This window comes from Equus caballus, chromosome 13 (assembly GCF_041296265.1).
Source record: "Equus caballus isolate H_3958 breed thoroughbred chromosome 13, TB-T2T, whole genome shotgun sequence".
In the NCBI taxonomy this organism is placed as follows: domain Eukaryota; kingdom Metazoa; phylum Chordata; class Mammalia; order Perissodactyla; family Equidae; genus Equus; species Equus caballus.
The window spans coordinates 43,325,154-44,434,229 of NC_091696.1; the positions used below are offsets into that span (position 1 = coordinate 43,325,154).

The 1,109,076-nt window shown below is 47.4% G+C and overlaps 9 protein-coding genes and 7 long non-coding RNA genes across 51 annotated transcripts; 8 read left to right on the top strand and 8 right to left on the bottom strand.

Annotated features, from left to right (window-relative positions):
- Positions 1 to 53,736: 53,736 nt before the first annotated feature.
- Positions 53,737 to 56,565, bottom strand: LOC111772264 (uncharacterized). Its single transcript, XR_002805742.2, has 3 exons — positions 56,360 to 56,565; positions 55,032 to 55,135; positions 53,737 to 53,979 (listed from the first exon to the last, which is right to left on the bottom strand). It is a non-coding gene; the product is annotated as an uncharacterized lncRNA (long non-coding RNA).
- A 4,025-nt stretch (positions 56,566 to 60,590) lies between these two features.
- On the top strand, positions 60,591 to 164,042 carry CPPED1 (calcineurin like phosphoesterase domain containing 1). 6 transcript variants are annotated; one of them, XR_011424334.1, is made up of 5 exons: positions 60,646 to 60,915; positions 81,422 to 81,640; positions 134,267 to 134,689; positions 155,813 to 156,371; positions 156,538 to 157,398. XR_011424334.1 is itself a non-coding variant. In XM_005598904.4 (5 exons), exons 1-5 carry the CDS (start codon positions 60,846 to 60,848, stop codon positions 162,031 to 162,033), a joined length of 1,104 nt encoding a protein of 367 aa, XP_005598961.3. In that variant the 5' UTR covers positions 60,650 to 60,845; the 3' UTR covers positions 162,034 to 164,042. The 6 variants fall into 6 exon arrangements, 5 of the variants coding, with proteins under 5 accessions (XP_005598963.2, XP_070087104.1, XP_005598961.3 ...); XM_005598904.4 differs by lacking the exons at positions 155,813 to 156,371; positions 156,538 to 157,398 and adding exons at positions 124,276 to 124,437; positions 161,804 to 164,042 and having other exon boundaries at positions 60,650 to 60,915; XM_070231002.1 differs by adding an exon at positions 124,276 to 124,437 and having other exon boundaries at positions 60,650 to 60,915; positions 155,813 to 159,381.
- On the bottom strand, positions 149,158 to 738,173 carry SNX29 (sorting nexin 29). Of its 9 annotated transcripts, XM_070230998.1 has the most exons (22): positions 738,034 to 738,112; positions 720,948 to 721,012; positions 718,481 to 718,533; positions 717,230 to 717,325; positions 696,910 to 697,034; positions 678,480 to 678,660; positions 676,832 to 676,902; positions 675,371 to 675,619; positions 672,981 to 673,356; positions 667,413 to 667,531; positions 660,855 to 660,930; positions 659,033 to 659,115; positions 616,188 to 616,251; positions 613,883 to 614,011; positions 552,829 to 552,911; positions 488,850 to 488,956; positions 420,675 to 420,791; positions 389,522 to 389,577; positions 385,191 to 385,272; positions 329,486 to 329,626; positions 288,978 to 289,117; positions 234,398 to 240,227 (listed from the first exon to the last, which is right to left on the bottom strand). In XM_070230998.1, the coding sequence occupies exons 6-22, from the start codon at positions 678,506 to 678,508 to the stop codon at positions 240,098 to 240,100; spliced, it is 2,052 nt and encodes a 683-aa protein (XP_070087099.1). In that variant the 5' UTR covers positions 678,509 to 678,660; positions 696,910 to 697,034; positions 717,230 to 717,325; positions 718,481 to 718,533; positions 720,948 to 721,012; positions 738,034 to 738,112; the 3' UTR covers positions 234,398 to 240,097. The 9 variants fall into 9 exon arrangements, with proteins under 9 accessions (XP_070087096.1, XP_070087095.1, XP_070087099.1 ...); XM_070230995.1 differs by lacking the exons at positions 234,398 to 240,227; positions 717,230 to 717,325 and adding an exon at positions 149,158 to 149,379 and having other exon boundaries at positions 738,034 to 738,161; XM_070230994.1 differs by lacking the exons at positions 234,398 to 240,227; positions 717,230 to 717,325 and adding an exon at positions 179,698 to 179,985 and having other exon boundaries at positions 738,034 to 738,161.
- Positions 491,673 to 493,670, top strand: LOC138917013 (uncharacterized). The gene is made up of 2 exons (XR_011424336.1): positions 491,673 to 491,930; positions 493,306 to 493,670. It is a non-coding gene; the product is annotated as an uncharacterized lncRNA (long non-coding RNA).
- A 24-nt stretch (positions 738,174 to 738,197) lies between the features above and the next one.
- Positions 738,198 to 742,577, top strand: LOC111767561 (uncharacterized). Of its 2 annotated transcripts, none has more exons than XR_002799336.2 (2): positions 738,198 to 738,469; positions 742,232 to 742,577. It is a non-coding gene; the product is annotated as an uncharacterized lncRNA (long non-coding RNA). The 2 variants fall into 2 exon arrangements; XR_011424337.1 differs by lacking the exon at positions 738,198 to 738,469 and adding an exon at positions 738,477 to 739,057.
- TNFRSF17 (TNF receptor superfamily member 17) lies at positions 741,532 to 750,868 on the bottom strand. Its single transcript, XM_014730110.3, has 3 exons — positions 744,529 to 750,868; positions 744,037 to 744,168; positions 741,532 to 742,308 (listed from the first exon to the last, which is right to left on the bottom strand). Exons 1-3 carry the CDS (start codon positions 744,644 to 744,646, stop codon positions 742,031 to 742,033), a joined length of 528 nt encoding a protein of 175 aa, XP_014585596.1. The 5' UTR covers positions 744,647 to 750,868; the 3' UTR covers positions 741,532 to 742,030.
- Positions 750,869 to 766,999: 16,131 nt separating this feature from the next.
- LOC111767562 (uncharacterized) lies at positions 767,000 to 769,710 on the bottom strand. Its single transcript, XR_002799337.2, has 2 exons — positions 768,564 to 769,710; positions 767,000 to 767,411 (listed from the first exon to the last, which is right to left on the bottom strand). It is a non-coding gene; the product is annotated as an uncharacterized lncRNA (long non-coding RNA).
- Positions 769,711 to 813,179: 43,469 nt separating this feature from the next.
- Positions 813,180 to 847,198, top strand: GSPT1 (G1 to S phase transition 1). 6 transcript variants are annotated; one of them, XM_005598909.4, is made up of 15 exons: positions 813,180 to 813,317; positions 825,484 to 825,528; positions 825,634 to 825,687; positions 826,443 to 826,670; positions 827,735 to 827,768; positions 829,839 to 829,916; positions 831,063 to 831,243; positions 832,065 to 832,219; positions 832,388 to 832,528; positions 834,694 to 834,787; positions 835,651 to 835,731; positions 839,599 to 839,772; positions 840,639 to 840,728; positions 840,883 to 841,051; positions 842,541 to 847,198. In XM_005598909.4, exons 3-15 carry the CDS (start codon positions 825,666 to 825,668, stop codon positions 842,591 to 842,593), a joined length of 1,500 nt encoding a protein of 499 aa, XP_005598966.1. In that variant the 5' UTR covers positions 813,180 to 813,317; positions 825,484 to 825,528; positions 825,634 to 825,665; the 3' UTR covers positions 842,594 to 847,198. The 6 variants fall into 6 exon arrangements, with proteins under 6 accessions (XP_005598966.1, XP_003362785.1, XP_070087106.1 ...); XM_003362737.5 differs by having other exon boundaries at positions 825,646 to 825,687; XM_070231005.1 differs by lacking the exon at positions 813,180 to 813,317 and adding an exon at positions 813,582 to 813,989.
- On the bottom strand, positions 816,561 to 855,332 carry LOC138917014 (uncharacterized). The gene is made up of 4 exons (XR_011424339.1): positions 854,907 to 855,332; positions 820,543 to 820,660; positions 819,018 to 819,096; positions 816,561 to 817,589 (listed from the first exon to the last, which is right to left on the bottom strand). It is a non-coding gene; the product is annotated as an uncharacterized lncRNA (long non-coding RNA).
- Positions 854,582 to 868,140, top strand: RSL1D1 (ribosomal L1 domain containing 1). Its single transcript, XM_005598964.4, is given in 10 exon segments — positions 854,582 to 855,578; positions 856,274 to 856,413; positions 858,012 to 858,150; positions 858,670 to 858,818; positions 858,909 to 859,010; positions 861,369 to 861,462; positions 861,547 to 861,672; positions 863,542 to 863,841; positions 865,925 to 866,218; positions 866,220 to 868,140. Coding segments are annotated over 10 exon segments (1,632 nt in total). The 5' UTR covers positions 854,582 to 855,479; the 3' UTR covers positions 866,409 to 868,140.
- Positions 868,141 to 893,563: 25,423 nt separating this feature from the next.
- ZC3H7A (zinc finger CCCH-type containing 7A) lies at positions 893,564 to 927,038 on the top strand. 3 transcript variants are annotated; one of them, XM_023616306.2, is made up of 23 exons: positions 893,564 to 893,789; positions 903,949 to 904,050; positions 905,173 to 905,212; positions 906,784 to 906,981; positions 907,951 to 908,109; positions 908,339 to 908,419; positions 908,512 to 908,550; positions 909,213 to 909,246; positions 909,728 to 910,011; positions 911,417 to 911,621; positions 912,709 to 912,773; positions 913,313 to 913,499; positions 914,519 to 914,680; positions 915,328 to 915,524; positions 915,802 to 915,902; positions 916,628 to 916,809; positions 917,485 to 917,561; positions 918,188 to 918,321; positions 918,729 to 918,834; positions 921,419 to 921,527; positions 923,049 to 923,182; positions 924,875 to 925,038; positions 926,120 to 927,038. In XM_023616306.2, the coding sequence occupies exons 2-23, from the start codon at positions 903,983 to 903,985 to the stop codon at positions 926,307 to 926,309; spliced, it is 2,916 nt and encodes a 971-aa protein (XP_023472074.1). In that variant the 5' UTR covers positions 893,564 to 893,789; positions 903,949 to 903,982; the 3' UTR covers positions 926,310 to 927,038. The 3 variants fall into 3 exon arrangements, with proteins under 3 accessions (XP_023472074.1, XP_001491237.1, XP_070087110.1); XM_001491187.5 differs by lacking the exon at positions 893,564 to 893,789 and adding an exon at positions 893,871 to 894,229; XM_070231009.1 differs by lacking the exon at positions 893,564 to 893,789 and adding an exon at positions 894,012 to 894,163.
- On the bottom strand, positions 926,731 to 930,201 carry LOC138917015 (uncharacterized). The gene is made up of 2 exons (XR_011424340.1): positions 929,846 to 930,201; positions 926,731 to 928,991 (listed from the first exon to the last, which is right to left on the bottom strand). It is a non-coding gene; the product is annotated as an uncharacterized lncRNA (long non-coding RNA).
- Positions 930,202 to 930,382: 181 nt separating this feature from the next.
- On the top strand, positions 930,383 to 985,589 carry TXNDC11 (thioredoxin domain containing 11). 5 transcript variants are annotated; one of them, XM_023616308.2, is made up of 13 exons: positions 930,383 to 930,749; positions 935,491 to 935,707; positions 939,373 to 939,470; positions 942,878 to 943,007; positions 951,820 to 951,913; positions 966,978 to 967,090; positions 969,213 to 969,413; positions 974,416 to 975,208; positions 977,425 to 977,567; positions 977,898 to 978,007; positions 980,365 to 980,445; positions 984,602 to 984,716; positions 984,841 to 985,589. In XM_023616308.2, the coding sequence occupies exons 1-12, from the start codon at positions 930,502 to 930,504 to the stop codon at positions 984,708 to 984,710; spliced, it is 2,337 nt and encodes a 778-aa protein (XP_023472076.1). In that variant the 5' UTR covers positions 930,383 to 930,501; the 3' UTR covers positions 984,711 to 984,716; positions 984,841 to 985,589. The 5 variants fall into 5 exon arrangements, with proteins under 5 accessions (XP_023472076.1, XP_023472075.1, XP_070087111.1 ...); XM_023616307.2 differs by lacking the exon at positions 984,602 to 984,716 and having other exon boundaries at positions 930,384 to 930,749; XM_070231010.1 differs by lacking the exons at positions 930,383 to 930,749; positions 984,602 to 984,716 and adding an exon at positions 933,187 to 933,524.
- Positions 985,520 to 995,876, bottom strand: SNN (stannin). The gene is made up of 2 exons (XM_023616311.2): positions 995,737 to 995,876; positions 985,520 to 988,676 (listed from the first exon to the last, which is right to left on the bottom strand). Exon 2 carries the CDS (start codon positions 988,587 to 988,589, stop codon positions 988,326 to 988,328), a length of 264 nt encoding a protein of 87 aa, XP_023472079.1. The 5' UTR covers positions 988,590 to 988,676; positions 995,737 to 995,876; the 3' UTR covers positions 985,520 to 988,325.
- Positions 995,877 to 1,033,515: 37,639 nt separating this feature from the next.
- LOC111767563 (uncharacterized) lies at positions 1,033,516 to 1,037,212 on the bottom strand. Its single transcript, XR_002799338.2, has 2 exons — positions 1,036,877 to 1,037,212; positions 1,033,516 to 1,033,832 (listed from the first exon to the last, which is right to left on the bottom strand). It is a non-coding gene; the product is annotated as an uncharacterized lncRNA (long non-coding RNA).
- Positions 1,037,213 to 1,057,912: 20,700 nt separating this feature from the next.
- LITAF (lipopolysaccharide induced TNF factor) lies at positions 1,057,913 to 1,093,710 on the top strand. Of its 11 annotated transcripts, none has more exons than XM_070230552.1 (5): positions 1,082,260 to 1,082,432; positions 1,083,058 to 1,083,163; positions 1,086,189 to 1,086,413; positions 1,088,884 to 1,089,040; positions 1,092,114 to 1,093,710. In XM_070230552.1, exons 2-5 carry the CDS (start codon positions 1,083,154 to 1,083,156, stop codon positions 1,092,220 to 1,092,222), a joined length of 501 nt encoding a protein of 166 aa, XP_070086653.1. In that variant the 5' UTR covers positions 1,082,260 to 1,082,432; positions 1,083,058 to 1,083,153; the 3' UTR covers positions 1,092,223 to 1,093,710.
- Positions 1,093,711 to 1,109,076: the final 15,366 nt, after the last annotated feature.

The window sequence follows — 1,109,076 nt, forward strand, 5'->3', positions numbered from 1 at the left end:
GGCTGTATTATGTCCCGAACCCACGGGGACAAGACATGAGATTGCTTAACCCAAATTCATCAGATTCATTATAATGGGATCCCCAAAACAGGATGGTGTGACATGTCTGTCGACCCACACCCACCACCACTGTGTGAGTCTCTCCAAACACAAGCATTGGTGTGTGAGAGCTAATGACAGCTGACATTTACCCCTGCTTGCAACATCCCCACTAAGCTTGCTTTTTCTAAAATCTCCTCCTCACGGATGCTTCGAGCAGAGCCTAGCATCTAGCAGACGATCTGGGGATATTTGCTGAGCCACTGAGTGACCGATCCCATTGAACTCCATCCGTTAGGTAATATTACCAGGCCCACACAACAGAGGGAGAGACTGAGGCCCAAATCAATTAAACCAGTTGCCCATGGTGGCTCAGTAAGGAAATACCACAGTTGGCATTTGACCCGAGAAATTTGACTCCAGGGCCTGTGTTCTAATCACTGCAAGAAGGGCCCTCCTAAAATAGGCCTCCAGCCGGCATTACATTGTGTATTTGTTTCTTGTCTGTCTCTCCGCATTGAAATGTAAACTCCGTGGCAGAAAGGACCTTGACTTTTGCAGAGTCCCCCAGCACCTAGAAAAGTGCTGGAGGTGGGAAGCACTCAAAAATATTTACCGGCTGTTTTAATTAACTAATTAAGGTCTTTTATGCAAGACCCTCTCTTAAACCAAGAGGGGAAAGAAAGGCTCAGTGAAGGCACAGACGATGGAGTTTCTGCCATCATGACACGTGCCGAGGAGTTGGGAAATTTCTCCCCGCTAAATCAGAATTGAAAAGGGCTGCTCCAGCAGGCTTGCTGTGATCCAGGAAGCCGAGGCTCAGAGAGGTTAAGGGCTTTGTCCAAGGTCACATGGCCAGCCGTGGAAAGCCAGGGCTGGTTGCAGACTGCAGACTCCTAATCTGGGCTGGCCTGCCACCCGACCCCACTGTGGCATTTCCCAGCAAGGTCAGGGCTGAGGGCTGAGGGCAGCAGTCTAGGGGAAGAGTAGGTCACAGACACCTTTCCACAAGAGTTGAGATTGTAAAGCACCTCTAAATTTGACTTTAAAAAAGAAGAAAAGAAAGCCTTAGCAAAAAGAGACAAAATCTACACAGAAAAGACCATTTCAGAATCTGCCTCCAATCTCGGTAAAATATTGCCTGTCACCAGGACATTTGAGTCTGGTCCTCAAAGGAGACTTGCTCTGGCTGCTGCTGTGGCTTTAATTAACAGAGACTGCCCCCTGTTTGTGACAAGGAGAGTGCAGGATCCTGCTTCTGGAAGAAGCCGACCTGATCCACCCTGCCTGGTTTATTTGCCGGATCCCAAACCTTAAGCCTCCTATCCGGGTGAGTTTTGCCCAAACCAAATTCCCTTCCCGCTCCCGCCTGCCGAGGCTGCCCCCGCCCCCTGGAATATCGCCGGAGCCTCTTTCCGAAGCCTTTGAAAAATATTTAGAAGAGGGAGGAATCGTCTTAGTTCATTTTACTCGTCCAAGGAAAAAAGGCAATCTTCTCTGGGCATGTCAAGTCAGTAAATAGGGTCCCTACCTCCTAAGAGATGGCTGATTGTTGGGAACACGCCCTTCCCCCCATCTTTGGAACCTGTGACTGAGGAGGTTATTTCTTTCAGAGCTCCCGGGAGGGTTTTATAAACTCCCTAATTGGAACACCTGGCAAGTTCATGGAAGAAGGAAAACCACCATCAAATTTCACCCCCCACCACTACCCAAATGAGTCCATGCAAATGTGCTGAAATTAAAATGCAGCTCTTAATGAAAGTGCTTTCTATGAAAGAGGTGATGACATTATTATTTACAACACAGGCACTTTTAATATCTAAAGAAGAATCTCATTTGCTCCCGCCTTAATTATGTCTGACTGCGGGGCAGGCTGCAAGGAAAAGGCAATTGTACTCCGGAACGATGAGGGGAGGGGCAACGTAAGGGAGGATGCCTGCGCACCAGGACCTGCAACCAATGTCCATAAGCAACACGGCAAATTAGATTATGTGTGCTGCAGCCCTCACTCGAAGGAGTTGTTAATCGTCCTCATCAGGTGGCTTTTAGGGTTTCAAAGAGGTTTCTAAGCAACTGTTAGCCTTGAGAAAAAGAGATGAAACAGCAGCTGTTAGTTCAAAACTTCGGGAGATCCCCCAGTGAAATTCGAAACTGTCTGCATACACAGAGGGCAAGGAGGGACGTGAGGAAGAGACAGAATACTCTTCACTGATAGGTGGCAGATTGAAGAAGCAATGAAACTTGCATGCGAGGCTTGTCTTGGCTGGCCGCACCTGCCCACCAGAATCTGGAAAGTTTATATACAGGCCTTAACAGAGTTCAATAAACGTATAGAGTCCAGATGGTCTCAACAACATGTTACTCTCTCAAGGCCGTGTCCTTGAAACTGCTGCCAGTGTGGGAACAGTGGGTGGAATGTACATTCCAAGGACGGGGGGCAGGGGAGTGGGTAAGGAGCCTCTGATTGCCCAGATCAAGCTCAAGTTCAGGTCATCTGGCAGTCACGTCCTCTCAATGACCCACTCCAGCAGAAGCCAAAATGTAGCTATCACCTTACCAGGTTCAAGCAACACAGTGATTTGATATATTTTACTCTCTTGCTCTGAACAAATAAGGGAAGCCTTATATAAAAGAAGTGAAGTTGATATCGGCTCAGCACAAGGTTGACATAAGGGAAGCCATACTGTGCAAAAGAAACCATACTGTAACTTGGAAAGACCTGGTTAACTAACCCAGCTGGATATGCACACACTGAGAGATATACAAGTTCTGTGGATTTTGTGGCCCCTCCCAGCTGCTATAAATTGATAACTTTGTTCTTTTGAGTTCCTTAGGAATGTGATGACCCCCAGACAGAGAGTCCATGCTGATAGCCATCATCAATGACAACTGAAAGGTCAAGGTATAGGGCGTTACTCCGGTCTCTGATGCATATCCAGTAAAACAAAAGACTATCAGGTACTAAGACCAGATGCCTCCCCCACTCGGAGACGAGCTCCCTATATAACTGGCCTGTAGTCTTTGTTCTGTAAGATGGTTCTTTCAGACATTAGTCAGCCATCTTCCCCCTTGCTAGCAAGCTGTAATAAAGCCCTTTCTCTCCTACCACCCTGCCTCTTGACTATTGGTGTGTCTTGCAGTGAGCAGACGACCTCCCATTGGGTGTAACAAAGTGGGTCTAAAGTATGGTTCCCCGAGACTGGAGGTAGTATGTGAGTGATTTTGGGGGGAACCTCAACAAGAATTTTTTAAAATAGTTTTATATTATTTTCAAAGTGTGTCAGAAAAAAATAATGACACATCAAACGCATGGCTTCATGGGCATGACTGTTGTAGGTGTTGTTAATTTTTTTACGTCCATTGATTTAAAGTCAATTTAAGAAAAATAAATAAATGAAAGCATTTGTAAGAAAAGACAAATAAAGAAAAGAATATGAAGTGACTGGTCCTGAAAACCAAAGTTTAGGAACGTGGGCTTTTCTATCAGAACAGGGTTTCCCAACTTCAGCCCGATGGATGTTTTGGAGTGGATAATTCTTTGTCGTGGGGCTGTCCTATGCACCGTAGGGCGTTTAGCAGCATCCCTGACTTCGACTCATTAGATGCCAGTAGTACCTCCCGGTTTTTACAACCGAAAACTCGACAGCCAGACATTGCCAAATGTCCCCTGGAGGGCAAAATTGATAGAAAATCACCGAGTCATGCCTATGTTTAAAGGCTGGCTCTTTCTCACAGGAGGTTTATGACCTCAGACAAGTCCCTTAACCTCTCTAAGCCTGAGTTTTCTCATCTGTAACATGGGGATAAGAGTGGTCGGTGGCTCTCCCCAGGAATGTTACAGACACTCCAGACCTTGTGTAGAGTGCTTAGCACAGTGAAGGGAACCATGGCAGTGTCACTCATAAAGGGTCACTCATTACAGTAAAACTGAAAAGCCTACAAATTGTCAGGCATTGCACTGAGTGCTGGGGAGACAGAGGAGTGGAATAAGATCCTTGCTCTCCAGGATCCTAAAATCTCCAGGAAGAGAGAGAATGTAGACACAAGGCAGGCCTCCTGGGCACACAATCTGCGTAGTCTTGTAGAACCTCATGCTCAGGAGGGCCCTTGCTTGGTTTTATGATCTGCAACTGCCTTCTTGAAATTCTAAATGATGTTTGAATCATGTAGCTGTTCCTGCAAATAGGAGATGCAACTCCAGCAGAAGTAGAGGTCAAGCTTATGGGAACTTAGAAGAGGATGTGTAGCTCTGCCTACCCAAGTAAGGAGGGCTTCTGGGAGGTGGTGACGTTTTAGCAGTCCTGAGTTAAATGCATGTAAGCTTTCTCGGAAACATAACAGGAAGAATTTTGGTAGACTCCCTTTAAAAGTAGCTCTCAGGTGCTAGTCCACAGAACAATACTAATTTGTGTTGAAGTTTTTACTGGTCCGCAGAAAATGGAGGCAAAGTAAAGCTGATGAAATAAGTCTTCAATAAACACCTCTTTTAATTGTCCTATATTCTATTTGTATTACAACTCACTTTCTAAAGTAACGTTGGAGTTAGTAGATGTTAGTCTTAAATGTATCATGGCTTCTCGTGTGTGTGGTTCTTTTAAAATATTTCTTACTGGAGAAAAATTGGCAAACCTAGCCTCCCCAATTTGGGGTCATTTTACCAGGGATGAAATCCCAACGTCTAGGATGACCAATTTAAGCAGCTCACAGTAGCTTTTGTTCATGAGTAAAGTGGTAGGTTGAAGCAATTATCTGAATAATTTAAGTCCCTCCAACAGAACTGCAAAGCCAAGATAGGTTTTGGGGTCACATGTTTTCCAGCTAGGTACACTGGTTAAAATAACCATGTGCATCCCCAGGAATCAGCCAAGACTAGATGAAAACCCCACAGCTGTTTTCTCCCTGAACCCTGGCTCTTTGCTCAGACAAATGTCTGTAAATACAGATTGTATCAGCTAGTTTTGGCCATGCAACAAATCATCCCAAAATTTAGTGGCTTAAAACAACTATTTATTTAACTAGCTGTTCTGTGGGTTGACATCTTATGTGGCATCAACAGGATGGTTCTTCTGGTCTTGACTGGACTCACTCATGCATTTGCTGTTAACTGCCGGGTCACCAGGGTGCTGGTTGGTCTGGGCCAGCCTTCAGCTAGGACAGCTCCTCTCTACCCCATGAAATTTCTCAAATGCCATCAGGCTAGCCCAGGGTTCTTCACATAGTGCCTGGGCAGGGTTCCTAGAAATTGAGAGAAAGCATGCAAGCCCTCTTGAGACCCAGGATTAGAACAGACACATTGACTTCTGTTGGGGCAAAGCAGGCCATAAAGCCAGTCTGTATTCAAGGAGTAGCAATGTAGATGTCTTCTCTTGCTGGGAAGAGCTGCAAAATCACATTGAAAGGGGGCATGAAGACAGGGATGCGTGAATGACTGTAGCCATTTTTTATACCAACTGTCTCAGTCCTTTTGGGCTGCTATAACAGAATACCATAGACTGGGGGGTTTATAAACAACAGAAATTTATTTCTCACAGTTCTAGAGGCTGGGAAGTCCGAGACCAAGGCACGAGCATGGTCACACTCTGGTGACAGTCCTCTTCCTGGTTCATAGCCCGCGCCTTTTCACGTGTCCTCACATGGTGGAAGGGGCAAAGGAGCTCTCTGGGGTCTCTCTCATAAGAACGCTGATGCCATTCATGAGGGCTCCACCCTCACGACCTAAGCACCTCCCTCAGGCTCCACATTCTAACGCCATCACGTTGGGCATTAGAATGAAAATCTCCATATCACCAAGTCTGCCCAGCCAACAATGTTCAAGGAGAAACTTATACACATGAATTGTACTGCAACCAAAGAAGCAACAGCCATATCGACCTATAAAAGATGTGTTTTCACCTACATATTCAGAACAACCCTTGGGCATTTGAAAGTTCACTGCACCGATATCCAGCCACATGTCCAAACCAGTAAACTGGGTGGTCTCTGATGCCATCCTTGTCTCCACTTCCCTAGCCTATCAGACACCAAGTTCTGTCAATTGTCCGTCCAAATGAATATCAAATCCTTCTTTTCCTTTCCCCCCCATGTTACCGCTTCAGTTCAGCCCTCATCATTTCTCACAGTGACAATCACACTTCCCCCTAGTTTCACATAACCCGCATGTCCTCAGCCTGAATCCAATTGCCTGTCATTCACTTAACAAGCCTTTACTGAAGGTTCACTTTGTGCCAAGTGCTGTACTATGGGTGCAGAATATAACAGGAAATAAGATAGAGCCTGTAGTTTGCTAAAGAAAAGAAACAAGAAAACAAATTTATTAGTCGGGATAGGTCACCTGCTATAATACACAACCCCGAAATCTCAGTGGTTGAGCACAGTAAGTGATGACTTAGGAATCCGAATCTCTCCCATCATGTAGCTCTGCCATCCTGAAATCATATCCTTCTAGCCGTATGGATACCATGTGGAGCCATGTACAGCCATGTGGATACCATGTGGAGCTAGGTGGAGCCATGTGGAAGCCATGTGGAGCCATGTGGAGCCATGTGGATACCATGTGGATACCATGTGGGCACCATGTGGAGCCATGTGGATACCATGTGGAGCCATGTGGAAGCCATGTGGACACCATGTGGATACCATGTGGAGCCACGTGGAGCCATGTGGATACCATGTGGAGCCATGTGGATACCATGTGGAGCCATGTGGATACCATGTGGACACCATGTGGAGCCATGTGGAGCCATGTGGACACCATGTGGATACCATGTGGAGCCATGTGGATACCATGTGGAGCCATGTGGATACCATGTGGAGCCATGTGGAAGAAAGAGCAGAAGGATGGAATGAGGCAATTTATGGCCATGCCTAGAAGTGACATACATTACCCCCACCATGTTCCATTAGCTGATCTCAGTCACGTGGTCCCAACTTAAACACAAAGGAGGCTGGGAAATACGGTGTTCCGATGTGTTCAGAGGAGGAAAGAATCCGTGAGTCTGTAACCAGTCTTTGCCTCAACGGACAATTATAATACATGCAATGGATGCCATGATTGGAAAAGCACAGCCTCCTTTGGGAGCCACGGGAGGGTTTGATACATTTAATATATCTCGAGATTCAAGGAGGTAGGAGGGTGGGCTGAATAATGGCCCCAAAAGAGATCCGAGCCCTAATTTCTGGGACCTGAAACCTAGTGCCAGGCAAAAGGGACATTGCAGACGCGATTAAGTTAAGGATCTTGAGATGGGGAAATTACCCTGGATTATGCACATGGGCCCTAAATGTAATCACAAGCGTTGTTATAAGATGGAGGCAGAGGGAGATTTGACAACAGAAGAGGAAAAGGAGATGTGGTGACAGAAGCAGACATTGGAGTGACGCTCTTTGGAGATGGAGAAAGGGTCCACAAGCCCGCGAAGCTGAAAAAGGCAAGGAACAGATTCTCCCCTGGAGCCTCCAGAAGAAATCAGTCCTGCTGACACCTTGATTTTAGCCCATTAAGACCCAGTCTGGACTTCTGCCTTCCGGAAGTGTAAGAGAATAAACTTTTTTTGTTTTAAGGCACCAAGTTGTGGTAATTTATTACAACAGCCAGGGGAAACTAACACAGGGAGTAATGCTTACATGGAGTTCCAGATAAGGATCACTCATGAGTGAGCTTGGCAAAAAGACAGGAGGGCAGGGAGGGGATGGAGGTTAAGGCTGAGAGGTAGCCAAGTCCAGATCAAACGGGAATTGGGAGGGAGTTTCAATTTTAACCTGAGGGCACTGGGGAGGCCTTGAAGCAAGGGTGAGCTGACCAAGATTTGCATTTTTGAAGGATGACCCTGCCTGCTCTGTGTAGAATGAACCAGGCCAATCAATGCTGGCGGTAGAACACAGTCAGTTGCTTTATTCCAGGAGATGGGTAAAAAGACAATAATCCGGGGTAGCGGCAGAGACTAATTCAATATGTCGGTGGACTCAACAGGACTTGGTAACGGACTGGCTGGGCTCCAACTGTTGGCCAAGGACAAAAGGAACATCCACTCCATCGTCAACATCAGCTGCACCAACTCTGATAGTCAGTGGTACCTACAGAGGCCACACCCAGCTTAGCCACCTATCCAGGACAGAGACACAACAGGGAGGCCAGAAGCAACAGGGAAGGTGCCTGTGAACCCGAGCTGCTACCCCTTGGATGTCCTCTTCCAAGCCCTGTAGTTTACCAGGGCCACCACGCCCTTTGTCATTTGAGTAAAATAGTTCCAACACCATCCCCATACAGTGAGAAACCCAGCATCAACCTCACCTCCACCCTACCCCATGATCAAGGGGTTTATATTTCTCCTAATTTCTTCTGACTTTGATTTCCTGCTTCTGCTTCTACAGATACACAGATGTGCATTCCGCAGGGGCGCCCAACCAATGGGTCAGCTGGGGCTGAAATCCAGCCTGCACTGTACCAGCCAAGTCGTGCAATCTTGGTGTACGTAGAAAATGATTAGATGTTTGGCATGGCCAGAACTTGGAGCATTTGAGCAGAAAAGACTGGAAATGAAGGTTAAGGAAGGAGTCGAAGAGTTTCACTGCCTGGCAAGGAGCTCAGACTGTCTCCTATAGTTGATGGTACCTTGTCAAAAAATGTTAAGTAAAGAGAGGTGCGTTCGGATTTACATCTTATGTTGATCACTTTGCCGCCTAATCTGGTCCTCATCACCCATCTGGGACAGAGAAAAAGCCAACCAATCTGGACTGAGAACCTATCTACTGGAGTCCTGTGGGAGATCCCCGTCTGCCTCCAAGCACAGGGAGGAGCAAGAAGAGCTGGGAAGCAGAAAGAGAAAATGGTCCAATTTCAGAGAGAAGCAGAACAGAGACACAAAGAGACGACTACATTGTTGATGGCTCGCTGGATCCTGAGATTTGTGGGTTCTGTGTGATACTCCTGAATCTCCCAATAAATTCCTTCTACCTTCCTCCTCTTTTTACCTAAGTTAGCTCAAGTTGACTCCTGTTGCAACTCTAACCAAGATATTCTGTCTCCAGTTTCTCCACTCAGGCCTCCATCACATCAGAACAAGATGTTACATTTTGGTTCTCTCCTCCATGATTCCAGGAGTCAGCCAGATAGAGGAGAGGGCAGGGAAGGGCAGGGGAGAGGAGAAGAGGGAAGGGCAGAAGAGAAGAGAGGAGGGGAGAGGAGGCAGGGTAGGAAGAGGCGTAAAGAGCAGAAGAGAGGAGAGGCATACCCCATACACACACAAAGACATATGTGTTCTTTGTGGCATTGTTTGTAATAGCAAAGGATTGAAAACAACCTCCATGGGTGAGAGACTGGCTCTGACCGATGATCTCACTGAGAGATCTCTCCATTAGTGAGATATCGGCTGAAAAAATAATTTTTTTTTAAAGATTGGCACCTGAGCTAACATCTGTTGCCAATCTTCCTTTTTCTTCTTCTTCTTCTCCCCAAAGCCCCCCAGTACACAGTTGTATATTCTAGTTACAGGTCCTTCTGGCTCTGCTATATGGGACGCTGCCTCAACATGGCTTGACAAGTGGTGATGGGTCTACACCCAGCATCCAAATCAGTGAAATCCCGGGCCGCCAAAGCAGAGCACGTGAACTTAACCACTCAGTCAGGGGGCCAGCCCTCTGGCTAAATAATTTAAGTACTTCCATATCAAAATACTATATAGCAGTTAAAAAGAATGAGCAGATAAAAAAAATCTGGAACTCAGTTTAATCATTACTGCCTTACTGATCCCCAAGCTGTATTTTATACATATATATCTGTCTATATGTATATGTAGACACACAGACACATACATCCTCTGTGTGTGTGTGTGTGTATCAAACAAGCTTTAAGATATAGCATAAAAAAAAAAAAAACCAGTGGTGTAATGGTTAAGTTCATGCACTCAGCTTTGGCAGCCCAGGGTTCACAGATTTGGATTCTGGGCTCGGACCTACACACCGCTCATCAAGCCATGCTGTGGCAGCAACCCACATACAAAATAGAGGAAGACTGGCACAGATGTTAGCTCAGGGCCAATCTTCCTCAAGCAAAAAGAGGAAGATTGGAAACAGATGTTAGCTCAAGGCCGATGGTCCTCACGAAAACAAAAACAAAAACAAAAACAAAACAAAGAAAACCACTTGTTAACAATAATATACAGACTGTTTTGGGATAGATCGACTAGAAGCAGTGGTGGCCGGTGGGGACAGTAACTAAAGAGGAGGGAGAATTACTTTTCTCTTCATACTTCTGTGTACTGTTTTTTTAACCATCTGTATGCTTTAATTATTCAAGGAAAGTAGTTGATTAAAGCATTGGAAAAGAAAAGAAAAAGAAGAGGAAGGGATGAAGGGTAGATGAAAAGGAAAAGGGAAAGAGACTTCAAACAGTTCAACAACCACCACCTGCTGAGTTCCACTCCCCACTCCTCTGTGATGGATCCTTGACCTTGACCAAATCATTTCCTGTCCTTAGGCTTTGGTTTTTTCATCTGGAAAAGAGGTCAGCAGAATTCGATGCTCTCTAAGGTCCCAACTCCAAAAACGCTCTGCACTATTCACTGACAGAGCTAATTGCTCAGGCAGAGCTTTCTTTCAAATTAAAGCAGCAATTCTCCTGGCTTCCCACAGCAGCACACGATGATACCATCATAATGGGAAATGGCTTTTTCTTTATTAGAGTCATCTTTGGAATCCAGCACATTAAAGGGCATAAAATGAATCCTAAATAACATATTTGCAAATCATGTAGAATAAGGATGATTTTTCATAAGAGGCACATTTGGGTGCCTGACCAGCCCTTGGTCCTCTTCAGAGAAAAGTCTCTGCTCTCCCATCCTCGATAGCCTGGCCAGAGATAGACCCAGATGCCTGACCCAAAAGGATCCAAGCAATTATAATACAGCCCAAAAGCCAATTGGATTTCCCCTCAAGAACTTGAACTCAAACACAAAGACTGGGGGAGGATGAAAGCGAAGAGCCCCATTATATTAATGCTTAGGAACTAGATTGAAAGTTGCACAAGGGCAGGGATTGTGAAAGTCTTGTTCATTGTTGCATGCCCGGTGCCGCCACCGTTCTGGCACATCATGGGTGCTCAATACGTCTTACCCATAAGAAAAAAATAATCACTAGAGGGAAGGTTCATAGACTCTTACGGCTGCACCCAGCTGTACACTGGTACCACCAGATCCTTTCCTTTTAGAAAACTCAATTTCCAGGTTTTCTTGGGATTTTGATCTTTCTTTAAAAATCCACTTACACCTAGGCTAATTTGAACAGCTTTTGGGTTCTTTCATCCAAAAGAGCCCTAAGAGAGGTATTTTTTTTTTCCTGGAAATACAAATCAATTTTTTCCCGAGATCACTTTCTTTTAATTAAATATTTTCAAAATTTATAGTAACATGTTCTGTGGTTCAATTTAATTCAGCAAACAATTGAGCAGGAACCATGGGACAGCTGAAAGATGACTAGGGCAATGTCGCAGCCATCAGAAAGTTCACATTCAGGTGGGAAAGATGGGCACGTGGTTAAGTCGTTCTGATGGGTCATCCGAGAAAGGAAATTCTAACAATGCGCTATGGGTATAAATGGGAGGAACAGATTAGTATCAGGGAAGACTTCAAAGAGGAGGTGATGCTGAAGATGGGCTTTGAAGAATGAGTAGTGTGTCCCAGGTAAAGGATATTCTGGTCAGAGAGAACACTTTGAATATAAGCCTGGAGCCAAGGACCATTGGTAGGTAGTGCGGCTGAGATGGGCTACATGGCAGAATGAAGTAGAAGACTAGGCTGGAAGGGTAAGAAGAGGGAACCGCATTGTCTTTACCAAGACCCCAGCACAGTTTTAAATTATCCAGACCAATAGGGATTCTTAAAAAGGAGTAGCACGTTTGGCAAGACTCTGGGTGTTTAAAAGAATATCTGAAGTCCTAAAAACTCTACAATACAAATGAAGAAAGATGATCAGAACTCTAATCTCAGTGATGTCACTTTTCCCACTCAAAATTTGTATTGTTCCTCCCAAAACATCCAATGAGCAGTGGAGGCTCACTTAGCACCATACAAAGGTAGTTAAATGATTATCTTCTTGAGGTGATGAAAATGTCCTGGAGCTAGACAGAGGCGATGGTTGCCCAATACTGTGAATGTTCTAAAAGGCAAGGAATTATGCACCTTAAAATGGCTGGGGGGGAAAATAACTCAATCTTCAGCTTGGGAAAGGTTATATTCTAAGACAGATTATACTGATAGGCATGAGTCTTGGTGGGTGAATGCTACGTTTTATGCATAGTGGCCAATTCAATAAATATGACAATATATATATAGACATCCATTTTTTTAAGATTAAAATAATTGAGGAAATGGGCCCTGAATCCCATTGGTGAGAGTATAATTAGTATCACCATTTAGAGGAGAGGTGGTGAGGTGAGAATTTGACTCCATCTTTTAAAATGTTTAATGCGTGAACCTTCGACTCAACCATCTTCCTTCAAGGGGATATCCTTGTGCACAAGATACTTGTATCCTTGTGTACAATACGGCAGACAAGAAAGTCTGTTGTAACATTGTAATAGTGAAAAAGTGGAAACAAGTCAAACGTCCATCAATAGGGTAACTGGCTAAATAAATAGAAGAAGAAGAAATAAATAGGATAAACCACCGAACGCGGTCACCTCTAGACAGTGCTACTTAAGAGAGAGATTTTTCTATTTCGTTTTTTCGTGTCTCATTTGATGTCTTGTGACCTGCCTTACTTTTGTGATTTTAATAAATCCATAAGTTCTCTTTAATCAAACACGGCTTTAATGAGTCCGACGCAAAATTGGTGTATTCTTCCACTTAGAATGACTCACTTGATTGAATGGAACGATGTGAAGAAAAAAACAAAGTCTGTGCCTATTTTATGTACATTTTGGGCACAAAAAATTATTCAGAGCTGGGCATGTTTGAAAGATGACAATCTGAAGGATGCTTCCTAATCTTGCATTCTGAGATTAGATCAGGGCCGTGTCATAAAACCAATGTCTGTCATCCACTAGTTGTTCATTGGTGAATTCATAAAATGCGTTAAAATTATTACATTTGCAAGTGAGGAACAAAATCTGTGTTATTGGATCAGGCACCGTGGTGCTCCGCCCAGACTCCCTTGGGTTCCTTTGACTATGTTTTGTGTCCCTCTCCTGCTTTGATGGGCTTCTGCTTCTGTTGTCATGCACAAGGAAGTCTGTAGCGTAAGACGACTGTCTCAGGCTCCTGGAGCAAAGTTGCTTGGATGTTCCGAACCGGAAGTGCTCAGAGGTTATATCCCTCTGAAGAGCCTTTGTTCAATGACTTATGAGTGTAGGAGTATGAAATTCCAACTCTCTGGCTTCTGCTCAGAACAAGCTCTGAGGGATAGCTTACACTCCAGAGTCCCCTGCGGGATCAGGCTGGAGTCACCCTCTGTGGACCTTTGCCTGAAATCAAGCTTTTACTTGGCTTCTTTTCCTTCCCCTGTGGGTTTCTCCTGCAAGTGCTTCCTTAATAAATCATTTGCACGTGAATCCTCATCTCAGCGTCTTCTGCAGACTCAGTCTCAGGCAATCATTCTCATAAGCTCAAACTCAAAACCAGAAACAAAAAGCACAAACGTCATTGACCCAAGAGCAGCTTCAGAAAAGTCCAGTTCCAAGATTTCACCAAACAGAAGGATTCAAATCATGGCTGATGTAAGGACAGTCTCTCACATCTTCTACCCTAGCATTTACTGCTCAGACTCTGTAGCCAGCTAATGATTCTGTCTATTGAGAGATGCATTATCTTCTCTCGCCCACATATATAAGACCAGTAGGTTTCATTTAAGAAATTAAGTTCTCCTAATTACATGTGTCCTTGGAATTATTAACATCTGGAAAGTTAATGAAAACTTTGTGGATTCTTTCATTTCTTGCATCTTTCTGTCCTTGCCAAAAGAATGGAATTGCTGTTCTACTTCAATCCAAAGTCATTTTGCAAGTCTAAGAGGAGAGATCTTATTTCTCTTTTGGGGGAGGTCACCAGGTTGTTCTGGAGATTAAAGGAGGCAGGCACAGAACTAATCCAGGTTCTCATGGCAGGCACCTAATCAGTTAGTCACCTTCCCACATTCCGAAGCTGCAGCCTATGAAGATATTCTAATTCTGTGATTGCCAAAGTGTGGTCCTCTGTCAGAATCACCTGGAGTGCTGACCAGATGCAGATTTCTGGGCTCCATCCTTCTGAATCAGAATCTCGGGGCAAGACAGAGAAATCAGGATCTTGTAAAACCTTCTGTGTGAATTTTAAGCATTCTAATGTTTAGAAATCACTATCTCTGATTCAGTGATTTCCAACTAGAATCATCGTGAGAATACGAGTGTGTTAACAAGTATGGTTTTGTTTGAAAATGACAGAAACTCACGTGAAACTAACTTAAGCTAAAGAAAAAAAGAATTGGGAGGATTTATTCACAAAACTAAAAAGTCTAAGTTTAGGTTTAGGCCTGGCTAGATCCAGGGTCTCAAATGCTGCCTTCAAGATTCTCTCTTTCCTCCATCTCCCAGTTCTCTTATCTCTCCATTTGGCTTCATTCATGAGTTTCCCATGTGCTGAAATGATAGCCACCAGCAGCACTGTTCTTACCCTGTCTTTAGGTTAGTGATCCTCAAAGATAGGAGCATGTCTCTTTCCTGGTGGTTTCGGCAAAAGTCTCTGGGAAATAACTGATTGGTCTAGCTTTGGTCACATGCCCATCTTTTAACCAATCAGTAGACAGAAGGATATAGTGCTCTGACAGGTGAGATCTGAGTCATGTGTCCATCCCTCTGGTGGAGATGTCTTGTTGACTCCACCTAAGCCACACAAGCAGCTTCCCCCAAGAAAGAAATGTCCTGTTGCCAGAAGAGATCTCATGTTCACTAGAACCAGAATCTATGCTCTTTAAAGTCCTCCAGATGATTCTGCTGATCACCCACATTTGGGGACAGGAGTCTGGCTGGTCTCATGGATCAGCAGGAAAATGCCTCCTACCAATAGTGAGTGACTGTCATGTATGTCTGTTCTGTTTTCAGTGCCAATATGGCTAAATGTATGAATGTGTGTCTGTAAGAGTGTCTGCTTTTAAGGTAGCCTTTTTTTTTAACCTGTAACGAACCAGGGTAGTTGCAGTAAGCTCCAGAGGTGCACTTACCTTAAAATGACTCAGAAAATCTCAAAACCACTGATCTGGCATCACTGGAGAGTTCAAATCTTGCCTCTCCTGTCCAGGGAGACGCAGAAGTGATGGACTAAAATGGGACACTGGTCCCTCTGGTTCAGCTGGGGATAAATCTTCTATAAACCATGTTAGCCAGAGAATGTAGGTCTGAACTGTCACCACCTAACAGAGCAAAAACGTTGGCATTAGAAGGAGCTTCGGAAAAATGTGTTCTGCTTATCCTCCAGGGAGACAACAGGTTAGCGTAACATCTACCAAGCAGATGTCCTGACGGGAACAGGAACCGGATGGCAGACTTGTTGAAACGGGAAAATCCAATTGTAATATAGAGGATTTCTTGATGAAAAAGTGTTATACTTCAGTTGGCACAGTTAGAGTTCTCCCTTGATATTTGTCAATGAAGGAGAATCTTTTTCTTGAACTGGAAAAAAAAAATCCAATCCATCTGTAGGTGCTTGTTGATATCAACGCTGGGGAGGGCGGGAAGAAGAAATACCCATGAAATATACCTGGTGTCATCTTGTGCAACTAGCTTGCCCAGAATCGTGATGTTCCTGTGGCTGGAGGAAAAAAAAAAAAAATTGAGGCAAGATCCGAAAGGACTTGTAGTCTAATTTGGAAAGTTCATCAAGATGTTGGGAGAAGAAGTGGGGAAAATTGCTGAGAGAAGGTTCTGATGGTGTCGTTTGTGGCCAGTTCGCTTGCATCAGCACGTCATATGTAAAGAGCAGAGCACCATCTCATTTTAATAACATGCTTAACTGCCTTCACATACACAGGAGAGCATGGTGATAGCCAATTAAAAAAAATTTAATCTCAAATGCAGGGACAGCAAGCCAATCTTTTTTAGACCAGACGGCTAGAAGAAATCTGTAGTTCTTGACACAGTATCTGAGCCACCAAAATAGCGTTGTGACAAAGAGAACGATGGTTCGGTATCAAAACCACATTTGGGGAGGGATGTGACAGGGGAGGATGCTTAAAAGAGGACAACTTGGCATCTTATGGGGAAGTGTGGGGGACAGCAGGAAATCAACGCGCGCGCGCGCGCGCGCGCGTGTGTGTGTGTGTGTGTGTGTATCAGCTCCACCCACACACTTCATTCACCTAACAGCAAACTGGCCTCTTTAGTGGTGGTTTTATGAATTTCATCTTGTGCAAGATTTAAACCCTCACCAGATGGGGTTGTTATCCTGACTCGCTTTGGTTTGCCCTTACTGCTTTTAAAGTTGCCCATGCCGTATAAGAATGCCATTCCTTGATGGATGTTAACGAAACCTGGTGTGGTGGTCATTTCACGATATAAGTATGTCAAGTCATTATGCTGTACACCTTAAACTCACAGTGTGGGAGGTCAAGTATATCTCAATAAAACTAGGGAAAAAAATGCCCTTCTTCTCTCTTACAAATAGAATTGGATATTCATTAATCGTTTATTTAAAAATATCTTTTAAGGGTCTAGTGTATGCTATGCACAGTATTAGGCACTGACGATACAGCAATATAAAAAACAGACAAAAATTCTTATCCCCATGAAGCTTATCTTCTCGAAGGACATGTCCAATATGGCAGCCATGAGCCACACGAGCTATTGAGAACTTGAAAAGTAGCTAGTCCAAATTGAGATGTGCCGTGAGTACAAATACAGGATTTTGAAGGCTTTGTATTGGAAAAAGAGTGTAAAGTATGTTGATTTTTCATATTGACTATATATTGAAATGATCTCTCGGATATTATTGGGTCAAGTAAAATATGTTATTAAAATTAATTTCACCTGTTTCTTTTTACTTTTCTGGCGTAGCTACTTATTTCTATCAAACAGCGCTGTTCTAGAGCAATGGTTCTCAAATGGGGGGTGATTTTGCCCCCTCTCCCAGGGGACATTAGGAAAACATAAACAAATTTTCCTTTTATAGCTCTGACTGTGTCATCACTTTAGAAGTCCGAACTTGCAGGACCAATCTTATGAGGTTCTCAGGTACCTCGCCTTGGAATTCTTGGAGCTGCCCCCAGGTGGTGTCTAGATTTCTCTGCACAGTTTAAACGGCTGAGATTGCTACACACCCAGACTTGAGTCGCATTATGGAGCCTACAGTTCTATGTGGGGTGTGTGCATGTGTGTGTTTTAAACAAATCTTCTTGAGGAAGAAAGTGCGACAGCAAAATAAATCACTGATTATAAACAAATGTGATACAACATTTTGAGCAAGACAGAGTTACAAAAATGCCTTGGCATGTAAATCAAACCATCATTCTGTTACACCTTGAACGTATACAATGATGTAAGTCAATTATTTCTCAATAAAACTGGGGAGAAAAATTGCCTTGGGATATGGTAGAATTTTCCTCTCCTGACATTTTGTCCTGTTCCTACTTTATTTCATCTAATGTGATCAAAATTTCTTTTTTTATCTTTTGATTATGGAATAGGTATATATAAGAATAGAGCAAAAATTATGAATATACTATGTAACAAATAGTAAGTAAATATCCATGTAACAATCACCTAGGTGAAGAATAGAAAATTTCCAACACTCCAGGAGCCCCCGAGCTTATTTCCCCATCACGCCCCCATCTCCCTGTTGGAGGAGGTCATCAAGCGGACGAGAGGATGTGACCGGTGGTTGACCCCGGGAGCCGGGCCCAGGCAATTGGAGATTTCTCACCCCCTCCACAGTCCTTGGAATGTACACTCTGCCCACTGTTCCCACAGTGGGAGCTGTTCCAAGGACACAGCCTTGAGAGAGGAAGGTGTTGTAGAGACCATCTGGATGGTACACGTGACTGAACCCAATTAAGGCATCTATACAAACTGTGAAGATTCTGGGGGGGAGGGAGGGGGGTGTGGAGATCCACTCGTCTTGCAGTCGCGCAAGTCAAGTCTTGTATGTCAGTTCCCTTGTTTGTTACACCTGCCACCTACCAATCTGGAATGGTCTGCCTCTTCCTTTGGTCTCTCCTTGCCCTCTGTGTACTGGGCCAGTTTTCGAACCAACACTTACCCTAGGATTTTGAGGTACACCTTTCTTGCCTTCCTTTGTAGTTTTACAATATAGATGTAACGCTCAACAATATAGTTCCGTTTTGCCTATTTTTGAACTTTATATAAACGAAGTCATACTGTATGTATTCTGTCGTATCTTGCTTCTGTTGCTCAGTATTAGGCTCTTTAGACTCATCCTCATAGTTGCCCATAGCTCCACTATGATCATTTTCACTGCTGTGTAGTATTCCATGAATGTACTATATTCATATTCCATACTATACTATATTCTATACTATATTCATATTCCTACTATATTCATATAGAATATATACTATATTCATGGAATATACTTCATGGAATAATTTCCTGTAATAATGTAGTATTACATGAATACAGAATGTATTTATCCAGTCTGTGGATGACTGTTTAGTCTTTTTCCACTTTGAGCCTATCTTCAGCAATGCTCCTATGAACATTCTAGAACATGAATGTTGAGCTCATGGGCACAGTTTTCTCTAGGGTACGTCCCCACCAAATTTTAATTGACAAATCCCTGCAGAATCTAACTCTGCATCTAAGTCTAAGGCTGAATAAAAGCAACTCTTCTGAATCTCTTATTAGAGCCACAAACCTTCCAGAATGCACCTAAACCTCCCTTCCAGTTCCAGGTTTTTGCATTCAGTGCTATTTGAGATCAAAGCCCCAGGGGCTCTCTCCTTAACGTTTCCCATTCTTCCCCCTCTCTTTGCATAAAGGAGGAGAGGAGCCTACTGTTTCACATAGATTCTTGCACTTCACATTGCTCACCAGAGTGATTTAGTTAAAAGGAAAATGTGACCCATGTTTGAAACCTTTCATTGATTCTCTGTTACCCTCAGGATAAAGTCCCAAATCCTTACTTAGCATCAGAGCCCTCTGTGAGCTCCCCAGTCTGATCTCCAGCCACACAGTCCTACACTTCCCTTTTTGAACAATGGCAAATGGCTTACAGTTCCCACTCCATCCATGATTTTTCATACTCCCATGCCTTCAGCCTTGCTGTTCCCTGCCTGGAACAACTTTCCCAAATCTTGTTTTTTGCATAAACTCCCACCCCTCCTTTAAGACACAATTCAAATATCATCTCCTTCAGGAAACCCTATTTCTCGCCACTCCCCCATCCTTGGCCAGGCTGGGTGTCCTTTGCTTGTACCCCCATGTCACCACCAGGCACTTTTCTCTGTACTAATGTGCATTACTCTGTATTATAATTGTCAGTCCCCCTCCCTGTTGTGTGGAGGGCTCCCTGAGATGAGGGACCCTTTCTCATTTATCTTTGTATTTTCGGCATTAAACACAATGCCAGACACTTGGTATAATAGTTAATATTATGGATCATCTTGGCTGGATCACAGGGTGCCCAGATAATAAACATTATTTCTGAGTGTGTCTGTGAGGGTGTTTCTGGATGAGATCAGATTCTGAATTCATAGACTGAGTAAAGCAGACTACCTTCCCCAGTGTGGGTGGGCCTCATCTAATCAGTTGAAGGCCTGAATAGAACAAAAAGGCAGAGGCAGGGAGAGTCACTCTCTCTCTCTCCCCGACTTCTACAGCTAAGATATTGGTCTTCTCCTGCCCTCAGACCAGGACTTAACCATAGGTGCTCTTCATTCTCAGGCCTTCAGGCTTGGACTGGAACTACATCAATGGCTTTCGTGGGGCTCCCCTTCTCAGCCTCCATGATAAAGTGAGTCAGTTTCTTTTCATAAATCTCTTTATATATATATATATATATGTATATATGTATATGTATATATGTATATATATCGATCCTATTGGTTCTGTTTCTTTGGGGAACCCTGACTAATATACTTGGTAAGTGCTAACTAAATGTTCGTTGAGCTGAACTGAAATTGGCACTTGAACTTGAACTTGGCTTAGACTGGAAGAGCCTGCACCGTGCCACGCTCAGGGGTCCCATTCACTGTGTTGCAAGTGACTGTGTTACAAATGGCCTCTCCGAGGGTGTGCAGTATGGAAGCCCTACTAACCTCCGCCCCAGTCCTCTTGCTATTGCTGTTGTCTAATCAAGAAAAAATTTTCTCCATGTGACCCACTTCTCTTCCTGATTTTTATCCTCCAAAACCTAGAGTTACTATCTACAGTTAATCAAAATCAAACATTTTAGAACCACCTAATACCGCTCTGGTAAGTAACTATATCCTTAAATGAGTGTTTCCTTCTTAATGCAAATTGACTCCCAGCCAAGAACATATATTTTCAACAGACCATGGCTTGGTATCTATACAGATACACAGGTTATCCTTAATAATTCAGGACTTGTCTGTACCTCAGGGTCATCTTTCAGAAAATAAACGAATCAACTTACAACGCTCTAAATAAAGTGCAGGATGTCAGTTTAAAATTTAACTAGTTGAACAGAAACGTCCTAGAAGATTCTCTTTTCAAATATTTGCTGTGTTTAATTTTTTTTTTATGCCTGTGCCCTAAAAGTCAAAAGCAAGGTATGAAGTCGAGTTAGTTCAAGATTTCAGCTAGTTGGGTATATGAAAACAAAAATTTTCTTATAATCTGTAGAGAAAAATGTGGAAGGGAGAAGTCATATCTGTAGGATGTTCTTTGCTCCTCCCATGCCTGTGGCAGACATCACTAATTGATTCCAGCACTGATTTCCTCTGAGGCTGTCAGGGACTCAACAGCCCAATCAGAATTGATCCAACAGGTGAAATATATTTGCTATTTCAGATTGAAAAGTACCCGGGGCCAGCCCTGTGGTCCAGTGGTTAAATTTGCGCGCTCTGCTTCGGCAACCCAGAAGCAGAGGTTTCTTCGTTGGTTTGGATCCTGGGCACGGACACAGCACCGCTCATCAAGCCACGCTGAGGTGGCATCCCACATGCCACAACTAGAAGGACCCACAACTAAAAAATACATATACAACTGTGTACTGGGGGGCTTTGGGGAGAAAAAGGAAAAAAAAAAAGAAGGTATCAAGACATTTTTAGGCAAAGGGTCATCTCTTGATTGTCTAAATTGGATAAGAGTATATTTTAGTCGATACTAAGGGTGGTCCTAACATCCTGACTGTCCATATGAAACTGAAATATTTTCCTCCCATGTTGGTCCCGACTTCTCCCTGAAGGTCTTCCTGGTTTCTCCAGCCTACGCTGGTTTTTCTCTTCTCTTGTTCTTAATGGTCCTTAGAATTTGTGCCAGATAGTCTAGCATCCAATGAGATTGCCAAGTTCCTTGAAAGCAGGGACAGCATCTCACCTTGTGGTAGACATGGCAGAATGCTGAGCACATGCAGCCTTCTTAGATGCTCGCTCAAGCATTCCCTCTTTGGACGGTTGATACACAAAGACAGGAAAGGGAAGGGTTTACCCTCTCAATAAGTTTCAACGACAAAATATCTAAATAAAAAATTTAGGTGAGAGATTAAACTAAGACCACAACAAAATATTTCCCCTCCCCTTCCAAGTCTAACATCTTCAAACTGTTTATAGTCAAATGGTGGAGGGAAATCAATTCAGAGACCACACACCGCCCAAAATTCAGAAGATGTTCTGTTAAAGCTGGGTTTAATAATTTAGGATTTCAAATAACCTTTCCACACCTCGTGTCCGACGAGATTATTAATGCTGGCTCTTTGTAATGCTCTGAATTTAAAATTCAGCTGCAGCCCTTTCCCGGAACACTCTCTTCTGTCAATGAAACTGCTTGCTCTTTTTGAGGTTTGCTTGTTTGCTCACCATTTGTTCAAGAGGTTCTCTCGTCTGAAATTCTTTTTCTCTTCTATCACCACATGTCCTTTTCCTGCCTGGCCTTCAGGGACTCCCTTTGCCATAAGCCCTCTCCTGACTCCCCTATGGAATGGTGAGGCTCTCCCTCCAGATGTCCGTGGCACACTTTCTGCACCACACTTAGGGTCTGGACCCCACAGTGCACAAGAGCGTGGGCTTAGAGTCTGGCAGACACCTGATCAGAATCAAAGCTCCTATATTCTTTAGGGCTCAGTTTCTTCATCTATAAAATGGACATAAAAATAGAACCAACCTCCCAGAGTTCCTATGAGGACGAAGTAAAATACTGAGTGCAAAGCACTTCACAGCCAGGCACATAGTAAGTGCTTACTTAAATGTTACTTATCATTATGATCATGCAATCTGATATTGGTTTATAATGTCAATATCTGGCCTTACATATTACAGACTTTTATGTTTAAGAATATGTTATCTTCCCTAGTGAACGTGAAACATCTCAAGGACATTGGTGACTTAATCTTCCACACCCATATCAGTTAGCTTCTGCTGGGTAACAAACCACCCCAAAACTTAGTGGCTGAAAATAATGCCACGTATTTAGTTTAGCAGTTCTTAAACTTTAGCATGCATCACAGTTACATGGAGGGCTCGTTTAAAAAAGTCGTTCAGCCTTGCTTCTAGAGTTTGTGATTCAGTAGTTCTAAGGTGAGCCTGAAAAGGTGCATTTCTAACAGGCTCCCAGGTGATGCTGATGCTGCTGGGCTGGAGAAAACACTGAGAATCACTGAGTTAGCTTGTGATTCTGTGGTTGGTATTTTGGGCTGGGCTCAGCTGGGCGGTTCTTCCGGTCTCGCCTGTGCTCACTCAGGCATCCGTGGTCGGCTGCCGGTCAGCCACACAGCTCTGTCTCTGGGGGTTGGCTGGCGGCCGGCTAAGCTCACATGTGTGTCTGGGCCACATGTCTCTTATGCCTTGGCTAAGCAGCATAGGACTGCTCCCATGAGGTTCGCAGTGTTCCAAGAGAAAGCAGACGCAGCAATGCCTCCTGAGGTCTTGACTGGCGCTCTGTCACTTTTGCCACATTCGATTGATTGCTCTAAGCACACCATAAGGCCAGCCCAGATTCAAGGGGCGGGGCCATAGCCTCCACCTCCAGATGGGAGAAGTACAAATTCACATTGCAAAGGGGTGTAGCTAAAGAGAATGGAGTAGTGTGAGGCCATGTTTGCAATCCACCACACCGCCGCTGAGTCTAATACCTAACTGGTGCATGGGAAACACTCTTGGAATGAGTAAATGATTCTCCCAGCCACTGAGTTTTAAAATTTTGCCAATGGTATCAATTTATTTGTGCATTGCAATCCAGCATAGCACGCTTAGGGGACTGCTGATGAGGGCTGATCTCCCACTTACTGCCTGTGTGATCTTTACCTCTGAGCCTCAAGGTTTTCATGAATAAAATGGAGGTTGTAATGCTCATCTCACAGAGTTGGGGTAATTCGAGAAGCAGAACAACTTAATTGCTCTACACCTCAAGTTTCCTCATCTCAAAAATGGGCGCAAATCATCTCCACCTCACACGGCTTGGGGGGGGACTCAAATGAGATGGTGTGTGCAAAGGGCTTGCCTTATAAAGAACTCACAATTATTCCTAATCGGATCACATTGCTTAGCACTCAGTAAATGCTGAGTCCATCATAGCACTCTGGCTGTAGAAATCCCAGCTTCTGTTCAATTTGCTACCCAAAGAGCTGCCCTGAATTCCTCCAGGTCAAGAACTCCAGGTACATGGATGCTGCCCAAGGTGCCAGGCAGCACTGAAAATCTATACCAGCAAGCAGCCCCGCCAGCCCCGCCAGATAACCTGTGGGGTCCCACAGTTCTCGGCAGCTGGACGCCTCTGCCCACTTCTCTCTCTCATCGAGCCCACAGCTCCATGGCCTCCACTTGCAAAGCGAAAGTAGGTCACCTGGCTATTTCAGATTTTAGAAGCAGGCGAGATACAAGAGAAAGGAATGGAGTGGGTGGAGCCAATAGCCAGGGATAAGAGGTGGAGAGCTGGAGAATTCAAAGATCTTTTGTAACTTTCTGAGATAAGGAAGGAAGAAGGGAGGGAGCGAGGGAAGGAGCAAGGAAAGAAGAAAGATGGAGAGAGGGTGGAAGGAGTCTGGCAGGCAGCTGGTGATTTGCAGGCAGCGGGGCAGACAGTCTCCGAGAACCTCTGAGACCGGAGGCTGGAGATGCTAAGTGAGCAATCTTATCTGCAGCCCATTTAATTGCCTGGGGAAGCCAGGGCAATGGAGGAGGCCACATGCCCTGCTAAAGCTTTCAGAGTGGTCCCTGGGGCTTACTCCCTCCAGGTGACTCCCATTTAGGCCAGTGTTAATGGGTCCCCTGCCGAGAAACCCTTGTCAGACAGTGCAGTTAAAAGGGCCTCGTTCAAATAATCGTCATCAGAACCAAAAAGGCCCCCGGGCTGGGAAGGTGAGCTCAGGCTGCCCTTGCAGGCAAGCCTGGAGCGAGGCAGCTCGCAGCCGGCAGCCCCGGCTCTGCTTGCCTTTCTCCAGGGGACAGCAGGGCTGTGCAGATTCAGGGTTGCACTGTGCATAATGCTCACCTCGGAGCAGGGCGCCTAGTACAAACCCAAGATCAGATTTCAGATCATGATAGCAGGCAGGAGGGAGGAAATGTGAAGAATCTAGAATCTCCCCCCAGGGAGGCTGGAGGCATGTAAGCTTGGTTCACTTACTGTGTACCAGGGGCTACTGCAGGTGCTGGGGATGCTGTGCTGAGTGAAACGGGCAAGGCCCTGCCCTCAGGGAGCTGAGGTTCCAAGGAGGGGTGACAGAGCTCCGGAAACTGACAGGTAATTAACAGGATCTCAGAGAGGGAAGAGAATAAATAGGATGAAGTCCTAATGATTGGCTGGGAGTGGGGGCCACGAGGAAGAGCCGTGTCAGAATGATCAAGAAAGGCTTCCCTAAAGATAAGACCCGTGAGCCAAAACCTCAATGTTAGGAGGAAGCAAAGATCTGAGGAAAAGGGAGTCTGGGGTGGAGGGAAGAGCAGGCAAAAGGCCTGAGTTTGGAACCAGCTCAGCATGTTAGCAGGACAGAAAGAAGGTCAGTGTGATGAGCACACAGTGAGTTATAGGACATAAATCAGAGAAGTTGGTCCTTGTGGCGGTCAGCCTCCAAAATAGCCCCCAGCAAACTTAGGAGACTGAGTCAAGCTCCCCAGCTCACATGGGGGGTAAGGACTTGAGCCTGATCCCATGAACGGACCAGATTTCTCAAAACTGCAAGCAGCCCAACTGTCCGCACCGCCCCACTGTTCCTGAATCTCCAGCCTCACTGCGCCTGCAAAGGGGACTCTGGTTCTTAATTAGTGTCCATGGAACGTGCTGATTTCCTCCAGGTGCAAGGACCTTCCGCATATTTCTGACTATTTAACCACATATTTTAATCCATGTCTTTCCCCCCCACCCAATTTATTTACTAATGAAACTGTTCAAATGAGTCCAACTTGCATCAGGTCTCGCCTTCAAGGCGCTTTACAACAAGCTTCGAGAAGGTCCCTAGGGAATGCTCTTTCTGGTGGGGCTCAGTTTGGGGGTGAATGGAGGATCATTTCCTCATACTCCCTAAAGAATGAGTCAGGCTGCCCCCAAAAGGATCGGGCAAGGGCTCTGATTGAGTGGCAGGCAGGACTCAGGGTCCATGACCCCATGTGTGCCCGCACCACGACAGGCAGGAGGAGGGAGCATGGTGTAACAAACAGCCCAAAGAACCCAGCATAGAAGAAGACAGCCCAGGTTCTATAGCCAGCTGGGTCTTTCACAAGCTGTGCGACTGGGGGCAAGTTAGTTGACCTCTCAGAGCCTGTGACTCTTCAGTTGTGAAATTTGTTTCCTGAATTTCACTTTCTAAGGACTATGAAGGGGATTGGACGAGTTAATTAATGCATCTCAGAATACCAATGACAGTGCACAGTGGGTGCAGCGAGGGCGCTGACCACCTGGTTCACGTCCTGGGTCTTCTCTTTGCTACTTTGATGACTTTTCACCAAGGACGTAACTTCTCTGGGCCTCAGTTTTCTCATCTGTGTTACGAAGGAAATGACAGCACCTACCTCATGAGATTGCTCTCAAAATGCAATGAGATGGTAGAATGGTGTTTAGAACACATTAAGCGCACAAGAAATGCTAGCTATTGTTATTTTAATGTGCTAGAGTTCCTGAGACACAGTCAGCATGAGATAAATAGCAGGAGCCATTTGTAGAAACAGCCAATCAACACACAGCTAATGTCAACCTTAACGTTCCTGGGACAGATGCTGTCCCCTGAGTTCTCTTGAGGGCCACCTCCACTCTGAACCATTAGGCGTGGATTGAGTGCAGCCGTTCTTACACTTGAGCGTGCATTACCATCCCTTGATGCTTGTTAAAGCGCAGATTGCTGGGCCTCACTCCTAGGGTTTCTGATTCAGTGGGTCTAGAGTAGAGGCCTGATAACTCATGTTTGTAACAAGTCCCAGGTGAAGCTGATGCCGCTGTTCTGGAAGCACACTTTGAACCATCGATTTAATAGTGTAACTCTCCGGGAGCCATCTCCTTGTCAAGCTCTGGCCGCACGTGCCACCCATGAACCATGATCCCATCTCACTGCCCCATACAGCCCTTTCAATATGGCGGGCTAACTGGAAAGGGGCCACCAGAATTCCTTCTCGCATCCTCTCCTCTGATGCTGAATGCCACCCTCTCGCCTTGCAGTCACCAGACAGCCATGGAATTTATCTAAAAAGACCAAGCTCCTCCCTACATCCCTGATCTGAAAAACAGACTTTTCCAGCAATACTTTATCAGCTTCTCTGCCTCTGTCTAGTTCTGGTTCAGAAAGGGTTAAGGAGTTTTTTGTTTCGGTGGACCCCAAATGTGAAGGGGTAGCAGTTCTGCTGCTTCCAACCCTCAAATTAAATCAGTCTCTCTAGGGAAAGGTGCGACTAGAAAGATTCATTGAAAAAAAACTCCCTTGATTCTGAATTTCATTAGCTGTGTGTTAATATTGTGACCAAAATTAATTTTAGACCAAAGTCAAAACCAGTTTTGTCTATTTTCCTTAAAAATATATTTTACCTTCGGAAACTTGGCAAATAGGAAAATGCAATTCACTGCTAAATGAGCCTTGCTAATTTGCAGTGTTATCTTTAGAGAAGTGGTGAGGAAAAAAAGAAAGAACACACAGAGAATTATAGAGAAAAATTTGGAGAAGGAAAAAAATGAGACTGGCACAAACGAAAAAATAACACTGCAGACCTAAAGGAATGGTTGGAAAATATTTTTGGTAAAAGGCCAGATAGTAAATATTTTCAGTTTTGCGGGCCATGGAGTTTCTGTTGCAACTATTGAGCTCCTTCCTTGTTTTGTGAAAGCAGTCTGAGATGATATGCAAATGAGTGCATGTGAATAGGTCCCAATAAAACTTTACTTAAGGAATGTGAAATTTGAATTTCATATAATTTTTATGCACCACCCATGTTATTTGTCTTTGCGTTTTTTCCCAACTATTTAAAATGCAAAAACCACTCTTAGCTTATGGATTGTACAAAAAGAGATGGTAACTGAATTTGGTCCACAAGTCGTAGCTTGTGACCCCTGACCTCCAGAGAACAGTCACTTCTAAGCATCACGTCTGCTTTCAAAATGCTATCGCTACTTTAGGGAAATATTAGACAGGCGTGTTTTTCTCTTACCTGCATGATAGCGGTCATTAATTGGTTAAACAATCCCCTGGGCTGCTGGGGGAAAGAGATGGTTAAAGAGATGTGGGCGGCGGAAATATGACGGAATCTATCCGTCTGCCCAGTGCGAAATTTCTTTTCAGTCCCAATACCAGTTAGGTAATGGCAAATAAAGGATGTCTCAATCCCTTCTTCTGGCATTTTGTCATTTGACGTTTCAATGCCAAGTAAACGTCTCCTTAGTCCAAGTGATTTCATTTCTAGGACTTTCCCCCATAGATGTAAGCAAAAATATTTGTATGAGGATGTTCCTGGTGACATTGTCATACAGAAAAACTGGATGTAACCTAAATATCCACATTCAGCCACTACTTAAGAAATTCATGGAACATCCATACCACGGGGTAGTACGCAGCAGTTTAAAAGAATGAGGTCAGTTTTTATAAACTGATGTGGGTCAATGTCCAAGATGTATTGTTAAGGAAAAAAAAGTAAGATGCAGAGTAGTATGTTTGGTATTATCCCTATATTTACATATTTGAATATGTATAGTAAAAAATGCTAGGAGGGAAAAATCCCATAAATAGCAATTATCTTAGGGAAATGAAGCTAAAAGATGAAGACAGCGATGGGCTCTAACATTTTATCTTAAACATTTCTGTATTCCAAATTTTTTGCAACCAATTTTGGGTTTTTTTACGTTATATGATGGTTAATTATTTTATGCATCAACTTGACTTGGACGTGGGGGGTCCAGATGTCTGGTCAAACATAACTTCCGGATGTGTCCATGAGGATGCTTCCAGAGGATGTTAGCATTTGAATCGGTGGACTGACTGAAGCGGCTCGCTCTCCCCGATGTGGGTGGCCATCATCCAATGGGTTGAGGGTCCGAAGAGAACAAAAGGGCAGGAGAAAGGGGACTCATTCTGCCTGACTGAGCTGGGATATCATCTCCTCCTGCCTTTGGGACTCCTGGTTCTCGGGCCCTCAGACTCAGAATGGATCCCTCACCACCGACTCTCCAGTTCTCAGGCCTTTGAACTACACCGCTGGCTTTCCTGGTCTCCAGCTCATAGACGGCAGATCGGGGGACTTCTCAGCCTCCATAATGGCGTGAGCCAATTCCTCCTTATCATAAACCCCATTCTAGATCAAGGTCTGGATTTATGTATCTAGAGAGAGAGGTGTCTAGATCTGTCTGTCTATATATCTCCTATTGGTTCTGCTTCTCTGGAGAACCCCTAATACACTTTGGTAATAAAAAATTAATTTAAAAAAATGTCCCTCTCTTCACAAGAGGGATGGAATCAGGGAAGGGCTAACCCAGAACCTGCATAATTTTGCTCAAAGTTATTTGTTGAAATAAAGAATGAAAGAATTGGAGTAGTTATTTTTTCTTTACTTTTCCATCCAGTCAATATACAGTTCTAGAATAGGGTTATTGGGTACACTGTACAAATGCATTTATTCTTTCAGTCCACATTTACTATACAAACACTCTGTGTTAAGCATTGGATTCTAATTTAATGAGATTTATGTGACTTTGAAGGACGTTTTTTAAAGAGTTGTTTTGAAAGCTGTTTGAAAGTTTTGGAAGTTATAGTATAACATGCACATATCAGGATTCAGAGTTTTATTATTTTATAGATATCCTTCATGGCAGTTAGGAAAGCAGGCCGTAATAACCATAAGAGCTAGGTGGTACCGTCTTAGTTTTAAGTTTTAAAATGGAGGTTTCATTGTGTCACTTTCACAAGGTCACACAATTAATAAGTGTTAGATTTGAATGTAGATGTGTGACTTCAAAGACTATGCTCCTTCTACTAACGGCAGAGACCAAGATCCTTTCTCCCTTTTTGACACGGTAATAAAATCCGCAATTTTCCCCTGGGCTCATAGCCACCCAGAATAAAGTTTAAACATCCTAACCTCCGCGGAAATTAGGTATGGCCATGAAACTGAATTCCAGGAGTGAGAGGAAGTAATCTATAGTGGCTTCTAGGAAACCTTCCTAGGACATAGTTACCACGGACCTTTTGCCTTTTCTTCCTTCCTTTCTTCTTCTTGCTGGCTGGAGCACCAGCAGCCATCTTGGACAATGAAGTAAAAGTCATGTATTGAGTATAGAAAGATCATAAGTTCCAGAGAACTATGGAGCTACCACACCAGCCTCAGTCTCCCTGCCTCTAGACTTCATTTATAAAAAAAAGAAATACATTTCTATTGTTTAAGTCAATGTCATTAGGGTTTTATTGCAGCTGACCTTAATCTTATTATGCTATTATAATACAATGCCTTCCAATCTGTCATCACTTTGGGGGAAGAAGTCCTGAACTACTATCAATAACAATTTCACCTCAAAAGATCTAGGGGGAATCAGGTCGCATAAGGCAACAGCCATGAATAGACAGCTTGTTCAAAGGGAAAGCATAATGGAATTCTTTCTGAAACAATTGGTGTTGATCTCTGTTTTGGGTAAACATTGAGATTCAGTGCTCACCAAAATCAATATTGACTTCGCCTTCACTTTGCTCAACATTCATGCCCAAGGCAATATACTAAGATGGAATGTGGGTGAGAGAGGTCAAGAGAACATTCTCCACCTCCTTCTGCATAAGCACAGTGCATGGGCTAGTTCTTAACAAACCTGTTAAGAAATACCAGAATTGAAGCCAAGTAAATAGTTTTGGATTATAAATGTACTGAGGACACACACAAAATGTCTTTTATGAACATTATTTTAAATGTATCATATTTATATAGTACTTGCTTAAAACCGTATTTTCTCAAGGACTATATTTCATCAAGGACATTTCGAAAAACATTGTTTTGTCCATTTTAGATAAACTTATACCCAGGAATTTTTAAAGTAAGACAAACTTAGAAAAACAAGAAAAAAGCTGAAGCTTAAAGCCTTTCTACCTCATTCAAAATACTAAAAAAGTACCCTACATGGCATTTAGAAAATAGAGATATAATACTCTAACGTAAATGGACAGTCCCTACTAAAATGTTTTAAAGGAAGAGACAGCATGTCATTATTATTGCTTTTGTGCTGATTTTTTAAATTATATTTTCATTACCATGTTTTTGTGCTACAAGAAATAGCAGTCTGAAATATGAAATTAACATTTAACTTTGAAATTTCCTTTTAAAAAATTAAATAAAAAGATTTATAAAAACCAATAACTATCTACTTTAAGCTCTACATTCATTTCTTAAGCACGAGTCTTCTAGCAATTCCTAATTAGTGATAGCCTCCAAATGGGCTATTTTGGCTTAATTTTATCTCAGGTTTTTTTCCTTTACGATACTTGTTAATTTGCAATGTATCTATGGGAAAGAAGAGTGATTTTTCACAAACAGCTGAAAGAATAGAACCGTGTTATGGGACTAGGTATTTCAATGTAACCTGAGACTAGATCTAAATACGAGATCACATTATAGCTGTTCAATCAATTTTTGTCATAACGGCTCTTGAAAAGTTATGCTGCTTTTGGATGATCACTTTTTTTTTTTGGATAGCAATGTTTTTGCCCCAAAACACATTAAATAAAAATGCTATAAGAAGTGAGAGTTTGACACTGTGGTTTCAGGCAAAGACACACTCTCCAATTTACCCAACACGACTGTTTCAAGTTAGAAAGTATCAAGTGGAACAAATTTGAATTGCAAGCTATGTTTGGATGAAGCCAAAAGATTTCGCGTGCGTATACACACCAAGAGAAAGGGACAAAGAGGCAGCGTCTTCTGTAGTGCTCCAGTGTGTTTTGTAATGTACTGTTTCCATGAGCACTCTCATTTTAGGCTTGTTCTGTCCTAAAGGTGTTTATCTGAGCACTGCTGTTCCATTTTTTGTGCGGTTTGAGTGCAAAATAGCCAACCCACCAGTCCCCAAATGGTTCAGAAATTACTGGAGAAAGTGATGCAGAAAGAAAAATGCACTGTTCAAAGAATGATTAACTTCTACTCCTCCACAGTTGTCTTACCTTTCTCCTTTGGCAAGTGCAATAAACCTTCTTTGCATTGTATCTTCTGTACAAACTATATTTACGTAATTTCCATCTTTTATTTATTACATATATATGTAAATTTCCTTACATTGATCTATTTTTCCTTTTGCAAATTGTGAGAACACTTTGGGTTCAGATGGAATGCATCATAATTTTCCCGTTAAAAGTAATGGATGGGGCTGGCTCCGTGGCCTAGCGGTTAAGTTCGCGCGCTCCGCTGCGGTGGCCCAGGGTTCAGATCCTGAGCACGGACATGGCACCGCTCATCAGGCCACGTTGAGGCAGTGTCCCACATCCCACAACTAGAAGGACCTGCAACTAAGATATACAACTGTGTACGGGGTGGGGGGGAGGTTGGGAAATAAAGCAGGAAAAAAAATACTTTTTTAAAAAGTAAAGGAAAATTTTTTTTCCATTTAATGGGATTTACTTAGCAGCAAAGTTTTCAGGAATGAATTAAAATCATTAAACAAGAGAAAGGTGGATAGATTCCTCCCCATGCAAAAATAGGACAACAAATAGTCTTTCTCACTCACTTTCTCTCTTTCTTACTTTCTCCCCATGTGTTTGACAGACTCTTAACATGCACCCCAAGATTTTCTGCCCTTCTGGTATAAATTTCCCTGTATAATCCCCAGGAGTACCAAGATGGTAGATATTATTGCTGTGATTACATTGTCACACGGCACAGTTGACCTTAGGATAAAGAGATTGCCCCAGTGGGACTGATCTAATCACACAAGTCTTTCAAAAGCAGAGAGTTTTCTCTGGCTGGTCATAGAAAGCAAAGTATGAGAAGGATTCAATTTGAGGGAGATTCTTGGTTGCTGAGAAGAAGCTGGCCACATGATAAGAACCTGAGGTGAGCCTTTAGAAGCTGAGAATGGTCCAAGGCCAACAACTACCAAGACAATAGGAACCTCAGTCCTACAACCACAAGGACATGAATTCTGCCAATGATCCAAGGGAGCTTGGAAGTGGAACTTTCCCTGGTCAAACCTCCAGATTAGGATGTGGCCCAATGGACACCTTGATTTCAACCTTATGGCTTCCTTAGCAGAGAATCCAGCTACACTGTGCCAGACTTCTGACCCACAGAACTGTGAACAAGTAAAAGAGCGTTGTATTAAGCTGCTAAGTTTACGGTAATTTGTTACACAGGAATAGAAAACTAAGATACCCCATATCAGTCAGGATAGACCAAGTTATATCACAGTTTAAGGAAACATTTTCAAAACCACAGAATCATAAAACAACCAAGGTTTGTTCACACAAATATCTGATGTGGGTCATTTGAAGGGTTCCTCTCAAAATAGTCCAAGGATGCTGGAAGCTCCTTTTTAGGAGGTGTTTCCATGATTGCTAAGAGAAGAGCACAGCAAGGGGGTTTTACAGCAGCTAGGCAGTGACTCATGTCCCTTCTGCCCGCAACCCATTGACCAGAACTAGTCATATGGCCTTGCTCAACGTTAAGAAGGCTGATAAATATGATTCCCTTATACTGGCAAACAATAGTCATTTCCACCACCACCTTCTGAGTCTGCTGTCCTCCTTTCTCCCCCTACTTCCACATGTTAGCAGATTCTACCAACATGTGGGGCTGGTTTGAAAAGCACATCCATTCAGAGGTCTCAGACAGGATGAGTCAAGCCCACACGCATATTCAGTCAAGCTTCACACTATTCTTTAACATTTTTAATTCGTTGCCAATATTTAAAAAATTAGAACTTTTCCCATAAAAATCTGAATCTAAGTCTTCTCTCAAAACATTGGGAAGATCTTGCACTGATCTATTTCAAAGAATGAAGTGGAGCTATATGGTCTGACCTCGAGTGTGTTCTAAACAGTGTTGTTACACGAGAAAAAATCAAATAAAACTTTTTTATAGTATGTCTCTACATACTTATGCATAAACGAAGTTCTAGAAGAATATATACACCTAACCATAAATTGTAGTTACCTGTTGGAAGTGGAGTGAGGTGGGGGTATTCCATGGCAGCCAGAATTTAAATGACGAGTTTTATCTGGCTATGAAAATTCACCAAGTTTGCTTTCCATCTTAGCAGAGATGAGAACAAGTTTATGCCCTAAACTGAGAGAAAGTCTCACTACCATTTATTTTTAAGATGTTTTATTTTCTTAAACACAGCAGAATAAAATGTCAATGCACTGGTGCCCTCACATAACCATTTTTATGAATTCTCCATTCTACTTTTACAAGAAAAGGGCAAACAACAAGAAAATGCTTAGGCAGGAATTAAAAAAAAAAAAACCTGAAGGTATTTTACAAGCCAATACAAATTCATTTTCACTTGTAGTCCCTGTTTAGCACTACATCCAATTGATGGTAGTCATAAGACTGATCTTGACACACTGAGAGAGCATGAATCATCAAAGAGAGATCTAACTGTGATTTGCTCTGTGGTGGATAGCTATGTGTTGTGTCTGCTTGGAATAAACTTCCATCCTCTGAAATGACTGATCTCCCTATCGGTCAAGGACTTTTGTCACTTTTGGCTACTCATAAGTTATCCCCTTCTTTCCAACACTCCAATTTCTTTTTGGAAATTTATTCCTCACCCATTGTATTCAGAATCAGTGGCTGCTAAATCCAGGTATATGCCCTCTTATGGAAGGTGGAACAATGACACCCCTCCCCCAAAAATGTCCACGCCCTGATCCTCAGAACCCGTGACTACGTTATGGTATATGGCAAAGGGAATTACAGTTTCAGACGGCATTAAGGTTGAGAATCAGCCAACTTTAAAATAGGGAGATTATCCTTGATCGTGGGAAAGGGAGACAGTGTCATCATAAGCGTGCTGCAGAATGGAAGAGGGAGGTAGAAGAGGAGAGTCAGAGGGAGATGTGGGAAGCAAAAGAACATTCAGAGAGAGATGCAGCATTGAAGACGGAGGCAGAGAGCCGTGAGCCAAGGAAAGCAGGTGGCCTCTAGAAATTGTGAAAACCAAGGAGACGGATTCTCCCTCAGAAAAGAATGCAGCCCTATTAACATCTTGATTTCAGCCCAGTGACACCTATGTCAGCCTTCAGATCTCCAGAACTATCCCATAACAGATTTGTGTGGTTTTAAGCTGCTAAGTTTGTTACAGCAGCAATGGACACTAACACACTCTGTTGCTGCTGGAGAAGCCAGGGCAGTCTTTCTGGCAGAACCTGCTTCTGTCCCCCTCGAATGGAAACTCAGCAGCATCTCCGCTTTCTCCCAGTTTGATTCAAATTTTCCTTCTTTTTGTGACTCTCCAGTTTCCTTTTAATAAATGTATCCTTTTGTTTAAGCTGATTGGAGTGGTGTTCCCGTCACTTGCAATGAAGGGTCCTGATCGTATTTGCTAAATCAGGGAGAAGACTACTTTTCAATAGATTTTTCATTTCCAAGGATTATGATAAAAGGAACTGAAGTATTTATTAACCTGTAGGTAACAGTTAATGATAGTAGTTACAATTCACTATAGGTAACCAAGAATTGAATGGATGAAACTTGTTTTTGTAGGATGGCCTTGTTAGCCCATTATTTCCCCAAAAAAGAGAAAGAATAAGGACAGGACAGTGGGGTGGAGAAGTCTGGGCTCTGGAGCCATGCAGATCAGAGTTCAAATCCCATTTATTCTGCTTGCACACTGTGTGACCTTGGATGTAAGATGTCCATCCACTTGGCCTCCAGTTTTCCACATGGTGTTTTGAGCTCTGTGTTTCTGACTCCCATCTCCTGTTTCTCAATTTGCTCCTGGGAACCTTATCTATTGCTCCCTTAAGACTATAAAAGTTTGAACATTTTCGAGTCTCAATTTCCTTCTCTGAGAAATATGGATGATGCCACACAGATTTGGAAGATTAAATGAAATAATCCATGTACACAAATGATACAGTTCCTGGCACATAGTAAGTACTCAATAAATGCTAGCTGACAACATAAAACCAAGGACAAATGAACCTCCTTGAGCTTCAGGTTTCTCATTTATAAAATGAGATAGGCGTCTTTCTCATGCATACCGATAGAATTTTTAAAAATGGAGTATTTAAAGGGCTTGTCCGGCACAAAAATCGTCCCTTCAGCTTTCCTCTTCTCAGAGAAAGATGTTCAAAGCAGCGTCAACATGAGTTGGTTCTTTTCTTCCCTTTGGCCTAATAGCATTGTCATTCTGTTTCTGAGAAGATGGCAATCCCTGAGTTGGGGCTATGCTCCATTCTGATGCTGTGTGCTAAGTGCGTGATCAACTAGACCTGGTTAGCCCCATCTATAGCCGAGGGATCTGAGGCAATGAGCATTTTCTGATCTTTCCAGAACAGCAACTCCTCAGAACTGCTCTATTCCCACAGCCCTCAAAAAGTAGACCAGCCGCCTGTTCATATGTCTGGATTAACTGAGGGAGGAGTGAGGGAGGAGGTAAGTCCCCTGTTTACCAATCACTTTTTTGCTGAAATTCATTTAAGCCAGAAGTAGGCAATTAAGGGCAAGATGATTTAAAAGAAAAAACAAAAGATTCCCCGTTAAGATATACATATACTTTTAAAAAGCAGTTTTTCTGCGTTAATGCCATTTTTGCTGGCACATAAGCCATGCGGGTATATAAGACATTTATATCTCAATTCTACATTACATTTTTGGGGGAAAAATACAAATATGTTTTTCATTGTACATATGTACTGAAAGTGATTTTAAAGTAATTTTCGTTGGAGGGAACACATTCCTTTTGGGTGATTTCAGTACATTTTGCTCGGTATTAAAATCTAATAGAAAATTATGAGCTCTAGACGTGCAATAATATTGTGCTAACCCAGAAAAAAAGATATAAAATCAGCTAGAAGAAATATTTTGATATCAATGATTAATGTTCCATAGCAAAGTTAGAGTAATCATAAATTTAAATCTAATATATTAAGGAATTAACCTTACTTTACCTCTGATAAGCTGTGTGGTCTGTGGCTTATTGTTTGTGTTATGAAATCTCTCTTTAGGTCTACGTGTGCTGTGGTGCTTTGCAGTGTGGAGTTCTGCCACTAGGGGCAGCATCATCTATTATTTTACTTCCATTGCTGGGTAATTCAGGTGTACACTTTGCGTGTGTAGGAAAAATACGGTAGCTTGCTTTGCGACTCTGGGAAATCACTCCTCTTTGGGCCTCAGTTTTCTCAGGAAAGATCTGGACTAGATGAGCTCTGAGGTCCTGATGGTTAAAATTCCACGGCTCAAGGATTATTCTTTTTGCTGTTATTAAGATGGAGTTGTCGAGAGGAGAACTGAGTCATCGTTGCAGGTAGGACATTGCTTTCACTCTAGGACTTAGACCAAGTCAACTCTTTTCACTGGTTCTTAGTTTTCTTAATTTGAAGTGAGATGAAGTTCATGTTTCCCAAATGCTAGTTCCTCTTGCTGCACCCCAATACTAGCTTCTGGTCGAGTAGGTTTGGCAAGGCAGGGCAAAGAGAGTTGAATGGGCTTCTTTCTATAGAACTTCACAGTGTCTTTTAAGTAATAATGTGATTGACTACTGAGGTACTGGGAGTTCAAAGATTGATTAGATGATAACGACAATTGTATTAGTTTCCTACAAACGAGGTGGCTTTAAAACACAGAGATTTGTTGTCTCATGGTCCTAGAGGCTAGAAGTCCGAAATCAAGGTGTCAGCAAGACCATGCTCCCTCTGAATGCTCTAAGGAAGAATCCTTCCTTGCCTCTTTTAGTTTCTAGTGGTTTCTGGCAATCCTTGGTATTCCTTAGCTTGTGGCAACGTGATTCCAATCTCTGTCTTGCTCTTCACATGGCCTTCTTTCCCATGTTACTCCTCTGTGTCTCTATTTTCAAACCTCCCTCTTTCTCTTGAAAAGACACCAGTCAGTGGATTAGGGCCCAGCTTAATCAAGTAAGATCCCATTTTAACTTGATTAAATCTGCAAAGATCCTATTTCCAGATGAGATCACATTCAAAGGTACTGGGAGTTAGGACTTGAATATATCTTTTGGAGTGACACAATTCCACCCACCGCAGAGCATCTTCTAGCCTCTCAAAAATTTATGTCCTTCCCATGGGCAAAATATATTCACCCTGTCCCAATATCCCCAAAAGTCTTAACCTATTCCAGGATCAACTCTAAGTCAAAAATTTCAATACAAAGATCAACTCAAAGACTCCCAAATCTTATCATCCAAATCAGGTATGGGTGAGATCTAGCCTGAGGCAAAAGTCTTCTCCATATGTGGAGCTGTGAGCCTAGAAAACAAGTTGTCTGTATCTAACATACAATGGTGGGACTGACATAGGATAGACATTCTCAATCTCCTTCCCGTAGGAAGAAAGTAGAAGGAATAGCGCAGTCATTTGTCCCAAGCAAGTTTGAAACTCAACAGGAAAAATTCCATTAAGTTTTGAATCCTGAGAATATTCCTCAGTGGTTTGATGCTCTGTCTTCTGGGCCCTAAGAACCCTGATATCCTCAGGGCTACCTTTGGAGTCATTCTTCTTTTTTCTTGAAGGGTAACATATTTGCAACTGAGTACCTCTATCAGCTTGTGTCCCGCCTGTGGAATTTTGGAAGTGCAACAGCCTTCCTTCATTTCATGCTGTCCCTGTCCCTTTTAGTCCAGGCTGGGAAAGTTTGTGCTGGTAGAACATTCTCAAAAACCTCATCGGTCTCTTGTGCAATTTACAGGTCTCACACCATCAGACAAGAGGGCCTTCCACAGATCCCTTCTGGGTAATCCCATCTCTCTTCCTGACTTCTGCTGAGATGACTGATTATATCCATTAGTCAAACATCTAATCTCTTTAGCAAATGGGTAGCTGGCCACACTCTCTGGACATTGTCTCCAGAGCATGCTTTAGCATCTTTTGAAATACAGATGGGCTGAGAATTTTCTAAATCATCAAGTTATGGCTCCTTTTTGCTTAATAATTCCTTCCTTAATTTATCTCTTTCTTCTCACATTTTACTATAAACAGCAAGAAGAAACCAGGCCACGCCTTTAACACTTTGTTTGGAAATCTCCTCAGCTAAATTCCAAGCTCATCACTTACAACTTCTACTTTCCACCCAACGCTAGAACCAAATTCAGGTGAGTTTTCTGCCACTTTATGATAAGGATCACTTTTCCTCCAGTGTCCAATAATTTTCTTGGTTTCCTCACTACCTTTTGAGGCCCCACCAAAAGCACCTTTAATATTCATAGTTATACTACATACTGTTCATGACAATATATGGATTCTCTAAGACAATAGAAGCTTTCATTACCATCCTCTTCACTTCCTCCTGAGCCCTCACCACTATCTCCCTTAGTGTCCAGATTTTCTACCAAGAGGCTCTTGAAGTCAATCTAGGCTTTTTTTTATCAAGTATCTCAAAATTCTTCCAGCCTCTATCATTACTCCATTTCAAAGCCACTTCAACATTTTTAGGTTTTGTTGCAGCAGTACTCAGCTTTCCAGTATCAAATACAGTGTGAGTTTTCTAGGTTTGCCATAACAAATTACCACCAACCAAATGGCTTATAACAAGGGAAGTTTATTTTTGCACATTTCTGAGGCTAGAAGTCTGATATCAAGGTGTTGGCAGGGTGATACTCGCTCTGAAGGCTCTAAGAAGGAATTCTCCCTTGCCTCTTCCGGCTTCTAGTGGTTGCTGACGATCCTTGGCTTGTGACAGCGTAACTCCCATCTCTGCCTCCATCTTCAAATGGCCTTCTTCCCTCTGTATCTGCTCTGTGTCTCTGTCTCAAAATATCCCTCTTATAAAGACACAAATTAGTAGATCAGGGCCTACCCTAATCCAATATGACTTCATCTTAACTCAATTATCTCTGCAAGACCCCATTTCAAATAAGGTTACTATAGTCATAGGTACTAGGGGTTAAGACTTGAGCATATTATCTGGGGGGACACAATTCAACCCACCACGATGATGATGATTGGGAGAAGAAGGAGAATAAGAGAAAGAAGATGATAAAGAAGATAAGACAAAAAATGAGCACTTATTAAGTGCCATGTAGTATGCTAAGCGCGCTTTGCCTGAATTATTTCGTACAGTCCCTTAGAAGCCCCATAATAAAAGTACCATACTCTTATTATCCTTATTTTTCGACCAAACCAATGTGGGCTCTGAGAGGTTAAAACTGTTGCCCAAGATAGAATGAGTTTGAGATTCACCCCCGTTTTGATGGGACCCTGAGCCTATGCTCCTAACCACAATGCTATCTTGCTTCTTACAATACTACACTCCACCCTTGAGGATTTCAAAGTCTGGTGAAAGCATCTTCTTCTTAAATTTTACGTTCAGAAAATGATAAACCAATTTTTGCCCAAAGTGGGACATGTACCGCTGGTAGTACACGTGTTGATTTTAGGTGATACGCAGAATCAGGCCACATAGGGGAGACAGTATTCCCTTAAAAAACAAACAAACAAAACACCTTTTTATTTTGAAATAATTGTGGGCTCACAGGAAGTCGCTGCAAAAGCTCTTTATCCAGCTTCCCCCAATGGTGGCATCTTATGTAACTGCAGCGAGTTACCAGAATCAAGAAATTGACATTGGTACGATATTGTTATCTAGGCTACAAACCCTATTCTGACTTCACCAGTTTTCACTTGTATGTACATGTGTGTGTGTAGCTCTATGCAATTTTATCCCGTGCATAGCTTCGTGTAACCACCACCACGATCCTGATTCAGAACAGATCACCACAAAGGCACCCTCTTATGGGTATTCCCTTTTCAATTCACTTCATGACTTCAGGGAGAACGTCTCCACCTGCAGTCACTATTTCTTTAACACCTAACGCTTTCCTCTCTCCCTCTTGATCAGAGACATCACAGATCCCAGCCTTAGAGTCTTCAGCAGACAAAACTGTCAAACAAGCATTGTTATTATTTTATTTTCCCCTCTAATTTTACATGTCTATTTGTGGCAGGACATACTGGCTTCCTGGGACCATGAGGAGTGACATAAAATTGTTTTCTTTTAAACAAAGATATTTAAGTAACAAAAGTGAGTTACAGTAAAGAAAGCGAGGAAGTAAATAGTAATACAGGTGGCATGCAGACAGGGCAAAGAAAGTGAGAGAAGATGGTAGGCGTGTGCTTAAAGTTTGCAGAACATTGGGCTAAGAAAACTTTGACCCTAACTCAGATGCAGAGGTGTTTTATGACATCCAACAGGAAGAAGAAAACTCAGGCGTTGTCCCTGGAAATGAATAGCAGGCCCATTAAAACTGGAAATTAAAGGAGTGTGTTTTTTATTCTGGCATTTCAAGGCCTTTTTGTGAAAGGAGATTTCAATTTGGCTGGTCACTCACACGAGTGAGTCATCCAGCCAAGCTTTGTATTCTTCGTGTCATTAAATATTGCTGCCGCAGGGGTGGGTGGCACACGAGGGCTAGGACAAGGCAGCAGCTTTATTCGGAAAGTCTGGCAGTCCTCTGACAAAGGCTCCTGATCTGAAAGGAAGTGGTGTCACCAAAGGGCAGATCTGCAGTTTTCTTCAATGAGCTAGGAGGGAAATGGGGACGAAACTCATCGCATCTGTCCCCAGAAGAACCAAACGTGCATTGAAGCCATTGCTGCAGAGGTGAGGCTGAGAGGCAATCAACGCGAGGGGCTAATAGAGATGGTTCCGCTAAGTGTTTAGCTCATTATTTCAGCTTTCGTGTCTCTTATTGTTAGAGTAATTCACAGAATATATTACGGCGCTTTCAGATAAATGGTCTAAACCCACGCTAAGTGAATCAGAAAAATCAATTAATTTGTAAAACCGTACTGCTGGAAATAATGTTAGGTCCGTCCTTTTCTGGGCAGTGGATTTTTCAAGGTGATTTGGCTGGTGATCCTTGAAGTTGCAAGTTGTGTATCAAATAATAGAGTTGGTTTGTTTGCTTCCGTCATTCATTCCGTCAATATTTATTGAGCCCCCTACAATGTGTGAGACACAGTTCCAGGCACTAAAGATATAGGAATTGAATAATGCAAGTTCTTACCTTCTTAGAGCTTACATTTCTCGGAGGGGGGAGGCAGAGTAAACAGATGAACACATCAAGCCATGCCACATAGTGATATGTACTATGGAAACAAACACACGAAGATATGGCAGAAGAGGGCAGGGAAATGAAGGCCCCTCTGCGGGGAGAATAGTCTGAGTGATGACTCAGTAAGCACTTATTGAACACCTACTATGTGCTGGGCATTCTGTGGGTGGTGGGGGGAGGAGTAGAGGGAATAAAAAGATTTATTGGGCATCCACTTTCTGGGCAAGGTATAAATCATAAAAACAATGATTATAAAGGTTCAGATACAGCATTTTCCCCAATATCCCTCCAAGATGGGTGTTATTCCCATTTTACAGTGAAGATTTGGGGATTCAGAAAATTTTAATTACTCTTCATAGCAGAAAAGTTCCAGCACTGAGAATCTAGCTCAGGTCTGTTTGGTTCTAAAGCTGTTTCACTCATACCATGTTCCCTTCTCTGTACAGACAGAATTGGAGAAGGGACCAATGAATTCAAGACTCTTGGTGCCACCATACATGCCCAGAAAGATCATCACCTGTCAAATATAGACTAAGACACAAGGTCCTCCTAACCTGATTTCATTTCACCAGTGAATCAGAAGGCATTTAGGGTCTTATGGGACTTGGGTCAGCATTCTGAACCTCAATTATTATTAATGATAGATACATGGAAGTATTGACAAACAAAAAGTGGTGAATATGCTTTTGAATAACAGAAATTTTGACTCATAAAAATAGAAAAAAGAAGTTGAGCACTTTGCAGATATCAACCCAGGCCTCTTTCCTGCATTCCAGATGCATCTATCCAACTGCCTACTAACATCTCCACGTGGATGTCCAGCAGGCATTGCAAACTCGACACGCCCCAAACTGAACTCCTTATCTTTTCCCAGTAGACTGCTTCTCCCCTGGTTGTTCCCATCTCATGTCCTAACACTGCCAGTAGCTCAGGACAAAATCTCAGAAGTATCCTTGCTTCTCTCGGCATCCAAGCTCTCAGAAAGTCCTGCTGACTTTATTCTCGACACACATTCAGAGTCCAACCACTTCTATCTATTTCCACCTTTCATGTGCTGTCCTGAGACATCATCGGCTCTCGCCTGGATTACTGCAATAGCCTCTAGACATGATTCAAGGCTTCTCTCCTCCCCTCTGGTCAATTCTCAGCACAGTAGACAGAATGATCCGTTAAAAGTGTAAGTCGGATCATGTCACAACTCTGCTCCATATCTGGCAGTGGTTCCCCATTTCACTCAAAGTAAAACCAAATCTCTTTCAATGGCATAAAAGGACTCGATGTGATGTTCTCCCCACAGCTCTCGGACTGCCTCTCCCACTGTTCTCCTCTTGTCCACCTGCTCTTGGAACGTTGGTCTCCTCGCTGCTCCTTAATGTTCCAGGCACCCCTTCCACCTCCTGGGAGCCATTGCCCTAGTTTTTCTCTCTACCGGGACACTCTTCCCACCAGACATCTTCTTGGCTAACTTCTTCACCTCCTTCAGATCTTTGCTGAAATTTTGCTTTCTCAATAAGAGCCATACCGACCACCTACGTAATAATGCAAACTGCCTTCTCTCTGCCCTGGCATGTTCAGTCCCTTTTGCCCTGTTCCACTTTGAGTTTTTTCCATAGCATAAATATCATCTTCTATCACACTATATCATCTACCTATTATATGTGTTGTCTGAATTCCCCTCCCAGGATGTAAGCTCCCTGAGGATAGATATCTTTGTTTTATTCATTCATGTATCCCAAGCACCCAAAGTGTAATGCCTGGCACAAAGCAGACAAGCAATAAATATTTGTGGAACAAATGAACGAGACACCTCCCCTGCCCATCAACCTGACTTCGAGTTCCCCATATTTATTTGTTGAACTGAGAAAGCCTGTAACAGTGCTGTATGCTGAGTGAAAGAATAGGATTTCATTCTTCCAGTTCATCTGCTCTGCTGATCACATGCATGCTAGGCATCCTGAATGTCACACCAACAACGCTGGGAGCTGGAAATAGAGTAAATCTGAGCAGTTAAAAATTCACAGCTTGTCTGGGGCATTCTGCAATGTGGGCAGCAGCTGGTTTGTCCCACAGGCAAACCCTCCAGGATAGGACAGCTGTAGCCCACATCATTTCAGAGGAGTTCTGATTTGGTTAGAAGACCTGACGACACGTCGCCTTTTGCATCTTTTTTTTATTCCCTTTCCAGAGAGGAAGACTGAGCACTTTAGTGTCTAAGCTCCTGTTATAACAGGGTCTATCCACCACTGCATGCTGGAGTGAACAACATAACAGTGAGAGAGAGAACTGCTACCTACCGTGCAGGTAAGAGGGAATAGGATGAGATGCACAAGGAAACAGGTCTCTTTTGTGGATATCACAGTCTGTCCCTACGTTATCATTGAGGGGGAGGGAGGCAGGAAAGTCGGACAGATGCAGAGATGGGGTAGAAATGGTAGTGGGAACCCGAGGGGAGAAGATATGAACCATTGTCTTGGAGAGAAGGAAAGAAACTCACAAGGGAAGCCCCAGCGGTGTACCCTGCTGGGCTCCAGGCCAATTCAGGTGTGAAGTCACGTATGTAAAGTGTCCATTGTAACAACTTTGTTTCAAAACAAAGAAATACATCAATGCCTAGAAAATAAAACTAAAGAAAATAAAGCAAAATGCTAGCTACTAAAAGAAATAGTCTGTCCACCAGTGTTAACTGAGCTTTTTCATGCCTGGCTTGATTTTGCCTGGTTCCTCAGATGGCCTTGAGGAGGAATAGTTGGTGATGGGCGATTCAGATCCCCTTACTCCCTATGTGTCAAACAACCATTGATGCCAGGACAATCTATAGAAGAGAATCATGCCAACATGCCTCGACAGCCTTGAACATGCCCAAACTCAGATCCAATAATATCACTGTGGAGTCTCTATCTTGAAGAAATAATGCCTAACTACCCTAAAAGCTTCAAAAAAAATAGATGCTAACTATAAAACCATTGCATGGATAATAGCAAAAAATTGGAACTTGTTCCTGTGTCCAATCGTAGGAGAACAAAGTAAACCAGGGTGCATCCGCCAGTGCACCTGTGACACACAGGGCTCAAAATATACATATATTGACATTTATTATAGCCTTGTTTTTCAGCAAGAGACAAACTGGGAATAACCTAAATATTCATAAACAGAAGTATGGTTAAATAAATTGTGGTACGTCCATACAACACAATAATAGGCAACTGTTAGGAGTAGTGATGTCAACATATATGTACAAACATGGAAATATATCCATGTAAATAAACTCCATTGAGGTTAGGCTTTTCTTTTTCTGTTTTGTTCACGGATATAGCAGCAATACCTAGAAAAGTACTAAGACATAGTGAATGCTCAATATACAACTTTTAAATAATAAACATATTTCTTAGCAAAAGAAAAAGGCTATGAAAGAATATATGCCTTACAGTCAATTTGCGTATGTGTGTATGTGTATATGTGTTTGTACTTCTACGTATATACACACCCATATATTACTTTACTAGTAAGGATAGGATAGGTTATATTGCTGTAACAGACAATCCCTAAATGAAACAATCTGTGTTATTTCTCCCTTACTCTACTTGTCAATCATGAGTTGTCTGGGAGCTCTGCTCTGCGTCACTTCTCTCTGGCTGATGAAGCAGCTACTAACTGGAACATTCATTGTCAATTGTCATGGCAGAGGGAGCAAAAGCCCTGAATGGTCTTAAAGAGATAACTAAATACCCGCGACTCATTGGCCAGCACTAGTCATGTGGTCTAACCAAAACAGAAACTAGCCAGCGAGTGCAACCCTCCTATTCATCTGAAAGATGGAGAACTAGAAATATTTGGCAAACAACACGAGTGACTGCTACAAACACCATACTGGAAGACACACATGGAATTGTTAAAAATAGTTACAACTGAGGAAGACTTTGAGGAGCAAGGGGTTAATTTTTAATTTTTATTTTGTATACTTCCATATCTTTGGACACTTTGTAATTAATTTATTCTATAGTGAAATATTTTTAGAAGTGGGTATAAATTTTTAAAATAGACATTAATATAACGAAATATTCTGCAGTCCTAGAAAAGTTTAGGAATTATTTTTATAACATGGAGACATTTTTGTGCTATGATGTTAAGTGGAAAAGGTAAGATAAAGCATCTTTATATAGTATCATTTCAATTATCTGAAGAAATGCTTAGAGAAAGAACACTAGGAAGAAATATGCCAAAATATTATTAGTACTTTATTTAGGTATATTTGAGTGATGAGATTATGCCTGTTTTCTTCTTCTTCTTTTCCTTAATATTTCTTTAGACTCTGCAAATTTTCCACAATGATAAATGTTGCTATTATAAAAAGAAAAAATATAAACTAAAAAAAAGGCTTATCTCCAGGGAAATCATGGCCTAATATGTCAACTTTAACTCTTAAAACATAAGTGGACAAGTATGCCCATAACCATAACTTTTCAGGAAAAAAAATCAGTAATAAGTGGACATTTTTCTTTCTCAGAAATTGAGTTTTATAAAGCCTCCCTTAAGTTTTATAAAACTCCTGGAAATAGGGATGGGTTTATAGCCCAAATAGTTCCTCTCTTTTAATATCAAATGGGGAAAAAAACTGGCTTTTATAGGGACTACTTTCCACTGTTGTTCTAAAGTAAGATTTCTACAAAACTTCAAATAACAACCCAAAAAATGAGTTTTCCATTTTGCCAAAATAGATTGCTGTTTTCAACTGGTCTTGATGAAAATACTCCGAAAGAATGTTCGTACCGTACTTCTTTCATACATGGAGTTGTAGCTCGGTTTCACATAATGTTGAATCAGAGAATTTTAAAGCTGGAAGGGCTCTGAGAAATACCACATAGATTGAAACGGAAGCTCAAAGAGACCGGAGATAATATCAGCTGGCGTTTATCAGGCACTAGGCCTTTGCGAAGCACCCACACAATAGGATTTAACGCTCCTGGAACTATTAGGATTTGAGGCCAGATAATTCTTTGCTGGGGGCACCGTCCTGTGCATTATAGGATGTTCAGCAGCATCCCCGGACTCTACCCACTGGATGCCAGGAGCATCTCCCCTCAGTTATGACAACCCAGATGTCTCCGGATATTGCCAAATATCTGTTTGATGATGTTTGAGAACTACCGCCATGTGACCTTTTAAAAATTCCCTCATGACAAAGGAGACATTATGACGCCCGTTTTCCAGAGGCGGAAGGACCTCGCTTCTAGTCACAGAGCCAATAAGTGACAGAACCAAGACTCGAATCTGGCTCTCCATGCCTCGACGTGATAGGAATGTGAACTACCAAGGAGTAAACACTTATGCATAAGGTCAGGCATCGTGCTAAGCTTAGACTTTACTTGCATACCCGCGTGGCATCCTCATATCAACCCTACGAAGGGGAATCGCTCATTATTCCTGTTTTTCGCAGGAGCAAAGTGAGGCTTAGCAACGGTATATAACTTGGTCAAGGTCACATAGCTAGAAAGCTGCAAGGCTGAACCAGAATCTGGCTCTGTTTGACTTCACAATTCACACTCTTCACCTGCAGCCTGAGGCTTGATGATACCGCACTGGTTGCCAAGGGAAGCTGGGAGAGCTGAGGCCATATGATTTGCTCATACAATTAAAGGGAAGCCCTGCTGTAATTGAACTCATTGGACATTCATTCATTCATTCTTTCATTCACTGCAGATACCCAAACACTGGGGTGGCAGTATAGCATAGACTAAAGAGCACAGTCTCGAATCTTGTTCTGCTAATTACTAGATGTATGACCTTGGGCAGGTTGCTTAACTTCTCTGAGCCTCAAGCCTCCTTTCCCTCATCTGTAAAATTGGGATAAGTACCTATTTTTAGGATTATTATGAAGAGAGAATGACACCATGCAAGGGAAACGCAGAACATAGTCTAAAACGCGCTACGTGATCGATAAAGTTTTTTAATAAATGTGATTATTGCTGTTGTTACCTTCCAGAAGGAATTGAGCTGGCTAGGTTCTGAATGCATGCAGAGTTGAATAACATGAAAACAGCCAAAGAAAAATCATCATGCAAGGAAAATACAATTGGAATGCCAAAGCAATCCCGGAGCTGTCTAACATGCTAGCTTTTACCTGCTGTTCCGTAAGTTAGCTTTTGAAAAAAAAAATTCACATCAATCCATGTTCATCATTAAAATTTTTAAAAAAGATTTTGACGTTGTGTTGGCAAATGCAATGAGATATTCTTACAACGCAACTGTACTCAAAAGAAATTAAAATACATCTCCAATTTTCAAGATTTCTTATCATTTTGCCTGTTTCCACTTTGAGGATTTGGGGGCGAAAAAGAAAACAACTTCTGTTGCTAGGAACATTTCAATAAATGAAGCTATTTCTCTGCCCACAAAGATGCCCTCATGAACCAGTTCCCCTGTTCTCCCCCAAAACCAAATTACACACAGATGTATGGCTAAGTCTGAAGACGTTTATTAAGGCAAGTCATTTCAATTCTGAATTTAGTTACAGATTCAAGACACCAAATGTGAGGGAAAAAAGATTGGATGAATAATATAAATTCTTCCTCCCAGGAAAGCTTTGCTTTATCTGGTTTGAATCTAATCATCTGCCCAGTTTGTATTTATGCATATGCAAATTGGGCGGATATTCTAAAAATCATGAGAAGGCTAGATCTAATATCTAGGGGTCATGATTTAGCCTTGGACGTCTTGTGGTCATTAGTCAACTTTCTAAAGTTGCCTCTAAATAAAATCCATGGAACTAGTTAATTCACGCCCTGTGGATGGAGCTTTCAGCTTCCCACTTGGGAGATTAAATTTAAAAGGATAATACCTTTGGAAAAATACTAGAGTCCGTATTAGAATAACCAGATTAATCTTGCTGAGATGTAATCAGGTTAATCTGGCTGGGAAGGCAGCAGAGCATCGTGGTTAACTATGGGGAGCTTTAGAGTTTGAAAGGACTGACTTCAAGTCCTAGTTCTGCTTTTAATTGCTGTGGCAGGCAATTAAAAGATTCCCATGTCTAATGAATCTCCTGCAATAAATCCCCTCTGTTGTAGACACTTGGAGAGCCCTGTTTCCTGGTTGGACCCTGACTGACACAATGATGTTAGAAAGAAGAGGAGAACCAGTGGCACAAAACAAGTCACATAAATACTCAGATGACACAAAGATATTTTGAGATGGGATAATATCATTCATTGTCAATCAAAAAGGGGAGGAAAAGCTAGAGCCCTCAGAAATTACCCAAGGATCAGTCAGAAAGTCAATGTAAGGTCAATGACTGGTGACCCAAAAGCTTCCATCATGGGTTATCTTTCTCAGCTCTGTTACTCTACACGCACAATGTGCACCAGTTACTTCCCTGTTTTCTTTCACCCTCAACCCTTGGTGGTTTATGTTCTGTCCTTAAGGACTGCTCTTTCTTGAAAATGAATGATTTGTTCGAGTGGTTCTAGATTTCTAGGAATTGATGGGAAACACCTTACTCTATAGAACTTTGGAGAAGTTATTTAAACTTACAGAACCTCAATTCCCTCATTTGTGAAATGGGAAAATTATAGTTCCAACTTGTTCGGTTGCTGTGAGGATGAAATGAGCACTTGTAGATGTTGAATCAGTCAGTTATTGCATTGTACCTATGCTCCCTGGAACCTATCTGACATCTACTCCTTCTATAGAATTCTTTTGTCTCCATCCCCAGGCACTATCTCCATCCATCTAAACTCTCCTTTTCCATCTCCTTTATTGACTTTCATCTTTCTCCTTGACCATCCTTAACCATGGATGAATATCCTTTGCCCTTGATTCTTTCTTTTATTTTTATTTTTTGCTGAGGAAGATTAGCCCTGAGCTAACATCTGTGCCCATCTTCCTCCGCTTTGTATGTGGGTCACCACCACAGCATGGCTGACGAGTGGTACAGGTCTGCGCCCAGGATCTAAACCTGTGAACCCAGGCCACTGAAACAGAGTGTACTAAACTTGACCACTACACCACAGGGCTGGCCCCTGCCCTTGATTGTTTACTCTTCTTTTTCTACATTTATACCCCTGATGAAGCTCAAGGGTTTAACCATCACCTCTACTCATGTAATTCCCAAATCTATACCCCTAATTCTGACTTCTCACTGGACTTGTATTTCCAGCTGAATACGGAGGTAAAACACAGACTAACTGAACTGAAAGCGACTTTGGAGAATATCTAATCCAGGAGTCTCAAACTCAACTCCTAGAGGGGACCGGGCAGGTAACTGGAATGTGTGGAGCAGGCTGGGTATAGACGACAAATGGCAAGTGGTATTTGGCCCCAGTGTCAGGAAGACAATAGGGCATGGTGGAGGCTATGGGAAAACTGGGAAACATGTCCATGTCCAGTCTAAAGGACACAGCTGACACTTGGCTTTAGCCAACTGCTGGAAGCAGAAATCTGGGCCTTTGTGTGAAATCTCCCAATTGTGAAATATGGGTAGCTAATTGAAATGTAAAACCATTTGTCTAACAAACAAACCACATCTGCCACCAGTTTGCCTACTCTGGTCTAATGCAGTGCCCTCAGTTTTTAAAAGATCAAGTGACTGGGGCCCAGAAGGGTTATGTGATGGATGCATTGCTAACATCTGGCACAGCCATAGCCAGAATCCAGGTTTCCTTACTCCGAATTCCGCTTGTTCGAAAACTAACTCATTATCCTTTTCTTCTTCCCCAAACTGGCTCTCCCTGTTTCTAAGAGCAGACTCAGTTTTCCTGCTATTTTCTCAGGCTAGAAACCCAAGCCTTTGATTCCTGTCTTAGAGTCCCCATGTTCATTCTGGCACCAGGTCCTCTCTTTCATAGCATCTCTCTCTTTCATTTTTTCTTTTCCATTCTGACTGCCAGAACCTTACACCTAGCCAGGTCAGGTTTCAATTGCTCTCTTCATGTGCAGTTCCTTCCAACCAGAGCCTTGGTCTGTCTGTCTTAAAATGACTCCTCTGGCTGGCATTCAATGTCCTTCTTAATCTGTCCCCAGCTAACAAGTCTTTTTCCCACCTACAGATGTATTTCCTCTCTTGTCTCTTCACATAGTTTGTTACCCACACTTACCTGTAGGGGGAGCTCAAAATCCTCCTCTCGTTCCTCCAGTTGCCTTTGTTTACCAAAGATAATTGGCCCACATCATGGGACGAAGCTTTAGCACAAAATCAGAAGTTCTGATTCCTTCTCTTGAAGGCGTCCTGGCCAGCTTCATCTATTATTAATACAAATAATAATGACAGTCATGACAGGTACCATAGTTGAGAGCTGACCATGAACAAGTCAAGGTGTTTTTCCTGCAATGCTTGACTTAATTCTCCCGAAAACTCTATGGAGTATTCTGCTTTGAAGACGAGGACACTGGCTCAGAGAGGCAGGGGACTTGCCTGAGGTCACAGGGCCAGGAAGCAGTGGAGCTGAGATGCTACCCAGGTCTGTCTCTCCAGAGCCCAAGTTCTCAATCCTCACGCGATGCTTTCCTGCAGCCCTGGTGTAAATTCTCGTGGCGGGACCCGTGTCTGACTTCTTTGCAGCCTTCAAACTGCCTCGGTTTTCTCATCTGTCAAATGGCAATGATACAAATCTGTACTGGTGTCCAGGGCTGGCACAACAAAGTACCGTGAACTCAGTGGCTTAAAACAGCAGAAATAGATCCTCTGTCAGCTCTGGAGGCCGGAAGTCCGAAATCAAGGTTTCAGCAGGGCCCTCCCCCTTAGAAGGCGCTGGGGAAGAACCCTTCCTCGCTGCTCTCCCAGCTTCCGGTGGGTGCCGGCCATCCTTAGTGTTCCTTGGCTTGTAGCTGTATCACTCTAATGTCTGCCTCTGTCACCACATGGCCTTCTTCTCTGCCTATCTCTGTCCTCTCCTCTTCTTATGGGGTCACCAGTCATTGGATTTAGGGCCCACCCTAATCTAGCGTGACCACATACTAACTTGATTACGTCAGCAAAGACCCTATTTCCAAATAAAGTCACGCTCACAGGTCCCAGTGGACATAAATTTTGGGAGGACAGTATTCAACCCAGTGTACAACCTTTCAGGATTGTGGTGAAACTGAATGGGACCCCGTACTGAAAGGCACATCTCTCAGTGCCCAGTGACTTGGCAAATGTTACCGCACGTCTCTCATCACACCTGCAGCCAGAGGCTGTAATGTTCACTTGCTGATGCCCCGACGCAGGTCCTTGGCCTCATCGTAGAGTCTAGACAGGCAGTTCTGCACCCGAGCTGCAAGTCAGAATCACCTGGGGCATTTTTAAGACCAATGCTCAGGTCTCACCCAAGACTTATCCAATTGTAAACTCCTGGGTGAAGTCTGGGAATGGGAATGCTTGCAAAGCTCCCGGGGTGATTGATTGCAATGTGCAGCCAGGGTTGAGAACCACTCGTTGAGATTAATGTGGTCAGAGTCCCAAGAGAGAAAAGCCAGTATCGTGCAGTTGGAGTGCCTCTGGAAACAGCCCTTATTTCCAGAAGATTAGCTCAATAGAAAACCGGGCTTGTGCTTTGGGAAGATAGAAACCAGTGAGACTTGTCACATTCAGAGTTGTGTGTAGTCCTTCCATCTTGTGGGAAACAAAGCGTTGTTATGATGTTAGCAAACACAGGGTTGGCTTTCCATCAAACAGCGTCCAGCAGGGCAAGGAGAGAAAAACAAAACAAAAGCAGAGGAAGGACCACATGTGTCTACAGTGTTTTCCAATGAAATCAATGACTTTCAATTTGGTCCTGAGCCCCCCGTGGCAGAAATATCATGCAGAGAGGACCAGGAACCAACTGCCACTACTGTGCATGGACACGATGAACGAAAGAAGAGCACGATGCAAGAGGCAGGCTTCAAGGATGTAGAATTTTGTGGTTGTCATTAACTGCGAACAGATCCAGTGCCGATGCACATGGAGAAACTGAATGGAATTTGAAATCTTCCCTCAGGACTCTCAACACTAGTAAGTTTAATTGAGAAGCAAATTCAATTCAATTCAACACATATTCAGTGAGGGCTTCCTATATGTCAGGTCCTATGGACGCCTGGCATATTCCAGTGGATATATTAGATAGAAGCCTTGGCGAATAAGCTTCTTGGAAGAAGCTTAAATTGTACACTCAATGCACAATTGAATTGGGAAGATTGAAGCTTTTTTTCTTTTTTTTTTTCCAGAAGATTAGCCTTGAGCTAACATCTGCCGCCAATCCTCCTCTTTTTTTTTTTTTTTTTTTTGCTGAGGAAGACTGGCCCTGAGCTAACATCCATGCCCATCTTCCTCTACTTTATATGTGGGACGCCTACCACAGCATGGCTTGCCAAGCGGTGCCATGTCCGCACCCGGGATCCGAACTGGCGAACCCCAGGCTGCTGAAGCAGAATGTGCACACCTAACTGCTGCACCACCGGGCCAGCCCCAGGATTGAAGCTTTAAGGAGAATCTTTATCCTTGTTGAGAAAGGGAGAAAAGGATTTTTCAGAACCCAAAGTGAGTAACTGCAACATATTTAAATGCTTCGGGAGGCTGAGCTCACTCTTCAGATAAAGAAAATGAAGATTGGGGCTGGCCCAGAGGGGTAGTGGTTAAGTTTTCGTGTTCCGCTTTGGAGGCCCCAGGTTCGCAGGTTTGGATCCCAGGTGCGGCCCTAGCACCACTCTTCAAGCCATGCTGTGGCAGCATCCTGCATAAAACAGAGGAAGATTGGCAACAGACGTTAGCTCAAGGCCAATCTTCCTTGCAAAAAAGAAAGAAAGAAAAAGAAAACGAAGATTGGAAAGTAAGAATGAGCCCCTCCAATCATGCCAGAAGGTTTTTTACAAGGGGTGTTCAGCAATGTAGGGGAGATAGGAAAGAAAATAAATGGGGGAACAGAAGCCTAAGTGAGGAAATTAAATTCAAGTTTCGAGATGAAAAAGAATTGGCGTAATTAGTATTATCTGGTTCCAAGGCCAAGAACTTTATTATGGTAGTTAGGGGTACCTTGGCTGTTTGGCTCTGCCTGCCAATCACGTGCCACTGGGCAGAAGAACAGAAGTCACAGACGGGTCATCAGCTACCTGCTGCTGATTGAGTTTCTAAAGCAGTCCAGTAGAAATTTCCGCAACGATGGCAATGTTCCACATCTGTGCTGTCCAATATGGTAGCCACCAGCCGGATAAAATACGCACGTCCAGTTAAACTTGAATATTAGATAAACAGCAAATGGTTTTTTCGTATAAGTATGTTAGGATATACTTTATCTGAAATGCAAATTTAACTGTGTGTCCTGTATTTTTTTCTCCCTGACTCTGGTCCCCCGAGCCACACGTGGCTATTGAGCGCTTGAAAGGCGACTAGTGTGACTGAGAAACTGTCGTTTAAATTTTATTTCGTTTTGATTAATTGAAGTAGCACAGATGGCTAGTAGCAACTGTGCTGGTCAGCTTGATTGAACGAAATGGGGCTCGTGAACGGACGTCCCCCAGCGTGAGATTTCGTGGGGATGGTTTTGAACTCAAATTCTCCATTCCAGCTTTTGAATGTCAAGGAAGCCCTCCCTGCCTCAGTGTGCTGCCTCGCTGGGAGGTCTTAAGAGGCTTATCTGAAATAATGACAACCACAGGAACAACAAGCAATTTATTGAGCAATTATTATGTGCCGTGATACCCACTTTGAATATTCTATGTCACTGAGTCTTGCCACCAACTCTGGGTACGCATGATTATCCCCACCCTATGGGTGAGGGAAACAAAGCTCAGAGAGGTTAAGTAACTTGTCTAAGGGCACAGAGCTCGCAATTGGAATAAGCGAGCTTAAATTCAGGTCGCGTGACTGACCAGGCTAGCCTCTAAATGATTATGTGCTACGGGCCCAAGTTTTCAAAGTCAAGACTTGAGAAATTCTTAAAGCCAAATGGTAGGCAACATGAAGACTGACATAGGTCTAAAGAGTCCCAAATAGGCATGGAAACTGACCACGAGAGGCAGAAAGAGGGTGGAAAGAGGAACCCTGGCTTTGCCGCTTTGGGTAAACGGTGGGACGACTCCAGGCAAGTTACTTAGCTGCCTTGAGGCTCTATGATCTTGTTTGTAAAATGAGGTGAAACTTCACTGTGTTTTGGGCATAAAAGGAGAGAATGTGCCTGAAAGCCTTGGCAGACACTCATAAAGAATAATTATATATGCTAACATGCATAATAGTTATATTTTATTTCTAATAATGAAAGCAAAATTTGTAAGCCATACAACTCACCTAAGAGAGTGGCAGTGGTGTCTGAGAAGTCTCAAGGACATGCTTTAACTTTCGTGTTGGAGGACATAGGTGTACCAGGAACATTCCAGAAATTTCTCTAACATCTTGAAAAGGGAGAAAAAAATTGTGAAAGTCTTGTTAATACCAAGCCTGTGACAACAGCAGCAAAGTCAGTAAGTTTTTTCAAAAAACACTCATTTGGGGGGTCTGAAGTACACATGGCATTTTGACCTGGTCAAAGCTATTTATTTTCAGTTTTTAAAAAATGATCAGGGGGCCGGCCCGGTGGTTCAGCAATTAAGTGCGCACATTCCGATTCTCAGTGGTCCAGGGTTTGCCGGTTTGGATCCCGGGTGCGGACATGGCACCACTTGTCAAGCCATGCTGTGGTAGGTGTCCCACATATAAAGTAGAGGAAGATGGGCACAGATGTTAGCTCAGGATCAGTCTTCCTCAGCAAAAAGAGGAGGATTGGCAGTAGATATTAGCTCAGAGCTAATCTTCCTCAAAAAGAAAAAACAAAGATCAAATGTGTAAAACTAATATCCTCAGGGACTTGACTTACCTCGACCACATCCCATCCCCTAGTCCACATTCCTGAGTCCCACCTAAAGAGGTTCAGGGCAGGACTGGCTCAGGGGAGGGGCAGCTGGTGCTCATATTGCTTAGGAATTAACTTGTGCTTTCATATTTCCATATACCACAAAGGTGCTGCGGCAGGATACCATTCTGCATTCCAGAGTAATATACCAATTTGAATTATGAGCTCAACCTTGGGACTCTAACACTTCCAAAGAAGACCTCTGATAGCCTATATTAGTCAGGTTTCTCCAAAGGAACAGCTACAATAGGATGTGTAGACAGCTAGAAAGAGATTTATTTTAAGGAACTGGCTCATGCAATTAGGAAGGCTGGCCAGTCCAAAATCTGCCAAGTGGACCAGCAGGCTGGAGACCCAGGAAGAGCCAATGCTGCAGTTCAAATCCAAAGGACACCTGCTGGCTGAATTCCCTCTTGCTTGGGGGAGGTCATCTTTGCGTCTATCAGACCTTCAACTGATTGGACGAGGCCCACCCACATTATGGACTTTCGTGAAAGTCCACTGATTTAAACGTAAATCTCATCCAAAAAAAAATCCTCACCGAAACATCCAGAGTGTTTGACCAAGTATCTGGGTGCCGGGGGCCAGCCAAGTTGACGCATAAAATTAACCATCACTCAGTCTAACTAGGAAGGACTATGCCCATTGAAGTCAAGTCCAAGCACTTTCTCTAAATGAGGCCTCAGGTGCTTGGGCCAAGTCTACTGGCTCCAATCTGTAAACTAACCTGGCTCTTAATCCGAACACCCTTTGTCGTCTGGTTTCACACAAAGCTGGGCAGACGGGAAATGAGGGAAGAGGTAGAGAAACGGGAGGACTTGCTGGAGGCAGACGCCAGAAACAGCGAGAAGGGCCGGCTCCCAGCCTGCTGGTGAGGAGGCAGAGATCCCTAAGGAGCAGCCGGAACTCTAAACGCTCCGCTGCCCAGGGCCTGTGAGCGTCAGCACAAATTGTTCTGCCTGCGTCGGGGGGGGGGGGGGGGGGGGGGGGGGGGGGGGGGGGGGGGCGAGGCCATAATACCGCCCAGGGCAACGACCGATGTTCTTAAAAATACACCCACATCGCTAAATAAGAGCATGTTTGGATTAGTTGTTGCAAGGGGTAAGATGGAAGAAAAAGGGCTTTTTTATTATTATTATTATTGAGTTCATAATAGTTTACATTGATGTGAGATTTCGGTTGTACGTTATTTCTTATCTGTCACCACATAGGTGCTCCCCTTCAGCCCCTGTGCACCTCCCCCCAACCCGACCCCCTTCTCCTGGTAAACACTGAACTGTTTTCTTTGTCCATGTGTTTGTTTATATTCCACATATGAGTGAAATCATCTGGTGTTTGTCTTTCTCAGAGTGGCTTATTTCGTTTAGCATAATTCCCTCCAGGTCCTTCCATGTTATTGCAAATGGGATGAATTTGTCTCTTTTTCTGGCTGAGTAGTATTCCATTGTGTATATATACCACATCTTTGTTATCCAATCATCAGCCGAAGGGTACTTGGGTTGCTTCCATGTCTTGGCTATTGTGAATAGTGCTGAGAAAAAGGGCTTTTTTAAAGGAGGGGGAGGGGGCATGATAATCACTAGTCGAGATGCTCTCCCCTCCCATCCCTCACTTGTGCATGGGGAATGTAGAAGATTATCCATTGGCTCTTTTTTTTTAATTAGCCATTCTCCTTTTCTCAGGGCAATGGTGTCCAGATCTTGTTTTAAGAGCACTATGCTCTCCATCCTCAGGTGTGTGGTTGGATGACACCGATACGACTCCTTCTCCAGGGGCGGCCCTATAGCTTAAGTCAGTCTAAACATGCCATTTACCCTTCTGACTTTGCTTCAGAGAGGAGCATGTATCCAAACTGGCATGGCGGTGAGGCAAAGGGATGTTTGCTGGAGCTTCTGAGAAATACAGACTTCCTCCTTCTCCCCACTAGGTGGGGTCTTATGAGGGTGTGGTCTGGAACCGTTGTAGCCATTCTGCTTCCGTGAAGGGGGAGCCTGGAGCTTCTAAGTGATGAGAGGGAGTCCTCTCTGTGGAGACTGAAGATAAAGCCAAATACAAAAGGCAGGGAGGATAGGGGGAGAGAAGTTGGCTTCTTTAACATCCTATGGACAGCTGGATCAAACCTCACCTGAAGCTGCCTGAGAATTTTAATTTATATATGCCAATGGATTTCTTTTTTCTGATTAAACCAGTTTGAATTGACTTTTAGTTATTTGCTATGAAATGCCACCTGGCTGATATAATAGGTGACACCTGAACAGAATCTTGAAAGAGGAATAGAATTTTGACTAGAAAAGAATAAGTTGATGGGTATCCCAACAACAACAATATTAACAATATCAACTACAGCAAAAATGTATCAAGCACTTAGTATGATCCAGAAACTCTGTCTGGAGCTTCATCAACTCCTTACAAAAACCAGACAAGGTTGGTGCTATGATTATCTCATTTTAGATGAAGAAGCTGGAGCTCAGAAAGATCAAGTGACATCCCGAAGTTCACACAGTTGGGAAGTGGACTGAACAGCTAAGCCTGCTGCCCAGGAAGATGCTCTTTTTGTGCTGCTTGTCTGCCAAGCAGAGAGCTGAAAAGAAGAGTATGTAGGTTGAAAGAGCCCAGTCAGTGGAGAGTGGAACACTGACCTGCACAGTGATGAGGAGAGGATGGGGCAGGCAATGAGGCGAAGAAGTTGCTGGACCAGTGGTAGACGGGGTGTAGTCACAGCCATTACTATCACCCAGTAGCACCCGTGTAGTTCTGAAGTTCCTATCATGGCCAATAGAGCTATGCCCAACCACTGCCCGGGTTCAAAATGGGGTTATCTTGCCAAAATAGTCATAATCCATTTATTTATTCATGCAACAGCCACTTGAGTCTATGCCTCAAACACCCTGCTTGATGAACAACACAGTCAAGGTAGCTGCCCTCATGGACCTCCCGGTTGCATTGAGAAAGATAACAGGAAACAAACAGTTACACATGTAAACATAATTACCAGCAGCACAAAGGGCGGTGCAGGTCAAGAACAGAGGCCTGTAAACAGAATGAGGGAGACCCAGTTCAGACCTGAAGAGTATGAGCAAGTGTGAGGGGAAGGCTCCTCCAGGGAAGTGTGATTTCAACAGAGGCCTTGAGATTTATTTATTTATTTATTTTTGAGGAAGATTAGCCCTGAGCTAACATCTGCTGCCAATCTTCCCTTTTTTGCTGAGGACGACTGGTTCTGAGCTAACATTTGTGCCCATCCTCCTCTACTTTATATGTGAGATGCCTACCACAGCGTGGCTTGACAAGCGGTGCCACGTCCACACCCAGATCCGAACCAGCGAACCCCAGGCAGCTGAAGTAGAACCTGTGAACTTAACTTAACGCTGCGCCACCGGGCTGGCCACTCAACAGGGGCCTTGATATTTAAATGAGCACAAACATTCTAAGCAGAAGGAACTGCACATACGAAGAGCGAAATGGATTGGCACATTTAAGGAACTGGAAAAAGACTGCGGCTGGAAAGTTAGTGGGTGAGAGGTCAGCGAGGCCTGGAACTTGCAGGGCCTTGAGGCCACCATCAGGACTTTGGATTCTCATTTACTGATTCCCTCCTCGAACGTTTCCTGATAGCCCTCTGCTGGGCCCTGCCTTATGCAGGCAATGGGGATAGAATGATTAGCAACAATGCTAATAATAATGGCTAATATTCCTTGAGAACTTACCATTTGCAGTAAGACCTATTGGTTTAAGCAATTTGATGCACCAACTCTTTTTTTTTTAAATTTTTTTAATGTTTCCTTTTTCTCCCAAAGGCCCCCCAGGTACATGGTTGTGTATTTTTAGTTGTGGGTCCTTCTAGTTGTGGCATGTGGGACGCCGCCTCAGCGTGGCTTGACGAGCAGTGCCATGTCCACACCCAGGATTCGAACTGGCGAAACCCTGGGCCACCAAAGCAGAGTGCGAGAACTTAACCACTCGGCCAGGGCCCGGCCCCTGATGCACCAACTCATTTAAGCAACTCTATGACCTAGATACTGCTATTGTTCCCATTAAACAGATAGGAAACTGACACATGGAGAAATGAAGTCATTTTCAAGATCGTACCACCAGCAATTAGTAACAGGCAGTCTGACTCCAGAACTCCAAGGCACTTAGGTTCATAACCACTGTGATTTCTTGCCTCTTGCCTAAGATTAGAGGATAGCGATCCTGGTCATTTTAGCTACCCAAACAGGGTCCAGATGTAGGCAGCTAGTTAAAAAGAGAATTTCCCAAATTTGGCAGATCATAAGAATTCCTGGGGGAGTTAAAAACAGACCTGCAGATTTAGATTCAGTAGGTCCACCCTGAAATTTGTATTTTGAGCAAGCTAGACAAATGCCGGTTTAATAGTTCTGTGCAACAGCTTTTTGCTGGACAGATCCTAGATTGGGTGGGTTGCAGCTTCCCTCTAGAAGTGTGTCACCTTGTGCAAACTGCTCCACCTCTCTGAGCATCAGTTTCCCCATCTGACAAATGTGGCTGATGACGGCACCATCTTCTAGGGCTGTGGTGTGGATTAAGTGAGCTGCATGCAAAACTTAGAGGGGTGTGTGATGCTTAGTGAGGGATAATGATAATAATGGAATGACGGTGATTCTGGCTGGGAAGCTGCAAAGCCTGGGGATCAAGTGTCACAGATCACAGCTGTGGTTTAGAAGACTGTCCTGAGACAGGGTCTGGTCCTTTTGGCCTCAAGGTAGGGTTCCCAGCTAAAATCCAGGCCCCCAGTTAAAGTGGAATTTCAGATAACGAAAAAAAAAAAAAAATTTTTTTTAGCATAAGTATATCCCATATATTGCATGGGATATACTTATCTTAAACCATCAGACGTTGCCTATCTGAAATTCCTGTTTAACAGGGCATCCTGGACGCTCACTGGTAACCCTGGCAACCCCACTTTTAGGGGAGGGCTGCCCCAGCCCTGCACCCTCTGCGCGCGCACGTGGCTCCAGAGCGGGGCCTGCACTCGCCAGGCGTCCCAGTCGATCCCAGAGGGGCCGCTCCCGCGGCCGCCCCGGCCAGGCAGCACTAGCGGCGCCCCGAGCGGTCGACCCCACCCGCCCCACCCCGCCCCGAGCAGAGGGCGCCGCGCCGAGCAGGGTAGACCGGGCCGGACGGTTGGGCTGCGTGGACTCGCGCTCCTCCTTCCCACGCAGGGTCCCCTGGCGAGGCCAGACTCGCTCGCCATGTCGACTGCGGAGGCTAGGGGTGTTTTCCACAGAGCCCGGGGCAGGACCCTGGACGCGTTTCCCTCAGGTACCGCCGGCCCCGCGCCCGGGGAGGGGATGACTTCAGGGCTGCGGAACCTTCCTCCCGCCGGGGGAACCTGGGCTGCTTGCGCGCGCCTCCCGCCGGACCCCTTCAGGGCCTGCACCCGGGGCTGGGGACCACGATAGCGGCCGTACCGCCCGCGCGCGGGGCTCCCTGGGGGCGCCGTGGAGCGGAATGTCCCGCGGGGCATCCCGCCCTGGAGCCTCGCCGGCTGGACCCAACTTCCCTGAGAGGAGAGAGGAAGGCAGCACAGCCTGGTTCATAGCAGCGTGGGCCCTGCAATTAGCCTCGGCTGCCACGTCCCCTCCCCCTCCGCCTTGGACACGTGGCTCTGCAAGGCTTGGCCTCAGTTTCCCCATCTGTAAAACGGGCATCTCAGCAGTGAGGTGCTGATGGCTCTCAATGCGCGGGCGGTGCGTGTTAGGGCGGTTGTTTGTATTGTGCTCATTCACCGCGATGTGTTATATACTCCATAATCACGGTTATTTACTACAATGAGTCATCCACCCTTTAGGACAAGAGAGGGAGGGCAGCCTGGAGGCAGGTGAGGGTTTAGCGCTTGGACTTTGGATTTAGATAATCGGCCTTGCTGTAAAAATGGGTTTGTTCATACTTACCTCATGGGGAAGCCTCAAGAGATTAAAAGGATTGCTGTAACCCAGCGTCCGGCCAAGGCCAGGTGCCGAGCGCGTGTTAGTCCTACAGCAGCGAGTCAAGAGGAAGTTTGTGCCTGGTTCTTTGACCCCGTCTGTGGCTCTCTGCTGCCTGGAGTCGAATTCCCTCCCAGGCTTTCACCAGCTTGGTCACCTCCGTGAGGTCGCCCCGGATGCCCTGCGGGATCTGGCCTGTGCTCACCTTTCTTGCTTCATGCTTGCCGTTCTTTCCCTTGCCCGGTTCTCCTGCCCCGGTGGTTTTCTGGAACTGCATTTGAGAGAGCCAGAGGCTTGCCCTCCCCAGGGCCTTGGCACTTCTCTGCTCCCGCAGCTGTTAGCCGTGCTGCTGGGTCTGGCTCTTTCCCGTCCTTCACACCTCACGTAAAGTTCAGTTCCCTCCTCGGACAGCTGCTCTCTCTGGCTGCCCTGTATCAAGTAGGTTTCTCCGGTCATTGTCTCTCCTAAAACCTCCTTCTTTTCCTTCTTTGCAGCTCTGAGTCAGTCGGGGAGTGGCAGGGTTCTGGAAGGGCATGTGGGGCCAGAAATAGAGCTAGCTATGGTGGATCTTGGAAAATGTGGTGCCATCCTCTGCACATTTTTTTTTTTGCCCAGCATGATATTTTTCGAGATTTATCCATATTGGTTTATGTAGTTGTAGTTCACTCCTTTTCCCGCAGGGCCATGTTCTGTTCTATGAGTATACATTTTAGATATTCCGTTGCTGGATACGCTGAATGTCTTCCATTTGCCTCTCCAGTCCACTCTCTCCCTTCTGCTCTGTGCTCCAGGAGGTTGACCTGTACGGGTTACAGCCGGTGCCCTCTGGCTTGCCGTTGGATTCAGCCAATGGGCGGTCCCAACCGAAATCAGAGGGAGAAGCAAAAGTCAGGGTATTTATGCCCCCAGTTTACTCCCTGTTGGGTTGCCTTGGGCTGGCTGAATTACTCCCTTGAAGGTCACTGCTTCTTCCAAGATGGCCTTTCTGCTGGGGCCAATCTTCCCAGATTTGGGTAATCACTTCCTCCTCCTTCCTTTCAGATCTAGAAGTGGCAACAGCTCTGCTCTTCTATCTTTGGGCTACTGAACTGGCCTTTATAGTTTCCGTACGCTCAACCCATCCCAAATAATCCCTTAAAGGGTTTTGATTAGTAATGAGTTATTATAATTATTAAATTATCCTAAGTTGAGCATGTCAGTTATGTCCTGCTAGGATCCTGATGGATGCGGTGGACCTTTAGTTGTTTCTGTTTTTCATTCTTGTGATGTGTTCAGTGCTGTTATGAAGATTCTTGGACAAGTCGTCTTGTGGACACGTGGGAAAGTTTCTCTGGGGCGTACACCCGGGAGCGGAGTTCTGGGTCGTGGGGTGTCATCATGCCCAGCTTTACTAGATCTTGTCAGATCACCTTCCAAAGTGCTCGCACCAACATGTGCTCGCACCAACGTACGCTCCCACCAGAAGTGTACGAGAGTTCCCTGTTACTTTACGATCTCTCCTCTCTTCAGTTTGAGAAGTTATTTATTCCGTTCCTGTTGCATTCTCTAGTGTCTTGTGGAGACTAGAAAAAGGAGAGGGGAAGGCAAGCTACACACCCTCCAGGGCTCATAATCCAGGCACAGAACTATGGCCCAGAAAATAATTCTTGGCAACGGGTGGGCTCTGAAGGCGACTAGTGGGAGGAGCCTGGATTTTTAGTATTAGTCCTGGACAGTGACGGGGCCGTTAACTGAAATCAGGTAGCAGGGAGTAGGACAGATTGATGGGGCTAATTTGGGAAGTATTGGCTTTGAGGTACCTTCAGGAAGTCTGAGGAAGTAGAAGGACGCAGAGCACAGCCTGTGTTGGAGGGGTGGGTGCCATCCACAGAGAAGGGAGTAGATGGCATTGCTATAGGAATAACGGCATTGTTAAGAGGAAATGTGTGGAGTAGTGGACACTGTGCGTAACCTTACGCTATGTCAGCGTTTACGGGGAGGCACAAGGAAAAGACACACTGAAGGGCTCAGAGCAGGAAACAGCCAGAAATTTTGGAAGATAAAATCAGGAGCCAACCTTGGCACCATAGCTGGGGAGGGGGGCTGAAGGCAGGGTGGGACACAGGGCCAGAGGTCACAGAGGTCTGCGTGAATCTTAGCACAGCAGAGGATGGCCTGTGATGGTTAGGTGACCTTCAGGAGCACAGTTTCAGTAGAGTTGTAGAGGGAAGCCTGGTGCGGGTGTTGAGCATGTGAAGTCAGCCAGGGTAGGGTTCTGTTTGGAGCCATTTGGTGCTGTGATAGTAGGATTTTCAGGGAGGAGCAATGCTGAAGGAAGGCTGAAGGGTTTGTACTAGTATGGATGATGAAAAGAACCACGGGAGCATCTGACATCCATCAGGAGTTTACAGTGTGCCAGGCGTTGTACTCTGCACTGTATGTGGATTATCTCATGTGACCTTCAAAACAGTCCTATTGAGATAGATACAATTATCTTATTTTTACAGTGGGAATAAAAATCAAGCTCACACAGGCTAGGCAACTTGCCCACGGTCACTGATTGGTCTGAGATTTTTAGGGTTGACAATAAAAAAGGCAGGATAGTTGTTGGAGAGCGATACCCAAGGAGATGGGAAAAGTTGAGATTACGGGGTCTGGAGAGGGGCTGGCCGTGGGAGCAAATGTGCTCTTCCGCCATCTGGTCCTCCTTTTATCCATGTGTCTGCCCAACTGTTTGTCCATCCATCTACCGGCCCACCCATCCACCAGTCTATCCATTGTGTGTCTGTCTCTTTATCTGTCTGTCCATCCATCCATCACTTCATCTGTTTGCCAACTCAGCAAATGTGCTGAGCACTTGCCTTGTCCCAGGCATTGTGCTAGATGCCACAGTGTAGTGATGAGTGAAACCAGGTGTGAGCCTCCACCTCTGGCACATACTCCTTGGAGAGCCTGGCATTAACCTGACAGTCACACAAACCAGTGTAAAGCACACTTACGGCATATGGCTGGGACGCAAGGAGTCGGGTGTCGTGAGAGCCTCTCTTTGGAGCATTTGACCTGATAAGAATTGAGGAGGGCTTCCCTGAGGGAGAGGTGTGTTGTCTGATTGTTGAAGGATGGGCTACGAAGGGAGGGAAGACCAGTGTGGACTGTGGGCAGAGCAAGTATGAAAATCTGTGGTGGGGGGGTTGGGAAAGGTAAGGATGGGGGATGTGGTGTGGGATGAGGCTAGAGAGTGGGAGCCGGGTAATTGAGGAGTTTTGTCTTTCCCTGATAGCATCCAAGGGTTGTAAGTTGCATATGTGAGAAAACAAGACGCATGATCAGATTTCCTTTTGGAAAAGAGCGGTCTGGCTGCAGCAGTGACAACAAAAGAATTTTTACTTAGGAGGAACGTGGGGTACAATCGGATTGGAAGCTGGAGCTCCAGAACTTGTCTTGAAGCAACATTTCCACTACACCATGTTGTTTACTTTGAATTTGTTTATTTGTAGCAGCTGGAGGTATATGTCGTGGTGGGGGGGGCTTCAGTGGGGATTATGGGGGTGCTGAGGTGTCAAAGCTTCCCAGCCCATTAGAACTGCCACAGGGCTGCCAGGGGGACCAGAGAAAAAGAGAGTGATTCCGCTGGACGAGAATGGGCGGGATGGGGAGAGACTTAGAAGATAAAACAGTAGGTTTTAACTGGGCTGAGACAGGAAGAGGGACGTTGACCCTGGACTTCTAGCTCCAACCAGATGTGGAAGTCGGCCCGTGATTGGCATCCTCTGTGGGCGAGCGGCCAGCGGGCCATGCTCCGTGTGGGTCATTAGTGCAGGGCTTTTAGAGGCCCAGCCTTGGAGGGTTGAGCAAAGAACCCATAGTATTGTGGGGTCACTTCTTTAGGTGCTGGACCCCTAGTCTACCCTCAGGCTGCCTCTGTCTCTGTCACTGACTTTACACTGGGTCCTAGTTCCCTCTTAGCGTTGCAGCCGACTTTCAGACATACTCCTGGAGGATCCAGTGCCAGTCCAGGGAAGGAACTGGCTTTTCCCCTTCTCTTGCCAAAATACACACCGCCTGTCAAAGAGGTTCGGTTAACTCAAGCGATCGAGCCTACAACCGCAACCTGCTGACCAGCACACTCGCTACTAGAAGCCCCCCCAGCTGGTTGAAGTTTGTTTCTCAAGTGAAGGTGGCAAGAGAAGGAAAGAGGCCTCTCTTAGTCCATTCGGGCTGCTGTAACAAAGCATCACCACCCGGTGGCTTATGGACCACAGGAGTTTGTGTCTCACAGCCCTGGAGGCTGGAGGTCCGTGATCCAGGCACCGGCAGATGTGGTGTCTGGGAGGACCCCTTCCTGGGTCATAGACGGCCGTCTTCTTGCCGTGTCTTCACATGGCGGCAGAGGGAGTTGGCTCTCTGGAATCTGTTTTATAAGGGCACTAAGCCCTCGTAACGTCATCACCCCTCAAAGGCCTCGCCTCCGAATACCGTCACATGAGGAGTTGGGTTTCAACATAGGAATTTTGGGGAGACACAAACATTCAGTTGATGGCAAGAGCTTTAAGACTGTTCCCCGCCCCACCCCCCATGCCCCCGTGATTATATGAGTAACAGTGTTCTCATCCCCTTCTTCCACTGTTGTATGTGAAGCTTGGCTTCAGTCGGCCATTCCCTGTTAACGTAATCTGCCAGGCTCTGTTGACGGATGTTTATAAAGTAAATTGTCCGTGTCTCACTTGAGAAGACTTACATTCCTCAAGCATGTTCAAATATTCATTGTGATTAGGCAAATTGATAATTATATTTCCTTGACACATATCCTAATTAAGATTGCTTTCTCCTAAGAAATAATTGTCTTTCTGAAAAGTTTGCGACATCCATTTTGAAGAATTTCTCCAAGGGAGAAATATCAAGATAAAACATGTTTAAAAAATTTCCTATATTTAATTGTTTTCAGGTCCTAATCTATGTTTCCAGTTCATTTTACCAGTGGAAATTTTTCCCCCTTGGAGAACAGGGCTCTTCAGTGGTTTTCTTAAAAAGATTGTTTCCCTAGACATTTTAAACCTCTGCAGCTGTTTCAGAGCAGCTGTCTGTACTTGCCGATGATGGCTATTTCTTGGTCCCTTCTGGAAACCCTCCCACGTGGCAGAGAATGAATGGCGTCTTCATAAAAAATAACTCACTATATCTCTTCCAGCTCTCACCTAAGAACTTTTCTGGAAATAGTAATGTTTATCCAAGTCTGAATGGGGTTGAAAATATTGTGGTTTAGAAAATTCTAACAGGTCAATGAAGAAAATGAAATGAATGCTTTTAATTGTGCCTACCTTTTTGTCCAAACCAGTTCTCTCTTAATTGAGAAGGCCTCCTATGGCTAAAAGAGGAATTTTGATGATTTCTCCCTTCCTCATTATTTATCATCAGTCAAAATTAGGGTGTAAAAAGTTCCCATTATAGCATTTCCGAGACAAATGAAATTTTACTTCGAATGCCTTTATATGTTTGCTTTTCTGTTTTTTAATAACTTCATTGAGATACCATAACATTCACTCATTGTAAGTTTACAATTCAATGGTTTTTAATAAATTTACAGAGTGCTGCAGCATCACAATTTTAGAACATCTCAGTCTCCCAAAAAAAGAAACTTTGTGTCCATTTGCAGTCTCTTCCTGTTTTCCACTCTCAGCACAGGCAACTACTAATTTACCTCCATAGCTTTGCCTTTTCTGGACGTTTTGTATAAATGGAATCATGTAATCTGTGTCTTTTTGTGACTAGCTTCTTTCTCTTAGCATAGTCTTTTCAAGAGTCACCCATGTTGTAGCGTGTATTGGCACTTGGTTGGGTTTTACTGAACAGTATTTACCCCATCGTGTGGATAACCACATTTGTTTACCCATTCATCCATTGATGAATATTTGGACAGTTTTTGGACATTGGTAGACATTCCCTCTTTGGTCACTGTCTATTACGAACCCAGCTGCTATGAACTTGCACGTACAGGTCCTTGTATGGACATAGGTCTTGTTTCTCTTAGGTAGATACGTAGGGGTGGAATTGCTGGGTCACAGAAGGAACTATGTTTAACATTTTAAGAAACCGCCAAACTGTTTTCCACAGCAGCCGCACCATTTTACAGCCCCAGCAGCAATGTATATGGGTTCAAATTTCCCCACATCCTGGACAACACTTGTTATTGTCTGTCTTTTTGATTGTAACCAACCAAATGGGTGTGAATTGGTATCTCATGTGGTTTAGATTTGCATGTCCCTAATGGCTGACGATGTTGAACATCTTTTCATGTGCTTATTAGCTATGTGTATGTCTTTGAAGAATATCTTTTCAGGTCCTTGGCTCTGTTTTTAATTGGATTATTTGTGTTTTTATTATTGAGTTGTAGGAATTCTTTATATATTCTGGGTATAAGTCCCTTGTCAAATATATGATTTGCAAATATTTTCTCTCATTCTGAGGATTGTCCTTTCCCTTCCTTGATGATATCATTTGCAGAACCAGAGTTTTTAGTTCTGAAATCCAAATTATCAAGTGTTTCTTTTATCGTTTGTACTTTTGATGTCATATCTAAAAAGTCTTTGCCTAACCCCAAATCACGAAGATTTACTCTTGTGTTTCCTTCTAAGAGTTTAAGTTTACTTAGTTTAAGCTCTTTCATTTAGGTCTAGGTCCAAATTCAGTTAATTTTTATGAATGATGTTGGGTAAGGGTCTAATTATTAGAAAATTTCCGTTGTCTTTTTTTCTTGTAGTAAAAGCCTGGTAGTTGGTCAGTGAATAGAAAAAAAGAGGAGAATCATAAAAAAATTGTACATTCTTACTTTTAACATTTCTTTTTAATGCAAACTTAAATGTACATTTCACTTACCAGCCTTTGAGGTCAGGCCAAGGACGTGTCTTGCAGTATGGGTTTACAGATGGGCCTGCCGTGGGCCCTTTCTTGCATAAACAACATCCGTAATGAATCTTTTCCAGTTTGGGGTTTTTCCAGTGGAGTAGTCAGTTAAAAAATCACTTGGAAGGCACTCTGAAGAATTCTTCTAGGTTGATACTTTCCTTTTCTTCGGTTCTTTTGTACTTGTTTCCCCAACACCTAATTCAATAGTATTCGATTTTTACCGGCTTGCCTTTATTGTCTTCCCAAGGCATCCATCTGAGTTTTACTAGAAATGCCCCTTTTTACATTTATCCTTCTCTGGCTTACACATTTCACTAAATTAATGATTTAAAAGTAAGTGCTAGCATAAACAGATTTGGGGACAACTCCCGATGGACACACGGTGAGCAGGCTCCTGGAGAGGCAGGGGCTGAGGTGCACAGAGCATGGGGGCCATCAGCTTGCAGTAGTCGGCGCCTTTGTGGAGGGTGTGGTAAACCCTTCATGTCCATCTAGTGGAGGTCTGATGAGAGAGTGTCGTCTTCACGGAGCCGACTGACTGACAGCTTTGATATTTGTGCAGCATGCGATTTTTAACTTTGCCAAACCCTCCAACAAGGAAGGGGCAGTAACATGGGGCGGGGAACTGGAGAGTCCAGGAGGCCCAGGACTGCGCCAGCCGCTCTTAGAACCAAGTCAGATGTGTAGTCAGACACTCAGGAAATATTTGTTGAGTGAAAGAATGTCCAAACTCCCCATGTACTTTCGTTTAAAAGAAAAAGGGAAAAACCCCTAAGTCGTGCTGATGTCGCAGGCCCTCATTTATAGATGAAGGCAGGGTGTTGGCTAGATCTGTCTTGAGGTGCAGCTGCAATGACGTGTGTGCTTTGACTTCATCTACATGGGGGCACTGTGGCACTTTGGTGATTTCAGGTCCTAGACCAGTAAGTGGAAGGGCCAAGAAGAGAAGACGGCTCCTGGTTCCCGGCCCTTTGGCCTCGCCACCGTGAAGGCACTGGAATAGGGCAGAGCTCTTCATCTTTCCCCCAGTCTGCCCCCACTCGCCTGTTCAACCAGAAGCCTAGGAGTCGTTCCTGACCTCTGCTTCTCCCTCGGCTCTGCGTCCAGGCTGTCCACAGTCCTGTCCATTCAACCCCAGAGCGCACCTTGGTTTTGTCCACCTCTCTCCTTCCCGATTCCTGCCACTGTGACCCCAGCCACTCCATCTCCACCTGGACAGTTCCAGCAGCCTTCTGCATCCACTCTTGCCCCTCCGGTTCACTCCCTGTACAGCATTCAGAGTCACCTTTGAAACAAACATCGAGGCCAGCACCCCTTGACATAGCTTTTCTCTCCCCTCTCTTTTTCTCTCTGTGCTTGCTCATTCTTCGGGTCACAGTTCAAGGAAGCCCATGCTGATTCTCCCACTGTAATTAGGTCCCCTGTCATTCCCCTTCACCCATTCTTCTCCTTTATGACACTTATTACAGCTTATAGGTGTGTATTTCTTCCAGTGGCTTTGATCTGTCTTCCTGCCTCTAGACAGTAAGTTCCTGGAGGGCAGGAAGCCTGAATCTAGGATGGTCTCTGGCAGTAGAGGACATTCAGTGGCCATTTGTTACGTGAATAAATGAATGAATACACTACCCCTGGATCACATGTGTATATCCACCGAACCCATTGCTTAACACACACTCTGTATTCTCTAGACAAAACAGAACAGAAAGCAAGCTATCGACCTCATCAGGAGGATCCCTTGCAAACCAGGCCGGGTGGCTCTGCAGTTTGCGCATCACTCACAGGCTCCACTGGAGGGATCCTTATTACCAGGTGGGAGCCCCTCAGGGAGCTGCCTCTGCCCCCTCAAGGGTTGCCTTCTCCCCGCATGCAGGGCCTCTGTTCGCCCAGCCCTGGGCCTGCAGGGCTGCCTGTGCCCAGAGAGGGCGCCGCCTTCCGGTCCTCCCCGATGTGCTGCCTGGGCCAGCAGCCGCCCGCTCTCTGGGCGGGGGAACATGGGGGAAAACGTTGGAGCAAGCCTCCACCCCAAACAGGCAAGCCTCAAAGGGAGGCCTGCTTCTGAAAAGCGAGAGAGCTTCAGGAAATGTGCTTTTCGCCCTTTAGCTCCGGCCAAAGCCAGTGATGCTGAGAGCTGCCTGGCCGAGTTGCCCTGGCCCGTCCGCCTTCTTGCTTCTCTGAAGGGTTCAGATAAAGACTTTGGCAGGCCCTTCACCCCCGAGTGGCGAGTGTGGCAGCCAAACCCTAGCTCAGAAGCTTTGTGTTTCTCTGAAATGCCTTCTGGATGCGTCTAGGCCTAGAAAGGAGAGGATGGGTAAATTCACCTTGGTATTTAGGAAACGCAGTTTGGAGAGACTGAGGATATTGCTGTCACGGTTACTTCTTTTGGGGGAGGAAGGGGTCCTGAAGGACACTGTTTTTTTAACAGCTTCCCATTCCGTTCAATTCACCCTTTTAAAGTGTACAGTCCAGTGGCTTTTAGTCTGTTCCCAGAGTTGTGCAACCTTCACCACAGTCGATTTTAGAACATTTTAACCACCCCAGAAAGAAACCCCGCCCGGCTCAGCTGTCGCCGCCCCCCCCCCCCGCCCCCACCCCTCGGCAGCCTCTGGTGAAGGACGCCGTTGACTGCTGTGTTGAGTTCTGGCAGTTTGACAGTTGGGACATTTGGGTTGTTAAACCAGAAAGAGTCCCAAAGTGGTGAAGATTGTTTTGCTACTGGTTTTTTTTAACCACTAAAATAAGCCTAGTCCCCAGAGATGGGGGTATTGCTGCAGACGTTTAGGCTGTGATTCTGTGCAGATTGCCACGGTGAGAAACTGCCAAAATTGCATTTCACTGGCATTTGCTCTTTAGCCAGAAGCCTCCAGGCAGCTGTAACGCTGCCCATCTTTGCCATCTTATAACCAAAGCAGGATCCACAGTAAGTGAAGGAAAAGATGTTCAGACCAAAGCAGGAAGATATATACATATGTGTGTGTGACCAAATATTTTCTGAGCCCCACTTTGTGCTGTGGGGAACCAAGAAATGAGTGAGATTTCGATTGCTCTGCCTCTGCTAAGACAAGGTAGGAGTTACCGTGAGTAACAGTCGTGGGAAGCGAAGCTCACACTTGAACGCTTACTGTGTACCATGTCCAAATGCCTTACGTGTATTAACTCAGTAATTTGTCACAACCACCCTTTTGAGATAGTGCATTATTCTTTTTTGGGCAGGAAGATTGGCCCTGAGCTAAGATCTGCTGCCAATCTTTCTCTTTTTTTCCTCTTCAAACCCCCAGTACATGGTTGTATATCCTAGTTGTCATCCTTCTAGTTTCTCTCTGTGAGCCGCTGCCAAGCATGGCTTGACGAGTGGTGGTAGGTCCGTGCCCAGGATCTAAACCAGTGAACGCCGGGCCACTGAAGTGGAGCATGTGAACCTAACCATTATGCCACTGGGCTGGGCCCAGGTGTGTTATTCTTAACAGATAAAGAAACTGAGGCCAGAGAAGTTAAGGAGCACACATCATGTCACATGTTTGATAAACTGTGGAATTTGAAGCTGGGCACTCAAGCCTTGGAGTCTGGGCTATGCTGGGACCAGGTTAGGGCTTCAGGAGATGGAGGCCCAAAGTGGTACAGGGGCTTCAAGCCCCTCCCCAAGCCCACCTGTCCCAGGATGATGCCTCGCTGCCTTGTATTCACATTTGTCCCTGGTCTCAGGGTGTGATACTTGCCGTGCCCTCTGCCTGGGTGTGTCCCCACAGCTCTCCCCATCCTTGGCTCTCATCCTTCAGATCTCAGCTCCCGTGTTGCCTCCCTGCTCCGTCCACCCAGAGCTCTTCCACGCACCAGCCACCCTGTCTGTGCTCACCCTGATTACTTCTATGATAGTAAGGAATACATTCTGTAATTGACTTAGCGTTGACCTGTCCATTGTCCATCTCCCCACTGTTCTGTAAGGTCTTAAGGAATGGGACCTGTGGCCTTGCTCACAGTTGAATGACCAGAGACCAGCCTGGCACCTGTCATGTAGTGGGTGCTCAGAACAAACATGCCAAATGAGGGACGGAGGCAGAGCCGCTTCTGCTTGCAGGGGAGGGAGGCAGTCTTTGTGGTGGACGTAGCGTTTGAGATGGGCTGGGAAGGATAGAAGGAATCTCAGCAGGAAGAGGTGGTAGAATGAAGAGCATCCCCTGGAGGAAGGGGTGGGAAAGCTTGGGGTGTGTTTGAGAAGCAGATAAGGGTCCATTGGAGGGATCCTGCGGTATTCTTTGTACAGGGTTTCCCAACTTCGGCATTGATATAATGGTCTGGATCATGCTTTGTTGCAGGGCTGCCCTGCATAATGTGGGATGTTTAGCACCATCTCTGACCTCTATCCATTGGATGCCAGAAGTACCCTCCCCCTCCCAGTGTGACATGCAAAAGTATCTCCAGACATTTTCCAAATGTCCCCTGCGGATCAAAATCGCCCCTGGTTTGGAGCCACTGGTCTAGAGGGAACAGTAATCAATATACCTGGAAAAGTTCTGGGCTACATTTTAGCCCCAAGTGCCAGAATGAGCAAGGATCCATTGACATCTTCATTTGTCCCTTCACCAAGTGTTTACTAAATGCCGGGGACCAAATGATACATGCTGACAATGTACTGGGCAAAGAAAGGAAACGTGGGCTCTTCCTCATGGAGATTAGAAGGTAGTGGCCCTTTAGCAAGGGGGTTTGATGATCAGGGTAAGGGTTGTAGGAAGAGTCACAGTGGCGGTGACAGCCTGAGGTGGATCAGAGCAGGGAGCACTGCGTGGTGCTGCCCTGGTGGGCCCCGGTGGCAATGGCGAACGCCTGACCCGACGTGGTGGCCCTGCGAAAGGGAAGGAGGGACTACTGCAGGAGGTGCTGCACACCTGGAAGCCACTCTCCCTGGGACCGAGGTGGCAAAATCAGGGCCATCAGGAGAAGGAGCCAGTCTTGAAGGAAAGACGGTGAATTTGTTTGTGGGAGTGTTGTAAGGTGCTAACAAGACCAGCTGGGAGCTTGGACGTATCCAGAAAAAAAAACATACTGTTTTCTACTCGCTTTTTAGTTGATTCTATGGCTTTCTAGTCAAATGGAGAAATGTGGCCCATGTAGTCCCAACTCGTGTTATTTTGAGTCAAATAAGTTAACAGGGGCCAAAACATTGAACTCTTAAATATCCTCACAGTGCCGTGATGTGGTGGTGTAGTGATGGGAGCCTCGTTAGTCAGACTGCTTAACCAGTATCTTACTGTTTTAACTCTCCTCCGAAAGGCAAAGTAGATTTAGAAAGTGAGACTTTGCTTTATAAGTATTATATTAAGAAAGCTATCATTGTATTCCACCTTCACTCATTCTAGGTTGCCTATGAAGTAGCAGGTTTAGCACGTCATGACAGCACAAATTATTACAGTATTAGGCATTAATTAGTGACAGGACTGACTCCCATAGGCCTTTTCCTAGTTGGGTGATGAAAATGATGGTTCGTCTGCTTTTGGGGGTGCATTAGTCGTTGATTAACTGGTCATAGCGAAAGGATCAATGAAATTTCTAATTCTTGTTATATATTAAAAAGTCAGCTTTCATTAACAATTGACAGGTATGCCCAAGAGGTGTAATAAAGATGAGTGAGAGGGAATATATCAGCAGAGACAAATCCGAGAAAACATTTAGTTTGTGATATTGAAAGTGCAAACTGTGAGAGCAGTTGCAGTTTGACATCTGTCTTTCGGGCAGGATATTGGCACGTAAACAGTCTCGTAGGAAGGATTAACGGTAAGGCATTGTGTGGATTTTTACAGGTTTTTAAGATTCTTTTGTGTATACTGTTGCTTTGCACCCAATAATGCTTAAAGAAGATTCACAGGTCTTTCCTGTAATACATGCAAAATCCTGTCTTTTTATCCCTCAATTTTGAAAGATGCTTTCTTTGATAATCTCCATTAGTTAGCTAAAATTTGGAGGTGGCCAGATCTTGTTACTGTCTACACGAGTGAATCAGATTTCTTTCTAGGACCAATATTTCCTGTACCAAAGAGTTTTAAATTAATTTAAAAACTTGATTTAGGCTGTGGTAATAAGTTATGGTAACTCATTGTGGTAACTCAGAGCTTGTTTTCTCTGGCTTGTCATCTGGACGGACTTTGGCACTCCTAGCTGGATAGGTCTTCCCAGTGATCGCACCTGTGTGATCACCTGCCTTGAAATCGGGATGCTGGGCATAATGGGCCTCGTTCTGCCCCTCACCCTTTGTTAGATCTCGATCAAGTTATTGACGATTGACCTTGCCGCGTGTCTCCTTCTGCACCTCTGAGCAAAGTGGGAGAGTTATCATAGATAAGGACTTGTCATCGCAGATGGCTACAGGGGCCAGGTGGTGAGTGGGGCCAGGTGTGGATAGTAGTAAATTGGAGAGCACACACCACTGTAGAGGGGCAGCCACTACTGAGCCCCAGCCAGTCATTGGCGCACTCCGTTTGGGCCTGGTGTGGCCGATTTTCCAAGAGCATCTAGAAATCCAGGTATATATGTGAAACTCATGAATTAAAAATGTTGGCAACAAATTCAAAATTTTATAAACACTGTGTGGGCCAAACAGAACGCAGCTGCTAGCCAGACCGCATCCAGAGACCTCAAGTTTGTAATCTCTGGAGAAGGTCACCAGTTAGCCTCCCACAGATGTTGGATGTTCTGGGACCCAGCCTGTACCGTTGGCAGGGGCTGTGAGCGCTCGGCCTTGCCAGCATTATCTTTCTGTACGGTCTTCTTGTTTACCAAGATATTCCATTCAAAGGAGACTTTTTGGAGACAAAAACGTCTTTATGGAGGTGGACAACTTGTGGACAGCCCAGGGCACATTCCATCTGGGCTGCGGCTCTCTCCTCCCCAGGCCGGCCTGGCAGCACTGAGATTCCAAACAGTAGAAGCTGCTGCTCCTTCACTGTGTGACCTTGAACTTGAGCTGTGACTAAGGTCCCTAGCCAGGCCTCAGTATTCCCCCGTGGTTAAATGAAAGGGCTGGTTAAAGTAACTCTGAGCATCCCTCCAGCCCTGACCATTTCCACTTCTTCAGTGGGAAAAGGTGGGCTTCTTTAGATCAACTCTTGGCCTCTGTAGGATGAGCTGCAGTAAATGGGCTCTCTCAGCCTGGTGTAGGAGGGTCAGATGTAACCTCTGCTTAACTGAGATTAGTGAGGCTAGCCCTGTTTAATGTTATCATCTGGCAGACAGACTTGCAGATGGGCGCGATGATCCTGGCCTCCTGCAATTCCTGGCCTGCCTGATCCCCTGCTCTTGAGTGTGGGCTGGCCTAGCGATTTGATTGTCATGAATAGACCACAGCAAAGAGATGGAATGTCACTGCCATCATTATGTTACATAAGTAACTTCTGTTTGTTAGCTGCCCCTCTGTCTTGCTGGCTCTGATGGAGCAAGTTTCCATGCTGTGAGCTGCCATGTTGGAGAGGCCTGCATGGCAAAGAAATGAGGGTGGCCTCTGGTCCACAGCCGGGAAGGAGCTGGTACCCCCAGTCCCACAGCCCCCAAGGAATCTTGTCAACAGTGCTGTAAGTGAGCTTGGAAGCAGTTCCTGCCCATTGTGAGTCTTCAGATGAGACCCCGGTCTTGGCTGACACTTTGCAGCTTATGAGAGACCCTGAGCAGAGGACCCAGCTGAGCTGTGCCCAGATCCCTTGACCTACAGAAACTGTGAGATAATTGTGGATTGTTTTGGGCCACTACATTTGTGGTAATTTGTTACATAGCAATAGGTAGCTAATACACCATGTCTCTGAATTTGTTAAAAACATGAACATTGAAAAATTCATTTCATGGTGGACATTCTTATTCATAGCCGATTTAGGTGTTTTAGTTAAATGTATGCTTTACGATGTGTTAACACTAAGTGCGCTTTAGGCATCATGCCGAGGTTTATGTCAAATGTTTAAAAGATTAAAGTCTTGTTTTGGTACCATCTGGATCAGAAATGAGATCTTAATTTAATCAATTCACCTTATTCTTTAATTCATTCATTCTACACCTGCTTAATTTATCTCAATTTGACCTTTGTCTTATCAGAGTTACCAATTAGAATCCCTAACTGCATTCTTTCATCCATTTTGGAAGAAAAATAACAGACCTCTCTGTTGTGTGTTTGAAAGCACACATGCTTGCTAATGGGTGCTTTCCTTGTAAGCTGCAAAGTCAGGTAAAATCTAAAGTGTTAGAACTCACGAATTAGTGATGAATTCCTTCATACCTTGTTCAAGTTCTTACCTTGAATCTTGGAATTGTTACCAAAAACCTTGACTTGGTTTTGAAAGGCAATTTAAAGGGTGATGGTTAGATAGTGGGTAAGATCAGGGACTGTTCAGACTCAAATACTTGAGCTGGACACAGACAGGGACCTAAAAGTGAATAGGAAAATGGGCAAAAAACACCACCTCTAGCGACAACTGCAAATCCTCCAAGACGTTATTTCAATTTAGGGAAAGAAAAGTCATTTTGCATCTGCTTCTTGGCAAACTTGCTTAAGCAGTTCTCTGATCAGTTGCAGGCCGGCCCTTCTTAAATTTGGATTTGCATACAGTTCACCTGAGGCTTCGTTACAATGTAGATTCTGACTCACTGTGTCTGCAGTGGGCTCGAGATTCTGCCTTTCCAGCAAGCTCTCAGGTGACGCTGCTGCTGGTCCTCCGGCCACACCTTGAGGACTGAGGTGTATGCCCAGCCCTGCCCTCTCGCAGCCTGCGTCTTGGCTCCTCTCTCGTCATCCTCGCCTTCTGCCTCTCCCTCAGCCTCCGTTTCTAGGCAATTCTGTTCCTCAGTTTGGGTTTATCAGGCATTGACCCTTTAACTAAGCAGTTCTTTGACTGGGAAAATAAAAACAAAACCACTGGATTCTTAAGTGTCCTTTTTAATGCAGATTATGTATCTGGGTGCTTTGGGGATGAGCCTCAGTGTAGCCAAACTGCCAGAACAGTGCTTTCGGGGAGTCTAGAGAGAGAAGCTGGCCCATGCCTGGGGCGCAGACACTTGCTCCACCCTGGAAGGGATGGCGTCATAAGCTTTCCCAGGTCTCGTAGATGTCAGGTAATGAACACCTGTACCCTGTCCTCGGGGTCACTCTGGACTTGGATGAAATAATTTAATGCAAGTATTGTTAGGAAGTCACTTTCCTCCTGTAAAAACCTGCCCTGTTGAGGGATGGGGGACATATATGTTTACGAAAGATTCCTCTCTCCAGAACCAAGCATTGTAAGCCTCAAATAGCTTTAATTCAGCCTTGATTAAAATGAAGACGAGACCAAAGACCACAAGCTTCTGTAGTGGGAACCTTAAGAGGATCCAGGTGCTTTTGAGAATGCAGAGCCCTGAGTCAACAAATTGCCTTTATTACATAGGTAAAGTAGATTGAATATTGATGTGTGAGCTGTCATTCATTTTAGGTCAAATCTATTTATTTTGTACCTTGTCATTATAAAATGGAGATTCTAAGTTTTTACTAAGTACACGTATAATAATGAAAGATTTATTTTAATACCTCCAAGGACTATTGGCTTTTCAAGACGATGACTATTTGTCATAGGAAACTGTATTTGTTAAATCGTTTGCCGTAGAAAACTGTTTAATAATTCTGTTTGTTGTGGAAGATTGATTTATGCTCTAACCTTGGGGTGACGATCACCTCCCTGATCGGCTTCTGATTAATTTATCCAGTTTAAATGGTTCTGCAAACCGCCTCAGAAACAGGGACGTAGCTACAAGCATTCATCAGGGTAAAAAGGTTATTATTCAGATAAATAAATGATGCTAACAACTTGACAACGCAAATCAGAACCTCAGTTTTTTTCGAGACACCAGCCTTCAGCTCTTGAGGAAATCTTGCTGCCTCCTTCCTGACCCTGATCTTTAGTGCCTGACCCATAAGTGTCTGTTACTGTGGAACAAATTACCCTGAAACTGGGCATCTTGAGACAAGAAGACAACAAGCCTCATCTCACAGCTTCTACCAGGGCTTTGCGTGCAGCGTGGCTGGGACCTTCTGCCACAGGGTCTCACAGCGTTCAGTCAGGGGTCACCCAGGGCCGTGGGCTCATTTGGAAGCTCAACCAGGAAGGGTCCTCTTCGAGGTCACTCACGAGGTGGCCAGCAGGATTCGGCTCCTTTTGGGTTGTTGCATGGAGGGCCCCGGTTCTCCACAGGCTGTTGCCTCAGTTCCTTGCCACGTTGGCCTCTGCATAGGGCTAGTCACAACACGGCAGCCTTTCTCCTCCAGAGCCAGGGCTCCGAGACAGTGTGAGAGCAAGCAAGATGAAAGTCATGGTCTTTTTCTAGCCTAATCTCTCTCTTTTTTTTTAACCACTTTAGTGAGGTGTGATTGACATGTAAAAATTGTATTTATTTAATGTGTACAACTCATTGAGTTTGGGGATAAGTATATACCTGTGAAACATCACTACCGTCAAGGCCATAAGCATATCCATTGCCCCCCAAAGTTTCTTCCTGCCCCCTTTATTATTATTATTGATGTTGTTATTTTTCATGTGTATGGTAAGAACACTTAACATAAGATCTACCCTCGTAGCAAACTTTAAGCGTATAAAACAGCATTCTAACTATAGGTGTTAGGCTGTATGGTAGATCTCCAGAACTTCTTTATCTTGCATAACTGAAACTTGTACCCTTGACCAGCACCTCCAGCCCCTGGCAGCCACCATTCTACTCTGCTTCTATGAGTTTGGCTATTTTAGATTCCACATATAAGTGACATCATACAATATTTGTCTTTCTGTGACTGGCTTATTCCATTTAGCTTGATGCCCTCCAGGTCCCTCGATATTGTGCCAGTGGTGGGATTTCCTTCTTTTTTAAGGCAGAATAATATTCCACTGCAGGTGTCTACCACATTTTCTACATCCATTCATCCATCCATCGATGGACTTTTAGGTTGTTTCTGTATCTTGGTCCCGCCTCATCTCTGAAGGGACATCCCGTCACTATATTCTGCTTGTTAGAAGTAAGTCAGGAGATCCAGCCCACACTCCAGGGGAGGGGATTGCACAAGAAGGTGAGTATCACGATGCAGGATCTTTGGGGCCTCTTGAACTTTCTCTGCCACACGTAATCCGTTGTGGTGCTGAATGGCTGTTCTTAGCAATGAGATGCACACAGCAGGGTTTCGTGCAGTCCTTGTTGTGATTGAGTTCAGGTTGGTTGTGATGTGACTGAGCGGCTAATGTTCTGAGCTGTCAATCAAGAACGAGTGGATTAACATGCATGTACCGTTTGTTTTATCAAGTATATATAGGTAGTTTGTTTGCATGTGTGTCTTTTTCAATTCTGAAAAAGGAATTAAGAAGGAAGGGAGGCCGACAGCCAGAGGTCCACTCTAAGCTGATAGTCAGCTAGGTGTGGTGGGTGGGAGGGTGGCCATGGAATTGAAGAAGGTTACGACTGGCTCCTTCTGGCCAGTTAGATCTTAGCTTAAATGACGTCATCTCAGAGAGAGTCCCTGTGCGCCCAGTTAAAATCAGCCATTGTTCCAGAACGGGCTCGTGGCCCGTAGCACCCTCTGGCTCTGTTCGCCGCTTATTTCCTTGTTTGCGTCTACCCATGAGAGCTCAGCCCCGGGAGAGCAGGGACCTCACCTGTCTTGGTCCACTCGTGTTGTCAGCAGCTCGCCTGGGCCTGGCAAACAGTGGGCTCTCAGTAAATACCTACCAAATAAACGAATGAACCAAACACGTAGACACAATATGATTCCAAGGAGCTTTTTGGAAATTATAGTATTTTCATGACTTCCAAAGGAAGTGCCACTTATTTAGGTAACATGCAAATGCATTAATTTCTTAAAAAGAGGAAAATAGTCTCAAGATGGTGGGGTAGTTTTGTCCCTGCCACTGATGGCTGGTGGGCCATTAGGTAAGTCATGTCACCTCTCTGGGCCTCAGTTTCCTCAGAGGATACACGTGGGGGCTGTAGATTGGGGGTCTTCAGACTGCTTTGTCCCCAGATCCCGGTTGGGCAGAGTAGGCTCCGTGTTTTCAACATTGATCTGCCACATAAGGTTTTGTTTGAAGAAAGGATTCTGTGACCAAAAAAAAAAAAAGTTTGAAATGCGTGGGACTTCTGTGCCCATGTGGCCATTCCGGCTCTGCAGGAGCAGGCACTGGTTACAGTTCTTTTGGTGATGAGGGTAGAGACCTGTGGTCCCCGAAGCTTCGGGCCCGCAGAACCAACAAAAAGGGCAAGCCTGATAATTTTGGTGCATGCGACCTAGCGCCCTTTCTAAGCACCTGAAGAACCCCGTCTCCGTTCCCCTCTTCCCCCTGCCCCCAGCCTCACACCTCACTTATGCCCACATGGTGCTGCCTTTGAAATGTTAGCATCCATTTTTTTTTTCACATTGACTAACTCGTTTCAAGATTTCATTTTTGGCACTGCTTTTCCCACCAGATAGCCGGAGCTTCCAAGCTCCAAGTTTTATAATTAAAATTCTGTCACATCCCCGAAACAGTGCAAATTGTACCATTAAGCCTGGCATCAAAGATTTGGAAGCATTTCACTTAGTGATTTACATATAATACTTCTGGCAGCTTTCAATTTTGGGTATTTTTAATTCTAATTAAAAAACTATTATTGGCCATTAATATCCTCCATACAGCATGCGGTTGTGCCTGTGCGCTCCATTTAGGCCGTCAGGCTTTTAAACAAACAGCTTGGCTGCGTGGCTGCTGCAGCCCACATGGTTTTTCCTGGCCTTGGGGAATCACCAGGTCCCAGGCATAATTAGTATAAATCAAAATCCTCTAGACTATGACAGGAAAATGGTATGTTTGAACAGCAGCTTATTAAAATGACCTACTTAATTTAAGAAAAATATTGTATCCGCTCGCACGGTAACCTGGATGCTATCCCTGACAGATTTTGTAATATTTCTTTTCTCTCTCTCTTTTTTTTTTTAAAAGAGAAAGAAAGGGAGTGGAAAGGCCCGTTCTACTTCATCCAAGGGGCAGACCCCCAGTTTGGACTGATGAAGGCCTGGTCCACTGGGGAGTGTGACAGTGGCGGTGATGAGTGGGGACAGGAGACGCGTCTAACTGAGCAAGCTGTCCGGGCCGTCAACAGGCTGAACCCCAAACCCAAATTCTTTGTTCTGTGTGGGGACCTCGTCCATGCCATGCCAGGTAAGACTTGGGGTATCGCTGTGACCTTTCCTCCTCCACCCAGTCATGACTGCATTTGGGCAGAAAAAAATGATTTCTCTTGAAAGATGTCTTTATTCAGTAACGGCTCATTCCTTCATGACTGTTGCAGTATCATCGAACATCAGAAAATGCACACTCATTTTATATTTAGAATTTGGCGAGATTAATCACAGTAATTAAGCAGAGCTACAGTTCTGATGATCTGAGCTTAGTATGAAAAATGGAACAGATTCCCACGTGTCACCTTTCTTCATTTCCAGGGACAAACTTGAACCGCTTGCAGATACTATATTCATAAATGTAATCTTCTCTTCTTGCTTCCCCCCTTCTTATGCTTTTATTTCTTGGGTATTTGTTAGTACGTTTTCAGTTTCAAGTGACAGAAATCTAACTTAAACTAGATTAATTTTTTTTAAAGGTATGTATTGCCTGTGGGACTGTAAAGTCCAGGGGCATATCTGGGCTTCAGGAATGGCTGGATCCAGGGGCACAGAGGTTATTATCAGGACTTGGTCTCTTCATCACTCCGCTGTGCTTTCCTCTGGGTTGAATTCATTCTCATGCAGGCGCTCTCTGGGTACTGGCTCCTGGGAGCCCTCTAGGTTTATGTCCTTCTAACAGAGACCATAACAGAAAGAAAGTGCCTTGGTGGCCCAATCGGAGTCCTAGACTGACGTCCTTCTACCATCCAGCTCACATGGTCCCCTGGAGCCAGGTTGCAGGATCAGCTCCACTGCAAGCCGGTGATCAGAACAACAGAATGGTTCCCCTAAAGAAAAGTGGGATACTGGGAATACAAAAACAGATGCCTTCTAGAACTTACTTCCTCCCCATTCTTTTTTTTTTCCTACTCTGATATCCTTCTTTCTCAGGAAGGATAAAGTCCAGCGAGCAAGCATAAGCAAGTGGAAACTGCCCCTGCCCGTTGGGGAGGCAGAGCGGGCGCCCATGGCCACTCTTATCTGTGTCTCAGTCTCTGCGAAGTGGAACATAGATGACCAGAAGACCACTGCAGAAAGTGCTGCGACGGCCATGGGTATTTGTTTTTGGTGAACGTTTCCTTGTAAACCAAGACTGTCGAGTCCTGCTGTGATTTCTAACGCCTCTAGGTGCCGAGGCGCTCTGCAATAGCCCCGGGTGCATTGTCTCCTCCCCATCCAGGCTCGCTTGTCTGGCAGCCCAGCTATCCAGAACAATCCCCGAATGAAGATGTGGCACTGGAAAAAGGGCTGCCCTGGAATTGCTCTCCCTGAAGTCCAGGCAGTGTAACCGGCAGGGAGAACCTCCGATGTCCCTCATTTTGTTTACTTGAGTTTTACACAAAGTCATGATTGTGGACATGTCCACGTCGTTGACCTCCCGCTGAGTAGAACCCAGTGATGTCGTCCCTGGAGAAGCAGCCTGTCCTGCTATTGGGGCTGCACAAAGGTGGCAAGATGGTGAAGCGGGGAAATAAGGCAGTGGACAAAGACCTGATCTAGGGCTCAGGTGTCCGGGCTGCCAGCCCCACATCTGCCACTGATGCACTGGGTAAACTTGGACAGACCCCTTACCTTCTTAGAGCCTCGGTTTCGGAGCCAAGAGCCCATTGAAGCAGCAACAATTGAAAACTTCGGCAGTCTGGGGTTACACAGCACAGGGACAGATGGCCCTCTACCTCTGTGCTGCTGGTGAGTGTCTGAGCAGGTCGCTGCAGAAACACATTCTCGAGGATGGTCCTGAGTTTCGTGTTGTAGAGAGGTAAAATTGTAGCGCCTGTGAACTTGGCCGCGCTTTGGTGACTCTCGGCCGAGGCTTCCTGGGTGCTGAGACCGTCCAGTGCTGAAGTGGCCAGGCAGTGTCCTGGTTTCCCAAGGAGCTGGGAATCTCAGCAGGACTTGGAGTCTTGGTTTCAAGTAAACCGAGGGAAGGTTCTTAGTTGACAAACAGACTCGTGCTCCTTCCAGATGGTCTGATTTGCAGTTCTCCGTGTCTTTGCAATCATTTGGCCCAAAATGCACTTGTAGCATCAGCTCAGGCTCTCACCCTGGTCCACACCGTGAGCAAACTTCTGCTTTTCTCGGACACTTGAAAATCAGATTCCGAGTTTAACGTTTTTCTGTCCAGTGGTTTCTTTTCTCTGAAAACAGAATAATTACGAGACTCACCAGAATTATATAACATGTTCTTGTAGAAGTTTACCGACTTGTTCTGAGTTATGTTAATGTATTCAGTCATATTTCAAAATAAGATTTAAAATAAAAGCTTTCCATGTGATTTTATTGCCTCTTAAAGTATACTGAACATAAGTAAATTAAAAGATACAGTTTTTATGGCCAACCCTACCAGTTGTTCAGAAGACCTCGTAAATGTGAACTGGCAAACTTTCGAATAGAGATTTTATATTCAGTGCAACCCGAGCAGAATTCCTGCCTGTTCTAAAGAGGGACTGTTGTATGAGGTTGTAACTGAGCCAGCGAAGGGACTGAAACGGTTTTGAATATTGTGGTCTGGGATTAAACAGAACGTTTTAAAGCTAGTTACCTTTTTTTAATATGCAACTAGTGTCTATTTAGCCCTTATTTAGCTCATATGCGAAGGCAGATGCTAGAAAAGTAATTATTTGCTTTGACTGCTTAGTGCATGGTTAATTATCTAATGCATATATTAATAGGCAAATAAAATCAGAAAGCATACTTTTAATTCTACCATAAATAATATCTCGGGCCAAGTAGTTTTAGTTTCAAACTGGAGAAAAAGAACTTTTAAGAGTAATGCTTCTTCTAGTGAAAGTCATAATACACTTTTCCATTATAAATATCCATCATAATATTTGTTCATCCACAAATATTTATTGTGTGCAAAGTAAGTGCTAGCTGCTGTGTATGTAATAGCTGGAAATGAGAGACCGGGGCCTTCCATGGAGCTTAGAGTCTGGGAAGGGAAGCCGTTGGTGCCAAGACCTGCAGGAGAAGGCCCAAGAATTATAGGACAAAGTCCATTTAGTTTTGAGACACACGTTTTCATTCTGCATCTTTTTGCTTGCCTTGGTATTTTCTTATTTTATAAAGCGTCTCTATGGGATAAGCAACGTTATCAATAGCAGTTGAAGATTTGTACAAACATTGAGACCATTGATTTTCTTTTTAATTTTATTTTATTGAGGTCATATAGGCTCATAACATTGTGTAAATTTCAGGTGTACGTTACTATATGTCAGTTTCTGTATAGACTGCGTGTTCACCACCAATAGTCTAGTTTGCATCCGTCACCATACACGTGTGCCTCTTTACCCCTTCCACCTCCCCCCAACCTCCTTGTCCTCTGGTAACCACCAATCTGTTCTCCTTGTGTATCTGTTTATCTTCCACACGTAAGTGAAATCACGTGGTCCTTGTCTTTCTCTGTCCGACTTATTTCGGAGACCATTGATTTCCAGTCCTTCGCTGAGCCTAGGGTTGCTTTCTTCAGTCCTCCTGATGCTGAGGCATCAGCCCACTGATCTTGTCCCCAGGAGCCCTGTTAGATTTCAGCAATTATGTGAGAAGCTGACAGATTAGAACGTGATGATACAATTAGAGTGTAAGAGATTCCTTTCGGCCTTTAGAATGGTTTATTATTAACAAGCATCCTAACCAACTGAAACACGCAATGCCGGACTCATTCTCCCCTTGATATGCAGTCTCCTTGAAGAGTTCTTTGTGTGTGACCTCCACTTGGGCAACTGATACATGATTTAGTTTCAGTTGATAATTCAGCCTCAGGAAATCCTCTATTGTGTAAAGTGAGGCAAGCCTGCGTTCACATTAGCCCAATAGATAGGGTACGAGTTGCCTATCGCTGCTATAACAAAGTACTACAAACTTAGTGGTCTCTTATGGTTCTGGAGGTCGGAAGTTTCAAATGGGTCTGCAGGGCTGCGTTGCTTGTAGAGCTTCCAGCTTCTGGGGGCCCCCCACATTTTTTGGGTGGTGGCCCCTTCCTCCATCTTCAAAGCCAGCAACATAGCATCTTCTCTCCTCTCTGAGCTTTGAGTTCATCCTGTCATATTATCTCTATTACTCTGACCCTCTCATAAACAGCATTTTGATTACATTGGCCTGTTCAGATAACCCAGGATCATCTCTCCATCTCAATATCCTTCAGTTTATCACATCTGCAGATTCCCCTTTTGCCCTGTAAGGTGACACATTCACAGGTTCTGGGGATTGAGATGTGGACATCTTTGGGGGGGCCATTATTCAGCTCACCACAGGTGGCATAGGATGGAATTCAGGGTCTGTTATCTGCCAGGAACTGTGCTGCTTGCTCACTTGCTCATTACAGTCTCGAAAAGGAGTTGTCACGATTATTTCCATTTTAACTGATGGTGGAAGCTGGCTCAGAGCAGTTAAGTTCTTTTCCCAGGGTCTCTCAGCCTGTAAGCGGTGGACTCAGGATCTAACTCAAGCCTCTCCCTTTCCAAACCTCATGCACGCCCCCCTGCAGCCTCACTACTCAAAGGGTGGCTCCCAGAGCAGCAGCCAGGAGCTTGTTTGAAATGTGGGATCTGTGCCCCACCCTGACCCGATGAAACAGAGTCAGCATTTTAACAAGATCCCAGGTGAGTCCTGGGGACAATCAAGTTTGGGGAACACTTAATAGGCTAAAAGGCACAGGGCCCTGCGTTTTTTGCTTTTCCATGTATTATGTAGTTTTTGTGTGTTGGCAAGTAATTTGTGAAAATTCCCTTCAGCTGTTAAAGATAATGGTGTTGAGCAAGAGAGTTGTCATTGCTTTAGACTTAGGATGCTTAGCGTTCAAACGGGAATGCCTGAAGTTTGTAGGTTTTTGTTTTGCTCCCTAAACAACGGTTTGAATAACTAAAGCAGGGTGACCTCTGCTATGCAGGGTTCAAAACGGAACTTGACCGGAATATTCAGAAGAACAGCCACACATGTTTGCTCTGAAGGATTTTGTGTGGAGCGGTGGGGAGAGCTGGAACTGGGTCTTTGACTGGGGTCACGTGCATGCGCGTAATCCCTTCTCTGCCATTGCAAAGCTACGAAAGCTCTGGAAACTCAGAGTTTTTTCTTAAGTTTGGAACTAACTGAGTTGGCAGCAAAACTGACCTGAGCTGACATGAGGCTATGTCATGTTTATACTCTTTGTTTAGACTATTTAGTGAGGATATGTGTTTTGCTAGGGAAATATTACTGTGTTCTGTTATGGGGTGCTGCCTGAGACCCAACCTAAGGTGTTATTTGGTCTGTGCTCTATGCCCAGCATTGCTGTTTTAAAGTTTGAAAAACTCCAAATTTCAAACCAGAGCTGGACCGAAGGATTTGGGATATGAACCTATGAATCTGTAATATCGATACTTTTGGATTTACACCTGAAGAAACCTTTCATCACTAGAAGCAGAAGGCTTTTTCCTCTCTCTGATTTAATGTCATTCCCCAAGGTAACATCTACCCACCCATTGCACGGTCACACCATTTTAGTTTCAAAGTTAAAATGATCCCAGGTATCTCATATTTGAATTTTTGGGACCATTTCTGTTGGAACCTAAGTGACTGAATATGAAAATGGAATTGAATTCAGAAATGATTCTGACAAATTGAAGGAGAGGGTGTGTGCACAAAGGTGATGTTTGCCATAGATAAGCGCAGAGTAATCCGTTTAGGTGGAAAGGTAGAGAAGGACTGGGCCTCTGCAGATATGGCTGTAAAAGGGCTGCAGAGTAAAGGAATCAAGAGTGGAGGTTAGGAATGCAGGACGCGATGAGCCTGTAAAGAAGAATTGCTGATAAATGGGATCGCGGTTCTCTGCAAAGACCCAAGTGAGACCTGAAAAGTTCTGTTTCATCTAGTTTGGTAGCCGCTCCCCTTAAATTAGACGTGAAGGACTGTGCCAAGGTCCAGAGAAGGGTGGCTATGGTGAATGACCGTCCTGACTCCTTCCCCACTTGGAGATTTCCAATTCTGTGATGAATGGGTGGAATTGAGAAATAAAGCCATCGAGCGGAGATGGAATGCTTTGGTGTGCTGGGCTTCAGGCAAAGAATAAGCCATTTGTCCTTCGTCGTTCACACAATCCAAGAAGGTTGGTATTCATTTTCCCCCAGCTGGGCGGGCACAAACGCTTGAACATAATTCTGATATAAGACAGACTATGATAAGCAAAGCCTCAGAAGCATAATTTTGAAAATCAAAGCCGGGATTAAGGCTCTGGCCTGGAAAAGGCCTTATCGTGTCCTCCCAACCTCCATAGTTTCCCCTTCCCCCAAGCTTAATTTTAAGTTCCTAAAGCGCAGTGGGTGTGTCTCTGTATATTTTCATCTACAACTCAACACTTTTGGGCATGTGAAAGGAATTCAGTGAATGCAGGTCAAATAAATCACTGTATGTTTTCCATGATCTTTAGCAAGTAGCTAGCATGCGGTAGGCACCTGGTACAAATTTCTGGATTAAATGAATAATCAATTCATTTATTTAACAAATCTCCAATGAGTGTTTCTTCTGCCAGGCACTATTCTAGATGTTTGTGCTACATCAGTGAATAAAACAGACAAAAATCTGTGCTTGACCTAGAAATAAGGAATACGGACGCATGAAAACATGAAGTTCTTTTTTTTGTCATTATAATCTTTTGTAGGATTCAAACTTGGGTAGATAGAGATATTTAATTGTTATTTTATTAGATTTTTATTATACAAGTAATATGTGAATACATTCTCTTTGTAAAGGTTTAAAATCTCTATCTAGAATAAACTGTGTAACCTCCACCCGGGTCCTTCCCTTGGGGTCACTGTAGTTAAAAGTGTGTATGTCAGCAGCCTGGTCTTAGATAAATGTCATCATTCTGTGCACATTGTTCTGTGACTGACTTTTTCCCTCTCCATCTGCCTGGAAAATCCTTTCGTGTCGAGTCATAGGGGTTTATGTCAGATTTTTATAGCTGCACTGCGGTCCATGGATTGGAATCTCGTAACTGGTTTGTCCTCTCTGGTGGTCCTAGCCAGGAGTGACAGTCTCCTCATGTTGGAGATGATCTAAACGATGCTGCTGTTGGGTGTTCTCCAGGTGACTCAGATCGGTTTTTCTTTAGGCTTGAAGTCAAGACGGATCGGCTGGGTTTGGGATCACCTCGAGCCTTTGCCTTCAGTGAACCCCCACCGGTTGGCCACGGAGTTCCCTGGCGGACGTCTCTCAGGACTGACCCGCACCTTGCTTCCTTACCGGTAGTCTCTTTGGTGCAACCAGCCTCTCAGTCCCTGTCATACAGGTGGTAAGTGCCAGGATGGCCTACCACACCATGGGTCCTCAGAAAGTTTCCGTTGGACAGAAACCCTTTTGTCCATATTACTGTAGGATTTATTGTTGTGGTTATTGTTGTTTTTAAAAGAAGCTGAGTTAACCCACGTTCATTTCCTCAGCTGTATAATTAGCCATGAGTTTTTATTTCTAAGTGCCTATTCCAAGCTCCAAGAAATGTGAAGGTTTAAAGACAATTTACCATCCAGCCTAACACACAGAAACAGAAAAGGGTGATTATATGTGTGCAAGACAGGGGCACACCTTGGTTGAAATATCGCCGGGCCCTGGAATGGGCCGGGGCTGTCCACCTCAGATCTTCCAGCGTGCCACGTGCCACCGGATGCTGAGCAGTGGTGACCCGGAGCAATCAGCCAGCCCCGGGGCTCCTTGGCTCCTTCACATCCATTATAAGCCCTGAAAGCATCCAGGCAATCAGCGACAATGCCTCCCTTCTGCTGAGGCTGATTGAAAGTGGTTTGAGCTAATTTATCTAATATTACTAATTAGGGAACTTGGAGCATTACTTGAAAAGCTGTTTCTGATTAGGTGTGTCATCAGCAGCAGCGTGGTTGGGAGCGGTGATGTCTTCCCGCTCCGCCAGCGTTTGCCACCTGGTGTCGTGGCAGACGGGCTGTGCTGGCTGCTGGCTGTGTCAACTCTTTGTTCCAAGTTAGGGCGTCTTAACCTGTTTCGTGCCCCTTTGGCAGATTGGTGAAGCCTCTGACTCTATCTGAGAATAAGGTTTTTAAATGTGTAAAATAAAATGCATGGGATTTCCAAGGAAACCAATTATACTGAAATACAGTTATCAAAATATTTAAAAAATTATTTGATAGAGTAAAATATACGCTTCTTTGCTGAGCTGTTTGCTGATAACACAGTTTAATAAATAGCAGGACTAGTAACTGCCGTAATTTCGAAGTGATGCTCAGCTTAACGATACTGTGGGGGACCTGCAACCACTGTAATGGGATATGAAAAATCCTGGTGATTTCTGTTGGTGACAGAGTCACAGGAGCGTTAATACCTCCGTTTTCTGCCTAACTTCATAATGGAAGGAAATGCTGAATGTCAGAGGGAGGTTACTGGAAATGTAGTTTTCTCCCTCCCAGGTTCGCAGATCCCTGTGGACCCAGATTAAGAGCCCTTATCCACGGGCACATATGGACATACTCTTGTTTGATTAATTGGCGCTGTCTCTTCATAGTCAATATGTGGATATTATCATTGATCAAAGTATAAACTCGTGGCAGAAAGTCTACCTTTAATTAAAGGCCAAAAGGCTTCTTAATTGTAGCTCGGAAAACATTTATGCTTACGTTTGATTATTCAGTGAAAGGAAATGACTGGAACTGACTAACAGGAGCTAGAAAATAGTTGCCTTTTGATTAAGGGAAAAAAACTTCCATATTCCTTCGCTTTGGTTCCCACTGTTTGGATCAAAAGCTAAAAATTGAGAGAGGCTTTTCTTTTTTTTTTTTTTTTTAAAGATTGGCACCTGAGCTAACATCTGTTGCCAGTCTTCTTTTTTTTTCCTTCTTCTTCTTCTCCCCAAAGCCCCCCAGTACATACTTGTATGTTCTGGTTGTGCATGCCTCTGGTTGTGCCATGTGGGATGCTGCCTCAGCATGGCCTGATGAGCGGTGCCGTGTCTACGCCCAGGATCCGAACCGGCAAAACCCTGGGCCACTGAAGCAGAGCATGCAAACTTAACCACTCGGCCTTGGAGAGCCTTTTCTTATTTGTCTGTTTGTTCCCTGAAGCATTTGAGAAGACTTGAACAGAAACACACAATGGAAAAATATAAGTAAGAAGCAAACGATCAGGACCAAAGGAAATATAAGTTTACGTGGGAAGTCAAGACCAGAGGCAGGGGCAGAAGCAAATAGGCAGATCTTAAGGGCAATCGTGGTTGATAAGTTGGAAGTTTAGCCAGAGAGAAAAGAGTGTTATCACAGAAACAAAATCACACCCATATCTAGGAGAGAGACAGCTTTTTTCAAAAATCTCAGATTTGGAAGCAAATTTTTATGAGGATTCCCTTCTGGGCACTAAATAATAGAATGTCCCAAAGGGGGACTTCTAGAGGTAGGTTTCTCAACCGGGTGGGAGGTCCATGGATAGGGTTTGCCAGTGAGCGCCATCAGACTGGGCAGAATCCAGTGTGTTCACCTAGATGCTTTGGGGAGTGGAGTCGGGAGCATTTCTGTAGCTTTTATTAGATCGTTTAAGACTCCGGGACTTAAAAGAAGGATGAGGAACCAGGGAGCAAAAGTCTTTCATGATCTGAGTGCTCCCGTTTTCTCCTCCCATCTGAGGACGCCTTCCTCCATAGCAGACCGTGATTGTAGATGCCACTGGCAAAGAACCTGTGGCACTTTGCTCAGAGACGCTGGACCAGCCCTCTGGGCAGAACAGCTCTGGAGCCCACTTCCACCCTCTGCCCTTGCTTGGGGGTTTTCTGGAGATGGTGGACAGATGCTGCAGATGCTTGCAGAGTGCCCTGGCACACTGATACGGTATAGACAAAACGAGTGTCTTTCTAGCTTGTGCTTGGCTGGTCGGAATATTTACATCTTTCCTTTCATTGTTTTTGCTCTAAACACTCATTTCCTGGAATTGGGACATTTCACCTCCTTGATGGGCCTATTTTCTGCAACTAAATGAAATTCTAGAAAGGAGCATGATCCCCAATTAGTTGACTTATCAGGTAATTGGTCAAGTGATCAGAACATGAAAGGAAAAAAATAACGAGAGGTTGGAAAACAGAGCACGTTTCATTGCCAAAACTGCTGAGGACACCTATTTTGTAACCACCAGAATTGAGAAACTCACCTGCATGTTTGGCGCTCTTTATTGTTCCCTCCAGTTCCTAAATAGGTATTGGAAAACCGTGGTCGGTTCTTTTCAATATATATTATTCGAGTTGTATAAAAATTTTACTACTCCTTCCTTTATTTGGGTGAAATACTGCTGTCGTAATCCGTAAATATTCTCGTGAAGAAATTTTGTATTGATGTGTAAGGGAGCAACTTTAGAAATTTCTCTTGGATAATATACCTTCCTTAATTTTTTTTTTCAAATACACATTAAAGGATGTTTCATATCATTCCAAAGGCGCCTTTTATGTCAAACAGTTTATTTTATTAATTGCCTCCTGACTAAATTGGCTCATAGTACAGATTCAACAGTGAGTTGCTATGAATGTCTGGGAGCAGACAATGTAATAAGCTCTAGCTGTTAGATGCAAAATTAAATGAATCTTGTCTAATAACATGTATAATTTAAAAACCCGGTAGAACCTGATTAAGCTTGATCTTTTAGCAGTGCGGTGGATCAGTACATGAGTTATGTTTATGCTTGCAAAGTTTTAGATCAATGAATTTACATACCCCAATTAGGAAAAGATAATGGAGAGGATTTGAGATGGAAAGAATTACGGCTCCATAAATTCTTTGGGACTAGATGAAAGTAGATGTTTTTAATTGAAGGAATGAATCATTTTCTTAAGTTCCACTTGAGGCTGCTTGTGCCACCATGTCCCCAGTCCTGGTGCTTTCCTGCCCAGCGTCCTCCTGTTCCACTAGTCACTGCCTCTGCCCTTGATTGTTGGCGGCTCAAGTCAGGTAGTTCGACCTTAATTCATTTACTCAGTTGTTTGGCTGATCTGATAACAGCAAATAAGTATGGAGGGTCTGCTTCTGTGCGTGGTACAGCTTAGTGAGAAACAAGCCCAGTGTCTGTCCTCAGAAGCTTCCAGGCTCGTCGGGGGAGGGATGGCAAGCACAAAGCATACAAACGAGAGAAAATGGCAGCGTTGGTGAGGGAGACCATGGTGCGGTGCCCTGATCTGGTGTGGGGCTTAGAGAAGGCTGCCTGGAACCCGGGTGTTATTGGGTGGCCCCTGGGCTGCTCGTGGTCTAAAAGATCAATCCAATCCAGTACCAAAAGGAAGTCGGGAAAAAAAGTCAGCGTTCCCGCCACCACTGACCTGCTTCTCCTCAGAAAGGAGCACGGCGGTTATTAGTCCTTCATGAAAAGTGACAGGAGATTGTCCGGCCTAGTACACTGGCACGTATAGCGTTTTGTAAAAAGCACAAAGGGGGCAAAAGAGACTCGGCGTTTGCGAACGTTCTGTCGTCTTTCCATAGCAGCACATGCAGATGTGCGTCCTTCTTTTCAGGGGACGGGATTCCGGGATGCGTTTGAACTGTCCCCGACTGGTAGGCTCTCACGTCGTGTCCGTGTTCTGTCATGGTGAGAAGTCAGCTTGCTCAAGTTCGAATCCTGGACCCCGTGTTTACTAGCCGGATAACCTGGGGCAGGGGACCTCCTGTCTCTCTAGCTGAGTTTCCTTATCTGTAAAATGCAGATGATAATGGTACCTGCGTCATAGGCTTCTTAGGAAACTTAAAAAAGTCCTGAGAACACTGTCTGGCATTCAGTGCCATCCAATAACTAGTTTTATTTATTTATTTATTCATTTATTTATTTTTTGAGAAAGATTAGCCCTGCGCTAACATCTGCCGCCACTCCTCCTCTTTTTGCTGAGGAAGACCGGCCCTGAGCTAACATCCGTGCCCATCTTCTTCTACTTTATACGTGGGACACCTACCACAGCAGGGCTCTTGCCAAGCAGTGCCATGTCCTCACCCGGGATCCGAACCGGCGAACCCCAGGCAGCCGAGAAGTGGAACATGCGAACTTAACCGCTGTGCCACCGGGGCGGTCCCTACTAGTTTTTTTTTAAATAAAAGCTTTATTGAGATTTAATTCTCATCCCGTATAATTCATCCATTTCAAGTGTACAACTTGATAGTTTTGAGTCTATTCACAGAGTCGTGCAACCAATACCACTATCAATTTTAGAACATTTTCATCAACCCAAAAAGAAGCCTTGGACCCCTCAGCAACTGCCCCCCATTTCCCTCCGACCTGCTCCTCAGCCCCAGCCCCTGGCGACCACTCGTCCACTTTGTGTCCTTAGGGATTTGCCTGTTCTGGGCATTTCGTATAAAACAAAACGTGTGATATGTGGTCTTTTGTGTCTGGCTTCTTTCTCTGAGCACCGTGTCTTCAAGGTGCATCCGTGATGCAGCTTTCACAGTGCTTCCTTCTTCCTATGTCTGAATAATATTCCACGGTATGGATAGACCACATTTTATTCTCCGCTTTTACTTTTTGTTGTTATTCTATGAGATGAATTCTTAGAAATAGGTTGTTGAATCAACTGGTAATATTAAGGAAAGTGGAAATTAGCCTTTGGTCCTAATTTATGTTACAAATAATGCATTTTAATACTTGTACTCCTTTGCTAACCCCTAGTGGCCCCAAAGATCAAATTTACCAAATTCTTTGTATGCCCCCACCCCAAGAAAGTAAACATAAAAGGGAGGGTGTTTTTAATGTGGAAATTAAGGCCCCAGGGCGCTGAGGAGAAGGGAGGAGACCGCGTGGCCCATCTCCCTGCCTTCTGGCAGACCCATTTGCCATCTCAAATAGCTGAGAACCTATTTTTTTTAAGACTCTTCATCTTCACAACTCTAATTAAGGATCTTTTGTCTGAAAATTAAGCCCAAGTTTTTGGGAAATGAACAGCAGGTTTACTAAGTTTAATTGAGTTGCTGGTATCCGTAGCTGCCTTTTCTTTCTTTTTTAAATAATTGCCTCAAAACACAGTCCTCCTTGATTCATTCCTTACCGTTAGGTAGACTCAAGTGGCCACCAGAAATGGGGACGAGCTCTTTACTATAAATAGTGGCACTCGTGTTAGGGTCGAGCCACCGAGGTAGCTGTGTTGTTATGAAATAATAGCGTTTTGATCCCTTTTTCCAGATGGGCAGACTGTCAGGTCAGACAGCTTGCCCAGCACCTCCTGCTCATGATTCGATGCTGTGGCTGGAGCCAGCTGACTAACTCAGAGCGTGGACCCCTTTTCTTGGACCCTCGGGGAGTTACAGCCGTGCTGGGGTGAATCCTTTTATCTGCTGCCTCCCACGGGCCAAGGCCGTAGGAGAAGTCGGGGAAGACAGTGCTGAAGTGGGAGGCGGTGTTCCCTACTCGAGTTTGCAGACAGCCAGCCCTAGATGCACTTTTGGGTCTAAACCTACAAAATACAAAATGAACTATCTCTCTGTCTGTCTGAGGGTGAAGCCATGCTTCTCTAAGTAGAGACAGGTGATGTTTAGTTGCAATCTGGGCCATCCTGCCAGCCCTGGGCCGCATCCGCATTATCAGGTTTAGGTTAATAGGATGATATTGGCATGGGAATTGCTTCTCTTTGTTTAACAGACCAGGGCAGTAATACTCAAAGATGTCACATTTTAGAATTTCACTTATCGGTAAATTAAAAATGGTCCCCAGAGTCCCTAATCCAGGGATCTCCAAACACTTGGCACACGCTGTGGGAGATTGGCAGCACTTCTGAATAGAAGACAGTTTTTTTATTCTCAATGACCAGGCCTGCAGACAGCCTGCCCAGGGACCACTGGGCCCCCAACAGCACAAAAAGTAGACCATATATTATAGCAGCCCCTAGACTCCACTGAGGATGAATGTGACCATCGTGTCTGAAGTCTTAGCATCCCCCTCTTTTTTTTTTTTGCTGAGGAAGATTTGCCTGAGCTAACATCTGTTGCCAATCTTCCTCTTTTCTTCCTTGAGGAAGATTCTCCTTGAGCTAACATCTGTGCCAATCTTCCTCTATCATTTTGTGTGTGGGTTGCCTCCACAGCATGGCTGCCAACAAGTGGTGCAGGTGTGAGCCCAGGAACTGAACCCAGGCTGCTGAAGCAGAGTGTGCCAAACTTAACCACTAGGCCACAGGGCTGGCCTCCAGCATTGCCATCTTAACCTCTTTGTTCATTCTGAGGCTTGTAAAAATTTCTCTAGCTGTGAAAGGCAAATTCAGCTATCAATTATTTATAAAAGACAGAACAAGTTACTTGCAGTGGACATTTATCCTTCTTCTTGACGTCCCAGTACGCTTGAACCCCACTGTCCCTGCCATGGTTGTGTCTTGGAGGGAGGCATAAACCACCGGCTGTGGCTGAAGCCAGATGCCCTGATGCTCTTTGCAGCTTCCCCCTTGCAGCTAGGATTCAGGCCTGTGACCCAGTCTCGACCACTCAGACCCACCTGAAGCAGATTTTGAATCTTCAGCTCTTGACACAGAAGACGCGGGATCTGTGCTGGTGAGGGGGTTGGCAGCCACATCCACTTTCTAGGGGCAACAGTGGGCAGGTTTCCAGAATTATTAGCATCCGCTATGGCCGTCAGCAGTGTCAGTGGGCAGGCTGGGGTGGGGTCGGTGCCCAGGCCAGTGTTTCTCCCTGGAAGTATATTTGCGTGTGATTTGAGGTGCTGCTTCTGCCCTCTTAGCCTCAAAACCTGGTTCTCCCGCTTTCTTTAAGACCCACAGCTCCCTGATATCCTTTAATGACCTGCTTCTCCGTTTAAACTAGCCAGAATCAGTTTGCAACAAAGAACCTGATCGATGGAAGCTTCCACAACCACTTCTAGCTGCTTCCCGAATTACTACCGCAGGGCCCGATTCCGCTCTGGGCTTCTCCCTAGGTACATCTCCTGGTTGGTTGCTCACACCTCAGTTTCGTTGTGTAAAAACCAAACTCGCTCTCTTCTTAGAGCTTCCTTTTTGTTTGGTCTGTCACCGCCCCTCAGTCATAAGGATGTGAACTTTGTGGATTCGTTCTTGAGCCCTCTTTCCTCTCTGCCCAGTCTCCCTGTAGCCTGGACTCCCCTCTGCCATAAGAGGCCCAGACTCTTAGGCCAGGACTTTTGTAACTGTCTCCTGATTGCACTCTCTACCAACAGGGTGGCCCCTCATCCCATTGTCCCTTCCATTGCCCACCTGACCCACCTCCACTGTGTCCCGTGGTCAGCCCTGTCGCTCCTGTGGTGTTCTTATTACAAAATGGCCTCAGTCCTAGCCCCTTCCCTGCGTGTCACCCTGCAGCCTGACTTTGCAGCTCTTCCCATCGGGAGGGGGTGCATGTTTTGCCATGTTCTCTTACCCCTGCGTTTGCAGAGGGGCAGCATGAGGCTGTGATTAAGAGCATAGGCCACAGCGTCCATCTTCCCTGCCTGGTTCAGGTCCCAGCTCCATCCTGTGATGGCCGTGTGACCTTCAGCCGCCTCCTGTAGGAAATGAGGCTAATGATGGTACCTACTTCAGAGGCTTGTTGTGGGGATGAGGCAAGATAATGAACATAAAGGGCTGGCACAAAATAAGCATTGAGTAAGTGGAGGCTGAACCACCCTCCTGCTTCATCATCCTCCATCTTTGTTGTTGCTTTTGTCATTATCATCATTGTCATCATGTCTTCCTTTGAGATTCAGCACCGATTCCTTTCTTCATCTTGAAAACTTCTCCAGAAGTACCAGTTTTTAGTGATTCCTTCTGCTTGTAAACTCAGCGGTCAGTGTACTTATTAATGTGGTGCCGAGCACAGCTATCACCTGCTGCGTTTGTCTCATGCACTCAGTCTGGTTAAGAGTGTAGGTTTTGGAGTCAGAAGATGTGACTCATTAACCCTGTGACTTCGGGCTGGTTGCTTAACTTCTCTGGGCCTCAGACTCTATCAAACATGCGAAATAATAGCTGTGTCAGTGGCGGGTGGGAGGATTAACTGAAGTGGTGACTGGGAGACCTTTCGCGCAGTATCTGGCACCTGATAAGCAGTGAGTAATTGCGGTGACTGTTAGTGGTGCCGCTTCTTGTCTCCCCTCCCAGCTTGGGAACCTCTTGAAGTCAGTTTCTCTGCCATTTATCCTTTTGTATCCCAGAACCTACCGCAGTTTCCGACACATAGGAAGTGCTCAAAGCAGTTAAGCCTGTTGGAGACAGGCAGACCTGAGTTTAAAACTAAGTGTCATTTAGGAGCTGTTTGACGGTGGGCAAGGTCCTAGAGCTCGCTGAGCATCTGCCTCCTTATCCGGCAGCCAGGGGTGAGGGTATCCACGTTCCTGGGTTGTTTGGAGGTTTAAACAAGAGCGTAAATTCCAGGACCCGTGGCAGTCCTAGATAGTGGCCGTCATGGACTGACATCCTGGCTTGTTTCCCTTTATCATTTGACACCGTGCTGGACCGTGGAGTGGTACTGTGTTCCTCTCCCATAGGAAGCAGAAACGTGAGGAATAGAAAGGGGCTTTTCTTTCTTTCTCTGATTCTCCAGCTCTTATTCAGAATATTCCAAAAGGCTGCATGGAAAACAGGAGCAGCGGAAAGAGCCCTCCGAAGAAGAGTGGATATTTGATTCCGTGATTCGCCTGCACGACCCTCACCCTTTCATTGCCCTCTGTTTTGCTCTGTTGTAGAGCGGCTCTAGCTATCTACCAAGTTTATATGGAAACGTGGTCTTTTCAGCCAAATGCTCTGACACGCCACCACCTTGTAAATAATTACAGTGTTTAGTCTGGCACCTGACAGTATGCCGAGAAGACTCGTTATCCTTTTCCAAAAGGTTGCCGTTAGGACTGGTTTGGTAGATCATCCGGAAGGAATGGAGCCCGTCGTGGATGTGAATTGTTACTCACTCTTGAGGCCCCTGCTCCCCAGACCCCCCTGTCAAAGAAAGTCAGCGCCTGGAGTGTGCGGCTCTGTCTGTAACATACGACACGCTCAAGGGAAGCCAGTCGGGGCGTTCAGTCATGTGGATTTCTGTTTTCGTTTCCCCTTTTTTTTATTTTTGAATTTGAATCTTTTATTGAGGTATAATTGACATACAACATTGTATTAGTTTCAGGTGTGCAATAATGATTCGATATTTATATACATTGCAAAATGATCACCACAATAACTCTGTCACCATAAACAGTTACGCATTTTTTTTTCTCATGATAAGAATTTTTAAGATCTACTCTCTTAACCACTTTCAAATATGCTGGTATTATTAACCATAATCACCATGCTGTACATTGCATCCCCGTGACTCATTTATGGGTTTTTCTTTTCAGGCGTATTAAGGTCCATCTGTACAGTTCATGCAGGCAGACCCTCCGGGTGGCACACTGTAGTATGTGGGACTCTTAGCATCTGTGGTAATGTTTGTACTTACACTTTGGAGTTCTGTATTACTCCACATTAGGGCAGCCAGCTGGTCTGGTTTGCTGGGAACTGGTTTCAGCACCAAAAATGCTGGCATCCTGGCAAACCCCTCGGTTAGGGGCAGACTGAGATGTTTGGTCACCCTCAATGGGCTATAATACATTTCTCCTATACTCAGATGGTAGTTCGTGAAGATAAACATTTTTCAGGGCCTTGTAACTAAAAATTTTAGAAGTGAGACATGGACAATTGTTGACACATGGATTTGATATAAATGTTCACCATTCTAGGGAAAAATAAACCCATTGGGGACATATTTTGGGAGAGCATCATCGTTGAAGTCTCTAACTTTGATCTCAAGGGTTAAAGCTATTCTGAAAGTTCCCTTAAACACCCTTTAATTGCCTGCTTTTGTCTGATTTCTTATTTTGTTGGCTGGCTTTCCTGGCATTTCTCAAGAGGGTCGCTAACTTGTTAAATACCTCTCTGTCGCTGCTTCCCCTGGAGCGGTTTGCATAGAGCTGCCCACGGGAGGTGTGCTCAGTGGCAGGTCGCACCTCTGACATGCAGCATTTGCCCTCGTGACTCTCCCGTTAGGGCTCTTACTTAAAACCATAGCTGTCTGTGTCCACGGTGTCAGGCAGTGTGGACAGCATGCCTTCCAGTCGCCTGTCCTGTGGACATACCATCGTACCTATTCTAGGTACTGGGCAGCTGAACCAACTTCCGCTTCTCAGAGGCCCCTCGCAGAGCCCCCCAGTGCGCGTTTCAGATATGCCACTTAACCTGGATTCTACCTCACCCTGTCCCAAACTTAGCTTCCAAATTTGCTGAATGTGTCTAGCCGTTTTCACATGATGAAGCAACAGAGAGTGAATTGATCTTATTATATGGATATGAACCTTCTCAAACGTATTTATATCTATTGCAAAAATGATTTAACATCACAGCCAGTAGATACGTGAAGATATATATTGAAAGGCTCGTAAGAGGGTCACCCTGAGAGAATTTCAGCAGTTAATCCGCGAGGTCACTGTGATAGTGGTCATAAAAATGGTGCAGTTCCACTGCCGAAAGACACCCTTCAGAGACGGTTTGACCCCGTTTTTGCCGTCTCACGCCTGAGAGAGAAAGCTGTTCATCTTAGCCTTGAACAGGCCGCCTGCCCTGCAATCCAGAGTGCAGGAGTTTTTCAGTGGGTCTGACCCCCCTCCCACCCTTTTCCTGCTGTACTTTCATATCCTCTTTAATTTGGTCGGCTGTAAGGTCAGAGAAGAGCTGGTGGTCTCCCTCTTGGCTGTTGCTCTCAGCAATAGAGAAATTCCTGCGAAAATTGGATATTTATAAATAGAATTCAGCAGAAGATCTTAGAGGGTCTCTGTACTTTATCCTTTTGGGAGGCAAAGCCTCAGCTGGCACTGTGCGCTCGTCTCCTTCATCTGCTTAATCAGGTTTGTGTAGATCAGATTTAGAAGTTGTCTCCTTCTCTGCAGCGTGTTCAAGACAACTGCTGTTAGTGTGGAAGGCCCTTCTCCTACGAGGAGGAGTGACCCCCTGCATGCATATGTGTGTGTGCATGTGTGTGTGTGTGTATGTGCCACACAAGATCCAAAACCAACAGGCAGGTGCTTGCGAACGTTGCCTTGGCCTAGAGGGCTTCATTTGGTTTTGGTGGCTTGAAAACATCCTGTCAAGTGATCTAGAGACAGAGCTGGTGTTAAAACCCATATTTCTTATTTCCTTTGTCGTCAGAGTCTGAAACCTCAAATGGGTGGGTCCACAGGCCTCAGGGCACCTGAGTGTGGCTCTCCGTCATTGAGATGCAATTTGAAGACCAAATATCTCTGTTTTCTTCTACCTGGCAAAGCTGTGCCACACAAAGAAATAAAGAATCAGAGCCTAAAAGGACTGGCAGCCAGAGAGGAGAGCGGTAAAGAGCCCCAGTGAGGTCGCGTGCGTTGTAATGAAATCACCAGGATAAACTTCGGTAATGCAGAGCCTCATTCTTGGCTGTTTTGGCTTATTCTTGTCCAGGATCTCCACAGTCCACACTGGAGGAACAGCTGCATTTCCTCTTTTCCTGGATCAGTCGCCAAATAAGGTTCAATTTCTTTCTTTCTTTTTTTTTTTTTTAATAAAGATTGGTGCCTGGGCTAACAACTGTTGCCAATCTTTTTTTTTTTTTTCCTGCTTTATCTCCCCAAACCCCCCTATACACAGTTGTATATCTTAGTTGCAGGTCCTTCTAGTTGTGGGATGTGGGACGCCACCTCAACGTGGCCTGACGAGCGGTGCCATATCCGCGCCCAGGATCCTAACCCTGGGCTGCCGCAGCGGAGCGTGCAAACTTAACCACTCGGCCAGGGAGCCGGCCCCAAGGTTGAATTTCTTGAAGGCTAGACTTAGTAGGAGTAACCCAAAAAAAGGGATGGGGGGCTCCCACGGGGAATATGATCCAGGGAAAGAAAGAAAGCACAAGCTTAATGGGGAAAATAGGATGTATGTTCAAATTAGCCCATATAGTTGGGCAGGAGTGCGAGGTGGGCATGGGGGATTCTGGAGAACGTGGGGATTTAGGAGGATCTGGAAGAAAGGTGATTCTGTTGTAAGAAAGAGAAGCCCACTCAAACTAGCTTAGGAAATAAAAAGAGTGACTGGGGGTCGGGGGTATTTGGGACTCAGGAGGATTTCACAGAATCCGGGGGCAGGAGTGCAGGGCGGGGACGTGTGGGGACAGACAGGAAAGGCAGCCCTAGTGACTTCTGCCATCCCCGGGCCCCCGTGGCCTCTCTTCATTGAAGACCAGCTTCCTTGGTTTTGGCGCACATACAGGGTGATCCCCTTCTGCCTTCACGTTATTTCACAGCTCAGCTCTTCAGTGAGATGGGTTGATATCAAAAGGTCCAATTTCAGATCTCAACAGAGACCATGCAGTTGGCTTAGCTGGGGTCAGATGCCTCCTGACCAGTCAGCCTTTGCCAGGGGCCCGGGTCACATTGTGCCAGCGTGATGGCAGGTGCTCGTCCCCATAAATGTTGGGTTGGGGGTGGGAAGGGGCTTCTACCAGAAGGTATCTACTCAGTTTGTCTGGAGGAGAGAAGAGGGCATTTCAGTTTGTTGCTTAGGATTCTTTGGGTGCAAGCAACAGAAACCAAGTAGCCAATTTAAGGGGAAAAAAGGAATTAATTGAAAGGATAAGAGGTGGTTCACAGGATTAAAGGAAAAGCTGAAAAGGCATATGGAAAGTGGAAGGACCTGACCAGGTCTAGGGGGCTGGAAGCAGAGCTTAATGGGAGATCTTCCCCCAGAGCTGCGTCCAGGAGCATCGGCTTCTGCTATTTTTCATCCTTGTGTGGCTCTATTCAAGAATCACTTCCAGGGAGAGGAAAGCTGATGGGCCCTGTACGTGCCCACCCCTTGGCCAGGAAGAGCACGTGATCCTGAGTGACAGTTCCAGTGGAGCCTGTGAACCATTGGGAAAGGTCCTTCTGCAAATCAGAATGGTGGCAGTTACCAGAAAAAGGAGAAGCGCGTGCAGGAGAGGTCAAATCTGCAGATTATGCCACAAAGAGAACCATGGGAAAGGAGAGGGAGGAAAGCCCTGAGGATCGGCAGGAGACAAGACCCGCTGGCTGGGTCAGAAGGGAGGGTCCGGTGGCAGAGGGAGGATGTGCGTGAAGCCAGCTGCCTTTGCTGTGAGGTGACACCCACACCTCCCGGAACCAGCTCCCCACCAACCAGCGTGAAGTCAGGGCTTGCATAAGGAATCCAGCAGCTCTGGAGGGCACTTTTAAGCTCAGCCTGTGTATTTGCTGGGTTCAAAGACTCGTTTTCGTTTAGTTGTTGACGTCCCAACCCCTGCTCCCCACATCTGCAGAGCTCACCTCTGTGCAAAGTACCTACACTGCCAGCCAAGGGCCTTTGTGCCCACGTGAGCTGGGAGCAGCAGTCCTGGTCCAACTAGATGGGTTGGTGGTAAGCAGAGACATGGGGGGAAAAAAACCCTGAAAAAATGGAAATAGAAGCTGTCCTACCAGGGATGAATTTTAATAGATAACTCCCACCGGATCCAAATGTTTTCCTTTGTATTTGCTTACTCCTACAATTTTTGAAAGCACGTCATTGTTAGTGTGTGTATCAGTCTGCTCAGGCTGCTGTAACAAATTACCAGGGACTGAGGGGCTTAAACCACAGAAATGTATTTCTCCCAGGCTGGGAAGTCCCAGATCAAGTGCTGGCAGGTCTGGTGTCTGGTGAGACCCTCTTCCTGCTTTGCAGACAGCCATTTTCTCGTTGTGTCCCCCCGTGGTGCAGAGCAGAGAGAGGAAGCAAGCTTCCTGGGTCTGTTCTTAGAAGGGCACTAAGCCCATTCATGAGGGCTCTACCCTTGTGATCTCATCACCTCGCAAAGAGCCCCCTCCTAATACCGTCTCAGTGGGCGTTAGGATTTCAACCTATGAATTGCAGGGGTCGAGCACAAATGTTCAATCCATAATGACGTGTTAAGAAATCCAGTAATTTTTCAAAGAAATGCTTTTGGTGGTAGATAGAGTAATTGAATAATAAGAAAAAAATTCACACAGTACTGAATTTATGATGGTTTCAGGGACAGGTTGAACCTGCTTAAAAAAATTCATTTTGCTGTCAGTCTTCAGCTTGTAAATCTGAAAGGCAAGAGAGTTGGTATTGCCGCAAAGAGAGAAGAAAAAATATATTTACTTTTCCATACCATTACATACAGTCTTTCCCTGTTTATTCATTTGTTTACTTGCCAGGATAGCCGCAAGTAACTGATTTTCAGAGTTTAATAAATGTGATCTACTCGAAACTGACACAAATTGATTTAGTCCCACCAATCTGAGGACGACTGTGGTTGAACAGAAGGCAGTTGGGGAGAATTAAGTGGGAGCTGTCAAGATTAAACAAAGCTCCCCGGTGTGTGGGGTAGAGTAATAGATAACTGAGGCTTCGGCATCCAGCGTAGCGGCTCACTGCAGCCCCGGCAGCGATTCAGGTACACGCTGATGCTATAAACCAACATCAAGTAGGCTTTTTAAGATCCGAGGGATGTTTCTCACCAAAATCCACTTCCAATCTGTGATGTTCTTTTAATGGACTTTCTTAAAGGAAGGACGGGCCTTTTCATTTTAAAATAGTGCTTTAACCTCTGCTCTATTCCTGTTGCATTTGATTTTATAAGCTAGAGCTGGTTTACTAGGAGAAACTTTTATCTTCAAGGCAAAGTTGTGTTTATCTACTCATTAATTTAGGGTGTAGTGGGAAACGCTTGGACCTGGAGGTCGGACAAAAATGGGTTTGAATTCTGGCACTTCTGTCGGCTAGCCAGGTGACCCTAGGAAGCTTTCTTTTTACTTCCGATTCAGTTTGTTTACTGAGTTGCCTACCAGAGTCATTTCTCATATCACTGAGTCTTCAAAATCTTACTGAGGATCAGGTAGTGGGCTACATTTTTTAAAAGTTTTAACTGTTTCAGCCTTTAAAAAAAATTGAAAAACTGAAGAGCATAAAGAACACCAAAAATATTCTAAAGATGAATATAGTGAATACATATTTATCTACCAGCCAGCATAAGAAGTAAAACATTAACAATACTGTTGAAGCTGCCTGCATGCCAGTTTCAGTTAGGGATTAAGGGTAACAGTGGCATATGTGTATTTTCCTCTCAGGTAATGAGAAGTTTGGAGGTAGGCATTCGTGGGACCCTGGTTTCTCGCTTTGTGCTCCTTCATCTTTAGAGTGTGGCCCTTGTTTCCATGCTTACAAAATGGCTGCTGGAGCTGCAGCCATCACATCTGAGTTCCAGGAAGAAAGAAAGGCCGATGGCGAAAGTGCTTTTCAGGAAGGTCCATCTGTTGACTCCCATTCCAGGGACCAGAATTGTACTGGAAAATGTAGTTATTAGCAGAGACCATTTTTCTGCCATCAAAATGTAGGTTCTGTTAATGAGGAAGAAAAGAAAGGTTATTAGGTAGGCAGCTAGCACTTCTCCCTGAGAGGTAAGCAGCATCCTAAATTACTGTATGTGCATGTATCCCTCAGAAATATATATGCTTATTTTACATGTTTCTAAACTTCGTGTAAATGGTAGATCCTGGAAGTGTTCTTCCACAAGTTGATTTTTTTCTCCTTCAGCTGCCCGTCAGAGTCACCTATGTTCATGTGTGGTGTTCTCGTTCATTTATTTTCCCAGTTGTAGAGTATTCCAGTGTGTGACTGTACCGTAGTCACTTATCCATTATGCTGCTGTTGGGCATAGAAGATGTTTTCAGGTGTTGCTACCGTATTTACTCTCTTCTGCTCCGCTGATCAGTCGATTGATTGATTTTCCTCCTCATTGTGGGTGTTATTTTCCTGCTTCCTTGTACGTCTGGTAATTTTGGTTGGATTCCAGACTTGTGAATTTCACCTGGCTGGATGCTGGTTTTGTCTTCCTGTACATGTCTGTGAGGGGACCTAGGACACGGTTCCTTGGAGACCGCCGGTCCTTTCAGTCTTGCTTTCGTCTGTTACGGAGGACCAGGGCAGAGTTGGGTTAGGACTCCTTTTGCGCCGCCAGTAACGCAAACCTCTTCCAGTATTGTGCCCAGTGGCCCGTGGATTCTGAGGTTTCCCTCTCTGACGGTGGGAACAGGAATTATTCTCCGCCCTGTGTGAGCACCCGGGACCGTTCCCGCTAGTCCTTCCGAGGGTTTCTGTCCTTGGCCTCGGGTGGCTTCACTTCTCACTGAAGGGCCGGGGGCACACTCAGCAGATTTCTGGAGCTCCCTGCCCGTGCAGCTCTCCTCGCTCGGTCTCTGCCCTCCAGACTCTTGACATCTTGGTGCCTGGACTCCCAGCCCTGTTTTCTTGCCTCGGAGAGCCTGTGGGCTCTGCCTGGGCCTCCGCGCCCTGCAGCACGGCCTGGAGACTCACGGTGTCTGGCAGATGGAGGGCTCGCCTCCCGTATTTCCTCTCTCGTGTGGCCACTGACTGTCCTGGCCCCTGTTCAGTGTCATGAATGCCGTTGGTTCATGGAGATTGTCCAGCTTTTTAATGGTCCCAGGCAGGAGGGTCAATCCAGTGCGTGTTCCTGCTCCTTGGCTGGGAGCAGGAGTCCTCATTGTGGTCTTAACTTCCTTTTTCTAATTACTGGAGGAGTTCAGCATCTTCTCACATGTCTTCTGACCACGTGGACTTCCTCCTCTCTGAATTGTCTGTTCATCTCGGCCTGTTTTTTCCGTGGAGATATCTTTTTCTTAGTAACTTGGAATAGTTCCTTGTATACTTTACGGGTTAATCTTTTGTCAGCTTATATTGGTTGCTGCTGACTTCTTAGATTTAATTATTTTTTCATTTTTAAAGTTATGTTGTTTTTGATGAACAGAAATTTTAAGGTTTAATATAGTCCAATTTGTCAGTTTCCTTTCTGATCAGTGTATTTTTGTTCTGTTTAAGAAACCATTCTTTATCCTGAAGTCATTAAGATATTCTACTTATGTTTTCTTCTAAAAGCTTAAAAGCTCTTTTCTATTTAGGTCTTTAATTTGTTTGGAATTGATTTTTGTGTGTGGTGGGGATAAGGACCTAATTTTCTAATATTTTTTTCAGTTGGGGTTACCAGCTGCCTCAGCACCATTTAATGAATAGTCTGTGTGCAGAAGAGTTAGCGTAGCTGGCCTGAGACCCGCCTTCTGCAAGGCCACAAGGTGGCCCTTGGCTGGTGTCTGGGAACAGGATTTCGAGAGGGCTCCCGCCGCTCCCAGACCTGATGCAGGGCCTCGCTGCGCCCAGACTGCGTGAACAGTGTGGTTTGTGCTGCACGCCCTCCTTCTGCGGGTCTGGAAGGTTGTGTGCGCCAGGCAGAGGCTGCCTACGAGACCAGCCCCCAGAAAACCGTGGACTCTGGGTCTCCAGCAGGCTTCCTTGATAGACAGCATGTCACACGTGTCATCACAGCTCACTGCTGGAGGAGTTCAGCACGTCCTGTGGGACTTCCCTGGGAGGGGACTCTGGAGGTGGGCACCGGGTTCCAGCACACTTGGCCCCATGCCCATCCCTTTGCCCATCCTGCTCTGGATCATTTTGCTGGATAAATCACAGATGTGAGTACTAAGTTCTGGGTCCTCTGAGTCCTCCTAGCCAGTCATGAAACCTGGAGGTGGTCTTGGGGACCCCCACATGCTGTCCTTTCCTTGCTGATAGTAAATTAGTCCCGAGAAGCGGATATCGGGCAATGTGCTTAACTACTCTTAAACATTCATTTCTTCATCTAAACATCTAAGCCCTCCTCCCTTTCAGGTGCTTTATGTGATGCCTGGCACATACCCTGTATTTCACTCAATAAATGATCATTAATAACCGTAAGAAAGGAACAGGTGGGGCCCACTTGGTGGCGTAGTGGTTAAGTTCGCGCACTCCGCTTTGGTGGCCCAGGGTTCACAGGTTTGGATCCTGGGTGCAGACCTACCACCACTCATCAAGCCGTGCTGTGGCAGCGTCCCACATAAAATAGAGGGAGACTGGCACAGATGTTAGCTCAGCAACAATCTTCCTCAAACAAAAACAGGAAGGTTGGCAACAGATGTTAGCTCAGGACCAATCTTCCTCACAAAAAAAAAGAAGAAAAAGAAACAAACAGGTAAAGTGCTAGGTAGTTAAGAGGAAGATATTAAATATTCAACAGTAAATCTTTCAGGTGAGTATATTTGATGTTTTTGCAGTTAGTGAAATAAATTTTCCCATAACTATTTAAAGTTGGCAATCATAATTTTTTTTTATCATCTTGGAATATTTATAGCTCCTTTAATATCTTTAGTTAGGAATTTTCTACCTTCCTAATTTTGTCTGAGAATTAAAAATCCTGAGGTTATGGGGCTGGCCCTGTAGCTGAGTGGTTAAGTTCACGCGCTCCGCTGCAGGTGGCCCAGTGTTTCGTTGGTTCGAATCCTGGGCGCGGACATGGCACTGCTCATCAAACCACGCTGAGGCGGTGTCCCACATGCCGCAACTAGAAGGACCCACAACAAAGAATATACAACTATGTACTGGGGGGTTTTGGGGAGAAAAAGGGGAAAAAAAAATCTTTAAAGAAAAAAAATCCTGAGGTTATTTAACAGGCTTCACATTCCTGCCTTTGTGTCATGCTATGAACTGAATATCAGTGTTCCCCCAAGATTTGGATGTTGAAATTCTAACCCCCAATGTGATGGTATCAGGAGGGGGCCTTTGGAGGTGACCAGGTCAGGAGCGGGGAGCCCTCATGAATGAGATTAGTGCTCTTATAAAGTTAGTCATGTCTACAGTTATTTGAAATGTCTGTTCTACAAGTATTATGGTCGTTTCTGCATTGTTTCTCTATTCGTGTGTTTATAAGAATGTCTCTATTTTGTCACGTTTTAAATACTGTTGACATTGGCTGTAGATAGGAGGTCAGCACACACACAGTGGTTGGCATCATATACTAGAAATTGTAAGCTGCAGCACAGCTAACTGTGACCCCTCTCGTAAAATGCCAACAGATGTCTTATTTGTCCATTCAGTGCCTTTTATCCCATAGAAATTCACAAGCCCGACCTGCTTTTCGATAGTGATTTTTTCCTGGTGGCTTGTGCGCACAGATCAATAGTGTCCAGCTAATTTCTTCCCCTAATGAGGGGAAGCAAATAATCATGCCCGTTTCAGAAACTGCTCTGAATTGAGCTTAATGCCATAAATCCCATCCGCAGTGAGTGGAGCCCCTTTGTCACTCGTAATGACTGCCATCTCTCTCCACGCGCTTGGGTTCTCTGCAGCTCTTCATAAACAGTTCTGTCTCAATTCACTTATTCTATGAAAAAGCATCCAAAGGAGGATTTATTTTTTCTGCCCGTTTTTTAAAGTCTGGCATAAACCCATACGAAGTGTCTCTGATGCCATTTATGAGGCAGAACGGTTCTTTCTGGTGATTTACCCTCCCGCTGTCCTGCTCCCTGCATTGTAAGTACCATCCAGCTAGTTGGCCTGAAGTTATTGGCGTATTTGGTCCAGTTGAATCCCATTATATTGCTGTGTCAGGCAGTTCTCCTGGGTTAGAAATGGGAGTGTTACCTAGGATCCTGCTGCCTCCTTAGAGCTATTAAGCAAATTAGTTACTAAGCACGTTGAATTTGTGTAGACCCTGACCCTTGTCTACTTGGATCAGGTGAGGAAAGCTGGTGTGTCACTTAGGAAAGTGTTCGGCTGCAATTAACAGGCCCCCCAAGTCTTGGTAGCTTAAACAAACAGGGGTCCACAGTTCAGCAGCCTGGCAGTACCTTTAGGGACTGAGTCTTTCCTTCTTTAAGCACCATCACCCTTAGCATTCTGGCTTTCATCTTCCCGCTTGTTGCCTTGTGGTCTCAAGATGGTTGTGTTGGCCACATGGGTCCCCGTTTATCAGGAAAGCAAACACTTCCCTAGGATTGTGCCCTCTGCCCACACTTCCACCCTTAGCCCACCCCCACCACCAGTGGACTTCTGAGGTCCCATCCGTCAGATCTGGGTCACATGGCCATTCCTGGACTCCAAGGCGTCTTGGAAAACAAGGAAGAAGAATGTGCTTATTATCATAGTTCTTCAGCTGGGCACGGCACAGTGCTGTCCTGAAGAAAATTGGGTTTCTGTTGGAGAGGGAGAAGGGGAAATGGATGCTGGGTGCATGGTTGGCAGTGTTGGCCACAGATAGGTATTCTCAATCTCTCTCTTTCTCTCGTACACCACACCACACCCACAGAGAGATATCATATAACCACCAGAATCCTCTTTGCCAAACTCACTTACGTAGCTTATTTTTCTTACATAATAACAAATCTAAAAGTAGGCACCTCCTGGCATTGAATAAGTTTCTTAACACCTCGCCATCAGTGTCTCTGCCGTGTTCTTGTTACTTTCCTCGTGGTTGCAAGATGGTTGCTATAGCCCAGCCGTCTCCTCCTTGTTAAGAGAAGGAGAGTAGAGGGAGAGTGCCACTGACATCTGACCCTTTTGTCAAGAAAGCAAGTTTCCCTGGAATCCCCCCAGACAATTTCTGCTTGTGTCACTTTGTCGCTTGGTCACTTCTAGCAAGAAAGGAGCCTGGAAACCATGTGTGTAACTTCTCTGGCTTCTATACTAGGGGCGAACAAGGGAGAAAAAGGGAAGAAATGGGAGTTAGGCTAGCCCACCAGTAGTGGTCTGTCCCACCCCTCTTGCCCCAGCATTTATGTGAGCAAGTACTTTGTGTCACTGGACAAGTCGGGAAAGCTCACCTGCTTTGGTTATTTGTTGAGTCATTCATCCATGTCCAGTATGAGCCAGCCTCTGTACTAATAGTCACTCTACACACGTATTTTATTATTCATTCTCATGACAGTTCTGGCAAGGTAGACATTATTACACTTATTCTGCAGTTAGAAACGAAATCTCAGCAAGAGTAAATGACTTGCTTAAGGTTATGCGGCTCTGTAGGGGCAGAACCAAGACTCAGCCCACACTTACCTCCCTGCAGAGCCCCTCGCCTTCCACCACGCTACCCTGCCTCCCAGAACGGTTATAGCTGAGCCTGGGAAAACTCCTGCGTTTGACTTTTCTCTACCAGGGTGCAATGATTATTAGCCTGTGGGAGTTTAGCTTCTCCAGTAAACATATTTTGGCAAAAACAATTTGCTAATAATATTGCAACTGTAATTTGGGGTGATTTTATATTTGGGGTCTAATGAGGTGACGTTCATTTTGTGAGCAGGGTTATAATTCTTAGTACAGAGCCTTGTATGGTAGGCTAGTTAATAAGCATTTACCCAGCGGTTAGTCTGTACTCTTAAGACTAAATAATTTGCATAATCTTTTTCTGTATAAGTAGGTAAGGCCCTTTGCCAGAAGCTTTTGCCCTTTATTTTTGCTGAAAGTCCAGGCATTCTTGTTTCAGAATATATGAAACAATGATCATCTGTATTCATGTCCACAGCTTACAGTAATGCATTTGTGAACGAAAATATTCAGAGACATTTTCGTCCCTGTGACATGTTTTTAATAATGCGTGTGGTTTTTTCTGATTATGAAAGTAATGGATGCTCGATTGAAAGAAATTTGGGAGGAGGAAGAAGAATGAGAAAACTCACTCATAATTCTGTACCACCCGGAGGCAATAACTATTAACACGTTGGGCATATTTCTTTCCTAATCTTTAAAAAAATTTTTTTGCATAGCTGAGCTCATACATTATTTGCAGTTTTGTGTGCTGCGATTTTTCTTGTAACAGAAACAAGCCTTGTTATTACAAGCAGCACCGTGAATGGCTGCATAATGTCCCTTCCTTAAGAACACACCATCTTTCATCCTTTTCAAATGCTCGCTAAAATAAAACAATGGTAGGGCACCTTTAAGACAGAAACATTTTCTTGATGGATATGCTTCAGGATCTGCCTTTTTTACTCCACAACACTTAGTACCACTTAACATCCTACATGTTTTGCTTATAACTGTACTGGTCGTCTGTCTTTCTCCACTAGAGTAGAAGTGCCGTGAGGGCAAGAATGTTTGTTCCGCTCTCATCTGTGTTCTTATTGCCAGGGCAGAGTAGGTGTTTATACGTATTTGTTAAGCCAGTGGAAGAATACTAAGTGTAAGTCACTCCTCAGTTTTCTCGTGGTCTTCTCTCTGGGTTAGAATTTACTTTGATTCTTTTGAACACAATAGCTGGAAATTTCCGGACAACAAGAGCCCAAATCCAGAGGTTTCTGAGCCTCTTCCTCATCTGTGGACAGTGCTGGGCAATATGTGGATGTGCTGCACGTGGTTTTCAGCCCTCTGCTGATGGGGGTGGTTCTCTGAAGGTCCAAGCCGCCCCAGATGTAGGGACCCGTCACCCTCCCATGCCCAGCTCCCTGTGACAAAGTCAGAGCACAGAAGTCCAGGCAGCCAGCTCTGTCAGGCTCCAAGGGCCCAGGGGATCTTGTTTCTAAGGTGGGAGGTGGTCTGACCCATTTATACCTCCCCTAGGGCTGAAATGATGGCCCCTAATGATATCCAGGCCTAACTCTCTTCCACCCTTTGAGGCAGTTTAATCTAAATATAACTTCTTTCTCACTGGCGTGCGAGGGGACCGGCCCTTTTTAAGTCTCTTGTAGAAACGTGTCATGAGCATGTGAGCACAGCTTCTGGACAGAGAGAGACTTCTCTCAGCATCTTTGCAAACACACCATCTTCCCTTGGTTTGTTTTATTTATGTAACTAACATTTGTATAGGGCTTGCTGTGTGCCAGGCATTGTTCTAAGTGCTTCGCAAAGATGAACTCACTAATCTTCGGAACAATCCTATAAAGCAGGCAGTATAATTATACATATTGTTGCACTGTGTATAATTTATCTTTGGGGAAGAGGCACCTGGATCTTGGTACAAATTGCTTTATAGTCATGGCCTGCTCATCCCGTCATCTCTTTTCTCAAGAGATGAAAAGGGAAAAATAATAATCTTTTCATGGACCGTGTTGTAGGGGCAGATTTTCAGGCCCCTAAAAAGGAGTTGCGCCCAGGGTCTCCCGGACCTCTGCGTACTGGTGACAGCAGCGACTTTGGCCTTCTGGCTGACCCTCCAGACAGTACTCCCCACTTCTTCTTCTCTGCCTGTTGGCAGGGTTCACCCCATTTCCTGTCCTGCGTTTTCCTGCCTTGACTGGTCTCTGGAGTCTGGTGCTGGGCATGGGAGAGCCGTGGAGCAGGAGCTAAGATGGAGGAGCCCTTTGACCTTCGGCCCTGGCTGATCTCTGTTTGCCTTGAGGCTCCCTCTTGCGTTGTGCTCTTCACAGGGTACACGCCGTGATGCGTGACCCGCATTCAGCTTCCACCGCTTTCCTCGTCTGCTCTGTGAGGGGTCTCGTGGGAACCCTGCAGACACTTGGGGCGCTTGAACTACATTCTGGGGTTAGACGTTTAAATACCTTCAGGGAGTAGAAAGTGGTTTTTTTAGTTACAAAAATTATTGTGTAATGGTTTATATGGGTTATAGAATTGCTATTTCATAATAAACAAAGATAGTGTTGTGATTTGGAGTTTTGCTTTTTGATTTAGTTATTCATCTTTGTCAGCATGATATACACATGTGGATTAAGGAGTCAAATTGTTGTACACGGAATGTTATGAGCAGCAGCAGCTCACAACCCCTCGCCTGCCTATTGCTCGCTTCCCAGAGGCCATGACCGTCCATGAGTCCACCTGAATTTGTTCATAATCACTTCCATAGTTCTAATTAACATGCTCGTGTTGTTATTTCTGGATCTGCTTACTGTTATTCATTGAATTTGCATCTCCATTAAATCTTTAATTGTGGTTATATCAGTATTCAATATTTATAATAGTTCATCTGTATATATGTTATTTTTAACGTTATTCATAGCTGAGCCATGTAATATGCCTTAAATATTTTTCCTGAAAATTTTGTTTTTTAAGTAAAATTTCTTAGGTTTTTAAATGTACTAATTCAGCCTCAATCTCTTCCAAACATATAAGTGTATAAATTTCCTGTCAAGAAACTTAAAAATATTAGGCATTCTATCAGTTTCAGCTTCTGGAGGAAATTTCTCCCATAGCCTCTTTTCTCTGACTGGTTACTCTAAGCCTACTGACTGCTGTCACCCCGGGATTGCCATTCCCATTCTGGGGACTGGCCTCCTTCACGTCTCTCTCACGTTGGATCCCTGCTTCCTTCCTTTTTAGATGGACCACATCCCGTCGTAGCTTCTGGAGAAGAATTTGTATCTGAAAATATCTCCATTCTGCCCCCACGTTGAAGTGATAGTTTGGTAGTTTGGCTGGGTATAGAATGTTAGGAGAGCCGGCCCTGACGGCCTAGTGGTGAAAGTTCAGCGCTCACCACTTCGGTGGTCTGGGTTCAGTTCCCGGTCATGGAACCACACCACCCGTCTGTCAGTAGCCATGCTGCGGTGGCGGCTCACACAGAAGAACTAGAAGGACTTACAGCTAGGATGTACAGCGATACGCTGGGGCTTTGGGAAGGAAAAAAGAAAAAGAGGAAGATTTGGCAACAGATGTTAGCTCAGAGTGAATCTTTCCCTGCAAAAAAAATAATATATATATCTATATATAAAGGCAGCAATTAATAGAAAAAAAAAGAAAAAGGAACATTGGGTAAGGAGTCATTTTTCTCTCAGGATTCAGAAAGCTTTGCTTCCTTGTCTTTGCTCATTCTGTATTTTAAGATGTTCCGTCCCATTCTGATTCTTGACCCTGGATTCTTGATCCAAAGGATTGTCTCTTTGTACCCAGGATTCTGAAATAACACTGAGGTACCTTGGCGTGAATCTGCTTAATCTGTTAACAGCCATGGCCTTGAGTTCTGAAATCTTTCTGAATTGTTTCATTTCTGATTCTCTCTGACTTTTTCTGTGCTCTCTGGTGGTCATATTCTTCAGGTGTTGGACTTCCTCTGCTGGTCCTCCAATATTCCTTTCTTTTTTCCCATTTTCTTCCTTATTCTACTTTCTGAGATATTTCCTCAACTTATCTTTTAAGCCTTCCACTGAGATTTTCACTTCTTCTACAGTAGTTCTAATTTCCAAGAGCTTTTTTGGTTGTGATTCCCTTAAAAATAGCATCCTGTAATTGTTCGATGGATGCAATATCTTCTTTTCCCTCTCTGAGAATATTCATGATGGTTTTTTTCTTCTCCAGATCGTCTCTGTTTCCTCCCATTTTGATTGTTTTGGTGTGTCTTTTGTGTTGGACACTTCCTCAGGTGTCTAATGATCCGTGGCCGCCTGCTCCAGTTTAAGAGTGCAGGACACGCAGACAGACAGACAGACACACCAACAGTGCAGCACTGGAAAGCCGGTTAGACCCTTTGCATGTGGGAAACTTGTGTCCTGTGGTCTTCACCGTAGGCTGGTGAGGGTTCCCCCTTCTCCAGTATCAGGGCCCTCAGGTCTTTTCCTTTAGGTTCTCAGATGCCCCAGAGTAGACTCTTCCCTCCTCCTGCTGGGGGCCTCCCCTGGCTGCTCTTCTGCTGAGGGCGGATGGAGGGAGAAGTCTGTTCTCAGAATCCGGGTAAAACCGTTCACTTCATCCGCCTGTCTTCACTACGCCCCGAGCTGTACCTGCTGGCTCTGAGAATCCCCGTTTACTCTTTACAAATCTGAAGCCCACTCTGCCAACGTGTGAAAGGCAGCGGTCTGGCTTCATGGAAGGTCAAGCCATCTTTCCCTTTTAGCTCTCTTTCACTCCCATTTCCAAGGATACCTGTCCCCACAAATTCCCGGGCCTTTGGGATATTTGTAATCTAAAGCAGATTTTTTTTTTCATTGGTTTTCTTTACTTTTTTTTAAATTGAGGTTTGACATAAATAAAGTGAAATGCAATTGATCTGAAGTGAAGAGCTTGAACATGAGACGCCACCCTTACCCGCCACTCAAATCCAGATGTAGAGCATTTGCCACGTGCCGGAAGGCTCCCTCTTGCCTCTTCTCTCTCAGTAACCTTTCTATCGCTACCAGTTGAGTTTGCCTGTTCTTGAACCTCATAAAAATGCAGTCATGTAGTGTGTGCTCTTCTGGCTCATTTTCTTTCTGGCTTTCTGGCTCCGTAACGTCTGAGATTCATCCATGTCCTTGCACGTAGCAGCAGTTAGTTCTCTGTTACTGCTGTGTAGTATCCATCTAATGTTTGTATCACAACTTATTTACTCATCCCACTATTGATGGAGATCTGGGTCATTTCTCTTTTGGGGCTACTGTGAATCGAGCTGTGATAAACATTCTTCACGTCTTTTAATAGACCTGTGCCCTCGTTTCTCTGGGCGTATTCCTGGGAGTGGAGTTGTTGGGTCATTGTGAAGATATGGGTTTAACTTCGGTAAATACTGCCTGAGAGTTTTCCCAAGTGTGGTACCAAGCCAATTGCTTCTTGACTTTTCCACTGCCAGCCGAATATTTAGCTTTCTAAGTCGGCCAGGCCCATTACCACTTGTCCATCTGCTTTATGGTTTCCCAGTTTCTCTGGCTGTTTTCTCCTCTCCTATTTATCATTGTTCTTGAGAATTTACTGTCTTTGCGGTAGGGTTTGTGGACAGAGCAGAGCTAAGTGTGTGCTTTCAATCCACCATCTTTGACTGGAAGCCTCTATTAGGATTTCAGGATGGCTTTTAGCTGTCAGTCTCACCAAATATAATTACCCCGTGTTTTCTCTGAGTCATTTCTGCTTAATGGTTTTATAAAATCAAGGTTTTATTGCTCTCAGCCTTTCACAGCTGAGAATTGTTTTCAGGCATTGTTTTCCGCGTTCTGCATTGCCATCAGAGTGACAAGATAACTCTGATTCCACGTCTTTATCAGATAGAAAGATTAATAAAGAACACAGACTGAAGTGCAGTTTGTGGGATTCTTTCCCTTAAATATTTTTCCTGAGTTTGCAAAACCCTGAGTATACCATTATAGTTAGGATTTTCAAGTTGGTCAGATTATGTTCGAGTCTAGGCCAATCTGAATACCTCAACATTTAACCTTGTAATATCCCAACGTTTAACTCTGTATTATCCCAAGCACGTGTCCTGGGTGTTCCCCTCGCCCCTGGAACTTCCTCACCATTTTGGTTTGGGTACATTAGGACTAGGAGGCACAGTGAAAATCCTCGAGCCTTGAATTGCAAGTCAGATAATGTTTCCCCAGAGAACCAATGGTGTATGTTGACCCCCACCCATCCCCTGGACTCCCTCTGGGCCTTCTTCCCGTGCAGAGATGGTGACAGGCGGGGTGGGGATGGCAACAAGGAGTCCCAGATGCCTTCTTTGCTCACAGTGGTGGTGACCACCCCAGCAGACAGACAGGCACGCTCAGTGCCCGAGATGGTCCTGAGTTCTCAGCCTCTGGACAACTCATCCATTTACCACCCAGGCCCTTCCCCAGGAGAGCTGACCCTTTGTCCTTTCCTTAAATTCCTCTTTACCCATCCCTCCTGCATCACTGAACCGGCAAGACCGGTTTTCTTCTGCTCTGGTTACAGTTCACTTCATTTGATGTGGTTTTACTCATGAGAATAGTAGTAGCATCAGGAGGGGCCCCAGGCCCCCTGGTCAGCCAGGCGTGTAGTGTGTAAGAACACAGTAACAGGGTTGTCTGGATGCAGGAATGCAGGTGCTTAGCACGTGGTAAGAACTCCATGGATGACAGCTGACATCATATTTATGATTTCTTCTTACAGAGTGAGCTTCTGAGTAACCCAACAGAGTTCTGTGCTTCACTTGGCCAAACTCAAACTGTGACCTTGGCTCACCTCACTCTTTCTTTGGGGTCTCAAGAATATAATCAACCTGCAGACCCTTCATCCTTATATCCTCTGCTTCTTCATATATCAGAGCTATGTTATCCTAAAACCACTAATTTAGTACATCTTACTTCTCTTAATGTAACAAATAATATTTCTCAGTTTAGATAGCCACATAATTATGTCTTTACTGACCCTCTAATCAGATGCATTTAATATACTTATTACTTTACATGATACATTTCTCTCTTCTATTAAATTCCCTTATGATTATTGTTACACATGGGTATAAATAGTGGTTAGGTTCCCATGCTAGTTGGCAAGAACATTTTTGAAAGGAAGAAAAGTTACAAAATCTGATAACAATAACAGAAATCTCAGGTGTTTTGCTGGGAGAGTAAAGAGTATGACTGGGGAGAGAAGCTTGGTTGTAACTCTCGTGTAGTTCAATCAGTCCGTTCATCTGGCTGGTGGACTAACGAGGTTTCTGTGAGTTCGCCTGAGACCGAACCACCAGTTACAATGTTATTTCTGTGACAAATCCCAGTTGCCTTCCAAGCAGCCAGGTGATGAACACACTTTTTGCAAAACCGCAAGAAATTCCTAAAGTGAAGACCATCTGAGAGGTTAAAACACTTTTATAATCCTAGTGTCTTTCCCTCTTTTAATAATGCTGGATGCTACAAGGAGGGTAATTTACAAATCAAGAGACCTTTGCAAGTTAATAAATCTGTATTATAATGTTCTTAAGTGCAGAATTATGATGAATTCAGAAACTATAGAGCCTCATCTTTGTTTGAGGAATTGATGTTACTTCATCAGAGTGGAGCGCTTAAGTAAAGGTGGCTTTGATATCCAGTATCTCCCCGACAACTCCAATGACCTCCTGGTACCCTTGGCAGACTTGACAGTTGGTCAGAGGATTTGCTGCTGCATCTTCCCTGTCACCACTATCGGGAGTGCAGGTCTGAAGGATTAAACTGGATACATTCAACAGTGTCCAGAACTCTCCTCTATTCAACACACATCTGGATGTACTTGCTGTAAACCCAGGGGTCAAGTAGTTTATTGTCAGAAGACTGGGGATTATTCGCTCTTTATTGTCACTTAGTGGATGGTTCCCTGAGGGGCGCTGCGAGAATGGTCCTTAGCATCCGGTGGAAGTGTCCTTCCTCCTGACAACTCCAGCATGAGCCTTGTGAGCTTCGCGGGGAAAGGGACCAGGTCCGTCTCATTCATCACACTGTCTGGGCCACCTCGCCCCGTCCACGTTATGTTGTTTCTTTGGTTTTTTTCCCATTAATTGAAAGTAGATCCAGCAAGTTTACTGTTGCTGCTTTATACCTGGGGAAGTTAAGGCGGCACGCAGTTAAGTAAGAGGTGGCGTCATGGTGACAGGACTGTTGTCCCTGTGAAATATGTGTGAAATGCTTGCCTTGGTGCCCTGGCAGATGGAAACACTCACTAATGAGAGACAGTGAGGGGCATGTGTATAACTGATGCCCCGTAAGATGCAGCTGCTTGGTCACAGAGTGGAATTAGAGCACCAGGTCTCCCCACCTGGGAACTCCGGTAACTAGCCAGTCCCCACGCCAGTTCTCTGGGGCTGAACCCTGGGTCTCTGCCGCTCAGCTCCGAGCCCTCCTCCCCGTGCCCTCCCCTGTGACTGCCGTCAGCCGTGTTTTGCTCATCTGTAAGTGGCAGTAATGAACAATGGGACTGATGTATGTGAACCCAAAACAGTGTGATACCCCCCTCCCAAACCCTCTCTTTATGCTTTAGCTTTGAAGTAATACACATCCCTTCAAACTAAACATTTGTCAAGAATCGTTATTTTAGAGCTGGCGATGCTGGTGATGGGTAAATGCAGAACTCTATGCTGTTACAAAATGGCAGGGATGCTTCAGCTGGAAAACAAATACCGCCATTCTGTTTCAGGGGTAGTGTTGAAATATGCAAGTTTTGAACTGGGCAGGGTTTTCAGAAGGTGTCTCTTGCCTAAGATGCCGCAAGGCCATCCATCGCACCATCCAAGGGGTGATGTGAGGGTCAGATGGGATAAAGTATAAGAAGATGAGATTAAGTTTCTGAAGTTTATGAAGTCTATGAAGATTAGTCTTTGAACTGTTTGTGATTGGGAGAGGTGAGCAGTGTGACAGGCTGGTGACATGCTGCAAAAGCTCATGGCGGTGCTGTGTGAACTGACTGTACAGGGGCACTCTGGAAGCCAGAAGCCATCGGGAGGTTATCACCATCCTCTGGGCATAGGCTGTAACCAAGGAGGATGAGACTTGGTCTTGCCGGGTCAGTGATGCAGGAGGGATGGGTAAAGAGGAATTTAAGTAGAGGACAAATGGTTGGCTCTCCTGGGGAAAGGCCTGGGTGGTAAATGGACGGGACGTACAGAGCCTGGGGGCTCGGCAGCGTCTCAGGCACTGAGTGTGCCTGCCATCTTGTCCGTCAGTGCAGTTGCCACCACTTGGTGAGTCAAAAAGGTGTCTTTGACTCCTCACTGCCATCCTTGTCCCACCTGTAGCCATCTCTGGGCAGGAAGAAGGCCCCAGCGGGAGCCCGGGGTGTCAGTGGGGGAGGGTCAACATATACCATCCCATCTTTGGCAAGTGTCATTTGACTTGGGCTGCAGTGGCAGCAGGGGAGGCGACACGCACTTGGACGGGTTTGAGGAATGCTTGGGAGGTGGAACCTGCCAGACGTGGTCTTGGGCTGGACGTGGGCACTGAGGGGGAGGGAGTGATCAGGCAGCACGCCTGGATTTCTGAGTCGGGCAGCTGCGTGGATGGGGGTGCCTTTTCCTCAGGGGCTGGGTGCTTTGCAGAGGAGGGGGCCTGGGCGGAAAAGCACTGAGGAGGAGCGAAGCATGCTGCCAGCCCATCTCCTATTCCCGCCGTAGCAGGCAGAGTTTTCCAGAAAACATTCCTTCTCCCAGAGCAGCAGAGGCTGTAGGTGAGGAAAGCGCAGCTGCTCAGGCCGCGTCCCCCTGTCCTGGCTCATGGGGAGTGCGTTCCTTTCCCGTCGGGCTGCAGTAACAGGATGCCATGCACTGGGTGACTTAAACAGCACAAGTGTGTTGTCTCACAATTTTGGAGGCTAGAAATCTGAGATCAAGTTGCCGGCAGGGTTGGTTTCTTCTGAGGCCTCTCTCCTTGGCTCGTCTTCTCCCTGTGTCCTCACGTGGTCCTCACCCTGTGCATGTCTGTGTCCTGATCTCCTCTTCCCATAAGGACACCAGTCATAGTGGATTAGGGCCCACTTTAAGCTAAAATTCAGACCTCATTTTAACCTAATTGCCTCATTAGAGACCTCTCTTCAAATACAGTTACATTCTGAGGTGCTGGGAGTTAAGGTTTCAATATGAATTTGGGGAAAACAATTCAGCCCATAGCAGGTGGATGCTGCTGCTCATGGCAGCTTCCCAGATTGCAGCAGACCGTAAGGCACACCTTCAATGGCCTACAGACTGGCCACAGCTCTGTTAGGGAAGGAGACTTTAGAAGACAGAGGAAAGATGTGGGGGGAGTGTGTGTGTGTGTAGCTGGATTGTGGCTGAGTGGATAAGCTGCTGCACCTTCTCTTCTTGTCGGAGAGCCTGGACTGACAAGGAAAGATTCTGAGGCTGCCCGGCTGAGAACCCACTACTGAGATCAGGGAAAGAGGGACGAGAGACGGGTGCTTGGCGCATATCCCAATGTCTTCTTGTTAGTTTCTGCACTCAGCTGATCCCACATTAGACCAAAGCCGCACGTATCAAGCATCCTCACTGTGCAAGGAAAATGCTGCTGGAAACTGCTCCTCAGTGCACAGCCCTGCCTCAGGGGGCCGTGGTGAAGGCAGCGTCGGTGTGAAATTCCAGGAACAAGGAAGCCCCTGAGAGCTGGGCAGGCCGTGAGGACTGTGCAGCTCTGAAAGGATCTGGAAAAGTCCGGCAGGAGTCTTGCTGGCAGGAAGTTCTTCCCCGTCGCAGATTGATCCCCCTGCCTCCCAGCACCGGCCTCCACTGGAGACATCATTTGGTTTGTAAGTAACTGCTCCTCGAAGGCCGTATTGATTTTGTTGTTCTTGTCACTGCCGCCTGTATTGAGTGGGAAGTCCACTCTGGATCCCCTGCATGAGTAGAAGCTCCGTTAACAGCCCGTTGCATCACCTGACTGTTTCTCTGCTTACTAAGGTCGTCCCGCTATTTAATTTACATTTGCCTGACAGTGGGTGAGTGTGTCATCATCACTTCTTAACTGAGTCCTTGTTCCTCTAGGAACCAGGGAATAGAGAGGTCTTACTGTCTTTAACTCAGCAACATCCTTTCTTGTCTGTTTGCTACAGAGACAAGAGTTTGCTTGTTTTTATTGAGGAAAAAAACAAGACGAAAAACTTCTTACTATAAAATAGTAAATAGGTGCATAGCAGTGTTGAAATCCGTTCGAGGTGTCTGTTGTTTAGACAGCCTCCGCAGAGGAGAGAACATGTTCTGAAGGTCTCAGGTGGGTGGTGTTGATGTACTTTGCTGGTGGGATTTTGCTGTCACTGTGTGTTGCTGGCTGGGATGGTGGTCACAGGGGAGAGGAGACACACGGGTCCACTGTTGGTTTCTTGTTCTGTCTTTTCTGTAACCAGGTTATCTTGTCCAGTACTTTACGGTAGCTTCCGTTCTCCTTTACCCCCAAAGGGGAAGAAGAAATGTGTATTATCGTGATATTTTGTGCTTGGCAGGTAAGCACTAATTTTCTGCGGTCTCAGCCTGCGCTTCTGGTTGAGGTATCCTTGAAGTGAAGACAGTGGTTATTTTCACTTCAGAAGATGGATCTCTAATCTGGAAAAAAAACCGACAGTAACGCAGACACCTGTGTTCTTGGAAATGAAGTAACCCACCTGGGTTCTCAATAAACAATAAATTGTAGTGCATTAAAAGCCTAAGAAAAGCTACATGGCCAAGAGCTCATCTCATCCTTCCGAGGGTTTTGCCATTGCTGCTGAAAGATTACGGAATATTCCGTGGAGAGCCACCCAGACACATTCTGATGTTTACTTTTAAGCCAGCACGCCCAAAAGAGTTGCACTGCAGAATGAACAAACTGGGCGTGACGTTTTTATCCTAATAACAACATGTCATTTTGTTTAATCGTGTTGAGCTGTGAACGAAGCTTTGCACAGAACGTGTATAAAATCGAAAACGCAAGTTAGTAGCAAAGGTACAGAAAAGAAGTTTCCTTAGGCGAAACAGAGATCCCTGGGAGAGAGTGCTGAGCACACAGAAGCGGAACACCGCTTTGAGGAAGGCTTACGGCATTGAAGCCGAGCCACAGTGGGTGTCTGATTTCAGGTATTGCTGAGAAGAATACGGAAGAGAATCTGACACTCTTGTTTTTTAGGGCAGAGGCTCCCTTCTCCACAGCGGGCAAAGCCACAATGAGAAAGGCCCGGTCCTGCACTGCTCTGATCAGTCTCTCTTGGGTGCCATCCTCTGGGGAGAAAAATGATGCCAGGTGCTCAGCAAACCTTCATCCCCTGAAGACAATGAGCTGTGTGAAGGCATCTGGGCTCTCGTCTGGGCTTGACTGGGATCCTCTTTTGTCCACGTCTAGTGGTGGTCTGATAAAAACATACGTGCGTGCGTGTGCACACAGTGTAATGTATGTGTAATGAACACACGTGTGGTTAGTTACATGTGTTTAATTTTTCAGGTAATATGTGCACATGGGGAAAGGTCAAATCCTGTATATGGGCAGGTGGTGGTAAGTCAGTCGTCTCCCCACCCCACATGCCAGTTTTCCTCCCAGGGACAACCATCAGTTTCTTGTGTATCTTTCCCAGATACATTTCTAAGCATATTTGCATATTTTTTCCTTAGATTTTATTTTCATAATTTTGTTTATGTTTTTAATGGAGAATCTATTTATATGGACCAACGTTCAAAAGTTACAAAAGAATGTATAAAATGTTCCCTCTTAGCCCAGTTTCTCTCCCTAGAGGCAGCACATAATACCAGTTTTTAAGACATCCTTCCAGAGATAGTGTATGCACATGTGCATGTATATTTCTTCTCTTTTCTACATAAAAGGTAACAAATGATGCACAATATATTGATCTTGCTTTTTCCCTTCGTAGAGACAGTCCACCTCACTTTTTGTGGCTGCATAGTGTTTCAGTGTATGGATAGATGATCATTTATTTACCCAGTCTCCTCTGTGTGTTCATTAGGTTGTCTGTGATGATATGCTACAGGACCAGGGGTAGGGTGAAGTGAGGGAGGCATCTAGGGGGCAGAATTTAAGGAGGCACTTGCTCTCAGGGTTGTACAAATGCAGAGCCAGCACTTGCACAAACCTGAGAGTGAGTGCCATCTTAAATTTTGCACTCACCCTCCTCATCCTACTCCCAACCCTGCCCTACTATGCTCTTACAAACAGACAGCAACAAAAAATTCTTGTTTCTACATTAGGCTTTTGCACGTATTGTTGGAAAAATTCCAACAATTGGGGTCAAAGTGTATGTGGGTTTTCAAATGTGAATAAAGGAAATCATTTACACTCCAGCCAACACTACAAGAGGGGACCCATTTCCCCATGCTGTCACCAACAAACTGTATTATCAACACTTCTTGATTGTTGCCAGTTGGATGGGAAACACATCAAGAAAAACATGGTCAAGCTGACTAATTGTTTAAAAGAGATTGAACCTGAAATCATAGTCTTGCATCTCAACGTAGAAACTCGTAATAGTACATAATAGACACTCCCCAAATCTAAGCTCTTTTCATTACTCTGGTACATACTCTCTTCCGGCCCCACTTCCCAAAAGGTGCCGGGTTCTCTTTCTGACCTCTCTGCCTTCCCCTGCCATTCCCTTTGCCTAGGAAAGCTCCTTTCTGTCTTCAGCAGGCCCTAGTTCTTCCTAAGCCTTTTGATGCTCAGTTGGAGGGTTGCTTCTTCTGGGAAAGCTCTCTCACCTCCTAGTAATACTGGGTTGGTTATTCCCACCTTGTGCTTCCGCAGGGCTAGTGCTGCCATCACATAACTTCATAACTCGTGCAATGCCATGTGGTCATCGCCTGTTTCCATGTCTGGGCCCCCTCTGGACTTTGAGCTCCATAAGAACAAAGATAACATCTTACTTATGCTGGTGTGGCCATGATCTGGCACACAGTAGGACAGCAGGTATGTGTTGATTAAATGCCTAGCTGAAGACAAATAATTTCTGTTCTTTTAACCCTGTGGTGACTGGGGCTTTTTAGATTTCGCCTCTGGCTTTGAAAGAGCAGTGACTGTATTTAGAGTTTAACTGTGAAACTCCCATTAACTTTTTATTAGGTTGTATATTTAAAATCTCAAATGGAACCAGAGATTTAGGGGCATAGCCGCTGGTGCCCAAGTTCAGATTTAAAATGGAATCTTAAAGTAAAAAGAGGCAATCATTCTAAATAAGACCTTTTCATGCATCTGACACCCTAGAAGCTCTAGACAGAAATGCATCGTGCTCATTCGTTCCTCTTAGGGGACTTGCCAGTATCAGAGGTGAATCTGCTTATAATTTCCCGGAACTTCTTTGTCCATGAACATTGCATTGTCTCTTGTCAGCATTAGCCTTGGGCAATGTCTTGCATGTACCCAGTGCCCAGTAGCATTTTGTTATTGAATATTCTATCATTATGTATGTGCACGCCTTATAGTAGTACCAAAGATGGCTCTAAAGAAGATAAATATCAGAGAGATGATCACTTTGGGGGGAAAATAATTTATGGAGGACTTTGGCCAACAGTAACAATTCAGACAATGACAAAGCATGTGCATATTTTTCTCTTCTCTGTTTTCTTATTCAAACAGGATAAAGTTTGCAAGTATTTAGATGGTCTCCTTCCTTTCCATTCCTATTATCACAGCCCTGTTCCAGTCCTTATTACCTCTTGGCTAAAAACTGTAAAATCGCCTCTCTGCCAGCGCCTGTCCCCTCATTCACCTCCCTCTAAGCCATCTCATCTTCCTTCGGCAGATGAATCCTCCTGAGGACGCAGTCCTCCTAACATGACATACTTCTCGGAACACGTGCGGGCTCCCACATCCTCACTGCCTCCCTTGCCTGTGCAGTGCTGGCACACAGGTGGTCAGGACATTATTTTCAGAAGTACACGTCACCTTCAGTCTCGGGACATGGGCCACCCCTGCTGGGTTACAGTCCAGTCGCAGAACAGCCAGCATGATTGTGAGTGTGTCTGCAGTGACAGAATCCCAAATAAGCTTTCCTAAAAAGCTATTAACTTCTTGAGTGGTAAACTGTGGTCTTAGTTCTCCTTGACTCCCACTTACCACAAGCTGTTCCTAAAATTTGTAGGGAAGTTCAGAGGACCCAGAACAGCCAGAACAACCTTGAAAAAGAAGAACAAAATTGGAGGACTCACACTTCCTGATTTTAAACTTACTAGAAAGCCACAGTAATCAAAACGGTATGGTACTGGCATAAGGATAGACATATAGATCAATGGAATAGAATTGAGAGTCCAGAATAAACCCTCACATTTATGGTCAGTTGATTTCTAACAAGGTTGCCAAGACAATTCAATGGGGAAAGGATAGTCTTTACAACAAATGGTGCAGGAACCACTGGATATCCACTTGCAAAAGACTGGATTTGGCCCCCTACCTCACACCATATACAAAACTTATCTCAAAATGTATCAAAGACCAAATAAAAGCTAAAAGTATAAAACTCTTAGAAGAAAGCATAGGCACACATCTTGATGACCTTGGATTAGACACTGGTTTCTTAGATCTAATACTGAAAGCACAAGTGACAAAAGAGAAAGTAGATGAGTTAGACTTTATCAAACTTGAAAACTTCTGTGCTTCAAAGGACGTTACAAAGAAAGTGAGAAGACCACTCAGGGAACGGGAGAGAATATTTGCAAATCATATGTCTGATAAAGGACTAGTATCCATAATATATAAAGAGCTCTTACAACTCAGGAATGAAAAGCAAATAACCTAATTTGAAAGTGGGCAAAACATTTCTCTAAAGTAGGCAAATGGCCAATAAGCTCTTAAAGAGATGCTTAACATCCTTAGTCATTACATACATGCAAATGAAAACCACAGCGAGATACCACTGTGTGTCCACTAGGATGGCTATAATCAAAAAGATGGAAAATGACAGGTATTGTCAAGGATGTGGAAACGTTGGGACCCTCATATGTTGCTGGTAGGAATGTAACATGGTGCCTTGGGAGACAGTCTGGCAGTTCCTTAAACAATTAAACATACAGTTACCATGTGACCCAGCAATTTCACTGCTAGGTACATACCCAGGAGAAATGAAAACATGCATCCGTACAAAACCTTGTATGTGGCTGTTTATAGCAGCGTTATTCATAATAGCCAAAAAGTAGACACGACCCGAATGCCCATCACCCAATGAATGGATAAAGAAAATGTGCTATATCTGTACAATAGAATACCATTCAGGAACAAAGGAGTGGAGTACTGATAGAGGCTGCCATATGGATGAACCTTGAAGTTACTCACAAAAGACCACATATTTATGATTCTAGTTATAGGAAATGATAAAAGAATTTTTTAAAAACGCCTTTCTGGTTCTATCTTTTCTTTTCTCCATTTTCTTTCTTTCTGAGAGTGGAGAACTTAACTTATGCATTGGCCTTGTCATTTGTTTTATATCTGTTCCTATTAAAATTATATGTATCCTTATTTACCTAACAAGATCTAATTTTAGTGCATTTTTGATTTCTTAAATGTCTTGTTTTCCTGATTATAAAAGTAATTCATACTCATTATAAAAATTCAAACTTGGCAGGAAATTGAAATGTTTTCTGTCATTCCATTCCTCCACAGATAATTACTATTACTAGTTTGTCCATAGTTTTCTGGAAATTTTATCTCTGAATATACTAACTTGCTGGTCTGTTTTCAACAGAACTATGCATACTAGCTCTTATAACTTCTTGTTTTCACTTAGCTTGCCCCAGAAAACCCAGCTCCCCAAGCCTTAGCAGTAAATATTTACTTGCCTGTTTATTGTATATTTATAATACATATTTATACATAAATGTATATTTATATTATACATTCTTACCTGTTTTTTATTCCATAGTAAAGACACACCATCATTTCTCTAATGATGAACTTTTAAGCCATTTCAGATGGTCATATCTTCTCAATTAATGCTACAGTGAACAGCTATGTTTTACACATTTGTGTGTATTTCTTTAGGATAAATTCCTATAAATAGAATTGCCAGGCCACTCGATATAATGAGTTTATTAAATTTTAAATTGACCTTTCCTAATTGCCCCCTGAAAGGAGTTGTAATTTATGATCTTAACTGTTTAGGAGATGCCCTGACTTGACTGTTCTGTTTCCAACCTTCCAGTGAAAACACACACCACTGACTGTGTTTCCAGAGACCTCTTAGGGCTGGCATCGGAAATTCTTGTCTTTGGTGTGTTTTACCCTTAGTACTGGTGGCTTAGTGACGTTTCATCAGTTTGTCCATCTTTCTGCAGTGGATTGTGGCCTCCAAATATCACAAGCAAATTGCCAGGTAGAGGTGAGCTGGATATTCTCCCTACCCATGTGCTGGGGTGTCAGCACGCACGTCTGTGCTGTTTTTCCAGTACAGCCCAGGGCAGCAGCAGCACTGAGAGCCGAGCTCCCTGAGAATGAGGAGAATACAGGGAGATCTGAGATGGCCTACGGTCTAGCTGCTCCCTTCCTCTGCCTTTTCCCTGGGCGGAGTGGGGTGGGAGAGGGTTAGGGTGAAGGGAAAAGAAGCTGAGCACATGTTGCCCACTGGGCACCTAAATGCATGATCTCATTGATCTTACAGCATCTCCATCAAGGAGGTGAGACAGTTTCCATTTTAAGGGCTAGAGAACTGAGCCTCAGAGGGTAGTGTGCCCAAAGGACACCCCTCAAAAGGGCAATCTCACGTCCTCTGAATCAGAGCCCACCTGTGCTTCCACTTGAAGTGCCAACCCCAACACATAAGTAGAATCATATAGTATTTGTCTTTTTGTGACTGGCAAATTGTCCTTAGCATAGTGTCCTCAAGATTCCACATGTTGTAACATATGTTAGAATTTCCTTCCTTTTTAAAGTGGAGTAATATCCCATTGTGTGTATATACCACATTTTGCTTATCCATTCATCCATTGATGGACACTTCGGTTGCCTCCACATTTTAGCTATTGTGAATAATGCTGCTGTGAACATGGGTATACAGATATGTCTTCAAGACCCCACTTTCAGTTCTTTTGAGTATATACCCAAAGTGAAATTGCTGGATCATATGGTGATTCTATTTTTAATTTTTTGAGAAACCATAATACTGTTTTCCGCAGTAGGTGTACCATTTTATATGTCCACAAACAGTGCACGAGTTTTCCAGTTACTCCACAGCCTTCTCAACACCTATTAGTTTCTGCTTCTTTTTTTTTAAATTGTAGCCATTCTAATGAGTATGAGGTGGTATCTCATTGTGGTTTTAATTTGCATTTCCCTGCTGACTAGTGATGTTGAGAGTCTCTTCATGGGTTTTTTGGCCATTTGTATATCCTCTTTGGAGAAATGTCATTTCAAGTCCTCTGACCACTTTTGTATCGGGCTGTTTGTTGGTGTTGAATCTTAGGAGCTCTCTCTATATTCTAGGTATTAATGCCATATCTGATAGATGACCTGCAAATATTTTCTTCTGTTCTGTGGATTGCCTTTTTACTCTGTTCGTAATGTCTTTTGATGGACAAAAGTTTTTAATTTGTCTATTTTTTCTTTTGTTGACTGTACCAATACATCAAATTTTATATTGAAAAAGAGCTTTTGATTTTTACCTCTAATCTATTTCTTCCCCATTCTTTTCCATGTCAATGAATGACATTACTAACCTCCCATTTGCTCAGATGTCTGGGAATTATATTTGAGTGCTTTTCCTTCTTGTAACCAATACAACAAGGATTCCTATTGTTCTGCCTCCTAAATATCTCTCAAGTCCTTCTGTTTGCATCTCCAGTTCTTCACTGGTAGTATATAGAAATACAATTGATTTTTATATATTGACCTTGCATCCAGCAATTAAACCAGTCCCCTCATTAGATCTAGAAGCCTTTTTCCTTTATAGATTCTTTAGGGCTTTCTGTGGACAAAGTCATGTCTTCTGAGAATAGGCAGTTTTATTTCTTCTTTTCCAATCTATATGCTTTTTATTTCTTTTTTCTTGCTTTATTGCACTGGCCAGGACTTCCAGTGTGACGTTGAAGAGAAGTAGTAGAGAAAACATCCTTGCCTGTTCCCAGTCCTAGAGGGAAAGCGTGCAGTCTTTCACCATTAAGTATGATGTTAGCTGTAGGCCTTTTGTAGATGGCCTTTGTCAGGTCAAAGATGTTTATTTCTCTTCCAAGTTTGCTAGGAGATTTTATTAATGTATTTTAAGGCTATTCTGAAAACAACAAGATAATAATCTCTGCCTTAATGAATATTGACAGTAATAAGTTACACATTTCATGGTATCACATCATGTTAAAAATTCAAAGTCCATGAATGATAGAAGTAAGTACTTTGTAATTATCCTTATAAAGTGTTTTACTTCCTGGTTTTATTTTAACTTATTGCAATTAAAAATTTTTTTTAAAAATTCTTTAAACACATCACAGCTTCCTATACTCCTGTGCGTCCCGTCCAGAGCTCTCCTCAGTAGGCGGCCTGCGTGTGCTGACATCGGGGTCCCTGTTCTCTTGGTACCCATCCTCAGCAGATGCCCCTCATCTGCCTTGAAGACCCACCCAGATCAATCCTTCTCTTTCCCTCCTTTGAGTCTTGTCTTGTAATTTTTCTTCCTTAGCCAAGGTCTGTTCCCTCCCTTCCTGCCTCCCTTCCTGTGAAGCACAAAGCCCGGCTTGATACATAAGAAGCTCTTGGAAGCTCCACCCTTGGCTAGGTTTCCATTGTTTCTATTCCTGATGCTAGTGAGGTTTGGCTTTGGGCTTTGAGTATTTGACAAAGTATTTGCTTCAGTATTATGACTTTTAGGAAGCTGTGCTAAGATGTGCTATGAGCTATGTTAACGCTAAGGTGTTATTGACATTCTGACCCTAAAGAAATTTTGATATACACAAATGAGAGCTTGTTGAACATAATGCGCATGTTTTTATTAAACTTGGCTTTTTGCAGAATTTACTCCTTCTCTTCTAAATTCTCACCTAAAAATTATTTATATCCCTGGGGAATGTTCTCATTCCTTGGGAAATGATTTATTGATTGCAATATGCATACTGTGGGTCACTGATAGAAAAGGAAGAATTGGTTACATTCGAGCATAGGGGTAGAGGGAAGACAGCTAACCTTTTTGCAGACTTACTTGTACCAAACTCTGGGAATCATTATCTTGGTATAAGTACTCACAGCCGCCCTCTGAGGTCTGGGGATTATCATCCACATTTCACACATGATGAGAGCAAGGCTCAGAGGAACCAAATGACTCGCCCCAGGCCACACGGCTTATAAGGGACAAGAGCCAAGGACCAAGCCCCGGGTGTCATGGACCCCACATCCACACCATGCCTCCACATGAGGAGAAAAGAAAGTTCTGGAAAAGCTGCATGAGAAAGGCTCATCTTTGATTGAGGGGATCCAGGGAAGATGGGCTTCGTGTTTTTTAACAGGTTATTAGAAGATATTGGTGATTTCCCCACAAGTAGCATCCCTCTGAAGCTTGGAAACAAACATGTCATTGCTCTGTGTAGTTCACAGCTCTTCACTGTAGATCGCTTTGTAGACAAAGTCTCCTTTGCAAGTTTTGACTGAACCTTTTTTGGAGGGGCTCATTTTTAACTTGTCTGTGTGTGGTCATCAGCTGCTCGAACATCCCCTAGGTCTGCCTCAGTATGTGAGGCTCGTGATGAAATGCCCTTTGAAAATACACTGCACCCCAGTGTGTTATAAAGTCCTCGTCCTGTGGATCAGCGTGGTTGAGAGGAGTCACCCCAGAAGCTAGGACCCTAGTTTTTGACCACGACATTGTAAGGAGAGGCAGCACTCTGGTTGGAACACCAAGTTCAAATCCCCGACTGGTTGTCAAACTGAGTTAAGACATGGCAGCGCTCAGAACGCTGCCTGGCCCCTAGTAAGTGCTGGGTGAAACTGGCCGTTACTGAGTATCAGAAAATCCCTAAGTCAGCATGAATGGGAAGAAGGGAATCCTGGGGGTGGCTTTGGGGTCTTTTAGAAAACTGGATAAGGGAAGTAGTGATGAATTAGCCTGGTTCACAGAGTGCCTTTGAGAAGGTTTATTGTGTTCAGGGCCATAAAGGATTCGTCCTAAACGCGCAGTCTATTTACAGGGAAAAGAATCGGCCAGCGGGGTCTTGGAGGGGATTATGTAAGTCAACACAGATGCCCACAGTCCGGGATCAGCTAAAGAAACAAGAGCCCCAGAGCCAGCCCAGCCCAGCGAGGGGCAGATGCTGCCTGTCGGCACACTCCTCGCACCGCAAGGCAGAGGCTCCTGTCCCTAGTGCCAGGCGGGCCCTGCTTCTCTCCCCACCTGAGCTCCTGTTGGGGTGCCAGCCTTTCCCAAGCAAATTCCGTGCATCCCAGAGATTGGGATCAGCTGGAAATGCAGCTGCCTGACTGCCTTCCCCTGACTCTTCTTTAAACTGTAGGATGCTGGGGCTAAAGGCACTTTTTTTAAAACTTTTTTTTTTTTGAAATGAAGGTAACAGATAAGCTTGGGAAAAGGGAGGAAGAAAGGAAGGAAGGAACTTTTAAAAAGTAGTTTTAAAGGGTTTTGAACCAAATATGGAAGTTTCCTTCACTTCCTACTCCTGCTTCCCAGATTTAACCAGAGTTAATGTTTTCTTTATATCTTTAGAGAAGTTTATCCATAACTATATGAATCTGTATAAGCCCTTTTTTAATTCATATGTGATTTTTTTACTCCTCCACCTCTTACCTTCTTAATATATATTAAAGATCTTTCCATAGCATCATTATAGAGTTCTCTCTTTCTATTTTTATTTTACTAGGATTAAATATAAAATATTTCAGTGAGATATGGAAATTCTGAACTCTTATGCATCTGACAATGTAGTTGAAGTGAACATGAAACTTGGCAGAATTACAAGGAGAAATGGATTGATCCACAGTTACAATGGCAACTTAACCAAGTCTTTCAGAAACTGATAGAGATCAGTAGGCCAAAAGCAAAGAATAATGACGTAGGAGATTGAATCATACCGTTAACAGGCTTGATTGAGTGGAAATATGAGGAACTCCATATTCAACAATCAGAGAACACGCATTCTTTACAAGCTCACATGGGATATTTAGAAAAACTGGCGTATACTTGGTTATAAAGGAAATCTCGCTCCTGCTAATTTGTAGTCGCAATTTCTGAAATGGTTTTGTCTTTTCCTTCTATTTCTTTCCTTAGTTCTAACAGTTCCTATTTCACATCTGCCTATTTTTAATGACCATCTAGACTGAATTCCTTTATTTCTGCTTCGTGGTCTTCTTTCTTAGCCGTAATTGCCTTGTAAAGACTTCTTTGCTTTCTTTTTAATTCATGATGGAAATGGAATGTCGGGTAGAATTGTCATCTGCTTATGGAAAGCTTTTTCAGGTGAGTTTTCCTTTTCCCGGGGGAAGTTGGCTGCTCTTTTTCTTAGGCTGTCTTTGCATGAAGCTGAGCATATTCCTCAGGACGGACATGGTGCAGGAATTATGTCCCTTCCCTGCTTTGCTTTTCTCAGTAACGCTTAAGAACATCTGATACAGATGGGTGTGCATCTATAATTTCCTTGGCAAATTATCTGACTCCCAAGTTTGGAGGGAAGGATCCGTGTCTCTGGCTCATAGTTCGCTCCAGTAACTAAATCAGTGCCTTACACATAGTTACTGCTTCAGTAAACATTTGATGAATAAATTAGCATAGAGGGGCTCAAAAAAACAGATCTGGAATTGAATTGGTCATTTCAAAATCTATTATTAATTACTGTTGTTAAAGATTGGCACCTGAGCTAACATCTGTTGCCAATCTTTTTTTCCCCCTTCCTCTTCTCCCCAAAGTCCCCCAGTACATGGTTGTATATTCTAGTTGTGAGTGTCTCTGGTTGTGCTATGTGGGACGCCGCCTCAGCATGGCCTGATGAGCGGTGCCATGTCCGCGGCCAGGATCCAAACCGGCAAAACCCTGGGCCAGAGCAGAGCGCGTGAACCCAACCACTGGGCCATGGGGCCAGCCCCCAATTTATGTTTTAGTACATTATTACAGAGAGTATGGAAGCCAGGAATCTGAAGGAAGAGAGTCCCCACATACTTTACAGCTCTTTGTCCAAATAATCATCTTCCTAGTAAATCCCTTGTGCCAGGGGGAACGCACTTAATGTTAAGACATTGGTGCCTGGTTCTCTTACACACTAGTGGAATATAAAATGCCTCTTCCCCCATATGGTGGGGATTTGGCAAGATGCACGTGCCAATTGATTTGGCCATGTGGGTTCTAAAAATTTTTCCTGTAAGGGTATTCGCGCAGTCTGCATGGCCATGTGTATGGTAAGAAAACCTTCAGTAGCCATCAGTTTGGGGCTAGTGTACAAAGCTAGGTCCACACACCACAGGGATGCTCATGATGACCCACTGAGATAGGGCAGAAAAGTTACAACTGTTTATATTTATTTTTCATCTAAATAAAAGATAGAATTAAGCTTCACTAATATTTAGTATTAGAATGACTCTACACCATTACTCAGTCAGCAGTGTTGGGTCACATGTCCACTTAGACATTAATTTCCAAGGCATCCTGAGGGAAAGACAGTTCAACTCAGAGGTTCCCACCTCACTTGTTGATTTGCTTTTAACATATGACTACTTTTTGCAGTTTCCATTGGCCTGGGTGAGTGGATTTCTAGATTATTCTTTCTTATTGTGTGTTGGTAAATGCATAAACAGTCTTGGCCATTTGAGGACATGACCCTTGCTTTTCCAGGGATGCCCTGGCGGAAGGAGCAGACGGAGGACCTGCAGCGGGTGCTCAGGGATGTGGACAGTGAGATCCCACTGGTCTTCGTCAGTGGCAACCACGATGTGGGCAACGTGCCCACCCCAGAGACCATCGAGGAGTTCCAGCAGACTTGGGGAGATGACTATTTCAGCTTCTGGGTCGGGGGCGTCCTGTTCCTTGTCCTCAACTCCCAGTTCTTGTACGATGCCTCCAGGTGCCCTGCCTTGAAGCAGGCCCAGGACCAGTGGCTGGACCAGCAGCTGAGCATCGCAGGGCAGCGGAAGTGCCAGCACGCCATCGTCTTCCAGCACATCCCACTGTTCCTTGAAAGCATCGATGAGGATGACGACTACTTCAACCTCAGCAAGCCTGTTCGGAAGGAGATGGTAGACAAGCTCTCCAAAGCAGGTAGTGGCCCGTGACCCCGGGTGTCTGGGTGGAAGGGTGGTCTGGAGAGGAGGTTTCTAGATCCTTCTGCCCCTTTTCAGCCTGGCAAAGGGGAGAGACAATGGGGCTTTGGACAGCCTGGGTTCTGATCCCAGCTCTGCCACTCACTGGCTGTGTGGCCTTGGCCAAGCTGCCTAGCCCTTCCAAGCCTCAGTTTCCTCATCTGTAGAGAAGGATTAGCTGAAGTAGCTCTTGTATAGGATGGTTGTGAGGATTAAATGAGACGACACCTGTAAGTCATTAAAACAGCCCCTAGGCTACCACACACCTCGTTTCTCCTCCTGGTAGCACCTGCAGTATTCCTTTCTTGAAAAAACGGTATGTTCTCAGCCAATTCCCTGAGTTACCAGTGCCTTGACAGGATTCCAATTTTGACAACTGTTGTGTCTCTTTTTTTGGTCCTAATGCCTCCCTCCAGATCTTTCCAGAGTGTACTTCATCACACTCTTCTAAAATTTAAATATATTCATTTATTTGTTAGGGGATAGGGAGAAGGGGGTGGCCTGATCCAGTAGCAAGCATTCATTTAAAAAAAAAATCCCAACACTCTTCTTTTCATTTTTGAGCATTAAATGTGTTCACATTTACTTGTGAAAAGTACAATAGGCCCTTCTGTGTTTTTGAGACATTTTACAAAAAGCTTGCATAATTGGAGACATTTTCCAACTGCTCCATGGAGATGTGGTTGGAAAACTTCTATTAAGGCCTTTGAAATTTTCTGCCATGCTTGAGTTGGTGCAGAAAACCGTTTTGATGACAAGGAAGTGAAGTGTCAAGATGGCATCAGCACCACCATGGAGACTGTTTTCTAACAGAGAATAATGCCAGAGAGAACATTTAATGCCACCGAAATGATTCTTTTCATATCAAATGTTAAATGATGCAAATGCCATCCCCATGGCTGCTCTTTGTTCCCTGTTCTTGTCAACCCCATTCTTGAGTGGCACGTGGTTCTGCATCTCCCATCATAGGATGGAGCACACGCAGCCCACAAGCACTCCCAGATATTAGACCTATGGATATTTATAAAAAGAGATGCCCTCAGCTCTAACAGGGCATCCTCGGGAGGAGCTTACTGCCCACCCACCAGGAACCCCAGAAGGTGACATTGTATCTGGGATGCACCAGCCACCTCCTGCATCAGGCCTGCAGCCCTGCAAGCTCAGGAAGGATTTGTTGGCACACCCAGAGCTGCTCCGTGTCTTGGAGGTGGGCTCCCCTTGCTCCGGCTCACAGAAAGTGGAATCTACCACCAGAATGCCAATTGGCCGATTTAGGGCAAGACTGAAGTCCTCCCCTCAGCCCCAGCAGCGCAGTCTCTCCCGTCGGCAGAGCACCGTGGGAAGCCAGATTATGATCGGGAGGTTGCTTGCTAAGCAGGAGACAGAAGAGGGGAGGCAGTTTGCTTATTCCACTCCTCATGGCATCAGGCGGTGGAACCCTGATGGATCTGTCTCCAGTAGGGCCTCCTTGCCCATGAAGCCTCGGATATTTCACGTGCCTCTAATTCTACCTCCTTAGTGTCTCTCCAGCCCACCCACCTCTTTAGGCTACCCTTGACTCTCATCAGGGTCGTAGCAACAGCTCTGAGTTGCTCCTGCTGCCCCACTCTTGCTCCATTTTAGTCCATTCTCCACCTAGCAGCCAGAGAGGCATGTGACTCCAGAGCCTCCAACCCTTCTGAGGCCCCCTTCACCCCCAGAATCAGGCCAGCTCCTTGCCCTTCCCCATCTTCTGTGCCTTTTCCATGTCACCTGGCCAACACCTACTCACCTTTGACACCTTGTGTCTGAGGTGCCCCCCGCAGCTCTGCCTCCCCCCGGGTTCTTCCTCAGCTTTCCGTGATCCCAGCGGATTTGTGAGTGTTGACTTGTCTGAGTTCCCCACTAGACTCCCAGCTCCTTGAGCACAGGGACGCTGTTCTAGTCATCTCTGCATTTGGGAGGCCTGGCTCAGGTCTTAGCTCATAGTAAACGCCGCATCGGCATTTGTGGGATGAATGCAGGACTCAAACTCTAACTCAGGCTCCTTCCCTCAGCAGCCGCCTGCCACAGCTCACTTCTTTGTTTAGCACCCGCTGTTTGCCAGGCACAGAGTAGACCAGGTCAGGCTCCCCAGGGAACTCCCGGGCACAGCCTTTCCCTGGTGTGTTCTGAGTGTCAGCACAAGCACACAGCCTCGAAGTCCTTCGGTCTTGGGTAAAGCCACTTGTGTGTCTCCCTGCTCTGATCCACGTGCTGGTTTTTCAGGTTCATGCAGTGGTTGATTTCTCTCTTCCCAAGTGGCCCCCCACTATTCCCACGAGGCACCAAGTTCACGGATAAAAAGGCGTCCTCTTCTTGGCCACTGGCCTTAGGATCTTGACCTAAACCTGTTTAACCAGGGAAAACCAGAGAGATGCATGCCCTTCCTGCAGTCACCTGTCAGTTTCAGTGTCTTGGCTAACCGGGCCCTCTGCTTAACGGCCTTTCAAACACACAACAGACTGCGGGCAACGTCAGGAAGAGCCCGGATCTGGGGTGGACACAGCTCAGGGCCCGGCTGAGTGAGCTGCTTGGTTTGGAAGCCCGGGTAGGTGGGCTCTCGTGGAGAGTGCGTGCGCCCGTGACTCAGTCGTGCAGAAGATTGCTTCCGGTCGTGCCAGTGTAATTTGAACTCCTTTTAGAAAGCCAGAAGTTCAAGTGACATTTTGTAAAATTCGTTAACTTAAAGACCGTGATAGAATTGGGGGTGACGGTGGCAGATGGTATTTAACACTGCCTCCAGCTTTCCCCCGTGGCAATGTTACTCCCTAATACTATTTCAGTCTCATTTATCTCCTTGTGCTAAAATGCCAGTGCTCAAAAATATGTCAAAAGCTCATCAGAATATCAGGGTAGCTTTTAATTATGATAATTGTGTTGTTATAAAATATCCTTTTAAAGAGCACATCCCTCCTTGAACCACCATGGAGGTAAAACCCAGCTTCCTTCCAGCAAGCTTAATGAATAATTCTGAATCATTGTGTGGGATGAATAAATGATTTGATAAAGAACATCAACAATCATCTCACATTGTTGCATTAATTTTTTAAATGGGATGAAGTAAGTGAGGAGGTGGGGTGTTACTATACAATGGGCCACGGTGTCTGCAGGGCTGAGTTCTGGGAATCAAAGCCTGCAGGTTTCCCTAGAAACGGATACATTCTGTTTCTACTTTTGAAGCTCAATAAAAAGCCTTCTTTGTATGACCCAGAAATGTTGTCAATAGCCAGTACAAATACACAGTTACCGGGGCAGGACAGAGGCACAGATGTGAAGTGGCCCCGTCATTCTCTGTCTTCTTTTGCTCTGCCGGAGGATAATCAATTTCATCACATCCAAGGGATGTAGAAATTGGTTTTCCCTTAATTCACCTGATCGCTAGTTGGAGTTGCAAAGACAGATAATAGATAATGAAATCTTGGTTGAACCTGACCATCGTCTCCATCCCTCATGTCTTTTTCGGCAAAAAGTTAATATGTGACCTAGTTAATGTGGATTCTAATTTAAAAACTCAATCTTAAAAAACGAAAGTCTAGCTCTTTAACTGACCCTGTTTCTCTTGATGTCTCCATACCTTTTCTTTTTCCCATTCTCAACAGAGAGATTAGAACTGCGTAGTAGAGAGCCCAGAGCAAGTTTGGCAATTATGAAAAATTCCAGTAAGTTGATCTTTCCTGCAAAAGCTAATAAGTAATTTCACAGAATTATAGTTTCATCTCCAGTATTTATGCTTTTTTAATAAAACTGGAGAGAGAGATCTTAGTCCATGCTTTTATGGCTTTTGAATTTCAAAATGTAAAGAACAAAAAGGTTAGGTTTCCACTTTATAGGGAAATAAAACATCAGTTCCCACTCTAATATCTTACTTGCGTTGTATTGAAATTATTTGTTTACGTCCTGATTCCTTTAGGAAATGGGGTCCCACCTTTGTTCACCTCTGTAGGCCCAGCCGCTAGCCAAGACTGGCACAGAGTAGCCCCTAAGTAAATATTGGTTAAATGGAATTGAATTAAACTTGGTTCAAATCTCTTTATCAGTGGAATCATAGGTAATGTCTGTATTACCTATGGATTGGTGTTTACCAACTGACTTTGGGATGGGAAATGTATACATTTTGGGCTATAGTCTGTAGTGATGACTCAGTTCTGCCTTTGTAGCATGAAAGCAGCCACAGATGATACATAAGCGCATTGCACAGCTGTGTTCCAATAAAACTTTATTTACAAAAATATGGGTGGGCATGCAGGTCATGGTTTGCCCACCCTTGGCTTAGAGACGTATTCCCGTTACGGTGTGACACTCTTGCTCTCTACGCAGTGTACATACATCTAATTCCAGGATGCTTCTGGTGACCCCACTCTGACGCCTGCCTGACTCACTCGAGGGTCTCCCCAGATCGAGCCTCAGAGGCCTCATGGAGGGCGTGCCTGGCGAGGCGCATTCCACTGGAGGCCATTGATGTGATGGGGCAGGGTACATGGTGGCACTTAAAATCTAATCCCTGAGTGTTTACTTTAACGTGTGTTAGAAAGAATATAACTAGCTCATCACTTTAAAGAAAAATATTAGGCGAGTAATAGTGCGGCTAGTATGCAAGTGATGCAGAACTTGTGAGGTCGCTCAGGGGTGAAGCGTTCACACCAGTGGGATGGGTGAGGCCATATGACATCACGGGTGAGCAGACAGCCTTTTGGCTTTGGACACACCAGGTTCAAATCATTTGGTCCTCCTTCCCTAGTCAATGGCTTCATGTAAGCTGCGAACAGCTTTCTGCCTTCATGTCCTCACGTGTTGGATGTATTCATCCCAGCCTAATTGGGTTGGTGTGAGAATCAAATAAAGAGAGGCACGTATAAAAGCATGCCTGGCTCGTCATGTGTGCTTGATCAAGGGTTGTATGATGTCAGATGACCCTGGACCGTGTTGTGAGCCCACGGCGGGCAATCTGCTTTGGTTGGGGTCTGGTTTTACCCTGTAGCCACAACGGTGCTTCTCACCCTTGGGGTGCTGCCAGGAGAGGGGGAGGACCTGCTTGCCAGGCTGTACCTCAGAATCTCCAGGTCAGGAGAGGCATGTCGAATTTGGGGATATGCTTGCAGTTTGCTAGCATAACTTTACAAATGGAAAAAGGAAGCAATTAGCAACTCTTTTCACAATACGAACTATAGGAAGTGAAGGTAGACAAAAAACCTCTTGGCTCCTGGGATATGCAGGAAGATAGACTGTGTCTCGGGGAGTCTGAGATTTTTCAGAGTAGACGAGGAATGTTACTTTTAGTTTTATCAAAAGGGGGTATTAGTTTAAAAGATTAGGAAGCGCTAAACTGGATGGAAAATTCCTATGGCATTTAGTGATAGAATTTGACTCTAAATCTGTTTTTTTAAAGTGTATACCTCATCAATTAATGTGTTAAATAAACACACCTTTGAATGCATAATTTCATAGATTTTTCTGAATCTAGCAAATGTGTCCCCAAGACAATGGCAGTGATCTTCTGATGTCCTCTGTTTAAACAACTATCTTAGCGATTCTTTTTTTGACCAACTTTTAAGTGAGAACTCACAGTTTTTTTAAGCATCCGTAGAATCCAGAGTTTGTAGGGGCATAACAGCTTAAGGCATCTTCCTTAATAGATATTTGATCCTGAACTCATTTTTCCCAGGTTTGGTCTGTTTTATGTTTTGATTAATTCACCATAAAACATCACTTTAGTCATTGACGTCTGTGTTTCATTCACTATAAACCTAGAGAAAAGACCAACTGCGGAAGCTACATCTGGTGTGAAGTGATGGATTACGTTTCTCACTTTGGAGGTATCCTTAACAGTTGGGCTAATTAAAGTTAAAATCAAGTCCTGATGGTAAATATTTATAAATCGAGAACCTGGCGTGTTTAAATGTGTGTGCGGGTTCCCGAAGTTAAGTCAACATTTATTCACTCAACAAATAGCATGGGCCCTGTGCTAGGCACTGAGGACAGGAATGAACAAAACTGACTCAGTTCCTTCTCTGTTTTGGAGATCACTCTCAAACTAAAAGTTAAAAATCTTGTTGAAAAATCGCATTGCTCTCTTGCTCCCGAGCCCATTTTAAATTTGGATTATTGACACAAAAGAGGAAAGACAAGAGTTTTTCTTACACGTGTCCTTTACAGGAGGCACTGTCCTACACGCCGTTGAAGTCCGGGTGAGGAGCTCCCTGCAGTCCGGTTGCCCAGGGAGAAGGGCCAGGTCTGGGCTAGGTGCTGCCGCCTTAGCCACGAGCCTCCCACTGGGCCGCCCTGCCTGGGCGGGGCCTCAAGGTCTGCGCTTCTGTATCGCTCAGGGGACCGTAACCTCACTTCCTCCGTGGTACCACCCAAGGGAGATACCTAACAAAACAGTTTTGCTCCTGAAAAAGGCAAAAGATTGACAAGCTTCTGGAGAGCCGTGGCTCACGTTCAGTTTTGTTATTACTCACGTTCTTGTCAGTGGCTGCCTCATTGCCACCACAGCCGCCACAGCAGCCCTACATGGTCTTGGCGTTCTGTCCCTTTTACTGACGAGCAAACTAAGTCCTGGAGGCTGAATCTCCTGTTCAGGTCACAGAGGTGTGAGGCAGGATAGTAAGATCGCAGGGTTTTGTGGGGCTCAGAGGAGGATATCCAACACATTGACATGTGTCTGGCTCCTGGTGAGTGCTCACTAATGGTAGTGCTATTCATATCCATCTTACTGTCATTATTATCTTATAAAAATATTTTAAATGACTTCACATTAGATAAATTGATGTGTAAGGAACATATTTCCTCTTTTTCCATGAGTCCATACCTCTGACCCATTGCTGGGTTGCTGGAGTATTGCCAGAACTGGAACCCAAGTCTTTCTGACCATGTTCTTTTCTTCTACTCCTCTGCCCAGCATGCTGGGGTCCCATGTCCCGGAGAGAGCCCCCTGTTGTGCCACCAAAGGGTGCTAGAAGCCACAGGGTAACCAGCTTCTTCGAGTATCAGTTTTACTCCATAAGCCATTTAAAACACAATTAACATTACATTAATACAATAATAATTAACACATATTAAATACTTTACTACAGGTGCTATTGTCTCATGTTATAGACAAGGAAACCAAGGCACAGAGAGACCAGTCGGCTTGCTCAGCTTCACACAGCTGGGAAGTGGCAGAGCTGGGCTCGGTGCAAGGACTCTGGCCCTAGGGCCTGGCCTCTTACCACCTTGCCGTGCTGTCGGGATAATGAGTAGCGTGCGCAGTGGGCGTGGGCGTTGACAGCAGGATGAGAGGAGCCAGGCCAGCTTGAGCTGCGGCAGGTCCCACCTGCTCACCCACCACGTCCACTTTCCACCTGCCCTTCTTAGGGGGCTGCCTCAGGGAAGGAGCTGGTCCAGCCCCCATGGAGGCTTAGAGTGGGGATGTCTGAGGGGGTCTGCTGAGTGAGGGTCCAGGGAGTCCAGTCAGGGCATGAAATTCCCTTCCGGCCTCAGCGAGCAGCAAGTTTTGTTTCGCTGTAGGCCTCTCAGCTCATCCTTTCATCTTGAGTGTGTGAATTGCGCATTCTGCGGACAAAGATGCTGTTTTTGGTGTTTTTCTTGAAACAAGGAAGAATATGTACCCACCCCTACAGACTCTTCAGTCAGCCCCCCAGGGGTACAAATTCAGGTGGGCTCTTATCTGGGGATTATGGGCACCAGAAAAACTCGCTTAAAAACTGAGGACTGTAGCTTGTAGAAAATAGTGATAAAATAAAAGTAAAGGTTGGTTTGAGACATTATCTTCAGAAAAGAGACAAATTATGGCAGTCATCTGTTTCAACTTGTATTTGAGAAACTGTTCATTGTCATTGCAAATATGTACCAACTCTTAGAGTGAACAAAGAACGAATCAAGTGTCTGCTTGGTTTCCTTGCCCAAATTGTCTAAAATAATTGTTTGACGGCAGCATGTACTTTACATTTGACCCTGGCAGCAGCATCATTGAGGGTCATTTCTGTAAGAGAGAAAAATATTTTCAGGTTCATCAGTTTTCCTAAGGGTCTCTTTCCAAATCTGTCAGTAACCCACTTATTGCCCTTTGTGGAAACTAACGTGTGTGTGTTTACTCTGCCGGAACCTTATATGTTGCCGACTTCCCCAGTAATTCCAGCAGTCCCCCAGTGTCACTTTTGTCGGCTTTATGAAATCCTGCATCTTTAGTATGTTTTGTGATTTAACCCAGAGGTGGCTCTGCCTGGTTGCACCCATTGAGGGGTTTTGAGTTGGGCCTTGGTTTATAAGTAAGTGATTCATTGACGTTTTCTTGTTATTAGAAAGTTCCTTCTTTTCATACAGCTGAGATCATATCATACGAACGTGTTAGAAGCGTAAGATTATGTCATACACAGTATTATCTCCTGTCATTAAAAATGTTCCCAAAACCACAGGTATTTTGTGCTACATGGACACCATGTCCATTGAACTCTTTTGCCATTATTAGACATTTAAGTTGTTTCTACTTTTTCTCTGTAACAAATACTACTGTCATAAACTTCTTTGTGCACAAACAGGCCCAAATCTCTTACGATAAAAAATGCTTGCACATTTTAAACTTTGTGAAACGAGAGCCTGAAATCGGTCTTGATAAGGCCCAATGCGACTGAGGGTCATGTTTTGCTGAAGAGGTTCAGCCTTCTGCTGGAAGAGTGCTGGCGCTCTTGGCTCTGGGACTGGCCCTTTTGCTTCTTGTTACGTTCATCTGTGTATTTGTGAACACCTGTCGCACGTGTTTCCTGCATTTGGAAACCGGAGGAACAAAAATGAGGAAGCATCGGTCCTACCCTCAAAGCACAGGGTCTGGGGGAAAAGTTGGGGAAGGAACTAGAGTATTATAGTCAATGTAGAAATCTAGAGTGGGCACCCCATGAAACTTGAGAGAGTTTTTTTTACTGTTTAAATTCCTCCCTCCATAATTCATATTTGAAATGTGTAGGTATTTGCCGGCTCCTGTTTGATAGGGGTGTGCTTGCCCTTAAGAGCTTTTGAATTGCATGATACCTGTTGCCATGGATGGCCTCCATATCAGGGACATTTTATCCCTCCTACCTTTTTCCTTCCTTTCTTCTTCCTTCATTCTTTCTTTTGCTTCCTTTCTGTACTTTAATTCATAACATCCTGTCATTCAGGCTGTGTCTTCATGAAATCACTCCATCAAGTATTTGCTTTGGGGGCACCCATTCAATTAATTCAGTAGATTTGGGGGTTGCCTACTCTGTGGCAAGCCTAGGTATCATGGCAAAGACCGCTTTCAGAGAAAGAAATCCTTTTTTGGGTGATTGATCCATCAGCCCAGGGAAGCATTGTGGTCAGTGTCCCTGTTTCCTGTCTCGCTGAGGTCACTGACCCTCTGCAAAGGTGTCCATTCCTTATAAAGGTAAAGCCAAGTGCCTCTGATACCACAGGGGGTTGTCAAAGGAGACTTGGGCTATAATCGTATACAAATTACATAATTATATTTTTTGCTTTCTTAAAAACTGTGAAAGCAGATCTTACAAGATGTCAATATTTGTTATCTGTGGGTGGTACGAATATAATTGTTATACTACCTTTTGTACTCATCTAATCCTCTAAGTTTTTCAAAAAATGAAAAAAGAATAATAGAAAGAATCCCTACAAGGAAGTCCAGGTCAGGGGTTGGCAGACTGTTTGTGTAAAGGGCCAGGTAGTAAATATTTTAGGCTTTGTGAGCCAAGAGGCAAAATCCAGGCTATTATCTAGGTGCCTGCATAAACCTGAACATAGCCGTTTACACATGTGAGAAGCATTCTTAGCTCACACGCCTTATAAGCAAACAGACAGCAGGCTGTGGTTTGCCGACCCCTGGTCTAGGGACTCAAGATCGATGACTGCTGACAGTTGTATTTCAGGATAACAGTTACAGAGCCATCAATTCTTTTCAAAAAATTACGCCACTTGTCATTTTCCACACTTCATCTCTCCTAGCCGCAAATGAAAGGCTAAAATCGAGGCGAGGAAAAGATTTTATTTCTTTGTTTTCAGTTGACCACGTTTCAGGTGTTTTAGTAACTCACTCTGCCTTGTGCGTGTTGTCTATTTTTCACTTGAGTTGCCATACAGTCGTGGCCTAAGGTTCCCGAGCCCCCTGCCCCTCCTCTGGGTCGGCACTGCCCTGGATCCAAGCCTCGGGCCTGTTGATGCACGATGCCTGGAAAAGCAAGTTCACAAGCAGTAGGAAGGATGTCCACATCACTGACCAGAAACCCTCCCTTGGAGTCCTCCTGAGCCCCACCCTGTGAGGAACCTTCTGGGGACCTCTTGGAGGGAGGTGAACTCAATTATCCTGTAAGAGCTTCCAAAGGCGGACTTAGCCAGTGGTCAAAAATAGCTTATTGGTCATGCAAAAAAGAGAGTTTCTGTTTTAAAAAGTGTAGGGTAGTATTAGTTCCTTTTGGCTATGCATAACCAGAAACTCTGACCCGCCTGGCTCAGAGAACAAGGAGGTTTATCATTGTGTGCAAACAGAAGGCAGGGAGCAGTGGAGGCTCTCGGCCCGGTGACTCAGGGACCAGGGTCTTGCGTTGATCTTGATTCTGCTCCACGCACACCCTGCCCCGTGAGGCCCTTTCCTTAGGGTGGGCCTTCTCAGGTACACGTAGTTCTGGACATCACATTCAGACTGACAACCCCAGAGGCAGAAAATGAACTTTGTAAAAGAAAGAAAACCTTCCCCAGGACCCCTCAGCTGGGGTCCTCCCACAGCCCTGTTTCCAGACCTGGGCCACAGACCCTTTCCCAGCGTGTAGGTGGCGGTAGGAAGAGAATTGCCACAGCTGCCTCGGTCCTGTTTCTGGGGTAAAGAGCAGGACGTATCCCAGAACAAAATCGGGATTCTTTTAGCAAAGACAAAAAGGAAGGGCATGGATATTGGGAGCAACCAGCATTGTCTTCCAGGACAAGGAAGAAAAACCCCCACGATCACACGTTATTTCAAAAACAGGGCCAAAAAGCACTGTCTCCCGTGTGCAATCGTGCGCCTGTGTTGGGGGGTTAAAGGTTAAACACATCATCTCTGAAACTCACAACAACTTGATGAGGGATCTGTCGTCAACCCCTTTTTGAAATCGAGGAAATGGCTGTTCAGGGAGGTAAAGTTAGCTTGTCATGTGGCCTGTAAGTAACAGACAGGATTCAAAATCAGTGCTCATTCCACTGTCTCTGTCTTCCCCCCTCTTGTGAGTAACATCAGACCTCCTTTTATAAGGAACATGGTAATTCTTTTGTGATACCAGAAAACACCGGAATTATTCTTTTCCTTAGATAATATTGGCAAAGAGGGGAGGTTTGAGTTTCTCCTTCAGGACACCTACTAAAATACAGCTTATGAGTTGCCAGATATTCATGTATTCATTCACTATCCATCCATTTATCCAGCAGTCTTCTATTCTGTTCATTCTGGGCATGGATATTCAGTTAAATAGATTTGGTTTCTGTCCTCATAGACCAGTTGGGGACACCAAGGTGGGAACAGGAAATCACAGGACAAAAGTGGAGGAATGTGCAAAGAACAGGAAGAAGGAGAATCAACCTGGTCCAGCTTGTCCAGGGAGGTTTTCCCAGAGGAGAGGAGTGAGCAGGCTCCTGAAGGATGCAGAACAGAGCTCATCAGGCAGATGTGGGCAGGAAGGGCATTCAAGACGCAGGGCGGAGTACAGGCTGAGGCCAGAGCCACAGAACAGCCCGGCGTCGGGGCTAGAGCATCTTTTCCCTAGCAAATGTCATCTCAACACTGTAAAACATCTTGCTTCCGTGGCTTGCCACCACCTCTGTCTACCTCCCTTGAGTATTTTTGGATGGATTTCCAATTTGATACACGAACATGCCGTCAGTCAAAACAATCTTTTTAATGAGCCTCTTGTCCTGACAGCTGTGTTTAAGATAGGGCATGGAAACCGGGTAATGGAAATCTAGAAAATTGTCCGTTCTGGATTGAAACCTTAATGTGTGCCCCGCACTCCATCTCACATGCAAGCCTGCCGTCTTCTTTTAAAATTAAAGGGGAAATTATGCATAGCGAAAAAGATGTCATTTGTGCAAATAAAAAAAGGATCTTCTGATCAGATACTTAGAAAAGGATGAGAGGAAGGTATAATTATTGAGCGCCGCCTGAGTGCGTCACAGGCAGCTTCCAGCCATGTGACTTTGGCTCTGAGTCTCACTTGATCTTCGAAGCCACCCTAGAGGTGGTTGATGTTAGTCCTACCTTCCAACTAGGGGAACTGAGGCTCAGAGAGGTTGAGGGCCTTGCCAGGCTCACACAGCTTGGCGGTGGCAGACTGAGGTTCAAGCCCCGTGTCCCCAGACCCCCACCCCAAACTGCCTTTCTGGCAACCAAATGGTAGGATTGATAAAATACAGCTCTCCCCTTGCATATTCCACACGGGGTTTGAATTTCCAAGTCATCAGGAAGGGAATATTAAAAAGTTGAGCATAGCCTCCCATATAGAAAAGACTAGGGGGCAATGAGTCTGAAGGTTGCAGGAGCATAATTAATGCTTGAGTCCGGGGTGGGCCGCGATGCTCTCCTGCAGCCGTGCTCCCTGGGCTTTGGGAGGACCGCCGGGTACCTCCAGGCCCTGGAGAGGAATGACTTCCTAGCAGCACCGCCCTTTCCCCAGGATCGTGTCCTTTATAACTCTTGGTGGGGTGCGGTGGGTGGGAGAGGAAACGTCCTGTTATAAACAGGAACCGGCCCCTCTCAACTGCCTCCAGGTCTGGGCTCATAACTGGCCAGTGAATCTCATCCTGTGCGCTCTTCTTTGGGGCTTTTGCCACAGAACCACTTCCATCCTGACCACGCTGAAAATGCACAGGCCCTTGGTGTTCTCTGAGCCACTTCTCTGCCATCGAGAATTGTGGTTTCGGCCCTCTCTTCCACCTTCTTGTAGTTTCCATTCAGAGCCTTGAAAAAGGAAGAATATAATTTTTGTTGATTGTTACTGAGGTGAGGCAAGAAAAGTGTAATTTACATGGCTTTTTTTTTTTTTTTAGGGGAGGAAATTGGGGGGAAAAATCTTAAAAAGAAGAAATCTCTTCTGGTTATAGAGTATGAGTTGGCCTTGGGTGACGGTCATTTCAATTGGTTATTGGGCCATTACTTCCTACGCAAGCAAAACATGAAAAAAAAAAAAGAAAAAGAGAATCCCAAGAGGAGGGTGTGAAACCTTAAGACGAGCCAGGTGTTTCACATCGCGTGGACCAGACATCTGAACAAATGCCCGGGTGACCAGATGTTGGCGTGTTACATAGTGTCCACAAGAGAATGGGAGGCACAAAGCCAGTGTCCAGCAGTGGCCCAGCCCAGGAGCACCTGGTCCCATGGTAATGAGGATGTCAGCAGCATCCTGTGGCTGCTCACGCCCGTCAGTAGAGACTCAGCTCCTGTAGGAGATTCTGCGCCCCTCGCCCCAGGTCAGGTCCCGCCGAGGCAGGGCTGCTTGCGTGGGTGGGAGCTCTGTAACCTGGGACAGTCTCTTCTTGTGCTGATGCTCCTGCAGCGGACAGGGACAGATGGGCGCCTGCCCTGAGGCCCAGCCGCAGACCTGGGCAGAGACTCCTTCCTCCCAGGAGCGCTTGCTGCCCCAGGTCCCCAGGGCTCGAGAAGCTGCACTAACTCTGAGTGTCCCCATGTACCTGAGCAGTCCCTGGACGGCTGAAAGGCTCTGAAACCCACCTGACCTCCCAGTGAAAAGTACAGAATCATCTGACAGCCTAGATTTGATATGCCAGAAACATAGTTTTCAGGATTTTATAGGGTAGCTCTGAGATAGAGATTTCCTGAGTGGAACACGTAAAAGATACAGCGTTGAATGAATGAAAACAAGTTGCAGGCCCACGGATAGCATATTCCATGTTTGTGTAATTATATGTCTGTGTATATATGTGTGTTTCTCTGTTGCTGTCAGTGCCATTGAGTGGATTCCGAGTCCTACCGACCGTGTGACGGCAGAGCGGAACCCTGCCTGGTCTTTCTGCACCGTGCCCTCACCTAGTGCCACGTCAGACAATGCTCCACTGCAATTCACAGGGTTTTTCATGGCCAGTTTTTCTGGAAGTGGGGGGCTAGGTCCTTCTGTGTATTACTATAGACCTCTCTCTAATATCTGTATTATTAGTATACACATTCCAGTTATCTGGACAATACACACTGAACTCCTAAAATGGGAAGAGAGATTCCCCTCCCCCTCCTTTTTTTATGCTCTGTGTTTTTATAACATTTGATTTTATTTTTAGCAAGCATTCCTTTCTTTGTTCTTTTAACGTCTTATTCAGAAATATTGTCAAGCTTACAGAAAAGTTGTAAGTAAAAAGAATACCTGTATACCCTTTGCCCAGATTTAGCTGGCACTTTACCCCAGTTGCTTTATTTTTTTTATTATTTGTGGGAGATATTGCAAATATATATATTTTTCTGATTTGTTTGGGGGTAAGTTGCATGAATCCTGTATATGCGTTTTCGCACTTTGGTCCCGTGATTTTTCTTGGCATTCCTTCTGTATCAATTGATGGAGATCCTCCTCCTCCTTTACAGCTGCAGCGTGCGTACCACAGTTTGTTCAAGTGCTCTCCTAGAGCATGCATTACCTTTGAAGGCAAAAGAACAATAAAGATAAATAGTGGGGGAAAAATGTAGAAACGACTGAAAAGAACAGGCTGAAGCTCTGATAGAAAGTCTTTGTTGTTTTTAAAGTGGGCGGGGCTGTGGGAAGCCAGGTGGCCGCTGGGCCCTGGGGCTGCCCCTCGACTCACACAGGCATAACAGAGGTGTCAGGAGGTCCAGTCGACCTCCTTAGGCAGGGGTCCCTGGAAGCCGAGCCAGAAACGGGGGTTGGAGCACACATGAGGGAGGGTCTTGAGAACAGGGAAGTGAGAACGTAGGACAAGGCAAGGAGCAGAGCTGAGCAAGGTCACCTGCTGAGCTGGGGTCAGACTGCAGCCTGATCCAGCCAGAGCCCCAGAGCACGAATCGCACCATAGACGTGGTCCCGCCTGGAGGCAGGGGGCCAGCCCCTCCAACCCCCGAGGACAGTAATCCATTGTAGAAACGTTGAAGAATGAAAAATAATACATGGAATGCGGCGCGTTCACAGTGCCTGACCCACAGCAGGTCTTCGGCAAATGATAGCTCTTGCTATTATGGCCGTTACTCCCTTTTTTCCTTTTTTGTTCTGTAACAGCTTTATTCTCATACCATATAATTCACTTATGGAAAGTATACGATTCAGCGGTGTTTAGTCGATTCACAGAGGTGTGTATCCATCCCCATAGTCGACTTTAGAACATTTTCATGACCCTACAAAGAAACCTTGTGCCCTTTAGCTGTCACTCCCCCATTTCCTTCCAACCCCTTCCTTCCCTCCCTGCCCTAGAAATCTACTTTCTGTCTCTGGATGTTTCTGTCTCTGGATATTCCATATAAATGGACTCATACGGTACATGGTCTGGGAGCTCACCTTTTGCACCCTCATGTTGTTAGGTCGTTGGCCATGCCCCACCAAGAGGAGGTACCCTCTGAGCCAGGCGGCTCTGGTTCAGTCATTCAGGACTCAGGAGAAGGGCAGCTGTGAGCCCTTAGCAGCCAGCCCTCCCAGCCACCGGAGGATGGACGCAGCAGCCTGTAAAGGGACCTGCCCAGGACACGGACGTCCATTGGGGGAATTGTGTGAAATGGCTCCTGTAAGAGTAAGATGATGGGGATTATCCAGCCTGATAAAAGAACAGGAAGGGTGGCCTTACTCAGAGTTTCTGGATAAACAGAAACATATTGTCTGTGGTCCTGGGCAGTCTCCCTTTTAATCTTTGCAAGGCTCCCCCTTGTAAGACCGCCAAGGAATGAAATCTCAGCAACCAAACTCTCACACGCTTGGTGGGAATTTAAATTGGTCATTTTCTGAAGGATAATTTGACAAAGTCTAAGCTATGGGAATATGAAAGACCAAACTTTTCCCCCAAGATCAGGAATAAGGAAAGAGCTGCTTTCACCACTCCTGTTTCACGGTATATTGGCGGTTCTAGCCTTTACAGAAAACGAGACAAAGCATAAAGGTCAGAAAAGAAGAAGTGAAACTGTTCCCGTTTCCAGATGATATGACTGTTTACTTAGAAAATCCCAGGAACCTGTAAAACAGTTACGAGAACTAACAAGTGAATTTAGCAAGGTCTCAGGGTATCAGGTTCATAGACAGAAATCAAGTGTATTCTTAGATACCAGCAGCAAACCACTGTCAAGTGAAATTATAAAAAGAATTCAATTTGTAGTAGCACCACAAAACATAAAATACCTAGGAATAACCAAGGACGTGAAGACCTCTGCCCTGAGAACTACAGAACATTGCTGAGAGTAATCAGAAAAGACCTAAGCGGGTGGGTGGGAAGGTAGACCATGTTCATGGACTGAAAGACTGTTGTTAAGTTGGCATTTTGCCCAAATGACCTATAGGTCAACGTAATACCAATCCATTTTAGAAAGGTTGAAGAGCTAAAAATAGTACCAATCAGAATTCCTGCAGTCTTCCTCTGGATAGAAATCTGCAAGCAGATTCTAAAATTTCTGTGGAAATGGAAGTTACCTATAATAGCCAAACAATTTTGCAAAAGAAGAACAAAATTGAAAGACCTACCTTATTGGACTTCAAGACTAACTGTAAACCTCCAGTGATCAAAACTTTCTGGCATTTGGTATTAAAAGAAACAAATAGATCGGTGGAAGAGAAATAGACCCAAACGTAAATGGTCAGTTTTCACCAAAATTGCTGAGCCAGTTCTGGAAACAACCCCAGTGTACTCAACACTTGATAAACAAATTACAGGCTATCTGTACAATGGAATATTACTTAGCAATAAAAAGGACGAACTGTTGATGCATCAACGTGGATGAATCTTTCAAAATTGTGCCTTCATGATCCTTCCATGAAATGTTTCAAAATCATGCTGAGTGAAAGAAGCCAGACCAAAAAAAGTGGGCACACTGTCTGATTCCGTTTCTGTGAAGTGCAAATTAATGCGTAGGAGCAGAAAGCGAGTCGGTGGCCGCCTGGGACAGGGATGGAGAGAGAGCGACTCTGAAGGAGCGCGAGGAAACTTTGGGGAGTGATAGACGTGTTCATGATCTTGACCTTGGTGATGGCTTCCAGGTTCGTACATATGTTAAAATCGATCAAATATGCTGCTTAGGGTCCTTCAATTATACTTTAAGCTGGACCAAAAGAGGGGAGGTATGCTCAGACTCAGCAGTTCATATTCCTCGTAAAATTTGAAAGCTGTGGACCCTGGCGCTAGCCTTTTTTTGTCTATTTGTATATGTGGGGTAGTTACCATTTTTGCTCTGCGAAAGTGCCTCATTGTATTTGTCATATGGTATTAATAATTCAGGCTTCTATGAAAGAAATATTCAATGCTTTAGTTAATTGATATAATAATAGCTTCCATTTATTAGGTGCCTACCATGTGCCAGGCACAATATAGCTGTTTCTCACAGCAGCAGCTTCACGAGGTAGCTCTTATCATCCCCACTCTACAGATGATGAAACTAAGGCTATTCAGTGAAAAAGTGCCAATGCTGGGACAGGATATCCACGTCTGCCCCACTGCAGAGCTGTGGTGGTCAGGATAGCAGCCGCCAGCCACATGTGGCTGGTCCAGACTGAGGGGAGCTCTACGTATAAAACACACTCTGGATTTTCCAGACTTACTGTGAAAATAAGATTGTAAGATTAGTAATATTTTATATATTGATTACATGTTGAAGTGATAAGATTTTAGATATTGGGTTAAATAAAATACATAACTAAAATTAATTTTACGTGTTACTTTTTATTTTTTTAATGTAGCTACTAGGAAATTTAAAACTACACAAGAGGCTCACATCATATTTCTCTTGAACTGCCTCTTCAGAGCTCTTTCCACTTTACATTGTCTTTAGAAAGGATAAGTAGGAAGTTAACAGCGTATGTTTATATTTATTGAGTGTAAACTGTATGCCGATTAAATTTCAGTTTCTTATTGGTACGTGTATTTACTCTATAAGCCCATTACCTACTTAATTTCAAGCAAAAATTGTCAGCAAACAATTTTTTTAATGTGTCAGATCTGAACGACTATTTTAGATGGAAGGATGTGGACACTCGCAGGTGGACGGAGAGGTCTCTCTGACCCTCAGCATAGATGCTCTTGTTTATCGAATAACTGAGTAATTATTTATGGAATAATTTTGTGTTCATTAAAGCAGTGTTCTCTAAATATACTTACCTCCCCTGGTCAAAATGGCATCCATAGTTTTATAAACTAAACTACAAATTACTCTTGCCTTTGTTCTTGTTTCCTTCATTTGTGAGAAGCTCAGAAACTTCCAGTTTTTGAAGCATTGAGAAATCGTGGCTGAACTTTGATCGCCTGAATGTATTTCTTAGATGTATGCTTTTCCCCCAGTTACTGGGGATGGCCCTCCTCCCGTTTTTGTAAATAAAGCTTTATTGGGTCACAGCCACACCCACGTATTTACATAACCGAACTATGGCTGCTTCCATGCTGCAAAGGAGGAGAATTGAGTTGTTGTGACAGAGACCGTATGGCCTCAAATATTTGCACTCTGGCCCTTTACGGGCAATGTTTGCAGACCCCAGGTTAATTAAGTTACAAGTGATCCTCAAAAGAAGTCCCATGAAGGCTGGCCCCGTGGCCGAGTGGTTAAGTTCGCGTGCTCCGCTGCAGGCGGCCCAGTGTTTAGTTGGTTCGAATCCTGGGCGCGGACATGGCACTGCTCATCAAACCACGCTGAGGCGGCGTCCCACTTGCCACAACTAGAAGGACCCACAACGAAGAATATACAACTATGCACCAGGGGGCTTTGGGGAGAAAAAGGAAAAAAATTAAATCTTTAAAAAAAATAAAGTCCCATGAAAATGTCTTTCACATCCCACTCAAGGTAACGGGAATTTGGTGATGGGAGGGTTTGTATCTGTGAAAGGCTGAAACTGGAAGTGGTGGGATGCTTTGCTGCTTCCCTCGAGAAGGAAGACACAAACCTGAGCCTGGCACTGAAGTCTGTTTCCACTGCAGCCAGGGTGTAGTCCAGCCCGCTGGCCTAGCCTGCCTGCCCTCCAGCTGAGCCAGGACCTGACCTGGAGTGCTGGTACTGCCATCCACTTCCTGGAAAATACACAAGAATTTCTCCCGTGTTGGATGTCATGAGGATTCAGAAGGCTAGAGAGGAAAGTTGGATGCCTGTAGGCGCCAGTCAGAAGGAGCCGATGTTGTCACTGCCTGCTGCTTCCCAGGCACACCTGAGTCCTGGTCTTGGCTCGTGTGCCCATGCCCAGTGGCCTTCATGTTACCTCCAATCTGCAGGTGTTTTGGTTAAGAGTGCTGCCTGAAACCAGACTCCTGCCTTCAGATCCCAGCCCAGCCAGGTACAGGCTGAGTCAGGCAAACCACTAAATGTCTCTATACCCCAATTTTCTCATCTGCAAATCTGGGATAATAACCATGCCTTCTTCAGAGGGAAATTGTGGGGATTAAGTGGCTTAAAAACATGTCAAGTGCTCAGAACAATGTCTGGCAGATAGTGAGCACTCCATCATTATTCCTTATTACTGTTATTATTACAACCACCATAATCACGATCCTGCTTCAGGTCCCAGGGCGGGTGCAAGCAAAGAACGGGAAGAAGCTGAGGATGTGTTTAGGTCAAAGCCTCTCCCTCCAGGAAGCCTTCGTCCTGAGCCTGCAGTGCCATGATCCTTGGAACTGTGTACCCCTTAGCTGGTGATCAGAGCATCCGCTTCTGAGCCAGCCTGATCCAGGTACTAATCCTAGCTGTGTGACCCCGGGCACATTACTTAACCTCTCTGTGTCTCATTCTGTCATCCTTGTAAAAAGGAGGATAATATCTTCCTCGTGGGGAAGCCTCCTTACGAGGCTTAACCGAAAGGATACATGTGGAAAGTGCTCAGCTCAGAGTGAGTGTTCAGTAAATAAGACACTGCTAACCCATTTCTGCGTTTTAGTAGGAAAGCTCTGCATCACTACTGAGCTGTAGACCTTAAGCTCTTGATTGCTGGGAATGGTCGATCTGGGGGCCCATGCCGCTCCAACAGGAGGGGGCTCTGCAAATGTTCGTTGCCTCAAACTGGCTGAAGAAGCAGCTACCTGCCTCGCCCAGAGAAGGTGGAGCCAGCCTTTTCCTTTCTACATGTTTCCTGGCAGTGGCATTGGGAAAGATGCGCGCCAGTGAAATTCCAACGAGACTGAGTCTGCTGGAATCCAGCGTTCCAAATTGGCAGCTCAGAACCCTAACTTAGTTGTGAAGAACAGCTTACTGAACGAGGCAGGTGGGCCTTACCCGCTCCCGTCAGCAGCTGCACCTCCCAGCCCTGCTCCAGAAACATCTGTCTCCCCCTTTGCCTCGGGGTAGGGCCATCCCAGCCTGGCCGCTGGCAGCGATCACGGCTCCAGGCTGCATCTTGGCTGCCTGCTGACTGACTTCTTTACCTGCAGGAGGCCTTATGTATTCCTGCTTTCTGTGTGTTCACACCAACCTCTCTTTTTTTTTTTTACCTTCCTTTCCTTTTCTTTCTTTTTCTGTGAGTCACATTTTTTCCTCACCGCTGAGGCAGAATCAATGTGACTAATGATTTACGACACAATTTTCATTGTTATAGCCGGCAGTGTAAAGACGCATGGCATTTTCCTAAACGTATACTCAGCAGGATACAAGTAAAAGCTATCCGATTCCAAATTGTTGACGCTTTCCAGGCCTAAGTAATCCTAGGCATTGTGGAAGCCAGGTTTTAATATGAAAATGTACTGAGGGTGCCTCCGGATTTCCTGACTGATTTGACGCAAGTTTCCGGTATTAGAATATTAAATTATAACGGAGATTGCATCCCAATGCTCTGACTGAGTTGAAATGAATTTGAATCAAGACAGCTTAAAAATAGCCTTTATAGTGTCTTGATGACTTGATACCTTAGAAAAATAAATAAGAAGCTAATGGCACGAATTCATCCTGTTGATGCAGGAGCTGTCTCTGCTGGGAATTCTTCTGGCGGTAATTCAAGAAGATGCTTGTCATCTGCTTACAGCAGTTCATAATTCAAAAACAATCTATATGTAATACTCAATTAAGGAACCAGAGAGGCATGTCGGCCACAGATGACTGATGAGCAGCCCGAATGGCAACTCTGCACAGCTGTTGAAAACACCACCGAGATCAATCCCCCTCAGGGAAACCATGATCTATTAATGCATTCCTTACCTGCATTGAGTCGTGAATCGATGCATCCCCATCAAAAGCTCATAGAAAGCCGAGATGGGTGACGTTTCTTACAAGTCCTCGTGGCCTGTTGGCATGAAAGGGGCAGGATCGTAACTGGGACAAGAACCTGCACGTTGCAGGGCCAGCACATCATGTGTGTGTGTGTGTGTGTGTATGTGTGTGTGTCCCACTCCAGCAGTGAGCTGTGGGCCCTGCTGGGAGGCACCCTTGGGCGGGGAGCACCTCCGTGTTCTGGGTGCTCACTACTGGCCTCTTTGCCCCGTTTCCAACCTCTCTGCAGCCATTTGACAGTGTTACCATCGTTCATCTTACAGATGAGGAAATGGAGGCTCACAAAGGGCAGTGCCCTGCCCGAGGTCCCAAAGAGCAGAACCCGAGTCTGCAAGGCCGGTTGAGAGCTCGGGCTCTGACGTCGGGTTTCCAGCTGTGTAACTTTGCCTTCGATCCTTAACTTCCCCAAGCCTCAGCTTCCTCATCTGTGAAATGGAGAGGATTCGAGTCCCCAGGATGTAAGCCCGGTGGGAGGATTTAGCGAGATGATGGCCGAGAAGTCCCCGGTGTCCTGCTGCTGCCCTCCTTCCAAGCCCGTCCCCGTTCCGCCCTGCCTCAGTGTTTGCACTTACTTGAGGCAGGACCAGGAGAGCAGAACGAGGGTTTGGGGCTCCTGCACTGCCCACGGGCCGGCAAGTAGACGCGGCAACTCCCACTGCCGAATACCAGGCGCTTCTGGTTCTGGTTCCAACCCGAGGAGAGGCTCCCTCACTTCGCAGCCTGAGTCTCGTCCCTCGTGTTCTGGTTTTCACTGGGCCAACCAGGACTATCCCAGAGCCTCGAACCTGCCACAGCGGGGAGTTCCTCACATCCGCCTACTTTTGAGACAGACTTCAGCCTCCTGCCCGACCGCCCGTCCCTTTGTAAACTTGCACTTGGTCTTTGCATAGTTTCTCGTTTAGGACTCCAGAATGTCAGGTTCCTAATTGTAACGGGGCAGGGGGATCCCTTTCACCAGAGGGGAGAAGGTTCTGAACACAGCGGCTCTGCTTGGTGACCGTCTCTCGTCTTTATCTCCAGCCCTCTTTAGGCGCCTCTGTTAACGTATGAATCCTCATCCGGACACGTTTTTTGTGACTTGGGACATTGACAGTACATAGTGAGTCCTAAGGGACCTGGAACAGGGAGCTGGATGGGACACTCATGTTGCAGAGAAGCCTGGCTGTCCACGGTCCACCGGGATCCGCTCTGAAAATTCCCTGGTCGCTCACACAGTCCCCATTAATGCTCCTGTCTCTGCAAATGCCAATAAATACGGTGTGAAATTCAAACATAAATGAGTTTTTACAGCTAATTACAGCTAATGTGAGCTGCTTTCAAAATTGCCACACGTTCCTTCCAGAATAGTAGTTTGCAACTATGAGTTAGGCATCAAGAGCCAACTTTCATAAACATAGTTTTGTACCCAACCAAATAATAATAATGCTATGTGCTTTCTGACGGCTGTTAGCAGCTCCCCGAGCGGCTCTAATAGCACGCACCCCCCTTGGGCTCCGCCGGCACAGGCCACACAGCTAGGAAACCCCAGGAAGGCAGCGGAGGAAGGTCGTTTCCAAGGCCCTCCAGTCAGAGGGTTCCGGAGCTCGTCATCTCCGTTTGTGGCGAGGACCCATCAGGCACCCCACCCTGGTTCCAGCTGCAGCTTTCTAACCACGCGGCTCGGGCCCTGCAGTGGCAGCACGTCCGTCCCTTGTCATCCTTTCCCCTGTCTGTCTGTCACGCCTTCTCTGTGCTGTTCAGGTCACCCTGACGTTTAGTTCGTGGTCACCAGATCGATTCACGGTCACTGATAACATTACTCTGCAGTAATAAGAAAGCAGAAAGCGATGCCCCCTCTCGAGTCCCAGCCCGGCACCCTCCTGGTGAAATCACCGGGGTGGCAGTTTAGTGAACGAGTCCCCCCGACTCAGCTGGGGGGTTCAAACGCGCGCACACCCTCTTCTGCGCATGCTGTCTTTATCTTACAAAAACAGGCTCGCACAACACTTTGTTCCATCTCGCTGTTCATACTTAATAATGTATTTGGTGCCTTTCAACGCCAGTACAAGTAAATCTATTTCTTGTTTTTAATGCACATACTATAATTTATCCAGTCTCCCTTCAACGAACGTTAGGAACAGTGCCTGGGTGAACACTGTGCTGTGTGTGTTTATGCCCACAGGCACAACACACCTACCTCTGCACACTCTTCGCTGGGTATGTCTGGAGGATAAATTTCTACAAAAATCGTGGAGTTGGGTCAAGGGGAATGCACAATAAAGTGTGAGAAGACAGCGCCAAATTACCCCGTGAACGGAGTTGAATCTGTTTGCATCCCAATAACAGTACCTGGAAATAGCTGTTTCTCCCCACCCTGGGCTGTTTGAAGTAGCAAAACCTGGGTCACCTTCCTTCCATCCCTGGCTGTGGACCGCAGCTGGCAGATGGCCATGTCTGCCCACGGGGGGCCTCAGTTCCTGCCCAAAGCATGGCTGTGGTCTGGGGAGCTCTGTTGGGTCTGCAACTCCTGCTGACCAGAAGCAGCTGCTGTAAACGTCTCGAGCGCGTTTCCTTCACACCTTTTTGAATCATTGTCAAATGCAGAACAGTTCCATCAGCACAATGATCCCTCCTGCTACCCTCCTATAGCCACACCCATCCTAGCATCCATAGCTACAATTTTGTCATTTTAAGAAAGTTATATAACTGGAATCATACAGTATGAAACTTTTGAGTTTGGCTTGTTTTAATCAGCATAATTTCCTTGATATCCATTCAGGTTGTTCCATGTATCAATAGTTCACTCCTTTTTTATTGCTGAGTAGTATTCCATGGTGTGAATGTACCCCAGTTTAACCGTTCACCCATCGAAGGACATTTAGGTTGTTTCTGATTTCTTGCTATTTCAAGTAAAGCTGCTGTGCCATCTGTGTACAGATCTTTGAGTGAACATAAATTTTCATTTCTCTGGGATAAAAGTCCAAGACATTTAGGTCATATAGTAAGTGCATGTTACTTTTATAAGAAACTTCCAGACCCTTTTCCAGTGTGGCTACACCACTTTACGTTCCCACTAGCACTGTAAGAGTGATCCAGTTTCTCTGCACCAGAGCCTGCATTCCATTTTAGTAACATTTAAAAAATTTTTGTTGGATCATTTGTTGTTAGGTTATTGTGATTTTTTTCTCTCTTTGCTGATTGAAAGCCATGTATTCCGTTTCTGTTCTTTTGGAAATTATCTATACTTTTTTAAATAAACTTTTTAATTTTACCACCATCAATACCTCTTAGTCCATCCTTTGGGCTCTTTGAGCTACTTGTTCATATTTCTTACGTCTCTGTGTTGTCATCTGGTTCATTTCCTCAATTCTCCCTTTTAATTCACTAATTTCCTCTCTGATTAGTATCCAGTTAGAATTTACCCCATTTATTTATTTATTTTTTATTTTTATTTTTTTTATTGAGTTAATGATAGGTTACAATCTTGTGAAATTTCAGTTGTACATTAATGTTTGTCATTCGTGTTGTAGGTGCACCACTTCACCCTTTGTGCCCACCCTCCACCCCACCTTTCCCCTGGTATCCACTAAACTGTTCTTAGTCCACATTTTTAAATTCCTCATGTGAGTGGAGTCATACAGAGCTTATCCTTCTCTAACTGGCTTATTTCACTTAACATAATTCTCTCAAGGTCCATCCATGTTATTGCAAATGGAATGATTTTGTTCTGTTTTGCAGCTGAGTAGTATTCCATTGTATATATGTACCACATCTTCTTTATCCAATCATCTGTTGATGGGCACTTAGGTTGCTTCCACGTCTTGGCTGTTGTACATAATGCTGCAATGAACATTGGGGTGCATAGGACTTTTGGGATTGCTGACTTCAAGCTCTTTGGATAAATAGCCAGTAGTGGGATGGCTGGATCGTATGGTAGTTCTATTTTTAATCTTTTGAGGAATCTCCATACTGTTTTCCATAGTGGCTGCACCAGTTTGCATTCCCACCAGCAGTGTATGAGGAGAATTTACCCCATTTATTGTGAGTTGTTTCATTTTCAACTTTGATGGTTATGTCTTTTATGTCCACCATTTCTAAATTTTCATTACCAACTATTCTCGTTCAATTCATGCCTGTTTTTTGTCATAATGTGTTGTTCTTTTCTATACATATTAGTCCTTATTAAAGGACTTTGATATCCTAAACATATGTCAAATATTTCTCAGTGTTCTGTCATGGATTTTGTCTGGAGTGGATTCGTGTTCCTGATTGAAGTGTTTGTAGACTGTCCACTTAGCATGAGATTTCTTCATGGGTGGTGGAATTTTTTATTTCAGGTTCAGTTTGAGTAAAAGGCATTTTTTCTTTTTCTTTTCCTTTCACCTTCTCTCTTGACTGACTTCTCCCTGTCCAGTGGTTCTGGTTACTTCCACCCAGGCGACCCGGCCCCCAGGCCCAGGCCCCAATGCTGTAGGGCCCTCATCCCACAGTCATACTGGGGAAACGTGTTTCATTTCCTGGGCTTGAGCCTGTGTCTCTGCTCCCTTCATAGACCTATCCGTTGCGATAAGCCCTCGCCCAGTGGTGTGCTGGAGACAGCTCCTCCCAGCTCATGAAAACCAATTATTAAATTTTAAGGAATTTTGTGAGCTCGTTATTAATAAACAGCTATTATTAAAAATTAAATTCTACAAAGTCACCATTGCGTTAAAAAGCAAAGGTAATAAATACTCAACTTACCATTTTCTAATTAGCTTGCTAGGTATTGCTATCATCTGTGCTCTTAGGTTGTTCACAGCTTCTGTATCTGTTTGGTGGAGACACCATATAATGGTGAGCTACTGGACAGCTCTTCCCACTTCTGGTTCAATGCCATACGTTGGTAATTTGAAATTGGCCATAAGGAGAATGTTTACACTGTGGAAATTAGTAAACCTTACAAATCAGGCCTCTTTTTTTCCTGAAATGCTTGTTCACACGAGGCCACCACTGCCCCAGCCCCAGGCAGCAGCCACAGTGGTTTTCGGCTGTGTCCTTCCATATCGAGGTACTCGTGTGAGCCCCTCTCAAATGGGGGCCAGGCTTTACTTTCTCATCTCAGAAAGTGCTTTCAGTCTCAGTTATCTGATAGGAGCTCAGGTCCCAGGAACGCTGTAACCCCACTCATTACTCTGCCTCCTGCTTTGTTGCTGGTCCACAGAGCTATTTAATTTGGTTTTGAGGCTCCCTCTATCCCTTGCTTTCCTTTTTTCTGTTTTATCCATCATGGCTCTGAGTTTGGAGCCGAGGAGTTAGTTACATTACATGTTGAACATGCTGTGCTGTCTTGATTAGAACTCCACAAACGTCCTTTTTTGTAGACATACAACATCCATCATGTGGCTGTTTACGGAGGCCTCCAATGTTTCCTTCAGCCTTCTTCCCCTCTCCCAAAGTCATTCACCGTATCCTCCTCCTCTCTTCTTGTTCCCTAGTACTTTCCATGCTAGTTATGACAAACGTGTTAATGATACATTGTATATATGAGTTACCCTTGAAAGGATTCTGGATGTCACATATGCTGCCTTCTTTTTTATCATGTCCTCAATAACATTACGCATTTAGTGTAACAGTGCACTGCTGTTCACGGAAGAAAACATTGGAGCCCCCAGGTTACCTAAATGGAAAGCCTTGGCCTCTGATGTTTTGTCCCCTTCCCTGCAGGTGTCAAAGCTGTGTTCTCGGGCCACTACCACAGGAACGCTGGGGGCATCTACCAGAACCTCGACATGGTGGTGTCGTCTGCCATCGGATGCCAGCTGGGCAAGGACACCCACGGGCTCCGAGTCGTGGTGGTCACCGCGGAGAAGATCGTCCATCGGTACTACAGTTTAGATGAGCTGAGTGAGAAAGGGGTGGAGGATGACCTGATGGATTTGCTGAAGGAAAAGTGATTGCCATTTATGATCTATTCACTTCCACTATTTTTTTATTTTGCCAGAAACAGCAGCTGCAGACAACCACTTATTGAATATAAAAGTGTACCAGGCAGATTTGTGAATTTATGTTCTTTTGCATAAATCAGAGAGCTGGGTCGTATCCTAAATTATATCCAAAATAGAACTGCCCTCCCTTTAAGAACGAGAAGGGGAGGAGTGGAGCCTGGGAATAAAAGAATAAATGATATTGAAACATCTCTGCATGGGTGTTTGAGTGAATTCTCCTAATGCTGTGTTTCTCAGCTCTGCTTTCAAATTGGATTATTCTCTGGTGGCAGATGTCTACCTGTGGACGCCACTCCCAACTTGATGTCCACGTGTGATCTTTGGTGATCCCTGAGCAAACTGCATCTGTTTGCATTAAACTCTGGTCACAGCTCCCACAGTGCTAGGCGAAACAAAGGGCATCTCCTTTCCTTCCGAACAAAACACATGGATGTCTCCCATTACCTGAGCCTGAAGACTGACTTGAACAAGGAGCTGAGGAGCCGTTTGCTGTTAGACTCTGAGACTTCTGCTACTGCTGACGATGCAGTTGACAGGAGTCACAGCTTGAGTTTGCCTTCGTGGTGGCTAGAAAAGTCACCTTTGCACATAAATTGGCCATATATAAAAACGTCATCCAAGAGACGAGAACTAAAGCCATAACGTGCCTCCTCGGCAGCCACTCGGCAGCACATTTTGAGTTTATTCACTTTCGATGCTGCAGTCACTCTGCAGGTTGGTGTTCTCAGGCAATCAGAACGACCCTCCGTTTATGAGACTCTTCACCGTGTCTGCTTTGACAGGAAAAGTGGGAATTGATGCAGAGTTCTCAAAAGAAACAAAGCAGAAATCCCGATGGGGCGAAAACAGTGCTTTCATCCGTGTCATCTAAACTGATGCTGACTTTGATTAAAGGCACAGTGCAGTGTCCCTTTGTGAAAGAGCAAGAGCATGGATGGTCTGACGTGGGAACGGTGTTGTTCCCCGTAATGTACCTTGCCGCGTCTCCTCCGCAGCTCCCGACCACTGAGCGGTTTCATCCTCGTCGTCTGCAGCAGTTGTCCTGGTGGACAGGGAACCCAGGTGCCCCTCTCCCGCCAAGCAAATTTCACAGCGTAACGCAGGAGCGTTCAGTCATCCTAAAACAACTTTAAAAACAGACGGGTTACAAATGACCTGCGAAGTCCATTAAATTAAAAGACTTCTCTGTTAAAAAGTTTTAGTCAATGTAGCAAAACCATGAGAAATTAAATAGAAAGATAATTGGATATGTAAATTCATAAGGAACAAAAGACAAGAAGTTAATTATACTACAGATTGGTGACACACCATAGCTCATTGTTATGTGGCACAAGAAAATTAAAAATTTTCAAAATTAGAATGCCCTTGTTTCAGGGTTTTGCTGCATTCTTGCTTCGTATTTGTTTTTCTTTAAAACAGGTATGGCTATGAGATCAAAAAGAGGAATTCAGTAGGAGGTGGATCTCGTAAGCCAAGCGTTTGAGGCCTGGGATGTGGTAACGCTTTCAGAACTGGGTACCAGCATCCTGTGCCAGGCTCATGGATGAGATGCGAGGTTCCTCACAGTGGACGATGGAGCCCTCTGTCGTGGGACATGTGCAGCCGACCTGGCACTTGGGTTTGGGGCAAATACAGAGATAATTAAAAGTAATGAGAAGGAAACTTACTAAGTCTCCTTGCCCCAAAACCCAGTAAGTAAAAGAATTGATTCAAGACAAGCAAGAGTATGCTAAGAATAGGGAATCATGAAATTCTCACCATGTTTTAAGTAACCAAACAGCAGTATCCCCCAATGGTGAGAGGTTCAGAGAGGTTAGGAAATGATTTGGTAGGTTCTGATAATAGCCAATTACCAATGCATTCACTTATGATTCCTTTTTCCTTAAAAGAAAAAAAGATATTAAAAATGCAAGTGCCTTATAAACCGTGAAAAACAATAAAATACTTGATGATCATAAGTGCTACGGTTTTGAGTGTCTATTATGTGTTAAGTGCTTTGGCTCAGAGAATTGGGGCGACATGGCCAGGGTCACACAGCTCATCAGCGGGGAAGGAAGGATTGAGATGCAAAGGGTCCTGCTGTCCAGCCCGTGCTCCTTAACACTGTCTTCTCTTTCCTGGAAAATGTTCGTCTCAGGTGAGGCTCAGGCCATGGCAACATCAGTGTCTTTGACCATCTTTCCTGGGCAAGAACCCAGTGTTGGCTGGAGGCCCTGGGACTTCATGCCGGGGTTTGCAAAGCCTCAACGAGGCCCAGAGGCCTCTGACTGCAGCAGGTTCCGGGTGGCACAGCCTGTCCAGGGAGCAGCTTGTTCAGACAAAGACACTGCAGGAGATTGGAAAACTGACCTGAGCCATAATGGGCCACAGGACACAGCTCTGCCCACGACAGTCAATGCTCCGTCAGCTGGTGCTTCACTCCTCGTTTTCAGTTCCCACCCCGGGGTGGGGGAAAGGAAACCCACAGCTCTCTCAAGGCAAGGAGTGCCACCTAATGCTTTGCCCTCACTTAGTCATTTTAATTGGGAAAAATAAGAAGCGGCTAAAGGAGGAAGGTTATTTAAAGTGACTTAAAATTGGATTGTCAAGACTCCAAAGAGTGAGTTTGTGGACGGGGGGCCATTGACCATTCACTGTTTACAAGAAATCAGTTTAACTCTAGTCTTCAGTCACATTTCTCCTGAGGTTGGAGAACATGGGGAAAAAAATCTAGTTAACTTGATGGAACCAGCAAACAGACACACCTTTCACAATGTCTTGTGATTTTCAGCATTATGAGATCGTCAGTCCCCAATAGAGAGTGACAAGGCAAGCGCTAGTTAAAGCGCTATTTAAGCCTGAATAATAACACTAGGACCAATTTACCTTATGTTCCCGCGAAAGATACAGATTATGTGTAACTGTTGGAACTATATACGCATAATACAGTTTCATATTATAGTCTATTCTCATGCGAAATCTTTTGAGAAAAGGTAGCAAAAACATCATTTGCATTTACTTGAACTCTTAATACTTATTCCCCAAGTGCTGTTGCCTAAAACAGGTTTGTGCAGCCAGGAAATTAAGTAGCAATATTGTACTGAGCTGGGGGGAAGAAAAGAAGATTTAGGAATAAATTGTCAAGGCAAGCTCTATTAAAAGCTTTCTGTAATAGACATCAGGGATTTCTTGTTCACATAACCTTAGCAGTTTGGGTTGCACATGCAAGAGATAGTACTTGACAGGTAATACTGATTTTCTTATAACTTCATAGAATGCTCTCTTACGCCATTGGAGAGCTCTTAGGAGTGTGCGTGTGTATATATGTATATAAAATAGAGGATTCTTGGAATAATGACTTTAGCATCTTTCTAGAAAAGATTTTACTGACTAAATTCTCTTTTTCCTGTAATGGATTTTTGTTTCCGTTATTTTTTTTAACAGTAGTGACTACTCAGACACACAAGGATATACAGATCGGATGTTCCCTTTAGGTTTTATCCACGTAAATAAAGTTGCTTGAATGTGAACAAGTATAAGATACTTTCCATGAATGTATTCTGATACTTGTCTTTCAAGCAGTAATTTTTCTCATTAAAGTGACTGCGCCTCACCTAGAAGAAAGTCCTCACTCCTTGCTGTAACTCTCCACGCCCTGCTCCCCGTTCCTCCCTCTCCGCCTCGGCTGTAGCACCGTGCCCTTGCGGGCCACTCCACTGCCCTTTGCTCTTGCTGTTTCCTCTAATGGGAACTGGCTTCTTGTCATCATTTTGATCTCAGCTCAAGAGTCACCCTTCAGAGTGGCTTTCCCTCCCCACCCCGTCTGTGGCCGTGCTGTGCATCCCCAGGCATCGCCTCCTCACTGTCTTCGTTATTTTCCTCATAGCACATCACCAAGAACTGTGCTTGTTTCACGCTCTTCACGTGTGTCCCTCACCAGATTGCGAGCTCCAGAACAGCGGTGACCTCATCCGTCTCATTGGCCACTCTGCCCAATGCCCAGCACCGTGCCTGGAGCACAGGGGAGCTGCTCAGTGAATACTTGGCAATGAATGTGGAATAAATACAGGAAGTAAAGATAGGCAGCAATACTAATTATCAATATTAATACTCCAGGCGGAGGAGGAAGGAAGGAAATGAGGCCATGTTCCTAAGCCTTGTGGTAGTTTATGGGGGATTGTCCTTAAAGTTAAGTATTGTCGGGGCCGGCCCCATGGTTAAGTTTGTGCACTCTGCTTCGGCGGCCCAGGGTTTCACCAGTTTGGATCCTGGGCACGGACATGGCACTGCTCATCAGGCCACGCTGAGGCAGAGGCACTCACAACTAGAATGTACGACTGTACTGGGGGGCTTTGGGGAGAAGAAGAAGAAGAAAAAAACAAGAAGATTGGCAACAGATGTTAGCTCACGGCCAATCTTTAAAAAAAAAAAGGAAAGTGTTATCAACAGATCAATAAGTAACTAAAAGTTATCTTTGGTTCTTCACTCACACTGAAGAAATTGGGGATAATAACAGAAGTGTCCTTGACTCGTAGTAATTCTAAGCCCAACTCACTGGACAAATGCTGTCCCAGTAACCAAAGCAGGTGAGCCTGGCTAAGAGACTGATCCTAGACTAAAGGTTATAGGGGAATGTGTAAAGAGATGGCTGGAAATCCAAGGATGGAACTCAGAATAAGTGAAAATGCATCTTGGAAGTGCTGCCCGGAAAGGTTATGTGAATTAATGAGAGTCCTGAGAAAATTTAGCAGCCCTAAAAGAGACCTAAGGACATAATGTTAAAATAGACCCTTTAGGGAACATCTTTGTTTCAGCGCAAGAGAAAAGTGGAAGCTGCAAAAGCAGTAAAGGGGAATCTTCTTGAAGAGTTCAGGCTGGTGCACGCTGAACAAACAGGAAAAGGCATCAGCTCCACGTGGAGTTTAGTGGTTTAGGCCCCCACAGACCAGTCCTCCTGCCGAGTTCGAGTCCTGGGCGCGGACATGGCGCTGCTCATCAGACCGCGCTGGGGCGGCGTCCCACATGCCACAACTGGAGGGACCCACAGCTAAGAATATACAACTATGTACCTGGGGGGCTTTGGGGAGAAAAAGGAAAAAAGTAAAATCTTTAAAAAAAAAAGAAATGGGTTTGGAAGCACAGCCTTGGCCATGAGACAAGAATGAAGATGGTGGAAAGGGCGGTGGTGCTGACAGAGTGGATGGACCATGGGTTGATTGATTGTTGAGTGACAGGCATATTCCATTCCCTGCAACTGAGTTTCTCGGAGGTACTCTGTGCTTCCTTGTGGAGCAGGTAAGACTTTCTGGAATTGTGCACACTTCACCCTCGTATGGCCTTTCCCTCCCATTATACATCCATCCCAAAGACGTTTGCCAAGTAGGTACCACACCCTGTGCCAAGCTCCTGCAAACAGAAAGCAGCCTCAAACTCAATGAGATAATTTAACTATTGATGTTTCCTATGTCCCAGGCAGCCTTCTCTACTCCCTGCTGTCATTCGGAAGTATCGACACCAATAGCATTAATTACCACTTTTGTGATGACAGTTCCCGTATCAACTATTTTTAAGAAGCAACGAACTTCTAAGCCTGCAAGTCCTATACTCCAAATGCCAACTGGACAGCATGACAGTGTCCCAACGACGACTCAGGCACACCATTTCCAAAATCTAATTCATCTCCTTCTAAAAACCCTTTCTCTTCTACTGTTCCCGGGCTTGACAAGCAGCATATCACCTGCTCATTTCCTTGAATCAGCCTCTTAACCCATCTCTCTCCCTCTAGTATGTCCACCCCTTCCAGGCCAATGAGAGAGGAAGGCGGGGAGGAAAAGTTGTCAATGGGACCGAGTCAGCCCATCTGGATTTGAGCCCTGGATCTGTCACTCAATAACTGTAGCCTTGGTCAGGTCATGTCCTGTTTGGGGGACTCAGTTTCCTTATCTATAAAATGGGTACAATATTGTACCTTCCCATAAGGTCTAAATGAGCTTATTCCTTAGTGCGTTAGCATACTGTTAGGTGCAGAATATGCACATGATAGATAATAATAACGATGCTGATCATCATTGAGCATCACCTGTTTGATTCCCTACCCCCACCCCAGCACAGAGCCCAGCAGTGCCTCCTGAGGGGCCCACTGCCCCTCGACTCATGTGTTGAGCCTCCAAATTGGCTCCTTAAAAATGGATTCACATTCTTGAGTTCCTAGGATAACGTCATTGGTGATAATTACAAAAGGCTGTGAGAATGGGCGTGGCAATGGGGGAAGGGAGGAGAGAAGGCAGAGGCAATGAATAGTACAGCAACAGTTGGTATTTTTATCGTTCAGCCTCAAAAAGAAAAAAGAAACTGCCCGCTGGTCAGTAAGGGAGGGGGCAGCTGAGACATGGGGGAAGTCAGCTAAACGGCCAGCCCCTCTTCTGATCACTTCATGTGGATGAGCTCACTGAATGCCAACCAAAAACCTAGCAAAAAAAAAAAAAGTACTTGTACTACCTTCATCTTACAGATGAGGAAACTGAGGCACAGAGACATTAAGGAACTTGCCCAAGATCACCCAGCTCATAAGTGGCAGAGCTTGGATTCAAACCCAGCCATATGGTTCTGGAACCCATAAGTCTTGCACTGTGCCAAAGCTCAAAGTAGCCTGCCGGGTCTGGCATGCGGGCAAGCCTCCAGCCTCCCATGGCGGAAGGGGTGGAAACAACACACATGGCCCCCTTAGCTGCACAGGGTCAACCGTGTTATCAAACAGGACCCCTGCCTGACCTCCATCCCCCATGGAGGTCCCTCTGTTCATCTTGGAGCCATAGACCAGAAGGCATCTTCTTTCCATCCTAAAATTTTGTCTCCTCTGACAAATGGAACCAAGTGTATCTATTTAATTATTTAACTATTTTATTTTTTTTCTCTCCAATAAATTCTAGCAATAAACTCGCACGTTCCCCAGAAGATGTCCAGCAGGGAGGTCTCTGGGCCAACCCCACTCACCTACAGAGACTCTGCAGCTCCTGGCACAGAGGAGAAGAAAGTTTCATCAACTTTATTTACTTCTCCCAACATAATTGGCCAGTGGAGTGTAAATGCTGATGTCATGTCTAATTAGCGGTGGCCTCTGGCCTCCCGGTCGAGGTTCCCTGTCTGCCTTGTTTGTGTGGATGGAGCAGTTTCATAGGGAGCGTCTTTATGAGCCAGCTCTCCCTGGGAGATGCTCTAATTATCATTGAAGAAAAGAAGCTTTTTGATGTTCTGTAGACAGTTCAGCAACATCTCCCCAACAAGGCTGATCATTGTGACGCCCTTTCGGTGCATGACGGGCTTTTCTGAAGGTGGTAACACTGGATCCTGAGAAACTAGGAATTAGCAAGTCATCTCTGCTTCTTCCTGTGCTGGAGACCTTGCCCATCTTGGCTCCAGTTCGGTTCTTCAAGAGCTCTAAAGTAATCGTTTGCATTGGGATGGATTTTACGAAGCATCAGAAATTCAGATTAAACTACCAATGCAATCATCGTGCCCCTGGGTACCCTTTATTGTCGTGAAATCAAACCCAGCAGAAAGGAAAACATTTCAACACCTGATGAATTAGAGCGGATACAAATATTAATTGATCATGATAAATTTCACAATACGCTTTTGTTTGAAAAGGAAAAGAGCAGGGCAATCATTTGACTCCCCAGTGGCAGGATTCCTTTGAGCTTTGGAGAGGTAAAGATTTTTAACAAAGTTAATTACGGTCTGAGAACGTGGTCTGGCAACCGTGCTGTCTTCTGGTTTCATGTCATTCAGCTCCAGGAAATCTCTAAGAGGGAAGCCATACGCCATCAGAGGAGCCAGGAGGCGCATTCCAAGTTTCTCAGTCTGTAATCACGTCGCCTTCTCGATCCTTGTCTTTGCCAGCTGCCCCTCCACAGCCCATCCCTGCTACATTCTCTCCACCTCTTCTCTGCCAAAATGTCCCATCGCAGCCCCTGAAGCTCTTTTTTTCTGTTGAACAAGCCCCCTATGTTTTCAGTCTCTTCTGTGAGCTCTGACTAGCCCCACTGCCTCTGACCTCGCTAACCAAGCAGGACCTGGCTTTGCCTACAGCATCTCTGAGTGTAACCTGTCCCCTCCCCAACACGCCACTTAACACAGATCCCGTAAGTGAGACAGTGGGCTCCCAGACAGTGTGTCTTCCAAACCATGCTTCTCCACTGCGTCCGCTCTTTTATGTGTCTGCAAAGGGTCCCTGGACACAATTCCAATGTGTATGTGCATGCGCGCACACTTCCCCACACCAACAAGCAGTTCTTGGACACCACCAGGTGTTGGAGAATTCGGCTTAATTCTGACACTGTCCACCCGGAGACAGAATCAGATTCCGCAAGGAAGGGGCTCAGCCCCACAAGACCACCACTTCAGATGCCAGTTGCAAGCCCAGATTGTTACCTGTCCTTCTGACGTAATGGCTGTAAATCAGGGGTTCCCAGGACCCTACGTCAGGTTCCATTAATTTGCTAGAATGGCTACAGAACTCAAGAAAACTCATTTACTCACCAGATTACTGATTTATTACCAAAGATATGAAAGGGTACAAATCAACAGTCAGATGAAGAGCTCCACAGGGCGAGGTTCTGAATGAAGTTGCTCCTGTCCTCATGGAGCTTGGCGCCCAGCACCCTGGCACGTGGACACATTCCGCTTCCCCAGTATGGAAGCTCTCTGAAAAGAGAGCTGTCCTTTTGGATTTATATGGAGGCTTCATTACACAGTCATGACTGACTAAGTCATTGGCCATTGGCGACTGATTCAACCTCAACCTCCCCCTTCTCTCCCCAGAAACCATTTCACCTTTATGGCCCCGAAGCGTTTTCAGGAACTGAGGACAAGAGACCAAATGTTATAACAAAAGATGCCCCCATTGCTCCTATCACTCAGGAAATGCCAAGAATTTGGGGAGCTGTGGGCCAGGCACTGTGGATGAAGGCCACATATATCTGAGAAATACATTTAGGTCCCCTGAATAACCAAATACACAGATTTCTTATAAATCACAATATTGTAGTATCCATTCCGCAAGCTCTTGGGTACCCCCTCTGTGCTGGGGACACACCTCATGGCTCATTCTCATTCGAATCATCTACTGATCTTCTGGCAACTCATCAGTCTTTCATGGAAGGCTTTGGGACCTTATTAACGGTCTTCCTGTCCACCACAAATCTAACCTTCATCCGGGGTGACTTAACGGCCGTCTGAACCACCCACATGCCACTGACATCTGTTGCTTATACCTACACAGCATCCATTGCCCCTTCTGGTTTTACTTTGGGGGGACTCCTCTCCCCAACTTTAGTCTATGTTGTTTAGATGGGGCTGGTCCCGTTCCTGGGCTTTGCCATGGTGGAAGCAGGAGTGCATGTGACATATCAGAGTGCCACGGTTCTGGTGCCAGGGTGCCAAAGAGGGCCACGTGACCCAGGTCAGACCAAGAAGACACAATCCCAGGACTCTTGCTGGAAGTATTGGGAGGAGAGGCTCTCTGTCTGCTGGGGGCCTCACCTAGAGGAGAACATACCTGGGAATAAAACATCATAAAGGAAACTAGAGCAGAGAAATGTTGGGAAGAGAGATAAAGAAATAAAAATAAGGAACCAACATGAGCCCCTGGGTCCAGCCCAACCTGAAGCCAGTGAATGTCTGGCTGCTCAATAAAATGAGCCAACAACTTTCCTTCTTGGCTTAAGACAGTTTTCTGTTTGCAAGCCAAAGGAGGGCTTACTAATGCCCCATCCCACATATTGATCTCAACTCTCATTATCTTCTCCATTCTACCTCTGCAACTTACTCCCCTAAGCCAGAGCAGGAGACTGGGTGAGAGGATTATAGGCACAACAAGGGAGTAATGGACCCTGACTGATCAGGAGACAGCAGAGACTCACGAGAGTTCATTTCTGGTCCAGAAATTCAGGACCAGCCTATTTGGGAGGGATGAGCCGATGCGTTATGGATGCACATTCATGAGGCTCAATTATTCTGCAAATATTTATTGAGCGCGTACTCTTTGCCAGGCCCTCTCCAGGTCCCAGGATACAGCAGTGGATGAGTGAGATGGACTGCCTGCCCTGAATGTCTCTTAAGTCAAGTCCCCTGGCTCGTGTGTCTGATCAAAACCCTCATGTGATTATGCAGCAGTTGGCAAGCAGCCTGCTGGCCCCACTTGAGTATTAAAAAGACAAAAATCCCTGAGTACTTTTATGATGTCATGAGGTGCCACTTGGGTGGCTTTTATTCTACCAAATAGAAAAGACACTCATATTTTTCAAAACCTATTCCATTTACAGCTTATGAATTGATGCCCCAATTCACGATAGGCTATTTGATAGTGTAACAATATTCCTCTTTATTGACATCTTTCATCTGAAGGGAGCTGGATCAATTATCTGGCACTTGAGTTTCGAGAGATGTCTGGGCATGGAAAGGAAATCTCAGTGTTGTGCTATGAACTGAATGTTTGCGTCACCCCAAAATTCTTATGTTGAAGCCCTAAGCCTCAGTGTGATGGTGTTTGGAGGGGGGTCTTGGGAGGTGATTAGATTTAGATGAGCTCATGAGGGTGGGGCCCCCATGATGGGATTAGTGTCCTCATATGAAGAGGAAGAGACCAGATCACCGTCTCTGTCTCTGCTTCTCTCCCTGCCCTGTGAGGACAGTGAGAAGGCAGCCGTCTACAAACCAGGAAGAGAGCCCTCGCTGGGAAACCAACCCTTCTGGCAGCCTGATCTCAGACTTCCAGCCTCCAGAACTGTGAGGAAATAAATTTCAGTTGCTCTAAGCCAACCAGAACATGGTGTTTTGTTATGACACCCAAGCTGGCCAATACATGCTTGATAAAAAATCCTCCGTGAAAGTAATCCATGAGGTCTAACTGAGACAAAGGTGGGGATCAGGAACAGCACTCTGACGTGGCATCTAGGATGACAGAGGATGAGAGGGTAAGAGAGAGCACCCAGCTCATTCGTTCTCCATCTTGGCTGCTCATGGAGTCATCTGGGGAGATTTTAGAAATACTGATGCCTAGCCTGCATCCCCAAAGACTCTAATCTCAGGGTCAGGGGTGAAACCTGGGCATCAGGGTTTTGTTAAGCTTCCAAGGTGATTCTAATGTGCAGCCATGTTTGGGAGCTGCTGTTCTAGGCTAGGGGAGCATTTGGTGCAAATGTCCTGTGACCAGAGGGAGCATGGCATGTTTGAGGAGCTGAAAGGCTGGCATGGCTGGAGGACCGAGAGAGAGGGGAAATGCCATGAAGTAGGGATGAGAGGTGGGTAGACACTGGACCACATGGAGCCTTCAAGAACATGTTAGTTACGGATGTTGGTCTTGGAAGGTGTAGGGGGGTGAGTGAGAGTAATACAATCCAATTTACATTTGAAAAGATCACTCCAACTCAGGTTGGAGAATGGATTGGAGGGGAGCCAAGTGCCTGTGGGCCACCATTTTGGAATGGTAGGTCCATGGTCCCAACTATGACAGAGGATGAGGACTTGGACTATAGCAGTGACAACAGCAGGTGGCAGAAACATGGTGAGCCAAGTCAAGAGTTATATGTCACCAATTCCTTTGATCCAATCAAAATAGTTTATTTCACAAATGGGAAACTGAAGCCAGAGAGGTGAAGGGGCTTATTCAAGGTAATTCAATAATAGGAAAAAGCAGAAGGAGAGAGAAACCAAGCTGGCCCTGACCACCCAGGGTTGTGGTCTAAATACTCAAGAAGATCAGAGAAGAAGAGAAAAGAAAAATGATGATTAGGGTATGAAGCTAAGATAAAAGACACAGCTAAAACACACACGCTCCCAAAGGAGACGATCAAGAGGTCACTGCTAAGTGGAAAAATAGATAGTATAATTATAAAGCTGTCTAAAATGCCAGCCAGGGTCAGCCCTGTGACCCGTCCCTCCATGCCTGGCAGGGATGCTGGGGGAGGGCTGCCAGCCTCCCTGACATTCGCCTTCTCGGGAGAGGGTGCTGCCCCATGCCTGCCTCCCTTCTCCGCGGCGGAAGCTGTGGACTCCTCTCCAAGACAGCCGAAGCCTGTTGACAGCCTGTCCCACCTCTGCAGTCACATGGGAAAAGGTTATTTCCGGCATCCCACTTTTAGCCGCACATTAAACAGAAGGGGTCCTTCCCTTTTCCGTTGGTAATGACCCCCTGCCTCCAAAGAGGTGGCTTTTCAATGTCTTTCTCGAGAAAAAGAGACGGTGACTCACATCTCAGAAGCCTGAAATCATTAGTTTCGGGGCAAATGCATGTAGATATGGGTGAGTACTTTCAAGTTAATCCCTCCAGTCAATAGTCACTTGGTTTGTCAGGAAAGGAACAGATGGTAGGAGGTTTTAAAAGGAACCCAGAGACCAGAGACAAATATTTCCACCGCATCCTGGGTTGGACAGATCATTAAGTGGGTACTAAATTCTCCTGAAGGTTTAGGGAAGGACACGTAATTCTGGAAGGTTAGAAAGACTCTCTAAGAAGATCTAGTGTAGCAACGACCAATAAATGGCACGCTTATCATCACCTCCCCTCTCATACCCAAGCCAGACATTAATAATCTATCACAGCACTACTGCCTTCTGAATTCTCCTGGAGACCTGTTCCAGGCATTCCTTGTCAATCGTGGTTATCACCTTAGATCTGCATTGTCTTAAATAGTAAAATTTAAATTAAATTAAATTAAAAATACAGTTCCTCGGTCACACTAGCCACATTTCAGGTGCTCAATAGCAACATGTGGCTAGTGACTACTGTTTTGGACAGCACAGAATAGAACATTTCAGAAGGTTCCCTTGGACAGTGCTGCCCGAGATCAATGTTTCCCAAATGTTGGGCATTCCTATATCTATGCTTTTTGTCACACTGATTCACTTTTTTAAAGGGTATTTATTTAATAAGGAAATTTTACATTACCAACCGAAACGGAAAGCCAGTATTGCTGGCCATAAAGAGAAGGTGACAGCAAACATAGCCACCCTGAGAGCCAAACAATGTAACTTAATTCTGCTGAGATGCTGCTGCTTCCAGAATTTTCTGGCCCACAAGACTGGAAGTATGGCAGTGTCTGGCTAATGGTTCACCAATATCAATGTTCTCTTTCTCCTTGGTTCGCTGTTAAGCCTTCCTGCCCAACCTCCTTGCTTCTAAGTGAGGCCCCATGGCCGTTTTGACCAATAGATTGCGGGAGGAAGTGACGCATGCCACGTCCGGGCCCAGCTCTAACACCCTCTCAAGCAGACCTCCATGCTGCCTTTGTTCCTCTGCCTGCCAGCTGGATGCAGGGGTATAAGGAAGACTCCAAGGCCTGAGGTTTGGCAGAGCCACTAGACGGATGAAGGTTGGGTGCCAGAGTGACTGAGTGGGGCAAGGAATAAGCCCTTATTGAGTTAAGACAGTAAGACTTTTGGAGTTGTTCGTTATAGCAGCTAGTCTTATCATCCTCATTACTCCACCACGTGTTGGAGGGTTAAAGACATACCAACACCCAGCTGTGGCTTTCTCCTTGGTGTGAGCAGAAAGACTGAAAAAGATCTTGAGATGAAGTAAGTTTCTCGCTAAGTGACTCAATGTTATTTAATGCCAGGTGAGTGTGCCTCCTGAAGTCACGTAACATGTCATGAGAGCTTCTTTTCTGCCCCTCTGGTGGTACCGGCCACTACTGTGGGAAACCTTGCCCGAGAAGAAACCGATTCCCACCCGTTATCCGCTCCCACCTTCTCATTTCCAGAGGGAAGGGAAGGTTTGGGCCCAGGGGAAGAGATGCCCCAAAGCGTTGGCTTCTTAATTGCCAAGTCGGGATCTTAAAGTACAACTCCTGACTCTTGCTCCAGTGGGTTCTTTCATGATCACTGCTGTGTCTCAAGGCCACCCCCCCCTCCCCAATAGAGAGGAGCATCAGTTGTTGAGTAAGGACCTTAGAGGTTGAGCCCTCCTAAGGAAAAGGCTAAATAATTATTTTAGTTGTCTTCCTACGCGATGTGGGCTTTTGGGGAACAGAACATTGTCTAGGGTTAGAAGAAATGTGGCTTTAGCTACTTATTCAGTTGCCTGAGTGTGTCTTGTGATGCCAATGAATTTAAAGGATTACCTTTTATCTCTTCTGGAAGCTACTGATGCTCTTTAGGTAGCTTGTTAAAATGATATGGTAGCCAGTCTTCAAAGATTGCTCCCGGTCCCATGCCTCTCAGTGTCCAGACCCTGCATAGACCCCTCCCCTTGACTTTGGGGTGGTCTTGGGACTCATTTTAACCCAGCGGAAGATGGCAGAAGTGACAGCATGCCAGCTCTGGGTCCAAGCCTTCAGAAGACCTGGCGTCTGCCACTTTTGTGCTTTTGGGATCCAGTCACCAAGGAAAGAAGGCCAAGTCATATGAAAAGACCACAGGAAGAGAGAGAGAAGTCCCAGCCTTCCTGCTGTCCCCTCCAAGGCACCAGGTGTGTGATGAAGCCATCTTGGTCACAAGTGCCATAACCGCCATCTGACAGCAACTGCATGGACCCCAAGTGAGACCAACTGAAGAACCGCCCAGCTGAGCACAGTGACCCCACAGAACTGTGAAAGGAAAATAATAAGTAAATAATGTGAATGCATTTCCTGAGGACAAAAGGGAGGCATAGAGAGGTTCAGTAAGTTCCTTTAAAAACTTAACCGAGATATGAAGGGTGCATTGGTACTAACAGGGAGACCACTCCAGACTGGGGACTAATACATGAAAAGGTCCTAAAGCAGGAAGGGGCATGTCATTCAAGGAATTGAAAGGGGCCACTGAGGGGAGAGTGGCATTTAATAGGCTGACCAGGGTGGCAGCACCCAGAGCTTGTAGAACCTTCTAGATCACATCTGTGATGGGTCTAGGCATGGGCATGTGATTCAGTTCTAGCCAATGAGAGTTAAAGGAAGTCTGGGGGGCTCTGGGGAAAGACGTTCCTCCCTGGTTAAAGGTGAGACGTTCCTCAGAGAAGCCCTTCCTGCCTTCCTGCTGTTGGGCATCAATGAGGTTGTGGTGCTCGTGCAACCTGAGCAGGAAGGTAAAAAAAAAATTGCAGAGAAGCTGTCCCAGAGCCCGTGCTGACATCATCAAGGGGTGAATTAAGCAACTTTGGGACCACCTTCCTCCAGGCTGCTCATCCAAGGGCATAAGAAACGTCCTTGTTGTTTGGGCCACTCTTAGCCAGGCCTTCTGTTATTTGCAGCCCAAAACTGTTGTCCCATTTTTCAGAAGAGAATTGGAGGATTGGCCAGGGGGAAGCTAGTGCCCACGCTCACCCAGGTGGGGTGCCCGACTACCCAGCCAGTGCATCAGCGACCCCTCAGCTCGGAGGAGCCCTGACCCGGAACTTGCTCCAGGGAGACAGAAGGCGCTACGGTGATCGCAGGCGCATGCGTATCTGGTCCCTAAGACTCCAGCATCTCTCGGCCTGCAAATGGGCTGTGTTCGTGATGCCACCCATCACCCATTGTTTCAGTTCTGTGAGCTGTTCCAGCAAATGATCGAATCCAAGGGGCGGGGCGGGGGGAGGAGGGGGGGTTGTGGGAACCTCCGATCTGTAGCCAAGTCGGACAGCAGTTTGGGTGACCTGGGGACCTACTGTTTGTGATTGGCGTCTGAGATGGGGGGCAGTCCCGTGGGACGCAGCCTTTAACCTGTGGGGTCTGCACCACCTCTGGTGGTGTCAGAACTGAACTGTAGGACACCCAGCTGGTGTCACAGAGAATTGCTTGGTGTGGAAGCCCCACACATCTGGCGGCAGAACTGAAGTGTAGTGGTGGAGAGGACAGAAGAAACACGGGAGTGTTTCCTAAGACAGCCCCCTTTTCATCCCAGCTCACTGCTCTGTTCCTCTCTGAACCTCGATTTCCTCATCTATAAAACATGAATCATAGTAGCTATCTCATAGGATTGTAATACAAATTAAAGAAGATAAATGTGGAAGCATTTTGAAAAAAACTATTAAATATTATATATTACCCTTCTCCTGTTAGACTGAGAATTACTTAAGAGCAAAGATCATTTCACCTTTAAAAAATTTTTTAATCCCCAGTTTGTAGCAAAGGATTTGGTGCATATCAGGGTGCTTGATAAATGCCGATGAAATAGCTGATACTTGATGAGCTCTTACTAGGCACTGTCTCATTTAATACTTACTACCCCTTGAGATAGACAGATATTATTATTAACTCATCTTACAGATGAGGAAAGGAAGTCTCAGAGAAGTTGGGTAAGTTTCCCAAGGCCACACAGTAAGTGGTGGAAGCAGGCCTTGAACCTGTTCTCTCTGCCCTCCGAGCTGACCCGCATAACCGTCACATTAGACTGGGATTCAAGGCACAGGAGCCACTTCATAAACCCAGGAGGGGGAGTCAACAGCGCTGTCAGAACAATTGGGCTACACGGAAGCACCGGGAAGAAATCTGGGAGCCGATTTTAAGACCTGTGGTTTGGACTTGAGCATCCCAGCCCGCAGGGCGGGGCCTCCGCATTCCACCTGCTCTGCGCAGGAACCTCCACTGCAGTGGGGGCTGGTGACACATGCACCGGGGACCGGCTAGCCCACTCTAATCAGGAGGAGGTGTCAAGACCCATTAGGATCACCTGGAAAGACCATGCCCGGGCATGCGTGACACCACACACGCTCCACATCTCTGCCTTCCCGCTCCAGCTAATGTTTCCTTAACATTTACTTATTTATTGGTAGTTTTTTAAAAATTAAAAGGATAATACACCCACATGGTAAACTTTTCAAACAGCACAAGAAGATATACAATAAAAACAGAGCTCTCTTTTGCCCCAGACTTCTGAGGCCAGCTCTCCGCAAGCCATGATTTAACAGTCTCTTGTGCGTCCTTCCAGAAACGTTTTACGCATACACAAACCTGCAAATGATCAGTTATCTCTCATTTTTTATTTATTTTGTTTTGTTTTGGTTTGGTTTTTGTTGTTTCGTGAGGAAGATTGGCCCTGAGCTAACATCTGTGCCAGTCTTCCTCTATTTTATGTGGGATGCTGCCACAGCGTAGCTTGACGTGTGGTGCTAGGTCCACACCCAGGATCCAAACCCACAAACCCCGGGCCGCCGAAGCGGAGCCCAGGAACTTAACCATGGCGCTACCAGGCTGGCCCCCTCTAACTTTTTAAAACACATACATGCAATTTTTTTTCAGTGAATAAGGCATTTTGGACATCTCTTAAAATCACAACATGTATAACTGCTACATTCTTCTCATGGCGGCCCAGCGCTCCAAGACGTGGTTTCCATATCATACTGATGGATATTTACGTTGTGTCCGGTCACCTGTTATTACAAGCAATGCTTCAGTGCGCTCTTTGGAGCATCCCTCTTTGCTCTATGTGCAGAATATCCATGGGAAACCATTTCCTAATAGTGGAATTGCTGGGTCACTGGCTACACGTATTTTTAATTTCAATAGATATTGCCACCCAATGCAATATCATCAAGTCATTCCTCCCCCAAAATGTGTGAGTCTCTGGGGCTCACACAGTTCACTTCACTTCCTGGTGTATTGTCTGGCCACATGCCCAGCTGTGCAAGCAGTGCGGGTTAGCTAGCGAAGAGACTGAAGAAAAGATCTGGGGACAGCATACGAGACATATAGGTTTATTGGGACTTACATATAGGGAGTGTCCAGTGGCGGCTGGCTGGTTGGAGTTGAGTACCCACTACTGCGGGCAGAGAGGGCGTTGCTTATGTAGGTGGGGGAATAAAGGCTATGTGCATGCCAACAGGGACTGTCCTTCGTACAACCAGCATTCTCAGGAGCAGTAGCTCACATGGAGGGACTCTGTTCCTTCAAGACGTGATGTTCTTTGTGAGATGAGATCCGGGTTGGCCAGGCTCTGAATTGTCACAAATCCCAGATAGTTGGCATCCTGTCCAGAAGGGGGCCAAAAGGACACATGGTTGTTATAGGGCATGTAGGCTGGTGCCCCTACCTATGTGGAGCCACCTTGCCTCATTGAGATTCCACAAACGTCCCCTCGGCCTCTGCCACGTGTCTACCTCTAGGGAGAGCCTCTCATCAGTTAAAACACAAGTTATAAACCAGAACGATGAGGCTGCCTGGCCTTTAAAGATGTTTCCAAAAATGATTTGGACAATATAAATAACGCATACTCAGGTAAGTGATGGGAAAGACCTCCTAATGGGAAAGGGAAATGTTTATGACAATATTAAATGGCAAATGCAGACCGCAAAGAGTCATTCTTAAATTCGGGTCTGCATTCCTGGAAACTAGTTAAAAATACAGACGCCAGGACCCCAGCTCCAGAGATTCTGGCTCAGTACACTCAGGATAGGGCCAGGGCAAAAATCTACATTTTTAGCAAGCTCGCCAAGAGACGCCATGTGCCCATAACATGTTACATATTCACTATAATCTCAAATATGATCAAAGAACAAAAAAAGGCAATTCATCGAGGAGTGAACAGTGCTTGTCTCTGGGTGAGATGAATCTGAGATGAGTTTCTCCTCTGTGCTTTGCTGTGTTTCCCAAATTTTCCTCCTCAGAAAACAAAAGGATGCTCTCAAAATCTAGATGCTCCCCCTTCTCCCTTCCTTCTTTCCTTCCTTCCTAAACTCGGCCCAGATGGAAGGAGGCTAGAGGGAACCCTGGTTACAACACGTGGTCCTGGACCGGATGTTTTCCTCTAAAGAGCATCATCGGAGCAAGTATCAAAACTTGAATCAGGTCCCTGGGCGAGAGGCCTATGGGAGTTCTTTGTTATAATTTTGCAACTTTTCTGGGAATTGGAAACTTGAAAGCTTTCTGGGAGCGTCTCACCATCACCTTGGTGAGATAACAAGGCTTTTCTGCTGCTTGAGTCCTAAAGCATCATAATATGCCTCCGAGCCCTTTAAAAAAAAGCCTAATCTCCAAGGGAAAACAGGATTGAAACAAAAAAACAGCCCACTAATTGGGAAAAAATATTTACAAGCCACTTATCCAACAAAGGCTTAATCTCCATAATATATAAAGAACTCACACAGCTTAACAACAAAAAAACTAACAACCCAATCAAAAAATGGGCAGAGGACATGAACAGACATTTCTCCAAGAAGATATAAGTATGGCCAATAGACACATGAAAAAATGTTCATCATTGCTAATCATAAAGGAAATGCAAATCAAAACTACACTAAGATATCACCTTACACCCGTCAGATTGGCAAAAACATCCAAAACCAAGAGCGACAAATGTTGGAGAGGTTGTGGAGAAAAAGGAACCCTCATACACTGTTGGTGGGAATGCAAACTAGTACAGCCACTATGGAAAACAGTATGGAGATATCTCAAAAAGTTAAAAATAGAAATACCTTATGACCCAGCCATCCCACTACTGGGTATCTATCCTAAGAACCTGAAATAAGAAATCCCAAGAGTCCTTTGCACCCCTATGTTCATCGCAGCATTATTTACAATAGCCAAGACGTGGAACCAACCTAAATGCCCAGAAACTGATGATTGGATAAAGAAGATATGGTATATATACACAATGGAATACTACTCAGCCATAAAAAAGGACAAAATTGGTCCATTCGCAGCAACATGGATGGACCTTGAGGGTATTATGCTAAGTGAAATAAGCCAGACAGAGAAAGACAAACTATATATGACCCCACTCATAGGTGGAAGATGACATATAGACAAGGAGAACTGATCGGTGGTTACCAGGGAAAAGGCAGGGTGGGGGGAGGGCACAAAGGGGGAAGTGGTGTACCCACAACAAGACTAACAATAATGTACAACTGAAATCTCACAAGGCTGTAATCTATCATAATCTTAATAAAAAAAAATGTATGTTTCCAAAGTCAAATTTATATAAGGTAAATTTAAATAAATCTTGCTTCTAACTATGAAAAAAAAAAAAAAAAGCCTAATCTCGGATCGCCCTGGAATACCTTCTAGATAGAAGCCCACGCTGCTTCCGCCATAAAAAAATATTTATCAAAGTCAGGAAATTAACATCGATGTGGTACTATTATCTAATCTATGGATCGATTTCCCCAATAATGTCTTTTACATCAACAACTTTGTTTTTAATTGTATTTTCTCATCCAGGATCCAGTCCAGGATTATCCATTGCCTTTGGTGATCATGTCTCTTTAATCCCCTTTCATCTAGAATGTTCCTCAGCCTTTCGTTGCCTTTCATGACTTTGACATGTTTGCAGAGTACAAGCCAATTATCGTGTAGAATCTTCCTTAGTTTGGGTTCACCTGATGTCTTCTCATTATTAGATTCAGGCGATGCATCTTTGGCAGGAATGTCATGGACTTTCTTGTGGTTTTTCTTTGCATGGGAGACGAGGAGGCCCCGTGTTGATCTGTCCCGTTCTGATGTGATTAACTTTGATCACTCAGTTACGGGGGTGCCTGCCGGTTTTCTCCACTGTAAAGTGGCTACTCTTCCTCTGTAATCAATGAGGAAGATGCGGGGAGTTATTCTAGACCATGTGAATATCCTGTTTCTCATCAAACTTTCACTCTTCAGTTTCAGCTTCCATTGATGAGTCTCACTGAAACAAGCATTATGAAGGTTGCCAAATCTTACCGCATTCTTTGCAGGATTAAAAACAAGAATATATGTCAAGGGACCTTCATCCGCTAGTTATATTTCAAGGGAAACAATGTTATATGTCAGTTATATCTCAATACAGCTGGAAAGAAAGGGAAATATTCCAAGGAGACAATACAAGAGGTGAACAAAGATTTAAGTATAAAGATTATCATGGCAACATTGCTTATAACAGCAAAACATGGGAATAACCTAAGCAAAGCAGTAGCGTCAGTTGATATCAAGCTATATGAGGCAATCAATTAAAATGATGTTTTTGACGAGATTTTCACCATATAAAGCTAAATAATTAAAGGTAAGACGTAAAACTACATTTGGCTCAATGTAATGCAGGATCCTGAATTGGATCCTAGGAAAAAAAAGACATCAGTGAAAAAGTTGGTGAAATTCAAATAAAGTCTGTAGTTGAGGTAACAGGAGTACACAAATAGTAGTTCTTGGTTTTAATAAATGTACCATGGTATGTAAGATATTAATATGACGGGAACTGGGTCTGGGGTGTCCCAGAACTCTCTATACTGTTTTTGCAACTTTTCTGTAAATCTAAAATTATTCCAAAATAAAAACGCCATTTAAAAAATTGACTTGAGAGTGACGGATATGTTCATTATCTTGATTGTGGCGATGGTTTCATGAGTATATACAAATGTCAAAACACATCAAATCATACACATTAAATATGTGCAATTTGTTGTATGGCAATTATACCTGAATAGAGCTTCCTTTTTTAAAAGAAAAACTGTGTTTGTTAAGCTCCCAATTATGTTAAAATCTATGCATAGAAAAAATACTGGATGGAAATATATCAAAATGTCAATGGGTGTTGGTATCTGTAGCTAGTGGGATTATGAGTGATTGCCATTTTTATTTTTATAATTTGCTGTAGTTTCCAAATTCCCTTATAATGGACGTGCAAGATTTGAGTAGACAGAGGAAACCACTTTTTTTTTTTTTTCTGAGGAAGATCGGGCTGAGCTAACATCTGTAGCCAATTTTGCTCTTTTTGCTTCAGGAAGAATGGCCCTGAGCTAACATCTGTGCCAGTCTTCCTCTATTTTGTATGTGGGATGCTGCCACAGCATGGCTTGATGAGCAGTGTGTAGGTCCATGCCCAGGATCCGAACCCTTGAACCCTGGGCCACCAAAACAGAGCACACAAACTTAACCACTAGACCACCGGGCCGGCCCCAAGGGAACCACTACTTTTAAATGAGATTTGTCATAATAAAACTTTTGCTTCCTTGTCCATAAAGTGGCTCACAGTGAGTAGGAGCTGAGGGCCATTCCCCTCCTTTGCTCATTAAGAGAATTTAAGTAAATAAAACCTGAAGAATGAAGAAAACCCCTCCCAGCCAAGGCCGCTCAGATCCCCAGTAATAGAGCCTGAAAATACACACATTACAATCTAAGATCCCGGAGCAGTGGTCCTCCAACCCTCCTGTGTGTGTGTTCTGGGGGGTTGCTTGTGAAATGCAGATCCCCAGGCCCCGCCAGCAGCAGCCATGACTCGGTGGGTCTGGGGAGGGTCCAGCGAATGTTTCCCGAGCATCTCGGGTGAATCCGACACAGGTGCCAGCGATACCGGCTCTGCCGTGGGGCCCGAGAAGCCCACGGTGAGTCTGCCTGGGGGGCTGGCGAGGCTCAGCCACGTGTGATCATGTTAATAAAGCCCAGGTGCCCCCAGCCCCTCCCAGCTAGGCCTTCCAGGTCTCCCACAGGCCCGGGAGGAGGTCGCTGGGTACCAGGAAGGTGCATGGCCTCCTCCCCTCCTTCCAGGGGAGACATGGGCAGGGCTGGGGCAGCCTCGTGGACCTCAGACAAGTGTCCATGTCCCTAATGACCAGCCTTGGGGCAGGCCTCCGAGGTGTCAGTCAACTCCAGGGGACTCAACTGAGTGGTGGAATTAGGAGAGGGGATCATCTGAGGGAAGCCAAGATGGTGAGGAGGGGCAGAGGCCGCATGGCTGGGGGGACGGAGGCTGGACTGTCTGGGTGACAGGGCAAGATGAGAACCGCTGGCATCTGCGAGGGCTGCAGGGAGAGACAGAATCACAGGAGAGGGCGGAGGGACCAGAAGCCAAGTCCCGGAGGAAAGCTTTGTAGACGGCAAGCGCCACGTTCTGGACACTACTCTTGGAGTGAGAGGATGGATGTGCAGAAAGGACAGCGACGCTCCCGTCCCTTCATCCCCTCCGCTGGCTGTGACCTGATTAGGAAGCGGCCCCAGCTGTGCTGGCAGCCGCCACCACCTCCCAGGTAATCACTCAACCGGAGAGACAGAGTCCTGTGTCGCAGCTCCTGCCACACCTGTCTCCACCTGGCTCCCCTCGTGAAAGGGAATCTTCAGAATGTCACCTTGACAGGGAGGTCCTCCTGGGAGGAACCTGGGGAGAGACTCGACCCCATCCGGGACAGTTTTCCATGGTCTGGTGGGGGCAGCTGATAAGTAACTGACCATTACAACACAGCCTGAATGAGAAGAAGCCTGAAGAAGGGGCCCCAAGCCCAGCCAGGGAGGTCAGGGAGGGCTTCTCAGAGGAGGTGGAAGGTCAAGGGTGTTTGCAGGCTGAGAGAACAGCTTTAGCTGCATGCAGGTGGGGAGTTAGGGGCAGGTGGAGGTAGCAAGAATGCTCGTAGAGCAGGGGTTCTCAAAGTGTGGTCCCCGGACTAGCAACATGAGCATCACCTGGGAGTTTGTTAGAAATGCACATTCTCAGGCCCCGCCCAGACTGGGTGACTCAAACTCTGAGGGTGGGGCACAGCCAGCTGGATTTTAATCAACCCTCCTGGTGATGTGGATGCATGAGCAAGTCTGAGAAGCCCGGTCATATGGTTCTTTGGTGACCGAAAGGTCAGAGCTTACGTTCTCTCACAGGCTCCTCCAGAACAGCAGCAAGTCTAGCTGTCCCAGGCCTGGAGCTGCCCCCATTTGGTGGGCCTCTTAGGGGCAAAAAAAAATGCAGAGTGATGGATATAAAATCATTTACTGTAGGGTCTTGGAAGGGGCCTTGCAAGTGAGGGAGGCTGACGCTTCACTGGCTTCGTGTTACGTTTGCCTCCAGAGGGACAGCTCTCCATGTCGGCAGAGGGAAGAAGGAAGCTGGCAGCAGAACATGCAGGACGAGCTGTCCCACTTCCTCCTGCCAAGGTGGCCCGTGGCTTTGCCCCCAGGGAGAAATCCTACACGGCTTCTGTAGACGGCTAGGAAGGTGTCACACTGATTGCTTATCGTAGGCAGCGGGTCTCGGACTGTGGCGTGCATCACGCTTGTTAAACACAGCTGGCTGCCCACCCCCGACGCTAAGAGTTTTTGATTCTATCAGTCTGGAGTGGGGCCCACGAGTTTGCATCTCCAGCTCCCGGGCAGGCCTGTCTAGACAATTTTCAGGGCCCCTGGTCCAAGTTAAGAATTTCAAGATGGTGACAGCAGAGCAGGAGACAAAGCAGGGGCCCTTCTGAGCGCAGGACCCAGCATGGCAACAGAGGCTGCGTGGCTATGAAGCTGGTCCAGCCTCCCAGGTGATGCTGATGGTCGGGGTTGGGGGGAGGGTTTGCGCTTTGAGAACCACAGCCTTAGAGTGTCCAGAATAAGAAAGAGCAGTACCTTTGGAAATGGAGATAGATATTATGAGTTTATTACAACGTATGAAATATTACTTTACAGTTTGTAAAGCATCGTTACCTTTCATCCTCATAACAACTTTTATTAAGGGCCAGGTCTGATGCTAAGCATCGTTTGTGCTTCCCCTCATGAGGTGCGCTCATCAACCCTGAAAGTAGTTGCTGTTATTCCCCGCTCTGCAGATGCGAAAACTGAGGTTTTACATAGGAGTGAGCTGGAGCACGTGGTTGGTGGGGTCAGGATCCTAATCCAGGTCTGCCTGATGGCACAGCTCTGGGGATGTCCCACCATAGTGCCATGGCTCTTGCAACTCATAGGATTGGCTGGGGTCTGGTGGTCAAGGCCAGGACCCAACATGCAGGCCACAGCCTTCCAAGCCACTGCTCCCAGTGTGCATGTGTGGAGCAAGCGGCTTTGTGGCTGGGGATGGTCGCTGCCTAAACACCACCTCGTGACCCCAGCGAGGGTGCAGCGGAGGCCTGGGTTCACCTGAAGCCTCAAAGGCCCAGTGTAGCTGTCAGCACTCTATTTTCTTCCTTATATTACGCAAGCTCGGCTCTGACTCCCAGGTTCCGGGGCTGAGAGGGGACCCCCTCTCCTGACGTCTGTGCAGCCTCCCTGGGGGTCTCCCTGCTTCCCCTGATGGCCCCAAGTTCCCTTTCCCCATGGCAGCCAGATCATCCTTGGAAGATGTGATCAGCGGCTGCTGCTCCCCGCTTAGACTCTGGAATGGCAGCCGACCGCACTGGAGATGACTTAAACTCTTTGGTGCGGCCAGAGGACCCTCTGATTTTGCCCCCCTGACTGCCTGTCCAGGGCCCAGTCCCTCCTGTGCTCTCGCTCCAGCCACACGTTTTCCTGCAGCTCTGCAGACAGCCGTGCAGATGCTGCCTCCGGGCCTCCGCGTCAGCAGTCCCTCTGCCGGCATGTTTTCACCCCAGATCTCGTGGCTGACATTAGTGGTTCAGGTGTCAGCTTTTCAGAGAAGCTGCCTGACTAAGTAATCCGCTATTGAGTCATCCCTTTCTTTCCCTCAGAGGGCTTATTGTGATCTGAAATCACTGTGTCATTAATTTGTTGGCTTATCTGTCAGTTTCCTTCCCACTCCAGTTTAAGTGCCAAGGGGGGCAGTGATTTATTTTTTCTTTTTATAGCTGTGTCCCTGGCACCTAAAACAGTGTCTGGCACATAGCAGGTACTCAACTAACATTGTTGGCTTGTAAATGCCTCTCTTTTCTTTCATTGCTCTGATCGTAAACCTTGAGGTTGTCCTGGACGTCTCCCTTTCTCTCATATTCCACCACCAGTCCTTCAGAAATCCTGTTGGCTGTTCCTTCAAAGGGCCTCCCCAGTCTGATCACTTCTCGCCGCCCTGGTCCGAACTACCACTGGGTCTTGCCTGGACTGGTCAGTAGCCTAACTGGGCCCCTTCTGCCTTCCCCTGCAGGCCGTTCTCTGCTGAGCCCTGACAACGTTCAGGACTGGATCATCCTCTGCTGTGGGGGTCGTCCAGTGCATCCCTGGGCTTCTCCCAACTAGAAACCCCTGACTTGTGACAATGTGTCTCCAGACACTGCCGAATGTCCCCTGGGGGCCTGGTCACCCCTATCTGAGGACAGCAGCCCTTGAAAACATCCTCTTGAAACATGAAGTATGCGATGTCCCTCCTCTGCTCGGAACCCTCCAAAGGCTTCTCTCAGTAGCATCCAGAGCCCTGTGTCTCTGACTTCATCTCCCACCCTCGTTCTGTTCCCTTCCAGCCACCATTGCCCTCCTGCTGCTTCTCAAACCCACCAGGCATCCCCTTCCTCGGATCTTTTCCTAATTCCCTCTGGAATGTCCTTCTCAGATGTCCCCATGCCCACGGCTCATGGCTCCTCTCCGGCCCTCTGCTCTGTCGTCACCTCGGCAGAAAGACTTTCTTGAATGTTCCATCTCAACTAGCTCCCCTTTTCTTTCTTCCGGGGTGTGAAACCCCTGAAAGCAGAGGCTCTTCTTTCCCCGGCACGTAGTAGGTGCTCAGCGCCTGACTGATGGAGAAACCACACTCCTGGCCGCCCTCCTGGTCCCCCAAGCTTTAGGCATTTTCTGAGAATGGCCTTGTGGGGATGTTCGTAAAGCACTTAGCACGGTGCTGGTACCCATCCCAGGGCTCAGGGGATGGACCTGCATCCTCGTTGCCTGTCAGCTCTCAGCTCCGTCTTCCCGTACAACCCTTGCCTCCCCCCCAAGACAAAATCAGCCTCTGTTAGAATCTCTCGTTATGCCTTTATTTCGTACATAAGTTATAGCTATTTTTGTACAGTATTTGAGCGTCCGTCTCACTGTGTCAGTCAGGATGTGTTGGGCTCTGCTGCAGTGACAGACACTTCATCGCAGTGGCTTCGCACACTGAAGCCTAGCCCTCATGGTGCATGAGGACACTCGCTGTCCTCCATGTGGTGGCCCAGGATCTGGGCTGGTTCCACCAGCTCAGTCCATGGCCTGCAAGGAGAGCGGAGGGTCGTGCCTCGGCTCCTAAGAGCTTCAAGAAGGAGAGGACACCCTCGCTGCCGCTTAGCGCTTAGAGGCTGGAACCAATCACAGGGTCCCACCTCACTGCAGAGGCGCTGGGAAATGGCAGGGGAGGAGGCAGCAGGTGGGAACCTGGCATCGGTAATTGTTGGCACTGTCACCCACTGGGCACTGAGCTCCTGGGACTCAGGGTCGTGTCTGTCCTGCTCATTTCTGTGTCCTGTGTGCCTAGCCAGTGCCTGACCCATAGGAGGTGGCCACTAAGTGGTGGTTGCCTGAAGGAATGAGCCTTTGGAGTGAACTCAAGCTTCAGGACGTGGCTTGGTCTCCCGACTCTGCCATTTTCTTTGTCACCTTAGACATGTCTCTGAGCCTCCGCAGTCTGTCTTGGGATCTGGGAAATGCAAATGATGCGCCTAGCCTGTGGGCTGTTAGGAGACTCGGCTGTGAAAATGCACGTGACTGCTTAGCGCAGTGCTGGCACACAGTGGGTGCTCAATAATCCACCCCAACATGCTGGCCTCTGAAGTGGGTCATCATACATAGAGCGCACACAGCAATGACAAGAATGCTTTTGTCTGATGCATTAAGGATTAGACTCGGTTGTGACCACAGACCCCTGAGATGGGCATCAGATATCTCGGAGGTGGAGGCTGAGGCGTGAGGGAACGTCCCCTCCTGGTGGTCTTGCCTTCCATCACCAGTCACCGGGGGAGAGCACCGAACACAGACTCTACTGTGAAATCCCAGGTGTCCCCCTTCCTGGCTGTTCACTCTTGGGCGAGTGGGTGGTTCTCTGTAAAGTGGTGGGAATGGTAGTTCTTATTTCACGAGTTGCTCTGAGCATTAGTGAGAATGTCCATGCAAAGGGCTGAGCACAGTGCCTGACACACAGTAGGTTCTCACCGGGTGGTTCTCTTTTCCTTTGTACCTCTTGGCCTTGTGATATTCTGGGAAGTAGTGCCCCGGATGGGATCCCAATGCCCCATCCCACAAGGAGAGTTGGGGGCCCCTGTTGGTGCCTGGGGGAGAGAAGAAAAGGCGTGGGGGAGGGGAGCTTTAACAAACAACAGGGAACAGCGTGGGAAGGGGAGAGAGCATGGGGCTTAACCAGTTAGCTCTGGTCCCAACAATGACATGGCTCTGCTTCTCACTAATAGCATGACCCTAATATGTTACTTTCCCTCTCGGTTTCCTGTCTGTAAACTGGAGGGGTACAGATAAGTGATAAAGAATGGAAGGCATTTGGTACCACGATCTGATCAATGGATGGAACCCATTACCTTTTATTATCATTCTTATTCCCTTGTTTACTATTTAGTACTCAATGTGCTGTTTAAGGACTGGGCTGTGGACATCATGGAAAAAGAGTCACAGAAAGAACAGAAAAGGATAATGGGATGGATCCGTAGGAGGATGGAAGGTACCGGTGTGGGAGGATGGGAGGCATAAGTCCTGAAATATTCATGAATATCGATCAGAGAGAGAGCTGCTGTGTCAGGTTTCAGGAGGCTGAGAGAAGGCTGTCTTTACCCGTGGCCAGAATATGGATCCAGACAGGCAGACTTAGTCTAGACCCGCGGGGTCCAGGACCGTGGCCACCACCACACGTGGATTCAAACACATGAAACGTGGCTAGTGGGACAGAGAAAGTGAGGTTTGAATTTTAATCTTAGATTAAATTTTAACACCTGATCCTTAGTGCAGTTCCTGGAAAACTTTTAAGTATGATTGGAACAACTTGGGTACATGAATCTCCTTTTTCAACTGAAAAGTTTATGAAATTTAAAATATAATTCCAAGAAAAATTTAGCATCTGGATTAAGATGCCGTAAGTATAAAATACATACTGAATATCAAAGAGTTAGTACCCCTCCAGAAAAAAGAATGTAAATATCTCGTTAATTTTGTAGCCAGTTAAAATAACACAATATATTGTATTAAATATATGAAGATTAATTTCACCTGTTTACTTTTACGCTAACATGGATCCTGGAAAGTGTTAAATTATGTATACGGTTTGCATATACGGTTTCCTTGCACAGCACTGTTCTAGAGGTTCCACTCTACTTTATTTTTGGCAACATTTAGTATTGCTCATATTTTAAATTTTGGCCAATTTGGTAGCCAAAGATGGTATCTTGTGTGTGTTTTTTTTTTCCACTTTTCTTAACTTTCACTGAGATCAGACATTTTCTTGGGCTTATTGGCTTATAATTCTGAAAACTGCCTATTTTGCTATCAGAGAATTTGTGTTTTTCACATTGGTCTGTGGAAGCTCTTTCTATATTAAATGTGGTATCTTTTACTTTTGAGGTTTGTTGTTTACCTTTCAATTTTTGCTTACGTTATTTGATGTAAAACCGTTCAAAGTTTTTGCAATCTAGTCTTTTCTTTATGTTCAGGCACCATATTGTTTGGTTTGGGGTTTTTTATGGTTTATTTTTTACTATTCAAATGATTTCAACTGGGCTTTATTTTAGAATGTGGTATGAAGTGAGTACCCAACTGAGAAATTTTGGAGGAAAAACAGCTATTTTAAATGGGTTTTTAATTAATGAGTAGGGCATACTTCATTCTGGTGTGTTTGTTTTTGTTTTTTTTTTGGGTGGAGACTTATGGTTTTATGTCTTTATAGTTCTTTACAGTTTTGGAGCACTTTTGCTTATATTATCTGCACAAGACTCAAAGGGGTCCAGGACGGTAGATAGGGCATGCCACATTATCACATTCGATGTATACAGAGTCCTAGACTCAGTGATGTCAAATGGCTTGCGCAAAGATCGCCAGTTTAGAAGTGGTGGGACTTGAATGTGAGAATTCTGATTTTGTGACTGGACACATGCTGTGTCACTGGGAACCAGAAGAAATGCTATTTGCTCAGGTGATTAAGTTGATCTCCAGGAACTTGAACAAGCAGAACACTTTACTCCAGAAACTGGTTTACTTGAGTAAAGCGAACACAACCTCACCCATCTCAGAGTCAGGTTCCCTGCGCACATCCATTGCCCTTTTTAGGATTCAAGCAGACATTTCTTAAGGTCCTTTTCAAGACTTTAAATATATTGACCAAAAGTGAGTTATTCTCAATCCTTTTAGAGAACTACATTCCTTACAAACTGGAAGTTGTTTTAAAAAAACTTTATTGAGGTCATAATACTTTATAACATTGTCAAATTTCAGTTGTACATTATTATTTGTCACCATATATATGTGCCCCTTTACCCCTTATGCCCACCCCCAACCCCTTTTCCTTCTGGTAACCACTAATCTCTTCTCTTTGTCCATGTGTTTATCTTCCACATATGAGTGAAATCATACAGTGTTTGTCTTTCTCTGTTTGGTTTATTTCAGTTAGCATAATAACCTCAAGCTCCATCCATGTTGTTGCAAATGGGATGATTTTGGTTTTTGCTGGCTGAGCAGTCTTCCATTGTGTATATCTACCACATCTTTACCCAGTCATCAGTTGATGGGCACTTGGGTTGCTTCCACATCTTGCCTATTGTGAATAATGCTGCAATGAACACAGGGGTGCGTAAATCTCTTTGAATTGTTCAAGTTCTCTGGATAAATACCCAGTGGTATAGCTGGGTCGTATGGTATTTCTATTTTTGATTTTTTGAGAAATCTCCATACTGTTTTCCATAGTGGCTGCACCAGGTTTCATTCCCATTAGCAGTGTATGAGGGTTCCCTTCTCTCCACATCCTCTCCAACATTTGCTCTTTTTTGTGTCGGTAATTATACCCATTCTAACAGGTGTAAGATGATATCTCAATGTAGTTTTGCTTTGCATTTCCCTGATTAATGATGTTATTAATGATGTTAAACATCTTTTTATGTGCCTGTTGGCCATCTGTATATCTTCTTTGGAAAAATGTCTGTCCATATCCTCTGCCCATTTTTTGATTGGGTTGTTTTTTTGTTGTTGAGTTGTATGAGTTCTTTATATATTTTGGAGATTAATCCCTTGTTGGATATATGATTTGCAAATATTTTATCCCAGTTGGTGGGTTGCCTTTTCATTTTGTTCCTGGTTTCCTTTGCCTTGCAGAAGCTCTTGAGTCTGATGAAGTCCCATTTGGCCTTTTTTTCCTTTGTTTCCCTTGCTCAAGTAGACATGGTATTCAAAAAGATCCTTCTAAGACCGTTGTCAAAGAGGGTACTGCCTATATTTCCTCTAGGAGTTTTATGGTTTCACATCTTACCTTCAAGTCTTTGATCCATTTTGAGTTAATTTTTGCGTATGGCGAAAGATAATGGTCTACTTTCATTCTTTTGCATGTGGCTGTCCAGTTTTCCCAATGCCGTTTATTGAAGAGACTTTCCTTTCTCCATTGTATGTTCTTGGCTCCTTTGTCGAAGATTAGCTGTCCATAGATGTGTGGTTATATTTCTGGGCTTTCAATTCTGTTCCTTTGACCTGTGTGTCTGTTTTTGTACCAGTACCATGCTGTTTTGATTACTGTAGCTTTGTAGTACATTTTGAAGTCAGGAATTGTGATGCCTCCAGCTTTGTTCTTTTTTTCTCAGGATTGCTTTAGCTGTTAGAGGTCTTTTCTTGCCCCAGATGAATTTTAGGATGCTTTGTTCTATTTCCATGAAGAATGTCATTGGGATTCTGACTGGGATTGCATTGAACCTGTAGTTTGCTTCAGGTAGTGTGGACATTTTAACTATGTTTATTCTTCCGATCCATGTGCATGGACTGTCTTTCCATTTCTTTGTGTCATCATCGATTTCTTTCAATAATGTCTTACAGTTTTCATTGTATAGGTCTTTTACCTCCTTGGTTACATTTATTCCTAGGTATTTTACTCTTTTTGTTGAGACTGTAAATGGGATTGTATTCTTGAGTTCTCTTTCTGTTAGTTCAATATTAGAGTATAGAAATGCAACTGATTTTTGTAAGTTGACTTTTTACCCTGCAACTTTGCTGTAGTTGTTGATTATTTCTAATAGTTTTCTGATGGATTCTTTAGGGTTTTCTACATATAAAGTCATGTCATCTGCAAACAGTCAGAGTTTTCCTTCTTCCTTGCCAGTTTGGATTCCTTTTGTTTCTTTTTCTTGCCTAATTGCTCTGGCCAAAACCTCCAGTAGTATGTTGAATAAGAGTGGCAAGAGTGGGCACAGTTGTCTTACTCCTGTTCTTAGAGGGATGGCTTTTAGTTTTCCATTGTTGAGTATGATGTTGGCTGTGGATTTGTCATATATGGCTTTATTATGTTGAGGTACTTTCCTTCTCTACCCATTTTATTGAGAGTTTTTATCATAAATGAATGTTGGATCTTATCAAATGCTTTCTCTGCATCTATTGAGATGATCATGTGATTTTTATTCCTCATTTTGTTAGTGTGGTGTATCATGTTGATTGATATGCAGATGTTGAACCATCCCTGTGTCCCTGGTATAAATCCCATTTGATCATGGTATATGATCCTTTTAATGTATTGCTGTATTCAGTTTGCCAATATTTTGTTGACAATTTTTGCCTCTATATTCATCAGCAATATTGGCCTGTAATTTTCTTTCTGTGTGTTATCCTCATCTGGCTTTGGGATCAGGGTGATGTTGGCCTCATAAAATGTGTTAGGAAGTGTTCCATCTTCTTCAATTTTTTGGAACGTTTTGAGAAGGATAGGTATTAAATCTTCTTTTAATGTGTAGTAGAATTCTCCAGAGAAGCCATCTGGTCCTGGGCTTTTATTTTTTGGGAGGTTTTTGATGACTGTTTCAATCTATTTACCTGTGATTGGACTATTCAGATTGTCCATTTCTCTTTGAGTTTTGGGAGGTTGTATACATCTAAGAATTTATCCATTTCTTCTAGACTGTCCAGTTTGTTGGCATATGGTTTTTCACAGTATTCTCTTATACTCCCTTGTAATTCTGTGGCATCTGTTGTAATTTCTCCTCATTTATTTCTAATTTTATTTATTTGAGCCTTCTCTCTTTATTTCTTAGTGAGTCTGGCTAAGGGTTTTTCAATTTCATCTTAAAGGACCAGCTCTTAGTTTCACTGATCCTTTCTACTGTTTATTTTAGTCTCTATTTCCACTCTAATTTTTATTGTTTCCCTGCTTCTGCTGACTTTAGGCTTTTTTCTTCTTTTTCTAGTTCTGTTTGTTATAGTTTAAGACTACTTATTTGAAATTTTTTCTTGTTTGTTAAGGTGGGCCTGTATTGCTGTGAATTTCCCTCTTAGGACCACTTTTGCTGCATCCCATATGAGTTGGTATGGTGTATTTTCATTTTCATTTAGCTCCAGATATTTTTTAATTTCTGATCAATTTGTTGTTCAGTTTCCACATAAACATATTTGTCACTTTCCCAGCTTTTTTCTTGTAGTTGATTTCTAGTTTCATAGCATTATGGTCAGAAAAGATGCTTGATATGATGTCAATCTTAAATTTATTGAGACTTGCCTTGTTTCCCAACATATGGTCTATCTTTGAGAAGCTTCCATGTGCACTTGAGAAGAATTGATTCTTCTGTTTTTGGATGGAGTGTTCTATATGTATCTATTAAGTCCATTTGGTCTAGTTTTTCAGTTAATTCCACTATTTCCTTGTTGACTTTCTGTCTGGATGATCTCTCCATTGATGTACGTGGGGTGTTAAGGTCCCCCACTATTATTGTGTTGCTGTTAATATCTCCTTTTTGGTCTGTTAATAGTCGCTTTATGTACTTTGGTGCTCCTGTGTTAGGTGCATATATATTCATAAGTGTTATGTTCTCTTGGTGGAAAGTCCCTTTTATTATATACTGCCCCTCTTTGTCTCTCATTGCCTTTTTTATCTTGAAGTCTACTTTGTCTGATTCAAGTATGGCAACACCTGATTTCTTTTGTTTGCCATTAGCATAGAGTATCGTCTTCCATCCTTTCACTGTGAGGTTGTGTTTGTCTTTAGAGCTGAGATGTGTTTCCTGGAGGCAGCATATTGTTGGGCCTTGTTCTTTAATCCATCCTGCCACTCTGTCTTTTGATTGGAGAATTCAATCCATTTACATTTAGAGTGATCATTGATATATGAGGGCTTAATACTTCCATTTTCTCTCTTGTTTTCCAGTTGTTCTGTATTCCCCTTGTTTCTCATACTGTGTATTTCAGACTGCCGATTCAGTTTGATGGATCTCTCTGATGGTTTTCTCAGTTTTCTCTTTATCATTTGTGTCTCTGTTCTGATTTTTTGTTTAGTGGTCACTGTGAGGTTTGTTTAAAATATCTCATAGATAGTCCATTTTCTGATAGCCTCTTATCTCCTTAGTCTAAGCAGGTTCCATCCTTTTCCTCTTCCCCATCTAAGTTATTGTTGTCACAACTTATTCTATTTTGTGTTGTTAATCTGTGGTTAAAATGAGGTGATGGTAGTTATTTTTGATGCTTTCCTTTCCTTTATCCTTAACGTTATAATAGTGTTTGCTCACCTGTTCTGACGTACGGCTGCAATTGTCTGATTTTGCCTGCCTATTTATCTCCTTGCTCAAGGCTTTGTAAACCCTTTATCTTTTTTTTCCAGGTATGAGGGGCTTCTTGATCATTTCTTGTTTGCGTGTGTGTGTGTGGTGGGGGGGGGGGTCTTGTGATGAACTCCCTCAGCTTTTGTTTACCTGGGAAAGTTGTTATTTCTCCATCATATCTGAAGGATACTTTCACTGGATAGAGTATTCTTGGCTTAAAGATTCATCTTTCAGAATTTTCAATATATCATTCCACTCTCTCCTAGCCTGTAAGGTTTCTGCTGAGAAATCTGCTGAAAGCCTGATGGGGGTTCCTTTGTAGCTTATTTTCTTCTGCCTTGCTGCCCTTAATATTTTTTCTTTGTCATTTATCTTTACCAGTTTTAACAATATATGCCTTGGAGAAGGTCTCTTTACATTGATGTAATTAGGGGTTATACCAGCTTCTTTTACTTGTAATTCCAGCTCCTTCCCCAGGTTTGAGAATTTCTCAGCTATTATTTCTTTCAACAAGCTCTCTGCTCCTTTCTGCCTCTCTTTTTCCTCTGGAATACCTACAATCCTTATGTTGCATTTCCTAATTGAGTTGGATAGTTCTCAGAGAATTTCTTGATTTCTTTTCAGTCTTAGTTTTCTCTCATCCCCTGTCTGAAGCATTTCTATATTTTTGTCTTCTAAATTGCTAACTTTGTCCTCCATATTATCAGCTCTCTTACTTAGGGACTCCAGATTTTTATTTATCTCATTCACTGTGTTTTTCATCTCCAACATCTCTGATTGGTTTTTCTTTATAGTTTCAATCTCTTTTGTGAAGAATTCTCTCTGTTCATTAATTTTATTCCTATTTCATTGAACTGTATTTTTGAGTTTTCTTGTAACTCGTTGAGTTTTTTTATGATAGCTATTTTGAATTCTCTGTCATTTAGATTGTAAATTTCTGTGCCTTCAGGATTTATTTCTGGGCGCTTGTCATTTGTCTTTTGGTGTGGAGTATTAGTATATCTCCCCATACTACTTGGGGTAAATTTGTGCCTTTGCATAGTGATAGTATCTGGTTGCAGATTCCACCTGTCCCCTATGGGGTGGAGGGTTGGAACTCTGTATTCTGAGCCCCCCACAATCCAAGACAGCTGTGCCTGTCCTTTGGAAGCTATGCTGACAGAGCCCATCTACATTACCCTCTGGCCACGGCTGCTTTACAAACACTATGTGCAGGTGCTCTGGCAGGGGTCCCTTGCTCTGGCCGATTGGCTGACATGGTGTGCCAGGTGGGGGGAAGGGTGCTTTCTTTCACATGCGCAATCTTGGATGTGCTTGCTGTCTGCCTTCCTGGGCTGCTCAGCTTGGTGAATATGCCCCCATGATTGCTTAGCCTCCTCTGTGTGAGCTTTCCCATGAGTGGGGAGGCACTCCAAGAGCAAAGGCGTTCCTACAGAGGACTGCCCCTTCCCCTCTCCTCTCAGAGCTGTGTGCAGTCTCACACCCTAGGTCACTGCCATTGGGGAGGGAGAGGGCATCCCCTTACCTTCTTCCACTGCCTCCCAGAGGGTCCAGCACCTCCATCTTGGGTCCCTGGCTGTGTATGGCTGGGTGGGTCTCTCAAACATCTATTATGTTCTGTGAATGTCCTCTATTGATTTATAAGTGTATTTTTTGTTCTATCTTATGGGAGAGAGCCTAAGGGAAGAACTCACTCTGCCATGATGCTGATGTCACTCAGGACAACATTTTTTTTTTAAAGATTTTATTTTTTCCTTTTTCTCCCCAAAGCCCCCGGTACATAGTTGTATATTCTTCTTTGTGGATTCTTCTAGTTGTGGTATGTGGGACGCTGCCTCAGCGTGGTTTGATGAGCAGTGCCATGTCCACGCCCAGGATTCAAACCAATGAAACACTGGGCCGCCTGCAGTGGAGCGCGCGAACTTAACCACTTGGCCACGGGGCCAGCCCCTCAGGACAACATTTTTAAGAGGAGATTTAAATTACACACTATGGAAATCTCATTTCTAGGTCTCCTGGGTCCCCCTGAGTCCTTCCTAGGATTCCCACAGCCACTGCAGATCACAGCACCAGAGAGGCTGTGGTAGGGTCACCAGAGACTCTTAAGGGCAGGTGACCTGTGAACTGGAGCCCAACATGAATGTTTTTAAAAGGTTGTTAAGACTAAAGTCCTCTGACCACTAGACTAGCAGTGATCCCAGGACTGCCTTCCTTTCTCTCCTCTAGGTGCAGTCTCTGTCATCAGTTTTCAGTGTGACCTTCCAGACCTCTTCCTATGCATTAATGTCCATGCCCTTAGAAACCGTTGTGTGTTTTGATATAAAGAGTATCAAGTTGTAGGTATCATCCTTCAACTTGCTTTCATCACCTCATATCTCAGAGCTAGGTCAGTGTATGTAGATTTCCTTCTTTCTAATTGTCGCACAGTATGTTATAGCAGAGATACATCAAAGTTTTTCTAGCCATCCACCTATTGGTGGGCATTTGGATTTTCTGATCTTGCTGTTATGCACAATGCGAGGAACACTCTACTTCTGGCTTTCTTGGTGACACGGCAAACGCTTTTCCAGGGGAGATCCTGAAAAGTAGAATTGCCCCATCCCAGGGTATGTGCATATTTTGCCACCAAAACGTTCTCCAAAATGGGTACAGCAATTTACCACTGGCAACATGAGAGTACATTCTTAAGGTTTTGTCAGTTAATAGGTAGAAACATTATTTCATTATTTTAATTTGCATTTCCGATTGCTAATAGGACCACACATTTTTTTCATACGATCACTGCTTATTTGTATTTCCTCTTCTGTGAACTGCTTATTCATAACCAATGCCTGTTTTTGTAAAGACCAACATAAAAGAGGATTTTTTTTCTCCTAAAAACAATGTATATACTCTAGATAATAATTATTGTTATATACATTCCAAATACCTTCTGGAATGTTGCTTGCCTCAATTTTATTTGTATTATATTTTGTTATGCCAAACCTTAACATTTTAGTATAGTCAAATTGATTAGTCTATTCTTTAATGGCTTTTAAAACCTTTTATTTGTAAAGGGCTTTAAAACCACTAAGTCATAAACATCTGCTCTTGATACAATATCTTAACAGTTTTGGCTTTTACTAAAATTTATTTTTGTGTGTCATATGACATAGGGATCCAACTTATATTTTTCCTAAATGACAGCCAATTGTCTCAACACAAAGTATTGAAGAGACTTTCTTTTTCTGCTCATATGAAATGCCTCTTTTAATGTATATTAAACTCTTATCTCTTCTTGAGTCTGTATTGTCTTTCATAGATTTATTTGTGTATCCCTGCTCTAGTATCACACAGCTTTGTAATATATCTTTGATATTTGGTGGGACAAATGGACAAGTTTGCCCCTCCCTCTGCACAAAATTGTCCCTGGTTTGCCTTCTAAATTTCAGAATAATTTTGTCAAAATCTATGAATAACCTGTTGGGACTTTGGGACTACATTAAGTTTATACAATAATTTGGGAAGAATTGACTGACATTTTCGAGTCTTTTCATCCATGAGCATGGTATACCACCCCATTTATACAAATCTCTTTTTATTCAGTAAAGATTTGTCATCTCTGTAAAGATCTTATCTCTTATAAAGTTTATTTAAAGTTTTATTGCCATTGTTAATTCTCCTTATTTTTATGTTGGTCTACTATCTGGCCACTTTGCCTTCTTCATGAATGGTTTGTCAACTTGTTCTCTTAGAATTTTCTAACTTGGACTATTATAACATCTGTAAATAATTAGTTTTCTATCTCCCTTTCTAATGTTTATAGTTCTTATTCATTACATAGGCTATAACTTCCAGCACAGTTTTGAAAAGTAACAGCAATAGCATGAATCTTTGTGTTGTCCTTAACTTGAAAAAAAAAAAACAAACTATACGGGGTCCATTTTAAGGCTATTAATCCAGTTCCATTGATTGGAGGGTCAATTCTTATACTAATGTCATGCTGCTCTATTTATTGCAGCTTTATATTGTGTTTTACTATATAAATGGTTTTGTCACCACCAGTCAATATTCTTATTTTTTCTTTAATATTTCCTTCTTCTTCTGATAATATCTTTTTCTCAGCTTTAAGTATGAACAACAGGTTGAGCATAAAACTGTTAGGTCACGGCTTTTCTCTCAATCCTTTAAATTTTGTTCTATTATATTTAGAATCTTTTTTTTTTCCCCAGAAAAATCTGGCCTGTTGTGGCTAACCTTTTATCTTCCTGGATATCTTTAGAATTTATTTCATCCTCATGATATAAAAACTTTAAGAGCAGTTTTCAGCACCAAATATTTTCCTCAACTGGGTCTTTGTTTGTTCTTTTTAATTTCTTGGGAAAACCATCAGTTTTAAGATTCACTCCCTTTTCTTATCCTCCACGTTCGTTATCTTCTGCTTTGCTATCTGGCCTCTGGCCCTTTCTTCTGCTTTGCAGGACAAATGAATTTTCTAACGTGTGGGTTCTGCTCATCACCTCCAATGTTGATTCCCGGAGCTCTTGAACTGAGGCGCCTCTGCTGTAACAAAGGACTCTTGGGCATGGCTCTATTTAGACAAAAATGGTTTCTTTAAGATCTTTTTTGATGGTAAGAATTTTTAAAAACTCCAATTGAGGACAGCAATGGACTGTATTTCCACCTCTTGTGATTTTGAGTGCTGTGACAGACGTCGTCTGATTTGACTGGCACAGTCCTGCACTGGAGGCATTAGGACCCCTTTTTACAGATGAGGTGAACTAGGCATGTTCTGTTGCTGCTCAAGATGTCACCACTCTTAGGGGAAGGCAGAGCCTGTGCTTCTGAACTCCTGGTCCTTGAATTGGCTGATCACTGAATGACCCAGCCACCTTTCTGAAAGTATTCTGGCCAGGAAACGATTCCACAGGTCTGCTTATAAGAAGCACACACTAGTCCCTGTGGAAGGCAGGATGGCCCAGTGGTACAGGCTCTGGACTCAGTGCCCACAGCGTACCTTGAGCCTCAGGTTCCATATCTGTAAAATGTAAAATGGATAATAGGCCACACCTGTAGGACAGTGGCGATGATCACGATAACCCATGTCCTATAGATTAAGCTGTCTCGCTTCTCCCCTAAATTCAGACGTGGAAGCCTAGCCCTCCATGTGACTGTATTTGGAGATGGAGCCCTAAAGGAGATAATTGAGGTTAAATGAAGTCACAAGTTTGGGACCTAATCTGGTAGAACTAGTGTCATTATAAGAAGAGGAAGAGACACCGGGAGCGTGCACACAAAGATAAGGTCACGTGAGCACAGCGAGAAGGTGGCCATCTACAAGCCAAGGAGAGAGGTCCCATCGGAAGTCACCCCTGCTGGCTCCTCGACCTTGGACTTCCAGCCTCCAGAACTGTGAGAAAATGAGTTTCTGTGGTTTAGGCCACTCAGTCTGTGGTACTTGGTTATGGCAGACACCGTGTAAATCACAATACCCAGCATGCTGTAGGCACTTCATACATTTTGGCAGCTTTTAGTTATTATTATCATAGGTATTGTCATTATTACTGTTGTTGTTCCATAATCTTTTAGGGCAAAAATAGACAAATCACGTTAAGACCATTTACCTCTTTTGCCACTTCTTTCCTTCCTTTCCACTGAGTTTCTCCCATTGAATAACATCCCACATAGATGCGTAAATTATTTTTGATTTTCTTACGTAACTTATATACATTGTTAGAGACTAAGATCATGGTCATGTATAGAGTTTTCTGCCCTGAATTAAGCGAAGTTGGCTGGCCATGAAATGTGAACTACGTTCCTGAGAAAGCTGGGTTTCACACATCACGAGATACGAGTCCACACGGTTAAACATTCGTTAGATTTCAGAATCGGGGTTCTTGCCGATTTCAAGTTGCAAACCGATATTGCACGACCTTGTCAAGCCAGCGTGCGCCCAGGAGGAGAAGCAAACGTGCATGATTGCATCTTCCAGCCCGAGGCACCGTGCTTGTTTTAAGTCTCTTCTTGGGTGGTTTACGCCAAACACAGTGGCTCTGGAGGGTTTCTTGTGAACCGAATGGTGATGCAGCGTGTGGAAAGGAAATGAGCAAGAATCCCGTCTCTCAGTCCTTGAGTTCAAGGGCAGAGGCATCCAGGTGTGTGTCGGGTTAATGAATGATTCACGTCTCCTGGTCTTTACCGTTCTCCCTGGGAGCACGACCAAGGTCTTTCTCTTTCCCTGTCTCTCTCTCTGGCTTGAGTGTGGTTTTCATCTAATGCACAGTTTGCATTGTAATGATCAAATCTCGAGGCTGAAAGAGACTTTAACCTCAAGCATCATCTAATCCGGTGATTTTTGAGAAGAAAGGGAACAGGCAGCAAGCAGCTGCCTGGGTCTGTCACCTCCCATTTCAACCAGAGCAGCCCCTCTTATCAATTTTACAGATTATGCTTTGCTGTGGAGCGCTTAAGTGAGCCGGGGGTCTCCCGGCCCTCTAAGCTCTAAGTAAAGTTGATTGAAACCCCCCTTCCAAAAATTTGGGGAAGTTCAAGCTGCCCTCCAAAATTTCTCCAAATCCCCAGAGCTTTCTTAGTCTCATCATAACCTCTCCTCTGATTTTATGCTTCTATCGAATTCTCGTTTGGGCTGAAGTGGTCAGCAGACAACTTGGGCTACCTGTGTCCCCATCCTGTGCTGGTGGGGCTGCTATCTCCCCGAGGAGCTTTTGTGTCTGCTGCATCCTGAACGCCCAGCAGCCACCTTGCAGGCTTGTCTCAATGGACATCATGAAGCCACTTTACAAACAGGGGAACAGAGGCCAGGACTGGATGAGAGCCAGCGTAGTGTAGTGGGAAGAGAATAGGCTTTTGTGTTCAAATCCTAACTTGACCCCTTCCTGGCTGTGTGATCTTTGGCAATTTCCTTAGCTACTCTGAGCCTCTTTTTTCCTCTTTTTTTTTTTTTTTGGTGAGGAAGATTTGCTCTAAGCTAACATCTGTTGCCAATCTTCCTCTTCTTTTTTGGCTTGAGGAAGATTAGCCCTGAGCTAACATCTGTGCCAACATTCCTCTATTTTGTACATGGGTTGCTGCGACAGCACGGCTTGACGCGTGGTGTAGGTCTGCACCCAGGATTGGAACCTGTGAACCCAGGCCGTCGAAGTGGAGCATGCTGGCCCCAACCACTGTGCCATGGGACTGGCTCTGAGCCTCTTTGTAAATCTGGGAAATGGGACTAAAACTTTCTTCCCTTGAGTTATTCTGAGGACCACGATTAGTAAATGTAAGGCACCTGACAGGAGGTGGACACCAAATTAAGGGTAAATATCATTCTCCTGGCTTCTGTGCAGAATTTGGTCATTTTTTATAGAGAGGAAGAAGAATATAGTCTTCCTATAAAACTAACCCCATTCTTTGGCATCTAATATTCACTCCTGTCCCCATAGCTGGCTTTGAGTAAATCCCTTATGTGGGGGGGGGGTGTCAAATCCAGCCTGCCCACTGGTTGGTAAAGTTTGACTTGAACACAGCCATGCCCAGGGGTCAGAGGTGAGTAGTTGAAATGAAGATCTAATGTCCCACAATGCCTGAAATGCTTACCACCTGGCCCTTTACCGAGAAAGTTTGCCGACCCCTGCCTTACAGCAACAGTTTCCTCCCGAGCGAGGATTTATGTTGTCGTTGGCTTGTTCGGTCAAAGCTGGAAAATGTTCATGCAATTAACCAAATCAGCCAACAAGGATTCATTGCTATGGGCTCTGTTTGGGGAGGGGGCGTGTGTGGGGGTGGTCACAGACCCATAATGCACAGTCCTGCTCTCAGGAAGCCCTCAGTGCACGCGTGTGGCTAGACAACCCATGCATGAGCCACAGACCAGAACTGGAGTCCAGGCTTGTGCACTGACTAGCTCTGACCCTTTGATCTGTCTGGGCCTCAGTTTCCCCATTTATCAAATAGCCATAATAATAGGATTCATCCTCTTCCCCCATACAATTATTGTAAAGACTAACTGTTATAAAAAAAAAAAAAAAATGGGGGGGCCAGCCTGGTGGTGTAGCAGTTAAGTTCATGCACTCCGCTTCGGCAGCCTCAAGTTCGCCGGTTCAGATCCCGAGTGCGGACATGGCACTGCTTGGCAAGCCATGCTGTGGTAGGTGTCCCACAGAAAGTAGAGGAAGATGGGCATGGATGTTGGCTCAGGGCCAGTCTTCCTCAGCAAAAAGAGGAGGATTGGAAGTGCATATTAGCTCAGGGCTAAACTTCCTCAAAAAAAGTTAATTTTACAATGTTTGGGATATATGATGATCTCTTGCCTCATTTCTTCTCCCAATTTTGCCTAGAAAATGGTGTCCATCCTTCTTAGAATGATGGGAGGGACCCCTGCCCTGAATCCATTTGTCCTCCAGCCAGCTTCCCCACCTTCCTTCCTTTCCCCCATACATACCGTCTTCTCTAACCAACAGGCTCATTGTTCGATCGTGTCCCCTGCCTGTGCCCTTCCCTTCGCCTCCCAGTGTGGACAGACCACACCAGGCGACCCTGCTCTGTCTGAGAAGGCCCAGGGCTTCTCTCTAGGTGGGGACCACAGAAACTCTGCTAAGGACATTGCCAAGGACATCTGGGTCCCTTCAGCTCCGCCTTCAAGACTGGCCACACTTTTAACTAAATTGGGGTCACCAAGTCCACCTTCCCACCCCAGTCCCTCCCGTTCCCTAGAGCAGCAGAGCAGATGGTGGTCATTTTCTTTCCCTCTCCTGTCTCCCTCCTAATTAACATGCATCTTCGTCCGCTGGGGCGCCTCTCAGCAGATGGTAAATGACAACCGCTGTTCTGTGTCAAATGTCCCTCTGGGGACAGGGGAGGAGCTAGCTGAGGCTTCAAGGAGCACAGAGCAGCTTTTGGACATTTTGGGTAGGATGTGGTGGAGGAAATGTACTGGAAGGGATGTGCCAAGAACCTCAAACAAGACGCCCACATAACTCCTTCATCCCCCCGAGTCCAGGCGAGCAGCTGCCGTGGCTTCCCCTGGAATCACCCATGTGTCTTCTCCTCCGCCAGTGCCCTGGTCTGGGCCGCCATTCCCTCTGCTTGGAGGCTGCGGGAGCCTCTCAGCTGGTCTGCCTGCCTCCACTCTCACCCTCCCGTCGCCCCTCCACAGGGCAGGCAGAGTGGGCTTTCAGATGGCAAATGTGAAGAGGCCACACAGTGCCCAACGAATGTCCCCTGCAGGCTCATCTCTGCGCGGGGAGTAGAGTCCAAGACTCTTAATGTGGCCACCACCTACGTCCCAGGCTTGGCGCCTCTCTGTTCTCCACCTGCAGAGCTGAGCGCCCTGTTCCAGCTCCCCTCTCCGTGGGGGTCTCGGTAAAAACCACAGCCCCTTCCTTCGGTGGCTTGAACCTCACGCTCTAGTTCAGCCCCTGCCTCCTCTAGAGAATCTCCTCGATTCCCTCCCTCCCTCCCCCAGGGTTTGGTGAGCCTGTGTTCCCATAGCGCCCAGCACCTACCACGGGCCAGGAAAGGTACTGGGTGTGTTAGTTTGCTGTGGCTGTTGTGACAAATTTTGAACTTAGTGACTTAAAGCTACAACTTATCTTTTATTTCTGTAGTTCGGGGTCTGAAATGGGTCTCACTGGGCTAAAATCAAGGTGTTGGCTGGGCCACATTCCTCTGCGGAGGCTCACGGGAGAATCCATTCCTTTGCCTTTTTCTGCTTTTAGAAGCTGCCCGCATCCCTTGGCTTGTGGCCCCTTCCTCCTCCTCCAAAGCAGTAACGTCAAGTAGACTCCCTCTCAGGTGGCATCTCTGTCTCCTCCCACCCTGAAGGATCCTGTGATGACCCTGGGCCCACCCACATAATCCAGGGTAATCTCCCCAGCTCAGATCAGCCGGCTGGCTCCCTTAATTATTCCCCCTTGGCATGTGGCAGAGAATACTCATGCATTCCATGGGTTAGGACGTGGACGTCTTCCATGGCCATTATTCTGTCACAATTTATGGGCCTTCTTAACTTTTGCCAGCCTGGCACACGTAAAATGATGGATCATTATGAATTTAATCTGGATTCATTGGAGGCATATCTGGAGCTTAGAGGCAATGATACCATCCTCTTAAGTGCTATTAATATTGATATTTGGGGGTGTCTTCCTGGTTTGGACCCCAAGTAAGATGGACATATGGGAGGAACGCCAAATTTATGGTTGGTGGCCCTGGGTTTGAATTTGGCTCTGACACTATTAGCTGTGTGACTTTGGACACACCCTTACTCTCTGGGTCTCATTTCTCACCCTACAGAGTGGCTTAAAAAAAACCACCAGGGGCTGGCCAAGTGGCATAGTGGTTAGGTTCATGTGCTCCACTTCGGTGGCCTGGGGTTCGCGGGTTTGGATCCCAGGCACAGACCTAGCACTGCGAGTTAAGCCACACTGTGGCAGTGTCCCACATACAAACTAGAGGAAGATGGGCACAAATGTTAGCTCAGGGCCAATCTTCCTCACACAAAAAAACACAAATAATAAAAAAACAATGACTTTGACTTGACCCAGGGAAGATGGGCAGGATCAGGTTGGGATCTGTGGCGTGAGAATGAGGGCAGATGGCAGAGGGCCCCTGAGCTAAGGCAGCCAGGATCTGAGAACCCAACAAAACGTAGGGCCAGCCTGTCTCTCTCGGTTTGGCTTTACCTTGGTTGCTCTCATTGCAGAGGGATGGGGTTTTGTGATATCAGAGACTGAGCAGTTCGGCAAAACTCATATTACCCACCCAGCAGCCAGCCCTTAGCCATCAGCCAAAGGTGCATGCCTCGTTGTCTATGCAGGGCGCTTGTTGGAGGTGCGGTTGCAAAGATGCTTGCTCACCACAGCCAAGCCCTGTGGGTGAGACACAGCAAACTGTTTTGGGGTGGAAGGCAGTTCTGATTGCTTTCATTACCCCTCGGATGGAAATCCCAGCCCTCTGTAAGGGCTGCTGTGTGTAGTTGGGCAGGTGGCAGACAATTCCGGGATGCCCCTCCATGGGGCAACTGGGAGACGAAACCCAACCTGCCCCGCCTGCCAAGTCTGTGCACGTGCGCGTGGGGCTGCATCTGCCCAGGGAAGGAAACACTTCTTCCCCATGTGCACAAAGGCATGTGACGGCCATTAGGGGCATCACATGAAGGGGTGAGATTCCCCCAGTCTCCAACAGAAATGTAGAAAGCACTATATCTACACAAACAGGGACTCTGAAGCACTGGGGTTCTTCTCATTTTTGGCCACATGTAGCAAGGGACACACAGATATTGACGGGCTTAATGATAACGGGCTCCAATTATAATTCAGCTGTTTCCCTGAATTATAAATGGTATCAATTATAAACGTATAATTATAATTGTAAAATTAGAAATGTATAAATGGTAAATTTATACACTGATGTCCCGGGACTTTAGAGTTCTCCTGAATTCCTTCTATGACAGCCTGACAGGTCAGATTTGTGCCTCTAGAGAAGAATAGGGTTGTGTGAGGGATGGGAGCTTGCATGGGGGGACCCAGCATGACCTGAATGTGACCCCTAAAGTCCCCAGGCAGGACATAGCCTTCCTCACCAACCTCAGCATCCCAACCAGCCCCTCTCCTCCAGGGACCAGTGCAACATGTACTCCAGAAAGCCTGTATTTCAGTCTCGTCTTGATTAGCTTTGTCTACAACCTTCACACATGAACCTGACTTAATTAAATATAAAGTGTGACATCACCTTGCTAGTAGCAAAGCCGTGTCACCCTGGGAAGTGGTGTCGCCATCATTATTAACTGAAATGCATTTATAAGGAGCTCCCCAGTGAGGCCATCAGCGGGAATGTGTGCATCTGCCTTTTCCATCTGGAAAGCGAAAATGATGAATATCGCAAAGACCGCTTGTGAATGTTGGCGGTTACTCTGCATAAAGCATTTAGGAGAGTGCCCAGTACACAGTAAGTGCTCAATAAACGTGGGCTGCCGAGATGGTCGGGAGGAGGAGGAGACTAGTCTCTGGCTTTCTCTGCACAAGAAGTGCAGCAGAAGACAACCTGCAACTTAGGACGGGCAGCAGTGTTGTTTTTCAACTTTTAAATCTTTTCAAGATTGAGATATTTACATACAGGAAAATGCATAGATCTTAAGTGTAGAGTTGAATGATAGATGCATACATCTGTATAACCCACACTCTTATCAAGACGCAGAGTGTTTTCACTCCCTGGAAAGATGGCTCACGTCCTTTCCCAGTCAGCCCCACCCGAGCGGCCACCCTTGTTCTGAATTCTTTCGCTGTGGATGGGTTTTGCCCTTTCTAGAACTTCATGTAACAGAACCATACAGTAAGTCTTGTTTTTGAGTCCAGCCTTTTTCATACAGCATGTTTCTGAGGTCCTTCCATGTTGTTATATTTATCCGTAGTCCATTCTTTTGTCGCTGAATAGTATCCCACTGCATGAAGACACCGTTCTCTATTCACCTAGTGTTGAATGTGGGTAGTTCTCAGGTTTGGGCTATTATGAATAAAGTTGCCGTGACCATTCTTGGAAAAGGTTTTTTTTTAAAAAAAATTTTCATGTATTTTGTGAGTGGAATGGCTGGGTCATAGAGAAGGTTTACGTTAAATGTTATGAGAAACTGTCAGACTGTTTGTACCATTTTACTCACTTCCGCTAAGTGTGAGTTGAGTTGCCCCGCATTCTTGCCAACGTGTGGTGTTGACAGCCTTCAATTTTAGCCATTCTGATGGGCGTGTCATTGATTGCAAATTGCATTTCCTTACAACTAATTATATTGAGTCCTTTTTCACGTGTTCATTGGGCATTTCTACATCTTCCTTTGTAAACGCGTCTTCAAGTCTTTCCTAATTTTATTTCATTATTTTTTATTGAGATATAAAACTTATTTATATATTCCAGATACAAATCCTTTGTCAGATATAGGTATTATGATTATTTTTCTCCTAGTCAGTGGCTTTTTATTTTCTTAATGGTGTCTTTTGATGTATAGAATTTTCTGATGAAGTATATTTTCAATATTTTTAAGTTTTTATGATTATTTCTGTGCCTTCTCTGAGAAATCTTTGCCCAGCCCAAGATGGGTAAGATATATTCCTATGTTTTCTAGAATCTTTATTTTTAGCAGTAACATTAGGTCTTTGATCCATCTCGTTATAATGTCTGTGCATGAAGTAACGTATGGGTCAAAGTTCACTTTTTTCCTATATAGACATCTAGTTGTTCCAGCACCATTTGTTGAAAAGGTTTTCCTTCCCTCATTAAATTATTTTGGCACCTTTTTAAGAAAAGTAATGGATTTCATAACTGTGGATCTGCTGGAAGGCTCTCTCTTCTGTTTCATCATTCTATTTTTCTGTCAAAGCCATACTTCCTTTCCAAAATTATTTTGGCTATGTTAGGACCTCTGCATCTCCATATAAATTTTACGTTCAGCTTTTCAATGTCTACAAAAAAAAAATCTTGCTGAAATTTTTATTGAGATCGCATTAAATCTGTACGTGAATTTGAGAAGAATTGACATCTTAACATTGTATCTTCCAATCCATGAACATAATATATCTCTTCATTTATTTAGATTGTTTTCTCTCAGTGATGTTTTGTCATTTTCAGTGAGGTTTTATATATCTGTTGAAATTCATCCCTAAGTATTTTATAGTTTTAGATGCTATTGTAAATGTTACTTTTAAAATTTCATTTTCCAATTATTTATTGCTGATATAATAAACTGACTCTTTTTTTGTACACTGACCTCATATCTTGCAATGTTGCTAATTTTCTTATTTTAGTAGGGTTTTTTTTTTTTTGTAGGTTCCTTAGGATTTTCTACACATACAATTGCATAATTTATAAATAAATATAGTTTTAGCTCTTCCTTTCTTTTATGCCTTTTATCTTTTTCTTTTTTATTGCATTGGCTAGGACCTCAAGTAACATGTTAAATAGAAATGACCAGAGCAGACATCTTTTCTTTGTTCTCAATCTTAGGGGCAAGCTGTCTTTCACCACAAGTTTGGTATTAGCTATAGGTTTTTTTGTGAATACATTTTATCAGGTTTTCTGGAAGTTTTTATCATAAATACATGTTGACTGTTTTCAGAGCTTTTTCTGCATCAGTTGAGATAACTATGGTTTTTCTCCTTTATCTTCATGTGGAGAATTGTACTGATTTTCAAATGTTAAACCAACATTGCATTATGGAATCAAACTTCCCATGATTTCTAGATTTGAGTTTTGAATATTTTAAGGATGTTTGTGTATATATCATGAGAGGTGGTGGTGTGTAGTTTCTTTTCCTTCTAAAGTCTTTGCTTAGTTTTGCATTAGAATTATGCTGGCCTCTTAAAATGAGTTGAAAATATTCTCTCCTCCTCTCTTTTGTGAAAGAGTTTGTGTAGCACTCATATTGTTTGATAAAATTCCTTAAATGTTTGATAAAATTCACCAGTGAAGCTGTTCTCTGGGCCTGGAGTTTTCTTTATGGGGTGCTTTTTCATAAAGAATTCAAATATTTTAATAGATATAAAACTATTCAGATTTTCTATTGGTTCCAGGTCAGTTTTGGTAATTTGTTTCATTCAAGGAATTTATGGATTTTTAAAAAAATTTAGGTTGTCAAATTTATTGAAATAATTGTTCATAAAATTCTCTTATCCTTTTAATGTCTGTAAGATTGTAGCAATGTCCTTTCTTTCATTCCTGGTGTCAAGAATTTATTTTTTCTGTTCCCTTTATATCTTAATCGATCTGGCTAGTGGCGTATCAATTTTATCAACTTTTTCAAAGAATCAACTGTCTTTTTAAATTTTCTCTGTTATGTTTTCTGTTTCACTGACTTACACTCTTTATTGTTTCTTTCTGTCTGCTAGCTTTGGGCTTAATTTACTCTCCTTTTTCTTACTTTTTAAGATAGAGACTTCAATCATTGATTTCACACATTTCTTTTAGAGCTATGCACTTCAATCTAAGCTCGGCTTTAGAATGGAAACCCTGCCCCAATCTTTCGTCTCCTCTGATGCTCCAACCCCACGTATATTAGACTGCGTGATATTCTCCCACATTCACTGAGGCTCTGTTTTCCCTCTCTCTGCTTCAGTTTGGATAATTTCTATTGCTCTGTTTTCAAGTTCATTAATCTTTTTCTATTTTTTAGTGCTGTGTCTAATCTTTTAATTCCATCCAGTGAAAAATCTTCCTTTTAGGTATTTTTCAGTTCCAAAGCTTCCAACTTTTATAGAATATTTCCACTTCTGTATTGAAATTCCCTATTCCCTCATTATGTTCTTGTTTTCCTTTAAATCCTTGAACATATTGATAATAGCCATTTTAAAGTTCTTGTCTGCTAATTCCATCCTCGCTCATTTCTGGATATGTTTCGATTGACTGACTATTCTTTGGCTTATGCTTACATCTTCCTGCTTTTTCATGTGTAGTATATGTTCCACTGTATATTGGACATTATGGATTCTAAGTTGTTGAATGTCTGGATTCTGTCTTAAGAGACTTTTGTTTCAGCAGGCAGTTATGCATTTGTGAATTGACACGATCCTTTAGAAATCCATTAGCATATATCTAGAGTTGTCTGTATTTTAGGGCTCAGTTAGCCTAATCCTAAGTGTGGCCTCTCCCAGCTCTCTTCTCATGCCCTGTGTGTTCAGTGGGGCCTCTCCACTCTGGTTGGTTGGAACTCAGATGCTTCCCCACCCACGTAGCTCTGGTATTTGTTCAGCTCACAGCTCCCCACTAATTGTTCTTTCCCGGGTGGTTCTTTCCCGAGAAGCTGCTCACGGCCAGTATCATGGAGTATTGACCTTGGCATTGACAGCCTCATGCTCAGCCAAATACTCAAAGGGACCCAATGTGGATTTCTGTATCGCCTTCTCTACCCAGCTCCCTTCTCTCCAGGACCCTGCCCAACAAATTTCATCCACTTCATTTGCTCCAAACCCCGATCTCTACTCCTCCTTGTTCTCTCTGGACTCTATCCTTTGCTGTGGTCCACAGTGACTCTCCCGGCAGACAGCTGGGTTCCCCTCGTTTGTTCCCCTTGTCTGAGCCGTACAAAGTTCAAAGGCTGTACAAAGTCTAAGCACAATTATTCCCTACATTTTGCCAGTTTTATAGTTGTTTACTGCGGGAGGGTCACTCAGGTAACAGGTACGTCGTCATAGCTGGAAGTGGAAGAGACAGCAGTGTTTCTACCTCTGAACAAACTGATGAGATAAAGTGCTTGCTGATAAGAGAAATTAAGATAGAGCTGAAACGTTAGCTCACCTCTACTTTGAAGAAGCATGGTGAGGAGACAGGTCCACCTCAGACTGGCCTCCTGGGTCCACTTTTTCTGCTGTTCCCTTCTTGTCCCCATGAAAAAGGCAATGATGGAAAACTGGCTTGGCCACAATTCAGTCCTTATATTGCCCTCTTTTCCCTGAATTCTCTACCTTTCTAAATATATCTTTAACCCTCGAGATAGCCCTGAAAGCTAGGAATGGTATCCCCATTGTACAGATGGAACAACTGAGTTTTGGAGAGAGTGCCATGCTGGCAGCGGTCACAGCTCCCTGCCCGAGAAGCCCGTGCTCTTTTGCTGCCTCGCATGGAGCTGGCACTGGATGGTTTCATTATCTTCACTGACCTCACGGCTGGAAGAGCCTTCACGGTTGGCCAGCACCACAAGCCCCTGCACAGGAATATTTTGCATGTTCCCGATGGATGACGTCTAACCTCCCCATGAAAACGGTTTGTTGACACAAAACTCAACCCTTTGAGAGAGAAAAACCACAGCCGTTAGCATAGCAAAAACGCAGAGGTGACCCTGAGGAGGAGTGACAGCAACTGCTAACATATGTTTAGGGCTAAGTATGTTCCCTAAGAGGTTCTAGACATCGAGGGATCCAGCGGGGAAGGAGACCACCGTCTCTACTCTCAAGGAGTTTAAATTTATTTAGGACCGAAGGCAGGACTTTCTCGTGAAGTCAGTGTCTCCACAGTGTTGGTACACCCTTCAGCTAGATGTCATTTGAGGAAGCTCATGGCTGCCACATGAAACAGTGTCAGATCACGTCATGGGAAGTTATTCCTCCTTCCTGTCCCTTTTAAGTCTGGTCACATCTAGGAGAAAATCTCGCATCTGGCTAATTTGCTTTTAAAACCCCTCTAACACTAATTCCTCCCCACCTCCTCTTTTTTTTTTTTTTTTTAAACAAAGTGAGAGCAGACTTCAGACAACAGATCTTAGGAGTTTGTGATGGGCTTTATTTATTTAAATTAAAAATGTTTAATGACAGGGGTGGCATGGACGCTGACCAATCAGAACAGATGTAGCTTGTCAATAGTTACCTTCTTTCTCTCAAGTGATACTAGCTTTTTCGTTAAAGAGAGTAATACAAAATTTAAAAATATATATATTTAGTAAAAAAATATTGAGTGGCTTTAAAGGAAAATATTACGTAAAAAATGGTGCACGTGGATATAGCATTAGGCAACAGAGGGCTGATAAGGATTTTCTAAAAATAGCTTTATGGAGATATAACTCAAGTACAATTCATTCATTTAAAGTGTATATTTCAATAGTTCTTTGCAGATTCACAAAGATGGTGCAACCATCATCACTATCTAATTTTAGGATATTTTCATCACCCCAAAAAGAAATCTGATGCCAGTTAGCCATCACGCCCCATTCTCCTCGTCCCCCCAGACCCTGCAACCCACCATCTACTTTCCGTCTCTGTGGCTGTGCCTATGCTGGACATTCCATATAAGTGGAATCATACATTATTTGTCCTTTTGTGTCTGGCTTCTTTCACTTACCATAATGTTTTCAAGGTTCATCCATGTTGTACCATGTTCCTTCTTACGGCCAGCTATTAATCCATTGTATGGATAGACCCCATTTTGTTTATTCATTCCTCAGCTTATGGACATTTAGGTTGTTTCTACTTTTGGGCTCTTATGAATAATGCTGCTAAGTTCATTTGCACACAAATTTTTGTATGAACATATATTTTCAGTTCTCCTGGGTGTATACCTAGGAGTAGAATTGCTGGGTTATATGGTAACTATGTTTAGCCTTTTGAGGACCTGCCAGACTATTTTCCAAGCAGGTGTCCTCTTTCACATTCCCACCAGCAACACCTGAGCATTCCTGTTTCTCCAAATCGTTGCCAACACTTGTTATTGTCTGTCTTTTCTACAGCCATCCTAGTTAAGTGTACCATGGTGTATCATTGTGGTTTCAACTTGTGTTTCTCTGACTAATGATGTTGAGCGTCTTTTCACGTGCTTTTGACCATTTGTCTGTCTACTTTGGAGAAATGGAGAAGGACCTCGAGTTAAGGTATACACGGTGAATGAATTTGTAGTCTGGAAATTCACACTGGATGATAGAATAGAATGCGATGACATCACAAGCAGGATGCTGAGTGCTTCCCACCTTGCCTGGCATATAGTAGCTCCTCAGTTAAGCTTGACTGTCTTCCCTCTCTTCTCTATTAACCTCAGTTGTTTAAAAGGGATTTTCCTTTTTGGAACCAAAATATGCCTTCCTGAAACTTCCACACATCAAATCTCATTCACTCATTAACCAATTCAACAAATATTCTGCAGTTACCAGAGTAAGACCACCCTTTTCTGTCCCTGGGGACAAGCCTTTTGGGTGTCTGAAGCCAGTTGTCATGTTTCACCTTAAGCTTCTCTTCCTTGGGCTAAACACGTGTTAGGTGTCCAATGTTGATTTTAAGACACAAGCTCCAGATCCCACATTATCTGGTGGACCTTTCCTAGATTTTCTCTAGTTTGTCAATATCGGTGTTACTGACTAATTTCAGCTGTAAACAAGAGACTCAGAATAATATCGCCCTAAACAAAACACAGACGGTTCTGCTCTGCAAAGTTGTCAAGGGCCCCAGCTCTTTGTGTCTTGTTGCTCTGCCATCCCAAAGCTATTGCCCTTGTCCACACGCCCAAGATGGTGCCCCCTCATGGCCACAGTTTAGCCAGTAGGAAGGGCAAAAGGGGAGGGCAAGCATCTTTTAAAGAAACTGCACATTTCTCTTCTGCTTACATCCTCTTGGCCAGAACTTAGTCACATGGCTACACAACTGCCAAGAGGCTGGGAAATACAGTCTAAATCCTGGATGGCCATGTGTCCCATAAAAACTCAGACTATTCTGAGATAATAGAAGGAGAGGAGAATGGGTGTCGAGGGACTTCAACAGCGTCTGCCACAGTGGCCTCCAGGAACAAACTGGCTGGCCTTTGGGAAGAAGTCCTTCGACCTCATAATGTGCAAGTGGCCCAGGACACATTTCCTCAGCCCAGCTACATGGTCTAACCAAATTCAGCAGTTTTAGATAGAAAGTTCTAGAAGGGGGTGGAAGAAAAGGCCAAGGATGTACAGATGAAAAGGAAGGATGGGAATGGTCCCCCGATGCCTTTTGCCCTGTTCTCTTGTTCTTGTTTTCAAAGTCCCTCATCGTGATGAATGTGGCTGGTGACAACTGTGAGGGTAATGACGCTCTTAGGACAAAACTTCCTGCTGCTCGGGCTCTGGTTCATTTGCTACGATTGCTCTTCTGGAACCAGTTAGGGAGAATCTTAAAAACTTCAGCTAGCGCAGCAGTTGCCAAGATGGAGTCCACGTGCCAGAGGATGGTTAAGACAGTTCATAGGGAAGAAATACAAATCTAAAGAAAAGTTCTCTTTCTGCAAATCTCATTCTCTTAAGATGTTTCTTTCAGGGGTCTGTATGAAAATATAAATAGCGTATTATTTTAGAACACATCTCATAATTTCTAAGTGAAAAAGAGACTTGCGAGTTCATGCTCAGAAATTTGCAGACAAGAACATTCGGAAGCACTGTGGTGAAGAGAAGTTGGCGTCACATGGTGGCTGTCAACCTAGGGCCCCTTGGAGACCCAGCCTCCTCCTCCTGTCCCCCAGAGCCAGCGCAGCTTCTCACGGAGTCCCTTCCCTAAACTCTGGCCTCAGAGCGTGGAGACGCGCTCGTCTGCACAGGGACGCGGGAGCGATGCTGAGTCAGCGGCTTCGGTTCAGGGGGTCAGGAGGAACGGCATCAGGAAGGAGAGCAATCGTCTGGTCTCATCGCGCCATCCAGCACGAATTTGCCTCTCGGCCATCGTAGGTTTTATATCTAAGGGCTATATGGTGTCCTGCTCTGCTTCCTGAGCACATGTGTTCTTGGCCTCTGCTTTTCCCACCTTCCTCAAGTTCGTTTTATTGACAATAATGGCAAGCTGCCTTGAACAAAAAGTCAAGTCTACTTTCAACAGCCAAACACTAGACCTTGGTAAGATGTAGGCAGATGTGAACCTTCCTTTCAAAGAGCCAGATGTAGTTACTGGTGTGTCCCCTACCTTTCAGTGTGATTTTCAATCAGTGCAGGAGGGCACATAAAGTCGCTGTGCACAATGGTCAAGTTCGGTTGTTTTTCCTCTTAGTCTGATAGCTATCTATCCATCCAACAAATGATGACTGAGCACCTGGTCTAGGGTCCAGGAATGGGGAGGATAAACCACTGCCTTGGACGAGTGTACATGCTATGGGTGGGGAGAGGCAGTAACAAATTAATAAGCAAAATATACGGTACGTTGGATGATAACTATGACGGAGCAACACAGGCAGGGCTGTGGGGAAGCAGTGTCCTGTGGAAGGTCATTTACAGTGTTAAATGGGGTGGTTTGGGAAGGCCTCAATGAGAGAGCGACATTCCAGCAAAGACTTCAAGGAAGCTGGGGGCCGAGCTGGGGGCATACGTAAGCTGGAGCTTCTACTGCCCTAGGACAAGAGAGTCTCATGCAGAGGGAACAGCAAGTGCAAAGGCCCCCCGAGAGAGGAGAGTTCCTGCTGTGTTCAAGAAATAGCAAGGAAGCCAGAATAAGCGAGGGGGTGAGTAGAAGGAGGTGAGAGACTTCGCAGGGCCAGGCCGTTGCCAGTCATCAGGAATAAAGCCTGTGGGAGCATTCTCGTGCACGTCTTGTACTGGACACGTGTAATAATTTCTGCTGGGCAGACACCCAGGAGTGGAATTGCTGGATCATGGGGTATACATGTGTTCAGCCTCAGTAGATACGTCATTCTTCCAAAGCGTTTGTACCAATTTGCTCTCCCACCAGCAGGGTATGAGAATTCTATCCTGGCCAATACCTCATATTTCCTGCCTTTTTCGTTCTTGGACTTTGGTGGCTGTGGATTGCTCTCTCCTTTCAGTTTTAATTTGCATTTTCTGATGACTAAGGACATTCAGTACTCTTTCATGTTTATTAGCCACCTGGCTATCCTCTTTATGAAGTGTCTATGCAGGTGTCTTGCTCATTTTTCTATTGGGTTGCCTGTCTTTTTTCTTATTGCCTTGTAGGAGTTCTTTATCTTCTGGATCTGAGTTGTTTGTGCGACATATGAATTGCAAATATCCTCTCCCCCTCTAGAGGTTTGAGGTGATTATTTGCATTAGTTTTCTATTGCTGCCTGAAAAATGATCACACACACTGCAGCCTAGAACAGCACACATGTGTTGGCTCCCTTCGGTAGACTGGGAGTCCAGCACAGTGTGGGTACGTTCTCTGCTCAGGGCATCACAAAGCTAAATCAGGGTGCCGGCAGGGTTGAGTTCTCATCTGGAAGACATGGGGAAAAATCCGCTTCCATGCTCCTTCTTGTCATTGGCAGAATTCAGTCCCTTGTGGCCATAAGACTGAGGTCCCCATTTCCTTGCTGGCTGTCAGTTGGGAGCTGCTCTGTGGTCCTGCCCACATGGCCCCCAGCATCTGCAAAGCCGGCAGCAGTGCATAAAGTCCTTCTCATGCTTTGAATTTCTGGCTGCTTCTGTCTCTCACCTCTAGAGCCAGATTTAAAGGGCTTGTGTGATGCACTCAGGCCCCCCTGATGATCTCCCTTTTAAGTGATTCAGAGTCAACTGATTAGGAACCTTAATTACATTTCCAAAATCCCTTTTGTCCCCATGTAAGGTGATATAACCACAGGAGTGATATCTCATTACTTCAGAGGTTCCACCCACTCTAGAAGGTCACTGGGGTCATCTTAAATTTCTGCCCACCACATTATTTAAATAGACTGGTCAGAGTGGGCCTTACTGAGAAGGTGACATTTGAGCAAAGACCTGGGGGCAAAGTGTCCTGAGCAGGTATAGCAACTGCACAGGCCTTGAAGTGGGTGCTCGATGCCCCAGGAGGTCAGCGTGGCTGGAGGAATTGAGGCGGCTCGTGGGAGACAAGGCCGGGAGGCCACTAGGGGCTGGATGGTTAGTGCCTTTATAGGCCATTGTTAAGGATTTGGGATTTTACTCTGACAGAGATGAGGAGCAATTAGAGGGATTTAAGAAAAAAAGTAACATTTTCTGGGGGATTTGTTTTCTAAGCTGTTGGGTTGATCACTATCATTATGGGGGCAGGGGTCGGAAGATGGTCAGTTATGAGGCTAATGCAACAATCCAGGTGGGAGGCACAGGTGGCTTGGAACAGGGTGGTAGCCAAGGAGATGGTGAGAAGTAGCTGGATCCTGGATATATTTTGACAGGAATTGCTGATAAGTTGGATGTGTGAGGCATGAAAGAAAGGAAGGACTAAAAGAGAATTCCAGAGTTTCTGGCCTGCTCGTCATACTTACTTAGGGACCCTGAGTGGGGAAAGATTGGGGGGAGCACATTTGAGGGGAAGATCAGGACTTCCATTAGGACGTATTAAGTTTGAGATGTCAAAGAGATAGCAAGTTGGCCAGTGAGCAGGAGAAATCACAAGCCCAGAGTTCAGAGGAACAATATGAATTACACATTTAAATTTGAGAGTCATCAGCATGTGGCTGCTACTTAAAGCCAAGAGGCTGATGACGTCACTAGGAAGTGGAGAGAAGAGGTCTGGGACCCAAGCCCTGGGGAGCTCCACATGAAGAGGTCGGGGAGATGAGGAGGAACCAGAAAAAGAGATGGGACAGGAGAGTCCAGAAAGTAGGAAGGACTCCAGGAGAGCAGGGCGTCCTGTGACCCAAGTGGAGAAAGGGTTGCAAGAAGGAGAGAGTGAGCAGCCACATTGGATGCTGCTAATGGTCAAGTCACATGAGGACCCAGACTTGACCACTGGGTTTCACTGTGTTTAGAGGTCATTGGCCATCTTAACAAAGAGTGGTTTCAGGTCAGTGGCCAGGCAAATGCCAGATCAGAGGGGTTCAAGAGACAGGGGGAGGAGAGGAATGTGGAGAATGCCTATGAGAAGAAAACTGTACCAGTCAGGATAGAATAGGTTATGCTGCGGTAACAAACATCCCCCAAATGTCATTGTCTTCACACAGTAAGAGTTTGTTTCTTGTTCATAATATGTGTTCATTACAGGTCAGCAAGAGGCCTCTGGTCACTGGAGTCAGCCTGTTGCCCAGGCTGGTAGAGGGTCTCTCTCAAGGTGAACTTGCGCGATCACCATGGCAGAGGGACGCGAAGGTGAGTCATAACCAGCCTTTTGAGCTTCCACCTGGAATAGACACACATCACTTCCTTTCAGATTTCACAGGCCAAGGCCAGTCACATGGCTATGCCCAACGTCAAAGAGTACCTAGAAGGAACCAGGCATCTCAGTCATCAGCACTAATGAGTACCACCAAAAGCATAGCCTGTAGCTGAACTTTCTTGCAAATCACTTCATTCATTCATTCATTCATTCAACAAACATTGTTGAGGATGCACCACTCAGATACAAGTAAACCGTAAGCTAATTCAGAATAAAGTAGAACATGGCAGTATGTGTGCGGTACTCTTTTGCACAAGATGGCCAGGGAAGGCTTCTCTGGGGAGACGACGTATGACTTGAGAACAGAGGAGGAGAAGGATTCAGAGATGCGAGCTTCTCACTAAGAGGCCAGGATGCGCTGGGCTTGTCTGAGGAAGAGGAGAGGAGGCCACAGTGCAGCGGCGCCCCAGGAGCGGGCGGCAAGCGCGGGTCCTGCCAGGTCGTGGGGTCAAGGCCGTCGGCGGGATTCAGGGCCACAGTCGGGGATTGTATTTCAGTCTAAGCCCACAGAGAGAGTTTTAAGCACAGAGATGACATGATCTGATTGTATTTTTGAAACATTATTTGGTCCCATGGGATAACTCAGTGGAAAAAGAGAATGAATTACTGATATACACAACACCATGGATGAGTCTGGAAAAGATTATGCCGAGCAAAAGAAGCCAGATACGAGTCCATACATATGATTCAATTATCTGATGCCCAGGAACAGGCAGACGAATGTACGGGGATAGAAATCAGAGCGGTTGCCTGGCAGGGGTGGGGGTGGGAATTAACTAGAAAAGGGCAGCAGCGAACTTTCTGGGATGAAGGAAACGTTCTCCATCTTGTTTTGCGAGGTGGTTATACTAATGTACATTACACACACGCGACACATACAGATACACACCTACTGTATTTCTGTATAACTTATACGTGTATAGATATCTGCTTTGCGTGCATATATGTTGAAGGGCATGTGTGCTGGCAGGCTGTCAGGGCATCCCAGCGAGGGCTGACGGTGACCTGGAAGAGAGCGGCGGCAGAAGTCGATGGGTTTGGAGAGTGCGTTAGTTTCTTCCCGGAGCTACTGTTACAAATTACCGCAAACTCAGTGGCTGAAAGTAACGGAAATTTATTCTCCAACAATTCTGTAGGCTACAAGTCCTGACTCAAGGTGTTGGCAGGGCCACGCTCCCTCTGCGGGCTCTGGGGAGAGGGCTTCCTGGCCTTGTCCCAGCTCCCGGGGGTGGCCGGCAATGCTTGGCATTCCTTGGCGTGTAGCTTCGTCATCCAATTTCTGCCTCGTCTTCACATGCCTCCTCATCTGTGTGTCCTCTTCTCTTTTTTTTTTTATTGAGATCATAATAGTTTACATCGATGTGAGATTTCAGTTGTACATTATTTCTTGTCCATTACCACATAAGTGCTCCCCTTCACCCCCTGTGCCCACCCCCCTTCCCCTGGTAACCACTGAACTGTTTTCTTTGTCCGTGTATTTGTTTATATTGCACATATGAGTGAAATCATCTGGTGTTTGTCTTTCTCAGACTGGCTTATTTTGCTTAGCATAATTCCATCCACGTCCTTCCATGTTATTGCAAATGGGATGAATTTGTCTTTTTTCTGGCTGAGTAGTATTCCATTGTGTATATACCACATCTTCTTTATCCAATCATCAGTTGATGGGCACTTGGATTGTTTCCACATCTTGGCTATTGTGAATAGTGCTGCAATGAACATAGGGGTGCATATGTTACTTTGGATTGTTGATTTCAAATTGGTTGGGTAGATGCCCAGTAGTGGGATGGCTGGGTCGTATGGTAGTTCTATTTTTAGCTTTTTGAGGAATCTCCATACTGCTTTCCATGGTGGCTGCACCTCCTCTCCTCTTCTTGTAAGGACATTGGTCATTGGATTTAGGATGTGCTAATCCAGGACGACCTCATCTTAATTTAACTAGTTACACCTGCAAAGATCCTATTTCTAAATACGGCCACATTCTGAGGTTCAGGTGGATGTGAATTTTAGGGGGACGCTAATCAACCCAGTACAGATGGATTTCGGAGGGAGAGCAGAAGGGACTTGCTGATGTGTGGAATGTAGTGGGAAGAGGCTGATGGAAAAAGTCAAGTGTGACTCAAGTTTTAGCTTGAACATCTGAGGGGAGGTGCCCTTGACCATGACATGGAGCAAGTAAAGGAGGAGCGAAGCTAGGGGAGGTCTGGGCGTTTCTGTTGGGGGCCTGTTAAATTTGAGATGCCTATTAGACGTTCCCACGGGAGACTATGAATAAATAAACTGGGGTATCATGAGTGTATAGACAGTGTTCAAAGCAATGCATATGATTCTCTGGAGCGAGTGCAGACAGAAAAGAAGAGACCAGCACCCATCCTTGGGTCTCTAACCCTGAGAGGTTAGAATGGAGGAGGAGACACAGAAGAACCCGCACCATTTGTGAACCTTCGAGTACGCAGAAACGGAAATGCAAGTTACAGCAACAGCATTAAAGACAAAGGAGATTTTAAGAATGGCAAGTGCGTTGCAGAGATAAATTAGAATAATTTTCCACATGTTCATGGGACTTGACGAAGCAACCTCCTCAATTTCACCTAGTTCATTTCAAGCAGGACAGGGAAACACTTCCGTTTTGCACAGAATGAAAAAGCTATTGCAATATTCAGCATCAGACAATTTCCTGCCTCTGGTTGATGCAGGCGTCACTTTCCTCCACCTGGCCAGGGTCAGGGAACCACAGAAAGCACCTTCCAAGAGACCCACTCTGATCGGGCACAGAACACACGGAGCCCTCGAAAGATTTCTGCTTCCACGGGACCCCTGTCCTTGGAGACAGTCTCCAGAGCGCAAACTGAGGTCCCATGGTCCCAATGATGTGTTTGGGGCCCAGATGCACCCCGTTGCCTGGTTCAGAGTTCGTAGCTGCCTGGGCAGGGTGTTTAAAGATGAGTGAGCCTTAGAAGACCACCACGTCACCCCCCTTCACAGACCACCTACTTGGAGGCCAGGAATGAGTGGGATGCAGCGAAAAATAAGACTTAAGTCGGAGCCTTTACTCTCCAGGCCGTTACAGTTCAGGGCCAAGGCCTGATCAGCACCTTCCTGGCCAGCGTTTCAGAGCAATCGCATGAAGGACGGTAGATAATTGTGCCTTTTAACCAGGAGAGATGGAGAAGAGCAGTAAGGGTGCATGATCATTTATTCACTTAACTATTCATTTAACAAATATCCACTGAGTATCTACTATGTTCTGGCAATGGGGATGCCATGGGGCATAAAACCAACATGGTCAATTCCCTCTAGAGCTCAGTCTAGCCGTGGTGGCTGCCACTGTAAGTATGCAAAGTTGCAAATAAATATCAAAGTGTTGATACATGTTACAGGGTTTATGAGAGACTGATGGTGAGAGAAGGTAGATCAGGAAGTCGGGGAAGGCTTCTCTGGGAAAGCGATGTTATGTTGGACCCAAAGAATGAGTGAGCGGGGCAGAGAAGGCAGGAAGAGCAGCCTGGGGGGAGGCAGCATGTGCAAAGGGACTGGGGTAGGTGAGGGCTTGGCGCACATGAGTCATGAGAAGATGAGGAAGGTGGGTGCCAGGGGAGTAGTGGAAGGGAAAGGCTCAAGCGTATTTGGAAAAGTGGGCTTGGACCAGAGGATGAAAATAGGACGGAAGGGAGGAGAGGAGGGGGGACATGCAGCAGAGAGGATTCGTGGGGCCATCAGTCGGTCTAGGAACATGGATCACAGCCTTGGAGTGTCCCCAGACTGCAAGCAGGGGCTTTAGAGGCCCCAGGCCCAGGTTTCAGTCCTGGCCTCAGCCCTCACTATCTGGGTGACCTCAGCAAGGCCCCCACCTGTCTGATCACAGGGACTCTGCTGGGCGGACGTGAAGGGATTTGGAGATGATGGCGGTAAAGCACAAGCATGTGCCGGGCACAGTCACTGCTCCGTAACAGAAGCCATTGGCCTCGCCCTAGGCTAAGTTTCTGAAAGGGGTGGGGCAGAGGGCACTCGTCACCCAGGCACTAAAATCCCGACCTCAGTGGCTGCTGCCCCTGAAACTTCAGCGACATCTGACCCAGCCTTGCCATCACGTGCTAGAAAGCCGACAAACCTGAGTGGCAGACGCTTCCCCTCACTCCCCGGGGTCTGGGGCTCTTCCGGCTTTGGTCCTGATGCCCCTTGTTCCACCCTCCATGTAGCCCTGACCCTAGACCCCCTCGTCCGCTTCCCATCGCTCCCTGCATCGGTCCAGCCCATCCAGAGAGTGCTGACTGGACGCCTGCTCTTTGCCGGGTGATTTAACCTGTCTGCTGCACCCGGTGGGTTTCCGGCTTGCCTCTGGCATGCCCTCACCTACAGCCTCCCCTATCACTGGCCGCCCAAGTTCAGGTCCCTGAGACCATCTTCCCCCAGAGCAGGTGGGCATGGGGTGGAGGGTGGAGGTATTGTCTGTGACCACACGGGGAAGAAGTCTTTAATCCAGAGCCTTGTGATGACCGTACAAGGATGCACTGGGGACCCCTTACCCACACAGTGGTCGGACCACCTGGGATCAGAGGCCAGCTCACCCCCATGGCTGAATCTTTCTGGGCTTGATTCTATTTCTGTTAAAGAGAATGATGGTACCTACTGCATGGGGCTGTCGTGAGGGTTAAATGGGACGATGCAAAGAAAGCATTTGCCGGGTGCTGGGCATGGACCATGTGCCTGGAATGTGAATGGAGACCTTGCCCACTGACGAGGCAGTTTAGAGCTGGGGTACGGTGACACGGAATCGGGACGAAAAGGGCTGGAGTCCCTGACCCTCCACCAGCCTTGCTAGCTGTGTCGTCTTGGGCAAGGTGCTTAAACCAACAGAGCCTCGATTTGTTCATCTGTAAAACAGGATTGTTGTGCCCACCTCAGCTATTTGTTGGCAGATTGTATGAAATAATCCATACACGATGCCAAGAACGGTGTCTGGCACATAGTTAGCACCCAAATCTATTACAATTATTGGAGCGAGCTAGATGAATGCCAAGGTCTTTTGACGCCTTGAAGACAGTAAAGCTGGGAGGAAAGAGAGTGTTCGTTTCAAATCTGCAGGCAGACTCGGTTCTTGCTGAATTTTTTCCTACCTCAGATCATGTGCACATGCTGTTCCCTCTTCCTGAAGGCTGTTCCCTTCATTTTTACTAGATCAACTCCTGCTTCCCCTTTGGGTATCAGCTTAAATATTGCCACCTCAGAGAGCTGTTCTCTGTCCTGCTGGCAAAAATCCTCTCTGTGCCGCATCAGGTTAAAGCAAGCACACACTTATGGAGAAGCGTGCCTGGCTCAGGTCTCAGCTGTGTACTAATCCTGCCTCGAACTACAGTTGTCCTGTCCCGGGTCCTGGGGGGCCTCCCACCCAAGGAGCACAGCCTATGGGCATCAAGGCAGCACCTGGCTTTGGGGTGCTGTTCTCCGCCAGGGCACAGCCCTCTGATAAATGGGGCTGCAAGGGGGAGCTCAGGCTCAAGGCCAAATAGGGTCTCCCCACGTCCCCCTGCAAGGCCCCAAGCATCTTACAACCTGGCCCCTGAGCCTGAAGAAGGAATGGAAACACACAGGAACCTTTCCGAGGGCCCCGCTCTGGGAATTGGGGCGCGATGTCTGGGCACATCTGCCCTGTGAGAGGAGGAGGGGAGCGGTGCGCTCCTCCACCCAGTGGCTCCTCTCTGCTGGGCTGGGGAGTCTGAAGTCCCCGATGCAAACATTCTTAGACCCGGCAGCAATGCCACTTACTGCTGTGTAGTTAATTCCCCCCCCCCCCCCCCCCGCCTTGGTTTGCTGCTCCATGTGATGATAGCGATCCGCCAGCCTGATAGGGTGTGGTGAGGACAGAATGAGTCATTTCTGCAAAGGACCCGAATCCTGCAGACATTTCAGTGGATGTTAGCCCCTAACACTTCACTTCCGTCAGCACTGCTGTTACCTCTACTGCGCACGTTCTCCAGGGGGGTCCCCAGGTCGGGAGCAGAGGCTGCCCCGGGAGCTTGCTAGAAATGCACATTCTCAGGCTCCATCCAGCCCTCCAGGAGCAGAAGCTGTGGGGGCGGGCCCAGCGGTCTGGGGTGTAACAAGCCCCCGAGGGATGGTATTGGATGCTAAAGTGGGAGGCTCACCCAGGACCCAGACGGAGGGTGGTGAGGTTTTGAGCATCGCTCACGGGAGCCGAGGGCTGACGCCAGCAGGACTGAAGGTGTGAGACCCTATGAAGCCGCTGCACGGAAACATCCCTCCCAGGGGCCAGGAGCAGGGCCCAGGGCTGCCAGGCCTTTGGGGGTCCTGTTCTCACCACCTTTGGTGCCTCTGTCCCCCACAGTAACAGGGAGGACGTGGACGTTCCTGAGGCAGACAGTGGCCTCCCTGGACCACAGGCCCAGCTAGTGTCCTGGGTGACAGCTTGTCAGGCAACTCCGGGGGATTACAAATTCAAAAACCTGTGCAAATAGGACTTCCACTGGATTCATCGCTTTGTTCTCTCCCAGAACTCTGATTACATAAAGACAAGGAACACGGAGTGATGGATATCGTGCTTAGGAAGGAGCGAGAGAAAGGAAACAGAACAGGCAGACACGGCGGGCAGATGGATAATGTAGAAGTGAGGACGTTCGCAGAATAACAACGTGGAATGAAGTAAATTCTTCCTCTTTTTTTTTCTCGAAAGGGCACATCTCCGCTGAGCTGTTCATTTCCACATCTCCACAATACCTCGGGCAGAGAGTTGGGAGCAAAGGTGAGGCCCGGACACAGCAGCCCCCCTCCCCCACCTCCAGCATGCTGTGCTCCCATTTATGTCTGCCTTGCAGTGCTGTGTGGCCTTGGGCACATTCCAACACCTCTCTGGGCCTCAGTTTCCTCCTAGAGTTGCTGTGAGGCTCCCAGGAGAGGAAGCATGTGCAGGGGCTTAGCCCAGTGCCTGGCATACAGCAGGTGCTCAATAAATGAGTATAATCGTTGTCATTAGCACCACTGGGAGTCCCGAAACAACAGTCCGTGGGCCCCTGCCTGCCTCAGTCCAGGCCCCAGGCTGGCGCATCATTCATCAAGGCGCACAGAGGCCCAGAAGAACGCACGGCAATGCCTCAATTAAATGAACACACATTTGAAAGAATCCTCAGATCCCAGCTTCTCAAGTGAGGACATGAGGCCCCTTCCTGCCCAGCACTTTCATCATCAAGGACAAGCGTCCATGACAACCCACCTACCCTGCCCCTTCATAGCGGCTTAAGAAGTCCCGTGGAGGAAGGAGTGGGGTGGGAACTGCCACGCTCTGAAGACCTACGACGGACATTACTGCCCATTGTTCCTCCAGAGCGCTGGGCACGGAAGAGGGAATTATGTTCCGCTAGGAAACTCAGGCTCCGGGATGCTCTGAGCTCGTCCACATTCCCCCAGCTGGTGAAAGACAGGAGGAGTCAAACTGGGTCCTTCCCTGGATCCTACCTCCAAACCATGAAAGGACAAGCCTAGCCCGATGGGTCTTTGCAGCCTGAACTCGTCCGTGATGTGTGTCTGCTGAAGAGATGAGAGGCTCAGAGAAGGATGGCAGTGATGCGACCTTTGCATAGTCCGCAGAGGGCCTGGCGCCTCGCTTGTCTGTCACAGCCGCCAGCAGATCAGGGTCCAGGTGTCCCTTCAATGAGTGAGAGGAGAGAGGCTTTGGGGCAGCCAAAGCGTAAGGCCCTACAGCTAGTGAGTGGCAGAGACGAGATGTGAACTCAAGTCCTTGTGGTTCTGAAGCCCTTGCTTTTTTATTTTCAATTTTTTTTTTTTACTGTGATAAAGTCCACATAACAAAACTTACCATCTTAAGCGTTTTTTTTGAGGAAGATTAGCCCTGAGCTAACTGCTGCCAATCCTCCTCTTTTTGCTGAGGAAGACAGGCCCTGAGCTAACATCCGTGCCCATCTTCCTCTACTTTATATGTGGGATGCCTGCCACAGCATGGTGTGCCAAGCAGTGCCATGTCCACACCCGGGATCCGAACCGGCGAACCCCAGGCCGCTGAAGCTGAACGAGCGAGCTTAACCGCTGCACCACCAGGCCGGCCCCACCATCTTAACCATTTTTGAGTGTATGGTTCAGTGGTATTGAATACATTCACGTTGTTGTGCAACCATCACCTCCATCCATCTCCATTAACTCTTTCATCTTGCGATTAAACCATAACTCCTCGTTCCCCCTCCCCCAGCCCTTGGAAACCACCATTCCACTTTCTGTCTCTACGAATTTGACTACTCTAAGTACCTCAAAAGTGGACTCGTCCAGTCTTTGTCTTTCTGTATTTGGCTTATTTCACTTCGCATAATGTCCTCAAGGTTCGTCCACACTGTAACATATGTCAGAATTTCCTTCCTCTTTAAAGCTGAGTGACATCCACTGTGCGCATATACCACATTGGGCTTATCCCTTCATCTGTCAGTGGGTGCTGGGGTTGCCTCCACATTTTAGTTATCGCGAATAATGCTGCTTTGAACTTGGGTGTACTTATACCTCTTCAAGACCCTGCCATCAGTTCTGTTGGGTATATTCCCAGAAGTGGAATTGCTGGGTCCTATGGTAATTCTTTGTTTCATTTTCTGAGGAACCACCATAGTGGCGGCACCAATTTATAGTCCCAACAAGAGTGCACAAAGGTTCCAATTTCTCCACATCCTCATCAATACTTTGTTCTTTTTGATAGTAGCTACCCTAATGGGTATGAGGTGGTATCTCATTGTAGCTTTGATTTGCTTCTCCCTAGAAGTGATGGTGAGCATCTTTTCATGTCCTTATTGGCCACGTGTATATTTTCATGGGAGAAAAGTCTATTCAAGTCCTTTGCCCATGGTCAAAGAGAGATGATGGGTTTGTTGTTGAGTTTTAGGTGTTCTCTATATTTTCTGAATTTTACCCTCATCAGATATATGATCTGCAAATATTTTCACCCATTCTGTGGGTTACTTTTTTGCTCTGTTGATACTGTCTTGATGTATAGAATTTTTTACTTAAGTCCAATTTGTCTGTTTTTGCTTTTGTTGCCTGTGCCTTTGGTGTTATCTCCAAGAAATCACTGCCAAATTCAATGTCACGAAGGTTTTGCCCTGTTTTCTTCGAAGAGTTTTATAGTTTTAGGTCTTACATTTAGGTCTTTGATTTTTGTAGATGGTGTAAGGTAAGGGTCCAACTCACTCTCGCATATTTAGTTTTCCCACACCATTTGTTGAAAACACATCATATCCCCACTGAATAGTCTTGGAACCCTTGTCAAAAATCATTTGACCATAACTGTGAGGGTTTATTTCCAGGTCCTCCATTCTGTTCCGTTTGTATGTCTGTCTTTATGCCAGTACCACACTGCTGTGAGGACTGTAGCTTTATAGTAAGTTTTGAAACCAGGAAGGGTGAGTCCTCCAGCTTTGTTCTTATTTTCAAGATTATTTTAGCTATTCAGGTTCCCTTGAGATTCCATATGAATTTCAGGATGGCTTTTTCTAATCCTACAAAAAAAGTCATTGGGATTTTGATAAGGATTGCATTGAATTGGTACGTTGCTTCAGGTAGTATTGACATCTTAACGATATTAAGCCTTCCAATCCATGAACATGGTATGTGTTCCCATTTATTTGTCGTCTTTAATTACTCTCAACAATGTTTTGTAGGTTTCATTGTAAAAGTCTTTCACCTCTTTGGTGAAGTTAATTCCTAAGCATTTTACTCTTTTTGATGCTTTTGTAAGTGGAATTGATTTCATAATTTCCCTTTCAGATTGTTCATTGTTAGTGTATAGAAATGCAACTGACTTTTGTGTGTGGAGTTGGTATCCTGCTACTTATCTGAAATCCTTATATTATCTCTAACAGGTTTCTTGTGGAATCTTTAGGGTTTTCCATATGTAAGTTCCTATCATGTGAACAGAGATAATTTGACTTCTTCCTTTACAATTGGATGCCTTTTCTTTCTTTTTCTTGCCTTAATTGCTCTAGCTAGGACTTCCAGTCCTATGTTGAATAGAAGTGGCAGAAGTGTGGGCATCCTTGTCTTGTTCCTGATCGTAGAGGAAAAACTTTCAGTCTTTCACCATTGAGTATATATGATGTTTGCTGTGGATGTTTCATATATGGCTTTTATTATAGGGAGGTTGTTTCCTTTTTTCCTAGTTTGTTGAGTGTTTTTTTATCATGAAAGGATATTAAATTTTGTCAAATGGTTTTTCTGCATCTTCTAAGGTGTTCAAATTTTTTTTTCCCCTTCATTCTGTTGATGTGGTATATTACATTGCTCAATTTTCATATGTTGAACCATCCTTACGTTTCAGGAATAAATCCCACTTGGTCATGGTATATAAGCCTTTTAATATGCTGCTGAATTGTCTGCTAGTAATTTGTTGAGGAAATGTACATCAATGTTCATAAGAGATATTGGTCTGTAGATTTCTTTTCTTGCAGTGTCTTTGTCTGGCTTTGTATTAGGGCAATGCTGGCCTCATAGAATGAATTAGGAAGTGTTCCCTTCTCTTCAATTTTCTGGAAAAGTTTGAGAATTGGTATTAGTTCTTTTTTTTTTTTTAAGATTGACCCTGAGCTAACATCTGTTGCCAATCTTCCATTTTTCTTCTTCTCCCCAAAGCCCTCAGCACATAGTTGTATATTCTAGTTGTAGGTCCTTCTGGTTGTGCTGTGTGGAACGCCGCCTCAGCATGGCTTGATGAGCAGTGCTAGGTGCATGCCCAGGATCTGAACTGGCGAAACCCAGGGCCACCGAAGTGGAGCATGCAAACTTAACGGGGTTAAGTTTAACTTAACTTAACTGGCGGGCCCCAGTATTTGTTCTTTAAATGTTCAACAGAATTCACCAGTGAAGCCATCAGGTCCAGGTCTTTCCTTTGCTGGGAGATTTTTGAGTACTGATTCATTCCCCTTACTAGGTCTAGGTCTGTTCGGATTTTCTATTTCTTTGATTCATTCAGTTTGTAGGCTTTGTGTTTCTAGGAATTTGTCCATTTCATGTAGGTTATCCAATTTGTTGGCATACAATTGTTCACAGCACTCTCCTAATCCTTTTTATTTCTGTAGAATCAGTAACATCCCCATTTTCATTTCTGATTTTAGTAATTTGAGTCTTTTCTCTTAGTCTGTCTCACTAAAGGTTTGTTAAATTTTGTTAATCTTTTAAAAGAACCAACTTTGGCGTCCTTAATTTTTTCTATCATTTTTCTATTCTCTATTTTGTTTCTCTCTGCTTTAACTTTTATTATTTTTACCTTCTGCTAACTTAGGGTTTAGTTTCTTCTTCTTTTTCTAGTTCCTTAAGGTATAAATCTAGGTTGTTGATTTTAGATCTTTGAGTTTTTTAACATAAGCATCTATAGCTATAAATTTCCCCCTTAGCCCTGCTTTTGCTCATCCTATTAAGTATTGGTATGCTGTGTTTCCATTTTCATTTGTCTTAAAGTATGTTCTAATTTCCCTTGTGATTTCTTCTTTCATCCATTGGTTGGTTGAGTGTGTTGTTTAATTTCCATAACAGTTTGTGAATTTTCCAGTTTTCCTTCTGTTATTGATTTCTAACTTCATCCTATTGTGGTTGGAGAAGACACTTTGTATGACATCTCTTTTAAAACCTGTTGAGACTTAACTTGTGGCCCAACAAATGATCTATGCTGGGGAATGTCCCAGTTCCCTCAAGAAGCGTGTTTATGCCACTGTGGGGTGGGGTGTTCTGTGTGTGTCTGTTAAATCTAGTGGGTTTACTGTGTCGTTCGAGTCCTCTGTTCCCTTACTTTTCTCCGTCTGGTGGCTCCATCAATTACTGACGGTGGGGTATTGAAGTCATCAGATAATGCAGAATTGTCTCTTCCTCCTTTCAATTTGGTCAGTTTTTGCTTCCTATGTTTTGATGGTCTAGTGTTAGGTGCGTAAATATTTATAATTGCTATGTCTTCTTGTTGTATTGAATCTTTTATTAACATATAATGTCTATGTCTCTTGTAACCTTTTTAGATCTAAAGTCGAACCTGTCTGATATTGGTATAGCCACTCCTGCTCTCTCTAGGTTACTGTTGGCCTGGAATGTCTTTTTCCGTGCTTTCACCTTCAATCTGTGTCTTTGGACCTAAAGTGAGTCTCCTGTGGAGAGAATATATTTGGGTCATGTGTTTTTTATCCATTCTATCAATCTCTGTCTTGACTGGAGAGTTTAATCCATTTACATTTAAAGTAATTACTGATAAGGAGGGACTTTTGTCATTTGCTCTTTGTTTTCTATATGCCTTAGAGCTCTTCTGCTTAACCTCATTTCCTGCATTCCTGTCGTCTTTTGTGTTTAGCTGATTTTTTTTTCATAGTGAAATGTTTACATTCCTTTCTCATTTCCTTTTGTGTATATTCTATACCTATTTTTTTTTGTGGTTACCGTGGGGGTTACATTTAGCACCCAAAGTTATATAACACTCTGATTTGACTTTACAGCAGCTTAACTTCAGTAACATCCCCAAACCCTGCCCCTTCACAGCTATGACCCCACTCCTCTCAGCTGTTGATGTTACAAAATTATATCTTTATACATTGTGTGCCCCCAAACAAAAACTAATAATTCTTTTCAATGCATTAGTCTTTTCAATTATGTAGAAAACAAAATGTGGAGTTACAAACCAAAGTTACAATAATACTAGCTTTTACAGTAGTTTCTTAGTTGGGCTTGACTAGGCCTGGGTTTTTGCCAAGCAAGTAAGAAAGAGGAGCGAGAGGGTCAAGGACGTCTGGAAGGGAGCGGTGGTCGCCGTGGCTCATGGAACCAATGCTGGGAAAGGGGGGGCTTGGCAAGAATATGTGAGGAGGACAGGGTCTTTACAGATGGCAGCTTGCAAGTCTTGAAGAATTTGAAGAGTTGTTGCAGTGGGGACACTAGAACAATGGGCTGCGAGGACAGCGTGATCAGAGCGGGAAATCTGCAGTCAGGATCCCACAGGTGGCATGCCTGCTGCTGCTTCTGCACTAGCCTAGAAGGGGCACGAGAGGCACAGAGGAAAAGCCTCTGAGGAGGGAGAAGCGAGACATGGGGAGTCAGCCCGAGTGGGGTGGGAGGAGGCTGGGAGCGGGGTGCTGATCACCACGAGTGAGGAGAGGCAGCTCAGAGGTCAGTGGATGGGGCCAAGCCTAGGAAGGTTGTTCGAGGTAGATGGCATGAGCTTCAAAGGAATTGATGTTTTTAAGGAGGCAAAGTGGTTTGAAATAGGGAAATGGAGAATTAGGAGGAATATTGGATTGAAGGAGTAGGCAGAGGAAAGACAGCGTCTACTTGGAGGAGCTCAAGGGAACACAGTCCTTGGGAGATAGCCGTGCGATGGCCGGGAAGCTGAGAGACCTCGCCGAGAAGAGGTTGAGGATATCGGGGAGTTTGTTCAATACATATTAGAGGTGAGGAGGGGAGACTGGGACAGACCAGAGTGTGTGGCCAAGACAGTCCGGGCTGTGCGCACCATGGAAACCATCCCCAGCCTCTCCTCTACCTGGGAGCAGGGGGCGCTCAGGCCAGCACCCCAGCTGCTTCGTTTTTTCCTCTGCTTCAGCCGGCAGGGCCTCCCACAGCACTGGGCTCGGGGTCTGCGGTGCACCCTCCGTGGGCCCGGGTCGGAATCTACTGGGAATCTGACGGTAGGAGTGGACCTCAGCCTGGGCTCTCTGCCATGCTGAGACCTTCCCTCCTCCTCAGTCATCATCCTTAGGTCAAAAGGTAAAGTACTTTGCTATACGGTATGGATTTTTAAACCAATGTAATTTTGGGGGGGTGGGGGGAGATGACAGTGTAGCATTTCTTTCTCCTTCAGGTCACAGCTTAAGCGTCACTTCTGCCAAGAGGACCCCTTGGCCTAGCCTGATTCTCAACGGAGACCACCCCTCACTTGGGGACATGTGGCCCTGTCTGGAGTCATTTCTGGTTGTCCCACTGAAAGGGTTCTCCTGGCCCCTAGTGGGCAGAGCCTCCCACAGGAGCAGCATGACCCAGCCCCGGGGTCAGCAGTGGCGAGGGCCAGGCCCCCCTGCCTACACTGCTTACAGTGGATCCCAGCCCATTACTCTCTCTCTGGGCCCTGCTTACTCCTTTGGGGCACTTACATGCAGATACTCTAAGTATCTGGATGGCTGACTTAAAAAAAAAAAAACCTTTTTATTGTCCATCTGCCTCACCTGGAACGTGAGTCAAAGATGGCAGGGGTTTTTTCTGTCTTGTTCACTCCCACATGCCCAGCTCCTGGCATGAGGCCTGGTATACAGTAGGTGCTCAATAGCTATCTGTTTGAGTGAATGAATAGGAGCCTGTCATGAGGGGTTTTTTTCTGTATGGATTTTTGATTCTGCATCTCCAAATTATACAGATCTGCCTAACAACTCAAAATGGGATTTTGTTCCACTTCAATTCAAATAAAATCGATGTCGGCCCAATCAAATTCTCTTGTCCAGGATATAAGGGGAAATGGCGAAAGACCTTTCCGGAAGCTTTTATAACGTGAGCATTGAAAGTTCACCCCATCCCCAGCTGTGGCTGAAGAACTGAGACAAAGAGAAACCATGACCTGAGGATCTACTTTATAAAATGTCACCATTTTTATTTTGTCATTGTAAAGAGGTGTATCGCAACCAGAGTGTAACAAAATTACCACAGCTTATTCCAAAAGAAAAGTTTAATACAAGAGATTTTAGAAAATTAAACACATTTGTTTAAAAATCCTATCATGTAAACCTTAACGTAAGAGGGTAGTTAGGATAATACTACTCGTTTCAGAGCGACCCTGCAGACTCTAGGCCTCGTCATATAAGATAGTAGACTCTCGTCGCCTTGTCACCCCTGCTAGACGGCTCCTTGGGACCTAATCGCGGTGACCGGCAGGCCGACGGCCTCTGCGCTGGGATCAGCTCGGCTCCTGTTCAAGACCCCCTCCTCCAGAAGTCACTATCTGATGGGTTAAGCAAAGTGTTCTACCACGTGGCTACGCCAGGGCTGTGAGGCTAAGGCTACAGAGGTAAAGACATTCCTTCCAGGATAAATCCTAGATGATAATAAATCCTAATCAGCTCTCCCAGCCCCTTCCCTCCTGGAAATGCATGATCTCTGTTCTCCAGGCCATTCTGGAGCGGAGGGCAGCTCTGGCTGCAAATGTGCAGCCCGCCATTTTGTACCCTTCCGCGGCCTCAATCCCGATTTTTGCAAGGGCGTCCCCTGTACCGTCTACACCGATGGTGAAAGGAACCGTCAAAGGTGCGTGGCCTCTCCCCTCGCAGTTCATGGAGGCAGGAAGGAGCCCTGATCGGATTCGAGGGGGAGGGGAGATGGTGGTCTGGGCAGGCCGGCTAGTGGGTTTCCATTTGTGATGGGGAAACGTTCATGGGCCATTAGCTGAACCCCTGGACCTCAAAACACTAATGAATCCAGCATGTCCTGCTAGTGGGATGCTCATCCATGCTACAGGCTCAACGATCTTCTTGAAAAATCAGATTATTTTTTTACTTCTCTAAAGAAACTGATTGGGTAGGTAAGGAAGCCCACTCAACGTGGTGGTTAGGATTTAAAGCCAAAAGTAAGGGCTCCTTGACAGAATTTAGAGCTGCCAAGGTCAGGCCCATCTCTGGCGATGCTCGTGGCTGACGGGCAGGTGAGAAAGCCCCGTGATGAAGAGATGAGGTGCATGTCGGTACCTGCGGCATGAGCAGGCAGCTGCTTTGCTCTGAGCACTGAGATCGTCAGTGCTCCACCCTCATTCCTATTGATCCAGGAGCTGAAGATTTATTTTAGAAACATAATCAAGACCACATGTTACGGAAACATGAAAATGAACTTTTTGGCATGGAAATGTTAGATAAAATATACAGCGCTACAATTGTGCGAAATTAGCACAGAAGCCAATCTGAACAGCAAATATTTAATGTTAGCTTTAATGAAACAATGCACAATATTTTGAAAAATGATGTTTGCAAAAGACCTTGCTCAGAAGCAGATGCCTGCCTGCTGGAAGCGCCCTCTGCCTACCAAGTCCCGGCCTGCAGGCTGGGGAGGACGTCCAGCGTGGGCACTGTCCGGAGGGAAAGACCCAGGAAAGGCAAGACCATTGCTGCCTCGGGGTTGAAGCTCAAGCACGAGGTGCGCCCCTCGGCCTGATGCTCCCAGGCAGGGGCAGGTGGGGCCCTCGGCAGGGTCGTCCTCAGGCAGGTCCTGGGGGATACCCTCCCCAGCTCCAGGCTGAAAAGCCAGCCTGTTCTTCTCCAAGAGTTACACACTGAGGCAAGAAGACGCTTCTGGAATGGAGTGCCTCACTGTGCATGACAAAGGCCAGGCAGAGGGATGAAGGGTGGATTCTGGAGCTGCCTGGGAAGGAGGGTGCCTGCTGGGACCCCAGAGCACAGGGCCTGGTCTCCACGTGAGGGGGCCGGCTGACATCTCTGGGCTGTACCCCCATGTGAAGGTGAGCAGGTGGGGTGGGGGCTGAGGCCTGGAACCCTGTGACCTGCTTCTCAGGTGGGCAAATTGTACCGTGCAGAACCAAGACAAAAAAGGAGGCCACTGGCTTGCCCTGCCACAGAGCCCAGCTTCAGGGTGTTAGGAAATAAGTGGTGTGGCTTTTGATCAACTGGGTTGGGGGGTCTTCATTCCTCTTTCCTGACAATGGGCCGGAAACCTGGGGATTAATGATGGGGCCTGCAGGGCCTGTCGCCTCTGGTGTTAGCTATAGCTGTTATCAATCCTATGGCTGTAAACAGCTTTGATTGCCTCTCTTTTTTAAAGGGACAACACACAACCTGTCACCATGGGAGAATTTCAGCGGTTATCAAAGAACTCATCTTAATAAGCTCTGCACACGGAGCAGAGCCAAGCGCCGTCATCAGACCTGTCCACAAACCCTAGCCCAGCTCCCTCTCCTCTGTTCCTGCCTCTAGCGAGGTCTCACAAGATGGCGTGTGCCTTTATGACTCAATCAGGTGCTCCCTTTGTAAGCAGGAAGCCCCTGCACGTGCCTGGTTACTGGGTGTTAAAGGCTGTCTTCACTGCAGCCCCGCTCTCCACTCTCCGTGATTGCTCACGGTAGCACGCGCGGCGTGTGCCCAGGAATGGGATTTTCAGGAGCTGGAGCCAGAACTCCGGGCTGACTGCAGGAGCGGCTGGGAGGGCCCACTTCCAGGTGAGGCGTACACCAGCCTTGGACCGCCCTTCCTGGGAGCTCTCCTTTTTCCCTTTAAAGGAAAAGCATCTCTACCCAGCCCTCGTTTTCCTGGGTTTGGTTTCATCTGGGGGAAAAGAAGGAAGAAAGAAATGAGATGATGGCAGAGTGGGACCCTGCTGATGCTCTGTCCTGTTCTTGCTCCGGCAGGCCGTGAGCGGACAGCCTGCCTCTGTTGAGTGGCCTGAGATGGCCTCTTCCAGTACGGGTGTGGTCGTGGAGGCGCAAGGCCCTCGAGAGAGCCAGCCCCTTGGTTTCTCTCTGAAGGTGGAGTGCTTCCGTTCCCAGGTGCCAGCTTCGGAGGCAACAAAGAAGTGACTCTAAGGGTCTCTCCGCAGGGTTCTTTGCCTCTGGGGGCCTGAGTGGGGACTCTGGAGGGAGGAGGACTGCCAGCCCTCTGAATTAGATCCGAGTGGAAAGGCAGATGATGACACGTCCTCAGGGGGTGACGTTTTGTGCACCAAATCTCAGCCTGGACCTCCCTGGGCCTGGGCGCTTTGTTCTCTTTTTCCAGGAAGTCTGCCCCAGCTACCAGAGAGCAGGGCAGGAGTATTTTAAGCAGCTGGATGGACTCCATCATTATAGAACATTCTACGTGATTCCAAAGTTAAGGCTTTGAGGAGTTGCCGTAATGTGCATGTCACGAGCGTATCTAACATCAGGGGGGGTCGTCTCTTCATTCTGAAGATGATTCCAGGGTTTCTGCATGATCACAAAAAAAGGGAGTGCAAACAGCAACAGTCCTGATGGCTCCCATGTAGCACCCAGGAACGTGCCTTTCCAATCCACATTTGGGGAGAGCAGGACAAGTTTTCCATGAATAATTGGGCAGAGTTTCGCCTTTTTAAACAGGCTGAGTGCGTCCCTGGTTTTCTGAGCATCAGGCTGCTGTAGCTCTGGGTGCCATTTTCTTTGCTCTGTTTTTTTAACTCCGCGTGCAGAATGTCAAGGAAGCTTCCTGGTGGGGTGGTTGGAGAAGGCCAGGCCAGATTCACCCTCAGATGTGGTCAGGGGCCAGAAAAGCCTGGCTCATTGGACCCCTTGCCCCCCACCCCGGGGGCACATGGGAGGTGGGTGGTCCCATCCTGCATCTGATATAAACAAAGAGGAGACATCTCGGGTGCAGCTGCTGCTCTGGGGACGGACGGTGCTGGGCAGTCTGTCGGCTGCATCCCAGACCTCCTTCGAAATGACTGATGTGGAGTAAACCAAACCGGGGAGGCGGGACCCAGGCAGCTGGAGCTTTCAGGCGGTCCCTGATGATGGAGTCGAGGAGGACTGTGTGTCAAAAGCCGCCAGCCACGGTGGCCCAGTTGGCACTGTGGGACTTGGAATTCAGACAGAGCGGACATGTGGCCCTGCTGCCCTTCTGCGACACAGTGTCTCTCAGGTCCTCTAAAGCCCCCTAGCTGCCAGCAGAGCCCCCGGCCACACACAGCCCTGCTTCCATCTGCGGAGGACAGCTGGCTGGCTCTGCTCACCTGGCCGAATGTTCTCTCAGCAGCTCTGCAGGCCGCCTCTGTGTCTGTGCAGAGCTGTGCGTAAATTAAGTTTTTTTCTGGCCAATAGGGGAACACACAGCAGACACGTTCCAGGTGGTTCTTTCCAGAGTTTTCCTCTACATAGGGAGTGCTCACCAAGTTTTAGGCTGAGTTGAAACCGTTCCAGGAAGAGACACGGGTAGACTTCCACTGCCCATCTTCCACGCACACTTAGAGCATCAAACTCCCCGACATCTCTGTCTTCCTCAGCTCAGACTTATTCTTGCATAGGCTATTTCACAACCTCCTGTCTAGTTTCTTAATGATTCCCCCAGAAAATGCGAACTCTCCCTAACTATACTCAGCAGCTAAGGATGGCTCTGCCGGGGGGTGGGGGGTGGGAGACAATTTCATGATTCTGGATGTTAAAACTGGCTGAACGGCTCTGGTCCCACGAGGCGGTCTGACGTGAGAGCACTGGGGCAGGATCCCAGGGTGGCTATCTTCATCCTGCTTCTGCCTTCCCCGGGGCCTGCTCGGAGATGAGGAACGGAGGCGTCAATCTTGGGGGGCACAGGGTCCTGCTCCCAATGAAAGCATGTCGGCGGGCAGAGGGTGTACTGCAAACCTGGGCCTTTCGGGGACGATCATGATCTGTTCAGAGTGGACGCTGTCCGAGTTTACAGAGAGCCACGCTGGGCTCCATGAGGCCTGGAGCCAGGATGAAAGCCTGACCGCCTGCAGAGCCTCTGCGGTGGCTCCAGAGCCGGGTCCTCCTCTCAACGGTGAGGCTCTTGGCTCGTGAGGCCAAGGCCACCACTTCCTGGACAGCCCAGGGCTCTCCAACATGGGTTACCAGGTTGGCCCGGATGGCTGAGGTCCCACCAAGCCTGACAAGCTGCATTTGGGCCTGGGTGACCTCAGGTTTCCTGCATGGACTGGTCCTTCTAGAAGCCAACCATGGGGAGGTAGGGGAGGGTCTCCCAGAACCACAGTTCAGCATTACGCATGGCTCCTTCACGTGAAGGCCACTGGACTGCCTCCCTGGGGGAGTGATGCCACAGAGCTCCTGCTGGCCACGGTGGTGATGAGCAGGATGTCTAATGACCACTGGTGGAGAATGAAATGGAAAAGAATGAGCGCCCCACCCCCACCCACATGTCTGTAGGTTGTAGCAGGCAATTACATTAAAAAGAAAAAAGAGGGTAACAGTCATTCTAATTCCCATGTGGGAAAGAGTCAAGAGGTGGTTTCTGAGGGAACCTTCTGACCAAATGGAGCATCGAAGCTGTGCATCTCACCCGGGGCTCTGAGCCTGACCCGCACCCACCCCTGGCTGCCGAAGGCAGACCCTGGGAGAGCAGTGCCTGAGTCTGTCCGGTGTGGAGCCACCTTGCTCTCTCAGACCGATAGTTTAATGAGGGTGTCATGTGACCGGCAGGGAAGGTGTGCTCTCCGGGGTTCACCAAGTGGATGTGGTTGTCACTCCAAGGTGTAAGTGGCCAGCTGCCATGGCCAGGTCCGACGCAGAGGGGCCAGGGTGGAGGCAGCTGGCACGGCACATAGGTCTGAGTCTGGGATTCTGTCGAGGTCAGAGGTCACCGCTCTGGGGCTCCACGTTGCGCGTCTCCCTGGGGTGACTGCGGGACAGCTTGGGGAAGCGGGAAGCCACTTTGGGCCGGCTGTTCTTGTTCAGTGGCTCTCCAGGAGGGGTAATGTCACTGCAAGACAGAGCAGGGGAGAATCTGATTAAGTCAGGGGGTCCAGATGGAAAGGGCTACAGGCAGGGAGGTGAGCCGGCTGGGAGAACGCCAGGAGGGGGCTCAGAGGGGACAGCTACTGCCCAGCTTTGACGGGTGAGTGCAGCACGGAGAAATGGGACATCCACCATCTTTCAAAAGCACCCGAGCATAGCCGTAGGCCCAAGCTAGCTTGTGGGGCCACGAGTGCTGGACCCAACTATAAGGCTATGAAACCAGTCGTGGTTTTCTTCCCCCCATTTTCATTGATCTCCCAGCAAGGGCGCATTTTAAAGTCAAAGAAAAGTACTTTGGAGAACATTGCATTTAAGGTCATAAGAGCTGTGTAGCACAAATGCAAGATAGGGGTTTCCTGTGGAAGTCATCCCAAGAGAACCATCAAGATGTATGCCAACATCTCATCATAAGAATGTTCATCACAGTGCTGTACGAAAGAGCCACAGAAAGGAAACAACTTGCGAGTCTAACTGGGGGGGATTCCTCACAGTGGTTATAGAACATCCACATGACAGGAGCCGTGAAAGCCAGCGACGCGGGTGAGCATTACTGCCTGGTGAAGACACAGCAGAGAGGGTAGGACTCCCCCCCCCCCCCCCCCCCATTTATCGAAACCTAGAAGGGTATGTTCACTCGTATGCACCCACGTGTTCCAGGCACTAGGGACAAAACAGCAAAACAAACTCTCCCGGGGCCCATGGAGAGTCATAGTGCACAGAGAGTTCAGGAATGGGACATTCTCAAGATTCAGGGTGCAAAGGCTGCCAGAGCCTCACTGGGCATCAAGCCTGAGGCTGTGGCTAGAAGAGTGGAGGAAGCGCGCGAGGGGCTTTGGGGCCACGGGGCAGCCTGGGAGAAGGGCGCTCGCTGGAGGGCTCTCAGCCGGGGAGACCACGGTCTGGCCGCATTTTGTGAGCCCTGCCTGCCGTACGGAGAGTGGACTGGAGGGGCCAGTGCTCTGGGCCCAGGGAGCATGCACAGATGCCTGGACCGTGGTTGTGACTGCAGAGGCAGTGACCTTCGTCTTATGGCTGCTGGAACAAATCACCATGCCCTTAGTGGCTTAGTACAACAGAAGTAGACTGCCTTGAAGTTCTGGGGGTCAAAATGCGTCCACTGGGGCTCAAGTCAAGGTGTTGGCAGGGCCGGCTGCTCTGGAAGGCTCTTCCCCAGCTTCGAGAGGCTGTCTCCATTCCTTGGCTTGCAGCCCCTTCCTCCATCTTCAAAGCCAGCAATGTAGCATCTTCAAATCTCTCTCTCTTACAAGGACCCTTGTGACCACACTGGGCCCACTGGGATAATCTCCCTTTTTCGAGATCCTTAACTTCCTCACACCTGCAGACTCCCCTTTGCCATGGAAGGGGACACCTTCAAAGGTTCCAGGGTTTAGGCCGTGGACATTTTGGGGGGGTCCTTACTCTGTCTACCACAGACTGAGACTTGAATAGGAAGTAGAACCAACAAGACTTGGTAACTGAACGATAATTATCTCTAAATGGTGAGACTACAGCTGGCAGAAAATATAAAGGGGAAATAAGAAAAAATTTCTACCGTAAATATCTCCCTGGTTGAAAATGCTTTTAAAAATCAAACCTGACAAAGATTAAAGCTAGTTCTCGTGTTCTGAATGTCACTGTGGCATCAGGCTCAGTGCCAGGGCCCTTCCGGACTCTGACAGCACCCGTCTACAGCTGGGCGTGTAGGCTGGGGCCACCACGGCCACCCAGCGCGTGAGTGGCAGACCCAGGCTTGTCCACAGCCGGCTGTCCCGAGCCCGGTCTGGATGAGTTAGGGAATGAGCCAAGTTCAAAGAGAAATGCTCCCCTCCGAGGGGTCCCTGGATAGCCCCCTTCCTCCCCTCATCTCAGGAGTGGCTCCACTTACCGTGATCGATCATCATGCCTTTGCAGGGACGCGGCCACTGGGCTGCGCAGGGAGAGGTCCCTTGTTTCGAGTTCAGGGCGACATCTCAATAAGATAATAAAATGAAAAATTCCTTTACTTATTGCCTTCTCCCTTGGGAGTGAGGGTGCACTCTGCCGTGTGCACGGAGGGAAAGGGAACCCGGGACCCTGAACAGAGCCGGGGCTGCTCCTAGTCGTTTCTGGGCCGCTCTGCCTGCTTCACTGCGAGGCCCTCCTTCAGAACGGCGTTGGGCCGTGGGCCTGAAGCAGACACGTCCCTCTCTTCTGTCGAAACGCCAGCAGTGCCAACAGCCTTTGTCACTGACTCCCCCTTAGAGGATGGGTAGGAGATGCTGGAAAGAATCTTTGCTCTCACGGTGCAGGCGGACTTGGAGGTAAATGTCATTTTAAAGCAACGCCCTCACCGACTGCCTCCCCTCACCCTGGTCAGGATGCAGGGTCCCACTGGCCGCCCCTAAGCCTATGGCTGCTGCCATCACTGCGTATGACATTCGAGGCCAGGATGACCAGAGGCTGTTGGGCCCGGGAGGTTAGTGGCTCTTAGAGGGCGAGCTCAAGTCAGCAGGGCCAGGATGCGCCTCCTTCGTTTTGCTCATCAAACAGCACCTACCAGGTGGAGAGGCAGCGAGCTTGGGGTTTAGGACTGGGGCTCCAAGCCAGGATGCCCCGTTCAGTCCTGGTCCTGCCACCGTGCTGTGCCCCTTGCTGTCTCTGAGCCTCATTTCCTCATCTGCATGGGCGGACAATGCTCAAATGCCCTCACAGTGCTGTGCTCAGGACTCAGGAGCCAACCCCATGGAGAGCCACTAACCAGCTGCATTTCTTTAGGCGAGCCCTCTGTGACCCTTGGCTTCCAGGATAGAATAAAGGCAGGGTTGTTTTGAGCGTTATGTGGATAAAGTGCCTAGAACAACGGCTGGCTAGAATAACCACTCAAAAAAAATGTGAGCTATGTTGCCTGACATCATGCTAGGTATTGAGGGGTACAGGGGTTAATATGAGTTTGAGGATCCCACAGGGCAGATGATTACAGTGAAGTATGGGGGGTGCCCTGATGGGGTAAACACCAGGTGTTCTGAGCAGGGAGCCAGATTTGGTCATCAGGGTGGTCAGGGAGGGCTTCCTGCAGGAGGAGGAGACATGAAGGCTGAGCAGGAGTAAGTTGGATAGTTGGCTGTGAAAAGGGCCACATAGATTTGAAGACCAGCAAGTGTGAAGGCAGAGGGCCCTGTGGTGGAACTGGTGGCCTTGGAGCCTAGCAGACATGACCCAGCTATGTCACCTTCCTAGTAGGCAGCATTTACCTTGGGGGTGTAGTGAGAAGTCAGTGAGATGATGTCTGTCAAATGCCCCTGCCTGGCACCTGGGGACTCTGTGAGAGGCGCTGCTGTGGCTGAGGTGAGTGCAGGTGGAACACCAGGGGCTTGGTGACAGTCCCTCAGAGCTGGAGCCGGCTTGGGTGTGCCAGGGTCAGGGACAGCTTCATCCTAAAGGCCACGGTGAGCTGTGGCAGTGAGCTGAGCCGTACTGGTGGTTGGGAGGACGTGCTGGGTGGGACTGGGGCCAAGGCTGCGGCAGTAATCCCTGTAAACCCAGGAGGGCGGCAGGTGGAGGCCACTGGGGATGAGGTTAGCTGGGGACAAGCCGAGCGGACGATGTCTGTAGCAGATCCAGCTGGAGCAGGAGGCTCCAGTCATTTGCATGGGGGAACGGATGCAAAGGCAGCCGGGTCAGCAGGTCTGGGTGCGCTGAAGAGCTCAGCTGGGAGTGACTGGCTTCTCTGTATGGCTGAACCACACAAAACTGTTATTTTTGCAGGTCAGAAACCATCTCGTTTCAGAGGCCTGCTGGCCATTTGCATGTCGTCTTTGGAGAGTGTCTATTCAAGACCTCAGTCCATTTTTTAATAGGAGAAATGCAAATCAAAACCATGATGAGACAGCACCTCCCACCTGTCAGGATGGCTGTTATCAAAAAACCCAGACACCCAGTGCTGGCGAGGAAGGGAAGAGCTTGGAGGCCTTGCACGCTGTTGGTGGGAATGTAAAATGCCACAGCCGTTACGGAAAATAGTATGAAGGTTCCTCAAAAATGGAACTACCTGAAGATCTAGCCATCCCACTTCTGGCTACTTGTCCAAAAGAACTGAAATCAGGATCTGGAAGGGCGATCAGCAGCACTATTTCCAACAGACAAGTTGTGGAAATAACCTAAATCTTCAGGGATGGGTAAAGAAATATGGTATATACATACAGTGGAATACTGTTCAGCCTTAAAAAAGAAGGAAATTCTGACACAAGTGACAACATGGATGAACGGTGAGGACATTATGCTAAGTGAATTAAACCAGTAATGGAAGGGCAAATATTGGATGATTCCACTTATGTGAGGTATCTAAAATAGTCACACGCGTAGGATCAAAGACTGGAATGAAGATGGTTAGAGGCTGAGGGGAGGTGGGGTGGGGAGTTAGCAATCACCAGATAGAATGTTTCAGGTGAATAAGTCCTGCAGATCTGCACAACATTGTTCCCACGGTCAACGACACGGTAGGATGCACTTAACATGTGTTCAGAGGACAGAGGTAGGTTAAACAAATTAAGGAGTATAATATTGGCAATTTTGTACAGCTTAATAGTGGAATCTGAAGGCACGCCATTGAGGGTATGCGTCAACTGGGAGGAGAAGGGGCTGCGGTGGATGGAGAGAGGCGTGGGGCCTGCTCTGATAGGGAGCAGACCTGGGATGTTCCCTGGGCCTTCCTGCTAGGAGGGAGTGGGGCCCAGGCCATGTATGCCCCAGGGCTGTGCACGGCAGTGTCCAGGGAAGCGGGAAGGCCTCCCATTGACGAGGACAGGCTTAAATAAGGGCCACTGACTTTTCCGTGAGCCAAGGCTCACTCGAGCCCCTGCTGCAGCCGCAGCCTCCTGTTCCCTCCCACATCTGTGTCCTCAGGATGGAGCGCTCACCTCTCTCAGCCCTCGTTAGCTGCCCACTCCCTGCCTAGAGCGCCAGAGCGACCTAAGGAGGGACAGTGCCGTTTCTCACCCGGCCCCGTTGAGAGAAACCAGGCCATTGAGAAACAAGTTCAGTCTCTTTTCCAGCATGTCTGTGTTTTTATGATAAAGTGGGCTTGGGGCTCTGGGCTGGGCACAAGCAAGGTACAACTACATTCCTGATCCTCCTGACTCTGTTGCAATGTGGGGGCTGTGTCCATCCCAGTTTTGCAGACAAGGAAATGGGAGTCTAGGTGGCAGGAAGAGGCCCATCTCCACCTTAAGAATGGACTTCCAAAGGCTGGGGGTGGTAATGGGCTCAACTCCACATTCAGAGTCAGAAAACGTGGGTTCCTTCATGACCTTGGAAGAAGATCCATAACTTCCCCAAGACTCAGTATTGCGATCTGTGAAATGGGGATGATACTGGCTCATACATCATTCAACACACATCTACTGAGTCTGCTACAGTTAGGAATAGATGGGGCTCTTTCAAGGCCCTGAGACAGCTCGAGGAAGAAGGTAAGTGGCAGAAAGTCTGGCACGCTAAATCTTAGGAACTGACTGCAGAGGCATCCAGTACACCAAACTACAACCATACAGTAACTTCCCGAACCTCCCATTCCTCCTGTTCCCAGCACAACTCCTCTGTCTGTCTGACCTGGGGGATGGGGCTGGGAGGCAGCGGAAGGAAACACCCTAGAGACCAGCCTAGTCCTTCTGGAGCAAGATCAGTGTCTTGGATTTGCAGACCAGAGCCCGCCTGGTCTTGATACGGCAGAGGGAGGTCTCGTGTCTTATCAGGGGCCCTAAAAAGCTCCAGAGAGAGGGGAGAGATGGGTATTTGGCAAGGATGTTTGCAGACAGCATGAAGAAAGAAAAGTCAGCGAGCAAACAGGTGGGCGTTCTGGCCTTAGGATTTGTCAGCGAAGAAGGCTGAGGAAATCCTGGACATTCTGGACTGAAGATCAAGCCTGTGAGTGACCTCTGGTTTCCATAGCTGGGGCCAGACCCTGTGCTAGGCTCTGGGGAGAGCAAAATGGGAGATTCAGCTTCTACCTCCCAGTTGCTCAGACCAGGGGTGTGGGTGGGGGTGGGAGGGGAAAACGAATGACCAACTAAAGCCATAGACACACTGGGGGACGTTGCAGGGAGGGGTGGGGGGCGGGGAGGGGCCTGAGCCGAGAAAAGCTCCAGGAGGAGAAAGATGAGTCTGCAGGGCAGTGAATGGGCCAGGAAGGCCACGAGATGATCAGACATGCGTGGTCCCTGAGTTCTACTAATCCACTTCCCAAAGGTGTAGACCCACTCAGCAGATGGTGGGATGATTCAACTTTTTGTTGGCAACAAAACTCGATGCTTTTCAGACTTGGGTAGTGCTCTCCCCATCACTGGGCCTGCTCCACGGACTGGTAATGTCACCAGCTGAAGTAGATTGCTACACCTGCCCAGTGACTCTTGACGTAATATATGTTCCACAATCCAGCCACCACCCGTTTGCACGTCACTGATGTTGACATAATAGTAACGACAAAGGACATGATCTCAGATTAAAAGCCACTTCTGTAAGTGTAGTGCCCTTAGGTTGGGGGAGATCTTGCTACATTTGTTATCCTTTTTCTCACTTGGAGAACATTCTGGAATGGGCTCCAGACCACAAACAGGACTTGGAAAGCCACTGGTCTGGATGACCTTGAAGCTCCTCTGGTGCCCAGGGTCAGTGACGAAGGAAGAGGCCAATTTGGCGGTATGATTCTCAGGATCACAGCATCTTTGTCACGGGAAGTAACCATTGCTGAGGCCCTGGGTTAACCCTGCCCAGAGCTGTGATGAGAACATACAGCAGTGTTTCCGTCTTTATCATCTTTTATGCTTTCGATATTTTTCTCCCATATCTGTATATTCCCCATATAATATTCAAGGTTTTTCTTTAAATACCTTTATTTTGAGGTTACTTTGGTCTATGTAAGACTCTCCATAAACATGGGTTTCATGCAAGTTAAAGCATTTTAAAGACTCTTCCTATGTAGCCCCACAGGTTGCTTTGCTGCCCTACACACTGGGTGAAAGCTCTCAGAATGCACATTCCTAGCACGTTGGACAAATCGCAAAGGCATCATGCCCCGTGGAAGAAGCCAGGCTCACGGGCTACACCCTGATGCCACTCATATGACGTTCCGGAAAAGGCAAAACTATAGGGACAGGAGACAGAGCAGTGGGTGCCAGGGGTTGACTACAGAGGGACACCAGGGAATTCTGGGGGGTGAAGGGCTTGTTCTGTACCTCGATGGTGGTGGCGGTTACACGACTCCATGCTTTTGTCAAACTCACAAAACTGTATAATAAAAAGGGCAACTTTCACCACATATAAATTATACCTCCATCTCAAGCTTGGCTGGAAAAGGCAGTCTTTTTAAATCTCTGCTTTTTTCAGCATGAATGAGCACCTCTCATCCATTCCGGGTCTCCCAGGAGACAGTGACACCGTCCCCTTCCCTTAGTAGAAACAGCAGGGGCCCTGGACAAAAATCTGCAACCCTATCATTGACCAGCTGGGCGCCCTGGACAGGTCAACTGACACTCCTTGGGCTCCGACTCCTCACCCATAAGAGGGGAGCACAGTAAAAAGGCAAGTAACTCAGTTAAAAAAGTGAGCAAAGGATCTGAATAGACATTTTTCCAGGGATGATATACAAATGACCAGGAAGCACATGAAAAAAGATGCTCAACGTTATTAATTATCAGGGAACGCAAATGAAAAGCACCATGAGATAGCACTTCACGCCCACCAGGACGGCTGCTATCGAACACAGATAAGTGTTGGTGAGGACGTGGAGAAATGAGAACTCTCTTACACTGCCGGTGGGAACTTTAAATGGTGCAGCTGCTTTGGAAAACATCTGGCAGTCCCTCAAATGACTGAACAGTTACCATCTGACCCGGCATTCTACTTCTAGGTACATACCTAAGAGAAACGAAAACATAATGGCCAAAAAGTGTAAACACCTCAAATGTCTACCAGTGGAATGGATGAACAAAATGAGGTCTATCACACAAGGAGATATTATTTAGCCATAAAAGGAATAAAGCTCTGATACATGTGAGGGGTGGCAGAATACACCACCCCCAAAACTGCCACTCTGCCACACTATTTTGGGTTAAAGGCACTTGAAAACAGCAAACGTAAGGAAAACACTCTGATCTTCCTTCTTTTTCTTAAAAGCAGGGGATGAAATTCCCATGCGAAAGATGGCCTTCCTGTACCAGAGAGAAAGTAACATTCTTATCATCAAGGACGAGAAAATCCTGTACAAACAGATCTTACTAAAATAATGGTCTTCCTTCAGCCTCCCCACGTAGTTGAGTTACTTTCCCACAATTGCCTCTCTTTGTTCAACCTCACATAAAAGCAGACAGGTTTTGCCACCTCCTTATAGGATTCCTGTGCCACGTAACACTTAGCTAAGTCTGCGGGCTTTCTCCTGTGAATCTGTTTCATGTCAGTTTAATTCTCAGGCCCGGGCGGCAGAGGTAAGATGGTACCTCCTCCGTGCGCTACAGCATGGACGAACCTTGAAAATACTGTGCCGAGGGAAAGACACAGACTGAAAAGTCCACACGCTCCAGGAGTCCACTTGTGTGAAAGTCTCCAGAGAGACGGCGTAAATGTGTGGTTGCTGGGGGAGTAGGGCGAGGGATGGGTTGTTTTCTCTTTTTTTTTTTTGAAGTGATGAAGATGAACTAAAATCGACTTTGGTTAGGGTTGTGCAGATGTATGAACGTACTGAAAACTGTTGGTTTGCATACACTTTAAATGGGCAAATTGTATCTCAATAAAGCTTTTTTAAAAAATGGTACCCAAAAAAAGGAGGCAGGATATCACAGGATCTCCTCTGGCAAGGTTTGTGACAAAGCCGAGGGATGGTGTGTCCCAGGCTGGGACAGAGCACGACACCAGAGGCAGGTTAGGAAATGTCCCTCCCCTTCCCCTGCGTCTGAGCTTTGGCTTTGGCCATCTCCAGCATGGCTCACTCTCCCACTGAGAAAACTGTCCCCAGTCCTGAGTCCTGTCCCTTGGATCTGGTGCTGTTGGAGCCATTTCTGGGTCTATGAGGGGCCGGTCTTAGGGACCCAGTCAAACCAATGCACAGGAAACAAGGGAGAAAATGAAGCAGCGGCTTCCTTCCCCAAACCCACGAGATGCCAGCCTCCCTGGGCTGGAGGAACTCCCTGTCACAAAGATGAGGAGCTCTCTGGGGACATGTCTTAACCATGGCTGATACTTTGCACCTGGCGCTCAGCTGGAACCTGGCCCAGGCCCTCAGCTGGGAGGCAGTGGGAGAAACAGCCTCCTGAGAACTGAACCAGGAGACAGTGCCAATGTCCCCATCTTTCCTCCTCCTCCCCTCTCCTGCAGGGACGAGGCAGGGAGCACCCCCACGTCGGGTCCCCCATTCCCGAGATGTCAGCTCGGCATTCCTTTCAGAAGCTCACTGGTCTCATCAATCTCTCCCCTGCTGGCTACCATCAAGGCGCAAAGGCGTCCGTGTCCGTGTAGGTGGGCCCTGCCTGGAGCCCCAGGGGTGGCTGTTCTTTTTAATGAGCTTCTGGGGCACAGCGCCTGGTATCTCGGGCCCCAGCACGTGTGAAATTGATCCGACGGGCTGCACCACTCCTCAGTGAAAATGGCCCCTGGGGGAGATCGGCTTTTCATTTCACTTATAAACTGGCCTTGGAGGGCTGGTCAGTATTCCACCCGCTGGCAGCTGCCTTCCAGATCTTGGAGGGTGGCTTCTCACGGGCCCTGCCTGCCGCTGGGCTGGACTCTGGAACACAGCTGGGACCGAGCCGTATTTTGCTGAAGTTGTGACCACTGTCCTCTGAGACCCGGCTCCGTGATGAACTATGTGTCTGCAGGACTCCGGAGCACAGTTCCACCTTCAGGATGTACAAACTGTGGGGAAGTCCTGCCCCCTGCATCTCGTGCCCTCAGATCTGCGGGCTGGGAGGGGGTCGTGGGCCAAGGTGCACCAGGTTAAACAGCCTTTGAGTCTGCTGGTAGGCCTGCCTCAGGGCTCAGGCCCCCACGACGGGCCCTGTGGGGATGCACCCCTGCCATGCGCTGCCACTCTGCTAACGTCTGTAGGGTTTCTCTCTGCGAGCCGAGTCTCGAGGATTTGTGGAAAGGGGCGTCTGCAGCATTTCCTCTGCTCCTGTCCCTTGGTTTGTCCTGCCTCCCAAGAGTTTCACCATCCACACCTGACCCAAAAATGGCTCTGGCAGTACCGAGGCTTCCCTGAAGGTAGGACTGCGTCCAGTGCTTCTTTGGATCCCCACAGTTCCTGACCCCAAAAGGCACTCGTTGATTTAATTATGTTTGATGGATTAAAGAAAATCACTGCTTGTCAAATCTGGGCTCAAAATTACACCAATTCACATATAATCTATACTAGCCTTGTGAAGGAGTGCTGTGATGGCCATTTCAGTTTTACAGATGTGGACGTTAAAGGAAAGAGGGTCACTTGCCCGAGGCCCCACAGTGAAGTCAGGAGGGGCGACTGGGCTGGAATGTGCAGCCTGACCCCAGATCCCACAAGCAGACGACACGAGGAGACCTCGCAGTCAGCAAGGGGCCACAAGCGGGCCCGAGACGAGGCTGCTGGTGCTGCTTTCCGAGCAGTACGGGTGACAGCCAGCCAGAGCGACCTCTGGAGCGTGCTTTCAATAGTGCTCTGATAGGTTTGCTGGTAGGTTTCTAACATCTTAGCTTTAATCTTTTCTACTCCAAGCTCCCGACAGGTACTTACTGGTCCATAAGCACAAGTTCAATGGTGGTAAAAAGGGAAAGTAGAAGGCATGTAGAGAATGCTCTTTTCACTAAAAAAAAAAAGTTAAAAAGGAGTGATACAGGCTCATTAAAAAAAAAGGAACGAATACATAAATGTGTGAAGAAGGGACCAGAAATAGCTTCAATCCTACCCTTCTTGGATGACCACTGTTAGCACGGCAGTATATATTTTTTCCGGTCATTTTCTATGTGTATTTCTTATAGTGAATCTTTCAAAATGAAAATGGTTACTTACTGGATAAACGTGCTGTGAAATCTGACATTCTTTTAAATCAAGGCATTCTGTTCTTGGGAATGCTACAGATGTTGGCAAGTTGGCCTGGAGAACGGCGGTGACAGTGCTGTTGTGTCACTGGACCAGGTCCTGGTCAGTGGCACTTGCTGGGGGGCAGGGGCAGGGCCCAGCGCCATTATCTTGTCAGTTCTCCCTCCCATCAACCAGGGGACGTGAGAACTCAGTTTTACGTGCGCAAACGCAAGAAGGTACGGCCTAGTGTGGCTTCCAGAGGTGCAGGCACTTGTGTGGGATGTCACCTGCCTCCGATGTGATAGAGCAGGATGCAAGCCCAGGCCTGTCTGACTAGAGCAAGTCCTTCTCATCCTCTGGACGAAGCGGCAGACGATAGGCAGTATTTGCAACAACAACAAAAGGCCTAAAGGGTTCTGGGAAGACTCTGCAATTCTGTGAATGTACTTGCCTCGAGTGAGCCTTTTCATGCTTTCCCCTATCTGTGTGTCTCCTGTATAATCATCTATTTAAGAAATTTCTTGAATGGCTTTTGTGATTAGGTTAGCTTTGTCCTAAGCAAAGTCTCAATCTATTATCACTATCTGAAAAATGGGGCTATGAGATGAAACAAGACAATATGGGGCATGCTGGCTGTCAGTGAGGACTCTGACGGCCGCAGAGGCTGGCGGGGCCTGACGGTGGCCTGCGGGTGTGAGCCTCCTTCAGATGTACAGCTTCTAAAGCTTACCCAGCGGAGCCAGGAGCGATAGGGACAGAGACGAGCCCCAGAGACAAGGAACCTTGTTATGGGGCTGATGTGGGCCCCCTGAAAGATCCTGAGGTCAGAACCAAGCCGGGGCAATGGGAATGGAGCAGGGATGGGGATAAGGGTACAAGCGTGCTGAAGAGAGCACGTCCCCAGGGCGCGATGACTAATTGGATGGAAAGTGAGAACCAGTTTCACTTGTGTTTGGAGATTAGATTGGGAGTGGCTGAGCTGGAAGGGAAGGTGTAGGAAGTGACAGGTGGATGGGGGCACCAAAAGTGAAGGCACAGCTTGTGTATCCCTGGGGTAAATTACATTATTGAGAAAAGGAAAGATGCATTTGGTCTGGTTTGCCAGGAAGGATGGCATAAATCCATGAGAACAGTGTGCTGCCTGCTGGTGCACTGAGACATCAGCTCTAATTATGGCGACAAACCAAGCTGGATGGGACTCCGATTGGTACAAATGGCCCTCATGCTGATGGGGCTGCACGGGCACCTGGCTGGGCGTCTCTTCAATTACAGCTCCTCGTTCCCCAAAGTGGGTGTCCCAGGGCTTCCCAAACTGACTCGGGCTGACATTTCAGAAGGTCTACACGTCAGCTAGGTTGGGACTGTCACCTGAAAGGCTCTTCTGAAAAGTGGCTGGATGATGCTTCTGCTCACTCTCTCTAATACCACCCTCCACCAGCTCATCAAGACCCCTACGCCCTGAATCCTGCCACTGACCCACTCTCAGCCCTCTTTCCTTCTTACAGGTCAGACCTCATCCCATCTCCATGGTAACCACTGCCCACTCCCTTGAGGTTCCCCCCATCACATCACCCAGCCAACCCTGGTTAAACCAAGCAGTAGTTAAGGCCAATCCCTCAGCAGGCCCTGGGGCTGTTCCCTCGGGATTTTCTCAAGAACGTTGCTCTGTACCTGTCCTGCCCTCTCCTGCACACTTCCTTCGCTGCAACCATGTTCTGGTATTTCTTATCTTAAAGTCCTCCCTTGGCCTCAAGCCTCTCTGGCCACCTCCATGTTGTCATGGCCACCTTGACCACTCAATAGCATCTGACATGGATGACGATCCTTCCTTTGGCTTCGATGACTCCACCTCTTCTCATGTTCCTCCTGACCTCTAAGTGCTTCTTTGCCACTAAATCACGGTGGATCCAAGGGCTTGCTTCCCTACTCTTCCCTGTGGGCAGTCCCTAGGTGTAACCTCATCCAGTCAAATGGCTTCACGTATATCCAAATGCCAAAGATTCCCACACTGACAATTCAGCCCTGACTTCCTGCTGGAGCTCCAGAGTCAATGTACCCCACGGGCGTTTTCGCATTTCCGCTTGGATGTTTAGTAGGCATCTCTATCTTGAACGTATCCAAAACGGAAATTCTGATTTTCCCCAAACTTTTGTTCCTTCTCTGGTCTTCTCCACTTTAGTAAATGATGTGACTTCCCACCCCGTTGCTCAAACCAGAACCTGATGTATCATCTTGGTTTCTCCCCTTCCCTCACAATCCATAACTAGTCCATCAATATGCCCTTTGGGTTCCACCTCTAGATCTGTGCCCAGTTCTTCACTTCTCTCCATCCCCACTGTGACCATCTCAGGTCCAGCCGCCATCACTTCTTGCCTGGACTCACAATAGATTCCCAAGTGGGCTCCCTGCTTCCACTCGATTCCTCTACAACTCGCCCAAAGTTATCTCATCATTTCCCAACCTCGATGGCTTCCCACTGCACTCAGAATCAAATCTGCACCGAGGCTACGATTCCAGCCTCACCTCCTCCAGTGTACAGGGGCTGCCAGAATTGCTCCTAGGTCCTCCTTGTGCTGCAGGTCTCAAAAGTCACCTCCAGTCATGTGCTATCATGTCACTCTCTGAAGTGTCACCTTCCCCACTGTATTCCCAGTGCCCAGAAATATATCTGGTACACTCAACCATTTGAGTGAAGTCAAAGTGACCCGCAGATGCCAAGCTTGTCCACATTGGACCTTATCTTCCCGGTCTGCCAGTACCCTGGATGTGCCCAGCTAAGAGGGGGAGGCAGTGTGTTACGCCAGGACACAGGCCTTGGAATCAGAAAGCCCCGGGTGGGATTCCAGACTCTGCGACATACTGGCTGTGTGACTGTGAGAAAGCCATTTAAGGCCTCTAAGGTTGGCTTTGAGAAAACAAGTAATAGTCCATATTCACTCCTCTCCCAGAAAGTGGAGATAATAGTACTTTTATGAGATTGTTAAGAAGAAAAGTAACCCCATCAAAGCATCACCCAGATCTGTCCCATCAGCTCAAAGCTACAGTGCTTGTGACAGGATGGGTGCAGTGAGCAAAAAGCAAAGAGAAGCAAAAAGGTGGGATTACGAGTTGGTGTAAAGTGAACAGACTTAACACTAAATGCAAAAATACGTAAAGGAAAAGACTGAGACGCGACTCCCTTGCCCAGGGACAGAGTGGGAGGAGCCGATAACGCAGGGGGTGTCCAGACTGTGTCAAGGGCTCCTGCAAAGCACCTAGGAAGGCTGACAGCCCAACAGACGCGCAGGGAAGGGACACGGTGAGCGCGGCACAGGAGAGATCCACAGGGCTTCCAGGAATTCTGGTGTTTATTGAGGCCTTACTTGGTGCCCAGGAGCAGACAGAGTTCTTGCTCTTAGCAGGTGACCTCCTGGCCCCAGACACCATCATCTCTGGCCTGAATTCCCCCCACCTGCTCTCCCCTGTCCAGGTCTCATCCAGCACTGAGCGATCCAGCTGAAAAAACAAGCCAGGTCGTGGCTCTCTTGCTCCAAACCCTGCAAGTTTCCCAGCTGTTTTGGAGTAAAATCCTTATAGGACTCTACCTGGCCATCCCTCCTCCTGCCATCACCTCCTCCCACTCCTCCTCTTCCTCACTCCACTCCAGGCTTGAGGCTCCTCAGCAGGCGCTGGGCACACTCCTGCCCCCGGGCCTTTGCAGTTACTGCTCTCTTTGGCCCCAGATCAAGAAAGGCTGTCTGCCCAGTTCTCTCCCTCACCTCCTTCCGGCCTTTCCTCCTCTGTTCTCAGTGCGGCCTGCCTTGCTGCCCCTTCATCCCTACTTCTGTCTGCCCTACTCCGCACATCTGTCATTCCGGATATTACAGTGAGGCCGGTCTTGTTCATGGCCGTAACCGCCAGCACCCAGAGAGCGTGTGCTCACTGAAGACTGATGGGATGAACGAACGAGCCTTAGAGGGTACACAACGCCTGCAGAGACAGTTATCCTCTCTAGTCGTCAGGACAATGCAAACTGGCAGAAGGTAAACGATGGCTGTTAGCAAGCACTGGTGGGGACGCTGAGGAACGAGCGGGCATGCAGTTGGTAGATGTACAAACTGGTGAAAGCTTCTAGGAAAACTGAGGGAGCTGTGTGTGTGCGCACGTGTGAGTGCACACATAAATATACGTATCCCAACCCTTTGACTCAGGAACTCCACTTCTAGGCGTCCCTCGTGAACACCTGTGTGTGCAAGGATGTTCAAGGCTGCATAGGTTCTGATCAGGAAGCTTGGAAACAACCTACCTGCCCTGGATAGGAGAGTCAGCAAATACACAACAGCACATTTGTAAAAAGCAGCGCTGTCCTGCCATCACAGAAGATGAAACACCAGTGTGCACTGACGCAGAAACTTCAAGACACAATTAAGTGGAAACAACAGTTTACAGAACAAACACAGGGTAGGATCCTCTTCTTATTAAAAACTAAACCGCAAATGTAGAGCGTGTGCATGTGCACATAAAAGCGTGTGTAAATGCGGAGACCAGGGGGATGGGGCGAGGGGCCACGGGCACGTTCTGTTCTGTATAATCGCATCGTTTGAACTCATCCACACATCACCCACTTAATAAAAAACAAATAAAGAACAAAACCTCGCACAAAAGAGCCCCTAAGCTGCTTCGTAGAGGTCCCCACGGATCTCTGAGCTCCGCCTGGCGTAAGCCATCCGCAGCGAGACTCAGCTGGCCCGCCGCAGGCTCAACCAGCAGGAGCTTGTCCGCTCTGTTCCTCGGCGACTCGAGCTGCTTATAACCTGTTCACTCTACCACCTTCTCCAGCGAGCTCTGGGGGGACTGTGGCACCCTCCCGGGCACTGAGTTTCCCAGCTGTGTCTGCCTGCTCTCTTGACTTCCCCTTCCTCCGCGGCCTGGGTGGGCTGCTCCAGGCAGCAGGGGTCGTGAAGAATCTCCCTCCGTATTCCCGAGTCCCCGTCCTCTAGCGTGGCCACTGGAAAGAACTGCAGTTGTGTACCAACTAAGGATTCGAAAACCCCCAGGAAGACCCCAGAGCTGTAAGCCAGATGTCCAAGGCCTCCCCAGCCTGCAGACTCAAGGCTGAGCCGGAACTAGGCAGCGGTTCTGAGGGAAGAGAGCTAACGCAGAGAATTATCACCTCGAAGCAGGGTGACGTGGCTTCTTAAGACAAAGTTGATCACATCCCACTCCCCTGATCACAGCCCTTCAGGGGCTGCCTGCTGAGTGAACTCCATTGCTCCTCACAGCCTGCTGACAAGGCCGTGCTCCCTCCACCAGGGAGGCTCCTCAGGCGATGACTAAATCCTTGCTTGCCATGAATTTACATCTTAACTTGGGGAGGTTCCCTCCAATGCGGTGATATAACCCCTCCCCTTGTAAATATCCTTTTTCGGTACATTCCTCCTTTGTAGTAATTTCATCTGTCTGTCTGGTTTTTGCTTTTCTTGTCTCCTCTATGAGACTGCAAGCCCCATGAGGGCAGGACCTGGGGCTGCCCGGTGTGCCCAGCACACACTTGAGGAATGAATGGCCACCTCACCGTCATTCTCCAGCAAGATCCCTGAGGCAAAATGGTGAGCCATCACTCGGATCAAGGCGTCTCGCCTCAACACTTGAATCGTAACAGCTGACAAATACATGGTGCTTGCTGTGTGCCAGCCCCGTCCTCGCTGCTATACATGTATTCACTCATTAAACCCACACAAATGCCAGAGGGGCGGTCCTGTTGGTACCCCCTTTTCCAGATGAGGAAGCTTAGGCACAGAGAGGTTAATTGGCCGAAGGTGAAGAGCCCATAGGTGGTGGAGCTGGTGTTGGGCTCCTGGCAGTCCAAATCCTCCTTAAGCACTCCACTCTCTTCCTCATCTTGGGGTTGCTCCCTTTCCATACAATTTGATCAACAAAAACATCCCCTTCCTGGCTTGCAGTGGCTGAAGCTAAACCATGGATCAGCTTGGAGCAGGGGTTGGCAAACCACGGGGTCTCCCTGTTTTTGTAAATAGTTTCATCGGAACACAGGCCCACCCATTCGGTTCTGTATTGTCTATTGTGCTTTCACGCTGCAATGGCGGAGTTGAGTAGCTACAGAAACCAGGGGCCCCGCAAAGCCGAAAATATTGATCCAATCCCTGACTCACAGCCCCCTCGAGAGAAACAGACCCGGGTCAGGACGTTAAGCAGAGCAGCAGGAGCTGCATTACTGAGCACTTACTCTGCCTGGAAGGGGGTCGACTTGTTGAATCCTCACAGAGGCTCTGTGCGTGTTGGGTATAATGAGCCCACCTTTCAGATGAGAGGCTCAGAAGAGTCAAATGGCTTGTCCCGTGTTGCCCAGCTGGGAATGAGGACCTAGAAGTGTGACTCCAAAGTCTGTGTGATATTCCATGGCACGCAAAGGAAGCCGGGGTCCCTGGTTAGGTGTAAGAGGTGGCAAGGACACAATTACCGAGTCGGCTGCCCTCTCAAAGGAGTTGTCTTACCCAGCCTTCATAATCCACCTGTGAGGTTGGCGGCGCACCCTCCTACTGTTCTGAAGCTCAGAGAGAAGGCAATGGGACCCAGGTGGCACCGTAGGTGGCTGAGTTGATGTTCAGACCCAAGTCTGACTCCAGCACTAGAAGATGTTCTAGCCTTTTTAAAGCACAGTTCTGAACCCTGGAGGTACTTTAGAATCATCTGTGAAACTCAAAAAAATATACCGATGCCCAGGCCCAGCTCCAGAGATCCATGCGACACTGCGCTAGGCAGGGCTTGGCCTCCATATTATTCAGCGGTGTGCCATGGGATCCGACGTGCAAGCTAGGGCTGGGAGCCACAAATTTAAAGCAGCCATACCGTTCGGGGGAAATCCTGCAAATTTAAAGATGATCTAAAAAGAGAACTACTCCATTTATCTCTGAGGCCAAAGGCAGGTTTCTGACAGCTTTGGTTGAATATTTAATAGTGTTGGAACTTTCTGGAGAAACGATTTTAAACCGTTCTTGGAAGAGGGCAGATCTGAGTACAGTCTGAAGGCTCGCTGGTGGGAGAGCCGCATGGATGGTACGGAGGGTTTTCCAATGTTTTCCAGCAGCTGCGTGCCCTTGCTGCATCATTCCAGACCAGCTCAGGCCTCATCCAGGGAGAGAGAAGATGACCACCAGCAGACGCAATGCTTCTCTCCCCTCACCGGGTTGGCCCCTTGCCTGGGAGCACCGATCATTCAGTCGAGAGGAAGAAACACATAAATCTTTCTCCACGGCGCCCCAAGCCTTTCTACCTCTCTGGTTCAGCTGACAATTTATTTCTATTTAAATATAATTGGCAATTCTGAGTTTCTTTCTTGGGAAGAAACCTGTAAGAGAGTGTTATGAAAATACCATTCAAATAAAAAGAAGGCCTGTGTAAAAAAAAAAAAAAAAAAAGCAGCTCTGTCTTCCCGAAAAAGTTAAAATAAGGCAAAAGATACTCCTTCCTCTGTCTTCCTTATCCAACTCTTCTGCCTCAATATACTTTTTGAGCTAAATTATTTCATTATTTCTTTGAATAGGTAACACAAAAGTGGTGCAAAATTAAAAAGCATGCAGAGGTAAATGTATAAAAAGAATCTCTCACCCCCATCCTCCAGGCAACCACGCTTGTCACTTTTTATTGTGTCTTTCCAGAGCTATCCAGTGCATGGAGAGCATATACACAGGTGTGCGTCTGTATATATATATAAAATATATATATATAGTTTGCTATTTCTAACAATGGAAATTGATGTACTGTGCTGCATCTTGCTTTTTCCCCTTAATGAGGTATCGTGGAGATTTTTCCACATGGCGACATAGAGATCAGCCCAACAGCCTAGGGACTGGCGAACTTCTTTGAAAGGTCCAACAGTAAACAAGTTAGGCTTCACGGCCCTTGGTCTGTCGCAACTACTCAGCTCCGCCCTTGTGGCAGGAGGGCACCCCAGACAGTGTGTGAATAAAGGGGAGCAGCTGTGTTCCAAGAACACTTTATTTACAGAAACAGGCGATGGGCAGGCCTCGGCCCCTGCTCTGCTGACCTTGGGTCTAGTCTAAACTCTCTTTGGCTGTCTCATCACAGTTGTATCCATCCCTGGCTGCACAATCCCAGGGAGGCCTGGCCTGCTGGCCCGACACACAGGGACAGGAACGGGCCCTCCTCCTTCCCCGGCACTTGAATACAAACAGAAGTCAGTCCTTGGTTTATCGCCCAACACATCTCAAGCTAAATGCTGTAACAGATTTTGCTTGGCGACTCCATGGGCCCCCTGAGTAACATCCATGACACCAGAACGCCAGGCCCTGGGACCGCCTGAAGCTGGTTTAAGCAGATTTGTTTTCTTTTCAGGGATGTGTGGGGGGAGTCAAGAGCTCTGAGGTTGCAGAAAGCGTAGGGTAGTGGACACATGGGCATTAGGGCCAGGGGCAGGGCTGAACCTGGCTCCAACCCTTACCAGCTGTGTGCAAGACTCAGAAGACACGCATGCAGAGCATCTTGAGGGGGCCTGGCATGTAGACACTCAACAAACAGTAAATAGCATGATGAATTCGTTACATAAAAGGTCAAAATTCACACACTGCTGTGCTGGGACCAGAAGGGCCCTGAGTTACTTCTTCCCTTGGGGGCCTGGGCTGAGCACGCTGGGCTGGCAAGTTCATGTGGCTCAAGGGAAGAGACTCCAAGCCACCTTTATCGAGAGCCTCCAGGAGCCACCAGACAGAGGTAACTCCCGGAGGGCTCACCCTCAAGGCACACGGGTCAGAGGAGACATCATCTGTCCCCACACTCCCATGTGAGCCAGACAGGGACAATGCTGTCTCACGTGCCACACAGACGCACGTGTTGAGGAGATGGGGCCCAGTCACAAAGAAGGTGACATCTGAATTGGGCCTTGGAAGGTGTGGGATTTCAAAAGGGGATGGCAGAAGGGCGTTCAGGCAGGGGAAAGAGTGGGGTGTTGGTTTCCTACACTACTGCAAGTTACCCAGACTTAGCACCTTAGAACACCACCGATGCATTATCCTAGGGTTCAGAGGTCAGAAGGCCCCAGATGGGTCTCACTGGGCTAAAATCACTATATCAACAGGGCTTCAGTCCTTCTGGAGGCTCTAGGGGAGAAGGTTTTCTTGCCTTTTCTAACTTCTGAAGCTGCCTGCATTCCTTGGCTCATGGCCTCTTCCTCTTCAAAGCCCGCGACGGCCAGGCAAGGCCTCCTCACGCTGCCTCTCTCCTCCACTTCCGAGGACCTCTGTGACTGCACTGGGCCCACCCAGTAAGCCAGGGTCACCTCCCTATCTTAAGGTCAGTTGATTAGCAACCTTAATTCTCCTTTGCCGCATACAGCTTCACAAATTCTGAGGATTAAGACGTGGTCATCTGTAGAGGGACATTCTCTCACCTGCCACAGGTGGGTGATTCAGTTTAGCAGGAACGACCACTCATTCGACACCTTAGCCACAGTCCCACGTGGAACCCTCCCAACGGCCTTGTGAGGCAGCTGTTATGACCCGCGTTTGGCGAGTCAGGGCAGGCTGAGAGAGGGTGAGCAGCCCGTCCAGGCCCCGGAGCTGGGATCTGGTGGAACTGAGAGGGGGTGAAGGCAGTCTCACAGTGGGGGCTGCTCTCTCCACCACCGGCCGAGACGACCTCTGGGGCTGCCCACCTCGTCAGGACCAGCCCTGCATGTTGAGTCTCCGATGGGCTTCCCCGGCTGGCTACATTTCACGTGTTGTCACAATTCAGTGCTGGGGGAATGCAGCGCATCTGTGTGACCCTACTGGGCGGGGACCCTCGGAAACTTGCACCTGGTCTCCCTGGACTTTGGCCCCTGTGCTGGACTGAGGCCCACAGAAGGAGGGCATCCAGCGAGGCTGGGGCAGAGTCAGGGTTAGAAGGCGGGCCCCCAGTTCTCCGGTGGCTCCTTGATCTCATGTTCCCCAAATCTCAGTGCGTGTCAAATGGGGCAGTCTACACACCCCTTCCCCAACCCTCTCTCCTCCTCGGCGGAGCCATCACGCCCCCAGCCTCCTTGCCACCTGGGAGAGAGAGGCCATTCTTCTAGAGGGTGCTAGGAATAGGAAAACCTAAGGCCAGAACATTCTCCTCAGAGGGAGAAGGGACCTTGGCAGGCAGAGGCTCAGGATGGCACCCACCTCAGGGAGTTGGTTCAAGTCTGATGACATCTCGCTGGCACCCAGCCCTACTCTGCATTCCCACCCGCCCTGTCCTCCCTGGGGTAGCAGCTCAGCCCTCTCAGAAACCAAGTCTACCCCAACGTCCTCACTTTGCAGACACCTGCAGGCCATGCACGGCCCACAGTGGGCCTCGATCACCAAGAGAGGGCATGTCAGCCCCTGGTCATCACGTCGATGGGCGCGCTGCGGGAATGACCCTAGGCCTCACGGCTGCAGCTCCCGCCTGATGGTAGCCTGTGAGCACTCTGACCAGCCCAGCGTGGGAAAGCTGCCCGCAGAGCCACGGGGTGCTGGGCCTGAGGCCGTGGAGGAGGATGCTGTGGAAGGCAGCTTCTGCTGGAGAATTCAGGCCTGGCGAGGCGGCTGCCCGCTGCCTCACTCCCACTCACGGAGCTGTCAGCTGGCTGGCCTGGCCCGAGGCCTCAGAGGGACAGATGTGTCATGGGAATAAGACATCTGCTCGAGACAAACCTGGGCAATGGACAGGCCACCTAGTCCTCCCATGGTCGCCTGTAGGCGTTTCTTCAGAACACTCATTGAAGAGAAGAAAACTAACAAACATTGAGCACCTACTGTGTGCCTGGCCCCATGCCTGGCTCTCCACTCATCTTGTCTAACTGAGAAAGTAAGTCGATAGATAGCCAACGGCCTGGCTTCCCATCCCTGCTCTTCCATTTAGAGCCTGACGGACCTCAGCTCGTTGTGCCTTCAATTCTTAGGTGAAGACTGCACAGGTGACTGCCCCAAAGTTGTGGGGGTCAAATGATTGACACACGTTAGGTGCTGAGACCAGGCTCTAACAGGTGGAGGTTAAATGAGTTACCACCACTCCCACCTCCCTTCGAGGGAGGGTGATAAGAAGCCCGTTTTATAGATGAGGACACTGAGGGTCAGAGAGGCCCCCCGGTGAGCAGCAGTGGAACTGAGATTCACACCCAGGTCCATCTGGGTTTCGGGCCTGCACTCCCCTCACTCCTCCCGCCACCTGCCATCTCCCTCATGCTGACAGTTCTCTCCATGCACTGAGGACATGCAGCCAGCAGAACACGGCTCAAGGGAGAACGGCTGCCACCGTGGGTTCAAATCCCGGCCCCCACACCTGCCAAGTGACCTTGGGGGAGTTACTGCAGCAACCTGAGTCTCAGGTTCCTCACTTGAGAAATGAGGATAAAAATGGTAACTCCTTGCACACGCATTTTGAGCAGAAGAACGGAGATGGGAAGCAAGGAGCTGGCCCACACTCAGGGCACGGTGGCTGCTGCTGCTGCGGTCGCCACTCTGGCCAGCGAAGAGGCAGCTGCCACGCTTCAGCAGGGGAGCCCTGAGAACAGCGGGCTTTATGCGTCAGGCGTGAAAGGGGCAGAGTTCTCCCTGCTAGGGTTTCTCTGCCACCTTCCTCGTACATAGAGAGCAGGCATCACAGGCTGCAGCCACGATGCAACTTTTAGTCCTAATACAACACGGCAGCTCTCTTGTACTTCTGGGGGTGCCCCTGTTGCGAGGAGCTGCAGCAGGGGGCAGGGAGGCCTGGCCTCTGGAGCCAATCGATGAGCCTCGACTTGCTCCCCTGTGAAATGGCAAGAGCAGGAGCTACATCATAGGGTTGAGGACGAGAGGAGAAAAGGCACATAAAATGCTTCACCCGGTTTCAGAGGTAGGGGGCTGTCGATAACTGACAGCTACCGTTACGATTGTCCCTACTATTACTGTTTTACAAGAACCACAGATCAGTTTCAGACCCACCTGCTCACCCAGTAGTGGCTGCACAGAGCGCGGTCCTTGAAGAGCACGCTGACGTCACCGCCGGGCTCAGCCACAGAGGCAGCGCTGCATCAACGGCGTCAGCCACAGACAGAGGGAAAGGTCCGCCTGGGATGGCCACACAGCTCATGGCATTAAGTGCCACCTCCATATCACAACTGCTAAGATTCTCCTCCCGGCCCAGACTCTATCCGGAACTCCAGGCTCCCAAAGAGCCCCTCACCGGCTCCACTTGGATGTCTGACAAGCATCTCGGAGGTAACACCCCCATGGCCCCGGAGGTCCCCACTTTTTAAATGGCACCTCTCTTCTTCCAGTTCCTCACGCCAGCAAACTTGGCGCCATCCTGCCACCTCTCTTTCCCTCACACCCACATGGACCCCTAGGCAAATCCTGGCCACCCTAAGAATACATCCCAAATCCGACCGCTGCTCCCCACCCCTCCCAGCCTGACCCAGCCATCTCTCCTCACCCGGGTGACTACATCATTCCCCTACCTGGCCTCCCCTGCTTCCTTTCTGGTCTCAATTTATCATTCACAATAGAGCTCTTCCTCTCTGATGGCTTCCGTCTCACTCCAAGTGGCAGCCAGAATCCTCCCTGGCTATGAGGTCCTATGTGACCTGGCTGTCCTCTTTGCTTCCCTGACCTCATCTCCATGCTCTTCCACCTTGTTCACCTGCTCACGCTATGCTGGCTTCCTTGCTGTTTCTCAAGCAGGCTGAGCATGCTCTGCCTCAGGGCATTTGCACCTGCTGTTTCCTCTGCCTGCCTCAGTCCCTCAGGTCTCCACACTGTGTCAAACCATCCTGGTGGCCTTCCCCAACCATACACAACACATCTCCACCAGATCCCTTCCTTACACAGCCCCTATGATGTCCTTTCCTGTTTTATTTTTCTCCATAGCAACTGCCATCTGACATATATGCATTTACTTCTTCATTTAATCTCTCTCTCCCCCGCTAGCATGTCTATGAGGGCAGGGACTGTGTTTTATTCTGGTGAACTATCAGTATCTGAAATGGTGCCTAGCGCACAGTAGGTATTTGTTGGGGGGGTGGAGGATTGGATAGACCAGGGAATTTTCTTCCACACCATCCCTGCTCAGCTCCTCTGTGACTCCAGGCTGCTCTCCTGGCCCAGCCCTGGCTGAAGCAGCTGCGCTCGTCCCTGGAACTCCCACAGATCCTGGGGAGAACCAAGCCAGCCCGACCTCACCTTTCAGTGTTTAGACTAATTTTAATCTCTTTATTTTTACGTATTTTGAAAGCAACGCTAATCATTTATATTTAGTTTCCTTTAATAAATGTACATGCATAGGAGGTAGCTGCTTAAACATCTCTGTAATTTTCTCATCATGTTTTCCCAGTTTTCTAGTCAAAACAACAGCTTTAATCGCAGCAGTTCTATATGTATTAAGAAATGAAGATTTCTCCCCCTTTGTTCTTTCTAATCGTTTCTAATTATCAATTGATCAATCTAGTATTTATATCCCATTCGTATTCTCGGGGTGAACAAAGGATGGAGAAGGGAAACGAATTCGCAGTGTTGAGGACCTACTGCGCGCCTGGTTGCTTGACGTTCACCACGTCAACACCCACCACCACGCTGTGAATGCTGGGCTCTGAGCTCCATTTCAGGGATGAAGAAACTTGAGGTGCAGAGGAGAATCTATTGTCCAAGATCCTGCAGCTCAGTGACAGACTGGGAACCCGACCGCAGGACTGTCCCACTGTTTCCAGTCATGTGCACTGAGATTGAATATTTGGATGTCAAAAAAAAACACAAAAAGAATACAGTCCCCACCAAAGCACAGGTCCTGCCCTTGTTGTCAAATAAACATCCCACTCCTTGGGCTGCTCAGGCTCCCCCGGGGCTCATCCCTTCCTGCTGTTGCTTCTCTCAGAAGGGACCTGCACCCAAAGGCAGTCACGCCCCCTCTTCTGCCCCCAGGCAGCCCAGGGGAGGTGCGGAGGCCCCTGTGATAAGGGAGGGCCTGCCTGGCACAGCACCACACTGACGGCTGAGCAGGGGCCCCTGCGTCCAGCTGAGGCTGGCAGAGTGGATTCTGGAAGCTGGACGAGGCAGCCAGGCATGGTGGGAGGAGACCTGGCCTCGTGTCTGCAGGACCTGGCTGGCTCGGCCAAGGATGGCCTCTCCCCTGCCCACTGCAGCCTGCATAGAGTGGGCGCTCAGTGTCTGATGAGAAGACCAAGCAAAGAGCCCCCAAGCACTCTGTGAAGAAGAGAGAGTTGGTTTTCCAAGGCTGCCCCTGGGTCTCAGGCTAGAATCTGAAGGCCTCCCTGTGAGCCCCGAGGCCCTGCCACTCACCCGCCCTGGACCACAGCTCCCACCCTCCAGCTTCACCCCTCATGGCTCCTCTCCCTCCCTCCCACCCCGTCCTCTTTGGCTGGCTGACTCCCAATCATCCTGACCCCAGCCCAGGCGAGGCTCCTATGTCATGTCTTAGAGCACCTCGCATGGGTCCCTCGTGGCACTTAGAGGTATAACTGAAACCCTTCTCTCGTGAGGGGCTCGCTCTAATGGTGGCAGGGCCAACAGGCCACCCCAGAGTTATCAAGCGCTGGCAGACAGAGGCCTCCACTGACGGCATCTCCAGGGCCCCAGCGGAGCCCCCAGGCGGCCTGGAAGCCTGGAGGCCAGAGACTGCTGCTTTGTCTTTCTAAGGCCCAGCACCGTGCCTGGGGCCTGGGAGGGGCAGGGGAGGCTCAAAGTTTTTTTTTTTAAATAAAGGAATGACCTCAAGCCAGGAGACTGCAAGTCCCCTTGTCACCCTTGCAACCTTGACAGGGCTGTACTAATATCCGGCAAAACAGACTTTAACCAAAAAAAGGTTACAAGAGACCAAGAAGGACATTATCTATTCACAAAGGTTTCAATAAAACAAGAAGAGGTGGAATTATAAATATTTATGCGCCTAACACTAGACTGTCAAAATGTAGGAAGCAAAAACTGGCCGAATTGAGAGGAGGAGCAGACAGTTCTGCAACGATAGCCACCCTCAGTGATGGATGGAGCCGCCAGACAGAAGATAAGAGAACAGAGGACTCAACGACACAGTAAACCCACTAGACCTAACAGACACACACAGAACACTCCACCCCACAGCGGCATAAACACGCTTCTCGAGGGCACTGGGACTTTCTCCAGGACAGATCGTCTGTTCCACAAGTTAAGCCTCAACAGATTAAAGAGATAGCAGACAAAGTGTCTTCTCCAACCACAATAGGATAGAGTTAGAAATCAATAACAGAAGGAAAACTGGGAAACTCATAAGTTGTTATGGAAATTAAATAACCACTCTAACAATGAATGGAGCAAATAAGAAATCAAGGAAAATTGGAAAATACTTCAAGACAAATGAAAATGAAAACACAACATATCAAAACTATGGGATGAGCAAAAGCAGGGCTAAGAGGGAAATTTATAGGTGTGAATCCTTACATTAAAAACTACAAATATCTAAAATCAACACTGTACTTTTACAACTTCAGGACCTAGAAAAAGAACAAACTAAACCCAAAGTCAGCAAGAAGAAGAAAATGATAAAGATTAGAGCAGAGATAAAGTAGAAAAGCAAGAGAGAAAATTAATGAAACAAAAAGGTGGTTCCTTGAAAGGATTAACAAAATTGACAAACTTACTGATTCCACAGAAATAAATAGGATTATAGAGTGCTATGAACAATTATACACCAACAAACTGGATAACCTAGATGAAATGGACAAATTCTTAGAAGCAAAAAACCGACGGAGACTGAATGATTCAAAGAAACAGAAAATCTTCAATCAGTAACCAAAAATCTCCAGACAAAGGAAAGGCCTGGACCGGATAGCTTCACAGACGAATTCTGCCAAACATTTAAAGAACTAGTGCCAATCCTTCTCAAACTTTTCCAAAAAACTGAAGGAGAAGGGAACGCTTCCTAACTCATTCTGTGAGGCCAGCATTACCCTGATACAAAGCCAGACAAAGACACTGAAAGAAAACTATAGACCCATATCCATGATGAACATCAATGCAAAAATCCTCAACAAAATACTAGCAAACCAAATTCAGCAGCCTATTAAAAGGATTACATACCACGACAAAGTGGGATTTATTCTTGGAATGCAAAGATGGTTCAACATATAAAAATTGATCAGCATAATATACCACATCAACAGAATGAAGGAAAAAAAGATCATCTTCATTGATGCAGAAAAAGTATTTGAGAAAATTCAATCCTCTTTCATGATAAAAACACCGTTGCACCCATGAATTCCAGAGCACAATCCTGTGCCTGGCCATGTGGCAAGGTCTTTAAATGCATTAGTCTCACTCAATCCTCTTAGCAACCCCATGGGGGAAGAACCACAATTGTGCCCATTTTATTGAGGAGGGAACTGAGGCCAAGTGAGGTTAAGTGACTCGCTCATGTTCACACAGCCATTAAGCAACAGAACTAAGACTTGGACCGTGCTTTGACGTTGTGCCCATGCTCCTGATAATAACTGTAGCAGCACAGGGATGGTGAAAGCATATTTATCACATTTACTGCGGGCCAGGCGCTGCTCTAGGTGCAGTCCTTGCTACAACCCAACAAGGCTTGAGCTACTATCAACTCCATTTCGCAGACAAGGAATCTGACACCAGGAGAGGTGGAGTGACTTGTTCAAGGTCTGACGGCCAGTGAGAGGCTGGGTGTAGGCTGGAACCCAGACCCGGCTCCCAGGCCCACGCTCTTGGCCACTGTCCTAAACTGTCTGCCAAGATGGGAACCAACCTCCCTCTTTAACTTACGGTCTGAATTATAAAGTTGTCCTTCCCTGTACTAACCACCCCCGGGGGCATCGTGGGGAACTGTTTAGTGCAGAGGTTGGCAAGCTTTCTTTAAAAGGCCAGATAGCAAATATTTTAGGCTATAAGAGTCATACAGTCTCTGCAACTACTCAGCTCTGCCACTGCAGTGGGAAAGCAGCTGTAGACAGTACGTAACAGATGGGCATGGCTGTGTTCCAATAAAACTTTATTTGTAAAAACAAGTGGCAAGCCGGATCTGGCCCCCAGGTTACAGTGTGTGGACCCCTAGTCTAGGCAACAGTGGGACCAGTTTTAAACCATCGACTCTCCTTTGTTTGGAGGCTACAGGCCAGGTAAGGGCCACAGTCTGACTCAGAGGATAGAAGAAAACAGCCTGACCTTTGCTTTCTGTATGTATGGATTCCAGAGGAAACAGGCTCCTCAGTCTGTTTCAGACTAGCTTCTCCAAAACTGGCCTGCTGGCAAAGGCCCTCATCGCCTGCTCCGACTGGGAGCGGAACACAGCTCTCTCAGGACACACCGTCAACAGGAGGGCAAGTCTCGCTCAAGGTCGCAGACATCAGAACCAGCAAGGCTGTGTCCTATCAGTCCATGAGCCCTGGCGGGAATAGCCCCGGGGGATGCAGCCAGGCGGAGGAGCTGGGAAGGTGACTGGGCGTCTGGTGTGTGGCAGTGGGTCGCGCCATCTGTGTGCACTGGGAGTCAATGTCAGCCCCTCCTGGGGGAGCTGCAGGTCAGCCATGTTTAAGTAGGTCCACATGGCAAGCCAGATACCCAACAAAACTCTATGGAGCTATTCGAGAGCAGGGCCCATCTCCTTGTCCCCCTCCTTTTTCTAATCATTTTTATTTCTCTGAGGGCTGGCAGAGTCTCTTCACTTAGTAATCCTGATAGGGGAGTGGGAAGAGCATGCCTGGGCCATGGAGTCTCACAGAGCTGGCCATTAAAGTCAGTTCTTCCTAGCTGTGTGAGCTTGGGCAAGTTGTTTAACTTCTCTGCGCCTCCGTTTCCTCACCTGTAAATAATGTGCACAAAGGGTGGGGATGATAATATCTAACTGGCCCACTCACCAGGGCCAAGGACTGTCTACACGCGGCTTGTGGGTTACCTTGTTGGCACTTCAGGATTATTCCCAGAAGAACTGTGTGTTGGGACCCTCCCCACTTCCTGGATTTCTGAGCCTGATCTCTATCCTTGCTGCAGCTACTCCATGGGACTCGTGCAGCTCTGAAATTCTTCAAAACGAATACAAACGGGTTAATTGTCACCTTCCCCTCAGAAGCTGCAGGCATCTCCCTGAGGAGCTCTTCCCAGATTCCCCTGGCATGGGGCCCTGGCATGGTTAAGAGCTTCAGCTCTGGAATGTCAGCTCTGCCGTTTACCGGCTGTGTGACCTGGGGCCAGTCACTTCACCTCTCTGGGCTTCAGCTATTGGAAGGAAGGTAAGTGGAGATAATTAGAGTAATAGCTCTCTCAAAGGCTGTAGTGAGAAATAAATGGGATCTCCCAGGAACGCACTGATCCCAGGGTCTGACACGGAATAATGAACGGTGACTGACGAACAATGCCTGCTGAGCAGATGAACCCCTTAAGGGAATGTCCTGGGACAATGTTGCTGTGCCATGTAATTCCCCACATAAAAGTTCCAAAAGGGCCCCAACCAGGGGATCAGCCTCTTCAGAACAAGCTGAGGCCCAGAAAGGAAGTTTAAAGTCCACCGATGACAGATCCTTCAAGTTGTACCAGACAAGCCCCACGACCCCTCTCCAACAGTCTTTTGACATTTGCTGCCTCGTGACTCTGGGGTCCACCTTCCCCGACCCTGCCTGAATGTCAGGGGACACCCGGCCCCACTGGCCTGGAGGCACTTCTCAGGGAGAGTCTCTGGTGTGTCTCTGCGTGACGCTGAGCCACGCCTTGGGTGTGTTAAGGAACTGGGGTGTCGTGGTTCTCAGCCCCTGGTCGATGTGCACCCTTCCCCTCCCTCCTGCTGTGTGATCTTATAAACGACAAAGCCTTATTTTAAAATCTAGGACTGCGGTCTATTTTCCACAACAGGCTTCAGCAGCCAAACCTGCCCAAAGACCTTTGCCCCTGCTGATGGCGCAACGGGAGTTCCCGTGGCTTTGGACTCTGACAGGTCAGAGTTGGGTCCGGGGGCCAGGGCCTCTGCAGGTAACTCACAGCGTGACCTTGGCGAAGCCCCTTCCCGCCGGTCCCCACCCCCTCACGCGATTGGTTCCTCATATGTAACAAGAGGGCGCTGGATCCCACCTTTAGGAACCCAGGATGGAGGAACATGCGAGTCCCTGTGGGGTGGAGAGGGGACTCTCATCCTAGACTTCTCTCTCCCCAATATAAAGAGAAGCCTCGAGTCCCCACCCCAGAGGCTGGGAGAAAGCTCTGCAGCAGCACAGACACCCGGGAAATCTGCTCTACAAGGCCAGCCAAGCCCAGGCACCCCCAAGTTCATTAACTCATCCCGGTGGACTAAGACTGCCGTGCCAGACACGGGCTGGAAGCATGTCAAAGAGAGACGACGCCTGCCGGGGCCGGGTAAGGCACACTTCCCACTCCACTGGGAATGACGAGCTGGGACCTGCAGAAGACTCCTGCACGGAAGTGTGGTCTCATGGCTCAGTGGGCGTGGAAGGCTGGGCCGGGCGCATCACAAGCTTCTCGCACAAAAACTTGCCTCAGCAGTTGGCTGTGGCTTTACCGACAGCTGTACACAGAGCCACAGAATGGACATATGTTTGCCCACCCACCTCCTCCTCTTTCAGGGAGCCACCGCCCTCCTTCTAGAACAATCATGTTCAGTTCACGAGTTGAGGAGGCTGAATGCTCCTCCTCCTTGGCCCAGATTTGGCTGATCAAGGCACTTCTTTTCCTGGGCCACAGCCACTGGCTCGTAGAGGAGCTCAGCCTATCAGAATCTTCCCTAGACCGTCTGCTAGAGCTCCTGGGAGAGACTGATGAATGATCTTCCCCAGGACGCTGTCTGGAGCCGGCGAGAAGGATGCTGCTTCCTCAGGACCTGTGTCTACGGGGTCCATAGGGGCCTGCAGCTGCCAGGGGCCAGCTTCCGACCAGACAGAGAAAACCCGCTTGAAAATGAAGCCAGCATGGAGTCTCACTGACATTATCTGAAGCTCTGGATCCAGCAGTGAAGCTGCCACTGTCCTTGGGCTTTAGAGTGACATGAGCTAATAAGTACTTCTCAGCTTTAGGCTAATTCGAAGTGGGTTTCTGGAATTCTGCAAACCAGAGAGTCCCTCATGATACATACTATGCTTCTTGGGCCTTGAGAGGCTCAGATATTTAGCAGTTTGAGCGCCTACCATGGGTCCAGACACCTTGCTAGAGAGATGGCTGGACCTCATTTTACCATTTAGCAAATTTAGTTTTTTAGTTTTTGTTTTTGAGGAAGATTAGCCCTGCGCTAACATTTGCTGCCAATCCTCCTCTTTTTGCTGAGGAAGACTGGCTCTGAGCTAATGTCCGTGCCCATCTTCCTCGATTTTATGTGGGATGCCTACCACAGCATGGTTTGACAAGTAGTGCACAGGTCTACACCCAGGATCCGAACTAGTGAACTCCGGGCTGCCAAAGCAGAACACACAAACGTAACTGCTGTGCCACCGGGCTGGCCCCAAATTTAGTTTTTTAAAAAGGAGTGATGGTATGGTGCTTACATGCATGGGCTTTAGAGTCAGAGAGACCTGGGATGAAGACCTGTCTGGGCCCAAAGTCCACGCTCCCAACATTTAGCTTCAAACAGCACGAGTTTAGGAGTTAGACCCAAGTTCAAACGCCAGCTCGGAAACTTACCAGCTGTGCGATCTCGGGCAAGTCCTCCCATCACTCTAGGCCTCATCTAGAAAGTGGGAATAACCACAGGCCCCACCTCTCAGAGCTGCAGTGAGAGCCTGCAAGAAAATACTTCACCCCAGGCCTGACCCAGCAGGAGCACCAGGCTATGCGGCTGAATCTGAAATGGTGGCTCAATTTAGGGACTGGTCTGGGAGGAGACAATACTGTACGATTTGAGCTACCTGGTGAGTAGGTCTATCTTTGCTATACTAATTTAACAAAAAAAAAGAAACAAAATAGAGAGAAGCAGTGTCCCAAACACAAGCCCTTTTGGATTTACAGACAAGCCAAGTTTCCTTAAATGGATCAAACGTCTTCTCTGGGGAGTTCCCCACTGTGGGGAATCAATGGAAAATAGCTTTTGGTTCATTACAATCAACATCCACTGAGCATCTACCACCTCCCAGCTCTGTGCTTCACGAGGCGGGTGAAGGGGAAGAGGCAGGCTTCCCGCCTCCGGGCATTACAGCGGAGTGGGCGAGAAACACACATCCACAGCTCGAGGCACTGCCGCCGCATGAGATGACGGGAATCAAGACCCACATCGCCACCTGATGGCAGCAGTAATGGGTGTCGGGCCGGCTAAAGGAAGACTGGGTGAAGCCAAGCAGACGTGGCCAAGGTCTGAACTCGGGAGAGAGGGGGCCGTGGAGAGCAGTCTGACAGTCCCTGATGGGGGAGGTGGTTAAAAACTGCATGACAGAGTGGTTACGACCTGTGGCCCTGGAGTCACACAGATCTGGGTCCGAGATCCTGGCCCCACTCACCAAGTATAGATCCCCAGACAAGTTCATTAGCCTCTCTGAGCCTCAGTTTCTTCATCTGTAACATGGCCTAAACATGGTAACTGGTAGAAAGTACTCAGTAAATGCTGACCATCATAATACTCTCCTGTTACTGAGCATTCACTCCCCACCATAATACATGTTACAGAGCATATCCCTGCTTTGCAGGCACAACTATTTGCTGAAGAAGGGTTCCGGACCTGGGTAAGAAGGAGGAAGCTCACTCTGCCCAATGCATCTATAAAACCTGGAGAGAAGGCACGAAGCAGCCATTTGAGGACTCTGGAAAGTAGTGACAACAGGTGGACTGGGAAAGATGACCAGAATTTGAGGTACCATCACACATGGGGTGAGCCTACCATTTTGTCCCTCCAGTTTCCTCCAGCCTGGACTCAAGGCAGCCTGACACCTGAAAGGGGGCAGGGTGTGGACAGAGGGCTCCAGGACAGGCCCCTAGTTCCAGCTTGAAGAGCAGGGAAGGGGGCTCCTAGTGCTCAGAAAGAGTTGAGGACACCCCGTGTTTCTTTTCTCTGTCCTCTCATGCCTCATCTGCAGCAGTCCTCAAGGGCCTAAAACTCTGAGGAGGGTGTGGTAAGATGAATCAAGGGTCCATATCCTAATCCCTGTTACTGACATGATAAAAGGGACCTTGCAGAGGTGATTAATTTAAGGATTTGAGATGAGGAGATTATCCTGGATTACCTGGGCAGGCCCATGGTGATGATCACAACGGTCCTTATGAGGGAGGCAGGAGGTCCCAGTCTCAGAGCAGCTGATAGAAGCAGGGGTTGGAGTAATGCAAGGAAGGGGCCACAAGGTGGACAGCTTCTAGAAGCTACCAAATGGATTCCACCCTGGAGCCTCCAGAAGGAACCAGCCCTGTGGACACCTTGACTTTAGTCCAGTGAGACTAATTTTGGACTTTTCACCTCCAGAACTATAAGAGAATAAATTCATGTTGTCTTAAGTCACTAAGTTTGGGGTGAGTTTGCTGTAGCAGCCACACAGGGGAAACTAACATAGGGGAAATACTCCTGCTCCATCAGAAGAGCTGTGGTCCCAAGAGGGTGGGACGAACCCTCAGTGCTTCATTCTCTCTGTGCCCCTAAACTTGGCCCTAGACTCGGAGAGAGTCATAGGCAACATGCTAAGCTTGACCCAATCTTCACATCTTACACAAAAGTTAACTCGAAATGAGTCAAAGATCCAAACATAAAATTATAAAACTTTAAGAAGAAAACCTAGGAGAAAATCCTTATGACCTTGGTTTAGGCAAAGAGTTCTTAGACATGACACCAAAAACATGATCCATTATAGAAAAAAATTGAGAAACTGGATTTCATCAAAATTAAAAAGTTTTGCTATGAAAATGAGAAGACAAGCTACAGACTGGGAGAAAATATTTGCCAATTACCCATGTAACAAACGACTTGCATACAGAATATATAAAGAACCATTGAAACTCAAGAGTAAAACAACAAACAACTCAATTTTTAAAAATGGGCACAAGACTTGAACAGACACTTCCCCAAAGAGGATACATTGAAGAAAAACAAGCACATGAAAAGATGCTCAATATCATTAGCCATTAGGGGAATACAGATTAAGACCATGATGAGATCTACTACACAACCTTTTGAAGGGCTAAAAGAAAAAACTGTGACAATACCAAATGCTGGCGAGGGTGCAGAGCGTCTGAAACTCCTGTATGTTGATTATGGCTTCTTGGGTGTTTATCCTAGTTCACACAAAAAGCTGCACATGAATGCTTGTACGAGCTCTATCCAAAACTGTCGACAACTGGAAACAACACAAACATCTTCTGTGAACGGATAAACTGCGGAATAGCCATATAAGGGAGTACTACTCAGCAGTAAATGCATCTCAGAGGAACTGTGCTGAGTGAAGGAGCAGCCTGAAGACGTACTTACGTGGGATTCCATTTAGATGGCGTTCTCGAAAAGACAAAACTATAGTGACAGAGAACAGATCAATGATTGCCAGAGCTTAGGGCCACAGGGAGCGTGTGACCATAAAGGGACAGTACGAGTGAGCTTTTGGGGTGATGGAACTGTTCTATGCCCTGATTGTGATGGTTACTCAAATCTAAATGTGTGTTAAAATTCATGGAACTGGACACCAAGAAAATAAAAAGTCAATTTTTAAAAAAGAAGCTGCTTTTTTTTTTTTTTTTTTTTTTACACAGAGTTAAGGCAAGTAGGACTCTGGTCAATATATTAAAGGCACCAGGCCCTTTCCCGGCATACAGTGGAAGGACACTCCTCAGACCCCCACTGTTCATCTATGACAGTTTGGGCTCTCTGCCCTGGTCTTCCTTCCACCTTCTTACTAGTCAAAATATCATTTGACTTAGAATTTCACAGCTATACCCCTCCCCGACTCCCCTTCTCCTTCTACTTAAAATGAGTTATTAATCTGTGGAAATTGCAAAAATGGCCCCAATTATTCACCCCTCCCTGTCTTGTCTTGTGCCTATGACTTTGCAGTGCCCTCCCACTCTGGTCTCTGCCTTAGGGCTTACCTTGGCCAGTAGGATGTTAGCACATATGACATAATCAGAGCTTGGAAAGTGTTGCCATGATTGGCCTTTTCCTGTTCTCACCCTCTGCCCTACATACCCAGGCTAACCTGCTGGTCCCCGTTGCCCCATTATTCCCAGTCAAGGCCATCCTGGACCAGCAGACAGCCAGCTGATCCCCTACATGGAAACAAACGCAGCCGAGAGCAGCTGAGCCTCCTAGCCCATCACCGGATGCACGAGCAATATGTTATTATTATTGAATGCCACCAAGGTGTCATGATTGTTTATTACACAGCATTAATGAGGCAGTAGATAACCAATACATAACCCAATAAAGCAACCATTCTCAGTTATCACCCAGTCATATCATTTAAAAAGTGCAGGGAGAAATATAGAAAGCCATGAAATTCTTTGACCCACTGAGAATAAAGTTATCACCAAGATTGACTACACTTTGGTGGGACAAAATAATTCGGTCTGCAAAGAGCAGTCAACTTCTCGTGTGTTGCAGCCTCACCAGGATTAGAGAACTTTTATTACTATTAGTTTTTTACTAACTCAAAATTGGATGGAGGTTATTGTGCCAAAAATAACCTAATCTGCTTTCCTTGCTCCAAACTGAATTTTCAGAGCCTCCAATGTTTAAAAATAAAAGACATGAAGTAGGGCAAGAAATTGTAATAATATCGAAGCTGCCGACTCAAAGCATTTTGAGACTAAAGTGAGAGTCTGAATAAAGAAGTGAAATGCGACAGCAGCTAAAATAACTCCCCTTGGAGAAGCTCCTATGAAGTGACGTTTCATTCAAGCCTCTCCACAAGCTTATAAGATCTGTGCCACTGGCTCCATTTTACAGACGGGGACACCGAGGAACAGAGAAGTCAAGTTCACAGGCCCTTAAGCAGTAGAGTTGACACTTGAACCCAGGTCTGTCTGACTCAGTCTTGGTCTTGCAGTCAGATCCCAAACTGCTGCTTGAACCCTGTAAGAAGTTAATAACACAGCCTTGGCTTATCTATTATAATGAAGTCTGACTATCATCACATCAACAGTTACTGGGGTGAAAACAAGATCTGCTCTTTCAGGGGAACCTGGCACTTTGCAGCCTGGTCTCTGGGCTCAGCAATCCAGGGCGTGGCCACGGGGCTGCCATCTTTATGCTAACAAGATTACAGAGCCTCAGCCTCCCAGATCAACTTGACCGATACTGGGAAGAAAGGGGGTGACCATGGCCAGGAGACTCATGGAGAAATCCCTGCTGTCTCCCCGACATCCTTGATGCATGTGCTTGCTGTGTGTTCCTCTGGCCCACGTGCCCTGAGTCCCCGGAACCCAGAAATGAGCTGTGTGTACTCCTCCTAACAATGGAAGCAATCACCGTCATTCCTGCAGCCTCAGCTAAACCAGGCAGTGCTGACTGTGTGCCTGCTGTTAAGTGCTTTGGCACGGTCTTGTTAGATCTCTGAATCAGCCTTCTGAGGTAGTGCCTGTTATGAGTCTCATTTTACAGCTGGGGAAACCAAGGCACAAAGTCCTGAAAGGGTCTAATCCAAGATCACCAAGCTAATAAATGGCATGGCCTCAAGTGAAACCCAGGCCTGCGTGACTGCAGCCCTTTCTCTTAATGACAATGCTGCTCTGCTTGTACCTTTAACGCAGAAGTCATAAAACAGGCTGCATCCCACACATGGACAGAATGGCTTGTTTCCTGTTGCATTAGTAATTTCTCAACCTGCCTTCCCAGAACAAGCTAGTGAGAAAAACATCCACAACTCTGTCACAGCAAGTTCTCATGTGTGAAAAAGAAACACAACAACAAGGAATTCTCTTCTTACTTAGCAGTCCCTGACCAGCTTCACCTTCTGAGTGATGGTTGCCAAGCCAGCGGACTGTGTGCTCAAAGGGGTATGTTCCCAGGGCCAAGGCAGGGCTTCAGTTCTCCCTTCTGGTCCAGTTAAAATGTCCCGGGCACATTATATCAATGAAGGATGAAAGGGGCCATGGCTCATGAGTAAACCATCAAGGAGCGAGTGGATGAGAAGTGAGTGATGAGCAGGTATCTGTGACCACTTTTCTCAACTGGGTCAAAGCCTCGTAGGTTCCTTAACACCCCCCTCAGGCCCATTTTCCAGGCCTTTCTGCAACAATTACTTCGGGAGTTAACCCAAAAGAGGGGTAGATGGGTAGGACCTTGGACAGTACCAACCAGCAGCCCCATAATAGATGTGTGCAAGGAGAGGCCACAGCAGGGACGGGTTTAAAACCAATGGCTGTAGCCCACCCCAGAAGCCCTCCAGAGGAGAGGCAGGGTGGCCAAAGACAAGTGTGACGAAGCCCAGGCTTCCTTTCCTCAGGGCATGGAGAGTCCAACTAAAATCCAGAGCATAGAAAGAGCCAATCATGAAGATACTCAGGAAGGCTCTATTACATGCTTCATTTTGGCAATACGGTGACAAAGATTAGAGGCTGCTGGACCACATAAACTCAGCTTACACTCCCCGGTCCACCACATCCCCACTGCGAAACTATGGCTATGTCAATTCACTGTCAGAGGCTCAGTCTCCTTATGAGAAAAAAGGGAACAATGACACCCATCTCTAAGGTAGATGTGAGGAATTAATGAAAGAAAGGCTCCTGGCCTAATACCTCCTTCTCTCTTTCTTGGTCATGGGACCACAGGGGTTTGCAGCTGGTTATACAAGAGTCAATGACAGACCAGCTTCTTGGGCTGGATCAGGGTTTCTCAATCTTAGCACCAGGAATACCTCAGGTCAGACAATTCTTTGTCGTGGGAGGTTGTGATATGCGTTGTGGATGTTTAGTAGCATGCCTGGCTTCCACCCACTAGATTCTAGTAGCACTTCTGTCTAGCAATTTTGACAACCAAGTGCCTCTGTTCACTGCCCCATCCCTGGGGTTGTGGAGGAAGGCAACATCGCCTCCAGTGGCGCACCATGGGGTCGGAGGCACAAGGAAACCCAGTGGGGTTTAGAGGGGCAGGGGCAGTGAGAGAAAGTAGAAACACCAAAAATTCATAATAGAAAGTCTCGCGGCAGCTGCTCTGCACCAAACCCCTTCAGGTGCACTGTTCCTGTGAACAGAATCTGTTTCTTGAACTTCGCAGGTGAGAAGACCAGACTTCCTCTTCAACCCTAATAGCCTGTGATCAATTCCCCAGAACAACACTGCTGCCCTACAAGAAGCCACGCTCCTTGGTGAGCTGATAGAAAACGACATGATCACAGGCTGTGGTCTTATTTACCATAAACAGGCACTAAGGCCACACAGACAGGAGGCAAAGGAACTGCCACAGAGACGTGGGAAACTCAGGCAGGCGCTCTGCCCAGAAGAGTCAAACCTTTGGCTGGTCACGTGGGGCCCTCTGGGAACACAGTGCCTTGCACAGAGGGAGAGGGCAGGGTCGACGGGCTGCGCTTGCGTGTGGAGCAGAAGCCTACCGCCTGGGGATGGTTCCCATGGACCCGTCCCCCGCCAGGCCCAAACTGTGAAGGGGACCTCAGTCAGAATGCAGGGGCTGCACTGTCTTGAGGGCCTGGTGTCAGAGCTGCCCCGGCCAAGAGCTTGTCCTCATCGTCCCCTGGGACTGAGCAGGTTGCTGCCTGCTTCCACCCTGCACTTCTGTACGTGTTAAACAGGTTCATCGAAGGCAGTCCTCCTTACTCCAGCAGGCTTTGGATATACAATGGGCCATGTGAGGCCCACAGATGTTTTGTTTGGCCCACAAACAAGCTAGCTGCCAACTAATTTAAAAATCAGATTTTCTATCTACATATGGGTTTGTGCCATCTCTTGGAAAAGTCAAAGATCTGGCAACCTGCCGTCCTATATAACAATAATCAACTGGGGAGAGTAGTGGCTGACCCTCTCAGACAGGGTCTATGAGCTCCACTCCACACCCCTCCCTATTGTACACCTTAACTGCTTTATTCACTTCAATGACCTGCCTGGACCCACAGGCCCCTGAGTTGCCATCATCCCCCAGTTGATAGGGGTAAACTTGGGGTGTTTGTTCAGCCTGGAGGCTGGGAAGGTGCCAAGCATCAATAAATAAGATGCTGAAGGATCACCGAAATGAGTCAGGAAGTGACCTCCTACCAGGGCATATCTGTCCCAAGTAGGGGTCAGTCCTGGGGGAGAGCTGCCTCTGCCCCCAATAATACACTTGATTGATAATGACGGGGATAAGACAGGGGAGCTAAGGAACCAGGACAAAGCTGCAGTGGGAAGGAAGGGTTCCGCTGGAATGTACACAAGTCTGTTCACGGTGCCCTTCGAGCTGGGCTGAGACATTAATGCTTTGCCCACATCATGTCCAAATACAGCACCCACACGTCAGGAGAGGGCTGAAGGGTCGGCAAGCCCAAATGGCCTCTGTCTGATCTCCATTCTTCCAAGATCCAAAAGGTCACCGTTCCTGAAAAGGGGGCCACAAGCAGTCACTGCACTGAATCTCCAGGCCGAAGCTTTGGTTGATGCAGAGTCCTCCGCCTCAGAATAAATTGCCCCATTGTGCAAAGCGATGGCAAACAGCCCTCCATGGCCTCAGATGGCTGCCCGCTCCAGAATCCAGTCCCTGCAGGGAGAGGCCTGCCTGTCGGAGGAGGCGCCGGTTTCCAAGCAGGGCTGTGGAGCTGAGCCCTCCCATGGGAGGCCTGACGGGCGGGCTGGCGCTCACGAAGGCGCCGCTTCCCCTTCGCCGCCCTCGATGACTTGTTGGCAGCACTCTCCCCGCAATGAGGGTGACAGGGATGCCACTACAGTTGTGCTGCGCCACCTGCTCCGCGGGTCCTCAGCCAACTTGGCAGCGAAGGAGGAGGACAGCTTGCTATTCTTGGGGCTCTGGGACTAGGTGTTAACTCCGCAGCTCCTTCACGCAGAGGAAGGCTTCTTTAGGAAACAGTCTCCTCTCGCAGCCCTGCCCAGCCTCCTCCCACGTTCCTGCCTCCCGCTCCCTCTGCCCTGCGGCCCCCTCGCCTGCCCAGTCCTCGGCGTCCATCCCTGCCCTCACCCATTCCTGCTCTCCCCCATTTCCCTGGGCACCTTCCTCACCTCCGTGATCACCATTCCCAAGTTTGTATCAGGAAACTGTATCCCTGCGAGTGTTCCCAAGTTCCTGAAAGAGGCGACTCTTTGGGATTTAAGAGCAAGAAGTCAGAATGCCTAGGAGTTCTCGGTCCCCCAACCCTAAATTATTCTTAAAATATTCCCAGTACTATTTATGCATTATTGTGGAAATCTAAAATGATTTGCTTAATAAGAAATATCTAGTTCGGTGGTATTTACAAAGAATTGTAGTAGCCTAGAGTAAATAATCGAACCCTGGGAAACACCAGTTTGGGTACTATTTGGATAATCAGACTTGTGAATCTCCTACCAAGATTGACAGCACCAAACAGAATCAAATGTGGACATCGTCAACATAAGGACTCGTGCTTCAAAACTTATTTCTTGGAATTCCACTCACATCAAGTATACCATGCAGGTAAACTTATTAGTATTTATTTGATTTGCAAGAGTGACTCATTGCTTGAAGCAGATAGAGGCAGGAACATGCACTTCTAACACGGCATTAGCTAAGAGCAGGGCTGACTCATTAGATGGTGGCCCTTGGTCTCCTGTGAGCTCCTGTCCCAGCTCCTGGAAACTCGACCTTCTCCAACTGCGGGTGTCGGCTCTTCCTGCTCTTCCTTTAGCCTCGCTGGCCTGGGTTCCTTCAAACCACGAATGCTGATTGTCGCACTTTAATTTTCACAGGAGAATTAGAATACTTTTTCCCAATTTCTTGACTGATTTTTCTTGAGAATTGGAAAAACGTATGTTTCCTGAGAAATGCGAGGCAGAAATTCCCACTGATGCCAAGCTCAGGCCTGTAAGGGTTTCCCTTCCCGGAGACCAAGATGGAGACTGTCAAGATCTCCCACCCCTGGCCCAGCCGTCCCTTCCGGGCATCCTGACCATGGGGCCAGCGCCCTGTCCTCCGGCCACAGTGGATGACTTGGGGCTGCCTGAACGCAGCTGTTCTGCACACCTAGAAAGAACAGCTCCCCCTTTTATGCCCACCAAAATTCTGCATATCAAATTGGCACAAGACAGTGGGGTTCGTGATATGGGTCAAAATTTTAAAATGCACATGTCCTCTGAGCCAGAATCACCTCTGAAAATCAATCCTCCAGACGTACCTGCCAAAAGGCGTATCTACTGAAATGTTCCTGGCAATGCTGTTTGCGGGAGAAAAATCTGGAAACCTCTTAAATGTTCAAATAGAACAATGGTGAAATAAATTATGAAACAGCCGGGGCAGTGGATACTACGTAGTTTTCAAAAAGAATGAGCCAGCTTTATTAAATTAAAGAGGCAAACCACACACTGTGTCGAGTCTGGCTCTCAAGAATTGACAATTTCTGCAACATTACATAAAAGAACCTGACAGTGATCACAGGGGCGGGGGGAGCTGCACAGAGGGGTGGGGGTGACATTTACTTCATTTTACATCTTTCTGTAGTGTTTCAGTTTTTAAGACCATAAGTTTATCACTTCCTCCAAAACGTCTGCTCCCCAGACTCTGCCTCCCCCGTGCTCCCTTTCTGCTGGTAAAAATAGTTACACGCACCCAGAGCTTACTACGTGCAAGGTGCTGTTCTAACAGCTTGACATACACGTGCTCGCGTAACCCCCACAGCCACCCCGAGGCGGATGCTATTAATATCCCCATTGCACAGATGAAGACATTGAGGCCCGGGAGAGCTTAAGTGACTTGCTTCAGGCCACACAGCTAGTCAGTGGCAGAGCTGGGATGCAAACCAGCGGTCTGACATATAACCAGGCATCCCGCAAATTCCTATTATATGAACGAGAGAAACGCTGCCCTGTAATTTCATGATCTACACATATGGCAGCTCCTGAGGGCTGGGTCCGTGTGTCATCATCTATGTAATACGCCTACCAACCTCCCTGCTCGCCCGGGGCCTGTAAAGAATAGGTGCTCAATAAATATCTATAGTGAGCAACTTTGGACGTCACTATCTCTGCCCAGTCTGGCAGGAGGCCGCACTGTCATCAATGTTCTCTCACACCCGACAGCCAGTCCTCAAATATATCTGGGGTCCAATCGCTCCTCACACTGCCTTGGCCAAGCCACCAACTCTTCCAGCCCGGACCCTATAAAAGCCTCTGGACCTGCCCCTCTCCAGTTCCATTCCCTACCCCACATCCAGAGTGAGGTTTTAAAAACACACCCCAGGTCATGCCACACCCTGCTCCAAACTCTTCAGCGGCTTCCCAACCCACTTAGACTAAATCCCAAAGTCACTGTTCCAGCCTCCAAGGCCCTAGACGATCTGACCCTGGTGACCTCCTCTCCAGTCTTGTTTCCCCTGCTCTCTCTGTTCTGGCCATACTGGCCTTATCAGAGATACCAAGCTTGCTCCTGCCTCGGGGCCTTTGCACCTACTACTCTCCCTATCTGAACATCCATCCCCCCAATTCACAGGATCTTCCCTGAGACCATTGGAGTGGAAACACCACCCACGTGACCCTCTAGCCTCTAACTCTGCATGAATTTTCTTCAAAGACCTTTTTCTTTGGCGGGATATGTTTCTTTGTCCATTTTCTATCTCCCCTACTCTGTAGAAGTGGAGGCTATCTTTTTTCTGTTTGGGTCTCTGTTATATCCCCAGTGCTTGCTGAGTACTTACTTAGTAGGTGCTCAATAAACAGTGACCAGATGAAAACGCTATTGCTGAATACAGGCCCCTTGCAGGGGGACCTTCCATGTGTCTACTCAGCAGAGTTTTTATCCCGGAGGTGCACCAGATTCCCCCACTTTTTCTGGAATTCGTAAAAGCCACACCATCCTCTTCTTCCTCTCTCAGTGGAACTGACCTCTCCGCCTTTACCACCAAACAGAAGTGGCGGAAACAGGACATAGTTACCGTGATGGGTGGGATGCCTAGGAGGCAGGAGGACATCTGAATACTAGAGAAGAGGAGCTGTGGTCCTCATCATCTTCAGGAGTGATTCATCATGACCCCTTGGGCGGGAGCCCTGCGGGAGTGGAGGGCCAGCACCCTGGGGACCGCACTTTTGCTGCATCCCTAACAGCAGCCCCAGAAATAGCCAGGCTGGTAGATGGAGGGGATTAAGTGGCATTTTACATGTCATCTCTCCAGGTGACAGGGCAGCGGGTCCCGGGGGAGGGGCCTCTGGGTCATCAGCTACGGAGGAATGGGGCATTTTCCTGCGGGAGAGGCCTGGTCCCTGGAGGGGAACACTGCCATCTGGGCCACAGTGACCTCTCGGGCTCTCTGAAAAGCCAGAGCTCCGCAGGGGCACCTGGTTTCCCCAGGGCAGGCCCTGAGTCACTTTATCTGGACCAGGAGATCCCTGTGGGGGCGGGAGGGAAGAGAAGGCTGACTTTGGGGATGATTCACGTTAGAACAGTCACCGTTTCCTGAGCACCTACCAGGTCCGGAAGGCTCCGAGTCCTGTATCTCAGTGTAGCACGGGGGGGTTCTTGCCCCGGCCTGCAGCCTTCTCTCAGAATGACCTTACACAAGTCACTTCAATGTCCTGCGACTCCAATCTTTCACCTGTAGAGCAGGACGGACGGACGGATGGATGGATGGAGGAATGGATGAATAGAAGAGAAATGTCCATGGAGTTTCTGTACGGATTTTCTCCTCCTTGTCTTTCTCACAGGCTCGGTATTAACAGTGGCAAACACAGAGAAGACGCTGTGTTGAGCTCTTGACGACCTCATACCCCCACAGACCAGAGATGCTGACACTTCTTTTCCCATTTTACACAGAAGGAGACTAAGACTCAGAGAGGCTGAATTCTTGCCCAAGATCCTGCCCCTCCTCGGGGGAGAGGGAGAAGAGAGTATCACCAACGCCCAAATCCCCATGCTCTCCATTTGGGTACCAGGGGTCTCAAACTCATCTGCCTTGGAGGGCCAGGCAGCTGATGGAAATCAGTGAAGCAGGCCAAGGGGGAATGCAAGGCGGAGTAGTCAGAAAGGTGAAGCCTGGGGCATCCTCATCTTATCAGAAGTCATTCACATTTATACTTTATCTCAAAACACTGCCCACACCTAACCAGTCTGCCAGTCCGGCCGCACTTGAGATGTCTTGCATAGGACCTGCGTTCCTTTCTGGCAACTGGGTGATGCTGAGGACTGTGGAGCCTGGAAGGTTCGGGCCGGTCCACGAAAGCAACGTGAGTTAACAGATCCTTGGAAGGAGCTGTGTAATTCCTCTTGGCAGTGACTCGCACGGCAAAAAGCGTCAGCTTAGGTTAGACGAGGCCTGGTGGAGCACAGGCTGGGGCATCTCGACCCCAGCGAAACCCCTACTCGCTGGGAGAACACGGCAGCTCTTATTTCAGCAAAAAATATATTTAGCAACTTTAAGAGTAAATGCAGCAGCAGATGGGGGTGGGGAGTGGGGAAATCGGCAACCGCATTTTCTGCTGAAAATCCAGTTGGGAATTTGTACTGTGACTTACATTACTCTAGCTGCCACCCCCGGAACTTTTTCTCTCCCCTCAAGGAGCCACGGAATATGATGCATTTCCCTAGGATCAATTACTCTGCAGAACAGCATTTTAATAACACGCTAAACAACTGCACAGCAAAGCATTTAAGCCTTCAGCGCTTTGCGGTCCAGTTCCGCAGAATGAATTCTTGGATCCAAGCCTCCCTTCATTAACGGCTTTCAGAAGACTACCTGACGTTTCTGTCGGATTCTGCCAACATCTGCCACGTGTCACGTCTCCGTGTCCACCTTTCCCCGAAACACCAAGAGGATGCAAACAACATGGGCTCCCAAAGGAAGCGGGTAGTGGGGGCTGTGGTTCATCTGCTCACCATTTCATGGGGCAGACCGGTCCTCACCTGGGCCGGATCGACACACAGAGCTCAAAATGGAAAAGAAATAGCCTACTTCCTATCGTCCTACTTTCTAATTCAGACTGCTGCTGGCATTAGCAAGGAAGGCAATGAGATGCAGAGAGATTTAGGGAAAAAATTCAACCTGCTGATTCTTCAACTCTCAGATTTGTGCAGATGGCAGAATACTTGGAAGTCATGATGCCCCTTGCAGAACACAGTGAAATACTGACACATTAAACAGAAAAAGCAGGTCCCATCGAATGCTGGACTCCAGGTTGCACAAGCCTGAAAGTTTTAAGGAATATTTATGCATAAAAACATGAGCTAGTTGTACCCTCTAGCTAACTCCCCTGCCTCCTTTCCCTCTCCCGCCCCACATCGGAATGGGACCTTTACTGAAGTCCAGCAGAGGTCTAGCTAGCAGAACATATGAGGGAGCACAGAGCGTGAGCCAAATGCGCCACAGGTAACCGGAGTGTCTGCTCAGCACATCCGAAGCCTGTGTGGAGAGGCTGCGAGCAGTGGGCAAGAGCCAGGAATGAAAACTCAACTGTCTACCGGGGCCAGGCAGGCAATGCAGGTGGGTATATGAGAAAAACAGCCAAATGCAAACAGCGAATGGCTGGGAAGGTGCAGCTCGGGGTCCAGGAGACAACGGGAGTGGCGCTCAGTGGGGGCAGCGCAGCACTGTTCGTCTGTAGCCAGATGTGGTTGAGGGGAATGGGGGTGGGTATTCGTCTGCCCCAGCTGCGATAACAAAAGACCACAGACCGGGTGACTCAAGCAACAGACATTTATTTCTCACAGTTCTGGAGGCTGGAAGCCCAAGATCAAGGTGCTGGCAGATGCAGTTCCAGGCGAAAACTCTGTCCCTGGCTTGTGGATGGATGGCTGCCTCCTCGCTGTGCCCTCACATGGCAGAGCGTGAGCTCTGGTCTCTCTTCCTCTTCTTAGACGGGCACCAATCCCATCATGGGGGCCGCCCCCCATGACCACAGCTAAATCCAATCATCCCCCAAAGGCCCACCTCCAAACACCATCTCTCTGGGGGTTAGGGCTGCAACATATGAATTTTGAGGGGCACAAACATTCAGTCCATAATCGGGTGTGACCCATCTGATTTTTCAAGAGAAGCTTGATATCTGATTGTTTTTTTCAATCTGATCCCTTCTAATTTTTTGATGGTGGCAACATTTTAATCAAGAAAAACAAATAACAAAACCCCCCTGGACTTGTCAAATAAAACAGGTCAGAGGGTCAGGCTTAATCCACAGGCTGGGGGTTTGTCACACATGCTCCAAAGCATGGGCTATGGCACCAAACAGCCCAGGCTCTGGGGCACCAGGGGACCTCTCCGGGACCTGGAACTTCACGAAATCACCCTCTTGTTGGAAATTTCCACCTCGTGGGCTCCCAGGAAGCCTGGATGAGCTGAAGCAGGTGAAACACTAGCCCACGGCCTATAGCAAGTGCTCCACAAACAAGCAGGGGGACGGGGTGAAGCTGGCCTTTGGACACGAGTCCATTTGCGTTCAGTGGCAGAAAGGGATCTGTAGGGTCCTGAATCAGCATTGGAAAGAACCAAGGAGATCTGTCAAGGTTTATAAGAATGACTATGCTTTTCAGGGTTTATTTTCTTAGTCGAGAGAGACTTTTTTAAAGCTAGCATCTCTTAGGATGAGCTTCTGAGCTGGGATGCAGGCCCGCTGTTTTCTGTGGGCACAGAGACAGAAAGTCATCATGTGGAGGTCACCAGCATGGACCAACTCGGCGGCAGCTCACCTTCCACGAGCCCCAGGTGAAACAACCCACAAGTTCCAACCTGTAATCCCATCTCGCTCAAAAAAGACAACGGAGGAGAGGGCAGCGGAACTGCAACTGTGAGAAAAACCGAAGGAAAAGAGCTGTCTCCCTTCAGCTGGGGTCCAGGCTGACGTTTAGTCAGAAGACGGGTGTCAATATTGTGTCATTTGCAAAACCTCCTAGTGAAAGTCTTTGTACTTTTCAAAGCCCATGAAATTGAACCTTATGTTCTCCATGCTAATTAGGCACAAAGGTTTCTCTCTCAGCTCCAATGAACAGCAACCAGCGTGGCAGAGATGTCACAACACGCTGAGACGCTCGTGTTCACAGGCAATTTTCACAATTCCCATGTTTGGTAAACTCTTGACCAGAGACGCCTGGATGCCCGTGCCAGGCGGAAGGCACCCCAGCTCGTCTGTGTGGGGCAGTGTTTTCTCTTCTTAGACTTGCGGCCAGCAGCCTTTCTCAGCGTCGGGGTCTTAGGACCAACCCTCTAACTCCATTTTCATCAGAGAGTTTAGCCAAAATACACACGACTCGGTAGGAGGTTAATTTCTAACATGCATCACAGGGCAGGGGGCTGCCTTTACAAGAAGAACAGGAAGACTTCTCAGGAGCTATTTGTGGCACTTTCAAAACAGCATGATCAAGGCCCTGGTATCACAAATAGCTGAATAAAAGAAAAACAGTTTTCCATACTACGTATTCTATTTGGAAAAAAAAAAGGCGTCTTTTGAACACAGGCAGCAAGGTACAATTATATCCTCTCATGAAAGCCCTGAAACAATTAGAAAAACATAAGCAAGCAGCCTGGCTACAATTTCAAAGGCCCTAAGCAGGTAAGTGGGGCAGCCTGTCGATGTCTGTCCGGTTGGAAGTTCATTCAACTTGGAGATGCCAGGAAGTGTGACGCCAAAGGTGTCCCCACGGACAGAAGCAGGAATGAGCCCCGTTCTGAGTCACAGCATCACTGCGCCAATGAAACGGATCTCCAAACCCTAGTGGACCATTTTAGGGAGCTACAGTGAAAGGACACTCATTTTCTCCCTGCAAATCAATGTTTCTCAAACGACGAGTCCCAACCCCATTTCCAGGGATCCGCAGGGTTGCTGTGTGGATTTTTACATCTTGTGTTTCCATTATGGTGATGATATTTTAGAAATAGCAGAGTTATGTTCTATAGCATCTCAAGACTGTAAAACCAAGTCCTGCTTCATCATTTCGGTTCCCTAATTCCAAGGATGTAAATGTCTCAGGCTGATAAGAGACTCAGAAGAAGAGAGTGGACTAATCAGAGATTGATGGTGCCTGCCCTAGGGCGCCACGCAATGAGCCCTGAGAAAGGTGGGCGGATGGGCTCAGCAGGCAGACATGCTGGCGAGGCATGTGGCACACGCAAGAGAACCTGCCGCCCACCAATGTGAGCAAAGATCTGGTTTCAGAAAAATGACAGCGTCCACTGCATTGACAGTTTTGAATTGTAATGATTTTGTAAGTGCTTAACATGTAAATGTCTTTAATTTTTTTTACTTTTATAAGAGATATAAGAAGAAATTATACTTAGTTTTAAACTTGTTCATATTTCAGTAATATTAATATGAAAATAATTTAAGTCGGTATCAATGGAAGCCTGTGAGAATTTTTACCTGGGTACATTATCCAAGCTGAAGACACAGAGACCATTTTAGTTCTGGAACACTAATGTGTAGATGTATAGAAAATGCGTCTTTCCTCTGATCAAAATGCACGGAAGTGTGAAACCACGCCGCCCGGAATTTACTGCAAACCAGATCTACAATGCCTGTTTGCAGACCTGCTCTTTCATAAGCCCCGTAGGAACTCCACAACGCTGTGGCCCGAGCCTCCATGTCGGCGCCTCCTACGGCTCCTGAGCCCATGTGGTCCCAGGGTGTCGAGGACAGACGTGTCGTTGCATAATCTCGGAAGAGAGACAGGAGGGCGTGCTGGGCGGGGCACGCGCACGAGCACGGTACTCACATGAAGAAGGGCACAAGCTGAACCAGCGTCTCTTTCTTGGGGCTGGCGGCAAACTCGGGGACCATCTGGATGACCTTGTTCATGACACTGCGTAGGTAGTTCTGGAGCAGCTTCCTCCGTTCCTCCACGAACTTGGCGTCCTGAGAAAACGGACAGAAAGGTGGGCTCAGGCGTGCTTTCCTCACCCATCCAGAAATGACCCCGGAGAACATATCAGCCATCACCACCCCGACAGCTTACGTTTACTGAGGGAGTGCCACGGGCTTGACACAGGGACGATGCTCACGATATTATCATTATTCAGTGGGGAAAGCAGGTCCATCAAACTACCTACATTGCCTTCCTATGAATGAATGAAGGCTTCGCAACCAGGGCTGCTATTTACTGAGCCCCTGCGATGTGCCACGTGCGGTCCACAGATAGAACAAGGAACACAAATGGTGGAGGTCACGGTCCAGTAGGGGAGACACAAATGGATCCAGTGACCCACAGGTCACCATAGAATTATTAACACACTAAATGCCACTCTTCAGAGAGCGGGCTTAATTTTGCCTTCACAGGAATTTTCTGAAATACAGATAAGTTGCCACTATTTAAGAAAGATTTTATTAACAGACAAAGCCCACCTTCTCTTGACAAACTCAGAGACATGGCAACACAGCCCTGCCCATAGGGCCACGCCAGGCACAGGGGCCCAGGTCTGCACAGTCTCCACCCCCCGTGCTTGGGGGCTCTGTGCTCCGGACCCTCCCCACTCCCACTCCCACCTGCCGGACCCCCGTGTTTGCTTGGGCCTGGGAGGCAGGGCTGGGTTCCCAGCTGTGCATCTTGTGCAGTCACACAGGGTCAGAACTTGGACCTGTGTGATGGTCTGCTGTCCCTATCTTGCAAGGCTTAATACTTCTGGAACAAGGGGCCCCACATGTTCAAGTGGTCCTGGGCCCCACAGATTCTGTAGCCTGTCCTGCTCATACACGTCTGCACTGGGGGCCTTGGCTTATAACAAAGAAGCCCTGGCCAGTGTAGGGGCCGGAAAGGCTTTCCTTGAGGAAGTGATGCTCCTTCTAGACTGAAGGCCAAGTCGGGTAAATAAGGGAACAGCAGAGAGAGGGTGGCAGGAGGAACAAGCCATTCATCCTCACAAGAACAGAAATTTCTCTGATGACTCTCACATGACAAAGGAGGAAATTGTGGCTTAGAGGGGGCTGGGCAGCTTGCCCACAAGGTCCCACAGATGGAACGGGACACTCACCTACATGCTGTCCCCCCGCCTGGTGCCAGCACATAGTCGGCCCCAGACATGGGCTCAGTAACAGTCAGAATGAGGCCACGTGCTCAGAGGCACCTGAGATCATGCCCAGTATGTTCCCTGGTCTCAGAGGACAAGTCTCCACAAGGTCCTGCTAAGGACCTGAGCATGGCAGGGAGGTTCTTTTATTTTCGAGGAAGATTAGCCCTGAGCTAACATCTGCCACCAATCCTCATTTTTGCTGAGGAAGACTGGCCCTGAGCTAACATCCGTGCCTATCTTCCTCTACTTTATATGTGGGATGCCTGCCACAGCACGGCTTAACAAGCGGTGCGTAGGTCCATGCCTGGGATCCAAACCAGGGAATCCTGGGCCACCAAAGCAGAGCATGCGAACTTAACAACTGCATCACTGGGCCGGCCCCTAGGGATTCTTTCTTAAATGTTGCCAGACTTAAAAAATAATAATGCAGGAGGCCTAATGAAATTTGAATTTCAGATAAACAATGAATAATTTTTCAGTAGTCCCAGCTCAATATTCAATAATTCATAATTTTTCAGAATTCAAGTATGTCCCATAGAATAAAACCTTTCCATGTAATATTTGGGACACACTTATACTAAGAAATTATTGTTAATCTGAAATTCAAATTTCACCGGGCAGCCTGCACTTTCTCAGGCAACCCTCCTGCGAGCACAAGGTGGGAGGAACACGGAGCGTGTGCTGCCAGCAGAGGTGCCCGGGACCACTTCAAGGTCACAGCAAGGTCTTCTCGCCCAAAGCCACCCCCTGATGAGCCGCCCCAGCGGGGACCTTCCTCCAGAGGGGTGGAGCACTCACACACTGCCACTGGCCACTCCAACTGCATGGCCAGTGCAGTCCCAGGCCGGTGGCTAAAAGCTCCTGCAGCCCGGCGGGAGGCGCACTGTGTGAAGAGTGGAGGCATCGGCCAGCAGAGCCATCGGGCTCCACTCAACGTCTGAACACCAGGTTCTCCTCTGAGGTCTCCAAGTTTCAGCCCGCCATCAAGCAGCCAGACACCCTCCCCTGGGTTGACACGCTGTCTGAAGTTAATCTGGCCTCGGTGGCCATTTGCAGGAGGAGCCCTCAAGGGCCGCCTGAGAGGCTCTGTGCAGGGCGACAAGGAAGGAGCTCATTGGCCCTGGAAGAACTCGGGGAGACGCCTTCTTTCTTGGAGGGGGGATGCTCAAAATGCTCTAGAGCAACAAGGAGAGACTGGAGATGGTCTCCATGCAGCTTGTGAGGTGGGGCTGGGCTACAGGGTCCTAGCAAGGTGAGGATGCCCAAAATGAAGGTCACAGGATCCCGCCCAGGAGTCAAATCCACCCATTTTCACTTGACTAGTGGCTCCTCTCACCCAGGTCCCAGGGCAACAGTGACTGGCAGAAAGGTTATCACCCTGGAGGAATCCCAAAGCTTTCCCACATACTCATTTCTCGAGATTGCCAGTCCCTGAATATCCTGGGCAGCTCCTGAGAAAATCCAGCACGGCAGCCATCTGAACTTGACATGGAGCAATTTTTCCTGAGCTACTCAGAACAAGCAAGGCTGCACTGGTGGAGACTTTATCCATGCTCTGTGCCCAGAGCTTTCCTTGTGCCACGTCCTTACAACACATCTGAGGACGCGAGCTGAAGCTCAGGAAGAGGAAGGAACTTGCCGGAGGGCGCAGAACCCCGAGGCAGCTGAGCAGGGCCCCAGGTCTTCGGCTGGCTGCAATTAGAGCCACTCTCCATACAGAGGCATTCTTCAATTTACAGAAGAAAAAGCCAGGGGTCCTCTAGACTGCAGGCTTCCCCAAACCAGATTCAGCAGCCAGAATTTCCACTCGCAGGACCGGAAGCCATTTACTGTGTAAAGAGGGGGCAGCCTGTCACCTTGTGCCTGACTGCTGACCTCTGCCCAGGACGCTGCTTCCCTCGGGTCTCAATCTGGTCCTAGAGGTGTCGACACCTCAAGTGGCCGCACGTGACCTGGCAGAATGCAGTGCAGCAGTAAAGATCTCAGAACAATTCATGGAGGGCTCTGGTCTTTCTGGTGACTGCCATTTCATTTTTGTCTTTTTATTATGAAAATTTCAAAATACGGCAAAAAGGAGAGCAAATGATATAATGAATCCCCATAACCCTTTTTATCTAATAAAAGTCTTAACCCTTTCATATTTGCTGCATCATTTTTAAAGTAGGCTTTTTTTTTTTGGTGAGGAAGATTGGCCCTGAGCTAACATCTGTTGCCAATCCTCCACTTTTTTTTCTTCCCCAAAGCCCCAGTACATAGTTGTATAGCCTAGTTGCAAGTCATTCTAGTTCTTCTATGTGGGATGCCACCACAGCATGGCTTCATGAGTGGTGTGTAGGTCCGCACCCAGGATCCGAACTGGCGAACCCAGGGCCACGGAAGTGGAGCACACAAACTTAACCACTTGACCACAGGGCCGGCCCTGTGCTGCATCATTTTTGTTGTTTGCTAAGGTGTTTTAAACTGGATTACAGTCATCGCATTTCACCCCTACATACTTCAGTGTGTATTTCTAAAATACTAAGAACATTTTTCCTATTTAACCACAATACCATTATCACCTCCACTGAAATGAATGACAATTTGTTGGTGTTATCTCACACCTAGTCTGTATTCAAACCTTTGAGTTTTCAAATGTGCCTACTGCTTCTGGAATTTTTAAAAAGGGGTTGTAGTCCATCCCAGAAGGAAAGTGCAATTCTTCAGCTGGCTGAATGCAACCCCGTCCAGAGCGGATGCCCCTCGGGGATCAGTCTGATTCTGACCTTGTGGTGAGGATGGCGTTGCCTTTTCACCACAAGCCACTAACGGCTTGTATGGCCTAAAAATATTAAAATCAAGATATTTTTGCATAAAATCTAGATTCCTGGCCACCTTGAAAAATGGCCCTCATCAGCTGAAGCAGTGCCACCATCCCACCCCGCCTGCTCCCCTCGGTCCCATCCCCTGCCTGGCCTCTGCGGGACCCCTAATTTATACCACTTGTCCAGACAGTAGGATTGGCTGAGGCCCTACAAACCATCCAAGAGGCTGCCCTGGGAGATGATCACATTACGAGGCGACATTCCTCAGGCAGGCAGAGCGACCTGCACTGCCATTTAGCAGCCCTACGGTCACGTGACTGAACTGCTCGGAGCCTCGGGTTTCTCATGGGGATAGGGATGTTGCCTACCTCCTTCGTGTAACCTAGGCTAAGCACCCGGGAGCCAACATCGCCTGCCAGGCTCTGTGACAGAGGCTGATGGCTCATGCATGTTTAGCCAGGATGCTTCTCCTCAAGGAGTTCCTATGTGCTCAGGGTGAGGACAGGCAGGTGCACGGTGAAGGCCCAGGAGGGTGGCAAGTGCTGTGACGGTGCGATCACAGGTGCTCAGGGACGCCAGCAGGAAGTCTGCATGAGGAAGGCGGAGAGGGTTTCACTCCGAGGAAGCCACCGCTGAAGAGGCTGCTTCAGCATCTCCTGGAGGAAAGGCGTCTGTGCAGTGGTCTAGGTAGGTGTCCCCAGTGCGGGAAGGGCATGCCAGGTGGAGGGAATGGCAAATGCAAAGGCCATCAGCAGAAGGCAGGCCCGCATGGCTGGGCTCGGTGGTTCAAGAGAGACCAGACAGCAGCCGCCACAGGAGTCTCATCATCTACAGCCTTGTAGACTGCAGAAAGAAGGCGACGCGAGGTGGAACACAGGAGGTGCGGGATCTCATAAGCATTTAGAAAGACTGCCACGGGGGAAGTAGGCTGTAGGCAGCCTTAGGCAGAGAGAGCTTTCAAAGGTCTATCGTACTACTTTCCTGCTTGAAATTCTTCAATGGCTCCGCATGAACTCTGTCCACCTCCCAACACGCACAGCTAAACCCTCAGCGTGGTTGACAGGAAGCTTTGAGACGTGGCCCAGCGCGCCCTGACCCCCTCACTTCACATCACCGTACCCCCGACCTCCGCCCACCTCAACGCCATCACCATGTCAGCCCTGGACCTTTTTCTTGTGTCCTACACTGTCTCCTGCTGTCTTCAGACCTTTCCCAGGCTGTTCCCTTGGCTTGGAACGCCTTGCCATTTCGGTCTCTGCTCTTGAGGCCCCACCCTCGAGAGGCTCCTGGACATGCTGGCTAAGGCAGCCCAGGCACGCCCCGGTCCCAGCCCTAGCCCTACCCGTGCTCTCGTTTCTTTACAGCTTTTACTGCTGCCTGGAACGGTCCCACTGGTTTATCGTGCACCTCCTGCTTCCCCACCTCCCCAGTGGATTTTAAGTCCCAGGATGGCAGGGACCTGATCTGTCTGTTCACCCCTGTACCACCAGAGCGTAACACAGTGCTGGAGATCACCAGAGGCCACGTAAATGTCTGTTGCAAGAACGACTAAACGTGGGGGATGGATTCAGGGAGGCAAGGCAGGCCACCAGGGAGAGCGGTGTGGAAGCTGTTGCCAGGTTCAGAGGAGAGGTGGCAAAGACCCCTGACAGGGGAGTAGCATGGAGACAAGAAGGCTGGCCTCAAAACTGCTGCCTGGTTCCGAATTCCCTCTGGGCCGGGAGCAAAGAGCAGAAGACGGGGAAACAAGTGAACGAAGACAGGGAGCTGGTCCTTCAGAGACCCCATTTTGTCACACGGGAGTCCTGGGAGATCAGCATCTGTGTGGGGGCCTGCCCCACCACGTAGGCCCAGCGCCTAAAGGGCCATGGGGTATTTGTGAGTTTTTCAGTTGGGCTCCAGGGGCCACAGCCAAAATGCGGCATTAGAAGTGATGGGACTGGATGGAAGCCCAGCGCATGGCATCTGCCAGACCCCTCTGGTGGCCGCTTAATGAGTCCTCGCTGCCCGTGGCCCTGCTGTCATTTTGTGCGGCATTCCTATCATAATACCATTGTCAATTATGGCTTAGAACTAATAATAGAGAGCTCTGGGAGTTAGTCCTGCTTTAAAAAAGAACACTCAGAACTATTTTAATGGGAGTGTTTTTTTCCCCTCCAGAAAAGGTTAATTTTATTTTGAGCTTCAAGAAGATAAAGACACCATCAAATTAAGAATAGCTATTTTAGAAGCAATGGAATATTGTGAACAAGACGACAAGGTACGGTTCCTAGACCAAATGCGAGGACCCCCGCCCCTGCACTGTCTGACACTTTCTTTTCTGGGTCCTTCCTGATGAGGCACCTTCTCAACCACGTCCTACCTCTCCAAGAGGACCGTCCCCAGGAGGTGCCCCGGGTGTGGGCCACCCAGTGGGCAGAGGTGACTCTGTGTTCCAGAGTCCTTTTCATTTTCATCTAAGGATATCATGGCATTTTATAAAATAAATAGAAGGTCCGGTCCATCAGGAGCAGCAAGCAGCTCAGGGCCTGTCGAGGGACGGCTGCTTCAGAGGCAGCAGATCTGACAATGCGTCACTGGCTAGAGAATTCCAAAACATTGACTCGAGTCCCAAGGAGCCCAGCATTAAGGTCCTCCGGCTATGCCCTCCTGTGCCCCATTCTCATGAGACTGGCTCACCCACCCTGTTTCTTCTTCCTGGGCACAAAGGAAGACAGGATTTCCCAGCATCCCTGCAATGAGATGGGAGCCACGGACTAGGTCTGGCTGATGTGACGTGAGTGGGAGGCAGGCAGCCACGTCCAGGCCTAGCCAGGACAAGTGCCCTGCAACTCTCCCCATTCCCTCTCTTCCTTTCCTCCAGGAGTGGGGAGGCCACATGTGAACATGGCAGAACCAAGGAAGGAGGGCCACCAGAGGCACTCGATCTGCACTGGGCTGTGACATAAATGTGAAATCAACTTCATTGCTGAAAGCCAACGAGTTACCGATTTCTACTACACGCTGTTAGAGGCACTGGGGCTAATTCTGCTGATTCCCACATGGCTCACTCCATGGCTATCTGCGCATGCCTGCCCATGTCCAGGGCAGCGTATGCTGAGTGACTGTACACTGGCACAGAGACGGGGCCCCTGCACTTGGGGAGCTCAGAGTCTACACGGGAAGGAGACCAAAAGCAGGTACAGGAACACACAGTGATTAGCACTATGGCAGAGACGGTGTGGGATGGATGGGAGGAAAGAGGATGCACTCAGCCTGGGAGAAGATGTCTTCAAGGTAACACGTGAAGAATGAGAAGAGGGCAAAAGGAGGCAGGGACCAGTGAGGAGACCGCCGAGGTTACCCAGGCAAGAGATGCCGGTGGCATGCCCTAGGCCGGTGGCTGGGAAGAGAAGTGAATGGATTCGAGTTCTCTTTTAGAACCTAATCCCAGGCGGAACATGCTGATGGGTTGGAGTCGTTCATTCACTCATTCAATGATCCAGTCACATACTAGTTCACTCATTCATTCCAGATATTCCTCGGGGGCTTACCGTGAGCCAGGCGCCAGGAATAAAAAGATAAATAAGACTGGATCCTGCCTTCATAGAGCTTACAGTCGGTGGGGAAAGACGGACAAGTCAGTCATCACCAAACAGTGTGATAAAGCCATGAACACGCATGATTCAGCAGGCACAGGTCTGCTGCGGGGCATGTGGGGGCGCCTTCCCAGGTCATGCGATGTTTAATTATTGTGATTGTAGCAGCAACAGCAGGAGTCGTCGTCACCATCAACGTTTACCGAGCATCTTCTCTGCCACACACCGGGCGAAGCACTCACATGCCTGTTTGATTGAATTTATTTAGTATTCCTGTTTCAGAGAGAGGAAGCCAAGACAGAGAGGGTGAAGCACCAGTGCCCAGACACACAGGCACTGAGGGGCGGGGACAGGAACCGGCCCCAGGAAGCCCGTGCCCTGTATCCACTCTGCTCTAAGAGGGAGAGAAAGATGTCCTGGCCAGGGAAGAGCCTGGAGATGCTGAAGACCACAGCTGGAAGATAACCACAGGGTTTACGATCGGGGGGCACTGGCGGGGGCCTGGAGGGGAAGGCAGGGGCAGACTTGGGAGATCGGTCAGAGAATCTGGACTCTACCCTCAGGGTGACGGGTATTTTAAGCAAGAGAGTGACAATCAGCTATTCCTTCCTTGAGATTACAAAGAGGAGTCCGATGCTTCAGTTCCTCTGTCCAGTGTGGCTGAGCTGGGAGACGCGGAGGCAGCTCCTCTAACCGCAGGCCCCATCCCGTCACCCTCGGACGCGGGGATGAGCGCGCTCCACTGCAAATACTGCAAACCTGTGAACTCCGCTTCATTACAAGGGTAACGCCTGAGCAGCTGTTTCTGGGGAGCCCATTGTGCAATTGCTACTTGGGAGAGCGAGGAGAGAAAATTCCTGTTATGGCCATTCTAAACACTCTTGACAGGGACGTCTCAGAGCAATGAAGAGCAGGGCATGATGGACCCTCGCAGCAGCCTCCCCAACATCACTGAGCCCCCTTATAAGCTTCTGACCAGGCGTCTTCAGCAGAGCTGCACGGAGGGTCTTCACTTGATTAACTCAGGGAAATAATAAACACATGAACTGAGAAAAGGACACTGTTCTAATCTTTACACTGATGATGGGCTCCGAGTGGTCACAAGGGAGGTCCTGATGTTCACATCTGGGCCAAACAGCTGGGAGAGCAACCAGGCTGGTTTAAATAAGTTTCGTTTAACAAGCTTTTCGCTAGGTGGTCACCAGCTGGAAGCCACCGGATGTGAATGAAAGAGGGGAGGAGGGCTTTATTTGGAGTAGTTTGGTAGGCGGGGGGAGAAGAAGGCTGGGACGTCTCTAAGGCACCATTGGTGAGAATTCAGGCCATGAGCCTCTACAGACACCCACGCATTTAGAGCCCAGAGTCGCCGTCCCTCCTGAAGGGACAGGGAAGCAAAGTCCTGCTAAGTACTTTATGCCAGCAGCTCAAGGCCACCGCCATTTACCAAGCAAGCAGTTTGGTAATTGATTGGGAAGGACAGAGAAAGACAAGAAACAGCCCTCGCCCTACGGAGGTCACTGTCTCCTCCCTCTCTGAACAAGCACTGAGTCCACAGGATGTTGCTGAGTTACCCATTCAAGCAAAGATTTATTTGACACCTCCTCTGCCAGGCCCTGTTAGGAGAAGTGAAAAACACCCAGCTCTTGTCCTAAAGGTACTGATGGTCTGTCAGTCACTCACACATTCAAGCAGCCATCAGGCACCACAGATAGAGCTGGCGTGAGCTCTAGGGTGATGTATGCAGCAAACCCTACAAGCTAATGGGCATGAGAAACTGGTACCCAGACATCTCCAGTTATGCACAGAAACCAGGAAAGACCAATTCCTTCATTTCAAGCATGGAATGAAAATATATTCCTGCTCAGCCATCTATGGCCATCTGTGGTTTGACGTGGTTGTGGGGTCACAGGCTGGGAAGCGGGGGACCTGGGTCCTGGTCTCATGCTGCCCCCCACCCTGTGCATGTTCTGGGGAAAGCACGGTCCCCCCTGAGCTCAGTTTCCTGACTTGCTCATGGAGTGGGCAGGTCAAAGGATCCCTTAGCTTCCTTCCTGTGCAGACACATTATGATCCTTGATTTAGTTAAGCCTAATTTAGTTAGTGTAATTCCTCCTTCCATGCCAAGTTTTGAGACTAATTAAAGAAAAATGAGAGAATCCCCTAGGTATTCTCATCCCACATTCTTCTCACCAGCTACAGGGCTTCTTACAGCACAAGAGACAACGTAAATAACCCAGCCACAAAAAGGATGCGACGTAGCTAGTTTGTTAAGGAAAAACGCATAATGGCCTGATATGACCCCAAAATCAATAGAGCAAAGACCTGAAGAATCCTGAATGACCACGGGTCTTCCAATAACCCTGACCTCTGTAGCAGGACCCTCCCTTAGAGAGGAAAAAGCACAAACTCACCCATCAGCTCACTACCTTATTTAACCTTCCATCCGTCAGTGCCTTTTTATTACTTGGCATCCACTCTCCCAGGAGTTACTTTGACAACTTTAAGGTCCTTGCTGTTTTTCCCCGTTGACTTTTCTCCCCATCCTTGGCCCCTCTCCTATTGTGAAGTAAAAAACTGCTGCTATTGGCTTGTGGATAGGAAAAATATAAGGCCATGGGAGAGGAACAAGGAAACGAGCCATCCTCATGACAGCAGCTAACGCTGCGGAGCTCACGGGCAGCACCAGGGCCGCGCTCAGCCCTCCTGGGTGCTGGTGACGGGGTGATGCTGTGATTACCATCATCATCATCCCTTTCACAGCTAAGGACACTGCGGCTCAGAGGCCTTCCGTGCCATGCCCAAAGTCAACACCTAGAAAGTGACGGCGCTGGGGATGGAACCCAGGCTGTCCAACGCCAGAGCCCTTGCTGCTAATCACCCGGCAATATTTTCAATATTTACTTAAAGGAGAAAGAAGATCAACATTTCTTAAAGACACTGACCAGTTTACAGTTCGAGGCACATTTCCAGCTGGGCGCTCATGTAACCCCCCAAACCACCCAGCACCCTGGGCAGTCTCAGTCCCACTGCATGGGCGGGGGCCGGGGGATGGTATGGGACAGAGGACTGAAGAGGTTACTTACCCTTTCCAAGGCCACACAAAAAGTAGAAGGGCCAGAACTCAAATTCTGGACTTTTTGTTCCAGACTCTACCATCTTTGCACTAAATTGCCCTAAATTGCTGCCCCCTATTTTGCATAGAACACTGTGTGTGGGGAAGGCAAAGAAAATCATGAACCCTGCCTTTCTAATGGGTAACAGGAACTCCCAAGAAACTAAAAACATCCTCACAATAGACGCATAAGGAACGACAGCAAGAATCACCATCATCACTAACATTTGAGTGCTTACTACAGAAAAGTCTAAGTCCTTTGCACCTGTTCCCTGGTTTCATCCTCTACACGACTTTCCCGGGTGGGTTGCTCTACCATTCCCATCTCACAGATGAGGAGTCAGAGGAGCAGGAACAGGAGGAAACTGCTCGAGCTCATGGATCTGCTAAATTACGGAGCTGGGATGTGAACCCGGGTCCTCTGACTCCGTCAACAGCATATGCTAAAGCCCCCACGGGGAATGGCGAGGGCCACCGGAGACTGGTGGCCTCCCCAACCGTGTCTGAATAGGACTTTCCACATGACACACAGGAAGAGTTATGAGTCTGTCAGCAGCCCCGAGGCTGGGTTCTGATGGCCTCTGGGTGAAACGTTGTGGGAAGACAAAGGGTAGACTCAAGAGGACATCACAGACCCAAAAGTCCTCTCCACGCTTCCTTCACGGAAAAGGCCACAGGGCTTAGTGCCGGTACCAAATTCAACCTTGTTCTCCTCCTTGGTCCGGGAGACCCTCCTTCTCCCACTCAAACCATCCCTACTGAGGTTGTGGGCAAGCCCAACAGCTTACAAGATCTTACTCTAAAAATGGGAGGAAGACAGACCAGACCCCCAGGGCTGGGGAGCTCGAGGAGGAGCACAACACATGACAGAGCTTGGAGACTGTGAAACCGCACTCATGTGCTATCAGTGAACTATGCTAAATGTCAAACAGAAAATAAATTCCCTCCCCCCACATCCCCCCCCCCCCAATCTCCCATAATGAAGGCATACCACACCAGGCCTTAACTCAAACAGGAAAGAAAGCAAGTCTCTATTTCAGAAAAGGAACAGAAGATCCACACAGGGCTCAAGGTACATTTATTTTCTCCTCCCACATGCTTCTCATAACAATGGTAACAATAATAATACCACGGCCCCCCACTTTATTTCGAGCTTACTATGTGCCAAGCACCATGTGAAGTGTTTACCCGCATTATTTCAACATTCCCCTGCAACAGCCTTATGAAGTAGACACTAACATCCCCATTTTGCAGATGAAGAAACTGAGGCTCCAAGAGATTAAGTGCCTTCTCTAAGAGGAACGGAACTGGGATTTACAGCCACGTCTATCTGAGTTCAGCTCATAATCACGATGCTGTCCTGCCTCTTAGGATCAATGTACTCACAACCATGGGAGACCTACAGCTTTGCTAAAAACAGAAATGAAAAACAAACTAGTCCTGCAGTTCACACAGGGTGAGCCAAATACCATTGTTCTAAAAACTCTCCTCTTGGCCCAGCAACAAGTATTTGTGGCTGGATGAATTCATGTCTTCATGTCAACAGAACCCCGTCTGTGGGAGGGTGGATTGAGTATAGAGGCTTCACAAAAGCCTCCTTTGCTCCAGATGAGTCAGATACGGAGCCTGACCCCCTGAGGGGGGAGCCAGCCTCCTCCGAGCCTGGCCCAGGCTGGCCCTCGGCAGGACACAACTAACGATCTCATGGCAGGAAAGCGGCACCTCTGCCGCAGTTAGAGCTTCTTTTTCCCTGTTAGTGACTTTGCAGCCAAGGGAAACTGCAGGCTGGACAGCTGCGGAGGGGGAGAAAGGTGAGTTCATGCACTTAATGGGAAGAACTCAGAGGGGAAAAAAGACACTGCCCATGTGCAAATATGTCTCTTCTTGGAGCTGTGATCTTCGGTGCCAGGAGGGGCCAGTACGGACAGGGCCAGCTGAGAGGGGGCAGCCACTACTTTAATCCTGGAAACTGTGGCCTTATGGGAAAGGGCGTGCCACATCACCTCCATTTTTATGTGAAATCTCAGATTTTAAAATATTGAAAATTGACTATAAAATATTTAAAGACCAGGTGGATCAAACAAAACGCAGCGTGCAGGCCACACAAAGCCACCAATTGGAGACGCCTGATCCAACCAGATGCTCCTTAATCTAGAACACTTTCCCCAGACTCAGGGAAGCCAGGCCTGGGACCCGGGATTCCCTAGGAAAGCAGCATGGTGCGGCCACAAGAGTCACTCAGAGCCCGGCCCAGCTCCAGCGACCACTTAGCTGAGCGGCCGTGAGCAAGCTGCTCCACCTCTCCGGACCTCCATTTCTTCACCTGCGCACTGCGCCTGTTAAGAATGCCTGACTCAGGATTATTGTGTGATAATAATGAGACAATGTGTGCAAAGCACACACCGGGGCTGTCCTTAGCATAGCGGACACTCATACACAGTGACTTCCTTTGTAGAAGCAAGCACAATTCAGGTTCCTTCTGCCTTTAAAACGACCTTATTTTTGAGCAATCCTGCAGTATTTGGTCAAATTAAATACAGCAGACTACATGGCCCAGCAGTTCCGCCCTGAGTATCTAGCCCATAGAAGCTCTCACACTGACCACGGGGTCACACACAAGCAGACCGACTGCAGTGCTGTGGACTGGCGAAGACTCAGGAGCCACTTGGTGGCATTTCTAGGGGAACGGATAAGTGAGATGCGGCAGATGCCTGAAAATATAATAAAGAGTTACAGAAGCAAAGTATAGGTGTACACAGCCACACGAACGGAGCTCCAACAGGATGCTGAATAAGAAAAGTGAAAGAATGAAGACTACGGCACGACACCACGTAAGTAAATTAAAGATACACACAACGACGCAACATATTCCAGAAGGAAACATACAAATTTACAGCTATGAGCCAAACCCATTGGAGCAGCTGCTTGTGGTATCGAGACGAGCAGGAGGCTGACGGGATAAAGGGTGACAAACATAGGGTTTGAGGCTTCAGAGGGACCAGTGTGATCAGTGTATCAGGAGCTGAGGAACAGCATGAACTCACTTTTCTGTATCTGAGGTCCACAAAGGACAATCAGAAAGGGGAGAAGAACTAGTTTCCTGTTTCTACCTAGTGACTGCCAGGACCTCCTCCATGGGACCTAGAGACCCATGTGGGATCAGATGTGGTCTGCCTTGAAAAAGCTCCAAGTCCAACAATTCCAGAGGCCGAGACTGAGCTGCAAGATTCCAACGGGAAATTCAGAGTGCTCTCATGTATTCTACGTTCCAGTCTCCCCCGGGGGCTCCAGGGGGCCCCACCTCACTCCCCTTCCTACTCCTCTATGCAATTGCTTTGGCTGTGCTGGCCCCAGTTCAGCACGGTGATTGCTGGGCTGACAGATGGCACCCACACAGCCATCCCCTCATTATTCACAAGCGAGTTCCCTCATAATGCCCTGGATCATTTCACAGTCTACTGGAAGTGTGATGGTCATATGGGGTCTGGCTTAGAGAGTCCCAAAGGTTTTAACAGCAGCGGCAGCAGGGGCAGCATTATGTAGGACCATCTCTAACTGTCTAAATTGTAGCCTCTACAATCAGTATAAATTCTTAACTGCTGATGCCACAGGCTGAAATGGCTGGATGGGCAAAGAGAGGCATAACGGAGGCAAAGTGTTAACACCAGCCAGCGCGTGCCGAATGCCAGAAACTGAGTGGAGTCACTTAGGAATATTATCTCTAACCCTATGGACGTTCGTGAGATGAAGCTCAAAGAAGTTAAGTGTTGTGGCCAGGATCACACAGCTGAGGGGCAGCAGAGCCAGGACAGAACTGAGTCCAGAGCCCATCTTCCTTCCGCTCTGCCTGGTCCATCACGCCCCCAAGGAGGCCCTGCAGGGCTGGACATGGCTGGGAGGAACGAGCAGCCTTCAAGCCAAGGAAGAGAAGGTGGCAAGGCATTTGCATCCCTCCCTAGAGCAAGTGGGGAGATGTAAACACCCCGAAGCCGTTCCCACACTGCCGGGGCCAGGGGCCAGGGGCCAGGGTAAAGGCGGAACGCACAAGACACAGAGCACAGGGATGCTGGCGAAGAAGAGGGTTCCAGCAGGCCACTGCGGTGGGAGAACAGGAGACCGCAGGGCCAGCTCCTCCAGCTCTTTAAGGGCAGCTGCAAATCCGGGTTGTTAGGTGAATCTCTCAGTTCTTAAATCAGTTGGCAGTTTATTCAAATGCTTGAATGTCAGGTGCAGAGCAAACAAAATGTATCTACAGGCCACCCAGAAGCAACAGAAAAAAATTGATAGGTCATCAAAAACAGCCTCTGTAAGACTGGTTCCACCCCACTGTTAGAGTTCATCAAGCTGTGCTACTGAAGCGGGGAGACGGTCCCATGCGGCTGAAGGCCAAGCACCTGTCTACAGGTACAATCCAGACACCCTGGGAAGGGGGGCGCAGCCAGCCCCCCAGAGCAGGGATGGGGCTATACTATGGGGCCATTGCTCTGGACGCCTGCCTTTGATCGTAACTGCTATCGACTTGAACCCCCACCACACCCACCCAGGGCTAGACAGTCACAATACGGCATTGTACTTACTTTAACCCTCAAAAGGATGCTTCTCAGGGAGGTAGGTGGTGTATCTCCCTTTTATAGAGAAGGACGCCGAGACTCAGAGAGGTGAATTCACTTGTCCACAGTCACACCAACTAGTGTCAGAGCTGGAACCTGAAAGCAGGTCCATCCAACTTCTGGGCCCAGCCACTCTGCTGTCTCACATTGTCTGCTTTTGGTTTTGTTTTTACAGGTAAACTTCACAAAACTTCCACTCAGTTCAAAAACCTTGACTGAGTCTCCACCCACGCTGTGCTGGGTACTGGAGGGACAGGCAAGGGACAGGAGCCCTATCTCTTAGGACATTTGAGTGTAACACAAACCGCAACTGTTTTGATGGACAATAATTCTGACATCAAATATTTGGAGTCTTTTTCCACACCAACAACCAATTCTCCAACTCTCCGGACACCAGCTGGGTGCCCACTTATTTAATTCAATCCTGATGCTAATTGTCTGGCGTTAGTGCAGACTGGCAGGTTAAGTGCTCAGTTCCACGAGACTGTCCCCACTTCACACAGCAATGGCAAGTCCCAGCTTGTCACCTGTACTTCTGACCAACTGGAGACAAATTAGGGGTTCCCATGACCCCCTTCTCAGATTCAATAATTCACTAGAATGGCTCACAGAACTCAGGAAAACAGTTTATTTAACTATTACAGGTTTATTATAGACGATACAACTCAGGAGCAGCCAAATGGAAGAGATGCATAGGGAGAGGTATGGATGGGGTGGGGACAACCACGGATCCACGTCCTCTCCGGGTGCACCATCCTCCCAGCACCTCTATGTGTTCACCAGCACAGAAGCTCCAAATCCCATCATTTGGGGTTTTTTTTGTAATAGATGATTCCACTGCACAGGCATGACTAATTAAACCACTGACCTTGGATGCTAACTCAGTCTCCAGCCCTTCTCCCCTCCCCAGAGGTCAGGGGGTAGGGCTGAAAGTTCCAACCCTCTAATCATGCCTTGGTCTTCCTAGAGACCAGGTCCCCCCATAAACCTATCTAGGGGGCCTGGCCATCAGTCATCTCATTAGCACACAAAAAAACACTCCTCACTCCAGAGCGTCTAATAGTCTTAGAAGCTCCTGTGTCTAATAGTCTTAGAAGCTCCTGTGTCACGATCTGGGACTAAGATCACCTACGATAACAAAAGATGCACTTATCACCCCTAACACTGGAAATTACAAGGGTTTTAGGAGCTCTGTACCAGGAACCAGAGACAAAACCAAATATATTTTTCTTCTTATATCACAATATCACAAAACCAAATGGATAAGATGAAGTAGGGTGGATAAATGGATTATTTTAAAGTTCTACTTGGGAACTTTATTTACCCTGGACAAGGTCTCTGGAATTTTCCCACAAGAAGGAAAGTAAAAATTAAACCAGAGTCAAATAAGGACACTTTAGCTATAGTCAAGATATGTCCTGATTAGGGTCTTAGCTTCTTTATCTGTAAAATGAGAGTGGGAGCTATCATCATCTATTTATTCAACCAGTATGATGTGCCAGGCATGTGCTAGGAGCCGGGATACAGTGGTGAGTAAGATGATAGCATAGAAAGGTGGTGCTCACAAAATATCTATATGCTCCACTCCACTTCCCAGTAACCTCTGTAGCGAGGTTGGGATCACATGACTAGCTCTGGCCAATGGGCAGCGAGCAGAAGTGGTACTTACCAGCTCCGGGTGGGGCAGTTCAGGGCCGGGGACTCCCTCCCGTCTCTCTCTGCAGGGGTTGCTGCAGAGACCTGGGAGCACTGCCTCCCCCTCCTCCTGCTTCTCTCAATGCTCCTTCAAATGTGCTCCACCCTTCTCCCCTCTGGCCTCCGAGGACCTGCTGATGGCAGGACAGCTCTTGCCAACCAACCCCACAGCATGGATGGGGCCACTGAGGCACAGACCTGCCTGGAGCCAAGATTGAATCCAGGCTCCCAGAATCCGTGTCCCTGAGAACCAAAGAGGACTTCCGAGCTCATGGAGTTGAGTAGTCTTTGAAGGAGGTTCCTGCAGGGCTCCCCGGACGTGTCTCGGGTGGGGCTGTGTCTGGGAGATAAGGGGAGGCTCTAAGTCAAAAAAGCAGCACCCTTTTGGTCTGTTTAAAGCATTGTGGAGGGTGACGCTGGTGACGATAGCTGCCATTTACTGAGAGCTTACTCAATGCTAGGCCAGGTGTTAAACAGTTTTCGTAAATTGTCTTGCTGACTTCTCACATCCTGGTTGGTGAGCACTATTACTAAACCCATTTTACAGATGAGGAAATTGAGGCACTGAGGTTAAGAACTTCTCCAAGGTCAAACATCCACTGAACAATGGGAACCAGAAGTCCAACCCTGGCCCATCTATTGAACGAAAATAGGCAAATTATATCTCCAACCTGGGCCCTGTGACATTCCCAGTCTACTCGGTGCAGCATGGGAAGGTGGCTCAAGGGCGTGTGGCAGAGACACCAGCTGGCTGACACCCAAATGCATGCTCCCCTTCAAAGGGGCAGACTTGTCTCTGAAAAGCAGTGGTCCAGCCAGAGGCTCCATTTCCCAGCCCCTCTCGCATCCAGGTGAGGCTGAGGGTCTAGTTCTTGCCAATCAAACATAAGGAAGAGTGATGCTTCACTTGCGGGCTGAGGCATTGCAGAAGAGGATGTGTCTTTTTCATACTCTCCCCTCCTCTCTCTGCTCCTGATGAAGAGAGTTCCAAAGTCCTATGAGTCAGCAAAGTAGGCCCAGGGGCCACATCTGGCCCACCATCTGTTTCTGTAGACAAAGTTTTACTGGAACGCGGCCAGACCCATTTGTTTCTGGGTTGCCTAGCTGCTTCTGTGCTACAAGAGAACTGAGTAGTTGCCACTGAGACCACATGGTGTGTAAAGCCAAAATTTTTACCATCAAGGCCTTTACAGAAAAAGTTTGCTGACCCCTGTGTCCCAGGGGATGGTGAAGGCTCAGGATAGAAAGAGCTTGGGCCCACGCATAAGCCACTTGCTGACCACAAACATCAGACAACAGCATTGACAAGGAACAAACCGAGAGTCTGGGGTTTAAATTTGTTGCTGCAGCTAGCTCTACCCCAACTAACACGTGTGGAGAGAGGGCTGAGGAGAGGACTCCATTCTACATGGGTCCCTGGTTGTCCAGACCTGGGACAACAGGGTCAACGCACAAATACCAGCAACTCCCCCCAGCAGTAAAGGTTCCCCTTCTCTGATTACCAATGGCAGCTAATGTGTATGGAGGGCTTGCTCTGTGCCAGGCACCGTGCCGATGTTTTGATCTGGTGCAAAGAACCTGAAGCGGGGAGTCAGACCATATGGGTGTGAATCCTGGCTCTACCGCTTACTAGATCTGTGGGCTTGGAAAAGTTCTTTCAGTCTTATCATCTCTGAAAGAGGGATAAGAGCAGCAGGGGTGGTGCCTGGCACAAAGAGAGCACTTGGTCTGTGTAGCTGCTGCTGTCATTATCATCATCTTTGTCAGATCACGTAATTCTCACAGTAACCTATGGGCATAGTATAGTGATTACCCCACTCACTGATAAGCACACAAAACGTGGTCTCCACTCCCTATTTCATAGCTTTGTCAGACAAACGAATGCAAAGCTGAGTGATGATTAGAAGGAAGATACGTGAGTTGTGTTAAGGATAAGCACCAGGAAAGGGACCTGAGGAATGAGAAGGTTTCAGCTGGGTCTGGTGGGTTGGCTGGGAGGGAGATGGGGTTAGTATAAGTTTTCCAGGCTGGAGATCCGCCCTCCCCAGCTGTCTTCGTTACCACCACTCGCTGAGCAGAGCTGATGTTCTTAACCTGCCCTGTCTCAAGCCCTAGAGGTGCTGCCTTTGCTGAACAAAAGACGCCAAAAAATCACCTCTGTACCCTAAGATGCTGGAGATCTCAGTGATTTCTTTTTATCTCTTCTCTTATGGGGTAATCAAGGGGACAATAGCCTTTTAAACCCTGGGCTATTGCTTCTATATCCCATTAGATGCCTTTACTGAAGCTTTCATTATGAGAATTTATAATAGACAGTTGTTCTTCTTTCTTACTTTTTGCCTGCCCAGCAACCATCCCCCCCATGCCTCTGTTGAGGACTATAATAATCCTTTCAAAGCTCTGCCATCGCCATTATCAGGCTGTGTAGTTAGGGAAAGGCTGCCCCGCCTCCAGCCGCAGGAGCAGACACGTGAGTCAGGTCCAGCTATTGGAATGCTCCATTTGGCCAGAGAGACTGGCTCAAGAATGGGCACGTGAACAAAAGAAGAACAAAACTTGGACTCCAAAATATTACTGAAAGAAATTACAGACAACCTAAATAAATGGGAAAACATCCCACGTTCATAAACGGGAAGACAATATCGTGAAGATGACAATATTCCCCAAATTGATCTAGAGATCCAATGTAATCCCTTATCAAAATCCCAGTTGTTGTTTTTTACATAATTGACAAGCTTATCCTAAAATTCTGATGGAAATTTAAGGGACCTGGAGCAGCCAAACTAATCCTGAAAAATAAAAACAGAGTTGGAGGACTTACACTTTCCAATTCCAAAACTTAATACAAAACCAGTGATCAAGACAGTATGGTACTGGCATAAGAACAGATATTTAGATCAATAGAAAAGAACTGAAAGTCCAAAAATAAGCTCTCACATTTATGGTCGATTGATTTTCCACAAAGATGCTAAGACAATGCAACAGGGAAAGAACAGTCTTTTCAACAAATGGTGCTGGAACGGCTGCACATCCACATGTGAAAGAGTGAACTGACACCTCTTCTTTATACCATACCCAAAATTACCTCCAAGTGAACCACAGAACAAACTGTAAGCACTAAAACTATAAAACTGTTTGGAAAAAACAGGAATAAATCTTTGTGACCCTGTGTTAGGCAAAGCTTTTTTATGTATGACATCAAAAAGCATAAGGAAAAAAAGAAAAAAACAAATACATTGGACTTTATTGATATTAAAAACTTTTGTTCTGCAAAGGACATCATCAAGAAAGTGAAAAGACAACTCACAGAATGAGAGAAAATATTTGTAAATCCTGTATCTGATAAGGGACCTGTATCTAGAATATATAAAGAGCTATTACAACTCAACAACAAAAAGATAAATAACTCAACTTTAAAAGGGGCAAAGGATCTGACTAGGTATTTCTCCAAAGAAGATCTACAAACTGCCAACAAGGACACGAAAAGATGCTCAATATCATTAGTCACTAGGGAAACACAAATCAAAACCATAATGTGATACCACTTTACACCTAGTAGGGAGGCTGCAATTAAAAAAAACAAACAGATAATAAAAAGTGTTGATAAGAACATGGAGAGGGCTGGCCCTGTGTCCTAGTGGTTACGTTGGCACATTTCGCTTTAGTGGCCTGGGCTTCATGGGTTTGGATCCTGGGCGTGGACCTACACATGGCTCGTCAAGCCATGCTGTGGCAGCATCCCACAGAGAAGAACTAGAATGACTTACAATTAGGATATACAACTATGTTCTGGGGCTTTTGGGAGAAAAAAAAGAATGTGGAAAAGTTATAATCCTTATACGTGGCAGATGGCAATATAAAATGGTGCAGCTTCTTTGAAAAACAGTGCTTCAAAACATTAAACATAGTTACCACATGACCCAGCAATTCCACGCCTAAGTGAAATGAAATGAAACAAAAGGATGAAATGGAAAGGAAAACACGCCCACACAAAAACTTGCACAGAAATGCCCACAGCAGCATTATTCATAACAGCCAAAAAGTGGAAACAACCCAAATGTCCATCAACTGATGAAGTGATAGACAAATATGATACAGCCATACAATGGAACAGTACTTGGCAATAAGAAGGAATGAAGTCTGATATATTCTCCAACACGGCATGAAAACATTATACTTTTGTGAAATCACAGAAGACTACACAGTGTGTGATCCCATTTATATGACATTTGCACAACAGGCAAATCTGTAGATATAAAACGTAGATTAAAGCTGTTAAAAAAAAAAAAAAAAAGAATGAGCACATAACCCAGGCTGACCAATGAAATCTAATCCCAGGACTGCTGCTGGAACTTCTGGGAAAAGAAGCTCTCTTTCTTCTGGGGTTGTTTTCTGTATGATATAAGCCCGGAGCTGCCAGAGGCTCTACCTTGGAGAAAGCCTGTCTGAGAAGGAAGCCTGCAGAGCAGAAGGCCAAGGAGAAGAGGAAAAAGGGAGGGTGAGATCCAGTTCTATGGGATCAGGTGAGCCCTGGAGCCAGCTATGCCTGAAGCTGCAATCCATTCCTGCTCTTTGCAACCACATAAATCAAATTCCTCTCATGCCTTTGTCAATGTGGGGGGATTTTTGCTCAGTTCCTCATGGAAATTTTGATTCTTCCTTGGCATCTTCCACTCACTGTTCAGGTCACAGACCCCTCCTTCACTGGGCTTCCCACCCCGGAGCCCCACCCTGCCCTCTCCCAATGCACAGGCTTATCTAAAAATCCTCTCCCTCCTGCTCGCAGCAGACTCCATCAACTCACAGCACTCCTTTTAGCCAAAGACACCTTCCCCACCTGGCCTGCACCTGGAGCAGAGCTCTATAACTCAGCTGCTTAAAAATAAACATGAGCTGTGTTATTTCCAACACGTTTTCCCACCCTATTAATTATTTATCTAGCACCTGCTTCACAAGAAAGCAACTCGGCAGGAAAGGACAAGGGAGAAGATCCGGAAAGAGCGAGGCGGCTGAAAACAGTGGTGGTGGGTGGTGGCCCCCAGCCAGGGCGGGAAGCCTTGCGCTGTGGGGAGAGAAGACCCTGGGATGCAAGAAAGGGGCACAGGCAGGGTCCTCTGTGTGGTTCTGGTGAAGCCTACCACCCCCTTATCAGAATTGTGATTTTAAATTCATGAAACAAGGATCAGAAAGAAAAGCACTTGTATTTCAGCATGTTATCGAAACCATGATAAAGCAATGCGAGTGCTCCATTTCTGAGGCATTAAACAACAAGATGCCGTGGCAGGTCTAAGCACTACTGCAATTCAAAGTAGTGAGGAGATTTAAGGCTCTTTGGAGCCATCTGCAGCAACTGTCACGTGACATGAAAAGCCACATGACTGAATTCTATGGGGTACAAAGCCACAGATACCATGACGACTGTTATGGTTTATGGCTTAAGTTTATGCTTCCATGAACTTCATGGAAAGTGCCATATTTCAGTCTAAATGTCTCTGCCCAGACTCCTCGACTAAGTCCGGTCCTCTCTGTTACAGCTCCCTGCACTGTTCCTACAGAAAAACCTGGCACTATTTGAAAGTATCTTTATTTATGGGTTTATTTGTTTAATGTCTGTCTCTGCTAAACCCTAAGTTCCACAAGGGCAGAGACCACGTCTGTCTTTTCCCACCATCTTCAACACAATCGTTGAGTAACCCTGGATGAATATCACAGAGGAAGAAGAGAAAGCAGCGAGAGGCTGAGCCGGCCTGCTTCTGGGGAGTTCCCTGTTTCAGCCTGCAGGTCGAAACTGGACACAGGCACATCCTGACGTACCAATTTAGCACACAGTGACTCTGCCCACAAACAGATGTGACTCGGAGCCCGACCATCTGACATACTGTGCAGCAATCTTTCCTCCTGGAGGGGAGCAAGGTGAGGACAGGAAGGAGAGGGGAAGAGCCCTGTGGGAAAGGTCCCGCCAGACAGTGAACACAAAAATAACATGCAAGAGTGCTTCTCGAACTTTCCTGAGTACACAACTCACCTGGGGAGCCTGTTAAACATGCAGATTCTGATTCACTAGGACCGGGGTGGGGCCTAAGATTCTGCATTTCTAACAAGCTCTCAGGTAAAGATGATGCTGATGGTCCACAGACCATTATTCAGGTGGCAAGAATAGACATGAGATAGAATTCTAAATCATTCTTTGAGGTCTTATTTGATATCGTTAATATCAAGCTAGATTTTGGCTGGAAAGCCTGGCACCAACTCATGAAAACATTCGCCACTGCCTTCTTCGCTCCTCTGTCTAATAGCACAAAGTTGAGGGCAAAAGAGCCTGCTGAGGTCATAAAGGAGAAGTGGGCTCATCAGACATTCCAGTCTTGACTCTCTAAATACCTCACCATGTAACCTCAAGCAAGTTATTTCCTCTTTCTGGGCCTTTCGTTAGCAGCACCCAATCACTGGTCTGTACATTATCTATGTCAGCATTACCCAAAACTTTTTAAAAACACAGATTGTAGGGCTTCACCACTAGACATTCTAACTCACTAAGTCTGGGGTGGTCTGAGGATGTGAATTTGTTTAAACCCAATGATTCAGATACACATCCAGAGTGGGAACCATCAGACAAATGTCAGCCGAGGTGGAACTGTCCATGGTACTGATCAGTGAGGTGCTAAGTGGCCTAAATACGGACTTAGGGGATCCCTGGGAAGAATAATTTACCACTTTGTTTGAGAATCTGGAAAATATGCAACCATCTGTAGCCCTGTTTGGATACCGGCATTATGGGCCACCCGGTGGTTACCTGGAAGTGAAGCCTAACCCATCGGAAAGGGGGAAATGCTTATGTCCAATTATTTCCAAAATTAATGCACTTGAGGCATCTGCAACAGTCCCCAAAGACATGGTGAAAGGCATGATTTACGGTTCTTCAGACCTGCCTGAAAACGAGTGGTATCACTGAGGGCGAGGCCCCAGATAGCAAAACCATTTCTTATTTGTTGCTCTAGTTTGAAGAATGGCCGCGTGGAACTCCAGTGTGTGCTTTCTGCGGGGATTTCCTGCAGTAAGAGAGAGCAATGAACAGAGGGGAGAAGACAAAAGGTGGAAATGAGGATTAAGCAGAATGCCAGGTCTGCCTGGCGGGCTCATTTTTCTAGCTTCCCAAAAAGATCTATGCACCTGTCCAAAACAAACTACAGATCCATTACCCTGCACACAGAGCCACTGCGAGCAGTAAGCAACGAAGGGCAAGCCCAAATGATAGTTCGCCGCTGGCTGAAAACTTACCACCTCTCTATTTTTACCCTTGTTGTTCAAAGGGAGCTGAATAATTTTACTTTGGTTGGGAGTAGTGGGCAGAATTTTTTTAGTTTGCAGGTCAAAGAAATTCCATACCGTTCAGTTCATAACACATCCTACGACCTGGGTAACCTTTCCAGCACAGTTCGAGTTAAGCCTCTTTTACCCAGTTCATGTTATTCAGAGGTTCTTAGAAATTACCTATATGTTTGTTTAACTGTACGTTGTCTGTCCTCCCTCCCCCTCCCCAGATTGTCAGCCCTTCTCTGTTTAGCTCCTGCTGTATTCTCAGTGGCTGGCACATAGTAGGAGCTCAAGAAAGACGTATTGAATGGATGGATGAGTGAGTGAATATGTCCCTCTTGATGTGTTTGTAGCCCTCTGGATATTTCTCTGGGCCAGTCTCTCCTACTGCTATTTATCTTCCACACTGCTTCCCCAGGGAGCCGTTTTGTTTTTTTTAATGCAAAACCATGCTATTTTCTTTGCTTTCAGGATAAACATCCAAACTCCTCAGCTAAGCATGCAAGGTAACTTGTCCCTGTCTGGCTCTTCTGAGTCATCCCCTCACATGCCACATGCCCTGTCACATGCGCCCAGTGTGTGTGTGACATGCTGTTTGCTCAGCAGGCATCGCGGTCCTGAGGAAGTCAAGCTGCTCCATGAACCCGGCCTTCCAAAGTGCCGGTTCCTTTGCCTGTAATTCCCCATCTCACTCCACAGCTGGCTCCTGCTCACCCTTCAAGGCTTAGGTCAGGTGTCACGTCTGTTCTGAAGCTTCCCTGATCTCTCTCCCTTGTCCCTGCAGGCTGGTTCCCCTTGTTTTGCGTACTCGCTACCTACGTCCTTTTCTCCTGGTGACAGTGCTATAATCTTCCCCTGGGAAATCAACCTTTTCCCACTCTCAGATCAGGGGGCTGGGATAGGACTGACTTTGCCCCTTGACTCAGGGCTGAGCACATGACCTGGCCAATCACAGTCATTATTATTATTGACCCTGGGGATAGGCACAGGACTCAAGCTGGGCCAGTGAGCATCATCACTGAGACTGGAACTACTGGGGAAGAGACTCACTCTTTCTGCCTGAGCTGCTAAGGTGATAAAGAGAAAACCTAGAGATGTGTGACCATCATTTGCCATGACAGGGGAGCATGCCTGAAAATGCAGCCAACTCAAGAAAAAAAGCAGGTGGAGACAGAAACAGATAGGCAGACAGACAAGAAGCAAGAGAGTGAGTAAGCAAAGGAGAAAGAGGTTGACAAAGATACTGATGTCTGATGATGTCATTGAGCTCCTGGATCCAGCCATTCCTGAAGTCGGACCTAAACTTCTCAGTTACACAAGCCAATCAATCTTCTTTTTTAATTTAAAAAAATAAAAATTTTAAAAATTTTAAAAATAGTTTGCTTTTGGTTTTGTCACTTGCAGCAGAAAGCATCCTAGATGAAATACTCTCCCCACAGCTCCCACAGAACCCTGATTTAACCTCCCCCATAGCACCTACTGGGGGGTGATTTGCCAATTGCCCTACTAGATTGTGAGCTCCCTGAGGGCAAGAAACACATCTCATTCCCCTCAGTAGCCTGAAGACCTCGTGTGCCATAGATACCGCATAAAGATTTGTGAAACGAAAAATGAAGGCGTATCTATCCAGGAATTAATGAAGCTTTCCATTTACTTTGTTGTACTTTAAGGACCTTTCTGACAAGCACTCTGAGTCTCCTCCGGATCATGGCTGTGGCCAGTCTGCTCCACTCCCTGAATGCTTGTTTGTCAGTTCTCTGTAGTCAGAGGCCCTGGAGATAATGGGAAGGGGCAGGTCCAAGTGTGGTGAAAGCACATGGCCTGGAGTCCTACTACGGTTGTGCTTCTTGCTCACCTGGACTTCACCCAAGGCCAAGGCATCACTGGCCCCATGTGCTGCCCAGGGGAGGGGCTGGAGCACTGGGACAAAGAATCCTACACATGCAGGGACCCACTAATTTTTCATGCTTCTGAACCTCTGCTGGTGCTTTCCTCCTGACTGAAGGCCCCTCTCTTCCTTCTCGACTTGATTCCTCAAAGCTCAGATGAAAAATCCCCTCCAAGGAGTCTGCCCTGAACTCCCAAGGTGACAAATTCAAAGGCTTTCAGGCACCAGGAAGCGAGAGAAGTAGGTTAGGCTGGCGGCCTGTGGAGCACACGCCCCATCTAAGGGGCAGGCTCCATTCAGCTCCTGCCAACCGCTGCCACAAGAAAGTCCGAGATGGAGAAAGACCAGCCTCCCCTCACTGAGGAGTCTGTGGGATCGGAGCTGCAAACATGGGCTTATTGTTATTGTCGTCATTATTATCATCATCATTAAACACAAACCATGTCTCGTGTGGCCCTGGAATGTGGCCTATGGGTCACCTGCGGCTTTGCCCACAGCAGTTACAGGACCAGCACACCAGAGTCTAGTCGCCTAGGAGTACGTCTGTCTTTTCTGCAAGACGCCATCTCTGCAGGCTGGACCCACATCTCCAGGTCTGCTAATCACGCTCTCAGTGCTCAACGGCTCTGCACCGACCCGGACCTTAACGGCCCCAGGGGCAGACATTCTGCCCACGCCCTGGCATGGATCTCCCTGCTTACCCCATCAAGCCATCCTCCCCACGGCAGCGATGTCTCCAAAATACAAATCAGATCTTGCCATTCCTCTGCTTGAAATCCTTCAATGGCTCCCCCTACCAACACACACACACCATGTTTAAAGGAGTAAGTAACTATAGTTACAAAATGTGCTAATGCTACAAATAGAAAAAACACAGGGCTAATAAGGCCCAGAATGGAGGGAGATCATTTATTCTGGGCAGGTGGGAAAGGGTTTTCTGAGGAGGGAGAATTTAAGCTGAGACCTGACAGATGAGAAAGATCCAGCCACAGAAGAGTGGGAGATGGCGCCTTCTAGAAAGAATTGTATGTGCAAAGGCCCTGAGGCATGAAAGAGTTTAAGGATTCAAGATCTAAGAGGGAAACACACACAGGTGAGGCAGGAATAACAATTCCTCAGCCACCAGGACACTGAGAGGATTAAATGACAGTGTGTAGGCAAAGTCGTTGGCACTGTGCCTGGTAGTTAGTTAGCACTCAATGAACAGCTGCCATTCTTAGTAAGATGGCACTGCCGAAGTAAAGGAGGCCTGGTTTATTTCCTGCTGCTAGGAACGGGACTGCCCGGTTCATAGGGAGAGCTAACAGCCAGTCTCAAAGGTTCCTTTATGATACAAGACAGTTCCATTTCCACAGGCTTATGAGGACCAGGCACTTACCTCCAAAAAGCTTCTAAACTCATTATAAAAGAATTCTGCTTCCCCTCAGAAGGCATAAGAGCTGAGAAGTTGAATGATGAGAAAGTCCCAAGAGGGTAGCTAAGTTTAACGTAGACCTGGAACGGGTAAAGAAGACCGGCTCTCCAAAGAGGCCAGGGCAATGGTACCAGCACTGCCAGGATGCTCCAAGCTCTGGACCCCATCTTGGAGACAGGGGCTGTGTGGTGGGTTTGCTCTGGGTCCAGAGTAAGGGACACAATCTGGGGACTAACGTTCCTTTATGCAGATGACCACTGCTCCAGCCTCTACTGATCCCCGATATCTTGCATCATGCCAGTGTCTCGGGGTACACCGTCTAATGAGAAGCTGTGGCTTCTCTGGAAAGTCAGTCCAGGGAGGAGAGAGGACATTTAGCATATGAAGGAAACGAGGGCCAGGCATGCGGGAAGCTCAGGGAGGAAGCAGAAGTACTGGGTTCTACTGTGAGGGGAGCAAGAGGCTTCTTGGAGGAGGAGACCAGAGTTCTGTCTTTTTAAAGGAATGCACAGATGAAGCTTGGCATCCAGAAAACACAAAGAGATCCCAGAAACCAATAAGAAAAAGAGGAAGAGCCCAGTGGAAATATGACCAAAGGACACAAACAGGCAAGAAAGGGCAGAGGAAATCTGAACGACCAAAAATCACGACCAGATCCTCACCCTGGTCAGTGACCAGGCAAGGACGAATGAGAGTCATGATGAGACACCATTTTGTACCCATCGTGTTGGCGAAACATAAACAAACTGTAAGCCCACCAATGCCAAGTGTTGTTGAGAACGTGAAACAACGGGAGCTCTCATCCTCCTGGTTGAGAGTGAAGGATTGGTGCCGCCACCGGGGAGAGCAGTTCGGCGATAGCAGGAGAGGTGAAGACAAGCATGCCCTGAGAGCCAGCAACCCAGCTCACAGGTACACAACCTGGAGAAACGGAGTCTCGAACACGTGTGCCAGGAGATACTGTCCGGGATGCTCACCGAAAGACGGTTTGAACAGGGGAAAATTACCAACAACCTGACTGCCCACCACAGGGAGAATAAATAGACACATCACTGAACATTCCCACGAGAGAGTATCAGTAAGGATAGCAGTTAAAGTTAATGAATGAGAATGCCATGCCTTCACACGTACAAATCTCAAAAAGGTAATATTGGTGAAAAATACAAGGTGTGAAAAGATCCAGAAAGACTGATATCATTTATGTGAAGTAATAAAAAGAAAATCCTCTCATGAGCATACATAATAAAAGTATAAAATCACAGACAGGAAGGATGCACAACAACTCCACAGAACGGCTCCCTCTGGGGGGGTACGAAGAGGATTCAGCTATAGCTACAATGTTTAATTTCTGACCATTAACATTTATTAAATCTGGATGATGATACTTGTGTGTTCATCATATTTTGCTGCGTATTCTGGGGCACGTTTGAAACATTTTGTAATAAATTTTTAAGAGATTAAAAGCAATATGACAAAATGTGAACAGCTGTTAATTCTCGGTGGCGGGAATACGAGTGCTTACCTTATTCCTTGTATTTTTTCCGCCCTTTAAGAAATCATCTCTGTATGACCACTCCGGGAAACTCTTTGGCAGTGTCTACTCAAGTGGAACACATGCCCAGCCCATGACCCAGCAATTCCATTCCTAAGTGTAGACCCACAGAAATCAGGGCTCATATCCACCAGAAGACATATATGAGAAAGTTAATTATAGCACCATGTGTAACTGAGCCAAATGGGAAGCCACCCAAACACCCACCAACAGTAAAATACAAAAAAATTGTGATATATTCATACAATGGAATCCTACATAGCAATGGAAAGACAACTGCTACTTGCATAGTCAGGGATAAATCTTACAGACGTGATGCTGAGAGAAAGAAGCCAGGTGCAAAGCAGTGCATGCTATATGATCCTAAAATGGGCAAAACCGATCTACGGCATGAACTAGAAATCAGGAGAGTGGGCACCCTTGCTGAGAAAGTGACAAGAGGAGGCTGGTGTTCTGTTAATGGTATATTTCTTGGTCTCCATGCTGTTTGCACAGGTGTGTTCATTTTCTGAAAATTCATCAAGCTATACACTTAAGATTGGACGTATGTCATACCTCAAGTTGAAAAATAACAAGAAAGGAGGAAAAAAACCCACTGCCATAACAAAGAGGAAAATGAAGAGGGAGCAGAAGAAGAGAGCAGGGAGGAAAGAAGAATCAAGCACGCATATGTCTGAGTTATCACAAATTACGAAAGAATGGAAACCAAATTAGTGAGGCTTCTCCGCAGACTTATATGAAGTCACACGTGAGGGCTTGGGAAATGTGGACACTGCCCTAAGTAAATGACTGACTGCAGCGTCTTAGCGGATGGTCACAGGAGCCTGTGACGGAGGTGCCCTCGCCCCATGTGACAGCTGTGACAATCGAGTGTCACAGGGCCCGGTGAATTGCTGGAGGTCACGCAGCTAGTGTGTGCCAGAGAGAGAATCTGAATTGCGGCCAGTGAGACACCACGGGCAAAACCCTTAACCTCAGGATAGTGCGGCTTCTGAAACTGCAGACAGCCAGTGAAGCTTCGGAGAACAAGGGGAAGGGGTTGGCTTCTGGACCCGAGAGACCTGGTAATGGGAGCACAACTAAAATGGCAGTAACTTGAAAATCCAGAAACGTTTTTCTCTAGCTTACAAAAGACGAACAAAGATTGCAATAGGCAGTTCTCAGAAAATGGCAGTACCCGAAGGGAAGGGAGCAACTATTCTGTTAGGCAAGAAGAGAGTAAGCGCAGAGTACTCTTCTAGGTTATGATTTTAATCAGTTGTCCAAAAACGTGAGGGAAAAAACCCAGATATAACATGGCATAAGTGTATTCAGAAGGCCTTTGAGCTAGGAGAAATTAAATAATGACATATAAGTAATTTAACAGCCCCAGAAACATTTTGGACAACTTCATGCCCAACAGAGTCAAGCATCTTATAATTCATGTCAATTTCCAAACCAGTGGGTTCACCGTGGCTGCACGACAGGCCTCAGGCTCAGCCTGAGATGGGGGAGCAGGGGGCGCTGGCCAAGTCTAGTTGGCGAACTGGGGAGGCCGGATCCCAGATGTGTCAAATAACTCATCTTTGTCACCAGGCATGGCTAACACAAAGTCTTTTTTGAGCCTGCTGCAAATGTTTGCAGTGTTGTGTCCACACCCAGTGGGCCGGGAAGGCCTGAGCATCTCTATGGACAATTACCAATGACCTGTAGGCTGAAGTAATGAAGGGAACTGGGGAGAAAGGGAGTTGGTGAGCGGACAACACTGGGGTCACACAACAATTTCTACACAGCTTGAGTCCATTTGTCCATCAAACATGTTTTACTCAGCATCTACTAGGCCCCAGGCACTGTATGAGATGCTGAGAAGACGACGACTCCACAGGCCGGGTTCTGCTGATTCCACCGGGTAAAGGGGGAGAGACAGCTGTGCATCAGGCAGCCGTGACTGAGTAGAAGAAAGGAACCCAGAGGAGGGGCAGCTAACACTTTGAGTTCGGGGAAATCTTCCTGGAGGACGGGGGTTCCTGCAAGGTCAGTGACCCAAGACCACCAAGATGCTTCTCTTGGATTCAACCTCTATGTGTGCTACACACAGAAAACATTCAGGTTGGGAACAGAGCAGCAAATACACTTCTGCTTGCGGGCTCTGGGTTATTTGTTTGTTTTTTTTTTTGCAGGGGAAGATTCACCCTTCGCTAACATCTGTTGCCAATCTTCCTCCTTTTCTCTCCCCATCAAAGCCCCAGTACATAGTTGTGCACAGTTGTAAGTTTTTCTGTTCTTCTATGTGAGCCACCGCCACAGCACCGCTGCTGACAGACCGGTGGTGTGATTTCACATGAGAGAACTGAACCTGGGCCACCAAAGCCTTTAACCACTAGGCCATCAGGGCTGGCTCTGGATTATTTGTTTACAAAGTGACCTTAATTTTTTAAATTGGATTTTAATTTGATATTATGGAAAAGTCCTCCCAAGAAAGCCCCACTTATTAAACACTACATATTTGCATATGTGCGCATATACATATTCCAAGTCTGAGGCTCATCAGCGTCTCTCTCTTGAGACGATTTTTCTGGCAAGATGACTTTAGCAACTGCTCTCCCGGAAAATATCTTAAAAGGCTTTTACTGTATTAAAGAGAAACACAAACGTGTGATGTATAATGAGCCCAATTTCTCTCCTCTTCTTATTTAATGCATTAAGCACCAGGACTATTTACACAGTGGTTGGCAGAGTGTCAAATGAGAAACAAGCTTGACTTTACGGCTTCATTCAGTTGGAGCTTCTTTGCTCTCCCAAATTCTCTCTGGAAAACCTTCACTTCAGGGGATGGTGTCTGAGCTCCCCGTGTCTCCGTTCCAATTTGGGGGGTGAGGGGGAATCCGCACTGTCTTCTGGATCCTCTTTCACACGAGGGTGTTTCTGGCAGGATCCCCCGAGATTCTGCATCTCCACACAGAAACCCGTAGTAGTGCGTGATTCGGTATCACCAGCTCCCAGATTTGGGTAAGGGTTTGTGGGGCTGCTTGACCAAGGGCAGACAGCACTGTGGCGTTAGCAGGAGTCTCACTCAATTCCTGACACCAGCTGCGGGGCCCTGGGCAGGATGCGCAAAGCCTCTGAGCCCAGTATCCTCATTTTTAAGACATTTTTTATGGGGCTTGACAAGAATTGCACGATGAGAAAATACAGAGCCTACGGTGTGCATGACAAGCCTAACACACGCTGGCTGGCATCACCGTACACAGAAACACAGAGTGTGGGGGTTCAGGGTGGACCACCTATGTCGGGCTCGTCCACCGCCCGGGCTCAGAGCCCCAGCATCCTCGATGATGAGGGCACGCTTATGCGTCGCCTTCCATCTCGCTACCAGCCCGCGTGCCCCTTTGTTCAACAAATTCATACACAGCACTTACCGTGTGCAGGCCCTGTTGGGACCACTTTATAGGCGTTACCACCTTAAGTCCTCATAACAACAACAACACTAGGAGGGAAGTGCTGTGACTATCCCTGGTATACAGAAGGGGAAGCTGAGGCACAGAGTGGTCAAATAACCTGCCCAAGGTCACACAGCAAGTGAAGCAGTAGAAACCTTCCTTTCTTTCTTTCTTTTCTTTTTACTCTCATGGTTGGCAAAGTCCTGCTGAATGAGTAAATGCATAAATGAACAAATGAATGACTCTCTCTCCATACACTTAGGTTTCTCAGGAAAGGGTATAAGCCTGGGATGCACTGTGAGGGCAGCAACCCCTAGCTCTAAATGTGGCCCCTAAGTGAGAGGGTGGGGGATGAGGGGTGGATGGTTTGGCAGAAGGGAGCGGCCATCAGAGCCCCCGGCTTCACATGCTCCCTGATTTCTAGACCCCCGAGACTGAGGAGTTGACTTCCGGAGTCAATGGAAGTATCCGCCCACTGGGCGACAGCTGAACGATCTCGGTTCCTCCGTGCTCCAGACTGCTCTGCGGCAGACCTGTGTGGGAGACAGTGAAGGCCAGCATTCTGCAGACCGTCTGCCCGAGCCCACGTATCGGTCAGACACCGCGCAGCGAGATGGCCTTGGACAAGTCACTTCACCTCCCTGTGCCCCATTTTCCTGCTTGCAAAGTGAGATGACAGTGACAGTTCTCTACCCCAGGCAAGGAAAGAGAGGGGAGGGGCAGGCAGAATAATGCCCCTCAAGGATGTCCACGCCCTAATCCCCGGACCTATGGATACGGTACCTTACGTGGCAAAGGGGACTCTGCAGAGGTGACTAAGTTGAGGACACTGAGGTGGGGAGAACAACCTGGGTCATCTGGGTGGGCCCAATCTCATCACACTCCTTGAAAGTCGAGAACCTTCCCCACTGTGGTGGGAGGAAGAATGGCCGGAGAGACGCAGCAGTGACGACGGAGGAAGAGGCCACTGTAGGAAGCCTCTGGAAGCTGGAAAAAGCAAGGAAACGGATTCTCCCCTAGAGCCTCGAGGAAGAAACAGCCCTACCGACACGCTGACTTCAGCCCAGGGAGCCCCGGGCCGACTGCCGACCACCGAAGCATAAGATAATGAAGGCGTGCTGTGTAAAGCCACTAGGCTTGTGGTCATTTCTCACGGCAGCAATAGGAAGCCAACACAAGATGTGCAGAAGAAACAGGGTGCCAGAAGGAAGAGATACCCCCTGAAGGGACCCTGCCTTCCCACTTGCGGGATTTACCCCTGGGCTCCGGCGGGCCCTGCAAGAATCACCTCCTGCAGAAAGCGGCGCGCCTCCCCACCCCACTCTCCTCCAGAGAAGCTGCACAGGGGACCCTCCTCTAGCTCACAGGACTCCTCAGGGAGAACGGCCTGACTTGTGCTTCTCCCTACAAGACTGTGAACTTCGTGGAGGCAGAGACGGGACTTCAAACCATCTCCGTCCGCCTACACCTACCTGACACCCCTGCACTCTGGACGCGTTTGCCAAATGGAAGAACCGCTCGGCTTCAGCATCCTTCCCGGTGCCCACTCACTCCCACCGCTGCATCTGCCCTCCACCAGGGTCCTGCCGACCCCAGGGCTGCCTGTAAATCTGCGCCGCTCAGGCAGCCACCGAGGTGCTTTCCACGGCTCAGTGCGTGCCAGGCAGCTCTTCCACCACACACTGGTGTATGTGTTTTTAATGAGGATTTTAATGCATAATTTCTCCAACAAGTTGAATTATCTGCGGCTCAGGGGAAAGCGATTTGCCTTGCCTTAATGCCAAATGAACTTTCAGAGACCGACTCCATTATCCTAAGCAGGGAAGATAGTCTCTCAATTCTCATTTGCTCACTGAGCAATAACGCAGACTTTTAGGAGCATCATCAAAAACGAATCTTTTACTTAAGCCCTCCTGCCAGCAAAGTCCACTTGGACAAGGAGCTGGTCAGGCCACTCCCTCAGGTCGTTCGAGAGCCATCTTTCCTGTCTCCAAAGACTTGCTGGCCTCTTGCCCATTCTGCAAAAATATTCACTCAAAGCGAAGTGAGAACAACCTTCCAAGTCACCCTGAAAGTTATTCCACTCACTTTTGGAATTTAGATTTTTTGAATTTGTGCCGAGATCTAGTGAAGTGAAGAAGAAAATAAAACGGAAAGTTTTCCCTTTAATTTCTGTTCATTTATTCATTAATTCAGGCCATGAGCATCTCTGGGGCGGCAGGTGCTATTCTAGGAGCTGGGGAGAGAGCAGTGGACAGAAGCAGACCCAGGCCCTGTTCCACGAGCTTCCACGCCAGTGCGGAGACAGATGATGCTCAAGCACACACATCAATCATTTCAGCCAGCGGTATGCGCTAGGAGGAAATTAGAACAGAGTCAGGGACCAGAGAGGGACTGAAGGGCGGCATTAACGAGGGCGGTCAGGAAAGGCCTGGCTCTGGGGAGGGGGAATTTCAGCTGAGACCTGATGAGTTGAAGGAGCTGTCCATGCAGAGACTGGGAAAAGCCATTCCAGGCAGAGGGACGAGCAGGCGCAAAGGCTATGAGGTGAGAACAGCGGGAAGTCTCAGGAGGTCCGTGTGGCTCGGCGTAGAGGGGGAGGGGTGGGGCACAAATAAGAGAGGGAAGGGAGTAGGGGACAGACTGGGGGACACCTCAAAGGCCATAGTAAAGGGCCCTGAATTTAACTGCCATAGGTGCCACTGGTGGGTTTTACGCAACAGTGACATCATCTGATTTATGTCGCACAAACCTCACTGCGGGTACAGTGTGGGAAACGGATTGTAGGCAGCAAGAGTAGACAGGGGCAGCCATTGTAGGTGCCCATGCCAGAGGTGACAGTGGCTTGGGTTAGGATAATCTAAGCAGGGATGGAGGGAAGCAGCTGACCTGGGACTATCTAGAAGGAGAGAGACCACAAGACTCAGCACGAAAAAGTTTCGGATTGGTGGAGCTATGCTCTCTTATTATCTCGATCCTGCCTAGTCGTGCGGCTCAAGAGAGGTGCTCCCCTGTGAGGGTCATGAGGGCTGCTCGTAAAGATGCCAGTCCTCCTCTGGGCACGTGGGAGGAGTGGCCTCCTCTGTCCCAAGGCCGCGTAACCCGCTTTGGCCAATGAAATGAGTGGAATTGACAAGCATCACTTCCGGGCAGAAGCTTAAGAGCCAGTGTCTGATTTGTCTCTGTCCCTTGCCCCTGCTGCCACAGTTGTGGCTACACACAGAGAGGAGCTCCCAGCAGCTGGACCCCTGATGCTACGATGAGCAGAGGTCCCAGCCAACCCATGACGGATGCGGAATATGAGCCCCAAATACATCTTGGTTGGCTGAGGCTGCCAAGATCATGGAGCTGTTTGTTACCTCAGCCTAACCAAGACTGCCTTGACTGATACAAGCAACGTGCCTGGGATATTTCAAAGTTAATGAGTAACTTTATATACAACCATTGTGGCTGCACTCAGCTACAAAGGAATAAACTCCATCGAGTGCTGGACTGATATTCAGGAACCCATTTCACTGTGATTTAGACTCAATGTGGGATGTGAAGGCATGGATGTCTCTAGTGAGCTCTCTGCTTATCCCGTGCGTTTAAAATTAAACACACGCACAGCATCCTGAGGCAAAGAAATTCTTCAGTAAAGATAAATCTTGCACTCACAAACTATATGTATGCCAATTTTATCAATTAAAAAAAGTTCAAATTCAGGTTAAGATCACATTTTAATTCTAAAACTGCCAGATAACCAACAATGGTGGCATCACTGGGGAAATACATAGAAATTCAGGCTAGAAAAATACTTATCTGATGAATTTTAAAAAGCTAAATTATGTTTAATATTTCCTTGAATACTGTCCAGGTCCATGGATTCTGGAGTCAGTCACTGAACAGGTCCAAGGCTTAGAGCAGCAAGGGACATGTACCTCAATCCACCCAAAGATGTCATGTCCGCGTGCCTTAACAGGGTAAGTGGCAAGCGACACGTTCTTGAAGCGATCCACTAAAGAAAACACTCTGACATGGTTCATTTTTCTGGGTCAATTTAGAATGAAGCTCTCTAGAAAAGGTGCCCTCGGGTATCAAAGCAGGCATCTTGAGCTGCTAGGCCCCATGAGGGCCAGTGCAAGCTTGGGCTCTTAAGAGAGTTCATCAGTAGCCTCAGCTGGCTGTTGAAGTCCTGCACGTGGCCCAATCTGCCCTTGAAAATCCGACGGACCCTCAGATCTGTCCTGGGCAGCAGCCAAAGTGTACTTCAGAGGAGTGGGTATGCCCTAGTCAGCCAAACGCGGGGCAGAGAGGGCATCGAAGGACAATCACCAGCCACGGGGAGCGGGGCCAACAATCTAGTAAAGACCCAGCCAACCAGGGCATTTGTACAAGTCAGTCACCACGGGGCCAGGCCCACCAAATGGTGCCTTTAATTCCCAAACTCGTTTATTTGCAAATATGGTTGCACTAGGGGAAGAGGGTGGGGGGAAACACTGTCCTACGGACACAGATGTCACAGGCAAAAGTCTACCGTCCCTGCAAGTCCGCCCCAGGGCTCAGGAGGAGGGGAGGATGCGCAGTCCCTGCTCCTGGCTCAGGAGAGTCTCAGGGCTGCTTCATGATCTTTCTGAACTACTTAACTCAGGAACCGCCCCCCTGCACTTCTCGGGCCGGAGCCCCACCTCACTAACCTGAGCCTCACAGTGTCTGTTCTTGGGATTGGCCGTGTTCTTGGCAGGTTCCTCTCATCTCAAATAAGTTTTGCAACACTCTAAGGCTTGAGGGGATACGACGTGGGGAGGGAGTTGCTTTGGGCTGCAGAGAGAGCATTTAGCAATGTGTGGTCCCCAAAGATGTCCACAACCTAATTCCAGAACCTGAGAGCATCCACCGTACACGGCAAAATGGACCTTGCAGACGTGATTAAGTTAAGGATCTTGCGATAGAAGATTATCGTGCATTACCCGCGTGGGCCCACCGTGATCACAAGGGTCCTCATGAGAGGAAAAGGAGTCAGAGAAGGAGATGGGACTATGTTGGCAGAAGCTGAGGTCACAGTCACATGATGGCTTGGCTCTGAAGACAGAGGAGGCCACAAGCTAAGGAATGCAGGCAGCCTCTAGAAGTTGGAAAAGGCAAGGAAAGGATTCTCCTCTGGAGCCCCCAGAAGGAACCAGCGCTCCCACACTTTGATTTTAGCCCAGTGAGACTGATTTTGGACTTCTGACCTCCAGAACTGTAGATAATAAGTTTGTGTAGTTTTAGATCACTACACATGTGGTGATTTGTCACAGCAGCCATAGGTAGCAGACACACAATGCAAGGCATTTCACAGGGGAATGTCCCCCGTTCAGGCTGGCACTCACTTCCCTTAGTGAGACACAGACAGGCCGAGCTGCCTGAGGACGCTGTCGTGCAGGGGCCGCTTCAGTGGAACGCTCCCTCCAAATGAGAATACCTCATAATAAGGACACGTTGGTTAGGCAGAATTTTGATTTATGACATTTTAAGACATTCTGGATGGAGCCCAAGATTTGTATGAGCCTGCAAGTCATCAGATTAAATCAGAATATAATTTTCCCCCTCTTTTCATAAGAATTATTGTACTCTTCACCATGAACAAATGTAGAATTTCTAAGTCTTCCTTTTTATGGGCTCAACTCCACTTTTCTTCAACAGGAAAAAATGGAACGACAGATTTATTCTGGCCCTGAGACAAACCTGCTTTGTAACTCTCTAAATTAAGATCCAACAGACCCCGACGTGATCAGATTTCTAACCTGGCTTAAACGCAGAAATCTATGACCACGTACACACAGCAGTCAGTCTAGTTTCCCGCTGGAATCCCCACGTGTTGGGAGCGGCTTATGGAAACTCCTGCTCTAGTTTTCCATGGTAAAGATCAAAGGAAATTCCAGCAAGGCGCCTCTGCAGGAGAGAGACTCAGAAATTCATCACCTGTGAAGTCTGCCCCAGGGCTCTGTGAGTATGACAGCGCCCGGTGCCACACTTCCTTGTGCACCAGCAGCCCCCTCCCCCCTAGAGAGCCTGTTGAACCCAGAGCGCTGGGCCCCAGCCCCAGAGCTGATCTTCCAGTGGGTCTGGGGTGGAGCCCGAGACTCTGTATTTCTAACAAGCTCCAGGTGACGCTGATGCTGCTGGTCAGAGGCCACACTTTGAGAAGCACACAGTTGAGGGATCCCTCTGACATAAGGTCGGATTTCTCCCCCATCCTGAAGGGTCATGACCTTACCTCACCTGATTGAACTGTCCCTCCCAAGATAGTTAGTATATTGCAATTGGCGAAGCATCTCCTACTTGACTCCAAGCCAGAGGTTCTCCGGCTTGGCTGCCACTGGCGTCACCTGGGGAGCTTTTAAACCCCTTGGTGCCCAGGCCTCACTCCAGGCCAATTAACTCAGAATCGGGGTGGGGGCGGGCCGGGCTCAGGAGTTTTTAAAGCTCCCCAAGCAATCCAAAGTGCAGCCAGGACGGAGGATTGCTGCTCTAAGCCAAGAGGATGGATGGCAAAATGATGCCACTGGCTGAAGGAGACAGTTCAACAGGGCCCTTCTCCGGGGCTGGGCTCCTGCCCCTGGCACCGTCACATATAACAGGGCTCATAAATGCTTCCTGAGTGAATGAACCCTAATCGAGCAGCAAGCTTACGGAGGGCTGGTGCCTCCTTTCTCAAGGGGACCTGCACGAATATACAGAAGTCAATTATGTCATCATAAATTATGAACCTTTGTGAGGGGAGTAGCTCTAGAACAAAAAAAGCTCCTGTGAGAATCTTCATGGGAAATAGCCCCACATTCATCAGTCCAAATCAATAACAAGACAACCATGAGTGAAAACTAGAAAACACTTATTTGGTCCAGAACAAGGGTCCACAAACTATGACCCATAGGCCAAATCCAGCTGCCACCTATTCTTATTTATTTATGTATTTATTTTTTAAAGATTGGCACTTGAGCTAACATCTGTTGCCAATCTTTTTTTTTCCTTCTTACCCCCAAAACCCCCCAGTACATAGTTGTAGACTCTAGTTATGAGTGCCTTTGGTTGTGCTATGTGGGACGCCACCTCAGCATGGCCTGATGAGTGGTGCCATGCCCACGCCCAGGATCCTAACCAGCGAAACCCCAGGCCGTCAAAGAGGAGGGCGCGAACCCAACCACTCAGCCATGGGGCCAGCCCCTGCTACCTAGTCTTCTTTTTTTTGAGGAAGATTAGCCCTGAGCTAACATCTGCCACCAATCCTCCTCTTTTTGCTGAGGAAGACTGGCCCTGAGCTAACATCTGTGCCCATCTTCCTCTATTTTATATGTGGGACGCCTGCCATAGCATGGTGTGTCAAGCGATGCCATGTCCGCACCCGGGATCCGAACTGGTGAACCCAGGGCCACTGAAGCAGAACGTGCGAACTTAACCGCTGCGCCACCAGGCCAGCCCCTGCCACCTATTCTTATAAATAAAGTTTTCCTGGCACACAGCCACACCCTTTTGTCTCCATACTGTCTGTGGCTGCTCACACTACAAAGGCAGAGTTGAGTATTGTCAACTGAGTATGGTCCACAAAGCCAAACATATTTACTCTCTGGCTCTTACATGACAAATCTGCCCACCCCTGCCCTCAAGAAATAAGAGGATGTACACAAGCAAAACCTAACGTGACTGTCTTTAGGAGGTGGAATCACGGGTGACTGTTTTCTTTTTTTCTGTTTTCTCTCCTATCAGCCAGCTTTTGAGCTGTGTGTTTAAACCCTGAACTGAAGAAGAGGAAGAAGCACCCGCCTCAATGGTGGCGCTAGTGAGCGAGGCGCCTGGCTCCCCGCCGGGACGGTACCTTGTTTCCGATGGCCTTTTTCGGGGGGAAGTTGTAGGCCCTCACTTGAGGGTATTTGTTCTGTAACTTGTGGTGCAAACTCCTGAACTCTGTGTACCGTCGATAGACATTCCACTCGTCATCTTTTATCCGGATGTAAACCTGTCAAGAAAAGGAAAGAGAAAGAAGATGTAAACTTCTCTTAAAACTCCCACTACAGGGCGGGCCCGGTGGTGCAGCGGTTAAGTTCGCACGTTCTGCTTCTCGGCGGCCTGGGGTTCAACGGTTCGGATCCCGGGTGCGGACATGGCACCGCTTGGCACGCCATGCTATAGTTGGCGTCCCACATATAAAGTAGAGGAAGATGGGCACGATGTTAGGTCAGGGCCAGGCTTCCTCAGCAAAAAGAGGAGGATTGGCAGCAGATGTTAGCTCAGGGCTAGTCATCCTCAAAAATAAATAAATAAATCAAAAAACCTCCTATTACAAAGGGGTGGGGTTTTGGCAACACTCCACCCATGAAAACCAGCTCTGTGAGAGCAGGGGCCACATCTGTCTCCCACACCGCTGCCCAGGGCCGAGCTCAGAGCAGGGACTCAGTGGGACTCAGTGAACAAATGGTATGGGAAACACTGGCTCAGTCGGGCAGGGTACAGCGACAACGTGCTGCACTCATTTTCCCAGCAGCAGCAGAGCTCAACAGTCCAGTTAATCCCAGAGATGCATTTCTCATACTTTCGTCACAGGCATGGCATAGCAATGACAGATGATGGTGGGAGTCCTCTCTGGCTATGCATCTCCCCATCTGGAAAATGGAGCTGATTAACAGCACCTCCTCCCAAGGTGGGGTGGAGAACATTCGGACACATAAGCGATGCAGCTGTGACTGGGCCATGCAGACCACCACACAGAGGAGGCGGCCGTCGATGTGGGGAAGGAGGGAGCGGGCCAGAGTCGAGAACAGCCCAAGTGGATGGAAGGTCACGTCCAGATGGGATAAACGCAGCTGAGGCATACAGCTTCTCCATTTTCATCCAGCTGTGCCTCTCAAGAGAACACTCTGGGGTACCAAGTGTAACGGCTGTTTCATGAGCTTTTCCCGGACCCTGACACCTTCCAGGGACACACAGCAACTACAGTGCAAAGGAAAGCAGAAGTGGGAGAGAGATCGATGCATTTTTAAAAATTATACGAGCTAAGAAGAGCCCAGAGAGTAAAGTCTCGGATGATAAATAGCTATTGTAATTGCAATCAGTAAACGTCAATACATATCTTAAAAACCTCTTTGACCATAAAAATAGGCATCTGTGGAGAGAAATTTCCAATGAAATGAGAAGGAGAAACAGAGGCCTATGGAGTTTGTGGGGAGCCCCAAAGCCAAGAGAGACGGCAAATATCTGGATGACAGATGTCACATGATCCCAACTGGCTTGAAGCACGAATCTAATCCAACACAATGAAATTCAAAAAGATCAATGTCGGGTCCCACCACAAAATCCAAAGACCAACACCGTAAGTATAAGATGGGGCAGACACGACACAGCGCAGCAGTGGCCTCTGGACAAAGACTCATGGGTTTTAGTAAATTCAAGCGAAGTGAATAATGTGGGAGAGCCTCCAAAAAAGCCCATGTAATCTCTAGACCTCATTAAAAGGTATATGATAACTTCTAGAATAAAGGAGTTGAAAGTCTTGCTCTATCCTAAATCGGCAGACCATCTTAGTTAGGTTTTGGTTGTCGCCTGTTAAAAGATGAACTGAACTATGTTCAGAAAGGTCCAGATCACTTGCTTCTCAAAGAGTGGTCTGTGGACCAGCAGCATGGGCATCACACGGGAAGATGTTAGAAATGCAGTGTCTCAGGCTCCCCCCAGAGGTGCTGACTCAGAATCTGCATTTTAACAAGAATCCCAATGTGTTCACACACACTTTAAAGTTTGAGAAGCTCTAGGCCCTAGCAGATGACTTACAACTGAATTATCAGAAGAAAGATGAAAGACGTTGGAGGACGGTAACCTGAGAAGCCTCAGGATGAAGTGGATGGAGATCTCCGAATTCCTGGAAAGGCTGTATGAGGAGGAAAGACCAAGATGACATGATCCGGGTGGTTCCAGGAAGCAGACTTCCAGCAGATAGAGCCCGGAGGAAGAGCGATTTCAGCAGGGAAGAACTTTCTAGCAGCCAAAGCTGCCCCAAGAGGAAAAGATATGTCTCCATAGGTTTCTTGGAGCTGGGCGTCCAAGCCATGGTGTGATGACTGACAGAACTGTTACCACACTTACGCAGGTATTAGATTTCTAGCGGGGAAGTGTTCATTAGACCCCAAAGCATCTGGAAGTGCCTGGCTGGTTACAGAGAACTGGGACCTCCGGCTTTCACGGTCTCACGGACTGAGATGTGATCAATCAGCAAAGAAGTCCAGCAGAGCCCAGGGCACCTTAATGCAGCACGTTTGGGGCATTCTTTGAGTCCTCCCGAGGCACAGCATGTGCTACTTGTCCGCTTAACATCCATTTCCCCCCAATATTTCTGGGGATAGTAACGTGCTCAGAAAGAAAAAAATTAAACTATATTTTCCTATCTCCCTTGCAGATAAGAGTGGCTAATGAGATGTAAGCAAAAAGCATTATTTGGGGAGTCTAAAGAAAGCTCTCAAGAGAGAGTTGACTTTGCCAACAAGTGCCTTTTTACTCTTCTTGCTGCATTTTTCTCTCTTTCTCAAACATAGATGTGATGACTGGAGCTCCAGCAATCATTTTATGATCATGAGGTGACCTTGAGAATGGAAGCAGAAGGACAGAAGGACCATGGGTCTCTGATGACCTTATGAAGCTACCACACCAATTACCACACTATCTACTCAAAGCTTTTTTAACAAAAGAGAAATATTCATCTCTAATTTGTTCAAGATAATGTTTTAGAGGTCTTTGTACTAAAGTTGAATGCAATTCCAATCTGATTCTTCTCAAATGGCCTGCACCTGCTTGCAGTATATTCTTACACAAGCCCAGACACCCCTGGAGGTGGCACGTTCAATCGCTTGTCTGAGCATCATGCCCAAGGCTAATTATCTAGATCAGGGAGGCAAACCATGGCCCGTGGGCCAAATCCAGCCACATTATTCATTTACCTACTGTTTACAGCTGCTTTCACAATACAGTGCAGACTCGAGTGGCTGCCACAGAGACCATAAGGCCTGCAAAGCTGAAAATATTTACTTTCTGGCCCTCTACAAAAAAACTTTGCCGACCTCTGACCTAGAGATTCACAAAGTCGTCACTATTGGTATTTTTCCACCGTCATATCCAGGCTCTTGCGTGGAGAAGGGCAGTGCTTTCCACATATTGCCAGCCTCCAGGTGGACTGCATGGACCACGTGGGCACAGGAATCCAGTGTTCCAAAGCTTCCCAGCTGATTCTGATGAGTGGGTGCTGTGGTCTGAATGTTTGTGCCCCTCCAAAATTCCCATGTAGAAATGCTAACCCCCAATGAGATGGTATTACAAGGTGGGGCCTCTGGGAGGTAATCAGGTCACGAGGGGGAGCCCTCATGAATGGGACTAGTGCCCTTATAAGAGAGACCCCAGAGGGATCCCTCGCCCCTTCTGCCATGTGAGGACAGTGAGAAGATGGTCGTCCATGAAATAGGTTCTCACTAGACACCTAATCTGCTGGCATCTTGATCTCGGGCTTCCCAGCCTGCAGAACTGTGAGAAATAAATGCTTGTTGTTGATAAGCTGCCCCATCTATAGCAGTTTGTTGCAGCAGCCCGAATGGACTGAGACAGTGGGCAATTTGGGGAACCCTGATGTTAAGCAGACTTCAGTGTCAGACAGACACGCCGCGCCTCCCCTCTGGCTGTGCCTTTCCCATCTGTAAAGTGGGGCTGGTTAACACGACCTCCTCCCAAGGCGGCGTGGAGAACATTCGGGCACACAGCACTGCGGCCGTGGCTGGGATCCTGCAGACCGCCATCTGGACGAGAGGGAAATCGACTTAGGACGGGAAGGAGGTGGCAGAGGTGAGAACAGCCCAGCCGGAGGGAAGGTCACGTCCAGATGGGACAAGCCCAACTGGGGCATAGAGCTTCTTAGTTTTAACCAAGTTGTGACTCCCAAGAGAACAATCCGGGGGTACAAAATATGAGGGCTGTTTCATCAACTTTTTACAGGCCCTAACGCCTTCTGGGGACACACAGCAACTACCTCACAAGGCAAAACAGTAGGAGAGAGATCAATGCATTTAAAAAAAAAATTACATGCGTTAAGAACAGCCCAGAGAGTAAAATCTTCAAAGATAAATAGCTGTTGTAACCTGCATCAGTGAATGTCAATACGCATCTTAAAAACCTCTAACATAACAATACAAACAGGCATCAGCCTGATAAATTCTGATTCTACACTTTTCTACATTCTACTCTTCATAACACATTCAGAGCCAATGGCTTCACTCCATGAAAGCGCTGAGTTCCCTCCTGCTTCTCCGCCAGCCCCTTCTTGGCCTTCCCTGTGGGCACCTCCTCTTCTACTCACACCCCAAAGGCGGGGGTTTCACCTGGGGTCCCCTCTCCCCTATACAGGCATCTACTCTCAGGCCTGCACATTTCATTTTTAGTCAGTGAGCTCCAAATCTGTATCTCTAGTCTGGACCTCTGATAGGAACTCCCGACCCAGACTTGATTTTCCCTAGGCCACCTAAAACTCATGGTGTCTAGATCTGAACCCATGAACCACAGTGCAAACCCGCTCCTCTTCCTCCTCCTCCTGGGACCTCGCTCTCGCAGTTGCCTGAGCCAGAGGTCTGGGCATCAACTTTGACCAGTCCTGTTCTTTACCCTCCACATCCAAGTACCGAAGAACAGGGCTTGCCAAGCCCACGTCCAAAACCTACCTCCAGAGCTACCCACCTTCTGCACGGACCACTACAACAGGCCTCCAGCACCTCTTCTGGCCTCCCGTTGCTCCCCATTCAATTCATTTTCATCTCCCCTGTTCGAATCCTTCAATGAGTGCCCGGGAAGGATGCTCACGCCAACAGCTCGCTCTGGAGTAGGTACGTGGGCAGCCACTGTGGGCTCGGAAGGCTCTTGCATCATTGCCATCATCTTACTTCAGGCTCCACTCCTTGCTTTGGCAAACCAGAATGGTGCTAATTTGCCTGCATTTTCTTTAAAATTCTTCAATTTCTTAAATATTCTTTAAAATTTTTTAAATTCTTTAATTTCTTAAATTCTTAAAAATTTCTTTACAACTAAGATGGTGCCAATTTGTCTGTGTGTCTTTAAAACATTCTAAAAAGTGTCCAGATCCAAGTAAACATCCTGTCCTAGGAACAGTGTCCCTCAGCCTTCCAGCTGTCTCCTAGTTGTCCCCTGCTGTGGGGACAGCAGGCATTCAAGGAGTCAGAACTTCAGAAGGAGGGGATCAGAAAGAACCCCAGAAACCATTAGTTCAACCCTTCCTTTTAGAAGTCACAGGATTGGTGTGACAGATACCCCCTCCCCATCTCATATTCTGCACCTTGAGAAGGTATACCCAGGGTCTGGCTTGGGGGAGCCACCTGGACTGAGGATGTGGGTAAACAGCCCAGAGAAAGGGAACATCGTGAGGACCAGGACAGGGAGGGGAGGAAGATCCCTGCGGTGGAGAGGAGGGGATGTGACAGCACAATAATGGGATCAGTAAGGAGACACAACGCATGGAAGTGGTCAAGAACACAGACTCTGCAGCCAGTCTCCCTGATTCAAATCCCGGCTGTGCTGCGCACGAGCTGTGTGCCCTGAGAAAGTCACTTAAGTTCTCTGTGCCTCCACTTCCTCCTTTGAGAAATGAGGATGACGTGACCTCCCTCGTAAAGTCTCAGGAGGATTAAATGAGTTCACACATGTAATAGGCTTACAACAGGGCCTGGCACCTAGAAGATGCCATAGGAGTGTTTGATAGACAAACAACTAGAAATGTATCCTTTCTGGTTAGGCTGCCACCGGGAAATGACAGATCTGGATTTGGAAGTTCTGACCTTGGTGACCAGCTTTAACGTTAATCCCCTCTAGCGGTTTGACTGATGGAGACTGGGCTGTCGTGAGACATCAAGACACTCACAGCTGCCTCGTGCACGGCAGCAGCATCCCAGAAGTTCGGCGCCTCCACCACCCACCAGTTACGTGATGTTGGGCAAACTGCTTCTTTCTGAGTCTCAGTTTACTCATCTGGGAAATGTTTTTAATCCAAAAAAAAGATGCTTGAAAGCATTCATAAAAATGCCTGGCACTCCAGAAGTGTTTGCTGCTGCTGCTGTTATCGTTGTTGTTATCATCATCAAAAGCACTAAATTCTGCAAGTTTAAGCAGCATTGCCACTGAAGCACACACCTGTCTTAGCTTTACGATCTCTACCACAGGCTTTCTGCCCAGTAAAGAACAAGTATGCACTGAGTCACAGATCTGGGGCCTCGAACAAAGTATGCTACGGGTCATGAAAATTTTTAAACAAAAATACAAATTATAATGCCCTTCCTCTTAAAAGCTCCACAAATACGAACCCCAAAACATATTTCTTTCCCAGGAGCACATGAGAGCAGCTCTGCCACTGAGACTGGATGGCATGGCCCCTCCCGGCCACCGTGTGTACCCCTGGGAGTGTCCCAGCTTCTTCCAGGCCTCGCTTGCTCGTGTGTAAGATGCGGGGTGGGACTAGAGGGTCGGTGGGTCTGAGTCCTCAGATGATTTGTAAAGCCCAGGTCCTCCACTGGGCCTCCTCCCATCCACGCTCCCCTCCCATGTCACTGTGGAGACCCAGGCGCCCCCGAACTTCAGGCTTGATGTAGCAGCATTTAACACCCAAGGGGAAAGGCAACAGCAGACCCATCCTGCAGCCCTCCTTCTTCAAAGCCCAGTTGTCTGAGTGTCGCCCTGCCAAGCTGGGAGAGCAGCTTCCCGGGAACATCGGGTGGTGAGCACCAACGCTCATGGGGGATCTGGGGGCCGAGAGGGTTCTGGATGCTTCTGTCAAGTTTGGTGACTGGCCACACTCCCGCCTCCGCCAGCATCATTAGACTGAGGCCCTCTCAAAGGTGGAGAGTGGCCCAGGGGCATTTCAGACATCAGCTTCTCTTCTGTTTGGAGGCCATTTGATAATGAGGACAGGGGAGACAGTCCCAGGCCCACGTGGACCGAGCACAGACTCCAGGTCAAGCACCCCTGTTCTCAGTTTCTGCTGTTGTCTGGATGTTGATCAAATCCTATTCTCCCCGGTGAGCAGTCCACATCATGGAGCTCTGGGAGAAATTCAACAAGAGTGGCGCTGCCCACTGCCAGGCCCAGGAGAGTAAGATGATATTTTTCAGAACTCCAATAAGATATATAAATACTAAACTCACCATTTACGAAGCACCCACTATGTGCTGGGTACCACACCAGGCACTCCACTGGCCTCTCTTTTCATCTTCATGTTCATCTGCAAGGCAGGTGGTATGAGCTGCCCTTCTACAGATGAAGGCACGGGTTCAGAGAGGGTATGTCACTTGCCCGGGGGAGGAGGGGAGATAAAGGATGTGAGCCCAGGTCTGCCTGAAGTCTAAGGCCTGGTGCTTTCTATTACAGCACGCTGCTGCAGTAGCTGAGCCCCTGAAGTCCCAGGAACGCCAAGCCGGCGGTGCTGGCAGCTGGGAACAGGAGCTGCCACAGCAGGGCCCTTGCTCAACTCCTCTGAGGCCCAAATGCCCCCTTTCTAGGTAGATCACACGTCCTCAGAAGGGTCTCCTTGATACCACGATGCTCCAATTGCACCTTCTCATTTACGCCTCTCCCTTCCAGAATCTAATGCCAATAAAATCGCCCGGAGTCACCTGAACCGTCCATCCTCAACAGCAATGCTTTTAGCATCCAAAATTTGGAAACTTTCTGTGCAAATTAAGTTGTCCTTGAATTATACTTAACCAAATTGTGCACTTATTTCACTGAAGAACTGAAAGAGCTTATGCCCAAAATTGTTGGGTTTTTTTTTTTTTTTCACTTTAAAGGGCTCCCCCTTCTAAATTAAGTTTGATAGGCCCCAATTCCTTCTGCCTGAGCCATAAAGATAATAATTCCTTGGAGAAATAAAAAGAGTTGACCTCTTCCAGCAAAACCAAGTTCCCTTTTAAAACAAGCAATAAAAAGCCACTTTAAGTCCAATCTCCTTGACTCAGCAAAAGACAAATAAAATAGGAGGGTAATATCTGTAATCAGGAATCAGGGCAAACCTTCGTTTCTGTTTTAAGAGAAAGTTCGAATCTTGAGGTTTCTTTTCCACTGGGAAGAATTACCCCAGGAATGCCTGTAATAACACTGGGGTCAGGAGAGGTTAAGGGTGGGGGGAGGGCAAAAGCCTCAGCCCATCAACAAACTGAATCTAGAACAGACTGTTGTGTAGACAGGGCTCCTGGAAATGCTTTCATTTAGAAGATTAAGACCAGCTGCCAGAGGCTTCACAGCTGCTCCCTGGAGCCCCTCCAGGGGCAACAGCACCCACCCGCTCTGCTGCACGCCCTCTCCGAGCCTTTTCACTTGCTTTTAAACTTCATCTAAACGGCCTCACACAGCATGTGCTCCTTGTGCCTGGTTTCTTTGGCCTCATATTCTGTTTGTCAGATGTCTCCATGTTGCTATGTATAGCACTCATTTGTTCTTGTTCTTTGCTGCATAGTATTCCACCATATGAATATGCCACAATTTATCTACCCATTCTGATGGGGAGGGCATTTTGGTTGTTTCCAGCTGGGGCTGTTACAGGTGAGGCAGCTATGGGCATTCATGTGCATGGTTTCTGCACTCAGTCCTTTTGGGATCATAGATCTAAATGTGAAAGGTCAAACCACAAAGCTACCAGGAGAAAATACAGGAGAATATCTTCATGCCCTTGGGGGTAGGCAAGGGTTCTTACACAGAGCACAAAAGGGCAAAGAGCCTTGTGGGTGCTGGAAATGCCCTTTCTCTCTCTCTGGGCAGTGGTTACATAGATATATACAGAAGTAAAAAATTGACCTAGAAACTCAAGATGTATGCATCTGATGATGTTTATATTAAACCTAAATTTAAAAGCAAAAGCAAACAAAAGCCCTGCCTTCACTATCACCAGGAGAGTGAGCTTTGATCCTAATTTATGGTCTTAGGACATCTAACTAGACCACAGTGGGTGAGCATCCACGTGCACCTGACATGCAGTCAGAGGTTAGCATTGAGGGGGGTCCAGAGACTGGACTCTGGCCTCAAGCAGACGTGGGTGCAGGTTCCAGCTCCACCTGTGGCTAATCAAGTGATCCTGGGTAAGTTAATTCACCTCTTTAAGCCTCAACTCTCCACTTGGGAAATGAGGAGAGTACTGGTAGCCAATTCTTAAGGGGAGGATGAGAACAGAGTGATTCTGTGCAGGACAACACTCTTCATATCTGTTAACACAGCTAATCGTCAAGTGCTGGATGTTCCAGGTAAAATTTATCTTCAAAACATACATATCTATATAGATCTCTATGTCTATGTAATACATCTATCTATATGTACCTATATGCAGAGAGAGGGAGGTGAAGGGAGGGAGAGAGAGAGGAAAAGGGGAGAGGGAGAATGAAGATTTAAAAAGCTTGTCTTAAGTGGGCTCAAGCCCCAGATCTGCTGTAAGGGTCTGCCAAGTGCATGCACAGGCTTTCCAGCCAACAGCATGGGGGGTCTTGGGCACGCCTGAGACCTATCCTGCAAAAGGCAGAATGACACGGTGCAAGGGCATGGGTTGCGCAGGGAGGAAGCCTGGGTTCAAATCCCAGCTCGTCCCTTTGCTGGCTGTGACCCTGGGCGGGCGGCGGGGTGTACTCCACCTCAAGACTCAGCTTCTCAATCTGTAAAATGGGGACAATATCAGTCTTGTTGGGCGGTTGTGAGATGCCGTGCCTGGCAGGCAGTAAGCAATGGCAGCTGTTAATACTGTAACCCCATCACCTTCGTCATCATCTGCCTTTGTGTACATGAACTTCCCCATTACAGAATTAGGGGTAATTATAGGATGTGCAATCATGAAATTAAAGCAGGTAATTACCATGCCTAATTAATTGTCAAATGCTAGGCAGACGAGGAAACACAAACATAATGAACAGCCTGTGGGTTGGGCACTTAAGCATCCCCTTTGCTTCCAAAAACCTGTCAACAGAAACAGCAGAGTTCAGTCACTGACCTTCTGGGGTGGGGTTTTCAAGTACTAAAACAAAACCTGGGAAGCCTCATGGGCTTCTGAGTGGGAACGAGCTGGGTACCCCTCTTCGCTGGCTGCAGGCCGGCCCAGCATCTATACAGCCTCTGCCACACAAGCACCATGTGTCCGGCTCGAGTGCTATTTTAGGAGGGGACATCACAGGAGATGCTTGATGGATGCTATAAACCTCGGTAAGGCTCAGACCCTACAGGGAGACCTGCTGATGTGAATGCAGCAAGAACTCTGAAATCAACGCTCATTACACACAGCTCGTTTGGAAACAAAACGTCAGGCTGCCCCTGCTTTCCTTAGCATAGATCAAATGCACCCCTCTCCGCTTCAAACTTCAGGAGACTTTTTAATGATCGGGCTGCCTCCACCTCAGAGCCAGACACTTTTTTATGCCTGTTGCTACAAGTCAAGAGTGAAAGATACATCTTCACCAAAGCCCTGCCATTTTATACGCCTTAGAAGAGAGACTCGGAGCCCAAAATGAGTGAGGAGCAGAACCAGAACTGGGCCTTAAGTTGATGCGACACCCAAGGCCCACGCAGCAGTGTCTCCATCTCCGAGAAAAACAAGTGCTATAAACTCGAAACCCCGATGGCCTTTCTGTGGATTGTTAAACGCAGAGACAGCCAGATGACATTAGGATAACAAAGATTTCTTTAAAAATGGCTTTAGGTTCCTAATTCATTTTGCTTCCTAATATCCAAGGAGTGAAATGATTTGTGTTTTGGTTGGCGGCCTGTGTTAATGTATCCTCACAAAACTTTCCTTTTAATGAAATGGCTTCATGTGTTATTAACTATAAGTGTCCTCATTGCTAGAAGAAAATGCCTGAATTACTGTGCGACCACACTGATGGAGTGATATTATTGCAGCCAAATGCTGAGAATAAGATGGATAACTTAGCGGGAGAAAAACGACTTTTCAGTTCACTGGGTTATGCAAATGAGGCAGACTAGGAAAGGCAGAAACACGTTATTTACTAGGCAGTGCCGGCACGACGCCGCATTCTTTTTAAAGAAGGATACGGAATGAGCGGTGTAGACGTGGAATAGACCGCCCGGTCTCTGCTACACCCGAACGGCGACACCACAATTGACCCAGGCTGACAGCAGGCTCCTTGTTGCCGGGGGAGGGTCATGGGGCACGGCACACACTGTGTTCATGACACTCCAGCCAAGCCTCCTGTCTCGGGACATTTGATGCCAATTCCACACTTCTGAAGCACGTGGCCGGCAGCGCCCAAAGACCCACCTTCCCACCAGACTGCACCTGACTGGTTTCGGAGGCGACAGCTGCTGGACCCTGGGGTCAGGGAACTGCTCTTCCTTCAAGACCCTGCTCAGGCCAGGTCTCTTCTTTCTCCCATCTTTGCTGGTGCCCGAGCAGAACTGGGTGTTCCATCCTCTGGGAAACCATTGGGGCCTCCTACGCACCAAGCTCAGGGCTGGCCCTGTGGTACCATGGAGAACAAAACCAGGCGTAATCCCTGCCCTCCTGGAGCCCACAGGTGGAAGGGAAGAGAGCCGACCTTATGCAAATCACCACACGCAGGAGAGTGTCATTCCACGTGGAGATGAGGCTACAAGGAAGAGGGCACAGTTCTCGCCGCTGTGCTCGGCCTGGAATGGGGTTAGGTTCGCCGAGCAGGGGTGTTGTGACCTGAGACAAAACAATGTGTCAGAGTGGACCAGTCATGGAGGGGACACAGCTCTGGGCAAAGGGCAGGGTGAATTCAGAGGCCAGCGGATGGCAAGAGAAGCGTGGAGCAGGAGGGAACCGAAAGGCGGCCAGGGCGGTGGCACAGGAGAACAAGAGGCATGTGAGAGGACGCTGGAGGGTGGGCAGAGCCGAGTGTCACATGTCATAGGATGATAAAAGGGGTGGAGTGTCAGGGCTTTTGCCATTGCTGTTGAATACTTGTCCCTTCACTCCCTTACGCTTCCGGATCAACTGTCGCTGCTGTCCCCCAGCACAACCACCATCTGGCCCCATAGGTATTCACTTCTCTACCTGCTAACTGTCTGGCCCTCTCAACTGGAGGATGAGCCCCACGAGGGCAGAGATCTGGTTGGTTTCGTCCTCTGCCCCAGCACAAAGGAGGCACTCAATACGCATTCACTGACATACATTTTGTAAAAGAATGGAAGGAATGGATGGACGGATGGACAGGTCGGGGTGGACACAGGTGCTTTGCTTTGCTTGTTGATGGGCCTCACCCCTCAGTCCCACAAAGGCAGGCGGTCCCCTTCGTGCCTGTGTGTATGCTTGACGGCTGCGTGTCTACCACATGACCCAGGGGCTCCCAGAACACCGGAGTGTCATCTGCCGTTGAGCCGGCATGGAGGGGGCATCACGAGAGCACGGACCTCTGCTTCAGGGGTACAAACGAGTGCTCTTTCACTCACTTCTGGGTTACCTGATGGGGAACACAGATGCGATGCTCTAGGGGAGAGGAAACTTTTTTTTTTTAACACACCAGTCCAGGAAGCAGGGTTAGCCCGTTGACTTTTATCTGCCATCTATCCTACTGGGGCTGAGCCATGGGTCCAACACAGAGCTAGTCAGAAGGGAAGCAAAGACTGAAGCCCAGGCCCGCTGAGCCCAGGGCCCATGTCCTCCTGTCACCACACAATGCCTCCTCACCAAGACCATGGGAAGCTAGCAGTGAAGACAGGGACTCTGGTCCCCCTGACTCAGAGTTCCTGCCCCGGGGCCTAGCCTTTGCTAGTCTATGACTCGGTAAGTCAGGGCAGGAGCATTTCCGATGAAGGTCGGATGCAGATGGACTCTCACAGAAGACTCACGGGGAGTCTCCACTTCATGTCCACCTGCTAAATTAACGGACCTTGCAATCCCCTCAGGCCCACCAAGGACACCCCTGCTCTGCCAGACGCCCACTGCAGCCCCCTCAGTCCCAGCCACTGCTAATAGCTTTGGCCAGAGAATTAGGGAGGAGATCGGCGTGATATTGCCACGCTCTGGGATTCACGGTTGCTGACCCTGGGCTCCAGGTAGAACCCTTCCCTGGGGGGCTGCAGTCTGGCCCTTTCAAGGGAGTTGGAGACCAGAAGTAAGGCACGGAGCCACCCTTCAGAGACCCCTGAAGACGGCCTGATCTTGAGGGTCTCTGCATCTGAGTGCTGCCACAGAGTAGCCACAACTGAGAGCTTGCCCCCATATTGCATTTCTCTGCTAGGTTCCCTACGCTGTCGGCAGAGTTCTATTAAAAATCCTAGCCTGGTTTTGGTTGCGCTGAGGGAACATGAGGAACAGGCCCAGCTGCCATATTTGGGTTTGAAAAGCAAAGCAAAGAAAGCACTGTATCCCCTTCCCCACCCCAAGCCAGAGCGACGAAGGTTACCAGTAGGCAGCTGTGCCCAGAAGCCCAGTGGCCTAACGAGGGTCATCTTTAGCATGGATAGCCACATCAGGGGCCACGGAGAAAGTCAGAAGGGGCAGGTCCCTGAGTGCACGTGAGACAGTCCCTGGAGCATTCAGAAATAGCTGGAGCCATTTTGATGGGAGCTAATTTCCGGCAATCAAGCTGCTGGGGGCACCAATGATCATATTTGGGAATTTTAGAAGGAAATATGACCTCATCCTGCAGTCGCATGTTGCAGAATGGACGCCTGAGTCATGCACATCATACCCCCTCAGCCGTGTGCATTGCAAAAGACATCCACCTGCCAAAAACTGGTCCCTCTTTTTTTTTTTTTGAGGAAGATTAGCCCTGAGCTAACATCTGCTGCCAATCTTTCTCTTTTTGCTGAGGAAGACTGGCCCTGAGCTAACATCCGTGCCCATCTTCCTCTACTTTATATGTGGGATGCCTACCACAGCATGGCTTGCCAAGCAGTGCCATGTCCGCACCCTAGATCTGAATCGGTGAACCCTGGGCCACCGAAGTGGAACACGTGCACTTAACCACTGCGCCACCAGGCCGGCCCCTGGTTCCTCTCTTTGTAGCACTGAAACTACTACAGATAGTCTCAGATGGTCTGGGAAGTAGGCCAGTCTTCTGGGTCTTTCTTCACAGATAAATACCAGCCAAGTCTTCCTGGAGTAGGAGGGAGGGGGAAGCGGAAGCTGGACATTTGTTTATTCCAACATATTTAATTTAGGTTTATGAAATAATTTATGATCTATTGATAAGTAGGATTCCAATCGCACGTGCATGCGTGTGCCATTACATCCCCCAAAATAAGACTCTGCAGGAGTCAAATCAAGACATTCACAGTGGTTATTTCTCAATGTGGGTAGATTTTTATTATCTTTATGGTTTCCTGGGTTTTCAAATTTCCATACTCTACTGAATACTGACTTTGGTGACAGAAAAATTAAACGATACTTTTCAGGTGAGACTTGTGGTGGGCTCTGTGAAGACAATGACTAGCTAACCTCCTCTTGTCTCTCCAGACACAATGGGACGTGTGTTAAGACAGAGATATGTGACATGCGTGGCCACAGATGAAAATGAAAGGAATATCTCTGTCATTTAGGAACAAAGAAACCTCCATGAGTGAATGGGGTGGGCAAGCAGAGCCGACCGGGGCCACAGGTTCAGGGATGAGAATCCCTGGGCCGGGGACATCACAGCCCTGCCCAAGGCAGGGGACCTAGCTGGGCAGCCTGTGCAAAGCCACAGCAGGGGCTGAGAATGTCTGCAGTGTTGATCTCCATACAGGCCTGAATTCTTTCAACATAACGAAATTTAAAGGCAAACCCTCTTGGAAGATCTGATGTTCCAAATAGTTTTTCAGCCCCTAAGAGCTGGGATGATGCTGTGATAGACGGGAAGTTACTTTTCCCTCTGCATCCTCAGAGCCAAGGCCTTTGAGGGAGCTGCTGGTGTGGGAGACAAGCTGTAGACACAGAGCAAGCTCCTCTGCCTCGGAGAGAAGGGCCGTGGTGGGAACTCGCTCTCTGACCGTAACATTCTACCTGAGTGGGAGCCCGAACCTGCCTCTAGATCTAATCACAGTAATAAAAGCAGCAAAACCACCTCTGACCACGTCCTTTGAGGCTGAGCTGCGCCTCTGCAGGGATCTGATCTACTTCAGTCCACCCAGTGTGTCCCGAGCACCTGCCAAGCCCCAGGACGTGTGCCAGCTGCAAGGATGCAGACAGAGGTGGAGTGACAGTGTGGGGCAGTGATTACAGCACAGTCTGGGGACAGGGGCTGCCTGGGTTCAGATCCTGGCTTCGCATCCTTATTAGCTGTGTAACCTTAAGTAATGTACTAAACCTCTCCGAGTGCGTTCATTTCTTAATGTAAAATGAGGGCAATTTTAGCACCTTCCAGGATTACGTTTAAGATCAACCACTTCGCTTGGCATGTAAATATTTAACAAAAGTTAGCTATTATTAGCAAAAGCTATATGCCTGCTCTAAAGAAGCTCACACATTGGTGAGGCAGACAGATAAACAGAGAAAAACTACAGTCCAGTGGAGTTAGCGTTATGACAGAGAGGAGCACGGGAGGCCAGGAGACAAGGAGAAGCATCCTGGAATGCAGTGTGGAAGCTATCGAGGAAGGCTTCCTGGAGGAGGTGATGTTTGAGCAAAGCCTTGAAAGATGAGGAGGAGCTGGCCCGAGCGAGAAGGGGAGGTGGGAGGAGAGCAGGCCAGGCCAAAGCTACAAGAGGAGTTTTCTTCTTTGCTTAATTACATCAAGACTTTTCCAAATCAAACGTTCTTGAGAATAGGAAATGAGTAAGAACAAAATGGTATGAAAAGCATTTGGCATCTGTACAAGTAGTACATTCAACTCTGAAGGCACCAAAGAAATGACTACCCCCCCAAAAGACGGTTTCAAGGCTTCCCCTTCTGAACAAAGAGTGTCAGACACACCAGGACTATTCAACTGCATTCGGCCTCTAGAGACGTGGGCTGTGCGAGCAAGTCTCACTCAGGCGAGCAGCTCTTGTGCAAACGAACGGGCAAGGAGGCAATAAGTCCACGAGGATGGCCATTAGCAGGCCGCTTTTGATTGATGAAGAATGGCCCTCTTCCTCCACAGCTGCTGACTGTGCTTTTGGGAACTGGTAGCTTCTCCCGATGTCTAGAATTCGATCCACGCCAGGCTCTGCTGCATCTCACCACGCTTCTGCCCTGGGCAGGTCAGGCCCCACTGGGAACCGGACGCCTCTCTCCTGGAGAGAAACCCTGTGGGCTAGCCTAATGCTGTCCCTGGTCCTTCTCTTCCTAGTCACGGACTCGCTGATCGCCAAGAAGAAAAACCACTTCATGCTGGCCTTGGGGAAATGGAGGCTTACAGAAGGACACGAGCATATCTCAGAGCACTACGGACGGGAAGGGCTGCTGGACCGGGAGCTGTGCAGAAGCAGGGCAGTTAGCCGTGCGTCCCTACACTCTGCTGCTCTTTTCACACGCCTACTTGTTTCTGCTCTCTCTCCACAGGCTTGCTTTCTCTACTTTTTAACTCAAGATCCAAACACGGCACCCTTCAAACCCAGCCCCACATACATTCAGACTGACCCAGATAATGCTCATCCAACCCCAAACGTTCCAGGAGGGCATCTCCGTGGTGAGTACTGGCTGCTTCCCTCTGCCCGGCATCCACGCCCCTCCTTCTGGCAGCAGCATCTCAGCTCTCCTCTGCGGACCCACTCTCGACCCAGCCCCAGTCTCTGTGCTCCCTGTGGATCCCACTACCTGCTCCGACCCTAGAGGCCAGCATGAGATCTCGGTCTGGCCGACCAAAGCCCTGCATGCACCATAGGAAGGGCACTGGGCCCAAGCCAGGCCAATCAGGAGCTTGGCTCCTGGGAAGAGGTGGGAAAGAGGTGAGGGGTTTTCTAGTTATACTGGCCTATGAGGACACAAACTCAGAGGTGCTGGTGACACGTCAAGGAGGAGAACCCAGAGAATAAAGTCACAACAGGGGAAGCAGGATGGAGAGAGAGAAGGAGGGGAAGACAGAGAAGAAGGATGAGGGGGAGGGAGAGAAGGGGAAGGAGGGAGAGTGACTGAGCCCCTGGATCAAGCCACACTTGAACGTTTTAGTTAGAGAAGCCAACAAATTCTATTTTGTTTAAGCCAGTTTAAGTTAACATTTTTGCCACTTGTAATCAAAAGAGCTTCGATCAGGGGAGGTCTGGTGGCATAGTGGTTAAGTTCACGAGCTCTGCTTGGGCAGACCAGGGTTTGCAGGTTCAGATCTCGGGTGTGGACATACCCACTGCTCATCAAGCCATCCTGTGGTAGCATCCCACATATGAAATAGAGGAAGATTGGCAACAACAGATGTTAACTCATGGCCAATCTTCCTCACCAAAAAAAAAAAAAAAAAAAAAAAGAACTCAGACCAAAAGAGAATGGGATTAAGCCAGTACCTGGATAGTTTTGCCCTGGGTGGGTGTTCACTCTGGGCCAATCAGCTATGGCAGGCAACTGCCTTTGTGCATCTGTGCAGTGTGTATATGGGAGGAGGGGCCAATTCTCAGAGAAGCAGGAGACTGAGAAAGCACTGCCAAGGATACCCCTCCTCAGGGCCCTTTAACTTATTCTACAACAAGGCAAAGCTTCTTCTGGAACCCTCAGCAGTGACTCTGGCAACTGTGGGCTCAGACAACCTTGGAGCCAACACCAAGAGTACAAGTACTTCCCTCCTCACCCTAGGAACAGGACAATGATGACTTTCTAACAGAAAAATGTGGATAATAAATAAAGGACTCTCCAATTAGAACTGATCCTTAATCAAAGAGCTACAAATTCCCAGGCAGTCACGAAACAAGACCACACAGTATTTCGATGGGCACGCCAAGACCAGACTTTTCTTCCTCCTGTGCATTCGTTCAAAGTCTCTGTCTGGGTTTCTTCAGAACGCCTCAGCGTCTTTGTCTTGGCATTATGGAAACCCATCCCCCACCGAAATGCATTTAGGAGGCTTTAGTTAAATAAAGCCAAAAAGATGGTGGCAAGCTTGGGCAGCCATGCTACAAGCTGCCGGCTTAGCTCCACGCAGGCTCATGGAGGCAGCTGGGCAGGTATGCCCCCCACAGGCCTGAAAGTTTCTTCACGTGTGATCGAGAGCCCCAGGTGACGCCTTGGAAGCTCTCCCAGGCGTCCAGGGCACCCCAGATGCATGCTCTTTCTCTGGAGCTGCAGACCTGTGCTTATGGTCTGTAATCTTTCTCTTTGAGAAGCATCCAATTTAAGAATCTTTGCAGTAATCTTTTCAGAGCCATGAAAACCACACAGAACAATGGAACATTTCAGCGTGAGAGGAGAACTCAGCACCTCTCTCCAACGTGCGCTTAAAGAGAGACCGGCCACGAGGAAGAGCCCCTGGAACTCCCCACACAACCGAATGCTGCCTGCCTGCAGACCACAAACACCGCAATGGGCTAATTTGCTCCGAGCACTCATCCCTCCCTCGATGACGCCCATAAGACACTTTTTTTTTTTAAGTTCCTGACGTTCAAGATGGGGCTGGGATGAACATTTGGGAATACCGGGACATACTGCCACTTGGCAAGGGGAAAAGGCCCTGCCTGGTGATGGCAGAGGAGTTGTCACAATCAACTCTGGCAGCCTGATTCAAACACTCCTGTGGTACCAAGACACACAAAGCATTTTCTCTAGGCCCGTGGCAGAGACGATGAAGGTCCCCGGCCTTCAGGAGCTCATACGCAGGGGGAACTCCTGAGCCACTCGTCTCCCTGCCATGTCCCCCTGGAGGCCACTACTGCTTGTGGAATCCTCCCACCTTTCTCGGGTCACAGACCCCCTGAAAAAACTCACAAAGCCTGTGGATTCTTCCCTAAGACAATTACAGTCCCCCCCCCAACCAGGTGCACGCCCGCGCGCACACATACACAGGTGCACACACTTTTACAGGTCATCTCACAGCATCCAAGCAGGTCCCGAGGCCCATCCCGCTGCACAGCGAGGAGGCCGTGACTGGCCAGGTCTGAGAACCGGAAGTCCCAAGGTTCCCAGCCTGAACACTCCGCGCCTCAGTGCCCCTGTGGGCCAGCACTCAGCGGCACTCACACATCCACCCTCATTCACTCCTTGTGTCACCCCTCAGGGTCAGTGTCACATCTTGGGGGGAGCAGCCTCCGAGAGCTGAGGGGGCGCTTCAGGCTCCAAAAGGGCTCAAGTAAGAACCCACAGCTGCATGAAGACACGTACAGCCCCGCTTCTAGGAAACTCACTCCCAGATCCTAGCTGCGCCCCCAGCCCTCCCGGCTTGTGGTGGCCGACAGGACGACAGAGGGTGAGGCGGACAGAAGGCCTGGGACCTAATCCCAGCTGGGCACTCGGCAGCCCGGGGCCATCTAGCAGCTGAGCACTGTAGACGGCTCCTCACCAGCTCCTCCTGAGACTCGGCCAAGATCTGGGTCTGAGCCCACAGCAGCGGACCGACCAGCTTTCTCTGAAGGACAAGCTGTGCAACCCACAAATCTGGGACCTGCTGACCCAAGCCAATAGACGTGGGCAAAACAATGGCCTCAACGGCCCTGGGGGAGGGCCTGCTTTTAGGGCCCAGGGCCACTAGCCTGTGTGTCACTGGTGGCAATGCCAACAGCAGCAATGCTAATAGAGGCCCAATCCCTCATCTACCACCCGCCATCCACAGCTCCCAAATCCAAAAAGCTCTGAAAACCAGAAGGTTCTACGAAGGTTAAGTGCAAACTCATTTGGTGGCAAAACTTGACTGAGCCAAAATGAAGGTGGTTGTAGGCTTGACTCATCCCTCTTAGCGTGAATGCTCCTGTTTCACTGCAGAAATGTCCACGGGTTTGATTACAGGGGGCCGCCCCAAACACACTGACCACGACCTTATTCCTTCCTAAAATCCCAAAAGAAAGGAAATGTGAAAACATCTATCTTATATTGTGTTGACCTCAAGAGTTTTGAGTAAGGGGTTATGGACCCTTATAAAAGAGTCCATTTAGATGAAGTTGAACTTTATGTTTAAGATCAGCCTGGAGGCAAAAAACTAGCTTGGTCAAAATTACCACCCGGAAATCTCTTAAATTGCCCATAAAGTCCAGTAAACTTGGTTTGGTATATAACCCCAAACGGTAATTTGGCGACAGAAATGTACAACGCGCGCAGTATTGTATAATACATAAGGGCTACAGGCAAAATGTAATTTTATAAGATTTTTAATTATGGAAAAGAGGCCGATCTTTAAACACTGCACTCCGGGGGAAATTTTACAACCAAGACGGAGAAAAGGGCCAGCAGATAGTCTCCTCTCTCATGCTTCTTTGAGGGACCTGAGGAGAAATGGTAGGGTGGCAACATATTTAAATTTTTCTCTGCTTTTCCTTTGCCTACGGGGCTTCGTTGAACTCCCGGCCCCAGTTCACCCTCCACTCGCCCCCGTCAGTCACCCGCCATGTGGCTCTGCAGTCCCTCCTCCTGGAGGCAGACTGCTTCTTTGACTTTGGGCTTGGCCATGTCCCTTGCTCTGGCCAACAGAAAATTAGCAAGTAACTCAGGCAGAGGCTTGGAAAGCACCTGCATGGCTCTGCCTTCACCAGGAGGACGAGTCCCGGTTAATGTGCTGGTCCCAGAAGGATGAGATGTGGGGAGTGGACCGACTGCAGCTGGGAGCCAAGCCCAGCCTAGATCAAGCAAACCCCAAACAATCCGCAGACATATGAGCAAGGATGAAGAACTTCTCAGCCACTGAGTTTGGGGGTTGTTTGTTCCACCACATTACTGTGGCCATAGCTGACTGCCACACTTGGCTCGAATAGGTGAAACTGAGCAAGCCGAATGCACAGGGAACTCTCCACTGAGCACTTGCGATGTGGTCATTGTTTTTCACTGCACTGATTCCACACATCTTATTTAATCATCCCAAGCACTTTACAGACTGGGAAACTAAGGCTCAGAGGGGTTACACGACTTGCTCAAACTCACACAGCCAGAAAGTTGCAGAGCAGAGAGTCTGCCTCGTCTGTCTGACCTTCCGAGCCTGAGCCTTTTAGCTGCTGTCTTGCACTATCTTTCCTCCAGCCTCCATTGTGTTGGCTGTGAAAGAGGAACAAGGGGATGAGCTCTATTTGTCACCATGGGACTCTGGGCTGGAAGGAGGAGAAATGACAACTAACATTAATTTTGTGAGTTTCTGAGCTATGCTAATGACTAGAGAAAAGACGTGAGAACTAATGCTAATTATGATAACAGCTACTACCATGTACTGAGCAATGACCGTGGACCAGGCCTGGTGCTAAGCACTCTGCTGTGTACTGCATTTAGTCCTCATAAAAACGCCAAGAGGAAGGCACTACTGTTGTCCCTATTTTACAGATGAATAAACTGAGGCTCAGAGAGCCAGATGTGACGGCAAAAACCAAGATGGTTAAACAACTACAGTCAACTTAAAAATCTTCAAATGTCCCTCCCCACTCCCGCTCTTAGTTTTCAAGCATCCTTTTTAGCTACCAAACCTTTTTTCAAGCCAAATCCTATGTGTAGACCTGATGCACATAAGAGATGAAGGCAGAGCCGCTGTGGTTAAGCCTGGAGGGGTCAGGGCCCTGCCTCTCCCGTGCTACCCTGGGTGGAGCTGAGGCACCTCAGTGGAGCGCTCGGTCACCACAAACCCAAATCTGAAAGCCCCGGATGGGAAGATCAAGTCCACACTCCCTGACAAAGCACCTGAGGCCCCTCCCGCTCTCCACCCTGCCTGCCGGGCAGCACCCTCCCCTCTCACATTCTGCCCTGCAGCGCAGGCTGCATCCATGCGAGCTGTCCACGTGACCCCTGAGTGCTCCCTCACCTCCACTCCCTGTGGTCCTTGTCGGTGCCCCGCCCTCTGCCTGCAACACCTCTCCCTCTGCAGTCTGCCCAGCAAAACCTCATACATTTCTCTTGGCTCACTCAACTCCTGCTACCCCTCCCCGATCCCACCCCCAGGTAAAAGTGACCTGTTGGTGGCTACCTGACAGCAGGCAATGGATGATGCCTTTGACAGGCAGGACCGAGGTCTGCATATGTGCGTGAACCCCACCTCCCCGCCTCTGCACAAATAGACTTTGTAGGGAAGATACTCGACATTCACAGCACTGAAAACAGGCAAGTCAGAAGGGTAGCATATGAGAGAGAAAGAGGTAGGTACCTAGACCCAAAATCCAGGGAGGGAAGGGACAAGGAACACTGGCCACTGAGGAGGAAAGAGGACTTCTGGGTGCCAGGGCACTGAGAGCCAGAGAGGCGGCAGGCAGCCACAGCCACCCAGAGGTCCGTTACAGACACGGCCGGCCTTGGCCAAATCGGCTTCCATTGCTCGGCCTGTGGCTGACCAGGAATGGAGGAGGTTCCCAATTAAAAGGCCTTTGACAGGGGTAGACCCAGGGTCCAGGAGGCCCAGCCCAGAATATCAGAGCTGTGGGTGCTTTAGAAAACTCCAGATGGATGCCAATGTCTGACTGGCGCCCTCTGGTGTGGTCAAGGGGGCCTTGGAGCTGGCTGACAGGCACAGGTCTTCTAGAAGGGAGAAGGAACTCTTGTCAGCATGGATGAAGGCAGCTCTCTCCCTCCTCACCCCTTCTCCATGCCACAGCCAGAGCAACAGGGCCACAGCACAAATCAAAGTCCTATAATGGCTTTCTGTGGCACATGTGATGTACCCAGGGCCACACAGCCACTAAGGACTTAGAACAAGGATGGCAGATCTGCTAAGCTTAGAGCTGCCTGCCTACTCAGGTCCATTAGTAGCGGCTGCCTGGGACAGGTAGTGGCTGTGTGGAGGAGGACTCTGAGGATGGGTCAGAGCTCACAGCCTCAGAAAGACTGTGATCGATTAGTCATGTCTGCCATGGACAGGGTAATGGGGAGTGGTGGGGAGCACCATGGATTGAACTTTCCTGTTTCACAGACTCCTGGTGGCCAGTCTATTGGTGGAAATGCTGCATTTGTACCCTGGTATCCACGCCTGCAAAGAAGGTGGGAGATGGAGGCACACACACAGCCATGAGGTCAGAGAGCCCAGTCTTGCTGCTGGGAATCCTTTCTGCTTCTAGGGCCCCTGTGCCTTGAGAAAGTGGGTGCTCAGCAACTCACCAGAATGAAGGCCACCTCCAAGCCCTAAATCATGCCTCTCACTAACAAACAGCCTCAAAAGTAACAAAAGAAGAGACAGCCACAGTCAGAACAAGGGGGAATTTTATTTTAAAACCCAGCTTTAAAGGACAGAGCCACGATCTCGGATGGGAGCAGAGGTGGCAGCTCCTGTCCTGGAGCGCAGTGGCTGCCAACACCCTCACCACCTGGCCCCTTTCCTCACTCCCACAGGCCCATGTGACTGACACTCAGCGGGGTCCAGAAGTCACATGGCCAGGCCACCTCGTCCTTACACCCCAGTCCCCCAGCTGGTGCCCCTCCTCTCACACCATCCAGGCCAAACTCAGCTCAGGTGCCCTCTCCTCCTAGAAGCAGCCCCAGCCCCCCTCGACCTTTCCTGCCTCCCAGCTGGCTCAGGAGACTCTCCTCTGAGCTCTGGTACTTTCATCACCACCACCCAGGGGACACCTGCCTTTGGTCTCCGGCACACAGCGCCCACCACTTGATAGCTACCGTCTGAGAACATACTCAGAGCCAAGTGTTGCACTAAGTATTTTCACAGCTTCTCAGTCTCAGCCCTATTGACATTTTGGACCAGATCATTCTTTGTTGTGGAGGCTTCCTGTACACTGTAGGATGTTTAGCAGCGTCCCTGGCCTCTACTCACTAGATGCCAGTAGCGGCCCCCAGCTGTGACAACCAAAAATGCCTCCAGGCATGCCAAATGTCCCCTTCAGGGCAAAATCACTCCTGGTTGAGAATCCATGAAGGACATTATCTCAGAGAAGTCCACCAACTTGCCTAGAGTCACACAGCTAGTACTTGTGCTAAACACCTTACAGCTGTTTTTTTATCTCATTTAAGCTTCACAACAATCTGATGGAGTGGGTACAGCTGCCCCAATCTACAGATGACAAAACTGAAGTTCAGAGAGGCTCGATAACTTTCCCAAAGTCAAACAGCTGGGAACTGGGTAAAGCTGCTGGTGCACGGTCAGATACATTATTCCCTTATTTCAGGACAGGCAAAGTGCAAGGTGCCCAGCAACCCCATTGGCTTAAACCATCTGTTTCTTGAAGCAGTGCAACCCCTGCGTGGTGGCCTGCCATATTCACCTGAGTGCCGAAAGGCTGCTGCACGGGCATCTTCTGTTGGCAAATAAAACAGGGATGGTCATGAGCCAACCCGCACGCTGACCCACCACCAGATTGTTAAATAACGGGTTACAGGAGGTGGCTACCATTCAGTGATGAGTTACTAACACTCCTAACCTGAGCGTTCCTTTCACCCAGCACCGAGAAGACTGCTGTCAAAGGAAATGAAATCTATACCCCGTGGGGCTGGCGGGGAAGCTGAGTTTCTGTTCCATGCATCTCCATCCTCTCACAGAGCCCTGGAGCTGTGTTATCTCAAGTTTGGGGGCCATGGGGAGAGGATTGTTCAATAAATACAAATAGCAGTAAGTGCTTCTGGAGCTCTTCTATTCAAGGAGAAAAGTGCCTGCTGGCTGGGCAGTACATGGACCTTCTCCCTCGCTTCTGGAAGGGGACCATTCTGTTTTAGATCATGGGCCCAGCCCTGTTACTCCCAGGACTGGGCCCCGCCATGACTGCCAGTACGGTTCCACTCAGTTCTCTCACTGGGCAAATGAACGTACAGAGTCTGGCTGATTGTCCCTCCTCATGTTCTGGGTTTGTTCCCTCTTCATTCCTGGGCTCAGTCCTTCATCAACTCTTGCCGGAACCCCCAGATGGCCCATCAACCCCTCCTTCCCCACTGCCACAACGACTGGCCTAAACCACCAATTATACAGTGTCACTTCCTCTTGGAAACACTTCACAGGCTCCTCATCACATTCCGGGTAACAGCCAAGCTCCTCGGCACAGCAGACAAAGCCCACTTCGCCAGCCTGTACTGGACATGAGTTCCTTTGGGCCACCTGCTATAAATGGCGCCCTCTTTGGTTACTGTGGCATGCTTTGGATGACATCTATGACCCAGGCCTAAGCCAATCAGCTCATTCCCTCATTCCGTTGGCCACAACGATTGGTTCAAGAATGGGCACATGATTTCCTACGATTTGGTAAGACTTTTGCTGGGATTCATGGGAAAGAGATTCTTACTCTTTTCTCACTGACTTGACGTCAAGTTGATCATATTTAAAGCTGCCTCAGGTGACTTTCGCCAAAGAGAAGAAAGCCTGCCTGAGAATATGCCCAGAGAAAACAGAACAGGGAGATGGTGAGAGCAGGTGGATCTCATTTGAGCCCCTGATCAACCTGTGCCTGAAGCCAGTCCTACCCAGAGACTATTCACTGACAGAGAGTAATAAATGCCCCTTTTGCTTAAGCCAGTTTGGGCTGAATTTTCTGCTGTTTCTAAGTGAAAGTGCCAGATACAAACCTCATTATCCACTTTGCACTACATGATCTAACTGAACCCGCCAACTTCAAGCTCCCCACATGTGCCTTGTTCCCTGTCCTTGCTATGCCTTCCTTCAGCTTGTGCCCTCTACCTGTCCCCACCCTGCCTTCTTTGCCTGACAAAGTCCTACTCATTTTGCGAGGCTTGCCTCGAACATTTTCTCCTTGGAACACCCTTCCCTGGTCTCTCCTCCTGCGCCCAACTGTACCCAACTTCCACGTTCCCATGGTGCTCCACGCCAACCTCTATCACTGTCCGTCCCCTCGCCACCTGCTGCCGTGCCTGTCACCTCTGTCCTTCCAATGAGACTGAGTACTACCTGAGGGTAAGGAGGCGTGTCTCCTCATCTCTCTGCCTCCAGGTTGGGACACCACATCCAGCAGTAAGTGCGTCACTCGGAAAACGTTTTTTGAAACGGAACTGAGTCTTGCTCCATTGGAAACCTCCCAGGCAGCCAGCAACCACTCGAATGACCAATCACTGGGAGTCAAACTGGTCCCTCTGGGGACACTGAATGTGGAAACCAAAGCAAATCACTACTGTCTAAAAGGCAAAGGAAGACGCTTCATCAGAAGTGAGACACTGGATAGGGTTGGACGCAAGGGGTTACTATTCAAAGCACCCCATCAGAACGGCTCGTTGTGTTGGAAAAAGACAGAAAGACATGACTGTGAACCAGACACTTGATGGAAAGTCTCAGCTGTGTCTCGGGCCCTGGGCAACCACTTCTAGAATTAGCACTGTGGACCGAGGTCCGAATGAACGAGATGAGGTCCTAAGATGGGGTCAGGCTTTTCCAGGCAACAATGCAGGCTAGAGAATTATCTGGAAAAAATTACCTGCTCTCTTCCCATCATCAGCTCAGAACCTTGAGTATTTTGCCAGAGGCAGGGCTGCGCATAAATGCAAGATGTCACAGTGAAAGACCTTTACAAGTCAAATGGGATCACTGGCTGGTGGCTTAAAAAAAAAACTTCCCAATTGCCTTGAACAATTTAAATAATCTGCACTTTGAGAAACAGACATTCAGCAACAACTGCAGGTATATGTATATATCATGAGGATCATGTGAAAACAGTGTCAAACGCTTAGCTGGTGTCTGCTGCGGTCACCATCATCTCTGGCTGAGACGGGGATTTCAGCAAAAGGAATCGGGGCAGCTCGCTGGAGTTGGGGTGGGAGGGGGTACAGTCAGCAGGAAATGCACAGCCTTTGAAGTAGACACACTGGATTCAAGCCTTGGTTTGGTCACTCACAAGCTGTGTGGCCTTGATCAGCTTGCTCAATGTCTCTGAAGCTCAAGCTTATCTCTAAAATGGAGATGATGTTATTACTGCTGCTGCCCGACAGAACTGTTTTGAGGCAAAGGTATCAGATATTCACAGTGACCAGCACAACTCAGGAATACTGTCTTCCTCATTCTCATCTCTCCTGAGACCCGGTTTTTGGCTTCCTTGGGCTCCATGAGGGTGGTCTCAGCTAGCATCATCGGATTTGGGAAGGTTTTGATCTCTTAGGTGACCCGAGAGGGGCAGGATGCAGGGGAGGGGAGGGCGCTGTGAGCGGCAGGGCTATTTACACTTTTGTGCAGTAAAACGAAGCACTCTAATTAGTGACATCACAAAAACAACCTCAGGAATGAGCTCTGAAAAATAACGCACGAGCCGACAGTCTTGTCTGGTAACCTCCATTTCAGCTCAGGCCGGGGAATTTCCAAACTGCATCCAATTAGGCCTCCTGGCCAACTGGTTTCTATGACTCTGCCACAACAAGAAGGGAAAATTGATTTTGCTTTAAGAGTGAGGAGAGCAGCCTGCCAGTTTATACCGTTTCCTTCCCACTTACGACGTCTCTGCCTTGCCATGCGGTTCCTCTGGACTTCTGTTTTCACAGCTAAAAAATAAGGTTTGAGAGGAGGAAAAAATTGATCCATAAAGTATTGATTGAGAGCCTTCGGGGTATCAGGGACCGGGCTGGACACCAAGGAAATGTTCCTTTTTGATTTTTAGAATTCCACTAATGACAAATACCCACTAATGTGCACTTCTGTCCATTTAGAGGAAAAGGCAAAGTGGAAAGGTAGCTGACACGCATGCTGACATCTGTGGGCCTTCTTCAACTACCCGAACGCCTTCGGAATCACAGCTTTTATTTGAAGGGAAGGGCTGGTCTGCGATATTTATTTAGAATATTTATATCCTGCTCTATTAAAATAAAGACGGTAAGGTGGCTTGTAGGGATACACTTAATGAAGCAGGATTTAATAAATAGCAGGCATTTCATACTAAAAGCTTAGTACACTTCAGGACATATTCTAAGTGCTTTCCATAGGTTAACTCATGCAATGCTCACAACCCGAGTCACAGAGAGGTGAACTCACGTGTCCACAAAAATGGAAGCCGACACCAGCGGTGCCCCTCCCAGCATTGTCCCAGGCAGAGGGAGTTTCTGCCAGCAGATTTTAGGCCGTGCAGACTGCACTGCAAGCCCCTCCCCGCTGTGAGATGGAACATCCATCTTAGCCTGGTGCCCTCAATGTGGAACTCATCTAATGGTGCCTGGGTCTCGAATACACAGCATCCTTGTAACTAGAATCTAACTTCCTGGACGCTCTGCCAGATTTTCCATGAAGGCCAAGGATGGGAGTCTTTTGCTCATTAGCATATACTCAGCACCTAACAGTGATTAGCATATTTACTGAATGAAAGGAATGCACTGATTGCACACATGTGCACAAACATACACACACACACACACACACAAACTGCAGTGTTTCAGTTCCTGTGGCAATAATAGCAGGAGGCATTTTACTTGTTCCTTATTTCATTTTTTTGATGTTTTACTTTTCTTCCCAATAAGCCTACTCTTCGTTCCTACGGTCACAGCAGCCTGATTTTGCTTTAACGGTCCCGTCCCTTAACCTTACTTTGAGCCACGCTACTACTATGTCTCCAGAAAGGGAAAAGCAGAGCTCTTTGAGAAGTCCCGGGAAGCTCCACTGCCATGAACCCTTGTAAGGAATCTCCTCCCAGGGCCAGCTTTCTCAAACGAAAACATTTACTGCTAGCTCCTATTTTGAGAAATGTTCTTGACAAGCTCTTCCGACTCTCTTCACCGCTCATCGAGCACACAATGGGTGCCTCTTGCAGTGCTAGATCAATCCTGAATTACCTATTCAATTAAAGGAGGTTAATGCACTAAATACGCCGCCAGATGATAAAGAACAATTACTGCCTGTGCTGTGCTTTTAAGATTTGAAGCGCAGAAGCTAAAGGAGCTTCTTTGTCTTAAAATGAATGGAACCAGAAGCTGCTGTTTCAACCGCACATCCCAGGGCTGCAGCAAGGCACACGCGTACGCTGGAGCTCAGCCGCGTGGGTGTGCACGCAGCCCTCCCCGACACATGCGTTTCCTAGCTGGGTATCCTGGGGAAGCCGCTTAGCTTAGCCTCTCAACGTTCCATTTCCCCATCTGTAGAATGGACATAGTGCCTCCCTTCCTCAGGGTGTCCTGACACTGGAATTGGTTAACATTCCTGAAGCACTTAGTACAAGGGCCTGGCACATGGTACGGGCCACACAGAGGGTCAGCCACTTTTATCAGTGACACCTACTCATCGTGAGGGTTGGGGGGGGCTGACGAACTGCAGAGAGAGTTTCTGGACCGCCTGTGTGCTGAGGCCACATCTCCGCAGTGAAAAAGCTGAGCTTAGGTTCAGCCAGGAAGAATTTCATCTTAGTCAACTATTTACTATGAATGAGTTTTTCACCCATTCGTTCAGCCAGGCAGTCATCTAACGTCTCCCAGGTACTCAGCACCTACTGTGTCTGTGCCACGAGAGAGATGGGGACCTCGGGTAAAAGAGCCACTGTCCTCAAGGAGCTCTCGTCTGATGGGGAGACATTCACAGCAACAGACCATGTGCACACAGCGTGAACAGCGCAAAACGGAGGAAGCCTCCGTGAATGAGAGTCCCGAAGAAACGTCTGGAACAGGGGCGGCAAACGCTTTTGGTAAAGGGCCAGACAGTAGATATTTTAGGCTTTGAGAATTCACAGGCTCTGTCGCAGACTCAGCTCCAGCACTGCAGAATAAGGCAGCATGGATGACACGTAAGCACCTCCCTTGGTCCAGAGCCCTCCCTGAGCCTAGCACACCCCTTTCACCCCGGCCCCTGGCTAACTCTGACTCAGCCATCAGGTCTCAGCTCCAGCGTTGCCTCTTCTGACTTTAATACGCTCTCACACATCTGCAGTCCTCGCTGCTCTGAATGGCCCTCTCGCTCTCTAACTGCACGTGCATTATGGCAACCACTTGTTCAGTGACTAACTCTTGCCTCTCATGAAAGTTCCAGAGTTCCATGAGAACAGGAACCGCCTTCCCTCTCCACTGTCACCTGTCACCTAGCACAGCACTGCCACATTCAGCAAGTCTGTGTTGAATGGAGGCCCGAATCTGTGCTGCCCCCTTCTCCTGGCAGCCCCGGGGTATTCTCAGGGGCTGCTTGGGCCTAGGTGGAGATCAGACGATCCTTTAAAAGACAGAGTTGGTCAGAGCAAAGGGGCCCTCAAGAGAGTGAGAGGGGTTAATAGAAGCAGAGAGGCAAACCGGGTGTAACGAGGAGGGGAGAGCCCAGAATCCACTGAGCTTATAAACCAGGGGAAAGGGTCCCAAAGACAGCGGATGCCTCAGCTGGAAACTGGGTAGGGACTGGCAGGTCCACTGTGAACTGCCTGCTCCCGAGGCCTCGCAGGCCCGGTGGCTGCCTGGATGTCCCCTGATGCCACTGAGCAGGTAAGAATGAGGACAGCCCGGAGGCCCCGGGAGCCAGCCCAAAAGGCAAATCCTGAAGCTGCTCGGAAAGGTCAACAGTAAACTCTTCATCACCCAGCAGCCTCGAGCTGAGTCTGTTGTGTGTCCATAAGGCCACGGCTCTGCACGTGCCCCCACGTGGGGGTGAGGAGGCCGTGCCAGGCAGAGCTGGGCCAGCAGTGAGCGAATCCACTGCCAGAGCCCTGGGCTTCAGAGAGCTGCGCTGAGCCCAGCGTGAATGTGCGAGTGGCAGCCCTGTGCCGGGAGAGGAGTGCCCCAAAGAGGCTCCGAGGCCAGCCCTGTTCACTGACGGTTTCAGTGAGAAACAAGGGCCGGCAGCCAAAGCACCTGTGTGGGCATCCTCCCACAAGGGGAAGGCAGAGGGAGACAAACGTCCCAGAGCCCTCGGGTCCTGGGGCCGGCAGGGAGGGGGCCAGGGAGACATGGAAGGAAGGGGATGAGCTAACCAGCAGTGCAGGGGTACGGAGACGTCGCCCGAACTGCCAGCCCCATCCTTCCCCTCAGTTCCTTTGCCAGTCTACTTCAGACATGTGGCCAAGGCTCAGCTCAGGGACAGCTGTCCTCCACGAAGGGCCGGCAGAGGCACCCACTTCTGCACTGCCACCGCCAGGGGCTGTTCCCTCTTCATACCTGACCCATCACATCACAACGGCCTGAAAATGTGACGCTCTCCCTACAAGACTGGGGACAGCGCGGCAGGGCCCGGGCCGCATCCACCCCATGCCTCACACAGAGTGCAGAACTGGCCCGTGCCGGTACTCGGAGGCTAAAGAGAACAAATGAATGAGTGAATAAATGGAGAGAGAGCAGGAAAGGAAGAAAAGAGAAAGGAAGACTAGCAGGGAGGGAGGAAGAAATATATCACATTTGTTTTGGCTACGGTGAAACAATACAGGACTCCAGTAACATATTACAAAAAATTAGCAAGTTTTTAAGGACAAGCTGTCTGTCTGTCTGTCTGTGTCCCATTCTAAGCTGGCACACAAACGGTCTTTCAGAATCTCAGGCCTAATACCTTCCTTCCATATACTCAGAGATGCCATCCTAGCCTAACCCTCAAGTTCACACACAAGGGAAGCGAAGCCCAGAGAAGTAAAGAGCACAGTCAAGGTCACCAAGGCAGAAAGCACCTTGGGGTGATGGCCAGGTCACCACAGGCCAGGGGCCAGGAACACCAGAGGGCTTCCAGGCACAAGGGCAGCTCAGAGAGGCCCCCTCAGCCATCCTGAATCCTGAGCCAGGACAGCACCTGAGCAGTCGGGGATGTGAACGCCTGTCTGAGCAACGCAAGCATCTTCCTGAAATGGCATCTGGCAAGGAGGCGAGCAGCCAGGTGCCTACTCCCCACTCTGCCAGGCAGCGGCACACCTCACACTCGGAGATGTCACGCGTAGTGCTGATGCCAAGCTGTCACGTCTCCTTGTACTAAAAACGGTAGTTTGTTCCTTCCCCTCTCTCCGAATAGCAACGTCTGTCTGGGAGCTCCTCAGCCCACTGCCTCCTGTTGACAGCCTGACACCCAGGTCCAGGCCGGAGGTGTGGCCCTCACCCGTGCCAGCACCACTCATGCTGGCTTGAGCAGAGCATGGTGGCACTCTTGGGCAGTTCCCAGAAAACAACTTCAAGCCCTCTGCAAAATCAACCTCGAGAGATGGCTGCCTCTCAACAGAAAACTCCTGGGGTGGCGTACGGACCTCAGTGAGTGCCATGGACCCCTCTCTCACCTGAGGCTAGCAGCCGCCCCACGAGCGGGGCAGATCTGAAACCCAGTGCCAGAGGCGATGACATGAGTGCCCTCACCATGTGGTGGCCGGTTCCATGCAGGAAGCCCCAGGATCAGGTGACAGGAGCAACCTGAGCTCCCTCCACTATTCCAGCCGGGGCCTCAGGGGAGCAAAGTAAGAGAAACCCACAGCTGAGGACCCAGACGGTGCTCCCGGACGCAGCCGCGAGGAAGAACTGTGCTCATGGAGGCCGGGTATGTGTCTAAGCTCGTGTTCTCTAACCTGCGTTCTGAAACAGCTGTGTCACAGGAGAGGCCTACAGGTACCCGTAAAAATGGAAGGACAAAGCCACACCCAGGTCTCTCCGGCAGGTTCCCAGAGCCTCTGCCAGGCTTCCTGCAGCAACAGTTTCCAAGAGGTGACGCGAGAAGGGCAGCTCCCTAATTTACTTCGTCAAGTAACTTACTTGACCGTCTCCTTGCTGGTCCTCAGTTTAATATATGGGATCTTTCCCTAAGCTAGAGAGAGTTCAGAATTTTAAGACACAGATGTAAGGCAGAACGCTTTCCTGCAAAGTCCCTTTGTTCTTGATACTGGGTGACACCAGGTGAGTCACACCAGGTGTTATCTGAGCTGATCCCTCATAGCAGAGAGGCCGGCGTGGGTGTGCTCTCTAACAGCCGCACAACTGCGAAAGTCCAAGCGCAGATCCGGTTCCTCTGACCCACCCTGGGCCCGAGGAAGGGCCGATGGGTCCCAAGTCACGCTCTGAAGAGAACCTGGTTGCAGCCTCTCCCCCTTAAAGGGACTGCCCCCCCGCCATCTGCTTCTTATACCTAAGAGGATTGACAGCACACACTGAGGGATGGCTCCTTCTCTTGGGGACCACAAGGGGCTGACTTTATTCTCCAACAGCGATGTCACAAAGCGACAGCAAGGAGGAATGTCCCCTGGCACAATGGCAATGTGAAGCTTGGAGAACATCCTGTGCCAGCTCTCCCTTCCAGGTTAATGCCACTGTTCTCATGGGACCAGAGCAAATGGAGCCCCCTACCCCCTGCCCCCTGCTTTCTTGGGTCAGGGCAGCAGGTTCTGTGATACAGACACAGGCAGCAAAGTCACCGGGTGAAGGGCCAAGAAAGCACCCTACACTCCAAGGGGCTGTTCAAGGTCCCCAGCACTTGGCAGGACTGGCTCCATGGGGGTCATCCCAAGGCTTGGCGTGGGGGGCACTTCTGGGCAGACTGCTCTAGCTCTGAGATGGGGCACGAAAGGAAGAAGGGACAAGAGCAGCAACGGTGCCCCTCCTGTCCCCGCTCCTACCTACCGCCTCCCGCCACCAAACACCCTGCCCACAGTTCTCAGGGGACGGGCTGTTCCAGCACCAGCACTCCGACCTTAGGGCTCACTGACCCCCTACTCCCTACTTTGGGCCAACAGAGAAACAAAAACAGTTCCTGAGAGTTCATTACGTTGCAGACGCTTGCTTAACACTTGATATTATCTTATGAAGTTGTTTCTCTTATCATCCCCATTTTACAGAGAGGGAAACCGAGGCCTGGAGAGGTCAAGGAAGCTGCCCAAGGCCACAGAGGAGAAGTCAGCGGGATAGGACTTGAAACCAAGTGTTTGACTCCAGGGCCCACACTCTTGCTGCTCAAGGATCTCAAAGGACGTGAGCTAACCGGCGCCTGGTAAACTCGTCCACCACCCTTGGCCTAGGGGAGGACGTCAGGAGGTGTTAAAAAGGATGCCAACGTGAGGACCTCAAAAGCGGGGAGTGGGCAGCGACTCTGGCCGGTGAGTCAAGCAGAGGAGACAAACATCAGTGATGAGGATGGCCACAGCTGGAATAAGAGTCCAGTGGGGGTGGGGTTGCTAAATTTCAGTCCTGGGATCTAGAAACGTTTCTACGCAAAGACCAGAAAGTTGAACAGGCCCTTTGATCTCTACAATTCTCATTATCTTCCTATTAGAAGACATTAAAGGGCATATTCCAATTAGTGGACATTAAAGCAGAGAAGGAGGCTCATTATGTAGACTATTATTTCCCCTCAAGACACCTCTCCCTTTTTTTTTAAACTGATAAAAGCTGCCCAGAATTGTGGCTAACCAAGATGTGACAACTGTAATTAGCCGTGGCGGGAGCAGACCTCCGCAGTGGTCCTAAAGGAGCGGGGTGAACACGCTTTGAAGAGCATGGTCGGTCCTGCCCGCTTGGCGCCTCCTCCCCTCAACCACCTCAGCCCATTCCACGGTGTCCTCGTCCACCGCCACAGAACCTGCCCCCACCCACACCCTTGCCCCAGGACACGGCCCCAAGTCTGGCCAATCCTACCACCCCGCGCCCTGTGTTCAGGGGCTGGCCAGGTCCATCCAAGGGGAGCGCCCCCAACGCCCTTCCCTAAGAGTAATGTGCAGTCACGACACTGGAGGGAGTTCCCTGCCCACAGGCCTTGCCCACTTGGAAGAACGCAGATCACGCAGGAAGCGCGAGGAGAGAGCCGCAGGGCGCCGAGGAGGCGGTGAGGCCGGGTTCCAGGCATGAAAGGGTCGGGCTCCGGCCCCCACTCCGCCCTGTGAACTTCCGGGGTACTCCTCCAGCTGCGGAGGCTAAGAGCTCTCTGGCCCACCTTGGTTTATTTTCTTTACACTTAAACTAACCAAGTTCCGGTCATTGGCAAGTGAAGGATCCACACTAAGACTGCCCTGTACTCGACTTCATAGTTAAGAGAGGGGCCGACCCTGGGCCTCTGACTGGTGAGCTGCAGCCGTGAGAACGCAACGCTGCTTCCGATGCGTGTTATTTCATGGCTGGCTCCTGCTTCGAGCCGGTCCCTCCACTCGGGTGCCCTGCCCACCTGTCGCTGCCTGATCTCCCTGCCACCAGCCCACGCGTATCTTCTCCAAAGGTGTGTTTTGACTGAACACCCCTCCCACCCCCACCCAGCCTGAGCTAAGTGCCCAAACCCTGGACTTCTGTAGTCTGGGTTTCACCCCTCACTCACCACAGGGCATTACAATGACAGCATTTACCTAAAAAATGCATCTCTCTCCTCCCCCAGACCATAAGGTTCCCTGAGGACAAGGGTCAGGCTCAGAAGACAAAGACGAACAAAGAGCTGTAAGTAACACAACCCTATCTGTTGAACTTGTGAATGGGGAGGAGATTCCCTCAGCTGTCAATAAGCCCATGGACTCACTCCCATGCTGGCGACCAATGAGGAAAGGCCTTCCGTAAGCCCCCTCTGATGCAGCCTCTCCTGGAAGATGCCCCAGGCCCCTCCACGGCAGCACCCAGTCTGCTCGCGGCCCAGCACTAACTGCTGAATCAAACCACGGGGCTTGCTGACGCGTTTATTAAGCCTCTGCCCTAGAAGGTTTGCTCCCTGTGACAGGGATCTCCCCCATTAGGCTCATTCGTATATCCCCAGGGCATAGAATAAAGTCTGGCAGAGAAGGTGTTCAATAAATATTTTGTTGGCGGGCTCCTTGGTTGGTTGAAATGAATGAATGAATGAACGAACAAACCACCCAACTTCCAGAAAGGAGCTTGTGAGCTCTCCCTACGCTGTGAGTATTACCTGATCTCAGGTTCTAGCTAAGGTTTAGGTAACAGCTCAGAAGACACTGGGGGCAAGAGCACCATCCCTTTATTCTCAACACTCTGAAGCGGAAAATGTTTACTTCGTTATTTCTTTGTTCGACTCAGGGAGAAAACAAGATGGTACTTTATATAACACAGATGCACCCATTTTCTAAAACTTCTTGCAAAAGGTCAAATTTTTTTAAGGGGAATGAGTATTTCACTTTCTGACATGTTCCATCAAAGCTGAGTTTTTTCGTTACACCACAGAGCTGGAGAGCATCATTCATATGCTGTGGATCAATAATGGCAACGCAAGAAGAGAAGACTCCAGCCCTCAAGAACGAAACAGCAAGAAGAATTTAACACTCTCCTCCTCCCCAGCCCCCAAGGCTCAGGGAGCTGGGGTGATGTCTCAGGGTCTGCACTGACATGAACTTGCATCGGGGGCCTGGCCATTCCTCCAGCACCCCCTTCTCCCAGCCATCCTCCAGTCTGCTGTCATCTCTGGGCCTGGGAGCACGCTGGACCCTCTGCCTCTCCCACCCAGCTGGCTCATCCCAACTCAGCATTAAAGACTGGATCCGGCATCACTTCCTCCTGGAGGCTTCTATGACCTCCCGCCACCACTTGCAAACAGAGTGAGGTGTCTCTCCTTATTCTCCCACAGCAGCTTCTGTAGGGCTCACTGATCACACTGGTAAGAATAATGAGAATGATAGAAGTAATAATAATAGCGGCCATCACGTACTTAGTAGGAACCAGGTACAGTCTGGCACTATATGAAGTGCATACATATAATCTCATCTTATTAATTTCAGTTAATCCTCATAACCCCTCTGTGAGCTTTGCACAAATGAATAAACTGAGGCTCAGAGGTGTTACAGAACTTGCCCAAGGTCACAGATCTCTCAGGGCAGAGCGGAGATGCAAACTCAGGAATGACCCGATTCCAAAGTCGGTGTGTCTGACTTCAAGTCATTGCCGATCAGGTCTCCCGTTCCTTGCAGCTGGCAGCACACCGAATTATGTGAGTGCCCCTTGAGGCCGGGTACTTCCCAGTCCTTGTCCTAAAGTTCACAGCGACCCTGCAAGCTGGGTGATGCTGCCCCCACTGTGCAGCTGGAGAACGTAAGGCGCGGGCAGTTTAATAAGTTGCCTGTGGTCACAGAGCAAGAAAACAGCAGGGTCAGGTTGGAACTTGCACCCATCTACTGCACAAGTCTACGCCCTTTCTACTATACCACACTGCCGCCCCTCCTCCACATGGACCTATTTGGAAAAAGAATCTGAAGTATAGAATAAGGCCTGAAAGATAACGTGGTTCTCTGCAATTCCTTAGGATAGTGAGAAATTGGAAAAAACCTAAATGTTGAACAACGGGGATTGTTAAATTAATCAAACAAGGAGGTCATTAGACCTAGGGCGTTCCACTGCCTTGGATAACCTAGAAAAGCAAACTACAACCTAAGCCAGATTCAATCCGTGGAAATGCCTCAAGGTTGAGAACAATCCATCACAAACAGCCAACCAGCCTTTCCCAAATAATGCAACTGCTTAAGCTACAGCCAGTCAAATCATTTCCTTGCTTTGTGTCCGTGTCTTCTCTATAAAAACTTTGCCCCTAGCTATTGTCAGTGGAGGGCTCCTAACCAGTTCTGTTTGGCATGACCCAATTCGAATCAATGTTTGCTCAAATAAACTTAAAATTTTAATATGTCTCTGTTTATCTCTTAACAGAACGATCAAAGAAATTTTATCACTATGGAAAAATATTACATAGCTGTGAAAGACGATTTTGACATAAAGTGTAGAGTAACACAGGAGAAAAATTATGTTAAATTAAAAAGAAAGACACAAAAGCTCATATATGGAATGATTCCATCTAGAGAAAAAACGCAGAGAAAAGACTAGAAGGAGATGTTAATTGCAATTGTATCTATGTAGTGGGACCATGATTCATTTGTTTTCCTTCTAACTTTCCTTTATTTTCCAAATTTTCTATAATGAGCATGTACTACTTTTAGTATTTTTGAAGTTTTTTTTTTTTTTTTTTTTTTTTAAAGAAACTGGCTATTATCAACAAGGGCTGACTTGTAGCTTATTTTAATCCTTGCAATGGACGCCATTCTGAATTCTGATTAAGGGTAATTCAAGCTTTTCAAATGTCCAAATTGTCTCTGTTCATTTTTTGAGGCGAATAATTGCATTTTATACTAAACTTATTTGTGGCTCAAATACGGCTCAAAACCTTGTTTTGATTACTTGTTTAGGGAAAGAGTCACACTCGAAAATGCATAAGAATCACATTTGCATGATGGGTGATGAGGCAGGGAATTACAGTTGGGAGAAAAAAAGGAATGAAAAAAAAAAAACCGTGAATAATCAACGGCATGCACTGAATCTGAAGCCGCTGCCGCCTTCACGTCCATCCCATCCCGCATCCTTAAAGGCAAAGGCGCATCTGGTCCGTGGGGCTGCTGCAGGGAGCTGTACTTGACATAACTGCCAAATGGGAGGCCATTTCATCGGATTATCTTCAGCCACTGTTCTGGGAGTTTGTCCTCAGGACGGTTCTCCTTTCTCCCACTGAGACAGCAGGCTGCTTTCTGATCCTCCCCAGTCTCAACATCATTTTCAGAGAGACACATTGGGCTCTGCGTCAACAGAAGCCAGCATAGAGAACCCTGAGGCTTGAGGTCAGCAAGACACCACGGAGGACACGGCACTTGCACCCTCCTCCTGGGTTTGGACTTTCCTGATCACAGACGCGGGTCCTCGGCAGATTCATTAACGTGGAGCGGCTCCAAGGACGGTCTCTGCTTTGGGTCACTATCTTTTGATTAGCCACCAGCTATCAAGTGAACAGAGCGTTACAGAGTCAAGAGCAATCCCTGTAGCCAAAATATAATTGTCCTTTTATTTATCATTTTCTTGTTTGTTTCCCCCATTATTATTTGTCACAGAGAAATACCCAGTTTTGAAGTAAAGATAGAAAATAGGTAAGGAAAATAAAAACATATAAAATTTTGGAGCCAGCCCCGAGGCCTAGCAGTTAAGTCCAGCACGCTCCAATTCAACAACACAGGTTCAGCTCCCAGGCGCAGACCTACACCACTGATCAGCAGCCAGGCTGTGACGGAGACCCACGTACAAAATAGAGGGAGACTGGTACAGATGTTAGCTTAGGTCAGATCTTCCTCAAGCAAAAAGAGGAAGACTGGCAATAGAGATTAGCTCAGGGCAAATCTTCCTCAGCAAAAAACAAAAACCAACAAAGAAAACCCATACAAAAATCTCCTCATCTCACCATCCAGAGAAAACCATTTTTGGTTCATATCAGAGGCTGCAAAACTGGCAGTCCATTCAGGTTAAAAATTTTAATAACTTGCCAACATACAAAAGTAGGAGATTTTAACATGTAAATCCAGATTTCCATTTAAAATAAAAAGCCTTAAAGATTGGGGGACACACAGCCCCAATTCCTGCATAGTGACAATTGGTCAGTGCTGAGAAGTAGCTGATCTGAGTCACTTCCTGCCTGGACTCTGCAGACATCTGGGTTTGCTAGCTGGTTTAGACCTTTCCACTTTATTTTCCTATGCTAAGGTACACATTTTACAATTTTGTGGCTATTTTTTTAAATGGGACTAAACTATATATTCTATTTAGCTACCTATTTTTACCATATATAAGAAATAACCATCTGAGCTGACTTATTAGATCTACATTTCCTTTTTTTTTTCATTTTTCTTTGTTTTTTGAGGAAGAGTAGCCCTGAGCTAACATCTGCTGCCAACCCCCCTCTTTTTCCTGAGGAAGACTGGCCCTGAGCTAGCATCCATGTCCATCTTCCTCTACTTTATATGTGGGACGCCTACCACAGCATGGCTTGACAAGCGGTGCCACGTCCACACCCTGGAACCAAACCGGTAAACCCTGGGCGCCAAAGTAGAACATGCAAACTTAACTGCTGTGCCACTGGGCCGGCCCCTACATTACCATTTTTAATGGCTACATGTTACTAATCTATCCTTTCTGATATTTCCATGATGAGCAAGCATTACTTTTTGAGGCATACTGTGTTACTACACTAGCAGATATTCCAGCTCCACTCTCCTCAGGGCCCCTCCCTGGGAGAGGATTATTCTTCCTGGTCTGTTACCATCAGGCTTCTTGTGGAAGTGAAACATGTCACTTCTGAGCAGAAGCTTTCAGAACCAACCATGGTCTGCCATCTTCTCTTATCCCTCTGCCATGAGAACAGGATGCCCTAGCTCAGGGCTGCTGCTTTGTTTTGGATCCTGGCATAGAGAACCTGGAGCATAACCACAGCTGACCCACGATGGATGTGTAGCAAAAAGGGGAAACAGATATGTAATAAACTTAATGTGGCAAGCTGCTGAGATTTGGGGATTGTTTGTTACAACAGCATAGCTTAGCCTCAGCTGACTGATATACTAAAGTACTAAAATATGTTTTAAAATGACTAAAAAACTAAATAAAACCATTTAAAAAGGTCTTGGCTAGTGCCCAAACCTGGCTCTGTAGGTCTTGGCAGGACGTGGCTGGGGACAGTGGCTCTATGCGCTTGCTGGCACCAGTACAGGATGGTGCAGATTGGCCTTGCAGAAAACACACCAAGTTCCCCAGTTATCTGCATCAGTGGTGCTCGGGGGTAGAAAAAAGCAGTAAAAAACCCACGTAGCTTTAAGCAGCAAGATGCTCACAATATGAAAGGAACTTAGAAATGAAGGTTGACTGGAGGGAGAACAGATCCCCGCACCTGTAGGGTCTGGGCACCCCAGGACACATGCTCTTTGAGGGGAAGAACCGGCCCAGGCCTCCCCAGGATCTACACAGGGCTAGTGTGACTGTCCCTCTGTCTCTGTCTCTCTCTCCTGTCTCTGTCTGCCTCTCTCTTCACGGCCCCATCCCTCTTCCATTTTCCATTTTTCTCTCCCCTTCTGTTAACCATTTGTGTCAACGAAATAGAGTGGACTTCATCTAACTGAAACTGTGCAAGGGGGCCGCCTGTGCAACTGAGGCTCCTGGTCCTGCTCCTCCTCCATGCACTCTGTGGTCTCAGAGCCAAAATGACTTGCTGCTCCCTTGACTAAATAGTAAATATATAGGTGATAATCTGGAGGCTGGAGTCCTCAAAGGGGACTCTGTGACCTTACGACATCCGCTGAGCCAATGAGGATCTACAGTTTCGATCTTTGGCGACACCCGGCTTTGATCCAGGTTACCCCTCTCTCCTGGCCCACCACTTCACCCTGAGCCCGCTAACCTAGGTGGCCCACATCAGCCATACCTCACCACCAGGCCCCCAGAGGACTGTTTCTTTCCTGTTTTGTTTGTTTTAATGGTAAAAACACTTATTTTCAGTCTTAGCCGGCTGGACTCAGTTTAGATGATCCCAATTTTCTTGGCAAAATCCAAGGCATCGTAGTCAGGAACAGTCGAACATGCGCCTTCTCTCTCCATCAGTCTGATCGGGGTGTTGACGTTGTCTACGTCAATGTCACAAAGCTCCTTCACCGCCTGTTTGTTCTGGTGCTGTTGGCCCTGACATCCACAACAAACACAGCGTGTTGCAGTCTCTACCTTCATGGCTGGCTCTGTGGTCAGGGGGAACTTGATGACGGCACAGTGAGCAAGCGTCTTCTCCTGTTAACCACCATCAGCATCTCCAACAGCACGGATTCGTCTTAGCTGCTTTTGTTTTTAGATAAGTGCAATCACCTGGTGAGTTGTGTTGTCTGTGCACCTAGCTTCTCTCATTCAACCCTGTTTGTGACATTCATCCACATTGGAGCACACAGTGACAGATCTTCATTCTCCTTGCTGTCCAGCGCTCTGCTGTGTGAATACACCACACTTTATCCAACCTTCTGTGGATGGGCATGTCATGGTTGTTATTTTGCACTTATTTACATGGTTGATTAATATTGTTTTTCCCTCACTAGACTATAACTCCACGATGACAAGAACCTGGTCTACACTTTCTCATTACTGTAACCCAACCTTTAACACAGTGCTTGATCCATAACAGAAGAGGGAAGGAGAAAGGCAGGGAGGGAGGGAGGGAGTGGGTGTTACAAGAACGCCCAAAGATAGCACTCCACTCCCAAATCCAAGGTCTGTTTCAACAATCAAGTTAAATAATTTGCCGATTCCTGCTTACTGCATATTTCACATGAAATTAAGCCCCTAGGTTCTTATATGATTCCGGCCGCTTATTGCCAATAAAGATATTCAGATGTAATTAGTAATAATTTGCAGGTACCAGAAGTCTGGCTCTCAGAATAGGCTGCTTACCAAGATTCTAACTGCCTGGAGAGGGGTCCTAAGACAGAATATTATCGTCTTCATGTTATCAGCACACTCGAGAGATGAAATCATTCACAACTCAATTCTCTCTTCAGTTTTCTTTATAAATTATGCACTGGCAGAAAAAAACAAGCCAACTCCTCCCCCTGAAGCAAAATGGTGGAACAAAACACGGTGGAGAAGACAAGCTGATGAGGGGCTGCCTGGCCGGGGCCTCCAGCCCTGGCGGTACCCACACCCTGACCCCCACACTCCGCTTTGAGGGGCTCTTCCTTTTACTTCTGACAGAGGTGGACAAGAGGAAGTCACTGCACGGCCACAAGGAAACAGCAATTGGCCTCTGGAACCTGAAATGTCCGTGTCGCGCGTATAAAAGTGAGTCTTTCAGTCACACTGTGAGGCTCTAACTGCGACACGTGCAGGGAGAGGCCACCTGTGGTCCTGCTTCTCTCTGACCGACCAGGTCAAAGACCATCTCAGAACTTCCCTTCATGAAGCTCCCATCCTACAGTGAAAAGCATGAACGGCCCGGTCACGAGGCCCTTGCCCACCTCAGTAGCTTCATCTTTGGCCCACAGGCCTTGAGTCTTCACGCAAATATTTTTTTCCCCACTGCATGTATACGTATGTTTGCCTGTTCATTCATTTAATAAATATTTATCAACAAGCACTGGCCTGGCGCCACGATACAGCAGAAAAATAAGACAGCGCCCGCGGAGAAAGTGTGTGAGACAGACAATCAACAAGCAAGCACATAAACAAATTAAAGGTAAGCGCTGCAGTCTGACAAGATGCATGTCTATTAAGGAAGAGACATATGTCTATTAAGCATCTACCGCCTGCCAGGGGCTGTGCTTGGCACTTTCCTTCCATATCTCACTTAACTCTCAAGCCGACCCCAGACATGAGTGGTCAGGAGCTCCAGGTTACAGATGAGGAACACATCTGGTAAATACATACTGCTGGTAAATAACAGAGGTGGGCTTTGCATGCTCACCCCCAAGACTCCAAAGGCCAAGCTGTCTAAAAAACAGACAGAAGCCAAGCCAGCCACGCTATTTTTCATGAAAAGAGCTAGAAATCCACAGTGATGGTGCTACTGCTAAAGCCAAGGGGCTGGAGATTCAAAGTGGCCTCCCTTGCCATTTTAGGAAGTCCAGGCAGAGGTCTAGTCTGCAAGAGAGGACAAACCAAGGTCGCAAGGGAGGCCCGGGGACTAAATGGGGCTTTCAGTTCCCCAGGCTCTGCGAGGCCCTTGACCCTGCATTCTTGAAAACCAGCTGTAATGTGTAGAAAGTTTTCTCTCAACAGGGAAAAGATTCCTGGATCCTTCTTGATATGACTTCCCTTAACACAGACGGAGGATTCAAAGAAAACGTGGACCTTTTCTTATTCCTGCAGCCATAATCAGAACTTCCCCACCAGAGCATTGTGTGAGTTTAAGGAGATAAAACAGAGAGAGAACTTGGCGCAATGTCCAGCACACGGAAAGCGCTCACAGCTGCTGCCATCATCAACCATCTCCATCAACCATCCCCATCCCCGTCAACGATCACCATCCTCCTCATTCCCATCCACCACCACCACCATCATCATCTTCATTTCACATTCTCTCTCTTTTCACTCTTAGGGAAACTCAGTTAAGAAAGATACCGAGGGGCCGGCCTGGTGGCGCAGCACTTAAGTGCCCACGTTCCACTTCTCGGCCACCCGGGGTTCGCCAGTTTGGATCCTGGGTGCAGACATGGCACCGCTTGGCAAAAACCATGCTGTGGTAGGCGTCCCACGTATAAAGGAGAGGAAGATGGGCATGGATGTGAGCTCAGGGCCAGTCTTCCTCAGGAAAAAGAGGAGGATTGGCAGTAGTTAGCTCAGGGCTAAATCGTCCTCAAAAAAAAAAAAAAAGAGGCCAAACTTTTCTGTTTAAGAACAGAGCTGGAAAGTCATCTAAACCTAAGTTTGCAGCTCATCCCTGCTTCTCACTAGCTGTGTTACCTTGGGCAGGGCACTGCACCTTTCTGACTTCAGTTTACCCATCTGTAAACAGATGAATATACCTCCCCCTCACAGGGTGGTGGCAGGAATCGGAACCACGTATATGAAAGGCTCTATAAATATCAGTGCTTACTATTCACAGGGGCCTGGTATATCCGTTTCCCACGTCCTTTCTTCATACATAGATTCATGCAAAAACGGGCAGGGTTGGGGCCAACTTTGTTACACAACTGAGAGACCTCCACAGTCCCGCATGTAGCTTCCTCTAAATCACATGCTGCAAAATGCAGCTTATTTCCCTTTCCACGGCTTCTGGTAACCGGGGTGTTAGAACTTGTTTCCCTCAGTCCGCCCTGGCTCTCTGCTCCCACCTGCCTGCTGTCGGCTGAGCCACGGCGGACAGCAGCATGGCACCCCGGAGGCGAGACCCCCTCCCCAGCTCCACTGCGCCTGTGACAGTCACCATGCCGTCCTTCAAGACTTCCTGAGGCCTCAGTCAGCACAGTCCACATTTTTCACGTCCTCCTCTCCATCGGCCCCTGGAAAGCAGCCTCCACACGGCCGCCAACCTGAGCTGCTCCCTCCGCTCTAGACAGCCAGAGCAGTCTGACAGCATTTCACTCTGTCGGCAAGTCTGGCAAGGAGCTGGAATTCACAGTCTCTAGGATGAGTCTGCCGGCGGCACAAGGAGATAACCTTTAAAGGTTGCACTCAAAATGCTTTTCTGAATCTGGAAGGGGTTGGAAAAAAGATCCAAAGCTTAAAGCACCAGCCCCACCCTTTCTATTCATTATGAGACCAAGCCTTCTCAAAGCCCAGCTCGGAGGGGAAAAAACCCTCTACAACAGCCCTGATGGTATAAGTGCATCAGTTCAGAGGAACGCTTACGAAGGGGATGCAAAAGCCCTGCCGACACCAGCACAATTCAAGTTCTGAAGGTCGTCAGAGAGCTCACCAAGATCGGAGAGGCACCTACTCACCAACGCCACAGAGTGGGTTTTTTAAACACAGAAATAAAATAATTATTCTTGTACCACAGGCCTTGGACAAACATTCATCATAATAGCTGACACCCGAGCATCTGCCTAAGCACTCACAAACTGTTTCTATATCCTGCCTCCCTTCCACCTCGGGGGGAACAGAGTGGGTGAGCAGCATCACCAGCATCAGATGAGGAAACTGCAGCCCAGCATCACCCAGTTCAGGTCTTCTCGTCTCAACTGAACCCACAGCAGGGGAGGGGTGGGGCGGGCAGGCACTGTGTCTGAGCACAAAATCAACCGGCATGAAGGATCCGGTAACATGGGCTCCGGTTCCCTGCGGGAGAGGAACAGATTTCTAAGGCTGTGGACTGCTGTCTATGAGTGCATACGTGTGGGTGTGAGACTCACATCACACATGTCTTTTAACTCTTGCGCACACATGCGTGCCCAAGGAGGCACATGTTTGTTTGGTTGAGCAAATGATGACAGTGGCTGCATTCCCAGGGTCTTCTCCGTCCAGCGAGTGGCCCAGGCACCGTGCTCAGAGCTTTAGAGATGTGCTTTCATTCAATGTTCACAGGAAGCCTATGAAGGAAGTAGTAGCCCCAGTTTACAGTGAGAAAACTGTGACCTTGACAGAACAGAGATTCTGTCATAAAAGGTCATCCAACTAGGAACTAAGTGGCAGATCTGGGACTTAAACTTGGATCGATCCGGAGTCCACATCTGAATCACCATCTCGGGTACCCACAAGTCCTGATAGACTTACACCTCAGATGCATCACCTGCTCGCCCCTCCAGGGCCACTTCGCGTGAGCAAACCACCGTTCTCTCTCCCTGGACTCCCACAATAGTGACTCAGTGGGTAGGTGGGCAGGCAGACAGGCTCCCCTAGAAGGCCTGAAGGATGCACCTGGCTGCAGCGCCCTGCGCTCTCTCCTGCTTCTCCCACCCCGGCTCCACCCCAGCCACACCGGCCTCCTAGTTTCTCTAGTGCACGAAGCTCTTTCCTACCTCGGGGCTCTGTACACGCCCTCCATTCCCTCTGCCTGCAACGCTCCTCTTCTGTTTACTTAGTCAAATCTGAATCATTTTCAGGAATGACATGTCCTCAAAGAACCCCTTTCTTACCCCCCACTGGAACTGGGCCCCTTCATAACCTCTGGAACCCTGCTTAGTATCTCTTCATAGAACAGACACAGTTTGTAACCATGTATTTATCTCAATATTATTTGCATATTAACATGTTTAAAGTCTCTCCTCTGATAGGACTGCCAGCTCCAATGTGGGGCGTGGATCATGTCTGTAACGTCCGCTGAGGTGCCCCCAGGACCCAGCACGGTGCCAGACTCATGGAGGAGCTCACTGAATCCTTATGGTCTGACCTTCATAAAGGCCCTCCTGCTGGAGCAGGTGCTGGGACGGGGGCCCGGAGTGTATAAAGGTGAATGTGGGAAAGTTTGGGGATTAAAGCTGGAGATCCGGGCCACCGTTGACCACCGAACTCCAGGGAAACTACAGCACTGCTGTACCATAAGACAGTGCAGTACCTGGGGCAGGTGAAACCCCAAGCCAGCGCCGGGATGGTTACAAGCAATGAGGAATGTCGTTTGAATGAGTGAGGAAACTGAGGCAGCGCTGAACCTGCATGACAAGCAGAAGGATCCAGGAGGACCCGGGAGCTTAGGGAAGAGCTTCGCAACAAACCCAAAGCAGGAGCTCTGATGAGTTGGAGGAGTGGAGTTAAGAGTAGGAATCAAGATGGCAGACCAGGGGCCTTCCACTAGAATGGTTCATTCACTCAGTCAGTCAGTCATCAAATATGTAATGAGCTTGCCTCCCCTGTTCTGGGCACTGGGAATACAGCAGTGAACGAAATGACACACAGCTGTGCCTTCATGGAGCTGAACTTCCACTGGGTAAGCAGTGGTGTCTGGGGGAACGGCACCTTAGGAGTTGCAGGTCATAGCCTGCAAGAGGTACCGCTGTGGGCCCGGGTCTAGACTGCAGGGGCCAGGTCCAGGCTGGGGATACAAACGGGGCAGCCATGGCCATGCTGACTGCGCGAGAACCTCGGCGAGAACCTAGGCCTCTGACTTTGCTGAGCCATCATGGTGTGGAAGGAGCAGCTGTGGCAGACCCCCCGGTCTGGGGCCCCCTGGTTTAGGAGCAAGTCTTTAGTCCGTGGCCCTAACTCTGCCGGCTGCAAAGAGCCCAGAGGGAGCTCACTCTGCGAAGTATAAGGCTTGGGGTCAGTCAGCATATTGGTGCTCCCTGCAGTTGGGTCTGCCTCAAGACAGATGGGTACCTGTGTATCCGCTTTTCACGCCGTGACAGTAAAATGAGCAATGACAGAAATGGGCTAAGGCTCCTGTTTGCCCACATAGACCAAGAAGATCTGAGAGTCAGCAAAGTTTTCACAAACTTATAAACTTAGAAAGAGGCCTCAGAGATCATCTGGTCTCTCCCGCAAGGGACAGGAGTCAAATGTGGCTGGGGGGTCAAGGTTAGTACCTGATAAGACCACCCTGCCTTTGAATAGCCCTCCACGTTCCATCTTTCTTACATCAAGTAGTTGATGATCAAGACTGTGTCTCTATCATTTACAACCATGTCCCCAGCACCTGGCCCACCGCGGGATGGCTGGTTAGACACACAACTCAACAGATGGTCGGAGAGATCAACAGATGAGCCAAACACACTTCTCGCCAACTTTCACCCACTGGTCTCCATTCTCTCCTCTGGAGGCGGCTGGGAGTCCAGGCGAAAACCCCAGTCTTGGGGTGGGGGGACCCGCAGTGAGTCTGGCTCTGGCCCGTTTGAGCTGTGTGACCTTGGACAAGTTACTAGCCATTCTAAGCATCTCTTTTTCCCTCTAAAATGGAAAGAAGGCCTACAAGATCTCAGGGCTGTTGCAACAACGCAATGAAATAAGGCAGAGTACTTCAGCAGATCAACCAAGAAGCTCCCGGCTTCCCAAGGTGTGGAGGCCAGGAGACAAAGGAACGAGCGCTCAGCAACTCTCAACGTTAACAGACAAGCCAGAAACTGCAGTGCAAAGGTTACTATGCAAAGGACACTTACAAACAGATAGGAGAGTGCTGAACAATAGCACAGAACGGAGGAAGGACACAAACAGGCAATTCACCAAAAAAAGAAAACATAAACGGCAAATTACAGCACAGACGTTTGCTCAACCTCACAAATAATATGGAAAATGCAAGTTCAAACATAACGAAATGTAATTTTTTCCTCTATCAGAAGGGTAACACGTAAAAGATTGCTAATACCCAATGTTGACAAGGACATGGGGACAAAGTATTCTTTTACCTTGGTGATGCGAGTGAAAATTGGTTGTCTTTTGGGAGAGCAATTTGGTTGGACCTATTAAAATGAAAAAATGTATATACTCTTGACCTCAGCAAATCCACTTCTAGCTATCTATCCCAAAGAAATACCCACAACGTGTATAAAGAGGTCTATACAAGGACAATCTGGCAGCTTTGTTTGCAACGGCCAGGAAATGAAAACAACCTAAATAGCCATCATCAGAATAGTTATATAAGGAGCGGCTCCCGCATACGAGGGAACACTGCAGCTTAAGAGAGTAAGGGAGAGAGAGGTCTCTGTACTGAGGAGAAAGGCATGTATCATATGGTCCCATTCACGTCCAAACAAAACCCTAAGAGCATTCAAGGGATGCCCGCAGAGAGGTAATGCTCAACCCGGAGCAGTTATGTCCCCAGGGATATCTGGCAATGCTCGGAGACATCTTGGGTTGCACAATCGAGGAGAGGGCGTGGGTGCTACCGGGTAGAGACCAGGAATGCTGCTCAACATCCTACAATGCACAGGTGAGCCCCCACAACAAAGAATTATCTGACCCAAAATGCCAGTTGTGCTGCAGTGGAGAAACCTTGGTATAGAGATACATAAATGTCACTCTGGGAAAACTCTCCCGGGAGGCAGAGAGGGTGGCGGTGCCGTGGGATCACGCGCAGGCACCCTGGAGAGGCTGGCGAACAATGCCACTGGTGCAATTCACCGCTTGGTAAGTAACAACAGTACTTACATTCAAAACAAGATTACCTCCAGTGCCAACTATGCCAGCCCCCGCTGCCACAGCTATAATGTACCGGGGCCTGGGTATGAACTCCTTCAGGCTTCAGGGAGTCTCATCTGGAAAGTTAACTCTGACACTAGATTTTATGTTCTGCGCACTGGACTCCCCATGGGGAGAGTGCGCCCCTCGGCACAGAGCCTCCATGGCCTTGCATGTCAGTTGCTTGAATGGGGTCCCACCCCCTCACCAGACCCAGACACCTTGAGGACAAAGGAATCTTGCTCCTTGCAGCCCCCAAGGCAGCTGAAGTGCAGGCCTTGATCCAGTAGATGCTGAAGGCAGGCTTTCTGAACACACGAACGTGCAGAAAGACCTTCAATGAAGTGGGGAAACTGTGTTTACGTTTACTTCCAGATTTAACTGCTGATCACAAGTCGAGCGCTTCTTGCGTCACTAAGGGCAGTATTCGCACAGCAGCTGTGTGCCAGGCACCGTGCTGAACACTTTACCCGTCATCATATGTTGTCACTCTGCAGGGCAAGTGGCGTTCCAGCCTCCCAGCCGCACCTCTCTCCAGCCGTTATCACAGGACCATGTTTCCTTGACAGCCTCTGTCTCCCCCACTAGACTGCCAGGTCCGGTTGTGCTCACCTCCGGCTCTGCAGGGTTTAGCACACACCTGGCATTTAGTAGGCCTTCAATAAACAGCTCTGGGATGAATAAAGGAATTAGACTGTGAGAGGGAAAAAAAAAGTTCTTCCTGTTTGGGAAGATAAATGCAGCAACAGAGAGTAATAGTGACACGCACGTCCGACGGGAGGGAAACGAGCTTTTTTATTTTCTGCTTTTTGTTTTTGCCTATATCAGGCTCTCCCAGAAGCCTTGAGTAACCCAAGAACAGCTGGAGGTTAATGTGCTGTAATCCTCAGAGGTGCAGAGGTGCTTGACTTTGTGGGATGGAAAGTTCTCGAGGAAGGAGAGAGCAAAAACAAAAGCAAATGCTCCCAGGGTTTCGCTTAGCATGCAGCACAGAAGCCAACACTGGCTGGAATGAAACTCAAACATCAAACAGTCCACAGCTGCCTCTGCCGCCCGCCTGGACACAACAGGAGTGGCCTGTTGTGTCTGGTGGAAGGACCAGACGTGAATAAAAGAGAGCCGCCAGCCCTACAACTCGTCCTTGCTTCCCCCCAATCTGAAACAGTACCTGCTAGGGTAGGGCCTTCCTAGAGCTCACCGCGGTTGCAGCTGCCCTTCCCACTTCTGCACTTGGCTCAAGCATTCCATCCTTCTCTACTTAATGAATTCCTCTCTCTCCGCAGAGCTACACACTAAGCAAGCATAAAGACAGAGCTGCAGGTGAAAGAACACTGGAGAGCCCGAGGGGTAAGCCATCTCAGGAAAGAGGATGAAAAGGAAGAGCTGAGAAGCCTCCAAACCACCCGCAGCCCCATGCAGCCCACCTAGACTCTGTGATCCATTATTCACAGGACACGTAACGGGTTTTCCCTGAGTCACACGTACAAATATGCTCCACCAGAATAAACCTTGAAAATAACTGCCGCAAGGGCGACAAGATTTCCTTTGGGGAGGGGACCTCAAATTCTGCACGAGTCTTCCTGGGGCACCACCCTTCCTCTAAGCCACAGCCTGTGGCCTCTAGGAAAGGGGACTTATTCCAGAAGGAAAATTCCTTGCTGAAACACAGCAGCCTTCTTTACCGAGGAGACCTAATTAGTTATGCTGTGCAAATGGAACATTGCATGGAAGCCAGTGTTTCTGGTGGCTAAATTCAAAGGCTGAAATTAATCCCACGTAGAGGGCTGATTCCAGCTGTACTTACCGTCACAGTACTTTTCAAAGGGAGAGACCTAAGGCTCAGAAAATAAGTGTATTGATGTAGTATTTCATACCAACTGACTGGCTGTACTATTTGCTTAAGAAAAAAAATAAGTAGGTTGTTTTAAGATCTAACATACCTTTATAAACAACACAGTAGGAGAGTAAGATGGTGGACCTCAAACTTGTTTGGAAGTCTGGGTATTTGGGGAATAAGATCAAACATTTGCAAAGATATAAACCAGGAACCAATTGATTAACAGCAAATTTAACTATGTCATGTGGAAGTGACAGAAAATCAAACCCACAAACACTGCTGTGTATTAACAGAGAGAAAAATGAAGCAAGACCAGTTAGTGGATTGAGTTGTGGGTTTTTTTCCCCACTTTATTTGTTGCCATTTAATTATTTTGCCTTTGGCTAGTGTCTGCTGACAGCCAAGCATTAGCAGGGGCCAGAAGTATAAGAAACATTCATGGACAAAAAACCGAAATTGGGAAGGTTCTGGACATCACTTTGACTTTTGTTACCATTTCTTCCTTTGAGCGCTGGCACACACCTCAGCTCCCATCTCAGGACACGGGAGCACAGCGCGGCAACCACAGCGTTCTGAGGTCCACACTTCGTTCAATAACCTGCATTTAGCCCTGTCGGGGGACAGCACAGCTTCCCAGAATCCTCTGTGTGAAAGAGAACTCCAGACCTCTTCCACAGCGCAAGTGCCGAGCGCCCCGTAACCACGGGCAGCAGGTGGGTGCTGGGTGCCTGCGGCATTAGGCTCATTTCGAAGCCTCGGGGCAGGCTCTCGGGAGCCTGACATTGCCCAGACGAGAGGTTCTGAGGGAGCATCCTGAAACTCGCCTACGGCCAGAGCAGCCCCCGCAAACCTGCACCTAGGTTAACAATTCTACAAAGCAGACCCGCCTCAACCTGCCTCTTGGATTTGCAGGGCCCAGATGCTGTGTATTCAGAGCAGGGAGCCTGAGCAGCTCCACAGAAAATTCCTGGCTCGGCTGCAGGGGGCCCCTGGCCTACAGTCTCGGGGATGCAGGTGGCCGTCCACGCTGGCAAGATCTTGGTCAGGCTGGGCCGACCCTTCAGACTGAAGGCAACGGCCTCATGCGCCCCTTGGAATTTTAAAGAGCTGGACTCCACCCTCAGTCACGGAATCTCTGCAAACCGGTACCCCGTCAGAAAATGCTATTTGGGCTGAAAAATCACGTTACTGAATGAGAGGCTTCTCTGTGCCTTTGTCCTCTCATCTATAAAGTGGGGATTACATGAGTTTCTTACCTCACAGGGTTGGTGTGAGCACTGAAGGGGCTGTTTTCTGTAACGCAGACAGACCACTGAGAGGCGGCTAGTGTAACTATTATTACTGTTTGATCCCAATCTATCCATTCCTTCCGATCAGCGTTTGCCAAATATTATTCATTCACCCAGCACCATCCTAAGCTTCTTGCTGTTTTCACTATTGTGTATTCAGTATTTTTCTTTAAGCTGACTTTCTTTCTACTTAAATTTATTTTAAAGGGAACTGTATGTCACCGTGGTGAATGGAAAAACAGAATTCTGTGCCATAACTAGAAGGCAAATGTGAAAACAAAACAGCGTCATTAATTAAACTCAAGTCCGCTGCCTGCCCGAGGCGCTGATCCTGAGCCTTCCTCTGCCTCTGCTGAAGAGAAGGAGCAGAGGCATGAAGGGCACAGGGGCGACACACAGAGACTTTCTCCTCCAGGAAATCACAGGCGATGACAGAGCTGAGAAGGCAGTGCCTTCTTCCTGCAGAATTCGTTATTTAATGTCTAGCCTGTCTCTCCAAAACCTTCCTGAGTGCACACATCATTCTTCCGCCACTGGGAGAGACTGTGCTAGATCATTACTACCCACTAGAACTTTCTGTGACGGTGGAGATGTTCTCTATGTGCATTGTCCAATATGGGAGCCACTAGCAACACGGGGCTATTAAGCACTTGAAATGTGGCTAGTGTGCCAGAGGAACTGAATTTTTAATTTTATCCCATTTTAATTAATTTAAAATTGAGTGGCCACACGTGGCCAGTGCGTTTTTTTGGCCACGAAGGCTATTGAGAGAATTGCACGTGCTGATCCTTTCGTCCTGGCTCTCCAAAAGAACTCACGTTCACTTTGAGCTTATGCCCTTGGCTTCCTTTGAGGGAGATCTTATGAAACCTGACTGCGATTTGTCTTGGGATGTAATAGGGGGTTATCTACTATATCCTTCATTATTGCTTAATCCAAAGCCTTTGGTGGAAATTTCTTTGGAGCTCCCTTTGAGAAACGGACATATTTTCTTCTCATTAGCAATGGAATTATCCAAAATCACCAACTTCCATTCTCACATTGGCTGCCAGGAAGCCCAAAGGAAACTCACAAAGCACTAAGAGCAAACCACGTAGGAGCTCATGACAGATGAACATAATTTCCACTGTTTCCTTAATGAAACTCTCTCAGTTTACATTTTCTCTGACTCTGATGCTTTATTTTTTCTATTTCACCATTCTTTTCCATGAGTTTCTTTAGAAATCATCTATTTTGTGGAATTAGATAGAATGCATTTTCTTTAACTAAGAAAAATAATGTCCAATGGTACCAATATATTAACTGAGTCACCTTCTATCCAATGTCATTTATTATGACAGGCTCTATGAATTCGGGTCACATCCTCCATGCACTGGCTGGACTGTGCCTAGAAAAGCTCTGAAAACAATGAAGGATGGAGCGAGAGTAGCGTGAGTAGCGTGAATGCCGTTGTGCCCACTGTGGAAACAACCTCCCAGGCAATGGCATATTTGCTGTGTCCATCTCATTTCATAACTGACTTTCAGAAGCTAAAGTCTGCCAAGTTGCTTCCTGGGGTGAGGGGGGAAACAGTCAAAAATGAAAGGTCAGGGGAAGCTCTCACGTGAGATCACACTTCAATTTCGCTCTAAAATAAAGCTGTCTGCTTCACTTTCTTCATCCTCCAGGCAACAGCTCCCAGCTTTCTGATGACCGCAAGGCAGAACTTGAAGGACACTCAGATAAATAGGGTGTTTTTTTTTTTTTTTTTTGGTTTGGGATAAAAAGAGAAAGAAAGAGAAGAGGATATTCGGAAATCTGTCATATCTAATTCTCTTTTCAAGCCAGAGCTGAGAGCATCATAACGCTCGGATTCTCTCTCACTTATGAAAGTGCCACTGTTGTCGCCCAGATGAGCAAGTAAACGGCAGTGACTTTCTGGAGGCAGCTTCCCAGCCAAACTCTAGCTCATCGGTCCCTAAGATTTTAGGTAAGATGCGTGTATCGTACAAACCCATTCCTCTGTGACACACGCCTGCCACCAGTCCTGCCATCAAAGACCAAACACAGTGATCATTTTGGAAGATGAGAAATGAATACTAAGTGTCTACTGGGCACCACATGTTTCTAATCCTGACAGCAGCTTTGCAAGGTAAGTATTATTATTATTATTTCCATTTTATTGATGGGGAAACTGAGATTTACCTAAGGTCACAAAATTCAAACCAGGCTTCTGTTTATAAGTTCAGGGTTGTTTTTTCAACACCCAGTTGCTGGCGGAAATTCCCCACTAAGAAAAATGGTGACAAAACTCAAGGCTGTCACAGAGCTCAAGGGGAATAAGAACAAAACCTAACGAAGCTGTCGTGATGCAAGAAGACAGCAAAATCAGGAAGCAGCCAAGAGTCAGAGTGGAAAACAAAGCAGGCCCAGCACCAGCGAACACCAAAGGGTCCAGGGCAAGAAACAGGAAGAGAAAGAAGAAAGACGAAAGGAGGATGAGTAGGCAGGGCTGGAAGAGGCATCAGGAAATCAGAGAAAAGATGGGAAACTGGGGTCGCAGCTGTTGGGGAAAAATCACCTTCAAGGCCAAGGTCCCACGGTCCCCAACACTCAGTCCCCAACCAGGGGGTGGCCAGCTCTGGAGCAGAGGAGTAGAGGAGACGTCTGCAGTTTTTGTTGGTCAACTATGTGCTGCTCTCTTTCGGGAAAAGAGTTGCCTGGTTTTTATTTGGGGAGCCACCTCTTCTTCTCTCTGACACATGGTTGGATGAGGTCAACTCCAACCCCTGTGCCAGCAGCGGTCACATGATCTGAACCTGGCCAATCACAGAAGTCCATCACCCAACGCTAAGGGTTAGGGATGGGCGCGTGATCCGAGGCAGACCAGTCAGAGATGCCCGGGACTTGGCTGAAGCCATCCAGACAGCCTGAGAGCCTGGTGCTGCTGAGAGCCACCGCATCAACCCACAGAGAGCGCCAGCCTGAAAAGGACACCTAAGCAGAGAAAGGGGGAGGTGGCAGCAGACTCCTCACCACAGGTCCAGTCACGCCTGAGACCAGACCCAAGCCTGGACTTCTCAGTTGCAACACGAGCCAACAAATCCCATTTCGGCTCAAGCAGTCGGAGCTGAGATTCTGCAGGCATCACACTAAGAGGCCTGACTGGCACGAGAAACTCACCCTGCTCCCTCACCTCTCCCCTCAGGGAGGCTGGGCAGCTGGAAGGCTGGCCTTGGGAGGCTGTGGCTGCCGAAGTACAACGCTCCATCAATAAGAGGCAGAAGTGCCATACTGTGACAAATGGGTGTCAGTTCCACCCCAGTGATGTTCTCCTAACTGAGAACCAGGCGCTTACCTGATACACATGGAATGCGTTCGTTGCTTTGCCCCGGAGAAACACTGATGGGATCCAGACGTTGATCAGTGCCCGGTTTGATCTGACCAAGAGAAAAATCAAAACTGGTCATTTCAACTTACCAAAAAAGTGAGGAAGCTATTTTCTCCTCTAAGAGGCACTACGCACAAACAATTTATGACAACATTCATTGTACTTAATGGTCAGCCAAAGGACCAGATTACTCTCATCACTGAGTTCCTCAAGTTTTTAAGGGACTTAGTTTAAAAGATATATATACATAGGGCCAGCCCTGGTGGCCTAGTGGTTAAGTTCAGCATGCTCCACTTTGGCACCCTGGGTCCGGTTCGTGGGCTTGGACCTACACCGCTCTGTTAGCAGCCATGCTGTGCTGGCAACCCACATACTAAAAAAGAGAGGAAGATTGGCATGGATGCGAGCTGAGGGCAAATCTTCCTCAGCAAAAAAAAATACACATAAATATACATGTTTTACTTACATTAAGTTTGTGTTCTGGAACGAGAAAGAACTGCCCTTGGTGCTTGCTAACTGAGGGACTGGGGCCATGCTCCATCTGGACCTCTGTTTGCTCATCTGAACAAGGGGACAGTAAGTGGGAGCCCCTGATGAAGCTGGGGAGGGTCAAGTTCAGTGACACGCACAGGGTCTCTGGAGCACTCAGAGGAGTACCCCGCCTCCTCAGTGCCCCCACCTTAGACCCTGAGCCCACTTTAAGACTGGACTCCACCAAAGAGCTCACAGACCAATACCCATGGCTACTGGGGTCGGGGAGGGGAAGACAGGAAACGACAAGCTGGGACGCCAGGCAGCCAGCACAAATACGGCTTTCAACTTTTCCAAAAACACTGGGTGTACGGCTCTAATAAAGATTTACATTCGAATCCAAAATCACTTACTGAGTGATTTACCTACAACATGCTTCATGTTGCATTATCTCAGTTAATCCTCATATCAGCTACTCAGGGGTTTTTCAAGGGTTATTTGGGTTCTGTGACAGTTTCGCCTGATGTGATGACTTTAAACTTATGAGTCGCCCGGGATACACACCCACCACCACACTTCCAATCATGCGGAGCTGACAAGGTGACTGTCGCTGAAACTTCAACATTAGACGTAACAGCCATCAAAACAACACCGCACAGTTCTGGAAGGGCTGGGGATTCCGGCCCCTGCTTCTACTTAGAGGTGTTCCGGGGCTAAAGGCTTTTTCCAGAGCGCTCCTTCTCTCTAAGAGCAGCTCATAAAAATCTGCCAGCTTCCTATGCTTGGAACACAGTTTGAGACACTGAGGACAGAAGATTCCATGACTCAATAGTCTCGCAACCTCTAGAGTAAAGCACATTTTATTTTCACAGAGAAACGATTCTCTCCTGAAGCAATGTTCCTTCTAAGCTCCGAGCTGAGATGCTGACCTCCTCCATGGGGCAAAATAAGCCCTATTGATCACTTCCTCAGGGCTCCAAGTACAAATTGCAATTCTGAGCCACCAAATTGGTTTGTCTATCTAATGACATTCCTCCTTTAAAGGTTCCAAAACTGTACTAGCGCTGCCTAGGGTGCTTCCCTTTTATTTCTCTTGCGGGGGGTTGGGGGGGGGGGGGAGGCAGATGCAGAAGTGTAACCGACACTCCGGTTTTCGTAACCTTTCCAGATGGTGAGGGCTGAGCAGCCTCCCACAGCTACAGTGAGTTCACCCAGACTGGGGCAGGCGTTGCTCCCATTCAGAGCATTTACCACACTGTATTGGAATTGAGTGTTTACACGACCATCTCCCTCCCAGCTATTAGCGCATTTGTTCATTCTTCTGTTTCTTCACTCAAGCATTAAGCAAGTATTTATCGAGAACCTACTATGTGCCAGACACCACTCTAGGTTCTGGAGACAGAGCAATGAAGAAAGCAGATGTGGTCCCTGCCCTCATGGAGTGTGCAGTTTAACATGGAAAGAGACAAATCCCCGTAAAATCATTCCACTGTGGCCGAAGAAGATACTTTGTATGAGTTCCATCTTTTCAAATTTACTGAGGCTTGTTTTGTGGCTTAATAAATGGCCCCTCCTGGAGAATGTTCCATGTGCGCTTGAGAAGAATGTGTGTGTCTTCTGCTACTGTTTGGTGGAGTGTTCTGTATGTCTCTTAGATCCATGGTGTTAGTGTTTATAACTGGTTTATAGCATTGTTCAAGTCTTCTTTTCCTTATTGATCTTCTCTCTAGTTGTTCTTTCCGTCACTGAAAGTGGGGCATTGAAGTCTCCAACTATTGTTATATAACTATTTTTCTATTCTATCCAGTTTTTACAATGTATATTTTGGAGCTCTGTCGTGGGGTACATGTATGTTTGTAATTATCACATAGGAATTATTTAATTACCACTGTTTTCAGCGCCACCAAAGAATACTGGCTCTAAGGAGAGTGACCGTGGGCTGAGGGGGGGCGGGGGACTGCTTCTCTGAGGAAGCAATGTTTGAGCTGGGCTTTGAGGAATGCTGAGAGCTAGTCAAGTTGGGGAGGGGAGGTCGAGGCTGAGAAAGGGCTTCAGGCAGAGGGATTAGCGCTTGTGAAGGGCTCAGAGTCTAGATCAAGACTGCCAGGGTTTGAATCCTGGCTCGAACCTGTCATCTGTAGTTGATGAGCATGTCAGAGGGTTGTTGTAGGGACTGAGTGAGGTAGAACAAAGCCTGGCACAGAGAAATGCTGTATGAGGGTAGGTTAAAGCGATACAATAATGATCCTGAGGAGCGAGGACCAAGTGAGTTAGAGGAGCCGAATGGGCCAGGGTGGCTGGTGTGCAGGGAGGGGACACAGCGGGGCTGGGATGAAGCCAGAGGTCAGCAAGCGCCTTCTTTGTGAGCTACATGAAGGGTTTTGGTCTCCATCTCGAGCAAGGAAAGGGCGCTTCCTTCCGGCTTTAGCGGAGATGAGCAAACTGGTGGGAGGAGGCTGCGAATCTCTGGAGGAGAGTTGATGTGGTTGGACCAGGCAGAGGCTGTCCGAGGGCAGGGACTGTGGCTTATTCATCCCCGCATCAAGGACCTGACATGGCACCTCCCCCAGCAAGTGCTGGATAAATTCTTGCTTTAATAACGAGTCCCCTCCCCTCACACTGACTCGTCTCTGGCATCCTCTCCACTGCTTCCACCTCTCTTCCCAGCTGGTCCCTACGCTTGGCCTCCATCAGGTGGCCACTCCACCTTCCTCTTCGTGCTGGACTCCCCACTCACAGGCCCACGGAGGCAAACTCACTGTTGACTTTTATCCCTTCACCTCTTGCCCACCTGGACCTCCTCACCCTACCAACCCTACACCCGCCTCCCCCACAGCCACCAGGCACCAAGTGCCCTCTTGACCCCCTCCAAAGATTTCATAGTCCCACTCTAGTTGCCACCACAGCCTTGCAAGGCTGGTATTGTGACTTCACCTGAAGAATGAGGAAACTCAGGCCCAGTGAGGTTAAGTGGCTTGCCCAAGGTCACACCACTGCGAGTCCTGCAGCAGAGACGTCAACATAGGTCAGCCTGGTTCTGACAAAATTCTCTCTCTGACATCCTGCCCTCTCTTTCTAGAAGCAGGCTTTCCCTGGATGACACCTTCTCTTGGGGAGGCTGACATTCCTCCCTCACAACCAAATGAGAGAGGAGGGAGGTTCGGCCTGGCCTTAACACAGGACTCTGTCCACGCTCTCTACCAGCCCAAGAGGATTATCTGTCCTAAACCAAGGCAACTTGGGCAAAAATAACCAGTCTGCAGACCAACTAAATTCCTCCAGGGTTATCATCAGAGGCACCAGATAGAGTTAAATCCAATCAAAAACCAGACCAATGTACGGAACTATTGTTTCCAATAACCCAGGAGTTGTAAACCCAAATTCTAACAGGAGACACAGAGACAATGAAACGAGCGAGGTGGGCCAGAGTCAGGCGATAGGGAGAAGTGGGGACTGTGGTAAGCTGGAGAGCATTTGCCCTGCAAGAAGGAGGCAGCTGCTGCTGAGCTCCAGCTGACTGTGCTCTTGCAGGGATTTGAGTCTTGTTTTAAAGAAAATAGAGAAATTTACATTTTTATGTGATATCTTCCAACTCACAAATGTCAGCCAAAAAATAAATTGTTTTTCAATACCCAAGGCGGAAGATAAAACACACCTGAAGGCCAGACTCAGGCTGCGGGTGAACTCCCCACCTCTACAATAACCAAATCAGCCTGCGCAGATTTAAACAATGATTTCTGTCCCTTCCTGTGGTCTTCTGGGACACAAGCCAAATACCAGAGTCCTATTTCTAAAGGGCCCCTCAGGAGCAGACGCTGTGGACTTACATTTCAAAATCCGACAAACTCTGGTCTTCAGATGTTTGACTCAAATCTCCAGGCACCTGTCATGAGGAGAGGGAGGAGGGAGAGAGAGAAGATGCATCGTGGTTACCATGGTTTGCATAATCAGGGAAGGATTCTGCCTCTCGGTGATCTCTGAGCACTTCCTGTTCAGAATGAGGTGAAAAAGCAGTTACTGGAAAACAATAAGAGATTTTGTGGAAGGATGGCTAGAGATGGTGTTACGGTGATAAAAATATGCCACCACGAGAGATCTCAATTATCTTCAGGGAAGGACCGTTAATCCTATCAGATAATCATGGGCATGGATAAAAGCATGTAAATTGGGAGCTATAAAGACCTAATTAGGGTCTGAGACGCAAAGTATCAAATGTACAGTGGAAAAAATACCCATCGTCACCATGATGAACATCACATGCACAGACACACCTAGTATGTAAACACAAAAGGTCCATGTCTGCCCCCAAACGGCTCTATCCTTTTCCCTCATAAGGTACAAGTGATTTAAGGCAAGAGAACATGATTTCCTCTTCTGACTCAGAAGGGCAGATGAGAACAAGACAGGGTGAAAGAAATGAAACTGCCTGGCATGCTGGCAATTATTATGTAAAGCAAAGAGCAAAATGGCCAGCGCCAGTAGATGCTCGATAAATAGTGACATTGTCATGCCCAGAGAATGAGCTTCCTCTTGTAATCTGATCCAATACGAGCTGGCCAGAATCTAAGAGTGTGGATCAAAACTAAGAGGAACCAACTGGAACACAGAGGGTGGGGCGCAGTGAGGGAGAGAGAACATTATTTCACACTTGGCACCTGTCAGAGCTTCTATGCTATCCACTATCTTAACCAACCTTGGGAAGAACCCTGGGGGTGGGCATTAGCCCCCCACTTTATAGATGAGGAAACTGAGGCTCAAGGAGGCTGTAGAATTTGTCCCAGGTCATACATGTAGGAGACAAACCCAAGTCTGTCCAATTTCAAAGGCTTTTCTACCACAAACCCTTAACAAACAAGAAAAGCCAGCTGAAAGGTGAAAGGAGAGGGTGAGACTTGAAGAACTTCTGCCTTTGCAGAGGGATGGAAGACACTATTAGAAGGTCTTTGGAAGCAGATAAACGCAGTGGTTACAGAGCCCGTGTCCTTGGGCCATGCAGCTCAGGATCAGATCCCAGCTCCACTTCTTCCTGACTGTGTGGCCATGAGCAAATCATTGCCTTCTCTGTGTCGCATGGTCCGCCTCTGCAAAATGGGTGCACAGTAGTAACACTCTCAGGGTCGTTCTGAGGACAAAACGAGTTAACACCCGCAGAGTATGCGGGACCGTGCCTGGCAGGCGAAGGTTCTCAACACTTGACTGTGCCCTGGAATAACAATGTGACAATTACTGAGAAGAGCGGTATCTTCTGTTATCCTTGACACTGGCCATAAAATCTGTCCTGCCAACCCAAGGGGTGTCTGTCTCCCCATACACGGCAGCCCAGAGGGAGAATGACCCAACCTGAGCCCTTTACAGGCTGTGGAGCCCAGCAATTCAACTGGCCTCCAGGCAGCAGACTTTGCAAAGAAGCCGCTATTGAGAGATTCCTTCCAACCCAACCAGGAGAAAGCTGCCTAGCGGCTTGAGAGAGCCGCACTTTCAAAAGACCAGGAACTCACTGCCTGGGCTCGGTGCAGCTCTGCTGCTACCATGACCAACGCATTCCTGGGGGCTGCTGGGAGGAGAGGCGGCGTAATCTATTAGGGGAGCCAGGAGGCCGCGTGCACCAAGATCCCTCAAAACAGCCTCATCCTTTGACCCAGAAATCTCACTCCCAGAATCCACCCAGAGGAAACAAAGACACCGACCAAACTTCACATCAAAGATCACTTCTACTGCTTAGACAAGTGAAAACACAAACAAGCAAGTAAGCAAGCAAAAAGTCCAACTGTAGAGGAATGAGTCAAGAAATTATGGCATGTCCGTGTGAGATAGGCGGGTTAAAAAAAATGGGTCACACACACACTCGTGAGGGTGCAAGCACAAAAATAACGCTGGAAAACTATGTAAGAAAATAGTAACAGTGGCTATTATCGATAATAGATTAGGAGTGAGACTGGGGAGGAAAAGCAGCTTATTTTTCATTTGCTATCTGTCCATAAGATTTTTTTTAAAATGTATTTTTTGAAGGAATTGCTTTAAAAAAGTTTAAACGTGCTTTTGAAGAATGAGATCACTTTCCATGTGCTGTTCTAAAAAGATCCCCAAGACAGATCGTCAAGTGAAAGCAAAAGCTGGGTGCAGGTGGTGGGTCTCTACACTACCTTGTGCGCAAAAATGCAGAATTAAGTATATCAAATTGTATTTGTTTGCTGTTGCATCAAGAAGCCATGGCAGTGAAATGCAAGACACCAATAAAAAGGGGACTTTGTGGGAACTGGGGCCAGGGGCCCGGGCAGCTGGTGCATGGCATTGGGAGCAAGGCCATAGAGTGAACAGGCTTTTATATCATTTGAATTTTGAAATAACATACTACCAATTAGAAATTTAAATAAAATTTATTATCCCATCAAAAAGGGCACACCTCCTGCCAGCCCCTCTCTCCCCTTGGTGCTTCCGCTTGGAACCCACGGGAGCAGCCGGGACTCGAGCACCTTCTCTGGTGGGGCCGGAAGGTGGCTCTGGGCCCCTCTTCTGAGCTTCCTCCTCGACACCTGAGTCTGGGGAAGGTTCTTCAGACACGAGGTGACGATCAGGTAAGCAGATCGGAGGAGGGACTCAGCCGATGCAGAGACCAGCTGCACCATTCTGCCCATCTTTCCACGGCCTTTAAACGCAGCCTTATTTCAGACTGGAAGTGAACAGAGCTCATGCCCAGGGAACCTCATTCGCCAGAGAGAAGCTTCTGACTGTGTCCACCCCACAAAATGGAAGGGAAGGGTGAGCCCAGGACCCAAGTAAAAGACAAGGTGGGGGTTTTGAGGACAGGCATCACTTTATAATAAGAACAAAGAATTTCTTCAAAAACGATTGTTTCTTAGAAGAAGGCATTTTCTTGACAGATAGGTTTCCCCTCAGGGATGCTGATTTTTCGGGAACATTTTGGACAATGAATGTAAGTAGCTGTGATTTCTGAAATCCTTCCAGCTTTGGAGCTTTTCTTCTAATTCTGCGGCATTATTGGCATCAGCAAGCCAGGAGATACTTATGTGTCTGCACGAGTTCCGGGGAGGCTGGCTGAAACAAAGAATCTGTGAACTTCTGACCTCTGCGGAACGTATCTTGAAGGTCAGGCCAGGCTCTACAGCAAATGCACGATGATAATTGATGGCTAAACTTATCAGCAGCTTAAAATTTTGTCTTTTCAGGTTCTCTACCTAGACTGGTGCTGGATAGCATCTGAGGTTTACAGGAACCATCAAGCAAGCTGGTTTTACTTCATATTTAGAAGTAAAAAAACGTGAGGGGCAGATATTCTGTCAACTTTCTGATGATACTGGCCACCATCATCCCTCATGCCCTCTGGAAGCCCCAGGGAATCTTGGAGGACACATCTCTGGGATGTCGCCCTCTCTTTGGTTCACCCTCAACACGAGGCGTAAATAAGTGATGAGCAGCATGGCTGTCTTCCTGCTTCTCCCTGACCCTATAGAGAAGGCGGCTCCCCATCCGGCCTGTGGTCTGGGGGAGCAGGTGGCAGTGCTGGCTGCATGGAAAGGCAGAGCCCATCACCGGAGAAATAAAGCAGCTAAGGTTGCTGGGTCCTCCTGGAGCAAACCCCTGAGGTGCTGTGCACACAAGGACTGGAGTGACAGACGAAACCCACAGAGGATCAGCCTCTGGGCTACATAAGCAAAGAAGCTTCGACAAACTCTCCTGACCCAGGATTTCCTGGGTTGCTCAGGGGCTGGGGAGCAGGGACAGGCCAGCCAACAGCAGCCCCCTCGCAATGCCAACAGGCCAGCGTGGGACTCGGACACCGGCTCACCCAGCCACTCTGAGTGCAAATCCCTCAAATCTGGGAAAAGGGTTCAGATACCAGAGGTTCTGACAAAAAAGAATGACAAATGGGTTGAATAAATGGGTATTCAAATAGGGAGGAAGGGAGGGAGGGATGAAAGAAAGAGGAACGAAGGAAGGGAGGGAAACTATACTTCCACACTGAAACAGCAATCACTGTTTAAACTCTTTTGTAGCAAGTTGGAAGTCTTCGTGCATGACAAGGTAAGTTAGTTTGGAGATGAGGGGAACCAAAGGAGGAGAATCACGTTCTCTGTCTTCTAATTACAGGGCTCTCAGATTCACGGCTCAAATGGCAAAAAGGCAGACATTACAGCAAAACAAATGTCTGTCGCAGTCGTGAAATGACGCCCATAACTAATGTCCCAGAGTCACTTTCCCATTCACCCTCTTTTCAAATGGCCTTCCCTTAAGCAATTAGCCTCCACTTTGCACTGTCGAAAATGACAACTTCTTCCCATCCCACCAACACCTCTGCTTTCTCATCTCATTTTTAAATAAGGAACAAAATGTGACATGGCACAGCTCTGTCTTCCAGGTTGGTGGCCAAGCCAGAGGACAGACAGGCCCAGGCCTGCTGCTTTGAGCATAAAGCGGGGCTTTCCTCACCTCCAGGAGGCAGTTGGCCAGGTCTGGAGCACTTTCAGGGTTCTGGGTTTATCTGTTTGTTAGCTTGTTCTTTTGTTTCACATATATACAAGGAGAGGCATCATATCCACGTGTGGTTTCAGATCAGGAGGTCAAAGACTCTCTTTTGGGAGTAAAGAACTGGCAAATGGGAGCTTTAGTGAGTTTTCATTCTATCCCTTGGGTAGCCCTGAAGCCTACACATATGGATACGATCACACTTCTATGAATATGTTTTTGATGTATCTGTTTTTCCCAAGAGACTATGAAGGTCTCGAGGACAATATTCTCAGAGCCCAAGACAGTGTTCAGGCACACAGTGATTGCTCAATGAATGTCCCCATCGATGGACAGATGTATGGATGTACAAATGGATAGACAGGTGAATGGATGGCTGGAAGATGAAAGGGAAGGGGCCTGAGAAAATTATCTAATTTATTAAGAACAGACATCTAGTTTCTTTGCAAGTAATGAAAATACATGGACAACATATGTACTACCACGTATACAAGGACATTCACTGCAACACCATTTATGGCAATAAACGCCTGGAAACAAGTAATGAAATGGTTACATAAAATACTGGAACAGTCAGAGCCAGACTGTACAACTACTAAAAGAACAGCATAGATCACCTCTGCCCACAGGGAATGACCTCTGAGATACAATGTCAAACGACAAACGCAAGACACTAAACCACGTGTCAGGTAAGCTACCATTTTCATGAAGAAGTTGGGAGACAGAAGTACCTATATGCTTGGATCTGCATTAACCATTTCTAGAAAGACACAAGAAACTGCCAACTGTGGACGCCCTTGAGGGAAGGGCACTGAGAAACAAGGGTCAGACGCAAAAGGAAGATTTATTTTTACTGTAAAACTTTATACCTTATAAACCTTTACCATGCACATGAATTGTCACCCTTCCAGAAATAAACGTAACAACCTTGAAATCTTAAATTAAAAGAGAAAAGTATTATATCTATGATGGGGGGAAAAACAGGACAGAGACTGCCTCTGAGAGAGTGGTGAGGGGAGCGACTGGCAAGGGGCTTGAAGGAACATTCTGGCATGATGGTAAAGGTCTGTATCTTGATAGGCATTTGGGCTGCACGGGTATATGCACTTGCCAAAATTCACAGAGCATACAATTAAGATGTGGGCATTTCACTGTATGTAAACCTAATCACAAAAGAAAAAAAAAAAATTTTGAACTGCGGTCAATAACATGCACACTGAAGTATTTTGGAAGAAATAGGCACTAACACCTGGAATTTAGTTTGAAAGTCATCAAAAAAAAGGATGAATCGATGGGTATATAAAGGGAGGGATGAATGAGAAGATGATAAAGCAAGTATAGTAAAATGTTAAGGGTACACTCCAGGTGGTGGATATACAGGTGTTCACTGTGAAATTCTTTCATATAACTGTTTTAAAATGTTCCAATAGAATGTTGGAAAAAAGTTTTGATCAATCATGTAGAAGAACGACTGAATTATCTTTCCATTCTCTGCATAGAAAATATGATTATCACTGTCTTATAAAGAGGCTATCAGATTAGACAATTTAAAAATGTAGGAGAAAAAGTATTGTACTAGTGTGCCGGATGGTTAATTAATAAAACTATTGTGTTTTTCTGGATTCTGGGATACTGGCAGTATTATCAGCTCTTTAAAAATGACAACATGTCGTGATCTCTTTCCTCATTCTAAATACTTTAATTTTTAAGAAAGGACTGGATTGGGACTCAGGTGGGCTGGGATCGAGCTCTGACTTAGCTGTGTGGTCTGGAAAAGGCCACTGTACCTCTCTGGGCCTCCCCTTCCTCCTGTAAAATGGGGCAATAGAAGCAGCCCTGGTGGGGTTGTTGTGAGGCTTCAAGAGGATCCTGAGAGAGCCACCCCTGCCCAGAGCCTGGCAGAGAACAGGTGCTTGCTAACTGGCAGTGACTCATTACTCATGAAAGAGTTCAAGGGTGTTGGATACAACAGACAGGCAGTTTGGGGCTCAGCTGCCCTCATTCATGAGTGAAGGGCCAACCGCTCCATTGCACAGATGCACACACTCTCCAGTTATTCAGACGTTTAGTCCACAAATTCATGCTAAGTTCTTCCTATGGGCTAGACACTCTAGGTACCAGGGAGGCGGCAGTGAACAGAAGAGATGAAGCCCTGGGGCTCACAGAGCACACAACCCATCAGAGGAGACAGTCTTTAAACAACCGATCAACACAATTAATTACCCAATTACAGCGCAAAAGGTCCATGGAGAAGAACCAGGATAACCATGGCCTCTGGGAGGGGGATGAGGGAAAGCGGCTTGGAGGGAGGGTGGATGGAGCTGAGGCTGAAGCACGAAGGAAAACAGCAGGACTCTGGTCTTGGTTCAAATGGTGGGAAGCCACGGAAAGGAGTTAAGCAAGGGAGAGACGGCGCAAGCTCACATTTTACCAAGTCACTCTGGCTGCAGAGCAGAGATTGGGAGGCAGGCCAGAGGGAAGAGCCAGGAGGCTGCTGCACATGCGTGCATGCGCGCACGCATGCACACACACACACACACACACACACACAGCCGCACGCATGCACCATCACAACTGTGCCCATCACCTTTTTATCAACAGATCTTTTTAAGGCTTACATGTAAGAAAAGTACAAATCAACAACTGTCTACAGTTTCTCTAGGCTTAAATTACTAATATAAAGCTATTCTTAAGAATTTTCAGCCAATCTCTAGCAAAAGACTTAGGCTTATAACAATAGCTGAAAGCATTCAACTAATGCAAACTTGCTGCTGCTACAGATGAGGAAACTGAGGCCTGAGGAGTGAAGTAACCACCTCACGGGGGCTGGGTCTGCTGGCTGCAGGCTTCTGCTGCCTTGCACCCCATCAGGGGTTCTGACCTGCTCCTGAAAGGTCCCCAGGGTTTCTGGTACTGCATCGAGAGCTTAGTGGCCAGAAGCCCCCCCCCCCCCCCCCCCCCCCACGCCAGTGCCCTTCTCCAGCAAGAGCAGGCTCTACTTTGATCCATTTCCCATATGGAGTTTCCAAGGAAAAGCTCCTCTTAAAGAATGGTCATATGAGCACCATTTATTTAAAAAGAAAAATAGTTTAAAAAATACTGAATGAAATGCCTCAATCACTCTCATTTCATCCTTAACTCCCATTGAACAGCCAGAGAAACTGAGGCACAGAGCAACCAGAAGATACCAAAGAAAGGCCGGGTTGTGCAAACTCTAGAATCCAAAGCTGCTCTCGCTAGTACTGTAGCATAATTGGAGAGTGAATGCAGGATTTCCTTAGACACACTGCAAACACAACTAAAACTGTCACTGAGAAACCAGCCAGGGTGCATTTAATCACATTAAATGGCACCAGGATGTGTAAGCAGCAGGTCTGAGGATCTCATTGAAGACAGGAGCAGACCTGGGTACCTCCGGGTTGACCTGCTGGAGACATCAGACTGCAGGGACAACAGAAGGCACCTGCCACGTCTGTCACCCCAAATGCTGTCACCTTGCAAACGGAACACCCCACCTGAGCCTGCGAGGGTAGGCGTGTCACTGGGGAAAACCCCCCAGGGCAGACTATGCCTCATTCATTTTTGCGCTTCCAGTCCCTAAACCCAGCACCTCCCCATATTCTAAGTCAGGGGTTGGCAAGCTATGGCCCAAAGGCCAAATCCAGCCTGATTTTGTAACCAGTCTGTTTTGTTTTCGCTGGAACACAGTGAGTCTTGTATGACATTTGTGTATCATCTACAGCTGCTTTCACACTGTCTCAGTAAAGTTGACTAATTGTGACAGAGATAGTATGACCCACAACACGTAAAATGGGCATTTATGGAACAAGTTTGCCAACTCCTGCTCTAACTGATGGCTGAACAGATTGTAGAAAACTTATCAGTCACTTCAGGGAAACACTTCATTCTTCTTGGTGGGGAGGAATGAATGTTTGAGTTTCATGGCTTCAGGAAATGAGTTTCAGTGGCTTGAAAATAAAGTGAGGCCCCAGGTCATGATGGAGGGGAATAAGAAACACATTTACGGATCCAGGCATTTATTTACATTCATTCATGAAATCCTTGGAGCAACCTTTTAGTAGGAGTATTTACCTGTCCCCTCTTCTTATTATAAGAGGCTCAGAGAGGCTACGTGATGTGTCCACGGACCCAGCAAGAAGTCAAAGCCAGGTTTGGCTGAATCCCAAGCTGTGTTCTTTCTACTACACCTGGTGCCAAACACCCCAGGCTCATCTCTGAAGGAAGGAAGGAATCCGTAAAGATGGGCAGATGACTCCAAAAGGCAGCATCTCCGAAAAGCGGCTTCTTGTAACGGGAAATGAAGACACTGGGGCGATCGGAGGCTGTGTACGCCTGGGCCGTTTGCTGCTAACCACACGTCTGGGCTGTATTTTTGCCACTACAAGTGCAGTGATTACAGCTGCAGAGGAGCAGGCACTGCTAATGTGCCAACAGAGCGGGAGTCTGGAATGCTTCCCCCCTAGGACTCTTCCCAGAGATTTAATTTCTACCACTTAACGAGCAAGAGAGCCACCTCCTGCAGGCTGCTGCCAGCGCCTGGGGTGGGTGGAGGGGTGTTTTTCTCAAGAAGCTCTTTATTGGTTAGTTTTGGCTGCTGACGTCCTAAGGTCAGGCAGACCCGGGCCTCACCACTTATCAGCCATGAAACCTTGCACCTCGGTTTCCTCGTCTATGAAATGGGGCCAGCGCCCGCCCACCATGACCTCTGCAAGGTCACGTTGGTAAACGCCAGCACACCCGCCCTGTTATTACGTCTCACCCTCTGGTCCCACACCCTTCCTCTCAGCTGCCTGCACCGAAAAGACAACAGGAAGGGGCACGCCGACGGCTCCCGACCTTCAGCAGTCTCCCTTCAGCTCACTTGTGATCAGAACCCATCTTCCACTACTGGGAATGCACCGTCTCTTGCAATCTCTCCCGGGGACCTCCCAAGGCCCGCTCGCCAGCTATTCAGAGCAGAGCCGCACTGGCCCCACCAGGGAGAATGGGACAGTAGAGTAAGCTGTCAGCTCTCTCCTGGCCCCCATGTTTTCTAGACCTGTTCAGTCGTGCCCAGAGGAACAAAGGGAACTGTCGTTGCCCAACCTCCCTCGCCATCGGGGCTAAGGCCCCGAGACTGAACCGCTGACTTGGCTTCTCGATGGTGGGAATAGAAACCCAGGTGTTACTTTCCACTCGCTCTGGCCTCCCCGCTGGAACAGAGGTCTTTTATTTTCTTCTCACCCTTCAACTCTTTTCTTGTTAACACTCAGCTCACATTTGCATCTGCCACGTGTTAGGAGGGATCTATCCCAGGCCGAAAATGGATCCCTGGATTTTCTGTTCCCTGTGTTTTCAAGGTTTTGTGTTTTTTTTAGCAGCCCAATTTTCTTGAATGACATTTTGCCAAGGACCCCAATGTCAGCAGCAGCACCACAGCTGCTTCAGGGAACAGCGATCTGGCGGCCGGTGGGCTGGGGACTGAGTCAGGGGCAGAGCAGAAGCCACGAAAGCACGGAGTGGAGAGCCAGCCACCCGGATTCAAGTCCCGGGTTTCCTCTTCCTAGCAGAGTGAGCTTGGCAAGAGTCTCAACTTCTCTGGGCCTCCACTTCCTTTTGTGTAAATGTAATTCCATCGTCTCCCTCATGGGTTGTTGCGAGGAGGAAATGAGACAGCTGTGGAAAGCGTGTAGAGGAGCACCTGAAACGCCAGGGCTCAGTGCAGCCACAGCTGATGATCCAGAGATGGCACGGGCATGCTAAGGCCCAGGGGGAGTCGTAGAGGTCCCAGGGGCTGATAAGAACGACCTTGGTCGTGGTTCTAGGATTCAGGAATATACATGGACCAGGAAGTACTAGCCTGGGGAGTCTGGGTGAGGAGTGAGGACTTGTTAATGCCCAGAGAGACCCACTGTGCAGCCCGTCCCACCGCAGAGCTCTGCCACTGATGAGTACACCTGGCCCAGCTGGGGTGGCCCCTGCATGGATGCAGCAAGGCCAGGTATGTTGGGCTGGGTTTGGAGACAGATCTTATGCTTCCAGAAGGTCTGGCGTACCTCTCACTCCTCATACCCACAGCTGGTGAGAGGCTGGCAAGGCTTGGATCCAGGAAACTGCACATCCATCAGTCCTGGAGAACATTGTCCATCTTGCTGCCATGCCTCCCAACACATGTGAGTTGCAGATCTGGGAGTGGAACCAGGCAGTGTGGGGTCCAGAGTCTATACTGGGCTATAACACCATCTCCAAAGAGCATGGCTGTGGGGTTAGCCAGGGCTGGGCTTGCACTGACTTTGCTACCCCAAAAGGCACTGGACTTCTCCAAGCCTCACGTCTCTCAGTTACAAAGTGGGCAAATAATTCTTCCCTGCTGTGCTTATTGCAGCCAGCCTGGTGGTCCAGTGGTTAAGATTCGGTGCTCTCACTGCCGCAGCCCCCGGTTTGTGACCCAGTGAGGGAACCACACCGCCCATCTGTGGGTTGTCATACTGTTTGCTGGGATGCTGAAAGCTATGCCACCAGTATTTCAAATACCTGCTGGGTCACCCACGGTGGATCGATTTCACTGGAACTTCCACACTAAGACAGACTAGCAAGAAGGACCTGGCCACCCACTTCTGAAGAAAATGGCCATGAAAACCCTGTAAATAGCGACAGAGCATTGTCTGATGTAGCGCCGGAAGGCGGCACAAAAAGACTGGGCAAGAGCCCACTCTGCTGTACACGGGGTCACGAGGAGTTGAAACCACCTCGACGGCACGAACAATAACAACAAGGCTTGGTAATGGATTAAGTGAAAGAATGAAAATACAGAGTCTGGTATATTGCATCCCAGCGCCTGGCCCAGGGGAGGACTCAGGAAGCACTTCCTGAAGGAATGAATGAGGTAGCTTCAGGGTGTTATTCACCGTAGGGAGGGCACGTCAGAAGCCTGGGGGTAGGGGATGGCTGGAAGAATGTTCTTCAATGATGACCGTGATGACTACAGGTACAAATCATTCCTAAATTCACTCAACAACCAGATCCACTCTGCTATCAACTCTTGGAAATGCAAGATGGGTGCGAGGATGGATGGGTAAATAAATTCCACAGAACAGTTCAGACAGTCGATTAGCCTGAGGAGTCCATTCTGTAAGAGTAGAAGATTATGGCACTGATAGCGGAGAGTAAGAAGGAAGTCTCGGAGCTGAGCTCTCTGTCCTCAAACACTAAAAAGGTACATTTTGGAACCTGTCCCCTGGACAACTTGCTCTGTGATTTTCAACACTGAAGACTAGCAGTAACCCCGAAACAGCGCCTTCCGGAAATACACGGAAAAGTTAACAGCCCTGCCCCACACACACCCCAGTGCCTCCCACAACCAGCTAAACAATGGCCTCATCACCACCAGGCAGCTCCCACTTGCTGGCATTGATGACTTAGGAAGCCAATCACCAAACCCCTCAATTAGAGCCCTGAACCGTTCCCCACAGAGATCACACACAAGAAGCAGTCCTGCCAGAGAGAAATGTGCCTAATTTCCAATCTGTCTTCTATCAATAAGCAATAAATGATGAAGTTTTGCTAATTAAAAATGCCAGGCACAGTGCATTTTACATCTGTTTTATAATCACAGCTCCCAAAGTACAATGTTCCCCAGACCCCCTTTGAAACGGATGACTTTTTGAGACGTTTCTGGAGTTGAGTCAAAGCAGTGAGGGGGCACAGTCCTAGACCCACAGCCTGGCTGTTTCCAACGTGCTGAGTGGCAGCAGGCAAGTCATTTCTCTGCTCTGAGCTTCTGTTTCTTCCCCAAGGAAAGGAGGAAGCAGGATAAAGGGGTGGACCGTGGCTGCTCGCTGCCCAACATCCAGTCCCCTCCTGGGAAATCGTCCCACAGGAGATCTGTGTGGAATGAGCCCCAGGCCTTGAGGCCAGAGTGAGCAGTAAACAACTTAGGTCAATCAGCATATCCTGCCCTCGAGGCCATGGTGACTGCTTCAAGACTGGTCAACAAACTGAGCTGGTTCCATGAGGGTGAACCTTGGGGATCCTGCTGGCCATGTTGGACAGTCTTCTTCTCTCTCTTAACCACAGCTGGGAGGAGGAGCAGCCTGGGACCACTGCTCACCTAGCTCTGAACTCCTGAGTTATTTAACGCAACAAATTCCCTGGATAGAAACTAGACTTTTGGTGGTGAACACGATGTACTGTACACAGAAGTTGAAACATAATGACATCCACCTGAAAATTTATATAATGCTATAAACCAATGTTACCTCAATTTAAAAAATTACTCAAAAGAAAATATCCCTGCTTTGCCAAGGCCAGTTTGGCTTGGGTTCTCTTTTTCTGTCACTGAAGTCATGCTAACTAATATGGGAACAGTGATCCCCTCCAGCTCGGGCATTTATTTTATTGGATTCGCTAAGTTTTCCTAGGAAGGCCAAGCTCTGAAAATGAAAACTCAAAGAAATCCCTCAACCCTTGCTGCCAAGGAGATTGTGAGCGATTTAAGGACACAGACCACATCAGTCGTGTCTTTGATCCCCAGGTCAAAGCACAGAACCTGGAACTCTGGAAGCTGAGAGACTCAACACACACAGACTGAATGAACAGATCGGTAAGACAAAGGTCTGTGAACTGTGGGCCCCTGGATAAGCTTTACTTCTCTAATCAGCATCGTGACCATGGCCACCACAGCCACCACCAGCACCACTGTGCAGGGAGCACTAACTGGGTGCCAGGCACTAGACGCTTCGCATGTGTCATCTGACTGAATCCATAACCACCCTGGAAGGCAAGTAAGGTACCATGTCTGGAAGTCATCAGGGCCACGCACAAAGAACTCTGCTCTTCCCAGGAGCCTGGTAAGACTGCACCTCCCGCCCTCCTGCAGTGAGTGTGTCCATGGGACTGGCTTTGCCAGTGAAACAGGAGCAGGGATGTGCATGTCTGGGTGGCCACTTTGAGAGTATGTGGGCCCTCCTGTCCCTCCACCACAGACTGGGTCTGGGTGTGAGGAGGATGACGAGATGCAGGAGGGGCCCAGCCAACCCATGAAAGGTAAGTAGCAGGAATGAGACAGAAACCTGTGTTTTCTGTAATAACATCTCTTATTTACAAAATATATTAAAAAGGGAAATCAATCTAGCAAATAGAAAACCAATTTCACTTGCTATATACAGAAAGCCAACTGAGTCCAATGAAAGCAAAAGTTTATTCAATTCGAAGTGTCGGTGCTCCTTGACCCAGCCGTGTCAGAACCACCTGAGGCAGCAGGCTCGGGAGAGATGCTCCTTCAGCTGGTGTGGGGTCAAGCCCTGGTGTCTGGACGTCTAGATGCCAAGGCTGACCAGCACCCTAAGCCTGAGGCCCACACTCGCTTTGTCAAGGAGTCTGAGAGCATCATAGACATGCTGGCACTGACCTGAGACCATATCAGCACTGCTGAAGGAAAATTGAGAAGAGAACAACTTTCCCTCCCAACAGGGTTCATGTTATTAACCCCTGACTCTTGGACCACCTGAAATCACCTGCCTATCAGCAGGGCTGGACACCTCAACGTCAGGAAACACGGATCCGAGGACTGGGCAGAGGCATCTCTCCAAGCAATCCTCCAAATACAGAGATTCTGAGCAACAGATACTTGTAGGTTACGGGCTCTGGCGAGGGCCTGGATTCCATCTCCATAGCTCAGCCCACCTGGGCATCTCCTCCACCACACTGCAGACTGTGAAGGCCCAGGGGACAGTCCAAGGCCTGTTGTCTGCATCGCCAGTGCCCAGGTCAACACCCAGAACACACAGGAAGCTGATATGCATTCAGTGAGTAAATAAACAAGATGTCATCCACATGGATCCTGGGGGATGGGCAAGATTCAGACCACCGTCCAGGGGGAGAAGAGATACTACAGATGGGGGCCCAGGGCAGAGGGGGCACGTCTTCTCCAGACAGTCCTTGCTCATTCACCTAGAGCTTCTCCAATTAAGCTCTGGCTTATTCCAATAGCCACGCTGACAGCACAGGTTCTCTCTGTGACTGATGGATAATTTCATACCCAAATTGGAAACCACTTACATTGAGACAGCAGGAAAATCAGGGGCAGGAGACATATGATAGCTCCTTATACATGACAGCAAATAAAAAATGAAAACAGCAAGGTTGATCATCTCATGACAAATAAATTCATGGTCTCATTGGTGTGTAGAATGTTTAGTGTAAGTCAAATTCACCAAGTATTTTCTGGACATCCATAGCCAGGATGCTATGTTGAGAAGTGGGAACTAATATTCATTCACCCCTTCAATAAATATTTAATACTCTCCACCAGGTACTGAGGACACAGCCAAGCATAAAATGAACAAAGGGGAAGACGGCAAATAGGCAACTCTTTGCCAAGGAGTGATAAGTGCTATGAAGGAAAATAAAGCGGGGCGGGGGGGGGGGGGGGGGTGCCATTTTACTCAGGGTTATGGTAGGTGATATGTGACCCTGACTTTAGATGAGTTAGAGGCATCGTCTCATTTAATTCATTCCTCATACCACTCTCTTTGGTGGTCACGACAAGTCCCATTTAAAGATGGGGACATGAGGACTCTGAAAAAGACAGACCTTCCAGCTCCACACTTACTAGTCATGAGGACTTGGGGATGTTGTCTAGCTTACTTGTGCCTTAGTTTCCTCATCTCTAAAATGGACACAGGAGCACCTCCACTGCGAGCTTGCTACTACATGTAAAACACTCGGGAAAGGATTTGGTGTATAAAAAGTGATCAATAAATGTTACCTGCTGTTGTAGGCAGGAGTGCAAATGCCAATCCTCAGTTTGAGGACTTCATTATCTGATGGAGAAGCCAACAGATACACCCATGAAACTAGTGGATGGTAACATCCATGAACAAACCATGTTGATTTATACCACCACTCCCCCTACCTGACAGGCCCATCTTCCTGACCAACTTCTACTCATCCTTCAAAACCCAAGTCAAACAGTTCCTATCTAGCAATTCCACTTCTGGGAATATATCCAAAGGAAATGAAAACATTAACCCAAAAAGATATGTGCATCCCCATGTTCACAGCAACATCATTTACAATAGCCAAGACATGGAAACAACCTAAGAATCCATCAATGAATGAATGGATAAGAAGTTGTGGTATATATATACAATGGAATATTATTCAGCCACAAAAGTGAGGAAATCCAACCATTTGTGATGATATGGATGGACCTTGAAGGCATTATGCTAAGTGGAGGAAGTCAGACAAAGAAAGACAAAGACTGTATGATCTCATTTATGTGTGGGATCTTAAAAAACAAAAACAAAAAACACCAACCTCATGGAAAAAGAGATCAGACTTGTGGTTATCAGAGGTGGTGGTCGGAGGTGAGGGGGGAATTAGAGGAAGGTAGTCAAAAGGCACAAACTTCCAGTTAGGAGATAAATAAGTGCTGGGGATGTAATATACAACACAATGACTATAGCTAGCACCGCTGGATGCTATACAGGGAAGCTGTTAAAAGAGCAAATCCTAAGAGTTCTCACCACAAGGAGAAAAAAATTTTTTTTCTTTTCTTTCTTCCTTTCTTTTTATTGTATCTATATGAGATGATAGATGTTAGCTGAACCTACTGTGGTAACCATTTATAATATATGTAAATCAAATTGTATCATGCTGTATGCCTTAAACTTATACAGTGAATGTATGTTAATAATTTCTCAATAAAACCAGGAAAAAAAACATTCCCTCTCTGAAGACTTCCATGACAATCCCAGCAGTTAATTAACCCACCATTGTGCCACCTTTACACCTGATTCTACACAATTCTATGTCTTATTTGTTTGTTCATTTATTCATTCAACAAATTTGCATCAAGAGTCTACCATCTGCCAGACCCTCATCTTACTCCATTGCAGTTACGTGCTAACATGTTTCTGTGTGTCTTCTACTGGACAACAAATTTCTGTCCAGCAGCAGAAAAATTTAACTGGGAGATGGGCAAGATAAACAAAATGAATTAATAAATAAATAAACTAAGGACAACATAAAAGTAGATAAATGGGTGGTCCAGAAAGCAAAAAGGATTACAGGAATTCAGAGGAAGTTACAAATAAAACCAACTCAGCATTGACAGGGCCACTAAGGGCTTTCTCGAAGAATGAGCTGGACTTGGAAAGATAAGGGAAGATCTGGAAGAGGGGGAGGGAAGGAGAAGCTAGCACGTACTCATGAATGGAGAACGCAAAGTCTCAGCCAGATGAATAGCATATTATGTTAAAAATAGGTAAGTGTATGCATATATGCCTTGCACATATCTGTATGCAAATGCATAAAAAAGGTCTGGAAGGGCACATGCCAAACTCTCCATGGTAAGGGTCTCTGGGGAAGGGACATTTGTATTTTGTACTCTATATGGTTGTATATTACTTAATTTCTTTCAAAAATACATTATTATATTGGATAACCTAGAGGAAATGGATAAATTCTTGGACTCCTACAATCTCCCAAAGCTCACTCAAGAAGAGGCAGACAATTTGAACAGACCAATCACAAGGAAAGAGATTGAAACAGCAATCAAAAACATCCCAAAGAATAAAACCCCAGGACCAGATGGCTTTCCTGGGGAATTCTACCAAACTTTCAGAGAGGATTTAATACCTATCCTTTTCAAGCTATTCCAAAAAATTAGGGAAGATGGAACACTTCCTAACACATTCTTTGAGGCCAACATCACGCTGATACCAAAAACTGACAAGGACACCACGAAAAAAGAGAACTACAGGCCAATATCACTGATGAACATAGATGCAAAAATTCTAAACAAAATTTTGGCAACCAGAATTCAGCAACTCATCAAAAGGATCATACATCCTGATCAGGTGGGATTCATACCAGGGACACAGGGATGGTTCAACACGCGCAAATCAATCAACGTGATACACCACATCAACAAACTGGGGAATAAAAACCACATGATCATCTCAATAGATGCAGAGAAGGCATTTGACAAGATCCAACAGCCATTTATGATAAAAACTCTGAACAAAATGGGCATAGAAGGAAACCACCTCAACATAATAAAGGCCATATACGACAAACCCATAGCCAACATCACACTCAATGGGCAAAAACTGAACGCCATCCCCCTGAAAACAGGAACGAGACAAGGCTGCCCTCTATCACCACTCCTATTTAACACAGTACTGGAGGCCCTGGCCAGAGCAATCAGGCAAGATAAAGGAATAAAAGGAATCCAAATAGGGAGGGAAGAAGTGAAACTCTCGCTGTTTGCAGACGACATGATCTAATATACAGAAAACCCCAAAGAATCCATTGGAAAACTCTTAGAAGTAATCAACAACTACAGCAAAGTTGCAGGGTACAAAATCAATTTGCATAAATCAGTAGCATTTCTATACTCCAACAACGAACTAACAGAAAAAGAACTCAAGAACACAATACCATTCACAATCACAACAAAAAGAATAAAATACCTTGGGGTAAATTTAACTAAGGAAGCGAAGGACCTATATAATGAAAATTACAAGGCCTTTCTGAGAGAATTGGATGACGACATAAGGAGATGGAAAGACATTCCATGTACATGGATTGGAAGAATAAACATAGTTAAAATGTCCATTCTACCTAAAGCAATCTACAGATTCAACACCACCCCAATCAGAATCCCAATGACATTCTTTACAGAATTAGAACAAAGAATCCTAAAATTCATATGGGGCAACAAAAGACCCTGAATTTCTAAAGCAATCCTGAGAAAAAAGAACAAAATGGGAGGCATCACAATCCCTGACTTCAAAACATACTACAAAGCTACAGTAATCAAAACAGCATGGTACTGGTACAAAAACAGGTGCACAGATCAATGGAACAAAATTGAAAGCCCAGAAATAAAACCACACATCTATGGACAGCTTATCTTCGACAAAGGAGCTGAGGGCATACAATGGAGAAAAGAAAGTCTTTTCAACAAATGGTCCTGGGAAAACTGGAAAGCCACATGTAAAAGAATGAAAATTAACCATTCTTTTTCACCATTCACCAAAATAAACTCAAAATGGATCAAAGACCTAAAGGTGAGACCTGAAACCATAAGGCTTCTGGAAGAAAACGTAGGCAGTACACTCTTTGACATCAGTATTAAAAGGATCTTTTCGGACATCATGCCTTCTCAGAGAAGGGAAACAATACAAAGAATAAACAAATGGGACTTCATCAGACTAAAGAGCTTCTTCAAGGCAAATGAAAACAGGACTGAAACGAAAAAACAACCCACTAACTGGGAAAAAATATTTGCAAGTCATATATCTGACAAAGGCTTAATATCCTTAATATATAAAGAACTCTCGCAACTCAACCACAAAACATCAAACAACCCAATCAAAAAATGGGCTGGAGACATGAACAGACATTTCTCCAAAGAAGATAAACTGATGGCCAATAGGCACATGAAAAGATGCTCATCATCGCTGATCATCAGGGAAATGCAAATCAAAACTACACTAAGATATCTCCTTATACCCGTTAGAATGACAAAAATATATAAAACTAATAGCAACAAATGTTGGAGAGGTTGCAGAGAAAAAGGAACCCTCATACACTGCTGGTGGGAATGCAAACTGGTGCAGCCACTATGGAAAACAGTATGGAGATTCCTCAAAAAACTAAAAATAGAACTACCATACGATCCAGCCATCCCACTACTGGGTATTTATCCAAAGAGCCTGAAGTCAGCAATCCCAAAAGTCCTGTGCACCCCAATGTTTATTGCAGCACTGTTTACAATAGCCAAGACGTGGAAGCAACCTAAGTGCCCATCAACAGACGAATGGATAAAGAAGATGTGGTACATATATACAATGGAATACTACTCAGCTGCAAAACAGAACAAAATCATTCCATTTGCAATAACATGGATGGACCTTGAGAGAATTATGTTAAGTGAAATAAGCCAGCAAGAGAAGGATAATCTGTGTATGACTCCACTCATATGAGGAATTTAAAACTATGGACCAAGAACAGTTTAGTGGATACCAGGGGAAAGGTGGGGTGGAGGGTGGGCACAAAGGGTGAAGTGGTGCACCTACAACATGACTGACAAACACTAATGTACAATTGAAATTTCACAAGATTGTAACCTATCAATAACTCAATAAAAAAAAAAACAGCTCTTATTGTTACTGGAGGCTTATATAAACCCATTCACGGAAATGGGGAAAGCTTCCAGAACAAACTGCAGGATCCCTTTGATGCCCACATGCCACTTAATTAAAACTGCTCACTTCTCAACTCAGCGGCCCTAAGTTAATGATGGGCCAGGAGAGGAGGAAGCAGAGATGGGCCTTGACTTTTGAAAAAGATTATAAAAATTAGGAAGAAATCTGAAAGAATATAGAAAGTCACATGCAATTGGTGAAGAAGGTAGAACTAATCAGAAGGGAACTCTATGAGGGAGAAAGAAATTTATTAAATTAAGGAATAAGTACATATAATATATTTAGTTAGAGGGTTTGCACAAGTATAATCACGTAGTTATTGCATATCCTTGGAAACACTGTGTGTGTTAATTCAGCAGAAACAGAATAAATTAAATTAGGATTTGATGGATATGTCTTGGTCAGTAAGATGTACAAGGCATGACTAGGACAGGATGGAAGAGGCTGGCAGAGTCTTACGCTTTGAGGATGACCAAAATGAAATGAGTCAAGGACAGTGCTGCAGTCTGACCGCATGGGACAGGTCCTAGCCCAGTCCAGCCCATACAGGAACCGCTTTTCCATGCTAATGACATCCTATTGAGAAACCCACATGCCAGTAAAATACAGAATGATCAGCAGGAGCAAAGCAACCCAGGGTCTCGAGGTGGCCACCTGGTGGGGGAAGCGGGGGTGCAGTCTGAGAGCCGCAGGCGGCAGAGAGGGAGAGCTAACTGGTTACAGAAGAGCAGACCTCGCAGGCACCACTAAGGAGCGTGTGTCACGAGCTCGGGATTTGGATTCATCAAAATCTGAGCACCTGGGTCAGAGGAAAACAAAAGAGGGAAGGGCGAGCTCATTTCAGGAAGAACTTGGTGGCAAATGAAAGGGAAGCACAGGGCCTCAGGCGTTCACCATCCCACGCTGGAGGAGACAGAACAGGTAAAAGAGAGTCAAAAGGTGCCCCGTAATCCTGGCTTCTGTTTCTTCCGAATCCGTAGCAGGAAAGGTCTCAGAGTTCTGTCGCTTGGACCTCTGCCTCCCAGTCAAAATGAAATCAAACTGGAAAGACGCAAGTCACCCAGAACATATTCTGTCCTTTGACCTCATCAAGGCGTAGCCCGTGTCTCCTACATCTGCCACATCCCCGTGGCGTCCCCGACACTCTGTATAAGACAGCCACACAAAACACGAGCGACGGACAGGCAGCAGAAGCCAGCGCAGAAAATCCCCCCCTCAACTCACAGCCGAAGTCATTATGTAGCACGAAGTGTGTACATCTTGATTCTTTTGTACCTTGCCAACGGTTCCTATTTGTAGCAATATGGGACCAGCTTCGGGGCGAAGCTTGCATACGCTGCATTTGCCAACAGACACAAAACTCTGATCTTAATGGAAATGCGCTTTCAAAGTCCACACTCATAAGCCCTGGGTAGCCAGGCTTTGCCCACCCAAACCCTAAACTGTAGCCCCTCAGGGCTCCCCGCTGGAACCCCACTACCCACGGTGATGGGCAAGGCAGGCAGAAACCAGGGGCAAGAGCTGAATGCGGGCACACGCAGGAAGAAAGGCCTGTGATTTCAGCATGAGCGTCAAGGAGCACGTGATCACTCAGTCTCTGCCCATCAACAGAAAAGGACAGCTGGGCTCAAAGAGGGGCATTTAGTCTCCGGCACTGAGAGGTTTAAAGTGGGTTCTGCAAGCATCTTTCCAGATGATTTTGTGTCAAAAACTAATATTTCTGAGCTAAGCCTCTATGTGAGACATATTTTTAGTAGCCTCTCTTAAATGGCACTTTTAAAAATAATCTCCTTCAAGACGGCAGACGATTAAAACACGGATGTCCAAGAGCTGAATTAAAAAGCCTCTTATAACTTGGAATGCGATGGTTAGAGCTGCTGTGGGACCGCAGACAATTTGGTACCTGATCGCTAGATATTCGGCAAGTGCCGCCCAGCTGAAAAATATATTTCTTATTAAGCTTCTGTACTTAAATAGCATCAGCCCTCAAATGAGATCACTCCCTCTGAAGGTTTTAAAGATACCAAGAAGGTCCCAGGAAGCATTTTATTTCAAAGTAAACCTTATTACAAAACTCGGGATGAATTTTTCCATCTATCTCACCCCTGAATTTTAAATTACTCGTCTTTTTCTCCCACCAGCTCGGTCACTTCCACGGGGAGGGACGGGGCCTCGTAGAAACACCAAGCAGCTTACGGCGAGGATCAAGAGCAAGTCTCCGTCATGCGGCGGGATCCAGGAAGGCGCCTCTCCGGATAACCAAGGGTCGTGGTTAAGGGATTGTTACCCTGGATACTACAGGTTCACCCCTCTTATGCTCCGTAAGCGGCTGTGTGTGCCAGCCTCTGAGAAGGGGACATGAGCACACAGTCCCTGTCTCAGGGACGCTCTCAGTCCACAGGAGAAACAGGAAAGTCAACACGAGGTGATGACACAGAGCGACACATGCTGGGGCACAAAGTGCCACAGAAACACAGATTAGTGGCCAGCCCAGTGCTGGGGAGGGAGCGGGCAAGAGCTGAGGGTCTGCAAAAGCTTTCGTGGAAGTTGATGGAATGAAAGTCACTTCACAGGGACCCCCATGCAAAACACAAAAGCCTTGGACGATGATGAAGAAACAGAAAGGATGTGCAGTTTTTCAAGGCAATTGCAATGAAGAGGAATTACTGTCACACCATAGAGCAAGGTAAATGTTTATGAAACTAGAGACAGTGGGAGGGAGTGGGGGAGGGGAGAGACAGAGAGGGAGACAGCCACAGAGAAAGAGATTCGGGCATGGGGAGAGACAGAGAGGCAGATGGAGCCCAACAGGCATAGAGGAAGTGAGAGACAGACCGACCAAGATACAGACAGACAGAGGCAGACCAAGGAAGGAAGGAGCAGAGAGAAGCAGGGAGAGAGGGGAACGAAAAGAGTGAAACAGACAAAGAGACAAAAGGAGAAACAGAGAAAGTGAGAGAAACAGCGCAGAGGGAGAACAGAGAAGCAGGAGAAAGGCAGAAGCCGGCTCTTCGAGCGCCAATGTGCAAGAGGCCCAAGCGCCTGGGAACACAGTGCTGCTTAGATGACGGAGACTCGGGCCCGCGGGGGAGTCAGTGGCAGGCCAGTCGGACCCGGACAGAACACCTAGCCACCATTCACATGGGAACAGGCCCACGGCACCCCACGGCCATGCACTGTCACCTCCTCTCCTCCAGGCCCTGCAGACCCCATGCCAGGGCAGGCTCATGACACAAACCAGGCTTCTCCTCGCCTGCTGGTACATGGGTAAGTAACTTGATATGAAACTTGGCCCTAACTTTCCCAAACACAATCCTCAGAAAACATCTTAGAAAAGACACTCCTTAGGGGAATGACGCCTATAAAGCACGCTCTATCTACCCCGGTTGGAGAGGCACAAGGTGCCCTCTCGGGAAGTGCCTCAGCAAAGAAGCATATCGACTGTCTTTTAGCATTTTTTAAGCTTAGTCCATCACTGCACCCCCTTTTTGTATAGGGACCAATCACGTACATCCTCTGAATCACTATTCTGCTTTTGGGAAACTCTGCCTTCTCCAGATTCCACGTTTCCAAAAAGCCCTCTGATATCAAGATGAAGTGATCAGTAGGCTAAAAAATCCTTTGATGTACAAAGTGAGGGGGGGAGACAAGGAAGGAGAGACTTGTCTTGCAGGGAGTGGGTAGGAAGGTGTGCTCGCTTCACCATGGAGGGGTCTGAATCTTTAAAACCACAGAGGGCACTGTGCTTCCAACACAACAGACACTAAATTTGACTTGAAAGCAAAAAGAGCAAGCAGCATGGTGTTCAAGAGTGAGGCAGCCCTGGATTCGCATTCAAGGATGACCACAAAGCTGCCTGCCCAGGGGTGACTCGGGAGACGGCGCTGTACCTCAGTTTGCTCAGCTGAAAAATGGGCCTCATAAACTATATAGGGCTGTTCTCAGGGCGAGAGGGTACAAACGCATGCCAACACCACACAGAAAGCAGCTAACACAGAGGGGTGCCCTCACCAATCAGACAAGGCAGGGGACAGGTGAGAGCAGTGACGGGACAAACGAGCCACCAGGGCTGATGCTGTGAGTCAGGGTGGCCATGCCACAGGCCTCAAGTCACACCACACCGGGCCACCTTTTCTGCTTAAGTAGAGTGATCCACTTAAATGGGACTTGGGACAGAGAAACAGAGACCCACCAAAGGGGCAGGAAAAAAGAGGACTCCAACTTCAATTGTACAAAGCGAGGCCAAGTTTGCTTCCCCCGTGGGAACTTGCATTTAATGAGATGCTTTGCCTTCAGCCTTCCCTGAGCTGAGGCTTTAATTGACCTCTACATCTCTCAATCTCACAAGGTTCTATTTCCCTGTCTCCATTTATTATTCAAAATAGAAGCTCTTCTCCCAGAGAATTTCAGGGCTGTAATCAAATCCCACTAAAAGGTAAAAAACTCCGGCATTCATTCACATCTATACCAGAGGGGGAAAAAAATAATGAGAGAGGCCTAAAAATACTTACCTTCAAAAAAAGAAAAGGAAAAACTTCAACCCTTAATCCCAAACTCCTTCTCCTTAAAATAAGTGACTTAGCTTAAGAGTCTCTAATATTACAAAAAGATACCAGAGGAAACTGCCCCTGTGTCTATGTTTTAAAAAGTTATTTGGTCCATGCAGTCACCCTCCACTCTCTGAAGAGGAAGTTCTCCCTGAGCAAACATTAGTGAGTACCTACTGTGTGCCGGGCACGATGCGAGGCCCTGCGGAGTCAGAGACGGAAACAGTCGGGGCCCTGACCACGGCCCTCCACTGAGCTGCTTCACGGGCAGTGTCTCATGGAGCCCCGCCGTGCACCTGCTGCCATGTTACTCCCCACTCACAGAAGAGGGAGCGGGGTTTCCAAGTCCAGCACACAGGGTTCTGCCCTCTGGTGCTCTGGGAGGAGGTCTAACCCGGGGTCGGCAGAGAGTCAGGCCAAGCGGCAGGGAGGGGAGGAGAGGCTGCATCCCACAGCAGGTGCCTCTCGCTGTGAAAAGGAAAGGAAGCCTTCTCTTCCTTTGGCCCCGGCTGTCTGACTCTGGGGAGAGGACCAGAGCATCCTGAGGCAAGAACGACAAGGTCACAGTGTCCCCTTGGGGCTACTTCCCAAATGGCCAGCTCCTACCAACAGCCTTCAGGCCCTTAACAACTGCTTTATTCTCTCCTCCCTTCTGACCATCACAACTGCCCACAGGAAAGGATCCCAGGACACTCAGAGCTACCTCTGTGTGAACCATGTCACTGCCCTGAAGGGCATCAGACTCGAAGCAGAACGGAGTGCGGGATGGAGGAGAGAAGGTGGACTTGATGTCACAGGAGCCCAGGGAAAATGTGGACTCCACCGCTACCCACCAGTGACCTTCATTCACTCACTGAGTCAACTCATTTACCAGCACCTACCATGTGAATCACCGGGATCCAAAGGCAGCAGAAAGAGACATGGAACTTGCCCTCATGGAGCAGGGGGGACAGACACAGATCAATGATAAGGAAACTTAAAATTACGTTAAGAGAAGAAGGGAGAGATACACAAAGCAGAAAACAGCATGGAAAATCTGAGCCTGCCAGGGCATCAGGGAGGTTGCCCTGGCAAGCGATGAGTTGACGTTGAGGGTTGAGTTACCGGGGCCCAGAGCCTGAATCCAGCCAGAGCTCTTTGCACAGCAGGAGCAAAGGCCCTATAGAGGGAAGAGGCAAGGGGCCTGGAGCAGAAAGAGGCTGATGAGCTGGAGGCCTAGCACCGTGGTGGAGCATGACGAGAAGTCAGTGCGGCCTAAACCCTTCTGCATCTCAGCTGCCATATTTATAAATGAGGATAATAATCCCTCTTGATTCACAGGCTTGTCTTCAAAAGTAAATGAGAGAATGAAGGTAAAGACCCGGCGTGTGCCTGACACACGGTTGGAGCCTGGTAAACGCTGAGCTCCTGAGGGATAGGGCCCCCACAAGGGGCTTTCCTGCAACAGGTGGAGGACGATGGCCGATGGGATGGTGGTGGTCTTCCCCAATGCCCTGGAATCTCGCAAGGCAAGACCTGTGGTCTTCATCCAGCTGAGCTGAGCCCCACAAGATGCCAGACAACCTTCTGACCTAAATGTAGGATTTCACAAGAATTTTATACCAACATTGTTGTAAAAAAATAAAATGAGGGGCCAGCCCTGTGGCTGAGAGGTTAAGTTCACGCGCTCCGCTTCGGTGTCCCAGGGTTTTGCTGGTTTGGATCCTGGGTGCAGACATGGTACCGCTCATCGAGCCCTGTTGAGGCGGCATCCGACATGCCACAACTAGAAGGACCCACAACTAAAATACACAACTATGTACTGGGGGGATTTGGGGAGAAAAAGCAGAAAAAAATAAAAAGACTGGCAACATTTGTTAGCTCAGGTGCCTTTTAAATCTTTTAAAATAAATTAAAAAAAATAAAAATGGGAAACAACTCAATATCCATCAGTAGGAGCCTGGTTAAAAAATTATGCTATTGCCAGTTCAAGGGAACACAATGCAATTCTTTAAAAGAATGATTCAGATCGACATGTAAGGTATAATAAAAAGATCTCTAAAGTATATTGTTTAGTGGGGGGGAAGTAATATACAGAACAGTGACTATAGCAGGCTCCTAGTTATTAAGACGTGTAGGCGCGTACATGCAGCTTACTCAGGCATCGCTCATCTCTGGAAAGACAAATCCAAGACTCATAATTGTTATTGCCTCTGGTAGGAAAATCAGGGGGCCAGGGGTAGGAGAGAGATTTATTTTTCATGGAACACCTTTTATACTATTTGACTATTTAGCATGGGGGCAACAAGGTTTATTAAGAGGTCAAAAATTGTATAAGCTTCAATTGTTTAAAAAACAAGAAATCTAGGGGCTGGCCTGGTGGCGTAGGGGTTGAGTTCACGTGCTCTGCTTCAGCGGCCCAGGGTTCATGGGTTCAGATTCCAGGCATGGACCTACAGGCTCATCAAGCCATGCTGCGGTAGGCATCCCACATATAAAATAGAGGAGGATGGGCACAGATGTTGGCTCAAGCTAATCTTCCTCACCAAAAAAAGAAAAAATCCCAAAATCTAAACTTGCAAAGCAGACAGACCCAGATCTGCCACTTCTCATTGTGTGACGTTGCCTGAGTTACTTCATTTCTATGCCTCAGTTTCCTCTGCTGCAAAATGGGGATCCTAATAGTTATCACTGCTGGGGTCAGCGAGGATTAAACGTTAAATGAAGTATCGATACTTCAAAAGTATTTAGTCAAATTTTTGGCAGATAGCAACTACTCAATAAATGTTAGCCATTAGAATCCGGGGTCACTGATTTGTACTAGCTAGTTGACTGTTTTTATCAGTCACAGGAGAATAATGCACTAAGTCGCTCTCTGAAAATGCATCTGCAGTGACGGTCGTCACCTATCTTTCTTTCAGCATAAGGGACACACAAGGACTCCTACAGGGTTCACAGTGAACCTATCCTAAGGAATGGGGCCACTCCGTGGTCCCCTCCTGCCATTAGGTCCCTCTACAGTAAGGTGGGCCCTGGGATTGGCCAGGACCCTTGGAGCTTGGCAGGGATGGGGGAGAGCCTTGTCTGTCTTCCACACCAGCCCCGCCCACCCTGGGAAACAGAGGTCAGCACTGGGACTTCTCCATCCCCATAATTCCACTGTCCTTTCAGCTACAGGGCTACAGATGCAGTGAAGGGAGGGGCCACACTGAACACTGCCCAAGTTTTTCAGGTGGGGCATGGCTGGGAAGGCCACCGCAGAGGGACCCCTGGGACCTTGCTCAGAAGGGCAGTGTGTTACACAAGGGACCCACCCTCCCTACCTGGTCCCCTCAGCTCCCTAGAGTTAGAGCAGAATGGAGAAAGGAAACAGACCTTGTGATTCCATCTGAGTTAGAATCCAGCTCCACGACATACTCACTCAAAGCCTGGGGGCCTCTCTGAGCCTGAGTCAAGCAATAAGATGGAGATGAAAACACCTCCCTCAAAGGGTTCGCAGTGCACAGTAGGTGCTCTCCCTCTCACGGAAAGCTGTCTGTCCCCAATCACAGAAATCCACAGAGGCGGGGACTTGTCAGGAGTTAGGCAACAAACTCAGTCAGGGACTTCATGGCACGGCTTTCAACACAGGAGGTTACATTCACGTGCTGGCCTCACAGAAACAAAGGGGGTCTGGTGGGAATGGGCACCCCCGACAGCGCTCTTCCAGACCAATGTTCCTGAGCCTCACCTGCGCTTCTACCTGTGAAGCCGTCATGTCAAAAAACCAAACCTCAACTCCTCAGGCCTCCAGAGTTCACGACCGATTCAAAGGCAACGCAAGGGACAGAGGAACACGGTGAGCGTCATCAAAGGGGCACAGTCAGCAGGATCCTAAGCAGCAAGACTACTGTTCAAAGGGCCAAGCTTCTTCCGCAACAAACAAAAGACAAGGGGGAAAGGAGAGAGATGGAGGGCAATGTACAGCTTGAAAGAGACTTGAGAGACCTATCACCCCCAACTGTAATATATGCACTTCATTATGATCCTAATTAGAGCAAATAAATTGAAAAAATATTTGAGATAACTGGAGGAAATTGAACACTGACTGGACTTTTGATGATATTAAGGAACTACCGTTAATTTTTAGGTATGATAACAGTATTGTGAATATCTGTTAATGATAAATATTGAAATATTTGTGAATGAAATAATATGATGCCTTGGATATGCAGCCAAGTAATCTGAGTTGGGGAGGGGCTGAGTTGAAGATGAACGCAGAAAAAATGATCCTGAGTCAACAATTGTTAAAGCTGAGTGGATGGGGTTTCATTAAATGATTCTCTTTGCCTTTACATGTTTGAAATTCTCTATTTTTACTAAAAGTAAGTGATAAAATCATAGGCTTGGAGGTGATATTTACAACACACATAACTGAAAAAGATATATTAGGAACTACTACAAATCAGTAAGAAAAACACAATCCAATAGAAAATGGGCAAAGTCCACGAGAAGAAGTCACAGAAGTAGAAACCAAAATGGGCAACAAGCCAATAAAAAGATGGTCCACCTCACTTGTGATCAGAGAAATGCACACTAAGACCACCTCACACCTCTAAGTGTCAGCAGAAACTCTTGAACACTGACAGAGGGACCATAAATAGGTACTTTTACTTTCTAATAAGGCAAAATTCAGTAAAGTTTAAGGTACCACACTCTACAACTCAGCAATTTCACACTTAGGCATTGACTTTAAGGAAACACTTGTGTAATGGATGTAGGAAGTGATGATGAATGACTACTAATATCATAAAAAGAGACAAGCAGACACTATACATCTCCTTATAGAAAGTACCATGAAACCACACAGTTATGTTATCGGGAAAATTAAACCTGAATCCAAGCCTCTCGATCCAAATGCCATTACAAGGAAATACGGGGAAGAGAGGAGCATGTCAGACAGCACTGCAGAGCTGCCATCAGCAAATTGCAAAAACTCCATTAAGGCAAACGACCCAGTGTCTTCAGTAAATAAATCGTAAGCAAGAGAGATGAAGGAGGACTCTGCAGAAAAGAAACATCAGAGAGTAGTCAAATTCACAGACACGGAAGGTACAGTGGTGGTTTCCAGGGCTGGGGGGTGTTAGTGTTTAATGGGTACAAAATTTCAGTTGGGGAAGATGAAAAAGTTCAGGAGACGGATGGTGGTGATGGTTGCATACCATCTAAATGCACTCTTAATGCCACAGAACTGTACACTTACAAATAGTTAAAATGGTAAATTTTATGTTATGCATATTTTACTAGAATTTAAAGCAAGTTTTTGGAAAAGGAAAAAGAGATGTAAGCGACATAACCAATTATAGCACACGGCTCTCATGTGGATCTCAATTTAAAAAAAAAAACGATAAAAAATTATGAGACGATAAGAAATGTGAACAGTGGTATTTGATGGTACCAAAGAATTGTTGGTAATGGGGGCTGACAATGATATTATATTTATATTTTGTTCTTTAGAGATATATACTGAAATGTCTACAGCAGAAATAATACCCAGGATTGGACTCGAAACAATGCAGATGGGGGAGGCAGGTACAGGTAACTTGAAATAAGACAGACCGCGATTGGTAACAGTTCAACTTAACACGAGAGTGCATTACACTAATCTGCCGAGCTTTGGGCATTCAACATCTGACGTAACAAAAAAGTTTTAACATGAGGAAGCAGCCATTATAACTGTGCACAAAGGACAAGATGTTCGTGGCAACACGGTTTGTAACAGCAAAATATTGGAAACGACCTAAATGCCCATGAGCACACGACCAGATTAAAATATTGTCGTATTTCATTCAGTAGAGAACTAGAGTCAGGAAAGTGAATGAACCAGATCAGGGTTCTCAACCAGGGATGTTTGTGCCCCCCAGGGGACAGGTGGCAATGTCTAGAGACATTCTGGTTGCCATGCCTGGGTGGGGTGCTACTGGCCTCTAGTGGGTAGACATCAGAGATGCTGCTCAACATCCTACGAGACACGGAATAGCCCCACAGCAAAGAATTACAGTCATGCACCCACGACGACGTTTCGGTCAATGACGGATCACATATACGACAGTGGTCCCATTAGATTAGTACCGAGGAGCCTAGGCGTTAGTAGGCGGTACCTTCTAGGTTTGTGTAAGTACACTCTGTGATGTTCGCACAATGACGAAATCATCTAAAAACACATTTCTCAGAATATATCCCCATCATTAAGTGATGTATGACTATGTACAGACCAAAATATCAAGTGCCACAGTTTAAAAACCCTATACTAGATCTATGTGGGATAGTCCTCAAACCATAATATTGAATTAAAAACAAATAAGAACAAGGGCAAAGAGATATGTACAAGTAATACTACATAGGTAAAAGTTACACAAAACCGAGACTGCTCATTGTTCATGGGAATTTACCTCTGTAATAAAGTATAAAAATATGGGAGGGGAAAGCTATATGCCAATGTCAGAGTATTGATTTCAGGGGGGCACGAACTGTTGCAAAGGGGGCTTCGATAGAATTTGTAGCATTTTATTTATTCTACCCCATCCCACCTAAAGAAAAGCAAATGCGGTAAAGGTTAACGTACATAAAATCTGGATGGTGGGTATACGGATGGCCTCTCTCAGTCTCTGTACCCTCGGCAAGGAACAAACTCATCAGTGGGGTTGAGGGCAGCAGAGGCCGAGCGGGCAGAATGGCAAGGCCGGGACCCGCCCCACCTCGGGAGCACTCACCGGCCCCCGCAGGTCAATGAGCTCCTGCCTCATCTGGGACACCAGGGCTTCCTTGGCCACCAGGGCCCTGTGCAGGCGCTCGTTGAACTCGATCAGCTCGCCGTGCATCTCCGCCACCTGCAACACACAAGCATCACACAGTGAGGCTCAGAGGGCAGACCCTCCCCAATGACTCGCCCCGCCTTCTCTGGGCATCAACAAGGCACTGGGAGAGTGTCTGGGCTGGAGACAGAACACCACTCACCTACAAGCTGTGCAAACCCACCCATGAGCTGAATACATTTTTGGCTTGATTTTAACACCGTGGAATCAACCGTCCACAGTTTACAGTCAGAACATGACTCTATCAGGTCATTTTTGGACCTTAGGCTTTTATTCCTAATTAACACTTTCCTAGCAAAGGTTTTCTTTCAAATCTGAGTTATGCCTGTCAAGAATGTCCCAATGGCACAGTTAGAATAACTGACCATCTCTGTTAATCAGGGCCTTGGTGCTGAAAACAGAGAAAATAGAACCAGAGGCTCGTCAGGATGGTGACAGTGATGGGGACAGACACAAGTGCAGCAGGGCAACCACTCTTCAGCCACTGCTCATTCTGCGCCAGGAAACACCTCTCTCGCACTCCTCGTGTGTTCACTGCACCAGCTCTACGAGGCGGGGACTACTATTCTTGCCTTAGAGAAAGAGAGGCAACGTCGTAGGAGTTGAAGGAGCTGGCGCGCGGTCACAGAGTTAATGAGGGACTGACGCTGGAGCCACTGCTCTGGACCTCTGGGCTACACACCACAGCCCTACTACTCCACGGTGCCCAGATGCAACACTCAGGCCTGCTGTGAGCCCTCGAATCTTTCAACATTCATTCAATATTCTTGGCTGATCCCAAATAAGTTAAGATGGAGGCGGCCAGAAGGTAGTCCCTGACTGATGTACACAATGAACAACAGATCTTTCCAGCTGTAACTTACAAAAAGCACAACGATATCCTATACGGTCAAGGCACTGATTATGTTCTACATAATGCACAAATAATATCCGATCATTTTCAATAAGTACTTTACACGAAATAGAAAATGGTGTCAGGATTAAGAAGGGATATAGGGAGCAGTTTTATGAAAAGAAAGGATCATTAACCTGAGTCTTGATGCCTCAGGAGGAATAAAGGGGAGCCCTCCTTTTTGGAGGGATACATTATATAAAGAGTAAAAGACAGAGAAGGAAATATACCAAGATACTAATATTAGTCAAAGTCCCCTCTTTCTACTTTTCCTTACTTCTCAGTTTCCTAATAATGAGCATTCTCTATTAGCCAGAATAACCACTTAGACTCCAGAAGAATTAAAATTCTTCACCTGAAACTAAAGGGAGCCACGGTGCAATCAACATGAAATTTACAGGCTTCTGATAATAATCCTGATGCTTCCATTAATTTGCGCTGTGAATCCCCACTCAGATGGCACCCCCTCTGTCCCTCAGGTGCCCACCTCTTTCAAACCGGTGTGAAATGCAAAGTGAAAATGGCACAAAAGACACTGTGTGAACCATGCAGCTAACAAAGGGAGAATAAGTCACCGAGCCTCTTCACCAGCTTTCTCATTGTTCAGCCCTAAAATTAATACTCCCCAGTTGCCTACTCCTTTTGTATAATAAAGCTTGAGATGATCTTCTTTTGGCCTTTCACAAACACACACATTATGGCTAATAACGGCTGTGCGGGGCCTCCACATGGTAATACATAAACCCTCCATGAGCTTCCTTCCACAGGGCTGAGAATCCAGTTAGCACACAGCAAGCAGGAAACACACCATGACTAATATCACCGCTAAATACCTGCTAATGGCCCCGTAAAATTCGAGCTTTAAATAAATGCCACTGTCATTTCCAAAGTAAAACAGGCTTTTGCTTTGTTTATGTTTTTATTTTGTTTTGCAGTGGGAGCCAGAGTGTTAAAATAATTTTCCATAAATGCATAAAACATCAAAACATCCCAGCTTCAAGTGGTGTTTATTGTGAGCTGTCAAAACCCTGGTTCTCTTTTGCAGCCAGAGGAATGACTTGACCACGTCAGACGAAGCTTTCATTTCACTAGGGAATGGGGGAAAAAAACCCGAAGGAACGGGGGAGACAAAATTTGATGGAATAATTTCCAGCAGCCATTAAAACTGCAATGTTCACTGTTACTAAGCTAAGCTCTAAAATTCCAAATTTTTATATTATAGATCCCTACATACAGCCATTCATATTAACAGCTTTCATCTTACATAAACCACACCGAGCTTACTGTTTCTCGAATAACTCTTTCCAAACTCTAGTACAACTAAAACTGAATTCAAGACTCAGAGAGAGCCTCAGAGGAGAAACCTGAGATCACAAAGAGTTCCCATTATGATAAAAATAAAAGCAGGCTGCACAACCCCTGCCTGCTGGAATTTCTATTAGGCTCTGAGGGCACCCACAGGTCTCATCTAACATTCATTCCCTATTTTCAAGAGCCACAGAGAATTGCAGGGGACAGGATAGGGAATAGGCACCCTCTGAGCCATTCTCCACCCAGCAGGCTGAGTGAGCTTCCCAAAGCAGCATCTGATACTGTCACCCACTGTTTAAAACCTCCAGTGCTTCCCATTGCCCAAGGATAAACTCCAACTGCCTTCAAGATATGGTGTCAGTCTCTCTTTCTGACACCATCTCCTGCCCCCTCCTCCCTCTTGGCGTCTCACTGATGTCACAAGTCTTCTACGTTCCTTAAACATGCCAAGCTCTAGGAAATCACCCTTTAGACAAAGAGGAGAAAGGCACATCCAGCAGAGGGAACTGCAGGTGCAAAGGCCCAGAGGTTGGCAGGGAGGCAGTTGAGAGAGGCAGTAAGGGCTGAGACTCTGGTGCAAGATAGGCCTGGGCCTGATCACTCACCGACAGTGTGCTCTGGTGCAAGTCACTTAACCTCTGTGAGCCTGAGGCCATGCACCTACAAAACGGGGATCAAAAATCATTCTCACTTCCTGGGCCACTGTGTGGAGATTTTGAGCCCCTGCAATTCACAGGCTCAACACTGTGTCTGGGTATGGCAAACGTTCAGTGAATGAGAGCGGGTTTTATGTAATGGGCGAGCACATAAAAGGGACATGAAAGAAGAGGAGGAGGACAGGCAGGTCTCCAGAAGCCAGGTGGAAAAGGGCCACACGTGCCATAACAAGTAGTTCAGACAGCTGTGGTGAGAGACTCTGTCCCCCAAAGCGGGAATGTCACTGACAGAGTTGCTAACCATCTGCCAGGCTTTGTTCTAAGTGCTGGGGGACAGGAAAGCCACGGGTTCACATCCTAGAGGTCAGACAAACTATATAGAGCTCAGGGAGAGAGGAGGACTTGGAAGGAAGACGGGGTGTCAGGGAAGGCCGCCCCAGAGATCACACTCAGGAGTCACCTCTCTAATTGGCCGTGGCACATCCCAGGCAGCCTCCTATGCAATCCATGCCCTACATCACAGCCAGGTATGCACTGTATCCTGGCATCACCAATGCTCAGGGCCACTTTAAAAGTCTGCTGTATTTCTTTCTACTCTCAGCAGCTGTAGTTCCTTGAAAATTAATCTGAAGGCAATTGAGGAGGAGACGCCATTTGACAACGCTAATGACAGTGACAAACCAAAAGCAAATGCCAGGTGGAGGAACAGTGACCACAGCTGATGCAGCTTCAAACAGAGCCCAATGTGCGCCAGAAGACTGGGAAAGGAGCCTTGATTCTCTGACAGATCCACAGAGAACACCTGGTAGAAGATGCAGTTCCTGAGCTGTGTTCGGAAAGTGCATAACTCATGTGCTAATAAGGTGTAAATCCCTATCAGCCACCATTTGGGTTTCATCCTTTAGGCTGGAGAGGAGATGGTAGAAGGACTTAGGAAGTTTAAGTCACAATGCTATTTGGCAACATCTCTCACACTTTTCAAACCACTCACCTGTGACTTGGCAAATCCCTGCCGGGGAATTATCCTGCCCCTCTACTTGCTCAGGGGCTTGAAGCAGGAGTTCAGCTCCAAATGGCTGGAACCCACCTGAACACCCAAGCACAGAGGGCTGGGAAAACATATGGGGTCCTGCTATTTTCTCCCATGGCCTGGTCCCTGGCAGACAGGACTAGTCAATTGCTACACTCCTTCCTCAAGAAGATACCTAGGCAGCCACAACCAATCGATCCATGTGTTGGCCTAGAGGAGGACATGCACTGGGTATCTCTGGCATTAGGGATGGGGGAAAGCGTCATCAAGAAGGTGACATTTGAGTCGCGCTTTGGAAAATGATGCCTTTGGAGCTTCAGGAGACTGAGCAATCCCTTCCAGCTGGAGCATCAGGGAAGATGATCTCCAAAAATAATGTGGCTGTGAAAAAGCTTTTAAGTCTGTGAAAATGCCAGGAATTAGCATAATTACCTGCCAAATCATGAAAGGATTTTAAATTAAAAAAAAGAAAAACACCTCTGGCATTTCCTTTCATATCACAATGTTCTATCTAATCACATTCGAGTAAATCATGCTTTGCCCTCCTTCAGCCACCTAATTAGACACTTCCTGATTAACTAGACCACAACACCCCCAAATTTTAGCAGCCACTAAGGCTCTTTTGGTCACATACCCAAACTCTCCCAGAATGTTCACTTAGATGCCTGAGAATCTACCTAGGTATTATAAAACACACAAGCTGGTTTTGGTCCCATTTGCACTGGCCATGGGGAGGGATCTGGAGCCTCCTCTGCGGTGATGACACTACGCCTGCCTGGGTAAACACAAAGACCTCACCAGTGCCCTTCTGCCTTAGCACACTTTTGAACACCAACCACGAGCCAGGCCTTTGCCTGGCATTATGCCCATTAGCTCCTGTGACCCCTGCAACCCCCCACAGAGTGGCATGCCTTCCTACGGATGGGGCCTTGAGGCTCAGAGAGGTCAGGCTATGAGCCTAAGGAGTCGGAGTCAGGAAGCGGCAGGGCCCCACTGTCTGTGCTCTTTGCCCGCCCCCTCGGGGTACTGGAGAAAGCTGAGCCCTTCGGGGGTTGAGGAGATGAGTCCGCCCTGCAGAGTGGAGGGATCACAGGCTCCCAAAGCAAGCTGATCATCAGCCACTTGGCGGGCTGCTGAGAAATGCACATTCCTGGGCCTCACTCCCAGAAATGCTGATTCGATGGGGGAAGAGAGTCCAAAGCAGTAGTTTTAAAGGTCCCAGGCCTGTGATGATGAGTCAGATTTGGGAAGCGCTGGCAGAGACAAAGGGGGAGCATTTCACACCCTTAGGTGTGAATTGCAGGTGGGCTAACCCCTAGCGGCAGAAAAGCTCATTTTTCAGGGCAGCATTTGTACAAGAGGGATGTCACGAAGCGCCTCCACTTGCCAGCTCTCAAGCTCCCAGTTCTCACTGGGGTGAACAAAGGCACAAGCCAAGGAAAAAGCGAGTCAAGCCTGGTGGCCAAGAACAGACGGCGGCGCCTGCCACGCGCAGGCTCGTCACTCTGGGCAACAGCATAGCAGTTAGTCTGCAGTGATGCTCCCAAAGCAGGCCCAGGTACAGGGGCTGGGACGCACACGGAAATTGACAGGCAGCATTTGGAAATGTCTTCAGCAATTTCATGTTACTAGGAAATCCAGGAATTCGATCGTTTTTCTAAATTTTTCTTTGTATTTTACAAAACTATCAGTCTGCAATGAATTGGAAATTTTCTTTTTAAAAAAGTGGTTCTTGGGCCTAGCCCTGTGGCCAAGTGGTTAAGTTCGCATGCTCCACTGCAGGCGGCCCAGCATTTCGTTGGTTCGAATCCTGGGCGCGGACATGGCACTGCTCATCAAACCACATTGAGGCAACATCCCACGTGCCACAACTAGAAGGACCCACAATGAAGAATATACAACTATGTACCAGGGGGCTTTGGGGAGAAAAAGGAAAAAATAAAATCTCTAAAAAAAAAAAAAAAAAGTGGTTCTTTACAGCAGTAAGTTTGAGAAGCATCTATCTACAATGCATTTGCTATAGATAAAGCAGCATAGAAAACTAAAAAAATTATTAGATGAATAATAACGATGAAAAAAGAAAGCCAAAATAAGACAATTCTGGGACAAAATTTGTTACAAAAGTTAAAAAGGAAAATAAGATGGAACCAACCCTATTGGTTGAGCTGTCATTCTTTCAGATGCATAAACATGTTTCCTTGTAGAGCGACATTGCAGGTTTGCAGACCACGCCAATTAGGAATATTAACTGGAATAACGGGGTCCAGGCCCAGCCCAGGACACAGGTCATGAAGTCCTTGAAAAGCTACAGTTGCCCTCACTCTCTCTGATGCTGGCACATCGGGCCATTTGCACAGTCTCCTGATGGCCCTCATTTCCCAGAGGAGGAAGGTGAGGCTCAGGGACTGAGTGACAAACAGTCCCAGGTCACAAACTCATGAGTGACAGCTGAGATTTGAACCCCAGTTATTACGGCTCCAAAGTGTGTGTTCTTTCCATCACGTGACTCTTCCGGTGAAGGATAAATAATCCAGGAAGAGAAACAGTGTGTCCATTTGGGGGTGGAAGAAGCCTAGGCTCAGAGAGGCTAAATGACCTGTCTGAGGCCACACAGCTTATTCCCTAACAGGACCAGGACTGGAGACCCAGGTCTCCTGCTTTTAAATCCAATCTGCTCCTCCACTGGGGGCCATGAGACTCTCAAAGGAGGAGAGAAATGGGGAAGCATTCTGTGAACTGAGGTTCTCTCCCACGTGAGGAGGGATGGTGACGGGGGCGGGGGAGGTCAGGCTCACAGAGCGCTCGCTCTGCACCAGGGCTGCTCTCAGTTCTCTCAATGAAGCACCTCGCAGGAACCCTACAGCTCCCCTGGGAGGTGAGTGCCATACTGTCCATAATTTTATAGCTGAGGAAACTGAGGCACAGAAAGGGTAAGCACGTCACCCGAGGCCACACAGGAAGCAAGCAGCAGAACTGGGATTCAAATGTCTGAGTCCATGTTTTGGACTCTCTACCCTCCCTCTCAGTACACGCCATCAGCGGGATACTGAGCTGCTGTCTCGAGATACTAGTGGAAGGGCAGCGGACCTGGAAGGTGAGGAATCTGGGACCAAGGGCCGAGAGCATCGCCCAAGGCAAGGAGCACCAACACTCCGACACACAGACACAGACACACACACCCGGAAAAGGCACATCTCTGGCTGCTCGCACTGTGCTCTGAGCCACCTGAGGCCCAGGCTGGCTTGCCACAGACACGTGCAAACTTCTCTCTGGAGGGAGCCCTGGCAGTAAGGGGAGACGCACACAGACTAAGCAAGAACCTCAGCGAAGGCAGACCCGACTGCAGATCCAGGGTCCAGAGAGAACCCAGTAACGATTCCAGGAGCTTGCCAGCAGCCAGGATGGGCCTCCTTCAAAGGGGTTTTTGCTTCCTGTGAGGGCATTTTGCAAATGAGCTTCCAAAGGACAATTCCAACACGACGCCATTCTGGGGACTGTGATGTGTCACTTCAGGAGGTTCAGCATCTGGAGCCCTCTCTGTGGGGACACCTCAGATGGGGATAGAAAAACGAGGGGCATGGAGGTCAAACCCAGGCCCAGTCTGCTCCCTGCTGTGTGACTTTGAGTAATTAACTTCACATCTCTGATCCTGGCATCTTCTTTGTAAAATGAGGATACTGTCCTCTATTGCACAGGTTTGTCAAGGGGAGCTAAGAAATAATAGAGTTGGGGAAGCACTCAGTGCCTGCCACAGTGAACAATCTTCAAGCGATGGCTGGGGTCGGGAATATCCTGGGTGCTTTACACATCAGCATACATCACAGCCCAGGAGCAAGAGCTTTAGCCCATGTGACAGATGAGGAAACCAAGGCTCAGAAAGGTACAGCAATGGTCCAGTCAGCAGTCTGCAAGAAGGGGTCGTCTGACCCCAGAGCTCACGGCCCACATCCCCCGTCACCCGAGTTTCTCCCATTCCTTCCTTCCTTACAGTCCACCTTTGGCTTTGACTCTGCTGTGCAGGGGGCTGGGCCCAGCAGTCGTCCCGGCCCGCCCTGATGAGGCAGGAGCTCTGGTATCTGGGGATTGGTCCTCCTCGGCATCACTTTGTAAAGCCACCAAGTGACATGCTCGTTGGAAGCCTGTGAGACATCCATCCTCCAGTGACCCTGAGACAGTGCCGGGAGGGCTCTGCCTGCAGAGACGCTGAGATAAGTAGAGGCTTGTAAGGGAGCCCTGGTGATAAGCTCACATTTGAAAGAGACGCCCTTAATCTCCCCCGTAACAGCCTCTCTGTGCTCAGAACACCGAGCTCGAGAGAAGAGATGCTGAAAAACATTTGTCTGGGATTACGGTTTAATAGGGGGAAGGCAGACGCAGGACTAACAACAGCTCAATTAATAACGAGATGCCTCTGGGAAACAGACACAACAGCTCCGTCCCAGAGCTGCTGGGTCCCAGTCCCTATCGTTGGTCCTCAGGGCTCCTGACGTGTGACCTTTCAGAGAACACACACGGCAAGTCGTGGAGAAAGGCTGCGCAGAGCAGCAGCTGCTAACAGCCCAGACGACACCTCTTCCTTCCTGCCTTCCGCTAATGGCCCTTAAAGAGCAAAGGCAGAGTCCGCGGAGATCGCAATAATGAAACAGCAGCCGACACCTTCCGGGCAGCCGTTTGAGACAAATGAGCAACGACAGGAGCAAAAGGCAAAAACAAAACCCCGCGTTCAGCCCTCCCCTGAAAGATGCAGTCACGGAAGACTAACACAAGAGACATCACGCAGCCGCGAGGGTTTTTAAACAGGTTCCATCAACTGTCACCTGTCCTGACGGAGCACCGCCAGGGGGGCCACAAGGCACGGCGTCTAAGGCGCCAACTCCGGAGCCAGGTGGCCTGGGACTAAAACGCACTGTCTCCCCTTCCTAGCGGTGACTTTGGGCAAGTTGCTTTCACCAATCTGGGCCTTAGCCTTTCACTCATAAAGTGAGGTTGATAGTAACGTAAGTCTCACAGGGCGCTTGTGAGATCTAAGTAAGTTAACATGTAAAGGGGTCCTTAGCTTAGGGCTGGGCATGCACAAAGTACTCCGTAGGTGTCAGCCATTAGTGTGCCACGAAACAGGCACCAATAAAAACAGTCAGTGCCGCTGGTCCCACAGAACCTACAGCCTTAATCTCTCTCCAATCTGTCCCCCCGCCTCCATCCCGGCCCAAGCTCTTGGTCCATGGCGCCCGCGTCCCCCACCTAGACAAACACGACAGCCTCCCCTGCTGCCATCCTGCTGGCCCTCTTGTCCTCCCTCCACCCCCAAGATGCTCAAGTGGCCCCCTGAGACCCAATCCAGATCACGACCCTCCTCTGCTTAAAACTTGTCACTGATACTGACGAGTAAAGTGATAGGACGTCCGCAATTTGTTTCAAAATGATATGCAGGTGAGGGTCCTGGAGGGTCGAGCACGGCCAGGATCGGCCTTGGGAGACGGAGCTCCGCGGGACAGTGTAACGGACACAGGGAGCTACATTCGACTATTCGGTCTCCATTAGGGTCTCTCCACAGTCCAAAGGGTGAAAACCTCTTCAACGGCCGCCCGCCTATTTCCTGGCATGGCCTACAAGCAGGGGAGGAGGGGCGAGGCTGGAAGCAGAGGGAGGGATGTTTCAGGGGAAAGACAGACGCTGACCAAGTGAGATTGCATCCAGCACCTCCACCTCCCTCCCGGGCCCACCTCCTAAAATCCTATCTACCCCTACAGCTTAACTCAAAGCTCAGTTCACCTCCCTCCCTGGCTCCTTTGATCCCTTCATCCGTCTTCTCCGTAAATGATTCCTCAGTCGTAGAAACGGCAGTTACTGTTTTGTGAGCACTTAGTACATGTCAAGCACTTTCAGGGCCAGATAAAGGCTCTTTTGTACAAATAAGGAAAAGGTTTGCCTTCTAGGTGGCCACAGCCCCATGGGGCCTAGGCTCAGTGAGTGGGGCACAGACTGGATACAGCTCCCACTGGTCCCCAGAGCCACATGCCTTAGTGCAGTGTACCACCTGCACAACTGCACACAGCGGCCTTAGACACTATGCTAGGTGCTAATGTTGCTCCCATTTCACAGGAGAGGAAACTGAGGTCCACAGGGGCTAGAACACTTGCCCCTGGTCACACAGAGACAATGGCAATAGTTGAGGCTCAGATCCAGGCTCTTTTTGCTACACAAAGCTCCCACAGGAGGAGGCACGACAGTGCTGTCTCCTGCACAGTCTGGCATGGAGCACAGGATCTCTCCCAACTCCACCTGTCACTTGGATGGCTGCCAAAGGCACTGACAAACCAGACACTTGCAGGGTTTATTTCTGCTGCATCAATTATGGAGGAGGGGCGATGGAGGAGAGGGCAAAGGCTCCTTTCTGTTAACCCAGCAGATAACGCAGTTTACCTGGCATCATACAATGGGTGTAATGACAACCCATTACAAGTACAATAAGCTGTGCTCCACTGGGCTTGTGAGAACGGTTCAAGAGTTATCGTGAAAGGCTCTGCTGGCCTCTCCTTTCAAAAGCGCTGCTGTGACAGGCTTGCTCACGGGGGATGACTATCGATTTCCAAGGATCCCAGAGTTGGAAGGCAGCTCAGCCTTGGCTTCATCTGCCTCCCCAGCCTGAAACTCCTTCTCCAGTCTGCTGGACAGGCAGGCGAGGAGGGGGGATGGGGGGGAGGGGAGGGGAGGCCATCATCATCAGGAGCCAACATTCACTGGGCACAAGTGCCCAACCCAGTTCTAAGCACCATCCCTACATTAGCTCATCCTAGGCAACCTTACGAGGCCCAGCTGTGGCAGAGTCCCTTCTTCAGAAATTCATCTTCGATATTGGAAAATTGTCAGATTCATTCATCCACCAAATTTCTCTTGTGCATCTCCCAACTACCAAGCCCTGTTTTCAGCACCACGGATACAGCAGCAAAAGAGAGAAAAATCCCGGCCCTCACGGTGTCTACATCCTGGCTATCCACCCCATCCACCAGATGAGGAAATGGAGGCTCACAGAGGCTTAGTCCTCGTCAAGACTCATTAGCAGAGATTTGGGGTCTGAACTCAGAGCCGTGCTCATAACCATCACGCGGTACAGTCTCTTGGCTCTGGGGTCATTATTTGATAAAGCTCCTCCCATCTGTGGCCAGATGTGCCCCCTGCACACTTCTGGAACTACTTCTTCATTCACTCATTTGGTCATTCACCGGTGTGCCTGGCACTGTCCTGGCTGCTGGGCGTCAGTGGTGACCGTCAGGGAGCTCCCTGTCTCCAGGGGATTCAGACGCAACAGTTCCCATAGAGTGTGGCTCGAGGCACAGCAGGAACACACTGAGGTCCTGGGAGCAGGGAGAGGCCTGGGGGTAGCAGGCCTACTTCTGAGAAGTTGCCCTAAGCTCAAGTTCGCCGGGTGGGAGGAGGTCAGCCAGCAGGAGGCGGGAGAACAAGTCCAAACCAGCCCAGCCGCTGCGAGGCTCCGGGGCCCACCTGCCCCGCCTCCTCCGCTGCAAAGTGGGACCCATCATGTCGAGCAGGCAGGGCTGGTGGGAGAGCCAAATGGTACAGGAGCGGACTTCAGAGCACCCAGGCTGGCACACAGTGGGCGCTCACCTCGGGCAACTTACTATTATTCCTGAGAACCAGCTGCCAGACCTAGAAAGTTATATAATACCACATATCTAATACTCGCTCCCCAATTGGGAGGTTTCTCCAGAAAATATTTCACCCTGAAGCGTTGCTTTTACATTTATTGTGCGAGGTGCTGGAAAGCAGAGAATTCCACATAAAGATGTAAATTCTGAAATTATGTGGCTCTTTGTCATATTCTAACGTCTTCCAGAAATCAGGGGAGGCCAGCGTGCATTTTCAATCATGTTCCCTCAGAAGCGATAGAGAGACCTCCTGAATATTTCAAACACGGCTCAATAAATTATGCCCAAGTTTCAAAAGAAAGATAGTAAATGAAAAACATTAAATTTTATGAGCATCAAAAAATGTTTTTCTCCCGGGAGAGTCCCTTTCTCATACCAAACGGCACCTCTGAAAGCTGAGAACGGGCCTTCAGGTGCCCACCGCCCTGCTTCTCCCAGGGTGCAGTCCAGTCACTTATCCATGCCAAGCAGGAAACTGTGGACACAAACACCTGTACAGACGGAAGCCTTGCTCAGTGTAAGCGGGCAGGTAGGGGAGTGGTTTGGAGGATGAGCTTGGAGCCAGATGGCCAGAAGTGGGATCCTGATCTGCAGTGACTTGCTGGGTGACCTTGGGCAAGTCAATCAACCTCTCTGGGCCTCAGTTTCTGCATCTACAGAATGGTAGCTATAGAAGCACTTCTGTCACATGGTTGCTATGAAGATTAAATGAGCTGATACATAACTAGGGCTCCATAAAAATACTGTGATCATGATTCAGATTCTTACAGCGTCTACGAACACACGACAATGTGTACATTTCTAAAATTTCTGTAAGCCCCATGGCCTTCACAATGGAGAGACAAGATGAGATGGTTGAAAAAAAAAGAAAAACATGAAAGTTCAAGGCCGACAGACCAGGTTTGCATCTGGGACCACACGTGGCCAGCTGCATCCCATGAATAGGAACGGCTGTTCTTTATCTATAGTTTTGAACATTTCTAAGCCTCACTGTTTCACCAGAAAAATGGAGATCGTAAGCTCTTCTCTCAAAGGGGTGCTGTGGGATGAAACCAAGATCACACGTGTTAAAGGACCAAGAGCATGCCCCGGCCCTTGGCAGGCACTCAGCTGACACTGGTTACCTTTCTTCCTTCCACGGAGGCCAGAGAACCTACAACTCTTCCTCTGGGTCACTCAAGCCCTCTTGACGTATTTAGTGAAGATAAACTCAACAATATCAGTGTTCCCCCACCCCCCGGCCCTCGACTGACCCCAACAGAGTGGCTCATCAAACGTGACTTTCCTCTGTTTTCTATTACTTGAGCAATGAGTTACCCAACAAGACTAGGCCCACCTCCCGGCGTCTGGTGGAGGCTAAAGGGAGTTCCCATTTTCAGCAGCATCTATCGAGTTGGGGGGGGGGGCGGGCAGGGCAGTTAGGCCTAAAGGTCTTTCCCTACTGGCAGAGAGCATTGGCCTGGAAGTGACCTGGCTGGCCGTGGTGTCAGGCCCACAGTTGGGAATGATGCTGAGACAACAAATGGGTCCTTGTGGCAGAGACGCTGGTGCTCACCAAGCATTCCATCTGCTCCCCCGTGTCTCCCAGCCCCTTTGCACACCTGGGCACAGACTTCTGACTATTCTGGCCAACAGGAAGAAGAGACACAGGTCGCTTCTGAGTCTCAGCATAGGGTTGCTGCTGTGTGACCCTGAAGCTGCCCCTCCCCCCAACACTAGGTGAGAAAGCCATGTTCTCCTGATGGTGGCGGCCAGATGAGGGAGCCTCTGTCGGCCCAGATTCTGAGGGACTACATGGAGCAGGACGCTCCCACCCTTGGCCCTGGACAGCCCACGCTAGACACACAGTATAAAAGGGAAAGGGGGAACTGTTATTCTGTCAAGCCACTGAGACTGGGGGCTGTTTGTCACTGCAGCAGAACCAAGCCTCTCCTGACTAACACAACCCTTCAGCTTGACGACTCTGTGTCTCCCGAGTCTCCAACAGCGGACATGAAAGTGTGCAGAATGGCACAGGGGCCAAAGAAGTTTGTGTAAGGCTGCCTGACAACAGCAGATGGAAGCAGGTATCATGTTCCCCCTTTCACCAAAAAGGAAACAGGACTCAGACAAGTTAAATCATTTGTTCAAGGTCATACAACTAACAAGTGGTAAAGCCACAAGTTGAATCCAGGTCCACCCATCCCAAGGGTTGTGTTCTGTCTACTACATGGGCCCAGCAAGTGCTTTCTAATGTATTTCCCACTCTGCAAGGGGCCCAAACACAATACAGATCTCTCATTGGGCTCCAACGATAACAGTAACCATAGGAGGGATGCATTCTATGTGCCACACACTGTCCCAGGTCCTTTACCAACACTCCTGCACTGTAATATTCACATCTCCTTAAGGTATTATTCCCATTTTATAGGTAAGGAAATAGAGGCTTAAGCAGACTATGAGCTGAGCTCTCATCATGTGATGGTGACATAAACAAAGGAAAGATGCTGACAGAGATGGCAGAGGTTACAGGTTCCTTTGATGGAGGTAAAGAATACTCCACATCAACGGCTACAAAACAGGAGACTGAGGAACAGTCTCTACTGGATGATCCCCAGCCTTTAAGAGCCCACACAGATGCTTCTGTGTCCAAGGCACCTCATGGTCAGGGTGATCTAAGTAGATCTGGGCTGGGGTGGGGGGAGACAATTCCTTCTGGGCCCTCCCAACTGTTCTGAGGGTCCTAGCCTCTTGCCTACCTGGCCACCAGAAGCAAGTGACTGATAATAACTGCACAATGTCCCTCAGTGGTCACTCTGTACCAGGTGAATCAAAGATCAACTTCTCCAGAACTCCAGATTCACACCCAGGTCTGTCCAGCTCAAAACCATGCTCTTCCTACTCCACCTCCTTCAGCCAGCCATCCATCCATCTGTCCATCCATCCATCCATCTGTCCTCCATCCATCCATCCATCCATCCGTCCATCTGTCCAGCCAGCCAGCCATCTGTCCAGCCATCTACCCAACAGGTAAGTATTTACTGAGCATCTGCTCTGTGCCAACACTCTCTAGACACTGGGGATACAGGAGTGAACAGACAAAAACCTCTGCTTCCCCTGAGCTCATATTCCAGTGCCCAAGGTTAGAGACGCTTATTGACCGAGGGACAGGGTATTCGTGCCCAGTTACAGAGAACGGAACTTCAAACAAAAGGTTGGTCTTCAACTGAAATTCTGCTTCCTCTGCAGAGTCCTGATTCTGCATCTGGAAATTAACCAGGTTTCCATGAAGCTACTAGATTCTAGTTAGTTACCCCAGGAAAGAAGAAGGAGACCAAGACGAAAGAAGCAAAAGCAGCGGCAAACACTTTTGGGTAAGAATTTGAGCTGTTCATTATATTTAAATTAGCAAAACTTAAAAAAAAGCGATCTTCTCCAATTCCCCATCTGATGCTCCGAGACCCTGTACTAGAGACCCTCATGTTGAATAGGTCTTGTTTCTCTCTTTCCCTCTTCTTTAGCTAACGGAACCCTGCTTTTTCTTGGGGAAACACCCCTCTTCCACTCTTAGCTCAAGTGTTTTGGGGGGTGTGACCACACCCCCATGGCCTGGTGGGCATGTGCCTGGCCCTACCAATCACCATATGTCATCACCTTGGCCAGAGTGATTGGCTCAGGTACAGCAGGAGACTCAAGCGAAACCAATGAGACTCAGTTCCAAGAATCTTGTAGGAGCTAATGGAAAAGAAACCCTCTCATCATCAGAACTGCTAAGCTTATCGGATGTATGCCCGGAGCTGCTGGAAACCATCACAAAGAGAGAGCCTGCCTGAGAACAAAGACCACACAGAAGAAAGCAGAGACGAGCAACAGGAAAAGAGAGCAGCTACCTTATATCACTTGACCCCTGCATGCTGCCTGGCCCGAGGTGAGACGAACCCTTGGGTGGACTCCCAAGGTGTATGTGAACCAAGAGACTGCATTTTTCATTAAAACCCAGTTTGAGTTGGGTCTTCTGTCATTTGGCTTAGACAGTCCTGACGAACAGAGCCACCAAGTAACTGTCTAGTCGCTGCTTGAACACCAACAATCACAAGACTTCACTACCACTCATCTTTACAGAGCTACGATGGTATGTTCCTCCTTTCACTGAGCTAGAAGTTGTCTGTATGGAGTCCTAGGACCAGTCCACGAGGATCAGAGCTAACAAGCTCAACCCCCCTTCCACGCAGCATGCCCTTATTTAAGGGGACTCTCTGAGCTGTAGGACAGCATCCTGAAGCCCCTGGGAAATGCTGTGTGGGCTTGGGTCATACATTGTTAAACCGATTTCTTTCAACCTCTTTTGTTGAACAGGTATTCCGTGTGGACCTCCCACGTGTAAGAAGAGGGGGAGTGGGCTGCGGAGAAGAATTAGATGTAGTCTCATCTCCCAGGCCCCTGCCATCCCATAAATCCAGACGTTTGGAGGAAGTCCCTCAACAAGACAGCCAGCCATTGCTGACTTGCCCGAGGTGGAATGGTATAGGCTGGGGGTTCAGGCAGACCTGGTGTGAATGCTCTGTGTGACCTGGTACAAATTACATCACCTCTCTGAGCCTCATGTTTCTCATCTGTAAAATGGAACATCAATGATACAGATTTCCCATGGCAGTTAAGAGAATGTGATATACCTGTGGGGCTCACTGCATGCCACCTGATACACAGTGAGTACAATTAGAGCAGATGAGTTTCACTGTCACTGGGGATGGATCACCGAGGGAAGGCAGCCAAGGGAGCAGGGCTCCTGTGCTGGCCCAGCCCTGAGGAGCTTCCTTATTTACAAGCAACGTTCTGAACAGGGCACGTCTCCTCTCTCCCTCTAACCCGGGGTCTCACGTGTCACCGCCACACTGGTTAAGGAAGTGGATAGCACTCCAAGTTTCCCTTTCAAAGAAAACAGAAGCCTTGCCTTCAGCAAGTTAAAAGAGCAATGTCTGGCCTAAACAATTGATCAACCTCCCACCTTCACAATGGCTCAGCCCTGGAAACCACCGACGAGACGTTTAGGCAGAAATCTACTTATGCCGAGAAGAAAAATTCATCACACACCATTCCACGACACACTGAATATTCTCCAACTGCAGATGCCTCACAGGCTCCTCGAGAAGTAGCTGCAGAGAGGACATGGCGCTGGCTCAAGATGCAGCACATTCCAGTTGAAGCGGCCGAGGGATGGCCACGGACGGGGTCGTCACCAGGCACTCAGCCCCAGAACTTCCACTTTGCCCCAGTTTGGTGGCAAAATGTGTTTGCTTCCTTGGGGCTGTTATTCCTAGGACCTGGGTGCTGAGGGAAGATGCTGAAGATGGCAGCCGATCAGCAAGGACTGGATCCCAGGGTTTCTCTGGGGGGCAGTTGTGCTCGGGTTGACAGGCCGACCACCCACTCAGGTCACAGGAGACAGCCCTTCATTTCTCCGCGAAACATCTGGGCACATGGGTTAGGAGATGTCTGCAAGCCGTCTTCTTCAGAGGGAGATTGTGAAACCCTTTCGATGACCTCAGCCAGTCCCGTGGTTTTAAATACCACCTGAACACTAATGACCAGTAAATTTATATCTCCCCTGGGACCCCCAGACTCAGGAATTCAGTGGCTGACTCAACAGCTCCACCTAGATGTTTAACAGGCATCTCAAACTTCAAAGCAAATGGCCTGAAAACCAAATTCGATTTTCTCCCACAAACCTGCTCCCATTGGAGCCTTCCCCACCACATCAAATGACAAATCACTGCCTTCCCTTTGCTCAGGCCAGAAACTCTGGAATTGTCCTGGACTCTTAGCCACACATGCAATCCAGAGCAAACTCTGACAGCTTTCCTTTTAAAGCAAATCCAGAATCCAGCCAGCTCCTCGCAGCTTCTGCTGTCAGCACGTGGCCCAAGCCACCATGCTGTCTCACCTGGACTCCTGCCCGAGCCCCCAAGAGGCCCCACGGCCTGCATCCTCCCCGCCGTGCACCTGCTTTCAACAGAATAGCCAGCACACTGGCTCTGTCACTGCTCAAAATCCGCCAGCGGCTCCCCACATCACTCAGTGTCAAAGCTTAGCCCCTACGACGGCCCAGGAGGCCCGACCCAAGCAGGCCCTCTCTCTCTGACCTTGTCTCCTGCCACCGCCCCTGCCATCTTTTGCAGCCCTACTGCCCCAATTTCTGTTCTTTAAATACAGGGCCTTTGCACTTGCTGTTCCCTTTACATAGGACTTTCCTCTCCCAGATAACCAACCACCTGGCTCGTCCTCTCCCCCAACCTCTGGCCTTGTATTTCTAAGATCATCTATCAGCATGGCCTTCCAAGTCCTCTCTGTATAAACCAGTTCTCCCCCTGCCCTTGCTCTGAGTTTTGCACAGCCCTTACTACCATGCGACCACCACTTATTCATCCTCACCACCCCCCAAGAGGTCAGCAGCAGGAGGGCAGTGACTTTGTCTGTGTGTCCACTGCTGTGCCCCCAGTGCGCGGAACAGGGCCTGACTCACAACAAGCACTGAGTAAACATATATAGCACGTGGGGAGAGAGGAACAGAAATGACCTATGAGCATTTTTTTACTGGCAAAAAACAAACATCCAACCACACTAGAACTCCAGGACTTATTTCCACAGTGAATGATCTACGTTCCCACAACCTCTGCCTGTAGTGTGAGCTAGTGCAATGGAGTGAACGTTTGTGTCCCCTGACCAAAATTCACATGCTGAAGCCTAAGCCCCAATGTGATCGTATAGGAGACGGGGCCTTTGGGAGGGGATCAGGTCATGAGGGCGAAGTCCTCATGAGTGGGAGTAGTACCTGCCTTGGTCCATTCCAGCTGCAACAACAAAATACAGGCAAACCTCACTGTATTGTGCTGTGCTTTATTTTTTTTTAAATAGTGATTTATTTACTTATTTATTTTTTGCAGGGAAAGATTTGCCCTGAGCTAATACCTATTGCCAATCTTCCTCTTCCACCCCCCAAAGCCCCAAAACAGTCGTATATTCTAGTTGTAAATTTTCCTAGTCCTTCTATGTGAGCCGCTGCCACAACACGGCTACTGACAGATGAGCGGTGTGGCTCCACGCCCAGGAACCGAACCTGGGCCACCGAAGTGGTGAGAGTGCCAAACTTTAACGACTAGACCATCGGGCTGGCTCTAATATTGCATTTCTTATAAGACCCTCCACCAGCAAAAAGATTACAACATGCTAAAGGCTCAGACAATGGTTAGCACTTTTAGCAAGAAAGTATTTTGTAATCAAGGTACGTACATTGTTTTTTTAGACATAATGCTGTGGCACACTTCATAGACTATAGTATAGCGTGAACGTAACTTTTCTATGTACTGGGAAACCAAACGTGTGTGACGGGCTTTCTTGCGATATTCACTTTATTGCAGTGGTCTGGAACCACATCCACAGTCTCTCTGAGGTGTGCCTGTGCCGTAGACTGGGTGGCTTACTCACAACACAAGTTCATTTCTCACGGTTCAGGACGCAGGCGTGGTTGGCTGAAGGCCCCCATTTGGTTTGCAGATGGCCGACCTCTCCCTGTGTCCTCACATGGTGGAAGGAGCCAGGGAGCTCCCTAGGGCCTCTTTCCTAAGAGCATTAATCTCACTCCAGAGGGCTCTACCCTCATGACCTGACCACCTCCCTTAGTCCCCACCTTCCAATACCACCATCTTGGTCATTAGGTTTTCAACACGTGAATTTTCAGACCATAGCAGTGCCCTTACCAAGAAGAGACGAGAAAGCTTGATCTCTCTCTCCGCCATGTGAGGACACAAGGAGAAGACGGCCACCTGCCATGCAGGAAGTGGGCCCTCACCAAGAACTGGGTCTGCCGGCACCGTGATCTTGGACTTCCAAGCCTCCCAGAACTGTGAGAAACAAATGTCTGTTGTTTATAAGCCACCCAGCCTGTGGTACTGTGTTATCATAGCCCAAGTGGATTAAGACAGACACCTGGCGCAGGGACTCTCCTCTGCTCAAGGAAAGAGGGGTAAGGTGATGGAAGAGGGTCTGGTGGGGCTGGGAACCACGAGCCACCGGCCACAGTCACAGGCCTGGTGATGATTCTCCAATGGTCGGCAGGGCCTCTCCTGCTGATCAAGCTCCCACTGGCCCTGCCGACGGCCCCGGGACTCCTGGGTCCTGCTCACAAACTGTCGGCTGGGCTGAGATCATCAAATCGCCAGCAGGAATGCAGACGGTGGCCTCATTCGCCCTTCCTGGATCGCAGCATTTAGCACACAACTTTAACTCTGTGCATCAGTGTCTCCCACTAGGCCAGAGTTGAGGCATTTTAGGCAGAGCCTGTGGCTTTGTCCACTGCTGTATCTGTGGGACAAAAACTAGTGCTTGGCACATAGTCCATGCTCAAAAATCACCAAGGAAGGGATTGCTCGGTCACTGCAGACAGCCAGAGGGGGCGACCATCAGGGAGAAGTGAGAGAAATACCCGCGCTCATTCCTATCTGCCTGCAGGAAGTTCTCCCACATAAAAACAAAGCCCTCTCGGGGCTGGCCCAGTGGCGCAGCAGTTGAGTTCGCATGTTTCGCTTCTCGGCGGCCCAGGGTTCGCCCGTTCGGATCCCGGGTGTGGACATCACGCCGCTTGGCACACCATGCTGTGGTAGGCGTCCCACGTATAAGGTGGAGGAAGATGGGCACAGATGTTAGCTCAGGGCCAGTCTTCCTCAGCAAAAAGAGGAGGATTGGCAGCAGATGTTAGCTCAGGGCTAATCTTCCTCAAAAAAAAAAAAAAAAAAAGCCCTCTCCATACCTGCTTGATGGATTTCCAGCAACTTCTTTTGGGGATTTTTGATGGATACCAGTGATGATTTCTGACCCAAGATGTTTGAAAAGAAAAAGACGAGAAAGCATGTGGCCAGCAGAAAGGGGACAGGCTTGGAGGCAGGGGGGCCTCAGGGGGGAGGCCCCCATTATTCCCACTGTGGGATGGGGCTGACTGAGATTCTGGACCTCAGGTCCCACACTAAAACAGGGCGATAATGCCCACATCTCCCCAGGGGGTGTGAAGAAATCAGTTAAACAAACCGTGCACATAAAGTTCCAGGGACACCATCTAGAATGTAGCAAGTGTGCAACAAAGAGAGTGAGGAAGAAAGGAGAAGAATGTACAAGAGAGGACGCCTGGACCGCAGGCACCCGGCCCCTGACTTCCCCAAGCGCACATCGCGCTATCAAAGGCTGGTTCTGAAGCCAACAAATGCTCTGGGGCCTTTGCAGCAGAGTAAGCACCAATTTCCAAATACGACATCATCTCTGAGCCATTCCCCGTCTCTCAGAAATCTCCCCCCAATCCAGGTCGCCCACCTGGACCTGCACAGGCCTAAACCACCTTCTGGCCCCGTCGCCCTCTGTAACACGGCCAGCGCACTGCTTCTCTGAGCTCACAGGTTCTGCTCCTTTCACCAGGCAGGGTCCCTCTCCAGCACCCCCAAGTGCCAGACACCTTCAGCGCTCTCTCCTCCAGAAACCTCTACCCAACTGGACATGATCAGTCTGCCTTCGACTCCCAGCAGGCCATGTGTCTCTTACAGATCACTCACCTTAGTACAAATCCCATGAAGCCCAGCCTATCACATTGCACCCAGGAGGCCCGCTGTGTTCGCTAAGTTTCATGACATCAAGTACAGAGAACTTGCACTGGCTACAGGTCTCTGTAGCCAGCACAAGATGACTAGTTCCAGTTCAACGTAAAAGCAAAACTCCCGAGAATGGACATTTAACCCTCAACACAATAGGATGCTCTGTAAGGTGGTGAGCTCCCCGTCACCACAGGATCCAAGCAAAGGCTGGTGCTTGCCAACTTTTCCAGCCTAATTTCACTTTTTTTACTCACTAAGCCTAGAAATGATGGTCTCCTAGTTCCTCCGATGAGCCCTGCCCTGTTTTAGAGTCTCCATCTGCTGTTCTTTCTACTTGGACCACTCTTCCTTGCTCTTCCCTCTCATTGGTCAGAACTCAGCTCAAACGTCACCTCTGCAGAGTGGCGTTCCCTGGCCACCCTGTCTATGGAGGCTCTTCCCAGCACTGGTTTTATTCACCTCACACCTGCATGTAATCCCTTCCCTTTGAGTGTGGGCTGGACCCAGTGACAAGCTTCTAAAGAAATAAAATATGGCAAAAGCATTGAGACGCCACTGCCGTGATGAGGTTATGAAAGCCTGACTTCCCCTTGCTCTCACCCTCTCTGCTTCTTCTCCCTGGCTCCCTCTGATGAAGCCGGCTGCCCTGTGTCAGCTGTCCAAAGGAGAGGCCCCATGAACTGAGGGCTGTCTGTGGTCAACAGCCAGTGAGGACCCAAGGGCCAGCAGGGAACCGGCAAGTGATCAGGTATTGACAGACTGGTACATACATATGTTGGATGGGAAATTTAGCCACAAATCAACAATGAATAAAGTGTCGTTTTAACCCACTCCGTTTTGGAGTGATTTGTCACACAGAAATAGATAGCTAGTACACCTAGACTAAATTATGTGCTGATGACTCGTTTATAGTCTCTTCCCTTTGCTAAAATATAAGCTCTGCAAAGGCAGGGCCAGGCACGGGCACATGTGCACACATCAGTGCCTGGTTAAGTATTTGTGAAATGAAAAACTAACATCAACAACATTTCTATGTGAGTGAGTAGGTCAGATCAGGAGGTCTCCGGGTCCCATGCTCCGGAGTTAGGATTCCGGGACGTCAGCCACACTCGGAAATTACTTCCCGGGATGGTCTCCCTGGGAGGCTCCACACGTCAGAGAGAACACTCCTAAAGCAGGGGCCAGTGAGAGGAGGTGACTGTGTGGAAATGTGCCGTTCACACGAGCTGTCTCACCGAGTCCTCTCCACCAGGCACAGGCAGCATTCGCCCTCATGTTGGAGAGGGGGAAACTCAGACCCACAAGGCCGAAGCACCTGGCAAAACCACCCACTGGTCAAGTTCAAAGCTAGGTCTGCCTGATCCCCAAAGTGGGCAACTTCCCTCCACGCAGCCATGACTCCCAAACCACGGCTCGGGGAAAACGAGTCTGGAAGAGTCGGGCAACCCTGCCGGCGTCCCCTCTCTTTGAGCAGTTTGTTCCGGGGAACAAACTGCATGTGATTTCAGTATCGACAGACTAATATACACATACGTTGCTCTGTAATTTCAGCCAGAAATCAACAATAAAACAGGTCTTTAAAAACAATTTGCTGCTCTGCCAGGGGTGTTAACACACAAACATTCACTGGTTTCAGTCTGTTAAGAAAGAAACCATCCAGGGAAGAGATGGAGATGGGGTAGGGGATGGGGTGGGGTGGGGAGTGGCGGGAGGGATGTGGCTGGAGAAGCTCTCACGTTGTCCCCCACGCCCTGTGCTGGACGGACAGAGCAGGCGAGCGGCGGGGGGGGGCGGACAGGACACACTGTTCTTCACTTTCCCTCAGGGTCTCCGCCTGAAGGGGGGTGTTTTAGATGGGGAACATGCTGAGCGAGGCTGGCTGTCCATTTTCTCGGCTGCAAAGGGAGGTACGAGCTTCTCTCACCTGAAAGCATGGAGGCCTGGAAGGAGCTGACCACAGTCGAAGACAACACGGCATGTGCCAAGGACGGCGCCCTTGGGGGAATGTTGTTCAACCGGCACAGGCACGTCTGAGCTACTATGGTGGCAATAGGCTTACTACATCAAAAAACAGCTTGAAGGTCACCCCATAGCCCTGTGTCTCATCCAATGCTTGACAGCACCAACCAACACACACACACACACACACACACACACACACACACACAGGCTCCAAGCTTCCATAAGAATCTCCTTGCAATGCACGTCTGTTATTTACTGCCCAGCATGTATTCCTCCTCCTTGCAATAGAACCTGGACTTGCCTTTGCAAAACCCAGAAACCAAAGTAAAAGACAAACATATTTAACTATATAAGAAGGTAAAACTTTAGTATGGAAATAACCATAAACAAAGTCAATAGTCTAGGCCAAGCTTCATGGGCAGATGACCAGTCAGCCACACAGGGCCCCGTGCTCTGAAGGGGCAGGCCCTGCCCTTGGGGCTTAATGCTCCGTGCTTGCCATCTTGAAATTCTCACTGATTTTACCTTTGAATTGGGGCTTTGGAAGTGAAGTGTCATGGGGCAATGGAGCCTGTGGATGAGCAGAGGACACGGGTTCTCGGCTGCCCGCTTCCCTGCCCCCACCCAGCAAGTGCTGCCACGCTTCACCTCCTGACACAGGCCTGGGCGGGGCACGTGCCCCCACGTCAGGTCACGGGGCAGGGCCCGAGTGTCTGCACTTGCCCTGCAAGCAGCCCCAGCCCAAGGGAATACAACATTAAATAGCAAATAAAAGTTTTTTAAAAATCCTGATGGGTCAAGGGACAGACTACAGAAGGAAGCAAGATGTTTTTATCCTATTTTTGAACAAGACCAGAATTTTCCTTTCACACTGGGCCCTGCAAATTTTGTAGCTGGCCCTGCTATAGGCAAACGACAGATCTGAGGAAAATATTTCTATAATACAGATGACAAAGAGCTCTTACCAATTACCAGGTGAAAGGGTCCCCTCCCATTCTTCACCATAGGCATTTGGCAGGATCGATCCCCCCCCTTCCAAGTGACTGGTTCAGGGATGGCCACATCCGAGTCTATAGGAAGTGAGGAAACATTTGTGGAGGCTTCTAGAAAGAGAAGTTGGCTCTGTCTCCCTTTGAGTGGTGTGCCCAGAGGCTGGGAGCTCGGGAGCTGCTGAGAAAGCACTGTGCAGAGACAGAAGTGCCCACCGTGGAAGCTTGATGGAGAGGAGAGAGGAGTCTGGTTCTGCTGGACCATGCTCAGCTGCAGCTGCCTTTCTCTGGACATTCTGGAAAGGCAGCTCTGGGATTAAGACTGATGGTCAAACTGGGGCCTTGGGAAATGTGGAACCTCGGCAGATACTTTGAAACATCTCCATCTAGCAGTTTTGGGGGCAACGTGGCACAGTGACATGGACAGGGCTGTTATGGGGAAGGCAAATCTAGATTTGCATCCAGCTCCATCACCTACCAGCTGGGTGACTTTGAACAGGTGACGTAACTTATGCTCAGTGTCACGTACTCAGTGTCCTTGTCTGTAGAAGGAAGGGTCTACCACTACCTGCTGTCTAGGATGGTTAAGAAGATAAAATCACGAAAAACTTCTCCAGGGCCTGGCCAATGCTGGTGCTCATTAACGTTCACCCCTTCGCCTGCTACGGCTTCCTCTAGCGGCAGCCCCAGGGGACGGCTACAGGAAAGCACGGCTCCCCGTACCTCTGTCTTCCACCTCTAAAATGAAAGAACAAATGACCTGTCTCTTGCCACCCATTCAGAATACACAAAGAAGAGCAAACGTCACCAGTCTAAGTGCAAACCCCGGACGAAGAAAAACACAGCATCCCAATGACTTTTCTCTAAGGGGGTAGAACTGTAAGGTATTAGAGTCACCACAACACAGAGAGCAGCCAGGGAAACGTGCCAGCAGGCCCCGGCCAATCTGGACAACGCTGTGACAGATATAGGGCAGTGCGAACAGAGTCTCGTGTCACCTGCCACCAGCTTTTTTTTTTTTTTTAATTCCTGCCAAGAACTGCTCTGCAGTCAAATTTATTTATGGCTCTCATGCCACGCGATGCTGAGCAGAGGGACTCTATTCTGAATACCTCGGCTCTACCTGCGTTACAGGGAGTTTCAAACCAAAACCTTCTCCCTGAGAGCTGAAAGGCCGCCACATTCAGTAATTCCAGCCTTCTGTGAGCTGCTCTGGGAACAATCAATGCCTCCAAGTCTCTGGCGATGGGCTAATTTAATTTGATTTAAAAAGTAAACATTACGGTTTTCTACCTCCCTAAACGCCAACTGGTTCTTCTTCAAATATGATAATGGTTTAACAAAGACATAAAGGGCCCTGGCCCTTGTTACAGACACAGACCCTGGCAGTATTCATGGATGTGCCTGGACCCACGGGAGGCAGGAGAGGGTGGAGGTGGCGTGTCCGAATGCCGGCTTTAAATCCTGATCCTGCCAGTTGCGAGCTGTGGGAGCTTGAGCACATACTGGTCCTTGCTTGGCCTTACATCTTCATTAGTAGAACAGGGATAATCGTGGTACCCATGTATTGGGGTACTGTAAGAAAAAACTGAAACGATCTGGGTAAGGCACTGAGCACGCTGTCCAGCACACAGCAAGGATGCAAACAGCATGAACCGCTTCTGTTATTATTACTACTGACCATCACGGCTCACAGTCTTTTTTGATTGATGACGTGAACTCTTAGACTCCAGGCAGCAACAGTTTCAGGTAAAATTCAAGATTCTTTTCTAAGTCTGGAAGACTCCTGCCCCTGCCCCCACCCTACCTGGAGCCCAAGGCCCTCAGAGATCCATAACCCAGCCATCTAAGACAACAGCAAAACACGACGACCGCGGAGATCCCCAAAGAAGCCATGCTGTCACGGGATGCCACTGCGGGGGGCTCTGCTGAGGGTCCCGTTGGCCTCTCGTCTGTTGCAATTTAGGTCATTTCACACAGAAAAAGTCGTGAAGCGATAGTCAACCTCCCCTCACACGCATCTTGGCAGATTTCATTTTCTGGCACATCTTTGCTTAACAAACGTTGAATGAATGACATGTCTGAAAGTTTGAATATGAAATCAAATTTGAGAAACTGTTGCTTTAAAAAGACCAAGGGGGCCAGCCTGGTGGCACAGCGGTTAAGTTTGCACGTTCCACTTCAGCGGCACAGGGTTCACTGGTTTGGATCCTGGGTGTGGGCCTATGCAGTGCTTGTCAAACCATGCTGTGGCAGGCGTCCCACATATAAAGTAGAGGAAGATGGGCACAGATGTTAGCTCAGGGCCAGTCTTCCTCAGCAAAAAAAGAGGAAGATTGGTGACAGATGTTAGCTCAGGGCTAATCTTTCTCAAAAAAAAAAAAAAAAAAAAAGACCCAGAAGGCTGATAATTTAAAGCAGAGGGGGCCAATGCAAACACCTCCAGGGATCAGGCAGGTAAAATCACGTAGAGAAGCATCTAGGTGGGATGCAGTGATGTGGCCAGGACCACACTCCTGGAAACAGGGCAGCCACTACTCAGCCCTGGGCGAGCAGACTCACTGCCGCTGAATCTCTCCATCTTTTCAAGAGAAACTGGAAATCGAAGATTTCATGGGAAATGCTTGGGTTGTTCAACATTGTCAATAAATTCCATTTTAAAAACTGTATTGGCCAAATAAAACAGATCTACGGGCAAGATGTGGCCTAGTTTGCCGATTCCAATCTCTGACTTAAAGGAGTCCCACAAAAGCTTTATAAATCAGGATTAAACGAGAGAGTCCACACAAAGTATACTACACAGCACCCAGCACACAGCAGCACTGAAAGGCGGCCTCGTGTTACTCTTCCCTGAAGCGAGACCATCTACAGCGGAAGATGGAGCCTCATGAAACCAGAGCCCCAGGCTGGGTCTCCAGTGTTCCTCCATTAAAAGGCACATCCGCACACACTTGCTGCAAAAGCCGCCCCGAGCTCCAAGGGTGCTTCTGTGCTGTGCTTCATTTTAAAACATCCCATCCAAAAGCTCTCCGGACTGTTTAGGTTTTCAAATCAACGTTTATCATTTCATTGCACTTGTCCTCACTCAAAACTTTAAAATCTGGCGGGCACGGTTTCAGAGGGGACCCTGTCTTTGAAGTGTGATTTCTTACTTCTTTCCTTTTAGCTGAAAGGGATGATCCGTCTTTTTTCTTTCCCAAAAGGCCATCAAAAATTAAACATCTCAGATACTTAACCAACAGACCCATCAGCTACAGAGGGAAACAACAAGCACCCCCATGAGGCTGCATTCGGGGCAGAGAAATGACGAAGGTAAACATGGGACACAGAGAGGCTCGATGCACGCGATGTGGCAGTTGCTCTTGTCGTTCTCAATCGGGTCTCCCAGGACACCCAGACTGGACGTGGCTAAACGCGCTCTTTCCCAAATCAGTCGTTCAGTGTTACGGGAGCTCCCTCGTCCCACCCAGCTCCCCACTGCAGGCTCTGTGAGGCATGTAGGACCTTAGCACCCACTTGGGAAGAAATCCTTCTCAGATGATGTGGTGACATGAAAAGAACAGAGATCCTGCAGTCAGATGGAGCTGGGTTTGAACCTGGACTGCGAGTCCCAGGGAGGAGAGAACCCATCCCTCTTGTTCACAGCTCCAAGCCCAGCACCTGGAACCGCGTCAGAGCCAGCAGGTGCAGTGGGGACGATTAAACGGTTCCCCGGCAGAAGGCCTGGTTCAAAGATGCGCTGCATGAGGGCTCGCTCTAACTGCCTAGGACCGTCAAGCGCGTTTCACAGGTGAGGCAGCTGAGGCTCGGAGAGGTTGAGTCACTGGCTCAAGGCCATGAGGGGGCCCTCATTTCCTGAGCATCACCTCTGTGCCAGGCCCTTCCTGAGCCTCCCAACACCACTGTGAGGCCAGCATTCCTGTGCCCATTCTACAGATGCAGACTGGAGCCTGAGAAGCTGAGCGACACAGGCCCAAGTTAGTAAACGACAGGACCAAAATTCACATGCTGATCATCTTGAAAACAAAATCTACCTTCCTCTAACTAGACGGCATGGTCTCTAGCAAGCAACCCAACAAATCAGAAACGCCGCACAAAACCACCCAGAACAGGGGCCAGCAAACCATGGCCTGTGGGCCAAATCCAGCCCGTGGCCAGCTTCTCTAAACACAGTTTTACTGGAACGCAGCCATGACTGTTCGTTTACATACTGTCTACGGCTGCTGTCCTATTACAGCGACAGAGACTGCAGGGCCCACAAAGCCCAAAACACCTACTACCCAGCCCCTTAGAGAAGAAGCTTCCTAACCTCTGGCTGAGAGTAGAAGGTAACACTTGATTTGTGGTAGCCATTGTCATCACCATCCACATTGTTTTTACCATTACACACAGGACAGCACAGCGAGGAAGAGCAGAAACTCGGCCCCCTCTTTAGAGGGTTCCCAAGGGAAGGGATCGACAGCTCCTCTTTAAGAAAGGCTTGAATGTGGTGCGATAAAGGAGGGTGACTGATCAGTGAGACAGTTGGGTCCTCTGGGAATGGAGAACCACAAATGCCGGGCACACGCTCCAGGGAGCCTGGCATCTGCAGCCTCACGCTGGCCAAGAGCCAAGGGCTTTGGGGCCAAGGCCACAGCCTGTGTGTCTGTCTTCTAAGAGTTGTTGCCAGTACGAAAAACACCATCATCAGGGATGTGAGGCAGCTATGGGCTTCTGTTTAGCTCGTGGAAGCATTTTCTTTACTTTTGGCTAAGATACTTGAAAGCATCATTGAGTCCCTTTTAGAATCTGCTGCTTTAATAATCTGTATCTGAAAGACCAAGGGGTACCAACAAGCTAGAAGCATTTTTGGCTGAGGGTAGTTATACAGAGTAGTAGTACAACAATAAAAGGACTAATTATAATAAGAGAATCTGCGAACGTGTACTGAGGTGGACTCTGTGGGAGGCACTGAGCTAAACACCTTATATGCAGTCTCACCAAACCTTCTCAGTCCTATAAGGTGGGCACGTGTATCTCCATTTTATGCAAGAGGAAACTGAGACTCAGGAAAGTGGTGACTTGCCCATGAATGCACCACATGAACAGACAAACTGGCGCTGGAAACTCATGATGGTCTGACTCGCGCCACCAGGTGACACAGTCTGAATACGGCCCCTGAGGGAGTTGAGCTCCACAGGGAGGTCCTGTAGAAATCAAGAGGACGAGGTCATGAGCCAGGCTGGTGGCTGGAAGGCCCCCGTCCACCTGGCACTCAATAGAGTGTTGCTCAGGCCTAATGCACAATGGTCACCTCCCTGGAGTGAGCCCAGCAGGTGGCCCAATTTAGGACCCTTCCTGCCTCTCCTCCCTGCACACACCCACAGCCCCACATTGTCTTATTTCTGTGTGCTTTCTCTCACTTACACTCTCTGTTTCTATATGCAAGAGATTCCATCTGTTCTGGGATGAATTGTGTCACCCAACCCCCAAATTCATATATTGAAATCCTAACCTCCAGTACTTCAGAATGTGACCGCATCTGAAGATAGGGTCTTTAAAGAGGGAATTAAGGTTAAATGAGGTCCTTAACTGCAAGAGGACTGGCACCCTTATCAGACAGGAGATTAGGACACAGGCAAGCACAGAGGGAAGACCATGTGGAGAAGACAGCTGTCTGCAAGCCAAGGAGAGAGGCTTCAGAGAAACCAGCTCTGCTGACACCCTTGATCTTGGGCTTCCAGCCTCCAGAATTGGTGGAACACAAACGTCTCTCGTTTAAGCCACCCGGTCTGCGGTACTTTGCTGCAGCAGCCCAAGTAAACTAATCCAGCATCCCGCCTCGTCACCCTGGGGGAGCCTCACCCTGCTGCGGAGGCTGACGGCTACTTCGAAGCTTCAAAAGACCCCAGTTGCCTACAAAGAAAGCTGCCCAGGGGTTGCTGTTTCCTCACACTGACCGAGAGGCTAATGTGACCGACACAGGGGACTTGCCATCCCAAGCGAGGGCAGCTGTTTGCTGATCTACGAGGGAAGGGATCCTGCAGGATCACCCTCCGCTTCTCTAACAGAGCAGCCCAGAGTCCCCTCAGCTCAGCAGGAAGCCTCAAGTGTTTCTCTGCCCCTGTAGCAGTGGCCCCCACTCATAGTCCCATGCATCCCAAAGGTCTTTGACAGTGGCCCCCAGTAATAAACACGCCGTGCTCCAGTCAAATGGGGCTGCCTCCACTGACTCGTGCCACCAGGCACCAGTGCCCGCGCACACCCTCCACACTGCGCCAGGCTTCGGCACCACATTCTCTGCTCCTCCTAGAGACTAGGTACTGTTATTAGCTGCATCTGACTCTGAGAAACCAAAGCACAGAGCCTCTTGCCCCAGGTTGCAGACTCAGAAGCAACCTAGATTCAAACCCAGGCCACCTGACTCCAGACACTAGCTGGGATTGGCAAACTCCGGCCTGTGGGCCAAACCCAGCCCCGCCCACCACCTGTTTTTATACATAAAGTTTTATTGGAATGCAGCCCCACCCATTCATTTCTGGGTTGTCTATGACTGGGTCCACAGAGTCAGGGAAATGTGACAGAGACCATATGTCCGTAAAGCTGAACCCATGTATTATCTGGCCGACCTGCCTCCAGACTCTGGACCCCACACTGCGCCCACCTAGTTCCATTCTTCTAGGCCTCTCCCCAGCCCTGACTGCCTCTCGTACTCGGATGGAAGAAAAAGAGAATTATATTTAAATATAATCCTACTGATAAAATAAAGAGCAAACCTAATTCTCTGCAGATTCCTTTGTTCTCAGAAATTGCCAAGATGTCAACCTCACACAAGATAATAAATAAGAAGAACCAGCAGAGGGCTTCCCAAATATTTAATTAACGCATTTGATCTGCTTCACCACCTGGGAACAATGGGCCACAGGTTGGAAGATCAAGTCTAAATCTTACTGTTGAATTCTCGGTTTTTGAAAGTGCTTGTCACAATCTTAATATTACTTAAATGTAGTTTTTTTCCTGTTATTATTAATTAGGTTTTCCCTAACAGTCAGTATCACAATTAACCTTCAAAGAAGAGCCGCCAGAATGCATTTAACTAATGCAAACCTTTTCCAACCCACCTCGTGTTGGCTTTCCAACCTTTCCTCTTAAGCAAAGTTTCCTCGTCAAATTAAAACCTCCTTCGATACCATGCAAATGGACGCCTTGGGACATTCTAACAATGCTGGTCATCCCGGCAAATGCCTTTCAGAGGCGGCAGACAGCAATGGCTACGGTCAGAATGTAGACATTTTAGATGATCATTCTCTCTTCCCATCAGGGAGGGGCCTGCGGGAACTGCAGAAATGGGATCAATTGCTAGTGAAGGGCAAAATTCTGCAAACGCAAGTCAGCTAAACGTTTGGAGTAGTTACGTCTCTCTTTCTCCTTTCCTAAGGCAGTCGTTCTGCAGTATTGCTGGAATATACCCACAGCATGGAGGATTATATAAAAGGCCAGAGGGAGGACAGTACCCTTGTGGGTGAAGTCACTGAGAGCTTGTATCCTGGTTAAAATGTGGCTGCTGTTGTTTCTGCTGCTCTAATTTCCCTCGATATCTTCCATTACCTGACGGAGGTACTGGGGCTTTAGAGACAGATGTCTAGGTAGTTTCAGTAACTTCCCAGAAATATGGATTGCCTGGTCAGGGGGACTAACGGTCGGCTCTGAGCGGTGTCCATGGCATTGGTTACCAAGGGGCTATGAGATGAGTGAAGAGCCAAGACTTGAGTTTCAAGGTCAGCAAGGTCAGGGCGAAAGAGGAGGATGGAATGAATTAGATGGGCTCAGGTCAGAGACTGCAAACAAGTTTTGCTCAATCAGTATAACTTAAAGAAGGAAAATGTTAGCCAGATGCCAACGTTTACATGCCAAAAGCTTTCCTGCCACGCAAGAGTCAGCTAGAGCTGCATGAAGGCCATCATCTTTGGACACTCCTGTCTTCCACAGTCTTCCCAGGGCCTCCGTCCCTCACAAATGCCACCAGCCCGGACCTTGCTGGCACCTGCACTGGGGAGGCCTGCCTTAACAGCATCCGGGCACCAGCTTGTGCTGGGCTGCCCTATTTTCTGAGGCTCTGAGGATGTCATCCTCAAGGCAAACTAATGGCACCCCCAACAATGCACGGAATACCGAGAGAGGGACAGACTCATGAGAAAGTTCTTCTCACATGGGCTCAAAAGCCGAATATACCTGTGATGGCTCAGTTTGGGTCTCTGAGACCAGTATGACCTCAGGCCCCATGGAGAACCTGCGGAAGTTTGCTAGATTCTTTTGTGGAGTCAGTTTGCTCAAAAAAAAAAAAAACAACAACAACAAACAAAACCAAAAAAAAAACCACTTAAAATCAATCTCTACGTTAATATTTTTAAACTAAAAACATCTCTTAAAAAGGTTAAGTCAGCTCAAATAACAAGTCAAACCAACAATAATAAAAGCTTGCATTTATCAACCATGTATTACATAGGAGGAGATCTGAAAATACGATTCCAGTTCATCCTAACCACCCTGTGAGGCAGGCCCGTGTTACAAATGAAGAAACTGAGGCACAGGAGTGAAGTGCTCAAGTCAGAACTCAAACTCACGTCTACCCCACTTCAGAGCCTAAGCTCTTAACCATCCCACTAGTGTTTTCCCAAACAGAACTAGGAACCCAGGATCGTTTTCTGTGGTTCCTGGACACCACAGAGGGCAATGCTGAATCCCAAAGGCAAAGCTTTTCCCTTCTTAATCGTTCCCAGTCTCTCTGAAGATTCGAGAAGATGATTTTGGTTGGTGCTCATCTCCCTTTATCTTTGGGCAGGCAACGGTTTCTGGCTAGAAACTAAAAGTCGTTTTGTATTCATCATGGTATTTTTACAGCTATTTTCTTTTGATGGCAAATGATACTGGTTTTCTTTATAAATAAATTTACCTTAAGTAGAAAATGGGAACCAATTTAAAGAAAATATTAAATCAGTAGTGGTGGGCAGAGACAGCAAAAATCATGACAGTTAGACCAGGAATGACTCAACTGAAGGGAACGGCATTGCACGGCAGTGGCGTGGGAATGACTCAACCTTAGGTAACTGCATTACAGCAGGGCTCTCCAGAGAAGGCTGCTCCAAACAATCCACCGGGAAGCCAAGAAAAAATATTAGAATTCCAATTTAGGTTTATTTTTACTTGTCATCTTTAAGTTTCTGGTGTTTATTTTGTTAGAAATAATCTAAGTACGTATATTGCGAACAAACACGCACACTGCAGCGACTCAAGCTTCTTTTTATCAACTGGGATATCTGAGCAAAGAAGCTTGTCCACCCCAGCACTAGACACCCTGCACTTTCCCACGGGGAAGAATCCCAAGAGACCCAGAGCAACCACTTGGTGGCTCCCCAGCCTCCATTCCCTACCCTTCCTTCTGATGGCCTCTGATTCTCTACAGGGACCCCCCATGTAATTCTGGGCAAGTGACTCCTCTCCCAGCTCCAGGGTGGAACAAATGATGAGGTTAAGCCAAACGGGGAAGTCTCCCTGAGTGCCACCAGCAGCATGACTGGCCTCACAGGTTCTATGTCAGGCCCTCTGTTGGGCATGTTGGGTCTGCCCCAGTATAAGGAAAGCTCTACCCACTGCTTTATTCACTGACCAATCCATAAACATTTCATTGAACAAAAGAACGGTTTCACCACCAACGAGCCAGCCTGGAGCCCTGCTTTTCCCCACTGTTGAGCCGGGGCCGTATCTACTGTGTTGGGGTTGGTTACTCAAAGGTGGCCACTCCTTTGAAACTCCTTTGGTTACTAAAAGGTGGAGAACAGGTGAGGCCAGTGAAGAGAGAGGCCACCCTGGGCTGGAGCTGGCAGGAAGGGCCATTTCAACACTATACTCTAATTTCCTCCCATGTGGGTGGGTTAAGGAAAACTGCTGTCAAGGAACGAATCACGGTTGAGCCCAAGCAGTCCCTGCCGCCCAGGAAATTTCCAAGAGAAAGAGTGTTCGTGCTTCCTCCCTCCTGATTCAACGCCTCCACAGCTCACAAAGCAAGCCTAACACCGACCTCACAGGCTTGTTGCGGGGACCGAGCCAACACATCAAAGTGCAGAGCAGACACTTCGTGTGGTGGCTGCCGATACTCTTCCCTCTCCTGATGGGGTAGCAGTTTCCTCATCTGTCAAACGGGCACTCAGAATCACTACCTTGCTCAGTTCATCACAGAGGAACCGTCGCTCGTACTCTCAGAACAGTGGCACTCAACAAATGGCAGCTGGAAACGTTGCTGTTACTTTGGTGAGGGTCCCTTTGGGAGAGGAGCCCTACGTTTTTAGACTTCCATGACGACAGCCCTGGGAGAAGCTACGCATCCTTGAACACCGGGCCCTGACTGCTGGGTCCCACACTCTCCTCTCACTAATGCAGACCACGAGTCAAGCTGCACAGCTCCGCCCTCCCAGCTCCACCCTCTCTCTGTGCCAGAAGCCGCTCTCCTCCCTCCACGCAGCGTACCCAAGTCACAGGTACGTCTCCCACCTGAGCAGAAAGCTGCCACTCTACCTGCTGGTCCCCGTCCACCTCGAGCAGATGACGCATCCATCATGGGGCAAAACACGGTGACCACAGGGCCTCCCGTCGCCCAGAGTAACAACGTCCAAGGAACCTCAAGGCAGAAAACCCAGCCCGATCCACAGCAGCTGCTTATGGCCCAACAAGGGCCTCCTGGCTGCTAATTAATTCTGGTACGAACGCGAAGGTTTCTAAGTGTGCGTGTGCTCTGAGTGAGATGTGAATTTCAATCCCAGCTTTGCCAGGCAGGACTGGCTTCCTGCCACACCCAGAGCACACTCTCTGGGAAAGCGCACTTTCCCCTCTCAGAGGCCCAGCAACTTGTCTGTAGAATGGGCCAGCGATGCCTCGATCACAGACTTGCTGAGATCCAAGAGTGTAACAACCAGTACGGGGCCTAACATAAGGTTGGAACCCCACACACAGTATGTCAGTTCTGTGATTCCTGCTGCTGCCCAGCTATTGCTACCACCTGAACCAAGTGTGAGTTCCCCGAGACAGCTAGAATACTGGGTGCCAATAAACATTAGCCGGTCCTGGGACGAATGCTTCACGTGCATGATCTCATTCCAACTTCCTGGCACCGGGAGGGTTGGATCATTATCAGCATCACTTTGCAGATGAAGCAACCAAGGCTTAGAGAGGATAAGGAACATGTCCAGGGTCACCCAGTTAATAATGTTCGATTCCTTTTACATTCATTCCACATTTATTAAGTGTCTGCTGTACGCAAGCCACCACGTATACAACGGTGCTTAGTCCCTGTCTTCATAGATAATGTCAGGTATTAAACATTAAATATACACCAGGGGCTGGCCTGGTGGCGCAGCAGTTAAGTGTGCACGTTCTGCTTCGGCGGCCCGGGGTTCGCCAGTTCGGGTCCCAGGTGCAGACATGGCACCGCTTGGCAAACCATGCTGTGGCAGGCGTCCCACATATAAAGTAGATAAGGTAAGCATGGATGTTAGCTCAGGGCCAGTCTTCCTCACGAAAAGAGGAGGACTGGCAGCAGTTAGCTCAGATCTAATCTTCCTCAAAATAAAAAAATATACACACACTGAATTGCTCACAAGGAAGAGAGAATGTCATATAGCAGGACATGGACATTTAAACCCTTTCATTTGTTCTCTGTGGCTTTACAAGCAGCGTGTTCGCCTCTTTAGGGGATGGGAAGCCGGCTGTTACTACGGGAAGGTACCTAGGAAAGGTTCTCACATGATCCTAGGGTGTGGGGCCCAGCTGCCCAAATTTCCCAGTGTCTCCAGATGAGTCACTACGCCTCATCATAAAAGAAGGGGGCAGGAAAAGAAAGGACGGATTACTTGTGAGGGCTACAGGCAACAGCTGAGACAGAAACCAGGAGAGGAGGAAGCACAGGCTGGGGCGCAGGACCTGGAGATGGGGAAGTGGGGGGAGCCTGTGCGTGATAAGGTCCCTGTGGCCAAGTGGCGCCCGGACGGAGTGGCAGCCCACAGCAGAGGCCCAGCCTGCAAATGGCCTGTGCACAGAGCACTGGGCGCAGCCGCCTCCACACCCTGCAGGTTAGAAGGCCGCCACTGCTCCCTCCCCTGGAGAAGCCCTGGGTCCCTGCAGAAGGCCAAGGTGAAAAGAGAAACTTCTGGGAGAAAAAACCCAACTATGATTGGATTTCCTCCAAACAGAGCAGGTAGGAAGCAAGCTGGGCAAGAAGAATACAGGCCAAATTTCATTAATAAAAAAGTCGAATGAGAAAATGGGATGTTTCTAACCCCCAGGGACATGCGGCTTCTGCCCTAGCCACCATTCCATGTCTATTTTCAACTCAGCAGCCAGAATGAGCCTTTTAAAACCTGCCTCTGCTCGAAACCCTCCAATTAGTTCTCACACGCCTCGGAAGACCTCACTTTCTGCCACCTTCCGAGCTCGCCACGCACCAGCTCTGCCCCCCGTCATTCTATCCATACGAGGGCTTCAGGAAAGGGCCAAAGGGAAAGGCATGCTGAGAATGCAGAGGAAGGAAGGAGGGGCTGGCAGAGAAGGGGATGAGCCAGCTCTAACGGCGCCCACAGAGGGCAGGACCTCGAGACGGGCGGGGGTACCGCAGTGAGGAACTCAGGATGTGGAGAGTGACCCAAGGTGGCAGGATGGCCCTGAGGTGATTCCAGTACAGGGGCCTTCTGCACATGACACTAGTGCAGACACAGGTCAGCCCCATCCCTGGGGACTCTACCCCACTTTCCGCCACCTGTGAGGCTACTGCCAGTCCCTCCGGCCCGAGGAGCCTGCTCCCTCCTCTGGCCTTCGACTTTGCTGCCTCTCTGCCTGGGACACTCCACTCCCAGACCTTTGACTGCAGGCCTCCCCTCTGCCGAGGACCCACCCCAGCAGTCCCCCATCCCGTCGGCCTGTTTTCTTCCGAGCACTTGGCTCTGTCTCGAAGCGGCTTGGCTGGACGTTGGTGCATTTGTTGACTGGCTGTCTCCCCCCCAGACTGTACCCTCCATTCCTGCAGGGAACTTGTGCCAAGTTCACCCCTCAGATCCCCAGCACCTGGCCTAGAACACGTACTCAAAGACCTCCTATTCCTTCCCTCGGTGTTGATGGTTACAGAGCAGGAGTGACAGACTACAGGCCATGGACCAAATCCAGCACACCATCTGTTTTTGTAAATAAAGTTTTATTGGAACTGTATTAGTCTCTTAGGGTTGCCAAACAAAATCCTACAGCCTAGGGGGCTTAAACAACAGAAATGTATTGCTCACACTTCTGGAGGCTGGAAGACTAAGACCCAGGTGGAGGAGGGTTGGTTTCTCCTGAGGCCTCTCCCCTGGGCTTGCAGTCACCTGCTCACTGTGTCCTCATGTGGCCTTTCCTCTGTGAGCACACAGGCCTGCTGTCTCTGTGTGTGTCCAAATTTCATCTTCTTATAAGGACACCAGTCCTATTCGCTTAGGGCCCCACTCTCATGACCTCATTTAACCTTACTTAACCTTAATTACCTCCTTAAAGGCCCTCTCTCCACACACAGTCACACTAGGGGTAAGTAAGGGCTTCAGCACAGGACTTCGACGGGGACACAATTCTGTCCATAACAGAGCAGAGCCACACTCATTTGTTCACACACGGTCTCCGGCTGCTTTCACGCCACCGTGGCAGAGTCGAGTAGTCCTGACGGATCTGTGAAGCACGAAAAATTTACTGGCTGGCCCTCTACAGAATTTGCTGACTCCTGGTCTAGAGCAAGGTTCCCACTATGTTTACCACGTCACAACACTCCTCATTTTCCCCGTGACTCTCGATCAGAGGACCCAGTGAAGCCCAGGCCAAGGCAGCCAGATACCTTCATGTCGCTTCACAACCACCAGTGTTATGTCACTCCCCGGAGTCAGCCACCGAGGCTCCCAAGATTCCAGAGTGTGAAACCAGAGATTAAAGGACAGGCCCACAAAGTCATAATTAAGATATAGCCAGGAAATTAGGGAACAGAATTACCTGTCAAATGCCAGCCCAGAGCAATTTGGTAGACACATGGTTTTCTAACACCGCTTCCATTATAATTCAGAAACCTCCCAAGGAGTGTTCAGGAAACAGCAGACTTTGGTGTTCCAGGCCTTCTGCTATGAGACAGTGACACCATGTGTGTCACTTCTTATCCACCAGGATCTATCAAGGGCCATGGACATGACTGGCTTCCACACCTCTTGGGGCTTTTTTTCTTTCTGCTCAACCACAATTTCAATTAGAGTCAAGGTACCTCAGTTTCAAGAGCTCACAGGGGAGAAAATGCTGAAGATTCCATTTTAGTTTTTTTAAACAAAGACTTAAATAGTACCTCCTGCATACGAGGCACTGTTCTAACTTCTTCATCTCCATTAACTCAGTCAATCCCATGGCAAACCGATCAAGGGGCACCGTTAGGATCATCATTTTACAGAAGAGGAAACGGAGACTCAGAGAAGCTGAATAGCTGGGCCACATCCCACAGCTAGGAAGCCAAGGGCAGAGATTCCAACCCAGGCCGTCTGGCTCCAGAGTCTGTTCCCAATCATCACCCGGTGTTTCTTCTCTTTCAGATGTAAGCAATGCAGACAGGTCACGTTTGTGGCCCATTCATCCAGTAGATAGTTCTAGAATTAATAGCATAATGAGGTATAAAAGTAAAGGATTAGCTTGGGCATCAAAGAGCCAGGCTTGATCCCTGGGTCTGCCACTAAATAGCCAGATGGTCTTTGAGCCTCATCTGCTGTAAAACCAGATCCTAAATATTTCCTACGTTGTAGGAAGCCACTGTTGTGGGATTCAACTGAAGGGGCCCCAATTTACCAAGCATCTATCATATACAGGATCATTGTCTCAGCCAATATTAATGGAGCAATGACTCCACACCAGGCGCTAGGTGAGGTATAAGGGATACGGTGATCAAAACTGACACCATCCCTGCCCCAGTGGAGCTTGCAGTCAGGTGGTGAAACAGACATAAAACAAATGCTCACGGAAATAACCACAGATTAAGACCTGAGATAATGCTGCAAAAGAAAAGAACAGGATGCCACAAGAGGTATGACGGGAAGTACCCTAGCTTATACTGGTGAGTCATAGAAGGGCCCTTCTCATCTGGTAGAAATTTGCCAGGTCATGGTGGCAGGGGCTTTCTCAGAAGTGAGAAGGGCATGTGCAAAGGTCCTGAGGTCAGCCTACGGTTGGTCACCACTCTTTTACCCTGGCAGCAACCCATGAGGCAGGTATAAATATCCCTATTTCACAGAGTCATCAACCAAGCTTCTGACAGGGTAAGAATCAGGGTCCCAAAGCTCTTATATGACAAAGCCAGGATCCAAAAAGCCAGACCTTCCTGACTCCAAAGGCCATTATGTCTCCAGTGGGCCACACGTCCTTCTGTCTGTGAAATGGCTTTCAAAGCTGACAGAAATATCAGGCATAACCGGTTTTCTTATTCTTTGGAAACCCACAAGAATGTCTCAGAGGAAACTCTGTAAAAGCTCTTCTGTCTCCATCTTCTAAGAGTGAATAACACATCTAGAAAATCATTTTCACCCTTAGTGTGGAAGCTGTTTGGCCTATAAATTTTTTTAAACAATAAAACCTGTATGGAAGTTCTCCCCCTCAGTCCGTAAGCCAAGCAGCAAAGGGGTTGCTGGGGAGGGGACGATAAAGTACCAGATCCTAAGAGGCCCTGGGCTCCCCTGCCCTGTGCACCCCGCTCTGCTTCTGGCTCCTGGGACTTGCCTCCTGCCAAGATCCTACATTTTCATCTGCATTTTCAAGGAAAGCTCTTTGTGCACACAAACAGCTTTCTCAAACATAAACCCCAACTCCCACCAAATGATGCAGAGCTAAGGGAAAGCCTCTACAATCCAAGTGCTGGCCGTTCGTTCAACCTCCGCTAGACATCTATTGTGCACCAGCACTGGCCAAGCACTGCGAATTCAGAGATGGATATGCCACAAATAAATTACAGTGTGGTAAGTGCCATGCTAGAAGAAAGCTCAAGGGGGCATTCATTCAACAAATACAGATCAAGTACTGTAACAGAGCCTGCTAACTGTCCCCCAATACCCCTTTTGCTTTAAAGTAATGAAAGCCACTAAGCTGTGCTTGACACATGGCTACCAGATAAGGACTACATTTCCCAGCATCCCTTGCGGCTCAGCATGGCCACATGACTAAGCTCTGACCAGTGGAATATGAATAGAAGTGATGTGGGCAACTTCTGGGTCACATACCCAAGCTGTTTGCTCTCCCTCCACTTTTCCCCTTCCTGTGGGCCAGCAAAGCAATGAGATAGAAGAAGCCTGGGTCCTAGGTCCCTAAATGATCTTGTGGAGAAGAGCTGCCCCCTTCCCTGACCGCTTACCAGCTCAGACTTCTATGTGAGAGAGAAATCAATGATCATCTCTTAACCTGAACCAAAGCCTCATTAAAACAAGCCCCACCTGTTCCAGGTGCCAGGGACACAGCAGTGACAGCCAAATATCCGCCTCTACAGAGCTCACATTCTAAAGGGAGACAGACAATTAACAAGGAAGCAGTGTAGACTGTGTTGTTCGGAGGGAAGCAGGGTCAAGGGTTTGAAACTATCTACATGAGCATGCGCGGTCAGCCACACCCTCTCAAGGGAGCAAGAGCTCAAACCTGAGGGCTGAAGAGCTGGCGGCCACGGGAAGAACATTCCAGGCTTAGGTAACTGATTACATCAGCCCCAAAGTCGTTCAGAAGAAATGGAAGGAGGCCAGCGCATTGCAGTCCAGCAAGCAAAGGGTAGAATGAGTATAGAAATGAGACGGAAGGCGGCACCTTACCTAGCCTGAGTGGTCTGGGAGGGGGCCTGGAGGCAATGACACCTGGGCAGGGTCTCAAAGACGTCTACGGCTGGGAGGATGTGTCAAGCAGGGGGAGCTGCACAAGTGAAGGTGCTCAGGAGCGAACCCCGCCCCCGCCCCCCGAATCTTCAGTTCCTGTCCCCTTCGTAATGGAACCTAGTGGAAGACACCTTCAAACATGTCCAGCAACCTCTGGGAAGAGAGGCACTGAAGGGGTGGGGAAAAAAGTCCCCTTGCCCAGGGGCATTTCAGAAATCTACAAAGCCACTCCTCCCAGTCGCGACAGGGTTTCAAATGAAGAGCTTGACTTTTTCAGCGATGCGTCCCTGCCTTGTAGAGTTGATCAGAAAGGCCAGCCCTCGCTCATAACTTTCCTTGTTTACTTTCTTTTTACTACAATTTATAACTAGGTTATGGTCCTCCCAGGGAAGCCTCATCTCATTACATACCTCCTTCTCTCCTTCCACAGCAGTTATTTAAGAAATAACAAACTTCCCTATGGGGAATGCACTACTTGCTCACAATTCCTCTTCCTTGAACAGACGGGTTTTTAGTAAGCCACTCCTGCAGTGGGGCACTGCTCCTAAACGTGCCAGGAAGCCCCAGGCAGTTCTGGCCTGGCCTTTTTTTTTTTTAAAGCAGCTTTACTGAGGTATAATTGACATACAAAAACTGCACCTATTTAAAGCGTGGAATGGGTAAGTTTTGACATGTTTACGTGCATGAAACCATCACCACAATCACGCTGGTGAACGTATCCATCACCCCCAAGTTTCCTCAGGCCCTTTGCTCATCCCTCTCAGCCACCCCGCCCCACGCCCCATCCTCAAGCAACCACTGATCTGCTTTCCGACTTTACAGATTAGTTTTCATTTTCTCGAGTTTCCTGCAAATAGAGTCACACGGCATATACTCTTCTTTGGTCTGATTCTTTTCACTCAGCAGAGCGACTGAGGTTCGTCCATGCCGACGTGTGTGCCAGTGGCCCTTCCTCTTTCTGGTATCCACATGCCACCATTTGCACACCTATTCACCGACAGTGCCATTTGACTGCTTCCAGTTTGGGGCTATCAGAATAAAGCTGCTCTGAACATCCACGCCCAGGTCTCTGTATGGACGTATATTTCCTTTCCTCGCGGAGAAAACCTCAGAGTGGAATGACAACTGTGCCCTTGGAGGCGGAGTACTGCCCCCTTTGGTGCAGCTCTTGTTTCGGGTTCAAATGCCAGGATTCGTGTTCAGAGGAGTCTCTCCAGATGCAGTGTGTGTCCGATCTTGGATATGAGAGAGAACGTGAAGTGGTGCGGAGGTAAACATTCTCACTTTATCATCACTGTTAACATTTTCAGCACTGAATGTCTATCTCAGGCTGTGAGAAGCACTTTCCAGTTATTTGCTGAATTAATCCTCTCACAGCCCTACAAAGGCAAGTATCGTTTATGATGAGGATTTTTAGGCTGCTTAATTTTAAAACGGTTTATGATGAGGATTTTTAGGCTGGTTACTTTTAAAACTGCAGATGAGAAGCAGGCTCCGAGGACTGGAATTTTGCTTGCCCTTTTGAGACATTTGCGTTTGTGAAGGAAGGGGGGATGACCTTGTAGGGACCTGAAATTGGCCACCCCAGGATATGTCTCTTTGGCATCAGGATTGTTTTGGGCTGATTGCTTTTGATAAACTGGGACAGGGAAGGAGGCTCTGGGGAATGGAACTTGCCCTTGTTGGGACACATTTACATTTGTAAGGTAAATCTCTACCTGTAGAACGTGCCTCCCTCTCTGTACCAGGAAGAAGAGGAGAGATGACCTTGTCCCTAGAAACTCTTAATGGGGAAGGCAAGAACTTAAGTTGGTTGCTGTCTGGCAATCTCATGTAACTGGTTTAGGGTGGTGGCGTCTAACCTTTCTAACCTTTACTTAATCCAATTTGATTCTTGTCTAAAAGTCATGGGATCACCCAATGACCAGACCCCACCTGCACTGATACCATTTTAACTTTTTTTCATGTTCTTTCCTTTGTCTTGTAAAGAGATGAATCACATACCTATGCCTTAAATTTAGCCCTAACCCTCAACTCGGGGCAGCAGCAGGAGCTCTGACTGCCCGTGGGTCCTGTCCCCACGCACCAGCTCTGCCTGCCCATGGGTCCTGTCCCCATGCCAGCGGGGGCAGCAGCAGCGGCTCTGCCTGCCCATGGGCCCTGTCCCCATGCTACACTATTCTCTAAATAAAAGAGCACTACTGCCAGATCTTAAGAGTCTAAGAAATCTTTCTTTCGACTCCTCGGCTCACCGACCCCACATCAATTTCCATCACCACTTTGCAGACAAGGCCACGAGGGCCAGACTGTGAAGTAAGCGGCCGCAGGTGACTGACATGCGAGCCCATGGTGGAGGCAGGCTCTGAACCAGGCCCTCTGGCTCCCGAGTCCACGTTCTTAACAAATACGCTAGGCCGCCTCTCAGGGCTTCATTTTAATAGCATGCATTTTGTGGTGGCTTTGCAACATGTCAACTTGGCTGGGCTGCACTACCTTTTCCAGAATTCTCTTTCCTGAATGCTTCCAGTCAGGGTGGCTCATGGAAGAGATTCCTGTGGGAGAGTTGGGGGTGGAAGCGAAGCCAGCAGCCCTTCTGTGGCTCCCACGCCTGCCTGCCGACCTGCTGACTCACCCCTCTGGCACGAAGCAACAGCAGGGCCTGCAAACACTCCACCTTCTGGGGTCCTCCTTCAGGGTAGTGCTCTCCTCTGTGGGGGGTGTGTTCACCTCCACGATGGAGGGCCCAGCTGCTCCAGGACACCCGCAGCACCAAGATGAAGGCAACAAGAACTGACGTGGGCTTCAGCTTGGGCGTGGCTTCCGGCCTCCTCTTGATCCCTCCCCGTCCATCCCTCTTCCCCTCCTGATGGGCTGCCCTGAGAACTTCAAGCCAGAGCACCAGATGCAAAAACACGGCCCTGCAAAGGCTTACCCTGCTCCCACAGTTGCGTAAGGCGAAGCTCCTATACCAAATCCTTTAACAGGTACACGTCCACGTCCTTTGGTGGCTCTGTTGCTCTCACAAACCCTGACGGCTGCAGATTTGCTCAAGACAAAATATGAACTAGCCCTGGGCTGGGACTTAAGCTGTAGTTGAAAGGGCTGCACAGAGGTTTCAGGCCAAGGGCAGGGACGATCAAAGGCACTGAGTGACACCTGTGTCGGAGCCTTCAACTCCACTGCTCTTAATAAGACAAACTTTTCCAGCTCCTCCAAACGCCTCGACACAGCCAGCCAGGTGACTACTGGCAAGAGTGATTTCAAGTTGTGAGTCAGCCCCTGCCTCACCATTGCTCCCAGAGCGAGAGCCATAAAGGAAGGACAATGAAACCCCTCTGGGAGCCGTGTGGGTGTTCATTCACCCACACACGTCTATGAAGGACCTACGACATGCTAGGACCCATGGTGGGCTCTGGGATGCCACTGTGAACAAAGCAGTCTCCACTCTCACGGAGCAGACGAGCTAGCTGACCAAGACAGACGGGACACAAACAAACGGACGTGCCAAGTGCTGTGAAGAAAAGGGGGGAGGTCAGGGCATAACGGGAAGCAGCCAACTATTTGGGAGACGAGCATCAGGGAAGGAGGACTTCCTGGGGGGCAGACATTTGGGCAGAGACTGGGTAATGCCTTTAGTGCAGCGAGCATGTCAGCTACTGTTACGTGATCAACCGGAAGCACGTGTAGGGGTGTGGCGACCGCTTGAGTTGAGTGAGTTGCATATCTGTGCACGTCCCCGACTCGAGCACCTGGGGGGGCGGGATGAGACTCTGCTCAGGGGCTGACATAGGGCTTTGTCCTTATCAAAGGTCTTGTGAGCTGAACACAACAGCACGAGACCCTGAACTCACGGGGGGAAGCCCACATCCTCACCCCCTTCTCCCGGGGTTCAGAGATTTCGCAGCACGGCCTCAGAAACCAAAATCACTCCCGAGCCCACGGAGAGATAACCTTATCTCAGAGCAGTTTCTGTTGATGCTAACGCCCCAGAGAGAGACAACCTTTCCATCGGAGCCAGGCTTCCCATCAAACAGCCTCTGCTGTCGCCATTCGCATTGCTCCCATTATCCCCAGCCCACCCTGACCTGCACTGTCCTGACGCACTCTTCTCCTTTCTCTACACAGCAGCTTTAATTGTTTTCTAATGCATCTCGACAGCAGCAGCGGCTTACAGAATCACACTTAACAATCGCTGTATCTTGTCGGCATTCTCACTGCTTTTGCTCATTAGACACAGAAATCCTCACATGTTGTCAAGACTCTCCAGCTGAGAAACTGATGAAACTGTCTTTAATTTGTACCCATCTAGAAGCATCATTTATGTGTAAACAGCAATAGTGAATATCATACACGCATTGCAACCATCTGCCAAAGTCAAGGAGTTTTTTCTGTTTTATTCACTGTTTATCGCTGGCACCCAGAACAGTGACTGACACGTAGTAGGTATTCAAGCAAGTATTTGCAGAATGAGTCAACAGATGTGGAGATGATGACAGTACCCACCTAGCAGGAGTGTCTGAAGATTAAGAACAGTATCTGTACAGGGCCCAGCGTAGTGCTGGCTGAAGCCCGGATCAAACCCAGGGCCACCCCAGGCCCTGTGGGGACTGCAGGTCCCAAGAGCCACCATGAAAGGTGACCAGGTGGAGTGCCAGTTGGTGGGGGACGGAGGAGCAGCAGGCATTTGTCTGCCAGGTGCCAGCACAGCCAGCATGCGGTGCCGCCTCTGCTGCTGGTTGTAAAGACACTCAGAGCAGGGGCGGCTGCTGGGTGGCAGTGGGGCGGGTCAAGGTCACCGGGGTAGTGAAGGACGACATGGGGAGTTGGTGGCAGCACTCTACCGATGGGTGGGGGTGTATTTCACCATGTTGACAACCAGCACAGCCATGTCAGGGCTAAACTGGAGCCCAGACAGAAGGCAGCTGGGCACTGGCCGCTGTGCAGACAGGCCTCAAGGATTCCCAGAGCCACTCTGGGCTCTGACACACGCGAGACCACTGCAGAGCCCCGGGGGCCTCCACGGAGTCTATCGCTGACGGCTTCTTGCCTCTTCTTGGCCCAGATGTGCACCCAGCAGACATCTACACCTACTAAGCTGCCCGACCCTGTGCCAGACACACAGGATAAAACAGTGAGAAAGACGGACCCAGACCAGCCCTCATGAGGCCGAGACTTCAAGCATCCGTTCCCCCATTCAACACCCATGAAACATGCGTGAGGCAGTATTTCCACATGCCCAGCTGTACTCCTCATGCCATTCATGACATCACCTCATCCAGTGACAGGCCTGCACCCCTGCTGCATGCCAGAGCAAAAGGTCCTCTCTGTCCCCTTGACAACGTAGCACACCACTGAGCCCACACCGTCTGTCTGCCAGGCGCCTGGGATACACAGTTGTTCATTCTCACGATGGTGCACAGCTGCATCACCATCCCATTTGACGGAAGAGAAAATTCAGTCTCAGAGTGGTTAAGAGTCCCCAGAATTTGTGTTTGCATCGTCCTGTTATCAGAGCCACTACGGTTTACAGAGCTGTCTTCTGAAATCCTTTCTCCGAACAGCCTGTTCATCAGCTATTCCAGGGCAAGGAAACAGGTGCAGAGAAGAGGAGGGGCCTGATCCTGTCACCCACCCAACCCTGAAAGGGCCAGAGCGGAGTCCAGCCTGGGTCCTCCTAACATCTAGGGCACACTCCACTTCCCTCAGGCCCCACTTCACGGGCGCAGGCGGCCCACAGAGCCGTGTCCCCCCATCCCCAATGCTCTGTCTTAAGACGATGCTTTGAGACGCTGTGATTCCACCCACCCCTCGCGCAGACAGACAGACACTCCACCTCAACTGGACGCCGGCGCTCCCAGTGAGCTCACCAGGACGGCTCGGCTGACAGTCTGTCCTTTGCTGTCAGATCCCTAATAACCTTTTTGAAGAATTTCCAAAGTGCTGGGGAAGCAAAATCAAACATTTTGCCATTATCCCCGAAGACCAGGCCACGGCAGCGGGAGCCCTGCCATGAGCAGTGGGCTAACTGGGAGCAATCATCATTAAACGCAAAAGTGGCCTTCAATTTCAGCTGCAGGGAAGGTGGTTGTAAAGGCAGTGAAATATGCATTCAAAGACATCTACACGCTCAGCCTCGGCCAGAACAGGACAAAGATTTCAAAGGCTCTGTAATATTCTAATTCTCCAGCCAAGGATTCTGCTATTTCAACTAATCGCAAAATGTATTTAAAGGCCTGATATAAATTTGGACAGGTTACAGCTTGTCAGTACTCCGCCTTGCCACACAAAAAGGGCGAGTGATTTGACCAAATTCTAAGTGGAACACTGTCTTCCTATTCAAAGTCCAGAGAACTGTAATTAGGAGACCATAATCACACTGTGTCAGAGGTTTTCAGAGCCCCGATGGGCCCCAACATCAAGAGCATCAGCTTCCAGGGTGGGACTGGGGGGACTAGGGGTCACAGGCAAAATTTAAGGGGGCACTGAAAGACTCAGTTATCATTATAAACTCTATTTCCATGCAATATTTTGAAAAATCAAATCTAATGCAAAAAAATCGGTAATGAACAGAACATAAAAATTTTGAATACAGACAGGATCAGTAGCACTGATTTTGCTTTTGGCCTCAGACGGATACAGCTGGGCTCTGCACTGCTGCTCTTTCTGAAGATGCTAAAACACACCTAGCAAAGCAAAGTGACTTGCCACTGTCACACTGTCACTTGTCACTAAAATGTCCAGGTCTCCACGCTGTGCTCTCGGGACCGCTGTCACCTTGGGTGGGGTTAGTGTAGCACCCTCCCTCACCCCAGCCTGGCCCCACTCCAGTCCTGAGTCACGCCGCTGCTGGGGGACCTACACAAAGTGTAAACCTGACCTGGGCACACCTCTGTGTAGTATTGGCAGGGGCTTCTGGATCAACGGAAGGCAGCAAGTGGGCAGCTGGCAAGTTGAATTCAGAAAGCAAATATACTTTCTTTGACTCTCCATGTGTTTACAATTAAAATTAGTTGCCAACATTTTGAAATTAAGACTTCAGAAAAAACTCAGATGTGTGACATCCCTTATAACGAAGAAATGTTTTGGCGAGACTGGGCCCACTTTCCCACGAGGAGGTGGAGAAAGTGCAGGCACGCAGTCAGCCTCAGCCCCACCACGAGCTGGACACTGTTCAAGGGGCTGGGGACACAGCAGTGAACGACAGTGACCAAAACCTGCCCTCATGGAGTCTACATTCCAGTGCGGACACACAATGAACAGAGGAGGTCAATAGAGACTAAATCAGAAGATAACTAATACAGGAAAAAGCAACACTGGGAGAAGAGATAGCATCAGTTGTCCATGGGGGAGAGGAGAGCAGTTTTCAATGGGTTGGGCAGAAAAAGAAGGAAATCCCGCCATTTGCCACCACATGAATAGAAGGACCTTGAGGGCATCATGTCAAGTGAAATGAGTCAGAGAGAGAAAGACAAACACCGCGTGGTCTCCCTTACATGTGGAATCTAAGAGCTGAACTTATAGAAACAGAGGGTGGAGTGGTGGTTAGCAGGGGCTGGGATGTGGGGGAAATGGGGAGACGCTGGTCAAAGGGTACCAACTTCCAGTGAGAAGAAGAGTAAGTTCTGGGGATCCAAGGTACAGCGTGGTGGCTATAATTAACAATACCGTATTATCTACTTGAAAGTTGAGAGAGCAGATCTTAAATGTTTTCACCTCACACACACACAAAATGGTCATTACATGGGGGATGGAGATGCTAACTAGCCTTATGGTGGTAATCATTTCACAATATATGCAGGATCTAATCATCACATCACACACTTCTTAAACTTACGTAAGTTATAAGTTAGTAATATCTCAATAAAGCTGGGGAAAAAATAGGGTGGTCAGGGAACGGCTAAGAACTGGATATGTGAGTAAAGAACTGAAGAGATGCGGGAATGGGCCCATATGCAGGCCTGGGGCACCTCTTCTCACTCCCACCCCCTGAGGAGCGTACTTCACTGCTTCATGCCTCAGCTTCCTCATCTATAAAACGGAAGCTACAAAGAAAGACCTATCCTCACAGGGCTGCTCTGAGGGTTGAAAGAGACAGTGTGTGTAAAGAGCTTAGCATAGTGCCTGCCACAGAAATGCTCAACCAATGCTGAAACCAGCATCACCAGGCCCCAGCCCACCTCCTCCACCTCCTCCATCACCTCCATCGATACCACCACCACCTCCTCCACCCATAGCATGTCTCCACCACCAGCACCTCTTCCATCAGTACCATCACCTTCTCCTCTATCACCTCCTCCTCTATCACCACGAGGATAAGAGTAAAAGAAGAAAGAGGTAAGCCCCTCTAACAAACCAGGCTGTTCTACGCCTTCTCAGATCTTCCACAGCCCAGTCCACCCACAGTCTGCCTCCCAGGGGACATGCTGCCTCTTGGCATAGTGACTCCTTCACTACCCCCTTCATACTGAGGTAAGAGACCAATCTATGCTGCCACGGCATTTACCACTTTTAAAAATATGTATCTATTTACAATCCTGTATTTTGCATCCAACCATAAGGCAAAGACTTTTCCAGCACTTGGCACATGACAGGCACTACCTGGTAAACGTCTGGAGAACTGAACTCTTTCCACCACCACCCACCTGCCTCCCCTCTTCTGACACTTGTCGGCTACGAAATCATGGATGAACTATTCATATGTCGGGGCTCAGGAGACCTATATATACACTGCACGCACAGACTCTCAATTCTAGTTCCTCCAGATTTCAACTAGTCAGAAAGCTGAAATAACCAGATTTTTTTATAGTGTCACACTATGGTAACTGATGTTTGTAATTATGGCCTTGAGGCACGGCAAGTTCCCTAACTGCCTTCTAAATTATTGAAGATCAAATTATGTTCAGTTGCATTTTCGCGTTAAGTGTATTTTAATTATATTCTCATTCTTGGAAAATTAGTAACCCACATGGCTGAAATAGATGATCAAGGCAGCCTTGTGAATAAAACATTCTGGATAAAGCTCAGATTTCCAGAACGTTCTCACAAAACCATATTCTGCCATCATTCAAAGTAAATGAGAGTTTATAATTTATATCCTCTCTTTTTCCAAAAAAGAATATGGTTACGTATAAACAGTTGTATCATGGAAGAGTATTTTAAAACTAAGGATGGAAATAAAGGAGGGAGGAGAGGCAGGAGAAAAGATGAAGCCAACAGTAAGGCCAGAATTGAAAACACATTTTGCTAAATATGAGCCCACATTGCCTCTGAGCTTCCTAGCAGCCAAGGCAAAGAAGGAAACATGATCAGTAAGAGCATTCACAGCATCCAAAAGACTTTAGTCAAGACAATCACTCCTAGTTCTTATACCTGAGAGAAATTTCTCTTGCACAGAAATTACATTACACACAACGTGAGCAATCAACAACATCCTTACCTACGCGCTTGCAGAAAATACAGCAATGATTTTCAGCAGGCTGTATCTCCTAACATCCCAAGACCAGAGGTTAAAAACTCAAATGCCACGGAAAATAGGGGAGATAGTCTGGGCCAGGGGAACAGTAGATGACAGTAGGTAGTTAAGGACTATAAGCTGGAAAATTTGTACAGCATCACAGGAGGCAGCTGTGATGGAATATAGGGCCAATGTTTCCAGGTAATCCAATTTTTTAAATTATGAAATATTTCAAGCATATAGGAGAATAAATAACACATACATACCTGTAGGAAATCAATAACAATAACAAACAAATACCTATGTACCAACCCATTGCCTGTATCACTTAAGACATAGAACCTTCTAGCATTTTTGAGAACCTCTGATTTTTATATTTATCATCCCTGTGGTTTTCTGTATAGTTTACCACATGTGTGAATCCCTAACCTATCTTCCGTTCCATTCTACATTTTTCTGATCCTCATATAAATATGTTCTGATGCATCATGCTTTCTTGGCACTACATAATATTCATGAGACCTGCCCACAGTGATGTGCATAGCTGGGGTTTGTCCATTGTCATTGCTGTATTGATTTCTAAGCTACGCCACATTTTTTTTTAATCTACTCTCTCGTTGATGGATATTTGAATTGCAATGAATGTTCTGCCACTATGGGCAATGCTATGAACATGGCTGCATGTCTCTTTTCTGGTGCATGTGGGCAAGCATTTCTGCAGAATGGGGCCAAAATCTAGACTTTAATATCAGCTAAACTAATTCCAATTTAAAAAGAACATTATGTGGACCAACTCCATATGTGCAAGGAAAACACCCCCGTAGGCTGGATATTGTCTATCGGCTGCCGGTCTGCAGCCTTCAACACAAGCCGACAGCTTCACGGTGAACTGCAAAAGAATCATTCTCTACGTAGTAAAACAATCCAGGCCACATTTGCTCCTGCCCATGGTCTGGCTTAAGGCAAGGACAAAAGGGTCTCCCACGGACAGACCATACGACCTTCAGGTAGGTGTTCGTGAATATCATTTCTTAAAAATGAGCTTCTGAAGACTTTCGGGTGGCAGCCAGTTTGACCTCACGCTCACCCATACAGATGCAGAGGGAAGACATACATGCTACCAACCCGGGGCAGACCCCACCCTTTCACAGCCTGCTGAGTTAGAGGGAAAGCTGACAACCTGTTAGGCGGTCACATTATGTGCTTAGAAATGGTGTCACCAAACCGCCAACCATGGACAAGGCCTCCAGAGTGGGAATCTGATTTCAATGATAAGTTCTAAAACTCTGCAGAGAGTATGAGCCCAAGTTCGAAAAATTCAATACATTCCAGGCAAAAGTAAGATTGTCACTGAGCTAACACCTGTGCCAATCTTCCTCTATTTTGTATGTGGGACATGACCACAGCATGGCTTAATGAGTGGTGTCAGGTCTGCACCTGGGATCTGAACCCATGAACCCCAGGCTGCCGAAGCGGAGCACGTGAACTTAACCACTATGCCACTGGGCCGACCAACAGAAATGCTTTTAGAAAATGGTGAGATTTCTTTTGAAATGCATTCACCCAAAAATGCGGCTCCAAGATAGTCCACTTTGTAAAGGATATTATCCAACAGACAGTTTCCAAAATGACAGAAGAACAGATAACACAATCAAAAAATAATAAACAGAAAATTATAGTGTCAGTGCAAAAAAGACATAGAAGTATGTCTTTTAACTGTAGAAGCTGATTTTTATTTTTTTGGAAATAAGTTTTCATAAATGAAGCTTTACTAGAACACAGCTGAGCCGCACTGCATTCCTCTGGAAAATGGCAATAGTCATACTCATCCTTCATCCGAGTGTTCACGAGCACGAAACACGCATACTGCCCGACGCACGACAGCCCTCCAGACAGCAGCTGACTCTGACAGCATGGCGATCCCATCACCATCATCATGAAATAGGACAACCATCTAGATTAGGGAGTGACCCCACCACCTGCTGGCCAAATCCGGCCAGCTGCCTGATTTAGTGAACAAAGTTTTATTGGCACACAGCCCCGCCCACTCATTCACAAATTGCCTTGGGCTGCTTTAGGGCTGCTTTAGAGCTGCAATGGCAGCTCTCAGGAGCTGCAACAGAAACGATGCGGCCCACAATGCCTAAAATACATATCATTCGGCCCTTTATAGACAAAAGGTTGGCAGATCCATGATCTAGAAACTGTCAAGTACTACCAAAAAAAAAAAAAATTGTGATAATTCTGATGTGTTAAAAAAATTGTAGGAAATTTGTGTTTCTTTCCCCACATACGCAAAGGCTGTTAGCACAAAGTTTCAGGTGCAAAATGGCATTTTAACTGCTGACAGCCAACTCAATCCACTTGGTTTTATCACTTTTCATCCAAATTGACCACCACTTTGCTTTAAAATATACACCATCAAAGCAGTTCAAACGTCAAACACCAGGAAGGCAGTTGTTACGTTATTTACAGAGAAACCGATATCTCGCTCTCCTCCTGAGGTACAGCAAAGAGATGGGGGAATTTTCCATTAATTCTAAAAGCTTTTACTACCAAAGGCAGAAAAGATTTTTCAAGAAGACAAAAAGGTAATACTTGAGCATTTAAATACAGTTTTCTTCACAAAGGGAAAATAATTTCTACATATTACATAGTAGAAATTGGGTCGTTACCACAGAACACATTTCATTCAGAGGAGAAGAAAATCTAAAAGACTCGTTTTTCTGAAAGCATTAATCTCAGGCACCTGGAAATGAAAGAGATGGTACACAGAAGTTGGTCTTTGTAGAAAAAAAAGTTTTTAAGTTTTTGTAAGACTGGTCTCTCTTCTCTATCTTTACACTGTTAAAAATGGATATTTTTTTTTAAACCACCTGGAGGGTGTGGGAAAAAAACGAACAGAACCCAATTTCCATCTCCTTTGCTAAAGAAGTAGCATTCTTTGCCCAAAGCAGGCCACAGAGTTACCTGCGTGACCCAGAGAAGGATGTGAATCGGGGCATTCTGAAGGTTCTGTGAAGGGGAAAAGAAACTTTGGAAAAGTACTTGTCACTGTATGAAAGAGGCTGACAGTTTGCCCTGGCAAAGCTGAATTTTCGCTCCTGAAAAGGAAGCTGTGAGTCACGTCGAGGAGCTGAGGAGGCAGAGTGTATTCAGCTCCCAGCTTCACCGGTCACAGGGGTAAAATTTACCTTCGGCAACAGAAGCTGCGGAAAAAGCAGCATGCTGATGCGCAAAAATTAGCCACAAAGGAAGCTGCGAGACAGAGTTATTTTCTGCAAAACAAAACTAAGAAAGCTGTGGGCAACTTGGCAAGCGCAAGTTCTCAGGTCGGCAGGAAGGGGGAGGAATGGTCAGGGATTCTGGCAGCCTCTCGGAACAAGACTGAGAGAGGCAGGCTCTTGGAAAGCAGGAACAGTGGGCTCCGAGGCAGGCGGATCTCACCGCCCGTGGTCCTCTTGGTAAAGTCAAGCCCCGAACAGGCAAGTGGAGAACCAAGGAGGCGGGGATAGAGAGACATCTTCTCCCTGGGCTCTGGCTGCACTGGCCTGGATTCCAAGACTCAGAGAGGTCCAGAGCACTTCTAGCGGTGGGACAAGCAGTCCGCAGCCAGGTGACAGCAAGCCAGGAGGGAGGCAGGTCCAGGCAGTGATTGAAAGGGCCTGAATCCACCCAGAGAGGAGCTGTGTCCTCGTTCCCTGGATGAGGATCAGGCCAAGGAGCCAGGACCAGCGCTCAGGAACCAGAAATGGTCCCTTCAGCTATAGTGGTGGCAGGAGCACGAGCCAAAAGCTGTCCAGATTCCTGCGCGGACTGCAGAGGGGCAATGACTGGACTTCCCTGGCCTCAGGTGGAAGGGTGCATCCTCAGACACAAGGAATGACTCAGGCTCCCCAAGTAAGGACAAGAGGACATTCTCAGCCCACCAGAGCCAGGAGGCCCAAGAGAAGACTAGACTTGTGGCTACTCTGTTCCTGGTGGGGCTCAGGGTTGTTCTACTCATGAGTGACACTATCTGTCCCCAGCAAGTAAATAAGACAGGAGAGTCCTTCTCCACAGCATGCACGCCGCGCAAGGACAAGAGGGGTGGCAGGAAGCGATCCATACAATTCCTCATTCTATCTGTAAACGCCACACCTCAGAAACCATGATTCCCCAGCTCTAGATGAGGACAACTGAGGCTCCCAGAGACTAGGGAACAGGGCCAGGGCACGGCCCTAAGACCAGGACTGAACCCTCACATTCCAGCCTACGTGGGGACAGACGCCATCTCCTATGGTTTAGATTCAAGGTTCTCTTCAACAGAGAGCAGTTAAGAGCTTCAGGTCTGGAACTGCACCACCAGCTCTGCCACCAATCATCTACGTGACCTCAAACATCGACAATCTCGCCAGGCCTCAGTTTCCTCGTCTATAAAATGGGGATAAGAGTGATACCACCACAATGAGCAACTGTAAGGACCCAATGAGATCAATAAAGCGCCCAGAAAAATGCCTGGCACAGTGTAAGCGCTCAACAAATGTAAGCCAGCCAGCCTGACACGGATCTTAACCACGACTGAGACAGACGCCTGACCAAAAGAACAGAATGGCTCAATATTCATTGATAAAAAGGATTCTTTGTGCTTTTTATTTTCCTAATCCACTCAAACATGCCCCCAAAGTGGATTAAATTAAAATGTTCAACTCGTTCTTTCTAGAGAGCCATTGGATCAAAGCAAGTTATTAGCTGAGCCACATAATTCATTTGATTAATTTACACTGTAATAAATCAGAGGAAGTGACAAAACCTCGAAGTCGCTCCAAGTCCAATTTCAAGTCTATTTCAAGCTTCAGAAGAGTATTCTGCCAGAAGACAGTCATAAAATGTGTCAGGAAACAGAAACGGGGAGCTTAACCTCCAACGTGGGCCGCCTCATAGTGACACCTTTGTCAACAAAGGCACTATGTGAACAGCGAGGTGGCAGGACCACAGCCACTGCTATCATTGGAACTCAGTTAAAATGTCGGTTCTTCTGCTTTCCAGCTGTGTGACTCAGGATACTCTACTCAACCTTTCTGAGCCTCAGATTCCTGACCTGTTCTTGTGAGGATTAAATGAGAGGATGCATGTGATGCCCCAGTCCAGTTTTTGACACACAGCAGGTGCTTATTAAATGGTGTCAATTGTATTAATTTGTATTTAACAATTCATTCATCTATTCATTCATTTCTAGGCGAATGAGCCACTGTGGGGAAAATTCCTACTTATTCCACGTAAAGAAGTTGCACAGATGGATATCAGCAGCAATTCTTACAAAGTTAATCCAACCTCTGGCTGTTACGAACCGATCACCAGAGCCACTGAGCGCTTTGTGTCAGCCTCTCAGTGGAGAGAACAGGCAGGTGATGCAAGGTGTCAGATCCTTTAAAGAAAACAAACAGGAACATGGAGCTATTAGAAGTGAAGTCCCAAACCTGACTATCACATATCAAGGGCCGGTTCTAAAATGACAGGGCAGCCTCAGGCAACGCTTCTCACAATATGGTTCCCAACTACAGCCGAGCCAACTCTGCGAACCGCTCAGGAGGAAAGTCTTTGGGCGTCGTCCCTTAGGACCCGACTGCAGAGACTTTTTAAGGAACGGAAGTCTCTCAGCTCCACGGACTTGACCCACAAAACGGCATCTTCCTGAGCAGGTTAGAGACAGCCGGCGGGGCTTTAGAGGGAATTTCTATCAAATGGCCGAGAGTGGCGAAGGGTGGGGAGGCGTGGCAGTCCACGTGTGCCTGTGGCAGGGGGAATCAGAGAGGAAGAGGCAAGGAAAGAGAAAACTTCCCAATCGGGACACTTTTAGAAAAATGAACATTAATTATTGCACCTGAAATTGAAAACACTCTAATAGGAATGACGAATAGTGCTAATAAAAAGAAACCCTGAAGACGTTATGCCTCTGTCTCACTCTCTCATATGTCAGTCAGTTGCCTCCCGACAACTGGGTCAAACCTTTTTTTTTTTTGAGGAAGATTAGCCCTGAGCTAACATCTGCTGCCAATCCTCCTCTTTTTGCTGAGGAAGACTGGCCCTGAGCTCACATCCATGCCCATCTTCCTCTACTTTATATGTGGGCTCGACATATAAAGCATGGCTCAACAAGCGGTGCATAGGTCCGCACCCAGGACCCAAATCGGCAACCCCGGGCCGCTGAAGTGGAGCACGTGAACTCAAGGCTGCACCACCGGGCCGGCCCCTTGGTCAAACCTCTGTGCATGCTGTTCCTGCAACCCGGACTGCCCTCCCCCTCCCTGTCTCTGCAGCAAATTCCTACTCTACCTTCAAAACCCTGCTTGGAAATGAACAATGTTCTGTAATATGTTCTCTGAGACACCCCAAACCATGTGGCCTCCACAACGAGATCTCAGAGTTAATTCCCCTCTTCCCTGTCTTCCTTCTTTCGGTTCACTGACCGCTTGCTGCTATAAATTACTGTCTTATGAGGCTAACTCCTCTGGCAGCCTATGAGCCCCTCAAGGTGAGGGGGAGGGTTGATTCGTCATTCGTTCATTCACTCACGTGTTCACTCAAACATTTACAGAGCCCTAAAGCGGACCTTGGGGGTTTGTCTCCACGGCACCCACTTCCTGTCTAGCAAGTCTCAGCTTTCACTGGGGATCCACCCCTCTTCCCCAGCCTTCAGTCTCTACATCTGAATGGGGCTCATCCCCCAGCCTTAGCCCATGAGCAGGATCCTGCAATTGGCTGCAAAGGGAGAGGGGAACCTAGCTGGGTCCATCAGTGTGAACTCAAGGCTTTTGCCAGGAATGGGGATATAGACTCTTGCTTTTTCCTCTGAATGTGAACCTGGAAGAAAAACTATTTGCTCAGGGGTTATGACAGCCATCTGTGACCAGGAGGGAAAAGCCCACCAAAAATGATGTCAACCCCTGAGGAATGGATAAAGAAGATGGTGTGTATATATACAATGGAATACTACTCAGCCATAAAAAGGACAAAATCATCCCATTTGCAACAACATGGATGCACCTTGAGGGTATTACATGAAGCGAGATAAGCCAGACAGAGAAAGACAAACACTGCATGATTTCACTCATATGTGGAAGATAAACACACAGACAAAGAGAATAGAAAAGTGGTTACAAGAGGGAAGAGGTTTTGAGGCTGGGCATAAGGGGTAAAGGGGCACATATGTATGGTGACTGACAAATAATGTGCAACAGAAATTTCACAATGTTGTAAACCATTAAGACTTCAATAAAAAAACAAAACTGATGTCAACCCAGAAATGGTAGAGGCAGGGGCCAGGGAGAGACAGGAGCTTAGTAACATACCCCACATCCTAAGATTCAACCACACCTAAGATGAGACTCCCCCTTCAGTCAGGAAATTCTCTTTCTGGGGATAATCAGGGGAGGCTATGCTCTGCTGCAACAACAAGCAAGCCCTGATGGCTGAGCAGCTGAACAGATCAAGGCCTCTTCCTGCCCTCACCACGTCTGCAGCAGGCCCAGCAGCATGGGAGGGCAGCTCCCCTCCAGGTGGTGACTCGGGGATCCAGGGGAGTGTCATCGTGTGGCTACGCTGCATGGAACACATGGCTGCCAGGGGCATCACCGCAGGGGGAACAAGAACAAAGTTTCACACTAACTCTTCTCTGCTTCAGCCTCGGACAATGCTCGCCACTTCCACTGACAGCCCATTGGCCAGAACCATAAATATCTACACACCCAACACAGGAGCACCAAAGTACGTGAGGGAGACTGGGAAAGGCACCAGTCCTCTTTGTCCAGGAAGAGAGAGATGAGACAGCCTTGACAAACACACAGCAAATTCTCTGCCACAGCCAGTCTCAGCCAAGTGTTCATCCATTTGCAACCCAAAGACTCCTAAATGATCTAAGCACCAGCCAGGTGCCAGGTTCATGGTAGACGCTGGGACGGTAACAGGGCACAGACAATGCAAGAGCTGCCATGGCGGGAGTTAGAGCACAGTGAGAGGCGGGGCAGAGAACGAGGGAAACGAGAACACAGACGAGGCACACAGGTATACGATAGATACCAGGCTGTCAGGTCTAGGAGAGGGGCCACAGAAGATGCAGTGAGACCCGTGGGGGTACCTGAACTCAGTCTTCAGGAATGTAGAGAGAAGGCTCCTGGGGTGAGATCTGAACAATCAGACGCAATTGACTGGGGAAAATAGGGAGGGGAGAAGACATGGAGAAAGAACAGGGTTCCAGGTGAAAAACCAACCTGTGTAAAGGTCCAGAGGTGAGTGAAAACATGTGCATTTGGAAACTGAGACAAGCTCAGAGATGAGAAATATGACTGAGGAGGAAGGCAAGAGCCATAACACACGGGGTCTCATGTTAACATATAAGTTTGTTATGTTTACATGAACCCAAGGGCAAGGTGAGCCATTGGAGAGTTTTAAGCAGAATGGCGCACGCAGCCCTGGCCCAGAGCAGCTGCTCATCATTCCACCCACGTGCGTGAAACTCAACACCTGCCTCCTCCCCGCCTTGGCCATCGGCCCCCACGCTCCAGGCTTCTACAGCTCCACATTGCTGGTGACCACCCTCCATATTACTGGCAGGCTGGGTTCCTCTGGCACGTGGGACAGCTCTGTCCCTTTACCAGGCGTAGTCTGAACACTGAGCCCAACCCTGACAGGATGGCACCTCCAGTAACCCCGTCCATCGAGACCAGACAACGCCTTCTGAGGACCCAGAAGTAGCTTCATGAAGCCCCTTTCCGCCTCACGGAGGAAAGCAAATATAAAACAGGCCCAAAATAGTGCAGGGCTGCAAAGCTGAAAACCAGCCGCCATAATTACAACTATTTTTATCTATTGCCCAAAAAGGAGTCCTAGATCGTTTTTCAAGTGTCTCTCTATGGAAGTTCATCTGTTCATTCTCAAGTACTCCAGACTCTCAGACCACAGACACACCGGAAGTGAGGCTCTGACAAAGTGAAGCCGAACAGAACACACGGGGTGGGGACACTGAGCAAACAGCAGGGTCAGTGGCACCATCACCACAGAGGGTGGCAACCCCACCGGGAAATGGGAAAAGAGATGCCCACAGATCTATAAGAGAAATCAGAAGATGGGCAGGGACAAACGCTAGCAGGTCTGGGAGTGTGGGCACGCCAGCCTAGGAGTGGGCTGTGACGCGCAGGCGAACACGCCCTGCCAGCGGTGCGGTGACGGAAGGCCCGGCCGGGAGACGCAGGAGGGAAAGAAGACCGGCCTGGCAAGAGAGGTGCCGCCAAAGGGGAACCGGGTCACCTAAGCACACAGATGGGGACACTCGATGAGCACACAGGACATGGGGAAAGCCCGCCATCTGAGCAAGCATTCGGGTTTGTTTACGTCGATAAGGCTTACATCAGGTATCGTCTGTCACTAGCATTTATTCCTCTTATCCCTCCTTATCCTTCAATAATTCCCCCGGGTTGACAAATTAATAGCTGGCATGCTTGTCCCTGCCTTCATTGCCCTGGCTCCCCTTAGGGTTAAGGGTCAAAGCTAGCCAGCCAGGAAGGCCTGACCCCTGTTTCTAGCGGGGCACAGAGAAGCGGGATGGACAGAGCGGCGACGCTGGAGTCAGACAGCCAGGGTCACGTCCTGGTTCTACACGTGCTAGCCCCGTGACCTTGGGCAGGTGACTTGTCATCTCCAAGCCTCAGTTTCCTCATCTGTAAGGATGCCGCAAGCATTAGACAATCCAATGTAACGTAACGAGCACAGGACCAAACAGAACAAACCCTCAATTTACGCTAACTGCTATTACTATCATTATCATCAATGTTTGGGGGTTGCTTTTCTTTAAATAAACGTCACCAAAAGCTTAACAGGTCACAGAGTACCAGGCACATAAGAGACCCTCAAAAAACACTGATGGGAGAAATTCTCCAGGATCAATGACCCAGTTTCTTCAACTAATAAATTGTAAGTGTGGAGGGAAGGGAAGAGACAGACGGGAAGACACGCGGATTAAGAGAGGCTTAAGAAATCTCAACGTGTGGATGGACCCCATTTGGAATCCTATTCAAAATTTATTTGAACACTCACCAGATATTTGATGATATTAAGGAATTATTGCTAACTTTTAGGAGTCATAATAACATGTCAGGAGTTTTTCTTTAAAAAAAAAAAAAAAGGAGGGGGCTTTACGTTTTATTAGAGATCTAGTACAAAATACTTTGGGATGAAGTCAGTGCCATGCCTTGGATTTGCTCCAAAGTACTATGAGAAGCTGGGGTGGGAGGAAGAGGGAGTCTGGACAAAGCAAGACCGGCCACGAGTTGACAAGTGTTACAGTTGGGTCGTGGGCCCACAGAAGCTCGTTAAAGTCTTCTGTCTGCTCTTACATGGATTTGAAGTGTCCATAATAAAAATATTTTTTAAAAAACACTGATGGTGCCACCTGTGGGACACAGCCTGCCTCCTCCTCCTTCAGAAACCTTCACGAGGGCACTAGTTCAGCCAAGAAGAAGGGCACACGGGAGAACCGGAACCCTCAGCACTGGTGAAAACCTGCAAGCTGTGGTCACATTCCCTTGTTTCCAAATTCCCAAATTCCCAAGGGCCCGTGTAGCTGTGCTGGTGACACGGCTGTGGTTGATATTAACTGGAATCCAGGTACAAAGGCAAGCAAAGGGCAAACTCAAGGCGCAGGAAAGACCTGGGCTTGGCCATGTACACAAATCAGACGCTGAAGTTCCTTCCTCAGGCCACTAAGGAGGGAGGACGATAAACAAGGGGCCCCTGAAAGGCACTCTCTCTGATATTCCAATCTGAGAGTCACTGGGACCAGCAGGAGCCTCCCTTACTAGGCTCTTTAATGGTATTTTGGTGTGTTTTTAAAGAGCTCTTAACTTTTACAGATATATTCTGAAATACTCAGGAGTGAAATGATATGAAATCTTGAGTTTGCTTCAAAATATCACGAGACCAGGGAGTAGGCTGGGCTAGAGATGAAGCAAGACGGGCCAGGAGCTACTAAATGTTAAAGCCGGGCGATGGGTACCTGGAGGCTCATTATATTCATCTATTTTTGTACATGTTTCAATGTTTCCATAATAAAAAGATTTTGAGAATTCCTTGGAGGTTTAGCCTAGTTAGTCCTTTATACTTTAGTGAGAATTACACCTATGGCTCTAGAAAAAGAGAACTCCTTACCAGTTTTCACTCATCCATAACAGCACTTAAATACTAAGTTTTGCATAGTGAGAAAACTTCTTTCCTCCTTACATGAGGTGAGAACCTGGTCTCAATCACTCAGCATCATGAGATTAAAAACATAAGAACAAACTCACATCATACTTTTCATTCTGAGCATCAGTTTAATGCAGATCTCAGCTCAGAGTTCTTTAACTTGAGTACTTACACAGAATCCAGTATTTTATTTAAAAGCCCATCCTTCTTTTGTATAAAAATGACTCTCAGATACATCAAGAGTGTTGGAACCCATTGGTGCCAATTTATGAAGCAGAGCTGGTGGGATAACTGCTCCCCAGGTCCCGGCTGCTTCGGGAACTCTTACATTTTATTAAAATGATGATCACATTCACAGTTAGCTACAGCGTGTGACTATGAATGTGTTTTTTACCAGCTTGACGCTTAAGCTTACTTTTCCATTAATAGTAACTCTGCCATTATAATGAGAATAAATGTTGCTAATATACCATTTATTTCACCCATGAGCAAAGACTCAGGGACTAACTACACTCATACAGTAAATGATAAGTATCCTATAATTTGAAAAATCAATCAACAGCTGGCTGAGTCCTGCCACGTGGGAGGAAGTAAAGATGTGTTTGCAGAGCGTGGACTGGCAGTATTGAATTACAGGGCACACAGGCGAGAAAGCGGCGGGGTGTGGGGCTGAACATCAAGACGTGAGACAGTACAAACAAGGCAGAATAAAGGAGGCCTGGTGAGGAGACAGTGGAAGGGAAACGAGGGGCGATGACATCTACTGATCATATACCTATAAAGCTTCGTATGAGCTAGGGTACTTCGGTACTTTGGAGGAAAGTAGCAGAAATAGATTCTAACCTAAGCTAGAAAGGAAGTGCTGTAGACAGTCAGGAGAGAGGGAGAATCTGGCTCAGAAAAGGGCCTGGAGCCAGAATAGTCCCAGCAAGTTCAACACAGGAACAAGTGGAGAGTTATCAGGACCTGCGATTGGATAAACGGCCTCGTAGGCCTATTGGCCATTCTGTAGAACCAGGAGGCAAAGGCCCAAACAGCCATGGCTCAGGAAACACCCCAGACCTGGGTCACAGGAGGGCAGAGGACTCGGATTCACTCCCCACCAGGACAGCAAGCAACAGTGGAGAAGTCATTCCTCCAAAGGACATCAGAAGAGAAGGAGAAAAGAAGTCACAAAGATGCCTCCTGTCTACTACAGGCACCGGTTCTTCATTTAATCCTCAGAGCAAGCCTACTAGTATGGATGACTGCCTACATTTTACTGACAGGGAAACTGAGGCTTAGAGAGGTCAGGGAGCCCGCCCAGAACACACGGGAGCGACAGGTCTGAACTCGTCTGCCTGATGCGGGACACTGCGCTCTCCCAGCCACCAGACTGCAGAAGGTGGTGGCAAAGAGATGTAGGATAAAAGCCCAAATGCCACCGACATTCTACACTTTCCTTGAAGGCGACTGCTGGAAAAGTGGGAAATCTCCAGAGGTGAGTCTAAACCAAAGGAACTCTTCTTAAAAGAGGTAAAGCAGCAGGAATCCTAGAACGGATCTGCCCTGCATGTGTCCAACATCTTTTATCTTCAAAACCCTTGGTGAGATAGGGTTTTGACGTCAAGATGTTCAAGACGATGGGAAGTGTACAAAAGAAAATTCAGAGGGCCATCACTAACGATCACAAAGAAGAAGGAAGGAACCATCCAGAAGCTCCAGTTAGGTACCCAAGCTCTGTAGAGCCACTGTTAGAGACAGGGCTCCAGGACCCCATGAGGCGGGAACTCCACGTGTGCACTTCAGCCCTCCTTCCTGATGGTCATAATGGATGCATGTGCCTCACCTTTAGACCGCGAGCTCCCTGGAGACGGGCACTGTGCCTTCTTCATCTGTGTATCCCACGACCAGCCGTGCTTACACAGACGCTATCCACAGATGAAATATCAATGACTTTACAACAAAAAAAGAAGGAAAGCTCAGTCTGGGGAAGTAAATGCCATTTTAAGAACATCTTGGCTTCAACCTCAGATCTTTCGTGGCTAGGCTCTTAGAATGCTCAACTCTACTGCTCCTGGGGTAGGGGAAGCCACTGGAGGTGGAGAAAGGAAGCTGAAGCCTGGACACTTAGAAGGTACTCAACAAATATGCGCTCCATGAGTTGGGACCATTCATCTGTCTGTGACTCAATGTCCTCTCCAGACTCTCCGAGCTAAAAGTCCCCCTGAAACTGAGTGCCAGAAAAAAGTCTGCCTCCTCTCAAGAACCCATGTTTCCTCTTATTAGATATCTAACCATTTCCACTAGGATGCTCTGAGCTATACGGTCCCTTGTAGAATGCACCTCAGTCTGGGGTTCCAGAGTTACATCTGTCACTCTTTAAGCATTACACTGTACAGCTGAACCCACTCAGCAGACCATCATTCCATTCAGCACCCATGGAGCGCCTGCTGTATGCTGGAGCCACGTTAGGCAGCGAGTACACAATTAAAAGGATACGGTCCACAATTCCCTCCAAGCCTGGCGTTCTGTTACAAGTCGCCTCGGAAGCAAGGAATTCCAAGCACAGATGGGACCGGCTCGCTCCCTTCTTCCGCAGTCACTAAGGGGTGGGAGGGCCCCTTCAAACAGCTGCCCTTGCTCCCACTCTGCTGCCTCCTGCTGGGTCCCTCCTAGCCTCCTCTCATTCCTTCTCTCAAACACGACTAGGAACTGGCTCCTCTCTTCTGTCAAGTTTACCCTTTTGTTTCCACAACGAGCTCAGCCTTCCAGAAAACAGCAGAAGGATCACGGGTTTGGGCTCCGGGTGATTTGAACCCAGCCCTGCTTCTTACCAGCTGAGAAATCTCGGGCAAGTTACTCAACTTCTTCAAACTCCATCTGTGAACAGCAGCCTCCTCAAGGAACTCTGCTGACGATTACATGAGTTCATCTACGCAAAAGCCTTTAGCAAAGTGCCTGAAAATAAAAGTCTGCACCTGACAGCTAGCTGCCAGCATGACCATGGCCGTTACATAATTCCTGTTTTTCTATTAGTGTTTCTTCCCTGCCAGATTAACCTACACCTGCCAGCATTCTCCTTTCCTTCTTGCTTTCAAAAGTTAACCATCATAGTGTGCAAGAGCAGTCTTTCTACCTCCAGTCCCTGGTCCCTGACCTACAGTGCTGACTTCGGGCTCTGAGCAGTCCACGAGGCCAGATCCCAGGTCCCCGAGCACGGAGGTGTAGAGTGCAGTGTGTGCGTGCAGGTGGGTGAGGTGGTTTTAATGCTTTGAGAGACACCTTGAGAAAGAATGTTCAGGAACTCCTTTCTCATTGGGATGAGTCACAAAGGAGTAATTCAACTGTTGTGGTACTTCAAATAGTCATATTCTTTAAAATGAAATGTTTCTTCTTCTTTTGACCTTCTGAAATGGAAAGAGAAGAGCATCAACTTTTCCCCCACATTCTTTTATTACTCCACTCCCACACGTGTTTACAACTCTTTCTTGGTAAAGCCAACCCATTGATAAAATCACAGATGAGCATCACAAAGACTATTGGAAAGGCTCGATTAATGCCAACATGAAGGGTTCAGCAGAAGTCTTGGTGTAATGAAATGCTAATGCTATTCACAGATGAAAGATCACTGACAGAAGCTCACTTGGCAACCAAAAGAAGAAAGAAAATCAATCTGGGGTAGTGAATGCCATTGGAGGACCGTCCCAGCTTCAATCCCACATCTCTCTCAGCTCACGATTACAGCCATCAACTCCACTGCTCCCGGAGTAAGGGAATCACAGAAGGATGAGACAGGAGGCTTAAGGCTGGAAGAGAAATCTTCACACCCCAACTACCGCTCCCTCTGATGGGCCAGGTCAACACTTAACTTTCTCGCAGCTAACAAGAGCAATGAGACAAGTGGACCCGACAATCACTCCACATCACACAATCTTCCCGGCACACACGGCTGGGGTCAGCGCAGTGAGATGGTGAGACTCTCTCACAGCCAAAGCGGGTGGTGACACAGCCACAACATGGCCTCCAAGATGCCATCTGGCTTGCCAACCTCTCCAGCCACAGTGCCACCTCTCTCCCCTCATCCGCTCTGTTCCAGACCCATGGGTCTCCTTTCTGGTCCTCCAAACTGCCAACTCTTCCCTGTGCAGGCCCTTTGTTCTTGCTCTTCCCTATGCAGAAAGGAGGTGCCCAATAGTCACCGAATGAACCAACCGACCAAGCACCCGGCCCACAAATGAACTACGGTGCTTTGTTCGGTGGGTTAAGAAGCCCGTCGCTGCCTTCACGAGCCCCTCTGAGCTGGAGCTACTGAAAGCATGTCAGGCTTCCAGCTGGAGGAGCCTACATTGAGGTGGCTGCCCCGGGCCCCTTGCTCAGCATGCAGATGAGCCCCAGTTTCTCACCTGTGCAGGTCTGATGCAGTCCTTACAACCCAATGCCTCGCCCTGGTTCCCCTGAAGGAACAGAAGCTTCACCCACTTCCACTCTACTAAGAACCCTTTTATCCACCTGGCTCATCAGCCTTCATTTATTCAACAAACCGGAGACATCCCTGTCCTCAGAGAACTTAAAAAATACTTGCGTTCAAGGGTTATTCAGCATTTACTGTTTGCCAATAAGCGGTAGCTGACGATACAGAGGTGAAAAGGACAGTCTCTGCCTTCCAGGGACTCGGAGTCCCAGGGGAGACACACACACAGGTTGTCACAATTCTGAGGGTAAGAGGCCTGTTCGCTCTCTGTTCCCCTCTCCACCCAGGCTTTCTGGGAATGGACTGACAGCCCAGCACCCTGGCACTGCCATCAGCCAACTCTGATCTCATGCCACACAACCCCCCATGAGGCTCCAAGGAGGGACACAGTTGTGGGGAGAGGCCCTTTGGGGACAGTCTCCCCAGTCCCTTCCATCCTGGATTTTAACCCTTCACTCACCAGCCTGTGTTGCCAAGACCCTGGCTTGCCTTCTCTTGAGGTCTCTGGAGTCAGAATTCAAGTTGTTTCTAAAGTCACCTCCCTTCTTTAGAGTTCAGTTAGAAACAGATGGAACAGACCACAGGGTTGTCAGCCTGAGCCAGGAATGAGCTCAGGGGTCCTCCTCAAAGGCCCTGCCTCTGAAACCCCCCTCTAGATCGGGCATGTCTCCATGGCAATGGTGGGTGTTTCTCTGACTCCCAAAGTAAAACTTAGTCACCGTGGAAGATTTAGAACGTACTGAAAGTACAGTTGCATACTTATATGTATTTATGTATACAAACATCTGTGGCTTGTAATAAATACTACCACCACGTGACCACAACATATACACACACCCACATACACTTTATATATTAGTTACCTAATCGAAAAATTAGCCTCCCAGCTTTACCATTGAGTATGGTGATAATTAATGGATTCTGATAAAAAAGACTTTGTCCAAGAAGTACCTTTATTCTTAACTTATCAGGAATACCTTTATCAGATATCAATGATGAATGTCATCAAACTAACGTTTTTGTACCTATCAAGATCAATTTCTGGTTTTTCTCCTTTGATCTACTAATGAGCTGACTTGATGAATATCCTAACAATAAGCCATCCTTGAAAACCTAAATAAACCTACTTTTAGGTGGATTGTTCCTTTAACATGTGGCTGAAATTGATTAGGTAACATCTTTCTAAAATTTTTATACATCTATGCGCAAAGGAGACTAGTCTACGGTTTTGTTCTTTAGGCTCCCTTTGCCAGGTTTTTTTGTACCAGAGTAATGCACACTTGAACCAAGATAGAAAGATAGAGATACAGGTACAGCTCTAGACGTAATGTTTTAAGGAAATACAAACAGCAAAGGGCTTTCTGTGCATATGTTGAAGGGTTTCCTGGAAATCAGCCTGAGACCATCCAGGCTTACGAGCATCTAGGGAAGCAGCTCTTTAATTAGTTTTACAAGCTGCTCCTGCACGTTTCTGGGTGCCCTTCAGGCAGTCGGCCTCATCTTCAATTAACGTGGATAATAAACATTACCCTAGAAAACAGTCCATCTCATTCGTATTTTCACATTTACCAGCACAAAGTTGTACATGATAGTCTCTCCTGTTTTCAATCTGCTCCAAATCCAAGGGTACAGTTGCTTTCTCATTTTTAACATTATGTATTTATGTGTTCTCTCTTATTTCCTTGCCATCGATGCCCAAAGTTCTAATTAAATGATATTTTTCAAGAACCAGCTCTTACTTTTCTTTACCAAGTGCAGTGGTTTTCCCACTTTGTGTTTTGTTTGTTTGGGAGGGCAGAACATGTTTCATCGGCTGTTTTATTAACCTCTGTTTTAATAGGCTGGGCATGTTTCTGGAAAGTTCCGGAGTAGCCAACATCAGTAATAAACGCACAGACTCTGCCAGCCTTACCTCGATGAGCTTTCTTTCATAGGAGCTTGCTAGTTCCTCAGCGACTTCTCCCGGCTTCTGCTCAGTGACGGTAACTTCTCCATCAACATTCCAAAGATTCGGTACAACTTTAAGAAAAGAAAGACACTCCATAAATATTTTAACAGTGGTCAAAACTTATTCTCCCGGTAAAAAAAATATTTCTTCTTCTCCAAACGGCTTCTCTAGAGAGAAAGCTCTTTTAAAAGAATCACAATTACTAATTACTTCAACACTGCAACATTTTCACCCAAGTACAATAAAGTGAATGGTACGCTGTATTTAGAAATGGGAGAACTGCCATAGAGACAGACGCACATAAGTCTGGGGAATAATCTCGTCACTACCTTCTGTTCCAGGGGAAAACAGACAACACAGTGGCAAGACATAGAGCCTACACTCGCATCTTTTATATGTGTCAAACTTCTTTTTCTCCTACAAAAAGTTTTCCAGTGAGGTAGTGCCTGCCTACAGCCCAATGTGAAATGGCAGTGGGGCTCAGATTACAGGTAGAACCAGTAAGAATTGGCTTTTATAAACCATACTTAGAGTGAAAGCAAGGCAGCCTCTGGAAAAACTCTAAAACCAATGCACAACAATGCAATGACATCTTAAAAAGCAATTGGCTCCGGGATCAGCACAAGACTCTGCACAGCAGACATCAATAGGCACTGTTTCTACTTTTAGGTATATATCCATATATGCTCGCTTTGTAGAGAAGAGTAAATAAACAAAAACTGTTAATGAGCCAGAAAATTCCAAGAAAAGTAGAACGAGAGCAAGAAGGAACTCCTGCACCAGCGGTTAAGAATCCATATATGTATTAAGAATATGAATTAGCCCCAAGTCTGAAACAAGCATCAACTATGCAGATTCTGTTTCCTGTGTGTTTTGGAAGACACTTCAATCAACTGTGATGAGATGGTAATGAGGCTAAACAAGGAATGTGAGAGACAGGGGACAGGGTAAAAGGGAGTGACACTGAGGGAGAAAGTCAAAGTGGGGAAAGAATGAGCAAAACTGGGAGTCTCTAAGGGGCCAGCCTCATGGCGTAGGGGTTAAGTTCAGTACACTCTGCTTCAGTGGCCCGGGCTCAGGGGTTTGGATCCCGGGCGTGGACTTACACCACTCATCAGCCACACTGTGGCGGCAACCCACATATAAAGTACAGGAAGACTGGCATGGATGTTAGCTCAGGGCTAATCTTCCTCAGCAACAAACAAAAAAAAAAAAAAGAGAGAGAGAGAGAGAGAGTCGCTGAGCCTGAATAGACCCCATGGCTCCATCTTCAGCCCGTCGCTAGACCTCCTTCAGGCCACAACTGCTTAGAGCCTGCAGAGGCAGCAAGGCCCCTGAGTGACAAGACAGAACTTGCTGGAATGGAACTCTAAATTGTTTCCATCCCAGTGGTGACTACAGTTCCAGCCACTACATAGGGAGTGGTCCAATAACAATCTGTAACTTGAAATAGGGAATAGAAAAAATTTAAAGTACTTCCAGCTAAAGTTGACAGACTGAACACATTAATTTACAGTCACATCTTCTCAGAATCTGATTAAAATAACAATTTAAAGAAATTCTTTCTAAAGGCGTCACCCTTAAGGAAAAAGAGAAAATAAAACGACAAAATTTTAGAAGCTGAGAAGCAGGTAGATAAGTGGGAAGTAACTTGACAGACCTGAGAAAATTCCCTTCTTAGTGGCAAGTGGGCAACACCCAAATACATGAAAATGGAACAACTCACCAAAGGCTGAAAAATCGCTAGTTTAGAGGCACTTCTGGAAGTGGAAGTGAACATGGGGCTAAAAGTCACAAGAAGGGTCAAAGTGGGTTTTAAGAAGCAATTAGCAGAAGACTAGGGGTTTATTCTCTGGAAAAGGTAAAACAGCAGGTCTGGACTGAGTTGAAGGTGGGGGCATCTTACTGAAAATGGAGAGGGAGAGAAATAACGCATGCTGAACTTTTGAGGTTCTTCCATTCTTCTTCCCTCCCCTCCCTGCCCATTCCCAGAACAGGAGGCCGCCAACAGAGGCCTCTGAGCAAGGGAACAGAAAGCATCTTCCTGGGAGTCTAACCAGCTGGAGAGAAAAGACCTGAAGAGACCGACCTGGGGGCTCTCCAGTGAAATGGCATAGCCAGGTCACCCCATCAAGAAACAATCATAGGATTTTTAACCTGCTTTTTAGTACCCCACTCCTACATCTGAGTAGATAGCCAGAAATTACCTTACACTTGTGACAAGCTCCTAAAATGAAAGATAGAAACCAGAATAAACAGACAGAAAAACAACTCAGGAAACAGACACAACTTAGGGAAAAGAATACTTCAAAAGCAAACCATCGGTAATATTCCCAGAGAGAGAGAAGATGGTGTCATTGAGAAACAAGAATTGGAAGATAGTTAAAAGGAAGAAACAAGAACACAGAGAGCAAAAGAGCACTTTTGGAAAGTAAAACTATAACAGCAGAAATGGAACACTAGATATAAAGGATAGAAGGTAAGAAAATTTCCAGAAAATAGAGCCAAAGGATAACAAAATGGAAAACAGAAATAATATGGACAGTTACCAAATGAGAAGAGCTCAGGAAAGGGAAAAAAAGGATAATACAGAGGGGAAGAAATCAAAGATATAATTCAAGAAATGTCCCAGAATCAACAGACATGAGTATTAAGATAGAAGAGCTCCGTGAACACCGGGCACAAAGGATGGGACGAGAGTCATGCTCACGTACCTCACAGTGAAATGTTAGAACACGGGGGACAAAGAGAAGAAGCTACAAACTTCCACAGCGGAAGCAGAACTTTGATAAAGGATAGAAAATTAGTAATGGCATAGGATTTCTAAACAGTAACACCGTAAGCTAGAAAACAATGAAGTGATACCATCAACATCCTGAGGGGAATTATTTCCAACCTAGAATTATATAGCAAACCAAACCATGTGAGAAGTAGGTAAAGACGTTTTCAGACACGCAACCTCTCAAAAGTTTTACCTCCCATCAAAGAAAGAAATCTAGGAAGAGGAAAACAGAGATTCCAGGAAACAGGGGATCCAACACAAAAGTAAGTAAGAAAATTACTCATAATAACCAAAAAGTGAAAGAAACCCACGTGACCATCACAGATGAACGAATAAACAAAATGTGGTGTGTCCATACAATGGGATATTATTCAGCCATGAAAAGGAATGAAGTATTGAGACACACTCCAACATGGATGAACCTTGAAAACATCATGCTAAGTGAAACAAGCCAGATACAAAAGGCCCCATATTGCCTGATTCCCTGAAATGTCCAGAATACATACTGGCTTCAAGCGGGTAGCGGGTAGGAGGTAGGAGGTAGGAGGTAGGAGGAAGGAGGGGTGGGAGTGAATGCAAATGGGTACAAGGTTTCTTTTTGGCGGCAATAAAAATGTCCTGTAATTAGATAGCAGTGATGGTTGCACAACTTTGTGAATGTGCCAAAACCACTGAATTGTGCACTATAATAGGGTGAATTGTACGGTATATGAACTATGTCTCAGTAAAGGAGGAGGAAGAGGGGAAGGAGTGACCTGGAAGGTGGAGGCCCCCCGAGCAGGCAGGCTTCTTCCCGTACAGCAGCTCAGAGGACTCCAGGAGAGACTGTCTCAGGGTGACACCGACAGCTAAAGCGTTTGAGCCTACTGACGAGATTTACATCACTGAGGGAGCATCTGGAGTTGAATGAGGATAAGTATACAGAAGACCAACACATTTTTTTAAAAAAAGATAAGCATTAACTCAAAAGAAATAAAAAAGTTGTGCAAAAATAATGATCATGTACTTCGAGGTTCAACTGCAGACAGCATTTTCAGAGTCATAATAACGTAATCTTGAACCACCGACCAAACCAAACTGACAATATGCTGTGCTAGATTATATGACAGATGGGAGGGGTGTGTGTTTGCGCTTCACGGGGGTGGGGGGATCAAAGACAGCTGCTCTTCATCTTCCACGGTGAGAAATCAATAAATAACACCTACAACTGAGAAACCAACAAGTGGCAATAGACACATGTTACGCAGAGGTACCAAGGTAACTATGAAAAGAGTCGGTTAAAAAGTCTGAAGCACGTGCTTGTGGGGAGTAGGCAATGGGGGAGAGTGGTGGCTAGAATCATCAGGTCTTTTATAATAAGGTTATCTGCAAAATTTTCATTTAAAAAAAAAACATTTGATTTTAAAAAAAGAAACAGAACTTGAGAGGAGGCTGCACTTAGAAACGAGACTTCGATAAGATAGTAGCCCCCATTAGAGCAGGGCAGGCGCCCCATCATGACGTAGGATGTAGCTGGTTGGTGAAGCCGGGAGCGGGTACACATCTCAGGTGTAACAGACAGGTAACCCACGTTCCCACTCTGTGCTTTCCCACACGACCTTCTGGTCTCTGCCTGACCTAAGCTGCTTCCCTCCACAGAGAGATCCCGCTGATCGGGAAGACATCCAACCTGCTTGATGTCTGCACATCCCATTAGAAATCAAGGGCTGGCCTTCTGTCCTCAGGCACCAGGCCCTCTGTAGGTATACTTAAGAGGAATCAGCAATCTTCTGCGCCGGGGGAAGCCGATGCATAAATAAGCTTTTCAACCTTCAAGACTGGGGAGACAGACCTTGGACAGTCATTTATTTATAGAAAGTCTCTTAGAAACGAGCCAGTCAACCTTCCCCTGGAACTATCTGACCTCCTGCTGCCCTGGTTCAGCTCCTGCAGCTTTAACAAGGACGCCAGAAACTTCAATCTCATGTATTAAATAATATAATAAACAACTAATCACAACTATATCATACTTATCTCGTTAGTAGACAGCATCTAAGATGGCCCGCAGTGATCCCTCCCTCCCGGTACTCACATTCTTATATAATCGCCACCCCTTGAGTGTGGGCTAGACTTACTGACTCACCTCTAAGGAACAGAATATGGCATTCTGTCACTTCCGCGATTACGTTATAAAAACACTGGCTTCTGTCTTGGGTGCCCTCTCTCACTCACTCTGAGGAAATCCAGCTGCCATCTTGTAAGCGGCCTTATGGAGAGACCCAGAAGACAAGGAAATGATATAGTCAATCAACAGGCAGTAAGGACCTGGGGTCTGCCACCAAGCCACGGGAGTGGACTCGGATCCTCCCCTAGTCAAGCCTTGAGAGGACAGCTGCAGCCGCATAAGAGACCCGAGCCAGAGCAATGGCTAAGCCACGCCTGGATTCCTATCCTACACAAACTGAAGGAAGTAAATGCTTACTGTTTTAAGCTGCTAAGTTTGGAGGTAATTTGTTACACAGCAATAGACAACCAATACAGCACCTTCAATCATTCAACAGGTACTTGTGCAGAGACTACTCTGAGTAAGACTGAGTTAGACCCTGGAGTTATGGGGATAGTGATATGGCTCCACATGGATGACATTTATAATAAGGGAAACTAAGACATGAATTTGGCCACTATATCTCTATAGCTCAGGGATTAATATTAGAAAAGTGAAGGGAGCCATTTAATTGATCAGACACTTTCCTCCTCTCTACTGGCAAGGTGAATATGCGGCAAGGCACAGGAAGTCAGTCATCCCATTAGACTAAGTTTATACAAGCACATATGATTTGTTCATTTTCAAGTCAAGAAGATTTCACCTGCCTTGGGAGCAAGAGAACATTTGGGTTTTCAAGGAAGGCAGCACAATAAAAGCCTGAGTAACATCAAGTCAATTGAGAGCCAAAAATAACAAGTTACACCCCGACTCCATACTCTCTGCACATGCCCCAATGAACAAATCAACTTGGAGATGATCAATTGTGATGGAATTCTGAAAGTCAAATATAAATAAATACTAACACTCACGATTGATCAAAGCAAAAGTTTGTTTTAAGGTACATATTTCCTGAGACTGATCTATTAGTTTTGGAATGGAAATAAAGACCTCTTTTTTTTCTTTTTTTGGAGGAAGATTGGCCCTGAGCTAACATCTGCTGCCAATCCTTCTCTCTTTGCCGAGGAAGACTGGCCCTGAGCTAACATCGTGCCCATCTTCCTCTATTTTATATGTGGGATGCCTGCCACAGCATGGCTTGGTAAGCACCTGGGATCCCAACCAGTGAACCCCAGGTCACCAAAGTGGAATGTGTGAGCTTAACCGCTGCGCCACTGGGCTGGCCGCTAAAGACAATTTAATAGCCCAGGAAAAAAGCATACTTCTCCATTAGTGTCAATAGCTCACTCTGAATTCAAGAACACAAGGCTTGAAAACATTGGTTAGCACTGCAATCTTAAACCTAAAATTTAATTATTAACCATTTCAATCCACATTTTGAGCTGCTTTGACCGTGTTCAGAACTTTACCTTCTGCCCTGCTCAAGGACTGCAAGAAGAGGGCAGCTGCTGGTACCCAACAAGACGGAAAGAAACGTTCATCTACATCGTTAGATAAGTCTCTTCTCCAAAATTAAAATAAGCTGCACTGAAAAGCCAAAACATAAAGACAGGTCCAAAAGCACAAAAGAAGGAAGAGCTGTATTTAATGTGCTAACAAAATTTGAGAGCTGCATCCGTACACATGGGGTTCTCATAAAAATAAAATAATAATTTTGCTTCATCTTATGTAGCACTTCGCAGTTTACAAAGCATCTTCAAGCGCACCCTCTCACGGGAGCCCCCATCCAGAGCTCAGTCCAGCCACGTTAAGTTCATGCTGAAGGCGAAGACGTCTACATCCTTTGTCTAGCACAGGATGCCCCCTTAACCCATTCACCCTAGCTTATACCTGCATTATTCGTAGCAAAACCCACTCTGTTTACTTGCAGCAATTTTCCTTGTATTCTCACGATGGCATAACTACAGAAATTCAAATTCAACTCCAAATGGAAAAATTTGGCAAAAACAATAAGCCTTCTCTTTTTAAATCCAAATAGACACTGAAACGTGTTTGGTAGAAGCATGAAGATATTTGCTTTCAATCAGAATGATCTTTCATGTTCCAGGAAATCTGTGGGTTAGTCAGCGCCATTAGCAGGTCATTTAAACTCAGAGAACACGACAGTTTTCCACCTCCTTGCAGCCTGCCATTCCTTTCGGAGGTGTCTGTGATAAATCATCTAAAACAAGCAGACAATATGCAGGTCTCGCCAGCAGGCACCAGAGAACACATGGGGTTCTGCCCAAATTATTTTAAGCAAAACTTCAAATACCTTGGAGAGCAGCATGGCAAACAGTATGATAAGGTTACTGTGTTGCTTTGAATTTGAACAAGCTTAGCATGACCCCAGATGCAAACAATGTGAGATGCTGGCGGCGGAAGAGGATAAAGAACCATTTTAAATTCAGAGATGACTCCCTTGAACATTCTAATGGGCAAAAGGAGGTGTGCCAGGTCCTGGAACAGCAGGCCAGGTTTGGTGTGATGGGAAATCTGGGACACTTTAAGGTTCTGAAGGAGAAAGGTTCCTCCTGGGCTAGGTGACAAAGATCCCTGCAAGACAGCAGGTACTGACAGTTGTTCCAGCAAAGGAAGTGGTCTTTGTAATAACAGCATCCACTGTTTGCCAAGTGCTCGCTGTGGCAAGGGGAGAGCATGGGGAACAGGACACTGAGAGCTCTGCAATCAGAAAGATACCAGGTGCCAAAGTCTAGCCCCACCACTCACCAGTGAGTGACCCCAGGGCAAGTGTTTCATTTATTCATTCAACAACTAGCTACTGAAGATTCATTACATACCAGGCTAGAGATACAAGGACGTATTAAGGGGAAAAAAGGTGAATGCCAATATGAAGCTTACACTCAAGCAGGGGGATGGAGAAAATAAAGAAGTGACTAATATGTCAGCTGTGGGAAGTGCTAAGGGAGGGTTAAAGCATGAGAAAATGATGGTAGAAGAGTCCTAATTAAATACAGTGGGAGGAAGGGCCTCACTAGGGAGACATCATCTGAGCAGAGATTAGAACAAAGTGGGGGAGGGAGCCACGCAAGCCCTGGGGGAGAGCATTCCTGGGAACAGCAAGTGCAAAGGCCCTGATGTAGGCATAGGCCTAACGTGTTTCAGGAATGGCAAGGAAGCCAGTGTGGCTAAAGCATAATGGATGAGGGAGAGATCAACAGGAAATGAGACCACAGAGGAGATGGCAGGGGTTTGCAGGCTACAGTATTTTATTCTGAGCAAAATGAGACGCCCCTGGAAGATTCTAAACAAAAGGTGGGATGATCAAGCTTATTTTTTTTTTTTTTGGAGGAAGATTAGCCCTGAGCTAACATCTGCTGCCAATCCTTCTCTTTTTACTGAGGAAGACTGGCCCTGAGCTCACATCCGTGCCCATCTTCCTCTACTTTATATGTGGGATGCCTGCCACAGCATGGGTTGCCGAGCAGTGCCATGTCCGCACCCGGGATTTGAACCGGCAAACCCCAGGTCACCAAAGTGGAATGTGTGCACTTAACCGCTGTGCCACCAGGCCAGCCCTGATCAGGCTTATTTTTCTAAAGCTCATTCTACCAGCTATATGAAGGGGTAAGTGAGGAGGCTCGGAGGGTAGGTGTAGCAGCCAGGGAGGTGACCTGCTCAGGCCTCCCTTCAAGGAAGAACGGGCCATTCTCTGCAAAGAGTGCAGTTAGCTGACAACCTCCAGCTCCAGCACTTTCCAAATGTGCTGCTCCTCCTGGGCAGCCCTAGCCAATGGCTGAGCACAGAGAGGGGTTTCTGCCCAATGCAGGAATCTTTACACCGAGCTCCCCGCTGGGTTGGGTGGGCGACACTTTGCCAGATCTGCATCCAGGTCTGAGGCTCTCGCTGCCCAATGCTGCTTGCCCCTGCCCTTCACAGGCCTCCCCCCCAGCACACCTCCTGCACTCCCAACTTGGAACTAGCATCTTCTCCCCAGAGAACCCAATGGACATAGCTAGTTCAGATGCTACGTCCGTGGTCTAGGCAAGAGGTGATGATGCCAGCCTGGACCATGGTGACAACAATGAGTCTGACAAGGAGCAGAAGAAGACAAGGAAAAATGGTCAGTAAGACTTGCTGATAGATTTCATGTGGGGTTTGGATAAAAAGAGAAGTCAAGCTAACACTAAGATTTTTGGCCTGAGGAACCTGGAAGAATGGAGCTGTCACTTCACTGAGCAGGGGAAGACTGGGGAAGGAGCGGGTGCTGGGGGGAAGAGGTGAGTGACCACCAGGAGATTGGGGTTCAGACAAGTCAAGTCTGAGACAACCATTAGCCATCTGAGAAAAAATATCACAAACGCAGCAGCACACGAGTCTGGAGTTTAGGGGAGGGATGAAGGCTGCAGATATAAAATTAGGAGTCAATAGCATAAAGATGATAAAAACCAAAGGACTAGGAGAGAACATTCGAACTTTGAAAGCTCAGTTTCCTCTTGCTGTAAAATAGGCATAACAGCGGCCCCAACCCCAAAGAGCCACAGGTGAAACACCACGATGCAGGCCAGGCACTCGGCCCGGTGTGGCCAGGAGGACACAGGCCGTTACTGCCGGGGTCAGCGTTTAGCTGTGGTTCTTACTCGCCGGGCACACGATGAAGCACTTTATTATTTCCTGTTCTCACAATAAACGTGCAAGGCAGATATTATTAACCCCAGGAAAATAGTTTCCGAGGGGTTAAGCAATTTGCCCAAGGTCAGACAGCTATCAAATGACAGAATCAGGAATTAAACCCAGGCCCGGTTCCTTCCCCCACAAGGTGCTGCCTGCCCCAGCCCAGCCAGCCAAGCGCTGAGATGCGCCCCCTCCCTCGCTCAGGCCTTTGTCCAGCAGACATTCAGGAGGCCCAAAGCTAAGAACTGGCGAAAGAGGGAAGCGGTGCGAATCTCTCCCGCCCCGGTGACGACACAGACAGAGGAAACCACCACTGCCCCCTGCCCCGACATGGCTCCAGCCTCACGAAACCAGGGGTCACCAGGCCAGCAAGTCTCGGCATCTCTCAGGAGAGTTTCCGTCAGGGCTTTCTGATTTAATAATCAACATGTTATAGCTTTTTAGGGATGGGGCAACGGACGAACTCTGACTGCTGCTCAGCTAATTTCAACCTTGGGAAAGGGAGTCCCCCAAAACTGAGTGGTCTTTATTCAACCTAGAGTTTCCCATGAGAAGCCAGGACATAATACTTGAAGAAGGTGGCGTGAAACAGACAAGAGATCTTGGCATTGAAAAGGAATGGCTGCTCCCAACTGGTGTGGGAGAAGTTCCACCACCCGGCCACGGTTTCAGGCTCCACCCCATAACATCTCTAGGCAGCAATGAAGGGGCAAAGGAGCTCCTGTTTCCTGAGCCCCATTGGCACGGAGCTGCCATCCACTTGTGGCTCCAAATACCATCGCTCCACATCTCCACTGCAGAGATGAGAAAGAGAGGTCTGGGTTATTTTCAAAAACTGTAATGACGGACCCAGCAATACAAAGGGCAGCCTGCCTGATTTCAAGGCCCCACGCTCTTCCCAACTCACCACACGGCTTCCCTACCATCCGGAGCCTTCTCCCCACGTTGGGACCAGTTTCCACTTGCAACAGACTTCCCAGGCCATGTCCTACAACTCCAAAGGAAACCCACTTCCCTACATGAGTAAACATACACGCTTGTGTTTTGGGCTGCCTACGCATGGATACATGATAAATTTAAAACTCTGCAGAAAGGTGAAAGCAAATTCTTCACAAACTTGACAGAAACCCAACCACCACCTCACAGATAGATGATTCCCTGGTGAAAAGCAGGGGCCTCACATGACAGCCACGCTATGAAAACGTCACCCTGAGAGTGTCCTAGCGTTGATCTCCACACCAACGAAACCCATACAGAGAGTAGACTCATCTGCATCCCTCAAAACAGGACAGAAACCATGGGATTGAGGCGGATATTGTTTTTAATAACAGAGGAGGAATTGTATATGATCAGAATTGTGGGCTGTGACACAAGGTGTCCCTGGGTTCAAATCTTGGCTCTGTCATAACTAGAGAGTTCTTAGACATATTACTTCATTTCTCTGAGCCTCAGTTTCCTCATCTGTAAAATGGGATAACAATATCTCTTGTGAGGATTAAACAACCAAAGAATATGAACTACTTCATATTCTTACTCCAAGCATTAATGATTACCTTTTTTTTTCAGACAAATGCAAAGTGAGAGCCTGCCTTCTTTTTCAAATCAAAAAGGCTCTTCACTGGACAGCCACATGTAAAAGAATGAAAATCAACCATTCTTTTTCACCATTTACTAAAACAAACTCAAAATGGATCAAAGACCTAAAGATTAGGCCTGAAACAATAAGTCTTCTAGAAGAGAATATCGGCAGTACACTCTTCGACATCAGCTTCAAAAGAATCTTTTCGGACACCATAACCCCTCACATAAGGGAAACAATAGAAAGAATAAACAAATGGGACTTCATCAGACTAAAGAGCTTCTTCAAGGCAAGGGAAAACAGGATTGAAACAAAAAAAACAGCCCACTAATTGGGAAAAAATATTTACAAGTTATTTATCCGACAAAGGGTTAATCTCCATAATATACAAAGAAATCACACAACTCAACAATAAAAAATCAAACAACCCAATTACAAAATGGGCAGGGAACATGAACAGACATTTCTCCAAAGAAGATATACGGATGGCCAATAGACACATGAAAAGATGCTCATCATCACTAATCATCAGGGAAATGCAAATCAAAACTACACTAAGATATCACCTTACACCTGTTAGAATGGCAAAAATATCCAAAACCAAGAGTGACAAATGTTGGAGAGGCTGTGGAGAAAAAGGAACCCTCATACACTGTTGGTGGGAATGCAAACTGGTACAGCCACTATGGAAAACAGTATGGAGACTCCTCAAAAAGTTAAGAATAGAAATACCTTATGACCCAGCCATCCCACTACTGGGTATCTATCCTAAGAACCTGAAATCAGCAATTCCAGAAGTTCCATGCACCCCTACGTTCATCGCAGCATTATTCACAATAGCCAAGTCATGGAACCAACCTAAGTGCCCAGCAACTGATGACTGGATAAAGAAGATGTGGTATATATATACAATGGCAGTACACTCTTCGACATCAGCTTCAAAAGAATCTGACAAAGTTGTCCCATTCACAACAACATGGATGGACCTTGAGGGTATTATGTTGAGTGAAATAAGCCAGACAGAGAAAGACGAACTCTGTATGACTCCACTCATAGGTGGTAGATAACATATGGACAAAGAGAATTGATCAGTGGTTGCCAGGGGAAAGGGGAGGTGGGGGGAGGGCACTAGGGGTGAAGTGGTGTACCTACAACTTGACTAATAATGATGTACAACTGTAATTTCACAAGGTTGTTAACTATTATAATCTTAATTAAAAAAAAGCCTCTTCACTAGAAGTTTCCATCTCCTATACGTCTTTCCAGAGAAGTCTGCTCACCTGTTTAGAGGCCACATCTCTCCTCCAAGAGATCATCTAAATATGTAACACACGCACAGGGGCAGCTGGGAATGACTGCAGCATCAGACCAGAAGTGTCATCGCACCCTCTGCCAGCCACATTTTCACCTGCTCGGTGATGCAGCCTAGCAGAGACTCTGCTGGAAACTCGAAAGCTGTGTCCCCCCCTGGGTGAAAAGCAGTTTGACAGTGAAAACCGCTTCCTTTGCTGGAAGGAAACATGCAGCTAGGCATGCCAGACTGGGTGATTCTCGCCCTGAGCCAAGCGGTGCCAGCATTTGCTGAACGGAATGCTGGGCCCAACTGCACCCCCACAGGTCCACGAAGGGTCAGCTTGTCAGCAACGCGACGAGGTGACATGGACGGCTCCAAATGTTATTTTTAAAACAACACTCCAAAACACAGATGCTTCTACAGAGCTGTGAGTCGCCTGGTTCTGTTTTGGTGGGAGGGGGGACAGGAAGGGGCAGGGAGGAAGGACAACATCTAGGGGTGTCCCTGATTGTCTGAGCAAGGACAAGGGCATGCCCAAGCTGTCGCCCTTGGTAACCTGGGGTGCAGAGAGCAGTAGACAAGCAGCAGTAGGTAACCATCATTTGGAACAACAAGTGTGTGCGTCCCTTTTGCAATTCATGCTGAAAGCAGCAAAGCTGTACACATCAGAGGCAGAAATTGCTCGCCTGTAATCCCTGGGCTACAGGAATCAAAACCTTCCTTGGGAAATCACTGCACTACCTGCCCTGAAGAAGAGACTCCTGGGATTTCAAAAGCCCCTGTGGAGGATTCCTCTGAACTGCCTCAAGCCCAGGACTCGGTGCCACACCACAGGCGGTTAGACATGGTGCAGTTAGAAAAGTAAACGTGTCCACGGAATGAGAGGGACACGACAGCGCAAAAGGCCCAGGAGCTGGAGTCAGATGGACCAGCTTCAAATCCAAGCTCGGTCACTTTCTGCCAGGCAGTCAGCTGCCCTCGCCCGGTCCCTGCTCAGTAAAGGAGAGGCCACCACACTGACCCTGGAGCGCAGCGCTGGAGGGTTCCACGAGGACGGAGATGAGGCAACCAGCAGAGGCCTGGGGCTGAAAGCATCCTCCATACATGGTGATGGTGGTGGCAGTTGTTGGGGTAATTAACAAGACATCTGACTGTGACCCCGACTGGCTACCTAGGCTCTGTCATGTTTCTCTGAACCCACAAAACACCCAGCACCAGACGGGGCACAGATGAGATTCTCCACACCTCCTGACTAGCAGACCGCCGCCTCTTGGAATCTAAATGTATCTACTTAATGTGAAAATCAGTCAACAAACATGTGCCACTCTTACTGGAATGCCATCTAAGTGATAAGCTTATTTTCTCAAATTATGAAAGACATATTCACTGCAGAAAAAAATCTGTTTTTACATTTTTATGCCCCTATTGTACACACACCAGACTTCTGCAAATCAAGGAATAGAAACAGGGTATAAATCCCACCCCAGCCAACAAGTCATAGGATAATCCATCATATTTCTAGACAGCTCATATTCTCTCCAGGGTGTGTGCACGCCCGCTCTCTCACTTGGCCCATACAGCTACTCAGGGATTGGGTGACTTTCCAAGAAGACAAGACACACAATAGTGATCGCTAATATTTACTGGATTCTTACTAAGTGCTCAGCACTACTGTAAGCACTTTACATGCACTGATACATTTCATCCTCCTTCCCATTCTGCAAGTGAGGGAGCCGCATCTCCGAGCCTAAACACCATACTACACTGCTCTACGGGAGCTCCAATCCCTCCCTTCGACCAGATCCATGTGGCCTGACTCAGATGAGAATCTTGACTCCAGAGGGAAAGCCTGCTTCAGACAGACTGGGCTGGCTATTCTCCAGGATGGTGGCTTTTTCCCACACGCAGTACCACATGCCAAAAAAGAAAAACCCACTAAGAGTCAGGAAACCTTGATATTACAGAAGTGACCACTTATTTTCTATGCCCCATTTAATTACAAATTCAAAAGTAACACATCAGTACAAGTTTGTTGTTAATAAAGTTAAACCCAAGAGAACTGAAAACATATGTCCATACAAAAACTTGTATTCAAATATTCATAGCAGTATTATTCCTAATAGCCAAAAAGTAGAAACCACTGAAATGTCTATTGATGAATGGATAAACGAAGTGTGGTATATCCATATAATGGAATATTATTTGGCCATGAAAAAGAATGAAGGAAATGCAAATCAAAACCACAATGAGATATCACCTTATATGCACTATGATGGGCTATTATCAAAAAAGCAGAAGAGCCAGCCCTGATGTCCTAGTGGTTAAAGTTCGGTGCTCTCACCTGCTTTGGCACAGCTTAAATCTGATAGCTGACAAATGCTCCCCACCCCTGATTCCCACAGAGTATTCTGGGACCTTTGACAGCCACCTCACTTCCACGGGCCTCAGCATCCTCATTGATGAAACCAAGCAGAAGACATTTCAGTTCTAACATTCATTTTGTAAACCACAAGATCCAGAGGAAGCATGACAAAGAGTCAGGCAGAGCTAGAATCCACGTGCAAACCCGAGCTCACAGCACAGCCACTGCACCCAGGCGGCCTGGTAGAGAAAGCCCAACCGAGCAAGCGAAGGGGAAAGACCCCAGAAGGCTGCAACAAGCCCTACAGCGGCCGGCCTGGCAAGCTGAGGGGCAGGGACACACATCCTGGATGTGAGGGACACAGGAGGGCTGGGCAGAGCGATTTGTCCAGCCCACAGGCACCACCAGCAAATCCCTCAAAGAGTGTGCAAGGACGCTCACGAACCTGAAGCCTGAAGTACAAAGCCAGTCAACGAAAGCCAGCCACACACAAGATTAAGGAAGAGGATTCTTCAAGAGGAGGGGTTAAAGAAAAAGCTCACACCATTAACGCTGAAAATTCGAAATCTGTCGCTGCTCCAGGAGCCCACAGGAAAGCAGAGTCAAGGCTGAAACAGGGATGCCAAGAACACAGGCAGCAAGAGAAAAATCCTCATCTCTGAAACTCAAGGTCACGGCGAAGGCTAACATTTCAAGCGGGCAAAAAAGATTCGTTTAGAAAAGAGATCACACTGAAAGCTCACATCCCTTATGAATTCTAAAGAATGCCACAGGGTCAGGTCACAATGGAAAGAAGAAAGAGGTCACAGAGGCACAGGAGAAGCTTCACGTGGCAGCTGCCTCCTAAGGGGACAGAGAGAAGAACAAGGAAAAGGGATGGTCTCGGGAGGAACAGAGGCCCCCGCAGCGGGCGCAGGGGAGAAGGCTGCTGGCATGGGGACAGAGGGCAGGGGCTGGAGGACGAGGCAGGCACCCTGGCAGGGAGTGCACTAGATGGGTGGGGCTCTAAGGCTGGACTGCAGGCCACCCTCATCAGAGTCACTTGGAGAGGGACAGCATGGGAGTGGGAAGCGTTCAAAGGCAGGTTCCCGGACCCTGGGTCCCAGACCTTCATTCAGTGGGTCTGAGGGGAGTGCCAGGAATCTGCATTTTAATAAAAACTCGAGGTAATTTCAACGCACACCCTAAGTTTGAGAACCACTGCATTGAGCAATGACAAAATGTCCTACAGACAAAGACACTAGGAAATAGGAGGACAACCACATCCAACAGCTCTTCTCCAGGAGCTACCTGCAATCCTCCAGGGCTGGCCCCATCCTGCTTCTTGGGTTCCAGGAGCCTTGCCAGATATGGCACCCTCCACCACAGCTCTTATCAAGGCTGCTGGGGGGACGAAGGCAGAGACATCCTGTGGCACTCCCCACCCCCAGCACCATTAGGGCTTGTTCAAGCTGAAAGAGGGCACACAGAGCTCCACGTCAGCCAGCGACCCCACCAACCCACTGAGCCCATGCTGCCTCCTCGCAAAGAAGGGGCAGAAGGACCTGGTGGCCCAGCCATGACAACTCCGTATTCTGAAAGACTCCCCCAGACACCTGGAAGCTGACTGCACTTCCCTCCCACATGACAAAGAGACCTTGACATATTTAGAACAACATGATAATAGATGACAAACCAGAGGCTATTTCAAAAAGCCCACAGAGACGTTCTGCAGCCCTGACAACTTCCCAGAAGATCTCAATTATATCCAAGAACCCTAAGCAAGGAAGATCTGGAGGAAACAGGACAGAAGAGAGAGGAGGAGGAACCTGGGGAAGGAACGGAACGTTCCGAGCCGGAGGGCTGAATCCATCGCTCTGCCTCGTGGCTGATGGGATGTCTCTTGTCAGCTTACAAAGTCCCTTGACAATTACAGTCAGATCATGACAGGAGATAGAAGTCCTCCTCCTACTGAGATTCAAGGAAATTTCCCAAGGGAAGCTGGAAGTCCTCTAGGGTGTCTGACTGCGTATTAGATCAAAACCACCACTGTCTTCACACTGGGCATCTCCAACCCAGGAGATGTCGGATGTGTGAACTAACTCCCAAACCTTTACGAGTCCCACACAACACAGGCAGATGAAAAGCATTTCTTCCTCTCAGCTAATAAAATGGGAAGGCAGAGACATAGTGAAATAGGAAATACATACAGGTCTTCCTGACACCGAGCTCCTAAATTCCTCGGAACTGCTTAGGTAAGAGAAGTGTCTTTTCTTCTCGTGAGGTGACTCTTGGTGGCTCCTAGATAGGGGGTGGTCACCAGAAAGACCAAGCGGTGATCAGAAGCTTAGAACTGCCAGCCCCACTCCCAACCTCGGTGGAGGGGAGAGGGGCTGGAGATTAAGTTAATGATCCATCACGCCTACGTGATGAAGCCCCCATAGAAATCCCTAAACCATGGGGTTTGGAGGGCTTCTAGTTTGGTGAACACATCCCTGTGCCAAGAGGGTGGTGCACCTCAACTCCATGGGGACAGAACTCTGCACTTGGGACCCTTCCAGACCTTAGCCTATGTACTTCTTGATTGGTCTGTTCATCTCCTTCTTTTGTAATGTTCTTTATAATAAACTGGTAAACATAAGTAAATGCTTCCCTGAGTTCTGTGAGCCATTCTAGCAAATGATGGAATCTGAGGAGGGGTTGTGGCCACTCTCTGATTTATAACCAGTTCGTCAGAAGTACAGTGGTAACCAGGACTTGCGATTGGCATCTGAAATGAGGGCAGTCTTGTGGGACTGAGCCCTTAACCTATGGGGTCTGCACTAACTCTGGCTGTATCAGACTTGAACCAAACTGTAGGACACCAGGTTGGTGTCTGGAAAGTTGAAGATTTGGTTGGTGTGGGGGGGAAAAAACCCCACAAATTTGGTGTCAGAAGTGTGGCGAGCAGAGTTAAAGAAAGTGTTTTTTCTTTAGAAATATAACTCATTCTCCAAAAAAGAATTCTGATGCGGCAGTCTTGCTTTTTCACCCAGAAAATAAACAGTGAGTGGCTGCTTCGGGTCAGATGCTCTGGATCCCATGGGGAGCAGAACATGCTAGGCTGCTGCCTTCTGAGCACTTACATCTGGTCTGTGGCAAATGAGCAAATAAATAAAGGGGATAATTTCTGATGGTAACAAGTGCTCTGCACAATAGAAACCAGGAGAAAGGCCTTGGGGGGGCTCCCTATACAAGGGGGATCAGGCCCCTCCGAGGAGACGGGAAGATCAGACAGGGGAGAATGGTGAACGCTGTGAGAGGGAATCGAGGGGCCTTCCTCAAGGAACAGGAAGAAAGCAGTGTAGTTGAAGCCTAATAAACAAGGAAATGGCAAGGCAGGCGGCAGCCGGATCACACAGGGCCTTGCAGGCCGTGGGGAGACTCGTCCATATTCTTCTCATGAACAGGTAAAGCCAATGGAGGGTTTTCGGCAGGAAGTCGTGGGATGGGGTTTGCTTGCTTATTTTTACATCACTCTGGTTGCTGTGTGAAGTGTGGACTGCAGAGGAGCAGGACTGAAAGAGGAGACCAGCTGGGAGCTAGCACAGCATTCCAGGCAGGAGGCGGTGGAGGCCTGACCCAGCTTCGGAGCTGTGAGACGGCCAGAAATGGTCGGTGGTCTCCGAGATGCATTTGGGAGCTGACAGGACTTCCTGATGGACTGGAATGGGAACTGAAGTGTACAGAGAAACAAAGGATGACTCCCAGATTTCCGGCCTGAACAACCAGCTGGTGGCACTAACTGAGCTGGGTGTGGCAGGCAGGATGGCTCCTGAAATGACCTAGCCCCGGGAAGCTGTGAATATGTCACTGTACATAGAAAAAGGGACTTCAGCAGATATGATGAGGATTAGGGACCTTGAAATGGGGAAGATTATCTTGGACTACCTGAGCGGGCCCAATCTAATTACAAGAGCCCTTAAAAGAAGAGAACTTTCCCTGGCTGCAAACAGGAGAGAGAGGTGGCAGAAGAGATGCAGCAGAAGAGAGGGTCAGATCTCAAGCAGGAGGAGTGGATGGGCCACTGCTGGTTCTGAGATGTAGGTGCCATGTGCCAGGACTGGAGAGAGGCCTGTAGGAGATATGGGCAGCCCCCTACTGAGAGCCAGCACAGAAATGGGGACCTGAGTTCGACAACCACTCGGAACTGGGTTCCACAACAGCTGAATGAGCAAAGAAGTGGATTCTCCCCTCGAGCGTCCAGGAAGGAGCACAATCCTGCCAGAACCTCGATCTTAGCCCAGGATCCACATCAGACTTCTGACCTCCAGAACTGTAAGATGACAAATCTGTATTGCTTTAAACCACTCAGGTGCTGACCATTTGTTACTGCAGCAAGAGGAAACTAATACAGCTGTGGAGACGGGGAGAGACCGAAGGTCAGGTGGGAAGAGAAAGTGCTCTGTTTCAGGTACCATAAACCCAAGGGGAGCAGGCAAGAAGGTAGGCGTTACGCACATCTGGAACTAAGTGGAAAGCCCAGTGGTTACACCTGCCTCTTCCATCACGATCCCCAGCAGATTTAAGTCTCACGTACTCAGGAACCCTGTCTTTTTCCCCAGTGTAAGTCAGACGATAGCGCAAGACCTGGCAGGTAGCGGGTGCTTCATAAACAACTGTTGAGTGAATGCTGATTGTCCTGTCTTTAAAAAAATCTCTCACTCCATGTCCCTGCTGTTCATTGCCACATTTCCTTGCTCTCATTTGCAGGCATCTTCCTTGAAAGAGCTGTCTACACTTGCTGTCCCCAGCATCTCTTCTCCTAATCTCTCTTCAACGCCCTCCAATCAGGCCTTCACCCCACCAGTCTACTGACCTGCTCTTGTCAGCGTCACCAATGGTTGCCACTAGACTATCCAAAGGTCAGCTATCCTCATCTTGTTCGCTCCATCAGCAGCATTTGACACAGTTGCTCACTCTCTCCTCCTTCGAGCATGTTCTTCTCTTGGCTTCCCCTGTCCCCCACAGGCTCTCCTTCTCCATCTCCTTTGCTGTTACCTCCTCCTTCTTCCTACATCCTCTCAACGCAGGAGGCCCCGGGGCTCAGACCTGATCCATCTACACTCTTTCTCTCCCACTCACCGGGCTTTAAGTATCTTGGTATGTCCACACCTCCCGGGTCTGTATTTCCAGCCCTGGATACACACTTCTCCTTCCTGTCTCCTCTTAGATGTCATGATATCTCGAATTCAGCATGTCCACACCAGAACCTCCAATGGGCCCCCACAAAGCCTACGCTATCCAAAGCCAACCTCATCCCAGTTAACAGCAACCCCATCCTTCTAGCTCCTTGGGCCAAAGACCTTGCAGGCATCTTTTACTGATCTCACTCACACCTCACAACCCACGTTCCAGGACATTCTTTCAGCTCCAGCTTCAACATAAAGCCAGGGCCCGGCCGCTTCTCACCACTTTTACTGCCCCACCCCGGGTCTCGGCCATCATATCCCCCTGGATTCCTGTGACAACCTCTAACTCTCCTCCCTGCCTCCGCCCCTGCCCCTACACTCTAGTCTCCATGCACCAGCCAAAGCAAGCCTTGAAATCAAGTCAGGCAATAGCCCTTCTCTCTCAAAATCCCCCAGCGGCCTCCCCACTGCACACAGAAAAAACATCAGCCTCCTCACAGCAGCTCACAAGGCCCTGCAGGGTCTGACCCACCGGAAGCTTCTGTGATTTCACCTCCTCCTACTCTGCCCCTTGCTGCCTCCTTGATGTTCTTGGGACACGTCAGGCACACTCCCACTCTAGGCCATTGCCAGGCCACCCCCTCTGCCTGGAACATTCTCCCTTCCTCCAAATGCCACCTTCTCAATGAAGCTGGTCCTCACCCGTTTAAAGTCATAATCTCCCCACACCCCTGACCCCCCTTGGCCTGCTCTACTCGTACTTTTCTTCCATAGCAACTGTCAGCTTCCAACATGCTATACATTATCTATGGTATTTGTGGATTATCATCAATCTCCCCCTAAATAGAATATAACTCCACAAGGGCAAGAATACTTATCTGTTCTGTTCACTGCTGGCCCGGATGCCTAGAAGGGTGTCTGGCCCATCATAGACACCTAGTGAATATTTATGAAAATAAAAAACAAATGAACAAATAAACGAATGGGCTACTACATCAAGGTAAATGCCCCGTTACTCATGGGTTATGGCCCAGATGACTGTGTCACGCCATCTTATCCCTCATCTCAAGATCTGCCTGGCACCTGGCAGGGGTTAGAGGATGTCTGATGAATGAGCCGAACAGCGACCATTCCTTTGGGATTGCCAGGCCCACAGAGATGACCTAGAGACCCAAACACTACCAGCTTTTCCATCTGAATCTGAAAATCCCTCAAACTCAACACACAAAGCTGCCCTACCCTGACTGCTAGGCTGGCTGTCCAGATCGTGAAAAAGATGGCTTGGGATGATGGAGTAAAATTTGTTAAGCTGGTGCTGGAGTGGATCTGATGAGCAATTAGACAGCTGGAAGAGGCAGCTGCTCCCTCACTGTGGGCACTGTGCCACTTGGAGAGGCAGCTGGTGGCCCAGTGAAGGCTCCGCGTGGCTGGGCGCCCAGAGCCCCTCAGATGGCTGCTGCCTCTTCAAGGTGTGAGCCAGAGAAGTGGAGCTTTCCCGTGACGCCTGGGGACTGAGGCACAGCTGTGGCGCCAGGAGGAGACAATTCTAAGGCAGATGAGGTGGAGGTGAGAAGCAAAAGGCACTGGAGGAGCCAGGAAGTGAGCAGGGTTCAGAGAGAGTTAACCATCATGAATAACGGCCTGATCATTACATTATTGTTTCAGCGAGCATTTACTGAGCACTTACTATGATCAAATCGCTGTACTTCAACCCATTTAATTCTCTCATTAATCCTATCAAGTACGCACATCCCCTCATTCTGGAGATAGGACCACTGAGTTCCCAAGAGGTCAAGAGGCCAGCTGGCGGTGAGGCGGGCCATGGCCCAGAGTTGCAGAGAAAATTCCATGAGGTCACCAGGCGTGCAGCCTGGACCAGACCCTCCTGGCAGCTCCCAGTGTTCCAGCTACACCAGGAGTTCAAAAGCTCTGGAACCTGGGGAGGGGCAGGAGTAAAACTTTCCTTTAAATCTGACACTTCGAGGTTTGAGGATGTGGCTCGCAGACAATTTTCTTTGTCATTTACTTCTGTTCCTGGAAATCTTTATGGGTTTGAGGAACACCTGGTAAGAGCTGGAAAAGAGATTACTTAAGGCCATAAGCAGCGCCAGGGGAAATGCTGCAATTTTCTTTCAAAGAAATAAGTTAATGGCTTCGGCATCATAAAGTTTAGGCCATTAAAAATCCTAAATAGCAGTCCATCGAGGCCTAGTAATATAACTGGCCAAAGTAGCAACTACACTTATTGAGTCCTTACTGCGGTTCTACATCCTTGCCACACATTATCTCATTTAAAAAGCTCCATGAGGCAGGAACTGTTATTGCCCCCACTTCACAGATGAGCAAACTGAGACAAAGGCAGGTTAGGCATTGTGCTCGAGGCCAGGAAGCCAGTAAACGGCAGAGCCAAGACTCCACCCCAGGCAGTCCGACTTCTGCCTCTGCTCCTGGCCCTGCGTGGTCTTGACCATGGCATGTGGCCCAGAGGGCAAGGCTCCAGAGATCCGGTAAGGGGCCTTCAGGGGGCTCAGAGAAGGGGAAACGGCAGCCCTTTATTGTGCCATTTTCCTCAGCACCCCACAGTGTCCTTGAGTAACTGCAGTCGCCCAGGTCAGTGGTCCATGCACCAACCCAGGCCAACTGTGAGGGACCCTGACTTTTTCTGGAAAAGAAGCAAACTGTCGGCAGTGTCGCCAGATGTAGACAAGACTCTTTCAGAAAACTCCTGTTTGTCTTACTGTACGAGCTCAGATATCACCTTCTCCAGGGAGCCTGCCCTGAGCCAGCCATCTCTCCGCCTGTTGCACACCCACGTGCTGCAGATGGGTCAATTACCGTGCAATGCCCCAACTGTGCACAGACCTGCCTGCCTTTCATCTCTGACACACGAGTGAGGGCTTACAGAATGGAAATGATGACCTGTTCCCAAAACCCAACCCACGGACGTGTGTCAGGCTCTGTGTGGACGCTTCAGGAGCCTACGGCCAGCACAGCAAGTCAGCAGGCAGCACCTCAAAGACACAACCCAGTAGGCACCACAAGCCCACAGAATGAGCTCCCCAACCGCCCACTGGCTCAACCTCACTTCAGGCCAGCTCTTGGCCAACTGACACCTACTTTCATTCCTTCTGGAAACCCTCTTCTTTCTGCCAGGCCCTTCCAACTTGAGAACCAACAGGCCACCTGCCCAGCTCCCACCCGTGCCTTCTCTCCCGGGCCTCTCACCAACCTCTCTTCCTCTGGCACCTCACCTCTAGGGACTGAGAAGAACAAACCACTGGTCTGTCTCCCAGTGGGAGTGGGCATGGGTGTTCCCACAACCACTCTTTCAGTTTCTCCAGCCCCCGTGCGTTCTCTTGTCTCCAGGCCTTTGCACACGCTCTTCCATCTGCCTGGAACCTTTTGCCAACCTAGGGCCATCTTATCCTTCAAGGATTTTGTTATTTGCTGCAAGAAGCCTTCCCTGACCATCCCTGCCACAGCCCCGACAAGGGGCTCCCACTTGGGGCTCCCCAACCCAGTTCACGTCCCACTTCACTGAGAATGCTCCTGGACCTCTTGCTTTGCCTTCTCCACCCTCAAGGGATTCTCCTGTATCCCAGACGACAGGGCTGGCACCCAGCAGGCATTTAATAAATATTTGATAAACAAAATGAATGAAGACTGAGTGAAGAACGAAGTGGGAAAATGGATGACAGGACAGCTCCGCACACAGGTGGATGTTGGTCACTCAGCAGTTTATATGTGTTCACTGTGCACCAGAAGGCAGTCTAAGAACTTGTACATATATCGTTCTCCAAACTTAAGAACAACCCAGTGAAGTAGCCTCTGCTCCATTTACAGGTTAGAAAAACAGAGGCACATAAAAACTAGGTGACTTTACCTAAAGTCATCCCACTGGAGAGCGGTTAAGCAGAGACTCTGACCCAGCAGGGTGGTCCTAAAATCCCGTCCCTTCAGGGTATTATACTGAATACAGTACACATTACACTGCCAGGGGCAGACTGTTACACCAGTGGCTCCAATGAACCACGCCTCCTGGAATCCCCGCCCTGGCACGGTCACTTCCCGCTGACTCTGACTTGGCCATGAGACTTGCTCCAGCCAATGGGGCACTAGCAAGTTTTCAAGAGAGGCACATGGAGATGTCGTGTGAAGGAGAACTGAGGAACTCGGCCATCAGACAGAATGGAGGCCCAGACGCACTGGCCTTAGCTGAGCTGGCCCAGACAGCCTCCAGTCCTTTGAGCCACTGGAACTGAGGCCTCAGATGACATGCAGCAGAGACACCATCCCTGCTGTGTCCTGCCTGAATTCCTGCCTCAGAGAGCTGTGAACAAATAAAACAGTGGCTGTTTGAAGCCACTAAGCTTTGGAGTGGTCTCTTGAGCAAAAACAGATGCTGGAAACATTGCTTTCCTTTCACAGACGGGATCACGCAGACCTCAACGTATTCATTCACTCCACAAATATTCACGGGGCGTACTGCGTACCAGTCACTGTCTGGGCTCAGGATTTGGCAGAGAACACAAGAGACACAGGCCTGGCCCTCGAAGAGCTTACATGTTCAGACAAGCCAACAAACAAATTTATTTTTATGTCAAGTACTGCTGTGAACTGCACGGAGAAATGAAGCTGTGTCGGGGTGCTATTCTAGACAGCTTCTTGATAAACTGATATGTCAGCAGAGACCTCAAGGAAGAGGGGAAGAAAGCCATCCAAAGATCTGGAAGCAGAACATTCCAAGCCAAAGGGACAGCAAGTGCAAGGGCCCTGAGACAGAAACATGCTGAGGAGGAAGAAGGGGAGGCATCTGGGCAGGATGGTGGTAGGAAACAAAGAGGAGGAGGAGGCCAGGGCCAGATCAGGTTGGGCACTGAGGGCCATGCAGTATCCTAAGTATGAAGGGAAGCCAAGAGGCCAGAGGCCGAAGGGTGACATGACCTGACTTCTACTTTCAAAGTCTCACCCTGGTGGCAGTGAACACTCAACAGAAGGGCAGGCGGGCACAGCCAGAGTGGAGGCAGGGAGCCCAGAAAGGAGGCTGCTGTGACAATCCAAGCACGTGACGATGAGGACTTGGCCTGGGGAGGCAGGAGGGCCGCGGTGGAGGGAGGATGCTGGTTTTATCCTCGCTCCCACGGTAATCCCACACTGGTAAACAACACACGGTGGATCACCGACCTTTCTCTGGGATGAAAATTAGATTGGCTATCACTCTTGCACAGCTGCAGAGCTGGAATAGGAAACGCATGTGGCTGCCGTCACAGCTGGTTTTCTTTTTTAAGACACATTCCTATAGCCCCTCCTGAGCATGCCACGGAAGGAACCCAGCCTAAAGAAAAGCAAACCTCGTCTGGAGACCACTTGGAAGTGGGACTTCTTCAACCTTAACTGAGGCTGAAAATAAACTAAACAACATTGCAATGCTCCACTGGGTGATGCCACTACAAAATGCGGGCCTGCTGTGCGTTTTGTAAATGGAACACAGAACCGACGGCTCTCTAGGAGGAAACGCTGCACCTGTGTCAATCACGGACCACTGGTTCCTTTCTCATTACAAATCACTGCTCATTTCAGTCACTCATTTATTTGCTTCATCTGGAAGAGAAGCTGGTCTAGGTTGGAAGATATTTATTTTTACCCACAGAATCATTTTCAGGGAAAAGGAGAAGGAAACAGACTGTGCAGGCCAAAGGAAAATTAAGTAAAGGCAAAAATACTAAAGAAAGAATACAGTCTGAGAAAGACAGACTTCTATCCAAAAATGCAAGACGTGAACTCCTGGTCCTGTCGCCACCTATCTCCCAAATCCTTTGATCGTCTTTTAATTCCCATTATCTCCATGCCCAGTGCCCACCACCTTCTCTGGCTTGGATAACCATGGCAGCAGCCAACTGGTCACCCCACACCGGCCTTTGCCTTCGTCAATTCTCTCTCTGTAGGGCAGAGAAGGTGACAAATTTAAGATGCGTATCTGATCCCTCAGTCCCTTGGTTACGGCTCTTCAGAGGCTATCCATTTTTCTTAGAATAAAGATCAGACCCTTTCCTGAGACCTCTGAGGTCCTCAGTGCCCTGGGCCCATCCCGTTCCCCTCACTCTCTGAGCTCCAGCAACCCCAGCCACTTCTCCATTCCTTTATCACCTTGTTCCCCGCTCCTGCCTCAGGCCTTCTCCACGTACCAGGCAACTAGATAACCTGGTGATGGAAGGCAAACGCCTTCCTCTTTCAGGTCTGAGCTCCAACATCTCTTCTTCTTTGGAGAAGCTGTCCCCAATCCTCAGCCCCAACCCCAGACCTGAGCAGATCCTTTGAAGCTGTTACTTTTGACAGTAACCTCTGTGGACCTCAGGTCATCTTCCTCAGAATACCACAAAATTGGCCCCTTCTGTGCTGGTCATACATAAAGGCTACCCTTTGACTCCAGGACTCAATCAATGATCAAGCTTAGCCCCGTTTTTGATCGAAAGATTCATCCCAGCTGTGACCCACCCAAAAAGGAGGAGGAGATTATTAGTAACTAATTATTAGTTTTGCCTCCCACCAGCATCCTCTCCCTTCCTCAGACCATTCAAGGTCATATGTCAAAACCTGTGCAAACTAGTTGTTCCTGGAAACACCGAGATATGCCCATCTCTGAAATAAGGGGGCCACCTGACTTCACCGTCAAACTTATTTCAGTTTTAATATATATCAGCCCAAATTACAGACTCCAAGAAAAGGAATGACAAGGTCAACACATGCAGACACCCTCTCAGTCATCATTAGCGCTTTACAAGGAAATTAATAACATAAATAAAAGCAGAACAACATTTGCAGAGTGCTTATTGCAGGCCAGGCTCTGTGTTAATTACATTTGTGGATTATTTAAACTGTACAAAAACTCTACAAAGGAACCGTTGTTAAGATCCCTGTTTCACAGAGGAGGAAACTGAGGCTTAAGGAAATCACTAGCTGGAGGTCAAATGACTGATAAGTGCAAACACATAACCCTTCTACTGTCCATCAAGACGGCCAGCTCCTGCAGCACAAACTCCGTGTCCCCCAACGGACCCACCTCCCTGGAACATTCCATCAAACCCAAACCAGCCTATGCCAGAACGGCCGACGCAGGTGTGCTTCCTGCCAAAGAGATAGACGCTGCTCCTGCCAGGAACAACTTTTGTTTCAGAATTCATCAGTCGAGGCCTGTGAGAATTGCCATAAACCAGGAGAAGGAGGGGCAGCAACGTAAGCCAAACGTCAACCACAGGTTTGAGTTTGGTCAAAAAGGGAAAAAAAAAAAAAAAAAAAGACTCAAATTAAGTTTCTTTAAGCACTATACTTTTAAATATGTTTAGAGAATTTTTCCCCTTAAATATAACCAGGAAAAGTCAGCATCTCCTCTGCTAGAGGAAACAAGAAGTTGTCACTATAATTCAAATATAATTCAAAACCCAAGCAGATGTGAAGAAGTAAAACGAAGTAATCATAAGAGTCACTCAGATGGGGCAGTTTCTAGGGAGGGAGGGGCCACCCAACTAGGCGCATGACACACTGTCACAGCACATCACAGACGTGTAGGTATCCCACCAACCCGTGAGGAGCTCTTCTTACTACACCATGTGACAGACGGTGAAACTGAGGCTGGCCACGTGACACTACTCGGCCAAGGTCACACAGCTAATGTGGTGCAACACCAGGATTCGGCTTCTAGACTGGCCGATTCCAGAGCCCCAGCTCTCAACCACCACATGATGGGTCCAACAAAAAAGGGAAACATCATTTTTCAATTTAAGTTTACCATTCAGGAGCAATTTTTGTAGGAGAAAAACTCAATGTTCTCTATCATCATATGGAAAAACATGCTCTTTCGGACTTATTTTTAAAGCAGTGCTATTACGACTTAGGTGGGTCCTACCTGAGGCCTCATCGAACAAACATTGTAATTAGATCCACTAATAAACTGACACAACAAGTCTGGAAGGAGAAACGTGACTGCTCTTTTGAGAACACAAAACCGTCATTTCAAATTAAGCAACAACAACAAATGGTGACAATGTGACTGCGGGAGCAACGCACCTCTGTGTTTGAACACCAACCAGCGACCCTCCTTGTGAACCCATCCACACCATCCCCTCCAGCCGCAGACAGTTCTCAGCGACGTGGGACAGTTTCTCAAAGAGGGTAAACCATCGTCCACGTAGATAACACTGGGCCTGAACCAGTATTCAAAAGATGACTTTGCTTCCAGGAAGCACAAGAAACCCTCCCTTCAGCACATGGGGTATGCGATTATACGAAGGAACAAAAGAACTGCTTCTTCCATTCCCAGAATTCCAGACCCTACATCACCACCCTGAGAGGGCACGAGTCACAGTCAGGATCTAGTCAAAGTCCCCCCACAACCTGTCATCCCATGAGTCCCTCAGCCCACGTGTCCCCATGGCCCCATTAATAAACTCGTCACGAGGCATCAGACGACATCGCCAGGTGCAAAAGGAGACTCCAGGCATGTGACAGAGATGAAGAGCAGAAGGGGAGAGCGGGAGAAGCACGGGCTCAGGGCTCAGCAAGGGCCGCTCAGGAAACCCACTCTGGCGCTCTGTGCACAAGCCGCGGTGACAGCCCAGACGAGGGCCCTGGCCACGTGGGCACACGCCCTAGAGCGACATCAAATGCACGTTTAGCTTATCTCTGTTCACTATGTGCATAGGTCACTGCAAGCATGACAGACACTAGACCTGCATGGAAAGACAGAGAGAAATAAAGCCAGTACTCTGCGCCACCCCACAGTTCCGTTCATCGAGCCTGGGCACCAGGACGTGCTCCAGAGGGACGTGTGAACGGCTGCTCCCCAGCAGTCTTGACAGCCACAGGCGTCTCCCAGTATGAGGCTCCTGCCGAACTGAGAGGTTGTCGGGTTTAACGAAGACTGTATGTGTGTGTTAAAACAACCGAGCTCTTAAACACCCGCCAGCCACTTCCTCTGGTGTTCAGATTCAGAAACAACAATCTGTTCCATTGCTGGACAAAGGAGCATCTACACAATGGCACCTTCCTAAGGGATTTTCAAGATTAATTCCAACTATCGGTGATTCTCACCATCCATGCTGGTGAGAACCTAACCTCTACAAGGGCCACCAAGGACTCCGTGACATCCAATAACGGACACTGGTGCACTGAATGAATGTAGATAGTGATACAAAGTCTTAACAGATATTGTCCTATTCTATCCACATGACCCGCTGATGGAGGTGTGACCAGCAGCTCTTCTGTTTGAGCAGGGAACAACCTGGTACTTGTGGGTGCTGAAGATTCCACCAAGATCCCATGAGGGCAGAACGAGGCCCGCAATGAAGACCTTTGGAATCTTCTAAATGGATAGACCTGAAAACCAACAAAACAAGTATTCACCTCGATTACACACCCCACAGGAGTCTGGGCCAGGATGGAGGCCCAAATAGGGTATCAGATTCCTGAACAGACAAGAGGCATCTCTCGAGCCCACTCCACTACAGAGCCACTTACTTACTGAGAAGCTTGGCAAGACCTCCCACGGGAACACAAAATGCCACCCAAGGCCACAGAGGGCAGGATGGAGAAACACAAATGACAAGAAGAAATGTGAAGATTAAGTGTGCTTTTGACAACGGGACACACTTTCATTAGACCTACTGCTTTAACTGCTACTTCCTGCCTTCTTCAAAGCACCCATTTTTCCTCCTCTCTCACACATCCTTAACCTAAAAGGTTCTGATTTCTTGCGGACCAACCACCAGCATCTTGCTTTGCAGCAACATTCACATGATTAATGTCTGCTCTGCTTCACCCCTACGTGAAATCAGCCGTTAAAGAGGCAAAAATTGGCCAGAGGGTCTTCATTTTCTGGTGGGTTACCCATGCTTTGGGTTCTCTGGAGTAACGAACATCCACCAAAGCAGACATAACCGAACCCCCGGGATCGAAGCCCTCACCTGCGAGACGCAGAGGCCTAATGCTCCTCCAACCACCGACGAAGAAAGAGCTGCACCTCCAAGATGTAAGCATCAGTACCCACAGGATCCGAGATCAGGCCTGAGTGTAACTCCCTCTCCCGAAAAGTCTGGCACGGGTAGCTTCCCCCACCGGTCCCCCTGCCCCCATTCTCCCAGGGGGCGTTTCCTGGGAGTGCTCCAGCACGCGCCAGAACTCAGTGTAGACGCGCGCTCCATAGCGGAAGCTGGACTCTGCGCACTCAACCTCTGCAAAAGAGTACTCAACTTTCACTCGGGAAGCCGGTTTTCCCCAACTTTCACACACCACTGACTCGACCCCAGGATGGACTCCAGCCCAGCTCCAGAGGGGGCATGTGACCTGGCGCTGGCCAGTCAGGGCCTTGCAATCATTCTGGCCAGCTGCTGGTTTGGAGGAGAGCATGTCGGAGTCCGTGAAACTTCAGGAAACTTGTGCAGAGAGGCAGGAGTTCTTCCCTCTTCCACCCTGGACTCGAGTGAGAAAGGATCCAAGTCCTGGAGCTGCTACATCATCTTACAGTCACGCAGGGAGACTGCCCTGTCTGGTGATGCAGCCAACATGGAGGGCAGCAAAGGAAAGACAGACAAGGAGAGAAATAGAGACAAGGACAGATACAAACTGGGCCGGCCCGGTGGCGCAGTGGTTAAGTGTGAACATTCTACTTTGGCGGCGTGGGGTTCGCCAGTTCAGATCCCAGGTGAGGACATGGCACTGCTTGGCAAGCCATGCTGTGGCAGGCATCCCACATATAAAGTGGAGGAAGATGGGCACGATGTTAGCTCAGGGTCAGTCTTCCTCAGCAAAAAGAGGAGGATTGGCAGATGTTAGCTCAGGGCTAATCTTCCTCAGGGGAAAAAAAAGAAGGACAGATACAGACAGACATACAGGCACAGACAGGCAGAGATAGACAGATAGACACAGAGACAGACAGACTAGGTCCTGGTAACACCAACTCCTTGATCAAGCCTTGCCTGAAGCCAGAAACTTTTGTTACATAAATCAATAAGCTCCTTTTAATATAAAACAGTTGGTATTAGTATTGAGGAAAGAAACCTTGGAAATTACTAACTCAACTGTTTTCCTTTGTTTACAACAATGACTTCTAAGGGACCACCGGGCCAAGCCCAGACAAGAAGAATTTTACTCGATAATCATTAATCCTCTTAAAAGCCACCTAGGCATTCCACAAGATTACAATTGGAATCCTAGTTAATTATTTTTTTAATCTGACCAAATTTTAAAGCTTATCTAGAAAATGACCAAATAAAAAGTTAGGTTTTTTTGAGAACATTAAGTTGAGACTTGTTCCAACACTCACATGACGCACATGTACTACAGAGTCATAACGATGAACATAGACACTGCCAGCGTCCGCCAACAGAATCGATGCAACAGAAAAGCCAGTCAGATCCAGGCCCTGGAACTTTCTCTCATGTTATGAAAAAGACGGAAAGGTGGCGTCGCAAGTTATTGAGGGAGAAACATTGTTACTAAACGATGCAAAACTAAGTATCTGGTTAATGAGTGGAAGGAGGGGGGTACCGGGGACAAGCACAGACCCTCTCTTCACATCCTACACGGAAATAAACTCCAAATGTATTAAAGAGACGTAAAAGTTTAAAATAGGTCAAATAAGAAAACACTAGTGTAAGAAGTTTCCGAATCCATGGACGAAACCACAAACAAAAGTCAACAGACTTCATTAGGTGAAAATTTAAAACTTTGTAGGTCAAAAAACACAGTAAAATGAAAGGATAACAAATATTTGCCACAAAAATGGCCAAGTGTTGCTATTCTTATAAATAAGAAGCACAACCAAATCAAAAAGAGAAAATCTAAAAACCTGATAAAAAAAAAATCAAGACGGATGATAAGTTGACTCTTCAAAGCAAAGAACAAATGGCCCATGCACTTGAAAAGATCCAACGGTTACAGAAATATAAAAACACAACTTGCGACCAAATTAGCACAGAGTTAAAATGCTAACCCTCAGCGCCAGGGAGGGCGAAGCAGATCGGACACACACGCACACCGCTGGCGTCAACACACTCTTTCTGGAAAGCATGTTGGCAATCCTCGTCAGGAGCCTGAAATAGCCTGTGATTCTCTTCACAGGAGCTGAGCCTGGAGAAGTCATTAGAATCACGTACTAACACGTGTGCACAAAGACCGCCCCCAGAGCAGGGGTAACGAGAGACAGCTCCACGCCCAGGCACAGGGAGCAGGAGGCCTCATGTGGCCATTAAGACTACTAAGAAAAAATATCTAACAACATGTAAAGGTGCTCATGATATAAGCCCAAGTGAAATGAGAGAATACACAATGATACACACAAAATGATCCAAATTTGTTTTACAAAAAACACATACACATACAAAGAAAAATAACTAAAAATAGGTACTGCAAAAATTTTACTGGCTATTTCTGGGTGAAGAGATTAAAAGCGATTTTTTTTTTCCTTTCTTTGTCCTAGTCCCTGGTTTTTTTGTTTGTTTGGTTTTTTTGGTGAGGAAGATTGGCTCTGAGCTAACATCTGTTGCCAATCTTCCTCTTTTTGCTTGAGGAAGACTGTCACTCAGCTAATGACTGTGCCCATCTTCCTGTGGGATGCCACCACAGCATGGCTTGATGAGCAGTGCTAGGTCCACGCCTGGGATCTGAACCCGTGAACCCAGCACTGTCGAAGTGGAGCCCGCAAACCCAACCACTATGCCACCGGGATGGCCCCCTAGTCCCTGTTTTAAAAATTCTAGTAAATGACTACCTCTTTATAATCAGGAAATACACACACACATTCTTCAACAGCAACAGGCTTGCTTTAGTACATCAAAATTTGGTGGGCATTTCCCAGGTACACAGCACTGAGCTGGGAGCGTTGGGGCGCAGAAGCAAGCACTCCTGTCCTCAAGGAGCTTACAGGCCAGGGAGCTAGATACAACCCAGGAAATGATGCTGAACAATTTAAAAATCGACTAGCCAAGCAAATGATCAATGGTGTCTGGTTACCCACATGCCATCTCTAATACACGTAATGTGCTTAGAGTACTTCTTGGCACATAGTCATCACTCTGGCTACTGCCTGCACTACCTCTACAATCTGGGCAGGGAGGCCTGCCTGGCACCCATCCCCTCCTTCCTCCTCCATGGCAGAAGCCCAGTTGTATTCACGAAGACCACGCGCCAGCCAAAAGATCACACTTCACGCCTCCCGTACATCTAAGAGATGCCACTAAGCCTGGCCAGTAAGACATAAATGCAAGTGTTAGATGGGACTTCCAAGAAAGCTCCTTAACGGAAGGACAGATGGCAGGCGTGAGCCCTTTTTGTCATCTGCTGCTCTCTCTCGCTTCCTCCCTAGAATGCAGACATGCGCTCAGATGAAGACTCTTAAGAGAAATACTCGAAGGCTAAACCTGACTGCCTCCCTTTCACTAATCCAGTCTTTCAGTTCAACCTACAGGATGTAGTAACAGTCGGAACACAGGTGATGGACATTTATTTAACAAGATTTGTGTCGGACTGATGTAGGGAAACCAGAGATATAAAATCAAAACCTACCGTCCTGGGAAATAAATATGTAAAGCAGTTCTGGGTTATCCGTGCAACCAGAGGCAGCAGATATTAGAGAGAGAGAGCAGGTTTTAAGTTGCATATATTCCCCTCCTCCAGGCAAAAACAACTCCTATGGAAACAGAAAATTGTGCTTTTCCAATAACACCTAAGTTGTTCTTTATTTCTGAATCTCACTTGTTACTGTTCAGTTCCCTACGGTTTCTACACACTGCCAAAAAGAACTGTGATTATAAATCAGAATCTATGGCCCAAACACATACATATACACACAGATCAAATTTACAACCTATGGTTTCATCCACCTCTTATTGTGTTTAAGTTTTCTGTTGAAAACACTGATTAATTTTCCTTTCAATAAAACAAGTGTGGAGTACTAATCTTTTTTACCCAGAGCTTTTTCCATTTCTCTCCTCTGTGTTATTTTGAGTCTTGCCACTGAATCAGGAGGCAAGAACCCTGAAGAATGTCTCAACATTGCGCAGGTGAAAATTTATCAATACAGGAGAGCAACCTGGGAAAAGGGAAAGGCAGAAATAGTGATTTCCATAATAAAGCTCCTGACAGACTCCAGCAGTAGTGCACAGGGAAAAATTTGCCTGCACTGCTCCCATCCGACACGCCAAAAACGTCTCTCAGAATGTGAAACATATGACTGCGGTTTCCTAACCAAACTCTAAATTAACTTCCGCGGGCTTGGGGGACAGGCTCTTATACAGCAACCCGACAACCTGAGTGGTGCAACATGTTCGGTGCCCGCTGACTTCTGGGTCACTTCTGCCAACTTGGGCACGTCAGTGAAGAGGCATCTAGCATTTTGTGTCTAACTTCCCTGAGCTCAGTAAACACCAAAGAGAATCAAAGAGAGACAGGAAAGAAAGAAAGAAATGGAGAGAGCAGGTCTGCTCCAATCACCTGCACAGATCATCCGATGGAGTAAACTGCTTAAAAGAAAAAGTTAGAGAAAGATGCAAAGAGCCAGAAAGAGAGCAGGGGAGAGATTCTGAGAGAGATAGAGAGACCAAGCTAAAGGACCACAGAGAGAAAAAGAAAGGGGGAGAGACAGAGGAAAGAGAACCAAAGGGAGAGAAGAGGTGATGTGAGAAAGAGAGAGAGAGAAAGAGACACATACATACACAAAGACACAGAGAGAGAGAGAAAGAAACAGGGAGAGAAAGACAGCAGTAGAGAGAAAGATAGTGGAAGAACCGGTGACGCATGTGTGGTGGGAAAACGAGACCAGAACAGGAAGATCGTCATCCCATCATCCCTTCAGCAGATATTTTCTGAGCACCTGCGATGATGCTCAGTAGGGAGAGAGCCACACCCCAAGTAATTTCCGTCCTGGGTGCTGGGGGTCAGTAACAAAGGTGCGTTAACGCAGCACAGCCGTGAGTCCAGCGAGAGAGTAAACAACTCTCCATCCAAAAGACCCCCAAAATCACCGAGCCAGAGCCAGAGGGCATTTAATCTCTAAATAGCAAATCACTTTGAGACACAAAAGTAATTGACAGAAACATTGATTTAAAAACAAACTCAAGGGGCTGGCCCCGTGGCCGAGTGGTTAAGTTCACGCGCTCCACTGCAGGTGGCCCAGTGTTTCGTTGGTTCAAATCCTGGGCGCGGACATGGCACTGCTCATCAAACCACGCTGAGGCAGCGTCCCACACGCCACAACTAGAAGGACCCACAACTGAGAATATACAACTATGTACTGGGGGGCTTTGGGGAGAAAAAGGAAAAAAATAAAATCTTTAAAAAAATAAAAAGATAAAAACAAACTCAATTAGGTATGACACCAAAAATACAAGTGACAAAAGAAAAAAAGAGATGAATTGAACTTCATCAAAATTAAAAACATATGTGCTTCAACGACATCATTGAGAAAATGAAAAGACAACCCACAGAATGGGAGAAAATACTTGCACATCATAAATCTAATATGGGTCAAAATGTCCAGAATATACAAAATAACTCTCACAAGTCAACAATTAAAAAGATGACCAAATTAAACAACGGGCAAAGGATTTGAAGAGACATCTCTCTAAAGAAGGTATACAAATGGCCAGGAAGCACATGAAAAGATGATCAACGTCATCAGCCTTCGGGGAAATGCAAATTAAAACCACAAAGAGCTACCATTTCACATCTACTAGGATGCCTATAACAAAAAAGACAGATGGCAACCAATGTTGACCAGGAGGTCGAATATCTGGAACCCTCATTCGCTGCTGGTGGGAGGTGCAGTCACTTTAGACAACAGTGTGGTAGTTCCTCAAACAGTTAAACACAGAGTTGCCATTTGACCCAGCAACGCCACCCCTATGTATATACCCAAGGAGAATGAAAAAACGCTCATACAACAATTTGCACATGAACGTTCATCACGACATTATTCACAACAGCCAAAAGAAGAAACGGCCCAAATGTCCATCAACTGACAAGTAGATAAACAGAATGTGGTCTATCCACACAATGGAATATTATTCCGTCATAAGAAGGAATGAAATACTGATCCATGCTACAGTATGGATGAATCTTGAAAACACGATGCTAAATGAAGGAAGTCAGATATAAAAAGTCACACATCATACCATTCTGTTTATGTGAAATGTCCAGAATAGGCAAATCCATAGAGACAGAGAGTAGATTAACATGTACCAGGGGCTAGAGCAAGCAGTAGGGAGTGGCTGCTTCCACTGGCAAAGACAGAACTTGAGCACAGAACGACATGGATGATGACACAACTACAGTTGGCTAAGGGTACCCAACAAACAACCCAAGCGCTAGAGAAATCATCTGCCCTGCCCTTCTGATGGGCCAGCCCCTGTGCTCCTTAGGTCTTGCACCCTCGGCTGAGGCCTCAAGTATACAAGCACTAGCTAGTCAGAAAGGGGAAGAAGTTGGCTGGTTTGGTATTTTTTCCTGGGGTGTTTGAGCAAAGAAAATGGTCAGTACAAAGGCCTAAGAGGAAGAGGGACATGGCTCCTGGAAAGTGGAGGAAGACTCAGAGCAGAGGGATGGGGTGTATGTCTCGGGGGCAGGGGGTTGGGAGCAGGGCATACGGCTGGGGAGACCAGGGCCAGGCCATGCTGAAGAGAGCTGTTACCAAGAGTAATGAGGGGCCGATGAAGCATTTCAAGCAGTGACACGATGGTCTAATTCGATTTGCATGTTCACAAGACCAGAACCCATATAGTTATTTTAGAGAGTCAAATAGGTAATAGATTTGAAAGCATTTTATAAACTCTGGGCACATCGATGTGACATGGAGAAGGAAGAAAACAGTTGACCGGAGTCAGTCCTGGGCCTGCCAGGCTTAGGCTGGCTCACCTCGTCTGATCTCCGCAAGGACAGCTCTCGGAACTATTACCACGCCCATCTTGCAGACAAAGAACATAAAGCTCAGAGAAGTGGCCTGCCCAAGGGACGAAGCTCATAAAGGGGTATGGCCAGGACTCACCCGGCAGCCAGTCTGATCCCAGAGGCTCTCTCTGCACCGCCTCCAGGGCTCGTGGAGAACAAGTGCTCACCAAACACTGTCAGTCATCAGCAGTCCTACACAGGCTGTCTCGAAACCCCTGCTTTGTTCTCGCAGTAATGAGCTCCACACAGTGACTCAGTGTCAGAGTCCTCGCAGCTTCCGGAGAATTACACTCTAGCGAGTAGCCAGATTTCCTGAAGTTTCAACTACCCCACTGTGAGGCTCACTGGGAGATTAAAAACCGAGCTATTCTTTTGTTTACTGAAGGAAAAGTAAGCCCAGGATTCAAGCTTTTAAACCACATCAACTTCGGCAGTAATTACACCATGGGAAAGACAGCAGGAGGATTTCAAGAGGGCTTACAGATGCTTTCTCCCCCTTAATGACCATAAGCCCTTATAAGTATCTTCAAACAAAGGCTTGAAGGTTTCATTCTCCAAATATGGACTGTGAAAGCGCCTAAACCAGGCCAATGGCTGAAAATCTAAACTGAGGGACACTCCAAATGGGGAGAACAATTTATGACTATTCCTAGACACTAGAACTGTGAACCCATTAAAACAGAGAGCCAGTTATTTGTGCTATCAGGGTAATTCATAAAAGAGGCATTGCTGGTTTAAAAAAAGAAAACAAAGCCAGCATCTTTATTGATACCAAGTCCTCATATAGCACATAGGAAAAATTCTTAAAACATACGTGTCAAGGAAATGAGCTGATAATTCACCAAAAGGAAAATCAATTTATAAATACAGAAAGAAGTATTCCATCTCCATAGCAACTCAGGAAATACAAAGACAACCAGCTCGATTTTTGCCTACTGGAATTTAAATGGTAACCACCCGTTAATGCTGGAGAGAGTGGCCAGCAGGCACTGTTTGCTGGTGACACTTTCAAATGGACACAATCCTTCTGGAAAACAATATGGAAACCCACAGCAAATGTCAGAAAAAGCAGCGCTTGATCCAGCAATTCATTTATGGTACCACGTCCCCCCACCAGATAACTGGAAACAGGAAAATTCTGAATAGTAAAGACATTCCCTGCAGCGTTTTTCAGTAAAATAACAATAAAAAAAAAAAAAAAAGTCCAACAATAGGAAACGGACTAAATAAACTCTAGTCAATCCTCTAGAAGGAATATCACGCACTTGTTACAAACTGGAGTTTTGCCATCTACATAATGATAGAAAAAGCCTTGAAATAGACGATTGGGGGAAAAGATAACAAAACTGCACATGCAGCATGAGTTCAACATTATTTTTTAAAAGTGTCTACAGAGGGGGTAAAATCTTTTGAAGGCTTTTCTCTGGTGAACTGGCGTAGTCTGGTGGAAAGAGGACAGGCTCTGAAGCTGAGAGTGAACTTCGCGCCCTGTTTAACCAGCCTGGTTCAATAGTTTCCTCATCAGCCAGTTTAACCTTTAAAAGGTTTGTTACCAAGGAAAGTAAATCCTTCTTCTTAAAAGCCACGACTGCGACTTGCAGCCCCAATCATTCCTACATGGTAGAGTAGTATTAATCCTGACTTCGGCTTTAGTTTTGAATTTTTTCCAACCTGACTCAGAGATAAGCGTTCGGCACATTCAAGGCCTACCAAAAAGCAACTGCTGAAACTGATCGGCCAGCTCTGACCGATCTCTCTCGCAGCATACTGGCATGTCCGCCAATGTTGAACGGGCCCTCCCAGCCTTTGGGCAAAAACCGTGAACTCTCAGGCAGCACAGCCCAGTTTCCAAAGAAGGGCTACCACCGAAGAAACAGGGGTAGTTTGCACTATGCAGTCCTGCTACTGTCTGTGAAGGAATCTTTCCTCGGCACTGCGGAGGGCCCAGCAGGTGGGTTACTAATGAGGAGAATGTGATTGTTTATTTGAGAAACACAAACTGTTTCCCGCAACTGATAAGTCACTGTTTGACTCTTTGCCCAAACAGGAAGCCAAAAAACAACGATGTTTCTCAAGTTTACAAACCAGTTCCTGAGCCCAAAGAACAGCTTCAGAGCCTCTTTCAGGGTACCTGGCAAGCAAATTTGGAAAATAAATGAAAGCTATCTAACTTTTAAAGTTACTTGGTCTTTAATTTGGATATCCTGGAACAGTCATCTGCAAATTATGGCTCTCAGGCCAAATATGGACTGACACTGGCTTTTGTAAATAAAGTTTTATTGGCACTCAGCCACGCCTGTGAGTTACATAATGTCTAGGGCTGCTTCTGTGCCACACCACCAGAGTTGAGTACTGATGACACAGACTCCTCTGGCCAGCAAAGCCAAAAATATTTATTATCTAGCCCTTGATAGACAAAGTTTGCTGAACCCTGTCCTGGAAAGAATGGAGGTGACTCATTTGAGTCAGCTCATGGGTCCAACCAGACCAGCATGGGACAGGACTGAGCCACCTTTAGGATCTTGGCAGGAGACGGGTGGGACTGCAGAGGTAACTCTGAGCCAGCACAGTTCAGCCCTCCTCATTTGGCTCAGGACACTACCCCGTGGAGACTGTCCACCCCAGAAAGGCGAACCCTCAAATGCTGGGTAAGTCCTTTGATGGAAGGTCTCTGCAGAACGCAGAAAGCACCTTACTTGATTGAGGGCAGCGTCACGTGACAGGCTAAGAAGACGCCATTCTTCAAAGGAATGGTATGGGGCTATCTGATGTGGCCTGCCCGGAGTAGGTAACCTAAAAATGCATCAGTGCATTTAAACAAAATCACTCTGGATCTGATTGCCACTTCACCTGAGGGAGGTCAAACCTCTCTGTTTCTTGATGTTACCATATGTACAGAGTCGAGACTGGGTTAGATGTGCTCTTGGGTCCAAACCAGGCTGAAAATGTGAGAACTGCCCTCCTACTCCCACCATTCATTCATGCATAGGTTCAAATTGTATTTATCGAACACCTACTATGTGCCAGGCACCATGCTGTTGCTTTGAGCGTAGGACCAAGAACACAAACAGGAATCCCATCACGGTGGACACTACAGACTCCTAGAGAAACTGAACAAGCCAAGCAACAAATAAATAAAACAAATCAGAAATTATGACCAGTTCTCCCGAGCACTGAGGGAGAGAATGGGGGTGCTGCTGGAGTAACACAGTCAGAGAAACCTGTCTGAGGACGGGACAGGCCCAAGGCGAGCCCTGAGGGCAGAGGAGTTAGCCACACAAGGCACTGGGGAGTCAGGGGAAGAGAGGCACGAGAAGGTTCTGACTGGTCTCGTGGCCTCTGTCAGATCAAACCTCCACGTTCCTCAGCTTTCTCACATGGACAATGGGGAGACTCGGGGAGACTCAGGGAGGCCTGAAGTGAGAAGAGTGAGGTGTGCTCCAGGAACTGATACAAGGCCAGAGGGGCAGAGAACAGCCAGCAAAGGGAGAAGGGAGGCACAAGACAGGGCCAGAAGGTGAGCAGTGCCCAGCCAGGCAGGGTATTGCGAAGTCATGGTTAGGAATTCAGATTTTATTTTAATGCAATGGGAAGGCACTAAAGGGCGTGAAGCAAGGACGTTCTGCACTTTTAAAAGATGACTCTGCGTTGTGGAGAACAGGGAAAGAGGGGGGCAAGAGTGGAAGCAGGGGACCAGGATGTCACTGTTGTTCCAGCAAGACATAATCGGGGACTGTGGTGGAGGTGGGGCAAAGCGGCCGAACCTGATCTCGGGTACCTGCTCGGAGCAATAGGAAGCGGCCACCTGGACCACTCTGTTGAGAAGGATGATGAAGCTTAGATAGGACTCATTGGGAAGAAGCATCCGGTTTGTTAGTGATGCCTGCCACAGGCACAGGATAGGAAATAACAACACGTGTCAATATCTGTCTTCCATCAGTCTACAGCAACTTCAAGCAATGCTTCTCATACTGTGATGTACATGCAACTAACCCGGGAATCTTTAGTTAAAGCCCAGATTCTAAAAGAGTGGGGCCTGAGAGTCTGCATTTCTAACATGCTCCCAGGTGATGATGCCAATACTGCTGGCCCAGAGACCTCACTGTGAATGGCAAGGATCCAGAGAACTTACTCTTTTTCCCCCATAGATTTGCACAGGATGAGCACCAGCTTCCAGGGCTTGAGACAGAAGGACTTTCAACAAATGTTGATTGAATTGAGGTTTTTGTTTTGGGTTTTTTTGGGGGGTGGGGGGTGACTTTTAGCCCTCAACTGCTATTAAATAACTCCAAAAAATTCCAGGTAGTGACCAGAAAAAGCATCCCCCCAGAATATAAGCAATGTCGCATGTATGTATTGTACACCTTCTATCGAGCTGCACCTCATCCTTACTGAGTTGCAGATCATTTGGTGGGGGTAAGGGGCCCCAAAACAGGAGTGGTGAAAATGCAAAGCCTAGAAATCTGCTTAGCAGGGCTGATTCTAACCACGGGGCTATTATCTGAACTCCAAGCTCTGTGCAATGACCGGGGGAAACACAGCAAGGAAAGAAAAGAGGAGCTGCTGCTGGGGCCCCAGAAGAGCAGCGCTGCGCCCCCTGCTGGGCTCCCAGATGCACTGCACTATGACAGCAACGCTGGCTCTCACAAAAGCCCCAAAGGGAGTTTGCATCCCTGGTCTGGACTCCACCACACTCCTCGGCCATAATCCCAACGAATTCAAACATCAGCCGAGTCCAAATCTCCCCTGCAAAGACCGATCCCAATCAGCTCGGAATCAAGGACCATAGCCCGACCCTGCTGCCTGCAGATGGAATCAGCTGGCCAGTGGACTGGGAGTTAAATAAATGTTCCCAAAACCTGAAGGCTCAGTCCAAGGCATTCAGCTTCCCTGGAAACCAGAGCCCCTTTTCTAAATAAACAGAGACCGGACGGCTCCATGCAGGCCCAGTCAGCCCCAAGAGCTGCCTTTTATGAATACACAGTCTAGAGACTCCTTCCTCTCTCTCTCTCTCTCTCCCTTTTAAACTCACAGAAATACAAAAGCCTTAATTTTTAAAGAGTTTACCTTAACAGCGCACATTCATTTTCAGGGGGCCATTAAAAAATCATGAGAACATCTCCTGTCACGGGAGGTGATTCATGCTCTCTACCAGCGCATACCTCACTTTTGGTCCTCTGCTGGTTACCACATCCCAAACTCCCAGACAATATTAATGCAATCTATTCTGCACCTTTCCGAGCGGTTGCATTTTAACATTGAACACGTACAGCGCTTTTCAGGCATCGAGAATGTTGAACAAGACTGTTCTTTAGATAACATAACAGCAAAAAGATTAATCATCACCAGCATTAATTGTTAGGCAGGAGTGGGACAGCAACGAAGCCATTTGCATGCGAGGGATTTCATCCTTGGGATGAATTCGCCTCTGCTAGGATGTCAGAGGCTGAGGGCTGGACGGTGGCTAGCTGCCAAGTGTAGAACACAGACCTCGACTGCTTCATCTGTCTAACTGGTGTTAGTTAAAAGGCAGGAGGGCCTCTCCATTAACTCCAGTCTAGTACGGGAGAGTTAACTACAGTGAGGACGGCAAAGCAAATGTGGGGCTGGATGCTGGAAAGGCAATGCTTTTGCGTGTTTGTGAGGAAGAGTGGCCCTGAGCTAACATCCATTGCCAACATTCCTCTTTTTGCTGAGGAAGATTAGCTCTGAGCTAACATCTGAGCCCATCTTTCTCTATTTTGTATATGGGATGCCGCCATAGCAGGCTTGATGAGCAGTGCTAGCTCCATGCCCAGGATTCAAACCTGTGAACCCCGGGCTGGCAAAGCAGAGAGCACTAACTGAGACACTAGCCACTGGGCCGACCCCTCAATGCATTTTTTTTTAATAGATCAAAGAAGGCTTGCTGAGTTCAGAATTAAGAAAAAGCCTTGGGGCCAGCCCAGTGGCTGAGTGGTTAAAGTTCCATGCACTCTGCTTCAGTGGCCCAGGTTCACAGGTTGGGATCCCAGGCATGGACCTACTCCACTCATCAGACATGCTGGGGAAGTGTCCCACGTATAAAGTAGAGGAGGACTGGCACAGACGTTAGCTCAGGGCTAATCTTCCTCACCAAAAAAAGAAAAAAAGAAAAAGCCTTGTTTGGGCTTTGCTGAAATCTGATCAGACCCCCACATCGGCATCCCAAATCTTCAAACCATTCAGGAAAGAAACTTTCCACGCTGCCTCTATGCTGCATCCTGGGCCTGAGCTGACCCAGAGGCCTACTGCAAACTTCACCACACACCCAGAACCAAGAAGGAAAGAGGCCTTTAAAGATAGGCAGACGAAGACTTCACACCTTCATCTCTGATCCGCACCAAAGGCTCTGTGAATTAGAAGGATGGGTTCTAGGGCAGATTTTTCACTGAGGTGGAGGTCAAGATTCACAGATAGTAGAAATGCTGTGTCCACGCTCATCGCTGCTTGAGTAGAGTATAACACCCAGGAAGCCCAACAGCCTCCACCCCCTGGCAGGGGTCTGGGCTCGATTCCGGGGCCTCGTGCACGGCCACTGAGCTGAATCCGCAGTTAGCGTTCACCCGCCCTGCCCTTAGACATGGTCGCATTTGCCTAGGCTCTTTCATGAGGAACTGTGGAAGCATCCGAAAGAACACAGACCTGGCACTCTAGGATGGCTCATCCTGGGGGATTATCTGGTTTTGTGCCTGCTTGCCATCTAAAAAAAAACTTCTGACTAGAGAAAGATCAATTGGTGATTTCTATGACCCTCCCTGCTTTTGCACATACGGTTTTTTCAGAATTCTTCCAAAAGCTTTGGCCATCTCATCTTTCCTTTATTGACCCGGAGACTCCTACTCAACCTTCAACGCTCACAACAGAGGTCACTTTCTCCGAGAACCCTTCCCCGATGCTCTCCGCAGACCTAGAACGGGTCGGGGCCATCCACCACGCTCTTGCTGCACCTGGATGGTCCTCAGCGCCACATCAGGGGACGTACATGCTGTACCGTAACTCCTCCCTACTCAGCTGTCTGCTCTACTCGTCTGGGAGCTCCGAGGGCAGCTCCTGTGTCCTGAGTCTGCGTCCCAGCATCTGCACTGGGCCTGGTCTGTGACAGGCCCTCTATAAATGTGTCAGAGAAAGCAATGAAGCAAGGACAGGGAGGGAGATTGAAGCAGACGGAAGGGGGAATAGGGAGGAAGATGTATTATCTGCTACATCTACTCTGTTCTTGAAGTCTGAGTAACCTACTACTCAAGGGCATTAATACCCCACAGGCTGAGGAAAAATCTCAGCACAGCTCTCCCAGTGCAACACACTGAGTGGGGATGACAGACTACCGAGCGCAAAGCCCCTCCCCGGACAAGGGTAAAGAGCCCGGCTCCGGAGCCAGGAGACCTGGGCTTCCACGTCAGCTCTGCCCTCTATCGGCCACGTTGACTGTAAAGAAGCTGCTGAGCCTCTCAGACTCACTTTCTGCATCTGTAAAATAGGGGGAACTATGAGAATATGCTGGAAAGTACGAGGGTAAGGATTCCGTGAGATGCTCACCATGAAGTGTTCAGCCAGCAGCCCAGTGAAGCGTGAGCACTCAATAAATGGGAGCCGCTGTGAGGCCCCAGGCGGGAAGGTGTCCCTCTAAGTCCGAAGGCCTCATCACTGCCCAGAAGCGAGGGGCCCACCCACAGGGCAAAGCAGAAGCACCCACTGATTTCAGTGCAATGTTCAGTTCAATCAAGCGCACGGTGCTCTCATCTGAGATTTAAAAAAGCATAGTAAGGGGCTGGGGCAGGGGGTGGGGAGCTGTTGAACAGGTTCAGAGTTTCCTTTTTGCCAGACAAACAGAGTTCTGGAGATCTGCACAGCAATGTGAATGTACTTAACATGGCCAAAGTGCATGATTAAAAATGGCTAAGATGGTAAATTTTGTTATGTGTATTTTACTAAATTAAAATTTATAAAAAGGAAATAGCACTCCTAGTGAATGTTGATGAGCATTCTCTCATTGATTTCATTCTCTAGTCATTACAGCCCCATAAAGGCACTACTATTATCATCCTGACTTGACACATAAGAAAGCAGAGGCCCAGGGAGGGTTAGTAACTTGCCCAACGTCCCACAGCTGCCAAGTGGTAGAGCTGGGTTCACTCTCCCACAGTCTGACTTCAGAACCCCTACTCTCAACTACGACACACACTGAGGAAAAGCATTCCAGAATTACTCACATCTAAAGGAGGCAACAGCCAGAGTCCCAGATCTGGAATTCAAAGACCTAAACTCGATTTCCAGCTCTGCTGCTGGCAAGATGCCAGACCCTGGGCTGAGCCTCAGTTTTCTCACATAAAGAGTGCGAAGAATATCTATACCACGGGCCTCACAAGGCTGGCAGAGGACCAAGAAGAAGACAGCACTGCAAACCACGAAGCTTCACTTGGAAATGAAGGAGCCGCCCAACTCCTCCTCCTGCTTCCTCGGAAGCTCAGGGCGAAGCTGCCCCAAACGAATGTCCTCTGATGCTAACACACAAGCTGGTGGTTACCTTTCACCAAGGGGACTTTTCCTGATAGAACGTCATGCATGTCCCACCAGGGAAACTCTGGGAAGAAAAGCAGAAACACGCAAATAACCATCACCCTTAATACCACCAGCTCTGCATCTTTGAGAAACTCCCAGAGCACCAGTGTGGCTGGAGCGAAAACGATAACAGACAAGAGTGGCATGAAATAAAGGGGTAAAGGAAGAAAATATCAAAGTGGGTCCACAAGGTGAAGAAATAAGCAGACACAGTAAATGCGAGAAGAAGAAGCAGAACCAAAAATCAGACCCACAAGAACAGGATAGTTATTTACTTATTTTTTGGTGAGGAAGATTGGCCCTGAGCTAATATCTGTGCCAATCTTCATCTGTTTTATGTGGGACACCGCCACAGCACGGCTTGACAAGTGGTGCTAGGTCCATGCCCAGGATCCGAATCTACAAACTCCAGGCTGCCAAAGTGGAGCGTGCAAACTTAACCACTATGCCAGCCCCGAGACACTTAACTTTTTTAAAGGAGGCAGTTTAACATCAACAAATGTCTGTAACAGTTCTTGGTCAGCTACACCACATGGATGAAATCCAGCCTGCAGTCTATTTCATAGTAAAAACTGTATGTTTTAGGAGGAGAAGGAGGAAGGCAAAAAAGGGAAGGGGAAGAGGATGAGGAGACACAGACCAGCCACAATGCCTAAAATGTCGACTGTTGGGCATTTATAGAAAATGTCTGCCAAGCTCTGGTCTCTAAGATCTAACAGAAAATAAACATCGACTTCTCGTCATTTGAAAGCACAATGAGGTTTGTGCACATATTGGAAGAAAATCAAACAGCAAGGAGGGCTGCACAGGTACAAAGTAAGGAGGACACCATGCCACTCCAGACCACAGTGACACGCTGTTCCAGGAGTGGCCGAACGCACGGGATGTGGCCACAGAAGCGGGCAGCACGGTGGGTGCCCAGACCTAGATGGGAAACAGCATGAAGTCAAAACAGAAAGGAGAGGCCTGGAAGACACATCTGCATGAACACATCCAAGCTTCTTTGAGAACCTCTTGGGTGGGCAGATCAGGCGCTTCTCCCAGTGTCCCCGGCACCAATCAACAGAAATTTACCCGTGTTGCTTCATCTTCCTAATTTGCTGTGTGATCTTGGGGGAGTGAATCAAGTTCTCTATGTTCCCTTGTTTGCAGAATGAAGACCATAACAGCACCATATAAGATTGATGTGAGGATTAACTGAGTAAATGGACATTTCTTCAAATAATACCTGGCACAGGGTAAGCACTACTTAAATATTAGCCTTTCTTCTTATTTTTTTAATCAACCTCTCTCCCTAATGTTTTGCTGAATGGTCCAGTTCAAAGGCAGGGAGAGGGGGTAGGGCATTCCACTGAATTTACTTGTGAGTTGAACTGAGATTGTGTAGTCAGTGATGGTGCCTGTTAACCAACCCCTGTCTCCTGGAGGTCCCTTGGAGCCCCCAAGGAGGGATGGGACCACTTGAGTAAGAGGTAGAAAGGGGGCATTATCAACAGACACCCTGGAGAGGCAGGCTAGGCCAGGTCACGGAGGGTCCTGGGCGCTATGGTTTTTAACAAACGCAGTGGGCTGCTCAGTTCTTCTTGTCCCACTGTTTCCCCCCAGAGTGGCCAAGGTTAATCCCAAGAAGTGGTCGGCCCCTATAAGCCATGAACATCCCACTTGGCCAACCTTGAGCCACGAACGACAAGAGGCCCTGATTTCTCAGGCTCAGTCACCCGGAGAGCCACCCCCAGCCGATGGACCCCGGCCGGCTGCCCCACCCTCTGATCCCTCCCCTCCTCACTCAACTTTCTCTGTATTAGTAACAAGCTTGCCATTCTTCAGAACTATCAGATACTACAATGTGCCTCGCAGAAAATGCTGAGTGGAATGAAGGAGGAGGGAAAAAAAAAAAATCCCCTTCATGCGATTCATATATGGGCAGGAGCTACAAATAACTCAGGGCGCTAAAATTAATTCGCTCCCTTGCCGATGAAGCGAGGCTGAGCATCGGGGCAGACTGTAATAAAAACGCACTTAATGTGTACAGCACATATTTATTCATTTTTAGAAAGTTTTCACTGCTGCCACCCTCCTCCCCTCATAAAGTCTGACCATCCCACTCAGTTGCTATTCTTATCCCTTGCTAATTTGCGTAATTTTAACACTGCAGAATATAGCTGGCCCAAGAATATGTTTTTTATAATTACACCCGTCACAGGAACTGTCAGTATCTAATGAAGGATAATTTCAGCTATTATAAGAAGCTTAAAAGATCATTTTCATGAATAATTCGTAATATGAATCATTAAATTCAAACAATGTCAGAAATTTCAAAAAGAAAAAAAGAAAGAAAAGAAAAATATTTCACGTGTCTAAAAGTAACCAACCCTCTAAAGGCAGAATGCAGTTTCTGACACACAGAAACACCACAACACACAGGGAAGATCATCGTGTGAAGGGTGGAAACATGCAGATCGGCTCCCGTCACTTGTCATTTTAAATTTTTCCCCAGGTCCCTCCAGTCTGAGGATAAAGTGCAAGCCTCTCAGCAAGCCACATGGAAGGCCCCTTGCTCTGACCCCTGCCTGTCTCTCTAGCTCATCTCTCACCTCTTCCTCCCTCCAGGAAAGAGAACTTGTCTGAAAATGAAACAAACCTACACTGGAAGCAGAACCAAGGGGCAGAGAGATACATGTTCCTGGTAAACTGTTTGCATACTGGATCCAGCCATACCTGCACCCTAGGCTTCTTAGTTCTTTGAGAGAATCCACTTTCTTGTTGGTTTCATTGTTCGCCCAAAAGGAAACTGATTCTCTTAGTAAAAGAAGCCTGCAGGCCTCCACAGACCCCAAGGGAATAGCAGAATCGAGGTTCTGACAGCTCTCTAGGCCAAAGCCCACGGAGCGCTGAGCAGGGGACACCGTGGGAGCTGAGGCTGGGGCAGCAGATGGTGATCACGTGTGTGTGAATGCTGGTGTCAGGGCTGATCAGGATCAATGTATGAGTGACTGGGCAAGACCCTAGAGGACAAATCACCTGTGAGGTGGCTTGGCTAACAGGTTTGTCCATACTGCACGGGGGCAAAGCTTTCCAGGGAAACATAAAGACCAAAGGACAGCTCCCATTTCCAAAGGAAACTGGCTCTGTTCCCACCTTGCAACTATAAAGACACTACGTATTAAAATATGCATGAATTTTCAGTAAGAGGAATAATGTTTAGAGCTTAAATAAGGGAAGGAGGGAGAAATGGCCTTGACTAACAGACAAAATACCAAACTTCTTAATTACCTAGATTACACGATTCCAGAACAGTTCTATAAAATGATGTTTCTCAAACTACAGGTTGAGTTCCTTTAGTAGGGGTAGGGTGGCAAAAATAATTCAGTGAGTCACAAGTGATTTGTTAAAATGGAATAGAATAGGATATAAAACATAAGAACGTCTTCCAGGAAGGTCAATAACATATATACATGAATGTGTGTGCTTAAAAGCATACTTCTTATTGTGAGCCAGAGAGGAAAAGGATTGAAAACCACTTTTATGAAAGATGTCAGAGCCCAAAAAAGATGTCAGATCAGACAGGCCATGTGATGACATGACATGCTGGTTTCAAACCAAAAGGCGGCTGATGGGCACAGAATCCACACTTTCAGTTAGTGACCGTGCTTCTCTAAATCTTTCCCACCAAAATGAAGCCCCCTGGACATAAGGATGTGGGGCTCCTTTAATCCTGTTTGTAGGGCAAAAACTCAGAAATAACCTAAATGCTGTCTACAGGGAAACAATAAAAATTATAGCACAGTCACATGATGGACTCTAATAAAAAGATATTAAAAGGAACGATTTTGATCTGTACCTATTGATCTGGAGGAAGATTCATGGCTGGTAAGTGATATACTGTCACCTGAGAAAGGCAAAGGAGGTCAGGGGTCAGCGAACTTTTTCTTGAAAGGGCCAGAAAGTATATATTTTCAGTTTTTCAGGCCATATGTTCTCTGTTGCATGACTCAACCCCTCTGTTGTACCAAGAAAGCACATACAGACAACATGTAACAAATGAGTGCAGCTGTGTTCCAATAAAACTTTATTTACAAAATCAGATGACATGCCCATGGGCCATAGTCTGCCAACCCCTGATAAAAGCTGTAATCCCATTTGGGGGCGTGGGGTCGTAGAACAGGTACATATGTTTGTGGAGAACAGATTTGCTTAAGTTTACATATGCCAGTCACCTCTGGTTGTCTAAAATGGGTAGCACTGGGGGAGATCAGTAACTTCTTTATACATCGCTGCATTGCTGGCTTGTTATAAATAGTACACATAATTCACTTTTTAAAATTCCAACAAAATATTCAATTATTAAAAAAATGTATGAAATACAAGCTTTCACTTGTATTTGAAAGTGATTGCTTTCAATAAAATCAATTCTATCTAATATATTTAACCAATTTTTTTATTACTGCAAATAATAGAAGGGACCTTTTATAATTCATATTTAATTGGGTGTCATACAAAGAACTCTCCAGCTAGAAATTATCTTAAAAAGATGGAAAGAGTAATAAATCATGAGAAAGTAAGAAGATAAATTTTATTCTCCTCTCCCAGTGGGAGCGCAAACGATATAGGAAGAGTGGTTGAAAACTTCAGGTTGTAAACGCAGGGCCCACTGTTAAGTGAGCCAGGTAGTTACTGTCCACATCTCACAGATGGAGCAGTGAGTTCCTCCCATCCCAAAACAAGACGGCACCGAGCATTAAGCCAAGATTTGGACCTGGGTTTGAATTCTAGTTTAATCAAACTCTCTTGGCACGGATGGAGCACATATGCCCATGGTAAATCCAATCCTGCACGTCACAAGGGCACTCTAGAGTCACAGGGGAAACAAGCCTGGGACAGAGCAACTGGCTACCCTACTTCTCAAACATAAAGAGAAGGATGACTCCTGTTTCACCCACACAGGGACAAAGTTTCAAAGTGTTGAGTGGAAACGACATTTCACATTTTATTTTCCCCATTTCTCCATTGAAACTGACCCCGTTAGTGCCACCACTGGCAAAGCCAGTACCACCATCTCCCTTCAGAAGTGTGGCAGAAATGGCTAACGTCCCCTAATGGCCATTCTTTCTTTTCTTTCTTTTCTTAGCAAGGAAAACATCAATTTTTTTTACTGGGCACTTGGCCATCTGGGCAGAAAACAAAGAGACTATCTTCTCCAGCATTGCTTGCAGTTAGGAGTGGCCACATGAAAGTGTCACAGGAAAATTGCAGAAGAAAAGATCAGTGCACTTTAAGACTTAGGAATAGAAACTATCCAAAATGAAACATACAGGGGCCGGACCCGTGGTGTAGTAGTGAACTACAGTTCATGGGTTCGGATCCCAGGCGCAGGCCTACGCCACTCGTCAGCCATGCTGTGGCAGCATCCCACAGAAAAAATAGAAGAAGACTGGCACAGACGTTAGCTCAGAGAGAATCTTCCTCAGCCAAAAAAAAGAAAAGAAAGAGAAGAAGAAAAGAAAAGAAACAAATACTCAGAGAGACAGGCAACCTGCCCAAGGTCACACTGCTGGGAAGGCGCAGGGCTAGGACTTTCTGGGCCAAACCCATGGTCTACACCTTCATGCTCTAACACTTCCCTGTATGGGCTGCCTTCATGAATGCTGTGCCGTTTTCTTCTGGGAAAGGGGTGAGGAAGGAGGCAAGACAGCAGTAGCCAGCACGCATGCCCATCAAACCCCACTTCCTGTCATCTTGGCACATGCGTAACCGGTTGCTGACAGGCGCCTGACGTAATTTACAGCTCTACAGTACCACTGCCTGACTTTCCTATAAAAATCCCTACCAGTTATTTACTGTTGTTGTGTTTTTGCTGTCGTCAGCTTTCTTCTTAGCCCACAAAGTCCACGTGTCAAGGAGGGTGTGAGGGCTCTTGAAGACCTCCAGGCGGGGGGCGTTTATCCCCAGCGTCCACAGCCACAGAGCAAAGTGCTGTACCCACCCAGAACACCACATTCCAAAATACCAATAACGCTTGAGAGTTTGCAGGTGATTTTTATGTGTCTCTATCTTCTCTGCCTGTCTCTATCTTTTTAAGTTCTCTACAACGAATATGTTTCATTTTTTAACAAGGGAAGAAAACAAACTGTTGTTCAACAATAAAGTTGCTGAAAAACAACGTTTAGGCAAGCCGTGACGAGTTCAGCGGGCTGCTTTTGGCCCACAGGTGTGTGTTTGCTGCCTGTCTGTGCCAAATCCTTCATTTCCCGCAGAAGGCAGCCAAAAGCACAGAAGCGAGGCTGCAAATCTGTGCCCGCACCATTCCTGGTTGCCCGGCAATGGGACCCCTGTACTCTGCTAATGGCATTATAATGAGATAAGCCAGATGCAAATGAAGGCAAAAGTAATTAAAGACAGAGCCGAGCCTGGCCTAATTGGCTCCACCTGGAGGAAGCGGAGGATGGGTGGAGGGACTGGGTCTCAGCAACGGTGAGACGATGAGTCAGAGCGAAACGGCAGGGTGACAGGGAGCCTGGCAGGGTGAGAAGTGTTGGGTACGCTCGCACTAGAATGCCTCCCAGGAACTCTGATCGAGTGCACCCAGGAGCGCGTCCCAGGGCTCACATCCACCTCCCCATCTGTTCTGCCCCCTGGCTCGGCCGCCTGAGAGAACTGGGAGACCGGAAAGACCAGGCTACTGTACGCACCCGGTCACCCAGTCACCCAGCCTGTGAGCTCCAGGCGGAGAGATACTGTGTGTTGTTCACTCCTGTGTCAGGGCCTCCACGATCCAGCCCACCACGCACGCACTCAGCTGTGCGCCTTGGGCAAAGCACTTGACTGTGACGATGACAACAACAACAATCTCTCACTCACACAGTGCATGGCAGGACTTTAATCCAGAGAGTTTGGCCCCACTATATGGTCTCTCTGACCTTTCTAAGCTTCCGTTCCCCCACCTGCAAAGTGGGGGCGATAACAGTACCCACCTCACAGGAAGGTTGCCTACTAAGCAGTTGGCGCAGGGCTTGGCATATGGTGCTTAATCCACATTAACTATTATAAGGTGCTCAATAAATCCATTCATTCACTCACTCAGTCATTCATCAAACATCTACTCATCACCTACCAGGAGTCAGGTATCTGTTTTAAAAACTGAGTACACAACAGTATCCAAACCAAGTCAGTCCCTACTCTCATGGAGCTTATATCCTGGTAAATGTCTACTGAATAGGTCACTAGGAAAGGAAGAAATAAAATTTCTAAAGTATAAAATAGGCAGCAACACCATAAATCTAGGAGTGACCAACCAGGGGAAATCATGGAGGGCTTCCTAGGGCAGTGACATCTGACTGAACAGGGGGTGTGCTGGGCAGTAGGAAGATTCCAGAGAGAGTGAACAGAAGGCACAGGGCGGGAAGGCATTCCACAGAGAGGGGTGAGGAGGCGTGTATTCCTCCTGAAGTGCAAAGAATGAGGTTGAGGCCACAAACCGGGGACACACCCCCGACCAAGAGACGGGCCTTCTCTCTTTATAGGACGTCTATTTTCCTATTCGGTCCAAGACAAAAGAAAACATTTAGACAAGTCGCTCTCAGCAGAGGTACAGGCACCGCTCCGCGCTCCAGCAAAGCAAAATGCCCAGCTGCCCTGGGAAAGCTGTAATTAGAAACTTAAAACGGAGCGGCTTTCAGAACCAAAGTGGCGTTTAACAAGACGAGCCCCCTGTCAGCTTCCAGGAAGCGGAGCTCAACACCGAGGGGCCGCAGAACAAACCGCAGGAAGGTGACCACAGCGCCAAGACGGCCCCAGAAACGGACGACAACGAGGATAAACACGCGTCTGGCCCCGGGCCTCCGAGGAGGGAGCTGAGCGCGCCGAGGGCTCCTGTGCCGATTCTGGACCTCTGTTTCCCACCGAACAATAAAAAGGAAACCAACAAGAATCACAAATCGACACTTGGTGTTCCCAGGCAATGGCCTTTGCAATGATTTAGGAGAGGAAAGCATCTGGCAGGGGACAAAACCAGCGTGAGCAAATAAAACATCATCCCTTCTGGAGGTCTCCAGAGAGACACGGCCGCTTCTAGAACCCGGGACTGGGGCCCCTTGCAATCATGACCCTGTATCTTTGGTGAAGCTTTTCCCAGTAGACACTACGGGCTGGCTTGGGGGGACTTCAGCAACAGCCCCCACTCCTCCCCACATACTTTCCATCAGCCTCACCCTCCCCAAAGTCACCTGCGGCAGGGACTGCTGGCCGCCTACCTAACAGCCACTGTCCCTTCTTCCTTGTGCACCAATTAAGCAACCACATTTCGCAGCTTTCCTTGCTGTTAGGGGAAGCCCAAGAGCTATAAGCAGCAGTCATGGGGGAAGGAGGATCCTGAAAAGCTCCTAAAAGAAAGATTATCCTTACAGCCTTAAATCCTTATAGAATTCAGCTGTGAAATGCACGCTCTGCCCTTCCCCACTTCCTGCTTCTATCTGCCTGAAATACAGATGTGGTGGCTGGAGCAACAGCCACCATCTAGGTACCATGAGGCAACCATCACAATAAAAAGCTACGTACTGAGGATAGTGGAGCAAAAAGAAAAAAGCAGCCTTCATTCCCAACAACTGTGAAACCATCACACTAGCCCTGGACAAAACTACTCACTCCCAGACTCGTGTTAGATAAGAGAAAAACCTCGTGGAAGTCACTGTTGTCTGGGTTTTCTTTTCTATGCAGCGAAACCTAGTTCCACTTGATACATTATCCCAAATAAACATACAAATTCAATAAAGACAGATGGCATGCTATGCAGATGCAGTCTCAAAAAGATGATGCCTCCAAACCCCTTCTCCTACAAAACCACCAAACCTCTCCTGTATAAAGATTCTGGAGTTAGTGCTGTTGCCTATGCCACTCCAGCGGTAGCGTCATCCGTTTCTGCTACCCAACATCCTCTCGTCTCTTACCAGAATCCATCTCTCACTTCTGGGGGCCTCTCCCTCTCCTGTTCTCATTCCAGTGTGTTTGGATGGGGCTGGCAGTCCTGGGAGTGGGCATGTGAGCCTGGCTTGGTCCATCAGAGTTCTAACGGCCCCCAAGTCCCCGGGATTAGCCTAAGCGAGGCACGCCACCCAAGCTGGGCCCATCAGAGTTAATCTGGAAACACCTGTGGGCGCAATCAGTAAGGACACTCTCAACTGCAGTTGTAACTTTTAATTCTTATTAATCTGAAATAAATAATAAATTGTCTGTTAAATCTGGGTGGTGAGTACATTGGGTGTTGGGCGCATTACACCGTGGACTTTTCTAGATATCAAATCACTGGCCACTGTGCCTGGAATGTCTTCCTGGGGCTGGCAGTACTGAGCACTTAGCAGGGGCCAGGTACTGGGGCTACCTGTTTAGATTCTTCCTTAAAGGTCAGGAAACCAGCCAATCACACAAATAGTGTTTTACCAAGATAATGGCCTGCAAAGCTTTCAAAGAGGTTTACTCTACAATTATCACCATAATTATTCCTCCACTTTCAGAAATTAATGTACAGGTGTTCTGCTAATGTGCGTTGACCTTCCACAGCCCGGACGCCCTTCAAAATGCATCTCCGATCCAAAATAATGCCAACAATTGCCAGTACTTTACATGCGTCATCCCTTTTAAACTTCAAGTAATTCTATAAGGTCAACATTATTATCTCTACTCCTCAAATGAAAATATTGAAGCTCTGAGATAAAAACTTATTCCAAGAACTCACAGCTAGTAAACGATGGGGCTGAGATTCAACCGAGATCCCCCAACTGGAAAACCTGTGCCTGCCTTTCGCCTCCATGCTCTACCATCACCCTCCCCATGCTCCTTCCCGAGGCCATGGCTTCCTCTGACCAGGGAAGGAGGGGCCTTCATGGAAGAAGAGAAAAACACCCACAGCAGGCCTTGTCTACACACACCACTGCTACCAAGAAGTGGGAAGTGAACAGTTCTGCTTTCTCCAGGTCTGACATCCAGTTCTGAGCCCCTCGTGCTCTGACCTGGCCCCCGATGTGGTTGATGGCACACGATCAGGTTTCAGTTATCCTAGGAGAAGAGGGGAATGGAGTGAATTGTTCCTAGGATCAAGTTAAGAAGTAGCCGCCCAGCCCCAGGCAGAGGCTGCCCCACAGCAGGCAGCGAGCCGTCACTCACCACCTCTGAGGCCCAGAGTGACACAGTAGATCTCATCACCTGGAGCGTTTCTGGGAGCATAAACTCGGAGGAGTGCTGGGGAAAGCGTGCACTTAGCTTACGTCTGGGTGGGAATCGGGGCTCGGCCGCTTTCTAGCTGGTTGACTGCAATGGTTAATTTCATGTGTCAACGTGATTTGAGATGTCCACCACTGACCAAGAAGCAGAGAGTGCTGGCACAATTGGGGCACACTGGCTGACCTTGAACTTCACTAATTTGAAAGTGATATCCTCTAAGTCCTTGAGACTTTTCAAAGGTCCCCAGGTGACTTGTATGAAGCCAGGACTGAGAACCACTGTTCTAGGGAAGGGAAGACAGCGAGGGGTTATAAGGAAACTAGAGGGGACGAGTTCTCTCTTCAGCTGGGCTGCTGGGAAGATTGAACCTAGAGCTGCTGGCAGCCTTCTGCCAGCATGAGAACACCTGCCTGAAAACGGGGCCAGCACACAGAGGGGCGCCGGAGCTGGGGCACATCGGCTCACGGGAGCCCAATGAGCGCACCTGTTCCCAACTCGGCATTCAGTGACGTGGTGCTGGCAGCTTGAAATCAGTCACAGTGGGAGCATTTGCACCATGGAAATCAGTAAGAACTCTAAATGAGCACCTTTTATCCCCCAGAGGTCTGGTTGTTAAACATTTACCAGCACAACACTGCCAATACTGAAAACACAGAGCTGAGAAACAGAAAAAAAACTCCTGATATTGTTTGAGCCCCTGGATCAAGCCATCCCTGAAGTCAGGCACTCTTGGACTTCTCTTTTTCTTGTTTAAGCCAGATTAAACTGGATTTTATGACTCTTGTAATCCAAGGAGTTCTGAAAGATGAAACCATGGAACAGTCAGAGCCACATGCTAACTATAGTCACAAGGAGCAGAAACCATATGTGGTCAGAAGAATCTGGTTGGAGGCACAACTCAAAGCAGCAGATACCTGGGGATAGCACATTATTGGTGTGGCACCAGAATGAAGACCTGCGAACTCAGCCTCTGCTGAGCTCCCCACAGCCAACATGGGTCTTCAATCACCTACACGCCATCAGGTTTCTATTCTAATATTCTAATAGCAGATTTCTATTCACTTATGGAGCACATGCCATGGGTCATTTTTATAAATGTTATCAGTATTTACGGAGCACACACCATGGGTCAAGCACCGTTCAGGGCACTCTGAACACAGCAGAGAAAAAAAGAGGCAACATCGACATTTTTGTGGATTGTACGGTGCAAGGTAAAATACAGACAGTAAACAGGAAGGGAGTAAATAACCAAGATACCACGAGGTACTGATAAGTACTGTGATGAAGATAAAGGAAATAAGAGAACAAAGAATGAGGGAAAGGACACATCTGAATGGAGACCTGCCTCATCAGGTGGAATCAGCCATGCAGACATCCAGGAAGGAGCATTCCAGCAGAGGGACAAGTGCAAAGGCCCTGAGGTAGAAATTAGCCTGGCGGACTGTATGGCTGAGGTGGTGGGGGGGATGTAGGGAAGAGCTAGATCACAGCAAGCACTGAAAGCTGTCACCAAAAAGCCTGGACTGGGTTTTAAACAGTGGAGTGATGAGATCTATGTTTCCATGAGTTTCTGTGTTTATCCCACTGGAACCAGACACAAACACACACATCGTCATAAGCCAGTTTTCCTTGCAACCAAAGAAGCCTGCCTCAAACAAAGACATCTGTGCCTCTGTGCACCCTGGGGACAAGAACATGAGGCCCCCGAGTGGAGAGAGGCCAGGGGCTGCACGGTGGGATACAAGTCATCTCAAAATCCTTAATTCAATCACATCTGAAACATCCCTTTGGCCGTGTAAGGGTTCTGGGCATTTTCTAGATCCCAGACTCTGATCCAAGCATGTCATCTGAACTACATCATTGAATATTTAATTCTCATAACAACCACCTGGGAAGTACATACTATTTTAATCCCAGCTTATTATTTACAAAGAGACTATGAGAGGTAGAGTGAGATTATAAAAACACTAGTACTATTCATTGCTAACATTTATTGAGTGGCTACTACATATCGGACATCATTCTGAGTGCTTTCCATGTACTAATTTATCTCATCTTCCCCCAAAATGCAATGAGGAAGGTGGTATCACAATTCCTGCTTTACAGAGAAAGAAACTAAGGCACAGAGAGGTCACAAGGCCTCAAAGTCAGCTGCCCAGGGGAGTCCTCAGTATCTTTACCACAGAAGTCGTTCGTGCATTAACGTCCATCGTGACATGCAAGAAGAATGGACAAGGCACGGTGTTTCCCAAACGTTTTGGCCGTGACCGCCTTTTTCATGGGGGCACGTGCAAGGACTGAGATGAAGTGACACCCTTGGAGAAAGATGAACACCTACAGGTGGAACAAGCCGCCTTCTGTTGATGCAGCCTTTCCTCCAGGGGGTCAGATGCAATGGAGGCGGTGGCCACGCACTAAACCACGCTCCTGACCCAGCCTGCTGCCCCAGGATCTCCCGCAGGAGACATCTCAGCAGCTGCAGTCTCACAGCTCTCAGCGAAGGACGTCCACCCTGCGGCCATGCTTCCAGGTTGAGACTTCCAGCGTAACACCCCCAGCCTCCCTCCCCACCTCGTGCCTGACTGGTGAGATTCTCACGCAGGTGGAGTTACTGGATTAAAAAGTGAAAGACCCCCATGGACTCTCTTCCCTGTTGGTCCCCACAGGGTGAGAAGAAATTCTGCAGAGCCACGAATCCCTCCCAAGGGGGGTCCCCGGGCCCACACCTGGGAGGCAGCGCATTAGGGAGTGTGACTCTGGCTACAGGCCAAGCTGGAATTTCCAATCACTGTCAGTAATAACAGTGTTATTTGGATCAGTATTTCTCTGATTCCTGCATCTATTTCTTACAGAGAACTTGAAAGGAAAGGAGAAGAGCTGTGATTAACGATAATCTCTAAACTGAAACACAGTTATCTGCTGATCACTTGCTACGAGGTCTAAGCACAAAATATGTAAGAATCTCACGTAAGATCTGTGTCTGCACGCTCTCTCTCTCAACGCTAACTAACATCTGACAGAACCAGCACGCCTCAGAACTCTAATAAACCGCAGGCTGAACAAAGGAAAAAGACCATGTAAAAAGCCAGTAGCTAACAGCGTCCCTCCAAGCGAGGGCTTGCCCAGGCCTGGAGACCTTTTTCTCACCAGGTGTTGGACACATTGTGCCACTCAGCATCTGAACCACCCAACGAGTTCCCCCTTCTCTGAGTTCACCCCTAAGAGAAAGAGCCAGTCTTGTCAATACAACCTATCAGGTCTCTGAGACTGAGTGGGTTCATCTGCTTCCCAGGCCCCTCAGTGAGCTGCCAGAAGGCTCCTCCAGACAAGAAACCAACTTGCAGCATACTGTATTTCAACGTCAGCAATAAGCTGAGAGGAAAACAGGAGTCTGGAGAGTGATCTGCTCTCTCTCCACAAGCGAAACCGCCCTTCACTGGCTCCCTGGAGAGGAGAAAGGCTGTCCAAGTTCCTTAACCACAGAATTGGTCAAATATCCAATAAGAGTTACAGTGGAAGTTTAATTGCCCAGCCAGTCCCTCATGGACACAACAGTCCTTGCGCCACGGCTCTAAGGCTGGAGGGAGAGCACAAAGACCACAAGTTCCAGGATGAGAGAGATCCAAAAACAGAAATGAAGGCATAAGCTTTGGGGAACTCTTCTCATCTCACCAAGGAAAAACAGCACATCAGTGGTGAATAACCCAACCTCACTTCTGGACCACATTAGGAAAAAAAGTCTTTCAATCAGTTAATGAGGCAACCCACAATTCTACTCCATATTTTGCTGGGTATTAAATCATGATTTTCTTAGAGGGACTATATCTGTCTTTTAAAAAAGGAAGAGGGTGGGAATTTGAAATCTGATATATGTAAAATTAAGATCCATTTTAAGTTGTGGGGTTTTTTTTAAAATCCTGGAGGCATTCTTCTACAAGAACAATGTAACAAGGAGAGGATCCCAATATGGCCCTCAGCAATCTAATTCAACCCTGAAAGCATTTGAGGCTTAAATAATTTTCCACTCTTTTCCCTGATGAGCTAGCAGTTTCATAAACAATTTATTGCCAAAAGATAAAAAGAATCCTTATATCCTCAAACTAAAAGGCTTATATTATGGAAAACACATTCTGAATTCCCATTGAGAATTTGAGAAGCTAGTACACATCTCTATGTCCACCCCTCTAACATCAGGAGCCAAGGAAATCATAGATGAGAAAGGACTCTCTCCCTCTCCAACCTCTCCTTGCCTCTGCTCCTCCAACTCCCCAGACTCCCCAAGCCACCCAGCCTGGCCAGGCACCCCAAGCCACCCCAGCCTGGCCAGGTCCCATAATCAATAGCTTTCAACAAACTGAGTCAGCAACTAGCTGGGGTTGAGTAGTGAGCTCCAATTTCTTTGAGTAATAGATGACATCACTTTGAAAATTAGATAAATGTTCTTGAAAGCCCCAAGTACAATTTCCCAAAGAACGCCTTTTAATGAGGCTGCTTCACGGTGCCCAGCACAGAGCTGGTGCTCACCAGTATTTCTGAAGGGAGAGAAGTGGTGAACCGCAGGACTCACGTGAGCAACAATAGGGCATCGATCAGTACGTGCCCGCATTTGAGGGCTGTCACAAAAACCTCCCACTGAAGGACGACTCACAGGTAAGGCCCATGGCCCTAAATTAGACAGGAAGAAGCCAAGTAGTGAGGGACTGCTGCTGCACTCAGGACCAAAATATGCTTAATTGTCTCAGCTCTAACCCATTTAAGGGCCATTGCAACTGTGTCCTGAAAAGGCTCATCCCCAGCTTTGGCTCAGAGCATTCAAGCTCGGTCTTGGGAAGGGGAACTTTGGCTGCCATGAGAAGCCATTCTGTATATTGTAGGTTCCGTGTATCAATTTTAGGGGAAATCACTCCAAAATGGTTCCTAATCAGAAATGTATTTTATAGTGTCGAGGTTTTTAAATCAAATGCAAGCCCAGTGGTGCTTCTTTTCTTGCTAGGTTTAATTTTCTTACTGCACCAAATTAAGTTCTGTGTAGGTAAAGTGTAGATTTCTCAAAAGGTGGGGGCACGGTCCAGTCTAGACATGCAAGTCTAGAGCCCCATCCTAGATCCACTGAAACACTCCTGAGAAGAGGAGTTCTCTCCCCCTCTAAGAAAAGGCATATCTAACAGGTTCGCCAGGCAATGCCTCTGCAAACTAAAGTTTAAGAACGTTATAATGCAAAGAACCAGGGATTTGGAGGAAAATGGCCCGAGTTCATTTCCATCCCAGATACATGTGTTAGCCCCTTAGGTCCTCCTGAGCCTCCAATAATGAATGTTTTAAAATAGAGGAAACACACCTACGCATCACAGGGTTACTGAGTCACGTGAGAATAGACTCGAACTTGCTTGGAAAGGGTTAAGGGCTAGACTACCACTATTCATTCAAAATGTGTAATGAATGGAATGAATGACAAAAATAAAATATCTAGGAATAAATTTAACCAAGGAGGTGAAAGATCTACACTATAAAAACTATAAGACATTATTGAAAGAAATCAATGATGACATAAAGAAATGGAAAGATACTCCATGCACATGGATTGGAAGAATAAACATAGTTAAAATGTCCACACTACCTAAAGCAAACTACAGATTCAGTGCAGTCCCAATCAGAATCTCAATGATATTCTTCATGGAAATAGAACAAAAAATCCTAAAATTCATATGTGGCAACAAAAGACCCCGAATAGCTAAAGCAATCCTGAGAAAAACGAACACAGCTGGAGGCATCACAATCCCTGACTCCAAAATATACCACAAAGCTACAGTAATCAAAACAGCATGGTACTGGTACAAAAACAGGCACACAGATCAATGCAACAGAATTGAAAGCCCAGAAATAAAACCACACATCTACCGACAGCTAATCTTTGACCAACGAGCCAAGAACACATATAATGGAGAAAGGAGAGTCTCTTCAATAAATGGTGTTGGGAAAACTGGACAGCCACATGCAAAAGAATGGAAGTAGACCACTGTCTTTCATCATACACAAAAATCAACTCAACATGTATTAAAGACGTGAAAGTAAGACTTGAAACCATAAAATCCCTAGAAGAAAATACAGGCAGTACACTCTTTGACATGGGGCTTAGAAGCATCTTTTCGAATACCATGTCTAATTAGGCAAGGGAAACAAAAGAAAAAGAGAGCTTCTGCAAGGCAAAGGAAACAAGGAACAAAATGAAAAGACAACCCACCAACTGGGAGAAAATGTTTGCAAATCATATATCCAAAAGGGGTTAATCTCCAAAATATATAAAGAACTCATACAAATCAACAACAACAAAACAAACAACCCAATCAAATATGGGCAGAGGATATGAACAGACATTTTCCCAAAGATACTCAGATGGCCAATAGGCACAGGAAAAGATGCTCAACATCACAGTTATCAGGGAAATGCAAATCAAAACTACACTAAGATACCACCTTATACCCATAAGAATGGTTATAATTACCAAGACAAAAAATGACAAATGTTGGAGAGGATGTGGAGAAAAGGGGACCCTCATACACTGCTGGTGGGAATGCAAACTGGTGCAACCACTATAGAAACCAGTATGGAGATTTCTCAAAAAGTTAAAAATCGAAATATTATATGACCCAGCTATCCCACTACTGGGTATTTATCCAAAGAACATGAAATCAACAATTCAAAGAGACTTATGCACACCTATGTCCATTGAAGCATTATTCACAATAGCCAAGAAGTGGAAGCAACCCAAGTGCCCTTCGACTGATATTTGGATAAAGAAGATGTGGTAGATATATATAATGGAATACTACTCAGCCATAAAAAAAGATAAAATCATCTCACTTGCAACAACATAGATGGACCTTGAGGGTATGACGTTAAGTGAAATAAGCCAGATAGAGAAAGACAAACATGATTTCACTCATATGTGGGAAATAAACACATGGACAAAAAGAACAGATTAGTGGTTACCAGAGAAGAAGGGGGTTGGGGAGTGGGCATAAGGCGTAAAGGGGCGCATATATATGGTGACTGAAAACAATAATGTACACCTGAAAATTCACAGTTATAAACTATTATGCCCTCAATAAAAGAAAAATCACCAGCATGTTGAACCTCATCAAACTGAGACCATAATAAATACAAACACTTCAAAGAAAATTCATGCACTTGTGATATCACTATGCAAGCCATACCTGGATTCCAATCCTGTCTCCCTCCATCAAATGGAAAAATAACTACCATTTACTGAGCACCAGTTACACGCCAGGCGCCATACTGGAAGCTTGGCATTCACTGTTTCGGTAAATCCCCACAATGACATCATGTGATATTTCCTCTTACAGATGGACAGTAACTCCAAGAGGTCAGTTGTAGTGGTGAGCCTGAATTCAATCCAGGTCTGGCTGACTCACAAGACCTGTGAGCATGGTGTGTCCACCCTTTTGTTAAAATGTCCACATTCCAAGAGCTCAATTTTCTTTAAGAAAATCTGGTAATGGTCCATTGGCTGAAGGCTGCAAGATGGTTCAGCCAAAGTTGCATATCATTTCTTCAGGAAAACTTGAGAAATATTTTAGTAGATTCATGACAATTAACCTGTAGCCACACTGCAGACAGAGGAAGCATACAGCACCACCTCATTTAGAGAGATCTTGGTCAAGTGACCATTTTTCTGTCTACTTGTATTTCTGATTAATAATAATAATAGCTAAAATTTACTTAGTACTTACTCTGTGGTATTATGCCAAGATGTCTACATGGACTGCTTCATGAGGTAGGCACTGTTAACTAACCCCATTTTACAGAGGAGAAAACTGAAGTACAGAGAGATTAAGAAATTTAACCAGAGCTGGGGTTGGAACCTGGTCAGCCGAACTCTAGAGCTCTGACTCTCCACTCCTTTGACATTCTATTGCTTTCACCTCTAGCCTGATGGGACTCAAGTTTTACTACCTTGCAAGTGTCTCAAGACTCTAGACATAAAATTCCCTAAGCACACAAATTGATATGACTGCTGCTAATAATCTAGCAAGTAAATCTCACAATATTATTTATGCACTTAGCAAGAATACACAACAGGGTTTTCCATGTAATTAGTTTTCCAGAATCCTGACCAGCACTGTTCTTCCAATCTACCCGCATACACACTCATCACAAGTTGAGTGCCTACCTTGTGCCAGGTACAGGGGCTATGAAGATAGAAAGGTTTGCCCACCCACCCCCCCACCCCCACCCCACCCCACCCCACCCCAGGCTCAGTCTCCCCCTCACCTTCAGCCGGCTGACCTTCTCTTTTCAGCATCTGGACAGCTCCTACATACTTTTTCAGTTGGACTTTGAGCACCTCGTTTTCTCTGCAGGTACAAGAATGTTAAAAATATATATATTAAAAATTGGCAATTTAGACCCAAGGCAGGGAGGAATCTTTGTAAAGAAAGACACACAATGCACATCTTACAAATATTAATATATTCTTTTAGAGATCACTGGAAGAGACTACTTTAGTGAGGGTATATTTGCAGAATGCCTCAAGAACTGTTGATTTGTGATGGAAATAAGCATTAACTGGTTCCAGTGCCCAGAAATTCAGGATGCTGACATGTGCTGTGCTTGGATTATTTGAATCTATCAATCAGCTAGGTGCCTATTCTGTGTCAGGCACTCTGTAATATTCTCTCCATTTACAGAAGCATGTGCTAAGTACTAGGTATTCAACCCGGGGAATACTCAATATTTTTATCAACTGTTATGTGAAGTCTTTATCTATCATCTCATTTAATCTTTCCACAGTGTTATCACAATACCCATTTTACAGAGGAGGAAACTGAGGCACAAAGAGGAGAAGCAGTTGACCAAGTCTGCATCTACCTCCACGTAAGACTGCTATGGAGCATGAACTCAGGCTATGACAAGATCCCACTCTACCAAATTCACTCCCCAGGCACACTGGCTGGAGGAAAGAACACGAGGATCAGGGAGAGAAAACTACCATTTGTTGAGTATTTACCACATAGCTTGGACTTTACATATGTGACCTCATTGAACCAAGCGTACATGCATTCATTCATCCATCCATTCTTCATTCAGTGGAAAATATTTAAGGGTCTATGACGTGTCAGGCACAATGACCCTGTAGTAGTCTCCTCATTTTACAGGAGAGGAATTGGGGTACAAATAAGGTCTGTGACCAAGGTCACATGGCCATGGTCAAGGTCATAAGTAAGGCACACTGCCAAGGCACAAACCCAGGTGTCTCTACCCCAAGGCCCAAGAGAGCTCTTCTCTGCCTCCTTTCGGATCTGGACTTGGTTTCTCACCAGCTACCCCAAAGAGAGGTGCCTCTTCCACATTTTCTGTTTCTGCTCTTCCCCCCAAGGTATTGGACGCTGTCTTTAAACATGGTGGAATATTTCCTCACAATGAAAAGAGTTTTAACAATGGGTTTCTTTTATGATTATAAAAATTAAACTGCTCATTGCAAAGATACTCAATCAGAACACATTTAAGAAAGAATGTAAAAACCAGCTGAAAACCCACCACCTTGAAATAAACCCCACTAACAGTTTATATCTATTCTAGCATCTCTCTAGGCATATGCACACACACACAACTAAATGCAATTTTTCATGGAAAAAATACCTTTCACACCCCTTCTTGTGTGTGAAGTCCCTGTTCCCTTGTTTACTGCTCCACTTACCCCTTCCCCATGGTAACCAAGGCTAAAAACCTGGCATGTACATTTCACGCCTTCCTCCAAGCTCATGCAATTACTACAAGCCCCATAGATACTAAGCTTCTAACTTGATTTATGGATGGAAATACCATTCCTCAGTATAGATAAGTCGTACATTTACTCAGTGGAAAAACTTGAAACTGTCCATCAGTTTCTGTCTGTTTTCAATGCATCTGAAGAGACCTCAGCCCACAAAGACAGCACTTTATACTCTGCTTCTGTGCTCTGTTTTGGCAGAAAGCACATCAGCACCAAGTGCAGACACGACCATAGACTTAGGTGTCGCCTGATAACTCCGCATTCATCTCAGAAGCTTTAGAGAGAGTACACCGCAGAGAAGTCCCTTAATTATCCCGTTCCTCCTAGACAGCCTGTCATGGATGTTTCTATAGGTGTCTGCGCCTTCTCTTTCTGTGATATGAATAGCAAATGTCTGAAGCTAAACAACTAACAAGTCCTGAAAAGGTCTGTAGGAGGGAAATATTCCCCAATGTACATGGATTATACAGCTTGTTTTCTTGGATTCCCTCAGCCCGAGTCTTGTCACTCATCGCAGCCTGCTCCTAATCTCCACATGTGAATTCAAGTCACATATTATCTTAAAAGGAGGGGAGGAAAGCAATTTATATGCATTTCTATACGGCATAATTTAACAACAGTTCATGGCAGAACGTTTTCCAGGAGGCAGAACAGGCAGGTTAACTGAGGCAGACTGACAGCGGAGTGGCGCCAGCATCGGCTGCCACATCTCAGCTCGTTGCTCACACCACACAGGCTTCCTGATTCCTCTGCAACTCTGCAGCCAGCACTGAAACGTTTCAAGTGGCTGCTTGTCTTCAGCTTTGGATCAGTCTTTTAATACTGTAATAAGGCTCTATCTAAAAACCAGACCTAACAGATACAAAACAAGATTTTTTAATATAAATCTGACTTCCATCAAAATGATGATGAGAAGCCGTGGAGAATATATCAAACCACTGGGTTGGAACCTTTGGGAGCCATAAACTCATCCCAGACAACTTTGCACCAATGAACTTGTTTGAATTTTGTGAAAAATTAACACTTTCAGGTCACTGGAACTGCTGTGAATGAAACAAACACCTGGAGGGCACACTGACCCCTCCAAAGAGGCAAGTGGCTCCTGACCCCCAGACATGATGAGGTCCTTTTTATTTTTCAATTTGTATTTTGAAATAATTATAGATTCATACGAAGTTGCAAAGGTAACACCAACAGGTCCTGTATACCCTTGGCCCAGTTTCCCCCAAAGGTGACCTCTTACATAACTATTGTGCCACAGCAAAACCAGGACTCTGACGTGCGTGCGTGGTATGTGTGTGTGTAGTTCTGTCAAGCCCATTACTTTAGCTGATACTCATAACAATCCTGCCACAGCGTGTCTCTTAAGATGGAAAACAGAATGAAATGACCACAGTAGTCAGACACGTTAGACCAACGAGTAAAGCAGAGCAGGCGTAAGACAAGAGGGAGCAGGGGACAGGGGCTGTGGCAAACTAGAGAGTTCTCGTCCCACCGAAAGGTATTTTTATCACGTGACTGGTCCAAGAAAATAATGCCCAGACCCTGAACAACTGATTTGCAACCAGCCAACAGGACTTTAACTTGTAGGAGGAGAAGCCACATAGAATTTATCATTCTTATCATTACACAGGTCCGTTAACAGTTATCAAAAAAATGCCTTTTTATTTGACACCTCACGAGGCAATGGGATGGATTAATTAAGTGCATGCTAACCATGAAAGGCCTCAGAAACCCTCCCAGAGTGTGTGAAACAGATGGAGATGACAGCTGAGGCTCACGCCAGCAGGGACCTTCAAGCTCAGCCCAGGTCACACCGCCAGGTGCCTGTCAGCCTAAACAGGTGAGAAGCAAGGTGGACAGAGAAGACCAAAAGCTGACCGGGGCTCCAGGGGCATCAGCACCCACCTCAGAGGGCAGGGGTGGGCTTGCTTCACCAAAAAACAAGACCAGGAAACAGAAAAGGCCAGAGAAGAAGGAAATTCATTAAAGCATAAGCAAGGGCCAGCTCCGTGGCTGGATGGTTAATTTGGCACACTCCACTTTGGTGGCCCAGGTATGGTTCCCAGGCACGGACCCACACCAGTGGTCTGTCAGCGGCCATGCTGTGGCGGTGGCTCACATACAAAAAAAAAAAGAGGAAGACTGGCAATGGATGTTAGCTCAGGGTGAATCTTCCTCAGCAAAAAAAAATATATATATATAAAAAACAGGCAAAATGAGATACAAATTAAACACCCAGAGTTAGGGGACTTATTATGATGGTACTAATAAAGTCAAATACTTTTCAGCCATTAAATATCATTTGGAGAAAAATATAATCATTCAATAACTATTTTTATAAGTCAGGTTACCACATGGTATCTTGCATATAAATCGATTCTGTAAAAATAAAATAGCCGACACTGGCACACAGGAACCAAGTGGTTTACCCATGCTAACTCATGGCACCCTCATAACATAACCCATGAGGTTGCTGCTATGACACCCATTCTACAGTGGGGTCTTTAGGATGCAGCAGAGCCCATGGTGGAACCCAGGCAGCCGGCATCAGAGCCTTGGTGCCCCTCCTCCACGCTACACACCGCCCCTCCAGTGTGTGAGCACATGTGAGAGACAGGGACGCTGCAGCGGGCGAGGGTGCAGAGCCCAGAGGCTATGCACACAGGTGGTGTTAATCAGACTCACCTCTGAGTGCTAAAGGCATAAGGCTTTGACTTTTAAAAGTTTTTTCTTTTGGTTTTTCAGCTATGCTGACCAATTTTGCATACGAAAGTAATGTTTGAAAACAGAAAACACTTTCATTGTCTAGTCTCCTAAATTTTTTTTTTTTGGTGAGAAAGATTGGCTCTGAGCCAACAGCTATCGCCAATCTTCCTCTTTTTGCTTGAGGAAGATTGTCACTGAGCTAATATCTGTGCCTATCTCCCTCTATTTTGTATGTGGGATGCTGCCACAGCATGGCTTGATGAGCAGTGTGTAGGTATGCACCTGGGATCTGAACCTGTGAACCCTGGGCCACTGAAGAAGAGCATGCAAACTTAACCACTACACCACCCAGCCAGCCCCCTAAAATTTTTTTTAACTTAAAGAAAATGCTAAGAGGTACAATGAAGCTGCTATGGAGCAGGTCCTCTCTTCATCTCCTCCCGTATGGGGTGGCCACCTCCACCTTGTCTGCACTGGCCACACATGACTGAGTGAGCCTGTGAGGATGAGACCTCTGAACAAGGACACACGGATGGCTGCAGCCCTGTCAGCTACATCCTAGAGCAACTCTCTCTTCTCCATCTCATGGGACTTTCCTCCTCTCTGGCTCCAGCGTGTCCACGGCTCAGGTGAAGATGTGACCACTACACCTGGCTCTTTTTGCAACCGACAAAGTGATTTAACCAAACCCTAACCCTCCACCTAGAAAAGCTGGGGGCGGGGCTGCTGTTGTCTCACAGGAACTGCACAGATCGCTCAGGAGTCCTGAGGGCTCGACCAGTTTCTCCATCTCCACCCCGAGTGCAGTCACATGTGCTCTAGGAGCCACTGGGGTACTTCTCCTCCCTTTCATGACCTGTTAGTGACCCAACGTCAACGGCTGGGCTCTCCCCAAGGATTTGGTCTTTCAGCTGCAACTCACACATCTTCCTGAGACAAGGAGATGCAGCTGGGGGTGCCCTCACAGCTCACCCCACAACAGTGATGAGGAGAAACGCTCAGGAGGAGGAGGAGCAGGGGTAGGGTTTTGGTGAGGCGGACCCTCTGTCGTGGCCCGAGCGGCTGCCGTGGGAATCCACCCTCCAAAGATAAACCCGCAGAAGGCCGCCTCTCCCCGCTGCCTCTTTAGCACTCGTCCAGCCTTTCCACTCTGACAGCTGGGGGAAGCCACCTCCTTCACAGGTCAGAGAACGGGAAAACGCGCAGAGAGAATGAGCGAAACGGAATCCCCACCACGTGGGACATTCCCAAGGTCGTTAGAGGGTTCAATCTTGTATTTTAACACTTAGGCATTTCTTCTAATACATTTTTTTAACAAACGATTTTCCATGCTTTGAAGTGATATAAAGAATAATTTGAAAAGAAATTTACAGGTTCTCAAAAGTGAATGTATTGAAAAAAAAAAATATTAAGGGAAGAGAAGAATAATGCAGGTGACACACAGGAATAGCAGAAACAATGAGAGGGGTTCAGTGACCGAAATTTGAGGAAGAGAATCTTTGCTTTAGATAAAATAAGGGTATAAGGAGAAGATTTTTTTAATAGAATTTATTTATTTATTTGCTGGGAAAGATTCACCCTGAGCTAACCTCTGTTGCCAATCTTCCTTTTTTTTCTTTTTACTCTCAAAGCCCCAGTACACAGTTGTTTATTCTAGTTGTAGGTCCTTCTAGTTCTTCTCTGTGAGCTGCTGCCACAGCGTGGCTACTGACAGACAAGTAGTGTGGTTCTGTGCCCAGGAACCAAACCCAGGCTGTGGAAGCAGAATGTACTGAACTTTCACCACTAGACCATCAGGGCTAGCTCTAATTTTTTATTTTTATTTTTTTGGTGAGGAAGATTGGCTCAGAGCTAACATCTGTTGCCAATCTTCCTCTTTTTTTTTTTCTTCTCCCCAAAGTCCCAGTACATTGTTGTATATCCTAGTTGCAAGTCATTCTAGTTCTTCTGTGTGGGATGCTGCCACAGCATGGTTTGGTAAGTGGGGTGTAGGTGTGCTCCCAGGATCCAAACCCGCGAACCCTGGGCCACTGAAGCAGAGCTTGTGAACTTAACCACTACACCACTGGCCGGCCCCAAGAGAAACTTTTTTTTTTTGAGGAAGATTAGCCCTGAGCTAACATCTGCTGCCAATCCTCCTCTTTTTGCTGAGGAAGACTGGCCCTGAGCTCACATCCATGCCCATCTTCCTCTACTTTACATGTGTGACACCTACCACAGCATGGCTTGCCAAGCGGTGCTATGTCTGCACCGGGATCTGAACGGGCAAACCCTGTGCCGCTGAAGTGGAACATGCACACTTGACTGCTGTGCCACTGGGCCAGCCCAGAAAATATTTTTTAAGCCTACTTCCCAAACTGTGTTCCAGGGGATGACAAAGGGCCCTGAGAAAAGGATGGAGGATTAGCATTAAGCACCCTTGGGAAAAGATGAGCTGAGCAACATCAGCACAGTCCTCCCCTCCTCCCACCTCAGAGCTTCTCAGAGCCTTCAATATACTTATGCACACTGACCACCTATTAACCTTTCAAACTCTACAGTTAATTCATTAAATTCTTCTTTTTCAGATTGGGGACAGCCCCTTAGGACTGAGAGAAAAAACTTCATGGAAAAGAATCAAGTCTCTATGGGAAAAGTGCTGCCCACGTGGCCTGTGGCAGAGGTGGGCACTCGAGATGTTACACGTGCCTTGAAAGCCCTCCAGGCTTGCTAAGAAGTGAAAAGTAGCTCCAAGCCAAGACCTCCTACAGGGGAAACCTGTGCATCATTTAAAAGATCCCCACGTATTTACTAGGAAATCCACTTATCTATCTACAACACGTGAGTATTTGCCTCTGAGTTGGGCACTTAATGTTCATGGTGTTGCTGACATGCTCTTGTTCAATCCGCACCACAACCCTGCAAGAAGGGTCATTATCTTCATTTTTCATTCTTCTCATTTTACAGATAAAGAAACTGAGGTTCAGAGAGGTTAAGTGGCCCATCAAAAAAAAGAAAATCACACAGCTAGTCCAAGGCAGGGCCACAATTCACCTTAAGCCTCTCCGAGTCCAGGTCCTTTCTCCTCCCTGTCACAGACTAGGTCTCACCGGATCATCAACAACACTTCGTGAGGTTGGTTTTACGGTGCCCATTTTGCAAACAGGAAAACTGCAACTCAGAGAGCCAAATGACACACACACTCGAAACTGGGAGTCAAACCATCCTTTAACTCCAAAGTTGCACATTGCTTCATATAAATTTAGGGAATCAAGTGAAATGGACAAAGTTGAAAACGCAAAGCCTTAAAAGATTCCATTGGAAAACGAGGGCTGTTAAGCATGGGTCTGCAGCACCTCATGGTTGGTTAGACTCTGCGCAAATGTGAACACGATTCTCCTGACCAGCCAGCTTTGTTCAGAGGGAAGGAACTTTCCTAGGGTTACTAACGATCATCAGACATCTCCTAAAGGTAAGTTGGTGCTCAGAGGTGAGCTTGAGGGAATAGGCACCACAGTACTGGAGGTGCTAACAGTGAAATAAGGCCAAAAAGGTGCACGCAGATTGCAAAGCAACAACTAAAATTGTCCCCATTGGCAGATGACACGATTTTCTATATAGAAAATCCCAAGAATGTATAAAAATCTCCTAGAACTAATAAGTGAGGTTTCAAAGTCAAATACAAAAATTAACTGTATTTCTACATACTGGCAGTAAACAAGTGGAAAGGAAAATTATACAAAGAATCATCTATAATGGTTCCAAAAGATGAAACACATAGGAGTAAATCTAGTAAAACATGTCCAGCGTCTGTATGCTGAAAACGACAAAACACTGATGAAAGACATCAAAGCAGAACTTCATGGATTAGAAGACGAAATAGTTAAACGTCAATTAACAAATTGATCTACAGATTTAACGCAAGCCCAAGCAAAGTCTCAGCAGGATTCTTTTATAGATACAGACTAGCTGATTCCGAAATTCATAGAGGAAGGCAAAGAAGCTAGAATAGCCAAAATCATTTGGAAAAAGCAGCACAAATTTGGAGGACTCACATTACCTAATTTTAAGACTGACCATAAACCGACAGCACTCGAGGAATGCGGCAGAGGCACAACGACAGACGCAGACCCAGAGAACGGAACAGAGTCCACAGATAAACACACACACACAGCCAAGTAATTTTTGACAATGGTACAAAGCCAATTCAGGAGGAAAGACAGTCTTTTCAACACCTGGTTTCAAATAACTGGACATCTACATGCAAAAAAATAAACTTCAACTAATACCGCACATCTTATATAAACTCAAATTGGATCACAGAGAAATGTAAAACATAAAACTAAAAAAATTTTGAGAAAATTTTCATGCCTAACCTGAGGTTAGGCAGAGTTCTTAGATTTATCGCCAAAAGCATGCTCCATAATAGAAAAAATTGTTAAATGGGACTTGCTCTGTGAAAGACATTTAGAGCATGAAAAGATGAGCTACAGATGGGAAAAAATATTTACAAATCACATAGCCATTAAAGGACTTCTATCCAAAATATATTTTAACAAACTTAAAACAAAAAAAATGCCCAATTAAAAAAAAAAACGTGAGGGCAAAATATTTGAGCAGACATTTTACCAAAGAGGATATACAGACAGTAAATAAGCACAAGAAAAGATGTTAAACACGACTAGTCTTTAGAGAAATACAAATTGAAACCACAACAAACCCATTAAAATGGCTAAAATGTTTCCTTAACGAATAATAAGGGCTGGGGAGAACGTGGAGCAAATGAAACTCTCATACTACCGGCAGGAACGCAAAATAGTTCATCAAAAACTGGTAAGAACTCAAATGTCCTTCAACGGGTAAACAGTTAAATGAACGGCGGTACATCCGTACAAAGGAACACCAGCCATCCTTAAAAATGAAGGCACTATTGGCACACGCACCAACTTGGAGGAATCTCAGAAACATGCCGCTAAATGAAAGAAACCTGTCTCAAAAGGCTACACGCTGCATGATTTCACATATATGACAGTATAGAAGGCACAGCTACAGGGATGGAGGGCAGATCAGTGGTAGACAAAGGTTGGGGGGTGTGGGGAGGTTTGACCACAAAGGGGAAGCAGGAGAGAATTTTTGGAGGTGATGAAACTGTTCTGGATCCTGATTGTGGTATCAGACTCACATTAATCTCTGCAAGTGTTAAAACTCATACAACTGTACATCTTTAAAAAGTGAATTTTACTGTACATAAATTAAAACCAAAAAGTTTAATAAAAAAGAAGTTAGAGAGGAGGGGAAGATAGGCCACAGTCACCACTGTGCCTGCCTAGAAGACAAGCCAGGAAGCATCTCCTGCTGACCAGGCTCCATTATACGGACACCTAAAAACACCAAAAAGCCATATGCATGCCAACTGCGGGAGGTGGGGGGGCGGGTTGGAAAACAATAACAGTAACAAAGTCAGCCTCTGACAGGGCAGACTTTTCAACATCTTTTTTTCTCTCGTCTCTCATTTTAAAATTTTTCTATTTTTAATTGTGATAAAATGTATAACAAAATTTACCATCTTAACCATTTTTAAGTGTATAATTCAGCGGCATTAAGTACATTCCCATTGTCATGCACCCATCACCACCATCCATCTGCAGAATTTTTTTCATCTTGCAAAACTGAGATTCCACACCCATTACACAACTCCCCTTTCCCCCACCTCCCCAGTCCCTGACAACCACCATCCTACTTTCTGTCTCTGTGATTAATATCCCTGTACTTTTAACAAAGATGATTAAGCAAATGTTACTATAAACAGTGGTGCAGCTTTGAACGCGGCTTTGGGGAAAGGGGAGGCGAATTCAAAACCCTGTTTGAACGTAGCTCCAAAGACTCAATGACGCATAAACAAGAATCATTTCCAGGCGTCTCAGCAAAGCGAGGCAGTCACGCCAGGCTCGCTCCGCTTCTCCCGGACAGAGCGCTGCACTCCAGCAGCCCCCACGCAGGTTCAGTGCTGTGAGAACTGATGGATTCCACAGAAGCTTGAGGTTTCTTTCCTGAGATTCTGACTTGACTTCAGAACCAAGGACCAGCTTATGTTCAATTCCAGGTTCCACTATTTTATTACCTTTAATTCTCCCCAAATTGACTGCTCACATCCAGAGCGTAAGACAGCTTCAAATCCATATAGAACAAAGCAGAGCCATGAATATAGCCAGACAATTGGATTTAACCTCCACCAAACACTGCGTTAGCTTAACCACACATCGGCCAGTCCCCTCCTCCAAGCCAGAAGGGGCTGGAGAGTTTGCTACAAAAAGCTATCAGTTAGGGGCTGGTGGGTGGCATAGTAGTTAAGGCCGTGCATTCTGCTTCAGCAGCCTGGGATTCACAGGTTCGGATCCTCGGCGCCAACCTATACACCGCTTATCAAGTCGTGCTGTGGCAGCATCCCCATAGAAAATAGAGGAAGATGGGCACAGATGTTAGCTCAGGGCTGATCTTCCTCACCAATAAAAAAAAGAAAAGCCTCTTAGGGGCTGGCCCAGTGGGCACAGCAGTTAAGTTTGCAAATTCCACTTCGATGGCCCAGAGTTCACCAGTTCAGATCCCGGGTGTGGACACGGCACCATTTGGCAAGCCATGCTGTGGTAGGCGTCCCACATATAAAGTAGAGGGAGATGGGCACGGATGTTAGCTCAGGGCCAGCCTTCCTCAGCAAAAAGAGGAGGATTGGCAGCAGTTAGCTCAGGGCTAATCTTCCTCAAAAAAAAAAAAAAAGGTATCAGTGCATTCTCATAAGTTCAGGAGGTATCTGTGGAGTGCCAGCCGTGGATCTAGGTGCTGGGAATGCATCAATAAACGAAAAGGACAAAATTCCCTGGTCTTCTGGAGTTTCATTTATTTCCCAATTTTTAAATTTATTTCATCTTCCTGTTCGAATAGGTACAAAGCACAACACTTGAAAATTACAGCAAGATTCTATTCCACCCTTTCAGCCAACAAATCAGAACATCTCATGAGACCATCTCCCAGGAGGTAACTCTACTCCAGGCTCCTGGCTGTCAAAGAGTGAGGTCTGCCAGCAGCCACGTCCGTGAGCTTTAGAAGCACCTTCTCTGGCCCCAGGGGAGCCTTGAAATGACCGCAGCTCCACCCAACACCATGACCACCACCCCATGAGAGACCCTGAGCCGGAGGCACGCAGCTAAGTCGTGTCCTGGTTCCTGACCCACAGAAACCGAGACAATTAATGTGTTGCTTTAATCTACTAAATTTGGGGGTGATTTGTTACACAGCTAACAACTAATACAGTTTTGCAGGAATTAATTCATTTAATCCTCACAGCAACCCTATAAGGTACTTCTACCCTCAATTTTATGCCAAGGAACAGAAAGGCAGGAACTACAGAGATGACAAAGAACTTGCCCAAGGCAACTGATTTCTCTGACCCTCAATTCCTCCATCTACCAAAGCGAGAGTCTGGCAGCTGGAGGAATTTCACAGCTAGCCAAACGTGCACAAGGTAGATGTCCCTCTCTGTGCCTCAGTTCACCCAACAAAGTAATGGGAGAATACCGGGGGCCTCACAGATTGTTGCAGAAAGTACATAATTTATTCAAAGACTTTTCTTAGACCTACTACGCAGCAGGTATTGTTTAGACGACAGAAATGGAGGGAACGTGAAAGACTAGGTCTCTACTCTCACGGGAGTGACATTCACAAAGGGAGGTGGCCAAACCAGTCAACAAACAGGTTTCAGATAACAATGAGTACTATTAAAAGCTAAAGCAAGCCACACCTGTTGGAACAAAATCCAAAGTACTGACACCACCAAATGCTGGAGAGGATGTGGAGCAACAGGAACTCTCAGCCATTGCTGGCGGGAAGGCAAGATGGTGCAGCCACTTTGGACGATAGTTCGGTAATTTCCCCCAAAACTAAACATACTCTTACCACGTGACCCAGCAATCACGCTCCTTAGTATTTACCCAAAGGAGTTGAAACTTACACGTACACAAAAGCTTGCACTCAGTATTTCTAGCAGTTTTATTCATAATTGGCAAAACTTGGAGGCAATCAAGATGTCTTTCAACCGGTGAATGAATAAACAAACTGTGGTATATCCAGAATAGAATACTATTCAGTGATGAAAAGAAATGAGCCTCAAAGCTATGAGAAGACATAGAGGAAACTGAAGTGCATATTGCTAAGTGAAAGAAGTCAATTTGAAAAGGCTACAAACCCTGATTCCAACTACAGTATATGACATTCTGGAAAAGGTAAAAGTATGGAGACAGTAAAAAGACCAGTGGTGGCCAGGGGTTAGAGGGAGGGATAAACAGGCAGGGCACAGGGGATTTTTAGGGCAGTGAGACTTACCCAGTATGATTCTACATTGGTGGACGCATGTCGTATTTTGTCCAAACCCATAGAATGTGCAACACCAAGAGTGAGCTCTAACGTAAACTATGGACTGTAGCGAATAATAATTTATCAGCATCGGTTCATCAACTGTAACAAATGTACCACACCAATGCCAGATGCTAGCAGCAGGGAAGACTGGGGAGGAGGGCAATGAAGGGCGTGTGGGAACTCTCTGTACTTTCTGCTCATGTTTCTGTAAATCGACAACTGCTCCCAAAAAAGTGTCTGAATTTAAAAATAAATAAAGGGAAAGAGAGAGAGAGTAAGGGGGTATTTTAGACAGGGCAGTCTGAGAATGCCTTTCGGAAACGTGACAGTAAGACCTGCAGGAAATGAAGAAGTGCACCATGTGAAAGCGGGGTGAGGGGTCACCTGGAGGTCTTGCTAAAATGCAGATTCTGACATGAGTGACTACAGTGGGGCCTGAGACTCAGCATTGCTACCAAGCCCTCTGCAGATGCCAGCACTGCCACACACTGGATCCACTTTGAGTAGTGAGGTTCTGAGCAGAGGAACGAGCCAGGGAGAAGATTTATTCCCAGAACTCAGGGAAGCCAACGAGGCTGGAGCAGGCAAGAAATCATGAGGACCCCCCAAGGGGGCATGGTAAGAAGTGTGAGCATTATGAGGAGGGCAGCCAATAAAAGGTGTCAAGCAGGGGAAGGACACGCTATGTGGGGAAAGAAAGGGGCAGGGGTGGGGGTAGAAATGGGAAAAGTGTGCAGACCAGAAGCAAGCTACTGTGATCATCCACACAAGAAATGATGCCAGCCAGGACCGGCAGGACTGGGTGTTGGCGGTGGAGACAGAGAGAAGGACTCAGATACGCATCCGGAGGATTCCAAAAGGCCTAGCCAACTCCCTCCCAAGCCCCAAATACGCCTGCTGGCCACCCCGCAGTTTTCTTTAAAAGCATCAGGAAAGGAAGCAAATCATCTAGGAGGTGGCAAGTACCTCTCAAACAGCTTCCAGTGTCTGCGATAATTAATGTTTGTGAGTCAGAGCAATTATGCCTGCCCCAATGTCAGGATAAACAACCGGCAACCCCAGACAGCAGCACTCAAAGGCTAATTACTCAAAACAAAACCAGCAAACCTGTTAGGTGCATTTGGTGATGCACAGACATCACAACTGAACGGTAAGACGCACCTACAGGAACTCTGCTTTCCCCCGCCAGACTGGCATGAGGGCATCTCAGGGTACTGTCTCATGGGTACTGAGTAGGCGCTCCCATAACCATGCCTGACTACTGAAGGAATGTGGCTAAGGGACCAGTCCCAAGCAGCCACCGACAAAAGGCAGGAAGGGAGGCATAAACTGCCCAGCTTTGTTGTGTCTACAGCCACGCCTAAGCATTCAAGGTCAAGCTCACTGCAGAATAACACAGTCAAAGCTGAAGTCATTTTTCCCAAACTGTGTCTGCTCCCCGTTAGTCTCCCCCAACCCACAACTCCAGCCCCTTCCCCTTTATTGAGGCGTTAGAACCTCTCAGGCCTGCTGCTAGGATGAGCACATGTAGTTCTGCATTGTCTTTCTCAGAAGACTTCCTCGTTCACAGCCTCTTTAATCTTCACTGCGACCATGGCTAGTAGCTAACACTTGTCCAGCACTGACTAGGGAAGGGAGGGAGGGGAGTGAGGTCAGCCCGGTTGTTTCAATATCTATGGATTTGGATACCTAGAGGGAGACTCAGCAATTCTCCAGGCAAGTCACAAGCGAGCAAGGAGTAGAGCGAGGAGCCAGAAGCTGACCACTCCTCCATGCTCCCGTTGTAATACAGTGAACAGTCAAAAGAAGTTTGCAGCAATAAAAGCCAGCAAGCCAGCCAGCATCCGGGCAGTGAGGTGGGTGGGGTGGGAAGAAAAGGATACCTCTCAGAGCACCCGCCCCCAGGTGCATTGTGGGGAGCCCACTCCAGGCTTTCACAGAGGCTATTGCCCCCTCCAACACACAGTGCTCTTCAGGCTGGATTCGTCCCTCCCCCATCTTGCAGCTGCCCAGGGCTCCCAGAGTAGCTCAGAACCCCAGGCCCACTCTGGGATTTGACCATCAGCTCCTTGCTCTTACCCACACCAGCCAGGCCTTTCTAACCCCTGTGCCTTGCTAAGGCTGATCCGACCCCTGTCTGCAACTCCTCCATCTGCTCCAGCTCCCTGGAGAACACCTACAAATTTTACAAGTCTCCTCAAAGGCCATCTTCTCTCTGAAGCCCTTGCTGCTAACCCCACCTCTACCACCAGGGTTTGTGACCACTCCCTCTGCCCCCACCACATCCCAGGCAAGCTTCTCTCTCAACAAGTCTAACTCTTTAATACCCTACCTGAGCTCATCTCCCCGTCTCTAGACTGTGAGACCTTGAGAAGAGGTGCTGGATCTTAGTTAGCTCATTTTAGCCCTCACAACCATAAAGTAATACCATTGTCTGCCCTTGACCAAATAGCAAACAGAGGCTCCTCGGGGTTGGTGACTGGACGAGGTCACCCAGGAGAGACATCAGGATTGGCATCTGGGCAACTCCAAAGTCCACACTCTTGAGCACTAGCCAGGGTTCCTCCCACGTGGTCAGAGGATGGAGGATCTCCTACAATGGAATCAGCTGCAGGAGCTCATTCAGAAAGCAGGTCTCTCCCAGCCCTGCCTTCCCTTCCTTAACAGTTCAATCCGAAGCCAGTGGAGATCAGTAACATATGGGGGAGTGATCAAATGACTAAATATGTTACAGACAACGGGAGGCAGGTTACTTGCTGTCAGAGACAGGAGTAACAAACATGTAAAGTGCAAAGACCAGATGGCACCACCGTGGTGTTGGACTGGAAGTCAAGGTGTCAGTGTCAACTCATGGGGTCATTTCAATAGGACATAGAAGCCAGCTCATAAGGATTCCTACCGGACAAATCTGGGACAACCTGAACATTAAATTAGTGATAGTAATGGATTATGAGCTACTGAATAATACAGAAATCTACGAATCCTTAAATAAATGGAAAATTTAATGCATAACGAGATATTTACATAGGCTCCAACTACCTCCCCAAAAATACTTATTAACTGCAAAGCAGAAAAGAGTAACTTCACAGTGGAGCAGAGTGGCAGACACGACCTTAAAATTGAGGAACATTCTGCAAAATTAACTGGCCTGTAATCTTCAAAAATGTCAAGGTCACAAAGGTCAAGAAGAGAAAGAAACTGTTCCAGACTGAGGAAAAATGTGCCGATGTTAATCTTCTGATTCTGATTGTCGTATGCAATTATGAAGGAGAATGTTTTGCTTGTAGGAAACACATGAACACACTTAGGAAAAAGTAAAAAGCAGATTCCCAGGCCTGCTGCAGAGCTCAGCAATCGCACACCCTGGGTTGGGCCTGGAATCTGCATCTTAACAAGCCTCCAGGATACTTCGGGGCCACATCAAGCCAGAGAACCACTCGTTGCCCTGTGCTCTCCTGCCACATCCTGATCAGAATGAGGACCCAGACAAGAACAATAATCCTTCTTCTAACACTGTTCAGAAAACAGTGGCTCTTCTCACAAACAAGATATCTCTGCCTATTTCTCCTCTTTCTAGATGTTTTCTCTAAGAAGACAGGGCAAGGGCTGCCAGGAGACTTAACTTCCAGGAAGCCTGCATTTCTCCTTGACTGTTCTCGACTTGAGCTCTGTGGCATCTCACGCGCCAGCTGGAGGGAGAGGGGAGCTGTGAAAAGCTTGTTTGATTTTTAGTGCTCGCTCCCTCGTTCCCATCAATTCACTATTTCTTTATAAACCCCATCTCATTAGCCACCTGGTAAATTCCACTCCGAACGGCATGCTGGCCCCCACATTTCATACCCAGAGCCCGGGAAACAGCCCAAACAACTCGAGCAACTCATGAAGGTAATTAATTGCAGATGACACACACCCAAAATATCCTGAGCACCACGGGAAAATCACAGGGTTCCAAACTTAATAGCCTGAATCATACTCGACTGTCATTTCACTCACTCAAAACTCTTTCAAGTTACTTCTTGGGACATTTATGTACTGAGAAGGCAGCTCACCGCCCACTTCAGCCCTTTGTGCCATGAAGTGTTTGCTTTGGGGTCAGACAGGCCTAATGCGAATGCTGGCTCTGCCTCTGTGTGACCTTGGGCAAGTCACTTGACCTCTCTGGGCCCTGGTTTTATCACCTGTAAAATGGGATGATAAAATGAACCTGCTTCAGAAGCTACAGGGAGAATTAAAATAAGTGTATGTATGCAAATGTAAATCTATATAAAGTGTGGCATATAATAAGTACTAAATAAACGTTAGTTGTTATTATGTATTATTATCACTGTTATTAGCATTATTTATAAGTTGTAAACCAGGGGTCCAGTGTCACTGTATTCACTCCCCGGAAGCGAAGGGCTCAGGAAGACCTGCAGTGACGCTCGAATCGTCCTGGAAGCATCTCCAGGTCAGGCATCAGTGTCGAGTCTTCTTCCCCTGGCCTCTCCCCCTCCTAACTTGATTCATCACAGATTCATCTCGTCTCCTCAGAAAACACCTGTCTGATCTCCCCAGGCTGGTGTGGGTCCCTCCAGGGATGGAGCATTTCCCACATTCACTGGGAGCTGAAGGAGCCACGCACTGCATGGGGCTTCCACTGGAGCCAGTCTCCTTCCACGAGAGCCTAAGGTCATCCATGCGACAATCCACCTTTGGGAAGAGCGAATGCAAACTGTACCACACAGAGGGCATAGGAATGGATATCCAACCTCCCAAAAGAGGGGAGAATAGGCAATAGGCGCAGATACAAAATGGCAAATCGTTTCCTGATGGGCCCCAAAGAAAAATGCATATGGCATATGGGAGCAGAACACAGGGAGCACACAACTGCAAGCCTGTCCCAGAGGCTTCAGGGTCAGGGACCTACAAGGGCCAGGCGAGTAAAAGAAGGAGGGAAGCAGACCCTGGAAATGCGCATTGGGCATTGTGCGGGGAGGTGGTGGGGGGAGGCGCCGGCGGCATTGTGAAGCGGACAGCACATGCCCATCTGGAGGGGCATCAAAACACAACCCCAGGCACACAGGAATGTGGTCTCAGTGTTGCCAGATTTTCACTTCTTCAAAAGTAGCTGGAATACTGGATTTCTCTGTGAAGTTTCAAGGTCCTAAAACATTGATTCACAATTTTTTAAAAACGTCTCAGATGCCAAATGAAACACACCTGTGAGTTGAATTCTGCCAGGGGCCACCGAGTGCCACCTCTGCTCTTGACTTTCACCTCTTGATACCTACAGAGCTTTGCCATCTGTACAACCAGACGTCTACTTGCTAGTGTCCCTTTATCAGGCCAAGAGGAAATGGATTTAAAACCTTTGAGAACTTACCAAAAACATATAACCTGAGTCTCATCATGAGGGAACAGCTGACAAACCACAATTGAAGGGTGTTCCACAAAGCGACTGGCCAGAAGAGGAGTACAAAAAAGTCAAGGTCATGAAAAACAGAGAAGTTGCAAAAGTGTTCCAGATTACAAGAGGTTAAAGAGACAGGACAACACATACGATGCCTGATTCTGGGTCAGATCCTGGATCAGGCAAAGAAAACGGCCATCAAAGGCTCAACTGGCCCAATTGGTGAAATAGGAATATGGGCTGTACTTTACATAGTAATACTGTATCAATGTTACATTTCCTGAATTTTTTCATCACACTGTAGTTATGTAAGAAATTGTCCTTGTTCTTAAGAAATACAAGGACTTGTGGGCAAAAGGTCACGATGTTTGCAACTAACTCTTAAATGGATCTGGAAAGAAGTTTATATGGGTAATTATATAGATACAGATAGATAGGTAGACAGATCTCTCTCAAATACGCAAATACTAACTGAAGGATACACAAGAGTTCATCTACTATTCTTGCAATTCTTCAGCAAATTTAAGATTATTTCAAAATAAAAAGTTTTAAAAAACAAATCCTTAAGAAAGACTCCCAACCAACAAAACTATGGGTTTATAGTAACGGCGCACACAGCAGGGTTGAGAGGGTTAACCGAAGAGCTCATAACGGGCACTGAAAAGCCAGGAAAATGTGCTTGGTAAATGTAAACGCAGCGTATTAAATATTCAATAGTATCTGGGAATAACAAGACCCAGCTACTATTATTACTTTGATAAATATCACGGTTCAGAGTCAGGTAGTTCAGGAAATCCGCCCGCCTCCTTTGTGGCAATGCTGGCAGGACCCCTCAGACAGAACCCAGAGAACACTCAAGGGCGTCTGGGAATGAAGGGGGGCGAGCAGCACCGTTATCGTGCAACCTGCCTGTGAGGAAGTCGGGGAAGGCTAGAAGGGTCTCTCTCTTTCTAGGAGGCGGCGCGGTGTCTGGGGATGCTGACAGCCGTGGAGGAGCTGTTGTTACTGATACAGCGATTGGAGAGACAGACGCCCCGCATCTGAATACCAGATTGAAAACTCAATTTGGCTCTTGAACAAATCACAATAGTCTCATCAAACCCCAGCCTCTTGAGACCATAGGCAGGAAATGTGGACTACGAATGAAGCAAAAATAAAAAGATAACAACAAAACACAGCATTGGAGGCCAAGGAGCAGAGAGAGAGAAAAAGACAGAGGTTACTGAAGGAGGGTGGATATTGCCAGCGTCCCAGCCCCAAGGTCTGGCTGGCTCACAGACATGCTTTGCTCATGCTCAGGGGGGTATGTGTGTCTGGTGTGATTTGTTAATTAGGTGCAAATAATTAAAAATCAAGTTATTTCCCTTAAAGGTCTAGGTTTTCAACTTCTCTTGAAAAAGCCAAGTGCCTGACCCCACGGGGCCCCCGTGCCCTCAGGCCACACTCATGGGTGGCACTGAGTAGTCGCTGCTCCTTCAGACTGGACAGGTGCCTTCCAGTTTCCCAAAGACTCCCCTACTCCCTATCCTCTCACACGTGATCTGCTGTACTCAATTCCATTACCCACCTGGCCCCCGGAGAATTCCAGTTTGAGTCCCTTTCTACACATCAATGCTGGCACTCCGACAAATTCTGGAAACAGCTGTAGATGGAAATTTCAGGGCCAAAGCAAGGATATAATATAAAAATTAAGCCACCAAAGAGTTTTAAGTTCTGGTTCACATCAATAGCCTTCCCTACAAGCTGGCTTATGGCTCAGCGAACATGGCAAAACTGTCATGGGCCTGCGCAAATGGGCATATTTGCCTTTATGCAAAATCAGTCCCAAAGGATCCAGCCGACTACAACACATTTCAAAGGAAACACAACTATTTTCCCCTCGATAGCTAATGACTAGGGGTTGACAAAGCAAAAAGAAAAGGAGGCTCCTTCAAGCTGTCACTGCTACTTGTCTTCACTTGATTAAGGCATTTTCTTCTCTGTTCAATTCCACCCCACACCTTGGGGGTGAATTATTGAAAAAATATAGACGTCACTACTAAATGTAAGAAGTGTCTGTTCTCTGGCCTCCAGGCTCCCAGGAGAAAATTCAAGAGGGCCAGGACCATGTGCCTGGAAGTTGGTTACTGTGGCTTTCTACAGGTCAGTGCCCAAGCAGGAGTGGATTCCTATGGATTCCAAGATGCCGACCAGGCATGGTGGGAACTGGATGCCATTTGTTAGAAAGGTGAATTGAAACTCTTTGGAATAAAGTGACCAGCAGGAACATCTGGGAAGTCCAAATCTTTATTGCTTTTATTTGTAACGGCTGCTTCTAGACCATGAGCTCGGTAAAAGCAGGAACGTGGCCCAGTCTGTACCTCCAACACCCAGCACAGCGCACGGCACAGAATTCAGGCTCAGGGACGGGCGGACGACATGACAACCAAGAGCAATGCACAAACCTTGCTTGGATCCTGAATCTAGGTGAGAAATGGCTAAAAAAAAAAGGACACTTTAGGAACTAATTAGGGAACTATACATTAGATACTACGGAATTATTATCAGTTTTCTCAGGCATGATAATAATATTGTGGCCATGCAGGAGACAGTACTCGCTCTTGGGAAATAAATGTAGAAGGATTTAGAGGCAAAGAATCACAATGTCTGAAACAACTTTCAAGCAGGTCAGAAAGCTATATACACACACATGTGTATGTGCTTATTCATTCGTTTATTTATTAAGAAAAAGAGTGTGGGAACAAAGCCAGATGTGCAAAACATTAACAACTGGTGAGTCTAGGGGTAGGGTATGTGTACCCCAGTTCGTCGTACTTTTCTGCAGGTTTGAAATCTTTCAAAATAAAAATTTAGGGAGTCTTGTAAAAATAAGGACTGTCTCATGAGTAAATAACCCCTTAAGCAAGGCTCACGATGACATTTCCATGTCCCGCTGTGGACGAACAGTGGGAGCCGCTCAGACTGGAGGAGACTGGCCGGGGTCTCCTGCCACCTTCATCCCTCCGAGAGATCCGAGGACAAGGATGGAGGGAATCACTCCCTCGGCCCCATGAGCCCTCTGCAGGACCCTGGGGGGAAGCTCCGCTCTGAATGAACGAATGTTGTTAGGAGCCATCAGAGTAACCACTTTTGTGAAGAAAAGTGAGCTCTGATCCCCTATAATCAATCCGTCGATTATCATTTGACTGCTCGCCTTCAATTTCACCCTCACTGGCAGCTTCCTTCTTTTGTGCTTTGTTTGGTGTGATTATTATTAAGAGGGGACTTATTAGTATTATTTAAAATGTCTATTTAGAAAGGGATTCTGGGAAGACAAGAGTGACAGCAGCAAAATTTTTTCTCTCTCTAAATCTCTAAATATACATATACACACACATATAGAAATAAAGCAACCACCAAATAGCAAAACTAAAAGTCTACGGATAATATAACAAAGTTAGTCGACAAGGTACCCCACAATATAAGCAGGTAAGGACAAACCAACAGCCACAAGCTCTGTGTGGCAGGGGCATCAGTATAGGAGAATGCGGAGGGAAACAACAGGACATCTGATGAGACACCTTGAGAAAAGAACCCCCAAATCACCAACAGGAATTCCCTGGAGAGGAAAGCATGCCAGGCCAAGAACTACAATAAAACTAGGCCGGGTTTGCCCTCTCCCAGTAGCAAGTGAGTGCAGGAGACCTCCAGTAAGGTTGATGCGGTTGATGCTGGCTGGCCTCCATGCATTCTCCAAAACTGGCCCACCAGGACTCTATTCCAGGACAGGGCCCCACAGCGAAAAGAAAATGACTAGAGTGGAATCATAATTGAGCAGTATAGAGACACTAGGGATGGAGGAAAGAGAAGATCTAGATAAACCTCAGGGAGAACAGAGGCAGGAAGTTTCCGAAAACAAGTTGCCATACACTTGACAGCTACATGAAAACAGAAGGGGGAGCTCTGTAAAGTTAGAAAAGCTGCCTCAACCTCACCTCCCTCCAAAAGCTGTTTCCTGACTAGCATAAAGAAGAGCAACAAAGTATCCAGATAAAATCCCATACAAAGTTACAAGAGAAAAGAAAATAAGTAGCAGAATGTATCTACAGATAACGCAGGCAGCCAGAAATACCCATGTAACTGTAAGCTTCTCTTTCAAATGAAGCTCAAAGACAATACGGAAGTGATACAAGACACGAAAGAACAACATGAAACAGAATTAGACACACGCAATAATGAGGTAACAAGACTCAGGAAATTCAAGAAAAAGTTCAGAAACAAAGACCAAGCTAGAGGGAACAGCTAGAAGGTGAAAAGAACAAGCTGTAAAAACAAAAACAAAACCTAAAAGGAATGAAGAAAGGGATAAAAAGACCTGAGAGAACGTGACAAATATTAAAGACAAGCAAATAAGATCCAACATACAGAAAACAGAAGGCCCCGGAGAAAAGGAAGGAACAGATACTAAACTATGATTCAAAAGAATTTTGTTGAAATAAAGAGATTGGAAATCACTTATTGAAAGAGCCCATCATGTCCCTGAGAATGCTAATTCTGAATGAGCAACACCAAGATCCAGTCTAGAAAAATTACTGAACTTTAAAGAGCATTCCTTCCGGAAGTCACTTCTAAGGGAAAGAAAATTAGTTTATCATCCAACTTTGACAGCAATGCTTCCACAAAATGTAGTAACATATTTAAGATTCTCAAGAAAATGTGATCTAAGGATTGGAGACCCACCAAATTGATTTTCAAATATAAAGAGCACAAACTGGTCCCAAGGTAAGAACTCTGGGAATGTTCTTCCCATAAGCCCTCCCTGCAGAATCTACCTGAGGATAAGCTTAAGGTAGCCAAAATGACCAGCAAGATACCAACAGAACTGGAGAGAAAACCTACAGGATGTATATAAACTTACAGAACTAAGACTACACAAAGATTGAAGGGAAAGAGTGAAGTATGTATCAGCTACATGCTCAGGTACTGCAGATACAGAATGAATATTTGTCAAGAATGGGGAAAGCGTATGTGAAAATTTTTATCTGTTCTCAGCTGTTACATTGTGGCAGTAGTATTAGTGTTGTCATCCTGAGACTTTACAGATTATCTACACATAGGAATATATACATAGACAGGTATACAAACATATTTATTTTTAAGATAAAATTCCTCACTATTCACACTGCTATTTCCAATTCAAATTCAATATTACAGAGGTTTTTTCACTTAACCCCTTTTACACTACATTTGTATATCCTCTTCTCGTCATACAAAGAATGTCAAGGATATACAGGATAGAATTAAGACAGACTGTAATAAGTCCTGTGCTTTATGCTACAACATACACACAACAGTCTTGGGATAAGAGTATTACTAGAGGAGAGACTCAGGAAGTCCACGTGGCCATTTAGCCTAATATGCTCCATCCAAGTTACACGTTTATACAACTGTACAAAGAAAACAAAACACCATTCGAGTTACTGTGAACATTATGAACTCTCTTGATCACTTGGCTGTTATTTCACGGTCCACAAAGACAGGTGACTACCGTTGCAATGTACAGGAGAGAGCAAGTAGGAGAGGACCCCATGAGAGCCCTATCTTGACTCCTTTCTGGTGAATCTGATTACCTACCATTCTCCTCCCCAAAGTAGAAAGACAAAAAGTGCCTATTGAACAAACTTCCTGATTGTTCAGGGTTCCATATTGTTTCTAGGACCATGAGGCCTTTTTCTTCAGGAGGTCTGGCCCTTTGTGGTCCTCAGTTGACTTAAAAGATGAATGCCAGGATGGTTTATGGAATCTTGGGACCTGGTTGATGTCCTGAATGAGGGCTGTGTTCCGTGGGACCAAGGGCAATGACTATCTCCAGCTTCACTCTCCAGCACAACGCAAGCCTGCCACCTCTTCCCACTGCAGTAAGAGCTCACGTCAGCCCCCTGCACGATAACCACCACAGATCACGGCAAATGGAAGGGAACGGGAACAGGATCAGAAGAGATCAGAGTCGTCAACCCACCACTGCGGCCACGCCCTGTATCCTGGAGATATTCATCCTGAGAGGTCCCCTCACGTCTTATCCTCTGGAGCTCGCAGAATTGTGTAACCTCCGGCCTCGTATTCCCTGCCCTTGGCCCCTTCCCCATGTCCAGTGAATACTGATCAGATGAAAACCACAATGACATAGAACATCTATTAGCAACTTGGAGAATGACAGGGACAATGAAGTCTAAGATAAAGTGGACCGTGGGTTATCAGTAGGTAGCTCTGATCAACAGCTAGAGAGAAGCTAGAAGAGAGAGGGAAGGCCAAACACTACCACATCTTGGCTGACATTATTCCCCTGACAAGAATGTGAGTTCCATGAAGGCAGAGGATTTCATCGGATTGGGATACTGTTGGATGCCCAGTGTTGAAACCAGCACCTTCCCTTGCACACAGCAGGCACTCAGCAATACTGATGGATTGAATGAATGAATGCTACACAGGAAGCAATAGATAAAGAATTCATTCATTCACTTTAAAAAATTGAGAAAAGAAAATATTTGAGTACTCAATATACTAAAAACCACTGAATTGCATTGTTTAGGCGGGTGAATCCCACAATGTGTGAACTGGATCTCAATAAAGCTATTGAAAAATAAAAATCATCAAGGATCTAATATGTACCAGGCACTGAGACAAGCAGTGGGGATGTGAGACAATGTAACCAACAAGATCTGCCTCTGAAGAAGATCAATATGTCTTTCATTTAAGACCCTACACAGACTAACACCCTCGCCAGGGAAGAAAAATCACAAGGACAGTCAGGAGGGACCTAGTCATATCTGGATTATTAAAATGGAGTCACAAAATCATCCAGTTTGTTTCACATACAAGAATGCTAGCGATCCAGCCCAGCTCCGCTCCCAGCCCTTTACAACTGAGTCAACTGAGGCTTTTAGTAGGAAAGCAGATGGCCAATGGCCACACACAACAAAGATGCAAAACTGAGATGGAAATCCACACAGCCTGACTCCAGAACCAACATATTTCCCCCCCACACCACACCACTTTGGTCATAAATCCTTGCGATGTGTTTTCCTCCAGCACCGACAAATCTGAGTCACTGGAAACAAGTAAGGATCACACAGGGACATGGAACATCAGCATGCGGATTACCATTAGACAGCAAGGCTCAGATGAAGCCAACGCCTTTCAGCATTCCCACATGTACACATATAATACGCAGACACAGAGAACAAAACTTCTGGCACATATGCTATCTCCAGTTTACAGAAAAGGAAACTGAGGCATGGAAAGATTAATCAGCTTGTCCCAAGTACTCACAGCTAGTAAGCCGTGGACCCAGGATTTGAACCTGCACCTGTCAAAAGCTGGGAGAGGAGACATCAGGTAATAGTGTATTTGTCTCTGAGAGCTAACAGAACCAAATACCACAGAGTGGAGGGCTGGAACAACAGAAGTTTCTTTCTCAGAGTTCTGGAGGCTGGTAGCCCAAGACCAAGGTGTGGGAGGGTTGGTTTCTCCTGAGGCCTCTCTCCTTGGCTAGAAGATGGCCACCTTCTCGCTGTGTCCTCAAGTGGTCTTTCCTCTGTGTGCACGCATTCTGGGCATCTCTTCCTCTTCTTACAAGAACATCCATCATATCGGATTAGGGCCCCACCCTTAGGACCTCATTTAACCTTTATTACCTCCTTAAAGGTCGTATCTCCAAATACAGCCACATTGGGGGGTTAGGGCTTCAACACAGGAATTTTGAGAGGACAAAATTTAGTCCATAACAGATAGTGACCCATTTCTGACAGGGTGCTAATGCCTGCTGCAAATTTATAATAGAGGCAGTGAGTAAACTGCAGCCTGGTAATAGATTAGTAACAATTTAGATAATCCTTGAACATCAACTCTACAAATAGAATAATCCTCAAATAATTATTCCCAACCAATCTCCCTTTAGAAGTTACCTAAACGGTAAACGAAACATAATTAACATTTACTCCTACCTCAAGGACGAAAGAATTGACATTTTCAAAATATTAACAATACTTTCAATTTATGGAACCATTTTCCTCCCCAAAAAATCCAAAAAGCAAAACCCCCAAACACAAAATCTCCTCAAACACGCTGTTCATTACTAAGAGGCAGGAGAACTCAGCGACTTTCAAACAAGCCAGGCAGCACAGGTTCCATTTTCCTATCATTTTGTAACCTCCTAGTCTTTTTATTATTCATTCTTTATAAAGCACCAACAGCGTTATCATGTGGAAAATAAACCGATTCATTCGGTTTTTAAATGAGCTTCGGGAATTCTTTTGTGCTGGTTCAAACACTGCCTTGGAAGTTGGTGACTGCCACACGCGGTGGTTTGTCTGTCATCACTACGTCCTCTTCCAGCCCAGCTCGGGTCAACTAGAGCTAATGCTACTGCAGAGCTGGCTGAAATCCAGCGACAAATCTCTACCTCCCGTCTGCCCAGAGCGAACACTGGCAGCAATAACTGGATTCTGTCGCCCTTTCCTTTGAACAGAGGTCAAGGCTGACAATCTCAAATGCCAAGATGGGACCCTCTTCTTGAGTGGTCACAGGATAACTGGGGGCCACTTACTCTCCTGAGTTGGTGGTTTCGCTCCACCGTCCCTCCCCCATGATTGTTCCAGCAGCTCAGGAGTACAAAGCAGATGCCCCAGCTACCTCCCAGGAGATGCTGTCGGTGGCTGCTGTGCAGTAACCAACAGGCCACCAGGGAGGCTGCTGATCTGCTCTCTGCAGTCTGAGATGGGTGCCAGCAGGGGCCTGTCATTCCAGGTAAGGTCTTCAAGCGAGTCAGACTCACGATGGCTGAACCATCAACAAGCAGCAGAGGGGCAGCGACACCCACCGGAGCATTGAGCAGAGAGAGAAGCAAAACACAGTAGGTCAGGAGAGAGGAAACACATCTGCAGGCATGTCAGCAGAGGACAGCAGAAGCCTTCCCTTCTCCCAAAGGCTTTAATAGGCTCCAGGTGCAAGTGTTTGGCTCCTGGCTGGCAAACAAGCTTTTCCTGATATGCACAAAGAGGAAGCTGCATAGCAGAGTGGGAAAGGGATAGAATTTGAAGCCAGAAGACCCAGACTCAAGACCTAACTCACACCTGGCCACTTAACAGCTATGTCAGAGGTTGGCAAACTGCAGCCCACAGGCCATATCCAGCCACCACCTGTTCTTATAAGTAAAGTTTTATTGAAACACAGCCACAACCATAAGTTGATGTACAGTCTGTGGCTGCTTTCACACCACAATGGCAGAGTTGAGCAGTTACAACAGAGACCACATGGCCCACAAAGCTGAAAATTTCTACTAGCTGGTCCTTGACAGAAAAGGTTTGCTAATCCCTGAGCCATGTGATATCTCACGTACGTTACTTCACACGTGTGAATCTCAGTGTCCATGGTCCTCAAAACGACCATCTGCCCTTCCTATCTCAAAGGGTTGCAAAAATCAAACTCATTCATTATGACATCATACAAATGCCAGTGAAAATTCTCTGAGCCCTCAGCATCTGCCAGGCAGGGTTCTAAGCACCTTGCCTGGATCATTTTATTTAATCCTTACAGAAACCCTATGAGGAAGGAATATTATGAATCCATTGTATAGACGAGGACACCGAGGCTCAGAGAGGTGAAGGATGTTGACCACGATGACACCTCCAGTCAACGGTTCCTAATCCATTCACCGCCCTCTTCTCCGTCAGGCCCTGGGACACAGGTGCTGGTGTTGAGCACTGAAGAGTGAAAGGGCAGATCTTAGCGCCACAGCCTCACAGTGACGCCTTCTGGCCTGGCTCCCCGCTTCCCCTCGAGCTTTGCCCCTCTCCTCCGTCATTCCATTCCCTCCCCCTTAAACTGCCAAGAAGAGTTTGCCATCTTTCCTTTATTTTAAGAAACACACAGCCTGCTTCTCCTCAGCTAGTAACAGGCAAAGCCAAACAATACGAGAGCCACCTCAGGTTCCAATCTGTATTTCATTCTTATGCAACACTTCACATTGTTAAGTAGGTTAAAATAAAATAAAATAAAAACATTTCTAAAACTGAGAGTAACACTTCCGGAAAAAAAGATTCAGAGTTTTTGTGTAATTTAGAAAAAAGCACATGTGCCCCAGAACACCACCATCAGTAAGCAGCAGCAGCAATGTCTGCTGAGAACTTCAGTTTACCAAGTCAGCATGCTCATTCGATCCTCCCCCAAACCCCTGTGACGTAGGCAGGCTTGGTGTTCATTGGAAACTGAGGCCCAGAGAGGTCAAGAGACTTGCCTAAAGGCACACAGCCAGCAAGGAGCAGAGGTGAGAATTAAAAGTCCTCAACCAAATTTAACAACTGGGCCGCCCACCATGCCATGAGCTGTGGCCACGGAAGACATTAGAGGCCGACGTCAAAAGAGAGCACCTATGACAATCATGAGAGAAACGGGAATCTGACCCAAAAGCTGTTTATGCCACAAGCAAGGCTCCCCACGCTTCTGCTCCAGAGAAACTCCTCTACTCTTCACTTCAAAGACCTGAAATCTGGAACTCCTGTGGCTGTTGGATGGCAGGAACTCTGCCCTTTTTTGCTCATCCCACATCTCTTCCTTCTGGAAACTGCCCTTCATGAGATGCTGTCAGTCACAGAGCCCCACCGTGCCTACCTGCGGTGATCACCTGACCCTGGCTGGCCCACCCTCTAGAATGGAGGGCTGAGCCAGGGGAGGCCCGATGACCCACACACAGCTAGTCAGGGTCCCTTCAGGGAGGAATGGCGGGGCTCACTTCGCTGAGATTCTGCCCCCTGAGAAGAATGGCAGTCTGGAGCCATGGCAGGCCGCGTGTGCCCCCTGAGAAAGCCTGCCAAAGCACGGAGTCAGCCCGGCAGAAAGCGCGGGGCACAGACTCAGAGGCCGCTAACTCCACTGCTGTCCTGGACCCAGGTCTCTGGGAAGCCGACACTGTCCCTCAGATTCCCGAGTTCCATAAGCCACAGTGTTTCTCTGTTTATTTCGTTTTGCTTTTTTTTTATTAAGTAATCGAGTTGGCATTCTTTTGCTTGCAACTCAAAGAATCTTCACACACGTTGCTCCCCCCTCACCCGTCACCATCCTTAGAGAAAACACCCAGAGCCAGCAGAGGCCAAGGCCTGAACTACACTCCTCTTCTGCAGACACAGACAACTGCCTGGACGCCGGCACACAGCCACAGCAGGGCTGGGGGCTCCCACGCCCTTGGCAGTCTGCTCTAAACAGCACAGCCTCAGAAGAGAGAGGCGACCACCGCCACCTAAAAACCCACACTCTGGGAAAGACGTATCAGAGCCAAGCACTACCGCCCCCTGCCTCAGGCTACGCACAAGATGGCAGTAACTGCGAGGGCGTTCTTCCCTCCCTCTGCATGAATTTCAGCCTCCCAGGAAAGCCTCAGTGACGCAACAGCAGCCCCAGAGCCGTTTCAATTCGGGGCTCTTAATTATCACGTGATGATGATGTGGGCAGCTTTTTGAGACCCCCCACTACTGGCAGCAAGAATACAATTCTGTAGGAATACTTCAGTTTGTCAGAGAGCCCCTGTCAACCAGGGAAGAGTGTCAGGGCTATCCTATGGGGTCCATCAGGAGCTAGAGAAGAAAATAAAGACTACCAACAGGCACTCTAGTCCTAGCGAAAGGCCTTCCCATCTCTCCTCCAAGCTGCCAGAGAAACCTAAGGCATGAAAATCACGTCACTTCCCCAGGACCCTAAAAGCACAAAGCCACAGTTTTTCTCCAGAGCAATAAGTAAATCCTATGACTATCTACCCGGTAATCATTGCCTCCTAGACGTCTCAGATGCACTGCTAACAGTTGAGTCCCCAGCTGGTGTCACCATCAACACACCCAAATGCTCCACACAGCTGCACATACATCCCACACACACACACGTACCCCTCCCACGAACCCCGGCCGTTGCCCTCCACAGCTCCCTCCTTGTAGCCCATCTGTTTCACGGAGCCCACCTCCCAAACTCCTCTCAGAGCGCCCTTCTCCACCCACTGCCCCCTGGAGAACAGCCCATCTGACCTCCCGGATCCCAGCCACTCTCTCCTCCTGGCCACCCTGCTCCACTCCGGTGCCTCTTCAGCCATTTCCCCCACACAGCAGGACAGTCCCACCCAAGGTCCAAGGCCCTCCTCACACACACTCACACTGAACCGTGAGCAGGTGCTAGAACACTCTTGCAGCAGTGCAGTGAGGCACCTTCTCACCTCCACTTTACAGCCGAGCAGACCAATGCCCGCAGAGATAAGTGACCACTCCAGTGTCACGGAGGGGACAAATGGAGCTAGACTCAGCCCTGTGTGCTTCACTCCAGCGTTCTCAAAGGCGATGTGTGACATGGCTTTCCCAGAAGCCATTGCACATGCCCATGTGTCAGAACTCCCCTTTACCACCTGCTGTCACCCTCGCTGGCCTTTCTCTCAGACCCACGTGATCGCCTCCATTCCTCCACCACGGGGATCTGGCACAGGCTGCCCCACCCTCTAGAGCTCTGGCTCTCAGTCAGGGGTAAGTCCAGCCCCAGGGGACACCTGGCAACACCTGGAGACGTGTCTGGTCATCATGACTGAGGGGAGGTGCTGCCGGCATCCAGTGGGTAGAGGTCAGGGATGCTGCCAACCAGCCTGCCATGTGCAGGACAGCCCCACAACAGAGGCTATGGCCCAAAGTGTCAGCCAGCTGAGGCTGAGCAGCCTGGCTCTGGACTGTGGGCTCCCAGGACAGATCCTGCCGACCCTGACCCTTCCCCCGCGCCTGTGCATGGCGGGTACGTGCATGTTAAAAAACAGAAGGAACGAACGCTTCCAAATGCTCAGGTGCCCTCCCAGTCACAAAGCACGTCCACATGTGCCCTGCCCAAGGTGAAGCAACTTCCCCCAGGGCCCTCAGGCAGGGGGCTGCAGAGACCCAACCCCAGCCCAGGCCCAGCCCTCCCAAGCCTGTGCCCACCGACAAGCCCCGCAGGCCTCCCAGGATCACTTCTGGGAAGAAATCCCATGAAGGGCTCTACACACGGCAGGCACGTTCTGGCACATTCGCTGTCAGAGTGGGGCCTGTGTACCGACCAGTGGGCCCTGCACTCTGAGCCTGCAGGGCGCCCCTCGAGCCCTCTCCAAGCCTGGGGCTCCATCGATGAACCACCCAACTAAGGGCACAATTGACATCGCAGAATTAGAAACCTTTTAAAGCTTCTACCAAATCGCCGAGCGTGCCCCTCACACACCTCTTCTTCTTCCAGCCTGAATGAAGGGAGGTGAGTTTTTCCCTTCTATTCCCTTCTTTATAACAGTTTTATTAAGATACAATTCGTAACCACACAACCACCCATTTCAAGTGTACGAGAAGTGATTTTTAGCACCACAATGAGCACCACAATCCATCTGAGAGCACTTCATCACCCCAAAAGAAAATGCGGATGCCTGAACAGGGAGCCGGAGTCTGGAGGTCACCTCCAAAGTCACCCTTCACTTACGGCCATGCTCTCCAGGAGGGGCGGCCCTTTCTTGACTGTTCTCCCCAAGAGATGCTTTCAGAAATGGAACAGCACCCCCTCAACCCTCAGGTGCCATGCTCAGCCCTTTCTCAGGAGGATTTGGGGCCACAGGAAGCCAGCATGCAAGTAACTAACTCATTCACACTGTTTTCCTATGAATTTCTTTTATCTTCCTAAAGGATCTCTTCAGAGGGCAATCTACCAAAGGCGCTGACGTGAATTTATGTAACGATCTAATAATAACAAGATGCTACCATTAAGAAACTCCAGCAGCAAAGGTGAACTCGGTGATGTGCTCGAATCGCCTCGCTGTGAGGAGGGATGAAAAGCAGCCCGAGAAGTCGCTCTGGAGGAAGGAAGGAACGCAAAGCGGGTCAGGCTCCAACATGCACGCCAGTCCCTCAAGGTCCCAATTCACCACGCCACTGTCCGCTCCGTGTCCAGGCTTTGTCCCAGGGTCACTGGGACACCCACTGGCCTGTCCCATTACAAGAAGATCATTTCAGCTGGGACAAGGCACGTAAGGAGATGGAGGAACAACAGGAGGTTTAGAATCAAGGGAGGTTCAATTGTCTGCGTGACCACCTACCTTGCTGTGTGACCTTGGACAAGGGTCACTTCAGCTTCCGAGTCTCAGTTTGCTCATCTGGAAGGAGAACTGTCCTCTCTCTGTCTCCTGTTGCTCACTCCTGGGCCTTTGCACATCCTGTTGCTGCCCCCTGAGGGCTCCTCCCTCCAACTTCATCAGCTCAAATGTCACTTTTCCCTGACCCCCACCCTTGGCCATTTATATACAGGCACTAAGTGGCTCTTTACTGCTTTCACACAGCCCACACTTCCTTCAGGGCACTTCTTTTTGTAAATAATTTAAGGTGAGCCCTGATTACCATCTGCCTCCCCACTAGGATGTGAGACACGTCTGCTGGCTCATCACTGTCTCCCAGTGCCCGGCACAGCGCTTGGCACACTGTAGGAACTCAGTGGTTTTATTTTCCACTGAGAGGCAGCTCAGTGTGGTGGCTGAGAGCTTGGACTCTAGCACAGCACTCAATAAATGTGAGCTGCCATAATCATGGAAGTCATTATTAATGGTAGTGGTGATGACAGAATCAATGACTGCATATCCCAACCCTTGGCACTTAAGAAGTGGTGGCCACCATTATGGCGGCCATACTAATGACAAGGAGGAGGATGATGAAGCCAATCCTGACAAGGAGAGAGGCAGGCAACTAGGCCAGCCCAAGGAAGGCATGAGAGATTTCAAGAACGCTACTGAGGCACACAGAGGCTGCATTACATCTGACACCTGGGCAGTGTGGATGGCCAGAGAGGTGGCCCACCACAGTTACCCCTCTGCAACTGAGCCACCTGCTTCCCTGGCAGAGCTCAGACAAGGACCACCGGCTGACTCCAGCTCGGGGCCAGCCAACCAGCTGGCACAGTCACAGGCCACTGGAATCCGATTTCCCAAGAGGCAGAGAGACAGGGAAAAATGACATGGCATTTCCAGCCTCCAAATGAGAACAATGACCTCACCAGCTGAGAGCTGGCCAGGAAATCAGTTTTCCTGGTTCAGCCAGCAAAGCTAAGACTTCACCACACGGTTTCAACAAAGTCAAAAATTCCTTCAGATGCAAAAGAGACAGGCCTGGAGCTAATAGCCAGATGAGGAGTTGGAACAGCATGTCCTTGGTTTCCCTCCCTGACCACCAGCTGACCCCACATAAAGAGCGCTCCATGCAGCAACCCAAAGCAAGGCCAGAAGCATTTTCACTTTCAAAGGAGAGCTTGAGTTCTGTTCTGCAAAATAAATATATAAATAGCCCAAATAGACCAGGAGTTAGTTACAGTTATTAAATTCCCAGTGGTAAGCTGGACCAGGGATTCTCCGGAATCACTTAATGAAAGTATATCATGTACCTCGGGATTTTAAACACACACATACTCACATATGCACACAGCCCACACTCCACTGTTTGAAGCTATTGGTGGCAGTTCTCAAATAGAGGGCCTCCGAGGGAGGCCGGGCACGCTGGATTTTCAGACTTTCCTTGAGTTGCGGCTATACAACAATTTGCCCTCTCCTGGTCCCCAGAGGGCCTGGGAAGCAGGTGGGGAAAGGATGTGACGATAAAATGACCCAAATGACATCAACAGCTCCTACCAAACTGAGTGCCACACTCCTCTGCCCCTGGTGCCCGAGTCTTGCCTGCACACCACGAGATTGGCCCGTCAATGCCCCTGGACCTTTGCACACACTGTTTCTTCTGTGTGGAGAGCCGTTCCTTCACTGTCTTCACCCGGCTGGCTCCTCCGGCTTCAAGGCTCAGCTCAGAAGCCTTCTCGGACCCTCGCCCTGTGGGTAGGTTTCCTCCCCTCTGCTCCCACAGCACCCTCCTCTTAAGCCCCCCAAGCCCTCACCACTCTGCACTCCCATCGCAGCTTCCCCACTAGACTGGCTGCCCTCCAAGACCAAGAGTCCTGCCTCCTCACCTCCGCCTCCTGGGCACTCCACTCAGGGCCTGGCACACAGCAGATGCTCAATAAACATTTGCTCCATTAATGCATTAATGTGTCTACTTCACTGAACCTTCAAACCACATTTTTAACCACGAGCCATGTCTGTAACACCAGTACCACCATCAGCACTACTAGTACTCTTACTACTATCAACAGCAATAGCTGGTGTTGACTAAACACTTACCTGTGTCAGTGCACTAGGATAAGCACCTTATACAATTCTCCTGTAATCCTCCCAACCACCCTCCAAGGCAGCTCTACTTCATGGGGGAAATGGGGTCTAGAGAGGAGAGGCAAGGAGCCTGAGGTCACACAGCTAGTGGCTGACAGGACAGTCTGGCCCAAAGACCCATACTCCAAACCATCACTGCGCCAGGCTTGCGCACACATCAGTCACCCATGGGCCCCTCTCAAGCTTTTACCATATCCTACAGCACTTATGCTAAAACTTCTATGATATTTTCCTTTACATTGACCCACTTTTTTACTTTGCCTTGTCCTAAGCAATACAATCTGAAAAATCAGACATTTGATGGGTTATATTTTCTAAACCTCAGTCAAATAAGTATAACTATGGACATAAGATACATCCCTCTGTACAGCAAGCGAAACCACCCTGCTTCCCAAACTTGGGAACACGGCCCGGCACCACAGTGCCCCCTCTGGCCAGCCTGTGCACAGCCTAACCTGCAGCCTCTCGTGGGGCATGTCATTGGCTTCTGAGGACATATACGGAATCTAATCAGTACAGGTGGGACACTGTGCCAGGCACGGGCGGGGGGGAGAGGTGCAATGAAGGAGGGATACACACATGAACAGGATGCATCCTAGGGGGCAGCTCCTGTTTTTGTCTCAGCCAGAACAGTACCAGTACCTCCACGCCTGTTTTCTCCCAGGGTGCTCACCTGGGCGCTGACCTCTCCACCCACCTCACCTCAAGTGATGGGTGTGTAATTCGAGGCTGATTAACCAGGATGTCACTCTCTCCAGCAACAGAGACTGACTCAGGAATGGGCACACATTTGGCCCGAAGGCAAGTCAAGCCAGAGCCTTTTATTTGACTACTGAGAGCTGAGCAGCTCTGTCTTGACCATTGGACATAAAACCGATAAGATGGCAGGGCTGGAACTACTGTGGCCATCTCATGCCTGCCAGTGGAAACTCTGTCTAGGAATGAGGCCCACACAGAGATGGGAACAGAGGTGGAGCCTGAATCCAGCCATGCCTGAAGCCAAAATCTCCCTGGATCATGGGATCTCATGAATCCCCTTTCTGCTTCAGTCAATTGGCACTAGATTTTCTGATGTTTACCATCAAGAGCCCTAAATGATATACAGCCCTTCCAGAAGTGCTTAGGGAATCAAAGTTTATTTTTAATATTTGAATGATAAAAATAAGCCTAGAAAAGTAGGCTTACAAAAAATGTTTAGCTGAGTAAGCATTCAGAAACTAAAGGACAGACAATTTTGACATCTATCACTCTTCCCCTTTCCTTAGGCATAAGTGAGCTGACGAGCAAGTTATCTTTTCATGCCACTGAATCGCTGAATGACTTGACAAGCCATAGATGCGCCACCTAATAAGCAGAAAGCACAGTGCGGTAAGGAAAAAGGTGTCTGCAGATGGGGTGTCATTCAAGCTACTCTCCACTTCAGCACGAATACCCAGAAAAACTGTGTTTGCAAGGTAGACCGAGTGATAATGGCTCAAAAGCAGAAACACAGGCCTACTCTATTTATACTCACTTCCAGGTGAAACCACGTATTTTCCTCTTAATAAAAAGGCAATGTCTCTCCAAGTTCTGAGAAGTGTTTCATTACCTATTCCTCAAAGGACCGAACAAGGCCAATTCTCGACTCTTTCACATGGTGGCTGTGCAAACTCAAGAACAGCCGTGGGAGAAGTGAGTCAAAAAAAGCCTGAATAAACACGCTCCACATGAATTTCACTGCCCCGAGTGAGAAAATCCCGTGATTAAAGACAAGCCAAATGCTCAGACGGCTCGTACAGCTTTCAAATGCCAGCCCACTCCAAAGTGAGAAGTTTAAAAAAACATTACCAACCAAAAAGGAACACACTCGTAAATAGTACTAAATCTTCTAAAGTTGTAACACCAGGCGGGAAGGAAGGACGTAGGGGCTCCACTTTGAAAAGCCTCAGACCCACACGATCACGGATTCCCAAGTACATCTTATAATCCCCGTTACATAGCCACCAGCTACAGCACAACAGTAAACTGGCACACCCAGCAGCCTATTAACCAGGAATCTCGATTAACTGGCAACTCTGTTTCCCGACCATGATGGGGCTCCGGGCAGCCTCGCCAGCCTCATCTTGTACCTCACTGCCCTTCACGCCCTCCTCCCCTGTCACACTAGCCTTCTTTACATTCCTTACACACCTCACACTCATTCTCACCCCGGGGTCTTTGCATAAGCCCTTCTCTCTACCTGGAACAGTCTGCCCCAGATCTTGGGAGAGCCGGCTCCTTCTTATCTTTCCAATCTCAGCTGCTCTGTGCCCTACCTGCCCCTCAAAGGGCTCTCCTTGCTAGAAAAGCAGCCACCCCATGTGTCCCCATCGGCTTCACCTCAACCATCTGTCACCGTGCCTTCAATCATTACACTAGCTGAAATCTTATTTTTCACTTATTTGTTACTGCCTCTCTCCTCCTCATCCCAGCCCGCTGGAACGTTCACATCTGAACACATCCTCTCCTCACCCACACCTGCTCAGCCTCCTGCACCACAGAATGCTACCACCGTCCATCAAGCCAGAAACGCAGTCCACGTGGGCCAACTGTGCATTCTCTCCCGCACCAAGTTCCAAGGCAGAGGGCAGGCCCCAGCCCTGGCTGAGCATAAAATTCAGCTTTGACAAATATGTATCCTCCTGAGACTAAGACCCACTCTTGGTGCGAAGCTTCTAAGCAGCCTCCCTGTCTCCTGCTGCTACAGCCCCCTCCAACCCATCTTCCATACTGCTCTCAATGAAAACGCTTCTTTCATCATGTCAGGTCTTCCGTTCAGCCTCTTCAGTAGCCCTCCACTTTCCACAAGACAACGACCACCAAACCACCAAGCACGGCACAGAGGACTCTCGCCATCTGGCCTCTGTCCAGTCACACTCTTCTCTGGTCACTCTGACCGTGGGCTGCAGAGGCAGTCCCTCAAACACACTATACCCACTCACCCTTCTCGAAAAGCCTTCCTCCCTGCCATCCCACCTTGCCCACCTGCCAAACTCCTACTCATCTTTCAAGTTGCAGCTGGAGGCTTCCTCCCCGTGGAGGCCAGTACTCGACTCTCCCAGCAGGGTAAGCCAGTCCACCTGTGAGCTCGCCTGTGGCCACTTGCAACTCTCATCAGAACCAACAGCTGTGTTGTGCAATAAACACACACTTGCTCGTCTGTCTTCCAGGGCCCCCAAGGGCAAGGATGCTAACTTATTTTACCACTGTTGCTACTACACAGCACAACACCCTCCACACAGCAGGTCCTGCTGCCTATTTTTTTGTTGTTCTTTATTAGCTTTATTGAGATATAATTTACCTACCACAAATTCCTGCTCTGCCTGTTTTTGTAAGTCAAGCTTTATTGGAATGCAGACGTGCCCATTTGTTTGTTTATTCTCTGTGGCTGCTTTCTTGCTACCACGGCAGACTCCAGTGGTTGCAACCAAGACCATACAGCCTGCTAAGCTAAAAATATCTCCTCTCGGGCCCTTTGCAGAAACTGTTTGCCAAGCCCTGGTCTACTTAGGGGAGCAGGGACACCCTGGGCACTGCCAGCCAACCAAGTACAGGATGGTTTTGGGGATCAAAGTGCTATAAAGAAAATACGTCATGGTCCCAGGAGAGAATGAGGAGGAGGGTAGACAGACGAGGGCCCCCTGAGGTGGTGACATCTGCACCAGGTATCCTGAGGAGTAGACTACACCAAGATCTGGGGAAAGAGCATTCCAGGAGGGGAGCAATCAAGTGCAAAGCCATGGAGCTAGATCCAGCCTGGCGTTTCGGTCACAGCCCAGCAGAAAACAGACGGCACAAAGCGGGAGAACACTGGGTTTGATGAAGAGACTCTTCACAGAAGGGCAAGGTGAAGAGAAGCCAACAAGCCATGGTGACGGACTCAGGCTGACAATGGCAGAAAGCCCCCGGCCCCCCGCTCCTCCAGGTCTGAAAGGGGAAGAGAGGCAGCAGTTACCAGAACCCAGCATGACAGGGGTGGACACGTTGGGAGCTGTGGCCTCCAGGACAGGCACAGCCACCACCAACCTGGGAGGGAGCCAGAAAAATCAACACCCAACCTTGCCTTCCTCCTGCCAGCACCTCCCATTGACCTAACAGGCCAACCCCACCGGAAGCTGGGAGGAGGAGTCCATCAAGGTGCATTTCTTGGGGCATGAAGCAAGGTAGAGAAGAGTGGACAGTAAATCCAGAGGGGAAAACAGTCTCCTGTACATGTGGCATTGCTTGTACATCTGAAGGCCAGAAAGGAGATCAATGTGGCTTCAGGTGGGGCCAATAATACCAACCTCAGAGAATGTGGTGAGGGGCCAGATATACATACCCTTTGGGAGGAAAAGTATTATGCAAACGAAAGATGAAATTATTATTACTGTGTCTCTGTCGAAAATGTAACCAGGTGTGTGCTTTATCAGTTATAACATATGGGCATTCCTGAGAGGAATTAGGAAGGTCAAAGGAGGATGATTTGCATATCTTAGAATCACACGTACATTAACTGCTCCCAGCATGAGGCCAGAAATGAAAGCAAGCAACTTTCTGGTACTTCAGACCCGAAGAGAAAGCCCATCATCGTCCCCACATTGATGTTCCAACGTCATCAAGAAACAGGGAATGGCGCTAACACTTGCCACCACGTTACTTTTTAAGTGCTCAATAAATAGTAGCTGTTATTAAAATTTGATTTTGCTTAAAATCCCCATGTACTTTTTTCTACTTTATTAAGCTCTCAATTCACTTTTTTTTGAACTCACAATTCACTCTTTTAAAGTATACAATTCAATAGCTTTTAGTACATGCCTAAGTATATGCAACCACTACCACTAATTCTAGAACATTTCATCACCCCAAAGAGAACCCTTACCCACCAGCAGTCATTCCCAAATGCTCCCACCCCACTCCCCGACAACCAGTAATCTACTTTCTGTCTCTATAAATCTGCCTATTCTGGACATTACCTATGCATGGACTCATAACAGCTCTGAGTTATATTTAATTGCTTTGTTCAGACCATTTCTCTGGCTGTGACCTTTCAAAGTTGGTGGGCTGCTCAGCAGACACATAAGCCCCTCTGCCCTGTAATGCGGGAGGCAGACCCAGAGGCCAAAACAGATCATGAATCCACACCAAACTCCACCCAGGCAATAGTTGCTTCCTGTGATAACCTCACATCCCTTCCTATGATGGCCACCTGTAGTGCGAACACAGTGAGGAAGGGGCGTGGAGGCAGTTCCTAGTCGCCAATTGTGGACATCCAGCCTCGCTCACATCAGCACAGCCTCAGTGTTCTTCCCAGGTGTGACAAAGCTCTTCATCCCCACATGGCCTCAGAACCATCTGTTTAAGACCTTTGGCTAGTCTGTCCTTTCTTAGGGTTCACAGAGAGAGGAAAGGTAAAGAACAGATTTTCTGATCAGAAGTGACTACCTACATACTGGACTAAGAAGGTTCTGGGGATACAGCAAAGAGTGCAGCACTTGATTAATAATGTCTGCCATGGGCATGGGATGCAGGAGTAGCAGCAAGTGGTCTTGTACTTTCATCCCTCCCTTAATTAATACACCGCCACGTCTCCAAGGAGACGTGACCCATGGGGCCTGGAGTCTCACCAACAGCTTTGGTGAAACTTCAGCATCATCTTTAGAGAGAAAAGTTTAGTCCAAGACATCTAACACCAAAGCCTAGCAAATGAAATGGCAAGAGCTCTCCAGATCCTCTTCTATCGGCTCCGTGCTGGGTGCTCTGATTACTAGGAACTGGGTCTCGCCTCTGTTCCAAGCAGCAGCCAAACCCACAGGGCACTGAGCCATGGTCTCTGAGAGAATGGACGGGTGGGGAATGCAGCCAGCTCCCTGTGCTACTCCGCAGGCTCTGCCTGGAACCAGGGATTAGGCAGAACCGGGGATTAGCTTGGCGGGGAATCGTCACACACTTGTAGAGGCGCCAGCCATTGCTGGGAGCCAAAAGAAGCCCTCTGTGGGACTGGTGTCCTCAACAGGGGTCCCTTGGAAGCTTCAGCTGGGCTAATTGCTAAGATGATGAACAAGATGTGCTCTCCACCAACACCCACACCATATTAATTCGAGAGCTTTCCTGACAGGAGGACAGATCTGTAACCAGCAGGCGGTTGCAAACCCCATTCTCCATCCACTCCCCATGATTAGAGAAACAGCTCAACCCCACAGACAAAGACAATTTTTGCTTTGATTTGGGAGCAAGTCAACAACAATTTACTGAGCACCAACTGGGGAAAGAGGGACAGAGGTCAACATTAATTGCCAATAACTCTGTGCTGAGCATGGCGCTAAGGGCTCCGTTTTGTTTCATCCTCACACCCCCATTTCACAAACGAACCAAACAAGCTCAAAGGTGCCCGAGGTCACACAGCAAGAAGTGAGGGAACAGGACTCCAGCCAGGTCAGCCTGACCCTCAAGTGCACACCACCCTGTGGCTTTTGGCATAGGTCCCCTCCTGCGACAGCATGACCAGCAGAACAGGGGAGGCCACAGGGCTCATGATCACTCCATGTCTTCACGCTGCCATGGCCATGCCGGCAGGACAAACTAGAGAAGGTGTTCGCAGACACCCAGCTCAGTCTATCCTTCTAGTCCCCATCTAAGCACAGCACCACCTCTACTCAAATGCCTCTCAGACCCCACAGTCTCTCCCCAAGAAGGAGAAAGCAAGACCACCTTTCACTGGAAAAGGGGGCTGCCAGCCAGGCCACCAGAGGGATCTGGGCTCCTTCAACCCAAGCCAGATCCTCTCCTCCCTTTCTGAGGACTCTATCATTGGCTCACCTCATCCTTGTGCTCTCAAGAAGATGAACGTTCGGGAGCTCTTAATGTTAGCTGTTCCTTCCAAAGGCTTGACAAATTGTACGTGTTCTTCTGAATCACCAACTGAACACAATATTTTTCTACTAACATAATGCATAGACTATTTCCAAGCACTCATAGCCACATAATCACAACCCTTCTACCCAAATACATGTCCTCCTGGGAAAGAGTCTTCTCTTCTGATCAGCGCAGGGGCAACAAGGAGCAGGGGGCCTGGGGAGGGGAATGGGCCATCAGACAGCATGTCAGGCCAGGGGTGGCCAGCAGGGAGAGCCATGGGTGGAAGGCGAGGGTGGAGCGTGGGAGGAGGAGGGCAAGTCTGGTTCAAGCTGCATGCCTTCGTTCGTTCCTCAGATAGCAAAGATGCCAACCACCTGCCGTGTGTTAGGCATGGGGCTCAGGCCTACGGATGAAGAGCCAGAGCCGAGGGAGAGACGGGATGCCCTCTCACAGGACTCCGAGTCTAGCAGAGGAGACAGACTCTAATCAGAGATGCACACAAACAGGTAATTATACACCAGAGGAAGTGCTGTGAAGATGAGACAGCCTGCCAGAGTCTCCACCAGAAAAGCTGGCTCCATCTCAGGGTCTCTGAGGGTACAGGGAAGCCAGCTCCCCCCAGGGTCTCAGAGGGGAGAGACGGCCTGCCCCATCTGGACCACTGAGGCCTGGAGGATTGGTTTCCACCTCCAAAAATATGTTTTTTCTCCCTCTCTGGGCAGTTACAATGAGCCTGCTGCCCAATTCCCCCCAAAATATATTTTAGTCCAGTGCTCTCAATTCTTTTAAGGAAGAGCAAAAGAAACAGCCAAATTTCCAATTATTTATATGTCAAAATCTGTGAAAATAAAAAAGGACTTTCCATCTAATTGTTCTTAATGCTATAATATAACTTTCCCCAATAAAACACCTCCCAGCAGTTTAACCTTCAAAGCGAAAGGAAATAATCTCCATAATTCAAACTCAAAGGTAGGAGAACAGAACTGGAACATACCAGATAAATTGCCTTCTGTTTTTCTTCAATTTAAAGCTCAACAATTTGTCTTCCTGTCACAATGTCTTGCTACATAAACTTTCTGGAAAAGGTGCATTCGAAACCTCCCCATCAAGATGCAGCGAAAGGCAAAACATGGGGACTGTCACAGGCTTTGGCCTGCGCTGGAACATGGCATGAGGCTGGTTGAGAACTTCTGAGAGGAACAAGGCAGAAGGTTCAGAAGCAGAGGGTGTTTTGGAAGATGAAACGCTGCCCCCATCCCCACCCCTTGCAGCTGAAAATGAAGGATGTGGCACCTTTCTAAAGAATCATTAACCCTGACTGAAAACAGCCAGGGCTGGGACCAAAAAAAACAACCCTACAGTGTATGCAGCAAAACTACAGTAACAGACATGACAGAGAGACACTCTGTGACAACCACACAGTGCACAAGCCATCCTGATGGCCACAAAGAGCGGGTGTCGAGGGCACTTGACAACAGAGTCTGGAGGCAGGCAGGGGTTCAAACCCCAACCCTGCCACTGTGTGCGTGACCGTGGGAGGGCTGCTTAACCTGTGAGCCTCCTGTAAACTGAGAAAAACCCTAGCGCCCAGCTCACGGGCACTGTGAGGAGTAACTGAGCTGCTGTGTGTGACAGCAATCCCTGGTACACAGAAAACGCTTTAGGAAAGAAAAGAAAAAGACAGCTATTAAAAAACGTTTGGCCCGTAATTAACGGGCGGCACCTGTTCCAGGGACCTTCGCCTCCCGGCCTGACACAGTCACCAACTGTGTTGCTGCTCACAAAAACAGGTCTCTGTGCAGGACACAGAAAGGACAGGGGCTGAGGAAGGCCTTGCCGCCCACTAGTTTGGTGATGTTGGCTGACCCCATTTTAGGCATGAGCCACTTGGGGCTCACGGAAGGGAAGTGCCGCACTCAAGGTTACGCAAGGAAGGGGCAGGGTTCCAAACGGCCCCGCTCTGAGGCCCGGGCACAATCCACGACGCCACACCGTCTCCTCTCCAGATGGCAATCCGAGGGAGAACCTGGGAATGACCACCTGTTAACAGGAAAGAATTACAGAAACGATGGGTTCTACAACATGGTGTCTACAGTGTGTTACTCCTGGACATAATAGCTATCCCTGCCAGAGCTTCTTCCAAGAGCCTGGACTGTGCCAACACCGCAACTATAAAAAAAGAGGAGAAAGGAAAAAGGAAGAGAAACTCCCTTCACAGCACTTTCTCCCCAAAGAGGTGAGTGCTCCGGGCTTCCAGGCCATGCACTGTCCATTCACCGGGAGCCAGGCTCTGGGGAAACAGCAGTGGCCAAGCAGGCCTGGCCCCGGCGCTCAGTGAACTGCCGTCCGGGAGTGGGAGGAGGTCCACATCAGCCACCACCAAGGAATGGACAAGCATGGGCAGGTGAGGAAGCGTAAAACCAGAACACGCAAGAGAAGATGGCTGGAGGAGAAGGGGGGCCCTGCTTCAGACAAAGCTGCCCTCTCTCCAGACAGCAGAAGGAGCAGCCATGCAAAGACCTGGGGGTTACGATGTTCCAGGCAGAGGAAAGAGCGAACACCCTCAGTGGCAAGGAGGTGGGCACAGGTCAGAGCGCGCAGGGCTTGCAGGCCACGGAAAGAAGCGTGGATTATTTTTCTGAGTGCAACAGATGGTGCTAAACATGAGAGTGACACAAGTTGACTCACACTTTAAGAAGTGAAATCAGGGGCCAGCCCCATGGCCAAGTGGTTAAGTTCGTGCACTCTGCTTCGGCGGCCCAGGGTTCACAGGTCCGAATCCTGGGCGCAGACCTACACACTGCTCATCAAGCCATGCTGTGGTGGTGTCCCACATAGAAGAACTAGAACAAACATTACTGGGGTTTTGAGGAGGAAAAAAAAGAAAAAAATGAAGATTGGCAACAGATATTAGCTCAGGGCCAATCTTTCTCACCAAAAAAAAAAAGCGAAATCAGAATTGTTTCAAAGGAGGTTACTGTAAAAATCTGAGACAACCAAGGATCTTTTAATTTAGAAACTAGATGATACCAAGGAATTGGTGCTATATTAAATGCATAACAGTGCTGCATGTGGTTATGGTTTTTAAGTTCTTGTCTGTTAGAGATTCCTCTACAACCAGTATTTACAGGAGATATGACATCTGGGATGTGTTTTAAGAACTCCAGCAAAAAACCAAGCAGTGAGTGGGAAGGGATGGTGAAACAAGAGTGATAAGATGCTATTAATTGCTAAGACTGGGTGATGGGTACACGGAAGTTTGTTCTACTAGTCTATCTACTCTTGTATGTATTTGGAAAACGCCATAATAAAAAAAAGTAGAAGGAGAAACATAAGCAAACAAATCTTAAAAGTTCCCGGAAGAGGGGGAAAAGCCACCTGGGCCTGGTCAAGGTCTTCTAAAAGCCAAGGACACAGCCTTATTAACAGTGAACCCGGGAGGAAGGCCCAGGTCACATGCTGCCTCACGCACAGCATCCCAGGGCATCCATCTGCTAAATGACCGCATCTCTTACCCAACTGAGCAATTTCCACTGCAGATAAAGGAGCCAACACAAATTAGCCCCAATCTGCACAAATGAACCAAAGTTGCACCTGTGACCTACTGGTGACCCATGGACAACCTCCTCATGAGCTTGGGGCCTGCTGACACTGTGACCATGGTGATTACAAAGGGATGTGGGCTCACACACATGATGAAGAGGCGATTACTGGGCACAATTACCTCATCAGCTGACGTTCCAGCCCTAATAACCTGCCACAGGGCACAGGTTTTTAAAGTTGTGATGCTGACTCACTGTTCAAAAAATCTGCCACTTACGGGCTTCAGGTTAACAAAGGATGCACAGGCCCAGGAAAGAACTAACCATCCTCAGTGAAAATGCTGATGTCAGCAAGGACCGGGTTGGATCTGGTCTTCCACTTAGAGGAGCTTTGCAAGTACTCCATTCACATCTTGTTTACCTCCCCTCACTCCTCCTGGGAAGACAGACAGTAATCCAAGAAGAGAACAACTAGTGTCACACTCATCGGTGTTGATTCTACCCTCTGTCTCACCTGCCACATCTTCTCTCTGGAATGGGTGGCCCTGCTCAGATGTGACCAGTACCATCTCTGGCCTGAATGGCTCAAAGAACCTCTAGCCCAGACTCCCCCTCCAAGACTAGCCTCCTTCCACCCAATTCTCCCTAAGGGAAATGTCCACAGAACAGACCTGATCGATTACTCCCCTTCCTACAGGCCTTCACCAGCCCCAGTGTCACAGAACCGGGGCCAGACTCCCCACTGGGGCCTGTGGAATCTGTTCCCAGGTTATCCTTCCAGAACCTTCCTTAGTCATTCCCCAACATACCCTGGACTCCAGGACTCTGTGCTGCAGCCATTGTGAGCTACCTGCAGCTTCCTCGGCACATCATTCTCATTCATGCCTCTCTCCCTTTGCACAAAATGTTCTCTCTGCCTGGAACGCCCTTCTGTGAGCTTCTGGAACACAGAGACCATGTCTTCGTAATCTTTGGATGCTTAGCATCTAGAAACCATACTTGACTAAAGATGGTGATAAAGATCAGGGGATAATATATAGGCCTCCATTTATTAACATCCTAGGCCTCAGACCCCACGCCACATTCTGTAGTATCCCCATTTTATAGATTTTTAAAAATTGAGGCTTATGGAGGCAAGGTGGCTTGTCCAAAGTCCCCCAGCCAGCAAGGGCTTAACACACTTAATACACTCAAATCAAGGGATTTGAGCCAAGGTCTTGCTGACTCACAAGCCATTCTGTCAGTTGCCATGGGGACAATGTGATGTACTGATGAGCAAAGAACAGAACCTAAGCTACCTTGTCTCTCCATGTGAGTTTTTCTAATGACAGTTGACTATGTACGAGGCACTGAGCACAGGCCACTATACGCCTTCCAAAACACCTGTTCTTCCCTTCCTCAGTTTTATTTAGGGAGACAATGTACCCTACCAAAGAACAAAAGCCCAAGTCTCCGCATCCCTACCAGAGTAAGTCCAGGCCACTGAAAAATGTGACCAACTGTTTGGAGTGACATGCAGATAACCTCCTTAAAGGAAGTCGGCACACACTCTTTTTTTCCTTCCTCTGCTTCATCCTCCCTGCTGCTTAGAATGCAGACGTAATGGCTGGGGCTCTAGCAGCCAGCTTAGACCATGAAATGACCTTAGAAATAAAAGCCCAACAGAGCAGAGAAACAACACAGAATTGACAAATATTCAGCTGTTCATTCAGCAAATTTCTGAGCTCTCCTATGTGCCAGGCATTGTGCAGGCCCCTTGAGACAGATCCATCAGTGAACAAACGAGACGAAGGGCCCTGCCTTCATGAGGCTACAACATAAGAGAAAGAGGCAGTAATAAACAGTGATCATAAGGAGTAACACATTAGAAGATGATAAATGCTACAGAAAAAAAGAAGTTGGAGAAGAAAATAGGGGGACCGAGAATGCACGGAAGGGGAGAGACTATACTATAAAATCTGAAGGGCAAATGAGTGAGTGAGGAGAGAAGCAAGAAGATCTAATAAGACAGGCTTAACTCCACGCCCAGGGAAACCCCCTTGGGAAAGGAAGCAGCCTCATGAGATGGAGAAGGGATGTGGAGACCATCAGTGGATTGAGTTCAGCCATAACACCTCTTTACTCCATGCTACCAGCAACAGGAGAGAACGGGACTCAAAGGAATTCTGTTCCATCCTAGATGATCATTTTGTAACGGCCTTTCTGGTGTGGCTCCCAAGGGGATTTTGTAGCGCAGTAGGTGGTTCTAGGACCCCAGCCTCTCCACTTCAACCCGTGCAGCTCAGCTCTCAACAAGGTTACATTTAGAGCTTCCCAGTAAGACTGCACTTGAAGAAACAGTCCTTCACTTAAAATAAAACACTTCTGTGACGGCTGGTTGGCGGCAGGAGCCACATGATGGAAGGAAGAGTGCCTCACATCTTTGCATTGTCTGTGTTTGGCACCCAGTACAAACTCGGTGAACTTTCGTTTGCTCGGTGAACAAATAAACTTTGCAAACTTCCCAAATCACTAGACTTGACAGTTGCCTCTCTTTAAACTGCATTACTGTGCTTGCCAAGAATATCTCCCCTCCGCTGAGCTTCCTGTTGCTCCCCTCCTGGGCTCCAAAATAACAAGAAGTTGCTTGGCAGTGATGTCATTGCCACTGTCACCGCCTGCAGGGCATTCACATGCTGGCTATATTTAAGACCCAGGCTTCATGTTCGGTGACATGGAAATTGCCACCCTGTGAACTGTACCGGAAAGGCAAGGTTTGAAAAATTATTTTCTACGAATAACCAGGTTACAAATTCTACCTCTCCCAAGGAAAACAGGAAAAGCCAGGGCATGAAACTGAGCAATGGGCTCCAGCAACTTGGATCGGCTAGGTCCGCTGGTGAATTTCAACCATTTCTCTCAAGCAACACGAACACTGACACTCACTTACGAGCATCTCTCTTCCAACTGTTCTGCTTTTCTGGGCTCTTCGGTTATCCCTCAAAACCACTGTTATTTTTATTTACTCCTCTAGATTTCTCTACCTACTTCTCATTAGAACAGACAGCAAATGGAGCGTTAATGAATGGTAAACACATTTCCCTCCCCAGTGGATAATTATCATAGCCTTTTAATTAGAGTTCTATCGCATTTAAGGGTTTGGTAATTTTTTTATCTCCTCCTGCTTCTGTGCTTTGATAGGGAAAAGTGATGGGCTAAAGCGATGTTTCAGACGCAGTCTTCCTTTTCCCTTAGCAGCTGCATATTTTTTGCATCTTGATGAACCACCCAAGCCCGTGTTTGGTGCACATTTTGCGGAGAGCATCTGGCGCCAACTACTAATGGCTGTGACGTTTATCCATTCAACGTGGGCACGTGCTTCAAAATGCAGATGTTCATGCAAATATACCTTGCTGCTTACTCCCTGAAAATTTTAGTTCATCAACAAAACCTGAGTCTTTGATGGGATTCTAGAAGCAATAGAGAAAATAAACAAGCACATGGCTTTCTCCCTTACGAGATTGCTTTAAGAGATGCCACCATACCCCTGCTCTTCTCTATTTGTTCCTGTCCATGTTTACAGAGAAAAATATCTAGGAAAACTTACGTTGATCACAAAATTCTGAAAGAGTTGTGAAGGAATTTATACAGCTCTCCACTCTTCGGGGTGTTTGAGAAGGTGCTTCCATCATTCTAAGTTTGGACACTAACGCATTTGGCGTTTCCATTCTCCTACCTGTGGGAGATTCCCACGTCTCTACTCCCAAAAGAGAAATGGGCTGGGAGATCATTCATGCCAAGGATACCTTCACCTTCCACAGGCGCAAAAGGAGGAGATCATTCATGCCAAGATACCTTCACCTTCCACAGGCGCAAAAGGAGGAGCCAAGTGGTGATGAATGACGATTAAACAGGCTCAAGCCGCTAGTGGGTGGGTCCTCCTGCCTCACCCTGGAGCAAGGACACAGAACTTGTGCCATTAAAACACTCATATCCTTTGCCCTGTGATCTCATTCCTGGGAATACATACTGAGGAAAGAAACTGACAGAGGGAGAACAAGTTACAGATATGAGGATATCAACTCAGCCTTTACCTACAATCTCAGAAAACTAGCAGCAGCCAAAACACTAACCTACGAGGAAACCACTAAGCAAACTGTGGTGTGCCCTACAGCCATTAAAAATGACAATGAGGTGGGCCCTCCACACACTGCTGTGGGGGCATCCAGTGAAACCTCTTTCTTGGAAAGGATTTTGGCAATATGACTGAAGAGCCATTACAGATGCTCATACTCTAGGTATCTAGATTAAGAAAATGATTTTTTTTTTAAAAAAGGAAGAGCTTTACAAAAAAATGTGCTCAAGTAAATACTACCCCTAAGAATGGGGAAGAATGGTTAAGAAAAAGAAATGATGTGACAAACAAGGGCATATCCAAACACAGCACTCCACACGGCCAGCAAAAGTGATATCCATGTAAGCGAGGAACACGAGGAAATGTTTACGATCAATGTTAACTGCTTTCAAAGCAGACCACTGACTTACAGATCCAAAATGATCAGAATTATGTAAAATGAATATATACATAAACTGGAATAAAATGCCTCATAAATAATAAATAAACCACATTAATGGTGATTGTGTCCAGGTGGATTTTCTTCTTTAAACTTTTCTATTCTTCCCAAACTTACGGATTGTAACTTGTACATTACTTTTATATTCTGGTGGGGAAAAAAAGAAAATCTCTATTTAAACATAATTTGAAATCTACATAGAAACACAAGAAAACGTTATAAAAAAACAGACTAAAACTTGCATGTACACACTAATGGTGGTATAACTATATAAAAATGGTGCTTAAATGGACTAAGAGCAGAAACAGTTGTCACGCTAGGATCATGAGACCTGGGACTCTTTTCTCCATTTGGGGTTGTTACGTTGCTCTTACAACTTAATTTTTTAAAGCGTGAAAACAAGAGCTTTCTCAAGAAACCTCAAGCTGGCCAGTCATGGCAGAATTCCACCCCAGAATCCCACTGGTGTGCATCTTAACCTGAAAGCATTTAACTCAACGTCAGGGGAGCAAAGCAAGTTGTAGGATGACCGGCTCCTGTTAAAAGCTCACATGCAGATCCTTCAGGACCCACCAGAAGCAACCCTCATGTTGTTTATAGTTCACTTAAAAATGAAACTGAAAGCAAAAATGACAAATGTTAATAGCGCTAATTCTTGTAGTGGCTCATAGCATTCTTTGTATTTTTCAAAGAAGCCAAGCAAAAGCTAACTCCCTAGCTTGGTTCTGAGATAAAAATCACAAAGTGCCTTCACCTTTCTAAGAGCACAGGTGATTGCAAATAACCCAGCTGACCCTTTCGAAATCATTACCAGCTTTCTGTCTGGGCCCTTGCTACGCAGCGTGGTCTAGGAACCAGCAACGTCGGCATCACCTGGGAGCTTGTTAGAAATACATGACGTCAGGCCCCGCCCAGAGCTGGGGAACCCGAGTTTGAATTCCACCCTGATCCCCAGGGCCTGGCCGGTGAGTTAAGGTTTGAGAAGCGCTGCTCTCAACCACCAGTTGTCACTCTGGGCCACCCAGTGGAATGCCCTGAGTGATGTGGGTCTCACCTCCTGAGAGTCAGACTCAACTGGCCTGGAGGGCGGCCTGGACACAGTTTCCAAAGCTCCCCTGGTGACTGTATTGTATGGCCACGTCTAAGCAAGGCATTTAGCTCTTCAACCTGGAGAATTCTTTATTAGAAAGTCAGCTATATCTGAGCAACAGCAGGCTGGATGAACTCCACAAAATGGCCCTCTGCAGCCTCGAATGGAGGATCATTTACTTCCACGAAACCAGTAAGAGGAATCGCGGCTGGCTTTTACCAAGTACTTACTCAGGGCACCCCCTGTGCTTAGCACTTTTCATGCATTATCTCTTGCGTAGTGTCTGTAAGGGAGAGACGATTATCCCAGCTTTCTAGAAGGGATGCATTAGGGGTAAAATGGCCGTCTGAAATCACACGTCTGCAAGTAGGAGAAGCACTTGCATGACCCTCAGAGCGAAGGCTTCCTGAAATTTTGCACCTGAAGCACCTCGCTCCCCTTACCCTGGTCCTGGTGAGAAGTAGGGCTCACATCCAAGGCTTGCCCACACCATTACACCACACTTCCCCCTAAGACCCGCCATCTCAATGGCAGCACAAGCAAATGTCAGCAAAAAGGATAAAATCTTTGTTTCTATCTCCCTCCGTCACTTTGAGCGTGCAGAGGGCAGAGTCAGCTGCATCTTGTTTATCTGACTGACGAAGCTTAACACAGAATAGATGTTTGATGAGCAAATGAACAAAAGAGTATTAACTACCCATCCACCCTTCACTGAATGTCACTAGCATTCAACTTCAGGAAAACCAGCTCCCCCTAAGCCATCTCATCTCCTGCTCTGACACGTGTGTCTTGTACTCATCCCGGTCCCACCCCATGCACTCAACTCTCCTTGGCTGCTCTGGTGCAAGTCATTAAAGACCTGTCAGCTGCTGACAAGGACATGCTAAAGAATGACATAAAGAATGACAAAGAGCACAACTCACTCAGCTAATGAGACCCAGCCAAGTGAAAGAGCCAGCAACCCTGGGGAAGCAAGCTTCATGCCCAAGGAGAAGTGAGGGCCAGGAGGGCCAGGGTGGGCCGGGACAGGCAGTAAGAGCTCAAAGGATAATTCAGTGTGGTCAGGGTTCAGTCCCTGGGCAAGGATGCTAAAAGAGTGAGGCAATTGCAAAGGGACCGGAAGGCTCCTGAACACAAAATTCTGATGGTACGTTTGCAAATAGTGTTGAAAGTGAGAACACTGGGGAAAGGGCTACAGCAAAAATTCTCACTGGGGACCGTCCTGCCTTCTGGAGGTGTGGGCACAGTGGTTTTAACAGCTCCCCTGGTGACTAATGGATAGCAAAGTCTAAGCAAAGCAAAAGTGTAGAGACACTTTTGATCATCACAGTGATGGGTGCTAGCAGCATTTAGAGAGGGGGCCAGGCAGACCAGCCGTCCTGAAAGGCAAGGCAGTCCCACAGCCAAGAGCAACGGACACCCTGCCACACTTTCAACTGTCCTGACGGCCTCCCTGTAGGTGGAAAACTTGTTAATGATCTGAGCCTGCAATCTAATTCATGTAATATACACTGAATATACTAGTTCTTATTATAGAATCCACCCATGCTCTGCTCTTTCATTTTCTGTGCCTCTTAAAAAGCATGCCTTGTGATCTTCTTACCACCGTTAAATCCAAACTTGTGCATTATAAGTAGGTTCAAGCGCTTACCCACATCATGTTTTCTAGCAATGCAGTGCCCGGCCAGTACATACAGAAATCTACTTTTTATTATGTTACTTTCCTTTTCTTTCTCCTTCAAATTAGAGTTAGGGTGTTATAATGACTTTTAAAAAATTAGTTAAGTAGATAGAGTCTATTAGCTATGAATTTCATTTCAGGATAGTAAAAAGGGCATTGCCAAATATTTGTATAAAAAAAGGAATACTGGGGCCAGCCCGGTGGCATACTGGTTAAGTTCGTGTGCTCTGCTTCAGCGGCCTGGGGTTCACAGGATCAGATCCTGGGCGCAGACCTACACACCACTCAGCAAGCCATGCTGTGATGGCGTCCCATATACAAAATAACAGAACTACAAATCTAAAGCAGCAAAGTAGCTGGATTCAGCACTTGCTAATGAGGTCAAATCATTATCTGACATTAAGATCCAATCACGGAAAGACACAAAAGAACACAGCACAGAGACATCGGACGACTTATCAGAATGGCTGAAGTCCAGATTTCATGGATCACACAGGAGGGTTGGCTCAAGAGCGACAGCACAGCACCTTTACTTTGAGAAGCCTAAGAATCCAAACGTCAGGAGGCCATGAGCCCACTGCAGGGGTGTCTCCTGTCTTTGTGTACCTAGCATTCACACCCCATCTGACAGGAGGAGCGCCCCAATTCTCCTTTTGAGGGAACGCAGAAAAAGGAAAAGTTTTCCTTTTTGTCACTCATTCCTACTCCATATATTCTGGGTGAGAAAAAGCTAGCTACCTCCTGGCTCCAGAGGGGCACGTCCCCCAGGCCTGGACTGTAAGAACAATGCATTCCACTGGGTAGCCCAGGACTTTCGGACTTTTGGAGGTTTCTGGAAGCAGTGCTCTCCTTCCACTAAGGATGCCAAGCTGACGGGATTTTGCTTGGAGCTGCTGGGGAACCTCTTGTCACAAGGGAAGAGCAGGTCTGAGAATGAAGCTGCAACCAAGGGAAAAAGATGGGACATGGAAAGACACAGGTCCTGCCTGACACCCCTGGAGGCTCTGGACCCAGCTAGGCAGAGAGCTCGCTCTTCTAAACTAGGAAGTTCACAACCCAATCAACCGCACTTTTCCATGAGCCAGTTTCCAGTGGGTTCCCATCACTTAATACTAAGCTCTCACGATCTACCTATCTTAAGCAGTAAGATTTCTGTGGATGGCTAAGGGATTTCCAGAAAGCCCCAATTCCCAAAAAGTGACCCGAATATCATCTCCAAGCTGAAGATGCCATTAGCAGGTCTGAAGCTAAGCTCAACGTGACTTTGTGCTGACAGGAGGTGCTACCCGCGGAGAGCCATCAGGTGTTGAAAGGTTGGCATTTCTCAATGAGACTAGGACCAAGTGGCACTGTCACTCATCCCATGGTCCCTTCACTCCCTTATTTAACCACTACAGAGCACCTACTGTGTGCTGGACATTGTGCTAGTTGCAAAGGAGAAGAGGTAAAAGCACAAAAGCATGGTCACTGCCCTCACAGAGCTTACAGATTCAAAGGGAGACCACACAGACTCATGACTGATACTAACACCATGGAGGGACACTGGTTCCTATGGACAGCACGGAGGGACGTGACCCAGCCCGTGGTCAGGCAGCAGACGGTAGGCAAGGCCTTCTGTATGAATGAATGTTCTTGATGTAGCAAGACACAGAAAACCCAACTCAAACTGGCATAAATAGAAAAGGGAATTTAGTGGCCCACATAAGTGGAAAATCTGGCTTCAAGAGAAGGTTGATTCAGCAGCCCACTGATGTCCTAAAACCCAGTTCCCTCACCTCTCCTCTCCATTCCAAACCGTAGCATAAGCCTCACCCCAAGGCTGTCTCCCCTTCATGGTGGTAAAATGGCTAAAGCAGTCTTTACACTCTCACAGCACATGGTCCAGAAGAAGGGAGTCATCCCAGCCACCCAGTGACCAAGGGACCATCTTCCTCCAAAGTCCTAGCAAACCTCCAACTATGTCTCCATGGCCAGAATGAGAGCGCGTGCCCATTTCCTGAACCAAGTCCCATCACCACACCCAACTGGGTCAAGCCGTGGTGACCCGCACCAGTCACTGTGGAAAGGAGATGGAATTATCTTGACCAGATTTGACGATCAGGGCTGAACCTTGGTGCTTGGAAGAGTTCAACCCCTACCACCAACCAAGGAAAAAAAAATCATGCCACGGCTGATATCCCAGTGTGGGAGAAACACAGGGGAGGGCTTCTAGGAGACAACACACTGTCCCCTGAGCCAACACTTCTTCCAGTGAAAAGAACCCCGCTCTTCCTCCCCAACTCTCAGTCCATAAACGTGGGCTTTTTGCATCAGACATGAAGCAAATATTAACTTTTTGAAAGATGCACAGACAAAAACTGGGCCTTATTTCTGGTCTCTGCTCAACATGAGAGCAAAGTTTTGTTGTTTTGTTTTACATAACGGATTTGATATTCCTCCAGAGTATGTTTCTTTTACCAAACAGAATTGAACAATGGGGACTTCATAAAACAAGGACAAATTCTCCCTTTTTCCATCTCATGTGCAACACTGCCATCTTGGCTTTGGGACTTAATCCCAAGTAGTTTCCATGGCTCCACCAGCACTAACATAGGGATGGCAAGTTCTTGGCCTGCTTGCTACCACTTCCCCTTCCCAAGTCCACGGCAGACATTGCTAATCAATAACAGCACTTCCTCCTGTTGAGCCCAGATGAGACCCCCAAATCCTTCTCAACCCAGAACCCCAGGCAGCCACCCCCAGAATTGGCAACAGGATGAAACTTACTGGTTTTCTCTGTAAGAGACTATTTCCCAACTGAGGATTGGTGATGAAAAGGCCCAGACCCTCAGTTCCAAAGGCCATCCCTAACCTAGGACAGGCTCAGAATTCAAACGAGTATCTTTTGTGTTTGAGCTTCTCAACTCTGTCCATCTGCCGCTTATGATTAAAAACAATCAATGGCTTTAGATGGACACTAAAGAAATTTACTATCCTTTTTCACAAAAGGCATAGTCTTCATATTTCTCCAATGATTTAAAAACAAAAAAAGGCAGAGACTGAGCCTCAGGGCAGAAACAGACTGAAAGCCTCACAGAAGGCCATTAAAGGTCTCCTGGGGGACTAGCTGGAGTGATGCGAGCAGGGCTCCCAAGGCCCTTGGTCCAGCCTTCCCTCACAGATTGTACAGTACAATTCTGTCTCACACGCAAGATACTGTCATGGCAGATCAACGCTCTGCAGCCCAAAAGGGACATATGCTGGGCAGGCAGGGCTGGAAAAATAACACCAAGAGGAGCTGAAGGTCAAAGGAAGGCCTTCATTCAAAGGCTTCCAGACGCTTGCTGCAGGGGGAAGCTGGAACAGGGAGGATCCATGAGCTCTGGCCTAGCCTCAGCATCCCTGGCCACCCATGGCCAAGGCACCAAGTTGCCTTTCTTAAGAAGAAATCAGGGAACATCCACTGAGCATTTATGATGGGCCTGGAGCTGCGCCAAGCACTTTAGGAGCATTAGCTCATGTAAGCTCCACAATCCTATGAAGAAGGATAACAGACATGATTTGTGTGCCCGTTGCCTGCCCTGGGGACCCAGCAAGGATGTCAATCATGGCCTCTGCTCACTGCTGACTGCAACATGCCCAGCGAGGAGTCTTCCGGAAATGTTATATAGGGACATCAGGAGGAAGGGCCTGTCTTTGGATCCTGCATGAGGCTTGGGGCTACCAGAGGCCATCTTTGCTGCAGAGGCCCTACCTAAGAATGACACTAACACCCAGAGGACACAGAGCCGAGAGCAGGGAAGAGAGGGAACGCTGGCCTCACCCGAGCACCTGGGTCCCACGCTGCCTGAGGAGAGTGACCAGTTTCAGCAACACAAAATTCCTGTTAACCCAAGCTAATTTAGTTTGGGTTTATGCCACCAAAAGCAAATTATTATTATTATTATCATTATTATTATTATGCCCCAGTTTACAGATGGGAAAACTGAAATTTAGAAAACTAAGCCAGGACCTGAGTCTCTGTGCTATTTCCCAAGCCAAGGATTAGACACAGCCCCACGAAGGCCAGCAGTAACCAGGGCACACCCGCACAGCATCCTGCTTACCGTCACCTCACGACAGGGACCGAGAGAGCCCCACACCACCCGCCCCCTTTTACATTTTTAAACAAATGAAGACCCAGAGGCTCAGGGGGTTAAGGCAATGGGCCCCAGTCACACAAGTAAGAACAACATGTTCCCATTAGCGCACCAGAACTCCTCAGTCGGAGAGAAAAGCTGTGCCAGAAGATCACTAGTAAGGCTGGTCCCGACATGAGATACAGGAAGAGAAGACCTTGGGCAGTGCTCTGAAACAACCAGCGGGTGCCCCTCAAGACACTGTCTGCACCCCCTCGGTGAATCAGCTGAACTGGAACTTCCTTCATGGACCTGGCAGGCTGACTGTTGAGAGAGCAACTGTTCTTAAGCACAGAAAACACAACTCGTCCCAATCCCCTCGTATCCGAACCAGGAAGCCTGGTTAGGCAGGACTCTTAGGATTGTAACTGAGAGAAAAGCAGTCACAAACTGGCTCAAGTAACAAAAGGAATTTATTGACTCACAAAACTGAGCAGTCCAGAGGAAAAAGAGCTTCAGGGAAGACTGGATCCAGGAGATGTAATTATGTAATTGGGGCCTATTGAATTCTCTCTCCCTCCATTTCTCTCATGTGTCATTTGGGGTCAAGATCTTCCTACACAGTGGTAAAAACAGCTGCCAACAACTCCTGGCTTACATTATAGCCTCTCAATAATGCTAAAATTGGCTCTTATCAGATCAGCTTGGCCACATTCCCTTCTGTGACCCAATAACAGAGGCCAAGGGATGGAACAAGCTGACTGTCCAGGCCTGAAGCATCTGCCTTGCTCTGGAGCCCAGGTGGGGCAGTGAAATGGTCAGTCCCACCAAACCACATGGACAGAACGGGGAGGATGAAGCACTCACCATGGAAGATTGGGGAAGTGTTTCCAGGGAGAAACAAGCCTGGTGGGCTTGGTAGGCAGCCTCCAAGATGGCCCCCAATGACCCCTGCATTCACGTCCACGTGTAGACCCCTCCCACACTGAAACAGGGTTGAACTGAGTGATAACAGAATATAGCAGAAATGATCATATATCACTTCCAAGATTAGGTGATAAAAACACAGTGGCTTCCAGTTTGGTGTGCTTTCTTGCTCTTGGGTTAGTCACTCTGGGAAGCCAGCTGCTGTGTTATGAGCAGCCCTATGGAGAAGCCTACGTGGTAAGCAACTGAAGCCTCCCACCAATACCCATATGAGTGAGCTTGAAAGTGGACCCTCCAGCCCCAGTCAAGCCTTCGGATGACTGCAGCTCTGGCCAACAGCTTGACTGAAAACTTATGAGAAACTCTGAGCCAGAACCACCAGCTGAGCCATTCTCAGATTCCTAACTCACAGAAATTGTGGAGGATCATAACCTTTCATTGCTTTAAGCTGCTAAGTTTGGAGATAATTTGTGACACAGCAAGAGGTAACCGATACAAGGAGCAGAAACAGAAAGTGTCCCCCCAACAACCAACAATTCTGTTCACTTGCTTCCCTTAACGGTGCTTCTCATGTAAAGGCGTGTCCTCTTTCTGTGAACACCTGTCTCACGGCTTGAGTTTTCGTAATTCAGTAGGAAATAAGGCAATCGATTATTTAGGGAATGAGACTTTCCTACCCTAAACTGCTACTGATTCTAACGCCTCCACCCAGGAAAGGGCAACTGCATGGGGCCACACAAGGGTTGGGCTGGTTACATGACCTTGTTCTTGGTTGAGCCACGATAGCACGAAAGGAAAGCCGTTAATTTTGAGCAAAGGAATGTGTAATAAAATGCTTAATTTGTTCAGGGATGTTTCAGTCTTACAACTGTTCACTCAGAGCCAGTGAAACACACATCCCCACAAACACTTTCAGTAGTTCACATTTTGGGGTCTGAAAGAGCCTAGCACTTCATTCTTTCTGCACCATTGCTGTTAAAATATAACTTTTCATTAGGTGAGGTTTCTTAGTAACATAATTATTATGCTAAAGAAAAATGAGAATGATAGTCAATATTGATTGAGCCTTTGTAAAGCACAGCTGTCGAGCCAGCATATGGTCTCTCATTTCATCACGCACCACTCTATGCGGGGAGAGTTTTCTTATCCTCATTTTACAACTAAGGAAACTGAGACAGAGAAGTTAAGTAACTTGCTTCAGGTCACACAACCAAGAAGCAGCAGGGGCATGATCTGACCCCCGCAGTCCAATGCCCGGATCCGTGCCACAAACCACGAGGCTAAACCAGCTGCATCGTGAAATCTGCCACCTGAACACACGTGGACCTGAGAACAGGCAGCCCAAAGGCACCCACACGGACCTTGGCCCCAGCCTGTGACCCTTTGCTGCCCCACCCTGCCTGCACCCCATCAGTGATGGCCCCCCAGCCTCCAAGCAACAACTGGCCACGCAGGTCCACCATCTGACAACACAGGCAGCTACTCCTTCTGTGGCCAGAAGCAGGAAGAAAGTTCTGACAGCTGGCAGAGGTGAACTCTGTCTGGAACATGTCAGCAGAAGAATTTTTCAAAACTTACTCATCCAGCTGCTCGGTTTGCTTTCCTTTTTTCTCCCTCTGAAGTATTTGCCTGTTTTATGGATGTTCCTTCTACCTGCAAACTGCAAACTTCCAGGCCTTAAACGCCTTCAACTCCCAGCTATCAATTGTTTAAATGGGGAGACTTCACATTATAAAATTGCTTGGTTAAGAAATTGGCTTTTTCTATCCCATTCATGGGCTAAAATTTTCCCAGGAATGATCATATACTAAAATGCAGTTATAACAGCTGACAGACATTCCTCTCGTTAGTCCTCTCTGGTGGATAAGACGACCCTCTCCATTTCATAAATGAGGAAATGCATGCTTGCGGAAGTTAAGCAATTCACCCAGAAACACACAATTTGCAAGCAATGGAGCAGGCACTGGAAGCTAAGCTGACTCCTAACAATTCAAAAATGACAGAGAATGTATCTCTCTCTCTTCGAGGATTCAGAACCAGTGACTCAACAGCCCTAAGTCTTTATTGTGAACAAACGCAATTAAGCCACAGAACCCTAGACTGGCCAGGTAAAACGGCGATCCAGGTGAGAAAACGTCAAATTTGGCACCTATTACTGTATTTATCACAGTCATATAGCTGTCTCTGATGCTGTTGAGATGCCATTTTAAAACGCGAAGAAAGAAGCTTGAATTGAAATTAAATATGGGATCCTGGTGCCAACTTCCAATTACATATATGTGACAATTAACATCAGTGCCACTAACATCACCTGGCAGCACGACGATGGGAAAAGATGCAGCTGTAAATTGACTTAACTCTGGACTCCCCTTGCACATCCACAAGACACGTTCACCTCCTGTTCTTATTTAAAAGTAGTTTTAAAGATCCACCAATGAACTATTTATCTAACCTAAAACGGGAAAAAACTACAACTCAGATGTCCAATCAGAAACAGCTATTCTAATATGATGCATTAACTCAGTGCAATGCCACATCTAGGTCTACAAAAACACTTAACATGAAGCTTATACGGAAACAATAAAAACTGCTTAAGTGGTGGAGGGAGGCAGCCTAAGTAATGACATGCTATAGATTTTAAGTATAGTACATAAAAATATGTTCACATGTCAACAAATTCAGTAAAAATGCATGTTTTTATGGGAGCTGGGATTTTTTTTAGATTCCCTTTACAGTTTTCTTCAAGAAGATATAAACAAAGTCACAGAAAAGGAAATAAAGTGGCTCACAAAAAAAAGCAGGCTCAACCACACTCTTAACTAGCGAAACGCAAATGAAAAATATCCTGCCGGCACCGTTTTTCATCTGGGATATTATCAAGACCCGAAGCAGATCGGCCCCCTGTGGGCGGGGCTGTGCAGAATCAGGGCCCTCTAACCCGCCGCTGTGGAAAGCACGTTGGCTCGGCCCCCGTGGAGGGCAGGCTGATGATCCGAATGCCCTCCAACTTAGAAAAGCACTACACACAGACCCTGCAATTCTACCTTCAGGAACTTTTCCAACAAATATACTTATATAGGAACAAAATAACAAGCGCAAAGGTTATTCGCTGTGGCATTAGAAGCAGCAAAAGACGAGAAACCTCAATGCCTGGCTGTTGGCTCACTGGTCAAATGAATTCTGTGCAGTCAGACAATGAAATATCATGAGCTATTTAAAAGATGGTGATCTAGTGGTTAAGATCCAGCACTTTCACCCTCCTACGTTAGTTTCCAGTCGGGGAACCACACCACCTGTCGGTGGCTTGTCATACTGTGGGGGCTTCATGTTGCTGTGATGCTGAAAGCTATGCCACCAGTATTTCAAATACCGGCAGGGTCACCCCGGGGGCACAGGTTTCGGTGAAGCTTCCAGACTAGACAGACTAGAAAGAAGGACCTAGTCACCACTTCCAAAAAAAACTGGCCATGAAAACCCTGTGAATAGCAGTGGAGCATTGACTGATAGCGCCGGAAGGGGAGAGGATGGTGCAAAAAGACAGGCAGGGTCGCTAGGAATAGGAATCGACTCGACGGCACTAACAACATTAAAAAGCTGAGAGCTCCATGTACACCAATACAGAACGATCTCTAAGATGTAGAGTGAGTGAGTGTAGGATACATGACCATTTTGCATTAAGGAAGGAAAGGACAACAGGAGGAGGGCAGGGAAATGAAAAGAAAAACAGTTACGTGCATACGTATCTGCCTGTGTATGCACACAGCATCTCTGCATCAGTAACACTGCCCACCTGCAGGGGGCAAACTGGGTGGCTGGGGACCAGAGAGGAGACTTCCATAGTTTAACCATTTGTACCTTTTGTATTTTGAACCATGTGCACACATATTATTCAATATTTAGCCAGTGAAATAAATTAAAATTTCAAATGCATAAATGCATAAATTTCATTTCCATCAGTCACTTTTTTTTAATGAAAATGTACCAGCAGACGGTGCGCTTGGGTTTTAACAAAGACCCCCATGACCACCTCTCAGTCCCTCTGCCCTCCCTACCTTGCCAACGCCTGGATCTTCGTGACGTGCCGCTCCTCCTGCTCAGCTACCTTCCTTTTCAAGGTGTCGACCTCTTGCCGGAGTGCAGCCGAGTGCTCCATCTCGCCATCAAGCAGGTTCCGCAGTGATCTGGGAAGAGGGGGCCCCATCTGTTCAGATGCTGTCCACCCAGAGTCCATGGAGCCAGAATACAGCGATTTACCTAAGTCCTAATTCATTCATTTTCCACAAGGCTCTGCATAAACCATAACTCAAGTCTAGCTCGTATAAACTGATTTAAGGAAATACTAAACTCTGCTCAAGAGCCTCAGAGTAATAATTAGGATGAACCTCTGGGGGACCATCTGTGGCCCAGGCTCTGTGTCCCGGAGAGCCCATGGGCAGCTTAAATCAAGGGGAAACAATGAGTTGAGCAAACCCTAGGCAAGCCCCTTTAAAGACATCCCCCTCGAAGGTGCAGCACATTAAACTGAGGCCATTTTGTCATAGCCACACTGGATAAGAGATTTAACAAAGGAGAGGATGCCAGGACAGCCCAAAAGAATAATCCAAGCCATAAAAATAGAACACAGGCTCCGATTAGCTGACAGATGTCTACTCTCATTTCCACTTCTACCCCCAAAAGACACTTGAATCCTGGTCCCTTGCCATCTCTAAGTTAAACAAGCATATATGGTGTTCTATAGAGCTATATAGTTTGACATGGCACGTCTTGTGTTTTATTTTATATTCGGAGTTCGTTTACCCTCCAAAACACATTCACTTGCATATCTGTCATCCTTGGCCTTAAATAGCAAAAAGACAGCAGGTTTTTCAGAAATAACCACAAGTTACCACCTATAAGTGAGCCAAATGGCTCTGTTGACCACGTACTTCACTGGACCTCAAATGGCTATTTCTAGAAAACATTTGCTGGGTTTGGTGCATCTACATCCTCAATCTAGAGGACACTTGCCATGAGACATCAGAATACAAGCAACGGTCTGACCTCCCCACCCCACTGCTCACTGCACTCTCCAAGACCTGTGTTTTGAGTTTGGAGAAAATTCCCCTCTTGGGGCCTGGAACCCCCTGATGCAAACATGGTATGATTTTTTTTCTTTTTCTGGGAAGGAGAAGAAATTAACAGACAGTGACTATTGTTCCTCAGAAGGTAAGACAAAACCTACGGCTTCTTCCAAGGTAACAGCTCCAGCTGGAGCAGGAAGAAGAATCCTGAATGTCTAGCAGCCCTTTGTTGAAAGTTTTAGTTGGGAAATTGTGCTGTCTAAAGATTCCTTTTTGAAAAAGATTCTCTTTTGTTTTAGTATTCTTGCTTGTTTGCTTTATATGTTTCCATAAAGGATGAGGGAGAAGCTTTGTCAAGCAGGGCCCAAAATAAGGTTTAAAAAAGAGAATCACAGTTGCCTGTCACTGTGGACACTTAATTCCCGCTCTGAATAAAACAATAAGAGGACGACATGAACACACACACGCACCCAGCACCACTCCTCAGCCCAGGGAGGCAGCCTCACCACGCTGGCAGAAGCTTAGCAGATAATTGAGGAAAATCCCTCTACTGACCACCCCGTAGCCAAGACAAGGTCCTGGCAGGTGAGCAGCTCACCTTCGGGCAACTGGATGGCAGCAACACAGCTAAGACCTCGCTAGTATCTGGCGTGGTTACACAAGGGAAAAGACGAATAAAATCCTTTGCCCTCAGCATCTGCAATTGGGCTTTGGAGGACGTCAAAAGACTCCAAATACCATCTTGCCCTAGGTATCCCTGACCTGAGCAAACTTTAAGACCAATATTCGAATGCCTGGAACACAGTAGGCCCTCAACTGAAGATTATGCAAAACCTTTCATTTTGGGGGGGTCAGGAGGTTGGAGGGCAATAGCTAAAGGGTACGAGTTTTCTTTTTGAGGTGGTGAAAATGTTCTGAAGTGGCCTATGGTGATGGTTGCACATATCTGTGAATATACGAAAAACCACCGAACTGTACGCGGTCAATGGGTGAATTGTACGGTATCTGAATTACATCTCAATGAAGGCTATTTTCAAAAAAAAGAATTTAAAAAAAAGATGTTACCAAATTAGTTTGTTCTAAGGTGGTGCCATGATGGTCAGGTTTTCATTCCTTGCTAACGTTGAGCCACAATATATATATACATACACTAACGTGGTACATCCCAGACAAGAGGTAAGAAATCATTGGTCACAAGGGTGCCATAAAGCCAACTTTCCCTCCTCTGTGATCCTCTCGGTCCCAGAGGCACAAGGTCAAAGGAAGAGGCTGCTCCCCAGCCTGCAGACCGCAGTACCTGTTCTCTTCTTCCAGCTCGTCCTTCCTATTCATCATGGCCACGATCGCCTGTCGCAGTTCACCTGAGGGAAGGAAGCGAAGTCAACAACCATCAGCAGATGTCACCTATTACACTGTCCCCTCACTGATCTGGATGATGTGGTATCACGGGCCGACTTGTCAAAGCAAGTCCCCTCTTCCCTTCACAACCAATTCCGATACAGTCTGACAGACCCCACGGGCTCAGTCGATCGCTCTTATTAGCCACACACAACAGAAGCGCAGGGCAGGATGAGAATAAATGTGGAGCTGTTTCCTTGGTGAAAATATACTCAGTCGCTATGGAAAAAGCACAGGCTTGCAATTTCTAAGTGCTCTTCCAAGTCCCCGCTACTGGACAACATCTGTCTTGAACAACGATATAGTCCCAGTTAACGCTGTTTATCAACAGCGGATCAGACAGATTAAGTGACACATGGCTTCATGCTGACAGGGAAATACTTACGTTTACTAAGAGATGTGGTCTTCCTACACTGACTTCCACAGTTAGTATACAAGTGACGTTATGGGGGGGGGGGGTCTCTCCAGTACACAGTCCATAGTTACTTATGGGAGCTACTCTTCTGGATGTCTTCAATGTAAGGAAGCGTTTGTTGATAGAAGCCACACCTTTAAATTAAATGAGCACCTAAGTTTCCTATCCTATCAAGCTTAGCTGTTGTCACTGCCCATCCCCATAGCAAAGACATGGTTTACCACATCACTCAGTCAGATCTCAGGACCAGGAACGTCTGAATTTCTCCTGGAGAGCCAGTTTCGCTTTGTTTTTCCCCCTAATGAACCCTGTCAACTATATTTCCCTCTTGGGATTGGCTGCTAGGAAGCTCACAGCCAGAATCACGCATCTAGTAAGTGTATGTGACCATGTGGTGACCACTCCATGTGCTAACTCTCCCTCTGATCTTCTTTTCAAACCTACATTTCCACCTTGTGCCAATTTACCAACAACCCGTCTTATTTTTACCTATTTTGATATGCTACTTCAAATCCTCTTTTAGAAAAAGGTATGGTTTGTTGGTTTCTTCCTTTTAGCTAAAATTTGAACCCTTACTTGTCAAGCTCTGTTCGAAGCCATTACTGGCACCTGAACTTTTTAAATTCTTTATATACTCCTAAGAAATGCAGGTCACTGTCCCATCCATTGGGGCAGGAATAAACTGCACAGAAGGAGTAAATGAGGGAGGGAGAAGACACAGATAAAGAGGTGCATCCCTCCGTCACCTCCTACTCAGGATGCCCGGGAGAAAGAGGGCCACCAAAGACCCTGGGGCAAGAAATGAGGCCACAGGACCAATGCTGTCCTCAGACGGCACCGGAGGAGCGGAAAGCCCACAGCCCAGTCTCAGGGAAGAAAGGGCAGGAACGGGCCTAGGGGCCCTCTCCAGCCTCTAGGCCAGACACGAGGGGCCACTCTGTTCTGACGAGGTGGGACAAAGAACAGACCCCCCGTCTTTTCCAGCCCAGAGCAGCCACATCAGCGTCAAGAGGACTTGCTGGAGGTCTTCGCCCTGGCCCCTCTCGTGCGCTCCACAGTGGGAAACCTGTGGGTTATACCGTGAGACACCGGGCCTCCTGAGGTGCCTGTGAGGAGGTTATGGCTCAGGTGTCCCCTTCCTCGTGTCACCAAGGAAGACAAAAAATTCATTGGGTCAACACGGGTTCACTGAGCATCTACAAGGCACAAGCACTGTCCTTGACACTGTGGTAGAGTGAACACAACAGACTGGAGTCTCTGCCTGCAGGAGGCCTCCCCTCCAGTAGGGGGGACAAAACAAGCACGTAACACTTGGGGCAATGAGACGAGCCAAGACAAGAACGCACGCGAAGTGAGGTGACAGAGACTGACGGTGGGGAGTGGTGCCAGTTCCCATGGGGTGCTCTGGAGAGGGCTCTCTGAGATGACATGTCAGCAGAGGCCTGATGAGGAGAAGGAGCCAGCCCCACTGCCATAAAGAGGAAACACACTCCACACAGCAAAAAGCACATGCAAAGGCCCTGAGACAGGCTTGAGCTTGGTCACACGAGGAAGGCAGAGTGAACCAAGGAAGGTGGGAGTGGCATGCAATGAGGGCAGAATCCAGCAGACACAGACTCTGCCAGAGTCAGGGGCATGGTGGGGAGCCACAGCACATGGCCCTGCCCTCTGAAAGCTCTGAGTCTTGAGGACTTGATGACAGTTCTAGCACTCCCCAGCAAAGCGTTTCATGTACACTGTCCCAATGGTGTCGCAGAACTAATCTACGGGACGCTATCTTCTAATCCCTTTTAGAGGATTGAATGTAAACGCAGGCTGGAATTTGCATCCACGTCTGTCCACTTCCGAACTCTGCACTCAACCCCAGGCAGCAAGGATAATTGCTACCACTTACATGCAGGGAGGTACAAGCTATTATCTTACCGACACTGCACAGGAACAGTAATCCATTTGACAGATGAAGAACAAACCTGGAGAGGTTATTAAATAAGTTGCACAACCGCACACCTTTGAATGTCAGAGCCAGGATGGACACCGAGGCCTCCGACTCCAAGCTGACGCCGCCATAAAGATGCAGAGCACTGACAGAAGGCAGCAGGCGGGAGACGAGACCCACATCACCTGTGTGCTACGCCCAGAGCCAAGGCGCTCTGAACAACATGGGTCCAGGTAACGAGGCCACAGCCGGGACCTGAGGGGCTCAGTTCCCAGCACATACTGTAAAACCTGAGCCACACATGGTCCTTTCAACTGTTGTCAAGGTTTACCAATTTCTAAAGAGAAAAAGCAGGCAGAAAAAGCATGTCTGGAGAAGATGCTGATAAAGATCAGAAAGAGCAGGGCGACGGCAGGACTGAGAGGAGAAGAGGGGAGGAAGGTTAGGCCGACGGCAGAGCTAACCAGCCTAGGGAGACGGAGAGGGGGCCGCACTGCCGCCCCGCAGCCCCTGGGAGACGGGAAGCGGCACGTGAAACAGACGAAGCCGAAAGAGAGTGAGCCCCCTGCCTGGACCATGCCCTGCCTGCAGTTCACTCATTCCTCAGTCAACATCTACGGAGCACCTGCTGGATACCTTCGCAACGAGAGAGCCAGGCTCCCAACTTATCCAAGGAAGGAACATCCTTAACGGAGGACAACAGTACAGGTTCACATATGCCTATGAAGAAACAGTCTGTATGGCTTCTCATTCTGAACCTGACCAGGTAACTGGAGTCCTGGCTCCTGGCCTTGAACCAGTGTCTCAGCCTCTCAGAGCCTTTCTCTCAAGTGCCAGGGGCCAACAGCACCCACCTCCAACCTCCCTGGGTGCGGTAAGGTTCGGAGGAGAGATTAGATGGGACGGTGCTATGTCAAGGCACTGCCTCTTACAGACGGCAACAGCGAGCATTAATAATTTAGAAGAATTCATCATAGCTAGAGTTACAATTCCTTTAAAGCTGAAAACACAAATCTGTAAAAAACAAAAACAAAAAAGCTAGTAATTTATTCCCATGAACCCACAGCCATGGAAAAAAAAGTCAAGACTTCATATATTATTGAAGACAGAGGACGCTATCTCTACAGCTCTCATCTCCAAGAAACCCGGAGCAGGCGGTAAGGCTGCGCCCAGGGACTACAGACACAGACTGGGGAAACGGCTCATCTACTCCAAGGCTTGTTTGAACTCTGAGTCTTCTTATGAGGCCTTCTTCCCCGCTGGAGTTCTCAACTGGCCCGAACTTCTTTTGGGAGCAAAGGAACAGGACATTCATAATTGTAACATGAGGCTGGAAACGGTAAACACTTTTTTAAAAAAATACACTATTACAGTAAAATTGGGAGGAAGGTACAGAGATTTTTCAATAGACCCTCCACCCCCACACATGCACACCTCCTCCATTATCATCACCTACCGGAGTGGTACATCTGGTACAAGTGATGTGCACACACTGACGTATCATAATCACCCAAAGTTAACGCCAGGGTTCACTCTTGGTGTTGTATATTCTATGAGTTTGGAAAGTTGTATAATGACACGTATCCACTGTTACAGTATCATACAGAGTGCTGTCACCACCCTAAAAATCCTCCGTGCACCACCTGTTCATCCCTCCCCAACACAACCCCTGTGAAATCTCCTCTCAACCAAAGCAACTACACTCCACTCGCCAGCCCTCTCTCTGTCCAACCGTGGCACGTCACACGCACGTCTGATTTACGCTAATGAACCATCTGCGCTGGATCTAAGCAGGAGAGAGCTCAGCAAAACACGTGTGCACGGCGCGGACACCCCCACAGCCGGAGCACTCGGCACGGGTGCCCTGCACGCTCAGGACAGGAGCATTGTGCCAAAAGGGGCGTCTGCTGAGCCTCTCCCGGAGGGAGCAGTTCACCACCCGTGAAACACGATCCTTATGTGGGGATGTTTGTGTCCTGCCCTATCCAGGTGTCACCGGGCATCACCAACCCCTTTACCTGGACTCTGCGGAGACAGCGATCAGTCTGGGCCCGCAGCCTCTGACCCGAGGCCTTCCTGAGGAACTCTCCTGGGTGATTTTGCCTGGACTCTTTCGGCCCTCCCCACAAACTATTTCATGGATCTCCTGGTCAGAACCCATCTCAGCTTGTGTCCACCCCTCCCCCACTGCCAATCTGATAAAACCCAACTCCGCTGTTCGGGCCCAGATGAAAAGGCAGCTCATCTGGGAAGGCCTCCCTGATGCCCTTACCCCTCAGCAAGCTGCCGAGTGTGTAATAATTAACCACCTCTGCCTCTGCAATTAACTCGCAACTCCTTCAAGGTACATAGCATGTCGGGCATCCTGGGTCCCCAGAGCTCCTGCACATCAGGTGCTTGGCCAAGGTTTACGAAAAGTGAGTGACCCAGAGAGGTTATTCCTATCTAACTACAATACTACTGAAACAGAAAAATAGCAGCTGCCATGCGGTGAGCGCTCTCTTTATGTCCAGCGATCTGTCAGCACCTGACAAGCCTTGTTTCCATTCTCACAACCACCTGACGAGGGCGCTCGGGAATACAGAGCAGGAAACTGCACTGGGACAAGTTGACTGTAGGGTCCCAAGTCACCTTCCAAAACCTCAAAGGCCAAAAATTGTCCTGGGCAGGACCATGAACTGGAGAGAAATAAAGAGCTTTAGCAGGAGGGTGGACAAGGGATGAGAAGGTGGTCAGGTGGGGGTTCCAGGAGCTTCCATTCCAATGACGAGCACGATCCATGGAAAGCTGCTATCAACAGGCTCCTGGGTTGGCAGATCGAGCTCAAACCCGAGCTCAGCCACTTACTACCTGGTAACCTCGAACAGGCTTCCGCACAAGATGTGGACAATGCCACACTCCCTGCAGGATGGTTGAAAGAGCAAAGTTCCCTGCAATGAGTGCAGAGAAGTGATTCAGGATCCTGGATTTTAGAGGACAATCTTTAGAGTCAGGTCCTGGGTTCAAATCCTGACTCTGCCGCTGAGCAACTCTGGGCAAGTGACTCACCCTCTCTGAGCACCCAATCCTTCATCTATAACATGGAATCTTAACAGTCACTATCTCATACAAGTGTTACAAGGATTCAATAAGGCAACACGTAAATGAGATGCTTAGAACAACGCCCAGCACATAGAAAGCATTCAACGCGTTACTGATCATTGTAATTGTGCCTTTTCCCTTCAGGGCAGGGGACAGAAAGATGAGGACAAGGCCACAATGGCCACCTGAGTACGGCTGGGTTCAGTTGGGCACGTTTTCAGAAGTTATAAGGTTTCCTGAGCTCCTGTGTACCTTGACCTTGGTAAGTAAAAGAGAATTTTTTTTTTTAAAGATTTTATTTTTTCCTTTTCCTCCCCAAAGCCCCCCAGTACATAGTTGTGTATTCTTCGTTGTGGGTTCTTCTAGTTGTGGCATGTGGGACGCTGCCTCAGCATGGTCTGATGAGCAGTGCCATGTCCGCGCCCAGGATTCGAACTAACGAAACACTGGGCCGCCTGCAGCGGAGCGCGCGAACTTAACCACTCGGCCACGGGGCCAGCCCCAATAAAAGAGAATTTTTAAGTGGTCTATGCCTGGGGCAGCGGGCTAGACAACAGAATTTTCTGAAGTGTCGAACAAGATCACCATGGGCAACGTGGGAACTCAGACGCAGAGAGAGGGGTCACCTGGAGGAGACGGAGCAAGTGTCTGGGTTCTGGGCTTTCAGGCATGGCGGGAGGGGTCCCAAATGCTGCCGTTCAGACTTCACAGCTGGAAACTGTATATTCCATGGAGAAAAGAAAACTCACAAGGGGAACTTTTCCCCAGGAAGTCCAGAAAACACAGGAATGCTCTTCTGGCAAAGAACGGCCGCAGGAGCCACAGCCAGAGGCGCCAGCCGCGGGCTCGCCAGCAAGGGCGCCGACTCACACTGCACAGAAGCCGCCCGTGAGAAACAGTGGGAAGACGGCGCTGGCCCGACCCCCGCCATCGTCCTAGCGTGACCCTCCCCTTCCACCTGTCCTATACGCCACGCGCGTCCAGCCTCTCGGACCATGCCCCAGTATTTGCACCAGCATCAGAATGACTGGGGCCACAAACACAGGCAAAGCAGGACTCTGATACTGAGAATCTCGACAACAACAAAAAAATCCATGACGGAAAGAGGGCTGTCAGACTCTTCCACCGTCCCCACACTGCCATCGCAGAACATTCGTGGTAACAGTGGAAAAAGAAACGGAAAAGGATACTGAGAGCTGGTATCCCCCCAAAAAATGATCTTTCCACAGGCTTTAACTTTAGATACATTCATTTTGCTGATTTTTCTCAGGCGGTAAAGCCAGTAGGTTACATCGGGGTCGATTTCCATATGTCACGTAAACATTGTATTTCTCCAAGCACCAGTGACACACACTGGCAGAGGCACTCTCCACCTTGTAATTTTCTCTCTTCTCCCCAGTGCTGCTCATCCCATTATTTGTTTAGTCTCTATCATTGTGATTTCTTTCCTCTTTATTACCTGCCACAGCACACAATTCAAGTGAAAACAGAGCAGTGTTTCTGCGCTGCAGCCTCTGCTGAGCCTGGCTGAGCTGGGCTCTCCCTCTCCTAAGGCTGAAAGGCACACAACCATCCACCTCAAAATCAGTTCCTTGCTTGGCTTCAGAGAACTGAACAGCAAATGCAGTCAAGAACACAGGAGAACATTAACTTCAACCATAAGAAATCAATCCGGGATAAAGAGCGGCATTTCGAATCACTGTGGGAAGGATGGATTCATCCATAAATGTTGCTAGGGCAAGGAACCATTTTGGGAGCAAGAAACAAGACTTAAATCTCTGCTTCTGCTATGCATCCAAATAAATTTCAGATAGAATAATTTAAATGTGGGAAATGCAGCAATTAAAACTATATTTTATGTGAATAAACATCAATGTGAACAAACATTGATGCCATCTGGCAGCAGCAGAGGCCTTTCCTAACACGAAGGCAAACAGCAAGTCCGTTAAGAGAGTGACAGTTCTCGCTTTCTAAACTTCTGCACAGTGAGGGCCAATCTAACAAAAACCCACCCACTGTGGAAATTTCAAGCTCTTCAGGGCAGTGAACAGGCAGAACAGAAAGAACACAGGTTTTCTAATCAAATCCCAGATCCCCCAGGTCCCAGCTCTGGGACCCTGGACAAATGACAAGCCCGTTGCCTCTCAGTCCCCTCGGCTGGAAAAATGTGGCTGATTGCTGACCTCATAGGATTGGCAGGGTGGCAAAAGTCTTGCTGGAACCCAGCCACACTCGTCTGTTTTCATATTACCTATGGCTGCTTTCACACGACAACAGCAGAGCTGAGTTTTGTGACAAACTGAGGGGCCCACACAGCCTAAAATATTTATCCTCTGGCCCTTTACAGAAAAGGTTTGCCGACCCCTGTCTCAAGAGAACATGCAGAAGCTCCTCCCTCCACCCCCCACTGCCAGCCTTCTCCAGTTCAGGGCTGGAAGTGGCTCTCTGTGGTTAGGTATGTGGCCTGCCAGGCACTTGTGCCAATCGGTGGGGCCCACTTGCTAGACCCCAACAAGAGACTGTAGACCAGGCTTTAATAGGCGTGAAACAGTGGTCAAGCAGTTGCTGCCTCAGATACTGTGGATCCCTCCCTGCCTCTTCAAAGGTCTCCTCAGCTTTGCTCTGGCCCCTCCGGCTGTCTCTGCTCCGCCTCCTGCCCTGAATGTTCTTCCTCCACTCTCACAGGTTCCCCAGAGGCGGCTGCATCTACACCTGGGGCTCAGCCACCGCCTCCACCCTGCAGATGCCCGGAGCCCCAGCCCATGCATTCCACAGCCTCTGGGCCAGCTGGCACCTCGGCCCACCTCCTCCGTTCCTCTGTGCTTTGTCTCCCACCACGTCAACCCCAGCCTGTTTCTCTCCCGCCTGTGTCTTGGCACCGGCTGTTCTGAGGGCCTGGAAGGCCTGGATGCCTCCCTGACTGGGAGCCCCCTTAAGTTTCAGCTTGGGACCACCTCTCCTGCGACGCCTTCACCTACCGGCTGTGGCAGACGTGAGCCAGCAGGCCTGCCCTGTCTTATTCGTGCCCCTCCTGGGGACTCTGCCCCCACACGTCTCCAGTTCCCAGCCACCCGCAACGGCAGCTGTTGAGACCTAGGGTAGCTGGTTGACTCAAACTGAGCCAATCACGCAGATTCCTCCAGAAGTTTGGGATGGGCCACAGTCTCTGACTAGAGAGAAAGGAGGATGGGAGCAGATGCATCTGGCCCAAGAGCAAACACATCTAAGTCGCTCCACCAAGATGCATCTGCTGGAAGCTGAGCCGAGGACAATTTGCCATCATGCGCAGAGGCCTGGCCAGGGACAAATAAGATGCAGGCATGTGGCAGAAGTCCACCAAAGAGAGAAGCCAGTAAAACCCTTCCAGGCAAGCCCACTCAGCTCAGAGAAAATGCTGAGCTGGACAAAGTGGCTGGCGTCTGAACCGTCAAACGTGAGCCACAGAGGCCTGCAGCCCAACACCGGGACAAAGCCACAGAGGAACCCAAACTCTGGGAAGAATCCTTATTGATTCCGTAAACTCCCCATTGGCTGACTTGCTCTCTTGCTGTACAAGCGCAGCCAAGACAGCTCTCTGAGGTCGATTGGCAGAGACCGTGAGGCCACAGGAATAAGGCAGGCACAGAGGAATGGCCACCCAGCTCCCGCCCAACTCCCTCCCAGCACCCAGGCCCTCTGAGCCCCTACAACACTCTGCCTCTGTGTTCTGCACCCGAGGAGGTTCTGAGTCCTCACAGCCAAACAGGTCAAGGAGCGGTCACTGGACCCCTCCTTCCCTAGGCCCCGGCCATACCACAGATACACCTCCCCGGAAGCACTGTCTGCTGGGGTGGAGCTGTTCACCCACAGGCTCCCCTTGGGAACAGGGGCCACAGTACACACCAGGGACCTGTCCAGTGAGTCAAGGACCGGATGAGTAAGTGATTACACAAACGAGTGAATGACTGTCACCCACTGCTTCAATCTGCCCCTCAACCCAGGAACTGAGCACGGGATGGGCCAGGCGGAAATGTCAACCACATTTAATAACAAATTTAAGGCCTCACCAGGAAACACCAGCCACCAGGTTCACAGCTGTAATTCCCTGCCCCGGCGACAGGGATTCAGGCTCCAACTGAGCTTTTCCAATAGGTGTCTCGGGAACGGATCCACATGGAAGGGAGGGGACAAATTCTTATATGTCATTACCATGACCCAAAACAGGACGAGCCTGCAAAACCATTCCCCTCCCTCCTCCGCACAAGACTCCAACGGCATCGACACCCAGTTCAAATAGATCAGGCGAGCAGGGGCCGACCCCACCGCCCAGGGACCCAACACACACACCAGATAATGCTCCATTCACAGTGATCGTGGGCGTCAGAGATGCTGTACAAAGTACTGAACCAGCGACGCTGAGGGAGGGGGGAGAGCCTTGCCATCTTCAGCCATTAAAGGCCCTCCAGGGGGGAAATTATCTCAAAGATAATTCATCTTCAACTCCCTTTTCAAAACTAAAAAGGAAGACAACTCGATGACTCGGTATGGTACATCTGGACTAACACACACACACACACACACTCTCTCTCTCTCCCACATATCAACAGATCTGTGTAATAATTCTTTGGCTTTATATAGCATCTTTTTCCAAAGACCTCAAAGAGCCTTTACAAATACTTCCCCAGGGCCCACACTCAGTTATATTTAAAGAGAGGGCTCATGAGGGCACATGCACAGAAATAAAAAATGTTCTTCTGTGCATATATACTTAACCTACACCGTCACTTTTCAAACTTAACATACTGCTTTTTGTATCTTTTTCTGCCTACCCACTGCCTTTCCTTTTATCTCCAAGAGAAAGGATCAACCATATTGAGCTCTAATACGTAAGTTTTAAAATCGATCAATCAATCTTGGGCCCATTCTAGCTTTTTGTTCTGTTTCTCTCTTCTGCCTCCCCTTGTCCCCTGTCTACCAGGGTTTCTACATCATAATTTACAATGAAGAAAAAAGCCCCAAGATATGGCCAGTGGCTACCGTGCTTTGATTTCTATATGCCCAGCAAAGTGACAAGCACTTTAAATACACAGTCTCATTTGATTTTCAGGACATCCTGGAGAAGCAAGGGTTACTACACCCATCATATGAGTGGGACACGAAGGCCCAGAGAAAGGAAGTGACTCGCCCCATGCCGCACAGCCAGGAGGTGGCAGGGCAAGGACTCACACCCAGTCAGGCACCCTCGGAAGCCTGTCCCTGGCTGCGCTGGCAGCAGCAGGCCTGCCTGTTCCCTGGATGGAGCACACGCCCTCCAGACACACCAGCTCCCAGCAGAAGGCCTCCAGCAACTCTCCCGACCTCTCTCTGCTCTCTAGGGAAATCAGGAATCAGATTAAATTCTGCCCCCCCGCCACCCTCCACTGTAAAACTAGTGTTTCTATATGATCTGTAAAGGCGAAGAAGAGATTTGAGGAACCCATGGGAACAGAATGAGAAATATAAGAAAATCACAAGGGACAGAGAAAAACTCCTTATAGTATCCTGATAGTTCTAGATCTTCATTAACTTTCCCACGTGTAATTTTGGGGTTCTCTCACTCGTGTGTGAATGAGAAACACAGTGTTCATTCGTACTGACACAGTACCAACCTTAAGGCAGGTGTCCCAAAGGCAAATGCGGATAGGCCACACAGGTAAGGACAGTGAATGCAACAAAGTCCTCAGAGGGACGTGGGGACAGTGGGCAGAGGGGAGGACACGCCTGGCTGAGGCAGCAGCCCCTGCCCCCAGTCCACTGTCCCACGCAGGGACGCAGTCCAGGCTGCCGCCAGGTCTGATTTGTCAAGAGAAGCCAGCATCCACGTTTTTACACAAATCTGATTTTAAACGTTGTAAACAAATGTTCTTTCCAGGCAGGCCCAAGAGATCACGGCCATGGACCACCACTTTGAGCCCCCCTGCCCTTTTTTTTTTTTTAAAAAAGATTGGCACCTGGGCTAACAGCTGTTGCCAATCTTTTTTTTTTTTTCTGCTTTATCTCCCCAACCCCCCCCGTACACAGTTGTATATCTTAGTTGCAGGTCCTTCTAGTTGTGGCATGTGGGACGCCACCTCAGCGTGGCCTGACGAGCAGGGCCATGTCCACACCCAGGATCCGAACCCTGGGCTGCCGCAGTGGAGCGTGCGAACTTAACCACTCAGCCATGCAGCCGGCCCCCAGCCCTACCTCTTAGTTCCTGACCACCAGTCACCTTGGAAAGGTCAAGATAAGGAGCGCACATTTAATTTCATACTTTGCCACACATACTTTTTCATATCAAGGAGTCAAGAAGTAGTGTCTACATTTACTCTCTAGAGTCAAAAAGAAAAAAAGGCATCAGACCCCATTTAGTTTTAAAGAGGTATCCTCCAGAACTACAAAGAGAAACAGTTTCCAAGGCTGCCTGGAGGAGGAGAGAGAGAACTGCGGGACTGATCCGCCAGTAAGAAGAGGGAAGGGGTGGGGGGCTGGCAGAGCAGTGGGTTTTTTAAATTACATAGTGAGGGGAAATTCACGGAACACGGAATTCACCATTTTAAAGCGAACAATCCAGGGGTATCTACTACATTCACAACGTTGTGCAACCACCACCTCCACCTAGTTCCAAAGCAAACCCCGCACCCATGAAGCCGTTTCTCCCGTTTCCCCCACCCCAGCAACCACTGATCTGCTTTCCGGCTATATGGGATCTCCTGTTCTAGATGTTTCACATAAAGCAAATCCTACAAGAGGTAACCTTTCATGTCTGGTGTCTTTCATTTAGCATCGTGTTTTCAAGAGTCACCCACATTGTAGCAGGTATCACTACTTCACCCTTTTTCGTGGCTGAATAATATTCCACTGTATGGACAGCCCACATCTTGAACATCCACCCAGCCCCTGATGGACATCGGGGCTGTTTCTGCCTTTTGGCTCCTGTGATCAGTGCTGCCATGAACATGTGTGTACACGTACTAGTTTGAGTCCCTGTTTTGAATTCCTTTGGGCATACTCCTAGGAGCAGAACTGTGGGGGCATATGGTAACTATTTCACATTTTGAAGAACCGCCAAATGGTTTTCTGCAGTGAGGACGGATAGCTGTTTAAGATCATGGATCTCACAGAGGAGCTCAGACATCCATATGGTAGGCATCGACGTCCTCACCACCCAGCAGGGTCAGTTCTTATGACTTTGCTGTATTCACTTCAAATCTTTCTGAACAATAAATCATTACAGATAAATTATGGAGAAGGAGACAGGGGCTGAGAGGAAAGGAGCAGAAGACAGCTGCTCACCTAAGAGGGATGCTGTCATGGGGCGTGGCAGGGCGGTTCAGCTCGCCATCATGTATCACCGAGCTGCCCTCTCCTTCACCAGTGCATGGGGTAGTGCTAGTCATGTGCAAAAGTGTTTTATAAAGAAAGGCCCGGTGAGAAACGTGTAACAGAAACCAGTGAAATGTCTGGGTTGAGGTAACAAGTGGAATACAGGTGTTAACTAGATAGTGTTGGATAAACATGAAGCTATGGAAGCAGAGCCTATCTGCTCTTCACTGCAAAACAGCTAAACCAGCAGGTACCCTAAAGAGAGGGGACATTCTACAAAGGTGTTCACGTGGGCACCACTGAGTAACTCAGGCCATCCTACTGCTGTTACAGCGCAATTCTACTTAGTAACTGCCTCCCACCCAAGCCCCAGCACAAGGCCTGTGCTGTGCAACAGAGGCCAGCAAAAACTAACCTGAATCTCTGTGGACAGAGCACGATCTAGCCTGCTGGGCACAGCGCCTGCCTGAGCTCCTGAAGCCACACAGATCCGCAACCCCTGGGTAAACTGAGGAGCCACTTTCTTCCTTTGGGCTCAAGGAGGAGAATCCAACCCCCACCACAGGAAAGGATTCCCAACTGAGAGGAAAACAACGCTGCCAGCACCGCTCCCTCCCCACTAGCCCAAAGATTCCACTGCCAGAATTCTCTGGCCCCACAATTGCACAGATAGATAAAAATGAATTGGAAGTAGGGGCCGGCCTAGTAGCGCAGCAGTTAAGTGCACACGTTCCGCTTTGGCGGCCCGGGGCTTGCCGGTTCGGATCCCGGGTGCAGACATGTCACCGCTTGGCAAAAGCCATGCCGTGGTAGGCGTCCCACATATAAAGTAGAGGAAGATGGGCACGGATGTTAGCTCAGGGCCAGTCTTCCTCAGCAAAAAGAGGAGGAGTGGCAGATGTTAGCCCAGGGCCAGTCCTCCTCAAAAAAATAAACAAATTGGAAGTAGACCCTCCCTGGAAGGTGGCCTCTCAGGCTGACCAGATCCTGTCAGCATGCCCGCCATTCACATACCGCCTCAGCCAAGAGACAAGAGGACATGCCCACCCGCTTCTGGCTGGCGCATCTCTCTGATGGGTGCAGGAGCTTTGCCCACAGTGCTGGATCACGGGTGTAGACAGAGAACGAAGTCTCTGCGAAAAGAGGGGACTTTCCAGGTGTCAGTGCCCGGGAAAAGGAGGGCCTCCCTCTCCCCAAATCTCATTCTCCAGGGTCTGGACCTGGCAGAGCCTAGACAGGGTGAGGGAGCACCCATTTGGTGGAGGAAGGTGGCCCTGGCCACGTGGGAACGGGGCAGATGGTGGCAGACATTAGTAGGGTAAAGGTTCTCCAGCCAGGCTGGGCTGCATGTTAGAATCACCTAGGACGCTATTAACGAAAGAGTTACCACTGCCGATGCTCAAACTGCAGCACGGCCCAGCTAACCCAGAGCCTCCAGGGGTGGGACCCAGGCATCGGGCACTTGTGTAAAGCTCCTCATCTGATTCCAACATGCAGCCAAGGTTGGGAAGCAGGGCCATAGGAGTCCCAGGGCTCAAGATGACTCGGCACAGCACCAATGGCAGCAGCTAACGTTCAAAAGCTCCTACGGCGGGCCAGCCACTGTCCAAAGAATGTCACAGACATCACCCTGTCAGTCTTCCCAACACCCCCAAGGCACATGCTGTCACCGTTCCTATTTTTCAGATGAGCAAATGAAGGTTCAGAGAGGTTAAATAATTTGCTCAGGGTCACACAGCTGGGAAACTAAGATGCCTGCTGAGCCTGGAGCCTGTCTTCTTCACCACCTGGCCGCACAGCCAGATGGAGGCTTCTTGGTCCTGAAAGATCACAGCAGTTTCTCTGGGGAAGTTTGCAGGTGTTTTCCTCCTTCAGGGGAGGGGACTGACACACATACTCCAACACTCAGACGCGCCTATTGACTCTTCCAGCCTGGTCTCCGCTGTGTGCACAAAGAGCAGAGTCCGCGTCAGGGCTAGAGCAGTAAAGAGGACCCAGCGCCCCCATAAGCGGTGCAGTGGAGAGAGGACAGGCAGGGCCTCGGGTTCCAGCTGGCCAGCACATGTGGCAGGTTTTCAGCCACTGCCAACCCCAAAGGCCAGGTCTGGGCTTGGCTGGATCAAAGGAACCAACGAGTTCCTTATTTCATGGAACTGGTGCTGTCAGCCCCATTTTACAAGTGGAAAAATCAAGAAGTTAAATGAGTTTCCTAATAACAGCTGCTGGTGGGGCACATGCCACGTGCCAGACACAAGGTGAAACTGTGAGTAAACTACCTCATTAAGCTCTCCAAACAACCCCACGAAGCAGGTGCCAGAATCAACCCTTTTTTTATTTTTTTTCTTGAGGAAGATTAGCCCTGAGCTAACATCTGCTACCAATCCTCCTCTTTTTGCTGAGAAGACTGGCCCTGAGCTAACATCCATGCCCATCTTCCTCTACTTTATATGTGGGACGCCTGCCACAGCATGGCTTGCCAAGCAGTGGCATGTCCACACCAGGGATCTGAACCGCGAACCCCAGTCTGCCAAAGTGGAATGTGCGCACTTAACTGCTGCACCACCAGGCCGGCCCACAAACCCATTTTGTAAGTAAGGAAACTGAGGCTCGGAGGTCCGAGCACAGGCCGTTTGACACTGGGACCTACAACCCAAACTATCTGCGCTATTTCCTGTCTCACCGACCCCAGGGAGGCATCTCAGAAAGAGGAGGCCAGAGCTCCATGCTGGCTATTTTACCCGAAAAACGAACATTCAAGATTGTCATTCCAGGGACAAAGCCTCAGCAGGTGCTGGGCAGAGTGGGCGGGGCCAGAGGTGTGGCTGTGCCTTCACCCGGCTCCTCCTCAGTCCTCCCCTACTACAGGGCCCCCAGGAGAGGAGCCGAGACCACCTGACCTGGGATCCCACGCTGCCTAAACACAACAGAGCCCCTGGGTGCGGGAGGTGTGGGAATAGTAACGTCCCCTCACTTTACGTGAGCTGGTTCAAGCTGGCTTCTGTCACCTGCAACCAGTCAAACCCCATATGCTGCAACTGGGAACCCACATTGAGTCAGCCCTGGAGTCAATGTGGCCAGCAAGCTGGGAGAGACACAGGCCGAGAAAATGATGGCAGAAGCAAAGGTGTGTGATGTGATGAGTAACAGGTTCGGGTCTGTGGGCGGCTCAGCCACTACCTGAGGTAAGGGATCTCACTTTGGGGCTCAGATGCTCAATCTATAAAACAGAGAGTTAGACAAGCTGATCCTCTGGAACCCTCTAGCTCTCAGAAGCTGCGATTCAGCCGGGGTCCAGAGGTGCCTTTCCAGTTTCTGGCCCTGCAAGCAAGCATGGAACATCGGGCATGCCCGTCCTCTGCTCCTATCCACTAGCTGGCTGCACTCGGCCGGACTGCCAAACGCGACAGCAGAAACGAGACCCTGACCTGTCTCAAAACGACACCAGAAAGAGCAGAAACGAGACTGAATCTGCCCTGGCCCCAAGGGCTGCGACACCAGCATCTGCTGCAAATGGCCTGGTGCACAGCGGAGTGTGGGGTTAACTGATGGCAAAGAAGATTAATTGCGTGTGAAACACCCGTAAATAATTAGGACATCAGCCGCACAGCTTCCTTCCACCCTCAGGCTGTGGAATCATACGTACAGACAATTCTCAAACAGAACTGCATGCATAATCTGCAATTAATTAGAAGCCCACACGGTGACTGCGAGGGCACAGGCAGATCTCACACTAGACCAAGCCACACCAACTCTGTGCTGTCCTGCTCGACACGTTGTTGACTGTTACACAGAACACCAGCCCCATGTCACTGAGATGGACCGGGTTCTAGTCCCAGCTCTGCTCTTTATCTCCTGTGCAGACGTGGGTGTGTTACTTGCCCTCTCTGAGTCTCGGTGTCCCTACCTCTGCATTGGGCATGATGGCACCTACCGTCCACCTCCAAAGGTAGTAAATGAAGGATGCGATGCTAATGTCTGAACAGTCACCCCTCAAGCCACCTCCTCAGGCATGAACAGCCGGGAAGGGAAGCAGAACGATGCTCCCGAGTCTTAGAGTCAAGGCAAGGAAGGCCCAGAAAGGTGGAGTGACAATGAAAAGATACCCAGAACACAAGTGGCCAAGAAACAATGGGAATCGTTGGGCTCTCCCGACACCGAGTCCAGCACGCTGTCCCTGAGCACCGTGGTTTTCCATCACTGCTGCCCAATGCCACAGGGACTCCCTGCGAGTGCCCCGATGATTCAAGAGTCGAGGCATCTCTACCACCAGGCAGAAGACAGGGGATTCCCTTCATCTGGCAGCAAGGAGACAGGACTACGTGTCAAGCTGCCCCCAGCGCAGGTGACAGAGACCCCTAAGCTAAGAAGAGGAGGACAGTCAGGACCAGCCATATTGGAGGAAGAATGGAATAGGAAGCTGAACAATCAGTGGCCTTTAACATTCACGGATTTGGTACTCTTTCAGTCCTATTTCCGCTTTAAAGCCCAGCCCAGACATGCTCTCCCCTTGGAAGCCTTCTGGACTCTACAAGAGGAAGCCAATTCTTCTCCTCCTCCGGGCGGCCCGAGGACCTCAGCTTCAGCTTTTACAACCTCCCCTCTAACTGGGGAGTTCTGTGTCTGTCACCTCTGAACATCTCGCCCGTGTCCAGCCCAGCACATTGCCTGACAGTTCTCCTTGCAGGGAGGGGACTACGTGACTCGGTTCTGATCACTGAGATGTGGAGGGAAGTCTGCGAGGTGGACTTGTGGGACGGCTTGTATTTTCCTGATAAAGGACAGAAACAGCAGGTGCCACCCCTTCTCCCTTGATTCCTGCTTGAAAATGGATAAGGTACCGGAACACCTTGCAAACGTGAGGCGACAAACATCAGAATGAAAACTAACAACTGAAGAAGCTGAGGCAGAAAGAACCTGCACCCTCGGTGGCACCGAGCTGCTGAGCCATATCAGCAAGCACTGGCCTCCAGACTTCCTGTCGGACGAGAAAAATGAACCGTTGTCTGAGCCACCGTTCAGTGGGCTTCCATCACTTGCAGCTGACAGCATTCCTGACTGACCCCCTGCACACAGCAGCCCTCGCGGGCTCACCAGGAGCTGAACGGCGACACTGACCCTCTTTGCCTCTGAAGCACTCTCTGGGATGAGCCACACTGAGCCCAGAGCCCACTCAGAACCCAGTCACCTGTCTTCTCCGGGCCTCAGAGTCCCCACCTACTACAGTGGGGATCACACTACCTACCCACAGGGAGGCCTTGGGGACTAAATGAGATACAACACTTGACAGGGTGTGACAGCCTCTCACACACAGCAGGTCCTCCCCATTCCCTGATTCCCCTGGGAGGCAGCGCATCCAGCCAAAAAGACTCCAGCTCGGTGGTCACATGCCTTAGGCTTGAAACATCCGGCTCTGACACCTACCAGGTGTTTTACCTCAGGCAAATGATTTAACCTCTCTGAACCCATTTCTTCGCCTGTAAAATGGGGAGCTCAATATTCACCTCCTATGGCTCTTATGGGGATTCAGTGAGAAAGAATGGAAAGCACCAGGCACCAGTGGGAACTGGAAGGCCAGGCCCCCCTCGCTCCTCCCCAGGCCCCCAGCCCTGGGCAGAACCACCCACATCCAACCCTCCACAGGCAGCGTGCAGAGACAGCTGCCTCCCCTTGGTGCAGCCAATTCCCCGTGGCCCCCTTCTCCGACAGGAGCAGAGGGGAGGAGGGAACAGCACCGCGCAGAGCTCACAAGCTGAGAACCTGCTCCTCGAGAAAGGTCACCCTACGGGCTGCGGGTCTGCACCTAACACAAAACGCAGCCCAAGAACCATCTCCTTTCTCCCGTGCTGAACCCCGTTCCCAAGACTTGACAAGCTGCGGAGGAAGGCCACCCTCCTTTCAGAGGGGCAGCCTGAGACCTCGTCCCCAGAGGCCAGCAGGGAGGGGGCCTGAGGATGACAGCCCCCATCCCCCACTCCTCCAGCTCGAGGAGCCAGCAGGGGCCCTTGCCCAGTGAACCCGCAATTCAGGTGTTCTTCGTACTGAGAGCTACAGATCCTGGGAGACTCCGAACCACCCACGAAACCTGAAGGAGAGAGGAGGGTGAGAGACGGAGGGCGACGGAGCACTCAGGCCACGGACTTGAAAGCTGGTGCGCCGCCCCGCACAAGAACCTGCAAGGAACGGACGGGTGTAGGAGGCCCAGCAGGCATGAGGCCCAGCGCTCACCAATCCCACCTGCGCAGCACCCCTCGAGGAGCTGGTGCCGCCCCAACGCACACAGGCCCCAGGGCTCGCGTGGTGACCGCTGAGTGACCGCCACACAAGAACAGAACTCGGGCCTGAGCCCAAACCCAGGCTCTTCCTCACAGCCGGCCACATGTCCATTGTGCCCCAGGCTGATTCTAAAGTGGAGGGAGGGGTGCGGTGGGAGAAGAAACCCATCTCTCGTGGGCAGGCACACAGGTCCCCCCTCCCAGGCCTGCCCCTCCTCCCCGCACAAGCTCACCACTACTAAGCGGGACAGCTCCTCCGGGACCTGGATGGCTCCAGGTTCTCTCACCTCTGCCTGCCCCAGGCAGCTCGCAGTGTCACACACCCTGTGCAGGGCCGCCCCTCCCGGGAACACGCATGCATGCATGCATGCATTCATTCATTCATTCATTCACTCAGTCGCCAACTATTCCCGAGCGCCTGCCCTGTGCGACACATGGTACCGCCAGCAGTGATTCGGGGTCCTGCTCACAGAGCCTCAGACCAGCGGGGGAGACAGATCCCAAACAAATGCAGAAAGCAAGCATCGCCAACTGAGAGGAACTGCAGGCCACGGCAGGAACGTGGATGTGGCCCTGAGCATAGGAAAAGGCCACTGCGGGCTTCTGAGGGGGACATGAGGGAGGGGGAGGGGGAGGGGTACCTGTGCCCCACCTGCCCAGACAAACCACCGTCTCACTGACGAGAACGGGCGTGGCGGATCCTTCAGCACCTGTCTTTCTAGGAGTCCTTGTGCAAGCTCCTCTCTATTAAAACCTTGGGTCCCCTAGGGAAAATACCATGTTCTATTGATACTCGGGCTTGCTCTCTTAGCCCACCAGCCCGTCTTAAAGGGGCTCGAGCCTGCAGACCTCAGAGAGTTGGCTGAGGCTCCTGACTGACAGCAGAGAGGCTGGTTTAGACACCAGCGCCTCATCTGAAGTGTCGGTGATCAACCTGGGGCCATATGTTTTTAAAACCTGGGCCTTCGCCTTGCTGGGAAGCCCAGCCCCTAAGCGTTCTAGAAACCACGGGATTTAAGCAGCAGCACCCCTCACACATGTTGCCCCAGGGAGACCGACCCCTTGTCCGCATTGCTGGGCTCAGGCGACTGGGAGGCGGCTCTGAAAGCTCGCTTCTGTGTTCCTCACAGGCTATGGTCTGAGGCATCTGCATAAAACCACTCCTCTGGAGAGAAGAAAATCAGTGCCAAGTTCCACCTTGAGAGCTAGAAAATTTGCCTGTTGGCAGACTAATGCATGGGCACCATGGTGGCAAGAGATATCAAATGGGGGAGGGCTGGCTGCTGAAGCCCACGAGGGCCAGGACTGGTGACCAGAAGCAAACCAGTAATAGTTCCACCTCTATCCTGCCAGGAACCTCTGGGGAGAATGTGCCCAAGCAGAGACATGGGAAGAGAGTCATCCAAGACTCGCTGCAGGGTGAGACACGTGAGCTGCGACTCTGGGACACTCCCGCCAGCTTGGCACCCACTGCCAACCCAGCTCAGGGAGGGGCAGCCCCACAAACTCCGCACTCATCTCGCCCTGTGGGGAGCAGGTGGGTGAGATGGCTCCCACCTAGAGATGAGGAAAGTGGAAGCTAACAAGGTTAACCCTGGGGCTGGGAGAGTGTCCCCGCCCTTCCCATGGGCACTTTCTCAAGTCTGCGGTGCTGGGCTTCTCGGCTAGTGCAGCTCCCACCTGCCTTGTCCTCTCTGCGCTCCAGCGGGCAGCGCTCAGCGGTGCATGCACAGGGCGCCATGAGTGACAGTCAGGACAGGCGCAGCAGTGAGGCCACCACCAGAGTACAGAGCAGAGGCTTCGGGGTTAGGCCTGGGTTCAAACCCTCACTCCAGCAAGCCCCAGCTGTGTGACTGAGTAACAAGGTGAGCCTCCCCGGTCCCCAGTTTTGGCCTCTGGGCACAAGGATATGATCATCTAACTCCAGGGCTCCCAGGGGACTTGAGGAAGTACAGGCTATATAGTCACGTGCTCCTGCCAGCATGGGGACATAGCAGACACAGCAGCTCCCCAACAAGCTCGGACGCCTGTTTCCCTCTCCCGAAAGAAGAGACAGCACACCACTTTCAAGAGCCAAGGGTTAAGGGTGGAGCCAGAACTCGCATCCAGGTGCTTCCAGCGCACCTGCTGCCTGGTCTCCCCTGGTCGAGTCCAGGCACCTCTTACGAAGTCACTCAGCAAGCTACCCATGGCCTAGCAAGGCCCTTCCCTTAGAGAGGGCATCAGGACGGCATTCTCCCCCAGCCTCACCCCGAACCCTTCCTCACTTCCATCAGGGCTTCTCAAGGAGGTCAGGCAAGGTTAGTAAAAGTCAGTTATCCCCGCCGCCAAGAGGCCTTCTCATGCCCTAACAATTGCCCCAGAAGATCCTGGCCTTCGGATGCCAAGCCCATCTGCCATCTCAGCTGGAGTGGCGTAACTATCCTCTTCAGGACAGCAAACAGCAATTGATATATAAACAGGAAAATCTCTCTGGTTTAATACTCATCTTTCCTTTTTTTCTGTGTTTTCCTAACAATTCATAATACGTTTCTGCCTCTCATTCCTGGGCTGTTAATCAAACCTCGGCCTCAAAAAAATAATGCCCATGGCTGAAGTGATTTCATAGCTTCATCAGGACCTAATTCTCCCACCGAAAACACGCTCTTTAATGTCTCCAGGTGCAGTTTCCTTATTTGTAAGGTGGACAAAAGAACCCCTTCCTGCTGAGTCACGGGGAGCAGGAGCAAGGACGAAGCTCAGGGCCAAGCTGGCCCCCGGCATACGATGGGCAGTCAAGACACTGGTATCTACTGATCACCTTGATTCTGCTCTGTTCACTCAGCCAACGATCACTCATCACTCCCAAGGTGCCAGGCACCCGCAAGATGATGGCGACACACAGGTGGATGAAAGAAGAGAGACGAGACACGAACCCTGATCCCAGCCGCTGCCCTCAAAGAGCTTGCCTTCAAAGGTCCTTGGGGGAGGGCCAGGAAGTGCTTTCTTAGAGGAAAAACGCCTGCACAAAGGCATGAAGGGTGAGTAGCTGGCCCCCCAAAACTGAGCAACAGAGAAAACTGCTTATGTCAGGAATTGCACAGGCAACTCCCTAGCAGGCCAGGCAGAAGCATGCATGGACAGAGCCAGCAGGTGGGACCAGGAGAACAGGGAATGGCCTTTGGAAGTGGGCAGCCGTCACTTGTCTACAGTTGGATGTTGCTGTGCAAAAAGGCCCAGGGGTCACTAGATGCTCTGATTTTTCTACAGAGGTCAAATGGATTGGTGTGTTGCTATTGCTTTTTAACATGAAAATTCCCCAATGACGAAATATAGCAGTTAAGTCAAAAAAATGTTTTTGGCACTGAAATGAAGCCCCTCCATGGACCGCCAGTTTGAAACCTCTGGGCATGAGCAGATGCAGCACATGAAGGAACCACACGGTAAACACAAGAGAACCGCCAGCTGCTTATGGTTTGTTTCCAGATCAAAGAACGGCAGGAGATGAGGCTGAACCGTGAGCAGGGGCCGCCTGTGGGATGTTCTGGACTTGATCCCAGAGGGGATGGGCAACCTCTGGTGGTAGCTATATAAATCTATATACGTGATAGAATTTCTCACTGCTATACACATACATACACACATACACATACACATACATACACACACACACACACACACACACACACACACACACCAGCTCATGTAAAAACTGGTGAAATCCAGACAAGGTCTGTAGCAATGTCATTTTCCTGGCTGACAATGTCTTATGGTTCTATAAGATGTCATCAAGGGGGAGGCCACGGGGACGGGTACATGGAAATTCTCTGCTGGCTTTTTACAACTTCTTGTGAGGTTTAAACTCTTTCAAAACCAAAAGTTTAAAAGAAAATATGCCACAAAAAAAAAAGTGTCACAGTCAGATTGACAGTGTTGTCTTCCACCCGAAGCAGGTGGTGGCTGTCCCACGTACTCATTTCCCTCTTCCTCTCTAGCTGGCCACGTGACCGCTCAGAACAACATTCCCCACCTTCTCTTGCGGGTAGCTAAGGCCATATGATTGATTCCAGCCAAGGGAAGTGAGTGGGAAGTGATGCTGGAAGTTTGGGGTTCTACCCTTAAAATGAGGGGTCACGCCTCCTCTCTGGCAGAAACGTGAGTGTGATGGACACATGGACAAGGGCAACACCTGAGAAACAATGGAGCAACCAGATAACAGGAGACTGGGTCCCAAGCTGTTACATGGGAAGAAGTAAAATTCTCTTTGTTTAAACCAGTGCTATTCCAGCTCTTTGTTACAGTAGCGACTTCCTACCCAATACGCTCCCACAGGCATTTCTTGACAAAGGACCAACACATTAGCAAGGTGACTTTTCAGTCCCATCCCTCAGCCCACATGAGCCAGGATGAGCAAATGAAATTTACAGGAGCCTGACTTCTCGGGTCCCCGGTGAAAGCGCCTCGTATCAAGCTGTGACAGTCCTGCTTCAGCACCTCGCCCTCCTCCCCAAGTGACTTAGATAGAGATGGACGTGCCACCCCTCTAGAGGAGCCATCTTCAGGAAGGTGGATGATGGAGGGACTCCTCCAGAAAGCGAACATTCCTTATCTCCTCCCACACAAGACCAAACAGCACACCCACTGCTGAGCTCTCTGCTAAATATGGTTAGGGTCCCTCGGTCCCAACTTCCCCACCCAATCACCTGAACTTAATGTCTACACAGCAGGAACTCTGTGAAACTCTCCTCTCAGAGTCATCTCTCCACTTCAGGGAAGGTAGCTCAGCTGTGTGACAGGCCCACACTGATGACTCTGAAGGCTTCTGGGAAGACAGGGGAGAAAGGAGGGGAGTGCCCAGAAACACAGACAGCACCTGTCAGCATTTTTTGAGATTACCTGAAAAAAGACATGAGCTACTCTAAGTCATCAGTGCTACTCAGAAGAGAAAAACTCCTAATTTAGGCTAAGGGGCCAAACTTCACTAAAGACATGTTGGTGGGGTTTTTTTCCCCCAAAAGCTCTTTTCAAATTGGATTCTTAGTACAGTCCAGCTTCACATTTGAGAAGAAAACTGCTCACTGTGTTGTCTCACACTCTGAGGACGGAGGCTGCCTTCCAGGAAAATCCCAAAGTGAGCCTCCGTCCCCTTGCTGCATTCACTAGCCAGGGAACTTGCAAAAAGAGGCGTTGATAAGATGCAAGTAGGTCCTTGACACACTTTCAGAGAGTCGGACCAAACCAACACTCCCGGCAGATGCTCGAATGCAGCGGTAGAAGGCAAGTCTCCAGCATTCTTTCCACTTCATTTTCCTCAGTATAATTTGTCTTTTGGACCTAGCTCTGGAAGGCAAAGACCGCTCTGAATACAACATGCACCGATAAAGACAGGGTCACCAACTATTTTTAACAAATATTTGCACAGAAAAATGGAGATTTCCAGATTTCATGGTGATCAGGGCATCAACCATTGTGTGTGTGATGCAGTCCATTTCAACTACAGTGCATGAAAACGATGGCCCCAACCCAGAGATCACCTGGAGCAATTCTGGACGAAGCCACGCCACCAGGTGACATGGGCGGTGAGAACTGTGTCAAAAAGCTGTGGCCTCAGAGAACTCTAGCGATGGGGATCTTTGTGCCTGGTTTCCCTTGAGCAGATCTAAGGGCCCACAAGCATCTAACTCTACACCTTGACTTTCAAACAAGGCACATAACTGTCAGGCGGTCAGGGACCAAGTCGTGGCTACAGTTCCAAGGAACCGAATTCCGACTTTTTGCTGCCTCCTGTCGAATGAGCCTTAGACGTGGGTTTCCCATTCCAGGAAACTGAAGTGAGTAGAGGCCATTATTGTCAAGTGTAGTTCATCTCTTTATCCGTGAATTTGAAAGGGCCCTAATCACACAGTTAGGCCTCTAGGAATGAATGAAAAAGTAATGACTACAAGAACACTGTGGAGAGATGACAAGTGGAAACAAAGACACATTAAGAAGATACTTCTTTTTTCATTATTATCAAGGGATATCTGTGACTAACTGAAGCTGTCAATATAAAATGATTAAAATTAAACAGTGGTCAATAAATTGTGATTCTTAGAGGGAGGAACACAGAGGGAAACTACAGGTTTTGAAAAGAAAAACGGGGCAAAAAGCTACCTTAGGACATCTGGATTTAGATGAGAAAAAACTAACAGAGAGCCTTGAGAAAGGAGAACAAAACAGGCTACTCGTTCAGCCCGGTAGGGTGCTCAAACCAGGAAACACAGTCCCTCCTCATTCCAGCAGAAAGCTGATGATTCCTAAAAAGTGCTCATTCAAGAAAGGGTCATGAAAGAAGAGTACTGAGCTGCGGAAGTCACAGCTCAAAGATGGAGAGGCACGCCTAGTCCTGGGAGGAACAGGGCTGGGAGCGAGAAGCAGCAGGCCAGGGCCAGGGCCAGGTCTTCTAACCGTGGCACGTACTGCACTGACCATTTAAATTTCAAAAAAGCCTCCCAGGTCATCCTCTTAAGCCAAGAGTCCCAGACCCTCCTCCAAGCGGCTGGCATCTGCTGCCGGGAGCATGACAGTCACCTACCAGCTGCTCTCCCGTGCCCCCCAGGTCAGCCTGCACCAACCCCTGCTTGAAAGTCCCCGGCAGTTTCCCACCTCACTCAGAGGAAAAGCTAAATCCACCCTCACCTGCCCTGCCTGCCACCTCTCTGCCCTCATCCCTACCGCCCCAGCTCATTCTGCTTAACTCACACCCAGTACCCTCCCATCCCAGGGCCCTTACACTGGCTGTCCCCTCTGCTGGGAACACTCTTCCTCTAATATCCCCATGGCTCCCTTCCTCTCTCCATTCAGGCCTCTACTCAAAAGTCCCCTTCGCACAGGGGCCTTCACAGACAGCAGGCCACAGCAGGCCCTCTGGCCACCTCCACCTATGCTCATTTGGCTTCATTTTGCTTCCAAAGACAGAGAATCACGGATGGACTTACGTATATCTGTGGTCTCCTCACTCCCACACTAGAACGGAAGCTGTTTTCCTGCTACACCCTGGAGTAGTGGCTTTCACCTGCGGGGACTGTGCCCCCACCCCACCCCAGAATATTTGGTAACGTCTGATAATTTCCAGTTGTCAGAACTGGAGTGGAGGTGCCCCTGGCATCAAGTAGGGAGAGGCCAGGAATGCTGGTAAACATCCCACAGGGCACAGGACGCACCCCCACCTCGAACAGAGGAGGACGTGACCCAAATGCCCACAGTGCCGAGGCTAGGCCACCCTGTCCTAGAGCCCAGCGCAGTGCCCAGCACAGAGTAGCTTCTCAGTGTTTGTTGAATGAATGCCTAACTGAACAATGAACAGCCAGGAAGAGAAGGGCACAAGGCTCAGGCACCTGGGCCATGAGGTCCCACACGCTAAGGTCAGGCACTGCCTGTGTGACGTTGGGCAAGCCCCTGAATCGCTGAGCAGTTCAATAAGACAGGGACAACCACAGACCTGCCAGTGGAGCTGTTGTGAAGGTTGGACGAGGGACATGAATGTCCGTGCTCAGAACAGCACCTGGTGCATGGAGCCTACCAAGTGTGTACTCCTCGCTCACACGGAGTCCCTGACACCCACCGTGCATGTTCCTAATGCAGTCCAGAGAAACGGACTGGTGTCCAGGGCCCTGCGGTCAAAGTCCATGGCAGAACCAGCCAGGTGCAAGGGCATGAAGTCCCAGAGAAGGCGTGCACCGCGGGGACAGCCGGGACAGCCAGGCCAGCGTCCTGGAGGCACAGCGCCACTGGGCCCTCGGCTTTCTCCCCCCGGAAAGCCCAGGGACCAGCAGCCCTGCATCGGATGCGCACAGAAGGCAGTCACAAGCCCTCCCACTGCTGGTGGATGTCTGGGGACAGGAGGGCGGTGGGACCGTCAGAAGCGGGCTTCCTTCTCCAGGCTGGCAGGACTCCACTGCACCGGGAGCTGAGGCCAGCAGAACACTGTAGAAGGAACCCAGAGGCAAGGAAAAGCCGCCCTAAGACAGGCTGCAGCTGCTCCTGTTCCCTGGGGCCTCCTTGTTTCCACTCACTTCTGAATTCTTGGCCAAATAAGTCAGAAAACTCAGCTGGAGAGCGTACGTGTGTGGCTAGGGGAGAGGTCAAAACCCATGCAGGCCATGGCATTCTCTGCCCCTTCTCAACTGCTGGCTCCCCCAGACAGCCACGTGCCTGCACCTGGACACAGCAGGCCCAGAGGCAAGGGTCACTAAATACTGAGCCACAGGCTGTCCCCTAATGCCCCAGTACCACATGGCACCAACTCGCTGGCCCTTCCTTAACCAAACCCAACCCCCCCATAGATCTGCAACCATTCAGCAGCTGCACTTCCAGTCTCCTCGCGTCAGGGAGAAGAGGAGGAGATGTGGGCTTGGAGGAAGATCGGGGAGAAGGTTGGCAAGATAAGAGGAAACCCGGCTATCCCTGACAAGGGACACGGGTTCACGGCCGCTCTTTATTTCATCAAATCTTCCCAGCAAAGCTGTGAGGGAGAGGCTGTTGATCCCCTTTTGCAGAAGGGAAAACAGAGCCTCAGGAAAGTCACCACGCATGATCATAGATCTGAAAACAGCCTGAAATCTAAATGTCTCTTCCCAAGCAAGGCGCTCTGTGTTGGAGGAAAACGGCCCAGGGTGTGACTCTCCATTTCCACAGGGCACGGGAGCCCACACCCCCACGCTCTCTGCCCCGCACTCACCGCTCGGGGAGGAGCCTGGGAGGAGGAATGGAGCATGCTCAGCTCAGCCCCTCGTGGGTTCTCTCTCGAGGCCCAGCCAGTGCTCACCCACCCATGGGGTATGCTGGGGACGTTTTTGTAAGCCCGCCTGCCCACGGGTTTAATGTTCTGTTTTCCAACCAGCTTCATTGATAACAAAGCTCCCATTTTGATCTGCATCTCTCTGTCTGGCAGAGATGAAACCTAAGCTGAGTCTTAAAGGATGAATAAGCACTACCCTGGCCAGAGCAGGGGAGAGGAAAGGCTGGTCCAGGCAGGAGGACTAGCAAGGACAGCATCATGAGCACACGAAACCTGACAGTGTGTGCAAAGACCTGGAGTAGCCTAGAGCGGCTGAAATGCGACGTGACAGCCTAGCAAAGGGCGTGGGGAGGTCAGATGCAAGTGCCAGCACTGTGTGTCTGACCCCCTATTCAGCCTGGCAGCTGTGCTCTTCCAGATGTTGAGTCCTCCTGGGAGAGGGGTGGGGAGGCTAGGTGGCTGAGTAAAAAGGGAAAGAAACTCTTTACTGTGTCTCATTAGTGTCTCGAGTTTTTTCATGTAAGTATTAATATACAAAACACAAAATTTTAATAGGAACTTTTAACATTAATATTGAAGATCCAGGGGAGGAGGGGAGGAGGAGTGGAAGCGGGGAGAGGAACGGAAGCAGGAGGAGGAGGAACCGGGCCAGAAGGACCCCTCCTAAGCACGGCCCCACTCACTGATCAGGCCCCTGTGCCGAGGGCGCACAGCACTTCCCAGCGAGTTGTTACTCATCTCCTTTCAAAAATAAGGGAACAGCGGTCCAGAGTGGGGAATTAAGGAGCAAAGCCGACACAGGGCCAGGATGTGAGCCCATGTCAGATGCAGGAGCTGGGGGTTCTCCAGCTCTCCTCTAACGACACAGCACAGGGCAGTTCACCAAGTTCCACCGGATGTCCAGCCCAGCTCGGCCATCCCCGCCCCCGAATCCAAGCCCAGTCCCTGCGTCCTGATGTAATTTACAAACTGAGCGGCCCCAGCTCTTCTGGTGGCACATTTCAAACAATGCTGACATTTCAAACAAGTCTGACGGGTGCCTCATCTTCCGAGCAAGGAGCCTGTTTTGGATCAACGCTGAAACGCATCAGACCGTTACATAAGCTGCTGCGGGGCCGGCTGAGAGAGCGAGCTGCTAGAAGGCTCCAGAACAAAAGTCTATTCTGGCTTCAGGTTCAGAGAGCGCCCTCACCTGAGCGCTTGTAAACAAATTAGGAGTCTGAGTTGTTAGGGGTCAGCAGGAAAGTCACAGACCTCGACTAGAGAAATGAAATTCCAAAAAGGGGGAAAAGTCACATTTGGCTCAAAAGAATCAAGAGCACAGAAATGATGCTGAGACCTGGGGAGCTCACAGCGGCCCCACAGTCAGCTACAGTCAGGGGAAAGTGTCGCAAGGACAGTGACACAACCTAAAAGTAAGATGCCACCTTCAAAGAGAGACTCACAGAAATGCCCTGGGTACAGGCTGGGCCAGGGTCTCCCGGGGACGCTAAACTCAGCCTTCCTCAGCCAAGCGCCGCCGGGAGTCCCAGCTCTGCCTGCCACCAGCGGCACACCTCTCTGTAACATGGGGTAACAGCAGCCCCTCCCCTCAGGCGATTGCTGTGAAGAGCCAGCAAAGGCAGCAAGAGGACCCCGGACATGGCAGCAGCATCACCATCTCTTCCTAGAGCACTTCCTGACGGTGAGAAGAGCCCTGCCAAAGCGGCGAGGTGTCCAGCAGCGCTGCGCAGTAGACTACTTCCATGCGGCCCTTGCACACTGCTGCCCCCTCCTGAGGGCCCTTCCTGCTTGTCAAGGCTTCCTTAACCCCCCAGCACCCTACACTGCGGCCCCCCATCCTCATTACACCCACCCCCTTGACTCACCACGTCCCCCTCCCACTCCCAGCAGCGAGGAAACAAACATTGTTAGTTACAGGCGGCCCCAGCCCTGGGTTCGAGGCCTCTGTGGTTCCAGGTAAGGACCTGAAGCTGTACTGTGATCTGAAGCTCTGATTAGGATTTCCTGAGTTAGGAGGACTCAGTCAAGGTGAGGGGTGGGGAAGATGACTGTGGTGGTCCCTCAGGGCCTGCAGGTAACAAAGAACACATGGCTGCCATGGGACCCAACAGTCTTCCTTTTCCCCCAGCCAATTGTTCTTCATTCATTTCTGTATTTTATCACCGTCATTATTCCCACTAGATTTGTAACTCCTTGTGGGCAGGGGCCACATAATAAGAGTCACATCTACTGAGTACTGAGTGCATTGGCATAAGCACTTTGTACATATTAACTCATTTAATCCTCACAACAACCTATGATGCTGGTACTCTTATAGTCTGCATTTTAGTGATCAGGAAACTGAGGCACAGAGCTTCTGAGTGGCAAAGCTGGATCTCCTTCACCTTGACTCCCCAGCACTTAGACCAGTGCCTGGCATGTGACAGATGCTTGGTAAATGTTTGTGGACTGAATAAATCAATTAAGAAATGAGGTATGTCTCAATTCCATCTGGAACGTTCCAGGATAGTCGCGGACGGTCTAGTAGATAAAATTCAGTGGGAAGTTTCCCTTTAAAAAAACTTGCCCAACTTGAGGACTTGTGTTGGCTGCATCAACCAGATTCACTCTTCAGTCATGGGGGGTGGGGGAGCTCAGAGTGCAACCAACGTAACGGCGGCTGCCCCACCGCCTCCTCCCAGAACCGCAGCAGCAAATCCTCAGCCAAGCAACCGGCTGGCTGTGGGGCCTCGCCATCTCCTTCTGCAGCATTACTCCAGCACTCCTCAAGCTGCCAAATGTTTGGAACTGCGTTGCCAGGCGACGAGCCAGCCCTCCTCACTAGTATTGAGAATCCCTTCCAATAATAGCCGGGAAGAAAAGGACCCGCTCAACAAGGCCTATTGACAACCAAGGATGTTTTTCTTGCCCTCTCTGACCTGGCTCAAGATCAAAAGTGAGGAGAAATCAAAAAGGAAACAATTGGGTTGATTATCTGGGCTCACGTCTCCACTACCTGTCACTCCCCATCCCCAAAAAAGAGGAAAAAGAAGGCAATAATTGGGATTCGAGTGCTGCATAAACATCCATGGATAATTAACTATATCTCATGAAAAGCAATGACAAAGGAGAAACATTTACTAATTAGTTGTAGATTCCTTTTCAAACAGGACCAGGTACCTGTACCTCCCCTCTGGAAAGCCCTTGGCAACCTAATGACTATGGTTATGCTAACGGCGAATAGAATGTTCCATGCATGCTTGATGTTTTGCAACTAGAAAAGACCATTGCTCCCATCACCAGCACCCCAGCTCACTGCTAAAATAGGGCACCAGCGCTGGACTTGGAAAACGAGAGCGCAGCAACGCACAGCTGCGGCAGGAAAGCCGCAAGGAGGGAGGCAGGGAAAGGGCTGGGGCGCCCCCTGGTGGCTCCAGCGCTGCTCGTCCTGTAATCAGCGGGAATAAGCATGGAGCTGCTTTCTTGTAACTTGCAGCTCCCAAATAATCATACATTCGAACAAAGAAATTAATTCAACAGTAAAATTCATTTTTAAAGAGGAAGTGAAGGAACATAAGGCTGACGTGAATACCAATAAATATCAGCTGAAGGAATTTTGAATAAGTTCCTGTGAAACAGCACCAACGAGCTAACAGGCTGAATGTGAATGTGTCTGCAGCTATAGGGTTGGCATCATTTGTTCTAGTTCATTCTCCAGGTTTTTATCCTTATGCACCTACAGTCTCCCTAAATCATCTTTATTGCAAGAGTGATGAAACTAAATAGCTCTTAAAGACACACACAAGAACAAATGCTTTCTCGGATCTATCATTTCATTTTGGTTCATTTTTCATTTCATGGATTGGGAAACTGAGGTCAGAGAAGGTAAGGCATTTGCCCAAGGTTGCATAGCTCTTGAACAGCAGTGCTGTGGTCTGCTTGACCCCAGCGTTCTTTCCACTCCAAGCGGCTGCCTCTCAACTCAATTCGTCCACAACCACCCACACCAGGCACTATGAAAATAAAGCCTGTACAAAGCACAGAAAGGATTTACACATCTAATCTTCTAGCGCACTGATAAAAACTTGGCCATGACAATGTAAGGGCTCCTAGCCACTCAGAATTAAAACCTAAAGGTGACATCTCCCTTTCACCAAGGTTGACTCGCTTTTACAAACTCTATAAGACAGTGTCCTTTTGGAACAGTCCACAGGGTTCTGGGCCCTCACACAAATACCATCCTGCCTCTTTCCAACCAGTCACGCTTCCTACGTGGGCCAACATCTGGCCTAGAGACGAGACAGTTATGGGCCCAATGTCAAAGCCAGTGCATTTATAGACTCGAGCTCACCTAGCCCAAGGCCATTCAAAATCAGCTCAATCAACACATTTGCAGAAGAGACATGAGCAAGGGGAAAACGAAGATGCTTGCCTTTGACATCAGAGCAACCAGCAAGACCAGGACAATGCTAGAACATCCAGACTTCGGCAACGTGGCTCTGTGATGTTGCAAAGAGGTGAAATCACTTGTCCTTTCCCAGAACAGATGGTTAGAGGTGCAAGGAGTCCTTGAGGGCAGCCTCCTCCACTTTACGGGGGGGAAACTGAGGCCCAGAGCGATCAGGGGGCCCACTACTATCAGAGCTGAATCAGAACCAAGTTTTCCTGATTCCCAAGTTCGTGCTCCCTCTACTCGCACCAGCTGCTCCCTCCTGATGCAACAGGGAGTGGAACTTCACTCAGTCACTGCCTCATGCAACTCACAGGTCCAGGCTCCCACTGCGGACCAAGCCGGAGATGCAACAGTGATTAAAACAGACGTGCGCCCACCCTTGGGGAGCTCACTTTCAATTCATCCCACAGAAGCCTTTCTAAGTTTTTCGTGTCTGTTAGAACTAGAACGCACGTTAGTGCACTCCTTCCTTCCCCATTCTTTCACCTAAGGCTTCTTGAGCAACAAGTCCAGGTCAGACGGGATTGGGGCACTGGGGATAGGGCAGTGAATACGCAAAGACCTGCCCTCAAGGAGCCGACACTCCGGTGGGGGAGACGGAAATACAGCAACAGCATACTCAGGCATGAGGGGTTCCGAAACCCACGTCAGCAGACCCAAGCAAGCGGGCCACGTGACGAGGGTGAGGGAAGAGAGCGCTCTCAGACCTTGGTCTGGAAAGGAAAGCCTCTTGGAAGAGGGACATTTCAACTGCCCGAATGCTTCCCTCTGAGGGCGGAGCATTCCAGAAGCTTGTGGGTTTCCAGGAACTGCAAGGAGGTAGCAAGGGACGTGAATCTGGCTCTGCCACATCCTAGCAGGCCCTTCGCCACAGCCTCTCAGCCTCCGTTTCTCCACCTGTGACACGAGGCCACGAGGTGTGACCTAGGGAAGGAGGTGCTCTCTGACTGGAGAGGTCAGCTCTCAAGGACCAGGCGGTTTAACCGTGAGACCAGCTCTGGAATTCAGAGCCCAGAGCCCGAGAGCTGGGGCTGGGACCCTCGGGGCTAATGAATGAGCTCAAACATGGATCCCCAGAGAGGGTCTCCAGGAATGACTTCAGAAAGAACTGGCCACCCTGGAGTGATGCCACCGCCCGATACCAAACACGGCGACACAACACAGGACATTCGTACCGATTCTCTCACTGTCCTCAGCCTGGTGCGCAGCCTCCCAGGCAAAGACCCGACTCTGAAGAACTAGGAGCAGCGATGCTCAGCCCCATGGAAGCTTCTAGATACTTGAGAAGGCTCCAGTCCTATGGAGCGCCTGGTTCAACACTCAGGTTTTGTGCCCTCATAGGTTACTGCATTTAACCCCCAGAACAGTTAAGTGTCTTCACTTCACAAATGAGGAGATAAGGCCCAGAGTCTGCGGAAAAACAGAAACCCAGCTAGGAAGTGCTGGAGCCAGGGCTTGACCCCAGGATGGGGGTCGGGGGTCCAGGCTCCAGATCACCCCCCAGGTAACCCCCATCCACCCTCGGCTCTCCCACAGCACTTGGCACGTCTCTGAAGGATGGGCATCAGCGCAGCGTACTCAGGGCTCTGACGGGACTGCCAGCAGCTTGAAGAGTGTGGACGCCCACGTCAGCTCAGGACATCCCCACCCTGCTAGGCACAGGGAGGCCTTCAAGAACCACTCGTGCGAGGAGGGGCCGCCAGGGAGGGGGACGGAAGGGCTGAAGCCACACTCCCGAACAGCCTGCCCTTTGCAAGAGGAAGTGGGAAAAATCGCATCCCTTCTGCTTCAGACCCTGCGGGCTTCCCACTGCTCTCGGGGCACAACCCAAACTGACAGCCTCTCCAGCACCTCCCGCTAGCTCTGCCCTCTCCCCTCAGCCGCACTTCCACCGTCTCCACCGGCCCCCAAACCCAGCCCCGTGCCCCCATCCTCAGGCCTCAGCTCTGTTGTCACCCGAGAGAGACTCTCCTCATAACCCACCTTACAACAGTCCCTCTCAACTCGGGCTTCACTTTTCTAGCACTTGTCGATTCACAAGGACAAGTCCCCGTGTCTGCTCGCCTCGCTGCTGTCCGCCTCCCCACTGGTCTGGCGACTCCTCGGGGCGGGGCCCTGGCTCCTTGGTGACCAACATACAGGCCAAGATTAGCACGGTCTCTATTACACGGTAAGCACTGGGCAGAAATAGTTTTTGAATGGAAGAAAGGATCTAGCAAATAGTGAAAGAAAGAAAGAATGGGGGGAGAGAATAAAAAGAAACAAAATGCACTTTTCTTCTTCGTCAAAAAAGGCGCTCGCCAAAACTTTGCTAAGAGGATGGATCATATGTTAAGTGTTCTTATCAGTCAGTCAGTCAGGTGGGAGGAAACTCTTGGAGGTGATGGATACGCTTACAGCAGAGACTGCAGAGATGGTTTTGGAGGTGATGGATATGCTTACGGCATCGACTGTGGTGATGGTTTCACGGTGTCTGCTTACCTCCAAACTCATCAGGTTGTACACATTAAATATGCACAGCTTTTGTAGGTCAACCATACCTCAATCAAGTGGTTTTTGCTCCCCTGAGAATTCTAAATGCCTTTTCCCCTCTACAGCTGTCGCCCTGTGTGGCCACAGACCACGGGCATTGAAGCTCTGATCAAGCCTTTCCACGCCCATCAAGGCCACCGGGAGTGATGACTGACATCCCTTCTAAGTCTCAGGACAAGTGGGACAGCATCTATGGCTGTCAAATACACAAGGAGCACCCATGCCCTCAGAGCACCCTGTGGACCTCAGAGGGGACACCCCACAATGTGGTACCTCCCCCTGGTGATGTGTAAACGCTCACCAAACCCACTCCCTGCTCGGACCCTGCAAACCCCACCTGCGGCAGCCCTCCTGCAGGCACTCTCTCAGCTTACAAGATATGCTCTTGCCTCTTCCCAGCTCGAGTGTTCTGACTGAACCAGAAGGTGACATTGTCACGTCTGCTGAAGAGACCGAGCGGATGCCCTGCAGACCAGGACGTCCTCATCAAAACCGGTGTGGTTGGCGCCTGCCCTTCCTGGGCACGTGGCCTCGAGAGACGAGCAAAGTCAGAGCAGGACAGGACAACGTTCACAGCTCCAAAGGGATGGTGGCCCCTGGGGCACTGGTCCTGGACATCAGAGCCCAGCTGCCGGAGAGCTCTGCCTCCACAAGCGCTTTTCAAAGGCAGGAGTCAGGTTGCTGGGTTAGCCTGTGAAAGGCACAAACCGCTGCTTCCCAACCACATCAGCACCAGCAAGAGGAGGGACAGAGGACGAGGTGGATCTGGGAGTTTGGCTGTGTGAGCTTGAGCCCTGTGTCCAGCCTCTGCTCAGGGATTTTCCCAGCTGTCCAATGGGCTAGTGATGCTGGCACCCTGTGGGTTGGCGTGAAGTCAGGTTGCCTTCAGGGAGGCATCTAGCCTGATGCCTCTGCCTTACCATCCAGTGAGTACTAATGAGTACGGACCCCCAAGAACCCCTCTATGCCATCCCATGAACCCCATCTGTCTATCAGTCTGAAGTATTAGCTGCCCTGCTGTTATTCAAGCCTATGGATCAGAAAGACTCCCACTCTGGGTCCGGGTTGGCCTCCCTCACGATGGGAACCATCGCTTCTCTCTTGTCCCCAAGCCCACTCTGCACCCTCTTGGACCCCAGGCCAGGACCCACAGGGCTATTTAATCCAGAACTTTGTAGCCACGAATTAAGTTTAAAAGATGCCAAGTCAAATGGAACTGGAAAATAAAAAACAAAATTTGATATTCATCATAAAATTTAGTGTTTGGAGTAAGTCAGCTTAAGCAGCAAATGATGACTAGGTGGAAAGCTATTTTGTGCCAATTCCAAAAGAGTTTAAGAAGGACTGTGAGGTTCTTTTAAAGGCATGAGAGGTTAACAACATGGATTTCTTATTATGTCGAATCTCATTTCAAAAACATATGACTTTGGCTTCAATTCCAGTATATTATCCAAACCACCTTTCTACTTATCCATTAAAATTACGGTCATATTGTGCTTCCTTAAAAGAAAGACAAAGATTTTTGAGATAAAAGAGGACGAAAAAGAAAAGGAAAGGGAGTTAAAAGGATTTGAATAATAATAATCACCACTTATTATTTAATGTAGATATGAAAGAGACAACCTAAGGTGAAATTCCCTAAGCCATCTATAATGAAATATACGCCAAGAAAGAGCTGCACACATCACATGTGCAGAGGGGGAAAGGGGGTGACAGGGAGAAGATCCACGGGCTGGTTCCTGAACCGTCCACCAGGTGGCACAGTAACCTGGCACAGCATGGTTCTAAGAGGGGCATCTCCCAGCTCCATGGAAGCGGGTGAATGGGGAGGCGGAGAGGCAGCAACGTGCAAAGAGTGGATGGTATGGATAAGAGGTCAGCAGGTCCAGTGTTCACGGCCCCACTAAGCTGCAGTGTCTCAGTCAGTTCAGGCTGCTGTAACAAAACACCACGGCCTGGGTGGTTTATAAACAACAGAAATTTATGGCTCGCAGTTCTGGAGGCTGGAAGCCTGAGATCAGGTGCCAGCACGGTTGGGGGAGGGCCGTCTGCCAGGTCCAGACTTCTTGTGTCCTCACATGGCGGAAGGGGCAGAGGAGCTCTCCAGTCTCTTCTATAAGGGCACTGATCCTATCCACAAGGACCCTGCCCTCGTGACCTAGTCACAACTCAGAGGCCCCACGTCCTAATGCCATCACCTTGGGCATTAGGATTTCAACAGGTGAATTTGGGGAGGGGACGCAAACATTCAGACCATAGCACTCAGAACCAAAACAAGCCCTGAAATTAAGCCAGTTTGGTACGCTCACCCTGCAAACCTGGCATCCTCGCTCAGGAATTCCTTGCTTTATTCGAGAAATGATAATAAGTTTAAGGCTCTCAGAGCTGGACGCCCACCATTATGAGCGCGATGCTTACGCCCCGGCTGGGTGACGGGGGAACGTGTCTCCTGAGGCGATCTAGAAGGGTGAAGAACTGAGAAGTCTGCAGTCAGAAACCCTGCGCTTGTCGCCCGAATCACCACTTACTCTACCCGGGAACCACGCCTGGCACACAGTGGGTGCTCAATAAGAGCGTCTGCAGAACGATATCCTCACTGTGGGGCTTGGAGAAGGTACTTAACCTCACGAAGCCTCTGCTTTCTTATGCAAAGAGAGAACAATATTAGCTGCGCCCCAGAAGGTTGCTGGGGGATTAACCGAGAAAATGTGAATTACAACGCTTCTGCACACAGCAAGCTCTGCCGAAGCACGGTATGACCTGTGCTGGTTATTGTGTTAGCCCCTCCCTTTAGCCCCTCCCCCAGCCACTCAGCACCCTGAGCAGCAGAGAGCGTCTGTCTGAGTCCGTCCCTCCTATTCTCACCTTCCTTTCCCGATCAGGCAGAACACCTGAGGGGAGGACCAGACCCCCGAAACTAAAGGCTACAAACAACTCACACCAGGGATAAAATGTCGAAGGAAAGCGTGGATGGCAGCTGCCCCTGGACCCAAATGCAAAGTATCATTTTCCAGCTCTTGAAGCAGCAAAAATGCATTAAAATGTTAGCAGCTGATGTTGGTGAAGTGTAAAGAAACTGGCAGCTGTTGCACTACTGGCAACACGACAACTCAGAACACAAACAGCTCTGCATAACAAGCCCACACACACAGGCCTAACCTTCGGCCCACGAAGCCCGCGACCAGGAATTTACCACCAAGGAACGCATCAGCAGAAAAAATGGCCGGGTCAGCCCCAGTGACCTAGTGGTTAAAGTTCAGCGCACTCCGCTTTGGCGGCCCAGGTTCAGTTCCCAGGTGTGGAACCACGCCAGTCATCTGTCAGTAGCCATGCTGTGGCAGCGGCTTACATTTAAAAATTAAAAAAAAAGAGGATGATTGACAACAGATGTTAGCTCAGGGTGAATCTTCCCCAGCAAAAAAAAAAGACAAAGTCTTATTAAAAAAATAATAATACGGGGCTGGCCTGGTGGCGCAGCAGTTAAGTGCACACATTCTGCTTTGGCAGCCCAGGGTTCACCAGTTCGGATCCTGGGTGCAGACATGGCAGCGCTTGGCAAGCCATACTGTGGTAGGCGTCCCACATATAAAGTAGAGGAAGATGGGCACGGATGTTAGCTCAGGGCCAGTCTTCCTCAGCAAAAAAGAGGAGGATTGGCAGCAGATGTTAGCTCAGGGCTAATCTTCCTGAAATGCTAATAATAATGATGATGATGATGATGATGATGATGGCAAATATTCTTAGAACGCACTTACTACAAGCCTAGTACTTCTCTTTTCTTCCCCTTACAATGAATGAAGAAACCCACTGCCAAAAAAACAAAAATCTGGCTGGTAACCCCTCACCAAATAATCTAGTAAATTCTAACAAATCAGATGACAGAATATTATGCAGCCATTCAACAGGATGACTGGGGAAATTAAAAAGAAAAGGATGACTATGATATAATGCTAAGAAAGCAGAATACAGGGGCCGGCCCCATGGTCTAGTGGTTAAGTTCCTGCGCTCTGCTTCAGTGGCCCAGGGTTTCGCCGGTTCAGATCCTGGGCGCAGACATGGCACTGCTCATCAGGCCATGCTGAGGGGGCGTTCCACATGGCACGACCAGAAGGACCAAGAACTAGAAGATACAACTAGGTACTGGGGGGTTTTGGGGAGAAGAAGGAAAAAAAATTAGGTAGATCGACAACAGATGTTAGGTCAGGGCCGATCTTAAAAATAATAAAATAAAATAAATGGCTCTCAATTTAAAAAGAAAGAAAGAAAGCAGAATACAAAATAAGCCCACAGATAACAGCTAACATTTACGGACTTTTGACTCTGATCCAAATACTTCTCCAAGCACATCATGGTTCATCTCCACACGGACCATACGAGATGGGTAGTCATCCCGTCCTTACTTGAGATGAGGAAACAGGCGCTGTGAGCTTTAAGACCAGCCGGCAGCCTGGCCGTGGAACGCACCCTCCTGGCCATGAGAACACACTGCCTTCCTCCAGCACCAGGCACTTCACACCAGGAACAACTCTGCACACCCACAACACGAACTGCACACTCGCTGCAGAAATGGAGAGCTCGGAGGCAGAAGGGCAGGTGCTTTGCTTTGCTCACAACTGTCTTTACTACTTCACTGAAAAATTAATTTTTCATAACAGGCTTTTGTGTTTTCTTAAGTACCAAAGGGCCTTGGAGTGAGAGAGCAGGAACGTGGGTCTGGTCATGTGCTAAAAAATGACAACAATAAATACCCAAAAAGCCCAGGACAAAACCCTTTGCCATTTCAGAGACGTCCTGGGGGAAGGCTGCTTGTAGGGGTCTTGTCAACTCCCGCAGGCACGGAGGATGACACACCCGAGCTCGAGCCGAGTTACGGGGCCAAGGCACCACCTACACCAATTATTCAATCGGCACGATGTGAGGGAAACAGTGGCTGCTTCAGAGAGCAAGAGCGCGGGGCCCTTGGCCAGGCTCTCCTGGGTCTGTGAGGTCAAGCACCTCTCTGGAGTGGACCCCTGCGGGTTCATGTGCTGGGATGCGATTCTTGATCTGAAGCTGACAGCTCTTAGGCACCTGCTCCTGAAACACCCCGTGATACGGACTGAATCACATCCCTCCAAAATCCATGTGTTTTGACTGTATTTGGAGATAGGGCCTACAAAGAGGTCATTGAGGTTAAATGAGGTCACATGGTGGGGCCCTAATCCAATAGGGACGCTGAGGGACCCACAGACCACGGGCTCTGTCAACCGCAGAGAGCAGCTGGCAGAGTGAACCACCTTGACCCGCGACGGCGGGACCTCGCCGGGGAGCAGGACACCTCCTTGGGAGCAGAAGGCTGGGTACCCGCTGGGGTGTGTGAAGACGCCCAAACTCAACAAACGGTGCCCAGCACAAGGCGCCTGTGAAGCCCGGCACTCACATCCGCAATCTCAGGGTCACCGTCCTTTTCAAAACACATAAGGCAAAAACCGGTGTTCTTTAGGGCAGATGAGCCTGAGAGGCAGAGTCAAGGCTGAGCCCTCCACATGGAGGTGCAACCCACACAGAGACTGCAGGGGCCAGAGAGCAAGGCGGCAAACAACGGCGCCTTCCCCGCCCCCATCCTTCCCATCGCTTCCGGAAAAGCAGCCGGCACAGCACCAGGACATCCTCTGACGTCCTCACTGACTCACGTCTCTTTCCAACAGGGGCAGCAGGCCTCAGTCAGAAGCCAGGACAGACGACGACGTCCGGGCTGCTGAACAACACTGTTCACTTTCCAGTGTCTTTATTTTCATCTTTACCCGCTATTTAAGCCAACCGGTAGTGGCTCTCCATTTACAGGAATCATATAAAGTTCCTGCTTTAAATACAGGCATTCAGGCTTTTTTGAGTGCATTTTTTTAAAAAAGAAAAAATGACAGGTTAAATACGGTACAGTGGTAAATAAAGGACTGAAATTTGAAAACCAGCAACCGTGGTGTTCTCGAGTCCACGTGTCCCACGTGCCGGGGGATCTGTAAACACCCACTCAGCTGAATTCAGAGCTGAGAAGGGCCATCATCAACTGCACACTCTCATCCCGCAGTGAGGCGTCATCTCCATCACGCCCGCCTCACAGGGTCCGCTCAGTTCCTCTTCATCCTTGAATCAGCCCAAGCCGGCTGTCTCCCAAACTCCACGCTGCCTTCTTTAGCAAGGAAAACCCTAATTATTGGGGGGGGGGGGGGGGGGGGGGGAGGGGTACAATGGCTCCTTAACAGCCAGGAGAGCCCCCGGGACTGATGGTGGCCACATGAGTGGGACACAGTGCACCTTCTAAGAGGGTCCTTGCAGCTTGGAAGTCGGGGGGGGGGGTGGTGCTTCACCTTTTTTGTGCCAAGGACCCATTCTGCAGTCTTGTGAATCCCATGGGCCCCTTCTCAGAAAAAGGTTTTAAAATGCACAAAGCAGGGGCCGGCCCAGTGGCGCAGCGGTTAAGTGCCCACATTCTGCTTTGGCGGCCTGGGGTTCGCTGGTTCGGATCCCGGGTGCGGACATGGCACCACTTGGCAAGCCATGCTGTGGCAGGCATCCCAAATATAAAGTAGAGGAAGATGGGCACGGATGTTAGCTTAGGGCCAGTCTTCCTCAGCAAAAAGAGGAGGATTGGCAGCAGATGTTAGCTGAGGGTTAATCTTCCTCAAAAAAAAAAAAAAAAAGCATAAAGCCCACAAAATCACAAAGGAAACTGATTATACTGAAATAGAATTACCAAAATGTAAAACATAAAAGTGACAAAGTAGGAGCCAGCCCCGTGGCTGAGTGGTTGGGTTCGCCTGCTCTGCTTGGGCAGCCCAGGGTTTCTCTGGTTCGGATCCTGGGCGTGGACATGGCACCACTCATCAAGCCACGCTGCGGCGGCGGCCCACATGCCACAACTAGAAGGGCCCACAACTGAAAATATACAACTACGAACCAGGGGGCTTTGGGAGAAAAAGGAAATATAAAATCTTTGAAGGAAAAAAAAAAAAAGTGACAAAGTAATACACGAGATTCTTCATTATCACATTGAAAACCACCATATTTTTCAGCAGAAACAACGTTCTGAGATTTTCTCCTGTCCCAGTTGCTGTGGGCGCCTGGGACTTCTACCAGTGACAAAGTCACCCATTTTGCTGACAGGACTATGGTTTCTACAGTTTGCTGCTACTTTCATAATTGAAAGAAAGGCTAAATTTCAGTTAGAGGCTAGAGAAAAAAGTTGTAGTTTCTTTCCCTGTGCAAGTTCAGACCCCTGAATCCTACCTAAGAAAATGAAGGAAGTCTCTCCTTTGTCTCCTTCTTCCTTTTCCTTATTCCTGGAATAAGTATGGGATTGCTGGAGCTAAAGCAGTCTTTCTGGACTATGAGGAAAGATAGAAGGAATCCTGGTCTCTGATGACCAGGGAGCTACATACCAGCCCCAGCCCGCTTGCCTCTGGACAGAGAGATGAATTTCTATCTTGTTAAGCCACAGTTGGTTTATTCTTTATTATATAAAGCCACTCAAACCTAATCTTAATTGCTACATCTTGAACACTTTTTCTGAGCAGTAAGGTTGGAAACAGTTTGAACCTGGTCATTAGCAACCTCCATTCATTTTTGAGAGAGACACTCTTCCTTACTTACAAAAATGATTCCTCCAGGGCTACAAAGCAAACCCAACTAGAACGGTTTCTCTGTAGCTGACAGCTTTACAAGAGGCAAACCCCGAAACCTGGAACACACGTTCCCCTTCCAACTCGATGCCGCTCCACTGCTAAAGCATGTCCTTTAGAGCGTGCACACGCCCAAGCATCACGAGTCAACCACAGCTCAGGAAGCCTACATCCACGAACCACACCAAGTCCACACCCAGATGCACACACACCTGACTTCACCCCACATCTCACAGAGTCCGCACCGTGCAGGAGCAAGCACAAAGGCACTGCGGTGACGCACAGGCCCAGAAGTCATCCCAGAATTGGGGGAGGCGGCTAAGAAAGTACTTACTGATCGTCATCGACTCTGGCACCGAGGCAGGTGGTAACAGGCTGCTCAGAGGACTTCCCGGGCCTGGAGGACTGGCTTCCACACTGGAGAGAGGCAGGCAGAAGGGAGTTACTCCTGGCCACTCAACACCACAACCCCGCCATTCAAACCCTCGCAGGGGCTAAGTTTACTCAGGGTCACCTACCAGAGGGAACGGAAGGCAGCCCTTGGAAAAGACAGTCGATCCTCATTATTTGCCGATTCCATATTTACAAATTCACCAACTCACCTAGGTCTATTTGTAACTCCAAAATCAGTGCTCGTGCACTCTCATGGTCACTAGTAAACACGTGCAGCATGGCAAAAACTGAGTCACTGAATGCACAAGCACGGCTGACATCAAACAAGGTGAGCGGTGCCTCTTCTGCCAACTATCGTACTGCACCCGTGTCCTTTTGCGGGCTACTGGGCGCCACATTGCTCACATCCTGGTGCTTTGTGTTGGTGATTTTGCTGTCTAAAAAGGCCCCAAGCATAGAGCTGAAGTGCTGTCTGGTCTCTCTAAGCATGAGAAAGCTGTGATGCGCCTGATGGAGAAATCGTGTGTGAGGTGACCTGAGTCCAAGCGCGAGTTACAGTGCTGTCGGCTGTGGGTTCGCGGTTAAGGAATCAACCACAGGTGTGAAGTAAGGTGTCTGTAAACAAGGACAGACATCAAACCAAGTTCTGTGTTCACTGGCTGACAAAAACGTGAGCAGAGGCTCACGGGCCCCAGACCCTGTATGTCCCCTGGTCACTGGCTCAGTCTTCACGGCGACTTTATAGAACATATCTACCCCCAATAATGAGGGTCGATGGTGTATTTGCAACATGGAAAAATAACACTTAGCATCTTTCATGAAAACAGCAGGGCCATAACATGGTTACAACACACACACACACATGCAGGCACGTGTGCACATGCACACGCACACACACGAGACTAGGAGGAAAAGAACCAAAACGTCAACAGCGAAATGCACTTGGGGACTCAGAGTGACATTTTTTCATTTACCGCTGCATTTTCCAAATTCTCTAAAATAAACAGCAAAAAGGACTCCGAGTCCTGGATGGGTCTGCTGACACCAGTCCTTCCTGACCGTGCACTAACTGGCACAAGCATCCTGCAGCTGGTGTCATCTTCAAAGAGCCCAACCCCGTCTATTCAGGGCGAGACCGTAACTCTGCCCTTGCCAAGAAGTGTTCAGGGCAGTCAGCGGCTCCCACCCTAGAGCTCAAGCTGAAAATGCACACTCGAGACAGCCCTGGGACACCAAGCTGAAACCAGGAAGAGGACGGAGGAAAAAGCTAAGAGTGACAAGGCTCGTGCAGCAGTGAGACTGGAGTGTCCATCTTAGCTCTGCCACCAAACACCCAAGGACTCTGAGACACCTTTATTTGGAAAAATCACTTAGTACTACAGGCCAGACTAAGACTTCACAAATGTATGGTGGCTAAGCGGCTTAGGTATTACAGAATATCAAAGCCATTGAATACTATTATCAAATATTAACATGAAGCAAATAATGATAGAGGAGGGACCCAGACATGGCCCCAAAAGCAAAAAAAGTAAAGGTGGTAAGCAGTTGAAGTGTGATAAATAGTTTCTTGACAGTCTCTCATTCTCTGAGACCCTCAGCAACTTCACATTCTGGAACGTTAGGCTAACTCTGAACTGAAATGTGAGGTAAGGCCTTGCATTTTAATCCTAGCAGGTGCCCTCCTAAACTTAAAAAAGAATAAAATGCAGAGTCGTGACTAGGACAATCCGGTCCCAGAGGCAACCTGGTCTCTGAACACTAACCTGTATCGTGGCCCAGGCTCCGGGAGAAGGTGGTCCTCTGGCCCGGTCCCGTTCTCCAGGCTTCCAAGGGGGGCATCTGCGCACAGAGCAATCGCAGGAGAAAGTCAGGCTTCTGTTTTCATTGCATTTTCTCCACGAGACAAAGACACAAGGCAGACGTGGGCTCATCTGCTAAGCAGTTGACTCAGAAATTCTCCCTCCTGTGTACACTGGATTTTAACCGGCTCCCCATTTCATTTTTCCGGCCATAATCTCAGATCTGGCGTCAGTCCCTAGTAGAAGGCCTTATGCTCTCACTTAGCCTTTCTGACCTTGAGCCACCTGGAACTACCCATGAAGTCTATCTTCAGAGCCAAGTCAGAATCAGGGGAGAATAAATCAGCCTTCTGCTGGACAAAACGGCTCCCGCCTGTAGCGGCCTGAGACCGACACTAGAGGGCAGCACGGTCCAAGCGCTGACGGCACCGCCAGCCAAGACCAAGTGACGGCCCCTCTCTAAAAAGCTGCTTGCCCCGTGTTAAGTGGCACGTGGGGAAGGCGTATGGAAGAAGGCCACAGAGCATCTCCAGAAACAAGCACTCAAGATCTCCATAAATGTATCAGCTGCTGTTCAAGTCATTCTCTCTCCCACGGAAAACTGCAAATCCGTGCCCCTTGGCTACATGGTGACACTCAAGCCAGTTATCACCCAGAACATCTGCTCCCTGGAGAAAATGCTGGCTTGTCCATGCCACTACACAACCAGGCCTGCGTCGGGGAGCCGGGATGCGGGGGCGGCAGGAGCATGTCTCGTTGCCCTAAGCTAGCCCTCGCCACCTCCTGCAGGTTCTTCCTTCTGTTTATTCTGGTTTCGTCCTGCTCGAGATTCCCCAGCTCTTAAGGGCTTGAACTACGGGAACCCTAAGGGAAAAACGTTTTTGCACCTTTTCTTCTACCTTGCTGCCCCCACCAAGCTAGTCCACTCTCTCCTGCCTCTTTCAAGAAGTTCGAAGGGACAGGCTGGCCCCGTTGCCAAGTGGTTAAGTTCACGCGCTCTGCTGCAGGCGGCCCAGTGTTTCATTGGTTTGAATCCTGGGTGCGGACATGACACTGCTCATCAAGCCACACTGAGGCAGCGTCCCACATGCCACAACTAGAAGGACCCACAACGAAGAATATACAGCTATGTACCGGGGGACTTCGGGGAGAAAAAGGAAAAAAATCAAATATTAAAAAAAAAAAAGAAGAAGAAGTTTGAAGGGAAACAAAGTGTCTTTTCTCTACCTCCCCTTCCTCGCTCCCTAGCATTGGGGTTAAAGGGTGCCCAACGGCCTGGGTTCAAATCCTTGCTCCCCAACTTTTACCTAGGCCCTTTGTGTCTCAGTTTCCTCATCTATGAAAAGGGATGACACTAGTGCCACCACGCAATATTTTAATAATGCCTGCCACACAATTACGTTGTAATACACGTACAACTCAGTGGGAACACTCGGTGGGTGGTGGCGGGCATCAAGTCACTCTATAACCGAGCCTGCCTGTCACAGCTCTCATCCTCCCAGTCAACTGGAATCACTCTCTAAGGACCCCAAGGAACTCTTCCTGCCATCCCCCTCCTTGCCTTCTTGCAGCCATGACAAGGCTGAGCATGCCCCCTCCTCAGAGCTCTCCTCTCCCGGCTTCCTAACACTACTCTCGGGCCCTCCTTTTTCTGACTCCTGTGGGAAGGTGTCTCTGAGGCAGGGCTCATGGCCCTCTGTCCCCCTTGGCAAATCCGGGTAGGTCTTGGCTCAGCTCTCACCTCTGGGACAATGACAACTCTCAAGCCCTCACCTCCGGCTAGGACCTCAATTTTGAATCCTAGTGTCACACTTCGAACTGCCTGTCAGAAAACTCTACTGGGATACCCTACGGGGCCTACCTTCAAAACCTCTGCCCTCCGTCACCACTTCCCTCTGGGCCGTAACCTCAGAAGAGTGTGGCACCCACCCCCCCTCCCACCGCAGCGCTGGGCCGTGTCCAAGACCTTCCAGTTCCATCTAGTTAGCTTCCCCCTTTGCTCACAGCCATTTCCGCTGCCCCTGGTTCAAAGGCTCAATACCTTCTAAAGGGTCTTCCGCAGCAGAGCCCCTCAGCTCTGTCTCACCCTCTCTAATCCAACTCACACACTGCGGCCAGAAGCAGAGACGGGGATTCCAACACAAACCACAGAAATCCACAGCAGGAGGAAAGGCCAACCTTACCTACTGGCATCCCAGACACGACGGCTACTCGGCCCGAGGGGGTTTCCCGTCACAATGCACGACCACGATAGGCTGACAGCTGTAGTGGGCCTGAGGCACCGGGGCCACAGAGCAAATGCAGAGACACGGACTCTCACCCAGGCTCGAGGCCCCTCTTGATAACAGTACCACTATTATCTTAATTTTACAGATGAAGAAACGGACCTTGAGGATTTAAGTGACTTGTTCAACATCACCAGGTCAGCATGCGAGGATTTGAACCGGCGTCTGCCCAATGGCACAGCTGAGCCCTCGCCCACTTCAGTCTCACTCAGTCACCTGAGATACTTGCTCTTCCCTCTACACATCCCTGGAGTTCATTTTTCCCAACTGCCAGGTGTCCATCCCTGCTGCATCAATCCACTCACCCCCTCAGCAAAGGCTTCCTGAGCCCCAGCCATCGGCCTGGCTCTGGCCAAGGTTAGAGTCACACTGGAATCGAGACGGACATTGTCCTGTCCTTATGGACCTCAAAGACTAGTAGAGGGGACAGGCGTCATCAAGCAATTAGACACATACAAGATCACAAACTGAGGCCCAAGCAATGGAGACACATGAGGTTTACGACAGCGTGAAACATGAGGCCTGGCCTGTCTGGTCTTCCATGAGACAGCAACACTCAGGCTGCAACCCGAAGGGTGTGCACTGGATTGGAAGGCAGGAGGAGCGTGTGGCTCGGTGTAAGGAAGAAGCAGCAGGCTGGTGTGGCTGGGGGCACTGAGCAAATGGGACAGGAGGAGATGCAGCTGCTGGGTGCGCTGGGGCCTGGATGGCCACTGAGGATTCTGGATTTTATCCTGAGTATGGTAAAAGGGTTTGGGGGATGCTGGCACAGAGCAGGAAGGCCACTGACTCAGTAAAGAAAACCATAAGCCCTAAAGCCTTACAACCCTCCAAAGTGGGGTGGGAACCACGCACAACGCAGGACCTGTGGCCACCACAGTATCTTGACATTTCACACTGTAAAGTTCCCGTCTGGGAGCCCAGCTCTAACATCACCAGATCAGAGCAGGGCTACCACAGAACCCCCCTCACCCACAACAAACAACTCCAAAGACCCAAGGGCAGGAGGAGGAGAAGTTACAGAACGTGACACCTGATAGGAAACGCAGGGGCTGAGGGGCTGAGGTTTCAAAGGGACTGCAGCACGGCCTCAGAAAGTGACTGCGCTGGCTAAGCCCCAACAGTAAACACAGCCCCTCCAAGAGGAGACGAGCAATGCCAGCTTCACACGTGCAGTGCATAGAGAGGGGTGTTTTTCACCTCAGTTTAGCATTCTCAGTTGGAAAAAACTTTGGGGGCTCACTCTCCCTTGCAGCTTCGAAGAGATGCTGGTAAACGTGCTTTGCTCTGTTGTGTGTAATATACACGCCTGGAAGAATGACTGTATCTAATCCTCCATCTGCTGTCAGGGACTCATGTGACCCTGGGCTGGTGTCTCCCTTCTCAGTCCCTCCAGAAACCAGAAATGCAGCCCAAAGCAGGGTCCCCCTAAACCACAGAGCTGCATCTTCCGAGGTTCAGAAGGATAATTCTGTGCTTGGGGTCCCCTCTCCGCCGCTTTCTCCCTCCCGAGACTTAGCTAGGAAAACATCCATCCTTCCCCACCACGAGCCTCTCTCCTTTTTTATCCTCCTCCCTGCCTCTCCCTTTCTCTAAATACCAGCAAGGGCAGTGACTGCAGATGCACCAACGTTTTCAAAGATGCTGGAAAGGTCTCCTAAGGGAGGAGTGCTCTGTGTGCAAAGTCACCATTAAAGACACCAAATGGCCCGCAGGCCAGAATGCGAGAGAATATGCTAATATTGCTCAAGTAGGGGGCTGTCAATCAGAAGGGGTGCCAGTCAGAAATGGAAGGAAAGAAAATGACATGTTGGCAGCGTGCGCCCAGGGCTGCCAAGGGAAGGAACGCTCCGGCAGACAGGCCAGTCCCAGGAACACCTGGCCCACGTGCCTCCCATGGAAGTGGGGCAGCAGGCCAGGAGGAACCAGACGTAATTTGGCCTTCCACTCAGGTAGCGGGTTCCCCGGCTCTGATTCCAGTGTCTTCCCATGCAATGCTTCCGCCCCCAAAGAGTCTGCCCCTCAGGCTGTCACAATCTTCCAAGGCTCCTGATAGCCTTGTTACTGTAGGAAATTAAAAAGTTGGCAGGCCAGCTCATACACAGCCTCTCTGGTGAGGATAATCCAGATAAGCTGGAGCTTGGGGTCCCATCAACAGTGATCAGATGGAGCCTCTGGGTCTGTGAGGCTGAGAGCCAGAGGTGGGACCGTGGGAAATCTGCCAGCGGGATGTCTCCTCACGGGAATCCTGGAGCCTGGCCGGCAGCTACTTTCCCTGGAAACTCTGGTCTACAGAAGGCCCAGAGAGGTAGGAAGAACGCTGGCTTCTGTGACTAAACCCCAGTGTAAACAGCAATGCCCCAGAGCAGCCAGCCATCAGCCCCCGAGGTCTGATGGGTAGAGGAGCCCAGTGAAGAAATGCAGGAGCCGCTGGAAACAAAACAGACTGTACCTACTGGCGCAGCAACGATGCACGACCCAACAAACAAGTCCCTCGGTGGGGAGGGCAAGACAAGCAGAGCTGGATCGCGACCTGGAAGCCATGAACAGACACTGGAAACTCTCCAGTGGTCCTAGACACAGTTAGGACCACCTGCTGTCTGCAAAACCCCACCCTTGGCTGCTTGGACCCAGGATGGTGCCCTTGGAAAGAAGCTAGCCTGGCCTACAGACGCGAGCTAGGCCCACAGACTCTCCCTCTCTGCAGATTTCAACTGAGACCCAGAGAGAGGCTCCCGTAGCGAGGCAATGGTGATGCACCGCAGCCAAGTACAGGCCAAAAGGAGAGGGGGCGAGAAGGATGAGGGAGCAAAGGCAGACTAGAAGAGAGAAGAGATGGGGGGCAGAGCCCCATAAGGAAGCCTGGGGGCGCAGAATGAGAAAGACAGCAGGACCATCTCCAGATGGGGGGTCTGGGGGTCATTTTTATCTTTGGTATACTACCCATCCATTCCAAGGCCCAGCGCCCAGGCCCATGACGCCCACAAGATGTCCTATCCTGTCACTACTGCAACATTAGCAGTAAGCTTTCACGGGGCCCCAGCACGTGTCTGGCACCTTTTCTGAGATTAACTCAGGGACTCATCAGCACAAATCTGAGAGGAGGGTGATGTGATAGCAACCACACCCTCTTCCCAGGCTGTGCTCACGAGTGGAAGAGTTAACCCAGTCGATCACTTTACAGTCCCGGACTCACATCAAGGGTCTGATAAGTGTTGGCTGTCGTTATCACCATCATCCACACTTTCCAGAAGAGCAGATCAGCCTGGCAGACAGAAGTCCCTCAGCCATGCATTCTCACTAGCCTCAATTTCCGCCGGGAACACTGTGGTTCAGAGAGGTGATCTGCCCAGCTCGTATCCGACCCCACTCTAGACTGCTGCCAATCAACGTCCCCGCCTTGCCCTGTGCTCCAGCTAGTTTAAGTTTCTGTTCCCCAGACAGTGACAAGAACAACAGTCTATCATCCGGTTCAGAATGTCAAGAGCTTCCTGAGCAGTGGGTGGGCCCCATCACAGCTTCCTACACCTGGCCTTACAAAGATGAGACGGATACCCACACTGGGGCCCGAGGTCTTGGTAGTGCTGTTGGGGCAGTGATGACGACCGAGCGCTTGACTGTGCCAGGCACTGTATTGGCTGTACTGCACAGCCACCCCTCTGGGTGAGCAGGGCTGATCCACACCTCCTCCCACACCCCCCACACCCCGTAGCCTGCTCTAGCTAAAGAAAACAACAACGAACCACACATGAGCGTGCTCAAGCACATGGAACAGGTCAGAAACGCTTAGCACTCCAAAGGCAGGTTTTAAGCAAGCTCCTCCCTGACCTCCAAGCCCTTTGCTATAAAGGGTGCCAGGGCCTCTACCACTATGAATTCTGTGAACTTCTCTCTTCTGCTAAGAGGCAAAAATAATGGTCACCACCATTTTTGATACTATTTGTATCAGCTTGTACATGATCAAGTTCAACAAGTCACTGGCAAGAAAAAAGCAGGCTTGGGCTCCTGGTGACTTGCCAGCTGGTTCAGCCCGACCCCCACTCAGGGCAGAGCACCCAAACACCCAGGTTCAGCAAGAAGAGGAGCCAAACCCTCTGCCACTTCCAATCTCAACAAGCCCCTCCTGGCCTGAGCCCCATGCCTCCTGGCTCCCACTCCCACCTGCGCAGATGACCCAGATATGCCTGCAGGTTCTCTGAGCCAAAGCTCGTGCTGGAGGAAAAGAGGCATCACTCACCTGCGGGGCTGTAGGAGCCAACTCCACTGACCGGAAAGAGGACGTCGGTGTCACCATGCAGCACCTGCAGTGGAGCCCAGCTGTGCATCTTGGAAAGGCAGGTGCTCCCATCCACGGGCCTAAGGTGAGAGAACACAGCTGTGAGACAGGGCGAAGAGCCCCATGGGCTCAGACCACCACAAGCATCCGCTGGGCCTCCCACATTTCCTCTTGGGAACTAACCAGGCCATGATGGGCTGAAAATAGAAGGGGGCTGGGCTGGGAGTCAGAGCATGTGGTCCGGATGCAGCATTCAAGCGTTCACGCCTTCAACCAGTGTTTACTGAGCACCTACTATATGCCAGGCACTGTGTCACATATACTTGTGCTGCAAAAGAGCCAGCCAATAGTGTTTATCCTGCCCTCGTGGAGCTTACAGTCTGGTGGGGGACACAGACATGAATCAAATAATCCTGCAAGAAGGTGTAACGGCAGCTTAGATTCATGGAGCTGGTCAGGAAGATCATGGAAGGCTTCCTTGGAGAAGAGAGGTTGGAGGTGAGAGCAAAAGGAAGCACAGGGGTCAGCGGCGGGGAGGGGAGGGACCAGAGGAAGGAGGGAGGGACGAGCATGTGCAAAGTGCTGCCGCAGGAGGAAGCAAGTGTTCCAGGTTCTGAAATGATGGCAGCCACGTGACTTTGGGCCGGTGTCCCTTTGCCTTGCTGGTTCTTAAACCCTCGTGAGGAAAAGGACAAAATCAGACCAATCATGTCTGGGTCCCTTCCAAGAAAGGGGGTCAGCTCAAATATTAACCAGGTTCATATGATCTGTTACATTGTCACCTTCTCCACAAAGTACAAAACCAACCTGGACGATCTTTGTAACGCCAGGCGGGTTCAGTTAAACCCGACGGAGAAAGGATTTGCCCACCGCAGCGTTTGCCTCTGCGCAATTAGGAAACACTAATAAATACCAGGATGTGTTTGTGTAGTACCTTAAAGTTTATAAAAATCACCTTGTAACTTAGTTGTAAAGCAGACCAAAGCTGATCATAATCACACCTACTTAATAGAAGAGGCAGGCGGAGAGGGAGAGAAGGGGACGGGGCACGGGGAGAAAGAGGGAAGAGGGGAGAGAGAGGGAAAAACTCAACCAGAATATGTGACGTGTGCAAGCTCATCCTCTTGGACAGAACCATGGCTTGCAGGATCAGAGCCCAGGTCTTCCAAACCCAACTACGATGGGTCTCTGGCTGCTGCCCACCAGGTGACAGGATGTCTATAGCTTTTCTTTCGTTTAGGGTAGTGATCAACAAACTTTTTCTGTAAAGGACCAGAGTAAATATTTTAGGCTTTGTGGCCGTAAGTATCCTTCTTTGTTGGTTTCCCTTTTTAAACAACGCTGTAGGAACGTAAGGCCCACTCGGGGCGTGGGGGCGGACCGGGCCTGCAGGCCAGCTGGCCGCCTCCCAGTCTAGAGGCCTGTCGTGCAGAGGGAGTCCTCTCAGCCCTCTCCAGCGTTCAGTCGGACACCGGCACTGGGCACGGAACACAGCGGGAAATGGTCCTAATGGAGTCTAATCCTGCAGGTCCCACACACACTGACACTCTGGGACAGCAGACTGGGGCACAGAAGAGGAAGTGCTCCCACCTGTGTGGCCAGCCGCAGAACCAAACTGGGGCCGAGCTCTGAGGTGAACTTGGCAGTGCCTCTACAATCTGTCAAGAGCAGCCCTCCTGGGGCTCTGACCCAGCAGCTGGTGAGAAGGGGACTCCTGGAGACCCAGAGGTGGTCGGGGGTGCCCCCCAGGAGAAGGCGCCAAAACCTCTAGTCCTTTCCCCGGCCATCACGCTGGCTCCAGGAGGGGGGTTTCTGCTGTTGACAAGCAGAAATCTTGCCACTTCTCAGCAACATATGCAGAGTGCAAGGTGAAGCCAGGCCCTCAGCTGAGGTTTGGAACCCAAGTAAAAGCGGCCAGTGGGCCACGCCCTCAAAAATGAGTTGCCCTGAAGTGATTCCGGAGGCAGAGACCGACTGGGAATATAGTGCCACAGACGGCCTAAAAACAGAGTAACGGGGGTTGCTCTTCAGCAGGAAAGTCAGACACTTCTTTTAAAAGCTGGAAAATGCCAAAAGGAGAAAGGAAAAAACAATACACCCAAAGCCACATTACCCAAAACACAGCTGAGTTAGACGCTATTTCTTTAGCGTCTTTTTTCTTTCCTTCTGCACCTACTTTCCTTTATGAGGTCGTAATGAGGCAGAATGTAGGATTTTATATTTTGCTCTTCTCACGGAACATGAAGTCATAAGTTCATCTTCACTCTGCTCAGATGCTCTTAAAAGTTGTTTAAGATGTCTCAGGTCCTAACCGTTGAGATGTTAAGGTTTAAACTACGAGACAGTGCACTGTCAACCATTCCGCGGCAGGTGCACATTGAGGTCAGCGCCAGTGTTCCCCTTCTTTGAAGAAGGACTTTGGTGCCTAGACGCAGCAACTTTTCCTGAGACTGTGCTCAGGGTAGAATCCCAGCAGTGGGATTGCTCCAGCAGGTGGGAAACACTCCCAGCTCTCTGAGGAGGTCCCTGGGCACCAGCCTGGCCACAGCATCCCTTTCTACCACGAGCCTGGAAGACACCAAGCCCTCCCCGCAGGGCGCGAACCCAGGGCTGCCTTTCCCCAGCTCTCCATTTAAGTCTTGGCAAATGTGACGGGCAAAGTATGGCGTCTGGTCTCACTCTGCCTTAGCTTAATCACCAGTAAGGTGCGACATTTCTCCATATGCTTGTAATTCTCTTTGAGTCGTGTTTTCATCCCACTTCCCCACTGGTGTCATAGGACACATATGAAGCGACAGAAAAACTCCTTTCTATAATAAAGATATTATCCCCTTAAAAAAAAAAAAAAAGGAGCAAAGCCAACACTTATGAATATTGAGGCGGGAGGCACAAGATTTGTCCTCAGCCATCAAAGAAGTGGTTTAATTGCCAGCAAACAGAGGCATCAAGCCAACTTTTGGCCAACAGAGCATCTTAAAGACAATCGGAGCACTGGCTTTGCCAGAGGCGATGGCAATCCACAGTGCGCTGCTCCTGGCCTGCCACATTCCCCTCGCACACCTGGCTGTACTAAGAAACTGCTAAAGTTCTGGCCCCTCCAGGCTCCCAGACCTTTCACGCAAACATTAGGTTAGAATCAAAATGAAAGTATTACTCAGTAGGCCATCTCATCACTCCTCTGCTCTTTCCCCAAGACGCTCTGTGGAATGTTCGATCAAGAGCCCCACTTTCGGCCAGGGAGAGGCTGTCCATAATCTGCAGGAGGCATGATGGCCTCAAAGGGCCCGGGCCCCTGTAAAGGTCACCCTGCACTGTTTTGTGTTTACACATCACAATGCTGGCGGCTACCTTGGCTCAAATTGGCCTCCCCCTCCAGACTCCCCTCAATGGTACCAGTCTGCTAGGAGGAGAAATGACCGTGTTTGAGGCCAAAAAACCCATGGAGTGAATCAACTCAGAGATGTGCTCACCTAGAGACCTAGAATGCAGATGGTACTTCCTAAAATGCCCAGATTAAGAACTAAAGGCAGATGTGATGGTTAATTTTATGTGCCAACTTGGCTAGGCCACAGTAGCTAGTTGATCAAACATTATTCTAGATGTTTCTGTGAAGGTATTTTTTTTATGAGATTAACGTTCAAATCAGTAGACTAAGTAAGAGAGATCACCTTCCATAATTTGGGTGGGCCTCATCCAATCAGTTGAAGGTCTGAATAGTAAAAGACTGAGGTTGCCCCAAAGAAGAAGAAATTCTTCCAGCAGACTGCCTTCGGACTCGAACTGCAATTCTTCCTGGGGTCTCCAGCCTGCTGGCCCACTCTGCAGATTTTGGACTTGTCAAGCTTCCACAACAGATGAGCCAATTCCTTAAAATGAATCTCTCTTGATAGATACATACACAGATACATACATACATAGATAGACACACATATATACACACACACACACACACACACACACACACCCTATTGGTTCTGTTTCTCTGGAGAAGCCTGACTAATACAGCAGGTCGCAAGACCTGGAGCCCAGGCACAAAAACATTCATTCTCTGTAAGCAAGAACAACGCTGCAGAGAAGTCACCCTAACACTTCAGGAGGAGAAAAAGCCTTTTCGGGAAAATGTTCCCTTAAGAATGGCTGATAACAAAAAGAAAAAAAATAAAATAAAAATGCCAACAACCTAAATACTCAACAATGGGGCCACCTTTAGCAAATCCTGACATATCGATTTGACTGAAGATCAACCAACTGATATTCTTAGTTACGTAGAAACAGAAAATATTTGACAGTGTAAGCTTTGGAGCGCAGCGTCACTAACCTTAATCCCAGCTCTGCCCACCGCTTTGACAAATCTCAACTCTGTATGGAATCCTGTGCTTTCACCCATCAAGTGGGGGTGACGCCCACTGACCTCCCAACAGCTCTAAGTGTTGGGACAAGGTAGATACAGAGCTGGCGTATCACAGCGGATCAATAAGGTAATACTACTAATACAGATGTCCATGCGAATGAGGACGAGAGGAAAAATCAAAAACAAAAACACACATGGTCTCATGAGAAAGACAAAACCTCATATTAAATCAACATGAAAATGAAAGGCTTAGGGCTAGTGACACACTGCGCCCCTCAATCACACCGCGGCGTCTCCACATCTCCGTTTCATACTCTCGCAGGCTGGTTCTGACGTCAGCCGTGATTAGGACGGCACTGCGCACGGTGAAGCCCAGGCGAAGAGGGACCTCGTTTATTGGGCATGAAGAGTACGACCAAGCACAGGGACTATTCCAAGAGCAGCACAGCAGCGGGAGCTCACCTGTGCTGTGTCTCCTGATGCGCCAGCCCCGTGCCAAAGGTCCCACATGCAGTCTCCCACTAACCGGACAAGAACGCGACAAAGCAGGTGCCGTTTTTCCCCCAGGTCTCAGATGAGGCCCGAGCCTCTGGGAGGTGAAGTAACTCATCTAACTGATCCAACCTGAGCCACACAGCTAGTAAACAAGAGCCCGGGTTGTCTTGACTCCAAGATCCAAGCTCCAAGCTCCTCACTATGCTTTTCTGCCTTACGCCTTCACGGGCACCAAGCCCCTTCCATAGGTATAAACCTACTGCGACTCCAGGGTGAAGGCCGCAAGTGCAGGCAAACACTGCTGTCCACACCCCTGGAGATAACAGAAATTCCCAGCCTGCCACCATTCTCTAGAATAACCCTGCCTTTTTCCTGAGCTTCCTGCGCTAGTGGCAAGTTAGAGATGTGAGGAAATCCAAGCAATAAAAATGAAAGACGTGTATATAAAGCAAAAATTTCAAGGCACACATCTTGACAGCAACTTTGACTAAGTACCTTCAAATATACTCCCTTCCCCTTACTTCGCAGGAGAATAGCAAGCTAACACTCCTTCCTCCTAAATCAAGATCCGAAAAATGAATGATGTCCTAAACACACATAAAACTTGCACTGTTATTTCACCCAATACTGCAGAAAGAGGAGTTAATGTACCACCCTTCATGCAGAGCCAAAGTGGAACTTACTTCTCAGGCGATTCTGAGCGGCCCATGCATTTCCTTCCTGACGTGTTCCTGTACACGTCGTCCTCGTTTTCATCCACGTCTTCATCATCAATGCTTTTCACATCAAGCTTCTGGTACCCAAACTCCCCATTCAAAGACACAGAGTCAATTTTCCATGAGTTGCTGCTCTGACTTCCATTGGAATTTGGTCCAAAGGGGCTTTCAAAAGCCGACATGATATTGACTGAGGAGCGATCGGAGTTCTCCTCCGAGCTCTCCCCAGCCCCAGGTATCTTTTTAAAAACATCACCAGGGATCTGCTCGTCTTCCTCATCATCAAAGGAGATGATGTTAGTCACCTTCTTTTTCTTCTTCCGCTCCTTTTTACATTTGGCATCTGGCAAAAGAAAAGATATGGTATAAGAAAAAGTAGGCAACATAAAGGTATGATCGAGCCATCTTGCCTCTAAATTGTGGGGGAAAATCCTCTACTATTCTACTGAAAAATAAATTTAAGATCGAAAAAGAATGTGAATTTAAGTCCTGGGGAAAAAAACCTGTCTACAGGAGACTGAGCAAAATGGATGCGGGCCTGTACTTCCAATTTAAACAAAGATGCCACAGAGCACACATTAAAATGGTTCCTTCTAAGCACTTTGAGTCAAAGGATGAGAGCATCGCTGAAATGGTTTTTCACTGTTTCACTTTGGAAATACTCTCAATAGCTGGTAGATGAGACCAAGAAAGCCAGTTTGGGGATGCGGTCAATTGTTTCACGGCCACGCTTCCTCTCATCACTGCACAACGCTCCTTACAATGGGAGTCTGCTGCTCCTCCCATGGAGGGTGTGTCTATTTCTCCACCCCCTTGAACCTGGGCTGGCTGAGTGCTCTGCTTTTACCAACAGAATGTGGCAGAAATAACTAGGCATGTGCGTTCTGGAGCCTAGGCATCAAGAGGTCTTGTGCCCTCATGAAACACTGCCCTGACTCTACCATGGAAGGAAGCCAGTCTAGCTTATTGGAGCATGTGAGGCCCAGTGGAAGAAGAGTGAGATGCCCCAGCCAAGAGGCAGCACCAACTCCAGATGATGAGTGCGGCCATCTTGGATCTTCCAGCTCTGCCACCAGCTGAATATAGCCCCATGAATGAGCCCATGAAACTAGCAGAAGAATCATCCTGCCAACCCATATAACCATAAAAAAATAATAAACCATGGTTATTTTAAGCCGCTACATTTTGGAGCTGTTTGTTACACAGCAAAGGCTAACAAGCACAAGTCAAGACTGCCTTGGTGATCAGTGCTCGGGTTAGCCAGTCTGTTCACCCATCTTAATCATCAAACTTGAGGGTAAGACACTTCGAGCCAATTCTAAAAAATCCAGTCCATCTAAACCAAGGTGTGACAGGGTGATGCTTCACCAGTGTATCACAACTCCGAGACAACATCAAAGCAGAGCCCCCAAAATGGACGGACAGGATACTCTTTGGGTGTATAAATTCCAGCATCCCTGTTACACAAAGTCCCAAACAGTCCTGTTTGCTATGTCATTCACATGGAGTCTCTGTTCGAGAAGGAGAGGGTAAGACAGATAAAGCCAGCGTGTACCAAAGACTCCATGGGAGTCTGTTTTCACCACTAATAATTCCAAAGGGATGAGCATGATTACCACCTTGTTTAAGGGATTTGAGAATGTTAGGACAAAGCACTTAGACCCAAAATTTCCTAGTTTGTTGTAGCAACATTCTGGATGTCCCTGAAAGCTCAAGGTGTATTGTAAACTTCTCACAAAATTAACTCAACCAATTCTCTTTTGCCTCCCCACAGCCTAGGGTCAAAGCAGACCAACCCCTTCCTCCCCTCGGGCTCTACCTAAATATCACCCCCGACAGTAAACATCCTCCATAGCACCCTATGCTTGGCTTTCAGCCCATTTATCAGAAGGATAACTAATTATTTATAGAATTTGTCCTTAAATGTCTACCCCCACCCATCCCAAAGGAGACTGAAGGCTAAATGCTGGCAATCTGTCTTCCTTGGCTCACTGCCCAGCACACAGAATGCAGTAAGTCAACCAAGGAATGGACGCATGAAGGAATAAACAAATGGAGATCAACTTCATCGGGCTTCGTGTGACCATCACACCTTCACTTTTAGTTCACTCTGACTGAGCTGTTGGCCTTTCTACACTCTCATCTTGACATCTCAGTAAGGCTCTCAGGTCCCTTTCGGAGTGAATAAGAGTGAAAAAGGGTAAGAAAAACAGACACAAACGTAAAGTGAAAATGCAGGTGCATCAGATTTCATTCCCCTTGGCACTTTCAGATGACGAGGCGTGTCCACCGCAGCCACAGTCTGCTGCCCTGTCCGCGACCCGCTCTGTTCTACCTCGCATGCGCCTTCTCCTCACCGGCACTGACGTGCTTGGACACGACGGGCAGGGGGTCGGTCTCCTGCTCAGGCTTGATGAGGATGGAGACAGCAGAGGACGCCGTGATCTCCCTGAACAGGCTGCTCACTCCCTGTGTGGATTCCTTCAGCAAGGAGGTCACATTCTGCGTTGACTCCTTTAAGAGATCCGAGACGGTAGGAGCGAACTTACTCTGCCCATTTAAATCCTTGTTGTCGATGTTAATTGCAAAGAGTATGGAGTTCAGACCTGCCCGAAAAAGGGAACAGTCTGGAGCGTCTGCTGTTGAACAGTTACCCTCCAACAGGATAAGCAAGCTGCAGACATTATAGGGCACAAGAGGGAAAACGTTTGATAAAAACCTCCCAAAAACTGGGGTCAGTAGGCACCAGTTATTATAGGAGTTGAGTCTTTCCAAATTCTCTCGCTGTCAGGAAGATAAATGCAAGTGAGAAGTCATGGAGTGGGGGTGGTTAAGTCCTAAATTCTGGGGTCAGACTGCCTGGGTTGAACCCCAGCACTGGCACTTCCTAGCTATGAGACCTTGGTCAAGCCATGTACAACCTCTCTGAGCTTCCGTTACCTTATCTGTAAACTGGGGATGATAGCATCTCTCTCACAGGGTTTTTAAGTATTAAAGACCATGACCCAGCAAAAACACTCAACTCAGTGAGGAACACAAAATGTGCACCAATTTCATTATTATTATTACTTTAGGCAAAAACCTGCATTGGTATCCTATGGCCTACAGAGGAAAGTATGGTCAATCCTGACTTTCTCATCCATGGACTAGACTAACATAACTCTCAATATGTGGGACTTAGTGTCAAGTTTCAGGAAAGAAAAAAAGGAGGCAACAAAGGATTTGGAAGGAAAAAAGCAAGTTGCCCTCTTCTGTTGGGTGGTTCCCATCTTTCGCTCTGAGAGTCAAATGATGAACAATTTAACAACCACCCACTAACATCAATCCAGGGCTTTCGAGTTGGCAGATCACGTACATGACTCGACCACATTTGATCTCTCACAGCCCTATAAAGGGGACTGCTGAGCTAGCCCTATAAAGGAGACTACAGGGGTATTCCCAGCCCGCAGAGGAGGAAAGTAAAGTAAAGAGGAAAAAGCTCTCAGGATCTAACCCCGGTCACCAGCCAATGAGGGGCGGAGCCAGGCTTCAAGGGCAGGTCTCCTGCCTCCAATTTCCTGGATCTTCACATTACACCTGCAAAGCCATAGCCCAAAACCCTCAACCCCATGCTTTTTCTGCCAGGGTATCAAATTCTAGATAAATGGACTCAATACTCAACTGCCACTAAAGGAAGGACAGTGGAGAGTGATTCATTAAGTGGGTGAGGGACAGGGAAAATCATAGCATCACTCGGAGTTATAAATTCACCCCCAGCCAGCCTCCTCTGCTCACCAACCTTCACAGGACCCAGCACCCCTGGCCTTGGCCAGGCTTACCAGCTGCCATGGTGGGGAGCATGCTAGACCTTTCTTCATCCATCACAAAAGACCAGTCTTCATAAAAAGTGCTGCAAATTGAAAGAGAAAAGGGAAAAGCTCTGGATAGTGGTTCTCCGCATCCATTCGCCAGACAATTCTGCTATACGGCTCCCTGGAAAATCCATGCCTGGTCATCTCAGAGTGGAGATATGAGGTCTGCTGGGCTGAAGCTTCTGGTTACAAACACAGGATTGCACACATATATCCTATGACTTCCTCTTCGGTCCCCTGAGGTTTTGAGCTTCCCCTGTGCTTGAGAGCACTGAAATAGGCATGAGATGTAAACGCGGCATTTGTGAAGCAGCAATGGAGGACAAGACCCACAGAAGGGTGACTTCCACTCAGGCAATGTCTCCAGGAGACAGAAGGAAATCCAAGCCTGCCCACCAGCCCCCTGACTGGGCTAACATAAGAAGGAACCATTTCAGATAGAAATGACAGCATTCCAGGCCTCCACCAACCAGGGCATTTACATATAAAACCTGCTTGGGCTGTAGCCCCAAAAGCCCTAGTTAGCCCTGGAAAGGGCTGGGAAGCTAAAAAGATCTCACAAATTCTAACAGCAGAAAGGGGTAGGAGCAAGGGGTCAGAGGGGCCTACTTGGTCTGCCCAAGGTCATCCAGCAATAAACAGTACAGCCAGGGTTCAAAAGCAGGTCTCTCAATCCAATTCCTCAGCTCTTGATCCAACCCCCAGCTAAGCAACAACAAGCAAATATGCTCAACCTCCTGACTTCGCCACCAGGTCAGAGAACTCTAAATTAACGGAGTCCAAGCCAAATTTCGCTAAAGCACAGTCAGTGATGAGCGACCTGCAGGTCAGCAAGAGCCTGGACACATCAGCTGCTGAAGTGACTGCAAACAACTAACAGAAAGAGAAAAGACATGCATCATTTTCAGTAAACTTACCCAGCAGGAGTCGGTGGAAGCAGAAACCACATGGGCAAGCTGGCATTGCAACAGCACCCTCTGATTCCCAAAATTGTGATTCTTTAAAAATCTGGCCCAGTTCTCATGCATGTGAAAGAATTTGTTTTTCCCACATCGAGTTAGATAAGTAGTAGTTCAGGTAAGTCCAACTGTGATTGTTAACAGCTGGATTCACTTCGACTGCTCGCTGTTAAAGTCACCCTTGATATTGGGCGTGCAACGCTGAACTACTTGCAAATGATCTGCCAGAGAGAGCTTCATGAAAAGGCCTTGGAAGAAGCGCAAGCTTGTTCTCCTTAGCTAAAGCTCGTCAATGCTTGGGAGGTGCATGCATACCTTTGCAGCCCCCCACTCAGATCCTAAACAGAAGCCCACATTGAAATGCCACCAAGAGAAGAGCAGGCTTTGTCCTAAGACAGCAGCTCTCTCCACACTCCAAGCCTTAATAAGAAGCATCTACTGAGTGCTTGCTACATGCAGGAGCCACGCTGAGCCCTTTACAGGCATTCTCATGTATTCTCTGACCAACTGTGCCCACAGCACAGCTGAACAATCTGGGACTGTAAGAACCCAGTTGTCCCAGATGGAGGGACCGGGATGCGAATCCAGGCAGCCTGAATCCAGACGCCGTGAGTTTAGCCGCTCGCCGCACCCCCTCCCACACCCGCTCGCAGTACCTGAGCCGGCTGCGGTCGGCCAGGAGCATGTGCAGGTAGCGCTCCAAGGAGTGCTCGTTGAGGGCGCAGCGCAGCCAGGCGCGGCCACGGCCCACGTCGGAGGCGATGTGGCGCAGGGAGCAGAAGCGCTGCAGCTCGTGCTTGTTGAGGACCTCCTTCACGTAGAACCAGAACACGGGCTCTGCGGAGAGAGCGCACGCGCCTCGCAACTCGGCCGGGACGCTCGTCATGTTTAGAGGAACGCCCCCGGGCATTATTTGAGGAGCGTAAAACGGTTACTTCCTTAGCACAGAAAAGGAAAACACAGGAGAGCAGTATACCAAAAATAAAGATGACCCCCAAATCTACCATCCAGAAAGGATGACCACTCCAAACATTTTCAAGGACTTTCTTCCAGTCTTTTTTCCTATACTTTTCTTTTTACACAAAATTGACATCTGTGATAGGCTGAATTATGACCCCCAAAGATAACCATATCCTAATCATACGGCAAAAGGGACTGTGCAGATGTGATTAAGTCAAGGGTCATGAGATGGGGAGATTATCCTGGGTAGTCTCGGTGGGCCCAAAGAGGGCGATGTGACGCAGAGGAGGAGCAGGCGACGTGACCAGGGAAGCAGAAACCGAGACTGGAGTGATGTGGCACAGCCACGGAATGCTAGAAGCCACCAGAAGCTGGAAGAGGCAAGGAATAGGTCCTGCCCGGGAGCCTCCAGAAGGAATCAGCCCGCCATCATCTTGACTTAAGTCCAGTGAAACTGACTTTGGACCTCTGCCCTTCATAACTGTAAGAAAGTAAATTTGTGTTATTTTAAGACACCAAGTTGGTGGTAATTTGTTACAGCAGCTATAAGAAACTAACATGACATCATATTGTATATGATACGTGATATATGTATACACATAGATATGTATATACATATACACATATATACATATACACACATAACATATATATATAAAATATTGTATCCTGGTTTGTTTCTTTTCTCGTCTAGATCATGAAAATTTTCCTATAACATTTAAAGATCTTTGGAAAACACGACTTTTGATGGCTTCCCAGTTAAACATAATTTAACTATTTCTCTACTGCTGGAAACATGATATATTGGCAATTTTCCCTATATACAGTAAGGAACATCCTTGTACGTAATTGTCCTCATTTCCAGTTCCTCAGGAGAGATCTCCATATGCTGAATTACTAGGTCTGAGAAGAGGAACAGATTTAAGATTTTAAGGGAAAGCTAAGAAAGAGTGTTTTTATCCATACAATAGTCAACGTATCTCCTCACATCCCACCTTTCTTATCCACACACACCTAGAACTTTCATAGTTATAATTTCAGTGCATACCTAATTTTGTGATCAATTTCTTCACTTAACATTGGCACATCAAAACTTCTTCACGCTGCCAACCACGTACCAGCCATTGCATTGAACACTTTACCTCTGACCGCAGTCTGCTCAACGACCACGGCCACCTCCATGTCAAGACAAGGTCCGAGGCCTGGACGAGTGGCATAACTCACCCAGTGATACACAGTTAGCACGCGGTACAGCAGAAGGGGATCTTGAAAATTTCTAACTGCAAACCACTCAACCACACTGCCTTGAGAAGTGAGGGCGGGCTCTACCTTCTTCAAAATGATCATGCTCACGACTGCTTCAGATCCCAAGAGAGAAAATGCTGAGTCTCTGCTGCCAGACGGGGATTCTACTCCAGGAGCTAAACAGGCTCACAGGCCCCTCTGAGAATGTGACAAGATCTTCAAACCTTCCCTTCCAGAGGATGCACATATACCCACCTCCGTAAAACGGACACCAGGTTAATAAGCTCACTCAAATATTTCTGTTCAGCTCAACCAGCATCGACCGCATTCTTACTGGAAGCCATGAACTGGGCAAGGCCATGGGATACCAGGTAGAGACAGGAAGGGCTCACCCCCTCCGAGCTTCCAGTCCAGTGGGCAGTGAAGGGATCACTCAACAGAATGACCCTGGGCAGGTCACTCAGCCGTGCTAAGCTTCACATCCCCCTCCCTTAAAATAATCCCCAAAGTGCAGAATCACCCAGGGTTATTGGGGTAACTGCAGAAAACGGAGGAAAAGTGCTGAGCATGACGCCCAGCCCATGATGGCCAACCAGTTTGCTTAATAATTACCTTCTCATATGAGAGCATTTGTTATTTCCTCTTTTCCTTTTTCTGCTAACAGCATTTAAATGTATATGTACGTATGAGTGTGTGTACGTATTTGTGGATCAAGCTGACCTCTGGGATCATTTCAAATAAATGTCTCAAGAATGACTGGAAAAACCAGCAACAGGGCAGTTTACTCAGGAATACCTTCTGTCTCAATCCCTAAATGCCAGACTAATCCCCTTCCAAAACTCATTAGGTCAGCCCAAACCACACGAGTGCACAACAGCCTTCTTTCCACTCGCAGCCTCGCTCAGAAACCAGAACGGAGAATTTGGTGAGAATGATACCCTGGGCCAGCAGGCCGGCCAATAACTTGTTTTGAAACACACCAGACAACCATCTGTACATCCATCACAGTTCAAATCAAGCGACCCTCAGCTGCATCCTGTCTTTCTTGGAAGCTGCAGTCACCTCCCTCTGACCTTGAATACACGTGAAACACCTTAAGGCGTGTTTCCACCTTTCAATTTCACAAATTGCTTACTGCTACAGAATCCTTCTAAAGCTTGCCAGAGCGATCCTGAGGATGATAAGAATTATCCCAGTAGGGCTCTGCTTCCACTGCCAGAATTAATGTGGTCTATTTAAAGTGCAGCTCACCTGCCACTTAACGCTTGCAGTGTCCATAATTTAATTTGGGAATATACACCAATCTCTTATTGCTTTGAAACGAGGGGCTAATTCCAAAAGTGGGCAAGGGCTTCTGGTTCTCCAAATTCCTGAAAGCCATCTGCCAACAAGAACAGGAGCCAGGAGGAGGGTGTTGGGGGAGCTACCTGGGCGCCTTGTTAATGAGGATGACTAACAGCACAGGGCCTGTGGCTAAATTTCCAACAGGCTTCAACTTTAATCGGTGCCAAGAATTCATACTTTGGAGTCCAAGGAGAATCCAAACCTTGGCTCGAATTCTGGTTCAGACATTGTGTGACCTTGGGCAACTTATCTTGTCCTTCATTTTCTTCATCTGTAAAATGGGGCTAACAGTACCGGCCTTTAAGCTTTGCTATGAAGGAAAAAAATGAGAAAATAAAGCACACATGTGAAGTGCTTGGTGCCCAGGCACGAAGGCAAGCAAACAACATCCCTTCCCCTTTTTTCTAGTCGCAGCGCCCCTCTTTCCTAGGGGAACAACCATGTTCCATTTGGTTCCCTGTGAAGTTGCCTTCAGCACTGCCGACCTCTCCCTCCCACGGGCTGGGCAGGTAACCCAGGCTGGGCAATCACCTGGTGACAGCAGGGCATGTGCCTCGACTCGCCTCACACACCCCACCCTCATGCTGGCACTGTTTGATATTTTGTGAATCACGAATTGTTTTCCACACATACTTTGATTTTTTTTAATTATCCCGACTGCCGAGGGGGTTTTTCGGCACCCCCTTAAATTCTGTGGCTGAAGTGAGTGCTCACTGGCTCAGCCTAGTCCCAGCCCTGGACCACAGGTCCCACCCCACAACTTCTACCTGAACCACTAGAAGACAGGCCTTGTCTCCTTCGAGGACTGAAGTCAGCAAACAACGGCCCGAGGGCCAAATTCAGCCACCACCTGTTTTTGTAAGTAAAGTTTTATTGGAACACAGACATGCCCATTGTCTATGTGTCTGGGGCTGCTTTCCTGCTACAGCAACAACAGAGCTGTGACCTATGGGCCACAAAGCCTAAAATACTTACTCTCTGATCCCTGAAGGAAGAACTTTGCTGACCATTGTTCTAGAAGTAGGAGTTCTAATAATCGTGCAAATCTAGAACCACGTGGGGCCATTTTTCCCCCCTATCATGCAGAGCGAGCCCACCTGGGAAAGACGCCAGCCCTGAGAGAAGCAGGGCTGAGAAAGAGACAGATGTGGGGGATACTGAGCCCCTGAATCCAGCTCCACCCTCAGATTTCTTAGTTCCTTGTGTCAATAACTGCCCTTTTTCACTTACATCTGTCTAAGCAGCTTGCTTCACTTGCAACAAGAAGAAGCCTAACACAGTGAGATAAGGTATGTTCTTCAGTCATGTGACAATCATTTACAGAGGCCTGACAACACGCCAGGCACTGAGCAATGCCTGCGTGCATTAAAGGGGCGAATGCATCACTCAAAAATAAACAAAAAAAACATTGCTTAACAAGAAACAAAAAACCCAACCACGAGAAGCTAGGCTCCTTGTAAACAAAGAAAGACTTCTTTTTCTCTCATAACTAGTCCTAGAGGTAGACAGCTGGTTCAAAGGCTCTGTCACAGGCAGATCTCCAATCTCTTGACCTTCACCTCACTGTCTCGGGATTGTCACCACCTGGGAATCACATCCACAAGCGGAGCAGGAAGAAAGAGAACAAGATAAAGCCAGTTCTATCACTCCTTTTTTAAGGCAATGATAAGTAATCCCAGAAAACCGCAAGGGAGTGGAGAACAGGATGTCAAGACTGGCTTAATCACTCATGATCCGTTACCTAGAGAAGGCTATCCCACAACCCCAAGCACAAGCAGGATTCTATCAACCAAAGAAGAAAAGACAAATGGGTTTTAAGTAGGAAACAGAATCAGCCGTACGTGGTATCAAGCGTTCCAGGAACAAAAGGCAGACCAAGTGTTCCCATACTCCAGCCTGAGCCCTGGGCAGGCACAGGTGCTCCGAGATCCCAGTCACATCCCAGTGTGGATGAGCCCAACGACAAGACACAGGGGACTGGCAAAGCCGAGTTTCCAGTAAGGGGCTGTAGCTTTGTCACTCAGCCATTTTCCAACCGGCCACAAAACTGCCGCCTGGAATTAGAACCCAGTGACTGCGGTTTAAACATGAACCGTACATAATAATGACTTGTACTAAGTATGTAAACTTGATACTTTTTGCTTTTCTTAAATTGTGGTAAAATATACATAATAGAATTCACCATTTTAACCATTTTTAAGTGTATAATTCAGTGGCATTAAGTACATTCACAATGTTGTGCGACTATCACCACTATCCATTTCCAGAATTTTCTCATCTTCCCAAATAGAAACTCCATAGCCATTAAACAATAACTCTCCCATTTTCCCCTCCCCTCAGCCCTTGGTAACCTCTATTCTACTGTCTGTCTTCTGTCTCTGTGAATTTGACTATTCTAGATACTGGATATAAGTGGAATAATATAATATGTGTCCCTTTGTGTCTGACTACTTTCACTTAGCATAAGGTTTTCGAGGTTCATCTGTGTTAGAGTATGCATCAGTACTTCATTTCTTTTTAGGGTTTAATAATACTCCATTCTATGTACACACCACATTTTGTGTATCCATTCATCTGATGATGGACATTTAGGTTGCTTCCACCTTTTGGCTCTTGTGAATAATGCTGCTATGAACATGGATGTACAAGCACCTGTTTGAGCGCCCGCTTTCAATTCTTTTAGGTATCTATCTAGAAGTGGAAGTGCTGTATCACATGGTAATTCTGTTTAACTGTTTGAGAAACCAGCAAACTATTTTCCACAGCAGCTGCACCATTTTGCATTGATACTTTCTGAGTTAGAATTGCCTTTATTTCACTGCAACTGAAATTAACCCTGCTATTAAATTCCATTTTAGTTAGTTCTTAAACTCCTTTGCAGTTAGAAAAAACTTAAACTTGGCAATTAATGGTAACTTAGCCACTTTTTTTTTTAATTGTGGTAAAATTCACTTAACATAAAATTCACCATCTTAACCATTTGAAAGCACATAATTCAAAATTTGATACGTTTTTAAAGAATGGATAAAGGCACAATAATCTGAGATACTAGATTACTTTTGAAGATTTCAATAGGTTTAAATTTAAAAACTAAACATTCCTACTGACTCCACAGACCAAACAGAAATTATCTTGATGGGGTGGATGGAGATCACAAAAATAAAGCCAGAAAAGGCAGCTCAGTTTGCTGCTTCCCTAGCTCCTCCACCCCTCTCTGCTTCACCTTGTCCCACTGTCCCTGCCCCTCCCCTGCTCCAGCCACCTGGTCCCCAGGGCCTACTCAGCCATGCAAACAGAAACCACACCAGGGAGTCCACCGAAGGAATTTAATACAGGACATCTGTGACCAAGATTCTGGAAGAATCTCTAACAAGCTGAATAGGAGATAATGAAGCAACCTAGAGATTACCGATGTCAGAAAACCAACCCATCCCTAGAACCAGAGGAACAAAAGGAAGAGGTGGTGTTACCAGGGCTGCCGGGCAACAGCTGGGCTGTGGCAGAAGCACCAAGGAGCAATGTGGGATGAGGAGACAAAGGCCTAACCAGCAGACCACATGGGACCTCCGTGGACCACTGCTGCTGCTGGAAACACCATGGAAAGCAGGGCTGAGAGGAAGAAATACTCTAGCTGCCTTCTTCCTCCACCTTCCCAACTCATCACCACCTCCCATGGTCAAACCAAGCGGGAAGAGGATGGGCAAAGGAGCCTGGGAAATAGAGTTTTCACGGGAAGGGCAGAGAATAACTTGGAGAGCAAAAAGGCAAGTGACTGGTACACACTTTGAAACTTGCTGAACCAGCTGGAATTCCTCCCCCAGTATCTAAGCTAATTCCCTCATTTCTTTAGGTCCCTATTCAACTGTCCCCGTAAAGAGGCTGTCTGACCCCTCTACACAGAAGAGTCAAACCTCCACCCAGGGCAGACTGCTAGCTGCTCCTCAAAATCGATTCCTCTCTTCTTCCTGAACCCCCACACACTATACTTCTCAGCCTGCTCTGCAGTGGCCAAGGGACTCACAACTTCCTACTCCCGGACACCTTTCACTGCCTGATTCACTCATTTCTGTCACCTGTCTGGCCCCTGAGCATCTGAGTCCCGAGCTTGAACACCTCTGCATAGCACCCTTGGCATTCACCCACATTATACAAGACTCTACAGCGCCTCCTTTACTGAAAAGTGGGGACCTTCTCTAGCACCAAAGAAACAGGGACTTCTAAAGCTTGGATCTTGTTTCCTTTTAGGGGTGCACCCCACCCTCTGCTGAAGAGCCATTTTCATGTTAACAGGAGCAAAGCAAAGGACCCATGGAACCAACAGGCCAATAATAATGGACTAAAAACTGACAACTCTGAGGCCAAATCTGAGTCTTAATTTACAAGACATCAGGATCAAATGCCTTTGAAACAGCAGGGGTCACCTTTGGCCAAGAGGCACTGGTCCAGCTATACCAGATCTTAACATGCTGGGACAGTTTCATGCCCCTTAGTAAACAGCCATTGGCCTAAGCCCTCAGCCACCTCAGCTGTCAAGGACCCTCCCAGGACCCTACGGACATCCCAATAATCTAAAGACTCACAAGTTAACACCTCGCCCGTAGGAGACGTAGGAGACGGCACTCCAGCTCCGGCTCCCTCCCTGAGGGCAGCAGTTCCCTACCAGCTGTTAAGCATTTTTATCACCACCCCTGGACAGAGCTCAGTAATTTCTTTACACCTTCCGCAGCCATCCTTCCAAGGTCTCTTTCACCACAAGTAGCTGATTTCAAGCTCGTGAATACGAGAGACACACACAAAGAGGGAACCGAAAACATTGCAGGGATGAGAGGGTAGGGGAGCAGACTTCCCCTCACAATCAAAAGGCCCAGGCTTCTCCTGGCACATGCAGCTTCCTCCAAAATTAATTTTCTGCAGAAATGAAATTGTGACCCAAGGTGACCCAGTGAAGCAAAATACAAATCCTGCTTTGAGTTAAATGCAATCAACCATTTTCAAAAATCCCCACTGAGGACCAGGGAAGTTGGCTTCTCTAATTTTACAGTTGGGGGTATACTCATACCATCTGCTCTCAACTGACTGTGAAGATGTACAGACAGCAGAGGGTGGGTTTCACTTCCCAGGAGAATGGACGGCATGTCCTCAAGTCTGAGTCCTCAAGTCATTCTTCTGAATGTAGTTTTTTGGTGGCCAGGCATCTGGCAATACACTGGAGCTACAAGGATGACCAAGGATGGACCCAGTCCTCGACCATCGAGAGAGACAGTCAAGAAAACAGGCAGCGCCATATATAAGCTTGATGAGAGAAGGACTCAGGACTACAGGAGGGGCTCCTGCAGGAGGGGCACAGGCCAGCTGAACTGAGTGGGGCGCTCAGGAACGACTTTTTGAGAGAAACCTAAAACTTCAAGAAAGAATAGATCAAAACCACACAATGAGATACCACTTCACACCCATTTGAATGGCTATTATCAAAAACACACACAAAAAAGCAAGTGTTGGTGAGGATGTGGAGAAATTGGAATTCTTGTGCATTGCTGGTGGGAATGTACAAGGGAGCAGCCAGTATGGAAAACAGTATGGTGCATCTTCAAAAACTTAATCACCATATGATCCAACAATTCCACTTCTGGATACACACCCAAAAGAACTGAAAGCAGGAACTTGAACAGTTCTTTGTACGTCCACATTCGTGACAGCACTATTCATAATAGTCAATAAGAGGAAGCAACCCGGAGTTCCATAAACAGATGAGTGGATAAACAAAGCGTGGTACACATATACAATGAAATACTATTCAGCCTTAAAAAGGAAGGAAATTCTGACACACGCTACACATGCACGAACCTAGAAGACATTATGATAATGAAATAAGTTAGACAGAAAAGGATAAATATTGTATGATTCAACTTATACGAAGTACCTAAAGTAGTCAAATTCATAGAGACAGAAAGTAGAATGGTGCCAGGGGGTTGGTGGGAAGCGGAAATGGGGGCGTTATTGTTTAATGAGGATAGAATTGCAATATGTGAAGGTGAAAAGGTTCTGGAGATGGATGGTGTGATGGTTGTACAATGTGAATGTAGTTAATGCTTCAGAACAGTACACTTTAAAGTGGTTAAAATTATCATTTTTATGTTACGAATATTTTACCACAATTCTAAAAAGAGAGAGAAAATAGAAGTTTGAGCAGTTGACATTTCAGTGACGGTCGGGGAGGAAAGCAGACAATGGAAGAGAAAGAACAAAGAATACTTCCAGACTTGAAGAGTTTTAGGACTGTAGAAACCAGCAATGCTGTTCAAAATTTATGATTTGGCCATCTAAACTGGTCAGAGGCACTGAGCAATGAAAACACAGTGGCACTGAAGACCCCAGAGAGTCTACCATCAGCGCTGTGGTTGCTGAATTGTGGGGAGGTCCCAGGGGTCCCCAGGCAGGGGCTGTGGCAGCAGGGGCACTTGTGGGGCTCAGGTCGTGGGTTTTTTATCAGCTGGATAGAAGTGGTGCAACGTCTTACCTGTTGGCTGCATATGAGCCCTGAGTGTGTGGTATTCTTTAGAGGAAGGGCAGAGACAGACAAAGCTGGAAGGAGACAGATCTTGGAAGCCATGTCAAGGAGTGTGCCCTCTGTCCCAACTCAGAGGACCATGAGAGAGCTTTAAGTAGGGGGTGCAGGTGGGGAGCAGGTTGGTCATTTAAGACCCCTCTGGCTGTAATGTGCAGAGTGGATTAGAGCTGATCAAGACTGGAGGCAGAAAGACATAATTGGGGAGAGAGAAGAAAATTCATTAAGGATGGAGGAAAGGTGAGTGGATTAGGGGACCATGTGAGAAACAGAAAACACAGGGCTTTGGGAAGGACTGGTTTAGGGGCAGAGGGGAAGGAGGAGGCGGCGGCTGGGAGGAAGCCTGAGTGCTCTCCAGGAGGCCTGGGTGAAGGGCGGAGCCATTCACTAAGCAAGAACACAGGAGCAAACGTGGGGAAGGGGCTGAGGACTCAATCTCGGAGACTTTGACAAGCCTGTGGTACACCCAAATAGAGACACTGAGAAAGACAGAGCTCAAGGGAGTGGTCGGCTGGAGGTACAGCAGAGAAACCAACGCACAGATAGCAATTTCCACCAAGGTCTTCAGACAGCATGTGCAGAAACAGTCAACAACAGAATCTGAGGAGGCGTAACATCTAACATTCGAGGGTGCAGAAGTGATATGCCAAGACGGATGAGCCAAGAAGTAGAAAGTATGCCAGGAGGTTGTGGCCTTGCAGAAGAGAGGGGAAGACAGTTTCATGGGCAGAGAGTCCTTGGTGCCAAAGGCTGCTGAACAGATAAGGAAGACTAAACTTAAATTTTACAGGACAGGCAGCTCAATAACAGCAAGTGTGTCTCTGGTATGAACCAAGCCAATCACCTTGTACTAGACTGCCAACACATAACCTAATGATGATATACTGATGATTAACAAGAACGTCAAATTCCAAGGTTATGCCACGAAATGCCACTGCTATAGTCTCAATGTGTCCCCCCAGAATTCACTTGTTGAAATCCTAACCCCCAAAGATGATGGTATTAGGAAGTGGGGCCTTGGGAGGACCTGTTGGTCATGACGTAGAGCCCTCCTGAATGAGAATAGTGTCCTATTTACAAATGAGGCTCCAGAGGGATCCCTTGCTCTCTCCACCATGTGAGGACGCAGCAAGGAGGCACCAGCTGTGAACCAGGAACAGGGCCCTACCCAACCGTGCTGGCACCTTGATCTTGCACTTTCCAGCCTCGAGAACCGTGAGAAATAAATGTCTGTGGTTTATAAGCCACTCAGTCGGTGGTATTTTGTTATAGCAGCCCAAATGGACCAGGACAGCCACTAACTGCAGTGGTGTCTTCAAATTTCTCCAGTAGAATGGAAAATAATTCATTTTTCCACAATGCCTTCTGCATTGGCTACTTGGGCTTCCAATGGCTGCAAAATCTACTAATTCCTAGACAATGCAGAGCTCTCAGTCACTTGATTTTTATTTAATTTAAAAATTAATTTTTGCTCTTTTCCTCAAAAATTAATCACTTCCTTTGTAGCCCTCTGGAGTGGTCCTGGTATAAGGTACCTCAGGAATCCTGATATACACTACTATGCACATTGAATAAGGCCCTTCCTTCCAGCCAATATGTATTTGTTGAACCTATTTTTATTGAAGAACTTACATATTTCCAGACACTGTGCTAGGCACTGGGAAGTCAAGAGGAAGGAAAACAGACATGGTGCCCTGCCCTCCCAAAGCTTGCCATCTAGTGGATTATACAGACAACAGACACCCGAATATGGTGTGACAATAAGGCAAAGTGGAATCCCCTGTCCTTTGTTCTCTAAGGCAGCAGTTGGCAAACTTTATCTGTAAAGCGCCAAGTAGTAAACACTTTAGACCTTACAGGCCAGATGGTCTCAGACCCAACTCTGCCTAAAAGCAGCCATAGACAGTAGATAGATGGATACATGTGGCGGCGTTCCAATAAAACTTTATTTAAAAAATAGGTGGTGGGACATAGTTTGCTGACCTCTGCTCTGAGTGATCATAGCTTACGTAATAATGGCTGCTTAACTTACCCATGATCAAATTGGGGGGATCACGATCTTTCAGAGAGCCCTCTTTCTGGAAACAATAGGCCATTATGAATAAAATCAAAAGCTTCAGAATCACAATCATGCAGACCTGAGAAGAAATCCCAGCTCTGCCGCTTAGCTCTGGAAAAGTAAGCAAAGTATTATATTTCTCTGGGCCTTATTTTCTTCATCTGTAAAATGGGGATGCTCTCGTTCACTATGCATCACCACCTCAGGAATGAAATGGGATAATGATCATGAAGGGTCTAAGAAACCCCCTGGGTCACAGCAGCTGCACGATACGAGTCACTAGCAACAAATAAAGCCAGGCCTGTGGTCAGCCAATTAAACAGAAAGAGCAGAAAATATCCAGGTGTCATTTCCAAGATTAATGTGCTAATCACATTTTTCCTCCCATTTCTGGAGCACAGGTCTTCGACCTTTTCTTTAAGTTGTTTTTCTCTATGGTTTTAGTTAGGATGTTTTGGGATGCAAGTAAAAGGAGATCCAACTCAAAATGGCTTAAAGCATTAAGGAATTTATTATCTCATGTAACATTAAGTCCAGAGGAAGGACAGGTTCAGAGTTGGTTAATTCAGTAGCTCAGTGACATCATCAAGGATCCAGGTACTTTCCATCTTTCTGAGCTGCCATCCATGGTGTACTTGCTTTTGTCCCCAGATTTGTCCCCCTTCATGGTCACAAGATCATTGCCACAGCTCCAAACATCACCGTCTCATGCAACAACCCAAGGCCATAAAATAAGCCTTCTCTTGAGTCTCCATTTAAATAGCAAGGAACTTTCTCGGAAGCCCCTCAGCGGACTTCTCCTTCCTTCCCTTTGGTCAGAACCGTGTCCCATGCCTCTACCTAAACCAACTACTACAGGCTGAGAATTATTACAGCTGGCCTAATCTGATCCAGATTCACTCCCCCTGGGGCTAGCATGAGGCCTGAAGCTCTTGGCCACCCAACTTCTGAACAAAATCCGAGTTCTATTAGCGAGAAAGAAGAGACAGAACTGCTGGGTGGGGAGCAAGCAACGCCCGCTGTAATTATTCGTGCTACCCTGCACGGCTAGAAGGGAAAGTTAACCAAACTGCAGGACCAGACTCTGCCCATGCAGACTCCCATCTCATCCCCAGATCAATCACTCACGCAGACAAACCCTGTCACTTGTGAGAGTAAGAGAAAATGGCTCCACCAGACACAGCCGACTCTCACTTCTGGGGTCTGAATCCTGAAGGAGACACGCGGGTGACCTCGTCCCGAGCCTCTCTGGGTCCTGCGTAATCTATCTGGATGATCTACTTGAGGGGATCGAGTTTGGGATGGACACTGCTTCCCACGCGCGCCAACAATGCTTCACAAGGCAAAGCTGAGTTGGCGGCATAACTGCTCGTAATCATGTCCACCTCACCAACATTGCTCAAGTCAGGGATGTCTGGGTAAAAACTCCCCAAGGCAAAAACAAGAAACCTGAATGCGAGGCCAAAAACAAAAACACTTGACAGTAAGCTAGGGCACGGGAGAGGCTTGCAGGCACTGATTAAAATCATCCCAGAACTTGCAAACCCCCTTTCCAGGCGATGGTCTATCTTGGGGAGCAGCAAAGTGGAAAAGTAACTGAGGATGGTCCCACACAAAGGTGGCACATCTGGCAACAGGAAAAGGGCCACGCTAAAGTGTCACTTCAAGGGGCCACTTTCAGCTCTGGGAGATTAGCCTGGACCAGACAACTCTCCCACAAAAACAAGAGCAACTAAAAAAAGCAGACAATTTTTTAATTAAAACAAACTGAAGGCCCAGGAGCTCTGCAAAGGTGGGAAAGATCTGAGGAAGTCGGATCCAGAGAGAAGGGAGTTCCACAGACAGGGTCCTACCCTCAGAGCCTTAGTTCGCCCCGAGGCTCTTTCCAGCTACAGGCTTCCCTGAGGAGAAGGTGAGCAGAGGGTCCAGAATTCCCTCGGGCTTGGAAAGGAACAAAATTAGAGTTCAGGGCCTGCTGAGGAAGAAGGGTACAGCAATCGCCTCAGGGACTCAGCTGCGTACTGACCACATAGTGTCCCGTGTCCCCTCACATTCATGTCCACCTGGAAGCCCAGAAGGTGACTTTATTTGGAAAAAGCCTCTTTGCAGATGTAGTTAGCTGAGATGAGATCATACTGGAGTAGGGGGCGCCCTAAGAACTGCTGTTCCTCTAAGGAGAGGAGAGGACACAGAGATACAGACCCAGAGGAAAGGCCGGCCGAAGACAGAGGCCAAGCCTGGAGGGACGAAGCTACAAGCCTGGGGATGCCCAGGACTGCTGACAGGCAGCAGGAAGGCACTCTCCCGCAGAGCCTCCGGAACTGAGAGAGAATAAATTTCTCTCTGTTGTTTGAAGCCACCTAGAGTGTGGAAATCCATTACGGCAGCTCTAGGAAGCTGGAAACCTCAAAGAACTACACCCTAGAAATAAGGCAGAAGCAGAAACACATCCGCTTAAGCGCTGACGCCCAGGTGGGAACTGGCTCCATCCTTGACCGGATTAAGTGGATCGTCCTCACCCTAATAGCCTGAGAAGCATCAGTAAATCCTCCCTCAAGAAAGATAACATCATCCCACACTTCAAAGTGCCTCTGATTCTTCACACACAACATCTGGCATTCAGTGGAAAATACGAGGCACGTGCAGGGACAAGAGTGTATTCAAAAGCAAGACAAAAACAAAAACTAAGGGACTTCTAGCTACAGCCAAGTGAGAAGGTGAACAAATCCTCTCCCCAAAAACCAACTATAAAACTAGACAAAATTGACAAAAACAACAGTTTTAGTACTCTAGAAACCGACTTCAAAGGCTTATAATCTGAGAGGTATTTACACTTGAAAACTGCTGAGTTTAAGGGAACAATAGCAACAGTGCAACAATAAATGAAAACCAACACTCTGTCTCAAGCGTCAGGGGCGAGAGGGAGAGGTGGAGACTGTGGTGAGCTAGGGCACTCCTCCCCATTTACAGAGGGCAGGGGCACCCGGCTCCAAACAAAGTCAACAGAAAATGTGGGCCCAGAGTCAGAGGTCCCCAAGTTTAAGACAAGTTAGAAATCCGTATTTCAACACGAAATCTTCTAATTGTTAAATGTTGGCAACTTAAAAAAAAATTTAAGTACACTGTACAAGGGTACCAGTTTCCAAACTCAGTCCTACATGCACCGTCACCCAGAGGACCCCATGCAGTCACGCCTCTGGCAGACTCTCAGTATTACCTGCTGTATTGTGATTCTCAACAATGCCATTTTGTTCAGTCATTACTCTGAAGTTTCAGCTTTTCTCTCTTCATCTGTCAACAGAGCTAATGCAAGAGCACTGTGGATTAATTCATGTTATTTATTCTCTCTTGTCACTGTGAATTCAGCTAACTGAGCTGGAGAGGTCTACAGAGGAGCAGCAATGGGCATCAGGCCTGCTGCCAGAGGCGGCAGGAGGCGGCAGCCAGGAAGAGGCAGGAATTTGACATCAATCTGACCTGGGCTGGAATCCTCAGCTCTGCCATTTACCAGCTGTGGGAACTTGGGCAACTTATCAACTTATTTGAGCCTCAGTGTCATCTTCCAAAAAATAAGGACACCGTCATCTACCCTAGAAAGTTACTGCCACATTACCGTCAAGAAGCACCCTCTCCAGCAGCTCGGTACCAAGGCCTGGGCTTTGCAGGCACTTTCCCCTCAAGCCCCACCACAACCCTACAAGGCAAGTCCTTTATCAACCTTATTTTACACATGAGGAAATGGAAGCTCAGAGAAGGAATGTCCCAGAGAGCTCACGTGTGACAAGTCACTGAGCAGGGATTTCAACCTTGTGTCGACTCCTGAGCCTGATATTAACCCCTAAGCTACATAAAGGGCCTCACTCAGCAGCCAGCAGGGATGAGGGAGCAGAGAGATGCTCATTTCCATCCACTCCTTCTCTTCAGATTTCCTTTTCTTCCCTCAGCCTGAAAGGGCCATTCCAATGGCTTTAAGAAAGCCACAAGAAGCCACTGATCTGCTCTTTCCCAACTCTCAGCAGCTGAACCTAGCCACCCCCGTGTCTCTCACGAGGTTTCTAATCAAATGTTCAATAGCAGGAAAGAGGTTTTAATCAGCCAAGGACCATCCTGCACCTGTGAATGGTTAATTAACACTGCTGACAATGACAACAGAAGCCCTTTGCTGCCACTCAAGGGCTGAGCTACTTTGGTCTTTCCTTTGCTTCTAATTGGCTAGGAGGCCACCCAGCACATCCTCCTCAACAGAAAACAAAGCCAGAGCCTCCGCTCGCTTGTCAGTCTCTTCGGGATGCAGGTGCAGAAACGATGCTAAGACCTGGGGCAGTGGAGAATGTCAATGCGGAGACGTCTTGCAAATGTGCTGGTGCTTCTCTGGTTATCAAGGCCAAGGAATGAAAAGACACAGATTCTAGTCTGGGTGAGAACAGAAGGAACCGTTCTTCACGGCCAAAGGTCAGATCCTCGGGGAGGACGAGCTGGAGGAAGAGGCTAAAAGTTCAAAGGGTGCTGGGGAGAGGAGGTAGCTGGTTCAACATTTCTGAGGGGCTATGAAGTGAGGCAGGTGCTTCTCAGGAGGCCTCCTGACAAGCTCCCGGGCAGACGAGATGATCCACCTCTACAGGTGGAAACAACTAAGGCTCCAGGGGCCCTTCCCAGGTCATACCAGACCTACCCTCACAGCCTGACGCCAAAGCCAGGGTGGCCTCTGCCATGCCCAGCAGCTGCCCTCACCTCGGCGGAAGCAGACCCAGAGCCTCACGGTCTACTCCACACCAGTTTCTCTAAGATAGCTCCCCCAGAGACAGGTAAGATAGAAACGGGAAGAAATACAAGGGCCTGGCAAGCCGAAGGGGACTCTGGGAAAGCCACGTCCTCGAACAGCTCATCAACCAGCTATAGCCTAAGCCCTCCCCCACGCAGAGGCTCAGGAGAGCATCATGGCCATGAGAAGCCACCAAGACAACTGAGGCTGGCACCCAAGGTGGCCAAGGCAGCTGGCAGTAGTCTCTTCGAGGACTGAGGCCCTTGATGCTGACTCACCTCTGAACTGGCCCCCTACACTTCCAACTTCTGAAGAAGGGACTCGGCACAGAAGAAAAAGCAGTGACAGGAATCCCTCTCGCAGCTGTGCCCTGACCCCAACAGGAACCACATTCATTTCTGAAAGTTAGCAACTAGTGAGATGAACAGGAATCAAAGATTTGTGTAAGGGCTGAGAGGAGAAAGGAGGGAGATACACCAACACGAGGGAGAGGGCGGGGCGAGGGCTTCAGTGGGCAGAGAATTCCCAGACCCCTCCACCAGACACGGCGAGGGCTGATTTCAGCCATGAAAGGAGGGCAACTAGCAAAAGATGGCACATTTTACTCAGCAGTGACACTGACATTACCACAGTAGCTAGAAAGATTCAGGAATTTGGGGGCGGCAGCCACAAGCAGGGTCTGGAAGAAGCTGCTCTTGCAGATGTGGGGGAGGGGAAGGACATAGGATGTTTTCAGGCGACGCACTACACTTCAGGGTTCCCATCCAAAGCAAACCATTTCGAACAGTTTCCTCATCTGGAGAGCAGAGAAATAGAGGTCGCTACTACTGTAGGGGAGGAGGACATTTCCTCTCCCCAAATGGGGGTTCGTCTAGCTGGAGAACAAATTAAATTCACATGAGACAGAATAGCAAGAGAAAATTAAACAAAGCTTTATGAGGAACCATGGCCCGGGGCCTTTCTTCCCGAAGGAAGAAAGGGCACCTAAGAAGTGGGGTGCACAGAGTGGTTATATAGCCCCAAACAGGGTGTTTCACATGTGATTGAAATGTGCCTCCCACAATAGTCACAAGATTGCCCTGTCGGCACAGTGCTTGATGGACACAGCAGGTAATGGTCTGCTATCTCGGTGGGCGTAGCAGGAGGCAAGTTGATTGTCTGGAGCTGGGCGGTCACAGGTGAGCTCAGCAATCAGTTCCTAGCCTAAGAAAAGATGCTTAATCCTTAAAGAAATGCCAGCGTTGGGAGGGGGAGGGAAGTTAGTTACAGGAGGTTACCAGACTAGCACAATAAAATGCAGATTTAAGTCCTTGCCTTTGGTATTGATTAAGAGTTTTTAGAGAGAAGGTCATCTCCTTTCTTCTTCCTGGTACAGAGAGGGAGGCACCTTTTACAGACAGAGATTTACCTTACAAATGTAAACGTGTCCTAACAAAGGGCAAGTTCCATTCCTCAGAGCCTCCTTCCCTGTCCCAGTTTATGAAAAGCAATCAGCCTCAAATAATCCTGATGCCAAAGAGACATATCTTGGGGTGGCCAATTTCAGGTCCCCACACTACTCACAGGGCTGTTGTGAGAACTAAACAAGTTAACTCACATAAAAGACTAACAAAGTGCCAGGCTGCACCAAGCACCCGTATGTGTTAAGGGTTATTAGCGTTATCCCCGTCATTCAGAGACAGAGGAGCAGAGCACCCGGGAACCGCTTTAATGACTTTGAAATGGATGGAAGCAGAACGATAAACTCAGACCTGCGTGGTTTCTGCTGCTGCTGTTGGAGACAGATTTAATTACGAAATGTCACATATCCCCATGCATAAAATTAAAACAGATTATTAATTTCCCAGCAATTGCCACACCACGTTGGGAAAATAAGCACCTTGGCTGCAGGCCCCAAGCCCCTCAGAGACTGCAACACATGGCTCTGAGAATCCTGCACAAAGGATGTCCTCATTTAAATTACGATGCCAGACAACACCATTACTGACTACAAGTAAGACATCCTTACACATGGATCTCTGCACCGCCACACCACGTCCCCGCAACACGTCCCACACAATGACCGCCTTGCCCACTATTAAATAATAAAAATTAAAAGAGAGAGCCAGAGACCAGACAACGTCCTCCAGGCCGCAACTGGCCCCACGGTACCTGTTTCAGTTTTGCTGGCGAAGCCTGCTGCCTGTTTGAGGGCAGCCGCTGTTAGTGCTAATCCTCGACTCCTCTTCAAGCCATGCTGCAGGACAGCCTCAAACTGGGCGCACAGACAGGTTACCCTGCGAGAGAAGCAATGATTTATCAATTCACCCCGAGAAGGGCGGGAAACCACCAGGATGGCCCCAGCATCTCCAGGGAGGGGGTGAGTTGCCAGGTGTGAACCTCAGCGTGAAGGTACACACTAGACACCTGGATCTACAGGCAAGTAATTGACATGTAATTGACCTGGGTCGCTCCACACACCTCTCTCCATTTATATTTGTTTCTCATAACTCAGGGAAGCCCCACACAGTCTAGCCATATTCATCAGACTGGTGAAAGCACAGTAACAATTCGCAAGCAACAAGGGAAAATGGAATTGGTGCCAGCCAGCAGAGGAGAGGGAAAAAAAAGCCAATTTAAAAACAAATCAGTTTGGCGTGGGGAGGGGTTGGGTGTTAATTGCATCCAATTCACAAGTTTCAACTCTAATTCTTATCACGTGTAGTTTAAGGAACAAGATTATCTTTTTAAGAGATTGAATTCACCAGCCTGCCAAATTGGAAACATTGTGTAATTTCATGGCCTGTTACATACACTAAAACAATAATATGAATTCTGATTCTTGTTCTTTATTTTGCTGTAAGAGATTACATTGTGAAGTCAGATCCAGAGTTGATGGAATTTTCAATTAAGTTACAATTACTGTGCATTTAATTGAATTTATTTCCCAATAATCAAAGAAATAGGAGATTCAAGAACATCTTTGCAAAGAGATAAGGTCACAGCAACTACACTCGATTCTCAGCAATCCTCCCAGGGCTCCTGGGCGCCCAGCCCAACTGGGTCAGTGGACTTCAGAGACCCTTCCATTCACTCACACAACAAATGTTAAGAAATCCTGAACTCCTATCTGCCAGGCACAGTTCTAGGCTCTGAGAATACAAAGAGACAGGTAAGGTCTCTGCCTCACCACATTTGCACAGTTCTAGCAGATACACAAACAAATAAGCTAACCAGACCACTTCAGTTAATGAGAACTTTGAAGAAAATAAAACAGGACGAGTTGGTAGGTGGAGACAGGGCAGGGACAGCCTTGGATTTTATGGCCTGAATGGAAGTAACTTTGGAGTTATGACCTGGATATGACAAGAAGCAAAGGGCTGGGCAGAGGGGCCCAGTGCAAAGGCCCTGGGGCCACCACCATCTGGCTCAACCTTGCCTAACTGCAGGCATTTCCTGCTCCACCCACCAGCACACTTGTAGTAATAATACTCCAAAGGCTTATCACTCTGTGGGTGGTAAAATATTTTCATGTCCATTACTTCATTAGCTCCTCCCATCAACATTATGATATAGGTGAGGCAGGTGTTATCTCCATTTTACACTTGAGGAAACAGGCTTACAGACATTTAAGAGATACTACGTAATAAGAACATAGTAAACAGCAACATAAGACGCACCTAATTAGCAGCAACATCTCTACTCCAACCCTCCCACCCCCATGCTGATCCAAGGTGGGTTCCACTCCACTCCACACCACCAAAACAAGCACGCTTATTCTAAGACAAAAAGTCCTCTCCCTCCCATACCCCACCTTTACTCAAGTCATCTGTCTACACCAGAACACCTTAACACGGCATCAGCAAATACACAGCACTTGCACGTTTACTCTCCATTCTGTGCCCGTGACAGACATCACTAACCCATCCCAGCATTCAGGGCTACCACTGCCAACAATCAAAGTTGGCCCTCCAAGGAAGGGAGCCTATTTGGCATCCCAAACCTAACGCCTGTCCTAAACTACATTATTTGGTTTCCAACTCCTACCTTGTCTTCCTGGCTCCCCTGCACCTAATCAGTGCCTGGTACATAATGTGTGCTCCATGAACATGAGTGAGTAATCTTCAACCATGGGTCCCAGAATAGTCCTCCGTTGAAACAACCCTCTTTGCTGGGCAGATGTCACTCCTAAATGTTACATGTGCATATGCTAGTCTCTCTACATATCCACGCAGGCGCATATCTGAGGGCTTCCTGAAAGCTGGGACACTCACCAAAACGATCTAAATTCCATAGGAACCGAAACAGAGGCATAGCGAAATGCAGCAAGACCAGGGCCCTATCTCAGGGGGAAAAAATGAAAACCCTGGGCTGTGTTTAGAGTTCTCCACAATAAACCACAGCCTGTCCCTTTAAATGAGCCATCTGCAAATACAAGTAACTGAACAATCCCTCTTAGTTTGCTTGGCTCTAATGCAGTCAGTGACTGCCCCGCCTACTCCGGATCACACCTGGCCCCTAAGGGGAATGGAATGCAGGTGAACAGCACAAAGCCAGTCCCCAAGGTTCGGGTTACATCAGCAGTATCACCATCCAGACGCAGACAGGTCACAATCAATCTAAGACAGCAGAAAACCCAGATGCCTGCTAGCCCTCTAGCTAATTCACTAGGACGCCTGCCTTTCTGAAGGCCGTTCTAATTAACACCCTCCAGGGGTCCCCTTTTCACCTCCCCATTCCACCTGACTTTACACCTGCTGGTCATTCTGACTTAGCTCAAGGGACTCCTCCTACAGGAAGCCTTCCTGAGTGCTTCCTCATTCCGAGCTTCTTCCTACTGCAGGACTTGGCCAGTCTCTCTGTGAATGATGCGCTCCGCACTGGTGTCTCCTCTTGCTCACGAGCTCCTTACAGCAAGGATCGCACCTCATTCATCTTAGTTGCCCCAGCACTTAGCACGATGCCCCGCTACTGTGGGAAATATGACCCAAATGGTCCCTCCCCTCAGAGAACTCAGAATACGGACTTGATGTACATTGAGGTGAGGGACGCATCTCAGGAGATCTTGTATAATTTTTAATCCAAATCCAGGTCAGCTAAGACTAGTGAATGAAGGAGAACACACTTGTCCAACCCCGTGAATCTATACCCCTTGGCTTGTGGCGGGCACTCTGGAGGCACTGACTTATAACCATGTCACCCTAAGGTTTTCCATTTCTTCCCATCTTTACTCAGTTCCATGATAATTCCTGCAAAATGAAAGCGGCTCCTGCTCTAGTGGAGTTCTTTATTTTCTCAGCTCAGTCTCTCCTATATCCCAGAATGCTCTCTGCTAAATGCTCTCTGGAATCACCGTGGTAGGTTGGCTGCCCCCCACTGCATTTTATCACAGCCAACTTCTATGACAAGTTAATGAGTTGAGCATGCTTTTAATTAACTGGGGCACTTAGTGAATGTTTTAACTTTTTTCAAAAACATCAGTCAAGAAAATCAACTTCTTATGCACACAGCTGCTTACCAGATAAATGGATAAATAAAATGTGGTGTATCGATACAACGGAATACTATTCAGCAATGAGGAAGGGAGTGGAATCAGGGACTAACTGTAAATGGGCACAAGGGAACATTTTGGGATAATGAAAATATTCTAAAACTGGATTATGGTGATGGTTGGACAACTCTATAAATTTACTAAAAAAAATCACTGCATTGTACAAGGGGTAGATTTTTGTGGTATATAAATTAGACTTAATAAAGCTCTTTAAAAAAAAAAAAAAAGCTGCCTTCAAGGTGCCCAGTAAAAGCTTGATGAAGGGGTGAAGGAGCTAATGAATGGAAAACGAAATAACTTCCTCCTGCTGAATTTCAAACTGTCTACCAACACCAGCACAGCTGGACGCCGCATGAGCTTAACTAGGTTACTGCTAAAATTCTGCAAGCAGAGGTTTTTCTGAGCTTTGTCCTATATTTCAAGACTGCTTAACCTGTCACATTCATCTATCATAAGATTCCTAAGAATCCTGTACTTTTTTATGGCAAATGTTAGAACAAAAGACAGGACCAGCAATAAAGGCTGCATTTTTACGACCTGCATCAAATTAACGTTGTGACTGAAGAGCGTATTTCAAATTGATCCTTTACTGTGTTACAGCTTTACTGCAACCTTCTGGGGAAAACCAAGTACAATCACGAACAAGGACTGGATGATCCTCGTGAGGACAGCCCCAGTGTCAGCTGGAGTCCATTGTATCCATAAAAATCAGCCAAGTAACAGCATTAGCCATAACATTTAAGACAGTGCAGTCATCAAGCAGCCTGCTAAAGCAAGGCCATTACCAGACAAGCATTTGAAATGGGCCATGCCCTATATTTACATTTTACAAATTAAGTTTTCAAAAAGGTTCACATCCTCTAACCCATGAATTTTACTGACAGAAACCAATCCTCAGCTGCAATCTACAAGTCAGATAAAGATTTAAGAATGAAAATATTCAAAATAACATGATTTACACCAGTGGAAAGTTAAAAAACACTTGAAGATTTAACACCTGAGCAACTGGTTAAACGAATGCTAACACAGCATATAACTGAATGCTATTCAGCCCTTAAAAATATTTACCCAGAGCTCATAATGATAAGCCAACAGGTTTACAATATAACATAAAATGAAAAAGCAGGGTACGAAAGTGTATATTAAGTATGCTCTCAAGTATGCTAAAAAAAAACCAAAATCATAAGGGAATTATGTGAAAAAATTAAGAACCACTTGGTGAAAGAATTACTAGTGATATCTTTCTCGCCCCTATGCTTGTCTGAACTTAGCTTTTTTCTAAAACAAGCGTTAAAGAAGTATTCATGTCTCAAGAACCAGAAATATTGCTACCCTGAGCTACAAAGAATGAAAAAATACGGCTTCAAAGGTATGGTGAGGAAAAATCACACAACTATATAAAATGCCTACAAAAAACTTTAAATAGTATTTTTTAAAAGCTTAGATTATAATGTTAGTGAAAAAAAGCAGATCTACAAAAAGATCTAAAAATGTTCCTAACCCACAAAAATAAAAAATATTACAATAAAAGAAACTATAACATTAAAAGTTTGGGGGTTTTTTCCTCCCCAAAGCCCCAGTACATAGTCGTACATTCTAGTTGTAAGTCCTTCCAGTTGTTCTGTGTGAGCCACCACCACAGCATGGCTACCGACAGATGATGGATGGTGTGGTTCCACATCCAGGAACCAAACCCAGCCTGCTGAAGCGGAACGTGCCAAACTTTAACCACTAGGCCATCAGGCCTGCCTCAAAAGTTTATTTTTTTTTTTTTAAGCAGACAAAATGGGGAGGGGAGTTCCATTCACAATAGTAACAAAATTAAAATAAATCATATTTTTTACAAGTAAGATATAAGGCCTATATGAAGAAAACCATAATATTTTCTTAAAAGATATACAGATTAGCACTTTCCTGGGTGGGAAGATTTGTCAAAATAAAAATGTCAATTTTTCCCAAATTAATTTTTGTATAAATTTAATAAATTCCAATAATCATCACAGGAAGGACTTGGCACAGTGTGGTTTGGGGTACAGGGATAAACAAATTGATGGAGCAGTATAGAGAACCCCCCAGAAAATCCAAACAAATATGTAACCATTTTATACATAATAATGTTAGCACTTCAATTCAGACAGGCAGGAGTGGGCTGTTTAACCAGTGGCACTGACACAAGAAGCTACAGGGCTGAAATAGGAATAAACTTCTATCTCAAACCACAGAACTAAATTCCAGATGGATCAAGATCAAAGAAAAATATATGTGTAAAAAAAAATAAAACTGTAAAAATAATAGAGAAAAATACAGAAGAACCTCAGGATAAGATACTCTATCACTAACATTTTAAATAAATGAATACAGTCAAGTTGCAGGATACAAAATCAACATAGAAAAATCAGTTGCATTTCTATACCCTAACAACAAAGTAGCAGAAAAAGAAATTAAGAACACAATCCCATTTACAATTGCAACAAAAAGAATAAAATACCTAGGAATAAACTTAACCAAAGAGGTGAAAGACCTGTACACTGAAAACTATAAAACATTGTTGAAAGAAAGTGAAGAAGACACAAAGAAATGGAAGGATATTCTGTGCTCTTGGATTGAAAGAATTAACACAGTTAAAATGTCCATACTACCTAAAGCAATCTATAGATTCAATGCTATCCCTATCAAAGTTCCAACGACATTTTTCACAGAAATAGAACAAAGAATCCTAAAATTTATATGGAACAACAAAAGACCTCAAATAGCCAAAGGAATCCTAAGAAAAAAGAACCAAAGCTGGAGGTATCACACTCCCTGATTTCAAAATATACTACAAAGCTACAGTAACCAAAACAGCATGGTACTGGCACAAAAACAGAACACAGATACATGGAACAGAATCGAGAGCCCTGAAATAAACCCACACATCGATGGACAGCTAATTTTTGACCAGGGAGCCAAGAACACACGATGGAGAAAGGAAAGTCTCTTCAATAAATGGTGCTGGGAAAACTGGACAGCCATAGGCAAAAGAACGAAAATAGACCATTATCTTACACCACACACAAAAATTAACTCAAAATGGGTTAAAGACTTGAATGTAAGAACCTAAAACCATGAAACTTCTAGAAGAAAACATAGGCAGTAGGTGCTTTGACATCGGTCTTAGCAGCATATTTTCAAGTACCGTCTCTGACCAGGCAAGGGAAACAAAAGACAAAATAAACAAATAGGACTACCTCAAACTAAAAAGCTTCTGCACAGCAAAGGAAACCATAAACAAAATGAAAATACAACCTAACAACTGGGAAAAGATATTTGCAAGCCATATATCTGATAAGGGGTTAATATGCTAAATATATAAAGAACTCATAGACCTCAGCAATAAATAAACTAGCAAACCAATTTAAAAATGGGCAAAAGATCTGAGCAGACATTTCTCCAAAGAAAATATATGGATGGCCAACAGGCACATGAAAGGATGCTCAAGATCATTAGCTTTCAGGGAAATGCAAATCAAAACTACAAGGAGGGGCCGGCCTGGTGGCACAGTGGTTAAGTGCGCACGTTCTGCTTTGGCAGCCCAGGGTCCACCAGTTCGGATCCCAGGTATGGACATGGCACCGCTTGGCAAGCCATGCTCTGTAGGTGTCCCACATACAAAGCAGACGAAGATGAGCATGGATGTGAGCTCAGGGCCCGTCTTCCTCAGCAAAAAGAGGAGGATTGGCAGCAGATGTTAGCTCAGGGCTAATCCTCCTCCAAAAAAAAAAATTACGATAAGATATCACCTCACTCCGGTCAGAATGGCTATAATTAACAAGACAGGAAACAACAGTATTGGAGAGGATGTGGGGAGAAGGGGACCCTCATACACTGCTGGTGGGAGTGTAAACTGGTGCAGCCACTATGGAAAACAGTATGGTGATTCCTCAAAAAATTAAGACTAGATCTACCATATGATCCAGCCTTTCCCCTGCTGGGTATCTATCCAAAGAACATGAGAAGACGAATGCGTAAAGATACACGCACCCCTATGTTCACTGCAGCATTACTGACAGTAGCCAAGACTTGGAAGCAACCTAGGTGCCCATCAAAGGATGAATGGATAAAGAGGATGTGGTGTATATACACAATGGAGTACTACTCAGCCATAAGGAATTATGAAATCCAGCCATTTGTGACAATATGGATGGACCTTGAGGGTATTATGCTAAGTGAAATAAATCAGAGGGAGAAGAAAGTCAAATACTGTATGATCTCACTCATAAATAGAAGATAAAAACAACAACAAACAAACAAACATAGAGACTGAGATTGGGTTGGTGGTTACCAGAGGGGAAGCAGGGAGGGAGGAGGGCAAAAGGGATGACTGGGCACACGTGTGTGGTGATGGATGGTAATTAGTCTTTGGGTGGTGAACACGATGCAGTCTACACACAAATCAAAGTACAATGATGTATACCTGAAATTTATATAATGTTATAAACCAATGTTACAACTAAAAAAAATAAATAAAACAAATTTTAAAGGTTCACAGAATTAACCACATAAAATTTTTAAATTTCTACATGGCAAAAGATATCATAGATATAGTAAAACAATAAATGATAGACTGGAGAAAATATTTACAGCACATATAACTGAAAAATGATTAATAGTCATAGGACATGAAGAGCTTCTACAAATGGGTAAGAAAAAGAAAAGCAACTCAAAAAATTTTTTAAAATTATTAAAGAAGGTGAACAAAAGAAAACCATGAAAGGAGGAAATATAGTTAGCCAATAAACATATGAAAAGATATTCAATGTCACTAGGGGCAAGGTAAATGTTGCAATACTAAGATACCAATTTAGGACTATCAAGTTTAAAGCAATCACAGATCTAGCAAGAATACATGTAAATGGGTACTGTTGATATGAATATGATTGCTTCATCTTTCTGCAAAGAGATAAGGCAGTACAATTTTTTTTAAATGCCTATACCCTTTGAGCAAGTAATCCTGCTTCTAGAAATTTATCGTGTAAAAACAAAAGCACTACTAATTAGAAAATGAACAAAAACCACGAACAGACATTTCACCAAAGGGAACATAAACATACAAGCACATGGAAATACGTTCAACATCATTTGCCATCAGGGAAATGCAAACTAAAACTACAAAGAGATATGCCCACATGCCTATAAGAATGGCTAAAATAGAAAGTCGTGACAATACCAAATGCTGACAAGAATGCAGACAAACTATCACTCACACACTGCTGGTGGGACCATAAATGGTACAGCCAGTCTGGAAAACAGTTTGGCAGTTTCTTATAAAACTAAATACACAAATATCATACAATCTAGCAATGGCACTCTTGGGAACTTATCTCAGAAAAATGAAAACTTATGTTCACCAAAAAATCTGTACATGAATGTTTATAGCAACATTATTTGCAATAGCCAAAAATTGAAGACAACCCAGATGTCCTTCAATGAGTTATGAATAAACAGGCTGTGGTATATCCATATCATGGAATACCACTCAGCAATAAAAAGGAACATTATTGATATAAGCAACAACCCAGATGAATCTCATGGGAATTATGCTGAGTGAAAAAATGCCAATCCCAAAAGATTACACATTGCATAATTCCATTTATATAACACTCTTGGAATGACAAAATTGCAGATACAGAGAACAGACTGGTGGTTGCCAGGAGTCAGGGATGGGGAGGGAGGGAACAGGAGGGAGATGGGCATGGCTATAAAAGGACAACAGGAGGGATCCCTTGGTGATAAAACTACTCTTGGTGATAAAGATACTCTGTCTCTTGACTGTGGTGGTGGACACATGAACCTACATAGTGATAAGACTGCACAGAATACACATATACATACACACACACACACACACACACACACACACACACACACACACCCCCTAAGTAAAACTACAGAAATTTGAAATACCCGTCCTAGAGTTTTGCAAGATATTACCATTGGAGGAAACTGGGTGAAGGGTAAATGGGATCTTTCTAAATTATTTCTTACAACTGTATGTGAATCTACAATTATCTCAAAATTAAAAGTTTAAATAAACAACATAAAAGCACTAGTAGGCAAAGATACACAAAACTATAAGCAACCTGAACTTCCATTAACAGGAGAGCAGTAAAATACATTATAACACCTCCATACTACAAAATATTAGAGAAGTTTAAAAAGAACGAGATGCCATATCTAATCAATCCTAAGAAGCACCTTTGTCCACATTTTCACATCTCTGAAATCCAGGTGTGCCGCGTAATTGATGAAATTATATAACTGAAATTAGCAACAGTTTTTCTTTCTTAATTACACATAAAGATGCCATTGATGGTAAGCTGCATCACTATGTTACCTATTGACCTGGAACAATGTCCATAATATATGGCCAGGTTTATGGGGGAAAAAAAAAGGAAACTATAGAGTAATATAAATGGTATGATGCCCATTTGAGGGAGGAGGAGGAGGAAGAGGAAGAGGAGTGGACTTCGATAAGAATGTCTTCTCCTCGATCTCTATATGACTCCACTCATAGGTGGAAATTAGTATATTGAGAAGGAGATCTGATCAGTGGTTACCAGGGAAAAGGGGGGGTGGGGGGAGGGTACGAAGGGGGAAGTGGTGTACCCACAACATGACTAACAAAAATGTACAACTGAAATCTCACAAGCTTGTAATCTATCATAACATTAATAAAAAATATATATAAATAAAAAAAAAAAAAAAGAATGTCTTCTCCTATTTGCACCACCTACCGTCATTTCGGTGGACTTAAGCATCCTTGAAAAATCGGGCAAACTTGTCTAGAGCAAGGATAATGACAGCTGAGGGCTGAAGCTGGACACCTCATCATCAGCATGACAGCACCAGTGTGCAAGGGCCTCCCACACTCCTTGCTCTGCCAGGGGTCCCAGCCCCAGAAAATCAAATCAGCACACTCTTCTCAATTACTCCTACGTGCTTTGGCCCACAGCATCCTCTCTGTCTGCTAAGTAAATGGAACGACAGGAAATTGCAGCCCAGGCACAAAGAGCAAAAAAGATCTGTGAGAAAGCTGGCAACCATCTAGAAGAAACTAAAATTGGTTTTAGCTTTATCCCATAGACCATATAAAAATAAATTCCAGATAAATTAAAGGCTTAACTGTAAACAATAAAAATCTTACAAGAAAATTAAAAAGAACACATGCACGCTCTTATGTTAGGGAAGATCTTAAAACACCAAAAAACCAGAAACTGGTAGATAGGTATATGGATCAGTAAAAAGACATTTAACCATCTAAAAATTTTTTAATGTGGTATTATAATTAATTACTACAATATACAAAGAACTCTCACAAATTGACAAGGGGACAAATAATCCCATTAAAAAATGGACAAATAAAAGGAATAAGCTTTGCACAAAAGAGTAAAGCTATAAGCCAACAAAGATAAAGACAAAAAAGATACTGAAATTCACTAGCAATCAAGGAAATGCAAATAAAACTGACAGTAAGCCACCACTTTTCACCCATCAGACTGACGAAACTTCACAAAACACTCAAAACTATTGTTAGCAAAAAGGAAAAGGGCAGTCACACGCATCGCTTGTAGAAACTTTTAGAAAGATACCGGACCACAACTATTAAAAATAAACACATATTCTCTTTGACTTGGCCACCCAACTCCTGAAAATCTATGCAAAAGAAACAAAATCCTCAGGATATAAGAAAAGATGCTCAAGGATGTCTTTTGTTTCATTGTCCATAATAGTAAAAACTAGACACAAAGTATTACTTCATAGGCAATTGTTTGCACGTCTGCATCATGCAAGATAATGCAGCCTTTTAAAAAAGCATTATTAGAACTATAACTTGGAAAGGTTTTGACAGGGTAGTGCCAAGAGGGAAAATACAGATGCAGAACATTACATATAATTCAATTTTTATAAAACAGTGTCAATAAAACGTGTGTGTGGGTATATACATGGATATTTTATTTGCAAAAGACTATATAAATGTGGAGAAAAACACAGAATAAATAATTCTTGATCATTAACATAAGTTACCCAGATGGAGGAAGAAAAGGATATGGTAGAGAAAAAAGAGGCCAAAAAAAAAAAAAAAAGTAGTTGACAACCAGAAAAAAATGCAAGCTTGGAAACAGTGAGAACTCACAACGCAGTAGTTTTTCAAGATACTGTAAGTGTGAGGGTTTGAGGATGGCAGACAGACATGTAAAAAGAAATCAAACGAATGTTCTACCAGAGGAAGAAGAAATTTAAATAACCAATTTTTAAATGGGTTAAATCATAATTTCTGGCCATTTTCAAAATTCTCTGGGATACACAGAACTCCAGCTCTTGGTCTAGACACAAATACTGCTCGGGATGCTCTTGGCAGATGAGACGCTTCAAAATCAAGAACAGGAGATGCCAGCTGACAAGGAATTGGCTGAAGAAGCTGGTAACTCAAAGGGAAAAAGAGAACGGAGAAAAACAAGAGCCCCCAGATGCAGAAGGAATGAATGAATGTGAAAGGAGGAAACAGAAGTGACGTTAAGTCAGTGGCCAGTGGGATCTCCAAGTCTGGTTGGAGCCCACAGCCTGGGAGAAAGAAATCTTCACACCAAAACTTTGCTTTAAAAAAAAGAAATTAAAAACAACACACATTTGTTCTGATTTCTGGTCACACCTCAGAGCCAGAATATGCATGTCTCATGCCCCACATCCAGTCAGTGACTCAATCTTATCAAGCTCAGCCCTAAAGCTTCTCAATCCGTCCTTCTCTTCTCCCAACACCACCACCTCCACTCAGCCCTCTTGTCCACCGCACAGAGCCACCTCACTGCTCTCTCAGCCCCCATCTCACCCTGTCCATCCTCCTGGCATCCTGAACAGAAGCTACCCTCCTGAAACACAAATCTATGTCACTATCTTTCTTTCCTTCTTTCTTATTATCCATACCACAGTTTGCTATGGCTATACGGTACATGAGATGATTTTAAGGGGAAGGCAGATGAACATTTCTATGTTAATCATTTTAATGTGTCAAGAAAAAAACAGAACCAGCCATCAATCTTTGATTTCACTGATGGTATTACTTACAAGAGCAGAGCAGACAGGTCCTTGAAATTCCACCTAAAGTCAATCTCTGGCTCAGATAGTATACAGAAATGGCAAAAATTGTGAAAATGGTATACAAATAGTTCATAGTTTAAGAAATAATACCCTAATGGATAAAGTTCAAGCACTTCCCCATGACAGCAAGAGAAGAAATCTAGGACTTTCCAGCCCATCTTCCAACACATCATCCATGATCCGACCATTTTCTTGCACATCCCTGCACCATCGCATTTGCTATCTCCCCTGCCTGGAAGTCCCCTCCTGCCCATTTGACTACTAAAGACCCTGCACTCACGTCTCACGTCTGCATCATGTAATTATTACTACAGGCCAACATGACTGCTCACAATTTACATCTCCATCTCCCCGACTCAGTTTTGAGTTCCTTGAGGACAGCAACCATCTCATCTAGCTTGCATCTCCAATGCCAACATAGGGATCTATAAATAAATACCTGTTAAACGGAGGAATTAATCATTCTAGCCTTTAGTTTCCAAAGTAGCCAAAACACTGGTATGTCTAGTCATAGAAAGAAAAAATAGTGAGTTTATTCAGTTCTTACTGAGTATGCCAAGCAACCATTATTACATCTAATCCTCACTACAACCCTGCGAAGTGGATACCATGATCATCATCTGATTTTCCAGATGGTGCAACAGAGGCCTAGAGAAGCTAAGTCCAAAATTACACAACCGGCAGTTGGTGATTTGTGGCCAAGGTGAACAGAAAGATAAGTACGTCTGACCCCAAAGCTCATACTTCATGCTCACGGCCTCTCTCCACCACCAGGATGGAGAGGAGGAGGAAGTGGATGATAGGGCTCACACAGAGTTTCCTATGGGCCACGCACTGCTCTCAACAACTATCGATACAAACAATATAAATATTTGTTAAAATTCAGACATGGAAATGTGCTCAGATTTGCTAAATGCCCTAGAGCTCCCCAGTTGCTAAAAATAATCTTTTTCCAAAAAAAAAATCAATGCTTTTGATCAATATAGTAAAATAAAAGAATATGCAATGTGGAACTATCTACTACAGATCCACAAAGTGGAAATAAAGTGCTTAGGGTAGGGGGATAAGGAATCCAATTAATGGACCCCAGGATTTTTTGCCAGGATGACGAGAATTAGAACATCCCGTCAAAACCTCAAACTAATAAGAGGTTGGTCAAACACCTGTGACAAACTGGAGATTAAAAACCACATGATGAACATCGAGAGACACGTAAAAGAGGAAAAGGATGCCTGAAAAGGCCATTTGGTTTCATACGTGTCCAAAGGAATTCATATGGCAGTCTTCATCTACACTAAGAATAACATTAGGGAACAGGAAAGGGCGGCTGGTTTGTTTTCAGCTTCCTTTCTAATTCCTCAACAGGTAAAGAAAAATCACCAAAACAAACCCCTCTTCCCTGGTGTGCTCTGGAAGGAGAAGAAATGCTCCCTTCTGATTTCTTCTGCCATAGTCACCTGGAAGGGTCACAAAAATTTACGATTTCCAAATGTTCTTGGATGAACACCTTACCCAAAGCCAACTCACTGCCACGCCCAATGGCAAAGAGACCCAGTGCACAGAGAATATTTACCAAGCGTCCAGACACTTCACCTAAAATCATGGCAGTAACAATAGCCAACAATTACTGGACACTTACCAGCGCCAGGCTCTGTTCTAAGGGCTGCACGTGGACTAACTCGCAACAACTCTGTGAAGTGAATATTATTACTACTACCCCTATTTTACAGATGAGGACACTGAGGCACAAGAAAGTCAGAGACTTGCCTACAGTCACAACATGACCTGGAACTGGCAAAGCCGCGATTCAAACTCCAGGCTCAAATCCCACACTCATTTTCCTGCCCCTCAGTTTGGGCTGCTATTTAAAATTCCGCAGGAAAACTTCCAGATTACGTTCTGTAATTCCACAGGGGGAGGAAGATGCTTCTGTGAAACAGTAACGTATCTAGTCTTTGAGGTAACTTGCAGTGTCTGCTGAGTTCTTGGGCCATTATTTCCAGAAGGCAAAACATTCAAAAGCTATGATACGGCCTCTTCGCAGGCCAGTGTGATTGACAGAAAGTGGAATAGTTTTAACGAAGCACAAGAATGGGTCTTTGTTCTTAGGGGAAAACGGGAGAACAACCAACAAAAAGGGACGAGGAGAAACACAAATGTTACGGAGCCTGGTGACTGCCGCCACTTCCTCCTGGGGAGGACTCTAAGGACAAAAAGGGAAAAGACATGTCCTGCCTGTAACTTCCTTTCATGTACACGTTGTTTTACGCTTCACATGAGGACTGCGGCATCTGTGTCAATCTCACAAAATCAGACTAATCTCTCTCCCACACACTCATACACACGCGTGCACGCACTCTTTGCACACACACACTTTGCGTCTTTGGTTTCAGGAGAACAATGCTGTGGCTCATGCGGGCCCCTAAAGCCCACAGCTTCAGTCCTAGCCGCGTTCTCTTTCCCACACTTCAGTCCTTCACAAACACCTCGGCAACTTTCGTCACGTCTGAGGATACGTACTATTACTTATTTGTCTTGAGTTTCACTCACTTTTTCATTTAAATATGCCCATTTTAAAAGGAAAAACTCTACTGCTATTGCAAATGGAGAGCCAGCATCACGGGCACTAAACAGAGCAGCCCTAAAAGTTAAGGCAATTAAAATAAAGTACTAAATTCTCCCTGTCACCACCAGAGGAAGACAGCCTGAAACTGGCACATTCTGGCTAACAAGGAGGGGGAGCAGTGCAAGACATGTTATTTTGAGCTATATGATACTGTCATTTTTCTAGGTCAAAAATGATCAAATATTGGCAATTTCATTTAATTCAACTTAATATTAATACCAAACCAAGTGTTTCCCTGTGATACTTAAAAAGAATTGAAAGGAGGGGCTGGCCCCGTGGCCGAGTGGTTAAGTTCGTGCACTCCGCTGCAGGTGGCCCAGTGTTTCGTTGGTTCGAATCCTGGGCACGGACATGGCACTGCTCATCAGACCACGCTGAGGCAGCGTCCCACATGCCACAACTAGAAGGACCCACAACGAAGAATATACAACTATGTACCGGGGAGCTTTGGGGAGAAAAAGGAAAAAAATAAAATCTTTAAAAAATAAATAAATAAAAAGAATTGAAAGGAGAAGAACTGAGCCGTTAGGCAATTGAAAGGAATTTAATGCCATGACATTTAACACTTAAAACAATGTTAAGTACTTGCAGTGAGACAGATCTCTCACTCTGGGAAACTGCTAGAAAAACAAGAAGGGATGTGGTGTTAGAGAATGAGGACCATGCTGGGAATTGGAAGTCTGTGCTCCAGTGCCGTTCCACTACCTACAAACCACGCGACCCACCCAATGGAAGCCCCCGCCCCAGCGCCGACACCCAGGGGATGATGATAGATCAACGCTGCATGGATGACTAGCTCCAAGCTTCCACTCCTGTAAAAGGAGGGAAGTTATCCCCCTCTTGCTCGCCCACACTCCAGGGTCACTGCAAGGATCAAATGAGACTGATGACATAGAGGTAAACATTTTCAAACCTCACAGTGCTGTCACAAGAAAGATCATCATTACAATGTGGCAACGACAGGGGATCACTGATGGGCATTCTGGCCACCCTGTCTTCACTCCACCTTCCTAACAGCACCCAGGTTTCATTCTGATGCTCTATTTCTTCCTCCCTGGATACTGTCTTGGTGGGATGGTGAACCCAAGTAGCCATCTTTGCACTCCACAGGCAGTGGGGTCCCAGGAAGATCCCTCAGCCAAATCCTTCTGCTGGTGGCCAGGAGGCGGCCATGTGACCTGAGACTGACCGATGAGGTGCTCCCTCGCTGGAACGTCAATCTTGAGCAGAATGAGAATCAGAAAACAGCCGGTGTTCACTCCAGCAGCAGAGCCTTACCGGGACCACCATTCCTGCTGGGAGAGTATTTCTGGGCCTGTTTCCAGCTTAGGAACCTTCCAAAGCTGCCTCAACTCCTTCCTGTTTCCAAACCCGGGCTGCCATTGACTCTGTGGGCTCCCAATGTCCTCAGCTGGAGTAAATTTCTGCTGCTTGTTACCAGAGAGCCTTGGCAGATACACCGGTGCATCATCCTCTCTAAGTTCCTCCTGATGTTTGTCCAACCAGCTGGACTCTCTAGCTGCCACCACAAGCCGACAGCTCACAGTCCTGCCTAGAATTTTTCCTAAGAGAGTAAACTAAAAATGGCATCCAAAGAGAACACTTGGCCTTTTAAGAAAAATTTCTTCCAATTATCCGTTATTTCTTAAGAGACACTGGTTCTTAGATTCCTGGAGGAGACTGATGTGGGAAGAGACACACATAAGAAGCTCCATGTTCCAAATGGGACTGAGAACCATGCCTAGAGTTACAGGGAAAGAAATCCTCCACCTTCAATTGTTGCTCTGAGAGCAAGAGAACATCGACAAGGCTCACTAATTCACATCTACCCCTTCATTCTGTTTACAGTCGACCACCTGCCCCAATAGGCAGCACGGATAGGTGCCACAAGCGGAGTATGAGTGTCCCAGCCAGACTTCTTCACTCCCTGAGGGTATGGTATGGAATGTGCGGAATGAAACTAACACCCCTACATGTGTGGCACTTTTGCACATAGTATCGGACTTAATCCTCACAACTGGTTAGGTAGGTACGATTCTCGTCACCTTTTCTGATGGATGGGTTTCCCCACACCACCAAGCAATTCTCTGACTCCAGCTGGGTGTCCTACAATTCAACTCAATTCTGACACTATCCACCCGGAGACAGCATCAGGTTAAGCATCAGACTAAGGTCTCAGTCCTACAGGACAGCACTCCCCTACCCTTCAAATACTAGTCACAAGCCCAGGTTGCCACTTGTGTTTCTGACTGACCAGCTATATATCTCGGAGGTTCCCATGACCTCCTCCTCAGGTTCAATTAATTTGTCAGAGTGGCTCACAGAACTCGGTGAAACATTTTACTTACTAGATCACTAGTTTATTATAGTAAATATAATATGGTTTATTATAAGATGACATAAGTCAGGAACAGCCAAATGGAAGAGGTGCTTAGGGCAAGGGATAAGAGCACGGAGCTTCCATTCTCTCTCCAAGTGGGCCACTCTCCCCAAACCTCAAGTGTTCACCAACCCGGAAGCTCTCCAAACCTTGTCCTTTTGGGTTTTATTGAGGCTACGTTACACAGGCATGACTGATTAAAACATTGGCCACTAGCAACTTAATCTTGAGCCCCTCGTCCCTCCTGCGTGGTACAGGGAGGGACTGAAAGTTCCAACCCTCTAATCACATGGTTGGTTCTCCTGGCAACCAGCCCCTACTCTTTGGTACTTTCCAAAAGTCACTATATTAACGTAACAAGACACCTTTCCGGCTATCAGCACTTTGGAAATTCTAGGAGTTCTGAAGCTCTGTGCTGGTGCCAGGAATGTGGCGAAGAACACACACATATATTTCTTATAAGTCACAATAACACAGCGGACCTAATTCTAGGGCTCAGAGAAGTCAGGCAGGTGACACAGCTGGAAAGGGGAAGAGCCAGATTCCAAGCCAGGCCTTGCGAGCCTAGCACTCCCACTCCAGCCTGCCCAGCCCCCTGGACCAGCCCTCAGCGTCGCATTCTGCAATCACTGCTCCCCTGGACTATCTTCCCCAGTGCACACAAAGCCACCTGAGGGGTAGAAACCTGTCTGAAATATCTGGGAAGCCCCAGTGTCCAGCACGGAACCCGACACCAAGTAGGCATTCGGTAACTAACTGCTGGACGAATGAGGCTCCAATAAACATGTATGGGCACTTGCCATGGGTCAGCGCTGTGGACACGGTGGGCAAAACAGGCTCATTTCCAGCTTGCTAGCTAGTTGAGGGACAGGTGTAATCAATTCTTCATACGAACGTTTAGTTTGTGGAAGAAACATATAGACTATAACGGTATAGAGCAGGAAGCAGCAGAGTATAGCCCACAGGCCAAACCCGGCCCTTTACAGTTTGCCAATCCATGGTATAGAGCAAGGAAAACAGGTCCAGATGACCAGGCCGGGGGAGGGGGCAGGATTGGATCGGGGGTCTGGAAGATTTCCCCGAAAAATTACTGAAAGGCTTTAGAATTAAAAATAAAAAAACAGAAAAGGCCAGGCCAGGGTGTTTGGAGCAAAGAGCCGGAGGAAAAGTGTGAGGCCTCCAGGCTGTGTTAAGGATGTGGGTCTTTTTCCCCAGAGCAAAGAGAAGCCAGTGGAGGGCTTCCACGGGGCAGTGATGTGAGGGAATCTGCATTCTGCAGAACTCTCAACACAGAGGAGGCAGGATAAGAGGAAGATGGGGAGCTGGCCTACGGCAGCCGTCCTGTGAGAGACGTGACTGGGCCAGGGTGACGGCAGGGGTGCTGGAGAAAGGAAATGCATTTGAGATCAATTCCGGGGCTGGGCCATTTGTCAGGGGTGAGGAGGAGAGGTGACATCTATTTTTTCAGACCTCACAACAGTTATTTTTAAAAGTTCACTGACTTTCCCTCTTGAGGTTACACTTTTTCACAGACTAAGGACACTGACGTGGCCTTTCCCATATGAAGGTGGTGCCACCTTCAGCCAAACACATTTCAAAGACAAGACCATGACTCTGATATTGAGAAGGACCCCTCTAGGGGGGGAAAAACAAATTTTTTTTTTAAACCCAGCTTCAAAACCAATGTAATCACTAAATGTCATATGACAGAGAAAGAATAGACTTGAGAGCCCAAGAAACCAGGGTCCAACTTCCAACTCTAACATTTCCCAGATGCCTAACCTGGGCTGGATTATGTCAGCTCTCTTTGTCTCTGTCTTCTCATCCATAAAGAAAGAACAACACGCCACTCCTCCTGAGATTGGCCTGAAGATCAAGAGTCGACAGGAACAAAGAGTGGCACGAACAGTAAGAAGCAGTAACTATTATTACTAATATGGAGCAGGATACTCCTTTGAGCCATAAACCACAGTTACTATGGAAGGAATTAACTTTTTTAATTCTACTATGAAACATAATATTTTACAGAATAAAAGTTACAGTCATAAATTACTGTGTAAGAACATGGTATTTTTGTTTTTCTGTTTTTTTAATTGTCTTTTTTTTTTTCTACTCTTTCTCCCCAAATCTCCCCAGTACATAGTTGTATATTTTACTTGTGGCGCCTTCTAGTTGTGGCATGTGGGAGGCCGCCTCAACGTGGCCTGATGAGCCGTGCCATGTCCCGTACCCAGGCTCTGAACCAGCGAAACCCTTGGCTGCCGAAGCGGAGCGTGCCAACTTAACCACTCGGCCACGGGGCTGGCCTCATAAGAACATGTTAACCTAACATTTAGAAACGCTTTTTCTCTCTCAGGAAATCAACAGCACAATCATAAAAAAAAGTGATAAAGTAAAGCAGTCCTGAATACATACACACACACGCATGCACGCATGCCTGTACACACAGCTGGAGTCAGTAAATCTAGGATGGGATGCAGAATTGCATTATTAATTAATAAGCCTCCCAGGTGATTCTGGTGCGGGTGGACCTTGGGTCCCAAAGTGAGGGACCCTGTGCTGACCGAGGCCAGGCCCCATAGGAGGCCCTCCGGCAGAACTGAAACGATAAATCAGTCTGACAATCTAATGCTGCAGACATCTACTGAGAACCTAACGTGTGACAGGCACAATATGTTTGTGCAAAACACCGAGAAGTGAAAAAACAGAGAAGTTGCCCCCTCTGCCTTAAAGCTCACAAGCCTTGTGGTGGCACAGATATTCAAACACTCGACTACGGGACAACGCAGTGCGCACTTACCCAGACAATGAATCTTTGCTGAGCACCTTCTACATGCTTCTAGGCACTGGGGATCCCCAGTGAAAAAGACAGCAAGACATCCCTGCCCACACAGCGCTGACGTTATGGGATGAGAGACAGAAATAAACAAAACAAAAAAGCATAATGTACAGTCTGCTCGTTGGAGGTGTTATGGAGAAACTAAGCAAAGAGGACAGAGTGTAAGGGAGGCGTACGATTTTAACTCTGCACCAGTTTTGAATAGTCCCTAGGCTCTATTAAAACGTAGCACCACAGGCTTTGTTCGTGGCTGATAAAGTGTCACCAAAGATCAAGGGTCTGAAAGGCCAGAGAAGGGAACTGGCTCTGCTGGGCGGGTTAGGTTAAGAGGGTGGGGACGTGGACAGTCTCCAGGATGAGATAAATGCTGAGCAAGTGGTTCCCTCCCCTTCTTTGCAGGAATGGTCCTCCTGCCCCTCCAAGGCTGCAGCGCATGAATCAGCTCCGAATGACTTCACAAAGTATTTCCAGCAAATGCTACTGTGCCTCTTACCTCTGCCAAAACATTTGCGTCTCCTCCTCGTCAACGTTATAAGCTTATGCAATTATGTCAGCCTTTCCTGGGTCATGAAGGTGAGTGGCAATTTTTAAGACTTTTTTTAAACTATAAAAGGACCACATGATCACCGTATAAAATACGAAAAAGATCAGAAGGTATAAATATTCCCAATATTCTTGACCCCAATATTACGTCTGTTCACATTTTGGTAGAGCACATTTTTCACAATTGTTATGTACCATAGCTAGGATCACTCCACAGCCATACCGTTTTGTATCCTGCTCTTTTTATTTTTACTGAATATATAATTTGTAAATTACCATATATGCATCTTTCTGCTTAAAACAAATTCTGTATGGACATTAATTTAATGGCTATGTAATATTGTTAAATATACTGATGCACTACACTTTATTAACCATTTCCCAATTGTTGAGCGTTAAGGTTTCTGAGTTTTCATCACTATAAGTTACCCTGAAAATAACTTTATAGAGAAAGGTATTTCAAGTGATTCCCTCAGAACAGACGACTAGAAGGAGAATTAGGGGAAGCTGGAAAGGCTTTAGACAAGCAGTCACTGCCTTGATGGTCTACAGATCGCCCACATTTACTCACTGGACCGCTTGGCTGCAGAGGCAGAAGACAGAAGCTGCTCATCTCTGGCCACTTTTGAGATCTTGATGGCAAATGGTTTGTAGAAGTGACATATTTACCTGCTGTCAGAATCCGAGGCGATCTCTTTTCTCCCTCCAAAGCGGATCTGGCACTGCACGGAAAAAGAAGCCGCTGAGACAAACTGTTGGGATGGGACACTTAAACATCACGAAACAGCCCAAACAGGTCTTCTGGGTCACAGGGGACACGGGGCCAGAAACTCCGGGCGCCGAGTCAGAGCATTCCCATGCCCTGGGTGTCAGCCCAAGATGTAAGATGGTGGACACCCCAGCCTTCCGGTCGCCACTTAAAGGAAGCCCTTATCTCACACTTGTACACAAGTGAGCCTTGTGGGAAAACAATACGAAGAAGACAAGTAAAGCACACGGCAGGTTATCTAGGAAGCATCTTCCATCTGTCAGCAGCTGACTGTCTACAACACAGAGCTCTTCACAGGCAATAATTAAAACTGCCAGCCCCAAAGTTGTTATGACTGGCCATAAAATTATGGCAGCATAAATCAAGCTTCAAACAAGTCATTCAGTTGTACTGAATGACCATTTACCCAGGTTGGGTACAAATGGAAGCAAACTAGTCTCTTATTTATTTATTTATTTATTTATTTATTGCCAAGTTTTTAAATATCTTTTAAAGATTGGCACCTACACTAACATCTGTTGCCAATCTTCTTTTTTTTTTTTTCCTTCTCCCCAAAGCCCCCCAGTACATAGTTGTATATTCTAGTTGTAGGTCCCTCTGGCTGTGCTACATGGGATGCCACCTCAGCATGGCTTGATGAGCGGTGCCATATCTGCACCCAGGATCCAAACCGGCAAAACCCTGGGCCACCAAAGCGGAGCGCGTGAACTTAACCACTCGGCCACGGGGCCGGCCCCTTTATTTATTTATTTATTTTTAATTGTGGTAAACTATAGATGACATAGAATTTACCATTTTAACCATTTTTAGTTACACAAATCAATTTCCATGTTATGCAGCCATCACCACTATCCACTAATCTCTTTTAAAGGCATAGAACCTATGCTGTGGGTATCAGGCTTGCAAGACTCCTGAACTTATTATCCAAAAAAAAAAAAATTACATATATATGTGTATATGTGTGTGTGTGTGTGTGTATATTATATATATAATATATATATTATGTACATATATTACATATATAATATACACAATTTGCATACAATGAAATACACCGGTTTTAAGTGTGCAGTTCCATGAGTTTTGACAAATTTATCATTTAAAGTTATATATGTGTATATGCATAAATAAAGTTGATATTTTAAAAGACATATAGATATATCTATAACACTTTCATCCCCCAAAATAGTAACAACAATAGCAGCACTAGGCATAAGCTCCAATTTATTTGTTTAACTGCTACATTTAAAGCGGCTCAACTTGCCTCCTCACCTTCTTGTTATATTTTCCATTTCTGGTGCAAAGAAAGAAGAAAGTAATAACGTGGGCTCTGTATTTCCCGTGGACCAGTCAGGCCCTTTACCTGCTTTAACAAACACAGTTCCCTCAGCGAGCCCATAACAGAGAAGAGGGATGCTCAGAGAGGCTAGATGAGTTGCCCCAGCACACACAGCCATGAAGACATGAAGCTGGCATCCGACCCCAGCTACACCCAGGCCAAAAGCCTGTGTCCTTTCCACCACAGCAGGATGCCTTAAGGCCTGGGCAGATACCAAATTCTCTGGGCTCACTCAACACTCACCACACACCTTTATTAAACTATTTATCTCCCCATATTGTGATTACATGCATATAACTGTCAGTTGCTTCTTCCAAAATGTGGGCTACCTAGAATTCCAAGGGCTGGATTCTGGCTCTGCTACATATTTACTATGACACCTTAAGCAAGTTATTGACCTTCCCAAGCTTCAGTGTCTTCATCTATCTCACGGGGTGGCTGGAAAAATTAAATGTAAAGCACTTAGCAGAGGGCCTGGCACACAGAGAACGTGCAGTAAACCATGCAAGTCTGGTACATGCAGGGAAGCAAACCGATGCCAGCCTCCTGTCCAAGCTCGCTTCCATACCCAGCCAAAAGCCAGGCATCAAAAATAGCATCAACCAATCAGAACAGAGCCCACCTGGGGGATCCACAGATCCTGGGCATGGCCTCATGCCACCTGGCCTCTGTTCTTGTGCTCCTGGGGTCCTAACTCCAACCACCACCTCGGCCCCCGCAAGAGCCGCCCTAAAATGAAACTGCTTGGAAATGAGACTTTGAAACCCACAGCAATGCCCTTTTCAAAGGGACATCACTGAAGGATGGGGTCCTCCAGAGGACTTTAGGAAGTCAGGACACAGGAGGTCCTCTGTCCCTACCTCTGATGGCCTTCATCGCTCTATCATTTCCTGGGGAAACTACTAGCCTCACTGTTCCCAGACACCAAATGGGAGTAAGTCTGTGTATGCAGAAGGGCAGAGATGACTTCTATTAATTCTCTGACATTATTACTTAACCTCAGAGTCAAAGGTGAGCTTTCTTCTTACCTGTTTCACTGCGTCCAGCAGTCGCTCCAGCAGAAATTGTCTTTTCGTGTCATTGTTCTGTGATCCTAAAATGCAACGAGGCTTAATTAGTTCTGTTTGACATTAGCCTTCTACTAAGACTTTCTGACATACAGTATATGGCTGTCCCCACCTACCTTCAGCTTTCTCTTTAGTAAAGTCAATAACAAGACCGGGTACCAATAATCTACATTACAATGAAGTTTGACCATTGGCCTGTTACTGCATCACAGGAAAGCAGCTAAACTAATGTTTCCCAAATTTGAAGAATGTGTCTGAATGGTCTAACTTAGGGTTTCTCAACTTTGGCGCTATTAATATTTGGGCCAGATAATTCTCTGTGTGTGTGTGGGGGGGGGGGGGGGGGGCTGCCCTGTGAATTGTAGCATGTCTAGCAGCATCTCTGGCCTTTACCCACTAGGTACCATTAGGGCACACACACATACACACACCCTAGTTGTGGCAACAAAAATGTCTCCAGAAGCTGCCAAATGTCCTCCAGGGGAAAAATTTCCCCCAGTTGAGAACCAATAGTCTAACTTAAAATACAGGTTTCCTAGTATGGCAGGCAATGCTCATGGGCTGACCTCACAATCATCTCCAACATCCTTTTCCCATGCCACCTTCTGCAATACAAGCTGAAAAACCTAATTACTCCTTTTCTCCACCTCTCTTGTAAGGCTGACATTAAGAAGTGCTAGCTAATGAGATACAAGCAGAAGCGCACTGGGAGGACTCTGGGAAAATCATGCCATCCTAATAAAAGAACAGATGTTAATGGCTTCATTCCTTCTTCCATCCTTCACGCCTTAATCATAAACACATTGAGTGAAACCAGAGCAGCATCTTGCTACCATGAAGCAACAAACCTGGAGCGAAGGCCAAGAGAACCCCAAAGACAACAGCCCTGATGTCATTTTGCTGCTGAACCAATATTAGAAATCTCCTACTTCTCACACAACAAACAACCCCATTTTTTCAGACCACTGTATGTTGGGCTGTTACTTGCAGCCGAAAGCATTCCCAACTGATACACATGACACATGACATACAACAAACTTCCACTTAAAGAGGGTCTGAGGCAAGGACACTTCAAAGCACCAGGGAGATCATTGTCAGAGCTATATCCAATGCTCCACAAGAGACCCAGTGCACCAATCAAGAGAGACACAGCTACATATTATGATGCACCCGACCCAGAACACAGTTGTTTCAAAGGAGACTCAAATTCAGTTATAAGAGCAGATGCTCCCACTGCAGGCCTTGAATTACCACCAACCTGCTTCTCTTGAACAGCTCAACATGGGCTTCACAGGGGGCATCGCCTCAGAGATGGCCAGTGATTCACCCAAGTCATGCCAGGGCCACTCGATTGATAACATCTGTGACCGTGTGTTGAGCACTGCTCGCATGCCAGGCACTAAACTGAGTACTCCACGTACATCATGTCCTGTAATTTTCACAAGCACCCTGTAAACCAGGCATTAGGACCCATGCCACAAATGCAGAAACTAAAGCTCAGAGGGGACAAGCCATTGTGTGCATTGACCCACTCAGTATTTATTCAACTTCTACTGTGTGCCAGACAATGTTCTAAGTGCTGGGGACACAGGAGCTAAATGGTATAAACGAGCTATCTTCTCCTGGAGAGAAAATTCTATTAGGAAGAAACAAATACACAGTATCTAAGTGAACTAATAAATGAGATGACATCAGAGTCATACTCGGAAGAAAAGGCAAATGCGGTGATGAGACAGGAAGGAAGCAAGAGGGCCATGTTAGCCACGGCAATCACGGAAGGCCTCTCTGCACATTGAGTCGAGCCCTTTATAAAGAGAAGGAGCAGCCATGGGAAGATGAGAGGCCAGCATTCCAGGCAGAGCATGCAGCCAGGGTACAGGCCCGGAGGCAGGAACAAGTTTGGCTTCTGCTCTTCCAGGACCAAAACGAAGTCTGCTGCGACTTGAGAAAACCTGAAAAGGGGAAGTAAAGATCAGACAGGCAGGAAGGGCCAGTCACAAAGGGCTTAGTGGACCATGAGAACGGTTTAGGTTTTGTTCTAATTTGAATACTAATTGGTGGACCTGTGACCCTGACACAAGACCATGCTCCTCGAAAGCCTGTATTAGGACTACTACATAAGGCTATTGCCTCACTCCAGACCTGCAGATAAAATCAGCCGCTCTGCAGACACACAGTAACATAAGTGACTTCCCACTGTTATTCTTTCTGGAAGAGGTTTTAAGAAAGGGTGGCCTACACATCATTCCCACCAGGCAAGAGGCCACCTTGAAGTGTCATTCAGGATGGTTGGGGACCCCACCCACCCCAGGCTCTCAAACATCTCTCCTGACACCTGTGCCTCTCAACAAACCCTGCTCTTTGTCTAGCAGAAGGTTTAGCTTCTGCTCTTCTCTAACACCAGAACAGAGAAGTCAGGCTTGCCTTCTTCCTTTTTCCAAGTACTGCACCCAGCAACCCTACTTGCCCTTGGGCAATGCCACTTGGAAACTTGACAAGGTTTTCCCCTGAAATGCCTTTGCTATTTTTCCTGATCATAAAAGTAATTCATGTGATAGAATTAGCAAATGATCCAGCAATTCCACTTTGGGTATATACCCAAAAGAACTGAAAGCAGGGTCTCGAAGAGATATCTGTATACCCACGTTCACAGCAGCATTACTCACAGTAGCTAAAATGTGGAAGCAATCCAAGTGTCCATTGATAGAGGAATGGATGAGCAAACTGTGGTGTATGAATGTGTGTGTATAATATATATACATATGTGTATAGACATATATATAAAAATAAAATTGACTATTATTCAGCCTTAACAAGGAAGGAAATTCTGCAATATGCTACAACACAGACAATCTTTAAGGACAGTATACTAAGTGAAATAAGCCAGCCACAGAAAGATAAATACTGTATAATTCCACTTATATGAGATAGTAAAAGTAATCAAAATCAGAGAGACAGAAAGTATAATGGTGGTTGCCAGTGGCTGAGTGGAGGGGAGAATGGAGAGTGATTGTTTAATGGGTATAGATTTGCAGTTTTACAAGATGAAAGAGATGGTGGTGATGGATGTATGACAATGTGAATGTATTTAATGCCACTGGACTGTACACTTAAAAATGGTTAAGATGGTAAATGCTATGTATATTTTACCACAATTTTTTAAAAAGTAATTTATGTGGAAAAATACAATAACAAATTAGGAAAAAATGTACAAAGAAAATAAAAATCTCCATCATCTCACTACTGATCATTTTTAGTGCAGTAATTCTCAAGCTTTCAGAAGCACACGAATCTCCTGGGGTCTTGTTAAAAGGCAGGTTCTAATTCAGCAGGTCTAAGGTGGGGCGGGGATTCTGTAGTTCTCTCAAGCTCCAAGGTGATGCTGATGCTGCTGGCTCCTGACCCACACTTGAATAGCAAGATTTAGCACCTACCCTTAATGATATGCACGATGATCCTAGGTCTTTCCTACAGTATCTTGTGCCACTGCTTTTTCCGGATGAGATGTCAGCAGCCTCCTCTGCCTTACCTTGCAAAGCTTCTCTTCAGGTGGGAAGAAAAGCCTCTTATCTCCAGAGAAACCACCTGAGGTCGGGCAGATCTCAGCCCACCCCTCACCCTTCCTGGTTGCAATCTCTCTACAGGTGGGAAGTGCACTTGAGTGAGACAATCCTCACCTCCGAAGGGGCACCTATGGCCATCCTGGCCCTGAACCGGATTAAAAGAAGGGGTCTCATAAGGTGGCGGGAGCACAGGCGGCCTTGGGAGCACTCACTGACTGCAGGAGGTACCCAGGAGGCCCATGGCCATGAGGAGTAGAGCAAGGAGCACTCGCGGGAAATCACAAGACATGAGTTCTCATCCCGGCCGGGCTGCTTGCTGGCCATGTGACAGGGACAGTCACTTCCCTTCTCTGGGCACTGGTTTCTGCATGAGATCATGCCTTCTAGCTCTGCAGTCTGCGAACACAGGGCCTCTGTGGACACAGGCAGGCAGAGCAAGCAATGCTACCAGTCTCTTTCCTACCTTCTCCCATGACAAAGGGAACACAGCGCCCCTGCCAGGGCTGAAAGAATCCTCCAGTCTCAAAGGCTGTGACCACCCAAGAGGAGCAGGAAGCCGATGCCCACCTACTGAGCCTCGACTTGGGCTAAGCGAGTTCAGGGACTGGCAGAGAATCCATGACAGAGAAGGAAAGGTGGCACTGAGCCTCAGGGAGGAGACCTTCACCCAGGGCTTCCCCCAGCCCCACAGGAAGTGCTCAAGGAGGGGGTCAGTTCCAAGTCCACTGGCCCCTGGCTCGGCCATCTGCTGAACCTTGCTCATTCTCAAACCCTGTAACAAACCTGAAGGTCCAGCCCCACTGCAGTTCCGTTCAGGAATGATCTCTTGTGAACCCCCAGCCTTCCTGCTTCCTTCCTTCTCCAGGGACAGCCTTCAGTCAACACCATCAACCAGATAAGGCCAGAACAGGCTTCTTTTTAATTTCTTGTTAGATAACCATCAAAATGACAATAGAAAATGCAAAGACACCCCAGGGAATATACCCCCAGGGGTCCGCAAACCTCTCAGAGAAATGCAGTCACTCCCAGTCTCTAATTGGGAAATACCACATGTGGCGAAAATCAGCCACCTGGTCTGGGGGCATTCCCCATTGTCTTTCTTTGTCTTTAATGTTAGAACCTTTAAGATCTCACATTAATTTTCACCACAAACTTCCAGCTTCCAGTGACCTCTTGAGGAGACAGAACAGAGGTTAAGAACAGGACAGCCAGGGTTCAAATCCTACACCCCCAGCTCTGTGACTCTGGGCCAGTCACTTAGCCTCTCTGCACCTCCTAGGGCTGTTAAATGAGTGAATGTGTCTCCCGCACCCAGAACAGGGTCTGGTATACACCAAGCACTTTATACACGTTAGCTATTATTATTGCTGTTGATGGCAAGCCTGTACCCCAGAGGTGTCAAGACCTCTGGCTCTAAGAAGTAGTTTCAACTGGCCACCTTCTCTCCAAAGCACCGGCAAAGCAATCTAATCTAGGCCTCTGTGTTTGCTGCCTCAGGGGGAGGGTTGCGGGGGAGGTTTTGAAAAAGGGTCCCTGACATTTGGGGAGGGGAAAAGGAGCAAGATGCACCAGGCACTCTCAGTATATTCCTTCTCTAATTCTTGCAACAACCCTGGAGGTCAAGGTAAATATGGTTGCCATCAGCAGAGGAGTGAGGTCACTTGACCAAGGCTGTGCACACACTGAAAGAGTGGTCTTTCCCTGCCCCACCACACAGTGGCAGAAGCCAAGTGATGCCAGGCATTTCTCTGGTCTAAGGTTAATTCTTGCAGTACACTAAGCAGGTATACGGGAGGAAAAAAAAAAAAAAGGTGGTGACATTCTTCGGGTGCCCACTGCGTGCCAGAAATTCTGCCCAAGGTCACAGCACAGCAAATGCTGCATCGGAGGCTGCAACCTGGGCAGCCCGACTCTTAGGCCAGTGCTCCTTCCACCATGCCACACTGCCACTCTGTTGGGGGGGCCAGGGGAGGCTTACTGAAAAAGCAGGAACTTGAATTATGCTTTAAAAAATGGGGAAGATTAGATTAGGAAAATCCACACCGACAGAATACAACTGCTTAGTGGGTACAGGGTTTCCTCTTGGGGTGATACCAATGTTTTGGAGCTAGAAAGAGATACTGGTTGCACGACATTATGAATGTACTAAACACCGCTGAATTGTTCACTTCAAAATGGTTAACGATATGTGAATTTCACCTCAATAAAAAATATTTTTATGGGATGGACTGCAACAGGTTAATAAACAGGTTAATATTAGCCAAGAGCACATTCCAAGCCAAAGGCACAACTACAGCAGGATTCCCCTAAGGCTGGGATAAAACGACTCCAGACAGCACCCCGCCCCCATGTTGATCACAAGGTGAAAAAGCCACTCCACACTCACTTCTCTTTCATGTTTCTGATTATACCAAGCAGAGTGTCTGTCTGAGGCTCAGAGGTCCCTAACTTCTGCATCAGCAGGCTCCTGGCAGGAAACAGACACACTCAAATAAGAAGAGGTCAAGGTTTTCTTACATGGGACCCTAACGAGGAGTGGGTATAGATAAGTGATTCTCAGCCAGGGTGATTTCCCCATATCAGGGGACACTGGGCAAATCTGGAGACATTTTTGACACAACTGGCATCTAGTGGGTAGAGGCCAGGGATGCTGCTAAACATCCCACAGTGCACAGGACAGCCCCACAACAGAGAATTATTTAGCCCCAATGTCAACAGTGCCACAATTAGGAAATTCTGCCCTAAACTGAGTTTGATTATCCCATTTCACAGATGATAAAACTGAGGCTCCAAGAGGCCAAGTGACTCAAACCTCCACTTGTGCTCTGAATCCCATTTCCTCTCACCTGCTCAAAGATATACTCTACCAACTGTCCATCTTTCTCCCACATCATCAATTTTTTTCTTCTCATCTACACAAATTGCTACAGTATATGAGGATGTAACATCCCCTCAAGTCAAATAAAATTCATGCCTCGCTCGCACATGCCCTTCCAGCTGCAACCCCACTTCTCTGCTGCCCTGTCCAGCACAGCTCTTCCTTCACAAGAGCAGCCAGGCTCTCCATGAGAGCCACCCCTGCCTCAACTGCTCTTCCAAGCTCTGGACCCTCGCCCTGGTGCTCCCATCTCCTTCCCCCTGCACTGAATTATCCACACGGTGGCCTCAACATCTGGAAGCACAGGTGAATGCACAGTGCATGACTTACTGATATAACAAACACACGATACACTCAATGATACTACGTGATTTGTTTCATGTACCTTGCAAAACTGCATTTAACACGGCATTTCTATCAAGCCCTGCATAAGCATGTGGTGCATTGTCTTGGATGATTTGCATTTCTAATTTTCACTGAATCAACCTGAGGCCTTTAATGTACCATAGAACAGGAGTCAGCAAACTTTTTCTGTAAAGAGCCAGATAGTAAATATTTTATGCTTTGTGGGTCATACAGTCATGACCACTCAACTCTCCCCTCGTAACTCAAAAGCAGCCATAGATGGTACATTAGCAAGTCAGCGGGGCTGCTTTCAAAAACAGGCCTCAGGCTGGATGTAGCCCACAGACCAGTTTGCCAACCACTGCCCTAGCAGAATTAATCAGAGCGGGATTTAAAAATTAAAACAGTAGTGTCTATGTTTCCAGGCTTTATGGCCACCCTGCAGTAAGATGGCTACATGTTACGGGTCCCCAGCAAGCTGTAGACCAGACCCACAACTTAATCATGCTCCCATCTTCCCTCACCCTATAACCAACACCGCACATCAGAGCCTTGCAGGGGACAGGTCCATCATCAATTTGTGGTCACCAGTAGAACGTGTACTCAGTCACATTTGCAAGCATCTGGGATGCTTGGTGCTCTCGGCCCAAAGATGAGTTCAGTGCTGTTTTCGTTGGTTAAGCTCCATGCCCCCCAAATCCACCACCTCTCCAAATAAAGAAATGGAAGAAAGCAGAAGTGAAGGCAGAGAGGGGCAGAAAGTGCAGCCCAGTGTAGGCCAGAGGCAGGTATGAGACCAACATCAGACCCCTCTGATCCTACTGGGTCAGGGAGAGAATGGAAGTGAGAGAAGTGGGCGGGGAAGGCAGAAAAGAGGGTGACATAGAGACCGCGGGAACCAAGGCAGGTGCTCCTTTAGAGATGACAGCTGCTACTCAGCTCCAGCTGACAGCACCTCACAGCAATACTAGCATGGGGGTGCCCCATCTCCTGGTTTTGCAAGAGAAGCTGGAAATTCAGATTTTCATGTTAATGGGTTCGCACCTAATTATACTCTTTTTAGAGCAGTGTTTCAGCCAACTCTGCATGAACCGAACACAATACCCCTAAGGGCCAGGTCTGCTACCAATTTTCCATTCTGAGATATACATTAAACCCTTACATGCATCTGTAAGGGGGTGCCGGCAGCCCCAATGTAACAGATAAAGGAACCGAGGCTTGGAGACATTGATCACTTGCCCAAGGAACAGCTCAGAGCTGATGGATCCAACATTTTACCCCAAAGCCCATGCCTTCCAACCTCCACGAGACCAGGCTAACCTCCTGGGCAGCTCAAATTCAGCGCAGGAAAAGGGCTCCCTCTGCAAAGGGCCATCAATGACAAACCAACCTCCTGATAGCTGGCTCAAATGTCCCTTTCTCCAAGAAACCTTCCTGCCAAGAGTCCTCCATGGGCACAATAAGCTGCTCTCCAAATTGTGCTCCCTCAGCTCTCCAGACACACCACACTTCTGGTAGAATCCTGACCACAGAACGGACTACGGAGAATCATAAGCCTGCTCTTTGTGCCTACCCTGGTGGTGAGCCTTCTTGGGGATGGAACCCAGCCTTAATGCACCCCTGCTCATTGAAGGAACTCAACAATTGTTAAACCAAGACTCTGGGGTTCAGTTCCGCGGTTCCCCAAGTGGCCGCTTTATAGGCAAGAACCAGAATGAGCGAGAACACAGCAGCGGCCTCCTGTGTGTAACCCACAGTGTGAAGCAGCAGTTTTGTCTGCTCAAGCATTAGCTCATGAACAGATAAAATGGACGATCATTTCTCCCCAAAGTCAGGGCGCTGGTTCCCAGTACTGTGGGGTAAAGTGGCACAGCTGGGCCAGGACAAAAGGACAGACTGTCCGCCACCACACAATGAAAAGAGGGAGGCTCTGCTTCGAGGCAGATGGGGTCAGGCCATCCAAGTAGACATGTGATGTCTAAGATCAAAGACTGAGTCAACAGCAGATTCATAAGCAGACAAAGAATTTACTCGAAAGCAGGGGTCAGCAAACATTTTCTGTAAAGAGCAAAATGGTAAATGTTTTAGGCTTTGCAAGCCATACGGTTTCTGACACGGCTTACTCAATTCTGCTATCATAGTGCAAAAGCAGCCATAGACAATAGTCAATGAATGGGTGTGTCTGTGTTCCAATACAACTTTATTTACAACACAGGTGGCTGTCCCAGCTTGCCATTCCTGGCTGCAGAAAAAAACACTAAAATGGCAGTGTGCAAACACTTTGAAGAGAAAGCATATCTTCCCCCATGGTGGGAGGGATACAAATTATATACTTACTAAATTAACCACCCCATGTTACCATTATATAACTACTAAATTCACCAAGAAACATTTAAAATGAAATTCCCCAAAGCTGGTAAAACAGGCACACATCACTGGTAACAATATATTGGTGTGGCAATGTATACCAAATGTAAATGCAATGTAGCGATGTACACCAAAAGATACAAAGTATCAAAGTACTTTCTTGACACCTTGGAAAGCAAGCCAAGTAGGAATGGGGGAAATGAGAGAAGGAACAAGTAGCTTTCACCACTCCCTCTATCTTCCAGGTACTGAGTGCAGCACTGTACGTTCATCACTCTGCTTTCATTTCCACTTTCTAGTGAGAGAATTAAGAGTCAGAGTTCAATAACTTGCCCAACATCTTCCATAGGGAGTTAAACGCAGGATTGCCTGAGTCCAAAGTTTTTTCCACTACAACACAATGAATGCCTAAACATAGTGTCACGGGTACACAGATCTTTTCTGTAATGTTCTAGAACAGGGGTCAGCAAACTACAGCCCCAAACAAATCGAGTTGCTGCCTGTTCTTCTAAATAAAGTTTTATTGGAACACAGCCACGTCCTTTCATTTACTTATTGCCCGTGCTGCTTCTGTACAACAACAGGGATGAGTAGTTGGGACAGGGACCAGATGGCCTGAAAAGCAGAAAATATTTACTATCTGGCCCTTTACAGAAAACGTTTGCCAATTCCATCCTAGAACATAATAAACGGAATTTACTTTCTTTTTCTACAATGGGAGAAAGATTAAATAACTGTGGTACATCAATTTGGTGGAATGTTCTGCAGCCTTTTGTAACAATTGTGAAGAGAAGGAACAAGGATAAATGCTATAACATAAGTAGAGACGTTAATTCTAATGTAGACTCAATGCAATTATGTAAAATGCATATGCTTTGAACAAAGACAGAAGTGGGATATCCAAAAATCTAAACGTTTACTGTCCTAGGAAGGTATATTTATAGGTATATTCTACATTTTCACAATAGTCCTTAATGTTATTTTGGGTTTTTGCTTTTTTTTTTTTTTTAAGGTGAAGGAGAGAGCAGATTCCAAAACATAGAGATGCAGGAAGGAAAAAGGGAACAAGAGTGATCCCCTCCTGGTAGGAAGCGGGGGAGCACAGGCCCCACAGGGAGCTGCCAGGTGGACAGAGGAAACACTGCCACGAGGCCAGGGCCACCAGGCCTCTGGAGGGCTCCTGGGTGGACAAGCAGAAGTCAGGGCCAGGGAAGGGTCCTTACTCGCCCTGGAGGCTTCAAACTGCTCCACCCACATCCAGAATGCTCCTCCCACAGCCTTTCCCACCTCAGTAAAAGGCAATTCTTGCCCCTTCCAGCTGCTCAGGAACAACACCCAGGAGTCGCTCTCCCCTTCCTCAGGTCTCTGCTCAGATACCGCCTTCCCTGCAAGGTCTTCCTTGACCATCCCATTCAAAATGACAGCAGTCCTCCCACTTCAGTTCATCCTCTATCCACACAAGTAGGACAGACGCCACCCTTGGGCTCTGGACTGGGCATATGATCCAGACCTGGTCAACCAGAGCCACAGTGACAGCTTCCAAGATGACCGCATGGCCAGCCAGACTGCTGTGAGTCAGCCCCAGGACCTTTGCCGGAGCAACTGGGAAAGAGGCCCCTTCTTTGCTCGAGTGTTGCTACGTAGTACAATGTGACCCAAGAGTTGCTCATGGCCATCTTGCCTCCATGGAGGAGAGGCTGCCTGAGGATGAAGCCAAAAGAGAGGAAAGCAGAGGTGTGAGCTAGACAGAAAGGGAGTTCGGATGACTCTCTAAGTACCTGAGTCCAGCTGAGCCTGAAGCCAGCTCTATCGGTAGACTCACGCTGCTTTAAATCACCACTGTGCTGAAATCAGCTTCTGACACATGCAATTGAAAAGAATCCTGGTTAACACACTTATCACTCTAACAGAACAGTTTTTGGGACATTCATTCAATTCATGTCAACAGATACCAATGGTATAGCCCTTTGCTAAGAGATAGAAGATGCACAAAATTGTCATCCAATAAATGTCTGCTGAATGTTGAACCCTGAATTTCTGGCCAGGCTCTGCTGCCACTCGAGCCCTCACTCTTACTGGCAGCATTTTAAACTAGTACAACGGCTTTGGCAGAAAGAGCAATCAAGAGGGAAATCATTCTAAAGACATAATCGAAAGGAAGGAAAACTACCTTGAACAAAAATGTTCACTGCACCATCCCTTATCATAGGGACAACAAAAAGTAGAAGCAGAAGGAAGAAAGGAAGGAAGATAAGCTACATTTTCATAAGTAGGGTCAATAGGTAAAAAATTATGCTACATGGAAAATGATGGACTAATGATAGACTATTAAGTCCATAAAAGTGATCAATATGAAGACCACATAGCAATTTGGTAAAGTTTTATCCAGAAATGTTAATAGTAAAATCAAAATGCAAATTTATATAATAATGATAAAATTACTCCAGCCTATAGCAGCGTTTCTCAACCTTTTTTCATTACCTTCCCTCCTAGGATCCCTTTTAGACATTTTTTTCTTAGTCACCCCCTCCATGAAGTTTTAATACCACAGACATATTGCACATCATGCATATCAGTGCTTTTTACATAAGGGAAAAGTTTTTATCCCCGTGGAGGCAACGTCACCCCTGTTGAGAACGCGTGGCCTATGTACAGACAAGATGGCGGCAGCATGGAAGGTGCTTCCTCTGGGATTATGTCCACATTGCCAGAATTCAGAGAAGTCCATAAAATCTTGGATTTCAGCTCCAAATTTTAAGAGCTCTAAGAACTTGACTTCCTATTGGTTACCCAGGAAGAGCCGTGTAACCGTGTAACCATGTAGCCATGTAACATAAAAGAGCAGAAGAGTCAAAGTTGATGGGGTTCAGTCCACTGCCCCTGCTGGCATAGGAAGTGGTCAAATGTCTCCTCATGGCGGAACACTTACTTCTCACAATCTGCCATAATGGATCAACCCAGCACCTTCATGGGGCTGGTGGGGGGTGGGGGAGGTAGATGTCATCACTCTTTCTGTTTTGAATGAAAACCACAAATACTCTTTTTTCCATTCACTCATTTCAGCTGATTCTTTATTCCAAACACAACCCACTGCTGGAAATGGCCCAGTCAATGCCAAGGAGGAAATCATGACCTTCAACACTCCAGAAAAGTAAGGAAAAGCTGGCAAAATGTACATAAACATCAGGCAAGAAACAACAGCAAATTACCCACTGAGCCCCAAACTCTGGTGTATCGGGCCGTTAGAGCTTGCTTGCTCCACGAATTATTTGACTTCTCTGGGTCTGGCTTTCTCCACCCTTGAAATGAGGATTTCGGTGTCTTTCTAACTTAAGAAGGATTCTTGACAGAATAATTACTGAGGAAATGAGCATCAGAGACCTTCGAACATAAAGTCTTACAAAACATAATGCTTGAGAATAATAATGGCTTTCTGGCCCTACATGTTCTATTTTCCCAGTAAGAGCAAAAGCACTATCTGAAAATCAGAGCTCCTTAGCTTGTAGAGGCTGATAAGCAAGTATTCCTACCTACTGGACTCTTTAAAGAAAAACAAATCAATCATGACCACTACCACCTTAAGACAACCAACCGCATGCGGCAGGTGTCCTTTCTCCTGAAATATGTTTATTTCTAGAGACATACATGAATCCATAAACACTATTTTAAGTGCATGCTTCGATTTGCATCAAGGTATATATTTTAGGTATAATTTTGCGCCTTACTTTTTTTAGAGAACATTAATGTTGAGACATAGCTACGGTGATGTGTATAAATCCATTTCATTCCTTTTAATGTCTTTGAGGTTTTCTACCATGTGACCATACCACATATATTTATCCACTCCCCTATTAATGGTCATCTTAGATGTTTCTGCCCTCATGATACCCATTCATCTTGTGTATGGATTACCTAGCCATTCCATTTCCTGGTTATTTGCACTTAATGTATTCAGCCTTGACCCCATTTGACCTGTGACTCCACTCATTTTCAACTCAAAAATACAGTGGACTCTAATTGCCAATTTATAGGATATACAAGACACTGAGAACCATGTCAAACCATATCAAAAGGATGCAATCAGCAAAATCCTGCAAAAAAAAAAAAAAGAAAAACCTTACAGGATAAACTATTTCCATCAGCAAAAATTGCCAGGGGGAAAAAAGAGAGAGATGAAAAGGGAACCTATAGTTTAAAAAAAGACTTTGCATTTCAAAGAATACCATCAATAAAGTGAAAAAACAACCCACAGAATGAGAGAAAATGTTTATAAATAATATATCTGATAAGGGACTTGTATCCAGAACAACCCAATTAAAAATGAACAGACATTTCTCCAAAGAAGGTATACAAATGGCCAATAAGCACATGAAAAGGTGCTCAACATCATTAGGCATTAAGAAAATGCAAATCAAAACCACAAAGAGGCACCACTTCACACTCACTAGAATGGCGATTATCAAAAAAGATGGTGGGCGAGGATGTGGAGAAACCAGAATCTTCATACAGTGCTGGTAGGAATGGAAAATTGTGTAGCCACTTTGGAAGACAGTCTGGCAGCTCCGCCAATGGACCCAGCAATTCTACTCTTAGATATACACCCAAGAGAATGAAAACATACCTCCACACAAAAACTTGTATGTGAATGTTCACAGCAGCATTATGCACAATAGCCAAAAAGTAGAAACAAGTCAAATGTCCATCAACTAACAAATGGATAAACAAAATGTGGAATATCCATTCAATGGAATATTATTCAGCCACAAAAAGGAATGAAGTACAGACACATGCTACAACATGAACCCTGGAAACATTATACTTAAAGAGCTAGATACAAAAGGCCACATATTTTATGATTTATTTTATATAAAATGTTCAGAATAGGCAACTCCATAGAGCGAGAAAGTAGATTAGTAGTTGCCCGGGGCTGAGGAGAGGAAGAATGAGGAATGGCTGTCAATGGGCACCGGGTTTCTTTTTGGAGTAATGAAAATGTTCTAAAATTGATGATAGTGAAGTTTTCCCAACTCTATGAATGTACTAAAAACTAAAAAAAATAACAATTAAACTAAAAAAAAGAGAGAGACCTAAAAGACTTAAAAGACAAACCAATTTGCCTCGCTTAAATCTTATTAGATCTTGAATTTTAAAAATACACTATAAAATAAAATTATAAGGCAACCATGGAAATTTGAACATTGAATATCTGATGATATTAAGGAATTATTGCTAATTTCTTATGGGTATGATAATGGAATTGAGTTATGTCTTTAAAAAAGGAGACCCTAGGGCCAGCCTGGTGGATAGTGGCTAAGTTCACTTGCTCCACTTCGGCAGCCCAGGGTTCTCTGGTTTGGATCCTGGGCATGGACCTATGCACTGCTTATCAAGACATGCTGTGGCAGGTATCCCACATATAAAGTAGAGGAAGATGGGCATGGCTGTTAGCTCAGGGCCAATCTTCCTCAGAAAAGGAAAAAGGAGTCCCTATGCTTTAGAGATACATATTAAAATATTTACCAATGAAATGATATAGTGTCTGGGATTTGCTTAAAAATAAACTGGAGAGAGAGGTAAAAAGTAGAATGGGATACAGGTGAAATGGTCATGAGTTGGTAATTGTTCACTAGACTATTCTCTCCATTTATGTGATGTTTGAAGTTTTCTATTTAAACAAAAAAAAAAAAAGAAAGAAGGAAGAGGAAATACTTCCATGCCACATTATTTTATTGTGTGGCAACTATCAATCCTACAGGTGGGAAAACCCCATTTCAACTGTAGTCTCAAGGACCAAAAATATCTTGGGCTTCCCCTTCCATCCTCAGCAACCACTTTTTCTGCCTCAATTACAATCTTTTCAAAAGGCCTTCCACCTTAATACTTCTTCCTAAAAAAGCCATCCATTGATTTCCTTTTATAATTCGTTTGGCCTTACACCTAATGACCTTTTTAATCAAATTTTCAAATTTCCTTATCTTTGGAATTAAGTTGCTCCTTGAAGGATATATTGATCAATTTGCCTTGCTTGTCAATTTCACATGCTCCTGCGATGACAGCAGGAGAAAGAAAGGTCCAGACCTGTGAGACCGAGACAGAGACTCCTTGGTCACATTAAAAGGAAGAGATTTTTAGGGGGTGCTTAGCCCCGGCCCTTGTCCCAGAGCTGAGCCAGAAAACACCACCACCTGAACCCCACCCAGATCCTTATGGAAACAACAACAACAACGCTCTAAGTTCCTGACTACATACCACGTGAGAGGCACGGTAACAATCGCTTTACCTGAGTAAAGTTATTTAGTCATTGCAGTAAGCCCAGGAGACAGGTGTAAATTATTTATCCCCATTTTGCTGGGACTTCCAGAATGGTCAAGTAACTTGCTTTAAATCACACAGCTTTATGTGGCAGAGCCAGGATTTGAACTCAGGCTATCTGGCCCAGGACCTGCACTTATACCTCCTGGCTTTACCTCCTGGGTGGAAACTACTAGCTCATCACATCTTTATTACAGTATCACTAACGTTCAAGGACCAGAAACTTTAATCAGGCCAAAAATCATTCACTTTGGCAACAGAAGCTGGACTATCTCCCAGGAAATCCCCCTCCCCAGCTCCCTCATTAGAACCACCAATTTCACAAATCTTCCTCCTGAAGAGCGAAAACAAAAGGCACATAACTTGTAAAAAGTGATGCAGAGATATCTTAAAAGTTAAAAATGAAGAGAGACACATCCCCTTTGCCTTGCCCCCGCTCGACCCCCAGAAACGCCTGGCTGAAAGGCTAGCGCCAAGGGGGCTGGATGCAGGGACTCTGGGAGGCGATTCCACAGTGAGGGGACAACAGGCAGGGTGAGGGTAGGCGGGTCCTCTTCACTAAATCCGGATCCCAGCCAGGCAGCTCGGAGGCTTCCCTGAGTCACTCCCCATCTCCACACACAACAGCCAGGAATGACTTAGCACCAACACCAGTAGCTCTCTCCTTAGAGGAAAGGCTGAGAATACGCGTCCAAGTCTAGGGACTCAAAACTTCAGAAACACCGAGGACCAGCTGTCCACACCCACCCCTCTCCCCCGCCCAGCCTCCCCACCCAAACCACCACCCTCCCTGGCGGGAGGGAGAGGGGTGGCCGGGAAGGGCCAAGCGATGGTCCCCAGATGGGCTCAGTATTGGACAAGAAGGGGAGGGATGCGGGACAAGACAAGGGAGACCTCCCACGAGCTAGGAAAAGCAATGGAAGGAGCTAGAGTATGAAAAAATAACCAAAATGAAAGAAGCAAGGACCAGAGAGGGAAACTGAGAGAGTAACTGGGAACAGCTGGTGCCTGGACCAGCAAAGCACTAGGGGACAGGGGACGAGGGAATAGGAGGGACGGGGAAGATGAACAGGCTGGAGAACTCACAGTCTTGGGGGCTGGGGGACACGTGGTTCAGGGGTCAGCACACGAAGAGTGTGCAGACTGGAGCGGCTGCAGACAAGGGGCCTGGGGAGCGGGAATGACTGGGGAGACGGGGGTCCCGGACCTGGAACTGGGACTCGGGGGGCCTCGGGGTTAGGAGGGACCGAGACACGGGGGGTCTGAGAACTGGGGGTCTGGGAACTGGGCAACGGCGTCGGAGGACTGGGAGGGACTGGGGCACCGCGCACAGGTGTCTCGGAGCAGGTCGTTAGTGATGGACAGGAGTCAGGGGACCAGGAGGGCGCGGACTCGGGACGCCAGAGAACTGCAGGCGACCAAGGGCGAGGAACGGAGCGTCCACGGGGTCAGGAGACCCGGAGCGCTGGGACGGGGGGCTGCGGGCGGGCGGGACGCGGGGACTCAAGGGGCGGCGGGAGCGGCGGGAGCGGCGGGAGCTGGGGCGGCCGGACCGGGTGACAGCGGCGAGGCCGCCACTCACCGCTCATGATGCCGCTCCCGGGGCTGGTGCTGCGCCGCGCCGCCGCCACCGCCGCCGCTGCCGCCGCGGAGCTCCAGACAGGCCGGGAGACAGCGCGCCCCGCCCCGGCCGCCCCGCCCCGGAAGTAGAGCGCCGCCGCCGCCGAGGCCCCGCCCCCCGACCCGGAAGGTAAACACGGGCAGCGCCGGCCGAGCGGCGACCCCAGCGGGGGCACGCAGCAGTCCGTGAGTCCCCGGGCGCCTCCGCGCCCTCCTGGATCCCTCCTTCGGGGAGTTAGATAGTGAACGCGGCCAGAGACGGGACATGCATTGTTTCAGAGAGCGCTAGATGCTGAGAAACGAACTTTTTGAAAAGTAATGGGCCAGAGCGTGGGGACACGGGAGCTAGGCAGTCCCGGAGGGCGTAAGGAGACGACTTTAGAGCTGAGACCTGGATGGTAAGAGGGGGACGGCCCGGGAAGACCCGCAGGAAAGGTGTTCCAGAAGGAACCTGCCTGGAGGGGGAGGAGGAGTGAGGAACGCGTGGTGGGAGAGAGGAGGTTGGAGAGGCGGTGGCCTGGCGGGCCTTGGTAAGCAGTGTGGACGATTCTACCCGACTCTGAGTAGGTAAGGGAATGGGAAGCCCTTGCGAGAAGTTCAGTAGAGCGGCACGATCTGAATTAGGTTTTAAGACGATTACCCATCTTCCTGGGTTGAGAGTGAACTGTAGTGGGGCAGGGTAAAGAAAGGGCAGGTGGTTAGGGGGCCCTTGCAGTTGTCCAGCAAGAGATAATAGTGCCTGGGGTAGGGTGGTGGCAGTGGAGGTGAAGTTGGCTGGATCCTGGGCGAACAGGCGTTCACAACAATCGTATGAAGTACAGTTTACTGCCCCATTTTACAGATGAGGGGAAAGGGGGACCCAGAAAGGTTAAAAAGAGCATTTTCCCAATTTGTTTCACCTGCAACCCAGAGTCAAAAAATGTATTTACATCACAACCCAGGACACACAGGCATAAGTTGAAGGAGATGTTAAAACGGTTCTGTAGGTAATATATTCTCTTCTACTTTTCTTTTTTGTTATTGTTCTGAATGCTGACTGAGTCTTGATCCACAGTTGAAAACACTGAGTTGAGGACCAGGCCACACTGGGAAATGGAGCCAGAATTCCAGCCCAGTTCTGAGAGACCCACAGCCTCATGATCTTCCGACTTCCTTGCCTCTCTCAACATGTAGTCTCCATTCCCCGGGAATTTACCTTTTGGACTCAGCAGAGGCCAAGGGCTCTTTGGAGGAGGATGCTCTGCCTCATTATTCCTAGTAGTGAAAAAGTGGGAAGCACTGAAGCCTGACTACAGAAGAAAAACTAAGTAGATCATGGCCCCCCTCACGGGGAATTTCTTGCAATAGTTGAAAATGCTAATTATATAGATTATGGAAATACAGGGAAAAGCCAATGATAAGACATGAAAGTTAAGTTTTTTGTTTTTTTTTTTTAAAGATTTTATTTTTTCCTTTTTCTCCCCAAAGCCCCCCAGTACATAGTTGTGTATTCTTCGTTGTGGGTTCTTCTAGTTGTGGCATGTGGGATGCTGCCTCAGCGTGGTCTGATGAGCAGGGCCATGTCCGCGCCCAGGATTCGAACTAACGAAACACTGGGCCACCTGCAGCGGAGCGCGCGAACGTAACCACTCGGCCACGGAGCCAGCCCCAATAAGACGTTAAGTTTTAAAAAGCCCCATGCAAAATGGTCTGTACACCACGATTACAACTGTGTCAAAATACAACCATGCGGGGCTGGCCCTGTGGCCGAGTGGTTAAGTTCGCGCGCTCCGCTTCAGTGGCCCAGGATTTCGCCAGTTTGGATCCTGGGCACAGACATGGCACTGCTCATCAGGCCATGCTGAGGCGGCATCCCACATGCCACAACCAGAGGCACTCAAAAACTAGAAGATACAACTATGTACTGGGGGGCTTTGGGGAGAAGAATAAAAAAAAAGAAAATTGGCAACAGTTGTTAGCTCAGGTGCCAATCTTTAAAAAAAAAATACGACCATGTGAAGGGACCATGAGAGAACGTAAAAATGAGAATACTTGTGTGTTTGGTTGGTGGGGCTGTTTTTCCCATTTTCAAAATTATCCGTTACAGGTGTTAATTATTCTGGTTAAAGTGTGTCTGAGTCCAAACCCCGCCCCTGCACCCTCGATTTAGGTCAGCTACCGCTGTAACCTTTAGTAAGGCATCACAGACCTGCTCCATGGAGTTATTACGAGGATAATGTTTTATACCTTCTCGTAGCATCCTCTGCCTTTTCTTCATGGAACTTGAGGCAGGATAAGTTACTGAAATTGTAGTTTGTGTTTTAGGTTTTCTACCACCAGGCACCCCCTTTAAGTATTGTAATTCTTCCTGGAATTTTAGCCCGGAGGACCAAGAATCAAAAGTCTAACGTCAACAGCTCTTCTGGGCTTTTGAAAAATCTGAAGTCTTTGAGGAGATTGTACCAGAGGGTGAGGCGAGAAGAAGGGGGCCTGTGAGAAGCTAGGAGCAATATTCTCAGGCCGTGTAACAGGAAAGACGCGTGTGCCTGTCCTCAGAGAGCCTAGCCCTCAAACGGACTAATAAAAATCATTACCACAATGTAACTGACACACAGTACTTGTCATGAACCAGATACTTTTAGAGTAAAAAGTATATATAGGGTTGTAAATGTGCATATATGCACATACTCTTAATCCTTAAAATAACCTTTTAAGTAGATACTGTTATTATCCCCATTTTATAGATGGGGAAACTGAGGCATAGAGTAGTTAAGTAACTTTCTCACAGTCACCCAAGGGCTGTACTTCCTAGAGGCAGGGCCAGGATTCAAACCCAGGCAGTCTGGCTGCAAGAGCCAATACCTTAACCACTATACTGTGTTGTCTCCTGTGGCCCTTAAGGACCTGGAATGGAGCCATGATGGGCCCCAAATGGGTAAAAAGATTCCACCAAGGTTCTCCATATCCCAAACCTGACACAAAAGCCACCGAGCACCAGGACCCCGAGGGTCTGTGCTGTGGTGCCAGTGGGCATCTTAACAATGATCAAAGTCAGCAGATTACCAGAGGGCATCACCTGTTGCAAAGCCTTTTCATAGCACCCCAGGACCTTTGCATAACCCCAGGAAGGGAACCCTCCCCAATAATGAGAAAGATTGGAGCCCAAAGAGATTGGGGAACTCAGAAATGGAATTAAATTGATGTGAAGAGAAAAAAAGAATAGATCAGGATGTCTGGGTTTATATCCTGGCTCTGTTATCTTGCTATGACTAGTTTCTGTCATCATCCGTAAAGTGGAGATAATAATGGTCTGCTTACCTTGTGGTTTGTTGTATGCATTAAATGAGTTAGTGCACGTAAAGCACTTAGAATAATCCCTGGCTCATTAGTAAGGCTACATAAGTGTCAGCTATCGTTATTATTACCTGCATTGGGGTCTGAAAATGATACCTAGCTCACCTTTATCACAGTTGGCATTTGCACATTTATTTGTATGATTATAGTAATGCCTGATGCCTCTGTTAAGCTGGACGCTAGCTCACAAGGTCAGGAACCACCCATGCATTGCACACTGAATTAGTGTGGCTGACTCCAGGCTTGTCCTAGCTATGGAAGTACATAGGATAACCTTGCTTTCCTTTAACGATAAAGAGAAAAATCCAGTCTATCCTGAAATGCATATATGCGTGTATAGGAGAGAAGGGGTCTAGCCATAGAAATATGTGACTGTGGGATCTACACATTGCAGTGCCTTTTTTCAGTGAGTCAAGAATTTAATCATGAAACCAAGGAAGTTTCCATAGTCAAGCTCCCAACAATAAGACCAAGAAATAAAGCTAACATAAAGATTTTCCAGAATTAGAGGATAAAAAGCTATACCAGCAACTGGGGAGTATAGTCATCCTAAAGAGATCTAATGCATCATCCTTTCCTCTGACAAAAGATTTTCAAAGTAGCTCTACACCAGTCGAAAAGGTGAATTATCTAGTATAAATTGATTTCTCCATCTCTGTGACGCTAACAGCAACTGGCAGGCTATTGCAGTAGTCACTGGTTTTCGTGGTGACAAGAATGGTCGCGCCTTCCTCCATGGCCGGCAGTGGAAAGAAATGGTCAGAATCGACCTTTGGTTTGCTCTTGACGCAGTCTTCACAGGTACATTCTTCCACCGTGTACTCCAGGCCTCTCGGAAGAAGAACTTGAGCGTCGGTCCTGCTATCCTCCACGTCAGCCTCTGCCTCATTCTGCAGAGCCGACCCTGATGATGCAGAAACAGAAACGTCAACCTAAATTCCCCAGGGGGTGCGATTTGACAGTCTAGCAGTCCACCCCAGGACTCACAGCAGTGCAAGACAGATCTCTTCCTACAAGAGAAATGACGACGTCCTGCACCAGAAGTCACGCACCGATGGCCCGCAAGCCACATGGGGTTTGGAGACGTGCTTTGTCTAGGGCGTACGGTGTTTGTAGGTGCTTCTTTGTTTTATGTTGGCCCAAATTTAAAAATCAAGTGATTTCACAGACAAATCTAGATGACTGGCCTCTTTTTAAAAACAAAAAAGAAAAAAAATGTGGTCACACGGAGCTGACATTGCTACATGGAAACAGTTGGCTGGAGTTGACAGCACCTGTCTCCAGGTGGGGCGCGGGCTCCTCTGTCGCCGGAGCCTCCACCTGGCCCACCCCAATCATTTGTTACCTGCTTGGCCCTTGTAGGCATTGAGGTATTGGCCCTATTTTACACATGTGAAATGACAAATTGGCATATGTTACAGCACACCGAGATCAGCCCGTGAGTGACACTTTAGAATTCAAAGTAAAGAGCCTTCTCTTACACAGCATTTTGTGGCAGATTAAATTTTTTTCAATGAATCTCTTGTGATCACATAAGGAAGGACTCTCCATTGTATCCCCATTGTACACTTGTAAGTTTTACTACTTCCCAGGCCCTTCCACAGAGTAACTCCATCTTCCAAAATGTCACGCTTAAAGTCACTCCCCACCTGTCTCTCAGACCCCAGGTAAAAGACTAAATTATATGGTTCAGCCATCTGCCTCTCCTTACTTCACTAGAAAGCAAATGAGGTGGATGCTTGACAGATTATACACAGAAAATACATGCATAAAGAAATGGGACGATGGCTGCAGAGTGTTTGGGAATCGGATCATGGGCAAAAGTGATGCAGAAATATTTTTATCTTGAGAAGCCCTTAAGTAGAACATTTACTTCCCTGGCACTGGTTCTCTACTGCTTAATAAAAATAACATTTGAGGGGCCGGCCCTGTAGCGCAGCGCTTAAGTGTGCACGTTCTGCTTCGGCGGCCCGGGGTTCACAGGTTCAGATCCTGGATGCAGACGTGGCACCACTTGGCAAGCCATTCTGTTGTAGGCATCCCAGATAGAAAGTAGAGGAAGATGAGCACGGATGTTAGCTCAGGGCCAGTCTTCCTCAGCAAAAAGAGGAGGATTGGCAGCAGATGTTAGCTCAGGGCTAGTCTTCCTCAAAAAAATAAAAATAATATTTGAGGTGCTTGCTCAAATAATCCAGGAGCAACTGGTTATTCGTTTCTAACATTTTTCTGCAGTAAAATATTCACCCAAGCAAACAGCACTTATGTTTGTATTAAAAATGTGGCTGTGGATCTTGACCTGGTTAGCAGTTTCTGATACCGTGACATTTAATCAATGTGCCAACTTTGGTCAAAGAGATGGATGTTTCCGGAGGAAGCCTCAGTACTTCAAAAGAATAATTACCAAAGGAAGAATGTGAGGGCAGGCTGAACTTGCAGGACACCTGCAAAGAAGGTGTCACCACCAGAAAGAAGACAGCTCGCTTCTTCCAAGTTCGTTTAACCTAACTGTCCTCTAATGCTCCCGAAAGGGCTCTAGCGGAATGAAATATGCAGTGTGAAAAAGGAAAAGGAAGTGAAACTCACAATAGCCACCCCTCGGAAATAGATTTCAAAGATGGACCTTCAAACCAACCTGTGTCTTTAAATTCGTCCTTTAATGGTTCTGAGTTCATCTTCCTTAGCAAGAACATCAACACGAAAACTGTCAAAGAAACTATCAAGCTCAGGCCCAAGCAGGTCCAGAGAATCGCGTTTGTTCCTTTCACTGAATTAAGAGAACATCAGAGAGATAATGAACTGATAACATCATATCCACATTAAGTAAAGATTGTTTGTCATCCAATTCCCCTAATCCAACCACATTGACTTTTAAATTCTAAATAACACTTAATTAGAAGAGTTGATAAAGTCTGTGTTGCTAACAGTGCTGCATAAAACTGAGTTCAATTCTGAATAACTACTTTTGTTCCTGTTGGCATTTAAATAATTGCCTTGTTTCCTTTCTCTTTTTGATTTAGGAAATCTCACCATCTTCCCCGTAATGTCTGTTCTTTAAATAAACAAATCGTCAATACAGAGAGCACACTTCACACTAATGAGTAATTGTTCAAGCAGTATTACTTACTTGCATCACAGTAACGCTCACACACTAGAGGAGGGGTGTTAGGACATCGAAGGAGACACGGTTTGCAAGCATTAAGCAATCTGTCAAAATACTCATTTGGGACGCACTGCTGAGCCATCTGGAACTCGATCACAAAAAGAAACAAGGAAACCACAGACAGCACAGCATGGAAGGACAAGTAGAATCTCGTCAAGAATTCCCCAGCAAATGTAGTGACAGCCGCTAGAATGTCGAGGAAAAAAAACCTTTACATGGATGACTTGGTTCTTATGGGGGCTGTCTTCCTGACCTGTGGCTAAGGATTTGAATACCAAATCTAATTCCAGTTTCTAAGTTTGAGGCTTGGGTAGGGTAAGAGATAGAGTGTAAATATCAATGGCAAACCATACACGAAACAGAAACTGCTTATTTATAGAGGAAATTTCTCAGCCAGGTGACAGTTGCAAGATGTAGACAAGCCTGAGGCCTCAAGGAGAAGGTTCAGCGGTTGATTCTGGAGCATCTATTTATGAGCTGTGCTGTGTGATAGGCCTGAGGGAAATAGATAAGACAAGATCTGTGCTCTTTAAGAACTTAAAATCTGACAGGGGAGATAGATGTGCACTCAAATAACCATAGCATATAGTAGGAACTGATAGAATGTGAGAGAGGGTAAGGGATGTCAGACACGCCTACCAGGTTTTGAACCTAGGAAGAATTCCAGAATTCTGACGGAAATAGGGAAGTCTAGGGAAAAGCCAGATTGGCAAGAGGGTTGTGGAAAAGATAGGTTTGGGGGATTATCATTATTATTATTATTATTATTATTATTATTATTATTATTATTATTATTAAAGTAATCCGAGTTCCATTGTTGGAAATTTAGAAAACACAGATAAGTAGATAAAAAAAACTATCCATAGTCCTAGCATCCAGAAGTAATCGCTGTTAACATTTTGTTGTATCACAGAGGTTGCAAACAGGCCTGATGTGTTCTGTTTGGCCAACCCCTGATACAGATCTTTCTGGAAGGGCTTCTGTAGGTAGATGGATGGATAGATACATAGATTTCTATAGTGCATTTTCCTTTTCACATAAATGGAATCACTTGCATTCACTTTTAACAATACTGAGTGAGATATAGAGAGATCGAGTCAGAATTGCAGGACTCAATTAAAATGCAAAGAAATGACGAAGTCCAAATTCAGTATAGTGGTTACCTCTCATGGGCAGGGAGAGTACAGAAGAGGCTTCCCCTGTATTGGTCACATTTTATTAAGCTGAATGGTGGAAACATTGGTATTTGGTGCGTTATTCTTTTATTGTATTTTTTGTTATTATTTCTGCCTTTTTGTATTTTTTAAATAGTACATAATAAATATTAAAATAATGATAATAAAATAAAAAGTGGGGATTAAAAACTTCTTTTGTTTAATGAAGAACTTGAGCCTAGAAGAGAGTTTGAACTTAGATATCCATCTAAACCTCACATTCCTCTGGGGTCCAGGCAGGGAGGTAAATGGGTGTGACTGCCTGGGTGAGACAGCCAGGAGCTCAAAGGGCTGGTCCAGCAGGTTCACCTCAGGCTCCTGCCAGATGGTGACCTTTGGAAGACAGGCAAAGGACACAGGAAGAGCATGATTAGGAAAATAGGAGGACAAAGATTGTCTCCCATAACAGCCAAGCAAGGAGAGAGTTTCAGCATGGGATGGGCAGTGGGGTCAAATTCTACAGAGAGGTCAGAGGTGATGCACTAAGGAAGAAGGTTGTTGGTGGCCTTCGAGTATGTCCGTGGGCAGATGCCATATTGCAGGTTTTTAAGGAGTGGAGAAAAAGTAGAGGCAGCCACTGTGGGCTGTGCCTGGGAAATCTGGTGGAAACCAGAAGAACAAAGCTTTGATAACTCTTGGAAGACAAAACACTATTGTTTCTTTGTTTGTTTCTTTTTTTTTCTTTTGGTGAGGAAGATTGGCCCTGAGCTAATATCTGTGCCCATCCTCCTCTGTTTTGTATGTGGGTCACTGCCACAGCATAGCTTAATGAGTGGTGTAGGTCCATGCTCGAGATCCAAATCTGCAAACCCCAGACCGCCAAAGCAGAACGCTCAAGCTTAACCACTACGCCACTGGGCAGCCCCTTGTTGTTTCTGACAGATGCACTTGCTCAGGTGCCTGAAGTCACATGTGCAGGGTGTTCACTGCTGCATTGTTTGTGTTCATAAAAGCCTTTCTGTCCGTGGGGGCTCACAGCCGGCAAAAAGAATGAGACAGATGTGTTCCAGTATGGATGATATGTCGCTAAGTGGAAAATGCAAGGTACTGGAGAGTGTATAATCTGCTCTGCTGTGTTAGAGACATACATGTAGGCTACACTGGAAAGAATCACAGGAGACCAGTAGTGTTACTATCCCTGGCTAGAGACAGGAAGTCTAGGGCAGGAAGAAGACTTACTTTTCATGAAAAGTCTTTGGTAGTTTGAATAATTTTTTTTAATACTTATTATTTTGAAATAAGAATCGTTTTTTTAAAGGGCGATGTCTTAGTCCATTCAGGCTGCTATACAAAATGCCATAGACTGGGTGGCTTCTGAACAACAGAAATTGATTTCTCACGGTTCCGGGGGCTGGGAAATCCAAGGTGAAGGCGCCGGCAGATTCAGCATCTGGTGAGAGCCCACTTCCTCGTTCAGAGACAGCTGTCCTCTCACTATAACCTCCCGTGGCAGAAGGGGCAAGAGAGCTCCCTGGGGTCTCTTTTATAAGGACACTAATCCCCCCTCATGACCTAATCACCTCCCAAATGCCCCACTTCCAGATACCATCACGTTAGGGGTTAGGTTTCCACATAGGAATTTTGGGGGACACAAACATTCAGTCTATAGGAGGAGGGGGGCTTGGAAGAGGAAAGAGAATCAAAGGAGGGTTTCCCAAGATGCACAGCGTAGACTAAGGGAAAAAGAGTAAAGGTTAAAGATGTCAGAGAGCCCACGGTGTGCGTGTGTCCTGAAAGCCAAGAGCACCGAGGCCGTAAGAGCAGCGAAGGCCTGCAGAGCTCGTTCTTAATCAGCTGGCATTCTCGGTGACTTGGGGAAGTCCAGGGGTGGCTCCATGCTCAGAGTGGTCAAGCAGACCCTTCTCGGGGGGTCGCCCAGCCTCTCAGGCTTGCAGGGTGGGCTCCCAGGGACCAGGGCTGAGGGACCTCATCTTGCCTCACCACCTCTTCCCACAAAGCACATTCTCTCTCCTGGTCACGTCAGGCTTGAGCACAGAGAGCGCAGGCCTGGAGCTGCAGCCCGTCGGCAGTCAGCCCAGCGAGGGTTTCGATGAAAGCCCTGGTTCCTCTCCTTCCCCAGGTGTGGTGCTCAGCTTGTTCAGCTCTGTCTCTGATTCTGTGGGGGAGCCCTGTAATCCTTCTAATAAAGTCCCTTTTTGGTGTAAGTTAGCCAGAGTCAGTTTTGGTTGGTTGCTAGCAATCGAAAAATAAAAATAAAATCCTTAACCACATTAACCAATTCTTAACCGATTCCTCCACTCATACCTGAAATGCTGACAACAGACACTGCTCGGGGTAAGCCATCCCTTCCCCTTTGCGCCTCGAGATGGGGGTGACTGGTGAATCCTGACCTCTGAGGGTCAATTGATTCTCCTCCATGACAGGTGAGGAGAGGGGAAAACACAGACTAGGAGGAGACAGCAATACATGTGCGAAAGATGTTGGGAGATGTCATACTAATCAGGACTCTTTCTCTAAGAAATGACGTAAAAAACTTGAGGAATTTCCTGGCTTTACAGTTGAGCAGTCCAATGGTAGAATCGGCTTTAGTGGATCAAACTTTGTCCAGGAGTGTCCTGGTTTCTCTCTGTCGCTTGGCTCAGCAATGCCGTCTTCTGGGTCTTAGCTCTATTCTCAGCTGCTCTTCTCATGGTCACAAGAGAGCTGCAGCACCTCCAGACCTCACACACTCATTCCTTTTAAACTCTCTCCTAAGTAATCCTTTCCCATAGTTTTAAACGTATTAACTTCCAAACCTATATATCCACTTCCAGCCTTGCCCCTGATATCCAGCCCTATCTACCAACTGCCTGCTTGATATCTCCACTTCAAAGTCTAGGAGGTGTCTCAAACTTCATTAAAGTGCAGTTGGGTTCTCCAAACGGGAGAGAGTGTGTTACTGAACCAGAGTGTGTTACTGGGCGTTTTTGCCGGCCGCCCAGAAAGCCAAACACCGAGACAATGAGATTGCAGCAGAGAGAGTTTACTCACAAGGCAGCCACGTGAGGAAGTGAGAGCATGAGCCTCAAATTTCGTTTCCCTGAAAGTAGGGACTTAGGGATATTTATGGGGTAGGTGGGCAAGGTGGTCTGAAATGGTGGAGAGAGGTGATTGGAGGTGAGGAGGGGTGAGGTAATTGATGATGTGCGCAGGCGTAGTCTGACTCCATGCCTCTTCATAGGACCCATGTTCACAAAATGGCAGCATTAGCATGATCTGAGGGTGGAGTTTTTAGCCTCTTGACGTCAAAAGGTCGCCTATTGGACATCTGCACGGGCCCAGTTGATGAGTTGGTGGTCTCAACAGGCCTGAAGTGGACAAGGGGCTCTAATTCCTGAAAAACAGCTCACACACCCATCACCATGGGGACCCAGGCTCCAGGGAGATGTTATCTAAGGAACCTAGTGGGAGTCTGATAGTGTATTGCCTAAACAGCACAGTTAACAATGCGTGAGTTAACAGCTAAAAGCTATAATCACTAATTGCAAAAAGGAAAAACGTTAGTTCCTAGCTACTTAATTATCAATGGCTAACTCCTTGCCCGTTTCAAGTGTATGCCACCTTGATCAAACCTACTTGGTCATACAATCCCTTTTTTCAAGGACCACCTATGAACATTTAGGAATGTGTGTTTTGTGGAACACGGTTTGAGAAAACTCAGGTGAGATTGTCTCCACGATTCCTTCCAGTTCTCAAAGACTGGTTTGGGGATTTAGCAGAACAATAAAACAGACGTAGCATTTAAAATAAGGATTTTTTAAAGTTTCATGATAGAGTTTGTTGATATAATAACATCCCCCAAAAGACTGCTGGGTCTGACCTCACTCTACACAGACAGAGGAGCAAGGAAAACCAATCCCCCAGTCATTCTCCAGCTTCAGCCCTCACTCACAACTCTAAGGAAGCAAAGAGACGCACCTCAAGCTTCCAAAGCCATTAGCATGTCCTTCAAAGAAAACTCCATCGAACTCAAAGATTCTTTTCCCGAAATTGCTAGACTACAATCAAGTTTTCACAGCAGAACACTTTGACCTTTAATACATCTTGACTGCAAACCAAAAGTACACCATTTCTTCAGCGGACTTTAGTAGATTTTTCACTTGCAAAGGGAGCCCTAGCTCTGTATTAGTCAGAGTTCTCCAGAGAAACACAAGGAACAGGATGTATGTAAAGAGAGACAGAGTTCTAATAAGAAATTGACTCACACAGTGATGAAGTCTTAAGATCTGCAGTTGGCAAGCTGGAGACCCAGGAAAGTCAACAGTGAGGTTCTAGTCAGAGTCTGAAGGCCCGAGAACCAGAGAGCGATTGGCCTAAGTTCCAGTCCAAGACCCGGCAGGCTTGTGACCCAAGAAGAGCCAGTGTTCCCTCTTGACCGATGTCCCAGCTCAAGCAATCAGGCAGGAGGAGCTCTCTCTTACTAGAGGGAGGGTCAGCCTTTTTGTTCTATTCAGGTCTTCAACTTACTGGCTGAGGGCCACCACATTGGGGAGGGCCATCTCTACTCAGTCTGCCTGTTCAAATGTTAATCTCATCCAAAAACACCCTTATGGACACACCCAGAATAGTGTTTGACCACATATCCGGACACCACATGGCGCAGTCAAGTGGACATGTGAATTTAACCATCGCAAGGCACTTGAGTACACAGCCAATCCTTGCCTTCTCCTGACTTCCTTGAATAACCTCTGTGCTGCATTGTGCCACATCCACTTCGTTACTCTGGAGCAGTGTCTCCCAGAATCCCTACCCCTACATGGTTCAAGGATAGAGTTGGCCAACAAAGGGACGTGCGTGAGACTTGGAAAGCAGAAGGGAAGCAGCAGCCACTGTTCTCTGAAGGACATGATTGTCGCATCAAGTGATGGATGGTCGCAAAGATACCTAATGGGCTCAGGTATATCCTCATTCTCCTTTGCTCCATGTCCAGCTCTTCTTCCCCACTGTTGGCCTTGCTGACCAATAGCAGCCCCAGCCCCACCACTGAATGCTTGGCTGCTGATTCGCAGAGGTGGGGTCTACACAGGCAACCTGGACAGCTCCACAAGCTCCCCTTTATGGCCCCACTTCAGCAACTGGATGTTCCTGTCTTCTCGGATCACTAGTCAGTGACTCTTGTGGTCCTCACCTCCCCAGCTCCTCCTGTAATTGAGGAAGGTATGAGTTCTATAATGTGTCCTTCAGGATGTAACCCTCAGGATGGCTCAGCTTCCCCGGCTGACCCTGATCCATGCCACCTCTTTAACCTTGTTGTTTTAAACCTACAGTTTAAATGTTCGTGCAGAGTTATAAACGAATTAAGGCAAGGGGTTAGTACTAAGGTAAGAAGTGGCAGGCAAATGCTAAAACTCCCTCATTAGAGGATAGCTGAAGTGTAGCACAGAGCAGGCCCAGTGGCCTATAGAAAACCTACAAGTCCAGACCAAAACCCTCACCTTACCTTCTCTCAAAGTACAGAAATATCTTCAAGAAATTCAAATATCATTGCAGTACTGCCCCTACAGCTAGATGCTTTCAATATCCTTTACTTTGGTGGGTGTACATGTGTCATTATTATGACACATTATTTTGGTGGTTATTATTTAGTGCTTTCTTTAATGCTCCCAGCTTATTTGAATAAATGTTCATAAGCATGCACTTTCCATATGCTCTCATATATATTATATAAAAGCTCATTTCTCACGTGTTTTTGGATAATTTCTCTTTACCTCAGACACAAGCAATCAGGTATAGGTAGCAAATTTCAACAAGGAATGTAGCATGTCCATATATGCATATAGAGCCATCTAATAATGAATATTATACAACTGATCTATATTATGTTTTTGAAGACTTCATAATATTAAAAGATCAGTACAGGATAGAAAAAAAGTATATATATATATATATATATATATATATATATATATATATATATATATATATATATTTAAAGAGGGAGAAAAAACATGTTCTCCCTTAAGTAAGAGATATGTGTACATAAAATATTGGAAGGAAATTCTGTAAATGCCTTCCAGCCAAAGACCACCAGAAACACACGTGTCGTTGAACACTGACTTGTTGCACAACCACGGGGAAACGTGAGATGTCTCCAGGGCCCCCAGCATGAGCGTGCGACCTGTAAGTGCTGGGCCATGTACAACTGCACAGGTTACACACCGTGTACTTGGTTTAATACTCTGCTGTTGCCATCTTGAAATTCTTAGTAATTTCTTGACAAGGGCCCTACGTTTTCATTTTGCACTAGGCCCCACAAGTTATGTAGCCAGTCCCACGTGACTCTATTAGAGAAGGTTAGAAGGTTCTTCTTGTAGGATTTGGACTTGTGTTAGGTGATTTGGGAGAAGGTTCAAGGAAACAAGGCTTAGCTCTGGACTGGATATTGGCGGGATGTGGAGGTAATTCTGTAATCGGGGTAACTATGTGTTAGTCAAGGTTCTGCAGAGAAGCAGAGCCAATGGGAGATAGATTAGATAGATTAGATAGATAGATAGATAGATAGATAGACAGATAGACAGATGATAGATAGATGGTTTTTGGTTTTGGGGGGTTTTGTTGAGGAAGATTAGCCCTGAGCTAACATCTGCTGCCAATCCTCCTCCTTTTGCTGAGGAAGACTGGCCCTGAGCTAACATCCATGCCCATCTTCCTCTACTTTATATGTGGGACGCCTGCCACAGCATGGTGTGCCAAGTGGTTCCAAGTCCACACCCGGGATCCGAACCAGTGAACCCCAGGCTGCCGAAGCGGAACGTGTGCACTTAACCACTATGCCACCAGGCCGGCCCTAGATAGATGTTTTAAGGAATTGGCCCATGCATTTGTGGGGACTGGCAAGTCCACAATCATTGGCCAGTGGATGTTGATGGAAAATTCAGGAAAAAGTTGATGTTGCACTCTTAAGTCCAAAATCCACAGAGCAAGCCAGGCAGTCTGGAAACTCAAGTAGGTTTCTATGTTGCAGTCTTGAGGCTAAATTCCTTCTTCTCTGGTAAGCCTCAGTCTTTGTTCTTGAGGCCTTCAACTGACTGGATGAGGCCCACCCACCTTATGGAGGGTAATCTGCTTTCTTCAAAGACAGCTGATTTAAATGTTAGTCACATCTAGAAAATACCTTCACAGCAACATCTAGACTGTGGACTGATGATCTGGGAGCTGTTCCCAATAATACACTTCTCTCCTGAGCACAAGGCAAGATTGTGCTTTGCATGCCCCTCTTTGAAGTGATGTGCAGAAGTGTAACTTGCTTTTGATCAAGGAAATGTGAGCAGCAGGGATGTCTGTCACTTGAAGGCAGAAGCTTTCAGAGCCAGTGTTTAATGCCCCACATTCTCTCTGACATGGTGAATGGCAGTGCCCCAGATGGTGACGGCTCTGTGGGCCTCAGTTGCAATGGAAAGATGTTGGGAGCACAGCCCCAGATGACACAGAAGGGACACCATTATGAGCTTAATGTTTGTGTCTCCCCCGCATGTTGAAGCGCTCGCTCTCGATGTGATGGTGTTTGGAGATGAGGCCTCTGGGAAGGGATTAGGTTTCAATTAGGTCCTAAGGGTGAGGCCCTCGTGATGGGATTAGTGCTCTTATGAGATAAGACATCAGAGAGCTTGCTCTCTTGAGCACTGTCATGCTGTGGGAGGACACAGTGAAAAGGCAATAGGCTGCAAGCCAGGAAGAGTACCCTCACTGAACACCACCTCTGCCAGCACCTTGGTCTTGGGCTTCCCATCCTCCAGAACAGGGAGAAATAAATGTCTCTTGTTTAAGCCCCCCAGACTATGATATTTTGTTGTATCAGCCCGAGAAGCCTGAGACAGACCCATGGCATGAATAAGATTTGGGTGATGTTTGTTACTGCAACATGAGCTCGTCTATCCTGACTGACACAGAGTCCAAAGCCATGGTATTAACCACTGTGCCGTACTGCCTCTTCACTGCCACTCGGAACTTCTTCATGAGACTAATATTACTGAGCGAGCCCATTCTAGGGTACTGCAGTCCAGAATGAAGGAAAGCTCAACAGAACACAAAACTAACAGGAGCACAAAGGGACAGCAAACACGAAGCCGGAAACGTCAGCCCTCTAGCGTACCCATAAACTGCAGATGGTTTCGTTTCTTCAACTTGAAGCCGAGCCTTGGGGACGTGGGCCTTGTGCTAAGGGGAGTTGGAGGAGATGAAACAGCACAGAGCCAGGATCTAATGAAGCGCAGAGCCCAGAAGCCCTGCTGAGCGAGTCCTGCAACGTCAGATTCCAATGCAAAGATCTTCTTCCTCCCTTCTCTCCCTCCTCTTAGATCTCTGCACAGCCCTCAGAAGCCTCGTTTGCTTTCTGGCTAATTTGATTTGGGGCCAAGTCTCGAGGCCCTCTGCTGGGTTTCCGTGAAGATTCCCTTTGAAGACGAGCTCCTTTGAACTCCTGCTTTCTCTCAGCACTATCAGAAGTGCCACATTCCGTCGGCTCTTTAGAATTTTTCAAAGCGGATTCACTCTGATTTCCAGGGTGTCCTGACTGTTTGCGATTGAAAGGCTCACTGTGTCAGGGGCGTCTGAGTTCTTGTTTTTCAAATCACTGACTTCTCTCTGTGACACTTTTTGTCTCCACTTTAAACACCAACAACCACAAGACACAGAACGCGCTGACAGTGGTGTCAGCATCATTAGATGATTTGGGAGGCAGAGAAAAATCCTCCCATTCAATAAGTCTTGATGCCTACTACATCCTAGGCACCGTGCCAGGCACCAAGGTACAACAGTGAGTTCATTTTAGATATGGTTCCTCCCCTCGTGGAGTTTACAGTCTGGTAGGGAAAAAAATAAAAAGAAAAGAAAAAAATTTAAAGAAATAAATAAGTACATCCAACTGTGAAAGTGCCTTTAAGGAAAAAACACGTTGCTAAGACAGAGACTTAAAAGAGATGAGTGGGGGTGGAGGAGGGAGGGGGAAGAAACGCCACAGTTAGTGGGAGGTCCTCCGAGATCAGTCACCAAGATGGAATTAGACTGTGACAGATTTTTGGGGAGGAAAACACTCGTAAAGAATGGAGGGAGGAAGCCAGAGAAGGAGGAAGAACTTTCAGACCACACTGCAGGCCTAACACCACTGAGGGAGAAGGGTAAAGAAGGAACATTGAGTAGGAAGAAGAACAGTCTTGGACTACAGTGGAAGTGCCAGAAAACTTTGGCCAGACTCATGGGGAGTTCTTTTTTTTTTTTTCTTTTCTGGTGAGGAAGACTGACCCTGAGCTAACATCCGTTACCAATATTCCTCTTTTTTGCTGGAGGAAGATTGACCCTGAGCTAACATCTGTGCCAATCTTCCTCTATTTTGTATGTGGGATGCCACCACGGCATGGCTTGATGAGTGGTGTGTAGGTCTGTGCCCTGGATCTGAACCTGCGAACCCCAGGCCGCTGAAGCACGGTGTGCAAACTTAAACACTGCACCACTGGACGGGCCCCTCATGGGGAGTTGTTGAGCCAAAGTTTCCCCTCCGAGGAATGCTGTATCTCGCAGGAATGGGCCTGATGTGTTGATACCCTTGCCGTGCTGGGCCATGCTGGGAGCAGCTGCAGGAAGCTTGGTGTCCGTATCAAAGCAGTGGTGAGTGGCAGCAGCTGGAGGGGTCAGTCAAGAGTACTCCCTGCGGCACATCTCAGAGGTCACTGTCATGGCTGTCACTTCTACTTCTCCATGCATGTTTGGGGAGCAGCCCTCCGTGATTTCCATGGCCTTTCTTCCTGGGGAGAAACTCGAGAGAGGGAAGTCAGTGGTTCAGACTAAGGCCTTTGTCGCTACAGTTGGTCTTGGGGCTGCAACAGGTACTCACACTTTCCTCCACTACTCATTCTAAATCTCCTCCCCCTTGACTGTCACCTTAGTGGGACTTGATGGCTTGCTTGGTGACGTGGCCCAAACCTTCACTCCTGAGAAGTCTGAACTCTTGGCAAATCATACCTTCCTCAGGCTAGGGTTACTGCACATGTCCATTCACAGTTTCAGTGGGCAAGGGACTGCCAGGAGGCCCCCCAAGCACATCACTTGGGTTTCACACACATTCTTCCCCATCCCCATTGGGTAAAAGCAGCCCCACCCCTTCCTGCTGACCAGGGTCAGCTACCCCTATAAGGGTGGTGATTCCCTTTCTCTCCTGCTCGCCTGGGCACAGGTGTCCAAAGGGTCCTGGCACAGCTGGTACTTCAACGGGACCCTCGCTGTGTCATCAGTCAAGAGTGTGCCCCCTATGGGGACCAGGACCTACAACTTGATAGAGCCTAGACTTGCAGAGACAGGAAGCAGAGAATCCCCCAGAGGATCGTTGCAAGTGACGGGGAGTGGAGGCCCTCCTGCTTCTGTCCCTTGCTTCCCAGACCCATGTACTCTCCTGCTGGGGACATGGCACCATCGGGAGGTCTCTGATTTAATACATGTGTCGCATCCTGAAGGATGACGGCCCTTGTTTCACAGTGTTGCATATGAGCTGGCGTTCCAGCTACACCCTTAGACGGCCATTCCAATAGTCTTTGTGACCAGCTGCTTCTGGATGGTACAGAATATAATCTGACCATGGGTCCACTCCTGTGCCTCCTTCATTGTGAAGCAGGTCCCTGCTCGAATGCTCTGTTGTATGGGATTCTGTGCCCATGGATCGGGCATTCCATAAGCCTCCAGATGGTGGTACTGACAGAATCTCCCAGCTGGAAAGGCCAAGCCACATCCAGACTAACCCAGGATAGACAGGAATCCCTGTGAGGATACACCACTGGCAGCAGCTGGAGCCATTCAGCCCCACTCCCTGCAGCGGGAGCTCTGAGCAGCGCGTGTTCATGACTGTGCAACTCCTTTAAATAGGGTGGAAGGAAGAAGATGCTGCGGGACTTGTGCTCAGAGGAGTTGTGGGTTGAACTGCTTACCCTGAAAAGATACATGGACGTCCTAACCTCTTCTACCTATGAGCGTGACCTTATTTGGAAATAGGGTCTTTGCAGATGTTATCAATTAAAATGAGGTCATCCTGGATTAGGGTGGGCACTAACCCATTGGCTGGTGTCCTTCTAAGAAGAGGGAAATTTGCACATAGACAGACAGAAAGAAGAATGCCACGTGAAGACAGAGGCGAGGTTGGAGTGATGCATCTGCAAGGCAAGGAATGCCAAGGATGGCTGGCAGCCTCCAGAAGCTAGAAGAAGCAAGGAAGGATTCTCCTGAAGGTTGGCTCCTCCAGAAGGAGCCAACCCTGCCAACACCTTGATTTCAGACATCTAGAACTGTGAAAGGATAAATTTGTGTTGTTTTAAGCCACCAAGTTTGTGGCGCATTGTGATGGCAGCCCTGGGACATGAACACAAAAGGTGATATTTAGCCTGAGACCCACCAGATCGAGAGAAGGCAGCTGTGCAGGCCCCCTGGAAATAGTGTGCCTGGCAAAGGAAGACCAAAGGTAATGCCCCTCAGGCCAGGAGGGATGCAAGCAGGCTGGAGGACCTGAAAGAGGACCTGTGTGACTGGAGCCTGTTGGAGCTGAGAATGGAGACGTGAGCAGGCCACAGACCAGGTAGGACCCAGGTAGGGGACTGGGACTGAGGATTTTAGACCCAGTGCATTGGGAAGCCATCAGTGTTGGGTTTTTTTTAAGATTTTATTTTTTCCTTTTTCTCCCCAAAGCCCCCTGGTACATAGTTGTCTATTCTTCATTGTGGGTCCTTCTAGTTGTGGCATGTGGGACGCTGCCTCAGCGTGGTTTGATGAGCAGTGCCATGTCTGCGCCCTGGATTCGAACCAACGAAACACTGGGCCGCCTGCAGCGGAGCACGTGAACTTAACCACTTGGCCACGGGGCCAGCCCCGCCATCAGTGTATTTTAAGCAGGGGAGCATTATGACCCAATTTAGCATAAAAACTATTTCACTTAACTCCATTGTGACGTGGAACATAGATTTGGTGCTAAACTGTGAAATTTTGGGTTTTTTTCCTAATGACACCATATTAGCCTAAATTCCTTGGAAAACAGAATCTTAGCCCAGCATGAAAGTGCTAATGCTTTATTTGGAACGTGGAAACAGGGCAGCAAGGTGAAAAACGGGAGTGAAGCGATGGAGGAGGAGAAGTAATGGAACTAGTGAGTGGTATGAGCTGAACTGTGTCCCCCAAAATTCATATGTTCGAGTCCTAAACTGCCCCCCCACCTCAGTACCTCGGATTGTGACTGTATATGGAGATTGGCTGTTTAAAGAGGTAATTAAGTTAAAATGAGGTCATTAGGGTGGGGCCCTAATCCAGTCTGAATGACGTCCCTACAAGAAGAGACACCAGGGATGCACACGCACAGAGGAAAGGCACTGTGAAGACAAAGTGAGAAGGCGCTGTCTGCAAGCCGAAGAGATGCCTTGGGAGAAACCCAACCTGTGACACCTTGGTCTTGGACTTCCAGCCTACAGACCTGTGAGAAAGCAAGTTTCTCTTGTTTAAGGCCTCCAGTCTATAGTATTTTATCATGGCAGCCCCAGCAGACTAAGACGATGAGTTCCCTCAGCAACTCGGTGTTCTTCACTGGGAGTTTACCCTGAACTGGTTTGCCTCCTGCTGCTGCATTGGCAGCCACATGAGATAGCGGTATTTCATCCAGGTCTGAAAATGACAGGAGGAGCCAGAAACCCCACACTTCCAATCGGTTGACCTGACTTCAGGGATGGGTCCAGGACTCCCAAGGCAAGTGACTAGTCAGATCCAGGTCGAGCGAGTGACTGAGGTTCCAGGAGAAGGACACTGAGGTCATCTGAGCAGGTACATACTGTGTGTCACTATAGATGCCTGTCTCTCGGGGTGGTTGTGAGAATTAAATAGAAGAGTGTCTGCAATGGGTAAACAAAATGTGGGCTATCCACGCAATGGAATGTTATTTAGCCTTAAGAAGGAAGGAAACTCTGACACATGCTACAACGTGGAACCTTGAGGACGTTATGCTAAGTGAAAGAAGCCAGTCGCAAAGAGAGAAATACTGTGTGATTCCACTTACGTTCAGCGCCTAGAGTAGTCAACTTCATAGATTCAGAAAGCAGAATGGTGTTTGTTAGGGGCTGGGTGAGGGGAGAATGGGGAGTTATTGTTTAAAGAGTACAGAGTTTCAGTTTGGGAAGATAAAAAGAGTTTGGAGATGGATGGTGGTGATGGTTGCACAACAATGTGAATGTTCTCAATGCCACTGAACTATACATTTAAAAATGGTTAAGATGGTAAATTTTACATTGTTTTCCTTTTACCACAATTTTTAAAAATTAATGTCTGCAAAGCATTTAGACAATGTCTGACTTACAGTAAACACTGGAAAAATGGTAGCCTTTGTTTTTCTTATTTTTATGAAAGTACCTCACAGTATCTGGTACATGGTAGGCATGCAATAAATACTTGTTGAATTGAATTAAAGAATATCAGGTACTAAACAAGTAGAATATACTATTCTTCTTTGTTCCAAGTTAGAACACAGCATCCCTTTGTTTAGATGGCTGGTGCCTTCTGGGAAAGAAATTGACCATTATTCATCTTTGTACCGTCTTCTCCATCACCTAGCAAATGCTTCGAACATGGTGGGCTTCTGAAAGGTGCTTGTTGAGTAAGTATATATTCTGTTGTAGAGTACTAGTCTGAAACTCTGCTATACAGTTGCCATTCCAGCTGGGTCTTCTCCTGCCCTCACCTTCCCCCAGCATCCATGCATCTTCCCCCAGTAGTGGCTGTTTGGAATCCATCCCTGCCTCGTTCCGTTTGATCCATTCAATATCTCATCATCAAATTTCTATTGAGTGCCAGCTGTTTGTTGGACCCTGTGCAAGGCTCTGGAGACAGAGCAGTGAAGAGAATGTTTGTAGTCTTTGCCCTCATGGAGCTCAGCATTGCGGAGAAGAAAGGCAATGACCAAGTCGTTAATTACAAATGGTTCTCTACAAGTGATGGGGTATTCTGCAGAGATGTCATAGGAGACTTTTTCGTCTACCGTCCACCCAGCAGGAAGAGACACATTAGCATTCTCTTTATATTAGAAACACTAATGTTTTCACTCCAGAACTTTTAGGTACTTTTAATCAACCACAATCCCTTTTAGTCTAAATTAGATTGAACAAGTTCTCATTAAAATGTGATTTGGAGACATAAAGTTCATTAGGAAGATGATTATACATCAGAATGCCAAGAGGAATGATTTAATCTCTTCTCCAGATCATCCCATTTAGGATTTTTTTTTTAATTCAATGAAATCAGTATTTGACACAACAGTTCGAAAAATGAAAAGTGGAGGATGTGTCTGAATACAAACTGACGCTCAGATTTAAGATCTTCAAAATGTTCTCTAAAACTACACGAGGGGGTCGAGTTTCCAGGCAAGATGAAGGAAGCACTCTCCCCCTTATCTCTCCCACGGGGGCAGAATGCGAGGGCACACACACAGACATGGGAGAGAAGGATGGATGGGCAGAGTGTGCTGCTTGGCAGGCTGGCTGCCTGAGGCATCCTTTCTACGCTCCCAGGTTGTAGCACTTTGGCCAAAAGCCTCTCTGTTTCTCCTACTAACTTTTAGGAGAATTTCCAATTTTAATAAATCATAAAAACCAGCACGCCCATTCTGCTGGGAGCTCCCCGGGGCTAGCTACTATCAAGGCAGGCATGTGCATATTTTCGTTTTCAATCATTTACTCTCTCCCCTCCTGGCACTATTTTTAAAACTCTCCAAATCAAACAAAAGCAGCTTCAGAAAAGCAGCTGACCACATCACAGTTTGGTTCAATTCTACAGAAGCCTGACTTTTTGAAAGAAAACTTTTTTAAAAAAAAGGTTCTTACTAATTTAGCCTTTCAAATCAATGAGAACTTCCAGTCTTATTAAATAGCTAGTGTTTTAGTGAGAGTTCAGAGTCAATGGGAAGATAGTTACAACATTTAAATTCATTTCACTGATGGGCCTTGTTTTAGCAGCTAATAGATATTCCATTTACCCTGTGCTTGATTCCCCAAATCTGATGAGCTATAATAAAATTATGAATATATGAATAATTTGCACACATTAAATTTTGGAATTGCTCTGTGTTACCATGCATTTTAAACTTCTTTTTGGAGGTTTCCTGATTGAGAGTTTTTCACAAATGGAGAGCATCATTTCTGAGCCATGATTAAAATGAATTCCTTTTTTTCTATATTTAAGCTTATGTCTTTGGTGCAAATGATACGATTTTAATATAACTGTGAGCCTACTTTAAGTTTTTCACTTAATGTATTTTCATTGTGTATATAATGATATGCAAACTCAGGCTTCCAAAATAGATGTCTTTTCCAAACTTCATCAGGCCCAAATGCTAGGCAAACTCTGCTTTTTCATCACTTTAACAGTTATTGGGCAAGCCAGCTTTGAACATGTGATTTTTCAAACGCCTTTTCCCATCTTAACAAAGGACTCATTTTATATAGTCTTGGGTCTCTAGCCTCACTCCTGGACAAACGCCGACCGTAAGAGTGAAAGCTGGCATTCCCAGGGCTCTTGTGATGTGCTGGGGGTTGTGCTACGAGATTTGCATCGATTCTCAGTTAATCTTCACAGCAACCTGGTAAGGGAGGTGCGGTTGTTGCTCCATTCCACAGAAGAGGAGACTGAGGCTGCGCAGGAAACTTTACAGAGCATGCCCAAGGCCCGACAGCGAGGATAGGGCAGGGGGGAAAGAATAAAGAGATCAGATTGGTATTAAAAAAAAAAAAAGGAGAAAAAGTTAAACAGCAAGGAGATCAGGTGGAAGGATCTTGCAATAACTCAGAGGGAGATGATGAGCTAAAGAAGTGGGAGCAGTAAACGCGATGCAGACGAGGAACACAGGCCCAGCTGAAGCTGGCAAGATGCTGTGGCTGATTGCGTGGGGCGATGAATCATCCAAAAATATTTGCATGCTTTCTATGTGTGAGACACACAGCTTGGCACTAGGGACACAAATGAGAATAAAGACGTAAAAGTCTTCTCGATTGGAAGAAAAATCGTAAACAAATAAGCAAACAAAATCATTACCAACTGTGTTAGTTTCCCAGGTAACAAATTACCACAACTCAGTGGCTTAAAACAACAGAGATTGATTTTCTCACAGTTCTGGAGCACAGAAGCCTGAAATCAAGGTGTTGGCAGGGTTGGCTCCTTCTGGGGGCTCAGGGCAGAATCCTTCCTTGCTTCTACTTTCTGGAGGCTGCCAGCAATCCTTGGTGTTCTTTGGTTTATAGATGCGTCACTCCAAACTCTGCCTCTGTCTTCACGCGGCGTTCTTTCTTGTGTCTGTCTATATGCAAATTTCCCTCTTCTTATAAGGACACCAGCCAATGGATGAGTGCCCACCCTAATTCAAGATGACCTCATCTTAACTTGATTGTGTGTACAAAGACCCTGTTTCCAAATAAGGCCACATTCACAGGTACCTGTGGTTACAACTTGGACTTATCTTTTTAGGGGACATAATTCAACCCAGTGATAAATTATAGGAAGGAAATGAAAAAGACGCTATTACTTTAAAAGAAAGGGACATCTGCTTAGATGATCAGGAAAGGCTTCCCTGAGGGACTAACACTCCAGCAGAGTCCCAAAAGGTCAGGACCAGGCTCATAGAAGTCCCCACAGAAGAAGGCGGAAGTACAAATGCCAGGGGGCTGGATGGAGGTGGCAACTAAAAGAAAGCCAGTGAGCCTGCAACAAAGTCCAGCAAAGAGAGGTGGGCAGGCAGGGACCGGTTCACTGGGGGACTTGGAGTCCAAGAAATGGAGTTTGGATTCCTCCTGTGTGCAATGGGAAGAAAGCCATGGATAGATTTTAAGCAAATAGTGACACGGTCTGATTTGTGTTTTTAAAAGCTCACTCTGCCTGTGTTGTGAGAACCGACTGCAGTGGGGAAAGAGGGGAAGCTGCAGACAGTTAAGAGGGGATTTCTGGGGGCTGGGCCCGTGACCGAGTGGGTAAAGCTCAGTGTGCTCTGCTTCAGCAGCCTGGGCTCGCAGATCTTGGATGTGGACCTACTCCACTCATCAGCCATGCTGTGGAGGCACCCCACATATGAAGTAGAGGAGGATTGGCACAGATGTTAGCTCAGGGCTATCAGATGAAGGGTGAGGTCACAGACTCACTGAAGGGACTGGGGTTGGGGTGCGGGGTGGGGTCTCAGTGCAAAATGATGACTGAGCCTTGACACGTCAAAACTCACATGTGGAAATCTCCCTGTCATGTGCTTTTATTTAATGGGGCTGAGTGGTGTAGGGAAGGAAAAATAATTTTCTCTCCACCTTCTAGGTTCTTGGCTGAGACCTCCTGTAATAAAAGACAGATTAACTGGAGAAAAACAAATTTAATTATGCACATATGCAGGTATGGGAGCCCCACAAAGATGTGTGACTCCAAGACGCGCCCAGAGCAGGAAGCTTTGATACCTTTTAGACAAGTAAACAATAAATTTGTGAAGAAATAATGTGGCAGAGGGGTGTGGGCTAGGGGTAGTAAATGGTGAAAAATTAACAAGGTTTGTTTGTGCAGCCGTCTTGGCCCTGAGTTCCCCGTCTCTGGTGATGAAGATGCCTTTTATCCTCCTGGTACAGGGAGAGTCCCTCTCACATGGGCGGTTTATCTCCTGCTTTCAGGGGGACAAAGGAATGTCTTTCTTCCACTGGCTGCTTCTCGGGTAATTTTAACTCAAAATAATCAATATGCCAAAGTGGCATGTTTGGGATGACATAGTCTGAATGCCTACAGTGGGAACAATGAAATCCTGTCCCTGGTCATTATCTAACACAACACTCAGCAGGGCAAATCCCTTTCTTTCCCATTGGCATTCGGTAGTTCCCCTGGGGCTCAGAGTCCTGGTGATGCGGCCAGAGCAGGCCCCAGCCCAGCATCCCCACTTGGGCAAAGTACTTGACTTTGCATGGATGCCCAGGGCTGTCCATTCAGCATGATGTAAGAATGTTCCAAACGCCGCAACACTGCCCATGACTAAGCTAGAAAGTCCCCCAGCGGAGATCCAGGCCTCTCATCTCTAGATAGAACCCCAAAGAGGCCAGAAGTCATTGCTCACAGACGGCTCCATTACCCGGACCTCATCTATACCTGGAGAAGTGCCATTGGCCAATATTCACGCCATCTCCTACCTGACCTTGTTTCTCTTGTTTTCCCCACGTTGGGCCTCAGAGGTGGGTTTCATTGGACAGTTTCTCTGCTATGACCTCTGTCTGATTAATTAGTTCTAAAAAAAAAAAAACAAGTCAAAAGGTACGAACTAGGGCCTAAGGGTCAAAATTCCAGCTTGAGCTCCTGGATTCAAAATCTCAGTTGCATGTCTTGTTCAAGTTGATGCGGGGTCGGTGAGCCGAGGAGTCGAAAGAAAGATTTCTTAGACTCTCAAGATCTGGCAGTAGTGCTCTTTTATTTAGAGAGTAGAATAGCATGGGGACAGGACCCATGGGCAGGCAGAGCCGCTGCTGCTGCTGCCCCCGCTGGCATGGGGACAGGACCCATGGGCAGGCAGAGCTGGTGCGTGGGGACAGGACCCACCGGCAGTCAGAGCTCCTGCTGCTGCCACGAGTTGAGGGTTAGGGCTAAATTTAAGGCATAGGTATGTGAGTTATCTCTTTACAAGACAAAGAATACGTAGAAAAGTTAAAATGGTATCAGTGCCCGTATGGCCTGGCCATTTGGCGGTCCCACAACTTTTAGATAAGAATTAAACCAGATTGAGTAAATGGAAGAAGTCACCACTTGAATTTTATCCTTGGCTAAAGACAATGGAGGATTTGGGGGGAGGGGGGGGGTCTGTTACATGAGGTTGCCAGACAGTAACCAACTTAAGTTCTTGCCTCTGGCATTGATTAAGAGCTTCTAGAGATAAGACCATCCCCCCTTCTTCCTGGCACAGAGAGGGAGGCATCTTCACAGATAGAGGTTTCCCTTAGAAATGTAAATGTTTCCCAACAAAGGGGCAAACAAATTCCACTCCTTGGAGCCTGAATCTCATCTGTAGTTTTAAAACTAACCAGCCTAAAAATCCTCATCATAAGCCATTTTAAAATTAAGCAGCCTAAAAATCCTCATCAAAGTTATTCAACTTTCCGTGAGCTCCGTAATCTGAGAGCCTCCTCTTTCTCTTAATTAATCAAGTGCCCATCTGTAGGGTCGCGGAGGCTTCAGTGGGCTAGTGTGGCTAAGGCCCTGGCACCACAGCGGTGGGCGCAGGGTCAGCGATCCAGGCTTGGGTTCATGTCATTCCTGTAGAGTCAGGCTGCCGGCTACGTTTCTAGGCAGACAGCTGCTGTGATCTCCAGGCTGAGGAACAGCCACTCTGGATGTTGTTGCACCCCTGTGGGTTCCTGGTGTGGGGAATGGAATTGGCCACCCCAAGATATGTCTCTTTGGCATGATGATTATTTGAGGCTAGTTACTTTGCAGACAGGAAAGCAACTGAGAAGTAGAATTTACTTACCCTTTGTAAGAGACATTTACATTGTAAAGGAACTCTCCATCTGTAAAGATATCTCCGTCTGTACCAGGAAGAAGGGGAGATGACCTTGTCTCTAGAAACTCTTAATCAATGCCAAAGGCAAGGACTTAAATCTGCATTTTGTTTACTGTACTTGTGCGGTAATCGCCCATGATCGACTCCCCCTCCACCCGCAACATTCTCCTTTGTCTTTAGATATTTAAGTGGTGGTTTCGGCATTTTGGCGAGTTGCTCAGCTTGCCTGACCTCTCCCATGTAGACATGTTATAAAGCTTTGTTTAATTTTCCCCTGCTATTCTGTATCATGTGAATTTAATTCGTTCTCCGGCCAGACGAACCCACATTAGGTAGAGGAGAAGTCTTCCTCCCCGACACCGGCTTCTCAGCTCCTGAGGATTAGCAGCCATCTTGGCAAGAATTGGTACTGTGTGAGTGAGGAGGAGAGCCGGCTGTGAAGCCCAGGGTGGCTGCCCCACCCCATCAGTGCCCGGGACCCCTGGGGTGAAGCCAGCTAAGGATGGAGACTGGGAGCCTGTCAGGAGCAGGAGGATTTTTCAGAAACTGGCCTGGGAGATTTCCGGGGCAGGCCCTGAACACCAATATGAGGTCCATTACTCAGCCATTTACCCTCCTGAGGACTGTGCTTGAGATCATTTTCCATCCTGATGGCTACTGAGAGCAGTTCCCCAGGGAGTAACCATTTTTGAGAGGCAACGTGGGTTAGTGGAAAGAGCCCACAAAGCGGGACTCACACCCTGGTTCTCCCACTTACGGGCTGAGAGACCTTGAGCAATTCTCTTTCCCTCCCTGAGTCTCAGGGGCTCTGCTGTGAAATAGATGGAGCTCCCCACCAGCCAGATGAGCCCATCAAGATGAGATTGTGGGGGGGAAATGCCCATCAACTTGGGTATTGTTCAAGGAAGCAACATCCAAATGGGAGAGGGCAGAGGAAAGATTCCTGCATGATTCACAGACTGACAACAATTTCCTGCCTGCCTTTGGGATGAATAAAAAATAAGTGAAAAGTGATGGGCGAAGCAAAGTTTTCGGGTCTGTGGGGATCCTGCAGTGGACAAAAGAGCCCTGGGGCTGGCTGAGTCATCCATGTGGTTTTTTCCTGTCTGCAAAACAAGAATAGAGCTCCAGAGAAGGGGCACATGGATTCTGATTAGATATTTGCCCCTGAGCGGCCTCCAAGAGGAATGCTTCCCAACAGCATTGGTGGGTAACTTTCCATTGCCGCTATCTAGAAGAACCGAGAGGAGATATGGTGAATTTCTTGTCCAAAGAGAGCCTCTCTTTAAATCCTGAAATCTTTACGGATGAAAAGATTTACATCAAAATAACACAGAAGAAGTGGAAGTGGGTGGGAGGTAGAATAGACTAGTCGGTCTGAGGGGATGGGTGATTGGTTCATGGGAGATTTTTTTTTTTAATCAATAAATGTTTGTTGTTTTTAAATAATAAAAAGTTTAAAAAAATAATATCCAATACCCAAAAGGTATCAAAAGACTTTTTAAAGTTAATATTCCGTAACTGACCTATTCCACTTTTAGAAAATTAGCATAAAGAGATGCAATGCAGGTTAGTGGGAAGAGCGGTGTCGTTTATAATAGTAAAAAATTGGAAACAACCAAAATGTCTAGCAATAAGAGACTGCTTAAAAATTATGGTAGGCCCATTCAGTAGAATCTAGGCAGCCGTTAAAAAAATGATGTAAAAACAATTGTTGGTGCATCAATAACCAATCTATAGATAAGAAAGATATTTAATGAGCTAATGTTGAGGACAAGCCCGGAAGTGCCATCGCCACCAGGGCAGAAAGCACCCCAGAGAAGTGTGGTTGACAGCATGGTTATATACCATTTCAGAACGAAGAAGATATGTCAGGCATGACAGGAATGCAATTATTTTCCCCAAGTCACAAGGAGATGTTTTGCCGAAGTTTAGCACATACACAGCAGGTCAACTTGACCTTGGTTCTCTGAGAAGAAAACTCATCTTCAAAGAAGTGATGGTATTGGCGTCAGAGAAAAGGAGACACCCATCCCTCTCTTTAAAGAGGGCATTCTTTGCTTCGGGAAAATGTTTGAAGCGGATGCACAGTGCATGTTCGCTGGGCCAGAAGTCAGGCTGCTCTGGAAAAAATAAGTTTTAGGCCAAATCAGAGTTAAACCAGAATACTTCCTCCATATGCCTCAATATGTGAAAACATTATTATTTTTATCACAAATAATAAACTACGAAAAGATATTTGCATTTCAAATTATAAAGGGATAATTTCCATAACATAAAAGGCGCTTTCAGGTCAACAGGTCACAAGAAAGAAAAGACAAAGAATATCAAAAAGAAATGTGTGTGAATGCACTGATAAGCAAAGATCACAATTTGATAACACATTACACTGGGAATGAAAATTAGCAAAACCTCTGAGGAGAGAATTTAGCAATATCCACTGATATTGCTATATCTGTATCTATAGCAATATCTATTGCTAAATTGGCCCGGTAATGCCACCTCTAGCAATTTCTTCAATATGCATAAAACAAAGGATGAACAAGGTTATTCATTGCGGCATTGTTTGTGACAGCAAAAGACTGGAAACAACCTAAATGTCCATCAGTAGGAGATGGTTAAATAAATTGGGGTGGAACAAAGTCAGCAGAAGCATGAACAGGGACCGGAAGTGACCATGAGAACATGGGAACCCAGCCATTCCTAATCCTAACCTGGCCCTAAGAATTTACACACAATGGATTTGGGGTTCAAGCCTGTCTTTTCTAGATTCCAAGGGGCAGAGAGACCCTAAATAGCATTTAGGGGCATGTAAACGCTAAAGTAGATTTTTGTGTTCTAACATGGAAAGATGGCCCCCAATACATAACTAAGTGGGTGTGGGGCGGGGGGAGTCAAAGAACAGTATTAAGGTGTGATCTCATTTCCATCTAAAATTTAAATATCATGTATATATGTTAGTATATGCATAGAAAAAACTGGAAGGGGAGGAGTATACAGCAAGCCATGAAAGCAGTTATTAAGCACCTAGTATATGCTTGATGCTGAGAACATACAGATAAATAAGAATTTAGAATGTGAATTCCATGAAGGAAAAGAAATTTGCTGTTTTGTCCCAGGGCCTGGTACATAATATATACTCTGCAAATATACATGGGATGGAAAGAAGGGAAGAAAGGAGAGGGGAGGGAGTGAGGGATGGAGTCCCTGCCCCCTAGTAGCTCACAGATGCTCACAGCCTAGTGTGGACACAGATGTGTGAGCAGATGACTTACCTGAGAAGGGACAGCGCAGAGAATCTGGGAGAGAAGAGCCGTAAGTTGTAGCGGCTTTGCATAAACTCTCTCATCCTTATGTCCTCACCCACTTTTGAAGAGAAGTCAGTTCCCGAGTCACGGCCATGGAGCCCATTTTCAAACCCCAAACTGAATCAGCTGCAAGGAGCCCTCTTCTTGCAGGACCACGCTGGCCCCGCAAATGAGAACCAGATTATCCAGGCTGAGTTGGGAGCTGAATACCTCCAAACTGGATCTCAGAGAACCAGAAACTCTTGGAAAACGACACGTTTTGTCAATTTCCAGGGGAGATTGGCTTCAGACAACTCAACGGTGACACCCAATGTCGCTATGGGGAACTACACAGAACTCCCAAGTAGTGGTTCCAGAAGAGGGAGCGATGATGGATGCTTGCCTTTCACTGTTTCCCAGCTAGCCCCGTGAGGTTCTTAGAGAGGCCATACTAAACAGGGAGAGCAGGCCAGGACTATGTGAAAAGATCCTCTGACTCAAAAGCCAGCCCCAAACGAGAGAAACACATGCTTCTTGGGGTTGCTCTAGCTTTTCTCTGCCTGAATAAGCTGTTGATGATTTCGTTACTGGGTTCTTCTCTGATTCCTTTCTGACAGCATTTGCTTAATGACGGTTGCATTTGAATAGCAGAAGCTGCAAGAGGAGATGCCGATTCAAGCTAAAAACTTTGCCAAGAGTAACATTTGCAGAGGGCCCTGGAGTGGTCCAGAGCTGGGCAGGAACCTCTGCTCTGCCTCTTCCCAGCTATGGAGCCCTGGACGCCCCCCTTCACCTCCCTGAGCTTTGTTTTCTCACTTGCAAAATGCAGTTGGTGATACCTATTTTGCAAGATTGCCAGGTAGATTAAATGAGAACGCCTATGTGCATATAGTAAAATAGAAAGAGCTTACTAAGTATTGACGACGCTGCTATTATGGGTAATATTTTCTGAGCCCTGATTAAGCTTTACCAAGCCTTTGACACACACTGCCTTTTTTAATCCTCACAACAACCCTATGAAGCAGCTAATATTTCTGTCCCCCATTGTGTAGGTGGAAAAAACTGAGGTCCGGAGAGAATGTTCAAGTTATCTACTGTCAAGTGGCCAAGCTGGGATTCAAATCCAGGCCATTGACTTCAGAGCGCCCACCGTGAATCAATTCTATAGTGGTTCCAATGTGTAATTGTTAAGGAGACCATTCAAAATTAAATGTACCCAATTATAAAATGGGCAAAGGATCTGAATAGCCACTTCTCCAAGGAAGACATGCGAATGGCCAATAAGCACGTGAAAAGATGCTCACCATCATTAGCCATCAGAGAACTGCAAATCAAAACCACTCCAGTTCCACCAGGATGGCCATCAAAACAGCCTAACTAGTAACAACAGCAACAGCAATGGAAAATGACAAGCCTTGGGGAGGATCTGGAGAAATGGGAACCCTCGTACATTGCTGGTGGGAATGTCAAATGGTGCAGCTGCTTCGGAAGACAAACTGGCCGTTCCTCAAAAGAGTTACTATATGACCCAGCAATTCCACTCCTAGGCATGTACCCAAAAGAAGTGAAACATGTCCACACAAAAACCTGTACACGAATGTTCATAGCAGCAGTACTGTCTATACTCACATTACTCTCTGTTCATAGCCAAAAGTATCAGTAACCCAAATGTCCATCCTTTGATGAACGGGTAAAGAAGATGTGGTCTATCCGTACAATGGAATATTAGTCAGCTGTAAAAAGGAATGAACTATGATGCATACTATAGCATGGATGGGCCATGAAAACATCATGCTCAGTGAAAGAAGCCAGTGACAAAGGACTGCATATCATTAGATTCTATTTATATGAAACGTCCAGAACAAGCAAATCCATAGAGATAGAAAGTAAGATTAGTGGCTACCAGTGGCTGGGGAGTAGATATTGGGAGGAAATGGGGAGTGAGTATAGGGTGTCTTTTGGCGATGATGAAAATGTTCTAAAATTGAGTGCAGTGATGGTTGCTCAATTCTGAATATACAAAAGAATTCTTCACTTGTTCACTTTAAATGTGGGAATTTATGGTATGTGAATTATATCTAAATAAAGTTTTTTTGTAAAAAAAATTCAATGTAGAAGTAAATTTTGAGACTTTTCTATTTGTCACATAGCTCACACACATCAGGTAATCCTTACTGAGACACACATCACAATTTTTACTCTAGAAAAGCAGAGTTGCACGGACCAGGTCCCAGAACAGATACCAGTTGAAAAACCCAGGATTCACCAGTGAATGACCCAATTCATTCCAGCCACGTGCCAGACCCAGAGTCAGTTACCTGAGGGCTGGGGGGCTGGGCCAAGCCTATTTGGACATGTAGTGCTGGTCTCCCTTCCGGCTACTTCAGTTAAATCGCTCACAGCCTGTCTTTATCGGTCTTGACAGTGGTGTTCTACTGTCTCAATGACAGATCTGCCAGGTTCATGCTTTTGCAGAACTCACGTGGGGTGTCACATGGCATATGATGTAGTAGCTGATTTCTTGTTCTTTGGACCATCCCGCCCCGTTTCTAACTGATATGATACAATTTCTTCTGGGCTCTGGGAAGTTGGAGGAGGGGAACATGCCTTTACCCTGACCCTCACCCCTCTTTATCATCAATTAACCTTCCAGATGCTTAGCCCCACTTAACACTGAGAACCTCCTCCCCAGAGTCCAAATGAAACTTACCAAGCATCAATGTCTAGTCCGTTCAGCCTGCTATAACCAAATACCACAAACTGGGTAGTTTGTAAATAACAGAAATTTGTTGCTCACGGTTCTGGAGGCTGGAAGTCTGAGGTCAGGGTGCCAGCGTGTTCAGATGAGGGTCGCAGACTTCTTGTTGTGTCCTCACACGGCAGAAGGAGAAGGGGTCTCTCTGGGATCTCTTTTATAAGGGCACTAATCCCATTCACAAGGGTTTACCCTCACAACGTAAGCACCTCCCAAACGCCCCACCACCTCCTACCATCACCTTTAGGGGTTAAGATTTCAACATGTGAATTTGGGGGGAACACAAACATTCAGACCAGAGCACTCAATAAAACTAGAAAGCAAAGGCTTCTGCTGATCTAGTGAAGAGGTTCCATCTTGCCTTTCCCAGAGCCTCCCACTTCCTACGAGGAGAAGGCAGGGACACTGTGTCACACACCTCCAGGGGACAGCATTCACATCCTAGCGCCTGGGAAGGTGGCCCCCCTGGATTTGGGTGGGCGTGGCCTACAAGGCTGTAGGCTGCGGCTCTGGGGACAGGAGAGGCCTGGGGGGAAGGCTCCCTGCTTCATCTTCATCTTCTCAACACATCACCTCCACCTCCCACCACAGCAGGGACCACACTGCCTGGGTCTTTGTGGACTGTGGAAATGTTTTGTCTCCCCAACAGGATTATAAGCAATTTGAAGGCAGGAAAGATAGCTTATTTTTCCTGGAAGCTTTAAACCAAAACTTGGGACACATGGGGTGGTAGGCTGAGTAAGAGCCCTCCAAAGATATCTACATCCTCATCCCCGGACCCTGTGACTCTATTACCTTCCATGGCAAAAGGGACTTTGCAGGTGAGTTTGCAGATGGAGCGAAGGATCTTGAGATGGGGAGAAGATCATGGGTTATCTGGATGGGCCCAATGCAGTCACAAGGGTCCTTAGAGGGAGAATCAGAGGAGAGGCGAAACCAGAACAGAGGTTGGAGTGATGTGGGGCCCTGAACCAAGGACTGCCGGCAGCCTTTAGAAGCTAGAAAAGGCCAGGAAACAGATTCTCCTCTGGAGCCTCCGGAAGGAACAAGCCCTGCTGATCCGCTTTGGACTTTTGATCTCCAGAGCTGTAAGGAAAAGAAATTTAGTTATTTCCAGCCACAAAGTTTGTGGGAATTTGTTACAGCAGCAATAGGAAATACACATGATACCATCTTCCTCTTCCTCCTCATCCTCATCATGGTGAACGTTGAATGAAATCACGGATGTAATCCTTATTAAAATGAATAAATGGAAGGCGCTGTTATTATCCCCTTTTTACAGATAAGGAAACTGAGGCCCAGAGAGTTTACATAATGGAAAGGTGGTTTGGTTGCAAACAGCAGAAACTGACTCTGGCTAAGGCAAGCCAGAAAAGGAGAATGGCTCCGAGCAGGATAAATCGTGGAAGTACCATCCGGGCAACACGGTGGGGGAGAATGTGAGTCTTCCTCGAGATGCTCTGACCTCCCAGTCCACCCGTCTTTTGAACTTCTAGCCTTTCACTCATGAAATATTTGTCGAGAGCCTACTATGTGCCGGCCCTGGGCTAAGTGCTGGGGATATAATGTTGAACCAAAAACCAGGCATGGTTCCTGCTCACGGGATGCTGTGATGCTTACGGCCAAGTGAGAAAACATATTAATCAGCTCATCACCCTGAAAGGTGATCCGCTGCAACTGTATGAAACGCTGTGAGGGCAAAATGCAGGGACTGCAAAGGTTAAGGCAGCAGCAGGTGATCTGACGTGTGAGAAATGAGTTAGGGGTTACTAAGCGCTGAGGGTTCAAAGGGGAGGGCCACCTGCCCTCTCACTGGTGTCTTAGAGGACCGTAGAACTTTTTAAAAGTTTTGATCCCCTTTCTCCATATTTATTTATTATTTTTTTAAATTTATTTAAATGTCTCTATGTATGCTTTTTTTTTCTTTTTTTTGGTGAGGAAGATTGGCTCTGAGCTAACATCTGTTGCCAATCTTCCTCTTTTTTTTTCTCCCCAAAGCCCCAGTACATAGTTGTATATCCTCGTTGTGGGTCCTAGCTCTTCTATGTGGGATGCTGACTCAGCATGGCTTGACGAGCAGTGTGTAGGTCTGTGCCAGGATCTGAGCTAGCAAACTCTGGGCCGCCAACGCGGAGCCTGTGAACTTAACTGCTACACCACCAGATTGGCCCTCCCTTTCTCCGTATTTAGTACCACTACTGGAGAAGAGAGGTGCAGCAATACCACACAGAACTTTCAATTGATGATAACATTTTTTTTATTATTTCTTTTGTTGTGGTAAAAAATATAATGTAAAATGTACCATTTTAACCATTTTTCTTTTCTTTTCTTTTCTGTTTTTTTGGTGAGGGAGATTGGCCTGAGCTAACACCTGTTGCCAATCTTCTTTTTTTTTTTTGCTTGAGGAAGATTGTCCCTGAGCTAACATTTGTGCCAATCGTCCTTCACTTTATATGTGGGATGCTGCCACAGCATGGCCTGATGAGAAGTACATAGGTCTGCACCCAGGATCCGAACCTGTGAACCCTGGGCTGCCAAAGCAGAGCACACGAACTCAACAACCACACCACCAGGCTGGCCCCTAACCATTTTTAAATGTACAGTTCAGTGGCATTATGTTCACAATGTTTTGCAGTCATCATCATGATCTATTTCCAAAGTTTTCCGTCACCCCCAACAGAAACTCTATACTCCTGAAACACTAACTCCCATCCCCCTCTCCCCCAGCTCTTGGCACTCATCACTCTACTTTCTGTCTCTATGAATTTGCTTCTTCTAGGTACCTTATATAAGGCAAGTCATACAAAACGTGTCCTTTTGTGTCTGGCTCCTTTCACTTAGCATCATGTTTTCAAGGTTCACCCATCTTGTGGCATGTGTCAGAACTTTATTCCTTTTTATGGCTGAATAATATTCCATTGTACGGATACACCACTCTAAGCCCACATCCACTCAGACACGATGCTAGGCCAGCCTGGAAGTGAGTTTCTTCTTTGACTATGTCCCTATGTTTGTTTCTCCTATAGTTTCCCCATCTGTAAAATGGAAACATTTCTCTTCCTTTTTTTTTTTTGTTTTGCTGAGGAAGATTCACCCTGAACTAACATCCATGCTAATTTGCCTCTATTTTTTAGTATGTGGGCCTCCAGCACAACACAGCCACTAACAGAGCAGTGTAGGTCCATGCCCAGGAACCAAACCCACGCCACCAAAGCAGAGAGCGCTGAACTTAACCACTAGCCCACCAAGGCTGGCCCAGGAACATTTCTTAAAGGCAAGGCATTGCAGAGAAGCAAATTCTCCAGCTAAAGCTAGCCCACGGTATCTTGGGGCCACAGTGTAGGTGGAACAGAAAAGGATGAGATACCCAGAGCTCCAGGGGTGTGCCCTGCACCATCTGTACTTTCCCCAGCAGCCATATGCCGCCTAGGATAAACACTCAGAGACCCACAGTCCTGCAGCACAGGGCTAAAACAGGGATGCCAATCCCCCCACATCCCCAAGGTAAACAGACAGTAGAAATGAGGAGGGCAGGCTGAGCATTAAAAGAACAGTGCAGGCCTGTGGATAAACAGGAGACAGTGGGGAGCAGTGAGGACTGCGGAGTACTGGAGAGAACATGCTCCTATCAGTTCCCAGTGCCGCCATACAGGAAAGTGGGCCCAATGCCGCCAGAGCTTTCTGTTTGTTCAAAGAGGCTGGAAATCTGGATTTTTGTGTGAATTTGCCAGATTTTAAATGCTGGCAATTAATTTTAGGATATTAAACACAGTGCTGCCAAACAAAACATGTCTGCTGGCTGCATGCAATCCAAGGATGGCCAGATCTGAGAGCCCACTGCTGTGAAAAGAGGCAGACCAGTGCCTCTCTCTCATCAGGACCAAAAGCGCACGGTAGAGGGTGGAATTCAACAGGTGGAGTCCAACCCCACCTCTGCCCATTCTGCGCATCGCTTCCCCACCACGGAGCTCAGGACCCTCATCTATAAAATGAGGGGTGGACCAGATGTCCCCCAAGATCTCGTTCATCCCTGATATTCCAATATTTGACCTCTTTTAGGATGCTGCCCCAAAGAGAACCCAGGAGACAGTCTACTTTTTCAATTGTGGTAAAATACATGTAACATATAATTTACCACTAGGGGTGTTTACTACATTCATAACATTGCGCGATCATCACCAATATCTAGTTCCCGAACATTTTCATCACCCCAAACGATCTGTCTTTCATGTCCCTGAGTTTTGGGGGAAAAGCAGTTCATATCTGATCCTGAAATGTGTTGCCTTAAGAAAAAAATGAAAACCTCTTGGAAGGAGGGTTGCAGGAGAGAGGAGGAAAGGAGGGAGAGAGGAGCATATGAGATGGCAGCTGCAGGTCTCAAGGGCATGCCCACGTGGCCGATTGATGCCAACAGCAAGACTGGCTCGGCTCTCCTGCGGCCTCAAAGGGGCCCTCACTGTCAGCTGAGTACAGACAGAGGCCCTCGCTGCCTCGGGCCCAGCTGTTATTTTCCACTTCGGTGAAAAGCATTTCATCCTAATATCCCACAGTGAGAGCTCCCAGCAGGAAAGTGCTCCCTGAGGTTCAACGCTCCTCCCTCCCACATACACAAAAGTAGGATTAGATCGAAAGAGAAGTGTGTCCATGAGTTCCAGGGGACCTGATCTGGGGGACCCCCGCCTGTACCCCTTGAGCAGCTTACGGTTTTAAGGCCCTGCGGCATCCACGTCCTGCCCTCGTTAGCAAGCAGGGAAGTGAGAGCAGCCAGCCCTCCAACCTCCCTTCCTCTCCCCGGGGCATTTGTGTAGCCAGTTTCAGGGCAAACGAAGAAAATAGAGACACCCAAGCGAGTTTGTCCTTAAGGCAAACTGTGCCCAGTTGAAAGGCCAGCCCTTTTCTGAAAAGATATTATTGGTGTTTGCCTTTCCTTTCTTTTAGGAAATGATGCTGAAAGTAGATGGGAGTTTTTTGTTTTGTCTTGTTTCGATTTGGCAAAATGAAAAGTTGACTTTGTCCTTCAGAATTTTGGAAAATTTGCAGATCTGTGAAATTCTAAATTCTGTTGACACACTGGCCTGCCGTGACTAAGGGTAGCCGCGCCACCCCCCCCCCCCCGAGCAGGGAGGGTGCTACGGCAAGGATGAGGACGTCTCTGCTTCTTTCAACCGTTCTGGTTAGGGAACACGTCAAGATTTCAAAAAGTCAAGAGAATAGTGTAATAAACTCTCATACACCATCACTTGGCTTCAAAAATTATTAACTAAAGGCCAACTTTGCTTAATCTTTACTCCCACCAGCATCCCCCTGGATTATTTTGAAGCAAAACCTAGACATCACATTATTTCTACCATAAATATTTCAGTATGTGTCTCTAAAAAGTAAGGACTCTTTTTTTTTTTTTAATTTTATTTTATTTTTTCCTTTTTCTCCCCAAAGCCCCCCAGTGCACAGTTGTACATTCTTTGCTGTGGGTCCCTCTAGTTGTGGCATGTGGGACGCTGCCCCAGCGTGGTTTGATGAGCAGTGCCATGTCCGTGCCCAGGACCCGAACCAACGAAACACTGGGCCGCCCGCAGCGGAGCGCGCGAAGACAACCACTCGGCCACGGGGCCAGCCCCAAAGTAAGGACTCTTTTTAAGAAGATATTACTGAGGCATTATATTATACCAATAATTTCTTAATATCATCAAAGCTCCTGTTAGGGTTCAAATTTCCCTGTCTCTCTTTTTTTTTTCAGTTTGTTCCAATCAGGATCCAAATAAGATCCATGCATTGCAATTGGCTGGTATTTTTCTTAAAAGTCTTTTAATCTTTGAATTCTCTCTCCATCTCTGTTTTTTCCCTCTTCCAATTGGCTCGTTGAAGAACTAGGTCATTTGTCCTGTAGAATGTCCCACGTGGAGTCATGTCACATCCTCATGGTCCTCTGTATTTCCTATGAATTGGTAGTTAGATCTACAGGCTTGTTTTTATTTAGGTTCAACTGTTTTGCCAAAAAATATTTCAAAAGTGGTGTCGAGTGTGCTTTCACGAGAGGCACACAAGACTGACTGTCTTTCTGTGGCGTTAGCAGCCATTGGGGCCAAGATCCACCAGTTCATCAGGAGTGTGTCTATATCTCTATTTATTGAGGTCATTGGGTGACCAGCCCCTCCCTGTTTGCCTGGGACTTCCCCAGTGTTAGCACCTCGTGTCCTACGTCCCAGGTAACCACTCCATCCCAAGCAAACCAGGTCCATCGGTCGCCCTAGTCGAGGTTCTGTGTTTTCAAGGCGTGATTCTTCCTGTGACCCCTCTCTCCCTGTGCCCTACTGGGCAGAGAACTCAGACAAAACGTGGGGAACAGATCAGAGAACGTGGGGCTAGAGCTGCAGCATTGAGCACCCAGTCTTGGGGGTAGCTGACACCTTAGATGTTGCCTACCCAGCTTCCGTTTCCGCCTTCCTTGCAATACCCTGATTTTTGTCCAGTTAGTGATCCCTTCCCACAGCCTATGCACATCAGAGGAGCTGGCCACAGCCCCAGCTCCAGAGATGGGCTTTCCCTTTCCAGAACCGAGGCCCAGGCCAGCCAGCACATGCCATTCCCCAAGCCACAGCTCGGGCCAATGAGTCACAAGGGGTGCTTTGTGAGGGGCATCTGGGAAACTTCTTCATTCCTGTTTTTTTTCTCTTAACATACCATGAAGCGTTTCAAGCATACGATTCAACTATTTCTAGTAAATTGACTTGTTTGTGCAACCATCACTATAATATAGTTTTAGAACATTTTCATCACTCCACTAAGAACCCTCATGCCCATTTATAGTCAACTCTGTTTCCACTCCAAGCCACAGACAACTACTAACCTACTTTCTGTCTGAACAGATTTTCTTTTCTGAATATTTCATATATAGCTGGAAGCAGGCAATACATGGTCTTTTGTGACTGGCTTTTTTTCGCTTAGCATGTTTTCAAGGTTCACCCATTTTCTAGCCTGTGTCAGCACTTTATTCCTTTTTATCACTCAGTAGTATTACATTGACCACTCTCTACAATTTCCCCGAAAATCTCCACCTGATTGGCTGTTATGGAAACTGAAGAAGCAGGTGAATTCACCTTGGGTTTGACGTGGTGTGGGAAAGAGACAGCACATAAACAAACCAGAACCCCAGAGGCAGGGAATGCCAGGAAAATAGAAGCCTCCTGGGAAGAAGCAGAAATTAAGGGGAGGACCCTAGATTTCCATAGGCCCTGTGGTATAGGCTGGAAGGTGTTTCTAGGACAATTTCATATTTTGCCTAGATCTATTGTTGCGGGAAGTTCCCAGCTGGCATCTGAGTTACACACACAAATCCGGACTAAACGAACTCTTATTCAACCATTACAATGAATGGCTTGGGAAATAAATGAATTCCTAGGAATAGGCATGAAAAAGGAATGGAGTGCTGAAATAAACTGATGAGTATTGAGGAAACTGAAGAGTCACAAAGACCTGCATCCCCCCAAAATCTCATGTCCAGATGGTTTTATAAGTGGATTCCTCCAAACTTTCAAGAAACAGTTTGAGATACAGAGACAGAGAAGGCTGCCAAGATAACATGAGAGTGGTGTATTCTTTTTTTTTTTTTTTGGATTCTCTCAAGATTATAACTAATAATTTATTTATTTATTTATTTGAAGTTGAATTTTATTTTATTTTATTTTTTTATTGGGTTAATGATAGGTTACAATCTCATGAAATTTCAGTTGTACATTAGTGTTTGTCATTCGTGTTGTAGGTGCACCACTTCACCCTTTGTGCCCACCCCCCACCCCACCTTTGCCCTGGTATCCACTAAACTGTTCTTAGTCCATAATTTTAAATTCCTCATATGAGTGGAGTCATACACAGATTATCCTTCTCTCGCTGGCTTATTTCATTTAACACAATTCCCTCAAGGTCCATCCATGTTATTGCAAATGGGATGATTTTGTTCTGTTTTGCAGCTGAGCAGTATTCCATTGTATATATGTACCACATCTTCTTTATCCAATCATCTGTTGATGGGCACTTAGGTTGCTTCCATGTCTTGGCTATTGTAAATAATGCTGCAATGAACACTGGGGTGCATAGGACTTTTGGGATTGCTGACTTCAAGCTCTTTGGATAAATACCCAGTAGTGGGATGGCTGGATCATATGGTAGTTCTATTTTTAATTTTTTGAGGAATCTCCATACTGTTTTCCATAGTGGCTGCACCAGTTTGCATTCCCACCAGCAGTGTATGAGGGTTCCTTTTTCTCCACAACTTCTCCAATATTTGTTACTATTAGTTTTAGATATTTTTGTCATTCTAATGGGTGTAAGGTGATATCTTAGTGTAGTTTTGATTTGCATTTCGAGACTGGTATATTCTTGATTCCAAAACCAGAGGAGATCAACACAAGAAAATTACAGGTGCATTTCACTTATGAATGTAGATGCCAAAATCCTACATGGTGTTGAACCATCCTTGCATCCCAAGGATAAATCCCACTTGGTCATGATATATGATCCTTTTAATGTGCTGTTGAATTCAGTTTGCTAGTATTTTATTGAGTATTTTTGCACCTATGTTCATCAGGGATATTAGCCTGTCGTTTTCTTTTTTTGCAGTGTCTTTGGTTTTGGTACTAGGTCATGCTGGCCTCATAAAATGATTTTGGAGGTGTTCCCTCTTCTTCTAATTTTTGGAAGAGTTTAAGGATTTGTAATAGTTCTTCTATGAATGTTTGGTAGAATTCAGCAATAAGGCCATCTGGTCCAGCGCTTTTCTTTCTTGGGAAGTTTTTTATTATGGACTCAATCTCCCTACTTGTTATTGGTCTGTTCAGGCTTTCTATTTCTTCTTGATTCAGAAAATGTGGTATATATCTATACAATAGAATATTACTCAGCCTTAAAAATGAAGGAATTCCTGGCATTTGGAACAAGACGAATAAACCTGGAGGACATTATGTGAAGTGAAATTAGCCAGATGCAGAAAGACAAACACTGCATGATCTCACTTATATGTGGGATCTAAAATAATCAAGTTCAAAGAAGCGGAGAATAGAATGGTGGTTGACAGGGGCAAGGGAGAGAGAGAAACGGGGAGATATTGGCTGAGGTGTACAAAGTTTCACTGATGCAGGATGAATGAGTTCTGGAGATCTAATGTACAACAGTGTGGCTGTCATTAACAATACTGTATTGCATACTTGAAATTGCTAAGAGGGTAGATCTTAAGTGTCCTCACCCCAAAAAAAAGAAAAAGAAGAAGATGGGAAATATGTGAGGTGATGAGTATGTTAATTAACTTGATTGTCGTGATGATTTCACAATGTATACATAAATCAAATCATCAAGTTGTATACCTTAAGTATATAAAATTTATAATCATACCTTAATGTAGCTAGAAAAAAGAGAGAAAAAAATTACACATAGAAAATTAGCTAACTGAATCCAACAATGTATGAAGAAAATAGTTTATCATGATAAGTAGAGTTTATCTCAGGAATGCAAGGATAGCTCAACATAAGAAAATCTATCCTTGTAATTCATCACTTTGGTAGGCTACAGGGGTGAATAATATGATTATCACAATTCACGTCGAGAAAGCGTTTTATATCAATCAATCAAGAATGTTACACAGAGGGGGCAAAATAACAAAGTAGTGCCCCTTCTAGGATTATATCATGAGGCATTTTCATTCAATAAACACTTATTGAGCAACTACTGTGTACCAAGCACTGTGCTAGATTTGCTTTTTTGTGGTACCCTTTAGCCGTCATTACAGCCTTATGTAGCAGGTTCTCTTATGATCCCCCTTTTAAAGATGTATGTCATAAAGTATGCTTCCCCACTGAGCCATGTGGCCCTAAAGCCAGTCTCTCCCTCTCTGAAAAACAAGAGCCCCAGCTTTACTACGGGCTGCAGGCACAACGAGTTTGCTGATCTATGTCGGAGGCCCCCTGGAGGGCATCATTCCCATTCAGCGTGCCAAGATACATGGATCAGCAGAAATCAGGCCTGGAAGTCAGCAAAGAGGAAGATTAACAGACCTTGGGCATCACCAGCGTCCTCTCTCCCGTGAGAATCTGGTTCCAGGTGGAACCTCCATTTTATTATTTATGGCTCTCCTTTCCCCAGCTGGAGGGAGAGCTCTGTCTGTGTGTGTAGCTGACGGATGACTCAGCCAGAAACTGAAAAGCTGACTGAGCCCTAGTGAAGTGTCAGGAAGAACTGAAACTGGTGACCGCAGCTGCTCTAGAAGCCAGCGAAGCCCACGCATCCGTACACTGGGGAGACATCCCAGAGAACTCTGGTCCCCACTCTTGGAGGGACCTATTCCTGGGGGTTCTGCCCTTTTCAGAGCAACTCTACACAGCCTCCTCACTCTCACTGCAAGACCACAGCTGTTTCCTGGCTTTCGGGCTATACCAAGCCATCGCAGAGACCTAATTTCAAATCCCAGCTCTGACAGTCACTAGTTGTGTGACCTCCAGCAAGTTACTGAATCTCTTTCTAAGCTTCAGTTTACTCATCCGTAAAATGGAGTCAGTAAAAGTAGCTACCTCACGGGGTTGTTATAAGGAATATATAAGGTGATACATTATATAACACGCACCCATTACATGTTAATTACATGTTAGTAGTTATGGTGGTGGTGATTGTCATGATTACTATTACTGTTGTCCCATCTAAAGATAAAAGCAGAAGGGCAGCTGGTGGCAGCAGCTTTCACAGAATCATTTAATCTCTTAAAGTCCTTGATAAGGACGTTAATGGTCACATGGTCCAATCTCCCAGCTGATGTCTGATCCTACTGGGTTGTCTATAAATGGCATTCTCTTCCATCATGAGGCCCATTCCATCCTTTGGACTGCTGGAAAGTTCCACCTTGTAGCCGAGGACATTTGGAGTTGCTTCCTGTGCTGATTGTTTTCTCCTGACCCACCCAGACTCCCCCCTACCTCCGCCTCCTTGCCTTCTGCCCCAGGAGGCTGACTAGTATGATGACAACAACCACAGTCGATCCTTGCCCTCTTGCTTGTAGCTGGGTTCAGCAATGGGAGACACTGGCAGGAGAGTGGAAAGAGGCTGGGGTATTAATACCCCAGCCCCCTCCCTGCCAAGACACAGCATGTTGGCTGCATTCCTCCACCAGAGGCCACAGCTCCTGCCAGGCAGCCCTCTCTACACCTATAGTTACTCTCTGGGTTCTGGTAGCTGGGCTCTGCCCTTGCTCCTTCAGACCTAGGTTCTCTGGTAACTAGTCTTGGCAAATTCAAACAGGAAAATAAGTGCTATGATCAGAGAAGTAGAGACTTTGATGGGAGCAAAGAGAGGAGGCATCCAACCCAGACTGGGAGGGGAGGGGGGATAAAGAGCATCAGGAAATGTTTCCCCACAGGCTCCTGAAATCACAAGCCTTCTGTTTGTGATCAAAACTAGTAATTTTCCTTAGGTTTAGGCTAGACATATCTGGAGCCGGTGAATGGTCTGGTTTCTGGCACTTTGCAACAGGTCAGGGTGAGCTCCTGAGGGTAGGAAGTGGTCAGTTTTGCTCACTGCCGTGAACCCAGCACACACCCGTGCTCCAGGGGCACCACATACGCTGTATGCTCTGTGAATTGTGCCCCACCCCCAGGAAGTATACAATGCTGGGGCACCGTATCAGCAGGCATTCAATCAATACATATCTGTTGAATAAATGGATGAATGAACCAGCTCCACGCCCCAAACCAAGCCAGCCACAGACTCATTTCATTTGGAAGATTTCTCTCTGGGTCATGACGGGGAGAAAGGAAAACACTCTCAAGTACGGGAAAGTGGTTGCATTAGTCAGGGTTCTCCAGAGAAACAGAACCCATAGGAGACATCCATAAAAAGAGACTGATTATGATGAATGGGCTCACATGACGATGGAGTCTGAGAAGCCCAAAGTCTGCAGTCGGTGAGGTTCAGACCCAGGAGAGCCGATGGTGTAAGTTCCCGTGCGAGGCGGAGTCTGAAGGCAGGAAAGCACGGATGTCCCAGCTCGAGAACAGGCGGGCAGAGAGAGCGCGTTCTTCCTCACTTCTCCGTTTAGTTCTACTCAGTTCTGCAACGGATAGGATGAGACCCACGCACCTCGGGGTTTACTCAGTTTAATCCAGTTTACTCAGTCTACTCATTCAAATGTTCATCTCCTCCACCGACACACTCAGGATACGTTTAACCAAACGTCTGGGCACCCCGTGCCCTCTCAAGTTGACACATGTAATTAACCAGCCCAGTGATGAAGCTTGCAAGGGCGTTACAGCCAAGAGCACCTGATGACCGGAAAGCATTTAGCCCAGCTTCCTCTCGTCTTTGCGGTGGGGCCTTGGTGTTCCTCCCCTCACACCTCGGAGTCCCCCTCGGTGACAGAAGACGCGTGTGCGCACACACACAGCTGCAATCACAGCCCAGGAGCCATTAGGAGTAATTGGGGGTGCATCCTGCCATCCAACCATCTTCCCCACCTAAGAAGTGTCGGTTGTTCATCCGCCCATGGCGGTCAGAGCTGCCAGGACCACGGCCAGTTCCCTAGGAGACCCAGTCAAGCAGCTGGGAACTGCTAAGAGATCCCCCATCAGCCTCTGCCCAAGGATGCCAGGTCCCCATGGTTGTACCTAAATGCCTCTCAGGGGGGAGCAGCTGGGAGACAGCTTCCCTCCAATCAGGGGCCTGGGAGGCTGATGAATCCTCCACCGTTGGGCTGGGGGGTAGGGTGTGAAGAGGAGAGGGCAGAGGACCATAAGAACTGGCTTTTAGTAAGCACCTGTTGTGAGCCAGACACAGCATCTTACTTAGTCCTCATGACTGCCCCCACCCCGTGGTAGTTCATTTTCCAGAGCAGAAACTGAGGCCCAGAGAAATTAAGGGACTTTCCTCACAGCTGAGGAAACAGGTCCAGAGAGGCTGGGTGACTTAATCATGATCACAGTGCTGGGGAGTGGGGTTACTTGAAAAGATGATGCCAGACTTCCAAGAGGGAAAGGAAAACAGAAAGCACCATGGTTAGGGGAAGACAGAGGAGGGGAGCCACCTCATTGCACATTTTGACTGGTCCTTTATTTTTATTCCATTCACCAACCAAAACCTACTCTGGGATGCCTTCCCTGATGTCCACCCCTCCTCCAGCTCCATCCTGCAAACTGACAGCCTCAAATGAATTTTTTTTTAATGTGAATTCATTATTGGCTTTTAAAAATTGGGAGATTTCACATTTTAAGAGTCTAGATTTCTGGCCTCTCTTTAAAAAGTTGGTAAAGCTTTGGTAGTCCTGGGCCCGCACTGCCCTGTGGCAGGAATGGGGTGTAGGGGAAAGGGTCTACACCATCAGAGGAACCTGAAACCCCACCGTCTGGGTCCCTCACCCCACAACCTATTTGAGCTCGGCTCCTTCTCGAACTCTGTTCCAGCCACACAGTCCTCCTGGCTGTTCCTCAGACACGCCCAGCTCCTTCCCACCACTGGACACCAGCCATGTCCTCTACCCAAACTGTGCTTCCTAGGGGTCAGCTCGGAACTGGAGCCCTCCTTCCCTGGTTTCTGTCAATTGTCACCCCCATGGAGCACCCCACTCAAAACAACACGTCCCCCCTCATTATAGGTTGAATTGTGTTTCCCCAGAATAGGACAGGTTGAATCTCTAACCTCTAGGACCTATGATGTGACCTTATTTGGAATTAAGGTGTTTTCAGATGTAATCAGGTTAAGATGAGGTATTGGGGTGGGCCCCAACCCAATAATGATATCCTTAGAAGAAGAGCGGAATTCGGACACGGACACAGACCCACGGGGAGAAGTCCATGCGAAAACAGAGGCAGACACTGGAGCGATGCTTCTGCAAGCCAAGGAATGTCAAGATTTGTCATCTGTCACCAGAAATCAGCAGAGTCAAGGAAGGATTCTTGCCTAGAAGAATGGCAGTTTCTGGGCTGGGTGCTCACCTTATTCCAATCATCTGTGGCAAGTAGGTGGAGTGAACGAGTACACACACGACCATTTAGGGCCACCACTTCAGAAAGCCTAGTGGGGGTACTTCCAAACAAAGGGGAAATCACCCACGACAGAGGAGAGAGGAATCTACGAAATGCTAAGGGTGTGCCCTAAACCACCAACGGCTAAGTCCCTGGACAACATTCAACAGGTCTTCCTTGAGCCCCGACTCCAAGAATGCACCAGAGTGCACTCAGTGCCACCTGTTAGCTATTCTTCTGCTTGACCCACGCGAAGACTGTGAGTTGATAAGGGACAGTCTTTCTAGGAATTGGAAGCCCTGATTATGTTCAAAACAAATTCAATTGTCCCCGGACTAGGGACGCTGGAACCCGTAATAGCATTAACAGACCAGAAACAAATTTTCTCACCGTGAATATAGTTCTTGTTATACTTCTTCATTCTCAATGAAGTTCTACGGCAATGAACTTCATTGCAATGCAAGAAATTTCTACAATGAAGTGTCCTACCGCAAATTTCCACAGGAAGACCCTGAAGACAATGACAACAATGATGATAATAATGGCAGCAATAATAATAGTTAATATTTGCTGAGGGACTATTCTTATATTCTAGATGCATGCTAAGGCTTTTTACGTTCATTTTCTTATTTAGAGGGAAGCTATTATTTTTATTATGCCTCTTTCTAGATGAACCTGATGCACAGAGAGATTCAATTACTTGTCCAAGTCACACACTGGTACATGGTGGAAACAAATCTCTGTGTGTCTAGGGCTTTAGATCACTATTTTTATGCTCTCTTCCTAGAACTGGACCATCCGTTCATGACAGGTGATGCAATGGAATAAAGTAAATGTCATGTATGCACTGTGCACTGTATCAAAGTCATTGTCATTTAAACATCATTGCCAGGGTTGGCCCTGTGGCCGAGTGGTTAAGTTCGCACGCTCCGCTGCAGGCAGCCCAGTGTTTCCTTGGTTCGAATCCTGGGCACGGACATGGCACTGCTCATCAAACCACGCTGAGGCAGCGTCCCACATGCCACAACTAGAAGACCCACAACGAAGAATATACAACTACGCACCAGGGGGCTTTGGGGAGAAAAAGGAAAAAATAAAATCTTTAAAAAAAAAAAATCATTGCCCAGATCTATAGTCTTCTGTGTCGTTACCACGTCTAACACTTCAAAGCTGAAAGACTGTGGGCAAGTGACAGCAAAAACCAAAGGCATCTTCAGAAACAGTTATTAAATAACAAGGGAGCACATTTATCCAGGAAGCATCAGAAAACATCAGGCAAATGATCATTCTCTGACTTTACGTTTAATTGGAAATTGAATTATGAAAACACTGAATTTATTGTACACAAACAAAAATTTCGAATGAATACTATTAGTTTGGCTTGCTAATTGGAAATCAGCCAGCCTTTCCACTGAGCAGTTATAAACAGAGTCTAACCATCTGGAAATAGAAGGCAAGCCTGCCCTGAGTCTCAGGCTGCTGCTGTTAATAGCTTAGTAACATTAGTGGTGTTCAGTAACAGTGCGAGGATTAGCACCCTCCAGCCAGGCTAATCTGACAAAGGCAATTTAAACTCCAAAGAAACAGGACCTAATTATAATTTAGAAGGGATATAGGCTTAAAATGCATTTCTGAACACTAAACTAATGCAACATATCTCTCTCTTCCACTGTGGGCAGAAGTGTAGGCAATTCTTCAGCTCTGACAGGCGTTAGGCAATGTGGATTGAAAGGCTCTAAAATATATATATATATATTCTTTGATCCAGTAGGTTACAACCAGGAATTTATTTTATGGAATTAAGGAAGCCTTCAAAAATTTTGTTATAAGAATGTTCATCATCATGTTTAAAATAGTGAAAAATGGTCTACCATGAGAAGTTGGTTTAATCAAAGGTAGAACATCTATACAATGGAGTACTATGCAGCTATGAAAAAGATGCCACAGAACTAGATACCCTGACATGTAAAGATGTTCCGGGCAGGGGAGCATTTAGAATCAGGACTTGAACAGACTTTTTCTAAAGATATTCAAATGACCAACAAGCACATGAAAAGATGCTCCATATCAGTAATCATTAGGGAAATACAAATCAAAACCACAATAAGATACCACTTCACACCCATTAGGATGGCTACCATTAAAAAGCAACAACAGAAAATAACAAGTGTTGACAAAGATGTGGAGAAATTGGAACCCTTGTGCACTATTGGTGAGAATGTAAAATGGTACACCCACTATAGAAAATAGTACGGTGATTCCTCAAAAAATTAAACTTGGGGGCTGGCCCTGTGGCCCAGTGGTTGAGTTCAGTGTGCTCTGCTTTGGCAGCCTGGGTTCACTGGTTCGGATCCTGGGGGTAGACCTGTACCACTTGTCAGCCATGCTGTGGCAGCAACCCACATATAAAAAAAGAGAAAGATTGGCACAGATGTTAGCTCGGGGCCAATCTTCCTCCAGCAAAAAAAGAGGAAGATTGGCAACAGCTGTTAGCTCAGAGCTAATCTTCCTCAGCAAAGAGAAAACAGATTAAACCTGGAATTACTGTATGATTCAGCAATTCCACTTCTGGGTATATACAGAAAAGAATTGAAAACAGGGACTTGAATAGATATTTGCACACCAGTATTTCTAGCAATAGCCAAATATTCATTTGCAATAGCCAAAAGGTGGAAACAACCCAAATGTCCAACAATGGCTGAATAGACAAACAAAATGCGGTATGTACCTACAATGGAATATTATTCAGCCTTAAAAAGGAAGGACATTCTGACACGTGCTACAACATGGACAAACACTGAAGATATTATACTAAGTGAAATAAGCCAGATACCAAAAGGACAAATACTGTATGATTCTACTTATCTGAGGTTCCTAGAGTCAAAATCAGAGACAGAAAGTAGAATGGTGGTTACCAGAAACAGCAGGGAGGGGGCATGGGGAGTTGTGTCTAGTGGATACAAAGTTTCAGGTTGGGATGATGAAAAAGCTCTGGAGATGGGTGGCGGTGACGGTTGCACAACAACGTGAAGGGACTTAATACCATTGAACCACACACTTAAATATGGTTAAAATGGTAAATTTGTGTGTGTGTTTGTGAGGAAGACTGGCCCTGAGCTGACATCTGTTGCCAATCTTCCTCTTTTTGCTTAAGGAAGATTGTCGCTGAGCTAACATCTGTGCTAAGCTTCCTCTATTTGGTGTGGGATCCTGCCACAGTGTGGCTTGACGAGCCATGCTAGGTCCACGCCCAGGATCCGAACCTGCAAACCTCGGGCCACCAGAGTAGACTGCACGAACTTAACCACTACACCGCCGGGCCAGCCCCTAAAACAGTAAATTTTATGTTGTGTATATTTTACTGCAATTTTTTTTAAATGTGAGACTTTTGCTTTCTATTTGCTCTGTAATGAACACATACTTGCGTAACTTTTAACATTTTAAAAATACAGGTATAACAAATGAAATTAGCCAGATATAAAACAAAATCTCAAAAGATAGTTTGGAGGCCGGCCCAGTGGCATAGAGGGTAAGTTCGTGCACTCCGCTTCGGTGGCCCGGAGTTCATGGGGTTTGGATCCTGGGCGCAGACATACGCCACTCAACAACCATGCTGTGGTGGTGACCCACATACAAAATAGAGGATGATTGGCACAGACATTAGCTCAGGGCCAATCTTCCTCCCCAAGGAAAAAAAAAAGATAGTTTGTAAACGTGTTACTAACAAAGACTTGAGGAATACCAAGTTCAATCAAAGTGATTGGGGAATATCATCTACCTGAGAATAAAGAAACCTATTTATCCATCTAGTATTTATGGAGCGTCTGCTGTGTGCTAGGCACAATTCAGATCCTGAGGATACAGCTTGAAAATGACAGAAACAGTGCCTGCTCTCGGGGATTAGTGGGGAGAGCTATCCCAAGAAATAAAGTGGTGATAATTTCAGACGGGAAAGTGCTATAAAAAATAAAAGAATAATTAGATAGAGAGCATCTTAGGGGAGAGACAAGGCCTCTTTACCTATGTGTTCAGGGAAGGCCTCTCTGAGGAGGTGATATTTGAGCTGAGACTCAAGTGATAAGAAACAGCCAAAGCTGCTGAGGCAAGAGGATTCCAGGCATTGAGAAGAGTGAGTGTGAAACCAGCCTCATTCAAACAGTGGTTCCCAATCCTGGCTCCATTTCAGAACCATTTGCTCTAAAATCCCATCAATGTCAAGTCTCACCTAGAACAAGAGAATCAGAATCTCTAGGGGGTGGGCCTGGAGACCAAGACATTAGTATTTTTTTCAAAAGCCTTTTCTGTATTACTGAACTTGTGGATACCAAAATTTTAAATACAATTCCGTTTACAATAGCTTTAAAAAAATGAAAGACAAATCCAACAAAACATGTCCAGGGCTTATATACTGAAAACTAAAAAACACTGATGAGAGAAATCAAAGAAAATCTAAGTAAATGGTGAGATACACTGTGTTCACGGATTGGAAGACTCCACGTAATAAACGTGTTGATTCTCCCAAACTGATGAACAATTCAATTCCTATCAAAATCCAAGTAAGATTTTTTTTTATAGGTGTCGATAAGATAATTCTAAACTCCATATGGAAGTAAGATAGATGAAGTAATTTTCAAAAAGAAGAATAAAGAAGGAGGAATCAGTTATCTACACTTGTTATGCAGCCGCAGTAATCAAGACGGTGAGGTATTAGTGAAGGGAGAGAAAAACAGCCATGGAACAGAATAGAGGACCCAGAAACAGACCCATGCAAACACGTCCAATCGATTTTTTATAAAGCTGCAAAAGCAATTCAATGGAAGAAGCTTTGGTGCTGGAACAATTGGATAGACAAAAGCAAAATAAAACAAAACAAGAACGTCAACGAAAAGGTAACATGAGGGATCCTTGTGATGATGGAATTGTTTGACTGTGTTGAAGTTAGTATCCTGGTTGTGATACTGTGTGGTAGTTTTGCCTGTATTCTTAAAAAATATCAACGACTTTAAACACACAGAGAGACTACTGAGCTGCTCAGGATTACAAGAGGCTAAAGAGATATGCAACCAAAGGCAACATGACCTGGAATTTTCTTTGCTGTGGAGGATATTGTGGGACAATTAGTGAAACTGAATGAGATCTGTATTTTAGACAGTAATATAGTATTAATGTTAATTTCCTGATCTTGACATGTCCTTGCTCTTAGGAATCACACATTAGAGTATTTACAGGTAGTGCCACATTCTCTAAAACAATTCAGAAAAAAATATACAGCAATAACAGAGAATGATAAAGCAAATGCAGTAAAAAATGTAGTAAAATAAAAAAGCAAATTTTAACATTTGAGGAATCTGGGTAAAGAGTTTCCAGGAACTTTTCATAATACCCTTATAGCTTCCCCATAAGTCTAAAAGGTAAAAAAGAAAAAAGAATATGAGTCTGGGGTCTATAGTGAATGCTGCCCCTGCCACTTCCTAGTTGCGATGTTGTGCAAGTTGTTTGCTATCCCTGTGCCCAGCTTCCTTGTCTGTAAGGATGAATAATAGGACTTATCTCATAGGGTCCTTGTAAACCTTAAGTAAGTAGACAATTGGAAAATGATCAGGATAGTGTCTAGCATGTAATAAGTGCTCAATAAATGTGAGTCTATTTGACATGGATGGATATGCATGGATGGATATATGCGTAGATGGATGTATGCATGATGAATACATGGATGCATGCATGCACGCAATCAGGTAACCATAGTTTAAAGATTCTCACCAAACAACTACTTTTTAGTAACACGACTCCCACGTCCACTTTCCTGTGTAGCAGAGAATTGCTGATCAAGCCAGCACACCATTCCAGTCTACTTAGCAGTGACATTTCTCTAAGTACATGAACGAACTGACATTTTTCTTTCTATATCAGGCTCTTAAGATTTTCATGATTACGAATCAGTCCTTGAATCTGATAACCTCTAAGAGATTTGACAAAAATACACAAAGCCGGCTCAGCGGACCCGGAACCACTAGGATGGTAGGACGGCACAGCTACTCTTTGAGGCTCCGTCTCTGCTGGCGGCGCCCTGGAATTCAACGGCGATAGTGAAAGGTGTGTTGTGACAAAGGCGAACAGCGTCTGCAGCACTGTCCCTTGAGTGCCACTGTACCTTGCTTACCCATAAATAATGTTGAGATGAAATGTGGCGAATAATTTTAAATTAGTAATTTAAAATGTATGGCGAGGAGAGAGGACGCCACAATTTAAAGAGAGCCTGCAGGGACTACGTCTCCTGTGGTCACACACACACTACAATTAAATCCTGATTGACAATTTTTTTTTCAATTGAAGTTTCTATTGTCTTCGCCCAATCAGCTCAGGGTCACATGGGACAAATCTGTAGTCCCATAAAGTCAGGATTATTGACTTGTCGCAACAAAGGAGACCACACACCAGAGGAACCATGGGGCGTCTCACCAAACAAAGGGAAAAATAGCATTACTATAGAATTGAGGGGAAGAGTAGAGCTTGGGTGAGATTTAAATGAAGCGTGGTTTTGAAAGGCTCAGAGCAAAGCAGGGCTGTGAGTAAAGAGGCCAAGATCAGGTCTGGACGGCAGAGTGCACCCAGGTCCTGTCACCTTGGAAAGTGCTGCTACAATTGATGTGGACCGTCCCGTTGAGAAACCTCTTATCTGATGCTCTGCCCTGAGTCACAAATTGAGGCAGCTTCCGTGTGTCAAAGTGACAGATCCCCCATTTAAGAGTGGGATGGTCTTACTGGTATAGTTTCAAACAACAAGCTTTCTGGTTGTCAACAATGTCATAGAACAACTTTTCTCAATGAGTAAAAAGGCAGAATTCACTCAAAGAAGGGGGTTGTTATCACACTTGGCAATGGCTCCATCTACCTCTGTTACTCCAGGCTGATCAATGGCCAGGCAGATTTTCACTTCCTCAGTCCAAGCTAATTTTTTCTTTCTTACCTACTATGTATGGATATACTTTTTGTAAAAATAGGATATTTCGTATTACACTCCTTATAGTTACTATAAGCACTATGAAACTGTTAGGCTCAGAAAAAATCTGGCAAAACCAGAGTATGGCATAGGACCAAACAAAGGTGGTTGTAGTCACCAAAGAGATCAAATTTTCAGCCTAACTGTAGAGCTGGATGATAATAGTGTCTATTGAGGTTATTGCCGCAAGAATGACTTGATTCATCGAAGTATTTATAAGGCGATTACACTGCAGTTGTGAGCTCCACTTCAAGATTCACATATATTATTTATGTAGGAAGCAGCTTATCAGTAGCGTCAACAATAACCGCTCTAAGCAGTGTTATTTTCAAGGAGTTTCATCTTCAGTAATGCATCCCATCTGCCTGAGAAGTAAGTCAATAATGTCCGCCCTCGGCAGAGACTAGAAGAGGCGAACTGTATGGACATCCAGTTGGAGGAATTCTTAGATTAGGATTCCTCCCCGCTTCCTACTGGCTTTCCTCCGCCACCTCGGAGAAGATGGCCACAAAGATTTTTTTTTCCTCTAGGGTCCACTCCCAGGACCTTATCTTTCAGAATAGCGCGGGAACTACCTGGCTAAAAAAGGTGGGGAGGCAGTGCCAAGAGCTTCCTGCCTTTCTTTCTTTTTTTTTTTTTTTTTTTGATTGTAGTAAAATATACATAACATAGAATTCACCATTTTAACCATTTTGAAGTACACGGTTCAGTGGCATTAAGCTCATTCACGTTGTTGTGCAGCCGTCACTACCGTCCATCTTCACATTCTCATCTTCTCCAGTGGAAACTCCATCCCCATGAAACAATAGCTCCGCATCCCTCCCCTCCCCCAGCCCCTGGCAGGTACCACCATTCTACTTTCTGCCTCTGACCTCTCTAGGAATCTGACTCTAGGAATCTATGGAATCTGACCCCTCTAGGTACCTCAAATAAGTGGAATCGTACAGCGTTTGTCCTTTTGTCACTGGCTTATTTCCCTTAGCATAATGTCTTCAAGATTCATCCATGTTGTAGGATGGGTCAGAATTTCCTCCCTTTTTAAGGCTCGTAGTACTCCATTGTGTGTGTGTGTGTGTGTGTACACACCACATTTTGTTTATCCGTTCATCCATCAATAAACACTTGGGTTGCTTCTGCCATTTGGCTGTTGTGAATAATGCCACTATGGATGTGAGTATACAAATATCTGTTTGCGTTCCTGCTTTCCCTTCTTTTGGGTGTATACCCAGAAGTGGAATTGCTGGATCATGTGGTAATTCTACGTTTAATTTTGAGGGATCGCCATACCACTTTCCACAGCCACTGCACCATTTGACATTCCCACCAGCAATGCACAAGGGTTTCAGTCTCTCCATATGCTCACCAACACTTGTTATTTTCTGGGTTTTTTTTTTATAATAGCCGTGAGTGTGTGGTAGTTTCTCCTTGTGGTTTTGATTTTGCATTTCCCTAATGATTAGTGATGTTGAGCCATTTCTTTGGAGAAATGTCTATTCAAATCCTTTGCCTATCTTTAATCAGATTGTTTTTTGTTGTTGTTCTTGAGTTATAGGAGTTCTTTATATATTGGATGTAATCCCTTATTAGATATATGATTGCTAATATTTTCTCCCATTCTGTGGGGTTATTAAATTTTTTATGTCTCAGAAAAACCAGTCAAGAGGGGATACTTTGAAAAGCTATGACAGTAGAGTCATATTATACGTGTATTTGAGCTGGTAAATCCAACTATATATATGCGAGAGAGAGGACAAAAGTTATCATTTAAATAATGCAGATGTTTCTGCTTTCCACTCTCTTCAAAGGGCGCAGAACCCAGAGGGTGAGCCCAGGAGGATGGACACGCACCTGTTGGTCCCCGAGGCTGTCTCGGTCCCCGAGTCTTTCACCGTGTGAGTGCTGTCTGTGCTCAGTATGGGGCCAGTGTTAGAACCCAGCCGTTCTAACTAGCACTAGCCACATGTGACTATTTAAATTAATTTAAATAAAATGTTCAGTTCTTCAGTCTCTCTAGCCACATTTCAAGCACTCAATAACCAAAGTATAGATATAGAACATTTCCATCATCACAGAAAGTTCTAGTGGACATTGCTGGCTCAGAAATATGTAATTTTTTGTACATCATGGGCCCCTAACATAAGCCAAGTACAGAAGTAAAGAAATAGCAAGCACTTCCAATGCTGAAGGAGAAACGGGCTAAGAGTTAGACCTGGTGTGTGGATTTTCAAAGGGATGGTTCTCAATAGACAGTCAAAGCCAGTCAGTTTTCCTCCATTTTCTCCTCACCCACGGACTCCGCTGTCATCTCCATCTCCATGATAGAGCCAGAAGAGTGTTTCTCAAATTGAGAGCTGGAACTCTAGAATAGAGTTTCTCAAAGTGTGGGCGGTGGACCTCTGGCAACAGAGTGACTTAAGATGCGTATTGGAAAAGCAGAATCCTGGGCCTCACACCAGCTCTGCTGAGCCGGACTCTCTGGGATGGGAGCCCAGGCACCTGCATTATTCATTAATTCCTCGAGCGATTCTCCTGTAAGCTGACACTTGAGAACACTGCTTAGAAACTGGGAGCTGTGGGAGTTGAAATTATATGCTTCCACAGCGCTGTAATTATGAAAAATGGCAGGTTATATGAACCAATCTAAACAACCTACTTCACGTCGCTGGTTCACTACTTTTTGTGCTCTTACTGGCCTCTTATAAGGGAGTGTGCGTGTGCGTGTGCACGCTGCACCATCCGCCCTGCAGTACTTCTAGTCATTCTTTAAAGCTCAACTTAGAAACCATCACCTCCTCCAGGAAGCCTTCTCAGCTGCCCATATGGTCATTCCCTTCTCTGTGCTACTTCACCTTTTACTTCTCTGAAATATCCATCGCAATAGTTTTGAGTTATGGAGCTCTTATCGGATCCCAGGCTGTGTGCCATGTGCTCTCCTTGGATTAATTCAACTAAACCTCACAAATAACCCCGTGGAACAGGTACCATTGATTTCCCCCAGTAACTTGCACAGCTAGAAAGAAGTTGAGCAGGAGCCAAACTCAGGCAGGTCTGCTTATTCCAAAGCTCGTTGGTCTTCACTATTACGCTGTCATTTCTGCTCTAGCAGCCTCTGCCCTCAACCATCCAGGCTACGTGCCAGTTCTGAGATGCCACAAGACGTCCTTGAGTTAAAGCCCCGGCTTTCTCATGTATATTACAACAAGTGCATCTTAGCCTCGGATATCGCTCTCACAAGCACACTCTGTAACTTAAGGCTCTACGAGGAATCCTATAGCTTCTCCAGCTTCGCATCCCCTTCGCTCCACTTTGGCTCATTTGGGCGTGTCTTTGCTTCCTCTTTGCGCATCAGCTAGTCGACTTGTTTTCTAGAAGGCCTGCAGAGGAAGACAGAGAGAGGAGAGAGACAGAGAGATTATGTCGATCTTCTGAATTGGCTCTCCACCATTACAAACCGTGTGCCACCCCACCGTTACCAGTGCCCCGATGCTCTTAGTTTGAATTTTGATTTCCTCCAGTGTCCCTTATCAGCATTCTCAAAACCAGACATCATGGCTTCGATGTATCCCCAGAAGGTAAACGCGGCAGAGTGCTCGTCGTCTGGGGCCACTGAACCCTTGGCCTGTTTTCTCTGCAACCGGATCAGATGTCAGCTCAAGGAGTTGCATTTCTAGCTCCTTAAATTCCCTCTACAACTTTCCATAACGTAGACCTTGCCGCCTCATGCTCTTCAGAGGTACAGCTCATCGGGCCATCAGGCCACAAAGATCTGCGGCTGTTTCCTGAAGCCCGGGGTGGCACATGAATTGGTTTTAGGAGGAATATATGATCGTGTGTGGCAAAGAGGCACGGTTTTAAATAACACTGAGTCACAAGGTGAGACAATTATTCTCTGTTCGATTACCCTTCGATTGGTCTAGACGACAGTCTCAGATGAATTCTACTCCGTCTTTAACACAGCTCCACGGCTTGCTCATCTCCATCCTGAACAAGGAGAGAGTGGGGCCTCAAGCAAAGAACAGTATCTGGCCAAAATGTAATAATATTTTGTTCCTTTGCGTATATCTTCAAAATTATCTTCTTTTCATGCCAAGGGACACTTGTTTTCCATTTATTGCGGCAATAAAGTTCCCTCTGAAAATGAATTCGGTGGAAAAGGGTGTCAGTTGAAAGAAGAAGATGAAGGAAATCCGAGCACAGATGGTAAGAGCAGAGGGCAAAAATGTGAGGACTGAACCTTGAGAAGTACGGCCGGGGTCGTGAAGGGGCCTCGTTTGGGATCAGACTGGCCTGGGTTTGAATTTTGACTCTGCCGCTGGGAAGCTCTGTGATCGCTTGTTTGAGGGGATAATCCGAACCCCATGCAGCAGTTGCGTGGATTAAAAGAGGTTAAGTAAGTGACAGGCCAAGCACGGCCTCTGACTCACAGAAGCCCCTCAATGGACGCTACTGATATGACGATTGTCCCGCTTACCTCTGGACCACGCTCTGGGCATCTTGGTAAACACTCAGAAGTCTGCCCCGCCCTGGGGCTGGCCCGGTGGCCGAGTGGTTAAGTTCACGTGCTCCGCTGCAGGAGGCCCAGTGTTTCGTTGGTTCGAATCCTGGGCGCGGACATGGCACTGCTCATCAAACCACGCTGAGGCTGCGTCCCACATGCCACAACTAGAAGGACCCACAACGAAGAATATACAACTATGTACCGGGGGGCTTTGGGGAGAAAAAGGAAAAAATTTTTAAAAATCTGAAAAAAAAAAAAAGAAGTCTGCCCCCGGAAGGGTCCATCCCGGTCCACGCGAGCAACACGGAGAAGGACAGGCCCACACTGCGCATGCCTGGATTCTCCTGGCCTGTGCCTTCCCATCCTCGCTTCATCTCTTCCACTCCTGTCTACTCACACTGCCCAGTGTCACCGGTGATCCGGTCAATGGGTTCTCCCAGAGCTTGACCCTCCCTCTTGACAGCCAGGCATTTTCATTCATTGTGTTCAAGGTTGTGACAAATCCTTATTAGGTGCCTGCTAGGCACAGAGGAGATAGAATGGAAGGTGGAAGCCACGCTGCTCTCAGAGCACTTACACTTCTGAAGTACAGACATGAGCAACAATAAACTCCCGAAAGCATGGGACAATTTCAGCTAGTCTGTGCGTGATCTGAAAAGCACGTTTGCTCACAATATGAGAGCAGAAACAAGAAGGCAGAACGTGGCCTTGCTCCAACTCAGCCGGGAACATGCATATTGAGTGACTGAAATTTTTTGCGGCCCTGTGCACATCTGTGAATGACGGCCAGAGCGTTGCGAGTTTTGATCTGGGTGTTATAAACAAATTCTAGTGAATAGGCAAATTCGCAAATGTAGAATCTGCAAATAATGAAGAGTGACTGTTGACCAGTGTGATGCGATAGAAAGTGAGGAAAAGGCGAGTCAGTTTTGTTTTGTTTGGGTTTTTCTGAGGAAGATTAGCCCTTGAGCTAACATCTGTTGCCAATCCTCCTCTTTTTTGCTGAGGAAGGCTGGCCCTGAGCTAACATCCGTGCCTATCTTCCTCTACTTTATACATGGGATACCTACCACAGCATGGTGTGCCAGGCGGTGCCATGTCCGCACCTGAGATCCGAACCGGCGAACCCCAGGCTACCAAAGCAGAATGTGCACACTTAACCGCTGCGCCACCACGGCCGGCCCCAAGGCAGGTCAGTTTTTAATTGGGACTCTCTCTGAGGAGGAGGTCACATCTCCACTGAAACTGGAATGCTGAGAAGTAGCCAGCCGTGGGATCCTGTTCAGGGATCCCAGCATGCCAGGCAGAGGGAGCCACAAGAGTACAGGACTGGAGGAAGGAACAGCTTGGTGAGTTGGGGAATCAGAAAGGAGTTTGGAGGTTGGAGTGTAGAGTGGAGAGTAATGGGGAGAGAGGCAGGAGATGAGTTGGAGACATGGGGCTGGGGGCACGTTGGTCCTGGAAGCCCACATAGACCCTGGCCCGTCACCTAGAAAACCTGGATCTTCCTCTAGGCAAGGGGTCTCCTTCAGACCACTCCCATGGTCCCACCTCAACCCCTACCTTCCATGGGCCCTCCCAAGTAGCCCTAGCAGCCCTCTCTCTAACCTGGGCTCCAGAGCTTAGGTCCCACACATTTACAATGCTAACAAGTAGAAAGTTTTCTCATACTAATCTAAATCAGTCTTGCAACAATTCAAATCCACTTTCTGTTGTCTTGACTTAAGCAATAATATAGGGGCGTTACCATCACGATCATGTTCCTTAACCTATTATAATTACCACTTTCTGAGCACAAACTGTATGCCAAGCAATTTAAGGGAAAAGGCTCAGAGAGGTTAAGTAACTTCTCAAAAGTCACACAGCTAGACAGTGTGGGAGGATTCAGACCCAGGACTATCTGACCCCAAGTTGGGCTCTTTCTATTATGTTCTACTTGCCTCTCCTGGTTCTTCTCAAACTTATAGACTTTCAAAACGTCTCTTTTTTAATGGTCATAATAATCTGAATCACCTGTATAAAAATGACTGGGTGCTGGGGCCGGCCCAGTGGCGCAGTGGTTAAGTGCACACGTTCTGCTTCAGCAGCCCGGGGTTCACTGGTTTGGATCCCAGGTGCGGATGTGGCACTGCTTGGAAAGCCATGCTGTGGTAGGCATCCCACATATAAAGTAGAGGAAGATGGGCACCGATGTTAGCTCAGGGCCAGTCTTCCTCAGCAAAAAAAGAGGAGGATTGGCAGCAGATGTTAGCTCAGGGCTAATCTTCCTCAAAAAAAAAAAAAAAAAATGACTAGATGGTTTTTCTTGTCCCCCATACCTTGCCCTACTTAGAGTGAGTCAAGAGTCAGTCTCTATGGCTTATTGTTATTTGAAAGGTTTGTAATCAGCAAGAGTGGATTTAGTGTATGACTGAAGGCACATTAATAACATTTAAATCTTGAATATGGTTGATATGAGATAAACATTTGTTAAATGAATGACTAAGTAGGGAAGATCACATTCTGCTAGCTTGGTTGAGGGGGCAAATGTCCCGGCATTGGCCACGCAGTATCCATGCTCTGGCGTCTGTCGTGCAGTGTCCATGTCATACAGCGTCTGTCCTAGTGTTTGTTATTTTTGCTTATCCCGCATCCCTTCTCTCTTTCTAATAACATCCATTTCCGGTTGGGGAAATAATTGGTGGGTAATTTCTCTCCTGCCTGGAAACAAGCCCACATGAGCGCCTTCCACAGTCCGTTTCAGCTGGGGGAAGAATGGGACAAGAGCTTGGCCAACAGGCAGCTCTCTCCCTGGACTCTGAGTTGAGCAGAGGTGGGAGGGAAGTTGGCGAGCCGACCAGACTGTGCTAGCGGCCGGTGACCGCGCTCGGCGTTTCCCAGGTCTCAGCCCTCGAGCATCCTCCTTCCCAAACTGGGTCTCCAGGCTCCCCTCAACTCAGCGACCACCGCAGAGCCTTCCACACAATGTCCTCGCGCATAAGTCAGGCAGAGGTGGTTATTGCAGCTCTCGGACCAGATCAAGAACGCCAACCACTGCACCTGTCCTGGAAGAAACGGTGTGGTCCTACCTCAAGAAATCGACAAACGGGGGACAGCCTGGACTGGCCGGTGGCGTAGTGGTTAAATTCGTGTGCTCTGCTTTGGCGGCCCAGGGGTCGCAGGTCCAGATCCTGGGCACGGACCTAAAACCACGCATCAAGCCACGCTGTTTCAGCATCCCACATAAAATAGAGGAAGATTGGCACAGATGTTAGCTCAGTGACAATCTTCCACACACACACACACAAAAATCGACAAACGAATGCACATTTATAGATTTTAAGTACATGGGTGTCGTTTTTAAAAAACAATTCCTTGTTTTAACCTGATTTTCAAGGAAGCGCTCTGTTATATCATACAACGGGGACATGATGCAAAGTCTCTGTCTTCACAGAGTAGACAATGAACAAATAAACTGGGAAATAAGTTGTCTGTTAGGTGGCAATAAATACTACAGAGAAGGCCTTTTTGCTAAATCACCATTTACATTGAGATCTGTAGGAGGGGAATGTGTAACCCCTCTGAGCAAAGGAAATAGCAAGTGCAAAGGCCCTGAGGTAGATGTTCTCTTGGCATATTTAAGAACAAGCAAGGTCAGTGTGGCTGCACAGAGTGATCAGAGAGGTGGCCGGAAGCTAAGTAATGTAAGACCCTTATAGGCCACGATGAAGACTTTGGCCTTTATCTCTGAGAGATGGAAAATCAGCTCACACAGCATTTTGAACAAGGGAATAGCTGTGATGACAACAGCTTCTGTGCAAAGAGCAGACAGTGGGAGCCAAGGCAGAGTAGGGAGCTCGGCTGCACAGCCACTGCCACCATTGAGGCTCTGTAGGATTTGACTTTGCCTGTTGCTCTCATTTTGTTCCATGCCCCACCCTTCTCCTGCCCCACTCCCTTCCTAGCATTCTCTCTGCTCCCAGAACGTGTCTTTGGAGGCATGAGTCTGCATTCCTAACAAGCCTGCAGGTAAGTCGGATAGCATTAAAATCGGAGGACCACTGCCCTCAGGTATGTTGAGAACACAGTCCTTGAGCACCAATGCAACAGAGACAGCACTCGCTCCAAGAGCTGCAAGAGTGAGGGATCACAAACCTAAGAGGATTAAACCGGCACCGTCTATTCATAGGATTAGTCCCTCCTTTTCTTGCAGCCTCCACCTTTACCACGTCATCACCCTAGACCTTGTGATGGGTCTGAATTGGCTGCTGCTTGATAATATAGGGAAGGAAAGGAATCTTTTCTACCTCTCCCCATCTTACTTCTCTGGCCAGGGCCCTGTAAATTAGGCAGACAAAAGACAGATTGAAAGAGAAAAACAGAAGTTTATGAGCACGTGCATCCAGCGTGGACGTGGGAGCCCTCAGAGACGAGCAACTCAAAGGGGTGGTTAGACCAGGGGCTTACGTAGCATCTTAACAAAAGAACAACATGGTTTTAGAGAAGCGACAAGACAAAGGAAAGGACTTTGAGGCTCCAGGGGCAGTAAACTGTGTGGGAAGATAAATAAGTGGGGAACCAGGTAGAGAAGGGTGGTTTTCAGCAGGGTTTGCCATGTAGATTCCTCTGGTGCCCATAAGGGTCTAGAATTGTCTCCAGTCATTAACTCTGTCCCTCCTGGTAGAGAGAGAAGGGGGGACCTCCTTACAAATTTAGGTCCTGCTTTTAGGCACATAGGGGAGCACGGAGAGCTTCTCCTGTATCTACGGCTGCTCAGTTGCCTTCAGCTCAAAATAATCCTTATGCCCAAGTGGCATATTTTGGGGTCACATATTCTGCTACCCTTCAATAATTAGGTCATTTTAAATAAAAACATTCTGCTATAAGAATTATGGCCATATACTTCCCCAAATTCTGTAGTAGTTGCATTATGCATATCATGCAGAGTTCATATTAAGCATCATTTCCTCTGGTGAACTCCTATCCATCTTTCAGAATCCAGCTAAGGGGTCACCTCCTTGGAGAAGCCTTCTGGATATTCCTCTAATGAAGGTAATTATTCCCTGCTCTGCCTTACACCTCCCATAAAGCATTCTCACCCGCACACAAAAAGGTAACTATGTGAGGTGACAGATGTTAATTGACATGATTGTGGTAATCATTTCACAATGTATATATGTATCAAATCATCGCACTGTGCATTTTAAATATATTACAGCTTTATTCGTTAATTATGTCTCAACAAAGCTAAAAAAATAAAATGAAATAACCATAAGCAGCTAAAAAAAAACCCCACCTTGCCTCGATTTGTATTGTTACACAAGTCAGACTTTTAAAGATTATGACACATTTCAAACACAAAGGGCTACAGAGAAATAACTTAGCAGACATCTGCATACTGAGCACTTAGAGTTTACAGACGAAAACATTTTGCGGTATTTGCATCCGACTTCTGTTTTTAAAATAACTAAGTAAATAAATAAAGTGTTGCGGATATGGCTCAAATCATGCCCTCATTTCAGGTCTCTTCCTTCTTCCTGGAGGATAAAGAATAAAGAAGAGAACAGAGTGAGAGGCAAGCTCAGAAACACAATCAGCAATTCTCGGTGCAAGCTCCTCTTCCATCTTTCGCTGGGTCTCAGAGTGCTGACGCTACCCGGAAGAGGAAGTGCCACCGCAGAAGGTGTGAGAGCAGGAGAGGGCTGCTGATGAGTCAGTGAGGCAGGAGTACCTACAGTGAAATGAACTGAGGATGTCACTTTTGGCCTGACAGCTGCCTGTGAGGCTCATGTGGAATCACACCCTGGTAAATGTCTATCGGCTTTCCTGGGCCCACTCCAAAGTGTGTCATGGGGGCCGGCCCAGTGGCGTAGTGGTCAAGTTTGCACGCTCCACTTTGGCAGCCTGGGTTCGAAGGTTCAGATCCCCGGCACGGACCTATGCCGTGCTCATCAAGCCACGCTGTGACAGCATCACACACACGAAATAGAGGAAGGCTGGCCCAGATGTTAGCTTAGGGCTAATCTTCCTCAGCAAAAGGAGGAAGATTGGCATCAGATGTTAGCTCAGGGCCAATCTTCCTCACAAAAAAAAGAAAAGAAAAGAAAAGAAAAAAGAAACAGACCGGAAGAGTAAATTAAAAATTTTTTTTTTTGAAGTGTGTCATGTATCAACAAAAGTGACATCAATAATGGAATCCAGTCACATCTGGGGAGGTCAGAATTCCAAGAGGGAAGGTGGAATCCCAACATTGTAGGTGGTGTTGTGTTGGTTACGCTAAAGTCAATTTCCAGAAAATGACTTCAGGATCAGGAAGAAGCTTGTTGGCCCTCCGTAGGCTCCCAATGAATTGAAATAAAATGAATAAATGAAGTGTTGTGTACTCAGCTACCAAAGAGAGGTACATAATCATCTTTCCCTGCGTCCCAAGGAGTTTGGAGCTAAATATTGTGGTGAGTTCATGCAGCTTCCTTGGATCCACAAATCTTGCTGTCCTTTCCTCTTCTGCTCCCCTTTTTATATCTTGGTTTCTGACTTTTCTCTTGTTTTGCACTTTTTGGCATTATTGTCTCCCCAGTTTTTATATAAAATGCTTCCAATCTTCTTTGGAAGTTGATAGAGGTTTGAATCAGTGACATTTTTACAGTGCTCGGCCATCTGAATGGAATCAGCAACATTTTTAAGCCAGAGATTTGTTTTTAATCCAGCTGCTCAGGAAACAGTTGACTTGTTAAAGTAAAGCTTTGAAAGACGTTCTTTACAGGAGCCGGCTTGTGCAGTTTCTGACGGGGGCCCTATGCAAGACAAGACACATCAGTGACCTTAGGATGACGAGCGAGGACACGGAGAATGAGTCCTAGCTTTGCAGTCTGACACACTTGCGTTCAAGTCATTCAATGTCTCCAAACTTCCGTTTTCCATGGAGATAATACATGCAGACCTCCAGGGCTGCTGTGACATTAAAGATAAATAAATTTTGAAGTTACATTAAAGATAATAACCATATGGCCCAGCAATTCAACGTAAGGACTCAAACAGATATTTGTACATCAGTGTTCATAGCAGCATGATTCGCAATAGCGGAAAGGTGGAAACCATCAAAATTTCCATCAACATGTGAGTGGATAACAAAGTGTGATATACACACACATTGGAATATTATTCAGCCTTACAAAGTAGTGAGATTCTGACATAGGCTATGGATGAACCTTGAAGACACTAAATGAGATCAGCCAGACACAAAGGGGCAAATACTATGATCCCGCTTGTGGGAGGTACCTAAATAGGCAAATCCATAGAGACAGAAAATAAAATAGAGGTTACCAGGGGCCAAGGGAGGGAGAATGGGGAGTGACCGTTTACCAAGTTTCTGTTGGGGAAGATGAAAAAGTTCAGGCGCTGGGCGGTGGTGGTGGTTGCAGAATGACTTGGATGTGCTTAACACCATTGAACTGTGTCATGAAAAATGGTGAAAATGGGAAATTTTGTTCGGTATATTTTACCACAATTTTTAAAAAGAAAATAATTAGAGATAATAAGAAAGATAGTAGTTTGTTAATGAATTATAATTGCTATTGTTATGTATTATAATAATATATACATTATTTGTTAGGCTGGCTGTGCAGCTTAAAACTACTGAATCTAGTTGGAGTTTTCCTCTCTCCATCTATAATGCACCCTCCCCGGCAAAGGATCTGGACAAATGTGCCAGGACCGGAAGGAAGGGTGCCAGGCTCCTAGGTGTGAAACATTATAAGCACTATGTTATGTTAATACCTCAGGAATAAGGAAGCCTGATTTCTGCAGAATGAATCAACTTCTCATCTGACTCAACCGATAATTGTCACACTTTCTCTGCGTTCTCATTATGGGTCTTCACAAAGGGGATGTAATGAGATAATCGCTAGCCAGGAGACAGCTATTGCAAATGTAAATCAACGAGCCGGTTGAAGCTGGGGACTGCTGCTATCTACACTCCTTTAAACGGCCAAACTCTGCTAACACAGGGAGGAAGCTGGCAGCTTTTAGGGTGGTCCCGGGAGCTTCATTCTATTTCAGGGGGACAAATCCATTTCCAGGGCAACCCAGCAAGTCAGTGATTGTTAAACCTCCTGGATGTTAGTCACAGAGGGCTCCCAGGATTACAGTGACTAAGATCTCGGAATACAAGCATTTCCTCCAGATGAATGGTCTTGGAAAATGAGGCCAGTGAAGTGACGTAGAAGCTTTACTCTCGGAAGCATCTCTGATTCCTGAGGAAACCAGAACGCCTGGTTTCCGTAGCGGTTCACTGAAAAGGCGATGAACCCACAGGAGCTAGTGAGGAAGCCAATTTTGGCACAAGAACTGGTCGACTGACTCCTTAAAATGGCTCTCAGCTCATTGTCGTTGGGACCACGTTGTCATTACCAAGTTCCAACAGCACCATCATCACCTGCTATCGAGTCCATCTTTCCTTATCTTTTTTATCCCGCACAGAGCGGCCTTCTCTGTAAAGAATGGTTTGTGTAATCTGTGACTCATCGAGACCCTTTTTCCTGCATCTTTTCTGCTTGATGTCAGCCCTTGGCTCTTTCCGTTTCAAACTGCATTTTCATTCATCTAGATTTAAAAAACAGGCAAATACCATGAAATTTGGTGATAGCTCCACAACTGCGACGATACTAGAAACCATTCAGCGGGACAGTTTAAATGGGTGAATTGTAATGGGCGCGTGAATTAAATCTCAATAAGCTGTTAAAAACAAACAAACCACATGAATCGGGAAAGTCTAGCCAAAGCGCGGAACCTGTCAGTTTACCACAGCATTTGTTGCCAATTCCGACAAAATGTTTGCTGAGTGAGGAAATTAAGCAGCAAACAGCGTATTTTCTGTCTATTATAGTTTTCTGGCTGAATCGCTACTCTGGTTCTAAATTTCTATGAATAATTCAGCGCTGGCTATACAGTCGGCTCTCCATACCCGTGGGTTCCGTATCGGTGGGTTCAACCATCCTTGGATGGTCGTGTCTGTATTGAACGTGTACAGACTTTTTTTTCTTGTCATTATTCCCTATAGAATACAGTATAACGATGCTGTATAATTAATGCAGCATAATTTACATAGCATTTATGTTGCTTTAGGTACTATAAGTCATCTGGAGATGATTTAAGGTATATGGGAGGATGTACATAGGTTATATAGAAATACTATGCCGTTTTATACACGGGACTTGAGCATCCTTGGACTTTGGAATCTGCAGGGGTCCTGGACCCAATGCCCTGAGGACAATCAAGGACAACCGTACTTAGCAAGAACAAAAACCCTACTGAGGACTCAGTAGTTTCCCTTCTGAAGAGTATTGAACGTTGTAATTGATTCCCCAGCATCCATTTTTTGCTTTGGATAGATGATTTGTCTCTGGACCAGTGGTTCTGAAGCTTGGCCTCATATAGATGCCTCACGTGGGACATATTTAAAATGTGTCAAAGCCCAGGTCCTACCCAAGATCAACTAAATCTGAGTCTAGAAATGGGTTAGGTTTAAAACTCCTCCAGGTGATTTTAATGTGTAACCGACAGTGCAAACCACCAGTTTAAGAGATCCCTTTTCCACAATGAGATACCACTTCACACCCATTAGGATGGCCATAAAAACAAAACAAAACAAAAAAACCCAGAAAATTACAGAAGTGCTGAGGATGTGGAGAAACTGGAATTCTTGTGCACTGCTCGTGAGAATGTAAAATGGTACAGCCAACTGTGGAAAACAGTGTGATGGCTCCTCAAAAAATTAAGTATAGAATTGCCATGTGATTCAGCAATTTCACTTCTAGGTATATGCCTAAAAGAATGGAAAGCAAGGACTTGAACGGATATTTGTACACTTATATTCCTAATAGCATTACTCACAATAGCCAAAAGGTGGAAGCAACCCAATGTCTACGACTGATGAATGGATAAACAAAATGTAGTATATACAGACAATGGAATATTATTCAGCCTTGAAAAGGAAGGCTGGTTGCCAGGGCTGGGGGAGGAGAGGGGATGGGGAGTTGAGGTTTAATGGGTACAGAGTTTCAGGTTGAGAAGATGAAAAGTTCTGGAGGCGGATGGTTGGGATGGTTGCACAACAATGTGAACGTACTTGATTCCACTGAACTGGATGCTTAAAAATGGTTGAAGTGGTAAATTTTATGTTATGTATATTTTATGACAATAAAAAGAGATCTCCTTTTCAAGAATGGTTATGTGACCCAATTCAGCCCAATGATGTGGCAGGAGATGTCTCCTAGAGGGCTTCAGGAAAACGTTTCCTCATTCCTAGAAGAAATGCTCTCTTTTGTTTCTCTGGACTTGGCATCTGGAACTCTCTTTCATCTGGGACTCTGCAGCCATCCTGGGACCAGCCCGAGGATGAAGCCAACACACATGGCAGCACTCACAGGGAAAGATTTTGGTCCTTAATGATGTCATGAAGCCACTGAGCCAATGAACTAAGAAGTCAGTGCTATGCTACGGTTTCTAGTTATGTAAGATAATACATTCCTTATGGCAAAACCCAGTTTGAATTGGAAACTTGCTTCCAAGAGGATCCTGACACTTGTACAAGTACTGTTGGTATAATAAAAAAAAAAATGGAAATAACCTAAAAGCCTATTAGTGGGGAAATGGGTAAATAAGAGGAGGCGTAAACTTTGGGGCTGGCCCTGTGACCTAGTGGTTAAGTTTGGTGCTCTCTGCTTTGGCAGACTGGGTTCAGATCCTGGGCATGGACCTACACCATTAGTTGGCGGCCATGCTGTGGTGGCAACCCACATACAAAATAGAGGAAGAGTGGCACAGGCCTTAGATCAGGGTGAATCTTCCTCAAGCCAAAAGAGGAAGATTGGCAATAGATGTTGGCTCAGGGTGAATCTTCCTCAGCCAAAAAAAAAAAAAAAAGAGAGAGAGAGAGAGATAAACATAGATTGAGTTACTCTACAGTAGTTAAAAGACAAATACATGAAGTGAAAGACAGATTTTGTATATTATATGTAAATTTTAAAAGAGTACAGTGTACATTTCATTGATTTATATGTTACATATGTAAATATATTTTGAAATAGATTAGATGGGTCACATTAAATATATGATCATGGTTGCCTTTTTTGAGGGGGTAGAATGGGACTGGGATGAGGGTAAAAGTGGTGACATGTATTGGAGTTGTTTTATTAAATCTGATCTTAAAACATGAAACAAGGTGATGAGATGTTCACTATTGACAGTCTGGGGATTCCATGTAGGTAGGTGAGTGTTCGTGATTCTTTGACTATTCTATATTTATAAAATTCTCAAAGGTGAAAAAAAAAGCCCCTTCCCGAATGCCACCCCTGGCCCAAACAAGTTTAATTAAGGCACAAAAAAATCTTTCAGTAAGACTTGGGAACCGAGGCCGAAGTCCGTATAATTACAGGTGGGGATTAAGAGTTCAGAAAACATGACTTTTTGTCAGTATGAGAGTTTTTAACCTTTTAACTTTTTATCTTGAAATAATTATAGACTCACAAGAAATTGCAAACATATCACAAGAGGTCCCACGTACCCATCACCGAGCTTCCCCCAAGGGTGACATCTTACATAACTACAGCACACTGTCAACACCAGGAAAGTGACATTGCCACAATACAATTCAGTAGACTCTACACCTTACTGGGATTTCACCTGTGTAATCTTTCTTTCATTTGAATGTCTTCAAGTTACAAAAGCAATTTGCTCATCAACGAATGAATGGATAAACAAGAAATGGTACACCCATACAATGGAATATTATTTGGCCATAAAAAAGAATGAAGTACTGATGCACAGCCAGCCCTGGGGTCTGGTGGTTAAGATTCCATGCTTTCACCTCCATGGCCCCAGTTCAAGTCTTCATCAGGAAACGCCCCCTCATCCCACCCTCCCACCCCCATCTGTCGGTTGTCATACTGTGGCAACTATATGTCGCTGTGATGCTGAAAGCTACGCCACCGGTATTTCTAATACCAGCAGGGTCACCCATGGTGGACAGGCTTCAGTGAAGTCCTCCAAACTAGACAGACTAGGAAGAAGGACCTGGCCATCCACTCCTGAAAAAATTGGCCATGAAAACCCTGTGAATAGCAGTGGAGCATTGACTGATAGAGCAACAGAGGCTGAGAGGATGGCGCAAAAAGACCAGGCAGGGTTCCGCTCTGCTGTCCACAGGGTCGCTAGGAGTCAGAATCCACTCTACAGGCACTAATGAACTGATACATGGTACAACATGGAGGAACCTTGAAAATATTATGCTAAGTGGAAGAAGTCAGACATAGAAGGTTATATATTGTATGATTCCATTTCTACGAAACAACAGAATAGGTAAATCCTAGAGACAGAAAGGAGACTGGTGGTTACCAGGGGCAGGGGGAGAGAAGAATGAAGAGCACGTTCCCATGGAAATGGAAATGCTTCGCACAACTGTTGTGAGTTTCCTCACGTCACAATGAAAAGGTTTTGGAACTAGATAAAGGTGGTGGTTGCACAACATGGTGAATGCACTGAATGCCAGTGAATTGTTCACTTTAAAATGGTTAATTTTATGTTATGTGAATTTCATCTCAATAAAAAATTTTTTTTAAGCAATTTGCATGTTGTGGGAAAATACAAACATAAAAGTATAAAGTAAAAGATTAGAATTTCTTCTTCTCCTGGCAGCTCTCCTCTCCACATCCAATCGCATCCCACAAAGAGAACTTCCATTAACTGTTTAATATGTATCTGTCCACACTTTTAAAAGTTTTACAACATACAAAGAGATACATATGTTTCTATCTTTCCCAAATGTTTACCGAGCAGTTTATCCACGCCAGCCCATGTTGTAGGTGATCAGAACAAATTTTATCAGCGAACAAAACAAACGAATGGAATTAATTTTCTAGCAGGACGAGATGGGCAGTAAGCATGGGAGTGAATAAGAATTTCAGATCATGATAAGTGCTGTGAAAAAATAAAACAGGGTGAGAGGGTAGAGAAGGATGTGGGTTGGTGGTGGGCCGGGATGGCCAGGAAAGTCCTCTGAGCTGAGGACACAAAATCTGAACTGAGTGACAACAAGCTACAGAGGTAAAGATATAGGGAAAGAGCATTCCAGAGAGAGGAAAAAGCTAGATACTTTTAAAGAAACAGGACTGGACTAGATAAATTGACCCACTATATATTTACACATCCTAGAGACATTGCTTCCCCTACTTTACCATATATTATAAATGCATTCCCATGTCAGCACCTACTGTTTGGCTCTTTCCGATCACTGCCTATTATTTCATAATATTGATATACCATCACTTACTTAACCATTTCCCTGGTGATGGACATTTAGGTTGTTTCCAGTTTGGAGCTACTGCAAAAATGCTGGAAAGGACAGCTTTTCACACTTGTGCTCGTATTTCTGTAGAAAACATACCAGGAGACTGCTACATCAGTGTCCATTTGTGTGCATGCATTTTCACCCAGTAAAACCCTGGAACAGCCATGAGTAGTCATATCAACCTCATATTTGAAAGCATAAAAGATAAACTCTTACATTTAAAAAAAACAGAACTAAGTACTGTGTAGTTGATTAAAAGGTGCAAATGCTGAGATCCTGATTCAGTTTCAAGGCAGAATAACTAAGGGAGGATAGGAAGATGCAGAGAACAAGAGAGAGACTACTAGGAATGCCAGCTGGTAGAATTTGCAGTGGAAGATGCGAATGTTCTGTCGTGAAATGGCTCAGAGCTTGAACAAGCACAGCTTTTCAAAGTAAAGCTGTTGTCAGGCTAACCCTGTGTGGATCGCAGTGAATAGCAGGGTGTCCTTGGAAAAACTCTTTCTTAAAGTTGACAATCCTGTCTCTCAACAGCCCTAAAGGAGTATAAAAGGGCAGTATGGTCCCAAACTCCCCATTCATTCACCGAATCACCCGTTAAACATTTATTAAGCACGTTTTCTATGCCAGGCATTATTATACCAGGCACTGGGAATATAAAGAAGATGAGAAAAGACCTTGACCTTCAGTTGCTCAGTCTTAGTACAACAGTAATTATCAAGAAGAGCTTCTCACTTTCCTGCTGGAAATTGCCTCACCCCTGGCAGGTCAAGGCTTTTGAAAACCAATGAAGTGGATTCTTTCCTGAATATCCATAATTATCCTATTCAGAGACTTGGAAGTTAATGACATCAAACTCCTTTTCTAAGTCACAGTCTTAGCGGTTTCTGTCTTTGTCCCCAGAAAAAGCACCAGGCACAAAGCAACTCTGCTAATTTAATTAGACGTGAAGAACTAACCTATCCGAGTGTGATCATCCAGTGCCCTACGGGTGACCCAGCTTGACGTATGGAATGCAGTGACAAAATGGTTGGAGAAGGACAGTGTGGTTCACTATTTGAGTCAGGTGCTCGTGTGGACACTTCTTTTTTGAAGAAGAAGATTAGTCCTGAGCTAACTGCTGCCAATCCTCCTCTCTTTGCTGAGGAAGACTGGCCCTGAGCTAACAGTCGTGACCATCTTCCTCTACTTTCTACGTGGCACGCCTGCCACACCTTGGTGTGTCAAGCGGTGCCATGCCTGCACCCGGGACCCGAACTGGCGAACTCCTGGCCACCGAAGCAGAATGTGTGAACTTAACGGCTGCGCCACCAGGCCGGCCCCTTGTGGGGACATTTTCTTAGGAGCAGGTTGGGGAGTACAAATCTTGAGTGAGAAGATTCTTTATTTCGGACACATTGTATTTTCTTCTTGTTGTGAATATAAGATAAAAATATTTATCTCATTTAATAGCAATGCAGCTCTCCTAAATATGAAAGAAGGTCTGATTGTTATATCAATTGTTGATAAGTTGTCTCTAAATCTGAGAGCAATCAACACCAACTTTAAAGTGGGACACTCTTAAGAAAGATTCACTTGGGTCTTCAGAAAACTATATTAACATGTTGCAACCAGAACTTTGTATTAATCAGAGGAATACATCATCTACCCTGGAAAAAAAGTAAATGTCCAGAAGATTTCGGGGAGCATGGCCCACAGACCTGATAAGAAACTGAAAGCCAGCCTTGTTATAATGGAGGTTTCTGGTTTCTCTATATTTACAGTGCTCAATATCCCAAGCATTATGTGCTAAAGAGAAAAAGCATATATGATATTTGCTAGTTTAATATCAAACACAATTTCAAATCACTTTAGTGTAGGACTTGTTTTAAAAGGTAACTGACAGCCTTGTTTTTGACCTGTCTCATTAGGCTGAGTTCTCTTTCATTTTTAAAACACAAATGTTTAAAATTAAAAATCCTATCTAGGTGTAGATTTTAGACAGTAACATAAGGCTGTTCAGAAACATCTACTCTCTGTGTGTTCACGCCTTTACCCTGTAATTTCTAGCAGGTTAGCTCTTCTGTCTAGACTCCTTGCAGAAAAAATATCAGCACTATGTTTTTTTCTGTCTTCGGCTCCATATGGGTCAATTACAGGAAAACTTAACCGGTGCTCAGCACAATGGTATTCTCCTACCTCATGCAGTTGGGTCTAAGTATTTATCTTTTGCTCTGTTTCTTTTCCCATCTTTACCTAAACGCAACCTGTCAGCGTGAGATGCAGTCCATAAAGTACGTACTACGGGAATACTGGGAACACTGGAGCAAATCCGACCGTTCAAAAAAAACCCCACTTCATTTAATAGTGCCTAAAGAAGCTGGACGCAGCAAAACAAGCCTATGAGTTGGGTACAGCTGGATACATCACAGCATATGGCAATCCTCTGTGCAATTTGCAAAGCCCTTGGCAGGGAGGAGGAAGGGATGGAAAAGTTTGGGAGAAGGCTCTAAAATGACTAGTCAAACAGTGAGTCATTGCAAGTTTCCAGTTAATAACCCCCTCTGTCGGGGCAGAGCCTGGGCCCGAGCGGTTTACGAGCCACGCTGCAGTTCCAGTTGTCATGTCTCAGGGTTTTATTCCCTTCCACCAAATGAATACAGAACATGAAAGACGCTCCGCGTCGGCTTTGAAATGTAGGGCAAAATCTGGCTGGGGGCGGGGAGAAGGAAGGTGCAGAGAGAGAGAGAGAGAACGAGATGGGGAGGCTGCGAGGCGCACAACGCAGAGAGGCTGGTGGAAAGAGAAGGAAGGAACTCGCAGGAGGGGAGAGCTTTTTGTCCTCCGTTTTCCCGCATCCTGTGCATAACGGGACGGAGTGGACCACCCCACGCGCTGAGAGACTCGCGGGCCGCAGCCCGCCGCCCAGTCCTGCCAGGGCTTGCCCCCTCCCTGCCCCCACCCGGTGACAGGTGGGGCCGCCGAGCGGCGACTAGACCTCCGCCTCCTCGCGCTGCCTGCCGGGAGCAGGAGCCGCTTCCGGTTGCTCCCGGCCCCCGAACTCCGACTCCCGTCGGCCCCCGGGAAAACCGCAGCGGAGTGGCGCGAGAGCTGCCGGGACTCGTAGTTCCGTCTTCGGCCGCGCTTCATAGCCGGAAGCCGGGACGGACAGGACCGAGAACTACCGAGGCGACGGTACGGGTGGCGCCGAGGGGTCAATCCACGCAGGGCGTGGGGTTGGCGCTGAGGCAGTCGGAGGTGGTTGGGGTTGGGTGGGAGGAGATCCGCTCGCACACACGAGGAGGGTTGAGTCGCCGCCGCCGCCGTCGTCGTCGCGAGTGCGGAGTCGGGACTGGAGCTGCCGCCGCGTCGACGCCGGGGATTGTGTCGCGAGCCCCCGGGCCTTCTGCCTCGCCGCCTTCCCCGGGTCAGCGCGGCCTGCTCCTCCCCGGCCCGTCGCCCCCGCCTCCATTTCCCGCCCTCTCTTCACCACACACACGGCCCCCCCGATCATGGATCCCGGCAGTGGCGGCGGCGGCGGCGGCGGCGGCGGCGGGAGCAGTAGCGGCAGCAGCAGCAGCGACTCGGCGCCCGACTGCTGGGACCAGGCGGACCTGGACGCCCCCGGGCCGGGCCCGTGCGGCGGCGCCGGCGGCTCCTTGGCGGCGGCGGCGGCGGCCGAGGCCCAGCGTGAGCAGCTCAGCGCGGCCTTCAGCCGGCAACTCAACGTCAACGCCAAACCCTTCGTGCCCAACGTCCACGCCGCCGAGTTCGTGCCGTCCTTCCTGCGGGGCCCGGCGCAGCCGCCGCCAGCTGGCGCCGCCGCCACCAACCACGGAGCCGGCAGCGGCGCGGGAGGCCCCCCGGGTAAAGGGTCGGGGTCGGGGACGCCCCGGGACGCGGGGGACGGCGGGGCTGCGGGGGCGGAGCCCGCCGGGGTGGGGGCGGGGGCCGCGCGACCCGGGGCCCGGCGGCACGTGGGCCGCTGACAGCGGCGCCGGCAGGCCTGGGTGGGGCGGGCCGCGGCCGGCGTGCTGGGGGCCGGGCGGGGCGGGAGCGGCGGGCTGGCGACCCGGGGGGACCTGGGGGCCGCCCTTCCCCGGGGACCACAGTCGCCCCCTGGAATCGGGACCGTATGTGACGGAGCGGGGGCCGCGGCGGCTCAGCGCCACGAGGCCTGGAAGTGGGGACAGCTGGAGCCAGGAGCCGGCCGGGTGGGCGTTGAGAGATGCGAGGAGTCGGGGGGGACGGATGGCCGGGTTTCCCTTCACCTGCGGCCTAGACCGGAGAGCAGCTCTCGCTGCAATCCTGATACTGAAGCTGTAATTACGTTTTAGACATCAATGGCCCCGAACCGTCCTGAAGGAATCCCGAGATGCATTGCAGTCTTGTGATCGGGCAGAAACTGTTGGCTATCAATACAAAGATCTTTTTCACCCTTAGCATATTGTAAAGTTCCCAAAGTGTCACAAAGTTAGAGCTTCTCACTTAATATGAACGTGTGTAGGAAACGACATTGATTCGTGTGTCCTCTTTCTTAAGTGGGACTTGGTCTTTCCTCCTTAGTGACACGTTTAAAATTTTTATGGCGTTAAAATTGTTTACCTTATTCAGGTTGCTTGGCATAACTCGCTCTTTTTCTGCGTTCGTGTGTCAGTCATTAGTCTGTTCAGACACTTGGGCATTTGTTATAACCTAATAGTTGTCACGTGTCATTCTGACCAGAGCTAGTAGACAGGCTTTCTGTGGTTTCAAGTTCGGTCTTTAAAAATCTTCCTGTATTTAGGGACTGCTTAAGTCATAGCGTGCTTTCAGGTGCTGATTTTGTAGGAATGCCAAATGAGTGAACGTTTTTGTTCACTCATTTGTTCTCTAGGATCCAAGTAAAGTATTCTCCCCATATAAACAGGCTTATTTTAGGAGCTGTCAGTATTAGCTTAAAGAGAAAAAGAAAAGAAAAGGCTGAGGCTCCTTATTATTTCACCAGGGTATTGCTGGAGTGGATCATAGACGTTCCCAGCAGTTTATAAGGGAGAGCAGATTGTTGATTTCTCTTTTAAGCTCTGTGTTGTATTTCTTAGATAAGTGGACATCGTGAGTGTGCCCTAAGAGTTTGATTTCTTCAGAAACTTTTGCTACAGTTTTCTCTATAGAGGCAAAAAGAGTTTGGAGAAATAGTTTGCGAAGTATGTGGGCACACGGTTTGGGTTTGGTGGTTTTATTGACCGGTATTTCTTTTACTTGTGTGGGCAGTTGACGTTTTCCCTTTGAACAAGGTAGCTTGGCTTTTCTTTCTTTGTTTTGATCCAGCCATTTTGACTTCCTAAACTAGTTCACTTACCAGCTCCTAAAAGTGCCTGTTTCCCCATATCTTATCCCACAGATTCCTCTTACCCAGCCGTTTTCTTTTTGGGGCCCCTTCCTTACTCTGACCCACCAGTACCGCTCTGGCTAGATCTCACACTCCATTTCCAGCCCAGGTAGCCATCAGCCAAACAGTCATCAGGGGACAGCCATCCGAGAGCGGTGGTCTGGAATGGTGCTCATTGTCACCTCTTATGCGGGAGGGCTGTCCTCTCTCTTCCTGCTACTTGCCGTTCTGCACTTTTACTCTTAGTCCTTTTCTCTGTGCCTCTACTAGAAGTTGGAGATGTAAAAATGTGTAGGGAAGTGCTTGTCAGTAAAAAAAAAGTCCCTACATTATGGTCAACTTTTTCTTTTTTATTGGAAACCTATTTTGGGGTTTCTGACTTTACCAGCTGCTTCTACAAAATGCCAGCTAATGTTAAAAAAAAAATTATCCCCTGTAGGATGTCTATTTGGAAAAGAATGGATTTTCTAAATTGAGATCCAGAGTTATGTGGGACTGTTGGATTTGCATGTTCCAGCCCATTCAGGTCCATAAAATAGCGCCGTCAGAGCAGAGAACTGCGCTTGGGAGAAGCAGGGGAGAATTAGAAAGAGGCTTGCATTGAAATTTACAAAGGAGGAACCATGAAGTTTGCACCTTTTTTTTTAGAGCAAGGAAATGGACAGAAGGGCCAGTGCGTTTTCTTTCGTTAAGCCATCTGAAATTTGTGATGGGTGTTTTTAAATTAGATACCAGCAGAGCTCTTGAAGGAGCCTAGAGAGAGAGCGCTAGAATGAATGACTTTTAAAATGGGTCTGTCTAGGATGAACGTCTGTCATTTCTTCTGAAAACACACTAGTTTGTTTTCTTCTCCTTCCTTTCTTTTTTGGGGGGAAATACTTTCAGGGGTGCCTTGAACACCCAGTAGAGGAGGATGCTTTTGCACAGGGTGGCACTCACCTTCACTGGGAGGCTGCTGGTTGTGCCTGTGTCCAGCCACCCAAGTCACAACTCAGGATTCAGTGTTGACCTTGGATCTCTTTGGCAATTCAATGTAGGTTTCCAAAGAAATGATTAAGTAGAACCCATTTAAGTGTAATTAAGTGTAATTCATTTAAGTGCAGTTCTCTAGGATCCAAGTAAATTGGCTAAGTGATGCTCTTTAAGGTAGAGGTCCTGAAATGAATGAAATGTAGAAGACAAGGGTTATATGTACTAGAACAAACATTTTCTGCCATAAGATGTTCTTATTTTAAGTGCAAACTTGCACCTAGTTCAGTCTTTTTTATTACTAGATGAGAAACAGGTTTAGTGATGTTAATCAGGGTGACTTGGTGTCTTAGTCCTTTTGGTCTCCTATAGCAAAATACTACAGACTGAGTGGCTTATAAACAACAGAAGTTTATTGCTCACAGTTCTGGAGGCTGGAAGTGTGAGATGAGGGTGCCAGCCTGGTCAGGTGAGGGCCCTCTTCCCTGTTCGGGATGGCAGGCTGCTGACTTCTCGTGTCCTCACATGGGGCAAGGGGAGCTCTCTGGGGCCCCTTTATAAAGGCAGTAATCCCATTCAGGAGGGCTCCGCCTCCTAAAGGCCCCCCCAGTACCCTCACATTGGGCATTAAGATTCAACATAGGAATTTGGGGGGACACAAACGTTCAGACCATCGCACTTGACTTTTAGAACTGCTGGAGCTTCTAAAGTAATGGTGCAGTGTCCTTTCCACCAGCCAGCCCCAGTACCTCAAAACTCGGCCGGTAAAGAATGTGAGTATAGGGTAAAAGCAGCAGGCCTCAGTAGGCCCTCAGGAGGAGTTGTCTCCAAAAAGGAGCACATTGTATTGTGGACCCTGAATTTTAAAGAGGAATGTTCTGTTTTGTAGTGTTTAGCTTTTGCTGAATGCCTTGTTGTGGGGAGGGGGTTTTCTTAAGTGTACAGGTTGGTGGTTTTAAGTATATTCACAAAGTTAGGCAACGGTCACCGCTTGGTGGATGCATGTGAATCACTGAATAGTCTCAAAGGTGACCTCTTCGGGGCCGCAGAGGCGAGAAGATCCAGAATTAACGTCATGGTGGTTTTGCCCAGAAGGGCTCACACACTATTATTACAGTAAGTGATACCTGTTGACAGATAGATAAGTTTAGGTAGACGATAGGTAGGTTTCTGGGCTTGAGATTTGTGTTTCTTTTCCTTTAAGACTGAAGTGCCTGCAGTAACAATTCTAATGTGAAGGATGTTCAGGCTTCGGTGGGTCAGTACAGGGAAGAGAGCAGGGAGAGGAGGTCAGGGAAAGGTTCTGTTCCTGGAGTGGTACTTCTTTCCCTACCTAACTTCCTACCTGGGTCTTTCTTCTCTGATTTCTTTCTAATCATTTCTTACCGATTATTAGATTGGGCTCTTGTTTCATGATTTTACTTGCTTGAGTGGCTCATGCGGGACACTGTAGGGAGAAGGGAAGCAGCGACTCGTGCTGGGCCGTGTTGAGCAGCTGGTGAAACTTAGAGATTTTGATTGGGACTAAACTTTGGAGCAGGTTTTATTTAGTGTAGTTAGTACCTAGCTTTTTGCATTCTTTTGACATTCGTTTATTTTTCACCTTTTCTGGAATGGTACTGCTTGAAAGGACGGCTGTTAAAATTTATCAGGCTAAGTGAGGGAAATATTGGAGAGGGCAGATTTTAAGCCTTGTTTTGCTTGCTTTTGTTTGCTGGGGAGGAAATGTCTTAAAGTATTAAAGTAGTACTGTTTTTCTGGTTGAAGAGAAAGGAATGAAAAAGATGTGATAACCTTTTGGGGTGAGTTAGCAGTATTAGAATGGAATTTTTTGAGATGTGGATCGCTGGTTTTGCTCAGATATATGTCTAGCAGTTAAGGAACAAACATTAGCCTGCCTGCAGAAGGCAGGATGCTGTGCTAGGCACTTGAAACGACACCACCAAGATGAATAAATGGTGGTCCTCATGGAGCCTAGAAAGGGATCCGTTTCCTCCGGGGGAAGACACGGCATGGTACGGCATGGTAAGAGGGCCGCACAGAGGGTATAGAGGGCTCCCAAAGCCCAGAAGAGAATTGCTCACAGGTGCCCTTGTGGACATCCTTTCAATCTTGTCACCCTAATCATAAAACTAAAGATCTACCTATTTTCTTAAAAAGTGGCCTTTGTGACTACCTAAAGTGTTTTTTTAATTGAGATAAAATTCACCCTTCTTGTATTTCTGTATTTTATTTAAGTTTGGTAGGAATTTGCTAGAGAAGAGTATTGGTTATCATTTTACACTGCTTGTCTCTTTCATATCAAACAGCAGTGAGCTACTGTGAGTCTGGCTAGCGTGTCTGTTGGGCATGTTCATTTAGAATTTCATCATTCTAGTCACAGTTCTTAAAAAGCTTTGGATAGCACAATCAGAAGGACCTGCAACTAGAACATACAACTAGGTATTGGGGGGCTTTGGGGAGAAGAAGAAGAAGAAGAAGAAGAAGAAAAGATTGGTAATAGATGTTAGCTGTAGATATTAGGGTGCCAATCTTTAAAAAAAAAAAAAACAAACCTTTGGGAAGCAAGAATTTGGTCACTAGTTGAAAGCAGCACTCCGAGTTGTACCAGTTCTCCATCATAATTCTGCTTTTCTAGGTGAGAGAAACACTTAGTAAAGACTTTTTGAGCGTCTTTCACTAGCCTAGCCTAAGAGCAGTAACACCAAATTCCAAACCACATTCCGACTAGGTAATTGTATGTCACTTCCCTTGGAACAAACAAAAAGTGCATGCCTTAGAACATCGTTGTGTCGACCAGAATTCCTGCTGGACTGTGTGGAACTCCAGTGGGTTGCCATACTACCAGGCAGTCTTTGTCCATCTCCTTTGGGTGGTTGCCTTTGGGCGCAGAGGGGTGTTTTGCTCCTATCTTTGCACCTCCTTGGGGCTATCTGAAATGGTTCTGGTTTATGTGTTTTAATACCCCTCAACTTGTTTTTGAAGTAGATGGGATATAAATCATAAATAAGACTATCTTTTTTAGGGTTATTTGAAAAATAAAGTGGAATTTTAGTTATCTACAGAAAGTCTAATCAGGTTGGTATTGGCGTATATAGGTTCTTAGAATGTTAGGGCTGGAGATGACCCTAGCAGTAATGCAGTCTCCTGGTTTTCGGATAAAGAAACTGAAGCCTAGAGATGCTAAGTGAATGCCTATGGTCACTCACAGATTTAATGACACAGTTGAGTCTAGAATCCAAATTTGCCAACTGCTAGTTCAGTGCTCTCTCCGCCGCACCGTGCTGCTTAATAACAGAAAGCAGGGCACGCCGAGACCTGATTGCTACAACCAGTGTGCTTCTCTGAGACAGGGGCCCTGGAGTTTGCCATAAATTTTATTCTTAAAAGTTTGTGTAATTATTATGGGGCTTTGAAATGCTTGTTGTAATAATAAATTTATTGAGCATTTACCATGCGCTTAACATGCCCTTATCTTCACAACAATCTCTCGAGGTATAGATGCTGTTGACCTGTTTTACTGAAAAGAAAATTAAGGCTTAGAGAAGCTGAATAACGTAATGCAGTGACTTGCCTGAATAAATGGAGGAGCGGGGATTAGAATCTAGGTCTGATTTCAAAGCTTATGCTAGTCATAGTAACTCTGCTAGTCCTTTCCTTGTGACTTGATATTAAAAGATCTTTTTGGCTGAGACATTTTTTCAGAAACTGGGCCCATGAGTTTGTGGGCTGTGGCACCATCTCCGTGTTCTGTCTCAGTAGCAGGGTAACGCTGTCATTAGCAGGCAATGCTCTAATTTAAAGTAATATTTTGAAATTGCTTCTTCCTACGTTATAGGCAATGGTGATATAAAATACAGCTCTGATCACCACAGTCTGCAACATTGTGCCTTTCACCTTTAGGCTGTTAGGTAGTTAAGGCAAAACCACGGACATCTGTGTGTTCTGTAGGCTCTTCTTTCTGGTGTCTGCCTTTATTATTTTCTAGTGTTGTCTATGAGAGAAAACTACTTCAGTGTGCAATTTCGGTGAGACTACGTGGTCACTTGAGTGCTAGCAAATTTTTAGTTCTTTACTCACCCGTACTTTAACATCTCTTGCAGATTGTTTCTCTGATCCCTTCTTGGAAATTGACACGCATCCAGTTGTTTTTACTGAATGGAACCCTAATGAAAACGTAGTAAACGTGTAGACAGACCTAGGGATTAGTGAGAAAAGTAAAGTGGTTAAGACCGCAAGGATCTAGTGATCTATGAAAATCAAAAGAAAACTGCTGAAGTTAATTCAGTAAAAATCATTCGTACGTTTATTCTATATAGTGCACTGTGCCAACCTGGGGAGATACAGGCGTAGAGGAAAAAAGTCTCCATATTTGAGAAAAGCAGCCATTCTGGCAGTCTTTAATCTCCCAGGGGACAAGAACTAAGATATGTGTGGGTGTACTTACAGTTGAATACTAGAGTCTTAGCCTAGAGGAGTTCAGAAGAGAGATCATTAGCCCTTCAGGGTGGTGGGGTGGATGGGGAGTGGGAAAAAAGTGGAAAATCGGGTAAGGCAAGTTTACTACAATGGAGGAGAATCCTTAGGAGGAGCATGAACTGTGCACATGTGGCTATTTAAATTAATTAAAATTAAATGCAATTTAAAATTCATTTCCTCCGTTTCAGTAGCCACCTTTCAAGTGGCCACATGTGGCTAATGGCTGTCACATCACAGCATGGACACAGAACGTTTCCACCAGTGCAGATGCTTGTATTGGACAGAATTTTGTCACACTGTTTCTCACTTCTGTGCAGCATAAGACACTTGTGATTTCTGTGACCGCACTGAAGTTTTTATTTTTTCTTTAATGAACATAGCATTGAGCTAACAGGACTAACAAATTTCAGTTAGTATGGCTATTTTGAATATTGCTGTTTAGTATGTAAAGAGGATTAAAGATTAGTTTTATATCTAAAGCAGTACAAATTTAAATTGTTGCTTTATGAAATATATGAATTAAGCACTTTTCAAAAATTGGCCAGACATTTGTGTTTACAACATGTAGCTTGAATTAAGCGCGGCTTTCACTGCCTACCACGTGTGGCCTTGACTGACTTGTGCTGCACTGACGAACTGGCAAAGTGGGAGTCTCCATGTTGAAGGCCTTTGATACGTGATCAAATCTTTTAAAAAATTTTTATATTCTTTTTGAACATTGAGGTGAAATCCATATAACATAAAAGTAACCATTTTAAGGTGAACGATTCAGTGGCATTTAGTGCATTCACAGTGTTCTGCAATCACCACCTCTGTCTAGTTCCAAAACATTTTCATCACCCCAAATGGAAGCCCGCGCCCATTAAGCAGTCACGTCCCATTCCCCTGTCCTCCTAGCTGCTGGCAGCCCCAGTCTGCTTTCTGTCTCTGTGGAGTTACCCAGTCTGAATATTTGATGCAAGTGGAATCGTACAACATGTGACCTTTTGTCTCTTTCTTATTTCACCGTGATCAAATTTTAGCTAACTGCTTTAAGATTCAGATTATCATCTGTGTTAAACCAAAGGCAGCGCTGTTGCCTAACTTTCTTCTAGTAAAATGTCTTTTCACTTCTTGTTTTACAGTTTGTGGTAATATGCCTAGTATCCCAGCCAGTTCATCAGTCTTCCTTTATCATAACCTAGAGGATTCGTTTGTCCTTTTAATTTGGGGTATGGCAGTTTTATTCCCTGGTGCGCTCCGATAGCTTTCTCATTTAATTAGAATTGTTCCTTTTTTGAATACTTGATAAGGGAGTGTTGCTGAACATGGAGAGGCCATTGGAAAATAGGAAGCTGTAGTTGCATTCCTCCGGAGGTTTACTAACTTTTTCACTAGCAGATGTGAACTCTGCAGGACTGGAGAAATCAAGCCCTCTCATAGTCGTCTATTTGCTAACCATGAACAATGGCTTTGGGTTTAGGAGAATTCTAGGCCCAGGCTCCTTAGCAGCCAGTAAGATGTGGCTGTGATGAGCATTATGAATAAGACCAGAGTAGAATGAACGAGAGAGGGTTGCATGTGCGTTTGTGAAGACTAGGTACAACTATATTGACAAGTTTAATTAAAGAACATCTTGCTGTATCTGTGATTTTCCTGGCTCATTATTTCAAAACATCAGTTCAGAAATGTTGCTGGCATTGCCATGAGGTTTATAATGAGATGTGTGGTCTGAAAGCACGGAAAGCTTCGTTCCACCATGGGGAAACGATGGGCAGCTTCTTCTTTTGGGCCCTGTAGTATCATGACGTGTATATTAAGCACTTAGTTGGTTTTGGTACTTGACTCTATCTCTGCATCTGTAAGCTTTACAGACTTAAGACAAACATAAATGTAGGCTCTTTTGAAAAATAAAACTGAACAGGTTTTCATTATGCTGCCTTATGCAGCCTGGAGGTGGTCTCATGACTGATGTCACTGTCCTGAGAAGTGCCTTACAGCCTTTTGCATGTATTGTATATTTGTAAATCTAAGAGGTGGTTCGAGAACTAGGTGGTCAGGTGTATGCGCTATTTGGCTTTGACAAACTCAGTTGCAGTTTGGGATATCTTATTAAGTGACGGGAGAGCCCACCGTCCCAGCCGTCTCAATCTTTTTCCTGCCTTAAAATACTCGCATGTCATTGCTTACTCAGCTTACTTTCACTGAGGGATTTTCAACAGGGGTCATTGAGGACGGCCAAGATGGCACTGTATAACTTGGAAAAGCCCAGTGAGTCTGATATGTCTGAATGTTAGATGGTAGTGATTACAGTCAACTCTTTCACAGGGTTTGGGGGATTAAATGAGACAGCAGTCAGCACATAGGGCTCAATCAAAATGAGTTGGAGTTGGGGTAATGGGCCACCACCTCCACCCCCACCCCCACCCCCATCTCCAGCACGGTATGGATTTGTGAGTGCTTCATATCGCTGTCTGGCCCATAATAGATACGCAGTACACATTAGATGATCGAACTGAGTTGGTACTCAGTACGTGTTAGGGGGTGGGGTAGGGATCCATTTGTTGACTATCTGCTGGGTGCCAGGAGTTACTTAATTGACACTAAACAAATGTATTCTCTCATTTAATCCTCTCAGCAGTCCTGATGGGCAATGGCATGTCATTTCCGTGATTGCGGTGAAATAATTGCATCTCACAACTTGTGACAAGCCAGGATTTAAAGGCAGGAGTTAGCTCAGTTCTAGCCGTGTGCTGCCTCTTCCATCTGTAGGGTGGCATATGAACTTGACTCACTTAGAACTGCCTGACTGTCTCTGAAAATTGAATGATTTTTCCTTACCTTACCTATAAATTTTTCTTGGAAATAGGAAAAGGAGAAAAAGTTAATCTGTCTTACGTCTGAAGTACAACTCCTGTTCCCTTCCAAACCTAGTTCAAATGATTTTTCCCGTTTCTGTTAATATCCTGCCGATCACATAGGTTGGGTCATCTTAGACCTTCATTCTTCCTTCCTAGGAACGCCTGGCAGGTGTCGCCTCTGTTCTCTGCACATCACCTTCCTCTCTAGTTGTACTGCTCAGTTGTCCTAATGGAGGAGTAATGCTGGTCTTTCTGTCTTTAGTGTCTGTCCCTCTCTGGTCATCTAGATACTACCATAGAATCATCCTCCTGAGTGACACCCAGCTTGTCACTTCTCCTGAAAAACCTTGGTTGCCCTTTACCTTTCAGGGACAGGAAATTACTTTCTTCAGCTTTTCATGTTATTGAAGATTGGGTCCAAAACTTTTTCTTGACTTATTATAAGTGTTAATACTTCTGGGCAGTGATTTTAAATATGAGTTTTTTCAGGTGATTAGCTCAATATTCTTTATTACTTAGTGTGCAGATTTCATGTGACTTCAAATTCTTTGTCTTTTTGCATCTTGGAGGTTCTTTAAAGCAAGGGCACTTTCCTATTGGAGTATCATTTAGGTTTATCAGACATAAGAAAGAAACTTACATGTTTGGGAATCAGTAAATATTTCTCATACATCTCTTCCAGTGATGTCATAAGTACATTTGCAGTGTGACAACTGTGCAAAGTGGGTTGTTGATTGGCCTTAGAATTCTAGTACAGGACAGCACTGGCCTCACTGTAGTCACCTTTGCTGAGCTGTTGTAAGGGCCTCCGTGCATTTCAGGGATTTTATATGAATGTCTTTCTATTTTATTGGTATCAAATACAATTTATTCAAGGATCTTGATAACGTGTGTGATTAGAGACTCTTACAAGGGGCTAATCCTAGCCTTCAGCTAGAGTTACCGAGGGAGACTAGAGAAGTACAGACTGTATTTGTTGAGCAAAATCTTCCTAATTTGATCTGCACTGGGCTGTGGATTACTTTTATAATGTCTGTGAAGGAAAAATCTATGAAGCAAATTAAGAGACTAAGCATGCTTTTATGAATACATTTCAATACTGAAAATGTTTTGAAATTGGCTATAATTGATAGTTTGGGGTTTTTTTTTGAGGACGATTGGCCCTGAGCTAACATCTCTGCCAATCTTCCTCTATTTTATGTGGGATGCCACCACAGTGTGACCTGGCGAGTGGTGCGAAGTCTGTGCCCAGGATCTGAACCTGTGAACCCTGGGCCGCTGAAGTGGAGTGCGCAAACTTAACCACTGCACCACTGGGCCAGCCCCAATAGATTTTTAAAATAGGTTAAACAGAGACTTTTTTTGCTGAGGAAGATTTGCCCTGAGCTAACATCCGTTGCCAATCTTCTTCTTTTTTGTATGTGAACTGCCACCATAGCATGACCACTGACAGAGTTGTGTGGGTCTGCACCCAGGAACTGAACCCAGGCCACCAAAGTGGAGCTGCCGAACATAACCACTAGGCCACCAGGGCTGGCCCAAACAGAGACTTCTAATTTGAAAACCTGAGTTAGTTGCCATTGCTCTGAATTATTGAGGTTTTTGTTATGTTATGGAACTTCTGTTTTTACTGTATTTTAAAAGATAAGTAAAATGGATATATAGGTCTCAATTTTTAATGGAACTTATTTCTGTTAAACAGCACCTGTGGACCCTTCTCAAGAGGAACAGCCATTGTTGTGTGAAGGTAATTTCTGTGATGTGTCTCTTTGAATATCTAATTGAGAAAACATTAAGTTGTCTGTGGTGTGTAAAGCTGGATATTGTTTTGTAAATTTATATTATATCTCAGTTTCTTGTCTAGGTTCGAATTCAGCTGTTAGCATGGAACTTTCAGAACCTGTTGGTAAGAAAATTTCTGACCCTATTAATACAGTAATATGAAACGCTTTCACTCTCAAGATTTAAGGTGCGAATGTAAGTGTTATGATTATTGTAATGCCTCCATTTAAAACTGCCGTTGGGTCTTTGCTATTAGGACGTAGAAAGCAGAACTGACAGGGCATTCACACTGCCGTGGTAAATGTAGTGACTGTAAATGTAGAAGAATTGAGTGGAGGAAAGCTGAAGTCACTTCAGGTAGTTGTATTTGTTCCGTTTACTTGGTGAAAAATTTCCTTCCTTTTTGTAACTTTCTTACTCTTCAGGGTTTCATATTCCCAAGGTGATTAATAAAGTTGATGCCAAAGTTACAGTACCTACAGAGGAAGAAGAAAAGATCTAAATCCTTTCACACTTATCCTGTGTTCTGATTTTAAACTTTCCCTTTTTTCCACTGTCAGAGCATCCTGACGTTGGAATAACTGGGCCGTTAGGAATGTAGCTCTCCTGTCCACGTGTTGTTGGTCCTTATGGAGATGGAGCTTTGTTAAAATAGCCATCTCTCGTAGTCTCGGAGTCAGAGCTCTCATGTCAGCAGCGAGGCCAGCTTGAAAGCTATTATCCATTTCTGTTATGAAGGAGATTTTCTTAGGTGTCACCAGACATTAGGAAATGGAACTAAACATGCAAAAGTTCTGTTTGTTGTTTGAAAGCATCTGTGTTTTAAAGTATAGATTATAAATCTTTTTCAGAATACTAAGTTGAAATGTCTTATTTCAGTAGAAAATGGGGAGACAGAAATGTCCCCAGAAGAATCATGGGAGCACAAAGAAGAAATAAGTGACGCAGAGCCAGGGGGTGGTTCCTTGGGAGATGGAAGGCACCCAGAGGAAAGTGCCCAAGAAATGATGGAGGAGGAAGAGGAGATGCCAAAACCTAAATCTGTGGTTGCACCGCCAGGCGCACCTAAAAAAGAACATGTAAATGTAGTATTCATTGGGCACGTAGGTAAGTGGCGCCCATAGCAACGATAAGAAATGACCAGAGGTACTGCATGCATCACACTTAGAACATCTTATTTAGCTGCTTGGAGGGGTTAGTGAAACTGAACTGAATTAATCTAAAATGTCTTGATTTTTAACTCAGATATTTTAGCTGGCAAAAAATTGCCAACACTTTATTCTAGAAGGTTGGCTAGACTAACAATTTTGTCATGGCATGGAAGCTGGAAGAAAATAAGCTTCAGTATGTTTGTATGTAATGCACAATTGGTCTCGAGACCACTGATGATGGGCTCAGCATATTATGACATCTGTTAATATCCTATGGAAAGTGCCTGTTTTTTTGTATGAACTGCATTTGTTATCTTTACGGCATTAACCTTACTAGGTTAATTTGGTGTGAAGTAAGAAATTAATAATTTGGAGTAACTTCTGGTTGCCTGTCAGGTTGCTGGTTTAACACACACAAAAAACCAAAACAGAACCCTGTTTAATTTACTCAGATACTCTCTGACCATCTGACTTATCCCCAAAATGGTGAGAAGAGAATATGGAGTAGCATGTCCTTTTTTCCTTCCCTTTCTCTCTGCCTTCCCCTGAATATGGTGACACACCATGCTGCTTTTGTGGTAGCAGGAACTCCTTTGAAATTTCTAAAGGAACCGCCTATATTTGTTAAAAGAAAGGCAGCCTCCCTCAATGGAGCTGACAGCTCTTTGGCTACTTTCACCCTCCTCTGAGGCTCCCCTTGGGTAATGTACGTTCTGTTGCTGTGCTCTTAGCTGTAGGTCAGGGAGCAATCTGTTCAAAAATATTTTCTTCTTCATCTGTAAAGTAATTCTAAGTCATTATTGAGCTGCAAGGGGTCTTCACAGCTTCATTTTCTCAGGGGACAGGGTAACTAACCAGGGCTTAGGCCCTAAATTCCTGTCCTTTCAGTTGCTTTTGTAAGATGTAATATATGCTGGTGGTACCTTAAGTTGTGTTAGTGTATATAGCAGTTGGTGTTTGGGGTTTTTTTTTTTTTTGCACTTATGGTTTGCATATTGTTGACAATGTTGTTACTTTTAGATGCTGGCAAGTCAACCATTGGAGGACAAATAATGTAAGTCTGTATTTTTTGTTAAATAATAGAGTTAAGTTGATTGATTGAATTTGGGGAAAAACAAGTCACCCCAAGTTAAGAAAAATTAATAATAAAATGACATTACCTGTAGGGAAGGCATATGTTAAGAAGTAAATTTTTTTTTTTTCCTGAGGAAGATTTGCCCTGAGCTAACATCTGTGCCAGTCTTCCTCTATTTTGTATCTGGGTTGCTGCCACAGCATGGCTGCCAATGAGTGGTGTAGGTCCGCCCCCAGGTTCCACTGAAGTGGAGCACACCAAACTTAACCACTAGGCCATGGGGCTGGCCCTAGTGGTTTAAAAAAAAGTAGTTTTTGCAATGTGATCATTGTTAGTATTTTCTAATGGATTTTAGGCTTTCCCTAAAATCCCTTTGTTATCACTGTCAGACTCTCATGGAGCATTAAATGTATTTCTGAAAGCTGTGTTTTAGATTTTTAAAAAATAAAAACTAATATAGGGCCCTGGATTATAGGAAATCTTAGTCTGTTTGAATATAGTTTTCTTGGGAATAATTAAACCAGATCTTGAATCTGGTGCATGGGCGGAGCTGGTTTTTCCTCATTCGTCAACTCCTTACGTTTATGTGGATTCAATCAAAGACAAGTAATCTGGCTAACATGCTAAGATAATTTTTTTAATCATATATAGAAGCTATTTAGGTATGAAAACACCATGGTTGAACTTTAGTGATGTATTCTAGTATTGAGAAATCTTTTTAATTAAAAGGTCTTAAATTTTTAATCTGTCCTAAATTAGACCCATTTCTTTGAACTATATCATCAGAGGATCTAGAAGGCATATCTCCATTGTCTTGCCTTGTTAAGTAATCTTAGTCGGTAATCTTGCCAGTTATTTCTGAAAATTTCCAGAACAGACCCTGAAACAGGCTGTTGAACAGGAATCCTTAACTAAGGCTTTATGGATGGACATGGCAGGCCCGTTTGATGTTGTGTTTTAGGGAAATGTGTGTTTTTTGCTTACTTCGCTGTAATTGGCATTGGCGTTGTGCTGGGATTCTGTGGTCAAGCTGTTAGAAGCGTGCCCTGTAGATGGCCCTACAGAGAACGCAGACGGGAGCTGGGACGGGAGGGCTGCCATTTGAATCGAGTCAAAGGAAGCAGTTAGGGGTGGCTAAGGGATTATTTTTCAATTATCATCTCACTTTGACAGATAGTATTTTCAAAATATTAAATATTGAATTGTATTAGACTTAATTCCTTAGATAACATTGTTGGAATTATTTTCTTTTATGTAGTATTTACATTTGCTTCTTTAAACAAGTTTTATTCTGAAATAATTTCAGACTTAGAGAAAGGTTGCAAAGACAGTACAGAGTTTCCATATACATTTCATTCAGCCTACCCCAGTGTTAACATATTAAATAAGCATAGTACGGTCATCAAAACAAGGCAGTTAACAGGGGTACGCTACCGTTAACTAAGCCATAGGTCCTGTGTGAATTCCACCAGTTTTTCCACTAATGTCATTTTTCTGTTCTAGAATTCCACGTCACACTTAGTTGTTACATCTCCTTAGTCTCCTTCTACTTGTGACATTTCCTCAGTCCTGTCTTTTACGATCTTCATAATTTGAAGAGGGCTATTGAGTTATTTTATAGGATGTTCTTTAATTTGAGTTTGATGTTTTTCACAATTAAATTGAGGTTATGCATTTGGGGCAAGAATATCACAGGATATTTTGTGCTCTTACCAGAGCATCCTGTCAGGGAGTACGTGATGTCAATATTCGATATGTTTTATTTATTACTGGTGATAGCAGTCATGATTACTTGGTTAGGGTGCTGTCTGGCAGGATTCTCCACTGTAAAGTTAGTATTTTTTCCATTTTCTTGGGGGAGATAATTGGAGACTATGTAACTATCTTTTCCACTGAAACTTTCCAGGATTTCTGCATCCTTTTCCTTTACTTGAAAATAGCTGTTTTATGGAGTTGAATTCTCCTCAAGAGCTTTAAAAGTTTCCCAACTTCACTGAATAGTTTGTGAGTAATTAAGTGTTTACTTCTTTTTTCTTTCAATGTTTTCAGGTATTTGACCGGAATGGTTGACAAAAGGACTCTTGAGAAATATGAAAGAGAAGCTAAAGAAAAAAACAGAGAAACTTGGTATAGTAACCTTTCATGACGCTATCCATTACTTTTAAGGAAATGCTGCCTACTTAATGCTTTTGTAGTCCACTAAGATAGAAGTTCATGAGGTCTAATGTTATAAAAAGGGCAAAGTTTCCCTTCCCCTCATACTACACAGTAGATCAGTTCCTGATGCCTTCATAACTTACAGAGGGAGAATCTGGAAACAGCCAGTAATACAAGACTTGATGAGTAAACTGTAGACCGTCCATTTAATTGGGCCATTACCTAACCACTAAAAAATTGCATTTGTAGAGTTTATAGTAACCAGGAATAGAATTTGTTACAGTGGAATTTGAGGAGAGAGCAGGTAACGTAATAGTACTTAGGATATGATTATTAACTATGTAAATAAACACTGGAAAGAAAAAAGAATGTCCGGAATTATTGACAGTGGTTGCCTTTGAGTGGTGAAAGGTCAACTCTTTTCTTCTTTCTAATCTTATCTATTACTTTGATTTTTCAAAAGTTAACAAGCTTTATCTGAATGGGATGTTGACGGTTTTTTTTTTTAATTGTATTCCTTTGTATTAAGGGAAAAAATTCTAATCAGTGTTATACTAAAAAATGGATTACATATTATGAAATACAGATGATGAAGTAATCTAAATTAATGCTTACTATTATGGATGATTTGAACTTATATAAATAATTTTTATATGGCAAAGAAATATTGAAATAATTTTTAGCAAGTTACCATTGCTCCCACATGGCAGGTTAGTGGCATTCACTTTGTAAAAATGTCCTTAGACAGCTATTTATATTTTGTGCTAAATGATTACAAAAATGAAATACAAAGAAACTTAGTCCCTAAGTTACGGTGATATTGGCATCGGTACTAAGCAGTCTTTCTGTGTATGCTGTCAGCTTGTTTTCATGAATAATGTTTGCTTATAGGATATATAGTTGACTGTGGATATATGTAAAAACTGCAAGTGTTTGAATCACATTAATACAGTTTTATCCTCTTAATTTTCATTTCCACCCAGTCCTGCTCATGACTTAAATGTGGCATGCTGGACATGAAGCCAGATGCCATCAATTACACCTTTACTGGAAGAAGAAAGTCTTAAAAACTCTCATGTTCTTATCAGTATTATTCTTATTTTAACATTATTTCAGGTACTTGTCTTGGGCCTTAGACACAAATCAGGAAGAACGAGACAAGGGTAAAACAGTAGAAGTGGGTCGTGCCTATTTTGAAACAGAAAAGAAGCATTTCACAATTCTAGATGCCCCTGGCCACAAGAGTTTTGTCCCAAATATGATTGGTGGTGCTTCTCAAGCTGATTTGGCTGTGTTGGTAAGAAAGACATTTCCAATTCACCTGTGTATTTTTTAGCAGCCCCACTTACATTGTAAATATTTGACTTTACCTTCTAAAAGTTCAACTTAGGTTTCAGTGAGCTATAATATACGTAGTCACAATTTTTACTTTTGTCTCACTCATCTGCTCAAGAAATATTTGTAATTTGATTCACTTATGGAAATATGTTTCAGCTTTTCTCTGCCATTGCTGTTATCTATTACTGTGTCAGAACTTAGTGTCCACTAAATGCCAAGCTTAATCCATTTTGTACCCACTAAATGTGGGTACTCTGGGTACAAAAATGAGTAAGAAGTGATCTGTTTTCTTACGGCCTTCAGTCATTTTGCTTTTCTTTGGTCAGTGTACTGGCACTCAATCACATACCTGTTTGAATTGTAATATATGAAGGTATACTAGAGTTCAGAAAATGGGAGATCAGAAGAAACATTTACCAAAATCTTAAACCATTTAAACATTGTGATGTTCAAAAGCATGTATGTTGGGCTTACCCTGTGGCCTAGTGGTTAAGTTCGGTGCACTCCGCTTCAGCAGCCTGGCTTCAGTTGCTGGGTATGGACCTACACTACTCGTAGGTGGCCATGCTGTGGTGGTGACCCACATACAAAATAGAGGAAGATTGGCACAGATGTTGGCTCAGGGCAAATCTTACTCAGGAAAAAAACAAAAACGTGTGATATAACTCATTTGCTTCTGTTTTCTTGCAAAAAGCTGGTAAAACTGAAAGGAAAGATGTTTTACTGCTAGAAGGGTATCCCTGAATGTGTTAGAATAAGCTGTTTGATTTCTTGGAATAGGTAATCTCTGCCAGGAAAGGAGAGTTTGAAACTGGATTTGAAAAAGGAGGACAGACAAGAGAACATGCAATGTTGGCAAAGACAGCAGGGGTAAAACACTTAATTGTGCTGATCAATAAGATGGATGATCCAACAGTAAATTGGAGCAATGAGAGGTAAGCTTAGATGTCTTACTGTATTTTATAGACATGATAGTGGAATAAAGGATGGTTTTGTTACTGTATTCTCTTTTCCCCTGTGGTTTTTCTAAACCTTAATTTGTTTAATGAAACTAGAGTTCAATTGCTTTACATTATAATTGAGTTATTTATAAATATTCATAGATATGAAGAATGTAAAGAGAAACTAGTGCCATTTTTGAAAAAAGTTGGCTTCAATCCCAAAAAGGACATTCACTTTATGCCCTGCTCAGGACTGACTGGAGCAAATCTTAAAGAGCAGTCAGACTTCTGTCCTTGGTACATGTAAGTAACCTTTTCTTTCTTTGAAAAAAAGTGATGTTTTAATAAGTAATTTAAGAAATATTGACTTTGACCTTGGTTTTAGAAATACCATGGCTATTGCCCATGTTTTAATTGGCTTATCTTTCGATCATTGAGTTCTAAGAGTTCTTTATGCACTGGACACAACAAGTTCCTTGTCAGATATGTGATGTGCAAATATTTTCTCCCATTCTATGCGTTATCTTTCCACTTTCTTGATGGTGTCCTTTGAAGCACAAAAGGTTTTAATTTTGATGAAATCCAGTTTATTTTTTCTTTTGTTGGTTGTGTTTTTGGTGTCATACCAATGAAAACATTGCCTGGTCTGGTCATGAAGAGTTAGCCCTGTTCCTTTCTTCTAAGCCTGTTGTAGTTTTAGCTCTTACATTTAGGTGTGTGTTTCATTTTGTGTTAATTTTTTTTTTATTTTGTCTTTTTTTTAAAGATTGGCACCTGAGCTTACAACTGTTGCCAATCTTCTTTTTTTGTTTTATTTTTCTTCTTCTTCTCCCCAAACCACCCCCCACCCCCACCCCCCACTGCCCAGCACATAGTTGTATATTCTAGTTGTGAGTGCCTCTGGTTGTGCTGTGTGGGATGCCGCCTCAGCATGGCCTGATAAGTGGTGCCATGTCCGCCCCCAGAATCTGAACCAGTGAAACCCTGGGCCACCAAAGCGGAGCGCGTGAACTTAACCACTCTGCCACAGGGCCGGCCCGCCCGATTTTGGGTTAATTTTTTTTGTAAGGTAGTCTTGATTACCGTAGCTTTACAAGTTTTCAAATTGGGAAGTGTGAGTCTTTGAATTTTGTTGTTTTTTTCCCCCAAGATTGTTTTGGCTGTTCTGGATCTCTTGAATTTCCGTATGAACATTAGGATCCGCATGTCAATTTCTGCAAAAAGGCAGCTGGGAATTTTAATAGGGATTGCATGGAATTTGTAGATCAATTTGGGGGGAGCACTGCTATCTTGACAATATTAGTCTCGCAATCCTGATACTGTAGTTTTAAAGGGGAAATTATTTTATAGAATCCTGATTTCAGAGCTAGAAAAGTCCATAAAAATTAGGTAATAGAATGTAGTCATTTTATTACAGCATGTGGGCTATTTGCTATAAAATATTTTTCTGAATTTTAATATAGTAAGTTTATGAGGAAGCTTTTTCATTATATTGAGCTATTTTATATTTTTAGTTTTCTAAGGAATAAATGTGATGAACTGGATAATAAAGTGGTCGAATGAGAAGAGTACATGGGTAGAATGAAAATATTGTTACAAGCACTTTTTTTTTAACCTTGTTAACACACTTTTTTTTTAGTTTTTTATTGAGATTATGATAGTTTACAACCTTGTGAAATTTCACTTGTACGTTATTGTTTGTCAGTCGTGTTGTAGGTGCACCACTTCACCCTTTGTGCCCACCCCCCACCCCCCTTCCCCCTGGTAGCAACTAATCTGTTCTCTTTGTCTACATGTTTAACTTCCACATATGAGTAGAGTCATTACAGAGATTGTCTTTCTTCATCTGGCTTATTTCACTTAACATAATACCCTCATGGTCCATCCACGTTGTTGTGAATGGGACAATTTTATCCTTTTTTATGGCTGAGTAGTATTCCATCGTGTGTGTGTGTGATATATATACACCACATCATCTTTATCCAGTCATCAGTTGACAGGCACTTAGGTTGCTTCCGCGTCTTGGCTATTGTGCATAATGCTGCAATGAACATAGGGGTGCATGGGACTTTTGGAATTGCTAATTTCAGGTTCTTTGGATAGATACCTAGTAGTTGGATGGCTAGGTCATATGGTATTTCTATTTTTAATTTTTTGAGGAATCTCCATACTGTTTTCCATAGTGGCTGTACCAGTTTGCATTCCCACCAGCAGTGTATGAGGGTTCCTTTTTCTCCACAACCTCGCCAACATTTCTTACTTTTTGTTTTGGTTATTTTTGCCATTCTAATGGGTGTAAGGTGATATCTTGGTGTAGTTTTGCTTTGCATTTCCATGATGATCAGAGATGATGAGCATCTTTTCATGTGCCTACAAGCACATTTTTTGTATAAAATTAGTCATGTAACTTCTTAAAATTTCTCTATTTATGTTGGCTCTCTTTAATGGATATATTTTTATGTTCTCAGTGGATTACCATTTATTCCATATCTGGATAATTTGCCAAACTTCAATAGATCAGTTGATGGACCAATCAGGCTGCCAATTGTGGATAAATACAAGGTATCCAAAATAGTCAAGAAATTGGGTTTTATGGGAGATGAAATAATTGTTTTTTTGTTTTAAATTGTCAAACAGCTTTAATAATTAACAACATAACATAGATGTCTCTCTTTTAATGGCTATACACCATTTAGCAGTATAGATAGACCACAATTTAATCAGCCAGCTTAGCTTATTCCAGCTGTCTCCCAATGAGCCAGTGATCATTTTTCAGAAACAAACTCATACAAGTAAAACTGCTGGACTCAAAGGATTTGCACGTTAAGGTTGGTGGGTATTGACGGACGGCCTTCCCACAGACCGTGCGCACTGTTAGCGCCAGCAGCATAGCAGTGCTAGCGCTACCAGAGCCTCAGCAGCTCTGGGTGGGAGCCTTGAAAAAAGGAAGCTGCATTCTTTTTACCTAGATTTTCACCTTGATTTTTCAGTTTTGTAGTATCAGTATGTAATGTTTTGCCCTCCTTAAATATTTTATTCTTTCGTTAGCTCCATGCTAAATTTCTTGAACAAGTATTGTTTTTCCAGAGTTGTACATGAGGAAGCAGGCTCAGATTTCTGAGAGAACGTGCATTTGAACAAATAATTCACATTTTCACACGTAAAATTCTGTGCTGTCTCCTGTACCATGCTTTCTTTTTGAATCTTAACCATACTTATTATCAATTGTACATATGCTTATGACACACATACTCTAGAGTCTTTGTTCCCTGTTCTATGTTTAAGATTAATCTGGAGCATTCTACCACTTGGGCTAAAGATTTTCTTTATGAGTAAGCCGTGAAGGATTTTACTTTGGGTCATTGAACTGCTGTAGAGTAGTAATAAAGGTCTGACACTTACCTTTTTCTCTTACATTTACGCAGGATATGGGCACCGTGGTCCTGGGAAAGCTGGAGTCAGGATCTATTTGTAAAGGCCAGCAGCTTGTGATGATGCCGAACAAGGTGAGAGTTAAAAATGCTCTTTCTCATTCAGATTTTCTCTTGAAAACATTAGCAAACGGCTAGAACTTTTCAAAAGCTCTAGAGATTTCCATTAAAAGAAACTTCACTTTTTAAGTCCAGGAAAACATTTTATTAATGTCAGGTACAAAATTTAATAAAGCATATGTGGTGTTATAGTTATTCAGTGACAAATGGGAAAGGGTCAGTATTAGCACCACGTTAGAGCTAAAAGATGCGTCATCAAGAGAGCTTCAGCTCCTTCATTTTACAGGAAGTAAACAGAGGTCCGGAGCGGTTAAGTGACTTGCTTCCGTTAACACACGGGGCTTAGTGAGAAAGGCAGGGATGAAAACTGAGGTTTAATCATGATGTAATTAGCTTGCTTTTTTTTTTTTGTATGTAGTTACATTGGATACTATAAAATAATGTGTCCAAGCTGTGCTCCTAATTTGTTTTGAGAGAAGAGGATTTGCCTTTATCATAAATAGGTCTTAACTCTTTCTTCCTCACCTTATTATAATTTCTTCATCTTTGGAGAGGATTTCGTTAAAACATGCAAAATCATCCTTCGTGTTATTTCTGATTGCTCAATTGCTGATAATTGCAGATGACATGTTCCTAAGAAACTGTTCCCTGTTTTCCAGAGAGGGTTTCTCTAACAGCTCCAAAGATGTTGCTTTTGTAGGTAAACGGACTTGAATCTTTAGAACCTCCAAAAAGAGACTTTGTTAGATTTAAGTGAGAATTTCTTTACCCTGCTCATTTCAGGCACAGTGATTTAGAAAAAGTACCCATTGTCAATGTAATGTGTAGGTATAATTGGCGCCTTCAAATTATACTTTGGGATTTCTTGATGCTTTGTGCATTGGAGATCAGAGTATCTATCATGGTACATTTTTTCTAAGGTACTTGTCTCTGCAGCGTGAAGGTAGTCAGAACGGCACGGAAATAATGGTCAGTTTGAATCCTTGCTCAGTTTTGTCTGTAGAGCAGTCGCAGAAGGAGAGTTTGCTCCTGGAGATAGAAGGTGGCGTCGTGGTTCTAAGGGGCTGGGAGAGGAAGAAGGGGCAGTGACTGCTTAATGGGTACAGGGTTCCCTTTTGGGGTGATAAAGATGTTTTGGAACTAGATACTGGCGATGGTTGTACAACATTGTGAATGTGCTAGATGCCACTGAACTGTACAGTGTAAAATGGTTTAAAAGGGTAAATTTTATGACTATTTTACCACAATAGAAAGACAAATACAGTTCATTCTGGGCAAGTGAACTTACCGCCAAGCTACAGCAGTAGGCGAGGGGCCTTCTCTGTGGAAGCTGTCGCTCCATACTAATTACTGGGCAGGTCGGTGTAACGTATCGTATAATAATTGTTAAGCAAGCCTTATAAACGCACTTCACTTGAGTCCTGCTGAGTCTCAGTGGAACAAAGTTAAATACTTTAAAAGACTTAGATGTCAGACTATTTTACATTAAAAAATTAATGGGTAGGCAACCTAGGGAACGGGAGAAAAATAACTGTATATCATAAATCTGATAGGGGGTAATGTCCAGATTATATCAAGAACTTCTGCAGGTCAACAACAACAAAATAAACAACCCAACTGAAAAACGAGCAAAGGACTTAAATAGACATTCACCAAAGACGTGCAGATGGCCAACAAGCACGTGAAAAGATGTCAACATCACTAATCATTAGGGAAATGCAAATCAAAATCACAATGACATAACACTTCACACCCATCAGGATGAGAACTATCAAAAAAACAGAAAGTAGCAAATGTTGGCAGGGATGTGGAGAAGTTGAAACCCTTGTGTACCGTGGCCGAGAATATAAATTGCACAGCTGCTGTGGAAAACATAATGGCATTTCCTCAAAAAGATTTTACAAATTAAAAATAGAATAATCATATGATTTAGCACTTCCACTTCTGGGTAAATACCCAAAAGAACTGAAAGCAGACCTTGAAGAACCAATGTTCATAGCAGCATTATTCACAGTAGCTAAAGCATGGAAACAACCTATAGTGTACATTGATGGATGAATGGATAAACAGAATGCGGTACATACATACAATGGAATATTACAGTCATGTCGCTTAACGATGGGGATGTGTTCTGAGAAATGTGTGGTTAGGCAATTTCGTCGCTGTGCGAACATCATAGAGTGTACTTACACAAACCCAGATGGTATAGCCTACTGCAGACCTGGGCTCTGGTACTAATCATATGTGACCACCATTGTATATGACCACCATCGTTGACCAAGATGTCGTTATGTGGCGCATGACTGTATTTAGCTTAAAAAGGAAGGAAATTTCTGACAGACTGCAACATGGATAAACCTTGACAGTGTTATGCTAAGTGAAATATGCCAGTCACAAAAAGACAAATAATGTATGATTCCACTTATATGAAGTACTTAGAGTAGGCAAAATCCTTAATACCTTTTATAAACTAAGAGAATTTGTTGGTCTCAACTTTAATATTTGATAACTATAGATTAATTTAAAGACTAGACTAAATATTATGTTTAGCCATAAAAGGCTATATTTGGGGAGAGCAATTGTTATGCTGGATCATTTGGGCAAAAAGTAGTAAACACTACTTGTTTAGTTTAGTTTGTATATGGTGGAACTGCTAGTTTCTATCTCTTTATCCCGATACATAAGGAATTTAGCTAACAAGTATGGCTCTATTTCAGTTCTCGGAATAAATTTTAACAGACAGGTATCAAGGTATAAGATCTCACTAGATCTCAGCAAGCGACAGTTTGTAGACTTCTGGTGTGGAATGTGATTGTTGATTCTCCACTGTTTATCTACCGTCAGGAGATAATTCATATTTTTAAAACGCATTCCTTCCAAAACAAAACAAAATAACAGCCTTCAAGACAAAGTGAACTGTCTCCAAGGGCAGAAATGGAGTAAAATAAGGGAGTACTTGTGGGGTTTTTGTTTTTTTTTTTTTTTTGTAGTGAAGAAGATTGGCCCTGAGCTAACATCTGTTGCCGATCTTCCCCCCCTTTTTTTTTCCCTGCCGAAAGCTCCAGTACATAGTTGTGTGTCCTAGTTGTAGGTCATTCTAGTTCTTCTGTGTGGGATGCTGCCACAGCATGGCTTGTGCATAGGTCCACATCTAAGATCTGAACCAGTGAAACCCAGACCGCCGAAACAGAGTGTGCGAACTTAACCACTTGGCCAGGGGGCCCGCCCAGTGGGTATTGCTGTTAACAATGGGCTATTTTTCCCCATCTGTGTGCTCTTTTGAAAAAAATTATTGTGGTAAGATAGGTAAAATTTACCATCAGTGACATGGTACATTCAGAATACTGTGCAGTCATCACCAGTATCTAGTTTGAGAACATTTTCATCACCCCCAAAAGGAAACTACCTGTTAAACAGTCAGTATGCTTTTAAAGCTTAATTGTTCAAATAAATTTTGAGAAGTATACTCTTCAGATACGTGGGGATTGATAGGTAATGGAAGCTATGTCTGTTAAATCCTAGAATTTAATAATAATAAAAATCACATCCATAAAATAAAAATAGAAATGTGAGATTTAATATTTTAATTTTGAAACAGTAAAAAAGGCAAATGCTAGTTTATACTATATTATTCTATGTGGAAATTATTAGGATGTGATATTAAAAAGACAAATTAGTATTTTAATTGACTGTACCTCTAGGATATGATTTTCATTGAGTTCATGTCATACAAATAAAGTTTTATTTTCAACTAAGTATTTTGGCTAATCCGCAACCACAGAAAAATGTGGCTTGCAAGTCTTCAGTGAGCAGTCAGATCACTGTATGTTCTGTAATGCAGTGTATGTGTCAGAAAACCACTAGTCTTGGTTTCTTTTTAAGCACAACGTGGAAGTTCTTGGAATCCTTTCCGACGATGTAGAAACTGATTCTGTAGCCCCAGGTGAAAACCTCAAAATCAGACTGAAAGGAATTGAAGAGGAGGAGATTCTTCCAGGATTCATACTTTGTGATCCTAATAATCTTTGTCATTCTGGACGTACATTTGATGCCCAGGTAAACAGTTATTGTAGTTGTCTGAGTGATCTTTAGTGTCTGAATGAAATTGGAATTTAAATGCCCTTTGTCCTGATTTTTGGTGGCATGCCCTTGTGTACAGAAGGGGAACTGAAATACAATAAACCACATATGTATCACAACCACCGTGATGTCTGTGTCTCACACGTGAGGTCTTCAAGATGGTCAGGTTCTAACTGGGTAGGCAGTATTCTTTGTAAGTTCCTTTGTATTTCTGATCTCCTCTTGGTAATGTATCACATTTTGCTCCAAGTGTCTTTCACCTTAAGTGGAGCACATTTGCCTTGGAAGTCATGGTTTGTCTGCTCATTTAGAACAAGTAACTTTCCAGACAGGAAGACGCACACAATTTCTCCACGTTAATAGCTACCTGAACTCCCCAGGAGAATGACACGGTAAATGCCTGGTGTAGCTCACCGAACTTTTGAGTTCTGTCACAAGGTCTTAGATTTTGACGCCAGATACCAGGTTGTTTACTTTCACTGGATCTTGGATATGGAGAAATGGATGAAACCCTAAGATCACATCTGGGGGGATGGGGGCGGGGGAAAGCATGTGAGCAGCAATGATTCACTTCCCTCCTTGGGGAGTACAGAGGAAAGGCTTACCAGAGAAGAAAGCTGCCTGCTGTGTTTGTAAAGTTTGAGCACTTGCCAAGATCAGGGTACAGATCTCAAAGTTCATGCTTGGAGGTCAGGCGACCTAACCCATCACTTCTGACATGACAATAACAAGTTGGTGTCCTGCTGAGATGGTGAGGTACAATTCTTGTGGTACTATGTAGCACTTTAGAACATTCCGTTCTTTTCTACTCTAGGATAAACATGTGACTTTTTCCTTGGCAGATAGTGATTATAGAGCACAAATCCATCATCTGCCCAGGCTATAACGCGGTGCTGCACATTCACACCTGTATTGAGGAAGTCGAAATAACAGTGAGTTTCAAGATAATTGGGGTTTTTGTTTGTGTTTTCAGACCATTTCATCTCGGTAATTTCTAGTTGGCACAGTGATGTACTCTTATTTGCAATCCTGTTAAAGATTCTTTTATTTGGCATTATTCTGATCTCACCTTTTTTTCTTGGCTAGGCCTTAATCTGCTTGGTAGACAAAAAATCAGGAGAAAAAAGTAAGACTCGGCCCCGTTTTGTGAAACAAGATCAAGTATGCATTGCTCGCTTAAGGACAGCGGGAACCATCTGCCTTGAGACCTTTAAAGACTTCCCTCAGATGGGTCGTTTTACCTTAAGAGATGAGGGTAAGCCTTTAAATTGATGTCTAGTAGTCGATCTAAGATGCTTAGCTTTGGGGATCTTCATCTGAGTACAGTGCGCATTCACAGAAAACGTGGAAAGGGGTTCTATGATATACCCACATCATAAGTACTTTATGAGCTGAATGAATGCAACAGCAGACAGAACTGACCATGCGTGTTAGCAGTAAGGCTCCAGATGAAGAATCTTAATTTTGATATTTTGCAAGTAATGGGGTTTGAGTCATTTTATGTACTAAATAAGACATTTTTATGATGAAATCCTTTGTAATATGTGTGATTAAAGCCCATCTTGAAGGGCTTAATCCTGTAGGACAAGTTTTTGCTAAGCAAGCCTCTGAAGTAGACATCTTGTCATTTTTGTGGTCAGGAGAAATCGTTTTAAAATCAATTATGATAAACATTCACTACGCTGACATTGGGCGGGATAAAAGAGATACATAGATTGATAGTCTTCTAACACCTAATTTTTTCAGAGGTTTACTATTCATGTTCTTGTGTGTGTGCATTCATTTCTGCCTGCCTCTGAGTGAACTGGAACACCTGTCATTTCCTATCTCGTGTCCATGAAATTCTTCGGTATCATGAAAACAAAATGACTTTTATTAAACATTTCTCTGTGGATTGTTAATATTTCTAACTTAAATAACTATTTTAAGAATGTGGAAAACTTATATAAAACTTTGTGGTTCAGTTGAAATATAGGAACCTGATAAAATCAGGCAGACAGAAGAAATTCATGTAGCAGAAATTTTTAACCCCAGAATTATTTTTTCCTAAAGAGAAGACTGGCTTTTACGTTTTCACAGGACCTAATGTGTTTTGTAGCTCTTATAATAGGACAACTGAGCCTTTTCTAACAGCTTTATTGAGATAATTTACAGACTAGGAAACTGACCTGTATTAATTGTACAATTCAGTGAATTTTAGTGTGTTCACAGAGTCGTACAGTCATACCACATTCTAACGTAGAACATCTAAGAAGAAACCCTTAGACCCGTTTACAGTCACCTCCTGTTTCTACCCCCAGCCCTAGGCAACCACAGGTCTACCTTTTCTATTTTCTTTTTTTGGACATGCCATATAAACAGATTCATACAATTTTTGGCCTTGAGTGTCTGGCTATTTCAGCATGTTTTTGAGTTTCAACCGTGTTGTATCACGTATTGTATGTACTGCATTCCTTTCTATTGCAAATAGTAATTGCATTGTGTGGATATTCCACACTTTACTTGTCCAAGCATAGGTTTTTGATATAGGAAATCCTGTCTTTTCACCTCCCCCCAGAAGACCCACTTGTTAAGACTACCGAATCAGAAATCATGCCTTTAGTGGTAAAGCCAGTTGATCAGTAATTTACATTGTAAAAATATTTTTATGATTGAAATTAACAAGCTTTAATACCTTACATAGCCTTGCTGTTAACTACTGAAAAGGTTGCTTTTGTTTTGTTTTGTTTTAACTTTATTTCTAGGTAAGACCATTGCAATTGGAAAAGTTCTGAAACTGGTTCCAGAGAAAGACTAAGCATTTTCTTGATGACCCTGCACAATACTGTGAGGAAAATTGACTGCAAAAGCCTACTTCACACCGCCTTCTCTTATTTTCTGCCCATTGACAAACCTCTCCCTGTATTTTGCAAAGACAAAATTCACAGCAAAAGTCCACATTATGTCAGCTTTCTCATATTGAGAGCTCTGCTATGCCACTGTTGAATTTTTCCTGAGATTTTTTTCTTCCCCTCTCAAACTCGGCTTCCCTGGACAGATTTGGCAATAGCTTTGTAAGTGATGTGGACATAATTGCCTACAATAATGAAAACCTACAGGAATTTTTTTATTTTTCATTTTCCCCTTAGGTATACTTAGTCTTTTTTTTCCCCCAGGCAGATCATTCTGAGTGTGCGAGTGTGTGTGCACATGTTACAAAACAACTACCATGTTAATAAAATATTCAATTTGAAACCCTTTTCGGTATTTGAATTGCTTTTGAATAATGTTTTTTATCTGGATGTAACATTGTTGCATTAGCTTTTTAACTTTCCCAAGTAATTGAATACATTTTATTACTTGGACTTTTCTAAACTCTCCCTATCCACTACTTTAAATGAGGCATTTACAAACAAACAATGTTCCAGTTTGTATTAAGGGACAGAGTCAGTGTGGCCCCTCTTCTAGCGGTTAATGCATACATACATCAAACACCTTTCTGCAGCTGCGGCACTGCTGTATGAGGTCTATCAGTTATTTTCCGCCAATTTATATTTTAACGTGATTTCTTAAACGCAGTAAGTTGTTTTAAAATAAAAGAACAGCATACTGTAGTTTTATCAGTAAAGCATAATGAAATTGTACCCCTACAGAAAATTCCATTAACTTGTTAAATTAGTGGAACTCACAATAAAGTAAGCATGTTGAGACCTGGCAAAAACGCCTCCTTTAGTATTTATAAGAGCTGCATGCATCTAGTATGAAAAGCGTACCCATTGCAAGTGCCCGTTCTACAAATTACTCCGTTTACTGTTCGTATCAGTTGTTTTAAAGGTTGGATGACCCTTGCTGGGTAAAGCTGAAGTTCATCCAGCAACTAAATGAACACGTATTTACAACCATCGGAATCTGCACAGACTAACGTTAACGGTGATGCGTAGATCAAGCACAGTAGAAGTTTTTCTCAATTATTTGAAATTGACTGTTTTCTTAAATATAAAGCTGAATTTGCTGAACTGTGTTTTGGATGAACCACAGTATAGCATTGTGGTGTTTTTTAGATTGAAGGCTGACTTTCTGCTATAACTGTCATGACTTTGAAATTGTTAATGAGAATAAGTGGGAAACAGAAGAGAGAATTTCTGGGTTTATTGGAAGCCTCCCCCATTGATTTTGAGTGCTGCCATTTATCGAAGACTTGGCCTCTTGCAGATTGCGGTTTCTCTCTAAATAAGATACTTTGTATATTTAATGACAAGGCCCTTCCCTGTAATCTTCCTCCTCAGAAAAGAAAAGCCTAGTCAGACTGTATTTCCAGTTAAAAAACATACAACTTAATCTAATCCTGTTTTCTTAATTATAGAATTCCCATCCATGTCGTGAATGAGGCTACATTTAGGACAGAGCAAAGTTATGTCCTGCAGCTTCCTATAACTATCCTCCTGGCTATTAAATTGCTTGAAATTTAAATAAATTTGATGATGTCTGCAAACCTCTGGGCTTTTATTTTTCTGGGAAATATGGGGGCTTTAATCAGTACGTAACAACTCTTCTGTACTTCCAAGTTACTAAGAACAAAATACTAGCAATTGCCTGGATTTAAGGAATCTTTAAGAGTCACTGAAATTATTTCCAAAGATAGATTTCCATTTTTAAATTGAACACATTTTTTAAGAACCACTTATGTTTGCTATTAAAACATGCACACTTTTAGAATATTATGTGCTTGTTGCCAAGACACTTAAGCAAAAGGACAGAGAGGAATCAATGGTGAAGGGCTTCCCTCTGAAAAACAAAAGGTAATAAATATAAATCTAATTATGAAATAAAAATTTCATTGGATTCTTGCACATTTGTGCAGATAATTAATTATTTAAAAGAAACCTCGTTCAATTAGCCAGCACCAGGCGTTTTGTGGGCTTTGAGGTTGTTTGGCCGAGGAGGTAAAATGGCTGAAGTCAACCGGCCGTGTTCGGAGATGCTGGACCTTTAGAAAGCAAGACAGAGTCCCATGCTGTCATTTTGTCTTTTGCAGGTGCAAGTGTGTTTTTTTTGGTTGACATTGCAAAAATAGGGTAATTGACTGCAGATTTAGAATGTTACAGACCTAAACATTTTTTCTCTATCTTTAGCATAGATGTGTTTTAGAATCATAATTTTCTTTGCATCTTTTTATATTAATGATGTTCTTTACACAGCTTTTGTGCTAGATTATTTAATTATAGTTTTTTAAATTAATGAACCGAGTTTGAGAAGAAAGCTATCATTGAAGTCAACATCTAAGTAACTGCCATTTAAACCCTTATTTCTTGCTGTGGGAGAGGGGAAGATACAGTATCTATTTCTTGTTTTTAATTTGCAAAAAGGACTTAGCCAGTGAAAATTTATGTAAAATCAGACCAAAAGAGTTGGACTGTGTATTGCCATGAAATTAAGTGACAAGTAGTAAACTATTCTAGAATAATTAAGCCCATGTATATTTGTTTTGAATTGAAAGTCTTGAACTATGTGATGCCTGAATGTACAAACTTTGCAAATTGTCAGAGTACAGATCGCTCGCTGTGACAGGTCCTCCTGCCTCGTGCGCTAGTTGCGTAAGCTCCAGGAACTGCTTGTACGGCACGGATGGACTTGGACCGTGATGCAGCTGAGCCGTCACTGGCACCCTCTCTGCTGAGGGCTGCAGAGGTCTCAGGCCAGAGTGTCAGCCAGATCCAGGTGTGTAAGCCAAGGAAAAGGTGGACTATGGTCAAACACTGCTTCCCTGAGGAGCTTGTGACAGAACTCGGCTGAAGTCGCTGGCACTCTTCAGGAACACTAGTGATGCCTGTCATGACTCCACGGCCTTTGATTATCTTTCCCCCCGACAGTGCGCCAGCACCTTTCCTCACGGGCCTGGACTGCCGCTTCGGGGAGGACAGCCTCACTGCTTTGCGGAGGGACTGACGGGAGTTGAAGGACAGTTTTTATTCCAGCTCTTAAGATGAGGCAACTTTCAACCTTTAGAAACCCTTTGTGAAAATTCTGGTTACAGCACTGTAGTCTGGTTGTAGGATGACTAAATGTTATGTTCAGTGTTGGCCTACCTTATTAGAATAAACTGTGCCATGAATCCTCTCACAGACATGCAAGGTAGATAGCAGTCAACAGAATTTAGGGGACGATTTTGTGTCTCCAAATAATATGGCTTAAATTTCCTCCAGCTAATTTTTCAGTGATTTTAGCAGATGTCATCTAATATATTCATGATCTTGTTTCTTTCTTTAGAGATCTTGCCATGGCAACAACTTGTTAAATAAATGTAATTACACATGCACAACACAAAAGACTTAGTGGGTTTACATTTAGCGGTCAGTTGTATTAGATTTCATAGTAAATGGAATAGGAAGTATTTGTTTTCCTGTAGTAGTTCAGTGGATTCCATTGGAACCAGTTTACTGCCAGAATTCAGATAGAGTAGATCTGGTTTCACCTTGTGATGGTGTTGGCTCCAGGATATTTTTGTCTTTCAGTGTCCTAGAACACGCGTCTTCCCTTCAGTAACTGTGCTCTCACGTACCTCTAATCCTGTGCTTCCTGGAAACGGTAACATGCCAGCCAGATTGTTTACTAAGGAGTGTTCAGAGGGCCTGGCGGTGCGGGCGTGGACGGCCAAAGCTTCATGCTCGCCAACATAAGGGAAAAGCAGACAGGCACCAGGTCTGATTAGGCGGGATTTCTTAAGCAACCCTTTGAATGGTAATTGTCCTTTCTGCCTTGTCACACATGCCACTGTGCCCTTTAAAGTTTAACATGGCAACCTCAGGTTTGTGGACAGCAAAGGCAGAGTGACATCTTGTGCTTCCTGAGGCTCCCGTCTGCCCAGCACACTAGCTTAGTGCTAAAGATGTCAGCCCAAGTCCCTGCTGCCTCCTCTCCTGCCCGGGAGGAGGGCTGGTGCTGGGCGGGGCCCGCACTCCTCAGGTGACCGAGCACGCGCAGCAGTGGATGGTGGGCCGACCTGCAAGCTCTGCACTTCAAGGACTCACCCTGGGCTCAGAGAGTGACGCAGCTCTTCGTCAACTAGTCTCTTCTGTTTGTTCGAAAGGAAATGTGGATCTCTCTGAGGCCAGGATTTAGTGGCTATTTTCACTAGACGGCAGGTTAATACCTAGCTCTCATTTTTAAAAAAGAATAAAGGGAACTGATTAGGTTTGCTGGGTCTTTTAATCTAATTCCAAAGCAAGGCAGAATGCTCGAGGTAGGAATAATGGGAATCCAAGGTAAAGAACCCTTTTTCTTATGATTTGTAGCTACCTACTGTGCCTGACTTGGTGCCTGTGTGAGGATTAAGCCCTTAGTCTGCTCTTGCAATTATTCAAATGACTGGTTAAAAAAATTTGCTTTTGTAATAACAATAAAAATTGTCATCTTCCCTTTTGAAGGATTTGTCTGTCTGTTTATAAACACCTGTATTATATCCACACCCTGAGTGTATCTGGCTGTCTTCTGTGCAGTCCTCTGTATCAAGTACTGGAACCATCTACCAGCAGATTTGTTGGATGGACCTAATAAGCTCCATCTCGTAAGCAATTTACAAACACGTCTGCTTGCATATGGTACGCAGGGCCTTTGCACAGTGTATACGCCTGAATCTTAACACAGCAAAGCAACTCTATAGTAAGACGCTTCATAATAAATCTAGTGCAGTATGTGGTCTTAGGGGAACAGCTGGGGAAGCATCAATGACTGTCAGAACTACGAACCTCTACAGTCAGGATTTTTAAAAATGAGCAAGAGACCAAGAGTACTTACCCTTCTTTACTGTGCAAGGGCAAGAAGCAATTAATGATAAAACAGGGCGGTGTACACAGTGGTTAAGGGCATGGCAGCAGTACGTTCCTGTGTACTCATCTTTTATTCCGTGAGTTAGGATGAGTTCTTGCTTAAACCAGCTTTAGGTGAAAGCAATCACTGCAAGGCTTTGGTAATCAGTCTCTAGTGTGGGCGTCTGGCATTAGGTGAGTTTTAGCTTAAAACTCACGAGCAAACAAAGCAGGGGTTCATATTATAAAAGCCGTAAATAAATGGCTTCTGACCTTTCCCAGTAATCACGTTTTCTACTCTAAATGACTAGGTCTCCAACCCTGCCTGTCAGACACGGTTCTAAACGCTGTGTTTGGGTGTCAAACCACACAGGCAGGCACTGCACTGCGGCGGGCGGAAGCAGCAGCAGCTTACACCTCGTGGCCCAGGGAGCCAGTTTCAGAGCCACACATTCTATCAGTGCATCTTCAAGCGGAAAAGCAGCACCAATACTTGGCATGCTGCAGCTTTGTAATGAAGAGCCATGCATCTCCCAGTCGAGGGTGAACGATGGCCAAGTTACAATAAAAGAGAATCACAGTTTTCCAGATTTAAAAGAACCTTAAAAAACAAAAAGCTAGTCTCTCTGCCCATGTGAAAAACGGGTTCTGGAAAGCATTTTTATTTAACCTCTTAAGTGACGAGGTTATCTACTTTAAGCCTTCACAGCTATTTTGATGCTATCTCTAGGAAGAATTTGAAGTCATGTCCTGTCGTGGCATCTCTGTTTCCTTATATTTAATTTGTCCTCTAAATTCCACGTTAGTCTTAGAAGTGTAATTTTACTTGTTACCTGTAAATATATCTTTCCTTTAAATTCTTTCTCAATGCTCTGTGCACCCCAATTACTTGCATGAAATATTTTTCTATGTTTTCTGCCAGAAATAAGAGATTACCAAAAACAAGGAAACAAACGTCCTGAGGCCGACAAGTACACTTTCTGTTCCCCCATTACTATTATTTGTGATACGATCCTTCTGTTCAAAATTAGGTGAAAATTTTTTCCTCTTAATGTGCATTTGGTCACATTTAATGTTAACTGCACATTTTCTTAGCTCATCTCATTGCCCATATTTGATCTCTTAAACGCCTCCCTTCAATGGAAACGATGATCATACGCAAACACATGAATAAGCAGTAAAAGTAGTTAAAATATTATGATTCATATGAGCTTACTTTGTATGTTTAAGGCATTTTCACAAAAAAAAGTCCTGTTCTTTGAGTTTAGTGAAGAGGCAGGCTACTGGGAACGTAAGTCTGCTGTTAAATAGTTTAGCTACAGACGGCATAATGGAAAAGTTACATATCTAACTTGTTTTGCAGCCTTCGTTGTGTGATATTTAGGTTGAGATTTAATATGGTGATTTCACCCCTTAATTGAGCAAGAGTACAGGACTCCTAAAGGACTGTTTGCTTATAACCTACACAAGTTACTCGGGACAAAAGCAATCTCCACCATCTTCATTACTGCCCAGGCAAATACAGTAAGTTTTAGAATACGAAAGAAATTTTGAAAGAATTAGATCCTTAGGAATAATTACTATCTGTAAAGAAGTTCCAGCAGCCAGAACTTGTGTACAAAGGAGATTTTTTTTATTAAGGTAAGATTTGCATACAGTGAAATGCACGGATCTTAAATTTACAATGAGCTTGTCAAGGGTATCCAATTATGTAAACACCTCCATCAACACACAGAACGTGTCTATTGCCCCAGAAAGTTCCTTTCTGCCCCTTTCCAATCCATCCCTTCCTCCTGCCAAGGCAATCACTGCTCCTCCAGAGAGGAATTTTGCCTGTTCTTGAACTCCAAATAAATGGAATTACTATGATTCCATCAACTGTCTTCTTTCAAGCAACGTGTCTTAGAGATTAATTTTCTTTATTGCCTAGTAATACTCTATTTTATGAATATCCCACTTTTTTTTTAATCCCTCCTTGAAGGGAGATTTAATTTTGTTTTCCAATTAGGATTCTTTGTCATTCATTGCAAATACAAACAGCCTTCTTTGAATTATCATTAGAAATGCAAATAAGGAAATAAACCAGAGAGGAAAGTTTCAGCTCGTTTCCCTTTACCTGCTTTTACAAAGCTCTTACCAAACAGAGACAGATCGTTGAGTACTCCCAAACGCGGTGAGATCCCATGAGCCCCCCTGCAGGCTGTCAGCCCTGAATGCTTTCTGCACTGTGTCCCTCTGACGTGCCATGCCAATGCTACAATGGACGCTCCCTATCACACTGGCATTGCTGGGGCGAATGCACCTGACCTGTACCCTTCTAATTAACTCTTTTAAACCTCAAGGCTAAGTCCTTTTCTTCTTTTTCTTTTTTGGTAGATTTACTGAATTATGTGCATGAATAGCTTTTAGAAGTTTTTTTATTGATCCCTTATTGATGACCTAGCAGAATACTTTACAGGAGCCACTGAACCTTCCTAATTTGAGTGAAGACGCACTTTGAACTGTCATAACTTACTTGACCAGTTACCGACCGGTACTGGTTAAAAGTCCTCCAAGAAGTCGTCAGCTGCTTCTCTTCAGTGATAAATGAGACCAACGGTATTGGTAACCCGTGTTTTAAAAGCCTGGAAATCACTTTTAAGAACGGCCTTAATATGGCATTCCTCAAGGAAGAGAACTCCTCTAAACTGAGGTTGGATTAAAAAGCTGTCTTCCTAAATCGTGTACAAGTGGGGGTTGCTGTGCACTGTGAACTGAGCAACATCATGTGCCATGGTACCCACACAGCTGACAGGTACAGAGTTAAAGCGAAACAGCAAACGGGCTGAGAAAGTTTCTCTACTGAAAACTCCTGTATTTTCTTCTCTCCTTTCTGGTGATCTCACTGTTCTCTTGCTTCTCTTGCCTTGGGCCCTTCCAAAATTTTTCCTTTAAAAATCAGGAGCTCAGACCAATTTATTGACCATCAGCCATTTCTTCGCTGCGTGAGTGCAGGTGCACTGCCTCCTTCCCTGCTTCAGCCGCTAAGAGGCGCGTCTCATGCTCCAGTCCATTTAATCACGGCCACATTATTCTCAGCAGAGGGCTAACCTTGTGCTGGCGCGTATGGGCCAGGCACGATGGAGATACAGGTTACCTCATTTAATTCTCTTAACGATTCCCATGGGAACTAGCTTCATTTTACAGATAAAGAAATTCAGGTTTGGGAGATTCGCTAATTTGTCCAAAGCTAATAACTAACTAGTAAATCATGGAATTGGGATTCAGACTCAGATCCTTCTGACCAAAAAGACCACATTCTTCATACCGTCCTTACAATGTCACATTCTCTATTTGAGCAATATTGTCTCACCTCTTAATTCCATTATGTCTGGGTTAATGCTCCCTAGCAGATTTCAGTACCAGGACGAGAATCTTGAGGACACTAACACAAGATTTTTTAAATTGCTTTTACATAATCCAGCACGGATAATTGACTATGTGGCTTTTTTTGTTGTTGCTTTGCCATTTGTAACTATTCTAAATTGGTAGGGCTTTCTAAAAACGATTTCTAATAGTTTTCTAGATTTACTAGTTGATTCTAGCAAATATTTATTTTGAAGTAACTAGAATTTGAACTCCATTAGTAAGTCTAGTTTCTTAAACTTTATCTTTATACCATCCAGCAACATGTTCATACATTCTTTGCAAGTAATTGCATTATGATTATTAAATCCTTAATAAAATTATATACTACTTTGCATATAGTTAATGCCATTTTAAGCAGGCACATTTTGCAACTAATAAAAATATTCAAGAAGTTCAAAGAGAAACATCTCAGTACCTTCAGAGAAGCAACTTAATAGGATTCACAGTATTCAATGAGACCTGGGCACTCAAATGTTGAAATGAATTTAAAGTCTGTCACATAATCTACATTTACTATAAAAGGAGGGCACGCAGATCTCTGAATAAGAGAGTCAGGAGTAAAGCCGGAAGAAGGCAGGCCGGGTGTGTGCCACGTAACTAAGCCCCAGTCCTGGTCCTCAGAGAACTCACTCTAGGAGAGGAAAGGCAGGAATGAGCCGTCATTATCACAGCAGGGTAAAGCGCCAATTTTAGAGAAGAACTCCTCCTACTATGGCTGTCCTTTCGGTTTTTAAGGCATCTGAGTACACGGCTTTTGTCACGTCCTGCCTCCTATGCCTCGTTCTGCCCTGCTAAGCTGTAACTCACTGCTGGTAGGCATCTATGCCTGAGCTGGGTGTTATGGACTGAAAGTGAGTAAGCTGAGGCCGCAGAGGTTCAATGAGCGGGGAAACCAAAAACGCTAACGAGTAATTCAATAAATGCCATATAGAGAGATGAGTAAGTGCTATTATATATGTTATTCTTGATCATAAAAAGAACTGGTAATATAATAAATTCCCTTGAATGCAAAAATATTTTCATTTATTTCATTGGCCTTAATGGTAAAATAAAAAATACCAGTGTTCTCTTTTTCTTCATTCACTCACATTCCTCATAATCCTTTCACTGAAATTGCTTTCCAGAAGGTCACCATGACCTAATTGCCCAAGAAAATGGCCTTTTATCATGTATTCTCCCCAACTTCTTCAGCATTTGGTGTGAACACAGCTTCATATCTCCACTCCTCAAGGGGGAACAAAGCACTCTTGTGATTTTCTTTTGCATCCTCAACTATTTCTCTTTCACTGGCTCTTTTTCCTCCTGTGCCCTAACTGAGGGTTTCCCCACAGCCCACTCTTCCTCTGTACTTCTTTTTGCCATCTCATCTGTTTCTACAGCTTTAACCATCACCTCACAACTTCCAAATTACCTTTAGTTCAGGAACCTTCTCTTCCATGTCCCAGATCCACTTAGACGTAGCCCTAAGCGTCAGACTCAAATACTGAAAAAGAATCTCGTATTATTCCTCCCAAATCTACTGCTCCTCCTGCCTTCTTCCCAGTTTCTATTACCACCACCACCCATTTGCCCAGTTATTCACAACTTGGGAGTAATCTGAATTTCCCTCCTTGTATATCCAATTTTCTGTCAAATCTTACACTTTGTCCTCGCTGCTATCACCCTAATACCAGACCTCAATACCTAGAAAACCACACTAATTTCCTATGCTTGTCAACCTAAGCCCTGTCTCAGGCCATTCCAATGCACTCTTTGTTCTTTCAGGAAATACTAATAATGTCCTATATGGGCTAGGTGCTAAGGATACAATGGGAAGATAGCAGTTATAATTCTCCTACCACTAACTGGCTGTCTTCTGCCCTCTCAGAGCTTATCCTCAAACGGGAGAGCCGGTTATGGTAGAACAACCATGAAGGCGGCAGAGTTCCAGGAAGAAGTCACAGTATGCTGGAAGGTGTGAAAACGAGGGGAAACTGCAGAGCTGAAACCAGGATCTAAGGACCGACGGGGTGAGTGGCACTGTATGCAGGCAGGGAGGCACCACATGAAGAGTGCCTGACGTGCTGAGGACGATCATATAATTTGTTTTTCACACTGGGACACTTTTTTCCCAAGACAAATGCTAAACCAGATAGGACACCAGACAACAGATGCAAACTCGGATATACAGAAGGCAAATCAAGGAATGTGTACCTCATCCTAACGACAGCAATAACAAAATGAAGGTGGTTAAGCACGACCAGGTGTGACATGGTCAGATCTGCACTTGGCAAAGATCACTCCAGCTGCAGGGCAGAGAACTGACTACAAGACGCCAACCCAGAGGAAGGAAGACAACTTAGGAGGCTGCTGCAGTAGGGTAGGGAAAAAATGATGGCCTGCACTACGAGGTGGAAGGGATAAAAAGAACTGGATAAATACAAGAGAGACGTCAGAGCAATAAATAACAAGACTTTGTTATTGACTATATTTGAAGGATGAGGAGAAGAGTTAAGGATGACTCCCATATTCGGGCTTCGGCAACTAGGCAGTTGGTGCCAACGACTGAGACAGAAAACAAGGAGGAGGCGGCTTGAGGGAAGAGGATGAGTTCATGGCGGGACGTGTTGGGTGTGAGGTCCTAACAGCACTTGTGTCAACACAGTCGACGGGTCTGAAGAGGGGAGGTCTACAAATTTCTATTAGTTACCTACGGATGCTGAACAAATCACCCCAAATTGATGGCTTAAAATAACAAACACTTATTATCTCTCAGTTTTTGTGAGTCAGGAATCTGGAAGCAGCACAGCTACATGGTTCTGGCTCTGGGTCCTTCAAGAGTTTGCAGTCATCTCAAGGTTCAACAGGGGTTGGGGAGCGGGGACCACTTCCAAGCTCACTCATGTGGTGGCTGGCAGGCCGCCTGAGTGGCCTCAGGACATGATAGCTAGCTTCGCCCAGAGCAAGCAAAGGAAAGAGGGAGGGAGGGAGAGATGGAGGGAAAAAGAACAGTCAAGGTGGAAACTATAGTCTCTTTATAACCTAATCTCAGAAGTGACATCTTATCACTTCCGCTATCTTCCATCTGATAGAAGCAAGTCACTAAGTCCAGGCCACGCTCAAGGGGAGGGGAAGGAAGCTCCGTAACTTAAGCATCAAAGAATTTGTGGGGCTGACACATTTTTTTAAACCAACACAATACCACAGCCAGATTATGAACTTTCCTAAAGCATAATTCCTCACCACCTCCTCATCTTCCCTACCAGCACTTCAAAACCCTTGTATCTGTCCGATTTCTCCAAAGGAAGCATGAACTCTCAGCTTGACAATGAATTCCTTCCTGAATCTACCATCCTAGCCTCATCTCCCAGCCCTCCCCTTGCACATCCCTGCTCCAGCCACTTACTACTTCCAAACACCATGGTGCTCTTTCACCTGGATTCATGCCCCTCCTGGGCCTGGAAGTCTGGTTCTCAAACCTTCATTCAGGTGACACGACCCCTGACAGCCCTCATACTCTTCAGAATACTGGAAAACACTGATACATGAAACCTAACGTCACAATTCGTAATACCGTGCAAAAACTAATTCCATCTTACACTAGATTCTAGAATAGACAAGTGGGAGTAGCTGCCACAGATTTAGGAACATTTCTTCTCCAAGTCGCTTAAAGACGAAGTCATTAGAGAGCAGCAGCAGCACGTCCCTTCCTCCAGCTTTGGCAACTATGAAAAGGGCATTTTTTTTGCAACAACGGACCTGGAAAGCCTCCTACTCCCATTCTTCAATCTCTCAAAATTTTCCATAGCTAAACATGTGCATAACATCCCCGGAAGGTTGCAGGAGAAAGAGGGAACAGCGGCCACCCCTGGGGACGCGGGGAGGGCGGCTTCCCAGCCTGTCGGCACCCGGCCTGCACGCCTGTGTCCGAGCTCTTACCTCCCGCCTCTGTAGGACCCCAGGCTCCCGGGACTGGCTCCGGGTCACCGTTCGGGCCCCACAGCGCTTAACGACGTGTCTGGTGGGTCCCGCGCATGAGTCCACGGAATCCTCGCTAGCGGGGGCAGGTCCCCGTCACCCTGGCGTCCGAGGAGGCTGTGGCTGGGGCCGGCGGGCGGGCGCTGCGGCCGGGACCCCGCTCGCCCCACGCCCCCCGCGGCCTGCCCAAAGTCCTCTCCCGCCTCCGGGCGCTTGCTCGATTTCCTTCGTGGAAGAGCGAGAGCAAGGGGTCGTCAGGCTGCTCCCCGCGCCCCGCGAACACTGGGAGCCGCAGGGAAGGAGAGACGCTGCCTCCGGGTACATACTCAGAGGCAGAGACAGCGACAAAACTATTCCCGCGCGCCCGCCAAACCCCTGCGGCGCGACGCCCTGAGATGACCCCGCGTTCCCGGAAGTGGCGCAAAGCGTCCGGTCCCCGCCCCCTGACTTCCGGATACGCGCCGGAGCTCGCGCGTGCGCACGAGGAGCCAGCTCCGAGCTTCCGTTCGCGCATCTGCACGAGGTGGGAGCGACATGGACAACTCGGCTGCGACCCAGCCGTCCTCCTCAACCGCGGCCTCAGCCACGACTCCAGCGACCCCGGCCGCCCTGGAGCAGCTGGACACAGAGCAGGTGAGTGGCCCCTGGGGAGGGCGGTTCGGAAGCGGGGAGGCCGTGGCCTTGTGAGGCGCGGTGTGGGCTCCGCGCCCCCGGGGGAGGCCGCGGTCGGCCGTGCGCTCCGCCTGCCCGCCCGTTTAGACGCGCGGTGGGCGCCCGCTTCCCGCAGCCCTGCGGCCTGGGCCTCTTGAATCGGATTGCAGGTCGAACTTGGGGTTCTGGGGTGAGATCCACCCAGCCCTGCTTCCTCACCGTTTGGTTTGAGCCAAGTCGCTTAATTTCGCCAGCCTGGTATTTAAAGGGGGCTCCGCTACCCTCCGCTTTCCAGGATCGGGGGAGGTAATGCATGCAACGCGCTGTGGCCGGGGGCCGGCACATAGTAGGTGCGCGGTGAATGCTAGTGGCAGCGTGTATGGCGCTTTTACTGGGATCGCTGCCTTCATCATTGAGGGCAGAGGGAGCGTGTTCCATCTCGCAGCGTTTTATGTAAAAGAGACGCTTTGCTGTATTCGAGTGCTAGAAGCGGGTACGAAGGCGGTCTCTGATGGATCTTACATTCCTTTGAGCGCAGTTTGCGCGATCCTAATAGATACGATTGTGGAGGTTGCCTATTAGAGTGGACTTAGAGCAGAAAAAGAAAAAGGTATAGGGAGGGGGCAAATGCTAAATTAGATGGACATTTAATTCATTTGTGTATCTCCACCTTGCAGATTAAAAAGGCAGTGGACGCTCTGTTGGCGCATTCCAGGTCCAGGAAAAACACGAATGGATTGCTTTTGAATGAAAATGAAAATTTCTTTTTAATGGTGGTGGTATGGAAGATTCCAAGTAAAGAACTCAGGGTCAAATTGTAAGTTCTGATTTTCTGCCTTTGCTGATCTTATCTGCTTGGCCGGTCTTTGTAACTTTAACAGTTACAACTTAGTTTCTGATGGGAACTTTGCAAACTCAAAATAAAAATCTGAGCTGAAATAAATAATTGTGCCGTTGAAAACCACAGGAATTCAGGCATGCTTAAATTTTCTAGAAATTTTCACGAGTTTTCTGGGCGGTTGGTGGACAACTAACCTAAGCAGTTCTTTTGAAACCAAAGGCTGGTTTTTGAGAGAACACAGGTAGAATAAATTGAACAGCTTTTATGTTTTCCTAGAATCTGTTATCTTTCCAAGTCAAGCTCTTTCCAAGCTAAAATTCCTGAGGCCCCAGGCTTGCTCCTTTATACAGAGATTGTTGAAAACTTGGCCGTGAACTCCTTGTGGAAAAGAAACTTGTGGCAATTACACATTCTTACTGTTAGGAGCCTTAGGTTAGAAATGCCGTCTTTGTAGAGTTGCCAGTTTAGCGAATAAAAATAAGAGTAATTTTTTAGTATAAGTAGGTCCCATGTAATATTTGAGACATGGTTATACAAAAAAAAAAAAAGATTCAGATTTACCTAGGCGTCCTGTATTCTATCTGGCAATCCTGCTTCTCTGTGGCGTCCTTCGTTTCCTAAGTGTCAAAAAGCCAGCTCTGCTAGAGAAAGCAGTGTGTGGGATAGCTGTTTCTGTTCTTTTCCCCCATAAAAGGGCAAGGGGGCAGAATGTTACAAGTTGGAAAGACCCTTTGGACCGTCCGACTCTCTCTTAACCAATCTTTGCAAAGCTCCCCCAGCCAGATTGCCTTCATCACTGCTTTAATGTATCCCGCATACACCCTATATTCCACACCATTATGCACCCAGTTTCTCCCTTCTGGAAAGCCCTCTCACTTTCTCCAGGATGCTTTCCCAACTGCCCTCCTCTTGGTGATTTCTTCCACTTGGCATCTTCGCAGCACTTAAACCTTCTCATCTGGCAAGTCACGCTGCTGTATGTTGCTCACTCTCCTTAAACTAAGAAAGTGTTTCCTCAGAATGTGTGGGCCTAGGAAATGAGTTAAACCTTTTTTTAAGACTCAACAATAATCAGCGCATGTTTGCTGCTCGGTCCTTCTGGTTTGCTCCATGTTTTCTGTTTCAGCTCTAGAGAGTTATGTTGTTGATGGAGCCCAGTTTTCTGCCAGGTACAGTTCTGAATTGGAACTGCCCTGACGGAGCTAGATTATTCTAGCGCATTATAGTACGCATGCGTATGTAGCAATGTATAAAATAATAATAATTACATACACACTATTTTGGGTGTCTTTGATTATATTTTAACTCTTCTTATATCCCAAATAATTGATGTTTTGGTCTGTGGATATTTTCGGTGATTTACTTGAATCTTAAATCTCTTCTCGGTGCCATCGAAAAGTAGATATATTTTTAAATGTTCCCGGTAGAGTATTTGCTTAAACAGCGCAAATGAAGTTTATTGAAATAATAGTGAGTTTATTGTTTTCTGTGTCTTTTTGTGTCCTCTGAATATAAATATTCATTTTGACCATTATATCGCTTTAATCCTTGTCTGCTTCTCATGTATTTTGCAGGGCCTTGCCCCATGGTATTCGATCAGATTTAGCAGACATCTGTTTATTTACCAAGGACGAACCCAATGTAACTCCTGAAAAGACAGAAAATTTTTATAAAAAGCTTTTGAACAAGCATGGAATTAAAACCATTTCTCAGGTAGGAAACAAGTTAATACTTTTGAGACAATTAAAAGACTGGATTCAGTTAACGTGATAAGTAATACATTCCTATGTTACTGAGTATTTTTCTCCCGGGAATTTAATTTTCTCTGTTTAGCTTTAGGTAGGGTGTATTTCATCTTCCCCGTGATGGATGAGCCCTCAAGTTTTGTTGACCTAAAGGATCAATGTGTGTGTCCATAACTTTTGTATCTTGAAGATTTGATACAAGGTTGCTCCATCCGGTCGTTCCTCTGTATCCGGAGCTCCTGTGTTTGCCTCTGACTCCACTTCTCGCCCTGTTCTGTAGTTGTTGGGGTAGTTTCTTTAGCTGAACTCCCCACCTGTTGGCTCTGTCCCCCAGCGTTTAGCCTAGTCCCTGGCACACCGTAGATACTCAACATGGCTCAAGGACATGTTAAAGTCTGAACACAAATTGTTGCCCAAGTATCTCTTCTTCTCTCTCTTGTTCAGGTTCTTAGCTTTTTGTGCGTTTACTCTTTCTTATGTTTTCTAGATTATCCCCCTCCGGACTTTAAAAAAGGAATATAAAGCCTACGAAGCCAAGCTGCGCCTCCTGGGCAGCTTCGACCTGTTCCTCACTGACGCGCGAATCAGGCGGCTGCTGCCCTCCCACCTAGGGAGACATTTCTATAACAGGAAGAAGTGAGTTTCAGGGCAGCGACTGGCCTTCAGCAGCATGACACTTAACCGGTGTACGTGCATTGTGCCCTAAGTGCCTGTGTGTTGTTACAGAGTTCCAATCCCTGTGAATCTTCTGGCCAAGAATTTATCCAGAGAGATCAACGCGTCTGTAGGTGGCACTGTCCTAAACATCTCCAAGAGTGGTTCTTGCAGGTAGGGAAAAGGCATTAATGTGCACCTGTGTTTAATCTTGTGTTTCTTTTTTTTTTTTTAAGATTTTATTTTTCCTTTTTCTCCCTAAAGCCTCCCGGTACATAGTGGCATATTTTTAGTTGTGGGTCCTTCTAGTTGTGGCGTGTGCGATGCCACCTCAGCATGGCTTGATGAGCGGTGCCATGTCCGCGCCCAGGATTCGGACCAGTGAAACCCTGGGCCACCGAAGTGGAGTGCGTGAACTTAACCACTCGGCCACTGGGCCGGCCCCTGATCTTGTGTTTCATAGTGATTGCATAAAGTCTTTTTCACAAGATGGGGCTAATAAAACTAGATCCTTCTGTTAAAACTTAATCCGTTCTTTAGAGGGATCCAGTTCTCCAGAACAGTGCTGTCCCATAGAACTTGCCGCAGTGGTGGGAATGCTCTGTATCTGCTCTGTTTCAGACGGGAGTCGTTTGCCATAAGTGGCTGTTGAGCATTTGAAACTTGGGTCCAGTGGCTGAGAAGCTGAATTTCTAATTTTACTTGATTTTAATTAATGTAAATATAAATAGGCCCCTGTGGCTAGTGGCTAATGGACAGGGCGCCTCTAGATAGTAGGAAAAGCGAGGAGAGTAGAAAGAGGCTTAGAGAACATTGGCAGTTCTGGGCTTTCGTGTTGACTGACCTTGTATCATCCTTTCCTGTGAAGACTGCTGCCTCGGGCGTGGTTTACCTCTTGTTAAGGAATTCTGCGTCCACCCTGTCTCATCGGCCTGTCTGGGCTCTTTGCATTGTCGCATTGATTGCATCTCACCCAGGATACTGAGCGAGTGGAGCCGCACCCCTGGCCTTAGATACCAGATAAGACTTTTGGGGGCAGCAGTTGCTTCCCAGCTTCCAGGGAACAGAGAGTGCAGCCCAGCCTTGTTTATTAGGCTGAGAGGCGGGTGAAGTGTGAGCACATGGCAGTGTAGAGGGGAGAGGGGTAGTTGTAAACATATTCAAAATCATGTTATAAAATACTTAATCTGGTGACTGGGATGGACAGCTGCCAGTAGGGCAGAGCTCTAGGGTACAGCCCTTAGAAACCTCTCATAGAAACCCTTGGAGCCCATGTGTTCCCAGTAGTCACGCACACCATAAAACAGGACTAGCAAGATGTGTTGGCTCTGCTCGCCAGGGAGGCCAGCCCTCAGCAGAGTGTCTTCAGGTAGGCCAGAGCAGGGGATGGCTGGGCGGGACAGGTGGGTTCTGGTGTTGCCTTCTCCCTGCAGGTGGGAAGACCCTGCATTGGGTATAATTAAGCAGCTGAGAAGAGTGGGCGGTGAGACCTGGACCCCCCACTCTTTGGTTATAGGCTGACATCAAAGTCTTGGCTCATGGGATCAGTGAGTAGCCGGGAGGAGGGGGCAGCACCATGAAGGCAGATAAAGGAGTAGCAGTCTCCCGCCCCTGGGCTTTTTCCAAGCCCAAACCCACAGTTTAAGGAAAATTGTGGACAATGGATAAAAAACAATACAAAACCTATACCATTCCTTCATCTCCTTTCCCACCCTTTTCCAACACGGTGGTTTTCTATCCTCCTCCTCCTCTCCCTCCCTGGCCCCAGTTCTTGCTGTCTTTCCACTGGGAAGCCAAGGGTGCGCTTGCAGGTAGGTGGCAGGGGGCACACAGTGGGTACAGCCCCCGTCTTTGGCTGGAGGGAGGTAGGAGCACCAGCTTCTGTCATCCTCATTCTACAGATGCCCAGCCAACAGTGAGCCTGCCGTTTGGTTCCCAGGGTGGGGAGGTTGGGGGCCGGCAGGGACAGACGGACCCCGTGGCTGAGCTGTGGGCATTTCTGGGCTTCCCCCTTGGCTTATGTCTGCACTCTGCTTCAGCTGAAGGGACGGTCTTGCTCTTGGCCGCAAGACGCTATTACACGAGCGATGAGAACTGCTTTAGAGGTGGCAGCTGGCTCAGAGCAGTGGAACTGTGAAGATGGCAGGGGGACCTTCCGGGGGTAGTTCTTTCAGAACAGCCACTCCTGGGGTAACTGCCCTCAGAGAAGCTGAGGGCCGACTCCCTGCCCTGTGGTTTCTAGACTGAGGGTAGAGCTCCTGGCCCTGCCCACTGACCCTCCCAGCCTCGCGCATTAGGTGGCACCTTCTCGATCACCAGCTTGTATGACACATTTCAGGAGAGAGTGTTTTTAGAACACAAAAGATGATAACCTTCCTTCAAAATATATTTAGAACCTGAAGATTTTAAGGTTTCTACCTTTAAAAAAATTTTTAAGATTGTGCATTTACGTTTTTCACATACCTGCCTGTGCTTTATTTTGAAAACAAATGATTTTTTAGTCTTTTTCTCTAATATTTGATTCAATTTCAGTACTATCCGCGTCGGTCACACTGGAATGGAGGTTCAGCACATCGTGGAAAACATTGTTGCTGTCACGAAACGGCTTTCACAGAAATTGCCAGAGGTACAGTCCTGCAGACGCATCAACTCATCGTTCATTTAAAAGAAATGAAACGTGGAGTTGATCTTGCTCTTTTCTGTGTTTCAGAAGTGGGAGAGTGTGAAACTCTTGTACGTGAAAACTGAGAAATCGGTCGCCCTTCCCATCTTCTCTTCATTTGTCAGCAGTCAGGATGAAGCCAAAGGCGTGTGCACTCCTAGTCAGAAGAAAAAAGTTAGTAGGATTTTAAATACTGGACAGGCTTAATGGAGGATAGAAATGGCCCCAAGAAGAGGGAAGTGGCACCCTCCTGCCTGCCTTTCAGTGTTTTCCCAGCGCTGTGCCTCTGGTCACTGTTCCCGCTTTACACATGAGACTAGTAGTGTTGGAGCGAGTCAAGTACGCTAAGATGTTGATATCTGGTATTTAGAGATAAGTGCATACTTACTTTTTAATTTCTCCTAAAAGGGCTAATTAGGTTTTGGAGAGGGCTGTGCAGTGGCAAGAGGAGCTAAGAGAGGAAAACCACAATCTAGTTTATTAAGTACTTTGTTACTTACGGGCCAAACTTAAGGCTGTGTTAGGCTAACAGAGACCTCTTGGTTTTGGTTTGAGGTTTCAGTGCTGCTGGTGCTGTTGCAGAAGAAGCCAGAAGGGGAGAAAATCACATTTTTTGCTATTGGTCGGACCGGTCTGCTAGCTTCCTAATTCTTTCTTCAGCCATGTTAATTGTGTCCACTGAGTTTTCAAATTTATTCTTTATTTTTTAATTCTAGAAGTTCCCTGCTTTGTCCTTTTTCAGGTTGGCTTTACTTTTTTTGGTTTCCCGTTGTCTGTAAATAGTCTCCCAGTTTTTCTGATTTCTTGGAATGTGTTGAGCATCGTTGTTGGATGGCTGTCTGATAACTCACGTAGGAGAAGCCTTGGTGGTTGGCTCTGCCTGCAGCTTCCTTAGGTCCTTGGTAATCTTTGTGTCATGGTCATTGCACTTGGAAAATTATTTGTAGAAATAATTTGAGGTGTCAGATGAAGACCCTTTCTCTGGAGGATTCACATCTACGTTGGCCAGGCCCCCTGGGCCGCTCTGCCCGGGACCACCTGAGAGCACGTTCAAGGCTTTGAGTTCCCCTGCATGACTCAGAGCCAGCCTTGGCAGTACCCTCACAGCCCCCCTCCTGTTGTCTTGCCCCTGCGGGTGTGACTCTCTGGAGGTCCAGCTTACTGAGGGGGGGGTGGGAGGGGTTCCTCTTGGAATCCCTGCCTGGTGTGGGCTGTGGCCACTGGGTTTGATTTCTCGCCGTTTTCCCGCCCCCAGTACCACGTGGCTGTTGGAACAGAAGTTAGGGATCAGCACACACACTCGGGGCAAAAATGGCTTCTGGCTCACCTACCCCACTGGGTCTTTGATTTGAATTTCTTATAGTTTGTTCAACTCATCAGTGCTTTTATGGAAAAAAAATTGCTTTTTTACTGTTTTATCCCACTTTCTTACTTGTTTTCTTTGGGAGGCTGACCCAACATAAGACAGACTGCTGTTATTGGAAGCAGGAAGTCGGAGTTTTTTGCCATTTGTCAGCTGATTTGGTGGAGGACCTTGCGAGGATTTTGGAGTTGCTAAAATGGAATTGGGGCCCTGTTGTAGATGCTGTTTCACAGGACTCTGGTGAGGATGCTGGGCCTCTAGCTGCGTAAACTTTGTACAGTTTTAACTCCAACCACAACCTGAGGCAGGGAAAAAGTCAGGTTTGGGGGTGAGACGGGAGAGTATAATAGCTTTATTGAGCTGTAATCCACATCACATACTATACAGTTCAGGATCATTCTTAACTCACCTATAAGTGAGACTCACTGCGTCCTTAGATGCCTGGATTCTGCACAGTGACACGTAATTGAGTGCGTAAAGTACGTGTTTGGCCATGACTCACAGGCACAGGGGAGTTGGGGTTCAAATGCTGGTAGTGGGGTTTGTTTGCTCGGAGCTCGTTCAGGTCAAGGCCCCTTCAGGGAGCTCATGAGCCCCCAGAACTGCAGGTGCTAAGTCTGTGCCATCTATTTACCAACAAAAGGATCTCCTACTAAAATTATGCTGGGTTTTTTTGGTAGGAAGCAAAGAAAAAACAAAAAAGAAGAGAATATTTTGACAAACAAACGGCGAAGAAAAGAAACAAGGGGCCCACGAGATGGGCTGAGAAGAAGGCTAAAGCCGTCCCAGCTACAGAGCAGGCTGCCCCTGCCACCGGTGTTCCAGCGAAGGGTCCTGCACTCCAGAAGGCGGAGACCCCAGAGCATGAGAAGACAGAGGCCAGCGGAGGAAGAGCCCAAGTTAAAGTGCAGGACGAGTCTGAAGATGAAATTCCAGTGCTGGTACCACTGGGGAAAACTCCCGCGAAAGAAAACGTGGAGGTATCTGTATTAACGTTTAATGGTCGTGACGATTGAGTCCGCGGCCCTCGGGGTCAGCTGAGCACTGCTGAGTGAAGGAGGTCGGAGTGTTACACAGGTGGGGGCCATCGTTTGTAGAAATCTATTTCAGGTGAAACCTCTTCTACCACACATTTTGAAGTCATAGATGAAAAGTCCCGAGAACCCTGGAGATAGTTTCCATGACTCACTTTACCCTTCTTTTAAATATTGGAGTGATGTGTAGTAAACACAACCTTTTACGTACCTTGGAATCCAGGGAGACTTGACGTGTTAATAATTGTGAGAAACGTTGCCCGTGGTGTGAGGAAGCAGGCCTGGGCGGACCCTTGGACAGTGGTTCGGTTTCTGGAGGTGAGGTGAGTCCTGGATCAGCGCAGAGTTAGTCGTGGGAAGTAAAGCTGGCGACTGGAGCCGGCCTCTGAACGCTTCGGACACCCGCCCCCCAGGGTCCTCAACAGAGATCTGACATCATGGGTTTCAGAGGGGATCATTTCAAAGAACTGAGTTTTTATTTTTTGATTCTTTGATGTTTTTACTCATTCGTATAGTATCCATCCAGCTGTTGGTGCAGACCTCTTGAAAAATAAGTGGGGAGTAGGTCCCTAAGAGACTAACAGGCGGCCCTCACAGGGGTGCAGAGGAGACTCATCGTAGCTCAGGGCACAGCCTGCGCCAGGTGTCCCAAGGCTGTTACAGCACTTAACCTATTCTTGTGTTTTGTCCTAACAGTGAGCCTTAAAATCTCCAATGGTAGTAAAATTTTCATCTGCTAGTGAAAGTGCCCCCAAAGTGCTACTGAGTTGTTTTGGGGGGTTTTTTTTTCGCTGAGGAAGATTGGCCCTAAGCTAACATCTGCTGCCAATCTTCCTCCTCTTGTATGTGGGTTGCTGCCACAGCATGGCCACTGAGAGACAAGCAGTGTAGGTCTGTCCGTGCTCAGGAACCCATCCTGGGCCACCAAAGCAGAGCACGCTGAACTTAACCCCTAGGCCACCAGGGCTGGTGTTGAGTTTTATAATAGACTTGAAATTAACAGAAATGATCCGTATATTAACTGTAAGCAAGTATAATTGTTTTTAGAAAAAGTAAGCTGTTATAATTTCTTCTAAAGGGACTGGCTATCATATGTTGGAAATTGAAGATTGGAGAGCATAGCTGACTGGGGGTGTGTGTCACGAGCTGTCGAGGCGTTCATGTCCTTGAACCCAAGTGGGAAACATGATCAGGGTAGTAATATACTGAAGTTTCATCTTCATTCACCCTAGAGGCAAAAACGAGAAAATGTCATGTGCCCTCGCAGTAGTGTTTGTAAAGGTATTTGAGCTAACGTTTAGTAAGAGTTTATAGTGCTTAGGAAATATAGAAGAAATATTTGGGAAAAGGGCATAATGCTTGGCTTTAAAATACACGCATACTCGTGGGGGAAGGTTGTAAATAATAGTTTGCTCTGTGATAGAGTTATTAGGGAGTTTTATGTTTTTGATGTTTTTCAAATTTTCCATAATCTGTTGATTTGTATTTACTCAAAAACAGAGTGTTGTTTGGTTGGTTGTTGTGGTCTATATGAGCTACATCTGCATGTGACAGAGTCCCCTGCTAGGAGGTTGGGTCAGCAGCAGTCATCTGGGCACTTGGAAAATCCACGATTCCTGGCCTGTAACAGTCCCTCGGAGACCTCTGAATCTGACTTTGGGAAATGAGGTTTACGTCCACAGTTTGGGAACCCCCTGCCCTAAGCTGTGTGCAAGGGAAGAAGAATCAGGATTAGCTCATAGGTCCCCCTGCTCTGCTCCCAGGGGCGCTTCCGGGAGTCCCTACCCTCGGCCAAGGGGAAAGATGGTTTTCCTTTGGGACCAGGGAGACCCCCAGAGTCCTTTGTACAGTCATTGATAATGGAATACAGCTGCCTTTCAGAATGTCTGCGAGACAAAAAGAAAAGTCATTCCTCATTTCGTCATGCTGCAGTGTACCTGTTGGGTGTTAATAATAAAAACAGTAACTCTTAGAATCACATTGTCAATTGGGTTTTTCCCCCCGGATTTAACTTTCCTCTCTTTCTTAGATACAAAAGCATGCCACAGGAAAGAAGTCTCCAAAACAGAGTCCTGGCCCCAAAACACCTCGTGGGAAGAAGAGAAAGGCCGTCCCAGCTTCGGAGCCCCCGAAAGCTGCAGAGCCCGAGACCCCAGGTAAAGGCCCAGGGAAGAAGCCAAGAGTCAAAGAAGAGCTGGAGAAAGAAAGGAATTCCTCACTGGGGAAGAAAGACCCAAGGCAGACTCCCAAAAAGCCAGAGGCCAAGTTCTTCACGACTGCTGGTAAATCTGCCAGAAAAGCTTCCCACACCCCCAAACAGTGGCCCAAAAAAACCCAGGGTGCCCCAGTCGACCGAAATCAGTGACTCAGCCGGAAGGAAGCCTCGGAGATCCCGAAGAGCTGTTGGCCCCCGTTGCAGCCTTCTCCAAGAGCGAGGCCTAGACTTAAAGATTTTGAGAACCCCCACAAGTAATTCTGGTCTATGTTCATGGGCGTCAGAAACAGTCGCTTGAAGTCAATCCACTTTTTTTTATTGCTCTTCTGTGTATCTGCTAATGTAATAGCGGGAAAATACCGTGCTTCTCTGTGGTGGTGTTTTTATTATTAAAGTGTGACCTTTGCTCTCAGTGTGCTATAGGCATTCCATGTCTCGTTGGTTTTACTCCAATGCCTGTGATGTGGCCCTTTTCCTCCCCTGCTTTATGCCATGTATTCACAGACTCCATTACAGGAGTTTGTGCAGACGCTTCCAGAGCTGGTCTGCAGGCCACTGATGGGCCCGCTGCATGTGAATCAGCCGTGGAACTTAGGAGAAACGTGGGCTTCTTGGCATTCCTGCTGAGATGGTGTATCTCGGTGGGTCTTGGAAAAGACCCTGGAATCAAAATCAAAATAATTGATTCCAGGGCCCAGGTGGTGGTTGGCCAAGGTTGTCAGTCACTGAGTTAGCGCACGTTTGGTGAGGGGATTCCCATGGAGTCGTTTATAGAGGCGCCGCAAAGAACCCTGCGTGCTAGGGGCAAGTAAGCATTATCTTCCCGAAGGCTTCCACCTTCCAGCTCCCTCCTCACCCCAAACAGCTTTCCTCTAGGAAGGAGAGCTTGGAGGGCAGACCGTTAAACTTCGGGTGATTGTCAGATATTTCTGAGGCAGTAAATGATTTCCCAGATCCTAGGCTTTTCACTGGATCTGAGTTGGGGTACACATCTCTAGCAGGAAGTGATGGATTCACTGTAATACAGGAAAGGCCAAAGTGAGGCGTGCTTGCAGAGATCACGTGGTCCAGAAGCATCGTGACGACAGGAATAAAAGATTGAGGTGGTTCTCCAGCAAGTCCTGGGGTCACTTCGGCATTGAGACAGCTTTTGCTTTTTAGCAGCACAAACTAATGTTAACTGTTATATCATGAAAGCCGCTCAAGTGCAAAATAATTTGCATTTCCACTGTCTTTTTAGGCTTAATTGACTTGTTTTCCATAGAACCCAGGTTCCACGGGAAGGTGGGCTGAGAGACTTGCTTCACTTTGTTCCAAGGTGAACATTCACGTCTCCTGTCTTGCGTGGGGCCGACTGCTGTACAGAGTCATGTGCTCTGTTCTTAACACGACGAGTTCCTGGGGACCGAATGGCTTTTTAATCCCGCCCTCTAGCCAGATAAAGATTTTGCAACGCCAAGTGATTCTTTGAGCTGTTGCATACGGTGCGGATGTCTACCTTCCTGTTCTAATTCTCAGTGTTCTCTACTTTGCAAAAACGTTTAAGTTTCTTGAGAAGAATGGTAGTTTTTTGACAATGGAAGGCCACACTTGAGGAATTGGTGATTCTTATGAATCGCAACGGAAAAGTCCAAATCATGGTGCTAGATTTCCAAGGCTAACGAGTATAGGGGACAGCTGAGTGGTGGCAGAAGGGCCGTGAGCCAGTAGTGGTCCACCCAGGGCCCGGAGGGGCACTGGGAATCTGCAGTAGATGACACTCTTGTAGGTGAAGAGGTCTAGAACGCGGCTGATGTTTCGTTGGAAGTCAGAGCTGGGCTTCTGGATCCATCCTCCATACTATTGAGATTTAGTGGAGAAAACCAGGTCTGGTGGGAGAAGTCTGTGACGTTTTTGTTTTGAAGAAATGTTTGAATATTAGTTAATTTGTTTTTTAGGAACTGTAATGAGCATGAAAATTTTAATGTCTTTAAATGCCTTGAATGTATTTAAGACAGTTCAGTGTTTAATAAAGGTCACGTTGTATTTCATAGCCTCCTTGAGAAATATTTAAATGAAGATGCAAAGAAATTGCTGTCGTACCCTTATCCCCAGACTAAAAACCCTTTGTCTGCTTTCAGTTCATGGGTGTTCAAGGGTTTAAATAGCAAAGAAGTTTTTTTTGTCATTTAATTAAATATTTGAAGGTTCTGCACTACCTACATTTTTTTTTTCTTAAGTTGCTACTGTTTTTCCTGCCTACAATTAGTGTGTTAATAGTCACACCACCAAGATTTCCAATTAGGACCATGAACCATAAGAAGCCCTCATTAACCCTTGGGTCTTAAAGGAATTAATGCATGTGATGAAAGACTGCAAATAAAATTTTGATTATAGTGATCATTGCCGTGTAATGGTCCTGGGAGAGAAAATGGCAAATTATTTGGGTGTTTATATTTAACTCCAGATTCTGTGTCTTGGTTCAACATTGTCTTAAAAGGATTAATGTGTTCCATTTGCTTAACTCAGGGAGTTTTCTGTACTTGAAGTTCCAGGAAATAACCAGGGCACATGTATAATTTTGACTTACCTGAAAAATGTCTGTTAGCTTTCCAAAAGACATTGGCTGATAATGTGAATTTGACACAACTTTTCATTATAGGTTTCCCTCAAAATCTGTTCCTCGGGTGTGACTCAACCTTACAATGACACAGTCTCAGAAACTTCATTGAACTCAGCCAGCGAGCCACCAGGTTAACATCAGTTTTCATTCACTCGGGCATCCACGTATCCACACATCCTTTAACCATTTAACCTACAAACTGCCGAGTACAGTACTGGGCTTGGCAGGCTAACAGGTTTTTTTTTTTAAAGATTGGCACTTGAGCTAACAACTGTTGCCAATCTTTTTTTTTTTTCTTTTTTCTGCTTTTTCTCCTCAAATCACCCCAGTACATAGTTTTGTATTTTCAGTTGTGGGTCCTTCTAGTTGTGGCATGTGGGACGCCACTTCAGCATGGCCTGATGAGCAGCGCCAAGTCCGTGCCTAGGATCCGAACCGGCGAAACCCTGGGCCGCCAAAGCGGAGCGCACGAACTTAACCACTGGGCCACGGGGCCGGCCCCAGACTAACAGTTTGGAACTTCAAGACAGTCCGGGTCCAGTGAGCAGCATCCTCAGAATTCTGCTTTGGGGCAGTATTTTGGCTGCAAGGAGGTGGACCCAGAGTCTGGGGAACTTCTCTTAATGTCTGTCAATAACTGGTATAAGCTTAGAATGTATGTTTCTGGAGGGAAGTGCTGATGGGGATTATGGGAAGGAACTAGAAAAAGAAGAACGAGACATATAGACAGACCAGTGGAATAGAATAGAGAGTCCAGAAATACGCCCTTATATTTATGCTGAACTGATTTTTGAAGAGGGTGTCAAGACAATTCAATGAGAAAAAGTCCTTCCAGGAACGGCACTAGGATATCTGTTAGCCATACACCAAAGAATGAAGTTGGACCCTTAACAAACACCATATACACAAAAATTCAAAATGATCATAGGCCTAAATAGAAGAGCTTAAACGGTTAGAAGGAAACACAGGAGTAAATCTTCAGGACCTTGGATAAAACAGTTTCTTAGCTATGACGCCTCAAACAGAAGCGACAGAAGAAAAATTCAAACATTGGACTTCATCTAAATTTAAAATTTCTGTGCTTTAAAGGACGCCATCAAAAAAGTGAAAAGACTACTGACAGACGGAAATAGAGCAAATCATGACTTCATAAGAGAGTTGTATTTAAAATATACAAAGAACACTTACAACTCAATAATAAAAAGAAAATCCAATTTTTTAAATGAGCCAAGGCTCTGAATGGACACCTGGCCGAGGAAGCTCTGCGAATGGCCAACAAGCAAACGAAAGGATGGTCAGCATCATTACTCATCAGGAAGAAGTGGATGAACCACGGTGAGATCCTGCTTCACACCACTAGGATGGCTGTAAGCCAGAGGACGGACAATAACGAGACGCGGGTGGAGAAATTGGAACCTTTGTTACCTTGCGGGTGGGGATAGAAAATGGTGCAGCTGCTTTGGAAAACAGTCTGGCGTTTCCTGGAAGAGTTTAGCATGGAGTTACTGTATCTATTTGTGGGTGTATACCCTAGAGAATTAGGAACGTATGTGCACAAAAAGACTTGTACGTGAATATTTAGAGTAGTGTTGTACATAATAGACAAGAAGTGAAAACAACCCAAAGTCCATCCACTGGGGAATGGATAAAGAACACGTGATACAGGGGCTGGCCCCGTGGCCGAGTGGTTAAGTTCGCGCGCTCCGCTGCAGGCAGCCCAGTGTTTCGTTGGTTCGAATCCTGGGCGCGGACATGGCACTGCTCATTAAACCACGCTGAGGCAGCGTCCCACATGCCACAACTAGAAGGACACACAACAAAGAATATACAACTATGTACTGGGGGGCTTTGGGGAGAAAAAGGAAAAAATAAAATCTTTAAAAAAAAAAAAAAAAAGAACACGTGATACAGATATCAGTTCAATGGAATATTATTCAGCCATAAAAAGGAATGACTTGGGGCCTGCCTGGTGGCATAGTGCTTGGGTTCGCATGATGCACTTCAGCAGCCCGGGGTTCGTGGGTTTGGATCCCAGGCACAGACCTACACACTGCTCATCAAGCCATGCTGTGGCAGCAACCCATGTGCGAAATAGAGGAAGACTGGCACAAATATTAACTCAAGGCCAATCTTCCTCACCAAAAGAAAAAACAAAAGGAATGACTGGGGCCAGCCCGGTGGCACAGCGGTTAAGTTTGTGTGCTCTGCTTTAGCAGCCTGGAGTTTGCTAGTTCAGATCCCTGGTGTGGACCTATGCACCACTTACCAAGCCATGCTGAGGTGGCGTCCCACATATAAAGTAGAGGAAGATGGGTGCAGATGTTAGCTCAGGGCTAATCTTCCTCAAAAAAAAAAAAAAAAAAAAAGGGAATGACCTACTGATACATGCTGCAACATGGATGAACCTTGAAAACACTATAGTAAGGAAAAAGGAGCCAGACACAAAAACCATGTATTCTATGGGTTTGGACAAATGTATCACGACATGTATCCACCATGATAGTATCATACAGAGAGTAATTTCACTGCCCTAAAAAGTCTATGGCAACTATGGATAAAGCTGCGGTAAACATCTGTGTGCAGGCTTTTGTGTAGACACAAGTTTTTGACTCCTTTAGAGAAATACCAAGGAGTACAATTGCTGGATCATATGATAAAAGTATGTTTAGTTTTGTAAGAAGCTGCCAAACTGTCTTTGAAAGTGGCTACACTGTTTTGCATTCCCACCGGCAACAGATGAGAGTTCCTGTCACTCCACGTCCTCAGGAGCACGTGGTGTTGTCAGTGATCCAGACGTTGGCCATTCTGACAGGTATGTAGTGGGATCTCATTGTCGTTTTAACTTGCTTTTCCCTGATGACATGTGATGGGGAATATACTTATTTGTTATTGAGGTATCTTCTTTGGTGAGGTGTCTGTTAAGATCTTTGGCTCATTTTTTAGTCAGGTTGTTTGTTTCCTTATTGCTGACTTTTCAGAATTCTTTGTATACTTTGGATAGCAGTCGTTTATCAGATGTGTCTTTTGCAAATATTTTCTCCCAGCCTGTGGCTTGCCTTCCCATTCTTTTCAGGTATTCTCTTTTGAAACCACCATAAATAAACTTTTGTGCTTGTTTTTTCCATTTCTGAAATGGGAAGACTGCCACGAAATATTTTTCATGTGCTCTGCACTCTTTAGTCTGAAAATCTGTGAATGATATCCATAGTCCCACCTCCCAAACATAAGCACAGTTAACATTTTCATATTTTGATATATTTTCTTACAATACTTTTTCCTATGCATAAGTATTTTTTTTCTTCTAGTCTATATTTTCCAAGATTTCGTTAGTGAAATTATTTTGCAATGGACAAATGCCAGCACTCCTTCACTTTACTCCCTCAAATGTCTGTCATTAAGACCACAGAGAAATTGTTAAGAAATCCTTGTGGGTGGGGTCTTCTGAATAGTGCCAGCTTCTGAATAGTGCACGCTGCAGACCTGCTTAATTGGAATTATGCTTGGTGGGACCTAGGAATCTGTGTTTTTTAACAAGAGGCCAGGTGATTCTTATGCTCAGGGCACGTTGACAAACACTGGTATCAAGTACATGGTAGCTAGAAGTTGCCTCTACTTAGAAGTAATATCTTGGGGCTGGCCCTGTGGCTGAGTGGTAAAGGTCACGTGCTGTGCTTTGGCAGCCCAGGGTTTGCCAGTTTGGATCCTGGTCACGGACCTAGCACCACTCATCAGGCGATGCTGTAGAGCGTCCGACATCGAAGAGCTAGAATCACCTACAGGTAGGATATACAACCACGTACTGGGGCTTTGGGGAGAAACAAAAAAAAGAGGAAGATTGGCAACAGATGTTAGCTCAGGGCCAATCTTCCTCACCAAGCAAAAAAAAAAAAAAAAAAAGAGGTAATATCTTTACCAAATCCTTTGCAGGTGAAGCCAAATGAAACAGTCAACTAAAAGACAACCAGGGTAAAATAGATCTTTTATTTCCTCTTTTTATTACCATTTTTTTCATAAGACATTCAAGTGAACCACTATGTGCATTTGCCCCAGCCTCTTGTTAGGAATTTCTTCCAAATCTTTAGAATCAAGGCATTTGCATTATTGGATTAATTAAAGTAAAAAAACTAACCTGACGTGTGAAAATTGCTCCCTTTGAGACCCCATGTTATTTCAATTAGCCAATCAAGGGTCATTCATATGAAAAACACAGAGCGAAGGTTGGTTCTCTTTTTAGCTAAGGACCTTTAGGCTTGAAGTGTCTCTGGCTGTTTTGGGGAAATTATTTCTGATTTTTTTTTTTTTTTACTAAAAAGCTGCCCATTGGACCAGGTGAGAGAAACTACCATTTCTTTTATAAAATTAGTAGCTCGCTTTTGTGTGGTGTGTTTGGAAGTCACTTAAAAATGCTTTCAAAGATATTCTTGTTAGCTGAGCTGATATTCCTAATACTTCCGTTAGCTTTTGTGTATTAGCTCACGGTCTGGGTTTCTGCAGAGCTGCGTCTCCTGTTCTTATCCCTTGACTGTTTTTCTCTAGGCTGTTGGACTTCTGTCCTTAATTCGTAGAAGTTCTTTGTACTTCAGAGATGTTGGCTCTTTGTCCCTTGGTCATATATAGCATATATATTTAAATATAAACATATGTCCTAATTAACAAACTCTTCAATTCTAAACTATATTGTTCCTTTACGGTTCTAGGTTCATTTTTCTAAGTAAACTTGCAATCCTTTTTTGAACAAAAGCTGAAATTATATATACATTCAACCTAAGAAATTGGGAAAAGAATTAATAAAATGCAGGAAAGGCTTTAAAAGAAGAAAACTAAAAATCATAAATTAGGGAACAGACCCTGCAAGTAAACCAGGTGAAACCAGAAGCTGGTTCTTGAAAAAGATGATGGATCTATAAACCTCTGGAAAGAAAACCAAGACATGCATTTACCATTTAATAACCAAGATAGCAAAGATAGCCAAGGTTAAAAAAAGATCAAAGGGAATAATGCTCAACTTCATACCAACATACTCAAAAATCTAGCTGGAATGAATGTACTGGAAACACATTAGTTATCAAAATTGAATGAAGAGACAGAAACCTAAAAATTGGAAGAAAAAAGGCAGTGAGATCTAACATTTTCATATCATGCGTACAAATCTTTTGTTGCCATTGTAATTCAAAGCTTCCCAATTCTTAGTACTCAAACAAATAATTTTCTCACCCCTTCAAAAAAAAAAAAGAAAAAAAAGCCAAACCCTATAACCTGCTCTGGCTTGAGATAAGTGTAAATTGCCATGTACTGCTTTATAAGGATGATAAACAAGAGTCTAGGAGAGCTCATGGAGGAATGCAAGGATGGTTAAACATCAGGGAATTAGTAACAAAATTCAATGTCAACAATTAAAGGAAAAAAACCATAGGTTAACAACAAATGCTAAAAACACAGCTACAAAACTGACCAGCAATATCTGATAAAAATTGTTAAAGAAAGAACCTGCAAAGGGAAATCCTAAAGCTACCAAAATCGCATGAAATGCTGAATTAATAAAATTCTGCCATGTGAGTTAGGAAGGAGTCTGAAAAGCCAAAACCATTAGTATGTGCCACTGTTTTCATCTTCAATCTTTTGTACCTACATATCCTAAAATGTTATGAAGAACTCTGTATCACCTAGCATATAACCCAACACCTAAAACTTTCAGTGTATACAGTTGTAGACATAATTACTGGCCATTGTGTAAATAGTTGTCTTTTAAAGTAAAAGTGTTACTTCACTCTCAAATGTGTCTATTAGACGCTAAATGTCGAAGGGATTTGATGACAGGCTTCATCCACTTAAGGAAACACATGGACAAGCTCGTAATACTTTTTCTCCTTGAATTTTTCCATTCTATTCCCCCCCACCCCCAGAATTTTATACTACTGTGGCATTTTTATGCTTATCTCTCTTAGTGACCACTTTATCCTTTCACTCTGCCACGAAAATATATATCAATTTAAAATTTAATTTCCTGTGACTATAGGGCTCTAATGATTAACTCTGGTCTAAGAAAGACATAGTTATAATTATTGGTATACAATTGATCAAATGGTGTATATTATATATTTTAATAAGATTTTATTTTTCATGATTTGTAGTTATTAGAAATGTCTCTCTTAATGAGCTTGATTTTTTCCCTTGTGCATGTTTCCGTGAATGACTATTCTTTTTTTTTCTTCTTCTCCCCAAAGCCCCCTAGTATGTAGTTGTATATTCTAGTTGTAGGTCCTTCTAGTTGTGCTGTTGACTATTCCTTACTGTTACAATGAGACACGGTTCAGCCTTCATTTGCCTCCTGTGTTTCTTTTGAATTAAGGCTTCAGGACACTAGAGAGAGTGCACACAGTTCTGATGGACAGCTCAGACAGGTGCGATTCACGACCACATCTTCGGCAAAGAAGAAAGGTCTCTCCTCAACCTTTTGATATTTCTGACTTGTAATTTTTTTTTCCTTCCTTTAACCCCTGCAGCAGAAAAATCGTGATGCTGCAGCCGGTACAAGGATGTAATCAGAGGACCAGACTGCTAAGAAGAAGGCAGGAGGAGTCCCAGTGCATGTCTTGCTCAGAATACACACTCATGACCTGCACAGGGTTACTGACAGGGGCCCTGGGAAGAGCTGTCATTGGGTACCACTCCTCTGACCACGTGGCTTTCTCCATTGGAGTAACGGTGATCACCACGGGCATTTTGGTTATTGTCCTAACTGGAGTGCTGGCCGTGTGTGCCGTGAGCCAGAACTCACAGAGAACCACGAGGCTAAGACTGGAAGCAGGAAGCAGGGGCGGAAGCACGCGAGACGGTACGGAGTCTTTGGGGACCGAGGGACTGATGGCCAGCGCCTGGCTATAACTGGACACTAACTAGACTGATACCCCTGGGCCTTTGAAACTTTGATTTTAAGTCTCTTGAGCATTGATTTTTACATCCAAATAAAATCTGTCTTCTTAAAAACATGCTTCCTGATTTTCATAATGGTTTTGTTCCCCATTGCCTAGATGAGTCTCCTCTGCTGAAGTCTTCACGTGCTCGTGTCCATGTCCTCTGGTCCATCACTTTGCTCCTGGTTGCCGTACCTAACAACCTCCTTCCTTGCTTCCTACCATCATTGAAGAGCTAGATACTGCCTGTCACTCTGGCTTTTCAGCTCACCTGCTGCACATTTTAATGTGCACAGAGGTGACCCATGCTAGACTGCAGATGCCCGGCTCATGGCCCTCCTCATCTGCGGTGTCCTGATCTTTCCTCTGATAGCAGTTACTCACTGCCCTAGTCATCTCCTGGAGCTTGGCATTGCTGCTACTGTGAGACCCCAAAACTTGACTTCAGATGCCACATTCTCTTCCCACACAGCCCTCTTGTCCTCATTAACTTTCTCTTGAACCTGTCACCTGACAATTCTTCAATACGGTAGAGTTCTCTAACCCTTCTATGCTGTGGTTTCCTAACTCTCCCACAGAGTCCTGACTTTCTTCTTGTCCCTTTTGGAACAGAGTGGGCAATACCCCCAACTTTGAGTTAGTTGCCTTCTGACTCTACATGCCGGGTAACATACGAGCCTGGTGTAGCTGATCTTTGCACCATGGACACCAATCCACAGAGGCACACATCTTGGAGCAAATCACTCAGAAAAGGTTGACTGGCCTCCTTGAAAATCGTGATCACCAACCTCAGAAGCCACACCCTGCAGCTGTCCCACCTCTCTGATGTGTTCCCCACGCCTTCAGCTCAGGCCAGAGATTGCCAGACTCTGTTGGGATAACTAGCAAAATAAGAGTCCTTCCTTCTCCCTCAGCTGACATCTGTGGGCCCCACAATGAAAACGGTGACTGACCATGCCGCCCACTCACCCTAAGACACCCAGCAGTCCACAAGCCCCACGGAACAGCCCCTGAACATTTCCCTTCACTCTCCAACATGGAGGGAGAACCCAGAAACTAGGACCTCTTAGGAGTCCCTCCATCGTGATCAGCAAACTCAGAGGACTTGAGAGGACCCAGAGACTGGGGGGAGCAGTAAACAGAAAAAGTATCTTTCGGTGGTAATTGATATTTTCCATATGCAGAGAAATCGTACAAATGAAATGAGAATAGGGTGTTGTAAAGAATCAGTGAGAAAGAGCAAGAACTCTTAGACATGAAAAATGAGGCAGAAATTAAAATTCCCAAGATTTTTGTATGATAAAGGTGAGGGGATATATGAAAGAGAAGCATTTACAACAGGAAAAAACTGAAAACAGTGTCCAATAACAGGGAGCTTTAAAAATATACACGCATCCATGAATAAGACAGAGTATTTTACTGTCCTCAAAACTGATGTCAAAAAGAAGCAAATACACGAGCCGGTCCTGATGGCCTAGCAGTTAAAGTTCAGCACACTCCGCTTTGGTGACGCGGGTTCAGTTCCCAGGTGCAGAACCACACCACTTGTCTGTCGTAGCCATGCTGTGGTGGTGGCTCACATAGAAGAACTTACAACTATTCACAACTATGTACTGGGGCTTTGTCGGAGGGGTGGGGGAGAAGGAAGAAAAAAGGAGGAAGATTGGCAACAGATGTTAGCTTTGGACGAATCTTCCCCTGCAAAAAAAAAAAAAGCAGCAAATACAACAGGAAACCATTAACTGGTCATTTATAGGGGATGGGGTAAATAATAACCTTTATTTCTACTTGAATTGCTATATTTTCCAAAATTTCCCCAAGTTACATGTATTCGTAATTCAAAAAAAATTTTTTTAACAAAATAAAATTGCCTTTAACTGTGTCAATATCCCAGTGACTTGGCCAAAGTTTACAGGAAATAAAAATACATTTCCAGAAGGAGAGAAGGTCCCCGTGCCCTCCTGTGACAAGGAGCTGGAAGTTAGCATGTGGGTACCCAGCGGTTCTGCCAATTGGTCATAAGGGCGATTCCCTGGTATTATTTTAACATCTATAAATGCTTTGCCTCGGCTTCTCCATCACTGAAATAGGGATACAGGTTTTTGAAGTGACTGAAATCTGTAAGAAAAAAATATCCTAAGCCCCATTTTCCAAACATAAGGATGATTTATTTTCTGTCTTTTTCCCACATGTATAGTTTTTCATTTTCTTTCTTTTTTGCTATTTATATTTTTCAAGTTTTTCTTAACGAAATTTCTTTTCTATTGAAAAAAGAAAAGTTGCCTCTCCTTAATTGTACCTCTTTAATTACCTACAATATTTGTCATGGTTTCAAAGTGAAAACAACATAAATATCCATCTGTGGGGGAATGGATAAGCTATAACATACTACACCGAATAGTGGAATACCACACAAACAGAACAAGCTATTGATACTCAAAACAAATGGAAGAATCTCAAAAGAATTATCCTAAATGAAAGAAGCAAGACATAGAATACATACTCTGTGATGCCGTATGTATTTATAAAATGTGAAGTAATTTATAGAAACAAAAAGCAGATCGCTGATTGCCTGGGGATGGAAGGGAGAGAAGCGTGGCTTACCAAGGGGCACAAGGCCACTTTCGGGGGGGCCATGATTATGCTTTTTATCTTGTTTGTGCTGACGCTTCCGTTGGTATACACGTACGCCAAAATTCACCTAATTAGAAACTTTAAATATGCGCTGTTTTTTGTGCCTCATTTGTTCCTCCACGGAGCAGTGAATAAAGAAACAGAGCGGATGACTTTAAGTAGTGTTTCCTCCGTCTTTGCTGATGTTAAGAAGCCCCCGGGTGCCGTGGAAAGTCCACACTCTTGGTCCTGCTCCTGGGTCCTCCATGAATCGTGCTTCAGTAAGGGACCTGGGGATTCTCGTGCTCAGGGAAATTGGGAAATAGGGGTATAAAGTGGGTGGCAGCTGAGAAGGAGCCTTCCCTCATCTTGACCAAACCACCATCAGGTGAAGACATCAACAGGCGGGGACAGCCAATCTCTCATGTCCTGGTGTTTTACACAGGTGCGTGCTCCTTAACTCCCACATCACAAGCGTCCCACCAGGCTCTCCTTTAAGGAGCTTTCTCAGCCCCTGAGCATCTTATATTATCGGGTTAATTGGAAGAAAGCTAAGCTGATAGGTGAAAACGGCTCTCCGTGAGAATTCCTGTTATTGCAATTATGTCATCAGGATCCTACCTCATATGAGTGAAACAGAAAAAGGTAGCTGTGTTTGACATTTCATCTTGGAGGGTTTTGGCTGTTTGTTGTTAAGGAGATTCATTTAATCAGGTCAAAAGCTACATTTTTAAAAGTCTAAGTTGTGGTGTCTTTGGAAGTCATTAAAGATTTTTTTTTTCTTGTTACTAGGTGAGGTCAGGTATGTCTAAAAAGATTCTCTGACCATTGCATTTCCTTTTGTTTTTCATAGAAGCAAAAGCAGTCTTGCTCATATAAATTAAAATATGGGAATAGAAAGAGTCTGATTAGAGCTGTGTCACTGAATTCTTGAATTTTTTCAAGGTTGCATGCAAAAATCACGTAATGATCTTTTATCGAGTTATTTTTACTGAGCTGGCAACTCCATTAATCCCTCCATTTTTTTTTTAATTTTATTTTTTCCTTTTTCTCCCCAAAGCCCCCCAGTACATAGTTGTATATTCTTCATTGTGGGTCCTTCTAGTTGTGGCATGTGGGACGCTGCCTCAGCGTGGTTTGATGAGCAGTGCCATGTCCACGCCCAGGATTCGAACCAACGAAACAGTGGGCCACCTGCAGCAGAGTGCACAGACTTAACCACTCGGCCACGGGGCCAGCCCCAATCCCTCCATTTTCTATCACTAAAGAAGAGAGACATCTGCTCGCAAAAGTATTTGGTACCCAGGCATTAGTCATTCACTTTCCTAATATAAACACCTATTCATTTCAGAGAAAGTATAGATTCCCATTTGAGTAATATACGAAAATTCCCCATGGATTCAAATGAATAAGGTAGATATCAAAACATAAGACTTCATAATCTTGAGGTGGTGCATTGCCTCTTAAATATTTCTTGAAATGTAATAAAACGTGCTCAGCACCAGGATTTGTTGGTCAATGGGTTGTATGTCTGAAAAACAAAAGATAAGCAAGAATAATAAAGGGAGAAGTAACGCCCTTGATTCAGGTGAGGTTGTAGCTATTAACAGCATTAATTGGAAACCACGCCCACCCTCAGACGGGTCCTTCATGGTCCTGAGTCAGCAGGCAGCCCGTCTGTCTGTTAGTCTGTCTGTGAAAATGCCAACAGAGCAAGAGCTCCCTCGTGCCTCTCTCCTCCACCCTGCCCCTCACCAGTGGCCCCTTTGAAGTCTGGTGAACTCAAGACGCCCCCTTCAGTTCACTCAGGCAAGGACAAGGGCATCAGAGGGAACCCCCTGGAAGCTTTCTTCCCTCTTACAGGTCAAGCTGCACCCAGGTCCTCCCCCTGGCAGAGGGAGGGAAGCAGGACCCTGTGCTGGTCCAAGTTCCCTGTCCTGCCTCGTCCAAAGTGCATGTTGCTCTTGGCATGGATTCCGTTATGTCTGCGTCTCAATCAAATAACGAGCTCTTGCTCTGTGTCCCATTTCATCCATATCAATTAGTACAACAATCTTAAGTGTACAACCAAGGAATGCTGATAGTTGAGTAAATGCAGGAATACCCAACTGAATAGTCTTCTCTCGGTATGTAATCTGGAAGTCTGAGATAGACAGCTTCAGGAAGGTTATTGAAAGAAATAGTTAGAGGAAATAGAGAACATATACTCATCCTCCTGGATTTTCTGGCCATCTTCTTTGGAAGTCAACTCCTAGGTTTTCCAGAAGGTAGCCCTCTGTATTACACCGTGAGGACACTCGATAACTCAGAGCGAATATAATTAAAACTTGACGGCCCGGCCCCGTGGCTGAGTGGTTAAATTCACGCGCTCCGCTTCTGCAGCCCAGGGTTTCGCCGGTTTGGATCCTGGGTGCGGACATGGCACCGCTCATCAGGCCATGCAGAAGGGTATATCTGATCCCTGTTTCCATCCTGACTGAGGCAGAAGTCTTGATTTTATTTCATTTTAATTACAATTTAAATAGTCACACGTGACAGGTGGCTTCACACCTGACAGCACAGGTCCAGACTCATCAGCATGTTGGACATATTCGTTTACACGTGTGTCTCCCCACACTAGGCTGCAAGCTCCTTGAAGAAAAATATTATTCATCAGTCTATTGTTAGCACCAAACTTAGATATTCAAATAATTGTTGAATGAAACACTGAAGAATATATTTTTAATCATTGGCTCTGAAGAAATATTGCAAATCAACTAGTCCAATGCCCCCATTTTACAGATGATGAAAATAAGCCCGGGAGATGACACGACCTGCCCAAGGTCGTTCACCCATCTTGAGTCAAACCAAGGACTAAAACCTGACCTTCCTGGTTCTCAGTCCAGTGTTTATTTTACTAGATCACACTTTTTGCAATATTTTACTCGATAAAATTGTGAGTTTCAGAGTGTGAGATTAATTTTACTTTGTTACAGCGTTAAGATAGAATTTCCAGCTGGTCATTGAATTTATTATTTAACCACCAAAATAAGAGAATTTTGTAGGAGGCTTTTCTGAAAGAAATGGATGACAACATAAAGAGATGGATTGGAAGAATAAACATAGTTAAAATGTCCGTTCTACCTAAAGCAATCTACAGATTCAGTGCCATCCCAATCAGAATCCCAATGACATTCTTTACAGAATTAGAACAAAGAATCCTAAAATTCATATGGGGCAACAAAAGACCCCGAATTGCTAATGCAATCCTGAGAAAAAAGAACAAAACGGGAGGCATCACAATCCCTGACTTCAAAACATACTACAAAGCTACAGCAATCAAAACAGCATGGTACTGGTACAAAAACAGGTGCACAGATCAATGGAACAGAATTGAAAGCCCAGAAATAAAACCACACATAGATGGACAGCTGATCTTTGACAAAGGAGCTGAGGGCATACAATGGAGAAAAGAAAGTCTCTTCAACAAATGGTCCTGGGAAAACTGGAGAGCCACATGTAGAAGAATGAAAATTGACCATTCTTTTTCACCATTCACCAAAATACACTCAAAATGGATCAAAGACCTGAAGCTGAGACCTAAAACCATAAGGCTTCTAGAAGAATATGTAGGCAGTACACTCTTTGACATCAGTATTAAAATCATCTTTTCAGACACCATGTCTTCTCAGAGAAGGGAAACAATAGAAAGAATAAACAAATGGGACTTCATCAGACTAAAGAGCTTCTTCAAGGCAAATGAAAACAGGATTGAAACAAAAAAACAACCCACTAACTGGGAAAAAATATTTGCAAGTAATGCATCCGACAAAGGCTTAACATACATAACATATAAAGAACTCACACAGGGGCTGGCTCCGTGGCCGAGTGGTTAAGTTCGCGTGCTCCGCTGCAGGCGGCCCAGTGTTTCGTTGGTTCGAATCCTGGGCGCGGACATGGCACTGCTCATCAGACCACGCTGAGGCAGCGTCCCACATGCCACAACTAAAAGGACCCACAACAAAGAATATACAACTATGTACCAGGGGGCTTTGGGGAGAAAAAGGGGAAAAAATAAAATCTTAGAAAGAAAAAAAAAGAACTCACACAACTCAGCAACAAAACATCAAACAACCCAGTCAAAAAATGGGCTGGAGACATGGACAGACATTTCTCCCAAGAAGATATACGGATGGCCAATAGGCACATGAAAAGATGCTCATCACCACTGATCATCAGGGAAATGCAAATCAAAACTACACTACGATATCACCTTACACCCATTAGAATGACAAAAATAACTAAAACAAATAGTAACAAATGTTGGAGAGGTTGTGGAGAAAAAGGAACCCTCATACACTGCTGGTGGGAATGCAAACTGGTGCAGCCACAATGGAAAACAATACGGAGATTTCTAAAAAAATTAAAAATATAACTACCATATGATCCAGCCATTCCACTACTGGGTATCTATCCAGAGAGCTTGAAGTCAGCAATCCCAAAAGTCCCATGCACCCCAATGTTCATTGCAGCATTATTTACAGTGGCCAAGATATGGAAGCAACCTAAATGCCCATCAACAGATGATTGGATAAAGAAGATGAGGTATATATATATATATATATATATATACACAATGGAATATTACTCAGCCATAAAAAAGAACAAAATCGTCCCATTTGCAACAACATGGAGGGACCTTGAGGGAATTATGTTAAGTGAAATAAGCCAGATAGAGAAAGACAATCTCTGTATGACTCCACTCACATGAGGAATTTAAAAATGTAGACGAAGAGAACAGGTTAGTGGCTACCAGGCGGAAGGAGGGATGGGGCGTGGGCACAGAGGGTGAAGGGGTGCACCTACAACACGACTGACAGACGATAATGTACAACCGAAATTTCACAAGATTGTAAGCTATCATTAACTCAATAAAAAATAATAAAAGAAAAAAATTTTTAAAAAAGAAAAAAAAATCTTGTAGGTCTTTTGTGGTCCCCTTGACATGTCAAAATGTCGTTGTCACAAATGAGTCATTGTCGAACTGGTGGAATCTGAGAAACATCAGTTTCTTGGTTTCGACAGTGTGATGTGTTCACATTGGGAGAGGCTGGAGGAAGAGCGCCTGGGGCTTCCCTAAACATTTCTTAGAAACCTCCTGTGACTCTCCTGTGACTCCTGTGATAATTATTTCAAAATGAAAAGTTAAAAAAATTAAATAGTATTTAAACACAGACTATTGAAATGAAAAAAAAAATCAATGTCAGTTTTTCTAATTTTACATTTAAAAAGGGCCCCCCTCCCACCCTACCCGGCAAAGCTATTGTAATTATAAGAACTGACCACAGGGTGTCACTAGTGGTCTGCTATAGCCCTCTGAAAACTTTTTTTTTTCCCCCTAAACGAGAGTTGTCATTCATGAAGAAAGGACTTAGTCATCTTAAAGAATAAAGAATTTAAAACTGCCATATTCAAACATAGTTTTTTTCTGATTGGGAGCACTGTAAAATCCCAATATCCTACTCTTTTTTAGGTGAAAACACAGAAAAGCCCTGAGAAAAGGAGTAGAGTTTAAAGAAGGCAAACAGGACATTCTCTACGGGAACCTTGCTTCTCGAAGAGTGGTCCAAGGACCAATAGTGCTGGCGTGGCCTAAAAATTTGTAAGAAGTGCAAAACCTCAGGCCCTACCCCGGATCTGCTCAATTGATTCCTAACACTCTCAAAGAGCCGATGCTGCTGCTCCACGGACCACACTTTGAGTAGTAAGAATCTAAAAGAGACCAAAGAAAAAGGACAGAGGGCTGGAAAATATCAGCTGATGCCAGTACAGTAAAACCTTCCTAATTTGGAGCTCACTAAATCAGAATTATAATTTTAACCTGGATTGGATTTCCAAGCGGATAGTTTATACAACAGGCATAATTATACTCACACAATAATGTTTGCATATAGATGTGATACACACAAAATATATGCATTGTATTAAATGTTTATTCTACAACAAACTTTGGTTCTGATCTTACAAAAAAACTTTTAGTGAGAACTCATTTTAGAAACTTAGACCAACACTGATCTGTGGATTTTTTTGATGAAATAATATATTCCTCTTATATATTATATTATATATTACATATTATATTACATATATTATATAAATTATCATTTAATAATTACCGAATTCCAGGAATATGTTAGACGTTACCTCCTTTCTTTAGACTGGGGTTGTTAAGACGCATAAATGTCTCCAGGCTACTCTCAGAATATTCTGAAATAAAGCTTTCAGAGTTTCATGGGAAACATTTTACTTCTCCTCCCCTAGAACTTTTGCTTTTTTAATCTTTTGGTCCGGAGGTTGATCAGATCCACATCGTTTTCTTCTTGGAGTTCATAAATGCAGCTCACTTTTTCCGTACCCCACCTCCCAACTTTTGTATTTGATGTGGAATAGTCCAGTATTCCTTTGGGGTCTTTTGTCTTCAAAAGTGGGTTATCAGGATGAATGGCTTTTGTCTATGACATTAACTCTTCCTCACTATTTGAAAGATGTTTTCCTTCACAGCCTTTTAAGAAATTACTTAATTGTCTCCATGAGGCAAATAATTTCCAGAGCTGCTATTTGCGTTTTTTCAATGTGGTAAAAACCACGTAACACAAAATTTACCCCCAGAACTGCTACTTTGGTTTGTAAACACACTGAACTTTGTCCGACTTTGGCTTCTTTTAAGGACACTTTGCTCCCGGGTGGAGCACATCTTACTGTTTGCTTTTCCTTCCTTGTCTTGCATTTTGCCCCCTGACCTTCTCTGATCTTATCAGCCCCTGCTTTATCTCTTCCTGGGCTGATCACGTCTATGACGCTGACATCTCACCCATGAGGGACATAATGTTATGTAATGATTGCTTGATTTTTGTAACTAAATATAAAATGTTACATGCATCCTTTTTGACTTGCATATCTTCCAAGAGCCTTCATGCTACGTGGAAATCTTTTGGGATGGGCTTTGAAATTCCCCTCACATTGGGGCTAGCCCCTTGGCCGAGTGGTTAAGTTCGCACGCTCCGCTGCAGGCGGCCCAGTGTTTCGTTGGTTCGAATCCTGGGCGCAGATATGGCACTGCTCATCAAACCATGCTGAGGCAGCATCCCACATGCCACAACTAGAAGGACCCACAACGAAGAAGATACAACTATGTACTTGGGGGTTTGGGGGAGAAAAAGGAAACAAAATTTTTTTAAATCTTTAAAAAAAAATGAAATTCCCCTCACGATCTCTGTGTTGCAGATCAGTGGTCATCAAGGAGGACATATTCATAACCAACTTCTTTCCATCCACCAACCGTTTTGTCTGCTATACTTTGGATTAATTTCTCCTTAGTGAACTTTCTTTTTTAGAGAGTATTTATATAGTAGTGGAAAATGTTTCTCAGTAAATAGCTATACATCAGTAAACACTAGTGTAGTCAGCAAAATATGTATTGAACACCTATGTTTCAGTTGTCATGGGAGACAATGTTGAGAAAAAAAGATACAGTTCCTGCCTTCATTGGGCTTACCATCTAATGAGGGAGACAAACAACAACCAAATAATATACAAACCAATGTAACCTTGCATTTGTGTCCAGTGCCAAGAGGAAGGTACACAAGACACTGAACGCCTCTGCTGGGCAGACTTGACCTACTCAGGAAAATTAGAGAAAGTCTCTCTAAGAAAGTGTCACATAGGGACAGGGGAAGCCATGAGTTCAATTTGTGACATGCTATGTTGGAAATGCTCCTGGCATGTCCAAGAAGCAATGCTAAGTAGGCAGTTGAACATATAGGTTTGGGATCAGAGGACTGATGTGGGCTAGAGAAATACATGTAGGAGCCATCAGTGTACAGATGACAGCCGAAGCCAGAAACGTGAATGAGATTCCCTGGAGAGCAGAGAATTGGAACAGGAGAGGACATATAAGAGTTTGTCGTTTTCTTTTACTAGAGTCCCTGTTGTGGACATACTTGTGTTCAGTCATAACCTTCTTCAGGTACTAGCACTTTTCCTTTGAGAAACTATCCTTGCCTGTTTCTTGGCGGGATTGACACCATCCCCAGCTCCAGGGTGAGTCCATAATTTTGGTCCAAGTCATCATTGTTGAACATGACTGTGTACAACATAATTGTACAACCACGCAATTGCCTAACATCCCCGGGGCCTCAGTGATTGGTTCAGGATGGGCACAGGACCCAGTCCTGGCCAATGAGAGTCAGGCCTGGGATATTTGTGGGGGATTTTCTAAGAGCAAGTCTTTGTAGGGGTTGTTGAAAAGATGTCACATAAGCCTGGAACTGCTGGCAGCTCTCTTACCCCCACCAGGGTAAGATTTATTTGAGAATGGAAAGCACAGTTGACAGATGGAGAAAGACTGGGTTTTGATACATCGAAGCCAACTTGACCCGGATGATTAAGTTACATGAGCTCATAAATTTGCTTTCTGCCTTAACCTAATTTAAGTAGGGTTCACTACTTAAAGATTGCTTGCAACTAAAAAATTCTTGATAGACACATTCATGAAATCCTTCAAAGAAAACACCAGTAAGGTGCTTCAGAAGGAACTGGCCCCCAGAAGCCATCTGAAGCACTAAGACCTTAGTTCCCCCTTGTTAGCGGGACTTCATTGCTGGATTTTGATGTCCTTATATTTAAAAAAAGGTGCCAAACCCTGTAATGTGCACTGTGGACAGACTAGCAGACTTGAAACCAATTCTCCTGATCAAAGCTGAAGAAAAGCCATGTGGGCTTCACTGGTGCATAGATGAGGTGGGGAAAATTAACAGTTGAATGGAGAAGTGTAGAAAGGCCTTACAAAGCCACAGCGAACCCAAGAATGTCTAAAACCTAGTTAGATACATATATTCTAGAAAAGACACAGGAGATTTCAGTCAAAGTTATGTGAAATATAAGAAAAGTTTGGTTGGATATTTTTTTCTTCCAAAAGAACACACACACACAGACACACTCCCGCCCCTCGCCCCCATATTTGGTTTTCTGTACATATGCACCTGTAGTGTGCATGCTCCCAGAAACATCTCTTTGAATGAAGACATGTGCCTTAAACATCAAGGACAGAAGATGAATGTTAGGGAGAAGAGCTGGCTGGGGCTTTTTAAAAAATTAATATTTAAAATTTATAGCACAATGAGATTACCATAATTTAGATTTAGAATTTATTCACATTTATTCCTTTTTGCAAATGTCTTTAAAATACATTGACTTAAGAGTTCACTGTAAATCGGTCCAGAGCCGCAGACGTAGGTTTGTGCTGAGTACATTTTATAGCAACTTCACAGAAGGGAAAAATGGCTTTGGACCTGTTTTTGGAAACATTAGTGTGGTTACTCAAGAGAGAACTTGTGCATTTTTTATATTTATGGTTCCTGAGAATTGCCTAATAAGCCTTGGCACCCTCCCAAAAGATATAAAAAACTGAGTAAAATTTATGATCCTTGAACATGTTAAAAGAAGACAAGGTTAGCGCTCCAATTTTGACGCGTTGGATTAAAGGAGCCTGTGAATAGTTTCTTTTAATTGAGGCAGTAAATATCTTTTAACGTGCAGTGGTGGTGGTGAGTTTTCTTCGGATTTCATGTTAATTCTCCCTATTTACAGTGTCCGACAATCTCATCGGTTAAAAGGCAGAGATCTTGGACCCTACATCCCAACAGATCAAGTTTCCTTAATCTGTGTTTTTTGCTTCATCACAGGGGGCGCTGTGCTCCTGCCTGTTCTCTAGTCCATTTCCCAAACCCACGTCTTGGAGGATTTTCAAAGAGCATGTTTAAGTATGTTGAGTGTAGGAATCGTGACTGGTAGATTTTGAGATCCAGCAAATTGCCCTGAGTGTAGTTGGCACCTGTATTTGTTGAACCCATGAATGGAGCTCCCTAGATTCTATCCACTATCCTGGAAGATCCAATTCCAGGTGGAGAGGTTTCCAGAGGCTGGAGGCAGTAGAAACAATGGGCAGGATTTAGTCCACAATCAGAGGGTAGCGGGGAGGAAAAATCAGCTGGGAATAGGAATGGAGGGGGGAGACAGAACTCATGGAAAAGAGACCCTGTATTCCCAACTTTGGGGCAGAAAGAAGCAGGGGGAAGAATGGGACCTGGTCTGGGAAGGGAACACTCCTTATTCCTCATGCTCCTCTATTCCTGGATGCTCCTGGGAACTGGATTAATTCGTTTTCTGAATATGAAATGTGTCATCTCCCCAAATACAAGCAGGGAACTGTGTTACACTTTGGCATTAAACCTAGCATCAAATCCAGGCTGAGAACCAAAGGAAGTCACTTTAGAAGCAAAGGTCTGCTCTCCTACCAGCACGCAGAGCATCCTTCAGGAGAGCTCCTACGAAATACTGGAAAAAATGCTGAAAGGAAAATACAAAGTCTGGCTTATTATCCCCCAAATTATTTATGTATCTGCTCCTTTTTTTTTTTCTTGGATAATTAGGGCTCTCTTGCCTTATACAACGTTTAGGAGCTAGCTTGCAGTTAGTGACACATTTAAATCGATGTCCAGGCAACCAGCCCATGGGCAAAGTTTTTAGCAAGCCATTTTTTCAAAGCTGGAGAGCATGCAATAAATACCAAGAGAAAGTGGAAAGGAAGCAAATCGATTCTACTCCAGATAGAATCTACAAAGCCAAACAAAGGAATCCAGACAAGATTTTTGGTATACTTTATTTTGTATGCTTTACTTTTCTGTATATAATATTTTTCTCATACTTTAGAATTTCCTCAAAGCCTAATTTGCAAGAAGCATAGTCCAGGTGATTCACAGTGATCATCCAATTCACTTGATTATTCAAGAAGGAATGGAATAATATTAAAGTTTTTTATGCTACACACTTAGGTTCTAGTACAGATTCCCGTATGAGGACTGACAAAATTCAACGCGGGTGGCTTGTCAAAGTATCATGTAGTCATTTGGCAAACATTTAGCATGTGTCTTTCACGTTCTGAGTGCTATGAAATTGAAGGCTTTCCTTTTCTTGTATGTACGTGTGTAACATTTGCAAACAGATCATTTTTATTATTCTTTCTTATTTGAGGTTGTCCTTGTTGTCCATCCATTTCCGTAGACAATACAGTGATGATGGCCCCAAGACTGAGGGTTTATCTCTTAGGCTCCATTTCTAAGCCTACTGACTCTCAAGTATTTTTCCACCTTGGCGCACAAAGAGATGTCACTCTACCATCATGCCCCTCAGGGACAGTCTCTCTGAAGGCAGTAATTCCCAGGGGGACTGGGGAGCATGCCTCACAGTATGGGGTGGGGCAAAAGTGCCCCTAGCCACCCCAAAGACTATGCTGGGGAGCTTATTCCATTCATTAGTCTACACCTCTGGGGAAAGGTAACTGTTAGTTATTGAACACACTCTGTGTGCCTTACACACACATGGTTTAATCCTCACCATGCCAGAGGGATCACTGTCCACATTTAAAGATCATGAACTCAAGAGTCTGAGATGGAAGGACGTGGCCCAGGGCCATCCAGACGGGTAAGGAGCAAGTTGGGATGTAACCTATGTCTCTCAGCCTTCAAAGTCCTTCTGCTTCCACCATGGTGCCACCTCCTGCCTACCAGCTTACTTATGTCTTAGATGTTTGCTGTCTTAGCCTGTTTGGGCTGTTCTAACAGACTACCATGGACTGCATGGCTTAAACAAATATTTATTTCTCAGTTCTGGAGGCTGGGAGGTCCCAGATCAAGGTGACGGCCAATCTGATGTCTGGTGAGACCCTCTTCCTGGCTTACAAATGGCTGTCTTCTCATTGTGTCCTCACATGGTGGAGAGAGAAGTCCTCTCTCTCTCTCTCATTTCTCTTTTATAAAGGCACTAATCCCATTCATAAGGGCTCCACCCTCAGGACCCAATCACCTCCCAAAGGTCCACTTCCTAATATCATCACACTGGGGGTTAGGATTTCACCATATGAATCTTAGAGACAGTCTCTAACATTCACCTTATATTTATGTGGAGGAGCTCGAGTGAGAGTGTGTGGTATTTATCACAATACAGAACACCTTTTTCCTTTGGAGGGAACTTAGGATGTGAGCATACAAACCAAACCCAAAAAACCACTTTTGTCATGTGTGCATGCCAGCTTCAGCTGAGAATCTTGGGGAATCTTTATACATAAAACAGAACAACCTCTGCTATTACTGCCCAGGTGCAGGAGCTGCTGTCCAGAGACCTCATGGCCCGAGGAGAAGTCACTCCCAAATTTCCAGATGGATGCTAGGAGATGGGGTCCTCTCGCCAAGATACCTAATCTGGCGCCCGGCTAAAAGGAAAACCAAGGCAGCCAGAAATAGTCTTCTTTTTTTTTTTTGAGAAAGATTAGCCCTGAGCTAACTGCTGCCAATCCTCCTCTTTTTGCCAAGGAAGCCTGACCCTGAGCTAACATCCGTGCCCATCTTCCTCTACTTTATATGTGGGACGCCTACCACAGCATGGCTTTTGCCAAGCGGTGCCATGTCTGCACCCGGGATCTGAACCGGCGAACCTGGGCCACTGAGAAGTGGAATGTGCGAACTTAACCACTGCGCCACTGGGCCGGCCCCAGAAATAGTCTTATAGACCAAGTCCTCATACAGCTGGAAAACAACAGGACAGTATGCAGAGGAGTGGAGCATCCAAGGTGAGGTAGGAGACTGAAATCACAAACTAATACAACGTCCCTTAGGAAAAACAAAACCTGTATAAAAGGAACAGGCCTCGCTTGCCTTCTCTTCTTTAGAATACAAACGTGCTGGTCATAAGAACTCTGTTATGTATCTAAGGAGATAGTCTTGGATTATCTGAATGGGCTCGATGCAATCACCAGGGTACTGATAACGGAAGGAAGATAGCAGGAGAGTCAGAGATGTGACAACAGAAGCAGAATCAGAGTGATGCATCGTGAGAAAGGTTGGACTGACCACTGCTGGCTTTGAAGATGGAGGAAGGGACTATGAGCCAAGAAGTCAGGCAGCCTCTAGAAGCTGGAAAAAGCAAGAGAATAAATCCTTTCCTAGAATCTCCAGAAGGTTCTGGACTTTAGCTCAGTGAAGCCCGTTTCAGATTCCAGACCTCCAGTACTGGATGATAACTATATGTCGTCTTAAGCCACTAAGTTTGTGGTGATTTGTTACCGCAGCTATAAGAAACTCATAGAACCCCGTGGACTTTTTCCTTGTGCCGGCAGAATAAAGCTTGGCTTCGTGTGGCTTTACTCCTCTGCAGTCTCACCTCCGATACCCCACCTACATCTCTGCGGTCCAGCCACCCTGGCCTTTCACAATCTTCTGACTTGGTTTTTTCCTCTCTCTCCATGCACCCCTGCAGCTAGTTACCTCTTGATCATCCTGCAGATCTTAGCGACAAGGTTCCTGGGGACATCTATTCAAGAAGCGTTTACGGAGTGCTAGGCTCTATTCTAGAGGCTGGGAATACAGGACAAAACAAGAAGGGCCTCTGCTGTCCTATGGGGGTGGAGGCAGACCAGAAATAAGTACCCAAATGATTAAACAGGGTCATTCCGGACAGTGCTGACTGCCGTAAAGAAGACCAAATAAGGTGCTGTGTTTACGAGCAATTTTAGACGGGCCATCAGTGAGGGCATCTCCAAGACAAGCCATTGGAGCTGAGACGTGAACGATGAGCAGCCTCTGGCCATGAGAAGAACCCCTTCCTCAGAGGGGACTTTACCAAAGCCACAGGCCCTGTCAGCCCTCCTTGAATGTCTCTGTCACAGCACTCACCTGGTGTTATGGACTGAACGGTGTCTCCTCCAAATTCCCATGGTGAAGCGCTAACCCTGACATGAAGGTCTTTGGAAAGAGGGCCTTTACAGAGAGAATTAAGGTTAAAGGAGATCCTAAGCGTGGGGCCCTAATCCAACAGGACTGGTGTCCTAGAGAAGGGGAAGAGACATCAGGGACGTGTGTCCCCAGAGAAGGCCATCTGTGAGGACAGAGAGAAGGTGGCCATCTGCAAACCAAGGAGAGAGGCCTCACCAGAAACCAACCCTGACGACACCTTGGTCTTGGGCTGCCGGCCTCCAGACTGTGAGGAAATTAATCCTTGTTTAAGCCACTGAGTCTGTGCTATTTCATTATGACGGCCCCAGCAGACTGACACCTGGTTTGTAAATCTACGTCCCCCCGACCACTACAGGGGCCACCAGTTACTCTCCCTGCTTCCCCTCTTGTCCCTTGTATGGCCCAGGCTATACACAGTAGCCTGAGAGAAGTTTCTAGAAGGTAAATCAGATCACGGCACTCCCAATTCAGATGCATTGATGAGTGACACCTGTGCCACACAAAACGAACTCCGAATTCCGAGATGTGGCCCCTCTCTGCCACTCAGTCCGTCCTCCCCTTGCACACACCAGCCACAGAGGCCTTTCCTGTTCCCCAGACACCTAGCTCCAGCCTCAGGACCTTTGTACTGGCTCTTTTCTCTGCCTGGGGCCCATTCCCCATCTCTGCATGGCTGTCACCCTCCCAGAGGCTGTCCCTGACTCAGCCCCTCATCTTGAGTGTAGCCCACAATTCACCGTCACATCACCCTGCTTCTGTCTCTCTGATTTTCACTGTCCAAAACGGTCTTCCTTGTTTCCTTGCTGGTCGACCCCGCCCCTCCGCCGCCCTCTCCTCCCGCCGCCCCCCATCCCCATCCCATTATGGGGCAGGGACTCTGCCTTGCCCACTGTTGAGCCACAAAGCGCAGCGCTGGGCCTTGCCCACAGGGGCACCGGCTGTTACAAAATAACAGGTCGACGAGGTGACACTTGGGCGGGACCCGAAGGACAGGGAGCCAGGCGTCTAGAGGTCCGAGGCTGTGTTTCCACCGCAGACCTGCCACTGAGCTCCACGCCCCCTTTCCTCTGCAAGAACGGGGACAATAATGGGTGTTCTGAGGTTCCCAAGAGTTTCTATTTGCAGAGTAGGAAGCGCTGCATAAGGAAGTGCCAAACTCCCCGGCCTCTCAGGGGAGGCCTCCTGCAGCCCGAAACTAGGTCAGGTCCTGCTTAGCCGCGGGCCCGACTTCCCGCTGCCCAGAAAACACACACGGGCAGCCCCGAGTTTGAGTCACACGGCAGCCTGCCATCGGTCATCCGGACAAGGGAGACTCCGGGCATCCCTGGGTCCCTCTAACGGCTGCAGCGGCGGCCCCAGGCCAGCGAGGCCCGCGCGCTCGACCCCGGGGCTGCAAGAGCGCCGGCAGGGCCGAGAGCCCGCGCCGCTCGTGCCCGCGCCCGCCGCTCGTGCCCGCGCCCGCCGCCGGCCCGACGTGGCGCCGCCGCCCCCCCCCGCCCCCCCGCGCCGACGCTCGAGGGCGCAGCCAATGGCGGCGGCTCCCGGGCGGCGGGCGCGGCCTCCCACCAGCAGAGGGCGCCGCGCGGGCGCGGGGAGCCGCCACCGCCGCCGGTCGCCGAGCGAAGCTGCGAGCGAGCGCCCGGGCCGCCGCCGCCGCCGCCGCCGCCTCCGCTGCTCCTCGCCGCGCACCGCTGTCCGCCCCGGCCGGCGCGGCGTCCCCGCAGGTAGGTGGGCCCGCGCGCCGCCGCCGCCCCCTCGTGCTCGCGCGCGGCCGGTAACGGACGGGGGGGGCAGGGGCGCCCCCCAGCGCGCGGGCCGGGCGGGCCGGGGGTCCCCACCCGTCCCCTCCCCTGCGGGGCGGCGGGCCCGGTCTGGGGCGCGTCTACGCCGAGCGGGACGAAGCGGGTTGTTGCTGCCGCGCCCGCCCCGCGCCGGCGCGCATTTCCGCTCCAGGATCCCTCCCCGCTGGGCATTTCGCTCCAAAGATGGTGTTTTCATTATTCGCGTCCGTCCCGGCGATCGCGGGCCCCCGGGTCCCGGCTCTTGGGCTTGGGGGCCGGGAAGGATGCGCGCGGGGTGCCCTGCTCCTTGATTTCGGGTGCGTCCCTCTTTCTCGGGCGCGCGGCGAGGGGCTTCCTGGCTGGTGGATGCGGAGGCGGCCGGGGTAGGTCTCTCCTCCCCTCCCCCTCCGCCCCGTAAGGAATGGAGACCTGTCAGTTCCCATTAGCGTGGATTTCCTGTTGGGGATGGTCATCGCAGGGGTGTGGTCAGGCCGGACAGCGCCGCCTGGCCCTCGAGGCTGCGCCTGCGCCCTGATTGGGGCACTTTATCCGAAGTGGGGGGATTTCCCCGTCCCCCACCCCTCCCCGCCCCCGACGTCGAGGAAGGAAAGGAGGCGCCCATGGTGGGGATTTGAAGACCAAGGATGTGCTTGTGCTAGGCCTGCGCTGCCCGGGAAGGTGGCCGCGGGCCACATGGGACTGTTGGGCACTTGGAATGTGGTTAGACCGAACTGAGATGTGCTTCCGGTGTGAAAGGGGCACGCCCGAGCTTAGACACTTAGTATGGAAAGAAAAGAGTAAAATGTCCCATTCATACGTTTTTATGCTTAAAGGGTCCACGTTGAGATGATAATATTTTGAACATATTGAGTCAACTAAAATATATTCATACGGGGGCTGGCCCTGTAGTCGAGTGGTTAGGTTCGCGCTCTCTGCTGCATGCGGCCCAGTGTTTCGTTGGTTCGAATCCTGGGCGCGGACATGGCACTGCTCCTCGAGCCACGCTGGGGCGGCATCCCACGTGCCACGGCTGGAAGGACCCGCGACGAAGAATATCCTACTGTGTACCGGGGGGTTTTGGGGAGAAAAAGGAAAAAAAATAAAATTAAAAAAAAATGTATATATATATTCATACAATTACGCTCACTTTTTTTTTTTTTTTTTACTTTTGTTGATGTGGCTACTTGAAAATTTAAAATTAGGTGTGGGGTTCGAATTTTATTTCTATTGGACAGGGCTGAGGTAGAGCATCGAATTGAATGGGGGCGGGGTGGCTGGGAGCCTGTGCCATCTGCTTATCTTTTCCTGCTTATCTGATGGCATGTGGCCGCCTGTCCCCTAGGCTCTCAAGGAACCACGGCCTCTTCCTTCTCACGCTCAGCTGAGCTGAACTCTTGAGCTGATTGCACAGTGAGGATCTTGCCCTAATTTGCAGAGTAATTCAAGTTAGTGGACAGGATTTTCTCTCCCTGCTGTGTACCGGAGTCTGGAAATACAGTTATGAGGTCCAGCTCAGAATCAGATCATGAGTTACTGAGGCCGAATATTTTCAGTATTTGGTGTGCGTTTCTGCAAAGAGCCTGTTGATTTTCAGGGCCTCTGCCACCCAAGTGAGCTGGAGAGTTGGTGCCTTCATCAGAGTTACTGTGACTTTTGCTTATGGGCTCATCATACCCTGAGCCACACCCTTTTCTCTTCCCATTCCTCAGAGACTGTCAGTTTATGCCAATAAAAATGGTGGTTGTCAACCATATTGTCCCATAATTCTTAATTTTGATTGATTTTAAAACCTGCCAATTTGAGTGGTTTAAATTGATGTTAGAAGTGGGAAAGGATCAATTATGAAAGAATCTCAACTCTAGGAATGGTGAGGTGACTGCTGGATAGTTTTGAGCATTTTAATAAAGGATGAGACAGAAAAAAATCGGTCTGGAGAAAGTGTGATGTGTGGAAAGTTGTTTTCTAGAGCCTATCTTGAAGTGTTTTGTTTTAGTGAAAATGCTTTTTCTCCAGAATCTTAGGTTTGAAAGTGAAATTTGTTTTCTCTAAAGCATGAGGTGTTTATAAACCAAGAAAAAACTTTAGCTAATATTTTTAGAGTGGAGAAATATTACAATATTAATCCAGAAGTTTAAAAATTAATGCTTGTGATAATACATGTTTAAATTCGCCAAAAAAAAAAAAAAGAGGCTCATTAAGTGAGGTGATTTTCTGTAATGTAAAAAACCAGACTACTTACCAGGTTTTGTCCCCACAAGAAATTTGCGTTTTTATTTTATTATGAGTTTAGCAATGCATTGTTTAGTTAATTAATGTTAATTGGTTAGTTAATGTCACGTACCTTGTGAAGCCACAGGAACCAGGTAATGGAACCAGCAAGAGAGAGGCAGAAATTTTCTATTTCACAAATAAAAAAATGGAACCTTTGTATTTTATTAGAATACCTGAATTTGGAGCAAGATATTAATCTGCCACTTTAAAAGACCTCGCCTGCAGTCTTGGGCATGTCAGTGACCATCTGGGTGACCCTGGGCAAGCTGTTTGTCTTGGAGATTTCTCATCTTGTTGATTTGTCCCGTACAGAATTGGTGTGTAGGGTGAGATGTTCCCCGGGCCTTAATAGCGCTGGGCAATGTAGGAGGCATCCAGCGCATGTTGAATCTGACAGTCGTTTCAAAATGAACTGCTCTTGGCGCGAAGGTGGGTCGGGTGGGGATGGGGGACCTGGAAAAAGTATGAAATAACCTTCCTGATGGTTATTTAGCACAGCCTCCATTATGAAGTTTTCATTTTCAGTAAAGGGGAAAAACTGTCTCGTAAAGTATCCAGTACGAGATTCATTGTTTCAAGAAGTTGGTCAAACATCTGTAATAATGTTGCACTACCTGGGTTTGTAGTCTCTGAGTGTCGTGTTTATCCACACACTTTTATAAGTGTTACCAGAGTGAGCTCGCTCAAGATAGGGTTGACAGTAATGTTCCTTTAACTACTTTTTGTTTGTTTATTTACTTATGCCTTGGCACAGAGAGGCTTGAGTGAGGATAGAATTTAATGCAGGCTGGTAACTATAATTTTTCACTTGAAACTTAGGAATACCTTTTTAGGCAAAAATCCAAGCACCGTCCAGCATGCCCTGGGGTACTTTCTCTGGTCCTGTGTCCGTAAGTCTTGTAAGTAAGGCTGTTTGATATTTATTCCCTGTACCTAGACACATTATGTTAGGGGCCGAGGTATCTCCATGTGAAGCTGTTCCCTGCCGTCGTACCCTAACTCCGTGTCCCCTGCATTCCTGTGAAACCCTATGCTTTGTCTAAGTTGCTTTAAATGATGGCTCTTGAACAGTCACTGTGCGCATGCGTGCGTGTGGGGGTGTGTGTTTATTCGGTTCCTCTCGAGTGGCTTTCAAGTGCCCACCTGTCTGTCAGAGCTGCACTCGGCTTAGGGAGCCGGGCCCAGGGCCAGCTTCCACATCCTCGCCCTCTCCCAGGCGTCAGCGGCACTTACGGAGCAGAATAGCACTGTGGCTGAGAGTTTAGGCTCGGATCCACCTGTCTGGCTCTGGAATCTGGCTCGGCGGCTTCCTGGCTGTGTGATCCTGGGCTGCTGGCGTCACTTCTCTGCTTCAGTTCCTCATAGTGCCTATCTCTTAAGGTTATTATGAGGATTAAATGACTTATTCCGTGTAAAGCCCTGAGAACAATGCCTGGCATCTAGTAAGAGCGTTAAGGGTTAGATATTATTTCTGTCTCTATAGTATGTCGCACTTACCTTGGTGTCTTCTGCTGCTGGGAGCTGGGTTCTAAAGTTACGGTGGGAGGCCAGCCTCTCGCCGATTGAAATACATTGTCTAGGTACCGGCACTGTTCCAGACTTCAGGGCAGTGAGTTTCACCGGCAGGCGCTGAGCGTGTACTTAAGGAATTCTCATGAAGATCCGGGGTGCCTCTGTCCTTACGTCAAACTTCAGAATTAGCAAATTTACGATCAGCTGATTCCAGAAAGACGATGTCCCAGCTTGCAAGGGTTTAGTTAATTTAATGAAATTCACATATAATTGAATTTCTTGCTTTAAAGTGTGCTTTTGAAAGCTCCTCCCCCTCCCCATTTCCTTTTCGTTTTGGAAGAAGGGGGAGGGGGGGTCTTGCTTTTCAGCTGTTGGCGGTGAATGAAGCCCATCACTGCATGGCTTCGGGGGTCATGGCGGTTTCAGGTTCCTCTCTGTCGCTGTCACCAGCTGATTCCCATGGTGCGGATTCACTCCCCTCCTTGTTCCCTGAAGGGTCACGGGGGGAGTCCACCACAGCCAGCTCGCTGTGTCCAGTCCTTTCCTCTCGGACACCCTCCTTTGTCGTGCCTGCCTTTGTGAACAGTTGTACCAGGTAACTCTTGGGCCTGTGAACATTGTGTGCAGCATTCTCTTTGCTTATTCATTCATTCACTCACTCATTTCATTCAGGTGTTTGTTGACCTGGACCCAGATATTGTAATACAATCAGTACTAAGAAAGACAAGGTACCTCTTGAAGTGAATAATGGGGTGAGGATGGGATGTGGTGACAATTGAGGGTCAAGGAAGGCCTCTGACAGTGACATTTAAGCCAAGACTCCAGGATGAAAGGAGCCAGCTCTGTGCAGATCTGGGAAGTGTGTTATGGGCAGAGGGAACAGCAAGCACAATGGCCCAGAGGCACCGAGCCCTTGGCTGGTTCTGGGAACCCACAGAGGGCCAGTGTGACAGGGGCTGAGTGAGTGAATCTGGGTGAGGGTGGCGTCACAGTAAAGAATCTAGATTTTATTCAAGCTCCTGGGCAGCCATTGAAATAATTTAAGCCAGAGTGTAATGATCAATTTATGTCTTTAAGAAAGCATTCCTTTTGGTTTGTGTGGGAAATGGGTGGAGGAGGGGTCGTGGCGAGGACAGGGAGCTGAGAGCAGAGGCAGGAGAGAGGGGGTTGTGACATCCACGGAAGAGATGGTGTGACTCTGGCCGCCGGGCCAGGGGTGGCCAAGGAGCACTTGGGAGTGATCAGGTTTGGGGGGTCCTGCGCACATTTTGACGGCATCACCAGTCGGCTTTGTCTGTGGATGACTGGATGTGGAGTGTGAGAGAAGAAAAGAGGGTGACGCCAGGTGTCTGGTCTGATCAACTGGCCACGTGGTGATTTCGTTGTTGCAAAGGTAAGACTGGGCAAAGGGTTAGGACTGCGAGGTGGGCCCAGGATCAGGGGCATTCAAGTTAGGAATGCTGATGAAATTCACAAACAGGCCCAGAATTGCGTGTGTGATAAAAGTGGCCTTACACGGATCAGTGTAGATAGATGACCTTTCTGTGAATGATGTGTGGGCAACTGGGAGCTATTTGGGAGGGACATATATATATATATATCCTTACGTCACTCCTTACAGTAAACGAGTGGATTCGATTAAAAAAAATTTTTTTAATGAAACAGTGAGAGTGCTAGAAGAAAACGTGGAGAATGATTTTATAATCTCAGTGGGGTGAAGATATTTCTGAGGATGTCAAAATCCAGAAGGCATAAAAGAAAATATTGAGAAATTCAGCTACTTGAAGATAAAACTTCTGCTGTCAAAAAGTACCATAACTCAAGTCAAAGGATTGACGTCAAATTGAGGGAAATAATAATACCACCACAAAGGACTACTTTCCTCAGCATATAAAGAGCTTTTCCCATAAATAAGAAAAGCTCACCCTGGAAGAAAAATGGGCAAAAGGTATGAGCAAATCATTCACAGAGAAGGATGTCCATCCAGATGGCTCTTAAATCTGGAGAGATGTTCCGCCTTGCTCATGACAGAAAGACAGAAACAAAACCCACCACTTTGTCACACTTCTTTCTCCTGCCCTTGGTTGACAGAGCTGAAAACGTTTGAGAATTCTTTGGTGAAGGAGTGAAATGGGACCCTCGTGCCCTGTGGGTGGTAGGGCTGTTTGGTGTAACTTGGCAACTGCTGGCAAAAGAAACCAATGTGTATACCCTTTATGCTGCAGAAATTCTTTAAAGGTATACATATCTGAAATGTCCTGTGTACCTGGTGAGCTTTAAAGATTGGAAACGACCAAAATGTCCATCACTAGGGGCCTGGGGAAGTTAGGGTGTAACCACATCGTGGGACATGCTACGTGGCTGTTAAGGATAAAGCAGTAGCTTTGTGTGTATCGATAGGGAGGGACTTCTAAGGTCAGGTACTGGGTGAAAAAAGCAAGGTACGGAACATGTTAGGAGCCCCAGTTTGTATAAAAAATAACATATGCACAGGATATTTTTAACTTGTTACTTTCGAATAATTATAGATTCCTGGGATGTTGCAAAAGTAGTGTATGGAGTGTGTATGAGTCCCATGAACCCTTGATCCGATTCCCGAGGGGTGCGGTGTTATATAACTGTCGAGCATTATCAAAGCCGGGAAATTGACATTAGTGTCGTACTGTCCGCCAAACTACAGACCTTATTCAGTTTCCACCAGCTTGTACACGCACTCGCGTGTGTGTGTGTATCCATGTAGATTTATCCCGTGTGTGGTTTCATGTAACCACCACTGCAATCAAGATGCAGAATTGTTCCACAGAATATCTTTGTCGGGACACATAAGAGCCTGGTGACAATGGCTGGTTGGCCTGAGGAAGGGCAGATGGGTGGCTGAGTGACAGGGTTAGGAAGGAGACATTCCTTCTCACTGTCAATACTGAAATACTACTTTAAAACAGTTTGCGATGCATACCAGCATGCCAGTAGAACAGTCACATAAGCGGAGGGTGTGCAGCTCTGCTGGGGGTGGACGTGGGCGTTGTCGGGGGCCCCAGGTGAGGATGGCTAAGGTCCGGGCAGTGTGGGAGGTCCTGGAGGGGCGAGTGTGGTCAGGCTTGAGAAGGGGGCCTGATGAAACCCCAGGCTCTCCCGTTTAGAGGTCAGCAGGAGAGGGAGCCCCATTTTCAAGAAGGGAGTGGACACCTGTCACGTGCTGCTCAGTTTGAGTAAGAAAAGTGGCTGTTGGATTAACTTTATTGAGTTCTTCTTCATTTTAAAATTGAGGCGGATTTAACTGGATCCAGAAATAAAATGGTGTGTAAAGCATGTATCTTTTTCTTTCTTTCTTTCAAAACTGGGGTAGGGGAGGTTTATTTCCCAGATAAAACCAATCTGTGGTGGAAAAAAAATCAGAACAGTGGTTGCCTGAGGTGGGGGTGGGGAAGGGACATTGAGAGAACTTTCTGGAGTGACAGTAATGCTCTGTATCTCATTTGGGATCTGGGGTTACATGAGCGTACCATTTGTCAAAACTTGCCTTAAAATTTGCACATTTTACCTTAAAAGAGTGTAAACAAATATTGAACTCTACTTAATGATATGTATGCTAAAGTGTTTACTTGTGAGTTAGAATTGATGTCTGCAACTCGCTTTGCAGCTTACCAAAGTAATGTGGATGGATGGAAGGACAGGAGGATAGGCAGAGGGCTAAAGACGGGCAGATGTGATAAATACAGCAAAATGTTAATTGTAGAAGGTACAAAAGGCATGTGTAGGTATATGGTGTTCATTGTGAAAATTTTAACTTTACTGTGTGTGTAAAAATTTTCATAATAAAACTTTGGGGAGAAAACTCCAGAAGATGAAATGTTCTGTAATGTTACATTTAAATATCGCCTGATATTATGTCCCCAAATGTTTAAACACGTGAAGGAGGCGGGTATTTCATGATGTTAAAGGAGTTTGCGTCGTCGTATTTCCTCCTAATCATTTACTTGAGTTGTCAGCCCTTTGCCACCCGCCGTTTGTCCGCTAGAGGTCAAGGTTCAAGGTTTTCCGTAACTTGGTGGATTATCATTACCCAGCAGCCCACAGATTGACACCACCGGGGAACCTCAAACTAATTCCACACCTGAGGACAGAGGTAGGGAGAAAGGTGTGGCATTCAACAGAAAAAGGGACTAGTTCCTGCTATTGGGTTTTCTTCCTTTGTCCCCTCCTTCCGGCCCAACTGCCGTTGCCCCACTGCTTCTCTGGGGGCCTTTGAGCTCTGAGGTTCTGACTCGGAGTCAGCCCTGCTTTAAATAAACTGGGAAAAAGCTTGGTGGTCCCTGAAGTCATCTTTCCAAGGAAGGGCTCAGAGCCTGCGTAGACTTTTTTTAATACTTTAATTGTTTTCCCCCAGAGATAATTCATTTACAAGGGTAAAAAAAAAAGCTTTAAACGCATGCAGTGAAAGGCACCGTCCTACTCCTGTCCCAGCCCCCAGTTTTGTGTCACTGCTGGAGTTTTCCACGTTTCCCTCTGGAGCTCTTTCGTGTGTATACAAGCAAATGTGAATATATAGTCCCCTCTCCCTTTTTTTTTTTTTTTTAACGCAACAGGATCATATCGTGGACGCTTGTTCCTCAGCTTTTTTTTTTTTGCACAGTTTACTCAGCCATTTCCTTTTTGATAGACGTCAAATTAATTTTCAATCTTTTTTCTCTCACAATAGTGCCTCCCTAAAGAACTTTGTACATACAAGTATGAATTTAAAAAATTTTTATTATGGAAATGGTCAGAGATGTCGAGTAGAGGAGCATAATGTACCCCTATATGGCTCCCCATTGTCCGGCTGGGACAGTTACCCTATTTTGAGTGTTCTTGTTGCGTTCCCACCCATTCGTCCCCCTTTAAGCTAAACTGTCTTAAAAGCAAATTCCAGAAATAACGCCATTTTATTTCAGTGTCATGGGCGTTTTAAACTTTACTTTGGAAAATTTCAAACATGTACAAGGTGGAAAGAAACCCTGTGCTTATCACCTCCCCCCCTTTTTTTTAGTTGCTGGAGTATTTTAAAGCAAACCCCAGATATCATATCCTTTCACACGCAGACGCTTCAGTAAAGTACCAACTTTTAGGTATAAGATCAAAATATTTAGAACTGACAGTATTTAAAAGACAAATTAGCACCCGTCACCAGCCTTTGGGGCATTCCAGCCTCCACCCGCACCCCTACACTTTTAAAAAGGTGGATTTAAAAATAAAACTTCAGGTGGTAAGCAATAACGAAACTAAAACATTTCAGCTATGTACTTGAAACATGGGTGTGCTTTCCCTATTTGTCACGTGGGCCCAAATACACGGTTTATGTGACAAGATGTCTTCTTAGGTTTAGATCTCAGTAGTTCTCATCCAGGAGTGGTTGTGTGTCGTCATCCCCCCCCCCCCCCAACCCTGCCAGGGGACATTTAACGCCGTGTGGAGACATTTTTGTTTGTCACATCTGAGGGGAGCGGATGCTACTTGCTTCTAGTGGGTGGGGGCTGCTAATATCATGCAATGCACAGGGCAGCCCCATAATAAAGAATTATCTGGCCCAAACTGCTGAGGTTGTGAAACCCTAGTTTAGGACGCTGGGAGGTGATGTTTTATCACAGATCTCTTCCCTGGGTCTCCTGTGGCTTGCTGGGAACTGCTAAATGAACATGAAAAGTGGGGGAAGATACCAACAGCACTGACACATGTTGACATTTGCCAGTGATGCATTGAAGGTAAACCCTTACCTTCCAGAAAGTTCCAACAGAAGTAACTTCATTGAGATGACTTATTCTATCAGTTGTGTCAACAAGGATTATTTCAGAAGTCTGTGTAACAAAATACGTGTAAGGTTTTAGCCTCCGCTCGCGAGGAAGTCAGACGCCTGCGGAGGCAAGTGGGTAGGAGCCCTTTCTTCTTCTGGAGAGCTTCCAGAAGCAAACAAGGCCGAGACTGTTCCAGTGGCAGCTTACGCGTGCGTGCAGACAGGGAAGCAACAAGACCTGTGGTTGAAGGAGGGAAGAGACGAGGGGGAGGCGAGAAGGGACTTTTCATGGAGATTATTGAGGACGAGCCCCACAGTCTCAGGGCCGGGCAGCCTAGGGGAGCGTGGAAGCCATCTGCTGCTGTGTGCTGGGCGACAGGGACCTCCCAGGGCACTCAGGCTGGGTTCCTGGTGTCCGGGACCCAGGAGTCAAGTCGGCAGCATGGACGTGTCCACAGCTGAGTGTGTGACGGGACCGCCAACGATGGGCGTTTTAGCTGAGGTCCAGGGGCCCCAGCGCCTTGTGTGACTCTGTGCCTTGCTTCTTTCCAGATTGCTCGTTTAGAAAGTGGATGTGCGGGGTAACATGTCCAGTGTGTCCGAGGAGAGGAGAAAAAGGCAGCAGAACATTAAGGAAGGCCTGCAGTTTATACAGTAAGAGTTCAGTTCATACCTCGTGCTCTCGTCACCCAGGGATTCTTGTTTATATGCTGTACATTTTGCAGAGGTTGAGATCTTTAGTTTGTGTAATAAGTCCTGTTAACTCAGGTTAGAAACTAGATATTTTTTGTTCCAGTAGTGTTTTCTGCTCTTCTGCACTGGATTCTTTGTGTCCTGAAGTGGGTCTTACTGAGGCTGATTTTTAGGGCTAAAGTCCTTTCATAGCCCTGAAAATGTTAGATGGAGAAATTTGAACCTAATCTCCTAAGAACACTTCTGATGAGTGAAAACCGACTGAAAATGAACATCTTGTCAGCACATGGGGCTTTTCTGATCAAACATTTCTGTTAAGAAGCTTGGTCTCTAACTGGCCGCCTTTCTTTTTAGTTGAAGTATTATTGACATATAACATTGTCAGTTTCAGGTGTACAGCGTAGCAGCTGGATAATTACAAACATTAGGAAGTGACCATCACGATGAGTCGAGTTACCATCCGTCTCCCATAAAGTTGTTCAGTATTACTCACTATATTCCCTGTGCTGTGTATTATAGCCCCATGTCTTGTGTATTTTATAACGGGAAGTTTATACTCTTAATCCCCTCCACCTATTTTGCCCCCCGCCCCGCACCCCTGCCCCTCTGGCAACCACCAGCTGGTTCTCTGTATCCATGAGTCTGTTTCTGTCTGACTGGCCTCCTTGAAGCATTTCAGGGTCTGGAAGCCATGGCTTCAGTGGACGTGACTGGGCAGGAGGCCTCTTTGTTCCTCCCAGGAAGGAGGCGCTCTTCTCTGTGCTACAGTAAATTGGATCGAGTAGTGTTAGTGGTTCTATACTCTTTTTAAACTTTTTTGGCATATGAAGAACCAGACCTTCTTTTAGTAACAGGAGATTTGAAAGGAACATGTACTTACTCAAGAAAGGACCAAAGAATCATTTTAGATTTTTTTTCATGACTGCAGTTGTATGTGAATAATGATAGTAAAGGAGAAGTGAGTCTTTAAAATGTGCTTTGAACCAGTGAAAAGGTAATAGAACCCCACCCTTAAGATGACTTCTGGATAAACAAATCCTGATAGAGCCTGATAATTAACACTAATGTGTTTCTTCTCCGTAGGTCACCGCTGTCGTATCCAGGAACACAGGAACAATATGCGGTAATGACGCTGGGAGGGTCTGCTCGCGAGCCCCGCACGTAGCTTGTGAACTATAATCTATAGCAGGGTCGGCAAACTGCAGCCCCGTGGGCCAAATCCGGCCCCTCTTCTGTTTTTGTAAATAAAGTTTTATTGGAATACAGCCACGACCATTTGTTGATGTATTATGTGTGGCTGCGTTCACAACATATGGTTGTTGAGACAGGGACCATATGGCCCACAAAGCCTAAAATACTTCCTTTCTGGGCATTTACAGTAAAAGTTTGCTGCCCCTTATATATAGGACAGCATTGTTTTTTTTGATATATCTGGACAGTTGTCCTGTATTTTCTTTCCTGTATTAATTTAACTTAGAGAAGAGAAGTTCTAACAGTCATAAAGAGTGGATAGTAAGAGGGAAGAGCTAGTGATGAATCTGTTAGACGCTAACTGGTTAGAAAGCCCGGCTCTCTGGGTCTTACACTCCAGGCCCTCGTCTGTACAGACTGTTAGTTCACTGTGGCTTTGTCCCTGAGGGTTTTGATGCTCCTAAATGCCGCTTCTTTGACTCTACCTCTCTCTCTCCCTCTCCTTCACTCCTCGGTTCCCTCTTCCTTCACCCCCTCTCTCTAGAAAGATGGAGAATCATAGAGTATTAAGCTAGAAATGACTTGGATTGGTCTTTTCACTTTACAGTCCTTTCTTTTTACAATTGGGGAACGAGGGTCCAAAGGGGTTCAGTGGCGTGTCACAGGTCACCTCAACTATTGAACGTTGATCTGGCCAGTTTTCTTTAATACTTTCGTCTGCTTAGATATGAATTCATAAAAGGAAACCAAGAAGAGTTGAATATTTATCTCATCTTGTGATAGGAAAAGACTTTTAAAATATTAAAGCAATGGTAGAAATTGTGGAGGAAACTTAAGAACCTTTGTGTATACCAAAAAAATGTGTATACTTATTTGGTTACAAAAAGGTTTAACCTTCCTTCCCCTTAAATCAGTAAATGACTTGAGCAAACATTTGCAGAAGAAGAAATACAAATGGTCTGTAAACATGTGGGAAAGTTCAGCCTCACTGGTAATCAGACACGCAAATAAAAAGGACAATTTTTCACCTTGAAATTGGTAGAGATTTTATGTGCACGCACACACACGTGTGCACATAATCCACCGTGTCGGTGGCGTGCTGTGAAGCAAAGCCTGAGAAGTATTTGTTGTTTCTGCCTTTTTTGGAAGGCCATTTAGAAATGCTAGTCAAAAGCCTTAAAATATTCATTCTCTTTGCCCTAGAGTTCCACTGGTAGAGATTTATCCTAGGCACAGAGTTGGAGATGAGAACAAATATTTACAAGGTGCTTTTGCTGCATGCCTCTTCATAATGAGATACTGAATTTTCTCTTGAAAAAGCAGTAAGGTGAAAACCCGAGGCGAGATGGCAGTGGCTTGGCCTGGGTCGCACAGTTTCTTCCAACAGTGCTTGTCACCCTGTCGAAGAATTTCCTCTGAAGTTGCAAATACAGAGATTACAATTTACTCATACCCCAGCTTGTTCCATAAGGTCTTCAAGTGGTAACTTGCTTTTTCTTTTAGGTATATTTGCGGGCTCTGGTGAGAAATCTTTTTAATGAAGGAAACGATGTGTATCGGGAACGTGATTGGAACAGCTCGCTGAGCCAATACACGGAAGCTTTGAACATAGCTGATTATGCAAAGTCTGAAGAAATTTTAATCCCTAAAGAAATAATTGAAAAACTACATATAAACCGTATTGCTTGCTATTCTAATATGGTGAGTTGTGATTTTTAGAACAATGCTTCTAGAAAGAAAAAGCGTTTTCACAACATAGTACATTAATAAAAGTCAGTTTCCTGATTGCAGTTTTTAAGAAAGATGTATTAACTGCTCTCAGCATGGCCTGAAGCTTTCAAAAATCAGCTTTGGACAAATATTTAGGGATTTTAAAAATAATTTACTTCTTAGTTACTGGTCCTTGGAGATTCCCATTTGATTATGGCTTTTGGGAGTGTGTCTGCTTCTAAAAGAAATCAGCCTTGGAAGAAACAGGTGTTCGCAGATCAGCACATATATCAGGTGTCTGTCTGCGTTGGCTCCACTTCCCCTTAGTCAAGCTTTACTTACTTCTCTTAGGACCTTTTAAAATTAGCCTTCAAAACAGTAATTAACCTTCAAAAGAATTAACATGTGCTTTTCACATTTCCAAGCTTAAAAAGCGATGTTGTCATGTGCTTCTAATTTCCACTGTGGACCTCCAGTAGCATTTACCCATGCATTTTAGAAAGGTGACCTTGTTGTCTCCTAGGTCTTTGTTAAGGAGCATTCATTGATGACGTGTTTTCTATAGTGTATTCCTCATTGACTAGCTGTCAAATGGGAGTTCCGTTTCCGTTTGACACTTTAATGAGCTCCACAAAGCGGTAACTATGGCAAGGAGGACAGGAGCGTGACACCTGGAGACATCAGCTATGGCAGGAGAGTTTTATTTCTTGATCTGGGGCCTTTATGGCCAAATGTTAACATCGTCTGATCGGAGTGGTGGGGGCATGAGTACTCATGATTTTCTTTCTACTTTGGTGTATTTGAAATTTCATAACGAAAATAATTTTAAAAAGAAAACTAATACTGCTAACTTGGAGTTTAAAAGGAGGATAATAGACTGGGGTTTGCTTGCATTTGCGGGAAGGCACCATGCAAGAAATGAATTGTTTGGTTGCTAACTTTGTATTTTGTTCTTACCAGGGTTTCCACGATAAAGTTTTAGAAGATTGCGATACAGTCCTCAGTTTAAATGCCACTAACTGCAAAGCTCTGTATCGGAAGTCGAAGGCTCTGAGTGACTTAGGAAGATACAAAGAGGCTTATGACGCTGTGGCCAAGTGCTCCTTAGCCGTGCCTCAGGTGTGGGATGCCTATCTCAGTTCGTTTGTTTACATCCTAGCCATTTTATTGGTTCCATGTGGAGGAATGTTAAAGCGTTACATTTTCCAGCCATCAACCAGCCTCAGCTGGGACTAATTGCTCATGACGCAAGTGTCTTGACAGAATCCAAGTTGGAACATTTTTCCTATTCGTCTTCACATTTAGTAAATACAACCCTCCATTAATCATATATTCTCACTTTTTTCAGGATGAACATGTAATAAAACTAACTCAAGAACTAGCTCAGAAATTGGGATTCAAAATAAGAAAAGCATATGTTAGAGCCGAGGTAAGCCGAGTTCTCTCCATGAGGCATTTTCCTCTTGTTTTGTGATGTGGAGTCAGTTCTATTTTTAAGTTTGTGTCTGTTTTTGCTTTCAGCTCTCCTTAAAATCAGCTCCTGGAGATGGCCCTCCCAAGGTAAAGTTACTCCTCCTGTAAGAATCAGAATTTTTTAAAAAAGAAGAAGAAAATATAGAAGCATTAGCAGTTCTGCTTTTAATTTTTTTGGTTTGTCTCTATTTTGGAGACTTTTTTATTCCTGAAACATGTAATTGGCCAGAGCTTCCTCTCCTGTAAAAAGAAAGCAAATAACTCGAGGAGTATCTTCTCACCAGCATTTCCTGCAGTTCAGTGGGGCATTTTACAAGATGTAAGAGATGTGAGGTTTATTAGAAAGAGTGGCTCAGGGCCAGATACTAATTTGGGAAGTCATTGGTATAAACACAGTTCACAAGGTGTTTTTTTTTAAAGACAAGTCTTGGAGCTGTTAGGGTGCCGTTGTGAGATGGAGAGTGAGTGGTGGCTAGCCTAGTCCCTCCGGAACTCACATGCTCCTGAATGTCCTTTGGGAAGTCCTGGTCCACAAGAAATAAGTGGTGGGAGTAAGGATAGACCAGCACCGTGTAACACCACGTATTACAAAGGTTTCCATATTCCATTTATTTCTTGGATGTTATTAATTAGAAGGGAGTCACGTTTCTGTGAGGACCCGCCTTGCTCTCTTAGAGTGACTTTTACAGATTGCTTCATAGTTTAGAATCTTGAAAATACTATGATCCATTATTTGGTTTAATTTCTAGGCTTTGAACTGTTCTGTGGAAGATATTGAGCCAGGTATGTTTTCACGTGTCATCTTAATCTGAAAAGTGCCAACTTTAGACATTGCATACATTATAGTGTCGTCAGATAGGATTGCTATGTGGTTATTAGTATTAAAGCAAGAATAATTTCGAAGACCACCTTTGTGCTTCTGGATCTGCTGGCAAGTGATTGACAGTACTGAATGTCAGTAAGCAGTCATTGAACGCTCTTTATGACCCTCCCACTATCTAGTATCTGCTCAAAAGGGGTTCAGGCATTTTGAGAAAGAAGGAAAAGTTTTCACAAGTGAATATGTCAGTTCCTGGGTAAAACAGATTATTTTTAGAATTCCTTTTATCCTTTTATTTGAATTGCTTTTACTGTTATATGTATCTATTTTTATAATTGCTTTCATATTTTTACCTAGCTCTTCATTTTCTCTTTGTTGGCTATTGACACTAGTATCATGTAAGTGCACTGAAAATGAATGAATACGTTTCCGTCCGTGTTACAGATTTATTAACTCCAAGGCAAGAAGCAGTTCCTGTTGTTTCTATACCTGCATCCAGTTTTTCTCACCAAGTTGGAAGTGAGCTGGCCTCAGTTCCTATTATGTCCTTAAGTTCTATTTTGCCACTGCAAGTGGACGAGAGCTCTCTGCCATCTACAGTGTTGGCAAACGGAGGAAAGATCCCCTTCACTATGCCAGAAGCTTTTTTAGATGATGGAGATATGGTCCTTGGAGATGAAATAGATGACCTCCTTGATTCTGCACCTGAAACTAATGAAGCCGTTATGGTAAATTTCAGTGTTACTCTTTTCTTCTGAAGGCAGGCTTAATTTGTTTTAAATTGTAATATAACTTGCTAGCTATTTTCAGTATTGCCTATAAACTAAACTTTGAGTTATTTATGTTGAAAATTACCTTTGTCCTTCTCTGCTGGCAACTGGCTAATTTGGTCATCTTTGAAATAAGAAACATATTGTCTAGTAATTAGGCAATTTTTCTTCAAGTCATGTTGGGACCGTGTATTATGGAAAGGGTGAATTCAACATTCTGACGGAGAATAGCCCTGTGATGTTTAAGGAAAAGAAGTTTTGTGGACTAAAGACTTCTCACTCCTTAAGGATAATTCTCTAGTAACCATATACCGTAAAGCGCGGGTCAGCACACTATAGCCCACAGGCCAACTCTGGCCTGCCGCCTGTTTCCGTATGCCTGGCAAACCTAGAATGACGTTTACGTTTTTACATGGTTGGAAGAAGGAAAAGAGGAGAATGATATTTTATGACACGTGAAAATATTTTATGACACTGCAGTAACAGAATCGAGCAGTTGCAACAGAAACCATGTGACTTGCAAAGCCTGAAATATTTAATGTGTAGCCCTTTACAGAAAATGTTTACTGACCCCTGCCACAAAGTATATTAAAATAGCAGCAGCAGTAATAATCATATGATGGATGGTGATGAGGGGGAGATTCAGAGCTGGTTTCCAGGGTGGTGAAGTCGGTGGTGTGCTCATGGAGTTGACTGAGGGAAGGAGAATGTGTGAAAGGCAGGCAGACCGGGTTTGATCTTTCCGGCTCTGTGCTCTGGGGCAAGTTACTTCACCTCTCCGTCCCTCAGTTTCCTCATCTGTACCGTGGCGATCGCAGTAGGATATATCTCAGAGTTATAAGAATTAAATAGGTAGTGTATCACATAGGATGAGGCACATGGGAGCTCTCAGTAAACTGTTGCTTTGATTTGGGAGGGGAAGGTAGTCTTCTGTGCTTGTGAGACTGTAAGGTCACAGCTCCAGAAAGATGCTGCCAATCCTCCAGGCTTCTCCAGCTCCCTTCTCTTGAGCACCTTCCTTCTGCCCCAGCCCCCACACACATCCTCACAATTCCTCCTTAAAGAAGCCGGTTCTCATGAGCCTTGTGGTCAGTGAGGGTGGGGAGTCACAAGGAAGTTTGAAAATGAAACATGAATGTCACATTTGGATTACAACAATAATAGACATTGCATCTTGATCCTTTTTAAAAACCGAGGTTGAGAAAAGAAACTCTGTAGCTTAGATCTCTCTACAGAGTCTTGATTTTGATTTCAACTTTGTGACAGAGCATAATTACCCAATGTAATCATTTGTTTTTATGTGCTGATGTTAAAACAGTTCAGGCAACTTGGAACTGAGTTTCAATCTTGTTTTCTTCTCTAGCCATCCGCTTTAGTGAGAGGACCCCTTCCGACAGCCAGTGTCGCCCCTAGCATACCCTTTTCGGCGTCTCTGTTGGGCACCTTGCCCATTGGTGCGAGGTATGCTCCGCCACCCTCCTTCTCAGAGCTGTATCCACCTTTGACTTCATCCTTAGAAGATTTCTGTTCTTCTTTAAATTCATTTTCGATGAGTGAATCCAAACGAGGTAAGAATCAAGCCGTTTATGTAAACAATTGCAGTTTCGTTGTCTAAAAAAGTCAATTTGTGTTTGACAATTATTTAACCAATTCTAGGTAGTTGGTCCTTGAATTATTTTCATTGTGGCTGGAAATAGAAAAACTAAACCTTCAGTTTTAAATTCAGCTGGACTTAACTGTGCCATTGTGGATATCAAGAAGCAGAGGCGTGAGATAGTCATGGATGTGGCACTGTTTTTTTTATCAGATGGTTTAAGCTGGGTGTCTGTTGTTTGGGGAGGTGAAATGACTTTCAATGTTCTCTCCAAGAAGTGTACCCATCTTAATGGGTCTTAATGACAGATTAGCTTTTTAAATTCTGAACTAGGCAAATATTTAGTTGAGACTAATTTAAGATCAGTGTTCAGAATGATAACAAGCAGAGCCATGTGTTTCAGGCTTCATTCGTTCAGCTCAGCGAACTATGCCTGAAGCCTGCGTTTTACAAGGGATTGCTGGGGTTTTGGTCTGACTCCTGTTTCTGTAATCCTAGGTTTAATATATTCTTTTCAACAATAATGATAAAAACCTTCATATTTTTCTGAGGCATAGTTACATGGTTAAAGGGACAAAAATCAAAATAATTGATTTAAAGATTGACAGCTGAAGTGACTCCAATTTACGGGAGACAGAAGAGCAGAGAGGAAATAATTGAGCGGTAGACTAAGAAAGAAAGTAGCTGAACCTCACTGATTTCCTTAATGTCATGGTGAGCTCCTGCTTCATATTTTCAAAAGAAGAGGCTCTTTTCCCATTTTGAATATGAACTATTCTTTAGTCATTTTTAGTAGTCCCACTTTGTAGGCCCTGCCTTAGCTTCTATCTTTGAAAATAGCTTTTTATTTAAATTTGTTCATCTAAGGGTTATTTATGCCCTTGGTTCCTAGAGGAACGGAAAGAGTCTGTAGTCCTCTGTGAGTGTCAGGAGTGAGCGAGAAAGCTCCCAGGAGCTGGGCTGGGAAGGCAGCGTGGGGGCCACGGTCAGCTACGAAGGCCTGGTGTTCTTGTTCCATGATTAGAGTGAAAAGGTCTGTTGAAGTCTTTTTATTATTTTAGATCTGTCCACCTCAACTTCTAGAGAGGGAACATCGCTTAACAGCAGTAACTCTGCCCTTTTACTTGTAAGTGCCACTTCCTCTTTTGTAAATGCATCGCTTAAATTGAAAATAGGTCTTTTACTTAAGTAACGTAGTTATCTGAACGGACATGACGTTCTCCCTTGAATTTCGTGTGTGCCGGGGGAAATAGCGTTAAATAAGACTGCCGGGACGTCCAGTAGTGAATGCTCTGTTTAAGCCTGGCTCCGTCATAGCAGATTAATCGCCATAGCAGACAGCGTAAGAGGCTTTAGTGCAGGAGAAACACAGCCAGGAGACACGGCATCAGGGCGTGCGAAGGGTGTTTGCTGTTGGAGCAGAACAATCACCTATCACTTTAACGACTCCTGGAGGAGCCCAGAGTGTGGGGGAGGGGCCTCGAGACCCAAAGAGGAAGATGTAGGAAGAAGGAGTTTTTAAGTAGAAGCCCATTAAGGACAGAATAGGACCAACTTCAGTCGGTGAAGAATGTCTCATTTGTCAGATGAATTCGTTTCCTGCTCTGGCGATAGTGCAATACTTGTTGGCTGTCTTTTGTGTTTTTCTCCTTGTTCTTCTTGCAGATGAATGGACCAGGCAGTCTGTTTGCTCCTGAGAGTTTCTTGGGGATTTCAAGTCACCCTAGAAACGACTTTGGCAACTTCTTTGGAAGTGCAGTTTCCAAACCACCTTCATCAGTGACCCCCAGACACCCCCTTGAAGCAACCCACGAACTGAGACAAGCTTGCCAGATCTGTTTTGTAAAATCAGGTCAGGACCAAACAAAGGAGCAGACAGTGTTAAACTCATCAATAATGTGGGAGTTCTGGGGCCCGCCCGGTGGCGCAGCAGTTAGGTTCGCACGTTCTGCTTTGGCGGCCCAGGGTTCGCCAGTTCGGATCCCGGGTGTGGACATGGCACTGCTTGGCTCGCCATGCTGTGGCAGGCGTCCCACGTAGAAAGTAGAGGAAGATGGGCATGGATGTTAGCTCAGGGCCAGTCTTCCTCAGCAAAAAAAAAGAGGAGGATTGGCAGCAGTTAGCTCAGGGCTAATCTTCCTCAAAAAAAAAAAAAGAAAAAATCTGGGAGTTCTTAGCAGTTTGTAAATATGTGTGGAAGACACCAGCTAGTGTGACTCTTCAGTCCCTACTTGAGTTCTTTCTCAAGAAGCAGCAGTGACTGATTTGGGCTCTTTGGAGTCTAATAGGATAAGTCTCTGCTCTCCTTTGATGTAATTTTGTTTATAGAATCATATGGCATAGAATATTTACCTGCTTTTGAAATCTTAAGGAAAGTTTCATGCAATTTGTCATGTTCTAAGTATATGTTTAAGAACGTGATCATTTTCAAATAGAGCACCCTAAGACCAGTGTATGATATTGTGTCTGAAAATTAAAGTACTTCCTCTGGGTTTGTTTCATATCTTTACTCCTAAGTCAAGTGATATAAACACAAGTTTTTCTAAACTGGACCCAAATTCATTTTTTTCTTAGTTGTCTATTTCACAATGTTCCTTACCTTTGGAAGCCATCAGAATTCCCATCCTAATAGCTAAATAAGGGCATGTTTGGGGAGGACTGATGTTGAATAGAACTGTGTGTTGTCTGACAAACAGCAGAAAAGGCAAAAATTCCTTCAGCAGCTTGTTTACATTTGGGGGTCATGAAAATGGGATTTTTCTGGGAATTTACTAATCCATATCCATCTGCTCACATCTGCCTGTAAATGTGCCTGTAAAGTGAAATGATGCCTTTTGTGCATATGAGCAATCCTTTTTTTGTCTTTTTCAGGCCCTAAGTTAATGGATTTCACTTACCACGCTAATCTAGATCATAAATGTAAGAAAGATATTTTAATTGGTAGAATAAAGAATGTTGAAGATAAATCATGGAAAAAAATACGTCCAAGACCAACAAAAACAAATTATGAAGGACCTTATTATATATGCAAAGGTATGTACCGTAATTACTTAATTGGTGTATGTTACGTAGTGGTAAATGATTTGCTGCATTTATTATAATGGTTCCAGTATTACTTTACTAAAAATATTTCGATAGGGTTAATAGCAAGTCCCTTGGATTGAGAGATTAGTATTTTTTATATTATTTTTACCTTTGTTTTTAACTTCTTATTTAGTGTATGTCTTATTGTTGTTTATGGAAACAGGGCTTTGCCCAGATTTTAAACAAAACTGTCCCAAACTTTAAGTTTTCTGACTTAGTCTAAACAGGGTCGGAACACTGAACTGAGGCTTTGAAAATATCGCTCGTTTAAGTTGCTTTTGAGAGAACTGAGTATTTTCATTTTCGTCAAGACCACCTCATCTGAACAAGCTTCGAATGTCCCGAGATGGTTTTTTAAACTTGGGTGGAGTCCATGGGAGTATCAAGGCTTTTCCCTGTCTGAATGAAAAATAATTTAGACTTGTGGTTGCAGTCTTTTTTAAAGAGTTAATACCATCCCTAAATAGTAAAATACATCCTTGTTTGAGGCTATCCATGAATCCTTATAAAAATTCAAATGATGCCCTAAATGGGCTTAATATTCATTGGCTTCGAAAAGCTCACGTTTTAAGTGTCTTAATTCCCTGCCTTCGTAGATGTGGCTGCTGAGGAGGAATGTAGGTATTCAGGCCACTGCACGTTTGCTTACTGCCAAGAAGAGATAGATGTCTGGACGCTGGAGCGGAAAGGGGCCTTCAGTCGAGAGGCCTTCTTTGGTGGCAATGGAAAGGTCCACCTCACCGTGTTCAAACTTCTCCAAGACCATCTGGGAGAATTCATGTTCCTCTGTGAGGTACTTTCTCCAAACCTTGTTCTCTGCTGTAAAATTGGTCATGATTTCTGACTTGCAAGCCCAGAAGTATGAAGTCCTTAGCACAGGGCCTGCCATATGATAAACATTCTCTCAGCAAGCGTAGCTACTACTTTTGTCCAAAAGAATAATAGGAAGACTTCATATTGACTATCGATTGGTATGAGTATGTAATGTATAAGTGTGTACGTTAGTGTGGTACAAAAGTGCTATTTTGTATTATGTTTTTGTGATAATTCTTCTTCTCTGTCTATTCCAGAAATGTTTTGATCATAAGCCTAGAATGATAAGTAAAAGAAATAAAGATAATTCTACTTCTTGTTCTCACCCGGTTACAAAGCATGAGTTTGAAGACAATAAGTATGTTGGTAGTTTCTAATTTTTATAGTGACAAAATAGATTCTTTTTTAGATTCAAATAAAACCAGGGTACTGTCTGCCCAGGCACCTCGCCTCCCCTTTTGTTGTTGTTTTGAAAGATGATGAGTATTATAAAATGTCTCTTAGTAGATTTTGCTGGGAATTAAAAAATGAACTATTAAATTGATATTTAATACAGAAAAGCATGATTTATGTATAGCTTCTCATGACACGGATTTAGGTATTTTGTGACTTACCATATAATTATCCTCCTTTCTCCCCAGTTAACCCAATAATTGCATACAGTGATTTACTTTTTCTAATAAAGATTTAAAATGGGGGTCGGCCCCGTGGCCGAGTGGTTAAGTTCATGTGCTCCACTTCGGCGGCCCAGGGTTTCCCTGGTTTGGATCCTGGGCGTGGACATGACACCACTCATCAGGCCACGCTGAGGCGGTGTCCACATAGCACAACCCGAAGGACCCACAACTAAAAATATGCAACTGTGTACCGGGGGGCTTTGGGCAGAAAAAGGAAAAGTAAAAATCCTTTAAAAAAAAAAAAAAGAAGTGTGGATTAGGAATTGTAGGGAGTTTAAAGAAAAGAAGATTTAAAATGTATTTTCAGTCTAGTACTTGACATTTATATGTATACATATATATATTATTTTTTTCTGAAAAAGCTATGGCAGAACACTATTAATATGTTATTCCATTTTCCTCGTAGGTGCCTTGTCCACATTTTGCGAGAGACAACAGTAAAATACTCCAAAATACGTTCTTTTCATGGTCAGTGTCAGCTTGATTTATGTCGCCATGAGGTTCGATACGGCTGTTTGAGGGAAGATGAGTGTTTTTATGCGCATAGTCTCGTAGAGTTGAAGGTCTGGATACTGCAGAACGAAACAGGTAGGTTTGTGCACGGTTGAGAAATAGGTCCTCCAGTGCAGCCGGGGTTTGATGAGACAGTTCCGAGCCCTTCTCCATCAGCCTGCTGTGACGACACTGTTGATTTTAGCCCAAGCTTTTTTTTTTGTTTTTTTTTGAGGAAGATTAGCCCTGAGCTTAACATCTACTGCCAATCCTCCTCTTTTTTTTTGCTGAGGAAGACTGGCCCTGAGCTAACATCCATGCCCATCTTCCTCTACTTTCTATGTGGGACGCCTGCCACAGCATGGCAAGCCAGGCGGTGCCATGTCCACACCTGGGATCCGAACCGGTGAACCCCGGGCCGCCAAAGCAGAACGTGCGCACTTAACTGCTGCGCCACCGGGCCGGCCCCACTGAGCTTTAAACTATGTATCCCTTTTCATTTTTAGAGTGGCCTCTTTTGAGTACGTTCTCGTGTAATTAATTGCCGATGCAAGTTCATGCATGTAGGATGGAATCGTGAGGAAGAAAGATTCCTCAGAGGCCACCGAGACCTGTACTTGTAAATATTTCATCTTGAAAAAGAGTAATGCGCTCATCCTTGGAGATAGATGACCCTGCCTGGGGATAATTGGGGAGGCGAGTCTGGCCGGGACCAGACTGGTGGAATGTTGTTACACGGAGAACCTACAGGGAGGCTTATGCATTTCCCAGGTATCTCGCATGATGCTATCGCTCAAGAATCTAAACGGTATTGGCAGAATTTGGAAGGAAACGCTCCTGGAGCTCAGGTATCTTCTCTTGTGTCCTTTTTGCATTTGGCCTCCTTTCTCGAACGGCCTCGTGGATATTAGTTGTTGGCAGTGGCAGTTTACACTTACAGTCCAGTTACTTTCTTAAGGTTTATTGAGTCGAGTAATTTTTAAGGTGAAAACAAAATTCTGAATTTTAGTTGATCATCATCAAGAAACCCTAGGCCTCCCATGATATCCGCCAAGAGTGTAGGATACAGTTTTCTTATTCAGCTTAATTGACAAGACACTTGGGGTCTTGGGCTGTGGGATTCTTGCAGTAGGGGAGGTGGCTTGTGGTGGTTTTGCTTCCCACCTGGCAAAACGGCTTTATCCATGAACCACCTCCCCCTGCCCCCCCCCCCCCAAATTCCATTCCTCCCCGCCAAAGCTGGCTTTCATAAATGGAGGTTTGGTGCCTGTACTCTGCTCTTATCATATTCTCTTGCATTTGGGCAGAGAATTGGAGATTTAGCTATCAGATCATGATATAACAGTCAAATCATCATACTGGGCAAAAACAGAAGTTGTATGCTATGATGAAAAAAAGGCATGGCGATTCAGTATTTTGTTCTCAGAAAACTGGTTTTCTGTTAAAATTTAAACTGATCTTTTAATTGTTGAAGGTACTTGGCAGTCAAATAATGCCTGGATCTCTTAATATGAAGATAAAATTTGTGTGTGCTCAGTGTCTGAGAAATGGTCAAGTCATCGAGCCGGACAAAAACAGAAAATATTGCAGTGCAAAAGCAAGACATTCGTAAGTGGTGTGTGTGTGAAAACAATGCCGACTTCATAATTATCTGCTTCATTGGTGTGAAATCATATATATAAGGAAAAAGATTAAGACTGGAGAGAGCAGAGGAAAGTAAATAATTTAGGAGTAATTACAAAGCGTAAAGGAAGACATGTTTAGGATTTAGTAGCTAAGAATTCAGCAAAATTCAATAGTGTTTTTTCTGTATTTTATCAATTCTTTGTTTAGGATTTGTAGGGAATGTTTATTTACAAAGATCAACAGGAAGTGAAATGACAGAATCATGAGGCGTTTCTTTAGAAGGGTTGAGAACAAAACCTCTGGTCCTTGGGTACAAGCTTTGTACCTGTCCCTTTGTATGATGCCTTTGCCCGTGTGTCTTTGTTTTTTCTGAACTCCATTTTCCTTAGGTGGACCAAAGATCGTCGTGCGATGAGAGTGATGTCTATTGAACGTAAGAAGTGGATGAACATCCGTCCTCTCCCCACAAAGAAACAAATGCCTTTACAGTTTGATGTACATACGTAATTTTTAAGCCACTTTTCTTTATTAGGCATTTCGAATCCTTAGAAAGTAGTCGTAACTCAGATTGAAACTGGAGTCCTTGAGTACTGCTCATGTAATGAAATTTAAATGATCCTCTCTTGTTTTCCTTCCCTTTAGTATGTGCGTGTGGCTCTGTGACAGTTTGCAGATAGGTTGGAATTTTACGAGTTGCTTGGAAAGAGTAAACACATTATCAAGAAGTAGAGGGTGGAGAAACAGTTATGGGCGTGATTTAACTTATTTTTCAGGTGAATTACTTTGGGGAAGGAATGGAAGAGACTTTCATTTAAGTTTGATTCCTCAGCTTTGATTCCAAGCCCAGGGCCTTCCGTGTTATGACGCGTGCTATGCTGAGTTGTTTCTGTCATGCCTGTCTCTTTCACTGAAGCGTGGATGCCAGCTGAAACATACCCAACTTTATAGGACCTTCTAAAAGTAACCCAGAGGAAGAATGTTCAGTGTTAGAGGAAGATGTTCCTCGAAACCCTTTGAATGAAAATACTAGACCAACGTAGAGTTAGGATCGCATCTCACTCCTGTGGCGGCACGTTTCCTCTTGGTCCCCCCCGGTGCCCTCCGGGGTCTTGAAGGTGACTGTCTGAGCAAACCCCCCAGGCTGGCCCGGGACTTTCCTCTTCGCCAGGGAGAGGACCTAGAGAGTCTGCAGATTTCACCGAGTGAGTTAATGGACAGGGTCCCTCCGGGTGGAGACAGGTAGTAACCTCTCTGCCCCGGGCGGAGGAGGACGAAATAGAGAGAGAATTTCCTGCCCAGAGAAGCAGTACAGAGGGATTGCAGTGGCGCCCCGTAAAGGAGGCCTCCCTCCCTGAATTGCCAGAAAGAGTTGAGGAAGAGGCGGATTGCCTTCCCGTCACCCAGAGCACTTTGCAGTTTTGTAAAACGTACGCAGGTGACAAGGTCAGTCTTTGAAGGAGGTGGCGTGCTCATGTGTCACCCACAGTGCTTTAGGCTCATAGATGTGGGTGAGTTACTCAGTGGGGCCTGCAGGAGGAAGAAGGTTTATCGGAACCATTGATACCTTGTGCTTTAAAAGATAATGGAGATTATGGGGTATTCCTCAATATTTTGTTAAAACGAAGACGACTGAGAACATTCTAGTTCGTGAGGCAGCTGCCTAGGGACTGCCGTCTCGAATGTGGTGTACTGCGTACAATGTTACAGTAGCTTATTTCTTCTTTTTTTCCTGCTATACTAGGTATTGCTAAGGGATCCTTTTTCTAAAAGAAGAAATAAAACTGTGTGTGTGTATGTGTGTAGACAATGTATGAGGTGGAAAGAGAGTGGGCTTCAGAGGGTCCTGATTGAGTTCCTGAGCCCCAGTTTGCTTGTCTGTAAATGGGAGTAATTCCGTCCGAGGGAAGATTACATGAGATGGTGTTTTGTAAAAACCCAGCACGGTAGCCGGCCTTCTCGATCTTCTCTTCTCCCTGCTCCTTCCCACTGAGCTTTGAAAGACTATAGTAAATGTTTCCCTGGTAATGTGTGATAAGTACTTCTTAGGGTCTCACTGGGAAAAGGACATAATCAAGTCAGTCACAAGAATGTTTTCTCGACTCCTGACTTTATGCGGAAGATTGTGAGGGTGGGGTCACTGGGAGGAGGTGGACAGTGTTCACGGCTGCCTGCTGTTAGATTTTTAGCAAAAACTGATGCTCAGCATCTAATATTATGTGAACTAAGTAATATATAGGGCCAGCTCCTGTTGAAACACAAGTGAAGTAAGATAAGCTAACAGTTAACTGTGCTAAGATTTATGCTCTATGAAGACAAGTAGCTTGATGATATTTAAGAATGGGCTCTCAGTGATGGAGATTTTCTTAGTTCTTCATAGTCACAGTTCTTAGGGAAGTCTGTGTTCTGATTGCTGTCACTTTATTTTCTTACCAGTACCACTGTATTTACCATGTAAAATAAAAGTGCAAAGAAGAGGTATTATTCGAATGCTCTGTAACTGGCTGGCTGGTTAGGGTGATACTTGTTTTCAGACAATGCGTATCTAGTAACTTGCGGCTGAGGTTAGCTGCCAGTACGGGTTATAAGTCAGCGAAATGTCGAGATGTTTTTTCTGACACTGTTTAGTACCTGTGGCGTCATGTGCAGTTTCTTTACTCCTTCCCCAGTGCTGACGAGGAGGCGTCCGGGGTGTAGGGCAGGGCAGAGCAGGGCCTGAGAGGCTGAGGGAGCCAGATTAGCATTGCGGAGATCAAACGTTCTGCTCTGTTCAAAGCAGATACTCTGAATAAGTGAGTTTGTAGAGACTTCTTGTAAGAAAATGTTTCATATTCCAGTTCCATACCTTCTTTCTTTTGGAAATTTCCTGTGGAAAAATTTTGAGACAGAAAGCTTATATTAATACCATCTCATGTATTTTGGGCTTATAGTCGTTTTGAATAGAACCAAATTAATCTTATTTTAAAATTATATCGCTCAGCAATAGCATGGATAATAATGTTTATTTTGCTTAAATGTGAAAACTAGGCAGTTTTACTAAGCGTACTCTGTCTTAAAGCGTATTCATATTTTTTTCATACAGCTGTGCAATCATATTGCTTCTGGGAAAAAGTGTCAGTATGTTGGAAACTGTTCCTTTGCTCATAGTCCTGAGGAGCGTGAAGTGTGGACTTACATGAAAGAGAATGGGAGTAAGTTGATGTTTCCCTGTGGCCTTGACGTCCATGAAATCTGGCTTGCCTGAAAGTTCCTTTCCTCTCTGTAAATAGGCCAGCTCCCGTGAACACAGAAAGCAGTTTGCCTTCTGAACAATTGCACCGTTTTATCCATGGAGCAGAACCTGACATCTGAGCTGTGTCTGCTTAGATACAGATGTCTAGGTCTGTGTCCCTTAACATCATAGATGTGTTCCCGGAAAATGGCCTGGGAAAGTTGGGTCCTTCTGTGACTGCTTCACTCGCTTCACCTGCTCCCCTTGTGGATAGTACCCCTGAGTCAGTTGGCTTAGAGCTGAAACCTTCTTCAAGGAGCCCCTCCTGGGAGAACAGGCCCAGATTCAAAGGCCTGAGGAGAGAATGTTTATCTTGGTCATGCTTCAAGTTTGCTGTGGGAGTCTTTGAGAGGCGTCTCAGGCAGCCTCTCACTTTTGATCAAAAAATGTTTGACTGCAAGGATCGTTGTTCTTTAATCTTAACTGATGGAAATTTACCCCCTGCTTGTGGTCTGCAGTCTCTAGATTAGAAGAACCAGTCGGATTGAAGCATGTCACCTGCTGTGTTTCAACCATGTGAAAATTCAGTGCCTTGTGGGATGGGACTCCTTCTCACTGTCATGCTTAGAATAAGGACATGCAGCACTGGGGATAAATTTGGCCACACACACGCCTCTCTCCCTGGGGACATTTGGCAATGTCTGGAGACATTTTATTGTCATGACTTGCAGGGATGTGCTCCTGGCATCTATTGGGTAGAGGCCAGGGATGCTGTTAAACATCCTACAGTGCACAGGACAGCCCTGCACAGCAAAGAATTATCTGGCTCAGAGTGTCGGCAGTGCTGAGGTTGAGAAGCCTCGACTGTAGCCCTTGACAGTACTGTGGAAGACACTTGTTCTCACCATGGGGAGAGCTTACGGCCGCTGTCCAGGACCTGATCACAGTTGTGTTGTAAATTGCACCCCAGCCTGTCAGTCGTCCTCTGGGAGGGAGCGTGGCTTGACGGATGGACTCCCATCAGGGTCAGAATCTCATTCCCAGTAGTGTGTGTTTCTCATCTTTCTCAGTAAAGAGCGAGGAGCGTATCAGCTCCAGGCCCCCCAAGCCGTGGTAGTAGCCTCGTGTGGTTATGACAGTGATGACGAGTGTTAAACGCGGGACAACATGAAGCCTGCCGAGGCTTGCCTTTTAGCAGTACGCTTAAATGGTTCTGAGCATTACACACCCCCAAGTGTCTTGCAAGTGCAGGGAGGAGTTAATCAATCTTGAAAACTATTGTTTGCGGTCTGACAGTCCTGACTTTGCCGCTTGCCCGTGAGCGTTTACCTGCTGCGTGGCCCTGGACCATCTCCATGTCTAATGGAATCAGTTCCATTCAGCCCTCTCACTTTTCTTTTGAAAATCTACTTCCGCTGTTAGAAAAAGTGTGCATGATCTTGCCTGTATCAAAGTGGTCTATTTAAATCTTTGCTGCTGAAAGTGATTCATTTTTCTTTAGTACAAGATATGGAGCAGTTTTATGAACTCTGGCTCAAGAGTCAAAAAAATGAAAAAAGTGATGATGTAGCTAGTCAGTCAAACAAGGAAAACGGAAAACAGATTCACATGCCGACAGATTACGCCGAGGTCACCGTGAGTACTGTTGACTGCGGCCTCTCCTTTCCTTCCGAGCCGCTGCTGGAGCCTGTCTCTCCTTTCCCTCTTTCTCCGGAACCTGGTTCCCTCCCTCATGCCCCCCTCCCCCTGTATCTTCATCTTCTCTCTCCACTGGGTCCCTGCCATTAGCTTAAGTCTCCTCATTCTAAAAAATCCTTTCTTTGATCCTTTTTCTGACTTTGGAGCCAGAGAATTGTGAGTGTAGGTCCTGGTTCCTCTCCTTACCAGCCTGTGACCCTGGGCAGATTATTGAACGTCTCCGAGTGGCGATGTGACGGGAAGTGAAGTATACTGAGTCTGTGACACTTATCCCAGTGCCGGGCCACAGGAGGTGCCCAGGACGTCCTCCTTTCTCTCCTGACCGGCCCGCGCTCTGGCCTCTGTGTCCAGGGTTCTATGTGGACGTTAAGTCACCTGTGGCCTTTTACTGTTTTTGTTGTCTTTTAAATTTTTCAAAAAAGTAAAGAGGATAATATAATGAATATCTTGAGCCCTCTGTCCCAGGTGAACTGATGTTAACGGTTGTTTTTGCTTTTGTAAAATAAATAAAATGTTGCAGATAAAGTTGGCACCCCATTTGTCCCCCTTCCCAGAGGGACCAGATCCAGTGTGTGTTTTTCCAGGCCATGTTTACCCATCTTTGGCATATTTATTCTTAATCTCCAATTCTGCCTGGCATGTTTTTTTAAAATGACATAGGCACATGTGTCCACTATGCTGCTGCTCGTTTCTCATTTTGTTTTTTGGCACCTCTCCATGTTGATGCATTCGGGTCCAGGTCACGTCCATGGCCTGGCCTTGCCCCATTTCTCTACTCGTGACGGGCCCTGGGAACTCCTCCCTCTCTGCTGAAGCTCCATGCAGGTTCCCTTGCCACATTTTCTTACGGGCTCCTCTGGTTCCCGGAGCAGGGTCACCAGAATTGCTGGGTCATGAGATTTACCTGGGGTGTTTAATAAGCCGGACTCTTCATCTGCACCCCAGACATACTGAGTCTGAGTCTCAGGGGCAGTCTCCAGCTATCTGTTCTTATCCCGTGTTGCAGAGGATTCTGACCCAAGGCATTTGGGAAATGCTACTACACTGGGAGCTTGCGTCTGTGGCCACGCTTACACCCCCATACCCGAGCTCCTTCTGGGCAGGTGTGGGCCCCGGGCAGTGTCCTCCCAGCATGTGTACTTCCCTGGCGCCTGGCCAAAGGCCTGGCCCACAGTGGCAACTCAGGTCCTGTGTCCTGAAGGGAGTTGCTGCCTGTCCCTCTGCAGTTGGCGAGCCCTGGGCTTCCCCGTCCTCTCTGCTTTTCCTCGTGGGGTTCCTCCTTCCCACAATCCTTGTGTGAGCCTGCCCCTTGTCCTTCCCACAGACGTCCTTTTTGCACACCAGTTCTGACCACCTGCTTGCCCAGGACGTCCTGGACACCTGATCGGATCCTTGGCCCCTGCTCTCTGCTTCCAGTGTTCTGGCACGCCTCCCAGTGTTGGGGTCCTTTCCTTGGTCCCAGTTCTGACTGAGTTTTATATTCTTGCCTGACTCCCCACCTACACGGGCTCCCGAGAATACGGTCTGGGGCGAGTGGTTTCTAGTCCCCCTGGTGCCCTGAACAGCGTGTGACACCTCGAGGGACACAGCCAGCACCCACTGACGGACGCGTGTCTCTGTGCACCTTAGGTGGACTTTCACTGCTGGATGTGTGGGAAGAACTGTAACAGCGAGAAGCAGTGGCAAGGCCACATCTCCTCGGAGAAGCACAAAGAGAAGGTTTTCCACACCGAAGACGACCAGTACTGCTGGCAGCACCGCTTTCCAACAGGATATTTTAGTATTTGTGATAGGTGCGTAGCTTTCCTAAACCTCCCCCTGAAAACTGCTGACCCCGTGTGACCCTCACGCTCGTTATGTCAGTAGACAGAGACCATCTGGGTGACAAAGTCTCGTAATACTGGAGGCTTCGATTTGGGCTTAAGGTTTTAGTTCCTTTTGAACATTTCTTCAGTCTCCTGTGGTTACATGAAAAGATTTCCCGGTCTGCCGACACTGGTGAGAAATGTCTGAAGGTAACTGAAGAGAGAAGCGTGTTCATTCAGATTTGCCCAAATGATCTGCGAGTTCTCAGTGGGGATCACCTCACCCTTCACCACGACCTTTCTCGTGGCAGATGCTCATCAGCTTTGACACTGCCTTTAAATTCAATTTCAAGTGTAAATTTGGAACTTACTCAGGTCAGAGGAGAATGTTAGTGTCACTCCTTTAAGTTTACTTAGAAAAGTTTTCAGTGAAAAACTAGATAATTTTGAATTGTTCTTCATTTTGTTAAATCACTGTTTATATTTAATTTCCATATTTAGACCCATATGATACTTAAAACCATTGAAGACATCTTTTGTTTTGTTTTTTGTTTTTAAAGATTGGCACCTGAGCTAACATCTGTTGTGAATCTTTTTTTTTCCTTCTCCCCAAAGCCCCCAGTACATAGTTGTACATTCTAGTTGTACGTTCTTCTGGCTCTGCTATGTGGGACACCACCTCAGCATGGCTTGTTGAGTGGTGCCATGTCCACACCCAGGATCCAAACCGGCAAAACCCTGGGCCGCCAAAGCCGAGCACATGAACTTAACCACTCGGCCACGGGGCCGGCCCCGAAGACGTCTTTTACTTAATGCCACTTCTGATTTCTTTCTACTGCAACAGGAAGGACTGTAGTCTTTTTTCCCCCATCAGTCAGCGTTTTTCATTAAATACATTTAAATAGTTGACGAATTTCTCTATTGTGGATGTCCAGACTGTAAAATATTCTTTTTTTTTTTTTAGGCCTAAGACTTTGAACTAAAAGTTTTATGCAAATCATAAAGCTAGTGAAGTGCAGATTTTTATGAACAACTTGTGGGTGTTCACCGAGCTGACTTGTCTTAACAGGTATATGAATGGTACCTGCACGGAAGGAAGCAGCTGTAAATTTGCACACGGAAATGCTGAACTTCACGAGTGGGAGGAAAGAAGAGATGCCCTAAAGATGAAGCTCAACAAAGCAAGAAAAGATCACTTAATTGCCCCAAATGATAATGACTTTGGAAAATATAGTTTTTTGTTTAAAGATTTAAACTAATATGCTGGCTTTTATGTATGTTACCTAATCAGAGCATTGACCAGAAAAATTGAAAGTGTTCTAAGGCACGTAGCAGAGGAGCTGCAGACTTTCTGCTTGTATTGGCGTCTATCGTCCCTCCTGAGCAGCAACCCACAGTAGGTAGGAAAACGGGCTGTTTGACGGGTCTGGCCATGCTCTCACAGCACCGTTGACATGAAGTGGCGAAGTGACCGCCACCCAGTTGCCATCTGTTGAACAGACTTTTGGATGAAGTGTGTTGGGTAAGAGGATAAGGTTATGTCTAGGACGACTCCTTGAGTTGGTCCTTCAGATAAGAACCATGATGATGAGAGAATAAACACTGTATTAGGATCAGAACACATGATGGATGAAATTCCTTACACATTTTAAGTGGAACGAATTTGTTTAATATAATAAAGTTTGCTACTTATCTGTACGTAGGTTGCTAAAAAGGATTTTCTTAACTCAGATTTTAAGCCAAATAACCATTTAACACTAGTATACGTTAAATGGGGTATTTTTCTGTATTTGTATGTTTCACTATAATAAGGGAACTGAGGATAATGTGCATTGAGAATATTTTGAAAAATAATCAGTTGACTCAAATTTTATTTCTTGGTCTTTTGCTGTTTAAATGATGATTTTGAAAGATTACACTTGTACTGTTGGTATTGTGTAGTGTATGGACCAATATTGCCTGTAATAAAGATTTTATATATAGATGTCTTTCATTTTCTCACGTGGTCCTTTCCCGACAAAGAATCGAGACCGGGTGCTAAATTCACAAGGTTTGGGGTTTTTTAAAAAACATTTGTATTTAAGCATTTAGTGGCAGAATGCAAATGAGAGGGCCACGAAAGCACCTTTTGTCTCTGTGCCGCTCCCTTCTGGATTTGGCTGAATAAGAGGCTTCTCTGAACAACCGACACGCTGACTCCTCTGGGAGCTCCTCTGCGCTTCACGCTGATGACTGGCCGAGGGGCGGTCAGCTGAGACGTGGGCTGTGGCCTCCACAGAGGCAGCCGTTTAGCACAACGCCCTTGGTAGAGCCACTTTGGTTGTTGAAAGACCACTGAAGACCTGGTCGGGAGGAGGAGAAAGTGGTAGAGGGGAGAGGAAAGGAAAAAAAAAAGAGGAAAATGCCAACCCTGTATTAATAGCTGAGGAAACAGTACTAATGGGTGTGTCTACTCGGACACGTTTGTCTCCACAGGGTGGTTTTTTTCAACAAATAAGAAATGGAGATACAATTCACATAACAAACTTTACTTTTTAAAGTGTGTACAATTCAGGGGCCGGCTCCATGGCTGAGTGGTTAAGTTCACACACTCTGCTGCAGCGGCCCAGGGTTTCGTGGGTTTGAATCCTGGGCGTGGACGTGGCATAGCTTATCAAACCACGCTGAGGCGGCATCCCACATGCCACAACCAGAAGGACCCACAAGTAAGAATATACAACTATGTACCAGGGGGCTTTGGGGAGAAAAAGGAAAAAAAAATCAAGTGTACACAATTCAGTGCTTTTTAGTATATTCAAAAATGTGCTAAATCACAATGAATTTGAGAATATTTTCTTTACCTAAACCTCCCCCCCCCACCCCAATCTGCCTACTCCCCCTGCCTCTCAAGCTGTAGACAACCACTGGTCTGCTTTCTGTATGGATTTGCTTGTTCTGGACATCTCATACAAGTGGAATCAAAATATGTGGCAATCTGTGGCCTTTTGAGACTGGCTTCTTTCACTTAGTATGTTTTCAAAATCCATCCATGTTGTAGCATGTATCAGTACTTCATTCCTTTTCATTGCCAAATAATACTCCGTTTTACCGATACACCACGTTTTGTTTATCCATTTCTCCGTTGATGGGCGTTTGGGTGGTTTCCCTTTTGGCTCTTCTCAATAGGAACACTCACATGCAAGTTTCGTTGGTTGCAACAAGCTCCCCCATCAGCCCGTGAGAGGCCGCAGGTGGATGCTTCCCCTGCCCAGCCCCCTGTGATGGAGGCGCCCCGGGCAGGCAGGCCAGTGCTGCAGGTCCTCACCCCTCTCCATCACCCTGATCCTGAGGACTGTTTGCATCGAGTCCTCAATGTCTGTTTCCACTTAGTTCCAGGAACCCGCATCCAATGGGAAACTGAAGGAGAGCACATTCTCTGGGTAGTTGGTGCAGGTTTCAAACCCTCTTTAGTTGGCCTGGAGAGATTAGAATACAGGCTTCTTGTGAGTATTTGTTGCAAGCGATGAATGCCAATTTCCGGAAAGCCAATTCTGGGGTCTTCATACAAAGTCTCTAAGAAACAACCACCATTGGTCTAGAGTACTCAGGCTCAGGGCGTGGGCTTCGTTCCCACGTTACCCGCCATCCTGTACCTTGTTAGGCATGTCCCATTTTGTAAGTAAATGCTTGGAAGCTTTAGAAATTAAGGAGCATTATTTCTCTCTGGTTCTAAGAAAGGATTAATATCTGGGAGATATATATATAACCTTTCCCCTGCCCTCTACTCAAACTCCAACTTGGCCATAGTATAAAAAGTGGCCACGAAAGCTCAGGTACTGGTTGATGTGGGCAAGTTAGGGCTGACTTAGCCTTGAAGAGAAGTGCAGTCTGACTCGGGTGTATTCTGAAATGAACTGATCATTGTTTCAGAACATCCTGGTGCCAGCACAGCAGCCAGATGTCTAGAAAGAGAAGAGGAAAGGAACTAAGCTTTTATTAATCCGGGGTGGTTTCCTGGCCTGTAGGATACTGCCCTATATTGCCGCAAGGTATTGTGGGTCTCATGAGATAACCCACAGGAAGTAAAAGTACTTTGAACCTTATAAAGCCCTGTGCAAACGACAGGTGTCTTATGGAGGCGTAGGACAGATTCTGTCCTGGCAACCTACAGTGAATGGAGACGGGTGACTTTTGACCATATTTGTTTTCATTAGTAACATATCGTATAACTCAAATCTACGTAAAGAATTCAAGAGAACCAGAAATGGTAAATAAGGAAGTTAATATAAAAAAACCAAATATATTTTTTCTCTGCTTAACTTCTTTAAACCAGATTGTATAAAACAATGTAACACTTTATTATTGTTTGTAATATAATAGATTTTAAAAAAGTAATAGCACAAAAAAGGGAGGGAACAGAGCTATATTGGAGCAGTTTCTATATCTTACTGGAATTAAGTTAGTATAAATCCAAAGTAGAAATTCCGAAATTCTCAAAAAATGTATATCGTAATCCCTAGAGGAACCATGAAGAAGATAACTAGAAACAAAGTTTAAAATCATTAAAGGAATTAATGGTACACTAGAAAATATCCACTTAATACAAAAGGAACTAAAGAAGGAACAAAAAAGATGACAGAGAAAACAAATAGGAAAATGCAGGGTGTAAATGAGCTAGCAACATTCCGGGGCTCGGTGGTGGACACACTGAACGCTCCGTCCATCCACAAGGCAGCCACCGGTGGATGCATCTTCCATCCCTGGAAACCTGGCTCCAGGCTCACACAGCTGACCTGTGGCAGAGGTGGGGGCTCACCGTAGCTCTCAGCCTTGCTTCTTGTTTGTTCTGCACCCGGCATCACAGAGCCTCAGTTCCCCCGGTTTGATTCGCCTGGTTTCTAGTTCCTGACAGTGGAAGTCCCGTTTTGCTCCGCAGCCCCAGCAGCTGGGGAATTATGGACACTCCCTTCGCCCCAGCTGCACGTGTCCCTCTGTCTCACGGAAAACAATTCCTTCGTGTCACCCTCGAATCACATTTCATCCCTCACCGACCTGTCCTTTTTAATCACAAAAGTTATTTATAAAGGACTCCACATTTAGAGTCAGAGAAGACTGAGAGTCAGCAGCCCGTCACTGGAGCAGCTCCTGCGCCCCGCGCCCGCGCAGACTCCCTAGACGGTGGGCGTGGCCTGTGGGGGCGGGGGCGGGGCCGAGGGCGGGGCGGGGTCCGCGCAGGCTCGGTGGGCCGGAGGGCGGGGCCGCCGGCGCCGTCGGCGTCCGCGCAGGCTCCGTGGGCGCAGGGGGGCGGGGCCGGCCGCGCGGGGGCGGGGCCGCGGCGGCGGCGGGGCTGACGTGGAGGGTCCGGGTTAGCGGGCGCGTCACGCTGCGGGATTGGGGAACAGCGGGCCGGGCCGGGCCCTCGGGCCGAGGCGGCGGCGGCGGCGGTATAAAGCCGGCGACGGGGAGCATGTAATGTCGGAATGCGGAGGCCGCGGCGGCGGCAGCAGCGACGACGCCGAGGACGAGGGCGGCGGCGGCGGCGGCGGCGGCCCGGCGGGCTCCGGCTCCCTGAGCGCGGCCGCGGCCGGGGCGTCCTCGGCGGGCCGGCTCCGCCGCGGGCTGCGCGGCGCCTCGCTCATGGCGCGCCGGCGGCCCGAGCTGCTGTGCGGGGCCGTGGCGCTCGGCTGCGCGCTGCTGCTCGCCCTCAAGTTCACCTGCAGGTGAGCGGCCCGGGGCTCCCCGCCTGCGGCCAGGCCCGCCCTGTCCCCTCTCCCCGGCCGGCCGGCCACGTGCGGGCTTCGGGTGCCGCTCGGAGGTGGGCCGGGGTCCGGGCTGCCCATCCCCTGCCGGGGGGATCGGGGTGCACCTGTCGCGGCTGCCCGGGCGGTGCGACCCTCCCTGATCACCCGTTTCGTGGTCCTCCTGCCTCGAATGTGGGATTCAGAGCCCCAGACTCTGAACGATGATCTCTCGGCTCCTGCTATCCAGCCGAGCAGCGAAGATCCGTAACAGTCCCCGCTCTCCCTTCCCGCGGGTGGCACGGGCGGTCAGTAGGTAAACAAGCGGTTTTTTAAAAGGGCTTCGGTGAGTGCTATGCGGGGACGAGGAGCGAGGCGGGTGGGGCAGAAAGGCCTTCCTAAAGGAGGCGACATGGAAGCTCACGCAGGAAAGGGAGAGGACCAGCCCTGGGAAGATCTGGGGGAAGTGTGTCCAAGGTGGAGGGCACAGCGAGTGCAAAGGTCCTGAGGCTGGCTAAGCTGGGGTTTTTCCTGCAACCAGAAAGGCCTGGAGCATAGTGAGCAGGAAAAATGAGAGCTAATGTGCCTCTCTTTGGGAGAGCACACAAATGCAAAATTTGCTTTAAATTTCAGGAGTCCTTTATGGCCTCCTAAATCCCCAGTGTGTCTCCTGGGACTCCAATTGATAAGTCTCTGTTGCCACGGACAGGCATATTGGCCAAGAGGAAGATTGCAACTCGAAACATTTTCGTTGAGTATGTTAGGCGTGATACGTAGCCAGTGTTGTCAAGGACATGTCAAAGGATTCGAGATTTTAGTGGAAAGAGAACAAATTACAATAACTACCGTTGAGCATTTGTCATGTGCCGGATGCCATACTTCCAGCAGGGTTTCTCAGCACTGGCACTGTTGGGGGCTGTCCTGGTCGTTGTAGGATGTTTGGCAGCATCCCTGGCTTGTACCTACTGGATGCCAGTAGCACACACTTCGAGATGAGGCAATCAAAGATGTCTCTAGGCTGTGCTCACTGTCCCCTGGGGAACAAAATTGCCTGTTTGAGAACTGCAGCTTGCCTGAATGCATTTGTTCATTTAACACATAACTGAGAGCCTAGCACAAATCATTTAAATCTCAGTCCTGTAAAGTCTGGATCTGCTTTTATCCCTCCTAATTTACAGACGGAGGGGTTGAACTTTGGTCCTGTTACAAAACTTGCCCAGATCACACCCACCTGTTAAGTGATGGAGCTTGAATTTGCATCCTATAGTGTCAGGTTCTAGGCTCTTAATCTTGCTCTTTATCATGTGCTGCCCAAGGGAAATATACGAAGTGTTGTACAACGTAGACTATTGCAAGGTGGTATTTGGGTTCAAATTAGGAAGAGAGGTTTCCCCCCTCCAAGGGTGGGGAACTTACTTATATTAGTTTGTCTGTCCATCTATACAAATAATGCTTAGAGTTCATTCTGAGAGAACGTGACCTCGTAGATATGAAAGGCCTTCGAGATTTCGGGAAGAAGGAAGAGTGTCAATCCAGTTACTAGAGCCCGCAGCACAGGATCCCCACCTGCTTCAGGCGAGGAGTGAGCCAGTGAGCGGCTGCCTGCCTGTCCGGCTCCTTTCTGCGTCCCTGGCAAACTTGACAGTCTTTTAATAGACTCAGGTTGATTTTTTTTAGTCTTGCTTGATTGAATGGTGTCATGATACTATTTTATCGCTGTGCCACTGCCTCTAACGTTTCTGGTGCCCTGTTCTTATTTTACTTTTAAGATCTTCACGTTAATGAGCACAGAGGCTTAAGGGAGAGTAGGATTTTTTTTTTTTTTGTAATTTAATTTGTATTCATAGCTTCAGGCCTGAAATAAGTGACAGCCCACTTCAGTGTCTGTTGCTTACCTGGATTCAAACCAGAGAGTATAAGACAGGTTGATTTGGGGTTGAAACACAATAATTGTGCATGTCCGGGCATTTAATTTCTATCCTACCTGCCTTTCTGTGCATTGAAGCTCCATGCTTCAATGACTCCATCCTGATCACTTGCCTTTTACCCTGGTTTGGAGGGAAAAAGTTGTGTGTTTGTGGATCTATATATGTACGTGTATGTGTATTCATTTTGCCGTATTGCGTTTTGTAATTTCAAAGCTGCCTCAGAGCCTGTTCAGGAGGAGGGGTAGGGTCTGAATCTCGTGTAAAAATTGGGAGTTGCAGCAGGCCTGTCTTGTTTGCAGCCAGCTCTCACAGTTCTTTGTACCCGAGACTTCGACTTCAAAGCTGCAGGAAATCTTTGATCTAGCTATAGTTCCCCACAAACGGTTAGCAAATGTAAGAGTTAAATGGAAGCTTGGGAGTGTTTCTGGTGGAGCAGAGGCATGTGTTTCTCTTCCCGGGCTGCTGTTTGCTTCTGGGTAGGCCACGTGTTTGATCTGGCTGTTTACTTTAGGAGCTGCTCTGAACACGCAGAACAGCAGTGCCAAGCTGACGATCACCTTTCGGGGCTGTCACACACCTGTGTTTTCCCTCGGAGTCGTGCTTTGACGCTTCCCACGCAGGTTCAATAGTAGGAAAACAGCACCGCCAAAGCGCAGAATTTTGGAGCTTGTGAACGTGTGTCCCTTATTCCTTCCTCACCGCTGCATGGCTGCCTTCTTGTCCTTCAGGTCTCAGTTCCAAAGATACCCCTCTGACTGCCACCGCATCCGAGGAGCTTCCGTGTCCCCTGTCACCGCTGTTGAAGTCTCCACATCGCAGCAATCACTTTGTGCGTTTTTGTCGTCGTTGTTTACCTGTCTTCTTCCCCGAGACAGTAAGCCTTTGAGCATATCGTGCTCGCTGCCGTAGCCGCGGTCCCTATGGTTCGGTGCCTGAAACACGGTAACATTGGCTCAGTGGACATTTTTTGAATTAGTGTGTTAAGTGACTGAGTTTTTCAGGTATTGTAGGTATTTTACATAGACAAAGCTCCCTGAGTGAGGGATTAAAATGTTAGTTTGACTGAATAAATAGGAGATTTGTTCCAGCTTTTAATACCACTACTTTGTGATGTTAATGGCTTTTGGTTAAAGTAGGAAAGTGATATTTTTAAAACTGTCTTCTTAATTCTTGAAGCCAGCACCTAGATGCAGGGGAGAGTGTGGGCCTCTGTCCCCCGTACTAAATGACCCAAGGCTCTTAGAGTAGCTTAGTTCTTGGGTGTTTTTTTCTTTGCTTGTTTTTGAGGAAGATTAGCCCTGAGCTAACATCTGCTGCCAAGCCTCCTCTTTTTGCTGAGGAAGACTTGCCCTGAGCTAACATCGGTGCCCATCTGCCTCTACTTTATATGTAGGACACCTGCCACAGCATGGCTGGACAAACAGTGTGTAGGTCCGCACCCAGGATCCGAACCAGCGAACCCTGGGCTGCTGAAGTAGAACGTGCGAACTTAACCACTGCGCCACCAGGCTGGTCCCAGGTCTTGGGTGTTTTTATGTTTTCTTTTTGATTCTAATATTTGGCTGACTGCTGCATGTCTCAGAGCTGGCAGCACCTTCCTTCGTGTTCCTCCTTCCTGCTCCTTTGCTATTTTCTGAGAAACCAGATTATCAAGTTCATTTGAACACACGTAGAGTTAGGATGTGATTAGGTGGCCTTCAGAGTCATCCCTCATAAAGGAATGGGCCTTCTGACGCGTGGATTCTTTCAGAGTGTCCTTGATAATATACGTCTGTGTGTTTATATTTAATTTGCTTTCACATATGTTCAGATGAAGTAAGCAGGGTGGGTTTGTTCATTTCACAAGTTATTGAACTTCAGAGTACCTGGAACTGCTAGACAGTGAGGATCTAGCTGAAAAAGATCGCCAGGCTCCTTGCCCCCATGGCGTTAGTGATGCGGTAGAGTAGATAGATAATGAACAGGTAAAATAAGTAAGTTACAGATTGTGGTTGAGGGCCACGAAGGTAACTGACAGGGAGATGAGGGGAAGAATGAGGGGCTGCCTGCTTCGGGGAGAGTCATCAGAGCGAGCCTCGCCTGGGAGCTCACGCTGGGCAGGCTTGATTCTCGTCAGCTTCACCGGGGTGTAATTTACCGTCAGGAAAATTCTCACATTGTACACGTACAGATCGATGACTTGACAAAGGTGACCACTTCTCCATTTGCTCAATCAAGATATGGAACGTTGCCTCTTTCCAGACAATTTCCCCAGTTCCCCTCTGCAGTCAGTCCCCCTGCCCACTCCCCGCTCTAGGCAATCAGATGTGACTGACTGCATTATAGGTTTAGTTTTGCCTGTTTTGGACTTTCATGTAAATGCATTCATGTTATATGTATTCTTTAGTGTCCGCCTTCCTTCCCTCAGTCTGAGCGAGCTCCCGGGTGGCTCTGGAGCCTGGGCATCAGTGGCTCCTGTGGAGAGCATGGCCGCAGAGAGAAGGGTGGGGTCTTTTGGGTGTGGAGGAAGAATATGGATTTTTCAGACATCCTCCTCGGCTCCCCGCTGCCCTGCCACCCACGCCTGAGAGAGGAGATTAGAGAATCATTGTCCAGGAGCTGTCCGTGTCTTGCGTCCTCAGCCAAATGTTGCCTTAGCACAGGATGTTACTTTTTTACTCTAGCACGGCGTTTGAGGAGCTCCATTTTCTTATTCAAGAGAAGACTCCTCTTTTAAACTTCATTCTCCTTCCACACAGAGCTGTTGTCAGAAGAGGATAAACTAAGCAATCTTGTTTGTGTTCACTCTCTTTTAGTCGAGCAAAAGATGTGATCATCCCAGCAAAGCCGCCCGTCAGCTTTTTCTCCTCGAGGTCTCCGGTTCTCGACCTCTTCCAGGGGCAGCTGGACTACGCGGAGCGCGTGCGCCGGGACTCGGAGGTGGTGCTGCTGTTCTTCTATGCCCCGTGGTGCGGGCAGTCCATCGCGGCCAGGGCGGAAGTGGAGCAAGCAGCGAGGCAGCTTTCAGACCAGGTAATGCTGACGGTCGCCGAAGAATCAGGTGGCTGGCAGTCCCTGTGTGCGGGGCCCGTTCCCCAGAGAGACGGCTTCCCCAGCTGGCTGATTTTGCCAAGGTGGAGGCCAGGAGCCTTGCTTTGTAAATTGTAAAGCCTTCTATAAAGAAACAAAGGATTGCTGGTTGTCGTGGTCATAGTCGCTGAGAGGCCGGAACAGGAGCAGATTCTGTGTCTGGCCACGCGGGCCGTGCTCGTCTCCGAGTGCCGCTCTGTTTGGTTTCAACGCTGAAGGAGGAGGGGTGCTGAAAATCCCGGCTGAATATCCATTTGATATTTGCTGATAATTATTTTATGTAAGCGAAATTGATGTATCATGACTATAGTGTAACAGGCTGACCTTTGAAATACTTGGACCAGAACTAGATTCAACTAATGTTTTTTTTTTTATAAGATTGGCGCCTGAGCTAACATCTGTTGCCAATCTGTTTTTTTTTTTTCCTGCTTTATCTTCCCAAATCCCCCCAGTACATAGTTGCACGTCTTAGTTGTGGGTCCTTCTAGTTGTGGCACTTGGGACGCTGCCTCAGCGTGGCCTGATGAGCGGTGCCATGTCCGCGCCCAGGATCCAAACCAGTGAAACCCCGGGCCGCCGACGCGGAGCACGTGAACTTAACCACTTGGCCACGGGGCCGGTCCTAGATTCAACTAATATTTAATGACTGCCACTTTTGTGCTAAATAAGAGGGATATATCGGCAAATGAGTCATCTGTATGGCAGTGTTTCTCAACCCAGTGGATCCCAGTCGCCCTTTATAAAACAAGTATTCTATGATGTCCCTCTTTCTGTCCTGAAAAGGAATTTGTAGGTGATGAAACTTTCCTACGCATATAATTTCAAATAGTCAATCTAATGCACTAATTATAACATAAGGGTAGGAAAAAAAAGAAAACAACGTATACTTCAATCCCATGTGTTTCAGTTTATAAATGCTTGGGCAGAATAGGTCCTTGTACATTTATATAGAAATAGTGTGAATGGGCCGGTTCCAAATGCAGACCAATAAAGGTGTGATGTCTTGGTGACTCAGATGCCACTGGGGCATTGCTGTCAGTGATTTGATTTTTCTAAATGGTGAACAGCTCTTGGTAAAGTTCTGAACCAAAGAAAGTACTTTCTGCCCTCAGTTTACACAGAAGTTGCCTTCCTGAGAAATTGAGTGAATGTGAAAGCCATGCTCTGGATTCACGTATAAAATGGAGTCAGATTCTGGGCTTGGATAATAGCAAACAAGTTTTCCCTAACATCCGTGCCGGGCAGGACATTTAACACTGCTCTGGGAGGAGACGATGCCTTGTCCCTGGGCAGAGCCGTCTGGGCATTGCAGGGCATCTGCCTCAGCGCCTGCCCACAGTGTGCCCTGCCGCTTCCCCCCCCCCCGTCATTGCAGCCAGCAGAAGGCACCCCACAGATTTCTGAGAGGCTGCTGAGAACCACTGATGAGAGGTAACTGCACGCAGCTGAGTTCCAGAAGTTCTTTTAGAGCTCCCACTTGGTTTTTCTTAGAAACAAAGTTATAAATGGTGGCTAGGCTTCCTGCCCAGCCTAGCATGGCCTTTTTAACTGTTGTATATCCCTGAACTATAACTTTGTTCCTACAACACTGATTCTGAGGGGGTTGTGATTTTGTGTTCCAACTTTGGACCCATGGAATTGATCTGTTCCCTGTCTTCCCTTTGCCCTGCCCGCTCTGCCCTGGACAATGACTCATAGTAGCAAACAGGCACGTGCTCCAAGGAGGAAACAGGAACTCAAGTGGAGCAATGGGAGGCAAAAGCTGTGGTAGCGTAAAAGCAGTCACCACCGTGAGAGTCAGTCGCCAAGTTTTCTGAGTTCAGATTACAGGTGGGGAGCAAGGGGAGAATCTGCTGTGTTTTACGGTGTTCAGTAGTTATTGACTGTCCACTTAAGCGTGCGTCCTTCAGCGTGATTACGCGGTATTTTGGTGTCCTCTGCACGCCGATGCTGGTGTCACTCTTCTTCTGAAGAGGATCTGGGGCTTCGAGGGGCGAGGCAGCTTGTTAAAGATCATACGAGAAGTGGTGGAGGAGTTTATAGTACCATCCACAACTGACGGGCGCTTTTCAGATTATTTTTCCGGCTCGTTCCGAGTCGAGAGCTTACTCTTCTGTGTTCTCAGTAGGGAAAGGGGTGGGTTTACTTTTGGAAACAGGCAAAGATCTTTTTAGCCACAATGCTAAGTAAAATTAGCAAACATGGTAGATTGTGCCCTATTTTTGAGTAAAAAATAAGATGTCAACCTTAAGTAAAGATATTGTTGCTTCTCTTTCTTGTAAGTAGACTGTAAAAGGAGCTCCATCGAGTTTCCAGTAAGTTTCGAGCACTATTGCTGTCTAATAAGTGTAAGTCGTCTGAAAGTGACTTTCCCTTTGTAGTCTTCATATTTTTTCTATATTTTATTATAAGACATTTTAAACATAGAGCAAAGGTGAAGGAATTTTACGTATATCCACCACTTAAGTTTTACTCACATTTTATTACGCTTGTTTTATTGTTTTTATTCATCTTACCATCCCTCTAATCAGTGCTTCTCACCTGGAGGCGGTGTTGTCCCCCGGGGGACCTTTGGTACTGTCTGGAGACGTTTTTAGTCGTGGCTGCTTGAGAGGCGGGTGCTTCTGGCATCTAGTGGATAGAGGCCAGGGATACGGCTAATATCCTACGTCTAGCGTGTGGGATGGCCTTCCCTGACAAAACTAAGCAGAACGAAAAGAACCCATAACAGTTCCAGACCAAAATGTCAATAGTGCGAAAGCTGAGAAGCTCTGCTTCTGTCTTACTATTAACCCGGCTTATTTTTGGTGCATTTCAAAGTGAATGTAGACATAGGGACACTTCTTAAATACCTGAGCATCCACCTGTAAGTGTATCTTCAGTCCCTACTTCCGCTGTTCAATACTACATTTTAGAGCATAGCTTTGATCATCTGTTATCTTTATTAGTTTTTAATAGTCGTTAAAAATGGTCCTTTGACATTTGTGATGTTTTATTTGTAGGTAACATTTTTTTCATTCTCAGATGCTCAGTTTGACTATCAAAGACAGATTTTTTTTTTTAAAGATTTTATTTTTTCTGCTTTTTCTCCCAAAACCCCCTGGGTACATAGTTGTGTATTTTTAGTTGTGGGTCCTTCTAGTTGTGGCATATGGGATGCCGCCTCAGCACGGCCTGATGAGCAGTGCCGTATCCGCGCCCAGGATCCAAACCGGTGAAACCCTGGGCCGCCGAAGCAGAGCACATGAACCCAGCCACTCGGCCACGGGGCCGGCCCCGACACAAGACAGATCTTTTTACTAGGTTTTAGTGTAATCATGCTTAGAAAAAGCTCCTTGGTGCTCATTCACTTTAGAATTGAGAGCAAATCGTTTTCATCTTGGGTCAGACTCCAAGATGTTCAGAGTCCTAGCTGGACGCTGCAGAGGAGAGTCTTTCTTTTTTATTGCAGTGGTAAGTGATGACCGTCTTTGAAAACTTGAAACGATTCTTTTTCATACTTTCTGTTTCAGAGAGGAATAGTTCCATTTCTAAATTTTATCTTTGAAGTCTTGGTAATTTTTCAGTTGTTATTCATAGTCATTTGAAATCTTTTTTTGGCTCTGCAGGTGTTGTTTGTGGCAATTAACTGTTGGTGGAACCAGGGGAAATGCAGAAAACAGAAACACTTCTTTTATTTTCCTGTAATATATCTGTATCATCGGAGGTAAGAAATTTTAAGTAGTGTTTCTAATTGCCATTAAGTCTGTCAGTTCCAGAGTGAAGTATTCGATATTCACTGTACAGAATTGAGGAAATACAGGTAAGTGGAAATAAAGAAATAAAAAGGATCTGGATATTTTTATTGGCCGTACATAATTACTGTGTGTTTTGATTTATATCCACCTGTGACTATACATCCATCCCCCTTTTTTAAAATAAAGAAATAGGATCATGTGACAATACTGTTGCCTAAACTGCTTTTTCTTTCTTTCGTGAACATCTTTTCATGTCATTACATATTCTGCAACATTGCTTTTCATAGTACCAGTTACTCCATTGTGTGGCTGTACATTTCAGATATTCTAAAAGTACTTTATGGTATAAGAATACACAGGAGTCCTTATCGTGTTACCTGGCAGCATAGCATAGTCAAGAGGGAATCGTACAATCTTTTCAATTGGGAAGAAAATTACTGCAAGTCCGCAATCCTGTATTCGTAATTCTGAAATCCAGAGAGCTCTGAAAACCCAAAAGACTTTCATAAATTTTGTCCTCAAATACATTCATCTGGCCTGAAGTCACAAGAGGCTTCCTGTATAGTCTTCGTCCCATTTAAGGAGCCGCTTTATTCATTTTGCTGCGGAAATATTGGTGTTTGATTTTGGAGTACTGCCCAGAACTTGCTGTGGGTGTTAATGTCTGAAATCTGACTTGAAAGGTTTTGGAGATAGGAGATGGGATTTTGGACTTTGTTTGATGTAATTGGCTTAAAGTTTGTTAATGGAGGTAAATTGGGTAAAGAAGATTTGATTAGTAAGAGCTTTAGTTTTTAGGCTGTATTTTTTTCCCTTCCTCTAAACTTCCTGGGTCTTAGTCAATGGAGATTTATAACACACATCAACAAACTAGCATTTCTGGATTATCGGTCACCTTCCATCACACTTCTGTGTCTCCAGCATAAAATGTTGTGTGACGCATAGTGTTGTCTCTCAAGAGGTATTAAATAGCATTTGGGCAAAAACATACTTTCTTACCCCATCTCCACCCTCAAATTCTTCTCTAGATCTAAGAGTACTTTCTCAGAGTAACTTTCTCGTGATCACTTCTTTTTTTTTTTAAGGTAAGTGCAAGCTGTTATGCTTGAAGGTTCTGAAACGCTGCCCTCTGTAATGGGGTGATGAGCTTGCCCCACTGAGGTCCCCTGCCTTTCGTTTTTTGGAAATAGGACATAGGGCACAGATGCCCAGCAGGGAGTATAGGCCTTGCAACTCTGTAAGCAAGCCAGCTGCCCCGAGGGGGGCTTAGCTTGATGTGACGTTAAGGTCAGAAGAGCTACGTTGAATTGAGTACACAGTGTCATTTTGGGATATGTGTGTGTACTGTGTTGTCTTACACTGTTTGCTTTCTTAGTTTTATAGAGAGATTGAAAGGAACTTTAGAAATATCTAGTCCAACCCTCTCGTTTTACAAATGAGGAACTTCAGCTTGGTCCTCCCCTTGAAATGCCTGCCGCGCATCTTTGCCTGTTAAAGTTTTCCTTGTTTCAGTCAGTTCAGGCCAGTTAATAGCCATTTCAATATTTATCATTCCCAGTGTGCCTAAAATAGAAGGAGGCACTGAAATACGTAGAAGGAAGCTTTTTCATATTCTATTGAAGAATCTTCCAGCTTTCTATTTTATACATGCACATGTGAACGAACGTGTTCCTTCAGCTGACCTCTCTCGTGAGCGTGCTGTAGCCTTGCGGCTCTTTTGGTTAATAGTGCCTTTAAACGTGGCCCTTGAGTCTCAGCCCTGGGCAGACCACTGCCGCCTGTGTGTTGCTGCTGCTGCTGCTGCTGTTGTTTGTGTAATGGCTTATCTGGTAGTAGTAGCTGCTTCAAGAAGTTAACAGGCTTTTCTGTTTTGTGAAAGTAGATTCCATTTTTGGCTTATATTGACACCAGTCACAAAGAAAGTTTATAAAAGGCTCTGAAGCAGAGAATAGTTTCTCAAAACTCTCTGCGAAGCTCAGCAGCCCGACATCGGCCTGTCCTCTGGCGATGGCTGTAGTGTGTTGGTGAAGCATGTTCCACGTCCTGCGTTCTGGGGTCTTCTCAGCTTTTATGACAAGTCCCTGCGACCCGTGTAACATCACACCAGGAAAGCTCAGCAGAGCCCATGTGCTCAAGCAGATGAGGTTTCCAGATCGGTCACCTCCTTTTTGCTGAACAAAATACGTTATCAGATGACTATTTGATTTCTTCCTTTAAGTTAGAATTTGTTGGTGGTCGATGGTTTTGGTGGCGGTGGTAATTTTTAAACTGGAATTAGTTAACAGACTAGTTGTATCAAGTCTTCACTTGACAGAATTGTTAACTCTGTTTCCCAATTGTGAATCCAGATGCTATTTTTCCTTTTTTCATGCTAACGTTCCTTTGTCTGGCATCATATTCTGCAGTGCACACTGAAGAGTTGCGTTTATCTCATCACGTTATATGTGTTTGTGTGTTAATTTCTGTAACCATATGTTACAGTATTGTGATCACAGCATTTGTGTGATTCTTTGCTGTGCTGTCTATTGTTGTATTAACAGTGAGCTTACTGTCACTTTCCACTTAGAGAGAAGAATGGTTATGAAGTTGTTGAGTTTCATCATACTCCCCACCCTGCGTCATACTATCCAAACATATTTGAGCAATGTATTGTGTAAGAATTTTAGAAAGCCACGTAAAGATTCTGGTTAGCTCAGGAGGATAACTGAATGTTGCTAGTATTGCTTCGCAATATTAAATCCAATTCCTGTGCATCCCCAAGCACAACTGGAGGGGAGAATAAGGAAGCTCGCTTATACAGGTTCCTGAACACCTTTACGTAATTTTTTTTGTTGCAATAAAACTTTAAATAGGTGTAAGGTTCGTTTAATGATCCTCTGGGAATATTTAATAACTGCTTCTTAGTAGACCAGACCAGCTACTCAGTTTGTCCCTTGTTTCGGAGTGAGGTGTGAGAGGAAGGTCTGTCCCCTTCCGTGGAATCGTGTCGTTAAGCTCCTGGAGTCCTTTAGCATCTGGTCAGCTTCCAGGGTCACCTTTCCATTTTGTTTTGCTTTGTTTTTTAGAGAAATACTATTGCAGGAATTAATTTTTTTTTTTCAGACCAGAATGAATATTCCTTGTTTTGAAATTCAGTTTGCGGTTGAATTCAGCTCCTAAAAGGGCAACGGCCACTTGTGCCTCCCTCACATAAAACGCTTCTTCATTGGCCCTCCAGTCCCCTCCTGAGACAAAGGAGGCTGCTTACCTGTGGCCCAGTCGGGATCCTGAAGCAGGACGTTGTTTTCATTTTGTGGTGGTGATGATTTCGGTTGCACGTTACAGCTTTAATGCATGGTATGTTATTTTTATTTTATTTTTATGTTTTTGGCACTAGTTTTGGACCCATCGAGTACAAAGGCCCCGTGAGCGCTGTTTACATTGAGAAGTTTGTCCGCCGGGTGATGACACCACTGGTCTACGTCCCATCTCAATCAGAATTACTAGATTTTCTCTCGAACTACGAGGTACCTGTCTTTCCTATCTCCCCCTGTTCCCAGGGCTTCACTGGGCTGCGTTGCACCGTTTGTATCGCAAGGGTTTTTTTATACCTCTTGATTTGTAGCAATTAATTAAAGGTCATGTTGTAGATAAGCCCCAATTAAGCGCTTTTTGAGATACTCAATTATAGGGATGGTTTGGCCAAATGAGTTTTAAGACAATAGAATACTTGCAAAATCTTGTCTGTTATTTATTTGGGAATTTTCAACAAACTTTCAGTTTGTCTCCCTGTTAACTTAGAGTATGTAAGAATTAACTTACAATTTATATGCAGCTGCAAATTTCTAAAAATTTCACTTGACGCTTTATGGCATTTTACTATGAGATACCTGGTTTTTCTTGTCAGTTGTAGTTTAGCTTTTTTTAAAAAAAAAACAACTGGGAATATGTCCTATCTATTTTTACAGTGCGTAACTATTTCAAGGTCTTATTAACAGAAAGTTTCCTAACATGGTTTCTCCACTGCTTTCCTGTCGCCAGCCAGCTTCAACCCCTGATAAATTATTTTTATAGGATATTCAATGCGTGTTTAGGACAGCTTCTTACTGAGAGGCCAGTATAAAGCTTAAAATAAGTTCCATAAACTATAAAAATAGTTCCACAAAAAAATTCATTGGAGGAAGCATAAAATCATACTTAGGCACAAGTAAAAATGATGCTTAGGTGCAACAAAATCAGACCATAAGTACCTAATAGAGACTAATTGAGAATTGAGTAGTGTGACTGGGTTGAATTTTATCTTTTGCAGTGTGTAGATTTGACGTAGATTGGATATGAATTTCTGTCGCCAGAACATCATTTACAGCTTTTTCAGTCATGTTAGAAACTATTTATGTGTCAACTATGAGCAGATTCCCCAAGCAGCAGTGTTAGTGTCTACTTCTTGTGCTTACGGTCAGTAGATGCGCGTTAGACTGAATGCCTCCTTCCTCCTATGTGGATGAAGGTGGATTTCCGTACCCTTCGTGGACTTGTCTCCCATTCTGCCTGGACAGGCTGGTGGGTGGGAGCTACCCTGGAGGCAGGGCACCTGGGTGTACACCCTTTGGCAGCACTGAGTCTGTGACTTGGGGCAGGTCCCTCACCTGCCAGGCATCAAGGGTCTGGACCAGGGTATTCTGGAGCCTCCTTTTAACTCTTAGGTGCAGTCATTGTGTGATGAGTGGGTTTTCACGTAGATTGGCAGTAGGTGACAGGCAGAGTCACTGGAGGTGGTACAGCAAAATGGTGAGGAACCAGGACTCGGGCAGGCACGAGTCGACGCTCAGCTCCATCACTTGTTAGCTGTATGGCCTTGGGCTAGTTAACCTCTTTAAGCATCTGTTTCCTCATCTGTAAAGCAGGGGTAAACGAGGTAAGACATGAAAGTGCCTAGGATGTAGTCCCTGTAAACGACAACTTAACAGTGGAAATGACATCATGGAAACATCTTGGCTACTTAGCACTATGGAGAGAACTTAAAATGTGCGTAATACCTGCCAGGATCCTCTGCTTCTGTAGAAAACTTTCTGTGTGTTTTGCAGTTAAGATGATTAAAAATGACCTACAAAGGCCAAGGGATCTGCCTTCGCTTACGCTCTGTTGGGACTTTGTAGCACACCGTGCTCAATTTTGATTGATACTCTCTGTTTTTTTCTTTAAATTTTCACTCAGTCTCTTCTAAAAAGTGAAGAGAGAAATGGGGACATTACCAAATACCATCCAATATGTGTCTGCCCTTCCTAAAAATGGGGAAGAAATTGAGATCGTTTAGCCTAATGATAAGAGCGCTGAGATGCAGCTTATTATTTTCAGCTCTGTCAGAGATTTGTGTCCAGAGGGTTCTGAGCCAGTTTTTCTGCTTCAGTTCTTGGCAGAGGTCATATGATAAGGAAAGGACTCAGCTAGGATTGTAGAGACCTGGGTTTTAGCCCTGACATTAGCAAGTCTCTGGTTTCTGAGTTTCATGCAGATTTCTCATCTGTAAAGTGTGGGAGTTGGTTCAGATAATTCCTCCTGACTGTTTTGGCTTTGGTGGAGTTTGCAGGTTGGGAAGAGGCAGACAGAAGAAGGCTCATCAGTTTTTGGTTGGGGAAATATGTTTGAGACAATGCCGTTGAACATCTCTGTCAGAGATCTTGGTAGTCCTTTTCTGTGTATTCCCTCTGGGATGTCCATGGTGTCTCTCCAGTTGGATCTGCAGGAGAGAGAAGTGCACGTTCGTGACTGAGCAGCAAGGATGAGTCCTTCCCTTCCACCTCTGCCTTCCTGGAACCTGCTTGTCAGCAGTGCCTTCAGAGCGTATGCTCCCTGTTGGACTTTGAGTTCACATGAAGCTCACTGATGTGCCAGTGGCGTTACTGAAGCCCCCTTAACTATAGTGATGTACCACTATGATTAGACCGCGTTTAAAACGGGAACCGGAAGAATGGTACCTACATGGGACCCCTGTATAGCTTCTGTCGGCCTTTCAAAGGGCTTCCTCCCAAAAGCTGTAGAAAGCATTTGCTCTGGGAGTATCAGCTTTCAATGGGCTTCTCACTGAGATGAAATTGTCTAGTGGGCAAGAGACAGTTGATTGTGAAAGAACTCAAGAACCAAACCCAGCACGGCACTTGCGAAACCATTTATCTTGTGAAACATACCAAATTCTGCCTAGAAAAAAGCGAAGTCAAATGGCATGCACACTCTCTAAGGTAACGTAAAGACAAAATTCTGCATCCAGAAATGGAACCACTGTCATGGTTTTGACAGCTGAATAAATAGGAAAGTTAAAGGAATTTTTACAGGCCCCACTCTAGAACATGATGTACTTTTGGACATTCCTCCAAATTAAGGTTTCACAACCTCAGCAGTATTGACATTTGGAGTCAGATAATACCGTGTCATGGGGGCTGTTCTGTGTTTAGCAGCATCCTTTGCCTGCACTTACTACGTACCAGTAGCACCTCTTCTCTCCCTTAGATGTGACAACCAGAAGTATCCAGGCGTTGCCACATGTCCCTTAGGCCAAGGGCACAGTTGCCCCAGTTGAGAACCACTGCTCTAAATGATTCCATTTCCTCAAATACGGCCTTGAGATGGTGCCTCACAAGGCAAACACGTCTTTTTTTCATGTAGCGCACAGAATGCCACAATCTACGTTGCAAGTTTATCTACGTATAACAGTGGCAGTAGAGAGAAGATGAAAATTAAGCAATTCCTTGACTAGAAAATTCTGGAGTGTTGTCTGTGGGGTACTAGAGCCAGGGGTGAGTTCTGTTGTTGTCAGTAGAGCTGTCCCTGATAATCAGCTTTTTGCTCAAATTGTTCATCTGTACCAAAGAAAGCATGCTTCTTAAATATTTTAAGGATCTTGCTAATTTAAAGAAATCTTACTATGAAAGATGCTTGTTTTGATCAAGAGCCTTATTTCCTAATTTATATTTTTTATAAATATGGGTTTCAATATCAAGTGTGTTTAAGCTTAGTTACACCAAAATTAGAGTGAAATAATGTTTTTGTGGCACTTCTGAGGTTTGTTAGAATGGCATTGTTTTTTGCTTCTATCTCTAGATGTGTTTGTGACATTGTGTAGGAGTGCATTTGATAGTTTTCCCCTCATTAAAAAAGCTATATTGATTAATTATAAGTTTATTCATCTCTAATCCAGATATTTGTGAGCAGTTTAGATCATCATAAATTGTGCAGTTAGTGTTCGTTACTTGGGAAGTGATGATATCCTGAAATGAACAACTTTCTCTACTGACGTAAACTTTTACCATATGTGTACTGAGTTCTATTCATATCTGCTTATATTGCTGTTATAAAGAGGAATGCTCTAATTGTATCTTGGTTTGAATTTTTATAAGTCCTACAGGTGAATCCTTTCAAAAGCCTATTTGAGATGATTTGATATTGAATTACCCAGAAGAGCAGAAGTTTTTAACTTTAATTTTAATGGAAAATATTAACTTTAATGGAAAATATTTTATTTGACTAATATATCTCAAACCTACCCAAATCAGGTTGCCTATCATTAACCGTAGTTTTCTGTTTGGAAAATATGACTTGGAGCCCAGATGCGAGTTTTAGAAGAAAACGATGTGCCTTACTTTACTGAACATTGCAGAAAGACGATAAAGGGTGAATATTATAAATACTTGACTCTGTAAATTCCAAAATACTTTAGTCATTATTAGCAAGCAAATAATGAGTCAACTCTACATTGGTCAGTGCCCTCTAGTTTTCAAGTGCTTTTACTTGTGATCTTCCCAGCGGCCATGTGAGATAGATGGAAGTTGTAGGTCCTTTGCGCAGATGAAGATGGTACAGAGAGTATGATTTACCCTGTGTGGACACTGGACTGGAGCCCAGGTCTTCTGGCTCCCAGAATTCTTCCTTTTGAAGGAATGTTTAAAGTCTCTGAGTTGAAACTTCACCGTCTATCTAGAGGTTAAAATGGTGAATATTTCACTATTTTACGTCGTTTTTGAACCCCTCTTTCGTGATGGAAAAATTTTGACAGTATTGGCTTTTTAATTTAACTAACTTTTTTCCTTCGTTTTTACAAGTGGTTCCAAGAATGAATAGTGGTAAAGGGTGGGGCTGTGGCTGTTGGCTGACTGTTGAAGCAGCAGAGCTGTACCGTCTCCCATTATTAATTCACTCGTTAGCATTTAATGCAGGGCTAGGAGTGTCCTGTGTACGATAATCACAGTATCGAGGTATGGTCTAGAATTTTCTTCCCAGATATGCCTTAAAATAGTAACTTGCCTTATAAATAATGAATATGGCTAGAAACTGAAGTGAACTTGCCAATAGACGTACTACAAAGGAACATCAAGAGCTTTAAGTCATTTCGTTGCAAACCATGGTAAGAAATCCTATTTTCTTCATTTGCTCCAATTGTAGAGTCCCTCTTCCTCAAGGGTTCTTCCTGCCTGTTGAAGATGCAGACGGGAGGTGCAGTTCATTACTCGTGGACCACGTAGTCAGACAGAACCTGCGCCCTTTTTATTTTGGTGGACATTGAGTTGGTTGGAAAGGGAATAGGCCCGAGTATTGGTAATGTCACTTTCAAAGTGACTAGTTTTATGGCTCTTCTAATTTTGATATTTTTAAGGCATCATTTGGTAACTTCTACATCAATAGTGCTTTTATTAAAATTTTTTAAAACACATGATAGAATCATCTGATTTTTACCTTATAATCTACCCACCAAATACCAACAGTATTATTTAGAACTCTTACTTATGACTGTATCTGCAGCCAAAATCTTTTTTAAATGTTTTCACAAATTTCTGTAATTTATCCATTTAAGAGCAGTGATTTAGCATACATCCATTCGTTTATTCTTAGGAGTTTTGGTAAACCAAATTGTTTTAAATTTAAGTGGAATGGGAAAAGGCTTGGGAATCTTTTGGAGGGAGAAAGAGGGTGTTAGGTAAATTACCAGGTGGCAGAAAACCTGAGTATCTTGGAGAAAAAGCTAGTAGAACGCCTGGCGCCTGGTATTATCCAGCTGTTTGTTAGTGAACTCTACTCTGAATGTTGAGCAAAGAAGTAGATACTGTTTCTGTCCATTCGTAGTTTTATAGCACTGGAAATGAAATAGTTTTACATTTTCTAGATGTGAGTTAGCATTAGTGCAGAAATACTTCAAGTGCCGTTGAGTAAAAACACACCAAGGTAACTATTCTCACGGCCACTAGAGGGTGGTGCACCATCTGCTGAGAGGTACGCTGCGCTGCAGATGGGGCTCCCTTAGGAGGGACTTCATGCTTTTGAGGATTTGCTGGCCTCCTGTAGAGATCCTGTGTTCCTCCTCCTCATTAGAGCAGGTCCTGAATGTACTATACATCGTGGAATGTAGTTAAAACACACAAACTGGGTCAAGTCATAATCAGCACTCGTCGTATTTTGTTCTTCGCTAAATTGTAAACTTGCTGGGGGAGCTTTGTCTTATTTATCTTTTTATTCCCATTCGTTCATTCACAAATGTTTATTTTGTGCCTGCTCTGAGCTGGAAATGTGGTGATGAGCAAGAGAGAGCCTCTGTTTCAGGGACTTCTGACGTGGAGCTAGACGGCCAACAGGAAATAAATAAACAAGGTGTAGGGGCCTGAGTGGTGTCCTCCCGAGATTCCTGTCCGCCCAGACCCTCAGATCGTGGCCTTGTTTGGAGATAGGGTCTTTACGGATGTCCTTAGGTGAGGATCTCGAGATGAAATCGTTCTAGATTTCGAGTGGGTCCTAATCCCACTACTGGTGTCTCTAAGAAGAGGAGAGGACACAGAGAAGGCCGCTTGCCTTGGGACTCCTGGTCTCCAGAACTGTGAGAATAAATTCTGTTGTTTTCAGCCACCAAGTCGGTGGTAATTTGTTATGGCAGCTCTAGGAAACAAATGCACAAGCTAATTTCAGATAATAAGTGCTACAAAGAAAAATAAAGAAGGGTTCTATAGATTTGAGGACAGGGAGGGAGGTTATGTAACTGTTCGAAGAAGACCTCTGAGAAACCAACATTTGACCAGAAATTTGAAGCCTATGTGATGCAACTCAGCCCTTAGGATATTTGAAGAAAATGCTCCAGGAGGTGGGAACAGTAAGTGCAAAGATCCTGAGGAAGGAACAGGATTGGTAGGGCCAGAGCAGAGAGGAGAGTGGTAGGAGATAAGGTCACAGAGGTGTCTTGCTACCGTCATGTGTCCCGATTAAAGCTTTGATTAGTTGGGTGAATGAAGGAAGGAGGAACACTGGCAGTTGAGTTCCTGTGACCGTTCACCTGGTGGCCGTCTAAGCATCTGGGGTGGACTAATAGGAAGACTGCGGTTAGAACCTGGGGTTGGGAGGTCTTTATACACTGGTGAGCATCAGAGTGAGGAGGGGCGATCTGTGTGTCAGTAGGTCTTGCTTCCCGACTTCAACCCAGTGTCAGGCTGTCTTCTGTGCTTGGCTAGCTCATCTGAAAGAGAGCCGCGGAGTTACAGCTGTCTGCTTTGAGCCAGCCCCTGGGTTTATTTTCAGCTGAGCAAAGGGGCCTAGACCTAGAAAGGCCCATGTATGTCAGTATGCATGCATTTTTCCCCCAATGCCCCTTTTCCCAGATCTAAGAAAGAACTGTGAAAGAAACTCTGAAATATATAATCATTTCTTGAATACAGCTTCTGTTAAGGAGACATTGAAACTTTGGGGAAACGGATGCGAAATTTGTCTTACCTAAAGCATAAACCAGAGCCAGTTTAGTAACTTTTAAGTGATACTTTGCAATAGAAATAAACAAGTAACTATCACTTCCCTTTATTTCCTCTTTTTATTATTTTGAAATACTGATTTTAAGTTATATTGTCCAACATGCCAGTTTTCAAAATTTAGTACAGACCATCACAGTATTGTGAATATTTGAAAAATAGCACTTAAATGTTTTTAAGTGCCTTGTTTTTTTTTTTTTTGAGGAAGATTAGCCCTGAGCTAACTACTGCCAATCCTCTTTTTGCTGAGGAAGACTGGCCCTGAGCTAACATCCATGCCCATCTTCCTCTACTTTATATGTGGGACATCTACCACAGCATGGCGTGCCAAGCGGTGCCATGTCTGCACCCGGGATCCAAACTGGCGAACCCTGGGCCGCCAAGAAGCGGAACGTGCAAACTTAACCGCTGTGCCACTGGCCTGCCCCCTAAGTGTCTTGTATTTTAAATAGCTGGTATTTTTCAATTTATACAGCCGTTAATCATCTCATAGAGGTGTTGAATCTTGTGACCTTCATTTCTTTGACAATGAAAAGTGAAAGTAGTTTTGCTTGTGGGGTTGTTTGCTTTGTGTTGTTTATGAAATTTCTTTGGTCAAACTACTTGGAAGTTTCAGCCCCAGTGATGAATCTTCTCCATTTGCCAGACAAGGAAACTGAGGCTTCTCATCGAAGGGCTCACCCAAGATCGTTCCACTTTGGGCTTGACCTTAGGTCTTCTGACTCTAAGCTTAGCACTGATTCCTCAGGGATCTCACAGTTTGGCCTTTAAGACAGATGCGATTATTACAAAACAAAACCGGACAGAGTGAGTGCCACAGGGCCTTCAAAGAAGGAAGGAATTATTCTGAACAGGAAGGCAGACTGTACCGGTAGGGGACAGCTGGTGGGTTTGGCAGAGTGGAGGGGCATTCTGTGCTAAGCTTAGAGACGTGGAACGAGCTGGTGGAAAGAAGTTTGTCGGGGTGGAGGGACAAGAGGGCAAGATGTAGGGTCTCCGCAGACTGACCTGAGAGAGAGGAGGGTTGCCACTGTGGGTGCTGGTTTCTGGGTGTCGGGGGAGGAAAGAGCCCCTGGAAGGGCGACTTGGGAGCCAATCAGATTTAACCTGATTTCCAGTAAATGTGAGGGTATGTTTGGAGTAAGAGGAAGCTATTGAGGAAGAAATCTAAGAAAGGTTACAAAGACGTTACTGATAGAGCTTGCCTGGAGTTGCTAAAGAAAGTGAGTGCTGGAACTTGATGGTGAGGTTTCGAACCGGGGACTCAGGGGAGCTCTCAGCAGAGGATGGAAGGACCCCCTTAGGGAGAGAGGAGGAAGTTTCAGCTCGGAATCGTCCCTGTAAAACCCGCTGCAGCTCTATCCTTTACCCCGTTTCTTGTCTGAGTGGAGGGAAAGGTCAGCCCTAAGCTGCAACTGTTTTCATGAAGTTAGGCTTTTTAAAAAAGTGAAATGCAACAAATTGCAATTGTCAGATTATAATGACATGTCTTTTTTGTTTTAAAATATCCCCTGCTATACCGTGACCAACAATGCCTCCGTCACCCCTTCTGCTCTTGTCCCTGCAGCCTGGAGTACTTGGCTACTTCGAGTTCAGTGGCTCGCCCCAGCCTCCTGGGTACTTGACCTTCTTCTCTTCAGCGCTGCATTCATTAAAGAAAGGTAAAAATGCTCCGCTTTAAGACATTCATACTTGAACACAAATGTATGTCAGTATCTTCTTTTGCGTATGTTATCTTTATGATTATATATTTTAATTTTCTTGATTCCTTTTCTCTGTATTTGTATTAAATAATTACAGTGTTCTTTTGGCAAGCAGAAAATACTATGCTATTTCAAATATAGTCTCTTAAATGTTTAGCTTTTTAAAAATGTAGCTTGATCATCATATTGTGTCTGCAGTTATATATCTTGCATTTTAAAATTTATCATGATCTCTTTTTTTGTGTGTAGTTATAAGTTTTGGTCAAAGTTTTTGGTGGTTGTGTTCTCAGTTGGATGTACCACAATTTAGGAATCCACTTCCTTCAAGAAGTAGTGTTAGAAGGTATTAAAGTCAACATTGCAGCATAAGCCTACTGCCAGTTTCACTATTCCCAAAGCCATTTTTTTCCTTAGCTGAATCATATATTATTTGAGGTCTTACATTTTAAATTAAACATATATCCTGCCCATTTTTCCGTTTGCTGCGTGTTCTTTCCTCATGTCAGTCATGACCTCCTGTCAGTTTTCTGTCGGACACACTTTCCTCTGCTCACTTGTCTCCATCTCCTTTGTTACTGCTCTGGTCTGAGCCCGTTCCCCCACCCTGGACTAAACCAGTGGCTGCTTAGCTGGTATCTGCTCTCGCCCCTTCTTCCGCACACTAGGGCCTTTGCATGTCCTGGGCCTTCTGCCTGAAATGTGCCCTTTGCCTCCCCAGCCGCTAGGGCTCCACTCTTCACCTGTCAAACCCCTGCTCTCCTTCAGGGTCCAGTTCAAATATCGCTTCCACCGTCTCCCCCAGTCTCAATTGGGTAGCCTGTTGTTTCTTGCATAGCACTTAACATAGTTTGTATTTATGTATGTAGTTATGAGATGGTTTGCTTAATATCTGTCTTCTTCCCCAGACTGAGATTTCTGAGGGTAGGGCCCATGTGTCTTCAGTTGAGTGTTCTTTCACCAGCATCTGGCGCATAACAGGGGCTCAGTCGGTATTTGCAAGTGAGTGATCAGATTGACGGCCATATCATCTTTACCCCAGTAGATCAACCAGAAATATGTACCCTTCCTTCTATTACTGGGTATTAGACTGCTTCAGTATACATATATGTTTATACTGTAACAGTATAGTATTAAGACATCAAACAATTGTATGACTGGCCATTTTATGTATATATTGTTTTATGCATAGAGAATCTATCGTAGTCAAATTTTTCATCCAGGGGACATTGGGAGTGGAAATCAAGCTGTCACATAGTATGTCTTCCGTCCACTTGAAAGACTTTGAGCTGTGCAGCCTCAGATGCCTAAGACGACTTAGTGAGTCAAAGTTTGAATTTTGAAAACAAAATACTACCAACTGCAATAAGCTTAAGAAGCAGATATTCAACTTTTCTTGGAAAACTAAGTAGCGCCCTTTGAAGAAGACCCCAACTGAAGATTATATATAAATTGGTAACCTAGAGTCATTTGCTGACATAATGGTAGCATTCAAGTTCTTGAGTGAGGAAGATATTTCCAGAGCATGGGATTATGTTTTGGTATCTATTAGATTATATTGTGTGCTAATAATTTATCCTAAATTCCTTTTTCATTCAGAAGTTTCCAAAATATTTCTTCTTTTTGGAAAAATCTGTCCAAGTACAAGATAGTAGCCTTTTTCCCTGTTTTTCCTTTTTTTATTTTTAAGCAAAGGAAGGTGATAAATGGGTGAAAACTACTTGAAGATACAAAACGAACCTCTTTTGTCAAATTGCTAATTTTGACAAATGATTATGTAAAATTACTTCTCAGAATAAATCCCATCCAGTCTACCTTTACCACGTTTCTTCCCTACCTTGTGATTCTAGCTAGATCTTGTCAAAATCCTGTTGCAGATGAACTTTGCAAAGGCCGAGATTCATCCTCATTAATCCTGTTTCACCCTATTTTTGTGGATAAGCTCCCACTTAAGCTTCATGAATCATTTTTAGAAGAAAGAGACAAATTTGGAATGATGATTTTCCATAATGTGTGCACTCTGAAGGATTACCTAAAATAAGTCTTGCCTTGGGCATTTGAGGTTTTTCCCCTTTTCTTTCTCCTCCCCTGAAGTCAACAGTATTTTATTTCTTATTAATAGCAGATGTTCTGTAAGAGAAACGTGTGCACACTTTTTTTTTTAATGGTACAGTTTGGAATGTAAATTCCAGGTCAATGTTATGTTTAGCTTGTGTACACAAACTGAGGCCTGAGAAACATTTGACACACTTAACATTCGGTTATACAGAGCTTAACTGAAGACGTGTTTAGACTGCTGTGGTAGAAAGCAGATATCCTGATTCAACAAGCCACAGTGTTTATAAACGCACGTGTCTTTCCATTGCCGTAATGATTTTTTCTGTGATTGTCTTAGAAATAGCCGTGACGCTCTCTGACATCTGTTTCTTGAGGCTAGCTGGCCATCCGTCTACAGAGATTTTGAGAATGTACCATATATGAAGCATCAAGCCAGGTGCTGGGGTGTGCTAAGAGGGGAGCGCATTCCCACCATCAGCAGTGTGAGAGTTTAGTTTTAAGATCTGCTTCTCTGGTACTTTGCCACTCCCTTCAGACTTTCTAATGTTTGATATTTTTAAACATTATAATAAAGGAGATTAAGGAGAATTCACTTACCACCTGAGCACTTATTAACTGCTTTCTCTTTTTGTTGTTTTAACTGTTTCCTTTCCTCTCAGTTACCCATGTCCTTTACCTGTTGGTCTCAGTCTTGGGGTTGGTTTGTCAGTTGACGCAGGCCCCCCGTTAGGTGGTGTGGGCACTAACCCTTTGTTATATCTCAGTCCATTATTTTCCTAGCTGTTTTACTTTTATCATTATTTTTTATATTGCAGTTCTATATGTTCATGTCGTTAAATCGGTGGTTCTTTTTCTTGATTTATTTTTTTCTAAAACTCCGATGACTAATTAGTTGACTTCTTTTTAAATTTAAACATTATTTGGCCCTTTTTATGCTGCCTGGGTTTACTTTGGCTTAAAATACAAAGCACAGTTGATTTTTCCCTGTCTTATTGGCTTAGCAGATAGCAGCTCCTACAAAGCAATGCTTCCTTTCTCCCTCACCTGATGATGCTTGCTTTATCATAAGATATATTGTTTTTTTTTTTTTTTTTTTGAGGAAGATTAGCTCTGAGCTAACTGCTGCCAATCCTCCTCTTTTTGCTGAGGAAGACTGGCCCTGAGCTAACATCCATGCCCATCTTCCTCTACTTTCTATGTGAGACGCCTGCCACAGCATGGCCTGCCAAGCGGTGCCATGTCCGCACCTGGGATCCGAACCGGTGAACCCTGGGCCACCAAAGTGAAAGGTGCGAACTTAACCGCTGCGTCACCAGGCCGGCCCCCATCAGATAGATTCTTATGTGTAATTGGGTCTGTTTCTGTGTTTTTTCTCTTGGTCTAGAAACCTCTTTTTGTATGAGTAAATCTAATTTTATTTCTTGCTTTGTAAGTTATTACTTGGTAAAGTCTGAACTCCACTTCCTCTAGTTCTTGTGTTTTAAGGGAGGTTCTTTGCATCCATCCGTGCACTTGGCTGGATTTTGGGTGTTGTATTAAATGTATAAGCGGACCGAGAGGTAATTGACGTGTTCCTAGCATTTAGCTTCCCTTTCTAGGATCACAGTGTGATTATTCATTTATTCAAACCTTCCTTTTAATTTTTTATAATAGGTCTTACACATCTCTCGTTAATGTTTCATCTTTTCAAAGTGCTGAGTGATTAATTGGGCGGGCAGTCTGTGACTGTTTCAAGATCCTGAGGGAAACCAGCTCCTCTGCACTTCTCCACTCTTCCCAGGCTGCAAAGCCTATTTCTCTTTGAATCTTTTCACGTTTGAATCTTGACAGACAGGCTTCTTTCTTCTTTTGCCTAAAGAAAATTTGGCAGAAGGGTCAATGTTTTTAAGTTGCTTGCTTGGTTTTTTGCATCTCATGGTTATTTCGTTATTTGCCTAAAAATGTGTTCTGGTAAAATGTTATATTCTGCTGTGATTCAATGACTTTTTTAAAAGAGAAAATTTACAGCAGATTTTGATCCTGTTTTTTATTTGACCTACAAAAGGGAAGCAGCGCTGTGTAGGGCTGAGAACCGTGGCCTGGGGGCCAGCAGTATCTGGTCCTTATCCTTTGTCTGCCCCTGACGGGATCTATAAACTTAAGCAAAACATTTAACTTTTCTGTATCTGAGTGTGTCTGTCTGTAAAGTTGGAGAGGGTGGAGACAAGAGTCAATGCTTGTTTTATAAGGCCACATCATGTGTGAAATGCTTTGTGTGTGAATAAAGCAATGGCCTTAAAGTCTGTAGTAGCTTAATTAGAAAGCAAGCTGCCTGGCTGCAGGCCCTTAAAATAGTGTTGTGTGTGTATTCTTAAAAGCAGCCGCACCAGATAGTCTGTGAGTCCACTGATGGGCGGACACGGCTCTTCCTCTTCCCTTTCCTGTAGCACCGTGTACCCGCTTCTGTTTGTGCTGTGCGCTGTCCTCACTGCAGAACTGACCACGTCTCTCCGCCGCCGGAACGTGAGCTGGTCTCTTCAGAGAATGTTTGTTGAGTTCCTTGAGGCCAAGGTTTTGTCTTCTTGCTCCTACGACTCCAACACCCTGCTTGACCAATGTTGGAGCTAAAAGGTTGAATAAGTGACCAATAAGGGACACTTTTCCTTGAAACTGCTCGAGTGAGAATGGTTTTAGCAGTGGGGTGTTGTCCTTCCGGACCCCCTCCCACTTCTCCTCCTGCCCGGCCTCTCGGGGTCCACGGACCCGTCCGCAGGGGTCACTCACAGCAGGACTGGATAGAGCCCCTGTTGGCTTCTCACGGTCCCCTGACGCTAGAATCCTAATGAATTGAACTGAAATTCACGTGATACTTAAATGTCACCTTGAGAATACTCTAAACTGTTGACCGAAGATATTGTTTCCGCTCCCTTCTACCACCTTTAGAAATTCCTAAACTTAACTGACGAGGGAACGTTGGGGCATTAGTTTTCTAAGGAACACCCTTTGGGAAATACTATGTAATGAATTTCTTTAAGAGGAGTATTTTAGAGGAAGAACTTCTGACTCCAGTGTAGGGTCCCTCTGCTCCACCAGATGGCCTCTGATGATGCTGTGATTTACTGGTAGAATTGAGTCAGAACACATAAAAAGCGCCCTCCTCCATATCTTTACTCATGAATAAAGCTTTTTTTGGAGCGCTTTTCTGTTAGATTGTGAAATTTTATATAACATCAAGAAGTCTGAAAGGTAGGGTTTTCTTACCTTGTAGGTGACATTCTTAAAGGTGTTGAACAAACAAGGGGCTGGCTTCTTGGGCACGGTTGACTCTGAGATTGCTTTCTTTTCTCGGCTTTCTGGGCTTAACTCTCGGTAATTTGGACCAGGTGTCAGCTTTAAACAATTCTTCGTGAATGAAACAGGTTCCAGGATCACTTGGTTTTCCCCAATAATCTAATTCATTGTCACTCTACTCACTCCAAGGAAAATCTTTTTCTAATGATCTGCCTGTGTTCTGAGTCCCCCGGGTACTGATTGATACACATTGGAATAAGCATACTAGAAATTCCATGCATTTCCCCCCATACATACACTGACTTTTTTTTTTTTTTTTTTAAAGATTTTATTTTTTCCTTTTTCTCCCCAAAGCCCCCCCGGTACATAGTTGTATATTCTTCGCTGTGGGTCCTTCTAGTTGTGGCATGTGGGACGCTGCCTCAGCCTGGTTTGATGAGCAGTGCCATGTCTGCACCCAGGATTCAAACCAATGAAACACTGGGCCGCCTGCAGTGGAGCGCGTGAACTTAACCACTCGGCCACGGGGCCAGCCCCTACATACACTGACTTTTTAATTATGTTGCTGTTATTTTAGCAAGGGTGTCATCATTTTTCGTAGGAGACGCCTTTATTCCCGTTATGCCTTATCTCTTGAGCCTTGTAAATGCTGCTAGATAAGAACTAAAGCCAAAAGGGGCGTCTCCGCACTTTGTTAGATTCAGAAGCATGACTTATTAATTCAGCAAGCGTTTGAGGTCCAGTGTGTGCTACAGCTATAAAGATGAATAAGCTTGTTCCCCACCATTAATAGTGCCACCAGCTTGTGTGGCCAGTAGATAGGCTTGCCCACGACGCGAGTGCGCTGACAGGTCTGTTACAGGCTTTGCTGGAGCGTGGAGGCAGGACGCTCGCATGAGCTCAGGGAAGGTTGCTTAGAGGAGGTGGGGTGGGGCGGGTTTCCCAGGAGGATGAGGGGTCAGCCTTCAGGTGAGTGTGTAGGGAACTAGGGAGTGGAGGATAGACGGGGTCGGGGAAAGCAAAGGTGTGAAGGAAGTTCAGAACCAGACGTAGTGGTTGTTTGTCGATATTTTGATTCCTTGAACCCATATATTTGAAAAATTCTATCATCTTCACTTTCTAGTTGTTTTGTAATATTTTCTATCTTTTTTAAGTTGTCCTGTTTTGGGGTCTGTGTGTGTGTGTGTGTTCATCCGATTTCTTCAAGGTTTTGTTTTTTTTTTTTTAAAGCTGGAATAAGCCTCCTAGACAAAGAGCCAAAAACATTAAAATCTTGAAAAACTCAGAGATCACCTTCTATATAAAGTCCCAGCTTATAGTAAAATAATTGAATGCAGACAAACCCAGTTCTGGTCTCTGCTTGACCACTTTCTCTGTAAAGCTGAGCACGATAACTGATACTGGGCTGAGCACTGAGCGCGTGGTCGGGCGCTTCACCTGGATGATCTGGTCTTCACTGCCGCTCTTTGAAGGAGGAGCTGTTACTGTCTCAGGTGAGGAAACTGGGGCTCTGAGGAGGTTGTTAACTGACTCGAGGTCGTTGTGGTAGGCAGAATAATGGCTCCCCAGAGATGCCCACATTCTCATCACCAGAGCCTGTGAATAGGAGACGTTATGTAGCCGGGGAATTGAGGTTGCATATGGAGTTGGGTTGCTACTCAGCTGACCGTGAGAAAGAGAGATTATCCTGGGTTGTCTGAGCGGGCCCAGTGTAGTCAGAAGGGCACTTAAAAATGGAATTGAGAGGTGAAGAATAGTGTCACAGTGATGAGTGTGAGAAGGACTTGTCCGGCCACTGCTGGCTTTGGAGGTGAAGGGGCCACAAGCCAAGGGACGCACGCAGCCTCTAGAAGCTGGAAAAGGCACGGAGATGGATTCTCGTCTAGAGCCTCCAGAAGGAACATGCCCTGCTGACCCCTTGACTTTAGCCCCATGAGGCCGTAATGGACTTCTGACCTCTCCATCTATAAGATAAATTGATTTCGTTTTAGCGGCTAAGTTTGTGGTAATTTGTTGCAGCAGAAATAGCAAACTAACGCAGTCACACACCAGTAGAAGAGGAGCTGAGGTAGGAAGCTGGGACTGCTTTTCTCCATTTGCTTCTCTCCTTTCCTGGGCTGAGGCAGGTGGCACAATATGGCAATTCCTGCCTCCTGGGCCTTGCCCGTGTTACTGCTTTCAATATAGTGCCTTTGCCCACTTAATATCCACCTTCCTAAGTCTTCAAGGCCTAGCTGAAGTCGTGTGGCATTTATAAACATTGCCTAGCCAGCATGACGCCTGGCACGTTGTGGACATCAAATGGAGATTTCCACGCCGCTGGCTGCCCTCTCAGAACTCACTCCTGTTGCACCAGCTGGCGTGGCTCCTCCTTAGCAGCCAGCATGATTTCCTCATTTTCTCTTGGACTTTAATGGTATCTTCCTAACAGGAAGCTCCTGTAAGCAGGGACTAACTCTCCTGGTAAGTCACACTAGCGGCAGGTGTCGCGTGTGACTCTGGCCCACCTAGTCGCCCCTTCTTGCTGGTCTTCAGCTTCCCCATCTAGGGATAAGGGACCTTTGCCCTGGTCGTCTCTCAGGGACACTTGGGCTTGAAAATACATTGGCCCTTGGCCTGTGTTTTATGCCTGGGAGCTAAGAATTGTTTTTATATTTGTAAAGGGTTGTCTGGGGAAAAAAATGAAAACATGTGTCCCCTGTACTAAACCCTCAGAGCAGCCTAAAAGGAAGTGGAGGAGGGGTTTCTAAGGGGGTAGGTTTCTTTTGTGAAGTCCTTCCTTCCCTAATGGGTTTTTAAAAAAGGAATTGAATTGAAATGCAAGGGAAGTATTTGAATTGGTGATTGTAATTTTATGCTTTGGTTAAATGGGAGCGGATGGTGTGAGGGTAGTTTACTGTCACGTTAGTCTATCTGACAGTGCGTGTTTAGCTGTATACTTTACATGCCCCTAAAGTAACGTATTTGGAACTACCTCTCTGTTTCCCTACTCTGTAACTCACAAGAAAGAGAAAATCACAGCTCAGCAGTTACATGTTCACTTAGACTTTGGCAGTATCTTGGCAAGCACCAGAATGTGCATGTTGTATCTTTGGTGTCCAAATGCCAACTTTTTTCCTAGATAATTGCTTTGTGCTTTATATTGAGAATTTTGTAATTATACAAATCTCAATGTCACATTTCCAGGGAAAAAAATGCAAGTAATAGTCATAGTTCAGACGTTGAAAACAAACATTTCTGTAATATTTTACATTTCTCGAAGGTTTTTTCATTTTGGTGAGTGTATTTACCATTGGAAATGTGTGAAGTCATCACCCAGTGAATGCTTATGAATCACTCTGTAGGTGCTAAGTAACGCTGGAGGGGTTGTTGTTATCCCTTTTTATATAATCCTATTGTTTTCCTTTCTTCCTTGTCCAAAACCTTGGAAAGAAGGGTGGGAAAGTAGAAGTTAATAAAAATGGCTGAGTGTAGATAGAGTGAGGAATATTTCTGGGATGGGAGGTACCGAGGTCCAGGTTTGCCTTTTGGAATGTCACTGCTTCCCGGAGGAGAAAGAGAAATTTTCCCCAGGAGTCAATGAGTGCTTAGCTGGGCTGATCGGAAGCCGTGTAACTTAAGCCAGCTCTGTTTAGTTTTGAAGTGTGTCATGGTTTATTCGTTAGCAGTTATCTTTATGAGTATTTTCCTTGACCTGATGCTCCGTTTGTCCCATGATCCCTGAGAGATTAACTCACACAGAGGTCTCCCGGTGAGCAGACAGCCAGTCCTGCTGTCAGGTTTCCACGGTGTTCAGCTGTGGCGTTTCTGTTCGTTCTTTGAGCGCATCCTTGGCCGCCTCGCTTGTAGTACAGCTAGTGCTGTTTGCGCCGGGACTCGGAGAGAGAACTGTGTCAGAAGCTCAGCAGTTTACGCCTAGAGTCACAAGGCCTCGAGCCCCCCCAGTTCCTTTCTAAAGGAGAGAGGGGGCACCTTCTTAAAAATAATCATTCTCTGCTGTTGGAAGAGTTTTCACGAAAAAAATGCGAGAAATGTTGTCCTATGTATCCTCAGATAATTGCCCATTATCAAGACTTACTGGTTACTGGAGTTACTGTCTCAGCCTAATTTTCTGCCTGAGTTAAATGAATCTTGCTTTTTTGTCGTTATCACCGTGGCACAGTCCAAAGAAATACAACATGAACCATGTAGGCATTTTAAAATGTTCTGGTGGCTGCATTAAAATTTAAGAAGAAATAGGTGAAATTAATTTATTTTATTTAACCCAGTGTATCCAAAGTGTTATCATTTCAACACGTAATCAGTCTGAAAACTTTTGAGATATTTTACATTCTTTTTTTGAACCAAGTCTTATACTTTTACACTTAATAGCACATCTCAATTCAGATGCTAAATTTTCATTGGAAATACTTGATCAGTATTTAGAGGTCATAAAATTTACAGTTTAAAAAGTGATTTACGTCCCCAAGTTGTTTTAAACACACTTAAGAGTTTTCTAATAACTGAATTGAGTATCACTTTATAATTAAATTAATTAAAATCAAATAGAGTTAAAAATTTAGTCCCTCAGTTGCTCATATTTCACGCGCTCCTCAGCCACGTGTGGCTGGTGTGTACCGTAAAGGACAGTGCAACCCTGGACGTAGACCTCATTGTCCCAGTGTCCCAGGGAAGAGAGACTGTTTCCTAAGACAGTGGGTGTCCTGCAGGCACTTGAGTTACCATTGCAGAGTGTGCTCCTGGGGGTCTGGGCTGGTGTGTATGAGTTGTATAGCTTTGCTTCTGGCAGGACCTTTTATTATCAATTGTGAAGCAAATTAAAAATCTCTTTCCTAACAAAAGAAACTATTCTTATTCTTTCTGGAATGTTTGAGAATGTTGACATCTTGCCTCACTGAGGCAGTTCTTGCCTCAGAATGTGTGTGCTTTACCCTGATACTAAACCAAAGTTTTAATATTAAAAATTGAATTTAAGGCAGATGGTTTTAAGCAAAACCAAGAAGTCTGATATTAAAACGTTATGCAAAGGGAAAAAACAAAAAAAAAACTTCCGATGCAAACCAGGGAGATCACAAGTGAGCCGGATGAATCTGAGTGGAAACCGGATGGAATTTCAGATCCTGTCCCTCTTGATGAGACCTTGGTGGTGGCCAAGAGGGCAGTGGTGGCCGTGGTGTCTGGGAGGCCCAAGAAGGCTGCTGGAAGTGTACCTGGGGTGTGGGGAGCAGAGGTGGGGCTCTGTTAGTGGCAGAGAAGAGCCTCAGCCTCACACAAGACAGCGGGGGTGAACCTGTGGAAGTGCCCAGAGTAGACGAGAGTTCCTGGACCCAGCAAGGCCGTTTATTACTCAAAGCACACAACGGCGAATCAGCGTTATAGCTTGGTTCCCTCACCGCAGTCCCGTGGGGGACGTGATGCAGTGGGCCTACCTGGTGGCCATGTGCCCAGTGGGTGGCCTTGTAGCTGAGGGACACAGGATCAAGGGTTCAGCACCTTTTCTTTGTAGGAAGCAGCAGGCAAGCTAGTCTTCGTGCTGTGGTCACCTTGACCTGCTTAGTTGCCTGTATGACCAGCTGCAGAAACTGATCTCTGAAGATCCCGTTACATCTCGAGGTGGTCTTTCTGACGCCTTTCACTGGATGGTTAATAGAGACTAAGCTGGCCAGTTACCTGGCTAACAGAACTTATTGAGGCTTTTGTTTTTGTTTTTGTTTTTAAACAATTTTTTTTTTTTAAAGATTGGCACCTGGGCTAACAATTGTTGCCAATCTTCCTCTTTTTTTTTTTTTAAAGGATTGGCACCTGGGCTGACAACTGTTGCCAATCTTTTTTTTTCTGCTTTATTTCCCCAAACTCCCCCTGTACACAGTTGTATATCTTAGTTGCCGGTCCTTCTAGTTGTGGGATGTGGGATGCCACCTCAATGTGGCCTGACGAGCAGTGCCATGTCCGCCCCCAGGATCCGAACCCTGGGCCGCCGCAGTGGAGCGCGCGAACTTAATCACTCGGCCACGGAGCTGGCCCCTGTTTTTGTTTTTAATTGAATAGGATCATGCCATTGTTGGACCTTTTTTTGGTAGGGCAGGGGAGAACATTATTCTGAATTTATTTTTAATTTTTCAACAAATTCAAAGTCCTTAATTACAGTATTGAAGCTTCATTACTTTTAGGACAAAATTATTCATTTTATAAATGACAAAGACTCTATTGTAGAAAGCCCTGGAGCCCTGCTTAGCACAGAATGTTCTGGATATGGCGATGAGAAATGTTATTTTCCTACATCATTCTTACACTATAAACGTCATCTGCTAAATCAAGTGCTCCTTGTACACGTGGGATTGCAAATTTAAGCTGCTTCTCCAGGAAGGTTTCCACTGTATGCAGGAGCTTAAAAAGATGTGTGATTTTTGTAAATTTCTCTGTGTGCGAAAAGTACAGTTTTGAAATTGTAGTATGTTTTGGGCATGTTAGAATCTGTTCTGTGCAGGCAACCTGTCCATGATTATTAACGCAGTTAAACAAGTTTTTGAATGGCCCCTTTCAGCTTTTGGGTCAGGCTGTCACTTCTTACTCCTCTGCTCCAATAAATCATGTTGGTGACTCTGGCAGGCTAGCAAATGAATTTCCTCACTGGCTGCCTTTCCTTCTCTTCTTCTCTTTTGAGCTGTGGCTGTCCACCGAGGTTCAGCCCTCTCCTGGACCGAGGTATCTTTTGGTTCTACCAGTTCATATCCTCTCTCAGGTCTTGCTTTTCCTTCTGGCGGCTTGGGGATCTGAACTTATATGTTACGCCATTTTTTTTTTTAAAGCTGAATTTTGAACTAATTTTATACTTGCAGAAAAGTTGCAGAAATAGAGCAGAGAGCTCCCTAATTCCCTACCTTCCCTTAGCTTCCCCTAGTGTTGACATATTATATAACCATTCATAATGCTACTTTTGTCAAAACTAAGAAATTAACCTCGGTACAGTGTTATTAACTCGGTGTAGACCTCATTTGAATTTTGCCAGTGTTTTCACTAATGTCTGTTTTCTGTTCCAGGATCCGATCTGGGACCCCACATCAGATTTAGTTATTTTTTTCTCCTTAGTCTCCTCCAACCTAGGACAACTCCTCAGTCTTCCCTTGTCTTTCATGACCTTAATTAACACTTTTGAAGAATACGGTCACTGTTCATTCTGCTGCTCAGACTGCTCCATCTTTGGCCATGAGGAGCATCTTGGGTTGGCTTCTATGTCCTTTGAACAAGTCCCCATCCTTTTATGAGCATTCTTTCCTTCTGACACAACAGAGGTTTCAAGGCTCGTCTTGTACTCTCCTTCCTCCAGCTCTAGAATCAGCCTCTTCTCCAAGGAGCCCTGGTTCCTTTTACTGGAGAATGGCGTTTAGAAACTAAGATCTGGGTGCTAGGTTTGTTCTCTGGTATCAAGTGTCATTACTTCTAGGCCTTTTGAGCAGATAGAGCTAGGACACATATGTGTTTATACCCACACATGCACACATCTGTAGTTCTCTATCCTTATCAGAGTGTGTGTTTCTGTGTGTATGTATTAAAAGCTGTAAGTTTATGCTAATTCCTTCTGATTCCTCAGAGTTCATTTTAGTCTTTCCCTCTTAATATATTACTTCTTCCTCCCACTCCCAGAATCCAGGCTCTCATTGTCTTTAGTTTTATAGTATCCAGTCAAGATACTGTTTCCAGTTACCGGGCTCTTTCCCCCGAACCCTGCCCCCCTTTGCTCTGGTCTGATACATTGGCGATACAGTTAGGTGTGTTTGTTAGTGCTTGTATTCCGCCTTGGGTCCCCCCACATCTTGGTGGGTTTAATGACTCCAGGGTGTGAGATGTTGCCATAGTTCCGAGAGTCCGACCTAGACAGGTCTGCTCAGAGGAGGAGGGTCGGGCGCCTCATCCCTGTTCTTTGGTTCCCACTTCCCCTCCCTCCCCCTTTCTGCTCACCCTGTGAGTAACCAATCTCTGTGTTGCTGGTCTGTTCTTCCTGTGTTTCTTTGGTTCTGTGCCGTTTTAGAGTGATCAGGGTTGTGTTAAAGCTCGTCCAGCGGTCACTCCCACCCCACCCTCGGCAGGCGGTCCTCTGAGGCAGAGAGGGGGCCACGGCAGGAAGGTGGGCTCCTGTGACTCAGCTGGAGACCGTGTGTTTAGTACTTTAATATTCTTATGTTTCAGCTACTTGGATATAACTTGGTAATATTTCAAGTTTAACGTCTGATAATAAAGCAGAAAGGGGAGAGGAAAGAATGTAGAGACCTTTTCCTACACCATCTTAGCCACCTTCTTTTAATACTAGATATTTCAGTCAGGTTTTAGTCACATGAATCTTATATTATATATACTCCTTTGGGAATAAAGAAGGCTTCGCACATAAGGATAAAGTCCCCTTTGATCTCCATCCCCAACACAGAACTACTTTTATTCTCCTTGCAGATTCTTTATACATATGTAAACAAATGTGCCTATAGAAAAAAATACATTGTTTTATGAGTGTGAGGTGGTTGCTTTTTTTTTTAACATAAAAAGTATATTTTATCTTTCTTCAGCTTGCCTTTTCACTCAACGTGTCTTAAAAATCTATTCATGTCATAGAGATGGCCCTGCCCCATTGTTCTTAACATCTGCAGAGTATTCCTCGGTGCCTGTCCTTGAGTGTGACTCTGAGCACACATACTTGGACACTAACAAGTGGAATTGCAGGGCTGCGGCTGCGTCCGTGTTGCATTGTAATCTGTACAGCAAACTGCTCTCCCAAGAGGCTGCCCGTTACCTTTTCCACCAGCGTTTTGTCAGAGTGCTCGTTTCTCTACCGATTATCAATACTTGATATTTCTTGTGTCTCAAATTTTGGGCAATTTAAGAGTGAAAAGTAATGGGGTTTTTTAAATTTGCTTTCCTCTTGAAATAGTGAGGTTGAGTATATTTTCATGTAATTATTAGCCTTTTACATTTCCTTTTCTGTGATTTGCCCATTTTAAGTACTTTTTCTTACTAACTTGTATGAGTTCTTTTTATATGCTAGATTCATTCATTTAACCCATATTTATTGATCTCTGACCATATGCCTAGGCACTGCTGTAGGTACTGGGGTAACAGCAATAAACAAGGTTTCTAATTTCACAGAATTCAAGAGGAAGTTGGACCAAAGAAAATCTGAATAAGTCATCAGATTATGTAGATGCTAGTAAATGCTGTAAAAACATAGGGTGATGGTAGAGGGAGTGCCTGAGTGGGGAAGGAGCCCCAGTTTCCCCTTAGAGACTTCATCCTCTGAGTATTTGCCCAGAGGTGGTGCGGTCACGGAAGGCTTCTCGGAAAAGGAGGGGTCGGAGCTGAGATCTGAATGATGAGGGGGAGCTGGCCAGGAAGTGTCCAGACAGAGAGAGAACAGCATGTGCCTGGGCTCTGAGGTGGGGCTAGTGAGCGAGGGGGATGGAGGAGCAAGAGATGAGGCCAGATTGTCCCAGACAGACAAGCCAGCAGGTGATTGTCAGAGACGGCGCTCGGGAGTAGACTGAGGGCCGTTTCAGGAGGTGCCTTCAGCTCCTCCTCCTCTCCTGTCTAGGCCAGGTGACCAAAAGGGCTTTGCTCTGGGGAATTTGCGCATCAAGACTTGACCGATGGGTGTTGTGGTTGTTTCAAGGCATAGGCTCTTTCTTTAATAAAGGAAAATTTTCTGTTTCAGATTACCTAGGAACAGTACGATTTGGGGTTATCACAAATAAACATCTTGCGAAACTGGTATCCTTAGTACACTCTGGAAGTGTGTATTTACATAGACATTTCAACACATCACTTGTAAGTATTTTGAAATCACGTTTATATTAGCGCAGTGGTTCTTAACCTTGTTTAGGTCAGAGGCTTCTTTGAGAATTAGATAAATCTATGGACACCCTCCCTAGGAAAGTGCGCATGATTTTATATGTAAATTGAGAGTTCCTACAACCCATCGAGAGCCCCCAGTTGTCCCTGGTTCAGAGCCCGTGCATTCTAACGTGGGCTCTTGAGTTTAACATCTAGAAATTCTTTGTTTATAGTCTCCGATTCGGATGCAGCCTGGTTAGTTTTCCTTCTTGGATGAAGTTGCAGAATTATTCTGTTGGAGAATTGTTACTCTAGGCCCCTGTTCTCAGGGTAAGCTTCCACTAGGCAACGTTCTTTGTTCATTTGTTCCATTTATCGAGAATAGTAACGTGACATGGCTTTCTCCTTAGCTGATGTCATGGACTTTGAAGTTCTTGTCAAGTCACAGTGAGAAGTCGATAGCTTCTCACCCCGAGAGCCCTGATTTTTCTTTCCATTGTCGTCTTTGTTACCTGATTTCATTTGCTTTTTGGTGGACCAGCCCCAGCTCGGCTATTTCTGAGCTTCTGACCTGTATTCTGCTTAGTCCTGTGCTTCTGCTCTGTTTACTGCTGCTTCCTCAGTCCTATCACTGAGAGTTTATTTTTCGTAAGTGTTTTCTGTGTCTGACTGCATCGACAGTGTCAGCGGCTCACAGGTCGTTCCTGTCAGTTCCCCGTGCTCAGTGTAGCAGCCCTTCAGGCCTGTGCTCCCCTCGCTCAGCGTGCGGGGCTCGTGCCTGCCGAGGTACCCGCAGGCCCTCTCCGGGGGCTCCCTCAGTGGCCGGTCGCCCTGGCTTGTGCACACCTCCAGTGTCCCAGATGTTATGCTTTACTTCTTGCAGTTTGTATTCCAAAAATCAAGTATATTTTTGTGTTTTCCAAATAGAAATGTTTGTTATGATGTCAAATTCCCCCCATCCCACTCTGAGAACCACTGCTGTGGTGGTTTCTCTGCCGCCCTCCCACTTCCCTGTGCCTCTGTCTAAGCTGCTCTTGACCTCATCTGCTTTTGCTGTCTGTCATTTTCCTTCATCCTTCTTTCACGGCATGCTGTACAGCCCACATATGTCATATTTGTTTATAGTAAAGAGTACTGAGAAAGAAATCTAAAATAGGTGGAGAAAAGAAGGTGGGATGATGGGACTGACACTGGAAAACGTGTTGGGTGCAGTGCGTCCGCCCACGGTCTCCAAGGTTGGCTGGTTGCTTTAGCAGCAGAATTTCTTTTGTCAAGTGGATATTATTGGGATACCAGTATTTTAAAAAATAAAAGCAGTGGACATCTTTGTTATGAGACAATTTAAATCTCTATTTTGGGGGGGTATAAAATATCTCATTTTGTGGAACCCTCCAAAGCACTTTTTTGGGAGTTTTGTTTGAAACTTAGTGATTTCCATCATTGGAATTTCAAAAGTAATTTTATGTTGACATACTTTGGAAAAACAAAGCAAAGCAATCAGTGTTTCTTCCCTTCATTCCGCACACGTACAGTGTGGTCCGTGGCCTTGTACAGGTTCTGGGTCATTCATGGATTCATTCAAATATTTACTGAGTTCCTGCTCTGTGCCAGGGGTTCTTCTTGTCACTGGGGATACAGGTGAGCAAAACAGACACAAACTCCCACCCTTTGGAGCCAGCTTTTGAAGGACCAAGGTAAAAATGGAAATGATCCTTGACTCCGTAATTTCTGTTCCCCTAGATATTCATTGATCCTTTTATGAAGACCCGCTGCCGTTTAATAGCTCCCCTTGGACAGGGCGGTGGAGGTCATTGTTGCCAGAGCAGGCAGGGAGAATTATATGTTGATAGATGAGTCTGTCTGAAGGGGAAAAGATGAATCACGTGATGTGAAAGTCACCTCTCGCAGCCTCTTTTGCTTTTTCCAACCACTGGTGAGGAAATGCTGTGTCTGGAGAAGGAGAGCCAGGCCTTAGCAGCACCAGCAAGGGCAGGTCGTGCCGCGGCTCTGAGCCTCCCTTTCTTCAGCTGTGGAGTGGCAGGGCTGGTGGGGGCCTCTCGAGGACAGCGCTGATGCACTTCGATCCTTTTGTCCTCTGTGCGTTTGTCCTTCGCAGGTCTTTCCCAGGGAGGTCATCAACTACACAGCTGAGAACATCTACAAGTGGGCCTTGGAAAACCGAGAGACGCTCCTTCGATGGCTGCGGCCCCATGGCGGCAAGAGTCTCCTGCTGAATAATGAGCTGAAGAAAGGACCAGCACTTTTTTTATTTATCCCTTTTAATCCCTTAGCTGAAAGTCACCCTTTAATCGATGAGGTAAGAGGCATAGTCGTAAAGGTGTCTCATGGGGAGTCGGGAGACTGCGTTCACTTGGGCTGCTCTCCTCACACGTTCAGAGTGATGACACTAGTAGCTGAGTGGCCGCCAGGAATGGCAGGTGCGTTTCGGTGGCATTACTGCTTCCTCCTAGAGATGGGCAGGAGGGCCCATGCCTAGAATAGCATCCGCTGCAGCCTCCCTGGCCGCGTGTCCTGACAGCTGCTCGGGTCCGGGTGAGGTGGAGGAGACAGGGACCCAAATGCCCAGATGTCGCTCCTCCTGCAGTGACTGATGCTGGGGAGAGGGACAGAGGGAACGGTCAGCAACACAGGCGGGGTTTATATGGCCTAGGAGATGCGGTTGTCGTGGGGGTTTGGCTGGAGTGCTGGCCCTGGCCGTCCTCAGCCCAGCAGCCAGGAGCAGCAGGGGTGACATTGGGACCCCTTGTTTTTCTGAACCTTTCCTGTTGCACCGATGGCCAGCGTGGTTTTCAGAGACAGCTGCCGCCAGGAGTCATCCCCTTCCTCCTGCCTTTCTGCTCCATCTGGTGCGCTCCCTCTCTCCGGGTGTGAGTTTATTTTACACACGGACCACTCGGAGGCTCTTAGAGAGAGCAATAACAGTCAGCAGAGAGTGCCTGGGATTGCGAAATTGGATTTACTGGGGGTTTTATCTCTTCTTTCCCTCAGGGACCCCTTCATTGGCCAAGACCACTCTCAGACAGTGTTCCCCTGGCCAGGCTCAGCAGCCCCGCCTCCCCAGCCATCCGCGCGCCTGGTGGTCTGCCTTCAGGGAACCGGGAGGCACGGCTCTTGCCCAGCCAGACCCCTCACTTTGCTGCCCTGGAGCCTCTCTGTTAAAGTTATTATCCCCGCCAGGGGCACGGAATGAAGAAGAGAGAGATGAAATCGCTTTGTTTCTTCTCTGCTGATTAGGGAGCGCTTGAAGTAATAAGACTTAATTTCTTTAGCAAATCTTCACTACACAGAGATTTTATGAACTAAGACACTCTTTCAAATTACTAGGCCTTTTCTGCCTCTGATGTTAAGAGCCTTAAAGCTCTTTGTATGCAAAGTGGGGTTTTCAACCAAGGTCTTTGCTCTGGTCGTAGATTTTTACTTTAACTTTTAAAGTTTCCTTCCTGAGAATTCTGCCTTGTGTGCTTAGGGTGCGACGGGGTCCCGGGGGCGGTGGGTTGTGACTGGAGCCCCGGTCCCCTATTCAGGGGTCATGGTCAGATGTAGGCATCTGGTGGGCGGACACTTGCTTCCCAGCCCTTCGTTCCCGGCTGAGCTCACTCCTCCGCCCGTGGCCCGGCCTTTTCTTCATAGTTTGCCTGTGGCTGCTCTCCTCGGGGCTGGCTCGTAGTGTCCCTGGGAGGTGACTGGGCCCCCTTAACCTCAGCGTGTGGTGGAGGTTGCTGAAGACGAGGCAGCGTCTCAGCACGACCGTGGACCCCTTGGCCCCACCCGCTGTCCTGTGCGCCACGTTTCCCTCTTCACCGCAGCTCGCTTTAGCAAATGTTTATTAAGCACCGTGCCAGGGAGGCGTCGGGGAGAAGGATGGAGAAGACACAGCCTTGGTCTCCTGGTCTCGGAGCCTTGTCCAATAGGGGAGCAAGAACCTGCTCATAGTCAGGGTGGAGGAAGGGCAGCCCCAGGCCAGGTCAGGAGGACCGGGAGGAGGGAGGGCTCTGTCCCGGGAAGCTGGGCTGGGCCGAGGAGAGGTTAGGAGAGGCGGCGGGAGGGGCGGGTCTTTGAGACTGACCCGCGGGGGTGTGTGCTGAGGGGGGCTCCGGGGGGGACCGCCGGAGCAGAGGCAAAGGGATGGAAGTTGCGGCGGCTCTGGGTATCAGGTGGTAGTACGGGTTGTGTGGTCCCCATAGAGGGTGGATTGGAGAAGACCCTGGAAAGACCTGTGGAGGAGAGGCCCTGGGGCTTCTTTGAAGACTTCAGGATTGATTAGAGCCCTCAAGTCTCGATGACAGTGACGGGATGTCAGCAGATGGCAATGCAACGTTACTGTTGTTAGAGTTTTTCTGGCAGCGTGTTCTAGAAAAGTGAGAAGTGGTAAGATCCAAGCTTGATGGTGGCGGTGGGGATAGGAAGTGACCAGGGAAGTCGTGACGCAGGACCAGAGACAAGGAAGTCGCCAGGGCCTCGCTTAGCAGGGTGAGTTCTAGACTCATCGGCTCCCGGACCGGGAAGGAGTTTAGGCCTTCAGCTTTATTTTTCCATTCCCACCTGGAGGCCTGACTTTGGACAGACAGTCGAGGCAGCTTCACTGCTGTGAAGAGAGAGGTCGTCACGGAGTGAGTTTGTAGAGTGGGTGCTTGCCAGCAAGGAGCTTCGGGGCAGCTGTTGTGGGGGACATGAGGGTCAGCAAGAGAGGGCCATGTAGTGGCCGCACCGCGAGCCCCAGCCAGGACCGGCAGCTGCTCTTACACACGTCCACACTCCCCCACCGGAGAGCACAGCCTGCACTGCACGCCGTGTTGGCCTGCTGACCCCGGCGTCTCTGCAGAGCTCTGAGAGGTCATGCGCCATCTCGGTGTGCGTGTCAGAGTGCTTCCCACAGCCGGCAGAGAGTCTGTGCAGCTGGTGTCAGTGTCGCCTGCACGGCTCTGAGGCCTTCGCAGTGTGTGTCTGCTCAGCAAAGGCGTGACCAGACTTACGGATTTCTCTGATTGCAGAAAATGGAAGGAAGCACTTACCTTGCAAACGCTGGAAGTTATTTGGGAAATTTTCCTTATTAGTTCACATGAAATTAAATATGACATCAAGGGAGTCACGTGTGGGATGTAGCTGGAGTTATATTTTCAAAACTGCCTGTTATGAAAAAGATACAAAAGTCAAAACCAGTTCAATTTATAGGAGAAAAATAAGAATTCCTCACTCTTCAGGAGGCTTGCTCTATACAAAATGTTTTCTTCAACTAAAAATATCCTTTGCATGGCTGCTTTGTGAGCGATAAAAAGACTGAGAGAGAGAAGGAAGAGAGACTCTTTAAGGAATTTTGCTGTCCCGAGTATACTCCTACTTGGACTTTTTGTGAAAGACTACAGTAAATGCCTTCCTCTGTGGGGTTTTCGGCGGAGTGGGTGGGAGTGGTCGTCTCCTATTGTGTCTTTGAACGTAAAGCATGCCACGATGGGGCCAGAGTGCGCTGGGCTCTTGATGGGTTATATAGGCTTGACCTGGTGGTTACCACGTGCTGTCAGAGCCTATCCCAAAAGGGCCGAGAGGTGTTTGTGTAGGGGGAAGAACAAAACGCTGCTTTGTCATCTCAAGTGACCTTTTTTAGACCCAAGAACTACTCAAACAACTTATTTTTCTGTACAAATATATGTCTTGAATTAACTCTCTCTATAAAATATCACGTTGTAAAACTTGGGGTTTTTTTGAAATTGGAAAAACACTCGTTAAATGGTTTTTACACACATACACACACGCACACTCTTTAACGAAGCAAAATCCTGAGTGACTTAACATCTTTTAAATGTGTTGAGATTTGATCCAACTTAGCACAGGATTCTATTTTAGACAGTAAGTGCCTTTGGATTATAGTGACTTGCTTGTCTTTCTCATGAAGCTGGGGTGGGTGGTGGGTGGTGGGTGGTGGAAGGTACTCGGTTTGAATATCTTGGAATGCAGCGTGAATCTAAATGGCTAATACCACTCTGAGGGTAAAGCGGTTGGTCTCACCGAGTAGTGGGAGCGTGTCTGTCACTCTGAGGTGCGTTCGTTTCCCAAGTGTTTGTTGAGCGTTTGCTGCATGCCTGGCTCTGTGCTAGGCCCAGGGACAGCGGGACAAATCAAACGTGGCCCCTGCCGAGACAGATCTATGAGCTCGTGGGGAAGAGGGCTGTCTCAGCAGACTCTGCGAGACCCCGGGAGGGGCTCTGGGCCCCTGCAGATGCAGTGCCTGGCTCTTCCTGGGGCAGGATGGGTCAGCTCTACGGAGCAGCCACCCTGGGGCCGCACCTTGGGGATGGGCTGAGGTTTGTCAGATGGAGAAGCCTTGGCCGGCCGGGCCTCTGAAGGGGTGGCCTTGTGAGAGGGCCTGTCCTGGTCTAGAAAGGGGACACCAGAAAGGCAGCCTTGGGCCAGAGTGGGTTAGGTTTTATCCTCTGGGTAATAGGGAGCCATTGAATGTCATTTGGTAGAGCAGTTTCATGCTTAGGGTGTGTTTTTAAAAAGAAGTGGTGGCAGTCTGGAGGCTCAGTAAAGGTCGGGGAGAGGAAATGGTGGTGGCCAGTGGCGGCTGAGGGCCTGAATTGAGGCAGTGACAATGGGTGTGCAAAAGAGGGGCCTGCTTCTCCATGCTGGAGTCCGAGCAGGCTGGGTTTGAGACTTGTGGCGGCGCAGAGGGGAAACTGAGGATTAACTGGTTTTCCAGTTTGGTGATGCCCTTTTCCTGGGGAGGCTGCTATAGGCGGGGAAGAGCTTATGGGGGAAGGCGAGACGGATGAGTATGGTTTGGAGCAGGTTGAGTTCATAGCCTGCTGTGAGGCCTGAATTTATTGGAAACATGGGTGCTGTGAAACACTCTGATCCCCTCATGTGGTGTTTAGGAAGTTTTTAGACTATTAGTTAAGATGAAGAAAGGAGACATCATATGAAGGAGTCTTAAAGATGTAAAGGAAAGTGCACTCAGCTGGAGATCTGTTTCCGGTTCTCCTCCCTGGCTGTGTGTGTGGGGTGAGCTGCCTCCCCTCCCCGGCTTTCTGCTTGTCGCATGGTAGACTGAGACGTCCACCGCTAAGACCCTGCTGGCTCTCAGCTACCGGTTCACTGTTGGTAACAGAGTGACATGTCCTGAAAAGTAACCCACGCCTCTTTATTAATCGCTTTTGCTGTGATGGCCTCCTGTGGGACGCAGTGCTTCCAGCCGGGGTTCCTTCTTGTGGATCAGGCTAGGATGCTTTCCAGGCCTCAAGCTACGGGGTCTCTCCCTCAGTCATCTCCACGCCTCTCACGAGCTCCACCCTGTGTTTCAGATCACCGAAGTGGCCTTGGAGTACAACAACTGTCACAGGGACCAGGTGGTGGAGCGGCTCCTTCAGCACCTGCGGCGGGTGGATGCCCCGGTGTTCAGCTCCCTGGCACCTGAGTCCCCAGTCGGGCTGCCGGAGCCACCACTGATCGCAGCGTCCCCCTGCTGTAACACCGTGGTGCTGCCCCAGTGGCGCTCGCTCTCCAGGACCCGCAATGTCTGTGAACTGTGTGTCAACCAGACGGCTCGGGTCGTCGGGCCGGGCTCCATCAGCACGCCGCGGTGCAGCTTCTTCGAGATGGCAGCCGCGCTGGATTCCTTCTACCTCAAGGAGCAGACCTTCCATCAGGTGGCGTCGGGCAGCACGGAGTGCAGCAACTTCCTCAGTTCCTACAGCCCTTTCAGGTACTACACTGCGTGTTGCAGGACCGTAAGCAGGGCCATGACGGGCCTCCTTGGGTCTGAGCGCGATGCCTCTGAGAGCCCGGCCACTGCGTTTTCTTCCCTGGAGGAGAGCTGTGAGGTGGGCCCCGCGAGCTCCGTTCCTCACATTGAGGAGAACAGGGACCTCTTTCCTGAAGCAGACGTGCGTAGCACGGACTTCACGGGCCTGAGCTGCAGGACCAACAAGACCCTGAACATCTACCTGCTGGATTCGAATTTGTTCTGGTTGTACGCAGAGAGGCTGGGCGCGCCGAGCGCCGCTCGGGTGAAGGAGTTCGCCACGATCGTCGACGTGAAAGAAGAGTCTCACTATATCTTGGATCCCAAACAGGCTCTCATGAAGCTCACCCTAGGTACTGCGGGCTCTCCCCACGCATGCTCCGCACCGCTTAACTTCTGGGTAGGCTCCTTAGCGTGGGCTGATGCAGCTCTCTAGCTCCTGTGAAATCTTTAGGCTGTGCTTGGTCGTAATTTTAAAAGAAGCTAATTTTGTCTATTAAATGGAACAGAAGCCTCCTAACTCCAAACTTTGGATAGTTAGCCGCTGGACGGTAAGACCAGTCCACCGGTCCAGATCGGCCGCTTCTGTCACGCTTCTAAGGTGGAGCGAGCTGCAGGTGGTGGGGGGACAGGCGGGGCGGTGCAGAGCTGCAGGGGTGTTCCGGGGTGATGCACGGGAGCCCCTACACAGCTTCCCTGGAGCCTGAGACGATAGAGCCTGGCCTCCCTTTTTGTTTCGCAGGTGTAAATGTCTAAGTTTCAAGGCCACCAGGCCTCATTTGCTCTGCTGTTGCATGACGCTTTGAGCAGGGATGCTGTGACCTCGACGCCTAGATCGTAAGAAACGAGTGTCAAGTGCAGTAAACAAGCGTCAGGTTGCAAACCAGCGAAAACCACTTTGGGGGTCAGACCCCATTGTGGGAACGTCCCCCAGAGCTTGCGCCTGGGGCTGGCAGCAGCGGTGAACTAACCCACACTGTCCTGTTCCCAGGCCTCGATGTGCACACAAGGAGGTGCGAATGCAAAGGCCCTGTTAATTCTGCCTCGCTGGGAACACGGGGGCAAGGCAGTGTCTGCCGCCTGGAGGCAGGAGGAATGCGGTGGGAGGGGAGCCTTTGATTGTCAGGTTTCAGAGTGTGTGAAAGCAAGAACTCAAAGCCTCTAGATAGAGTCGTCTTACGATGGCTTTAAGGCCAGGTGAAGCTTGTTTGTTACCGTGGACACATTGGAAGGGGCTTATGTAAATGGTGATTTTTTTTTTTCTATGTGGAATTATATATTATAATTAAACACTCCTGAGTGTTTAAAGGAAGCTGTGACCAGTCATTTTATGAAGTGCATACTCTACTGGTGCTACCACTTGCTTCCAGTTCACATTTTCTAAAGTGACATTTTGGTGTACTGAGTTTTCTTACAATGAAACAAGCCTGTGCTTTTTAAGTTAGTGTTTAGTGGATTTTCCAGAATTCTGTTCGGTAATACTCCATCACTGAGCTGATAACATGTTCACTTTGAACGTAAGGGTCATCTGAAGGAAGCTTCTTCAGATTTCTTTCCATCTTCTGTGCCTGCTCTGGAACATCTAGCTCAGTTGTTCTTTGTCCTGTAGTTGGTGACAAAATTTGTAAGGGTCCTTGTAAAAGAAAAAAAAAGTCTACGATGTGTCCTTGATGGTTTGGAGAATCGACTCTTAAGTCGGCTGTATCGGAGGCAGTTTGAGAATTTAGGGTTCGTTCAGATTAGGAAAGAATTCTTGGTTTTATGTTTCAAAAACATAGCCAACTAAGTGTTATTCAGATGGTGATAATGAATTCTCTTTAGTATTCACATGACAGTCTTCACTTCCTCCTCCCTCAGCAGAACATTTCATTATTCATTAGGACCTCAAAATGGAGCGAGAAGAAAGAGAAAGAAGTGAAACTCAGATTAGTGCTGCTTCAGATGATGCAGATCTGAAGACAGCGGAGCTTGTGGGGAGGCTCAAACTGTCGGTTCAAGTTAGGTTTTTGGATTTATTATGAGTTTTATTTATGTGTTTTTCTGCTAAATATAATTGAGTTTATTTTTCTTAACTTCTTAAGAAAGAAACTTGAAGAACTTTAATAAAGGAAACAAAAACTGTAGCTCCTTGTCCTTGAATTAATGTGTTAAACACGTCCCACGTCACCGCAGCTTGTGCAGTTACTGCCTTTGTAGTTCTGCTTGAAGCTCTCGGAGGTTGAAATCTCTTAAAGATTGTGGCATGTTGATGATTTCTACAGTCCCAGGTGTCTCTCTGTGCACCAGTCCTCTTAGAAAACAATAGGATAGAATTCCTAGTGGGTCTCAGAGCCTCTGGCCCTGCGTCGCGTTGGTTATCTCCTTACTGTCTGCTGACTTCTGCTGCCAGAGGGAGCTAACCCTGCCACCACCCGGGGTGGCTTGGTGCCGGGCTTTGCCTGGAGGGGAAGTGTTAAAAATGTGAGCCTGTGAAGCCATCCCATTTTTTTTTAAACGTAGAGAGTAAAGTAGGCCAGCTCCTCTCCGTGTACTCAGAGAAGGGTTGATCTCATTTTCTCTTTATTTTTAGAGTCTTTTATTCAAAACTTCAGCGTTCTCCACAGCCCCTTGAAAAGGCATCTCATTGGAAGTGGCTCTGCCCAGTTCCCTTCTCAGCATTTAATCACCGAAGTGACGACTGATACGTTTTGGGAAGTAGTCCTTCAGAAGCAGGTATGGAGCCACGAGAGGGCCAAGCATCCCGCATCTGCCCCTGTTGAAACACTGTCCTAAGCTGCAGCTGGTGGGGAGTGTCTAGTTTGAAGTATAGAAGATGAACCACGCAGTCTCATTGCAGAGCGTGCGTGAATTACGTGGGGGGTTTTCTGATTGCAGAAAGTCCTTAAGAAAGCACATAATTGGAAAGATCTAAAGATTCCGTTTTTTCGCTGTAATTTGCACCTAAGCGACGTATATCCACTGCCTGCTGGGTTGTAAGCACAGCGAGGACGTGCGGAGCCCGTTGTCCCGGCTCCGGTCCCAGCCGTGTCCCCCTGCCCGCAGGACGTTCTGCTGCTTTACTATGCACAGTGGTGCGGCTTCTGTCCGGCCCTCAATCACGTCTTCATCCAGCTAGCTCGGCTCCTGCCAGCGGACACGTTCACTGTGGCGAGGTAAGGAGGCTCGCTCGGCTGCGCTTCGGGCCGCGTGCCTGTCTTCGCTCTGCCTTGCAGCTCGGCCGTGTGGTTTGCCAGGGTCTGCCCATTTCTCATTAACCTCGGATAAGACTTGGTTGAATTGTCAGCTTAAAGTGTGAGCAAAACGTCATTGAAACCGAAGTTTTCCTGATGAGTGCTGAGCGTTCCTTCCGTGGTGCTGAGTGCCTTTACCCTCATTGACTTCAGAGGGGGGAGTGCGGTCCTGTGGGGGTACTGCTGACCTGGTTGCTGGGACAGCCCGAAGTGGCCAGCGTCCTGGAACACCACAGGAAGGGTGCCCCCAGAGTTGCACGGCCCCGGGCCTCGGCCCAGCAAAAGGGGGCCGGTCCCTGAGGTGCTGCCAGCCGGCCCTGGGACCTGCCACAGGTCTCTCCCCCAGGCCGTGTCTCCCCCTCATTCCGAAAATGAAGAGGTAAGATTGGTTCCTATCAGCGTGTTCAATAAGACACGAAAGGACAAATACTCTAGGACTCTGCTTATGTGCAGCACCTGGGGTGTTCAGAGTCACAGAGACAGAAAGTGGATGGTGGCTGCCAGGGCCTGGGGGAGGGGAGCCGGGGTTGTTGTTCAGTGGGGACAGTTTCGGTTTTGCAAGATGAAAGAGTTCTGGAGCTGGAGGGTGGTGATGCTGCACAGCAGTGTGAAGGTGCTTATTCCCGCTGAACCGAATACTCAGAAATGGTGAAGATGGTAAATTTTATGTTATGTATGTTTTTCCGCAATAAAAAAAAATTTGCGGGGAGAAAAAGAAACATGTGAGAGAGACTCCAGTGTGAAGAAGGGACATGAACAGGTTTTTCATGTGAGAGGAGAGAGTAAAGAAACAAGTGGAGAGATTATAATCTGATGAATGTAAAACAACAGCAAAGTGTCACTTGCACTTATTAAATTAACAGATCCTTTTAAGTGACAGAATCTTGATAAAGTAAAATTGGTACAGTCACATGTAGCTAATAGAATAAGTAAATTGGCATAACCTTTTTAGAAAGCGTTTTAGCCACATTTATAAGAAATTACAGATTTTGACCCAGTTAATTTTGCTTTGGGGAATTAAGGAAATAAGACTTCCAGAGGAGCGTGAGCTAGTGGTAGTATTATTTATGTCCAACAGTAGAGGAATGGGTAAGTAAATTATGGTTGGGCGTTTGATGAGAATTTTACCCGTTGATTACAACAATGCTTTTCATGTAATTAATTGAAAAGAGTAGAGTATGAAATATATGATTACTTTCTCAACAGTATGTAGGCCTATACCCCAGGCCTGAAAGAGAACCCCAGAAAGAAGGTCCCAGTCAGCACCGTGGAATTCTGAGTGGATGTTTACAAATGTTGTTCTTTTAATTTTTCGGTTTGGTTTTCAAAGTAAAAATCAGAGAGAAAAGCATTTGATTCTAGAATGAAGTGTCCGGCACCACTTGTTTAAAAAATGGAGCTCTCCTGTCTTAGGGAGGCTGTCACAGGCAGAGGCGGGAGTGCCGTTTCGTTAATAAAGCTGTTTAAAAACCACTATGATTTGGTTACATCATTTTTTTTTAAAGTGAATTTCATCCTTATGGACACATACATGGCATGGATCCCCCCTTCCCCGCCATTATACTTTCTGAAAATTTCCATCAAGTTAATAATTCAAAACATTTCCATCTTTTGTATGTGCTATTGGTGAGTATCGACGTTGGTGCCACCTGACTGAGCCGCCCTTCTCAGGCTGCTCCCTCCTTCTAGCATATTCTTTTGCTCCCTCTGAGCAGCCCCTGGGGGCAGGGGAACTTGCTGCATGCCCAGCTCAGTGTCAGCTGCAGGAGAGGCCACCGCCGCGTTCAACAGTAATTAAGCACAGGTTGGGTAATTTAGCACAGATGTCATCTTCTGTATTAGAAAATTAATCTGAAATCTAAGAAAATACACCCTTTCTGCCCTCTGACCAGATTTACAAAGTGTAAAATAGAGTGTAATCTTTCTTTCCCAGTTTGCTTTCGTCTTCAGAGAGGCTGGATGTGTTTTGTGCAGTGATTGCCTCTCTCTTCCCAGAGCTGATCCAAAATTGAAGGCCTTGCCGAGCCCTGTGAGGTGCGCCGGCTGCTTCTAAGGCCCCACAGAGGCCTTTCTTCTGGAAGTCCATCTTTGCTTTCAGGACGTGGCGTTCCCACTCAGACGTGGAGCGGAGACGTGCACGTGCTCGAGGCATCCGTGCTGCCTCCACCGGGCAGTGCGGCCGCAGACGTGCTCCAGGCGCTTCGGTTGCTGAGGAAGTTCCTTTGGCCTGGAGTTTCTTGTGCTAATCTTTTACTTTTTCTGTTCTTTCCCTTTGCCAGGATTGATGTATCTCAGAATGATCTGCCTTGGGAATTTATGGTTGACCGTCTTCCTACTGTCTTATTTTTTCCTTGCAAAAGGTAACGCTGAATTTTTTCAGTATTTGGGCAAATGGGAGTCTTTTGCTGAAAATTAAAGGGGTTTAAGATACTTCACAGAAGTAAAATATAAATCATTAGTTATTACCAAACCATTTTGAATAAAATGTATTGTTCACAAAATGCACCGTTATGAGAGACAAGGGTCGGAGGGCTTCGGTGTCCCCATGTCGGGTGTGGTGGTCGTTTGCAAGAAGTTTGCCTCTCCCAGAGTGTGTTTGACAGGAGCCTGAATGTGCCATCGGCGCTCATTCGTTTTCCGGGCCTTAGGGGCGTGCAGTGGATGCAAAGATGGACAGCACAGAGCCCCACAAAACAACAGCTTGTCTGCTGAGCCTCACGGGCGTCAGGCCCGCCCCAGGCTTTCGCGTGTGTCGTTTCCCCTTGAGCCCTCCCAAGGAGCACCTCGTCCCCCTTGTGCAAGGAGGAAACGGAGGTTCCTACCCCCCACACCCCCTCCCTGGGATTCAAGGAGCCTTCTCCCCACGTGTGCAGCCTTCTGGGAACGTCGGCCATGGGTTGTCACCTTGATCTCTTCCCGCGTGTCTACGCCAGACTCCAGGTTCGGTGATTACAGCACCTACCCTGAAAGGCCAGCCAGCAGGGCTGGGGCGTTAGCACTGGGCACGCAGACTTGGCAGTTAGAGACTGTGGATGCGGATGTTTTGGGAGAAAGGGAAATTAACTCTTGGCCTTTAAAGCCTGATAAACCAGATGTTCTCTCCCTTTTTACAGATGCTCTTTTGTTGTTTTGGTTTATTAATTATTTTATTGGGCCACAGTGGCTTATAGCATTATGTAAATTTCAGGTGTACCCCTTTTGTTTTTAAAAGGCTGCGTCCTTGGGGACCCAGTCATGTGGCTTTGACAGTATCTCTACAGGGAAAGGCTTTTGTAGGATTACTGTAGTGGGGTCCCTAACTCACACATGGGACGTTTACTGTTTTAATTTCCTGTGCTCACTTTTCCCCTTTATTACAGCCACTGCCATGCTTTTTGTGTTTCTCTAGGAGAGCACTTCCTTCATATCTATTGAGTCATTTCCTTGGTTTTTCCTCTTTGTCTCAAAGAATTCCTGCTGGAATGCTTCCTGTGGTAGTAGGGTCTTGTCAAATCATGCGCTAAAAACAGAGCCCGACTCACCCCGTTCTGCTGCTGACTGTGTCCTGTCGAGCCTTCTTTCTAAGAAGCGTTTGGAGTGCCGCACAGTCAAGGTCGTGGACAGTAACGCTAGCAATTTCATCTCTGTGCAACAGAGGTTGGGCATGAAGTTCAATGAAGCGTAATTTTCGAGTTCCAAACATAGTTTGGAAAAGTATCACACCCCACCCGTGCCTTCACATGAAGAAGTTCTCAGCAGCTAGAATACCTGAATGTGTATTGGGAGACACACACAGGATTGGTGGCGGGGGGTGTGTGTTTGGGGGCCCGAGTCTGGATTGAGAGCCTTGCCTTCCCGAGCTGCCCGGTGTGGTCAGCATGGAGATGAGCTCGTTGTCCAGGCCCCGCGCTGCTGCTCACTGTGCCCCTTACCATTTTCCTTGAGTTGACAGGTCAGAAATGTCAGTACTGAGTGTGAGCGGACTGTCAAGTTCTGTTTCGGTGGAAAGCTTGGCGAACCACATTCTGGCTGCTCTGGAGCAGCCTTGTTCTTTCCTGCAGGTCAGTGGCAGTCACAAGTGAACTCGGCTCCTCGTGAGCTGGTCCACACTGAAGGTTCAGCCTGCTCAGAGGGTCAATGGGCAAGGAGATGAGCTGACAGCTGGCAGAAGAGGAAATGAAAAAGGCCGTTTGGATTACACGTGATAAGACTTTTTTCACGTGCGGGTGCTTATGTTATTTTTACTGGAAAGTACATATGTGTTTTGATAAAATACAAATTTGCGTATGCACTGGGTTACAACGTGTGCAGAAGGGAAGATGTCAGGATGTGGACGTGATAATTTTGGAGGAGTGAGGTCTACAGGTGACCCGGGGAAGCATCTCGTATGCTTTTTACATGCTTTGCAAATTGTCCACAGCAAGCCCATCTGACTTTATAACCTTGAAAGAGAGAAACCACATGAAAGAGCTTGTCCTCTGCCACAGTGTGCGGCCTGGGCCTCCTCTTGCTCCTGGCGGGGCCGACTTCATGTGCCGGGGCATCTTAGAGCGGCTGTTCCTTCCACACTCTCTGTGTGACTTTGCTCTGGCCCTGCCCTGGGCTGGGAGCTTGAAGAGGGGTTTGTTGTCATGTGTCCCCGGGGGAGAACCTAACTCCTGTAGAGAGGCTGCCCCGCCTGTGCAGTAGACCCTTAGACCCGATTTGTCATTGTTACACTTGACCCTATGCTTCAAAGATTTAAATGTGCGCGTAGTGGATTTAGAGGAGAGTCCGGTAGACAGGGGGACCTTCTGCCACCACACTTGAAATGAGCACTGTTTTGGAAGCATGTGTTGACACTGTCCTTGCTACTTCTAAAAAGCTTGGAAACACTTTAGCATCCCCATTAGGTAGATTCACGGAGACTGCTCGAGGAAGTCTGAAATAGCACGCTTACAAATATCATTTTCTGTCCAGATACACACTGAGGCGTCTGGGCAGCTCATTCCTGGGGGCGATTACATGTACTCTCTGTCCTATTAAGGCCAGCTCTTAATAGAACAGAACTTGGTGGCAGGTCCAGCCTCTGCCTGTCCTTCCTCCCACACACTGTACAGTGGCCAGGAGCTTTTTTGTCTTTAACTATATTATTTATTTATTGAAAAAAAATTTTTTTGAGGAAGATTAGCCCTGAGCTAACTGCTGCCAATCCTCCTTTCTTTTTGCTGAGGAAGACTGGCCCTGAGCTCACATCTGTGCCCATCTTCTTCTACTTTATATGTGGGATGCCTACCACAGCATGGCTTGACAAGCGGTGCCATGTCCACACCCGGGATCCGAACTGACGAACCCCAGGCTGCCGAAGCAGAACGTGCACAGTTAACCGCAGTGCCACTGGGCTGGCCTGCAGGCTCCAGGAGCTTTTTAGTTGTCGGTTGAATGGCTGGGAGGCCCCCCTTGAAGAAAGCTCACTCGTTAAGAAAACGGTGCTTAAAGGAGGGCATGGTTCTACACTTACCCCAGAAATGTTTGCAATTATTCCCTGTACTGAGAGTCTCCGTGAGTGTTGGATAAAATGGGACATGTCTGACTTTAATCGCCCCGTGACTCTTAGCTCGTAAGGGAGGCCGACCCGTTAATAATAGCACACCTTCTGCCTTGTCTTAGGCATTTGGCCGCTGGCTCTGTGTGCAGAGGGCGGCAGCTTTGATGAGTGGTTTCTGGCTGGTTTTTAAAAAACAACGTGGTTTTCCTGAGCTGACATTCACTGAGCACGCAGGTGGCTCCCCTCATCCTGAGGGCAGGCTGCAAGGCCAGGATGCTCCTGCCACCCCCTTGGCAGGCGACGCTGTGCGGGGCAGGGGTGCCACTCGTCTGGGGGCTCCCAACCCTGAGCCGCAGCCCCGGAGTCTCTCGCCCTGCACTCCTTCTGTGTTCCGAGGCAGCCATACGTCGTTTGCCCACCTCGTCCATAAAGCCAGTGGTTTTGATGTATTGCAGCTGGATTGTGTATGCGGGGGTAGATGTGTCTGTGGTAGAAATTTTGGTCGTCAGACAAATGACAAGTTCTAAAAAGGAATCTTCCAGTCAGGACTTGGCAACAAAGCTCTGGAGATACCCCGCCTCATGTCACCCTCCCTCCTGATTCTGTGCGAGCAGCCTGAATTCAAGTCCCTCGGCTGGTCTGTTTATCAAGGCAGGGGCTCCAGTAACACCTTCCTCCTCATGGCAATAAAAATGTCTCCAGGTGTTGCGAAATGGCCGTGGGGGCGCAGTCACCCCCAGTGAAGAACTCCTGCTTTGGATAATGTGTAATAAATGCTTGCCGAGTATTTCAAGTTTTTCCTAATTCACCAAGCACTGTGGGTGGCCACAAGTGACGTGGGTGACAGTCCTGCCCCAGGACGCCCTTCCTGACACACCCCGGGCCTCTCGGCACACAGGCCGTCTGCCCCCGTGCTCCCCGCGCCCTGCGTCCCTGGCTTTAGGCTTGGGCTTGGGAGCGCTTGTCTTTCCTGGAAGGTTGTGAACAGAAACTGAATTCTTTGTCCTCAGGAACAGACACACATTTGAGATAAGCCACCTTAATTACAGAACGCGCATATGGGACATCCTCAGCTTTGTAGAAAACTTTTTGCTCTGTTATTTACATTTTCCTCGCTGACTTTCAGTAAGTAAAATCCTCGGGATGTCTTTTGGGAGGAATAAGTGGCCTGACCTTCAGTCGCAGTCCAGTTTGGGGCCAGCGGTGTCTGCGAGGCTCTCGTCTCTGACCCCTTCCCCTTTCTCTCCAGAAAGGACCTCAGCGTGAAATACCCGGAAGACCTGCCCATCACCCTCCCAGACCTGCTGCGGTTCGTCCTGCGCCACTCAGACCCCGCCCCTGCCCCCCCGAGCTCGGCGACCCCTCCCACGGGAGAGTGTCTCCAGAGCGAGGCGGTCCTACAGCAGGGCCACATCTCCCACCTGGAGAGAGAGATCCGGAAGCTGAGGGCAGAGATCAGCGCCCTGCAGCGGGCGCAGGGGCAGGTGGAGGCGCGGCTCTCCAGCGCGCGCAGGGACGAGCACCGGCTGCTGCGGCAGAAGCAGACCCTGGAGAGGCAGCACGGCCTGCTCCAGCTGCACAGCGAGCAGCTGCAGGCCCTGTACGAGCAGAAGACGCAGGAGCTCGAGGAGGTGGCCCGCAAGCTCCAGGAGCTGGCCGACGCCTCGGAAAGCCTCCTCACCGAGAACACGTGGCTCAAGATCCTGGTGGCGACCATGGAGCGGAAACTGGAGGGCAAGGACAGAGCTGAAAGCCCCACTCCCCCGGAAGAGGCGCGCGCTGTCCCCCCGGAACCTCCAGGTGCCCCCCGCCTACCTGGCAGCACCCCGCCTTCCAACGGCAGCGCCACGCTGGCGTCCGACAGGAGCAACGAGAACAGGACGGACTGACATTTAACATGACATGAAATCAGAGGTGAAAACTGTACATTGGGAATATATTTATGCAAATTTTATTGAAATTTATTGTAAATAAAGATTTTCTCAGTGGTCTAGAAAATCAGTTTGAATGTCACTCAGCTTTTATTGAACAGGGATGACATCCCTTGCACTTATTGCACGGAGTTGATAGCTTTGAGACAAAACAGTAGCACAGGCCACTTGAAGATCTGTCTGAAAAATCGGTCCCTGTTTTGGTGGCTCAGTGTCAGTGTGTCTCCCCGTTCCCCCTCCTGGCGCTTCTGCGATGACACGGAGGATGAAAGATTAATTTTGCCTGACTAGTCAGAAAACTTAAACGCAACAGTCAGGCTATTCAGAGCGAATTCAATGAGAGGCCATAACTTGACTAAGCCATTTGAGTGTGCGGCTCTGGTGTCGATGCTATAAAAAGTAGCTATTGATAAACAGGAACAGTGAAACCGATTATGTGGCCATTCACCAGTTCTACAGGCAGTTTCACGACCACTCCCGGAGACCCCGTGAGTGCCCCTCCACGCCTGTGACCCAGCACTGCCACCACACCCACGGGCCTGCTGCAAGCTGCAGAGGCGTCGTCCCGACAACCGCGCAGGGGGAGAAGGGACCTGGAGAAGAGAAACGGAGGAGAAAGTGACGTTTCATCATTTCAAAACCAAAACCTCACTGGCCCAGTAAAGACCTCAGGGCAAGCGTGACGGCCAAGCCATGGTCCTTTCCCGGGCCAGGCTCAGAGACAGAAAATGCAAGTCCCAGGGGCTCCTCAGGTACTGGGTGGGCACACATCCTAGGGGGTGCTGCTGCCTGCGGAAAGTAGAGGTAGAAGGCTCGGAAGTTCTGGAAGGCGAGGGGAATGGGTCCAAGACCCTAGAGCTCCCACGTGCCTCTTGAGCCGCCTTCATTAGAGAGCAGAGCTGCTCCCCATCTTCCAGTCGGCACCTCTGGGACTCCTGCCGCCCTGCCCCACCCGCACCCCGTCCCCCACTCCAGCCCGCAGGCCTCTGTTGGTCTCGCGCTTGCCCATGCCCAGTTAGGGGCCAAAGACCTTTCCTCTCCTGTCTTGATGCCAGCTGCCCCCTAAGGGCCCCTCTAGCCCATCGTGGTCCCTCGCTCCTGCCCTCAGCTCAGATTCCTCCCTAGCAGCCCCTCCCCTCCCCAAGCTGTTACTTCCTGTTTGACCCCCACTTTAGGTGGATGCTGCTAAATAAGTGGTCCCTAAGACCCCTCCTCGGGGTTCTAGAAAGGACATTAGTTCAACATGCTTTTTAGAGGAGACCCGGATGAGGCCAGAGGAGTGGGCTTCAGCCGGACCCGGAGGCTGGAGCTTGGAGGGGGAGGGGGGCGGGGTAGCCACGAGCCACCCTGGGGCTCCCTGGCCGTGCTGAGAGCCGGCGCTCCTAGGCCAAGCCGGGGCTGGTCCCCGTTTGTCACCAAGGATGCCCACACAAGTCCCGTTGGGTCAGGGTAGCTCAGGATGTGCCTCCAGTGGTGGGGCTAATCCAGGCGAGGGCACTGAAGCACACAAAGGGTCCCCCTGGAGATGCAGGCTGTGGGACGCTGGCCCGGCCTAGAGCCACCAACTCCTCGTCTGGGCGAAAACCAAGTCCCGGGCCTGAAACCCACTCTCCTCCTGCATCCCCGGAGCCCACCAAGCGCGGCTGTCAGAGCCACCTGGGGCCCCCCGCGTGCACGGGCACAGGCTCGGTGCTCCTAGAGCGGGGTCAGGGGACTCTCCTCCAGGTGACCCGCTGAGGAAAGCGAAATCCAGCAGGTGGGTGGCAATCTGAGAAGGAAGGAAGCTAATTTGTGAGAAAGGGAAGGGGGGCGGAAAACCCTCAGAGTCCCTCCCCCTGCCCTCCAGTGCAGAAAATGTTAAATACAACAACAACCAAAAAGCACAATTTTCTCTTTCCTGGGCCAACTGGGTTTCAGAGAAAGGTCGTCTCCACGGGCTTTGGGGTTTGTAGCGGAGCCTGCACTCTGTACCGCCCGGTGGGGGCAGCGGGTGGGGACTGGGCCGGGGGAGTGCTCAGCATGCTCAAGACCAAAGGGGCAAGAAACTGCTCTGCCACTAGGACGCCTGGCAGCCATCGGGACTCGTGCCCTGACTCGTCCTTCACCGGCTCCCAGGCAGCCGCAGCAGCTTCCTTGCAATAACTCCACTATCAACAGGAACTGGAATCCACCGACCAACCGAGTCTACCTAGAGAACGAGGGGGCGTGGTTCTTCTTTCATCCATTGCTAACCAAGCAGAAATCCCCAGAGCACCCCCTCTGGGCGGCCGTGAGACCTGACACTGATACTCACGTCCTCTGCATGCACACGCACGTGTTATATACATTAGAGGCCCCGCCAAGTGTCTGAGACCCTCCCCCACAGCCATCGTGAGTCCGGTCGGTCAGTCCCATGTGCTCTATACAATGTTTTAAAAAATCAGCAAAAAAGGCTTAAGGACGTGCTTCGGGGGCCTATTTACAGTTCACAGGTTTGTGAGTTCACACCTTACAGTAGTAGCTCCATCAAAAACAGGCTCAGCTAAACATTCAAGTAACGAAAGCGCTATGGGGCCGTGAGCCCCCGCAAGGTCAGGCCTGCCCACTGCCTGCAATGGGCAGCCCCAGCAGGAGGCTGAGGGCACGCCCAGGGCCACCGAGTCCCGGCTGGGGACAGCTGGGAGCCCGAGAGTCAGTGCATGCGATGAAGAAGCCTGCAAGGCCATGCCAGCAGTGTCAAGCCTTGCTCTCAAACGGCGGCATGTCCGTGGTTTCGCACCTCCTGGCTGGCTGCAAACAGGCCCAGGAGCCCCCGCGTCCCAGCTCAGCCGTGGACTTCCGGGCCATTGGGGGTCAGCTTGGCCTTCCTCTCCACACACGGTCCCCTGGCCGAGTACTGCACCAGCAGGAAGGGCTCCTTGGTCTCGCCATCCCCGACGATGCTCTCCTCGTCCTCCGACTGGCTGATGCGCTGCAGCCGCAGGTAACACCAGCAGCCCAGGATCAGGGCCCCCAGGGCGGCGATGGCGATGAGGATGACGATGACCGTGACCACGCCCGTGGTGGGGCTGTGGTCCATAATAGACATGGTCAGTGCTCGGGGAGGCTGGCACGGCAGGAAGCTCTTGGGGGCACCGGCTCAGCGAGGCTGGAACTCAGGCGGGACACCAGAGCCCTGGAAGAGAAAGCAAGACGAGGCTACATCGGAGACTCTGCTGGGGACCCTGCCAGCTTGCGAGCTGGCTGGGCTCCTCCACGGGGTCTATTTTTAATCTGTTCTTAAGCCTGACCGTCCCGCCCTCATCCCAGGGGAAAAGCCTCTGGTTGGCCTTCGCTGTTTCTCTGTTCATGATGCCACCAGCGTCCTTGCTGCTCACCCCAGTCCCCTTCTTTCACTACCTTTCATACCCTCAGTCACCCCCGCTCAGCCCCGGAGCCTGAGATGCAGGGAACGGGGGCACCCAAGACCTGCAACCCCCCTGCAGCAGAGGCTGAGAGAGAGTCTGCTTCAGCTGAATGTTCCGGAACACCACTAGGTGTTCAGTAACGGCTCAGCAACTACAAGGAGGCAGTGCTTCATTGATGGCCAGACATGAGGGACTCAAAAGCAGGGAAATGACATCAGCCCCTTTTGCAAACAGGCAACACATCTAGCTGAACCGAGTCTTCCGGAACACCTGTGAAAGGCTGGGGTGGGGGCGGGGGGGCGGTGACAGGCTTTGCCCACAAGGGAACTGCAGCCACCGGGGGGAGAGCCCCGATCCACCACATACCATCTGAGAGGAAGCCAGGCAGCAGGGTCCTGGAAGATGGCAGCCCGAGGGAGGGCAGGAGTGGGACAGCCCGGCCCTGCCCTCGCCAAGCTCAGCGCCTGGTGCAGAGCCAGACCGCAGAGGGGTCAACACATCCAACGCCTCTCACTACGAATGCCATGCCACGAACACAGGGCACCGGGTGCCACGATGCTAAGCCAGTGGGGCAGGGGATACTCAGGGAGGCAATCTGACACTGGGACGTGCAGGAAGACCTAGCCCTGGGGGAAGCGTGTTCCTGGCAGGGGAAGGGCATCTGCTAAGGCTCTGAAGGCAGGAGAGGGCCTGCTGGCGAGTGTGAGGAGCTGAGGGCCCCGGTAGCCGGACCTGGAACATCAGCTTGTTCAGTGGGGGCAGCGAGGGGGTATACATGCTGGACCGCCACCTCCTCATCCCGTAACCTCAGACAACAGCTTCCACCTCTCTGAACCCCGAATCCTCCTGTTAATGGAGCTGGTCGGGGGCTAAGGAGAGCACAGCTGCAGGAAGCACAGAAGACAAGAACCCCCACTCGAGGTCTGACTCTAGGTGGCACCCACAGGCCCAGCCAGTGACGCCCACTGAGGCTGGAGGTGCTGGAGCTGGCAGGCTCGCCGGGGCCCCAGGACCCTGTACTTGTTTATTTCTCCTGCATTGCTGTAAACGGAGCAAAGCACAGTAACCAACAACCAGGTGGTTCTGAGGCTGAGGTGACGCCCTGGGCACAGGGCCGGCCCGAAGCAGAAGCCGGCGCCCAGGCAGAGCTGGCTGTCCGAGTTCAGCGTTTTGAGCAGACTGACCTCAACACAGGTGGACAGCGCTGGCCAGGGAAGGTTGCCCTCCAAACAGGATGGAACCCGCCGTCCCTGAGCGGTCACAGCCTTGATTAGAAATGACTCTTCTCCACACCAGGAGTCTCCCGACCCGCCCCCAAGGCCAGATTTGCCTGAGGGTCAAAGGCAGCCAAGTCAAAGCCCAAGTCCATCTGGGGACCAGGCCCTGGGAAAACGCCGCAGACCCTGGAGTGCGGCCCTGAACCGCGCCCGCGTTTGCAGAGGGGTCCTGGGCAGGAGTCGGGGCGACATCCTGGAGTCGGCCCCCTTCTGACCACCTCCAGCGTCAAGTCGCTGCCAGCGCTCACGGTGGCTCCCTGGTCCACATGTGCGGGCCCACTGCAGCCAGCGCCCCGTCTCGGAGGGAAGGCACCAAGTCCTCACAGTGACGTACAGGACCGGACACGATGCGTTCCCACCCCTTGCACCCCTCCCCGCTGCCCCCAGCCAAAATGACCCCGCGCTCCCTCCTGCCTCCAGGCCTTTGCCCAGGCAGGTCCCTCTGCCCAAATACTCTGCTCTCCTACCCTTGTTCAGTGGTTCTCAACTGGGGGCGGCTGTGCCCTTCAGGGGACGTTTAGCAATGTGCAGAGACATTTTTGGTTGTCACAACTGGCAGTGGGAGTGTTGCTGGTATCGAGTGGATAGGGTCCAGGGATGCTGCTAAACATCCCACAGCGCACGGGATGGCCCCCCACCGGCAAAGATCTGGCCCCAAGACTCCACAGTGTGGAGGCAGAGAAACCCGCACCTAGTTAACTCCAGTTCAGGTGGGGAAGCCCTCCAGAGCCACGGTCCAGGAGGGTCTCTTCATCCTGCGACTGCACTTGCTCCCTCCCTCCGGGCACCAGCCTCAGTCTGCAACCCTGGCTTCTGTAGCTCCGCCATCTGGTTAGCACCCGCCTCCACCATCGGGCTGTGCACTCCAGGAGTGCCCTTGCACACTTCTGTGCTCTCCAGTGCACAGATCATCCTGGCCCCTCTGCCGCCATCAGGGCTGCTATCAGCTCCCACAGCTCTGCTCTGTCCTCTCAGGCCTCCAGACAGGACAAGTGACCCCCTCCCCCCCAGAGAGCCTGCTGGCTGCAGCTGAGTGAACACCCACCGCCTCGGCCCTCCCCGCCGCCCTCTCTCCACTGGACCTCTCGGGTCCAGCGCCTGCCAGGGCACCTGCCCTCGCCCCAGGCTCCTGGACAGGAAGCCCAGTCAGTATCAATTCGGAAGGGGAAGTGTGTGTGTGTTTGGGGAGTGGGGGTGATTTGGGGGCAGGAAGCGGGAAATCAATCAACGGCAGCAAGACCTGGGATGGTGGTGGCGGGGAGCCCAGGAGGCGCCCACAGTCCAGGGGAATGCCAGCGGTCCGAGGACTAACGAGGAGACTGAGGCAGAGGCAGCCCCAGCTCAGAGAGACCCTCTGAGGGGAGTGGTGGCCTCAGAGCCCTGTCTGCTGCCCCCGCCCCAGGCCAGGAGGGGTGGGCAGAGCCAGGTGACCAGGCCATACTCATGCCAGGTCCCGGGCCCTTGCCTGAACGTGTGTGTGCGCGTGTGCGTGTGCGCGCGTGTGTGTGTGTTCCTTCACTCGCTCGGCAAGTATTTCCTGAGAACCGATCTTGTAAAAGATCTGATCACATCATGCCCTGCACAGAACCCTCCCCGGCACTGGCAGAGGACCCGAACCCCCTGCCTCCCCGAGCTTCCTACCACCTCCCCCGCCTCGACCTCAAGCCCTCCACATTTTCTGTTCCTTCTGCCTGCAATGTTTTTCCCCGACTGTCCCGTGACTGGCTCCTTCCTATTATTCGGGACTTTCTCAGCAGGTGCCTCTTGGGGGATGTGTTCCCAGACCCCCATGACTGCAGATGCCCCCCGGCCCCACACTTGCCATCTCCTTGCACGACTTCATTTGACTTCCCCGAGCTCTTGGCTGCTTGGAAGTCCCCTGGGTCAGGGAATGTCTTCCCTGGCTGCTGGCTCCTTCCCGCAGTGGACTCGGAGCCTGGAAGAAGAGGGCACTGTCCGTTGTGCCCGCTGCTGGGTCCCCAGCCCTATGATCGGCACACAGCAGGTGCTGGAGAAATGTCTGCTGAGGGTTCCAAGCCCGGGGACAGAGTGATGAGTTAGAGGAGACGCTGATCAAGGCTGGCACCCCTCCCTCCCTGCCCCCCTCAGCCAGCTCCCTAACCTTGAAGCCACTTACGGGACCCTGGGCACAGGTCCCCATGCCTGTCCCAACAGACTCCAGGAAGCTGGCAGCCTGCGTGGGAGGTCAGGCTGCAGCCTGAGTGCAGGGGCAGGAGCGACATGTGCAAGTAGATGCCGGGCAGGCCTGAGCTGGGGAGGGCAGCTGTTTCCACGAGTGCTGGGGCTGGGCCAGGGGTGGGGGGCCGCCAAGAAACACAGCCCAGGGGAGACCTGAAGCCTGAGGGTACTGGCCGCTTCCCCCAGACCCTCTTGGCCTGCACTGGACCCCACCTGCTTGCTTCGCCCCTCCCAGGCCTTCCTGATGCCCGTCTGAGCCAAGGGGGCTCCTGTGAGTCAGCTGACCTCTCCCCAGATCCAGGAAAGCCCACGGGGTGGGACAGGGTGGGCCGCAGCATAGGCTGGGGAGATGCCCAGACGGCGCATGGGAAGCCTGGACCCCCTCGGGACCATCGTCGAAGCAGTTAGCATTTATCCTCTGCAGTCATGAACCCGACGGCTGAGGCGGCTCACCGTTATCACGCCCATTTTACAGACGAGGAAACTGAGGCCCAGAGAGTCGGAGTGGACCGCCCAGGATGTGAGCCCAGAAGTGCGGCCCATTAGAGCACAGGTAGGGGTCTTCCCAGCACCAAGGACCGGCCAGCCTGCCATCTCCGGGCACTCTGGGGTGGGTGACAGACCACTCTCCCCCACCACCTCTGGAGCATCTCCTTGCCTGCTCCCTCAGTCAGGACAAAGGCTGGCACTGGAGGCCAAGGCCATTTGGACCCCCAAACATCCAGGGCCAGTCCTCCCCCATCGCTGCCCCCTCCTGCTCTGAGGGCCCTCGGTCCTGCCTCCCTGGGCCAAAAGTGGCCCAACCCTCGGGCCTCAACCACTGCTCCTGGAAAAACCAGCTCTGAAGCCCAGCCTCGCCATCTGCAGAGGCCACCCCTTTGAACTGCCCAGCAATGTGTTCCAAAGGCCAGTCCCAGTCCCAGCCACCAGCCAGCTGAGAGCAGGCATCTCCCACCATCCTGCTGTCCCTGAGGCCCACAGCTTAGGTCTTCCCTAATGTAAGACGGGGTTCCAGTCACCCCTGCCTCTTCATGGGACCCCCAAACTAAGCCTTAACCCCCCTTCACAGGTCACACCACACACTCAAGGCCCAAGGGGGCCACCGTTCGCAGCAGGGCACATCTGGGTCCCCCTCTTCGCCCAGCCCACCCCTCCACCAGCTCCTGTGAGCTGCTGTGACCCAGCCAAGCAAGCGGCCTCGATTTCCCAGTGTGCAAAATGGGAATGAGGCCCTGATCTCCCCAGCCAGGCCGTGGGAAGGAGGAGAAGTGATAAGAAACGTGAAAATGGAAGGGCCACAGGGCCACCAGGTTTGCCTGTCACCAGGCACCATGGCCTGCTGGGTGCCACAGGGAGGACAGTGAGCCCTTGGGATCCCCTCACCCCCACCAGGGACCTGCCTCCCAGGAGGGCACCGAGCCTGGGCAGGGACACGCTGCCACCTTCTTCTCGCTTAACTGGGCATATCACGAGTGTCACCTGGCCCAGCTGGACGCCAGCTCGCCACTGCTGCCCTGCAGCCTCCACCTTCTGGGGCTGCCCCGCTTACCAGGCCAGGGACTTCCAGCACTGCCCTTAGGGGTTAAGCCAGGCCCCCTCCCCCAACAAGGCCATCTGCAGAGTGTGCCAACGAACCAGGGTCCGCCTCTTTCGGGGACCCCAGTTCACAAACGAAAACATGCACTGCCCGGTCTCTGATTAGGAACGTAAGATTGTAGGCACGACGGGGCACTACTGGGCACGACCAGGGCACAGACGAATGTCTGCTCTGGGCCAGGTCCAAGCAGACACTGGGACCGAGGACGCATCACCCAAGGTCCCTGCCATCCAAAAGCCAGGACCAGGCACAGCGGGGATGCCGAGGGCTGACGAACAATCACGGGGCTGTGCCCAGCTCTGCGGCCAATGTCACCTCCTCCTCCAGCCCCCACCCATCTCACCCCCCCCCTCCTGAAGAGGAAACTCGCCCCAGAACCCCCTACGTTCCCCTGTGCACAAGAGGAAGCTGGCTCGGGCTTGCCCGGGGAATGCCCCAAGGTCAGTGCAGCTCTCCTGGGGCCCAGGCCTGAGGCTCATGCCCCTACCCTGTGAATCAGCCACTGGGCATTCACACAGGCTGCCCCAGGGTCAGCCCACTTGGCCAAACAAGTTTGGTAATAACAGGAGATGCCTGACGAAAGTTGGCGATGATTACTATGTGCCAGCCTCTGAGCTAAACACTTCACACACATCAGCTCCTTTCGGCCTCAAAACACCCTCGAGTTGAGTTATTACCACGCCCACTCTGCAGACACAGAATCTGGGGCTCAGAGAAGTTAAGTCAATTACCCAAGGTCACACAGCTCAAGAGTAGTTGCGCAGGGATTCAAACCCAGGCAGCCTGGATCCAGAATCCCAGATTTCAACCTCGACACTAAAATGTCATATTCTTGACTCCCACCTCCCCACTCCCGTGCCTGAGGGACCAGATGAATTGCACTCTGTCCCCCCCGCCCCCCCCCCCCAGGGCAGGCTGGGTGGCCGGGGCCGAGGACTCGATGCTGGGGACACAGGGATGACAAGCGCCCGGGCAGCTCCCGCGTGCTGAGCGCGGGCGACGTGCAGGCGCGGTGCCAGGCGCGCTCCACGCACCGTCTCATTTCACCCCGCCAGGCGACGCTGTCGTCTCCCCCACGCTGCTCAGGAGCTAAGCGAGCCTGGAGGGAGGAGGGGGCTTGGCCCGGGGGTCGACAGCTGGACGGGGAGCGACAGCTGGAGAGGCAACTCCAGTCGCCTGCCCAGGGCGGGAGGACGGGGGACCACGAGACCCAGTCATGCCCATGCCGCGCAGTCACCGCCGACGGAACCCAGCACCGAACGCTGCGGCTCGTCCTCAGTTTCCCCACCTGCGAAAGGGGCGCCAGACGTTGCCAGGACTCCCACCCCTACCGCCCGGGCGCCCTCCTGATCACCCGGGGCCTGCCAGGACCCCCGCCCCCTCCATTATTTTTAAAAATCCCGAAGTGTCCCCACGAGCCCGGCGGCCGGCCCGGGGCGCGGAACCGCGGGCCGCGGTGGGAGCATCATCGGCTGGGGGGACACCCCCCTCTCCGCGCAGCGGCCGCCGCCCCCCGCCGCCTCCTTTGTCCCGATCTCGCCGCAGCGCAGCGGACAAAGAACCCCCGCCCGCGGGCGCGGCCCCCCGGAACAGACCCTCCCCCCGAAGCCGCGCCCCCGCCCCGGCGGCCCCTCCCCCGCCGCGGAGACCCCCGCCCGCGGCCGAGCAGCCCCGCGCGCCCCCCGCATCCGGGGCCGCCCCTTCCCGTCCCGCGGCCCCGGCCGCCCGAGCGCCCGGCCGCCCGCCCCCGCTCACCATGGCGCCGCCCGCAGCCCGGCCCGATCGCCCGCAGCAGCCCCGCGGGCCCGGCTCCGCCCGCGCGCCAGCCCGGTCCGGCCGCCGCGCACCGTCGGGACGCAGGAGCCCCGCTCTGCGGCGGGCGGGGCGGCCCCGGCTCCGCCCCTGCGGGGGCGGGGCCTCGGGCGAGGCCAGTGGGAGCCCGCGCCGGGGCGGCGGGGCGGGGCGCGCGGCGGGTCACGTGCGCGCGGGCCCGGGGAGCCGGGTGGGAGGGGGCTGGCGCGGCCGGCGGCGCCGGGGGCGGGGGGCGGGCCGGGCTGGCGCGCGCGGATTGGGCGCCGTGGGTGCGGGGCCCGCGCCCGGAGCCCTGCCTCCCACCCCCGGAGGCCGCCCGCCTTGCCGTCCTCAGTGCAGAGGGGGAAACTGAGGCACGCGGCAGGGAAGAGTGCTGCCTGGAAGCGGGGAGCGGCGGAATCCCCTGCAGAGGCAGGAGAGGGGCGGGCCCCCCGAGTTGGAGGTCCTTGCTCGGGGAGCGAGCCGGTCCTTCACTCGTTCCTTCCTTCCTTCCTTCATTCATTCAGCGTTGATGGAGCAACACCACGTGCGCGGACGCCCACCGCTGCGGGAACGGCCGCGAAAGGACAAACGGGGCGCCGCGATCACGGAGCGCTCACCGCTGCGGGCTGCGGGCTGCGGCTGCGGGGAGTCTGCAGCCCCTCGGTCGCTTGTCATCACGGTTATTCAACGTAATAACCCCGTGAATGGGCGCCCATCGACTGCCACGCCCCGTTCCAACGTCTCGACACCTTTTCTCCAGGCGACCTGGAAAGGAAGAACCATCCCATTTTAGAGAGGAGGGACCCGTGGCTCCAAAGGGCTGATGTTCCACAGCCGGCTTGTGATGCAGGCAGGATTTGGGGCCAGACCTGCCTGTCTGGGGACACCGAGGAGGCTGTTGGTACAGCAGTCTCCACTGGTCCACCCAAGAAGGCAGTCCAGCCAGAGGACACCTCCTTGTGGCCAGCTGGGGCCCCCAAGACGGGGCCAGGGTGGGTCCTTCAAGGCCTCTATGGCCCAAGTACCCTGGCCCACCTCCTCTGGCTTGGAAGGCAGGAGGGGGCAGTGGAGCCCCTCATCCTGGGAGCTGGGGGGCTTGTCGGCTGGAAACGTCTTTCCAGCCTCAAGCAGACCCTCTGGGAGAAGATGGAAGCCCAGCTCACAAGGCGGTGTGGCCAGGCTCTGCTCACTCCTCCGCTCCAGCCTGGCTGGTGTCTTTGCTGCCTCAGATGCACCAAGCTGTTTCCCACCCCTGGGCCTCTGCCCGGGCTGTTCCAGCTGAAACATTCTTGCACTTCATCCTTCCCATCTCGCCTTCAATGTCCTTCCTGGGGAGGGCCCTGCCTGACCTCCACCCAGGAGCGGTCCCCTCTGTCATTCTCCCTCCTGGGCATTGTGGAATTGCACATTTGTGGAATTGCACATTTTCGGGGTGCGTGGTTAACTTTTGGTCTGTCTCTCCCAGGACTTGGTCTGTTCTGTTCATTGCCGTGTCTGCAGAAAAGCACCTGGCACGCAGTAGATGCTATGGGCATGTATGTTGAATGAAGGAATGAGTGAGTGATCACACTGCAGGGCTCCAGGCCTGGCCCCGCTGCAGCCCAGCCAAGAGGCCAGACTCTGCAGTGAACAAGGGGTCAAGCAAGAATGGGGGACACAGAGGCAGAGGGAAGCCCAGCTTCAGGCCAGCTGCCCTGGACGCCAGAGCCGAGGGACTCAGAATGGCTCCTGCTCCTGAGTCTGCCCAGCACTGCCCTCAAAGGCTCCTGCCCCGTCAGCTGCACCTGGGACCCCGGAGCCCGAGGAAGCAGCTTCGTCCCACAGAGCCAGTTCCAGTGGCCTCTGCGGTCCCAGCCTCAAGTTCCACAAAGACCTCATTAATGGGGAGGACGTAGGGGGAGCATGCTCGGAGCCCCAGGGCCAGGGCTGGCCAAGCAGTGACAGGCGAGGCAGGGACACTCTGGGGAAAAGATTCTGGGAGAAAGAAATGGTGCTGGAGAATGCAGCACGATATAGAAGTTGAGAGTCAGGTTGCAGAGTTAAAATGCAGCCTTTGCTGCTGGGTAGCTTCAGAAAAGCAGCCTAACCTCTCTGTCCCTCAGTTTTGTCATGTGAAAAATGGGGGTGACAGTAAGGTCAACCTCACCGGCTGGTTGTGACCCCATCAAGTGCTCGGTGCAGAGAAAGCCCTCCCACCCACTCACTGTTCACGTTAGTAATCGGGTCGGACAGGTATAGGAGTGAACTTGGCCTTCCGCATTTGGATCTTGGGCAAGTCACTGCACCTCTCTGTGCACAGGCTCCTCATCTTCCTAGTGGGTCCCATGAAACCCACCTCCGGGTGCTGAGAGGTGGGGGGCTGGGTGTAGCCCTGCTGGGTCCGACCATCATCCTGCCCAGAGTGAACTGCTTCAATAATAACAATAACAATAACAGTAACAGCAGTGAGCAGTGTTTTAAGCAGTACATATGCATAAACTCATTTTACTCCCCATTTTCCAGGTGGGTAAACGGAGGCACAGAGCGGGACATGTGCACAGAAATCACCTGGGGGTCTTGTTAAAATGCAGATTCCGTCTCAGTAGGTCTAGGCTTGAGAGTCTGCATTTCTCACACGCTACGGGGTGGTGCCGGTGGTTTCGCGCCCACGCTTTGAGCACTGAGGAGCTGAGGCACTTGCTGAAGGTCACACAGGTGGTGGGCACCGAGCCCGGATCTGAGCCACATGGAAGGCTGCAGACTGCTGTGCTTTACCTCGACCCTAGGTGCCTGCCCTCGCCCCGGCTTTCTCCCCTACAAAGAAGAGGCAGGAAGTATGGCTCCCCTCCCCAAGCCCATTTCCTCTCTCAGGCTCCTGCCACCTCCCTCCATGGTAACATCTGGCCTGTAGAAGCTCCCTGCCCCCTACTGTCCCCGGGGTCCTCCCTGTCCATGGCATGGAGCTTCTCAGATGCTCATTAGTCACGAAGATAATTAAGGGTGAGGGATGAGCTCACCCTGGCTCCCTGGGGCTTGCCGGGGCCCAGCTGGGCCTGCCCTGTGCCAGGCTGGCCCCGTGCCTGCTTCCTTTGGGGTGCTGGAGGCGCTGGGACAAGGGAGGGGCTTGCTGGGGAGTAGAGAAGCCTCAGGGGAGACTCCAGCTGGGCCTCCCTGCCCAGCTCACGGCCACCAGGCTGGGCAAGCGTCGGCTCCTGGAGCATCCCCGTAAGGGTTCCAGGCCTGAAAAGGAAATGAAAACTGCTTGGCCAGATGAGGGTTCCCCAAAGGATGAGAGGTGACCCACCAGTGAGTTCTGCAGGGTGTGGTTAAGGGGGGAACACAGAGAGGGCGTCACCCAGCAATGAATCACACAGCAATTCTCCTTCAAGGGCAGAAAGCCTCACTTGCTGTTATGCAGCGTTAACACTGGCTCAGCACCCTTACAACCAGGAGCGAGCCAACCTCGGGCTCAGAATCTTGAGCAACCCACACTTGAGCTAGAATTGAACAGCATGTGGTTTTCTGTGTATTTATGTTTACAATTATCTTCTATTTGGGGCACACGTCTTGCTTTTCCATTTATGGTAGTGACATATCCATTCCTTTTTAAGTCAATCTATTTAGGGGGGAAAAAAGTGAGTTAACTTAAAGCAAAGTATAATGGACGTAACTGCAGAGGTGGTATGGGGAGAGGGAAGCAGTGGGGCAGTGGCAGACAGGTGGCTGAAGTGGGGCACCTGCTGGACGTGAGCCAGACAGCTGCTCGCAGCCCAGCACCGCGCAGTCCTCTTGCTGCAGGGCCCAGCAGAGCCCCCAGCCAGGAGATGAGACATCCCACGGGCTCCATCTGGGTTGTCATGGGTTGAGTGGGGCCTGGGTCGGCTCTGGTCTTTATTGCTGGGGTCCGCGGGGTCAGTGTGATGAGGAGCAGACTAAGGGAGGGGGGACGGCTGGCCTAGCCTGAGGTGCTCCCCACCCCCAGTCTGCCCTGCATTTCTGTCTGCAATATCCCCACTCCCAAACACACACTGAGCCCTGGAGCCCGTCAATCATCCATTCACTAAATCCGTCATTCATTCACTCAGTTTTTCATTCATTCAACCAGTCTTTACTGAGCACCTACTCTGTGCCAAGTAGTGTGCTTGGGGCTGGAGAACAGACAGGCAAAACTCAGCCCTCACAGGGGTTACATTCTCCTGGAGGAAGACGGACCCTAAACACAGAAGCAAGTGCGAGATGTGGCATGTCGGACGGTGTACGTGCTATGGAAAAGGGAAAGAGAAGAAAAGGGGAGTGTGGGATCCCGGGGCGGGGGCCTCTCTGAGAAGGGGTGCCAGCCGTGGGGACAGATGCTGCCCAGTCCTGGCGCCAGAAAACCTCACAGGCGTGGAAGCCGGCAGGCGATGAGCCGGCGCTGGCCAGGGAACTCTTTTATTTGTGTTTTTCAGTGTCAGTTCCGGAGGCTGGAAGTCCAAAACCAAGCGTCGGTGGAGCCGTGTTCCGTCTGAAGGCTCTAGGACGGGATCCGGTCCGGGCCTCCCACCAAGCTTCGGGTGGTCGCCAGCAATCCTTGGCTTGTAGGTGCATCTCTCCAATCTCTGTCGCTGTCTTCACGTGCTGTGTGTCATCGCCTCTTCTTTTTTTCTTTTCTCCCAACATTTTTTGCTACACGCGGTCAAGTCGACACCCAACTCCTGGCGACCCTGTGAAAGAGTGACGTCCACAGTGTCCTGTCCTCAGCTCCCGTGGACTCATGCCCGTGGCTTCCTTTAAGGAGTCCATCCATCACATAATGGGGCTTCCTTTTTTCCCGCTGCCTTCTCCTTTTCCCAGCCTGAATGTCTTTTCCAGAGAATCCTGCCTTCTCATGCTGTGCCCAAAGTGGGACAGCCTCTGTTTTCTTATTTTTGCCTCCAGCCATAGTTCAGGCTTAATTTGCTGTGGGACCCACTTGTCATCTTTCTGGCGGTCCGGGGCATCCGCAGAGCTTTCTCGCAACACCAGCGGTCAGAGGAGTCGCTTTGTCCCATCAGTCCTCTTCACTGTCCAGCTTTTGCACCTGTACCTAGTAACTGGGCAGACGAGGATGTGGACAATCTTGGCCTTAGTCTGTAACGAGACTTCCTTACGCTTGAGGATGTTTCCTAATTCTGTCCTTGCTGCCCTTCCTACTCTCGGTCTTCTCTTGATGTCTTGGCTGCAGTCTCCGTTTAAATTGATGACTGAACCAAGGTCGACAAAATCTTTAACTATTTCAGTGTCTTTGCTGTCCACGTTAAAGTGATGCCTTTCTTCTCTAGTCATGATTTTTCTCTTCTCGGCATTCAAATGCAGGCTGCTTTGCCACTTTCTTCTTTCACTTTCGTCAGAAGTCGTTGTTTCAAGTCGCTGCTGCTTTCTGCCGCTAAGATGGTGTCATCTGCGTATCTCAGATTGTTGATATTTCTTCCACCGGTTTTTGCTCCTCCTTGCTCTGAGTCTAGCCCAGTTTTTTGCATGACATGTTCTGCGTACAGATTAAACGGATGGGGAGATGAAATGCACCCTTGTCTGGCACCTTTGCCTGTAGGAAACCATTCTGTCTCCATTTTCCATCCCGACAGTGGCTTCTTGTCCACAACACAGGTTACGCGTCAGGACAGTCAAGCGCTGCGCACGCCCATTTCTTTCAGAGCAGCCCAGAGCTTTTCATGGTCCACGCAGTCCGTGGCTTTACTGTCGTCTATAAAACACAGATGAACCTTCTGAAATGCTTTGAAGTAGCCAAGGAATCGTCGCGGTTAGATCTCATGTGCCTCTCCCTTTTCAAAATCCGGCTCGGACATCAGGCATTTCTTGCTCCATGTGAGGTCAACGCCTTTGTGGCGGCACCTTGAGCATCACTTTACTTGCTGGGAAATGAGAGCAACGGCCCTGGAGTTACTGCGCTCCTTGCTTCTCCTTTCTTGGGGCTTGGGATGTATATGGAGCGTTTCCGGGCATTCCCAACATTGTTGAGGAATCCACTGAGGAAGACGTTATTCCCAACATTATGGAGGAATAATTGACAATATGATTGCATATGTTTAAAGCGTCCAACATGATGATTTGATATACATACATGTTATGGGATGATTACCCACATCAAGGTGATTAACACCTCCCTCACCTCACATAGCTTTGTGTGTGTGTGTGTGTGTGCGCGCGCGTGGTTAGAATGCTTAAGATCTACTCTCAGCAACTTTCAAGTATACAATACCAAATTATTCTCTACAGTCACCATGCTGCGTGTTAGATCCCCGGAACTGATTCTTCCTATAACTGGAAGTTTGTACCTTTGACCTACATTTCCTCATTTCCTGCCCCTCCCAGCCCCTGGGAACCACCACTCCATTTTCTGTTTCTATGATGTCAACTCGCTCGCTTGCTTCGTTTCTCTCTCTCTCTCTCTTTCCACGTATGAGTGATAACCATACAGTATTTGTCTGGCTTATTCCACTTAGCACAGTGCCCTCCATGTTTATTCATGTTGTCGCAAATGTCAGGATTTCCATTTTTTTTTTTTGGCTGGATAATATTCCGTTGTTATACCTATTGGCCATTTGAATGTCTTCTTTGGAAAAAATGTCTATTCAGGTCCTTTGCCCATTTTTAATTGGATTATTTGCTTTTTTGCCATTGCGTTGTGTGAGTCCTTTATATATTTTGGATATTGGCCCCATATCAGGTACATTGTTTGTGGATATTTTCTCCCATTCTGTAGCTTGCCTTTTCGATTTGTAGAGTGTTGCCTCTGCTGTGCAGAAGCTCTTTCGTTTGATATAGTCCCATTGCTTATTTTAGCTTTTGTTGCCTGTGCTTTTGGTGTCTTATCCAAGAAATCATTGCCAAGACCAATGTCAAGGATCTTTTCCCATGTTTTCTTCTGGGAGCTTTATAGTTTCAGGTCTCATATTTAAGTCTTTGATCCATTTCCAGTTAATTTTTGTGAGTGGTGTAAGACAAGGGTCCAGTTTCATCCTTTTGCGTGTGGCTGTCTAGTTTTCCCGACACCATCTATTGAAGGGACTGTCCTTTACCCATTGTGTGTTCTTGTCACCCTCGTCAGAAATTGGTTGACCACATATGTGTGGGTTTGTGTCTGGGCTCTCTATTCTGTTCCACTGGTCTATGCACCTGTTTTTATGCCAGTACCATACTATTTTGATTACTATAGTTTTGTAATATAGCTTGAAATCAGGAAGTGTGATACCTCCAGCTTTGTTCTTCTTTCTCAAGATTGCTTTGGCTATTTGGGGTCACTTGTAGTTCCATGCAAATTTTAGGATAGTTTTTTTCTCTCTCTCTGAAAAATGCCGTTGGAATCTTGATAGGGATTGCATTGAATCTGTGGATTGCTTTGGGTAGTATGGACATTTTCACAATATTAATTCTTCCAATCCAAGAACACAGGATAGCCTCCCATTTATTTGTGTCTTCTTCAGTTTCTTTCATCAATGTCGTCGAGTTTTCAGTATACAGGGCTTTCAGCTCTTTGGTTAAGTTTATTCCTAAGTAGTTTATCGTTTAGGTGCTGTTGTAAATGGGATTGCTTTCCTACTTTCTCTTTCAAATAGTTTGTTATTGGTGGATAGAAACACAAATGATTTTTGTATGTTGATTTTGTATCCTGCAACTTTACTGAATTCATTTATTAGTTCTAACAGCTTTTTGATGTAGTCTTTAGGGTTTTCTATTCTAAACTCATGTCATCTGCAAACAGAGAGAATTTGACTTCTTCCTTTCTGATTTGGATGCTTTTTATTTCTTTTTCTTACCTAATTGCTATGGCTAGGATTTCTTCCTCTTCTCGTAATGATACTAGTCATTGGATTTAGTGCCCACCCTAACCCAATATGATCTCACTTAAACTTTACTGATGCATCTGCAAAGACCCTATTTCCAAATAAGGTCACATTTACAGGTCCTGGGGATGAGGACTTCAGTATATCTCTTTGGAGACACAATTCAACCCAAAGCAAAGGGAGTCCAGACAATGAAAAAAGGGCATCATGCTGCATGAATCTTCTGGGGCTTAATTTCCTCGTGTAATAGTATATGGCTAAGATTAACCCATCTTGTAGTTCACTCATTTTTACCTGCTGTGTCATCTTCCACCAGGTCAGGGTGCCACCACTGATCCATCTGCTCTGCTGGGGCTGGCCTTTTGGTGGTCTCTAGGCGTCTGCTAGTTGGAAGTGCTGTTTGAACATTCTCATAACTGGTTCTTGGTGCACGCTTGCAGGAGTTTCTCTAGGACGATTACCTAGAAGAGGAGTCACTGGGACTCAGACTATGCAAATATTCAACCTTAGGAGATGATCGCCAGCTGCTTTTGAAAGTGACTGACCTAATTGCCTCCCACCATGCCCTCTCTGTGCGATCCACACCCTCTCTGTGCGACCCACACCCTTTCTGTATGATCCATGTCCTCTCTGCCATTTGGTGTTCTTAGATTTTAAAATGTTTGCCAATCGACTGTAAAATTGTTGCCAGTTGACATCTTAATTTGTATTTCCTTGATCACTAATGGTGCTGAACATCTTTCTCAACCCTAAGGTCTAAAATATAGTCACCTATATTTTCCACTAAGGTTCTGAAGCTTTGTTTTTGACATTGAAGTTCACAATCTATCATCTTCCCCAACACTCAGGTATAAAAGATATTTACCTATAACCTCCACTCAGGATTTTAAAGTGGTTTTGTTTGTTTGGGGCACTTAAATCCTGATTCTGGAGTTGATTTTTGTGTGAGGAGGGGTTGATCTTATCATCTTAGGGGCTTTTGTAGGGTGACAAGTGTTTTTGGGGGACAGTGGGACGGGATATTTGACTGGGACTCTGGAGTGTCCTGGGAATTGCTCACTGGACTTTGAGTTCAAATTCTGCTCCTCCCATGGACTGCCTGTGAGCTCTTACCTTTCATCTCTGTGAGCCTCAGTTTCCTCACCTGTAAAATGGGGATTATAGTGGATATTGCCCTTGGTTGCCATGAAGAGTATGTAGAATATGTCCCACCTTGTCCAGCACACAGTGTAAGAACACTAACTAGCATTTCTTCTTCTTCTTTTTTGTTTGTGGAAGATTAGCCCTGAGCTAACATCTGCTGCCAATCCTCCTCTTTTTTTTTTTGCTGAGGAAGACTGGCTCTGAGCTAACATCCTTGCCCATCTTCCTCTACTTTATATGTGGGACACCTGCCACAGCATGGCTTGCCAAGTGGTGCCATGTCCGCACCCGGGATCCGAACTGACGAACCCCAGGCCGCTGAAGCAGAGCATGCAAACTTAACCACTGCGCCACAGGGCTGGCCCTACTCACTGGCGTTTCTTGACCACTTACTGCTTGCCGGGTAACTCACCAAGCACTTTCCATGTGTTATGAACTCACTGAAGCCCTGGAAACTCCATGAGGTAGATGGTATTTTCCACACTTTCCAGATGAGGAAACTGAGTCTCCAGAGGATGAGTAAGTCCTCCCAGGCACAGAGCTAGCAAGCATCAGAGGACTTGAGCCCTGGCTCTCTGGCTGCACAGCCCTCATCCGTCACCACCACACATCAGAGCCATTTCCCTTCCCTCCCTGCATCCTCCATGCTCCAGAATCCAGTCCCTGGGCCCCAGGAGAGACATGGCTGCTTCTCCGGGAGGAAGGGTCTAGAGGTTGAAATGGGGGAGTGGTAGGCAGTGGGGTTGATCCCCAATTCCCCTGTGGCCCCTGCCTTTGACTCTGAGGCTGGTGAGAGGCTGGGAAGGGAGGGAGTGCAGGGCCCCTGGTGGGGAAGCCCATCCATTGTCCCCTCTGCAGGCAGCTGGCGGCTACGGTGGAGATGAAGCACTGGCCACAGTGTCCCCCAGCGTCATTCATTATTCACAGCCACCATCCCGGGCCCGGGGTCGCTCAGGGGTCAGGCAGGAATTATTCCCAAGGCCCGGCTCTTAGGGACTTTTATCCACAGTTGAGCCTGAGCACAAACAACCCTGTTGTCTAGACCTGAGGGCTGGGGGCTTTCCGCCGAGGGGGACGGAGCCTCCAGCTCGAGCCGCCTCTGAGCCCAGCTCTGCCACTTCCCAGTTACCTCCGCAGAGCCTCATTGTCCTGATCTGGAAAATGGGAATACGGTTTAGAAACGATCTACACAGGAGGCCCGGGTAGCGCACAGCTGGGCTTGATCCCCAGAGTCACTGATTGTAGATTTGCTCTTCAGCGACGGTCCCCCAGGCCCTGCCGAGATGTGGAGATGGTACGACTCCTGAGGGAGTTCACAGCCTCCTGGGGGACACAGGGCCCCAGTGTATTAGAAGCCCTGCAAAAAGGGCTTCTAATAAGCCAACGTGTCCCCCCAGAAAAGCTGGTTAAAGGTGATTATTCACGGAACAGCTGTTGATTGAACCCCAGCAAGCTGCAGTTGTGAGCAGGACAGTCATGTCCCCACAGCCATGGTGCCTACAGTCTAGTCTCCCAGCAAGACTGGGGGCTGCTGGGCCCTGCCAGGAGGAGACCTCCCAGGGTCAGTCTGCGGCCAGGCTGGGGCTCAGCTGAGGGGCAGACGGCTCCCAGGTCTGCCCATGGGTGGGGTGGGGGCTTAAGCACACCCATTCCCAAAACCATACAAAGCTCATGTCTCGTTGCCTGTTGGGAGGCCCTGACTGAGGGGCGGGGATAAGACTGGAGCCCCTGGAATCACCCAGACCCGAGTTTGACTTATGGGGTGTATTGGTCATCTATCACTGAGTAACAAATGACCCCAACACTTAGCATGATTTTCTCATAGAGTCTGTGGGCCAGGAATATAGCAGCAGCCCAGCTGGGTCCCTCCTGCGGTTGCAGATAAGATGCCAGCCAGAGGTACAGTCCCAGGAGGGCGGGACAGGCTGGAGGACACCTGCCCCGTGGCTCGCTCACGTGGCTGTAGGCAGGAGGCCTCAGCCCCTCACTGTGAGGGCTTCTCTGCAGGGCTGCTTGAGCGCCCTCACAACGTGGCGGCTGGCTTCCCCAGCATGAGTGACACCAGATGGAGAGCAAGAAGGGTGCCTTTTATGACCTAGTCCCAGAGGTCAGCCTCTATCACTCCTATCACATTCTATTCATTAGAAGTGGGTCACTGAGTCCAGCCCACACTCAAGGTGAGGCCCCACTTTTTGAAGGGAAGAGGGTCAAAGAATTACATGGATGGATTTGAGAATCACCACACTGGGTGACCTCGGGCAAGTCCCTTCTGGCTGAGCCTCAGTTTCCTCATCTGTGAGATGGGGGTCATGAGTCGTGGCACCTACCTCACAGGGCCGTTGTGAACTGAGATGAGAAGATACACATGGAGCATTTAGTGCAGGGTGTGTCACGTTAGTTCCCCCTCCAATAAACACCAGTTGCCGCTCTCAGTGTGGTTAATTAGAGGGACTTACCCAGGGCCAGTCCCCGCCCTCCTGGCCCAGGGGTTCTCAACCCTGGCTGCACGTGGGAACCACAGGAACAGCTGTAAAACCACAGCTCCAGAAACCCCCACCCCATTTTCGGATTCATTAGGTCTTAAAGGGGCCTCTAGGCATGTGGATTTTTAAAGCTCGTCAAGTCATTCTTAATTTGCAGCCAGGGTTGAAGATCAGTGTCCTAACCTGGGAATTCTTAACCATGACCCATCAACAGATAAAATGCAATGAAGAAATAAAAAATGGAGAGGGGTCCCCTCTAATTCAGGAGTTCTCAATGTGGGGTCCCTGGCGTCACCCGGGAGCTTGTTAGAAATGCGTCTTCTTGGGCCCACCCCAAACCCACTGAATCAGGAACTCTGCAGGTGGAGCCCAGTGAGTTGCTGTGTTTCCGCAGCAACACACACGAGTGAGACTCAGAGGTCATTCTCTTGCTCTCTCCCTTTGGCTCGCTCTGATGAAATAAGCTGCCACGTTGTGAGCTGCCATGTTGGAGGGGCCCCCACGGCAGGGAACTGAAGGCTGCCAACACCTACTGAGCGAGCCTGGAAGCAGACCTTTCCCCACTCAAGCCTGCAGGTGAGACCACAGCCCTGCTGACACCTGGACTGCAGCCTGTGAGAGACCCCGAGCTGGAGGAAGTCACTCCCAGATCTCTGTCCCATGAAAACTGTGGAATAATCAATGTTTGTCGTTTTAAGCCACAAAGTTTTGTGGCAATTCACTATGCAGCAAATAGATAACTCACACAGTGGATCGTGGCAGGAGGGAGAGAGATGGGCGGGGCGGGGGGGCGGGTAGAGGAACCTACTAGAGTGGAGTCTACATTCAAAGAGATTTAAGAAACTTATAACCCCTTTCAATGTGTAGACGTTGTTTGGATCCTGATTTGAACATATTAAATGTTTTGTTTTTAAGTTGATATTTGGGAAACGTGAACACGAGGACATCCTAGACGATATTATGCTATGATCGTTCACGTTTATTTCGTGTGATAGTGGTATTGTTTTGAAAAAGAGGCTTTATCTTTTAGAGAAACATATTGAGCTATTTACAGATGAAAGGATATGCTGTTGCGGATTTGCTTTAAAATAATGGGGGGGGGGGCGGTGCTTGTGAGACAAAATGACTGGCCGTGAACTGATGGTTGTTGAGGGGAGCGGGCGGTGTGTGGAAGCTCCCTTTACTATTCTCTGTGTTTTTGTGTCTGTTTGAAATTTTGCATAGCAAAAAGTTAAAAAATAAATGGAGTGTGCCCCGTGTGCCCATTTTACAGATGGACAAAGCAAACCCCAGAAGCAGGCAGGAGAATCAGGAAAAAGGTGGGGGGGGACTTAGGTCATTGTCACTGAGGGATGTGCCTGAGCCCAGCTCCGTGTCTGTGTCACCCTGGGGAGGGGGCTGCTCCCTCTGAGCCTGGAGGTGGGGGCGAGCCTCCCCTGTGATCCGAGACTCAGAGGTTTCTGGCTGTTCCTGGCCGACACGCTCCTCCATCTGACGGCCCTGGTGGCTGGCTATTATGTCCATCCCTGTGGATGGTGTCTTTTAAGTATGGAGCGTGACCCTCATTTTGTCTTCATATATTACGTTATCACAATGGATGGGTTTTATTGAATTTTATTTTAGACTTCCTTTTTTCTTTTTAAGAAGACACTTGCTCCTGGTAAAATCAAAGGAACACAGGGAAAAGCCAGTCTTCCTCTCTCTCCTGTCCTCCAGTCACTTGCCGGAGACAACTATTTATGTCATTTATTCCACAGAAGTTTGTTGAGCACCTGCCACGTGTCATGGACCGTGCTGGGCTCCGAGTCCAACAGGAACACAATGCGAGCCACAGATGAGAGCCGCATGTGAAATTGTGAATTTTCCGGAAGCCACATTAAAAATGTAGGAAGGAGCAGGTGATGTTCATTTTCATAATATATTTCTAACAATTATTAGTGAGATATTTTACATTTTGCTCATACCCTATCAGTCTGCATTAGTCTGCGTTAGTTGTCGTGAAAGCTCGGGCTGCCATAAGACCACAGCCCAGGCGGCTGAAAAGATAGAAATTGATTTTCTCATGGTTCCGGAGGCCAGGAGCCCGAGGTTGAGGTGCTGGCAGGGCTGGCTTCTTCCGAGGCCTCTCTCCGTGGCTCTCCGACGGCCGCCTTCTCGCCGTGTCCGCACATCGTCTTTCTCTGTGTGCCACCCCCAGTTTCTCTCCATGTGTCCTGTTCTCTTCTTATAAGGACACCGGTAGGATTGGGTTAAGGCCACCCGAAGGGTCTCATTTCACCTCAGTCACCTCTTTTAAGGCTCTGTCCCCAAATACAGTCACATCCTGAGGAAATGGGGGTTAGGGCCTCACCAGATGGACTTGGCGGGGGAGACACGATTCAGTCCATAACACCCCTAAGTCTTCCACACCCCACGTGTGTTTGACCCTCATGTCATATCTCCGTTCTGACCAGCCCCACTTCAAGGGCTCAGCTGCCACACGTGACTGGTGGTGGCCGCGTTGGACGGTGCAGCTCTGGGGGCGGGAGTCACAGTGCAAACACAGCAAACGTCCCTGCCCTCGTGGGGCTTCCATTCTGCTGAAGGAGATGGACAATTGATAAAGAACTAAAATGCATCGTATGCCGCGTGTGTGCTAGGGAGGAAAACAAAGGAGAGGGGAGGGGGAGGGGGTGACAATCCAGGAGGACATCCTCTCAGAGAGATCCTGTGGGAACACAGGAAAGAGGTGGGTGGGTGGAGGGACGGAAGGATGGAGCGATGGGTATAGATCTATCCCCCTTTATTTATTTATTTTTCCCCTGAGGAAGATTAGCCCGGAGCTAACATCTGCTGCCAATTCTCCTCTTTTTGCTGAGGAAGACTGGCCCTGAGCTAACATCCGTGCCCATCTTCCTCTACTTTATATGTGGGACACCTACCACAGCATGGCTTTTGCCAAGCAGTGCCGTGTCCACCCCCGGGATCTGGACCGGCGAACGCCAGGCCACCAATGCGGAACGTGCAAATTTAACTGCTGCGCCACTGGGCCAGCCCCTCTCCCCGTTTTTAAAAACACAGATGGTAATATTCCATACATGCTGTCTCTTCTTATTTTAAAATATATCTCAAAACTCACTCCCTATCACCACACATGGATATGCCTTATTCTTTTTGATCTCTTGATTTTAAGGAATAATTTGAAACACATAGAGACACAGTGCTGCTGAGCCAGAATAACAGAGCCCGGTGTGTGTTGGGAGCCGACCATCTCGGGTACCAGGTGCCTCATCCGACCCTCCCCATGACCCGTCGCGTGGGCGCTGTTCCCAAAACAACTCAAGCTCAGAGGCAGCCTTTACAAATGGGTGGAAACCAAAACTTCTGACTTCAGAGAACGTCAAGCCCTGGATGGCGGTACCACCGAATGCTAGGGTCTAAGAGACTCTCCTGTCGAGGTTAACAGAATAACAAAATCCTAATTATAGTATTACCATATCACATTAAATGCAGTAATACTATAACATAGAGCAACAGATTAACATACTATTGTATTAATATATAATAAATATAAAATCTGTTATAAATCTGTTTAATATATATGAATATATAAATATTATAAAGTATATAAAATATTAATGAGGAAAATAAATAATTGAGAGAAAATCCTGGGAAAAGAGCAAACCCAGGATGAGCAGGTTCATTCCTCACGCAAGACCGGAGACCTTGGCCAGCGTCCCCAGGGCTGGCTCTGAGACTGTGTCTGGGGATGGGGCCGTGGATGGAGCACTGGGTCCAGGGGTCCGGGTAGGACTCTGCCCCCTCGGACCTCACTCCAGGCAGGGAGAAGCTTCCAGAAAGGAAAGCAGAAGCTTCTAGAAGGGAAAGAAGTGCCAGGAATTAAGCTGGAACCTGCCTGCTGGCCTCCCCATGTGGGAGGAGGGATGGGCAAAGGACACGTTCCTGCCACAGCCCAAGCTCAGAGCCCCAGGCCCCTCTGTGCCTCTGCCAGCTGCTCCCTCCCATCTGTGGGGATCCCGAGCCACGAGCTGGTGTCCTGGGGGCTAGTGCTGGAGTTCCAGGCAGAGACCCCTGTAACTCTGGACAGGCTGATGGGGTGACCGGAGCTGATGTGTCCGAGGCCGTGGTGAGATGACGCACTCCTCGTGCCGAGTGCCTGGAGCTGATGCCCTGGTGGTCGCCCTGAGCCCTGACAGGCCCTGCGCTGCTCCGGGAGGGGCCCTTGCCCCGAACCCGACTTCCTCGCCTGGAACAGGCTCCGCGTCACACGGGCTGTGTGTTCAAGTGTGGCTCTGCCTCATCCCAGCTCGGAGGCCTCGCCTCTCCCAGCCTCAGTTTCTCCATCTGTAGCGTGGGCTTGGTGCACGGGCAGACTGAGGACTTCGTGAGAACTCTGGCCGAGAGGGATGTGCAAGAAAACAAGAATCGTTTCAGAACAGACTGGTGCCTCCTGGGGCTCCTGGACTCCTGGTGCACTCAGGAAGATCACCCCCACGGCCCTGAGCCCCTGCCACGCCTTCTAGCCCCTGAGGGAAGGGCTTGGAACCGGTGAGCGTGTCCCCAGCAGGCCCTGACCTGTCCTGGCTGGGAGACCAGAGGGGAGAGAGCAGCTGGGGCAGGAAGGCAGCTGTAGGTCCTGCGTTCCTGCTCAGACCCTTGGGGCCTCAGCATCTCCATCTGCCTTGTGTTCTCTGCCTCCTGCCTCCCTCCTTGAGTTGCAGCCATGTCAGCCACAGCAGTTCCCTGACGCCTCCCATCTTCTCCCGTCCCCGGGCCTTTGCACAGGCTGTTCCCACGGCCTGGGGTACTCTGCCCCAGGAAGCCCTCCCTGATATCCTACTCTGTGCGCCCCAGCCCAGCCCAGGTCTCACTGTAGGGTCTCTGGTCCCCAACAGGCTGTGAGACCGCTGAGGGCCGGGAATGGGTCTGTGTCAGCTTTGCAGCCCGCGAGAGCAGATTCTCAGTAAATGCTTATTACAGGCAAACGTGTGAATGCGCAAAGGAATGAGCAGATCTCCCCGGCCCGGACTCTGAGAAGCAGACATTAAACAAATCATGATCTAATGACCCCATCATGTACCTGGAGATGGTGCCATGAGAGTGTGTCACAGGGGGATGCCACCTGGCCAGGGGCCTGAGATTTCCTGGAAGAAATGATAGTTGAGGCCCGATCAGAAAGCTGAGAAAGAACAACTGTCAGGGCAGAGAGAGGCAGAAAGATCTTTTCAGGCAGATGGAACTGCATGTGCAAAGGCCCAGTGGTCAAGGCAGGCCCAGAGGGGAGCACATGAGAGATCCCGCAGGCTGGAGAGGTCAGGCAGTGATCCAGGGGAGATGGGACTCCAATTTTAAGCGGGGCTGTGTCTGCCTTGTGGGAAACAGATCGGAGGGGCTGAGGAGCAAAGAAGAGGCTCCTGCAGCCTCTGAGCCACGTGCGCTGAGGCAGGGATGGAGAGCTGTGGACAGGCTGGAGGACTTCTAGCAAAGAGCCAACAGGCCTAGCCATGGCCTGGGTCTGCAGAGGGAAAGGCAGGGCCCAGGCGCAGATCTGGTGGCTTGCCTGAGCAGAGGCGGGCCCGCTGGGAGAAGCCTGTGCTCAGGGTCCCTGGGCACCCCTTGGCCACCAGCCAGCCGAGAGTCCCCTGGCCAGAGCCGTGGACCTGGGGACAGGAAGGGTGCTGACTCTGCCCCATGGAAAGCACATTCCAGGAGCCAAGACCTTGTCCTTCCTTTGAGCCCCACCCTGGAGCTGCTGAGGGACCGTCTCTGGGCCAGGAGCCTCGCCTGCCTTCTGGGCTGGGAGCCCGAGGGCCGGCCCCGGGTCCCCAAGGAGCCCTCCTCACAGGAAGCCCCTGCCCCACTCAGTCCAGCCCCACCCGGGCATGTCCACTGGCCATTCAGGATGCACAAAGCCAGGTCCTGGGGACAGAGTGTGAACCAGAAGACAGGATCCTTGCCTCCCACGCAGGCTGACATTCTAGACGGGGAGGCGGGGAAAACGAAAATACGTTAATAGATGGTGTAATATAATTTCTGAGAGGGGTCAATGCTCTCGCGAGTGATGCGATGGAGACTAAGTGGGAGGGCAGGCTGGGGCTGCATTAGAGAGGGGTCAGGATGCAAAGAAGCCAGTGGTGGAAAAGCATTGCGGGGGGCGGAGGAACAGCCAGGGCAAAGGCTTGAGCTGGGAACCAAGAGGCCAGGGGGGCTGCGAGGGGCAGAGGTGGTGGGAGGAGGGCCCGAGGGGTGGAGCAGGCCGGGTGAGCTCCATGCTGGGCAGGCCTGGTGGGTTTTAGGCAGGGGGGAGCGGTGTGTTCCAGAATCTCCCTTCTCCCTCAGCCTGGAAACCCCCACACGCTGAGTTCCCTGTTTGAGCCCTTTCCCAGGGTCTTTCCGGGGTCTCTGCCTCCCTCACCCCCACGACAGGTACTCCCCCACAGGAATTTCCCCAGGACCTGCAGCCGAGAGGGGAACTAAGTTTCCTCATTGTAAAGGCCACATGCATGGACGTCCTACTGTGTGCCCGGCCTCATGCCGGGTGCACTGTGGCCTCAGCCCCTCCAACCCTCACAACCAACCGTCAGGTTTTATGGCCCCATCTTACAGACCAGGAGGCCCAGATGGCCGTGTGACTTGCTCAAGGCCATGTGGCCCTGAAGGCAGGAGTGAGGATTTGAGCCCAGCTCAGCCTCATCCCAAAGGTTTGCGAAATTTCGTTCGAGTCTGGCGACAATTCGGTGAAAGTGGGATTTACAGGTTCTCCCCCTTTCCTACCTGCACCCCCTCCTTCCCCCCGTTTTGGTAAATGGCACCACCAGCTCCCCAGTTGCTGAACCAGACACGCCCGAGCCATCTGGATTCCTCTCCCTCACTGCCCGCTCTGCCAGGGGCCCGTCATTAAATGCCCCTTGCTGGGCCTCGTAGCAGCTGTCACACCCACCGTGTAGGGAGTGGTTCTCTCTCCCTCCCTCTTGAGAAAAAAGGAGGAAATTAAACTGTGGCAGGTTATCGTTGATCTAGAGAAGCTGCGCTGAGGTCTGCGGGCACCTTTCTCTAAAGATTTATTTCCCATCACTGCAGTAAGGGCAGGGCGTCTGGAAGCCGGGCCAGCCGCTGTGCCCTGGTCCCTGAAGAACACACAGGACCTGCCGGTTGGCCCCACCCAGAGGAGCTGGTGGGAGAGGGTGCCCCCCGTGCCCCGCACACCCCTTCTGCCGTAAGAGGGCTCAGAGTCACCCCCTAACCTTCCTTGCAGAGGTGCCCTGTTTGGGGGTAATGTTCTAAAATTGATGGTGGTGATGGATGCATAACTCCATGAATACACTAAAACCCATGGAACTCTACACTTTAAAGGGGTGGATTGCATGCTATGTGAAGTCTCTCTAAAAAAATCTGTTAAAAAAAAATCAGGTGTCCTGTGTCTTCCTCCACAAAAGTGGGGGGTCCAGATCTGCTCAGACAAATGAAAAGTAAAAAAATCGTGAGAACTCTCAACTATTACCTAATAGCAATAATCTGAGCTGGTGTTTCTTCAGGGCTGGGGACATGCTGGGCCCGAACCCTCACTCCCCCCACTCCCCCCCGCCATATACACAAAAGTAAAGAAGATAATACTATAATAATCAACAAGGTCACTGCCCTACAGAGAGCCAACTGGCAGGTCCCGCCATGTTCTGATCAGCACCAGTAAACCACGGGCTGGCCCAGTTTCCAGACGCACTGCTTTTACTGTGATCGTGTGAAGTATAGTGATGCGCCACATGCCTACGTTTCCGTCAACGATGGACCTCAGAGACGACGGTGGTCCCGTAAGATGAGTACCACAGAGCCGAGGCGGGCAGTGGGCTGTGCCATCTGGGTTTGTGTCAGTGCGCTCTGGGATGTTCGCACAACGACGAAATCGCCCAACGACGCATTTCTCAGAACGCATCCCGGTCGTTAAGCAGCGCCTGACTGTCTCTCTTTTGAGAAAGGGGCAGCTTCCTCTGAAGATCTCATTTCGGCTCTGCCCCCACCCGCTTCCCCGCCTGCCCCCTGCTGGATTGTTCTGTTGTGAATCATACCCTTGTGGCACTTTATCCGTAAATGCTTCAGAGTGTAGCTCTGTGATAAGAACTCTTTCTTAAATAACCACATTTTCACTTAATCGCCATTTCCACACCTACAAGAAGTGAACGACCCGTAATATACTCTAAGACCCCATGTTTCCCCCGTTGTCTCCCACATGTATTTTGATGGGTGGTTGGTTCAGATCAAGGGACAAAGTCCATACATTGCATCTGGTTGGCGTCTCCCTTAAATACCTTTTGAGCTACAATGACTCTCTTTTTTATTTCCTTGCTTTTTAGTCGTTGCAGAAAGTGTGGAATCTTTGCTCGTAATTGCTGATTTGCTGCCTCTTAAACGGCCTCCAGAGGCAACCGGAGGGGTAGGGGGGCTTGGCCCAGCCTCCAGGCCCTTGTGCACCAGGAGCCTGGCATTCACACCTAACTGGTTATGTGAAAAGACGTAAAACTGGGCTCAGGTAGGAAAGGGAGGCACGTCCATGTTGGCAGCAGCTAAATATATTCATTTGTCCATTTCATCACAAGTGCCGTCAATCCCACCTTCAAAGCGTGTCTGGAAGCTACCCGCTTCTCTCCTGCAGAAGGTGGATCGAGGGGAAGCGGGGAAACCGGCGAGAGGCCCCCACAGTCCAGGCAGGAATTGATGGTGGCCTGGGCCAGGGTGGCGGCCCTGGTGAAGAAGAAACGTGTTCCAGGAATATCCTGGAGGTAGGACTGGTCAGGTGCGGCAGCTGTGTGGATGCAGAAGGCAGGAGTCGCCCAAAGCCTCCTTTCTCGCTGGGGAAAGCACCGTTCTTGCCTCAAGCTCGTGTACACAGACCTCCTCCTCCCAGCTCCCAGCTGCAGCTGGGGAGATGACACACACACAAAGTGAGAGTGACTCACTGCTCAGCATGGGCCACCAGCACCCCACGCTCAGCCTCCCAAAGAGGATGAGCCAACAAGAGGAAAGAGAGAGAGTGGGACAAGGACATGGATGCCAGAATCAGGCACTCCCCAGCACCATGAGCACACACAGCTCGATACCTCTCCGAGCCTCACTCTCCCCATCAGGGCAGTGGGAATGCCCATTCCTACCTTGCTAGGCATCGTGAGGAATTAACTGGTGAGGCTTGCTCTTAAGTGGTGGTCTTGAGGAAGAGAGACTTGGTGGCCCCAGGCAGGTCAGGAGGATGTGAGGAGCGGCCGTAGGGAGGCTGGGCGTGATGGGAGCTTGGTCTGCAGCTGACCAGGACGTGGAGCTTAGCGCATGCCCACTGACCCTCCATCCCTGCCCGAGCACCCTGGTTGCGGGCAGAGCTGAACTAACGAGGGGGAAGCGATTGGGGGTGCTGTCCATGGTTCTAAACACGCCCCCAGACTGGCCTCTGCCAAGCCTCGGGCTGTTTTCTTTCCTTTCCTTTTCTCCTTTGATGCTGAAAATCCTATGTTAATGAAGAGGCAGCTGAGAAGATGGCTAAGAGCTTGGAAACTCTAGAGTCTGACGGCCTGGATTCAAATCCTCCTTCAGCCGCCTGAGTGATCGTGGGCTAATTTACTTCATCTCCCTGGGACTCAATTTCCTCATTAATAAAATGAGCATAATCATACAACCCTCCTACTAGGCTTGTTGTGAGGATTAAAGGAGGTTAAGTAATTTTCCTAAGGGTGCGTTAATACTTGTAAAGTCCTTAGGATCGTGCCTGGCACAAGTAAATAGAGAGCTCCTTCACGCTGCCTCCTGCATCCTTTTGACATGACCTCAGTGGTCTTTGATGGGTTCTTTGATTTCTGCATGACAACATGTCCCAGGATCATCTGATACACTTTCTACCTGGAACCAGCCGCTTCTCACAGGACCCCTGCTCCTTTTGGTGATAAACGGAAGTTAGAGACCATAGTCTGGACTTGAGGGCGCTCATTGCTCCTGGCTTGTCGTCACGTCCAGACTCAAAGCTGGAGAAACTGAGCATTCTCATTCACATAGAAGATGACGAGGTTTTCATTTAACTTCTTTGGTTTGGTTTTGTTTCTCTTTTTTATTACACAGAAAATCTTGGTTCCTAACAACATCAACACAATTTCTTTTCTTCTTTATCCTATATTACAAAGCTAATCATCTCAGCACAACAACACTGATATAATTACTGCCTCCAAGAGGACTGAGTGCAGGTGAAGATCTCGTCATGGTTCTCTTTCTTTGTGGTTCTGTGGTCCTTCGGAAAAAGCCCATTAGGAACATACAATCAAGATGCCGTTTTAAAGTCACTTCCAATAACCCTTTTTAGAGTGGTCACCAAGTTGACATTCAGTCAAGTTTATTGATTTCTGTTGGTTTTTTTTAATTTAAGGGATTACCTTTTTTTGGTCTTTGCTTTATAATTTTGTAAACTGTTTGCATTTACAAAAGAAACACTCTAACACAAGAGACGCTCAGAGAAGTCTGGCTTCCTTGCCTGTCCCCTTCGCTCTTTGCCTCCCTCCCTCCCCGGTCGGTAACCTTTTTGGTTAGTTTCTGCTTCAGCCTTCCATTGTTTCTTTTTGAAAACATAAACAGCTGCAGACTCACCCCATTCATATTCAGAAGACAGCATGCATTGCAGGCACAGTTCTCCTCCCTGGATTTTGTTCTCTTTTTTTCACTTAATCAGACATCCTGGGGATCACTCCAGGGCAGGATGCGGAGAGCTCCCTCGTGCCTTTTCACTGCTGCGTAGCACTCTCCTGTGTGGCCATTCACAGTCACTCAACAAGTCCCCTCTTGGTGGATGCTTGGATTGTCTCCAGGCTTCTGCTATTCCTGGTAGCACTGTCACAAAAAACTTTGTGCGCACATGGTTTCACATTTTGGTCAGTGTATTTTGGGGATAGATTCCTAGATGCCCTCATGGGATATATTTTTTTTTAACTTTCTTTTAAGACTTTATTTTTTTAGAGCAGTTTTCGGTTCACAGCAAAATGGAGAGGACCTCATGGGATTTTAAATCCTAACAGTGATATATATTACACAGGAGTTCATGATGCTATGGGGGTGCCTAACAGGGACTCTGCCTTAATCAGGCCAGTCACTGAGGGCTTCCCGGAAGAGGTGGTGGTCATGCTGAGATCTGAAGGAAAAGCAGGAGGTGAGCAGATGAAAAGAGGAGGAAAAAGTATTCCAGGCGCCAGCACGTGTTAAGGTCCTGTGGCAGGAGTGAGCATGATACGTTCAAGTAACTGACAGAAGGCTGGAGCTCAGACAGTGAGGGGAGTGACGGGAGGACATGCCTTCATCTGGGGTGAGGTTGGTGGAGATTTGAAAGAAGCAGATGAATTTGGGTGATAATTAAGAAGTAAAATGCACAGAACCTGACGATTCTGTTAGTTGGGATTTAGATTCCTGCTGCCACTTCAGAGACCCAGAGTCACCGGTTTGAATAAGAAAGGACTGTATTTTCCCTTTTACATACAGTCCTAGTGCACGTGTTCTGGTTCTGGTTTGGCTGCTCCAGAGCATTAGGGACCCAGGCTCCTTCTACCTTGTTGCTCTGCCATTCCTAAGCTATTGCCCTTATTTTTATGGTCCAGGTAGGTCACACCACATCCTGCACCCCCATTAGTAGGAAGGGGAAAGAAGAAGGGAAGGTAATGAAGGAGGAGGACCCACTCTTGCCCTTAAAGGCACAACCAGGAAGTTGCAGGCATCACTTTTGCTCGCATCCCATTTGCCGGAATTTAATCACCTGACCATGCTTAGCTGCAAGGGAGGCTGGGAAATGTAGTCTTAATTCTGGGAGGCCACGTCCAGCTAGATATGGGAGGTTCTATTACTGTGGAAGGAGGGGAGGGCGGCGATTAGGAGCCATCAGCCATCTGTGTCACTGTGAGGGTTTGGAGGTGGCAGGCAGGGGTGGGCGAGTGGTAAGGAGGCCTCCTCGCTCTCGGGCTTGTGCACGTACGTGGGGGGAGGTGCGACTGGCTGAGACAGGAAGCACCAAGGGGCTGGCTCTTTTCAACCTTGTAGCGCGTGGTTTAAGAAGCGAGCTGAACTTTGTGCATGATGGAGGGAGAGGATTCAGGGCACGGGGGAAACCGAGGCTGAGGCGTGGAGGACTATGCCTACGGCATCAGTGCTCCAATTTCAGCTGATTAGGAAGACAGGGTGACCCCAGACTGCTCCTGGAGAAGGAGGCAAGGGTGGGTCTGGCAGCCTGGGCACTCCCGGCTCCAGCTCCCCATGAAGGCACTGCCTGTATCCCCAGGCAGGAAGCAGGTGGGGGCAGGGGGTTAACGTCCATTCCTGTTCGCTGGTTGCGGTCCCCACGGAGCCCTGGCTGGGACAAGATTGACCCCCCTGCAGGCCTGGGGAAGGCAGCCTGAACCTGGCCCGGACCTGGGAGACATGCTGAGCTGGCTTCCAATCCCAGCTCTGCCCTGTGACCTTGGGCCAGTTGCTTAACCTCTCTGAGCCTCGGACTCCTTCTGTGTCCAGACAGGACCTGCCTCACTCTGGTGAGGACGCTGTGGGAGGGAGCACGGGAAGTGCCTGGCACACAGTAGTTACCCAGGGTTGCCTCCTCTTTGACCACCCTGCCACAACCCGCTGCTCTGTGCCAGTGCTAGGGCTCAGCTGTTGGGAGCCCCGGTTCTGCCCTTCTCTGAGCTGGACTTTTTCACCTCTCCGATCCTCAGTTTCCCCATCTGTCAAATGGGGGTGATGAGACGATCCATCTCACAGGAGGATGGGGAGCTCAGACATTTAAATTGCTCAGTCCGATGCTGGGCATGGTACAAGTGTTGACTGATGTCACGTGAACCGTGATGATCTGGGCCTCCTGCCCGAGGGGGCTGCTATCTGTGGTCAGCTGGACTGGCTAGAGACTGAGGGGCATGAGGACAGGGGGTTGTGCTGTGCAGCCCCTGGGAGGGCAGTCACGTGGGCCCTCTTAAAGGATCTTTTTTTTTTTTTAAAGTAAACTGTGGCTATCTTACAAATATGAAATCTTTGAACGCGTGTCAGGGATTTTATTTGGCTCATGAATTAATGAGGGGACTAATGAGATGTTACAGTCAAGTCAAAGGAACATAAACATCACACACACGGGCAGCTAATTAGAAATACTGAAATGAATTTACAAATAGGTGCAAAGCTGGTCAATAGGCAAAGGGCAATAATCAATTGTATCTCCACCGGATGCAATCATTTGCATTTCTATGCAGGAGACTAATTTGCATTACAATCCATTTTCTACAACTTGTAAAAGAGCTTGAAGGCGATGAAAGGCCAAGATAACCCAGACAGGTGCACTAGGCACCATTTTTGCCCATTTCAAAACCTTTCATAATTTTCCGCGCGCGCACACACACACACACACACGCACACACACAGAGTCTTGATCACTAAGGAATGCAGCCATTCGCACATGCCCACACACGCATACATGACTCCCGCTGCGTGCGTGTGTCTGTGTGTCTCTCTGTCTCTCTGACTCCCGCTCTTTCAGACTCTGATTCAGGGCCCCCCCTCCTCGCCTTTGCAGGCTGTCCCCCTGCTCAGCACGCGCCCCCATCGCTTCTCTGCCCACCGACATCTTGCCCCGCTCTCAAAGCTCCCTCGAATGTGTCTCTGAGCAGGGCTCCCTCCTACCCCTCGGTCCTTCCTTCCCTCGGTCTTCTACATGCCTGCACTTGGGGGCCCGCGGCGGGTGGAAGGAATGTGGCTCCAGAGTCCTTCATCCCAGGTTTGAGTCCCAGCCCTGGCACTTCCCAGCCGTGAGGCCGTGAGCAGGTCACAGTATCTCTCTGAGCCTCAGTCCCCCCACCTATAAAGTGGGGTACTAACAGAACCAAACTCATGGGGTTCCTGTAGTTTTTTTTTTTTTTTTTAAAGATTGGCACCTGGGCTAACAACTGTTGCCAATATTTTTTTTTTTCTGCTTTATCTCCCCAACCCCCCGCCCCATACACAGTTGTATATCTTAGTTGCAGGTCCTTCTGGTTGTGGGATGTGGAATGCCGCCTCAATGTGGCCTGATGAGCGGTGCCATGTCCGCACCCAGGATCCAAACCCTGGGCCGCCACAGCAGAGCGTGGGAACTCAACCACTCGGCCATGGAGCCGGCCCCTCTGTTGTTTTTTAAGATTAAATTAGCAGAGGCACTTGGCAAAGGTCTGACACATAGTCAGAGCTCAATAGATGTCAGGGGTCAACGCTGTTGTGAAGATAGGGCTTGTAATTCCCACTGACGGGGTAGCTCTGGGGCCCTGCGAAGGCAACTCCTACAAAAGGCTCTGTCAGCAATGTCCGTGTGGGGAGGGGGGGCCTGTAACAGCTGGGGGTCTCCTGGGCTCTGAGGACCCGCCCCACCCAGCTGCTGTGGGGAAGGGCCGGCTTCAAAGCTGGTTTTAAGTGGAGGGGCTGCCCGGAACCCCAGCCCCTGGAGAGGGTGCTGGGGCCAGATGGCCGCAGCTGGGCTGAAGTCCCAGGGGCTGCGGTGATGGATGGGGGGCCGGCCAGTGGAGGAAGTGGCTGCTCTGGATGACAGCTGGCCAGACACTGATGGATGCCATGGGGAGCAGGGATGCAGGCTGAGGACCAGAGAGTCAGAGGGGCTGAGGAAGGCTAAAGCCTGGATCCTAGAAAAATCGGCCTGGAGCTCGGCTAGAGGAGCAGGCTGGTGGCCCATGTCAGGCACAGAGGGCGTGGGGCGGGGGGCATTGGAGACTTTGGGTGCTTTGTGTCCTGGACACCCCCTGCTCGCACCCCATCATGACAGCAACCCTTAGCTCCGAGATCCGGTGCTCGGGGACCCTGGGCTAGTAATGCCAGTAATAATGTGATGCCTTTCCATCCTCATAACCCCTGGGGAATGTATTCTATTTTCCCAGGTTTGCATATGGAGAAACTGAGGCCATGAACTGTGTCACAGCAAAGTCTTGTCTACTTCCCCTGAGCCAAGAGGGGCTCTGAGTACCACTGAGGAGTCCTGTCTGGGGATGGCCAGCTCTAACTTGTGTGTGTAAATTCATTCATTCATTCATTCGTTCACTCATCCATCCAGCAAACCCCAGCTGCCTTCTTCCTCTGTGCCGGGCCCTGGCTAGGTGCGGGGGGTCCCTGAGGCCTCAGACACAGTCCTGGACCTCACAGAGCTCACAGTCCCCAAGGGCAGACAGACCCAAGGCAGACTGTCCCAACCCAGGACCCTGGGGGCGTGGGCATGTCAGGGACAGCTTCCTGGAGGAGGCGGAGCCTGGGTAGAGAGCTGAGGACAAGAGGAAGGAGGGACCCACTCTTCTCTGGGCAGGGCGGGGAGTGACATAGAAGGCTTTTCAGCGCTGGGGACATCTGAGCTGCATCTTGAAAGACAAGTAGTGGACAGAGGTCCAGGCAGGCTCTTCCAGGGGCAGGAACAGCGTATGCAAAGGCCTGGGAGCAAGAATCATTGTAGGGGTAGGGTGAGGGGTGCAGAGGGCTCCAGGGAATTTAGTGGGCAGGAGCCAGGGAGGGAGTAGGAAATGGGAAATGATTGGATCAGAGACAAGACAGGGCCCAGGTCTAGAAGCTATTTCTTTTTTCCAGTGTTTTTGAGATATAATTGGCATCCAACATGGGGTTAGTTTTAGGTACAACATAATGATTTGATGTTGTCTATATTGTGAAATGAGCACCACAATTTAACATCCACAATCTCACAGAGTTACAATTTTTTTTTTCTTGTGATGAGAACTTTAAAGTTCTCCCTCTTAGCAACTTTCCAGGACACAGCACATTGTCGTGGACTATAATCACCACACTGTACGGCGCGTCCCAGGACTTACTATCTTGTATCTGGAACTTTGTGCCGTTTCACCACCTTCACCCTTGGCCTCTGGCAGCTGCCAATCTGTTCTCTGTGTCTATGAGTTTGGCTTTTGTAAGATTCCACACATAAGTGAGATCATACAGCATTTGTGTTTCTCTGTCTGACTTATTTCCCTTAGCATAATGCCCTCAAGGTCCAGCTATGTTGTTGCAAATGGCAGGATTTCCTTCTCTTTTATGACTGAGTAATAGTCCATTGTCTATATACACCACTTTTATTATTATTTTTTTTTTGAATAAGATTAGCCCTGAGCTAACATCTGCTGCCAATCCTCCTCCTTTTGCTGAGGAAGACTGGCCCTGAGCTAACATCCGTGCCCATCTTCCTCCACTTTATATATGGGACGCCTACCACAGCATGGCTTGCCAAGCGGTGCCATGTCCACACCTTGGATTCAAAGTGGCGAACCCCGGGTCGCCGAAGTGGAATGTGTGAACTTAACCACTGCACCACCGGGCCGGCCCTATATACACCACTTTTTAAAAGCCTGTTCATCTGTTGTTGGACTCTTAGGTTGTTTCCATGTCTTGGCTCTTGTGAATAATGCTGCAATGAACATGGAGTGCCAACATCTCTTTGAGATCCTGATTTCATTTCCTTTGGATACATACTCAGAAGTGGGATAGCTGGCTCATATGATATTTCTATTTTTCATTTTTTGAGGACCCTCCATCTTGTTTTCCATAGTGGCTGCAGCAGTTTGTATTCCCACCAAGAGCGCACAAGGGTTCCCTTTTCTCTGCATTCTCACCAAGCTTGTTATTGCTTATTTTTGTTTATAATAGCCACTCTGAGAGGTACGGGGTGAAAGATTTCGAATGCTGTGAAGGATGTGACTTTATCCGGAGAGCAATAGGGAGCCACTGATTGTTGCAAGCAGGAGAGTGACCTATGAGATCTGCGTTTTACAGAAAGAGAACCCTGGCTGTGGTTTGGAGGGTGGTTTGGGAGTGGAGACCGGGGGCCATCTGAAGCACCAGGCCGTGATTCGAGAGAGAGGCTGAGGGCAGGGAGGGGTGGAGGAAAATGACAGTGTTGAGGATGCAGAATGGACAAGGCTGGGGGGCAATAATTTCCCAGGCAAATGTTACCACAGAGAGGCATAGAGGTCCTGATCACCTGTTATGTGGCCGGTTGTTCTATCCCACACGGTGTGGGCTGCAAATACAGCTCGGAGGAAAGGCGTCTGTGCTACTGATGGCCAGCATGGGAGAGCGGAAGGGAAAGGACACCAGAGTCCACGGACGGACCCCTTTCCTAGGTGCCATGTGGTTTGTTGCTCGCATTACCCGCTCGGATCCTCATCACAGTCCTATGAGGAAGGCATTAGTGTTACACCCCTGGCCTGAGTGTTAGAATTCAGGTTAGTGCCTACACTGGGGCCGCGGGCAGGGTGGGGGTGGGGGGGGGGCGGCAGTGACAAGGGGTGAACAGCTCCGTGTTTTCTGGGATGCCGATCGTGCTTGAGTTCTTGCCCTGGGTATTTCACAAGTGTGTTTTCTTCCTGAGGATTCGGCGAGCTGTGCCCTGAAGATGTGCACCTGCTTTTTTTTTTTTCTGTAAGGGTTTTATGTCTCAACCAAAAATTAAAATATAAAAAAATGTTATAGGCATTTTACAAATGACAAAGCATTGGGCTAAGTTTCGAGGGGCTCAGCGGGACACTTCCGGTCCCATGAGTACGGGGGTGGTTCCGAGATGGGAACCCAGGAGCGCTCAAGTCTGCAAACCTGGTTCTGGTCCCCCTCGTGGTGGCTTTCGACCGAGCGGCCCTTCCCCGAATGACCTGCAGGGGGAGGCAGAGAGCAGGGGAGGCGGCACAGAGCGGGAGGCCCCCGGCCAGCAGGGGGCGCTGCTGCCGCAGGAGGCTGGGCCGGCGGAGCCGGGGAGGCAGGATGGGGCAGCCCCAGGGAGTCAGCTCTTCCCCCGCTTTACAGAGCGGGACCCCGAGGCCCAGGGAGCAGGAGGGGCTCTCCCAAGGGGTGAACCAGCATCTCAGGATCCCCCCAGTCCAGTGTTCCTGCCCGGGAACCTGACCTGCAATTTCCCAGGGCTGAGGGCACCAGAGAGACCCTAAAGGTCAAAGTGGGGGTCAGGACCCCCAGATCTCCCCTTAAGAGTAGGCCCCCCTGCTTCCACCGGTGCCCAGACAGCCCTGCTATGAGGCAGGCGGGTGATGGAGCTGAGCCTGGGTGCGGTCCAGGGGTGAGGAGCTCTCTGAGTGAACGTCCTGGCTGCTCCCTGTGGCCGGGCGCCCACCTCGCCCTGTATAAAGTTGGGGGGGGGTGGCAGGGGGCGAGGCCAGGTGGTGCCCTTCATGCTGGGGCATCCTGCAGCGAGTCTCCTGACGTTTTGAATTTCTAACTCGAGGTTTCAGGAGCAGCTGCCGAGCCCTCTGAGGTTGCCGGGTGATGGTGCCCATAGGCAGAGGGTGGTGGGGCCAGGCTGGTATAATTCCCCCTTTCTGTGGCCTGGGTTTCGTCCTGCGCACCAGCAGCCAGCTTTCGGGAGCACAGCTTAGGGGTGGCGTGGGGAGGTAGGTGGGAAGTAGGTGGGTGGGTTCAAACTCTGCAGCTGCCTCTCACACTGTGTGACCTGGGGCTCATCACTCCCCCTCTCTGAGCCTCCTCTGTAAACTGGGGAGGCTGAGCGCCGTTGCCAGAAAGCGGGCTCTTGTATGCAGTGAAATGCCCAGGGGGCTCTCTCCCCTCTGGCCGACCCCATTCGGCCAGCTGGCGTGTGCTGTGGTGACAGCCAGAATTAAGGGCTTTGAGGACAGTAAAATTTTAATTGGGGGAGGGGTAAGACTTCCAGACGGAAGAATTGCAAATAATTCCCCTTGGTCAGCCAGTGATCGAGTCAACACCCACAGTGATGGGTCCTCTTGAGAGCTTACACCCTTGATATGATCGTGATGAAAATGACCCTTCACCTGTGTGGTCTGCCTCCCAAAACAGAGCCCCCAGTCTACTTTTGAGAAGAACATCAGAGAAATCCCAGTGGAGGGACGTTCTTCAAAACACATGACGAATACTCCTCAAAACGGTCCAGGTGATCGAAGACGGGGAGAGTGTGAGAAATGTCACAGCCCAGGGGCGCCTCAGGTGACATGGGGATTAAATGTGATGTGGGATCCTCGGACAGAGAAAGGACATTAGGGAAAAACTAAGGGCATCCGAATAAAGCCAAGACTTTAGTTCCTAACAATGTATCAGGGTTGGTTCATTAACTGTGACAAATGTACCAATAGCATGTTAATAACAGGGGAAGCTGGACGGGAGTGCATGGAACTCTGTGCCACTTGCACGATTTCTCTCTAAAACTATTCTAAAATTTAAAGGAGATTAGAAACATGTCGAGGGTGGACGTGAGAGGGCTGACTTTTTATTTTGACTAATGAAGACGTGAAAGCTCTCCCAAGCCACCTCCCCTCCCCGTTGTTTCGTGAAAGAAAGGATGCTCGTGACAGCAGGAAGGCGTCCATCTCCAGATCAAGGAGGAGAGCTGAAATGGAGTAAGTCCCAGAGAACGGGAAATGCAGACTCTTCTTTTTCTCATCTCGCCAAGGCCCCACGAGAAGTGGGGGGCGGCGTTCGCCCTGGAGAACGAGGGCAGAGCGAGAGATGCTCAAGGAGGACCACGGCCGAGAACACAAGCCGTTCTCCCCAAGCCGGGGTGGGATGCTGGCGTGTGAGGGGCTGGGGGCAGGGATGCTGGGCGGGGTGGCAGGCCATGAGGCTTCAGGGCCAGGTGGGTGACCAACTGCCCCGCTTTGCTGGGACCAAAGGGTTTCCTGGGCAGTGGATCTTCAGTTTTTAGACTAGGACAGTCCTGGGCAAGCTGGGATGGTCCATCACCCTAACCAAGCTGGTGGGCGGGGGGATGGGAGAGAGCACAGGCCTGTCGTAAGGGGACAGCGCCAGCCCTCAGCAGCCGTCCCTCTGAAAAGGGAAAGGCAGGCCTTGTGTGGCCACATCTGGTGATTTTTATTATTTTTTTCAAGGGAAGCTGGAAGTATGTTTTTTTTAGGAAGATTAGCCCTGAGCTAACATCTGCCACCAATCCTCCTCTTTTTTGCTGAGGAAGACTGGCCCTGAGCTAACATCTGTGCCCATCTTCCTCTACTTTATATGTGGGATGCCTACCACAGCATGGCTTGCCAAGCAGTGCCATGTCCACACCTGGGATCCGAACCCCGAGCCGCCGAAGTGGAATGTGCACACCTAACCGCTGAACCACCGGGCCGGCCCCATGGGGATGGTTTTTTGGGAAGGGTAATGAAAATGTTCTAAAATCGACTGTGGTGATGGTTGCACAACTCTGTCAACAGACAAAAAGCGGCTTAATTATACACTGTAAGTGGGTGAATTGTATGGTATGTGAATTATATGTCAATAAAGTCGCTAAAAAAAGAAGCACAAATAAGCTAGTTCTGCTTCGTTGTGTCCCAGCTCCTGTGCAGCTTCGAGCAAGGCGCTCCGCCTCTCTGGGCCTCAGTTTCCCACTTGGAGAACACAAGTGTTGAATCAGGTACATTCTGAGGGAGCACCCAGCCCCGAGAGCTTATGGTTTTATTATGACAGATGGTCATGTCTGTGCCAGGGTCGCCTGCCCACTGAGACCTGGGATAATATGGGTCAAGAGTGGCCCATAAACTCAGAAGCTGTAATCCCGCCCACGACTAACAGACCGCAGGGGCTGGAAGGAGTCAAGTGGACCCCAGCGGAAACGCACAGATGCCTGCCGTTGACAATAGACATGTCAAAAGATGCAATTAATGAATTTGCCCGCGTTTGTTGCCTTTTTACCAAAAATCTCTCGGTGAAGGTCACCTTCAGCTCACAGAGGGCGCCTCTTGGGCCCGCACACAGTCAGAGATGCCTGGCTCCGATCCATTTACTTGCTGTGTGGCCCGAGGCAAGTGCCTTGATCTCTCTGAGTTGCAGATTCCGCATGTTTGAAAGGGAAGTGGTAATGAAGATTCAATGATAACTTGAAACTCCCCGGGTTGGTGCCAGCGCGAGACAGGCGCCCATCAATGGCAGCCATTCTGATTCCTCGGCCTCAGTTTCCCCATCTGCAATCCGACAGGGTTTATCTACACCAGTGGTTCTCATCTGGGGGCAATTTCACCCCCAGAAGACGTTTACGGTTGTCACAACTTCCTTCGGGGCAGACAGGGCTCCTGGCATCTAGCGGGCGAGGCCAGGGATGCTGCTAAATATCCTACGATGCACGGGACGCCCCCACAGCACGGCATGGCCCAGCCCCACCGGTCAGGACGGCCCAGCCGAGAAACCCGGACCAGTGAGCTGAGGTCCCCTCTGGCTGTGGGAGTATCCGAGGCCGATCTGCGTCACCTTGTGCCGGGAAAGGCCGTCTTACGACCCCTGCTTGGCCGCATGAGGGTGGCCTTGGGCCTGGAACGCATCCTCAGCAGAGATAAGAGCCAGCTCATGGCCTTGTACGGGGGTCTCCTTCCCTGTGTCAGACCCGACATGTGCTCCGTGTTCCGCTTCAGCGTGTGAGTGCGTGCGTGCGTCCTGTGGCACCCGGCCAGCCCCACTGCTGTGTCTGTCCCCGGTGGGGAGGGGACGAGGTCCTTCGTTCTGCCCCACAGGAGGGGTGCGTGCAGGCCAATGGTCCTGCGTCAGCTGCCAGGAGGGACCCGCTCATCATGGGGGAGCCGGATATTTTCATTATTTGTGTGGTGTATTGTCTGTTTCTCCCCCACCAAAATATCAGCTCCATGGACAGTGTCTGTTTGGCTGCTGGTGGATCTTCAGTGTGCAGCACAGGCCTGGCACACAGTCAGTGCTCAATAAATACTTGTGGCCTGAGTACTTGCCCGGCTGTCCTGCTGTGGGGGGTGAGGAAGGAAAGAAGAGGTCAGACTCCCTGCTGGCCGGGAAGAGCTCTCCCCCTCTCACCCCCGCCCTCCTCCAAAAGGCTCAGGGCAGGATGGAGCTGGTGGGAGACCTGGGCACACACAGCAGGCTCCACCCTGTGGGATGTTGTCCCCTGGGGGTCCCCAGGGTGGGGAGGGGAAGCCGCTGCTTCAGGTCCTCGGGGCTGAGGCCCAGCTCCACCACTGACTCCCAGGTGCCCTGAGTCTTGTTCTTTCTAGAATGTTCTCAGCCTGGTTTCAGTCTAATGTTAAGAGCAGGGACTCTGGAGACAGGCAGGGGGCTCGCTTCCTGGGCAAGCGTCCTCTTTGTGCCTCAGTTTCCTTGTCTGTACAATTCGGATAATATCAGTGCCTCTCCAATAGGGGGTTGTGCAGGTGAAACGAGATCATCTAGCACAGGGCCTGGCCTGGAGGAAGCCTGTACGAGATGTGCCAGGACGCTCTGCAGAGCTGGCCGTGTGTTTGCTGAGGGCGCCCGAGCATGGATGGAGGCCCAGGGGTCTTTCCTGTGCGACCCAGCACTTCCGCTCCAAGGTGGGTTCCCAGGAGTGATGGAGGCACACCCAGAAACTCGTTCACGGATGTCCACAGCAGCATTGCTCAGGACACCAAAAGGTGGAAGCAGCCCGAGTGTCGGTCACCTGGCTGAACAGAGAGACAGAATGTGGCCTAGCCATACAACGAAATGGTATTTGTTAGTTAAAAGAATGAGGTCCCGAACGTGCTCCCACAGGGATGAGCCTGGAGAGCATCCTGCCCGGTGAAAGACACGAGAGGCCCCAAATCGCGTGATTCCGCTGACGTGAAATGTCCCAAACAGGCAAATCTAGGGGCACAGAAAGGTAGACCAGTGGGTGCTTGAGGCCGTGGGGAGCGGGGATGGTGGGAGGTGACAGGGGAGGGAGCACGGTTTCTTTTGGAGGTGATGGAAATGCTCTCAAATTGTGGCCATGGTCACACACATCTGTGAATATACTAAAAATCATGGAAATGTGCACTTCAAATGGGCGAATTGTATGGCATTATATCTTGATAATGCTGTTTAAAAAAAAAAAAAAGATTTCAAAGCTCTCAGCTGAGCCAGGCCCAGTTTTCTGGGCATTTCTTTAAAAGTCACGCACGCGGCCTCCAGGGGGCCGTGTCCGGCTGGTGAGATGTCGGCATTTTTATTTCTGCTGTCAGCTACACAGACTCCTTCATCCGCCTTCCCCACGTCCGCTGCCAACCCCTCACCTGCTTTCTCCTGCTCTGCGTCGTTGCCCGGGTCCCCCGGCTGCGCCCCCACCTCCCTCCAGTCTGTCTGTGTGTCTGTCCATCCCTCAGCGTCACTCCCTCGTTCCAGCTCCATCTGCTCATTACTTGGGGCTCCCTCCGTGGCTGGGGATCAGGGGGGCCACGGCAGGGGGCTGTGCATGGGAACAGAGGGGCTTGAACTTGGGGATGGGTTGACCAGGGAAGGCGGCCCGGGGGGCCAGAGGGGGCTGCAGCCCCGTGCCCTTGGCTGGGAGGTCACGGTGTGGTCGCCTCGCCTGGCCCTGCCCAGCTGTGCAGGAAGCCAAGAGCCTCCTGACCAATTGGAGATGACGAATGAGGCAGCTGGGCGCAGAGGGAAGTGCGTGGGCCCTGGCCATGCACTGGATTCGAATCCTGCCTCTGCCAGCCCCCGATGGTAGCCTCTGGGTGGGTGGTCTCCCTTATCCCAGCCTCAGTTTCTTCATCTGTAAAAGGGGGCTGATAATGGCACATAGGCCGTAAGTTTGTTGCAAAAAATGAAAGACAGTGACGTGTTCTAAGCATTTGGCGTGTGGCGGAGGATGGTTTATGATGAGTTGGAAGGCTGCGGGTGACGCTCTGGAGTTCCAGCCCCACAGTAATTCTGGTCGGCTGTGTGACCCTGAGCAAAGCCCTCAACCTCTCTGAGCTCTGTTTCTACATCTGTGAAACGGAGAAAACAGTTCCACCCGTTTCACAGGGGGGCAAGTGAGGATTAAGGGGGGCCCAGCACAATGCGGTCATGACTCAGTTCTCTCCCCCTCCACTCTCGGGACGTTAGCCCAGGCCGCCCACCACAAACCAGCCCTCTCCTCTCTCTGGGCTCACCTGCTCCCTTCCTCCCAGGCAGCGTCTGCCAAAGAGCGGACTTGAGCACATCTGAGCTGCGTGGAGCGGACGAACGGCTGGAACTGAGTTTGGAACGGACGTCGAGGTGCCGCGGTCGTGAACAATGCCGTCCACCCCTTCGCCGTGACTCAGCAGTTAGGATGCAATGTCCCATCGCGTGGGGGTCCTGGTGACCTGCCAGAGGGGCTGTCGTGACCCCCCATCCCGGCATCGAGCGAAGAGACCTGGCAGCCGGTCCCTCCTCCCAGCGCACAGGGTGCCCGTGGCGGTGACGCAGGGTCCTGATTCCTGGGGCCTTGGCTGCCTGCCACCTGGGGCTGGTGGCGGATCAAAGAGGAGGTCTCCTGGAGCGCCACCTGCGTCACCTGTGTCCCTTTGCACTTATAGAAATTTCATCACAATGACCTGGGTCATGTAGGTGGCTCTGGCTCTGCCACCCACCAAGTCTGTGACCTGGGAGTCGCCTCATCTCAGCTTCGGTGTCCCAGGCTGCAGAACGAGCATCGGCACGAGACCCCATCGGCTCACTGGCTCATTCACGGATTGGAGCATTCAGTTGCCCCACAAGCGTTTGTTGAGCGCCTACTGGCTGTCCCTGCAGAGTGCTGTGCTGAGTCTGGGTATCCAGCTGCGAGCACCTGATGAGGTCCTGGCCCTCATGGAGCAGACATACCAGCGGGGGGCAGTCAACACACAAGCAAATCTAAGTCGACAGATTGTGGTGCGTGCCACCAGGGAGAAGAGCCGCGTGCTGGGACCCGGGGAGGCCTCTGCGGGGAGTTGCCATGGGCTGAGGCCTGGAGCATGAGAAGGAGCCGGCTGTGCAGGAAGCACATTCTGGGCAGGGGAGCAGCATGTGCAAAGATCCTGAGGCAGGATGAGGCTAATGGTGTTGTCAGAGCTCACTGGAGGGTGAGGGGGCCTAGGGGGCAGGAGGAGGGGGTCAGGGAGACCGGCTCGGGGTTAGGACAGCCTGAGGAGTTGGGGCTTCACCCTCGGCTCAGGGGGAAGCCATCACAGGAACTTTGGCTGGGGAGGGACGTGACTGGATCTCGTGAAACCACCCCTGGACTCCCAGACGTTTGCCGAGGGGCCTCCGGCATCCCGCCCACCGTGCTGGGCTCTGGAACCGGATGATAATTATGAGAGTTAAATAGCGCTGAACACTCACTCTGTGTCAGGGACCATGATAAGCCCTGATATATATTAATACGTGTGTGTGTGTATTTTAATTAAAAACTTCCTCCAACCTCATAGTGACTCTATGAGACAGGCCGATCACGATCCCCATTTTACAGATGGGGAAACTGAGGCACGGAGACGTCCAGTGACTTGCCACAGGTCACTCAGATGGTAGTAAGAGGAGGGGTTGGAGAGAACCGGTCTGAGGCAGGAGGAAGGGTTGTCAGGCTTGGGGTGTCTGGCTGGGTGACTGACGGGCAGTGGTGCCCTCAGGATGGGGGCCCCAGGGAAGGAGCAGCTCTCTTGGGTAGAGGAGCTGGCGAGCGGCACAGGGCACTCCCTGTGTTTGTTTATTGGGGTGGAGCAGGATCCGTTTGTTGTACCTGGGTTTCTGACCCTTCCTCACAGAGGCGGCATGGGGTGGTTGTCAAGAAGACGGGCCCTGAGCTGTGTGACTTTGGGCCAGTCACTTAACCTCTCTGTGCTTCAGTGTCCTTATCTGTGAAATAGGGAAAGTGATGGTAGCTCCTCCCTCGAAGGTGTGTAGGGATGAAACAAGATAAGGTTTGTGTGGTGTCAGCGCCCAGAACATGCTCAAAATATGTTAATAAGGAAGAAAAAGGCTCAGGCCCGGGGAAGTGGACAGCAAAAGGGTCCCGATCCAGGAGATGCCCCCCAGTAAGATGCTGAAGATAGTGACAGCTGGCCCCACCTCCCAGAGCTCAGGAATCCCCGCTGCCCCGGGCTCCCTTCGGGGTAAATAGCCAGGGTCCCGGGCCCTGACTGAGCGGCCTGCCAGGCTTGGGCGGGAGGATGGAGCGAGTGGCACTGCGGTCAGAGTCCTCCCAGGTCCCCTTCCTCTGTGGCCGGGAGCAGACGGGGCAGACCTGGTGCCCGCCCCAGTCAGGGCGAGGGCGCTGCCCACGCAGAAGGGTCAGGAGACTGTCACACGGCGCCTCGTGTGTTCACAATGCCCATCTTTTTGTGGCAGAGTCATCTGAAAAGAGGGAAACCCCGGGCAGAAGTCGCATGACTCTCAAAGGGCAGGCGGGCAGGGGCCCCAGCGGGGACACCCCGATCCCCCGGGGAGCCTGGCCCAGCCTAGGCACCCCTTCCAAAATTACATTTTGTTTTGTTTATTCAAGATGTACCTAGATTTTATTTCTGTTGATTTAAGACTGGATATTTCTTTTCCAAAATATTTTCATCATATACAAAGATTTGACTTTATTTCCAGATATCTCCAGCGCTAGTTCGAAAGTGTGTGTCTCAGAGGTACTGATCGCAAGAAAAATGGGAACAGCGTGTGCCTCCGGAGGTGAGCAGAGGGCAGCAATTACGCCCTGCCTGGCGCATCCCCGCCGGGCCGGCCGCTGACGGGACAGGAGCAACTTTAGAAGCACAAGGAGAACGCACGCGTCTCGGTAACCTTCTGAGAATGTTCACAGCGGGCACTTCCTTGACGCCGGTCTCCCCCAGCAGAAAGATAATTCATGTGAGCCATGAGTGTCATTGTAATTTTCTTGTAGCTGCATTAAAAAAAGTAAAAAGAAGCAGGAGAAATTAATTTTAACAATATATTTTATGTAATCCAAAATACTGACATTTCGACATGTAATCAATGAGATGTTTTCCATTCTTTTTTTTTTGGTACCCTGGGCCCTCCCACCCCCACCCCAGAGCCAGCCTTTGCTCCTTCCCTGGGGCCGGGAGAAGGGCCACCGTGGAAATCCTGTGGCATTCTAGGCATTCGGCCTTTTGGGGGCGGCCAGGCGCATGGGACACTCCAACCCTGCGGGGCTGAGGGCACAGCGGGGTCACCACGTGGAGGCTGGGCTCTGTCCTCTGGGAGGAGGTCTGGTGGCGTCTGCAGGACTGATAGCAGGGCCCGGGGGGCGTCTCCCTGGGCCTGGAGTCCAGCCAGCAGCCCCGGTCTGGCTCTGCACGCCTCCCCCGGGCTGGGTCCGGCCAAGGACTGCGTGAGCCGGGACGTGGGCCCGAGGCCCCGGGGAGCAGGTGGGACTGCGAGAGGCTGGGGGGCCCGGAGTCCCTGAGCTGTCCGTCTGGAGCTGGGACTTGGGGGGCCTTGTGTCCTCCCTGGCCGCTCCCCACTCTGTAAGCGAGGTCTCCAGTGGGGAAGGGAGCCTGGGGGCCCTCTCTGTCTCTGTCCCTCTCTGTGCCCCCCTCACCTCCTCTCCCGGCTCCGGCCATCCTCTCACCTCTCTTAGCCCCCGTGGAGGGGCCGCTGATTGCTTAATTCTGCTCTCTCCCTGCACCTGTAGCGGGGACCCCCAAAAGATACGTCAGGTCCTACCCACCGGTGCCTGTGACTGTGACCGTATTTGGAAAGAGGGTCTTTGCAGGTGTCATCAAGTTAAGGATCTGGATGGACGGTGGGCCCTGCGTCCAGTGATCACTGTCTTTATCAGAGAAAGGTGGGGGAGATCTGAGACCCAGAGATGCCGCGAGAAGGCCACGTGAAGAGGGAGACAGACACTGGAGTGACGCGGCCACAAGCCACGGAACGAGGAGCCACTGGAGGCCGGCAGAGGCGAGAAGAACTGACCTGTGAGGCCTCCGGGGACAGCGTGACCCTGCCGACCCCTTGATCTCAAACTTCTGGCCCCCAGAAACTGCGAGGGAGTCCATTTCTATTGTTTGAAGCCCCCCGGTTGGTGGCAGGTGATGACAGCAGCCCCAGGAGTCCGACACACCGCCCACAGCCACGTGCCCTACTGTGCGCTCAGCCCACTGTGGCCCGTCTACTCATCTCTGCCCCCGGGGCCACATCCCTGTGCCACCACATGCTGTGAGCCACGACTTTAACCACGTTAGGCCTCAGTTTCTGCAAATGTGCAGACACTAATATAAAGTATATATATAAAGTATATATATATATAAAGTATAAATATAAATATAATATAAATATAAGAGACAATAATATAAAAAAAAACACGCAGCCAGTGCCTAGCCGAGCCGGAAACATCGAGAGCGGCCCCGACCTGTTATCACAGCTGTTGCTACTCGGGGGGCGGCACCTGTCATCCTGGAGGCAGAGGCGACGGCAAATTCTAATTGGATGGGGAGGTGTACGTCATCAATAAAGATACCCCGGGATGTTTGGCCGTCACAAACCGTGCTCAAAATCAGCTTGGAGGACCGTGTTACTGGTGTAGCATGCTGCCTGGCGCCGTGTAAGTGGATGTAATTAGTGGTGGGACCCGCTCAGCCCGCTGGCAGAGGGGGCCGCCCACCCCGCTCATTGGCTTTCATTCGTTCACGCCACACCCGTTTCTTGAGCAACTGCAGTGTCTGGCACAGCCGACAGCAAGTCAGTCAAGCTCCAGGGCCACCCCCTGGGGCGCTCAGTCTTCTTGGGGAGGCAAGTGATCAAGGAGAGAGGTAGCACAGAGTGGGGAGGTGGGGGGGGGTGTGGGGAACAGGAAGGAGGGTCCCACCCAGAGGGGCTGGGGTCAGGGAAGGCTTCCCGGAGTGAGAGGAGGCCGGAGGCCAGAGCAGAAGGACAAGTAGGCAGGGAGGAGGTAGGGGAAGGCATTCCAGCCAGAGAGAATAGCACGTGCAAAGGCCCAGGGGCAGGAGCACATGGAACAATAGGGACTCATCAGCGTTTTGAGAAGTCAGGGCACAAGGAGGAGGGTCACGGTGAGCAACGAGGCCCAAGAGATCTCCCCGAAGAGCATGGCCTGCGAGAAGGTGGGGCTTGTCCTCGGGGCCCTAGGGGTCATTGGAGGGTTTGAAGCAATTCTGGTTCAAGGCCAGGAGTGGGCTTCCTGCATCTCTGACGAGTCACCGCTCTTTGTGCTCCAGACCTGAATCTCACGCCCATCGAGGTAGGTTTTCATCCAGAGGGACTCAGAGTGCGAGGGGATTTGGGGAGCCAGGACTGTCCCCAGAGGCCAGGGGTCTGGGAGCACCTGCGCCCGTGGAGGGTCGTCCGTGGCTGGGGGTGCCGGGAAGGCTCCAGAAGCCCCGCCCACAGCTGGTGACTGACACCCACACTTCCTCACGGCCCCCGGCCTGGGGCAGCGGGAGGTGGGTGCCAAACCGAGACTCTTGGGGGCGCCTCCCACGCAGCCGGCTCCGGAGGGAGGAGCGTGAGCGCACTGTCGCGTGTCCCCTGCATATGGTCTTGCACGCCGCGCAACCCCGCAGCTCCGGGTGGGGCGGCCGCACCCCGAGCAGGAGGCGAAGCCGGAGTCCCGGCGTCCGGCCCTGAGCCCCCCCGCCAGCCGCCGCCGGACCCGTCGCCGAGGCCCTGCCCCCCGAGGCCGGTGTGTGGTCCCCAGGAGGAAAGAGGGGCCGCCCTGACCCTCTTAACCCGGCTGCTGGGAGCCTCGGCTGCCACCAGCGGACGGCCGTCTCCCACCCTGACCCGCCCCGCTGCAGCCCAGAAGGAATGACACCCCTCTTGCTGGGAACCGCCCCCCCAAAAGCCACGTGTACCCACATCGCATCTCAGGCTGTCTCTAGGGGGCCTCAGCCCAGAGGAGGTGGTGCCTCAGTTCCCCCTTTAGCATCTCCCCGCGTGCCCTCCATCCTTCCAGAGTCTCACCTCCTCGGCCCAACCTTTGAAGCCTTTCCTCATCTATCCCCGGCTGACCCCTCCTTGATGCTGAGGTCCTGTGCTAGCCCGCTGCTCAGTAAGAAGCGGCCAGGCCAGCTTCTCTGGACCTCTCTGCAGGGGCGAGGTTTCCAGAGGCTCCCTGTGCATCCCTGCGTTTTGTTAGGGGTTGACTTGGCTGGACCCTGGAGCTCCAGACAGCCCAGCTCCCAGGAGGATGAGCCGGAGGAGAAGGAGCCACGACGCACACGCTTTTCACACGAGCGTGGAAAATCTGGGGAGGCTCTGAGCACGGCAGGCTCCCTGGGCCAGGGCCACGCCAACCTCGGGCTGGTCGGGGCTGGGATGAGTAATAGCGGTTGGGCAGGATAACCCGCTTGAGAAATGAACCAGGTCTTATTTTGGCTCCTGATTCATCGCAAGAGAATGCAAAGTATTTTCCCCTCCCTCCGTCTCTTTCAAAGAGCAGCTGTGTTTTTGTGTTCTGAAGGGCTGTGTTTGCCGTGGGCCCCTGGAGAATCAACAGGCCCTGGTTGTTTAAAGCCTCGTCCTTCAGGCAGGGCTCATCCAACTGCAAATAACAGAATCCCGCTGGAATTAGCTTATGCCAAAGCAGAACGTATTGTTTTGTGTCGCTGGAAAGTCAGGAGCGCTACAGCTTCAGGCACGGCTGGATCCAGGGGCTCAGGCAGTGTTGTCCGGGATCTGTCTCCATCTCTCAGCCCTGGTTTGCTTTCTGTTGGCTTCACTCTCAGGTGGACACTCTCCACCTGCTGGCAAAGATGGTGCCTCATGGCCCCAGGCTTCTATCGCACCAGCCGAGTGGAGATTTCCTCTTGCGGAACAGCTTCTGCAAGAGTCCTAGGGCTGAGTCTCATCGACCCAGCCAGGGTCACAGGCCGGTTTCTGAAGCAATCGCCACAACCCGCCTTAGTCAGGTGATGACTCAGCCCCCAGAGCCCGGGGTGGGGCTGGGAGAAGGCAAGCTTTGGGAGCAGAGGTGAGAGATGCTGTGGACACCTGGGGTCTGAGGGGGTGGAGCCAGGCTGTCTGGGAGCGGCTTGTGGGGACTCTCTGGGGAGGCGGCTTTTGAGTGGCAAAGGCCTGGCCCCTGGCAAGGGGGCTCCGATCCCAATTTCCTCAGACTCAGAAAAGTAAAAGAATAAGATCATTCCTACAAGTATTATGGAACAGATTCAGACCATCTGCGGGAGCAAGTCCTAAATTCTGGGACTTTCCTCAGTCAGCCCAGATGCCGGAACTCCTGAGGAAACGGCTAAGAACACAGGATCTGACTGGGTTCCAATCCTGGCTCTGCCAGTGCCTAGCTGTGTGGCCTTGGGCAAGTCACTCAACCTCTCTGTGCCTCTGTTTCCTTATCTGACAAATGGGGACCATGACATCGCCTGCTTATCTTATAGGACTACTGTGGGGATTAAATGAAGTCTGAGAGGCCGGGTGACATGCCCATGTCTCAGGGCTGATGCCAGGTTCTGGGCTCTTTCCATCCCCGGTGCTGGCATGTAGCCGGAGGCTGTTGACTGTTTGTTGAATGAATGAATGAAAGATTATAAGAAAAGGTTTATCTCTTTCTGCTCAGAGCTCCGTCCCTGGGTTCCTTCAGCCCACAGCACAGGGGCACTCGGGGTCTCCTGAGAAGCCTGTCTCAGCCTCGGTTCCCCCAGAAGCAGCCTCGGAGGCGAGGATGTGGGTGCAGGCAGTTTATTTAGGGGGTTATCCCCGGGGACACTGTCATCACCTCTGACCCATTGACCCCCGGGGAGTCCCCCCCTTCCACCCCCAGGTCTCACGCATGGTCCGTGCGCCTCCTGCCGCGCTGGCCTGGACAGCCTTCCGAGAGGGGACAGTGGCGACCCGGCCTCCCGCGGCCCAGCTCGGCCCCTGCAGCGCCCCTCCCACTGCATTCTGTGGTCACAGCAGGTCACGGGTGGCCCAGCTTCTGGGAGAGAGGAAGCAGCTGCCACCTGGGGATGGAGAGAGCTGCCACCTACTGTGGCCACGGTTTTCAATTAATTTTTTCGATCATAAGACGCTTAACTGCCATTGTTGGAAATCTGTTACGATGCACGTGGAAGTAAATGTACGACGGCAGGGGATGTAACTGGAGCCCCCTAGAGATGTGCAGTGCGCAACCTGCACCACGGTCGCGACAGCCCTGCTGATGTCACGGGGTTCCTCTCTTCTTCTCACACGCCTCGCTGGGGCAGGCGTCTGTTACTTTTGAGCGCCCAGTGTCCAGCACCCTTTCTGGGGACAGTGACTCCCCGTCGCCACCGGTATTTTAGTGGGGCTGACCCTCTCCTCCTCCAGGGGTGGGCGTGTGATCAGAAAAGTCTATCACCCTAACCAGAGCGATCGGTCCGATGATGGCACCTGACCCAAGCTGGGCCCGTGGAACTCAGGCACGGGACTTCTGCCGACACCTCTGGGAAAGAGCTGTTCTTTTTCAATTGGGGTTGCTTGACTGTTTGGAAGCCTGGAGCTTCTACTGGGGACTGTCTTTGCCACTGTAAGAGAAGGGCCTGCCCGAGGGTGAAACAGTCACAGAGCAGAGCAGAGCCAAGAGAGGAATAGAGATTCCTGATGACAGCATTTGAGCTCCTGGATCCAGCCATGCCTGAAGTCCTCACCACAGACTTTCCAGTTATGTAAGCCAACAAATTCCCTTTGATGTAGGTTTCTAAAAAGATATCTTAAGGAGACAAAGCTTTATAGCTATTTGGGTCATGATGAGGATTAAATGAGCTAACAGTATATGAAATATGTGGCTTCTGGGGGGGCACATGAAAGGTCAGCTCTCAGGAGTTTCCATTCTCCTCCCCCACCCCCGAGCGAAAATAGTCCCAGCTTAAAATCTACGAAATGTATTAAATGATTTCGAACAGGCCTGGACGGGTTTGGCTGCCTGTAGACCAGCACACACTGAAAATTTGACATCATCCGCCTGTACTCTTGACACCCGTATTCTTAATTTAAATCCTGAAAAGGCGGCAGAAAAGCTTTAAATAACCACGGGAAATGGTGCCAAGACAATCCCGAGACGCCCTTTTTGGTTCCCCTGCAAGAGGAGAGCAGGGGGCGGGGTGGGGGCTGGAATCTGTAAAGCGTTTGCTCCATCTGCACAGAATTAACAGGAGTTCCCGAGTGTGGAGTCTGGACCCGGCTCTTGTGGGCTGCCTCCTCCTGGGGGCTCCGGCCTGAGCTCGGCTGTCGCGCTGGAGGGGTCCTCGGGGGTCTCCCTCCTGGAGCCCAGGGGTCACCACGGCTCGGGGTCTGCGTGTTGGCAAAAGGATCCTGTTGCTTGTTTACTCTGGGGCCACGGCCGCCCGAGCTGAGCCTTCCAGATGCTTCCAGCTGGGTCCCCTAAACAGGCCAGGCTGCATGGCCCCCCTGGGGCCTTGCTCGCCATCCCCACCCAGGCCGCCGCGGTGGGTTGCTGGAGCCCCTCCTGCGCGCCCCCTGCAGCTTTGCACTGCAGGCGGGCCGAGGCCCAAAGCGCCCGCAGACGTGGTTGGTGGTGTTCCGTTTTATTTTGCTTTGCTGTGTTTAGTTGGAGCTGGCCATGCAACCTCTGAAGGTTTCACAGGAAACCATGGATGCTGGTTTCTTTGCAAAAACTGGAAGGTCTCGCAATGCTGGGCCTGCCTGCCCACCCGGCAAAAACCAGGTGCCACTGGTCCCTTCTCTTTGGTTGGGGCCCCCAGAAGCAGGCTCTGGGACCCGCATCTCGTGGCCAGTCATTTAGGAGGCGGGGGGATCCAGGAAGCACCCGTGGGGGATGGGAAGAGAGGCCGGGAAGGGAAGGGACCCGCGCACCAGACTCACGCAGAACACGCCCTGTGTGCGAGAGAGCTGGGTGTCTCCCTCCAGCTTCTGTCTGGCGTTGGTGGAGCTGCATCTGGGGTATTAATGCCTCGGCCCTGCCAGTTTGCCCAACAGAAAGACCTCCTGTAGAAACTCACAGATGGCGAGTTGCTGGACACGCTGTTGCCACGTCCTGGAAGGGCAGCTGCCAGAGATGCCCTTGAGATGCGGCCTTGCTCCACTTTGCCACAGACCCCACCACTCCCTGTTGTCTGTCTCCCCGACAGAAGGCTGTGGATTCATGCTCATGTTGTCATCCTTGTGCTGCCGATTTTCTTACGGAACGGAAATGTCCAGCTTTGCCCCTGTCGCCTTCAAAAGCGGGGAAGGTAACTATTGGCTGAGGAGGCCATGGGTTATAGCTACACGCTGCTCGCTTTGCCCGTTTCTGTTGCTGGTCTGGCCCCTGAAAGGGGCTGAGCTGGCAGCCTCTCGCCCACAGAGTCAAGTGCCCACCCGTTCACGGGACATTCAGGGGCCTTGAGGTGCTGCCTGTTACCTGCTAACACCACGGGGGGCTTCCTCCTCTGACCCCACTGGGGGGCCGGGCTCTCAGCCTGCATCCTCTCAGCTCTCCTTGCGACAGCCCCGTGTAGCCCCCCAGAAACACCCCACCCCTCGGAAGCAAGGCCATCCCCTGGATCTATCGCCAGGAAGAAAAGCATCCTGCTGTCAGCCCGTCCCCCGTGACGAAAGCCCGGAGGAGCCCAGCGACCCCACTCGCTGAGCCTCCCACCCCCCTGGTGTCCACAGTTCAGTTCAGGTCTGACTCACGGAGTTGGCGCAGACCCCACGGGTCGAGGGCTCCGTCCCACGAGACTGTCCCCGACTTCAGCCACCAGCCATGAAGGGGTCCCCAGGCTGCCTGTGCTTCTGCCCGGCCGGCCACAAATTCGGGGGTCCCACACCCGACTTCAGCTTCGATGATTTGCTAGAAGGACTCAGAGACCCGGGAGAAGTGCCATCCTCACTCCTACAGTTTCTCAGAAAAGATCCAGGTGAACAGCCGGGTGGTGAGGGACGTAGGGCAGCGTCTAGAAGGGTCCCGAACACGGGGGGCTCTGTCCCCTGGAGTTGGGGCGTGCTACCCTTGTGGCACGTGGTGTGTTGGCCAAGCTGGAAGCCGCGATCCCCGTCATTTGGGGATTTGTGTCGCAGTTTCTTGCCCGGAGGCGTGATCGGCCATCCTTAGCCACAGGTGGTGGCGCTCGCTCTCGGGCCCCTCGCCCTCCCTGAGCTCGGGGGTGGAGAGGGGGCGCTCAAGGTCTCACCCCAAAGCACGAGGTGGGTTTTCCGTGATCAGCCCCCATCCTGAGGGTGTCTCTGTTCCTCCACCCCGACCCTGAGTCATCACATCTGCCCACCAAACCCACTCTGGCCGCTCAGGAAATTCCGAGGGTGTCGGGGGCCCTGCGCCAGGAACCCGAGGCAAAGGCCAAGTGTTTGTTTCCGTTAACACACATGCACACACACGCACACACAAACACACACAGCTTCACTTTTTGCTGAGTTGCCACCTGGACCACTCAGACCGCAGGGCACGGGGTCCAGGATTCGCTTCTCCTTCTGGGGCCCCCTGCTCTCCTGCCCCACTGTCCTGTCCCCGTGGGTTTTCCTGCCTCCCTTTCCCCAGACCACACTGTGTGCCTGCCTGCCTTCCTCCCTCCCTCCCTTCCTTCCTTCCCTTTTCCAGTGTATGTGTTTGTCAAGCATCCATCAGCTAGGGGCTGAGCTGGGTGATCTGTGCTGGGTAGTCTGAGCTGGGTGCCCTGTGCTGGGTGCCCTGAGATAGGTACTTGTGCTGGGTGTCCTGAGATAGGTACTCTGTGCTGGGTGCCCTGAGTTGGGTGCACTGCGCTGAGTAGTCTGAGCTGGGTGCCCTGAGATAGGTGCTCTGTGCTGGGTGCTCGGTGCTGAGTGCAGCTCGGCTTGGTGCCCTGAGCTGGATACTCTGAACTGGGTACCCTGAGCTGGGTGCCCTTAGATGGGTACTCTGCACTCAGTACCCTGAACTGGGTGCTCTGTGCTGGGCGCCCTGCCCTGGGTGCTGGAGGAACAGCTGTGAGTGAGGCGCACAGACCGGGCTCCAGTGGGCGTGTGCCCGGCCCCACCTGGCAGGCCTCCCCGGGATCTTGGAGCAGAGAGGCCACTGACCTCCCCGCTGCCGTCCGGGGTTGCGCTGATCCGACTGAAGCGTGGTGCGTGCACAGAGGCACTTGGCGGTTCTCTAGCAGACACACCTGAAAATAAGGCGCTCACAGAGCCAAAGGTGGAAACAGCCCGGCGTGCACCCGCGACCAGTGGAGGCAGAACATGTGGTCCACCCACGGGACACACAGCACTCAGCCACAGACAGGAGTGAATGTCTTGTATATGAGACCACGGGGATGGACCCCATGCTGAGCGAAGGGAGCCAGACCCAGAAGGACAAATGCTGTGGGACTCCACTCACAGGAAATGGCCAGAATCGGCGAAGCCACAGACGCGGAAGGCAGATCCGTGGCGGCCGGGGGCCGGGGGGAGGGGAGGGCCAGCTGAGGGGCACGGGTCTCCCTCTGGGGTGACGGAATATCTTGCAACTAAACAGAGGTGATGTTTGCACAACATTGTGAACGGACTAAATGCCACTGAATCGTTCACTTTCAAATGGTGAATTTTATGTGATGTGAATTTTACTGCAATTAAGAAAATAATAAATTGGGGCCAGTCCTGCGGCCTAGTGGTTAAGTTCGGCGTACTCCGCTTTGGTGGCCTGGGTTTCGTTCCCAGGTGTGGACCTAAGCCACTGTCAGCCACGCTGAGGTGGTGACCCACATACAAAATAGAGGAAGATTGGCACGGATGTTAGCTCAGGGCCAATCTTCCTCTCCAAATAAAATAAAATACAATAAAATTTGTGAAGAATTGACAAGACAAAGGGAGCAGCTTGAGGCGTTCCACATGCCAAGGTGCAGTATTTTGGGGTAGGGTGTCCCAAACCCCATCAGCCCAAAGCCCCCGGAAGCTGACAGAGGGGCGTGGAACAGATTCTCCCCTGAGTCTCCCAAGGGAGCCAGCCCCACCAGTGCCTTCATTCTGAACTTCTGCTCTCAAGAGCCGTGAGGGAACACAGTGCTGGTTTCCTGAAGCCGCCCGGCCTGTGCTAATGTGTCGTGGCAGCCAGAGGGAGGAGAAGGGACAGAGGGGGACCACTGCATCTGCGTCCCGAGGAGCATCACCCGCGAGAAGCGGGGCCTCGTGCCACTGGACCGGGTTCCAGCCCTGCTCGCCCCGGGACCTGCGTGAGCCTCAGCAGCCCCGTCTGTGCCGTGGGGAGGGCAGCGCCTCCTGCCTCCTGGTGGTGGCGTGGGAAGGCGCGAGGTGTGCTGGGAGGCGGGTAAGCGTGCGAGTCCCAGGGCCCGGCCCAGACCCCGCCGAGCAGCGACATCCACCTCCATCTTTGTCCCCATCTTAGAGTTGAGGAAACCGAGGCGCAGGGAGTGACGTGGCTTGGCCCAGAGTCACGGGCAGCATGTGGCAGGGCGAGGCCGGCTCTCGATTCCAGGTCCCGAGTCCAGGACGCTCCTTCTGGTCGGCCTTTTCTCTAGCCACCCCGTCTTCCCAGCTACCTGCCCAGGGCCTCCCTGCCTGCTGAGCCCGCGAGCGCGCGCACACACACACACACACACACGCACCCCTTCCATCTCGCTGTCTCCCCGTGACCCCGGCTTCCTCCAGAGCTGCTTCCTCCTGGAAGCCTTCCCTGACTGCCTCCTCCCTCTGGGGCTCTCCCAGGAGCCCAGGCTGAGGCAGCAGGGTCCCTGCCCTCCAGGACTTGGCCGTCCCAGAGGAGAATGTGAATTACTGATGCCTTGGCGGTGGGGCAGGTCTAAACAGGCAGAACAGGGTCTGCCACCCTGAATTACCTAGATAATTAGGAGAAAGCAGCCCCGGAGACGTGATGGCCGGGGACCTGATGGCTGGCCGCATTGCACGTCCCCCCAGGGGACGCAGCTCTGGTCTCTTTGGCTCCGTGAGCGTCCTTTGTCCTCTGCACCCACGGGGATCCGAAGAGGAAACAAAAACTCGAGTCAGGAAGCGGATGGCCTGGCCGTCTCGTGGGAAGGGGGCATCTCAGGCCCCGGTGATGCCCCCACAAGGGACAGCTTCTGCAGGGACAAGGGCCGCTGTGCATCTCCAGGGACAGGATGCCGGGGTGCTGGGGAGGGGCCCACGAGTCTCTGGGAGCCACAGGGCGGCTGAGATGGGGCCCATCCCTCTGCTCTGGTGGGCGGGCTGTTCCCCCAGAGCTGACTCATCGCCTAGGCACGTCCCTTCGGTCCCCCCCCCCCCCCCCGCCTTCCCGGGCCGGATGAGCAGAGAAGTGGGGAGTTGGGCTGGGGAGTGGGGCAGGTCCAGGCCCTGAGGGACTTTCTGTCCCGCTTCCCTGTGCCTGAGTGTCCTGCTCCCCTGCCCACCAGCCACACGCAGTTGGCTCCAGCCACAGGTGGCCCCACAAGAGGTCAGCCAGCCACTCCCATGGAAACGGCGAGGCAGCTACCTAAGGCCCTTCCTTCTTCGTTCTCTACCTGCCTTCCAGGAAGCCCAGGACCGCCCACCCCGCTGGCTGACCCCGTCTCGGATGACTGAGAGGACACTGGAGCCTGAGGCCACCATGGCTCCCAGCGTCCCTGGCCTGGAAACCACCTGGTCTGGCTTCCTGGAGAGGCCCCGTGGTAAAACCCGGGCTGGGCAGGCCTTGCGCAGGGTTCCCTCCTCCAGTTTCGGGGGGCCGTGGGCAGGGTCCTGAGGTCCCCAGGCTCCGAGGCTGGCTTTCTCCATCCTCCCCACGGCCCCACGGCCATGCGGGCACCCACGCTCAGACGAACCTCGTGGCCAGGCCAGGTGGCGATTTCTGAGCCCCAGGGGAGGCAGGAGGCCGCGGGGGTGACATCTGTGTGTGTGGATACGAGACAGTCACACTCATATCCCGCCCACAGCCCGGCTCCGGGGAACTTGCTCCTGCTTTGTGGCTGGTTCACCAGCTATTTCCAGGCCCTGGTGGGTGGCACAGAGCTTTACAGGGTTGTCCTCTGTGGGGAAGGAGGCTGGGTTTAGGGAATAAAAATGGAGAACGCCTCGTTGGATTTGAATGTCAGATAAACAACAGATACTTTTTTAGCATAAGTATATCCCGCATAATATTGGGGACATACTTATGCTAAGAAATGATTCATTGTTCATCTGACATTCAAATTTCACTGGGCGTCCTCTGTTTTTTTCTGGCAACCTCCAGATTTGGAGGTTCTACTCCCTTGACTTTTCCTTCCTCTCTCGTGGCGGTGGTGTCTAAATATTTCAAAGAGGATTGACATTCCTGTTGAGGTCTTGATCTATCCCCCACATACACCCTGGCCGCCACTGATTCACACCCGCCCAGCTCCACCCAAGAGTGAGGCCCTGGCCGCAGGAGCCAGCTGGTCTTCCTTCTGATACATTATGGGCCACCTCGAAGGGTTGTATAGGTTGCCCACAGTACGACTCTGTATTTGAGAAGACCACCCTTTGCAGTTGTGCAGTGCACAACCCTATACAGCAACTGTGCTCCCACTTCTAGATTTTGACCAGCAGGAATTTTCTTTCTCTTGTTTGCTCCTCAAACTGGGCTGCCCAAGGACACCATCCCAATCCCCGCCCCTCCCCCCCGCCCCCAACTCCCTTGATCCAAGGAAAACTCAAGCAATCAGGGAAGGCACTGAAGCGATGTTGAAAAGCAGCTGAGTGCCCAGGCTTTGCACAGAAGGGCTTTTGAGGCTCAGGGCCGACCTGGCATCTGCTGGAGGGGCGCTCCGCTCCCGCTGCCTGGCGTGCAGGCTGGGGTGCAAGGGGCCGGATTAAAGATTTCCTGCCCGCCCGCCACATCCTCTCCCGCTTCTCCCTCTGCCCAAGGCCTGAACCCAGGCATCATTTTAGAAACGTAATAGATCCTGGGCCGCACATTCTTGGCCTGGCGCCCGAGGGGGCAGGCCCTGCAAGAACACAGACATTTCTTTCTTAGGCCACGTCGAGAGAGCGCCTCTGTGTTCCCCGGGGACGGGCTTCTGAGGGGCCATTGTGCGCAGACAAACCCCTCGCACACTCGCTTCTTTGTGGGGTCCCCCCGCCACCCCAGCCCACCCGGGCTGCACTATTTTGCAGGGTCAGCGCCAACTTCTCTGCCTTTCCTGGGCCTCCCCCCGAAAGCCACCAGGAGCAGAGGGGCCATGGATTCGAGGGCCCCAGACGGTGGTGGCCGCGAGGGCCCCTCTGCCGATCGCCGGGGTCACTTGGGGCCTGGGGAAAGAGGGCGGGTGTGACTTCAGGATCTGGAGCTCGGACAGCAGTGAAGGCTTTTGTCTCCTCCCCAGGCCTCACAAGGCTGCGCCGTCTTTTCAGATTTCACGGACTCGCCGCGTCCCCGGGACGGGCGTTCTCGAGGCTTCTGCAGTGAGAGGGAGAAGCGGGGGAGAGCCTGCTCCTCTGCCTTGGAGTACCCCCACCCCCAGCTTTTTCTTTTTAAACAGCTTTGTTGAGATGTCATTGCACACCATACGGTCCCCGTTTGAAGGGCACCGTCCCATCAATGGCTCTTAGCAGACGGAGTCGTGCGGCCATCACCACCGTCCACTTTAGACCATGGTCATTGTCTTGAGAAGACACCCTGTGCGTTTCCCTTATTACCCCCCACCCCGCCCAGCCCCCGAGCGGCCGCTCCTCTCCTTTCTGTCCCTGCGGATGCGCCTGTTCTGGGCGTTTCTGGTCAATGGAATTGGACAAAGCGTGGCCTCCGTGTCGGGCCTCTTTCCCTGAGCATCGCGTCCTCCAGACTGGTCCCCACGCCGTGTCAGACTTCACTCCTTTTATGATGAGAATATTCCACGGTGTGGACAGACCACGTTTTGTCCATCCGTTCATCTGCTGAGGGGCATCCGGGTTGTTCCCTGCCGGTTACTGTCCATCATGCTGCTGTGAACGTTCCTGTCCTCATTTTCAGTTCTCGTGGGAGTCCCCCAGGCTGAGGGTCACACGCCCACCGACGGCCTTTCTCAGGCCGGGACTTCCTTCCCTGGGGTCCCCCCTGCCCGACTCACTCTGCAGGACCCAGCTTCCATCCTTTTCTAACAGAGACCACTCCCTGTTCCTCTCGGCCACTGCGTCCTTCGCCCTGTTGCCCACTTGCTGTGTGATCTGGGGCCACTCGCTCAGCCTCTCTGGACCCCAGCGCCTTTATCTGGGAAGCGAGGATTTAATGCTGACCCCACGGGGCTTCTGTGAGGCTTGAGTGGGCAAGAGCTCATGGGCTGGATGCCTGGAGAGGGGTGATGCGGGAGGGGGGCACGCGTTTGTTCCTCTCTCCCACCAGCCACTCTCCCTCTGCCAAGTTCCAGCCCCAAACTAGGCCCTGGTTACATCAGGGACCTCCCTCCTCCTGCCTTCAAGGGGCTCGAGCCAGAGCAGAGAGTCCTAATCAAGTGTGCCCCTGGGGACATTTGGCAACAGACATCTTTGATTGTCATGAGGGGGGTTTGCTGGTGGCATCTGGTGGGTAGAGACCAGGGATGTTGCTAAACATCCTGCAATGCACAGGACAGCTCCTTCCCCCAACAATGAATGCTGCAGCCCTAAGTATCAATAGCACCAAGGCGAGAATCCCTGGTCTAATGATATTATTATTGCGTGTGTATATTTGCAACTCGGCCTCTTGCCAAAATGGGTTAGAAGTAACTAATAAAGATACAAGGGGATTTTTTTTTAAACAAGGAAACTGTGATTAAAAAAATAACAGAAGGGAAGGGAAATAAAACAACACCCACGTTAAAGCATACTACTGCTTCTAGACTGGGATGTATGTTTGGTCTGAGCTTCCTAGTGGCCAGAGCAAAAAGGGAAACAATGAATTTCAAGATTCTTACCATTCCAAAGTTGAAACAAATAAGAGCTCGAGGGAAGTCTGGCTTTCCTGGTCCTGAAGAACTCAAGGCTTTTCTCTGACAGGCCCTTACCCAGGGGCCACAGGGACGTGCTGGAGCCAACAGCACTGTCCTCAACCACAGCCCTACAGGGAACACAATGGCGGGTGTCACATTTTCAGAGATAGTGTGTACTCAAGGCTGACCCCCAGGCGGGCAGAAGCAAGTACTCCAGCTGTGGCTTCTGGGCCGCGGCGGGCGCGTGGGAAGGGCTTCTGGAACCAGCATTGTTTACAAGTAACAAAAGATTCAGCCTTTGGTGGCGGGTTATGTGTTTGGGCTCCAGTCCCGCTCTTGGAGGCCACGAAGGGGTGCGGGTTGGCGGCTGGGGACCCTGCAGCCAGGCCTGGTCCGATCTGACCCCACCGTGCTGCTCAAAACCTTCTCAGACTCCTCATCACGTAGGGCAGCGTCCAAACGCTTCCTCCGGGACCCGGGGGCGCGTCCCTGACTTACCAGCGGCCTTTCTTCTCTCCACCCACCTCCCTCCCACACGCCAGCAATGCCGAGCTCCAGCTGTCAACCCCCCGGCCTTAGCCACGCAGTGTCCTCTGCCTGGAATGCTCTCCCTCCCTCTCCGCCTGGCTCATGTATTAAGACTTGATTGCGGGCCGGCTCTGGTGGCCCAGGGGTGAAGTTCAGCGCCCTCTGCTTTGGTGGCCCAGGTTCAGTTGCCAAGCGAGGAGCTACATTACTGGCGGCCCACATGCTAGAAAACAGAGGAAGACTGGCATGGATGTTAGCTCACGGCGAATCTTCCTCAGCACAAAAAAAAAAAAAAAAGGACTTGACTTGAGCATCAGTCTCTTAAAAAGCCTTGGTTGAATTTCCTGTGGTTTCTTTTGCGTCTCTCTCTCCTTCCCACCTACTCCACCATGATTGCTGTCAGAACGCCTGTTTACTCACTCATTCAGTCACTCATTGTTTCTTCTGTCTGGAATGCCCATGGTCGGTCCTCCTGTCACCTCCCCTTTCCAGGGACACAGGCAGTGGCTCAGAGAAGTTGCAGAGCCTGCCTTGGGTCACACAGCTAGGGTACCTCGGAGCCAGCATCAAACTCGGGTCCTCTGGCTGGAGAGCCTGTGCCCGGCAGGCCGGTCGTGCAGGGCCGGTGGCTCCGAAGGCCCGTCCCATCCCTGACCCCTTGTGGCAGACGAGGGTGCAAGGTCAGAGAAGGGAGAAGACCTCGAAGGATGGCAGGAGCCCCAGGCCGGGTCCGGGGAGCCGCCAAGCAGGATGCAGGTCCTCTCAGCTGCGAGGAAAGGCCGCAGGCAGCGCCTGCATCCCGCGAGCCCGGCGGCCCGGTTCACACGGGCTCACACCCAGTGCTGAGGCTTGGCGGTTCCTGCCCCTCCCTGAGCCTCAGTCCCCTCACCCATCAAATGGGGTTTAGAACAGTCGCTACCCGTTGGGTTGTTGTAACGATGAAAGGAGATGCCGTCTGTAAAAATCCAGAACAACGTCATCCCACCGTCGTTAGCCACGGGATCATCCTTCCGAATTATTACTGTTAGTAGGACTTTACTAATTAGAGTTGTTGCAAATAAATCGTAAGAGGACTCAGCCGCTCACTTCAGGAGTGTACGTTCCTCCGCCTCCGCCTCACCTCCTCCGGGAAGCCCTCCGTGACTGCCCCACCCAGATGCACTAGAGCCTCCACATCCTGCCCTGTGTCCTTTCCCCAGTTTGATGGTTATAAACGCATTTGGGGGTCCCCCCTAAGGCCTGTCTTCTCCCCACCGGATTCAAACTCGGTCGTGGCCATCACGTCTCCTGCACCGTGGGAAGCGCCTGCCTTCCCGTGCCTGTGGCTGGTGCCTAGTACCGATCAATAAATACTTGTGCGTGACTGAACAGGGACGGGGTGGCCTGATGTCCCTCTGCTCCTCCCTCTGGGGCCCGGAGGAGGGAGAGCAGGCCACGAGTTCCTCCGCAGGGCCCAGATGCGGCCGGGGGCGCCCACGTGGGTGACTGCGGGGAGGGGAAGAACCCCAGCCCTGGAGACTGTGCCGTGTGCTCGGCCGTCTGCACGCTGCTGGGGCGCCTCTGGGAGTGGCTGAGGCCGGCCCAGCTCAGCCTGCTGGCGTGTGTGGCCCAGTGTCTCACCCTCAGACTGAAGGCTGCTGTGAGGTCAAGTGCACACCTGGCCCCGTGAGCTAGTTCCCCACGCTCTCCTCGCCTGTTCATTCAGGCGTCACCCCCCTCGCTGTGTGGCCTCGGGCAAGTTGCTTCACCTCTCTGTGCCTCTGTTGTGTCCTCTGTAAAATGCAGGCCACAGAAGGTGTTACCTCTCTGCACGGCCGTCAGGATTAGAGCTTGAGAAGTACTCCGAAAATGTGATACAGTGTTTTTATCATTCTTTACTCTTCTTTGTTCCCCCAGCGAGTATTTATGGAGTACCTACTGTGTGCCAAACGAGCTGCGTGCCAGGTGCTGGAGCCACAGCGACCTATTCCGAACCAGCCAGCTTCTTTCAAGAATGTTTATGAGCGCGTCGGGAAAACGTAAACCCAGATCGGACGACAGTGGATGAAACTCAGAAATGGTTCTCTCTTTTTTTCCGGCACCTCGTGGTTTCGTGGTTACGGTTTTTCAAAAGAGCCCTGATCTCGTAGAGACTCACGCCGAAGTGTTTACAGAGGAGGTCAGGGACTCGCTTAAAATAATCCAGTCTGTGAAATTAAAACTATTCGCCCCAAGAAAGTTTATTAAAAAAAAACCTGGCTGCCGAAGGTGGGGCGTGGGGCACAGAGACGGACCACAAGTCGTTGAGCTGAAGGTGTCGGGACGGGCCGTAATGACTTTAACAAAAGGGCGATCGATTAACTAATGTCCTTGAGGAAAGGAGGGAGCTGGAGGTGGCGACGGGATGCTTCTGGGGTCCAGGTCAAAGGCCTGGTCTTGATCCTAAGTGGGCGGCCGGGACGGTGGCTCCTGTGTCGGACGTGGTTGTGACAATTCATGAGTCGTGTTGAAGGGCTCACAGGACACGGACACTCCGAGGAGGGCTCTGCTCTCCCTTCCTCATCTCTGTCTCCTCTGTCTCGCTCCATGTCCTGTCTCCTTTCCTTTTTTAAATTTTTTTGAGGAAGATTAGCCCTGAGCTAACATCTGCTTCCAATCCTCCTCTTTTTGCTGAGGAAGACTGGCCCTGAGCTAACATCCGTGCCCATCTTCCTCTGCTGTATATGTGGGACGGCTGCCACAGCATGGCTTGACAAGCGGTGCCATGTCCGCACCCGGGATCCGAACCGGCGAACCCCGGGCCTCCAGAGTGGAACATGCCAACTTAACTGCTGCGCCACAGGGCTGGCCCCTCCTTTCCTTTTCTTTCCCTTCCGTCTTCGGCCCCCTCCCTCTTTCTCTCTCCCTCCTCCCTGCTCTGGGCAGCAGACACTCGCAGTGGGGAGGCGCCCACACTCTGGAAAGGGGTGGGGGCCGCCGAAAGCGCTTGCCAGCCTCCTTACTTCTTGCCCACCCTCAGGGAAGTGTGCGGGGTCTTGCCTGGAAGCAGAAGCCGCAGCTTTCTGGCTACGAGGAGCCCCAGGCCTCGTGGGGGGCCGTGGGGGCTCCTGACACCGAGCTGGGTCCCCACCCTTCCATCCGCCCCGGCTGGACAGATGGCCCTTGTCGTCTCTGCTTAGCACTTGCCCAGGGCTGCGGCCTGAGTGGGCCCCTCCTCCAGTTCCTATGCTGAATCCTAACCCCCAAGGGAGTGGTGTCAGGAGGTGGGCCTCTGGGAGATGGTCCGGTGGTGAGAGCAGAGCCCCTGTGAAGGGGGTGAGTGCCCTCACAGAAGAGACCCCAGGGAGCACAGGGAAGATGGGCGTCTGTGAACCAAGAAAGGGCCCTCACCGGACACCGAACCTGCCTATGCCTCGATCTTGGACTCCCCAGCTTCCAGAACTGCGAGAAATAAATGCTTGTTGTTTACAAGCCACCTTGTCTGTGGGAGTCTGTTAGCAGCCCCAGCCAAGTGAGACGCCCAGCAGAGCGTGCTCTGGACTACACTCCTCCTCACACCCCCTGATGAAGCCCGCCAGGAAAACTGCCCATCCTCCCAGGCCTGGCTTCGAGACGCCGAGGGCCCCGGCCGCAGGTTCCCACGTGGAAGGAGATCCGGAGGGACGCCCTCCTGGCCCAGGAGACCCTGAGGCCCGCTCAGGCCGAGTCCGCTCTGCTGTGTCTCCCGCCCCGGCCGCTCCCTGGAGGAGGAGAGGAAGTCTCCCTCTTGCTTGCATTGCTCTTGCTTCCTGCCGCGGGCACCGGGGTCACGGATGTCTCATGGCAGCAGACGGAGGTGGCAGTGACTTAGCCGTCCCAGGCGGCAGTTCCCTAAAAAGGCCTGGGTCCCAGCCGTGCAGGAGAGCAGCTGGCAGCGATTCAAGGGGCCCGGAATGGTCTAAGCTTTCATTTGCAGCAATCACACTTCTGGGAATTTGCCCAAAGGACCTAGTCCTGAAAAAAGGAAAGGCCAAGTGCCGGGTGCGATGTCAGGCCGTGACGTCTACAACAGGAGATCATTGGTGCAACACGTATGTCGTAACCCTGGGTGGCTTCGTTGGAAGGCGTTTGCACAAAGGAGTCATGAAACCTCTTCGTCAACACGGAAAATACTTAGGATCGCGCTAAATTTACAACACAACGTGCGCTCGCGGGGATGGCGGGCTGCGCTGGGGGGCCACGGATTTTCCCAAAGCGATATTGTCAAATGGGTCTAAATGGCAGGAAAGCCAGCGTGCGTGTGGCGAGGGGCTTCCAGCCGCCTCCCCAGGGCTCCGCCAGCCAATTTGGCACTCAGACTGCGGCTCCCGTTCCATTTGGGAAAATGAAGACTGACAACTTAAGGCGTGTTTCCTTTTTGGAAGATCTTGTGGCTTTCTGGAAGGGAAGAGAAGGATGTGTGGAAAAAAACCCAGGGAGGGCCCCCGAAGCCCCCTGGGAGGCAGGGCCCCTCAGGGTGGGGATTCCATCTTTTTCACATCAGAAGCTTGTTGACAGCTCAGACAGCCCAGCCTCCTTCCTGGAGACTGAGGCAGGGATGTTTATTTTTTCTAAAAGGTTTAAAAAGGGCTTTGTTTTATTGCAAAAGCAACGCATGCCCAGGCACCCTCTCCTCTTCAGAGGGAGCCACCCTTGGCTGTTTGCATCCTTTCTTTCTTTGAGATGTTTCCATATCAAGGGTTTTCCAATTTTTTTTTTTTTTTTTTTTTTTAGCTACGAGCCACAGTGAAAAAATAGACTCTGGGCCGGCCTGGTGGCACAGTTGTTAAGTGCATACGTTCCGTTTCTCAGCAGCCTGGGGTTCGCCGGTTCGGATCCCGGGTGCGGACATGGCACCGCTTGGCACGCTATGCTGTGGCAGGCATCCCACATAGAAAGTAGAGGAAGATGGGCATGGATGTTAGCTCAGGGCCAGTCTTCCTCAGCAAAAAGAGGAGGACTGGCAGTAGTTAGCTCAGGGCTAAGCTTCCTCAAAGAGAAAAAAAAATTATAAAAAAAAATAGACTCTCCACTGTAACCCAGTGCACACAGACACTGGCCTATGACTAAGACAGATTTATGTGGCCATCCTTAACAGGAATAACGCCGTCTGGGGTGTCCATCCCGTTTGTGATCAGGGAACCAGGCAAAGAAAGGGTTAGTGAGTAGCTGATCAACAACTGACACGGCCTATCAAATGTTTCTCAGACAAGAAGAAACTGTGTGTTCTGTTTTGCAGAAGTCGCTGTCCCCATCTTGCCGATGTTGCTGTTTTGCAGAAAAACTGACACATTTGCAGCAAGGCCCCTGCAAAATGTTCTAGCACCATCGTCCTAAAGTTACCTTAACTCATTAACGTCTTAAATTCTCCTCCCCTGGGAGGGTCCAAACAGCGCTTTTTAGATCATGCGACGGATGTCACAGCATGTTCACCTGCAGTGCATGGCCCTGAATGAACACAGTTGTTACAAAGAAACTGTCCCCCTCTGCTCTCTTGGGTACAAGGTCTCCACCAGCACCCCTCTCGCAGACGCTGCACTGGGAGCGCTCGCTGGTGCTCTCCGTTGCTTGTGCGAGCAATAAACCTTTTCTTCACTGACCTCTGCCTTGGGTGTGCTTTTCCGCTTCACACTCATAAGAAACAAACCCATTGAGTTTGGTTTGTCGACTCGAAATAACCAATAACCGATCAATGGATGAAAGAAATAAGGTGACCTTTACATGAGCCAAAGAGACGATCATAATCTGGGAAGGCAGTCTTCACAAAGCAAGAAAGCGTTCCGGAGAAACACGGTTTTCATTACAGTCTTAGGTCCTTTTTAGAATAAAGAATGTGCATTAAACACACCCAGGATACATTTCATCAGAGTTTCAAAAAGGTGTTTCGTTGCAAATTAGCAGGTCAACATGACCCCAATGTCAGGAAAGGGAATTTATTTGAGGAGTACAAATACAGGTGTTACCCACAGGGCTTGAGAAAGGGAACTTATTTTAGGAGTGCAAACATGGGCATTACCAAAAGGGTATAACAGGCTGTGTAGGAGGGGAAGTATACATTCTCTCTCTGTCTCTCTCTCTCTCTCTTTTTTTTTTTTTTGCTGAGGAAGATTGGCCCTGAGCTAACATCTGTGCCAATCTTCCTCTATTTTGTATGTGGGTCACTGCCACAGCACGGCTTGATGAGTGGTGTGTAGGTCCATACACAGGATGGAACCCACAAACCCAGGCAGCTGAAGCAGAGCCGGCTGAACTTAACCACTACGCCACGGGGCTGGCCCCTGCATTCTCATTTTAATAGCTAAAGCAGATGTACAATGTATGTTCGATAGGTCTTACATTAGGCTTTTTTGTTTAGTTTAAGCCAAATCAGTTCTGAATAGTCACACCATATACCCCAATATGTGAAGATCCCTTGTCATTGTTACATGTTCTGCTCTGTTCTATCCCATCTCATTTAAAAAGAAAGATCGGGGGCCGGCCCAGTGGTGCAGAAGTGAAGTTCGCACGTTCTGCTTTGGCAGCCCAGGGTTCACCGGTTTGGATCCCGGGTGTGGACATGGCACCGCTTGGCACACCATGCTGTGGTAGGCGTCCCACATATAAAGTAGAGGAAGATGGACATGGATGTTAGCTCAGAGCCAGTCTTCCTCAGCAAAAAAAGAGGAGGATTGGCAGCAGATGTTAGCTCAGGGCTAATCTTCCTCAAAACAACAAAATAAATAAATAAAATAAATAAAAAGAAAGATGGGTGGTCATAACCCAGTCAGATGTTTTCTCGTCCCACTTCTTGGCGTGACTTTCAGTGAAACAACAGCTGTCGATATAACACAACGTGAGTTGTCGGTGCTCCCTGTTCTGCAGCTCGCCTTTCCCCCTCCAGAATTTCGCAGCTCACTTTACGGAACTGGACAGACAGGGCCGCTTCCTCCTCCCTCACACGGCAGCGGAGCTCACGGGATGGCTTTTCACGATGCATTTACTTGTCCGGCTCCTTTTTAATATCCGTTCGCGTTGCCTCCACTTCGGGCGGTCCCCAGCGAGGGTCTGGGGACATCCCATCCCCGCACAGCCACAGGGACGTCGTGCGGGGAATTCCCAGTGTGGACTCCCCAGGGCACCTCTGAGACCCTCTGTCGGCGGCTGGGGACGCCTGGGGAGGGGGCTCATTGAGGTGTCCCTCCGGGGGCACAGAGGGACCCGTTGCTCCACCCGGGCGCCCCACAGCTGATGACCACACAGGACCTCGTTTCTCTTATGTGTCACAACCTGCATGTGACACTGGGAAATACCTGTGCAGCTTCCAGAAATGAGTGGGGCCCGAGTCACTTCTCCTTTTGCCTCCCTCGCTTCCTCTTTTGTCGCTCGAGGGCCCCTCCTCAGCCCTGATTCCCCAGGGCGTCCGTGCTGCTGGCCTTTCTGTCCTGGGGCCTTGATATTGTGCGGGGGGTGAAGTCCCCAGGTGGTAACAGCCGGCTCCACACGTCCAAGCACACGAGGTGGCAGGACCTCACGGCCACAGAGAGTCACAGTGACTTTTTATTTTCAGTTCTGTCTTAGGTTCAAATCCTGGTTCTGACCCTCACAAGTGGCACAACCTTAAGTCTTATGACTTCATCATTTATAAAATGGGGATTATAATTCCTACTCGGGGGAAAAAGGCTCGAATAACGGGTGAGCACACAGACTTAGAAAGGGCCTGTCTGCGTTCTGATCTTGGTGTCGCACTGACTAGCTGTGTGACCTTGGGTAAGCTACTTCACCTCTCTGTGTCTCAGTTTCCTCATCTGTGAAATGGGAGAATAATAGTGCTACCTCATAGCGTTCTTGTGAGGACTGAGTGAGTTAATATTCATGCTAGATTGGCGCCAGGCTAGGTGTTCATTATTGTTGTTATTATTAAGAAGGATAGGAGCTGGCCTGGTGGCACAGTGGTTAAGTGCGCACATTCTGGTTCGGTGGCCTGAGGTTCACTGATTCAGATCCCGGGTGCGGACATGGCACCACTTGGCATGCCATGCTGTGGCAGGCATCCCACATATAAAGTGGAGGAAGATGGGCATGGATGTTAGCTCAGGGCCAGTCTTCCTCAGCAAAAAAAAAAAAAAAAAAAAAGAGGAGGATTGGCAGCAGATGTTAGCTCAGGGCTAATCTTCCTCAAAAAAAAAAAAAACAACAGCAACACAACAATAATAGTAACAGCTCTGAACGACTGAAGCGTTGCTGGGAGCCAGGCGTGATGGCCTCCTGCTTCCCTTCGTGAGCTCCTCTCACTGTCACGGCCACATGGGGAGATGTGGGACAGCCGGGGAGTCTGCAAGGAGGAGCTGGCGAGGTCCTGCTGCTGGGAAGGGGCCAAGAAGTGACTTTGATGAAGTCCTCAGGCCTCGTGACAGCCTGGAAGTCATCAGTTCTGCTCAGACCGTTTCCTCAAACCCGGGGGGCCCGGCCGCCCACCCCCCACCCGCGGTCCGGTCACCCCCTGGAGGTTGGGCAACCCCGGGCTTCGCTGGAGCTCGCCCACAGCCCGCCCGCGCTTCTCCTTCAGGCTGGAGGAGAAGCCGCCTTGAACCCTGGGGTTCAGATCCTCATTCCGGGAAACGCCCAGCCAGCTCGGCCGGGGCGCCCGGGAGGAAACCTCAGACAAGGAAGTGCGTTTGAAAGCCGGCTGGGAAGGTGCATAGGGGTCTGGGCCGCCTGGACAGGCAGGGGTGAAGGGCCCAGAGGACCCCGTGGGTGCCCCGAGCGAGGGGAGGAACCTGCCCAGAGACCCCGGCAGGACTGGGGGAAGCTGGCAGACCGTCCACATCCAGACAAGGAGGGCAGGAGCTTGCTCCAACTCACGCAGAACCGCTTATTCCTGTTCTGTAGAGATGGCGTCGGAGGGAAGGGCTCTGAGGCTCAACAGCTTGAAACACCCAGGCCTGGGTGTTCTAGAAGGCTCTCAGCGCCAAGAAGCTCTCTACAACCTGGTGGCTAAACACGGACTTGGAGCCAGACAGCCGGAGTTCAAATACCCCTGCTATCAGTCCAGCTGTGTGACCTTTGGCAAGTTGCTTAACCTCTCTGGGCCTCAGTTGCTCCATCTATCAAGTGGAGATGAGAAGACTTCCCTCACAGGGTTGTTGGGGGAGCGGCACCTGGTGCACCATGTGACTGTTGGTTAAATAAATGTGATTCCGGGATCCGTGTTCCACCCACCCCACCCCCGTCCCGCCCAGGGCTGTGGAATGGATCTGAGAATGAAGCTCCTCTGTGCCATGAAGACATGTGCTTCCTGGAGGCTGCAACCCTGGGAAGGAGCCAGCGATGATCGCAGAGTCACAGGGTACTCACTTACTATTGACTTAGGATCTCTCTCCTGTGCACCCATTCCGGGGGAGTTGGGACCTTGTCGTTTATTTAGGTATCCTGGTCCTCGCCCCCCGAACAATCCTAGCACCCAGGACCTGTCAGCTGAGGCAGTGAAAAGGCCGTATGGCAGCCTCCGGAGTCAGCCAGACACCGTTTCAATCCCATCTCCAGTTGCCTTCCTGCTGTGTGACTTGGGGCTTGTTACTTAACCTCTCTGGGCCTCAGTTTCCTCATCTGTAAAACAGGAGGGTTTTTGTAAGAAGAAAATGAGATAAGGAATGGAAAAGTGCTTTGTCCAGGGTGTCATTACTCAGGGGGTCAGGCCTCACCTCCTGAGGACACATTTTTCCCTGCGGTTTATGGGGCCCCCAAGGCAGGTAACCAGGTCCTCACTCTGGGCAGGCCAGGAAAGGCCCACCTGCTGCTCTGGGGCTGCTTCTCAGGGCCAGGTGGAGATGGAGGCAGGGCCAGTTCCGGGACGGCCTCCTGCCTCCGGGAGCCAGGCTGACCCTGGTCATTCTGGGGCCAGGAAGCTCTCCGAGGCCTCCCCTGGCCCTGGTTGCCGTGCCGTCCCCCCTACCCGGGCTGAGACCAGGGACTGCACCACCTTGGGCCTCCTGCTCTGGCCGGAAGCGGACCAGGCAGGAGACATTGTCGGACGGAATGTGCATTTTAGACAATGCAGTCTGCAGTGTTCGGGGCAGACGTCTACTAAGCAGTCCTTTGCTGTGCATGTGAGATTCAGATTTAACCGGGCATCTCTGTTTTTATCTGCTGCCTCTGGCAAGTCCATCAAGGCCTCTCTCCGCCCCCAGCTCATGGCATTTCGGCTCCATCTTGGCAGCAGCAGATCAAAGGTCTCCCCAAGGCCGGGGCCCCCCGCGAGGACAGGGAGCCGGGATCTGGGCACGGGGTGGGGGTGCCACCTCTGGCCGGCTTCTTGTCCTGGGGCCTCAGTTTCCCCATCTGCATAACTCCGCTGTGAGACTGTGTGCTGTGCGGGGCTCTGGGGAGGACGAAGCGTGTGACGTGTGTGGGAAGCGTGTTTGGGAAATGGAAAAGGTGTTATGGCAACAATTCGGGACCCGAGTCCCTTGTGAGTAACACGGGCCAGTCCGGGGAGGCCGCTTCTGGTAACTGGGTTCCTTTTTGGAAAATCTGTTTCTTTCAACAACAATTTGTGTTTGTTCTTAAAACATTGGAATATGGAGAATAGCGAATGGAAAAAAAAAAATCCCTGGTTATCATTACTCAGAAACAACTATTTAGAGCGTCCTTCATCCCTGAAAAAGCACGAAGACTTTTTTCCAGGTGTGTGTGTGTGTATATATTTTTTCTTGTAAACAAAAAACGAGGTCATATTCTGCATTCTTTTAGGAAACCTGTTCTTCCTCCCTGGCTGCTGTCATTTCTGAAGTGTTAGAATATTCCAGAGGGAGGCTCCCCCTTCCCACCTGGTCCGTGGAATTGAGCGCTATTGATGGAAGCGTGTCCACCTCCCAGAGCTCCTTCTAGGTGCTTCTGGGGGAGAACACGGCCGCAAAGTCTGCAGGGGGAAGAGATGCTGCCACGGACGTCGTGTAAGGCTGTGCGGCGCCCCCTCCCGCTGTGTGCTAACAGGGCACACGTAAATTACCCGGTTTACTTTTTTTTTTTTAATTGAGACAAAATTCACATAATATAAAATTTAATATTTATCCATTTTCAACTCTACAATTCAGCGGCACTGAGTCCATCCAAAATGTCACGCAACCATCACGATGATCGACTTCCAGAACATTTTTAGCGCTCTCATGAAGAGACCCCATACCCACGAGCGGTCACTTCCCGTTTCTGCCCCCCTTCCAGGCCCTGGCCACCACTAACCAGCTTTCTGTTTCTATGGATTGGCCCATTCTCCAAATTTCACATAAATAGAATCATATGATATGTGACCTCTGTGCCCGGTTCTCTCACTGAGCATCATGTTTTCAAGGTTCCTCCAGGTGGTAGCAGGTGTCAGAACTTCATTCCTTTTTACGACCAAATAATATTCCATTGTACGGATGACCCCATTTTGTGTATGAATTCATCACCTGATGGGCATTGGGGCTATTGCCATCTCTTGACTGTTGTGAATGATGCTGCTGTCAACATTCCTGTACCAATTTTTCTTCGAATCCCTCTTTCCAATTCTTTTGTGCATACACGTAGGGCTGGAACAGCGGCTGCACCATTTTACACTCCCACCAGCAATGCGTGAAGCTTTCAATCTCTTTGCATCCGTCCCGGGACTTGTTATTTCCCACTCTTGCGACCCCATAGTGTGTATGATGTCGTGTCTCATCGTGGGTTTTGATTTGCATTTCCCTGACGACTAATGATGTCGAGCGTCTTTTCTTGTGCTTGTTGGCTATTTGTACACCTTCTTGGCAGAAATGTTTCTTCAGGCCCTTTGCTTGTTTTTAACTCCATTTTATTTTTTTTCTGGTAAAATACATGTAACATGAAATTTACCATTTTAACCATTTTTAAGTGCACAGTTCAGTGGCATTAAGTACACTCACAATGTTGTGCGGGTGTCACCATTATCCACCTCCAGAACTTTTGGAAAAAAAGCTATTTTCTTTAAAGCAGTTTTGGGTTCACAAGAAACTTAAGAGGAAGATACAGAATTCCCATAGGCCCTCGGCCCCACATACAGAACCCCCCGTTATCAACATCCCCCAGCACAGTGGTGCCCTTGTTACAATCAGTGAGGCTGCGCTGGCACATCATATCACCCAAACCCACAGCTTGCATTAGGGTTCACTCTCGGTGTGGTCCATTCCATGGCTTTGGACAAATGTATAATGACACGTGTCCACCATAATATTATACAGCCTATTTTCACTGCCAGAAAATTCCTCTGTGTTCTGTCCATTCATTGTGCCCTGACCCCTCCCCCATCCCTGGCATCCACTGAACTTTTTTTTTCCTTGAGGAAGATTAGCCCTGAGCTAACATCTGCTGCCAATCCTCCTCTTTTTGCTGAGGAAGACTGGCCCTGAGCTAACATCTGTGCCCATCTTCCTCTACTTTATATGTGGGACGCCTGCCACAGCATGGCTTGGCAAGCGCTGCCATGTCTGCACCCGAGATCCGAACCGGCGAACCCCAGGCCGCTGAAAGGGAACGTGCGCACTTAACCCCTGCACCACCAGGCTGGCCCCTCTGCTGACCTTTTTACCATCTCCCTAGTTTTGCCTTTCTCCAGAAGTTTTTCATCATCTCAATGCTCATTTTAAAAATTGGGTTGTTTATCTTTTTGTTGTTGAATTGTAAGAGTTCGTTATAAAATCCAGATACTAGACCTTGAACAAATACATGATTTGCAAATATTTCTTCCGTTCTATGGGTTGTCTTTTCACTCTGTTGATAGTGTCCTTTGATGCATAATGGTTTTTGATTTTGATGAAGTTTAATTTACCCATTTTTTCTTTTGCTGCTTGTGTTTTGGGGGTCATATTTAAGAAACCATCACCTAATAAACGTCACAAAGATTTACACTTTTGTTTCCTTCTGAGAGTTTTATAGTTTGTCCATTTTGAGTTAATTTTTGCGTATGGCGTGAGGTAGGGATCCAACTTCATTCTCTTGCACGTGGATATCCAGTTCTTCCAGCATCACTTGTTGTAAAGACTCTTTCCCCGTGATGCCCTTCTCAACAGTCCATTGGCCACAGACGTACGGGTTCATATCCGGACTCTCGATTTTATTTCATGGATTTATATGTCTACTCTTAGGCCAATACCACATGCTTTGATTACTGTCGCTTTGTAGTAACTTTTGAAATCGAGAAGCCCGAGTCCTCCAACTTTGTTCTTTTTCAAGACAGTTTTGGTTATTCAGGGTTCCTTGCAATTCCGTATGAATTTTGGTATCAGCTTGTCTATTTCTGCCAAAAAGACAGGTGGGGTTTTGGTAGAGATTACACTGGAACCGTACATCAGTTTGGAGAGTATTGGCAGCAGTGATGGATAGTTTCATGTCTCGACATGGCTAGGCTGTAGTACCCAGTAATTCAAGAAAACACTAGTCTAGGTGTTGCTGTGAAGGTGGCAGATGTGGTCAACTTCTACAAGTTGATTTAAGTAAAGGAGATTATTTTGGTAATTTGGGCCTCACCCAATCAGTTGAAGGGCCTTAAGAGCAAAATTGAGATTTCCTGGAGGAAGACATCCACCTGTGGACTAGAGCTTCAGTTCCTGCCCAAGGGTTTCATGCCTATCTATCTATCCATCTATCTATCTATCTGTCTGTCTGCCTATCTATCATCTATCTATCTATCTATCTATCATCTGTTTATCTGTCTCTTTCTGGTTCCAAATCTGGACTGGTACCATATGAATGTCTTTCCATTTACTTAGGTCTCCTTTAACTTCTTTCAGCAATGACTTTAGTGTACAAGTCTTAAACTTCCTTACTTAAATTGCCTTCTGAATTTCTTTTTCTTTTTTTTGCTGAGGAAGACTGGCCCTGAGCTAACATCTGTACCAATCTTTCTCTATTTTGTATGTGGGATGCCGCCACAGCATGGCTTGATGAGCAGTGTGTAGGTCCACACCCAGGATCCAAACCTGTGAATCCTGAACCACTGGAGCAGAGTGCACAAACTTAACCACTATGCCATCTGGCTGGCCCCTGAAGTTCCTTTTTGTATTGCTCTTTGCTGGCGTATAGAGATGCAACTGATTTTTGTATGTCAATCTAGTATCCTGCCACCTGGCTGAGCTCGTTCATTAGCACTAATAGTTTTTTTGTGGATTCTTTAGGGTTTTTCTATATATAAGATCATGTCACCTGCCAATAGAGATGGCTTTACTTCTGCCTTTCCAATCGGGATGCTTTTTTTTTCTTTTTCTTGCCGGATTGCCCTGGCTAGGACTTCCAATACGATGTTGAACAGAAGCGGCAAAAGCAGACACTGTTGCTCGTTTCTCATCTCAGGAGGGAAGCATCCAGGCTCTCACCATGGATGATGATGTTAGCTGTGGGCATTTTGTAGATGCTCTTTATCAGGTTGAGGATGTTTCCTTCTCTTCCTAGTCTGTTGAGCGTTTTTATCATTAAAAGGTGTTGTATTTTGTCAAATGCTTTTTCTGCACCGATTGAGATGATCACGGGGCCTGTTTATTTTTCTTCTCTTCTTGGAAGTCTTGGGTCGGAAATTCAATCTCTGTGGTTTTTCGGGGATTAAAAAAGAGTGAGAGTTTTATGGCTTTCCCCATAAAAAATGGCAAGCTCCCAGCTACAAGTAAGTGTTTAGGACAGATGGAAAACAAAGCCAGCTCCTGTTGTGGTCCACAGCTGCGTGGAGAAAAACGAAGGAGGACGTGGTAGTACGGACTAAAAGACAGACGGAAATTCAGGTGTGTGACCACTTTCCCTTCTGTAGAAAGGAAGAAGGAGAGAAAGGAAGGGGAGATTGGAAGGAAAGGAGGAAGGAAGAAAAGCATCCACACAGGGCTGCTTCTTGAACATCTTGCTCTGTCAGATTTTCTGCTGGGCGTGCGTCCTGCTCTCGATGATGGTCTGCGATATTCTGGTTCAATGTCAGGCCCATAGGTCTTTTTGCCCACCTTGAGAATGGAGAATGGCAGAGGTTGGCCATGATCCTGCTTCCTCTATAGTTTTAAAACCATAACAGCTTGGCCTCGTTACTAACAGCTACCTGGCCACTCCCATGCTTGAGAAGATTTTGAAATCCCCTCCACCCGTTGAGTAATACATCCACGGCGGACGGGAGCTAGGTCCCCACGGTGAAAGGTGGTGAGAGCTTTGCACAGGGACCGAGGGGCCAGATTGCTGTGGGACCTCGGGCAAGTCACTCTCCCTGTCTGGGTCTCAGTGCCTCTAGGCTCTCAGTGCTAAGGCACGGGATTCCACCACTGGAGTTCTGGCATTCAGATCCATGCATCCACCGCAGGGCTCCTAGGCTCCCCGCCTAAGTGGCATCTCTGTAGATGGCCACATTAGGGAACTACCCATCTCCAGGACTCTACTCTCAAAGCCACACAAGCTCCTTAATGCCCTATAATGACTCCCCAGGGGGCCCCGCTGGATCACTGCTGCTGTTATCACAATGGCAGGCAGACCCGGCTTTTATCAGACAGGCAGGCAGCACCCACTTAGGGGCAGACGGTTGAGTGGATGTTGAAACAGCAATTATTAATTCCCCGAGCTTTCAGTGATGGAGTGAGACAGCGCCTAGGGGCCACAGGCCACCCTGGGGGCACACAAGGTACCAAGACAGCACGTCGGTTTTCCTAACACTTAATCTGCGCTAACCCCTTTGCTTGCATTATCTCAGTAGATTTTACGAGATATGTACCGTTAAGCCCATTTTACAGACAGAAAACGGAGGCCCAGAGAGAGTGGGTGATTTACCCACAGGCACACAGAGTGTCTTGGGCTGTCTGGATGCATCTGAACGTACAGAACTGGGTTATGGGGAGAGAAGGGCCGCCCTCCGGAGGACAGGGAGCGCGGGCCGGGACTCGAGGGTGGTGGGCCGGGGACGGAGGGCGGGCAAGAAGAAGGAATGCAGAGATGGAGGACCTGGGGCAGCGGGGCGAGCAAGGCCGGGATCAGGAGGGGAGCGTCCGGGGTGTCCGGGGCACGCGTCGGGCATCCACGTGCAGGGGCAGCCTCCGAAAGGGGAGACCCCGGGATGGGGCGCGAGGGGCCTGGGCTGAAAGTGGGGGTGCCAGGAGGTGAGCGGGGTCGGGGGTGGACCCTGGGGGCCGTGAAGACCGGAGGGGTGGAGGGGAAGGGCGGGATAGGGAAGTCGGTAGGGGGTGGGTCTCGGGGCGGGGGGGGGGCCGGGCGCGGGTCCCGGGCGCGCGCGGAGGCGGGTGAGGCCGGAAGCCCGGCGCGCCCCGCCCCGGCCGGTCCAGCCCCCGCCCCCGGCGCCGGGCCCTCCTCCACCCGCCGCCCGCCCGGCTCAGACCTCCCGGCTCGGCTGGCGCGCGGGCGGCGGTGAGTCGGGGCGCTGATGGGGGGCGCGGCGGCCCGGAGCGGGGGCCCCGCGGCGCCAGCACCTGCCCGGGGCTCGGGGCAGCCGAGGCCGGGAGACCCGGGACATCGTGCCCGGGGGGTCGGCCGGGGACGCCGGCGGGTCGCGGGGGTGGAGGGTGGAGGGGTCCGGCCGAGATCGTCCGCGCGGGGCCGCCCGGGCTTGGGTCTCGTCCCGGCCAGGGGACAGCTGGGCTCCGATCCTGCTTCCCCCAGGGCGCTGATCGCCCGCGGGTCGTGGGGGTCCCAAGGTGCAAGTGCGCCCCTCCCGGCCTGCGGTGCCCCCCTCCCCGGAGGGGACGCCCCGGGGCTTTTCAGGAATGTCCCGATTCGCTCTGGTGGCTGCCATCTCAGAGTTGAGATCTTCAGAGTCGTCAGCCGTGAGGATTCAGAAACAAAAACAACACAGACAAAAAAAAAAAAATAACAAATTTCTGGACGCTGGTCCCAGAAATTCGGCTCCTAGGGGCCACGGCGCCTGCGTTTTTGCCCCTGCCCCCGGGGTTCCACGCGGGATCCAGGGCCGCGCTCGGCGGGTGCCTGTGTGGACACCCCAGGGCCTAGGGAGCCCCCGAGAGGTGGACACCCCGGATTCGGGGCGCGAAGGGAGCCTTGGCCCTGGCCAGACCCCCTCCCCGCGGGGTAAGGTGGGCACCCTGTGGGCGCCGGCGTTGGCCCAGATCCCCTCTGCTGGTGCATATGGATGCCTCGGGGAACCAGGGGCGGAGTGGACATCGCCCTTCCCCGTCGAGCTGAGCAGGTGCCCTCTTCCCCTTTGCTTTTCCGATCATTATCGATCTGGACCGTGGGGTTGGTGTTGCGCAAGCGGATCCTGGCCAGGGCACGGGAGCGCAGGTGTGGGGGAAATGGGCCTATTCTGGGAGGGCCGTGCATTCCAGGGATCAGGCCAGCTGGACCTTCACTAGTTTTCTGGTCGCTTTTGTGCTTGCAGATAGTGAGGCTGATGTCATTGCCTGTTCGACTGAGCTTTGGCGTTTGGGAAATCCGCAGTTTCTGGAAACCACAGGGCCTTCCCGTCTGAGCCCTCAGATTTGACTCCCCCCTCACAGCCTTCCCAGAGGGAATAAATCCTCTCCTTGGGCCAGCGAGCTGGTGCTGGTTCAGGGGCTGCGTGGAAGGCGGGTCAGCCCTGCAGTTCCCCCGGGGCCCTTTAAGGAAAGGCATGGCCTGCCTTAGAGTGTGTTGACTGCCTTGTTTACCTTCCTTCTCCCACCCCCAAGCTTTGCAGGGTGACTCTGTTAAAATAGGACTAACCTGCACGCCTGTAAAGAGAGGCCTGAGCTGGTATCTGGGGCTCTATCATTGTGCTGGGTTTTATCATAGTTCAGAGAGCAGGTGACTTGCCGTGCCTAGCACCGAATGACAACCATGTTGCACTGGCTTTGGTCTCAGCCAACCCTTGCTCTGGGAGTTAAACGTACACCAGAGTCTCTAAGAAACATTTATTTCAGATCTACTATGGGAGAGGCCCCCCTTCCCTTTTTCCTGTTCCTTTAAGGCATTAATAATAGATGCTTTTATTCACATTTGAAAAAAATACCCTTGTAATGTTTTCATGGATTAAGTGACTCGCTGACTGCTCTGAGGCCAGGATCAATTTCTTAAGTCTCTCAAATTCTAGATTGAAGTAATTGTCTGTCTTTGAAGTTAGTTTCCCTTTGTTCCATCAGTCTCTTTTATGAGCTGGCTGTGGGGAAATAAAGTGCCACCCTTACCCTTTATAGGACACAGAAGAAATGGCTCTGGGTCCTGAGGGTTTTACGCTGTGGGTGGAAAGCAGGAAACACACACACACAGGTGAAGAAGTCAGCGCTTGCTAATGCCTGGAAGGGCTTGAGAGAGTGGAAGGGAGGAAGCTGGGAGCCTGGGGCCAGGTCAGTCAGGGAAAGGTTAACAGAAGAGCAGAGGCCTCAGTACATGTGGCAGAAGGAACATGTGGTCATGGCAGCATTCCAGACGAGCAGAAGGCCTCAGCAAAGCTCAGTAGGAGGCAAAGACAAGCCCGGGGCTGGCGGCAGTGAAAGGGGAAGCAGGGAGAGGGAAGCAGCCGGAAGGTGTTTCCAGCCCAAGTTAATTTTCAAGGGGATCAACGTGTGTATCCTTTGCTGCCGTTAACCATCCCTGCTGATCGGAGGTGTGTATCGTGCTGCTCTGGGGCTGGGCTGGTGGCCTGCAGGAACTTAGAATTCACCCCCCAAAGATGACTCAAACCAAAGCTCCCATGACAGTGGAAAAAAGGGGTCTGTTAGAGAAAGTCCTAGAGTCTTGGCACCATGACTCGTCCTCTTCCATTTTTGCTTTTACTGCAGTGGAAACAGCCCAGTGGGCGCGGTGGTCCATCCCGTCAGGCACACAGACCTGACTCTGTCTGTCTCTTCTTTAGTACAGACGTGTTGGTGTCTTTGGTGCCCCTTTGGCTGCCCCTGGCTTGTTCTGAACTTAAGTGGTGTTTACTTCTCTTAAAATGGTTATTTGAGCTCAAAGCGGTTCTTTCCTGGGTCTCCACAATTTCATCTTTTTGTTGGAAGCTGAGTTGGCACCCCGGGCAGCTGTGATAACACGTCTGTGGCTGATGAAGTGGTCCCCAGGCTGCAGGCTATTTCAGTGAAGAACTGTGTGTGTGTGTGTCATTTCATAGGGCTTAAGTATGGATAGAAGAAAGACAATCTCGAGGGTGGGTGGGGTGATTCCCTGCTCATTTCGTAGCAGGTAGGAGGTTAATTCACGATCCTAAAAGCCGGACGCACTTTCTTCCTTATCGGTGTTAACTTCAGAGAAAATGATGGAGAATTTAAGCTACTTAGGTTACGGAGCTTTAGAATTGACGGGGTTCCTGGGGTAAATTTTAAGAGCCCAGGCTTGATTTGCCTTAACCTTGAGTCCAGGGACATTCGTTATTCATAGACGATGGGTTGATATTTTTTAAAGTTATATGAAAAAATAACAACCTGACAGAAAACGTGGAGGATCAAGAAGAGAATCAGGCATGATCTTACTCTGTGAACGAAACAGCCAGCCTTCGTTTTCCTTAGTGGGCGTCTTGATCTTTTGTCAGGGTGCCTGTTTTTGTGCAAAGTTGATAATCAGGGTCCATCCAATTTCGTCTCCTGGTACTGTCCTCTTAATGTTCTCCTTGTGTGGTTTCATCAGAAACCATCATTCATGGGGGCTGGCTTGGTGGCGCAGTGGTTAAGTTTGCCCGTTCCGCTTCAGCGGCCTGGGGTTCGCTGGTTCAGATTCTGGGTGTGGACATGGCACCAGTTGGCATGCCATGCTGTGGTAGGTGTCCCACATAGAAAGTAGAGGAAGATGGGCACGGATGTTAGCTCAGGGCCAGTCTTTCTCAGCAAAAAGAGGAGGGTTGGCGGCAGATGTTAGCTCAGGGCTAGTCTTCCTCAAAAAAAAAAAAAAAAAAAAAAAAGAAGAAGAAGAAAAAGAAACCATCATTCATGTGGAAACGGGGGATGTGGTTTCACCAGGCATCCGGAGTGAAATTGCCTCTCTGATTCTGGGGGAGCAGCCCAGCTCCCCAGTGGAAGCATTTTCCATTCCACAAATCACTGTAATTTGTAGTTAGGCCGTGTTGGAACCCGGCTTTCGGATTGTGGTAACTATATGTGACTTGTGGAGCATGTTGCCCCACATGACAGAATTCAGAAGATGGAATTTGAAAACATTTCTCTGAAATATTTGTCTATGAGCTTCCATATTTTTAGGGAGGTATACTGAATTTGAATTTCTTTGGGGGTCAAATAATCTAAGAACGGTAGTGCAATTTCTCACTTCCTTTCCAGAAGAGGGCTGGAGACGCCAATTTTCCCTTGTGTCTAAATTCTTCCTCCTTAGAGTTAAAGAAGCACCATGAGCCCTGGATGTATTCTGGAGCCATGTGTAGGTGAAATTCCATCATGACAAAAACATTGCGGAATCTGTATTTTGAAGGTTGCCAGCCATTGGTCCTCAGTCTAAGGATTTTGAGCAGTATTCCATTTAATAAATGTACAAGTTGGATAGTTTTCTTAGGGTTTATTGAAATCAGCTTTCACTATGCTCGCATTCTTGAAAAGAACACTTTTCTCCAGAGATCCTAAAAGACTATATCTTTTTGGCCTGCCCAGCTGGTTCTCCACCTTGTGTCCCAGCGAGGCTGTTTTCTTAGGGGACCTGACAAAGGGGCATGCATGCCCTTCTTTTACCCAAGGAGTGCCTTTTTCCACTGGGTCGTTTCTGTGATTCACAGATTCTCGTCTGGGAAACCCTGCTCTGGGTTTCTTTCCTGGGGCCAGAGGATGGGGGTGGGGATTGGAATTGAATAATCTTCCTTTTTCTTCCTGAAAGAACTGATTTTAGGGGATTAAGTTGGTGGTTAAAAAGCTGCTTTATCTTCCCGCTGAAGGCCCTGCCTTTTGTGTGTCGATCTGATACCTAAATCAAGAAAGCAGTTCTGTGGCAGCTTGAGGATGTATTTTTAGAAGGTTTTATCACATGCATGTGGTGGAAACCACTTTGTGAGTTCGGAAATTTACATCTTTAGGGAGAGGAGGTTTGGGGCTGGGCATCCATGAGTGGTCAGCTGGGAGGAGTTTGGGAGTTTCTGTAAACTTGAAGGCTGACCCGTTTGCTTAAATTTTGAGATCACTTTCTCTCTCTCTCTCTCTCTCTCTTTTTTTTTTATCTCCCTGATTAGACATCTTAGAAACCGTGATCATCACCCCCGCCTCCGCTTAATCTTTGGCATTTAACCAAAACACACTTAAAAAAAAATACTTCCTTAAAAAAAGCTCGCCTTTTAAAAAATGTTGGGTTTTTAAAATTGAACTGGAATGCCTTTGGGTGAGGCCAGCCTATTCCAGTTCACCTTATAGTTTAATTTTAGATTTGCAAGAAAGTTGCAAAGTTAGTAGAGCTGGGGGGGGGGGGGCCTGTAAATCCCTCCGCCCGCTGCTAAAATATTACACCATCAACACAGAACATTTGTCAAACTGAGAAACTGCTGTTGGACCTCACTATTAACCAAACTCCAGACTTTATTTGGAGTTCATCATTTTTTCCACTAATGTCCTTTTTTCTGTTCCAAGACCCCATCCTGGGTACCACGTGGCATTTAATCGCCCCATCTCCCAGGCTTCTTTGGTTGGTCCCTGTTTCTCAGTCTTTTCTTGTTTTTCAAGACCATTTTTGAGGAGTACCTGTCAGAGATTTTGTAGAATTTCCCTCAAATTGGGTTTGTCTGATGTTTTTCTCATGATGACGCAGGGGTTATGGTTCTGGGGCAGAAGCCCACAGAGGAGAGGTTCCCTTCTCATCACATCCCACCGGGGGCAGATGAAATCCCCATGGCATCGCGAATGACATCAGCCTTCTTCTCTAGATTACTGGTGGTGGTTGCTAGGTTTTTCCATTGTAGAGTTACTGTTTCTTTTTTCATAGCCTGTTCTTTAAAAGCAAGACGCTAAATCCAGCCCAGAGCCAGGAGAGGGAGGGTGGAGGTTAACTCCTCCTCCTGCAGGCGGGAGAATCTACGCCTGTCCTTTGGAATTCTTCTGTAAGGAAGATTTGTCTTTTCTTCCTTACTTAAAAAAATACGCACTTTTAAAGAGCTCGTGCTGTGGTGATCCCCCTTGGATAGGAGATAGATATGTCAGCTTTGTGCACGAAACCTGTGCTCTGCAAGGAGATGCTGTGTGCGTAGCTTTCCCAAAGCCCTGTGGGGAATCCAGAGAGACGGAGAGCTCAGCGCTTCCTGGAGGAGGATGATGTGGTCCAGTTAGGGAGTCAGAATCAGACTTGCAGACAGGAAGCAATCAGGATGCACCAGGACAGCGTCTGTCCTCGAGGGCTGGAAGGTGTGGGATGGGTCAGAGGACCTGGGGCGGGCTTTAAATGAACGCCGTAGGTAGTGTTTACCACCCTTTTCTCACTTTATCCCTAAGTCTTGCTAAAGGCCAGACTGTCGTTTTCTGTAGTTTTCAAAGACGTGACAGTTACAATACCTGCAGTGATCTGGAATAGAGCCAGGACTGAGGAGAGGGAGGAACTCCTACTTTACACGGAGCTCTTACATACCGGACGCTGGTTTCCGCGTCCTCGGAAGCTGTGACGCAGCCAGTGATGGGTGAGTGGGGGCTTCCAGCAGCCCCAGGTCGGACTGTCGGCAGCCGGGGATAGCACGGAACCACAAGAAGCCGACACAAGCATTTTCCGATTTATTTATTTTTTTTTTAGACTTTAAGAAGGTGGAGAGAAATATGGGACTGATTTTAGAAAATGGTTAAGATACTTTTTGGGGAGGGATGTTGAAAGAGACCATCGATTGGAGTGAAGAAACACCAGAAGTCGTGAGACTGGAGTTTTCCTTGTGTTCAGACGTGGTCTGGGGAGAGGACCCCCTCGGCTGTGGGCCGGGGGCCTTTCATGAGTGTTTGTATTCATGGGGAGCTGTCGTGGCTTCTGCGGTGGTCGGTTTCGCCTGGTATTCTAGATTTTGGGCTTATTTTTAGAATGTGAACTCTTCCTTCTTGGCAGGAGTTGAATGCTTTTGGGGGTTTCCCAGTCGCTCTTGGGCTGCTGGTTAATTGAACAGAACCCTTGTGTGGGGTCTGTCCCCAAAAGGTCCAGCCTGGTGCCCACCCCAGGCCCAGGCTCTTGGTGCTGTGATGGGTCCTGTAACCCGACCCCACTCTTCTGGCCAGCCGCCGTTGGTCTCCCCACAGGACACAGGTGAGCCTGCTTCTGAGTGCTTGGTCACGCTATCCCCCTGCATGTCCTGTTCTGCCCTCGCCTGTGTCCCCGAGACCCTCCAGTGGCCTTAGAACCTGGACTCAGTTTCCTGTTTGTGTCTGCTCCCATGTCTCCCCACATTGCTTCACTTTGCCTCCCCAAATGGGTTCCTTAAGGTGGGTGAGGGAGGGTCCATGTCCCCCCAAACCTCCGTCCACCATCAGCCTTCGGAACCTCCCGGGTGAAAAATGGATCATAGCACAAAATGCGAAGAGAGCTTGATGTCGGTAAACAGGGTGTTGTTGGTATGAATTCGGGGATGACATAGCGGGAATGGTGGAGTGCCCTGTCTTCTCACCAAACGGAAGTAATTAGAAACTTTAGTCACTCTGCAAACACTCAGGGAGGGGCCGAGGGCCAGGTGCTGGGCAGGATGGGAGACACAGTTCAGGGGACAAAGGGCGATGACGATGTCATTTCACCCAGAGGCGGGAGGACGTGGGAGGCCACCCTGGGGAGGGTTTGTAGAGAAGGTTTTTTTTTCCCATGAAAAATAAGAGATTTATTTTATTTTACATTAAATTAAATTTTAAATTGATTTTAATTTACTTAATTATAAAGATGTTATAATTAATTATAGTAAGTTATAATTAGTTAATTATAAAATTATAAATTTAGTAAATATAATTCATAAGTATAGTTTATTTAATTTATGAGATTTTTTCCCCCGCCATCCAAAAGTAGGGCGTTCCTCTGAAACTTTGTGAGGTGAAATGGCATAAAGGAAAGAAGGAATTATATATGGGAAAAATTTTTGAGGATTCCCGGACCCAAAACATAGCCTACCAAATCATACAAATAAAACAGGACACCTAAAATCACACTAACAGACAGTGAAGGCAGGAGTGATGTGATAAATACACAGCCTACAGAAAGTAGAAATAATGTGGGGCCGGCCCAGTGGCGCAGCGGTTAAGTGCGCACGTTCCGCTTCCGCGGCCCAGGGTTCGCCGGTTCGGATCCCGGGTGTGAACATGGAACCGCTTGGCAAGCCATGCTGTGGTAGGTGTCCCACATATAAAGTAGAGGAAGATGGGCACGAATGTTAGCTCAGGGCCAATCTTCCTCAGCAAAAAGAGGAGGATTGGCAGCAGATGTTAGTTCAGGGCTAATCTTCCCCAATAAAAAAAAAAGAAAAGCAAAGGAAAGAAATAATGTGTGCACAGTGTAGTTTTGCTTACCAGAATGGGGAAGCCAGCGAGCATGCTGGAAGGCAAGAGGTGGTGCTCGTGGTGGTGGCGCCCTAGGCTGAGTCATCAGAGGTGGGGGTGGTGGGAGGTAGAGGAGATTGTGGTGCAAGAGAGAGAGGAAGGGGGTCATCTGTTAACGTCTCATCAGGGCAGACAGGTCACTAGCGTCAACCCCTTCTGTGTCTGCTGCCTCCAAGTCAAAGGTCAGGGTTCGTCATCAGCCGTGGCTGATGTGTGGGTGACGTGGAAAGCTTGAAATACAGCCGCGCGCTCGACTGCTCAGGTCGCCGCAAAGCAAAGGCTGAATGCTATTTTTGCCTTTTTTCATGAAAGTGAAAATCCTCTTGGGATTGCTTTTGGTGATCCAAAACAGATACTATTGTAGGTCTTTGGTGAAAGAGGTGCAGCGTAAAGTGAAATTTCAGAGAGTGGTGGAAGCCTGTATTTAATTTTCCTAATCTAATTTTTTGATCGTGTCTTATTGCTATGGCTCAACCTACGAAAGACCAGCAAGGATGTAAGAGTGGAAAGTGTTGGTTCACTGCAGGCCCCAGCCCACCTTCCTCCCCCGTTTACAGGCAGCCACTGTTGCCAGTTTCTTGTGTATCCTTTTGGAGACACTTTATGCATATTATATAAGAAAATATGTCTCTCCGCCTTCTTTATCCACAGATGATGGCCTGCTATAAATACTGTTTGGGCCTTTTCCTGGCAGTTATATCTCAGAGATAATTGCGCTTCTGCCCATAAAACTCTTCCTTCTTCTGTTTTGATGGTTGCCTGCCTTTCCCTTGTTTGGACACGGCATAAGTGGTGGCCCAGTTCCCTGCCGATGGATGATTAGGTGGTTTCTAGCAGCATCGAGGTGAATAACCCTGTGCCTCATCATGGGTCACGTCACCTATGCACAGGGTCATCTCTCGATTCCTAGACGTGGACTTGCTGGGTCCAAGGACTCATGCATGTTAAAGTTTGGTACGTGCTTCCATTTCGTGAGCCTCAGTTTACCTTCCCGCCAGCTCTGGGTGACATCCACACCCAGGCCAGCTGCATGTGCTACCGAACATTTTCTTCTTTGCCAGGGTGGAAAATGGCAAATCTAACGATGGGTGAAAAATATCTTGGTATCAGTTGTGGGTTTTTTAAAAACACAAACCTTTGACTTTAGAATAGTTTCAGATTTACAGAAAAGTTGTAAAGTTAGTAGGGAAGTCCTGTATACTCTGTCCAGCTTCCCCCGCTGTTAACATCTTACATGGTCAGGAGCTAGGAAACTGGAAACTGACATTGGTACCTTACAACTAGGAAACTGACGTTGGTACCTTACTGTTAACCAAACTCCAGACTTTATTTGGGTGTCACCAGTTTTTCCCCCGGATTCTGTTCCAACATCCAGTCCAGGATCCTACCTTGTATTTGGTTGTTAACGTCTCATTCGCTTCTGCTCTGTGACGGTTTCTTGGACTTTCCTTGTTTTCCGTGATGTTGGCAGTTTTGAGGAGAACTGGCTTGGTCCCCCGTAGAAAGTCGTCCATTCTGGGTTTGTCTGATGTTTTCTCATGATGAGCCTGAGGTCGGGGGTTTTGGGGAACAAAAAAGTAGCCTTTTCACACAATCGTGTCAGCAAGGGTGTGGTGTCCACATGACTTGTCGCTGATGATATCAAACTTCGCTGTCCGTCTGTGCGTCGTCTTAGTTGCATCTCCCTGCTTCCGAGAGAGATGAGCATCCTTTCGGATGTGAAGACCCGGGGGAGCAGTCCAGGGGTGGGCCGTGGTCAGCTTGACAGGTGTGGGGGCACCACGGGGACTAAGTGCACACCCGCGAGTCCCTGAGGACCTGGCGTGGAAGGGCTGATGGGGAGGAAGCAGCCCCTGAAGGACAGGGAGGTGCAGGGCCGGGCCGAACGAGGAAGTCCTTCCCGAGGAGAGGAGGACGGGAAACAGGAAGTGGGCTTGGAGGGGTCATGGCTGGGGGAGGAAGGAGGCCGGCCCTGGGGGGTGATCTCTGGACGTGAGAGAGAAGCAGGGAGCTGGAGGGGCTGAGGACCGGGGCTGAGGGAAGAGGGGTGCTTTGTTTTTATACCTTATCAAGGGAAGACATGAACCCCCTTAGAGATCTCAGGAGAGGGGCCGGTCGAGAGGCAGGATTGGTGGGGAGGGACCTGGTTGGAGCAGAGTCCCCTGGAGACTGCAGGGCGTGCCGGGATGGCCACACTCATGGGGTTAAAATGAAAGTAGAGCCAGAGAAGGGCTCCTTCTGAGCCAAGGGCAGGCAGAGAGATGCCTGGGGACTAGGGTGGGAGGCTGAAGGGCTCAGGTCTCTGCTGGGGGGCCGCAGTGCAGGGACTGGGGCCCCCCGTGGGAATGGGGAGAGCCCCCTGGAGAATCTGCACGGCCAGTTGGGGTCTGGGCCGTCACAAGGTGGGAGGTGTTGGTTCCCTGTGGCTGCCGTAACAAGCTACCACAGACTCAGTGGCTAAAATAACCCAAACTGATTATTTTACGGTTCTGGAGGTCAAAGTCCAGCACGGGCATCACTGGGTTAAAGTTAAGGTGCTGCGTTCCTCCGGGCGTCCAGGGGCCAGTCCCTTTGCTCGCCTTTTCCACCTGCAGTTCTTGGCTCACAGCCTCTTCCCCCATCTTCAAAGCCAGTATCGTAGCATGTTCTCTCTTCTCGGGCCCTCCTGCCTCCCTCTTACAAGGACCCCTGTGCTTAGATGGGGCCCACCTGGATAACCCAGGATCACCTCCCCATCTGCAGGGCCTTAACTTAATCACAGCTGCGAAGTCCCTTTTGCCGTTTAAGGTCACATATTCACAGGTCCTGGGGATTAGGACCAGTTTAGGGGGCATTATTCTGTCTTCCACACGGGGTAGGAGTGGGAGCGTCAGACTGCAGGGGATTTAGACAAAGATGTGAATGTCTACCTGTGAAGCTATGGGGGTAGTGGCCCCAGAACGGGAGCCCAAGGTGTGATGGCGTCCTCCTGCCTCTTGGCAATGAAACCTGTGTCACTCTGGTCAAGTGACTCTCTTCTGGGCCTTACACTGCTTCTCTGGAAGTACAACAATTCATGCTTTTCGAGGAACCCAGTGTTCTGAGCGCATCTACTCGCTTTATTATCACACAAGCCTCTGAGGTATAGGTACTGTTATTAGCCCATTTTCCAGATGAGGAAACCAAGAGAAGTGAAGCAACTCACCCAAGTTCACACAGCCTAGAAGTGGCAGAGTCGGGCTTTGAACTGAGGAAGCTTGGTCCCAGAGTTTCTGCTCTTAGACATTCGACTTGCCTTAAAATTCCATCATCTTAGTTTTCTCTCCAGTCCCTGCTCCGTGCCCCGCCTGCTCGCTTTCTTCCGTGTCTTCTCGTTTGTCGGAATAACTGTTGGGTATTCAGCAGGCCAGGCCGAGGGCCACGCCATTCCTGCTGTCCCGAGAGATGAGCCGTGCTCACCCACTCTTGTAAATGGCAGGGGAACTCAAGTGGGTGTTGCTGAAAATCCCACGTGTGGTAGCATCTTGGGCACCAGGCAGAGACGTCCCACCTGTGACGTCTCTGAGCTCAGAGGCTGTGGCATCAGTTTCCCCACCAGGTCACTTCCTCATTGGATTCTGCTGTGAAGCCCTTCGTGTCTCGTACAGTTGTTCAAGGAGAATTTGCAGCGTTGGGCATTCTGTCTCTGTGCCCTTCCTCTCTTTTCCCTTTGGGCCCTGCCTGCCTGCCTGTTGGTCATTTCACCAGAAGGGGATGGGGTGGGAAGGAAAAACGACCCGAGGCTCCTAAGGCCCCCATCTGCCTTGCTGGTTGTAAACAAGCCTGAGGATGGCAGAGGTGTGAACTCTCCCGCTTTCCTGTGCACACGGGTCAGTGGGAGTTGCTGACCTTTCTGGCATCTCGGGGTACAAGCTAGTTAGAGCCTGTGAATTTTCTTGACACCCGTGAAAAAAGACAGTGGGTCATTTCTGGAGGACAGATGGCACACCCTCCATATTGAGCAAGTGGCTTTAGAGCCACCCCAAGGACCGGCTAACGAACGTGGAGTGACAGGTGTGTCTGAGTTTGGGGTGGAGGCAGCGAGGAGCACGTGTGGAATGATGACGTGGTCTCCGAAAGTGCCTCTCTCCTTAACTCTCCTCCGAAACCCCGACCAGAACCGGGAGCGGATGTCAACCAAACCTGGGGTGCCTTCTGCAGTGTAGGGGTGCAGGCAGCATCAGAAACTTGCATTCCGGAGGAAAAATGGACCCATCATGGGGTTTGGAGATGGGGGCTTTCTTTTTTTTCTGGTTTTATCTTGTTTGTGTCTGCACACCTCCACACTTCCCTTTTCAAGTTCTTTCTACCCGCATCTTCGCTTGCTGTCCTGCTGCAGGGTCATCCCAGGGTGCCCTGTTGAGAAACACCGCTCCCCGCAGGAATCCCGCAGGAAACGAGGGGTCCAGACCCAATTAAGTGATTCCAATTCTGGAGCACGTTTGGCCACGCTTTGGTCAAACCCTCGTGTTACCTCGAGCTGAACTGCGAGACCGTGTGTTACTGCGGCTTATCCTTGCATAAACATCTTCCTTTAAAGACTTAGTTTTCTCACGTCTGCTTCCTAACGTCGATGCCATCCAAGCTGGCCTTGGCATGTCCTCTTTACACCTGAGTCTTGTTTTCTACAAACAGCTGTTGAAGGATCTGGGTGACCAGCCTGTCCCGGTTTGCCTGGGACTTTTCCTGGTGGAAGCTCCAAAATCCTGCATCTGGGGAAACCCCTCCATCCCGGACAGACCGGAACACTGGGTCACCCTGAGAAGCGCCTGTGAGGTTTTGAGCCTAGTTCTAGGTTCTGTGGATGCAAATTTTCATAGATTTCAACCCTCGCCCTTGTAGGGCTCACAGACTGACCAGGAAGACAGATAAAGAAAGAAAAGTGACAAGTTTGGCAGAGAAACACGTATGAAGAACAGCTAACACGTACTGAGAGCTCCTGTGTCCCTCGTTGCTTTGGTTCCTTTTCACAAGGGGGTTCATTTAATCCTCCCTCATTTGAACCCTAAGAAACTACCCTTGTGTCCCTTTTACAGATGGGAAAACCGAGGCACCAGATTGATGCCATGGGGCGTGGGGGAGCCTGGATGTGACCACAGGCGGTCTGGCTCCAGACCCTGCACCGTTGATTTCTGAGCTGTGTAGAGAGGTTTGGGGGGATTAATTCTCCCTGGGAAAGGCCAGGGAGAGCTTCTTGGAGGAGGTGACCTGCACGCTGGGATATGGTAGGTGAGAGGGCAAAGAGGAAAGAGCATGCCCGGGGGGCATGTTTGGGACTTCTAAGCAGAACTACAGACACAGGGAAGATTTGCGATGGTGCTGGGAGGTGAAGTGAGAGGGCGGGGAGTTGGGGGGTCCACTGGGTCCTGGGAGCCCCCTCCATCCTGGGCAACCCAGGACCTTCGGTCACTCTAGTGGGGTGCAGGTTGGAGGGGTGTCAGACCAACCCCCGTGGTCTTGATTTTAGGTAAATGGGGGTGGGTTGAGCTCTGACTGGCCTCGGCTTGTGACATGGAGACTAGAGATTTCCAGGAATGCCTGTGTTTTTCTTTTTATTGAGGTAAAGCTCACAGATCTTGAATGAACCATGTTCAAGCCGCGTGTAGGATATTCACAGTGTGGTGCAACCATTGCCTCTGTCTAGTTCCTAAACGTTTTCATCACCCCAAAGGGAAACCCCGTCCCCGTTAATCCTCACTCTCCCCCCAACCCCTGGCCACCACTAATTTGCTTTCTGTCTCTGTGGATTGACCTGTTCTGGACCTTTCGTATAAAGGAATCGTTCTACGTTTGGCCTTTTCTGTCTGGCTTCTGTCGCTTAGTGTATTTTTGAGGTTCATCCTGGGGTGTCTGGGAGCCCACCTAGCAGTGATAGGTCAGGTCGGCCGGCCATCTCCGGACGTCCTCTAGCCTCAGACCCTGCCCGTCGAACTTGGGATTCTGGGCAGCACGCGAGGGAACGCCGGTGCGGACCCAGAAGGAGCGAGCGCCTGGAACGGTGGCTCCCCCCGGGGTGTTTCAGGGAATTCTAAGCCTATTGAGGCTGCATTTTTTAGGAGCACACCTGTTGCTGAAATCAAGGTCCCTGGGGTGGTTTACTCCCACGTCTCGAGGTTTCAGGACCAGTTCGCTAATACCGGTTCAGGGCGCGAAGATCGCTGGACCCGAGGGTATGACTTCTCTTCAGGACTTCGAGGGCTCTTTCCTCCTCTTTCCACAGGGACGCAAAAAAGCGGAGGTTGAGCTGCTCTGAGACTCGCTTGGCCAGAGAAGCTGCCATTGCTCCCAGAATGTCGTAGCAGGTGCCGAGACATCGCGCACCACACTGTCGCTTTAAATCTGCAACTTTGGACACAGTTGCATTTGAGAGATTCTGAGGTCTCCCACCTCATCGTTTGTTTCCCCAAAAATGAGAAAGAAGAGCTTCGTGGAAATCTACCTTTGGTTGATCATTAAGATCCTGGCCCCTGATCCTTACTGAAGAAGCAGCTCATTTTGAATTGCAAAACAAAATTAGTTGGACAAAATTAGCTGGAATCCGTAAGAGGCTGGGACTTCTCCATCTTGTCTTGGGCGTGTGGTGTGAAAGTCGGCAGTAAATGCGTCTTTTTATGCGCGTTTGGAGGGCAAAGAGAAAGAGGTGACTTCTTGCGAGGCGTTCAATTATATTGCTTCCACTGAGAGTCTATTTTCTTTTCGCACTTTGTTTGGGGGCAAGGTGTGCAACTGCTGACTGCATCTGAATCTCCCAGCCTGGGAGGGCTTTTGGTGAGTTCTCAAGAGCTCCGGAGTCCGATGGGCGTGGCTTCCAACCCCAGCCCTGCCACTGCATCTGTGTGACTTTGGACAAGTGGCTTAACCTCTCTGGGTGCCCCGGTTTTTTTGTTGGTACATTGGGAAAATGATGACAATAATTCCTGACTCGGGGGTGTGGGCATTCCACGGGATGATGCGTGTAAGGGGTGAATTACAGAGCCCGTGGCAGTAAATAGGAGCCCGCCTGTTACGGTTCATTCTAATGCAGTTGTGATCTGGGATGGGGGTGCAGAGTAGAGAGAAGAAGATTCGCTCAGGCCAAAACTGCTGGCCTCGAAGATGCCAAAGTCAGGTTTGAAGAGCCTAGTGATCTGGTGCCCCTTACCCTTCACTTTCTTCCCGGGGTGAGGACACGGGAGTGACTGGTGCAGGAGGAAGTGGACGCCAGCCGGCCCAGCCCTGCTCAGCCCCAGTACAGCGGGGGGAGTGACCCTGACTGGTGACCCTCACCCTGCCCACATCCCTCGGTTGTGGCTCATGAGGTTAAGGCGTGAGAGGGCTGGTCGTGCCTGGAAAAGAATACACGGATGTCGGGGGCACCAGGACGTGGTCAGTAAAAGGTTCAAGTGCGTTGGGTTGCTTTGCCTTTATGACGGCGAGAAAAGAGGGATGCATCTTAGAAATACTGAATGACCAAATGCTGGCGATTTGGAAAGCTCGCTGTGCCCGAATACCTCCGTCCACACCGCATTCTCACTGGGGACCCGAGGGAGCGAAAATCAGTTCTCAGGGGAGGAGAGAGATGCAAAAAAAAGTCTGAGATATTACAGTGATGTGCGGCCCTCCCAAACTTGAGCCAACCTAATGAAGTCTTATTTCTTAGTATTTAATTTCTCTCGCTAGGCAGAAATCAAATTATATTTAAATGAATTAAATTTAGATGTAATTTAATTTTTCTCCTTGGCAGGTGGGGGGGGGTGGTTGGGAAGATGATGGGGAGGCAGCGGTAATGAAAACAAGACTGAGAAATCCTGTTGTGTACCCGGGTTGGGTGAATGCGCCTCGCCCAGACTCATTCCTGTAGCCTAGGAAGAAATCTCCGTACACCCCTCCCCGCCCATGTGAGAGAATTTCTTGGGACGTGGAAGATGGGAAATTTTCAGCTGGGGGCCCCCAAAATTCCAAGTGGCCTGTTTAGAGCTGAGAAAGTGGGGGCCAGGCTCATGCAGTTGGTCATGAGCCAGTTTCCAAGCCCAAGCCGAGTTGTTGCATCAGAAATGCATCTCCATGTGCCAGGTTTTCCTTTTCTCCATGTGTTTCCTTTTCTGTGAGCAGCGGTCCCATTCGGCTACATATTTGACCCCAAAGCAGCATAGGAAAGGGGGGCCCTTGTTCCTGAAGGGTTCAGAATTTCAAGATGGCGGCACGGAGCATTCCAGTGAGCAGGGCACCCCTGGGTGCAGGGCCCTGGGGGGTGGCTCAGCTCCCACGCCCACGAGGCCAGCCCTGGTCCCATTTTCCACGTTTGAAAAAGGCGTTTGGAAGGCCTCTCTGGGTTTGGAAGTAGCTAACGAGAGAGTCCTTCCAAGATGGTGGAGACAGCACTCGGCAGTCTTAGCGTTTTCTTGATTTCTGTGGGGGGTGGAAGGTGGGTCGAGAATCGCCTTCAATACGTTCTTTTAAATGGACAGTCGAGAAGAGCCACCCTCAGGGCCTTAATAACAAAGTTAAACAGTGCGGGAGGGAGGCAGGAGGCCCCCTTGTTTGTTCTTTTATTTCCCCCCACAAAGCTCCCTGTCACCACGGCAACCTGGGCTCCCCGAGACCGCCCGGCCCCCAGGCCCCCAGAGGGGTTCTCAAGGCTGTGCTTTCACGGGGCGAAGCCGTGGTTTGCTGTTCTGTTAGACTCGGAGATGCTTTCCAGTTTGTTCCAGAAGATGTGATTGTGCTGGCACCTTAGCACCCAGGGCCTGATCTGGGGTGACGGAGAGCTCTCTGGTGGCGGCGGAGCGGGTGTCTGTGTGTGACTGTGTTTGTATGTTTCTCTGTCTGTGTGTGTGTGGATGTGTGTGATGTCTGTGTGTGTGAATATGTGTGAATGTGTGTGTGTGTGAGTATGTCTGTGTGAATGGGGGTGTGTGTTGTCTGTATGTGAATGTGTCTGTGTGTGCCTGTGTGTATGTTTGTGTATAGTGTCTGTGTGTGTGTGTATGAATATGTTTGTGTGAATGTGTGTGTGTGTTGTCTGTATGTGAATGTGTCTTTGTGCGCCTGTGTATATGATGTCTCTGTGTGTGTGTGTGAATATGTCTGTGTGTGTGTGTGTTGGAGTGAGAGACTGGTTGTTGCTCATAAGCGTTTCACGTTGAGGTGATGAGGATGGGTGCAGGCAAGTTGAGCGAATCCTTTCTGGAAGGGTGGGTGGCTGGGTGGCTGGGTGGGCCCCTGCCCCCCGGGCGGGGAAGCCAAATTAAAGAGAAGTGGGGTCGGGGGCGAAACAGAACCGGGCCTGGCTGGAGTGGCATTTCCTGGCCTGGGGCCTGGGGAAAGGAAGGCGGTGGAATTTATTTAGAAAGCTTGCAGACCAGCTGGTTATTTATTTATTTTTTTTACGATTCTGGCCTGTTGCTCTTGCTCTTTTCAGAATTAGAAGCATGTTTCTGTGTCTGTTGGATCCAAAGGTGGCGTTCCCCAGAGGCGGGCCTGAGGTTCCGGAAAGTGGGCTGTGACCATAAGAAAGATGGTGTCTGGTCAGTGCACGGGGCCCCAGGCTGTAATTTCCAGACCGGGAACTCAGGCCCTCCCTTCCTCTAGATGTCAGGGAGAGAAGGCCACCCCACCCGCACACCTGCACGGTCCCGCTTGGTGACGCCACGGCCGGGGCGCGTTTCTTCACTCCTGGAGGAGGGAGGCGATGGTTGTGCAGGAGAGAAGTTGCGTTCCTCCGTTGCATCATTGCCTCCCAGCGGTTTGGCCCAAACTCTTTGCACAATGTGGGGCACCCTGAGACCTTTTCCCCCCGGCAAGCAGTGCTCTTTTAGGCTTTCGGGTGTTTTCTGCTCTTGTGGGTTTTTCTGTGACTCAGTTTGATAAATAAATTTTGTGGGCGGCCCCGGGTCTGCCTTCCCTGAGATGGGAAGGAATGGCGCATCCTTGACGGTCAACCTGGATGTCCTGACTGCCCGGCACCGAGGCCGTGCTCCCCGGGCTGGAGTCTCCGTGAGCCGGACCCCGCCAGGAGCAGATGTGGGGGTCCTTGGGGCCGGCTGGGAGGGAACATCAGCCGACTCGGGCTGAGCCTGGTGAAGCAGAGTCCGGGGGCTGGCGTTTGTGCTGTGTCTTCCCTCCTCCGTCTGTGCTTCTGTTCCTGTGTGTCAGAGGAAACTGGCAACACACCCTGACCGCTTTTCACAGTCGTTCTCATTTTTAAACCCTGAACTTGTTTTCGCAGAGATGTCCTGTGGTCTTGTTAACCCTCCTCTGGAGTCTTGTGTGAAGGCCCCTGTCCCCTCCACCTTCTTGCTTCTCTTCCAGACTTTCTGCTTCATCTGCCCTTTCTAGGGTTGGACTTTTCCTCTCTCTATAACCTTCCATGGCTCCCATTGCTCCATAGCATTGCTGTAGAACCAGAAAGCAAGCCACATAGGTAATTTGAAGTTTTTTAGCAGCTGTGTTTTAAAAAGTAAAGAGAAACAGGTGAAATGGATTTTAACAATATGTTTTATTTAACTCTATCTAAAATTTTCTCGTTTCAACATACAGTCAATATAACAAAATTATGAAGGAGATATTTCACGTTAGTCTCTTAAATAGTTTTTGAGGGCCAGCCCTGGTGGCCTAGTGGTTAAGTTGAGCGTGCTCTGCTTCTGTGGCCCACCTTTGGTTCCTGGGTGTGGACCTACACTACTTATCTGTTAGCTGCCATGCTGTGCTGGCAGCCCACATACTAAAAAAAAGAAAAAAGAGGAAGATTGGCATGGATAGAAGCTCAGGGTGAATATCTTCCTCAGCCAAAAAAAAAAAAAAAAAAAAGAAGAAGAAGAAGAAGAAAAATTTTTGAAAGCCAGGGTATATTTTACATTGCCGTCATATTGCAAATTGGATGCTAAAATTTTATCAAAAACATTTGCTCTCGATTCAGAGTTCATTAAATTTGCTGTTGAAAAAGTGGATTCACATACCCGAGATGTCCCAGACTTACAGAAAAGTTTTCTAATAATTAAGTTGGGGATTCAATTTTAAATTTAAATTTCTTAAACTTAAATAATGACTTCAAAATTCAGTTCCTCAGCCACACTAGCCGCTTTTCAAGTGTTCAGCAGCCTTGTGTGGCTGCTGGCGACCGTATTAGGCAGCCCAGATAGAGGACATTTCCGTCCTTCCAGAAAGTTCCATCAGACAGCCACAGGCTTCTAGAGTAAAGTCCAGACACCTCCAGAGGAGTTTCAGAATTTTCTAGAAACTGGCCGCAACCTGCCTCGCTTTCTTTATTGACTTTGTTTTACACGTGTCCACTTTCCCATGCCTCTTTTTCCACTTCGAAATGCCTTTTTATCTCTTCCCCTGGGGAAATCTCCTTTCAGGCTCGGCTTAAAGGCGGAGCTTCCTGGAAGGGTCCCCCCTTCTCCCCGAAGCAGAGTTCATGGCTGCCTCTGCCTCCCACGGGTTCTAGAAGACGGGGCCGAATGCGTGGGAAGGGGCGCAGGCCGGTCGGAGCCCCCGGACCGTGGCACGCTGCCCTCCCGGCTCATTTCCTCCTTTCTCCTGGGACCGATTTGAATGGCTCTTCTAACGCAGCCTGAGCCCTGCCCCATTGGAAAAACACAGCCGCACAAAGGACGGACTGTGTCCTCTGCAGCTGCCCTGGGGCTGCTGCGCGCAGGACTTCAGACAGGAACGCAGCCCGGGCGCAGGAGGTGTAATTCTAGGCGGGCATCAGCTCCGTCGGGGTGGGGCGGGGACGCTTTCTCTGCCCTCACGAAAGGAAATGTGTGCCTGGCTGCCTGGTACTCAGTTTTCAGAATGGGAACTGATGCGTGTGTTTACTTTTTAAAAAAACTATAACATAACGTCCAGAACAGGGCGCACGTCTTCTTGTGCAGCTCGAGTTGTCACAGAGTGAATGTACCCATGTCACCAGCCCCCAGATGAAGAAAGAGGACGTGAGCAGCCCCCCCAGAAGACCCCCTCCCGCCCCCTCCCAGACTCTGCTCCGCCTCCCAGGGGGACCACTTTCCGACTTGGGGCCCGTGATTCGTTTTGCCTGTTTCTGAACTTTATGTAAATGGCGTGGTTGACGGGGAGCTTTTTTAGGCGTCTGGCTTGTTTTGCTGTTAATTCTGATAGTTTGTGGTTGCGTTTTGAAAGCCATTGTCTTTTCTGTCCCCTGAAACACCATTAGTGAGACCAGCAGTTAGAAAGAAACGAGCAAGAACGCTGGGTGTGAAAGACGCGTTTGGGCGTTGGATTCAAATGCAAAGACTTCTGCTTAAATTTGGCGGATGTGCACCCTTTGAGATTTTCTCAGCTTTGGCGCTTTTTCGGTCGCTGTTATTTACCTTTTCTCTCCATCTAGGGAATCCCTCGTTAAGGTGACAATTCTTGCACCTCGAAGGGACGTTAACTCCCCTTCCGGCTTTTGGACAAGGCTGGACGCGACTCATTTCCTCAGATTTTCTGGTTGTCAGGTGGAGAATTAAAGATCAGAGTGGAAAAGAGAGAGAGAGAGAGATGTCCACTGAGTTTCTGATCTGGTCTCTTCTGGTTTTGCTTTAGGTAAAATGTCTGCTCCAGGATCCTACCAGGCGTCCGCTGGGCCTTCCTCGGTGCCAACGGCGCCCCCGTCGTATGAAGAGACAGTGGGCGTTCACAGCTACTTCCCCACGCCCCCGGCCCCGGTGCCTGGGCCCACCACGGGGCTGGTGACGGGCCCGGATGGGAAGGGCATGAATCCGCCTGCCTACTACACCCAGCCAGTGCCGGTCCCTAACGCCAATGCAAGTACGTGCGACACCTCCCCCCCGCGCAGGTCCCCCTTAGCGCCCTGGCCTTGGGGACCCCAGGAGAATGAAGAGAGGGACCACGGTGGCTCTGCCTGAAGTCCAGCTTTCCCCTTTATCCTGAAATTTCACGTGCAGTCTTAGGTTCCACGTTGGCGAGGCCCATGGCTTTTCCTAATAAAGTACAGCTGTGGGCACTTATCACAGAGGTACAGCCAACTATCCCAGAGGAATTTGGGAAGGAGAATTGGCTTTTAAGGGCCCCTACCCTTCCTGCTGAGGTCTGGCGGGAGAGCCCGTGCCTGAGGCCGGGGCTGGAGAAGAAGAGGGAGAGGAGACAGCCCCTTGGGAGGACCGGGTGAGCCCCAGCCCACCGTTCGCACAGGTGGCCCCCTACCCCCCAGCAGCTTCTTCGTGACCTCGCCCTTTGGGATTTCCTGCTGCCCAGGTGTGCCCAGGTGTGCAGTGGCTTCACCATCACCAGCAGCTCAGGTGGAAACCACGGCTCAGCGAGTGGGCCGGGAGTCAGACGGCCTGGGTCCACCCACCCTCCTGGTGCCTCAGTTTCCCCGTCTGTAAACCGGTGCTCGTCAGGTCCCTCAGTGGGTTGTGAAGGTTGCAGAAAGGCCTCTGAGTCATCACTTGATAAATGGGCACTAATGTCGTCACTGTGCTCTAGTAACTTTGACCCTTGAGATGGGAGAAGACCAGATGATGATTTTAGACTATTTCAGAGCACGCTCTGATCCATAAATAACTCATTCTCGTACCAAAAAAAACACAATAAAATTTACGCGTAAGTGCTAAAGCATGCTTCACTACTGCGTTTCTAGAAGGTCTTTCTAGGAGTATTAGGTTCAGTTAGCTCTGGGCAATAGTTAATTTCTCCTAATTCGTGGATGATAGAAATGGCATTCCAACACCCCTAAAAAAGGAACAGAAGGAAGTCGCATTGACAGAAATATGAGCTTAAACAACTTTGCCAAAAAACAGAAAGAGCATGCTGGACTGTGAGGGCTTTGTGACCTGAATCATGATGATTGACGTCTGATGATTGTGAATGCCTGTGCATGTTTTCACATAGTTTTCTGTTTTTAGCATGATTTTATGTGCTCATTTCGTGTATCGACACGGCCGCCCGACTTGTCTTAAAGAGCCGGGTCCATGTTCCTCAGCTCGGTAAACTGCAGCCTCGTCCCCGGGTGTAAGAGTTTCTAAGGAGCCCCCTGTGAACAGAGGGAATTGTCGCTCGCGGTTCACTCTGTACCAGGCCCGCTGTGAGGTTCTTTGCCATCCTTATCTCATTTAATCCTAGCAACGACTCCGTTCCTTCCATTTTTTAACCAACAGCTTTTTTGAGCTATAATTCCCTTACCATCAAGTTCACTCTTTTAAAGGATATACGATTCAGTGGTTTTACTATATTCACAGAGTTGTGCAGCCATGAGCTCTAATTCCAGAACGTCTCCATCCCCCCAGAAAGAAACCCCGGACCCGTTAGTGTCATTCCCCATTTCCCCCTCCCCCAGCCCCTGCAACCGCTGACGTGCGGAGGAAGAGAATTGAGGCGGAAAGCCATCACATTGCTGTTTCTGAAATTGCTGTCGGTGGACCCCCTTTGAAGAAGCACTCAGGGAGCTTAAAAAGCAGCTTGAGGACCCCTCCCCAGACTTGCTGAATGAGACTGCCTTGGGGGCAGGGCCTGGGAATCTGCATTCCCACTAAGCTCCCCACGTGAGTCCAGGGTCAGTCGAGATTGAAATGCTGGCGTGGCTGAGCCACACGCCTCCTCCAGGAACACGCGGTCTCTCCCCATCTCGGGTGTGGAGCTTTTGAGGGCCCCTGAAGCCATAGTTCTGGAAATCTGCCACTGCTTTCTCTTTTTCCCTTTGTGTCATTTTTCTCCCCACCCCAACTTGTTTTTATTTTTTATAAAATACACGTAACATGAAACTTCTCCTCTTAAAGCGTTTTGGAGTGTACATTCTCATTGTCACACAGCCGTCGCCACCATCCATTGCCAGAACTTGTTCATCTGGCGAAACTAAAGCTCCGTCCCCATTAGACAGTAACTCCGCCACCCCCTCCCCAGCCCCTGGCAGCCACCCGTCTACTCTGTCTCTGTGAATGTGACTGTTCTGGGTGCCTCGTATATGTGGACTCGTACACGAGCTGTCCTTTTGTGCCCGGCGCATTTCACTTACACCGCGTCCCCCAGGTTCATCCACATGGTGGCGGGTGTTTGTAAGGCTGGATAATATTCCATTTTCGTATGTAAGGATAGACCACATTGGGCTCCTCCGTCGATGGACACTTGAATAGCTCCCACCTGTTGGATCTCAGGAGGAGGGTTCCTAGGAACACGGGTGTGCAAATACCTGTCGAGACCCCCGCTTGTGCCTTTTTGTCGTCTCATGGATGTTTTCCTCGTTTACTGATCCGCCTGTCCTTGGTCCTCTCGCTCCCCTCAGTTGCCGTGCAGACGGTCTACGTCCAGCAGCCCGTCTCGTTTTTCGACCGCCCCGTCCAGATGTGTTGTCCTTCCTGCAACAAGATGATCGTGACGCAGCTGTCCTATACCGCCGGTGCCCTCACCTGGCTTTCCTGCGGGAGCCTGTGCCTGCTCGGGTAAGTCTGGGGTCCACTCGGGCCCCGGGCTCTCTTACTGTCCTCTCCTGTGGGATTTCTCAACGGCAGCACGAGCTTCTGTGTTGCGGGGGGCCGTCCTGTGCCCTGTAGGATGTTGAGCGGCATCCTTGGCCTCTATTTACTGGATCCCTCCCACATTGTTCTAACCAGAAATCATCCTCAGTTGAGAACCGCTGCTCCTGAGCGTATCCGGGCCTGGAAGCCACTGTCCCACGCGTCCTTTCTTCTTGCTCGTCTGCTCAAACCACTCCCTGCCTGTGGAGACCAGCAGAGCAGCTGCTCGTCTCTCTGTGGGCTGAGCCTCCCAAGGATTTCTTTTTCTTCTAGAATTTCATGACCTCAATAATAATGTTTGCCCGCCTCTGAGAGAAGCTTTGCACAGTCCGTACATTAAAATACTTCATAGTCATCTCTTCAGAACTTCTCATCTTTTTATGACCTCGGGTATTTTCCCTGTTGCCCTCATGAGGAGAGTGTGTCAATATTTATGTCTGCGCCAAGGGTGTTATATCGCCAGAGATAAGAGTTTTTCTGTTCTGGGAGGAAGTTGAGGAAAGACACAGTTTAATTTCTTTTCCCCGAATGGACAGAGGCGGCCTCCTTCACGGCCGTGGAGCCTCTCGGAAACCACAGGGCCTCCGTTTTCTTCCTTGAAGGAGACGGTGTTTCTGTGTTTCTTTTCGAGAGCGCTTGCTTCTTGTGCAGTGGGCTCGCTCCTCATCATCTGCTGGTGACTCAGGTTGAGAAGGAACGACCTTTCTCTTCCTGATTTTGAAGAGAGGCTCCGAGCCTCCTTGAGGACACGGTTCCTTGGGGAAGAAAGGAGATCGAACACGTTTCTTAGCTTCTGGTTCCCTGACCTCCTCTTGGGACCCCCTTGATGGCTGTCATTTTCACTCCCCAGACAGAAAATGCTAAACAAAGCTCATTGCCTTCGGACATTCATATTAAAACTAATTTTTCTCTTTGAAATCAGGGAAAGACAGAAGGGAAACTTCTGTCGAGGGTTGGCCTCTGCTGATCTGGCTTTCAAATTGAGGCAGCTTTTCTGTTCCCTCTTCCCTTTTTCTTCCTTAAATGTAGTCCTGTGGGTTCAAATTCTGCCTCCCTTGGCTGTGTGACTATGGGCGAGTGACTTCACCTCTCTGTGCTCCAGTTTCCTCATCTGTAAACTGGGGGTAATAATGCCCACCTCGGGGGGTTGTTGAGGATAGGGGAAGTCGTGGGTGTGTGGTGCTGTTTGGAGCGGCGCCTGCGCGCGTCAGCTGCAGGTCAGGAATCTTTCTTGATGGACCGGCTGCCCCTTTGAACTCGTGGACGCTTAGGCAGCAGGAGGAAATTTCTTTCACAAGGTCACTTCTGCAGCGGCGTGTTTCCCAATTCCGCTTTAGCAAACCAATGTCTTCCTGTAAAATGTTGATTTTTAACTACATTTTTGGCAAACATTGCTTGTAAGGCTGTGGGGTCTCCTCTGACACCAGTCAGAGAACACCGGCTGGGCGTCCAGTGGCTCAGTTCAGTGCTGACATTAACTCCCAAGAGTTAGCACGTCCCGCACAGTTAAGAGCTCAGGCCCCCTCTTTAGACACCGGTTGCACGTCTTGGGCCACCTGTATTTCTGCCCGACCGGCTATAAATTGGGGGTCCCCCTCCCCCCTCTTCTGGTCTGGTTATTTGCTAGAACAGCTCATAGAACTCAGAAGGGCATTTTACTTACATTGACTGGATGCAAATGAACAGCTAGATGCAGGGGTCCCCTGGGCGAGGTCCAGAAGGGTCTCAAGGGCAGGAGCTTCTGTTCCGGTGGAGTTGGGGTGCACCCCGCTCCTGGCACGTGGATGCCTTCACCCCCCCAGCAGCCCTCCAGGGGTGGTCGTTCAAGAGTTTTCATAACGCACTCCCCAGCCGCCTTCCGCTCCCCAGAGGTCTGCAGTTGGGGCTGGAAGTTCTAACCCTCCCATCACTTGGTCTTTCTGGTGAGCAGCCCCATCCTGGAAGCTACCTGGTTGCCTCATTAGCATAAACCCAGGTGTGGTTGAAAGGGGTTTGTTAGGAATACCGGAAGACACTCCCGTCTCTCAGGAAATTCCAAGGGTTTCCGAGCTCCGTGCCAGGGACCAGGAACAAAGACCAAATGTTCTTTCTTATTATACCAGGGGCTGTAGGAAGGTCGTGCCTGTGTGTGCTGAGGATGATGACGGAGATTAAGAGATGCTATTTGGGGAGCTTTCTTTGGCTGTTGCTGGAGGAAGCAACCTCCATATGGAAAGGCGATCCTTTTAAGATAGAGATCAGCAGACAACAGCCCAGGCGCCGAATGAGCCCATCTTAAGTTTTACGGGAACACATCGCACCATTTGCTTCCGGATTTGCTGTGGCCGCTCTCCTGCTCCAACGGCAGAACACGGCCCGTGGAGCCCAAAATATGTCCTCTGTGGCCCTTTACAAAAGGACTTCACCAGCCCCAATCTCAGACTTTTGAAAGATGCCCAGATGACCCAAGATTTGAAAATACACCCAGGATAGTCCGTCTGTGGGAGCAGCCTTGGCGTTGGTTGGAGTACCAGTTTCTTACAGTTGCCGTAGCAAATTGCCACCAACCTGGTGGCGTAAGACAATAGAAATTTATTCTTTTGAAATTCTGGGGGCAAGAAGTCCAAAACAAAAGTCCACGCGCCCTCCGAAGGCTCTAAGGCAGAATCCTTCCTCGCTCTTGCAGCGTCTTGTGGTCCAAGCCGTCCTTGGCTTGTGGCTGCATCTCTGCAGTCTCTGCCTCCATCTTCCCATGGCCTTTGTCCCTCCCTGTCTCTCTGTGTGTCCCCTCCTCTTCTTACGAGGACATCAGTCATCAGGTTTAGGGAGCCCACCGGGATCGTCCAGTACGATCTCATCTTGAGATCCTTAGTCACGTCTGCAAAGACTCTTTTTCCAAATAAGGTCACAGGCATAGGTTCTGGGGGTCAGGATGTCCGCCACCCTCTTTTGGGCGGCCACCATCCAGACGGCTGCGGTCAGTGACGTGCTCCGTGTGGGGCTGTTTTTTTCCTTGCAGGTGCATAGCGGGCTGCTGCTTCATCCCCTTTTGTGTGGACGCCCTGCAGGACGTGGATCACTACTGTCCCAACTGCAAAGCTCTCCTGGGCACCTACAAGCGTTTGTAAGACTCGGCCAGACCCGGAGGGAGCCGTGTGCTGCGGAACGTCCTTCCCGACTCTCACCCAGCCCCGGCCCTGGCGGAGGGGTCCACCTTGGTGGTCTCATCTCCCGCCAGGCTCCACCTTCATGTCTTCTTTTGGGGGGAAAATACTGCAAGAGTAACACCCCTCCGAACCCCAGAAATTGCTGCTTGGAGCCATCCACAGGCCATGCAAAGACGTTCACCTCGAGGGCTGGTTCAGGGGTTTCCTGCCCACCCGTGACCCCCCGTCATCCCGTCTCACTGTGATTGTTGCCCCTTCTCAGTATCCTCTGGTGATTGGCCATTGGCTGGCTTCTTTTCTTGCCTCACGGGGCCTTTCCGGGGGTGGTCTCAAACTGAGAAGCCACGGGTTGCCTTATTTTAGAGACTGTTCTGGCCCGAATATGGCTGAACCAGCCCTTAGTGCCTACTTTTGTATCTATCTGTTCCCACTTCTGATGACAGAAATCTTGCCTTATAGACTAAGGGCTGGGTTCTCGGATTCTGTAATTGCAGACTTTTCCTTAGCACACAAATTCACTTTAATTTCTTAATTCATTTTTGAGTACAAGGAGGGGCTATTCACACCCACCGGATACACATCCACAAGGTCGTGAAGGCATGCTGGAAGTACCGGGCTGGCTCTTATCATGGGTCGGCTTTCCCTCGGTTCTTTGTACCAGATCCTCAGCCGCTTTCGTGAATGGCTATTTTCTCCTAGAGGAATTGTTTGTATTAACAGTTTTATGACCTCCTTTTGGTCTTAACCACCTTCGGACATAATTTTGAAAGGAAGGTTTATAGAACAATCTTCCTTAACCATATGACTGGTATCATTTTCCTGTCTGCTGATGCGTTCTCACATTTTTATTTTTCTTAACAGAAAAAGTAATGGATCCTTTCATCCACTGCCTTTATTTGGGTTTAGCATGTTTCTTAAAATCTCTAGATGGAACTCTTAAAGCGGGGCCCCTTTGGGGTTCCCGGTGGCATGTTTGAGAAGACGAGGGAAGGCGTGATGGGGCATGTCTGGGTACCATGGTGCTGAAAAGCTTGGGGAACCTGGACTTTTCCAAGGAATCTGGAGTCGTATTTTTCCAAAATGCAATTTGTCATATAACATCGGAAGACCTGATTCCTAGGACTCAGAAACAGCAAACCAGAGTTCTCGGTTAGCGGCTGTGTCATCTTTGAAACCAGGACAAAACCGGGTTCGACTTTCAGGAGTCCCCGTTCTGATAATAAAGAGGCACAGAGATTGCATGTGAATAATATTATATGGAAATCAGACCTAGAGCTGGAATGAAAATCTGTATATTGGTTGAAAACTATAGTCATAACCGTTGATTTTGCTTATTCATTTGATGTTTTGAAGGTTCCAGTAATTATTTTTGCAATGAATATGGATTACTACATAGTCCTTTGGTGTTATCCTGCTTTTAAAAAAATAAACTCTGGTTCGCTCAGTGAATTATCGATCAATTCTTACCGTGTGAAGAAAGGTCTCATGTTGTGTTTTCAGCTCTTGCTACAAAGAGCCTTTATTTGCTCCATGATGGTAGAAAAGCCTTCGTGATAAAAACTTCCGACTTGCTGAATATCCCGCCACGTCAAGATGACCCATGTTGAGTTGGGTGGATTATGGCTAGTGAGGCAGATTCGAACGCTGGGCGATTGGAACCCAATAGGCGTCATCGATGGCAGCAAGCCATCGCTTTCAAGTTTTAATAACATGCAGAGAAGAAAGGCGTCCTCATTCATCCTCCGAACAAAACGGGCTTTGTTAATTGATCCGGGTGATGGTGAGATGTTGGAGGAGGGCCTTGTGACTCGCCAGGAATGTGAATATCATTCTCCCTTTTCCTACCTGGCCATATAGCTTCATTTTGGAAAGTGCAAGAACATAGTGTCCTCTTGGTGTGGCTCACATGGTCAATGAAACCCCCACTTAGGGTCTGGAAAAATTGCTCGTCACCGTACCTTGATCATGTGTCTTTCTTGCATTTGACAAAATTGAAGGCCGTGCATATTTAGTATTTGGGCTCAGACGGTGGTATATAAATGGTTTCAAGCTGTTATTAATTACATATGCAGAGTCTTCAGAACAAGAGCCCTATTTCAAGGACTGTAAACTGTGTCTACTTTGGAACTTTAAAAATAGCTCAGATGCCGAGAGTAGGAAGGATTCGTCGGACATTCCGTTTTTTTGTTCACGGCACAGGCTTATTCATATATTTTTACAAATTAAAAGGCTCTTCTGTTCTGCCACTCTTTTTTTGGAGATTTTGGAGTTTGTTTGTTGCAAACCCTGGATCACATACGATTAATGGAAGAGCTTTGTATCTACTTGGACCTAAAAGAAGAATTTTGCCAATTTCAAACCCCAAGCGGCGATATCTCTTGTATCCTGTTAGCCCGCCTCGGCGAGGTGGCCTTAAACATAAGTGTTCGTTTGTGTCTTGTTAACAAAAGTATTCAGATATCACATCTATTTATGCCAACTCGAAGCACGTGATAGCTCCCTGGCTGACCACAATCTTACCCATGAAAATGTTTTCTCTTGGACAACTGGCTTCCCAGTTGCTACCGACAACACTTTCTTGGGCACTGAACTATTTATAAATGTGGCTTCGTGCGCTCACACAGAGTTTGGCCTCGATTTTCTCCCCAGGGACAGCCTCTCATGTCCGGGATGTTAAAATCCTTCTCTGACTTTCTGGGCTCGAAGATTTCTGCTAGGAGTAAATGTAGACGTTGGAATTTTACTGACAAAATTCTGATTTGCATGTTGCATCCTATTGAAGTTATTTCCTGCATTTATGACTCAAATGTTTACAATGAGGAGTCTGTTTTTTATAGACACACGAGTGAATTGAAAGTAGATCCAGCAAGGATGATGAAAGAGAAACCAAGAGGGGTTTTTTTTTCAGTCTAAAAGAATTTTAAAGAAATGAGATTCTGAGGTTAAGAAAGACTAAAAAGAAAAAAAGCAAACAGTTCGTGGCCACGTATATAATCTGGTGCATTTAACTGTTTTGTGACTGATCTTTGCAGTATTAGGAAAATGTTTCCACGTTGAGGTACCTTTTTTCTCCTTTTAAATAAGCTATCTTTCAGAGCAGTTTTAGGTTCGCAGCAAAACTGAGCAAAAAGTACAGAGATCTCCCACATATCCTGCACGTGCACCGCCTCCCCCATTATCAACAGCCCCCACCAGACGGTACATTTGTTACCACCGATGAGCCTACATTGACACATGGTCACCCAAAGATCATAGTGTACATCAGGGCTCACTCTTGGTGGCGTCCATTCTGCGGGTTTGGACAAATGTGTAATGATGTGTCTCGAACACTTTAGGATACTAAAGTGTCTGTATGATAATACAGAGTAGTTTCATTGCCCTAAAAATCCGGGGTGCTCTGCCTGTTTGTTCCTCTGTCCCCCCAACCCTTTGCCACCCCCTGATCTTGCTGTCTCCATGGTTTTGCCTTTTCCAGACTGTCATACAGTTGGAATCTCACAGTATGGAGCCTTTTCAGACTGGCTTCTTTCACTTAACAGTATGCCTCTACTGCTCCTCCATGGCTTCTCATGGCCTCATGGCTTGTTGCATTTTATCCCTGAAGAATATTCTATCGTCTGCATGCACCGCACATGCAAGTCCCCTTAAAGCTCTTAGCGTTGCAGTGTCTCGGGTGATCTTGGATCTGGCTCCCAAAAGGGCGAAATCAACTTAGCGGGTGTATCTAACAGCACCGGGTCATCATGGCGCACAGCGGTGTTTGTGAAGCCTGTGGTTGTATAGTTGTGTGTGTGTGTGTGTGGGGGGGTCACAGTGCAAAGTGAGTTCCAGGGCGACACCCGACCGCCTCTGGTCTGGCTCGCCTGTGGTTTTCCTATTGTTTATTGTTGATTGACTCCTGTTGCGTTCAAGCTGTTGTGCAGCATGGGTACCAAACACAGCCCTGCCTGGGGACAGTGAGCAGTGGGCCCAGCACTGCCCTGCCCACATTTCCTGGTGGCTGCTTTTTTTTTTTTTAAGCTAAAATTCAGCTAACATTAAAGTGAACAATTCAGTGACATTTGGTATATTCACAGTGCTGTACAACCATCACCTCTATCGAATTCCAGAACATTCTCATCAGCCCAACATAGAGCTCCAGACCCATTAAGCCGTCACTCCCCGTTCCCTCCTCCCTCGGCACCTGGGAGTCACAAATTTGCCTCTGTTTATTTGGGTTTAGCTATTCTGGACATTTCATAGAAATGGAATCATATGGTATGTGACCTTTGTGTCTGGCTTCTTTCACTGAGCATTGTGTTCTTAAGGTTCATCCACATTGTAGCCTGTATCCATGTTTTACTCCTTTTACTGGCTGAGTAATATTCCACTATATGTTTATTCCCTAGTTTGTTTCTCCATTCATCCATTGATGGACATTTGGGTTGTTTCCGCCTTTTGGTGATTGTGAATAGTGTGGGTGTAGACATTTGTTTACAGCTTTTGCTGTGGATGTGTGTTTTCGGTTCTCTCGGGTGTAGACCTGGGAGTGGAATGGCTGGGTCATATGGTAATTCAGGTTAACTTTTTGAGGCGCCACCTGGTGGCTGCTTAAAGAAATAGTTCTGATTGCAAAGCCACGTCTGGCAGGGGCTGCCCGCTTGGAACTGCCCTGGCATGGAGAGAACGTCCTCATGTTCTGCAGCAAAGCCGCTTGGAGCAGCCTGGTGGCGACAGAGGTGGGTTCGGAGCAAGAAGACCTGCTTCCTGGGCTGGTCGGCCTCAGCTCCTTGACTGACCGGAACCCCACTCGATCCTTCTAGGCTCCCACTGAGCCTGAAGAATGACGAGGGGTGGGTACTGCTTCTCAGCCTCTCCAGTGGACCCTCTGTGTGGAAGATGCTACGCACTCTAAGATGGGGTCCTCAGGTGTTCGACTGTCGGTCCTTTGTTTCCTGAACCCCCAGCTTGGGATACAGCAGTAAGAGGGGGACGCTGTCCCCCACCTTGTGGAACTGATGGTGGAGGGAGAGAGAGACGTGAGATAAGAAACCCTAATGTTAGACTGGTACAAACCAGGATGGAGAGGGCGGGAAAACAGCGTGTTAGAGAGACCGTGTTATGGGGCCAGAGGCACCTCATTCTCTACAATGATCGAGTCACTGCTCCTGGTTAGGAGGCAGCCTTGAGGCTTCAGTGCCACCCGTGTCTGCACGCTGCCTTGGGAAAGCTCGTTTCTGCTCTGGGTCTTTGCGTGACTTCCTTTGCTGTTTCTCCCTATCCAGGGCATCTCTGGACGCCTTCCATTTTCTTTGGGGGCCTGGCCGCCCTTCAGACACAATCCTTTTCTCCAGCTCGCTGTCTCCTGACTTCCTGTTGATAAACAGGAAGGGCAAGGCTGGCTTCCAGGAAGGGAGTGGATTCTGGCCGGGTGTGGCTCTGTGTACCTGCCCGGGTCGGAGGAAGATGTCACATCTGCCCATGAGGGTGAGGACCCCCTGTTGACCCTGGGCTCATCTGAGCAGACCTTGCCATCCCCGGTAAGGTCATTGTGGAAAAAGGGAAAGTGCAGAGACGTTGGCCAATCACGTTCGACTTTCCTCGAGATGTTTCTGTTGCTTGGTTCTCAGGGGGTCATGGGCTGAGGGAGGCGGGAAGGCAGATGGTAAGGAGGCAGACGGCTCCTTGGGATAGTTTTCTAAGCTGTAATTTGCATTTCTTGTTCATGTCTGAAATTAAAGTGGTGGAAAAATAAATGCTTAACATGAGGCTACTAGGGAGGTGATGGGTTGGGGTCTTGCCTTCCTGGGTGTGCTCAGACCTACAACTGTGCACAGCACTGAGCTCCCCCAGCAGCTGGGGGCTTGGGGGTGTCTCCGCTGGTCGGGCGTTCATCAGACTCCATCAGCTGACATCTGATCTCTGCGGCTGCGACCCTGTGATTACGGGATTCTTGCCGTGTTTCACTGAGAGCCTTTCTTTTTTTCTAACTAGGCATCTTCTGCTCGTTTTATTTTTGCCTGCCCTCTGTCTTAAAGTCTTAGATCGGCTCAGGCCTTTATCAGTGACCAGATCGCATGTGTGCACACGTGCATGAGTGTGCACCTCTGTGAGGGTTCATGGGGGTCTGGGTGTGTGTGTGTGTGCCTCTGGGTGTAGCAGGGGAAAGTGAAGCTACACAGCTGCTCAGAGCTGCTCCCTCCTGGAAGCCACCGCCTGCCTGTCCCCTCCAGGGCTTCCTGAATGCACCTCCAGTCCTCCAGCTTGGGATCCCTGCTGGGACTGTCCAAGCCCCCAGCCCCAGGGGGGGAATGGCTGTCACCTTGCTGATCTCGGGACGAAAGGGCAAGAATGATTGTTATTCCTGACATTTTTTTTTTTTTTTTTGAGGAAGATTAGCCCTGAGCTAACTGCTGCCTCTCCTCCTCGTTTTTTTTTTTTTTTTTTTTTTTTTGCTGAGGAAGACTGGCCCTGAGCTAACATCCGTGCCCATCTTCCTCTACTTTATATGTGGGATGCCTACCACAGCATGGCTTGCCAAGCCGTGCCATGTCCGCACCTGGGAACTGAACCAGCAAACCCCAGGCCACTGAAGCGGAATGTGGGCACTTAACTGCTGTGCCACTGGGCCGGCCCCATTATTCCTGACATTTAAGCCGTTTGGAATCCAACGACGTGCACGTGGACGTGCCTGGCCTCGCTGACCTTGTCGATTGCTTCCCTTGTTAGGTTTCAGGCAGGTGACTCCAGTTGGGAAAGACTCTCGCTGAGCCCTCCGCAGTAGGACCAGGGCAACTGCGCTCAGCCTGGGCTGTACGTCAGAATCCCCTGGGGGAGCATTTACAAACCTCCGTGCCCGGCCACACCCCAGACTGATGGAATCAGAATTTCCGGGGGTGTCGCTGGGCCATAAACCCATCTCTCCACTGGGCACCGCGGGCACCATGCCTGGGGCCCATGATTCTTTTAGGGGCTCAAGGAAGTGCTTTTATCTGATTTTTGTTAATCAGAAGGGAAAAGCCTGAATATAATAAATGAACACATAATGATGAATCCAACGTGGATTATATTTCTCTTTCTACAAATCAGAATGGGTATTTAAATGAAGTCAGAACTATTAACAAGTGTAATAGGAGTATAACATACAATGAAATAATATGTAGAAGCAAGGGTGGAAATTGAGGCCAGGACCCCCTGTGGCCGACCATCTTTGACACTAGTGCCATCCCTGGCCGGAGTCTGGGGCAGTGGATGCTTGTTGGATTTGAGAAGCAAAAGAACTGACAACAGTTCCATCAAGCGCTGTGATGCCCCACCTGCAACCTGCTGTGCGGCTGGGGCAAGACATGGAAACTTCCCAGGCTGAGCTCCTCTACTCTCTAAAAAGAGGCAGGCTGATCCCTCCAGCTCTAAAAGTCTGTGCTGGAGAAAGGGCAGGTCCAAGGGCAGGTGACTGAATGTACTGGAACATGCTGGAACATGCCAGAACATGCCGGAACATGCCAGGGGCTGGCTCTCTTGGGTGAGCTCAGAGGCTCCTAGGTGAGCTAGGAAGCCCCTCAAGACACAAGCGTGGCACCTAAGGGCAAGTCTCCATTAGGACCAGGTGGAGCTCTGCTTTGAGAAGCGTGAGAATAAGCCAAGAAGGGGACACTGAACTGCAAGAACCAGCCACGTGTGTTCCCTCCCGGCCGTCTCCTGCCAGGTGTGAGCGTCTGCATCAGCACACCTGGCTCAGGTGAGGATGGAGCCAGGGCCCCCTCTGCAGGTCGTCGGAACGCCCCTACGTTCCTTTCTCAGGTGGGTCACGGGGCTGCCTCCCGCCCTGCCTGGCCCGGGAACGCCACATCAGAGTGACTTTTGCATTCGCTGACCTCGGGCGTGGTGTCTCTTCCTTGGGCCACGGTTAGCAGAGCCCGTCCCTGGAAGCGTGGGTTCCAAGACAGGTGTCCTTCTGGTTGGGGAGATGGGGCTTGGAAGCAGGTGTTGATTACAGAGCTGAGGCCCAGGGGAGGTGGCCCCCGGGTCTCCGAGGAGCTAGGAGGTGGCGGAGAAGGTGCCGGGAGAGGCAGGCCTCCGAACCTGGGAGAAGCATTCAGCTTCCACTGTAGAATCTCCTTTATCCACGGCCGCTGACACAGGGCTCTGGCTAAGAACGTTGTGGGGTTTTTTTTCCTAATAGCTTTATTGAGATATAATTCACGTGCCGGACAATTCATCCATTTAGTGCACAATTCAGTAGTTTTTTAGTCTATTCACAGAATTTTGCGACTATCACCACAATCAATTTTACAATAGTTTCGTCACCCCCAAAAGAAGCCTCATACATTTCTGTTGTCATTCCCCAGTGTCCCTGCCACGCCGCCACCCCCAGACCCAGGCACCCACACATCTGCTTTCTGTGGATTTGCCCGTTCCGGACATTTCATAGAGATGGAGTCCTCTGGTGTGTGGTGGCTCGTGTCCGGCTTCTTCGACTTGGTGTAATGTTTTCAAGGTTCCTCCATGTGGGAGTGTGTGTCAGTGCTCCGTTCCTTTCTCTGGTCAGGTGGCGTTCCACCGTGTGGCTAGACCGCGTCGTGTGTTCCTCCATTCACTGTCCACGTCATCTTTTCATCTTTCAGAAGTTCACGGTTCCATAATTGCTGCTCGCTGTATGAGCCATTCTGCAGAGGGTTAGCTGTGTGTCGTGTGTCAGTAAAAGTTATTTTTTTCTATATTCCTTTAAAAATATTATCATGGTAAATCGAAGGGGGAAATTTGAGGGTGAACAGGGCTGCTGTTTATGATGAGGCCAGACCACAGCTGTGCATCGGCGCCATCCTGGGCGAAGCTGAGGTGTGGACGCCCCGCTCCTGGGCCACGTGAGGGCAACGCTCCGGCTGGTTCCAGCAGGCCCTGGTGAGAGAGCCGAGGAGTCCTGTCCTCATTAAGAACATAGACGTGATTTCCCAGGCCTGACCACAGGCCACTAGAAAGGCTCCACCTGGGGGCCGGCCTGGTGGCCTAGTGGTTAAGTTCCGAGTGCTCCACTTTGGTGGCCTGGGGTTTGCAGGTTTGGATCCCAGGTATGGACCTATGCACCACTCGTCAAGCCATGCGATGGCAGCATCCCACATAAAATAGAGGGAGATTGGCACAGATGTTAGCTCGGGGCCAATCCTCCTCACAAAAAAAGAAAAAAAAAAGGCTCTACCTGGGGAAAGCCGCCCTCCCACCCCCACCCCCAGACTTGGTGACAGCCAGCTCTGCTGTCTTGGGGGAGCTGCAGTTAAGGGCCCTGCTCTGTGCGTGTCTGCATTCCTGCCTCTCTTTATCGGAGGCCTGGGGGGGGGGTCTCCTTCAGGTGCCTCTGCTGTGGCCTCCTTATGAGGGGCTGCGAGAGGGGACACCTTGGAGACACTCCTCCCACCCCGCTCCAACTGAAGGGGCATCAAACTGCCGGAGCCCTTTGTTTCCGGGCACCCCTGACAGTGAGAAGCCCCCCACGTCTGGCTCATCCACCTGACCCTCCACAGGTGCCCCCTTCCCGGGGGGCTGTGACTTTCTCTGGTTTAGCATCTTGCTTACAACACCCCGTCTCAGGAAGTGGTTAAAGGCTGACTAACCCTTTCATTGTGGGCTTGTTGCTGCCATCGGCAGCTCTGACCCCTGGCAGCCCAGCTCGCTCGCTCCCCGCCGAGCACCTGACGGCAGCCGGAATGGGTGCTTGATCTTGGTGGGAGGGTCTGTGGGTGCAGGGAGTGACCACTGTCGCAGAGCAGTCGCTAGTGTCCCGCTGAAGACCCGCGGTGGGCAGGACGTGTTCTGTCATCCGTGTGGCAGGGGTCTCCCCTGATGCTTTAGGACCTGTGGCTGCCCGCTGGGTCCTCCATCTGAGGGGAGGACACCTGAGCTCAGCTGCCGATGACTTCAAAGGGTGCACAGCCTCACCTGGAGCTTTCTCTTGCTGTCCCAGTGCCCTAGGGAGCAATGAGAATTTTCACTTGGTCCCCCAAATATTTCGCTTCGAAGCAATGCAAGGATGCATATTGGATCATTGGGAACCCCAGTGTGCCTCTTGGTTCCCATGCTCCCTGCTCCATTTACGTGTCCCTTCTGCGTAGATTACATTCGTTTAACATTAACCAAATGCTTTGAGCACCTGCCTGTGTGAGAAGACCTGCAGGGTTAATTTCTAGAAGCAGAACAGATGGGACAAGGAAAATGTGCTCCCCCGCCCCCAGCAAGTGTTTATTATGGATGCAACATGCAGGGGTTTAGAGGAATTCAAGAGGAAGGGATGGGCTTTGCTCTTGACAACATTATACTGTCTTTTCAAGAGTTTCACATCCATGGCCTTTATCTGCCTTCCATCTTTCACCCCCAAAACGTCCAAATGTATTTTCACATTTCTTTTCCCTCCTAGCACTGTCTCCTCATTCTGCACCAGCTGCCAGTGTTACATCTGGGCTATTTGGCCCTCTCACTCATAAATAGTTTATTTTCGAATAAGCATTATATGCCCAGAACAACAGACAAATGGCGCAGTGAAAATGGACTCTTCCTCACACCTCTGGCCTCCTCATCTAGGTTTTTCCCCAGACAAAACCACTGTTACCAGTTCCTGGTGGTCCTTCTAGAGAGTTCTACACATTAACAAGCAAATACATGTATTTTTTTCTCTTGCTTCTGTCTTTTCTTTGCACATGTAATGGTGGCATAAAGCATGCAACTTTACATGTTCGTTTTTTCATTTGAAGTAAATAATTATCACAATCTGGGTCGTCCTTTTCTACAGCTGCATACTATTCCACTGTGTGGGTCTATGCATTGTTTATGTAACCCGCCCGTCCTTTATTGAAGGACAGGGGGATGGTCTCCAGTCCTTGGCTGTTACAGGCAATGACATTCGGAATAATCTTGTGGGTTCACTTGTGCATGAACAAGTATGAGGGTGGGGGTATGTGGTGGGCAGAATGGCCCCTGAGGTCCACACCCCAATCCCCAACCCTGTGACTAGGTTACGACTCAAGGCCAGAGGGGACTTTGCAGATGTGGTTAAGCCCGCAGACCTTAAGATGGGGTGGGCCACTGTGGCCAGCTGAGGAATGGCCCCTCAAATACATTCATGTTCTTATCCCAGAACCTGTGAATACCGCCTTTTATGGCAAAATGGACTTTGCAGCTGTGATTAAGGTAAGGATTTTGAGATGGGGAGAGTATTCTGGATTATTCTGGTGGACCAACGTCATCCCAGTGGTCCTTAAAAGAGGGAGATGGAAGAAGCCAGAATCAGAGAAGGCGGTATGACCAAAGCAGAGACTGGAGTGATGCTGTTCAAGATGGAGGAAGGGGCCATGCACCAATGAGTGCAGGAAGCCTCCAGAAGCTGGGAACAACAAGGAAACGGATTCTTTCCGCTCAGAGCCTCCGGAAGGAATCAGCCCTGCCAGCCCGTTGATTTCAGTCCAGAGAGGCCTGTGTCAGACTTCTGACCTCCAGAACTGGAAGAGAGTAAATCTGTGGTTTCAAGTCACTAAGTTTGCGGTAATTTATTATGGCAGCTATAGGAAAATGATACTGCCAATCTGTCACTCGAGCCGTTAAAAGCAGAGAATTTTCTCCGGCTGGAGGCAGAGAGATGAGACAGAAGGAAATGCTCGAAGCATCAGAGGGGCCACGAGGAGTACCTGAGAAGGAGTGTTGGCCTCTAGGAGCAAAACCAGGCTTCCAGCTGGAAACGGGGACCTCAGTCCTACAGTCACGAGGAACCGAGTTCAGCCAACAACCTGAGTGAGCTTGGGAGCAGATGCATCCCCAGCACCTCTGGAAAGGGATGCGGCCCTTGGTGGGTCACATAAACGACATGCATATCCACACGGTGGAGTAGTACGCAGCCGTAGAAAACAAGTCAGACCTGTGATAGATAATTAAATGAAGAAAGCAGGATGCTGAGTGTTGTGTGTTTTATACCACCACTGTGTGTGAAAAAGACAGACAGAAGAGAGAAAAGACATGTGTTTGCTGGTTAATGTGTAGAACTCTCTGGAAAGATCTTCCAGGAAGGAGCGGCAGCTTGATCTCAGCCCGAGAGGCTCTGAGCAGAGGACTCAGCTGGGCCGTGTTGGACCTGGGCTTCTCACCTGCAGACTTTAAGATCATAAATGGGTCTGGTTTTAAGCCACTCAATTTGTGCTAATGTGTCATGATGGCGATAGAAAACTAATATAGGCGAATTCCTAAAAATGATAACTCTTCTAGAAGTGGGTCCTGAGTAAGTGCATGTTAAAGTTTAGCAGCTGCTAAATTTCCCGCTCAAAGCTTGTGCCCATTTCCGTCCCTCTGTGGTGTATGGAATGGTTGTTCCCCACGGTGTGGCCAGAAGACCATTTGTCACGATGTTTTTATCTTTGTCAGTGCAGTAGAAGAACAGGATATCACACGGCCAGTTTTAAAAAAAAACATATGCAACAGTTTTATTAAGATATCATTGACCTTCGGTGAACCACATCTATTTAAAGAAGCTAGTGTGATGCATTTTGACGCATGTTTATATCTGTGAAACCATCGCCACAGTCAAGATAGGGAACACACTTATTACCCACAAAAGTTTCCTCGCTCCCCTTTGTAGTGTGAATTCTCCGTTCCATACCTCCCCAGGCAACCGCTGATCTGCTTTTCAGAATTTGCAGTTTCTAGAATTCTATATAAATGGGGACGTCCAGGATGTACTCTCCCCCCCCCCCTTACTCCTTTTGGAATAATTATTTTGAGGTTCCTCCATGTCGTTGTGTGTCCTACTAGCTTGTTTCTCTTTCTTGCTGAGTAGTATTCCACTGTGTGGACGTGCCACAATGTATCTTTCACCTGTTGATGGACGTTTGGGTCGTTTCCAGTTTTGAGCTTTATGAACAAAGCTGCTGTGCATGTTTGTGTCCAAGTCTTTGTTTGGACATATGTTTTCTTTGGGGTAAGTGTCTCAGAGTGGAGTGGCTGGGTCGTATGGTAGGTGCGTGTGACTTTTGAAGAAACACACTTGGTATCTCCATTTTGTGTTTCTTTTATGTCTGAGGCTGAGCCTATTTGAGTTTGATGAAAATCTACTATGTGTCTTTTTCTGTGAACAAGGTGCTCATATACTTTCTTCACTTATTGAATAATCTGTCTTTCTCTCCAACCATATGTGATGCTATTTTTATCATGTGATAACCCTCGTGTGTCCGTGGTTCCTTTCTGGCCCTTTTGTTCTCCACTTGAACACAATATGGAACCTGAAGACATTTGACCAGTAATTTCCAACGTCTTCATTTTGCCAATGAAGTAATGAGTCCAGAGAAGTCAAGTGACTTTCTGTAAGATCACACAACTAATTGAATGAATAAGTAAAGAGAGGAGCTACCACTCCCTGCCCACACTCTGGCTTTTCCAACATCACTAATAATCACCAGGGCAGATTTGTTTCAAAAGATAAAAGATATGGTAAAAAAATAGAAATATACAATGTCTGCTCTCAGAACACAATGGAATTAAACTGAAAACCAATGATAGAAGACAGCAGGAAAATCCCAAAATACTTGGAGATTAAACAACACACTTCTAAATAACACATTGATAAAAAATCTCAAGTGAAGTTTTAAAATATTTTGAACTAAATGAGAATGAAAACACAACTTATCAAAATTTGTGGGATTCAGTGAAAGCAGTGGTTAGAGGGAAATTTTTAGCGTTGAATGAATATATTAGACAAGAAGAAAGATCTAAAATCAACCATCCAAGTGTCCACCTTAGGAAACTAGAAAAAGAAGAACAAATGAAATCCAAAGAAAGTAGAAGAAGAGAAATAACAAAAATTAGAGCAGAAACCAATGAAACTGAAAACAGGAAATCAGAGAATGAAAGAAACCAAAAACTGGCTTTTTGAAAAGATGAAATCGACAAGCCTCTAGCCAGGCTAAGAAAAAAGAGAAAGGACACAAATTACTAGTATTAGAAACAAAGGAGAAGACATCACTATGGATCCCATGGACATTAAAAGGGTAATAAAAGAACAGGAACAACTCGATGCCCACAAATCTGAAAATCTCCATGAAATGGACCAATTCTTTAAAAGACAAATTCTGCCAAAACTCACACAAGAAGAAATACACATCTGAATAGGCCTATATCTATTAAAGAATTGAACTGGTAATTAATAACCTCCTAAAACAGAAAATACCATGCCCGGATGGGTTTACTGGTGAATTCTACCAAGCATTTAAGGAAGAAATTATACCAATTCTATACAGTCTCTTTCAGAAGAGAGAAGCAGGGGGAATACTTCCCAGCTCATTCTGTGAGGCCGGCATCACCCTAATACCAAAATCAAAGATATTATGAGAAAAGAAAACTACAGACCAATATCTTTCATGAACATAGATGCAAAAATCCTCAACAAAATATTAGCAAATCGAATCTGACAATGTCTAGAAAGAATTATACACTGTAAGTGGGATTTATCCCAGATAAGGAAGCCTGATTTGACGTTTGAAAAAAAATTAATGTAATGCATCACATTAACAGGCTAAAGGAGGAAAATCACATGATCATATCAATACATGCAGGAAAAAAGCACTAGACAAACTCATTTATGACAAAAGCTCTCAGTAAACTAAGAATAAAGAGGAACTTGCTCAACATGATAAAGAATATCTACAAAAAACCCACAGCTAGCATCATACTTAGTGATGAGAACCTAGAAGCTTTCCCACTAAGATCAGGCACAAGGCAAACACATCCCCTCTCACTGGTCCGTCTCAACATTGTCCTGGGAGTCCAAGCCAATGTAACGGGACAAGAAAAGGAAATATAAGGTCTACTGATTGGGGAGGAAGAAATAAAACTGTCTTTGTTTGTAGAAGACAGGCTAGTCTAGTAGGAAATCCCAAAGAATTGACAAGAAACCCCCTTGGAAGTGATTAAGCGATTACAGCGAGGTTGCAGGATACAAGGTTAATATACAACAGTCAATCACATTCCTATAAACCAGCAATGAACAAGCGAATTCGAAATTAAAAATACAACACCATTTACATTAACACCCCAAAATGAAATACTTAGGTATAGATCTAACAAAATATGTACCAGATCTATATGAGGGAAACTGTCAAACTCTGATGAAAGAAATCAAAGAACTAAATAAATGGAGCTCGTTTCCACGTTCATGGCTAGGAAGACTCAAGGTTATCAAGATGTCTCTTCTTGCCAACTTGATCTATAGATTCAATGCCATGCCAATCAAAATCCCAGGAAGTTATTTTGTGGACGTCAACAAACTGATTCTAAAGTTTATATGGAGAGGCGAAAGACCCAGAATAGCCAATCCAATATTGGAGGAGAAAAACCAAATTAGGACTGACGCTATCTGACTTCAAGATTTTCTATAAAGGGACAGTAATCAAGACAGTGTGGTATTGGTGAGACAACAAATAGATCAATGGAAAGAACGGAGAGCCCAGACATAGACCCACGTAAATATAGTCAACTGACCTTTGACAAAGGAGCAAGGCGATATGATGGAGCGAAGATTATCTTTCCAACAAATGGTGCTGGAACAGCTGGACGTCCACATGTAAAAACATAAATCGAGACACAGACCTTATACCTTTCACAAAAATTAACTCAAAATGGATCATAGACTTAAACGTAAAATACAACTATACAATTCCTAGAAGATGACATAGGACAAAGTCTAGAGACCTTGGGTATGGTGATGATGTTTTAGGTATGACACCAAAGGCATAATCCACGAAAGAAAGAATTGATAAGCTGGGCTTCATTCAAATGAAAAATGTCTGCTCTGCAAAAGACACCACCAAGAGAATGAAAAGATAAGCCACAGACTGGGACAAAATATTTGCAAAAGACATATTTGATAAAGAACTGTTATCCAAAATGTACCAAGAACTCTTAAAGCTCAACATGTAAGAAAACAAACAACCTGATGAAAAAATGGGCCAAAAGACGTTAATAGACACCCCACCAGAGAAGAGATACAGATGGCAAATAAGCGTATGAAAAGACGTTCCGTATAATATGTCATCAGGGAAAAGCAAATGGAAACGAGATGCCACTACACACCTATTAGAGTGGCCAAAATCTGGAACACTGACAACACCAGGTGGTGGTGAGGGTGTGCAGCTAGAGGCACTCTGATTCACTGATGCTGGGAACGCAAAATGGTACAGCTCCTTTGCCAGACAGTTTGGTGGTTTCTTACAAAACGAAACACACTCCCACCGTACGATCCGGCGATCACGCTCCTTGGTATTTACCCACAGGAGTCGAAAACTTATGTCCCCGCAGAAACCTACACACGGATGCAGCAGATTTATTCACCAGTGCCAAAATTTGGAAGCGACCAGGATGTCCTCCGGCAGGCGAACGGGTCAATAAACTGGATGTGGTCTATCCAGACGATGGAATATTATTTAGCCCTGTGGAGAAATGCGCTATCCGGCCACGAAAAGACATAGAGGAAACTGAAGTGCATATTAGGAAGTGAAAGAAGCCAGTCTGAGACAGCTGCCTGCTGTGTGATTTCAAATACGACATTCTGGAAAAGGCAAAACTAAGGAGACGATAAAAAGATGGGTGGTCGCCAGGCACTGGGGGGAGGGGGGTGAGTTGATGGACGAAACTACTCTGTGGATACATGTGATAAATTTGTCCGAACCCCTAGAAGGTAGAACTCCAAGAGTGCCCTGCAGTGCGAACCGTGGGCTCTGGCTGATGCATCAACATAGGTTCATCAATGGTAGCAAATGTACCACTGTGGTGGGGATGCTGATGACCGGGGAGGCTGTGCATGAGCAGAGC

Coding starts and splice junctions, on each gene's coding strand:
- CPPED1 (XM_005598904.4), top strand. CDS start 60,846: ATGTCGACTGCGGAGGCTAGGGGTGTTTTCCACAGAGCCCGGGGCAGG. Junction 60,916..81,421: donor CCTGGACGCGTTTCCCTCAG/GTACCGCCGGCC, acceptor TTTTTTTAAAAG/AGAAAGAAAGGGAGTGGAAA. Junction 81,641..124,275: donor CCTCGTCCATGCCATGCCAG/GTAAGACTTGGG, acceptor GTGCTTCCGCAG/GGCTAGTGCTGCCATCACAT.
- SNX29 (XM_070230993.1), bottom strand. Junction 385,273..389,521: donor AGTTTGTCGGATTTTGAAAT/GTAAGTCCACAG, acceptor TCTCTTGGTCAG/ATCAAACCGGGCACTGATCA. Junction 329,627..385,190: donor ACGCATTCCATGTGTATCAG/GTAAGCGCCTGG, acceptor TTTTCTTGACAG/GTTTACATCCGGATAAAAGA.
- TNFRSF17 (XM_014730110.3), bottom strand. CDS start 744,646: ATGGCTCAGCAGTGCGTCCCAAATGAGTATTTTGACAGATTGCTTAAT. Junction 744,169..744,528: donor TGAGCGTTACTGTGATGCAA/GTAAGTAATACT, acceptor CTCTTAATTCAG/TGAAAGGAACAAACGCGATT. Junction 742,309..744,036: donor GGACGAATTTAAAGACACAG/GTTGGTTTGAAG, acceptor CTGCATCATCAG/GGTCGGCTCTGCAGAATGAG.
- GSPT1 (XM_070231005.1), top strand. CDS start 813,635: ATGGATCCCGGCAGTGGCGGCGGCGGCGGCGGCGGCGGCGGCGGGAGC. Junction 832,220..832,387: donor GTAAATTGGAGCAATGAGAG/GTAAGCTTAGAT, acceptor AAATATTCATAG/ATATGAAGAATGTAAAGAGA. Junction 834,788..835,650: donor CAATTGTGGATAAATACAAG/GTATCCAAAATA, acceptor ACATTTACGCAG/GATATGGGCACCGTGGTCCT.
- ZC3H7A (XM_023616306.2), top strand. CDS start 903,983: ATGTCCAGTGTGTCCGAGGAGAGGAGAAAAAGGCAGCAGAACATTAAG. Junction 915,903..916,627: donor CATGAGTTTGAAGACAATAA/GTATGTTGGTAG, acceptor TTTTCCTCGTAG/GTGCCTTGTCCACATTTTGC. Junction 925,039..926,119: donor TATTTTAGTATTTGTGATAG/GTGCGTAGCTTT, acceptor TTGTCTTAACAG/GTATATGAATGGTACCTGCA.
- TXNDC11 (XM_023616307.2), top strand. CDS start 930,502: ATGTCGGAATGCGGAGGCCGCGGCGGCGGCAGCAGCGACGACGCCGAG. Junction 943,008..951,819: donor ATTTTCTCTCGAACTACGAG/GTACCTGTCTTT, acceptor TTGTCCCTGCAG/CCTGGAGTACTTGGCTACTT. Junction 977,568..977,897: donor AAGTAGTCCTTCAGAAGCAG/GTATGGAGCCAC, acceptor CCCTGCCCGCAG/GACGTTCTGCTGCTTTACTA.
- SNN (XM_023616311.2), bottom strand. CDS start 988,589: ATGTCTATTATGGACCACAGCCCCACCACGGGCGTGGTCACGGTCATC.
- LITAF (XM_023655003.2), top strand. CDS start 1,064,764: ATGTTGAAACAGCAATTATTAATTCCCCGAGCTTTCAGTGATGGAGTG. Junction 1,064,855..1,086,188: donor CCACCCTGGGGGCACACAAG/GTACCAAGACAG, acceptor GTTTTGCTTTAG/GTAAAATGTCTGCTCCAGGA. Junction 1,089,041..1,092,113: donor GGGAGCCTGTGCCTGCTCGG/GTAAGTCTGGGG, acceptor TTTTCCTTGCAG/GTGCATAGCGGGCTGCTGCT.